The following is a 940,697-nucleotide window of genomic DNA, read 5'->3' as shown; positions in this document are numbered from 1 at the left end:
TGTAGGGATTCTGAATGCAGGACAATAATAAGCTGTATCGACAATATTCACTGACTCATCCTTTAAAGAGTTTGTACAATGACATTTCCAGGTATGTCCTCCAGTCACCATCACCGCAGCCTCCGCCCGTTAATCCGCCACACAATGGACGGCGACACCACATATAACAAAGCATTAAAACCGGAGCAGAGCTGCTGCATGTTTCATCCCCATTTGCCAGCGATTGTGTATAATCTGCTTACGAAGAAGAAGAAGAAGGAAAAAAAAAACAAATAAAAAAAATGAAACAGGTCCTCATGCAAGAGAGACTTCCCAGAAGCAATAATCCACATCAGTGTCGCCATCAGAGTCACAGGGGAATAATGTGCGATAACACAGCATAACAAGGTTGGAAGGCTGGGCACGACAACAACAACAACAACAACAGCAACAGCAACACGTCAGAGAAACAGTTTCAAAGAGAAGCTGTCTTTGAAGTGTGCACTCACTGAAGGCCAGTGAAAGGGCATGAGCGTCTCTCAGCTCCGACAGGCACATTTAGGAAAATTACACAAGTCTTTGCGTACTCGTGTGTTGATTTCGTGTTTGCTTTGAGCTCCACTTGTGTCTTACACGGTTGATTATAAGCCACAGAGTATTTATGACACTGAACTGTAATGTAACCTTAATGTGCTTAACACACAACCCATTTTAGTGTTCAAGGTTCTCTCTGCAAAAACAGACCTAAACTGTACCAATTGCTCAAAAACGTTTGGTAGAAAACAGGAGCCTGCATGACAACACCTGCACTTTAATTCCCCCAGAGTTTCTGAACCGCTGGTTTTTATCTACAGACCCCCGGAGCGGAGAAAAGAATCAAACTGGAAACAGGAAATTAATCCCAATTTTCAATATAATTTGGCCACAAGGTAGCTGTGCGTGTTCCCAGACAGGGATTTACAGAATGCTTTTACATTTTAGTGATTAGTGCGGTTTATTATGATATTTAATACATCAAAAAGGATTTAAATGAAAGGATTTTTTTTTGCTCCAGCGTCATTTTGGAAATACTACAATTACTCCAGCCCTAACATGAGGCTGGTGTTAACACATTATACATGACTCCGCTGCAAGATAAAAGGATCAGACCGCCAGTGTGAGTTTGTAGAAACTAAAGCCAGGGACGGGGAAGTTAGTGGTTGCACCTGCTGGAGTTAAAATAATAACTGTCGTTTCTCTGTGCTAATAAAAGCCTATGCTTGTAATTCTGCTGCGGTAATCTCTCTCTCTTTTTACCACTGCTTTTCTAATACTCGGGACCTAAGGGGAAACATTCAGAAAATGTGCACAAAATAACTGCAGTTTTAGTGAACTCAAACTCGTCATTTTCGAAACAAGTCTCACTGTGAGTATTCATGAGGGGCCAGTTGCACATCACTGCTGTGTCACCGTGACCATCAGGCCACGAGCAGTCATACAAATTTAAAATTTATTCACCATACAAGCAGCATCGGCAGCATGTTGATTGACAGTTAGTGGTAGTGGTGGGGTTATGGCACCCACAGAGCAGCATCTGATTGTCAGGGCCAACCTGATGGTGATGATGATGATGATGATGCTGGTGAGGTTACTGCATGTGCCAGGGCCGGATGCTGATCAGCAGGTGTTTACGACGCCTATAACATGCAGGAGGGTTCAGGCACCTACTCATTGCCTGTTGTGGGTCATTTCATGGTTGAGTGTCAGGTGTCCGCACTGTGCTATAATTCTCCCCTTTATGTTCTCTGTAATCTGCTGCATATCTGTTTCCCGCCTCTGATTTATGAGTGAGAGCTGCTCCACGTGGTGCTGCAGGAGCGGGACCTCGACAAGGGAATCAGACTGGCTTTTTGTCCTTTCCGTAATTAGAGAGTCGTATCTAATTCACCCCTTCCATTAGCCCTGGGCCCAGAGACACACGACGAGGAGGCCTGCTTTAACGCGAGTTCGCTGGCTGTCGCATTCAGGGTGAATGAGCAACAGTGCATGTAAGAGGATGGGAGATGCAGCCGCAAAGCAGTTCAATTACTGCATCACTGAACTACTTTTGTGGGGAGATGCATCCCATAAATGGTCCCAGAAGTAATTGCAATAAACCATTATACTATTAGTTTAAGACCATTTTATGCCACTGATATAATAATAATATAACAGTAAGCAAGTACACTAATTTAAAAAAAAATAGAAAGAAAGAAAAAAAATTAAAATCTTATATTTAAAAAAAAAAATACTGGAAAATCTTGATTTTAGACTCGACATATACTATATGGACAAAAGTATTGGGACACATCCACTCTTGTTTGAAGGCTTTCCACAACATGTTGGAGTGTTTCTGTGGGAATTTGTGCCCATTCATGCAGTAGAGCATTTGTGAGGTCACACACTGATGTTGGACTAAAAGGCCTGGCTCACAATCTCCGTTACAGTTCATCCCAAAGGTGTTGGATGGGGTTGAGGTCAGGACTCAAAAGAAAAGGGCCTTCAACAAACTATTGGCACAACATTGGAAGCATAGCATTGTCCAAAATGTCTTGGTATGCTGAAGCATTAAGATTTCCTTTCACTGGAAGTCAGAGACCGAGCCCAAACCCTGAAAAACAGCCCCACAAAGAGGTGTGTCCGGATGCTTTGTCTATATAGTGTTCCTTGCTAACCTATTAAATTTGCTTTGTAGTATACACCTCAGGTCTTCGAAGGCACAACACACTCTTCATCTCAAAATAACCAAGCGATTTTATACCTCGACCAGACTTTACGCAAGGTGTTGTCACCAAGTGAAGTTTCAGCACATCAAACAAAAGCGTACCTCTGGTTTGCAGAAATGCACAGTGCCAACATTTATTCTGGTGATCACATTGAACTTTTTGTTTTGTCAGGTCTGAGGTCATGTCCTTTGCTGATAAGACCATAAAATATGTACGAGTTAGAGTTAAAGTTGAAGATATGTGTGATAAATTGTTAATGTAATTATCGTGATGGACTGATGCGTTACACAAAAGATAAACTGGAATTCTTTTTTAAAATCCACATCCCCATCAGAAAGTGTCTGCATGTTTCACCAGAGGACTCAGGAGAGATCTGAAGGAACACATGAGTGACTTTGTATATTTTAGCACTGGTGGTAGCAAAATTAATCAGGTACAAAGAAATGCATGAGTCTCTGCATTGTTACGTTTGGCCTTCACACTCTGCCAACTGTGTGGGGAGGTTCAGGCCTTAAACATTAGAAGGACCTTGACCTTGTTCCATCCTCCCTGGATGTGCAGGGGAAGAGGACTGGTTTGGTTTGGATGGTAAATGTGGACACTGTGGCTACCTCTCTTTGTGATGTGATTGTACAGTATAAGGTGAGTCAAAGTAAGGTTTCTTTCAGGTTTTGTTATACGACTGGGCTCCTGCGAACTCTCGCAATAGAACACACAAGATTTGTGTGAAATAAACATTTGTATTCAAGCACAACTAAAACCTTTATGCATCCAGCTGAAGACCAACCTGAAAATTTTCTTCTTCGAGAGCTTCTATTGTGAATTGTATTCACTTTACTGACAATCAATTCTCACATCATTATGTTGTCTTTTTAGTTTTTATTCCTTGCAGACAGCCTCTACTAACCACTTACTCTGTGTATTACCTTCTGTTTAGTTTCCTTTTATGGAAAATCATCAGTTTGCAGCTGCTTGAAATCTGCCCCTATCCTAAGTAAGTATCAATAAAAGTAAAGCTAAAAGGCTGAGGCTGAGATTTAACACCTGATTCTGACTCTGTGGTGCATTTTAGTGTCTTTCAGCTCTTTGTTTTGGTTTTACAGTCTGCAACGATGTAGAGGACGACAAAATAGCTTCAATAAACCCACAGTAATCTACCTGTTCGGCACCAAATGTCAGGCAGAAAATTAGCAACTAGCTGGTGAAGAAAACAGAATATATAGTTGCTAAAGAGCCAATTTCTTGTTAGGAGCCAGTGGCAATGGCGTCAGAGCTAAAGGAGGAGGCGCCCAGAAACACTGTCTGTGAGTGTGTGACGCAGTGCAAACTGTATGCATTAGCACACAAAGACAAAGCTGTATGTTTGCATTAACATACACATCTCTATTTCATGCGACGTGTAAATGAAACATCATCTAATTTTGGTTTTGTGACTATTTCTTTGAGACGAGTTGATTGAGTTGAGAGGGGAAGTGTGCTACAGAGATCGGGTACACTCTCCTCTTTCTCAGCCCTAACAGACCTGGCCTCAAGTGACATCATTTATCATTTATTCACATATGCAGATGTACTGACCAAGATCTGTGAAAAGATTAGTTGTGTACAACTGGGTTCCTGTTTTAAGGCACTAAAACATACAAGTATTCCAGTACGGTCCTTTAACTAGGTTGGACACAGTGTCTGCTGTGTTGAAACTGAATCATAGTATGACCTCTTTTAATCTCTGCAGGAATGTGGGGTTGGCTTCTTGTGTGATTAACACATTGTTAACAGAATATTAACAGCTGACAGGTCATTATGTAGGAAATTAATGGGTTGTATTACTAGATGGGACATTGGGACGTAATGATTAAATCCATTCAGGTTGCACTGCAAGTAAATTAGAAAACAGAAAGGATTTCCAAGACCGAATTCAATTAAATAATGTCAATCATCAGGACCATTCTTATGAAAATAGCCCAAACAATATCTAATCCTGCCCCTTTACTCAGCAAATTACACCACAATCTGCTCACTTTGTGTATATTTACAGTTAGTGTAGCGGGGCCAGGACAATGTCCGCGAGAGGGTTTATTTGCTCTCCATGTTTGTTGACTGTGGATCGCCAAGAATAGGGTGATGGACATCCATAGCTCTGAGCTGGCCTTTAATTAAGTTGTTCTCTCAGGCATGATGGGAAAGGGAATCGAGTTTCAGGGGTGAGTGGGTCACAAGTACAGAGGGAGACCCAGCACTTTGTGAAGGCTCTGCTTTATTATGTGTCCCAGGTGCTCCGAGTTCACCAAATGGGTTCATCACAACTTGGTGGTGATGCAGCAGTGTCCTCTTCCACCACGTGCGCAAAGAAGCAACCTCAGGGCACACACACATGGTTTATATCTCACCCTGTATGAGTGTCTAAGATACCCACTGCCACAGTCACACACCACTTAAAACTAACAGGCGATTCATCCCGACTTTAAGCCTTTAAAAACCATTAACAATGAGAAGTCATCTTTCTTTGGGAGTAAAATTGGAGTTCCGCTGGGTTTTATGCTTGACTCCCCTATATACTGTGTGTTGTCAGGATTGGCGGCGTCGCTGACGCAGAAATTAGCTGAACCCCGATGCAGAGTCAAAAAGAGCAGGCAGGCAGGCAGGCAGATCCCAAAAACAAATGTCTTTTAATTAATTAGAACAAAAACCAACAAAAGGCTCACTCTTACTGTGGCAGAAGATCTACAAAAAACATGGCAAGGCATGGCATGGCATGGCAAGGCAAAAAGATCCTGACATGACGTGGGGGAAAAAACACAGACGCTCTGACAATGGTGACTGGGAAGACAAGGACTAAATAGACAAGACAACGAGACACAGGTGACACACATCAGGAGGGAGAAAGCAATCAGGAAAACCAAAGCAAAGCTACATGAAAACGGGACACACAGGGGAAGTGACGCTTTCAAAATAAAACAGGACATGACAAAAACCTTGAACATAATACATGGAAGCACAAGACAAACATGAAACATGGCACATGGACAGAAATCAAAAGACAAAGCATAACCAAAAAACACCAGGCATGACAGAACCCCCCCCTTAAGGGACAGATCCCAGATGTCCCTTCAAAAAAGAAACACAGGTCTAACACAGGCTGGGTGGCTGGAGGGGGGGAAAACCAAAGAGGCATGAAACAAGTAAAAAACAAAGTCAGGGATTCAGCCCTGGTGTAGGGCAGTGGCCCAACCTGCAATCTCGGGCGGGCGGCCCCAGTTCAACACCCAGGTGGGGCTTGATGAGTCAGGGGGCCTGCCCAAATGCTGGGCCAGGACATAACACGAGGCCTCAGGCGGTCTGCCTGAATGCTGGGTCAGGGCCAACGGCCGAACAAAGAACCGCCTCTGTGGCGGCCCGACGAGGCATGGAGACCTGACGAGACGTGGAGATCCGGTGACCTGACGTGGACACCTGACGAGACGTGGAGACTTGGCGGCAAGACGTGGTGACCTGACGAGACGTGGAGACTTGGCGGCAAGACGTGGTGACCTGACGAGACGTGGAGACTTGGTGACCTGACGTGGAGACCTGACGAGACGTGGAGACTTGGCAAGACATGGAGACTTGGCGGCAAGACGTGGTGACCTGACGAGACGTGGAGACTTGGCGGCAAGACGTGGTGACCTGACGAGACGTGGAGACTTGGTGACCTGACGTGGAGACCTGACGAGACGTGGAGACTTGGCGAGACATGGAGACTTGGCGGCAAGACGTGGTGACCTGACGAGACGTGGAGACTTGGCGAGACGAGGCGTGAAAGCAGACAGACCCAGACCTGGAACAGTGGGCTGCGGTCCATCAGCTGAAGCATGGGGCCCTGGCGTAGCTTGGAGTGCCGGTGGACCCAGACCTGGAACAGTGGGCTGCGGTCCATCAGCTGAAGCATGGAGTCCTGACGTAGCTTGGGGTGCCGGTGGACCCAGACCTGGAACAGTGGGCTGCGGTCCATCAGCTGAAGCATGGGGCCCTGGCATAGCTTGGAGTGCCGATGGACCCAGACCTGGAACAGTGGGCTGCGGTCCATCAGCTGAAGCATGGAGTCCTGACGTAGCTTGGGGTGCCGGTGGACCCAGACCTGGAACAGTGGGCTGCGGTCCACCAGCTGAAACATGGCGTCCTGAGACGGCGGGTGTCTTGGTCCGCGGAGCAGGTACAGGAACGGAGACCTCCGCGGCGGCAGGCGGCCTGGTCCGCGGAGCAGGTACAGGAACGGAGACCTCCGCGGCGGCAGGCGGCCTGGTCCGCGGAGCAGGGACAGGAACTGTGACCTCCGCGGCGACAGGCGGCTTGGTCCGTGGAGCAGGGACAGGGACTTTGACCTCCGCGGCGGCCGGCGGCTTAGTCCGCGGAGCAGGAACAGGAACTTTGACCTCCGCGGCGGCAGGCGGCCTGGTCCGCAGAGTCTGCACCGGCTGTGGGGAGCCTGTCGCTGGGTGCAGGCCTCCCCTGGACCTCAAGCGGAACATATGCTTTGTCCAGAGGTGGCCCAGACTGGGAGGGGGCCTGATTGCCAGTCTGGTGCCCCAAAACGGTGACTCTGCGGGGTTCATTTTAGGTCAGAGCGTTCTGTCACGATTAGTCGGCGTCGCTAACGCAGAAATTTTCTGAACCCCGATGCAGAGTCTAAAAGGAGCAGGCAGGCAGGCGTGGAGGTCCAAAAACAATGGTCTTATATTAAACAAAACTAAACTCAAAAAACACACTTACTGTGGCAAGAAACTAGGCATGGCATGGCATGGCATGGCAAGGCAAGGCAAGGCAAAAACAACAAAACAGTCCTGGCATAGCATGGGGAAAAAATGCAGATCCTGGCATGACATGGAGGAAAAAACACAGACGCTCTGACCATGGTGACTGGGAAGACAAGGACTAAATAGACAAGACAACGAGACACAGGTGACACACATCAGGAGGGAGAAAGCAATCAGGAAAACCAAAGCAAAGCTACATGAAAACGGGACACACAGGGGAAGTGACGCTTTCAAAATAAAACAGGACATGACAAAAACCTTGAACATAATACATGGAAGCACAAGACAAACATGAAACATGGCACATGGACAGAAATCAAAAGACAAAGCATAACCAAAAAACACCAGGCATGACATGTGTACCACATAGTGTATTGTAACTGATTTGAGCTGCAAATATTTCCTCAACTTCTCTATTTAAATACATACATTTAGATTAGGGTTAGGGTTAGGGTTAGGGTTAGGCAGGGAGAGGTGATTGCTATGTTGCAAAAGTGCCCTCTTGGATGCATTTCTGGCTGATAAAACATGACAACTTGCCCTTAAGGGTGCCCTTCAAGTGTACAAAACATGGTTAAAGTCCCTTTTGAGGTGACCAGAAAATGGAGAAAGTGCAGTGCAGGAAGAGAATGTGATTCAGTGCCACACAAGCTGCCTACAGGCTAGAAAATTAGTTGGCCTCCATGTGGCTCTGCATAAACAGTTAACAGTTGCCTGTGTGTTTTTATTACAAAGCCATGTGGGTCACATAATAAAACAATTTTAATCTCAATCTGAGTTTTTAGCTTTTTCACCATGAATGCATCATGAATTTCTGCATGCTGGTGGCCCCCTGAATACAGCTGGTGTCCTCCTCCCCAGTCCTCAGGCAGTCCACTACTGTCTACAACACAACCTTTTTTTTCTTTTTGCTGCTGTGAGGTGAAATAGGCACTTTAGGTGCTACTATTATTGCTTATTTCAGCTGTAGTGCACAGGAACTTTACACCCAATCCAGCTAAAGAACTGCATTATTCCTTCTCTCTGTTCCATTGAACCAAGATGTAATGCAGCCCTTTGCATGATGTTTCTTCACTTGCTGCCATTAATGTGTCCATCCTCTATTACAACTAATGGAAATTCACATTTGGTGTGCCTAAGTGCCTCTCTCCAAGTGCTGCTCTAATGTCCCATTTTCAGCCCCTTCAATTTGAATCTTTATTGAAAGACATGGTGAAATCTAGAGGAAAATTCCCCCTTTTGGTGGTCAGTGGTTGGGAGATTACAGTTTGTGTCCAAGGTAATTCTCTCCACCCTAATTTCCTGTGAAGAGAACAACCTGGTGTCCTCACCGTCCAAGCCAAAAGATTGGAGGCCAGACTCTCTTTAATGAAGCCGTCCCCGCTCTTCTCTAATTCCATTCCCTGGTTCTAACTGACTGATTTACAGGCCAGGACTCAGCCTCCCTCTTTGGCTGACAAACGGTTTGGCTGAATGAGTAATGGCTAATTAACGTTCTGAATTTGACTGTTTATCTGACTTTATGATCTGACTGTGTGCCAGTTTGCCTGCCTGTGCGTCGTCGGTGAGTCTATCTGAAGGCAGACCGGGCTGCTACTGACGTTAGCAGAAACCCACCAGATGCTCTGGCCGCATGCTCTTTACTCCAGTGCTGGCGGCGTGCCATTGCTCTTGCTTCACTAGGCTAATGAAAATGCACTGTCTCATCATCCAGGCCCGAAGGGAGGCACACTCGTCTGGCCCGACATGCTTGTTCTCACGGGGGGAGCAAGTAGGCCAGATGCTGGGGAAAGCTTCCTCAGTGACGAGGGAGCTATTGGAGGTCAAGAGTGAAGGACTGTAAAGCAGGAAGTCTGAAATCATTTGTAAAGCTGTCTGAGGGAGCAAAAGCCAAGGTAGTGCTGCTTTTTAAAACTGCATTTATTCTTTCAGGAATATAGTACGGAAGTGTGTCATTCAGCAATTCTAAAATCTTGATGAAAGTTGACATGGAGCTTCAAAAAGGAGATCAGTGAGGGTATTTATTGGACAAAAATCCTGCAATTTGACTGTCATTAAGTTCAAGGTTAATTTCTTCTTCTTTGCATTTGCTTTGCTTTCTATTACTTGGCATTAACCATAGGGGGAAAGCAAATTGTGATTTGGTCAGAGAATGAGAAAATGTCTTGTAATTTCAGTTGGCCTTTAAAATACTGCTTTTGACTTCTTGTCAAACTTCTTGTCAGTCATTATGAAGCTTGTTTTTCAATTTTTTATGAGTTATTCTATAGGATCTTCATGAATTTTCAGATGTCTGCACGGAGCGGCAAGAGATCGACAGCCCTGCTGTTGAAGAGCCATGAATCCTTTCATCAAGTCCTTTTTTTTGGTGGAAGTAGCTTTGCACAATATGTGATAGGTTTGGACAGATCTAATTTTCAGGAGGCTTTTGGAAGCTCCTCTGTCTCTGTAGCTTGAGAATCCCCGGAGAGCACAGTGCTGCCTCAAAGAATTGGACAGACAGGCAAACTTCTCAACACACACACTGGGTTTCTAAGGCAGGAATGATGGAGCTGTGCTCATATAACTTTTTGTTAGAAGGAAAACAACGGCTGTGTGATGCTACACTGCAATTTTACATTGCTTCAGGGCTAAAAACCTGCTGTAGTTGAGATCAAAATTTCCAGCAGAGTAGGGATTAATCTACTGTCAGTGGATTCCAAAATTTCACCAACTTGGCGAGCACAGTCAGTGAAATCTTTCATGTCTTCAGTCGCCTGGCATGGCTGCAGATGCACTACGACCATCTCCTCTCACTGCCTGTAAGATCACACTCATCACTTGGATGATTGGAGGCAGTTCTTTTCTTCTTTCAGACTGACCATGACTGGCTGTAGTTTAATGCAAAGCTGCTCTGTGAAATTGGAGCACTGCCAGTGAAAAAATTCAACTGAATAAAAAATGGCCTTCACTGCCACAAAAAGGTCTGTTGAGGTACCTGAGACAAGAGCAGCTGACGATTATGCTGCAGTGAAAAGTATTTAGATCCTTAATGTTGCGCAGTGGCACTGCCTTTTTATTGTGGTGGAGTTTATACATGTAGCTGTTGTGTAACACCTGTGACACACCCACCAAACAAAATCAAATGTATCTCTAATCTTTTTCGCACCATTTAGAGTAAACATGCTGCTTAACTCAAAAACCATAATGAAACGATACACCTTTTCTGTACTGAGCGTGCCTCAGGATTGGGGAAGCTATGTTGGGAGTTACGTAAAGATGTCAGACTGATTGTACCAATCAGAATAATTAATATGTTAATATCTCTAAAAGTTCACAGAATCAGCTCACTGAGGGAAGTGCCAGTCAGCCTGTGCATGTCCACACAGACCTGCAGAGGGGCTGAATATCATCTGGAGGTCTTAGGTCTGTGGAAGTCACCCAACCCCTGAACTCTTTGAACTCTTTAGTTCTTTAGTTTAATTTAGATAACTGTTTTGCTTCTTAACCATTTCCAGAAAAGAAAGAAAGAAGGAGAGAGAGAGACCGTCAAGTGAATAACTGTTTCTTGGCACAGCTGTTGTCAACTTATGTTTACCATTGTGAGATTCACATACTGACCTCACAGCACTGAATTTGAATATTTTATCATTCATCATTTGTTAATACAACACAGGCACTAATGAAAACAGAGGGTGTTCAGAAATTAAACTGCAGTTCAGTCATTTCCTGTATCTGTGTCACATAGGTTTCACCACTGTCCTGAATTTATTTACTCCAAAGGGAAATGAATGTGAGCCGACTGGCCAATTTTTTCGCCCCACAGTCACAAAAGTAAATATAAGACCTATTTTTCACAAGCCACACATCTTCTCAACGTTCTGACACTACACTCAGACAGACAAATCAGGAGAAAATTATCTTTGTTCAAGACCAGTCTCTGCCAAAACAACACACGTGAGATCTGGAGACCTGGAACAAGTATATTAAGTTAGCAGATAAAAGTGAACAGCAAACTAAGGGGCAATAAATAACAGACCTGAAGTGTATGCCATTTCATACCATTAGGGCAGCTTGTAATTCATCCCCTTTGTTATAAAGCATCCTGACAAAAATGAATAGTAGAGGTCTTACTTCGCAAAGTCTGAGCTGAACCTCCATTGTATTAAAACAATACAATACAACCCAAACTAGCTTCAGCTATTTCAGTGAAGAAACAATGCCGACCCCAAGCATGTAACACTTGAAAATCTGCTGTTGTGGGCGTACTGAGAAGCTCTCTTGGGGAGACTCTGTGTATCTATGAATGTAAAGCAGCATTTATTTCCAGGAAACTACCAGTCACTAAAAGCTCCCATTGATTCTCATACACCTTGAAAGCAGCTGACACCTCCCAGCAGTATATCTGATGCAGCAGTCAATCACTTTTGTCAGCTGTCACACAAACCAGGATGTCATCTGCATAAAAATGAAAATGCCCTAAACATGAATAAAGAAAAGCTGTGGCTAATGTATTTGAAGGAATATAAATAGGCATCAAAGGGCGTGATTGATTTTGGTGGGCAAAGGGAGGCTTTCCTAAGATAAGACCTTTTAGAGCAATTCAATTACCTTCAGGCACACAGAAAATGTAGGATGTTATAAACTTTGATTACATCAAGGTTGATGAAAGGATGGGAGGAGATGGTTGTAAACAATACATTAATTGAGACATTATTTAGCTTGTGGTAATACATTGCTCAATCCCTAGCTCAAGTCTATGCAAAACATTTATTTTTGAGAATAAAGTGCTTGAATTATTGGAGAAAATATCCAAGCAATACAAAGACTCAGAAAGAATATACTGTTTTTATCAATGACAGTACAGAGATGCGATTTTTTGGTGTGCACTAGAGCTGCAATTAGTCACAGTTGAATGTTTTCTGTTGCCTCAGATAATCTGAAAATTGTTGACATTTAGCGCCAGCCTTACACTATATCCTTCGACCGCTGCTGATTCCTGACAAGCTCCATGTGCTCAGAGAAAGTGAAGATGGGAGGATGAGCAACTACGGAAGGAGGGGGTGTGTAATCAATATAAACATGAGGCAATTAGTGTAGCGCTCAAATTTCTTGAGGGAGGTGGATGTAAAAACGTGATGATCAAAGTGATGTCTGTTCCACGCATGCAAGTCATTAATGAGGCATCAGAGCAACTTCAGGGATATATTGTTAAAGAGCCTTTACGAAACCTGCATGGAATTAATTAAAACACAATACACTTCTCTGTATTTCATGCACTTCACAATGTTATAGATCATTTCAATAGTCAGAAGACTGGGAAGAAAAATGGGACTGGCTGCTCACTCCCACATGGATTCTCTCATTTATTATTGCTACAAACTGAGAGCTGATACAATGTCTGGACTGGCTGGCCACTTTGAAACCAGTGAAATACACCAATTAACAGAATCTGGCAGGATACACAAGTGCTGTGCCAAGTGGACAGGACAGAGTCCAAAAAGCATGATGTCAGCACGCATTTTGTCCACAGTCCTCCTAAAACATGCAAATGATTGGAAACAGGGCTGCAAACATTAAAAGACCCGAATAAACAAACACAGTGTTTGAGCCTTGCACACAGCTGGAAATCACTGCTTGGGGGAAGGTGGTATGATGCGCTTGGACTTGATGTATCCCACACACCTGACTAATTGGCTGCAGCTGTCAGCAAACAAGAAAGTGGTCATTAGTGCAACAGATCAGTTAGACATGTAGGAGACATAGGAGGAGTTCTCATTTCAAAGGGGAGATGACTTGGACTGGGTAAAAAATGTAAGAAACACGGATAATTAGATTTAATCATTTATTAAAAACAACTTTCAGATTCAGAGTACAAAAAGTCATGTGATGCAAATGGATATTTGTGCAGATATTATTCAGCAACCTGTGGGCTAGAAAATGAAATGAATGACAAACTTTGCAGAGAACAGCTTAGTGAGGCAGCAAACTACAGTACAACTACAGCCAACTACAAGCCTGAAACATGAACACAAGACAGAATCTGCATTACATCACATGAAACCACAACTAATGATGCAAACTTACAAACGCTAACATGTAATTACTTGCAAAAAACCCTATCTGACATGTTCTCTAAACCATTAAACAACCTTCACATAGTTAAAAGGACAAAATTTTAGCAGATTCTGTCTCCACATTTATTTATATATTTTATTTTATTTTAATTGGGCACTTTTCAACCAGAGCAACTTTAAATGAATGCTTGGAAATCCGCTTATTCACTTTCTTGCTGTTGATTAGATGAAATTGTTTCAATCAGTCTGTGTGCTAATAACTAGTTATTAGCAAAACCTTGAAGCATGACGCAACAGCTAGCCTAGCTCTCTCCAAATTAAAAAAAAAAAAAAAACACCTACCAAAAACTAATTAACACAAACAGAAAAATGTAAAATGTAAAACTGACAATATGCAGTTTTAGAGGGAGTTATCTGTTATAATTATTTCTTGGTGACAAGATTTCAAGAGGCCGTTGTTAAGACATACCATTGTTGTGTTTACATTTCTATTTGTGTAATTATGTTAAACAAGTTATAAGTGATATATAAAGCTGTGGTAAATACGTTTTCTTTTAACTTGGAGAGAGAAACAGGCTCCATGTGCCCCCTAGTCTTTCTGATTGTTACTAGCTAGTTAAGTTAAGCTAACTGTCTCCTAGTTTTAGCTTTATATTTAGAGATGTATCAGTCATAAAAAGTTGTATCGATCTTCTCATCTAATTCTTGGCAAAAAATGAATGAGTGGATTTCTAAAAATGTTGTAATATTACTTTATTCATGAGAGCATGTGGGAGTTCAGTGTATTATGCTAACAATAACAAGAAACATGGCCGCCGGATTTAGATATGTGAGATTCTGTAATCTACACGACAAGCATGTTCTGTGTCTCAGATTCATGCAGCATATTAATAGTAACCAGTAGTTATAACAAACTAATTGTCATAATAAACTTTTGAATGTAGCCGACATTATGATCGTATAGTCAGTAACAATAACAGGAAATGGTGCAATACATTAGGTAAAAACTGCATGGTGTTTTTTTCTAACAAATTTTAGTTGTCGTTTTGTCTCAATAACATTCAAAATTTGTTTTCATGTTTTTGTGCACAGCTCCTTCACTGGGTTAGTACATCAATAACACTTAAAGACAAGCATTTTTAGTAGCCTGTGTTTATTTGAATATACCTAATTTTGCGACCTTTCCAGTGTGAACACATTGCATACTAAAAAAAATGCTTTAAAATCAGCCTGTAGTATGGAATTAGGACAGATTTTAAGAGAGAGTTTAGAGAAAGCGCAATTAGCACTTTCCTTCATGTGTGTTTTTATCTCCCCTTCTTTCATCCAGTTTTTTTATAATTACCACTGTAAGTGTCCCTGAGCTACAATAATGCTACATATTGTAGCACCATCTGGCCTTGGAGAGCACATCCTCCTGCAAATATGTTTCAGAGGTCAAACGCTCTGCAAGAACAAATTTGCAAACGCTGAACTGAAAGTACTCCAGCTGTCTCATTGACCTTGTTCAGTGTCCCTAACAGCCAAACACTGACACATGCCAATTTCTAGCAAAACAAACAACAACAACAAAAGCAGGAAAATAAAACATTTTTCTAAATCAGGATGGAAATACACTGAGGTCTAATACAGTCAAGGTAACAGAAGTGAAAATGTAGGAATATTTTCTCTATTAAAGTTAAGGTAGACTCATTTTTTTTCTTTTCCGTTTATCCTACGGCTCATTATTTTCTCTGTTGTTGTGTGCTTGTACAAATTACATCATGTCCATTACTTTCTTTGCTCAGACTGCAAGCTCGCTGTATGGTTCCATCCAGCACCTCTGAAAATGAATGGGCCTTGGAGGCACGCTTTGAGATAATTTACTGTGAAGAGTCGTCTCTCTTGATGTGTACATGGATGCCTGCCACACCTTGGTTTGTTATCTAATAAGACTGAGAATGAGCAGAATGACATGCTCATGTTTGGACCGACTTAAACTGTCAATTAATTAAACTCGAGCCAAGGGGGTGTATAACAACATTATACAAGCTTACTTACAGTGCTGTGGAACATATTGATAAATACCACAAAAAGCAAGACTTCTGAATTACAAGACACCCAGAGATTAGCGTTTTTCTAAATCAGAGAGAAAAAATGTGCTGTTACAATAAAACCCTGTCCACCCACTCCTGCAGCCCTGAAATTGAAAGCGTCCAGCATCAGGGCTCATCCAACCCATGTGTAAGGGCAACTCCAGCAATTTTGCACATAAGGGTCAGTTCACTAATTGTGATGAGTACTTTTCATCCTCTGGAAACAGTTTTAAAATGCCCTCTTCAGCCTTGGAGGAGCTTTGTTAAGTCTTGTGGGCTGGGAAAGTAACAACCCTGACTCCCCAAATTATATCCTGCAAAATGGTTTTTCCTGGTATGTTTTGAAGGAAATGTAATTGCTGCACAGATGATCTTCACCAACTTTTTTTTTTTTTGCTGTCAAGTGAGTGTTAACTTTTTGTAAAGTGCAAAATTTGAACAGCTCGTCTCCTGCATCTTTTGGTAAGGCTTTGGATACGGAAAGATTGTGGTCTAGGAGAAAGAAACACATGCTAACAAGACCTGCATATCTTAACAATTTTAACCAATTACTTTGAGTTGTCAAAACACAACCATAAAAGTTCTGAATGTTCTGCAGGTACATTTATAACATAATCTGGGTGACATTAAGTTTCAAAGTTGCAAAACATATTTGCTGTTGCAGATTAGCCGTATGTGTAATTTTCAGGTGACAAGGTTGAGATAAAACATTGATTACTACAAGCCTGAGTTACAAATTGGTGCACGGAGTTTCATCCTTACTAAAAGATAAAAAGTCAGGATATCTCAGTTTAGCTTTGGAGAATTATTTCTTGAATCTGTCTCTTGTGAGTTCTCCAAATGTATGAAAGTGCACTGCTAAACTGCTGGAGTGCTGCTTTAATTTTCCAGCTTGATACTTTATTCATTACTGTGGCACAAAAACCAGGGATGTGAGCATTATTATTTCAAACTTGTGTTCATTTATGCAGAGGTTTCATAAAAAAAGAAACTCTCACGCTCACCGAAACTCCCAAGAACTGTCTGAATTCAGCACATCTCAGCTCCATTCATATAACATGAGCCTATTTCAGCAGGTTTCTTAGATTTCTTAGATGCTGCTTAATCTGTTTTGTTCAAAATGAAAATTAATCACGTGATGGGGCTTTAGGTTTTCTTTAATCCCCACAGCAAATAAAAGAGACAGAAGACAGAATCCATGTTGGTAAAAAAAAAAAAAAAAGAACAAGAAGAGAACATTCACAATATATCTAATTTTAACTAATATGTAGACAGCAAATGACAGAATAATACATATAATCACTACTTTTTTTAAAAAACAAAAACAAAATGTACATTTCAATTACCTACAATAAACCATGCTGCATTTGGATGTAATTTTCCACCAGTAAAAGGAGTGTGTTAGCTGTGTTAGCAAAAAGCAGAACTTACACTGTAACAACATCAGTGTTATATTACATTCTATGTAACTCAACACTCACCCAAAGTTATACATTTCACAAGGACACTTGACCTGAAAATGAAAAAGGAAAGTGCTTTACAACACAAAAACAACAGTAAGACATGTACATGGGAGAAGAAAATAAAATTAGTTTTTCAATTTAAGAAAGCACATGAGGCATTTGAGAAAATGGCAACAAGTACAGCAGTCATGATGGAGTAAATAAAATGCTACCTCGTGAACTGAAGAGGCTTCGAGTCGGACAATCAAAATGTCTTTAAAATCTGAACTCTCAGACAGTGCAGACAGCAAGCACCTCGACTGATCACAGCAGGAAAAACAACCAAACTAATGACACCATTTTCAACTGAATAATGAAATTCACATCTTTGTTCCGCAGACGCTAAGATGGAGATGTTTTAATCAGGACTCCAGCTCTGTTTTAAGGGAAATGACCTTTAATTTTATTTTTAAATTTGTATTTCACAGCCTCGAACAATTGGTCCTCATTCTGCAGCCACTTCTGCCCCCACCCCCCACTAAATTTGAATATATACAGCAAGGTACAAAGAGAAATGTCTGCTTTAGGTTTGAGGATGGATGAAACAATTTCCAAGCAAACTTCACTGCTCAGAACGTTAAATTAGGCCATCAGTTCAAGCTGTGGATCAAAACAAAATTCAGGGCAAAAATGTTAAAAGAAATAGGTCAACGTTTAGGGAAATCGGCTTCAAGTTAGATTGATACCGCTCTCACATCTGTACAGTAAACATGAAGTTACAACCAGCAACTGGTTAGCTCGGCTTAGCACAAAGACAGGAAACGGGGGAAACAGCTGAACTGGCTCTGTACGAAAGGGCTCATTAATTTACAGGAGGAATCTCTTGGTTTAATCAGCACAAAAACAAAAACAACAATTAAAAGTAAAATCCCACTTTTCAGAGCATTTGGTGTTTGTTTTCAATATAATGTACTGTCGGAAAAAACGGACCTTTGATCTGGGTGATGTTGTGCTTGATTTTTTAAAAATTATTATTTAAAAACAACTTATTTATTTCTTTATTGCTGAATGAGAAATTACACTGAGTTACAAAAGCTAGCGGAACAGAGGCCAGCCCAGAAATGGCCCAGTAACAAGATCCAGCCTGTTAATTAGTTGTAGGTACTTGTAGGTGGATTTTGGTACCCTTGTGAGTTAGTTAGTCAACGGTTTCCAATCTTTGCGCTAAGCTAACTGGTTGCTCGCTGTAGCTTCACATGTAACAGACAGATATGACACTGGCATGATCTAACTTCTAAGGAAAATTAATACGTTTTTTTCCCCACAAATAAAAAACAAAAACCCCTGAAAAGTAAAAGTATCCAATATTGTGCCTCCCACTCTGCTCACACTTTTATTCAAGTGTTACTAATTCACAGTGAATGTGTCTACAGTCGTCTTCCTGTGAGCCATGGATGATTCATGGGAGCCTGTAAAAGGGCGTATTCTCCATAATATACTGTATAATGCATCTGTGGGTATTCTTCCAGTGTGTTCTGGCAGAGAACAATGGAGTCTTTGTTGATCAGAAAATAACCGAGAGCACAGCCTGAAGCAGCAGAAAATGTTGGCAACATGTGACCTGGAGCAGAAAAAAAATGCTGCACACAAACTACTGCATGAACAAAACAACAACAACAACAACAACAAAAAAAAGTCGGTCCAAATATATATATATATATATAGAGAGAGATTTTTTTAAAAGGAGGATGGTAGGTGAACAGAAGGAACGCCACATGGTGTTCTTCCTGTTGTGAGCAAACAATTTAAAACAAATCATGCACCGTGACGCACCTATACATCTCCTTCAGCAACACTTTGCGGAAAAACAGAAGAGGTAAGAGCTGATTGGTGAAGAGCTGCCAGACGACTGCACAATCACAAGCTGAGTGGCAATGTATAAAAGATGTAAGTTAACCACGTAACACGCATGGCATACTGTATGAATTCTCACTTCAGTATCAAGGGCAGTTTTCGCCACATGGACAGAAAGACGGTGGACACTCTGACCTGCAGCCGCCTGCAGTGCTGGGCTGCAGCACAGCACTCAAGCACACGTCGTCCCGGAGGAAATCTGAGCCACGACCCGCCTGTGTTACAGACGCCTCCTATCCACTGGGCTGCTCCCGCAGGAATGTGAAAGAGGGTGGTTTTACATTTTGACGATGTACTTGTCAGCCAGCTTGACGTACAGTGAGCTTTGAGTTGTAGCACAGTATTTGTAAGTGCCTCGCTCTGCCTGGAAACCAGTGAGAGAGACATATCAGGTTTTCCTGTTCTTCAGGCAAGAGATATTTCCAAACATGTGGCCGACAAACGGGAAGCCAGACTTCAGGGTTCTGGTAATTCGCAGGTCAAAATCGATGCCTGGGTTAAAACTAAGAACAATGTGAAACGATTTTCATTGAGATGGACCGGCTGACATGCAAGCCTAAGAGCTATTATGAATCCATCAGTAACACTTTCTGGACTTCTCGTCAGCGTGCATGAAAAGTTCAACGAGAGAAACGTCAATTACATTTGCTTGAAAAGTTAATTAGCCTCTTTTCAAGCAAGTAGTTTGAGGAACAAAGTAGCTCAGACAATGCAGCTCAGGAACAAAAGGAAAAATGGAGCTGCACATTCCTGTTTGTTTCCACTGCGGCTGAAGGACAGTGAGGATCAAAACTGGTCTGATAATTGATCAGCAAAAGACGGCTTAGTTTGGGACACAATTTAGATATTGTAACGCTTGTGTCTGAAGAAGCAACAGGAAGTTGATTAACATTATAGAGGAAATTTCCACTGCAAGTCAAAGCATTAATGCCAGGAAGGGGGACAGGAACTAAACTTCGACCACAGTTCCTCGGGTTGAAATGCAGGAAGAATTCCTGAAAAGGTTTCTGAGATCCTGAAAAAGTGGAAGCAGTGGAAGGTGGCCAGTTTTAATAGATGTGTAAGTTTGATATAATAATGTTTTTAACCACATTTCAATAGAAACATTTCAGCATGTAGTTAGGACCTGTGCAGTTACTCTGTCTGTAGTCATTTCAAAGCTGTTCTAACAATATCACAAGTGACTTTGGGCTGCAGAGCCCAAATCACATCCTTCCACCCTCAGATAAATTTGTCAAACAAGAGGCTACTCTTCATTTTTAATTTCTCAATTTGGGTATTTTTTTGAATTTATCCAGTTAAAAATGTGTTTTTGTTTTTGTTCCTGCAGCTGAATGCTTACACGGTGAATGAGCGTCACTGTGTACTACGATGTTTGTGCAGAGTCTCACACTATCTGCCTCTTTTCATATTCAGTGCAGCCAGTGCAGGTTTTCTCCATGCTCAGTGAAAATCTGATTTTAAGAGCCTTACATTTATTCACGGGAGACAAATGTTGAACATTTGTCTATTTATTTATTAGCCTAAAATTAGTCAATTTCAAACATAGAGTCCTTTATGGTACAGTAGTTTCTGACAAGATATCCGAAACCCTGCCATTTGTAACCTACGTCTTTCTGACCAAATCGGTGCCTATTGAGAAACAGCCCAAAACTGAGCGCGATAGTAAACACTGCAGTAGGAGTGAGACTGTGAAGCTCAGCTGCAGTACATTACAGTCGTCAAGGACCCTGTGGATCAAGGCGCCTAAATTAGAAGTCTTTGAATCCTTCCAGTCCTCCCCACCGGGCCGCGGCTCTGACCGGGACACTAATCACAGCCTCGGGGGGGGAGTCACGGTCGCAGCCAGAGTGTCTCAACCCTCCACAGCTACCAGCTAACCTCCACACCTCAGCATTTCACTGATTATTCTTGACTGTCCTGGAACAGACGCATTCAGATGTAATGGCCCGAGCCAGGAGACAGGCCTGCTGCGTTCAAAGACAAATGGGAAGATGTGTTCACACAGTGCTACCGTACACAAAGAGGCACAAAGCTGGACGAGAATATGAGCGAGAGAGACAGAGAGCATCTTTCTCTGTCTCTGTACAATGAACTGCAGAGTATATTGCAGGCACAAAATGATAATAGAATACAATTAACTTCAAATGGTTTCACTGCACACATAAATCTCTCTCTTTGTGGATCACAAATGATTTAACTCCTTCGGGAAGGATGGAGTTTCGAATTGCACATTGCTCCATGTGCTGTGATGCCCACATTGTCAATGGCACACTGTTAAAGAATTTATCTCTTCAGAATAAATTAGTAACCCATCCGGACATCAAACCAACGCCAAGACACGTTGCTCCAAATTCAATTTCACAGCATTAGAAAAACAGAAGAAGAACAAAAAAAAAGAAAAAGCTGACATCTTTATGTTGTGTCAGTTAACGCACAACCACGCATAACAATAAAAAAAGCTGTCTCACATCTACACACCCGTGACCTTGGAGTTTGTTTGAAATCTGTTTTGTTTTTTGTTTTTTTGCTTGTGTTTTCATTGTTTGTTGAAGCTTCCCTAGACAGGGGAGAGTAAATAGAAAGCTCCAGCACTCCCTCAGTCTGAGATGAAGGCCTGAATGATACTTGTTATGGATTAATTACAGCCTGACAGAAGAAGACAGACACCCAGAGGAAACAAAGTGGGAAAGCTCATCATATGTCCATGGCAACGTGACTCATCTCTATGCAGCAGCTGCGCTCTTCTTCAGTTCTGGTCCTGAAAAAAATTAGACGCAGCCTTAGCGATATACGGCGCCTGCAGAAACGTGAACCTCTGAGGTCACTGCAAGTTGACGAATGGTTGTTTCTTCTTCATGTTGGTTTTTTTTTAAAAATTAGTCTCTGAGCCATCTCTTGCTAAACTCACAGAGCAGCAGATGGATCAAATAGTCGTCAGTGAAGAGCGGCGAGCTGTGCACTATATTCAGCTCTCGAATTCAGGAGCAAAAGACTTTTTTTTTCAAGAAGCAGGAGACATGTTTCTGCTGCCCAGTTTGGTCAATACCTTAACTGGAGGTCTGTCTGACTGAGCGGCCACTGTCAAAAAACTGGACTTTAACCATCAACGGCGTGACAGGTAACCCTCCACCGAGCTTTTCTAATGGATATGGAGTCTAACTTGTGGCAAAATGGATATTCGTGCACATTAGTGTCAGAATCAAGATTCAGCTGGCCCCCGGGTGATGATGACGATGATAAAGACGATGACGGTGTAGTTTTTCCACGTTCGGTTCGGCCAGGGTCACGACAGCTGCCACGGTGGGTTGAAGAACTTGATGGCACGGGTTTTGGCCCACTTGGCGAACACAGACTTCTCCGTGATGAAGCGGTGCCCGCCATAGGGGGCGCTCTCGTGGAGCAAATACTCTGCACACTCGTCCCGGCTGCCCGCCTCGTAGTAATGATAGGGAACCTTTCTGTAACCCTCAGTCCTGTGGGAGAGGAAAGACAAAGAGGGACAAAAAGAGATTTTATTAGCATTCAGTTTCTTCCAGATCTACTTTATAATTATTACCAGGAGCTCCCACCGTGTCTCACAGGGGCGTAGTGGTCAGAAAACGCCTCAAACCGCTTGGAACAAACAGTTACTGTCAAAAGAATCTAGTCATGCATGAAACAGTAATTGTTGACCAGTTGTTGTCTATCAGCTGTTAGTCAGGCTCACGTGGTGCCATCCACAAACACAACACAGATGAGAGACCAGAGCTGGAGCACGTTTCAGTCCACTGTGAGGGAGCATCACGGCGTCCTGACTGGTTAGTTTTAAGTTTTAAGATTTAGACAAATGGCCAAGGTGCTTGAGGCACACTGCAAATCGCCTTCACACGTCCATTTTAGTCACTCTGTTGTGCCTGCCCCATATAAACAAGCACAAGCTGCAGCTGTAGGGGAATTATTAACACGTGAGACCTGCGATGTTGTTGTTTTGGTTTTTTTGATTGACAGTATGCCAGTTTTGACCTTAGCTTATGATGATTATGTCGAACGTTTGACATATCTGAGGTGACTGTTTAAACAGACCAGTAAATAAACTGATAGTGAGATGTGACAGGAGCTCTCCCATTCAGCGAGTGACTGATGGATCGATCACTTTTAATCAGTTTTGGCTGTAATAATATGATGTTATTGACTTTCGGATGAATGATATCGTGTCTGTAGATTCACATTTCTACTGTTCACATCACTTATCCCAAGTGTTTGTTTTGCACATTTGTTTTTATGTGACCAAATAGTAACTGTAATTCTAAATGAGGTGCACAGTGACGTGGAAATGACTTTTTTTACACATAAAAACAAATAATATATATTAAGCAGACTAGTGTACTGTTTTATTGTGACTTTTTAATGCCAGTCCATGGCACAGCTTTAAAATCTATGATCTGAAATACAAAAACTAGATTATTCAACTATTAAACTGGAGATCCTTCAGGACGGCGTTCAGCAGTTTGAACTGATGCTTCCTCAGGCTAAATTCTCCACTCGGCAGGTTTACCTCATTTCAAAAAACAGGAACTGCTGTTTGGCAGCCAAATATATTCAGTACAAACTCTTTTGACTAAACTGCAATTATTCGTAAAACATCACGATAAGATTCATTGCTATTCTGAGCCAAAGTCAATCTGAAAAAAATCCCAAATAAACAGAGTAATGCACAGCAGGAATGTTAAGCCACTCTGACCTGAACTTCACTGTGAGTCACTGTGTTTTCAGTTTGCATCTTCAGACCATTAAAAAGAATGAAGAATCAATAAAAGCAGAGGTAACGAGCGGGATAGATTCACCGTGCAGTCTGCAGTTAGTTTCTAATAGCGAGTGACGGCTTTATGAGAGGATGACTTGTGTAACGTTTTCATTTGGGAGAACGAACACAGACAGAAGAGAAACAGCCGTCACAAAAAGCCAGTCGCCGCGTCCGCCGTCTGCCAGCTCACAGCGACACTCGGCCCAATCACTGCCGCTCCCCTCTCCGTGGTGTGTGGCGGCGTTAACACATAAATTCAATTTCACCCTCTCTGTAGCACCTGTCGGAGCTCCATTACCGCACAACTGCTCAGGTCAGCTCTGACTGAAGCTTCAAACATTGTCACACAAAACATCACTTCTTCTCGTGGTACCGGAGCGGTAGGCTGCCAACAGCGTTTTGTGTGACACCAAATTGTCCATTCAGAAAGCCAGTGAACACGCAGTATCCTCCTGTCTCACACAGGAAGGAAGGAGTAAGTAAGTAAGTAAGTGAGAGACTGACAGGGAGAGAACAACTCCTAAACTGCCTCACTGAATCATAAAATCCTCCGTGCTGGTTGAATTATCACTCCCCTCTGCCATGTGTCTGGGGCTGTTTATATTCCAACTCCTGCTGCGCACGGGGAACACAGAGAGGATAAAAGGCAGGATTTTCACCGTGCATTAGGTAAAAGTGTTTGATTTGAGGGGATAGACGGAGCTCAGGTTGAGCTGAGAGAGCGGAGGGGAGACGTAAAGAGACAGAAGCCCATCAAGCCTGGCGTGACTTGAGACTGAGCAGCCGAGCCCGGAGCAACAGCATCTTGTTTGTCATCCCTCCTATGGCCTCACAGCCAGGCGGTAATCACTCACCCAAGAGTCAGAGAAGAGATGACAGGCTGATGTACGAATAAAACTTTAAACAGGGGAGGAAGTGGGTGCTGCAGACCAGCCACCCGCAGCCATGCGGACTCTGCAGCCTGCTGGGTATTCTAGGCAGGAAGACATAATGGTATTCACGGCACAGAGAGCCCAATATGGATTTCAGCATAGAAATTCAGCCATTAAATCCAAACTGAGGCACTGGAAATGAATTCCAACAGGACGGTTCACAGTTATGGAGGCTGCGATTGGCCGGTGCTGCGGTGAATGTGAATCTAGTTTTCAAAGTTTTTGTAAGGAAGGTGTACATTTTTCCTCCCGGTATGGAGGGGGTGGGGTTGGGGGTGGAGTGGATAGTTGGTGTCTTACTTGCAGTAGGTGTCATTTATCATGCCGTAGATATGGATCTCTTTGCACATGTCCATGGCGAGGATGAGTGTGAACCAGCCGGTGCTGAGGTAGGAGCCGGACTGGATCCTGCAAACACACAAAGACAGCTCTTTTACTCCTATATTCATTTACATTAAATTAACAACATGCAGAGTATCCAGGATGCCATTCCTCTGACCTTTGTTCTCTTCGCTCTTGTGCGTTGTAATGTACTTGATCTGAGAATTAAAATTATTCGAACAGCTGTTCTTATTCTGGGTTGCTCTGGATACGAAGGTCAGCAAGGGATCAATAATGTAAATTTAAATGTAAGTGCATCTGTGGCACAGAGAGACAGGCCTCAGGTGTATCACCACATGTCTGTCTTACTGTTTCACATGAGTCATTTCCCCGATTTGAAAGACTCCTTTACCGCCGAGTACATTAAAATCCACACTTCAGTGTATAAAAAAGGTTCAAAAGTCAAGAACAGAAACACACTTGGTTGCGCTGTTGAAAGACCTGCACACATGTTGTCCCCTGTGAGTGAGACAGGGACCCGGTGGACCAATCAATAACAACACGCACAGTCCTTTCATCAGCATCAGGCCTGTGGTCTATGAGTTATGGTCTATCCAAGTTTACAAGAGGATGAGCTTTGATCATTTTCAAACACCAAACACACTGTTGAGAGGCATCTCCACTCGAGGTTTTGTTGAAACAAGAGCAGCATCAGACCTGCAGGCCTCGCGGGGCAGGTGGCCCCGCACTCCCAGAGGGCCCCCTGCCTTTCAGCAATGCAAAATACTACAAGGAGCCTGAATAAATTAAACAGAGTACACAGCATGATGCTGGTAAAAAGGGAGTAAAATGATAGGAACCCTGTTCGTTGAATCTAGCAGGACAACAAATACAATACAGAAAATAATACACAGAAAACCATAAACTATTCAGTATTTCATTATTTTATATTAGAATGTACAATAAAAAAAGGACTGTCAAAAGAATTTACAAAATCCACAAATAAAATGTGATTTATTGAGAAAATGAAAGTAAAATCCTGTTAGTCAGCATGCAGACACTGGTATCAGTAGTGTAGTAGCACCCTGACCAGCTCCAACACCCCTGGCTGATCCAGGATCAGCACTTTGGACAGCTCTTGACACATTGTGCTCAGTCTGGGTAACTTGGATATAAACCAAAATACAAATAAAACATTTGACTTCATGGTGGTGCTAGACAAAAGTTCAAGGCATCACCAGAATCATTTGGATTCACTGTCTGGGAACAAATGTGTGCATAAAACTGAAAGGAAATCCATCCCACAATTATTGAGATAACTCAGTCTTGGCTGCTCAGCATAGCTAAAAAGCAGAGATTAGAGGAAGGTTTTTAGAAACAAGCAGGAATCGCTGCAGCAGGATAATATTTTCTCTTCTGTCCCATCCTGTCCAGCATCTCTTAACCCGTCGAATTTGTTTTGCAAAAGACCTAAACAGACTTACAAAAACCTGCCCAAAACTCATTAAAAAGTATTCACTTTCCACACTTGTGTGTGGTAAACATTTGATTTTGTCGTGAATCAGAAATAATTACCTGTAAAACTCATCTACATCATATTGTCGTGCAGCGAGAGCAGCTGGCATGCGACGATTGCAGCTCTCGATGACAACTGGAGGCTCATTTCCCAAACAGTTCACGCAGAGGAAACGTAATTTCTTGCCTCTTGTCAAGCGTCCATTGCTGCTACTTTTTCAAATTACATACAATAATGAATTATAATTATGAGCTATTAAGGTGGACCTTACTAAAGCACAAAGAGCGACGACGGTGGTGAACGACAGCAGTGAATTGGGTCGACATTAAAAAAAAATGAAATATTACAAAAAATATTACATTTGCATTATATTTGCTTTACGTCCAAAATGTTGCCTTTGGGTTTGGGATTTTGACCTTTAATTAAAGTGACCTCACAAGGCCGGTGGCAGTAATTTGTCAGGATGCCATGTGTGTCGCAGGTTCTTAGTGAATATAACAGCGGAAGCTATAATTTAATATACACTGACCTTTCAGTGTTTTAGATTAGATTATTTACGAGTCTGCGGCACAAGATTCCATAATATGAGATGGTTAAAACAAGATGGCACAAACTCTGACTGAAAATAAAAGCATAACAAAAACCTTTAAAAGCCAAACTGTGACACAGAAGAAACTCTTACATTTCACATTTCACAGCTATCAGGGCTGCTGGTGAACAGTGAGGCGGTGGACGTCACTGATGACACACAGTCTCCGCCTGAGTTTTACTGCTTTCCTCGGCTCAATCTGTGCTGCTCAGTAAAGGCTGCTGTGGCGTTCTGCCCCGCACTCTTTAGAGATCAGTCAAATAACCTCTTAACGTCTGTGTCCTCGGTGAAGTTTGAGATTCTGTAGGTGGTGCTCTTATCCCTTCATTCAGTTGTGTTTTTCCTCTTCTTATTCCAAATTAACCTCTGCTGCTGCTGATTATCAAGTAAATGTGTCATGCCCTCCCGTGCAGATGAGGATTTGCACTTGAGACGTAGCCGACAGGGTGATTATCACAGAAAATGAAAGGGTTTCATGAGCTAGACACTGGTTGAATCATTGTTTGGCCACATGGCCACTGTGAGCCTTAGCCATGCTGTTAGCATACGGGAAGAAAAGGTCTGTTGGTCACACAAATTGGTCCTGACAGTCCTAACAATTACTGGGTGTTTTGCCATGAGATTTTGTCTCACGAAGTTCACGTTCCCCAGAGGAAGACTCCTTTGATAATCCCCTGATTTTTTTTTTTACCTGATTCAATAAATTTTAGATAAAAATAAAATGCCCAAATATCTGCAAAACTAATGACACTCCCATGAGCCTTGGCTGCACTTTATGTGTACACCACAGCTGCTGAACATCAGTGTCACGCTGTGTTAGTTCAGGTTATGCTTTGTCTTTTGGTTTGAGTCCACGTGCCATGTTTCATGTTTGTCTTGTCACGTGTATTTGTTTCCATGTGTTATGTTCAAGGTTTTTCTCATGTCCTGTTTTATTTTGAAAGCGTCACTTCCCCTATGTGTCTCTTTTTCATGTAGCTTTGCTTTGGTTTATCTTGATTGCTTTCTCCTCCCCTTATGTGTTTCACCTGTCTCTCGTTACGTTGTTTCACCTGTCTCTCGTTACGTTGTCTATTTAGTCCTCGTCTTCCTGTCACTGTGGTTGGTTTGTTGCATTTGCTTATGTACTTGTTTGTGTCATGTCCTGGACTTGCTTGCCATGCTGTGATTTTTACTGCAGTTTTTTGTTGATCCTTGTGCCACTTTGTGTGTCTGTTTTTGAGTTCTTTTGATTTGGATTAAAGATTATTGTTTTGGACCTCGGTCTGCGTCGGGGTTCAGCTCTCTGCGTCAGCAATGCTGTACTGACAATCAGTATGGAAACCCTGTCACTGTTACATACATGCTGCTGTTGACCTCAAAGTATTGTGGCGAGTGTAACTACAGACTCTTATTCAGTTCTGTAATATATTTCTCCTTAGCTTAAAAGTAAGAAGGACCTGCACAAACACAACATATTTAAGTTTAATGTAAACTTCACTTTAGGGGGCTAACACAAACATACTGAGGACACAGCAGCAGCAACAGCCCTGATTGGCTACAGAGGAGCAGGAAAACTGCTCCTCTAACCCTAAAACAAACATTCATTTGGTTTGCAATGATTCTCTCATTGGATAAGTAAACGCAAGGGAAGCACACGACCGTACTATGAAACCACACCAAAGCCAAACTCTCAGCAAACTAATCTGAACATAAAGCTTCAAGCATCTTTAGTGTAAAATTTGCCAAAAGTGCATATTGTAGTCTGGTTTTTAGTTTCAGTAGCCCAAAAAACTCTCTCATACACACAGAAGCTGGGGTTGTGGGAGGTGAAATTATAAAAAAAAAGCAATTTGTTGTAATAAGAGAGTGGAGGAGCACAGAAGGGAAATGGCACATTATCACTGATACACAGCTCAGCAGCTCTCAGCCGTCAGAGCTGTCAACACATCACTATTACCCTGCATTATTCATTAGCCATTTGCCACTCTAGCGGTAGGCAACAGACTCTCACATGCACACACACACACACACACACACACACACACACCGACATGCGTACACCACATCCCCAGTCGAGAGCTGAATGTCCTGGAGCAAAAAAAGCTCCCTGGAATAAATAAAAGTGGGTGGGATCTGCTGACCTGATAGTTAACATATCAAAGCAGACGTCTGGGCGTGGAGACGCAGAAGAGAACGGCTGACAGAATTCAAGGTCTGCAGCAGGCGACGTGTTTACCTGTGGCAATTATAATGGGACAACTTTGCAGAAAGGATGCTCTTATTGTACAGCCAATTTAAAAGAGAGATAAGGTGCGTTGTGAAGCTGCTTTGGCAATCGACAAATAACACCCAGAGCCGGAGGACACAGAGGATGCAATTTGCTTGCTTTGTTAAGGCAGAAAAACACAGCCTTCTTGGCAAACAAAGATGTCATGAGGTCTCGCTTGATGCAGCCAAGTCTCTTTTAGCCCCCACTGCGGCAGGTTTCTTGCAAAATGAAACATAATAAATTGTGTTTTGGACACAAGCAGAAGTGGATAAAAAAAAACAGACAAAAATGCGAAAGCTCACTTAAATCCGTCTTTCTTGCTCGCTCCTGCACAAAGCTGAGACAAGTGAGGCGGGAGTGATTGGGACTGACATGCTATGACGCTGCGGCGCTACCGACACCGGGGAATGAAGGGTGTTTGAGAAATTAAGTCAGACACTCGGAGCAGGGTCTAAGTAAATAATCCCCCAAGTCTGACTGAGCTGGAGCTTATTGTGCTTTACCTGCTGAGCGCCACAGGCTGAGAAGCGGTGGAGAACTGTCCAGGATCAGTCAGAGACTCCTCTACCTCCGACTCTGTTCAATAACTCGCACTTGACATTCACAGCCGGGGAGCTGTCCACGTGGGTGAGAAAATCCGCACCGACGACCGCTTTAGTCAAAACGTGCTTTATGCCGCCTCTGCAGCTGCACAAATGTGATATGACACCTGTCAGAAACACTTAGCGGAATATAACTCAGCTCTATTGTGAGAAGTTGATCCGCGGCCTGAAAGGAGATCATTCTGACTGTGAAAACTGTTATGTCAGACAAACGTCAGTTATAATGCAATATTAGACAAAAATTAACATATTGAAACACCTGCTACAGGAGCACCTGGCTTCATAGTTCAGCTTGGCTGAATAACCAAAGCTTTTTTGAAGGCATAACTATGGATTTAAAGGGATGACATTTGGGAAAATGCACTCATTTGTTCTCTTGACAAGAGTTAGTGTTGGAACTGATACCACTCTGGTGTCTAAATATGAAGCTATCACCACTGTTAGCTTAGCTTAGCACAACAGGGGGAAACAGCTAGCATGGCCTCTACAGTCAGCCAAACAAGACCAGTCTTGTTTGTTTAATCCATACAACAATCAAAGAGTAAATATGCTGTACAGTTTCTTGGCCAGATGCAGCGACTTCCTGTTTACGACTTTGTGAGCTTTAGAGGGCCTCTAAATGAATGCTAATGCTCCGTGTCTGCCGGACATGTTAATGAGCCACTGTTTGCTAACACACCTGCCATATCAACTTTTATTAGCTGATAAGATGTTAATGATGTGTTTACAGCTTATTCCACCATCCCAAAGTGACCCAAAAAGGTCAATTAATACACCTCTTACATTTTATCAGTTCATCATGCCTGACTTGCTCCTTCAGCCACAGCTTTTCTGTGTTCCTTTGAGTTCCATGTGTAATTGTTTTTACATCATTGAGTCTTATTTGTCATTCTTCCTGCTGCAAATTAATTTGGTGAATCGCAAGTCAGACTTCTGAGTTAAAACTGGGCTAAATTTGGGTGAAAAGTTCAAGACTGCGCAGCACCTCTTGAGCTTTTACATTTTCTATATTTTTAAATTTTATATTATATTCTATTTTATATTTATTATTGATTATTTATTTCATCTCAATTAAAAGTATTTTATTTAACAGAAAGTCTCTTGAGTAACATTATCTGTTTTACAAGAGAGTCAGACATTACATCAAATTAATTAATTCCTAATATTTCAGTTCATCCATTAATTTCTGCTGATTGAAATGTATTCAGGATCTGCCTCACAGTTGAACAGACACAGTAATTTACAAGCTAATGAGTCTATGGTAACATGTGTTATAGATTTTTCTAAAAAAAGAGAAAGTTATGTTCAAAACCAGATTTCTCAACAGCTTTTCACTTTCACAAATCAGCTAAACGATCCTCACTCAGTTCTTTCAAAGCTCACGTCTCCCTTTCATTCTTTGGAGAAGTGATTTTTACTGTTTTTAATGTCTGATTTTTTTATGACTTCAGAGCACTGCACAACGCAGTATCTGAAAGTGCGATATTAATGAAGTTCTACTTTTAATACCGGGCTTTAAAGCTTCGTACCCTCTGTTCTTTTCAGGCAGGTCAGTTTGTGCTCGACATGGAGAGACCCGGAACCTCCCACACATCCATCCTTTATCAGCTTACTTTTACAGACACAATCTTCAGGGAGCATTTCATCACACCAAACCGAGTCTCCTTCCTCGCTTACAGGAGGAGGGAGGCCATGAAACCAACAGTTTATTTCTTTCTTAATCTCAAAGAAATTGCCACTCGAGCAGAGCTTCTTCACCTGACGAACTCTTTAAAAACCGATCCAAGCTCTGGAGGCGAGAGCATCGCACTCCTTTGCTTCTTGTCCCTTTCCAGACATGTGATTGTCTTCTCCTGGCAGGATGTAGCTCGATGCAAATGACTGTTTGTTATTAATTGATTACTTCATACAGCAACAGGCTGCGAGACGAGTTGCTGTGTTTGCCTGTGGGCGAGTTCTGTATAGAGGAACAACATACCGTGACTTCCTGTGTCTCTGAAGCAGCTGAGGAGCCCCCGGGACAACGCAGTGACAAAATCCTGAGCAGAGCCGCGGGGTGAAAACATGGCTTTTTTTGTAACATTTTTTCTTTTACAGACCACAGAGCAGAGCAATTTATTTTAATGACGGGAATGAGCAATGCAGCTGTGTGGGCTTGCTGAAGCGTTTCTTAATTCTGCCGAGAGGCGTTATGAAGCACCGGGGGTGACCTCCACAACCTGAATTATGAAAAAGACAATTTGCTTTCTTCAAGTCGAGTTTTGTTTACTTTTGTACCAGGATGCGACGCTATGAATAAGAGAGAATAAGAGGACGTTAACCCTTGAAGAAAGAGAACTTCAACCTTTTGTTTGGATGATATCAGGTCAGAAGGAAAGCGTGTTTTTCCCTCCAAAACCAACATGAAACGTGCATATTGTTGATATACTGTTAGCCAAGTTGCCACATTTATCCCAAATGAAATATCTCAACAACCATGAGGCTGACATTTTTGGTTTTGAGTGAAAGAATTCTTTGAGGGACTGACAAGAAAATTGGTACAGACATTCACGATAGCCAGAAGAGGAAGGGAAACAGCTTTGGTGGCATTTTATTCTTACATCTAGCGCCTCCATCAGGTGAAAATGTTAATTTGTCCAGTATTTTGGTTTGTGGCCAAATGCCTGTGAAACTCATGACATTCCAGTCAACCAGCCTGTTGTGTTTACTGCTAACGAAACAACGTTTTAATGCTAACATTCTGAATTAAGATGATGAAAACTGTAAATGTCAAACCTGCTCAGAGAACCTCAGCATTCTGATTTGAGCATTAGTATAATGTGGCTTCACAGTCTTTTAATATAATATTGCCACAATTTTGGACAAAAAAAGATTTAAATCTCTGTAGACTGTTTTCATTGAATAAAAGGGTAAAATGAAATGAAATAAAGTCTGACAAGTAAACATAATCAAAAAGCTGGAAAGGCTAGGACTGAGATTATATTACATATGTTATACTCACACTATAAATCTTTTTCTTACCTAAAATGTACCTACATTGCAATTTAAGGAATATAATTTGACAGATGCACAGATGTTGATACGCAATTCAGGTGAGAAGTTTTCTTTTACGTGAAGTCACTTTTACTTTTATATAACACTGAAGCAGCTAATAAGCATGAAAATATTGTTTCTAATATTTCCCAGCTGTAGTACTTGTGTTTGTCTATAACAAAGACATTAATTTTCTGGCAGGCTCGTGAATCCTTGAATACATTCTTCAAACCTTTGGTAATTTTTTTTGCAACTATGATATTGAATCCAACATAGAAATGATATTTTCTTTATTGTTAAATATTCATGTGGCATTGGTTAGAGACAAGGTCCTCCATTTGAAGTCTCTATTATAAACAGTGGCCTCTTTTAATCTCAAGTTCATGGCTGTAGATTTTTGTAGTTTTGTTTAAAATCCGGTTAATTATACAGTTCATTTTCATTCTGTTCAACCGCGTCAACTTTTCTTTTTCTTTCCTTTTTGGAATTTGCTTCTGCTCACATGGAATATTTTGAGGGTCACTTCCAGTGCAATTTAATTGAACTATAGTTTTACCTTTTCCTGTTCTGAATTCGTTATGTTAGTTACCATATTTCCCTTTCTTCCCCAGAGGATAATCAAGTAGAAACCAAATGCATCCACTTCACAGAAACAGATGATGGCTTTAAGTGGTTCAATGCAAACTGAGGGAATAAACAACAGAATTGCAGAAACCATCACACCATACTTTCTACCTCTAACATGATGATTTTCCAACATATTTTTCTACAAATACGGGAGCAGACATAATCTTAAGCTAAAGGATCCAGGACCTCCCTGCTGAGCACACGTATTATTTATGTAAAGATCAAGAGGTGCAAACAATGTCCAAATCATCACGAGCGTGAGTCCTTAAACTAATGAAATCAGACTGCACAAAGAGCTTAACTAATGAGCCAAGAAGAAACAGAAGGAAGAAGATTAAGCCCCGACTGTGACGATAACAGGTGTGGGGAATAAATTATACTTTTAGCCGAAATGTATATAAACACACAGCCCAAATATCTCCTGTCACAGAGTCAAACTGTATCTATTGCTGCATTAAAAAACCCCACAAGCCTCAAAATAAAACAAGTCTGGTGTTTCTCACAGCAAAGATACATACAGTATATCTGCTTTTATATCACTGGGATCAGGTTTCCTCTGGAACACCATAAAACCGTCAGTGCCCATTTGTCTCTGTGCTGCTCAAGGACTTTAACAGATAAGGACGGCCACATTCTGTATTTTACTTATTTATTTATTTTTTGGTCCACAAATGCCACAAAAAGACCAAACCAGCAATGATTTGCCATACTGTCTGTATAATCAAGATACGTGTTTTCTCTGCTCTATACTCCCGCACTGTTAAATTGTAAAAACACTGTTTCACTGGGTTACATGTTCCTTCCACTGCAATAAACGGTGTGGACAGTGAATGGTTTGAGTCGGTGCCACAGACAATGTCCTGCTGTCATAAATACTGCTGTGTATTAATCCGCAGCCGAAAATAGTTCCCGTCAAATGCACCCTACTGCTCTGTTTTCTCAAAACTACAGTGCTCAGCTGTTTTAAACTCCTGAGGCTTTTTAAAACCCGGAAAAAAACCCTAGAATAAGACTGGTCAGCGTGCTACTGAAGACAAAATGGACGGCTGTCCGCCACCTCATTGTAAAGCTTTGTTTTTGTTAGGCAGGAACTCGTCGTTATCGCATTGCTGGTTTAGTTTATTTCATGCAGTCATAACACTGAAGCTCTGCTTTCAGAAAGACAACAAAACCACCTGATACGGCAGCAATTTAAAACTACTTGTTTATTTGTTTACGTCAGCGTCAAAGCGCTGACCTCTCCGAGTCCTTGTACAATTTTAAGAGATCAGTTTTCATTATTGACTGCATATTCAGTTTGCATAGTTACATAAAGTATCCTGAAGCTTTGCCGAGTGTTCATGTGAGGCTAATTGTGCTGGACTGAAAAATCCACTAACACGAATGTGCAAACAAACACGCAAAAATGTTTGTGTCTTTAGTTGTGGTGTAGTTTGTACTGAGGACACATGGATGGAAATGTGTTGTGTTGCTCTCATGTTTTAATGAAGCATCGTTAAGATTTTGGCTCACTGTTGTCAGTGGGGAAGGTCACCTTTCACCTCTGTGTGGATGGTTGGAAAGAAGTTATTGTCTTAAGATCTTCTGGAAACAGCTGAAATGTTTTTTGTTTTTTGCTTTTTTACAAAGCTTTTGTGCAGCACAGGACTGCGTGTTAACACTGGACAGTCATCCTGACAGGATTTTAGAGCCTAGTGTATAATATAATGTAATATTTTTTATTGGTCCAGGATTTTTTATTTTTATGTTTTATGAGTTTAAGAACAATCATCTCAACGTATGTATATATTTTAAATAATTTTATAATCTCTCTTCAAACATTGCATGTTACCGTGAATTGTTCACTTTCTCTCACTTTATCTTATATTGCTTTTATTTAAAAAAAAAAAAAAATCCCCAAAGACAGTTTGCTCAATTGCTTTCTCCATTTTGGTCTCCTGATATGTAAAACTCTCTTGTCGTAGAGATTAGTCCTTTGTACTGTAGTCCTTTAGGGCCTGACAATATTGGATTTTAGTCTCTTGGGGATCTCTTTGTTTCTGGTTCAGTATTCTGAGCTGTTTTCACATTATCTCTCCCTCTCCCTCTCTCCGATGACCCCTTTTTCCTTATTTCCCGTTCACGCTCGATCTCTGCTCGTCCTCCTGTCCACAGTTTCTCTCTCTGAACCTTTCAACTCTCTCCTCCTTCCCCTCTCACCCAGATCGTCCCCCTCTCTGCTGCAGTCTCTGTTCTGACCCTGTGCACCCTGCCTGCCCCTCTCCGCTGTGTTAATGACCATGATGTCCTCCTAAAACAGATGTCAATATGAGCGCCGTGAGAGGACGGAGGACAGAGGGATGGTAAAAGAGGGGGATAAAGGAGGCTCTGAACTCCTGACGTCCCAGCGGCACAGCCAACATTGTGGCACCGCTCTGACATTTCGCACAGAGGATTTTGTAGAGTGAAGTACCCAGTGAATAGCTAATCCTGGGTACAGTAAGCTTACTGTCACTGGAGTCAAATTGTGCTCCATTTTGGCAATGATGATGGAGACCGGGAGGGAGAGGGCTGAGGACTCCAACAAAACCATAACACCATGAAAATACCACAGTCAAGTAGAAAAATCTTCCCTGAAGTGCTGCAGAGTCATGACACATTCATTCAGCCACATTGTCGTCACTGCTCAGCCGTTTCCAGAGGGAGCTCTCACTCGGCTTGTGGAGTACAGAGTCTGCATGTTTTAGTTTGGTGAATGTTATGATAATCAGCTTTACAAACAAACTTTTCATGGAGGGGGCCTGTGGTCGATATTTTAAAGTGGAAGTGTAATATCAGCGAAAACTGTGCTGCAGTAAAATGTGCCTCATTAACCCGAGGAAACGCTGCAGAGGTGGAAAGTGGCTGAGGTGCTGAGTCTGGTCAAAGTCCAGGTTGTGGTGAGTCTTCTTTCTGCCTCAAGTTTGTGTGATATTTATGATGAAATTACCTGCCTGCCACCTGCTGATGGCGATTCACGCATCATAAGTGTGTGCATTATTTAATTCAGTGTGCAAGGCATTTAAAACTCAGCTCGACCTCCGTTTAACACAGCGCAATACAACACGTGGTCGCATCTGCGTGATCGTGGCAAATAATTAATTGAAATGTTAACAGTGAAGACATTTTCAAGTTGCACCTGGCCTAAATCTCACCTGATTGCAGATCTCTGAATCGCCACGTTTCCGTTTACTGCTACACGACTAGCAAGCTGCTGTGCTACATCCACGGTGCCAAGCGTGGGTGAGATTTGCACAAATGATTGTTGTTGTCATCTTACAGGACTTATGTTTCACAATCTACACATATATTTGTTTGTTTAAACTGGAACATATTCTGATTGTTTTGCTGATCTTCTTTGTGCGGCCTCTTCCGGGTCACCAGGACGGAGAGGAGCTCAGTTGTCCTCCTGGATCCACATTCTTAACATAAATTTCATAATCTGCGCGTATCTGACATTTTATCATTCTAATCTGTTCTATGATTTTGTTGGTCTGTTGTAGACATGACACATGTATTGCTCAATCCCTCCTCTGTGGTTCTTCCTGAGGTTTTTTACCCCCATTGTTCCCCTGTTAAAAGGGTTTTTTGGGGGGAGATCGATCATTCGATCAGCAGGTAGCTCACCTGTCTGCACAAAGCCCAGAGGATACTAAAAGACAACACCAACCCCAACCCCACCCTGCTGCCATCCAACAAGAAGCAAGCAGCTTCTGTGCTCAGGCTGTGAGACTCCTCAGTTCATCCTCTGTACTCCACCATAAATAGTTTTTGTCTTTTCTTTCTTTTTTTGTTGTTTTGTGTATAACATGAAAGCACTGCAGCTTGTATTTTGTTGTTCGACCCTGTGTCACCCTGTGAACCCTGTGGCAAAGTACACCCGGAGCCAGCAGATGAACGCTGGGGTGAAGGTGGAGCTTTTGAAAAGCTCCATGAAAGGCAGCTTTCAGGTGAGCAAACGGACAAGAGGATGAGGTGGAGAGCTGCTGGACGTCATTTTCTGACATGTTCTCCCCTGCAGACAGTCTCCACAGTCTCCGGGAAAATGTTAGCGTGCTAGCATGCTGCTGTGTTCACTGACACTCTGCATGTGGAGAACATCCGTCAGTCAAACTTGCTCCACACTCGCAACGTTTATCCCCTGTCGCGTCCACACACACACACACAAAAACCCCTACAAACACCCAAATGACCGAGCAGATGGCGCAAACGCCAAAAGCCAAGAAATGAACATATTTTTCCCTTTTCTCGGCCTCCCTCCTGCATCCCTCACTTCTCCTGACATGCACGGAGCTCACGGCGAGGGGTTTCCACTGATCTCCTCATCTCCGCCTGGCAACCAGCACTTTAATAATTCTCTCAGTGCAGAAGAAGGCATCTGATGCTTTTAAGCCCACCACCAACCCAGCAGTTTTCTCTCATTAATTTCGCAGCACCCCAGTGAGTCTGAGGCAAAGACTTGGAGAAGACAACACACTTACATCTTAATCCTTTTTTTCCCTTCTTTTTAGGTCTAGGAGAACGTGTCTGAGCTGTTTGTTTTACAAGCAACACTTCTTCCTCTGTGTTGGAATAACAAATGCACGATGATGTCTCACCTGCCTCTCAGACTTCAGCAAACCCTTGCTATAACTCATAAATGAGAGTCACTCAGTGCTAGATTAGATTCTACCATTAAATTCTTCTTCTCCCTAAAAAAGACAACCACCAGGAGAAGATCTAAAATTCTTTGGAAAATTTTGACATAATAAAAACTATATTCCATTCTTAATTTTATATTTCCCCAAGGAGAAGGAGATAATGTTTTTCCCAAAGGAGAAAAATAATGGGCTTGATGTTGTAATATTTTTTCCATTTATTCTTTTAATTGAGTTCAACAGATTGTGAGTCAAAAGTGAGTCAAAATCAAAAGCAGTCTGATAGTTGTTTCACACAATTACCGCCCACAGATAATTTCCCTGCCTCAGACGACAACTTCAAAGCTTATTTCGCTCTCGTTTCATCCGACACAACTGGGCAGATATTTTAAACTGATTATGTAACCTCGCTTCTCATTTTAAAAGACAAAACCCGATTAATCAGCTGACTGTGTGTGCCTCACACGCTAAGCATATTTTCCGTTACATTTCAGAGCATTTAGCTGACGTGTTAATCCTCGGCAGGGCACAATGAGCGGAACAGCACATCCCTACTTGGGTTCTTACTTTCGTCAGTATTTTTAGTTAGCAGTAGCTCATGTTTTGTGCCAGTACTTGATGTAATTTCAGTATTCAGTGTCTGCCCTAAATTCTCTTATTGTCTGGATGAGAAAGCCTCTGAAACAACACTGAGACCACCGTGGGACACTTAATCTCTCCAGTAAAACCCAATTAATGATCTAAATAAAAAGATTACTTGTTCTTTCTAGGCAGGAGGACCGCCAACGTACTGCAAGAACAATTAAATTAGATACAAAACTACGAGTCTACTGTCATGCTAGCAGCTCTGAGAAGCTGCTGTGCAGCAGCACAGAAGAGCTTTAAGCTAAACACATTAGTACGCTAACGCGCTGTGTGTGTCCCATGTTCACCTAACATCAGTAAACTGAAAGTGCAACTGAGGCTGATGGGAATGTCTCGCAGGTATTTGGCCATAAATAAGTTCCAAATTCAATCCATCCAATAGTTGTGAAATTTCACTAAAACCCATAAATGTTAACCTCATGGTGACACAAAAGGAAAAGTCAGGATTTTACTGAGGTGAAGATGAACATCTGGACCAAAAGTAGTAGTGGACTGACCCGCCAACCGACCACACTGACAATGCTATCCAAAGAGCCATGATGCCAGGGAGGTAAGAAATAACAAAATACAGAAAAATCTGAATCCGTTCCAGGTGTTTCTGTGTAATAGCAAGAGCCTGCGGTCATAAAGGGGAGCGAGTTTCAGACTCAGAGCAACTTAACAGCCTCTAGCTATACCAACCATCACATATGGACTCGCACACACAGGTGTGGTGTGCCAAAAGGCCACCTGTCAACCAGCAGCCTTCACACAACCCAGCTGACACCGGTCACTACCCATGTCATGTTACCTATTTATTTATTTATTCATTCATTCAACTGGTGCTGGGATTTACAGCAGACATTTACAGGAATGGCAAAAGGAATTTTGGAAACTGAATATGAAGCATCTCATACAGGTTAAATACAGCTATTATTCGTTTTTTTGTTAGCCATGATTTTGACCGTTAAGCTCAATAATAACATCGACTTGCTCATCTGGCTTTAACTGCAATGAAACATCCAATCCCCTAAAGCCACTGTGCACCTTCAGGACTCCACATACTATTGCTGTTATCACTATTGTTGTGTTTCACAACAACAAAAAAATGAAATATCAAACAGTGAAAAGCCTGTTTGCCAGTGCACATACTCCTGAATTTGAGCAAGAATATCAAGAATGTCTGTGCCAAATTCCAACACAAAACATCCAGTAAGAGTGAAGATATTTCCAAAGTGGTGAACCGACTGACCAACTTACTGACATCTTCAAGGCCATGACACTAGTGTGAATAAAACGCCAGATTCACTGGTTAAAACTCCACTAAAGTGAAGCTTTTCTGTTTTTTCTTTTCTATCTTGGGATTACAATTTCAAGATATCCTGTTTGGCCTTAGGAAAAAGTCAAAAGACATTTTTCAATAGTTTCTAAGAAGGACTAAATCATTCAGTGATCACTGGGGGAATAAAACAAAACTGACGCATTAATTCAAAAATGAAAATAATTCATCGCTGCAGCTGTAATTCAGCCCTACTGTGTATGCCATCTAGAAAAGTTATTCACCCACAAGTGGTAGTTGAGTTTCACACACCATTCATGCAACAATTTTCTGCAGTTCACAGAACATCTTGATAAAAAGAAACCACAGACTTCATGGTTTCTAAGCCCATTAGCTTCACTTATCAAAACACTGACAAACAGCCTTGAGTAAAAGAATCCCATCATTGTCATCATCATGACCTGAGTCAATAACACAACACACCTCGCAGTACACAACATTTGTTTTGCCAGCAGAGACGAGTCTGATTTATGCTTCATTCAAAGTGAGCATGAAGTGTGCTGGAAATGAAAGCCTCGTGCACCCTGACAGGTTTATCTTAACCTGTTTTAGTCAGCAGCATGAAGAATGGGCTTCGCTTTACAACACCTTAAAGTCTTTGCTCTCCAGCAAAATCAAAGCATCAAGCATTAGTGCCGGCCTTAGCAGCAACACTGTGTCTGTGCACGACGCATAAGCCACTTATGAAGATTTATTGGGCAGAAAAAGCAGAGTAACAAATGGTCTAAGGTCAGGAAAGGTTATTCTGAAAACGTTTGGTAAAAGTGAGCCATATTTACGACTGGAAAAAAAAATTGCAATAAAAACAGACAAAAGCAGAGGAAGTAAAACAGTCTGAGGTAAGTGGGTGAAAGCTCTGCAGCCTATTCAACATGTTAATGGGATGGCTGTCTGACACTGGGGGAGTCAAAAAGAAGAAGAAGAAGAAGTAAGGATTAGCAAAACAGATGAGGACCAACTTAAGAGATTTCTCCTGAGACGGAGATCAAGACAAAGACCTGAGATCCAGGTTTACACACAGAACTACTGATTATCATTGATCTAAAGCTCAATAATCAATTAATCTCACTTGTACTGTTGAATAATTTAGAGCGGCCTCCTCTCTGGCGTCACACCTTAGAGAGCTGCACAATGGGGACTAATCCCACGCAAAAAGTCCAACAGCTGTGGTACCGCTAAGCTCTTCCTGACTAAGCCACACCGGGTGCCCCCCTGCCCCCCCCCTCCTACAGTGAAGGAGATTTATGGCTGCTCGCAAAGACGTGTTACGACCTTAATATGCAAAACCCTCTCGCTCCGACAAAGCAGCACCGCTCCTGGTTTTCACAGGAGGCTCACGCTGCCATGGTTTTACATTTTCATGTTCATCACAGCACATTATGAAGACGGTAAATGATGCCGCGCACAAATCAGAAATCTGAAAGGTGTGACAGACGGAATAATGAAGTGATTACTCTTCCTTTCACATGTATTACATCCACTAATTTGACAATTTACACAACGCCACATCTCTCATGGATTTAGATTCCATACGGAATATTGATATTCGTGCATATGAGCAGAATCCATCTATCTATCTGTTTGGTGAATGGTAATTTATCCAGTTATTGTACGGTTTTGAGTTACTTGTACTTGACTTGTTTTTCACATGAAAAGCTTGCACGTTAAAAGTTTTTTGGACTGCTGGTTGGTCATCTTTGATGGACACACGTGTGTACTGACCGAACATTTCAGTCTGGGCAACAATGACGTGAAAATGACGTGAAATAAAAATTCATTATAGTAATTCAACTAGAAAAATAAGAATAATGTGTCATTTTGCATTGGAATTTTTATTTTTTATTCTTTAGGTCCATTATGAAGGGAGTACTTGTAACAATACTTTTACTTTGTGGAGCTACTTTTGCCTGAGTACTGAGTACACCACTGTACTGTATACTGTATACTGTTTAAAATAGATCAAAAGAAGCTCCCACATTCTGTAAGAAAATTAATTCTGCAAATCTTTGAACAGAACTAACATTTCATACCTAAAGTTTATAACAGTAACATTTCAGAGAGTATGACTGTATAACAACGTCTTGCAGAGTATAATTTTGTCTTCTAAGTTGGAATAAGGCATGCTTCAACATTAATGAGACCTGAAGCCTGAAATCTAAGCAGAAAGTAAACCATCTGCTTTCGCACGGCCCTGCAGAGGCACATGACACTGCAAGTTCTCCACTGAGATTACTATGATTTGTGTGTCCGTGCTTTTAAAAATCCCAGACAAAATGCGAAGCAGTAATGCGCCGCGTTAGCTGATTGAAGAGCATCCGTTTGTCAGGCAAAGCAAACGTTTAAATTATTATTTGTCTGAGAAACTCTCAAGCACGGGCATCGCCTCTGTTTGCAGAGATATGGGCTTGACAATTTTTACAAGTAGATTTTAATGCTGCTGCCAAGAGGTGATGGCTTCCCTTTTCACATAGTGCCGTCGTAACTATAATCTGAAGTGACTAGTTCACTTCCAATTTAGAGCCAAACGTATAACAGAGCATCACTGACAGGATGCATTACAGCTGAGGCTGCACAGAGCATCATGGCTGCTCTCATTCTTCTTGCTTAGGACTCTGATGGGAGATCCATCTTTGTCCTGCTCGCGCCAGTAAAAGCATCAATTGACGTCACAGAGTGAGTGTTGTCGCAAATTATGCAGCGGGCTTGCGTGTCTTACATTTGATGTCTTGGTCTATTTTTGCAAATTGTTTGATTTTGATTCCTAAATAGAGAAAGCATTAAGAAACGAGTCTTTAGCCAGCCTAAACATCAGAGGAAACCTTAGTTCAGTCAGAGGGTCTTAAAGGGGATCCACGGGACATGTAGAGAGAGCAGGTTATCTTTTCTGTCTTTATTTTCTGATTTATGTAAACTATCTGCATTTATGTTATTTTTAATAGTTTGGGCTGAAACTAAAAATTAGCATCAAGATTTTAATCTGTGAAAGGCTGAAATGATCTATTAAAACTGAATTCTTTAACCCATTAAAAGGTCCTGTTTTGCCCAACCAACAGTACAATGAAGAACAGAAGAAAGCAGGCAATCGTTACAGTTGAGAATCTGGAACCAATTCAGTCAACTACTTAGCTGATTAATTTTGTTATTAATCTGTCTAATCTAAAACTAATCTAATGTGTTCTCTATTTGTTTCATTTAGATACTAAATGCAATGACTGTAGATGCAGTGAATGTCAGTAAAAACACTTTTTTGAGTTATTCTGTAAATTATATTAGTTTTCAAGCCTCGTCCCCTATTTTGTTGCATGTTTTAAGTATTATTTTTCTCCTCGAAATGAATCTTATTACCGTTTGGTGTTGCAGCTACATGGTTTTCCAACAGGGACCAATAAAGTTTCATTTTATCTTCCTACGTCTTTTAAGGCAACATAGCCCTCTAAAGGACAAACATAATTCTAATAAAAAGCATAAACATGGTAGTGTTGCAGAGACATATTCTTAATACACACCAACACACCACAGAGCCTCGTCTTATGAGGCTGCTTAATCTCTCTAGAGTGTTATTTTTCTGGAGCCGCGGAGCCATGTGATCTAATAAGGCTTATTAGATGGGGTTGGGTTGCTACAAGGCTCGTGGTGCAGGTGTGTGTTTGGGAAAGTTCACCCAGTGGAGCTTATTCAATCAGGTGCTGCAAAGCAGAACAGAAAATGTATTTACTGTGTTTGTGGCTGCAGGCTAACCATCATGTCTACCCACAATATTGTCTGACTGGTAGAATAGCCATCATTTTGTTAGCTTCCGCTGCATTAAGGTGATTTGATCCAACTATGCTACAGAGCAGAGACGGCGTCCTAAATGAGGGCAGGATAAAATTGTCATTTTATGTCAATATGGAATATTGTCAGTGAATGCACAAATAATTTGCAGTTTTACTAACAAAGACCTTCTGCTGAACAATTATCTATTCATTTCAGTGCACAGAAAAACCAATGAGGCATAAAAAAGTGGCCAACAGTTTGTGGACAAAACTGTTCTTTTACAACAATTTTTTCATTGGTGTTATATCAGAGAGCGACAGTGGGCTGCACACACATGAACAGAATTTCCCGGTGACACCACGTTTCAGAATGAAATCACTGTTGAAAAGGAGCAGATCATTTCACCTTCCTAACAGTAATCTACGGTGGCGTCAGAAACCTGCAGGGAAAAACACAAGCAGCACATGCTAAATAAACACATCGGCCCCAGTCGTGTCTTGGACATACAGGAAAAGTGGCCACTTTGACGCCCCTGCGGTAGAACAAACACGATAAAGTCACACCTGAGGTGCCTTCCAGTGGAGGTAAGGTGATGCTGTGCCTGCAGCTGGCGACCTTTTTGCCTGTTTCACCCCTCAGACAGCCTGAATCTGCCAGTGCTAACCAATCACGTTTCTTGCTGTCTTCAAGTGGCTTCACTGTAGTCGACAAATCCCTCATGTTTGACCGGGCAGCCATGTGTGCGACCTCCAAATCTAAGCTGTATCCACCTGAAGCACAGCTACAAGCTTCCCCTTTAATCAGCCAACATCAGTTCCTGCCTTTGCCAAAGCTTTTGTGGCTAAATGGCAAAAAAAAAAAGAAAAAATCTCTTATGTTTCATACGTCCTGGAGTGCAGAGGCTGTTTAAGCAGCTTGTGAATCCCTTTGGACTTGCGTTATGTTGGATCCTCAACAAACAGAGGTGTAACGTCCACATACTTTTGGCCATGGAGCTTGAAAGGGAAGACACAAGTGTAAATTTAGAAAAAAGTGGCAACATGGACCAAAGAGTGCTGTTTCTTTGTTTTAAAACATACAGTCAGAGCAAACGGAGGCAATGAACAAACCCCCGTGCAACACAAGTGGAGAATTAAAGGATTTTTCCCCTTTTTTGAAATTCCAAAAGGAAACCCAATGTCCCTCCCCCACTAATAGTTTTGCTAACATCCACCGAGTGTCACTACATCACTGGGACATAAATGCAAATGGACTTTAAGGAAGACTGCACTCGGCCTTCAGCTGACGATCTGTCTCCCTCCCTCCGACTGCCGCCTCACGTCTCTCTCTCTCTCTCTCTCTCAGGGTCACGAGAATACAGGAAATGACTGTCGGTCTCCTCTTCCTGCTGGAGCGAACACTGTGATCACTTCCTTCTTCTCCTGAACTGACCGGCTTTGACCTGACGAACCGTCGCTCAGAACGTCAGGGCCATTTGTGTTCCAGTGGCTTCATTTAATAAGATAATTTCACAGCAATTACAAGCTTTCAACACAGAAATGTAATGTCATTACACGCTCGCTTGGTGACAAATTCTCGGTTCGGATGGAGAGCAACACGCTCGGCGCTGATTTTTATGGCCATGTACAATGGGAATCACGGCTTCATGCAGAGAGAAACACAATGAATCCCCCTGCTCTCTTTTCTCTTTAAACGTCTCGTCGTGATAAGCATGAAATTACAGTTCTGTGGTGATGCTGCAAACATTGTTTCAATCTCCTGCATGAGCCAACGGCAACACTCCTGCTATCTGCGATTTCTTTTTTTCTTTCTTCACATCCAATACACAAAGCAATTACAGATACAGTCACGTCACGTAAACAAAAGCTTGTGCGCTGGTTTGACATTGAAGCTCTCGATCACACCGGGAAGCAGATTGCATCAGCAAAGTTCAGTCATCGGTGCTTTCTGTCACACCGCTTCAATTTGTGTTGGAATACTTCAGGGTCGAGAAGTCATTTTCAGCTGCTTTGTCTGCAGTATCAAATATTGCAAAGCTACACTGCAATCTTTCCTTTAAACGTCCAAGAACAATGAAGTGAGGCTGCGACAAAGAGAAAGAACCACGTCTGTTCGCTGAAACCGGGCTAATGCATTACGCCTAACTGGTTTTCTCTGTAATGATCTCACCAAATCTGACAGTTTAAATGCTATTTTAGTTCTCTCTGTTAACAACTGAGTATTTTGAGCATGAGATTCCTGTCCTTAAAACAGAGCAAGTATGGAGCCAAAACACAAACATTTCTAGCGTCAAACCTAAAGCAGTTTCACGGATAATGAAAGAAAGGGAGACTTGTGGAATACCAGAAGGTTTTATTTGAGCGTTAATAACCGAGCGAGCTTTTATCCCATTGGGATGTTGTCGAGTTTAAACTAGAAAATACTCAGTCATCCCAGGAAAATCCTTCTGGTGCTTCCTCCCCCTCTTGTGTCTTTCCCAATTCATTCTCTGTGCAGCACCTCCGGGCTTTTCTAAGTGCAAACATCACAAGGGTCTCACATCTGCAACGCATGGCTTTGGTAAAGAGCTGTTCACATTCACAAATATTGAACAGAATCTCTCAGTGAGTGTGATTATAGCACAGAGCGGCTGTTGAACTGAACACTGTTTCATTTTTAACCCAAACCAATTTTAGGATGAGTAAGTGCCGACTGCCAGGGGTGCTTACACTCACATGAAGTGGACCGCCGGAGATTATGAAGCATGATTACGCGGCCGTGACATTCACGCTAATAAAAACAGATTAAAATTGAATTCACCACATATTTGGAGAGCGGAGCATCTGCTATTAAGTTCCTGTGAGTCACCCCTGGTAATGAACAACAGATGAAATATCCATTTTTGGTTCTTTCGTCAGACTGTTACTTAACCTGCAGCATCAGCAAACCCTTTGGGCATCATTTGTGCTTGAGTCACTTTTCCTTTTCTGACTTCCGGTTTGTTGCCACTGGTTCTGGGCCAGCCTGAATCTGCCAGTGCTAACCAATCACGTTTCCTGCTGTCTTCAAGTGGCTTCACTGTAGTCGACAAAGCCCTCTTTAGCAGCCTGTGAATGCCTTTGAAAGGTGTAACGTCCACATGTCCACATACTTTTGGCCATGGACAGTGAAAGAGAAGATATAAGTGTAAATTTAGAAAAAGCTAGCAACACGGACCAAAGAGTGCTGTTTTTTGTTTTAAAACATACAGACAGAGCATACGGAGGCAGATAACTGATTTAAAGGTTTTCATACAACAGCTGCCTTCACACTCTGCCTCCTCTCATCTGACAAGCACAGCAAGTGACGGGACCCTTCATCTCAAAATAATCCCTCAAAAACATGTCACTTTACAGATTTTGCTGTCATACATGTCTTCTTATTCCCAACATCTCAACAGGAGCTAATTTAGAGCCAGATGTGACACCATAAAATGTTGTAAGTAACAACAAGCAATCTAATTTCACAGCGGATGCGTCTGAGAATGATGGAAAGTAATGTCAGCCGGAGAGCACAGTAAAGTAAATGAGCTACGACGTAATGGCACCTGAGAGTCACATGTGAGTTTCTGACCACGACTGATGCTTTGGAGTAACGTTTTGATGAGAAGGTACTCGTATTGTTTGTAACCCATGCTCTGCTGCGCATGACGAAACGCATGACCGTCAGCTGCGAATCCATGTGCAAACGTGTTGTGGATGCTGTTGTTGGGTTTATCTATCAAATAAGACAAGCGAAGCAGCTGCGCAACATCTGTGTGTTCTTATCTCGGCTGTCTTTGTTTTAAAGACCTGAACTGCAAGACGGATGCAAAGTGATGTTTGTATGTTACAAAAGGTAAATGTTAATGAAACTGTGTGCTGAACAATAATTGAAAGAAATGTGAGCAGACAAAAGTAAATGTGCTACATTATACAGACAAAAGTATCCAGACTCTTTATGGGGCTGTTCTTCTGGGTTTGGGCTCGGCCCCTGATTTCCAGTGAAGGGAAATCTTAATGCTTCAGCATACCAAGACATTTTGGACAATGCTATGCTTCCAACTTTGTGGCAACAGTTTGTTGAAGGCCCTTTTCTATTCCAGCATGACTGTGCCCCAGTGCACAAAGCAAAGCTCCATAAAGACATGGTTGGATGAGTTTGGTGTGGAAGAACTTGACTGGCCCACACAGAGTCCTGACCTCAACCCCATCCAACACCTTTGGGATGAACTGGAACGGAGATTGTGAGCCAGGCCTTTTGGTCCAACATCAGTGTGTGACCTCACAAATGCTCTACTGCATGAATGGGCACAAATTCCCACAGAAACACTCCAACATGTTGTGGAAAGTCTTCACAGAAGAGTGGAAGCTGTTAGAGCTGCAAAGCTGTCTGTGTGTTTAGAATGAGACGTCATTAAAGTCCCTGTTGATGTGATGGTCAGGGGTCCCAGTCTTAGACTTTTTAAGACCTTTTTCAAACCGTGCAATTTAAGACCTAGCTGACATCCACAAGAAAAACAGTTTGACACAAAAAAGGAAGAAGGTTGGTAGGCTTGTGTATAAAGCATTTGTTTTTTGTGGTTTTATGAGAGTATCAAAAAAAAAAACTTAATTTGTTTCCCAAATATTACAGTTTGTAAAGAATTTTCTAAAGGTTAAAATAGGCCAAGGAAAAGACCACAGTGATGAAAAGGTGCTCACAGGGATAAATAAAATTCCCCACATTAAGCCACACTATCAGAAGCAGAGGGTGTCACACCTGTGACAACACACACACACACACACACACACACACACATAGAAGTACATACACATGCGGTGAAGGAGCAGCTGGCTGGGAAGCAAAAACTCGGGTCACGCAGGCCCAGGTGGCAGCGCTGTAAAGTGACACTGTGATTTAAGTCCCGTGTCGTCCTGAGGTCTGTTATCTACCGCCAGTAAGAGAGCCACGCCGATACGGTCCGACAGCCAATGACTGCAGCTCTGGAGGCAGCGCTGATGAAGGATAGGTTCAGCCTGTGCAACTTCCAGACACGGTGTGCAGTTACATGAATCATGCTTTTAAGTAGCTGTCGAACACGTTTATGTCCCAGGCCGTGGTCACACTTTGTCCCGGCTCCTGTTAGATGTTGATTTGAAATTTTCCGGCCTGTTTCTTTCAGATTATTTCTTGCTCTTTTTCCGTGGGCAGTTCACTGAAGAGGATGACCAGATGGATGGATTGATGGATGGAGTGAGTAGCTTCACATGTCCCTGGCTGGATTTAAACCTGGGACATCAGTGACGTTGTGCATTAAGCAGGTGAATCTTGAAGCCTACAAGATTCATATGCTTAATGCAGTTTTCACCCACAGAATCCTCCAATGGTGAATCGATTGTGTTAGAGAGTTAAGATCCAGTAACTCCTGCAGATTTATTCATATGTCTGTACATCCTGACAGAAACTCCTCACGCATTATTTTTATTTAATTCCTGAATTTCCCAAAATTTTGCAAACTGAAATATATACATACACTCTAAAGCTACAGTTTCATTAACAGTGTATGCATTCTATCATTTGCCGGTCAAGAACATCACTGAACACTGACATCAGATTATTATCCAGCTTGGTGTTGAGACACAGCTAGTGGCTACACATTAGTTCCTGCTTGGTCTTGATGCTCTCATTTGGCCTTTTCAACCCGTTCCTGATTTCAGATCAGATTGTACTGGTCGTGGGATTGAGTCGAGCTGGAGTGAGGTGGTTTTCACAGGAGCCCTGTTTACATTGTAGCTCTAGGAGCTTAACTTCCCCATCTCTGTCCAGAAATGACTAACAGACCCTTTACATCCGGTTTTAAATTACTGATGGAGAGACGGTTACTGGGTTGAGTGAATCAATCAGCGCCACACTGCACCTGATCAGCAACACCCAAGCTGAGGGTGAGGCATTTCCTGGGCTCCTCCAGACAGTGGGGATAATTAGAGTTGCATTCGATCACCAAGCCGATGATTACCTCCCACACTGTGCAGCAAACTGTGACAGAAAACCAGTGAGCACACACTGAAATGACACGACTGCTGCAGTGTTTCTCGAACGTGTTATGTTGTTGACTTTATGGTCTGCATGGATAAGCAGAGAGATTAAATTGGCCAAGTTTATTTCCAGATCGTTGAGTGTTAGTGTTGGCGTGGACTTCAAGAAAACTAGTTTGTATGGCTAAGTGAGCAACGTGAACAGTTTATTTCTGGATAATGATAACCCTTCTCTCCCTCTTAAAATACAGTGTGTTACTGCTGTCTTTAAGGATTGACATGGACATTTATTACCTCTTCATACTGGAATACGCATGACAGACAGGCAGGGAAACGGACATAGAGACAAACCTCCAACGCTCATCACATATGCATTAGATGCGGTTCATTGTTCACACGGGTTTGGTCTTTGTTACCAATCAATAATGATTGAAGCACTGCATCACACCCAGGAGCATTATGTCCTGTAATGAGATTCCTCTCCCCAAGCACACCTCCCTAATCCCACGTCTCTATCTGTGCTTTGTGGGCCTTGGAAACAGCTGAGCTGAGCTGTACATGGACGCTCTACATGAAATTTGTTGTTAACCCTGCCATCCCGAATGAGAGCGAGACAATGGAGCCGAAATGGAAAGGATGCTACGCCTATTAGGGAACATGTTAATCCTCTTAAGAAGTTAAGAGAGGTCTTGATGACATGCGGGAGAGACAGGAGTGCACAGCTCAGTGGAAATGAGCAGAGGCTAGTCTGAGAAATGAGGTTCATCTTAAACAATGGCGAGTCTGGAGCCCGGTTCTCGTAGTCATTAACCTGCAATTCTCTTTGGGGAGCTGCTAGAGAAAGGAGCTGCTGGGTGGGTTTGTCTTTAAATAACAGAGTTCAATTTTACCAGATGTTGTCAAATGTTTCCAACAAGCAAATATTCTTTCAAACTTTTCAGATTAACCTTCACTGATCTGTAGCTTAAACAATTTTACTGATTTTGCAGATTCAGGATTTGCCAAGATGCTGTCAGAAAAGCTGAGAGACCAGCTGCAACCAGGGTGTTTAGAAAGACTGCCAGCATCATGCTACCTCATTAACTGGATTTTCCCCTGACCCGCTTTTGGCCCATGTCTATAACCCAGGCAGCACATTCTTCTGAGGCGTCTCATAAAAGCTTCTCTTTAGAGAACCGTCTCCAGTGCTGCGTCGAGCCTCTTCAGAGGGAAAGTTAAGTAACTCACTTTGATAATGACTCATGAAAGGGAGGATTTGAGATGGAGGAAAGCACAGACTACTGAGCAGATCATCAGCATCGATTAGGTCCATATTACAGCAGCGCAGAGAACAGTGAATGTCAAAGCACTGAGTGGAGAACTTATCTGGGAAAATTGGAAGTCTTCTGTGGAGTGTAGCGATGCCGAGGCTAACAAGATGGAGAAGACTGTGGTCTGACTCACCTGTCTTTTCCTGTCTCCTTCTTGAAGACCATGTCACAGTAGTTCATCCTGTCCTCTGTGGTGACGTAGATGCGTGCGTGAGGGTAGTTCTCCGCCGCCTGCCGCAGCATGTTGTACACGATGCCCTTCCCGTCCTTCCTCATGTTTCGTAGCGGCCCCCACACCACATAGACGGTGTCGTTGCCCTGGCCGAAGAAGTACTGGGGCTTCTGCAGCAGCAGGGGGACGCTGGTGTGCGAGACGACTCTCAGCGTGGTTCGCTGGCCCACGTCGTGCTCGAATCCCCGCGTGGGCGCGTTATTCATCCGCCAGATGCAGGGAGAGCGGTCGATCTGGAGGCCGGCCGCCTGGCCCAGCATCTGGCCGGAGCTGGACACGATGCTGCAGAGCTCACAGTGCAGCTTCAGAGGCTGGAGGAGAAGAAGCAAGTCAGTTATAATAATTATATCACAAATATCATTATTAGATTATAATATTAGTATTATAGTAGGTCTCAAGTCAATTGAGAAAGGTCAAAGCGTCAAGCGGCAAGCGCCACACCCAGTCAAGTCTCAACAGGACCAAGTCTCAGGTCTAAGTCCAAGAGCTGACTTACAAGTCAAGGCTCAAGTCAAGTCAACAGTAATAGAGTCAAGCTGAGTAACAAAGTTCACGTCAAGCCAATTGAGACACGCTAAATTTAAGTCTCATTTTTGTCAGTGTACTTTTCAAGTCAAGATTTAATTTGTGATTGTGATTGATTTAAGTACAAGTCAGGTCTCAAGTTCTCGAGGGCACATCAAAGTCAAATCGTCAATTTTCACGTGCAGATTACAAGTCAAGACCTTCCAGGTTTTTCAGAATGCAAAGCATACTGTTGCACAGGCTTAATGAAATATGCAGTCAGTTACTGTTTTATTTGTTTTAAATTGTTTTGTCTTTTCATCAAGTCAACACCAGAGACATGAATGTCTGTCATGTTACATCTCAAGGGTCCAGCGACTCAAGGAGTTAAGGCTCATGTCAAGCCCCACAGCGGTCAAGTCTCTAGTCGTCATTGTTTACTCAAATCCACCGCTGTGGTCAAAGAGACAATAACAAATTTATGACTTCTATCAACTTCAATCAACAACCAACATATCAATCAGCAGAGCTGCTGTGCATGGCACTCGACAGAAACATAAGAAAACTACATGACAAGACCTACGAGTCAGGAAATATCTCACAGCACAGAGCAGTCCTCTGCTTCATTGTTGTCTTTTATCGTTTGAAAACAATGCGTTTTAGCCTGCTTGTATGTATTAGTACATACAGGTTAACAACATCCTGTCGCTGAGAGGCTAAAAACGCAAGGCCGTTAGTATGGGAACATGGGCTGTTTTGAGGTTGCCACGAAAAACTGAATAAACTAAAAATTTTTATAGAATTTAAAACTAGAAATCTTAGTCACTGCTGAGGCCACAGATCATTAATTCTTTCAAGTCGTGCAGAGTTTTGTTTTGTTTTTGTTTTATTTTCATCATATGTTATAGTTTGTCATATAATTTATATGCATGCAATAATAATATTAAAGTGATGTTTTGGCAAGAGTTTTTCTGTGACCAGAACATAAAATAAAATGCATTTGGTAATTATTTATAAAAACTATTAATCAGGGTTTTTACAGCCCTATATAACCTTCTTTTATTTTCAAAGATTAATGTCAGAGTGCCCAGAACCAACACTGATTAACTTAATTGAATGTGGGATCTCTGAGGTTACAACAGAGTCTTAATGCAACAATGCAGCAAGGGAGTTGCGTCATTTATCTTACTGTATATTTTTTATATATTTTATTATACTTTGCTGGAGCAAAGGGATTTGTAATGAATCTTCAATAATAGCTTTTCGATGTGCTTTGCCAAGGGAGGAAGAAAACCCTCTCTGAATCCAAAATGGGAGATTTAACTAATTGAACCTAATATGCTTGGTTTGTTTTGATGAGATTAAACTTACTTAAGTGGATGAATGCAAGAAAAAGTTAGAAAAGAAAAAGCATTGTATCATGACTAAGCCCTGTTTGATCATTTGCTTAATGGAGAATAACTGTAATGTCACTGGTTTGCATACAAATTGCATTTGCGCTGCGTTCTGGACGACTGTTTCAGAGGCGAACATGAAACTCTCTCTTGTATGTTCAAAGCTCAATAAACAAACAAAAGTGTTTTAGTGTGCAAACAGAATCCCACAAGTCAGTCCAGTAAATTCGATTACGACTACTTGGCTTATCACCACTCACATGACTCATTGTCGTGCATACAAAAGATCAGCTGCTTGGAGAGGAAATAAAAAACAGTGTTTATTTTCTTTCTTAGGCGACATAATTCTTCTGTGAATTACTCCAACAGAGCAACCTGCTATTGCTTTTTTCTCCCACGTATGGATTCAGTCATGGGTTAAAAAATGATCTCTGGACCTGGGCTGGTAGCTCTCCATTTGCTGGCTGGTTGAGACACACATCACTGCAGCCTTGAGCTGTCAGCAGCTCGTCCATCATCACCCGCTCCCTTCAGCTCGGCTCATAACTCCATCACGCCCTTCAGCACACACAGATTGGCTGAACTCTGTGGGGATCACTGGCCGGCTAACTGCATGTGAGACACAAGGGCTTGTGACGGGAAACCTACCTGCCTCGAGGATCTGCTGAGCCAGGTGTTTGACACACAAGTGCCGCAGTAGAGCTGCTCACTGACAAACACTGGTAGGCTGTACTTGAACAAAGTACTTGGAGTGAGAGATTCCTTGCATTACTTAAAGTTTATTTAAAAAAAAAACAACAGTCAGCTGAGTGGGTGAAGGTCACAAAATTAAAAATGTCAGTTGACATTAGTTGTTTCCCATGAACACTGATGACATTTACATGCGCTAAAGAAGTGTGTAAAAGCCTCATTTAACAACTAAAACCCTGCTGGAACATTTTCATTTACGATGTGGGACAGGCTCCCTGCAAATCTCTTAACATTGCATCCTGTAAATTGATAAAATGTTACGGTCTCTTCATCCCCTCAGCTGTGATTCATGTTTCATTTTAATGTTCATGACGATGGTGTGGCGTGCAGTAATTGCAAACAGAGTGCCCTTTTTTAATCTCAATAATTTTGGCACTCTCTCATGAGTACAAAATCTACTCAAAGCCTCAGCTTTTAAAACATAAGTGTGTTTAAAAAAAAAAAGTGGGTTATTTTAAAAAAAAAGAAAAAAAAAGGGCATGCTTAATTCTGGGAACACGGTCATCATTGAATTATAGCACACGGGGAGTAAACTTAATCGTGACGTTCATTAAAATGCTCTAAACACGATTAATTAATAAGCAATAATTATTCCATTAATGTGCCAAGACCCAATGTAAGAAGCCTCCATGGTACTTTGAAATTCATTGATTAGCTTTAGCTGTCTGCACAGCGAAAAGGATTAATTCCAGATGCTGCTCTCAGGGCACGCACAAGAAAAATTGTGATTTTTGCGTGAAACACCAGCTCAGAAAACAAATTACTTAAACTAAATTAACTGCAGCTTTGGCTTAGCATCTTACCATGCTAATGGCACGGCTCTAGGCATGGCAATGCACCCAGTGCGAAGTACAGCACATTCATCGGTTCACAGTTTTCATTTGTTCTGTAAACTGTTAGCATTTCCTTCAATTTAATCAGCTGTACTTTGTGTTTGGAGCAAATTAGCCTGCTAATCATGTGAGCATTGTTGCTGTGAACATGTAAGCATGCCGACAGTAGCATTTAGCTTCATGCTGCCTTCAAATGGAGCTCATGAGCTCGCGGTTATGACCTGGGAAGTCGAGTGGCTGAACGACGACAACACTGGTGCCAGAGGCCAGTGAAGCTGACAAGATAAAACAGCAAATGCAAAGGTATAAGGAAGGTCAATATTTTCCTCGTAAATATTAGAAAAATGTGATGAAAAACCATATACAGCTAAAATTACAATATATTAACTAGTCCTAGTTAACAAAAATTTAACTGCCATGGCCTTCGCCATTTCTGAAAACACCATCAAACACCTCACAACTCCTGAACTCGTGTTCAAACCCATGACCTCATTCACATTCGCTATACAACATGTAACAGACACTGTTACATATTCCACTCATTAAGGAACAGCGAACTGAGACTTACTGACTTTGATGACTTTTATGTCATCACTGCCGGTCACACAACTGAAAATTTATCATCAGTTAACATTCGGAGCTTTGAAACTGTGTGACTGTTAAGCAGAAGAAGTGTACAGGCCTGGATTTAAAATTTTCAAGTCTAAATGAAAATATTGAGTTTCTGTCTCTGCCAGTGATAGACCAGGGGCGTGAATGTAAAGTGCCACAAGACAAATGTTTTCTATTTCTCCAGAAAAGCAGCGCGGGAACAATTTATCACACCTGGAGACAGACTCAATCAAATGAGGAAAATAAGGCAGACCGTTCCCATGCTACCGAGTTATGCATTATACATGCTTGCAAGTTTATAACACCTCAAATGGCACCTCACAGTGGATCATGTAAGATTGCCTTACCGTCCAGGAGAAATATTACTCCTTCTCTAAGTGTGTGAGGCTGACAGCTCACACAGCAGGCTTTCACTCCGGACGTGATCTCTCACGGCACCCAGCACAAGAGTATCACCTTGACCAGCCCTCCACACTTCTGTCCATCCTCTGTCGGGAAATTTCGGGAGCGTGCAGAGCACTTTTGACCTTCTGATTCGCCGCAGAAGCTGTCAGTCTTTCCCATGATTTGAATAAATCTCCATGGCAAGAGGGCAGTGATTTAAGTAGGCTTGTCTGGAGGCAGAGGGAGGTGCGGATGAAGAGACTGGTGTAAGGCATGATTGCCTCTGGGCCTGTGTTGCGTGGATCAAACTCTCCGGAGGTGGAGGACGACGCTCCACATTAATCTGCCAACATCAGCCTGCTGAATACAAGGCATCCACTTCTCATGAAGGACCGACGCATCCATCTCTACTGCAAATCTAGATGTATTGCAACCCAAACTGAAAGCACTTGCCTCATTACCCGTCAGCCAAAAATGCTGCACGCACCGCATGTGTGCACATTATATGATTTTCCTGGGCAACTGCCCAATGTCCACCAGTATCAACACAATTTCAGTTTACATCGGCTGCCTCCCCAAACGATAAACACACAGCTTCACAGCTTGGTTTTTACAGTTTGTTGTGGTGTAAATTAAAAGGCTTTGATATTTCAATATCCATATATCGTGTGGGGAATATACAGCACAGAGCTGTTTGAAGGCAGAAGAATAGGATCACAGACGTGGGAGTTTGGAATTACAAAGAAATAATGCACACAACAGACATCAGACAGGTATTATCAGATCCATCGCAGAGAACCTGATATAATGAATTAAGAAAATCCTGAAGGAAGTGCTGTGCCTTTTACCTGAGTGCATGTGAATGCACCTTCATTAACGAGGTGAAGCTGTGTGATTGCAGGTTAATGTCAGTGGAGGTTAGGTAATATGAAAGTGCCATAAAAGAAAAGGGCACCTGTGTATGACCTAAGTTATGACTCACTGAAATATGATAAATTTAAAAAGATTCACTAATGCTTCCATCTTAAATCTGCTGTCAAAAAAGACAAAATAATATGTGTGCGTTTTGAGCTCAAATTCAGGACTTTGACAGAACATTAAAACTACATTAAAGCCAAAGCTTCTTGTCAACGTTAAAGGTTAAATTTATGATATTTTGAACACTAATGTAGCAGCTGACGTAGATGTAGCAGTCCTCCCTGCATGTAACAAATGTTATCATATTAGGACTAAACAATACGCTTCTCATCTGAGATTTAGTAATCTACAGGCAGATGATGGAAAATATGAAATTTTTAATGATTTAAGTTGCTGCTTCTGACTGCGCCTGCTGCATTGCGTTTGTGTGTTTTGTCTTTCTGCGTCCCCCACCTCCTGTTTGGGGATGCTAACGTAGCCCAGGTGAGGCTTGAACGCCTTGTACGGCTGCTTGGAGAACATCCAGTGGCTGCTGAACGTCTGGCCGAACACCGGCTGCAGCAGGAAGTAGGGCTTCTCCGAGTAGTTCACCACGACCACGAAGAGCGACACCACCACGATCAGACTGGTGGCGATCAGCGGCTTCCTCTGTGGAGGGACAGGAGGAAGTGGACTTAGTTACAAGTCAGAGAAATGCAGCACACATGAACTAAAACAGAGCAATAAATATTCTGCATAAGACAAGAAATGTGCTGTAGTACAGCAGCAAAGATACTGCATGACAACAAGGGAAGAAAAGGAGGATGAATAATTAAAACAATGACGACTGAGGAACAACACAAGTTCTGATGATGCAATTATCAAATCCTAACGCGTCTGTCCATCAGACGGTTGTACACACTAAAGAAAAAAGTGCCCGTTCAAAAATAAAAAAAATAAGCTAATTTCTTCATGTCTGGGTGCTTCAGTGCTCAGTCACATTAGCAAATTGAGCAGAGTGAGTTGTTTGTTTTTATGAGCTATTTCAGTTCTCTGTTTGGCTCGTTTGTTTGTTATTCTGAGATACAGCAAACCAAAATGCACAAAGCAACATTTAACGGCTCAATTTTAGTGATCAGCGGGTAAAATCTCTTGGCTGCGGCAACAAGAAGCATTCTGACTGTAACATCTTGAGCAGCAGACGGGTTTGTTTTCGGGATAAAAAGCAAAGAATGTGACAGCATTTCACAACCTAAAGGTGAAACGCAGGTGGAAGCGAAACATCCTGCTAAAATTCTCTTACTGATAAATGGATTAATAAAAGTGCATCTCACTCGAGTCACTTTGATCTTGTTTGACCAGTGAGACAGAGAGACGAGAGTACAGCGAGAAAACATTTCTGAAGTGGCAGAGCTGATGTTTCCTCAATAATAACCTCTTCTCATCACTACAGGAGTATGAAAAGATCTGTCTGATGTCTTAAACAGGGAATTTGCAGAGATTAACACTTAATCTCTGCTTACTGACTCTCAGTGTTTCTACTTCTCAGTCTTGCTGAGATGGCAAAGGCTGAAATGTCCCCACAGCTATTGGACAGACTGTCATGGCGGTTTGCACAGACAGTCATGTTCCCTGGAGGATGAATCCTACTGACTTTGGTGATCCTGACTTCTTCTCTTGACCCACAAGCAAACTGATTCAAAGTGACGTGTCTTTAGGATGGACTTCCATTAAATTTGCTGCAGACAGACAGAGCACAGTCTCATTCCCAGCATGTCAAACACCACAGTTTAGGCGTGTCTGTTTGCGTCTCATCCAGATGCAGAAGGAAACGGACCAGGCTTTAATGACTGCACAACACAATCGAGTCTCGAGTCTCGCCAAGGAGACCGAAGTCTGTGTCCCATGTGGTGCTTAACACAGCAGTCCTTTGCTAAAGGCAGACAGATATAACAGGATGCATCTGTTTGATATGCAGGAGGCGACACAAAGCGGTGGTAATGTGTTTGGCGATCATCTGACCTGCTGGTGATGCCTGAGGGAAAGTCAATATTGTCGCTTTATTATTTTTTTTCCTTTCCTGTCCAGGAAGATGTATGTTTTTGTAAAATAGCTGGCTTCTAATGGGTCTTGGGATGCCCCAGATGTTTGCGATGGCACAGAAATAATCAGCAGGTTAACAGTGCGACATTGCGATCTTGTTATCTCGCTGATATTCACTCAGCTCAAAGCAAAACTGTGCCTATGCACAGCTTCACAGAGCCACTAGCATAGCTGCGGACTCTCCGTCTTGTTTTATCGAAGTCAGGGGATTAAAATTGTTGTTCACTGTGCAAAAACACGGAAATCAACTTTCCTGTTTCAACATCTCTAAGAAGAAAACAACAGCCTGGGTGCCATTTTTTTCCACACACCGCAAAACAGCAGAATGATCGTCTGGAGGTAAGAGGTGTTATGGCTTGGCAGAAAAAGCTGAGACTGATGAATAATGGATAAGAGATGGAGAACGAGCAAAGGTCTCACAGAGGAGCAGCTATTGGCAGAGCTGGAGATCAATGCCCAGAAGAGAGAAGGAATCAGACAGAGATGAAAACAATTCTGTGGTGCGCCGTGACATCTCGGAGCCTGAGGTGATGATAGATTTCAACAGAATCAGAGACAAGTTTTTTCTTTTTTTCCCCGGGAAACTTCAATAACATGCTGCTAATCTAACATACAACAGAAACTCAGGATTTTTAGGAAGGTGGTGTTTCGAAGATTCTTTGAAATTATCTGATGGTGGGAAGATTGGATGTGGCCTGCGGTGATGGTGAAGCCCCCACCGCCAAAGTGCCTACACCATCACAAGCTCTGATCTCAAACATCAAACGTCCCAGGGGAGGCGCCGGAGGCTTCTCTTCTCGCAGACTAGATCAAAAATGTGAGTGGGGGTGAGTGGATGAAAAGGACGGTGACCATTTGCTGCCCTGACAAGCCTGTCACAGTTTACCAATTGCACGTATGTTACATCATGCATAATTTCACGGCATTACTGCCCATCTTTGATCACAAACAGAGGGGGCCCCGCTTTGATCCTGTATGAAACATCACAAAGAGGACAAATGGGAAATTCTTGATTGCCACTCCGTACTTAAAGTATTTTACAAAATAACACATATCACTCTCTTTAAGGGACAGTCAGTCTGTTCTGTGTCACCTCATCTCACTCCCTCCCAAAAAAGGCAGCTCGTTTTCTGAAAATGTGCTGTAATAGCTAGTCATCATGAGTCCATTATGGAGCATGAAACCAATCCCTTATAAAACAAGAGGGTTCTTCAGGAAAGGAGGAAACAACCCTCAGCTCAGTCTGCAGTACTGCAACATCCATCTGTTCTCATGAGGACAGAAAATTTCCTTGTCTCCTTCAACCTCAATCAGGCCACAAATCACAGGGGAAATGATGTGTCAGAGTCTGGAGGTGATTGGACTGCTCAGCGTGGGCGTAGCGGGGCACCGAACCTCCGCCAGCTCGAGTGTGAGACTCACGACTCCCCTCCTCGTTCGCTCATCCATCAGGGAGTTCAGTAGTCGGCCTGTTGAGCCGTTTGACAGAGAAGTTGAAAGGCTTGATGTTGAGGAAGGACTACAGTGGGGTGGCAGGGGAGCGCCAGCCGAAATGGGGACCATTAACACCAGCAGTGAGGCAGCATAATGGCTATAAAGTCTCAACATTAGAGCTTTCTGTCAATGTTAAAACATTTTGCTTGAGGAATATGACTCCATATGTGGCTGCAACGACCTTGTTTGCGACCATCAAATCAGACAACGATGGCCATTAACTGCAGTGCCACTTATGGTAGTAGCCCGGGGACGTTTCATTTAACACACCCCCACCAAAAGCTCTGAAGGGGCTATTTTTAAAGGTGCTAAAACCCCCTCTGAGGGCGTATTGATCTCAGCTCGCAGACAGCAGCTGTGTGGGATCATTGGGAGCCCGGACACGCCAAAGACATCATTTTCCACCAGTCTCTCCTACGGTGAGCCTGTGTGACCAGATTACATATAGGAGGGAAAGTTAGCAGAAAGTTATTGATGGCCACCACGTCCACTTTTGGCAAGGACCTAACTGAAGCATCAACTGCAGAAATTGAGCAATAGATGGCGGTGGAATATAACTAAGTACATTCATGCTCACAAATTGTACTTTAAACTGATTTTATTTTTTTAGCCATAAGTACAGTACTTGTGTTACATTCAATACTGCATTTGGAGTCATGTTTATGTCCATCTTTTTAATAGAAATCCAATGTTCACTCCTCTTTGAGAAAAATATCCAGCTCTTTAGCTGCTAAATGCTCTACTTTGCTCTCCAGCGAGTCGCTAACGGTGTGTGTCTGCTGTGTGGTGCTGAGTACGTCGTGCACAGTAGGTTGATAGAGCTTTTCCCAAAAAAGAAAGCGATGCTGTGAGAGCAGTGAGAGTTCCAGCCAGTATCTGCAGGTATTCAGTATCCACAAGTGAAAATAAATGTCTAAACATTACTTTCTGTATCAATCACTGCAGCAGTCCCCCTACTTAATGTACCCCAAGTAGGGAATAAATCTGTAAATTACAGAATAATAATCAAGCGGTGCCCCATCCGCTCGTGTGATGAATGGAAACTCAAAGCACATTAGCTGTTTATATTGTGCAATCAAAATTTCAGCTCCATCAGGCTCAATCTGGCCATGAAGAGAATACAATTTCTCACAAAGACTCACAATCCAGCTCAGTAAACAACAGGACCCCACTGCAGTTCAATCCAAAAAGCTAATCGCAGAGGGTGTTGGAATAATGAGAGGCTCCACCTGAAGAAAATGGCTCATGAAAAAACATATCTGGTAGCTATTCTCGAGTGCCTCGTGGGCAATGGGCAACAGGAAAAAAAAAACAGAAAATTACATTTGCAATGCAAAAATGCTACCTCCCTACCACCTGATTCCTGCCACCACGGTCTACTGAGCAGTTAAAATCCAATTTCAATTAAGGCGTGTGAGAAAATATTTACGGAGTCTTTCTGTCATTATTCCTCCTCTCTTTTTGAGCCTCAGTGTTGTTCTCCAGAGAAAAGAGCATAAACAAAAAGCCGCTCTTGAGATTGAGAATCCGGTCCAGACATATTACTTCTTTCATGTCAAATTTCCAGCAGAGGTCTCACTTTCGACACTCGTCCAAGTACGAGACAACAAACTATAATTTTCCTGCGAGGAGGAGGATGTGGAGGAGGAAGAAGAGGAGGATGATGATGTGAAGGAGGAAGAAGAGGAGGATGTGGAGGAGGAAGAAGAGGAGGATGATGATGTGAAGGAGGAGGAAGAGGAGGATGTGGAGGAGGAGGAGGATGTGGAGGAGGAGGAGGAGGATGATTATGTGGAGGAGGAAGAGAAGGAGGAGAAGGATGATGATGATGATGTGGTGGAGGAGGAAGAGGAGAATGATGATGATGATGTGGAGGAGGAGGAAGAGGAGGATTATGATAATGATGTGGAGGAGGAGGAGGAGGATGATATGGAGGAGGAGGAAGAGGATGATGATGATGTGGAGGAGGAGGAGGAGAAGGAGGAAGAAGAGGATGATGATGATGTGGAGGAGGAAGAAGAGGATGATGATGATGATGATGATGATGATGTGGAGGATCATGATGATGATCGTGGTGATGTGGATGATGATGATGATGTGGAGGAGGATGATGATGTTTAGGAGGAGGAGGAGGATGATGATGATGGTGGTGGTGGTGATGTGCAGGAGGAGGATGATGATGATGATGATGATGTGGAGGAGGAGGAGGAGTTTTTTTCTGCTTCCCCTCCATATTTTACCCAGAGGAGCTCTGACTGCCACAGGAGCTGAGAGAACTAATACAATTTGTAGATGTAATTGCATATTTCCGTTTTAAGACTGTGTGATTAATTTTACTCTTGAACTTGTTACGTGCGTCCTTTGGGTTTTTATTCATGGCATGGGTCAATTTTCATTTCATTTTCAATTGTATTTCAAGTATGAGTGTAAAAGTGCCAAATGGATCCATTATTATCAGGGTTGTTCGAGACGGAGATTATCTAACAATAACTGAGCTATAAAGAAAAGTGTTTTTCTTTTAAACCAACTTGTTTTGCCTTTGAAATCCAAATATTCAAACAAGAAAGAATCAGTCATCATCCCCGCTCGACGATCAAAGTTAATTTTAGGAAAACGTTTCTAAACCTGCTGATTTGTGCTGAAAACCAGTTTAAACATTTCGACACAGGCAGATTAAATGAAACTTCAAGGACTTCATTCCAGAATAAAAGGAGTAGAGATAAGAGAGGGATGTTTCTGAACTGAAGGATGCGTCCACTTTTAGCAGCTCATCATATGTTTGGTACGAAAAGTCATCTGTAAAAGATGTCAGCTCGGTCCAGTACAGCAGGATGTACAGTATTACCCTCTGAAGTGTAGAAGTACCACAAAATGAAACACTAACACACTACCACCCACTGTGTTTCTCCACTCACTGAGGCAGAGCTGAAGTGATGCAAACAAGAAGCGGTAAGCTGGACTCTATCACGCTGCATTCACGCACTCAGCAGCGAAGTTCATCACTCATCTGGCAGGTCTGCGGGCTGCTGGTTCCCGCAGAGCCCAGCAGAGGGGGCAGTCACCTCACGCAGCCGGCGTGCGGCCCCCACGCGGGACCACAGGACCTCCGGCTGGATCTCATACCATAAAACAAGGACGTGTGCAGTTAACTTCCACATTTTATTCTTCAAAATTGTCGTACGGCACATTAATCTGCCAGATTCCAGCAGCAGGAGGTTTAATTATTTAAATGATCAAATCCAAAACTTGAGAGCAGTTTCGTGCAAAGACTGAAAAGTGGGATGCAAACAATCCGGCTGATTTGTTTCAATTTCACATCTCAGAATCATTTTTTTGTTTGTTTTGTATGTTTTATGATATTAAGCTATAAAAATCAACACCGGAAATGTCTTTTTGAGGAAATAAAAACAGTAGAAAACTTCTCCCCCATGATGTGCATTGATGACATGAGCATTAGTCCAAGGAAGGAAAATTCCTGCACAAATAACTAACTGAGTCGAGTCTAACAAGTCCTGGTTGTTCTCATCCTGTGGCAGGATAACAGAGCGCCGGCAGACCTGAGACCAGCTGACCGCCTGCCTGACAACAGCGCGCATTAATACTAATAATACATTAATACGTCATACTGCTGGTTCAGATTTTCTTGTTTTGCTCAGTTTAGGAATCAGTTTCCTGTAATGTAACGAGTCCCTGAGTATTTTCATCTTAAAATCGTGAACGACTGCAGATGTGGACCGCGTGTACCCCCGCCTCGAGCGCAGTGACAAAACATCCAGATGCCGATGGCCTTGGTGCACGTTACTTCCGCTGTATCATCGGCGGTGACATATGAAAAAGCAAATCCTCCAATCCAGGTCAAATGAACTCTAATCTGCTCTGCTGGCATGATACTGCATCGTTATGGCATCGCACAGAATCGTAATCTGGCGCCAAAAAAGAATCTGGTTGTTTTTGTGCGGATGAGACGCTGCAGGAGGCAACAAAAAGGAAGAAACAAGCTTTTTACCCACTTAGTTTATCAGAGCTATAAGCATCAATCCTGCAAATCCCAGCCTTAATCAGTGCACGTGAATGTAGTCGTGTGTGTGTGTGTTTCTGCACACTAATGCGTACGCGTGACTGTGACGGCAAAGCAGTCAAAAGCCATTAGACTAATGCATATCTGATATCAAATGGAACATAATCCACACAAGTATAAAGGATTAAACACTCTACAATATTCACTTGCCCGTCTGGATCCTGCAAACTTCTGGGATGAAGTCGGGACACACACACACACACACACACACACACACACACCACCATATGTTCACAGAAACAGTCTGGTGGAGCTCGGCGCTCTGCTGCGTAGGTGGAGGTTGGCGTTTTGGAGAAAGTGAAGAATTTGTCAAAGTGAACAGAAGACAAAGCCGCTTCGTGTGAGCAGAATGCGTCGACCTGTCAGAGGCAAAGCACGTTGAAACTTAATGTCTGACTGTAAATCATCCCGCTGTCATAAAGACCGCGTCAGTGTCTGTTTCCTGCTCACAGCACTTAAAACTTCCGTGTCTGCCTGAACAGGCCTCTTGATTCCTTTTGTTGGCTGTGGCTCCAGAGATGACAGACCAGAGATGTTTTTGTTCCAAGTTGCACTTATCTGACATCTTCTCAGCACGACGATTTAAGTATTTAGGATCCTTAAAGCTACTGCAGTCTTATTAATTATTCACATTTTTACACTAAGAGGTTGTTGTCATGAGTTAGTATCTTTCATCTCAACGTTTCGATTTATTCCCACAGCTTTTTTATTTATTTATTTATTTATTTTCCGGGCAGGACCATCAGCCAGGTGTTCTCAGTGACCTACCTGTCACCGGACAGACACGGTTAACGACTAACCGGCGAGCAGAGTGGAGGATGTGGCAGGATGTTTCTGTCAGGAGTTAATGGAAGATCGAGAGAGAGAGAGACAAAAGGAGAGTGGATATTAAGACCAACAGATGGACACCAGATGGACTCAAAGTGACCCGTAATGTTTCTCCGTGTCTGTTTGTTTGCTAACAAGTCAGCGTTGCGTTCACGTCGTCAGCTCATCATGTTACTTTAAGGCAGCGTGGGAGAACACGGGATGCTGTGAAGTGTGAAACGTTTGTGATTTTGAGACTGTAAAGCAGGATAGGTCATTTAAACCCTCCCACATTCACCGGTCCACACCAGATTATTTCACCCGAGCTCAACGCTGTTGTTGATAAGGTCACAGGCCTCGTCTGCTGGGAAGGGAGACAGTAAAACTTTAAACACGAGGTTTAACAACAGCATCTCACATGTGGTTGGTCTGCTTTTCTTACTGTTTTAATGTGCGACACACTAATTTTCTATGTCTCTGTTGTTGTTGTTGTTTTGTTCGGCTGTTTTATGTGCGTTGTTGAACTTGGCTGAAACTAATAAACTATAAATCAAACAATAATAATAAAAAAAAAGAAAGAACACATCGTGAAGACGGTAACAGCCCGGCTATAAAGACACAGTAGCTCCCTGCCTCAGACCACCTGCTCCACTCACTTGTCTTTTATGGGCAAATGGAGATTAAAGACTCCCCTCTTCTATAATATCTATGACTTCTAATGTCCAGGGTTGCATTTAGAGACCATCGAGCCAGAATGTCTGGCGGCATTCAGTGAGTCCCACAAGATCACACACACACACAATCTTTAGCTTTATCCTCCTGTCATACGTGAGGTTTTTTAAGCGCTGGCTCTTATGGTCACAGATGGCCAACAGGCAGGGGACACCACGCTGCCAGCCAAGGACAAAACTACTGTAAGGCCATGAATCCGCTGCTCGTCAGACAAGTCAGGTGTCCCGGCTTCAAGTCAGGACTTCAGATACTCAGTTTGCGAGTTAAAATCTGAGTGCAAAAACACAACTGGCTGCAACAGCAAATGAAGTACTCGAGAGCAGAGCAGCAGTCACTCTCTCCGTCTCTTTGTGTCTGAAGGGCAAAGGCAGGGGGGAATGTGGCTGTTGAGAAAAACATCGACCGGAGAAAATCCATTTCAATTTGCCAAATGCCAGTGCAGGATTACTGACATTTAGCAACTGATATTTTCCCTGAAACTCGATAGTATCCCTCCATAACTCCATAATAGAGCCTCTCATTGATAGTGATTACACACAGCATGAAAGCTCACGCAGGGATATTTGAGTATATATGTATGTATCACCGACGCAGGAAATCCACGAGGAATTGGACGGAGGACGGATGCCGTACATCATCAGTCGCCAATTTCCGTCTCCACCTGACTAAACAGATGTCCGGCCTCTGCAGACGTGTTCCTCGAGGTGTTATTTGTTAAGGAAATGCGTCTGACAGGAACGCAGCAATGCACACTCACTTTTCAAGCAGCTCAGCGGTAAAAGGTGCATTTGGAGCTCGGCCCTGAGAGGGATGAAGCTTAAGATGCCTTCAACTTACAAATGCATTTTTTTTCTAGCTGACAAGGTTATTTGCATCTTTCTCAACTCGTTTTGAGGGATGCTTTTAACACAAAAAACACATCGCTCAGTCTTTTCATCCAGCAGAGGAGGAAAAAGGAGGAAGAAGTGGAATAAGGAGCAGAAGAGTTTGAAAATATTTCAGACTCTCAAACTCGACTAGAGCTGAAGCGCTTCATTACCCCTCTGACTGTCAGCTGAACATTGTTGGGTTTTGGACTGCCAGCAGTAAAAAACAAGACATCTGAAGACGTCACCTTAGGCTCCCAGAAACTGTGCTTAGTATTGTTTTCCTACTTTCTGACATTTCAAAAGCCAAACATTAAAAGTAAATCATTATTTGCAGGCCTAAAGGGACACTCAAGCTTTTTGTGAAAAGCTCTGAAAAAAAGAACGACCAAACATGAACCAGCAGAGCCTGAGATCTTTCCCATTTCCTGTTTCCCATGTGTAAAATCTGTGAGCTGTTCCTTTAACTGGCACTCATTTTAGTGCTTTATAAATCAAAACCTTTCAAGCGTAAATTCCATACATTTGCTGTTTTCAGCTTCCTAAATGTGAGCATTTTCTGCTTTTTGTGTCATACATGACAGTGAATTTAATATCGCTGGGGTTTCAGACTGACAGCAGTGATTGTTATCCACCATTTTTTCATAAAGTCAATGATAAACTCAATATTGGCAGACTACTTTGCAATGAAAATAACTGTTAGTGACACCCCACGCCGGACTAATGTTTACTAATGATTCCCCGTACGTTAGCCAAAAACCTCTGCTAAACGTCTGTCAGGAAGAGATTATGTGGCAATCAGTGCCAAGCATAAGAAAGGACGGACATGGAGGAAATTCCTCTTATCTTCCTGAGCTGCAGAACAAACAGGATATGTTGGATTGGATAAAGAACTCAATTTTGAACTCATGTCACTCACTCTGAAAATCTACAGTTACTGAGGGAGAGAAAAACTGAGTCGACTGAATCCTCTTTGTTCCCAGCAGAGCACATTCCTCCTGAGACTTCTGACCACGGAAACATTCAGATGACTTTTTGTTTTTCATTAATCCTCTTAGATTGCGAAGGTTTTCTCGGCACGGTGAAACCCGTACACAGCAAACAAACCAGCCCAAGGGCCCGAGCAGGTGTTCGTGCTGGGAAAACAACAATGTGGCGCTGCTGCAGTGCTGAGAGGCGGCGAGAGTGTGGCCTTCGCCGAGTGTGTGCGGCTTAACGTTGGGCAGAGTCAACAACGGGAACAGAAGCAGCGGCACACATCTGCAGTCGACGGGGAGCTCAGTGAGAAGCCAAAATACCAAACCGGACAGACAAAACCGTCGCGGTCACAAAGCGGCCCACGCGGCCTCGAACACAACAGTGTGACTCCACAGGCCGGCAGGGCAGGGTCCTCACAAAGCAACAGCAACGCAGGGTCCTCACAAAGCAACAGCAACGCAGGGTCATCACAAAGCAACAGCACCGCAGGGTCCTCACAAAGCAACAGCAACGCAGGGTCCTCACAAAGCAACAACAGGCCCACCGAGCAGATGCAACATTAGAGAACACTCTGGCATTTTCGCCCGCCGCCCGTTTCCTTTTCTCAAGGCCGCGACGACGGAAAGCTTCAGGGCACAGACGAGCATAAAGCAGATGGACGGGGGAGGTGGGTTGGAGAGGTTCACATTTCCCGAAAAAAATGGACTGCACTTTATTTAATGCCCTCACTTAACCACCAGGCTCTATTTGTGTCTGTCAACCTCATCAGTTCATGGAGGCAATCAGCCTCCCAGCACTGGCGCCCAGAGCCCCGCCAGGCTTCCACCGGGGATAATAACAGTAGCACTGAAACCTTTTATTAGCTGGCTTGGTCAAGAGCCCTCAGGAAGAGGGCCTATACTATGACCAGACCCAGCTCCCGCTGAGCACATCACCGACTTCATAGCACAACCCAACACTTCAGTAACAGAGAGAGAAGAGGGAGACTGAATCAAAGCCAGGATATTCGTCAGGGATATCTGATGTTGTCCGCTGTTCTGCAACAGGATGAAAATAAATCCTAACATGTCAAGGCAATAAATCAAGCTAAAAAGCCGGTCTGGAGGAGGCGGGCGTGGCACGGAGCGCACAGTTGGACAACACTAATGCAATTACAGGGATTTTCTGCTTGCTCAGAGGCTCGGTTCAAGGGCGGAGCGCAGGAGGCTCGAGGCGCAAACTCAGCCGTTACTCAGGCTAACAGCCGAGCCTCATCCTGCAACCTCGCGGCCTGGAAAAGCTGCTGAGAAAAAAACCTGCAGGATTACAGCAGCACGGCTCTGAGGACCAGGTCCAGCCTGCAGCAAACCGAGCTGAGCTGATGCGGCTTCTTCGAATTGTGTGGGGCAACAAATCATTACATGAGAAACAAGGATGGAAGCTGCAACGTAAGTGTCTTAAAAACACGAGATACTCGAAAAAGGGTATCAGTTCACTTGTCCCGTCTCACAAACAGCTACAAGGTCAGTGTCAGGTGCAAACAAGCATCTAAGTAAGATTCAGTGTTTTGCACTTCCTTTATACTTACTCACAATCTCCTCCTGCAGACCCTTTTTATCTTCTTTTCGTGGTTACTTGGACAGCACTTCTAAGCCACATCCAAGTCTACGGAGAACATAAGTCCTTATCAAACATGGCCTCTGCTGATCTGTCTCTGCTGGGGCTTTGGATCACCCTGTGCCAAAGGGTGCTTAGGCCCTGCCAAGTGCACAATGTGCAAGGCGTACTTGCCAAATGCAATCCAACAATGGTAAAACACGCTCAAATGAATCCAACTGGCCGGGAGGTGTACAACGCCAGAACTGCCTCGTGTTAGGACATTAGCAGAAACCCGAGACACAAATGCTCTTTAAAGGTGATAAAATGTGTGATTAAGAGAGCAGAAAGCACAATGGGAGAGAAAAACAGAGAGAATAAAGTATAATTTGACTTAAACACGGCAGCATTGTGTAAACAGTTTCGTGTTAAACTGTAAAACTTGAAAAAAGCCCTGCAGAATCAGTTTTCCTGCCCTGCGTGGACAATCGTTACTTCCTCACCCTGCGGCGCAAACACTGCAGCTAAAACATTAAACTGATGAGTATGAAAGTGAAAGTGACATATTTTGTCATTGGAGGGAACTCACTCCAACGAAATTTGTTCTCTGCATTTAACCCACCCAAGTGATGTGCACACACACACAGCAAACCCGGGGCAGTGGGCGACCGCGTGCAGCGCCCGGGGAGCAGTGGGGGTTAGGTACCTTGCTCAAGGGTACCTCAGCCATGGACACCGGGACGGGGAATCGAACCAGCGATCCACCGGTTACGGGTCCGACACCCTAACCGCTGATCCACGACTGCCCCCATCCACGACTGCCCCCAGCGAAGGTTAATTAGGGCTGCAACTTTCATTATTTTTCTTTAAATAATCAATTAATCAACTAATCATAGCGTCAATTAATTGATTAAAGCAGTGAAAAATGGCCTTTGCAGAACTGTTTTTTTTTTACACTTTTTTTTGTTTGAGTTATTAAATAAATAACTGAGTTATTTAATTAAATTTAATTAACTGTCTTTAATAAACAAAAAATCTAAAGTAATTTATCAAGCAAAAATGTCCAGGATCTGCAAACTCCAGCTACTCAAATGTCAAGCTTTGGCATTTGGAGTTGAATGAATTAACATATTTAAGGCGTCTCACAGTTCGGGAAACTTTTCACTCTTTTCTAAGCTTTCATTTATGAAATTATTTACACATTAACAAGAAAAATAATCAACATATTAATTGGTGAAAATAATTCCTGTAGCTGCAAGGATCGAAATCTTGATTTTGTCATTTTACAAACAGAAAAGGCAAATAATTTGTCATTCCAGCTTGTCAAATGTGTGCTGCACCGACTGATTTTTTAAAATTAATTTGTTTTTTTGGTTTTGTTGTAAACTGAATATCTTTGGGTTTTGGACTGTTGCTCTGACAACACAGGACTTTTAAAGAAGTTGCTGTGAGAAATCAGATATAATTATCAGATTAGTCAGTTTCACTTTCCACTTTGGGAAAACTGAATTTTCCTGCAGGGCAAACGAGACACACACACACACACACACACACACACATCTAACAGGCTGTTGAAGGCAGATTGTTCAGACTACGTCACAGCTCACACACCGTAAACAACCATTTGCTTACACACATACGCAATGTGAAATCCATCCGGCATTTGTCGTTTCCTCGCAGCAGTGAGTTGGCAGGTCACCTCCTGCATCGTGTTCTAACCCAAAACTCCAGAGTTCCTCCAGGAACCCATCGGGACCGGATGATGCCATCTGACCACCGAGCGATCTGCCGTCTTGGCAGCTCCGTCTGTACTGACGGCACTCGGTCGATCACTCTGTCTTTATCCACGAGTGCAAGCTCAGACCAGGCTGAGCAAAGTGTTAAAGAGGCCGGGCTTAATCCTGAAACGGTGTGTGACCCTTTGATCCACAGAGAAGTCGCTTTCCAAGCCAACGGGCTGCCGTGCTGCAGGTGGATCAGACGGGTGGCGTCACAAACAAACGGCTGATTATCTGAAAGTCAGCACCGACACAAACACTGGGAAAGTAGAAGAAGAACCAGAAGAAGATCAAACAGTAATTCAAGATGTTTGGATCTCAGAAGGGCGGCACGGTGGTGCAGTGGTTAGCACTGTCGCCTCATAGCAAGAAGGTTCCAGGTTCGAATCCCGGTCTGGGCCCTTCTATGTGGAGTTTGCATGTTCCCTGTGCCTGCGTGGGTTTTCTCTGGGTTCTCCGGATTTCTCCCACAATACCAAAAACATGCACATTAGGTTAATCGGATACTCTACATGGGCCCTATGGTGTGAGTGTGTGGTTGTTTGTCTTTGTGTGTTGGCCCTGCGATTGACTGGCGACCAGTCCAGGGTGAACCCTGCCTCTCACCCGTAGTCAGCTGGGATAGGCTCCAGCTCCCCCGTGACCCTGATGGATAAGCGGTATAGAAAATGGATGGATGGATCTCAAGAAGATTTTTGTTTTAAGAGCAGCTTGAGATGAAAATCTGCTCCGCTGATACATAAAACACCATCTCCTGAATCACCGTGTCAGTAACGACAGAATCCTGAAACTTTAACAATCAGCTGGTGAATGAATCAGTCGATAAACAGAATATTCAAAGCTATATGTTAATGCGTTATGTTGTGCTGATATTGTAATGTCTGCGTGGCTTATGTTCACAGGCAGTGAATGCAAGTGAGGAGCCACTGTGATGCCTTTTGGTAAAAGGCAGTAAGTAGTTCATGACGGAATTAAGTTACATAAGTAGGTTTATGAATAAGTTAGTAGTTAATAAATAGTCTAAGTGGATTCATGCTAAAAACGTTTAAAATGTTTTGGTTTGAAGTCTGATCAGAGTGAGATATCCCTAGCACGAGCGCTCTTTGTTGTTTTGTATATGCGGCAACACGAACGAGTGAGCGCTCTTACCATGGATCTTTGACGTATTTTCTCCGGTGCTTCGGAGAAATAAAGGAGAAAAAAGGCTAAATGTGGCTAAAAGCGCTTGTACCTTGGGGGAAACTTTCGTCTTTGTGAGTACTGATGTGTTCAGAAAGCACTTGGACGTGTGTTAGTCAGTATTTTGGTTGTTAGAATGTAATGTAAAGCAAACGGCTAATCATTAAGTGTACTAGCTAGCAATTTATTTTTCTCTTTCTGTATATTTCAGCTACAAACAAAAACAAAGACTGTGCAACTCTAGAACTTTGTGAAAGATCTTCAGTAAAATCAAGAAAAGCAAGTCTTGTAGAGGACCAGACTCGGGGCACAAACACGGGACTTGGTTCAGTTCAGATCCCGATCCCTGTCTGTGATGAGGCCGAGGCAACAACAGCACTGAGGGAAAGACCGCAGCACGATTTGCGTCCACACCAAACTCCTTCTGCAAGATCTGATAGTTTGGCAACAAAACAACAACCTTAATAAAAACCACAATCCTATCATTAGCTTTACGACTGCTGCAAAACGTGTTCGAAGTTACAAATTCGGTGTGCAGAAATCGAGTTTTTAAACTTAAAATCAAGTTAAAAAAGTAAGACACCACATTGCCACCTCAGGCTAAACTACTTTTATACATTTTAAAGACCAAATTAAAGCTGCAATGACGGGTCGATTTAATCTTTCTACAGAAATGACTCACACTGATGGCACCGTAGGCTCCAAGAAAATGTCAGAAAATAATCATTAGTTGTTATCTAATATCAATTAAAGAAAGTCCTGCACACTCCAGCAATTAGTCAGTAATCCAAAAAAAAAAGGAAAAATGACCAAACATCTGGTGCCAAAGTTCACCTACAGCATCTCGTTTGCACCCAGGACAAGAAGGCCAAATCTCTGAGGAGAACCTAACCTAACCTGACACTAACTTAAAGTCCGTGAGGTAAACCTTTTAAATCAAAGTGCAGCTTCGTGTTGTACCATAATGATCACATGTGTCTGCAATTCCTTCTGCCGTCGGAAAGAACAAGAGCACATTAATAACTGCACTTAATTCTCTTCCACATGAACACTGGCTCTGTCCTCTTGTTTCAGGGTAATTAAGGTGCAAAACTCTAACCTTGACATTAAAGCCTCAGAAAACTCCTTTGTGAGTGCATGTACAGTAATAATAGGGGTTATGGCCCAGAGGTTCTCTGTGAGTGACATGTAATTTTATGCTGCTGACCAAGACTGCAATTACAGAGTGGAACTTAATTTGTAGGCTACAATGTCACCTCTTTCATTAAACTCTGAGTGTCTTTTCTTTGTGTTTTGTCCAAATAGGGGTGAAGAGGGAACACGCACACACACACACACACACACACACACACACAGCCAAGAAAATGACCAGCGCTGGCAGCAGAGTTCAAGCACCCCGAATTGGCAGACTGCAACATGATTAAACCGCCCAGGATTAGAGATCACCTGAACAACACGAGTGACGACACGTAGGAAGATCAAGTAAAGGCTTAAGTCTTCCCAGATGCTGATAAGATTTCTGGTGTGAGTCAAGGCTGAGCCCGCTGGCCCAGTTACTGCTGCTACTGCGACTGCTGCAGTGTGGATTAAAGCCGGATCCAGAGCGAGGTTACCACTGTGAACAAGCTAACCCTTGCACTGCCTTCTGCAGTCAGTGTGTGAGCGTGTGTGTGGGTGTGTGTGCGTGTGCACAACAGATGTAGGTTACATTACCATGATAAAGAAACCACACGCTTAAATGGCTGAAAAGGGTTTCAGAGGATGGACAGGAAGACAAAGATTTTCTTTTAGGTTCTGTCAGGAAAAGTTCAGTTAAAGTCAAACTGAAATTTGAAATCTCCTCAGTATGTTAGGAAACATAAATTATGATGATGCCATAGTAGATCTGTGAAGAACAGCAAAGCTTCCTGTCAGCACGACTTGAACGTTTTCATGTACGGCTTCTTTGTGGTCATCTGCACCTTTTACATTCTCACAGGGCTGCAAGATACTGGAGAAAACTGACTTTGCCATATTTTCCTTTTCTGCAGTATGAAAAAAATACAGCAGCTCTGACCACAATCAATAGTTAAATCTGGAAAGAACAAATCTTTTTCTAACTTTCTGCAGCAGGTTTGGCACTCCTGGAGAAACTCTGACTGGATAATCCTCACATCCACTGGATGACTCCTGCTCCTCCTCACACAGACTCCAGAAACAAGGTTTGACTCTGTGCTCTACCACCAGGTGGCTGCAGCCACGCAGACGTTACAACACGATCACATGATGCCGAAGGTAAAAGTGACATACGCATCGCCCCTCGCCACCTGCAGACACACTAATAGATCTCTGAGCATGCAGAGCCTGCATGTCACGCACTACCAGCAAACTGTGTGCCTCCACAAACCCTTAAATCGCAGTCAGTTATGTTATATGTTAAATGTTGTCACACTGTTGCACTGAAACAATATGGTGGTGCAGCCAGTCGTGCGTCGTGCTGCGTTAGCTATAGTAAGGAGAAGGTCTGGCTAGCATTAGAGACATTTGGGGTCTTCGTCCCCCCAAAGGACGCAGGAGAAGACACGTCTGACCGAGTAAAACTGAACGTGTCGGCGCTCTCTGGTGGACTGGTGGACCTCAAACCTGTGCTAAGCTAAAAGCAGCTGAGGTCAGTCCAGCTCTGCTAAAAACAGTGAACAGCCTGTGTTATTGTGAACTGTTCTGTGTGTCCGTCCACACAGATGTTACATTCAGTAAACTGCAGTGCTGATATTCATAAGCCCACTAAGGCAGGCAGGAATCAAGACAGAGAAAACTTCTCTCTATCTATTTTTGGTAACTTCAGTTTTTACCAATAACTCTTAGCAAATATTAATTTTCAGCTCCCTTGGACTATAAATATTAATACTGCAGTGCTTCAGTTAAATTTTTACTTGTCACACACAGCTCGTGACTGTAGTTTCAGGATCCCTGCTGTTGATTCATATTTAGCATATATATGATTAAAACTGAACTTCTGCTGCTAAAGCATCATGACTTTCAAGTCTCATTATTCTTTGAATGAATCTGTGAAACTATTAGTAATTGATCAAGCTGCCGCAGGATTAAAAATGAATTGGAGTTTTCCTTCAGGATGCCTTCAGATTGGAGTCCCAAAGACCTCACGTAGACTTCACACTCGCCACAAAGACACAAAGGGAAATCTGGTAAAACTTTGAGCGCCAGCCTCGCTCGACATCCCGCCCTGTGCTTTCTCGAAAACTTTTTTATCAGGCTGCCTTCAGCTGTGACACAGTCACGTGGGACAACAGGGACTCAGAGAGGTGCCATTCATCCCCGAGACTCTTGAGAACTGGGACACCCGCTGCATTCCCCATAGCTGTTCCAACACCTCTCGACACAATTGCTGACAAGCTTGCTATGCTGGCCTCGTTCTGCACCGTGTGGTTAGAAGTAACAGCAGCGTCACCATTTTTGGCTGTGACGGAGAGCTCGAGACTCGAACTCTCGTGATGCAGAACAACAGCCGCGGCCTTTCCCAGCTCAAGCTCAGTTCTTCACGGATGAACTCACTCCAATTACAACGCAAGCTAACAAAAAGGAGGGGGAAGCCTGCACGTCAGAGCTCTCTCACACCGAGTCTAAACACGAGCTAAGTGGCAGCCTGCGAGGCGAACTGCTCTCCGCGTCATGAGCCCTCCTATGCAACAGCTCGTGCGCCTGAACGCATCATAGGACGCAATGTGTGCATACTGTAAAACTATGTAGAGTGACAGTAAATGATGATGGCACAGCATAACCCAGTGGTTCCCAGCTACCGGGCTGGGACCCCATCTAAGGCGTCACAACTAAGACAGGAATAAAGGAAGACGCAGTTGTGCTACACTAAACTTTGATTTTTTTGCGAAATATTCAGCCATCAACAATTACTGAAATATGTAAGTCTGGCAAGCTCAGAAAGCTAAACTTCAAACGTTCAAACTTTTCAGACAGATGCGTGACTCATCTTTAAGTCATAAATCACTGTTATTTACTTAAGGACCCCTTAAGTAAATTAAACTAAATAAATGTGAATAAGATGCAAACTGAGCACAACATTTTACAGGGGAAAAAAAGGATTTTGTCAAACATCTCCGGGGCTTCACAAAGTACCTCAGACACGTCTTTGGGATGCCTGCTTATGGTCTAATGTCACAGTGCAAGTAACAATTTGACTAAAGAAGTTCATCAGTATGATAAAGTTGAGGCGTATTACACCAGACTGACTACTTTTTTAACTCAGCTGACAGGAAACAAGACAACTGGTGTCATTTAAATCAAAGTTACAGCTCGCTTACTTCTGTCCACTCCTAGTTTACATTTCCTTCAATCACTCTGCAATTTGTACCTTGTAATTAAACTTTCCTTTTTTTATTAAAACATATCAGTGTCAAATCTTGTGTGAAATGATCCGATGTGTCAGACAACAAAAAAACAGCCTGAACGGGCATGTGAAGTGACATGTTGTCGACAGAGACTCTCGTTTCCTCGTGTGGGAGTCGGAGGATTGACAGGAACCAAAATGCCTTTGAATTAATCAAAACTCTGAAAAAGATGAAACACAAAGTCTGACAAAACCCGACTAAGACTGGGTGTTAACTGTGAACGACTGACTGTTCTTTTATGCATGGGAATAGTTTGTTGCTGGAACAAAATGGGCGCAGCACATCACAACTTTTTTAAGGGATTTCTGCATATGACGTGCTGACGTGTCAACACCTGCGAACAGGTGACCCACAAAACACCTGAGTTTCAGTACCAGCTGGTAGATGAACTGATTAGCTGATCGGCAAAAACAATCTGCAACTATTTTGATGATCCACGAATCGTTTCAGGTTTTTTCAAACAAAACTGCCAAACATTTCCTGCTTAGAGCTTCTAATTTATTACGGTTTTGCTGTTTGTTTGTTTTTTCTTTGTCTCCATTGACAACAGACCACTTTGGTTGGACAAAAAACAGACATCAGATGATGTGATCTAGGGTTTAAGTCCACTTTGATGGGCATTTTTTCGCTAACATTTCATAGACCAAACTACTGACTCACTACTGGAGAAAAGTAACTTGCAATATTAATTATTATGAGTTAGTTGCAGTCCCTGCACCACCAAGCATGCAAAAGCTCAGTTTCTCTACAAAAGCTTTTTTATAAACAAATCAGTATTTCATTTTGTTTAAAAAAACACATACACACGCACACAAAGCAGCTGCACAAGAACTTTGCTTGAAGAAAATACATCCTAAGTTTACAAAATCATAAATGATCTGTTGAAAGAATGAAAAGACCAGACATTCAGTACTAAAGTTCAGTGCTTGTTTTTCATGCTTGGTGCTAATTTCTGGTTCTAAAATGTGAGGATCTGCTGTTATTCTCTGCTTGTATGTCAACATAAAATGAAATTTAACGCATGCAACTGTTGGTTGGATAAACAAAGCTACCTGAAGACGCCACCTTGAGCTCTGAGAAACCCTAATGGACATTTCTCACTGTTTTCTGACATTTTATAAGGAGTAAGTGAAGATAACAAGCATTCGCTGTGGCCCTGATTAGTGCAAATGGTGTGTTTTGTGTCACATTAACAATCACTGCTCCCACAGTGTTTGCTGGCATCAACACACGTAAACCACTGAGGCTAACTGAATCAAACAGAAGTGAAAAGGGTGAAACAAAGATGAGGGAACTTTTTGTGGACTTTCTCCTCATCTTCCCTGTGCCCCTCACATGTTCAAGCACCTGAACGTGTCATGAAGGATGTTGAGCACACAGCTGGATGGCCTGCATGGCAACACAAACATGGACTGAGCTCACACCAAGAAAAGCCAAACACGACGAGGCCCTGGCTTTTCCTTCGTGAGCAGGAAATCACTAATTCACAGCTCAGACAAAAACCCAAAACAGCCGAAAAGACAGAAAGCAGAGGACGGGTGATTATCTCCACGGAGCATCTCCACCACCACCACCACCTCCACCTCCACCACCATCACAGCAGCCCTCGTTTCCCTTCACATCTGGTAAAGCACGCGCGGGCGTAAAAAGCCAACCACGTCAGCTGGCTTCCCGTCTGTTTCTCCTCCTTTTCCCCCTTTTGACTGCAATGTATGCAAAAGTGAAACCCCCACTTACCTTCCACATCCAGGCCATTCTTATTTCTACGCAGACAATGGTGGACCGCTTGTTTTCGTCCGCCCCACAGCGCCGATCAACGCCTACGCTTGCTAACAGTTTTATTCATGAATGCATCACAAGAGGAGACACGGTGCGGTGAGATTACATGCGGGGCTCGGCTCCATAAATATTGGAGTGTACCGTTATTCGTCTCCTCTCGGGTTTCTTTTTTTTTTCCCATGGAGCTGCTGGGACCTGAACAGACGCTGCGCTGCTACTGGTCGGCGCAGACGCAAAGCCCCGCCCCCTCCGCCTGCGTCACGTGACCGCCGCTGATTTCCTGACTTCTGCGTGTGCAATAACGCGCCAGACCCGAGGAGAGGCTGCGCGATTTCTCCACGAGTAGCCACGCCAAGCGACACAAAGTGATCAGAATAAGTGACAACAATGTAACAACCCTGACATGATTACACCAAAACATCTAAAATGTTACAGAGGCTGATGCGTTTAAAGTCCTTAACAGATCTGATGCGTTTAAAGTCCTCGTGGTGGGTAAATATCGCATTCATTCCTGTAAATAGACCGAAACAGAAAGCCTCCTCACAAAAGTTATGGCTGGATTTCTTGTGTTTTGATCGGTTTATTCAATATTTTTGTTAGCCTCATCATAAGCCTCAGTTTATACACAATTTACTATACAATGACTAACTTTAGTTAACTGAACTTTAAGCTTAAACTTGCTCGGTTGACCCCTAAAGTATAAACTTATTTTAACCATATTTACCCGCTTATCATTTATTTATTTTTGTTTACTACCTCAATTATATTCAAGCTTTATTTCAGTACAAGATCTACATGTTGTTTTCACAAATTATTATATTTTATACATTTTTTGTGGGAACAAATCATGTTGCAACAAGATCCCTGCAGTATTTTAGCTTTTCCTGTAAGACTAAGATATTTTTTGTGGTGTGCACAAGATGTTTTCTTGTAGTAATATAAGATAAACCTTCATTAGTCCTGCAGTGGGGAAATTCTCAGCAATATGATCAATATGTTGTGAAAACATATCATTACCATATGGGAAACATCTGTACAACTCGTGAACAAAATATAGTAAATGGGAAGTGTTCAAGTCCTGAGAATCCAGAAGAGTCCAGGTTCTGGACTGTCTGTTCACACATAGTCTCTCCTTCTTGTTATTAGTGCAAAACACATTTTCTGATGCAGTGGTTCTTAAAGTGGGGTTTAGGAACCCGGAGGTTCCTTGTAAGAATAACAAGGGGTGTCAGACATGATGAAAAATAACACATCACATCACATGTTATTAGTAATCAGAGCAACTTTATCATGCGTTTAATGCTGCAAGCGTTGCTGGAACTTTGACCCTTGCGGCCCGTTTACATCCTCACCGTGCGTCTCTCTGTGAAGACATCAGCATAATTACATCAGGCTTTATGCCATGACAGGTATAAATATTTACCAGCCATCATTTTAAGGGTCGTGATGCAGGTTTTAGATAGCAGCCGTAACACTGAGTGCACTCTCTGAAGTGGCCATCCACAAATCAAGCAAATTGTTTTTCCCTATAAACGTATATGCTTTTAAAGGCTTTACTTTCTCCCATCCGTGCTGCTATAAAGACTCAAACTCGTTACCTTTGCAAATATCAGACAAAAACCTCTGACATATCATGCAAGTTAAGACACAGACACTCATCAGCTGAGTTAGTGTGATACAGCACCTCCCTCAGCGAGTCCTGCAGCAGCAGCCGACCCCGCCTGATCCTTACCGTGTGGTGTTTGCATGTGCTCAGTGTGCCGGCTCCGGTTTCCTCTCAGCGCTCCGGTTTCCTCCCACATGTAGAAAGTGGGAAGCTGCCAGAAGTGTGAATGTGTCCGCCATGACGGTGCGGCAGATAGCAGCTTGACCCACGCCATGCTGATGCAGTCACTGCAGTCACATCTGTTTGCTGTAATTTCATAATGAGAATAATGTTTCAAAGGTGCTTTTGAAACAACAACCCTGACTGCAAAATAATCTTGTCGGGTAGTGCAGTTTCTGTCAAGGCTCCTAAAATGTTTTCAGTCTTTTGCATTCGGGGGAATCCTGCGCTGGAAGAAAACATATAATATATCTGCAGACCTGAGGTTATCTCCTTCTGTCTCCCCGCCAGAGCAGATAACATACATATTCTTAGATAGGGCTGCTTATGTAGAACTGACACCCTACAAGCACAGCGGCCTAAATGAAACCACCTTTTCCTCATTTTGTTAGCCCGACTGAAAGAGAAGATAACATTTGCGTGAAAGGGTCAAAGGATAAGGATAATGTACATCCTTTCCATTAGACCTGGACTGATCCTCTTGTGTATTAGCATTCATTTACAGGTGAAACCACTGACTTCTTTAAAAGGTAATTAACTCGAGGTGCTTGAAAGCACTGAATTTGTGGTGCATTTTCTGATTCCTCAGAGATTCTTTGAACCAAAAAAATATTCAGCCCACCGCAGGATAAAAAGATCTTTTAACTTTTTTCCCATGTTGTAAGACCGTTTCCCATCCTGTCGGTCAGCTGGCATCTTTGTTTAAATTCAGAAACAGAGATGCAACTTGGAAACAGCATAAATGAATATTTTTTTTATTTTTTCAGTCCACAGACTCAGAAGAGTCTTTTGGGATTCTGTGAATACCTTTGGTGAGTGTTTTTAAAAGTACAGCTGGGTTCAAACATCACCAGTTGGTTATTTTTTAAAGAAACCACAGATTACATCTGTGACCCAAATGCATGCTGGTACACAAGAACCAACTGAGGCCCCCCTTTGTGTGACACCCCAACACTCCACAGTGTTTTTCAGCCAAGTGTACTAGCTCGTGGTAATGTCCTTCATTACTGTTCTTGTGCAATAAAAGAGAAACTTTCTTGAAGAGGACGGCTACATTAGCAGACCCTGAACTACTGACAGTCCATCCTGCAGCAGTTCATAATTGCATGAAGGCAGCAAGGACACGTGTGAAAAGACTTTTCAGTTGGGACACCTTGCTAAAAAATGTCTTGACAAAAGAGCCCAGGAGAAAAGAGTTTCACAAAAAGGCATAATAACATTTAAAGACACAAAAGGCGTGAACACAAGGCAACACAACCAGCCATACGACATATTTCAGGGCTATCTCCATTGATAGGATCTGTTTTCGGGTTGTGACACCGACTTTCTGTGTGTTTTTAAAGAAACTTTAAGATGATCAGGAAAAGGTGACACCAGAGCCTGACAAACATCACGCCTGTCCTCTCCATCGTGTTATTCAGATGCTGCCGTTGTGTTTTTCCTGCCTGTATGGGAGCCTGTAATTGAGTTCAGCTGCGGGCTGCCTTCCCGCCAGATGACATGACACCTTGAGTAAATAGAAATTCTCCAAGATGTCAGTCTTGTTTGCAAATGAAAGAAACCAATCTTGAGTTTTTTTTCTTTGCTTCTAACACAGAATGTATTTGATATACAGCATCTGTAATTACTGGGACACAAACAAGCATGAATCCACAGAGGTACAAACACTCACTGGTGGGAGGAGGAACACACACACACACACACACACACACTCCAAACAGGTAACGGCAGGCCGCTGGTGCACCTCACTACCTTTGATTAGCTGTCGGCATATTGATTAGACCTCTCGCCAGGTGTGAAGCAGGTGCTCCCACCAAATCAATACCTCCATCGGGGTTATCACCAGATCTCCCACTTTCTCTCCCTCTCCCCCTCCCTCCCTCCCTCTCTGCCTCTCCTCTTTTAAATTTTTTCAAACAGAGCGTGAAAAAAAAGTAATCCTCAAACTCTTAATCACGGATTAAACTCTCAGGAGTGTGCACCTCGCTCAGAAAGAGAAAGTCAAGGTCATCGGCAGAGCCTGCATCTGAAATTACCTCTGGATGATTAAGAGACTGTGGATGATATCTCGTCACCTTTTTCCTGGATGTGATAAGGAGCCTTCAGGCTCAGGAAAGCCTTCAAGATAAAATAAAATGTATGTTTTCAGTCTTTGGTCTCAGATGGACAGTAGATCTCATGAAAGACATTCACATAACATGTATATATGAGCTGACTTTCTTAGCGGAAGTTAAAGGAGGAGATGGTGATGGCTACCAAACGACAGAAAATTGTTTTGAGACCACTTCAACTGACAAAACTTGGTTGAACATTTCGTAACCGACTTTGAGTAAACAAAACGAGATGTCGGGACTTTTTCCACTGTTTGTTTACAAGTGCTTTGTGTGCCTAAACCCAACCAGACCTTAAACACAGCATTGTCATGGACATAAAACCTTTAAGAAGTTTTAAGATGTTCTCCATTGTTGTAGCAGAACACCGAGCAGAAGAACATGTTCACGCAGGTGCTTTGGACGATGATGAACGAGTGTGAAAAGTGTTTCTCTAAAAGTATTTTGTCTCATTAATAAGGTGAAAAGTGTGAAAATGGAAAACAGACACAAATGGACCGTGCGGTTATGAGCTACTTTATGTTAGTATCATCTAAGGATTTTTCTCTGATCAGTAAAGATTATGTAAAAATGTACACACTGGAGATATTTTCAGTACAGAGCTTTTGTCTGAAAATATTGGACACCTGGACGCAGTGGAGCAGAGGCTCTGGTTTCACTCTCTGAGTACCTGGGTTCATTTTGCTTGATGAGAATGGTCATCGTTGGTCCGGTTCCCAGGCTTCAGTCCAGTGAGCCCAGTGAGAGGATGTCTGGGTGATGATGCCTGAGTGAAACCCTCCTCCTGCGCTGACAGACGCACACACAAAGACACCGACGGAGGTTCCCAGCTGACGGAGACAAGTCGCCCTTCACGGTCTGTCGGCCTGGACGGGACACAGAGTGTGAATGAGGCTAATCTGGAGCTGCAGACAAAGAGGTGGACAGACAGGGACATGAGAGTGGAGCTTTAGTCAAACATTTTCGCATTATTGGAAAAGTTAGCGAAGAGGACGAGAGCTGGTAAAATAACAGTTATATAATGAGCAACCTTTGCTTTGCTCGGTTCACAGCTTCCACTGATGGGTGTGTTGAAGACGTCCTGTGGAGGTTTGGGCCTCCAGCAGAGCCATGGAGCAGTTTCAGGAGACCCCCACCCGACCTGTCAAGGGAAGGGACATGGGGCCTCCAGGTGGGACAAGCCGTCGCCATGTTGGTGGGGGTGTATTTGGTCTGCAAGGCGGGTGGTGTGAGCCAAAGAACATCCAAAGTGTTCCCGCAGAACACTGCACTGTAAGCCGTAAACAGATCATTGTATTCACATCATCTGTCGGCGGTTCATCGTCTGCAGGGATTAAAGTGAAAACAGGCGGCCTAATCCACAAATTATGTGACTTTGACAGTTTCCGTTTTCACCCTCGTGTATAACTAACTGTTCTACTGGCTTTTAATGAGCAATTTAAAACGCAGTTGCGATCCAGCAGCAGCAGCAGCAGCAGCTCTCTGGAACAGGTATCGTCTCTCTGTGACCCGAATAAAGTGTAACTCAAGCAGCACTTTCAGCAAGTGTAGCGTTTCAGAGGACGCACTCGCACATCAGTTCGCCTCCAGCTACAGCAGCAGCAGATAAGCTCCTGTCCCATGTTCCTCTCTGCTTCAGAGAAGACTCACCGCGATGACTCATTTTCACTCAATGCCACAACGTTGTCTCTCCCGCCGCCGAGAAGACACAAAAACCGAACTCCGATTACCACAAGTCCTTTTGCACACGGTGCCATTTTGTCATTGTGTGTAAGTGTTCGTCTTAAAACACAAGACTCTTTTAGGTTCCCATTGTAAGTTGAACTATGGTTGAAATAAATAACCTGAGGGGATTAAAATCAAGCCTTGCCCCTGTTGTCTGTCCATCTAGTAGCTTTTAAGGTCATTTTATTGTGTTTTTTCGACTGTTACAAAAAACAAACCTGTGATGAATGTCACCATTATCACAAACTGTACAACATTCATGCTTTACTGCCTCCCAGTGTTTATAATGGGATGTTGATGGCAGAGAAAGAAGAAACACAAAATCATTAAATTAAATCATTAAATAGTTACATGATGAAAATTTAATGGCTGTGCTTTTCAATTAAAATGTCCTCCTGATTGTCCAGCTATGGTTCTTTCATTTCATACGTATTTATAATTTTTTTCTCATGCATCCATGTGGGCAGCGTATTTGTACGTGGATGACACAGTAAATAACATCACGTCCTCGCAGCTCATCCATCTGCCAGCAGCAGCTTCATATTTAACACACAAACTTGAGATGGGTGTCGATCTTTTCATCTGACTTTCTGCACGAAAGCATAATTTCAAAAACTATTCCCTGAAAGTAAAATCTGTTGAGATGAGATGTAAAATAATCTTCACCCTTGACATGATCTGGTATATTTTATTCATGTTTTCTCTGACAGACAAGAAGGCCCCTCAGCACATCTCGTTGATCGGCAGGGCAGGACTTTTGGTTTTCCTTCAGCTTGACTGGTGCTTGGCCTTCGCGTTGCTGAGTTGGTTTCTGCTGTGAGATTTCAGACATCAGCTGATATTTTCACCACATGTTCACAACTGAACGTGTGACAGAAGCGTCAGACGCAACAACTGCTCTGTCAACAGAAACTAAAGTAACTCTGAATGAATCTCACGCATCCTCGTTTTTCACCAAACTCGTGAATCATCTCGACACTCGCATTTAACACTGCAGAGGTTTAATCAAGCATTTATTAAGTGGATGTCTGCTGGTTGCCGGTGGTTCCAGCCCCTGTGGCCTGGACTAATCCTCAGTATTTTGTGCTGAGAGATAACAAGAGGGTGACAGCACTGAGAAAAGGAGAGGGAGGAAAAATGGGTTGCGGTTTTCCCTGCAAACAAACAAGACTGAGAGGCGAAAGCCGTGATCCATCCACCCGTCTTTCAGCTTCTTTTTCTCTCTCTGGTTGTCTCGCTCTCTGCGTCTTTTTCTCATTCACGCTCTTCTTCTTTTTTTCCTCTCTCCCACCTTCTGTCTTCCCCTTCATCTCTCTCTCTCTTCCTCACTAATGAGAACCAGAGGGGTTTCTCGGTAGCCTAACAACCAGCATGTTTGTCTCTGCCCAGACTCCAAGAGCCCACTGCTTACTGCTCCCCCACCGACTAAGTAAATAGGCAAATAAATAAAAACCTAACAGGGCTTTCAGTATATTTTTGCAGGTCCACGATGCACTGAGAATATATGATGGAAAATGCATGTATAGTAGGAACAGGGGTTGGACCTGAGGGTTGGTCAGAGGAGGTACAGGCCTGCTCTCTGGAGCTCCCTGGACCCCTTGTTGCTGTCAAATGGATTATTGAATGGGCCCCCCCGGGAACAGGTCCAGGAGCCCCTGAACCAGAGTGTCTGCAGAAAGCACACAGGAAAAAAAGAGAGTAATTTTTTCAGAGTTAACATTATTTTCCTCTGAAATAGTCATTTTTATTCATTTTGGATTGTAATTATTCCTGGTGGCCACTTGAAAGGGAGCAACAAAACAGAGGAAATTGTAATATTAAGAACACGCCCACTAATGTTTGCTAAGTTTCGTTTCTGCCGCCATTTTCTAACCCCGCAGTGGAAGGTCGAGGTGAACCGCAGCAATGGACGGCGGTGAGCCAGGTAAGGCTGCAAAGTACTAAATATAGATTTTATGAGGATAAAATGTCAGAATTTTTTGTTGGCTTACTTGAAAAGTAAAGCCTGTGAGTTGCATGGCAGCTGGCGAGTTTGTGGGTTTTACGCACTGCGCAGTTGTCAAGGTCATTGCTAACGCTAGCTAGTCAGTGTCGTTACACTGACCATTTTACCTGCTCTTCGGTTAGCAAGCTTCGGTTCGTTTTTCTATGGTCTAGTCTTTGTTGTAGACCGTTTTCTCTTGCTGTTCTGTTAGCAAGCACACGTGTTTTACTCTAAATTGAATGGTCAACATTGACGGTTTTCTTTTTGGGGTAAAAAGCACGTTAGCAAGCATTTGTGTTTGTTTCGCCTGCTATTCGGCTAGCAAGCGTGCGGTTAGCAAGCACATGTGTTTAACTCTAAATTGAATGGTGTACATTGACGGGTTTCTTAAAAAAAACAAAAAAACAGCACGGTTAGCAAGCGTGTGTGTTTGTTTCGCCTGCTATTCGGCTAGCAAGCATGCAGTTAACCAGCACGTGTGTTTCGAGGTTAGCAAGCATGTGTGTTTGTTTCACCTGCTGTCAGACTAGTAAGTACGTCATTGGCAAGCTTGTCTGTTTTATTCTGAATTGTGTCCTGTACATTGACGGCTTTCACCTGATACTCTGTTGGCAAGCATGTGTGTTTTGTTTAACCTGCTGTCCGGTTAGGAAGCATGTGTGTGTTTTGTTGTACCTGCTATTTGGTTAGCAAACACGGGTGTTTTATTCTGAATTGAGTCCTGTACGTTGACCGTTTTCGCTCCAGTGTTTAATTAGCAAGCGCGTGTGTTTTACTTATATTTTTATCTGCAGTTTGGTTAGCAGGTATATACTTCTGCTGACATTCGTTCAGGGGCCATTGTGTTAAATTAGCATCAAACAAACCTTATAGACATATCATGTACTTAACCTGTTGCTGCTCTGTAGAGTTTGCTATTATTTTGTTCACATGGCTGTTTTTTTTAATCAGAGCAGCATAGACAACATGAGTGTAAAATACAAATGGAATAAGTCAAGGTGGACAATGGATTATAAATGTTAATTAATGACTTTGTAAGTAATTGTGCAAATACTAACAAAAAAAAATAACCTTTTCATGTCATGTAGGATGCAGGCTGTGCGTGTTAAGTACAGAAAGCTACAGAAGTACATCTGTTTTGAGGACCAAGTGACCTACACATCCTTTTTGGAATGTGGTGAGTGGAAAACCTAATGAGTTTCACACAATCTAACACACTAAACATACTGAATCCGTCAATTTGGGGGGATGGTGCAGATATTAATTAACTATTACTAAAGGCAAGATATACCTTTAACTGTTTAGATTTATATTGCTTAATTTATTGAATTTCCCTTGTTCTCGAGTTTATTTTTAAGGTTTTTTTTTTTTTTTTTTTTTTTTTTGTTTTATGTTCACAGCTGCCAAGAACTTAAGAGTTTTTGATGACGCAAAGACTGAGGTTGATGAGGAAGTCTTTGATTTCCTTATGAAGAAACAAAACCTGGGTGTGCTCCAGATTTGTCTTGCACAAGGTCCAAATCCAGATGGTAAGTTTCTTGGAGTGTCATTCATTTTTCTTTTGTAAAAGATTTTTTTGGGGCTTTTTGCCTTTTAATGGACAGGGTAGTGTCGTGGATAGTGAAGGGGTGAGAGACTGGGGGAATGATACGCAGTACAGTCAGGAATTGATCATGATCACCGCGTTGGGCATTGACATGTGCTTAACGACGCAGCCACTGAGCACACCGGTGTCATTCGTTATTTGTGTCTTGGCTAGCCTAACATGTTCTATGTAAGACAAGCAGATACATCTGCTGAATTGTTAGTTCATTGTATTTCAAATATTCTTTGTTTGTATGGTATTTTTTTGTAGTTACTGTAATACTTTTAGCAATTGTATGGCGTTAGCGTTAATCACACCAGCTGAATGTTTACATGGTTTGACAGATTGCATGAGTTCCCCTGCAAGCAGCTCCTTTACCAGCTCCAGTGGGGATATTGAAGGGGACTCTGATGACTGCAGCACAGTCCTGCCACCAGATGGAGAGCTGAAAACACCTCTCTTGCCCAAGTAAGTAAGTACTCAAACCGATTATTCGATGATCAAAATAGTTGACAATTAATTTAATAGTCAATTATTGTTCAATTAATTGTTGCAGCTCTACATAGAAGCCTTGTGTGCTCGTAGACGAGGAGATTTAAGTGTTTAGGTTGATCTGATTCTATAGTAGTGTAATATTTTTTATTTATTTTAAGTTTAAAACCCTTTCGAGTTTAGCACTCCAGTCTTGAGCAAGTTCAGCTCAGCTGCTGCAGTTTTAAGATTAAGTGTAAAGAAATTTTATCCTGCTAATCAGACACGTTCAAAGTAACAATTCATTTCACTTTGAATTTCGGTGTATTTTTACAGTGCAGAAGGTGGGAGTGGGAATCTGGCTTGGAGACTGAAGTTTGTCCAAAAGGAAGCTTCTGATGGAGAAAAGAAGGCTGTCAAGAATACAAATGGGTATGTGTTGTTGTTACCTCTGACCAAACTGCACACACAAGAATCATAGCAGAGTTCCCAAGCGTTGTTTATTAAATCCTAGGACATTGTCATATCCATATCCACTGTTACAGTGATCCCCTCAGCTGAAAGAGACTTGAGGGAGGACAGTCGCCTAATGACCGACAGCTTGTGTTCCTGGGGGCCATTGCACTGACGAGGCATACAGCTGATGAAGGAATTGTTATGACGAAGATGAAGGCGCCTTGCTTACAGCTGGCAGACATTTGACCCCGAAAGACTGATCACTGGACCAGGTAAAATGCTACCTTTAAACATATTGGACTGGGGCTGTGAGGTAGCAGAGACTCTCCAGCTGCCAACTGACACTGAGGTTTACTGAAGTTAGATGGGCCAAGCACCATGGAAATATGTACCGTGCAGATTTAGTTTTATGTGTTAAAGTTCATTGTGACGTGTCAGTTTTTCATAAGATCCACCATTTTGTTGTGAAGGATGAGACATTGTTTTTTGTTAATTTTGCACTACAAACAGTGTGTTTGAACGAGCATTTACACAAGAGGCAGACCTCATGTTGTGTTTGTCAGAGATCTTTTCTGTCACAAAGCATTCGATTTACAGGTGTCTTACAGTCATGGCTCCAGTTTTTATATTGTGCCACGCTGTTTCCCGTGAACACTTAAAGTAAACGTGTCAGTTAAGATATTGGGTTCTGATTTCTATTTTTTTCCATCCTTACTGCTGTATCTAAGCTGGCCCGAGTTGGAATCCTGAGTATTAAAACAAATCACAGCTGACACCATCGTGATGCAGTAATTAGAGCATTGAGGGCATAATGTTCCACACAGGGTTATCACACGATCATTTGTCTGAGATTTTATGAAAACCGTCGTTAGAAACTGTTCCAGCTAAAGTGCCATTTTCTTATCAGGCTGTACGTTGCTGCAGGGGGAGTCTTAATTACGTGGAGGAAAGTGGGCAGGTGCGAATTACCTGTCTCTAATTACTAAATCCATCTTTACGCTGCTCCATTATTATGATCTGCCAATGCTAGGAAACCTAATATCTCATACAGAATGCGTTGTGGCATTTCTGCTACTCTTACTACTGCAGCCTCTCTGGAAGTAATGTTGTGTGTGTGAATAGTATGGATTACCAATAACTCAAAGTTACCCCCCCCCCCCCCCCCCCCCCGCCTTGATCTCATTGCGTTTAATTTTTGCTTTAAATCACATCACCAAAAACCCATAACCTGGGTAGATTCTTATCAGGATCTTTGTGACAGTCACACTGTGTAGTTTGTGTCAACACAAATGCATTTTGAATGGTAAGGCTGCCATCTAGTGTCACCTACTCAAACTGCCACAGAGACGAATTCAATTGGATTTTGCAGAAAACAGGAAGATGCTCTTTACATTATGTTTTTTTTTCCATCTGCATACATGAGTATAATACGGAGGGTTTTTATTTTCGACAGGGCAGCCACACTTCTGTGAAACGGATTCACTTCCATGCGACCGATAAAGAGGAGGATAATGAGCCAATAAATACTTTAATCCTACAGGCCAATATGTGAAGCAAACAAAGAGCTTGAACCACTGTTAACCAACAGGACAACTGCCTTTTCCTCCACTTTGTCCTGCAAAAACCCAGACTAATCCCTGACCTCAGTGTGAGCGGTCTGGTGATAAAATGTGACAAAACTGAGATGAGTTAGATTATCCAGTTTTTCTTTGCTCAATAACGACTCACTTTACAGCCTGAGACTACCGGAAACCAGCTGCTTAAACACACACGAAAGTGTTTGTAAAAAGCACAAACAAAAACTGAACCTCTGCTGAAGGGAAAACATTTATTTCCAACCAAGATAACAAATAAGTTACATTAACATACACACATACTGTATAGTTGTGCAGTAAGCAGCTTTTTGTATTAGAGCCGCCCCCACAACACAAAGTGAGTCGTTTAACAAGTTGTTCAGGACAGGGTTAAGGTCTTGAGCTGTTTTTTAAAATTCTAATCATCTTTAAGCAGCTTAACTAATCGAGAACTGTTATTTAAACCCTGCGACAAAATGGACTTTTGTATAAGTTATGACTCTATAACATATCAATCAGTCAATCACTGACTGCATCATATCAGTCACTTAAATTGGATGCAGCCTCATAACAGATTCAACATGTGATTTATTTGCCTTCTGTAACAGCGTCAACACTGAGCAGCTACCTAACAACAGATAAAATGTGTATTCAGTAAGACAAAAATGCAGCATGTGTCACGCCTGAAAGAAAAGACAAATCGAAGAGTTTTAACTAAATTAGTAAACGTAAAAAAAAAAGATGTTTGAAAATCATGAAAAGATAAGACTGGAAATATTTTGAGATTTTACACAAAGTACGTCTGCCCACAGCTGCATGGCAAAGCCGAACTGAGCAACAGGGATTTAAATAAACATGCAGCTGAGACTGTGGAGAAGACGTGTTTCACCTCTGGCCTCTGAGAACAGTGATGGGTGTAGTGTTGACAGGACGAGGATGGTCTGCCCTTCACACGCTCTTACTTTTCAAATGCGGAAGTTATTTTGTTTGAAACAATTGCTGCTTGGGGGGAAAAAAAGGCAGAACTCTCCAACAGACAGACGTGGTGTCCTTAAAGCGAGGGACAGTCGAGCGTCTTGCGCCTCCAAACGTACCGAAGTCGCAGAGCACACCGGATCATGCATGTCTGTTCCACGCATAACCGTTCTGCTTCCAGCTCAAATTCAGAAATTAAATTATTAAAAATTACGCACACATGAAACAGCAGAGCCAACCAGTGCCTCTGTCCAATACGTAGCTTAGCTTCCTGTGCTAACAGTTACATGTTTCCTCTCAAACAAACTGACATGGGGACCAAGTGGAAAAAGTTACGGAATGTTGTGTAATGATTTCTGGATGTTGTTTTTCGATGGTTACACTTCAAAATATCGCTTTCTGAAGTTGTTCTCACGCAGTAAATTCAACATAAGTGACCTGGTAAAGTAATGAAAGGCTGAGAATCTGCATGACTTAATTTGTCCTTAGTGAGTGGAGACCAAATCCTTTGTCTAGAAAGTGTCTGTGGACTTTGGCTAACGCTAAGATGTGTGGCGGTCCTCTCTCTCTGTCCCCAGCATCAGCAGGGCAGCTGTGTGTGTGCGTGGTGTCAGAGGGCTAGCTGAGGAGGTCAGGCTGCAGGCTGATCCTCTGCAGGACGTCCTCGGGCATGCACAGAACAGGATTCACCGGCTTGATCTGCTCATCTCCGAGAAGGGAGAGACCTGCGATTCCGAACAGAGTGTGGAAGGGATCCACCTGTGGAGATGGAGGGAGAGATGATGACGGTCAGAGAGAGATACTCCACTAATAACTGGGCTTGTAATGACACACTGCACCACAGCGTCTCAGCACAGCTTTCACTGAAGCCAAAAGGTGACGGTGAAGGCGGATATCATCACAAGCCAAAGTGTGCATCACAGAAGACATCATCACCAGGTAACATTTGCTTGAGTGGACACAGTACATGTGCAGTATTTTCCCCACAAATTCTTAACATGTGCAGACCTTCAAGAGGTTTACTGTGGATCTACAGCAAGACTGATCTTATCTCACATGGAGACAGAGACAAAGGACAGGATCATGGAGGTGCTGGCAGTGAGATAAGGGTGGAAGTTTGGGGTAAGCGCAGGTCTAATACATTTCCCCTTTCCACTGCAGAATGCAGAAGTTAGTCGTAGTTGACAGCTCACCATGTCTCCTGGTCTGTCAGCAAAACCTCCAGTCTCTTCATCTTGACAGGCCAGGATAAACGTTCGCAGCTTGGCCTTGTCGATCCAGTGGATCCTACCGATGATTTTTAGCGACGCCAGAACCCACCAGGAGTAGCACACATCTGGAAGCTGAAAGAGGATAAAAAACACAGGGTTGGGTCAGTTTTGCAACTACATCTGATCAAAACTTGACTTCGATAGCTTTTTATGCAGTTGCTTGGTTGAAGGTCAACCAGTAACATCAGGTTCTGAAAAGGAGCTGAACAAAACAGCCAGTGCCAAGAAAAGTGAGGACTTTTCTCCTGGACCTGATCATTTCTTCATGTTTACAAAATATATATATTTGAGTATAACGATATGATGTGACACTGCAGATATAGATACACCATTTTAGTTTACAAATGACTGTAACCTTGATCTAATCTATTATAAGATTTTCTGCAGAGATCGGACTGTCTGAAGAAACTTTGTTTTGTGAAACTCAAGGCCTTTTAAAATGAACTGCCAACACTGAAGAAATAAGAATCAGAAGAGCGGCAGAGCTAACTCAGGAATCACTGTGTCCTGTCTTCTAGTTAAACGTCGACATGCAAGTACACGACAGTATCTGGAAAGCACAAACCTTCTCCGGCCGTCCATTGAGGCCTCCGGACGGCAGCTGCCTCTCGCAGAGCCACCAGCCCAGCAGGTCAGCGTTGATCTGGTGCAGCTGACCGGTGAGAGACAGGAAGCCAGTGCAGCAGTAGATCTGAGAGACAGAAGGGAAAAGACCTCAGAGATTTTACCGGAGAAGGATTTTAACACACGGCACAGCTCAAGAGGGGTGTAAATGTGATACGAGCCACCTTCCAGAGTAAGAACATTTCATCTTGTTAGTTTCGGGGATTGACAAACTCTCACTTGTGAGTCACATGCCCTCACACGAGAAAAGCCTGCAGCCTCACAAGTGTGATGTGGGAATAATAGTTTGTGTCTGATAACTTTTCTGTGGGAACCAGCAACACCCGATTACTTCGCTTTTAGTAAACTCCAGAAGTTCTTGTTTCTGTTTAAAAACAGATTAAATCAAAGTTTCCATTATCCAGTAATTGTTGCTATCTTGGCTGTTTGGGGAGAATAAACGCAAGGCGAACAAGAACACTTCAATTCCTCCCATTTATCCAGAACTTTGAAAACGGGAACACAAACTCTGGATTGTCTTAAACTACAGGACTACATCAGCGGACTCACCTGACCAGCGTGAGACTCTGAACCAGGTCTGCAGCCAAAGCCTCCATCAAAGTTCATACAAGACAAGACGAATTCTATAGCTTTGTCAACATTTATGGTGTCCATCTTGCCCTTGAAGGGAGGAGAGGACCAAAGAGTCATCTTCAGAAATATTACACAAATCATGAAGTGCTACAGTGGTGAGTGAAGACAAGTATGCGTGACATACATACCAGTAACGCCAGCGTAGCAACTGCACAGAAGGAAAATCTTGTGTCTATTTCTCCTGCAAAGACAAAAAACTGCAATTATAATAAGACACAATTTTATTATTTTAATACTAAACCAAACTAAACAGGATTTCAGTGATTTTATATATATATGATTACATAAGTTATGTACCTGTACAAATATATGAGTATATTTCAAAACGAGCGCATATACATTAGCCAAGCTGACATCCATCATGGACAACACTACTACACCCTCTGCATCAGACAGAGGAGGCTCTGAGCAGCTCCTTCAGCAGCAGACTGCTACACCCTCAGCGTAGGAAGGAGCTACAGCAGGTCCTTCATTCCCACTGCTGTTAGACTGTATAATTCAATGGTCTAGTCCTGCTTTCCTCTCTTATGAGGACTTGTATATAGCTGTATATTGTACTGTGTTTACTGTACTTGTAAATTGTTAATTTATTATCTCTATACTTTTTTGTAACTGTTGTTGCACACTTTTTGCACTCTTTCTCTGTTCTTGTGAGCTGCCACGACAAGTGAATTTCTCCACTGCAGGATCAATAAAGTTCTTACAAACTTAACTTACAAATGTGAATTGAGACAAGTCTTGCTCACCCCATTTGTCCCCTGCAAACGAGCCGTCTTCCTGCTGCAGCCCTTTGATGTATTCCACCACTTTGTCCACATCAATTGCATCCACGTTGTCATACAAGCACAGGATCTGAGGAGGACATTTTTAAAAAAAAAAATACAGAAATTCAGCCAAAAACAAAAAATGAAAGAAACATCACAAAGGCTGCAGAGACACAGCAGCTACAAGGAACTCATTTTTTGTTGATTTTGCCAGCCCCTGTTGACAACAGGTGGTGGTTCAACCACTTCCTTGGTAAAAGCTCTTGATATGTTAACATGTGACTCAGTTTCAGAAAAATCTGAAAGAAAGACTCAACATATTTTTTATTTACGCCGTGTTAGATTGACAGGATGCACAGCAATAAAGTTTGTTTTTGTGGTTATGCAAGATTAATTAACTGCATCAATAATTTTAACATGACTATGGTGAAACATCATAAACTTTGTTCAAGTACTGTCTGGGTTCCTACACTAACAGATCCGGTTACTAAGTTAAAGCAGTTTTGTTGAGGTAAAGCTTAAGTTACCAGCATTCCCTCATTATGTTATGACTTTGAGTATTAGACTAACAGCAAAACAGCTCAGTAGCAGGGCCACCTTAAAATGCTATGCTATAAGCTAGTTGTTTTGCTGCTGTCTGGCAGCACAGAAGTATCTGCTGCACCAAACACCAACACCAAACTAATGAACAGCTTCTTTATTCAGGCTGCGAGACGCCTCAGTTCACCCTCAGTGTTTTGCTATAAAAGGTTTAAAGTTTTGAATTTCATCAAAAATAAAGTTAAGGAAAAAGCCACCGATGATCTCATTTGCTTCTGTCGGTCATATAAAGGCATCGGTGTCACACCAAGACTGTTTCATCGCCAGTTAGAAGCTCCTTGTAGTGTGTTTAAATTAAAATATCACTTTAAAGAGCCTTCAGGAGTAAACATCCTCTTAGAAAGATACTGACTTTGTAGCTGCAAACAATTCCAACCTCTCACAGCATAAAAGCTGACAACAAAAGAAGAAGAGTCACCTGGACGGCGCTGAGGGTGTAGAGCAGGTGGGGGTCGTGTCCGATGCTGGCGCTGATGCCTCCACACTCGTGTTGACAGGCTTTGATGAAGTCTATGATCTCCTGCCGGTTCATCCGGGGCAGCTGCCCCATCAGGTCCATCACCGTCAGCCCCCAGTAGATGCCGCTCATCCTCAGGTACTCTGACAGCGTGTACTCCTGGACGAGCACAAAACAGGACATGAATGAACAGGAGAGCAGGACCTGTTCATAGCATAGCTCAAACAGCGAAAAATGATAAGTGGACGAAGGTGTCCAGGATAGGACAAAAACATCAGGCATGCCCGTGACATCGCCTTTACTCACATAGTCATCCTTCTTGGAGCCGTAGGCTGCGATGTAGTCTGCATGCTTGTCCAGCAGCAGCGTATTGGGAGCGTCAGGCTTAATGATGACATCCTTCACTTGGGTACCCTGACATTAAACGCAACAAAAATTTAAAACACGACACAAAGGACGATCTTGTATCAGCATCATAAAATTCCCATCGTCTCACTGTCTAATCTGATACTGAGTTAACTCATATTATGTAACTAAGTGAATACGATAAAAAGGAAACGAGTTGTTGACAGGTTATGCTAGCTACCAGCTAGCTATACGCTAACGTTTATGCTAGCTACATTGCAGCCACTTTACTGGCTGGTTTTACAGATTGCCGTTCAATGTAAGACAAAATTTGGAAACAGTACAGCTAAGTGGACATTTGCATCCACTTCGGCTATAATGTTATCTTAAACTACACTAGCTAACTGTAACATTTTCAAGGGAACGCCGGTTACCATTCCGAAAATTATCGCATGATCAGCCTTCTTCTTCTTCTTATGTTTTGACGGCGGTTTCAGATTTTGGCGCATTACCGCCACCTTCCGTCTCAGAGTGAGTACTGCAGACTAAATGCAGCACCGTATGTCGAATAAAATACAATAATAATAATTTAAAAAAAACTTTAACAAAAAACAGGGAGCCAACTGCGCTTACTCTACTTAATTGCAGTTCTGACGTACATCCACTTTACATGAGTATTTTGTTTAAGGATTCCTTCAATATATCTGTGGAGATTCTCAGTCATCCAGGTCATATTCACTCAGAGTTAAAGCAAGGACTGATGAGGAACTGATGAAGCTGCTTGGATTAGCAGTGAAACGTCTTCAAGTCAATCTTCACAAGTCCAGACACCTTGCTTTAACTCTTTGACTGATTCCTTCCGTCCAAGTTAGGAGTAGTAAATTAAACCTTACCTGGCAGAAACATCAGAGCAAATCTGAGCCCCGAGTGGCACAGGGTCTGTGAAAGAGAAAGGTGGGGGATGTTTGTCAGGTGGGTAAAAGAAGAAGCTGAGGGTAAGCAGAAAGGGATGTTAAAGGAAATGTAAAGATAGCACTACTCTCGAAAACTTATTTGGGATTCTCTAAAATATTTGAAGATGACTTTTTCTGAAAGAACAAAACAAAACAAAAAAACCCACAAAATCAGCCTGGACTCTCCTGAGGTCATTAAACCGGTTCCACAGAAACTGTTTGAGGGTTTTGGGTTTTCCCGTTTCATTGAGCTTGGAAACGTCTTTCTGATTCCCATTATTAATGTCTAGGGAAAGAAACCCACAAAAACATTATCATTTGCAGATTGTATGGAATAATTTAATTCATGGATGACATACAAACTTTATAAATCAGATCAATGCACCATTATGTCATGTGTGTGTTACAGACACTTTAATGACTGCAGAGCCTGATGTCGCTCCACACTGGATATTTGGTAATAATGTAGAAATGACATTTGTTCAGAATCACTTATGCTAAATCAGACAACAAAAACAAAACAGATGATATGCGTCTTCAGACACATTCCTTTGTTCATAACGGATTCTGGCGAGACATGAATTTGTGCAGGTCAAAAAGTAAATTGCTTCTATGGCATGAAAACTACTACATACTGTACTACATCTGCAAAGTTGTGAGAATTACTTTTAAAGAGTGATCATTTCAACATGAGCAAAAAGTTCAGTCGATACAGCTGCAAGTGCATCAGTTTTGGTAGGATTTCAGAAGCAGAATAAGGCATGAACTGGTCACAATTTACCCCTCATATCAGAGTGGACAATAAGACCAAGATCAACCAAATATTAAAGAGTTGAGACATGAACACACACACACACACACACACTGTAAGGCTGAAGAGAAGTATGAACCTGCTTCTCCTCCCCAAAATCTGACCACACAGAAAAAACCCAAACTAATGCTCAGCACTTTAACCAGGTTAATGTTAAGTAAGTGCAGTATTTCTGCAGCGTCTCGTGTTATACATCATGACTGAGACTGTTATTAAAAGCAGCAGAGTTTGTACTTCGCCACCTGCTGGAGCCTGGCAGCACATGGTTATGTGATCCTTGAAAATGCCCTCACCAGCTCATTAAGTCACAAAGTTAAGGCCATAGTTCTGAACTGCATGTGGAAAACTGCTGTCTACCAATTCAGGGTCTGGATAAGTCTGAGAAAGCAAGGCAGGATGAAATGATGTTGAGGCAGGCAACATTTTACAGCTATATCCTGAGTTTAAGTAACCACGTCTATTTTCAGGAACACAATTGTATGGAAAAATTACAGCGTATATTTGAATGACAAGTCAGGTGTGCAGAGTTCATTTCTTGAATCTTCCCAGGTGTTCTCGGGCAATAATGAGTCTCTGGATTTGAGCTGTGCCTTCGTAGATCTGCAAAAAGGACATTAAAAAAATTTAAGAAAATCAAGTTTTCATCTGCTAGCAGTGATTAGGTGCACGTCGTCATCACTCACCTGGTAGATCTTGGCGTCCCTCATCAGCTTCTCTACCGGGTATTCGCTGTTGAAGCCGTTTCCTCCAAATATCTGAACAGCATCAGCAGCCACCTGATTGGCGATGTCGCCGGCGAAGGCCTTGGCGATGGAGGCGTAGTAGGTGTTTTTGCGGCCCTGGTCCACTTCCCAGGCAGAACGCTGGTAAGCCATCCTGGCCAGCTCCACCTTCATCGCCATCTCAGCCAAGAGGAAGGACACGGCCTGGTGCTGTGAAACAGGAGGGGACAGAGGGGTGCTCATCATGTACCCGTCTTTGCTCTTTTAACAGCGTTGTCACCTGACAGTTATGACGTTACAGAAAAAGCAATGCTGCTTATTGCGTTTTAAAACAGTATTCTGCAGTAACTTCTGTAATTCAGTGTACTTAAAAGCATTTAAAACCCATGCTGGAACAAGAGCTTTTCTGCTGATCTATAAAACATGTAGTGAACAAACCTCAGCAATAACTTTGCCGAACGTCTTCCTCTCCAGCGCATAGCTGGTAGCTTCATCGAGTGCCCTCTGAGCCAGGCCTGTTGCTCCTGCTGCCACCTGCATTGCATGGATTGACATTAGTACACACCATCTACTCAACACCAGCTTTTATATCCACTCAAATCCAAACGTCGCATTTCCTGCTGCAAAACACACTCAATATTGAAGTCAAGACAAATTGTGGCCAAACCACAGTGTTCTGCACCGCAAGTGGTGATACTGACAAAAATCTTTGGAATAAATACTAGCAAAAAGAACTTTCTTCCCGTTTTCTTCTCAATAACAAAACTTACTGGTGGCCTTGTGTTGTCGAAGGCACCCATGGCAATTTTGAAGCCAGCTCCCTCTGCGATCAGGACGTTCTCCTTCGGTATCCTCACATCCTCAAAGGTGATGCCTCTGGTATCAGAGCACCTCTGGCCCATGTTCATCTCCTACAAGCACACGGCAAGAAGCAGCACAAGTTATCTTGTGGCGCAAGTAAATTATGGGCCAATTGTGGCCGGACAGCTGATGTTCCCTTTTGATTATAATCCAGTTCTCTTTAATATACATTTATACAGCACCCATCCAAACTTAGAGTTCATTATACACTTCACAGGGAGGCATAATATCTCTGTGAACTCAAAAGTCTCACATCAGAGGGACATCTGGCAGGTTCCTGTCTCTAAATCATTTAGATGCACTGTAAGGTTTAAAGTCCGATATTTGTGATTTTGTAACTTTAAAATGTTTTCTTCCATTCAAATATTTATGTGGAGCAGCTGCTTTGAAAACCACATTTTCCTTCTTGGTCTACTTGGACTGAAGAAATATTTTTCCAAGTTGCTCTCAGCTTAAAAGTTAATCAATTTTTCTCTTTCAAACTAAATTTCCAGCATTGATCCGACACTTCTCCCCTCAAAGAAAATTTCTGATCCTGACACCAAACACAAGGAAACAAAAAGGACAGTTCAGTCTCATCCTACCTTCCTTCCTATTTGAATTCCTGGAGTGTCGGCTTCCACAATGAAGCCAGTAAAAGCTTTGCCGGCTGAACATTTAGGATCCGGGTTAGTGCGGGCCAGCAGGAAGTACCTAGAAATACAAGATGCATATAAACACTCAAATAGCCTTCAACTAATGGAGCCTAAAAAAAAAAAAAAAATTCTCCCTTCATGGACGTCAACTTACATCACACACTACAGCTGCCAAAATGATCATAAAACTGAATCAAAATCATGTTAAGTTTATGTATAGTCTTACAACAGAATAAGAGTAGGAGCAGTGGTAGTGAGTACACACCAGTTAGCTTTCCCACCATTGGTGATCCACATCTTCTGGCCGTTAACAACATACTCATCGCCCATCCGCACAGCTCGGGTCTTGATGCCGGCCACATCGGAGCCAGCGCCTGGCTCCGTGACACAGTAGGCCTGCCAAAAAACACAGCAGTTCACACCGTTCGATCTGATAAAAGATACAGCAGTACCTTCTTACATGTGCTGTTGTGTTTAACAACACACTTGCACTGTGAGATCACCTCATTGTCAATACTGCAGCACAATTCAATGTCAATCAGCATGTCGAGTAGTTGGAGTAGAAATTTTCTATTTAGTGAGGCTGCAATTTCTCGAAACCCAAAGATGTACACTCATGTCATGTGGCTCAAATCCTCACATTTGAGAAGCTGGAACCAGCAAATAATGAGATTGAAATGATTATCCAATTTCCAAAATAGTATTTGATTAACTTTCTATCAATATTTTCCTCTGTGCTGTAAAAGTGCAGCATACCACACCACAAAAATGTGATATCACTGGATGCAGGAGTACTTATTAAAACTATGTGTTGCTGGACTTTTGACCTTATTTTTTCCCCTTCATGCACTCTGCGTAAACAAAATGAAATCCTTACACACATGAGAGGCTCCTCGGTCATCCTTCCCAGGTATTTCCTCTTCTGTGCATCATTGCCAGCTAAAATGACAGGCATTTGCTGTGTGGAAGAAACAGACATAACTCTTACATATCTTTAACTACAGCCATTGATATTAAATCAGCACATTAAAACAGCACGCTTCCTGGTGGATCCAACAAGTTCATTAATTTTACAATATACTGAAAAGACTGTGGATTCAATACGAAAAGCTGCACTATACAAAAGGGGTTTGGACATATGTAAGCCCTCGGTGTGTGAATGTGGGCCTCCTTTGCTTAAAGCTCCTATGAAACAGTTGGGGAAGTGCTATTTGCTTTGGCATATTTAAAGATTTCTTCTAAAATCAGACAGCTGAGGAGCCACTTGTCGTGCATATTGAGTGGTATTTACAGTAACTAACAGAGGTCAATGTGCCTGATAGAGACAACTTACTCCCAGAGAGTTTGCTTCGATAGCAGTCTGCATTCCTGTGCAGCCATATGCCAGCTCTTCTGTGATGAGGCAGTTGTCAAAGATCGACAGGCCCATTCCACCTGAACACAGGAAGGGACAAACGAGGGTTCACGCAGCGTTTTCAAACAGAAGTAAGCAAACTTGCCTGGAATAAACCATATCATAATGAAAATAACAAAAGTTAACACACTTAAACCGAAGAACTAGCAGCATATTCAATATATGTTTAAGTGTGGTTACAATAATTCGAGACAAAATGCATCAGGCCTGCATGGCCTTCCACAACGAGGAAAATCATTACTATGTCACACAGAAGTAATTTTGAAATGGTCCACGAGCAAGAAAATAACATACCATATTCCTGGGAAATGTGACCATTCATCAGTCCAAGCTCCCATGCTTTCTTGATGATGGGGAACGGATACTGGAAAGGTACATGCAAGTTATTCAGATTTACTTTAATACACAGGGAACACTCCTGGGAAGCTACAGCTTGATATAAAAACTTCACAAACACACACACAAATATAATGGACGTGCCCTTTCACTGATCCCTGAGTGGAAATTCACGTTACAGCAGCACAGAAGCTGGCGACATGTAAGACAACAAATAAAAAAAATATCTGAATTTGAGTATTTGTTGGGCTTCCGGCAGTGCAGCGATGGATGTTGAGACGTGTCAGTTGTATTAAGTAAATAGAAATAGTTAAAAGACAAATAACTGAGCCCTTCTCGCTGACAAAAGTGCCCAAAGAGCTCAATCTTACTCACAGGCAGAATCAGTTTTTCCACTACAGTGAGCCACATTAATGTTTTAATGTCCCCGTTTAACACCACTATTGCCATTTCTGTAACAAGCAATGGTACTGCTGCCCCACACTCATCTCACACACACAACCTGCACATCCCAAAAGGTCATAAACATGACTGAAAAGCAAAGATCAGGCAAAGGGGAGACTGAGGCACGATTACACACAGACAGAAATTATGTAGAATAACAACACTGTGTAGCTTTAATGTCAGTAAACTGCCAAGTTATACTACACTCACTCACTGCAACAGTCTAATCTCTGGGACATACTCACTTCACCACTCCTGTCATAGGTGGGTGCAGCAGGGACGATCTCCTCACGTGCAAACTTCCTCGCCAGCTGTTGGAACTCCTTCTGCTGATCTGTCAGCTCTGTGGGTCAAAGCAGCAAGAGGATCCATGAAAAGGTGATTTCAGTGTGAACGTGAGGGACAGGCTCCACAGTTCCTGCTCTCTGAGCAGCTGAAGCTAAAACTGGGCTTCAGCAGTCTTACACATATTATGTCCAACACTTTGTCATAATTTTTCCAACATAAATGTGTGTCCCCAGTGTGTCTTCAGTCCCCCCCAAATGAGAAAAACGTCCACAGAGATCAGAAGGATTTAGGATTTGGTTTTGCTGTGGTAGCAAACACTTTGTTGTGGCAGCCCACGAAAAACGTTACCAACAGAAACACTGAATTAGGTTTCATAAATTCATTGCAAATACTATCATTACTTATAGTATTGTATTATGATGTAAAACATACATCTTTTTCACCAGTGCCTGCTCTTGTCAAGTCAGTACATACGGGCATGGGAGTACTTTATTAAGGTAACCATACCAAAATGTGGAGCTATGCTTTAGAATTATGTCAAGCTTTGCATCTTTCTTACCAAATGAGTAGCCGAGGGATGCTGCGGGGCTGCCGTGAGATGCGGCAGCGCTGGCCGCAGCGCCGGAGCTCTGCAGCCTGATGCCACACCGCACACTGGCCTTAAACACCTGAGCGTGGAGGTGGAAAATCAGCCACAATCAACAATGTTACAGTTCAACGTTAAAGACTTTTCTTACAGTGACAATGTATTGCTTGTGTAGTACGGGACCATCCTACACTATGAAAAGATGTTTGTAATTTACTGTGTTCCCATTATAGAAACCTCTCAATAAGGCTGTGCAGCACAAGACAGGCGAAGACATGATACCGAAAGAGAAAAACAAGTTATTAAATCACAAAAACATAACGACCTGGGACCGAGGGCACAATTTAGGTGACCCGTTTTCCTTCCACGACACCTCTCGAAAGAGCTAAAGGTGTCTTCACTGCTATTTTGAGTTAAACGACCTTCTGGGCTTTTCAAAGATACCAAACTCATGATTTTTCAGCGTCAGATGCTTTGCTCTACGACTCGACCGTAAGCCAATCATACAAACTTGAGCTAAGCGCTAAAATAATGTGAACATAATGAGAGAGCGCGTCAAAATATGAGGCTGCTTGCTAGTAAAAACTAGCATGTTATGTAACTAGTAAATCTCTCAGTCGATGGACTCAGAAAGCAATAAAAACAAATCAGGAGGACAACGAGCCACCGCGACCAATCTTTAATGAACTAAAACTACTGAAATATACGGACAAACCACAGCTACTGCAGAGACTCACCTTGTTGAACAGCATTGTTGTTATGCTACTAGCTAGGCCGCTTAAATAATCTTGACATCACCTTTTCCCTACTTATTATTATGCGCCTTTACAGCCAATCACAGCACGGGGATTGATCACGTGTCAAGCCTCGGCATCCAGAAAGTGGCTTTTGACCTAGTTTTAAACAAACGTAAGATACTCATCAGTACTACTACCTATAACACTGCAAATGCTAATGGGTACACTGAATACTCCTATACTATTCCTACAAGTAGTCATAGTTACGTTTATGTCTATGTATAGATATCACAAGAGTTTATGATTACTAATTATTTTATTGAATTGTTATTATTACAGATTTGTAATTCTCCTATATACTATTAGGTAGTTTCACTTTTAATAGTACATTATTATTATTATTATTATTGTATGCAACGGTCAATCGATTGGTTATTTCTTTATCTATCTCTAGGAATGATTACATGCCTTTAAACTAATCCAGATTCAGTAGGTTTTCAGCATACAAGGAATTTGCCTTTGGTGCAAAAACATAGTAAAAGGAAGAAAGACAAATATTGCAACTGCTGTATAATTGATAGCGATGATGTGAAGATGTTAATGTCTTACTTGTATAAAAAGTTTATTACAAGAAGCATAGCATCAAATACAGCACGTGCATGTGAGAGGATCCCAGCCAATATGGATCAGTCTACCGAGAGGTCTCTGGCCACATGCTTCTATAGGGTACTTGTTTACAACAAAAGAGGTGTACACATCTAGAAATTAACCAATGACCTTTCCAAGACACCAAGAAAGGGGCGAGAGAAAACCATCTTCCTATGTAACATATGCTTTTAGGGCTGGGGTCATAAACCAGGAAACCATCCATCCATTTTCCGCTTATCCGCCAGTGTCACGGGGGGGCTGGAGCCTATCCCAGCTCACTACGGGCGAGAGGCGGGGTTCACCCCGGACTGGTCGCTAGTCAATCACATGACTGACAGACAGACAACACACTCACACCTAGGGGCAATGTAGAGCAGTCTAATTAACCTAATGTGCATGTCTTTGGGATGCCCACGCCGGCACAGTGAGAACATGCAAACTCCACACAGAAGGGCCCAGACCGGGATTCAAACCTGGAACCTTCTTGCTATGAGGCAACAGCACCACCGTGCCGTCATCACTCCTACTAATCACCAGATCCCAGGATGAGGACAGACACTACACAGCTTCATAATTATTCTATATTATTGCTATTACTATTATTACAACAGAAGGCTGAGGGCCTTCCGCTATTACGTTGCCTTCAGGGAACATAGGTACTGTGAGAAGTATGACCACACACTTCGTATACACCATATTCACACTACCGGCAGGGGAAAAACTGACGCCATTGATAAGGTTCTGTTCGAGAAGCCGTTTTAAAAACCAACTTGGCACCAATCATAGGATAAGAGCAATAAACTATGCCTAATGGCGCATTTCAACAGGCACACTTTAATATTTGACGTTTCCCACTTTCCAGTGGGAAGACAACAGCTGTCTGCCTGAAGTATTTTTGTGCATTTTACAACTTCATTAGATGTAGTTAAAGGTATACAAATGCTGTGGAGATTTAACAGAGGGGTGGGTTGCAGGGCTGTCATGGTCACACGAAACAAACATCCCTAACTAGCAAACCACCAAACCTAAAGGACATCCCACACAAGTATGACACGTCCTGCACTTTGTAAGGTGACTCAAAGCACACAGCTTTTACTTGGACTATCAGGGGTACTGCTTTTAATCTTTGACATTAAGGATCCATTAGCTCAGTTCTCCAAGCATCTCCACTGAATTTTAGAAGGTAAAACCTTTCTCCAGTGCATTTTCTTCATTTCAACCATTACTGAAATATTAAATATAATGCATTTATATTCTGTTCTCAGGCTGACCAGAGCAGTAATACAACTGGATTAAACCCAGCCAGGCAACTTTTAAAGCTTATAGCCATGACTAAAAATCCTATTTATATTCATATTGCCAATAAACAAGAAAAAGTGAAGCAGGAACAACAGACAGTTGTGGGGGCGTTTGTATTTTATTGAAGTATCAAACAGCTGTACATCTATTTGCCTTTCTTGGCCTTGATCTTCCTCAGGTAGAACTCCAGCTCTTTGCCCTCCAGGATGTAGCCGTCTGCCCTGCCGCACTGGCCTGGTCTGGAGGCGATGCAAGCTGCAGGAGAGTAGGGGAAAACAACCCGTCAGCTACACAGATCCACACAGGGAGGCACTCCGGTGCCACAACAGCTGTTGGCCTCCACAGTTATGAATCTTGATTAAAGCAACCACAAAAGTCTAAAGGACCAAGTGTTGATGTTTAACACAACCTTCAACTCCCATGCTGGTGAGTGCAGGTATTTCGACTGGCTGAATTAACAAGAAAACAGTGTGGGTAACAGGTCTCTGTCAGAGTCTTTGTTTTCACCACTGCCACTCAGTAGCAGAACTGACAAAGTTATCATCACGGAAAGACATGTACCAGATCAGACAGCCCTCTCTGCACTGTAAGACTGCTGTGAAAAGAAAACCCTTTTTTAAGTGGGTCATATTGTTGTAACTTCAAATCTACAAAAGTAAATACACATAATCATGCATGAAGGGACCCCTAAATAAGAACATTTTACACAGCCTATAGAAAATTCAGTCTTACTGTTTCTCAGCTGGCAGCTGTTTTGTATGAAACTTATGGCGGAGATGATACATTTCAGGGACTAGCCAATCAGAAGTCAAGACTTTCAAGTAAGACTAACCAGTGATACAAATACACATCAAACCTCATACAGACTACAGTACAGCAATACTTGAAAACTCACCAAGCAGTTTTCCCTGCTGGAATTGCTCCTCCAAGAGGGCACTGATCTTGGCTGTCTTTTTGCGCTCATCGTACTTCTTCTGGGTCCTCTTTGACCTCTTCTTGTTCAGAACCTCTTCCTCCTCAGGAGTCTACAAAAGGAAAAGGAATAAAGCTCTTCATGTGAACATGAAACACTTCTGAGTAAATTCCAACCTCAGCTGCTGGACAACACTGCAGCAGATATCAGTGTAGGTAACACGTCTTTCTCAGAGTCTTAGATATCACCACATTCATTCAGTAGCAGAACTGGACAAAGTTATCATCATGGAAAGACACGTACCAGATCAGAATACACAAATTTTGTTATGCTGCGATACTGACTGCAACTTTCTTCACGAAAATAATGATACATACATAATATATATTTTTACACACCAAGAAAGCACCCTTAAGGTAATTATGGCAGCATCAGGATCTGTGCAAACACGCTGCCAAGCAAAAGTAAGTGTGCTACTGCTATGTTTTTCACAACTGAGCAAAGGTACACGAGACTTTTTCCTTTCACCAACATACCAGCTTGGCTCCCTTCTTGCGCCCCAGAGGAGTGGCGTAGTGGGCCTCATACCACTGCCTGTAAGGAAGGCTGTCGACGAGGACGATGCAGTTCTTCACCAGGGTCTTGGTTCTGACCAGCTCGTTGTTGGAGGCATTGTAGACCACGTCAATGATCCTGGTCTTACGTGTGCAACCTGTGCACACAGAAGCAAGAGCCATCAGCAAAAGGAACGCCCTCCCTTCTTTTTATCGGTAACGTTTTAATGAATCTTTAAAACTGCAACACAAGAACCAGGAACACAGGAACCAGGTCTTTCTCAGAGTCTTAGATATCACCACTTGCATTCAGTAGCAGAACTGGACAAAGTTATCTTCATGGAAAGAAGTGTGCCAACATTAAAGACAACTCAAGAAGATATTAAACAACATCTAAAATAAACTTACATTCGGAGCCCCATGAGAAGTTACCAACATCCAACCTCAGAGCCCGGTACTTCTTGTTCCCACCACGGACCCTCACTGTGTGGATGCGACGAGATCCAATCTAAATAAAGACACGTGTTGAGACACTGATACAATTAACATGTCCACAGTTAATGCAGATTAACTGCATTATAAAAATGCATGCTAATGGAAAGAAGAAAAAAAAGTGCTATGAACAAGCTTTAAAGCGTGTCAGAGTAACTATGACAAGTCCTGTCATTGGTAAGCCTAAAGCTTTGAACCAAAACGGCCCAAAAAAGACCTACCTAAGGTCACGTTTTCATCACCCACGCTACATCACTTTTACATCTAATTTTGACATGTATCACCAGCTTTATTCACCTTTGTGTTTGCAGGAGGGCGCCCAAGCTCATACTTCCTCTTCTTGTGGTAGGGCTTGCGTTTGCCACCGGTTTTGCGGCGTTTATGCCAGTTGTCCCTTGAGATACCTGAATAAATGAAAGGAGAACCTGGAGTTAGATTATTGGACAATTAACACCACATTCACAACAAAATGGTTTTCTGTGCTTGAGTGATCAGTTCTCCAAGGTAGAGGTTGTCCGCAATTTACTTTGGATTCCGCTTAAAAGTTTCATCATGTCACTCAAGCAACTTAAAGATCTATTCAAGATGGATCTGCATGTTTGTTAGACAGCAGCAGACTTGTCCAACACAGTAAACTGGATCCAAGATTTAAAATTCACAAAAAGTTCAGACTTGAGTTTGATGTCCAACTAAGCTGAATTTTAAAAAAATGAAAAATAAATAAAATCAGACAAACTCTGCTTTAGCCCATTCTTAAAAATCTAATTGCAATGTCAAGCCCTCATACTATCAAATCGTGGCCCTTGAGAATCAGCAGGCACCTATAATGTCTAAGATATACATTTGTTATCAACACATTTTAACTTGTACAACATCAAATGCAGCCAGCTACCTCATCAAACAAGTATTATTCGCCGTTTTTTCTTGAATGTTAACGTGCAGCAGCATGACATGATCACGATCATCCTGGTAGCTAAAGCTAACGTTTCCTCTTCACTAGTCTTGACGCTCTGCTAAACGCCCAACACTACTCCTTAACAGCGAAGATTGTGAGTACACAACGCTGAATACTACTAAAATATCATAAAGCCCCTCAAACACAGCACATGTGCTGTTCTCAAGCACATTTCAGCATCAGCAGCTAACTACATGGTCAATGAGGGGAGCCATCTTGGAACACCTCAACCATTCTTCGGATACTATTGTATCAAAATACAAAATAGTGGCTACAGACAGCAAAATGAAAGCAATAACTATTTAAATAATATTTAGTTTCAATATAGCAAACCATTATTAGAATATTCCTTCGTTAAAACATCAGATGGACAAGGATTCTCTCTCCGACCCGAGCATGAAAACACGTACCCATTCTCAGGCGCCGGCTAGAAAGAGGAACCGCAAAGGCTCATGGGTTGGTTTGAAGCCACGTGTTCTCGCGAGATGTCACACGGAACCGAACGTTATTTTGTGTCATGACTATTGACTGTATATAAATATGATCATGACCCGCACGTGTGTATGTGAATGTATTGCTATATTATAGTTTTATCGTTTAAGTACTTACTTATACACGAATATAATTTTACCCTCCTCAGCAAACATTTCAGCAAACAACTGGGGTTAATGCTAATTGTATTTCAGTTAATACTGGGGTTAATGAAGTTAGTTTTATTTCATTTTTATCATTATCTTTCTTATATATATTTTATAGATAAATAAATTAGATAAGGAAACAACTCATTTGTACTTTGCTGTGTTTTATTCTGCTTTTAAATAGCAGATAGCAGAAACCCTGAAGCTTTTAACGACCTCAGAACTCAGTCACACTTACTTCTCTCATAATGAAAATCCGAATGAAATCACACAAAGGGGAATAAAATTGTTTTCATTTCGGCCATGAGGTTGACAGAGTATTTTGAGTTGAATCAGTGTGATGGACTGGATAATAGATTTTCTGACAAATATGAAAAAAGTGTAAGAGTAAATACATTTACTTCATTAGCTTTTCATTTCTTTCTACTCTGTACACAAACACAAGCCAATGGAAACATTAAAACCGGACAACACTGAAATCTGCAGATGATTCAGTTGTTGTGAGTATGTAATACCACAGTGTGTCCAGCCATGACCCAGTCTTTGATGAGCTTATCAACAAGTCTTTTTTAAGCTAAACATCTCCAAAGCAAAGGATACAATCACAAATTTGAGGACTGCTTCACTCAATCAGACTGTGATCATTAAAGACCAGGTTGCTGACTCTGTAGAAAGCTACAAGTATCTTGAGACAGTCAAAGACTCTAATGAAACTCTAATAAGGTGTTATTATGTGTATTATTTTGATGTCCATTGAACCTGTGATAAACCTGTGTAAATTTCAAGTCAGGAAATCTGAACAACAAATATGTTGTGTACTTATAAAGAAAACCTTGGACTTTGAGGAAACTTTGCCAGAGTTCAAACATCTTCTTAGAATGACACATTGATAAAGTTGCCACAGCTTCTACAAACAAATTTAAACAAATCCAAAAAACACACAAAGCTTTTAATAAAAACACCAAAGTCACTTCCATGTTTCCAGATAGTTCTTTATTATATACAGCTGGGATTAAATGGCAGTTGTGAGATATATTAGCGTGATAAACTTGGCAAAATTTCTTTGATTTGATTTGTAAAGTTTGTTCAGTGAAATAGCAGAGATTCCTGGACTTCCCAGGGGCTCATGTCTGTGTCAATGGCCACACAGTTGTATGCAGCATAACGCAGCTTCTCCTCACAAACTTTTGCACTGCAGGACCAGACAGAACAAACAGGAGAGGAAGGGATGTGAGGCGATAAATGTGACGTTACTGCCAAGCAATTTTACTAAAACTGATCTGCTTCATGAGAGCTCAGAGCACGACAGTTTGGGATCAAAGTACCAAAGTTTAATATGGTGATGCATACACATTCCCTGAAAAGGAAACACAGAACACCAGTGTACCTTGGGTAGTTGGGTAAATAAAGTAGGCGGGAGCATGTGGAGGACTGAGGAAGTGCATCAGCTCTATCAGAGCTAAATCAGGAAACAGAAGACATTTCAGAGTTAGAAACTGATAGAATTTCATGTTATCTAAATTGGTTATTTTGCTATCATTAGGAAACAGTAATTTGTAACTACTCAGGGATGTACTTGCACTGACCCTTGTTCGCCAGGGATGACACAGATAGGCGCAGGAAGGCGACTTCTACCAGTTACAAACCTCAGAAACCTGCTGCGATCCTCTGAAAACAAAATTCAACATTACTTTCAGTTACGTTAATGTGGGTTCATAATCCTCCAAATTTTCAGAATAACAAACACACCAACACACTCAATGGACTTCAAAATATGCAGTCAATGTGTCATGTGGTAAAAGATATTCACTACAGGAGGCATGTGCTGAAAAAAACTGACATGTAAACAGTGAACTGACCATTGGTGAAGTTTGTCAGTGCCTCCCACAAGTATTGCACTCTAACGTCACTTTGCTCCAGGAACTCATAATGTGCTGTTAGGGAGACAGAAACAACTGGGATTCATCATCTGGTCACAGTGGATGTATAATTGGCCTTCACTGTGTGCACTTTAGATTTGTGTTTTCTTACTTAACTCATGTATCTTACTCCTTGGATGTACCCACAAAATCCTCTCTAGTCTGTTACAATAGATACATGCCTCAATAACAATATCCACACATGTTTGATATCACATTTCAGGAAGTGCACATGAACAGTGGTTTGCCTGTTCACCTCAGGAATAGCTGGCCAATGAGCCTCAGTTGCAAGTAAGTCCAACCCATGTACTGGGCACACCCAGCCCAAGAAGATAAATGTAAACTACAATACTTCTGTGAACTGGTTTGTCGTCAATGCAACACACAAATAAATTGTAGGCTGAACACTCACTGAGTCGCTTCAGAGCTTCGACGGTGATCTCAGGGTCTCCGCACATTTTCTTTTCCACTTCCTGCCAGGTGAGCAGGTCCAGCACCGCCTGAGGAATCACCGTCAGCAGCCCCGCCTGCATGGCTGCAATCTGTAATACACATGTCATTTAGCATCTATACACAAACACCACAATAAGACCTACAACAAGAAAAGTTCTGCCTGCACTGCAGCCATGTATAAGAAGGCAAAGTGTAACAACACTGAAGAACCACCTGCTGCTTGCTCTCCTCCAGACGAGCCTTCTGCACCAGGCGGATGAACTCGCTGCGGTCCTCGTAACGAACGGTCACGTGGCTGCCGCCAGGGATGAGCTCCACCATCTGGTCGTCGCTCAGCAGGGTGGTGTACACCAGCTCGTCACCAAACCTGAACTCAAACGTCTCCTGGTCCATGTTCTCCATGGCCTCCAGCAGGTTCACCTGAACACACACCCAAAATTAATGTGAGAAAATCCCTAGAAACAGAAGGATTAACGTCTACACCAGACAGTTTTTTCCATTTTAAAGCAATCAAAGTTTGGTAATAATTTGAATGTCCTCACCAGCTCAGAATCTACAGCGGGGAAATCTTTACTCCAGCTAACAGCCTCCCCGGTCAGCTGCTTCCACACAAGCCCGGGCAGAGCCAAGACCTGCAGGAAGCCAGAAGATCAAGTCTCTACGCCTACTAATTCCTACATATACTGAGTTACTGAACCACTGTATGTGGAGAATGAGCATAACTCACCAAGTAGTCTTTTCCTCTGAGAGCACCTCCCATGAGCTGACCGATCCACTTGTATTTGTGGAACTCTTTACAGGAAGGATTCGGGACGTAGTAATCTCTGGCCTCTAAGGAACCCTGAGATACCAGCAAAGGTCAGGCAAAAAAACAATGAATGACAACACTGAAGCTGTCCAACTTGACTGTGTTCAGATGAGCACCAAGGTGACTACCTGGTTGGATGTACGGGTGAAGAACGGCAGAGGCAAGGGACACTCAGCTGAACTGGGACAAAGCTCCTCAGACATGTCCGCCAGGCTGTCCCTAAATCCACCCCCCTGGTCAATGATTCCCTCTGCAATGAACTTACACTCCCACCACTGGCCATAACGTGAAGGCCATCTGGCAAACCAAGAGGAAAGATTTAGATTTTAATGCCCTTTAGTTGCAGTCATGTTCATACAAGAAATACTGGACACGTGAGCCTGAGATCCAAGCCCAAAAATGCACACCTGTAATCCAAAGTCTTCTCAGATTTCTCAGATGGCTTGAGACCTTCATACACCTGCAAGGAGAGAAACAACACACATATGAAAACAGTAACAGACAGATGGAAACATGAACAAACCGATTAAAACTTTTAAGTAGACTTAAAACCTTCCTCTTTAATAAAACTTATAGTTAGGGCTGGCTTAGGCTGGCCTATAGTTACGCTGCTCTAGGCTTAGACTGTCGGGGGATCTCCCATGATGCACTGAGCTTCTCTCTCCTCCTCTAACTGTCCCTCCACACGTATTCATGTCCCATCAATTCATGTCATTAACTTGACTTCTTCCCCGGAGTCTTTGTGCTTCCTCGTCTCTCAGGTTCCCATGGATCGTGTCTGGACCTCCTGCTGTGGTCCTGCTTGACACAGACGACTGTTATTACCTCCTCTTATATTTCTGCATTATTATTATTGCTACTACTAACAAAATCATTATTGTTAATACCATCATTGTCATTCCAACACTCATTATTGCTTGTTGTCGCTGTTGTTATGTACCCCCCCCCCCCCGTCCCTCTAAACCCAGCCAGTCAAGGCAGATGGCCATCCATACTGAGTCGGGATCTGCTCCAAAGTTTCTGCCTTCTAAAAGGAAGTTTTACCTGACTACTGTCGCCAAGTGCTTGCTCATGGAGGTTTTGTTGGGTCTCTCTTGACAGTGAGGAAGTGATGTCACCACTTACAAAATGATTTATACCTGACTGAACACAGTGTTCTTGCAGCTGGGATCTAGAGAGGGGTTGTCTTTGTGCTCCATGGCCAGACATCGGTTGATGTAAAGACAGGGCATGAAGTTCGGCTTGCTGGTCTTGGAGTCCTTCAGGCACTGTGTGATGAGGGCTGAACGGCGTTTGGACAGCAGCAGGAACTGTTTTATACTCTAGAGGGTGCCGAAGAACGAACCAGTAAATTAACAATGCAGGCTCGAGTTTCATTTTGGAAGCTTAGAAAGGTTGTGTAAGTACAAAACTGTCCATGCGCTGTATGTTATTATTGCTAATTGCTGCTTATTATTTAAGCGTTATTCAATGCCAGTGCATGCTGACTCACTTTGACCTGGTTGAAGGTACCAAGGCTGTAATCCCAGGCTGGAATCAAGTGTGGGAGCACACTGTCCAGGAGTCTGATGAACCTGTGGAAAGCAGCAAGTATATAACCACCAAACCTTCATGACATGTCGTTGACACATTTTGTCATCGTCACAATTAGGTTACAAATATTTAACTCTATGATATTTCCCATGAATGTAAGATGAATGCTGATCTACCTCTGAATGACCAGTGCTCTGCGGTACAGGACATCGGGTGAGTTGCCCTGCAGACGGGGGTAACGCACCAGGTAAGAGGACTGGAAAACATCAGCATTCAGAACCAGATCGCTTTCACTCAACGACTTGATCTTCAAGCCTCGGATTCGGACATCTGACCCCCCATCTGCAAAGCCGAATGAGGGAAAAAAAACATTATTTAAGGTTCATGACATCATTTGAGTTGTTTTCAGCCAAAGAAAATGTATTAAAGTGGTTAAATCAGAGGAAATGTCTGGTTAAATAATAAGAGAACCAAAGCTTTACCTCTACACTCCTTAATTCGAATCTCAATCACAGGCAGGTGAAATGTCATATCCTCCAGGACACAAACGTCTCCATCCAGGTTGCTAGAGGCAAAAAAGGAGAAGAAATATGTAAATTTCTTGTATTTGTCAATTTCCCCCAGACGAAATGAATGAGTCAGGCAGTTATTCTGCTTCTTCAGCAGAACATCAGATTGATAACAAAGCTAGAAAAAATTATTAGGTAGATGTTATCTACTGAAGTAGGTAGATTCCATCCTAAATCTAAATCCTATTGTCACATTTTACTAATTAATTACATTTATTTTATTAAACCTTTCTAATTAACAAATATCAAAAGGTAGTCAATTTTAACATCCATCCATTTTCTATCCCCCTTATGTGTCAGGGTGGCGGGGGTCTGGACCCTGTCCCAGCTGGCTACGGCGAGAGATGAGGTTCACCCTGGACTGACACGCAAAGACGGGCAACCACAAACACTCACACAGGATCAATGTAGAGTAGCCAATTAACCTAATGTGCATGTTTTTTGGGACTGTTGGAGGAAGCCGGAGGAAGCCGGAGGACCTGGCGAAAATCCACACAGACACAGGGAGAATCTGTATACTGCAACTGAAGCCTGTCTGTGAAACCCAAAGAGATTTTTGTGAAATATGATGACAAAATCCTTTTGAAAAGACTCACTCATCTATGGTGACATCACTCAGCTTCTCCAGGTTGTCTCCCTCTCCTCCATAAACTCGGACTTGCTTGGGCACATAGTTGTTATCCACGAAGTTCACCGTCAACAGCAGCTCACTGGAAAGCAAAGAGAAGCATGTTGTATGCAACAGAGACATGTCCACCACTGATCAACAAAAAAAAAAGCTTCATATGAGAAACTTCATCTTTAAGCAAACGTGAAATACATTGTGGCTCACTGTGCACATACTTTATGAGTTAGCATCATTTATTCCCCTCTGATTACAGAACAACAAGTGCAGTAAGCTTCAATATGCAGCTGAAATAAAGAAATTACTCTAAAATAAATATTAAACACAATACGTTAAGGTTTTGGGTTGCAACGAATGATGTTTAACACATTAAAGTCGGCATGTAAATTTATTGTTTTTTCCATGAGGTTTGTTGCTCAGCTCCTTACTTGACCACAATGTTCCCCTTCATGTGCAGACGAATCCAGTGCTGTCCCTGCATGCCGTCGCTCTCCCAGTAAGTTTGAGTGTCGCCATCTGTCAGACAGCTCACCCCCCCACAGGGACCATCCTATCAGCAAATATCAAAGTGATTCCATCACTGACATAAGCATACATTTGTAATTTCATTTTCCTGCAGGAAGATGTCACTCAGTGTAACAATCATTACGTTGTATTTCTGTCAAACCTAACATCAAAATAAAAATGCAGCTGATAAACAAACCAAATACTTGATTGTTTGTAATACGCATACGGCTTTAATGTAATAGCTTTGTTTGACTGAAAAATGTAAAAAACTGCAGATTTTTTGCAGGGACTGGCCAGACTGTTTTAGAAGAGGAAGAACAGCTAAATACAAATGCCTGAGTGTGACTCACGGAATATGAAGAGACTACAATATTGGCCACACACTCCTTCACATTCTCAAGCCTTTCATCCTCTTTCACTTTGTGGTCATATAAGTAGTGCACCAGGTCCTCGTCACATTCATACGTCCAGGTGGGAGGGACATACCTTGAAGAACAAGGAATGTCAGCTTAATCTGCTGCTGTAAACACAACCCAAAAAGATTTGACTCTTTAGCTTGAATTACTGAACATTTCAGAACAAAAATAATATAAAAAGTATATAAAGTATTTTATGTCTTATCTGTAGTGCTCTTAATCTATCTAGATTGTTTTGGTGTGAGTTGCTGAGTTTAGTGAGATACCAGCTGTAGAGATGTCTAGATTCTACTGAATATAATGAATGAAGATGACACGGCAAAGTATTTTTGATATTGGGATGAACTGTTATTTTAACACCACACGCTCACCTTAGTTTCTGCATGGCAGCATCATCACACTCAGCGACTTTGGGTTTGGAGCCCATATAAAGTGCATTCTCTACATTCACCACCTGCTCCCAACTGTTGCAGGGCTTGTGGTCATGGCCAAAGAGCTGCTGCTGTCTGCTGACGGACTCTGGCGACTCCACCGGCACCAGCCTGTCGCCTCCCTCTGTGTGTTTACAGACCAGGATCCAGCCTTCCTCCAGCTCCATACCTGGACAGTGCTCCTCCATCTGCTCCTGCACACAGACGTGGATGATTAAATCAACATGTGTAACCCTAAGCAACATCTAAGCAAAAAAAAATTAACAAGACTGTTGAAATCTCATACTGCTGCAGCCCTAGTTACAACAAGTCTAAGGGTAAGCTGCAGTAGGATGGTTATCATCATTCACAATAAAACACTTGAATTGTGAGAGAGGCAGAAGCTCACCTTAATAATTTTGACCCAAAGGCCCTGGCTGTTCCGGTATTCTTCACCTGTTGTCCGGATACATGTCCCTTTCTTTAGTTCAATGTTGTGCTTGCATAATTTCTTCATGTGTGGGGTTTGGTGTGGACTTTCAAAGACGGACACCAGTGTTTTTCCCACGATGGACCCCACTGCAGATGGTCCAGAGGCGGCGGACGCCGTGGACGATGAATCCTTGCAGATTTTGTAGCACACCTCCCTGGGGACATAACACAGGCTCTCCGGTATCGGCTCGCTCCTCTTGAAACACTCAATGCACCTGTTTAGGAAGCGGATCCTGCCGAGCAGCAGGCGAGGGTTGTCGCCCAGAGACATGATGGAGGTGACAGTCAGAAGCTCAGGAGCAGGGGCCGTCAGCTGACAGTCCCCCACCGGTGTGCCTTTCGTTTTCCTGCCTGGCTGCGAAAGGATGCTCCTGTCAAATAAAGCGAACAAAACCGACTGTTCGTGAAAAACAGAGGCTTCGCTAAACCGCAGCGCAATTCAGTAAAGTCATTTGATTTCCACCTCTCCTTCAGTCAGATTCAAAATTTTATTGATCCTTGGGAAATATTGGGTGTGTACAATGTCCGGAAAGTCTCCTGTGTTAGCGACCAAAGTTCACTGACTAAGTGAGAAAACTAGCGACTCCCTCTGAGAGTAAGCAAGCTAATGTTCGCTGTATCCAGCAACATTCACGACAGCCAGTTATCAACAAAGCCGAATTCACTTTATTAACAAATTAAGGAGGTAAAATGTTTATGAGTTAAAATGTAAAATGATCGGGAGAAACAGTACTGCCGACGAGTAAACCGAATAAGATCCACCCATCGGTCGGGATTACTTGGAATATCTGGCAACGCGGAAACGCCGAAAACGCTTTTTGACCATCTCGAACTTCCGTATTTTCTTCTTCAAAGTTAAAGCCACACCATTGACTTCATGTCTTTCACTCCACGTTTAAAACGATCATTATTATGGTATGGTGCGCTTCGAAATCTACGCTACAAAGTGCTTCAAAAAGGCAGCAAGTTTTAAGTCAGCAGAACGAAATCCCCCATCTGAACAACACATTTACTTTTGTGTACTTATAAAGAAACCTGAGGTTACCACAGCTTCTACAAACAAATTCATTCATTTCATGTTTCATCCAAAAAACACACAAAGCCTTTAATAAAAACACCAAAGTCACTTCCATGTTTCCAGATACTTCTTTATTATATACAGCTGGGATTAAATGGTAGATGTGAGATATATTAGCATGATAAACTTTGTAAAGTTTGTCCAGTGAGGTAGCAGAGAGATCACACCTCCCAGGGGCTCATGTCTGTGTCAATGGCCACACAGTTGTATGCAGCATAACGCAGCTTCTCCTCACAAACTTTTGCACTGCAGGACCAGACAGAACAAACAGGAGAGGAAGGGATGTGAGGCGATAAATGTGACGTTACTGCCAAGCAATTTTACTAAAACTGATCTGCTTCATAAGAGGTCAGAGCACGACAGTTTGGGATCAAAGTTTAATATGGTGATGCATACACATTCCCTGAAAAGGAAACACAGAACACCAGTGTACCTTGGGTAGTTGGGTAAATAAAGAGTGCTGGAGCATGTGGAGGACTGAGGAAGTGCATCAGTTGTCTCAGAGCTAAATCAGGAAACAGAAGACATTTCAGAGTTAGAAACTGATAGAATTTCACGTTATCTAAATTGGTTATTTTGCTGTCATTAGGAAACAGTAATTTGTAACTGCTCAGGGATGTACTTGCACTGACCCTTGTTTGTCAGGGAAGACGTAGATAGGCGCAGGAAGGCGACTTCTACCAGTTACAAACCTCAGAAACCTGCTGCGATCCTCTGAAAACAAAATTCAACATTACTTTCAGTTACGTTAATGTGGGTTCATAATCCTCCAAATTTTCAGAATAACACACCAACGCATTCAATGGACTTCAAAATATGCAGTCAATGTGTCATGTGGTAAAAGATATTCACTACAGGAGGCATGTGCTTAAAAATACTGACAAGTATACAGTGAACTGACCATTGGTGAAGTTTGTCAGTGCCTCCCACAAGTATTGCACTCTAACGTCACTTTGTTCCAGGTCCTCATAATGTGCTGGTAGGGAGACAGAAACAACTGGGATTCATCATCTGGTCACAGTGGATGAACACAACATTTCATGGGAATCCACACAATAATTGTTGAGTTGTTTACCATCTCTACATGTTGTTAGCGTGGCTAAAAACAAAGTTTGTCGTCAATGCAACACACAAATAAATTGTAGGCTGAACACTCACTGAGTCGCTTCAGAGCTTCGACGGTGATCTCAGGGTCTCCGCACATTTTCTTTTCCACTTCCTGCCAGGTGAGCAGGTCCAGCACCGCCTGAGGAACCACCTTCAGCAGCCCCGCCTGCATGGCTGCAATCTGTAATACACATGTCATTTAGCAGCTATACACACACTATAATTACTGGATGAGTTTATACTGAAGAATAATAAGACCTACAACAAGAAATGTTCTGCCTGCACTGCAGCCATGTATAAGAAGGCAAAGTGTAACAACACCTGCTGCTTGCTCTCCTCCAGCCGAGCCTTCTGCACCAGGCGGATGAACTCGCTGCGGTCCTCGTAACGAACGGCCACGTGGCTGCCGCCAGGGATGAGCTCCACCATCTGGCCGTCGCTCAGCAGGGTGGTGTACACCAGCTCGTCACCAAACCTGAACTCAAACGTCTCCTGGTCCATGTTCTCCATGGCCTCCAGCAGGTTCACCTGAACACACACCCAAAATTAATGTGAGAAAATCCCTAGAAACAGAAGGATTAACGTCTACACCAGACAGTTTTTTCCATTTTATAGCAATCAAAGTTCGGTAATAATTTGAATGTCCTCACCAGCTCAGAATCTACAGCGGGGAAATCTTTACTCCAGCTAACAGCCTCCCCGGTCAGCTGCTTCCACACAAGCCCGGGCAGAGCCAAGACCTGCAGGAAGCCAGAAGATCCAGTCTCTACGCCTACTAATTCCTACATATACTGAGTTACTGAACCACTGTATGTGGAGAATGAGCATAACTCACCAAGAAGTCTTTTCCTCTGAGAGCAGCTCCCATGAGCTGACCGATCCACTCGTATTTGTGGAACTCTTTACAGGAAGGATTCGGGACGTAGTAATCTCTGGCCTCTAAGGAACCCTGAGATACCAGCAAAGGTCAGGCAAAAAAACAATGAATGACAACACTGAAGCTGTCCAACTTGACTGTGTTCAGATGAGCACCAAGGTGACTACCTGGTTGGACGTACGGGTGAAGAACGGCAGGGGCAAGGGACACTCAGCTGAACTGGGACAAAGCTCCTCAGACATGTCCGCCAGGCTGTCCCTAAATCCACCTCCCTGGTCAATGATTCCCTCTGCAATGAACTTACACTCCCACCACTGGTCATAACGTGAAGGCCATCTGGCAAACCAAGAGGAAAGATTTAGATTTTAATGCCCTTTAGTTGCAGTCATGTTCATACAAGAACTACTGGACACATGAGCCTGAGATCCAAGCCCAAAAATGCACACCTGTAATCCAAAGTCTTCTCAAATTTGTCAGATGGCTTGAGACCTTCATACACCTGCAAGGAGAGAAACAATAAGTATATGAAAACAGTAACAGACAGATGGAAAAATGAACAAACTGAATAAAACTGACTCATGTTTCTCAAACCATGATCCCCAAACACTCACACAAACACAAACACAAATCTCATGGAGGTTTATTAATAAATAAGTAATAAGATAAGGTGAGACTTTATTGATCCCTGAGCGGAAATTCGAAGCTTCCCACTTCAAGGTAACATTAAAAGTTTAGCTTGACAGTGAGGAAGTGATGTCACCACTTACAAAGTGATTTATACCTGACTGAACACAGCGTTCTTGCAGCTGGGATCTAGAGAGGGGTTGTCTTTGTGCTCCATGGCCAGACGTCGGTTGATGTAAAGACGGGGCATGAAGTTTGGCTTGCTGGTCTCAGAGTCCTTCAGGCACTGTGTGATGAGGGCTGAACGGCGTTTGGACAGCAGCAGGAACTGTTTTATACTCTAGAGGGTGCCGAAGAACGAACCAGTAAATTAACAATGCAGGCTCGAGTTTCATTTTGGAAGCTTAGAAAGGTTGTGTAAGTACAAAACTGTCCATGCGCTGTATGTTATTATTGCTAATTGCTGCTTATTATTTAAGCGTTATTCAATGCCAGTGCATGCTGACTCACTTTGACCTGGTTGAAGGTACCAAGACTGTAATCCCAGGCTGGAATCAAGTGTGGGAGCACACTGTCCAGGAGTCTGATGAACCTGTGGAAAGCAGCAAGTATATAACCACCAAACCTTCATGACATGTCCTTGACACATGAATGTAAGATGAATGCTGATCTACCTCTGAATGACCAGTGCTCTGCGGTACAGGACATCGGGTGAGTTGCCCTGCAGACGGGGGTAACGCACCAGGTAAGAGGACTGGAAAACATCAGCATTCAGACCCAGGTCTCTTTCACATGATGACTTGATCTTCAAGCCTCGGATCCGGACATCTATCCCTTCATCTGCAAAGTCAAATGAGGGAAAAAACATTATTTAAGGTTCATGACATCACTAGAGTTGTTTTCAGCCAAAGAAAAAATATTTATATAATATATTAAAGTGTTTAAATCAGAGGAAATATCTGGTTAAATAGAGAATGTTGGTTACGTATCGTAACCCCAGATTCTATGGGTTTAGCCCTTGAAGAGCTGTCACTAGCAAAATATTCCCTTGCGCTATATGCAGCCACAATTACTTCCTTTCTCACCATTGTGCTATGGACTGGGCCTCCCTCAGGTCAACAGCCACAACTTATAAGCCCTGTGTGACCTGAGATCTGCTCTCAAAATAGGCCAGGTTTTTCTGCAGTTAACACTGGTGGAAACAGTGGGGTTCACAGTTCAGAGAGCTAAGTCTCATAGATTCTGGGTTACAATACGAAACCAAGGTTCCATATCGTATAGGACACACCCTGTAAGAGCAGTTGCTCTAAGGATAAGGGCGACGCAGGATGTGGTCTGTGCCCCACTGGACCACCAGAGTCCACAAGCACTAAAAGCACACAGTGCATAAGGATGGGAATAACCAGAACAGCTCCATGGTTTTCCTTTGCTTTAAGGTGCTCCTATGAGTTTGGGCATGAATGCAGGGTGGCCAAGCTTCCATTACTTCTGACAAAAAGACAGGATGGAGAGACTGGAAATGCATATAAGTTACTTACTCTTTTTGCTGAGGTTAAAGCTAAGGGAAGTGCTGTTCTGTTTGCTCAGGATATAAAAAGCCTTGGTGGACCACAAATTCATGTAAGAACACATGGGTTGACAGGGCCTCCTTCTCGCAGTCCGACTCCAGGTCTTCCATTAAGAAGAGGGGATAACTGGGAGGTAAGCCAGCAATGGAGGGAACCAAGTCAGAGGGATCTCACCCTGCACTGCATCTCCCCTCTACACCCGGGGTTCAAAAAAAAAGTCTATATCTTCCTCAGTGGAGAAGGTAGCACGTTCAGCCCAGCTGCCTTCATCACTATGATCCTCCCGCAGCGCCGCAAAGGCGTCCACTCAATGCTGTTTCTCTGACATAGACAGGGGTGCACAGAATAGGCACTAGGCCCGCGGAGAGAGGGCCAGCCCGGCATGATCTGGCCTGAGGCATGTCTTGCAGCTAGCATGGAGGACAAAGTCCATGATGTAGCCTGCTTGGCAAGAAGGACAAAAACGGAACCCACCAGCGGAACGGAGAGAAAATAGCATGTTATTATCTTTGTTCTTTAAGATAAATAATAGCTTACACTGAGGAACAAGAGCGAACAGATCTCAGGTCAAACAAGGCTTGAATACTGTGGCTTCTTGTACACTTTGAAAGAGGCCCAGTGCACGGCACAAGTACGTGCAAAAAAAAATCTTCATGACTATGCATGCATAAACGACCACGAGTGCATAAACTCCAATAGTGAAATCTCTTACATGGTGAAGCTTATATGATAGAGAACCAAAGCTTTACCTCTACACTCCTCAATCCGAATTTCAATCACAGGCAAGTGAGACGTCATATCCTCCAGCACACAAACCTCTCCAATCAGGTTGCTAGAGGCAAAAAAGAGCAGAAATATGTAAATTCCTTGTATTTGTCAATTTCCTCCAGATGAAATGGATGAATCAGGCATAATAGCACACCACACTTCTTGATTTCTCTCATTATGTCAAGAGAAAGCAGATTCTGATTCTTCAGCAGAACATCAGATTGATAACAAGGCTGGAAAATCCTATTATCACTTTTTCGTTTTGTTGAATTTTCCTAATTAATATCAAAAGGTCGTCAATTATGACATAATTTCCCGAGCTGCAGACTATGTCATACTGCTTGAAGACATTAAATACTGACATCAAACACTCTCACTTCATACAAAAATTGTGGCATTAGTCTTTCTTCTAAAGCTCATATACTGTAACTGAAGCCTGTCTGTGAAACCCAAAGAGATTTTTGTGAAATATGATGACAAAATCCTTTTGAAAAGACTCACTCATCTATGGTGACATCACTCAGCTTCTTCAGGTTGTCTCCCTCTCCTCCAAACACTGTGACTCGCTTGGGCATGTAGTTGTCATCTGTTGAGTCCACCGTCAATATCAACTTACTGGAAAGCAAAGACAAGCACGTTATGTCCCGCAGTGACACGTCCACAACTTTGTTGCTCAGCTCCTTACTTGACCACAGTGCCCCGCTTCATGTGCAGGCGAATCCAATGCTGTCCCTGCATGCCGTCGCTCTCCCAGTAAGTTTCAGTGTCGCCGTCTGTCAGACAGCTCACCCCTCCACTGGGATCATCCTATCAGCAAATATCAAGGTGATTCCATCACTGACAAATGCATACATTTGTATTTTACAAGGAGATACCACTCACTGTAACAATCAGTCATGTACTATTTCTGTCAAATCTGTAATATCAACAATGTGAAACAGCAGATGACATACTGATACATCTTTATTCTAACAGCTTTGTTTGTCTGGAAAAGGTGTACAACTGCAAATTCCTTAAATCCCAGTTTTGTTTTCATTTGTTTGTAAGGATTGATTGTCCAGACTGTTTTAGAAGAGGAAAAACAACTAAATACAAATGCCTGAGTGTGACTCACAGAATATGAAGAAACATCGATGCTGGTCACACACTGCTTCACACTCCCAAGGTTCTCATCTTCTTTCCCTATGTGGTCATATAAGTAGTGCACCAGGTCCTCGTCACATTCATACGTCCAGGTGGGAGGGACATACCTTGAAGAACAAGGAATGTCAGCTTAATCTGCTGCTGTAAACACAACCCAAAAAGATTTGACTCTTTAGCTTGAATTACTGAACATTTCAGAACAAAAATAATATAAAAAGTATATAAAGTATTTTACGTCTTATCTGTAGTGCTCTTAAATAATTATATAATGAATGAAGATGACACGGCAAAGTATTTTTGATATTGGGATGAACTTATTATTTTAACACCACACGCTCACCTTAGTTTCTGCACAGCAGCATCATCACACTCAGCGACTTTGGGTTTGGAGCCCATATAAAGTGCATTCTCTACATTCACCACCTGCTCCCAACTGTTGCAGGGCTTGTGGTCATGGCCAAAGAGCTGCTGCTGTCTGCTGACGGACTCTGGCGACTCCACCGGCACCAGCCTGTCGCCTCCCTCTGTGTGTTTACAGACCAGGATCCAGCCTTCCTCCAGCTCCATACCTGGACAGTGCTCCTCCATCTGCTCCTGCACACAGACGTGGATGATTAAATCAACATGTGTAACCCTAAGCAACATCTAAGCAAAAAAAAAAATTAACAAGACTGTTGAAATCTCATACTGCTGCAGCCCTAGTTACAACAAGTCTAAGGGTAAGCTGCAGTAGGATGGTTATCATCATTCACAATAAAACACTTGAATTGTGAGAGAGGCAGAAGCTCACCTTAATAATTTTGACCCAGAGGCCCTGGCTGTTCCGGTATTCTTCACCTGTTGTCCGGATACATGTCCCTTTCTTTAGTTCAATGTTGTGCTTGCATAATTTCTTCATGTGTGGGGTTTGGTGTGGACTTTCAAAGACGGACACCAGTGTTTTTCCCACGATGGACCCCACTGCAGATGGTCCAGAGGCGGCGGACGCCGTGGACGATGAATCCTTGCAGATTTTGTAGCACACCTCCCTGGGGACATAACACAGGCTCTCCGGTATCGGCTCGCTCCTCTTGAAACACTCAATGCACCTGTTTAGGAAGCGGATCCTGCCGAGCAGCAGGCGAGGGTTGTCGCCCAGAGACATGATGGAGGTGACAGTCAGAAGCTCAGGAGCAGGGGCCGTCAGCTGACAGTCCCCCACCGGTGTGCCTTTTGTTTTCCTGCCTGGCTGAGAAAGGATGCTCCTGTCAAATAAAGCGAACAAAACCGACTGTTCGTGAAAAACAGAGGCTTCGCTAAACCGCAGCCAATTTTGCGTACAACGCCTAAAATGTCAAAAATATCCAATCAGGGACCAAATTTCACTGACACAGTGAGAAAACTAGCGACTCCCTTTGAGTAAGTCAGAAAGCTAACATTAGCAAGCTAGCTAGGAGTAAGGTAAATAAGTGTATCCTGCGATATACACGATAGCTAGACACCAACAAAGCCACGTTCACTTTATTGACTAGTTGAGGAGAGAAAATGTTTAATGAGTTAAATACAGAATGATGACTAGGAACAGTACATAACGTACCTTTACTACAGATTAGTGTTTTAAATGTGAAACTCGCCTATCAGCATGGGTTACTTAGAATATCTGACGACGCGGAAGCGCCGAAGACTCTTTTTGACCCTCTCGAACTTCCGTATTTTGTACTTCAACGTTAAAGACACACCACTGAATTCATTGTTCATTCATTCACTGTTTCGTGCCACATTTTCAAAACTAAACATCGTGTAATAATAATGTATGTCGTGTAATAACAACAACAACAACAACAATAATAATAATAACAGTTATAATAATAATAATAACAATAATAATAGTTATAATAATAGAGCGCGTTTCGACGTAGAATGCTGGCGCTTTGGTTAGTTGATTATAAAATCTCATAAGATTTAGTGCAGTTTCTCTGTAGACAGAGACAGACACCTCCACACATTTGAAGTAGATCATAAGTGTTGATTGAGAGGGATTACTTTTGTGTGATTCATTATTTTCCTGCATAGAAAATCTTTAAGCTCATACATGTTTAGAATATACTGTGTTCTCATAAATGAAAAGTGAAACACTGAATAATTTCATCAATTTTCAAGAACATGTTTTATTTCACAAATTAATTCATGTGTGTCAAATCTAAAAATATGTTATACAATAAAAGTTGGATCGAAAACACAATGATTTGATCATCAGCATCACAAAATGTTCCCTAGTTTTGTTCCACTACAATTTTAATCAATGCCTTTTCTTGTTCTTTGTGGTTGGCAGCATTGATGTCATCTTCAAGGTAATCATTATCATCGTCTTCTTCTTTTGGGTGTGCCAAGACATTCATTAGAGAAGGGAGGCTCCCACCTCGCAGAAGACCTTTGCCCCTCTGCAGAAGATCATCAAGGCCATTGCCCAGAGAGCCCTTAAGAGGTAAATACTGTTTCTTTCCAGGAGTGTCTGCAGGCTGGTGAATCTCAAGATCCTCCACACTCATTCTGCGAATATTTGGATATTTTAAGTTCTTTGCAGTGATAACATGATGATTTTTCAGCAGCATCAAAAGGCACAGAAACATAAAAAGTAAAACTACTTTACCTCATGTCAAAGGTGGAACCTTTGAAGGTTGGTTTAAGAGTCTCTGCTGCTGTAGACAGAGTGTATGGGATGGAAAAATGTCTCTGTGCCCAGTGCTTGTCCTTCACGATTGGAGCCAAGTTCTGGTACATGTCATCCACAGCCAGCATTGACACCTTCAGGAGAGTGAAACATAATTAAAATAACGACAGGAGATAATCAACTGAAGTGTTTAGATGAGTTGTGTTGGACAGAAGCCTTCAGGGGACAACCTGAATGTTTCGATCAATCAGCTGGTTGGTTTCAAAGTCATCATCATCCTCACCAAATGGATTGATGATCAGCTCCCCCACCTACAGAACGGAACGAACTTGCTCTTCAAGACAAAATGAAAAGAAAATTTGTTTTCTACAAATGAAATATGAATTGTTGTCGTACCTTGAGCCAGCCAGCATAGAAGAAAAACTGCAGTAGGGTGAAAACAGGGACGTACATGTCCAATTTGTGATCTTTGTATCCCTTCTCAGGGTTCAGAAATTGTCGGCCAATCACGCAGAAGGCAAAAAAAGAGTAAACTGCTATAGTGACTACCTGCACAAATAACAAGGATCAAGTCAGTTTTGTCAGGAAAATTGGATTTATTTTGTATAAAAGCGGTAAAGCTCACAATTTTACCTGAGTGTAAACAAGAGGGATGCTTATCCAGTCATAGTGGAACAAGAGGCTGCACTTGGCTCTGTAATTATTCAGCTCCTGCACTTAGAAATATATATTATACATTTATAAATATTGTCAGATCTTAAGAATATGTGGACATAGTGGGACAGATTCAGGACTTAAAGTGAAATTTGCACTCACATCCATCAGCAATTTCAGAGCGATGTCATCCCTCACTCGACCCTCCTCTCTCGCTCTGGACGCCAGGTTTGAGAACCAAGTCAAAGGCATCCAGTACTTGTTGAAATCAGAGTGCAGCGACTCATAAAGTTTCAGCTCGTGTGTTGTCATAAAACCTGCACAGAGAGACAGCTAATTATTATTATTGTTTCAAATAAGCAAATGTGCAAAAGGTTGTTAGTCAATTACAACAAACAATCAAACATCCCTAATAAGCATGCTCCTAAGTGAAGTCAAGTACACAAACAGTAGACACAGCGACCAGTGGAAGAAGAAATATTCAAATGTTTTACTTAAGAGTACTCAGTCTCTGTTTCAAACACTGCAGGTGACTGGTTGCACAGCAGACATTTTGACATGTCAAAGCTGGAAACTCACAGATGCTTCAATGATTGTAAAGTGAAATAAAGGTAAATGTATGACCACTCAATTCCTCTCCACTGTTGTTCTTACCAGCCTCTACTATGTGCTCCAAAGTTGGGAAGCGCTTGTGGACTCTTGTACTTATGGAGCGGAGAATAAGAACTGAGGATAAGTTGGCGTATCTCATGAGTGTTCGTCGCAGCAGGCGACCCCTCTCGTCTGCCCCGTGGACGTTCCCAGACACCACCATCATTAGGTTATCAGGCAGCGGGAAGCTGGTGTACTGACCCCACCATCGATTGAAGGCCATGGTCACATAGAAACCTGGGATGAAAAGCAATTTTAATTATAGTAACTCATCTTCAGATTTGGCTTTCGTAAGGACATAGTTCAGTCACACTCACCCAGTACAAACAAAACTGGGATGAAGTTGGTGTTGGTGAACTGATCACAGTAAAGGGCAAAACGCTCAAACAGAGTTTGCTGCCTTGGCGAGAGCATGAACCTGTGAGGAAAATAAAACTTTAACACTCTGTAGCAAACAGCAAAATCAAAAGATGAAACTGGTTAATTTACCTGTAAAACAAACTGAAAAACAGATAAACCCCACAGAACACGAGAAGCTCTTTGTAAAGCAGCCTGTAGATGCTTCCCTTCCATCTGAACAGGAGCTTCGAGAAGCCACCAAATGTTGCATTGGCCACTTCAAGGGTGTAAGAAACTGTCATGTCTGGTTTTATTCTGTAAGAGCAGACGTTCCTGTAAAATATCAAAAAATGAATGTTGAAATCTAAAGGAATTTCTCTTGATACATTAATCATGATATATACATTTTATTACAACCATTCAACAAAAATCTAAAGATATGACTTACCGATGAGGGCAGGTGTATCGGCAGGTCCTGTGTTGAATCCTGCTGTCCTGAGAAGAAACAATCCTTCCCCTGTGTCTCAATTTAAACCTCACTGTTGTGCTGTCATAAATTAACATCTTAAATTTATGACCTGGGAACCTGAAGTCCATGAGATACAACCTTTCAGTAACCTTTCAGTGAGTTGTTTTTCCTGAATTAAATTTCACAATGTTAATAAGTACAGATCATTGTTCAGTGAAAGTTCCTGAGAAAAGTTAATTAAACAATCACAGAGTTGACGTGACTCTGTCCAAAGTCATGAGTTTAAAGGGACAGTTAACACATTTTTTTTTCTTACCAGTAGTGCTCTATTTTCATAGTTTTGGGTTGAGTTGCTGAGTTTTGGAGAAATTGGGTGTGGCGATGTTCTTCTCTCAAATATAATGGAACTAGAAGGCACTTTGCTTGTGGTGCTCAACTTGAAATGTCATTGTCTCTTTCCAGAAATCATGACTCAGTTACTGAAGATAAGCTACAGTCCTTGTTGTGAGTAGTTTCATGTAGGAACTATTTTCTTTCTAATATACTACTCCGTATCACCACACAGAAGGAAATGTACATCTACTCACGGAGGAAAGGCTTGTGCTCACGACAGAGCCGGATGTAAACATTAATGGCTTGCTCCTTGGCTGAGCTGTAAGGTTAGCTAGGTTAGCCTCTAATTCATGAGTAGATGCATGCCTCCCCCTGCACTGTGTTACATAAAATAATTCCCACATGAAAGGTTATCTCGAGTAATTGGTTCATTATTTCTGGAAAGAAACATTTGCTGTTGAGTACTTTTTGGCACTTTGAGAACCACAAAGAAAGTTCCTTTATATTCAAGAGAAAGTAGACATTTTTATAGCCAATATCCTCCAAAATTCTGAAACCTCACACCAAAACAATCGAGATGGATAAATAAGGACTACGTTCAAGAAGATAAATATATTGAGTCTGTGTGCTGTAAGAATGTTTGTGATTCTGTTTATATTTTATCTAATTCATTGTAAGTCTGTGTTATATTTCTATTATTATGTTCTATGTTCTATGTGGTGCTGCTGTGTTGGTGAAGACACTCCATCCTGTCTCTGTTAACATGTCCTTTCAAGATACTACGCAATAAAAATACTTTGGACTTGTTATCTGATCACATCTAATTCCCCTGCCATAGAAAATCAAATAAAGCACACATGGATTGATTGCACAGCAGAGGCTTTTCACTGTTATTTACTGTTCTAGCCAACCATGACTGATAACACCAGTCCAAACATCTTTACAGTGTGATGCAGACAGACTGTCAGATGGGTCCATCCCATCCATTTCTCAGCCTTTGTCATTGGCCGCTGGGCTCTGCTCACTTGTTTGTATTTCACATCGTTACAGCATCCATTGTAAATCAGATTCTCCTTTTCAGCCATGTTTTATCCTCTGACTCTGTTTGCTCTCCTCTGAAAGGATATTTATGAGGCCATCTATCCTCCATCAGAGCCTGGACAAGTGACCACTGTGGACTTCCCTTTTCTTTGTCTGAATCTGTGTGTCACTTATTCGGTTGCAGTGGGCGCACAGTGTCTGCATCTTTATCTTATTGCATTTTTTACTGACAGATTTATGTATTCACTGCAAAAAGGTTTGTTTGGCTGATAAATGGTAGTTTTCGTTTTTGACACAAGATGGCGCTCTGTTGTTGTGCAGCTGTGCCCTCAGCCCTGAGGGGTCACTGTCTGTATTTACTTCATAAACAACATCCTTCTATTGACAGAAAACAGTATAAGAACACCTGACATACTTAATGCTGTCCGAGGACATGCATTTGTAATCTGTGACAGTCAGCACACTTTTTCAGAGATTTCTCTTGTTTACTTGCTATGTTTTCATTTAGTTCTCTGTGAGAATCATTTCAGGTCATATTTTTGCATGAAACAACAATGTATTTCACAAAGACTTTGCGCTATTATGTTTCTGTCTACATCCTGTGTAAATCCAGAGTCAGTCTTTGGTCTGTGATCTTGATTTTGATGAGATTCACTCCTGGATTAACATTTAATGTACACTCCAACAACTGTTTCTGCCCAGTCACTTCCTGGTCTCAGCTACTGGATCTACTGGTTGAGGCTCAGACTCCTGAGAACAGGACAGACTGAGCAGCTCATTGCTGATCCTTTGGGTAACCTAACGCGGTAATTACAACTTCCCACGGTGAGTGAAATTAGAGCTCAAAAGAAAAGTGGGATTTCATGTACCTGGGGCTGGCCTGGGTCATTGTCAGGGCAGAAAGAGCTGAGGGGGCGCGTATAAAGCTCGAATGAAAAGATCTGGAACATGTTCTCAAAAAATGCAAACAAGCCAGTGACACAGTTTGATTTTTCTTTTCCTTTCTTGTTTCTGGTGTTGTTCATTATCATCATACACAATCGTGTGGCAGAAATCTTAGAAAAAACATTTATTTTTCTTTTAACAATATTTAAATGTTTTGCATACAACAAAAAACATTCAACATAGTGCATCTGCCACGATAAACATATTATGAAAACCAGTGCTTTTTTTTTTTTTAAAGTATCATATCATAGCCATTTTGTTCTAACAGAGGATTAATGCAACTATAGGCTTTTTAGTAGCTGTTACAGCAGCAAACACTCCATAAGGCCTAATTTCATTTCAAATTATACAATCACAACTGTAGCCAGGATTCGAGAAATGCTGAGGCCTCCTCATGCTCATAAACGTTTGACCAAAAACCAAATATGAAGTCTTTAAAATTTCTGAAATATTTTTCATATTTTTATATTCTGTTGGTTGTCAAGCATAGGCCTACTTTCTGTATAAACCATCTTCTGTACTGCCAAGAATTAACAGTTAACTTATTTATTTATGATGTGTTGACCTAAGATAGTCAAATTTAAATATACTGAGTGTAAGAAGACTCAATATATTTGGATTTGGACTTATATACCACTATAGCAAAAATGATACTTGTTATCAAAAGAATCTGGAGGGAGGTGTCCTTTTTCTAGACTTTCCAAAACCAAAAACACAAGAGCAATACTATAGTCTATCCTGAAACAGCATACTTTGGGTCAAATCTTCCCAAATTTCGAAGCTTAGCAAGTCTGGCTACAACTAGCTTAATAGCATACTGAGCATTACTGCCAAGACCAAGGAGGACATCATCAACCATCTACAACAGACTGTGGGCTTACAGGTTAAGTAAACAAAAAGCCCATTCATGACTTCATAACCGCATAGTATTTAGTGCAGCACTGTGGTAACTAACGTTCAAGCTAATGTGAGCAGCCTAAAATAATACAGAAGACATGACATGAATGACGAGTAGCAACAGCCCTGTTTACATCTAAATCCATGTTATTTCGTAAGCAGAAACTGTACACATTTATAAAATGCAACATTCACTCATTTGTCAGTTTGTCCTCTGAAGGGCTTTTGGCCTTTTGATTGCAGTAAACCTTACAATGACAACAAACAAAGCTTTGATGGAAAATATGTGAAAGCCCGTCTGGAAAATATACCTCGGCTTTTTAAATACCAGGAAGATCCACACCCTCAGCTGCACCCACTCTGTGTTCCCCTGGCTGAAAACAAACCAATTAGCACTCAAAGCTAGCAGTGTGAGAGTGAGACGTCTGTCTGTTTTCCACATTTTAGATAACAATCGAGTGTCTACATCCTGCACCTCAACGATGACCTCAATGTTCAGCGCTGTCTTTTGTGTGAGCGTCCTCTCCAGTGTCATTACGCTGTAGCACCACTGCACCAGATGCACGCTCTGCATCTCAGTTTACTGAAACGGCACTACAGAGATTTTTATCTTAGACCAGCATTGAGCAGCACTTAGATCTGATGGCATTTTCCAACCTTTGCGCATATTTTAGCATGCAGTGTGAAGCACGAGCGAGCCCGTGTCCTTATCCTTGCTTAACAATGACATAAAATTCGACTTGACATCTAAGCTTTACATTCCACATTTCACACTGAATTAGCTGTAAGCATTGCAATGGGATTAGTCATTGTTCAGCACCTACATTTCTGGACGTGCAGCTTGAGGTGGAGGAGGCTGTTCGAGAACATCCTGTATGCAGTTTAATATGTCAAAGTCACACTGGAATGCATTTAACAATTAAACATGGGTGAGGTAAAGAAAAGTACATGCAAAAGCTTGCTTGACTGAAATAAGCACATTGATTGAAAGTACATCTGGTCCTTTGTAATAGATACAAACAATATGAGGAGCGCAACATTAAATAGATTAAATATCTTTGCGTCTTTAAAAATTATGTTCCAGTGAGAGAGAATGGAGGGGGGGGGCTCCCTTTCAAACCGTCATTGCGTTCCTCAGGTCCCACAGGAAAAGCTCCGGATTAAATCACTTCCTCTTACATTGTGATACCACATTGGCTGGACCAGGCTGTCTCTGTGTCAAAAGATAACTTGTTTTTTCCATGACACACACACACACACACACACACATATTTTTACAGCATTTAAATGAATAATTTAACATTTAAGAAAATGTGCTTTACAACTTCTTTTACAAAAGTGAGATGAGAGGAGAGAAATAATGTGGTACGAGAACCAAGTGAGGCTAACTGCCCCCCTGACTCCACCTGTGTATTTAAAACTCCTGAAAACCTGGTTTCACAACTTAAGTATCACTTTACCAATTAATATTTGTAACTCAATAAACAACAATCAACGTATACATAAAAAAAAACACCCTTGTGTGGTTATTTTGATGTTTATCAGCCAAAAACTCTGTGTGGGTGTGGTTTTATCAAGGGCTTTTTTTCCCAGGGCTTTTAAAACACAAACATTTGAATGATGCAGATCTTCTCATCTAATTCTTGTCAAGAAAACAAAAGTATATATCCCAAAATGTCAAACTACTCCTTTAAGGCGGTGTCACGAGAGGCTGACATTCTCATACTCGCCATGGTCTGAGTCCTCTAGTTCGATACCTGGCACCAGGCTGTAATATTCAGTCGACTGGGTCAGGTAAGCCTTCTCCCTGTCAGCCGAGTCTTTCATCACTTCTGTCACACTGACCGTGTCCAGCTCGGCCTTACTGGCCCCGTTGGGCTCCTGGGAGCCCAGCCTCCCTTCTGTGGAACTGGAACAGAGAGAGGAGACTCGAGGAATAGACTCCACTGAGCCCAGCTTAATCTCCACCTCTTCATAGATGTCCCTGGTGCTACCCAAGAGGGTGGATGCAGGGTGTAGCAGTAGCTGGTTCTTCAGGATCCCCTTACTGACACACTGTCCAGCTTTATTATGTTCAGTCATTGCAGGTTGCTGCTTTTTGTGATGCTTCTGGCCACTGCAGCTGGAGGTGGAAGTTTTCTTTTTTGAAGTGCTTATAGGTGGTTCTTTCTTCTTCCTCTTCCTCCCACAGCACCAGCAGAGCACCAACGCAGAGAGGATGATGAGAGGAAGCACAATAAAGAGTGCCGTGAGGCCAGCTGGGCGGCACACGTCAATAAGCCTCACTGACAATATATTCCTCCCAGCCAGGTGCCTGGGAGAGACGCAGGTCAAGTTCCCCACCAGGTCCTGAAGTTTTGTGGTTCTATTGAGCTTCTTGCCTTCCTCCAGTCCTTCCAGCAGCAAACAGGAGCAGCCCCAGGGGTTCCCATCCAGCTCCAGCCTTTGCAGAATGGGTTTCTGTAGGACAGAGCCTGGCAGAAAGTGTAACTGATTTCCCTGCAGGTACAGCTTCTGGAGGTTGTCTGAGTCCTGAAGAAAACCCTCAGGAAGCTCCTGAATCAGGTTCCCGCTCAGATCCACCTCCGTCAGGCCTGGTTGCATGGCCAGAAACTCCCTTGGCAAAGCTGTTAGTCTGTTATGATCTAAGTAAACCTTCTTCAATTTAGAGGGCTCTTTGTCTGTCATTTCAACAGAACTGATGTTACAGAAGGAGAGATCCAGTGTCTCTATGTTTGTCTCATTGGTAAACACAGTCCAGAGCACACGGCCAAAAGAAGAACCAGAGTAGTTCAAGCAACAGACGTCAGCAGGGACCTCAGAGGGAAACTGGGACAAAATGGTAGCTGTCGGACATACACATCCACCCACAAGTCCTGTCTTCACCAGCAACATGAAAATCAGCTGGGCAACCCGCTGGCAAATCATCTCTGAAATGAAAAACACAATAAAACAGGACAAAAAAACATGTGATTCATCAGGCCATTCTAGTTTCTCCTGTCATTTACTCAGGCAGTCCTACCTGCCTCCTGGTCTCTCTCGTTCAGGACTGGACGAGATCCACTTTACAGTATGTAGGCTCACACAGATGTAAATGGGCTCGTAAACCTGGCAACTTCTCTAAGGACTCCTGGTTGCTGAGAGGATCGTGGGAGTTGGCATGGTGACTCAGGTCACTAGGGATCAGGAGTCCAGTGTTTGGCTGTTGGAGAGGAAACAGATGCTACTATGACTTTCACATGAAGGCTGTGTCGTTAATTGGCAAATGGGAGTTACACAAACATTACTTGAAGGTAAAGCTGGAGGCCAGTTCAGCAAGCAGATTTAGACTATAAACCCCTCAAATCTGATCAAAAAGATAATTTAATGAAGCTTCATTCACAATTTAAGCAGCCTCATTTACAGTGCAGCTGCTTATATGCTGACATCACATGAATTTATATCTCAGACATCTCGACTTTACTTTTATTCTTTGCCTTTGGTGGATGGATGTGTTTCATCATTTTATCCCTCTGTGAAGTATTCGAAACTGACTTGAGTTGAGTGAAATGTTCAGTATATGTGAAAAAAACAAACAAACTTGAACTGAGTTGAGTTGAAGCCAGGAATAAGATCCAAAACACATCATCAAAAAAATTGCCAAAGAACAAGTTCATTCTCAAATTTATTGACGCGTCTTCAGGAGAACAGCAGAGAATGCAGTTTTATTTTTCAGATAAATTCCAGAGTAGAAAATCTTCAGCTCACCAAAACACAGAATCACAATGAGCAAAAGTGACGACAGAAACACCAAAGCATAAAACAGAAACAGTTTTATAACATGCAAAATAAAATGCTTAGAACAAAGCTTTAAAAAAATAGAGCAAACAACGGAGAAAGAGTGTGCTTTTCTTCTGATGCTGATTACATTTTTAATTAACTGCCTGTGGTTGCTTAAACATATATTCTGGATAAAAAAACAAACATGCTTTTTAGTCTATAAGTTGAACTCTCTAAATTGCATATATGCTATTTAGTTAAAAATAAATATTTGTCTCACATAATAAGAAATAATAATAATGAAGTTGTTTGAAATACATAGATGGATGCATGAACAGTAGCATAGCTAGAAGGAACTCTGTTTGACCTTGCAAGAAACAAATTTTTATTTGCAAAAATAAGAGGAACCAACACGGCAGTCAAAAAAGCAGACAACATCAAAACATGCACGCATGTATACCACATAAGTTAGAAGGTTTGAGAAGGTTCCTAAACTACTTAATTTCACTGTAATTTCATGTAGTAGAAATTGCCCCTCTGGGAGCCCGTGACATGACAGCATTTGGGAAACTCTGCTCTCAGAGACATAAAAAAACTAATTGCTGGTCACTTCCAAAAAACTCCGATATACTTGGTGACACTGCTTGAACTTAAAAGCATATGTGGTTGACATAAACAAGGCCTGTTTTTGTGCAGCAGACTTACATGTGAAGCAGGCAGGAATAAAGAGAAAGGCAGCGAGTGTGTGTTTGGTCGCGACATCAGACGTCCTCACCCACCACAATAGAGCTGAAAGCTGCTCCACACTTAGGAGGCAGGAACTCCCCAACATCAGGGCCAACTGATCAACACTGGAAGCTTTAAGCTGGACCACAGCTGTCAGCTGAAGCGTACATGTGATCATCTAGACATCTGAGAGGAGCCTCACTTCACCCGCGACACGTTTGATTCATTGTTTGAGTGGCTTTTTTAACTAAAAATGCTAAAAACCTGTTTGGTCCAGATTTTCTTCATCATCCGTCATAGGAAAATATATTTGGAATATATTTGGATTCTGAACATGATATCCTGTCAGAACATTAAATCTGAAGGTCTTGGGCTCTGGGAACGGACATTTTGAACAAACAAAAATATGTCATCTGGACCACGTACTGAATGAATTAATGGCTATCAGTGACAAGACTCTACAGCCATGCTAGCTGCTCTGTGAGGCTGATGCCAGCATGCTAACGTGCTCACAACGATGATGCTAACATGCTGGATTTCAGCAGCCTCATGCATGATGTTTACCATGTTTAACCAATTCAGTTTAGCTCATTAGCATTCCAACCTTTGGTACAGTGGAGCAAAGTAACTGAATGCATTTACTCAAGTTCTGTACCAAGGTACAATTTTGAGGAACTCGTGCTTTACTTTAATATTTTTTCATGTTAGCTACAAATCTAGTTTACTAGTTTCATATTCAGAGTATCAATAAAAAATTACAGCAACTTGGTACTTTAAGTATACTTTGAACTTTTTCTCTGAAATTGGGTTTTAAATGCAGGACTTTTACTTTCAAGTAGATGATCTGTGTACTTCTTCCACCATTCTTGGTAAACAAAGTATAGCTGGGGCTCATGTAATATTATGTAGAACAGCAGTTTGTTTGGACTAAAAAGAAGACCTGGGCGGTTAGCATGAGCAAAAACAGCCCCCAAAGCTGAACAATGAACAGAGAAGGGAAATCAAATGTCACAGTCCACTGCAGTGACAGTAACGTGAAACAGGGATCGCAAAGATTAACATCAGAACACAAAGTTAGGGACAGTTATGGAGTTTTTGATCTTCTACCACACAGCCAGGCCGAGAACAGACCAAACAAATCACTCTGTTATTTAAAACCTGAATGGGAAGCTAATTCAGAACTTCCTGCTAAACACTGTGGGCCTGTTTTAACTTTCTGCAACTCATTAGCTTCAGTTAAAAGTCTGTCATTGAATAGTTAAAGTTTGTATTCAAAGAGGGAAACTCTACTCTAGATAATGTGACACCCCAAGGGGTTAAAGCAGAGACAGTTTGTGCCAGGCATCATAGTATTGTGTGTCTTTTAAAAGAACTTTCTCCTAAAACTGTTTCCATCAAGTAGAATAAAGTTTCCTGAGGTAAAATCTGCTTCTTAAAGGTGCAACACCTGACTTTTTGGCCACTTGGGGCCAGCAGAAACAAGCTGTGAACACAACAGCGACATTTCATTACCTTTTCAACTGGCAACAGACAGGTTTTCTGCTTTAACAAATTAATATGAAATAAATGTTGATTGTACAATGTAATGGCTATTGAATTATGACACCATCAGTGTTCAGACTGGTTCCCTATAAGCCCCGTTTTCACGAAATATGCACGAAATCTCCCAGGAAAATGAAGGTTGGCGGGCAAAGCCAGCCTCACACCATCTCTATCTGCTTTCATGTCTGCCTTATAGATTAAATAAATGAATAAACTGACATATTAGCAATCTGGTTAGCTCTGTTTATATGCAGCTAAATGCTCGCTGTACTATGTTCACCAGCTAGTTGCTAACTGCAATTATTTGCTGTTTGATGCTTGAAATGTAGTGGAAAGTCTGCTTTGAGAGATTTCTGATGCTGGAAATTATGCATATAAAGTGAGAGTGAAACAAAAGAGTAAAACCCAAACAATCAGCTGAAAGAAGCTAAAAAAAAATCCCCGCTGAGCTGAGAAGAAACTGAAGAGTCAGGTGACAATTCTGTGGGTTTCTCACTACATGTGACCTTTCACATTACAGTATTTGTCATCCATTGTTAGTATAAAAGAAACAGTTACAGCAGCTTTCAATTTTGCCTGTTCTGTGACGATTTCTGGTTAATTTCATTATAAAGCATTGATTTATTCATAAATCATCCAGGAAACAAAGAAAGATAGGCCATGTTTGTTCTTCAGTAAGGTCATGTTGGGTGAAATGTATTTGTAAAGCACTCTTAAACAATTAATATGCTGAAGGAGGTTGATATTGTCGAATGTGTGATGAAAACAAAACAATCGGTTTTTGTTTTTTTCAGATAAGGCTTGTATAGCTTGTGTTTGCACATCTTTGTTAACCTCAAACATTAATCTCAATTTCTACCATGTGAACGGACCCCCCTCTGTGCTTATCGTATACAGCCTTTCATATCCTTTAACTTTGTGATTATTTGCATGCTGCTCTGCACTGTGAAAAGCTTTTGTTCCTGCTGAAGAGACGATACATTCATGGCTTGATGGCTCTGAAGAGAAAAGGGGAAATAGGTGGGTTTGTGTGGTTGCATACATGTAAGTAATTTGCTTAGATTTGGATGCTTTGGTCCAAATTTTCACATCTTCCCATGAGCAAAGAAGTAACACTTTTGCATGTGTCGCTAGCTCCATGCATTCCCCAGTTAAGATAAGCTGATTCCTGAAGAGTCAAACTCCCATCTCAGCATGATAGCAGACACAGTCTAAAGGTTAGAGTCATCTCACTGCTGAGGTTTCTGGAGATTTGTGTCAAGTAAGCACTCGCTCTAAATATTGACAGATGACATGATCTTTGGATTTTAAAAGTACACACAACACAAGAGACACAGTTTGACCTTTGCAGAGCCTCAGAGCCAGAACTGTGAGAGCGAAGGCCCTTCATCCAAACAGAAAGACTTTCACGGACCGTCTCCTCTCTGGGTGTGAGCGCCCAGCAAGAGGAGCAAGGTTTAAATGTGGACAACATGGATGATCTCACTCACTAACAATGTGAGTTGCTACATCCTCTCTGGCAGCAGAGCTTCCTCTGAAATAACGGTCTCCATACATTCTCCCTCGTTCTTGCATTAAATCAGGGCTGCAGCTGCAATGCCACTGAATTTTCTGGGAATTCAGGAAAGTTTAATGTCAAACAACTGAAAGCTGTGGTTAAAAGACAGATGCCCTTATTCTTTATACTTTATATCGTTAAAATGTTCTCATTTAATGTAGAGAAAATAAAATATATTCAGGATGCAGTATTGTGGAGCTCTTGCAAACAGCATAAACAGTTGACTGAATTGACATAATGTAGAAAAACCCAGTTAATGATATATTTCTGGACTTTTTTGGTGTCAGGTTAAATTTTCTGAAGGTGTTGAAGTTACATTGGGAGGTCTTGGGCCCATGACCTCAGTATTGCTCAGTATCTGGCTGCACAAAACACACCACAGTGACACATTTTAACCCATCATAGCTGCAAAGCCCTGTGAGGTTGATTCAAGTTATTACAAACATGCAAAAACACACAGATAAACATGTCAAAACACGAACCTGTTTGAGATGGAGGAGAAGCAGTCCAGATGAAGACGTGTTTTCTCACCTCTGGTGCTTCAGCCCTGTTGCTTTATGTCAGCAGCCTGTGAGACTGAGGATCCACACATCCCACACAGCGACTTCAGCGGCGTCTTTCTCCTCTCTGCATCCCAACAACTGCCTCCTCCTCCGGGTCAGAGGGTGTGTCTCCCTCCCAGCGGAATGTGGAAATACAGCTCCCCGCCAGCGTGTGTGTGTGTGTGTGTATGTGTGTGTGAGTGTGTATATGTTTGTGTGTGTGTGTGCGTGTGTGTGTGTGTGGGAGCGTGTTTATTCATACGCAGCTTTCAGCTAAATGCGACTGAAGCTGACACATTTGAAGCTCCAGAGTTCAGGACAAAGTTGAACTGACCTGCAGCAAACCACAGAGCGCCCCCTTGTGGCTGAATTAAGACATACACACACACACACACACACACACACACACACACATATATATATATATATATATATACACACACACACACCCTCTCTCTCTCACACACCAAACTCTCAGAAGTGTTTGATATCTCAGTGGTGGAATGTAAATTCAGTACATTTACTCAAGTACTGTAATTAAATACAACTCTGAGGTATTTATACTTATTTTAGAATTTCCATTTGCACAGTTTATGCAACTTTATATGTCTGTTCCACTTTCTCAAATTTTCTCAATTTATCTGAAAATCATGCGTCTTGAAATGTAACGTTTATGATAGTTTATGTTTACGTTAAAAACGATTTTTCTATGGCTTCTCAGTGGTCTTCTCGTGTGCTAAATAAGTGACCAGTAGATGGCAGTATTAGCCAACATTTAGCAGACTCAAAACATACCCCAACAAGAATCAATTTACATGTTCTCCAACGACACAATAATTGAATTGAATACAGTAATTGAATAATTGATTGATTGTTGCTTGACTAGACAATTAAGTCGTTAATCAGCTAATTTCATTGATTGTTTCAGTCACATTTCACCCGCAAATGCCAAATATTCACTCCAGCTTCTCAAATATGACATCTATATAAATGATATATGATAGAAAACTAATACTACTACTACTATCGTTTTGTTCTGGAGTGATTTTTTTCTGTTAAAGAAGAAGAAGAAATCTGAAGGTGTCATATTGGGCTCTGGGGAATTATTATGGACATTTTTCAAAGTTTTCTCACATTTTAAAGCAACTGGTTAAAGCCAGAAAATAACTACGAGATTTTGGAATATAATGTTAAATCCAAAAAACTAACAAACACACAGGTACATAAACAGATATTTTTATTTAGATATAAAAGACGGGTGCATTTTCATACAGTCTATATACACTGTTCATTTACAATAGTAAGGACTCTGAATTGCTACTAAATCAGTGTAAACATTTTTGGTCGGTCATTTTCTTAAAGTCTCAGTGATGAGACAGGAAAGAGTGCAGAGAACTTACTGTAAACAATGCACACCTCCCTCTCACTGAATAAACACTGATAGAAACTATACAGCAAACATGAAAAGGCACTGTGCAGAAGCAATAAAAGAAACAATACAAAAAAAAAGGAGATTATGCTACGGTCTCAAACGTCGTTAGATTACACATATTGAAAGCCCACAACAGACAAATCATAGACGATACATTTTAGTGCAGTGTGTTTGCTTTGTGTGTCAGTTTATTAGTCCCAGGAGTCACCCACACTGATGCACTGATGCACAAAGGCTGTATGTACCGTATATTATATTTACACACAGCCATTCAAACACTAGGTGGCAGCACTGCTACAGTTTACTGCTGCTGAGAAGTTAAAATTATCAAGCAGCTGGAGGCTCCTCAGTGACACTACAAGGTAATTTGGCTGCTGATAAACACAACTGCAGGAAGTTTGACATTTGGATATTATACTGATGTGCTTCCCTGCAGAAAGTCATATGAGAAAACTGATAAACCTCCAACAACCCCACTCATGGCTCGGACCAAACACGCTTCTCATGAAACCCCAGCTTTAGCCTCTTTGCGCTAGTTATAAATCTCTTTACTGTCCCAAAAGACTTCTTAGATCTGCTGGCTTCGCCCTTGTAGCTGTTCCAGAATCCATGTTAAGGTCAAGGGGTGACCGAGCTTTTGCTGCACTGGCGCCTTGACTCTGGCCTCTTGTCTGCTGGCACTGTCTCAGCTTTTTAAATCCTCTCTTTTAACACATGTCTATGGACTTGCCTTCTTATCTGATAAATAGACTTGTTTGTTTGCATAACACTGATCTGTTGTCAGATTTCATGTTAATCTTTTTAACTGTTTTAATTGCTTGGGTGATTTCATATGTAGATTTGTTTTTTTTATTTGTGTGGTTATACATTGCTGTTGTTTTGTTTTATATCTGCGTCTGCCTTTCTATGCTGTCTACGCACAAGTAAAATTTTTATTATGTCAGTTATGTAAATAGGAGGCTACTATGAGCAGCCAGTTAGCTTAGATTGGCGCTGTCCATAGATAATAAAATCTGCCTATCAGAATTTCTATACAACATCTATATGACAAGTTATATTATTTTTGTTTTTTTTCCACATGAAAAACAAAGTTTGACAATAAGATGACGTTTTGTGGGGTTTATACGAATGCAGTGACTTCCTGAATGTAACCTTCCATATTTTTCCACATTTTCTTGTACATATAAGATAACCAGGATGTAATGTGTAAATTAAGGTTTGCAGTTATTGGTAGGTGGATTTTATGACCTTTAGACAGAGTCTAAGGATTGTTTCTCCCTGTTTCCAGTCTCTGTGCTAAGCTAAACCAACTGTCTCTTGACTGTAGCCAGATTTTTAGACACTGGAACGATATTGACCCTCTCATCTAACTCTCATAAAGAAAACAATGAATACATCTCCCAAAATGTTTAACTATTCCTTCCTCTATTGCTTGGACTGTAAATACAACTCGTGATAAATTACAACATAATGGTTCCCAACCTTTTTCTTGTGACACCTTTAAATGAAGCTACTTGTTCAAAGAAGTAAAAAAATAATCAAACAAAAAATCTGGAAAAATCAAACAAAGTTAATAAAATTTGTGAACTATGTTATTTTGTTCTTTGGTATCTGCTTAGTCATCTTTCAACCCTAACAGATTTATTTATCAACCCTAGATCGGGAACCATTATATTATAAGATGCCTTTCTGAGAAATATTGTTTTAACATTTTCTGGATGTGAAGCTGCTGTGCAGGCAGAAATTAAACTCACGGGTTGAGTTTAATCTCAGTGGCAGAGCCAGAGAGTCAGCTATGTCACTGTCTGAACAGAACAACCCAGCAAATAGAGCTCATAGCTTGTTCTATCCAGATCATAAATGCTGTGGTCATCTTTGACTACAGAAGTCACTGCTATTTACATTTATAATTTGACCGGATTTCCTGTTTGGCTCTTCATATTGCTAGTCTGCCTGTAGCTCTGCCTCTAATCAACTTGGCCCTTTAGATTGTACTGTTAAAACTCCTATGGACATATATTTCACATCTGTTAAGAACGAGAACAATTCTGACAGCGTCAGCCTTGAAATATACAGTATACCACTGTTGTGATTGTCGGCCGCCACACATACTGCATGCTGTACTCTGTCACTAGGAAACCAAAGTGATTCTGATTCAGTTTTTTGTTTTTTTTTTGGTCCTGGGTGGCCATCATGAGTCCAGGTAGATGGAGTAGACCTGGTTGAGGCAGCGGTCGACACCTCCTGCCTGGAAGAGGAAGCTGTCGTCTGAACAGGGAGACATGGAGTAACCGCCCCCAGCCTGGCCCTGCAGGTCCTGCAACAAGTCGAACCCTGCAAGGAGAAAAACAAATAATTAATACGTTATTTCACAGCAGCTCCCTTATTTTCATGTGAGGGCAAAGGCGCCTGCAGGTTTTCATAATTTTAACTTTAATCATCAAAATCAGTTAGTGACCTCACCATGTGTTTTTTCAAGAGTTTCAAGGATGAATCAGTCTTTCTTTCTTTTTTTGGGCTTGCAACCAGGTCACATTTAACAGGCCTATAATAACAGCTAGCTCTCAGCTAGTCTGTGCACTTCTTTGCTGTCTTACCTGTTGAGTGAGAGGCAGCTGGGTTTGTGAAGTAACTGGCTGGTTCAAAGCCTCCATCAGTGACCGGTTGAACCACCTTTCCTTCGCCATACACACATCCTTGGAGAACCACAGAGGAAAAGATGAACATCAAGAACAAAACAGTAAAAAAAAAGGCAGTATTCTCATAACTGATGTTGTGAGACTGGTGGTGTTGAACAGTGTTGGTACCTTGCTGCTGGGAGAACATTTGTTGGTGGCTGTAGGCTTTGTGGTAGCCCTGCAGCTGGACTTCTGCTCTGTCTGACAAGGAGCTCACTGGGCTGAACAATGACTTTGCTCTGTTCCTGCTGGAAGTAAAACACCATGCAGCTGAATTACTCAGGGCACCATACTGTGTTGTGAAAAATTGATATATACAGCCTATACACAGCATTTAAACTTATTCATTGATTGCTTCAAACAAAAAATTGGTGACGTAGATTTAGATAAGAGGCAATGTCCTAAGCAGCCTAAGCAGTGTGTCTAGAATTCTTACACTAAACTGCTAATGTTAGCATGTTAGCCTAACTAGCTTGTAAGTACTGACTGTGTACTAACCTAGTATTTCTTCCAAGGCTAGTTAAGATTAAGATTAAGAGATTAAGAATTAGCTTTATTGACAGTATATATATTTTTACATACACACACTGAATTCATCTTCTGCATTTATCCCATCCTTAGTTGAACACACACATGCAACACCCGGCAAATTACATGCAGTGAAACACACACAGGAGCAGTGGGCTGCATCAAGCGCCCGGGGAGCATATTGGGGGGTTAAGTGCCTTGCTCAAGGGCACATCAGACGGCTAATGAAGGGGGGGGGCATTTTTCGCCACACCCAAATTTTTCCTGCCCGTCCGGTGGGGGAATCGAACCGGTGACCCTCCGATCACAAGCTCTCCAACCTCTAGGCCACGGCTTCCCCAACTTGCATGTTGCATGTGATACCTCACTGTTTTGTAACTTTACAGGTTATTTTACCAATGCGCCATTTGGTAGCACATTGTGAGCTATTTCCAGGCAGCGTGAGTTAGTGTTAGCTTCTCTGCCCTTTAAGGGCTTGGATTTTACACTTTAGCAACTTGATATCTGTTGGCAGGATTCTCATTTTAAAATGAATTAGACGAAAATATTAAAATGTCAGACACAGATGGGATCAAACAAATTAAAGCTAACATTAACCTATTACCTTATTTAGGCACAGCTCATAAAATCTGCTAGCTAAAGCCAGCTTTAGCTCCCCTACAGTAGTGTGTGGTTTATAAATCATCTCATCTAATTCTCAGCACAAAAGCAAATAACCTACTACATTAAAACTGATGTATTTGGTCATCTAACTTTGAAAGTAATACCTTTTTTCTAAGGTGGATGAAAGACAATGAAAGCTCTTCAAAGACTGACATGTGACTGACAGCCCAGTTGCATCTTTTTCTTTTATTCCTTTGTTTTTTACTTTCCTCCAGTTGGGTTTAAATTCACTCCTGCTGAAACTGTTTATGGTTTGGTTTATGGTGTCAGAAAGAGAAGGCTTTGATGATTTTTATTCAGTTTACCACAAATTTCTGAGCTATACCATCCAGCCAAGAGCACTTCTGATAAAATTATGTCAGTGTCATAACAGATTATTAGTAATGTGACAGCTGACCAAAAGTTCTTTCCATTTCAAAACAACTGATTCCAAATGAAATATAATATTATAACAAAAGAAGTCTTGCATGCACCTTTTCTTTTTACATTTTTTTTGCTTTTAAGATAAATTCTATCATTTTGTTTTCATTCATTTAAATGAATTAGATTATGTAGATATAATTATTCACAACTAGATTTCACTAAAGTGCAACAGAAATCTCTGATCAAATCAAAGCATTCTGCGGTCTTTTATGCCGAAAACCATTAGCTGGCAGTGTGGCAGCAGCTGTGTTATCAGACACAAACATGTAAACACTTAAACTCATGTACAAACAGTACAGTTTATATAAGGAAGCGTTTCCACCGCGGGAGGGGGTAATGTAGGCGGGCTTTGTGTGGAGCTGTATCCATCGCTACGCTGCAAGAATGTGCTGACTGTGCACAAACACTCTGACTCAACATGGAAACGAATGAGTCAGTGGAGCCAAGTCGACAAGAAGAAAGAAAGGCAGCCGAATATCTCTCCAAGGAGATATACAGCTGAACCCCCCCCCCCCCCCCAAATATGGTATTTTGAGCCCCCCCTCCTCCTTCAAAGAGCTTGCTCTCAGCATTTCATGTGGCCTGAGAGCTCTCCAGGATGATGTACTGGAGCATATTGGTCCCAAGAGAGCCAAATGGCCTTGGTTACTGCTGGAAGGGTTTCAGTGGGCTTCATAAACAAGCCAGGCCTTGTCAGAGATACTGATGGCTGCTGGCCCAAATGCCTTCTATATTCGCATCTGACCAGCTATAAAAGAAGGAAATGTTTGGAGATTTCTTTACATATCTATCATTTATCATCCCCAGGTCTCTTTATTACCCATTTCCCATGTCAAATGCTATTACATTTAATTTAACAGTCTCTGCTTTCAGTGGAGAAACACAATAAAAGCCAAAATTAATCAGAAGGACTTTTTTGAAACCTAAACTGGTATAACTTACAGATGACTGTGGCTTCCCAAGGTAATAAAGACCAGGCTTTGTATAAGATTATGCAAACAAAGTGGGCTCTCATATAGTACGACTGTTCAAGTGAGTGTGCCACGATGACTACGATCCCCAAGAATTCAACACTTCTCTGGATTCCCTTCAGCGGCCCCAGAACCATCAGACCTGACCCTAACTGTAAACAACCGTGTCTGTTCCACGGCTTACATTCTTGCGACGCTGCAACAACATAGCTGAGATGTCTGAGCCGCGCCGTGCGTGGCCCTGCTGGGTCGATCTGTCGTTTTGTGGCCGGTGTGCCCAAACTTCTCAGATGCACGAGCTTAACAGAGAGCCCACGCCTGAGGGAGCTTCTGTCAGCACAACCTCAGGAAACTGTTTCTCTGATCATATTTTACCGACTAAATCCCCTTCATCGCTCACTTTTTTTTTCTCTTTCTGACTAACTACAGCCAGCTGTCCTCCTTACATCTGGAATGAGAAGAATCCTGCTTGCACAATTTAAGCTCTTATGTTTATGTGCACTTTATACTGTATGCAACCCTGCTTTAATCCATGGCATCTTTTTTAATAGCAGCACACTTGGACGGGATCAGAGGAAGGGATGAGAAGGTTTAACAAAGGTGCCAGTTTGCACATGCCAGACTGATCTGTATTTAGTTTTGGCAGAGGAAAGATGCTGCAGACTTTCTGTAATATAGATTTACTGTATCACAGAGGATCATGCTGAATGTGTGTAACACAGATGGAGAGTTAATGTGACCTAAGTCCTATCAATCAAGTACTTGGAGAAACTAGAGTAGACTTACTGCATATGAGAGATACAGTAAATACAAAAGTGTGTGGACATGTCAAACGTTTCAGTTAAACCAGCAATTTGGATCCGATGCCACTAGGCGCTTCTGCAAAATAAACTTCATCATCTCTCTTTCCTTCAAATTGTATAATAGCGTTTCTGTGTGAGAGCCATCCTTGTTAGTGTGCCTGTATCTGATGCACACGCTGCTCTGAAAAGCCAGTCCAGCTGTAACCCCCGCAAAACACACAAACACTGAACATCACCAACACTCTGTGGTGGACAAGCCTTAGCGCGAGCCTACGAATCCCTCACGTACTAAATAATTAAAAGAACTCGAAATGGCTCATCTCGGCCAGAGTAAATACGAGCCTGGCTATGAGGTAAGAGTTTGATGCCGGCTGTGCCGTGAAGCAAAGATCATTTACTTTCACATGTTTAACGTCTCGCTAAGCCATTCGGGGGAAAAACAAGTGCTTGTCTGGTATTGGCTTTGGCAGGCCGTCACGTACTGTGGGCACCAGTGGGATTCTATGACATCCTCAGTGTCTATAAAGAGACCTCAATGGACAGATTGTGCATAACTTCATGGAAGCTCTGGCTGCAAACTTTGTGGAGATGGAGACTGAGAGATGCTGCATTTAGTTAAGTACAGTCATGTGTCCTAAAACACACAGACGCCCAAACTCTTACCTGAACATCAAATTAAATTAAAGGACTTCTGTTTTTCTAAAATGCGTGTTTGCTTTGTGAACTTTAAATTCGAATGTGAAATTAAATTCGTAAACAGGGCCTTCTCAAGTCAAGTCATCCAGGTGAAGTCCTGCAACAGGTGACAAAAGTGAAGCATCTGAATGAAGTTGGGGGTTTATACTACTACTACTACTATACTTATTAATTTCAAGTGTATTTGTTACTATAATTCATTTTGCTCCATCTTTTCAGGCTTTTCGAGGCCTGATTGAGGCCATACCATTAGCAACAACATTATCATTATCAACATTATCAAAATTTACATCAGTAAGCTTTTAACCTCAACATGATAATCTAAATTCTCAATTTCAAAACTTTCCATGAATGCATTCTTCTTGAACATCTGAATGAATTTTATAAACATTATAAAATTCACAGTGTTAGAACATCTAGGGTTCCCTTACTGGAAACCTTCCAGAACATGAAGGCCATTAGATGAGGCTGGAGGTTTTGAAAGAAACCTTGACCTTGAGCAACAAACTGCTGTTTCCAGTGTCAGTAATAAACTCTGAAGCTCAAGCTTGTTTGAATTTGTGTTCAGAGAGAATAGCTCATCTTGACTGTCATATTAACTCCTCTGCCAACAGCTAAAGTCCATTTGAAAACAACTTGTGGAAATGCTGGACAATTTCATGTGAAACTATGCGCATTATATTTGAAGATTTTATATCGTTTATTAAACCACAAAAATGTTATTTTGGTACTTATCAACTCTCTTCTATTGGATAAACTGGCTTTGCTGATACTGTTTGCCAGCAAAAGTAAGTTTATGGGCAATTCTTCAATGACCAATGATTTAAGGCTACATTGTCCAAAAACTGCTGCCCTGGAGGCTGTCAGCTGTATCTTTGTAGTCTTATTTCTACTTTTATACTGGGCTAGACAAAATTAGTCTCAGTTTACAGTACACATAAGTTCTGTGGCCTCCAAGCACTCAATCAGTGCAACCACAAAGCCATAACTCCACCTCTGGTGATAATGTCTCTGGTTTATTCAAGAACACATAAGCTCACGTCTGTATGCCTGTTATCCCGGCATGTGCTTTCCAGACAAGAGAGGCAAAGCAATGTGACCGTGAAATAGAGTCACTGCAGTGTGTTCAAAGATGAAACACGAGTGTGACACAGCACTGCTCAGAAGTGCTCAGCGGTTTAAAATAACACACAGGTGATTCGTGAAGATTTTGGGGTGAACAGCTGAAAATGAACGTCTTTTTGAAACTGATATCATGTGCCAAGAGGAGTAGAAAACTGTGTTCAGCTTTCACTATTTTTATCTTCAGTAGAAAATAGCTCTGAATGAAAACTGCCAAATGCTAAACTAAATCCCATTCAGTTCTATTGTACTGGGTTGGCAGCAGAAGTTAGCAGATAACTCAAAACCTTGCCAGACACCACTAGGGGTAAGTGGGAAAATATGTTTTTCTTGTGATTTGGATGAACTGACCATTTAAGTTTGCCTCTTGGTACATCATTACGTAAAATACTGTTTTCCAAGAAGTAAAAGCAATCTCATTTTTCATTTAATTTATTGTGTAGCAGCTGTATGAAAAATAACTTCTTCTTAATGCACTCTGTGAAGCAATAAAACAAGTGCAAAACCTTTTGACTGAGAAATCTAAATGGGAAACATAAACAAGACATTCTCTCTCTCCTTTACTACTGTTGAGCTGTCCATGGACGAGGCACTCGGCGTCTAATAGCCAGCTGTAAAAAAACGGTTTCAAGAAGTGAACGTGGAACCGCAGCTTCGCTTAAGAAGCCCGCGTTCTTACAGTAATTTTCCCTAAATAAATAAACAGGTAATTGACTATTGGGATGCAATATATTTTAATTAATTTATCTACTTGCATTGCTCTTACACTCACCCCTCTTGCATGCTCTCTGGGCTTGTTAGTGAAGACGCTGGGCTGTTGGCATCAAAGTTTCCCTCCAAGTCTTGATACCTGGAGCAGGTTTCTGCTGATGGATGGAGAAACTCAGAGTTTCCCCTGTTGTTGACGGTGCTGCTGTTTGAGTACACACCTGAAAGAGAGACATAGATTTATAAAGGATTACTTCACTGAAGTATCCAGCACCACGTGTAGGCTTGAAAGGCGTTGGAGACGTTTGCGCAATTACAGTTAACTTAGATTTACAACGATCACAAGTCCAACAGCAAATTCTCAAAGAAAGGTATCACAACGTCCAAGAAAAACTTCCCAAACAGCGACTGCAGCATATTCCACCTCTGTGCTGTGTGATTATGGTCAGTTTGTTCCAAACATTCACATTTTCACCACAATGTGGTAAAATTCAAAGCTAGACTGTTGCTAGCACAGTTAGCTGTTTATGTTGTTCACTACGAGCGTAAAGCTACAACTAATGATTATTCATTCTTGATTTAGCTATCATTTAGTTTACTGATTATTGATAGTTCATTGATTAGTCTAAAAAATGTCAGAAGATAGTTAATGTCCATCAATGCCGATGTGACGTCTTCAAATTGGAAACAGTCCAAACCCTCAAAGTAATTTACAATGATATGAAAAACAGCTGGAGCTCGTTAATAAATAAAGTACTACAAAATTTCAATCTGCTTATGATCAGCTAATCCATTCATGAAGTAAAAGTTTCAGCACTAAAGCAAATATAGAAGCTTTTTTTGACAAAGCTAAATAAGCAGGTAACTGCGCTAGCACAAAAGCAAGCTGCATTCAACCATATTTTTCCTTTGGTTTTGATAAAAATGATTTGATTCAAATTGAGCCTGCCCATGGACAGTAAAACTACAAACTTTTTGGTGATGCTTTTCAAGTATCCAGGTGGTGAGCGCTTGATACTCATTGTACATTACATTTACACTGGGAGGTCAGAATTTCCTCACCAGCCCCACCCTCAAAATCCAAGATGGCTGCTGTGTGTATCGACAATAATGCACTTCTGTCTTATCTGTCAGACATACACACAGTGCTGCCCAAGCTGATTGTGTAAGACGTCGACATGTTGTTGTTTGTATGCAGAAAACACTGCGTTATGCATTGCTATAAATTAACAATGGTTAGCCTGGCATGAGCAGCCCAGTTAGACTTACTACTGTAATGCACTCAACTCGGGTGTGACGTCAGTCCCGGCTGCCACTTCCAACTTCTGAGGAACGCAGCATTAAATCTGGTTTGGTTTGATGCTGTTCATTTAAAGCTGTAACATATATACCCACTGCAATCAGCAGGGCTTTCAACACTTGGCTTTGACTTTGAGTTTATAAGGGTATCTGATGATGATATCACATCACCACAAATCCAGCATACCTACAGTAATGTACACACACACACACACACAGACACACTCAGGTATGCTTAACAGTCAGAAAGTTGAATTCAGGCTTTAACATTTTCCGTTTCTGATAAGGAGAAAGTCCTCCTGGGACATATTCAAAATGAAACACTGACATGCTTGTTTCACTCTGAATAAACATTGCTGGTAGTGTGCCGTTTGAGGTTTTCCCCTCAAAGTCTTCTGAGTAAAACTGCAAGTAGTCTGAAGTAATAGACATGGACAGCTCTCCTGGACACTCTCGCCTCTCTTTTGCCAACTGAGCCTCAGTGTACCTGACAGCTTCTTGATCCTGGTTCAGCCATTGAAAGGGAAAGAAAAAGAGCTTGGCTGGAAAGCCGGTTTGGAGAAGCTGAAGGACGGGCGGATAGAGGGCCAACGTGCCCGCAGTCAGTGCCCGGTAATTGGACAAGGTAAACACTGGCATGATGAGCTATCATCGAAGGAATGGGAGAGGAGGGAGAGGGAAAGGAGCAAATGAGGCCACTGGAGAAAATGAAAGAGACAGCTTAACAGTCCAGGTGTTTGGGCAATTACCCTTTTCTTTGTTTTTACTCATTTTCAGAGAGGTGTTGCAAGCTGAACACAGACCTCCACTGCTTTTGCTACTGTTTCACCTGTGCATACCTGTGAAGTCGTCTAAGCTTGGTAAAGGTGAGCTGTTTCCGTGGTGGGAAGAGGCAGAGCTGTGGAGATGCTGCCTCGCCAGACAATCACTCAAAACATCAGGCTCCAGCACTGTGTGCACTTGAACCTGTCAAACGGAAGAAATATAGATATTCACATAGACAGTTCAAGATAAAAGCATGTTGTGGTGCATATGGTATTATGTTGGTGAGCATGTGTGGTTGCCTGCCTGCATGTAGAGATGAGAGTAATCATTTTAAAGCACCAGCTTAGTTGCATCCTTTTGTGTTTTGCTGTTTGGCGACACAAATCACGTGGAGCTAAACTTTGAAAGGAGTTTTCTGCAGGCAGTTTTCGACTGTTCAGTTTTCAAAGAAATGACGCTCAAGCCAGATGCCTTGTTCTCGTTTCATCTCACGATCCATCCTCTCGAGATACAAAATCCATAAATCTTGTCAGGAAATCGTATTCCAAAATGTTCTAACAAAGTTAAGACAAGACAATTTAGTTTATTATCCAGCATTAGCAGAGCATCCCTGAAGACTTTCCAAAACAATTTAGTGACAGCTCCAGGACTCAGAAGAAGCTTGTGAAGCACAACCAGACCGCAAAATAAGTATGAATAATCGTTGAAAAACGGTCGCCCAAACCAGTGTTTATGAAGATACAAACTTAAATAGCTGTGACACATCAGCTCAAATAAACGTACAACTGTGAGAAGTTACTGAAGTGCATGCTTAGTATTTCAAAGTCCTATTTAGCCTCTCAGGGTTTACTGTAGCGCAGGGCGTTTTAGCCATGTCACAACTTACAAGCACACGTGGTTCTGTTTAAACCGAACAAGGCATGGGAATACACACAAAGCCCCAGTGTCACTCACGGTCCATAGAAAACAAACAAGGCCCAGATAACACTGAACAATAGGCTCCCTATTCTGACTTCCAAGGAGTGTGTGTAATACTTGTTGTACTTCATCCTACTGAATTATAAACATGCTGACTCTCTTCTTCCTCCTCCTCCTCCTCCTCCTCCTCCTCCTCCTCCTGCTGCTGCTGCTCTCCATCACGTTCCTTCAGAAACAAGGGTTCTTCATGCAGGGTGCTGCCTAGAACCACTGACCTCACACACACACTTTTCTGTGGGAAATGTTCTTCAAAAAGCAAGCAGACAGGAATCAGACTACAAAAGTAAATACTTTAAATAATTTCTGTCCTGCACTTTTTTGTCTGTTCCTCTGAGACAATCTGGATCTCTGTCTGTATTTCGTTTTTCTCACAGTGTGTTCCTGGATTTTTAAGTCATTGTTCTTGTTGTCACGGCAGAAAACCTTCCAAAACAGCTTTTGCTCCAATTTTAAAACTGCACTGTAATCAAGGTTAGTGTCAGATAAGCCCATGCTAGATTTAAAAAAATGCATTTACAGATCCAAAGTGAGACGAAATAGAACATATCTCCACCTAACATCAAATTTCTGTGAGATTTTACTGCAAACTGACATAATGGTCAAATAACAATAAAACAGTTAAAATCCATAAATAAAACCTTTAAAAAAGTAGAAGTAAAAATGATTGCTTTAAAAAAATAGAATAGAAATAGAAATAGAAATTAATTTACATAAACCCGTTTTGTTATACTATTTTTTTACCTACAGTCACTTCTTTCACTTTCTGCTGTTCCACCACATCCAATCTAATATAATCCAACCTAATCTCATTTTAAATACACAAGAAGGCTTAATGAAAGAAACTCATGCTGGTGGGCAGAGACACACTCAGCCGAATGTCCAGAACAAAACAAAAACCATAACAAGTGACAGTTGTTACCTTGACCTCTCGCTCCTGGAGGCCTTTGGCTGAGTGAGCCTTGACGTGTTTCCGTAGCGAGCTGGGGTCGGTGTAGCGTTTGGTGCATCCTGGGAGCTGACAGGCGTACGGCTTCTGCGAACGAGCCGCGACGAGAAGAGGTGGGACGCGTGAGGAAGGGGAAAAACAAGGAGAGAAAACCATGAGGGCATACAGGAGGAGATACTGCAGCGTACTCTGGTGTGTGTGTGTGTGTGTGTTTTCATCTGACACATAACATGTCTGGAACGTGACAGCTTCTCTTTCGCATCCCTGCTTGCACTAACGCTGTTATGTATGCTAACCAAAATACGCTGTTACAGTTTTTGTGACCAAGCACATGTTTAGCTGCTCTGCATCCAGATGTTTCACAGGTGTGATACTGTGTACAGTAGTCCTGTGTATCATACACACAAACATTTAGAATCAGTGCTCTAAATGTGGCTATGTAGCGTGACAACAGCAGCAACACTGATAGGAAGGAGATGTAAATTATGTCAACATTTGACGTAATGTGCTCCTCAACTGAAAATGCAGCATATTTACCTTCCGTCTGCAGGCTTAAGGAGATGAAGAGAGAGAGAGAAAGGAGGTAAGAGCTCAGTGTGCAGATTCCTCCTGCCATAAGTCAGTTTATTCATAATGTGAACTGAATATCATCATGACAGAACATTTCTGCCAGCAGGTAATTTCTAAATGGAGTAAACCTTTCAGAGCAGAAGTCTGAGAAAGAAAGAAATCACATGATCTACACATACAAAGACACGCGATAAAGTGAAAATATTTGTTTCTTCATCTGGTGAAATAAGGCTGTCATTTCAAAATAAAATACATTCTAATAAACATGAAGGAAGATACACTATATGGACAAAATTATTGGGACACCTGATCATTACGTCAACATGGACTTCAACAATATCATAATTCTGAATATACAGACAGCTTTGCAGCTCTAACAGCTTCCACTCTTCTGTGAAGGCTTTCCACAACATGTTGGAGTGTTTCTGTGGGAATTTGTGCCCATTCATGCAGCAGAGCATTTGTGAGGTCACACACTGATGTTGGACCAAAAGGCCTGGCTCGCAATCTCCGTTCCAGTTCATCCCAAAGGTGCCACAAATTTGGAAGCATAGCATTGTCCAAAATGTTTTGGTGTGCTGAAGCATTAAGATTTCCCTTCACTGGAAGTCAGGGGCCGAGCCCCATGCGAATACTTTTGTCCGTATAGTACTTTGAAATGTGGTTTAACAAAACCATTCTCAGGGGAAAAAAATTATGAAGTTCTTACTTATAGCACCAAGTTTCTTCTCTTGCATCCACTGAGGTGCTGTTGATCGTATTTCACAATTTTATCAAAGTTGTAAGTTTACATGAGTCAGTGAGCCCGTTTCCATTAATCTAATTCATTCCAGGTTTTTTCCCAGTGTCATTACTGAGTGTTTAACCAGGTGGAGTGAAAACACGTGTACAGTATTTAGTTGATTCCTGTAAGTGTTTTTTTGTTTTTTTTAACCAGAATCTGAACACCGCAAGTAAAAAATAATCACCAGTGTAGTAACAGCAAAGCAGAGGATTCAAAGATAATGTTTAGCTTTTCGTCAAGAGCACATTAATCCACTGTTTGATTTAATAAAAAGTTTAGAATTCAACCAGTACAAATCATGTATGAAGTGAAATACATATGTATGTATATATATATATACACATACATATATTGCATTTCTGTTGGAAAAGGTGAACTTAGGGAACAGCAGTTCCTAATGCAAGAGCTGAAAACGTTTGGCACATCTTGTGAGTTAACAATCAGCTATTTATTAGAAAACGATTTATCATGTATGATCAGAACATGCTGGCATTAGCACAGTAGTCATCACAGTACTCAGATCTGGTCTTATGTTACTTTTCACCTCAAAAGTGTGGAAAATAAAACACTTCAAATCTCACACGTGCGAGTACTCTCACACAGATCTGGCATCGGATCCAGTACTCCTCTGCAGCGCCTGACGTTACATGTTAGCAAGAATTGGGCAACATCTTGCTCTTATGAAACTGTTTCTGATCAATATTCCCCAGGAGGCGAGCTCAGCGCCCCCCGACGCTAAAAGCAAAGCGTCTAGATGAAGTGTTGAACTCTACTGTCCCCCTGATCGCTTACACAAACCTCAAAGTGACTGCATGCATCGCGGGTATGTCAGCTGCAAAAGTTCTAATGGCATTTAATGAAAATGCATGTTAGTGTGCAAACATTAAACTGACAGGTTTTCTTCTGTGGTGTTGCAATTCAAAGTTGCTGTTGCCAGCATTCGTTAATCAATATACCCAACAGAACACAGCTGAAGACATCTGAAACAGGAAGACTTCTCAAATGAGAGGATTTTTTGCTTTACATTTTAACTATTTTAATTCGTCTCTAATGATTTTGAAGTTTATACTAATAGACAAAATATGCAATCAGGTAATTGTGACAACATTCCTCACCAATTTCTGAATTTACACAAATCAAATAATCCATTGATCAATGGGAATAATGATCAGAAGATTGATGCAAAAATTAGCTAAACCTCAACCAACTACAACAATAAAATCCTGCTTTTACATTAATGCATGAGTAATGACGACCTCACGATAAAAGTTAACGGAGTGCTTTTACTTCTAATACCTTAATTAGGCCAACATTTTCCAGCTTGTACTGACATAATTCTACTTAAATGACATTTTCAATGCAGAACTTTCACTTGCGTTTTACAGTGTGCTTCCCTGAAGTAAAGGATCCGAATACTTCCTCCACCGCTGATTCAAGATAACAAATCAGGCAGAAACTGGTGTGAGGTGACTGTTGATTAAAAAAAGCAAAGATTTCAGCTTATTTGAGCTACAGATTTTAGGGACACTCCTGCATGAGACTAACCTCATTCTGGAAGCAAATCTTTCACGATGCATTATTGTTTATAATATTAGTAACACAATACATACTTAGTCCAAATTAAATAACTTGTATTGACACCAGCCTCCTCTTGGCTGGCCGCTGTACTGTATTCTGCAATTATTTACATTTCGACGGCTCTCCACTGGGCCTCAGTGATGGCGCCAGATGTGTCTGATTCTTGCATTGGTGACGCAACTGCCAAGCCGCTATTAGCCAGCGTGAAACCACAAAAAGGAGAAAATAACTTTCTCCTCTTGTTGTAATAACAGCAGAGTGCGACGTACAGATCCGTCTCACATGTAATAAGAGATCTGATTTGCTGGATTATTGCTAAGACCTCATCGCCTGTCAGCAGGAGTAAAAATAACGGTGGTTTACAGAAAAAATCCGTAGCAGGTATGTAGTTTCACAATTCTAAAGAATGTCCAGAAAGAGGAGGAAAGAGGGGAGCAGTGACGCTTGGAAGCCATTTTGTGTATGCTTAGTGTACCACACGTTCCCCTTATTACCTCGCAAATATAATATATCATGAAAAAATCTGTGTATTTAACAAAAAAAAGAAAGCAGCAGAACCAAACTTATCATCTTTGTTACCCACAAAGCAACTCAGCTGTGGCAGTTTGGTCGGAGGTTCTGGCGGCGGCTCGTGTAGCCTCGTACTCGTTTGTACTCAAGGATCTTTGAGTGTAAGCGATGAGGAACAAAATGCACAGACAGACTTTGTGCTTTGTAGAGTTGTATCAGTGTTACCAGCAAAGTCTATTTTAAGTATCACAAGTACTCACAAGGCAGCATTTTTATCATCATTATTATTACTATTGTTATTCTACACCTTATAAGTACATTAACATCTAAGCAATAAGGATTATAATAAGTGTTATTATTAGATTATTATCGTACGTATTATTAATATTGTACTTAGTAATACCATAAGTATAATCATGAACCAGCACAAACGTATAAGCTGAGATGTTTTGGTTGCAAATCTAAATCTTCAAAGTAACTCATTAATACAGCTGCCAGTGGAGTAAAAAGCTTTTCCTCTGAATGTAGTGAAGTAGATGTATAAAGCACCACGTAAGACAATTAATCACGTAAATACAAGTACGTAAAAAAACTGTACTTCAACACAGTGCTTGAATAAATGTACCACCGGACATGAACGAACCTTTATGGAAAGAGCCGCAGTCCTGGCATGAGATTTTGGCAACTGGTGCACAAGAGAGCGAGAGCAAAGGCAATTGTAAGAGTTTGGATTTCATGGAGTGTTTTCTGTTTTCTCTCAGGCTGCATCAGTAGTGGATTTCATAACTTCTTTTACCATTGAAGCCCTGAAGCATTGATTTATGAATCCCCTGACCAATTTTCCCATCAGTTTCGTCACTTAAGGTTATTAGATGGTGAATTCAGCTGCCTGATCTGTAAAGACTAACATTCGCCAGCCCTAAATATCTTTACGAACTACTGAATAACACAATTATCAGCGTGTTCTGTTTGCTGGCACAGAGGAGGAATAAATCTCACTCAGGTACAACATTGCCTCTGCACCAGTGTTTCTCATGTGTGCACTTGCTAATGCTACCAGAGCCCACATGTGAGAGGCACAAACTATATTATTTATAGTTATTTATTTATACAAGGCACGACAGCTTTCGTCACGGTTAGGGAGGGGTCACGCGATTCGGCTGAACCAAACCATGAAATCCAAACCGACACATGCAGGCTAAAATTGAGCGGAAAAAGCAGTTTTTAAACACAGTATATACTGTTGGGAGAGACACCTGTAATTACACCCTATGCCAGCAAAAAGCTATGTGATGATGATGTGCATAGTGCAGAGCAATAATACTTTAATGTGGAGTTTGTCTTAAGGGCTTGACATCATGTTTGTAATGTAACGGTTTTCAGTTGCTGTAGCTTGAAATTACAACAAATAGGGAAATCCAGAGAGAAAACTCTTGAAATTGGCTCAGTCACGCTGTTTCACAGTGTATCGACTTCATTTTATTTCCCTTGTGGAGTCAATATGTCAGCTGGGTCATACATTTATTACAGTGCACCCAAGGACTTATTCAGACAAAAGGCCAACAGAAAAAGTTACCTGCAACATTATGTCACAAAGTGTGGGTCTAAGAAGGGCTAAAAGGAAGCTAGGAGGGTTTTTTGGCAATAATATAACTGATCAATAAGTACATTTACAGGTTCATATTGCACTGTAAATAAATCCACAGCAAAGTAAAGCACAGTGTTGAAGCGAGGTGCAGCGTGGGTGGCTGTACACTGACCGTGTCCAGGTGTGTTCGCTGGTGTTTGGCCCGGTCGCTGGAGTTGCTGAAGGCCTTGAGGCAGCCGGGATGCTGGCAGATGTAGGGTTTCTCTCCCGTGTGGCTCCTCAGGTGGATCTTCAGGTTCTCGAGACGTGAGAACGCCTTGGTGCAGCCCTCAAACTGACGAGGAACATCAAAACAGTCAAACATCAAGTGACACACTCACCTTTTTAAGATATTAATAAATAAGACTGGGCCAAACCACCGAGGATTTGTTGTTGGATAAGCGTAGGAGTTGAAGCTTAAAGGTAAGTTAGGTCGGTGCTAGAGGACAGTGTAGCCTGTAGAAATGTAACAGTACAAAATGCGAGGTGTTGTAAATTTCATTTGAAGTAATTTGCATTCACAGGCCGTATGTACTCAGAGACACGTCGTTATTTTATCTCACTTCTGGTCCCCAAAAGGAATTAAAACATCAAAACCTTTACCTTCTCGTACAAATCAAGTGTGTTGGCCAGTAACTAACACACAATAAAATCACATTTTACACATGAGTGATGTTGAAGTCTGATCCAACAGAAATAGCCAGTAAAGAGGTAATATATATAAATTCACACATTTCAGGTTATTGAATCATAAAGTTCAGGTAATGGCCTTTTCCCAAACAGCAAATTGGAACAAAACCACACACACACACACACACACACACACACACAGCAGGCTGTGGTAGGTTCTGGTAAAAGCGTTTCTGTTGAACTCGAGCCAGACAAGAAGCAAATATCAGAGTCAGCACACACAACAGACTGCAGGCCATAAACCAGAGTTTTACAACATTACAGAAACTGTGTCATGTTCAAAAAAAACGTTATTCGTTTCTGACATGTAAATCAGAGTTTAAATGGAAATCTTTTCTCAAAGTTTGATTTAGGACTAACATTTAGACACTCACTGGAGACGACGTGGAACATTTTTGCATGATCAAAACTTGTGTTTGTTAAATAGGATTAATGCTTCATATATTTCAGAGTTATTAAAAGATTTAATTCCTGTGTGGATTTGTTTCTGAAAAGGATGTTTTGTAAATCCTGGAATGAGATCCTGTCCTTATACTAAAATACAAGAATAAATTGTTTCATTGTTTCCTTTTTAAACTAATCCAGATATGGAAACAGTGTTTCTACCTAATACTCATTCCAGGGATTTTATTAGGTCTCGCTAATGAGTCAGTAAATGTCAGTCACCTCATTTGGTTTAATCACTAACATAAAAACACACTACATCATGGCCATTAATCCAAGGTTTTGACAAAATAAAGAAGAAAAAGAAAAATTAAAAGCAGCCCACTATCATCATCAGCGCCTTAAGAATACACATCTTAGCACACACACAGAGAACACATTAAGTCGCTTCACGATGTCGTGGGAAACTGTGGACATAACATGTGGCACATTTAACATTTTGCAGATGAACTGAGCTGCGAGGACAAACATCAGTTCAAGCTGACTGAAAAGAGGAAAGACATGACGCCCTTTCAATCTTGCTTGTCCATTTACCTGATGACAAATGTAGTTTGAGCATTATTTTACATTTGTTTTAAACACGAAACCCTATCACCTACAAACGTATATGACTGTGAATATATGACTACAATTTAATTTGATTACATCAACTTTGTAAGTCTGTGATGTAAAGTAAGATAAATAAAGTTCACTTACAAAGGTTATGGTTTATCCTTCAGTTTTACGTTTAGCGTGTTGTAAATCAGTCCTGTCATTTCAATATGTGTACTTGAAGGTGGAATGTGTAAGAACTGACCACCTGTTGAATTCAGATACCAAACCGCATGTCGCCAGAGTAACTGCTAACTGCTGCTAACCATAGCTGCTGTGGAGATGTCTCACAGAAACAACCCAACGCCACTTTGACCAATCCTTCCTACAGGGCACAATCAAGAAGAGATGGTTTTATTTAAAGGGTCTCCAGGTGGAAGTCAGCGACTTGGGGCCAGGATGTGGCCCCCTGACCTCGGACCTCCAGATGTCCAGCTGACTCTTCCTGGATTTGGAAGTGTGTTTGAGGATGCAGAGGACCTTCAGGCTCCACCGTCTTCTGGTGGGTCCTGTCAGCCATCGATACATGGTTTTGTATCGAAAATCGAATCGCAATTTTGCAACGCACCCTTCATTTGGTCCTACGGTCTTCGCTGGTTTTGGTCTTTTCATGAGGTTGTTGACGCGGAGGAAAATATAGAATATCACCAGAGTTATGCTTAAAATGGATCTACATCTGAATGTCAGTTCAGCACCATAAATTATGTCTAATGAGTCTGCCACGGTGGATTTAAAAAGGCTTTGGGAACTCGTGTTTACAGGATGAATAACACCTGTCTAATCTGAGACTCCACATTACGAGCTGGTAAATACGGCTGAATTCATTAACAAACACTGACTACATTCATATGAGATATTCATTTTTCCATTGCTGCGCCAGAAGTGACTTAATTTACATGTTTTGGCCCGAGCACTTTATGAAAATGAAATGACGTTATTCACGTAGCTCAAGTGTGCCTTAAGACCTTTTTTGTGTGTTGATGTTGATCTAATTTTATTAATCTGTTTGCGGGCAGCTCTCCACAGTAATATATTTACATGCTGGCAGCAGATTAGGTCATTTTAATAGAATAATTCAATCAAGCACGAAGCGTGTCTCTAAGTTCAAATTTCTGAATGAATTATTAAACGTGGTCCCAGGCTGATGACAGCGGCGGAGTCGCTGGGGAATTAAGGCGAGAGTTACTCGACAGGAATTTGGCACCGAACTGAAGGTCATCACGGGACAGACGTGTTCGAGCAGCAATAGATTTGTTTTAGAAATGACTCATGACAGAAGTGATGCAGGGTGACGCTGTACCGGGGCTCAAAGGCCACTGTTGTGACGGTCGGTGCAGAAACCTCCCAGTCCTCCATGTCCTCTCGGACCTCATGTCCATCATCCTTATAAACAGCCTGCACAAGTTGTGCAGGGGCAGATGTTTTAGCTACGTATTGTATCACAAAATATGCTATCATCTGCTATTTAAACTAAACTAAACTAAATTTTCATGAAATAAAACTTTATTTGTGATTCTATATATGGTCATTATTATTTTTTATGCAATAGCCATTCAGTGTATCCAGATTCAATCTCATTTTATTAGGTACACACAGACTGCACAGTCTAAAGCAATCCAATACATCTATTTTGACATGGTCTACTTTAACTATTTTAGTATTGTCATAGTCATAGTTAATAAACTTCATTATGTTCAGAGGTTTTTCTAGTATTAATTTTTAATCATGTAAACAAAAACCGAACAGTATATACTTCGCAAATGCAGTGTATATGGCAGAACTGTAGTACTGAATTACTTATGCTTGCTGTTATACCAGACTGACCACAGGTGGACGGCACATTTTCACAAAACAGCTACTGAGCCCCGAGATCATTTATCAGTACACATAAAAACTTAAGCTACTTAATAGCTTAATTATAGCTGTCAGAATAAAAAATGTGATGAGCTGATTTTTAAACGCTCAGCACTACAGACACATCCTCCATTCATTCAGCACTGTCGCGTCTCTCCCTCAGGCATGCATGAGTCAGGGAAACCTGTCGTTAAAAAAGGAAACCGTTGGATCATCTCTCTGTCTACCAGACTTTTGATCATAGGCTGCTCAGTCTGAGGGAAGCTGAGGACATACTGTAAGAAGGTTAATACTTTTCAAACCCAGTTAATCCTCTAAATGTCCCATTTTAAGGCAACATGAACTTGGAAAGGATGAGATGTGCTCTGATTGACTGAAAATGTTCGTAATGGTGGTGGTGGTGGAGCTGAAGTGGCTTAAGTTTCCAGTTTGATTCCTGCATGTTTTGGTTAAATCAGGTGTCAAATTAGGGAAAAGCTTTTCCTTCATTACTGATGAGTTGCCCTTGAGTTAAAAACGAATCTTATTTTGTTACATCTCATCTGTGGACAACCTTGAGAACTGTCTTAACTGGAGCATGAAAAGAGAAAATCACTATAATGGATTTTGGATTTTGTAAATTGAATTTAACATATTTTCAAAAGAAAAACAAGAAAGCCAAGGCTGAAAAATAAAGCAATTTGCAACTTTTCCAGACTCAAACTCCCTGAATACCTTAAACCTGGGATGGTAACATTAAAGAACCCAAAAAGCATAAGTTACATTTTGAAAGCATCCAACCAAAAACAATCCCACCCTCTCCCATCAGTCCTCCCTTCAAAGCCCCCGAAACACATGAACGTGCGAACTGACTCACCATGCATTTATTGGGTTTTTCTCCAGAGTGGACCCTCATGTGGATGAGCAGCTTGTAGCGGGCGTTGAAGGGTTTGTGGCGTCGCACACAGCCGGCCCAGAAACAGGAAAACTCTTCTCCTTTGCGCTGGTCGATGTGCACCTTCTCGATGTGCCTCACCAGCTCCTCCTGGCTGCTGTAAGTGGCACTGCAGTCGACCCAATGACACAGCTGGTCTTGTTGGTCCACTGTGGGGTCCTGTCCTACAGGTCCGTTAAGCCTGAAATGAAGCAGGGTGCTGTCCTGACCATCGCAAGCTTGAAGGGGCTGGTTCACCTGGAATAGCTCCCCCTGCTGGTTGTTAATTTGAAACGGTTCCCTCTTGCATGGTGAGAAGTCATCTGCAGGCTCTTGTTTGATTGAGTGATACTCTTCCTGCATGTTTGGTTGTTGGTAGGAAGTCTTGTCGCCACTGGATGCATCAGAAAGAGGCAAGGAAGAAGCAAAAAATAAAGACGATGAGGAGGAGGAGGAGGAAAGAGAAGATGATGGAGAGCCAAAAGGAGGTGATGTGGCACAGCTGGTGAGCATGTAGGGTAAAGGGAGGGACGGCTGGGGGCAACAGCTGAACCTCTGGTTGTTGTTTTTAGGATCTGCGTGTGCTGTGGTGGCAAAGTCCTCCATAGACTTTTCTAAGTGGGATCCAGCTGTCTTGCAGCTGAGCAGGGAGTTGAGATCACGACCCAGAGAGGACAGGGACAGGGAGGTCCGCGGAAGACAGCATACGCCCAGACCACCTGAATGTATCGACGGCTGACAGAAGCCACCAGAAGACAGTGGGGCCTGAAGGTCCTCTGCATCCTCAAACACACTTCCAAAACCAGGAAGAGTCAGCCGGACATCTGGAGGCCCGAGGTCAGGGGGCCACATCCTGACTCCCAGTCGCTGACTTCCACCTGGAGACCCTTTCAGTAAAATTGTTGCTGATTCTCTCGGAGCAGCTTTAAGAAATCATTGGAGGTAGAAGACATTTAAAGCATCTTTTAGTTCTCAATCATCTTCTTTAGTTCTTAGTTCTTCTTCTTGTAATCAAATTAGATTGCGTTTCAGCTGCTGGCATCTTCTCATTTCACCTCAAGCATGTGTAATCTTCTGTCATTTGTTCCAAACTGCTGCTCGGTCAGTCATCTCTCACGCACTGTGGGGGACAGAAGCCAAACCCGAATGAGTCATCTTAAAAGACAAAAACACAAAAAACAAAACACGTCTGAAACATATCTCACAACAGCTTTGTCTACAAGTGATGGAAGAACCTTATCCTGAACTTACATAAATTTACCAATACTCATGTGAAAATACTCCATTACAGGTAAAAGTCCAGCATAAATGTACCAGTATCAAAAGTAAAAGTACTACTTCTGCAGACAAAGTGTGGCTGATTTATTTTACATTATCAGATTAGCACTAATTAATATATACCAGTATGTTAGCAGCTGTTCATTGTGGTAGCTGTTCAAGGTAGAGCTAATTCCTTTATACACAGTTAGCTAGTTTAGTCACATTGGTTCCCAACCTATGGGTCAGGTCCCTCCAAAGGGTCACAAAAGAAATGATGATTAATGGGAGTAAAAAAAAGAGAGATCTGTTTTAAATGTAATAGAGTAAAAAAGAAATACTGAAGTAAAAGTATTTTAAAACTGCACTCAAGAGAACTTCATTAATTCAGCACAACACTCGTGTAACACTGCTGGACTTCAAATGAATCAATGCAGCAGGACCAGGGGTATCGTCTTTCTTTTATTCAGCATATCTTTGTTCGCCTTGTCAGAACCTGGCGCTGACGTTACCCACAATGCAATTCAATCACCAACAATCTGGTTGGAATTTCGTTGTATCATGCTAGTAGCAGCTGATGCAGTAGAGTGTAGAGCTGCCAGCCCCGAGCAGAAATTAGGAGTGAGACGTCTGGTAAACTGCCTTGTTTGCTTTTCATTTTCACACTTCAGTCATCAGGCCCAACTGATGATGACTCAGATGACCTCAGTCCAGCACTTGAGTAAATGTCCTGCAAATGTACTTTCAGTGTATTCGGCCACTATTGTGAACTAATATCAGCTGAAGTCATGCCGGATTTATTTATTGCGATGGTGCAGAATTATGACTCAGCTGCTGTGACAACTTGTCATCCCATTGGAGAGGCTGAAACAAAACCCAAAACGTGCTGTTCACCTCATTTCCAGCTATTGGCAGAGCCGCATTTAATCATCAACAACAAATGGACCAAAGTGACCAGCAGAGAAGGTCCCAGATGAAGTAAAACCAAAACAAACAGCGTGTCCAGCCCCCCCTTGTCAGCAGGCTTCAATCAAACAGTGTGACGCTGCAGCAAGTGTATATTTGGTTTGCTTTGAGCTGCAGGAACAGTCGGGGCTGATTCATTACTGCAGGCTCTAAGGCCACCCTTGCAGCAAACAGCTAGGCGTTGTGTGGCAGCCGATTGCCTGGAACCCGGTCCAGATGCTTGTTAACAGAAGGGTAATGGACCACATCTCTGTTAGCTAGTGATGCAGGAGAGTGAGGATGGAAAATGGCGGGTCAAACAGAAGTGCCCCCCCATCCCTGTCACATATACAGTAGCTCCACTGTGCAACAGTGCCTGAGTGTTTATTGGAGTAGACTTGATTTCCACTGCTCTCTCTGCCCATCTGCCAGATATTGATGATCTAATTTTCAACAGGATCCATGCCACGTGTAATTAGTCATCGGAAACATTCAATGGGAGTTCATGTGGATGGTTGTTTTACGAGCCAGAAACCAACACAGCTAAAACGATGAGTAAGTTCACTTCTGTAGTTATATTAGCTGACGAAGGAGTAACTAAGTGTAGGTTCATGCCCATAGTTTCCTGGTATAGTCTGGTTTACAGTTTTATGATTCTTCCCGTAAAGTGCAGGAGTCCCCCCCCCCCACCAGACTCATGTAGCAGAGCACTTATGGGAACTGTGGTTGACTCTTAATTAGAGAGGCTGTGATTTGTCTGTGTGTCAACGAGTTGAAGAGGATTAATGATACTTGTGTAGCAGAAGTGCTTTGGCGTTATTAAAATATCAGCCTTGTACCTGTTGGCTTTGAGAACCATTATTAAGAGTTTTGAAGGCAAACTGCGGGACTTCAGATGACATTCACAAGAGAGAATACATTTGACGAAAAAATAATATCTTATCATCATCTAACCGCTCGTTTTAAGCATCAAACCAGGACTCGTGTGATATACCCAGCAGAGTGAAATATAGCAGTAAATATAGCAAGATGGGGATTTTCTTTAGCAGTGTCTGCTCACAAACCACTTTGGTCCGAATCCAGAAAGACGAGTCAGACAGTAAAACTAAGAAAAGTGTCCCACAAAGCCTCAACTGAGCAGGCAAACTTTATAAAATAGCAGGCGCATCTCATGTGGTGACTTTTAAAGACTCACTTGCTGAGGTTAGCTAAACACAGCTGTGGCATTTCAGGACAACTAAATGTGTACTTGTCTCAACAATAAGCACTTTGGTTCTTGAATTAAAAATGTTTGTTTTTTTGTTTTTGTTTTTTTGAGCTTTTTGGTTCAACTGGAACGTGGGAAAAAGATCCTTATATAGAGACAAAATTCAGTTCCCTAATCCTAATCCTAATCCGTCATAAAAAGAAAACAATCGATAGCATTAAGGAGGCGTCAGAGTGGGTCAGCAGATACACAGACTCACACGTGAACACCGAATCCTGAAGGTGGACTCCAACACAAGCAAATATTAGATTATGTCACTACGTGTCCAGTATTAAAGTGTAGTTAATTACATGTAACTAGTAGTTTCACTACATGTTGCAGTAGCTGGCTGTTAGTTCAAAAGTTCACATTCGCATTCAAGTAGTTAAATTACTTTTTGATATTTTATGTGTAGGTAACAAGTGAAATTTTAGTGATTTGGGGTCATAAAAGCAAATGAAAAGAAGGAAGGAAGCATTGATTGTCCTTATTTTTTGACAACTGTTCAGAGCTATTTTAAAAGATGTCTGACTAACTGAGAAATCCTGATTGTTTCAGTAACCCGCCTATAGTTTCTGCAAGCCAGCTGCCTGGACTGATGGACTTTAGACAGTTTATCATATTGCTACCAATAACAGGATGACTGAGCCATATGGAAGGAGCATCATGTGTATCCGGGTACGTCGTTTTATGAGTTTGGGAAGGAAAATAAGAGTTGTAAATCTTAGTTCTTGGATTTAAAGAAATACATGTGGACATTTTTGGTGGGTAGAAATACCCACAGGTGCCGTATATTTTAGTTTGGGACAATATGTTTGCAAGGGAACAAAATCTCATAAATGTGGCTGGATGGCCATTAAAGAGAACATGTGAATTACGTAGCCGGTTTTTATAAAAGACGTGAGAGACCTTTATCCCAGAAAACAGAGAAAGTTGGCTGGAGGGTGAGAGTTTACACTCCCCTAAATAATTTGTGCCTCAGGGCCTCCATTTTCAAAATAAGTTAATCCTGTGAAACCAATTTTGTGTGCTGTGAGTGCGCCAGTAAATCATAATTTACTCTGCTTTCTTGTCATTAACCTTTATTTATCTACAGGAAATTGAATAAGCACACTTACTTTTTTTTTTTTATACAGCTGCCAACTTTACACTCTTACAGTCACACACATTCACACCTCAGAAATGTCCACAAAGGCTGCAGTTTTCTGCCTGTGAATGCTGTGCATGTGCTCGTGAAAAGTGAGAGTCAATTTTGAGACAAAGAAAAACGTTACTTGAGGATTAATTAAATTGTCATGACACAGACACTTTCTCATTATATTTTGCAGACTCTCTGTCATTATAGATATGATGTATGTAATAAAACACTAGGCTGCACAAGAGCCTACATGTCACTATGCTAATTATACAAACATTTAGACACTCGTGGGAAAAGTTTATACCTCGAAGATGAATTTGCGGATGGCAAGTGCCGATGAAGTTACATGATATTGAGGATACAGGTCATATCCATCATGTCCACTGTGATTCAACACAAAGACACACAAAGATAAACAAAGACGTCCTCAGCTCTTACAACTTATGTTTTCTGTGCGACACTTATTTTAGTCTTTATCCCAAAACAAAAAAAGAACTACAATTACATACAATTGTGCACAGCTGGGTTTCACTTTAAATCCATGTCTGTCAACATCAACACTCATATAAAATATGTAGTGACTGAGCTTCGTCACATTACGCAACAAAATCCCCCTGAAGCTCAGTGTTATCAAAACCAAAGCGCCCATGCTGGACTACAAGGCTTCAAAGAAGAAGAAGCTACAGACTGTACAACATGGAGGCTTCACACACAAGTCCAACCCGGCAGCACAGAGGATCTATACAATCAGCACAGTTGGAAGGTGGACTCCCAAGATTAGTGTCACCAATCCGACCAAATGTGAAAATATTCCAAACCTTAACCAAGTTGTTCCTGTGCCTGAACCTTAACTATAGTGTTGTAATGTCATAAAAGATTTATTTCTCAGCACTCATTTGTAATGACAACATGCCACAGTTGGCGGCATCGGAGCAGAAAACAATTCCATGTGTCTTTCTGAAGGGCACAATGCAAACACAAAGTCAACGCTAAACAAGAGGATAGTGAAGGTGCTGAATCATCTGTGGAAAACAATGGTAACGTCCAGGTGTACCAGGAGACAGTAACGTCACTGATGAGCGACGCGTGGCTGCAAGTCACCACCTCTTTGTGCTCAGTGTGCCAGTCTGATTCCTTCTGAGGGTGAAATTCTGAAGCTTTGCTCAAAGGTGAGGCTTGTCCAAGTGACAAAAACACCTGCTGGCTGTGGAAACACAGCTTGAACAAGAAGCGAGGAATGCAAAGACCCCAACAGAGGACGTGATTACTCTTCCATCCCTGGTTATATCGATACTCCAGCTGGAAGAGGTTGAGGTGATGCTGAGGGTGGAAGGCAAAATCAAGTGACAGAGCTGTCGTCCATCATTTGGACAGGCAGACTGATTCCTAAAGTACTGATACTACCTGTTGTTTCAAAGGTGAAGTGTGTTGGTTTTAAAGGCGTCTAGCAGTGAGAACCCACACTGAAAGCACAGAGGCCACTGAAAGCACAAAAAACACGAAAGGCCCTCACTAGAGTCAGTGTTTAGTTTGACTGTTCTGGGCTTCTGTAGAAACATGACGGTGCAACATGGCGGAGTCCGTGGAAGAAGACCCGCTCCCTCTGTACATATGAGGGTTTCATTTTAAGTTAACAAAAAGACAGCGATTCTTAGTAGTATCAGTATTGACATTGGTGATACTGGGTCTGGCATTAGGTTGTGCTGGATCCCAACCAAATTTTGCAGTTGCCAGCCCTGATTATCAGCAGTCATAGACTTGATCGATGTGACTACGGTGTCTAAGAGACGTTCTGAAACTCTTATAGTGTCTGCGCTGGTAAAATCTCCTCTCTTGTTTTGATAAACGTAATAATTTCTGTCACTGATATGTAACACTCTCTGTTCCATAATACAACAGGCTACTCTGTTGTGCAGTTGTAGTTAGAAAAATTCTCTGGCACGTTTCAGATTTTGAAAGGCAGTTCGGGTCAAAGTAAACTCAGTGGGAACAGGTGGCTAACGCAGTCTCATGTTGCACAAAATAAGTACGTGTTACTGGATCAGAATTGATGCATGTCATCTTAGAGAGAGGCTTGAATTGCTGTTAACTTTAGACACAGTGATCCTCCGGGGCTCTTCCTCTGTGGAGAGACAGTTAATACTCCAAATAGCTCTTTCAGAAATGCCGGATCTACTGTATCTCCAAGTTAACAGCAGGCTTTGTTTTTGCTGCATGGACAGGATGGAGTTTCTGAAATTTTTAACATTTCTGCATGTAAAAAGCGCATTTACCATGTTCTATAAACTACTTAGGAGCTTTTATCAGGTATTTCTTTGATGTATTAATGTAAGCGCATGTAAATAGACACAGAAAGGAAAGACAGGGCAAGTACTGTGTACAGCAATTACCTTAGCTTAGCGTAAAAACTGGAATTAGTTGGAAACAGCATCCTAAAAACATCTCTGAAGCTCATCTTTTCAATATATGTTCAAAGTGTAAAAAACACCACTTAGCCCTTTATTGCACCACACTGTTTCTTGGCCAGGCACAGTAAACCTCCTGGAAGGGTCCCAGCCAAGCAGAAAACTACAGTTTGTCATGTTTACTCAATCAAAATATAACATATTGATTAGAAAACACGCTGGTAGACAATTTTCTCAGCAAGTACACACAAAGCTTATTTTCCAAAATCTAAAACTTTTCTTTTAAGTAGCAGTTAAGCATTTATAATGGGGTATTTTTCCATTTTGCTCGGCAAGCAAAAGACCTGAAAGCTCAGGATATTCAGCTTACTGGAAATGTGAACATGTCTCAGTTATTCTCTTCGGCTGGTGTTAAAATACGATCTCTCTCACCGTTCTGTCTCAACATCAGTCCTCAACCACAATTACATTTCATTTAAAAACAAGCAAGTTTATATTTCATTTCTAGACCCAAGTCTAAAGACGGGTGCGGATCCCTTCCTCTCCCTCCGTCAGTGTTCACCTATTCCCTCCGTCCTCTCCTCCTGGCAAAACCTAAACATTTACAAGCAGGTGTGGATCTATGAGAAACTTTGACTGAGCGCAGATGGCAGGAAATTCCAGTGAAATGACAGTGATTTTATCCAAACCACAAGACAGTGTGAGCAGAGCCCGTGAACCAGATAGGGCCAGCAGCAGGAGAAGCAGCAGCAGCGCCTATGGACTGGACTTGGACTCCCCGAGCCTGCCAGTGTCTTGAAATAGGAGCAGCTTCATAAGACGTCTGTTAAAACTCTTCGGTGATGCAGTGAGTCTGGTGTGGTGGGTACTGAATGACTCCAATGTGTCTTTCCAAACAAATTTTGGGTGGTATTTTAGTCTGAGAAACCCTGTGAAAATAGATTATGTTGAACATCTCGTGGTTTTTTTTATAGACTACATTTGGCGAAACATCAGTATTTCTGCCAATAGATCAAGCAGGACTATATCAAGCAACAGTTTCCAGTCCTCCCTATGACGTCATGGGAGAATTAACAGACAGGAGTGCAGTAGTGAGGGGGACAATGGATCCAGGGCATCAAAGCAGTGAAGACCCATCAAAAGGTTAGGGGTTAAAAGTTTGTTTTTATCTGCAATTTTACATTATTAACATTACAGTATAGCTGTTACTGTTGGCAGCATTAATAGCTTGACCAAGTAGTTCATGTATCTAGACCATCATTAGAGCTTAGGAAGAGCTATAGGAAGCCACAGAGGTTCATCAGTTGCAGGTTCACCTCCTGCTCATGTTACCGAGGATGAGAACATACTGACATGATAATCTCATAATGTGAGCACTACACTTGATTTTGAACAATCTAATCTTTTAGACTTCAAACAGTTCACACTTAAAGGAGATCTGCAACACAAACATGAAATAGTCTGTTACCTCTATGTTGCAACCGACCAGGATTGCATGGTAAACGCAGTAATCCTTTCCCAGGTTGGCGTTATGCTCAATCAGGAGTAGTTCGCTCAACGTGCTGTCCAGCCTCACGGGAAATCAAAAAAAGCCTGCACATTTTCAAACAGTCTGCTCTGGAAGACACTTGGCTGATCATGTGAAAAGTGACAGAATTAGTCACATCAGAAATGAGAAAAGACCGCTTGAGAGAGAAGTACAAACACTGGCTGCTTTCCCACCTCTACACGGCATTAAGTGTGAATGTTGGATTCAGAAAGTTTCAGAAATTGTCCAGCACTGCCCCTCTGTAATCTGACTTCATAAATATGCAGCTGGGGGGTGGGGTGGGGGTGTTTCTGAGGCTATCTGACCATCTGACAAGCATTTCTGAAGAAGCATACCGGCAGGTTCAGTGTAGAGGTCAGAGTTAGATGTCACAAAAACTGTGACTGAAATAATGCTCTAAAAGTTCACGGTGAAAGCTTAACACATTAATTACAGTGTGTTGTGAGGAAATCTCTAAATCTCTTCATAATGTCTTCATAATGACGACTGCAGATGCTTGTGTTTACTTGCTGATTTAGGTATTTATGCAGCAGGGACAATGGCTGTGTTACAAGGGGAAAGGGGGCCCACTGAGGCCGCAGATTTAAGTGCCAGACCGCTGAAAGCAGATTACAAACTTTATGCAAAGACAGTGGAGGTTTTGGAGTCACATACATGTGGAATTAGAAGCCAAGAGAGTGCTGTGAGGAAATAAAAAGCTTCGCAAATTACTCAAATTAATCAACTTTGATACTGTAAACAAACACGGATCACTTTTCTGCCTTAGCATCGCTTGAAAACCCACAATGTTCATACTAAACGTTGCTCTCCGTGTTTCCAGCGGTTCCTATGAATCCTCAGAAACTCTCCTCTTTTATTTTTTGCACTAAAACTTTGAAATGTAAATTCGTTTTCCTCTGGGAGTGGATGAAACGAGGAGGGCCGTGTGTACGTCTGCTTCATAGATTCTGCGAGGCATTAATCATGACACATCTCTTCAATTTAACTGCTATATTTGTTATGCCTGTATGTTAGTTTTAGGTGCCTCCCAGTAATAATATTTAAACTTTATTGCAACAGCTCCCTCCATACTGACCACGGTCCTCTCTTTAGTGTACACGTCCCAACACTTGTGCAAAAACAGTGCACTTTATTGCTACTGGCTGAGAACACATGCTCTGTGAAACATATATTTTTCATTTGGCATCATAAAATTCTCAGCTTGAAGCACTATTATTCTTTATTGATGAGGAATAGTGAGGAAGACGGTATATAAGCTGTATGCTGTATTGATTTAATTAAACTCTCTTGCTGCTTTGCTGCCGCAACTCCAACCTCCCACTTCAGACCTCATGGAGACTAAGACAAATTAGCTTTTTGTGTTATTATTATGTTATTTCTTCCCCATGTGTCCATTTCCAAAATATAAACTAAGCGGTTGCTCAACTGTCTTTGCTTGCAGTGGTGCATCTCTTATTCAAATCTTTCCCTATTGATATTTGTTATATTAAAACTGACTGAAATGACAATGTGTTGAAGTGTTTTAGTCCATTTTCAGTCACAGCTTTCCTATTTTGGACTCTCACTCCCCTCAACATCCCATTTTACATGCAGCTGTTTTCAGCAAAACAGCTCAGCACCAACAAACACAGTTAGTGACGAGCTGGTGAACATAGTGGAGTATTTAGGGGCTACAGACAGAGATATTTCACTCCGGAGGTGATGGAAACCAGACCACAACTAAAAGTGAAGTGAATTTGGACCAAAATTCATCTGGTGGCCAGAAACATGACTCGAAATGAATGTTAATGTTGTCCATATCTGCTGGTTGTGCAAATACGCTTGCTGCCAAATTCACCATATCAAGCTTGTGAGGTGCTACTATGTGAGATTTTCACTCCCAAGCGGACAAAAATTTATAAATATTGCTTTAAAATGGCGTAAAAATCTCAAATACAGCTGTAACTACAAGGCTTTTACAGCAACATATACACACTATCAATCAACAATCAGAAAGTCCAAACCAATCAGTGACCTGTCAATTAAGTGATCAAGTGTGAGCTATGTTAAAGCAAGATAATTTTGACATTTTGCTGAACATTATGGGAAGATGTTTACTTTTTTAATACTGGCATTTTGCTAATACTTGTACAATACTTGTAACTGTGGTATTGACAAATGCTGCTTCCTATACTGTCCAACAATGAATCAACAGGTCATTCAGACAGGAAGATGAAGGGTTTGCCTGCAAGTACAATCAACCAAAGAGGCACACACACACGCACATTTCCTCATTACATTTGTTTTCTATTGAAGTATTGTGAGAATAACCCCGAGCAAGAATCTGGAGTTTATAATGGTCCTGTAAAGATAAAGTACCCTCCTTGTATTAACTGGAGCTTATATAATGCCACTAATTCACTGGACTGCGCTGAACAGAAAAAGTCCTGGGACTTGAAATAATTTCCCAAGTAAACATGATTTAAAAAGGCACTGGCCCGCAGTCAATACACACCAGAAACAATGTTGAAACAGTTACCTCTGATACTCGCAGCGGGTCGTATTACCCAGCTGTGTCACCCTTGGGTGTTGCAAAAGAGCAAGCACCTCTAGCCAGGAATAATATATCTGAACCAAACCAAAATGAGCTCTGCTTGTAGGGCAATCACTGTTAATGTCCGTGAAAGGTATGTAGGGACCGGGCAGCCGAGAAAAACAAGTGACGAACCGTTTCATCAGCATGCCATGAGCACAGACGCCGCTGTCATAAAACAGCAATTCAAACTAGCATGAGATCGGATGTGACAAATTCAGACTGCAGGCTGTTTTGTTTTTTAAAAAAGACACGGCAACAAATATTTATGTAAGAGAAAGCCAATTTGTTTCTTGCCTAACACTAATAAGTCCCATATGATCAGAGTTTCTCACTGACTTTGAACTCTCAATTAAATACGTGAGGTCATCTTCTTCTACGTAATGTAAACATGAGTATTAAAGGGATATTAGCAAGTAAACCGTGACTTTAAATGACTTCCATTGGCTACCACAGGGGAATTGCAGTAATAAGTTGTGTCCACCCAAATATTGCTCAGATTTTAATCACATTTCCAAAATGTCAACAAAGGAAAATTTGGTTCAGCAGGTGCTTCCATCAGCTGTTTTAATTCAAATAGTATAAAGATGGTGGAACAAGATTACGTAAGCTTACGTAATTTTCTACTACCAATTTTTTTTTCTTTTACATTTAAGGAACTTTCATTCATTTCTTCTACATGGTGTTTTTTATTTACTACCATTTGTAGTTTTTTTTTTTTTGGGGGGGGGGGGTTAATTTAGGGGGCCTCTCTACAGACACTTTTTGGTTTGTCCATTCTGGGCTACTGTAGAAACATGGAGACGCAACATGGCGGACTCTGTAGATATAAAAGGCTGACTCTAAGGTGACGAAAACATAATGATTCTTAGTTTCAGGTGATTATACACCAATGAAAACATGATTATGGATAGCATGGTATTTTTTTGTCAACAGAGCCCTCTACATCCTACATACTTCAAAGGGATGGTTTGACATTTTTATGATAAATGCCAAAAATTAGATGAGAAGATCAAGACAATTTTTAGATCTGTGCAACTGCACTGCCAGGAGGTGAGCTTAGCAAAGTTTTGGATGCAAAGTGAACCTGTTAGCCTGCCCATAATAAACTACATAAAAGCTCCTTCATTAACTCCTTTGTTGGCAGAGCGAGGCTCGCCGTTCCTCCCGTTTCCAGTCTTTATGCTAAGCTAACCATCTGCTCGTTGCAGCTTTTACACTCATTCATTCATCCACTGTAGTGTTGACAGGAAACCAGTTGAGAATGTGAACAGAAATGCTTGGCTGACGTAGGCTATAAACTGTTGTTTGTCAAGAAATGGTAACAACATGCTAACACCTTCCAGCACCACCAGTTGTCATTTTTACATTTTTGTTCATGTCCAGATTAAACAAACACAATAAGTCATAATTCAAAGGCATTCAAGGTCTTGACAGGCAGATTTATAAACTTAAGTCAGAGCCAGGCTAGCAATTTCCTCCTGTTCTTGGCTTTATTTTTTTTTTAATTGAAATATCAACTTTTTATATGAAAACATTTTTGTACCTTTTGTTCCAGTATTTAGGTGTTTTTCTCTAAATTCTTCGCGTGTTGCCTTAAAGGTTTCTAAGTTGCAAACACGAAATGTGCATAAAAACTGACGATGGGATGTTAGCGAATCACACGTCCAGCGCAGACACTCAGTACGTTAGGATTCTGAACACAGTCGTGATCATTTGGTGAAATCATCTGCACTCAAGGGCCGCTCAGCTTCATTCTTAGCCGAGCAATTTCCATCCGCTGATGGAGATTGTCAGGAAAGAGAACCTTGAGTGGACCTTGAGTTAAGATTATCTTTTCTTTACAAACTACTATTTCCAAGGTCAGGAACACTCATTCATAAAATGACGTGCAACAGTTTTACCCCAAGGTCCCCTTACTGTGTTGCTGGGGAACATCTGACCTTATCCCAACATCTTCAGCACAGTCAGTGAGAGTTTCCAAGGTCAAACTGGACAGAAGTGTTGCATTAACATTTCTGTCGCTGATGAAACTGAGCTTCCCCTCGGTTTGGCCTTGTCTCACCCTTGGTTTTTGTTTTTTTATTTATTTTTGCCACACGCATGCAGTAGCAAATGGATTATACTCACTCGAAATCCAGCGAAATATTTTGAAATCGGCACATTTTGAAAAGTCAGCATAGGAAAACAACCCACTAAAACTGAAATGCTCTTGTTATATTCTTCCCCTGGTGTGAAATCAAGGCGAACATACACTGCCAGGGCCAACAAATAGTTTAGGGTGAAACAAATCTTGGCTCGCTGTTGTCTCTTGCTCGTAGCACCAGGCTCCGTCCGAGCACTTGAACAAACAATCTGAGCATCTGGTGAAATAATCGCTGAATCACTGGTATTGATCAACAACCTGGTCAACCTCCCAAAGGCATATAAAGGTGATTCTTTACGGAACAGTACAAATCTTGTTTATTACCCCTTTAACAGCCACATATATAAGATGAAATGAAGTAAATGACAAAATTAAATGTGGTTCAGCGCTCGCTGCACACACCTCTGTGCAATGGGATCACCGGCCGAGGCCTGCGAATATAAACCACGATTCCCCAGCATAAGATCCATGCCAATGATACCATGAGACTAATGATTAAAACAAGCCTCCTCATCTGTTTGACTTTCAGAAAGCCAGATTTCCACCCCCTGCGCAGCACTTTTCATTCCAGCTACATTACATAAATCAGCGGACTGCAGAGGAGTGGAAAGGAAGAGTCCCATAAGCAATAAGAGGGAAAAAATATCACAAGGAGCCATTTGGGTAAGAGTTTACTACAGTATAGCGCAGTATATCTATTAATTGGCTTCCTCAAATCCTTGTTGCACAATCAAAACAAGTTCTTGTGTAATCCACGATGGAGAGGTAAAATTAGACCTGATTATAACATTTCTTAATAACAGGGTGAAGGTTTGTCCAACTTTTCCCCTCTGTCAAGGGAGAACTTTCCTCATTCATCATCAACTCCTGACAAGTTGGTGGTTGTAAAGCATTGCTGCATATCCTGCATCCACTAAACAATGGTTCATGACTCAGCGCTTGCAGACAGCTGTTAACATTTACACTGATGAATTCTTAATGCTTATTAATTTTTTCCATCGCGCTCATGGTCAGAAGACAGAAAAAAGAAGTCATTTTAGCCGAGTTTGAGATGCTCTAACTGAACACTAAAAACACTGAATCCGCATTGACACGTTTTCTGCAAACTAAATCACAACATAAATCATGTGCTAACGTCCTCACGAGTCTCCATGACAACGCCGCTCCTACGGGTTTAATTTGACGTGTTTTCTGTATTTACAGCACGGTAGTGAGGTGTGTGAGGTGACGCTCTTCTTACCGTTTGCTGTCCGCTCATCGCTCACGGCTTGGTGCTGCTAGGTCTTCGTCTCGCGCTGGCTGCACGCGGATTGTGCTTCCCACCGTCACAGCAGCGCGAGCTCTGCGCCGCGAGCTCTCTGACTGCATCTGCCGTGCTGCGCGCGCACACGCACGCACGCACGCACGCAGGGAGTTTTTTTCTTCTTCTTTCTGTCTTCTTCTTCTTCTTCTTCTCTTTGTCTGAATCCATGATAGTACTAAACAGAGGATGCGATGCAGCTGTTTTAAGTCACGTAATGAAAGTGTGGGGATTCGTAGTGTTTTTAGAAGTATAAATATCTTAACTACATACATGCATTTCTTTGATTCCACTTTCTTTCATGGTTACCTTATTCTATATACTGTTACTGTATATTTTCTAATCATATTCCGTTAATGTCGCTTTTGCACTAAGTCACTTTAATGAAGGGCCTGTGACAAAAACCTTTATTGGTCTGAATTATTTGTCAACCGTTTACTATTAGTCAATATATGATTTACCGTACGGGTGAGTTAGGCACAACTCCTGCATGGGTTGCCAGGTTGTGGCTGATGTTTATCCTCCTCCTCCTGGGTCTTGTTTTGCCTTTGTGTAGCTTTAGTTCCTGGTATAAACTCCTCCAAGTTGACCTCTGACCTTCTGGGAAGCAGCTGCAGGACATCAAAATCCTTTTATTAGCAGCTTCTTAACTTAACCACAGACTGAGATTGTTGAACCTTTTGGAAATTACTCCTTAACGTGTCATGTTATAGATGTCGAGCTATTTTTTTGCTGTGGACTTACCTGCATTTTGCACTCTTGACCATTAATAACATTTACAGTCACAAATTTAATGTCTGATTGCTTTTTAATAAAAACTTATTTAAGTGCAAATTTGATGGCTGGGAAAAAGTAAGAAAAATATTCTTAACCCTTAATCAATTACTCAACAGCCAGAGAAAATTTTTACAACCTGCCCAGTAAAACATCAAAAAATGATTCATTAAATATCACCTCTAGATGTGTTTCAAGACAATGACAATACTCTGCTGCAAGTAATTTGGGTCTGACATGTTTACTTTCCAGACAAAACTGCATCTACTCACTCTCCCTCATCGAAAACCCCTCAATCTATGAATATGCAAATATTTTTCATTTCAAAAGTTAAACAGCTGGACACAAGATGTTTTCTACTTGACCGAAAAGTCCATTTAGCGTGTTGGAGGTTTCAGGTTTCCACATCACACTTGTGTAAGTTGCACGCTGGACCACCACTGGACTCCAAACTATAGCTGTGATGCCGCAAAATCCTGCCAGTATGTTCAAATGCTCAGCTCAGATTTAAGGTGAGTGCAGAGAAGCTCTTTTGCAATGTGAAAACAGATAATGTCAAACTCTGCACATATGACCTTCTGCAGGGTGAAGATCAAACATACAGTTTTTTTAGTCTGCTGTTATCATAAGGATATTCCTACAGAAACCCATATCCACACTGACCTCCCTGCTGATCGATACCTTTTTAATGGCCTCACAGTAAGTTTCATATTACCCCTGTGTTAACATAAATAGAGGTCACTTTGTGGCATGTGTGTAACTCACTTGGAATAGTGAGTCGGTCATTAATCAAAGGTTTGGTGCTTGATTCTTAGCTCCTGTGGTCCAGATTGTGACGCGTCCTGAAGCAAGATATTGGACCTCAAGTTGCTCCAAATGTATGCAAAAAGACTGCATGCAGAACACCAGTATAACGTAGCAGCGTGTGTGTTAGCGGCTTCTCCCTGATGGTTTATCAATACTCACATCTAATAACTGACAGTGAGAGTGAGAGTGAGTTCACATTGGTCAGCGGTGGACCAGCTGTGTGCAGTAGGAGACCAGAGTCCAGAAAGTCATGATGCTTTTATGGTGAAACATTTACAAACCTGGCTAATACGCAAATGTAATAACTACTACACCTCTGTAATAAAAACACAATGGGAACTATGAACTTTATAGCCCTCGCATCTCGTTTTCTTGATTTTTAGGGCACCTCATCACATTGTCGCCCAGAGGGTACTTTATTGTGTTTTATCTAATGTGTCTAATGTATACTGAGCTAAAAACTGATGCCAAATATTACCCTCATCTCACTTGGAAAGTAAACTTCCTCTCACTGTTGTATGAATCTCATCAAAACTTGGACGTACCGCCCGGCAGCCTGTCACACATCTGGACCTTTCTTTGCACCGTTACGACTGACATGAATACACAAAAGGAGGCAAACAAGCAGAGAGACGTTTTATCTGCATATCTGATTACTCGGTTGAACTTCAAGTCAGAGCTGAGTTTCTGATCCTTGAGATGATACACAGAGCTGTAAACAAGTCCTTTGGGAAGGTGTTTAAAACAATACCAGATGGGTGAAAACAAGCCACAAAAGAAGAAATATTCTCCCTGAAATAAAATGACACATTGAAGGGGTTTCAGCTTACAATGTTGTTTTTCGTTGTACAGTTTTGTTTGCCATCCTATCTCTTTGCTTCTCTTCCTGCTTCTCTTCAGGTGCAGGAAAGTCATTCAGAAACACTGACAGAACCTTTTTCACGGCAACATCTTGGCTCGTCATAGCAGCAGCAGCAGTACAGGTGTGACTGATGACACTGACAATGTTTAATTCAAATTACATGGGCTCCATCAAATGATGATTTAATATGAAGCTGTTCTTGATTTAGCTTAATATAAATTTGTAGCCATTTCGTCTTTATCATAACACTGCAAACTGCATGGGGTATATGCTTTTGATTAACAAATTAGGGAATAAGATAAAAAATGATCTCCATAATTTATTTTTCAAATCTTGGTCATTTTAATTGTGCAATACTGAAAAGTCCCTCTTTCTAGGCCTCTAAAAACAATCATATTAAATATGGGTAGCTAACTTCATCTCAAAGACAAGCAGCCTGTCACATTAGGTTGTAAGCAGCTTCACTTTGACAGGACAAAAATGCGTTTTCTTTCCATCGATCCACATCATATCACAGCACAGAAGAAAACGTGCGTGTACTTGTGGCATCGTCCTAACATTAGTTAGCTTATTTAGCTAACATCTTATCCATGAGTAGAGACACACTTCCTTCTGTGTGGTGATATGGAGAGAAAATAGTTCCTGCACTGAGACTGCTCACAGCAAGGTCTGTGCATTATCCTGAGTAACTGGTCATGATTTCTGGGAAGGGAAACTGGTGTTGAGTTTTTCAAATGTATTTTTTTGGCACTTGGAGCACCACAAGCCAAGTGCCATCTAGTTCTATTATGTTTGCGAGAAAGCAGGAATCTCTGCAGATGATAACTCCAAAACTCAGGAACTACCAATTTAGATGGATAAACCACCCTACATCTGAGAGGACGGAAACGTGTAGCTGAACTTTAAAATGGTCAAAAGCCAACAGGAACTGTACTGATATAATTAATAGCTAATTAAATAATAACTGACTTATGTACCTGGCTGGTGTTATGCTTAAAGGCTCTCTTGCATGGCTTATGTGAAAAGCTAATGCACCTGCGTCGCCATTTATGTTATATCACACCTGTACACTAGATGTCCTCAGTGAGTTTCCCATCTCTGTGGATGACCTGCCTGAGGGTCTGCCTTGTTTGCTCCTTATTTTCTGAGTGTATGTACAGAGGGTATTTGCCAGATTTATGCTGAAAAAGTTGCCAGATGTGTTCAGTAAAATCCCAGGTTGAAAACCAAAAGAGATACCATCACGGCTTAGAGGATCTGAGAGAGTTTTAAAAGTCTTACTAAACTTTATTCTCATGGTTCACCTTATCTGTCTTCAGAGCTTTCTGTGTTTCCAGATTGTGAGTGGGGAAGCGTAATCAGATTATGAAACCACTCACTGGGCTGTTCAGTTCTTGTTTTGTAAATGAGAAATTAGTCCCAATGTCGTATGTACTATCAACATGTATTTCCATAATAGCACTGCCACCTACCGGCTGGCTGTGGTAATACAACACTGATCTGTTGCTTTATGATTTCATTCCAAAAAGTATACCGTGTGGTTGACAAAAAAAATGGGTGAAAATATCAGCTGTTTTTGAAAATCTATAGGACAAAAAATAATTACTCTTTCCCCGCTGTTGTTGCTGTAATTACTTCACGCGAGCATGTTTTGTTCTTTGTTTTAATATCAAGCTGCGAATGTGACTCACATTAGACTGATTGCCATGTCAGCTGTTTAAAAAGGTCTGGTCGCTTTGATATGTTAATTTTCACAGCAACCAGAAAGCACCAATCACAAAGCTGCAAAATACTTTTGTTTTCCTGCCAAGAGAACTAAAAGTATGAAATAAATAATGTTTGTTATTTAACATTTAAACTATGCAGTTTAAGAGTGCGAGTCATATAGCCGTTTGTTTTTTCATAACAGTATAATTACAGACAAACCAAATGACAATATTAAAAAATAAAGAAAGGCTTTGGCAGCACGGACTGCTTATCAAAGACAGGTGAGTTCGTTTTTATACTGAAGGTTACGCTGAAGTCTGTGGTGATGTCTATGTGATAGCGTAGTCATCGACCCCGCTCACTCGAGCTGCCCTGTGATACAAATCCAGCACTTCTGTCCACTACTGCGCCATCTCGTTACGTTAGCTCGCTGGCTAGAAGAAAGCTAGCTCACTGTTCAAGGGGGCGAATCGCTGGTTCTCCAAAGGGACGACCAAAGTAACAATTTGACAGATTTTACCGAAAGCAAGACATTTTACTCGTAAAGGTCGTGGTGAGTATTTTGTTCCCAGACATTTTTCATTTTTCTTCCTTTTTCTTTTGTTTTTGGATTTTTTTCAACGATGCTTTTTCTATTTTACGAGTGGACAGAACGTAATTTGCTGGCTAGCGACGTAGCTGGCTTAGCTAACTTGAAGACGCTCATCCCCCTCCAAAACACGAACGCTGGTTGTGGTTTTTAGAAAATCGACGCTTTGGATGCATCTTAGCTACTGTTTCAACCCTTTTTGGAAGTTTGTGTAGCTTTGTTTTTGTAGCGTTTATTGTGAACATTTTTCCTTGACTGGACTGATCTGTTTTTGGCACGCTTCTCAGCCAGTCCACCAGCTAAGTTAGCGCTAGCTAACAACGCCAGAGGCTCTTTTGGTTTCATAATCGCAGCTTCATCCTGATCCATTATTGATTACAGATTATCGTCTATAGGTTTATAAGAATTTCCCAGGTTTTGGTTTTTTGCAAGCAGATGAACTGGTTTGAAGGCAGTGTATTTTTTGTGCTTTTCAATTGGTGGTTGGCTAACGTTAGCCATGCTAGCCGGCATTGAGCCGCTAGGCTAGCGCAGGGCCTGTGTTTCAAAAGAAAGCCTGGTGGTGGCGCTGTCGATGTTCCAGGCGGGTGTGTTGTGGATGGTTTAGGTAATTTTTGATAATCTCCAGATTTTGCTTTTCTGGCTCATACTGCTCAGTCTATTTGTTTTTTGTTTTTTTTGTGGAGTAGATTTTTCCCGTGTTTTTTCTTCCCCTGATGAGGAGTGATTTTTCTGATTTTGGAAGCTTTGGACTGCCAGTCGCTTCAGTTTTGTTACATAACGTTGCAAATACACGTTTTTATTAATTAAACATTTGTCAATCTGAAAGAGTATGATGGCTGTTGATGTGTATCAAAAATCAGCTTCTGCACATTCACACCCAGGCTGCAGGCACACCCAAAGTCCCATTATTATTTTCATTAAGAGATAAAGACCAGAGAATAAAAGTGTTTACATGAAGTGGAAAATAATAAGAAATTCACAAGACATCACTGGAGGTTGCATGCACAAGGCACTAAAGATTGGTCCTGTAAGATGATGTATAAAATAATAATTCATATTAAGGAGTGCACATAGTGAACTCTCAATTTTCCCCAGAAAGTCCATCTTATGTTCCACCATTTGGAGGTGGTGAAATTCATCTTTGGCATAACTTTAATTAGGTTAAAAGTAAGGTCCTAATAGTAGTTTTCTTGTATTCATATATCAGAGATCAGAAGTTTTGGACCTGTTTGATATGTCACTCAAAACTTATTCCTCCAGGATAAGGAGTGTGAATAAGTTGGTAACTACAACCAAAAGATTAGGAACACTGCGTCGAATTGTGCTTATCTTGCTTACCTGGTCACACCTGTCAAACCACCACGCTTGATTGTGAAATTTAAACGTTAGTAAGTAAATTGCCGTTTACACGGTTTTGTGAAAGGTTACAAGATAACGTTAAAGATTTAGTTTGTTTTTGCACTTATTAGAAGACTTGTGGTTCAAGTTGAACCTGCTGTATTACTCTAACAGGTTTTCACAGCACTTAAAAAAACACACACAAACTGCTATAAGTTTGTTTCACAAGAACTACTTAAAGACAAGCATTATAACTCAGTGCACTTTTCTGCCCACTTAGTAAATGAATGTATTGGTTTTGTCACTTGTGTGTTTAGTTCCAGATTTAAATTTGTTTTTCTGAATGTGATTGTGCACTGGATTCTCTCACTGCTCACAGCTTACATTTAATAGATTTAGATGTTGCACTTACTGTGCGTAAGGGTCAGACTGCAGTCCCAAAGTGGCTAGTTGTTATTTTCCTGGAGACATACACCTCTGATTTTAGAGCTGTTTTACTGTGTTTGACTCGTCACAGACTCCTGTACGCACTCCAGCCAGGTAAGAGTTGGTACAAGATAACCCTGCTCACCTTGACTGAGGTGTGTTTTCTGTCACCTCAGTATAAATCGCGAGGGGCGAAGGTGAAGGTCGAGACACCAGCCCAAACTGATCCCAGCCCACAGTGTCATACATCAGACAGACGACAGCCCTGCACACAGACGCTATGGAGTGAGTGATGAATGTTCAACCCCCCCTGTCAGCCGGGGGGTTACAGTTGATGCTGCTGCTGTTTTTCATGTTTGCTGTATGGGAGCTCACTTTCCAGCTCCAAATTTACACAGAGCCCTGAGTACTCACGTCGACCTTTGCGTAGTAATAGTAATGTATCCTGTCTTCCATATGCTGAGAGTAGCATAGGTCACGCTCATCAACAAATCTTTTGTTCTATATGAAGCACAGGACGCTGGTAAAATAGAGTATTAAAGATGAGTGAGTCATAATATGGTGGTATAACTCAAATGGTGTCCTCTGCTGTCTGACATGGAGCATTACAGCTACATGCTTTTCTGGACATATGGGAAATGAGCAGTAATAGTTTCTACTTGCTTCCCCCGAGCAGAATCACCTACTCCAAATTTTCAAAGTACTGACTGACTTCTCGCCCAACACTTCAGTTAGTGAAGATTGAGTCAATACACAGTGGGTCCTACCTCACAGCTCAGGGCTTTTCTGGCACATCAAATTGAAAATATCATGTTTATAACCCCTGTACTATGTCAGAGCTGTCCCGTGGCCACAGGTCCTGCTTCTGTCTCTCAGGTCACAAAGATCTGTCCTGTCATTGTACTGGTGTGTTGGTCTGTTACAATAACTCATAAGCTTTAAAAAAAAATGCTGTGGTCTTGAAACTCCCTGAATGCTTGTAGATTTGGTGGGAGCTAAGAAGAGCACACTTGAGTATTCTGAAAAATGAATTGGTTGCATTGAAAGGATGGGACTTATTGTCATTTGAAATATCGCACACACATTCTTCATCTGTGTGCCTCACGTTTCTGCATCCTCAGCCACATCGGCATCCAGTGGAAAACACTGAGGGAAGTTTGTGCTAATGCTAAGACAAAGGGATTTCATCACTTCAGCAGGTCTTTAGTAATACGGTGACACATCTTGTGGTTTCTTGTTCTGTGTTACGTGTTGCCCTTTTTAAGTGAGCTTTAATATCCAGTAGCATACTGGGACCCAGTTAACCAGGCTGACCCTTGTACAGCTAAATGTGTATCTCAGTGTTACTTTATTTTACAATGTAATAACTGTGTGCTATGAAAACGCTACTTGATAACAGCAGCACCGTATTTCATAAAGTGGAACACCTAAAACAAATACAGCGACAGTGTTAATAATGTGTTAATAATGAATAAAGCTTCGTGCTGCCATTACGTTTTAGTTCCTGGCAAATACAGCGATGCGCCTTTCTTAATTAACTGAGCAAAGTTCATTTTGGTGCCAGTATGATCTCACATGTGCTGCCTGGTCAGTGTGTGTTTGAGTTGTCACAGGCCTCAAATGAGGATGCTTGTTATGCTTCATTTGCGTAGTGCCAAATGAGAAATGAATGTTATCTGAATCTTTTTCCTCCGCCACTCATGATTATCTTTAGACTATGAGGGAATTGGAGGGTGATGATAGTTTTTCAGTAATGTCAAAGCATCAAATTGAAGACGGGTTTGGACACATATCTTTTGCTGATACAAACTAGAGCTGCAATGATTAGTCGGTTAGACGATTAAAAGAGAGTTAATTTCTAAATATTTTGAAAATCGATTTTAGTTGTTTCAGTCATTTTTCAAGCCAAAAATGTCATTAAATGTATGTTATTATGATAGTCTCGGGGTTTTGGACTGTTAGTTGGACAAAAGCCGCAACTTGAAGATGTTGCTTTTGGCCTCTGGGCATCTATGATGAGCATTTTTCACTTTTGGTATTTAATAACCTAAATCATTAATCCATTGAATCTTTACAGCTTAATCAATCATTAAAATAATCGGTAGATGCAGGTCTAATACAGTGTTACAGGGTTAAAGGCAGCATATCAGCCCCTCACTTCCTTCAGTTTTTTTTTCAGACCCAGGATCTTCAGTGTTTGAGCGAGCGTCAGCCTACAGAGGTCGGTGTTACTCATTCTGCTGCTAAATCTGGGATCGTGTGTCTGTGTTTCTTCCTGCCAGTCGTTCACCCACCACCTCCAGCCTGATGGCCAGCAGCAACGTCACCAACAAAACCGACCCGCGCTCCCTCAACTCTCGGGTCTTCATTGGCAACCTCAACACCCTGCTGGTCACCAAGGGAGATGTCGAAGCCATCTTCTCCAAATACGGTAAGATCGTAGGCTGCTCCGTCCACAAGGGCTACGCCTTCGTTCAGTACGCCAATGAGAGGAACGCCCGAGCGGCTGTCAGCGGGGAGGACGGGAGGATGATTGTCGGACAAGTACTTGGTAAGCGTTTAAGCACGTTTTTTTAACTGTCTGGAATGGGGGAGGGATTTTTACATCAAAGCCAGGTGTGATTACAGTTCTTCTCCAATCCGGCCATCCTAAGTAAAGCTGGGGTCCCCGACCTTAGCTTGTCACCCCTTAAAACAAACTACTACAGTTTTAAAAGCCTGTAGTCACAGGTTGCATATGCTTAATAGTTAACAGTTAGTCAGCAGACATTTTCCCTTCAATTTTTTGGTTTCCTGTCTTGAAACAAGATTTAGCCTGTGGCCCCGTAGAGGGTTTCACACCTGTACTTTGAATCACTGCAGTAGGAGACGATGACAGTCTTTCAACCCCTTCAGTCCCTTTAACAGCTTATTTTAGTGAAGGGCGCCATCAAGGTTACGAATATACTCAGCAGGTTTGTGTTGGGCAAACCTCCAGCAGTCAGAGAAATGATATTCTGGATCATCTGAGAACATTTTCAGCATAGAATTTAAACTGTTTACAGAATCTGAACATTTAAGGATCTGAAGTCCTCATGTTGATATGTTTTTCCTCAGACATCAACTTGGCTGGAGAACCCAAACCTCACAGGTCAAAAACCACCAAACGCTCAGCTGGAGACATGTACAGGTCAGTCACAGTGGCAGTGATGCTGTGTTAATCGTGCCAGGAAATAACCCAGAAAAGTGACTAAAACCAGAACTGAAAGTTCACCCACTTTTGGAAATAACTGCTAGTTTCACCTTCTCTGTATTTACTTATGCGGACTCTTCTTATTCTTCTTCTTGAGCAGCAGTTCCTCATTTGACCTCGACTATGACTTCCAGAGAGATTATTACGACAGGTGAGTGAAATGTTTTCCGTTTGAAATAAACAGTCACCCTTTGTCAGTCACTCATCAGTCAGTATTTTCTGTTTCCTGAACAGTCAGCCTGCTTGTGTGTCCACAATCCTGTAAATCGAGCGTACAAAAAGTGTTTTGTTAATGCTGAAAGAAACTTGTCTGCTTTGAGCATGTAAGAGCTGGCACATTTGACCTCATTGAATAAACTTTCCATCCTAACCATCCTACAAAGACACACACAGCACTGAAGTCTAGACCGGTTTGATCACTTTTATTCTGTATTGTTCTGTGTCGGACACCAGAATGTACTCGTACCCGTCCCGTGTTCCTGCTCCCCCTCCCCCCCTGTCGCGGGCCGTGATCCCATCCAAGCGCCCGCGGGTCAGCCTGAGCGGAGGAAGCAGCCGGCGAACCAAGAGCAGTTTCTCCTCTTCCTCCAAGAGCAGCCAGAGGACTTCATCATCCAGAACAAGTAAGGGTCTCTGCTGCCTACAAGATTTCCTGAAGTTTTATTAAATCCTCCTGGGGGAATTTGAGGAAAGAAACAGCTGGAGAAAACAGTCATAGTGAGTATTTTGGACTGTAGTTCACACAAAATGTGTAACTGGGTTCTTGGGAATTGTGATTTTATGGTATTTTCAGACACAAAGATTATTAATGAAAAAAAATCAATACATCAGTCACTAATGAACCTTAGTCATAATCCTTAGTTATTGCTACTTGCAGCCCATTTACACGCGCTTTGTCTTCATCGTACGTGATTCCAGTCGCTCATCCAGATGTCTTTCCTCTGCAGTGAAAGTGGACGAGCTGCAGACCATCAAGCGGGAGTTGACCCAAATCAAAAGCAAAGTGGATGACCTGCTGGAGAGCCTGGAGCGCATGGAGAAGGACCACAGCAAGAAGTCAGGTAGGGGTGAGTGCAGTGTGTACTAATGGATTTTTATCTGTAAGAGAAAGGTGTGACCAGATGGGTTGTAAATTAAAATCCACAGAACTGAAAGATCTTGCATTCCCGCAATCATGTTTGACGGACAAAGAGCCTGAAACGACCACAGTTTCTCCGAGTGCTTCTTGTAACCTCACTCGGTAAAACGAGCAGTGATTTCTAAATGCACCTCCATGTTTGGCAGAAGCTAAGAGCATTAAAACGGAGCCAGGAGAGGTGACCTCTCCTCCGCACCCAAGCAACAAGAAGGATGACGGGATGAAGAGAGACCGGGAGAGCCAGGAGATGAACGACTCGGACGAAGATGACGATGAGGAGGAGGAGGAGGAAGGAGACCTGCTGGAAGAAGAAGAGGTAAGATTGAAGAAACTCTGACCGGTGGATTACATAGTCCAACCCATAGTGATAACAAGGTCAGTACAGAAGGTAGTGACTGAATGTTGATATTCTTTGTGGCAACAGTTTGGGGAAGGCCCTGTTAGTGTAATACTCAGGTGTCCCAATATTTCTGTCTATATGGTGTATCTTGTATCAGTCAGAATACATTACTACTCACTAAAAGTAATCTCTTCACTAACACCTTCTGAAATGTTTGCCTTTTTAATTCTGAGCTTGACTTGCAAACTTCCAAACTGCAGGTGAAGAGTCAGGAGAGGGAGGACGAAGAAGAAGAGGAGGAAGAGGAAGGCGAGCACGTGGAAGGTGACGACGATGGCGACAGCGTCAACGGTGAAGAGGACTCGTAGACACTGGGACGGCACCGACGCATGCAGCGTCCACTCAGCTTCCAGTAGGATCTTGGACTCCTGTTTTAACACTCATATTGTAGATTCAAAAAGGAAACGCGTGCACACACGAGCATGGTGCACACACACACACACACACACACACACACACACACACACACACACTCTCACTCTCTCTCTCTGTTATTCCATTGTCCCTAAATTTTTTTTTGTTGTTTGTTTATTTTGGCCAGTTTTGGTTTGTGTTTTTACTGCTTCATTACTGGTCTTCAGGAGGAGACAGAATCATGGACTGTTAATGTTCTCAGAGAAGACAGCTCGACGGACATGTCTTAATGCGAGGACGGAAAATCAGTTACAAAAGACCGTTTTTAGGATCAGTGTGTTTACCCTCAGTGGTGAGTTTGTTCGACCTTGTGTGTCTGTATGTTAATGTCGGTTTTTTTATACTATTCAGTTTAACTGTAAAGGAATAAATTGCAATAAAATATTAAAATGAAATTTGTGTTGTTTTTTCCCCACATCCATCTGCAGGGGCGACTAAACCCTTCATTTCCCATTAGACAAAAACAAAAAAAAGAGCACTTCTGTCTTCTTTAGTGCTTTTAGATATTCCCTTTATTACAGCTTTGAACTTGATATTGTAGCTTTGGCCACTGGTTCTGAAAGAGTGACTGAAAGACCTCATAACACGACTGTACTGCTAAAAAGTTCCAAGATGTTGTTATAGTCAGATGTGTTTGGAGAGAAAAAAAAAAAGAAGCAAGCTATAAGATTATAACCCAAACTGTCCATTAGAAACATCCATTGACACAAGTAAACCACAGTTTAAACATAATGTTATTTTAGATCAAGTGGACCATTTTCACAGTCCCTTCAAACAAATATTTTACAGTCACAGTACATTCACATGAAAATATTAGCAATCATCCTGGCCTGGAGTTCTTCTTCATTAATTGTTGACTGTCAGATTCACAGCGGAGACACAGCCTGAAGTCGCTCCACAGAAGCCTGTGAATTTACAGAAACTGCTTGTGGGACCAGATGGGCAGGTTTAAGTTGTCAAGTTCACCCAAGCACAGAACTGGAATCTTCTCTTTAGTCTTGTACAGAAACTTTAAGAATAATTTAGTCAGTAAAACCACAAGAGGTGTTTGCAAACATATGACCATCATTCATTTTTGGCTGAAGCCTCAGCTTCAGTACATCTCAGGTACAAACAGTGCAATAAGATAATTTTAAGTGTGTCTAAATAAGTTCAGTGAAAACACTTTTACACAGTTTCTTGACATGTGCTTAAATTCAGCTCATAAGCCGTCTTCATTGTGTCCAACTGGCTGTAGCTTCATCTGGGACTTTCAGGCTCTCAGCATGATGGACAGCGTGAGGACACTCAGCAGGAGCAGCACAGCTGGCAGGGACGGAGACAAAAGGTTTGTCAGAAAATGTTTGCTCACTGAACATGTTACCAGTTTTCATTGGGACTATTTCTTCAATAGAGAATGGTTCTGGAGAGGCATGCTGCTGGTGATTTGAGAAACACAGATGAAATTTCACCCGTCTCCACAGTGTAGAGGCAGAACCTGACAAACAACCTGCAAGGCTACTGCTAGAGAGGTAAGGATATTTAAGATTTTTGTAAAATTGTCCTATTTGTCTCACTGAATTTGCCTAGAGGTCAAATAAGCCATCAAATAAACCAATATACAGTGACAGTTTTTCCAAGTGTGAAGCAGCTGGAGCAGCATTTTACAGCTAAATGCATAGAATAGAACTTGTGTTTAATTAATTGCATTCATTTCATTTGAAAGCTAACAGCTTTATTTTCCTTCTCTATAATACCTATTAAACAGGGCTGTATCTTTCCTTTGAAACTTCATGGAGGAGGTTTTTGGTCATAATTAGAGAGAAAACACACAAAGCTCTGAGAGTTCTTCAAGTTTGAACACTGCGGCTCCTCCATTTACATCTAAGTAACTAACTTACTCACATGCTATTGGAAACTTGATTCTTTCTATATGGCGAACTGTTTGCTTGCTTGTACACAGTATTTATATGACCTTTACCATGGCAACAGCAGCTGACAAAACAACCTCTACATCTGTTTAATTAAAAGCCAACATCACATCAATTTCCTTCTTCAACTCCATCTGCCAATGAAGATCATCTGATGTGATCAAATGCTCCAGGACAGCTAATAAACCTACCCACTCACTGTGTGCTGACTGAAAGGCCGTCTTGGTTATCGACAGTGTACATTTTTCCACATAACTAGCACCAAATTGCATAGGTTTTTTTCCCCAGGAGTCTTCCACTGAATTTATAGTTATATATCAGTAAAATAAAATTTTCTTGCAGGCTATCACACATCCTTCTGGACAAATATCAAACAATTCATGTCAGCTCAGGCTGCTGACATTTGCTTTTGTTGTTCTAGCTGATTTTGTGTACTCAGTAATCAAACTGATACTAACACACTGTTGTTCATATCCATATAGATGTGGACTGGCTTCAAACCTGTTAAATTAACACACCTTCTGGACTAGAGCATCTGAAGACCTAAAACTAAAGTGCAAATATAAAATGGCAGTGTGTTGTTTACCATGAGGCTGAACTGCTCCACTCGATCCCATTGCTGTAGTGTTGCTGGCCACGGTCACAACGGTGGTGGCGTTGCTGGGTGCTGGTGCTGGTGTAGTGGCAATGTTGCTGGCCGGATTGGTGAGATCCAGAGCGCCGCTGTTCAGGGTGACGTTGAAAGGACCAAGACTATCTAAACAAACACATGAAGGGGACAGAGTAGTGGGAAGTTAGACATGTCCTCACTGACAGATGTGTGGATCTAATAATTAATAGTAAAATCACAATAAAATGCAAAATGACTTTAATTTCTAATTGAAATACAGTATAATGTAAATGATGTTAATTCACATAAGTTGTTAAGTTTGTCAGCAAAGCACTTGGAGATCAGAGTACTCAGTTTAATTTTAAATGTTCAGACTTTTAACTTTATCCCCAAAGTCACATATCAGTATAGTCAAATATCCAAAAGGTTTTACATACAGTTCATTGTTGAAAGTTGTCAGTCAGTTGTGTTTATTTGTTTCATTTTTGCTCTCACATTCATTGTCTACCAGGCGAGTTAGCTGCTATTACTGGTTAGCAATCATGACGAAATCATGACGTAAACAAAAATGATATGTACAATGTGTGTTAATGGGTGTCCACTAACTTCCATTAAAAGTTCCAGTCCCGAGGAGGATGAAGAAGGTGGTAGCAACGGCTGCCCTGGTGTTGGTGGCGCTCACATTTGGGACATTGAACTCACACTTGATGACATTACCGTTCACCATGCCTCGAATCTCTGTCACCCTCTGATGAGGTAATATGGCAGAAAGAGACATTTGGTAAGGTAAAATTAAAAGAAAATACAGCCAAGTTCAAGTAAAAGATGCAACATATAGTATATTTACACACCGAATAAACAGTGGAAAGAGTAAAACTTTTGGGGAAAACATTTGACCTCATTTGATTGAACAAATTATAACTCATGCTGAATCAATGGAATAATACATGTCTGGCTGAAATGTACAAAAAGTGTTTTTAGATTTGTGCATTTATAAAGTGCATTAATAAATGACATTTATTTTCAGAATATTTTGATGTCCTTTTTTTTATCAGAAGAAGAATTCTTGTGACTTAACCATCCAACTTGCAATTGCATTTATTATATCTTCTCATCTTCCTCTATTTCATAAACAAGTATATTTTCTTATGCATGAAAATGTTTTTAAATCTTTGTATATGACAGTAAATTCGGCCTCACCCTTTCTATTGGAGTGAGTGCATTGTCAGTGTTGTTTCTCTGCATCGTCCGGAAGAAGAATGTCCCATTGTTTGAGCTGTTTTGTGCACAGATGAAAAGCATGGTGGTGCCCTGAAGGAAGAATTAAAGGTGAAAGAATGAGTTGGTTTCCTTGAAGTGAAGACAATAACAAATTACAACACAGTACACAGAGTCTTTGTTAAGGCTGGAAGTAAGTCAATCAGGTGTTGCAATAGTCAGGGCTAGTTCACCTGTGAATGTTTCTGGAACCATTATGTTAGTACTTCTTCTTCCCTGTTTACATATTTCATATCTTAGTGTGTTCATGCTGAGTTTTGTGTGTTTCATATCACAACACTGTCAAAGACAAAGCGATTGCTATTTATCTATTTGTCTCTAAGAGCAAAATTTCAAGAACTTTAGATTATATAAAAAACAAAATTTATTTGAGAAAGCCCAAGTAACTTTTAGTAGCCTGACTTTTCTGTCTACTTAGAACCTTTTACCACCTATTTAATCCACAGGATGCTAGCAATATGTGCAACCTGTATGACAATTATCAAAATATGATAATAATATATTGATAGATTAAACTTTTTTTTTTTGGTCATTGTGGTCAGTTTTGACAACAACAAAAAAAAATCTATGCACACTGAAACACAATAGATTTCATGTTAATTCATGGTCAAATGTTATCCAGAAAGTCACCTATCCAACCAAATTTACTTTGCCTGTTTTTCTTGGGGTATTAATGTTAGCTCACCAGCCTTGCATTTTTGAATGTCATTTTATTTTTACTTTAGTATGGCTATGTTGTCTGAATCATTCTGCTTCATAACCTACATTTCACAGTAAACATCAGATGCTAGCTAATGGTGCATCATGCTAGCCAATATTCAACTATGCAACTGCTACTGTGCTAGCTAGCTTCTGACCGTTATAGTTAGCTGTAGGTGGGTCAAAGCTACAATCTTTAATGTATGTTATGTATGTATGTTTATTTATAGCCTTGAATACTTTATAAGAGAAATATTGTTCAGTGTTCTGCTCAATGGTTAACATATAAGTCAATAAATATAATATGGCCATACCATATTTAACAGGTGAAGTAAGTCAATAAAGTATAAATAAAGGAAGCCAGTTTGCTTATGAGGGAGCTGCACATGTAAATAACTGGCTGTTATGTAATATTTGCAAGGTGTCTTTCATTACACTCAGGTATCATATAACTTGTATCAGTTCACACCCTGTAAATTTACATTTTGCTGGATGTTCGAGAAGGAACTTTTTGTGGAAATTGTGGACATTGTGGAAACTTTTTGACTTTGTCTAGCATTACATTTGGTGCCTGTGAATCTAGACTGTCTCATCTGGGGAAGAGGAAGAGATTTGACCTGGTTTTAAGGTCCCCTGAGGTAGCAAACCTTCATTAGTCTTTACAAAATTCAGCCCTCAAATTGGAACAACAGACTGTATATTTGTGACTGCACATTATTTGTTCAGATCTTTGAAATAGGCCACTACTATGTTGAATTTTTACCTGTGTTGGATTCACAGTGAGTCCCAGTGCAATGTATCCCATTGAATCTCCTCTGAGTCCAATGGACAGGTCAGTACTATTGGGTGCCACTGAGGTGCTGGCGGCCAAAGACGCAAAGAGACAAGGGCTTCCTGCAGTAGGGTCACAGTCATCTGGTACCTCCACGCACAGCTTAGTTAGTCCACAACCATCCCGAGTGACGTTCACCTGGTGGAAACACACAGTCATTTATAAATTAAGTCACAAGAGTAGTCCTTTAATGGATTGAAACTAAATAAAGTGGATCTACACCTGCTCTCACTGGACTAAATTTGGTTCTCCAGCTGGGTGACGATATTCTGTGGTAAAACCACAATGATTTGCCTTCAAAGTCTGAAATCTAATATGTTCTGCAATTACACAGTGAGAAGTCATTAAAATAAGTCACCGCTTTGAGCTGATACTGCATGTTGTTTGTTTTGCATGTAAAATTGACTTTGCAGGGAGTGGCTGCTTCAAGATGAAGGTCGACAAAGATATCTTGAGAAATACAATATTGAATCACTGGAGTAGCTCTTTAAAACCAGAATTACAGCCTGTAGTTGGTGAGGGTGTTGTGAATGCCAGCGTTGTAAACCCCTGATCTTTTTTTCAATTCTAAAACTCATTTTAACTGCTTAAATGTTGAAAGTAGTCGTTAAACAAATATAGTTATCTGTTTAAAGGACAAAGATCAAGAAGGTTTCTACACTGAGAGCATTAGAGGGAAAGAAAGCAAACCTGGGTATTATTGGCAAATGACAGATGAGCCGTTCCTTGGACACCTGGGGCCAGGCAGGCCATAAAAGCCACAATCAGCAAGATGAATCCTCGGTCCATTCCTAACAGGTGGGCAAAGTAAATGAACATAAAATAGAGAGAAAATCAGACAAATATGATTTGATTATACATTAATATAGTGGAGGAATCAGAATAAATACTAAATGGTCCATCTTGCCTTCTTATTGAGGCTTTTGAGACAAAGTTAACAAATTTAAAACATCTGTTCCAGAATTTTTAGCATTTGTACAACAGAATATTTCACAGTTTTGATGAGCTGTTTTGTAGAAAATAAACTGTGTTTGTATAGTACAGGAAGAAAATGGGACTCACTTACTACTTCTCACAAATCAAACTTCTGTCCCTAACATCATGTAGCTACTATTACTAAAAATGAGCTCTGTAAAATTTGCAAAATAAATAAAATAAAAGAATGATAAAATTCATAAAAATCAATAGTAGTTGTGTTTCAGGTTCAGTTCACAAATGTTTACTTTTCATTTTGGAGCGACTTACCTGAGCTGTAAGAGTCAGATGTTGAGCTGGGGGAAATGTTCTCTGTTCAGTTGTTTCTGATCCTTTGTGTGCGTATGATCCCTCTGTGGATGATTTAAATCAGCAAATGTCAGTGCTGATGCCGGGGTGGGGGCTTTTGCCACCAGAAGGCGTGGCCTTCTGAAAATTCACCTGACCAACTTCCTGTCTGGAGGGCGTGCACTTCAGGAAACAGGAAAGTCAATTTATGGTTCACTGAACAAGGATCCTCCAATGAAAGGTTATTCAAAAGGTTATTGTAGTTCAAAGTATGAATTACAGATTGAGAGTCTAACAGACTAAATAAAATGAAAGTGTAAGCCGTGATCATTTGGTTTGCCCAAATTTTTGATATACTTTTGTAAAATCTCATGAAAAATATGCATAACACCACAAAGATTTTAGAGACTGTATGTCATGATCATAAAATCACAGTTTGAAAGTTACCTTAAAACAAGAAAATATTCCACTTTTATTTATAACTTAGGTGACTGGCTGTTCTTAAACACATTTTCTTATAATTCACTCAATCATCTTTACATCAAATATGAAGTCAGTGATTTCAGCTTATACAACTCAAACTCTGCAGTCAGAAAAGTCAGCGTTGGAAAAAACACCCAAGCTGAGAGTCATCACGATAAAATACATTCCTGCAAAAGCCAAGGAACTGGTTTAATTTTCCTGTCAGGTTTGTTAGCCCAGTTATTTGTTACAAGAAATGAAGTCTTGGTTTGTTTCCTCAAATTGCTGGGTGCAATTATGAACTGATCCATCCTGCTTAGCTGAGGTTTAATCAGAATACCACAAGAGAGTACAAATAGAACACAACAGTACACGTAATAAGATGCAGCGCCCCAGATTACTACCACTGCTTTACTTTTATTTTGGTTGTTTATGTTGTTATAGACCAATTGTTGTCCTGTGTGTCCCTGTTTCATTACATCTCTTTATTTAATTCATATAAATGCTAATTTAGAATTGATTTAACTTAACTTAATAATTTATTTATACTCTATAAGTGTGTGTGTTATTGAGCTGTCTGTATTTTGTGATGTTACTCAATTCGATTCCCGGTTAGTGTTGTTTATATTTATTTGCATTAAGTATTTTGTTAGGTAATTGGGCTTATACCGGGACCGGGGAAACTACTTTCGTTCCACCTCATGTTTCTACATGTGTGAAATGACAATAAAGCTCCTTGAATCCTTGAAATGAATCCTTGAATCCTTGTTAGGCCAGATGATTTGACTTAGCCAACATTCAGCACTGCTAGATTTAACTTTTAACACACCAAAATTGACAAGGATTTGGTGTTTCTCCCCGGTATTATACTCCTGTCGAAGCTGAGAAGCCAACATGAAACTAAATTTAACTCCTTGTAAGACTCTTAACTCTCTCCTGAGACTCAGACTGACCAAATTTCTTTTGTTGTCACCTGTTCTGCGAGGCAGGCTTTATCCCTGTCCATCAGCAGGTGGAAACTCCAGAAAAACTAAGGAAGAATTCCCTAAAATACTTTCCTTTACAAACAAGTAGGAGTTTTGTGACATCAGGAAAAAAAACATTAATTATCTTAGTTTAAGTTAAACATCTGAACTGGTTTACCTACAGGCATTCCAAACAAATCCTCTGCAGGCAGCATGGAGAGAAAAAACACTAACCTGAAACCAACCTGAAACTAAATCTCAGAGTGAAACTCCACTTGGCCATTTGCTGCTTTGTTCACCGTACCAGAGTGAGCAGCTTTGAAACAGTTTTGTTTCTCTACAATCTGTGACTATGTGCTATACACCACTGTATACACCAGTTCTATATACCATCTGTAAAATAATATCCATGGCAATAACCTTACACTGTACATATGTACACAGTGCTGTAGCCTCCTTGTCAACCTGAAGATTATTACCTGTTTCTGTCCAAAATACTCACATGGGTTTAGATGACAAAGCATTTTTTAAGTCTATTACAAATATCTGTTCCTCATGATAATGGACAGTAATAACATTAATTTAGATTAAACTGAACAGTCCGATTTGATATGATTTCTATATATTCTAAGCTCAGCTGACCATGAAGCCTTTTGCTTGACTGTGAAATGCACACTCTGAAAGGTGTGGCCCACTCCCCCATCGGCTCATAGCAGATTTGCTTAAGCTACGTAATTTTTTTTGTCTTTTGTTTGAAAAGAGATAATCATGTTTGCTAGACCCTGCCTCAACCCACCCTCACCTGACCCGAATTTGAATCTCCCGACTCTAATGACAGCTAAGACGGCAGACAGACTCAAACCATTTCGAAACCTGTGAGTGATGATACTGGCAGTGTGCCCTTGTTTGTTGTCACTCTGAGAATGTATTGAAGGTATGAAAGGGGAATTATGAGCAGCAGTTTGACGTCAAACCACAAATTGGCTGGCTTTTAAGTGATTTCTTCATGTTGATGAAATGATGAAAAGTTTTACTCGGGTGCCACAAACATATTCAGTAATTTAGTCTTAATGGTGTGATACATAAATAACATTCAGTTAAAACTGGTTTACCTATTAGTGATCACCAATCAAACAGACTGCAGGGTTGTGCAGGTCTGATGCCTCGTCATTGATCGGCCCTGAGTAATTCTGTTTACACACACCTTGAACAGACTGCATTGTGGGTGTAGGAAAGAAACTAACAATATCCAACAGTTGGATGGATTGCCATAATATTTTATACAAACATTCATGGTGCTCAGAGGAGGAGTCTGGTGATTTCCTGACCTTTGCTCTAGCACTAGCTGCTCAAGCACTGAATTGTCATAAGAGCTTAGAGCTAAGCTAATGGCATCCTTTTCCACTAAGATAAGACAGTAAACACAGCACCTGCTTTGCATTTTATCGTTGTCACTGTGAGCATGTCGGCCTGCAGAGCACTGAGCTCACAGTGCTAATGTGCTTACTGTTTGACAGAGTATTGTTAGCTTTAGCCTCGCCAGGGACAGCAATGTCAACTTTGTTACAGACTGAAATATCTCAGCTACTAAAAGGTGCCTTTCATGGCGCCCAGAGGATGACGTTTGAAGTTTTGAGTCAGATATCTGGACAACTGTTAGCTGGGTTGTCATAAAATTTGGTACTAATATTCCACCAAACCAAAAATCCCCATCAGCCTTACCTGTGTGTGTTTAGTGCTTATTAGCGAATGTTAGCATGCTAACACACTAAGCTAATAACTGCTTGTCACAGTAAGCATGTTAGCAGGCTGACATTAGCATTTCGCTAATGCCAGCCTGCCACTCTGCATGTCAAGTAGTAATAACAGTACCAGCTTCAAAAAATAACCCACAGTGAGACACATGAATCACGCAGCAGGACGCACAAATCAAGAACAAGACGTTATTTCCAGGGACATCTATATATGTATATATGTATATATGTATGTATATATATGCAGCATGAACAGTTTTTGAGCAGAAACACATCCAAGTTTTCAACACCATGCAAACAGACAATGGAGACATTATCTTGTCATCTTTTGAAGAGCTCTTCCTCATTCTGCGTGTAAACAACCACAGCATCGTCGTCATTTGCGGTGTGTGAGCATGTGACACTTGAATCTGCAGAAAACACGATGACTTGATGGAAAATATTTGGAAAGTGGCTCATCTCATTCTGTTCATTTTAGTGAGATATTACAAGTTATCATCTGACCTACAGTGACTCATTCAAACTCTTTTCATCATCTGATTTAATTTCAATCCCACTGAGAAGAGGTAGGTGATGTAAGAACATAAAGTTATATTGGTAATGAAAAATAAAAACTGATAACAGGAGAAGATTAGATTAAGGTAAGGCCACATTAGTCTCACCTAATACAAACAGAGTCATAGTTTGAACACAGTAAAGGTTGCCATTGTTTTCTTCCACCCTGCAGTTGTACTGAATGACTCAGGTTTTCAAAGTTGAGTTATACTGTTTTAAGAAGTGTTGAGAATGTGTAATATAATGTAAATAGCCTTAAATAGCTTACGTCTCGCCGACAGTCGTACACACCTTGACACAGGTGTTCACGGTTTTTCCTCAGGCCATTATGGCTCTGTCATGTCTGATTGACAACCTATCCATTTTTTTCTTTTTATAATCTCAAACTGAAAAGATATAATGCAACAGCAGAGTGGGGTTGAAAATCTTATATTTAGACACATGAGGTTATATCTTTATATTGGGTTAAGTTTCACTTCAGTTTTTATTTTATTTTATTTTTATGGCAAAGCCTTATGACTGTAAATGTTTTGTTAAACTGAACAAGTTAAACTGAACAAGAAAATAAACAAGTTTTGTTCCTGCTCCTGTTTTTCATGCGTTGAAGAGCACGGTGCTTATCAGTTTCTCTTGATATACCACACCTGAGTTTTGCACAGGTGCGGCTTGGACTGCTGACAACAAAAGGACTCCCTAAAATGACTATGTTTCATTACTATAAGCCGTCTCCAGGGTCACAGAAATGAGAAATCAGACCCTTTTTTGTGCACAGGACTCAATACTCGTCTGTTTCCTCTGTGAGTGTACTGTGAGCTCCTCTTGTGAGGAACTCAATAGTTGTCCCACCCTTATGAACGAGCACCCCGTGTGGGGAATCGCTGCACTGGTGCACATCTAGTTAGTTAACTCCTGGGTCTTGGCTTTCTGCCGCTCCTCAGTGGTAATCAGCCCAGCCGAGGATGCCACAGAAAGTCTTTCATCTTTATTTCCTGAACCCAGCCTGCTCATTGCGTTTTGTTTTGTATTTAATAAGACAGTCATATTCCAACGCACAACAACAAGAGTTAATACTCTTTTTTTTATGGACGTCAGATTTTTCTTCAGAAGCAAAATATTTTTGTTAACGTCAGGCAAGAGCAGAAAAGAAAAAAAAAGTGTCCAAAATTAAGAGCCAAAGTCAAAACTCAATTTATTTTTTTCATGAAGTAACCAGCACCATAGAAAAAAACATTAACCCATATAAAATGACATACAGTGAACACATAAAACATCAGACAACAGAGAACAACATACTAAGAAACGGTCAGTAATGACAAAACGTGAGAGCTCACACATGAAGGGCGTCTGGTTAAAGTGCACTGAGTGGAAACTGTAACAAACTGTACAAAAATCTAATGATTTAGATACAGAAATGCTCATTATTATTATTATTATTATTATTCTGCCTTTGGGGTACATTTGGAGTTTCTGACTGAGACAAAATGACTGCATGATGAAACATTACTGGTCTTCATAGTGAAATAAAAACACCAGACATCACAATACACTCACAGGTTGGCCACATGATAAAAGTACACACAACAGACACCACGCAGAAAAAATGCTTTAAATATAAATTTAAATGTGTTTATCACACCATAAAATCATTATGAGGCATTAAAAATATTAGCAGCCTCTGTACTCTCTAACATGCCGTAACTCTGTAAACATCATTAGTACTCAGGTCAGGTTTAGCAGGATTTCTTAAGAGCTTCAGCCTTCAGTGGTAAAAATGAGGAAGGCAGGCGGTTAAAAGTCAGACTGTGAGTACAGGACACCTAGTGGTCATATGTAAGGAGACACTGTTGCAGGAGTCAATAAATCCAATTTGCAACAAACAAAAGATGTACAATATCACAACTAAAATCAGACGGAGACCATAATCATGTATTTCTCACACTTTAAAACACTCCTGCTCATCCTGGCTGTGAAGGGGAAGAGTCGGAGGGAAGGAAGTTCAGCTGAAGCTAACGCGAGGCTTCGATGCAGAGAGGACACAGTGCTGATTTGATGTGTTTCCTTTATGAGGATCACCAGCTTTTTGCCATCAAAAGTCTGTCAATCTTCTAGTCAACATGCTGTTTCTGAGTAAAACTTTCTTAAATCGATGAAATCAGATTCACTGACCTTTTTCACTGCATTTTGTCCCCGCAGGAAAAAAAAGTGATACTCATAACAACAATTGCAGCCATTATTGCAGTTCAGCACATTAATAATTAACTATATATATTACTTATACCTGCATTTTACAAGTCAAGATACCTGCTAAAGGTCTGTTCAAGTGTAGTTTAGTTCTTCAGCTTAACACTCAATATTAAATGTTACTACCCAGAAACGCGACATCACATTCTTTTTCAAGGCAAAGCGTTGTTGAATGGAAAGCCAAAGTTTCCCTCTACTGCAAGGAAAACAACTGTCTGAGAAAACACAAAGAGGAGATTTAGCACAACAAAGAGCTGACATACAGTATGTGCACTTGACCCCATCTCAGCTTTCAGCGATCACAGTGGAGTCATTTCAGGAAGTAATCAGTCCAAAGCATATATCAAAGCATATGCAGGCAGGGAGAACTTGGACGAAGCGGAACATTTACGTGACATTTAGACACGTCTTAGTTCCCTTTCTGTCGTCAAACATAATATCAGTGTGCATTTGAATGTATTGTTAACAGTTCTGTGGAGGGGCGAATCTGATCTTTAATGTGATACTTTGTATTAACGCCTTTCAAACTAAATATAAAGTCCGTCTTCCAGCAGCACGCTGGATCGTCCCCGAGACCCTCGGTGGTGGCGTCCATGCTCTCCGTCCTCCTTCCTCTTCCCCCTGTCCTCCTCCTTGTCACCGCTCGCTCTCTCAAACTGCCTCCTCGTGGTCTCGATCCTGCTCCCCCGTCCCTCCTCTCTTCTCTCCCTCTGGTCGTCATGAGGAGCTGTTCCTCTCCTGTGGTGGCTCCTCTGCGAGTCGGAGTCGTCTCTGCTCCTCCTCCACTCTCTCTCCGAATGCTCCCTCCTTACCGGTGTTTCGTGGCTTCGGTGCGACTCTTTCCTCGAGTTGTCTTTCCCGTGATCTTCCCTTGCCGCCCCTCTCTCCGCCTCCCTCTTGGATTCTCTTCCTTCCTTGCTTTCTCTCTTCTCCTCTTTACTTTTTGCCGGCTCAGCTCTCCGGTCCCTCGCTCCTCTCTCGTCTTCCGTCCTCCTCCAGCTCTCCATCCTGTCGCTTTGCTTACTGCTGCTTCTTTCCTTATCCGTTTCTGTCGCTTTGTGTTTGCTCCCTCTTTCGCTCCTGTCGCTCTTGCTGCTATGCATCCTTGTATTCTCACTTCCCACCTCTTTGTCTTTATTCATCTCTCTTTCATTCTCTCTCCTTTCACTTCCTCTCTCTATCCCGACCCTCTCAGAATATGTTTTTCCACTGTGGTTGTCTCGTTTTGAATCGGCTGCTCTGCTCTTCATTTCCTGAGGTTCTTTTCCAGTCTTATTTCTTTCTTTTTCCTTCTCGTCTGTCTTATTTTTCATGCCGCTGTCTTCTTTTGCTGTGTCTCTCTTGCCCTCATACTTTTCTTTTCCAGCTGTAATTCGGTTCTCAGCCTCTTTGTCCTTCTTCCTTCCCCTCTGAGATTGTTCTTTCAAAACTTCTCCCGTGGCTGCTTTGACAGGCTCATTTTTCTGCTCCTTTTCCTCATCAGAGATCTTCTCTAATTTAGACTCAAGCTTTTTTTCTCCCTCAACTTTTCCCTTCTTACTTTCCTTCTTTCCCTCTTTCTGCGCATCCTTTTCTCCCTTTTCTTTCTCCATCTTGTCCTCTGGCTCTCCTTTTTCCTTCATGCTCTTCTCCTCCTTTTTCTCCTTATTATTTTTCAAATTTTCCTTCTCCATCTCTTTAGTCTTCTGCTCCTCTGCAACCTTCTTGTCCAGTTGCTCCTCCAGGAAGTCCAGCTCCTGCTCCAGCTCAGCGAGTTTCTTCGGATCCGACTCCAGATCGTCGTCAACTTCCACCTCCACCTCCTCAAGCTCTTCGTACTCCTCCACCTCAATGCCATCCATGGTCTTCTGCAGCTGCGTCTTCACCTTGTTCAGCTCCAGCAGGCCGTCTTGAAGCTCTTTACATACGTCTCTGATCTTGGTGGCAAACTTAGTTTTGGCGCCTTTGCGGAGCTCATGGGAGTCTTTGGCGAGGAAGAAAACGTCCAGAGCCAGGAAGAGGGCTGACATGACTCCTGTGGTGACGCTGATAGCCTGGGCAGCTTTGGCGGCTCCTCCTGCGGCGCCTAAAATCTGCACGGTGCTGATGAGTTTATCGGTGTTGATCATGAGGGCTTTCCCAGCACGACCGCCCTCCTTCATCACATGCTTGAGGTTGTGGTTCAGGGCCTTTTTGGCAGCACTCTCGGAGTATTTGTCAAAGTCCCACTCCTGCAGGGTGTCCATACCTGCCTACAGGTGGCGCAGAGACAAAAAAAAAAAAGTAAAAATATCATTTTTTTTACATTAGCACATTCCTTGTATTTGTTATGACTAATAAATGTACTAAGAAGGAGATTTTCCAGTAGAAAAATGACCTAAAACAGACAGTATTTTTGTCACTTCTGTGCTGTTTGGCGCAATGGGCCACTTTTTCACCAATACAATATATCTGCAATAAGCAAATGTCAGCTTCCTTGTCAGTCTGCTGTAACTCTAGTTCTCACAACTACGCAAATTTGAATACAATGTCATCTCGCCATTTGAGATATTTGTGACACATGTACAAAACCTGTGTGAGATTCAGCCACACAACCTCACCTGTACAAACTCCAAACACTCTCTGATGATTTTGATCTCCTCCTGGTAGCCCTGGATCATCTTCTCCAGCTTCTTACGATCCATGTTGGAGTGAACTGTATCTGTAATGTTGGCTGTCGCTGAGGTGATGCTGCCCGCCGTCGCCACACTGATCCCCACCGCCGTTACGATAATAGAGGCTCCGAAAGTGAAAGGTGCCAGGATGAGTCCTGTGATTGTTGCCACGCTGCCTGCAACGCTGGCCACCCCTCCACCCACAGCAGCTGACACCGTTTTCTTGTGGAAATGATCTGCAGCGTCGGCCAGAGACAAAAGTTCTAGGATGCGTTGCTGCAAAGACGCCCCCCGCTGGTTGAAAAGACGCACAAACAGACGGGCTGCCATGTAGACACGATCGGCTGCCTGCTCCATGGCCCTGGAGAGACAGACGTAAAGGCTTGAAGCTCACGAGATGCTGCACTAGTCACCTTTGAAGTCAGATGCTTGTAGGTCTGGAAAACTGAGGACTTTCTATCTTTTATTCAATGCTTTTCAAGACTTTTTAAGACCCAAAGTTATGCCGGACCAAGAAGCAAAACTGAAGTAAGAACCTCGGAATGCCATTAAGATATCTTCTGGATGAATCTAAATGCAAAGTTATTTAAGAAAACAAACTATGCTCACGATTCTCCCTCATCCTCCTGGAAATTGGAGGTCTCGTTCCACTCTGCCCAACCTGCAAACCAGCAGGAGAAATAATAGAATTATTATGCAGAGCTGCGTTTTGCATCTCATTTTTACTGTTGACTTTTATATGACTTTTTATACTTTTATTTCCACTCTTTCTCTGAAATCAGTCATACGAACCTTTGACTGTGTTCCACCACTCTATCAACTCATCACCTTCCTGCAAACAGAGAACTTTGTCAATGAAAAGAAAACCTGCAGCATTTGTTGCATGTGTGCAGTAAACCATTCAGACACTGAGGATGCTTCCACACCCAACCTGTATGCTTCAGTTAAAATGAAACACGTTTGCCCAGTTAATGTGTTTGATTTGGCCTGATGGATTGAGTCTACAGCTTCACGCTTGATCTTTTTCGTTTTGCTTCAAAACAGTCAGTGTGAACAATAACTGCAACAAACTCAAATACATCACTGTAGGATTGAGTCTCTTGGTTTGGACCAAATGAACTGAACTACAGGTGTTAAGGCAAGCGAAAAACACACCTCAGACTCAGCAGGGTTGTCTTCAGTAGGATAAGCTGCCATCTCCACAGGCTGGACCTCTACTGAGCTCTCCTGGAAAACAGACACGACAACACGACTCTGTGACACTAAACACAGCTGGAATTGTTACATGCTGTAATTATCCTACTTACACACATACAACATATATTCAGTGCTGAGATTTTCATAATGATTTAATTAACAGCTGCTGGTGATGATGATGTCAAGATTGTAAAACTAAGACTACGAGACCTCTTGAAAGAGGTTGATTTTTACCCTTTAACTTAACTTAAGTGCATTTCTGAATCTTCTAACTCTCTTGTTCCAGTTTTATTTGGAGATAATTTGTTCATGCAACAAATTTTATTTTGTCTTCTCATTTGATTTCACAGCTGCAGGGTGAAATGGACGAACCGTTCACAAAATGTCACACGTTCATAAATAACAGTCAAACAAATTAAGACAACATTAAATAGATGTTTAGTTAAAACTTGGTTAGAGAACTGAGTGTGAACCTCACTGAAATGTGTTTCTCTGCATATCTACTTTATTAAATGGTCATGTTAACCTGGTCTGCGTTCAGCTCCTGCATCTCGAGAACCTCGTCAATAATGGGCATCTTGTCTGAACTCTGTGGAGGAAACGTGAATGACTCATGTCATTAACACAGTAACAAGATCAATTTTATAAAATTTTATAAAATAAATTAAAAACAGGATGAGGTACTTTTGTAAAGACAGAACGTGTGCACCTGTACAAAGTGACTCTCAATAACCTCTCAGCCTGAAGCTAATAAAAAAAGTCTTAAGCGAGCAGCAACAAGCCTTTCCATCAAATCAAAAATGTAAAAAAGGGAAAATATCCAGCACCAGAGGATCGACTGGAGGACTTCAGTACACACCTGAGACGATATACTGAGCTTTGGTATTGGAGTTTTCTTGATTCGGAACGACACAACCTAAGAAACCAAACAAGACAAGAAGGATTTATCAGCGAGAAACACTAGAGAAGCAAGAGAAAAATTCCCCTGCTCTCTTCTGTGTTGTTACTATCAAGAACATCATAACCAACCCAATGGGGCGGATGCTGAAATACGTTTCGTTTCTGTCAACTGAACAACAACCACTCACTCGTCTCTTTTTCTTGATGGTTCTCCTGCGTTTCAACCCGCCTCCTTCTGGTGCCTCCATGTCCTCACTCTCCTGTGAATGAAGCCAGTGTTTGGCAGCAGAGATGACTGTTTAACACCACCAGATTTGGATGGATCAACTAATTTGTTTGCATTGTAATTCTGTGACCACAGAGGCAGCAAAGCACACACAAAAAAAAAACGCTGCTGGCTATGATATGATGATGTTATGCGTATCTTCAATTGCTTTGCTGATAATCTTAAATTTACAGATTGGAAATTAAATAAATCTTCATTGAAAACCTTCTCTTTTCTACATTAACACCACTTGGACTGCTGCTCTTGCTCCTATGACTGTACACCTCAAACGAGTGCTGATTAATACACTTCATGCCTCTTGGGGCTGATAATATCTGTACCTGATGTTCAACTGTTTTGGGTGTCCTCTTGAAAATTCCACCAAACCCTCCTTTCTTCTCCTGTCAAAAAACAAAACAAAACAACAAAACCCCAACATGAAGCTTTAATTTAAGTCACAACTTCCTACAGTTAAACAGATTGATACACTCTGTAAGACTCACCTTTGTGGTGCTTGCAGCTTCAAAAAGATTATCGTTACTGGTTGACAATTCACCAAGATCATCCTTTAAAATAAAAAAAAAAAGTTTTGATAACTTAAACTTTCACTTGAGGTTGTTGGGAAACCCTCTCATTAGCAGGCAAGAATACAAGTAAATATAAAACTGTAAATAAGGGTATTTATAATTTATTTTAAGAATATGAAGAATACGGAGAAAGAAGGCTCAGCATGAGGGCTGCCACTAATGACTATTTTCACTATAGATTAATCTGATGATTATTTTCATAATTTATTAATCAGTTTCTCGAGCTTTCATGTTTTGGCCTTCAGTCAGAGGTATTCAAACATCATGAAAGTAAACAGGAAACTGCTGCCTCATCAAGTTGCCAGGCTGCATCCACAGACTCCGAGCAGCTCTCACCTCTGCAGCGTCTACGAGGCTGTCGCAGCTGTTGGCCAGCTCCTTTGTGTCACTGAGAGGATCCTGGAAAAAGGAAAAGAACTTCTGAGCTTTCACAGACAACTAAGCAAACAGTAACCACCCCGATAACAAACAAACAAACAAAAACGTCTGGTCACCTTAGTAGCGATGGAGCGTGGAGCTGGTTTGGGAGACTTTCTGAAGATCCCTGCCAGTCCTCCAGTCTTCTCCTGAAACAGATGAAACTTCCACATGTCAGTAACCAGCAATCAACCTCAGAACAGAACAGGCTGAGATCTTGATCATCACTCGTACCTTTGATGCGTTTGTTTCTGACAGATTTTCACAGCTGGCTGATAACCTGTTTTCCTCACGTGGGTTTAATTCCTGAATGGAAAATAAAGCGTGAAAAAGAGCACCACACATATTAAGTATAAACTTTATGTGTCAGGGTCTGCACTGCACCTCATCTGTTGTAGCGCCCTCTGCTGGTTTAGGAGTCTTTTTAAAAATGCCACTGAAAATACTTTTTTCCTGGATAAAGACATTAAGACACATTAAGTGACAGCAAAAACTACATCGAGCAAACCTGTAATGTGTCAAAAAACCCAAGAACGGGACCAGCTTGTTGAAATTTTAATCTTTTTAAATACAGGCTCCAGTGTACGACAGTACCTTGTTGCTGTTTTCAAACAGATTGTCATCACTTGACATCAGCCAGTTGTCTTTGTCCTAACAAAAAGAAAAAACAGGACAGTATATAAATACAAACTAAACCAGCACACACACACACACAGTGTCATCAGTCACACACACACACACTCACCTCTGCCGCTGCCTCATCTCCACATGCTTTAGGTGTTTTCTTGCGAAGTCCACTGAACAGCCCACCTTTCTCCTGATGAGTTCAGAGTTTTAGGATAAATAGTCACTAACGCAGACACTTGTGAAGTGGGCAAAAGAAAGCTTGAAAAACCCCACAGGTGCAACTTCATGGTTTAATCAGATGCCTTGAAATGTTTCAGAGCTTTAAGTAGATTAATTCTCTGCGTTTCAACACAACATGCAAAAATCAAGCGGTAAGACTGTATGAGATGCAATACATGCTGTACATTCTGTAGGTAACCCATCTTGTCAAAGTCACATCACTCTCCTGTGTAAAGGTTTTGTGGTGTGTTAAACTGTAGAGCAGATTCTGGTGTGATGGCGTTCACAGGGGAACGACACTAACCTCGTCAAACAGGTCATCGATGCTGGCTGATCTTTTGAAGATTTGGGCCAGGCCTCCTTTTTTCTCCTGAATCACAAGAATTTTGTTATTTTTCTCAAAGGGCCACAGTCGTAACGAGAGTCTAAAGCTCCCAAAGGTCACAGTCAATCACACTTTGCTCACACTGTTTCTTGGACTTTATGATTATATAGATTTATGGTACAATATTAAATTTGTCTGCCATGTAAAGTGATGGCAGGGTTGTGTGTCTTTTTATTTTTAACCTGGTCTTTTATTGACCATTTGCTGTTTATCATTTTTGGTTTTGTTTAGTTGTCAGCTAAGTAACAGCTCACATCAGGAACAACGACTGGACAGGACAAGCACAAAGATACGATCTCGTACAATCTGTTCTTCGTGATCAGGTTTCATTTCATGCTGATACGACAATCAGCCACAGCAAGACAAAAACATGAGGAAGAGACTGAAGTACCTTTGGCACGGTGGTGTCACACAGATTCTCACAGCTACTAAATAACTGATTTTCACTGTTCACCTCCAGCTCCTGAATTCAAACCAGAAAACACACACACACACACACACACACACACAAATCAACAACTACCCTAACCTCCCTCACAGGAAATGTAACGTTTGTTTTACTGACTGAATCAAATTACCTTGTCTGCTGCAGCGCCCTCTGCTGGTTTCTGTGGCTTCTTAAACATGTTGCTAAAAATATTTTTCTCCTGAAACACAATTTTGTGTAAGTGAAGGTTCCCTTAGTGGACATTTTTGAGTTTTTGTTGCCTCATGCTGCTCACCTTAGCGGTGTTATTCTCAGAGAGGTCGTCATTGCTGGCCGACAGCTCTTTCTGAGCCTCTCGGTCCTGAAAAATGAAATTGACAATTTACAAAACAGGCAAAATCAAGTGCAGAAACTAATCACACAGGAAGGAATCATGCAATCACCGGTGACTCTGTCTTTTCCCAAGATGATTTGGAAGTCTTTTTCAGGAGCCCGCTGAACAGCTTTCCGCCTTTCTCCTGATGAGACAGACAAACAAAAAGGTTTTGTAGCGAGCTGGAGAGTCTGAGTGTTTACAAATCAAACTGCTCTTGACTTAAAAAAATAATTTATCACCCTGGACTTAAACTCACTGACCTGTTTGTTCTCAGATAAATTTTCGCTGCTGGTTGAGAACTCGTTGTCGGGAGACTCGTCCTGTAAAGAGTGATCAAAGGCTTTGAAAGTTATGGTGAGAAGTAAAAAAAGTAAATTATTTTAATCACTTATTTACAGAATATTTCTGTTAAAAACATCAACTATTAATTATAATTAAATATAGTTTCTACTACAATTTGTGACAGAAATTAATAATAGAAAATATCCAATGAAAATCCCTGCATTATTTGGCAGCAGTAGACACACAGTAATAAACAATCATCAGATACACATGGTAGATTTTCACTGAGAAAAAACTAATAACTTGTTAGTTTCTATGCCTAATTTCCCACCCAATTTGATTGGACATAATGAGGCCTTGCAATTTAAACATTAAGAACGAAGTCAATGAGCTGGAAAAGGTCGATGCTGCTGTAAATGACTCTTTTACCTCCTCGGGTTGAGCAGCAACTGCAGGCTTGGAAGCCTTCTTGAATATTCCACCAAATATTCCTCCCTTTTCCTGAAACATACATATTCAGACACTGAGTGCTCTCTCTTAAAGTCGCATTATTTTTAAATTTGCTTTAAAGAAAAACTCACCTTAGTGTTATTCTCAGAAAGAGCTTCACTGCTGCCTGAGACCTCATCGTTTTGTGACTGTTTCTCCTGAGAAAAGATAAAACAAGCAGAACCTGTGACACACTACAAACAGTGAGGGGCAAACTGATAACACAGTTATCTGCTACTAGCATAACACACCAAAAGCTCTGACCAAAATGCTGGTGCCAGAAAACTTACTTCATCTGTGGGAGGACTGTCTGCAAGTCTGGACGACTTCTTGAATATTGCACTGAAAGCACCTCCTTTCTCCTGAAACACAGGCTCTTTATTTTTATTTTGACTTCACCTTTTGCACTCCCTCTCTTCCAGACATACAACATATGGATCTGTTATCATGGTTACTGCATGCAACAACAATCAGAAAGAAGGTAACCTCTGAGAAGAAAATGAATTAAAGAAGAAAATACAAAAATGTAGACAGATACAAATCACAGCTTCGCACACTACCTTGGTACAATTTTACATTACATTAAGAAAAATAATATAGATTGAATATTTTTATTAATAAGCTGGTGACATTTTAGTCACTACAGTAACTACATTAAAGCTATTTTAATGTGCAATGTCAAAAAGTAAATAATTCAAAAGATATTTGGTTTATTGTCATATAAGACAAAGAAAAGCAGCAATTGCTCACAATAGTGAAGCTGGAGCCTGTGAATCTGTGGCCTTTTCACTTCAAAAATAAGAAAAATCAGATTTCAGGACAAGGCTCAAGAGCACAAAAGCACTCTGGTGTCATTTGTTTATGGAAGCTTGACCAAGAAATCATACTCAATACAAAAACAATATGTTTATCTTTTCAAATTATGAGCATAAGAGGCAGACTTCCAGTGATTCCAGTATTTTACAACAAAAACTGACCTTTGCACTGGCAGCCTCAGACAAACTGTCACTGCTGGCTGAAAGATCCTTCTGTGCCAACAGATTCTCCTGAAACACAAGGAAATTAACAACTGTCAGGAAGGGAGAACAGCTACGCAGGAAGTGGTAGGCACATTTAATTTCTCTGTAGAGGAAAAAATTTCAATTTAATTTTTGTACTTCCTGGATTCGAGCCTCTGAGCACTACGGCAGACATACAAGAACATGCATCACGCTGGCTGAGCTCCATTTGGTCATGCTCACATGTGGGTATTTTAATCACACAGCAGCAAGAGTGGGTGAAATCCGTTCAGACAGCAAACGAGGTGGCAGGACTGACGCTGAAGCTCAGTCAGCTGCTAGACATGCTGTGATAAACCTTAATCTCGCTGCAGCTTCTAAGTGCCGTCACAACATAAAGTTTTCTGTATGGGTGCAGTCTTGGGAAGCTGCGTCAGAAATCTTTTCTTTAGTGTGTATTGTTCATGATGCTGACTGTATATGTAGCCACATTCAGGAGGGTTACTTACATCAACATACAGTGTTTAGTTACAGGAAAGTCTTTGCTCTTTGATGAGGAACATGAAGAGTATCTAATTTCCTTCAAATAACTGAACCAGGAACGTTTCCATTCTCTCAAAATAATCCTTTTAGCTTTAATCACAAAAACATTAAAGCCTGCTGAGCCTTGGAGTGAAAACCACACTCAACAATGCAGCACCGTGGCGGCTTGTCGGGCCTGGTTTTGGAGTGCACCCATGTCAGAATTAGATGGTGTTTATGTTTTGTTCAGAGTGTCTACATGAAAATCACATATTTGAGAAGCTGTACCTCTCCAGCTGTCTTGGGAGTCTTTCTGAGGAGTCCGCCGAACAAACCTCCTTTCTCCTACAGAGAGCAGACAGCATGTTAAAGCTAACTGAAGGCTTTTTGCTCTTTAATGTCAGAATCTGGAAACGTATCCGGCTGTGGAGCCTCAGATATTGTTTCTTACAGCAGCTTAACGTGTTAGTCATGCTGAATCATGGAGTTTCCGTGGGTGCGGGGGGAGGATCTGTCACTTCATGAAGACTCACCTTGTTCTCTGGCAGACAGTCAGTGCTGGCACAGGGCTCACTGTGTAACACGTCTGCGCCCTAAACACAACAAAAGGAACACTGAGTTCATGCATCACCCATGAAACCGGTTACTGACACAAAAGGCAGAAAGTCTCATGACGCCTTGAACATGCAAGTTGTTAGATTCAAAGCAGTGGTGAAGTGTAGTCATTGTTCACATGACATTTTTCCACACACTTCCTGTACAGCGAAAACCATCCGTTTTCAAATGGTGATTTTGAACTTATATGTTTCTGATAACCTGAAGTGTTCGTTTGTGGGTTGAAAAAACTCAACGTTAATCAACTACTTTTGATATTTAACATAAACTGAAAGTTTTACCTCCTCCAGTCGCGGGGCCTCGGACAGTTTGGGAGATTTCTTGAACATACCACTGAAGACACCTCCCTTCTCCTGATACAGAGTGACAAATGAAAATATTCACTTACAAAACCTTTTTTTTGTTTGAGTTACTGGTTGTCCTGTGAGAACAATTTGGCCAACACTGCTTTACTAAGTTTGCGCTGAATACAGGAAAGAAAAAGGCAAAGCTCTGAAATTATAACCAAAGTTTATCTCCAAGAAAATCTTAAATATAAACATCTTTTAGGGAGTGTATGAAAAAGGGAAGGGTCATGTTTTTTTATTTTTGTTGAAGAGAAAGTGGTCTGATGACACTCAGGCCCCCTCCTGAACCCGGTCATTCTGGATTCCTTACTTTAGTGGTGTTATTCTCTGGTAGAGTCTCATCACTGTCTGATGGATCTGTTTGCACTGAGTGTTTATCCTAAAACAAAGACAAACAAACAGTTAATATCTCCAGTCTCAAGATCAACAGAATAGAACAGAAATCCAAGGAGTGAAAACCCAGCTGAACTGCGTTTGGTTTTGGTAATGTGCACTATCTGTTTTTGTTTACACTCAAATTCACTTTCTCTGATAGGTTCAAAGACAAGGAAGTCTGAAACTCTGTAAGAGCAACAGGCTGCTATACATTTTTGGTAATCACTAGAGCAGGGAAAATGTGTGTAAAAATATTTTTACCTGCCCAGGTGCTCCTTCTCCTGGAATCTTGGGGGATTTTCGGAGAATCCCGCCAAAAAATCCTCCTCCTTTCTCCTGGTGGCGTGACACAAATTAATTTACACAATCAGAGGATGACACATTACAATAATAATGATAATGCTGCTCTTATAATCCAGTCACTTCACAGATGAATACTTCTGAGCTCACCTTTGAGTTTTCAGACAGATTATCACTACTGCCTGATAGATTATCATGGAGAGACTGTTGGTCCTAAAAGACAAAGTGAACTGGTTCAATATGATCAGTAGCTCAGTGGGTTAAACCAATGACGGGACCTTTATGGCCTTGTGTGAACAGTTTTCAGCTACCTCCTCAGTTTGAGTTTTTGGAGGTTTCTTGAACATCCCACTGAAAACTCCTCCTTTTTCCTTAAACAGACAAAAGCACAGACTCACTTATGGAAACTCAATGACTGCAGGACAATCTACTGGTCTGGAAGGTAACTTATTCATTGCAGGAGGGACTGTGATGGAGCAGCTCACCTTGTTGCTGTTGTTATCAGACAGGCTGTCACTGCTGGCGGGCTGCTGCTCGCTATTCACACTCAGATTCTCCTGGGACACAAATGTAGAAAATGAAGAGTACCTGCACAAGCTTTTTTTGAGCTGTTCATTAAGAAGGACTCACTCACCTGTGCAGGTGTCTCATCTGTTGTTTTGTTGGGTTTTTTACGGATGCTAGAGAATAACCCTGCTTTTTCCTGTAACAAAAAAAAAGAAATCTCAGCGATAGATACACGTGTTCCAAAGTCCTTGAAAACCTTAATGAAAATTTTTAATGAAGTCATACATCTGCTTTTTGAGCAGAATAACGGCAGCGATCAGCAGCGATCACCCACATTCTGACAGAAGGAGATGAAAGCTTTTCAGTGCCTGACTTTGATATAAGCAGAAAAAAAGGGCATGCAGATACGTCTTTGTGGTACGTCTTTTATGACAGCAACGGGATGTTCCAACACAAAAAGTTGGAACCGTAACCAAAACGGTTTAAAACAACAGTAGAAGGTGGGAGGAATCTGTCCTGGAGTGAAATCGCAAAGCTCCGTGTGAATCTTTGATGATGCTGTTGTGTGACTTAAACAGCTGTCTAACATTGCAGAAGTAAACAATACACTCGGAGGGTGAAAAAGGATGTGATGGAATGTGAGATGGGCGAGTGACGGTCACAAAAAAGTCACTAAAACAAGACGTACGTGGGATTGTTCAGAACTTTTCTCTTCTGCTTCGTCTGCCTCTTCGGGATCGCTGTCTGCTTTGCTGACCTGGCAAAGAGCACAACGATGAGTAAGACGCAACGAACGACAAAATGAAAATGTAGGATCAGAAAATGTGCAGAAGAGCTGATGTTACGGTCAGCGCGGGAGACGGTGATTTCTCTTTGGGAGTTTTACGGAACATTCCAGCGATCAGACCTCCGATATCCTGAGTGAAAGGTTGAGAAAAAAAGAAATCAGATTTTCATCCATCTAACGGCCAACTGACTTGAAGTTTTCCTTACAAAATAATGGCCACTGTGAAATACATGTAAATAAATGAGATGTTGCTGCTGGGCTTCTCAAGTATTAAAAAGCATCATCTCGTGGGAAATTCAGAAGAATTAAATTGCACTTTGTTGTTCTCTTTCATCAAACAGTGACCCGGTTTGCTCGGAATAAGCAGAACTGGCTTGTTAACATGAGTGAAAATATTCAAATGCTTTTGCTAATCTCTTACCTGTTTTGGTTCTGCGTTCTTTTCCTGCTTGTTTCTGTCTGCGGATTGTTCCTTTTCCTCCGTGCTGGGATCTGGACTCGGCTCTCTGCTGGCCTTAGAGAAGAGTCAACAGTCTTCAGCACAATGTGATTATCCTAACAGTGAAGTAATCTTTTCTGTGTTTTTGAGGGGGCTGATTTGTGTCTTTATTAGTGAGTCAACAGCAGAGAGAGATGGAACGACATGCAACACTAGACATGAACCAGGCAAGATGGAGTTCACAGTCGGCACCTAAACCTAACCCCGTCAGTCGGATTACGTTTTAGGGATTTTAATTTATTCCTATTAGTACACCACACGGTAAATACTAAAAATGCAAACAAATAAAATGATAAACTGTATTTATCCTTCAACAGGAATACACTCCAAGACACAGCTGAGCCTGAGGAAAGCTGAGGCTGACAAATGATCGTGCAGATCAGGATGATGAAAGTTGAGCCCAGCCTGAGGGCTGCAGGCTTCTTCTTCTCTCAGTTCTGAAAACTCACGATCAAATCATTCTCAAGCATTCATCCAGGCACTTTGAATGAAAACCACCACCGAACAGCACTTTGATGTCAAAAGTCAACAGCAGACTGCAGCCACCATCAGCAGAAAACACCAGAGCCGGCAGGGCTTCATACCTTCGGTGATGACTTGAACTGCAAACCTTTCATTACTCCCTTCAGAACACCCTGTCAACGTCATGGTCACATGTCACAAACCAGCTGATACCTTAAAACCAAAATCTTAACCTTCAGACAACCTTGTGAAGTCACAAAAACTGCAATATTGTTTTTACTTTCCAATAATGTGCTCGCTCTGCTGGTTAAAAACTCAAGCAAGTAAACACACACACACACCGGCTTGCTGGCAGGAGCCTGTTTGGCTGGGACGTCTTCAGTTTTTTCTTCTTTGTCACAGTCATCAGTCATGTAACTCTAAGAGGGAAAAACCACAGAAAAAAATGTGGAAAAAATTCATAAAACTGCTGATTCAAGACCATCAATGGTAAACACTTTCTGCTTTATAAACCTACTGTGCTGGGCAGACGGGCTCTGAAGCGCTGTGTAAATTTATGTATGTTCCATTTATCTCATTACATGTTTATGCTAAATGTGCCTTTTTTACTGTTTGGTAACTTTAAGATTCTTTTGTCTGATGGCGACAGCTTACAACATCAGCGGCTGCATGCCTACTGTAGGTGTAAATACACACTTATGTTTCATGTGAGTACACACCCACACTTTTCCACCAGGAACCTGTCTAGCTGAGGCATGGTTGGTAAACACATAACATACACTTATAGGAGAAGTTAACGCATGTGAGTCTGCGTGTGATTTACAGTTCATGATGCATCGCTTACAGTGAACGAAGGTGTTTTCTCTTTTTGGCTCCGCCGAAAGATGTCGGTCAGGACCGTCTGATTGCTCTACAACAAAGCACACGTAAACAAAGATGTAGAGTTTTTGTGTACTGTATTATGTCAGAGGTGGTAGTTAAAAGCTCCAGCTGAAATACCTGTTTGAAGTCTGCTTCGTCTTTGGGAACTTCTGATTGGTCATTTTCTCTGGAGCTCTGATGTGTAAGAGGAAGAAAGTTGATTTAGCGTTTTTCAAAAACAAACGAAGAGGAACATGATATTTCATTGTGATTGTGTGTGTTTTTGTGTACCTGTAGGTCCTCAGCCTGAACCCTCCTGCGTTGGCTATATCTGACTGTGGCGCTCAGTTCCTGCACGCAGACAAAAGGCCCACGAGGGAACAACAACAAAATATATTTGGAACAGGAACAGAAACGTGAAACCATGTATAGCTTTGTGTGGTTCTTCACTGTCAACTGTTTTCAACTTAATCAAAAACTCAAAAGATTCCTGATTCACTTCACAATTAGACATCTTTGTTGACATGAAGTTAACACACAATACTCTGCGGAAGCTGATTGCGTTGATGAATTCTATTGTTATGCAGTATTTGTTTGTACTGTACCTTTTCTGTGGGTCTGGGTGGAACCACAGGAGTTTCAGGCGCCTTCTCTTTGGTCTCTCCATGTCTCAAGTTTCCATTAGCCTGACACGCACAGAGAAAAGTGACAATACACTCTTTTAAAAAAACAGTATTTGGCTGTGTGGATGCATTAATCGTACAACAGTACACAGACTGCAGGGTAAAAATCAATATCATAGCAGTCAAAAGAATGTTTTTAGTATGAACAGATATATCAACATATGGCTTTCACATGGAAATCTGACATCCAACTTGGTGTTCAATGTCAGACTCTAACATCTTCAAATTGATCTTTCATACTTTACTTTGCTTTTTGTATTTTTCAAAAAAATTTTTTGGTATAGATGTTCTTAACAGGTTACAGTAGAGCTGCAGGAAACAAAACGAGTTGTACGACAAGCAGCAAACCAGAAAACGTCCCTGACTGGCACTTAACCACAGGTATGACAGCAGCCTGGTATGTGCTCAGTTTTGTTTGTTTCTCAATAAAATAAATCTCTTCAGAATCTAGTAAAACATGAAAATAAGATTAAAAAAACCCCAACATATACAGTACAGTACCTCATCGTTTGGTGCTGCTGCTCTTTTCATCCGGTACTGCGTCTGACTCAGTTCCTGCTCACAAAACACAAATTTGTAAAAAACTGTCGAGTGTCTTTGCAAATCTCCTAAAGCAGACCTTTCTCCGTATTTCCTCTTCTACTTCTTTCTCTTGTTTAAGATATTATAAAGTTGTATGAAAAACACATAATGCATATAAAAAAAATTGAGAAGTTTTCATCTTTTTCATTTAGTATTTTCAGATATTGTTGTGCTTGTATCAGTATTCAATATGTTTAAAAATGACTATTCTGTGTTGCCAAAACGATACGGATCAGACGGATTATCCCCAACTCTTCCTTTCCACAGAGTGGAAAAATCCTCTTCACTGGAACCCAGACTATATATTTAATTTAAATTTTACCAAATCTTTGTGAGAAATGTTGTCTTTCTCCGTAGTTTAACTCTCTCGTAAAACAATAACATTGTAGAACACTGTGGAACATTTCTGGTCCATATAACATCAGCTCAGTCTTGAACGTCAGTTGCCACTTACTGAGTCTGCAGGTCGTGGGGGCACCAAAGGAGTTGGTCTCTCTGGTCTCTCTGGCTCATTTCTTTTAATCTGTGAAGACAGTTTATTCAAGTGTGCAACCTGGCTATAAGGTGCTGATCATATTGTGCATGCACTTCAGCAAACAGCAAACACGTGATTAACTTTGTCACCCAGCTAATCAAAGGTTTATTACAGTACCTCTTTGGGCTTTGGAGGAGGTTTAGGCTGCGAACAGAGAAGAAAACATGTGACTTTATTAGCTCTAGGAGTGTGGTGAATAAATGATACAGTATGTTGTATTTTAAATCAGTGTTTTCTTTTTCATACAAAAAAAAAATCGCAATATTCAGACCATGTTGTGCTTTAGTTCAGTGTGCTTGTGTCTCACCGGTTTTGGCTTCTTTTTGACTTCTGGGTTCATCATACAAGCCTCCATCTTGCCTGTAAGAGTGCCAAAAAGAGAGGAAAACTGTAAAACAGGACCATTCACAGGTTTGTGTTGCTTAACGATTGGAGCCTTCACACTTCACATGGAAACACTTCTTCACACCAAACTACTAGCATCCCATAACAGGTGAAATTAATTAACGCAGATAATACCTGCATTCTACTTAGACCAGGTGCTGTGTGCCAATTCAACACTATATACTGATAGTGCATGTACTAGTATATTGTTTGTTTCAGTAAGTATACAAGAAACCAGCAAAAGACATTTGCAGCATCACAATATTAAGACAGCTGGTCAAATTTTTGATCATAAGATTTTGTCTCATGAACTTCTTAATGACACATTTGGCCTAACGGATTTTAATTACTCTAAATGTCAGCAACATGATGTACTTAATAGTAACCCTTCATATTAATCTTGTTTTTGTTTGCACGATCTCACTGTGTAAAGTAACTGTTGTATTAGCGACAGTAAGCAGTAGAATGAAAAATACAACTATTCAGTACTTGTTTTTCCCACCTCTGCTCCTAATAGCTAACACAACACAAAACGTAACCATCTTTAACAACAGTTTATCAACACAATTATTAAGACAGGAAGGAATACACGTTACAGTCGTCACTATGAACCATTTGCAGAAGCGCCACAATACACATTTCCTAAAACTGCAGTCTGTGTGGTGAGTTAACGAACCGAATATTAGCTTACAGGCTGAAAACTTTTAGCTAACGCGAGCCAACGGTTAAACGCTGAAAAAGCTCTCGCGACTTAAACGGGCAGAAAATTATGAATTATCGACGTCTCAAACCATGAAACTTAATCAGGCCAATGGCAGACTTTCGCTTACCGAAAATCTGAAGGTAATTCAGATACTTCACACTGAGTTTATGCCACAAAACATCACAACGGCTCCTTCTCTGTCACGACATTCCCAGGAGTTTTTCTAACTTTACTAAACCCGCACAACAACATCTGCACGCATGGGGCGTTCAAGAAGCGCTCCAAAAAATCCAAACATCCCTTCACTCCTGACTCCAAAGTTTTAGTTTCTGTATGTTGCACGCAGTGTTGTGAGTGGAGCCGCGTTCAGTTGCGTCACAGTGATATATAAAAATGGCTTCTCCACATATTTTTACAGAAATGTCATTACTTTTACACACTGAAGAAAAGGGCCGATTACATAACTTCAGAGCTTCTTCCGTTATTTTGAATATTGAAAAAGGGAGTAAAAAAAAGCTAAAAAAACAAGTAAAACAATTCTGTTAAGACAATTTCTTTTTTATTATTTGTTAAATTGATTGCAATTTTTAACAGTACAATTTCCCCAGCGCACTGGGGAATAATGCATTTTATTTTATTTTGTTTTGTTTTAGGCCTATTTAATTTAAGCCTTTTTTAACCATGTATACTGAGGATCTTCTTAGCTTCTTTTGAGATGAATTGAATTCCATTCCATCTCATCTTATGCTATTATTTGGTCAAATTTGAAATAATACAGATAATACTGTTTTGATTACCGTAACGTCTTGTGTGCACTTTTTATTAAGACAACAGAAAAACACTTTATGGCTTTATTAAAACAGAAATATAAATCTGTTTTACAAAATGAAAACCAGGGATTTTGGAAATATGTGTCCAGTACTCATCAAAGTAAGTAAAAAAAAATAAATCAATATCATCCGAATTTCAGTATAAGCCACCAAAACACAGGTAGCACATACTGGTATCAGTTACTTTTGAACAGCGAACCCTTGTGCCAAAATTGGCTTCCATTTGAAAATATGTCAGAGTACACAAACATTGCATTGATTTTAAAGACAAACTGTGCAAAACAATCATTAAATACAAACGAACACAAAAAAATGAAAAAATATGCAGAAACGCAAAATGTAGCCTATATCAAGTGCAAAACAATAATACACACTCATCCACTTTATCTCTGCATCTCAAAAGCTCTACCTGTTCTTCTCATGTTCCCATGATCCTTATCTTAAGTGTATTTACCTGCACATTAAGCAATCCAAATATTTCCGACACCACCCAAAGGTAACATTACTTACAGGTAGAACAAAGCATCTTGAACAAACCTGTACACGCCCTGAGACCTTCTGCAGCCGCGAATCCCCCCCGGTGAAAATGGTGTGTTGTATAATCAAACGACTATCTGACCCACAAAAGTCTTCATCATGTGATAATTGTCCCTAACGATGAGATGCAGAGTCTAAAGTCGAATATCTCACCTGTTTTAGCAGCCGAAGAGGATGCCACTTCTTCCCGGCTTTGTGGTGGCTGAGGACTCACCTGGGAGTGGGGCGTGGTCGATTACAGGCCTACCTGTGTCTGTGGGAGTGAAAGAAACGAGTTTCCCTGTCGATATGACTCATCACTGTTTCACAAGTGTCAGCAACAGGTATATAAAAACCCAAACGTGATTGGAGTTGTTCCAAAAATAGAAAAAGAAAATGCTGTGCTCATCAGCGAACGTTGTGAAATCATAACAGTGACGAGGGAAAAGGCTCACCTGATCATTTCACATCCCTTCACATTTTATTTTCCATTACTAATTTTGTTAACATATTTGTTCAGTTGTACTTTCTGAATATTTTACCTCTAAATAATTAACAAAATAAGTTTTCACTTTTCCACAATAATTTTTATTTTTTTTTTTATGTTTGCAAATTTAAACAGAAATCGTGTTAAGTAGTAAGTGGCAGCGATCCTCCAAATGCTATGAAAAGAATCTCTGCACACCTGAAAGCACCACAGGTGTGTCAGAGGTGCAAACAATGGGACAGAAGTCCAACTACACAAATTCAAACTAGTATATTAGTATTTTGTGTTTTTTAAGTATTTGGTCAAAACTGTAAACAATGACCGAAATACTGCAACATTTGCAGCTAGCAGATGTCATGGAAATCTCTGAAGAAAAGTAAACAGTGCTTAAGGACATTTTGAAAGACAAGTTTATCTTGGTTGGTGACTGAGAAAACACCAACTCAGTAAGTGCACAGTAGTTGGTGGAAGGAAGTCAAGTGCTTGCTCGGTGACATATACACGCACAGATTGACAAAATGTTTTATGCCCTTTAATAATCAGTTTTACATTTATTACACATAAAGTTCTACAATATATTGCACGTAAAAAGGTATCACCGAATGAACAACACCCTGATCGAGACAAATAAATATGAAGTTCAGACGGAAAGGGAGTGTAATGAGCTGACAATTCAGTCTGAAATAAGGCAGTTTTTAGCTGCTGCTAATACTGACGTCCAGCAGCTGCTAGGTGGAACGGTAGCCCAGCTAATAAGCCAAATGATGACACTAATGTTAGCTAAGCTAACGAACCATCGGCTACAACCGATAGGCTTACTGTTGCTAACATAAGGCCACAGCGTAGACTGAAATAAAATTAAACATGGCAGACATATCTGACCTGACACACAAATGCTATTTAATAATTACTTTAGAGCGAAGAAACAACATATACCACAAACTACATAAAAAAATCAAAAAAGTTACACTACAGTAAAAGGCTTCACTTGACTGCTTTTGACACTACAGATGTTTCTATCAACTTATTTACACATTAAAGCCTTTACTAGCTTAAAAAATTCCTTTAGTTTTATTGTGCAAACCCACTTTGACTGAAAGTAGCTAGTAGCTACTAAGAACTTAAAATCATACTGACGGTTTTACCAACAGTTGGTGGAACCCCATTCTGTCTTTTTGTCAGCGTGATTTTGTCATTTTATTGTCTCTTTTGTAAAAACACTCAAACAAATATTACTACCATTCTGAGATAAATATCACCAAGTCAAACAAGACTTGGAAAACTTCCACAGATAGTTTTGTTTCAGCCCCGACCTCCAAATAAAACAACATAAGGAATTAAATTCTACATTGCATCAAAATACCTTGTGTTTCAATATGAACCAACACACCTTTATGAAACTCTAAGCAACACAGCAGTTTCACACATTGGCACAACTGCTTGAGATGCAGATACGATGCTTTATCTACTGAAAAACCTCAGATCCCTTCCGGAAGAGTAAATGCTGTTTAGACTTAAGAAGTAAGGCTCCTCAAAGTCCAGCTTCATGACAGTTTTAGAAACAAGTGTATATCAATGACAGTGAGAGTCTCCTCTCTGGTTTTCCATTTCAAGAAGTAGGCACCAACCACCTCTTAGATGCTAATAATGCAGAGGTTTGCCGGAGCTTTGAGCCCGTGCATTCAAATGTGCATTGAAAATGTTTTGCAGGAGAACTGGGAAACTGACAAGTAAAGGACGGTTTTTAAGTTTATGTCAAACATATTCTCGGTTCTCAATGTCCTTTTTAATGGCTTTTTTAATCCGGTCGATTTCATCTTCATCTGAACTGTCATGTTTGTTATCTTTGTCTTTTTTGTCACTGTCCGGATCAGCTATATCACTGCCTGCGTCCTTGTTTTCTGGCGTGGTGGACTGCAGCTCCTCTCGGATTGCATTGAGCTCCACCAGACCGTCGTGCAGCTGTGTAGCCACCTCCCTGATTTTGGCAGCAAACTCTGACTTGGCCCCTTTTTTGAGTTCTTTAGAGTCCTTGGCCACAAAGTAGATGTCCATACCTACGAAGAGCCCGGTGAGCACACCAGTGGCCATACTGGCGATCTGGACTGCTCTGGCTGCTGTGCTGCCTGCCACGTTGGCAATCTGCACCACACGCATGATCTCATTAGCGTTGATTAGGATCGCCTTTCCTGCCATGGCACCGTCCTCATAGAAACTAGTGCTGAGCACAGGGAAGTCACGATTGTAGGCATGTTTTTTCATCTTGAGTAGGTCGAACCTTTTCAGGTTCTCGATACCCTGCTTGATGAATTTCAGGCACTTGTTAAGGTCGACCATCTTCTCCTGATAATCCTGCACAATCTTCTCCACCTTCTTGCGGTCCATTGAGTTGTTGACCTGGTTGGAGATGCCGGCACCTGCTGATGTCAAACCGCCTGCTGTGGCGACACCCAATCCCACTGCTGTCACAATCAAGGAGGTTCCCATGGTGACCGGTGCCAGGGCGAGGCCGGCAATGGTGGCCACGCCCCCGATGGCACTGGTGGAGCCACCGGTGATTTGTGCAATCTTTGTGTTTTTGCTGAACTTGTCCAGACCGTCTGCGATGCTGTTGAGGTCGATGACATGCTGCCAGAGGCTCTCAGCGCGCTCTGAGAACAGCTTGTTGAAGACACGGATGCCCTTCTGCACCTTCTCTGCCGTCACAGCAAAAGCCCTGAGAGGAGTTAAGAAAAATTACTCAGAGCGAGTGCTGCATGGCTGAATACCACTTAACATAAGAGAAAAAAAAAAACATATGGTGAGCAGACTCTTCAAGAGACCAAAGAAAAAAAGGCAGTAAAATATGATATTAACAACTATTTGAACCTTCACTTACTTGGCCTCTTCTTTTTCTGTCATGTCATCATCTTGAGGCGTGTCTTCCCAAGCTGAGTAAGTAATAAAAAATTATATTTAGCTTTCTCATGTTAGATATATCACGTGGCCAAAAGCATGCTCACACCAGAACATCTGTGATTTTATTTCAGAAGCATGGGCATTAAGATGTCTATACGTTAATGATGTTGTTGGATGTTGTCTGTGTTGAAAAGAAAAGAAACAAAATATACTGTAAAGAGGATGCCTGAATGAAAAAAATAATCTTGTAATGAAACAGTATTGTACTGAAAGGAGTACAGTTTTTACAGCTTCCACTCTTCTGTTTTCAAACTTTCCACCATATGAATTTGTTCTCACAGAAACACTGGAGGTTGGAAGTCCAACACTCATGTTTCCAGTTCATCCCCAAATGTGTATATAACTAATAAAAATCTGCTTCTTCCTAATTGGAACTTAGGGGCCCAAACCACAAAAAAACACAGCACACTTAAATACGTAATCAGAGATGTTCACATACTTTTGGTCATAAAATGTGAGTGTTTTAAGAAAAAGCCCTCCCAATTCAAACTAAGTGGATAAATATTTTAATGCTGACTTACACTCCACTGTGCTCCACCACTCCATAAGATTCTCCACATCCTGAAAGACACCATTAGAGTTTGCAGTTTTATGTTTGCATTCCAAATGGGTAATAATGTAGCATCAGATTATACTGAAATGTGAAAATGGTGATGTATTTGAGCTTCAGAAATCAACCTCTCTGTCTTCAGGCTGTGCTGGGTCAATACGAAAATCCTCCAGCTGGTCAAACAAGGACCTGTTTGTACCTTCATCCTGAAACAACAGAAATAATACAGCTTAAAATCCTAAATTAATAGCAGGATTGTTTTGGGTGTATTGTTTGTTGAGCCAAAAACCTTGTTCTACATTGGAGCTGTAGTGTACGTTGTGTAGACTAAGAGCAAAAATTCGAGTCAAGTCATAAAGTGTCAGTTTCACTTTATATTTATGCTGTATATGCTCATAGAAGGAGGACACTGTAGGGAAAGGGATTCTGATTGCACTGACTTCTTTCTGCTGTTTTTGCAGAAGTAAAATGGCCAAAATCCTCCATGAACACGTTGAAAAAGGAAGCAGAGAAACAAGTCTGGACACATTGCAACCTACACTCATCTTACCTTCCTGGTTAAAGCCATGTATGAACACTGTGTGTCAGAGGGAAGGTGTGGGGGTGGGTTACATGTCACGACAGGAAGAAGAAAAACAAAACAACACACATGTTAACTATAATAGTCTCTGCTGGGAGCTGAGTGGGAACCCCGGGGACAAACAAAAGAATGAGGCAGGTTCCAGGGTCGGGTCGGATGACTGAAACAGACCTTTTGTAATCCTGAACCACAGTGAGTAAGACTGAAACACATCAGTCTAGTCGACAAATATGCCGACAGAGACTGCGAGGGAAAAGGTTTAAAGCTGCTTTAAACGTAAAGCTCAACATGTGCGAGGGATGAAAGAACGCATGAGGAACATTTTATTTTGCATACCTCAGCTGTGTTGCCTGCACCGCCGTCCTGTGTGTTCCTCTGTATAACTTTGCCCTGAAACCAAAGAGCACAAACACACACACCCAAACACACAGTTGGAGCAACTGTAAAATGAATATAAAATCTATTTATATAAAAATCATTAAAAATGAGCTGCAAAACCAAAAAAAACCCAAAAAGAGGACAAAAGATTAATGGAATAATAGCTTATTTAAGTAACTTTATCTTCCCTTTCAATCAGTGCTCATAAAAGGTAGTTATGTGTTTGGAATTTCAGCTATGCTAACTCACTAACCTTGGCAAAATAACATGACAAGGCTGCATATTTTCTCTTAGCAGGTACCGACAGGTAACAAAAACAGACAAACAGTCTGGAGAAATAAACATCTGATTGTTTCGTTTAGAACGCGAGGGTGAGGAACATGTGTTGTCCTTAATTAAGTGGATTGCTCAATGACCCCAAAATGCAGTTTGCTGTTGAGTTAAAGGGGAGGAAACAAGTTTTCTCATGTCATATGACTGAATGTTACCTTGACCCGAGGCAGGAAGGGGTTGTGTCTCTTTGGCTTCTTGACTTTTGTCTAAAAAGAAAAGAATCAGAGTTGAGTGAGGAGGGCACAGGAAAAATTCGGAGCAATTACAGCAAAATGAACATTTCTTCCTATCCATTTAAAAATCAAAAAAAACAAGAGCTGTTTAAGTAACAAGCTAAAATGGAGATATAAACACCTCCTCTGTTTTGTCTTTGCCCTCCTCGTCTTTCTTTTCCTCTTTGGAAGAAGAATCATTTTCTTCTTTCAGCCCTTCGTCATCAGACGGAGCCTGCAAACAACAATCAACATGAAGTAGCAGGCAGGAAGTCATTTCTGACACAACCATGGATTTTACATGAGTTGTTGCGATTTAAGATTTTTTTGTTGGTTAACATCCAATCCATCAATTCAACTTTTTTTTTCTGATTGGCTGAATATTCAACATTTGCCGATTAAGGAGCTTAATTAGATATGCATATCAGGGAAAGGATGCCTGAAATGGGTGGATGTGGAGTGTAGGACCGTGACATGTAGCATGACGTAGTCCTGGATCAGTCTATTCTAATTCAAGTTTCTCCAGTTCAGCGACATGTAGAAACACATGAAACACAACACAAAAAAAAAACATCTGATTATTTTGTTTAGCATGTAAGGATGCGGAAGACGTTCCCATCCTGTTGTCCTCAGTGATGTGAACTGCTCGACAAACTAGTTTTCTCATGTCATATGTCTGAGTGTCACCTTGACCCGAGGCATGAAGGGGTTGTGTCTCTTTGGCTTCTTGACGTTTGTCTAAAAAGAAAAATCAGAGTTTGAGGGTTACTCAGGGAGATACGGCTCAAATTCTGAGTAATTACAGGAAAATGAACATTTGTCGCTGATGACTATCATTTAAAAAAAACAACTTAAGAACTGTTTAATCAAACAACACGGCAATAAAAAGTAGAAAGAAATAAGACCTCCTCGTCTTGTTTTGCCTCTTTGGATGAGGACTCGTCTTCTTCTTTCAGCCCTTCATCATCAGATGGAGCCTGACGTAAACATGTGAACATAACAAAGTGTAAATAAGTACCCGGAAGAAAAAAATAAAGTAACTTAAAGTTGTATATGAATTCTATCCTTATTTAAAATACAAATTGAAATTCTAACATCGTGTAAAAACAATGCGAGGAGCTAATATGTCAACACATATAACAAACTGAGGTAAGCACATTGACACACACTGTCATGTACCTTGGCTGCAACACGCGGCATGAACGGATTATGGTGCTTGTGTTTCTTCAGCTTGGTCTGTAAGAAAAATGGCTCTGAGTGTTAGCTGACATGAGGAGCAACAACTGGAAGGACCACATTTCATCATGTAGCTGAATGAGAGAGGTGCTCGCGTCGTCTGCTGCAGGAGTCTTACAGCTCTGCGAATGTGTCATGTGTCTGTTTTGTCCCTCAGATATTCAGCTATTTTTAGTGTTTAGCAGTCTGATGTCGTTACCATCTACTATTATCACTTTGAGATGTACCAGTTCATGCTGTATGAACCAGCACCACCTCATTTCATAATACAACGGATACTAAATACATCCAGCTGAATTCTGAAGAAATGTGCATGAAATAACACAAAACTTTTCTTGACATGAATAGTAATGAAGCCATGACAAATATTGAATCTTTTGTTTAAATATTCCACTCAGTGCAAACATACATTGAGGACGAGCTGCTGTAACGACATGCTGTTGAAAACGTAACACTGAACGCACAGAATGACGTCCGGGCCGCACGCGTCGGAGCTAAAGCTTTGACAACACAAACCAGAGGACTTTTAGTTTGAGAAGTTTTGTGCGTTAATTCATTTTCTGAGCTTCAGACTGAACATCAGAAAACTGATACGGTCTGATGTGATGTGATGAAGAGATGAACTTACTGCTTTGCTCTCGGGAGCGTTCGCCTCGTCCCCCTCTTTGGCTTCAGCAGACTCATCTTTTCCGAGGTATTCATCATCTGACTGGTTCTGCGGCAAATTAAAGTTATCCGATTTTAATTACGTTTGGTGATATTAATGAATTTACATTTTTTTAACGCTAAAATTCAGTCTAGATATTCGACAATCACTTTGCCAGAAATTACAACCGTGCAATTTGTGACAGGTGAAATTATGTTTAAAGTTTTGGGGTTTTGCTATAGCTGTGGAAACCTCCATTATATCCAATGACTGATATTCAACATTTAACAGCCAGTACTGGTCCAAAATATCAGCAAAGCACTGGACTGGTCTAACACTTGTATTCTGGCAGCACCTGATGGTTGCTCTTCTGCTTTGGCTGACCACATCTCTCTGCTCTGTTCAGCTCCTGAAATTAAACCAGAAACATTTGCTTAACCGCAGAGCTAAAAAACCGGCATCGATACTCATCACTAACAACCACAACTCCCTGAACACTGAACGCTTAAAAACCACCTCCTCTGAGGGTCTGGCCGGCGTTTCTGCAGGTTTTGCTTTTTTCTCTCTGGAGATCATTTCCTTGAAGTCCTGCGGAGGACAAAATAAAAGACTTTTTTCCTCTGATACTCAATATATCAGAGAATTCCTTTCCATGTGTACACATCATGACATATGGAAGCACAGAACACAACGTTCACGCTTTCTGCTTGCTTACTGAAAAATGAAATCACAAACTGTTTTAACAGACACCTCAACCTCTGAGTTTAGCAGACATTCACAGACGTCCCTCTGATCACTTAGTAAACCCGCGTGGCGTGCACAGTACCTGGTTATCCTCCGTTCCTCTTGGTTTTACGGGGCCGTGGGTGGATGTCCTCTTCAGCTCCTGTGCAGAGATCACAGCCTTAACAACTCAACGCAACAGCCAGAGCAGAAGTAAGAACAGTGTGTTGCACAGCTTTGCAAACCTCTTCAGCTGGTCTGGGTGGAACCGGTGGCGTTTCACTTCTGTCTTTCCTCTCTCGCTGGATCATGTTGCTTTTGACCTGACAAGGACGCACACACACACACACAGAGTCACACAGTGTGGTGGAGCAGAGAGACGAGGACTTCTGACAAAGAGCAGGCAGGACTTAGCGGAGGTAAAGAGGAAGGGAGATGGGAGGAAGGTATGGAAGAGGAGGAGTGTGAGGAGAGAGGGTATTTTTGACAGAAGTTGATCAGCTGTGTGTGTCTTTCTGTGTGTGTGTGTGTGTGTGTGTGTGCGGTCACTGATGACTCATGAGCGATGCGAAAAATAGACTGACCACTTTTGGCTTCTCTTCCACTTGTTTCTCGTCCTTCTTGAGTGTCTCTGTGTCTTCAGCGTCTTTCTGAATAAAGGACGTTTATTGTTAGCAATTAAAACTGCTTCAATCAAAATCAGACCACTTAGGCAGCAGTCAAAGGCCCACACTCGTTTACTACTTTACCTTCTTGCTGATCATTTTCATGCTCTAGATTTTTAACATTATTTAAATTTCCTCCTATTCCAGGCAGCCATTGTCTTCCGTTCATTTGTTCTACGCCATGAAAATCAAATGTCTGACTTTTGAATCACATCTTGCATGATTCATCATAGTGGCCTGTCATGTAATGTCAAACAGTCATTGATTTTCATATTGTACAAAAATGAATGGAAAACAGCGGTTTCCCAGAACAGGAAAAATACACCCCGAAATCCAATTATTTTTTTCATAAAATGATTAGCTGTGAGTGCGATGTGTAGTGAACAGGATACGATGTACGAAAGGTCCTTTAAGTGCACAGCACATCCATTACTTCTTGCTAAAATCAACCAAAACTCCCTACAAACACCAACTCCATATCACAGTCCCATCACCGCTGCCTAAAGCATCTCGACTGTCACACCTCCACCGAGCCCAAACACAATCGACCGTGTAGTTACTTTATTCGCAGATCGGAGCAGGTTCAGTTTGGACATGGCTCCAACCACTGTGCTCTGAGAGAGACGGGGGACACCTCAATGAAAGATTTAAGGGAACGCGTCCCATCTGCCACCACTCTTCAGCGTCACATATACTATATACTATATATATACATATATATGGCCAATACTGGCTGACGGCATTGCAGATGGATCAGTACATGTCGGCCGATAAGTAACAGAAAGGTCACACCAGGTTTGAGATAATTTAGGAACAAAATACGTGACCTTAACCCCTAACCTTTGGCAAATCTAAGGGATTTGTATCAATGTAGAACTAGAAAATAGTAAATTTTCATAAAGTGGCCTGTTTACACATAAATTGCATGAAAACAATTTTGTCTAGTCGGTGAAAAAAAAAAAAACAAAACAGCTGAAAGACAAGCAGAGAACTGATATTTGAAACTGGTCGCTGTGACTTGAAAGACTTAAAGTTTGGCGACATCAACATGACCAAGCAGGCTGCTTCTCCCAAACCTTTGACTCCTTTTTTCCCGCCCAAATAAGACAAAGTGCTTCACAACCCCTCTCACTTGCCTCTCATGGGAACAAAACCACACACAAAGCTGGGGGAAGAGCAGAAGATTAGGAAGTGACAAGCTTCCTCTTGATTAATAACAGCCAAACAAAGTGTACAAGCTTTTCTACCCCGAATAAAAATAACCGGTTAAGTGTCGAAAACGTGATGCCAAACTAAAGGTATAACACAGCGAAATAATATGGAAGCACCTGTTTGTTGCCCGATGACCTCTCGCTGCTCGCAGGCGCATCTTCGTCATCTGAGGTCGCCTGTTTCTCATGCTGCAGGAAGACGACATAAATCACCACTTTCATGAGAAACACAAGCGTGATGCTGCACAGTCTCTTTCCACACACACTTTCCTTAAAAGAAACCATCAAAAGGTTCTCATCTAAACCTTCCTTACTTTGTTTGCGGATCGAAAGGGATTCAGCTTTGTCATCGCCCCAGCAAGTTTACTCTGAATGCCAAACGAGATCAAGGGAGTAAGCGACACGAAAGAAAGAAAAGCGTACAGAAATTAAACTGGCGGTTGAAGCCAAGAGACAAAAACCTACAAACCTGCTTGTGGCTGGGCTGAACCTCTCCGCTGTCCAATACCTCCTCACAGCCAGAGTCGGCGTTCTTCTCCTGCACGTGAAGCCAATGTTTATCACAAAATACGAACAGCAGATAGTTTAGCCAAAGTGCCTCATCAGAGACAATATTAATTTGGTTCCAGAGAAGTGCGATGCGGCGGATGACAAACCGTCGGCCTCCTACCTGCTTGTCAGTGTAGAACGTGCTCTTCATCATCGCACTGAAACCGTTCTGAAATAAGACAAAGACAATAATAATGTCCACATTAAACAGCCCTCACGCTCACCTTAACGTCACAGCAGATCTCATTCCTAAACATTCAGACAAAATGATGTGTTAAAGCAACAGGGAGGAGATCAAGTTACTCCGGCTTTACAACCCACCTGCTTGGCTTTGGGCTTCTCAGTAGAAGACAAATTCTCATTTGACTCTCCTGAGCGTTCGGCCTTCTCCTTTCCCTGTTATGACACATTACCAGCATGTCATTTATCTTGAAACATGACCGACAAAACAAAGCACTGGCTGCGTAATGCACTTTATATGATGCAGGACAAAGTGTGAGATGAACTTACCTGAGATGAGGAGGTGAAAGGATTCTTCAGGATCTTCACTATCGCTTCACCCTGACAGAATCCAAAGCAAACTGATTTTATTGACCGTATGTTCTTGTTAGTGTGGATGCAGTGCAGGTCCAAGTAGACCTGAAAAGCTTCATATCTGACCTTTGAAGTCTTCTCTGCGAGACTGTCACTGCTGGCAGAGAGTTCGCCTTCCAGAGACAAATCATCCTAAACAGAGAGATGCAGTCAGAACGTAACGACCTACTCAAGTGTTTTATTTTGAAGTAAGTGTGTGCCATTTTAGAAAACTTTTATATAATATGTATATAATATCAAAGCTACTTTTTTATGAGATTATTGCCAAAGTCGGAGACTTCCAATGTTGTACCAAACCAGGAACCAAAGTTCCCCTTAATACATCTGCTGAAACTGAATGAAACCTTTTTTTGTTCTGGTTTCATGTCACAAAATATCCCCCAACAGGATGCTGGACTCTTTGAAATGAAAGCGCGTCACTGAATAAAACTTGGCCTTCTTACCTGAGACTGAGATTTAGTGCCTTTTTTTCTGAACACACCAGTAAACATTCCTCCTTTGTCCTGAGAAAACAGAGCCGACACTTCAAATTATTCCGTTTTGCTCTTACGGGTGATCTTGCAGTGTTGTGTCGCTTGGGGATTGAGGGGGGGGGGCTAAAGTTTAAAAGGTAAAGTTTAACGTGACTCACCTTAGTGTTGTTATTCTCAGAGAGATTGTCGGTGCTGCCTGAGAGCTCGCCGGGGGCAGACAAATCGTCCTGAAGGCAAGAAACAAAACATCAACCAGTTAACATAAATCCTGTTCTTACAATTTAGAGTAATGCGGTTATTAAGCTGCTAACCTGAGACTGTGTCCTCGATCCGAAAGCCTTTAGAGGTTTTTTAAACATCCCGCTGAACATCCCGCCTGTCTCCTGACAAAAAAAAAAACAGCAGTCACATAATAATTCGTTATAGTGTAAACATGCTTGACATAAAATAAAAGTTGTATTGTATTCTGTACTGATGCAGCTGTCAGCAGAACAGGCAGGGATTCAGCGTTTCACACTCTGCCCGGCACGTCTTCCAAACAGCTGATGCATGCAGCTTCAGCTCACGCTTCCAAACAGCCACAAAAACAAAAACACACCCTTCCCAAACTCACCGTCCACTGAGTGGAGGCCTACACGGCCACCGTCAGCGAAATCACATGAGAATCACTGACAGGTCACCAGTTAACGCTCAGGTCAGAGCTCAGCTGTTGTCGGTTTAAGTCTGTTAACAGTGTTTGGCACAGTAGCCGAGAAACACCTTGTTTCAGTCCTTTGATTATTAATATTCTGTTTTTATTTTAGATTTTTTGTCAGGTTTTGTGTTTTGTTTTCTGTACTGTTTTCCAATGTAGTAATTCTGAGTCTGCCATGTAACTGTGGCACCTTTCGTTCAAGCAGCGATCTCTGATGGTTTTAGTTGTCGATTTGTTAAAGCAGAGCAGTTAAAAGCCAAATGATTACAGCAGCATCGCAGGACTTGGATTTTGTTTGTGATTTTGAAGGTTTTTGTATCATAAGAAATGAGCTGGCTGATGAGACTCACTTTATTTGTGGTGTTTTCAGACGAGCTGTCGTTACCGGCTGCGAAGTCGGCGTCCAAAAGATCCTGCAACACACAAATATCCATCAGCCTTTTATTAAAATAAACGAGCATTTTACACGTCAGGCATTTAGCTGACCATTATATTCTCCGGATGAAATATCAGACACGTGACAGAAGATTTTGTTTCACCTGTGAAGGCCTCCGGACATGACCTGGTTTAGGAGATCGTTTCAGTATCCCACCCAGCACACCTGACTTCTCCTGAAGACAGAAGTGCAGGTTTATTTTCACAGACCAACAAACAGGCCAAACTTGTGTGGGAAATCCAGAAATATCACAAAGCAGGAAGTAAACTCACTTTTGAAGGCTTCTCTGTTAAGCTGTCGCTACTGACAGAGAATTCAGGGTTTTGTAATGAGAGGCTGTCCTAAAAAGGATGAAGACAAAAAGTTTAACATCTCATCTGCATTTTCTATACAACACAGAGACACAACTTTTCTTTTAAATCAGCGAAACATGCAAATAAACTCCTAAAACTCAAATGTCAAAATAAAGACAACCAGAAACACGTTTTTGTTTCTTTTGTTTTGTTGTTTTTTTTTACCTCAAGTAACCTCTAACCATACAAGTAGTATTTACATAGGACAGTCACGTCAAATGATAAATGTCATTATTGATTAACATACTGATTACTTTTGCAATCACTTAATGAACTGTTTAGTCTATAAAATGTCAGAAAATCCTTAAAAATGTCCAGAAAGAGTCCAAGGTGATTTAAATTTATTATCCTGCCAACAGTTCAAAGATAATCAATTTACACTGAAATACAAAAGGCAGCAAATCTTCACTTTCGAAAAGATGGAACCAGCAAATGTTGTTGATAAATGGCAAATCAACAAGTCAAATAGTGGTTGACTTATCTTTTGTTGATCAACTTATTGATTAATCAACTAAAGGATTCAGTTCCGGGTAAATATCAGCTACTTTTACGAAAACAGATCAATCAGATGTGCAGCACAGCGTGTCAGTGAAGGCCACTACAAACCTGTGGCTGACCCTCTTTGGCAGCTTTGGTCGTCTTCTTAAACATTCCTTTAAACATGCCTCCTTTCTCCTGAAATGTTAATAAACACATCTGTTCAACTGGTTTGTGTCAGTGATTTATAACATTAGTTATGGATGATGAGAAATAGGGTTTGAACGGGAAAATAAAACACAACCCGTCACCTTGGCGCTGCTGTCAGTCAGACTGTCGCTGCTTTTTGAAAGTTCACTGGTGACTGATAAAGTGTCCTGTAAAGTCAACACAGAGCCCATGTGAGCCGAATCAAGTAGTTCGAACCCACAAACAGGTTATGTCCGAAGATTCACCTCTGAATTGTGCACTACAAGAGACGTTTTATCAGGGATCTACTGGATTAAACAGTGTTAAGTATTAGAAGTCCTAGATTTAAATCAAAGAGAGTTACTAATTCGACATCACCTGAGCTTGGACGGATGGTTCTGCAGACCTGGAGGATTTTTTGAACATCCCGCCGAATAACGTTGCTTTCTGCTGTATCAGGAGTGAAAAAGAGAGAGTTAAATTTAGGAAGTAATTCTCATGTACAGCACACCAAGGATAAAAACACAACACAAGTCTGTAGAGTGGTTTCAGTTCTGACAAACAGGCCTCATTCAGAGAGAGTGACTAACACAGGGTTAACATTCGCTGGCGTGACCTGTGAGTCAGCAGAAATTCAACTGATGACTGCATGGATGAAAAGATGCATTTACTGGCTCTTATCTCACAGTCCAGCTTCATGTCCAAATTTCAAGTCTGGACACGTGAATGGGTTCATGTCTGGACTTGAAACCCAGATGACAATAAATTAGGGGTAAATTCTATGCCTGTAGCTCAATTTGCCTGCTTAAGAATACTAAGCAGACACTGAATTACACCATAAACAGAGTGGATAGAGAACAGAAAAAATTTAGAGGATTGATGCAGTGGTTAATGAAAAAGTTTGTGAATTCAGTCGGTGATCATCATCATAAAACACCAACTGTAATACTTTATTTCGCAGGTTTCACATGTCGCTGATGTATAGGAAACTAGTTAAATACGTATGACTATTGCTAACGTAACGCCAGAGAGTTTTTTAGTCAGTGCACAGCGTGATAAAAAGAGTAAGTATGCAAAAAATACATAATGTCTACACTGTACATGAGAGTACTACATCACAGTAGGACAGCGACATTGCTGATGGTCCATGTTTACTGTGTGCCAACTGGTTTGTGATCACTTACCTGAGATGCTGTTTGTGAAATATGTGTATGCATCTTAATTACCACAAACATGGGCACTGTAGTTTATTTTGACTCACAAAACCATATAATGTGTGCTAATCTGCTGCTAATGTAGTCCCAAACACATGCAGCATTTACTTCTGTTTAAGTTGTTTGTAGCCGTCTGAATTTCATCAATTTCAATTAGGTTTTTCATGGTATTTGCTGATAGTGAGGAAATAAAGAATAACCAGGCCTCCGCTGTTCCAGCTGTGTGCTGGTAGAGGGGGTTAATGGGGGGCCCAGCGGCACATTTTTGCCCTGGAGCCACCTTGTAGGTTAATCCGGCCATGACGACTCGGCTACAGTTTCTACACTGTGCACCCAACTTAAAGCTGAAATGTTGCCCTCACAGTAACTGTTTAATGCTAAGTCCACTGTGCAGCAGTACGGAGGCAGCACATCGGAAAATGCATCAACTTTCACACGCTTGATGCAGACACACAGATTGAGGTCAGGTCGGGAAACTGCAAAAACACCGTCGTTAACTGAGCTTAGCAAAGAGAAAACTGTGCAGACTGAAGTTAAAATAAAAAAGATCTACTCACAGTTACGTCTCCTCCGTCGCACTCCAAGTCCAAATCCAGTTGATCGTACCGCTCCTGTCAGACAACACATTTCCATCGTCACTCATGCTTTATTTGGACATATTTCAGCAACTAGCGATATCGTATTTCAACACGAAAGTTAACTAGCCATTTAAAAAATATATATATAAAAACAGGAATTTAACTCACCATTAGCTTGTCTAAGTTTGGGTTTGTTTAGTGTTTAGTTATTCCGTTGCTGCTTGCTGAGGTGTTCAGTAAGACTTTGTGACCTTCTCGTGTTGATACTGTCGGTTGTTTTCACTCACTACACGGTCGATGGTGCTCCCTCAACAACAACAAAAAAAAGGAAAAAAATGGATGGAGACTTCCCACCGCTCTGCGAGACTTGTGGTGGTTTTCATAAAGCGGATAGTTCACCGAAACCAGTTGATCCAGTTTTGGTTTTTTTCTCCATAACCATTTACCTGTACGTCGTTCTCCCAGGAGAGGGCGTGTCCGTCCGATCCACCTGGGAGCTTGAACGCTGCCTGATGCTGCTTTCACGTGCTGCTCGAAAACTCCTCCAACGTTCTAAAATCATCACTAACGCCGGATCCTAATTCCATCACGTGGGACTTGTGAAAGAGATATCTGACAGCACCTGAAGGCAATCTAAAATCCCACATCTGTTTTAACATGGCGCCCAAATCATTGATATATTTGTGCTTCCTCGGGTCTCCATCCTGTAACTCATTAAAGACTTGACTCTTGTTCACCAAAAAGAAATTAATACCTTGAAGTATACTGCAACAGTGTCTGATTAACTGTTCCATTAAGGCTAATATTTTTTTAAATTGATTTTATGATAAAATCATGCCAATTCAATGTGCACAAATGGGTACACTTTCATTCGTTTTATCGTGTTTTCTTGCACTAAATGTGGCTCGTTGACAATATAACGGAAGCTGTGGCAAGCAGACACACTTCAGTGCTGATAACAGCTGTAAAAAGATGAGCTGATAAACTGTGCTCACGTCTGCCATTGATGCCAAGAGTTTACACGAAACATGCGTCAGCTGGCAATTAAAGCTTCAAATTACTTTAATCCACCTTTAAATACAATACAAATCACATTGATAAGGTTGTCACCGCCCCTTTTCTTGTCCCAGGAATTTAAAATATTGCTACTTAAATGCAAATCTTGTTTCATCCTGCTCAGGAGCACTTGTTGGGTAAACACATATTGTCTCATTTCACCCTAAAAGAAAACAACAACAACAAAGTGCTGACTTTAACATCATTTTAATGTCAAAGAAAAATCATTTAAAGTTCTCGCACCTATTTTTTAGTGTTTCACATGCCACATTCTGTTACAGTTTTCAAATAAAAGAAATAATTCAATTCAAACATAACTGCTAATATCTGTAAAGCTCAAAGTTATATTTTTATACTTACTTGTTACATATGGGTGACGTTTTGCCTGTTACATAGATCTATTTCCCTTAACAAAGCAGCATCGCAGCAGTTCATCAAACAGAGAGAAATGCCATCATGACACTTTGTGAAATGGGCACAATTCATGTTGTGACAGCACAAGTTAAAAATTAAATATTCTTGTCCACGTATATGAATCCTAAAGAGTAAAGGTTAGCATTTCACAAACCTACATTTTTATTAAAATATAACAAAAATCACAATCTTCTCTTCGCCATAACCAAAGTAAATCCCATAGATTACTTTTCCTAACTGTTTCATGAACTGAAAACATCTTCTGCTAACCTCAACCAAAAGTGCTTTGTTGGATAAACATAACCACGGACAGAAATGGAACAAGTGCATTTGTCTCCCTGTATATGAATCAGACTGTTTGACAAGCTGCTGTGATACTGCGTTGGCCTGTATGTGCTGAATATTGCACCTACGTTTTAAAACACATTCATTGCACATTTGCCTGCACTGAAGCAAAGAGGAAGCAAAATGTTTCTGGCAACCTTTGGTTTTGTGTAGTGATTAATTAATGTGTTTTTCCTGAATCATGAATTTAGTGTGCAACATCTTGAGGGTTATTCTTTCCAGGAGAGGAAGTAGAGCTTTCCCTGTCTGTCACCGCAGACCAGCTCGGTGGGTTTTTCAGGGTTCACCTCCAAACGCTCAACAGGTGCTCCACACACGAACATACCCACCTGGAGGAAGAGGGTGAGAGAGCGGAAGGTGCAGGAATAAATCAGCCAGCATGTTGCACAGAAAGAGGACGACACTTTCAAAGTGCACTGATGTGCTTCCCTGTGGAGTGTCAGATGAGGAGATCGGTGGCGTTAGCAGCCAGTGAGCCGAGCACCTCGAAAGCTCACTAATTAGCACGTTATATCTCACTTATGTAACCGAAGTGTAAAAAAAAAAAAAGACCTAATTTTATGTCGTGTTATGTTCCAGTCTCTCTCCTTGGATTTTATTATCTTTGGACAGTCAGGCTCGCTGCTTACTTGAGTCTGCGTGCTAAGCTAACAGTCCGTAGCTTCATAGTCAACGCACAGGTAAGCGAGTGGCATCGATCTTCTCATCTAACAATCTGCCAGGGAGCACGTGAGTGTGTTTTCCAAAAATCCTCAAACTGTCCGTTTGAGGCTCTGATGTACCTGCTTCTTAGTGTTTCTGTCCCACAGCTTCACTGTGCCGTCGTACGAGGCTGAGATGATGGCGCCCTCAGTGAGTCTCAGCACGCTGATCCTGTCACTGTGGGCCTGGGCATGAAACAGTCATTATACACAACAGCTAAAGTTAAAAAAGCAACAAATTTTATCACCAACGACTGGTTTCCTGAGCAAAAACATTCAGCGGCTGCAGCTTTTGTCTTATCCTATGCGCTGAATCAATGATGATCTACAATTTGCAACTGTAGGTTTTTGCTGAAGGTTACAATACAGAAGTGAACGCTCGTTTCTCGTGGGCTGTTCTTACAGGTTTCCTGGTGCTCCACGTGGAAGGTTCAGGAGGCTGAATGAACCACATGTTGCCCTTCACGTCTCCACACACAACCAAGTCTGGAAGAACACGTTTGGATAATCACACAATAATCAAAGCAAATAAAAAACCAAAATAAAAACAAAAACCCACAGGCATGCACAAAGGTAGCAGCAGCTCTAGCAGCTGTGGTTATGCTTGAAGTTAGAGCAGCAACAGCTGCAGTGCAAGCAGTTTTATTCGTAGATGTCTGGTACCGTTGTTCAGAGTTAATGATGATATCATGCTCCCCTTTTTCTCCTCCTCGCTGGTCTCCAGGTTCACTGAACTGAAAGCTGAATACAGTGCAATTTTGGGACCCAGGGCGAACTGAGGACACAAGACCGAGACATCAGTCCACATTTCCTCAAAGCAAAGTGTGTGGTGCACTACACATCAGGTTTCACTGTGTTTTCAAATGTAGGGACTGAAGTGGAATAATGAGGGCATTTTCTACAGAAGACAAGCCAAGTGGTGGCATTTAACTGGCAATAGTATCTTTTCAGTAAAAAAATTCGAGAGCTACAACAAAACATTTTCTGTATTCTTCTTAAGTGATATTATTCATAAACTCACAATGAAGCCAATTTGAACTTCTCCTTCTCCTTCGCCCAACAGCCACATGCTCTTCTCGTCGTTACGGATCAAGTCAAAAACTCTGACTCTCGTCTCCCAGCTGCGATAAAGACAAAAAGTAAACCCCAACAGCACCATCACCTCCAGCTGAACTGAGCTGTTGGTCAACAGCAGCTGGACTCATGAAAATCTCAATTTCAAATTTAAAATAAATCAAAATGTGATCAGGAAATGACAAAATATCAGTCGCAGGTTTGATTTAAAATACTAACAAAAACATCAGCAACATTCCAGACTTTTTGATCACCTCCACCTCCAAATGAGTTTGATTTAATTATTAATTACCAATTAATATAATAATTCAATTATTCCTCAGTTTGTAGGAAAGGTAAAGCAGTGAAAACTTTCAAAAAGGCATTTCAGGAAAAAGTGAGTCTAAAATTCAAGAACCTAATAAGTATTACATATAATCAATCAATAAGATATGATTCACTAAAACAAGCCCGACTGACCCGACTTCCTGGACATCGAGAACAGTATGTAGTGTTACCTGGTGACACTCTGATGCCACTGGTTTTCGTCGTCATTTGAGACGTTGTATATTTTTCCCTTGACTGACACGCCCATCAGGACTGTGCAGTAGTTGAGGCAGGTGATGGGCTCCGTCACCTTGTAAGTGTTCACCTTCACCAGGCTGCGAGCAACAGGAGCACAAGGCAGAGCAGGGCTGGTCAGTAACGGTGATGTGAAAGCAGACAGAACCAATGCAGGTGTCCCAGTCTGACTGGACCGCCAGACAGCCCTCCATTTTATTGGAAACTTGCAGGAGCAGCTTGAGTTTGTGTTTCCTGCACAGCAAAAATATCCTGACTGGTCCGAGTGAGAAGAGTCACCGGGTGCCTACAGGGTTGAGTTGTGTCTGACTCATCCTGCTAATGTAGTAATCTCCATCGAGACTGATTAAAAACCACATCCATCCTTTAAAATCACTGAAAATTATGTATGTACCCATTTTATTTTACTTTATTCGCATTTAGAACCGAGAAAAATACTGATAACTTTCAGTTTATGTTTGCATTTTTTCCTGCAAAAGTTTGCTGATATCAATAAAATTGTATTTATTGTTTTATTCAATTGTTTTCTTGTCTTGCTTCCCCAGGTCTTTATTATAAATGAGAGTTTGTACAGAAATCCTGACAAAATAAAAAATAAGATAAACTGATTTTTTGTTTGTTTGTTGTTGTTTACCTTGCAGTGCCGTGTTGTCGATTCCACACCAGCTTGAACACATCGACAGCATTTTTCATGTAGCTGACAGCAAACTGGTTTTGAGGCATGGAACAGATCGCTGTGATGGGGCTGTCTGAGGCCTGACACACACACACACACACACACACACACCACATTAATTTACACACACAAAAACAGAGTCCAGTCTAAATCCATTTTCTGGCGCTTGTCTTCACCTGACTGTGGCCGACCACAACGTTGTGCTGCCATAATTCAAGCAAACCGGATTCACAGCCAGCAAGAAGCAAATCATCTCTTGGAGAGAAGAGCAGAGCTGTGACTGAGCCCCTCTGAGTGGGAGGACCCCCTGAGGACACACAACACAGGAACAGTAACCTACTGGCATCGGCTGACTGCTGCGGTGTGGTGGACAACACTGGACAACAACAACAACTCTTACCTGCTGTCCATGTCCAGCATCGCAGCGAGCAGTCTTCAGAAACAGTGAGGAATTCTGGGAGTCCCTCTTTGCGAACGACTCCATGTATGGCGCCGTTGTGACCCGCGAGGGTGCGAAGATGCTCCACCTGTGCACAAAGATGCACAGCGTGAGAAATGAGGCGATAAGCTAACGCTCTGCATCTGGACTAGAAATAAAGTTGAGTTCCAGCCACAAAGAGAATGTGTGAAGAAAACTAAACAGCACGAACGGACAAAAAAATGACAATATGGAAACATTTTACTTTCTGAAAAAGCTTTCCGATTTCATTTTGACTGACAGACCTGCAGCGGCTTCCAGAGTTGCACTTTGCCGTCATCAGACGCAGTGAAAACAGTCATTTGTTCCGGGTTCACTTCTTTGGCCTCGTCTTAAAAACAATACGGGAATTCAAAACATGCTATTAATATCATCAAGGCTTTGCACAGTATGAAATAAAGAGGGAGACACAGACACAGGGTTTCACCTGTACTTGGAAGGAGAGAGCAGTGGTGGATACGCTGCTTGTGTGCAGCAACGTGGCAGATTTCGACGCTCGTTTCCCAGGTCCAAACATGAAGCGCTCCCTCTGCGCTGCCGGCGACCACATACTGTCCCTGCATGCACAAACACCAAGTCAACACAGAAACGCCCCAACGAGGAGGGGGGGTTTACAATATGCAAGCCTCAAGGGGGAAAATAAACGCAACACTAAACACCAAACTATGTAGCTCATTCACTCCACCGATACATCCATTAAATGCATAAAGGTTTTTCAGGAGGGAGCGAAACAACACATGGGCTATTTTTACTGACAGATAGGTGTACAATGTGCTCACCACACAGCAGACAGATGTAAGGGGACTCTTCCAGGAGATTTCTTTGACATGCTGGCCTGCCTGCAGATCCCATAAGCAAAGCCTCCCATCGTTTGAAGAGCTGATCTGGAAGAGAAAAGGGGAAGCTGACGAAGACTTTGTGAAGCATAGCGAGGGCGCCACGGGTTAATGGCGCTGCAGCTTTCCCGGGTCAGTCACATTTCTTTACGACACAAAGTGTGAGGAAGGTTTACCACGCAGTCTGGAGTCCAAACGCAGCCGGTGATCCAGTCTCTGTGAGAGTGAGGCAGCGACTTGGAGAGAACAGCAGGAGACACGCTCACATCCCACACCATCAGGGCCTGGAACACAGACACCCTGCAGTCAGTACTGCGCTGTACTGACCGATAATACACCCATATCTCTGAGGGTGGGCTAACAGCTCCACAACACCACAGACCACATGCTTCGAGCTGATCATGAAGCTGAATCAAGTTTCATCAAAGCCGTCATGAAGGCGGCACTTAGAGCAGGACTGTCGTACTAGACTGAGCGTGTGCAGTGCAGCAGTAAATTTGTTGGCTAATCCAGCAAAGAACATTCAGCAGATTGATGCAAAAATCATACAAATCCAAAAGTGCCATAAAGTGATTATTTAAAACGTTGCCAGGAATGTCCTCATAAAGCGAGTGACAAATCATCACATCATCCCAACAGCAAACAGCTGGGCAGAACAGACGCATTGTACCTGATCTTTTCCACCAGACAGCAGCTGTTCGCCATCAGGGCTGAAGGACAAACAGGTGACTCCTCCGCTGTGACCCCTCAGAAGGGCGTGAGGCTCAGCCGAGTGGTCGCGGTCCAGATCGCCCAGCAGCCACAGAGCGATGGTGCAGTCATCTAATTCAACCGGAAACACAGATGGGTAAATGATAAAACTGTAATTAGCCGAAGGTGTGATGTTTTAAGAAGAGGAGGAGACTGGCAAAAGCACCCTATTATTTTTCTTTGGAAAGTCATAGTACTACACTCACCTGACGCGGTCGCCAGGTATGCAGAGTTTTGTGCTAATGCCAGGATGGCGCCTGTCTGCGCACCAAACTGTCCAGACATTTCCATGGCTCCCAGGCTTCCCTCCTCGCCCTCTGCTCTTTTCCAGATTCTCACAAGTTTGTCACTTCCTCCAGACAGCAGCAGCAGCTCTGGTTCGGTCTGCTCGGCGTCCAGAACGACCCACAGCAGGCACAGTATGGACACATCGAGGTCCTTGGAGGCCCACATCAACTGAGCTGCAGTTAAAATAAGGACAGTTAGGAGTCAGGAAAGAAGTAAGAGGAGGTGACCTGAAATAAAGGACATTAAGGACACGTTTCAGTCACTGCAACACACAGAGCAGATTATTTCTGTTTTATGTCTTTGTTATTCAGTCTAATCTTCACCAATATTTTATGTCAGCCTTAGTATATCAGTTTTATATCCTTAAAACAGTATTGAATTGAATAGATTATTTTTTTAATTTAGTGGCTTGGGGGGGGGGTCTTTTTGGGCCCCTGACCTCCAGTGAAGGGAAATCTTAATGCTTCAGCATACCAAGACATTTTGGACAATGCTATGCTTCCAACTTTGTGGCAACAGTTTGTTGAAGGCCCTTTTCTATTCCAGCATGACTGTGCCCCAGTGCACAAAGCAAAGCTCCATAAAGACATGGTTGGATGAGTTTGGTGTGTAAGAACTTGACTGGCCCACACAGAGTCCTGACCTCAACCCCATCCAACACCTTTGGGATGAACCGGAACAGAGATTGTGAGCCAGGCCTTTTGGTCCAACATCAGTGTGTGACCTCACAAATGCTCTACTGCATGAATGGGCACAAATTTCCACAGAAACACTCCAACATGTTGTGGAAAGCCTTCACAGAAGAGTGGAAGCTGTTAGAGCTGCAAAGCTGTCTGTGTATTTAGAATGAGATGTGTGAAGTTTGTCTCTTGGTGTAATGGTAATGGAACACTAAAATGTCCCAATACTTTTGTCTATATAGTGTATTTGACTTCCTAGCACTTAAACACACCTGATGAAAGACTGAAGAGTCTGATGCCGTCACCATGGTACCCCACAGCAGCATAGTCTCCACGGACAGCCACACACAGTGCAGCAGGCTCAGAGTTTACTGACTTCCGTTTCTTCAGAGGAGGCTCCTTCTCACACTTAAAGATCAAATCAGATGATCAATTTGGAGCGATATGCAAAATAAAAGGCAGAATTGCATCCTTTTTCACCACAAGGCAGCTAAGATGAATAAGGAGCTTACTTCATCACTTTTTAATGCAGTGACCGAACGTCCAAGTCCCCCCGACCAGAGCTGGACCTGTTTGACAGAGAAAAAGGCGGATGTTCACCTCAAAATAAGTGCAAATGTGCTCTGAAGACAAAATCTCTACTGAATTTAAGTTGCATGCTCTGCCTCAATGCTTCAGACAAACGTTCATGCTAGAGACTTATTTTGTAATGTGTTTTGGGGAAACAAACACATGGGAAAAGTTTGCGTTTGTGTGAAATAATTCTATTATTGTAATCCAACCACTCTGGCCTGCAGAGTTTCAGTCTGTACGGGCAGTGACGCCTCACCATGTTGTCAGAGCCGGCGCTCAGCAGCATGCTCCCGTCCTCCAGGAAGGTGAGGGCCTCCGTGGCACCAGCGTGAGCCTGGAAACATCCGACGCAGGTGGAGGTGGGCACCGACCACACCCTGACCTCTCCAGACACTGAGCCAGAGCAGAGCATCGAGGTGGAAGAGAAGGACAGACTGCGCACTGAGCGCTGGTGACCGGACAGGGTCTGAGGGAGGGGAAACGGTCATTATGCACACACAACATCTTTTTCTCTGGACAGTTTTAAAATATCCGAATTGCTGCAGCAGAGCCAGAGATCTTCATTCCAAGCGTTCTTCTTCCTCGTTAAAACCTGTTGCCAACATTGCCCATAATGCATCTCGACTACCAACAGTTTGGTTGGAGAATCTGTTAAGTTACGCCAGCAGTGGCTAAGCCGCCAGCCTCACACAAAGAAGAGGAGCACGTCTTTTCAACTCCACAACACCAAAATGTTTTTCCATTTTCAAACTTGCAGTCCAAACAGATGCCACCTCAAATGACATCACTCGAGGCAATTGTCAGATTTTACTCCTTGTTTGTGCAGTAGGCATACCAAAAACCTGCAAACACACTAATAAAACTCCTTCTTTAAGTCCTTCTTTAAAGGGTCAGTCCTACAATTTTATTTATCTTTCCATACGGCTTCAGATGATTTATTTTTAATTTAAAAATAGTGAGCGCTAACCATTTCTTTGGCTCTCGACATGATAACTCACCGTTTGAGTTTTATTCTGGAGCCAATTCCACACAATCACGTTCCCATTCCAGCAACCAGCAGCCAGCAGGTGATCATCGGGGTCAAAGGTCACACAGTTCAAAGGACTGGAGCTGAACAGGGCTGCTACCTCATGACCTTTGGTGGAAGACCACACCTGACATGCAGACAAACATTCAGTCAGCAGGACTAAAGGAAGGTTACACCTGACAACAGACAACGAAAGCTGAAAGTGATTCGTTTGGGACTGACTTTCATCATGGAGTCCAGAGACACAGTGGCAAGATGCTTCCTGTCTGCAGTGGTATCACTTGCTGTTATCGCATTAGTGTGAGCAGCAACAAGAGTAGTCCTGCAAGGAGATAGTCAATTCAAACATCATTAGCCTGCGTGATATCTAAAGAAACCTAAAGACTCCCAAACAACCTGCGGGATTTTGTAAACCTTCCTTCCTTCCTCTTACCTGCACCCATTTTCAACGTCCCAGATCTCTATTTGTCCGTCAAAGGAGGTGGTAGCAAGACGTCCATCTCTAAGAAAGACGCAGCTTGAGATGCCATCACAGCTACTCACCAGCAATTTCACCTCCTGTTCACAGACACGACAGAGTTGACATTGAAGTATACAGAGAGTTGAAACCAAGAGCACAAACCACCCAGTTAATCCCAAAGGCTGGAAAAACGTGCGACGGGATGAGGGGGAGAAAAAAGTGCATTTTTACAGTGAAATGTGTTCGTACCTGTCCGGTGTGTGCGCTGATGAAGTGCAGCATGCCCTGCCCAGTGCCAACCACCATCAGATCTCCATCTGAGCTCACAACCACACAGGTCGGGCTAGAGGAGAAGGTCGCCACCAGCTCACTGCGACGAAACACACAAGACCTCTGAGACATATCAGCATCAACTTAAAACACTAAACGTACAAGGCTTGAAAGACAATAAATAAACCTCTCTAAATCCATTCTTAGTGACCAGCAGTGGATTTGGAGGACACCTCATGCACACTTCCTCTCGCCACCTGGCAGACAATTCGCCTACCTGGTCTCCTTTGAAAGATGATGGTCATTGTTCAGCCACTCGATTACCCGGACTCCTCCTTTTCCTTCTCCCATCAGGCCTTGTGCCCAGGTGTGAGCGAAGGTCTCAGGAGGCTCGTTGAGGGCTTGCTGTATGCAAAGAGCCGGCCAGGAGGAGAGCAGGAGGGCGTGACGCCGCAGGAAACTCCAGCATTCTGTTAGACGATCCTGGAAACCAGCTGAGATCACAGAGAGAAACTCGCATGAAGAAGGACTGAAAACACACTTGGCAGGAATTTGTCAGTATGTTGAAGTACTTACATGATGGCGCAGGTTTATGCTCGTCCTCTACAGGAAAGACAAAATTTTACAGGACAAACAAGCAAATGTTAGGACTTGTTTTCACTCATTAATTCATCAAGGGGAGGTTTGCTGAGTAAACCTGCCTTTGCAACAAATTCAAACTCACAAAGCATGTGAAGGATCAGATGGGAAGAACCAACTGACATGCAGTCAAACTATGGCGAGGTGTTACTACATTCTTTATAAAGCGTCATACCACACGAGCTGTAGACCTTCAGGAGGTGGTGCAGGAGGCCATGGCGCACGTTAGCATACAGGAAGTAGTAGCTGGAAAGCAGGGAATGAAGCGCCTCCAGCTGACCACTTTGAATCTGAACACAGTAAGATCAAGGCAGTCATTAGTTAAAATGTACAGAAAATATCTTGACTAGCTGTGGTCATCTAAAGGATTTCTTTGATCGGGATGTCAGAAAATCTCTCTGTAAGAAAGTCCTAAGTCACACTCACAAGAGTTTGACAAACTGCTTTAATTTTATTTCACTGCAAGATTTAAAAAACTTTTGCACAACAATTTTTCGAAACTAATGAGGAAGACTTAAAGCGAACACATGTGACCATCGGTGTGCAGGTTTTCTGATTCATTCTCAATGTCAAGGTTTTTCAGTAAATAACAGATGAGATTTTATCAGTGAGTATATAAAGCGCTTGATTTCTGTTTTGCAGCAGACTTATGTACATCAAAGCAGCAAGTGCTATTGTTCATTTTGCACTGATTTTATTCTATGAGGTGATGGAAGATGACTAACCAGGTGGGAAGGCAGGTGCATGACCGAGTTGGCCTCACAGTGAAGGAAGGTATCTGTGGCCTGCTGGTCGGCTAGTGCCCACAGGTGAGCTGTATAAAGAGACAGGACAAAGACACAAGGCTAATTAAAATATACGGTCACCTGTACTCTCTTATGCTGTGTCACAGCAGACTGTGTGGACTTTACCTGCCAGCACGAGGTGAGCTCTGGTTCTGTCACTCTCCGCTGGGAGGAGAAAGTCCTCAAAGGCACTCCTCACCTCCGGATTGGTTACAGTCAACAGGTCGTCAGTGGTGTGGCAAAGAGACGGACCAATCAGACTGCAGATAAGGATCCAGGTAAGTTTAACAGGGGCGTAGTCACACACACACAAAATCAACATTGGCAAATATTCCCCTCCTATTCACTTCTATTCTATGCAAGTGAAGCAGCAAAAAAGGTGGTGATCAACTTTAGCGAACTCTGAGGCAGCGATGTGTGTGTGGTTGATCACTCAAAGTACAAACACGCACTCATGTGTGATTGTAACTCCTCCTCCTTTCTGACTATTGTCTATAATTTTACCTTCTCCAAAATGTGTATTCCTCAAAAACAAGTAAAATTAAAGGACACATATCAAGCATAAAAACTTTGAGACCTTTATTGTAGGCAGCTGGAGAAGACTGTTGTCCGAGGTAATGGGACTGTTCCCAGCATCCCTGCGTCTTGGGTTTTGTATTGTTCTCAACTCATATGGGACTCGTACCTTTTTAAACTCTGCACTATACGGGTGAAAGTCGCCATGGGAACGCGTCCTTTAGGCTTCCTGGACAGACGCAATACTTCCCGCCACGTGACCTGTCCGTCCCGTGAGGACAGGTCATTGCATGTGTTCAGCACAGAGTACAAGTCTCTCTCCCTCAGGCCTGTCAATCAAGAGGAGAAAACAGTGAGGAATGATATTGTGGCACCACTGTTAAGTTACTCTATCTAGCACTCCATAAAGGTTAAAATGATGCGGAAAAACTGTGTGATAACTCCTTACCAGTGGCGCTGATGGTGAGTGCCGCCAGGGCCCAGCGGAGTCCCAGCAGGCCTCTGTGCTGTGAGCAGACTCGGTCCAGGCTGTACTGCACCAGCTGACTCAGAGACTGAGGCAAACCCTGGAGGCTCTCCTTCAACTGAGACACAAAGTACACGCTGGAATCGCTGTTTTCGTCAACAAGTCAAAATTAGCAAGATTTAATGGCATCATCAGGTCATCATCTTCCGTGCTGGCGTTACATACTGAAAGACGTTTTCATCCCAACACACAGCATGGCCACCAACCGGAACCAGTAATTATGGAAGTGATATGTAACCTTATCGAAGGAGGCGAAGTTCCTCAGGTCCTCACAGGCCAGGTGCAGGTAGAGAGGACTCACTGCTCCCTTCTTCATTGTCAGCGTCTGGAGCTGGATGAGCAAATAGAGAACAGTTTTAGGGGAAAATAAATGACTCAAATAAGAAAACATTAAAAGGTCGGGTACACTGGCAGAAATGTAAGATAATATTCAAATGTACAATATGGTTTTATTAGTGTTTCATTAACCGAGAATGAGCCTCTTTTATCTGCAGAGGGTCCTTTTTCATGGACCCCATCAGGTTTCCACAGTAGCCCAGAACATACAAACCAAACACTGGCTCCAGAGAGGAGCTTTCACGTTTTTAAACTACCTGAAGGACACTCAGAATCCACAGTGTCCTTCAAGCTCCTGGGAAGGGAAGGGCTATCGGAGGGCTAATCAGTTGGTTGCAATCTGCAACCTCGCTGCTAGACGCTACTGAATCCTTCACAAAGAGTTTAGGGCAAACTGTACCGATGGCAGCTTCATGCACAGACGCAGAATTCGGAGGAACACAGAAAATACGTGAACAATGTGACGTATACAGTGCAAAACATATAAGTCGAACCTGGTTGTTGAACGCAGAGTCACTGAGTTTCTTCCCAAAGGAGTCGAGTCCCTTCTGGACGATCTCCTTCCGGTCAGGCATGGTGAGCTGGCCCAGGGCAAACAGGACAGTGCTTTTCTTCTTGGCCAGGGCTTGTAGCAGTGCAGCTTTGGATGTGATGCTCACTACCAAACAAACACCCTGACAAGAAAAAGACAATCTCAGATTTACTGTTGCAGAGAAATGAGAAAAAAATGTGTGTGTGTGTGTGTTTCCCTCTGTTTGCTATCCTTGTAGCAGACCTGTGGAAGCTGCTGTGGTATCCAGTCAGAGGTGAGCTGACCTCTGCCGTCTTGGACTTGATCCACCCCGTCAACGAGCAGCACCAGAGGTTTCTTCTTTTTCATGTCACTCAAACTGGAGTGAAATTCTGACAGCAGTTCTCTGCAATCACAAACAATTAAAGAGGGAAGACACACAGCTGTTAAGACCGGAGACAACGTGACAACCTGTAATTCTTAGCTGCTGTAAGATTGATAGATAATGTAGCTACTTGTAAGAATGGGGAAGAGGCGATTCCTTCTCCTCCTCCTCAGCTTCTTTCATCTTCCTCAACCACCGGACAAGGCACTGAAGAAGGTTTTCCACCGAGCATGCTGATTGGCTTGCAGCTGTAGAGTAGGAGATGACATCGCAGACGAGCTTTTTCCGAGACTTAACTCCCGTCCTGAGGGTGTCTGCCAGAGCAGCCTGTGTGGACAGAGATAAACAAGGTTAGTAAGGTTTCCCAAATAGAGAACTCAGTGGTCAGTTAACTGGGCAGTCCTGGCTAAAACCGATGCAGTCCAACTAGTAACAGTCCGACAACAAAGTCCACCTTTAAGATTTAAGCTTCAAGGTTATAATGTTCAGTTGGTATTCATTCCAGATTGACTGACTCTATGGTCATTTTGGAATACGCAGTTTCCGGTGCTGTTGAAGCGTATTGTATTATAAACACGGGTGTTTCTGTCATTTAAGTCACGCTCAGAGATTAAAATCATACAATATAAACACCTGCTCGTACGTCTAAAATACTCAGAGATGTTCATGTCTCGTTAGTGTGGTCTCGGAAATTTCTGACTTGCGGCTGAGGCAAACTCTTCATTCAAGTTTTGTTGGGATAGTCGCTGCAACGTGTTTCTTCCATTCTGTCCAATTCGCCTGTAAGGATCCGACTGTATGCGTGTAGCCAACAGCTTAGAATTGCTGATAGAAGAACAGAATTAAAAAAAAGGAAGAATTCCTTTGAGAATTTTACCATGAAGACAGTCTTGCCCTCTCCGGGTCCTCCTTCCACCACCATCATCCCCCCTTTGGTCTGGACCTGCTCCACTATGTCGACAGCCCCGACCAGGAGCTTCGCCCTGCCGAAGAACTGCCTCTGCAGCGCCCCCTGGTGCACCTCCTGCACGGTCGTGTCGGACGCAGCCTCGGCCTCGTCGTCCTCCTGCCACACGGGGAATAAGGAGGGTTTTATCTGGAATCTACTGCGTGTTGACAAATGTTCTCATTTTAGTGGTTTCACTCAGTGGTGGAACTAAATTAAATACATTTACAGAAGCGAGTAGTTTAAGTACAATTTTTAGTATTTCTGTCTTATAGTGTCTAACTGTACTTTTACTCCACTACATTATGAAACAGTTTAAAAGTTATAGTTACAACTCACTTTTCAGGTTAAAAGTCTAAATATAAAACATATGGAGTAGTTTATTAAAAGATGCATTATTATAGATCACCACTCACCGTTATGTCAAGTACCATTTACATGTCTAGTCACCATTAAGGATGACTGAACAAAATAAACACCGACTGCATAATGAGCAGCTTTGCTTTGTTTACTGTACTTGTTACGTCTCGTCTCTTCAATACTTTTCCTTTGGTACCACATAGTTAACTTTGGCTAACGGGGAGCTTGGAAATGAAACTGGCTGAAGTGTCAGAGAGACTAACTTCCACAAACTGCTTCACTACAGCCGTCCACACGTCTTCAAGCACGGCCTTTCCAAAGTCCTCCAGGTTTTTCAGATATGGTTTCCCATCCACGACTCCTCCCCACTCACATGTGTAACTGTGACAAAAAACAAAAACAGAAGAGAAGCCTCAGATAAGGCAGCAGTGTTCTAAAAAGGGCAGTGAACTATGGTTTTACAGCCTCGGCCAAGTAGGAAGCGGAGAGAGAGACGACTCACTTTTCAGTGACCTTTACTTCACTGGCCTGGATCCTTCTCTTCAGAGAGGACATTTTAGCCTCAGTCTCCTTTGATTCAGCAACAAAGTCTGATCTCCAAGCCACCGGAACTGATCTAAGAAACAACGCAGGGAAGTGAAATTAACTGATAAAATACCTCAGTGGATGCCCAGCAAACTGTGCTGTAATACAGCAGTGAGACAAAATGTTACAAAAACATCCTATGAATGTTTTTAAATTGAATATGAAGGAGTTAGTGATTCGTTTAATCACTTAAAGGGTGTAAAGAGAAAACGTAAAAGAATAAACTTCAGACAACTTGTTTGATGCGAGTATGTGCTGCATACTTGATGACGTTTGGGTCTCTGAAGTAGCAGAACATTCGGTGGCGTGCTGAGTCGGGGTACAGAGCCTGGAACTGACGGATCTCCATCTCTGTGATGGACAGGCCTGCTGGGGCCGTCGCCAGCTGCGCACAAAACATTGTAAGTCAAATTCACGTTTCAGGACAGACTCAATTTTCTTTCACTTTATAGCATTAGTTTACCAGTCCCTGACCTTTCTACCATTTCAGATGACATTGCGCTTTTCCCACATTTCAAGCAGCACTGAGCGCATTGAGATAGATAGATAGATACATAGATACTTTATTGATCCTGAGGGAAATTCACATTGTGTGCACATGGCTCCCCTTATTTGTCAAATCAGCCCCGTTTCATGAAGTCAGCTCTTACCCAGCTGTGCTGAGGCAGGTCAGGGAGGACGGGTTTGGGGGGCACCACGCCGTATCTCTCCCCCAGGATTCCCACCATCATCTGGCTGCGACACACCTCCGACAGGCACAGCTCGGTGGCCCGCCCTGACTCCTCCTCTGTCACACCCCATCGGAGCTCCACCTCCTGCAGGAAGAGGCAGTGGGCCGCAGCACGACGCCGGAGCTCCGGGAACACACTCCGCACCAAGATGTCGCGTTCAGCGTGCATGTCTCTGAAGGTGGAGGAGATGAAGACACGCACACCTCTCCACCTGAGGCCAGGAGGAAGGAGTTGGTGTTAAACTAGTGAGGATGAGGACGGGAAATATTTCAAGTCAAGTTAGAAAACTGGACTGTTTCTTTGTCATGAAATGCGAATGACCTTAAGTTGGGGCTGGCTGGTAATGACACTACACTGTCTGAGGCCTGAGGGCTTTGAGCGCCCTCTGGTGGTTTGACATTGTACAGTCTGTCCATGTGCTCCACATGGTCCAGCAGTCTGGATGATCCTCGTTCTGCCACAAACCTGGTCACATAGTCAAAGAACAAATTATATGAAATACCCTTATTTGTTTTCTTGGTGAGAATTAGATAAGAAGATCGATGCCACTGTTATGTTTGTAAGATAAATATAAAGCTAATAAATCCATATTAAAATTAAAAAGTTGTTATATCCTTGGCCTAAAACAATGAATGCATAAGTTCCTAGCATGATCAATACAGTATAATCACTTTGCTTTCAAGTAAGGACAGAGCAATTTTTGGCTTGGTTCATTATGGGCTGTGATACTATGCATTTTTTTTTTTGTTCATCAATGAACTCAAAAAGCACATCAGTTCCAGGCTGGTAAGTGGTCTTCTTAATTACTACAAATCGATATCATATCTGCTCTGAAAAACCATTAGGCTTAACATTTTCACATTTATGTAAATAACATGACTCTGTTTTTAAAAGTAAAACGAGCCACCAGACATTTTACCTCAGCATTTGTTCACTGAAACCTGTCAGGTTCACACAGTTACTGTCGGAGTTGTAGTCCTGATGTCTGCAAGAAGGCAACACAACAAAATATGCATTCAGGTGAGAGTGAGGAAGTGGAACAGAAACCAGACCAGTCCCTGTTTATGCTGAAAGGATGTTGTTAGAAAACAGCTGCAAAATGGAGGATTACCCCTGCGATGACAAGAAGAGTCGCACTAAGAGGGCTTTGTTGTTTATGTCCTTCCTGTATTTGCTGACAGTCCAGTCTACTATATAATCGACCCAGGTGTCAGACAACATGATGATGTTGTCCAGCTGAGACAGAAAAGGTTACGAAGTCAGGGCTGATGAGGAAACATCCTATGTCGTATTAGCGAAATCTCTTAAATATCTTTTGTTTATTGGTACAGGTGGTAAAAGCTTTGAATGTCAAATACAAATACATCAAACGCAAACAACAATAATAATAATAATGATAATAAACAAATGTACAAATAAGTTAACCTTGATGTTGTTGTTGAATGGTGTGATGGAGCCTTCATCACTGCATTCAAATGACTGCAAAAGACAAAATTAACAAACTTCCTTCAAAACGCTGCTCATCTGCTGCTCTCCAAAAGCAGAAACGTAATTCAGGCTGATGTTTTCTGTGTAGCTTTCTTAGATGCACAAGCACTTCACTTCTGTTTAATCACCGGATGTTTTCATAGCGGATCAAAATAACTTTTCATTGCACGAAATACAAGAGATGCCACAGAAAAAAAGAAGAAGCACTGACCTTTGCTTGCTTCAACACACTCCAGACGTTATCCAAAAGAACATCAGACTTCAGTTCGACCTTTTTATAGCTATTCCAGTTCACTAAGTAGAGCAGACAGTCCTCGGCACTGCAGTCAATCATCAGGGAGAGCAAAACTGCCACCTCCATCATCTGAGAGAATGTGAAAAAGCAGAGAAATCAGGAAGAGCAAACAAATGAAAACCTTGCATATGGCTGCACCAAAGTCAGTGTGGGCCAGCTTGTTACGAGGGGCGTGAGCAACACGTCTTGCTTTGTGTTAAGCAAATGAAGTGAAATGGATCTTTATTTTTTAGATAACACTTTTATGAAGTTCTGACTCGTACAGATTGTTTTGTGAAATAAGTTTCAGAAAAAAACGAGTACGGGACACCAGGAGGGACTTGACGGTTTCACTGAGGGACTTCATTTTGAAAATGCAACTGTCAACACATGAAAGTGTAAAGTGTTCATCGTTCAGCTACTCAGTCAGTCAGTCAGTCACCAACAACCTCATCTGTGTGGCTGACCTCCAGTCCAATCCAAAGATAACGCAGCTGAAACAGCACTAATTTGGTTAGCGTTGCGGCACACATTCGCGTTGCTGCTAATAAGGCGAACAGAGACCCTTACAGAGGGAGCGAGCTTGTCTTCCACTTTCTTTCTCCTTCTCCTTGTGGACTCTTCTTCTTCCTCCTTCTCATTCTCCTCATCGGCCTCAGGGTCTGGCGGGAGGCAGAAGTCCTCTTTCAGGTTGTGATCAGTCCCCATGCGAGTGCAGAGCAGGATAATAGTCCGTCCAGGGAGCGGTGGCACGTTGTAGCGACAGGCGATCTGCACAGCCGCCTCCAGGGCGTTGCGGTAACGATCCAGCAGCTCGAGAGTGTACTTCCTCTGTCTGGATGCACACAAACAGAAGCAGTTACATTATGTCCGCAAGTCTACTTTGTTATTTGACTTCTGAACTGCTTTGTGCTTTGCCTGATCAGTACATGGAGGCTAACAGACACAGTGTCTGGTGCACCAATGATCTGTCATTAACTGGGAATATACTTAAATGGTATTGCACTGTTTCAGCTACAACAAAAACAGCTGCAGGCTTGGGTTTAAAAGGTGGGAGATGGTGAATATTGGAGAAAAACTACTAAAACTCAAAGGAAGTTCTCATACTTGGCCTTTAGGAGATGGGCCTTCTTGATTCGGTATAGTCGATAGATGAACGGCACTCCAAGTGACACCCTGATCCTTTTCCTTGAAGATGTATCCCAGTCCTGACGAAGGAAGCGTTTGCTCTTGGGAATCCTCTTGAGGATGCCCTTCAGGATCTCTTGAACAGGGGGGAGTACTTGCTGTGAATCCGAGGCTGGAGGACAGAGAGGCAAGGAGGAGCTACCGTTTGTGTTCTTAATAACAAAGTTCTTCACTCAAAAAAAAAAACAAAAAACAAAAACAAAAAGTCATGACCCTTCAAGACCCTTAGCCGTTTTTCAAACATGTGCGTCTCACCCAGAGTACGAAGCTCCATGATGACTTTGTAGGCAGCGAGGAATCTGAAGGGAAACTGTCGGCTCTGAATTATCGCTTTCTGTAAGCACATCAAAAACACGAGGTTACAGAAAGCGCTTAATAACCTGCCCCATGAGAGTTGAATTACAAAGGAAACGTAACAACCGACTCACCTTATTGGTCAGTCTGCTGAGGACCTTCTTGTGATGAGCCTCACTGATGCCACTAGTGATCATGTTCCTCAGGTTCCTCAGCATGGCCATGAACGGAAGAGACTTGTTGTCTGTGCAGCAGAGACTTTATTCATCAGTACGTGTCATCACGGACATGTTTGTGGCGAGTTGCATACATGTAGTGAGTGTGCTTTCAAATGCATAGATGCAGCTCAGGTCTCGTGTAAAACGTGCTGTGCCAGTTTCATACATTTTAATTCAGGACACACACACATGATTACTTTGGACTTTGGACTCAGGGGAATGTTGGATTGAATCTCCTGATCAGATTAGAAATTCAGGTGATAAAGTAATTACTCTGCTCCGGTCAAAAAGTGAGCGCATGTTATAAGTCTGCTGATAAGGCTCAAAGAGTTAAAGCAAGGCGTCTGGACCTGTGAAGATTGACTTGAAGACTGCTAATCCAAGCAGCTTCATCAGTTCTGAACTGATGAAGCTGCTTGGATTGTCCTTTGGCATTTGACTTGAAGACTGCTGATTGAAGCAGTCTTCAAGTCAAATGCCGTCTAGACTTGTGGAATAATCTTCACAAGTCTAGACGCCTTGCTTTAACTCTTTGAGCGAATATGACCTGGATGACTGAGAATCTCCACAGACATCTGCTGATAAGGGTTTTATTCTGTAAAACAAAAGTGACGAATGAAAGATAACTGCTGGAACGTAAGACTTTTTGATTTTCCCCGGACAGACGAAACAAGCAGCTTGACATTTGGGAAAAACAGAACGTGTGTCTGTATGTGCTCAGCAGACCTATGAGCTTCTCCCAGGTGGCGGCCTTGTTGCCCTCCAGGCTGAGCAGCCGATCCCACGTCTGCGGCTCTTTGAGCTTCAATCGCTGCCCGGCTCTCTCCCTCTCCCACTTGCCCTTCATTCCACTGTGGGTGAACGCCTTCAGGTCGGCAGGATACCTGGGACCGACACAAACGCATTTCAAAATGTGAGACAGGAGAGAACCCAGTGGGAAAATAGAAAATGCCAAAGGACAATAAATAATCAGTTTCTTCTAAATAAGGAGTTTTAGGTGGGTCAAAAAGATTCTGTAATTAACAGATCATAGTTCCCATGCAGGTAACTTGACTACTGTGTGCATTTTCACTTCTGCAAAATTTGCATTTGTGTGACTAAACCCTCTACGAGAAATTTTACTTAGCAGACACAAAAGATAAAGCACTTATACACCTCACATAAATGGAGCACGCCATGCAAATTTACGCTGACATTTTCAGAAACACTTTTACCTCACCTGTTTGGCATTAAAACACCTGGTTTGTGTTGCTTACTTTTTTCCCAGGATGGCCATCACATGTTCAGCCGGTTCTTTAATGTGAAGCCTCTTTATCATCTTCTTCATACTGAACTCACTCTGCTTCTTATCCACCACCACTTTGCTGCCCTCTAACTGCAGCTGAGCATGCACACACACACACACACACACAGACATAAACCAGTGAGAATACAGGAATGTGCTACACAGAAGAAAGAGGAAAAACTCAATAAAATATAAACAAAAATAAATATAGTAAATATTAAATATGAAGTATAATAGCAGAGCTTTGATGGGGTTTAAGACAACAGGTCTTAAAATTCACAATGAATATTCTTATCTAAATTTGCACACACAGCAGAGACGGATGGGAATTAAAAGCACCTACGGCTAGCTAAAGCACACTTCTACAACTTAAGGAAACAACTCAAAATGGGAAAAACCTCTTTAATGACACAAGAAAAAATTACTTACAAACTTCGACAGGAGAGACGCTTCTGATCTGAGCAAATTCGCCCACTGTTTTAGCTGCTCGGCAGTTGGTTTCTGAAAATCAAAGATTGCGTCCATAGAACAAACCATGGAGTAATGAACACTGAAGTGTCCGCTTAGAGAAATGAGTCAGCCATACCAAATCAGAAACCGCATAAAGTTACAATCCAGTTAAAGGCACAATATGCTGCAATTTCTTACAATAAAAAGCAGCCAACTTTGTGTCTTCACAAAAAGCAAGTGAAATATTTTACATAAAAGACCTTTAATTCTGCTGGGTTCTTGTAACCACAGTGAAAACAAAAAAGCCCATTTATCACTAAACCACCAAACAGTTTTCTGCATGTTAATAACAAGGGAGTAATATTAATAATATTTAGTCTTAACACCGAACTAAACGGGTGCTTCTGTACCTTGCCTTTGCGCCTGTTCCGGCTGTGTTTGCAGCGGTGTTTGCGTGTGTTGTACTTGGCCAGCTGATACTCGCTGAACTGCCTGAACTTGTCGACCATTGCCTTCTTCAGGCACATCGGCAGGGAGCGGCTGAAGCACTGGAAACAGAGGAACATTAAGACGGGACCGACCTAACAGTCACTGACACATCCAGCGTCCACCACACGGCAGACGCCCACTGACTCACCATACTGTAGATTCTGACGATTTCCAGCCAATCGGAGGGCAGCTGCACGGCAGCACAGAAGTATCTGCGGAGATGCGGCTTGGTGGAGGCCTGATTGGCAGCCAGTGCCAATAAAAAGTTTGTTGTGATGCGGATGTTCAACTGCTGTCGAGTGTAAATTGCCACCTGAATGGTAAAGGTAAAACAAAGTATGCTGAACATGACCGATGAAAACTCCACTGTCACGATCCGAACCAAAAAATAACCAAAACATCCATCCATCCCAGCTGACTACGGGCGAGAGGCGGGGTTCACCCTGGACTGGTCGCCAGTCAGTCGCAGGGCTGACACACAACACCGCTCACATCCACCCACACAGACAAGCACACACACCTTGAGGAGAAACTGCGGGTCATGGACAGAAATGTCCTTTGCCAGGTTTATGATGTTGGTCCAAACACTTTTCTTGGAGTCCCAGTCCTTCTGGCCTGGAGCTGTGCTCTTATTGACCAGGGAGCAACAAACCACGTTCAGCAGGAGATACTGAGGAACAAACAGAAAGACAATGAAGTGTGTGTCCACAGCTCAGAGGAGCCGCAGTCACATCAACATGTAAAATAAACACAGAATATAATTTGGCCACACTGGTGCAGCAAAAGCGTTAAACTCGCGAAAGACAGCACGAGAAAAGAGAAAACCTCTCAGACATAACAAGGGAATGTAAAATATTTTCTCCCACCTTTTTTTCTTTCACCTCCTCGTTAATCTTATCATCTCCTCTTTCAACCTCAGCAAATTCCTGCTGTCTGATGACCAAAGCTTGTTCAAACTCCTGGTTTCCCAACTCTGTTTCCAGGACAGGCAATTCCATGGTTGCCCTTGCATCATCCTCCCCCTCCTCCTCCTCCTCCTCTTCAGACACATCATCATCTTCCTCAGAGTGCGTCTGATGCAGAAGAAGTTACGTGAAAACTCACACCATCAAATGAAATGCATCAAAAAATGGTGCGTGTCAGATATTTTAAATAAACACGTATGATCAGCCAAGGCAACTTTTCGGTTTGTGCAAAGAGACAAACGGTCAGCAAGTAAAACATAACATTTCACGTACCATACTTGTTTCTTCAAAACAGGACTGCATCACTTCAGATGTTTCCTCTCTGTCTTCATCTCCTCCATCATCCCTCTTCTCTTCCAGAACATCATGCAGGAACGAAGGAGCATGAGCAAAGCGATTGAGCAAAGTGCTGCTTGGCAGGGATGTGGTGAGCAGGGATTGATTGGGGGCAGTCGTCAGGGAAAAAGAGAGAGGTGAATGGCTGTCTAGGAGCTTGTTCTCGGTGCTGAGGAGAGGAGAGGTGAGGGAAGGTGAGTAGGAAGCCGTGGAGAGAAGAGGAGATGAGGTGGAGGACAGGCTGGAGGGCTGGAGAGAGGGGCAAGAGGAGGGCTGTGCTGCAAAGCTTAAGAATGCAGAGCAGGGTGGGGGCATCAGCGTGGAGGCCTGAGATAAGAACTTATTCTCCAGATTCGGAGGAGCGTAGTTGGAAGACAAACTTCTCCCACATGTGGCCTGCTGACGCCCTCCTTGGGACCCACTGGTCTGCTGCAAAGTCAGAGCCCTCATCTCTGCAGAGACACACACATCAACCAGAGGGTCAAAAGTCATCACAAGTCTGAGCTCCTTCTCCCAGTCACAAGCACAACCCTTCACAATCCCAGATGGCATTAAGCACAGACACAAGCCGCTGAGCTGCATTTTTCTTCTGTTTGAATAAGCTGGTATACTATTGTAGCTAAGGGCGTGTAGCGTCACTGAATGCATCCATAAAAAGGGGACAAAGTCTACACGGCAGGCAAGACAAAAAGCTTACTGTAAACCAAAAAGACAGCTTTCGACCAAATTAAAACCATAACACTGATGGAAACTGCTTAAATTAACATTATGAAGTTGTTTGTTGGACTGCAAGCAGTTTCTTCCTGCTATTTAAGTGGTATTTTACATATAATCACAAACACTACAGTGTGGAAACAACGATTCGGTACCTGGGAAAATCAGACATTTAACTATCAGAAAGATCTTCTCACAGTGTCAAGACAGCCACCAGATCTACCACATACGAGCTGGAACATTAGTCGGGGTGGTTTCTGATAGTCTACTTCTTCGCAGTGACTCAATTGTTTGTGTAGGCGTGCCACCACAGTGTACGCACAAAACTCACCGCAGACACCACGAACTGCACGGGCGGAGCGCGGACACTGAACAGACTGGTCCTCAGGTGTGTGATGTTACTGCTGGATGTTCTGCACTGCTCGTTTCTGTTTCCAAAGTCTATTAAAGCTGGCGTAGCTAAATGTGGCAGCTGATTTACCGTCAATTTCCTCATACGAGCCGCTGCCTGACTTACTCGATTGAGAGCGCTGATTGGTCAGTATTATTGTATACTTTTTTACCGTAATAGCACATATAAAGGTCCACACTCGCAAATCACCGAATGTTGCGTTGGATATACGTGGACCTGCTTAGATTGGAAAAAAACAGTGATCGTAAACAAACACATAAATTAAACATCAACATGTCAACGTTGTTTAACGGCTGTATTAATAGCCGCTCGGGTGACACGGTGACCTTACCGTAACTGCTTGTGTACGGCTCATAGAAGGAAGCGAAAACGCTCCATTTCCGCTGCAGTAGGGAGAAACGGGCACGTCAAAAAAGAAAGGAAAATGTGGACGGATAGGACGCATTGAGGCTAGAGAAGGAAAGGCGAGCTACGCATAACATTCTCGTTGAGCTCGGTAGCTAGGCTTTTTTAAAGTTCCCAAACGAATATTTGACAGATTAAGAGTCGTTTCGAGGTTAAGTCGTCGCCTTGTTGTGTGGTGGTTCGTTTTGAGGAAACAGCTCGGCTGGCCAGCTGAATTAGCTAGCTAGCTCGCCAGAGATGGGGACGAGAGCAAGTCGCCTACAGGAAGACCCGGTTCCCTCTGCTTTCGGAAAAGATGGCACAAAGCGGGATTCCTACCGGCGACCCCGCTGCACCAGACCCACTAGTCTCATGGTCGATTTCTCGGGCAGCTTCGAGGACACGGAGGCCAACCGGAGCCGATCGGAGGAGGGCAGCGACTCGGACCTGGGGCAGCATGGAGCCAGCGTCGACGGTAGCCCCGCCGACCACCACAGCATCCCCTCTAGCATAAGCCAGCCGTCACCTGCGGACGACAACAACAGCGAGGGGAAACCCGAGGAAGACGGTAATATAAGTCCAGAGCCTCCCGTCGTCGCGGAACCCCAGCACGGAGAAGAGACAGGCCGCACGCCCCAGCGCACTTTTTCCGAGCGGCTGCCCGGGAATCGGCACTCTTCCGCCCGCAGCGCCGGCGCAAGATCCGCCCGGGTCCGAGGCACACACCAGCGGCCGGTGTCGGAGGCTTGGATCGGCCTTTACCGTGTTAACAACCGTCATGGCAGTAAGTTAACACATTTACACGGTGTGGTAACGTTATTATTTCCCCATACATGTATTTTCTTTCCTTATGTGGTGTATTAGAAACAGTTGCCATAATAACTGGTTGTCCTGGTTGCTTATTTTTAGATGTCAGGTTTTCTCCTCTACATGCAGTTTCCGCTGAAGTTACGTGGAATTCATGGATGTGCAGATGACCGTGGCAATATAGGGAATATGACTCAGTATGTTTCCTAAGTAAAAGATGTGACGAGCTTTGGGGTATGGCTGTTGCTGCTCCATGAGACGGCCGATGCTTAACTGATAACAGGAGTGACCCTGAGTTCAGAGAAAATATTAGTAATATGATATGGTGGTCAAATAGTAGGTGGAAGTGTTCAAATTAAGATTTCACAGAACAGCCTTCAAGGTCAAGAGAAGATATCTGAGGCTGTTTCAGTAGTACCTGGACTCAGAAAGACACTGAGCCTCACAACATGCTGAGTTTTAAAACAAAATATCTCCCAGTGTAGCTCTGACCATAAATCTCAAACAACCCAGTCTGAACTTAAAATGGATTATTTGGGGAATTTACATTCCTGGACAGATAATCTCTTTTCCCGTGCTTCCATGCTGACTAAAATAATCAGAGACCCCATTGTGCGAAGCAGAGCTGTGGCGTAAAACTGGAAGTGGCGACTTACAAACTCTTTCATGTCACAAGGCCTGTTGACAGTGGTTGTCAGTGGTTAAGTCCTGCAGCGTGCAAACTGAAAATGTTGAGCAACTTTCTTTTGCAAAAGTGCATTAAAACAGGAACATGATTTTAACCAGGAAGTGAAAATGCATTCTCGCTCTGCGTTAGTCAATCGGGCGAGTAGCCACGGTGGTGATGCAACAGCAAACATGATATTGTGAGCCAAAACACAACAGTGTGGTGGGCTGCCCAGGCCAGCCCTCTAGCAAGTGTAGGGAAATGGGTCACAACTTCACATGCCCGCTCACTGCTGGCAGCAGCTCATAGATGGAGGAAGAGGAGAATGTGGGGCAGCAAGGCACTGTGGCGGCCTGTCTGTCCCATCCACTCGTGGCTCTAGCCGTGGCTTTCCCTCCAGCCTTTGTCACTGTTTTGCATGATGTATATAGTCAAATGAAGTTACAGGCTATTTTCAGACTATTTAACTCTTTTGAGTTACACTTGAGACCACATCATTCACGTGATCTCTGCGAGGAGAAGGCACCCTTCACACTGGCCGATTGTGTTTCAGTCTGCTCTTTGGTTTGCCAAGTCAGCCTGTGTCATCTACGTGTCCAAGCGCAGCACTTGTGGTCGATGCGATGTGCACGTCATCTATCATTTATACCTCAGCTTTGACACAGTGTGTTAACCTCAGCTCTGCTGTGTCTGTGCAGATATCCGCTGTCCTTTCTGCTCCAAGCCCTTTCCGGGGGGGCGCATTGAGGATCACCTGTTGAGCTGCCTCACGTCTCCACCCCTACCTTACAATAGTAGGTATTGTGTCACAGAAATGGCCCAGACGGCTCTCTTACTGTTTTTTGTTTGTTTGTTTTTTAAAGACTGGCATCCCTTATAGTTGCTTTGTGTGTGTGTGTGTGTGTGTGTGTACAGCGGACGTGCTCAGTAAAGACAGCGGAGAGTGTTCCATCTGTTTGGAGGATCTATTGCAGGGAGAGACCATCGCCAGGCTGGCTTGCCTCTGTGTCTACCATAAGAGGTAACAAAGTTCGGTTGGTCTGTTTGCATGACAGTAAAATACAGACGGGTACAAATGAAAAGAGGAGGGTAGAAATGCAAATTAAAAACAGACGTGTGTAAGGCAGGAAGGATTCATTTGGCTTTTCCCACATCTGAAACAGTGTGGTAACTGGGCTAAGGAGTTCGGAATAGCAGGGAGCAAAGGTTGTTCTGTACAATTACACTTTATCACTGCATGTATGATAATTAGAGACCCATTGTCTTCCACCATGATATGTCTGAAACGTGACAGCCACTGCTGTCGTGCTGCCATTAACAGTCATTATTGTTTAACATGAGGTTAAGTTGATAAGTGCAGTCAGTGTAAGAGTGGAAATCTGTTCTGTTTATGTGGCAAAAGAAAACATCAAGGTTGAGTGTTTCTCTCCTGTAACAAATTATTTTACGAGTAAATCGTGTGAATATTTTCCACCGGGGCTTTCACAAGTGTAACATTTACTGCATTATTACGTTTTAATAAGACGCAGTCACAAATATACCAGATTGCAAGACTTGTGTCAGCGTTTTGAAACTTATGCGAAAAAGACTGAACCATGAAGTTATTAAGGGGCCATAAGTGTTTGTGCATGTTTCAGCTCATTTACTGCTAATTTTCATTTTCAAAGCATGCTGTGATGTTCAGCACTTTTGGTTTTTCCCTTCTTCTAAGCAGTCATTGGATTTCCCATAATGTCAGTACAGTGTGAGGGTGGACTTGCTCAGACTTGAAATTTTCCAAGATCCATCACAGTGAAGATCCTGCCTGCTGGTTTTTTTCTGTCATCTTTGTGTGTTCAAACAGTTTAAAGTGCTCGATTTTAAAAATCCACACTCCATTTCCACATAACAATGATGTCATGTTGTTGACGACAACAAAAGCAAACATGTCATTTAACTGTGATGAATAACCAGCAAAGAAAAGCTCGAACTTGAGTTGCAGCAAGTTAAGTTAATCTCAGCTAATGCACACAACGTGTTGATCTTTTGTTTTGGTTGTAGAACAAGAAGTTTTTAGTTGTGTACCAGAGTTCGTAGGTGTGGCCGTTTGGCTCTGTAATTGACATTCTACCCCACCCAGTCGAGCAACTGAGATTTGGAAATATTTAAAGATGACAGTGTGTTCAGTATACAGTGCAAGTTTTCTGTCTCAGTGTCAGACTGCAATGAGTGATTATTTCTATTGTTTATTGATCTGCCAACTATTTTCTTGAGTAGTTGATCATTCATGTGCTCTATAAAATGTTAGGGAAAGGGGACAAAGGGGCATTTTGCGTGAAGCTCAACAAGTTGTCTTAAAGCTGCACGTTTTGTTCGGCCGACGGTTGGAAGCCCAAGTTTCTCTCACATAAGAGAGAGAAAATGCAGCAGCTTGTCACAATGGAGAGACTGCAACTGGTTGCAGACTGTTCACTGACAAGCTGAGAGCGACTGAGCTGAATAGAAATAAGCACCTGCCCACCACACTGGTCACATCTTATCCCTGGTCCAGCTTCGGTTAAGGAGCCGAGGAGCCCTTAAACTGTTGAACGTTCAGGCACGTTAGCATGAGTGAATCAGAATGTGACGTGTTGTTGTTGTCCCCACCCTCGTCTCCCGTCTTTCTCCCTGTAGCTGCATTGATTCCTGGTCCAAGGTGAAACCCTGCTGCCCTGAACATCCCTTTGATTGACTCTGGGGTCACAGGTTTTCTGCACAGTGACCAGCCTGACTCAGGTGCGTAAGTCTCACTAAATGACCAGGTTAGCTTCAGCATCAGTGTTCAGTAATCATCAGCTCAGTGCTCACCATTTTGGCTGGGAGTCGTTTTGAAAACTTTCAGTACCAGTGCCGATACAGTAATGGGATTTTTTTTAAATGTTAATCTACTTTGAGAAAACTGTTTTCAGTTTGTATACCAACCCATTTAAGAACCCAAAGTTCTTAAATGTAAAATGTACACATATTTTGTACCATTTTATGTTTAAGGGACACACTAGAGCTGCAATTAACAGTTATTTTCATTATGGATCAATGTGCTGATGATTTTTCTAGATTTATAAATTGTTCCATCTGTTAAATGTCCATTTTGGAGAACATGACATTGAACAACGAAGTTTTTGTTTTTCAAATATTTTGTTTGATGTCATAGTAAAGTTTTTCTTGCATGCGTTTGTCATATCATGTGATAGATTGTACAGAAAACATGTGTTGCTGTGTCTAACGGCCATCTCTTTCTGCCCCTACAGGAGACTCCCAATAAAATCCCAATTAAAAAAAAAAAGTGTAATTAAACAATTAAAGGCCCACCATCTCTCTCAGATACAAACCTATATTTTAGTGGGGAACACCCGATCCTCAGAGGAAGCTCCAGCGCTCTCCGTTTGGATCGGTCCATTTGAACTTGGTCTAAGGCCATTTCAAGCCAAATTCCAACAGTTAAAAACAACCGCTCCGTCTAATTTGTGGTCGAGACGATTGATGGAACAGAAGTGGAGGAGGTTCCTTTTTCTATGTTACAGACTTGGCCCAAATCCATGGAACATTTTTAAAAAAAAAAATCAGATAAACATTTTCATCCCAAAATGATGGAACTTTCCCCAGAGAGAACTTGAACTTGGGGAGAAACAAACAAACACACACACACACAAACAAAAAAAAAAGTTGTCTTAACTGTGACTCTGGATCCTCTCCTGTGTATTTTTTCTCCCTCTGAAGGGGACTGGTCATTTTATCAAGTATTTTGCATAAAGAGTATTGTTCCACGTCATCCATTGGACGAATGTTTTCTTTCCTCGGCTAACCCCAAATGAACCAACCTCACACTGAAAGCGTGAACTGTTTCCACATAAACATTGCTTTATTTTGAACCAGCTGGAGGTTGAGGGCTTGTTTTTGGTGAATGGGGGCTGCCGTTCCTAGGTGTGTTTTTGGGTTTTTTTTTTTTGTTTTTTTTTTAATTCTTCTTCTCTTTCTATTACCTGTAAACATTTCAGGGGAAGTTTGGGGGCTAATTGTTTTTTTTTTTTTCCTGAGTAGGTCAGTTTTCTTGTAGGTGGTTAGTGGTTAGTTAGCTCTGAGTTTAATGTGCTGCTATTTGCTGAGTGTTTAGGAAGGTTGTAGGTAATTCATAGGGCCACAGTAGCGCTGGTGTTGGCACCAATTTGAGCACTTTTGTCCTTCAAGGCTGATTTTTTTTTTCTTCCCTCCCTGCTTAAGTTCTGGGTTAATGGTGTGTGTGTGTGTGTGTGTGTGCGCACGTGCGTGTGTGTTGAGACGATGACCAGGGACAGGAAATGTCCTGAACATGACTGAAACTGTGTGTGGATTTGTGTGCGTTCACTGTAAATCGCCCAGAAGTCTGCTTGGTCGAGCGGGTTACCCTTTTAATTTTTAATGCTTGTTTTAAACTAGAGTCACTCTGGCAAACATCCTGCTACATGTGGCATTGGTATGCAACATGGCGGCTCATGTGGTCCCGTTGTACTTTGAATGCGGTTTGGGTTTTTTTTTTTGCCCCCCCGACCCCCTCCTCCCTCCTGAGTCCCAAACACTCTTCGGAGTGTAGTCTGGATTTTTTTTTTGGACCAGACCCCAAGAGACATTTTTCACCATATGGTTACATTGATGCCAGATTGAGGAGGGATAAAGGGACGGATGGATTGAGGGATGCATTTTTGGGGGCATGTTTACACCACATGGCCTCTCTTTCCAACACTGGAGGCTATGGACAGCTGATGGTTAATTATTGCATAACTAGCCCCCATCACCCCTTTCCCCATTCTTTTTGTTTTTAGATATATCATCCTGTTATGCTCATGATTATTGCTAAATGTGTAATATAGCTTTCCTTCGCCTTGTGTGTGTGTGTGTGTGTGTGTGTGTGTGTGTGTGTGTGTTGATTGCCTTTGCCTGGTGAAGGGGTTCCTGTGCAAGCAGGCGTTTGTAGTGTTTTTTAGGGCTGAACTGAAGCGGAAGCACAACAGTGAGGCTGCTCAACAGATGCTGTCTGGTGCAGATTGTACACAGGCCAAGGGAAAATGGCCGAGAACAAAAAAAAAAAAAAAAAAAAACATGAATTGATTTGCTGCCTGCTCAAGGGGCGAGTCTGTTTCATGTGTTTTAATTACTGTGCTGACAAGCGGGTATGGATCAGTTTAGAGGTCAGCCCAGTGCACAGGTTTCCTAGTTTGTTCACGCGAGTCGTCCCCCCCCCACAGTCTGGGGTGTCGCAGCTTGTCCCACCACAAGAGGGCAGCCATGTGCATGTTTTGCTTCCTTTTTTTATTGTGTAGGTGAACAGAAAAATAATGCCAAAATTCTGTCTGCATTGGGGGCATTGTGTGAGAGAGTGCGGAAGACGAGCTGCATTGATCATTAGATGTTACATTTGTTGTGGTGATAAGTTATGATGTTGTATACTTTGGCTGGGAGGGGTATGAGTGTGTGTGGGTGTGTTTGGGGCAGGGTGGGGTTGGTAGTGGTGGTTGGGTTGTCGATAAAGGTAATGGACAATCTAAAACCCCACGTGACTCCCATTTATTTTCTTCCCCCCCTCTAACCTGTGTGGTGCAATACCTCAGATTTTACCAATGCTAACTAAACGCTCTGTGTGTAAACTCTCCAACCAACGGTGGTATTTTGTATAAGTGTCCCTAAATCCTTGGTTTTGAATCTCAGGGCACTGATGCCCCCCCCCCCCCCCCCCGTGTGCCCTGTGCTTTGAGGCCGATGTAATAGGTGAGAATGTTTTTCAAAGAGTCACCACAGCGGTATCTGCATCCCCAAGATATGGACAATCTGCCTTTTCTCTGGTATAAAAACAAATTGAATTTTATTTATTAAATTGTAAATATGTAATGCAATTCAAGAAAAATGGCTTGGTCTTTGTCTGTTCAATATACTGTTTCTAAGCTCCAATCTTTTGTATGTCTCAGAAATTGTTTTTATATGTATTTTTTACAATAAATATGTGTGACAGACGTCTTGTGAATGTTTTGTGTTTTTAAGTGTCGATGATGCGTTTGTGGCTGTTTGTGCTGCTCAGTCAGACCTGAAACAGGACACATGCTGTCCTGAAGAGTTTAACTTTCATCAGAGGAGTTAAATTACACTTAATGTTGCCAAATTTTTGCTCAAATCTTTTAAAGTATCTGCTTTTCAGGAACGACGGCCTGTTTTGTTTAGTAACTAACAACCTGGAAATGTTAAATCTGGCTCCCATTGTATTTCAGCTGCTGAAAAGTAAAGTTAAATTAATTCCTCTTTGCCCCTCCCTAACTCTCTTAATAATTAAGTCTTTTAAAATGAAGCCAAAGTTTCAGTTTTAGAAATGTGAGCATTAATTCTCTTAGGATGACAGCTAATAATCATTTTCATTATTTAGTTATCTGCTGGTTTTATTTTTATTTTTATTTTTTTTACTGTTTTCTCTCTAAAATGGTTGAAAATTGTTAAGAAACTGTTACATCCCTGAGCTTAAAGTGCTTGTTTTGTCCAAGAGTCAAAAACAAAACCTAAAGTTTAACAGAGTTTTGCTTGAAAGTGACTGAAGCAACCAATTAATTTAATGTGGTGTGTTTGACTTTACTCCATTTATTCTTCCTTCAACGCAGTCGCCACAAGGCTGAACTGGACCTTTTGATGGTATCACATGATCTTCTTCTTCCTCGTTGCCTGCTGTTTCCAAGGTTAGAAACAAACTGTTTAAGCTTTTAGGCCACCATGGACAAGAAACAACAGAATTATGAACATGTGTTGCTTCATTACTACTGGACACACTGAAGACTGTGTGTGATGTCGTTTAAAGCTCCAGTCGAGCAGCTGAGTGCACCTTCTACTAAGATTTAAGATTTTTTTTTTCTTGTCACCTGTTTCAAAAGCTAAGAGTTTCTACAAGCCCTACTCTCACATGACCCTAGTGTTGGCACATTATACTCAACTCTTAGCCTGATAAAATGGCTTTTAGTTTCACTTTTGGTCTGAATTTAGGAGAACAGTCTGAGATGTTGGGCAATGATTCAGGGGTTTGGAAACAGTTGAACAGTTGGTTTCCTAATATCTTCAGGTCAAATCAGATTTTGTTGTCTCATTTGGACTTTGTACTGAGCTGGTAAAAAGTTACAACCACACAGGACAGTAAAAAACAAAAACAGTGTCCTAAGCACAGGTTATATTTATACTTTAACTGTACCAAAGTCTGGACTATCAGACACTTTTGTTGTGCACACCGAGACTCCTGCAAGTCGCCCGACCTCACATTGACAACCTCTGACCTGGTGTAAGAGTGGAGTTTCCAGTTTCTGCACTGTGAGGCCTCCCAGACTGCGTTTTTCTTCCCCCTCACTTCATGCTGACAGGAAGTGAAACTGAGCATCACAGATTTGTAGCCAACCATCATCACACAGCGAGTGCATTTGGTTTTAGACTCTCCTCGCCCAGCACTGTGTGGTGATTGTTGTTCTCAGACTATAGTCCAGCAGAAAGGTAAGCAAAACATTCACTTTATTCTCCATTAAATAACTTGCTCTTTGTGTAAAGTAAAAGAAAATATCCTGTTTATTTGCTTGTAGGATTTATATATATTTTCAACATGACTGCAAATATTATTTGACTGATAATGATAATTTAACCAAAATCACTAAAAGTACATTTTGCCACGTACTTCTATTATCTACTCATGTAGTAAAACCCCACCTGAATTACAAAGGAAAGTATGAGTATTGAAACTTACTTTATTTGACTTTGTTGTGAATAATTAAATTAATGCTGACCGAATTACATTTATCCACCAAGAGCTCACAAACGTGACAGAGCCATCGTTAATATGATGAGCAACACGCGTGCTTTTCGTACTATGTTAAGTTAAAAGGTCTGCTGTGGAAAAGGGCCTGTTGTCTTGTTACTGTACGTTGCAGCAGTGTTTTCAACTGTGGATAAAATCTGTGGATTTCTGTGTGCTGTCACGAATAATTCAAATGACATGACACAACAATGGTTTCCCCTCTGCGCCTGCAAAAGAAGTAAGATTTACTTCCCACGGTTTACTCCAGTCTTGGGCAACAAGTCGCAACAGGTTTGGCTGTTTCTTTAAATTGCATGCTGAGAACATGAGCAGCGATTCACTAAATCAAACCAACAACAAAGACAGACGGGAAACTTTGAGAAACAAACCATCTTTTCTGCTGTTTCGTTCCCTGAATGGATGTACAACATGATCTGATTGATTACTATTTACACTCTGATGACAACGTCTGCTACAACCACAACCGACTTTAGTCCGTACAACTGAAAAACATCCTTCTCAGTGTTTCAGACACCAAAGTTAATGAATACCTCATTCAATATATTTCAGTATGTAAACAGGAATTTTCCACTGTAGCTCCTAAACACAACGCAGCCAGTCGGACGCGTGTTTGCTTTTCCATAAGATCATTTTAACTCGTCTGAACTTTGTGTTTGGTCCACACTTTCCTCCAGAATGTCAGACACGGCAGACCGTCTCACATCCACCGAGACAAAGGACGCTCCTGGTTACGATGTGTCCTCGCCGCCACCGTCATACTCCTACCAAGAGCAGCCACCTCCACCTTACTCTGCAGCACCAGCAGCAATGCACCCTCCACCCAAAGTGGAATCAACTTACATCCATCAGCCCACCGGTGGCTACGAGTCTTTCCGGGACATAAACCCAGAAGCGGAGTCGGACACAACTCCGCTTCTGTCCTCACAGTCTTTTGATGACAGGACAGTGAGAAGAGGGTTTGTTAGAAAGGTCTGTACAACAGCCATATTTTATATCTGACAAACAATCTCGGTGAAGTACGCAGGGTTTGAGGTGTAAAAAGTATTTTTACCACAGGCACGTTAAACTGCACCAGAATTTCCCAAGCCGGTGTTCAGAAATCAAAAGATGATTACGATGATTAAGAAGATAAGATATCAGAAAAAATATACACAAAGGTATTGCAGTATATTTTCTCTACTCTAGACTTTGCCCCATTCTGTGCTTTTTTGAGGTAAATTAATGGCTGATTTTTAATTCTAATTCTTAATATCTTTAATTGATCTTAGATTAATCACAGACTAAAGTTGTCACGATTGTGAACTCTGACATGACGGGAAGAGATTCAGTCCCTCCTTTTCAGGTCGTTGTAACTGAATGCATCATGGCTGGTTCAAGGACAACGAGACTCCCTAAGACAAGTCACTCTTTATTAGTTCCAAATATGTTTGAATTTACTTTGAACTAACTCAACGTAAAAATAATAGATCATATAAACATGAATTGTAAGTATTTTTCTGATACACGACAGGCATCCTGTAAGAGACAGGCATCCTGTAATATTGCTGGAACTTTTTGCAGTAGGACTGGTTTGTGTTTGTGCCACAGCTACCACTTGAAGTAGCAGAAGTTGGATGTTACAAACATTTATCCACTACTTTTAGGGACTGTTTTTGATGATATGCTCAGTTGCTGATTGGTTTTTACAAAGTCTTAATTGCAAATCGTGGTGTTGAGGTGTTACAGCTGAGGTGGGAGGCTGTTGTAGTAGATGGTTAAATGGTTAGTACGACAATAAATATCAAATTTTCTCACAAGATCTTTAAACGCATCTCTGAGATCAGCTGGTTTGCAGAATATTTAGTACTGAAGCTGTTCGGTCTTCATCCGTGCAGGTGTTCAGCATCCTGACCCTCCAGCTGCTGTTCACCTTCAGCGTGGTGTGTGTGTTCACCTTCTCCAGCGTGGTCAAAGACGCGGTGCAGGACAACCTGTGGGCCTACCTCAGCTCCTTCATCGTCTTCATCGTGGTCGCCTTCGCCCTCAGCTGCTTCAAGTCCTTCAGTCGGCGTCACCCCTGGAACATCGTGGGACTGGTGGGTTACAAACGCAGGGGCGTAAACACAACACGCAGTTAAATATATAGTAAAACCAAAGGCTAAAAGGCTAAAGGTTGCAGCTCTGTAAAAGGAAATATATGAGGGATGTGAAACACCTGGGGTTACACCGTCACATCCTAAACAGAGAAGTGAAATAGTTTGTCAGACTGCTGCTTCAGCTAAATGTGCTCAACAAAGAGGTCTTTTGTGGGAAAAAAAAAACAAAACTATATAACTAAAACACATGTGTACATGAAAACAAATTATAGTGATTTTCTCAGCATTTAAACATCTCTTAGACATTTAAACAGGCTGGTATATCGTCTGCAGTCCTGTTATTTTCATTGCACCCAAATCAAAACTTTTAGTTCACATGCTCACAGAATCGCTTTGAGGTCGCTGAGGTTTTGTTCTGTACATAGAAGTAGGTCTGGCTTTCCTGTATTGTGATGGTTCAACACACTGTGCAGAGCATGGCACAGACGCCGCTACATTTAGCACTATGATTATTCAAAGACAACCTGGATCATTACAGGAGAGTCTCTTAATACACCGAATTGTGTGCCTGCAGGTTGTGGTCACCCTGAGCTTGTCATACATGGTGGGAAACATCGCCTCCTTCCACAACACCAATGCTGTCGTCGTCACTATGGGAGCGACGCTGGCCATTTCTCTCGCCATCATCGCCTTCTCAGCACAGGTCAGACAACCGGAACGAGCATTTCACACCCACAAGAGGCAGAATATGACTGACAAGTTGCTTGACAGAAATTTATAATCAGCAGCTATTTTGATACCTGCTAACTTGCTGTTATTTCAGCTGTTCTTACTCAGCTGTCCAACAGATAGACGAGAGGCGTAACAAAACAACAGTTACAGCTTATCCCTTTTTAATTCCAGTTCTTATTAGTAAAAGTGTTGAATTTAAGTAAGTACGTGCACATCCTGCTTTAGGGTCTTACTTCTGAGGACGTGCTATTAAAACAGTGTACACTAAAAATAATGACTGTAGTAGAATAAAACATCAAAATACAAATAAGTGCAATAGAACAAATTCCAGCGTGGGGTTGGATTTTGTGATTTTCCATGTCAGGTCCTGTATTGATTTATCTTCTTTACTGTAACAAAGTTGCAGTGATGCGAAAGAAGAAAAAGAAACTTGCACTTGAGAGCACGTGTATAATTTAACATAAGACTGTGCAAATGAAATTAACTCATATCTGTTTTATTTTGCAGACTCGATATGATTTCACTATTTGTTACGGCGTTCTGCTGATTCTAGCTGTGGACTTGATCATGTTCGGCTTCTTCTGCACCTTCTACTACTCCTACGTCGGCGAAGTCGCCTACGGGTGCCTGGGAGCTCTGCTGTATTCACTCGTAAGTGAAAAAAGAACCACATATACGCCACAGTGATAATAATATTCTATCTAAAGGGATGTACAAACAAGACATTTATAACATCCTGTTCTCTGTTCACATGCAGAGGAAATGAAGTCATATTAAACACATGCACTTGCTGTCCTGGTCACTGCCGGTTTTGGTTCCCCACTCCTGCTACACTTGCATGACTTGTACTGTAATGTGCCTCAGATAAAACACTGTTTGAGCCACAGCCACCAATTGTCTTTGAGCGTTGACACGGTCTCACCAAAGAAAATAATGCGGTACTCAAATGTATTGATAATCTCCAAAATATGAGATATTACAGATATCTCATATTTTGAGATATGAGATAAACATGAGCCTGATACGTGGCTCTGTGCGAGGTTCACGAGTCCACTTCGTTTACTTGTGACTTGGTTTGATTCAGAGCAGACGAGCGCACAGCAGCAGAATACGTCTCTTCATCAGACGCGTTCAAAGGCCCTGCACTCACACACAGGTCCATGACCAGCCTCAATGGAAGAGGGACGACAAAGTGCGTGCACGCTGACAAACAAACCTGTTTAAACCACCTGTTGAGCGATGAGCGTGTCTGAAATCACTCTCTGAAATACATGCACATAAACTGTGGGAGGCCGTGAAACAGCAAGAGGATTTGAAGGCAACCAAAGTGCATAAACCAGAAAGTAAATCACAGGACAGAAGCAGCTGAATTTATCTCTCGCGCCTGCGCTGTCCACACCGAGACGTGTCAAAATGGAGCCTGATACAAATCAATGAGCCTGATACAAATTTACTATTAGTTATCTGCTATTAATCTCTCACCCTGTCCCAAATCTGTCAGTTCCTGATGATCGACTGTCAGCTGCTGATGGGGACGATGAGTTACCGTCTGGATCCAGAGGAATACGTCACTGCTGCTCTCACGATCTACCTGGACATAGTCCTCATCTTCCTCTACCTGCTCGGGAGGAGATGAAACTGTATACACAACATGCATGCATGTATGTACACACACACACACATATTAAGACTCCACAATGAAAATATCCTTTATTATGTTTCTGCTGTCCTGTATATACTGAAAGTGCATCCTGCTGTAAGTGACAATGAACGGATGAATTTAAGTGTTTTGAATCTTATTTTTGTCTCTTGTTTTAAGTAAAAATGAATATAAAACTCTTGTATGGCATTTGTTTTCACACTCATACGAGGACTGGAATCACTGAGCCACATGAACTCATCCAAATTCTAGTTTTTTTTGACACATTCAGTAACATTTCGTTACTTATTTTGTGTAAACGCTCATGTTGTGTAAAGACCTTCCAAATCTTTATGTTATTCCATTAAAGTCTCAAAATCCAATAAATCAACAAAGTCATTTGTGTTTCAGGAAGCACCAACAATGAAACCAAAATGTTATGAATTGTCATATTAAATATACATTACAATACAGTTTACATTCATATAAGGTCGTACATGATAGAAAGCAAAACATGGACAAAAAATAGTACAAAATGTTCAACATATTTTCCTCTAACTGTATCACATGGAGTGACATGAGAGTCGTTTTCTGACTCAAAAAGAACAAAGATGAAATGCTGTGTGAGTACAACACGAAGAAGCAGTTCTGTTTGTCTTATTGAAATTAAAAAGCCACATAAACACAATAAAGCCATTAGTTGTTTTGCTGGAAAAACATCAGAATATAGTGAAAAATGTCAGCTATAATTTTCCACAGCCCGAGACGATGTATTAAAATAGTTTGTAATATTGTAATATTCGCCTAACAATTCAAAACCCAAACATGTCAGACATGAAGAAAAGCCGAAAGTCCCCACATTTGACAAGCTGCACCCACATAACATTTGGCAAACTTTTTGCTTGAAAGATGACTAAAATGGCAAACTGATTGTCAAAATAGCTGCCAGGGATTCTAACTGCACCTGAAGAATGACTGAGTGATGTGTCATCTCCGCTTTGCTCGCTCGCAGCCTCACCACAGCGAGGAGTAGTTGAACCCGACGCGCAGCAGGTACCTCATGCGAGTCTGCGCCGGGTCGTAAACGATGAACTCGTTGTAGAGGAGGGAGTAGCTGTTGCGTTTGCCCACCCCCGTCTTCACACAGGGCCCCATTGGCACAGTCACACCATCCCTGAGAAACAGAGAGAAACAGCTGACATGCTGGATGTACTTTTAGGAGCATCCTCATGGTTTTAGCACATTAGCTTCACGCGGCCTTAAACGTGCTGGGGATGACCTGAAAACAGCTGCCGCCACGAAGGTGGGGAGTCTACCCTAAAAATAACCAGCAAATGTCAAACATCTGAGGAGCTGAAACCAATTCTTATTTCTCTCCTCACTCATCAGCCTGATTTCTGGGGCAGCCGTGGCCTTGTGATCGGAAGCTCGCTGGTTCGATTCCCCCACCGGACGGGCAGGAAAAATTTGAGTGTGGTGGAGTGATAATGTCCCCTCCCCCCCATTAGCCGGCTGATGTGCCCTTGAGCAAGGCACTTAACCCCCAATATGCTCCCCGGGCACTTGATGCAGCCCACTGCTCCTGTGTGTGTTTCACTGCATGTTGCATGTGTGTGTGTTTCAATCAGTGATGGGTTAAATGCAGAGAAGTAATTTCCCAGCTTGGGATTAATAAAGTAACTTAAATAACTAACAAACTCCGCCTCTCAGATCACGTAATGATTTTCGTTGAGTAACAGTGAGCACAGCTGAGTCGATGTGTCAGTGTCATGAGAAAGACTAACAGAGTGACAGAGTTTTTGGGGTCAGGTCCGGTCTGTCCCAGGCCCTTGGTGCTGTGTTTTCCAGCCGGCAGATTGTTGGCCTCGTAGTCGGCATCCAGCAGCTCGTTACAGTCTCCCAGAGCGACCTGCAGCCACATACAGACACAAAAGCACAGACGGTGAAACAGCTCTGCATCACATCTGGGCCAAACACGCAACGTGATGATGTTAAAATATGAGTTGCGGACCTCGAGGTCAAACATTAACAGCACGGAGGAACCAACTACAGCTGCTGGCAGGTGAGAGCAGGCAGAGCACAGTGAATGAACTCACCTCACACAGTAGCAGCAGTCCAGTGTTGTTGCTCTGACTGGCAAAGCAGTAGTTTGCACTCTTTGATGACATGTCGGCAAAGTAGATACCTTTGCCAAACTAGATGAAAGAGAAGCGTAAAGGCATAGAGATGTAAAATATATTGAAAAATAATCATCGTCTGTTCAAAGATATGGAGGTTTCTGTTCCTGATGTTTCCGTCCATCCTACCATGTAACCTGTGACGGGGGCTTCAGGTGGGGCCACTCGAAGCCCCTGACTGAGGATGCCGACCCAGTTTGACAGACGGGAGCCGTGCCACAACAGAGTCCTGACAGACCGACAGAAGTTCATCAGCTCCGTATTTTCACACTTACATGACTGTCTGAGCTTATGCAGGCAGAGGTGGATGATGTACTGTATGACGTCTGAGGCATCATAAACCAGGAGTGGCATTTACCACAGCCAAGAGATGCGCTAACACTCAATACAAACTGTGTGTATATTACAGTCTGTGTGCGTTACCTGTTGTGTAACTGCGAGAGGAATTTGTCTCTCTCCCCGTCTCTGTCCACCGAGAAGATGTCGAGGACGGTCATGGTGTAGTCAGAATGTGTGGAGGCGTGAGTGGAATGCAGATACTTTTCTACCACCTTCGCACACAGAGGAGGAAAGTTTACACAAACAGTGGCTTAAAAAACAAGGTTCAGGTTATTGCGGCTCCGGTTTCACATATTTTGAAAGTTTGTTCTGTCAATCTTTTGTTCTCTGAACGCGCATGTGTCAAGTAAAGGCGGTAAAGGAAATGAGTAATCAGTTCCACTGTAAAAGTTTGCAGCCACAGACGAATCCTGCTATGTCTCGTTGCAGCAGCGCAATCTGGTCTATTAAGGCCAAGTGGAAAAATTTGTCTTTCTTTCTCTCTGGGTCTGAAAGAGGGGAGAGGCGTGAACCAGACGGCATCCTTCACAATACATGACATGCTGGGAGGGATGCCGCTGTTTAACCGCTCGCTGTAGCGCCTTCCCATACCACACGGTGATGAAGGATGTCAGTACGCTCTGCACCACACAGCGCCCGAAAGAGCTGCCCGTGACTTTGACCTTTATCAAGCTAACAGTTAGGAGCAGTAAAACACAGACCTTGTACTCATGGCTGCTGGAGTCCATAGGCTGCAGCTGGCAGTGGAGGGAGCAGTACTGTCGGTCCAGAGGATGTTCGTCACTGTCCTCACTGGATTTAACCATTTTCACTGCTATCTGGATGTCGCTCAGGGCCTTTAAAAAAAACGAAACAGAATCACCACGTTGCGGTCGTATGAATCCGCACGCCAGTCAGGTCGCAGTTTACATCCGCCTCTGACCAGACTCACATAACACATGTAGAGACCAACCGAGAGCTTCGTCACATGGTGCAATAACAAAAACCTGAAGCTCAACATCAGCCGATGATCTTGTGGTGGACTACAATGCTTCAAATAGGGATGCTGCTGCATTGTACAGACAGAGAACCCAAAAACAAAATGCCTCCAGCTATGAAAATCACCTGCGTGGATGGATATTACAGCACGGACCACAGATTCAATGAAGACATTAACAGAATAGTTAGAATCCCTTTACCTCCAACAGTGCAATCTTTTCCTTCAGCTCATCTTCTGTACGAATGACTGGAGGGGTTTTCAACCTTTTAGTTACAGCAAAGACAGAGATAGATTCAATTCAGACTTGGCCTGCAACAGCATTAGAGCATTTCTCTGACTGCACAGCCACATGTTCCTGACCCAAAGTCATGAGGGATGCGGGTGTAGAACTGGTTGCAAGCTTCCAGCAGCTCACGACCGCTGCCCTTCTTCTTCAAACAGTCCTCGATCTTCTTCAGTGCTGTGTAGCCTGCACGGATCTGCTCTGAGGTCAGCTTACCTGCAGGTAGAAAGGAAAACAGTGAATTTAAAATGTGAAGCACAATAACGAAAGGTTTTAAAATTCTGCTGAGTTTACTCATAAAGTAGCACATCTAGAGCTAAAATGCCTCAGAGAGCTCATTTTATTGGGTCATGTTGTAGCACTGTAAATATTTATGCGCGCCATATAAAATCAAATTACTTAAAAGGAGTATAGACTGACCGAGAGGAGCTTTCCGGGTGTCAAACTTCATCTCCAGCACACACTCCTCCATGGCTTTGAGGTCACAGATCAGCTCCAGCAGGGACTGGATTTTCACATCCAACTTGGATGTCCTCTTTTTGGGTGCGGCGTCCTCTGTGCTCTGCTTCTCCTCCTGGAACAGTGAAACACATCTACGTCCGTAACTAAAGACCTCATCTCCATTTCATTGGCTGCGTCTTTTTCCAAGCTGTCAAGACATCTACGAGCTAGAGAGTTTAGTGGTCCTTTGCCTTGTTCCTCACCTCTTCGTTTGTGCTGTAGTCCATGAACACCATGTCGTATTTTCCAGCTACTTTGTCAAAACTCGCTCGGTGTTCCCACTCATTCTTGGTCTTGTCAAAGAACCTGAAGCCAAAACAAACAATTTCCAGAATTCTACTCAACGCGCATCAATGAAGAACATCAGGAAACATACGTTCTTTAACTGCACAATCTCACTTTTTCTTGAAGATATCTTTGGCTTTCAGCAGGTCTCCACCACAGCCTGTCAGGCTGTTTTGGCCCACTTTTCCCACTGAGCAAACAACAGAAAAACCAAACCAAAATATATTCGGTCACTTCCCAAGATCTTCCAAACTACAGGCTTGTGCTAATTTCCTGTGTTAATACAAATGTTTATATGTACAGATAGCAAATATGCTAACAATAATCAGCACAAAAGCTCACCTCTGCCCCATCTAAACCACACGCTGTAAGCCTTGGAGCTGTCATCTTCCAACAGCTGCATCAGGTAGTATTTGTTGTTGTTAAACTGAAGATTCGTCTACAAAAGAAAACATGAAGTGTTTGATGCAAGTCTACAAATCTGCTCAATTTCCCGCAAGTCAAAATGCAAAATGTCCAAATATCCAAAATCATCAACACCTGAAGCTGATTACTTGTGATTAGAATGTCTCTTAATGTGGTCACAATTCATATTTTAGTCAGACAGCACTACTCCACACAGAAACAAAGACTACTGCAGCTTCTCTGCTTATTCAGGAACAGCCTGATGCCTCCCAGCCCTCAGGACATCTTTCATTCCATCCCTTTGAGTCAACTTGTAATTAAACGTTATTCACTCTTTTACCTGATTTAGCATCACGTCGTAAACATCACCTCCTTCACTGTAAACATGAGCCTGAAAGAGAAAGTGAAAGTTTTCGATGTAAATGAAGGTAACCACACATTATCTGCATCGTACAAAAAGAAAATTAAATACAGATTTGCTTCTGTGAACTGAAAGTGTTCATATAAAACACAACTGGAAAAGCGCATTTTCACAAATTAAAAAAACAAGGACTTTTTACACGGCAAAGGTGAAAAATGTTCCACTGGAAAGCACAGATAAACAACCAGCAACACATCACTGTTTTCTAAAGGCTCAACTCACGATTTTTATCACTAATCTTACAATTATTTTTTCAGTTTAACTCCTTGGATTTTTCAGCCAACAGTCCAAAACAAGAATGTATTTTATTTTACTATCATACGTTACAAAGACAACTGGTAAATCATCATATATGAGAAGCTGGAAAAAGCTAATTTGACTTATTCGCATTAAACGTAATTGGTCAATTATGAAATAGTTGCAGATTCAGATTATTGCATCTTTGTGTTGATATGGATTGCTAATTAATTAAATCCCAGCAACAGCAATTCCAAAGCACAAATTCATTTGCATCTTGGATGTTTTTCTCACATCACAGTGAAAACACTGGTGCACATTTTTTGGCACATATTTCTGCCACTGACAATGAGATTTAATCAATACCAGATATTTAACTGAAACTGTAGCTGAGGTGCTGCCTCAGCAAACCGAAGCAGGTGTCAAACCACAGCGTGACCGATGTGAGTCAGTCAGAGATCTTGTTGACGTAGATACTGCACCTTTCCCACTTTGGCTTTGCATTCAAGGTCCACTGGGGCTTTTCCTTTCATGACCACCGTCCTCACAACCTCTGTTCCACATCCAAAGACCCGAGACAAAACATTAATGAGGTCAGCTGACACACAATAATAATTACAGGTGACGCCACATCCTTTAAAACTTTATGGTGTTGTTACTAAGCTCTGTGAATCACAAATTACTGAACAGCTGCAACATCCAGTTTTCTAGCACACAGGCAGCATTTAGGAAAATTAGATCCACGTTACCTTTGCCTTTTGCGTCCTCTTTGGGCATTTCTTCAGGTTTCGTCTGAGTCCTGCTTTGTCCTCTCTTCCTCTTAGCTGCAGGCTGTTCTTTTGTCTCCTCCTCCTGCTCCTCCTCCTCTTTAACTTGAACTGGTCCACCACCGAGAGCAGTCAAGTCATCAACGTCATTCAAACTCTCTGAACAAAATAAGAAAACAGGACGCAGCTTTGAAACGCCTTTAGCAATCTCAGCTCTATTAATTTAGAAATATGTTTAAAAAAACTGAACAAAAACCATTTCAATTTCATACTTCAAATACTTCTATTATGACTACTTCTACTGACTACTACATGAGGGGTTTACTAAAAACATTTTAAGTTGAGAAAATCAGCTAAGAAAATATGACAAAGTGATAATCACAAGATTTTTAAATAAAAGAACTTAAACTAAAACAATGCAGTGAGAGAAAACCACGCACACGGCCCAACACACACATACGTACCCAGTTTTACAGTCTGAGAGCGAATCTTCCTCTTGTACTTGGTGACAGGATTAATCTGGACCATCTTCTTCAGGTCGACCTCGTAGGTCCTCCCAGAGCCCAGAGACAGAGTGACGGAGGTCTGCCCCGAAGAGACGGCCGAGTCCAGCAAGGCGCAGGCGGAGGGCGCATACGGTTCCCACTGTCCTTCATCCCCTTTCCACTGCCACGCTGAGCACACATGGAGAGAGCAGCACACGCTTTATTATCACTGTAACAATTCAAATACTTTGACTTGTGCAAACCCAACTGAAACGATTATCTGAAAATGAATTGTGACATAATCTGATAATGACTCCTTTCATTTAAAAACATTTCAGGGCTTCAGCTGATCAAATGTGAGGATCTGTTGCCTTTTCTTTGAATTACTTAATTTTATCTTTAATCTTATTAAATGTGTGTGCTGTGTAAAAAAATCAATCAATGGCGAAAATAGTCAGCACATTAATCCATACTGAAACTAATCTTTAGTTGTGGTCCCGTACTAAATAGTTCAAAACGAACCTCCACCTCGACCGCCTACAACAGTAAAATCCTGCTTTAACATTAATGCATGACTAACAGTAATCTAATGATACACAACATAACGATCAACAGGGTACATTTTACTGAACAGAACACTTTATTTCTAATACTTTCACTGCATTTCCCCGGTTACACTTCCACACTGTAACTGAAGCAACATTTTTCCTTGTAGCACAGTAAGTTTTTCTTCTCACTTCAGCCAAGGATCAGAGCACTTCACTTACCTATGGGAATAATCATGAACAACAAAACTTACATTTCGAGGCACCTAAGACTTTTAGGTTTGCGATAATAATGAGTCAGATCTCATCATAATCACATCTCATCAACATGGTCCACTTATCACAGGTATGAATGGGATGGCAGAAAAATTTTCCTACAATACTTGCAACAATAAGCCCCCCATGGACCACAAATGCCTACTATTTATTCATGTTTTTTATTTTTTATTTGCTAGAAGGTTACTAAGCCTGGACATGTCCAGAGTCCTCATGTGACGTTGTTAAAGCAGCTAGCTACCCTGTCAGGCTAACCTTCCAGCGGGACAAGCACTAACCTGTTTTTGACTGGACGTCTTCACTTTCTTGTGCATTCTGACCTGTGCTTCTCAAACGTGTCGAACGCCTCATGGTGGTTAATGAAAACAGCTAAATTGTCAACGTTACTGTAATAAATCAAAAGTGACACAGTGACAGCAACTTTTCCCGGCACAGTTGCTGAGCCGCCAAAGATCGTTTCTTAGTATGAGGATGAATTACGCAGTCTTTTAAAAGAAAGTGAAACCTTGACGCATGCGCCTCATAACTCATGAAAAGGAGCAGGCGTTTGTCGTTACCATGGTGACGATATTAGCACAATCCTTAAATAGAGTAAATTCAACCTTAATCACAAATAGTCAAGAAAGTGACTGTTACTATTCAGTGTTTATTTAGGGTGAGTGTGTCAATGCCATGCCAAAAGTAACATTTTCTCTTAGCAAGCCATAAATCGGATAAGTGAGACAGTACCCCGAAACGAGACCAGAGTGAACACTCCTGTATGTGCTCTTACGCGTGGAACAAAGCCTCGAGACGAAAGGTTCCGCCTTAACCGGCGGTCGGAATTATTTTGTTGAAGGTAGGTGAAGAAGCCGAACGTGCCTCCGTTCCCATCGATGTGTGGATGAAAGCTCAAGTTAGAAGTAAGGCCATTTAAACACAAGAAGTCGTCGCCCGGGCGCCTTAGATATGGCGTCACGTCGGTACGGTGCTTGTATCCTCTATCACAAAGCGGCTGTCGTGAGGATGATGTGCAGGGTGAGTGCAGCTTGTGAGGGTCACATAATGCAGCATTTTTACCACGGAGGTCAGACAGACAAACAGCACCTGTATAAATAGATACATGGAGTTTTGCTCTATTTAGCTCTAGTTTATATGGGAGTAATAAACTAGCCACAGTCATACTGTAATACCGAAGGAGGATTTGTATATTAATGTATGCGTTGTCTTTAAAACAATTTATGGGTAGAACATTTCAGTTTGAATCAATCATATGTGGGGGAAAAAATTACCTCAATATATGTGTGACAGCTGAATCCAGGTTTTGAAATTTGTGAATTTCCTGTTAATCCAATTTTAAAACTTTGTATAGGTAAATTAGCCTAAATCTACCATACCAAGTGCAAAATGTTAGCTAATCAGAAATTAAATATGCTTGGATGGTCAATAGACTAAACTCAAAGAGCAAGATTTTAGCTCTAAAACTATCTACTAATATTTCTTGTCTGTCTGCTATTTTGCTGAAGATATAAATGAGGTTTCTTATTGTTAACACACTCAAGAAACATTTGTTTTTATTTTTCATCCTCAGGGAATGAGTACAACTGCACACCCAGAGTCCCAGGTAGATTTCCTAAAAGGAAAAGTCCACAAGAAGCACCCAGGTGTGACCAACTTAAAAACTCTGCGTCTACCGGAGGAACTGCAGACGGCTGCATGGTCAATTATTCACAGTAAGTTATGTAATTCATGTGGCTGTCAGTTTGTATCTTCTCTTGTCATGAAATGAGTCTAAATGCTGTGCGACTCTTCAACCTGTAGGAGCTCAGGTGAATCGACTGAGTGACCAATCCCAGAGCCTCACAAACTTCCTGTGGAGCAGAAAACGAGCGATTGATGATTTCACTCTGAGGCAGCAAGCTTTGAGTCTGGAGAGAGAACTCTGGAAAAAGGCGCTGGAGAAGAGTGGAGGTGGGTGACGCATGGATCAAAAAGTGACAGTGGCTGTTTTCTGACTGCACAGGAATTACATGATGCAGCCGCTGGAGAGAAATAAATGTGCTTCATATTGCAGAAATAGATGAACAGATGGTGGAGGATCGCATCAGGAGGAAAGTGATTTCAGAGCTCAAAAGAACCACATATCACTGGACTCCCATGAAGTAACCAGCTTTTATCTCTTGTTTTATATAAGGATACTATCCATGAATTTACCGACACAGAGACAAGATTCAAGACCAAAATGTAACTAACTCTTATAGACATAAGCTGCATGGGCAACTCAGGTTTTATATGAACTTAATATATAAAGTTCAGACTGTTAATTTGGCTGTTAAAAAACCTCAGCGTATCGGGCTCAGAACAAACCCACATGTGGAGCTTCAGGGTCACGTGAACCCCTCTCTGCTGTTACAGTTTGGGGCTTGTGGCGGGTGATTTCTGCTGCTCGATTTTCAGCTCCCTCTTGTGTTTCAGGTACGATGAAGAGTTGGGTGTGGTGTACATGGCTGCCCGGCTGGCTGGGGGCTACGCAGCAGTGAGGAGAGCTGTGAATGAGGTAACGAACAAGCAGACCAGCTCACATGACAAAACCAGGATATATAAATACAAGAAAAGTGACTCCTCCCTTTTCCTGCCCAAACGTCTGCTGTTTAATCCTTTCAGATCAAGAAAAGGGATCCCTCTTTTGCCCCTCAGTCTCTGCTGGATTTTGGTTCAGGCCTGGGAACAGTTGTCTGGTTAGTGCCAAAAACTGGTGCAGCATAAAGAGTGTTTTCATGAGCATCAAGTTCAAAAGTGTGAATTATGTGTTTGTGCCACAGGGCGTCACACTCGTGCTGGGGCGACACTTTGAAGGAGATGGTGTGTGTGGACAGCTCAGGGCCGATGAACATCCTGGCAGAGCGACTCCTCAAAGGTGCACACACAAACATTTCTCTCACTTTTGATTTGGATCCAATTTGTTCAGGCTTTTCTCAGATACTTGGTCAAAAATAATCCAAGTATTGTTGTTTTTGTTGTTGTTGTTGAGCAGGTGATGATGAAACAGCTGAACCTCACATCAAACACGTCTATTTCAGACAGTTCCTCCCTGTCTCTCCTAAGGTATAATCCCCTCAACTTTTATTTCAGCAACCAAAAACACATTCAGTGTCAGAAAGTTAAAAGACTTTTTTCTGAGGTTTAAAACACAGATTCTTGCTTTATATAAAAAAATATCACATCAAAGTGCGTGGTTAGTTTCCTGATAATATGATAGTGATCTGTGTTGACACACAGCACCACTTGGAATGATTTCAATGACCAGGAGCCCCATGTTTCTCCATCCAGGTGCAGTTTGACTTGGTGACAGCTGCCTTCACCCTGTCAGAGCTTCCCAATGTGCAGGAGCGAGAGGAGGCAGTGTTGACTCTGTGGAGAAAGACGAGCTCGTACCTGGTTGGTTGAAACAATGACAGAACGTCACCTGTAGATGATGTGTGCTTACTGTGTGAAATATAGTATGATGTCTGGTAGTCCTGTTTTATTTAATGTCATTTGATGTTTCTTTGTGTAGGTGCTGGTGGAAAATGGGACCAAAGAGGGTCATCAGATTCTCATGGAGGCCAGAAACACTTTATTAACGGTATTCAAATACAGTAGCTAAGGTAGCACTTTAAAATCCCAGTGTTGTATTCTGTCAGGGGCTGCTGTGGGAATTATTTGATGCAGTTAACGGATGCAGACTGACCGCCTCCTGTTCTCTATCCTCAGAAACAGGAGAAGATTCTCCATGACACCAGACCACCCTCAGTGTTTGCTCCGGTACGTTTAGATTTGAGCTGGTTTAAACTATCGAGCCATTCTCTCAACCAGCTGTGTCACAGTCTTCTTCCATCATCTCTCTACTGTCTGCTTTTTCTCCAGTGTCCCCATGAACTGATGTGTCCTAAACTGGCCAGCGAACACATCACACCCTGCAACTTCCTGCAGGTGTACGAACCTCTGCCTCTGCCCAAGGTGAGATCAAACTCTGAGTTACCCGTCTGACTGCAGCATTCTTCTTCAAAGTCTGTCATCAGTGAGTAAAAAGCATGAAAGTTCATTCTTCATCCAGTTAGCATCCAGTTGCTGCAGACGCATCAGAAATCAGACTCCTTCTCCGGGTCGTAACCCGGTCAGATCAGAACACAGGTAGACTGTTAGACAGTATGTTCACATTCATATTCACCTCCACTTTATAGGTCACATCCGACACAAGCAAACTTCCAAAAATCCTTTTAGAAATCAAAAGAAATGAATTTTCTTCACGATCAAAGTAATCCAGTAAAACTGAACAAACAGGAACTGCTATTAGCATACTTTAATTATGCATACTTTTAACTTTAACCATTTGCCCAAATCACACACCATCACCCAAAACATTATAGGAACTCCAGTTTCAGCTCGTATAGCATGATGATTACCTCCAAATATAAGACACACAAGCCACGATTTCTGCATCATCCACTGACAAAGCATCAACAAATTCTGTTTAAGTGAGATGAATTTCTAATGAAAAACAGGAAGTCAAAACACTTATGGATTACGCTTACATGTATATTTATTAATTTTCAGCACCATGGGCACCAGACGGAGAAGTTCAGCTACCTGATTCTGACTCGGACACAACCAGAGGAAACAGAAGGTGTGGAGTGGGCCAGGCTGATCGCACCTGTGCTGCGCAGAACGAGACACGTCCACTGTCGAATGTGCTGCCCAGATGGACAGCTGGAGCACCTGGTGGTGACGGCGCGGAAACACAGCAGGTGAAGCTCCTACATCTTCAGTCTGTCAGTCCCAACGGCAGCATCAGTACTTCATTCAGTTTGAACTGGGACTCAAAGCTTGGGAATGTTGGACGGTAATTTGAAAAAGAAACCAAACTTTTCAAACGTTAAATGTTGTCTGAGTCGTGCAAGAATAATAAAATGACTTACCAGTTTTATATTCTGACTGCCAAAGAAGTACTGATACTCAGCCCTTGTGGTCATGACAGCAGCACGTTACTTTACTGATCATGACTTAATTTGAATGCAGTTTGACTGAAACCTGTGCTTTATTTCCTCCAATCAGAGATGTGTACCGCTGTGCTCGGAACAGTGACTGGGGAGATCGGCTGCCAATCATTCCCCAAGTGGATGATGACGTCCAGACTGATTCAGAGTGACGACTGAGCCCAGTTTCAGTTTCCAGACTCGTGTTTTTTACTTTAGTAACAATAGAACCTGAGATACGACTGCTGCTGAGACCCATCAGCCTGTAGTTCAACAGAACGTTTTGGTCTTCTTCCAGGAACAGTTAAAATACTACTAATAAAAAGTCACTGTCACCAGGTCTTTATGTACTTTGCTCAGCTTTATTGTCCACCACATCACCGTCCATTTCTTGTAACAAGCATGCTGCACTTTGGGCAATAATGTGATATTTAAAAAGTCCCAAAATGAAGAACAAGACATGTCCTCCTGCACATTTCAGTACTTTATGTTAAAACTGAAACACAGCTGATTAACATCCCATTTCAGAAAGAAAGAAAGTCCAAAAGCACCACTGATCTTCATAGTCACTTTTTATTGCTTAAAAGTGGAGCTTTAAGATGTCCTGCTCTGTCGCACAGATTTTATCTGCAACTTCTCAGTCAGCAAGTGTAAACACTGAAGGGAGACAAAATGTGTAAATGCAGAATAGGATTGAGAGAAAACAATAATAATGAATAAATTAGGTAACTTTCTGGCAAAAACTCTGAAACATGAGAATTCTCTGCTTTTTCTTGACTTACACTGAAGTAAGTTGATTCTTTTCATGTTTTTTGACTGTTTGTTGGACAAAACATTTGAGGATGATTTGTGAGGAACATTTTTCATTGTTTTCTAAAGCTTTATAGACTAAACGATTAATCAAGAAAATAATCATCAGGTAAATTAAAGATGTAAATAATTATTTGCAGCCCTGCTGTTCGTATTATCGCCTGTCCACACATCAGTCTGTTCTATGTGAAAGAAATTAGCAAACACTGCAAAACAGGAAAAAATAAACATCCATGGTCTTCCATAGAACATGAGAAGTGGAATCCTGTGATATGAACTTCAAAACTTGAACCAGCTGGAACATCTGGATCCCAGTGTGCCCCAAACGTGTGCAGGGTTGCATCACATCTATATTTATTTCTATCAGGTGCTCAGACCTCTTTACCAAGCATCAACAGAACACGTTATTTCTGCGTCTGGTAACTCCCCACAATCTCCTTCAGGGCTGAGGTCAAGTCTGGGTACCTGTAATGAAATCCGGCCTCTTGAGTCCTCTTTGGCACGACTTTCTGGCCCTGCGTGAGGACCACCGCCCTCTCAGAACCCATTAGGGTGTTCATGGCAAAGCCAGGCACAGGAATAATGGTGGGCCTCCTCAGCAGCCGGCCCAGTTCTTTTGTGAACTCATAGTTGGTGTTCAGTGCAGGTGCGACTCCGTTGAAAACTTGCGGCGAAGGGGAAGGAGCGCCGGCAGGGGGCTCCAGGGCGTGGGCGATGATTCCTGCCAGGTCCGAAACGTGGATCCAAGGAAAAGGTTGACGTCCTGACCCCAAGGTGCCCCCAAGGCCCAGCCAGAAGGGCAGCAGCATTTGTTTCATGGCACCACCATCGCAGCCCAATACTGCCCCTGGTGGAGGGAGGGAGGAATGGATGCATCCCATCCAAAGAAAAATATGCTCAGTTTAAGACTTCTACATTTCAACCGGCCTGTTTGATAGACGTGAGCGTTCAGTAACCAACTGCCTGACACTGCAGCAAATGGTTGCTGGATGTAAAACTGTCAGGATTTCCTCATGTAACGTGAAGTGAAACAACCAGTTCTTACATACCAGGCCTGATGATGACTTGTTTTGTGGTTTTTGCCACATTCTCAGGAAGATGTGCAGAGGCCTCCCACTCTTTCACAAGTCTGGACAGTAGGTCAAATGGTGTCCATTCACTGTCTTCTGTATACTGAGCTGTCAGGCTAGGCTTGTAACAAGCTGTGGGTGAAAGTAAGAAATATACAACAATAGACCTCACTCGCTGTGAATCTGTGAGTTGCTGAGGACTGACTTGCTATTAGCAGCAAATAGTCAAGTTATACTGCTAGGCAGAGACTCACCAACACCTGATACGAGGACCCAGGAGTGAGGAGGACTGGAGGATGCAGCAATGGCTTGAGCCAGAGCTTTTGTAGTGTCAATACGACTGGAGAACAAATCCTTTTTGTAGCTTTCATTCCACCTGAAATTGTATATGACAACAGATCAGGTGGAGATCCAGATACTTTAAAACAGCTAAATTAAGTGTCTCTTACATTCATTTTCTGTTGATGTAGACAGGAAGTAAAATGCATCTTTCCACCTGATTTTATAACCTGACTGCCACGGACGTTATATAGATAGATAGAAGCCTGGCTTGCATTTAAAAGGGTTGGGGGCTATGACAGACCTCAAAGCACAGTTTTGAACAGGGCTGTCCCCAAACTGTTATTTATTGCTCACCATCGTAGAGGGTTCATCAGATTCTCTCCAGCCAAGTTGACGGCGCCCTCGCATGGTGGAAGGCCTCTCGACTCCAACTCACTCTGCAGAAGGGCAAAGAAAAAACAGGAGCTTATAAATTAATACAGTGCATCAAAAAGTATCAACAGACATGTTGCATTAAAAATCGCTGTGATGAATCAGGACTGTCCCAAAATGTGAAATGACCTCAGTCCCTAGGTGAATTAACCTGAGATCATACCCATGTTATCTTCCCTGGACCAGGCTGTCGAGATATCACTGTGACCTCATGACCTTTGTCTCTAAGGAGGCGAGTCAGCTCACGGCCCACAAAGCCTGATCCTCCTCCTGCAAGGAAGACAAGTGAAACGCACAAGCAAACAGGAGAACACAGAATCCATCAGTTACCAGTTCAAATATAACCAGGTGAGAGAAAAGACGGCTTTATTTATTATGAATATATTTATTTGGCCCAATTTTACTAATGCATAATATTGAATGTGGTACATTATAATGTCAGTTAACAAAGTGTACTGAATGCAATCAGTTGTTACCGAAGAGTCTGTCACAATAAAAGCGCATGAGAACCAACACGGCGCGCATGCGCACTACGCATGCTTATAAAACTGGACTCTGCGTTACTCAAGTAAACTTAGCTTTAAATAACAATTTAAAAACACACAGAGAGAGTTACTACGCTTGCTCGGATAGTTGGAAAACTTTTTTACTGCAATGTTCTGCACGAAAATAATAATGCACACATGATTTAGTGGTGCATATACTTAATTAATTACTGCATTGCTACATAAGCTAACAGCTAGCTGGCAGCGTTATGTCACATTGACCTTTACGAGCGACACAAAGATGTCATTCATACATAACGTACGTACCTATTAAGACTCTCATGCTCCGTAAATTAGCGTCCAATGTTGAATAATACAACTGAGAGACGCAGAAGGTTACACCGTTTCCTTGTGACTACACTACTCGGAGTTATCGCATTGAGTTGTTTCTTGCCTTTTTGGACCAATAGGAATTCCGTAGCTAGGAAGAGACGTCATTTTGTAGTTTGAAACCCCACTCGATAATGGCACGAACTTTAAAACGACAGGTGTTATTAAATCACGGGTTAGCCAGCTAGAGCTAGTTATCTGCGTGATAGATCATTGTGTGTTAAGGTAGTGAATCATGGTTTCAAAATGTGTTCATGTCAGGAACTTCCGGTAAGAAGGCTAACTCATAATGTAAAACGATACACGAAGCCTACAAACAGTGCCATATAATCCCATGAGAGCAAATCCAGTGAGAAATGTGGTACATGTGATAAAGTGTTATAAAGTGTTTATATAAGTGTTTATTTTTATTGTTGCCGCTTATTAACCACGTTTCACAGAGAAAAAATATGAAATTTATGTTAAATGAAACGATGGTCTTGGATTTTAATTAAAGGCAAAGATATTATGGCTAATGTGTAATCTTTACATAATCATTGATGGAGTTTTGTCTCATGTGTTTATTGGTTTAAGGCATGAAAAACAGAGAAATTAATAGTAAAACAAACAAGAAACACAATAATAGGGGTAACGAGCGGCACAAATAAACAAACAAAAGGGGACAAAGTCTAAAATATTACCCTGTGAGGAGCTGTCCTTATCTTATTACTTAGCTATATTTGTATTAGTTTACCTTTCTAGGCACACAAATGCATGTGTATATATATATGTGTGTATATTTGTCGATACATTTCAGTTTAACAAACATTTAATTGTCTGTTTTCACAGCTTCTTACGCCGGACCCGGAAGCAGCCTGCGTCGTGACGAGGCCAGCAGACACGTGGTGTTGATAAAGGGATAAATTGAGCCTCAGCCTCATTAACGACCTCTCTTCCTTGTTGCGGTGATGGACGTCGGGTGTGTTGCGGCTGAGAGGCAGACGCCAGCGTGTGTGCAGCTCTGTTTTACGGTATTTATCCACACTTTGCACCAGATATCATTGTTTGTGTGACAGTTATTTACGAATCTCCGTGGGGTTGTTTGTTGCGGTTATTTCCGCTCAGATTATCGCCGTTGGCTCGCTGCTTCAGCAGCGCCAAACCGACCTCATGGTCTGTGGTCTGCTTAATTAGGCCTCTCAGTCCACAAATTACAGCTCACATTGAGAGGCATCGATAACACATCGATCTTCCAGGGATAGTTATTGTTAAATTAAAACGGATTAATGCGGACTAACGCAACAGTCCTGAAATAAATTATAAAATAGCACAATTAACCTCAGACTGCGTCCTCAAATGATCACACAGTTGAAGAGCATCTAAAGCTTTGTCTAACCTTCATGATGGTAGAATTTATTGCAGGATTATGTTAAACTGCATTAGTTTTATTTATGTGTGTTCTTGTATTTCAACCCTCATTTTCCCGCATTTTAATCGGCCTCTGAACAGGCTCATGACCACCCCACGAGATGTAAATCTGTCACTTTGAATCCACCTCATGCTTTAGTCCTGCCTTACAGAGTCAAACCTTAGTGATGAGTTGCATGTGAGTCCGTGTTTCACCTGAACCTCATGATTATCCTTTCACTGCACTGATGGGTTTGACGAGGGACGCGACTGTCAAAATGTTAAAAATATTTCAAGCTCAGACTAATGGTCCTGTGTTGTGGTTTCTTTTTTCTTCCAGGATTTAAGAAGTTGGACTGGATATATCTTGATAAGGTGTGTATCAGTGTTTTTGGTTGAACTGTTGATTTTTGATTCAATTTGTGAACTGGTGGCCAGTTGAATAAATCATGTAATGTAGTTTAAATTTAATGCATAAATCTACCTTCCATTTAAGATGTTTTTATTTTTATGAAAACTTGAGTTTTTGGAGCAGGTAGTGTAAGAGGTTAAATTGCATCACTGAGGGCTGTTTGTTATTTACTTCATCCTCACTGAGCTAAATGGGGTGGATGCAACACGGTTCTGCAGCCTCCAGAGTGACTGTAAAGCTGCATCGAAAACATTTTCAACAGTTTTATTGATGCATTTTTTCTTTGCTTTTACAGGTAATGGAGTCCACCGCTGGATTGTTTCCCGATTTAGGATTTTAAGATTAGAAGAATTAAATTGAATGGTGTTTATATTGTCTACAGTTGGTGAGGAACCTTAAAACCCATAAATGTGATTTGCTACCTAGAAATATGGATTAGAATTTAATGTGCATGTATGAGCTCCAAATCCCTGCTTAAATGGACCTGACATGAGCTGAGAAATTAAAGTGTAACTTCAGTATTAAACTGTGTACGGTCTTTTAATTTGCAGGTCTGTGAGGCTGTTAAATCCAGTACCTGCATGAGGTCATCAGTAGTTGACTGTTAGTTACTAATAACTCTAAAATGGCAGTGAGACTTAAACAGTTATGGGGAGGAAAAAATGGCTGCCTGATGTACAGTCTGTTCATTTGAAAACATGGCAAATCAAATCATTGTGCTGGTAAAAATGTTCCCATTTGTAAAGCTGGATTTGTTCAGTTTTCAAAGATCCTCGTGTAGACAGAGCTGAGGGTCTGTTTAAAGCAAAGTGTTTTGTGTTAAATGAAACTGACACTGGAGCACACAGGGAAGTTTTTTTATTATTTTCTTTTCCAATTTAAAAAAAAAAAAAAAAAGCATGTTGAATCGCAACGGGGGATAAAACATGTATTACAGTGCTGAAAATGGAAAACCATCAGTGCAAAACATTTAAAAATAACTCGGACAAAGCTGTTATCCACATGCAGCAGTCAAACTGTTTGCTGTCATTACTGCATCAAGAAATTCCACTGTTTCTACTCCCTGCAAAGTGTGTGTGTGTGTGTGTGTGTGTGTGTGTGTGTGTGTGTGTGTGTGTGGAGGGGGGGCTTCAAATGAGAAAACTTACAGACCTGACTGACAAACTGTAAAATCATAAAAGGTGCAAAGATTCTGCAGTACCTGGATTTTCATGTATGCAGTTGATGCCACAGTTTTACAACATCTTAGTGTGATGCTCAGTTTGAGTACTGAGTGACCACATGTCTGCATCCACCTCCAAATGTTTCAAAGAGGGGAGGGAGGTGATCTACCCTGAACAAGAATCTCACACCCACCACATTCTCAGACTACTTGGTGTGTGTGTGTGTGTGTGTGTGTGTGTGTGACCGCCTAAGTTAACTGAAGAGGTCTTGATTCGCAAAGAAAAAAGTAGTTGAGCCTTTTGGAAGTGATTATAACTGAAATGTGCTCTGATGAGTTAGTTAAGCTTATAGGAAATAAGTGACATTTATGTGGGGGTTTCAGTGTTGTGGGTTAAAGGTTTGACGCTATAATGTAGGCTGACTTAGAAGAAATGTGTGTTAATGTATCTGTCAGCATCTACAAGTGGATGCTGTTATCTAATATGTGTTCATAGGATAGGATTAGCAAATATTGTACATTAATAAATACTTAAAAATGCCATATCTGCATAAAACTACATTATAGTGTCATGAGTTATTAACTGTTTATTGCTTGTAAATGCTTAATAGGGGGATTAAAAAGACATTAAAAAGAAAGGTGTTTTTTTTTTTTCTCACAAAGCTCCCCAAGAAGAAACTGATAGATATTTTGTAGTTATTGTTTTTTCCTTATTCAAGTGTCATTCTCTGTGACAGACGCAAAATTATAATATAATACAGAAAAGAAACAGTAAAAAAATAATTATATACATTTCTGATGCAGGCTTCTGACTTCAGTCCAACTTATGTTTTATTATCTACAGAACAGTCAGCACTAGCTTTGGTTTCGTCTGTATTTTCTAAGCGCAGCAAATTCAGGCTCACATGTAGCCAAACACACAGACTCCACATGTAGATTTACAATTTTTCTCCCATTTATGCAAGTTCATTCAACGCTCATCTCCCGTTTTGTGAAAGACTAATTCCTGTGCCGTTTGAAGAGTCGGCGTTACTGTTTACCACGGTGTCTTTACCCACGACCCGACTCTTTTTGGTTCCTGTCTGGTCCAACGACGTGCCCTCAAAGAGCCGAGCCATGAAGGCGAGGCCGTTCCGCTTGATGTAGGACTTCCCAGCAAAGATGTAGAGGACAGGATTGGCACAGCTGCTGATGAAGGCCAAAGCCGAGGTCACCGCACGACTGGACTTAGCAATGTGGTCCAATCTGCAGATAAACAGAGCATTTTATACCACAACTACAACTAAATCATCTTCATACTGAACGTTGAAAATGTTAATGTTGGTAGCATTTTTGAGAGCTTGGCCTCCATTGGGCTGTTGGTCTTCACCATCAAAATGTCATTGGAAGAGACACAAAGCAACCACAGAGAGGCTGGATATGACTACAGAGATGGAAAATGGCCAGACAGATACAATATTACTACAAGGAGACACTAAATGAGCACAGAGTCACAAAATGACTTCAAAGCAGTGTATAACAGAGTCGACTTTTCTCAAATGTGACATCAGCCTACACCCCAGTGTCATGTTTTCTAGAAGTAGTGAGAATCTACTGTTACTCACGTATCTCTTGTGGGTGAATCCTCTGGGTACCACTCAACTGCCACCTTGACCAAAACATACTCAGTGTTCATTCAAAAGATCAGCTCATTGATCCAATAGCAGAAATGATTCATATTTCATGTGATAGACTGTGAACATGCCCTCACACACCTGCATCATGTTGATAACATGGTATGGCAGCCAGAACATACCAAACATCACCACAATGGCCAGGATGAGCTTCTCGCTGCGGACCTTTCTGCGAAACCTGGTCTGCCTCAGGCGTCTCAGGATGAGCACGTAGCTGGTTATGATGACTGCGTAAGGAAGAATGAATCCTGCAACCGTCTCTAAGGAATACTGAAACCTCACCTGCACACACAGGACACAAAACAGATGTGCTCACTGTAATGACTGCATGGGTTTCTGTAGACATGAACGGATCTGTCAGAACAAGGCAGGGATAAGAGCCAGAAAACACCCTGAATCCAGAAGTGTTTGTCAAAGAGAAAAGCAAATGCTGAAACAAAGTTGATATCTGGATCATTTTTATATGATCAATAAAATCTTGCATGCGTGAACAAGCAACTATTTGCAAGTTCACTGCGTTCAACTGAAAGATGAAACACTAGTGTTGGGTTCAGAATTTATTTCTGTTGCCCCAAAGTGGCCCAAAAAAACAGCAGCTGTGGATCTAAGTAAACTATCTCAAAACCAGGTCCATTCCTGACCCTTGTGGAGCTTTATGTAATTTCTCCTGATCATCAGCAGCAGATGGACTTGTCATGCAATTGTAGGAGATGAGATGAGTTCGATTATCTCTTCTCATCCATGGTGGCTTAAAGGGTGTCAGGCTCAGATATAAGAGGAGCTTGTGATGGGCTTTTGAGCAACTCGTTAATCAATCAGTCAAGAAAATAATCAGATTAATAACAGACAACGGGACAGATAATCGCAGCCCTTGCTATCTACTTACGTGTCGAGGCTCGGTGTGCATGGGCGCACACACCAATCTTGTGTTATTCATATCATCTTTGTCCTCTCTCACGTCTCGAAAAATGAGCGAGGGGATCGAAATCAGCATCACCAGCACCCACATGCCTATGATGACCCTCCTCACAATGTTCGTCCTGACCAGGGAAGACACCCTCCTCGGCAACACCACGACCACCAGCCTGTGCACGCTCATCAGTGTGATCAGAAAGATGGAAGCGTACATGTTGGCGTTGCACAAGTAGAACAGGCCTTTGCACATGACATAACCAAAGACCCACGACTGCTTAGCAAGGTAGACAATGAAGAAGATGGTGAGGGCCATGAGGAAGCCGTCGGCACACGCCAGGTTGAGGATTAGGAGGGTGGTGACTGAGCGCCGCCGGATACGTGCTAGGATGCTCCAGACAATGAAGAGGTTTCCAGGCACGCCCATGAGGAAGACCAGGCTGAGGATGAGGGCACCCAACGCCGTGGAGAAGTCATTGCTCACAACGCTGTCTTCCTCTGGGTTTGTGTCGTTGGCATTGGAGAGGAGCAAAGATGGACCGAAGTTGTTCATGCTGGAAGGAGTTTTGACCCTGAGGACGAGAGGCAAATTTAGTGCCTTAATATGTGTGGCATTAAAGTAAAGGGAAGAGGGAGGAAGAGGGGTTTGGATCAATACGAATTTAGTATTCTGTATCTACATAGGAAGCAGGTCCTCATCCATGGAGTCTGCTTGTTGCACCACCGTGTTTGTACAATAAACCAGAATGGGTTACTGTTCAAACAGTAGGGAGTCTAGAGACGTACTACTACTTTTTAATTTTATTTAGCAGGGTTGTAATCTGTAAGCACACTGTTAGATGCCACTAAATCCTACACTTTGGACATTTAAACCTGCCAACAATCTGTTCATCACTACAGATTATCTTTGTTGATACTCATGATATTTTATCTGTCTTACAAAGATACTGAATCTGATCTCACCATCGTGGATACAAGGACATAAAACTGCATAGGACTCAAGGACTCAATGCAGCTAGCTAACTCGTAGCAGGCTAACGCATGGTATACGTTAGCCATAGGATGCTAGCAGGTTGTGCTTTGGCATTGTGTGGCTTCCCTGAGCCGTTTTATCAGTGACGGTTAACCCACAGCTGCTCTCAAGCCTGATCAGATCTATATCTGAGTCTGCCAGGTACAACTTCTTAAAAGTCAGTCAGCTCAGGTTTTGATGAACTTCCCTTCAAAAAGGCCAGTTTGAGACTGAAATCTGATGTCAGACGTGGCTATCTCATCTTTTTTGAGGACTTCTTGTGATTAGGCTGCTCAGGATCTTTGCTCTGCTATTGCCATCCTCAGCAATCAACTTCATTATACGTTTTTGGACAAATTGCTAAAGTCGTCCTCACACGTCTCTGATGTGTTTTCACATCTGCGTGACATGGACTACAGTTGCGTCACTCGTCTTTACTGTTGACCAGAACAGGCAGTAAATTTCCTTTTTTAGGAAATAGTTTCTAACTGTGAATGAAAAGAGGTAGTAAAAACAGGAAAAATGTGGCAGAATATAAATCCATAATGCATTTGTAATTTGGTTCTTTCATGCAACATTTTATTCAGACTAAACACAACAACCAGTAACCAGGAACTAAAAATAAACACATAAACAAAAAATATTATTAACTAACTTGTTCACAACTTGTACACAACTGGTTTCCAGAACCAGAAGAGGGCTGACGCAGGCTCTAAAATATTCACCTCAGACCCTGCAGCCAACAGACCTACCTCAGACTCAGAGGCAGCGTGCTAAAACACGCTGAACATTAGCAGCACTGCGTCAAAGATCAAGAGTATTTCGACACAGTCTTTCATTCACTCTGATGTGTATTTTTCTTCTCTTGTCCACATTAGTCTCACTTCTTGGAAGCTCTTTCTCACTGCGCACATGGAAACCAGTACCATACAGCACAGAGGGACCCAGAAGGCCGACCTCTCAGGATACTACAGGTCAAGATGTTGTGTCCCTGACCGACCCTGACTTGCATATGTTAACAGAGATAAGTGAAACATGAGTGATACAGAACTTAATTGATTCAGACACGATATGAGCTCCACAGGACCACATTTCCCCTCGTGGGTACAGCAAATCAAGTCCTCAGTTCCTGATTAAGTCCTAATGTCCTTGCTCTGGTCCCACCAAGCAAACTGTTTATTTTCCAATGATGGCTTTGTATAAGAGTAAACAAAGTGAATGAAAGCCAGATTTAGATCGTTAATAAAACAAAAATACAACAGAAAGTCAGAGCAGCACACTGACGCTGTCAGGTTGAGGCACTGTTTCTCAGAAGTATTTCCACAGAGGAGAACATACACACAAAAGTCTAAACGACCTAATGTTGCAATGGATGTGCAATTAAAATATACTGTTGTAACAGCCAATACTAAGGCTAAAAAAATCTGGCATAAACCAAGTTCAAATGGGCAGATAAGGGAATGGACTGTAAGAGGCTGACATTGATTTTTGACAATAGCAAGCAATTATTTGGGTAATGGAGAAATAAAATCACTGCAATGACGCACAAGACCTGCCAGAAACTCTGTTTGCCAGTGAAGTCAAAGCGACAGCTTAGCCTGCAGTCCACAGGTTTAAAATAATGAGTCATGAGTTTGCAATAAATCTTCTCAACGTAAATAATCAAGTCAAGAAGAAGTAAATAATTATTTTAAGATGGATGACAGAAGGGGGAAGGGACAAGTAAAATTAAAAGTAAAATTTGACAGAGCGAATTGAGGAAAATGTTAATGAGAAGAAAAAGAAATCAAGAGCGGCTCAGAGTTTTCCGTCGTCACTGACCTCTCAAAACGTGATGTGTGTCAGACTCAGTTATCCCACTGATGCTTTCCAGTCTGTCCCGCTCTGACAGTGTGTCTGCTGTGCTGCACTCTCTGTTGGCTCAGTCCATAATAAACTGAATCACATCCTGCCCCACAGGCTGCAACATGCTGTGGTTACGGGGGGGCAGAGGGAGGTGTGTCCTTCCTCACAACTCTCACTCTCCCTTTGTCTTCAGTAATGTATGTCCATCTCCGTGCACAGTATAGCATAGTATAGTATAGTTGAATGTATCTCAGGTAGGTGCTGCAACGCTGTACGCATGAAGGCATTTTTACAAACAAACAGAAAACACGTCCCATTGTCACATATCACAATGTAAATTTGTGTGTCCTGAGGCACCTTTCTTGATCTCTGAGTCAAATATTGCATAATCTGACGGAAAGGGGGAGTTACTAACATCAAATTGTTGCACAAGCCGCCTGTATCATACATGCTGAGCACACAAGTGCAAACACGCACACACACAGTAACTCACCGGTTCATACAAGTCTCTGATGCTGACAGGAATGTTGGAAGACGTGGAAAAATGAAGAGAAACTCAAAGGTGAAGCTCAGGGTCTGCGATGTGTGAGCAGCAGGGTGAGGTTTCTTTTCTTTAAAACCTGTCTCCTTCCAGGAAAGGCCAGGTGAACGTGCATCCTCATGCTCAGTGACATCATGGCTCATATTCATTCGGTTTCTCAGGTGAACATGGAAGAGGACGGATAATGCCTGATAAGTTATCTAATTTCCACTGAGCAACTGATATGCACAGACTCTTAAGACCATTAGCAATGGTCTGAACAAACACACTATATAGACAAAAGTATTAGGACACCTACTATTAAATGACATCTCATTCTACACACAGACAGCTTTGCAGCTCTAACAGCTTCCACTCTTCTGTGAAGGCTTTCCACAACATGTTGGAGTGTTTCTGTGGAAATCTTTGTCCATTCATGCAGTAGAGCATTTGTGAGGTCACACACTGATGTTGGACCAAAAGGCCTGGCTCACAATCTCTGTTCCAGTTCATCCCAAAGGTGTTGGATGGGGTTGAGGTCAGGGCTCTGTGTGGGCCAGTCAAGTTCTTCCACACCAAACTCATCCAACCATGTCTTTATGGAGCTTTGCTTTGTGCACTGGGGCACAGTCATGCTGGAATAGAAAAGGGCCTTCAACAAACTGTTGCCACAAAGTTGGAAGCATAGCATTGTCCAAAATGTCTTGGTATGCTGAAGCATTAAGATTTCCCTTCACTGGAAGTCAGGGGCCGAGCCCAAACCCTGAAAAACAGCCCCACACCTGAATTCAGTAATAAAGAGGTGTGTTCCAATATGTTTCCATACAGTGTACCTTATCACCTTGGAATAAGTGTGAAAATCTGGCGGCCTGGAGTTAGAAAGAGGCTTGAAGACCTAACTGATTACAAAATCCTCTTCACATTTAAGGCTCTACATAACCTTGCCCCAGTTACATTTCTGACCTCTTGCTACCTTATTCTTCTTCCAGACCACTCTGTTCATCAAATCTCTGCCTTTTATCGATCACCCGTTCCAGTTTTTATAATATATGGTTTTTTGTTTTCTGTTTTTATTGTGTGAGGCACCATGTGTTTGTGTCCTAAAAAGTGTCATATAGATAAAGATTTACTTCTCATCTCTGCTTGAAGTTAGCAGATCAATGATCAATGTTAAATGCTTGAAATAACATTTTAATTTTTAATTTATTTGTTATTTTTTGCGAAAAAAAAGAAAATTTTGCTTTAAAAATATAATTTTTTTGCATCATCCACCATATCAATAACTCAAGTTTTATGGTTCTTACAGTCACTTTTTAAAAATTTTTACTTTATTTTATAATTTTCATTATTGTTTATATTTTATATAATAGTACAAATATATATATATATAGTATAATACGTGATAGTAATTTATTATTGTTGTCATATCCTTATGTATTAGTTATAGTAGTTATATATTCGAGGCTTATACTTTTAATTTTTTATTATCTTTATTTTTATACTTCTTTACACTTCTACTAATTTCATACATTCAGTTTCATATCTATCTATCTATCTCATGGTCTGTTCTCACAGTGTGGACCTGTTCAGTGAGGATATGTGAAGTAACAGAAGAAAGAAAGAGAAAAAACTACTTTATTGTACAAACAACAAGCTTAAGATAAAACACGAGATTCACTGTAAAGAAATCACCGGGACGCTGTGCAGTACATCAATAAACCAGAACGTGATCATTTACTAATTGTAAAGCCAAATCAGGGTGAAAAAGTTTCATTCATTTGGAAAAAAAGATTTTAATTAGAAAGTTGAATTATATTAAATATAATTAATAAATATATAAATATGATAAATAGAATTTTTATTCAGTTCAGAAATTCGTTTGAATAAATGATCAGTTTTCACTTTCACATATATTTCAATCTTTCAGGTGTTTTCAGATTCACCTTCTTTTTTTTATCGTATTTTTTCAGGTTTCAGATCTTTTGTTTACTCTCGGGTTTCAAACTTCTGGCCCGGACCTGACGTGGGGGGCGTGGCATCCGTTTAGAGGCGCGTGCAATCACGAGTGACAGCAACGAAGGCTGAGGACCTTCCTCTGTCACGTTGCCTTCAGGGAACATAGGAACGGTGAGAAGTATGCATATGCAGCGACTGGCCGGTGTCATGCGTTGCTCTCCGGAAGATGAAAACATCAAACGTCAGAAGATGATGATGATGGCGATCTCGTGGCTGGACCTTCTGCTGCGCTCCTGCTTGTTGTTGTCCTGTACTTCTCACGGTACCTGAAGGCAACGTGATCGAGAAAGGTGGTCCGCCTTCTTTGTTATGCTGTCACACATGATTAAAGCCGAGGCCTCGTCAGATCCGGATCAAAAGTTTGAAACTGAAAAGATGAGACCCCAAAGTGAACAAAAGACCTGAAAGCGAACAACGATCTCCTTATTTTTTTGTAAATATATGCTGGTGGCAGCCACATGTTTCAAACCAGTTGGGATTGGGGAAACACAAGACTGGGAAAGTTGTGGGATGCTCAGGAAACAGCAGTCTGGAACATCCCACAGGTAAACAGGTCCATTGGAGACAGGTGACAGGATCCAGAAAAGGTTCACGAGCAAAAATGGCGCAATGGTCACCTCTTTGTGAAACATAAACATGGCTGTCTGAAGGATGTTGCTACATGGGCTTGGGAACACTTTGTAAAACCGTTGCGAAGTAAACACAGTTTGATTGGAAATCAGTGCAATCTGTATTGCGTTCTTTGTACATATCGTTCACACTTTATACTGTGAACACATTATTTGAAATTGATATGTTTCATATCTTCTTTCTGATTTTTTGTTGTTTTTAATATTAATTGATTACTATTGTAGCAGGTGTGCGTGTTTTTTTGTTATTTTTTCCCGTTCACTTGCTATGCTCAACGTTAATGTACCAAAGCACATTTCCCCTGTGTGAAAACCTACTTGGCACTGAACTTGATTCTGGTTCTCAGAGCTGACTGTTGAGCTAAGTCACACTAAAAACTGTTCCGCTATTCACCACACGATGGCGTCTCGTCCACAGGAATCGATTCCTCTGTTTCCTCCTCCTTCCATAAACTTGACACTCAGCAGCTCCTCCTGTGTGTTGCACTCATCCGTGACACTGCAACAATTTATTAGGCTGTCGACTCCACTGTTTCACAATCCACCAGATACTCTCCTTTTCTAGAGAGGATCTTTGTCTCCACTGAAAATGTGCACACACACGCCTGCATGGAAGAACAGCTTCATCCGCCACTTACCTCAGTATTCAAACTCAATGCTATTTCCCATTTTCAAGCTTCCTTTTCCTTGGTGGTGCTTCGTTTACGTGACTTGTTCTGTTTTAAGTTTTGCTACATCTGCATTTCCTTGAGCGATCCTGTATTTGACCTTGACACTGAAAACACATTGTTTTCTCTCCATTTTAGCCTTTCCTCTACATTAAATGTCATTATTCACACACAAAAAGTTTTTTGAAATTGGATTGATGTGAAGACACGAGCCTCATGTTGTAATATGGATGAAGACACTTGAATTTTTCCAAGACATATGCCTGCTCAGACACAACTGAGGGCTGTCCAAGAGTGTAGTGGAGATTTCTGGCACAACTTCACTTTCTTCCAAGGTGCATGAAGAAGAGCGACACTCCATTAAAGTTAAAGTGACAGTAAAGATAGGATACCAACTTTCCTTCTCCTCCAATTTCCTGTTATTCATTTTGACTGCCAGTATCACATAACACAGATGTTTGCAAAAGAATTTAATTTTTAATTTTCATTTTATTTTTTAAAATGTGAAGAGGATGCAGGATTTGTTCCCCGTCTGAACAGAGTTTTTAACGCTGGAACAAGTGTTAAGATCACACCGTTGAAGGAATACTATTATAAATAAAAGTTATGTGTTTAGTTACTTTAAGGACCAGTTTGGAGGAATTAGTGACATCTAGCAGTGAAGTTGCAGACTGCAGACCCCTTTGCTTCACCCTCCCCCTTCCAAACATGTAAGAGAACCTACGATGGCATTGCAGGACCGAGCAGGAGAGAAGCCATCAGCGATAAGGAGGAGGCGGCAGGTAAAGGAGTGACCAGTTGGGATGCTGCTTGAACACAGGCTGAGGCCTGATCCACCTGTCGTAAGAGCCAAAACATCCAAGTCATCCAGTGACTCCTGATGATGTGTGCAAGTATTTGCTTATGAAGATGTATGTAAGACCTCATAACTTGTTTTTTGTGTTAAATTCTTCATCAGAATATGGAAAGACAACAGTAACTAAGGTTATTAAATAAGTGTATTGGAGTAAAAGTACAGTATTTACCACTGAAATGTGGAGTAGTAGTACAAAGTATAAGTATGCCCAATGCCCAGTACAAAACATTAAACCAGGCAGCAAATTTTGCCACAACGCCATATTATGTAATCTAGCAATGCTTCCGAAAAAGATGGGACGCCATGTAAAACAATCTAAGGTTATCAAACTCTGTCTTGGGCCTCCAAAAATCTTGCTTCGGCTCTGCCACTGGCAGCACTTTTTTTGTCTCTCTCTCCAACCAAACTGCAACATCTTGAGATCAGTCCAGCATCCAAGGCCTGCCCACGCAACCCCAAGAGGATGACAAGGAGAGTGAGACAAACCCCCCAGTTACACGCCAGTATAACATACGCCTAATGATTGTGAGAATCAGAGGGGAGCGAGGAAGGAGGACAGAGGGGAAAGACAGGATGGGGGGGGTTACAAGGAGCTGGACTGAGGCGGAGAGAGCCAGGGAGAGTGTGTTTATTTAAGTTTTTCGTCTCCTGACTCAGACAGAGAGCAGACTACAGAGGAGGATAATGAGAAACAGATCTGCGGTGGAGAGGAAGGGGAGGAAGGGGAGGCTTAAGAGAAGGTGGGACGAGGAGGAGTTGGTGGGGAGGAGAGAGGAGGAGGAGGAGGAGGAGGAGTAGGGTTAAAATTTAAAAAAAAAAGAAAAGAGAAGAGGGAAGGGGGAGGAGAGGAGAGGGCAGAGTGACTGCCAAAAAAGGGGGGCTGTCGTGTTCATCGCCACAGGAAATAGGCCCTCTTATGTTCACTAACAGACATCAGTGACATCACAGCTCTGGTGGCCGTGCAGCCGGCCTGCAGTGAGCTGCCTGCCATGAGTCCCGCTCATGATTGGAATAATAATCATATTGTTTTTGGGCTTAAATGTCTGAAAGGAGTTATTGGTGCAGAGGGTGATGTGTGGATAAATCTAATTCCAGTGAAAACACCATGAAAACATGTGCGACCGATGCAGAATGAGATGATAAGCTGTGAAGAAAACCCATATGTACGCAGTTTAAAATATATCTGTATGTCATTAAAGTAAATGTGAAGTGACTACAAGAGAAACCTCCAGAGTGAGTGAGGAGAGGGGAGAAGAGGGAGGCTGGAGGTTGGGCAGGGGGGATTCATGACTGACAGGCTCAAGGTCCTATGGGGAACGAGTAACGGACCAACCGGAGCTGGAAAACCCACCCAAAGGCAATTAAGGGTAAAGGACGACAAAAATATTTGATAAACTTTTTTTTCCCTCTCTCTGTCTTGAACGGAGAAGATGAAGAAGCTACGGGGATGCCGATGGAGCTCGAATGAAAGAAACGACCGTATCTGGGAGATATGATTCGGAAAAAGACCGAGACATCCTGAGCGAAGATTTGATTTGAACCGCAAGGCATGAAGGCTGAAAAAGTTGCAAATATCCGAGCAAGAAGCCGCAGCCCCCTTCGTGTGGAATCAGCGTGGAAAAGTTGCTGAAGTTAACAACTAAACCTTCCAAAATGAGGTGTATTTGCGCAATGACACGCACGTAGGAGAAGGACAAAAGTTTTGGGAATATCTCCGGCAAACTTTCGAGGCGCACCAAGGACGCTAAAGTCGCTATCTCGGACGGAGGGAGATAAGATTGAATCGCTCCTTCTATATCCTGTCCTCGCTACCGGAGGGTGATGGGGGCCGCGCCAGGCTCGGGCTGGGAGGAGGGCGAGTTCGAGTTTAAGTTGGTGTTTGAGGAGGAGCAGAGCCAGGGGCCATCCCCGGTGCGCACAGCCGAACCGGAGAGCTCCGTTCCCGGGGAGGAGAGCGAGGGCGCCCTGCTGCACCTGGACCCGTCCAACAGCAGCAGCAGCAGCAGCCTGGGTTAGAGTCCTTAATTGGGTGGTTGAATGTGTAGGAGCACAGGGACACAGGAGATGAGGAGGTCTGAGTGGCCTGACAGTGTGGCTTGTCATGCATGGGAACTTGTTTGCGCGTGCGTGTGTTTGTTACACGAGATGAGGGCCTCCATCTGCACGCTGTGCTCGTGTGAATGTACGTGCGCGTGCGTGATCTTGCGTGTGAATTGCGTGCGTGCGTGCCTCCCGTCTGTGTATACTGTTATGTTGTGCGTTTGCTTTGTGTGCTGTGGTGCAAATGTGTACATATTTTTAGTGTGTTCCCGTTTGCGTGTTGTGCGTTTGTGTGTTTGTGCATGCGTGCGTGCGGCCCCAGACTCAATGTGTTTCTAATCAGCTGTGCGTGTGAGTGGAGTTAACAGCTGCCATCTGGGAAGGAACCTCAACCTCTGTGTACTGAACACACACCACATACACACCTCCCTCCATCCCTCTCTCTCTCTAAGCCTCTGCACGCACACACACGCACACACACGCACACACACACACCTCATACCCTCACACCCACTCTTTCATTTGTTTCCCGCCCACACTGGCATACAGTTGTATTACCACACCCAAAGCATGAAAGTGAACTGTGGGAGAAACTAGAAAGCGGTTCTCCACTCGAGGTGATGCAGTTTTACTTTTCAGAGCTTTGTGAAGTGTTGCTGCCTCTCGCCGTGTCGATATCTATGTCCTCCGCTCACCAAATCTACTCATGTAACAGGCAAACCAGTAGAACACAATTATTTTTGGCCTAAGCGATGTTGTCTTGCCACCCCTGGTCTCTGGTTTGATGTGTCTGCCAGCTGTGACCAGTTCAACCAAACAGTGATTTACTTTTGTTTATGTGAATAACATTTAGATGCATGAAGAGGTAAAATTCAGGCTTGTACCAATCACGCTTTTTCCTTCACCCGAAGCTCCAGTCATATATGACTTTCCCCAAATTTGTAGTCTCACTGCAGTCATTTTCACAGGAAAATGTGAGTCTTCTTTTTCTTTCTTTAACATTACTTGTTCAAGGTTCATCTCAGGACACCGACTAAAGTATAACAGTTGAATAAATCAGACAGACTTTTCTTTGAAGTTGATGAGGCTAAAATTTGATTAGCAATTAACTCCTCTGCTGGTCTGTACTGTACTAAATCTGAATTATTGTTTAATCATCACGGGACCTCTCAGATTTATGTTGTGACCCCCTGCGGGCCCCCTGACACTGAGGCTGGGAAAAAAGAAATTCTCACTTTTCATGAGAAGTTCACCTCAGGACACAGAGCGAAGTACTGCAGGATATTAAACATGTTGGACTCAAAGTGAGGCTTCCTAAAAGAAAGTGACAAGCTCATGGTGAGGTAAATCTCTTCTGCTGGTCTGAACACTGGCACAACTCTGAAGAGGTAAAAAATTGCTGTTTAGTTACAAGAAAATTGTAACTAGTGGAGGAAAATCCAACAAAGACAGACATTTTGCTTTCCTGTCTTGTTCATCATCTCGCAATGCCTCTTAGTCACTGTGGGAACCTCTTCAAAACATTAATGTTATGTCAAAAATGTGGAATAAAGGACCAGACACTGTTGGTAAGGTTCACTAAATTGGCTGTTTGCCACTCACTCTTAACGCAGATTTCTACCTAAATTTGTTTATAAATAAAACAAAGTCATTTGGCCACGTAAAGAATTTTTTTCAAAGCAGCGTTACAGCTTGTGATGCTACAGCAAATTCCTTTGACTGATTTTGATTGGACAGAGTTAAGGACTTAAAAATTCAAAACATTTCACAGCACAAGTTTTAGTAAGTTTCAAACTAGCTAGAAGCTACAAGGAACTTAAGGCAGGACTTTGCGCACAAACAAAGGATTTATGAACAGCGGGTGCAACACAGGAAGGACTGTACATAAATATTATTTTACATCTCTTAGACTTTAGATGACGTTTTCCCAAATGAAAAACTGAATGTGTACAATAACAGTCAGGTGACTTTTGGTAGTAATAAACTCTTCTGCTGGTCTTCACACAAATGAATTATTGATTCATAAATAGTTAGATATAGTGTGAAGAAGTGGGATTAAAAAAAAACAGCCACAGCTGGTGGGAAGTCTGAAAAACATCACTGATCTACCTAAAAAAACAAACAACAAAACAAACAAACTGTTACTTCCCAGCTTGGGATCGATAAAGTATATCTATCTATCTATCTATGATCTAAACATTACTTTTAATGAGAGGTTCAGCCCAGGACACAGAATAAAATATCACAGTACATCCTGCAAACTGGAAATTAGTTTTATTGAGTTACCTTTTTTTTTTTCTTTGTGGCTCATAAACTCCTCTGTTGGTCTGTTCACAAACATCTAAATCATTGTTTCATGTGAAAATCCACCAACAGAAGAGTTGCCTCAGCACTGCAGCTTTAATCACATGGAAATATTTCTGTTGCCAGGAAACATTTGAAGAGCTTTTTCACCCCAAGTCTTAATTTGTTGGCAGTTGCTGTTGTGTGTCCGTGTTGCCCAAAACTTGCGTGCTTGGGCCGCCACTGCAGCGCAGCAATGATCAGTTGGAGCCTCGCTCATTACGGAGTAACTACCGTTTGGCTCCGTGTGGAGGCCGACCACACCATGCTGGGGAATGTTTTTGGAGGGGACTGGTAGTGGCCTCATTTGGATGATTGTTTGACAGAGTCCAAGAAACTTTTGAGAATGAGGAGTTGCCCCAAACCTGTCAAGATTAGCTGCAGGGTTGGGTTTGTTAGCATTGTAAGATTTTGGTCAGGGAGTCAAAAGTAAACTCTGTGATTTGGTTAGAGTTCGCCCCTTCACCCTTTACTGCACTACTGACTATAATACATGGAAAAAATGTATTGAAATTGTTGCTCTCACTCAAAGTAGATTTAAATAGGGCTTTTGGTAAAGTGTTGCCATATGACAGTGTGAGATTATGGAATATAAAACCAAATCCTATTTTGTAAAGTAGTTTTCAACCTGCAAACGCCAAATACTTTTATTCAGTCTAATCTGATGTACAGTGTGTTGTCTCTTTCAATATTTCTGGGAAGGGTTTAGTAGTATTTCATTTACCATCATTACCAGCATGTTCTCTGCTGTCTTGCACTGTGGTCTTTGTGGTGAAAAACTTAGAAGTATGATATAAAGTACAAGTAGAAGAATACAAACACAACTAGCACTTATATCATTTGATATAAATGCATTTAATTTAAAGGAATTGTTTGACATTTTGTGGAATATTTATTCCCTTTTTGCTAAGGTTTAGATGTTCAGTTTGATACCCCCCTCATGTCTGTGCGTTGAATGTGAAGCTACCATCAGCAGTGAGTTAGCTAAGCATAAAGCTAGAGAAAACAGCTAGCGTGGTGCATAACTATCTCTGGAACTATGTGTTATTTTTACACGTTGGTTTTTGTATAGACAAAATGAGAAATACTGTGTTAATGAGTAAGATTTAGAGGTGCTGTTAGGTGGATTTGTTAACTTTCAACTGAGCCAGGTTAGCTGTTTCCCTCTGTCTCCAGTCTTTATGCTAAGCTAAGTCTACCACATCTTGGCTCCAGCTTCATGTATACCGTAAATATGTGAGAGTGATATCAACCTTTTCATCTAACTCTCGCAGAGACCATTAACAAAAGAACAGCTTATTTTCTTCTTTATATTAACTTCCACAAAAATACTCCACATGCCTCAAAGATACTGAGTGTGAACCTCCTGAGGCAAAGTTCCAGTTGCATGCATTTCCCATATGGCAACAATTGCAGGTCAGTAAATAAAGAAAAACTGATGTGCAGTGAAAGATGTGCGTGGATGATAAAAAAAATTGACCCTTTACTTACCACAAATTGCGTTTACAGTAGTATGATTGACATCTAATGAGTCTCTCTCGTGCCAGATTTTAAGAACAACAGGTTTTGAAAGCTAACTGTCAGTTTGCGGTTGTGAGAAAAAATTAACGGGAGGTCACATGCACACAAAACTCGCAACATGTGATATAAGAAGGAAGTCTGTTTAGCCAAAAGTAAAAGAGTTGCATTCCCAAAAAATTAGCCATTTTTATGTATGAGAAAGAAGTCAGAAAATCAGTTGTCATGTGAAAGTGAAGCTGTACATGAACACAGCGTAAACTCTTCATCTGTAGCATTTTTTTTAACAGCTTCTATCAACAAGAGTACTGAGGGTGTTCTCAAGTGCATTAGATCTGTGCTCTGAACTTGTGATGTCTGCCACTTCAGTTTCTAAATCATATTTTGGTGACAGTGTTTGTCACCTTTCCACGCATCTGATAATTCTTTTTATCAGTTACAGATAACCACACAGCCACCACTCATGCAGGACATTCAATCAGCATCCCCAGCCCGCCACCCTCGGCCAATCAGAGGGCAGGGATGCATTCCCCGCCTCCACGGCGAGCCCCCATCAGGGAGTTCAGTGGGACCTACGAGAGCCTGCCAGCGCGCTCTGTACAGGTGACACAATTTGTTTACATTTCAGAAGCTGGAACAAGCTAATATTCTGCATTTCATTTCATTTGTCATGCTCTCACCTTCCCTCCAGGTTTCAGAGTCTCGTGTGGTCGAGTGTCCCAGCATCCAGATAACCACCATCTCCCCTGAAGATGACCCAGCGCCCACCATTTCCAGCTACTGGGATATGGGCGGCGGTGGAGGTTGGGACCGAGAGCGCCTCTACCTCCCCCTGCTGGACCCCTTCACTTACCGCGACAGGTGCCCCGGCTCTCTCAGCCCAAGCCCCGCCTCCAGCCCGTCTTCCCGTGGCTGGCTCAGCCCCGCCTCCAGCTGTGACTCGCTGCTGGTGGAGGAGGAAGAACTGAATGAGGCCACAATCAACTTCGGTCTCTCGCCATCCTCGAGGCCCACTTCTCCTGGGGGCAAAAAGCGTAGAAACTCCCCTCTTGCCTCCCCCTGTACCTCACGGAGGGGCAGTTACTCAGAGGACCTGCAGGGATGCAACCTCGAGGGTGGAGACTCCATCGCTCTGTCACAAGCTCCGCCCAGCAGCTGTGAGCTCAGCATCCCACAGAAAACCAGGAAGACATCATTGGAACAGGTAAAGACTCCATATAAAAGATGAGTGAAATTACAAATAGAAAAAAATAGGGCCTCCCGCTGAAGTAGTGAGCCATGCCTTTTGGTTTTCCAGTTGTCTCCCAGGGAGGTGGACCAGGAGCAGGCTCCAGGCCACAGCTCCCCCTGCCTGCTGCCAGAGACCCAGCAGGCCAGGAGAGAGCCGCCCTCGCCGGGCATGGACTACCTCTCTGTGCCCCCTGCTCTGGCCTGGGGTCGGACCCGAGCCAGCGCCCATAGCCCTCTGTTCAGGCGAGGATACACAACACTGCATGGAAATGAAAAAAATCACACTTTGAAGCTCCGTAGTTATCTGAATCTTATTCATTCAGATGACTAAATCCCCAGAGTCCTACTGAGTGCTGGAAGTGTCTTTTCCATGTGCAAATTATACGTAAATCTCATCATTTGGCTGCTGTGCTCCTTCTGTTCTCACTACAGCCATCTGACGTTCTACTGATCTAATACATTTGTAGGTCCAACGCCCTGCCGCCACTCGACTGGCCGCTGCCTTCCCAGTTTGACCAGTATGAGCTGCGTATCGAGGTGCAGCCCCGTCCACACCACAGAGCCCACTATGAGACAGAGGGGAGCAGAGGAGCCGTGAAGGCTGCACCAACAGGACATCCTGTTGTCAAGGTGAAGCCCAAACCTGCAGAAACACTGCAGAAACGCCGCTTCTTCATAAAGTAAATTACCCTAACGCTTTGTGTTAAATGGCGCGTCTGCTGAAGTTGGGGTAGAAGTGTTGTTTTTGTAATAGTGCAACAAAATGTTCGGACACGTGTTGTGGCTCACTGTCGCTGACCCTCATCACAGTTTGATCTCGTCCCTCACATTGTGTCTCTCTGTGCAGCTGTGTGGATACACGGAGAGGAAGCCGCTCTCCCTTCAGGTTTTCGTTGGAACGGCTGACGACCGTTCGATCAGGCCACATCCTTTCTATCAGATTCACAGGTACTGAGCTGTATTTAACATCCAACTTACTGCCGAGCGTCCTTCAGTCATACTTCAATATTCAAGGCCACACAACATCCTGTATATCCATCATCTGACCGCTGTGGCTTTAACCATTGCGTAACTCGCCACCAGCTGCTTCTAGTGCTGCTCCAGGAAATTTTCCTGCACCAGTTGTTCTCAGTGTAACTTGCTCTGCATGAGAACATCAGCTAAATGAGGAACATGTAAAATCTTTGAATGTCCCTGGGGAATTTGTGGGTTATTTTGGGGTATTGACACCATAATATTAGTCTGTGTTTTAGTAATCAAGATATTTTCCTTATTGGATTGCTATTTGTTCTTTTCATGAATGGATATATGCAGAAGTGTGAAATGTGTAGACCAAGATATTAGTCCAGCAAATGTTAAATTCAGCTGTTTTTCCTCTCTCAGGGTGACAGGGAAGATGGTGGGTACGGCGAGTCATGAGAGCGTCCAGGCTGGGACCAAACTGCTGGACATCCCTCTCAACCCTGAGAACAACATGACTGCACTGTGAGTAGTCTGAAACAGGCAACTTTTCCTCCACAAGAGGTTTTATTTGTGTATGAACTCCACTTTCACATGTACATGACATTTTGAAATGTATACTAAATTCCGTTTACTGGACAAGAGTTTAAAAAGGTCTTTCTGTTGCAGGATCGACTGTGCTGGGATTTTGAAGTTGAGGAACTCGGACATCGAGCTGAGGAAAGGAGAAACAGATGTTGGAAGGAAGAACACGCGTGTTCGTTTGGTATTTCGTACTCACCTCTCTCTAGCGCCCCCTGTAGCCCCACCTGGGCGAGTCCTGGCTCTGCAGGTTGCCTCCCTGCCCATCGAATGCTGTAAGTAGCTGGTTTTATCTGGGGAGACTAATCTGCAAAGAGGCTGTTAAAACTGCTATGTGTAAGATTTATTGTATGCATCGTCGCTTGGGCTGCCAAAGTCTGACATTTATTTAAAGGGACAGTTCATCCCAACATCTAAAAATACATATTTTTCCTCTTACCTATAGCTTTGGTTTGACACTGTATCGCCACAGTGAAGGAAATGTGACGAGAGGCTTGTGCTCATGACAGAACATCATGAACATTAATGGCATCCTCCTCAGCTGAGATGTAATGTTAGTTAGCTTAGCTAGCTTGCTAGCCTCTCAGTCATGAGTAGATGCACTGTTCTTCCTGCACAGTGATACGGAAAGAAAATAGTTCCTACATAAAACTGCTCACAACAAGGTCTGTGTATTCTCTTGAGTAACCAGGACATAGTTTCTGGAAAGAGACAGTACTGTTGAGTTTTTCTTGGTCCTCTGAGAACCACAAGTGGAAAGCTATCTAGTTCCATTATATTCAAGAGCATGCTGACGTCTCTACAGCTGATACCTCAAAAACTCACACCAAAATAAGTGTGTAAGAAGAGAAAAATGTCTTTTTGACTTTGGGATGAAGTTCCCTTAACATTTACTGGCTTTAAATGTACTTTGCCTGACTCTCCTGCCTCAGCCCAGCGTTCGGCTCAGGAGCTGCCCATCATCGAGTCTGTCAGTCTGACTTCCTGCTCTGTGGAGGGAGGGGAGGAGCTTCTGCTGAGCGGCTCTAACTTCCTGCCAATCTCCAGGGTGCTTTTCATGGAGAGAGGGACAGGTGAAAGTCCACAGAGGATACACAATCCTTCCTAATGCTGCTCTCTGATCTTTTATCCCTGATGTGTCGATGAATTCATGACTAGAATGTAACCAGTCAAAAATACAGAAATGAGAGAAATAGTTAGGGTAGTGATAAGTCAGCCCACTGCTCTCAGATTTGAATAACAAGCCACAAATTCTGTGTCTGAGCTTGTTTTCTTATCTCAAGACATCTTTCCATAAAGATCGTTCAGATACCGTGCAGTTGTACAGCACACTTTAAAACTTGAAGTGAATCAGGGAGCGTTTCCCTCAGCCACACAGTAATTCAGTGAAAACAGGAAGGATAACAGTCGTTCTATCTATTTTTAACCTGTGAGTGAGTTTTTGTAAATAAACAAGTACTGTAGGCTAATAATACCAACAGTGTCACATTAAAAAATAACAGTGCATCATGAAGTGGGCTACACGATATCTGCATGTGGGGGAAAAAAACATGTTTATTCTTCGAGGGACAGAATGATTTTATATCAAATTTTAGCAGATTTGTTGACATAAAATGATGATAAACAAAACAAAACATTTGGACAGTCACGGTTTGAAATGCAGTAACAGGAGGAGGAGGAGTAGCATTTACAGACTGATCATTATTTACAATGGCAAGCAGCAGTCATGTTGGAGAAATAATAAACTCCTACATCCTTAACTTTATAGTTAAAATCCTTTAAAATCACATGCCTGTGTCCAGTTAGTTCCCCCATAGTCCCCACGTCATCCTTCCTGTGTTCTCAGTTTTGATGCAGTATACCAAAGTGCATTTAATGTCCTCAAGTACAATTATGAGGCCCTGCCTTAATAGTTATTACTTAATTTTATTCAAATTATTGACACAAAATGGAATCAACTAGTGAATTCTAATATTTTGTTATAGATTAACTACAGATTAAATATATAAAATAACTGATATTAAAGTTCTGTTTACACATTAATGCATCTCTATGTATAATCCAGTAAGACATTTTTCTGAAATAAGCCATTCTACATGGAGGGAGTACTTTTACTTTTGGTTCCTCAAGTACATTTCAGTGCCAAAAGTTTTGTACTTTTACTTAAGTAAGAGTTTGAATGCAGTATTTATATGTAGTATTTTTCGCACTGTAGTATTGCTACTTTACCTGTGATGTAGTGAGATCAAATCATAGCATACTCGTTAACTGTGTCCTTGTGTGTGTTAGGTTACACTTAATTCTACTTTATGCTCTTGTCTCTTAGATGGTAAATTACAGTGGGAGGAGGAGGCTCATGTCGACCGCGACAACAGCAACGAGGTAAAAATATCCAGAAAGCGTGAGCTTGTTATCGATTATCAATTTGTAATGTAATGAAGCATCTGATGAAACTCCTCTAAGCCGCATTTGTGTCCCCACCTGCCGGTTTGTTTCAGTGTCTGTTGTGTGTGAGGGTCCCCACCTACAGCGACCTGTCCGTCAGTCGGCCCGTGTCCGTTAGTCTTTATGTTTCCAACGGGAAGAGGAAAAGGAGCAGCACTCACTGCTTCAAGTATCTCCCCAGTAAGTGTCCAGTCTGAGCGCCTGCTTCGCCTGCGTTTCTCCCGTTTCTGTCGCAGGTCGTGTGTTTATATTCAGAGATGCTCTTGTGGTGATAAGATAAGATAAGATAAGATAAGATAAGAACTTTATTGATCCCGCAGGAAATTGTTGATACCATCATCCCTGAGATTTAGTAGAGATTTTCTTCACAAACATGAGCAAAAACAAATAGCTACTTAGACATAAAATATACAGCTACACTTACTGACATTAATATACTGTATGCATTCATTCATTTATAGTTTACAAGAACAAGCATGCCAAGAACGAAAAAAGGAAAAATAAAGTACACTGACAATCCATGTTGCTCTTGTACTCTCCCTTTTTAAAAAATATATAATTGTTTTGAATTTTGTAAGTTCATTTCTCCAATAATTGTACTTGTTGAAGTGTATTTTATCCACATAAGGTCTCCTTATTATGTTCATTAGCAGAACCACAGCAAAATGTTATAACATTTAAAAACATCTCTGATGAAATAAAACACCATAAACCAAACCAATTTTATTAGACATGTACATGAATAGAGATGAAATAAATACAAAATATAATAATAAAAAAAACTATAAATGATTAAATAAATACATTTGAAAGGAATTTGTAGAAAGAAAGCCACAATATAAAGAATAGAATTCAACTTCATTGGGAGGAAACTGAATCCAGTAAATAAAAATATTATTTCCACATATTAGTTGAACTGTTTTCTCCTCACAGTTATGTTCAAAGAGGAGGACCCGCTGCTGTCGCGGCCCTCTGTGCTGCCTCTGGATGTGGGGACTGTGTGTCCTGTCGGGGGTCAGCCCAGGATGGACAGGGGCTTCCACATGAGGGGCGACTCCATGGCTGACGATCGAGGCCTGGGCTTCCACCTGCCCGCCTACCCCTCCACCTACTCCCCTCCCTGCCCCACTATGGGTTACCATGAGGAGTACTGCCCCAAACCCGACGCTGTGGTGGAGGAGCCCAGCGGGTCCAGGGCAGCTCTGTCCGAGCGTCACCCCAGCTTCGAGAACCTTGAACTGGGCTTCACCGAGCTCCTTCCCCCCTTGTACCCCCGTGGCCCGCAGCCTCCATCCCCCTCCCCTTCCCCGTGGCTGGACTCACCCTACCTGTCCTCCTCACCCTCTCCCTCCCACTCCTCCTCTCTCAGCCCATTTCCTGCTGGTAGTCCCATCTCGACCTCCCCTCTGCCTCCCATCCCCACTTCTCCTTACCCCCAGTACTCTGCTTATCCTCAGGAGGTGTGCTCCTCCCCTCCCTCCAACCCCAGCCTGTATCAGGACATCTGCCCAGCACCTTACTCCCACTACGATGGCTGGGAGCCCCAGGGAAGGGTGCTGGGAACGGAACATGGAGGAGAGAGGGACGTGAAGGTCCAGGAGTGCCCCCTGGAGTTTACCAACTCTGCTTCTATGCACCACATCACATTTGAAGAAGGTGAGCGGCATCTTATTTTGCGCAAATGTGTATTAAGTGTTGATCAGATTAAATAATTGGATACGTTACTGACATGTAAAGGACACCCAGAGATGTTGTGTACAGTATGCATGTTTAAATAGGTGTTGGCATGAATGTGTTCAATCATAAACTAACTGGTGGATAGAAGATGGCTGAAGGTAGCTACTTTAAAAACTAGGATGTATTAGTCTTTGTTGATGTGGTTGGAGATGCTCTCCAGACTCCGACATGTCATTCCTGGTGCGATGCTGTCAAACTTAATTATATTTTTACTTTCACTTTTAGTGAAAGAATCTGATTACATTACATCAGTGTGAGACATTTTTAAAAAATAAAAACAAAACGTAAAACATATTGGCATTGTCTTATTTCTTTGCTGCATTTTCTTGATGTGGACACTAATAAACATACACAGTGAGGATTATCTCACAGTTTCAGGCACACTCTGAAAATGCCACACTTAGTGGCATTTCTGGATAACTTAACTTACCTTTTGAACTGCTCAGCGATGAAATAACAAAGCTAACCAGCAATGCAAAGCTACAAAATATAAAAAAATGCATTTCAAGACTAAAGTAGCTTCATTGCATTTTTTTCCTTGTGATGTATTATAGACTTTTTTCATAGATGTTTGCTCTGTTGAGCTTCTGCGAAAACATTTTCCTTATTATTTGCATTTGATTATCACAGCCGAGAGAAAGCAAATCCTTTCCAAAAAAAAACGGAATTAATTCATTAGATTAATACGTGCAAGTTTATTACTTTTGATTCTAGCAATGCATAAGCTAAACAACATGTCCCAATGACACTGAGCTGAGCTAACGGGACTGTGACTTTCTCTTCTCCCTCCACAGTGACGGAGTTCATCGGGGAGGACATCCAGTCTTACCCGTCAGCCTCACAGATGGACAACCAGCCAAACTGAGCTCAGAGCAGCTCATCACCGTTTGATATCCAGCATAATTTTAAATGCAGTATGCACTTGGTATTAAGATGTGTCGCTCCAGTTACGTGCGATATTGACAGGGGAATTTGATTACCGGGACACTGTTGTAATTATGACCACAGGTAACTGTTATTGTTTTATAAAGGGAAACTAATGTTTTTAACATGTTTTCAATATAAATTATACAGTGAAGTGCTTGCGTTTGGTGTGTCTTATGTGTTTTTCTTGCAAAAAAAAAAAAATGTCAGTCATACAAGATCCCAGAATAGAAACACTGAAAAAAGCTTACACATTATGGAAAACTAATTGGTTTAATAATACATTAAGCAAGATGCTGTATTCTCCATGGCATCTATTGACGCATATAATTATATAAATATATTTCCTTTGTTTTGTTACTTCTTTTTCCTGAATTTGTCTTTATTTAAAACTTGAACTTAATCCATCTTGCAGTGAGAAGACATTTCTCTGCTCAGTTACTGAATGTGATGGATTCTCTCTGAGAAACAGCAGGATTTAGGATCCTTTGTTGCCAAAAGCAGCAGTTATTTCTGAATTTTTCTGCTATTCCAGATTTACGCATGGTGGTTTCATGGAGTAGAGAAAATAACCAAAAGTGTCTGTTGCTAACAAAGACCTTACCAATGGGTAAATCAGCTTAAGACAATGTTTGAGATTCATCTTATCTCAGTAGATGTTGAGTCTGTGGCTGGTGTGAAGGTAAAGTATTGAGACAAAAGGTAGTTTGACCTCATGACAGGATGACGTGACTCAGCTGTGGCTGTCAAAGCTGTTTGAAAGGTTTGGATGACAAATAGTTTGTTAGATCCTCTCTAAGCAGAGCAGGTTTGTCCTGAAGAACAGTGCCACCTGGGGGGACTCAGGACCAGGACGCCTCGACAGTCCTAAATCACCAACTGTTTGAGATATTATTCAAACTGATGTAAAACTTCACACGTCTTAGTCTGCTGTGTGTACTTTCTCCACAGAAAGAAGCATGGCTACGAGAAAGACACGCAAAAGTGTTTAATCACCGCAAAGCAGCAAAGGCGATAAAAACCTAACCAAAAAGACTCTAAACTAACATTATATGTTTTCTTGACAGTTTTATGAGTGTAAATGGATCGGTGCAGCCATAAATGGGCATGCTGGGAACTTGAGACCAAAAAAAGCCTTAATGTTTGGGAAAGATATAGTTGGTGTAGAGCTTTGAACATCTTTTAAGAAGAGCATACTGTTGGAATCTGAAGCCATAATTCCTTCATGACATTGACTGTTGTAGTTCCAGCTCCTACTTTTCTTTCTGGCTGCTGCTCAGTCGCACACGGAAAGTTTATGAGAGGTGAATGTGGTAGAAATAATGGAGGATAAAACAGAAATTGCTGACCAAGATGGTTAATACGCTCTCTATCTTCCTCTGTTGTCAGTTGTTAACACTTTGATGTATGTAAAACATTCAAAGGCTTTTTAGTTATTTAGATATGGCCTGCTGACTCAGTAATTCACATATTTAAACAAAGAAATAAAAATGTAGAAAAGACAAAAATAAGATCAATGAGCATCTGAACATAAAAGGCAGTCAATCAGAACAAACCCCAAATCCTGATGTTAACTAATGGGCACAGACTTTGTCTTACTTACAAATACTTGGAGAGAATTTATTTGTCCATAACGTTAAGCACATCAAAGTTTGGTCACATGTGTGTGACTGTGGTGGCTCAATATTTAACCACACTCTCAAAGTCTCGTAAATTCTGTCGCAATCAGCAGCCGCATACGGTAGATTCTGTCTTTCATGGTCTCTCAATGACATTTCGGAAAACAAGCTTTATTTGTGATTATTTGTATGGCATGATTTCCCAGTCCACTGAATAGACAAGCAAGGTCACCCTAACTTAAAGCTGCTGAATGACCTACTAAAGTATTTTAATAGGTCACAGAACTTGTACCAGGAAATACTGTTTAAAAATTTGTGCTTGAAGGCAGACATACTGAACTTTATCCAGCCGGAAGATACGCAATTGTTTTACTGATAAATCCTAATATCTTCTTCTCTAATCAAAAGTCTGCTAAGTGTCACCAGGGGGAGGTATAATCTCAAACTTGAGACAGGTAGCTCTCTGAGTCAGCCTGACTGACACCAACAGGTTCATGAAACCAAAGCCAAGTAAACCCTTAATGGAAATACTTCCATTAGCTCACACAAAGCCTATGTGATAACAGAGGGACCATTATGTCTAAACCAAGCCTCTGACACTGGAAAGTCCCTAAAGACACACTAATTATAGGATCACTGAGGTATGTGGGGATACAGAGCAGTTGGTCTTATAGTGTTGGCTACAGTCTGTGTTACCATAATAACACTAATACTGTTGCAGCCACTGTAATACTGCTACTAACACTGCTCCCATAATGTGACTAATATGCTAACTGCCAATAATAATAACGCTAATGGTAATGCTGTGAACGTTAATACAATTTGTTGTTGTTGTAGCTGTGGTGATCAAAGGATTAATAGATGACATTTAGCAATATTCTTCTTCTGCCTACCAGCTCTGTTACGTTGGCACAGTGATGCTTTGTGTTAAATGCTAACACTGTGGCAATGCTGACATGCTGATGTTAAGCAGGTATAATGTTAACCATGTTCACTGTCTTAATTTAACTTGTTAGCGTGATAACATTGGACCGTTAGCTAACACTTCAACAAACATCTGCAGCTGAATGGAATGGCAGTAGTTTTACAGAAGTATCACCAAAGTTCAGATTCATCCTCTGGGGGACATGAATGCTTGCACAATATATTATGGCAGTCCATCCAATAAATATTTTAGTTTGATCCAAAGTGGTGGACAGAGAACAGTGCTGTTGCTATTGAGCTGTGCTGCTTGAGTGTCTAAAACTCACAGTGATCCATAACATTAAAGTTCACAGGGGCATTTCAGCTGTTTACTGTTACACTTCTATCATATTTGGATGGCTCACTTAAGAGGCTGACATTTGGGAAGTATGCATTCTTGTCAATCAGCTGATTGATTCCACACTCATGTCAGAATGCTTAGTATGAAGCTACAGTGAGCCGCCTGTTGTTATCTTAGCAAAAGAATGGAACCTGGAGCAGTTAGCCTTGTTCTGTCTACCAGCACCTCTAGAGCTCACAAAAGGACGTGCTATCTGTTTAAGAAGGGGATGTTATGGGGGATTATTTATGAGTTTCTTTGACCTGATCAGTAACTTCCTTCCTACATTGCAATGAGGTTGCCAGGCAACTAACCAAGAGGAAGTCACTGCACCTAACGAAGAAATAGTCCTGCACATGACTACAGACTGAGCGGTACTTCCCATGATGCTTAAACTGACCTTTATACGTACAAATCGGTCAAGTTCCCCTTTAAAACTCGAGCATAACAGAAGATCCTGTACTTGAGGCACCACATTGCAGCACAAGCAAGGGTCAATTCAGAGTAAGAGAACACAAATGTGTTGAAATAAAACGAACATATTGAGAAACAACCCAACAAAATGACATTACTTTTTACTCACAAACTGCTTACACAGCTGTTTGCCCGTGAGACTCTCATTTTTAGGAGAGAGAAGTGGATCCAGGCTCAAGCCAAGCAGAAGAACAAACTGTTTCTGTGGGAGGATGAGAATACATGAGCCTCGGCACTGAAGGAATGCCGAGCCTTTCCAGCCACTCAACATATCTGTCTGTCTGTTTTAATTAGCAGCATGTTTTCAGTTAAGCATTGCACTGGCACCCAAATGTGTTTGTTGGTACACAGGTGACTTGGCTTTGTTGGGAACAGCCGCTTAAAGAGTGAAAACACGAAGCTGCGTTTGAGCTCTTTCCTTGGCCTCTTTCCTTTGAGATTGTATCAAGCTATTGTAGTGGTGATGACTTACGCTCTTTGTTCTTTTTATGGGTAAGAGTAGGAAGAATTAATTTAGTTACTCAAGGAGAGTAGGAAGGCTCCTCCCCACAGGATGCTTATGATAAGCCTTCATTAAAAACTGAGCTGAGTCCAACAACTTCTGTCTGAGCTTGATATATATTTTTAAAATCTCTTATCGTTTCTTTTTTTCTTCATCTTTCTTTGATTTTATGACTCTTTAAAAAAACTTGTTTAGCAATATATGCGCTATCAAAACTTGAAAATAACTTGCAGAGTCATGGTGATCCACGTACAGTAACGCCTAACTCGCTTGTTATTGTAGTCGCCATGATCCCGTGCCAGAGGGTACAGCCCTTCCTCAAGCAAAATAAGCTTCATGACATTGGGTCAGAACTGGGTGTCGTTGCTATCTCCTTTAGATTTACAGGTGGCTGAAATATTTCCTGTGTTTCCCCTCAGTGGCACCGACCACTGGAAGTCAGTTCTCCTGAGAATTGAGGCTCTCGGGCCCTGAGATACTTTCAAGACCCTGTAGGTTTTGCTGCCCCTGTAAGCTGATCAGTCATACCAGTCTACAGTCTAAGATACAAATTAATACAATGAAATACTGTTTAAACTACTTTTTTTTTTTTTGCAGAATTTTGAGACATATTTTACTGAAGAAAAGACTGCAGTGATGCTAGCAGCACTGTGAGGCTGCACTCAGGTACAGTGGTGTTTTGAGCTAAATGCTAATGTCAGGCTGCTAGCACCACCATGTTAATACTAACATGCTGAAGTTCAGGCAGGGCTAATATTTGCCACCTTAGTTTAGCATGTTAGCATTGTTGTGGTGGGAATATCAATGGTAACATTTGGTTGTGAACCAAATTTTAAAATTTTTGACCTGCTGAATGAGATTAAAATATGAAAAGAATGAAAACCAAAGCAGAACACAAAATAAGACAACTACACACACACACATCTGTTTACCATGTGGTTTTATTAAAACACCGGATTACGTTTTCCTATAACACTGATGTGATGCACACTAGAAACACAAACAGAGTATTATAAAAGGGTCTGGAGGGAAAGAGAAGGAGCTTTTTTGGTATCTTTCTCTGAATATTTATTGCAGCAGTACTAAACCAATAGACCCAATCAACAACATAAATGAATTTAGTGGTGTGAGTTTGGTGTTAGGTGCATTTGTATTTGGAGATGCCAGAAATTTACACACACATCAAAAATACTAAGTGCACTATACTTTTCTTGTTTTTGAAATCCACAATCTTGCATATGTTCATTCCACATATATATTCTTGACATTGACTGTCGCTAGCAGATACAGATGCACATATAACAGGAGCAAAAAGCTAGCCTAGCATTCATCTTAACATCACATAAGCTATGCTGCACTACTTCAAGTCTTAAAACACCGGAGTTGCATAAAGATGACGAATGATACAATCTGATCAGTTGCTCTGCATTCTGTTGGGGAAAGAAACTGTCAATTCATTTAATAAAATCAAAAACAAAAACCTTCTTTAAAGTCTTGCATTACCAATTGTGCGGCATTCAAATGTTTTCTCCATCAGTTAGCTTCTTAAAGCTAATATTGATTTCTTTTTCTACCTTCAGCTATTAAAAACAAAAATACTGCTTGGCAGTCTTTTTATACCTGACATCAAAGTGAAAACAAACTTAAGGCTGAGCACTGATACATACGTTATACAAAAAATTAACAATAACACAACAATAAGCCACCATTTTCTTCACTGTCATTACAGACTATGTTTACATGCACATAGTATTTTGGGTGTTAACTTGTATCCTTGTTGGATTCTTGTTCAGGAGATTCTCTGTACATAGTTTACTCATTTCACTCTGTGTACATGGAATAATCTTGTATTCAGAATACTGCAATTGGCAATAATCTCTCATTAAAACTGTTTTGAAAAAATCAGCATGTTCCAGCAATCACATTCAGGTCTCTTATAGTCAAGACAGGAGTCTTTCCAGATCACTGGAAGCCAAGCTTGACATTTATTTGATCCAACACATGAGCAGAAAGCCACAGTAATTTAAAGGAATATTGTTGTACGTGTAAACATAGCCATTGCCCTCAACCTCTCCCTCTTCCCTCTCTGCAGTCCTCTGACTGGCAGTATACTTTACACAAAATCAAATTTGGCAGGTTTGCAGAGGCAAAACTGTGAGATTTGTGCCTTACAACACAAGATTTTAGTTGGATTAACTTAGCAAGATGAACTTATCTTCTTCAAAAGGCCATGCTCACTGCCCCCAATATGTTATCTCCAGTACATCAGTACATCTCCAGTACATACTGGTTCAGCAAAGTACTTTGGGACACTTTTACTTTTTGTATTTTGCTCTACCAGAACCATAGTGAAATCAAATCTTTTAATTTTCAGCAAATGGAGTCACACCAGATTAGAATACTTCAATAAACTACCAGTTGTGGTTTAACTTTACAGTCTGATACCATCATGAACCAGAAGCTGCCATTAAACAAACAGGCCAGACAGTAGTTCAAAAACTTTTGAGAACATGCCAAATTGAATTTTACTTGGAGTATACTGCTGGTCTAACCTACTTTTCTCTTCCCTCAGGCACTGACAAACACCAGGCGGGTGGAGTAGATCAGATCAGCCAGGTAGAGGATGAAGTTGACAGCACTGAGCACAGCCACTGCCATGAGCTTATCCCAAACACAAAGCCCCAGCGTGCTGCCACAACTGTAGGGCCTTTGTTTCGTTCCGCCATGCTTGGGGTCAAAGTTGAAGATGGGCCAGATGATGGTTGCTGACAGATATAGAACCACGGCCAGCAGGGCATAGGCAGACAGGAAGCGGGCAAATGGGAAGGGGAGGCAGCCGGTGCACTCGCCGATACAGAGCATGATGATTGCCGCCGACAGGATGAAGCAGATGCAGTAGACGGACATGCAGTATTTGAGTGCATCGTGGTGGTTGTACAGCACGGGGTCGCTGATGAAGACAAAAATGATGCATGCCACAAAGGTTTCGCAGACTTTCAGCAGGCCAGGGGCTGTGGCCATGTAGCCGGCGACCTCGCCCGGACGAGCCTTGCTGATGCTCACTTCGCTCATGTAGGCAATGGTGGCCAGGCAGGAGAAGACAGTTGACACAATGCGGTAGTTGCGGACTTCACTGGGGCCTGTGGTGCCCTTGAGGAAGTAGAGGGGGAAGATGATGGAGGCGGACAGGCAGAGTAGGGCGGCGTAGCAGGCGAAGGTGATAGGGAAGTTCTTCCAGGAAACGGGGGCTCTGGTCTGAAGGCCAAACAGCTCCACCAGGATGACGAGCAGAGTCCCAGCGAAACTGAAGGCCCAGCAGAAGATGCACCAGTCTCCTGTGCCGTGGTAGAGTCTGCCACCATGTACGGCCACGGAGAAGGCCACGCAGGAGAAGATCAGGGCTGCCAACCGTGTCCATAGGAGGGGGCTGGATTGGAGGACTATGGCCATGATGCGAGATGCAGTCGGTGATGAGTGAAGCTGAAAAGATGCCTGTGAGATACGAGTCTCGTCCTTTCGGGTGTCACTTCCTCAGATTTTAAACACCAGCAACTCAGAGCAGGCAGAGAAAACTGCAAAAAGAAAAGATATCAACAATTAGTAAACAAGACTGAGTTTTGTTAAATTGTTTTATGTCAGGCCCCGCGATTGACTGGCGACCAGTCCAGGTGGAACCCCGCTTCTCGCCTGTAGTCAGCTGGAATAGGCTCCAGCTCCCCCGCGTCCCTGACGGATAAGCGGTATAGAAAATGGATGGATGGATGGATGTTTTAGGTCATTTCAGAGCTCTAGATGAAGTACAAGATGCAGCCACGTGAGGGCAACAGTTTGCTGCTCTGCTTAAACAGGCTATGCTCTCCTGCATACCCTTTTCTGAAACACACAATGCTGTTATTGTATTTCTATGAATGGTTGAACCAACAAGTGAAAACCATGAAAACACAATTTCTAACCACAAATAATGACTGCACTGTGGCCACATCACATTTACATTTGGTCAAGTCATGCAGTAAACACTCCTTCTGTTCTTCTCTGATAAATTTGCTCCTCATATCAATCTTCACGCTGCTTTCTCAACAGCATTCCAGTGCTGAGTGCAGACTGATTCACATTCCTCCATACTGATGTCCTCGGTGACGGGCGTGGCGCCGCAACCTCCAGCAACCCTTCAGGGTGTCTGTCAGCGAGCTCTAAACACGGCGCTCTTCGTTCGTTTCACTCCTACTCCCAGCAACAACATCTACGCTGCTGCTGGGTCTTCAGTTCTGAATTCTTTTTAAAGGAAAATGAAACATGAAAAATCTGTTTTCTCAATCAGGTTCCTATCAGGGATGGGGTTAGCGAAGGTTTGCTTTTTTTTTTGCTTCAGAGTGACAGATTTTGATCAGGATATAACACTCAGCCTTGTTTGTTGCTCAGTCCACTCCACCTTCACCCTCAAATTTAACTTTTTGGGTCTCCAAGATCTGACAAAAAGGCACCAAACTCAACTCCAGGTGTCATGACTGCCATGATTGATGATGTCACATTTTCAGCAAGCCCTAGAGACATGAAGATGGTCGCATTAAGCTCATACTCATCATACAAATTAGTCAGACCGCAACCTTGTGCAGCTGCATCACGCTGTGATATGCTGTCATTACCCTCTTCCTGCTCTACAATGGATTTCTAGTGAACGCTGGTGCGCGATGGCAACTAAGTCGAGAAACTCTTGCACTTCTAACCTGAGGGACTGATACCGATGACATCTGACATTTGTTTCTGAACACTTTCTGATAATCAAACTTCAGTACGAGTGAGTTTTTTGCCGCCTCGTGCGAAGTCTGGTAAGAAGCTAATCTGCATTCAGAATAAAAAACAAGAAAGACATTTAACAAGATAGGGTGCATATTTTCACAGCGTAGAAACCCTCTGACCACACTGGCTGTCTCCCTCCCTTTCCTCCTGACACCCATCGCCCACTCGGCTCCACAAACGCTGCACTCCCCCGTTCCCTGTACACAGTTATAAACAAGGAGGAAGGACCTGTTTACATTAGTCCCATTAAACACCAATGAAACAGTCAGGGCTTGCAAGGGCCAAAAGCTGAACTGGAGGCGAGGTATGAATACAAAAGAGAAAAAGAGACAGAAATGGAAAAAGAAGAGAGCACTGAAACTCCAGCAGGATGACTTAGTTAAAGCCATGAGGGAGTAGACGAGAGGGAGGGGAGTGAAAATAAAAAAAAGAAAGGAGGAGGAACACAGGGGAAGCCCTGCGCCTCCGCCACCGGAGGACCAATAGTTTAAACATAGTGATGGAGTGGAATAGCGGAGAGGTGAGTCACCACTGGGCCCCTCTCTTTCACCACTCCACCTCTCTCTCCCCCCCTCCTTCTCCCTTATTTCTTGTAAGATTTTCCAGTTTACTGATGTGTTCCAGATGTGCTCCAGCCTAGCTTCTGCCGAACAACTGGTAACTTTGTCATATTTGCCAAGTGCTTTCCTCTTTTTTTTTTCTTTCCTTCCTTCCCTCCTCACAGTCTCATCTGGCGGCAACTCCCTCCCTTTTCCATCAGTTGTCCTCTTTTCTCCCTCTCAGCTCAGTGCTCCCACTCCAGCTTTAAAGTCAGGGTACCAATTACGCTTCATGTAAACCACTCAAAATAAACGTATGCCGAGGGTCGTAATGGAAAAAATAAATCCCGCCACTCTTGCCGCCATTACATTGCTGCTTATGGAATCGAGTCAGGAAAGAAACGGGAGAGGAAAATGGCAGAGGAATGGAGTGAAAAAGAGAGAGAAGAAACAAGAGACCAGTGTGGAAAAAAAATCTTTTCACAGCACAGAATGGAAAACACGACAGGATCACACAAACGGTGGACACTTCCCCCCTGAGTGGAAGAGGTGCTGAAAATAGGTTCACACATCAGGACAGCAAACAGGATGTGACATCATGCTCCTGTACACAGTTTCTCTTCATACAAACAGCAGTGGAGTGTGTACTACACACACACACACACACACACACACAAGGCTGAGATGCTCAGGAAACAAATGTTTGTCTCAGGCAGGGAGGTCACATGTGCTGCTCGTTTGGTTGTCATGACACAACATCACTAACTTGATTTCACCACTAATCCACTTACAGGAGATCCATGGGGCAAAGCACAAGACCAGCTCTGTTGTGGAACCATCCCAGTGTGTGTGTGTGTGTGTGTGTGTGTGTGTGTGTGTTAGAGAGAGAGAGAGAGAGCTTAATGTCGGACTTTTTTCAAAAGCAAAATACACCTTAACATTTGACCTTATTTCCAAATAAAAAAATCACAATGTTCAGCCTCCGCCCTCACTGCCCTCCTTGTCAGACCGGTGAACAGTCTGAATCAGCGTCCCTCTGCTGAAACACTCACTGCTTTCTTTTTCGAGGGTCTTCGCCGTTTTTTCTTTTGCTTTTTTCCTTCTTTCAGCCCAGTCTGACGCACCACACCTACTCAGCCAAGAAGGGAACTTGGATACAGTTCTGCACTTCGGTGAAGAGCAATGGGGGGACTTGTTGGCGAGAATCTAAATCGGCGTGTTCAGTACAAATCAGGCCGCAGAAAGGAGAGAGTAAAAGTTCCCATTAAAACAGTGTGTGTCGGCCTGACAGCTGCGCGGTGGGCTCCTGCAGAGGTTCATTCATTGGCGGTGACGGTGGGTGTGCCGCCTGCCGCACCCTGCTCCCACCGCGCGCGCGCACGTACGCACACACACACACACACACACTTAACACACTAAACACAAACACAGAAATATATGCACAAAATCTACAAGGGAATCTTTTACTTTTTCCTTCTGAAAGCATCAGGCAGTTACTGGTTGTCTTCTTTGGTGTGTAAGAAAAAGTGCAAAAATGCGCAAATAATAAAGTGTGCCATAAAATCACTAAGGAGCAATACATTTTAATCCTTTAGAGGTTTTCCCTCCGCTCTCAACTCTGTGTTTTTCTTTTTAATAATCCCAAACTCATTTGAAATGTGGCCTCGTTTGTGTCGAAATTAAAGCTCGTTTTCTTTTTAAAAACTGTGAAAACTTCCACCAAAAACAAAACCAGCAGTCATCACATTCTCCCCATCAGACATGCAGGTAAGCAAGATGCAACAAGTTGCAGCTGTAAGAGTTTTCCTTGCGCAAGCTCGAAGTATCTGCTCTCCACAAAACGCTCTCTGAAATCACCGCATCAAGTCAGTCAGTGTTATGTAAGAGTCGCTTACCTTGTCTGGGTTTTTGGCTGCGGATACTCTCTGTTCTCCGGGACATCCAGAGGCAAATTGCAAGTCCTCAGCTCCCAGACTCGACTAAGCAGCACCTCGGAGGAGCAGCTCCCCGCCCAGCAAACCAAATTAGGCATCAAATGTCTGCACCGTTATTCACATCTGCCTGGACTCCCCTGCTCCTCCTCCTCCTCCTCCTCCTGCAGCTCACACCCAGTGCAGTGCAGCTGAAGTTCACCCTCTTTAAAAATTACATCCTTATTTTTTAATAATTTTAATTAGCTGGTTGCATCCTGAAAAGTTTGGAAATGTAAGAAATCTGTTAGCTAAAGTGGTGTTCTTTTATGAATATATCTCTCCTGTATGTGAGGATAGTTGGTTCGTGTTAATCCCTGTTACGGAAGGTAAAAGTACAGAATAAACTAAAAAGTTACTGATATTCTTTATGTGTTTGGAAACAGAAAAGTATGCCAAGTTTCCCTCCCTCCAAAAGAAATCTGTTTTACTTTAATTCAGCAATCCATGAATTCACTGCGACTCAGTAAATCTGGCGAATTGTCTTAAAACTGGTGGATCCTTCATGGAAATGTAAACTACGTTTAAATAACTAAAACTAGAGGAGTGTTTTCACTGCAAAATTGAAGAGAAAATAGATGGAGTTATTTTAATAGAAGAGTGGAGTGATTTCAGTCTGGAAACCCCATCAAGTGTAACTAATGAAAATGTCGTCATCTTTATTTTCTTGCCTCACGACAAAGCGAAATATTAGCCATCTTTACAGCCTGAATCATCGCCCTCGTTGATTATTTGTATGCGTTGCTGAGCAAACGCAGCTGTAACCCCTGGCAACCAGTTTGTGTTTACCGAGATACGAAATCGACGCGTTTCCTGTTAGAAAACGCGTTCCTGCAGACAGAAACGGAAATCTACTATCACATGCACATTCTTCACTAGATTACTTTAATTTGTTTTAAATGCCCACATGTCGTTCCATTGTTTAAATGTATAGGAGGACTGTAGACTGACACACTGCGTGTTTGTCTGCAGAAAGAATGGGCTTAATTCTATTCTATTCTATAATAAAAGTAAATAAACCACTAAAATTACAACTAAGCCTAAGACTTGTGTTGAACGTGTTACTAAAAGTGTGCAACAGTTTCCAGGACAATGAGCTTGTACTGTCATAATCTTAAATATATGATTTGTATGGAAAATCATGAGAAGTAACTAGCTAATACAGCGTTAAAAGCACAACATTTCCTTCTGTACTGTGATGGAGTAGAAGTATAACGTATTAAGAATTTGAAATACTCAAGTTTAGCAGTTTGAATCTGAGTAAAAATACATTCGACTCCTGCAAAAAAGAGAAACATGACCAAAAATGTTGGAATTGGCTTGTAATTATATGATAACACCAAGAAAAACACATATATGAGGTAAGGATGCTTTCTGCCATTGACGTTCACAGCATTTGCCCTCTCAGATTTTTCCTTTGAGAGATTGTGAAAATGAAGATTTTAGATTAGACAAAGCAAAGGAGGAAATATTGTTGATTTTAAGATTTAGCCATATAATAAGATTTACCAGACTGACCCTAAACACCAATGCTCAGCCTCAGACCAAAATCTAAAGCAGCAAGCAGCTGTGTAAATGTTTTGAAGAGTCCAGTGCGGTCAGTTCATATTTGGTTCTTGCCCTGACGTTCTTATTTCTACCACCAGATGGCGCCAGATCTCAAATCCAGGCTGTAGGCGTGACGTACTAACTCCCGCGACATTTTCGCAACATTAAACGTCAAATTCCGGAGCCGTGCTCGGTGGGTGTTTGGAGCGGTTTGCTCTGGAGAGGGTAACATCATGGCGTCGGGAGCAGGAGATTCGTCCTCTGGACACGATGCAGAACTGGATGAATTATTGGACAGTAAGGGTTGCCTTTAAGGTTTTTTAGCAACGACCCCGTGCTCATTCAGAAGTGTTTGCCCCGGTGTTAGAAACGTAACCCCCTCTACAGTGCCAGAGGTTAACGCTAGCTTAAGTGCTCGATGGGACCTCCGGCTTGGATCCCAAATATCGACCGAGTGGGTTAAGTTATCGTCCATCCGGGCTTATCAAACAACAACAGCGATCAAACAGAGGATGTCATTACGCCTCGTTAGCTAGCAAGCGCGATGTGACGAAAGACTTTACTGCTAATGTCGATCGACCGAGCATTATTCACACGTTGTGTGTTTGACCTCGAATTGTTTATCGAACATTTGGCGTTTGAGTTGGTGAAAACCTTGTGATTTTAACATGGCATCTGAACTGTCAGTGACTGTGGCGTCTCTGTCGCCATCGTTTCCTCCCTGGATGTTGTGTACTCTTTTTGGTTTAGTAGTTAGTTGTGTTTGCTTGCATGTAATCGTTCAACTGTAAATGCTGCACGGCTCTACAAGACATGCGTTCAGTTGCCAGATTTAAAAAAACAAAAGTAAACTCAGCTAAAACTGTCCGACCTTTTGTGAAGTGCGTAACGTTTAGGTTTTGTTAAAACTGTGGAAAGGCGTTGATTCAACTTTATTGTATTTTTGATTGTGACGTGCTGCTGCCTTCTAATGGGAGACATTATAACGCAGTATAACCACCATAAGAGTGGCAGTTACTGATAATAGACGGTACTGGTAATAGAAGTCCTAATTCGTTATCTTACAGATCTGGTAATAGAAGTCCTAATTCGTTATCTTACAGATGTCATTTTTTCACAGCTTTGATAGAGTTAAAAGAGCTAAAACATTCGCTGCGTTGCTCCAAAGAGGACACATTATGCAGTGATTAAAGTACAACACCTGAGGGGGTTACTGCTGAGCTTTTGGACACATTGGAGTCATTTGTAAGGTGCTTCACAAGATATTTGATGTCCATTTTATGGGATTCTGCGGCTGCAACTGATATCTGAATAAGTAGACAGTGGCCGAATTCTAACATCTGTGTTGTCAAATTTCTTTTTTCAAACTTAAGTCCACCGACGTGGTTCTAATGTTGTTGCTCACTTACAGGTGCGCTGGATGACTTTGACAAGACGTCAGCCCCTCCAGCCCCTGAACCCGCAGCTGCTTCCTCCTCAGCCAACGCTGGTGCAGAGAAGGTCTGTTTGTTACTGTTTGTGTGGTGGCTCAGTTTCAGCATTCGCATCACATCTTGTTATAGTACACGTGCACAGACTATAAAACTGCCTCTGCTTTACTTCAGCTGGTGTATATTGTCTTCTAGCTGATTTATACTTGTCATCTGGTTGCTGCTTGGGCATGAATTTTGAATGAATATGACTCAAGCAGTCGCAGCAAATAAAATAATTATCAAATAATTTAAGTTCTACAGAGGAATTTGATTTATATAAGTGTGTCTACAAGTTAAGATATATACATTTTGGTTAAAAGAGACTGTCTCCACTGTCTCCAACTCTGGAAGATAGAAGGTTTTTGTGTTGAACTGTTAGTTTTACAACTTGTTTACCTTTGCTTTTGCTATGAGTTGATTGTGTAACCTGCAAGGCTTGCAAAGTTCAGACCCCACGCCCCAAGGTTCACTGTCCACAAAAACTACTTCCTCAGTTGTTGGGCCAAAAACTGGCCAAGCAACCAAAGCTGAATGAGAATTGTCTAGCAGAGTCAATACATTTTCAGGTTGTGTGGCAAAGAGGTTATTTAACCCCAGAAAGGAAATAGGTCTTCTGTTTTATGTTTATGTTTTCTGTTTACCTGTGTAGCCGCCTCTGCTTGAAGACTGCAAACTCTTTGAGACTCTCTTCGAGGGGGACATGGCTGCCCAAGCCAAGGAGGAGTGGGAGAAGGCCATGACTGAGTTGGCTCAGGAGGAGCCAGAATTACTGCAGCACTTCCAGAAACTCTCAGAGGCTGCAGGCAAAGTTGGTAGGGTGTACATTACTGCATTTGCATTATTCACCGATCTGAGATGTTTCCCCGCTTGCTGTGACTGTTATGTGTGTAATCTGTGTAGGCACTGACACCGCCTCCCAACAAGAATTCACCTCCTGCCTTAAAGAAACCCTTCGTGGCCTGGCTAAAAATGCAGACAACCTGCAAGTGGGTAAAATCAGACTCGAACAATTCTTATGAAACTGTTCAGAGTGATGCAAACACAGAACAGTTCAGCAGCAGTACTGTTCCCTTGCAGTCCACAGGACTGGCTGGAGATGACCTTGTCAAGGCTTTAGAAGGCCTGGGATTGGATGAGGGTGGTGAAGGAGGTGGTGATGATGCAAACATCCTGCCCATCATGCAGTCCATCATGCAGAACCTTCTCTCTAAGGAAGTGCTTTATCCGTCTCTCAAAGACATCACTGTTAAGGTTTGCATCTGTTTTACAAGCCATCACTTAGTATCTTGTTCCACTACGAGGTGTCACTCATAAATGTCACCCAACCCTCACAGTACCCAGAGTGGCTGGACGCCAACAAGTCAAGCCTCAGCCCGGAGGACTACCAGCGCTACGAGGAGCAGGCCAAAATCATGGGAGAGATCTGTGGGCATTTCGAGAGGGAGGAGCAGGGGGCTGCAGATAAGGAAAGCACGTTCGAGAGCATCATGGACCTCATGCAAAAGGTAGACGCAACCTGCATTCAACTACCTGTGCTGCTGTGATTAAAGAATGGTAGAGCTTTAATGTGAATACGCTTTGGCTTGTTAAGAAACAAACTCATCAAAGATTATAATGGCTTTACTTGACAGCTGCAGGACCTCGGCCAACCACCCAAAGAGCTGGCAGGTGATGCGGTAAGTTTTCCATTGCATGTGTGCAGTGTGTGTATGACCTGAGTGAGTTGCACTAAGTGTGTTTGGGGTTTTCAGCCAAAGAAAATTTACTCTGTATTAGTTTTTCATTATGTAGTTTAGCCTGAATGACATCCAGCCTTCAGGCAGTCAAAAGGAGTTTTGTAGTGATTTTTATGTCCACATGCGTCCCTGTCCAAAGAGCACCTCAGACAGACTCAGTCTGAGCCCAGGAAGCGTTCTTACCCTTAAGTGTTTTTCAAGAATCCAATATTACCATAAACCTTTCTTATTAATTCAGATATTGTCCTTCATTACTCAGTACACTCAAATATGTAGTGAATGTTTGCCACAAATGTATAAATGATACGGGAAAATGTCTGACACTATTGTGTGTCTCTGTGTACTGCATATTGTCATTTCGTCCAACCCCAGCTTATACATGACAACACATCTTCCTGTTTCTTCCTTCCCTCCAGCCTCCGGGCTTTAACATTGACATGGAGTCCCTCAATCTCCCTGGAGGCCTGGGAAGCGGGGCGCCAGAGCAGTGCTCCATCATGTGATGAGGTGACAGTGTGACCCATCAGAAGCACCGGAGCCAGAGGGGGTCACTCTGGATGCATCAGCGACAGGCAGGCAGTGAAGGAGTGTGAAGTGAAGGTCAGGCAGCAGCGCGACCAGACCGTCAACACTGTTCTCCGTCGGGTAGAAGGTGTGTGGAAGCAGGAACAACAGGAGGAGGCACGAAAACCAACAGGAACAACACACACAAAACACACTCTCTTCTGTCGAAAATCACCGAGTGCACAACTGAGAACATTTTACCATCTCTGCGTTAGTTTGTCAGCGGTTGCCGTAGCTCCTTCACGGTTTGACAGCATTCCTTTAAAAGAAAACACCACTGCCGCTCTCATTTTTGTTTTTACAGTGCTGTTTAGCCTCATGGTGAAATCAGTCAAACCGCTTCACGGGTATAAACAGTGCCTTTGCAAGATGAATTTTAAGTTACTAGTTTTATGTCTCATCATACGGTAAAGATGTTGCAGCCTTTCAGCTAAGCACTTAAGATGATAGTTTTAATGGTGTGAATTTGCATTATCACCCCAAGTTTACAGGTTAAGTTAGTTGTGATTCTTGGTACTTGACTAACCCCACACATCTGTTTCTGTGCAGGCTGCACAGGATTTAAGTGAACGAGTTAATTGCCCATTAACATGTAAAGAAACTGGACTACTGTACATTTAATAACTTAAAGAATTAAAAAAAATAAAACTACCAAGGATTTAACACTTCATGAGACGTTCCCAACACCTACTGTAATTCAGCCATCTAAATTAATAGTGCTAACTCCCCCAAGTGTTGTCCCCCGTTCTCAGGTGTTGATTTGAAGTGATTGAGATGTTGATTCCCGGATGCCTTTGCTGTGGTTTACGGTGATCATTATAGTGTAAAGTTACTGTGCAAAGTGCTTCCCTTGTGATTCCCATTGTTTTTAATGTGGTTTTCTCAGAGAGAAAAACACTTGTGCGAGCGATAACGTGTACTTAAATCCAATACCCTCCATTAAAAGTACATCATGGCCTTTCCAGAAAAAGTGAAAGGCAGAGTACTAAACATCACATGTCATAGGAGGAGAGAAACACGCTTATAATTCATGAGTAACACATCAACGGCCTGATGTTTGCACATTTCGGCCCCGGGTGATTGGTTCGTTCCAGAGGCCGCTTTTCACCGGCTGCTGTTGCCAGTGGACAAATGTTTTAGTGCGGTGCCCGTAGAGAGAGGTCTAGAAACCACACGACCATCAGCTCATCAATAACCGGACAGTAAAGGGGTGATGTGAAAGGATTCAGTCAGCCGTACAGCTGAGAGACCTGTGGTTTTCATCAGGGGGAGGGGGTGTCATCTATTCAACTCTCAGGGCCGATGCAAACGCGCCCGGAGCACTGATTTAAAAAAAAATAAAATAAAATGCAACCTGTTATTTGACACTGTTTTGATTTGTTTTGTAAATATGGTGTATAATAAAGTCACAATATACTGCAGTGTGATGTCGTTACTGCTTTTACATTAGTGAGTGATATACACTAAGTGCATTTATTCAGGTGCTGTGCTACTTTTAGATACTTGCACTTGAGTTTTTTTTAATTTTTATTATATTTTATGTATTTATTAGTCAACAATAGCAGCTAGTTTCACTGCAGATAAAGATTTTACAATTGAAAACTACAATCATCTTGAAATATAAGATGCATCGCTTGAAATCCAACTAACCAGTAGTGTATAAGTTTTCATATCGGTCGTTTCAACTGTAAGTAAGTACAGTTAAAATAAGATTGGGTTTCTGTAAGTCCAGAATATAAAACTGGCATCATCAAGCATAAAAGCATAGAGACCAAAGCAGAGTGCAATGAACAACATGTATGTTCAAAATACATGCGTACAGAGTAAAAAAACATTTACATTATACACGTGTAGAAGGTAGCGATAATAAATAAGCTTTATATGTGGGTTATTTGAACTACGGGTGGTTCAAATTTCTTCCACCCCAACCAACTACATCATCCAATAGTCATCATCCAGTAATACATTTCTAATGTGTAAGATTCTGTTGAATTCTTAATACTTTTGATAACCAATGTCATATTTATTATGTTTTATTATCAAGTGCAGATCAAAGTATTTTTAAATCTTAACTCAAGATCTGATTATTATCTTTTTTCGAGATTTCTCGCATTTCACATTTTGTTGAGTTGACCTTCAATTAAGATTTCTTTCCCTTTCTTTTTGTAGTGTAGATGTTCAAGTTTCTGTTTTTTTCTGAGCACTTGCAGATCTCTTGACGTTCAAATGACGGACTCGTATCAGTTCTGATCTATATGTTGTATCTCTATCTGGCGCCGCCGTGGAGCTTTTTGCGTCAAACGTTCACTGCACAACTTTATTGTTCAAAACCGGAAGACAAAACGAGCTACGTGTCAGGAAAAAGGAGAATCAGCTAAATGGGCGAAGACGATCTGAAATCTCCTGTCTGGAATATTTGATTAATATTTGTTTTTCAGATTGTGAGAAATCGGATTTTTCTTCATCATTGAAACTGCGACGTGTCTTATTATCACGTGACGATGTTAACAAAATTTGAAACGAAGTCGGCCCGTGTCAAAGGTAAGAGTTTGCCAGCTGCAATTAGCATAAGGGCTAACGTTAGCTAGTTGAGTTCACCGGGTCAGTTATATACCTTTTAAAATTGTCTGTTAATGAATAAGTTGCTTTTAAGAAGTTTATGTATTACAAACGCAACATTTAAAGCACTGATGTATCATCTTTTATCCATCCGTTAAACGAACATTACATGTACGTTTAATTAGCCATCTAAATAACGTAACGAACTACACCATTTAGCTACAAGCTTGGCATGGTTTCTTCGCTGGTATGGAAAGGTGATCAGGTGAAATCTAACGGCTTTTCAGGTGTTATCATGAGGTAGCTGATTAACTGTCTTGTGTTGCAGGCCTAAGTTTCCATCCCAAGAGGCCCTGGGTTCTTGCAAGTTTGCACAATGGAGTCATCCAGCTGTGGGACTATCGGATGTGCACGCTAATCGACAAATTTGACGAGCATGATGGTAAGGAAGTTGGTGTAGTTTATTATTATTATTATTGTTATTGTTAATGTTAATGGTATTCATTATCGTGTTCTTGACGTGATGTAACTGATGTGTGTTGGCCCACAGGCCCCGTCAGAGGTATTGACTTCCACAAGCAGCAGCCTCTGTTTGTGTCTGGAGGAGATGACTACAAAATCAAGGTGCAGCTGCCGTTGCACTCACATGTTGCCGTGTAGAAATGTCCCAAAGTCGACAGATTTGAGCAAATGAAAAACGTTCTTTGCACAGCTGTTCTGCACTAAACATTTTGTTCATATGAATCTTTTATTCTTTTAAGTTTTACATTCGATATCAGAGATGTGACACCACCGTGAAAAGTTTATTTTCTATCAGTTTATTGTTTATTAGTCTGCATATTATTTCTTTTTGTGAGTAGCAGAAGAAACTACAAATATCATTTTGCTATACAGTCTTGTGTTGTATAATCACAGTTAAATTGAATTTTGAATACTGGTATTTAATGGTCTTTTGCTTTGTTTTGTTGATTGAAACATTTTTCATATTAATATTCCACATACAGTGAATTACATTACGTCAGTACGTCACACGTGTATATGCTGAGTACTTTTTTTTCTTGGACCAGGTGTGGAACTACAAGCTGAGGCGCTGCCTTTTCACACTCCTTGGACACCTCGATTATATCAGAACCACCTTCTTCCACCATGTGAGTTGTTTTGCTGCTTTAAAACACGTCTGACTCTTATCTAGTTCACCACTGATTTCGATGTACGGAGTAACAAGGACTTGGTATCTTCATACATGCAACAAAAATGAATCTGTAATAAATGACTGAATAGAATCCTTTCCATAGGAGTACCCCTGGATTCTGAGTGCCTCAGATGATCAGACTATTCGCATCTGGAACTGGCAGTCCAGGACCTGCGTATGGTAAGACACAGTGATTTTATTTTTTATTTATTTATTTTTTTGTAACTGAGAAACACAATACAAAAAGTTATTGTTTAGTCATACTAAAGAATGAAAGATTGGGAATTTGCTTAAACTTCATATCTTACACAAACTATGTAAGGCAACTCCTCTTTCCAGTATTTAACAGAATTTTAGGATGAGCTTTATGATGATCGTTGCTATTAACCTGAATAAAAATACTTAAATCAGTATATCCATTCTTTCCTTCTCATCCACAGTGTGCTGACGGGCCATAATCACTATGTGATGTGCGCCCAGTTCCACCCATCGGAGGACCTGGTGGTGTCGGCCAGTCTGGACCAGACTGTGCGAGTGTGGGATATTTCCGGTGAGGGCCTGGGGAAGGCTGACCAGAGGACAGTGGGCTGGGTTGAGAAAGGGGTGGGAGGGCAGAGTGGTCTGATGGATGAGGACGAAGCAGGAGCAGGATGAATATCAAGTCCTGCATCACCTCTTCTTCCTCTCCCACTTGTTGAGGACAAATCTCTGTGGGCTGTCTGCACTAACACCTCTCCTTTCAGAAAAGACAGACGGGGAAAAAGCCGTATTGTCAGAACGAGTTTACAGTGAAGTGCGTGCTGATGATACTGCACTGTAAACAAATGTTCTGACTTAATTAGACCAAGATCATAGAGATAAAGACTCAAAACTGGGAAATGGAGAGGTGTTTCTGTGTCTCTGCATGCTCTTAAAAGCTGTTTGTTGATGGTGTTTCTTGTCTTCTCACTAACTAAACTTGCTCATATCTACTATCACTTTCTTACATGTGAACATGCACAAGATGGCTCTGTAACCGTCTCTCCTGTCCGGGGCCTTCGTTTGCTTGGAGCATTGAGCATGATTGCATCCACACATACAGTTTAATGACATCATAGTAGGGCATAAAACTGTCATGCTTGACTCGTCTTGTTACATGCGTTGCATCCATTTAGTGTGAGAGGAAGCGGCACTTTGCACTTTCGTTAGAGGAGGTCCTTTTTGCTTCCCTTATTGTTCGTTTACCATTTTCTTGCTTTGAATTGCATCGAGAAAAAACCCCATAACTACTAACTGGTTTGAAACTGTATTTTTTTTACAAACATACTGAATACTGGTTGTGAAATGGTTTTATGCTCCTCCTGGCATGACTTCATAATATAACCTGAAATTTACAACTGTGTTCATATTTATTGTAGCAAGTCACCATATTTTTAGCAGCTACTTTCCTAACCCAAAGCTGTGACAGATTCTGTTAACTCTGCATGCGACTCAAACATCTGCAAAGAAACACGCATGAGGCTCTACGAAAATAAAAAATTCCTCATATTTCTGACATCCAACGCCCCATCAGAGCACGTCTTTACAACACCAACCACCACCCGCCCCATCAGCCACGTCCACGCGCTCCCTGCGTCTACCTTATCCCATTCTCTCCCTGGAAACATCCACACCTGCACAAGGGTTCCTTGCGCCATTTCTTTCCTTCCCATCATGCCTTCAAACTGTTGAACTATCTGTTTGCCACATAACTTTAATGGGCACGAATCATGAATGCAAGCTGTGTTTTCGCAGTCGTTATTTTCCTGATCTCATTTGAAGTCTGTGAGGTAATCGCTGTCTGTCACTGCTGTCCAATCAAATCATGAGCAATTTTGATTTTTTTTTTTTTTATCTGCATGCGAGTGATTCATTAAGCCAATCAACAGCACCGTTGCAGCCGCGATTGTTTCCAGACTCAAGTTGATGTGGACTGAGAGAGCAGAGTTTGTGTTGGTGTGATTTACCCTGTGTGTGTGTTCAGTAGTCCAACAGTCCTCCCTCCTTATGATTCCCCACTGTTGCCTCTCTTCTCCTGTGATATCCCTTCAAATTTGATCTTTTTAATAACGTGTATCTTGTTTTACATGTTTCTTCTTCCTCCCCCTGTACTGTTGTCGTGCCCTGTGTAACATGAATATGGCTCCTTCCTTGCACGCGATGCCCTGAATGTTGGTTCCAGGTCTGAGGAAGAAGAACCTGTCTCCAGGCGCTGTGGAGACGGAGGTGCGCGGCATCTCTGGTGTCGACTTGTTTGGTGCCTCGGATGCTGTTGTCAAGCATGTCCTTGAGGTGAGCGTGAGCTTCACGTGTGTTCCAGTTGCTTTTTTTGTGCAGAGTCTGTTATGTTTTTACAGGTGAACGAATGAAAATTTTTCACCTGCCCAGGGTGGCGTGCTTATTGGAAACTTCTGAAACAATGTAATCAATGGTCTCTCTGCCATCCTCTTGTCAACAACTGACTTAACTGTGATGCTCTTTTGACATAATAATGGTGCTAAAATGTTATGCTAGTGTTAGAACTGCAAAGCTGAGGATAAACAACCTTAAAACAACAAGCCCCCCCCCCCCCCCCCCCCCAAAAAAGAAACCACACACACACTCAGTTTTTTAATGTTTGGAAAGTCTTCATTTCCTTTGAAGTCTTTGCTTCATCTGATCTCATTTCGATGTTTGTGATGTGACTTTGTGTATTTGCGTCCAGGGTCACGACCGGGGGGTCAACTGGGCTGCCTTCCATCCCAGCATGCCTCTCATTGTGTCTGGAGCTGATGACAGGCAGGTCAAGATCTGGAGAATGAACGGTAAGTGACTCAAAGTTGCTCGTTATCGCTTATCAACAATCTGCTGAAGAGAAGCTGTGACAGTTTTCTGATTTCTCCGCATTAGAAGATGAAAACCAAGGAGCCATTATCAGTTTAAATGTTAGTAAATGTCTTGTCTCTCTTTTCACCCTTCATTATCACCTTTATCATCATCTCCTCCAGAGTCCAAAGCTTGGGAGCTGGACACGTGCCGCGGTCACTACAACAACGTCTCGTGTGCCGTCTTCCACCCTCGCCAGGAGCTCATCCTGTCCAACTCTGAGGACAAGAGCATCCGGGTGTGGGATATGTCCAAAAGGACCGGAGTGCAGACCTTCCGCCGGGACCACGATCGCTTCTGGGTGCTGGGGGCTCACCCAAACCTCAACCTGTTTGCTGCTGGTACGTGGTGACCCTGGTCTGCGTCTGTACACAGTTAATGAGTGTGATGTCGGAGTGTGAAAGTTTACGGATCATTCAGCTGCAAAATACCAAAAACTGAAACATTTAAACTTATATTTTGCGTCCATGTTAATGTGACTGTTGCACTGAAGGACGTGTCTGTGTCTCTGTCAGGTCATGACAGCGGCATGATTGTGTTCAAGCTGGAGCGGGAGCGTCCAGCGTACGCCGTGCATGGCAACATGCTGTACTACGTCAAAGACCGTTTCCTCCGCCAGCTGGACTTCAACAGCAGCAAGGACACTGCTGTCATGCAGCTGCGCAGGTACGTCGTTTCTCTTTGTGGCAGTACAACCAAACTCCTTCAGACTGATTTAAGGCTGCTGTTCAAGTGCTTGGATTCTATAGAGTGTAACATGCTGTGTTTTATTTATATTTTGCTGTGCTAGTGGGTCCAAGTTCCCTGTGTTCAGCATGTCTTACAACCCTGCTGAGAATGCTGTCCTGCTCTGCACTGTAAGCATCTTTAAACAAAACACTTTTAATCCCTTATTTGTATAGACAGATGCTTAGGTTAATTGTTTTCCATGTATTTTATGTAATGCTCTTTACCTCCTGCAGAGGGCGACCAACCTGGAGAACAGCACCTATGACCTCTACTCTATTCCCAAAGAAAGTGACTCTCAGAACCCTGATGGTAATGAAATACTTCACTAACTGTCACTGTCTCTTAGATGTCTTGCTTTTTCCAGATCAGTACTGTTACTTCTTGACATTTTAAGTTGTTGATTTGATCCTGACAGCTTGTAGCCCTTCACATATACTGCATGTAGTGGCTAAAGTAACACAGAGTCTGTCTGTTTCTCAGCACCGGAGGGGAAGAGGTCCTCTGGTCTGACTGCAGTCTGGGTGGCCAGGAACAGATTTGCCGTCCTGGACCGCATGCATTCTGTAAGTCCATTTGCAGTTCTAGAAAGTGTCATGTTTCTCAAGAATATTTCAGTGTTTTCTTCTTTACATGTTTGGGACTTAGACTTAAAGTTTTGAAAATGACACTGACTTTAGACAGGCTGCAGTTTACAAAGGAAATTTGTGTGTTTAATTTTTAATCAGTCAACTTAAATCATGATGAGAAATGACAAAAAAAATTCTTAACATTCATTTTACTACACTTTTCCATTGCACATTATTATCACAGTGACAGTATTTGTTATATTCACCTTGAAATTGTTGACATTTAATTTTAAAGTTGGTTTAAAATGTCTTTTTCTGTATTTTTTAGCATTTTTTTGGTTGTTTCTCTAACCTGAAATCACCTCACCTCATAACCTTTTCCTTTTGTAGCTGCTGATTAAGAACCTGAAGAATGAGATTGTGAAGAAGGTTCAGGTGCCGAGCTGCGAGGAAATCTTCTACGCCGGGACGGGCTCGCTGCTGCTGCGCGACGCCGATGGCGTCACGCTGTTCGACGTGCAGCAGAAACGCTCCCTGGCCACCGTTAAGATCGCCAAGGTCAAGTACGTGGTGTGGAGTGCCGACACCAGCCACGTGGCTCTGCTGGCTAAACACGGTGGGTAGATAAGAATATCAGGCAAAGGGTACAGACAAAGATACTTATCACGGAGCTGCAATGTGAATTTCCCTTGATACGGTTATGCTTTCAAACCAGATCATGAGTGTCAATACGCCTGATGTTTATCTCTTGTGATTCATAAATAAACCACAGAGTCTAAAGCTCTTATTTTTTTTGAACCGTCCCTCAGCCATCATGATCTGCAACCGTAAGCTGGAGAGTCTGTGCAACATCCATGAGAACATCAGAGTGAAGAGTGGAGCCTGGGATGAGAGCGGAGTCTTCATCTACACCACCTCCAATCACATCAAATACGCCCTCACCTCTGGGTAAAAAAACAGTGTTCATTTAACCCAACAGTCTGTTATCAGGCAGATAAACTGAGTTTCCTTTTTGTAACAGAATAAGATCTCGCTCTGATGTCACTGAGTACTGAAAGTGAAGACTGAATACTGAAATGTACCAGACTTGTGGCAGCCACACATTTTCCACTTGACGTCTCACTGACCTGATTTCAAAGAAGACACTTTTCATCGTGTAGTGCAGTCAGCAGCACAGGATATGTGACTGCTTGTTGTCTCTAATGTGGTATTTTTGTTGTCTTTCCCTGTAGCGATCATGGCATCATCAGGACCCTGGACCTGCCCATCTACGTGACCCGTGTGAGAGGAAACAGTGTTTACTGCCTGGACAGGGAGTGCAGGCCACGCGTCCTCACCATCGACCCCACAGAGTACCGCTTCAAACTGGCCCTGGTCAACCGCAAATACGATGAGGTGGGTTTGTGATGAACGCTTTTTTTTTCTAAAGTATTGGACTTTAGCAGTGTGGGACCTCAACATAGATGGCAAGGATTTTTGTCTCTGTAATCTCAACCTCATAGGCATTTTAACTTGATACGGGAAATCATTTAGTTTTGTTGTCATTCCTCTTGTCCTTGTCCCTCCAGGTGCTCCACATGGTGCGTAATGCCAAGCTGGTGGGTCAGTCCATCATTGCCTACCTGCAGAAGAAGGGCTACCCTGAGGTGGCGCTGCACTTTGTCAAAGATGAGAAGACACGTTTTAGTCTGGCTCTGGAGTGTGGAAACATCGAGGTGAGCTGCCGTATGATTGGAACACTTCCGCTTTCACAACATGCTCTCCCTTCATGTTTTGTAACGTTTTCTTTTTTTGCTCACATATTGACGATGCTGTTGTATTTTCTGATAGATGTAAATTTGCTCTGTAAGTTCCAGCCCGTCAGGTTGTAGTTTGTATTCTCTGCTGCCGGATTATTGTTCTCATGTTTAAACTTTTCTCTCTGTCTACGCTTCCAGGTGGCTCTGGAGGCTGCCAAAGCTCTGGATGACCGCAGCTGCTGGGAGCGTCTGGGTGAAGCAGCACTGCTGCAAGGTCACCACCAGGTAGTGGAAATGTGTTACCAAAGGACCAAGAACTTTGACAAGCTCACCTTCCTCTACCTCATCACTGGCAACCTGGCAAAGCTGCGCAAGATGATGAAGATCGGTGAGAGATTAAAAGACTTTTCATCGTGCCAAAGATGAGGTGATTTGGTTGGAGGTTTTTGTGTCTTTTATGTCAGTCAGCTAATATTTGTGCGCTCTTTGTTTTAGCTGAGATCAGGAAGGACATGAGTGGTCACTACCAGGCGGCTCTCTACCTGGGAGATGTCAGCGAGAGGGTCCGCATCCTGAAGAACTGTGGACAGAGTGAGTTTAAGTGGCGCCCTGGTTACATATTCTCTCATATTTTGTCATATTTCCTTATTGTTTAGCAACTAGTGCTCTGGTTGTAGTGCATACGGGTGACCCAGACTATTCAGACTGAATCATTTTAATATCTATTCTACCATAAATATCCTTCAACATGTGTAACTGTTTGTGTTCGTGTTTGCAGAGTCTCTGGCTTACCTGACTGCGGCCACTCATGGGCTGGATGAAGAAGCTGAGGCGCTTAAGGAGACCTTTGACCCAGAGAAGGAGACGGTGTGTTGAGAAAACATTCCCTGTAGATTCACGCACACACAGCGCACACAAACATCAACAGTCTGAAAACAGAAGTGGTGCAGTCAACTCAGGTTCTGATAATAAAATCCCTCTCATGTTAGGGGATAAACTCACAGTTTTGATAAAATATTTGCATCTTGTAGGTGCCAGAGGTTGATCCCAATGCACAGCTGCTGCAGCCTCCTCCACCCATCAACCCTCTGGACACCAACTGGCCTCTGCTCACTGTATCAAAGGGCTTCTTTGAGGGAGCCATTGCAGCAAAGGGTGAGTCATCAGTCCTGACACAGCACAGATACACATATTCATATACTATATGTAATCACAATACATATGTGTATTTTATTTATTGATTTATTTTTTTCCCCTGTTGTAGGGAAGGCAGGTCAGATGGCTGCCGAGCTGGACATGGACGCGTCAGGTGGTGAGGGCTGGGGAGACGACGCCGAGCTTCAGCTGGATGAAGGTAAATTCAGTGTAACTAAAGACTGTTTTAAACCTGACCTTTCAGGGAGCAGTTTGGGCCACACACACACACACACACACACACACACACACACCAGTGGATAAATTCCTGTTCATCTTCACCCATCTTTTTGTCTCTCAGATGGCTTCATGGATGCTCAGGATGGATTAGGGGAAGATGGACTGGGGAAGGAGGAGGGAGGAGGCTGGGAGGTGGAGGAAGACCTGGACCTTCCTCCAGAGCTGGTGAGAGAAGTTACATCTTAATAAACCCCACTATGAACAAATCGTAGTTAGGTGTCGAGAATGGTGTTGATAAATTTCATGTCAGGTTTTTTTGAGGTTGAAAAGCCCATATATCATTAGCCTTATCTTTTCTCATACTCACACTGTTGAAATTTTGTCTTTCTCCCAACCATCAGGACATGCCGGCTGGTGGAGGTGGAGGAGCAGAAGACGGCTTCTTCGTCCCACCAACCAAGGGCATGAGTCCTACGCAGATGTGGTGCAACAACTCCCAGCTGCCGGTGGACCACATCCTGGCCGGCTCCTTCGAAACCGCTATGAGAGTATGTACAACATTTGATATTGATGTCCTACAGTTGCTTTTCTTTTTTTGTCTGAGATGTGGCCAGCTCATGCTTTATAATAACTTTCACTGCTCCACTTGTGTACCACAGTTGCTCCACGACCAGGTAGGAGTTGTAAACTTCGGCCCCTACAAGTCGCTGTTCATGCAGACGCTGTCCAGAGGCCGCACCTGTTACCTGGCGCTGCCTTCCCTGCCCTGCCTGCAGGGCCATCCCCAGAGAAACTGGAAGGTACAGCTGTTTGTTTGTTTTTTTGGGGGGGGTCATCTCTTTATACGAATCACACTGTGTTCCTTTGACATGCATGTACGCATATATTTTTATTCTGTAGGACTGTGGAGCAAAGCAGGGACTGCCTGCCGTGGGCCTGCGCCTGTCCGACCTCATCTCCCGACTGCAGCAGTGCTACCAGCTGACCACGTCCGGGCGATTTGAGGAAGCCGTCGAGCGCTTCAGGTCCATCCTGCTGTCTGTGCCTCTGCTGGTGGTTGACAACAAGCAGGAGATTGCAGAGGTGAGCATCGCACCAGGTGTGAATTGCAGTCAGTAAATGCAGGCTGCTCATGTGCATGTGAATTTCAAATATGGAGGTCACACACACACACACACACACACAGATGTACAGCTAAATATTGGCAGATATGACCGTATTAGATGTGTAGGGGTCACATTTGTGATTGGTATCTTTGTGTGTTTCAGGCTCAGCAGCTGATCACGATTTGCAGAGAGTACATAGTGGGTCTGACCATGGAGACGGAGAGGAAGAAGTTGCCTAAAGACACGCTGGAAGAGCAGAAGAGGCTGTGTGAGGTAAATGACTGTGGCTTGCCGATGACCTTTGCCAGAAATGTGTCCCCAAAGTGATTCTCAGGTTAATGTGTCCATGTGTGTGTTTTTCCCCTTACAGATGGCTGCTTATTTCACCCACTGTAACCTCCAGCCGGTCCACATGGTGCTGGTGTTGCGCACAGCTCTGAACCTCTTCTTCAAACTGCGTAACTTCAAGACAGCTGCCGGCTTTGCGCGACGCCTGCTCGAGCTGGGGCCGAATCCCAATGTTGCACAGCAGGTTGGTTGGTTGTGCGACATCCATAGCTGCATTTAGCGGGGTTTTTATTGACATTAGTTTTTAAATGGCCACTTTCGCACTGTTTCCCCATTTTTTTTATTTTTTTTTTTACCATTTTGTTAAATATCTCCCTCCCATTCAGACCCGCAAGATTTTGGCGGCCTGTGAGAAGAACCTGACAGACGCCCACCAGCTGAACTACGACCCTCACAATCCATTCGACCTGTGCGCTGCCTCCTTCGTCCCTCTGTACCGTGGACGTCCGGTTGAGAAATGCCCTCTGTCTGGGGCCTGTTACACCCCTACATACAAAGGCCAGATCTGCAGGGTCACACAGGTAGGTTGGGACTCAGGACAGCCATATACAACTGGTCAACCTGAAGTCTTCCTTAATAAAGTCAGTCCTTAGTGTTGAGACAAATTTTTCTAGTGAAGAAAAAGTAGTAGCCATTTAAAAAAAGGAAAATTTTAAACAAAGTCTAGAAAAAGAGATTAGGTAGTGATTATGTTGATCATTGTTTTCCCTTTTTCTAACCATTAATTTCACCTTATTTTCCAGGTGACTGAGATCGGTAAGGATGTGATTGGTCTGCGCGTGAGTCCACTTCAGTTCCGTTAAAGAGGCGGAGGAGAAGAGAAGATGTGATAAAGAGAACAACAATCACTTCAGACAAACGCATTCACACTTACCCTGTAGAAAGATACAGTTATTTACATGAGAAATGAAAGCTCTATAGAGATCTATATGTCTGCTCACAGTGATGTGACCTCTTTAACCCTTTTAACTAATCTCATTTCATGCGTCACTTATCCTGCAAAAAGTTTTTTCGTGGAAGTTCTTCTGCCTCATCTCTGTGCTGTGCTTTGTCAGAGCTGTAAACCTAAATGATGACTCTTTTCTGACTGGTATGAGATGGATAATACAAAGTGGGCAGTGTGGTTTTGTGTATCTTGGTGAAAAAAGGAAATAAAAATGCCTGTTAATCAACTGAGATGTTGAGTTTGTGTGTGGTGTTTTTTTAATGTGGTTTACGGTTCATAATATTGTGGTTTGCTATTAAAAAGTGAAGAATTTATTATGTGGTTATATGTAAGTGTTGAAGGAATATCCAAAGTGCACTACAGGGTTGAGTCATCACAGATGTGAAGTCGGTACAGAGTTGACTCACTCCTTGGCTGGCGTTGCATTGATCCTTTAATTAAAACAAGGAAGTGTCTGGGATAGAAAAGCAATGTATTCCATTTATATATTTTACCTGATCTGAAAGGTAATTCTAAAAAACACAGGAAAACTTCAGTACTCCCGTTGCAGAGATTCGGAGCTGCCATTTTGACTGAGTCCATACCTTTTCAGGAAACCGGAACCAAACAACGGAACCCGGACGTTTTCCATGTCAACACTTGCTGTTGTGTTCTGCTTTCCTAACCAGGAAGATGGATTTGCTATCGAACAAGTGGATAGTTAATTTGCTAGTTTGTTGGTTTTTTATCGGTAAGTTCTGTTCTAGCTGTGATAAATTTTCACGTCCACGTATATGTTAATAAGCGGAATGTGTTTCGGTTTCAGGCGCTTAGCTTGGTGGGCTTCTTTGTGCTCGGAGTTAGCCGAATGCTAGGCTAGTCAGCGTTAGCAAAAGCTTCCCTTTCTGGCTTTAATCTACACTGCCGGGTTATTTGGTGAAAGTTTTACTATGGGGTTCAACATTGAAACAATTCGACACCCATTTCCACTAACTAGAATTTCGGAAATAATCTTATACCTCCGTTTATGAAATCTTTGAATCGTTGACTTTTCACTCGAGCAGTCACAGATTGGTTCTGCTCTGCCCTGAGCTACTCAGCAACAGCGTGACTGCTCGTGATTCCCCCGCCGCGCTCGCCCTGAGCTCGAGGGATTAAATGATGGAACATCACGCCAGATTGCATAAAATTGTTTTCTACTTTAATGTGGGTTGGTTGTCACCCAACACACAAAGCAGATGTGGCACAGTTTAAGTCGCTTTCGAATATATCAGGGTGCCTTTTTAAATTCGGCACAAACATATGATCCACAAAAATAACATAATGTGTTTGAATCAGCACGACGCATTATAATGCTGCATTACCGGTACTGTCGTTTATCTGGGTGCTGTAGTGGGAAATGCTGTGAGACCAACAGGTGAACCAAGCCGACAACCTTCATTATTATAATCCACAAATTTGCTGTTTGATGGAAGCTTTAACAGTGTCTGTAAAGAGCGCAGTCAGTGGGCGCTGACTCATTGGTATACAGTGTAGATGAATTTGTCTAAGTTACAGAAATTTTGAAATGACCTGCATGTGATTTCCTCTTCAGACAGGAGCAAAGGTTGTCTTCCCCACTTCCAGGAGTATACGAAATGTTTATAACTTTAGGGCTGACATTGCTGAAGCAACAGGACATATTTTCAACATGGCTGCTATTTGTTGAAAAACCACTCCTTTGTTTCTTCAGTTTTCAGCATGGAGTGCCTTTTAATGAGAAGAAATGTACTTGTGCAGTTGTTAAAGTGCTTTTTCCCTTGCAGGTGTCAGCTGTAATTCAGTGGAAAAGAAGATTTATGTGCGTCTCAATTACACCGTCCCCTGTGTGCGACTGCTCAATGCAACACATCAAATAGGCTGCCAGTGTGAGTAAATCGATAAAGTGACGCTTAACATGTCACAACAGTCCAAGATGTATCTGGGACGCTCATGACAGCTGTGCAGAGTGTCCTCGTTTCGCTTGTTTGTTTTAGTAAAATGCCTACCACACAATCTACTCTCAACAGTGTGTTTTACAGAAGTGTCTCTGTGGTTGGTCCTTGCAGTTTCCAAGGCTACAGACAAAATCTGTGACTTTCAGGGTTTGAAATGAATTTCCGAAAAATTTGAAAGCGTAGATGAACCAGGCATTTTCTGTGAGCTGATCATTAGAGCTGTTGAACTGCACACTGCTGTCATACAAATGCCCTGGCAGCAGCAATGCTGTCCAAACGTCCCAGTAGAAGATTTACATGGAGAAGAGATCTGATGCGCTCATGTTGAAAGATTTAAACCTTTATGAACGCTTTCACCCAGTGCTGCTGCTGCTGCTGTATCACACATCACAGATGCTGATCTTGAACTTTCTCTTTCGGATTTCAGCCTCTTTGTCAGGTAATGTGGGTGTGCTCCATGTGCTTGAGTCAGAGGCAAACCTGGACTGGGTCCTGCGCTCTGGTCCCAATCCTCCTTATCTGGTTGTCTTGGAGTCCCCGCTCTTTACCAGGTACATTTAAGATGCCCTGCAGTGGGAGTAACTGCTGTAGTTCTCAGTGAGAGTCAGGGCCTTCGACTTTGTGTCTTCTGATCTGCTCGCACACCAAATCTTATTTTGATTCACCGGACATTTGTTGTTTTTGGCCTTATTTGAAATCAAAGTGCTCAGTTAATAGAAAATAGTCAGTGGATTATATACTAGTGCCATTAAGTGTCTGTAGTTCGGTGAGTCCTTAGCATTTCTTTCAGTTGTGGAACATTTTTTTCCATTTAGATGTAGCAGAAGAACATAATCATTCATAAGCTATCAATAACAGAAATGGCTCTGTGTGCTTTTCCCTGAGGAGAGAAACTTGAACCCCATTTCAAAGGCGTGTCTGACCTGTTTTTTGTCCCTGTATCATGTCCGCTGCCCCGTGCCAACTGTCTGCTCGTCAGATCCGTCATGATGAAGCTGAAGAGCGGCTCCGGCAGGGTGGCTGGCGTTGCTGTTGTGGCGCCAAACGCGAACCCGCCTGAGGGCTTCTCTCCACACACCACCTGTCCCAACGAGAACACAGGTGGGTGGTGGTTGGCCTGCTGAGACTTGTACCCTCAGTGTAACACCAGCTACAGTAATTAATTGTAGTTTTACGATGTTCAGAGGGCGCAGCTCATCAAATTACAAGCTGTAGACGGTTCAGTTTCCATGTTCAGTAAACAGTTTCTGCAACACTGTTTTGTCACCTTTTTGTCATGTTTAAGCTTACAGACCAGATTTAGTATCTTATCACTTCATGTTTTTGGTTTTTATTTATTTATTTTTAGCAAGAAAAACAAACAGTGTAAAAGTACAATACTTATAAACAGCTAATTCGTTTGTGTTTTGTAATTTTACAGTCTAAAATCACACTGGATGTGTATTCTGGATACCCTTTTAAAACTTTCTTTTACTGAATGACTTCTGTGCTGTCAGTTCAGCAGGGAGAATTTCATCCCCATTGTTTCTGGAGAAAACAAACAGAACTGAAAGGGATCATTTCAGTCAGAGAATAAAATGTGAAAAAAGTCCTCTAAAGTAGACTCAGATTCAGATTCGTTTCAGTCATGTTGATTCACCAGATCCTTTGTGGAAATCAGGGAGGAAGACACCAACTCCATTTTTAGCTTCAGCTTATCTGCGTGACCTTTTCTCATGCGTGACACTGACTTCGTGTGTTTCCCTCAGGCGTGTATTCGGAGGACTACGATCCAGCCTTTGCCCATTGTAATGTGACCACGTGGAACCCTTTGGGAAACGGTTTGGCCTATGAGGAGTTTGACTTCCCCATCTTCTCCCTGAAAGACGACAATGAGACTCAGGTCATACGGCAGGTAACCTGACAGGAATCAGTGAAGTTTTGGGCAACAGTTTTTGCCTGTTAATCCCATTTGGTATAATCGTGTTGTTCTTACAGATTCTGCATTGTTCGACTTTGTTGTCACAGCACAAAATATATGTCTAATTGCTTTCCAGTTGCCTGCGGTGTTGGTGGATAGGAATCCTTTACAAAACAGTGCAGCTGTTATAAAATCTGATCTGAACTTGTCCCAGTCGTGGTTGAGATTAGGAACGATGCCAGTAAAACGGTTTCAGCAGTGCTTTAGATCATCTTGTTTCTAAGGCCTACATGTTGTGGCACATTATGTGGAGACGATTTGTCAGAACCCAAAAATGATTAGCTGCTTTTCCTGCGTCGTGTGTGACAAAAACAGACCGATCAAATTGCTTAGGTTTTAAATTATCCCCCTTTGATGCAGTGCAGAAGTGCTTATGGTTCTCCTTCTCAGCGGGCTTCATGTCTTCACAGAACAATAGAGATAGCACTGGTCAACAAGACCCGAGAGTCTCAGCTTTCACTTTCTGCTCACTGACGATAAAGTTGCCTCTTAAAATTTCTTTATATTTCTATATAAAGATCTGAGCTGGTAACCTTTTTGTGTTTCAATGACTTAATCCTGTTTCGGTATGTTTGTAAGAGTTCAAAGCTTTGCAGTTGCTTCCTGCCTCAGATAAGGAGGGAAAACGTTGTGTAAAATGGCCGTTTGATTACCCACGCGGCTGCTGCGTCACAGTGATGTATTTAGTCACAGACTTGCTGGTTACAATATTACCGTGCCCCTGAGCAAGTTGTACTTGTACATGGTCTAACTTGTTCTAAACTGAAAACTATTTGAGATTCGTCACTTGAATGTTGCTGTGTTTTGGTTTCTGTAAAAGCTCATAAGAAGAGATTTGACATGTGTGTGCTTTTCTTCATTTGCAGTGTTACTTGGACCACAACCGGGCGGTGAACGGCAGCTCTCCTCAGTACCCGCTGTGTGCCATGCAGCTGTACTCCCACATGTCCGCCGTCACGGACACGGCCACCTGCATGAGGAGGAACGACATCAACTTCAGCATCACACCAGGTATTCACGCCACATGAATGAAGTGGATACGGCGACTTCTTTTCCTACTTTATTATCCTGTCATGTTTTTTTTCAAAGGCCTCCACAACATGAAAATGTATTTGAATACAAGAAAATAGTCAGCGATTATACTGTTCTGTGTTCTCTTTCTGCGTCTCCCTGTAGAGATGATTTGTGACCCACTGGGTGACTACAATGTTTGGGCCTCCACCAGGCCTCTCAACAACACGGCCAAGGGCCACAAGATGTGGGAGAGTGTGGTCATAGCCGCTGCCAGGGTGAGTTACGGGAAAGGGTTGTTGTTGTTGTTGTTGTTGTTGTTCTTCTTCTTCTTCTTCTTCTTCTTCTTCTTCAGTACAGGCACTGATTTATGTCATTATCCACATGCTGACCATTTGCACTGTTTACCTCACCTACTTGCACTACATTTCCACCCTGCACTACCTCACCTTTGGACTCCCTCCAGAACCATATTTATTTTATTTTACTTTTTTATTTTACTTATTTTATTTTGTTTTACCTTATTCTATTTTATTCTACTATTATATGTTACTCTTTCCTATGTTCTATGTTTTCACCAATCACCAAATCAAATTCCTAGTAATGTGAAACCTCTTCACTTACAATAGCAATAAAGACGATTCTGATTCTGATTCTGCAGTAAAAGTGATAAAATAGTCATGAACTGACATTTTACTGCAGCACAACTTCTGTTCCCAGTCGCCTGTCCGTATGAGTTAACAAAAAACAAATTGACTACTTTTTTTTCAGCCAGCTGTTGCAGTGATCTCAGCTTTCCAGTATAAAAGACCTGTTCCACACAAGTTCTGCTTCGTCATGTGACCTTACAGTCACAGATGCACTCTGTTTTACTGGCAGTGTTTGTGCTTTGGTTCTTGTGCAGTTTTCTTACTTCCTGTTATTGAGAACGGTGTGTGTGTGAGTGTGAACAAAGCACACAAATGAAAGTGATCTTAAAGCTATACTGCCCGTGAGGTTTTTATGAAACTGTGACAACAGTATTGAGCATTAAATTCAATGACGGTGATGACAACTCAGAAAACAATGAAATTCCATGTACAAGAGTTGGATTTTAAGGTATTGTTCACATGAATTCGACATGTGAGATGAGTTACGCTCCCTGAAACTGAAACTGAACTTAAAAAATACAAACTAAACTGAAGATGATCTCCTCTCCCTCCTCTCCTGCTCACAGTTGGACTCCAGGTCTTTCTTCTTTGACATCGCTCCGGGAGCGCAGAGCGGAGTCTCGGGGTTCGTCACTCTGCTGGCGGCCGCTCACGCTCTGCGAAACGCCACCCAGGAGGCCCAGCCGAACCGCACCATCCTCTACACCTTCTTTCAGGGGGTCAGTTGTTTCCCACCGTCGTATGCAGCCGTGTGCTTGATGAATGTGCTGAATCTGACGCTGTGCCGCCAGCCTCGCTCATGTTTTCTGCACGTGTGTTTTCACTCCAGGAAACCTTCGACTACATCGGCAGTTCGAGGATGGTGTACGACATGCAGAACAATCAGTTCGCCGTGGACCTGGACAACGTCCACTCGGTGCTGGAGATTGGACAGGTGAGTATCAGAGACTCACTCAGTAAACTTCTGTGTAACGGATGTGCCAACCTGCACAGACTGCCAGATATCCAACAGTTGGAAAAACTATGCTTTAAATTAGTAAACTATCAAATAAAACCAAACTCCACAGACGGGCATTAACTAAATTATGTTAACACTACATTGTATTATATGAATGCGCGTTATTACATTTTTGTTGTGTAATTATGCCATTACAGTTAGTTGTATTATTACTTTATCGTCTGAAGGTTTGCTTTCCGTGCACGTGTGCGACAGTGATCAGTGTGTGGAATTTGTTCGCCACAGGTGGGACTCCGTGCCGACTCCAAGCTGTGGCTTCACTCTGATCCCGTGTCTCGCAGGAACAGCAGCGTCAATGATCAGGTTTGTGTTTGTGTACATTTAAAAGCTTCCTGTCCCAAAATAACACAAGACGTGTACGCTGATCCTCGTGGAGACAAGTAAAGTTTGGAGTCATTAATAAGATAAAATAAACTTTACTGAGGTGCTTTATCCACAGTGTAGAGACAGTAAGTACAAATGCGTTCATTACATACATTAACAAAAAAAATTAAAACTGTATTTTGTAAAAGAGCCTCAAGAAATAGAAACAGCTTTGACCAAATATTAGGAACAGATTTGAGACTATGAATACAGTATGAACACATTTCATACACAGTCTTGAAAGTTTGCAAAGTGCTTAATTTGAACTATTTTAACAATTCTCAGCATTCATGCCTCATGTTTCAACATCGTCGACACAATCACTCACATTAATTAAACAAGCAAGATTAAACCACATAATCAAAGTACGCAGACAAAAGGTGCTCGGTGTTCAGATTTTGTTTGGGTGCAGACTGGGCCGTAACAGCAGAACAGAAATGAAAGTTGAGCTTGCGGTGTGTGTTGTGTGTGAATTACATTGTTTTTCCTTCCACGTCCTGTTTCAGGTGAGGAAGCTTATCGAACACTTGCATTCGGCTGCAGGAGGTTTAAACGTCTCGGTGGAAGTGCCGAGCTCTTCTCAGCCGCTCCCGCCGTCGTCCTTCCAGCGTTTCCTGCGAGCTCGGCCAATCCCAGGAGTCGTTATTGAGGATCACCAGTTTGCTTTCAGCAACAGGTGCTTCGGGGTTTCTTAACTTGCTGTTATCACACACGATTGCATTTAATTCAAGAAATGGACATGTTTTTTTTGTTTTTTTAAACGGACTTTTCTGTTCTGTGTGCAGGTTCTATGAGAGTATGTACGATAACGCAGAAAACCTGAACGTGTCCTACCCTCCGAACCTGACACCAGAGGAGCAGCTCGAGTTCGTCACTGACGCTGCGAAGGTACTGCTGTTGATCACCACAGTTTACCATGCCCATCCCCAGTCCACAGCTCGCGCTGCCCTCACTGCGGCTGGACGGGTTTCTAGCTGAGCGATCATTGAATATTTTCTTCTTTGCTCTGATGTGAACACAAACCCTTCTGTGCCAGATTGGATTGAATTTCAGGTCTGAATTTCAGCCTTAAAACATGACATTTACTATGTTAACTAATCAGCTTGGAAATACGGTATACTGGATGTAACAGACCGTGCAGTCCTGCATTCTCATTAACTAACGCCTTCTCAGCAGTTCTTACTGGAAATTGTCTCACTTATGAATGCATACCATTCAGTTTTAATTTCATGCAGATGTTGTTGGGAATGCTCTAATTGAGATTGTCTGTGTTGGTCTTCTTTCAGGCACTGACTGAGGTGGCCACCATGGCAGCTCGGGCCCTTTACCTGGAGGCAGGAGGAGCAGCGGCTCAGCTGAGCAGCATCACCGCTGACCCTCAATTAGTAAGATTGTCAGGTTTGATTAGGGGATTAGCTTAAGAGGTTTTTCTTGACTCCACGTTCACTAGCTGTCAGTCTCCTCTTAACTCCAGCTTGACACCTGCAGGACATCTCTGTTCTTTGTTGTGAATGGTGTCCTAACTGAGCTCTTCATGTTGCTTATTTTCTGATCGATGGTACCAAACATGGCTTGTTTTTTCTTGCTATGACATATTTATCATTTCATATTCAGCGTTTGACACCCTGTTGAGGTTTCTTAGGATGCTTTTTAGATCATCTCTTTTGCCAAATGACATTTTTCTTGTTGCGTCTTTTCATTTTGATGCTGAGCAGAACTGACCGTCTTTTGTCTGTTTTCTCTCGCTCAGGTGACCCGAATGCTGTATGGTTTCCTTGTTCGGTCCAATAACTCCTGGTTCCAGCAGCTAATCCCTTCTGACCTTGCCAGCCACCTGGGTAAGCTGGAATACACGTTTATTTTTTTATTGAATATTGAATTGAGATGGGCAGAGCAGACGATACTCTTATTATTATTCTTCTTAAATTTGCTCGACCTGCAGGGGCTCTACGTTTGTCCATCTGTCAACCACCAAAAATTATTCCCAGGCACCGGAGTTGAATTTCTTCTGTCTGTCTGTCAGCTAACAGGCCTGCAAACCTCTACATCGGCGTGGTCCAGCAGTCCAGTGAGCCGACCCTTCTGGTCCAGCATCTTCTGGCCAACCTGACTGGTAGCACCGTGAACGTCACCCAGGACAACTGCCAGAATCAGAGAGAGAATGAGGAGGACACGCAGAGCAAACACGTAAGTCCTGCACCTGCTTTCCTTTTTATTCTTTTTCTTTATATACAGAAATTACAACATCTGTTTGAGTTTGACACATGCTCCACCCGTTTTAAAACGAAACAGTAATATATCTATCCCTCCCCCTCCACCACCCTCAGATGTATTACTACATGTGGGTTCAAGGCGCGGCGCCCCCCAACAGCACGAAGCGGGAGGGCTTCTGCGTACGCTCAACGGTCCGTCTCTCCAAAGCCGTGTCCCCAGCCTTCGACCTGCGGGAGTACACCTCCAAAGATTATTCAACGTGGACGGAGTCCAGGTGGAAGAGCATCAAGGGACGCATATTCTTGGTGGCCAGTCATGATCTGGAGGTAAACCCCCTCATTCAGAAATGTTCAGATTGTACACAGTGTGGCCTGGGATGTTCCCTGACGCTTAAACAGGAAGTTTAAACTTAGATGAGTGGACCAGTCTGGCAGTAACAAAATGAAATTCAATCTAGAGGAAAAGAGGGAGTAAATATTTCCACCTGGCCAACAGAAATGAGTTCACACTACTGTAAAGTGTTGTGATCCTCACGGAGAAGAAACAATGAGGTTGTTGCTTTGCCTCCTCCAGATGTTGACGCTGGGCGTGGGTATCGGCGTGCTGCTAACGTCCCTGCTGCTGACGTACGTCATCAGCTCGAAGGCCGACATGCTCTTCAGCTCGGGCAGGGAGCCGACCAACGCCACCTACTGATCCCCGTGGAGACGACGCAGGCCCACGACCACTACTACTACAACTACTACTTCTGTCCCAACCACACACACACACACACACACTCACACACACGGACAGGTTCTGTTTTCTTTAAAACACAAGTAGGTACACAGTGGGGTTAGACACAGCAGCAGGCGGGGGTTTGTTTTTTTTAGACGACGACTCCATGTTTATGGACTCACTCAGGTGAGGCGTGACATGCGGACTGGACCGGACTGGATTGGCCTGGATGGATCTGGACTCATCAGGGTCAGAAAGCACTGGTCAGGCACCGGTAGGCCCTGCCAGTGGAAAAGATGTTTATATTAGTTTTGTTTTAGGATTTTGTTTTTGCTTTATTTTTTTGTTTGTTTTTTAATGTAATTATAAAAAAAGAATGTTTTGTTTACTGTGTCACGGGATAGGCACTAAACAGGAGCGTTATTCTGAATGAGTGTGTGCGTGCGTGTGTGTGTGTGTGTGTGATGGTGAATATGTAAATGTGAGCCGAGTGTGTGAACTGAGGTGAATCAGTGTGTATGAACAAAACAAATGAGTGTGTGTGAGGATTGCGATGGTATGTGCAATACTGTAGCTGTCTTCTCTGTCAGTGTAGTTAACTTATCGATCACTTCTAATGATAAGAAACCACTTTTTGAATCAAAGTAGTAAAAATTTAAATTTAACATTTATGCGAAATCTGTTAAACTATTTTGATAAGTTCTCGTTTCAGGAATGTTGACAGCAGTCCTAAATATTTATATTGTTCAGTCCCAGTTCACATATGACTATGCGTGTATTTAGTTGTAAGCAGACCCATTTGCAAATTCCCGTATTGGGATAGAAGAAGAATTTCCCGAGGAGTCTGGCGTGGCTGACAAACTTATCGATCAGCTCCCAAAAATCTTTAAATCCAGTGAGGAAAGAACATTTTGACTCTGAAAATACGCTGGTACTCTGGCTGTGCACTCCTTTTTCACAAGGTTTCTTTCATTGACAGCTTCTGAAAATTGTGACAACATGCAAGATGGTTTTAATTTTTTTTTTTGATGGGTGTTCATTTAATGGCTGGAATCGATGACCAATTGTGATGCCTTGATGAAGAAATAAACATTGCTTTTTTTCCAGTTTTTCTTTCATTGTCGACAGGTTTGCTGAAATGAAACTGACGTTAAAACAGCCACCTTTAATTACCGGTACACCACAGCTGAACACGGTGCTGGTACAGAAAAAGCCACTGAACACAAATCTGTGCAGGCTTGGGCTGAAAGTCTGATTTTATTTCATGACTTTGGTACTTTTCATATTATCGAATGTGGAGTTTGTATTAGTTATCGAAAAAGTATAAATACTTTGATACTTTTGATAACTGTAGTGTGGACTGTTACCTCAGCTTACCATTTGACAGATGCTATGCTGACAGAAGTGTGATTTTAATCCTCCTCTTAGAATAAGACAAGCTTCCCACAGGTCTTTGAAATCCTTGAAAGTTTGTCATTTTGAGAGCAAAAAAAAAATCGGGGCCTTGAAAGTTTTTTATAACCCGACGCAGATGATGAAAGGCACTTGAATTGATATATATTTTGAAACGACAGCGATTATAGCCCTTTTGATATATATTTTACTTAATGTTTGTAAATAGGCTGCGTTCAGCTGTTTGTGTGTATCTCGCAGTTGCGTCATTGTTTCTCACTCTTGTTGAGTGATTTAAGTCGATGCAGGTCACTGCATGCAAGTGAGAGCGCTAACATTAAGCAAACCTGCAGCTGTGCCTGGAAATTTTAAATTTCAGGACTCAGCAAAGACATTCACAACGACTGGCTTTGTCTGCGACGTCTGAACGCAGCCTCTCTCTCCCTTTTTAATTGCTGTCTGTGTGCTTCTGTAAAGCCTGCTAGTTCTCTTTATAAAATTGTCAGTGTTGTAAGAGCCGTTAACGTTGATCCATGTCTCAAACTGTGCCATGTTGGGTGCTTGAATCTGAGTGAAATGGGCCTGGAAATTTGGAAAGGTGGTGTGGATCCTCCACGGGGCGGAGGGGAGGTTGAGGAGGTACTTTTGTTGCAGTGATATAAAGTCAAAAACCCACACTCAGTCATCACTTTTGTGGTGTGTCAGTGTGAGAGATGACATAGAAAATTGGGGTCAAAATGTTTTCTTGTGTTTTTTTGAGTGCCATGATCACAGCTCATATACTAAATGGAAAAAAGTGTTGGGACAAACCTCTTTATTGTTGAATTCAGGTGTGGTATGAAGGGAAATCTTAATGCTTCAGCACACCAAGACATTTTGGACAATGCTATGCTTCCAACTTTGTGGCAACAGTTTGTTGAAGGCCCTTTTCTATTCCAGCATGACTGTGCCCCAGTGCACAAAGCAAAGCTCCATAAAGACATGGTTGGATGAGTTTGGTGTGGAAGAACTTGACTGGCCCACACAGAGCCCTGACCTCAACCCCATCCAACACCTTTGGGATGAACTGGAACGGAGATTGTGAGTCAGGCCTACACCTCAAGATGTAAAGGTATAGTGTTTCATAAAAAAGCGAAGATTAGATAAAAGTCAGGAACAGTCTATAACCTTGGGGAGAAGCACTACAGTACGTTTTTGTTATTTGGCTTCAGACACAAGAACCACAAATCTCAGTTAAAACCTTAAAAATATATGTATTGTATGTAGTTGTGGTCTGTTCTGTTTTTTGAAATCTAAAATTCCATTTTTCTCCAAAGCTTTACATTTGTTGAGGTCTCTCTCAATCTGCCTGATTATACAAATCTTTATCCACCTCGAGAACATTTTATTTATAAAGGCAGAAGGCTGTGCAAGATGTGCAACATTTGACAGCCAGCAGAAATATCAGAAATAGAATGACAACATGAGGAAACAAAATCACAATACTGAAGATATACATAAAGGAAAAAACGTTACGTTTATTAAGCTTTAACCAGCTGAAAAACACCTGTAGTCCTTTTCTTAACCCTGAAATACTGCATTGTTAAACGTTACATGATATTTAACAAAACCGTGTTGTTGTTGTTGTTAATTGATTGATTTTTCTTTTTGGTGTTTACCCTGAGTGTGTGTCATGATGCTCACACGATCCAGCTTTCAATTAACAGAAGTTTCACAGCCCTGCTTGGAGTGTGACAGGGTGAATGACATTCATACATTCATATTCAAAGTGGGATTGTATCTAAAACTCTAGATGTAAATGGTTTTCGACGCCCCTGCTCTTCCTCGTGGTTTCACAAAGCTCAGACTGTATTTAAAATATGCGGATGATGAAGATGATGATGATGGTTGTGGATGGACCCCCCCCTCTTCAGCAGCTCCACGGATCGTCTCCTCTGCTTTCAGATCCATTACGGGAACCACTCGCTTTGTGACATGACACCGCCCGGCTCTCCTCTCAAAGTGTGCGCACTCGCAGAGACATCACGGCGGTAACAAATGTGTTGTGGCTGAAAACCACACGGCTTCACAGGCCTGGTCCCCCAGGGGGGAAAGCAGAGGAGGGGCCAAAGTGGAGCGGAGGCGGGGCGCACGGTGCTACGGCTGAGTGGAAAGAAAGTGGAAAGTGAGAAAATACCTGAATGGACAATCTGGAATAAGTAAGTAGTATTTTTCTGTGGAAAATGTCTCGAAATGCTGCCGCCGGTGATATGGATGCGTGTGCGCTGCCGTAACGCAGAGAGAGACGGGAGGATCGGTGCGCCGGAGATCTCCGGTTTCCCCAAACAATAGTCGACAGGACGCGATGGTCGCCTTTTTTTTCTGAAACCGCAGGGAAGTTTAGGACCCTCATCGACCCTATTGTTGTTCTCACCGAGGCCACGTAGCTCTGTGGGGCGATTTTAAAACGCGTGAGGACGAGTATCGCGACTCCCGAGTGTTTCTAGAGGATATAAAAGCTCCAGAGAGAGAGAGAGAAAGATGCGCATGGAAGGAGTAACCGCGTCCACTTTGATTGTAGGCCGAAGGTTTTGAATTTTCTCCCTGGTGAAGGACTGGTGGCAATTTGAGTGCGTCCATTCATTTACTGTGAGGGCGTCCCGTTTGGAAAAGGAAACGGGGAAGAAAGGGAACGCGCATTTGGGATAATTTGGACGCGACCAGTGGGGCCTGGGAGTCTCCCATTGTCCTGCTCTACTCCAACAGCCTCCTTTTTTCAATTTGTAGGTGGCACAACTCTTTATAGTCGCCCTAAATGCGTCCGGGTCCTCATAGTAAGTTAGCCCTTTGCTCGCCTTTTGTGCATGCGGGATATTGTTGAATTATAGATGCAGCTTGACTCCTGATCCGTGTTGCCTCATCCACTGGTGCAAAGCTGAAATGTGGCTTTTACGTTGTTGCGCCATTCAAATTCAAACTGAAACCGTGTAATGCAGCAGCAGCAGCAACAGGCCCTGATTTCCTCGTCTGTACGGTGAGCTTCAAATAACCTGCTGGACTAACGAGTTCTCCATATTATAGTGAGAATGAGAGTTGTGGGAATTCTTTGCGAGAAAAACACCATGTAATGCTTGAAGTACTCATTAGAGTAAAAGTACCACAGTGACTATAAAGTGCTACCAGAGGGGATCGTTGGAGTGATAAAACAGGACCTAATAATACCACAGAGGGTCAGTGTGAGCTGAGTGTAACATCACAGTGGATTAAGAAATACCAAGTGGCCTACAGAGGCAGTTCACTGAGGGTTTTGTTGACACAGTCTGTACGAGTATCACTGCAAAGTCCTGCCTTAGTATTGCAGTATTGTCCACTAGGGTCTCATTAGGTCAATGCAATGTAAGAAAACAGTCTTTAAAAATGCTTATTTTTGTCTTTTGGTGATTTCTGCATCAAATCCTCCAGTCTGAGAATTTGGAAAAAGCAAACATTTGACTCTTTTGCCTTGTGAATAACCTAAACTGTTGATTGGCTATTAAAATTCTTGGCAGCTTTAATCTTCTGATCAATGAATTGACTAACCAGTTCAGCACCAGTCTGCCTGTCTGTATGCTTAAAGGGTGAGTTCACTCAAATTTCAGAAAGCAGAATTTTACCTTTTCGCTCCCCCCAGTGTGCCTTTTTGTTTGGTTTAGTTGTTAACAAATAAAAGGACAATAAAATCCCGCACAGCAAACATTGTGAAGATGACAACAGCCATTCAGTGTCAGGCTTTGGGAATCATAGAAAACACAAACATAAAAGCTCAAATTGTTGAACATTGTTGAAAGTGCAAAGTAGGAACAGAAAATCCTCCAGTTTTATTCCCCGGATGAAAGGCTTAGTTCATGTAACGTCAGTGTCTTGTGTGTGGGTTGTGTTTAAATGGGTAGAAAATAGTTCCCAGAGAAAACATGTGCTCATCGTCCTCGAAAGCCAAGACGTCGCTGAGTTTTTCTAAATGTCACTTTGAATGGATTGAGAACCACAAATTGCACTGAGCGTCCTGATGGTGCTGCATAAATCTAAAACTCAGACAGCACTGTCGGGGGTTTTATTGTCGAACGGACCCTTTAACATGTCTTTTGTACCTGATTTAAAAAACAAAACAAATGCATACATCCCACAGTCTGATGGACCAGAGTCCTGTATCTGAGGCACATCTATCTGATCTCAGCTCACCACACCACTTCCTGTCTCCTTAATACTTTGTTTGGTTATGAAGACTGATTGTATGCGGGGGTCCCTTTGAAACACAGCGCTGAGCAGAGAACAGGCATGTTGATTCAACCATATCCTGTTAGATTTACACACACACGCACACACACACACACACACCTGCTCCGGTTTGCTGGCCATGTGTGCACGAGAGCTGACAGTAGCAGTTGTCTTGTTTGTCGCTGGTTTTACTGATGTTGTCGCAGGCAGCCGTAGGTGGTGGTCAGCCCTGTGTGTGTGTGTGTGTGTGTGTGTGTGTGTGTGTGTGTGTGTGTGTGTGGCCCTGGTACAGCGCTGAGCCTCGTCCCCTGCCGGACCCTTGGTGTGCACACGCTTATTTTCACAGTTGGCATATCAGGCCTCAAATGGCTGTTGAATGGAGCTGGTCATTTCAGTGATGGCCCAGATTGCTTCTCCACCCTGACAGCTGCTGTCTCTACGCCAAGAACAGCTTGAAATGCTCGATGACAGCTTGATTTCTTTTTGCCTTTGGGAAAATGGAGGCCGTAGAATCCTCCTCTGTTTTTCCAGGCTAGTTGAGTTCATTTATATGCTGCGTAGGAGGTGTTCAGATTAGAAATATGACCGTTGAAAACACCAAATAAAGAAATAGAACTGAATCTGTGAAAAATACATAACAGAGGATCTGTAATATGTGTCAGTATTCATTTTAAAAGCTAAGACTGTGAGTAGGGCTCTGTGTCATTTGAAATTTTCAGTACTGGTGCCAGTCCAAGAGCACAAAAGAGTAAGAAATGGGGTTGCAGACATTAGACTTCAGCTCTCGACTTGGGAAACATCGAATTAATTACCAATTAAACAAAACAGAGAATCTGATCAGGCAGCCAAGAGTTTTTGACACTTGGTGCGAGAGATGCTTCTCAGTTGGTACTGCAGTACTATACCTGGCCCTAACACAGCTGTCCTCACGGCTTTACTTGGTACAAGATGCTTGTGTAAAGTGTAGCTACAACAAGGTCATGTTCTCTGTAACGTTCCTAGTAAATTTAGCGATGTGAAGTGGGAGGAGCTTACATTCTGCTGTCATACACGTGTTGGGTTTTTATCGCTTAAAATCCCTTTGACTGATTTTAGCTTAATGAAAAGCTAAATGATGATGCTGAAGACATGGTGTGATGTTTACGTAGAAAAAAATAGAGTTTGGTTGTGGTCTAGTCAAAGATTTTCTAGGTGGGTTATGATGGTGGACTTTGGAGTTGATCTCTAAAGGACTGGCTATGTGGGCCTTTGGGATCTTATGCACATAAGGGAACCTCAGCTTATCAAGCAGTTTGTCTTTGCTATCGGTTAATGATATTAAATGGCTTTACACTCCCCTTGGCACAACATCATAACTGTTTAATCTCAGCCCACACAGCGAGTCAAATTACTTAACTGACCCGCTGTTGGCTTTTAAATTCAGCCCAGAGCGGAGTGAACAAGGGTCATGTTCTTCTTTTAGAAATCAGATTTTCTCTTTAAGGCATTCCTGTGAGAAATGAATGGACTGTGTGTCAAAACAAATCCTGAAATAACCCGAAAGAATCGCTCTACTGTTTTACTTAACAATGGCTGTCCAGGAACGGTAACTGAGGAGGATGAAAGGAGGCAAAACCTTGTGTTCGTGGAAGAAGACGATCGAAAGCCACAAACAGTGACGGGTGATAATCGTGTTCAGACAGGCGTGTTTAATTTAACTTTAATGCTGTTAACCGAAGTCGGTGAGAAGATTCCCGGTGAAGTTCATTAAGTAGGCCACAGGACAAATAGGATGAATAGGAAACCTTATCCATCTCGCCACTGGACCACACCTCTGTAGATCGAGTCATATTCTCAGTCTGACAGAGAGACAGACAGGCTGGCAGACGGTCTCAAGCTGCAGTTGTAGTAAATGCTTTCCTCGGTGCTGCTCGAGGATCAGTAAGGGATACTACTGAAGAAAAGAAATGTAAAGTAACATGATGTGCATTGTGAAGGCACACATGCATTAAGGTACAAGCTGGATTAGTAACCAAATGCGTACTGAACTTCTGGTATTCTGGTGCTGTTACACATAAAAATATACACACATTTATAGTTTCAGTTTAAGGACGAGCTTGACATTTTTAGGCTTATTTGCCGTTTTGCTGAGGGTTAGCTGAGATGATTGATACCACTTCTGTACCATGTCCGTATATATGTAAATAAGAATCTACAGCTAGCAGCCTGTTAGCTTAGCTTAGCAAAGACTGGAAATAGAAGAAATAGACTGACTAGTCAGAATGTAACAAAACCAGCCACATCTGGAGATTTTTGTTTAATCTGTATAAAAAACATTTCTGTGTTTTGCAGTAAGGTTACATTCCTGTCTAATTCCTGCCTGAGAATTTGCAGTTTCTTTCTGGCAACTGATCCTGGCCAATAAATAACAGAGCACATAACTCCTTGTAAAGTGTTAAATTGACATTTTTTTCACCAGTTGTTATACAGATTAAACAAACAAAATAAAATGTGTGATTTGGTGAGCTTTAGAGGTGCTGGCAGGCAGTTGTGTTACTGTTAGACAAAGCTGGGCTAACTGTTTCCCCCTGCGTCTTGTTGTAATGCTAAGCTAATGCATTGCTAGCTGCAGGTACAGTGGTATCAATGTTCTCATCTAGCTCACACGAATAAGTATATTTTCCAAAATGTTTGGATGCTAGGAAAATGCAAAACCAAAGCAGACTCACAGTCTCAAGCTGCAGAAAGCCTACATTTCCCATAATGCAACTGAGCAGAGTCCTATATCAGATTCTCTACCTGGCTGACTTTGTTATGGAGACTTTCTGCAGTCACAGCCAACAACAACACTAGAAAGGAAATATGAAAGTTAATCTATTGCCATGTCGATCAATGTGATGGAGATCATCCTTCCCTATTAGGTGATGCCTGGCTGGAACTGCAAACCGGTTTCTTTGCTCTATTCAAGTTTTTGTTTCTTCTGAAATACGTGAAGTGTCATGTAGACTCAACTCTAAAAGCCCACCCAGATGCTTTTCACACCACACGTCTCTCATTATGTGCATAACAGGTCAAACGTAGTTGTCGCGATGTTCCACTGATGTGATATCATGATAATGTTTCACCTGACAGGTTAGGGCTAAAAGTTGATGCAGGTCCTTTGGAATGAAAACAAGAACAGCATTTTTTTTTTGGTGCTAAAATTGAGCAGAAATCCAAACTTCTTCAGATTTCTTCCTCAGGCGTTCAGAATTGAATGCACCCACCTGATGTTCTTGTTGTTTTGACTGCATGATATTTCATTCATCATTCAACACATCATGCTCTTTGTAGCCTTGTCAGAAAGTTGAATTTACTGCAGAGCTGAGTCATAGTTCAATACTCACCATGTAACGGGAAGGTGACTGTTGATATCACGAGGAAATTCTCATGGCAGGATGAGAACCCAAAGATATATAATCAGGTCTAATGTTCAGACAAGGAAAATGAGCAAATATTCTGACGTTGTCTCATCTCCGTATGACTACAGAAGTGGTGGTGTGATGTTCAGGACCAACAGAACAAAGAAAATGGTATGATAACAATCATTCATGACTAAACAACTTACATAACGTACTGAACACCAAACTCAAAGAACCAAAATTTGGGCTTCTTTTTTATATGTGTGCATCTTCGTGGTCCCCAGAGGAAGATCTCGACCCTTTGACCTCACGTCAAACTTTATCTGTTACTGTTTATTACACCTTTATGGGTCACTGATGGGGATTTTGCCTTGTCATGGACCATGTGTGGCTTTAGCTATGGTTGCTATAGCTAATTGGGATAGACATTTGGTTTATTTCTTCTGTGAAACTTTTGCAGTGTGGTATGCGATAGCTTTCAGTAAATCAGAAGCTGCGACCTGATTTTAGAGGATCAGTGGGTTGCTCTTCGTTTCGGGATGACTCGTCCTGCGGTGTAATTGCTTTGAAATATCGACATTGTTGCTGTAATTGTTATTTTAAGAACAGTGATGAATTCAGATTGTTATTTTGGCCAATGTTTCTCCGTCTGGGAGGACAAGTTCCAGCTAAACCTCCACCGCCATTAGATAAAAACACTGTTTAGATGTAGTTTATTGCCGCTCTGACAATATGTGGTTTGTTAGTCCTCTTAAATCTCTGCATGAATCTGCAGCAACTGTCTCTTCTTAAGACACTTCAAAGCGGCCAAGAAGGACAAATCTTCAATCTTGACATTCCTTAATACAGTTTTATAGCATAAATGTCGTGCAGCTCTATAATATGTGCTCAAGTTGTGATGTTCAGTGGTTGCAAAGATACCTTGGCGAACATGAAATACGCCAATTTTCTGTCTATAAGATGCTCATTCCTCTGCCATTACCTAAGTTAAAAGCTTCTGATGATACACCAGGAAGAGGCTGTTAGTCATTTGAGTTTTGTGGTTTAGCATAGCCATGTTGTTGAGGTTTTGCACATGACTGCAGGGATCCAGAATGTTTTCTAGTCTGGTAAGACTTAGTGGGTTTATTGATGCTGGATGAAGGGTGCCTTCTCCTAAGACAGAATGAGTGAAAAACAAAGGAATGCACAAGGAATATGATGAGGACAAACAGATTTGGCTTGAAGGGAAGTGGATTTTTAAAAACAATAGCGCTGATGGAGCAGAAGAGCCACATTTAAGTTAAATCAGGGCCCTGGAAGACAGCGATGGCAGCAAATGTCTCCTCTCCATTTCACACAGAGAGCCAATCAAAGCCAGCGAGCCTCACTCGCCCTTTATCAGTTAACCAGCATATGACAGTCCAACATCCGTCATGCCAACACTTTTATTTTGGTGATTCCTCTGCAGCGTGGAGAGCAGAGTGGCAGAGGGCGGCGTGAGGTCAGGTTTCCACGGCAACTGTCAACCTCCAATCCCCCTCCAGCTGAACACTCTCTTTCATTGCCATGGCAGCAGTGAGGCCCTGTTTCCCGGGGGACGGGGGAGTGCGGGAGGGAATGTGAGACGCGAGAGGGAGGGAGAGGGCAAACAAGTTTGGTGAAAACACAGTAATCCAATATGGCCGCCATTGTGTTCGAGCTAACTGCGGCTAAAGCTGGCTTCTTGGTGCGAGGAGATACAGTCGTGTGATGATTAACTGAGACGTGGAAGACGTGATACGGAAATAAAGACTCAGTTTAGTGGGACAATTTGTGTTGGTAGATCACAGCACTCAGTCTGCCAGAGGTCACCACACCCACACACAGACTCTTAATTTGAAGGGTCAGTTTACATTGTATTTGTACAATTACACTGATACGCCCTCCTGTAACATAATACTGACCCTGATGGTCTCGGGGAGGGAGGGACCTTTTTTTTGTGCTGACGTTTCTAATCGTTGTAGTAATCATTATTTTTATTTTAGTCCAGAGCTGAAGCAACTCAGATTAAATTTTACATGAAAAATGCCAAACAAATGATTTGTTTGTTCCTGCTTTTGCAATGTGAGCGTTTTCTGCTTTTCTCTGTTTCATGTAATAGTAAAATGAATATATTTGGATTTTGGTCTGTTAGCTGGTCAAACAAGCAACAATAATATGTGATTTTCTGAGTTATGATGGTGATCTTTTTGATTCATTTTTATGTTTACTAACCATTAATGGACTAGAGAAAATAATCAACAAATCATTCAATACAACAAATTAGTTTAAACTCAAAGTTAAGCCCTGGACCTGACTAGCATGACAGCAACAACGCAGTTGCTTAGTCAAAGAGAGATTTGAATTGTGCTTTTTCTTTTTGTGCAAACAATCAGTTTTTAACCATTTTTGAATGTGTCGGTGTGAAGACATTGTTCCCAAACACACCTGAACCGTCCTCTGCATGCTGAGTGATGTATAACTCACAAGGATGCTCAGAGTCACTCACAGTGAGTCAGTTGCAGGCATCGTAATTGTGAGCAGATGCAGATGTGGACAGCTGGATGTGAGTCACAGCAGGCTCTGATGTGAAACACTCCCAGTCTCACTGTCTCTTCGCCCGTCTCTTTCAGATCACAGCCAACCCCAGCTCTCCTCTGCTGCGACTCTCCCACCCACCGTCCTCTCCCGCCCCTCTTCTCCTCCTCTCTGTAGCCTCCCCCGCTCTCCCGCCTCCCTTCTCCTGCTCCCTACTCATCGGCCTCCAAGATAGATTCCCTCAGGAGTAAGGTTGACCTGCTCAAGCTGCCCCTCGCTCTCTCCACCAAGTCCATCTCCGAGCGCAAGAGCCAGCTGGGAGGAGTCGGCGAGCAGCGCGGCACGGGGGGAGGAGGAGGAGGCGGGGCTCGTAAAGCCCGCTCACCGCCGACCCGAGACATGGACAACGAGTCGCAGTACTCGGGCTACTCATACAAGTCGTCCCACTCCAGGAGCTCCCGCAAGCACAGGTAGATGTAGCACAGGTCACGGAGACGACTGCGCACAGATTGCCAGTTTAATTCCTTACCAACCAGCATGCGTTATTTTTTAACTAGCTTGTAAATAAGTCACTTCATAAATTCCTAGTGTGGTACCATTTTAGGCCTCATGTCCATGTTGGTAAGTTTAAAACAATATCACAGAAAATCCGCTGCACTTCCACGTCAGCATCTGCGACATAACTGATAAAAAATGGTTATTATACCAAAGCACCCTGAACAGGCTGCATTAAAACATTCCCAGGGACAGTAACAGATACTGAGTACTGCTACACATCCAGTGACCCCGTCTGCATTGCCTTCCTTCCAGGGATCGGAGGGATCGTCACCGCTCTAAGAGCCGAGACAGCAGCAGTCGTGGAGACAAATCGGTCACCATCCAGACCCCCGGAGAGCCACTGCTGGATGCGGAGTCGACCCGCGGAGACGACAGGGTCAGTTGCACTTTATATTTATATTTGTGGAGGTTGCAAGGATTGTTCCAACATCTTTGGTGCTTTGGTTCATTTGCTGGCTAGAAACTGTAATCTACAGGTTCTTTGGTCCGACAGAAGTTTGCAGAAATTAGTTTAGTCACACTGGAGGCTAATGGTCATGTTCCTTATAGCGTGGATAAATGTTTTACGTTCAGTGAAACACTACGTTAAATCTATCAGTCTCTTCATTTCAATTCTTTTTTTACTTGTCTCTCCGTCGGGGAAAAAGTGGGTGTTGACTCTTTTATAATCGAGTTTTAGGATATTGAAGAAGGAGCATATTAAGTTAAAAGTCTGAGGTTGTTTGTTCGAGGCTTCTGTACTGACATAAATGGCTGTTGTCGGCTTTGATAAAAATCAAGGCTAGCGATGAATCTTTCTCTCTTCGTTTTTGTCTGACAGGATGATAACTGGGGTGAGACCACTACGGTGGTCACCGGCACCTCAGAACACAGCATCTCTAACGAGGACCTGACCCGCCTCACCAAAGACTTGGAGGAGTCGACTCCGCTGGAGTGCAAGCGCTTCATCGGCCCGGCTTTGGGAGGCTGCCTGAGCTTCTTCGCCCTGGTCACACCTTTAGCCTTCCTGATCCTCCCGCAGGTCCTGTGGCGTGACGCCCTCGAGCCCTGTGGCACGCCCTGCGAAGGCCTCTACGTCTCCTTGGCCTTCAAGCTCCTGGTCCTACTCATCTCCTCCTGGGCGCTGTTCCTCCGACCTCCTCGTGCCACACTCCCGCGCTTCTTTGTCTTCCGCTGCCTGCTGATGGTGCTGGTGTTCCTGTTCGTGGCGTCCTACTGGTTGTTCTACGGCGTGCGGGTGCTGGAGCCCCGGGAGAGGGACTACAGGGGGATCGTGGAGTACGCTGCCTCGCTGGTGGACGCTCTGCTCTTCATACAGTACCTGGCTCTGGTGCTGCTGGAGGTCCGACACTTGCAGCCGGCCTTTTGCCTCAAGGTGGTGCGGAGCACAGATGGAGCCAGCAAGTTCTACAACGTGGGCCACCTCAGGTTAGTGAGATGACAAACGTAATGATAAATTTGATACAGACTTGTTGATGATTTGGTTACAGAAACAAAGATAAAAGTAGAGTTGATTCAAAATTGTGATAGATATCCACTTAGATCAGACTTCACTCTACACTCAGTGTGTTTTGTCAACAAAGGACTGATGTCTACAGGGCATAGGCAGTTGTTGTGCAGTCAGCAGCTGATGTCAGACCTGTACTTACTGTGGCACTGACGATTGACATGCTGTGTTTTAGTATCCAGCGGGCAGCTGTCTGGTTGTTGGACCGTTATTACAGCGACTTCCCTGTCTACAACCCTGCTGTGCTCAACCTGCCCAAGTCCATCCTGTCCAAGAAGATGACCGGCTTCAAGGTGTACTCCCTGGATGGTAAATACAGCCTCATCACAGCTCTGACGCCTGTTTTCCTAATCTCAGTTTTCGTTGTTATTTGTCATTCTGTGTCAGACCCGCACCCACTGACATATACTGACGTTAAACCTTAAAGCAGCTGAAGGTCAATAGCAAGTGACCTTGCTAATGATCTGCTTGAGGCTAATTTTGAATCTGCATGTGCTGTCTTGTAGAAAACACCACCAACAACTCCACAGGCCAGTCCCGGGCCATGATCGCAGCTGCTGCCCGGAGGAGAGACAACTCCCACAACGAGTTCTACTACGAGGAGGCCGAGATGGACCGCCGGATCCGCAAACGCAAGGCCAGGTCAGACAGATGTTCCTCTTTCTTTTGGGGTTGACAGAAGGCAGGCAGTGAAAATGCACCTAGACAACTGAACACTCACATTGAGATTTTCATTTTGCATGTCTCAGTTTGCCTGCAGGAATAATTTACATCTAAATGCCAGAACAGTAGACGCACTAGAAGCTGAGTGAGGAGATCCAAGAGAGTTTGTTAGCCAGTACAGCAGGGTCAGCTTGTGTATGCAAACATCTTCAGCTGGTATGGAACCCGCTGGGAGTCAGCTATGTTGGTAAATGGACGCTGGCTTTCACACATTTCCATAAATTAGCTGTTTGTGAATTAGTAAGAACACGGCAGCTAAGCAGCTTGGCAGTTTGCTGAGGATCTCCTCAGTAACTGTCAGCCCTACCAGCAGCACCTGCCAGCAACGTACAGGTTCTCAAGGGTTCCCTTCACATCTTGATAGTCTGTGTGAGAGCGCAATCCTGTAAGTAAGTAATTAACTGGGCTGATTTTATATACTGATTTTATGATCATTTTGATATTTTCCTCATTTGCATGTTCATCAAAGCACAACCAACAAATGTTCTTGTTCATTCCTTCCTTGGCTTCCAAACTCACGCAAAATATTGGACCGTCAAGATAAGCAACCAAAACATTCGTGTGCACAGATTCTTTTCAGAAATAACTAACAGAGTCTGTGTTGCTGTGATGCTTTTCTCATCCCTGCAGGTTGGTTGTGGCCGTGGAAGAGGCCTTCACACACATCAAGCGTCTCCATGAAGACGAGGTCGCCTCGTCCCCCAAACACCCGAGGGAGGTGATGGATCCTCGGGAGGCGGCTCAAGCCATCTTTGCCCCGATGGCCCGAGCCATGCAGAAATACCTGAGAACCACACGGCAGCAGGCCTTCCACAGCATGGAGAGCATCCTCACACACCTGCAGTTCTGCATCACACACAACATGACGCCAAAGGTAAATTTGGCAGATTTATAAAACTTAATAGATTGGTCACAGAAAGAAGAGTTGACACCGAGGTCCTTAACACTGTATAGGAGTGTTATATTCTGCAGTTTACACACAAATAACACAGGCTGGGTTTTTAAGATAATCGTAATATTATTTTAAAGCCAGTATCTTTTAAAGTTGACCATTAGTTATTCCCATCATTACAGTATATTAACGTTTGGTGTAACCACAACATTCTTGTTGTTAGGAACAAAATGTACTATTAAAAAGATTTCTTTTCACTTTTTAATAGTCTTCATTTAGCCAGAACTGAAAAAATCTGCCCTGTCCAAAACAGACAGCAAAAACAGACAAACATCATGAGATAGATAACACAAAATTCTCATGAATAACATTTCTGATTCGGTTATGTAAAAGATTTCATCTTTAAAACCTAAATTCGGTGATATAATTTAACACAGCAACAGAAATCCTTCACCGTTGCAACATGTATTCATGATGATTAACCTCCTCCGTCCCCCCTATCAGGCTTTCCTGGAGCGTTACCTCTCCCCGGGCCCCACCATGCAGTACCAGCAGCAGAATGGCAGGGGGCGCCAGTGGACTCTAGTGAGCGAGGAGCCCGTGACCTCGGCCCTGCGTCAGGGCCTGGTCTTCTCCTTGCGTCGCATGGACTTCTCCCTTGTGGTCACTGTGACGCCGCTGCCCTTCTTGCGGCTCGGGGAGGAGTTCATCGACCCGAAGAGCCACAAGTTTGTCATGAGGCTGCAGTCGGAGACCTCGGTGTGAAGGCGGCCTTGTTGTTTTCCCACGCTGTCCTCTCTTTGTGCTCACTCCCACTGGATCATGCCAGTGGACAGGACATGTGGAGGCCGTGTGGTCCACTCCCATCCAATCATTTCCCCTGTGTGTGACAAAGAAAGCATTCAAGAGGAGTGGAGGGTGTTAATCCTCTTTCCTGTTTCATGATCATCACAGATATCAAGCTGTGATCAGCTCCACGATTGTCCAAACCTGGAATCAAACAGATGCCTTGACTTTGTTAAGTCTTTACAACACGCTGTATAAACAAACAACTTCTTTTCTAAAGGGGACTTTTTCTCTTTTTGCCTCTTCTTCTGCCGTAACCACTGGACTATTTTACTGTGCTGATTGAACACATGAGCACCAGAGGAGGGGGACTGCATCACATCTGTCACTTCCTCTTTCTGAGGACTTAAAAACAGACCCAGTGGAGCTCTGACTGTCTGTCTGACTGCAGCACAAGTGTATCACTGTTGTCTGGTTCCCTGTTTCCCATCAGCGTGTTGTTTCGTCTGAGATGACAAGGACTGTTTTTATACTAAAGGGTGTGACTTTTTTTTAACGTACAGAATGTAGCAACATGTGCATTGAATTAACATGTGGCTTTTCTGCAGCCTGAAGGCCAAAATGTCTTTTTATGTGACTGTAAAGAAAAATGGAAGTACATTCCTGAGTTGTTGTTACTTCAGACTCTGTATACTCATGATTGTCTAAATATGCAGCTTTTATTTTTTATTCTACACTGGCATTTTTTTTTATTACTTTTACAGTTTTAGGAAGAAGACTAAGCAAAGACCCTATTTACACCAGTTATTTATCCACAATCTGTATGTGCATGTTTTATCTGGGAAAGAATGTTAAAGCTTAAGCCTTATTGTCAACAAATCTCATGAAAAGACCAACAGTGTGTTAGTCTGCCTCAGGATGCTTTCACTCCAACTGAAACACCTACAACAGCTCAGCGTTCTACTTTTAACAGGAGTAAAAAGAAGATTTTCTGGGCAGTAAGCCGCTGACTAATTCATGCTACTGAATATTTATAGCAGCAGGGAGTGTATGTGCAAGTAATTTAAAATTAACTCCAGTGTGTGTGTTTATAGTGTTACCAAGTGCAAAGGTGTCAGAATCAAAGAGTCATATCAGGCACAGTAGTTAGTAGTTTGTTTTTGTCTCTTTGTGGGATTTATTGAAAATAAGACAAATTTAGAATATTGCCAGATTTATCCTTCAGTGCGACCTGTAAGAGCACGCAGATCGAATTGCAGCCCTACCAGTCCTCAACCCAAAGTCCGCCTGTTGCGGGAGCTTTCAACCACATCTCATTGCCCTCCTCAGTGGATTTAGTTGCTCAGTTTGCATCGCGATTGTTTAGTTGTTGTTATTGATCTGATTTTGGAGGCGGACAAAGAAGCCATTCAGTCTCTGCCTTGTAGACGACCACACATTGTTCTTGTGAAGACATTTATCCCTAAGACAATTGCAGAGACATGTTTGTTTTTTTTTTTTACAGCATATCAGATTTGTCAAGGATTAAGTTATGGTGTATTTCTATTGTTGTGTCTACTGTTAAAGCGCTCCAACAACCTTTATCAAAAATGAAGGCAGATATTCATTGTGAGAACTTTTCAGAAAATAGATGAGGTAATCACACATCCAGAAAGAAAATCATATCAAGAAGACATCAGCAAGTCTTTTGTCATGCTGTGAGATGTTGAAGCTTTGAAAACAGCAAGCGACTTGGCCCTTGGGGTGAGGATTTTTACTTTCTTGACCTTTAATGCGTTTGTTGACACGTACCTGAGTTCCACCTACACAGGTTGCAAACTCACGAATCACAATGCAGAACTGACACACATGGTGTAATTGCAAAGGCCCCTGCTGGGGTGTCATCATCCTTATTGTGTGTAAATGCCAGGTGTAAATGGGGTCATGGTCTGGGCCTTTTAACAACGTGCATACTCAGTCCTGAGCTGACGGCTGTAGTTAAACTATGAGCTGACCTCTGTGGTTTTTGGTGTTTGTATGCATCTCAACAAGAGTCCCAAACCGGACGTGTGATTGTAACTCCTCTCTGCAGCAGTAGCGTATCACCTCCTCGCCTTGTGCCGCCAGCCGAAACAAGCACAGTGAACACGCTGCCTCCATCCGACAGCCTTAACTCCCCAGATGTGGAGGACCAGCGCCGGGGCACATCTGTGCTCCTCCTCCTTCAGGTCCCAAGACTTACTGTAACGCTGAAACTCGTCTCATGTCGAGACTTGAGCCGCTCTGTTGTATCTTCCTACTGTATGTTGAGCCACCAGACGACTGACTGTTTGCTTTCCTTTTCTGTGAAAACGTGGTTTAAAAAACCCTTTTACATTTCTAAAAAAAAAAAAGAAAGTATCCAAACACAACGTCTGATGTGTATGACATTTCATGCAAGTGATCAAAATACAGAAGTTTTTTTTTTTTTTTTTTTTTTTTTAAATTAAAAAAAAAATGCATGGCAGATTTACTTCAGGCTCAAAAACTTTTTATAATAACTTGTTTTCTATCATTTTGAAGGTGCCTAAGTTATGACGATGCAATTTTCCGAATGTTTTTACTTTTGCAAAACAAGTGGCTTGTAAAAAAATTGTAGATTTGTCTTGTATTTTCTTCTTTTTGGTAACTGTAGCTTGTATAGTGTGTTAGGCATTTTTCCATCATTAAACCATTTATTCCTTACATGGCTTCTTCTGTCACTTGTTTTGGCACATGGGAAGTTGGGCTATCTTTGATACATGACTAATTTCTGAACAAATTGACCATTTGTATTTTTATGTTTGTGGTTTTGTGACACAGACAGGCTTTTTTGCTTGGAGTTTTTTAGCTCTCACAAGTCTTGTTGAAACGCTGGATCTTAGCAGAGTGTTTTCACAAGAATTTTAAAAGGAACTTCTGTGAAGGAAGGATGATTGTGTGGTAGGCGTGTGGTTTCACAGCTTCTTAAAAACGGACAGAGAGCCCCGGACTTCCTGTCACTACTTCTCAGAGCTCATTTCAGAGGGTTTTCAACAGACAACAAGAGAGCGAAAAGCGTACCATCCATCTGAACAGAAGCCTGTTTGGTAAGATGGTGCAATCGTTGCTCTTCGCTCTCTTTCTGGCGGTCAGTCCCACCTGCACCGGTGAGGATTTTTTAAAAGTCGTTTCTTTAAACAGTCGTTGGGTGAATTTTATGATATTTAAAGCACTTAAAATTCGTAGCCAAACAGCGGGTGGATAAAATGGCATCGGGACATCTTTCTGCTGGAGGTGATGACGAATGATAATGGCGATGTGTTTTCTGTGTGCAGAGGCCTTTGGAGTCATGAACGGTTGTTACATCCTGGATGGGATCCTCATCCTTTACGGCGTCATTCTCACTGTCTTGTACTGCAGACTCAGGGTAAGACAAACAGGAACAAACACACACACACACACACACACACCACCACCACGATGGAAGCGCAAAACTGCTCCTCACAGTTGCATGAATGCTCTTCAGGGTCATGGTGCTGACGGATATACGATTAGTAATGATGTTTTGAGGTATTTTGAGTACAAGATGTCCCATTCTATCTTAAAATGACACCAAACTCCCTCTAGAAAAATGTTGTCTGGACTAATACTGAAGTGTAACGTCACGACGATCATGGAAACAAAACTTTTTTCAGTTGTTTGCCAAATTCTGATGTAAAATCTCAACGTTTCCTTGCGAATATTTCAGTACCAGTTGAGTCTCGCACGGTGGCGTCTAATTTACACCTTCTGATATTGTGTGAATCACTCAACTAGTGACCTTTCTGATTCATTTTTAACAGATCAGTCCAGCCAGCAAAAGGTCTGCCAATCAACCTGAGGTAAAATTAAAGTTGGATATCTGTATTACTGTGTGAAAAGAATAGGATGGTTTACATGAAATGTGCTGTGAAAAAGTTTTCTTCCTTTAAACTTTGGCATAGTGTTGTGTTCTGGTATTTTTTTGCTCTCTGAAGCAGTACTTCTGCTTTAAAGGCAAACTCATTTCCTGTAAAGTAGAGCTGACCCCTAAGATGTGTTACTTATACACTGTGCACAGTCACAGTTTCCACCAGTAATTTCTTCACACAACAAATACGTCAAATTCCACTTCCTGCTAAATGTGACCTGCATACAAAATGACACGGAATTGATCCTTGAAACTGTTTAAACTAAAACTAAATATAAACTTCACCCATAAACACCCCCTTGAAGACACAGACTGGAAGGAGGAACTAGATATTTCAAATATGAAATGCCCAGTCCTCTGTTTCATTTATTAAGAAATGATTGTTACTGACACACACTTGGTAATTGCTTTGAACTGTTTCCGTCCCACAGAAGCAGCCCGCAGATGGAGGCATCTATGCGGTGAGACTTTTCATTCTAAAGCTTAAAGAGACATTTAAAAAGGCACATGATGGAAAAGTGACAGCTTACCACAAAGCGGATGGTAAAGGTCTTCTTTTAATCCCGCCTAACTGGCTGTTGGAAACAAAAACGCCGTGCAGGAAATACTCACCACACTGTTTTGTTCAAGAGATGTGTGTTTATTATCTCACACCAAGTGCTACTTCTCACTTTTTGGTGTCTATGTCCTGTAGGGTCTGACTTCGCGCAGTACTGATACCTACGAGACCTTGAGAATGGACAAAAAGCCCATTGTGTGATGGAGACGGAGGATACCGAGCACAGTGCTGAATCTCTTGAAGCTTTATACTGTATGTTAAGTTAACGTGTGGTGGGAGTGTGCATTGAGTTTCTACACATGTTTTCTACCCATTGTATATATCTAAACTTTGTATCATATGAGATTAAGTTAACAGTGTAGTATTTAAGGCCACATCAGTGTGCTTTCACTGCAAGTCGCTCTCTGTGTTTCTGGTTTCAGAAAATTCTGAAAGATGCTAGTCAAATCAACTAACTGTCTTTAGATGTATCTAAAACCCAAAGATATTCAGTTTAGAATGGTATAAAACTGATTTGACTTACTTTTTACCGGAAGTTTTGGTTGATTAACAAGTTGGTTAATCGACTAACTTGATTTGATTAGTCCAAGTCAGGTTTTGAGATTTTAAGCTGCCCAGTATCATTAGAGACCAAACATGGATTTGCGAAAATACTGGATATACTTTACACATAATATAACATAACAAACTATAACAAGTCTCCAGCTAGTTTAAATGTAATGGCAGAATGGCAATTAATTTTGTTGCATTTTCTTTTCCTATAATCTCAAGTTTAAACTTGAAACTTTAGCAAAAAATGTTTTTTATCTTCCAAATAAATTTCACAATCAGCCAGAATTAAGGAAGTTCAGAGTATTTTGAGCGTCAAGACAGTAAGTGTAAAATCTTATGTTTAACATATATGACATCTACGACAACATATATGACATCTACATTTTTTTTTTTTTGTAACAGGAGAGACAAAACAGTTGCAGCGGAGGGCAATGACACACTTTTAGTGTAAAGGCCTGATACATTCTTCTCTCACCTGATATATTTACACAGAAACATAACTTTAAATGTATTCAAAACAGACTTCTAACAACCTGTGCACTCTGACTATGTACAGTTTTTCCTGAGGCTCATCACAACACCGGAAGCTAACGCATCCAGCTGTCTATTATGAAAACAGTGACGCAAAACAAGTTTGAAATTCCCTAGAAATGGCTGCAGTTGGATGATGATGACATTAGCATTTATTAACCTATTATTATATATAACCTGTTAACATTTTTCTTTACATTGATCATGCTAACATTAAATCATGTTAAACCTGCTGCTTTGACAAAAGCTGTTTCTTGCAACAAGACAATAAAACTATATGAATAAAGCCTTTATTTTTGCCTTGAGAGTTTCTTTCTCTTTTTCTTTTATTCTTTTTACTGCTGTTTTATTGATGCTAAAGCTAGGAATGCTTTCAGTGCACTTTTCATTTAACTGTTAAACCTAACACAGACTTGCAGCATTAAGCTCATACTCCTATTCAGGTTGAGGCAGAGATGTCTGAGTTTATTTATATATTCAGGGAGAAAATGCCATGTGAAATTTGTCTATGCATCCATTCAGTGCAGTCAAATGAATTCATCTGTCTGTTGCTGTCTATCATCACCTTCAGTCAACAGTCAAACAGCTGAAACAACAGGGGCAACTTGCTGTCAGCAATAAAGTCAGGTTGTTTTGGAAAAACCTGAATAATCTGGAATTACACACAAAAATGTTTGACTCGTTAGCATCATGTGCTATGTGTTATATTTGTTTACATATCTTATAACCAGAGGCTACTTTAAAAACAAAACAATAAAACTTATTTATTGTCACCAACCTGCAATCCTTACTTAAAATAAACAGTAGCAACTCTTACAATTTCAGAGCTGTACAAAGAAAAACATAAAATGAAGCACCTTCTACCTTTTGGCCTATGGTGCATTCGTGTGCTCTCATTTGTATGATCTTTCCAGCACTGGTTGAAGGAATCTGCATAACCTAACCAGAATATTTCGCAGGATATATAGTCCTAAATAAATCTTAAAACAACCATTACTTAACTGGTTAACTTGTAAACCCGCTCAAGCCTCTTGCGTGTGTTTTTTTTCCCAACACGACGATAGAGGAACGGAAGCGGATTTTCTCAACACTACTTGAATGCAGCACAAAGTGGGCGTGTCCAAATTGCACAATGGGCGGGGCCGATTCAGACAGGTGTAGAAGCTCAAACCTGTGCTGTAGGCTCAACTCCCTGTGCGTGACAAACGTACAGGTTTCTATTTGGTCAACACACGCGTTATTTTTCTTTTCTTTGTCAACTCAATTCCACTGTTTCAGTGCATTTGTTTACTGGGCGTATTTCTCTGCTTCTGTTTGTTCTTTCTTCTTCTTCTTTTTCTTCTTCTTCTTCTTCTTCTTCTTCTAGGTGCAGCAGAAGACCTTTCCATGCACCCAAAATGATGCAGTTTACAACTTGCACTGAATGATAGTCAGCTCGTATTAGTGGACAACAATGGGGGATTTTTATTTTTTTTAGGCATCGCATGTGAGATTTGAATAGAAAACACTGCTTCATGTTGCACCTGCCCACAGGTGTTTGTGGACTTTTAGCTGCTGCACGGCACTGCGCTTCCTGTCTGGACTTTATGTAGATATCGATTATGGAAGCTTAATGACAGAAGTTTTAACCGCGAAGAAGAAACTCGATTCAGACCAGTCTTTTTTTGTTTGGACTGAAGATGGAGTGGACCGGGCAAAGGGCAAAATGTCTGGCGCTGCTTTTACTAGTTGGTGAGTTTTCTGCTACTCTCAATTACTTGGCAGTTTAATTTTTAATACAGCCTTCACCGTCTGTATTGTCATTTGGGGATAAAGGTGTGAAAAATGAGTCCATGTATCATTTTATTGTAGCTTGCTTTTCTGAAAACCTGCACTATTCCTAAAATTGAGTTGCGGTGTGTGTGATACTATGTTGACTCAGCCTAACAGCTACCTTACTGTATTTTCCATTTCCTGTCGAGTCATTAATATTCCCGTAATATTTCTGTAATCATGGACGGATTTAAGCTAACAGCACGTAAGCTAGCAACTTTTCAGTACAGACGTTTCTTCACAGAACAGCGAAAAGTGGGGATATTGAAATAAATAGTAATCTTATGGTGCTTCGTACTAACTTATACTTTTTTATTCTGTCGCTTTAGTAACTTTTAATCAGTTAAAGGGGGAGTAAAGTCTCTTTTGAATACTTTTTAATCTGTGTAATGTCTGTGCAGTATTCCCATTCTGAGATGTGGCCCGTTGGATAACATTTGGTGCCTAACTGTGTGTGTGTGTGTGTGTGTGTGTGTGTGTGTACCATTTAAATCTGTGCTCGTGGTTATGGACAAAGTGTCTGCACCTCCATGTCTACTGAGGATGTTTTCAAAGTTTTTGCTGAAGCCAGGAAATCTCCATTGCACTTGTTGTCTGTAGTTGACCTGTGTGGCCAAAAGTATGTGGACACCCCTGATCTTGGTGGTCCAGTGTGCTTCAGTGTTGTTTTTGGTGTGTTTTTCCTGTTTCTGTAAACTTGATAAAAGATGTAAAGATGTTTGTGGACACCTGCTGACACATGGCATGATCAAGGCTCGTTGTTCCAGTGAGGGAAAAGCTAAATGCTGCAGCGCAGATTGGTAGTCTTTGACAGTAGTGTGCCAACAGTTTGGGAAAGGGATCCTCTCTTGTTTCAGCACTGACTCCTGTGACCATAGCGAGCCCAGGAAAGAAATGTTTTCCCAGTTTGGGAAGTCCTCACCTTTGAGAATTGGATAGGTCGACTGTCTTTAACGCCAGACCTCAGTAGTTTTATCGCCCAACCTCACTAGCGCTCCTGTGGCTGAATGGGAGCAAATCCCTGCAGTTATGGTTAAAAATCTGGTGGAAAGTCTTAACCACAGCAGGTTTTGGAACGAGATGTTCAAGAATGATACATGGGTGTAATGTTTGCGTGTCCACATGCTTTTGGCCCTGCATTGTATCTGTTTGTCTCTACAGGTGTGGAGAAAGAAGCAGCATAACAGAATGTGGCTCAGTTACATTCTTACATTTACTAAGCGTGAATCAGAACTTATTTCCCAAGCTGCTTCTTCCTGTTTGTGAGTTACTCTGATACCGGCTGCTTTTCTTTCCCTCTTCAGTGGAGAGTAGACTGAAACTGGACAGAGTAACACAGTGTTGTTACAATTAATAGAGCAATTGCATATTAGCATTAAACTGTTGTTGTTTTTTTTTTTAACCTGTAACCACATGTGTGATGATGTTGCTCTCATCCTGTGTGAACAGGAAAAGCTTGTATTGCAGGCTTGTGACGCTCAAGTGAACCTTGTTTGCCTGGAGTGTGTGTCGAGTGTCTAACTCTGTCTTTGAGTTTTGATGTTAATCTCTCCTGACTCACACTCTCACCTCTGTCTTTATTTTTCTTTGCCTTCCTCTAAAATCTTGCTCTTGTGTCCACATTTGTCTCTGCTTCCTCTTCTTTCTCCCCATGTACAACACTCTGTCTCTCTCTACACCGCAATTAGGTCACCCACACTAGTTCTTTGTTGGCCAAATTTAAACTCGTGTGTGAAGAGACCTTCTTCCTCTGTGTCACTGTTTGGTTGATGTGTCCTTGTGTAGACTGCGTGGGATTTTCTCTGGGAGTCTGTGTCCCATATCAGCTGTAGTGTAATCATTAATTGAACTCATGAATCAGTAACCACACATGAAAAAATGTGTTCACTCCAGAAATCAAAGGATAAATGATTTTTTTCTTAATGTTTGTTGTTTGATTGCGCTAGTCCCTCACACCCTTTTTACTTTTATTTACTTCGAATGTAAACTTTTAACCAGGTGTGATAAAGGTGTAATCAGTCTTAGTCATTTGTCGGCAGCTTTGATAGCAGAACAGCTCACCGATGTGAACTGTCACAGTGTACTGAAGCTTGTAAAAGCTTCATAGAAGTGCTTGATATTGAATATTTTATTTAGTCTCTTAAAATATGATTTTCTCATGTCAAAGGTTCAGTAACATTCAGCGTGTCTGTACAGAATCTTTGCCAAATCACAGCAAAAGTAGTCTCATGACACTTTCCACTTAGAGCAGGTCAAGACCAAACTGTGTCCATGTACAAGTTGGATTCCTGCGCACTGCTAGCACAGCATTTATAAAAGTTGTTTAATGTTTCATTAAAAAGTAATGCCAGATTTAATTACCTGTGACAATTACCACACACATAAATGATAAAAAACATTCACAAAATGAGACATCGCCTGAAGGTATGGGCCGAAATAACACAGTAAGCGGAATCGAAACTTCTGCAGTGAAACGACACGCACATTCAGTTCTAGGTAAAAAAGGTGACAGCTCACAGCTCTTCAGTTTAGTGCTGTATTTGATTGGCTCGCTGTGTACTAATGAAGTACTCTGTTGGTGTTGGTATCACTTTCAGGGCACTGGTGTTGGTGTTGGTGTTGATATTGTGATTTGTTTTTTTTTTATGCAATACCCAGCCCTTAATGCAAAGCAAATGATTTTTTATTTTTAAGCATTCAAACAGTGATCAGATAATTGGACAATAATTAGTCCATGCCTAATATCCAAGTTATTAAAATCTTTAAAATAAGCAAATCGCACACAACCTTTTCATCAGTAGCCTGCAGAAATATTAAAACAGTGACAACAGAATTGTTTAAAATCGAGACTAATGAAGTAAATTATCTCACATGACACAAAATATCACATCAAGGTGGAAAGACATCTGAAGCAGCACCTAAACCAAACATACCACATGAACTTCCCATCGCGGTGGCTCCTTCTGAACACGTCTGTCCACAAACAAAGAACCATTTCTGCTTTTGCAGAAAGAATTAACATACATAAAAGCGCTATTGTTTAAGCTGTTAGCACTGCCGCCTCACAGCATGAAGATCCTGTGTTCGAAAACGCCCCCCGTCTTCATTGTGGAGTTGGCATGTCTTCTGTGTGTCTGCATTCAACAGACAAGCAAGTTAGGCGAATCAGCGACTGCCTGTAGGCGCAACTGACAGTTTACTGTCTGTTAAAATACGTAGAAAAGAAACCTGTCTGGAGTATAAATCACCTCTTGCCTGCTGCTCTCTTTGACAGGATAAGGTGTTGGAAAATGGATGAATGACATGTTTTTCAAGCAGATTAACACATAAAAGGAGTAAAGGTGGAAAGTTGTCTCAGCATTTATACGTGCACATACGTCTGCTGAGGAAGCTACCTCATGCTGTGTCACCGTAAAAACAATAATTATGGCTACACCTAACAATTATAACCAAATTGATTTGTCTTTTTGTTTATGAGATGTCAGAAAACATTTGAGAGGCTGGAACAAGCAAATGTTTGGGTTTTCTATCCTTTTGACTTTAGGGGTGACGATGATAGTTTCAGTCAGTTCGTCCCCTCCCCACACTTGACGTACTATGACTTTTTATGCAGACATTTAAGGTCCCCACAAGATGAGGTTTTCTTTTGGAATTTGTCTTTTCAACCGAAGCAGGCATTAATCAGAGAAGTGTGACATGCACATGCAGGTCTGGAATCGAACTGATGACGTTATGGATGCAAATGAATGAGTAATGAATTTGATTGTCTCCTGAGTTTTCCACTAATGTTAACAGCGGGTTAAGCGTTTATGGCCGGACAAATAATTGAACGGCTTACCAAGAAATGTTATCCCCTGACTTTTCATCTAGCGCCATCGTCGGGTCAAAACTTTGGTTTGAGGCCAAATATCTATAGACTCATTTCCAGATGAATAACTTTTAAATGACAAATTGATCAATTTTTTGTCCAGTGGATGAAATTAATGGATGATAACTAAAATGTCAAAAATAACTGAGACCGAGACTTACCAAACACTTCTTGTTAATTCACAGGCAGTTAGTTATCATGCATACATTCAAGTCTTTTTCATGTTTTACGCTCTGCAGTGGTGGGTGTACAGGGTGTCTTTGTGGAGCCTCTTCAGCCCGTCATCTCGCAGCGCTCCCTGGCAGAGAGTGAAACCAGGCTCCCCTGTCACTACAAGGTGGAGGAGGGGGAGAAGGTGGTGCAGGTCACCTGGTTCAAGGAGCTCCCAGGTGGCAGAAAGGACCAGATCATCACTGCCCACTTCAGTGACGGCCACACAGGTAGGCTGCAGCGAGCGGTTAACAGTGAAAGAGTCTTTATTGTTTCCATACGGTTTTTCAGAACTCTTTCAACAGGTAGTTACTGCACTGTTTGCAGAACTGAATGAGGTACTGAACTCGAGACAAACCACAGATAGTTTCACTGATGAATTTACAGCTCTGTTAACCTGAAGGTGAATTAAGGTCAAAGTGTATTGACTGTGAGTGGGTTTGTTTATCAGTGGGACTCCATTGGACTGTACTGGAATTCTTATTTAATATTCAGAACTCAACTAAAAGACATACACTTTGTAAGATTCCTTCAGCATTAACTTTCACCTTTTATTCATGTTCACAATATAAATTCAATTAGTGAAGTTCTTTTCTTTCTAAATAGGCTACAGCAGATGTTAATAACTACAGCAGAGTTGTCGGATTTGATGTTTTTCTGCCCAAATTAATCAGCGAACTCCACAATATGAAAAGTTACATGTTATGGCAATAACACGTGTGTTTATTTGTATGAAGTAACTGATAACTGGTGACGGTTGTTATTGCAGCTATTATTATTTGGACACATTTCTGAGACTAGAGACTTATACATGTTTACAAATCTGGCAATGCAAAGTGAACTGAAGTGAGATCATACCAGGAGACTGTGTAGTTTTGCACCTGGATTATTTGTCTGCAGGGTGGGGTTGTGACGTCATTGGATAAATGCTGGTTTTTGTCTATTTCCTTTCTTGGATTTGATACCATTGACTTAACATTTTTCATTGTTCCCATACTGTTGGACTTGTATCTGTGCTGAGCTGAAGTCTTTGTTTTGTACGTCAGAGTTCGGACATTACTCGGGGCGGGTGAGGTTCGAGAGCCGGAGCCCCACGGAGAACTCGGCTCTGCTCATCCTCAGCACAGAGGAGTCGGACGAGGGGAGGTACGCCTGCCACATCTCCACCTTCCCCTACGGAAGCTTTGAGAGGCACATCATACTCACCGTCTGGAGTAAGAGTCCTCCTCCTTTTGCTTTTTCTTTCTTCTCTCCCACACTCTTCCTAATCCTGGCAGAGCTGCTGTAATGATGTTTAAACCGTAATCATCTTCATAGAAGAGAAAGCACAGCCAACTGGGGGAAATTCAGCAGTTTTTGCCAACGTGGCCCCAAACGCCTGATGCTGACAGCTTATCTGAAGTTTCAGTGGGTGATAAGCAAAAAGTGAATATCCACTGTAATCGCTTAATACCAAGTGGGAAATATAAAGAAATTAAAGTCTGAAGGTGTTTTATGGTGATACGTTTCCAAGTCAAGTCAAGTTACATAAACCACAAATCTGTCTCAAAGGGTTTAGACTCTAATCCTTAGATTTAGACCCAAAAAATCTGAGGACGAGCCACAGGGAAGGACTGCAGTAGATTTCGTTCATACAGAGTAGACGGAAATAACAACAGTACAATTACAATATGGTGAAACAGAATCACAGTACTGAGTAAGTATTTTCTTGTACCTCAGTGTTTTCTCCCATATTTCCTCCCTCTATTAACAAGAAAACGTTTTATTCCACATTCAGTTTTGAAATGAGTCAGTTTACATAGGAAATAACTCTTAAATTGGTCTTTTTAATCAAGAATAAATCTGGTTCAGGAAATGTTGGTAAATGCAGTTTCTGCAGTGCTGTCGTTGGTCACCTGGCAGAATATTTTGGATCTCCTCTTACATTACATTATTTCAGGGTTTCAGTGGATCTACACAAGAAACTGTTGGAGAGCTGTTTTTTTTTCTTTAAATAAATCCTCTTTGAAATAAAACCCTGCAGTGATGCTATCAGTTGTAAGTGAATTTATCATTTGCTGCCAGTCATCAGCGGTGACAGTGCAGTCAGAAGCTTGTCCCAACACGCCACCGATCTGATAAAGCAACAGAAATACACACACTAGTGACTGACAACCTCCAGCACTGAATTCTCTGGACTCTTAAAACCATACACATTCACCCCTAAAATATGCATTACATCAAAAATGCTTAACCTACCAAAATCCTCAAGCTGCATAGAAATTGATGGATCTAAAAAAAAAAAAAAAAAAAAAAAGTCAGGAGAGTTTAAACCTCCTGATGTCAGAAGGAGATCACTTATGTACGCTCCTTTTTGTTCATGTTAAATGATTTGCACTCTACTTTGTACTGTGCAGGAAATCCCTCCACATACAAGCTGTCAGTCAAGCACTGTGGGCGGTGCTGTGATGTCACATTTTTTTGGAGTTTCTGTTTATGAAGCCTCTACAGGTGGTGCCCTTTTCTTTGCGTGTCAATCCATAATGGCTATTTCTGCTGATGCTAACAGCCTGTTTTGTCTTTACGGATTAATAATCCAAACACCAGTGAGACTTAGCAGGTGTTACCACTGAGGCTGTCATGACTGCGCTGTGAATCACGGTCGTGTTGAACCAGTTGCTGACAGAGTATGAAATGAGAAGCATTTGTCCACATGGTGTTGTAAGACTGTTTTTTTGCACAGTCTTGATGCGTTTAAGGTTTCGCCCCCATGTCGTGCACCCGAGCAATGCGGAAACTTCTCTTCATAGCTCATGTGTGCTCTGGGATTTGTTCACTGTTGCGGTCCACCATCCGTCATGCAAGGCTCAGTAAGATCCTGATGAAACCTTCTTTTCTTGTGTTCCAGGATGTGTTTAAGCTCTTTTTAGTAACAGTATTCTTACCTGAATCTTCCAGCAACAAGGTCTTGAAGATTTTGTTGCTTAAACTTGTCCCGGACATACAGTGACAATCACTACACAAACATCTCGTGAAACCCTGGATTCAATGGATCTAATTACAGTCACTATAGGTAATTTTAGTTAAAGACAAATTGGCTTTGAGCAGGCTTTGGAAAGTATTAATTAAATAAGAGTGCACTAACAATGTATACTGTAATTGAAGGGAATAAGTTTTAGATTATTATTTTTAATAATAAAGCTGTTTCATTGCATTAATCTGTATAGAATCTGAAAACATGACATGTATGCATGATACAGTACAATTATTGTCTAAGGAAAAAAATAAAACAAGCATTAATAATCAAATTACATTTATCCATAAAACCTTCGTCAACTTTCGATGTAATGAGCATCGTTTTTGTAATGACTTTATTCAAACAAGTGCATTAAAGTTATGGATTTTCATATTATACCTCAATAAAGCAAAAACGTTAATTTTTCATATGTTCGACTTTCTGTAGTATGTTTTGATTTATTTCTGCTTGCTCTGTGTAAAAAATACTTAGTTCTAACTGTGTCACCTCCATGTGTGTATTAGGATGGAAATATTTCTCTAAGTCATCAGCACACTGCATGTTTCTGTATTTAAGTCAATAATATATTTAACTTATTTAAACTAATTATGTATTGCAGACACTTTGAAACGTTAGTAAAGGTAAAAGTTGGAATAATTAGTTTGTGTCTCGTGTTAAAAATTCTTCAAATTTCACCTACTCCTTCACCCTGAAAAAATATGAATATGAAACTGATGTTTATCTGCTGGACACCAGATGGTTATCTGTTGGACACAGCACGTCTCCTACTTCACTGTCTGTTGTCAGTAATTGTGCACTGGGGGTTGGAGGACTTTATTTCCTTGCAGTATTTTAAGTCCTAAGTTTCCTCTTCCTCCTCCTTCTGTCCTGTTAGTTTTACCCATCTCCTCCCTGGAGCCCGTGTTCCTGGTGGAGGGCCAGACGTTCTGCGTGGCCGCCTCCTGTCGAGCGGTGGGTCGCCCGACTCCCCGCCTCTCCTGGGACACCGACCTGCCAGGCGAGTCTCATAACCGCACCACAGAGGGCGGGTCCGTGTCCAGCCACTACTCCCTGCACCCGCTGCGTGGCATGAACGGGAAGAAGCTGGACTGTTTGGTGTGGCATCCTGGCCTGGAGCAGCCGCGCCGGATCTCAAACCGCCTGGTGGTTCATTGTGAGTACAGCAGATGATGATCCAAAGTTTTAAGGCCAAAAGAGATCACTACTACTACTCTACTTGAAAGTAGAGCTTGTCTGAGTGCAGAAATAATCTTAACTGGAGTCCATGAGTGCAATTTATTGTCCATGCTACATACCAGCAGTATACAGGAAAATCATGGCGTTTTTTTTTTTGGTTTTTTTTGTAGTTAGTATACAAGAAATCAATACATCACACATTTTGTACAAACAGGAAATACGCAGTACAGCCTCAGATGGACATCAGTCAGTTTCTCCTAGCAAACACGCTACATACTCATAATCTGCTCTGAATTTCTGTTCTGTAATGTTCACAACTTGGAACTTGACTCTCTTAGCAGGAAAGACAGCTATTTCTTTGCAAAAACAAGTATAACAAAAAACATTAACAATTAGGTGTGTCGGTAAGGAAGTCATACCACAGCCTTGCAACAGGAACGCCCTAAATTAAATTATAGTTAAATGAGTTATTAACTGATATAATTAGCTCTAGCTGTGCTTTTCCTGCTCCGGCATGACAACAGGCCTGCAAGACTTATTCCAGTCAAAACATATAAATAAATATAAATGACTGTGATGTTATGATGGCTGTCACGTTCATAACTTAATTGTTGTTCGTAGTTTTCAGGCTTACCAAAGTGTGCTCTCTATCCTAATAGCTTAGCCAGCATTGCTATGTTCTTGTTCCATGCTACATACTCATTGTACACAGGATATACTATATAGTTTTGTGTATAGTATACTGTTCTTTCCCCTCTCATTTCCCCGCAGGAGATATTTGTATGGCTTAACCGTCTTGCTGTGAAAATAAGTGGGTGACAGTTGATTAAACTTTAGATGGTATTGGCAGGTTGGAATCTGGGAAAGTGTGTGCTTAATGATAATGCTGTCTCTGTTGGTGCAGGCACAGAAGAGGCGCCTACACTTAAGTTCTTTCAGTCTTTGTCCAGAAGCTCAGTGATGTGTGGAGAGGTCATGAATCTGATGACTTTAGACTTGAGAAAATGTCGGCTACAGTACTTGAATCAGTCTGACAGGAGAAGAAAAATATCCATCGGATCACATTCAGATGTGCTGTCGTCAGCAACATGCAAAACATTTGACAGTCATGTAAATTCTAATTATGTCAGTGGAATAGCATAATGAGGCAGAACACCTTTAAAAGTTCAGAGTTTATTTGGAAGTAATAAATACAAATGTATGAAAAATAAATCATTATTTCTATAAATATGCTGATTGTTACTGTTAAAATGGTTGTTTTCAAACAGACAAACTTGTTTCAGACACAAAGTTGAGTGCTTGGGACTTGACTCGAGACTTTTTTGTGACTTGCAGAAGAATGACTTTGTCTGACTGTCTGACATCTAACATACGAGGTTGTCCATACACTTTATATGGGTGAATATTTTGTGTCATGCTGCATGCTCATCTCTGTGTTTCTGTGTCAGACCCCCCAGATGCCACGATCTCCCCTGCTACAGGAGACTTGTTCGTGGGATCGGATAAAGCTGAGCTGGTCTGCAGCAGCGGCGGATACCCCAAACCTCAGAACATCACCTGGACGTGGTACTGTCATCAGCCTGTCTGCTGCTCTGCATATGTACAATTACATGTTAATTCAGCCCACTGTAATGCTATCTGCACTGCTAAATTGGTCTTTACATGGCAGTGGAATGTGTCAAAAAAAAAACAAAAAAACCATACATCGCTGCTAACACACACGTATAACAAAGCAACAACAAAAAACGTGCTTGAGCCTAAAGAAGGGCGGCTTTCACCAGTTTCGCCATCGCTGGATAAAAGCTACGGTGTCATGTTGCGCAATTTGAAGTTAGAAAAAGAGTGAGGGAGATATTTTCACACGACGGAGGGAGTAAGAGACACAAGGAAGAGCAGGAGACACATGCTAAGCACTTAATCATGGTGCCATGCTTTAAATATCACTCTAATGCCTGGTAAAACACAGGGTCTGCACTTTAATTAGAGACACTGTACCAGCCATTACAGCTGCAACTGAACACACAATGATCGAATGTTGTGTGCTGAGGGAAAAATATTTCAGCCATGAGGCAATCATGAAATATTAAGATTATTCTGGATTAAACCTTTTCATTGCGGCAGACCCTTCGGCGCGTTCATCAGTACATACTCAAACTCAAACCAGAGAGGCCTCTTTTAGTTGAAGAAATAATTCAACATTTTGGGAAATACACTGATTTGCTTTTTTTGTTGAGAGTTGGATGAGAAAATCAATTAACTTAGCTTAGCATAAAGACTGAAAACGGCTTGGGGGCGGGGGGCGTGGCAGCCAGTCTGACTCAGTCCAGAGGTAACAAAATCAACCTACCTACATCTCATTGCCTTGACTGGAGTGTTTTTGGCTGCTGAAGGTGGACTACTCACCTTATCTGTATCGTTTCTAACCATCTGCTGTGTGTCAGATTCAATCTCCACCTGTGACTCTGTTATAAAGGCTTGGTTAGAGGAGCTAGGTGGGGTTTTGAGAAAAGAAATCTGAGCTGGCCCCAGTTTTGGGGGGGTGGAGCAGCAATTTAAATAGCACAGTGAAACCAGGGGCAACACGACCCCTCTCAGCGGACCTGAGGAGAAACCAGCTCTCCTTTATGTGGCCTGTGATGGCTGCGGCTTCAGTGTGGGACTCAGTAACCGGACTTGCTTAAATCCCTTGTACCTAGTATTTATTTGGTCTATTCAGATCAATGGGTGCCACTTGTAAGCCCAGCAGGTTTGGTGAATGCGAACTGGTGGTTACACTCTGCGGTGAATCTGATCCTCTGCAGTGTTTGTTCACCTGAATCACTTCCGTAATGCAAGCCAGTTGCTGCGTTTTGTTTTAGATCAGATGTCTTTAGACATTTATTTCCTCCTGTGACAAAGAATTACTTTAAACTGGACTGTGATTAGCACTTATTTTGTGACTCGCAGCTATTGTTTCAAGTGGTGAGTCATAAGTTTCCATGTGGTTTATCCTTGAGCTTGCTTAATTATAAATCACTGTTAATTTATGGTGACATATTCCTCTGATTATTCACAGGAGAGGAGGAGCTTTGCCAGATGGGGTGTCTGTGGTGGGAGACAAACTTGTTTTTGGGCGCCCCCTTCGTCTGAGTGACAGTGGGGTCTATCAGTGTGTGGCCACGAACAACGTGGGAGTGGGGAAAACAGAATATATGCTGACAGTAGCTGGTAAGTAAAAGGACTTTCAGTTTTGTTTGTGGTTAAAATCACACAGAATTAAAATGAGAAAATGTCCTGATACTGTATGCTTTACTGGTATTTTAGATGGAGGACATGAGAGGATGGAGGCTTGAAATGATGAGGACAAGTTCAGTTTTAAACAAAAACAATATAATAAGCGAATCCTTTTGATTTTAAGTAATTGTGTAAATCTGCTGCCCCCTTGTGATGGATAAAATTATGAACAGATGCTGTTGAAGTCAGGATCAAAATTACTTTGTGTGGAACATGTCGTAGTCGTTTTGTTGCTTGTGTGAGAGAGACTGATCAGCTCTCTTCACTGTATTTCTTCCAGATAAATTTCGACAGACGGGCGGGTCCCCCATTGACAACCATTTGCTGATCATAATCGGTGCTTTGGCTGGAGCTTTGGTCATGATCCTGGTCATTGTTGTCCTGGTGGTCAACTGCTACCACCGCAAGAAAAACAAAAAGCTTGAGATGGAGCTCAATGAAAAAACGTCAGTTGACCCACATTTACTCACAAAAGACTTTTTTAATTAACTGCCCCAGCCTTCACGGCAATTCACCTATGAATGCTGTAAACTGCTATTCAAGCTGTTTACATTGACCTATTTTGTGAAATTACATTTTCAGACTCTGTTGTTCAGTAAATCCTCCAAATGTGCTGTCTTTTTTTCTCCCAGGGAGGAAATTAACAGCCTCTCCAGACAAACCTCCTTCAGGAGACTGAACTCTGTCAGCACAGACCCCAGAGGGCAGGTACAAAGAAACACACACACACACCCTGCTTAGAACAATAACCTGCAGGGATGAGAGGGAACCACCCGCCTCTGCTGGGCGTAGCCGGGGTGGAGCTGCTGACAAATCGGCGGCCATGTCTGCTGTGGAGGCCGATGATTACAGGCTGCTGCAGCTTCAAAAAGTTGCATGCAGTGTTTATAGGCATTTATTATTAATATGACATTCTGTGTGATTCATTTTATTTATCTTTTGTGTTCATGTTCACTAAATTCCTTTCATATTTTTTCCAGTCTGAAGATTACGCCATGCTCAGAGTGGACAGCCGAATGAAAAACAGCCAGTTGTCTCTGGTAGGTTCCTCACTGGTCTTCAACAATGCACAAAATTTAACTTGGATTTTTAGTCTGTGCGACAGAAAAAACATACAGTTCTGTCTTGGCAATGCAGTTTAAATCAAATTCAATTTGGCACTTATGGTCAGTAGTTTTCTGAATAAGTTGTTTTAAAAAATACCTTTATGAATTAGAGAGGGAGTGGCGTGCACGTACTTCAGGTTGCTTTCTGAGCCCCATTAAATGCCGGTTCAGGAGCTTTTTGCCCTGACAGTCTCCAGCTCCTGTTTTCACCATTATTCCAGGTGACCAATTTGCACAGTTGTTGTTTAGAATGGTTGTTATCAGCGTTGTGAATGTTTTGGGTCGACTCCCCGCCTGCAGGAACGACCCATCTACAAAGGCAGCCAGTCCACTCTGGGCGGGAAGTGGGGGCCCGGGGGAGGAGTGGAGGTGGACGAACTGGGACGTCCTGTCGTCTGGCATGAGGGCAGAGAGAGCCTGAGAGGAGCAGAGATGGACAGAGAGAGGGAGGAGCGCAGGAGGAGGGTGGAGTCTTACCTGAAGAGCAGCAACATGTCACTGGTATGTGACACACGGCAGAGAGATTAGGTTGGAATGGATTTAGTATCGCTTGTAATGTGTCACATAGTTTTATTTGCTGTCGTCAATGCTGCCAGACGCTGTCATGGAGACAGAGCAAAGGGAAACAAATAAAAATTGGAAACACACATGACAAACACCCAAATATCAGAATTCTCAGGTGGTGTGATGTTTTGTGTGTCAGTCAGTTTTTGGCACGGGAAACAGAAACACACAAATAATATAACTGAAAATTACTGTACAAAGCAGAGGAATTTATTACTAACTAACTAATTTAATTTAATTTAACCAAAAGATTTTCCAGTCGAAATAAGGATTTATGAATATGGACCCATTTAGTCTGTGGAAATCATCAGAGGTGTAAAATGATTACTTTCATCTACATCCAGTACTCCATTTGATCTTATTAATAAAAAAAGTAGTAACTGATTCTTCACTCTTCATGCCAGGACTCAGGTCTGCCCTCTTCCTTGGTTCCTGTGAAGCCCCAGCAGGACGACGGCGTTGGACCCAGAGACCAAGACCTGGCCCACCGCAGGGAGGGAGACTCCCCACAGTCGGTAGCTGAGGAACACGAGGATGACGAACACAGCAGCTCCTATCAGATCTCAGAGGCACTCAACAACCACTTCTACTACAGCAACGGGGTCCTCAGGCCCAGACCACACTCCAATGCCATTCTGCTGAACCCCAGATCACAGATCATCTAGACCACAGACTCCATAAAATGAACAAGGAGAGAGAAAGCATTCCTGCATTGAAAACGACCTCAGTGACCTCACAGTAATGGGATGTTTGATTTGTACACATTGACTGCACTGGGTGATTAGTCAAGAACGCTCTAAACTTTGTTTATTTTTCTATCCTTTACCCTAACCCTATAGTTGGAAACTTTTAAATAATTTTTTGGGGGCATTTTATGTGTTATGCTTAGATAGCTGGCAGTGGAGAGACAACATGAAATGATGTGAGACATCGTGAATTTCATAGCAAAGGCCCCCAACAGGGACAGGCAGGTTGCAGTTCAAGACCACCAGGCTGTCCCACAATTATGAAGTTTCTGACATTGTTTTGAAGACCCACTGATTGAGTTTTTCCTTTCAAAAATCACCATCTTTCACCGCATCTTTCTCTCCTTGAATGTCCAAGGAATAAATGTTCCTGTTACACGACGTTTACTGTATTATCTGCAGTGCTGAAATTTCGCACCAACTGCTGGGCTACAGCTGGGCACTCAAATTAGAATTCCTAAAGGGAGATTCCAGTTACCTGTTTACATCATAAAGAAGATGTGGACAAACACCACAATGTTTGGCCAAGTGAAGAGTAAACTGTACTCAAAACTTTGATTATTTTCAGCTTAGAGGCACCTGTGGATAAAAAGCGAGTGTGTGTGTATTCATGTATCTATGTATTATATATAAAGAAGAGATGGAAGGAGGCACTGTGTGTTTACTGTTATGTAAATAAGAGCTACCTGCAGCTATGAAAAGGTCAAAATTACCCTGAGGACCTGGAGACAGACATGGACGACGATTTTAAAACTGTTCATGCTGGTAGAAACCCCATCTACGTTAACGGGACAATGCACACCAATGGACAGACCGGATGAAACATGCAGGAGGTGAAATGTAAAACACCACTGTGTATCAGCACACACTCAGTTGTTTATATGTTGTTGTGTAAATTGTTTTCTATCCATTCAGTGTTTTTCTATGAAACCGAAACAAAAACCTGATATGTAAATGCTGAAATGTTTATTCATAAAAGTACAGCATAAAAACAACGTCACGGTTCTTTGTCATAACCGGGGACAGTGAAGCTTGTTTGAGCCCACACGAGGTTAAAGGCCGCCGCTGATCACAGCTGTTAACTGTTAGCTGTTAAGTAACACAGCATTTGCATGAACCTGTAGTGATTTCCTGGTTTATTCTTGTTCTGACGTTTACATCCACATTAACTCAGCAGTGACTGAAATAATTGAAAATGTGGATACAAGTATAAAAAGTGTGTGTTTTCACTTTGTGTTGCAGGGTGATGAGTTCAGTAACCTCAGAGAACCTCTGTATTAAATTTTAAGTTCGACATTTTGAACTAATTTTGACTGTCTTGCGTCAGTAAGTAAATGTGAAGCTACAGCCAGCAGCTGGTTAGCTTTGCACAAAGAGGGGGAATCAATAGACCTAGCAGCACTTCTAAAACTCTAATGAATATGTTGCATGTTGTTTAATCAGTTCAAAAAACACTATTTTTTATATGGATTAAACAAGCGTGATTTTACTTGTTAGAGGTGCTGATAGCCTTTGAAGAGAGCCAGGCTAGCTGTTTCACTCGTTCAGACTTTGTGCTAAGCTAAGCTAAGCTAAGCTAACAGGCAGCAGCTCCATATGTACAGTACAGATATGAGAACAGTGTCAATCTTCTCATCTTACTTTCTTCAAGAAAGACTAGTCCTTAAAGATGCTGCTTTTCCACTCAGAGCGGACGACTGGCAGAGACTTGCAGCTACCACACAATGGACTGCCTATAAGAAGGCCTACATCTCCCAGCATGCTATGGAGAGCCTGGGGATCCCATGGGAAACCTCTACCAGAGGATATGAATGTTTAAAGTGTAACTAAACCACTTTTTTCTGCTGAAAATCAATTTAAATAGATATTTTGTAGTGTTACTGGTTGATTCAGGTCCAAATCTTGACATTTTAGTGCAAAGTATTTGAATTGTATGTTTTGTGTTATGAATACGTATAGCACCTGCCCTCTGCAGGTTGAAGCCCGGCTACTGCAACTGAATCGAATCTTGTGAGTGGCTGATATGGAGGCAGGTGACGTTTTGGAGGCAGCCTACATCACCGTCAGGCCAAGCAAAAATTGTTAGGACCTTTTTTTTTTTCCCTACAGTCTACAGTGATAAGGAGGTTTGCCCTCCAATCACTTCTGATTCTCACTGACTCACATCAACCAACCAAATATTAAAAGACCAGTTTGTGTCTGTATGTACGACCTGAAGAAATCACCTCATCTACCGCACAGGGGCTGGATGTCCTTACATATTGTTGTTTTTATATATATAAACTTCTTAAAAGGCTGCATTTACAAATAGTTCATAAGTACCAAAATTAGTTCTTAAAATCAAAGCTATACCAAAGTTATAATATCCCCCTGAAAAACAGGAGTGCACTGTAAAATCAGTCCGCTACATACAATACACTGAGAATTTCTTAATCAGTCCAGACATTGGATAGATTTGTGTCTTTGCTCCTCCTTCAGAATCTTTTGAATCAAACTGCATTCTGGGACAGGGCCTCTTTGTGGGTCCGTTGGTGAGTGCGAAGGTTACTCCTCTGGGAAAAGCTCTTGCCACACGTGTCACATGTGTACGGTTTCTCTCCCGTGTGAATTCTCTGGTGAATCTCCAGATGGCTGACGCGATCGAAGCTTTTACCACAGAACGGGCAGATGAACCATTTCTCCTTTATGCGACGACTCGCTATAGTTTTGTGCAACTCGGGGTCATTTAAGAGAAAGAACCGCCTGTCTGGGTTGAAAGCCGATGTGTTTTTGGTTTGTGGTTGTTTCTCTGAGAGGAATCGAATGGACACTCCTCTCTCCGGGTGATTTATTGCTTCTATAGGCTGACTTGACTGAGCTTGGCTAAAAGTCACAGGAGCCCTTGACTTGCTTGATGCGCCTTGTCCATTATCCCTCATAAACCTGTCAGAGTACGCCGTCTCTGCTGAGTTATCAAAAATGTCCAAAGCGTTCTGAATGAGCAGGATTTCTGAGTCCAGATTCTGTGACAGCTGCTTTGGTTCAAAAAAGCAGTCAGAGTCATCTGCAGGATCGCTGTCCTCCACTGAAACGGATGACCACTGCTGGCTTTCTTGTTCTTCCAGAACCTCAGCAGGTTGGAGGTTCATCTCCATCTCATGGTGACCTGCTCCCTTGTTAACACTGTGATCAGAGTCCAGGGCCTGCTCTACAATCTGGACGTCGTCCTCGTGTTCTAGTTTGACAATGAAGTCCTCATCGTCGTGGTCTCTGCAGTCGCTTTCACATTGATCACACTTGAGCTGCTCGCACTGTCTCTCTTCTGACTGTGAAGGTGGTGGTGGTGGTGTTCTGTGATTGGCTGAGGTGTCTGCTTTCTCTCTGATGCTCTGATCAGAAGACAACGTCTGGACTGAATCTATTATAGGCCCTGAAATGACGGAGGAGATGCGTTTTTATTCGACCCAGTTGGCACACAAGTCAGTCATTAAACTGAGAACCAGTCGTTTGTATCTGCTCTGATGTCGGTGAAACAATAACCATTTTATAAATAAGGTGTCAAATCTTTCAAAGCAACACTAAACAGGTACAAAAGGGTCACAGTGTACATACACTACAAACACTGGCTTTGGGTAGACACACCAACATGGACAGAAATACTCCTTGAAGGGACAGGGCTGCAACTAACATTCGTATTATTCATTCATGTTAGTGGTGTTTTGTTTCCTACTTTTCAGTATAGTTAGCTATCTGTGTTGTAGCCTACGCCTTAAGTATACAATGCTGAATGTGAAAACACCGCCCCTGCTAAAATGACTAAATCATACAACATCCAGTGTACTGGCGATCATCTTAGTCAGTTGTTATTCTTACCATCACAGTTGGGTGGCAGCAGCTTGTTCTGCTGCTCTCTCTTGGAGGAAGATGATGAAGACAGATTTGTGGTGTGAGCCTGAGACAGAACCGTTAACCGCTCGTTTTCCATCATTATCAACTTTCCGTTCAGGGCTTCAATTTCTTTCTCTCTCCGGCGAAGCTCGACCTGTACGAGTGTGAAGCCGTCCTCCCACAGTTTACTGATTTCTACCACGGCAGCTTTAGCCAGCATCTCCATGATCGAGGTTAACTTGCTCTGGAAAGCCACACAGTTAGCCATGTTGCTCCGGATTAGCACCGCGGCTAGCTGTAGCGATGTGACGGACGTTAAGATAACTTTCTATGTGGGGCAAATCACGCAAAAGTTACGATTTCGTACGTTGTTATTTACATCACAGTTGCTGTTTGAGGTGAAAAACATGGAAGTGTAATATAATATTAACGGGAAACACTGGTGGTCATGTGACCGATGGTCTACGGGTGTTACTGTAGGACAATATTCATCATCCGCTGAAAACTGACAACAAACCGTACATGGAAGATTGCCCTCTTTAATAACAAAACAGTGTCGTTTTAAGGAGATCTCATACATTTTAAGTCTTTAGTACTCATTTCGTCAACAACTACAGCTCCTGTAAAATATATATAATCAAGAAAATGTACTTAAAGTATAAAATAAAAGTACTGACGAGTTGTCAAGAGTTTCTTGTGACAGAATGATTTCTAAAGTGTAGATTTTTAATCATGCATGTTAAAGCAGGATTTTACTGTTGCAGTTGGTTCAGGTGGAGCTCAATTTTTCCTCAATTATAATAACGTTCTAATAACGTTGTCATAACATTATAATAGCACAACAATAACTTAGATTTTGTGGCTTGTAATGTTTCAGAACTGAGTGACACCTTCACACTAGTCCAAGCCTAACAACAACAACAACAAAAAGATAGAACAGGTGACAGCAAATGTGACTTGACTTCAACAGAGGTTTTGGTAGCCAGTTTGTCATTGATGCTGAATGGTCTGATCCCGTTTGTTAATCCGTCAGGAAACAAAGAAGCACAGGCTGAGTTTGCGTCTCTCTCATTGCTTGAATCCTGCATCCACATCCGTTCCCAGGGAGAAACCTGTAATCCACGTAATCTCAAAACATGCACCAAAAACCTGAACCACACGCAAGACAGAACTGAGAACACCTGTGGGTGTTTGTGTTCTGCTGTTTTTGTGCGTGGTGTACTGCCCAGTTCTGTCCACTAGATGGTGCTCTATTTCTATGAGCGCACCAAAGGTGAGGTCAAAGCACCTGCCCTTGTGGGCAAATACTGTTAGACCCAATTACAGTGCCGTAGTTTGTCATTGTAAAGTTTCTTAGCTGACAAATGACTAAACCCCAAATTCTCATTCTCAGAATTTGTAACACTTAACCAATGACCATCTGTTAAAGTTATTATCCCACTTAAAAAATAAAAGGTTAATAAACACACACACACAGACGGCGGTGCCTTCAAGTTCTCCAGTTTGTTGCACATCAAAGAGCTTTGGTAAGACACATTAGAACGGAATCCAACTAAAGCAACAAAACTGTGGCTGAGGTTGAATTGTTTGTTAAGGCGTTGCAGCAAAAGTTTGTCCCAAGACATAACTGTTTGAATTCAGTCGCGTGTTAGACAATGTTTGATTGCTGTGTGCCTCTTTGCCTTTCCCAGTAAAGCACTTTGACCTGCTTTTGTGCGACAGATAAACTTGACAATTCATTTACAATCAAACAAACACGATTCCCCTCTCTGTAACCCTTGAACTGTCTTTGTAATAAAAACACCAACAATTCCCATTCCTTGTTTTGTTTTAAATGTTTTTCTCGGATTATTTCTATTGACCTTCGGGGTGAATTTTATTTTAGCTTTTATTTTAGAGTAACCATCCGACAGTTTAATACGCGCACGCACGGACTAGAGTCCTGGCCAATGATTGGTTCATTAATCTGCCAATCAAGTGTGGGCGGGGTCAGTGGGAGTTACTCGAGTGGGAGCAGGCAACGAACGGAGCTGTCAAACACCAACAGTCGTCTGAAATATTATCCCGGGCGGTACAAAAACCATCGTACTTTGCTCTTTTGTGGAAACAAGAGCGACAGAAGCAGACTTCGAGTTCACTTTGAAATTTCGGCCTTTGGACTTTTATACCGTCGCGACGAAAAAGTTTGTTTTGTGGGGAATTTTAGCTCTTTGCTTCGCTAGAGTTTGTTGACAAACTAGCCCGTCAGTCAGCTAGCGGCTGAGCTAGCTGCGTTACCAAGTTTGCTGTTTCGCCGTTCGCTTGTCGTTTTCGATAAATACTAAGTTACCCGACAAGGGAATGGAGCCCAACTTGATCTCTTCCTGCAAAGATCTCCATGTAGTCACAACAGGTAAGTCAACTACACTTTTATAGGGACCGAAAGCTAATACTGACTATTGCTACTTTGGTTTGTTTACATTTTCTCGTTGGCATTAACTACGACTTCATTGGCAGAATATCTGGTTCGGTTATAAATTATTAATCTAAGCACCTCTGATTAATATGACTTGTTGCAACAAGCAGTTTTGGCAGCACTGAGTCATTAGCTGTCTATGGTATCCAGATAATGGCCAGGTTTTTTTCACGTTGCCTGCTGCCCTATGGACTAGTTCATTACTTTAAACCCTTGAAGAATGACAGGTATGCAGCGGCTCACTTATCATGGCAGTTTACCACGTTAGATTGTGGTCAGATGAGAGGCTTCTATTCACTTTTGTTGAATGTGACCTTGCTCAAATACTTGACAAAGATCGCTCTTTGAGTGACCTCTCCTCCATCAGTGTTTTGCTGAAACACAGACAACTGTATTGAGATTGTTTTTATAATGGTCTCCTGAAAGGGTCAGTTGATGTACTTATATTTACATCAGTATTCTGATCTTGTTTTTTTTTCCTTTTGTGATGCAGGAATACATACACACTGTCTTTCTCTGAGAACAAATAATTGCCTCACACACGCCCATTTAATACCTTGTGTCCCTCAGAGACACTCTGAACCTTGCTGCAACCTATCATTATAACATCACTTAAGATTTGATTTACGTCTGACATTTTCCATTAGTCTGTAATCCACCGGGACACAGCTACAGAGTATTCAGGCCCCCAAACTACTGTTACAACATGTGGCCTGAGGCTGCTTTGGAGATGTCCCATCTGTTTTGGGGCAGTAACAGGCCACATTTTACAGACCAAGAAAAGGCCGCCTTTTAAAATTCCACCCGTTTCTATGCATAGTCCCTTTGCTGTGGTGTTTTAAACGCATGCCCTTTGGATATGTAGGCAACAGGGAGTAGTTTGGAAACAAATATAGTCATGAACTTTGGTGGCTTGCCCTCTAATCACTTGCATCAAGAAGTTTTCTTCCAGCGTAGTTCATTGAGGGTTGACAAGGTATAATATGTATTTCAATGGTATAAAGTCGTTGTATGGTATGTGGCTGGAGTTGTCTTCTCTGTAGTTGAGCTGTTTGTTGATGGAATGATGCGAGATGATGTGTATTTAGAATGTTTACAGCAGAGGTGGGTGTACATCTTTTTTGGTGGTCAGTATACTGACTTAGGTTGGGAAGATCATCTGAAATGAAAACTGATATTTACCCACCCACAGTATCTTTTAGAAGAACACAAGTTCTGCATCTTTATTCGTTTGCATTATTTGCACAACTGAAATTCTGGTAAGTGTAGTTTATGTTTAGTCAGTATGGGCTACTTTGACCACTGATGTGGGTGTGTGGCTACAGAAACTCTTCTGTGTGCTGCTAGCTGTTCTGAATCAGTGGTGAATTTACGTCTTACTTGCTGACCTATTCTTGTCAACTCGGATAGAACGGCATAGATGAAATGTGTGTCTCTGTTCTCACTCCTGGACGGGAAAGCTACTGCAATGTGAAAAGAAAGCCAAGGCCTGGTACTTGTGGCTTGCATTTATCTTGGCACGGGTACTTTTATTTCTGGCGTACAATTTCAGCAAGGCAGAAAATGAGGTGTCATTGAGAGAAAAAAGAAAGTGGACGATGGAAAATCCTTTTAAGGATGTGGCTGGGACAGAGAATGATGTCAGAAGTTGTGCAGTAGGTCTACAGTGTCTGTGATGTAATGCTAACGGTCCAAAGCAAAATCTGGCTGTGTCATCTCGATGCTGTTTTTAGTGTCTGATCTTATGAGGCCTCTTGACCTAAGATTGACGTTTGTGTTTCTGTTTTGGTTTAATGTACGTTGGTCAAGTCTGATCTTTTTAAATCCCTCTTGCTTTTTAGCACTGCTCCTCCCCATTTTTTGGAATATGTTTTACTGAACTAGGTTAGGTCTTGTGTTCACACACTCTAAATTTCTGATTCTGACTGCGGTGTATTAATGCTGCGTGTGGGAACCGAAATTTCTGAGTACACACTGGCATGCTTTGTGGTATTAAAAGCTGTAGTATGAACTCTGTGACGTTTTTGTTATATGCATGAGCTCATTGTGGGGCAAAGTACTTAAAGGAACAGTTCAGCCACAAAGGAAAAGTTAGTCATTGTTTACTTTCTGTTATTTCATTTGACACAAAAGCAGCTGATGTTAAATTTTCAGTGTAAGTCTGAAGAAAAAGTTGAAGGATTAATTGAACATAGTTTGTCAGTTCAGTTTCTATAAGTGTGGTTTACGTTCAGTGTTACCCAGCAAAATGCATCGTGTGTGTTCCTTCAACTCTAGCAAATCTGTTGAATGTATTTCTTCCTCATAAAACATTTGCAAAACTGATTTTTGTACTTACAGTCTATGAGCAGTAGTATGAAACCCATGTCGGGACTGTATGCGGCATGGCGTGCGTGCTCGGACATGTCAGTCCTCATCCAAGCGAATGAGAGCAACAAAACGGTGGTCACTTCATAGAGAAACACTGTAGCGCTTCTAGAGGTCAGAAACTCAACAGCAATCTACCAGTTGCTTCAAGACAAGTAATTTATTTTTGTTCCAAAGAAAACAAAGGAAAAATTAACCATTGCCACTTTCACATTGGTATAACAGTGTAACAATTTAAATTACAATTCATTTCAATGGATTGCTTAGTTTCCACATGTAATAATTGAGAAACAATTAGATTAATTATTACGGCGGTTGTCCTTATATACTGGTTAGGATCTCTTCATTCAGTCTTAGTTGTAATGAAAGGCTGCTTCACTCATTATTTTATTCAACAATTGTGCATAAGAAGATCAGTAATAGGATGTAATTACTCACGTCTTTAAAGGTGAAATTAGCTGAAGGGATATTTTTTTCTCTTGTCTCAGTGAAAAGGAATGTTTTTTTTTAATATCGTTTTCCTGCACTTTTATTTCAGAGTATTGGAAAACCAGACTGAACATGTCTTATCAACTGAAGAGATCTTTTACTGGAATAAAGTGTTCTTAAAATTTAGATATGAAAGCCATATTGTTTACATGTGTAAGAAAGACCTTTAGTCACACACTTCCTTTCCTGTTACTCTTTGTACCCTGCTGATTTTGTTTTGGATGGCAGAACGGTCCAGGACCTGAGCTATTCCTTGGCTAATCTCCCATAATTGGACAATCGGCCCCTATTATAGCCATTACATTTGGGCCTGTTGAGCAATACTGGCTTGTCTCATCCATCCTAAGGCAAAGCCCAGTCTACAGCTGTAGCTGCTATTAAACTTCTCAAGAAAGAATAGTATAGCAGCTTTTTTTCTCTTTTTTTGGAAGTCAGTGTGATCATAATATGTTTAATATGTCAGCCCCATTGTTAGGATTCATGAATCCTTTGAGCCACAACAATGAGTCTTTGAACACTGAAACTCACTGCAGTTATATCCTTCTTAACATAAAACCACATAAATGACCATACATAAATTTTTCTCATTACTTTGTCTAGGTCTACAAGGGATCACTCCCCATCTGTCAAACATGTGAAAACCCTCTCATCCCAGTGGACTCCCCAGTGTTGAATGAGCGAGGAACTGGACTGGTAGGAGACATCTTGGATCCAGCCAGGGTGTGTTGTCAGGGGTGCCCTAAACACCATTTTAAACATCAGCGTGTGTGAGGTGTTTTCTCCGAGGACACAAACTGAAAAAAGACTCTGTGCTGCTGTGGAACCCATTAAAACAATCTAGTCATCTTGTCATGTGGATACATTACAGAAAAAGGCCCATATTACCCTCACTATTATCGCCATCTTTCACCACACCATGGACCGGAATAAACGCAACTCCATTGCTGGGTTTCCTACACGCCCAGAACGTATCAACGAAGACAGAGATAGTACTGGAGGGTTAGGGGTTGGCGAGGTGGGTACGAACCCACCTTCACAGGTCAGTCATTGCTTTTTATTTTCATGAGTACAACGCATGTGTAGAGCGTACATTACAGCACACAGTTTCGTGTGCAGCTATTAAGAGTTCAGAAGAATTATCAATAATTCATTATTTTGTTTCCAGAAAAGAAAAAACCCCCAACATAGTCAATTTAATATTGACTTCCCTGGTGGACTGAGTCAGTTCATATCAGGGCGAGTTGTTGTCCACAGTCAGGAGATAATATCAGTCATGCATTGTGTGAGGTTTAATGACCCCTTGTTTGCTTATCTCCTGATAAAGTCATTCTGATAAAGAGTGAATGGAGAGAGAGTGCAGTGTGTCATAAGTTTAAACCCTCTTCATTTCTCTATCACACAAACAGCCAAACCTCATAAGTCAGAAGCTCGAACCAGCAAACCAAGCTCAAGCCAAATTACTGATCGCTTATCACACTCATAGCTTTATCAGCTGACTGATTGATTAAACAATGATTTGGCTCAGCTCTAGTCATGAATAAGAAAGCATTCATTTACTGACCTTACAAAACCAGGAAGTTTAGTTTAGATACAAGATTAAATGTGACTCCGTTTTGGTAGATATAGGTATTAACTGAAAATTGTTGTGGCGAATAGAGATATTCAGGATTAATGATTGATGACTCATGTTATCCATGTATGTCTGCTATCCTTTTTTTTCTCATCTTTGTCTTTTCTTGCTATTCTGTGCAAATTGTAGGATCAATGAGCAGCACCAATGCTGGTAATTTATTGAGTTTAGATATTCTGTTTTAGGGTAGATAAACACATTCTTGGAAGATTTAGGGAGCTGAGGCTGGAGTTATGCAGAGGCTTTACTGAGTGTCCCTTTTTGTCAGGACCAAGAAAATCTGTGCATGTTGGTGTAATCAGTGTTTACATCTAGTCTTCTGGTCCACGTCCCACTTACAGCCAACGCTGTCTCGCTACCTCGATCTCATTTTTCGGTACAAACAAGCAAGTTGCACCAGCGTTCCTGAGACTTCATCTTAACCTGTTGATACCAGTCTGCTCCTGTCTTCTCCAGGTGGGCAGGGTGTGTCCATCATCCTATAGAGCCCTCATCAGTGCCTTCTCCTGTCTGACACGCCTTGATGACTTCACCTGTGAGTGGATCGGCTCTGGATTCTTCTCTGATGTCTTCAAGGTGGGTGGAGATGAGGGATTGCAGTTTTTTTCCTCCTCTTTCTGCTAGGCCTCCTCCGCCTGTCCTTGATTTTTTTTTATTGCCTTGCTTGACTTCATTTCCTGCCCCGTTCCATCCCTCCATCCGTCCATCCATCCATTCCGGTGGTTTACGATAGTCTCTCAGTTAACACATCCTCATTTGACCCCAGGATTAATTTTTTTTCTCCCCTTGTACTTGACCCCAGTCATGCTAGTGTCTTTCTGTGCAACAGTCAGGGTAAGAATATAAGAGAAATGAAAGGGAGCTTGTTCTGCATGGCCCTCACAAGTAAATGGAATCTGTACAAAGTCATTTTCCGTTTGGTTCGCTCTTGCCAAGCTGATATGCCTGGTGGGTCAAAGTCTGATCTGTCTTTGGTCTTTATGAACTAACATCTTCTGGATATTTTTAGGTCAAGTTAAGAGTGCGATCACTTCAAAGACATCACTTAAACAAGGAGCTTAAACACCATTTTAGTCCCCCTCCAGGCATGTGAATGGGAGTCACGCACGTTTCTTGGCTTTTGCCAAGTCAAGCCTTTCTTTAAACAAGGATCGGCTGAGAAATTATATTTTCCTTATCTCGACCCTTGTTGGTCATAAAGCCACCGTGACTGTGTGAAATGTTGTCATGGCTCCGTTTGGTTTAGACAAGGATGAGTCTGCTAGGAAAGGAGCTGAGTTTGTACATGGCCTTGATAGACCGATTGCATTTCATTTTTCATTTTTTCTTGTGAGTTCCTGAATGAAGATGGATATTTTCTGGGTGTTTATCAGTGCGTGCACACCACTGTGCCATTATATTTTTATCATATTTTGTTTTTATGTATTTGTCGATTTTAATCAGCCATTTAAGGAGCAATATGTTAGATTTTATTTGTTTAAAACCTTCAGAAATTAACTAAAAATGTCAACAGAATGTGAGAAACAACAATTTTGATGTTATGTATTGTGTTTCAGAGACATGTATAAATAATATATATATAAATGCAAATAATCAAGGTAAACAGCACTTTGTTGTGGACCTTGCTTCCCGTGTGCAGTTACTCTCTTTGCCTGTCACTGAGTCATGGAAATATCTGTTACTTTTTTCTGGGCGAGAGAGCACTTCACAGGTAAACAGTGAGAGAAAAGGAAACAGAGCAGCCTGATGAAAAGCTTATAGTGAAGGGGAATGATGGATACAGATAGGAACAAAAAGGCAGTGAAATTAATGGCAATAGAGGTTGAGGCTAAGAGGAGGAGGAACCACTGGGTAAAAGCTTTTAATGGCGGAGAGTTTGGGTGGCGAGACTGTTGAAGTGGACGAAAAATGGGGGGTTGAAATTCAGTTTTAGGAGTGTATGAGTAGAAGGGATGGTGGGCAAACACGGGCTGCAGAAGAGGTGAAAGGCAGTTTTGGAGAGGAGGACGATATAGAGGTTGCCCAGAGCTCGAATTAGAGAGAGAAAGAGAAAAGGTTTGGTGAATAAGAACAGTGGAGGTATGTTTTCCAGAAAGGTGAAGTCTTTAAACGGAACAGTGTGACAAGAGAGAAAGAAGAACCAGGGGTTGACTACTGTGGAAGCTGAGGTTCAGGGATGAGGCCACAGCGAGGAGCAGAAAGAGGGGGGATCAGGACTCAATGCAGATGGGGGGATGTGAAGAGTGAGGAAGGGGGTTGGGGGGGGGGTCGGGTAGACGGATGTGGGGGAGGAGGCCTTCAGAGGAGTGGCCATCTGTTGTTTCTGCTGTCCTGCGGTGAAGACTGCCGGCTCTCGTAGCCAGGCCTCCTCCTTTGAACTTGAACAGAGCGATTTTTGTGTTTGCATGTATGAGACAGGCAGAGAGAGAACATACACAGTAAACTCACATAAACTAAATAAAAATCCATGATCTGTTGTGCTTTTTTAATTTTTCAATGTCTCCAGATACCCGAATTGCCGTTTTGCAACAGTTTTGTCCATTGTCTTTCATTGTCAACGCCTCCGTATCGACTTTGTCCCCCCTGTCAATTCCTTTTCCTGCTGTAAATGATGCTGCCCATCCGTTGTGTCACTACTGTACTGCAATGGCTGCAATGATGGAAGACAGTAAAAGAGCCATTGTGAGAAAATGATATAAAGCTGCCTTCTGTTGCGTTGAATGTGACTGCCAACTCTCTTTGGTTACATATTTCCACAGAAGTTTCCAGTATTCTATTTGAGAGAGCTGTTTGCATGAACAATGTGGTTTAATCAAATTGGGTTCCATCTTTTTAGCACCACTGACAACTCTCATTTTGAGTATGACGCCTTGGCTTAAAATAGTCAAGCTGTTCATTTGTAATATCAGAAGTGCGGTAGCATCGGTGTATTGTAGCTCTCATAATGATGTAGCAGTATGCAGCTGTGCTTTGCATGGATGCTCCTAAATGCTTTCCTGTACTTTATTCCTCATCTGGACGCTCTTGATGATGTTTGAACAGGCAATTTGTTGCTGAAAGCTGTCTACCTATACACACACACAGGGATATCAATTTAACTTATTCAAACTACTTGATTAAACCCTACATAATCGTCTGATTATGTCACTGCTGTCAGGAAATGAGATAGCAAGTGTAGGCAGATAGATAGATGTGTGTGCAGCAGCTCAGTCATTTTGATGTGCTACCTTCTGTGGTTTGCAGGATGATGTTTCCTATTTGCATGCACATAAATGTGTTCAGCAGAACTCACATTCTTGGTAATTAATGTGCTATCTTGTGGCTGTCTTTCTGAAACCTGTGGTGTGAAGACCTCAGGTCACCTTATTAGTTTAAAGTTTTGAAGTCATCGGCACAATGAATTGTCATGCACAGGGGTTACCGTTAACATTTGTCTTTAAAATGCAGAACCAACATTTATTTGATAAATGGATGGATAGATAGAAATTCAAAAGCATCCAGTAGCCCATTACAGCAGTGTAGGTTAGTCAAAAGTAAGCAAACAAACAACCAAACAAGGCCTAACTGTTAGTGGGAAAAATAGACTAAACACATAGTCGTTTTTGGGAAGGAAATGTCAGTGTGTTCCAAAATAAAATCTTTGAATTTCAAATTTCAGTCCTGCACAAGCAGCGCTGTTTTCTTAGTCAAATGGGATGTAAAGGGCATGTTAGAAATGCTTTTAATCTTTTTGTATGTGACACTTTTGTCCTTGAAGGCTGAATCTTGAAACTCATGACCATCTCATAATTATAATTCAGTAATATTATTTGTCTTCTAAGATTTGACAGACAAAACTTTCTTGACGTAGCCGCATGTGTGTTGTTTTTTAACTTCTGCGAGCCTCAGTGTTCTCCTCTCTCCTTGACCCTTCTACAGTGTTTGCTTGTCTTTTAGCCAAGGCCTGCTGGGATGGACTCCAGCCAATCGTAGATAGATGGATGGTGATGCAACCGCTACCTGACAATTAGATGGAAACTAAAATCCCAGTGCATGATAATACAGAATTGATTGTGCAGCTCCGGACTGACACGTCTGCTTTGTCATGGCGGGTCAGCAGTGACTGACCTCATTTCAGTACTCTTTATGTGGGGGTTTCCTCTTCTGCTTCTTCTTTTCTTTTCTTGTTGCATATGTTTATGTAGTGGACATTTATAAAAAAAAACCCAAACAAAACCTACCCGTGTTGGTACAAAACTGAAAACTATTTAAAAATTGTTTTAATTTAAAAGCATTATAAAATCCCATCTTTAGCAGCCCTCAGAATGTGGTTAATAACGCACAGATATTTGGAATTAGCCTTTGTTTAGTTGCCCTTGACTGAAACGTGTCATCCTGTTTTACAGGTACGTCATCGAGCTTCAGACCAAGTCATGGCTCTGAAGATGAACAAGCTCAGCAGCAACAGAGCGAACATGTTGAGAGAGGTCCAACTAATGAACCGACTTTCCCATCCAAGCATACTCAGGTTGGTTACTAAACATTTTCAGGTGGTGCTGTGTATCAGTGTTTTATTTCATCTTATTTTTGACAAGAACATACTGTGGGAGACATAATGTTCAGAAACTAAATTAAAGAAAAAAAAATAGAGTGATTATTTTCCACTTTGTTGTACCTCTTGATTATTATTACAATATCAGCCTCTATGTAAAATGTGATTATTAGATTATTGATAGCGACTGCTTTGAAAATATAATCCACTGTAAGAGATTCATCAGTAAGATTCCAGTAATAATGTGGAATACGATCGCTTTCATCAATTCACAGTAGGTTTATTTTAAAGCTTAAGAGTTTAGGTCGCTCAGTAACTGCTATTAATAAATGAAAAGTAAATTCTCTTTATTTCCTCACAAATAACGTCACACACAAAATAATTTCTTATCACACCTGCCGCTTCTGGTTAATAAATATATTCCTCTCTGCCTCTGCTGCTACATCTTTCTGCACTCACTCGCTCATGAGTCTGTGGTTGTGACCCGTTTCCTTTGAGGTTAGAAACTGTGTCAAACATGAAGCCTGTTAACAATGGATTTTCTGAACTGCCAGCTCCTGTTAGAGCTGCAGCAGCTGCCTGGAGGCCAAAAGCGAGGAGGACCCTTTTCTGTCACAAGGGAACAGGACATGGCTATAAACAATCAGGCTAATGTATATTATTTTTTACATTTTTTTAGACATTCCAGTCAGTGATTGGTCAGACAAAATGGGCAAAGCATGATATGTGGCTCTGTGGTCCTGAAGAGACACATTTTTTGTCTGTTTGTCTGTCTGTAGCACTTTGAAGCAAATAAGTTTTTTTTAAAGGAGCTGTACAGTATAAACTGTTTTAGTGCATTGACCATCATGGAGGCTTCATGCATTGCAGACAGCTGATTGAGACTCAAAGCACAGACGGTCTAATACCGTACTTGGATAAACAAAATATGCCAAAACCTAAACCAGGGGAAGATTCATTGTGTATTAATTCTATTTTCGATAAGCTGTGAATATCATAAAATCATCTGCAGTAAGTAATTGAGCTAGAATGCATGATAGTATGAACAGCCTTTTGAGATGTAAAGAACCTCTTTTCCTCTTCCTTTGAACTCTTTGTCTCTACCATTTGTGGTATTGGTCTGGTGTGAATGTAAAATGACTTAACTGCCATTTCATTACTTTTTACCTAAAATGATGTTCACATTAACATACACATGAGCACAAGGTAAAATAATAAAAATAAAAATTCTCCTTGTTCTGCTGTGGCTTTAATTGATTAATTTCTCTCCAGCGTTTTATATCCTTTATGTATTTATATTTCCTTTCTGTTGTTAAATTTTGCTCAAACGCACCACCTCCACCTCATACAAAGCCTAAGAGGTGACTTTGTATTTGAAAGGTGCTGCACAAATAAGCGTGTTTTGCATCTTCCCTTGCATTTTTATGACTGGTCAAGTAGCAAAATAAAACTTTATAGCAAAGGGAACACAAATCCATGCAGTGTCCTTTACACTGCAGTGCTCCAGAATAGTATAGTTCATTTTTTTGTAAGTTTTTTTCTTTTTGGCAAGTTCACATTCTGCTCTGGGCTTCTGAGTGGGAGAGCGAGTGTTTATTAACATGCACATACATGCATAAATGTCTGTGCATATACTTACACACACACACAGTATCTTTTACAATGCCATCTTTGTTGAGCATGTCTAGTGGATCGTATGAGCGTGTCTGTGTGTTAACAAGCAGACACTGAGGGGTTCATTGTTTGCTAAAATCCAACAAGGACCCACAAAGTCGACCTTTTCGTTGCCCTCAGAATTATGAGGGCTTCAACGCCGCTGGTGAGCAAAGTTGGTTCATACGTTGCTCTGCAGACACACACATTGTTTCATTTTAATTAAAGGGCTCCTGCCTGGGACGATTAAAAAAAAATCTTGATAAAAAAGCTTTTTTTATCAAGTGCTAAAACATGACTTGGAAAAACACACACACAAGTGAAAGAGCAGAGTGGGAGATTCTGATTATTAAGACTTTAGGAACTGATGGGAGATATGGATGGAATGCAGGTGAAGCCACTGCACTGTTATTATCCTCCTGTTAGCAGACGGTCTTTCAGTAATCACTTGTCTGGTCTTGCTCACTGGAATCTTAATCTTTTCTTAACTATTTGGTCTGCTTTCTCTGTTTACTGACAGGAGAGGAGGTCAGCTGAGTGTTTTCTTTCAATGTTTTCCACATTATTTGAATTGATTTGTAGAGTTTCAGCCAACTTCAAAGTAGTAAATGTGTATGTGTGTCAGACTAAGTTACATTATGAGAACTTCATCTTGCATCTCTTTTGTGGTTTTGCAGGTTCAAAGGAGTGTGTGTCCATGAGGGTCAGCTTCACGCTCTGACAGAGGTAGGACAAACACAAAAGCACAGCATTTCACATTCAGGCTTGGTACAAACCAGTGATATGTGAGATCAGAGTATCTACTAATGACAGGTAGCACACTGCTGCGCCTGGTGATGTTCCAGTGCTTCTTGTGTCTGCATGTGAGTGTGAGAAGTGGTACACCCACGTGTTTGTAGGTGTTTCTTCTGCTTCCTACAGGCAAACATCACATCATCCACGAACACAACACAGAATCACACTACTCTGTAATTGAGGAAACCAGGAGAACTGAATGTTCTTATGTATACATAACACTTAGGCTGTGTGTGTGTATGTGTGTGTGTGTGTGTTTATGTGGGAGAGAGAGAGGGAGAATATGATACAGGCAGCCAATAAAATCCAGGATGCTTAATTTTAGTGAGCATGATTTTCTTTGGTGCACAAAGCCTATATTTAACCTGTGTTTGTTCATCTGTTTGTGAGTGTGTGTGGGGGTTGGGGTTCTGATAATCATTAATTAGTCACTAAATATGCTCAATAAGCAGTTGATATATGTAGCTCCTTAACGGAAAGGCTGGTTGTACAGAAGGTCAGGACTAGTTCTCGTCATTCAGAGGACAAATGAGAGGTACAAAAAAACAACCCGAAACCTAATTAATGTGACATTCATGTTGTTGTTAACAGCTCCTTCTGCACTTACAGAGCAGAAACATACTGACCCAGCTGCACTTTGACAGATTGTGAAAGAGGATATTTGTACAGCTTTGTGAGCTTCTGTCAGGATTTTTGCAATGATTAATGTTTGATTCAAACAACTTAACAAGATCAAGGAAAACCTGAAACTGATAACCACACTTAGGCCTGAAAATTGTTGCCAAGTAGTCACTTGCTCGACAAGGCGATCACGGACAATTAATCACCAACTGCATTAATGCATTATACTTAAGGTCAGATAATTGAAATAATTGTTCGTTGCAGCTCTAATTTCCTGCTATTTCTAAAATCCAGACCTTCACAGTTGAACCAGTGGCTTAAGAGGCATCTTTGTAAACACATTTATTGACAAATGCATGGAAAATGTGGACAAATAGTACAAAACACACGATTCATCCCCCTCTGAAGAAAGCATACACTGTTAAAGATGCTTCCAGCCATGCACACATGTACTTGATTACACTGCTGCATCGCACAGTGAATGTGCTTATTGTGGCCTTAGCAAAGACAAAGAGCAGCTTTCTGCAGTTGCGCAAGACATCACACATCTTAAGATACCAAAGTTCCCATGCTACAGTTGCAAAGTGAATCCCTGCGCTGAAGGCAACAATATGAATATACATGTAGTCACGCTGCGGTAGGTCGTGTACTCCTGCTGCAGGGTAAACACATCTTGTTGTGTCGTGTCGGGATCAAACTGAATGACCCTGGTAGCAAGCTCATGCTGTTTTGTTACCTGACCCCCTCTATGAGGCCACACTCGGAGGAAGTGGAGAATTAAGTTACTGCATGGGTCCAAGCCACCTTGAGAAACTCACTGTCTCTGATTCACACACACGTGCGAATCCACAGGCAACAGCAAAACAAACAGAGCTGTTTGATTAAGCACTTTCTCAGCATTTACTGAAAATTAGCTTTTGAATAATTTCTAAAAGTTTTTGGACCACGCCTCCCCTTCAAAGGTAACCTATTGTCACGACATCTTGAACTGCCAAACCCCCAATGTAACATGCATATATGTATTCAGATGGTTGTCAGTACAGGGATGAGGAAGTGACATCACACATATGATGTTGGGAAGATGCAGGTGGACTATGATGGATATTTGTCCTCCACAAGCAGCCAAAACACCGTGAGTTGTTGTGTCGTGAGCTGCGGGATAGCTGCACATCAACATTTTATTGCTGTGATTTTGATATTTATTGCTATTTCCCTTTTTTAATATGTTTGAAAATTCTTTTAATGTGGTGAAACTTTAATAAAACGCACAATAAATTGACAATGTGTGACAAATGTTGCGGCATCTGCTGCGGGAACATCAGGCCTTGTTTTGTCACTGCTGAATCTCAATCTAATGCACCTTAAGGGGAAATGCTTCTGCAATCATAATCTGGGCTAATGGTAAGTCATGACCCATGGCAGGATTATACTGCTGTTTGAAGCTGCTCCTACCACCAAACAAGGATTCTTTTGTTTGCGTCTTTCCGGGGGTTTTAACCTGAGACACAGGCAGTTGCAAACAGACGTATGTTTCTCGTTTCCTTAGCACTCTGGTATACTTGGTCATGGCGAGGCGCATGTACGGCTCAAGTAATTACTGTGATATATGAGCAACTCTGCAAATAGGATAAAGCAAATTACGGGGGGGGGGGACATTCCATGGTAGAAAAGAGGCTTTTTTGAGTGTGACTTCGATTCAGTTGCTTTTCGTTGATACCGCAGGTGCACTCGTCTTGCATTCACTACATATTCTGGCATTCTGAGAATACATTTGGTCCTGTCTAGATCTTAAAGGAAGGAAGTTGGATTAGTCTGAGTTTTACTTGTCTCCAGGAGTTTTCCCCTGTTGTATCCCTCTGCCCCCAAACCTCAACCAGGCAGACAACAGATGTTGAACTCTGCGGCTACTGAGGAATTTGTTGGACAAATGCTGTAATCCTATGACATCTTGAATTAGAGTGTGTGTGTGTGTGTGTGAGAACATTTGATAGTGTAAGATCAGACTTTGGGGGACATTAAAGCATTTGGCATTTCAAAATAATGGCTATAAATGATTGACTCTAATAGAGCAATGATGATAAATGTTTTATTTGAGCTGCTGGATCCTAAAGACATGAAGATAATTCATGTCTCGTGGAATATTTTTTTAATGAAAGTTTAACTATATGGTATTAATTTAAATAGACGCTGAATAAATGGCCTGGGATAACTGTACTAGGCTTAAATGTTGCAGGGTGTAGATCTTGTATGAGGCAGTAGTTTGGCGCACATCTTCATCTTCAGCCATTATTTCAAATTTAAGTGGCCTGGGGAGGTGGTGGGACTGGGGTGGTGAAGCAGCATTCAGCTGGAAAGTCACGCACAGCTTAGGAGAAATAAGGACGTTTCTTGTAGGAGGACCACTCATTGATAAATCACTGTCTTTTCAGGGCTCATCGAGACAAATTCCATTTTGCATTTATTGGAAAAATGTGCCAAGATTAGATTGAATCTCACCAGAAGCCCAGTTCATTCAATCGCATGAAGAATTAAAGAATTAAAGACCTCTTCTCCTCACCAACTGTCTTCAATGTCCTAATTCTGTGCATGGTAGTCATACCAATAACCATGACTAAACCAGCCCATCTCTTCATCCCATGTCAGTTCTGTTGACCATTGTTGTTCGTGATATGTGACATGGGATTAGTGTGTGCGTGTGTGGGTGTTTGCATGCAAGCAGCAAGGCAGGTCAGGGAAGTTCCTTAGGATCAAAGCTGACAGACATTGTGAAGGACCCTGGATACTTTTAAACCCACTGAGCTGATTTGTCCTCTTGACTGCCCACCCTTTAGCCTGCAAAATGGTCCGACACATTGGTCCACGTTTGTGCATGTAGGAAACTACAAGTTCTGTCAGCTAGTTGAACAGGCTGCCAGCCGGATATTATTCAGCCAGTTGGTCGATAAACCAGCAAGACCCCAGGCTGGTAGGCAGGCCTCCTGTAACCCGAAAACAACCCACTTGTCACTCATCCTCCCTGTGAGCCAGCTGAACAGACAGTTTGGTTTGTGTGATCTAGTTCAAACCAGCTAACCAGTCTGTTTCTGTGACTGGCAGCAGAAAATATTATGTTGCTATGATTGGAGTATTCACACCAACTGAGTTAAGACATCTCCTATTTGATTAATGTGAAAAGTTGTTTGACGTGGAGCTTACTGGCTGATTTAAATGATCTGTCACCTTTAGGGTGTGTCCAAGTTAGTACACTTTCACAATCTAGGCACAGAATGAGTTGAACCAAACAGAATGTCATTCGTTAAAAAAGCCAGGTGCACCGGTTTTCTACCAGGGAAATGGATATGTAGTCATGAGTAAAAATGTTCAATCAAATCATTTAGGGGAGCAGCAGGAATTCACCAAAAGCTTCCCTGAGGTGAAGCAGGCAGCAGAGGAGGTTGCGGTGAAAGTGTCTTATTCTGGCATCACCGAAAGGCAGCATGTTGTCAAAAACAGTGTTCTGCACCACTGACTTCAGACCAGGGTTTTGTTGGTCAGTCACTTTCTGCTGCCTCAAGATAGCAATGCACCAACAGTGCGCCTGACCACACTTCATTATAAGGCCAACACGCCCGTGGATGCACAGATGAGTCTAAGTGCATTTGCCACTTACAAAACAACTGTGTGTGGAAACGACAACTGTGTCAGTGGGAAACCAGTAATGACACTGGTTGTAAGACGCAGCCCTTAATGTCAGTGATCTATTATTGTATAATTCACCCATTTGTTGTTGTTCGCCATGTTGTGGACCTAACAAGATATTAGAAATTAAATTTCAATTGGTTTTTCAGCTCTGTTTTATAGTCTGGTAGTGTTTTTTTTAATTATTTGAAATTGTATACACATTCCTGTAAAGTCGAATAGTTCCTTTCCTTGTGTGTCACTGTTTGTTTTGTTAATATTTGCCGTCTTATTTATTTGCTTGTCTCACTTTGTCTTTCTCCAGTATATCAATGGTGGAAACCTGGAGCAGCTTCTAGACAGCAACAAACACCTAAGTTGGCCCATGAGGGTAAAACTGGCTTGTGACATCGCCAGCGGTCTGGCTTACTTGCACTCCAAAGGCATATTCCACCGGGACCTCACCTCCAAGGTTAGTTAGACAGGTTAATTGGTCGTTAAGAGGAGAGAAACCACGGCTGAAAATAGAATTGCAGGCCTTGCTGCGGTCCCAGATGATTTTATTGGGGCTTTTTGTCAACATTAGTTATTTACTTTGATAAATTGGATCTTCAGTATGTAGTATTTTGGGGTTAGAGACCAGCACAGCCCATGAATCTTCATTTGACTTTATATGTTGCTGTTTATATCGTACATTCAGTTACTAGTTGCTTTGAGTGTCTTATAGAGCAGAATCAGACAGTGAAGGAACTGCTGTATCTAAGATTTGTGTTAGAGACAAATGGTTGGGATGTTAGGTGTCTTGACACACTTATCTGCTGTTGTACTCATAGACCTGTTAACCTCTCTGTGAAGAACATGGTGTCACAGTCAGATGTGATAATCTGTACCAGGCAGCTTCTAGTTTTACAACTTGACCGAGAGCCATGTTGGCATGGAAGAGGCAGGGAACAGGGGAAAGTATGAACTCTGCTGTAAACTCATATTAATCACCCGTGTGCGCTTATAGGTGGTCATCTGTGCGGAAAAATTTAGGTGATTAACAGTCAGTTTTCTAATGACTCTTACTTTAGTCATGAAACAAAACAACTTTGGGTTTTTTTTCAGTGAACCTATCATGCACTTGTCATAATTACTCTCCCTTACCGACTTTAACTTAATTATTTTTATGATAATGGTGTCATAAGCCATAAATTCATCAAGTGCAAGAAATGCTCAGGAGCAAAGCAATGAGATTTTGTGCCACGTGGTGCAAGGACTAAAGGCCAAGGAAGAGCGTAAGACGTGTAAACACAATGACACATTCTGATGCTGCATGGTACAGCATGCTAATCCACAGTATAGGGAGGAAGTGTAGTGGAGAATTGTAGTATCACAGGTTATGCCCAGTGGTGTGATATGTATGTGAACATTTACCATGTAGCTCGACTCAGTATCTGTAGATCCCAAATATCTGTTTGACTGTCGTGCTACACTGGGTTGTGCAGATCATGTCAGCAGTGCATGTGCTGTTTTGTACAGTGTAAATATAGAACTGCATCAAATGGTAACAGTAGATTTACAAACAGTTCCCTCTTGGGGTGAAGAGGAAGAGTCCAGACTGAAAATTGCATACTTAAATGCCCTGTTTGTTCCTCTTTTTCTGTTTTGCAGAAAATGAAATTATATTGAAGGCTAATGTTCATTGAGGAAGTGGTGGTCTGGCTATAAATTGTTTATTTCTGTATTCACAGAACTGTCTAATCAAATGTGATGACAACGGCTACTCGGCAGTGGTGGGAGACTTTGGCCTGGCAGAAAAGATCCCCACAAATCCGTAAGCAGTTTACTGATTACTGCTCTGCATAAAAAAATCCCAGTCCTGTTTTAGTAATTAAATGACAACCAAAGCTAAAAGCAGAGGAAATGTTGGACTTAATGTTTTTAAGTGAATGATAATGTTCTGTGCTTCTTGAGTACCTAGCCAGTTGTTTGTGTGTTTGCAATAACAACTTCATAATCCAGTGATGTCATAGTAACTTTGTATGTCTTGGCTTGTTTTGAGGTTTCATCTGCCCCCTAGTGGCAAAAAATGGATAGATGCGGCTTTAAAGCTGTATCAGTCTTCATGACCAAAAATCTTTTTGATAGCCAAAACACCAAATTACTGTGCTAGGATCTTAAGGCTAGTTTAATCTCCACTGAAGTTCATCAAGACAAAGAGTGTCAAATCGTATTTTAAACACAGAAAATGTCAGCTCAGAAAGTGTTTATTCCAGCATGTCATCATCATTTTGTCCGTTTTTGTCCTAGTTACAGCTGTTTTTTTCTCACTTAAGCGTGTTCCTCCTCCACATGCCAGGGGCAGGATTATTTAGTAACGCACATGTCCAACGTGGGCATTAACAGCAGGCTTTCATGATTTGATAACATGAGGATACTATCACCTCAGGGGTTTTTTATTGCTGCAGTAGCACAGTGTAGGAAGAGGGGGTTGTTTTCTCTTTTCTAAAATATCTATAATCTTGTATATCTATGCATGTGTATCTGGGTATGTAAACATCACTTGGTTTTTTTTTTAACGAAGTGAGAAGGTTGACTTCACCCAGTCTAGATCCAAACAGAGCAAGAGCTACTAAATTTAAAGGATTAGAGAGCAAGATTCATTATACACTGAAATCTTCTTAAAAACTGATTTTAAGGTAAGACAATTTAAAGCTGCATATCTGAGTTAACTAGAGGGTACACTCAGAGTAAGAGGGTCATTTTGAGTGAAACAGGCAGGGCAGATTAGGCTTATTTTGCATATTGGCATGCTGGTGCACTGATGCTCTTTATCAGCTTCTTTTATCCAGCAGGTGCTTATTAACATTACAGAGGCCGACTGAAAAAAAAACAAAAAATCATGTTTCCACAAATGCACTTAAACTGACTTTATCAAGTTCATCTTCACACAAATGTGGTAATAGAAAACTGCTATTGCCCAGTCTTCATTTACACACAACAAGACCAGGGTCAGGTCAGGGTTTTCTTCCATGTTTCAAAGCAACACATATTGACATCGAGTCTGCTCTGCCCTCGTGATTTTATGATGTTATTCAACCAGATGCATCACAATGTTTTAGGTTACTGTCAAACATTGTGTGCATGTGCTTGTTTGTTTGTGTGTAGTGCTGAACAAGTGAAGCTTTCAGTGGTCGGTTCTCCTTTCTGGATGGCTCCAGAGGTGCTGAGAGATGAACTCTACAACGAGAAGGTAAAGACATCAACTTGGACCTCTGACCTCTGCTTTTGCAGCAGTTAATACCAAATGTTGGTATGAGCTGCGACGGTGTGGAACGTAAACTCAAATATGATTCCCTTAGATGAGTTTTAAGCAGACACCTGGAGAAAAGTGATCATAAAAGCAGCAAAAAATAAGACGTGAAATAAACCACTAATGATACATAGCAAACCAAGGAGGAAGCTTTTTGGTGTCTGCATGTCTTTATGTGTGTCTGTCTCTTTTCAGGCGGACATTTTCTCCTATGGTATAATCCTGTGTGAGATCATTGCGAGGGTCCAGGCTGACCCTGACTTCCTTCCTCGCACAGAGGTGACTGCTCTTCTCCTTCTCAACTCTTCTCCACCCTTCAAACTTGTAATGCTCCATCTGCCTGTTGGTGTCCCACTCTGGCAAAACTGTAACAGAATTTTAATCACTTATTATTGATTGATTAGTAACTTAAAGTAATCTACCAGTGAGGACCAACAAGTCCTCACTTTTTATATGCTTTGTTTTTTATACAACAATGCTCTGTACATTTGATGCTCACAGTTCTTAAATAACTAAATTTAAGGGATGCTTATCGAACCTGCTGCACGAGTGAGTCCTAAAACCTGGAAATTAGTTAGCATTTTTGCACTTCCTTCTCCCTCATCTTGAAGTCAGTGGGTTTTTGGCCTGAAATAAGGTCTATGCTCAGCACAAGCCTAAGAGATTTTCACATTTTGCAAATACTCCACTCATGAATTTTGAAGCTTTTCCGTGTCTTAAAGATATGCGGTTCCTCACAAGTGGCTAAATGAGACTACAGAGGTTTTCAAGGAACGTTAACAACCTTTACGACCTAACATTACTTTTTTTATTTATGCATTTACATTTCAAAAATCATACACGTGGTGGTCATTTGTGGTAATTATTTTGCTCAAAAAAGGTGTAAGTATCCTAAACTTTTTTTTGTCACAGAGCTTCTTTTCTGCAATAATCCAAAATCCAAATCCCACTGTTTTTTGTGGATTGAACCAGGGTGATGCTAACTTCTGGATTGGCCTATAAAATACAGCCCTCTATTATATGCACAATAAAGACCAAAATATTGGGACACCTGACCATTACACCAAAATGGACTTAAATGACGTCTCATTCTACATACACAGACAGCTTTGCAGCTGTAAGAGCTTCTACTCTTCTGGGAAGGTTTTCCACAACATGTTGGAGTGTTTCTGTGGAAATCTTTGCCCATTCATGCAGTAGAGCATTTGTGAGGTCAGACGCTGATGTTGGACCAAAAGTCCTGGCTCACAATCTCCGTTCCAGTTCATCCCAAAGGTGTTGGATGGGGTTGAGGTCAGGGCTCTGTGTGGGCCAGTCAAGTTCTTCCACACCAAACTCATTCAACCATGTCTTTATGGAGCTTTGCTTTGTGCACTGGGCCACAGTCATGCTGGAATAGAAAAGGGCCTTCAACAAACTGTTGCCACAAAACTGGAAGCATAGCATTGTCCAAAATGTCTTGGTATGCTGAAGAATTAAGATTTCCCTTCACTGGAAGTCAGGGGCCGAGCCCAAACCACTGTAAAACAGCCCCATAAAGAGGTGTGTCTGGATACTTTTATCTGTATAGTGTAGTTTTAAGTCTGATTATTATTTAATAAGCAAAGATGGGACTCATATCTAGTTTTCATGTACTTTACATCATTTACATAATGAAATCTTTACCTCAGTGGATTGATAGAACTAAACTTGCCTGGTAAGTTGGCAGTCAGCAGGAGCATGTCAGAGGGATTAGTGTGACGTGAAGCTGCTTTGGCAGGAGAGTTGCAGTATGTCAAACATCTGATGAAGCTCGGTCTGTTTCTGTCTTTATCCCACGTTCAGAACAAATTTCCTGTTAGCTTTCACGTATCCAAACCTCTTCATCACTCTGTCTTCTCTTCTCCTCCTGGCCAGAACTTCGGCCTCGACTATCACACGTTCCAGCACATGGTTGGAGACTGTCCGCCTGACTTCCTCCAGCTGGCTTTCAACTGCTGCAATGTGAGTCCACCACAGTCCTCTGCAATCTGTCTGTCTCGGTCTCTGTCAGTTGAGATATTACAGTCTTGTATCAATCCCTGCCTCCTCATGATAGAGCTGAAGAGCAAACTCACATTTTGGTTAAAGTTGGTGCGTGGTGGTCATGTTTAAGTGCATCTGTTACAAAAAGGTGTTTACAACAAACTTTGCTCTGTGCTGATAGAGAGAGATTTATCTTATTTTTAATTTCTTGATTAACTCTTATTCCCTTGCTCATTAATAGAGGGGCAATCTGATTACGTGAATAATCTGATTAAGCTCACTGTCCAGGGGGTCTTCTGTTCACTTAAAGCTGGATCAGTTTCTTGGAAGGATCGGCTCAATTTGTCATTAAATTGATTAACTGGGGAAGCGATTGAAATTAGGACATTAAGCAAATTAAAGCAAACAAAATAGATCTTTTTGTCATGAGATTGTTGAGAGTTTAGTTTTGCTAACATCATAATAACTGGACTGGACTGTATTTTTTTTTCTCTGTCATAATTGCAAACCATAATTGAGTGCTTTAAAGATTTTGGTGCACCCTGCTGATTGATCCTTCATTGGCTCTCTCCATCCCCTCTCATCCTTGTCTCATTTTTATCATCCTTGTCTCCCTTATCCGCCACCATCAAACCCCCACCCCGTAATTTCTTTCCCATCATCATTCTCCCTCATGCGTCTTTTCCTAGTTAATAATAGTTGTTCTGTCCTCAGGTTGAAATATAAAGAAAAGGAAATATGTATTTAAATGGTGTTTTCTACAACTTTGGTTCTTTATGATATACTGTTTATTGCAAAAGAAAAGAGACCTGTATTTTGTAAGGAAAAGGATGAGCTTTTATTTTGAATGACGTTTCTGTTTACATCTGAGTGTTCCCATGAGCCTCCGGTTGGAACGTAATGTAACGTAATGAATGTAAGATTCACGCAGTACTTCAGTTGCTATCACTGTCAGTAATGTGATGTTCCTGATATTTCGCTCTTCAAGTTTTGTACTCCACACACACCCGTGGCAGCAATGTCTTTTTACTCGCTTTTCACCTGCTACACTGGAAAATAAAAGGAGCAAGGCGCTCGCTTCCTGGCTCGTTGAAAACGAGTTTGGCTTGCTGTGGAGTCTGTGTTCACGCACGTAGCTTACACACAGATAGGAACAGTACAGTAAAAAGACAACCAGCGTGGGTGCAACGGATAACACAAGAACTCCAACATGGCGTCAGAATCGAAAACCAGAGATGAAACTAAGCCTGAAGCAAGCCCACCACGACGTTCATCGTCTCCAAAGCCTTCGGTCCACTCAAGAGCCAGCTCAAAACGCTCGTCCTCTTCAAGGTCTTCTGTCATGGAGGCTGCCGCCAAAGCTCGGGCCACAGCTGAAGCAGCGCTCACCAAGGCAAGTTATGCTAAGCGACAGTTAGAAATGAAAAAGCAACGAGCTAAGCTAGATCTACAAAAGGCTGCATTAGAAGCAGATTTGGAGGCGTTGGCGTATGAAAGGGAAGCAGAGGCAGCGCGGGTCGAAGCTGAAATCTTAGAAGCAGCTGTAGCTATGGGGAATGAAGATGTACAAAGTCTAAGAAGTGTGGTTTCGCCACAAGTGATTCGACAGCGCACTGAAGAGTATGTGCAATGTCAGTCACAGATTAGCGTACAGTCTTCTGCCTTACTGAATCACCATGAAATGCAGCACACGGTGAATAGTCCTCCATGTCAGTCAGCACCTGGAACTGTAGCGGTAAAACCCCCACTCACAGACTTCAGACCCTCAGCACACAAGCCCGCACATGCAGCTGAACAGTCCCCCACCTCAAAACCGTCACACATTCCGCACAGACAACATGATCAGTCTCCTCCTCTTCGCCCCGACTCTCCACCCATGATGGACTTCGCCAAGTTCCTAGCACGCAGAGAATTAGTGACCACTGGCCTTACCAAGTTCGACGACTCACCAGAGAACTTCAGAGCATGGCATTCGTCATTCGTCAATGCAACACAGGGCTTGGGGCTCACCTACAGTGAAGAGTTGGACCTCCTCGTGAAGTGGCTGGGTAAAGAGTCATCAGAGCATGTGAAAAGGATTCGAGCTGTTCATGTCACTAACCCCAGAGCTGCTCTCCATCTGTCTTGGCAGAGACTGCAGGAATGCTACGGCACACCAGAGATGGTAGAGAACGCCCTGTTCAAAAGACTAGATAGCTTTCCCCGTCTGTCTGCCAAAGACAATGTGAAACTGAGAGAGCTCAGTGATCTCCTTATGGAGCTGCTGGCAGCTAAGGACGACGGCTACCTCCCCGGACTGGCCTACCTCGATACGCCTCGTGGGATAAAGCCCATAGTTGAGAAGTTGCCTCCTGGTCTGCAGGAAAAATGGCTCAACACAGGCTCCCGCTTCAAAGAGCAGCACAGAGTAACTTTTCCTCCCTTTTCGTTCTTTGTGGACTTCATCAACATCCAGGCTAGAGTCCGCAATGACCCAAGTTTCGCCCTGTCAAGCAACAGCCAGCCATACAGCAAAGGTGAGAAAACTCCATTAAAGCAAAGTGGGTTCAAGACAGCTGTATCTGTGCACAAGACAGACGTGTCTGCCACCGTTGACGCAGACACCACAAGCGCCACAGACACTGAAAAGAAAGACATTGATCCAGCTCGATATTGCCCGGTGCACAAGAAAACGCATCCATTAGAAAAATGTAGGTCATTCAGAATGAAAACATTGCAGGAACGCAAAGACATTCTCAAAGAACATAAACGCTGTTATAAATGCTGTGCCCTAAACCACCTCGCCAAGGACTGCCAGACGACACTGAAATGCGGTGAGTGTGAGAGTGAAAGACACTGCTCCGCAATGCATCCCGACACCTCTCAGCCACCGCCTCCGTCGTCTGTCCAACCAGGTGGAGAAGCACAGCCAGCCAGTTCCGCCCTGGAAGTGAGATCGCAGTGCACCAAGGTCTGCGGCCTAAGCAGTCTCCCGCGGTCCTGCTCAAAGGTGTGTCTGACACGCGTCTTCCCTCAAGGTCAACCAGAGCTCGCCATCAAGATATATGTCATACTCGACGATCAAAGTAACCGCTCCTTAGCACGCTCTGAATTTTTCCAGCTGTTTGGGGTCAACAGCAGTCTGTCTCCGTATCTGATGAGAACATGCGCCGGCACGACTGAGATGACCGGAAGAAAAGCAGTTGGCTTTCAAATTGAAGCAGTGAATGGAGGTGTGTGCCTTGATCTTCCGCCACTCATCGAGTGCAACGAGATATTGACCAACAAGTCTGAAATCCCGACACCAGAGGTCGCCCTCGCACACCCTCACCTCAGACACATCGCTCCGCACATTCCCAAACTGGATCCTGACGCTCAGATGATGATCCTGCTAGGGAGAGACATGATACGTGTGCACAAGGTGAGAGAGCAAGTCAGCGGGCCCCACGACGCACCCTTTGCCCAGCGTCTAGATTTAGGCTGGGTGATAATAGGCGAAGTGTGTCTCGACAACGCTCACAAGCCAACTGTGAACACCTTCAGAACCCACATTCTTCAGAATGGACGTCCGTCACTTCTCACTCCTTGCAACAATAGCATCTATGTGAAAGAGAGACTGAGCTACGGCGGGGAGCACAGGTATGGCCACTCTGCACACATGTCAAAGTCTAAGCCAGCCGAAGAACAGCTCGGGCTCACAGTTTTCCAAAGAACAGACAATGACAATAAGAGTGCTATGTCGTTTGAAGATGAACTGTTTTTGAACATTATGGGAAAAGAAGTCCATCAGGACAAAGAGAGTAATTGGGTAGCTCCGTTGCCATTCAAGTCTCCTCGTCCGCCGCTCCCCAACAACAGAGAGCAAGCTCTGTCCCGCCTCAGTTCTTTGAAACGCACGCTGAACAAGAATGCTGAGATGAAGCAGCAGTTCTCCTCCTTCATGGAAAAGCTGTTCGAGAACAAGCATGCAGAGAGGGCACCGCCCATCCAAGAGAAACAGGAATGCTGGTACCTGCCCATTTTCGGGGTGTACCATCCTCAAAAGCCAGGGCAGATACGAGTCGTGTTTGACTCAAGCGCCCAACAGCATGGTGTCTCCCTCAACTCAGTGCTGCTCACAGGCCCCGACCTAAACAATTCTCTCCTGGGCGTGCTGATACGGTTTAGGAAGGACCTCACCGCAGTCACTGCAGATATCCAACAAATGTTTTATGGATTCCTGGTGCGACATGACCACAGAGACTATCTGAGATTCCTGTGGCATGAAGACAATGACTTCTCAAAGGAAATTCAAGAATATCGCATGCGTGTGCATGTCTTTGGCAATAGCCCGTCCCCGGCGGTTGCCATGTACGGCCTGCGACGAGCTGCTCAGAGAGGTGAGTCAAAGTATGGCGCAGACACTAAGCAGTTTGTCGATAGACACTTCTACGTGGACGATGGGCTAGTCTCCCTGCCCACAGAGTCAGCAGCTATTGACCTGATGAAGCGAACATGTGCATCACTCGCAGAGTCCAACTTGAAACTGCACAAAATTGCCTCAAACAGTGTCGCTGTGATGAAAGCCTTCGAGCCTGAAGAACTGGCCACAGGCATCAAAGACTTAGGCCTAGACGACGAGACCCTGCCTGCACAGAGGAGCTTAGGCCTATGCTGGGACATCAGCACAGACATGTTCACCTTCAAGGTCGCCGTCGCAGACAAGCCTTACACCCGGCGTGGGGTGCTGTCAGTCATTAACAGCATCTTTGATCCCCTGGGTCTGGCAGCGCCAGTGACCATCAGAGGCAGGCTGTTGCTACGAGAGCTGTCCTTTTTTCTGATGCCTCGAACTGGGCTATAGGGGCAGTAGCCTACTTGAGGGCTGTCACTGAAGAGGGCCATTGGGAGGTTGGATTTGTGCTGGGAAAGGCTAAGCTGTCGCCACAGCCAGAACCCACAATCCCACGCCTCGAACTCTGTGGAGCTGTTCTGGCGACTGAGATGGCAGAGCTGATATTAGACGAACTGGACTTCAAGCCAGATGCTGTTAAATTCTACTGCGACAGCAAGGTGGTCCTCGGATACATCTTTAATGACTCAAAGCGCTTCTATGTGTACGTGCACAATCGTGTGCATCGTATACGCCAGACAACGTCCCCAGATCAGTGGCATTACGTCCCTTCAGAACAGAACCCAGCGGACTTAGCCACCAGATCTGTAGCAGCATCACAGCTCATGGACACGATGTGGTTTAAAGGGCCCGACTTCCTCTACAAGCCTCCAGAGATGGAGAAACGTGAGCACTTTGAGGTGATAGGTCCTGAAACAGATGTGGAAGTTAGACCACAAGTGACTGCTCTAGCTACCCACCTCGAAACTAAGAGACTTACCTCTGAGAGATTCCAGCGCTTTTCCACATGGAAGTCCCTGCTGAGAGCCGTTTCCTACTTGAAACATCAGGTGCGTTCACACAAGCCAGGCACAACAGACACACCACAGCACACATGCAAAGGCTGGCATCAGTGCAGTGGGCCTCGCACTCCTGAGGAGCGTGCGGCAGCAAAGAGGCTCATACTAGAGACTGTTCAGAGAGATGCATATCCAGATGAATACGCTGCTCTTCAAGCAAACAGAGAAGTCTCTAGCTCGAGTCAGCTCTTGACCCTTGACCCCTACCTGAGCGACGGTCTGCTCCGGGTCGGAGGCCGTCTCAGACATGCTTCTCTTGACACTGAGGTAAAACACCCAATCATCCTCCCTAAGCATAGCCATGTAACCAAGCTGCTTGTAGAACACTATCATGCTGAAGTGAAACACCAGGGGCGACAGTTCACAGAAGGGGCTATCAGAGCAGCTGGACTGTGGATTGTCGGTGGCAAGAAACTGGTGAGTTCAACACTTCATCATTGTGTGACATGCCGTAAGCTCAGAGGGAAGCTGGAAGTGCAGAAAATGGCTGACCTCCCTCCAGAGCGGCTCGACACCTCCCCACCCTTCACATACGTAGGGCTGGACGTATTTGGACCGTGGACAGTGATGACCCGACGCACTCGAGGAGGTGCAGCGCAGAGCAAAAGGTGGGCCATTCTGTTCACATGTATGAACACTAGGGGGGTACACATTGAAGTCATAGAGTCAATGGATGCCACAAGCTGTATTAATGCATTGAGAAGATTCTTTGCCATCAGAGGCCCGGCAAAGCAGCTCAGATCAGACAGAGGGACGAACTTCATAGCCGCCAGTGCAGAGCTGGGCATGGAGCGTTCTGAGGAAAAGCAGACTGAAATTCTGAGTTATCTCCATAGCAAAGACTGCACGTGGGAGTTCAATCCACCACACGCCTCCCACATGGGGGGAGTGTGGGAGCGTATGATTGGGGTCACACGCAGAATACTAGACTCCATGCTTCTGCAAAACAAGCATACTCACCTGACGCACGAGGTACTGTGTACTTTGATGGCGGAGATATCAGCAATCATCAATGCACGGCCGCTGATTCCCATTTCATCAGACCCCTCCTCTCCCATTCTGCTGTCCCCTGCTATGCTCCTGACCCAAAAGCCAGGCCTACACGCTCCACCTGGAGACTTCACCAGCAAGAATCTCCTGAAAGGTCAGTGGAAACAAGTGCAAGTGCTGGCAAACGAGTTTTGGGGCCGTTGGAGAACTGAGTATTTAAGCACTCTCCACTCAAGACGCAAGTGGCACAGAACTCAGCGCAACCTACAACCTGGAGACATTGTGCTGCTGAAACAGACTCAAGCACCAAGGAACGAGTGGCCAATGGCTTTGGTCACATCGGCCTCTCCGAGCAGCGATGGACGCGTCCGTAAAGTTGAGGTGCAGACGGCATCTCAGGGCTCCTCAAAGACTTACCTGCGGCCCATCTCGGACGTCATCCTTCTTCTTGAAAGAGATTAAAAAGGCACAAACTGAGAGAAAAAAAAAAAAAAGGGTTTAAAGTAAATGTGTGTTGAATAAAGAAAAGTTGAGTTGTGTAGTGGCATTAGTTATGCCAGACGGGGAGTGTTCTGTCCTCAGGTTGAAATATAAAGAAAAGGAAATATGTATTTAAATGGTGTTTTCTACAACTTTGGTTCTTTATGATATACTGTTTATTGCAAAAGAAAAGAGACCTGTATTTTGTAAGGAAAAGGATGAGCTTTTATTTTGAATGACGTTTCTGTTTACATCTGAGTGTTCCCATGAGCCTCCGGTTGGAACGTAATGTAACGTAATGAATGTAAGATTCACGCAGTACTTCAGTTGCTATCACTGTCAGTAATGTGATGTTCCTGATATTTCGCTCTTCAAGTTTTGTACTCCACACACACCCGTGGCAGCAATGTCTTTTTACTCGCTTTTCACCTGCTACACTGGAAAATAAAAGGAGCAAGGCGCTCGCTTCCTGGCTCGTTGAAAACGAGTTTGGCTTGCTGTGGAGTCTGTGTTCACGCACGTAGCTTACACACAGATAGGAACAGTACAATAGTTAATAAAGATGCTTTATGTGACATCTTTAACATTACCAAATCACTGTTCAAGGAAAATGGTACCTGAGACTAACTGTCACACACAGATAACTAATGAACAACATCCAAAGGGCTTAATGATAGCACATGATAATATTAGTTTACTGGGGATTTGCTGTAACCATGAGATGTGAGAATGGTTATTTAGTTTTAATGCTCTCCACAATCATTTGGCTTGGGTGCAGCACCTAAGCCATACAGTGTTGGAGAAAACCCTGCTAGATTTCCAGGAAAAGCAACTTGTAAAGTACATTGTAAAGACTTGTAGAGGCACCAGCTGATCTGTTGGACTGATCTGTTGTAATTTAATTGGTCTGTAATTAACATGGTTTTAATCTTTTAATGTTAGAATTTTACATGTTGCACCTTTGAAATGAAAAATGAACCTGTACATTTTGCTCTGTTATTTTTTCCACTTCCTTTCTGTAAATAATCCGCACAGTGCAGCCTATCCCTTCTTCAGCAGCATGTTGCTATATACAACTCTCATCCTGCTCTATATTCCCTCATTTTTTCCAGATGGACCCTAAACTCCGTCCATCCTTCCCAGACATTGTGAAGCACCTCGAGGAGATCCTCGCACGCCTTAAAGTGGAAGAGATGGAGCACGAGTGTGTCCCGCTCAGTGGGGACAACGACAAGAAGACTATAATGAAAGGTAACAGCAGAGACAACCTGCGATGCTGTGATCTGTCACTTCAGCTTTAGCTTTACGGTCAATAAAAGTCTCCTCCTTCTGTTTACAAGACGATGCCTGGAAATTCCTCTAAAAGAATGTGGCAGGAAGGGAAACCGTAATCCAAGCAAGGCAGCCTATTTTATGTCCTTCTCCTGGCCTGTCTAGCCTTTCACCTCTTTCCTACTGCCTAAATGCACTGCCTGTACTCCAGTACCTTTCAGTCCAGTCCCCTCCTCTCTTCACACCAGTTCCTGTTTATAAGCACGCTGTTAATTCCATGTTTGTCCAGTCGCTTACACAGATAGTTTACTTTGTCCTCGCCCAAACATATGACCAGGTTGTTTAATTTTTACTTCACTTCCTGTTTAGTGCCACAGATTAATATTTCTACTAAAATATCTGCTTTTTTTACCTCAGTAAGCTAATCAAGGTCAAAGTGTGCTAACATTTATCTGAGCGTTGGTGTCATACTTCAAAGAGTCACAGAGCAGACTCCCTCGTTGTGCATAATATAAACGTCACCATGACTTCGGAGGAAAACTGGTCTGAGATCAACATTCTTATTTTGAGATACTTGATCCATGCAAGCCCAGGTTTCACTTCTAATTTGGTCCAGCGTGCAGCCGCCTGCATGTCTGGCCATCATGTAGGCAGGAGGCAGTAGTGTTTTTGTCTAGATGAGCCAAACTGCAGCTCTTCCTCAGTACCACAATTTAAGAAGGAGAACAGCACAAACACGTGATGTCAGAGGATGCAAATCTTGTGTGGTGTTGAAGCTAACAAGATTTCTTAAACAGTCAGCGCCTGTTGACATAAGAAATATCACTTTATGTATCTTGCATTGTGTGGAGAACACGGCCTGGATCTGACAGTTCTTACTGCTTCTCAGATGCTGTCAGTTGTTAAAGTACGTCATGAATTTCTTTTGTTTCTCCCTCCCTCTCGGCCTCCTGCTCCCTGTCTCTGTTTACCCGATAACATCAGCATTTCCTGAAGACCTGGATCGTCCTCGTAGTGGGAAATATTTCTGTTTTTAGCCAAATATTTTTGTAGAGTTGCTGTTTGGTATTGCCCTCAGGTATTTCCTGGCTTAATAGACATGCGTGAGAAGTGCAACAATACTTTTTGATTGTGTGTTCATAAGCATTATCTCTGAGATGAGAGATAACTGATTTTTATGAACTAGAGAAATTATTATTTCTGAACAACTCTTTCCTAACAATGTGATCAATCGCTGTAAGGTAAGTTTTTGTTTTGTTTTTTTATCCCTGTTTCTGTCACCCTCACATTCTTCCGTTCATCTCAGTATTTTTCCTCCTGTGCTATTTAAAGTTTATGGGACTGTTAAGATCCAGCCACACTTCAGTGGTCATTTCTGTTTAAAAAATAAATCACACCCAGTGCTGTTGGAAACATTTAAGGAGCAGAGATTCATTGTACTAATGGCTGTAATGCCACCTAGTGGTTACTTAAGATTCTACCATCAGAGTGCTGTTAACAACATACACAGTCTGTCCCAAAAAGTGAAATATTTACAATCAAAATTTAAAGTTTTGCAAATACAAATGCGATTCTGTCCTTTTGTTCAAGGTGAGAAGATCCAGGGCTTCAAACGACTCAACCCTCTCGGTTTCCAGGATGATAAAATTCCTCCGAAATCTCCCCGCCCTCGACGAAACATCTGGCTCAGCCGCAGCCAATCGGACATCTTCTCCTGCAAAACAGGAAGAAAAGTCAACGTCCAGGACCCTTACTACAACCCCCCCGCTGCTCAGCGAACCTCCAAAGCCCGCAAGATCAACCCGTTCACCGCCCGAGAGGACCTGTGTGGGGGCAAGATCAAGTTTTACGATGTGCCCAGCAAGTCCGTCTTCTCGCTGGTGTTTGACCTTCACTCACCTCCGGGGAGCCTGTTCAGTAACCAGCCGGCGGCTCACGGACCTGGAGGACCCCAACAGGAGGCGTCTTATTACTGGCAACAGCTGCCAGGAAGACAGTGTCACTCCTTGCCGGTGTCGCCCCAGCTGCCCCGCTCCGAGATCTTTCACCTCGCCGCCGCTGGCAGCTCCAATAACACCGGTTCTGTTACCTGTAACTCCAGCCAGCTTTCCACAACGCTGCCAGGTGAGCTGTCAGAGGAGGGATGTCCTCGCAGCATTTTAGATGTAAAAGCTTAATGTCCCATCAAGTTTATTACTGTGTTCAGCTCAACAAAAAAAAGGGTCACATTGAAAAATACTCCAGTATTCAGAATAACAGCAGTTGCTTTACAGTGTGATGAGAAAACCTCAGTACTGCACTGATGGCAAATACTAAACTTATGACTTCAGAGGTGAAGACAGTGTTTCTTTGCTCTGGTTTGGGTTTGGGGAAATTATTTGATTACGTATGTTTTTGTTTCTTTTTGTTACCCAGTTTGTTTTTGGTTATATTGATCCCTATGTGTGAGTTTGTACTTGGCAGAGACAGGATCATCATTCACCAAGTTAGATAATAACTGTCTGAATGTGCACTTGCTCTTTTTCTTTTTTCATTCTTCTTCTTTGTATTTTTCTTCTTCTTCCTCCTCCTCTCCTTCCCGTGTCCCACTTTTCTATCGTTTCCTGTCCTCAGCAGCTCACTCGAGGTACGACGCAGGCCTGATTGGAAACGACTTCCGACAGAAGGCGGCGCTGAGCGGCTGGGCGAAGAAATATGTCGTGGTTGAGATCCCACCTTACTGCAGGCAGAGAGGAGGGGAGGAGGATGGAGAGGCGGACGGGAGGAAGGAGGGAAGCGAGGAGCATGAGTTTGGGGAGAGCTGGTCTCCGATGGTCCCCAGCGGCGAGAGAGACAGCGGAGAGGCGATGGACTGCTCCAGCAGCCTGGAGGAAGAGGAGGAACGACAGAGAGGGACAGACATCTGCCCCATGTAACACACACACACACACACACACACACACACACACACACACAGACTCGTGTGGAGAAGGCGGCAGGGAGGACGTGACGGATTTGGACAGGAGAGGGAGACTTAAACCCCTGGATGGTTAAAAATAGACTGTGGGCCTGGACGTATTTCAGAGATTTTGGAAAATTTAACTGTAAAGAGCAAAGAAGAAGCACTTGATTTTTATCTTTCAAGTGAATGTATCACATGGTGATTAATAAATCAAGCACGACCGACGTTAAGAAATAACCTTCCAAGATATTATCACCCAGGTCAAGTCTCCTTTCAGCACAAACTAAAAGCTTTTATCAACACAATGGACACTCGGCATAGAGATTATATTTTTGAAAAGGATGTTTATATTTAATATTGTGAGATGATGTAGATTTTTTTTCCTTTAATGGTTTCTTATATTAGGTCGACTTTGTCTGTGACGAGGAGTACTGTGTTGTGTATGTGTGAGTGTCTTGATTCATTTCCTTGTGTTTGACGAATGTTTATACTAAATCAAAAAAAAAAATCCCCATATTTTTCTTATTAACGAGGGGGCGTGCTGATATTCAGATGAGGAAGTTAGATGTGGTTTAAAATAACGGAGTGCCTGAAGAACAACACTCGTTTGACGGGTGTTTAAGCTCAAACCGTCCCAGCATCCCTGAACTAAGAGCGCAGATGTTTCTGCACCAGATGTTTCACACCAGCAAGTCTCCAACTACTTCACAGGAAACTCTGCCTAGCAACACCACCCAGCCCATTACATTCAACATAAAAATCAGAGACAATTCATGCTGCAGATTTTTACGTCTTGTATCCCTCTAAGAAAAATGACAGCAGTTTGTAGGCCTGTTGCTATAAAGCAACCAAACTAACACCATTCAGCAGTCAAAGCATTTGGAAGCAGTGGAATGGAGACAGACATGGATATTGTGAAAATGACCTTGTAAAGTTTTTGCCTTTTTAAAAGTTGTTACCAAAAAACCAACTTTTAGACGTCAGACGTCAGTCAGAGTTTGGTTGAATGCAGCACAGGCTTGCAAAACAGTCTCCTGTTGCAACACAGCGACAATGAAATTGTCAGTTATGAGTTTTCCAAGTCAAAATAACACAATCTCCTTTTAGAAATGAAAAGTCGAATTCTTAAACAATAAAACACACAGCTGCCCACTTCGACACACTCAGGGAGTTAGCCGCTGTAGCTTCGCTTATGGTGGCTAATGTTGATTTGGTTGCTCTTCAGTGACTTTACTGATTTTCTGTGTTTGTAAGGTGAAGACCTCTGCACAAGCCCGCAGTTAATTTATAGCTCCTCGTTTTACTCAAATGAGAGCTGCATTTAAACTGAATTAGATGAACCTGTAAAGGTGCAAAACACAGTGCTTACTGTATTGAAAATAACACATCGCTACAAATGAGTGGGCAAATAAAACAAAACACCCCGCATGCCACAAAAGTAAACTTTAGTTTAGTCTTAACTTTAGTCATTTTGTTGATTTTCTCGCCTTTAATTCCTGTTAAGTGCAACACAGATTTAAAATCTGAGTGGGGTGAAATTCAGTCTCCCACCATGCTGTCATTACCACGTCTGGCCACAGTGGCCGCTGTTCTGCAAAACTTGCACAGTTTCGCTTTAAAGTCGAAACTGAAGTGTGTACAGACCAGGAGATCAAAATCAATCATATGTCAAACTTAAAAGAAATATGGCAGATATCCCCCATACTGTTATGGGCTCATTGTTTAAGTGTTATGCTGTTGCTGAGAAGAGGCAGAGTCTTTCCTGCTGTGAATATGCAGTATGTGCAGTCTGCTAGACTCACTTCGTTCTGTCCCCGTGCATAAGAGGAAGTCAAAATTTCATGTGGTTAAAATGAGCATGATTTTTATTTATTTATTTTTTTTTGAATCAATGATTTAGGTCCCACACAAAGCACTCAGCCTTCGAGTCTTAAAGAAAAAAAGTAACTGGGGAACTTAAATCTCTAAACAGGCTTCAGTTTATGAAGTCATTTTACAGATACTCATTGGCTTGGATGAATATGCATTTGATTTGATGGGGGGGAGGGAATAACCTGGTCTTTCAGGTTTTTTCCATTCTGATGAGTCATGTTTGGAAAACTTCTAAAAACTGGTTGTTCTCTGACTGATTATTGGTAATCAGTAGATTTACTTTGGAGTAAATTGTCCCTTAATTTTCTTTCAAGAGATGCTACAGCCTAAGTTCAAGTTGCAAAATTATACTTGGGATTCAGTTTGTTGGAGCACATTTCCCGTAAATTGAGATTTCCTTCTAATCTGAACTGAAATGCCTCACAACAAGGTACTCTGACACACTCCCTCATGCGTTTGCTGCTAACATTTGGTTCGGTTTGTCTCGTTAGATTGTTGATCTCGTGACATTTTTATTTTTATCGACGCAATCTGTGGACGTTGGTGAGAGTTGAATTTCACAGCTTTTCTTTTAGTCGCCCTCATTGGGAAGGTTTGTTAAACATCCTCACTGTTTCCAGTGTTGGTCTGAATTGTTTTCAGTGTACAACCTAAATGACTGTTTTAAAATTAGGTTTGTGTTTGTTGAGCCACGTTTGCCTCTGCTCCAGTACTTCCTCCTGATGGCCACATTCTACTGATGTCGATCACTTCAATAGAAACTAAAATGCACTTGTACAGTCGATATATTCGGTGATCTCCTCTGAACTACTTATCACTACTTTTCTATGCAAGCAGTGTAACTTTAATGACAGTGTTTTACAGTATAAAGGATTCAATATTTATGAGAAAACATTTTTAATGTCTTATGTTTGTACATTTGTGTAAAAAGGTTTGTGTTACCTGCCCTGATAAATACAGACCTGAGATGTTTCCGCTGATCGAGCTTCTCTGAGTTTTCCTTGTGTTTGTCTCTAATTCTCAGACTTCATGTCTCAGACTTTTGCTTTCAGATTTGATCAGTCGGACAGCTGGTTCACATCCTGTTGAAGCGTCTCGGCTCTTTTCTTTTAACAGGTTGGCTGCAGTAAATACTGTGTGACTGGTTTCCTCAGCCAAGCCTCACCTCACTTTGTTCCTTTTTCCCGAAGGATCAATTGCTGATGATCTTTTTAAACATAAAAAAACAAAACCCATGCGGCCATTTGAATAAACTTACTGCAGTTTTGAGGGCGTCTCCAAACTTTCACTCCTCTGTCCATCTGCATGGAAAATGATTTGTCTGCTGCAGAAAAAGTATTTTGTAGCTAATTTTTCAGGAAGTGTCTGTTTGCTCATCCAGAAAAATGTATTCATCATTAAGCAGTTGCTTATTATGATGCATACTAGTAGAATATTGGCTGTTTTTAGTGATCATAAAGTGCTTATCGAGGCCTGGTTATGTATGGACACAGTGCAGACTAACTGACATGAACCTGACCTACGATGTGACGAGTTACTCAGCTTTAAGTTTCAAGTACGGTCATTTCTCGACTGTTGGCTTTCTAACAAAGGCATCAAAGTGACCCCCATTTAAAAAAAAACAAAAACGAATTTGAGTCTCTAATGTTTTTAATTGGTGTATCATTCATACTTCTGCCTGTGTGGAGGAGTCTGCAGCTCAGTCATACAGCATGTGAAGCGCTCGTACAATATAAAGTGATGACAGGACCGAAGGTGCTTTTCCAAAGATATCCATGTACAGATCATCTTTAGAAGTAAAAATATCAGAGATGTTGACCAGACACATCAGATGAGATATACTCGATCATTTCCTTCACACAAAACAAAACAGGGACTGTTTCTTAAAGTTACTCAACACAAGCGTCAGATGTTTAGAAGAAAACCCTGTAAAGTCAGTGTGCTGTTTTCTGATGGGACTTGAGGCTGGAGCGCTGGGTGAAGCTCTTCCCACACAGCGAGCACTCGAAGGGCTTCTCCCCGCTGTGGACCACCGCGTGCCGGATGAGGTTGCACTGTTTGGTGAAGCTCCTGCCGCACTGCAGGCAGCTGAACGGCTTCTCCCCCGTGTGACTCCTCAGGTGCTCTCCAAGCTGACTGAACCTCACGAAGCCTTTGTTGCAGTACGTGCAGCTGAACCTCTTCTCGCCGATGCCGGACATCCAGGGCGTCTTCGTCCTCCTCGCCAGGCCGAAGCTGCCGCGACCGTGCCCGTGCAGAGAAGTGGCCGCTGTGTTTGGCGGCGTTGAATCCTTGTTTGAGTTCCTGGTGTGAGGCGCAGAGTCTCCGTGCTGATGTTGTGGTTGTTGTCTTTTCACTCGTGCTGTGCTCACCACGGCTGAGCGTGATCCAGTTTGAGACAGGAATACGGAGGGAATCGGACCAAACTGTTGCCCTGCACGCGAGCGGCTTGGAGCGACACCGTCTCTGCACTGATTGGACAACCAAAACGGCCCATCACCTTCCTCTGCCGCAAACTCGTGGGCTGAATCGAGAGGAGCTGCGTTCTCGTCTGGCTCTTCATCATCTCTCTCGCGTTTCACCACAAGCTCCTTCCTGTTTAGCTGCTGCTCCGGGAAAGTGTTGTATCCGTCTGCTGGGAAAACCAGAGATCCAGGATCGACCGGGTTCTCAGCTGAACGGCGAGGCTCTACAACGGTCTGGGTAGGTTGTGAGGCTTCAGAACACTGCTCAGCTTCAGAGACTAAAGAAAGCACAGGAATCACATCATTTTTAAGTAGGGGTTTTCAATCTTTAAGTCCATCCAAGCTCATATAATTTAATATGAGCTACAACAGCTGTATTTCCTGAATATTAAATTATTCATAAGATTTGTTGCACAAGAGGGATTAGAAAGGATTTATATTCAATAAGCAGAAACAATACTCGATTTAACATTGGTTAAATGCCATCAAACCCCAACCTTGGCCCTCAGAATAACCACATCTTACAGTAATCTGTAAACCCAACGAGGCCAAGAGCAACAGGACCAGAGGCTGCACTGACAAACACAAGGTGTGGTCAGTGTGACCTGAATTTATTTGACTTCAGCAGGTTCCAACACACCAAAGTTATGAAAGAAAGCTGATTATGACACTTGCTGCTTACTAATGTGCTGCTTCCGATTTATCTTTAGCTCTCACAGTGATTACGGCAAAGTGAAAGGACATTCAAATGTGCTAAGAAACGTGGGTATTTTTGTCACAAATTCTGTAATCATACACCTGCTGTTTCGGTGTGTATCTGAAACCCAGCGTGGTGTGTGTGTGTGTGTGTGTGTGTGTGTGTGTGTGTGAGAGAGAGAGAGAGAACTCACCCAGTGTGTCCTCTGGGTTGTTCTTCCACATGTCTTTGATCAATATGTGATCAGCTTGATCAGCACGCTGCAACACCAGGCTCAACATCAGCACTCCCAGAGAAAAGATTAAATTCATCTCACACTGTGCAGTCAGTATACGGTGAGTTTACATCAAAGTACTGTGGACTTACTGTGGAAAATGTAATTTAATGGAAATAAAGTGTACAAAGAAATAAAATACAGTAACATCCAAGCTTTGGATTTGTCGTTTAAATGACAATGGATCTTCTCTGTTTAATGTTGCTGTCAATTCAATACATCTGAGTTTTGGACTGTTGGTCAGACAAAACAAGCAACTGGAAGACATAACCTCGACTTCTGGAAATGTTCATTATTCGCTGCCATTTATGGACTATATGATAAAAAAGATAAGATAAGATAATCCTTTATTAGTCCCATAACTGGGAAATTACAATTTAAATTAAAAAGCAGAATACTAGAGATTAGATAAATATATGTTAGTGCTCATACCGGCTGCGGTTGATTTTGAGCTTCAGCATCCATCAGTCTGTCCCAAACTGTGATCTGTCTCTCTTTGTCCAACACTACTTTGACTAGAGGACAGAGTCAACAACGTAAAGGCAGTTTAAAAGCAGAAACTATAACATGACATCCTCCATCCAGGAAATGAGACTGACCATTCCGTCCTCACCTGACCTCCCGGTTCTCCTCCTGGTCCTGCTCAGCTCTGTCTCCATCAGCGCACACTTCCTCTTCAGCAGGTCGATGTCCCGCCGGCTCTCGGTCACCTCCAGTCGGAGCACCGCGCAGCTGTCATCCACACGCCGCTTTATCTCCGCCACGGCTGCCTTGGCCAGGACCTCCATGACGGACAGTAGCTGGCTGTGGAAGCTGCGGTTCTCCATCTTACACCGACTTCACCTGTTCAGTCAAATATAAATAAATAAAAATGCAACGCCTGTATGTCATATATTTCACCCACTTTAAGACTGAATGTTCGTAAACTGCTTGTCACAGTATTTTGTTATATATATGCTGGGGACCGTAATTTTTTACGCGGATGGCAGTTAGACAGAGACGCTCGTTTTCAGTACCTTCACGGCTCGTACGGGTGGTCTCACACACACCCTCTTCTTTCTCTCTCATTAACGCACTCTGCCATCTTCTGCTACAAGAAGTTAATACGGGCTGAGGGCGGGGTGGCTGTTTATGCGTTTTTAATGTTAGCAGCGTTACAAACTCAACGTTATTCCCGCCGCTAAGGTCCGTACTGGAATTCAAATCCAGGTTAGCGTAATACCGTCACTTGCAGCGACAGGTGAATTACCGTAAATATTTGGCTACATCCGCACTGTGAACCAAGAGCCGGAAGTTAGGACTCGACCTTAAGAGGTGTGTTTGACAAACAGATATTCAGTGTCGAGGTCAGCCTTGATACGCAGTCAGCCGAAATGCTGCAGCTGATGATTATTAAGTGTTTTTGGACCGAAATCAGTTCACTAAATTCTTAGTAAAAATAGAAACACAACATACATTCATCAGTGGTTTACCAACATTTACACGTGCTATAGAAAGTATGAACACCAGCCAAAGGGATTTTTCATCAGAAATGATATATTAACCATTAATAAAGTCACCTTCACACTTTGTGTGAGGGTTTCCAGGGTGGGGCCCAGGCAGCAGGTGCCACAGGCTACTATTTCATAATATGTAACATTGCACAATATGTAGTACACTAATACCCAAGTAATATGTACATCTCAGAAATACAATTGAGAAAGAGCAGCGTTGGAGTATCTCTGAGTATATTAGCTAAGCTGTTGCGTTTATGCACGGTTTTGAGATTATTGCACATTACTTGAATGTTTCCGTTTCATGCTACTGTATATTTCTGATCCAGTATATTTATCAAACAGCTGATATTTCAGTGATTTGGAAGCCCAATCATTTATATGCCGACATATGATCATTTGATAAAACAGTGTTTAAAATAGCTGAAAGTAGAGACAGCTGCAATATAATCCTTCCATATTAATACATCAGTATTAGCAATGTAGTAATAGAACATCCACTATGTCTGCCTGGGATCATTAAAGAGTAATTTTACTATTGATAGCTGAAGTATGTTTTGTTGCTAGTACTTCTGTACTTTGACCTGAGTAAAATATTGAATTCACAACATTTTTCCTGAGTTTTTTTTTTTTTTTTTTTTTTACACCTTTACACTTCTGTAGTAGGATTTTTTTGCATTCATTAGAAGTACCCTGTGGGAACACTTGGTACTTTGGACTGCTCTCTGTAGTTCTCTGTACTAAACAGGTACTTTATGGTACTTGGGGATATACCTTTCGGTTATTTGCAGAGGTGATGTTGGTGTTGTGAGCTGTGATCTGTGGTAATAATGTGTTCTATAGCAGTATGATGCCTGGGTCTTTGTGATAATTCGTAGTAATTTGTTGTGCTGTTTATTAGTTTGTGGCATGTTGTGGCAGTAGGATGTGATACATAATGTGGTGGCTTTTGTATTTTGTGGTCCTTCTAGAGGTGTCACTGAGGCTCTGTGTGGTGCTTTAGTTTTGTTTATCAGTACTGACGTGCACCACTGATGTACATCTGACACAGTCAAATGAAACTGGCTGAAATTCGTTGAATTTGTCCCGTTCGTACATTTTCTGGCTCTGTCCATCCGTTGGTATCAGAGTGCGAGGCACACATGGCACACAAAGGGAAATAGATGCCTTGTACAGATACACTGAACTGATTTCCCTACTCAATCAGCAGAGGCGGAGAAACTGTGGGCCACATACAGAGAGAACGCAAAAGAAATTGAGAGACACTCAGGAAGTTAACAGGGGAAGTTCGGTGGTTTCTTGCGTCATCATTTTATGCTGCTACTTGTGTGCCGATGCAGAGTGAAGGTAGGAACACACGTATTCGCTTTTTAACTCGATCCTTTCCTCACGATTTCTTCTCTGAAACGTCTTCCTAAAGGTGGGCAGGCAGGGAGGGCTGGTGGCCAAACGGAGGGCAGTGGCAGGTGTCAGGAAGACGGAGGGGATGGGGAGTGAGTTTCAATGTCTGCCTGAGTCTGTAGGTTCAGGCTTTAAGAGTGCTCGACTTCCGCTGCAGTGAAAAGGGGGGGCCGCGATGGCCTTGACATGCGGCGGCGGGGACAGAACCGTCCTGTAATGGACACGGCCCTCTGGCTTTAGCTGGGATTGGAGGTTTAAGCGGGTCCACCGGCAACAGAGCGACATTATGGTGTGACTGTAATGAGACATTCAGAGGCTCGTTTCACTGAATAAGAGAAGTGCAGAGACAAGGGTGTGGCCTCTGGTTTGGAAGCAAAAAAAACCTGAGTGCATCAGGGGGAAGTTAATAGACTCGTATGCAGGATGAACATTCACTTCAATTTGTTGTTTGATTTTAGGGGAGATTGTTGTCTGCAGCGTGAAAGTTTTGTTACTTCTGCCTTTTCAGGGTGAAAGACAAACCAAGCTATGTTGTAACACTCCGGCTTTTACACACCAACTCGTACCAATGCAGCAGAGCTTACCGAAGGAACAACCTGCACCCAACAACATGCACTGAAGCAAAGCAAAAGGAAACAGAAACGACAGCAGCAGCAGCAGCAGCAGCAGGACGGTGAAATCACTGAAATGTACAGCGCCTCTGTACAGCCACTGTCACATTAACCGAGTTGGTTAACACATCCGAGATCCACACAGACAGTCAGTCGGTCGGTCGGTCGGTCAGTCAGTCGATCGGTCGCAAGCAGAGCAGCTCGGGCCGGTCTGAATGTGAGGTGGAAACAGCCAACAGGAAGAGATGAGGAGAGTTCGGAGAAAAGGAGGGAACAAAGAGAAGGTGTTTGGATGTGATCTGCTGGATCACCTGAATGCCTCCTCTCAAGAGAGTAAGTGAACTGACTTTTTTTTTTCCCCTGTAACCATTTCCTTAATTACAGCACACACTAAACAGCATCCTGTGCAGATGAACAGCAACAACATCACCAGAAACAACACTGACTAACAGTGCAGGGTTCACAGAACAACATGAGAATCCATGTGGGTTCACGCGTGTTTGTGTCAGTATTTCAGAACACAAATGATCGCCTCTTGAAAGTTGACGGTTGCTTTTATTTGGTCAGATTATTTGTAGTGTTTTTAAAACACTTGGTGTCTGTTTTTGCTGTGATATTTCAGACACATGAAGTCAAAGAAAGACATGCTGACTTTTTATTAAAAGCTCATGTTCAACTGTTTTTTGGTGCGAGAAAGCACTCTGCATTTAGAGCACCAGCTCTGCTCTCTAAAGGGAAACCCTTAGTCACGTTTTACTGTCAGCCTTGTGAATAAACAGCACCACTTCATTTATCTAAAGGAGCCCTTAGTTTTCAACAGCCCATGCTGCCATTTTACATCCCTTAAATGTATGCTGTGCAGAATTTAGAAGAAGAAGAGGAATGTGAGCGCCTGTATTTGTTTTCTTCCCACAACAAATTGACACTTAAACTCCACGCTTTGAATGTTTCAGGATGTGATCCATTTATTCTGCGCATCACGTATTTGGCTAACAGTTTCAAAATAATAATCTGCAAATAATCTGCTTGGCAATAATCTGCTAAAAAGGACAGAAAATACCCGCACACAGCTCACACATCTCATCCCCAGTGCTTTTGTTCTGTTCTACATGGACGAGACGTTTTGTCCACAGCTTGTCCTCCTCAGATGTCCCTGTAGAATACGTGTATGTCAGAAACAAAACATATAAAGGCTCCTTGACCTCCATGTACAGAACCTACAGATAAAAGTGTATGTTCAAAGCTAAAATATATGAACATTTTGCATTATTGTTCCTATACATGTTTTTATTCAGTCCTTTAATTTGAGTCACTTACTGTCCGTCCCACAGTCCCTCAGGTCCTGCGGTGCTGCAGTGAGTTTGTTGAGACACATGGAATCGTGGATGGGATCTACAGGTTGTCCGGCGTGTCGTCCAACATACAGAAACTACGGTGTGTGTCTGCGCCTCCCACTAACGCTATCTGTGAGTGTGTTGTGTACTCCGTGAGGATTGTGAGATGTGCTGATGTGTGTGTGTGTGTGTGTGTGCGACCAGGGGAGAGTTTGAGAGCGACGGGAGTCCAGATCTGAACAAGGACGTGTACCTGCAGGACATCCACTGTGTCAGCTCTCTGTGTAAAGCGTATTTCAGAGAGCTGCCCAACCCTCTGCTCACGTACCAGCTGTATGACAAGTTTGCTGTGAGTAGCACACACACATCAACATTTCACACCCCCCCCCCCTTAGATGAAAGTAGAAATGCAATAGTCTGAAAGTATTCCATTACAAGTAAAAGTGTTTTCAGCAAAATGTACTTAAAGTATCAAATGTAAAAGCACTCAGTGCAGTTTGTCTCATTTTTAAATTTTATGTTATTATAGAATAATACATTACTCTGTTTCAGTCAGTAACTAATACACGTAAGAGCATTTTAACGTTGTAGTTCAAACATATGTTTGTTAAGTAAAAAGTAACTACAAGTATAAAGTAGCGTAAAATGGTAATACTCAAAATAATTCCAATGTGTCAAGCTTGTACTTAAGTACAGCACTTGTGTAAACGCAATTAGTTGTAGTTATATTACATTCACGCATATTTTCTGACAATTAAAGTGGAATAAAAAGCGCTGACTTATTACAAAGTGATGAATAAAAACCACCCGGCCGCGTTGCAGGAAGCTGTGGCCATCCAGCTGGAGGAGGAGAGGCTGGTCAAGATCAGAGATGTGCTGAAAGAGCTGCCGAGACCACATTACAGGTACCGTCCTCTGCTGCCTCGTTTACTGTTCCCGTGCAGTTTTCCCAACTAAGTCTGCATAAAAAGCCTGCTTTGGCTGCCAGAAGAAACCGATGACAACCAGCGTTGTTACTTCATGATTGGTGTTGAAAAAGTATTGAAGTATTGATGCATTTGTCAGCTTCGTTCTCGTGTCCACGCAGATTTTAGGGCTCTGCCATCAGGGAGCCACGTGGGGAAGGGAACTGGTCGATAATTATATGGTCACTTTGCACAGCAGACTTACAGAAATGTGTAGTAGATTTCAGATTTTGTCTGACAAATCCCATATGAATTGATTATGGAGGTTAAATTAACTAACAAGTCCATTAACATAGAAACAAATAATTTAGTCACAGCTTTTGAAAGCTTTTCACTCACTTACTTGTGCTCCAGCTTACGTCTCTTTAACCTTTCACTTCCTCTCCATCAGGACTCTGGAGTTTCTTATGCGCCATCTTGTCAGAATGGCATCACATTCCTCAGAGACCAACATGCACGCCAGGAACTTGGCCATCGTGTGGGCCCCCAATCTGCTCAGGTTTGCTGCTGTCAGTGATGTGTTGTCCACCTCTGGTGAAATACTGCTGAGCAAGCGACTGGTCTGCGGTCTGCCCTGACTCTGCTGCAAAATATACATTAACCATTTGCGTAACATTCCCAACATTTAGCCAATAGAGCCATTTTGTGCTATAAATCATTATTATATTTCACTCTTTTTCTTCATTTTTGTCCATCCATTCATCAGCCAATCAATCAAACTGTCTATCTGTACGTTAAGGTCAAAGGATATTGAGGCGTCTGGGTTTAACGGCAGAGCGGCCTTCATGGAGGTCAGGGTTCAGTCCATCGTGGTGGAGTTCATCCTCACTCATGTCCCTCAGCTGTTTCCTGAACAAGGTAACACACTAGTCTGATAAGAATGAAACTGAAACGCCATTTTGTTTCACTTCATTTATCCTGCGTGAAATGATGAGTAAATCTGGGCTGCAGCTCAGGCTTTTGGACCCACTCAGACCCGCGCTCCTTCACCGACTCGCTTCTGTCGTTATCAGGTCTGTTGAGTGAGAGGAGGAAGTCCCTCCCTTCCCCCACAGCAGCGTCCTGTCAGGAAGAAGGGTTTTTCAAATCTGTTCCTGCTCAACCTGTCCCCAACTTTGGTAATATCAGCCCAGGAGACGGCCCTCTACCCATAAGACCCTACCACGCTATCATTGAAGGCACTGACAAGTGAGTAAACTCATTTAACTGTCAGGAAGATCGATAATTATCAGCTGGTACGTCCTCTGTAAGTCTGTGATTAGGCTTGGACAGTCCGAGTGTCCAAATACCCATTTAACCAATCAGGCAACATGATCTCACGTTAGGCCTGATTTACGTAAACAGTTTTTACAATGAAATAATGCTTGCAGTGTTTACCGCCATTGTGACATTACATTACATCGTCTGTGTCTCGTTCAGGAGGAAAGGATCTCTCAAGGGCAGAAAGTGGATGTCCATCTTCAACATCGGAGGACGATTCCACGACCCACGACGGCGGCAGAAACACTCAGCCAAAGGTACAAAACCTTTTCACAGTTGCTAGTCCAGGTAGTTTGTAGTCCACTTTGAGATATTTTTCTTAAACAACTGGTATTTTGTTTCAGAGAAAGACGGACCCGTTTTGAGACCAGCAAGAAGCATGGACTCCCTCAGCTCCCCGTCCTATCCGAATGAAGGTGCTGTATGCATAATTTGATTGTTTTGATTGACCGATCCAGCAAGAAAATAGTTCCAGGAGAAAATGTTGACAGTAAAGCCTGTGGATTCTCCAAAGTAACTGGGATATCGAAGGACACAACAAATTGTTTTTCAGTTGACATTTTCAAGTATCATTTTTCAATACTTAGTGCACCACAAACAAAAGTCAAAACCCTCATACCACTGAGGATAAGCGGAGAAAAGGTACTTCTCTGGTTTGTGAACCCCTGAGGACAAAATCTGAAAATGGCTCTTTGGACTTGTTGATTGTTGTCTTGTCTTATTTCAGGTTCCAGACGTGCTGGCCAGCACCCACCTTCCACCAACCCCTCCACAACGTCACCCCTCATCACCTCCTCCCCCAAACCCGGCTCAGAGGCGTCCACTGGTGCGATAGGTGGCAGTGAATATGCTGTGACCTACCGCAGGGGAACCGGATTAGTAAGCGGGGGGACCCAGGGCACTTACACTGCCCTTGACCCTGAGGGTTTGGGACTCGCAAGCAATGAGAATCTCCAGTCCAGATCCCCAGGACTCTCCACTAAAGCAGGCCGAAGAGCAGCCATGCACATCACGGGGCCCACCTTAGTCACTGTGCCCCTGCATATCACCTCTAACCTGGCATTAGGAGTGCTGCAAGGCGGCGGCGGCGACAGGGTCATCCATCGTGGCAAAGATAAAGAAGGAGACAGGGTGGAAGGTAAGGAGGAAGGAGAGAAGGCGGAGAGGCGGGAGAGCAGAGTGGTGGAAAGGAAGGTGGAAGATGACAGAAAGGCTGAGGAGAAGGAGAATAATCACAATGGGAAAGTGGCAGACGGGGAAGAAGTTATGGATGCAGAAGGGAATTCGGGCGCAGGAGGTGACAATGAAGGAAAGAAGGAGGAGGAGGAGGAGGAGGACAGAGTGCAACGTCGATGGAAGAAGATGGGAGGTCGAAGTGTGTCCAGAGAGCAACGAGCCAAAAGCCTGACCTCCAACACTGAGGAAGATGAAGTCAAGGACGGTGATGAAAATAGTGAATACATGGGTAATTTCTGCATCTTTCACAACTTTATTGTTTTCATTATCAATTATTTTATAAATGATGTTTTATAATCACCACCGCCCACCAAGAAGGTTCACACCCCACAATGCTGATGCATCTTGTTGGATCTGGTCAGAAGTGTGACTGGTTGCACTTGTAACCACACCCAGCTGTGATGTCGCACTAAGCTACTCACTGCAGGGACTGACATCAGTGCATTTAATCCTGATATTTCATTTTCCATCTTTACTGTACTCTTCTCACCTAGAACGTCTCTATTACGCATATGCAAATATTCATATTATATAGTATTATACAGTACAACAATCTGTTCACTCATCATGATGTTTTATTATCAGACCCCTGATCTTAGCCTGGTGCTTCATTCACAGACATGAAGGGAATGAATCCCACCGATTTTCAGCCAGAGGTGAATGAGTATGTTTTTGATGCGTCAGACGTCCTCAACTCAACTGAGGTGGAACAGGATGACTTGGGGCTCTCCGGCTACGTTGAAGATAACTTTGAATTCCTGGACCATATGGACTGCAACGCCTCGTATCAGGTGTGTGTGTGTCTGTACAGGTGGGGTTTGAACAGCGGAGCAGAAAATAGAAACTTTTCTCCCCTGCGATCCTTTTTACACTTCCTGTCTCTCTTTACCTGCTAGGTGAAGGAGTTCTCTGTCGAACCTCCCGGTCACTCGGACGATGAGTATGAGCTTATGGAGCAAAATCAATCCTCCAGTCCTCCTGCAGAGCCCCAGAGACAGCAGCAGCTTGACCCTGAGGCACACAGTCCCGCAGAGCTAAAGCCACACAGGCCGCTCAGCCTCGACATACAGAACCGACACACTAAGTCCCTCAGCTTGCCTTACATGACCTCACCTGTCCACGGACCAGACGAGTCCTCCTCTGAAGACGAGGCGGCAGGGGACGTCAGTTACGATCACGATTACAGCAGTGAGGACGACGAGTGCATGTTTGTCAAGAGCCTGCCCCCTGATTTCTTTCTGAACGACCACGAACGATTTGAACCGGATGTTGAACCCGACTGCTGCGATCTTGATGGAGTCCCTGTTGATCGGTTACAGATCTCTGAGGAAAGAGAACACCAGTCACCAAACACTGAATTTCCTGCACATAAAGAATCGAATGATGAAGATCAGGAGTGGGAAAGGAAGGACGAAGAAGATGAGGATGAAGAAAAGGAGTTAACAAAAATGGATGAAGTTGTTCACCAGGAGGGAGACCATCCAGAAAACAACTGGCAAAGGTGACGCTGACTTCTATTTGGCAACTGAATACAAGTCTGTTGAACTCGACATGAACTCAGTTGTCATGCAAGTGCATTTCTGTTGGCCATTTGCTTTAATGTTCAAGTATTCAGCACCTTCAAAGCTGCTTTTGTCAATATCTTTATACTTTAACAGTGGGTCAAACGGTGCATGTAGTTAGAAGCACACAAACAGTTACACAGCGTTCACGCATCTTTCAGCTCATTGTCTCAGTTTTAAATCCTGCAGAAGTACTGTTTGGTTCAGATGCATCAGGCAGATGTGGAACATAGTGGAACATGTAGAAACAGACCTAAAAGAAGAACGAGGAACCCGACTCCAAACAAACGAGTGTTGCTCCGTATCTGTATGTAGCATCTGTAAATGGGCAGCTGTTCGCTAACATGTTTGGCACATCAGCTTTATAAGGTGCTGATAGGTTAAAGTTTTGTTTACAGCTTGTTGTGCTGCCCCCAAGTGGACAAAAAATCACTTAATGCAGGTTTAGAGCATTAATTTGCCCTTAATCCAAGCTAAATTGATTTGGTCTGGTATGACCAGTGGCTTAAGGTGATGCAGTACGTCGTAGCTAATGTGAGCAAACCTCAGATTCTGTCAGTTTCAGCATTTTGCATTATCCTGTAATTCCTACCCGCCGCCTCGTTTTGAAGCCACTGCATTTGCAGTAGAATCATTTTAAAGTCCTTTAAAAAGTCTTTCTCATGTCCTCTTATTGATGTCTTAAATGTGTCTATCTGTCACCCATTTACAGCAAAGTGACAGAGGAAGATCACACAGATCAACATCTCACTTCAGAGGCATCGACACACTGCAGCGATGACTTTCCACCGCCGGGTGGTGACGAATCGGGCACCACGGCTCACATGAGGGTCACGGAGGAGAAAGAAGTTTCTGACAATGCTCTCACTGATTACCCACCTTGTCATGCAGATTCTTGTGTCGTACAGAAAGAAACTGTGGCCGATGCTACGTCAGAGGAGTCCGGAGACCCGACTGTAGGGGCAGCAGAACAGCCCAGAACCTCTGCTAGAGAGGATACAAACGAGAGAGACAGTGATGAAGGAGAGGACAAGACGGTATGCAAAGAAGTAGAGGACACATGTCAAGAAACTGTTCTGGAAATAAAAGAAGATGATGAGGGCATGTGGGGAGAAACCACTGAGGAAGGCAATGAGGTGAGAGCTGACAAAAAACATGAAGAGAAGATGCAGGAAGGTGACAAAGAGCAGGATATTGTAATTTGTAGGACAAACAGTGAAATCTGGGATGAACTTGAGGATGTTGTATGTAAAGTAATAGAAGAAGAGGAAAGTAAGCAGGCTGAGAAGACGAGTGGAGGACAAAGTGTTGCTGAGGAGGGAGATAAGGTCGAAGATGTGGCAGCTGGAAAGCAGGAAGAGCACATAGCACGGGTTTCAGGAGAGAAAACGGTGGAAGTTGACGAAGCAGGGACAAACCAGAGAGAAGTTAGCGTCGAGGCAGCTGAAGCAAAGCTCAAAGACACGCAGATGCAGCAGGAGTTTGAGGAAAAAGAGACGAGTGAACTAGATGAGGCAATTCAAGGGAAGCACGTCGTCAACGACGAGGCCCAGCATCACGACAGAGAGGAAGTGATTCCAAATGAACAAGAGAAGAATGACAAAGAAGGAGCCGAAGACCAGCGAAGAACGCAGCCAAGTGTAGATCTGATCAGGGCTGATATGAAGGTACTGAATGAGGGCAGAAAGTGTGAGACAAGTGACTGCAGCCATGGAGGAGTAGGAAGGAAGCTGGTCACTTCCAGACACCCGAAGGTTCACCAAGTCAAAGCGGTGCCAGTCGTGCCTCCGAAGCCGCAGCACTGCAAAATCACCGCCCTGACCCTCCGACAGCAGCAACAGCAAAGGGAGAGAAGAGACGCCGACAGAGAGAGAGAAAACTCGCTGAAAGTCCAGACAGAGCGGGACAAAGACGAGGAGGACGGAGACGACGGCCGGGGGGAACGGGACAAGCCGACGCTCAGGGGAGGGGAGAGAGAGAGGGAGAGGAGGAGGGATGGCGATGAGAGTGCCGCCATGAGGGACACGAGCAGGAACAGTCCCATCAGCATGTGTTTTGACGAGGCCGTCGCCATAGCAACCATGAGGCGGGAAAAAGAGAAGGAGTGTGAGAAGGAGAGGCAGAGGGAGCGGGGAAATGAAGCACAGTGAATTTCATTTTTTTTTTGTCTGTATATTGATTTAAACTGATTTGACTATACAAACTATTTGTGTAGCACAGGGGCTTTAACTTCCCAGCACTGGCTGAGGATTTTCTTCCAGTCTTTCTTACAGTGTTGTCCATGCAGCACTACTAAAGATGTAAAGATTTAACAGTGTTAGCATCTTAAACCCCTAATGGCACCAGGACATCAGGAAGCTAGTGAACATCTGCAAGTGTGCTACCTGCTATTAAATTAACTAAACAAAAAGCAAGCACAGAGATGGGATTAAATGTGAAGTGCTGCTGAAATACAGTGAGGATGAAATGTTTGACAATCCATCTGAATAAACTGATGTTTTCTATCTAAACCCAGAACTTCTAGGTTTATTGAACAAAACATACAATTATTTGATAAACAATTTTTTCAAAAGTTAGCCTTAAATCCAGCTCACTCATGTTTGCACTAGTCTAAATAAACAATACTTTGTAATTACATGAAGTATATGTATCTATTATTGTAGATTTAAAAGAATAGGGATGGTGAATGGATTGTATCACTTATGTTTTTTTTTTTATTAGTTTTTCGGATTATATGTGAATAAAAAGATGTTTTCAAGATGCGGTGCCTGTCAGTATTATCTCCCAGTTACCATTACAGTTACCGTGGTCTTCAGTGGATCAACGGCTGATTTGTAATTAACGCTTATTAGAAGAGTTACGACAGTTGGCCCTTACGTCACATCCGCCTTCTAATTTTCCCGGAAATAAACCAAAATAAATATGCTTCGCCTCACCGCACAAGTCTCAGCCGCTTGATAAAGGTCTAAATAAGCTTCCCTGCAGTTTTGAATCGCGCTCGGCAGGATGTCTTTCCCGTCACCTTTCGGTACTCAGGTCGCAGCCATCATGGACGTGTTGGCGAAAGCTGCGGCGGCCGAAATAACGAAGCTGGTGGAGGACGGGACTGTGGTTCTGCGCCTGGAGATGTGTCGGAGGGACAGTGAGATTCAGGAGTTAAAAAGAAGTTTGAAGCTGATGGAAATTGAACTCTGCAAAGCGCAAGAGGCAGCCACGAGTCGATCCCCTGAGGAGAAACGTGAGCAAACAGCAGCCGGGAATCGTGTCTCACAAAAAGGTGAGAAGCAACACCTGGCTCGCACATCTGTCGAGCCAAACTCAAACACTCTGAAATTCAGATTTTACTTTCTTATTACATAACCTCCATCGATTGGCAGGTCATAAACTTAAGATCCTCAGCGATTTTTAAGGTCTCCTGTTAAATTGGGCTTCCAAACGAATCACTAAATATATTCAGTCTCTCATTATTTTAAAATTTCGAATAAATTGCCAAACTCAGAGTAATTTGAGCATTTTGGATAATAACTTAGGGGAAAGCAACACATCACCGTCACAGCAAACCAACAAAAGCAGAAAAATCCTCACTGCTGGAACTTGTGGTAGATATCAATTAATTGTATGTTTCTTAAGTGACTGATAGTGTCAGGTCTAAAAATGTACTAACTTCAAAGAAAGTCATATAAAGTTTTTGGTCCACCATCTGACTCAGATGACTCATCCTCTCAGCTGTCGAGTTATGGGAGAGTGAGATTAAACATCTTGAATGTTCAGAAAAAGTCATGGACACCTTCCAGTAAAAAGGTTAAGTGAATAACCACCAGGTTGCACTGTTGCACTCAACAACTAGCCAGCTTTTTATTCAAATGTAATTAAATCATTAGAGAAGAAGAGGGAGATTAATAAAAAGAGTGCCAGTCAAATCTCAAAAGTGATGGTGATGTGGCATTTCTGTTTGTCATGTATTTGTCATAATTTCGTACCATAAACATGTGAATGTGAGCTGGTGTGACAGTAAAGTTCCTTGAATCCTTTAATTGAGGAAGCTAACAGTTTCCTCGTTGCTTTACAGCGTTTCACTGCATGTTTTGAGTCGTCATGATTTATTCTCCAGGTTTGTTTCCATTGCATTTTGCTGCATTTTGTGTTGATTGATGCACCTGCTTTTCCACCTCATCCACGTGTAAAAACCTCTTTGGGTTTCTTGTGTTTCCTTCCGGCTGTTTTCATGCTTAAAATGCGCATAAGAAACAGTTGGACGCTAACACATCTACATACACTCTCGCTTTGCTGACTTACATTTGCATCTGTGGAGTCAAACTCGTGTTAACCTTCTGTCCCCTGCAGACGAAACAGAAGACCAGGAAACGTGTGCGCCGTATCTGGAACCACAGACTGCTGATTCATTCTGCGAGACTCTGCACGGGACAGAGGAGAGCCACGACATGAGGCCAGTGGTGAAGCACGAGCCGGCGGACGAACTTGCCACGCAGAAAATAACAGACAACACTGCAACAGCAGACGTTTGCTTTGAGGCCAGAGACAACCAGACGATCTGGCCTCCGTCTGCTTGTAGCATGTTTGACAAAAGCTCTGTTGCAGTGCAGCAGCACATACAGATTTTCTCCCCTCACGCTGAGCAATATGTTGCTCACACAGAAAGTTCCCATCACTCTTTATCAGCTGACGCAGAGGAGATCACAAGTGATTCCTTAAGTGTGCCGATAAAAATAGAGGTGGAGATTCGACCTGTGGGCCCGGTAAGTCCCGCTTCAGAGTCTCTTCACGATGAACAGTTCAGACGTGCTTCACACCCTGGAGTCGGTCAGGACCAGTGTTTGCAGTCTGCGCCTCGACAGGCCGGGCCATCGCTGTTCCTGAGGTCCACAGCAGATACTCCAATCACAGAGGATCACGTAATGAGTAGAAACAACCTGAGAGCAAAACGGCTGATGAATGTCTGGAGAACAAATCAGAAACTGTTCATCTGCTCGTTCTGCAACAAGGGGTTCCCTCGCCTGTCTCAGCTGGAGGAGCACAAGGCCACCCACCAACCCTTCAAACCTTTCAGGTGCCTCGAATGCGGGAAATCGTTCACCCAGAAAACCCGTCTGAAGACGCACCGAAGTGTGCACACGGGCGAGAGGCCGTTTAGCTGCAAAATCTGTGGCAAGATGTTTTCAAGGCAGGACAACTGCCTGAGACACGAGCGCTTCCACAGCGGGCTGAAGCCGTACAGCTGCGGGCAGTGCGGTAAAAGCTTCACTGTGCTCAGCAACCTTAAAATACATCAGGAGATTCACCTGGAGGGAAGATAACACTCAGGCTCCCAGTGACGCTGATTAAGGGAATTTGCACAAAGCCTGTGAGCTCTAACAGTTTTAATCCACTGAATGTCTACATGGCAGGGATGCTAACAGTCCTCAAATGGGAAAAATGTGATTGTTACATTTATTATCTGATTGATCTGATTATTTATGTGTTTAAAGTTTCTCCAGTTTTATCCCGATCTTATTGTACTCAGAGGTGTTTCAGTGCCTTGGAAATTTTCGGGTATCCTCCCCCTGATTGGTGCTTTTGTAATGTTCCTCTGCCTTCACCGTGTTGGACCTTCTGGGTGCAGGCTGCATTTAACCTGCAATTACTTGTCACACCTTGATTACACCTGAGTGATGTTTTATTGGACAGATTATGAGGTTGGGTGCACCTGATAGTCAAGTGAAGGGGGTGTAGGAGTGTGCCTATGCAATATTTTATTTAGTTTCATATGTTTCACCTGATTTAAATACATTTAGAGATTTGTTTTCTGTGGGTTGTGAGGTGGGGCTTCCATGGATGGAATTTCTTTCAGCAAAAATGCACATATAGGCCAATGTAGTTGAATTAAACAAATAGATATAGATATATTACAGGTCTTATTTTTTTCTAAAACTTAATGTAACATGCACTACATATATATTTATTATATTATTATTATTATCGTTGTTAATATTGTACATTTTTATTTATTTAATGTTTCCTTACTGGTCTTTTGTTTTTCTTTTGAACTTTCTGACTTGAGTTAATGAGTGTTGCTGTACAAATTAAATGTTTTGTTGGGTGAAAAGGGACTTTAAAAAAGTCATAAAATGCTAGCTGATTGTCAAGTTGCCTCCAGTGTTTCAGTGTGTGAAGCCTTTTTACACATGTTGCTGTTGGTTAAGAGATACAAAACAGTACAAACTGAATGGTATTACAATGTTGAAATACGACTGTATGTTCAGACTATCTGAGTTTAATGTAGTTGTTTTCGAAATGTTTGTTGGGTAAGTTTTTTTAAAAGGGTTTAAAAAGTGCCTCCGGAGTATGCGTTGCGCCTTTACCACTGTTTTTACGGTATTTACGTTATCACTTCCGTAAAACGAAAACCTGAGTTCCTGTGTTCTTTGTGCCGAGCAGCCGCTGCTAGCTGAAAGCGGTAACATACACGCCAAAAGCCAAACACCAAGCCAGCCAGCTTCCTGCGGTTTGTGTACACTCACCGGCCCCAGCGATAGCCCCTTTCGGTTAGCTGCGGTGACCCAGTTACGGTCTGCGCCGGACGTTTGGGCCAGTCCTGCGCTGTAAAGTTTAGGCTGCCCTGTCACTTGCTCTGGCTTTTTAACAATGTTGAGCAGCGCTGCTCTGCGGGCTCAGATTGCCTCTGTGATCGATGCCTTGTCCAAAGCAGCCGTGGCAGAGATCGCCAAAGTTGTGGAAGATGGCATGGTCGTGCTGCGGCTGGAGATGTGCCAGCGCGACAGTGAGATCAAGAAGCTGAAGGGCAACATCGAGGTCCTGCACAACGAGCTGAGGTCAGCGCAGGAGAGGGTGAACCTGCGTCCTGACAGCCGTGGCAGAGAGGGTAAGATGTGACACAGCCGGACCAAAACACACGTGATCTCACCGGAAGCTAGTATACACTTACTGTTACACCGGTGTGGGACAGGTGGGGACAGCGTCTCTCGTGGATGCACATGCACAAATTTCTGATCCCCCACTGACCTTACTGACCCCACCATCTGTGCGAGGCCCTGCCTGCCTGCCTGTCTGTCTGCCTGCCTGCCTGCCTGCCTGTCTGTCTGCCTGCAGGAGGTTCGTGAGATAAAGTACGTGCCTCGTGGGGCAGGACTTGCACACCGAAGCAGATCAGTGGGTGAATCCCTGCAGTTCTCCACTCCAGAGATGTCATGTCAGCTGCGGTGGCAAAGAGAAACCGCAATAATTTGTTGAAAGCTAATGAGGCATGTAGTATGATGAGATAACAGTATGATGTTGACGCATCACTTAATGGTTCTTTTTTTTATTTGCTTCCCTAAAGGGGTTGCTGTATTCTGTCTCACCTGTGAATCTGTCTCACAGCTATTCTGCCAGGATTTTGTGTGACAGGGACATCTCATTCATAGGAGATGACTTTGACCCCCAGTTCCCTCTCATGTCAGTCTGTTTATCCAGCCACAAAACTACTAAGAAGGTGAAAACCATGTGACAATTCCACCGCAGTGACAAACCCACAGAAAATGATCAGCTCCGCTTTACAGGGCTTTTCAGTGACTTTTTTTTACCCGTCTTGTCTGTAGATTTCCTCTTTTAGCTTCACTCTCAGTGCTGTCATTGTGCTTTTTTTGGGTGGCAGCAGGCAGTTGTCCACTGTGCAGCTAATAGAGGGCAGGCGGCCACTTGCTAACGAACGTAGTGAAGCATGTAGCAGATGAAGAGCCACATGTTTCCCTCAGGAGTTACTGGAGACCCTAAAGTAGGGCTGCGTCTTGGCAAGAACCTGCTGATGGGATGCGTATCGCGATACAGAGGATACGATATTGAGCATCATTTTAATAGTTATAATAAAATCTGGCTTTGGGAAAGAATGAAGCTACTGACATGCACACTTTGAGAACGAAAGCATTTTCAACCACATTTTAAAACTTGCGGCTGATCCACGACTTTGTCGTTGCCTTCCCACAGGTAGTCAAAGTGACCTGGAGAGGACCTTGCTCGAAAAGGTGCACGTCAACGAGGACCAAAACAACCCGTCCGTGCCGGAGGTGCAGGTGAAATGTGAGCCTATGGACGAAGGAAGCGAAGACGCCGGAGGACATCCAGAACAACCGGCCTTGTATGAAAGGGACGGCGTGCAGTGGAGACCAACCACTCAAACTCAGACAGGAGGCAGCAACTCCGATTATTTAAATTTAGGGCAGAACTCCTTGTTGTGTCTTCCTGAGTCCTCTCTGGACACCAGACTTGCTGCACCCTGCAGCAGCGCCGGTGGGTTCCAGCAGAGCCCGTTCGGCCGCGGGCTGCTTGGTTCCGGTCTGTATCGTAGCCCGTACAACGCGGTGCGGAGGAGGACGGTGAAGAGGCTAATGTTTAAGAAAGGCTTCATCTGTCCTTACTGCGGCAAAAGCTTTGAGCGTGCCGGGCACCTCGAGAGGCACAAAAGGATTCATACCGGTGAGAAACCGTATCGGTGTGAGATATGTGGGAGACGTTTCAATCAGAAATGCAGCCTGAAGGAGCACATGAAGATTCACAGAAGATGTAAGTGTACTTTCTTGTCTGAAGTAGCTTTAGAGTTGAACTTTAGCAGAGTGCTTTGCCCTCTGAGACTCTTCACAAGGAAGCTGTCAGACTTGTTAGTTTTCAAGTGCCAGTTAGATGAGATGTAAATGCAAAGCAGAGTGTTGCCCCGAAAGGATTTGTGTCTGACATTAAATTTGTTCAGGTGGCCAGGAGCTTTGGCTGTGGAGCTGGTGGGGATTTAGCGTCTCGATGAAGGACTCTTCAGTCGGGCAGGATTAGGTTTAGGCTCACAGGGTTGTGTCGGATCAAACCTCAATCCCTGGGGTCTCTGGCTCTCTGCCGACATCCAGTATTTATGTTTAACTAGCTGACTGCATAAGGCATTTGATTGTACTTCATATGAGACCTTGGGACCTTGAATAACAGTTCAAACATTCGTGACTGATGTGAGGAAGGAATAAATTTCTCTCTCAACATGAAAGTTCTCCAGATCTCTCTGACACGTTGGTAGCAAGTTGCCTTTCTTCATGTGCTGTTTTCGTCCTCCATCTTGGAGTCCTGGTTCAGTTCACAGTTGGAAGTCTCTGGCTGTGACATTCCTCAGTATCACAGCAAGCGGAGAAAAGCTGCAGTCTGTGGTTCAGGCAAGACGACCACAAACGAGGGGGGGAGGGGGTGAGGTGTGAGGGTGAGGGTGAGTGTCCCACACTGACAGCTGGCATATAAGCAGAGCGGCCGTTTCCATCCGCTCTGCTTCCCTGGGCAGGAGTCAGTGGATGTTAGGTAGTGGGGTCACATCCCAGTTCAGGTCCATGCTGTGCCAGAGTGAAACGAATGGCCTCCAGCTGCTGTGGTTACCCGCAGTTCTGCTGTTCAATAAGCTACATCAAGTGTTTGACCAGCGGTGGTCACGCAGACTCTCGTGCTGCTGTTTACGTGCTCGCTTTGGCTGGTAGGTGACACCTAATAAACACAGTAAATGGTTTGTGCTTGTGAAATGGCGTCTCACTTCCTCTTGCTCCTGAAGGTTTTTTTTATTCTTTTTATGATTTTGAGTTTGTCATTTCCCCACATTATCAAGTTAAAAATAAATGAAAAGCAAACAGAGGTTTGTCTTAAGGGCAGAAGTTTTGACGTGTGGTTTCCACGGACGGTGAATTTTGAATGTTTTGAGCTCAAATAAGTAATTTATTCCCCATGTTTTGAAGGGTGATTTGAATTTTAAATAAAAACTGATGTTTATTTCCAGGCAAGATGGCCATTTGAAACGCTGTAGAAAAACACTGATAGTCCGTGAACTCCACGTGATTTAAATCAGCTTTCTGTTGTCATAGTTTCCACATATCATTTATTTTATGTGTTTAAACCATAACCCTTCTGAGTCCTTACTGTAGACGTGCGTGGTAAAATAAAATGCTCACGACGACTGATTCTCTCTTCTTGAACAGGTATTCAGCCCAGACCACTTGAGATCCGAATGAGTGAACAGAAGCAGATTCCCGAGGTGAAGGAAGAGGGTCAGGTGAAAGCTGAGGATGGCCTACCTAAGAACGAGGACGTTCTTATGACGACAGCCGTACACGTCAAAACCGAGCCCACCGAGGAGAATATCACGCCACCGCTGATTCATGGAGGGAGCAAACAGACATCGGAGGGAGTCGACAACCTCAGCGAGAGCTTTGCGACATTTGAGGGAGACAGTCAGCAGTGGATGTCCAGATTACAAGGACAAAGCAATCCAGAGGCCAGCAGCACAGAGTATCTCGGCAGCTCAGTGCAGAGCATGACGTCCTTCCCCGGCATGGCTCAGTTACTCCCGCCGCCAGTCGAAGCGTCTCTTAGCACGTTTTCCTTTCCGGGGAAACCGTACGGGGAACTTCAAAACAGCATGATCTCCCAAACACCGTTTGGATCGTCAGATACACTGATGATATCAGGTGAAGCAGGCCTGCATGGTGTGCCGGGAGCCGCGCTGAATCACCACCAGCAGAGAGCGAGCAGGTCTTTTCAGGTCATCAAGCCGAAGAAGTGCTTCGCCTGCTCGTACTGTGGCAAGGTCTTCGAGCGCCACGGCCACCTCGAAAGACATTTACGAATTCACACGGGGGAGAAGCCGTACGGCTGCCATATCTGCGGGAGGTGCTTCAATCAGAAGAGCAGCCTCAAGGGCCACATGAAGACGCACAGAAACGGTAAGAGACAAACGGTGTCGTTCCAGGGAAGATGATTCGGTATCTTCCACCAGCAATGAATCTCACCATGAAATATTTTCTAAATTAGAAAAATAGAGCTCTTAAAGTGAGAATACTAAATTATCAGTGTCACTAAGCTGATAGCAGGAAGGTACGTTTTTCCACTGTTTAATAGATCCTTTAACACAAGCACCACTTCTGCATAGAAAAGCGCAAGAAAAGTAATCAATCTCATTATCTGTCAACACTGTTTGTAATTCTGTCGCATTTTCCTTCTGATAAGGCGAGAACACGGAGATGCTGGAGGCGCATCACCTGATGTTTACAATGCCTGATAATCAACGGCTGAAGAGTCTGGCAGAAACCAAGACTGGACTGGCAGCTTTGGAAGAACACTTGCCAGGTTCCACATACAGCGAGCCGGTTAGTGAGCAAACAGTGATGGTAAAGCTGGAGCCGAATGGGGAGGACTTTCAGACTCTAAGTCAGGCAGGGACTGATAACGTCACAGGGGCAGCAGACCAAAGTCAGCTGTGGACCTCTGGGGTGGAGAAGGGCGGTGAGGCTGCCGAACAAAAACTCTGTGTACTGTTACCTGATGTCAAGTATCCCCTCAGTCCTGCTGCTGAGGCGGCCAATGAGCAACAGGGTTACCCCTCACCAATCAAGGATCTGCCGTTTCTAAACCACAAAGAAAATGAAGGAATGACGACCGGTGATCAGTATTCAGTGGTAGGAATACAATCAACAAACGCTGACATGACTCTAGCAGCCGAGCTGCAAGATCAACATATTACACACGAGGCGGCCGCCACTGAGTACACTGCACTGTGCGACAGGACTCACGACGTGGGCGTGTTTGAATTCAGCGTGACCACCTCAGGGGACCATGAGGACGACCGGGGCGAGGACGCTGCCAGGCAAAATTCCTTTATATGCTCAGCTTGTGGTCAAAGCTTTGACAGTTTCAGTTTGTTTCAGAGACACCAGTGTAAAAACACTACGGAGCCATCCTTCGGCTGCAAGATATGCGGTAAAACGTTTAATCAGATGAACATCCTAAAACAGCACCTTAAACTGCACGTAGAGTAAAGTCACATGCGATGGGCACAGAAAGGAAAAACACCTTAATAAGCCTTTATGGCCGTCAGTCCTAACAAAAGGCCAAGTGGACGAGTTACTTTCTCACGGTCGTCAAATCGATGTCACAAAACGTCCAAAAGCTAAAGTCGAGGAACAAAAAGAAGTAGTTTTCTTTCTGCAGCACTGATCGAGTACAATCTTATTTTCATTAGCGTCTGTCACATTTCGAGTACTTTGCACAAAATGTTGTCCTGCTACTTTGACGTACTCGAACCCCTCACTTCTAGATTTTTATTTTTAAGATGACTGAGCGTTGTTGGTGTGGATGGTGAACACTGTTGTTGCTTGAAACTGGTCAGATCTGGCCTTCGGAGCGGCTTTAGTCATGACTTAATTACTGTAAGGAGAAACCAAACATTGTCGAGTGTCTCAAGCGACAGTTGAAGCTGTCCAGTTTTCTGACCTACAGCCAAAGCGGTTACTCGAACTCATCACTACTTTCACTCTTTTAATGGCACTCGGCTGTCTTTAACAGTCCGGGTAAAGCCAAACCTTTTTGTTCTGTACCAGAAGTTCATGTAGAACCACACTGTGATTCTGTGTTGTTTTTGTTATGTTTACTTTATTTAAAAACGGTGTCCTTTGAATTACAAGCAGTCCATAAGAAATTTGCACTGTAGTTTAATTTCCTAATGGGAAATGGATCAACGCGCCCATTATCATCCAGGATGTGCTGTCAGAATGTTTTTCCTTCTTTAGTGCGCCGTGGAGTTTGATCACACATGCAAAAACGTACTTTTTGGCCATTAGAACGAATTACAGTATGGAAAGTTGATGTATGTTGCATATGATCTACATCAGAAAAAAAATCAGTCTCTGAAATCAGTTCTTGTCTAATCATATTAGACAAGAACTCACTTTTGTAATGTGGACCTACATCAGTACTCTGTACATTAAAAGAAGGCAAAACTCTGCTGTGAGGATACTACTCACCGTAAGCCATGATTTGAGGCCACTGTTAAAAGATATTCTTATCTATCTTATCGTGTCTCCATCTTAAGTTGAAGCAAACAAGCTCTCGTACAGGAATTGTATACCTCGCATGTCCTGATGATGTTAGCGCTATGTGCTCTTGGTTTGGTCTTTTGAGAAAAAAAAAGGTTACATTTAAGCCAAATTCTTAGATTTTTGGGTCAGGCCAAGATTTCAAATACACCAGAAGTCCCATTAACCAAAAAGGCTGAACACCGACACGGTACAACAAACCGTTTATGCTGAGTCTTATGCACTGTGTGTAACTAAAGAAGTGTGAAATACCTCAGTGATACACAGGGTCGCCATTAGTCGTCACCAGTTTTGAAAAGTGAAGCATCTCTTTGGTTATGCTGTTACCTTTAGTTGATATTTATTTTGAGGAGAATATTTCGATGAAGTACGCCCTGGGTAAATGACACTGGCTATTAGAAAGAACAAATTGCACAGCCTGTGTTCATCATTGCCGACGGTCATTAAACAGGTTGAGTAAATAGTGTTTTGAATTGTTCTGAATGAACGGTGCAGTTTGTGTTTGTTCTGAGCAGGTGGCAGGACTCGAAAAGGTCGTTGAAAATAGTTTGCTAAAACTGTCTCTGCAGGTGAGTCCCACAGAGCACCTTTCTCGGGCCTCTTGGTGTTACGATGTGCTGAGTGTCCACGTTTCTCGCACGGGAGTGAACTCCCCAAGACGACCACTGCAGTGTTGTGCGTTTCCTATGACTGCATCACAAAGTCACCTTCCTGTGATTTGTTTTCTTTTTCCCCTGAGTGTTTCCAATCTGTTTTAATTCAGTCAGTGTGATGCACAGTTGTAGCATTTTTCACAGGTGTCACGCTGACCCCCACAGAGTTTATCACATTACACGAGATGTTGGATCATGTTTGGAAATATGAATATAACAGGAGGGGAAAAAAGTCAAACTTCTTTGGTAAGCTTTTTGTATTTTCAAGTAAATTAAAGACTAAGTTGATCAAATTTTGGAGTCTGGCACTCAGTGTGTATAGATGATGATGATGATTGTTAAATCTTTCCTGTGCTGCTTCCTCATCCATCACTCTTCTTACTTCTCTCACCTTCACTGCTTTCCATATTCTTCGCAAAGGTGTAAACGTATTTCAGTTGCACTTATTCAAATGATTTGATCTTAAACAGAAGTGGACCCAGTGTGGATCCTTGGGGGACCCCCAAATTTAGATCACATTTCTCAGGGCGCAAATCACAGGCCTTGAGAATCAAGTTGTCTCAAACCAATAAAATCTATTTTTAATGTAAGAAGTATTTTTTTCTGTATCTTAAAACATATTTTGAGGGAATCTTTATTCAAGCTTATCTTCTAGGTTAATGCAGTTCTGCAGAAGGGGGGCAAGTGGGATAAACTATGTTTAAAAAGGGACTGGCGTGGTCATCTTCTTTGAAAGAAGCATATTCAATTTCAGAAATAAAAACCTGTAAAACATGTAAGCCTACACGTGCAAAATGTGAATTTCTATTTTTAAAACGAGCAGGTGTTTTCAACCTTCCACCATTTTTGTGTTCGTTGAGATCTGACCAGCTGACGTTACACAAAACGTCTTTGAAGGCTCAGCAGTTTGACAGACGAGTGGAGGTGAGTCACTTTTCGTCCTACCAAAAATACAACAAGCGATGGCCATCATTTTGCTCTCCCGTTCAAGAAGAGACCTCGTCGGCTGTTGTAAATGCAGTGCGTTCGTACTGCTGTATTTACGGTAGACCCCGTCGCTACACGGAAGAAAAGCTTCCAGCTAGCTAGAAAAACACAGAGATGTGAAAAATTTTCTCGTTTCTCTTCGCGATTTTTGAAAGAATAATTGCGTTGAAGGACCTTTTTGCCATTTATTTACCGTCACACATTACTTTGCATGAATTAACATGGCGACGTGCATTCCTTTTCAAACCCAGTTATCCTCAATAATGGAGGTTTTGGTTAAAGCAGCAGTGACTGAGATATCCAAACTAGTCGATGACAAATGTGCGTTTTTGCATCTTGAAATATCCCGAAAGCAAAGCGAGAATGAGATGCTGAAAAGGAAATTGCTCATGATGGAGAACAAAAGTGCGCAGCTGCAGCGCGGGTTCGGTAAGATGCTCCACTGCCCACTTCGTGCTCTTAATTGACGACTCGAGTAGATTAGTGTGTTGTGCGTATTTATATAGAAGTGTCAAAGGCATAATTGCACTCGAAGTGAGTTGAAGGCATCACTGTAAGCATGCGTAGCATTAATGACCCTTGTTAATACAATTAGACACGTTTTCTCCTTTGAGGTAACGTTTATTTCCACTTTTCCACTGAACTGATCCAGCAGTTTTAATTAAATGCTAATCTTCTTTTGTGCACCAGAAAACTACATGGACAGAGGACCAGATGTGGGGAGTAACTGTCTGCATCCCCCAGGAGATATTAAGGTCTGTGCCTTTTTCTCTACTGAAAAACTGTCTTACATGTCAGCAACATACTGGATTCCAAACTGGGCAAAGTGGGCAAGTGCTCCAGGGCCCCAAACCTGCAGGGGCCCCAAGTGAGTTTGTGTTAACACCAGAACACAACACCCACAAATCTGTGCCCTGTGGCTGCCATGTAGAAAGCCCAGCATCATCTTATAATTAGTATTGACTCTGGTGTGGAACATGCTTGATGTGAACTGAAGCTAAAGAGTTGAGCAGATTTTTTATATTCACACTGGATCAAATTAGTTTCCGTGCTGCTGAATTATCACCTCACTCTGCAGTTCCTCTCAGCTCTACGAAGTGTTTCGGTTTCTTTTGGCTCATTGCTTTGGATTCAAAACTGCAGCTTTACTGTTTTAGCTCAGCCTCTTCACACTCGTCAGTGTTGTTTCCAGTTTTCCAGTTTCCTTTTTGGAGTGATAATATGTCACTGTTGTGTTTACAGCCTGTGCTGCCCCCAAGTGGCCATAGAAATCTGTCACTGCAGGTTTAATTTACGGGTGCATTGTTGCTCACATCATTAAATCTCTTTCAGGTGCTGCCGTGATGACGCAACATGGCTGTCATATTTCTAACTGTGGACTACTGTTTTTAAATCCTCTCCTTATTTAGTTTCCTGAGATTGAAGATGCTACGGTTTCCTTCACAATTAAAGAAGAGAGTCCAGATGAAACGCTGTGGATCAGTGATTCTGCTGGACCAGTCGGTGAGTTAAACATCAACATTTTGTGCAAGAATTAAATCCAGAAAGGTTCATACTTCTTGGTTGTAATTAACTGCATGGCCCCACCTGACTTTTTTACACCCCTCACTTGCAGGTTCGGCTTTACGGTACTCCAATCCAGCGAATGCCCAGGAGAGCCAGCAGCTTGAAGACCGTCAGTTAAACCATTCAGAGGTCGCCAGACAAAAAACCTCAGAGTTCGGCGATTTGTACAACTCTGGTCAGCTTGCTGGAGACATCAGTGGCCTTCAGTTTACCGTCAAGACCGAGAAGGAGGAGGACCGATCTGGATTCAGTCAGGATGGATGCCAGCACGGTGCAGGAAAGCAGACACAACTTGCTGCTGACCTCTCCATGGATGAACGAGAGAATCAGCTCTGGTCGTCCATAATTGACGGTACTGACATTGAGGCTGGTTTTCCTGACTTTTCTAGTGTGGTAGAGGAGTATTCCAACACATTCCCGGACCATTCTGACGCTCAAGTGGTTTCTAACACGACCAAGTCGACTAATGTTCAGCAGCTGTCCTCTCAGAGGCCGTGTAATGGGATCTACAACAGCGAGTATCAGAAGGACGTCCCGCAGTCGTCCACTTTTCAACCTCAGGGGGCCGAGTCGCAGCAAGACAAGCAGAAGGAGCAAATGTACTCGCAGAGAAACCCCTCACATGTTGCTCACCTCAGGCAGCCAGATGAACACCCCGAGAGGGAGACTGCAGCTGAAGATAGACCAGTCATGACTCCCACGCACAACTCTTTCACAGCAGGCAGCTTCTCCCCACACACTCCTCACAAACCTCACTCTGGCTCGGCTCGTGGCTACGGCTGCTCACAGTGTGGGAAGACGTTCGGCCGCCTCCACCAGTTCAAGCTCCACCAGCAGAGCCACAAAAGAAAGCGGGCGTTCTGGTGCACGGTGTGCGGGAAGAACTTCCAGTGTTCGTCGCACCTCACCATACACCACCGGACACACACCGGCGAGAAGCCGTACGGGTGCGGACAGTGTGGGAAGAGGTTCACGCAGCAGAGCAGCCTGAGGGTCCACCAGCGCACGCACAGCGGCGAGCGGCCCTACAGCTGCTCGCTGTGCGGGAAAACCTTCATCCTGATGCACCATTTGAAGCGGCACAGAATCATTCACACATACAGCTGAGGTGGACATGTCTGAAGGGATGTCGCTCAGGTGAAAAGACACGACTGACCATCAAAACCAAGTCAAAGAGCCAGCGAGTGGCCGCTTTTGTGGTTGGGATTTCAGACCTTACGGCATTGCTTGCGGTCTTTGTATATTAATGCATATTTTACTATGCAAAATGCATCCAATTTTTAAGAGGTTTGCTTCTTTTTTAAGTGCTTGTCTTATTATTAGAACTTAAAACTGAATTGCAACAGAATTCATCCAAGTCAGTATTTTTAAGATGCCTCCAAAGCTAGAAATCCCAAAAAAAAAAAGAACACGTATCATTACAGGCTGTTACAGAAAGATCTGTCAGTTGTCCTGCGTACTGACCTTCGCCCACAGACACAGTTTGTCTCATGTAGAAACATGCCTTATGTCATTTCAGCACCGAAACCGTGGAAGCACAACATGCTTTTTACCCCCATAAACTTCCCTTTCCATTCAGAGCCGATGAAGCACCTCTCAGATTTCTGTTTCGATGTCAGGATCGGTAAAAAACCTTTCTGAATGTTATTGTTAAAATGTATCTCCGAAACAAAATCCTTTGGCCATTGTTATGATTTGTATTAAAGGATGGTTGCAGTTGGCAGCTGGATTTTTTTTCCACTCAGTGATTTTAGTTTTAGATGTCACACTTCACTTTGGCTGCATTGACTTTCCTGACGGGTTTATTATCATTCACTGTATTCATTACGTTAATTTAATTAAAGGTTATATACCATTTGGTACTCAAAATCAGGTGTGCAAGTAGCAATTTTTGATTAATCTTTGATAAATATTGTTATTTATTTATTCTGTAAAATGTCCGGAAATGGTGAATATGCATTGCAGTTTCCTAGAACCCAAGAAGATGCCTTCAAATGACTTTTTCTGGCCATTAGGGAAAATGATGTATGATTTACGTTACCTTCATGTAAAATGGAGAAAAGGCAGCAAATCGCATCCTTCCTTGATAAATGACGGTTAACTGATAATCGAAATTGTTGCTGACTAATTTCCTATTATATATAATCAACTCCTCGTTCCCCAGTTTTCGCATTCATTCAAGCGTGTGGTTTTGTGACTCCTGTCGATGAGATGGCACCAGAGGGCAGCGTAACTCATCCTTTGCAACATCTCGGTGCAGGACCTGAACAGGAACAGGAGCTTCATAAGGTAGTTGTACACATTTTTTTCAGGTTTAAGACCTAAAAGTATGAGAGACGGTTTTCCTGTTTCTCCAGACCGTAGAGTTAAAAAGTGTCCGGTTTGCTTCATGTGGACATGTTATCCATGCCTTTCTGAAAGTGCTGTTGTCTGTCTTTTATGTGTTCTGGTCTTTATGGTCCATATGTCTTTAGTTTGGTGTTGAAAGGGTTACACAGACAGTAAAGTATGCACAGTTTAAACACCACATTGGAACAGCATGTCCTACAGGAGTGCTTAGTGCCAGAGACGTTTCCTTCTTTCACATTGTCTGCTTGACTAAAAATGCAGCAGTCAGACTGTATTTTCTTTTTGTAGAGCTTCACTTCAAACACACAGACAGCTTTAGTTTAAAGGTGGGAGAGGAAAAAGTGAAGGATTTCCCCTCCTGAACACCGAGGACTCGAGCCGTCTGCTCATCCCACTCAGTTTGTTCCCTTGATTCAAATGCAGCAGGTGTTTTTGCAAAAATACTAGTGGAAGTAAAAACACAAGTTCATCCTCCACCTTTGTGTTGGCAGTGTTGGATATTTGCACACACCAGAAGGTGTAAACTGTTTGGTGTTCAGTACCTTTGACTTTATTTTCTAAAGAATGTAAAATAACAGCCCAAAACCTTTTAAAGCCTTTTAAAACCGACAGCCACAGTAAATGTACACATCATTTGCATACCTTCACACAACTCTGAGCACAAACCTGCAGAGCTACAGGACGAACTCGCTGACCGACTGATCAGCCTCTGCCTCTTTGTTTGCCTTCACTGCAGCCAATCGGCACAGTTTGTGCACACACCTGGAGCTGCTCATTGGCTGCAGTAAAGCAGGCAGCTCATAAACTTCCCACAGCCGTGTATGGCCATAAACAGCAGTGCCTCTGTGTCATGGAAAATTACTTTTGGGTTATTTTGGAGGAGGAGGAGGAGGAGGAGGAGGAGGAAGATGTGGGAAATGGCAGTGGGAACAGGCAGAGTTTAGACTGAGTGCTATCAGAGTGAGCAGACAGCAGATGAAAGAGGAGGGCGACTGTAGGCAACAACTGGAATTATTTGTTGGCATTCTTACTGTGGGAAGCGTACGTTACAGGTGGGAAGAGACTCAGACACGTCCAGTTTGCAGCTCTGGTCCCATTTTGTTGTTGTTGTTGTTGGTGGTGTTTTCTTCATTTTCCTTTCCTTGTTTTGTTAATACAGTTTGCACTATTTTGCCAAAAGTATGTGGACACTCCTGTCTTCTGCACCCCTGGTCTGTTCATCTTTTTCATGATTTGAGTCAGGCCCTTTACTTCCTGTCAGAAAAAATCTTAATGCAACCGTGCAAGCGAGTGGAAAAAAAACTCTGCAGCCGCAGATTAAAGCGCATTAATGTTCAACAATCACATGGATGGTTGTCCACATACTTTTGTAGTGAATTTCCAGGAGCTTGAAGGAAGATGTTTCTTTCAGTTCAGTGATTTGCAAAAGCAAAATCAATTTTTCCAGAGAATTAAGGAGAAGCTTTATAATCTTCTATGGTGGGAAGTGTAGGAAACGTCTAACTTGACAGGAAGTAGGTGAGACAGATCAGGGGAAAGAAATAACAGGACTGAAAGCTGAGAGGCTGAGGACTGATCAGTGTGAGAGTGGACTGTAACGCCACACCACACCACACGCCTGTGGGCGAAAGATCTCAAACATCCCACCAGCAAGCTACAGATGAGCAACAAGAGGTCTGACTTTTTACTTCCAAATGCAGCACAAAGGAAACCACATCGCTTTCAAGTTGAGTCACTTTATTGTAAAAGTACATCCACAGTTTGTACAGGCTTCCGGAAAGTACTTCTAAAAGCACAGACAGTCAGAAACCCAGTCTGTTCACACAGTGATGAAAAACAGGAGATTTTGGTTAAATTTACATATTTTGGTACCTGTCCCATGCAGTTTATAACCCCCTTTCTTTAACTCGGTCAATCAAACACTCAACATGCTATCAAAGCAAATAAAAACACTACTCAAATACATTCAGTATAAATATTACACACCTTTTACACCGTATGGTACGTATCATGAAGACATGCATGATGAGTTGGTCACTTTATCCATGTCGACTGTTAACTGATATTAGGGAATGTAAAAGTACTGAAACAATAAATATTAATATTTTATTAATTTATTAAGTTAGAAAATACGATGCTGTTTCACTGAAACACTCATTGGCTGAATACAATACAGTACATCCCAGCGGGGATTTGAAGTAGTCCACTAAAAGTACAGCAGCATCGTTTATCTGTCCAACGCTGCCACAGAGGAGTGTATTAATAAGTGGACCAGCTTCCAGGATTTTAAGACTTAAAGTAACAGACAGTGGAAAACTAAAAAAAAATCAGATAAGAACCTTTAGATAAGAAACTAGTTTATCAAGTGGAAAACTGACAAGTTTTAAACTTTTTTTTTTTTGTTAGCGTTTTAACAAGCGTTTTAAAAATCCTCTTGCTGTGATGCAGAAATAAAAGCAAGATGCCAGCTGATCCAGGACCAGTGGCTGTCAGCCTCGTCATCAGTCGGCGTTGTTGTTGTGCTCCAGCCGAGCCACAATGGTGGACACCAACTTCTCCATCTGCTCCGCCCTCAGCCTTCCCGTCTCCAGGACTTCCTCGTGGTTGGCCTTCTCCTGGCTGTCGTAGTCCATCACCGCCTGGTTGCTGATCAGCGACAGGGCGAAGCAACGCATCCCGGCGTGGCGGGCGACGATTACCTCGTGGACGGTGCTCATCCCTGCAGCAAAGACAAAGAGGAGGTGAGGAGTTACGCTGCAAAGATGTCTCTGAATGTCCTTCAGATGTGTGTGCTAGTAGTACTTTTTTTTTCATCTGTGTGACGAATGCAAATTCATCGAATTAGCCAATGGCAGGCATTCCTGTCCTCATTCCTCATCCCTATCAGTATCTGTGGAAATGTCACATTTTGTCATAATCTAAGAGAACTCGTGAGAAAGCCCGTTCATAAATGCAGCGTGTGAGTGTGGTGTAATTCGTTTCACACGTTGCTTCTTTCATGGTGACTTCAAGTAGGACAAAAACTTTAGAAGACGCTTGAAAGTGAGGTTTTGAATGACTCGTCCTGTGACTCACTCACTTTCTGTGTGTTAGTCAGCAGGACTAACGTGCTCCTGTTCAAAGTGCTGCATTTAAGGGATGTGGTTAAAATTAGGTCCATGTTCAGGTTGGGGTCGGGTGTAAGGAATGTGGATGAAAGTCATCACAAGTACACGAGGACAAGGTATTCAGTGGACGAAGTATTCAGACTCTTTACACGAGTAAAAGTACAAAATCCGGACTGTAAATATACTGCATTACAAGTAAAATGTTACTAAGTAAAAGCAATTAAGTTTAATCATAAAATGTAAAAAAAAAATAATTTATATATAGTTTTATATATTTACATTATTATTAGTCATATACTTTTGTATATGTCTACAACTTACTATTTTGTGATTGTTTGATTTGTAAAAACTCTGAAAATAGTAAAAAAATAAAAATAAATAAATGAATTAATTAAACTAACTAAAATTCTTTCACATTTGTGAAACTGGAACCCATAAATTCTTATGACTGACACACAAAATAGCTGCCAATGAATTTTCTCTCAGTCGATAAATCAGCTGACGGTTTCAGCTGCAGACTCCTCGTGTGAACTGTTGGGTCGTTCAATCTAACAAAACATTTTACAAATGCTTTGCGTGTTTTGTAAACAAAAAAGCTCTGCAATGTAACCAATAACTGAAGCTGTCAGGTAACTATAATGGAGTAAAAACTACAACATTTCCCTTTAAAATGTAGCGGAGTAGAAGTAGAAAGCAGCATGAAAAGAAAATATTCAAGTAAAGTTCAAGTACCTCAAAATTGTTCTTCAGTACTGGACTTGAGTAACTGTACTCAGTCACGTTCCAGAAGTAAGAGTGCAGAAGTACAAATGTGTGTGTGTGTGTCAGGAGACTCACCCACAGCATCGGCACCGAGCCTGTGCAGCATGCGACACTCAGCGATGGTCTCGAAGGACGGACCTCCCAGGACGCAGTACACGCCCTCCCGCAGGAAGTCGCTGAAGCCCAACTCCGAGCCCACTTCCAGGGCCAGCTGCCGCAGCTCGCGGTTGTAGGCGTCGGACATGCAGGGGAAGCGGACGCCAAACCTGTAGGGAGTCGGACGGCGTTGAGTCAAGATTAGCCAACTGCTGGAATCCACACAACTAGGCATTTCAACACTGAGATTAGTCAATGTTCTCATGGCAGAATCAGCTTCCATGTCTTAATATCCTGCAGGCAAAGTGTAACTTACACCTCACTAAAGGTCACTAAAACTGTTAAGTCATCTGTCGCTTGCGTTGCTGCTCTGATATGACACACGGTTCTGCTCAGAAGCTAGAAGCCACTTTATCGTGTTTTAGTGCCTGTAGTCTGCAGCCACGGAGAACAACGAGTCCTTTTGTGGACACTGACATCAGCATATTTGTCACTCCAGGGCTGAAGAAGGCGATTTAGCGTAGAAGACAGCAAAAATACACGAAAATGCAGACTAAAACATGTTGGGGGAGGAAGAAACTGAGTACAGCTGAGTCACTTGAAAAGTGAATGAGGATCAGCAACACTTCTTGAAATTGCTATGTTTACTTGTTGATCTCCAGAGGGACAATTCATGTGAAAATGACTCAGCATTTTTGAGCTGATAACAAATTGCCTTTTAAAATGTAAATACTGAAATACTTTGGGCCAATTGTTAAGAAAAAAAAACAACCTGCAAATTATGTTGAGACCTTTGGTGAACCGACCGTTCACCTGTGTAGGTAAGGAGTTTGAGTGTTACGTGGTGGTCTACTGCTGCTGAGCTTTTCCACTGTGGCGAAACAAAATGTCAGATCTGAGCGTAAAATATTAACAACAGCTTCAAAACAACAGTCAGCAGCAGCCGCCCTCACGAAAACATCCATCTCTGCATCCGCTCCACCCACCTGTCTTCATTTGGTCCAGCCAGTGGGTTGATTCCAGCAAACCCCGGCATGTTGATGTGGTCCTTGATGATCATGACGTCTCCCACTTTGTAGTCCTGGTTGAGGCCTCCGGCTGCGTTGGTCAGGATCATCGTCTCCACGCCCATCAGCTTGAAGACGCGCATGGGCAGCGTGATCTGGAGAACACGAGGTAATGTCAAACACCTGCACGCACAGTTTTCAGGGCCGCGACCGTGCACAAAGTGAGAAAGACCTGCACAAAGCCGTGCCAAGCAAAACTCACTGCTGCAGGCTTTAGCCTCCACTCACCTTCTGGACGGGGTAGCCCTCATACAGGTGGAACCTGCCCTGCATGCAAACACACGGCTTCCCTTTTAGTGTTCCAAACACCAGCTGGCCAGCATGACCATGCACTGCAACACACACACACACAGTGCAATCAGTTAGAGCCCAGAAACATGCACAAACACATCAACAGCTGTGTTGCCCCGCATGGCGGCAGCTCGTGCATACCTGTGCTCCGGGGGAAGTTGGGAATGTCACTGTATTTGAAGACCTGCGGGTCCTTGAGCATCTCAGCCAGCCCCCCCAGACCTGAACCGCACACGATTCCCACAATTGGCCGCACCTGCGTGTTGGACAGCAGCCAATCGGCTGTGGCCCGGCACTCCTCATAGCTGACGCTGGCAGACAGACAGAGGGACAAAACAACAGTCACATGCGATGTAAACACAGAGATATCCTCATTTCCCCTTTCTGGATGCACAGTCATGCTGCATTCACTTGCCAGAAAATAACCAGGATTATCTGTCCATCAGAGGGATTCTGGGAAGAGGAGACTTCCTGTACAGTCAATGAGTTGAAATTGTGTCTTTCCTGGCTTTGAGTAATATGTACATGAACACACAATGCATCCTGTTGTGTTTTTGGAGTTACAACAGGATTTCACTGACTTTATTGTGCAAACAATGTGCCATGTTCAGGTTATGATGCATGGGACCTTAACACACACACACACACACACACCTGACACAGCCCGAGCTACCTTCTTCAGTCAGGTCTACAACTGAAACTGGTTTTCATACAGACAGAAACACGGAATCACGTGCTGTCCCATCATCAGGTACTGCCCCACCTAACTTCTGTGGTTGAAGTACGTCAAAGCTGAGCTTAAAGCAGAGTACTTGAGTGAATGTAGGACTGCTTTATTACATTCCACCACCGCGGAAACCTAACTGGTGTTGTCAGTAATTTCGTTATATTGTCATCATATTCATTTCCATGAGTGTATAAACATAAAAGCACCTCGGGATGTCCCGCAGGCGGTTCACAACCGGCCCGGTGATGCTCGCTTGCTCGATCACTTGGCTGTTGTGGCGGCGGCAGCAGAAGAGCAGCCGCACGGTGAGTCACTCCGCCTACAAACAGGCCTACCGTGTCCACGCGGAATAACTCGGCTTCCTCTGAGTTGAGGGGTCGCTGAGTTTGTGTGAATGGCGTCACGGCGGAGCACATGTGCCAACTGGGTATTTTTTTGTTGTTGTTTTTTTCTTTCCGCGCCGTCGGCTGAACCACCGCACTTTAATGTCACTACCGATTTACACAACAGCGCGTCTTTAGTCAGAAACATCACCTGGAGGCAAACACTTGCCACTTCCGTGTGATTCATTGAAATACAAACATGAAATCAACGCCGCAGCATCCTCGTGAGCGTGACATCCTGACGAGGCAGCCGCGCGCCTCTCAGTCCCCATGTTCTTCAGTTAGCGGTTTAATTAGAGGCTGTAGCCCGAGTGTATCGGCTCCTCCCGGGGGTTTGGGGTTACATGCAGCTACATTTAAGCGTTTTGTGTCACGGTATTACAGCGACCACATGCGACTTCCCGTGTGAAACAGGCGACGGAAGCCCCGGTGACGAGTTAAGTCAACATACGTCATAAAATATATACAGTACGTACAGTACAAACGTAACATAAATATGATCACCACATGTTTTGAAATAATCTATTAATCGTTTGTTGACTCACCCAGACGACATCGCGGACACGGAAAACATGATGAGAAGTCAGACTCGGCAGGTTGTTCCCTGTTAACTTGAATCTATCCGGGTTTCCCGATGGACGGACCGGTTCGACGTTTATACCTCCACCCCGCCGCTGCGCAGCTTTCCCGGTACGTCACAACCCGGTAGAGGCTCTGATTGGTCGAAGCGCAGGCGTTGTTCCATCCTCTGATGTGTGCGCGTCGTCACAGCAACCTGGGATGCGTTCAGGACCTCTCCCCAAAACAAGACAAGATTCGAGATGAGTCCGTGTTCTAATGGAAATCATGACGAAATAAATCCTTTTTTTGTAAACGCGGGGTCTGTTAATTAAAAAGCAGAAACAGTCTGGGGTACAGCGTAGTCAGGACCTACCCCATTAATTAATAGTTACATATACTGTCTAATCTTTTATTTTATGTAATTTTTTTTTTTTTTTTTTTTTTTTGCTTTGCATAGTAAAGTTTCTTGAGTTAAATATCAGATTTCGGAAAAACAGCATTTTAAAGATGGAATAATATGTAAATTTTCTGTCTTTAAGGCGACTCAGTTCTGCAGAGTTTTATTTGAGTTTACTTGGTTTGTGAGCATTTCAGCACGTCACGTCAGACAAATTTGCGTGAACAATGTTGGTTGTTAAACGAGGAAGAAATTTAAATGATAAAAATGACCAAGTCCTTTAAGTGCCTATTGTTTTTTTTGTCAGATTTACTTAATGCAGACATGATGTTGTCGTTAAATCAGATATTGTGTAAAACACATTTTACAGCTGTTTCTTCCTATGAAGAATACATTGGCTTAAGCCATATACAATGCAAAGGAACAGTCTTGTTTGTTCTGGAGCCATTATTCGTCAATGCCCAGTCTACGTGACTCCAGAAATGTAGTATTGGTATAATTTCCGACAGTCCTTAAAGGCAACATGGCTTGCTTCATTTCCAACAACGTGGTCGTGTTGCCTTTTGGTGCTGATGCAATCGCCCCGCTGGAGGAAATGAAAACAGAGACAACTCTATTTGACCATCAAGGTCGCTGATTTTCTACTAATAACTCACCAAGCAGGAACGATGTGACTAATATTTCTTTGGAGCTTCCTGGTTAATAGACCAGATGTATAGAAGAAGCTAACAGGCCTAAAAGTAGGAGAAAAGGAATGAGTTTTGTGTAAAACTTGTAAAATGAGGTGAAAAAACTGCTGCTGCTGGAGGCAGTGAAGGCCACCAGCAGTTCAGAACATATGGAGAACAGTTATTTTAATTTAAATGACGATGCTCTGACACTGTTTCAAAGCCGACCTCTGTTTATCTTTCTAGCTTCAGTGACAGAGAATTGCCTTGAATTTGTACCGAATTAATCACATTATATGTATCAATGTATCACCACAGGGGATTGCAAAATTCAAACAAACGCCAAGTTTTATGGCAAATCCCGCTTTCACACAGCGAATGATCAGAGTCGTATCGATCAGCTGATGTTCAGCACAGGAAACAACAAAAATTTGAGGTTGCAGCTGGTGAAATCATAAATCTAGTTGTACATTTAGCCAGTACTGAGCTTAAGTATTTCCAGTTTGTGCTACTTTATACTTCAACTCTACTGCAGGGTGACTTTGAATTCTTCTGCTAAAGTGAAGGATGAAGTGTTTCTTTTGATTAAAAGTTTTGTACTTCTTAAGCAAAGCAAGCAAAAAAAACAAAAACGAAATGAAAAGGCTGTCTGAAAGCCCTCCTGGATTAGCTGGTGTTTTTCAGAGCTCGTGAGACTTTTTAGGGATATGTTGTTCTCAGCAAGCCGACAAACATGCACTGATCTGCAGAGGATAAGATGCATGGCTGTAGATCAAACCACCAGCAGCCGCGTAGCTGACGTGAGCAGTAAAACACAATTAATGCAGCAGGATGATTAATCTAAAACAACAGAACAGTGAAACACTGACAAGAACTTTTGCACTTTAAGTACATTTTGCTGCTAACACTTACATTCTTGTACTGTGTAATGCAGGAATTTGTCTTGCACTGCAGCATTTTCACAATGTGGTGCTGCTAGCTTTACTCAAGTAAAGGATGTTAAACGTCATAGCTTTAGAGAAGAATGTTCCAGGCAAAGTGTGAGCTGCAGGGCGGAGGAGCCAGCAGGACATACCAGACTCTAACTTTATTAGCACCTGCAGCAGACACGCATTCATTACCCTCCTCAACATCAAAGTGCTAGGTGGAAAAAAAAACCCACAAATAACTAAAACACAAAACAACATGCTGAGACCGTAAGATGACAGTTGAAAGCTCAGGAAAAACGATGGTTAGTGGACTTTGAGTTAAGATTCGATGTGCAGAACTGCTGCTCTTTACCAACATCATGAATGAAGTTTTCAGTTCTTACAGACGGAAGGACTGAAGGGACAAAGTTCGTCTTTTGGTTTTATTGTTTTCTCTCTGTGGGCGTATGTTTGAGCATGGATCCTGCTTCTTTAAAGTAGTGGTTCTCTGTCATGTATTGTGTCATTATCTCATGGCGATGACATATAAGCAGTATTTTAATGTTGTAGCTGACATTAAAGTAGCTGAGGTGGCGCAAATTTTATCTGCTTCATTGGTGCCGAGTAGTTTAATCTGTAATCTGTACATACTGTTTGGTAGAAATATAAACTGGCATTGGATGAAAATACTTGAGTATATTAAAATTGAAGTTACTTTTTCACAGCTGGTCTGTACATATGTGTTGTTTCATGAGGCTGCTGTGACAGCAGCACAGAGCAGCCAGTGTTCGGATATCCACTGTTATGTAAAGTCTGATTTGTGTTCACACAGTTGTCAGGCCTCGATGCTGTGTGTGCCTGCCGAAATCTGCTGCTCTCACTCTGACAACAAACTGGAGTCACCAGTGGGAAGGGTTTTGATTAAACTGAATTAAAAGAAAAAAGAAAACCCAGAGCAGAAACAAGCTTTTGTTTCCTCCTGGGTGTCAGTTTTGCATCACTTTGTGGTGCTAAAGCTCATTTTACCCACAGGAAAATCATGAAAACTTCCATGTTTGTCTCCAAAGGTCAGCCGTCTCCAAGACAACATCTACAGAGTAGAGAGCTACAGATTACAGAGTGTATTGTTATTATTATGCACATCACTACAGGGACCCTGCAGATGTGATAACATGAAACTGGAGACTCATTCAGACACACCTTTGGTCTGGAAAGTTTAATGTCACAGTCTTTTTTTTAATGCCAGATTCTGTTGTAGTTTTCTTTTTCTTCTCCTGCTTCCCACACATTGTACTTCTCTGTGCTGAATTAAGTGCGATTTACAAATTCTGTTTTGTCCCAACTTCTTACGGCACACTGCATTTCATGAAGTCGAACAGAAGTTTCATGTTCTCTGTCGCATTTTCTCAGCCTCAAAACTGACCCGGAACTGACCCATTTTCATCAGTTGTTACTGTGTAGAGTGTAAACAAATACTTGGTTATCATGTACCAGCAATTTAACCTAACATTTAAGAAAACAATTGAGCTTTTGAATCTATTTTAAGCATCATGGCTCCAGGGGTGGCAGGTTTGGTTGGCTGGTTGGACAACCTCTTTGAAATACCTCAACGAGTATCTGATGGACTACAGTGAAACTTGCTTCAGGCATTTCACACACGATGAATGTAGTAAGCATGATGTGTGTAGTTTGCTGGGTGTTACATGTGTGTTCAACCAATGATGGGTTAAATGCAGAGGAAAAATTCAGTGTGTGTATGTAAAAAAATATATACTGGCTTTGTTAATCCCTTGATGCTTCGTGTTGTGATTCTGAAGCTGATTCTCCTTCTTAGTGTCAGCACTGCAGACTCAGCTGTGCTACCTGTTAGCATGTTACCATAATGTCAGCACGAGAGAATCACGCATGATATTCAGTAATCTACCTTGAAGAAGAAGAAGAAGAACCAGCTTTATTGACAGTAAATATATTTTTACATCAACACACTGAATTCGTCTTCTGCATTTGACCCATCCTTAGTTGAACACACACATGCAACACCCAGCAAATTACATGCAGTGAAACACACACAGGAGCAGTGGGCAGCATCAGGCGCCCGGGGAGCATACTGGGGGGTTAAGTGCTTTGCTTAAGGGGACATCAGCCGGCTAATGGAGGAGGGGAGCATTTTTCACATTAATCACTCCACCACACCCAAATTTTTCCTGCCCGTCCGGTGGGGGAATCAAACCGGTGACCCTCCGATCACAAGCCGCTTCTCCAACCTCTAGGCCACGGCTGTGATAGGCCACGACTGAGAGACTGAAAATGCTGTCTATAACTCAGCATGGTGTGTTCTTAGAAAACAAAAACGAATGTCTCTGCAGTCTTGCAGGGGTTAATCTGAAAGATTACGGAGCAGGAACAGAGAGTACAGTGACAGCAGCCCCGAGGCTCTGCTGTGCTTCTCTGAAGCATCTCAACTCACGCAATCTCAGGTGGATTCACCACGCATGCTCAGTGGGACCCAGCCTCTCCAGACCGGAATAGTTCCTAAATGTGCCACAAGGATTTAGATAATATGTACCATACTTATGTGTATTGTTAAGCATGAGTCAGATCATCAAGACGTAGCAGCACTGTGCCGTGCTGTGACGTGCCAGGCTGCTTCTGAGCACCTTCAATTGCTGGTTAGGATTTTTTTTTCTTTGGTTTAGGCTGATAATGAAGTGTTTTAAACAGAAATACTGAACCCTTTTTGGTTTCTGTGACTTCTGTGAAAACATGAAGTAACACACTGTATGAAACAGATGTGGGGAAAAGCTACGGATTCAGCCAATAACACTGAGGATTCAGTGCTCATATTCATCTTGAAGATTAGAAGTTACAGATTCATTCAGTCTTTTTACGAGAAGCTCTCATCGCAGCACCAGCCTCTCAGAAATCGTGTGATCTTTTAGCTCTTGTCTAACAGCCTGTCATCTGTTCTGAAGCCTGAGGAGTCATTCCTGTGCACCAGACCTCCTGAAAGCAGACATGAGGTTTTCACCACCTTGGAAATGGTTTAAAGACCTGTTTGAAATCGTCTGCCCTTGGACTCAGGTATTTAACACTTGAAGATAAAAAAAAATGAAAATAAATAAATAAGGGAAATGCACCTTGCCTTGATCTACCCAGTTTTGATTTTTGAATATATATATATATATATATATAAAATTTCTTCAGATATATATCTTTGTGCCTTTGAACCCAGACAGAGCTGTGGCTGGATTTCCCCTCTGAGCTCCCTTGATGAGACCCGAGTCAGTTTCACTGACTGAATGAGACTGTAAGATGTGTTTGAAAGCTCAGAAAGCCAGTAAGTGCAACTTTGGGCTTCAGTTCTTTTATTCCATAACTTGAGTCCTTGTGTGTAAAGAATTGCAGAAACAAGACAAACACGCCCATGTTTCAGCATCATAGGTGAACAAAAGTGCAAATTTCAAGTGCAACCCAAACCAACAGTAATGTGAACAATACAGAGCATTCACATCACACACATCTTTATTTTATTCACATGTCTTTATACAGTTTTGCAAATCTTGTTCTGGGCACTAACTTTTTTTGCGTAATGTTACGAGTTGCTCTCGATGTTTCCTTTCAGGTGAGCAAACCAAAGTCCCATCACCATGAGAGGGAAGAACAGCTGTCCTGAGAATTTCAGGGAAGTCTCAGTAAACGCACACACATACACTCACACACTCACACACACACACACACACACACACACACACACACACACACACACAGTCATGTTCCCATCACTTTTGGGGATATTACATAGACTTATATTAACCACCATTAAGGCTTAACCACCACCTAACCACAACAATAACCCTGACATCAACCTTAAAGCAAGTCTTCACCCAAATATTTAATGATTTACACTGTGGGGATTTGCATTTTGTCCCCGTAAGTAAGGTGAGTCCTCACAATGTGACCTTGTAAACAGATTTGTCCCCGCAACTACAGGAATACACACACACACACACACACACACACACATATACACAGAGTGTAAAATCTTGCTCTGTCCTCTGTTGCCACCTGCTGGCTAAACCCAAACTTGCCACCAAGACAGACAGAATGGAGTCTTTTACCCCCCTGTTTCCTATGCATTCAGTGACTAAGAGCCGAGTGGGCGTGGAGGTAGTAAAACATTTCCTTTCATTCAGCTCTTTGAGCAACATGCAGAATGGTTTTATTCACATTTTTACTAACACTTAATATATGCACAGAATTTCTGAATAGCTACTCCTGCAATAGACTCCAACTGTAAAAATCAGTCAGTTGATGGGTTATTACATATTGATTCACTTTCATTAAGTGTATTTTGGATTATATTTGAACACTGCACCGACTTTGAAGTATAATAAAATTAATATCCTGTAGAATAATTAAGATATTTTAGTTATTTTACTAATGAATATTTATGATCTACAGCATTTCAAGATGATCACTGTGGAAAGTGAATGGCTGATGAATAAATAATTCCACACTGCTTGATGATAAGCAGTAACTAATGAATGAATTCAAATTCTTGAACAAATACTGACTTCACAAAGTCTGGGATTGATGGAAAAATGCAGCAGGTGTCTAAACTCCCTCTGACCCCGTGTCAGTGTTTTCACCACAACCGGGACACCAAGACCACAAGGAAGGAAGTGAGACCGTGGGCAAAGAGGCCAATAAATATGCAAGAGCTGGGATAAAGAGCTGGAGAAAAGCCTGTGGAGAGAGAAAGAGAGTTTCTCGATGGATGAATAAAACGGAGGTAAGTAAGCACCACCACTGACATGAGCCAAAAGCACTTAGTGACCCTGACACACACACACACACACACAAACTCGTGCTTTCCTCATGCTACTTCTGAATTTCTGCTTATTTCTTCGGTCTTCCCCTTGCTTGCCCTTGTCATGAGTTGATGTGTTGTAAGATATCATTTGCAAAAACCCACTCAAAAGTGTGTTAGCAAGACGACAGACGCGATAAGACAGACAAACTTCCTCTTAGAGGGAAGACAAGATGATCACAGCCACATCTGCTCTCTTGTTGTTTACCGCATGTCATCCCCCCACTTTAAATAATCACAAAATCCTATTTCAAAGGATTAATATGTAAAGTTTTAAATAAATGCAGTAAAAGAAGTACTTGCAAGTAAATGCAGAAAAGTATCAGCATCAAAATTCGCTTAAAATGCCAAAAAAGTATAAGTGCGCTTTGTTGCAGCTGGTAAAGATGCAACTTCCCCCTTCATGTTAGATATCAGTAAAGTTTTGTCTGACCTTATCTTAGCCTCTAACAAGACTTTACATATATATATATATATATATATATATATGTGTTTCTTCTCTCAAAGGACTTGTAGGTTTAGCTAATGGATGTGGTGGATGGATATCAGCAAAGTACCTGGAAAAAAAACCCAAAACAATATTCACAGATGAACTGCAGTGGAGTAGAAGTATAAAGTAGCAGAAACAGAAATTTTTCTACGCCTCTGTCACCAAGTGCTTCCTTATGCGGGTTTTATTGGTGTCTCTCTGGAGCAAAAATTACATTTAGAATTTGGTTCAAACCTGCTCTAATTGGCAAGTGTCACGAAACAACGTTTGCTGCGATTTTGCACTAAATTAATTAATTTGAATTGAATTAAATAATAAAAAAACTGTATGTCATATGGAGCCATAAACTAACTGACGTTTGGCCAGTTATCACTCAGTGCTTTTGGACTGGAGAAACCATTTCATATTTTCTTTTTTATTTCTTCTGGACTGTAAGCACCAATAACGAAACGAGTTAGAAGTCAGTTCCGAGTAACTTTTTTGGCTCCAACCACCGCTTTCAAAAAACTGTGTGAAAACTGCTTTGGAAACAAGAAGTGGTAATGTTAGCCTGTAAAAAAAGCTGTTGTATGGTGCACAGAGGTAACATTGGTACACCAACCTCCTGATAGTGCAAATGCAAACAGGAAAAAAAAGCCCTTGAAGATATGTAACCCTCGGCTGAACGTTCTTCTCAGAACTGAGTGCTCAGAACTCTTTGGCTTGAAAATGCCTGTTGTTAACAAGAATCTACGACAAACAATCTATAGTAAAAGGAACACACATGGATGATTTTTGTCATCTCTTAATGAGCCATCTGTTCCGGCTCTCCCATATGATCACTTTATACCTTTAATATAAAAGAGGTGTGTGTGTGTGTGTGTGTGTGTGTGATACTGATGCAGGGTTGTGTCTGCAGTCTTTTGTAGTGTAGTTCACAGGTTAAGGAGACACATATCACAATTAATATTAACAATATATAATAATCACAACTTTAATTTGGATAGCACACGTCGGCTAATGTGGTTTGGGCTGTTTGGGTCGGAAACCGAATCCCTTCCAGCTCTAAGGATGATGCTCAGTCATAAACCAGAATTGATTCCATCTTTTCTAACATCCTTCGCTCTGCCGCTCTGCATTGTAAGCGCATGGTTATTTAAACTAAAAAAGTCTTTTTATATATAAAAAAAAGTTTTTTCCTGAACTCTGTGTTAGACGGACTAACAGGGACCCTCCAGCACATTTGACCAATGGTCCTCATCAACTCCATCCACCTCTCCCGCTTTAATTAAATAATGCTTTGTCACCCTCTCCTGAGGCAGCACAAGGGCTTGTATTCACCTCACGGACGTCCTTCTTTATATGTTTGAGCTTAACAGGACGCTCCGTACAGACGCTCTTGGACACAACAAACGCCGGGAACAGAAGTTATGAATAGGGGGCTCTGTGGTTCCCCTCTAAAAGGGTGTTTGTGTGTGTGTGGGTGTGTGTGTGTGTGTGTGGGTGCTGCAGGGGGTGGTCTGTTGGGGCCGCTTGTTGGCGTGTCCTCGAGTGCATGTGTGGAGAACGCACATGTGAGGCCTCAAACATGTGCATCCATCAGTGTGTGTGTGTGTGTGTGTGTGTGTATGTGTTTTTGCACACATTGTGCATTCAGTTGGGATGTGAAGGAGTGACTTAACAGCAGATGTAACGGAATTTTTAAAAGATAATTTCTTGATTTTAACTTCATTAAAGTTTCAAGGCTGCTGCATGATGTGTTTGTGGTCTCTTTGTGTTATTCCGATTCTGAATTGACACTTTGGGGGGGGGGGGGGGATTATCACAGCAATTACACAACACAAACCCAGGAGTGAGGGAGAGAAAAGGGCAGAGGGAAAGAGTAAAAGTGAGAAAGGGAGATGCCCGTTATAAAGCTCCTGTCTCTTTGGCAGGAATTGGTGAGGCCGGACTCTGGGTGAGAAACAGGAGCCCGATGAAACGATGACCATCTCCATGACTTAAATCAGTGGCGTGTCAGTGCTGTAGGACGCACGCTGCTGAGGTCTTTCTTCCTGCAGAAATCCAGTCCCAGTTATGTCGTGTGAGCACGCGTATGTCAACAAAGCGGACATGTGGACGACCGGCTGAGGCTCCGGGCTCCCAGCTCCTCTCTGCACGGGTCAGGTAGACTGCAATCCCACCTGCAAAGGTAAGCAAAGTGATTTCTCTGCAGAGTGCAATGAAAATATGAAGAAATAAAGGGTTTTGTTGTTTCTTGAATTTAAAAACAAAAACAGTTTCTAATACAGTTAAGGTAAGTTTCTCACCTGTTTCATGCTGCATTTAATTTTTGTCAAAAAAGCATGTATTTAAATATTTATTCATATTGCACGATTTCCACAGCTGAATTGATATATTTCACTGATAAAAATGACAAAGTATTAAAAAAATTGTTTTAAATTAACTTGAGATCACCTAAAAATCAAACCATAACACACATTACCTTGAATTCATCAGTTTTGTTGTTGTGGAGCGATAATATTCATTTCTCTGAGTTGATAAGGAACATTACATGACACTAATTGGCATCAAAATAAGCTAAATGAAATTCAGGGAATAAATAAAGCTATAGCTTGTTTTCCTCATCGTAACAACTGACTTCTTTACTGTTTACCTGTTTGCTCACAGCTGCATTACGAACTGCAGCAAGTTCAAAGTAAACGGCGAAATAATCCTCAAATGTTGCAGAGATGTTTAAAAAGTTTTAACACAAAGCTTCACAGGATGTACTTCCACATGTGATTACAACAAGGAGAGCCAGAGTGGAATGAAACTGACAAAATACACACATCCAATCAGATCATCAGATTTTAGAGCGTCAGATCTGACAAATACTCAGTCAGTTTGTTTACGCCGATATGAATTACACAGACAGATAAAAGTTTAAATAAATAAATGGATAATAAATCATTTCACAGTGTGAGTTAGTGCTTGGTTTGGCACCCTCATTGAAAAAACATAAAGTAGGAAACTACAAACAAAAATAATCAAAAAGTTGTTTTATGAGAAGATGGAGGAGCACAATGGAAACGAGTTTGTGATTCAGTCTTCAAATTAAATGAGTGAATCAATCAAGAAGTTATATATGCGTCCTTAAGAATCCTATACAGTCTTAACGTATTAATTTCCTGTTTTGAACGATTTTTTGGAAATTCAAACAAATTTGTGCAGCTGTTAAGTGTCATCGTGCAAGTCACTACAGATTAACTGATTAACTGCATGTTCGCAGTTTTAGACGCAGAAGAAATCTGAGATATGATCTGTAAAACAAACTGCAGATGAAGTGAGGTGGCAGCAGAAAGAGACGGAAACAATGAGACGGAGCTTACGTTGGGTTTTCCTGTTGCTTAATGTTCACACAAGCAACAGGAAGTAGAAAGTACTCAGAAAGTACTTTGTTTTTAAAAGCTTGTCTGATGAATCCCACCTTTTTCTAGCTGTCCGATTCTGTTAATGCAAATAAAGTGTAGAGAAATGAAAGTAAGAGTGTGTGTGAGGGGGAGACGAGGGGGAGGAGGGGGGAGACGAAGGGGGATTACTCCTCACTCCAGAATACTAACGAGGGTCTTTTGTCACAGATCTCTTTCTCTCTGCCTTCCTCTCTTCCGTTCTCTCGTTTTCCCTTTCACTCATCTCTCGTGCACACACACACACAGACACACACACACACACACACACAGACATACACACACACACACACACACAGACACACACACAGACATACACAAATACACGTAATTGCATGCTCGTTTTCAAATAACTGCATACAAAGACACATGCATGCACAATTACACATGTACACCTACAGTCACACACACACACACACACAGAAATACACATGTAATTGCAATCCCACTCTCACATAATCACACACACACGCACACACACACATGGATGGGCACAGAGTCGTTTTTGTCAATGGTGTCTTTTGTTTCTTTTATCTCAGCTCCAAACAAAGCATTCCTGTGTACACAGAAGAGAGAGAGAGAGAGAGAAGGAAGGAGAGAGAAAGAAGAAAGTAGAAAAAGAGAGAAAGAGAGGGAGATCAGGAAAACATCCAGCGCTCCTTTGTTTGGCAAGAGAAAAAGTTTTGATTCAGTTTTTGGATTGGGCTCACTGAGGCAGGGCGGTACAGTAACGCTGTCGTATTGCCATGGAGATGGAATACATCCGACTGGAGAGGTTGGTCAAAAAACCCCATTTCCCTCGTTTCAGTCTCGTTTACTCCCATTTGCTCTGTTAGTTATCTGATATGTGCATGTGGAGGAGTCTGCTTTGTCTTCTGGGAGATGTGAATGTGTTCGAGTGTCAGGAGAAAGTCGGGCGAGAGGACGACGCAGCGCTGGACGTTTTCAATGCTGTCATTGTAATTATGAAGCTTTCGAGGGGCTCAGCCTTGCATAACCACCAAAGTGTGATGTAATTAAAGCTGATTGGTTATGTAATTCACGATCAACATTGCGTGGAAGCTATTTTGATTTACAGTATGTGGCCAAAGGTATATGGACACTGCTGTCTTCATTTGTCCAGGGTTCTCCTATCAGAGATTGGACCAGGTCCTTCTAGTCCAAATAAGGCAGGCTGAAACATTTTCTGTCCCTGTGCACAAAACAAGATCAAAACAAGACAAAGAAATGTTTTTTTTTTTCCTTCACATTTGGCACATTTGGTCTGCCCTGACCTCAACCATACCCAGGCCTTCATGGTGGAAAGTATTTTTAAGGATTCAAGGAGCTTTATTGTTATTTCACACATGTAAAAACATGAGGTGGAACAAAATTAGTTTTCCCTGGTCCCGATATAAGCCCAATAACCTACGAATACGAAAAATAACTATAAATACAAAAACAACCAGAATAACAAAAATATAAACAGCGAGCAGAGATGACAACAATATGTACAGTGGTGGTGTGCAAATGAAAGAGTAATTCTGATTTAATTCTGCTTTTAGAAATTCTGATTTAAAGGAACATTTATTCATCGTTTTTTTATTCTTGGTTGGATCCCGTCGTTACACTTCATTTCTTTGCGACTTATTGCGAGATTCCTTCAACTGAAACTTCCCACATCAGGGCATTAGATGAGAGATTAAGATAAAATAATCCTAAAATAAAACAATTCTTTATTTATCCCCAAAGTGGAAATTCTGAATGTGTGACTTTTGCTTGCACTGGAGTATTTTTCTTTGTACTTGTAGTGGTACTGTGTGAGCCTGAGTACTTCCTCCACCACCTCTTAACATCCATCATCAGTCCCTGCAGTCTGGCTCCAAAATCTCATGCCTGAAACCTGAGGAGGCTGGAAGAAGATATTCAGTCGCATATCCAGCAGGCTTAATGTCAGGTTGTCCTTAGACGTTTGGCCATATAGGTGCACTGTTAACAGCTTAGACAACGCATTAGACAAACAGACAGACCCTGGGACTATAACGCAGCACCAGCAGTAAAGCATTGCAAACAAAAAAGAAAAGAAAGTCCTGAGCAGAGCATCCAGAAAGCCAAACTCTGCTCCTTTTCCTACCAAAGCTTTACTGCCGTCTCCTGTTACCAGTCAGAAGTTCACTCTTTGTCCACTAAAGGCCTCTCTGGTTAGAATCAACAGTAAAGCCTTTAAAAAACTTTATCTAGATAAACGTCCGAGTTTCAGACAGAGTTTTTTTTTTTTTTTTTAGCTTAATTGATCCATTCAGGTTTGTCCTGTCTCCTCCAGCTGACAAATGAGACTCTGTGTGGATGGACAGTTGAGCTGATACAGTACATCCTAATTCTGCTCTTCCCTCTTTCTTTTTCCCTATCTTCCTCTTTTGTGGGTTATCTTCTTCCTGCTGGCCTTCGTTATTTGTTGGACGTAAGTCAACATGTCAGATGTGTGGAGATACAGTGTCTGTCTGTCTGTCTGTCTGTCTGTTTGTCTGTCTGTCTGTGTATGACAAGGGTGGACTGCAACTGCTTGTTCTGACAAGGGCACACATTCATGCAAACATCCCGCAGTGCAAAGCACCAAAAACACAGAAGTTACTTTTCCAAAAGCCTTGTTTCCACCGAGCTTTGTGTCTGTCAGCCGGAAGACTCAGTCATAATGGTTCAGCCTCTTCTTAAAAATTATTATAGCTAAATTATAGGTCAAAACCAAATTTTTCGGAGAAATTAACACTTGAACAGACACCAGAGTGATAAGAACTGCCTCAAATGACAGCAACCATCTTTGGGGAAAAACCTTTTCACTTTTTGGGAAGCTCTCATATTGTCCATTTTTATATACATAATTTCTAGGAGACAAGGCTGTATGTGAAATTACAAAACTAACAGCATAGAAACACAAACATGTGGTTTGTCTCGTCTATTTCTGTCCAAATATGTCTGTAACGGTCACATCAGCTGAACAGCAACTGTTTTTTTCCACACTCCTCTTTCTGTGAAAGCGATAACAAGAATAACATGAATAAACCACAAATGTGTGTGAACAGAGTGATGAGAACTGCTGTGAAGATCACTGGTGCCTCACCTCCGTCTCTGTTTATACCCGCCGTTGCATTCGCAGAGCAGACAGCATCAGAAAGGACTTTACTCATCCCCCTCCTGCCCGTTCACACTAATGCAGTCTGGGAAAAGATGCAGGAGTGTCAAAGCGAGGACCCCACAGCAATTAGGCTGCTAAATTAGAATTATGTGAACCTGTAAAGTTTTTATTGGCACTTTATTCAGATTTATTATTCCCTTTTAGCTTCACAGTCTTAGCTTGTTTATTATTGCTCTTATTTATTTGATTTATTGCTTTTTTCATGTTTCACTGAAGTATATTTATCGACTGGTGGCACGTGTGAAACGTGGAGCAAAATGACAATAAAGAAATCCAATGTAATCTGCAGACATATGCAGATGTGTAACTGTAGCTTATAAAAACAAATTTTAAGACTGAGGAAAGTAGAGTAGCTAATGTTTTTATTTAATCATTAGCAGTCACAGTCAAGTTATTGTGCTAACAGTTGTTGTCCAGATGTTTACCATGCACACCATGTTCACCATCTTAGCTTCACGTGTTAGGAAGCCAACTAGACTAAACCATTAGGCGAATTTAAATTTTAACTTGAAAATGTGCTATAAACATTAAGATGCAGTATCTGGAGACCATAAATGTCTGTACAAAGTTTCATGGCAGTTCATCTGATATTTGTTAAGATATTTAACTGGACCAACATGGTAGAATACCTGACCGATCGAAATACCACTAGTGTGACTTGTTTTAAATATCTTTAATAACATATTTGATCACAGGCGTTATTCAGGTCACACTGTTTACTTTCCTGTCCCACCTCAGTATGTGACCGTTATATCACGTGGTTTTGGTTTGCACGTTTCATTCGACACTTCACAAGAAACTTTGAGAAGGAAAACGTGTTACTGACTTAAACTTATAATTAACACTATTTCCTGAACCCATTTTACAGTTAATTTCTCTGGCCTTCAGGCTATTTACAAAAATAGCTGGGTACCTTACTGTAACCAGACAAGATGAAAATAAAAATAGCCTTACCATGAGCTGTACTGTCTAAAAAAAACAACCCAGTGGTTTCTCTTTCTCTCTTTCTTCATATTTGTATGGTGCAAAAGATGTTGAAACCAAATGGGCCTCTTATTTCCTCAAAGGTGTGTCCCTTATCCTTGAGATGCAGATACACAGCCGAGTTTGAGAGAGGTGTGAAAGAGGCCATCTACGCGAGGTAGAACATCCATCTTTGAACAGAGGTGGTGGCTTATGACACCAACTTTCAGCCACCTATAGTGCAGCCTTGAGATCCCTGCCTTTGCTTCTAGCATTTCAGTGCAATTTAATAAAATCTAGATTATGACAAGCATTTTGGCCTGTAATATGGCTGAAGTGAAATATTTAACCTCCATTTGCACCATCCCTCATGTGGATGGTGGACTCATATGATGGAGCAGGACAAATGACTCACTAATGAGTTACACGTTGACTCATGTGACTGTAATGATTCATATGATGGCACCCTCAAGACTACCCGCAAGGTGACAACCCCACCAGAGGTTAAATACCTGGAACTCCCCAGCAGTCTCAGAACTGAAGAAGCCTTTCAGTTGAGAAGTGAAACATCTTAACCTAAAGATATACGGTGGCCTTCACCTCTAGCACTTCACCCACTCAACCAAAATTCAAATGAAAAATTGATATTTGAGCTTGATGTTAACTGGTCTGCTAGCTGTTTATTCCATTTCCCTCCTGCTTAAACCAATTTTCCCCTGAGAATGAGAGCAGGTGGCTGAAGGGGGAAGTTACCTCAACCAAAACCATGTCATCATGGGAAGTTTCTAGATTTTTTGAAAATGCAGAACGAAGTCACAATTTTAATCAGGTGTGAAAATACTGTAAGTATTTTAAGGCATAAAAATTAACTGTAAAAATGCTCAATAATAAAGAATCTACTCAAACAGTTAAATAAAACAAAAAATAAAGAAATACATAAATAGAGCTGCTAAAGCTCAAACAAAATGATTTTGTGACAGTCATCACTGGTGGGATTCATTCTGTTGCCTAGGCTCTCATTAAATCTCAACTAATTTCAAATGACCCTTTTAACAGCACTAGTCAGTTACCAGGTTAATCAGAGAAATAATTAATCCCTCTTTCTTTGTTATTAACCAGATGACATCTGCCACACCTCCTTCCTCTCGTAGCTCCTCCCCTCAGAAGGTTTGCCACTCCCAGACCCAGACAGATGTTTTAAAACCCTTACTGGGTGGTGGCATATCCAATGTGGGTGGGACTCTGAGGAAGAGGAGGCGTGTCCTCTCCAAAGATGGCCGCAGCAACGTGCGCATCGAGCACGTTAGCGGGCGGAGTGCTCTGTACATGCGTGACCTATGGACAACGTTTCTGGACATGCAGTGGCGCTACAAGTTCTTCCTGTTCACGGCCACGTTTGCGGGGACCTGGTTCCTATTTGGGGTGCTGTGGTATCTGGTGGCACTGGTGCACGGAGACCTGCTTGGTAAGATGGGTTAACGGGTAGTTTAATGTGTCTTCCCAGAAAACATGTTGGGAATTCAACTTTCTCTAAAATGAATTAAATAATAAAATTAATTGCCCTGTTAATCCATCATGAAACACAGTTCATTCAAGAAAATAAGACATGAGTTTGGTCTAGACCTGCTCGAATTGGAAAGTGTCATGAGATAGCTTTTGTTGTGAGTTGGTGCTATATAAATAAAAAATACATTTAAAAAACATATTTCCACAATCACATGACTCATTTAAAGTGGGTGGGGCTCAATTAAAAATAGCTGATTTTTTCTTTTTTGTCATGAATATATTTAATGTTGCATTTATTTAAGTCTTAAAGCCTTCTGACTTAAGTGTTAAAATCTTTTTATGGTTACACAGACTTGATGCCAAACTTCTGTTCACATGACTTTGGTTTTTACACCTTGTCTTGCACCTGTCTGTGCAGTTGCACACAGTGTCACAGAAACAGCAAACGTCCTCAGTGTCCTTCACTATAAAGAAAACAGAATGTAGTGTGCGTGTGTGAACACAACTGAAAAACCAAAAGTGAGAACACGAGAAGTAACAGGATGCTGTGAGTCAAAGCTACACGAAGAGTCGGAGGAGTAACTGGAAACAGTCAGAACTGCCGTTTTGAAGTAACCATGTGATAATGTCGTGGGCTCAGTTTTCATTTATTAGCAGCACTACACACCCATAAAGGTATTAGCAGCTTTATTGTCAGTGGTGTGGTGAGGACATGAAAATGTTGGTGTTCATTGAACTCCCTGAGCCTGATCTCGATGTTAAAGTAACTGTGACAAAAATAAACTTATGTGTTATCAGGAAATGACTTCATATCTTCACTGAGAGGCCTGAAGATATGCTGTGCTCAAATGTCACTTGTGTTTTCAATGCTTGCTTAACCAAGAGAGACTGTAAAAAGTACAGAAATTCCCATTTACACATGATGAAAATGATAATAATCAAAGTGCATTTTTGATGTTTTCCCCTGGAAATTTTTCACTTTTGCAATATTAAAATGACCAGTCCAAAATGCAATCTACAGAAGTGAAAAACAAAACAAAACAGTCCACTAACTGTTAAGTTTTATGTTAACGTATCATTGGAATAACTTCAATGAGCTTTTGTTGCCTGCTCCTCCAGAGTTCGACCCTCCATCAAACCACACACCCTGTGTGATGCAGATGCAGACTCTGACAGGGGCTTTCCTCTTCTCTCTCGAGTCCCAGACGACCATTGGTTACGGTTTCCGCTGTATCACTGAGGAATGTCCTGCTGCCATCCTCCTCCTCATCATCCAGCTGGTCATCACCATGCTGATGGAGATCTTCATCACTGGTACCTTCCTGGCCAAGGTAGCCAATACATAAAACATCCTGCTGATATACTGAAAGCAGATCCCTCCATCCATTTTCTGTACCACTTATCTGTCACTGGAGCCTATCCCAGCCAACTACGAGGCGGGGTTCACCCTGGACTGGTCGCCAGCCAATTGCAGGGCCAACACACAAAGACAGACAACCACTCACACACACACTCACACCTAGGGGCAATGTAGAGTAGCCAGTTAACCTAACGTGCATGTTTTTGTTATTGTGAGAGGAAGCCGGAAAACCCACGCAGGCACAGGGAGAACATGCAAACTCCACGTAGGAGAGCCCAGACCGGGATCCCTCTGGAACCCTCTTGCTATGAGGCGACAGTGCTAACCACTGCACCACCGTGCTGCCCCTGAAAGCAGATCTTTACACATAGATCCATGCACTTTATGTTAACTGTTACAGTTTGTAAAAGAAAATTTGTTTTTTAATCATTCATCATCAGCACAACTGTATACCATTCATCTGCGCTCATCTGCTCATTGATAAGTGTTATCAGTGATTGTCAGACTGAAATCACAGATAATTGAGCTTTCTTTTCTTAGGTTGCTCGGCCAAAGAAACGAGGTGAGACAGTGAAGTTTAGCCAACATGCTGTGGTGTCGACCCACGAAGGACGACCTTGTCTGATGATCAGGGTGGCCAACATGCGCAAGAGTCTTCTGCTTGGGTGTCAGGTAAATTTGTGCAGATAGTTCCACCATTTCTACAAATTCTACTAGTTTGTCTAAACAAATTGAGAGTAGGTTGAATGGGTTCAGTTTAGCATTTAAAGATATCATTTGTTTGAGCAATTTGTCAAACTCTGAACCAATTCAGCTAAAAGAATTTGTGCACTTTGTTCAACCCCCCCAGGTGACTGGAAAACTGCTCCAGACGTCTCTGACCAAGGAAGGTGAGACAGTTCGTCTGGACCAGAGAAATGTGCCCTTCCAAGTGGACACATCCAGTGACAGCCCCTTCCTCATCCTGCCCCTCACCTTCTACCACCTCATTGATGACAACAGCCCCCTCCGAGCCTGGGCAGCCAAGGGTAAGTTTGATGGTAAGGCTAGGAGATTTGATGGGTGTTTCATTTTTGTGACCTTTTGACTGCTGAATGTTGTGGCCAAGTGAGATATACTGCTCTACTGCATTTTTTATACATTAATGTGTATAAGTACAACAAGTGTATAATTTTACCTTCCAACATTTGTCCCTGTATTTCTACTTTTTCTCCCCTCAACTTTAATTTTCATTTTTCCTTAATTATTGTCATTGCTGGCCATTTACTTCCCATTCCTTTTAATGGAGATCCGCTCCTAACAACAGTACTCTTTAGCACTACTAATGGTAGAAAAGTACACTGTGTACCTTTAAGTTTTGGACCTTTAAGTTTTCTGACTCTTCTTTTGACACTCCTCTTTTCTCATTTCATTTACCTCAATCAGGTGGGGGCTGGACAGATCCAGAGATGGCAGATTTTGAGCTGCTGGTGATCTTGAGCGCTACAATTGAACCGACCTCCGCCACCTGCCAGGTCCGCACTTCCTACCTGCCGGATGAGATTCTGTGGGGCTATGAGTTTCCTCCTGTAGTCTCCCTTTCCCCGTCGGGCAAATACGTAGCAGACTTTGCCTTCTTTGACAAAGTGGCCAAGACCAAGACCACGCCTATCTTCAAACCATCCAGCCCCCAGCATGGATACCAGAGCAACGGGGGTGGGACTGTGCATGAGGTGTCTGATCCAGACAAGATTCGTCTTGAGCAGAGCTACAGGGAGAGAGGAGAGGACCGTGGCAGGGCCAGAGACGCTCCTCTCAGTGTTCGCATCAGCAACGTTTGAACAGATGGAGGTTGGTGGATGGGTTGGAGATGAGAGCAAACAAAACAATAAACGTCACATCAACAGAGCGTGGAAGACGGCATTGTTAGATTATTTTGAACTTTTTATGAAAGACAGCTATTGTAGGTCTCAGTCCAACCCATTATCACTCCCAGAGTGTCAACTACGGCAGCCCGGTCACTGGTACTTTGCTTCAAAGTAGGACACTGCACTTACTTTTCTAATGTAATTTCTGGAGGCGCCCGGTTACTATAGGATAAAGTATAATATAAAAAATAACATAAAGAATATAGTAAAGTATAAAGTACAAAAGTCCAAGAGAAAAGTCCAAGTTGGGAAGTGACAAGGGTGGTTAGATGCTTCAGACAAAGGACTTTTAAGCAGGAGACCAAGGTTTGAGTCCTGTGTGTGACCACATGTTAGTCCCTTTGTTCCGAACTCTTTTACGTCACATAACTTATATACGTACAGACATAAGGTACGGCATGTACATAGTTATTTACGTAAGATAACATCCTTGGTTTAACCAAATGCCTGAGTTTTTCCTGAAAATAACCAAGTGGTTTTCATGCAGAAACTTAATTCCACAATGTGTTAACAGTCCAAAAATCTAAATATGTCATACTGCTAAGTTGACAGTGGAGTCCTAAACATGAAAAATGACTAAAGGTGCAAGAAGAGTTTGAAGCTCAGGGCCACTGACCAAGCTGTTGTATATAAGTGAGAAAGGTTGGGAAACTGTATAGCAAGCTGTATACATATGATGGCATAACACACTACCTAACTGCAGCTACTGTATGTGGTTTGGATGCATATATTTTTGTCAAGTTCTTAACTAAAAAAAATAATAATTAAAAAAAACAGGTTGGTTTATTTCTTCACACAGAAAATAATCCTAAAACAAAAGTAAAGGGGAGTATGGAAATGCTGATGGGCTTGTTTGGGTTTCCCTTGCGTGTATCAGTGAGTATTTTCCATCGTCAGTGGTACACAGAAAGTACTGAATTAGTCGCGGGCAGGAATCACCCAAAACTCACGTGACTTTGACTTTCAGCTTATATGTCTTCTATTGCAGTAAAAACCACACATCTCACAACATCCCCTCCATTTATTCTTTTATCAGTCTGCTGATATTTTTACTTCACTTCCTGTAAAATAACAGAAGTACTGGAGTTAAAGTCACAGATACACATAGTCAGTCTTTGGAGATTCTGTTCATGTAGCTCTGCAACTGAAATGTTGTTCAGTGTGTATACTGTATCTCTTGATTTTGTGGGCATTTCTTGTTTTCTGTTGTTACTGTTAGCACTTTATGTAAGTACATGATGTACATTTGCACCTTAGGAATTTTGGCTGCCTATTTTTAATTCTACTAAAAGCACTGACACATTGGATATCACAGACTTTGAATCAGTTAGAATAAACTTAATGAACAGATTCTTAATTCCCACAAAGCTAACTGGAATTTCAGTTTCTCTCAGTGGTCTGAAGCTAACTGACTGAAACGAATGACAAAATGGTTTTAGATCATCACTGACGGTAGTGGGTTGTAAATGATTGAGTGAACAGCGATGAAGTTCTCCTTTCTGTGGAAAAGTATGACTGAACCTACACCTGAGTGCTGTGAAATGAGAATGTGAAAGTGATGTTGTAAGACGCTGACAATGATTCTGTTTCGGTGGAAATGGGTTACAGTTATAAGTTAAGGACGTCTATGATGGATAAGAATATGTTGAGATTGTTTGTATTCGTAACATTTCCTTAATTAACATCAAGGTCTGGAATACTGACAGTGTTTAAAGTGCAGATGGAGAGATGAAACGAGACATTTCTCTACAAAAACTGATTTAATAAATGTGATTATGAGTTATTAAAGTCTACATATTGTTTCATGTCTTTGGAAAGCTTAACACCGAGGTTTGCACCTGTTTGCTTTGCTAAATCTCCATCAGTTCCTGAACTGACATTGGCGTTGCTAGCCTTGTGACCACCTTTTGCCTTTTCCTTATGTGTGTTCCTGCATGCTTTTCAGCACAGAATAAAATATAACATACCTATTGCAGTAACATATAAATCCAGTATTGCACAAGTACGTGACCAGTGTGGCACAAATATGGCAATAACAATAAAAAAGACAATATCGTAAAAATACTGTGGCAAAATAATAAGGCACAAAACTAAATAGCAACAATAAGGCAAGTAAGGCACTGGCATTTCTACAGGGAAAAGAAAAACAACAAAGTGACTATAGGGTACATATTAAAGAATAATTAAATCCCTAAATCATTTTTTTCCCTTCCAGTCATACCTTGTCCTCTTGGCAGGCAAACTACACCCCCTGCTGTCCAAACATGTACAGCGGTACTACTTCAGTAGAAAATGTTATTTACAGGGGCTTTATTTCCTGCGCATCCATTTAAGATTTTGCTTTAACAACCTGGTTACACCTATAATTTGTGATATTGGACTATATGAATCAAACTGGATCAAACTGACTAAACAATGTAAATCTGTTTGTAAAGAGGTTTTTTTGAGTCCTCCTTCAAGAAAAAGGAGAGGGAAAAAAACCCAACAAAAAAAAAGCAATTTACAAATGACATTAGATGTTTTTAAATTTAAAGTTACCCTCTCTATTCATCTTCCAAAGGGTATAATTAAATAACCCAGTGGTTCCCAAACTTTTTCTGTTATGCCCCAATTTACTGAAAAACTGGAAAACACCAACCCCTGCCCCCAGAAACCCATGAAATGTCATATTTTTTATTTTGGATAGGGTGGAATGGTTTTCTGTGCTTTTAAGGTGATATTCTAACTTAACAGTATTTACTGAAATAGATGTCAGTTTGAGGAAGTGGTTTATGGGCTCATGGGCCCACAGACATTCTCAGTACTTCCCCTGGCGTTTCCAGTATCTCAGATAGAAGCAGCAGAAAAGGGTGACAATAGATTCAGTAAATGACTTTACTTAACTAAACTTTAATCCACGAGTGTCACAGTATGCAGTCTTTTTCGTCGCTCTTTTGTTTTGTTTTTTATTCAATCCACAGTAATACTATCACGAGTTAGTTACTTCTGAGCACTGAACCGTACAGCATAAGAGGCAGCTCACTTCCTGTAATGTGACCTGTATCGAAATGGAACGTATTCTGCTTGTTTTTGCTATTTTTCTGGAGTGTTTGAGTCAACTGCAAGGTAAAAACATAATTTTTCTTCTAATATTTCCTGTTCTGGATTGTGTTCTCTTACTTACTTCTTACCTGGTTGTTGTATTTTAGCATTAATACATCACAGGCAATAAACGGATTAGACACACAAAAAAAAAGAATGAAGAAGCATAACAAAGATAATGAAATGGATAAAAGGGAGAATCATCTTGTTTTAACCTAACAGCTCAGTATGCTGAGAATTTATATGTGTATGTGGGATTGACTTGAAATAATATGGTTGAGTTGAGGGAGGTAGTTAATCATTATCCTCAGTATACCGATGTGTCTCAACAAAGTAGAATATAAAAATGTTCTTTTTCTCATAATTTAATTAAAAAAGTGAAACTTAATTAAAATATTCTAGTTTAATTACACATAAAATGAAATATTTCAAGCCTTTTTTGATTCAATTCAGTGATTATGGCATACAGCTCTTGAAAATCAAAAACAGAGTATCTCAAAACATTTGAATATTTCATTTAGAGTTTGATTACATTACTATTCACACAGTATAAATACCGAGTAACTCTCAGTCTAAAAAGTCAAAATATCAGTAATTCAAAAATATTTAGAATATTCTAAAAGAGAAGTTTCCCATCTTCCTTTTGACAATATCCCATAGACTGTCTATGAGTTTCAGGTCAGGGAAGTTAGAAGTACTTTTGGCACTGTGGGTGGGTGCTAAGTCCTGCTGGAATTGGAAATTGGCATTTCCAAAGGTTGTCATGTAGAAGGCAGCATTAAGTACTCCGTCCAGGTTTGGACTTGATAAAACATGGTGGACTAATACCAGCAGATGACACGTCACCCCAAATCTCATTGACTGTGGGAACTTCACACTGGACTTAAAGCAAATTGGATTCCATGCCTTCCAGACTCTGGGACCTTGATTTCCAAATGAAATATAAAATTTACTTTCATCTGAAATGAGAAATGTGAGTCCAGTTCTTTTTCTCCTTAGCCCAGGTAAGATGCGTCTATAGGTTCAGGAGTGGTTTTCGTACTGAAGACGTAGCAGCCGTAGCCCATTTCCTGAAGACATCTGTGCGTACTTTTTGATGCACTGACTCCAGCTCTGGTCCAATTCCTTGTGACGCTCGCCGATCTTGAATCGGCTTTGTTTGTCAGTTTTCTCGAGACTGCTGTCGTCCCTGTTGCTTGGCACCTTTTCCTACCACACTTTCTCCTTCCAGTGACCTTTCCATAAATATGCTTTGATACAGCACTCTGCTGACAGCCAACCCTTTCATTGATGACCCTCTGTGGCTTATTCTCCTCTTGAAGAGTATCAATGATCGTCCTTTGGTCAACTGTGAGCTGTCTTCTCCACGATTTTGGTTGTGTGTACATAACTAGACTGAGAGTTACTTGGTATTTATACTGTGTGAATAATAATTTAATCAAACTCTAAATGAAATATTCAAATATTTTGAGATACTCTATTTTTGATTTTCATGAGCTGTAAGCCATAATCATTGAAATTAAAACCAAAAAGGCTTAAATATTTCACTTTATGTGCAATGAATCAAGAATATATTAAAGTTTAACTTTTGAATTAAATCATGAGAAAAATAACTTTTTTGCTGCATGCACCTTTATCGTTATCTGTATCTGTATATGAACATGCAATATGTAAAAAAGAAAAAATAATAATAAAAAAAGATGGATTATACCTCCCGGTAAGCTAGAAAAGTCCTGGCAATCAAGACAGATGACATGTACAAATGAAGGAATTAGGACTGAAGGGAAGCATTTTTATTCATCTATATTCCTCACCAAATATAGAAACAAAATGGAAACTCTGCAAACTCTGCTGCAAACCCACTTCCTCTGCTTGCTCAGTTCTTCCATTGCATTAGTTGTTTCAGAATATCACTGCCTTTCTGAAGTTATTTCAAATAACTGACTTTTCTGAACACTAGACCTGCTCTATTTGGAAAGAGTCATGAGACAACTGTTGTTGTGATGTGTCACTATATAAATACATTGAACTGTGTTGAACTGAACAATGGGTAAGCTTCAGAGTAAGTCATGTTCAATGACATCAGTATAGTAGAAACAGAGTAATGCTCAGTACTGACTGAATAATCATATATTGTGTGTGATTTTTTATATTTTGATATAAAAAATTTGATATTTTGTCTGCTGTTTTTACAGGCTCCAGTGCTGTGACTCCTGTGTGTTTGTTTGTGAAGGAGGGACAAGACTTACTGCTGAATGTCACAATCACTGATAGTGATGAGAAACCTTTTGTTTTTTGGAACTTCAATCAGACTTCATCTATAGTCAGCTTTTATCCTGGTGGAAACTCAGTGTCTCCACTTTACAAGGGAAGGATTGAGTTTTCTGTGAACAGTTACTCAGTGAAATTAAAGAATGTCCAAAAGGCAGACAGTGGAGTTTATTCTGTACGAGTGAAAGGGGCTACAGAAAAAATACAAGCTGAATACAACGTCAGCGTTCAAGGTAGGTTTGCTAACATTCCAGACGCTGAGAGCTCCTGATGTCGTGTTTCACACCTGCTTTCCCCCCTCAGGTCGAGTGTCTCCAGTGAACCTGAGTGTGGACTCTTTGTCCTGGAGTTCAGACTCCTGTAACTTCACTGTGACCTGCACTGCACGAGACTCTCACATCAACAGCACTTTTAGATGTGACAACCAAACCAAAACCTGCAGTCAGGATGGAGGAAAGCAGTCAAAGCTCACGAGCTCTGGTGCTTCTCTCCACGTCCACCTGGAGAATGAATTAATCACCTGTCACCATAGTAACCAGGTCAGCTCGGCCAACGACAGCAAACCACCTGAACATTTCTGCTACCAAAGTGATGGTAAGACCGAAAGACAGAAACAATGAATAAATTGTGTTTGTTACAAAAAGGCTAAAGCACTAAAATGTACATAAGAAAGTATTTTTCACTGTAGGCTGTAGGATTTTCTGTCATTTCACAAGGAAAAGCTTTGGTGGCAGAAACATCATTTCAACATCATCAGAACAGCATTTTCTTGGACAGAAAACATCACCATTTCTGTGTTTGGGGAAGTGATATAAAGTCTTTTTTTCTTTTCTCATGTTTGTGTTCCAGTGTTGACACCTGCTCTCTTCAACTCTTCTCTGTTTATCTATGATGTTTCAGCTGATGTTTTTAATTAAAAACAAAAAAGAAAATGATGAGTTATATCTGCTGCTACTACTATCATTGTAGGTTATAAAGCTGAACAGGAAAATACTGAGTGTAAATTTCAGTTTATCTGTAATACTTTGACTGGCAGAGTGAGCTGTAATTATTACCTGGGCGGCACACCTGTCATTTAAATATGACTTGTACAGGTCGTATTTAAATGAGCCGACCTCAGCATCCTTTGGGAGGTCAATAGTTTGAATTTGTGACAGTCTTGTTTCACCCATTAGACTTTAATTACACAAATTAAGTTTAAATAATGAATTTTCTTGAACAGGAAATTTACATAAGTAAAACTGCAGTCTTATCTCACTTTTGTTCTCCTTACAGATATCACACAAGGAAGCAGCACAGGCACTGTTGTCATCATAATTGTTGCTGTCATCGTAGTACTTTTGATCATCTATTTCATACGTTATCTATGTAAACGTAAGTCCAAAGTTACTTTTTAACATGGAATTAAACATAAAATACATAAAATCCAGTTTCTTTACATGGGAATTTGACAGTATTAGGAAGTGCAGTTACAATATTTATAGAATTAATAATGTCTTCAGTATAAAGTGTGGATGGGGACTTCTGTGCAACTTAAAGCCCCTATATGTAGATATTTTAATGTGATTATTGCATCAGTTATAATACTCTATGAGCAGAACAGATGTTTCATCGTAGAAAAGCACGACAGTCTCAAAATTGGTGCAGTCACACTGCTGTGTGAAGGTGGTGTTATTTAGACACCAAAATCTGGACTTACTGTAACTGCAGCTCATATGATGTTAATGTATAGCAGTTAAAAGGGCGGAGAGGTAAAACTCTCAGAATGTAAAATGTTAAAGTTAAAGCTCATATTTTTTGTTACGACTGACCTGCAGGTAAAAGAGAGGACACCCAAGGAGTATATGATGTTCCTCAGGTATGCTTTCTTTTTTTCTCTTTATCAACACTGTCCCAAACCTGCCAGACAAACTGAAGACTCAGCTTTTGAGCCTTTTTGATTTGGACTGATTCAGGTGGTCTGCTGACTGTGCATCACTTCAGTCTGCTGTTCCAGGTCCTGCTGCTTACTGCCTGCCAGCTGCACCAGCTGCTACCTGCTACCTGCTCATGTCACTGGCTGGGCTTCTTGTGTTAAATGGTTTGCTTTGGGCCCAGCTAACCTGATGAATTTCCACATGCACCACGGACCATCTTAACCTGCTGCTGAGGTCTCGTCTGCCATTTGTTACACTCAGGCCACAGTGTGTTTCCTTATGCTGCTTATGTTTTTCTTGCTTTCTGTTTGAGATTATGACGCGTTGTTAGAAGCAAAAGATCACACCGAGACCAGCTTCAGTTTGCAAAACAGCAAACGCACACTCGTAAAGGTGCTGACAACTCTTATTTTAAATGATTATCAATCACATGACAGTAAACTGGGGCTTTGCAAAGTAGGACCACGGGCCAAGGTTCACTTTGTCTGACCAGATGTTTCTGGTTAAAGAAATAAATAAATATCAATTCAAGAAAATTATACCATAAATTGCTGCTCATGCTGGTTTATTTTTTATGAGGTTAAATGTAGTAGAGCATTTGTGAAAGGGCCAGTCAAGTTCTTCCACACCAAACTCATCCAACCATGTCTTTATGGAGCTTTGCTTTGTGCACTGGGGCACAGTCATGCTGGAATAGAAAAGGGCCTTCAACAAACTGTTGCCACAAAGTTGGAAGCATAGCATTGACCAAAATGTCTTGGTATGCTGAAGCATTAAGATTTCCCTTCACTGGAAGTCAGGGGCCGAGCACAACCCGTCTGAAAAAGCTCCATCCCAATACTTTAGCTTTTAGAAATGGACGTCCTCATCCTTTCAAACAGTTGCACTGGCAAGTCGCAGAGCAGTTTCAGTTGCATCACTGATTCTGCTCGTCTGCTGTGGTGCGCATCCATCACTCACTTTGGTGTGTGAACAGTCAGTGCAGTGAAGAGAAATGTTTGAAGAGAACCAGTAATCTTGGTTTTCAGTTTTAGAACAAATTTACACATGGACGAAAACTGTAATTTGCAGTGTCGTCTTCTAAATGTAGTGTATGTATGTGTTGTGTCTATGTATCTATATGTGTGTGTGTGTGTGTGTGTGTGTGTGTGTGTGTGTGTGTGACCTGCTTTTCACTGTAGTGCAATTACTTCACATGTAAATTCAGTATAAATAGCACCATTACAAATACATAATAAAACAAAAAAATAACAACCTTAGCTTAAAAAATGTATACAATTTATCTTCTAGGTTGACCCTGCAGTCCAACCTCTGCGTCAGAGCCAAACACATGATTCTTCAGGTATTTCTCCGACCTCCACCTACTGCTTGGTGGGGCCTCACTCTGGATCCTCTGGAAGTAGAGGCAAATCACTACCAGAGAGCCTGTATGATCAGGTAGAAAAGCCTGCCAGATCCTGAGAAAAATTAACAGGAATCGTATCCCACGGTTACCACTTTGTAGTTTTTGTATTGAAGTGTTGCCCAAGCTAGTGACCTTTGGCCTGTACACTTTATATTTTAAGACAGTAGATAGTGTGCTAAATAATATTGCATACAGATCTGATTCAGCAAAACAGTAGACCACCCACGGAGAAAAGACAGCGTAAAGACAGGAGCTGGATTCGTTTTAATCATTAGAAAGAAGACAGAAAGAAAGAGCCTGAGGAACAAGCACACATCTGGTAGTCTAAGCTACATGTGACTTCATACTGAGTATTGTACTTGTGCATATTTCTACACAGCGATGTTGAGAATATTGTGAGCGGGAGACTGAGAGACAGAGACACACCTAATTTGTGTCTGTTTTTGTTTTTCATATTCCAGGCTTACTTAACGGGCCAGAACACAAATGATGCTTCGTGTACCTCTCCGACCTCCACCTACAGCTTGGTGGGGCCTCACTCTGGAGGCTCTGGGACTCAAGGCAAATCAGGACCAGAAAGCCTGTATGCTCAGGTAGGAAGGCCTGCCAGATCCTGAGGACAGTCGTCGGGAATCGTATCCCACGGTTACCAGTTTGCATTTGTGTTGAAGTGCTGCCCAAACTGGTGACTCGGCTTGTGGCTTGTATGTTTTGTATTTTGAGAACTAATTCAGCAAAACAGCACAGGAAAATTAAGAGACAACCCACAGAGATAAGACATCATAAAGACAGGAACTGGTTGAATCTTAATCTGAGCCTGAGAAAGGGCACGGAGCCAGGAATGAAGCCTCAGTGTTACCGCTTCACCTGTCCAAAAGTTTAAATACAGAAGAACTGCGATTGTTACAAGACTGAGCGGACGCTAACTGCAATGACCGTCTGTAAAACGCATCTCACAGCTGACTGAGCCACTTCGTCTGTCTGCCTGATTTATAAGCACTGAATGAATACGTACTTGCCTGTGTACGTATTGGAATTTAAGTAGTTCTGTATTTTAATGTATGTCTTCCATGTTTTATGTTTCATTGCTGTTTACTGTTGAATTGCCTGGAAATTTTTTTTGCTCCCTTTATGACAAGGCCTGTCTTAACAAGCTTTGTTGGTGGTTCAAATGAGTTAAATAAAACAAATAGACAAATAAAATATTAAATAGAATATCTGAATAGAATATGAATAGAAGCATGGTTAAATTATTTCCCTTTAAGAGATAAACATACAGTATTGTACTTCTATCTAAAACTTGAAATTTTCACTGAAAATCTAATTTATTTAGAAAATAACTATACTATAACATAATTTAACAAAGTATAAGCATGTAACTATAACATAATGATAATAAACTTGTTCACTTTAAAGACTTTTCAGTAAAGTGTTAAGTCCAACTCCATGAGAAAAGTGTCATTAAATATTCATATTTTGTTGCATTCAGTGTATGGAGTGTGTTTCTTATTACTTTCCTTCTGATTACTTTCCTTCACAACATTAGATCAGTTTAGACTTTACTGTCATTGCAGGGAGTTTGTTTTCAAGAGGAAAATAAAAATCAGTCATGTGATCTCTCAGTTTCTATTACACATTTTTTGAATCTTTCTGTCCTTTTCTCAGAATTCTAAACACAAAACCTTTTGCTCAAACTACATTCACAAAACCTCTGATTCTTTTTGGAAAATCACATCATCACCTCAGAATAGTTTTACATGTGCTCAAAACCAAACAATGTTGTCAGATCTTGCACAAATCGGACAAAACGGAAAAACTGCTGAGCAGTCATTAAACACAACATTAAAAGGTTGAAAACACAGTGGTCAAGGCATGTTGCTTATGGAGAAATGTTTATTGGTCACAATAAAGTATAGCACATGCATTTTGTATCTCCAAAAGTAAAAACAAAAAAGATTTCACAACTCGGTGGATTTAGCATTTACTCTGCATTCAAACATAAACTGTAGTATAACAGGTACTGTGGAAAAATCAGCCTGAATCAGCCTTCAAAGGGCTCTCTGTAAACTTGTTTCATTCGTATCCTGTTGCGATGGAGGATACGGTCAGTGGTGGAAAGGCCCACACTATTGACCTCCTCTTCCTCCTTCTCTTCCTCCTCTTACACACCTCTCACACTGTCTGTGTCTCTGATCCATTGCTGTCATGAGCTTGCAGGACCAACCTGCTTGCACTGTTTGAACTGGCTTATATTGGTTGTAATGTTGTCATGACATGATGAGAAATAAGTGTGATTAATTTTGAATTGTTGTGTTCAATGAACGACGATGTGTTTTATTTGTGTTCATATTTGTGTTGATATTTTGCCACTTGTTGTTACCGTTATGCATCACAGTGACAACTGTGTTTTATTGCCTGAGAATGTGTTTAGAGTTCTGCAAAAGGAAGGACTGAGATCTGCAAATAGTGTTTTACTAGATGAAGATGGTTTATGGTTTTGTCAAAATGATGCTCAATTCAGCGAATGAGTTTAAACAACTGAGCAATTGATTCACATAACAGAAATTAGTGTTTTAGCAATTCAGAAAAACTGAAAACACTAAGCACCTCAGTGTTCAACTGGTTCTGAAACATGTCTATTCATATGATGGTTTGTGTGTGTCATTTGAAAACAAAATACCATTTTGAGAAGAAATAACATTGTTTTGAATGTAAAGTTTCATTTTGCAGGAGAATTGTTGGTTTTGCCCATTGTGTGTGTGTATTATTGATTTGTGTGTAGAGTTCTGAGAATATGAGGCATGCTTTCAGAAAATGTGTGTAAACACTTGAGAAAAACTGTAATTTAAAAAAAATCTAATGTAATTTTTTAAATTGCTCTGCAGGTTCTTTTTTCTTTATAGGTCAGTTTTCAGAGGAAACACTCACAGGTTGTCACCAGTAGTTTGTCTGCTTTCATTAGTCACCGCAAAAGGTGTTAACGTACAAGACAGGAAGCGCAGGGAACCACCAACACAAGTTCCTCATGTTTTGTCCTTTGTTTCTTTCTTTTCACACTAAGGGTGTTTTATCATCTTTTCACCAACGTTCAAATCTGCTCCCTTGATAAAAAGTATTTCAGTCGTTATCTTGTTGTCATTTAGCTTAGACTTAAAGATGAACTTTGAATAGAGAAGTTAAGGCGTTCACATCCGTTCTGATAGTTTATGTGGCTTTAACAAGAAGAGAACAACCCTGACCAGACTTTAAACCTCTGCTGTGCCACTAAGAGCTAAGGGCAACACAGACAGAGCAGCACATAGACTGAAATGTCTCTCTTTGTGGTGCTGGGACTGCTGGAAGGGCTTTTTTCATGTAAGTAAAACTGCTGACAGGAATTCATCTGAGCTCAAACAAATGTGAAAAAGAAAGTAAGTAAAGTAAAGTAAGTAAAAATATTCATATAATTACATTATTTTTTTACATGTAAGAGAAATGACATGATACCAGTGTGGAAGGAAATGTCATTTTAATCTGAAATCTTCTTTCACATTCACTTTGAAGATTTTTACACTTTATTGAAAGTGACTTGCATGTTTCCCTCACACACACACACCTACTGAGTGTAACGTTCAGTACTGACTGGATAATCACATATTGTGTGTGATTTTTATGTTATTTTGTCTGCTGTTTTTACAGGCTCCAGTGCTGTGACTCCTGTGAGTTTGTTTGTGCAGGAGGGACAAGACTTACTGCTGAATCTCACAATCGCTGATGATACAGAGGATGATGCTGTTTTTTGGAACTTCAATCAGACTTCAGCTTTAGTAAGCTTTTATCCTGGTGGCAACTCAAGAGTGTATCCAGATTACAAGGGAAGGATTGAGCTTTCTGTGAACAATTACTCAGTGAAACTGAAGAATGTCCAAAAGACAGACAGTGGAGTTTATTCTGTACGAGTGAAAGGGGCTACAGAAAAAACACAAGCTGAATACAACGTCAGCGTTCAAGGTAGGTTTGCTAACATTCCAGACGCTGAGAGCTCCTGATGTCGTGTTTCACACCTGCTTTGCCCCCTCAGGTCGAGTGTCTCCAGTGAACCTGAGTGTGGACTCTTTGTCCAGGGGTTCAGACTCCTGTAACTTCACTGTGACCTGCACTGCACGAGACTCTCACATCAGCAGCACTTTTAGATGTGACAACCAAACCAAAACCTGCAGTCAGGATGGAGGAAAGCAGTCAAAGCGCACGAGCTCTGGTGCTTCTCTCCACGTCCACCTGGTGAATGACTCAATCACCTGTCAGCATAGTAACCAGATCAGCTCGGCCAACGACAGCAAACCGACTGAATATTTCTGCTCCCAAAGTGATGCATGTAATTACATTACATCACACTTGAATAAACTACAAAGCAGACAAAATGCCATCTAAATAGTGTGACAGGAATAACTCATTTGTTCCATTCTTCTTGTGCTGTAGCTTCACAGTTTGGGTCAGTTTACAGTCCAGTTTTTGTGTTCCTGGTGAAGACCACCGTGTTCTCTCTGCTCATCGTGGTGTTGGCCGTCATCAGTGTTTACATCACGCTGAAGTTCAAGATTCCTAAATAGAGAAATGGTTCTCTTCCAAACGAGCTCGTATCTCACTCTCTTGATAAAGTGTGGAGTTTTTGACCACTATGAGCACTGTGGAGCAGTTGTTTTTCCCGTGCGTGTGCTGTTTTTGACGAGGGAAGTGGATTCAACACTTTTGCAGGACTTCACAGACACAGAAAAAGTGCTTTGGTGAGTCACACTTCATGTAGACGTGAGCCCTTTGTACATAAAAAGATTATGTTAAGATGAAAATGTGAAAATGTTTTTGGATGATGTTATATTGAAAGAATAAATATATAAATGAATCTACAATGTGTATTTGTATGACCAAAACCAAAGTTTGTTTCAGCTTGTATTTTTTGTGATGTTTTGATTTACAGTTTTTCTGAATTGCTAAGACACTAATTTCTGTTGTGTGAATCAAATGCTCAGTTGTCTAAACTCATTCACTGAATTGAACATCATTTTGACAAAACCATAAACCATCTTCACCTAGGAAAACATTATTTGCAGATCTCAGTCCTTCCTTTTGCGAAACTCTAAACATTCTCATGCAATAAAACACAGCTGTCACTGTGATGCACTTGTGATGCATAAGGGTAACAACAAGGGGCAAAATATGAACACAAATAAAACACGTGTCATTCATTGGACACTGTAAATGATCTTTAACGTGAACATTGTTTCTAAGTGTATACTGTTTTCATCTAGTTTATTGGTATTCTTTGCAGCCAAGTTATTATTTAATTGTTTTTATTCGGCGTCTAAATGGGAGCTTTTATTTTGAAAGGGCTTCGCTCGTAAAAGCGGACGGAGTCAGCAAGCGTAAAAAAGTGCGCCTGTCTTGAGAAGCACGTCCACGGAGTGAGAAGAGAGTGATTAATTATTGTATTATCATGTGATTAATAAGCTCCTGGCTGATATGACACAAGGTTCGTGATTGTTTAATTTGATGTTTCAAAGGTGGAGGTTCAAATTGTAGCGTTTTTTATAGTTTGAAGGTATTATTATTATTATTACGACGTGTTTGGCTAGCGGACAAGCTAATTATCGTTAGCTAAGTCACCCGTTCGATTCTGTGGTTAATCCATAAGTGTGTTTACTAATCTAAAAACGTACTTGTATGCCTTATGTTGTCTTTGATGGTATGAGTTTTTGCTTATTTGATATAAGAATAACATGTTAAAAGACTGACATAAGTTGGTGTAAATGTAACTTAAAAACAATGGCATAAAGCTCTATCAGAGATTGTCAGTGATTTAATTTGAGCTATAAAAACGTGATTTTCTTGATTTTCATTGCAATAGCTTAACAATACATGATTTCAGTTCCTATGAATTATCAAAGGGCTATTATTTAAGTTTTCTGAGAGAGTTTTTTTGTTTGTTCTCATCTTTAGCTCTTACGGTGAGTTCTTGAGTGAATAAGGTTCAACCATCAGTCAAGGCCTATGACCATCATTCAGCCGGGGATCCTACAAACACAACGATTCAAAATTGATCATACTTATTTCTCATCATGTCATGACAACATGACAGCCAATATAAGTCAGTTCAGAGTGCAAGCAGGTCGGTCCTGCAAGCTCATGACAGCAATGGATCAGAGACACAGAGGATGAGTGTGTGTAAGAGGAGGTAGAGGAGGAGGTAGAGGAGGAGGACAAGGAGGAGGAAGAGGAAGTCAATAGCGTGAGCCTTTCCACCACTGACCGTATCCTCCATCGCAACAGGATACGAATGAAACAAGTTTACAGAGAGCCCTTTGAAGGCTGATTCAGGCTGATTTTTCCACAGTACCTGTTATACTACAGTTTATGTTTGAATGCAGAGTAAATGCTAAATCCACTGAGTTGTGAAATCTTTTTTGTTTTTACTTTTGGAGATACAAAATGCATGTGCTATACTTTATTGTGACCAATAAACATTTCTCCATAAGCAACATGCCTTGACCACTGTGTTTTCAACCTTTTAATGTAGTGTTTAATGACTGCTCAGCAGTTTCTCTATTTTATCCGATTTGTGCAAGATCTGACAACATTGTTTGGTTTTGAGCACATGTAAAACTATTCTGAGGTGATGATGTGATTTTCCAAAAAGAATCAGAGGTTTTGTGAATGTAGTTTGAGCAAAAGGTTTTGTGTTTAGAATTCTGAGAAACGGACAGGATGATTCAAAAAATGTGTTTTAACAATTACGAAAAACTGTAATCAGTATACAAGAGGAAAATAAAAATCAGTCTTGTGATCTCTCAGTTTTTATTAAATCAAACATCACAAAAAATACAAGTTGAAACAAACTTTGGTTTTGGTCATACAAATACATATTTATTGTAGATTTATTCTTATTTATTCTTTCAATATAACATCATCCAAAAACATTTTCACATTTTCATCTTAACATAATCATTTTATGTACAAAGGGCTCAGGTCCACATGAAGTGTGACTCACCAAAGCACTTTTTATGTGTCTGTGAAGTCCTGCAAAAGTGTTGAATCCACTTCCCTCGTCAAAAAAAGCACACGCACGGGAAAAACAACTGCTCCACAGTGCTCATAGTGGTCAAAAACTCCACACTTTATCAAAAGAGTGTGAGATACGAGCTTGTTTGGAAGAGAACCATTTCTCTATTTAGGAATCTTGAACTTCAGCGTGATGTAAACACTGATGACGGCCAACACCACGATGAGCAGAGAGAACACGGTGGTCTTCACCAGGAACACAAAAACTGGACCGTAAACTGACCCAAACTGTGAAGCTACAGCACAAGAAGAATGGAACAAATCAGTTATTCCTGTCACACTATTTAGATGGCATTTTGTCTGCTTTGTAGTTTATTCAAATGTGATGTGATGTAATTACATGCATTTTCTCAAATACCTCAACTAAATACAATTTTAAGGTACTTGCACGCTTCATTTTCTGACTTTAGTAACTTTAGTTACTTTGCAAATTTGCACACTGCACAGAGCCAGTGAGCTGATTGTTGACAGCAAATATGCAGTATTCAAGTAAATACAACTTACTTGTACTTGTGTTTTGAGATTTAAACATTTATTTATTGTCTGAAAATTGCTTATTATACTTAAGTGGATTTAATATCATTTAATATTGGGCACTTTAAGACTTTTACCTTAATCTAATCTTTTATCTGTGGGCGACTTTCACTTTTAGCAGAATAATATTTTACCACAATAACTTTACTTTTACTCAAGTATGATTGTTGGGCACATTTTACGAAACTGCTGCAAAGCGCAGCAGAGTTTTGTATGTGTTATATGACAAATAGCACATCCTAAACACCTTAAAACTGAATTAGCAAAAAGAAACAGGTGCATCATTTATCTAATTTACCTATTTATGATTGTCATTAAAACAAAATAAAAAGATCAAATTAAAGAAAAGCTTACAGGCTTTAACTCCAAACTGCTTGCTTTCAAAACACCAACTCAGTTCATGAACTCAAATAATGAAGCAGTTTCTGCCAACAAAAGCTTTACTTGTGAAAAATACTTTCTTATTTACATTTTAGTACTTTAGCCTTTTTTGTAACAAACACAGTTTATTCATTGTTTCTGTCTTTCGGTCTTACCATCACTTTGGAAGCAGAAATGTTCAGTCGGTTTGCTGTCGTTGGCCGAGCTGACCTGGTTACTATGGTGACAGGTGATTAATTCATTCACCAGGTGGACGTGGAGAGAAGCACCAGAGCTCGTGAGCTTTGACTGCTTTCCTCCATCCTGACTGCAGGTTTTGGTTTGGTTGTCACATCTAAAAGTGCTGCTGATGTGAGAGTCTCGTGCAGTGCAGGTCACAGTGAAGTTACAGGAGTCTGAACCCCTGGACAAAGAGTCCACACTCAGGTTCACTGGAGACACTCGACCTGAGGGGGGAAAGCAGGTGTGAAACACGACATCAGGAGCTCTCAGCGTCTGGAATGTTAGCAAACCTACCTTGAACGCTGACGTTGTATTCAGCATGTGTTTTTTCTGTAGCCCCTTTCACTCGTACAGAATAAACTCCACTGTCTGCCTTTTGGACATTCTTCAATTTCACTGAGTAACTGTTCACAGAAAACTCAATCCTTCCCTTGTAAAGTGGATACACTGAGTTTCCACCAGGATAAAAGCTTACTAAAGATGAAGTCTGATTGAAGTTCCAAAAAACAAAAGCTTTCTCATCACTATCAGCGATTGTGACATTCAGCAGTAAGTCTTTTCCCTCCTGCACAAACAAACACACAGGAGTCACAGCACTGGAGCCTGTAAAAACAGCAGACAAAATAACATAAAAATCACACACAATATATGATTATTCAGTCAGTACTGAACGTTACACTCAGTAGGTGTGTGTGTGTCAGGGAAACATGCAAGTCGCTTTCAATAAAGTGTAAAAATCTTCAAAGTGAATGTGAAAGCTTAGAAGATTTCAGATTAAAATGACATTTCCTTCCACACTGGTACCATGTCATTTGACATTTGAAAATAATGTAATTATATGAATATTTTTACTTACTTTACTTTACTTACTTTCTTTTTCACTTTTGTTTGAGCTCAGATGACTTCCTGTCAGCAGTTTTACTTACATGAAAAAAGCCCTTCCAGCAGTCCCAGCACCACAAAGAGAGACATTTCAGTCTATGTGCTGCTCTGTCTGTGTTGTCCTTAGCTCTTAGTGGCACAGCAGAGGTTTAAAGTCTGGTCAGGGTTGTTCTTTTCTTGTTAAAGCCACATAAATTATCAGAACAGATGTGAACGCCTTAACTTCTCTATTCAAAGTTCATCTTTAAGCCTAAGCTAAATGACAACAACATAACGACTGAAATACTTTTTATCAAGGGAGCAGATTTGAACGTTGGTGAAAAGATGATAAAACCCCCTTAGAGTGAAAAGAAAGAAACAAAGGACAAAACATGAGGAACTTGTCTTGGTGGTTCGCTGCACTTCCTGTCCGTTGTACGTTAACACCTTTTGCGGTGATTAATGAAAGCAGACAAACTACTGGTGACAACCTGTGAGTGTTTCCTCTGAAAACTGACCTATAAAGAAAAAAGAACCTGCAGAGCAATTTAGAAAATGACATTCGATTTTTTTAAATTTACAGTTTTTCTCAAGTGTTTACACACATTTTCTGAAAGCATGCCTCATATTCTCAGAACTCTACACACAAATCAAAAAAACACACACACACAATGGGCAAAACCCCACAGTTCTCCTGCGAAATTAAACTTTACATTCAAAACAATGTTATTTCTTCTCAAAATGGTATTTTGTTTGCAAATAACACACAAACCATCATATTGTCACACAGCGGTGAGGTATTGTCTCGTTTTGGTTTTATGTCTCATCATTTCCTGTTTTATTTTGAAAAGTAACTCTCCTCTTGTTTCAGGTCACTTGCCCTTCCTCTTGTGTCTCCAGTCTGATTGTCTTCCCGATTACCTGATTGTGTCCACCTGTTCCCCATTATCCCTTGTGTTCAAATAGTCTGCGTTTCCCTTGTCTTGTGCCAGTGTGTTTTGTCCTCGTGTGTTCACTCCAGCTTTATTCTCGCCACAGCCATGAAAATATTCTTAGATCGCCTTTCTGTTCTTACCTCTGTTACAGAGTGAATTTTTGTTGCAATTTTCATAGCTTGGATCTCTTTGTCCATAGATTAGTGTCAGGTTTTTGTGCTTTGCTTTCGTTATCCTCCTAAGGAGTGATTTTTAGTTCGTTAGTAGTTTTCTTTGTTGACAGTAGTTTTGTCCTCAGCTTTGCGAGTGATTTTTTGTTCTCCAGTTAGTTTATCATTTCTAGTTATTCTTTCCTCCTATGGGAGCGCTTTCATTTGTAGATAGATTAGATATTCTCCTCGGTAATCTTAATAGCTCCTTTGTTTTTTCCCTCTAGTAGATTTCATAGTCGTGCTTCTTCTCAGGACGACCCTCAGGTAATTTGATAGCCTTTTGTTTAATCACTCTGTGTGAGAGACTCAAGACTGAGGTTTCAAATAAAGACTGCTGTTGTGCAACTATCTCTGCATCTGAGTCATGTTGAGCCCGATCTTGACACATATGAATAGACATGTTTAAGAACCAGTTAAACAACAAGGTGCTTGATGTAAAACACCATGATGAATGAAAAACACTTCTTCTCCATTCATCATAATAACTTAGGCCTTGTTTTTGTTCAGTGTTACACTTGCTACAGACAGGACATATGTAAGTGTGTTGTAAAATATTTTAGAATATTGTTTTTATACTCAGAGCACACAAATACACGGTGACAAATTCAATTCAATTCAATTCAATTTAGTTATATAGCGCCAATTCACAACAAAAGTTATCTCACGACACTTTCCAATTAGAGCAGGTCTAGACCAAACTCTTTAATTAAACTGTGCCTGGCCAAGCAGCAGGGGAAATATTGTCTAGCATGGCGAATCCAGCCATGAAAAGCATCAACTGCTCTATCTCCACATGTGTTTTCCATAGCTTGGAGAGGTGGTATAGGTGTTTGAAACACCTAAAAACAACTAACAACTAAACAACTAAAAAGCGTGGGACTCTTTTGGAAACTTACATTGTCCCAAATGACGAAGTACCTGAGCTGCTCTGGGCCGGTCTATCTGATCTGATGGAATGAGTGTGCTGTGTAGGGTGTCCAGGAATGTGATCAGATGGGCAGCGTTGTAGGGGCCGAGGGTAGCATGGTGATGGATGACGCTGTGGTGGGTCATGGCTGCATACATTGTGATGTTCTCTCCATGCTGGCCAGGGACTTGAACAATGGCACGCTGGCTGATGATATTCCTTCCCCTCCTTCGTCTTTTTGTGAGGTTGAATCCAACTTCATCAATGAAGATGAACTTGTGCGGTCCACGGCCTTCCTCGTCCTTGTCCTCCCTGTCCTCCTCTTACTCTCACTCCTCTGGCTCTGGCTCTGTTTCCAATGTTGGCATCCATTACTCCAAAACAGAAGAGCTCACCTGTTGCCCTTTGTTAAAGCTCTGATTGCTAATTGTAAAGCTGTGTGAGAAGTGTTTGCCCATGTAATGAGTCAGTGTGCATAGTAGGACAATTAACTTTAGAAATCTGAATGACAGTGTGTTCCTTGTGAAAACAAGAGATTTTCCTCATGACAATTGTGCCAAATGCAGAGAATTGTGTGTAGTGTTTTGAAGAAAGTGTGTTTTAGAACTGCAATTTGAGTGTAAAGCAGGAATTGTGCTCGTAGTTTAGCAGAATTGGTTCAGGAGGTTGGTGCATGAGCTACATGTTGTGGTCATTGTGTCTCAAGTACAAGTATATTTGTGTAAACAACTGAGTTACCCTCTCTATTCATCTTCCAAAGGGTATAATTAAATAACCCAGTGGTTCCCAAACTTTTTCTGTTATGCCCCAATTTACTGAAAAACTGGAAAACACCAACCCCTGCCCCCTGAAACCCATGAAATGTCATATTTTTTATTTTGGATTGGGTGGAATGGTTTTCTGTGCTGTTAAGGTGATATTCTAACTTAACAGTTTTTACTGAAATAGATGTCAGTTTGAGGAAGTGGTTTCTCATGGGCCCACAGACATTCTCAGTACTTCCCCTGGTGTCTCCAGGATCTCAGACAGAAGCAGCAGAAAAGGGTGACAATAGATTCAGTAAATTACTTTACTTAACTAAACTTTAATCCACAAGTGTCACAGTATGTAGTCTTTTTCATCGCTCCTTTGTTTTGTTTTTTATTCAATCCACAGTAACACTATCACGAGTCACCTACTTCTGAGCACTGAAGCGTACAGCATAAGAGGCAGCTCACTTCCTGTAATGTGACCTGTATCAAAATGGAACGTATTCTGCTTGTTTTTGCTATTTTTCTGGAGTATTTGAGTCAACTGCAAGGTAAAAACATAATTTTTCTTCTAATATTTCCTGTTCTGGATTGTGTTCTCTTACTTACTTACTTCTTACCTGGTTGTTGTATTTTAGCATTAATACATCACAGGCAATAACCGGATTAGATTTTGTTGTGCACTTGTAGGAGCAATGTGGTTATTGGCAAAAGAGTCAATGATTATGGGGAATAATCATTAAAGCAAAAATCAGTGTATACTTCATACACATAAATATCGGGGCACCACCCTGTCACCAGGGACCAATAGCCAAATTAATTAATAGGAAAAACAGTCTCTTAAAATTGTGAAGGATGATTCCGAGCACTGGCTGTCATGAATTCAGCTGTTATTACAAGTACATACACAATAACCACAGACAACGACAGGTTAAACTATAACAGGATTTATTAAACAGCAACAACCATCCATAGATAAGTATCACTTTGTAATAAACACTATTACAATCTAAGTTTTATCAACACACATTAACTATTACTAAAGATAACACAGGTACAGCAGCAAGGGTATATCTATATACAGGAGTGTGTGTGTGTGTGTGGGTGTGTGTGAGAGAGAGAGAGGTGACAAGGTGGAGGCTAACAAGCTAGAGGCTAAAAACAAACAAGATTGCGGTTAGCAAGGTAGCAGCTAACGAGATAGCAGCTAACAACAAGCTAGTGGCTGACTACAATTAAAATGGCGGATGGCCACATGGGTGGAGAAACTACGACCAAAATGGCGAGTGAGGAAACTACAACCAAAATGGTGGAGGACTACAGGAGGGGGAGTCAGCACACGAGATGAACAACCACCTAAAGGATGATTCAGCAAACAAAACAGCCAGTCATCACGGAAGTGATGACTCAGCAAAACCCAAAATGACTATAGAAGAATACGCCGGCCGTATTATTCAGAGCTAAGATGGTGATAACCAACGTGATGTTGCTTATGTGGGCACCGAAGAGAACAACGGGCGGAAGCCTTTGAGCGCCATGTACCCTTTTGTTACGGTTCGTGGCCGAGTGACCGGGCTTTCGCCTCACTGTTCAGAAGGATTAGTGTAAAGGAGAAGGGAAAGAGATAGAAGGGAAAGGAATACACCCAAATAGGAAAATAAACCACTCCAGTTCTCTGGAAACTCGCGTGTCACCACGCAATAGCGGAGTCAGTAAACCGGAGCTTATCTGCTCAGCTATTGGTCCTTTAACCGGTGACGCGCGGTCTCGCTGAAACGGCGGAAATGACCGACCGGAAACCAAAATCAATAAATGCAGCACTTAAAAGTTACAGGAAATCATGTGTAAACAACCCTACGTTACACTATCTCTGCCCAGACATAAGCCTCTTACTTTGTGTTGCTCCGATCTTTCGGAGTTTGAATTAATGATGCGCTTAAACGTTCGCAGCGTCGTCCTCGGCGGGATGCTGGCGGTCCGTTATTCTGATGATGCGGAGTGTTGATCTCTCGGCGGCAGCGGAGAAAATCACCGGTGCAAAAGTTAACAAACTTTGTTTCGTCCTTAACAAAGTCGGCTCGCGGCTCGTTAACGTGCGATCAGCTGATTGCCCAGCGATCCGCGTCGGTAAAAAGAAAAAGTTACAGGAAAAATACTGCAGTCTGTTTCTCGGCCTGCGAGTTGCAGAACTGTGACCCGGGATCTAAAATTATGTTAATCAAAACGTTTGATTGTTGCTCCCTTTGAGCGATTTGGACACTTGGAGAGCCTGGAGAAGCTCTCACTGTCACAGCACGCACGGGAAAAAGCAGGGGCTGATGGTCGCAGTGACCTTTTATTACCTGAGTGACGTCACCTCGGACCCCCGTGGGGATGGCTGGCACGCAGCCAATGTCCGTGCCGGTTCTGAGTTGAACTCAGGAATTTATGACTAGTTGCACATCATGAGTGGGGGCTCTAACAGTTGGTCACTCTAACTCAGGCTTTATGGGTTACATGTAGGCCGCTCTATTGTTCTCCAGAGCGCATGGCCAGAGATCCCAACAATTAAAAAAAAAAATGAAGAAGCATGACAAAGAAAATGAAATGGATAAAAGGAAGAATCATCTTGTTTTAACCTAACGGCTCAGTATGCTGAGAATTTACATGTGTATGTGGGATTGACTTGAAATAAAAATCAAGCTTTGGCTAAACAGTCAATACTTGTTGAAAGGACTAACTCATTGTTTAACGGACTTTGCCAACAGTGCAATTGAATAAAATCTAGATTATCACCAGCCTTTTGAATTACAGACCTGTGATATGGTTGAGTTGAGGGAGGTAGTTAATCATTATCCTCAGTATACCGGTGTGTCTCAACAAATTAGAACATAAAAATGTTTATAAAAAAATGTTAATTTAAAAAATTGATACTTAAATAAGATATTCTAGTTTAATTACACACAAAATGAAATATTTCAAGGCTTTTTTGATTCAATTCAGTGATTATGGCATCTCAAAATATTTGAACATTTCATTTACATTTGATTACATTACTATTCACACAGTATAAATACCGAGTAACTCTCAGTCTAAAAAGTCAAAAAATCAGTAATTCAAAAATATTTAGAATATTCTAAAAGAGAAGTTTCCCATCTTCCTCTTGACAATATCCCGTAGACTGTCTATGAGTTTCAGGTCAGGGAAGTTAGAAGTACTTTTGGCACTGTGGGTGGGTGCTGTTGTCAACTGTTGTTGTGATTTGTCACTATATGACTAAATTGAACCGAAGTGTACAATGGGTAAGCTTCAGAGTACATCAGTTCAATGACAGCAATATCGTAGAAACAGAGTAAGGCTCAGTACTGACTGAATAATCATATATTGTGTGTGACTTTTATGTTATTTTGTCTGCTGTTTTTACAGGCTCCAGTGCTGTGACTCCTGTGTATTTGTTTGTGCAGGAGGGACAAGACTTACTGCTGAATGTCACAATCGCTGATAGTGATGAGAAAGCTTTTGTTTTTTGGAACTTCAATCAGACTTCATCTTTAGTAAGCTTTTATCCTGGTGGCAACTCAGTGTCTTCACTTTACAAGGGAAGGATTGAGTTTTCTGTGAACAATTACTCAGTGAAATTGAAGAATGTCCAAAAGGCAGACAGTGGAGTTTATTCTGTACGAGTGAGATCGGCTAAAGAAGAAAAAACACAAGCTGAATACAACGTCAGCGTTCAAGGTAGGTTTGCTAACATTCCAGACGCTGAGAGCTCCTGATGTCGTGTTTCACACCTGCTTTCCCCCCTCAGGTCGAGTGTCTCCAGTGAACCTGAGTGTGGACTCTTTGTCCTGGAGTTCAGACTCCTGTAACTTCACTGTGACCTGCACTGCACGAGACTCTAACATCAGCAGCACTTTTAGATGTGACAACCAAACCAAAACCTGCAGTCAGGATGGAGGAAAGCAGTCAAAGCTCACGAGCTCTGGTGCTTCTCTCCACGTCCACCTGCTGAATGAGTCAATCACCTGTCACCATAGTAACCAGATCAGCTCGGCCAAGGACAGCAAACCGACTCAATATTTCTGCTCCCAAAGTGATGGTAAGACAGAAAGACAGAAACAATGAATAAATTGTGTTTGTTACAAAAAAGGCTAAAGCATGAAAATGTACATAAGAAAGTATTTTTCATTGTAGGCTGTAGGATTTTCTGTCATTTCACAAGGAAAAGCTTTGGTGGCAGAAACTGCTTCATTATTTGAGTTCATGAACTGAGTTGGTGTTCACCTCAAGCTGAGCTCTTTCTTACTGTGAACTGCTGTGAACAGCATTTTCTTGGACAGAAAACGTCACCACTTCTGTGTTTGGGGAAGTGATATAAAGTCTTTTTTTCTTTTCTCATGTTTGTGTTCCAGTGTTTACACCTTCAACTCTTCTCTGTTTATCTACTATGTTTCAGCTGATGTTTTTAATTAAAAACTGGTAAAAGAAAAATAGAAAATGATGAGTTATATCTGCTACTACTATCATTGTAGATTATAAATCTGAACAGTGTAATTTCAGTTTACCTCCAATACTTTGACTGGCAGAGTGAGCTGTAATTATTACCTGGTTGGCTTTGTACAGGTCGTATTTCAATGAGCTGACCTCAGCATCCTTTGGGAGGTCAGTAGTTTGAATTTGTGACAGTCTTGTTTCACCCATTAGACTTTAATTACACGAATTAGGTTTAAATAATGAATTTTCTTGAATAGGAATTTTGCATAAGTAAAACTGCAGTCTTTAAAGCACAGGCTGTAAAGATGTGATGCTACAGCAGCATCACACTCTCAGTTTTGTTGTTTGACTTAAACCAGACATCATTTTCTCATCTCACTTTTGTTCTTCTTACAGATAACAAACAAGGAAGCAGCACAGACACTGTTGTCATCATAATTGTTGCTGTTGTTCCTGTCATCGTAGTACTTTTGATCATCGGTTTCATATGTTATCTATGTAAATGTAAGTCCAAAGTTACTTTTTAACATGGAATTAAACATAAAATACATAAAATCCAGTTGCTTTACATGGGAATTTGACAGTATTAGGAAGTGCAGTTACAATATTTATAGAATTAATAATGTCTTCAGTATAAAGTGTGGATGGGGACTTCTGTGTAACTTAAAGCCCCTATATGTAGGTATTTTAATGTGATTATTGCATCAGTTATAATACTCTATGAGCAGAACAAATGTTTCTTTGTAGAAAAGCACGACAGTCTCAGAATTGGTGCAGTCTTTATACTAAAATCTTCCACACAGAGACACAACTGCTGTGTGAAGGTGGTGTTATTTAGACACCAAAATCTGGACTTACTGTAACTGCAGCTCATATGATGTTAAAGTCCATCCATCCATTTTCTATACCGCTTATCCGTCAGGGTCGCGGGGGAGCTGGAGCCTATCCCAGCTGACTACGGGTGAGAGGCGGGGTTCACCCTGGACTGGTCGCCAGTCAATCGCAGGGCCAACACACAAAGACAGACAACCACACACTCTCACACTCACACCTAGGGGCAATTTAGAGTAGCCAATTAACCTAATGTGCATGTTTTTGGTATTGTGGGAGGAAGCCGGAGTACCCGGAGAAAACCCACGCAGGCACAGGGAGAACATGCAAACTCCACATAGAAGGGGCCCAGACCATGATGTTAAAGTATAGCAGTTAAAAGGGCAGAGAGATAAATGTAAAATGTTAAAGTTAAAGCTCATATTTTTTGTTATGACTGACCTGCAGGTAAAAGAGAGGACACCCAAGGAGTACATGATGTTCCTCAGGTATGCTTTCTTTTTTTCTCTTTATCAACACTGTCCCAAACCTGCCAGACAAACTGAAGACTCAGCTTTTGAGCCTTTGTGATTTGGACTGATTCAGGTGGTCTGCTGACTGTGCATCACTTCAGTCTGCTGTTCCAGGTCCTGCTGCTTACTGCCTGCCAGCTGCACCAGCTGCTACCTGCTACCTGCTCATGTCGTTGGCTGGGCTTCTTGTGTTAAATGCTTTGCTTTGGGCCCAGCAAACCTGATGAATTTCCACATGCACCACGGACCATCTTAACCTGCTGCTGAGGTCTCGTCTGCCATTTGTTACACTCACACCACAGTGTGTTTCCTTATGCTGCTTATGTTTTGCTTGCTTTCTGTTTGAGATTATGACGCATTGTTAGAAGCAAAAGATCACACCAAGACCAGCTTCAGTTTGCAAAACAGCAAATGCACACTCATAAAGGTGCTGTGTTCTGACAACTCTTATTTTAATTTATTATCAATCACATGACAGTGACTGTGGGCCAAGGTTCACTTTGTCTGAGCAGATGTTTCTGGTTAAAGAAATAAATAAATATCAATTCAAGAAAATTATACCATAAATTGCTGCTCATGCTGGTTTATTTTTTATGAGGTTAAATGTAGTAGAGCATTTGTGAAAGGGCCAGTCAAGTTCTTCCACACCAAACTCCAACCATGTCTTTATGGAGCTTTGCTTTGTGCACTGGGGCACAGTCATGCTGGAATAGAAAAGGGCCTTCAACAAACTGCTGCCACAAAGTTGGAAGCATAGCATTGTCCAAAATGTCTTGTTATGCTGAAGCATTAAGATTTCCCTTCACTGGAAGTCAGGGGCCGAGCACAACCCGTCTGAAAAAGTTCCATCCCAATACTTTAGCTTTTAGAAATGGACGTCCTCAGCCTTTCAAACAGTTGCACCGGCAAGTCGCAGAGCAGTTTCAGTTGCAGCACCGATTCTGCTCATCTGCTGTGGTGCGCATCCATCACTCTGGATTTGGTGTGTGAACAGTCAGTGCAGTGAAGAGAAATGTTTGAAGAGAACCAGTAATCTTGGTTTTCAGTTTTAGAACAAATTTACACATGGACGAAAACTGTAATTTGCCGTGTTGTATATGTATATGTTGTGTCTATGTATCTATGTGTGTGTGTGTGTGTGACCTGCTTTTCACTGTAGTACAATTACTTCACATGTAAATTCAGTATAAATAGCACCATTACAAATACATAATAAAACAAAAAGTAACAACCTTAGCTTAAAAAATGTATGCAATTTATTTTCTAGGTTGACCCTGCAGTCCAACCTCAGCGTCAGAGCCAAACACATGATTCTTCAGGTGTTTCTCCGACCTCCAATCACTGCTCGGTGGGGCCTCACTCTGGATCCTCTGGAAGTAGAGGCAAATCACTACCAGAGAGCCTGTATGATCAGGTAGAAAAGCCTGCCAGATCCTGAGAAAAATTAACAGGAATCGTATCCCACGGTTACCACTTTGTAGTTTTTGTATTGACGTGTTGCCCAAGCTGGTGACCTTTGGCCTGTACACTTTATATTTTAAGACAGTAGATAGTGTGCTAAATAATATTGCATACAGATCTGATTCAGCAGAACAGTAGACCACCCACGGAGAAAAGACAACGTAAAGACAGGAGCTGGAGTCAGTTTAATCATTAGAAAGAAGACAGAAAGAAAGAGCCTGAGGAACAAGCACACATCTGGTAGTCTAAGCTACATGTGACTTCATACTGAGTATTGTACTTGTGCATATTTCTACACAGCGATGTTGAGAATATTGTGAGCGGGAGACTGAGAGACAGAGACACACCTAATTTGTGTCTGTGTTTTGTTTTTCATATTCCAGACTTACTGGGGCTAGAACACAAATGATGCTTCATGTACCTCTGTACGGCACGGAGCCAGGGATGAAGCCTCAGTGTTACCGCTTCACCTGTCCAAAAGTTTAAATGCAGAAGAACTGTCACAAGACTGAGTGGACGCTAACTGCAATGACCGTCTGTAAAACGCATCTCACAGCTGACTGAGCCACTTCGTCTGTCTGCCTGATTTATAAGCAGTGAATGAATACGTACTTGTCTGTGTACGTATTGGAATTCAAGTAGTTCTGTATTTTAATGTATGTCTTCCATGTTTTATGTTTCATTGCTGTTTACTGTTGAATTGCCTGGAAATTTTTTTTGCTCCCTTTATGACAAGGCGAACTGAAAATCTAATTTATTTAGAAAATAACTATACTATAACATAATATAACAAAATATAAGCATGTAACTATAGTATAACAATAATAAACTTGTTCACTTTAAAGACTTTTCAGTAAAGTGTTCCATTAAGTTCAACTCCATGAGAAAAGTGTCATTAAATATTCATATTTTGTTGCATTCAGTGTATGGAGTGTTTCTTATTACTTTCCTTCACAACATTAGACCAGTTTAGACTTTACTGTCATTACAGGGAGTTTGTTTTGTTAATCAGTATACAAGAGGAAAATAAAAATCAGTCGTGATCTCTCAGTTTCTATTAAATCAAACATCACAAAAAATACAAGCTGAAACAAACTTTGGTTTTGGTCGTACAAATACACACTGGTGATTTATTTATAGATTTACTCTTGTTTATTCTTTCAATATAACATCATCCAAAAACATTTTCACATTTTCATCTTAACATAATATTTTTATGTACAAAGGGCTCACGTCCACATGAAGTGTGACTCACCAAAGCACTTTTTATGTGTCTGAAGTCCTGCAAAAGTGTTGAATCCATTTCCCTCGTCAAAAAAAGCACACACACGGGAAAAACAACTGCTCCACAGTGCTCATAGTGGTCAAAAACTCCACACTTTGTCAAAAGAGAGTGAGATACGAGCTCGTTTGGAAGAGAACCATTTCTCTATTTAGGAATCTTGAACTTCAGCGTGATGTAAACACTGATGACGGCCAACACCACGATGAGCAGAGAGAACACGGTGGTCTTCACCAGGAACACAAAAACTGGACCGTAAACTGACCCAAACTGTGAAGCTACAGCACAAGAAGAATGGAACAAATCAGTTATTCCTGTCACACTATTTAGATGGCATTTTGTCTGCTTTGTAGTTTATTCAAGTGTGATGTAATTACATGCATTTTCTCAAATACCTCAATTAAATACAATTTTAAGGTACTTGTACACTCTATTTTCTGACTTTAGTAACTTTAGTTACTTTGCAAATTTGCATACTGCATCAGAGCCAGTGAGCTGATTGTTGACAGCAAATATGCAGTATTCAAGTAAATACAACTTACTTGTACTTGTGTTTTGATGTTTAGACATTTATTTATTGTCTGAAAATTGCTTATTATACTTAAGTGGATTTAATATCATTTAATTTTGGGCACTTTAAGACTTTTACCTTAATCTAATCTTTTATCTGTGGGCGACTTTCACTTTTAGCAGAATAATATTTTACCACAATAACTTTACTTTACTCAAGTATGATTGTTGGGCACATTTTACGAAACTGCTGCAAAGCGCAGCAGAGTTTTGTATGTGCTATATGACAAATAGCACATCCTAAACACCTTAAAACTGAATTAGCAAAAAGAAACAGGTGCATCATTTATCTAATTTACTTATTTATGATTGTCATTAAAACAAAATAAAAAAATCAAATTAAAGTAAAGCTTACAGGCTTTAACTGTACACTGTGATCCACAAGTGGTTTGAAAACGTTGCTTTCAAAACACCAACTCAGTTCATGAACTCAAATAATGAAGCAGTTACTGCCACCAAAAGTTTTACTTGTGAAAAATACTTTCTTATTTACATTTTAGCCTTTTTTGTAACAAACACGGGTGGCACGGTGGTGCAGTGGTTAGCACTGTCTCATTCCAGGTTCGAATCCCGGTCTGGGCCCTTCTATGTGGAGTCTGCATGTTCCCCCTGTGCCTGCGTGGGTTTTCTCCAGGTACTCCGGCTTCCTCCCACAATACTAATACTACAATATATAATTAGGTTAATTGGCTACTCTAAATTGCCCCTAGGTGTGAGTGTGAGAGTGTGGTTGTCTGTCTTTGTGTGTTGGCCCTGCGATTGACTGGCGACCAGTCCAGGGTGAACCCCGCCTCTCGCCTGTAGTCAGCTGGGATAGGCTCCAGCTCCCCCGCGACCCTGACGGATAAGCGGTATAGAAAATGGATGGACAGTTTATTCATTGTTTCTGTCTTTCGGTCTTACCATCACTTTGGGAGCAGAAATATTCAGGTGGTTTGCTGTCGTTGGCCGAGCTGATCTGGTTACTATGGTGACAGGTGATTGAGTCATTCTCCAGGTGGACGTGGAGAGAAGCACCAGAGCTCGTGAGCTTTGACTGCTTTCCTCCATCCTGACTGCAGGTTTTGGTTTGGTTGTCACATCTAAAAGTGCTGCTGATGTTAGAGTCTCGTGCAGTGCAGGTCACAGTGAAGTTACAGGAGTCTGAACTCCAGGACAAAGAGTCCACACTCAGGTTCACTGGAGACACTCGACCTGAGGGGGGAAAGCAGGTGTGAAACACGACATCAGGAGCTCTCAGCGTCTGGAATGTTAGCAAACCTACCTTGAACGCTGACGTTGTATTCAGCTTGTGTTTTTTCTTCTTCAGCCGATCTCACTCGTACAGAATAAACTCCACTGTCTGCCTTTTGGACATTCTTCAATTTCACTGAGTAATTGTTCACAGAAAACTCAATCCTTCCCTCATAATCTGGAGACACCACTGCGTTTCCACCAGGATAAAAGCTTATTAAAGCTGAAGTCTGATTGAAGTTCCAAAAAACAAAAGCTTCCTCGAGACCATCAACATTTGTGACATTCAGCAGTAAGTCTTGTCCCTCCTGCACAAACAAATACACAGGAGTCACAGCACTGGAGCCTGTAAAAACAGCAGACAAAATAACATAAAAATCACACACAATATATGATTATTCAGTCAGTACTGAACGTTACACTCAGTAGGTGTGTGTGTGTCAGGGAAACATGCAAGTCGCTTTCCATCCATCCATCCATTTTCTATACCGCTTATCCGTCAGGGTTGCGGGGGAGCTGGAGCCTATCCCAGCTGACTACGGGCGAGAGGCGGGGTTCACCCTGGACTGGTCGCCAGTCAATCGCAGGGCCAACACACAAAGACAGACAACCACACACTCTCACACTCACACCTAGGGGCAATTTAGAGTAACCAATTAACCTAATGTGCATGTTTTTGGTGTTGTGGGAGGAAGCCGGAGAACCCGGAGAAAACCCACGCAGGCACAGGGAGAACATGCAAACTCCACATAGAAGGGCCCAGACCGGGATTGGAACCTGGAACCCTCTTGCTATGAGGCGACAGTGCTAACCACTGCACCACCGTGCCGCCCGCAAGTCGCTTTCAATAAAGTGTAAAAATCTTTAACATGAATGTAAAAGTTTAGAAGATTTCAGATTAAAATGACATTTCCTTCCACACTGGTATCATGTCATTTCTCTTACATGTAAAAATAATGTAATTATATGAATATTTTTACTTACTTTACTTTACTTACTTTCTTTTTCACATTTGTTTGAGCTCAGATGACTTCCTGTCAGCAGTTTTACTTACATGAAAAAAGCCCTTCCAGCAGTCCCAGCACCACAAAGAGAGACATTTCAGTCTATGTGCTGCTCTGTCTGTGTTGCCCTTAGCTCTTAGTGGCACACCAGAGGTTTAAAGTCTGGTCAGGGTTGTTCTCTTCTTGTTAAAACCACATAAATTCTCAGAACGGATGTGAACGCCTTAACTTCTCTATTCAGAGTTCATCTTTAAGCCTAAGCTAAATGACAACAACATAACGACTGAAATACTTTTTATCAAGGGAGCAGATTTGAACGTTGGTGAAAAGATGATAAAACACCCTTAGAGTGAAAAGAAAGAAACAAAGGACAGAACATGAGGAACTTGTCTTGGTGGTTCCCTGCACTTCCTGTCTTGTACGTTAACACCGTTTGCGGTGATTAATGAAAGCAGACAAACTACCGGTGACAACCTGTGAGTGTTTCCTCTGAAAACTGACCTACAATGAAGAAAGAACCTGCAGAGGCATCTTTACGCAGTAATTCACGCCAAGAAACAGAGAGACAAAAGCAGAACAAAAGTCTTTTTCTGTTGTTAATGCAGTCAAATAATAATAAAAATTTTAATAATTTTAATACATTTTTTTCACAAGAATATTAATTTTTTTTCAAAGCTCAGTTCAGAGTGCCCCTTTTCTACTTCCTGTTGGACTTCCTGCAACAGGAAGTAGTTGATGTCATGGTTCTGGTAACAGCATGATTTTCCATGCGCATCACAACTTTATATTTTTATATTTTTTTATATTTTTATAGTCACTTACTGCTCCCGGGACCTGAGTCCTAATTTCGTACCATAAACATGTGAATGTGAGCTGGTATGACAATAAAGTTCCTTGAATCCTTGAATCCTTGAATCCTTGAACATCTGACTGTGAGTGTGTCAGTGTGAGGTTTAGTTTAATGTGAGGTTCAGTTTAATCTGACTTACAGAGGGAAGTGAGTGTCAGGGTAAGGAAGCCAATCTGTCGAGCAAACAATGACAGGTTTTTGCATTGATGCATCATCTGCATTTTGATGACATACAAGTCACTCATAATCTTACCAAATCCACAATCCCAGGACCTGAAAGCCGGAGAACAAATCTCTCTTAGCTTCACTCCTGGTAGGAATGCCAGCACTTTGTCTTCCAACACAATACTCGACGTTTGCATATTTTTTTTTTTTTTCCAGTCTGCAGTGTTTTTCCACTCTCATGCAAATTTGTCTGCTGTGTTTTTGTATTCACAGATGGTGTATGAGTTTGAGGAAGTACTTTAAAGGAACATATGCTGCCTGTCTGTTTTAAAGGAGCCATGTTAGAGACCCTGCCAAAGCCCAGACGCACAAGTTTCCATCTCAGAAGGTGATTTCACATGGAGAAAATGTATGTTTTACAATAGGATATTAAACACACACAAAAGTGAAGCCAAAAATATCCCGTACGAGTGCTGCCACCTTATGGTGATGACGTCATTTGGAGCCTAAAAATGAATACTTGAACATACATCAGAGCAATAAGACCTCAAATGACCGAAACCATGTTTGAGAAAATTTTATTTGCTGTGTGCTTTGAGTTTTTCATTTGGCCCGTGTCCCATCTGCTAACACTGAGGGGGAGGGGTTATGATCTATTCTGCAGCCAGCCACCAGATGGCGATTGAGATGTTTTGGCTCCACTGTAGGGAAGCTGTCATATTGTCTGTCTTGATACGCAGTCATTGGACTTAAAAAGTAGAATTAAGAGGGATGTACTGGCATAAATAGAAAATAATATTCAGAATCATGTTTTCATCACTGAAACAAAAAATTATTGGGTTTTAGCTAACTTAGATTGAGCAGTGAGTTCGCCATATTTTTACAAAAATGGACAAACCAAACCCAGACTCTAGCGAGGGCATTTTGTGTATTTAGAAGTCACCATGAGGTAGTGTGAAGTAAGGAGTATTTGGTTAGCTGCCATCTGCAACCACACTGCGAGATGCCACTAAATCCTTCACACTGGACCTTTAAACGAGAGCAGTTCGCAGACACGCCGGTCTGCATGTAGCCTCATCAGAGGCATCTCTGCATCTATAAACTGTTTGTGAAAGAAAAGGCTTTAGCAGCATTTACACTGAAGAGGAATAATCTGCCGACAGTTTTCACTGATCAGCTGGGGATTTCTAGATCATGACTCAAATAATCCATCTTCAAATAGAGGAAGGACGCAAGCTGGATCATGTTCAGAATATATTTGCATTATAAATTGCTGATAAAGTGCGGAAGTCAGCTTCCCTGAGAGAATGTGAGGAATCTTCATTGTTATCTGCTGAATTTATCCAGGTCAGACACAGTAAATTTGCTTTTACTTTGATTATATTATCTTAGCTCCATCAATTTAAAATGTCCATCAATTTAAAACTAGCATGTTATAGCATGTTTTCAGTGACAGGCAGTAGCACTATTACAGTTTACTTTACAATGCAGAAATATAAATACTGTATATACCATGAGTAGAGTTTCATATCTGGACTATCAATTAAAGGGCGATCGATGCGATTTATGAGGCTTTCTGGATGTGTGCAGAAAGGTTATTGTTAATTGGACTTGTGTGGGAGGTGAGGGATTTCAAAGTCTGAGTTTGACCTTTAACTATACCGTCCCAGCGAGGTTACTTTCACTGGCAAAAAGCATAATTTCTCAGCGTTTCATCAAAATCAGTGCAGATATCTGTCTGAGCCGTGTTCACTCATCTTCTGTTTTAATAAGGCTTTTGGGTAGGTTGATACGGGGGAGGAGGTCACTGAGGATCACTGAGGGTCACTGAGGATCACTGAGGGTCACTGAGGATCACTGAGGATCACTGAGGGTCACTGAGGGTCTTGAGTGCTGATTTTGAAAAACACAGATGATTCGGTGCAAGATAATCACAGATAAATGTATTCACGATGGGCCTGTGCTTTATGTGGATGGTAGCATAACAACGTACATAAAAGTTTAACAAGGTCATTGGAGGGAAATTAAATAGTTTTATCTGAGTTTTATCTCATTGCTTTTTGCACACACTCTGCACCTTAATGCAGTCGTGTTAACATTTGAGAATGAGGTGATGGTTCTGGTGTTTCGGCACTTAATGAGCAGAGAGCAGAAAAGTTTTGACACAACCACAGTATTGCAGTATTAACTGTTATGAAGATTTGTTAGGCAACGCACAACATCAGCTGACAAAATAAGGGCCCTAAGGTGGCTCCTGCTTCATTACCTGATCTTGAGGTCCCGTAATGAAGTGAGGCTGGTCTGCGTTCCCGATTTCAAAGGATATTCAACCCTAAAACAGAAAACAAGGCAGTCAGATCTCCTTTTAAATCCACTGAACTTCAGTTTGTGCTCACATGTTGTATACACCTAAATGAACATGTTTAATCAAATTACCAGAGGCCACATGAGGGGCCAGGGGGTGTTTCAGCGCAGGAAAACTGAGCGCGGGATGAAAACGGGGTCGATCAGGACGCTGCAGCTCATTTTTGCCTGGCCTTGCTTTTGTTTTTGATAATTAAAGGAAAATTCGGGATAAACATCGCTAAAGGCTTCTCTCTATACTCTCATATAGTCAGATCCAATCTGTTACGCCACTTAATCCCTTTTCAATAACTTCTTTTCAGGCTCCCAGCTTACAATTCTGCATCCTACATTTCCACATGTTCATTTTTTTATCTTTTCCTTTTATCAGAAATATATACATTATATATTGGGGTAGACAGATATGTTTGGCTGCAGTAAGTCTTCCCCTGTGATGTGATTTCTGCTTGTTTGATCAAATATTTACTGTGAACTGCACACTGCCCTCGAGCAAGGTTCTTTCATTCTCTTTGGAGATTTTAAAGCTTTACTGTCTGATATTTTTATGACTCTTGTAAATTTTAACTATTTGTCGTTTTGATCGTCGGTTGTCAGGCCTTATTTGTGTTACTCTTGTATGCTGTCTGTGTGGTTGCCTGGTTGGTCTACAAGACACTGTGATTAAATAAAGTTAAATGGTTATATAAATGACAGTAACATAATAGTTTTCTACTTTACAGCTCAGGTTGTAGCTAATGTGATATTTTGATCAGATTACACCTAATTTGGCCCGGATGTTTTTATTGGTGTCTTGTATTCATTCATTTTCTTTTCCTCATCATCAGGTTTGGTTTGCAGTTTTTCTTTCCTTCTTCTAAATTCATTATAGGTTTTGTTTTCTTTATGCTGTAGTGGATGAAACACTGACTATTTATAATATTTTTAAAAAATGTTTTTATGTTTTTTACTTTTTTTGTGAAAATGGTCACATTCAAATATACTGATTGTAATGTACAGTTTCAACAAGCTTTCCTATAAAAAAATCCAGTCACTGGCAACAAAAATGCATGTCGGTCAAACTCTGATTTGTAATCATGTCATATCCAAAGTGTCCGTCCCTTTACTTCCGTCCCTGACCCAATGGTCCACGTCGGTACAGTTACACCAAGGACGTCTATTATGAGCCACATTATCGTCTGGTTCAGTAATAAATAATTTCCTTCATCCTAATTTCCTGCCTGTTCGCTCGTCATTGAATGCTCCTCACCCACCACAAGATGGCGACAGCATCAACAGAAAAACCCACAAACCGCTTGACAACTTCTCTGCCTCCGAGACACAAAGCCAGTGACATCATCTGCGGAGGGACAGAGGGTGTGCGAAGGACAAATGTCTTGAAATGCATTACATCATTCTCCACTAATATGATAATATATCTCAGGCACTGAGAGCGCGGTGCCAAGTGTGAGAGGGTTCATAATCCATACAACGACCGCTTCAAATGTGAACAAGGGGATAAAATGGAAGGTGGTGGTGGTGGTGATGGGGGGGTGGTCCGCTGGAGTCGGGGGGGACGCAGTGCTGAAGGTTATTCCAGACATTATTCCTCACTGAAAGCAAGAGGAGAGAGGAGACGATAATCACCATTACTCACTAAGTAAAGACGAGGACGGGAGGCTGTAATGCTTCCTGTCTGTCTTCTGTCCTTGTCTTTCCATTTGCTGCTGTATCTCTTATTTCTTTCTTGCTTTTGCTTTTTCTTCACCCTCATTTCCCCCCATTTGTTCCTGCCATTAACAAGAGAGGAGGACTGAGGGGAGAAATGGTGAAAGGAGGAGTGAGGAGAAGTATTGAGGCAAAGATTGGTGACAGAAAGGTGAGAGAGGAGAGAACGACTGTAGGAAGTAGGAAACGAGGAAGCTGAAAAGATGTAAGAAGGAGAAAGGAGTAGGATGGGAGGGAAAAGTTGCAGGGATGTGAGAAGGACAGACAACAGGAGGTGAGGGAGGAGGAGTACAATGATCAGAGGAGAGGTGAAAGGAGGAGTAAAGAGAAGACAAGATGTGAGGAGAAGGCAGAGGAGGTGAAAGGAGGACAGAGGAGAGGAGGGGAGAACTCAATGATGAGGCATGAGAGGAGGGAACAGACAAGACAGAAGATGCAAAAGGAGGACTGGGAGGAGAAGAGGAGAGGAGAAGTGGGAGAAGAGAGGAGAGCAGCAGAGGGTTGGAGAGGAGCGACGACATGAGGTGAATAGAGAAAAGGTGAAATGAAGAGTAAGAACAGGAAGAGAGGAAGAGCGAAGAGAGGGAAGGGAAGGACAAATGGCTGAGAGTGAGGGATGAAAGGAGGACTGAAGAGAAGAAGTGTGTGTGTGAGAGAGAGAAAGAGAGAGAGAAGAGGGGAGAGGAGAGGAGAGGTGAGGAGAGGAGAGGAGAGGAGAGGAGAGGAGTGAGGAGAGGAGTGAGGAGAGGAGAGGAGAGGTGAGGAGAGGAGAAGTGAGGAGAAGAGAGAGGAGAGGAGAGGAGAGGAGAGGAGAGGAGAGGAGAGGTGAGGAGAGGAGAGGAGAGGAGAGGAGAGGAGAGGAGAGGAGAGGACAGGAGAGGAGAAGTGAGGAGAAGAGAGAGGAGAGGAGAGGAGAGGAGAGGAGAGGAGAAGTGAGGAGAGGTTCAGAGGATGAGAAAAGAAGTGTCAGGATGAGGCAGGAGACAAAGACAGGAGCACAGCAGCACAGTGGAGTAATGGTAACAGCATTAGGCAAAGGAGCAGAGGGGAGGTGAAAACAAGTGGAGGAGAGGAGGAGAAATGTAAGTGAGAGGAGAGACTGTGCTGATGTTTGTCTCCACTGTCACACTCAGGTGAAAACACTCTCCATGCCCTCATGCCTGTGTGCTATACATAGACACACTTTCTGTCGACTTCGGCTGCTCAGCGTGAGAATCTGTCAGTCACAGTTTGACCTAAATAAACAGCGCTGTGCGTGATGTGCAAACTTCTTCCAAAGTACACAGCTGAAACCCCTTTTTTAAGCTTCATCCTGGAGCCTCACCCATAAAAACACAAAATATGATTTCATAAAAACAACCGCCTGTAAGCCAGGCTTCCTTATAACGAATACGTGCAGAAAGAAAGGAGCCTTTGCTGCCGTTCTTATGAAAGCCGTGTCTTCTTTTATTTTTTGTGTAATACTGTGGAAAAATAATTACATACAATTTGAAAAAAACAAAAATCAAACGGAGAAACATGAAAATAAATGAAATTTTTCATAATATCTCGTATGTTTTGTTCACTTTTTTTGTTGAATAAAAGGGATAACAAGTACTCAAACCCAACATGAACATAATACACATGTGAACAATATATAGGGGTAAAAACAAAGGAGTATGGAGAATATATGCTTATTTGAACACCCACACTGTTCGCCTCTCACCTACATGCACTCAAGTGCAATACAGAATCCTTCTCACTGATCATTGTCTTCATTTGCTTAACGACACTGAGCTGAACATCAGTTAATCCTGTTAGCAGACGGGCTCAGCAGCTGGACGAGGGACGAGCGGACAAGCTCGGCTTCGTCCTCGTGTCCTAAGGCCTCGCAGTGTCTAATTCACTCTGTCTCACCAGCTGTCCTGCTTTCTTACTAGGGTTTGACTGATACGGTTTTACGGATTTAACATCTTCAAAAGGTTTTGATTTTTTTCCCCCATTCCTAAAGCATTTCCAGCTGAATATAAAAACAAGGCAGGAAGTTGATGATTAAATCAAATTCTAAGATCAGTTTCTGCAGGCAGTTTTTCATGGGAGTTTGAAGTTACAGTCCTTCAGATTTCAGCTGATTCAGAAGCACGTTAGCTTATTGCTAAGGGCAGCAAAGAAGCCTGAAAGGGGCGACACCGACGGAGAAACCCAATTGGTCAGTTCACTTTATTATTCAGTCTGACATCGTGGCAATGCTGTCCTTTACGAGTGCCATATTCTGTCACCTCCTACATAACTTTTACTTAACACGGAGGCTGGGATAGCAGATTTGTAGGATCAATCAACACCTTTAACAATGACTGAGGAAACGTCCTGATTTAAGAGTTACTTGTTTATTCGCTCATGACGACCTGTTAAGCCCCTTCAGTTTCATTCACACTTGTTCCTTGCCTCTGTTTTTCATGAAAGGAGTTAAGTCTTCAGGCTAAAACAGGCACAGGAAGATGATGCAACCGTCCTTAATCCCGCCTGCAAAGCTCTGTTGTTTTTGTGCAGCTTTCAATGAGCTCCAAGATTTTTTGAATCACTGACAGAAATCAACAGTGGAGGCATTGATCTAAAGGTATGGAACCAGGCTAACAAAGTGAGGGGATTCGTCACATCATATTGTTTTTAATGAATAAGAACAAAGACAACAAGAGTCATTTTTAACGGTAGAACTGAACTCCTGGCCCACTGTTGTCTTCTGCTTCAAATGAAATGTTTGTGTACATCCTTATGAGGGAATAAACACACTGAATCCTGTGCTGAAAAGGTGGACACCTCCAGTCACACTGAAATACCTTCAAATGCATATTTTCATATCATATCAAAATGGGATTTGATATCCTGAAAGTCTTAAGGATTATAACTTTAACAGCATTTCCACAAAAATATCTGCAAAGTAAATCTACATGTGGGTTTTTTGGACTATTTGAATGTAGCTGCAGTCAGGAGGAACCTCCATCATACCAGCAGGTGAGAATCCTAACCCTCACTGGTTCGTTCATTTGTTCAAAGTGATCAGTCAAACCCTAATTTCCACAGTCCAGTGAACTCAACACATCTATAATGGCATGAAAACACACAGGCTGCCAGCACACACACGCACACATACATGTTCACAGATGGCTGCATACACTACATGCGCACACACACAGAGAGAGAAGTGAAACACACACATGGCTGCTGCATTTGTTTGTCTGCTCAGTTCATTTTTCTCTGCAGTCTTTTGGCACTCGCTGGAGACTCCAAAAGGTAAAAATGGACACTGAGCCACTTGAGTCTGTCTTGGCCAGGGTTGGCACAGCACAGCACAGCACAGCACAGCACAGCACAGCACAGCATGGAATAGAGCGGTTAGCTGTGTGTCTGGCCTGGTTCTAGTCTGGGTTGGCCTAGTTGAGACTGAGTTTTGGCTATTTGTGGCCTGGCTGAGCAGTCGTTTTGGCCACAGACATACGCCCCCACCCTTTCGCTGGGTTGATTAATCACAGCCTCCGTCCTCCCTCCCAATCTGATGCATACAAAATAAAGTAAAATACTGAATATAAAAGTTAAAATACACACACTTTTGACCACAGTCATTTCTTCCACTGGTGATGCAGCACCACAAAGTAATACCAAGAAAATAAGATTTCAAATACTGATTTCCATAGAAAGAATCCAGAAATAAACGAGGATGAGCTAATGAAGCTATATATTCTCAAAAAAACAGACCGCCCCGACCCCCCCGACATACACACACATTAATGCAAGCTAGACTGCTACTCCATATGTTATTGTTGTAAAGAAAATTTGGAAGAAAGCTTTGAGAGAAACTTTTGCTTTGCTGTAATGAGGTTTTGTTTTTTTTTTTAATGAAAAGACAGTTTCAACCTCTAAACATGGAAGCTGGTAGGTGGCTATTAATACGACACGGGGGCGCGAGTTGAGAGTAATGTGCAGTATAAGTACCATGGTGACAGGTACGTATGGGAAAGAGAGAGAGGGAAAAAATGAACTAACAACCTAGTGGAGGAAACATTTCCAGATTCCCTTCTAAACCACATACTTTCTGATCGTCGAGCCAAATCTGAACATCTGTTTTGCATTTTTTGCCACCTCCTTTTACATATTTATGCGTCCCCACTGTCAACAGGCTGTAAATAGTTGAGATAATGACTAAGTACCTGGATGGGCTCGGCGTGTGCCTCAGTACCTCTTCTGTGTCAAACTTCCCCATTCTACACAAGGTCACAACAACATTTCAAGTCAGATGCAAAATACTGCTTAGCTACAACTCTGTAAAAAGGTTGCAAAGAGGTAATAGTATGCAGTACCAAGGCTGTGATAACCATATAAATTTAAAAGAGGGCTCCATCTGCCCGTTCTTCTCCCTATAACTACTGAAATGGTTTTAATAGTGACCTTGGAGCTACAAGGTTCCATCTGATATTCTAATCAGAAACGGTGTGGCGCTGGTTTCCCTTCTGAAAGTGTTTATTCAAAACAGTGGCAATAAATACAATTTTTATTACCCTTTAGCACAAAATTACCATAATATGCCGTATCTGTGAGGGGTTGATAGGGTGGCTGATAAGTATTAAGACTCAATGATTACCTCTAGAGGTTGGGAGATTTCTGGCTTCACTTTGCCGCCTCTGGGCTTTTCTAATGCACCGTCTCATCTGCTATCATTTTTAACTGCTCAGAAATGTAAGGCAGAGATAGAAGTCTGTGAATCTCTGTCGCGTCAAGTCCCTCTTTACTTTGACTATCCGATAAAGCATAAGAAAAGGTGAAAATACAACGTTGAACCAATTACTGGTGGTTGCGAAAACAAATTTTAAAACAGGAAAAAGGTTGGACTACTGGAGGAACCTTATCACTTCAATTTCAGTGTACAGCAAAGAGTGATGCTGCTGCTGTGAGGTTAACACCAGACTGTCACCGGAAAAGGTGAAGCTGTGCGAAGGTACAATGAAGAGCGCAGTCGGACTATACAGAATCAGATTGGGTGTCTGATTGTTTCCTTTGACATGTAATTTTTGCAAAATGACAGTCTTTTTGTACGAGAAGAACATGAAGTGCAGCATACATGTCAAATAAATGTCTTTAAACTCATGCTGGGTCAACTCTTTTCAACTCTAAAATAATCAAAATGAGACTTATTTTCACAAGTAAGGCTTACTTTTTCAACAACTAGAGAACAACTAACAACTTTTTATTTATAATTGAAATCAAGTTCAAACTTTGCAGCTGCACTCAGTTGCTACAGTAGTCAGGAATCCACATTGCTTTTGTGAACCTTTTGTGAGCTGATCGTGGTGTGAATTCAGACTGAACTGCTACAAAAACTAGAGTTTTTACAACAGCTGCAGAAGATGTGAGACCCAACCTTGTGCAAAGACTTAACAGACAGATTCAATTTTCTCTCTTGGTGAAAAGAAGCTTGTGGGGATTCATTAAAACAAAGGACTCGTACAGTAGCTGCCTCATTAGAGGTTAGACGAGAGTAGCAACACTTTACACGCTGACCGAATTCTGAAACGGTGCAGTTGAAGGCCAATCACATGTACCAAGGCTGGCACAATATAATGGAAAAATCTCAGCCAGAAAATACCACCAAATTTTCTGTTGCGGTGAACAAACCAGCATACTTACATTACATATAAATGTACAAAGTACCATATGAGCTAGAGAGAGCCATCTGTACCTTCATTTTGATATGTTAGACTACACTTGAACCTTCTCGTTGCTTGCAAAGTTTACAGCACAGCTCAAAGTGAGCATCTGCTTGTTCTCCATCCATCAATTTGAATGTCGTCGACGTTGGAAAAAAGGCAGTCCAGTCAGAAGACTGGAAGTCAAAGAAAGAGATTCACACCAAACAGAAATATCCACCAAACAGATTTTCCTTTTGCTGGATATTTATCATTTTGGAATGAAGCTCCTCAGATTTTCTAATTTAAGTCTACAACATCCACTTTAAAAACAACATCCATCGCTTTTTTGAGAAACTCAAAATGTTTCCAATAGCGGTCACGTACACATTAAAAAGTGAATTTCATCCAAAACACTGAACCTTTGGTCCACAACTCCTTATAAAAATATTATAAAATGTTTCTGAATGCCTTTTTTTTTCATACGCTTCGGTATAAATATGGAAAAGAAAATCTATCCTATTGTGCAAGTGAGAGAAACACATACTTTTTGACACTTGAGGGTAGGGGAGGTATCTTTTTGTACAAATCGCAGAAATTCGTCCGATGAAAAAGCACTCCCGCCACACCTCGTTTCACAAATACCTTATACAGCATTGACCTCGAATGAAATGTTAGGTATAGAAATGGATGTTGATGATAAAAAAGTGAGAGATGAGCATAAAGAGACGCTTGCTACCACTCCGTTCCTTTCTTCTCAGTGGCTCGTACAAAAAACTCTTTGTCCAGAGCATCTCATTGTCCGGTCTTTACAAAAGAAGACACACCTTAATGGTTTGTGTGTGTGTGTGTGTGTGTGTGTGTGTGTGTGTTGGCACATAAGCATTGGCACTCTGGTCACTAACTGTACCGCTTCAAGAAGCTCTGTCCCCGCTTCAATCAAGGTAGATCTTGTAAGCAATGGCCACTGGGCAGGTTTCAATGAGGAAGAGGGAGCAAAAAGTGCCAAATATATTTAAAACCGAAGCTGCCCCGTTGCTGCAACACATCGAAACAAATAAGTCTTTAAAGATCTGTGTGTATGTGTTTCTTTTTGTTTTTTTTTCAACATGTGAAAGTCAGAAAATGCAAAAACGTTTGCTGTAAGTCACTGTACTGCATCACACTGTATAGGTTTGTACAAGGAAATAACTTTAAAATGACCCAAATCTCCATGTGCACTTATTTACAGAGATGGGGTGGGAGGAGAATGTGGTGCAGGAAGAAAATCCAGGAGCAAAGTGAGGAATGAGGAAGAGAAAGGCTCCTCTGCTCCTCCCTCAGCTTCTGGCACTCTTCTTCTTCTTTCTCTTCCTCTTCTTCTTCTTCTTCTTCTTCTTGTCTTCAAAGTGCTGTTCTTCTCTTTTTTTCTCATGATTGTGGCTCTCGCTGTTGCTTGTGTTGGAGCAGAAACACTGCACGCAACAGAAGGTCTGCGCAAATGTGTGACGATGTCACGGTTCATGTGTTGTATGTATTGCTGCTAACTGTATTATACGCAAGGCTGCTAACTACTGTGCGCTGTTGGAGTATTTTACTGGTTCAGAAAATGAACCAAATTCCATGCATTGGATGCCGTGGAAACAAAAAAACGATTGATGTTTTGTTTTTGTTTGTTTTTTTGTATGTAGAGAGTGTGTATGTACATTTCTCAAACATGAGTCTGCATCCGCTGTGTGTGTCTTTGGGAATAGTCAGAGGGTGGAGACGAGTATGAGAAACGAGTGGAGCTCCCATACTGCCCGAGCCCTGCTTCAGGACTTTGTTGTCCCGGCCCTGGCCCTGGCCCTGGTCCCGGCCCCGGCCCGGTCCCTTGTCCTGTTGGATACATCTCATAGGCCGGCCCTTCCTCTATGGGCGGAGCGAAGCCAATGCGGTAGCTGGGATACTGGGACGGGTATCCATAGTTGTCATAAGCCAGCTGCGTCGTGCTGTCCAGGAGGCCGCAGTCTCCGGCGTAATCTCCAGGTGATTGAAGAGCTGGATTGGGAGGTACTTTCTGGCTCTGCGCCACCCTGGAGAAGGTGTTGAACTGGGCGTAGGTGGCATGGGACATCCTAGAAGGGGGTCTGGGGTCGTAGCAACCTGCCCTTGAGCCTGGCACCGCGCTGGGAGGAACGGCACCGCTGGCGGCAGCTGAGGGTCCGCTGGAAGAGGCCCCGGCTGGTCCACTGTTTGGGTTCGGTGAGCGAAACTCCCCCTGGTAGTGGATGGCACGGGACTGGGGACGTGCCTCATCGTGGGTGGTGGCTCGAACGTTGTAGTAGCCGTTGGTTGGATCCTGTGATCAGAGGGGAGAATATTAGCCTATCAAGCCTCTTATTTGGTCACTGGGCCCAAAGATAAAGACACCAGTCATCACGTCTGTGCTTCTGTTAGTAATGGCAGCTCATTTTAATTTTGGGTGTACATAATTCGATAGTCTGAAAGAAAGACTCAGCTAGAGAAGTTCCTGGAATATCATGGAACTTTTATTAAATCTACAACAAACAGATCCAAGCCAAACAAAAACACACAGATAAAAAACAATAAATAAAATAAACAAAAGACAAGTTCAGGCAAGTGAAAGTAAATAAGACACATTAATTTGCTGAAATAAAGTGACTATTGTCATATCATGCTTCATACTTCTCACATTGTTTTCACTGTATGAGCTCAGTCTCACGGCTGGCGGCACTCATGCTATGTCCAAAAAACGCGATGGTGTGTGCGTGATGCAGGGCACAGTATGTGCATGAACATGAGACACAATGATACAACTTCCAGGATTATATAATATTACCAGGATAAACACAGCATGGCAACAGGAAGCGCACCTACTCTGGAATAAAACTTCTATTTCTAACTTTTAATTTATTTATTACACAGAGATTTTAGCTCCTCTCCTGCTTAAAGACACCAGAATGAGTGACTGATCATTGGTCTGACTTAACACAATCCTGCAGATGGCGCATAACGAAACACCAATGCCCGTTTCTTTTCGAACGTGAGCCGCATGGATTATGAATAAACTGTTGTGAAAAACGAGTTTTTAACTCCAGTGCGAATACAGAACCTGAGGAAAAAGCAGGAACTGGTAATTGGCATCTTCATGATGGACATGACCACAAAGTTCATGACATATGACATATCGCTGTGCACCATGCAGGATACAGCGTTCAAGGTGCCCTCTCACCTTGAGCTCGTACTCCTCCCTGGTGTCGCTCTCGCTCCTGATGTCCTGCTTCAGGTCCATGTCGTCTTTGAACGGCTGAGTGGAGGGAGAGAGGGAAACAGAGGGCAGAAACTAAACCATCAAACAACGAAACACACACACGGAAAGAGGGAGGGTGAGAAAGGAAAGGAGGAGGAAGAGAGGGAGGGGAGAGGAAAACAGAGTTTCAGGTTTTTCATCCCAAGAGAGTGGAAGTCGAGAAACGGTTAGCTGTTGGAAAAAGGTTTTGGGCCGAGCTTTAAACCTGCTGCAGAGGAGCCTCGTCGATTAAATTCTCCAGGACTTCCAGGGTTGATCGTTATTCCAGAGGGAAGGAGAGTGTGTGTGTGTGTGTGTGAGAGAGAGAGAGACTGAATGTGTGTGTCCTATCAGTTTCATTTGCGTCGTTTGTGTTTGTATGTTTTTTTGTGTGTATTTGCGTGTTTGTTTGTGTATGTACCGTACTTTATGCTGTGTATATGCACGTTCTTGTCCATCTTGATCCAGCTTGTATATTTTTGATGCTTCAGAAAGTGTGTGTGTGTGTTTCCAGGCAGGCCTTGTGCTTGTGTCTCTGTTTCAGTGTGTGTGTGTGTGTGTGTGCGGCCCTCCTGTCATCTTGCCCTTTGTGTAGGTGTACATGTGCATTTAAGGCCAATGACCCATACGCCTTCTCTCCGCGGCCCCCGGTGACTCAGATGGGTGTCTACTCACGGAGTACATGGCCTTGACCATTCGAGTGGCCGTGGAGACGTCGGCCGCCTCCTCCTCCAGGCTGTGGGTCTCTTTGTTGACCGTCTCTACCTTTATGTCTGGTTTACCCAGGGTGACACCCCGCCGACCTGGAAGAAAAGCACAACCTCCGGTCATATTCTGGGTCAATGTCAAGATGAATTAGGATTTATTTAACAGTTTGGTTAAAAGGGAAAAGCAAAACAACAACAACACAATCATTTTATTCTGTTCAAAGCTGTTTTTGTCTGACTTGTCTCATCCGTTATTTGCCTTGTTTCTTTTATTTTCTCTCTGCTGATATTGGTGCATTAGGCAATTTGGCAGGCTTGTGGCCTCCAAAGCCAGAAAGAGGATTTGTGAATTTGGAGGACTTCATTATTCACCAGGAGGGAACGAGATGTCAGTTAAACTGCACATTCCCAGTAAATATCTTCTTTAAGGCTGCAGAGTTGAAAATGAACAGGAGCATTTTCTGACATATCTTTTCCGAAAGAAGGTCTTACGATTGCTGATCATTTTTTAAACCCACACCCTTAACTTGAAAATCAATATTCTTTTCATGAAATTTTTACTGTATGTGTGGGATTTCTTGGACAGTCCTTTCAGAAAGACACCGTGGGACTGGCTTATTTTTCTACAAGTGTAATAACAATTAAAGATGACAAACTAACATTAAGAAATCTATGCGTAGGATATTAAATTGTGAATTAGGTCGTTTTATCTCAAATGAGGAGGAGGACGTCATCTCTCAGTAATCCCGATCTAACGTCACTGAACTCTTCCTGGAGCAGAAGTTGGCGAAAAGTTTCACGGCACAATTCTGAACTGAGAGCTGCCACATTATGAAAGCTACAGCAGCAACACATGTGTATATTACTTGATATACACAGAGGAGTAACTACTCAACAGTTTCTTGTAACTTCGAAAAGCAGAAGCCTTAAAAGCAAAGATTTAAATCTGTGAAGTCTTGAGCAGCATCGTACAGCAAATGAGAGACAGCTTATCTGGAGCCACAGCCATGTTTGTTTGAGTCTCTATTTCCAAACGATATCTTTTCTGTAGTGGTGTTATCTGCTCTGAACCAGAAAATATACTCGTATCCCCAGAAAATCCCTCTGGGGACTCTGCCAGTCACCTTCATTGTCTTTCCCAAGTCTTTATTTGCTATGGAGCGGCTCAAAATTAAACAACTTAAAGACATCACATGCTTAACATCTCTGGCTTGCAGAAGTGCGGTTTGTGTTCATAAAAGCTAATTGGATTGCCGTAGGCTGTAGAAATAACATATAGGAATTCATAAGTTAAATACCATTCACCTTTAAATGCTCTTGTTTTCTGCTCCGTTATTTATGTGCTCTATCTAGTGTTCGAGCCCCACATAAATATGATTTATGGGAAAAACAATCATAGAATTCCATGTGAGTAGAATGAAAAGGGAAGTGTGCAGTAGGCGTCTTAAGGCAGTTTGCCATATTATATGAATATTCATTAATCTCATTTGAATAAAATGCTATATGGTTGGCATATGCTCCCTTCTTCAAATGCAGAGAGACAGAATGACAGACAGAGAGAGAGAGAGAGAGAGAGAGAGAGAGGATGAAAGAAAGACTGATAGACACAAACAGTATAGAGTACCCACACACACACGTGCACACACACACACGTATGAGAACCACTGTGTGCACTCACTGCCTTTGCGTTGGCGGTAGAGGAAGAAGGCGAGCGCCAGTAAAAACATAAGCAGCAGAATGGAGGAGCCCACCGTAGCACCGGCGATAATTCCCACTGGAACAATATCTGAAACAAACACAAGCGGAAAGAAAGGGGTCGGGGTTGAGGGACAGCTGCTGTCTCATTGTTACACAAACCTGCATGGATATTGTGTTGTTTAAGCATAAATCCAGTAGTGTCCTACAGTAGCTTAATGTGGGATCTCTGAGGGCTGCTTATGTTGATAAGGCATGCAAGTCAGACAGCGGATAAAAATACTGTAAGTGTACAAGTGAGGACAAATCCAAGCTCTCTCTTTCTCTCTCGCTCTCTCGAAGATGTTTTGGTAGATTTTCTGAAGCTTGCAAAATCTGACAGCTGAAAGAATAAGAGCCAGATAAAACTGGCAGAGCATGAAGAAATCATTTTCTCAATGTGATGTGACATACCAGGTTCTCAAAATAAAACGCGTAACCATCCAGAGTGGACTATCTATCGTCTGTCCTCGAGCTGAGGCCGCCGTGTAATCGCGTTCCTCAAGGGAACTTCAGTGTGTAAGAGAGAGAAGAGCATCATTAAAGTCCTGTGCAATTTTCACTGCACACAAACGCTGTTTTGTTGGCAGTCGGTGTGTTAAAGCCAAACAAACATGATGAATAAGTTTCCTTCCTTGCAGAACTTTTGAAAGTAGTTTGCGTTGTCTGCACAGTTTATTGTTTTCACTGTGTACTGGCTCATCCTCTGCTGCAGTATTAGACTGCACTTGTTCACATGCTGGTGCAAACAGGTTGGAAGTTTTTCCTTTCTTTTTTATTTTACTGTTTGAAAACCATGCTCTGTTTACACGGCTGGTCTTCCACTGCTCTGACGTTACTGACCCATTGCTACCTTTGAAGAGCCTTTGATGCCACTAAGCGGATGTATGAAGACAGCTGGGCATCTCATAGTGAGTCAGCCCTGCTTTGGGCGAGCAACTTTTATGAGAACGAATGGGAGACAACTTGAAGTCCATCCATCCATTCATTTTCTATACCGCTGATCTGTGAGGGTCGTGGGGGGGTTCTGGAGCTTATCCTGAGAGGTGGGGTTCACCCTGGACTGGTTGCCAGCCAATCGCAGGGCTGACACACAAAGACAGACAACCACAAACGCACACACAGGGACAATGCAGAGTAGCCAATTAACCTAATGTGCATGTTTTTTGGGATTGTGGGAGGAAGCCGGAGGACTCGGAAAAAGGACAGAACATGCAAACGCCGCACAGAGGGGCCCAGACCAGGATTCAAACCTGGAACCCCCTTGCTGTGAGGCGACAGTGTTAACCTCTGCACCACCGCGCTGCCCGAACTTGAAGTTCAGTTTTCATGATACAGCCATGAATACAACAGGGGATACAGACAATACATGGAGCTCTTCTCGTTTCTCTAATTTGTGCCTCCTCGTCTCCTCCGTCCTCCAGCCTGCGTCTCGAGGAGAGAGGGAACAGGAAACAGGAGGCTCACCGGAGGAGCTATGAGCACAGACTTTGCTTTGCAAAAGTGTTTTCGGAACGAATGGCACGAAAGAGGCGTGACACACAGCTGCCACGTTATTTGTTTTTTCCATACCCTTCTCTTCCAGGGTGATGATCATGGTGCCGGGTCCGAAGGAGTTCCAGGCGGTGCAGTTGTAGGGCGAGTGGAAGTCCGACTCCATGACGTTGTTGATGGTGAGGGTGGAGAGGACGGCTCCGCCCTGGGATGGAGGTTTGCTCTGCTCCACGGTGTACCTCTCCATCAGGGTTCCCTTCTCCTTCTCCCACACGTTCTCCTTCCACGCCCACACCTGAAGCACACATTTTACAAGGCTTAGTTTGTCCTTATGAGCTGCAGACTCAAGCCTCAATGAGATGGCTGACATTTTGGTTTAGGAAGCGACAGAACAGAGGAGCTCTTCACCAACATCAAGCTGAGCTGCTGCACATCCTCAGACGGGGGAATGAAAACTCTGCTGTGCTGTAATGCTTTAATATGCTTCATGCTTTAATATGTGCTTTAATATTAAAAGTGGCACATAAGGATTTATCATCATAAATTATAATCATATGTTTGTGATCAGTGCTAAAAGGCTACTCGAAAGCACTTTGAAGGCAAAACTTGCTCTCAGTCTCGCTCCGTTATTAAACCTGTGAAGCAGATCGTCAATTTAGGATTAAGCTCAGATCAAAGCCTCTGTACATCTGCACACGAAAACACTGCGAATCTGCTCATAATCAACACAGCAGGAAAAGTCCTTCAAAGTGATAGCGACTGTATCAAGTGTGATGAAGTCACAGTTTACAATATGTTTTATTTCTTTCTTTTTTTCCTCAACTCCACTCTTAACTGCTGCAATCACACAATTTCCCCTCGGCGATCAAAGATGTTAATTTCACTTTATCTTATCTTATGCAGTATTAACCGCACTTGCGTACAGACGCTAACACACACACACACAAGTAAACATTCAGCAAACAGATGGGTGTTCAGAAAGGTTAAACGAGTCTGGGCAGAAAGTATATTTTAAGCAAAATAAATTATATTCTCACACTTTGGCAGCTATTTTTTTCATCTGGTACAGTATATGCCTAATTAAAATTTGTGCAGCAACTTTTTAGAGCTGGGAAAGAAAGCAATTCTTCACAAATCAGAAGACACACACACACACACAAAGTGCAGCAAGTGTACATGAGTGATAAAAACCCAAGCAGGTTTTTCTACTTAAAATCTGCTGAGGTAGAAATATGAGGGTATTAAATATGGAGCACAGCGATATCAAATATACATAGAACCACATGTTGGGCTAATGTACCTTTTAGCCTGGTTTGGAAAAAAACAAAAAAAAAACAAAAATGTGAATGGAGAGAATTTTAAAAGACCTAAATATTCTGCTTTTGTTCCCCCTCCGACAATCTTACATAATGCGTCTTTTCAGTCTCCACAGTCTGCCTTTCAAAATACCTCAATTTCTTTCTTTATCGCTTTTTCGCACAATCATTTTGTTGCGGCACCGTCTGTATTTGGGTCTCTTATTCAATTTCACATTGCCTGTTTCACACACACACACACACACACCATCATGCTACATATTTTATAAGTCCTTGTGTCTCTGCATTAAGCTTAGACTATAATGTCGTATCACATTATACGCTCTGAGCTCCCTGCCAGTGCAGCAGGGGGGCTGAAGCTTCCTAAAAGCTCTGAATTCTGTCATGTCGGCACTGCACAATTGGATAATTGACGCTGAAAGGAACAGAATTTTACTCTCCCTCCATCTCTGGCCCTTTTATTTCAATCTGTTTCACTCTGACTCTCTCGCTCACTCATTCTAGCCTTCAAACTCAAACGTCGTCGTTGGATTTATTTCCACTTTAAGTTCTTTTTGTGATTTGTGACCATTTTGGCATTTACCCCATTTTGAAAGTTTGTATCACATGCAATGTCACTCATTTTGTAATGTATATATAAAGTATAGGCACTTTATATTCAACTGTAGCTGATCAAGCACAGCACACAGTGACTTCCAGAAAAGCAGCCAGAGGAAAAGCTCGTTCAGGAGGGTGAAGCAACCTGTGCGAATGCTTCCCTGTAAAGAAAAAATGCTCACCACTTAAATGAAAAAATTTTGACTGGTAGGTCAAAATTAATTTTTTTATACCAAAATCAAGATGATATGGATGCAGCACTGACTGTTTCCCGGTGACCATCACGAGTAATCATATCTCACAAAGTCACATCTCAGTGCAGTTCAAAGGAGCATCTTTAACGCACAGAATTCAAGTGCAACTTGATAAAAATAGTTTGAAGTGGGGAAAACATCACTGATACGGGATCCAATTCTTTCACGAACAGATCTCTAGCACTTAGACCGATGGTGCCCAAGCTGGGTTGGGTTGGCCCCAACAAGAAGCCAAGAGATACATGAGATGGACAGTAAAGCAAAGCAAAAAATAAAGGGGAAAAAACATATCTCAATAGCACAAACTAGTTTTTGTGCTATTTTTCATGTGAATCATGTGAATCGCCAGACAATTTCAAGTCTTTTGGCTTTTACAGTGAGTCTCACATTAAACAATGTGAGGAATACGAATCCCACGTGAAGAGCATCACAGAGTCTGAGAGCATAAAAAACAAAGATAACTCTGGGATTCGTCGGACAGATAACCCTTGTATCAGAGATCAGCTAATCACACGTCGGTGATTGAGACGGACGTGAGATTTCCACCATTAGATGACCTTTTCCTTTCCTTTAGGTGACACCAGGAGGAGCCGTGTCCTCCTTATCGGCTGCATTCCAAACATTTCAGTGGGTACAGTGCACTGTGTGTCTCCTCTATCATCTCAACCAAAAACACTACAGCAGCTGCTTTTGATGAGTCACAGAGCTTCCACCACAGAGGAGGAACAGATCGTTCTCACACACTCGTGACACCGGGGGAGAACAATGCCACTTGTTCCAATCGTTTAACGAGAAACACAAGCTGAAGAGGAGGAGGACGTACACATCAGTTTGTTTTCAGGGCGGACAAGGAGCTGTTGAGCTGTGATCAGGATTCTGTCGGAGGCAGATGCTATCGGTAAAGGTCGAGCACCTCTGCAGTAGATCAAGGATGGACTTACAATCTTATCAGGTGGGGGGGTGCTCGCGATGTAGCACTTGATCTCCCCTCTCTCCCCTCTGACGGCGTACTGGACTGGATCACTGGAGATGATGGGGGGGCCTAAGACACAGAGATATAAGAGGATTACCACAGCAAATCACAAGGTGTGAGACGTACACAAACACTGAACTTTGCAACGAAGTCAAAGCCCTGACCATATTAACTCACACTATAAGAGCTGTAACCACAGACCACAAGTGAGAACGGTGGCCACATTCATGATTTTCTTTTTCAGCTGACAGATCACAGTGGATTTGATGCTGTGCTCATTGATGTCTGTTTCCCAAGTGGAAAAACTACCAAGCCAGTCAAAGGTTGGTGAGTGACATCGAGAAAAGGGACGTCATCTTTTACTATTAAACAGTTAGAGCTGAATAAAGCCTGGTCACGCCAGTCTTTAAAAGATATGTTTCAAATTTTTACCTGTAGCTTTAGAGTGAAGTTCAACTTTGGTGAACTCTGACTCACTAAAAGTCAGGAGCTACACCTCATACTACACACCACTCAGCATTGTTTGTCTATGGCACAGTACATGAAAGCATCAAAAGAGTAATTGCACAGAAGTAGTCTGCTATTCAGTAGGGGATCAAAGCAAAATGTGTGCGTGGTCCACCGTATCACAAACTAAATGTAATGTAAACACGATTACTGTGGGAATTATAACTGATGGACAATACTGAATCATCTGTATCAACATATCGTACAGTCAGTGAACGAGTATCAGCTCACCAAATGTTTCTCAAGGACATGCAAATGAGCATCGCTGTCGCCCTTTTTATTTTGACTGGGAACTTCGTCCGTTTGGCGAGATTTAAGGATCATTTTTGAACTCCAGTTTCCTCATTGTGTTCTTGGTGGGTCAGTTTTGATTTATTACGTAACTGCTGGTTTCTCTGGGAGGGAGTTTTGGCACTGAAATAATGGCTTTGGGCTGAACAATCATCTGTTGGGTTTGGGTCAGGTTTGGGCTGGAATGAATGAGACATAAGGACGAGACCCATGCAGCACTCAGCTCTGGACCTTCAGTGGCGTCGGAGGGGAACAGACACATGCGTGATGTACGGAATGAGTCCAGACTAAACACCAACGTCACGGGGGTCCATGTGGTTTGGTATTTACTCCCACGTCAGGTCAGAAGCAGAGGCACTTTGCTGTGCGTGGGAAAGTCCGTTCCACTCGTTAATATCACTTCTGCTATTGTCAGCGCTGTTATTAATGACAGTGACTGGATGGCGACTGACCGTTGACAGTGAGCGTAACCTCAGTCTCTCCCACGCCGATCCGGGGCACGATGGCCTTGCAGACATACTGGCCCGCATCGGCCTGGCTCACTGACTTCAGATACAGCTGGTTGTTGTTGCTGAGCACCTGGACACACACATACATGAGTTTAAGTATGCACATGGAGCAGCATAGTAAATCTGCTAGGTGGGAAGAGGAGACAGACAGACAGGAAGAGATTTCAAAAAGAGGGATGGAGGAAGATACTTAATTCATAAAACATGTTGATTTAGTCAGCAGGCTCCATTAAGTTTTTTTTTTCTTTCCTGGAGCTTTTCTTCACTTGTGAGGAATGAATTAAATATTGAAGATATGAGGATGGAGTTTTACTTCTAATCGTCTGCTTTACAGCTGAGCAAACATTTGTGCAGTTTGGGTCTTAGTGTAGGTTAAGATCCGTTTTTTCTGAAGGATTCAGCTGAAATTCCAGGGGTCAGATTTACAACAGCATGTTTGTTCTGATTTTTTCTTCAAGCGCAAATTTAAATACGTGACATTTTAGCGAAAACGGAAACTTATATAGATATAGAAGATGTAAGCTTCAAATTCAAAGGTCAGGGGAAGGTTTGATGGTTTATTCTTACCATGTTTGAGCCCTTCTTAGTCCAGGTGAGGGTCAGAGGGGGGTTGCCAGACCACTTGCAGTTCAGAGTGACGTCAGAGTCCACGTCTACTGTAACTGGCCTGGGCTCCACCACCAGAATTGGGCCAACTGAAAGACACATTTGTATGAAATACAGACTCTGCAACCACAGAGTTGCTGGTGAAAGATGAAGCAAGACATGCTTTAGTGTGGTACATTTTCCTAATTTAATTGTTTTATTATTCAACTATTTTCAGCAATAGTTGTTTTCACTAAGTAGTTGTTTCATTCCATAATCTCACTACTTTTTTTTTTTTAACATATTCTTTCTTATTTACTTTGATCTGTTTATGTATAAGCTTTGACAACAAATTCCACCAGGCTTTGTTGAATGTGGACCAAACTGAGAGAAGAGAGTATACAGCAACCATCTATCGCTAATTTATTCTGCACAACACACCAATACAGTGTAGTAACAAAATAAATGCAGCGTGACCCTTCAAACAAACAGTGGCAAACAAAGCCACTGGAGCTCAGAGATGTGCTCAGCTCAGCTCACTACTCACAGTGCACGTCCACCAGGATGCTGACATTGGTGCTTCCCACGGCGTTGAAAACCTGACAGGAAACGGGCTCGGTGAAGAAGGAGTGGTCCGCCGTGGTGACGAACACACTTTCTCTGGCCCCCTCCAGCAGCACGCCGCCTTTCGCCCATCTGACGGAGAAACGCGTTCACTCGAGCTTTAACGAGCTTTCAAGCACTGCAAGTCACTGTTATGTCTGTTTGTCGGCAGGAGATCTCAAATGGGTTTTTATAATGTTTTTGGTGGTGATCCAGATCTTAAATTTCTACTACTACACAATCTGAGTTTTTATATGATCAATTAAAGCTATTAAAGCAACATTTAAAAAGCCTCCATGTGAAAACCTGCGGCAATGATTGCAAGATTTAGAAATAAATTCCTCTTCATTTCTGTTATCCATAGCGTATCTTGCAGAAATATAGCTCAAAATCATATAACCATATTGTACATCTGCCATTAGATGACATTCTAATATACACTCAATAGGCTTAGTGCCTAAGTGCCTGGCAGGGCGCCCACACTGGGACCCACTGGTGAAGTCCTAAACCTCAGATTAAAACTGCTGGGTTAAAACCCAGCATTTAGCAATTTCACTGCTGTCACATAAGATAAAAGTCAGTGTTTAATTGTACAAATGTTCAGCACTTTCACCAATTCTGTTCTGCAAGTAGAAATTACAGTTCAGGATAGCCTCCAGATGGTGGTTACTGGCAGATTGGAATAAATGAAACAAAATCTATTGCCATTAAACAGAATTGCAATCTGGCTTCTGATGTTAGACTGCAGGCTTCATATGAAACACACTGACCACCATTAAAAAGCCCATCCTGAACAGGACACAGAGTTACAACAATCCCTTCAAAGTGAGTAGTAAAATAAAACATTTGGCCAGACCTGTAGCCCATGATGGGAGGATTGGCAGAGGCCTGGCAGGTAAAGGTGACCCTCTCGCCCTCCAGGACGGAGCGAGGCTCAATGGACAGGGTCACCATAGGAGGGTCTACACAGAAAACAAAGCACATATTCAATGTACACCTGAAGAAGAACAGAATTATAGAGTGTTTCAACTGTACCAAGAAGTAGGAGGATCCATTTGACACAAATAAGTCACACAAACTATAAATTTCACAATAAAATGTGGTATTCCAAAACCTCACTACAGCCCTCTGCACTAACACAGTACTCGTTCTACATCCATTGTCACTGCAATTATTCTCCCATTAATTACTGCACTGGGTTGGAAAAACACATCAATCCTCTGGATTGAAGATTCAGAGTACGGTTTCCTTGTGAGCAGTCGTTCCTTATTCCTTCAGGGACACAACTGAAATCATTTTAAATACAAAAGATTTGCAGTTTTCCAGATGTTGAAGTAAATCAACTCTCTGAAAGATGATCAATCAAATCAATGCAAACAACTAAATCAAACCCAGAACAAACCCAAGTGTGACAATGGTGAAAAAATACAGAATATGTGTTGTTGTTTTGAATAATTAGTTCAAGTTGACCACCGCTGGGGTGGATGATTAAAATTACAGCGTGATTTCTGAGTGCCTACACTCAAACAGTTTGGCCTGAGTCACCTGAACGCTGCCTGGGCACATTCACACTCAGAGAACAAAAGTCAAACATACGGTGGACGTTGAGGGTAACAGTGGCTCGTTTGCCCATCGGCACGGCCGGGTTGCTGGCCACGCAGGTGAAGTTGCGGCTGCTGTCGGTGTCAGTGGGTGTGATGGGCAGGTAGCTCCTGGTCGTCACCCTCTTCCTGTCGGGTAGCACCTCCTGTTTGGCAAAGAAGTGGAGACGAAGGACGGAGGACGGAGGAGGGATGTGGGTAGAATTTAAGAAAAGGAGCCGACAGAGGAAGATCAAAGAAGAAGATGAGGAGGAGCACAGTGGATGGGGAAGGACGAAAAGGACAAAACAAGGAGGGAAAGGGAAATATTATGGTAGAAATAAGAGAGAAGAAAGGTGGGGGCACAAAGGAGGGAGACATAGGAGGGTTACTGATGGAGCCCAGAGAGGTAAAGAAATAAAATGGAAATAGAAACAGCAATCTGTAGATAGAAATAAACAACATTTTTTGGACATGATGCAGAAGTTAGAGAAGCTGGAAATTGAAAGAGTGCAAAGTAGAATTTGAACAGAGTTTGAAGGACACCTTTTATGGAAGCCAGTCTTCTTGTGCTTTATCTTCATAATACAGACGTTTAGCGTTGGCGCAGGAAAACAACCGCCTACCAAATGTGCTTTAAATTAACACAAGCAATTCAGTTTCATAATGACACTGGACTGTGCATTCAAAATGACAGCCGAAACACTTCACTTCACTGCAGCTAAAATATGTTTGATCAGACAGAATTTGAAGAATTTATTTGGTTTTGGAAATTAGTGATGGCTATTGTTCACAGTTTTTTCTTTCTTTCTTAACTGATAGAGGAATCAATAATCAATCAAACAATCCTCAGCTGCATACATCATCAGGCTTTTTCTGCACAACGTGGACATGACGTCCGCTGTTGTTGGACTCTGGAGTTGGCTACAAAATCTGTCACGAAAGCGAGCACAGCCGTCACTGCAGTGTAAACGCGTGGTCAGCGGCACAGCAGCATAAGAGCAGCATGTAATATGTATGAGCGTGTGTGTGTGTGTATGTGTGTGTGTGGGGGGGCACGAAACTGGCTGCGAGAGATGCAAAAACAGCTGTGTTTAGATGTGTGAGTCAGTGTGTGCTGACGAGTCGCTGTGCATATGAAAGCATGAGTGTGCATGTGTGAGCGTGTGTCTGCGCTCGCAGGCATAATTTCATGTGTGTAGGAGAGTATATGGGAGCGTGAAGAGTTTGACTGTGGGAGAAAAGAGTGCAGAATACATCGCTGCGATCCCAAGTCGGCTCGTACAGTTTCTGCCTATACGTGTATGTGTGTAATTTTTCAAGTTTTCCATGAAGCGTGGAGAGCGACTGACGTCTCGGACGTGTGTGTGTTCTGCCTCTCGTCTCACCTGCAGGCACGTTTGACCACAGCAAGACAAAGTTTATTGAAGATGAAGTGTCACACGTTGAAGCTAATGAAAAAACACTGGATCAACGGGATCACGTCGAGACTGATGCGATGAAAACCCAGCTGAGATCAAAACATCTTTTTGAATAAATGAGTGGTAAAGATTCAGTTTGTAAGCACTACGTTCTGTGATTACAAAGTTTACTGAAATACCCAAAGTGTATTTATTTAACTGCATCATGTGGCCCAAGTGGGAATCAAACTTACAGCATAATGAGAGCACAAGTATCCACAGAGGTGTTTTCATTAGAGACAGTTTCATTCATTTACATTTGTTCAACTTTTAAAACCACTTAAATGTCGAAATGTACAATTACTGCGACTCTTCTATATTATCGTCATGTCCAAACACTTAACTCACAGACCGAAGCACCACACACTGCAGTCCAAACAATAAACTGACACACGAGAGCGTATGTCTGCAGATGAGATTTCAGTTCATTTTCAGTCAGTTTAGATCAAATGTATGTTTCACTAAATGTGATTTTCACTAAGTGTGATTTTTAACTGCTGTTATTGTGCCTTTCATCAAATAACTCAGCAGTCAAGGCTTTCTCAGTGAGTGGGAATATGGGAAGAGTTCATTAAAAATAACAGATTTTAGTTTGATATGGTAAACAGATATCACTGATGCGTTCCAGTGATGATGCTCTTTCATTGCTATTGCTATTGAAAAATAAAGAGCTTGCCATATCAATCAGATTCCAATTGCTTTAAGACTCATTCAAAAGCATTGTGTAATTAAAAAATGCCCTCCATCTGCTGAGATGTTATCATTTTGTCCACCACAAACCGAGCAAAGTCTTGTGCTGACTTTGTCTACTGCGCTGCCGACTGCAGGACTCCAGGGGTGATGAGAGGCCTGAGGTGTACATACTGTATTTCCCCTTTTGCAAGTGCCCACGGCAAAAAGTATGTAAACAAACAGCAAACAGACTGAGAGCGGCTGTTAGTGAGGAGCAGACTGTAGAATTTGTCTTACAAACTCCTTTGAAGCCCAAAGTACGTACAAAGATCTTGTTTAGTGTAAGAAACTCCTCAGACTTTTATGGGTGTTTTATGCTACATGACTTTCATCTGCATCGTGTGTGTGTGAGTGTGTGTGTGTGTGTGCGTGTGAGTCACCGTGGACTGGTAGGCCCCCTCCACGATGACTCCATCCTTGGTCCACTGGATGTGTGCTGCAGGCTTGGCCCCGCGGGTCACGCAGGTCAGATTGAACGGAGTCCCGGCCATCAGCAGGAGCTCCGGGGACCCATCAACCTCGGGGTCTTCAGGAGGGACTGGAGGAGATGCACACACAAATCCATAAACGAGAAAATCCACTTGCACTTTCACGCATGCATGCAGTGATGATTTTCAAATGGAAGAGCGTGACTTCCTTCAGCCTAAAGGTTGTCTTTGACGTCTTAAGCCAATAAAATGTGCATTGGATAGAGAAGCTTTGCCACCATGAGTGAAACAAGGCTGTGCTCCTTAAAAGTTCACATTTTGGAAATTTAGCACACGGTGTTACCCAAACAGCAGCAAAGTGATGTTAAACTGTTCTCTCTTTGGGGGAGTCAGTTTGCACCAACCTGTTGTGATATCCACATCTGTTGGCCAGCATTTTCCTCATAAGGTTGTAATGTTGGGTTCTCTTAATTACAGAGTTTAGTCTAGACTTGCTCTAATTGGAATGTGTCATGAGACTTTTGTTGTGAATTGGCGCTAAATAAATAAACTGAATTGAATTGAATTGAATTAGCTGCTTGACCTTCAAGCTTTTAACTATTAATTTGCAGTTTCTAAATTCCTTTTCAGTGTCTTGTCTCTCGTCCATATTTCATTCTTCCTATCCATCAACATCTCATGATCAAGGGCAACTTCTTGTTAAATTAAGGTTATGGCTTAAAATTTTGAAGCCCATATTATCTAACCAGGCAGTAAATGTTTTGTTCAAGAGCCACATAACACTAGTTGTGATGGGGTTTTTCCATTACTTTCTCCATCTACTGTTTCACTCAAATCTTTGCGTGAAAAATATTAAACTAAGCCAGTGAAAAGCACAGAGGTCTTAGAAACACGTCTGAAAATGTGTGTATTCAAACTGATGATGTCCTTTTAACCACACTGGTCATCTTCTCAACTCAGGAAACTACCAGCAAGTACCAGCAAGGTATTCTTGGAATCAATAATCATCTCCTTGGACTGAAAAGTCATTTTCCTCAAACTACACATCAAACTACACACGTGGAAGTTAAAGGAAAATCTGAAAAACGTTCACTTACTGAGCACATTGAGTTTGGCCCTCCTGGAGCGCAGGGCGGCCTCGGTGGCCTGACACTCGTACAGAGAGTCATCAGACAGCTCAGCGTTGGAGATCTCCAGATTGTACTGGCCGATGTCCAGAGACCGCAGCACACGATACCTGGGCCAGGCTGCAGGAGACACACGCCAGGTGTACAGTGAAGTAAATGGAGGAGACATCGAGGAGAAAACTCGCTCTCTGATTCATGCACTTGTTGGAGTTTCTGCTCTATTTGCCGATCAGGAAGGCCCACTTTTTAAAAATGATTGGCCCTAACCCGATGCACTGCTGTCAAAACACCACTGACCTCACATGTGATCTGCGTCTGAGAGTAATATCTTCTTTGTTTAAGAAACACTGAGGGTCTCAGGTTGGATGAAAATGTGAACACACAGGGGAAAGAGGCTCTGGGTTCACCTTTCAGAGCTGTTATTGTTTCATTTATTTATTTATTTTTTATCATCAAGGACATCTTAAAATCAGTGGGAAGTTTTTGTTGACAATGATTTGTAGCTGTCAAAAATAGTTCACCTAAATGCAGTTTTCAATAAAAATGTTGTCCCTATGAAAACTGCAACTGCTATGGACTATACAGAGCAACAAGGACAGTTTTTGCTTCTAAATTTTTAAACAAAAAGAAAAAAGATCCACTCAAGTCTGTTGTATTGGGCCTGCAGAAAAAAGTTGGAGATGGAACAAAAAGTGAGCCACTAAAGGTATTGATTTTTCCAGTAATTTTTTTTGTGAACCAACCCTTTAAACGGTGATTTCTTAAACTGTACGCTTTTAAAAAAGCAACTGAAAACCTTTGAAAACAATCACACATCTACTCATCGGTTTGTTTCATTCAGTGTCAGCGGCAGAACTTTTGTCTTCTGCTGACACCTGACTTGTTTACAAGATAAAGCAAATGTAAAAGCTCTCATGAAAATGGATAAAAGCTGAATCACAATTGCGTTACATCAATCAGGGACGGATAGCGGCGGATGGGACGCGTATTTATGTGAAAATGTCACAGCTTTTCATCATAGCACGCAGACAGCATTTAGCGTTAATAGACTTTATTTCAGAGGGTCTGAAGACCTCTTTGGATGAAGCAGAGTCTCGGGAGATGATAGTATGTCCTTTAGACAAACAACACAGAGGAAGGTAATGAATGCAGGAGCACACACACACACACACATACAAACACACACGCACGCAGCAACACAATAAGAGATAAACTACTGAGGGGTTTTTCAACCAACATCCCCACATACACAAAGATGCCACATCAATTCCTGCATGATACACAAACGACAGAACTGCAGGCAGCGCCGTCCCAATCACAGCACCCCCTTTTCCCTCCGTTTGAACCCTCGCCTCTCAGACAAAGACATAATTGAACGTGACGTCCCACTAGGGGGCACTCATTGATCCTCCGTGCCCAATCCTAACATGACATCATGGATTCAGATGGCAAAGGCAGGCAGGCAGGCAGGCAGTTGGGGTGCGGAGAGGAGGAAGGTGGGTGGGTGGATGAGGGGGGCAAAAGTATTAGTGGAGATTACATCATCCACTCCAGCACCTCACAGCATAGCAACCACAGAGGTGAAAGCACCCCGGGGAGAAGGAGAAGCCGGAGGAGGAGGAGGAAGAGGAGGAGGAGGAGGAGGAGGTTGAAGACGAACAATAAACTGCCACCAGTGATGCCTGCTGGTAGTGGATCAGCGCGTGTGTATTGATACATGTACACACGATACACACATGTGTATGTACACGTTGGTATACACGGATCAAAGGTGTGTTTTTTTCCCTCTGTACTTCATGTATTTTATGTGTGCAGGCTCAACTGTGTGATGTTGAGAAAACTGTTTTTGACGGTGAATGAACGCAGATCTCCCGCGTGTGTGTGGGTGTGCAAACTGCAGGTATAAATTTACTGCACAATCTGCACTCCCACACTGTCATCAACAGCTGTATAAAACCATACAGGGCACATAACAACAACCTCTTCCATGTCATGCTTCATGCACCAGCACCAGCTCGTTAGATCAGAACAAATCGTTATTATGTGTTGGTGAAAATATTAAAAACTTACAGACTTACTGGCTCCATGCATGACATGGCTTCATGTTTACAGAATAAAGAGGAGAAGGAAAAGATTGAGAGACAGTGTGTCAGGGATGGAGGGAGGAGTGACGACAACTCAAGGATAAATAATGGACAGAAGGTGATGATAGATGGCTGAAAAGCAGACAAAAAGAGACAAAGAGGACAACATGTTTATCAAACGCCTGTGAGTGTGTGTGTGTGTGTGTGTGTGTGTGTGTGAGTGTGACCACAACCAGGCTTGCAAAAGGCTACAAGGACAAAGAGAGCGTTACCGACAGAGGGAGGAGGAAGAGGATGAGGGGAGAGGAAGAGAAATGAAAAACAACAGATCTGGGATGTGAAACTAACGATCACTGTCACGATTAATCGATTCATTTTGGTCTATAAAATGTCCAAAAAAAGGTCTCATCACAGTTTCCCAGAGCCCAAAGCGATATCTTCAGGTCGCTTCTTTTGTCCATTTAAGAAGCCAAAACCCAAAGATTGTTCATCAGCTATCATAAAAAGACAAAGAAAAGCAACAAATCCTCACATTTATGAAGCTGGAACCAGCAAAGGTTTGACATTTTAGCTTAAAAAGTGACCGAAATGATTAATTGATTATCAAAATTGACGGCAGCTCATCCGTTTGTTTTTTTTTAATTCACTAATTGACTGATCGATTAATCGTTGCAGCTTTACTGGGAAATGCATGAAGCAAGTGGCGACGGCGCAGGAAGTGAAAAGAAGCGGGAGAGAAAGAGAGAGACGAGCTGACCTTTACTGAACCTGTGAAATAAACTGAGTTGAACACAAGATTCGCATCACATGTCCGATCGTCATTTGTGCGCACGTGTCTGTGTTTTGTTTCGGCGTGGGCGAATGTGTGTGTGATATGTGTGTGTGATATGCTTAAGTGCTGCAGTGTGCGCACTTCTTTGTGGGTTCACTTACAGTCTGATGGGAAACGTGATGTGTGGCTCAGAGCTGAAAGGCCACAAAGTATGCAAGTGCTAATGTACTCTTTTATCCAGTGAAAGTAAATGTCTGTGACATTTTCACATATAAATACATGCTGCTGTTTTATTACACTCTTCAGGAAGGAGAAAAGAATTGACGGCATTTTCAGCCACAGTCAGATGTTTTGAATTACCAGAAGAAAAACTGTATGTATATCACATGACATTTGAGTTTGTCTCCTTGTAGCGTCAAAAACACGAAAGCGCAAACAAGACGTCGTAGTCCCTGTCGCAGTTTGACTGACAGGTGAAGGCAAACGCAGAGCAGAAAGCTCACAGCAGTCCTGCTTACAACAAAAGATATCAGACATCACTGATGGGGAAAACCTTAATGCATTGAGAGATGAAGATTTTGTAAAACAAAAAAATGGAATCTCACAGATTATTGGTCAAAAAGCAGCTGTGTTGTTTACCTCCCATATGCAGCTTTTACTTGACAAGTAGTGGAAAGTACTACAGCTTTGAAATACTTGCACTTTGCTCGAGTAATCCCACTATAACATCTTTAACAAGCTACATATTTTGCAGATTCTCATTATTAATATAACAGATAGAAGCTGATGCATTCGGACCTGCTGTAGATTAAGCTGATAGCATATAAATCTATTTAAAGTGTCTTTACCAGCTGCAACATTAAAGTGAAGTACACATTTACGCATAAATAAATAAATACAAAAACAATCTAAAATATTACTCTGAAACTGGATATTCTGCAATATGAGTACTTTGACTTCTGGTAAGACTTTTACCTCCTACACCACTGCTTACTGTGTGACCACTTTTCAGGGAAGTTTCTCCATTCAGTTAAAGAGAGTTTTTTCATCTTGTAACAGATAAAAGTCTGCGATACTTTCCACTGCTGACATATTTTTCCAAAGTGTGCTAAGAGTAAAGCACTGCAGTCATAAGATATCAGTACAAGCAGTCAGTGAGTCACTGAGGTCAAAAGCCTGGTTAAACATTTTTGCCAAATGGGTTTGAGGTCAGTGGACATTTTCTCTTGCTTTTCTTCTTCCTCTCCCTGGCCACTTCTTTTTGCACCTCTGTGTTTCCTCTGACCATTTCCTGAATGCAGAAAAACCCCTCCGCCTCTGCTGTGGATTTGACCCTTTCAAGCCCCTTTCTCCTCACTTTTGGCTGCATCTCTGAAATGCAGTGTGTCCTACTGTTGCACTCACAGTAAGTCATTCTGGATGTGCGTGTCAGCTTAAAATGTAAATGCGAGTGTGCGTCTGCCTTTGTCAGCAGTGTGAGGGATTTTCTCTAATTCAGCATGATATACAGGACTCATTTCTGCCCAGATTGTCACTCACACGCCTCTTGGCTCTTAACTCTCTCTCCCTCTGTACAGAGTTCATTCCCTTAATGTTAAAAACCCCTACACTTTTCAGGCATAATAGCTTTTGTCAGGGTTCTTACAGTCAAAACTGAACCGAAACCGTGGCTGAGTTATTCCCCTTCTTCCCTTCACTTTGATCCCTGCAGCTTGGTGAAGCCGCAAGGTTTTTTTTCTTTACTTTCTCCCACGAAAAGATTTCTCTCCCCTCCCTCACCTCGGAGACCCTCTCCGATGCCGAGGGCCAGGCCGTCCTTGGTCCACTGGACGATGCCGCTGTAGTTGAAGACCACGCAGGACAACACCACCCGTTCTCCCAGTACCACTGACTGGTCCGCGGGCTCCTGGGAGAAGCGAATGCACCACACTGCAACAGAGGGACAAAGACAGGAATCAATTTTTACTTCCCTTCACTGTGACCTGGCCATGAGCTGCCATCTTTTATTGCGCCGTATCGAGCTACACAGTCCCTCTCTGTTCTTATCGACTTGTGCTTGTCCATGTGGTGGCCGTTGAGGTGATTTGTTGTGTGTCTTTACTGTGCATAGGGTGTTTTTATTGTCCCTTTTTTTATCACATGTTTTTATTGAGAGTGTGTTTTTAATACAAATCCTGTCTGCCAGTGAAATTTCTCTTATGGGACAGAAAGGCTTTGAACTGAATTGCCTGCATTTACGCACATATGCACTGGCTGAATGGAGGGACGCATGAGAATTATCACATTTTATTTTAGAAAATCATTCTAATCATTTCTCTTTTTAACTGGACCCGGAGCTCCATGGCTCGGATTTGCATATTTGCCGATCTCCTGTGCCTTCTGCCTCTGTTTTGTCTCTTTCTTGCCCCCCCGCCTGCCCTTTTTTTTCAGGTTTTTGCCTGGACTTTGCTGAGGCTCATGTGTGTCTCTGCGTGGGCATGTGTGAGTGGAAATGTGTGTGTGAGTGTGTGCGTGCATGGATGTGTAAGAGCGCTTGTGTAGCAAGAACATCATTGCCAAGCTGTGATACAGCCTGCTCTTTTTCATCACACAGTACAAAGGATTTTGCTTACACACACACATTTCCTCCAGCAAAATAAGCCTTTTGGCTATTGCAGCGCCACTAAAGTACACGGATATAAAAACTACAAGTGTAGCGCCCGCATACATTAACGCTCTCGCATAAAGAGAAAGTGTCAGGTGAGGAGGCGAGGCACTAACCCGGCGCTGTTTTCAGCCGTTTGCATCATCAGGTAAAATTGTTTCATATTCCAGAGAAAGTCTTGCAAGAAGGCCTGTTAATTAAAGCAGAGAAGGAGACTGTGGAGCCTCAGATGGCACACACACACACACACACACACACACACACGCACACACACAGAATCTGACACAAACAGAAACTCCTGCACACATGCAGCACAGAATCACATCCAATTTATGTATCTGTACACACACACACACACACAAACACACACACCTCACTGAGTCATTCGCTCACAAGCAATTGCACAATGTGTCACACAGCTGAGGATACATGCAGACACATACACACACACACACACACACACACACACACACACACACTTCGACAGAGTTGGTGTTTGTCTTCCCGTGGGCTATTCTGTTCTTGGATCATGGTTAAAACAATCCTATTAGCTAATTAAGGCAAAACTGGTTAATAAAGCGGGCCGTGGCTCTGAGGGACACGTCTCTGTGGGATTCAACCACAAAGGTGCAAACAACAGGGAGATTCGCTGATTTGTCAGGAGGATTACACGACCTGTCATGTTATTTGTGCAGAAGGCTCCTTTAATGAAAACAGGAATCTTCAGACTTCAGCAGAAGCACTTTGATGTTTCATCAACTTTTCTTTTGAATACTGAATCAAAGAGACAACTGCTGTGACTGTGAGCTGTGTTTTCCATTTGAAGTTAAAGGGAAAATCCGCCTTAATACACTTAACTCGTGCAGTTGTTTGGCTGCATGCTTTACTTTTTCTCCCTCCCCCACTGACAAATAATGTGATGTTGAAATATTATCTCCACTACAGACATATGAAGTTTCACAACAGAAATTTTTTTCAGCTGACTCAAACATTTGCTTTCTCCATCCCTGGCTTTAAAGGTCCAGTGTGTAATCATTAATGTATTATCATCTGAAACCCCTTTAAGTTTACCTTAGAGCCTTTTAAATCTACAGAAGTAATGGAGGTTTGTCTCTGGCTGGCAATATGGTACTCAACAACAGGACAAGAATGGAGCTTACTGGAGCTAATTTCTTTATTCCACGATTGTCACAGGAAACACAAATCTGAATATACCACATGTTTCACCGATGACATTGCTACACAATATGGACAAAAGTATTAGCACCCTTGACCATTACACAGGGACAACAGGGACTTTAATGACGTCTCCTTCTAAACACACAGACAGCTTTGCAGCTCTAACAGCTTCCACTCTTCTGTGAAGGCTTTCCACAACATGTTGGAGTGTTTCTGTGGGAATTTGTGTCCATTCATGCAGTAGAGCACTTGTGAGGTCACACACTGATGTTGGACCAAAAGGCCTGGCTCACAATCTCTGTTCCAGTTCATCCCAAAGGTGTTGGATGGGGTTGAGGTCAGGGCTCTGTGTGGGCCAGTCAAGTTCTTCCACACCAAACTCATCCAACCATGTCTTTATGGAGCTTTGCTTTGTGCACTGGGGCACAGTCATGCTGGAATAGAAAAGGGCCTTCAACAAACTGTTGCCACAGAGTTGGAAGCATAGCATTGTCCAAAATGTCTTGGTATGCTGAAGCATTAAGATTCCCTTCACTGGAAGTCAGGGGCCAAGCCCAACCCCTGAAAATCAGCTCTATCCCAATACTTTTGTCTATATAGCATATCTTTCGCATATTGATTGGGTGGGGTTAAACATGGCCACCACCTCTGACATGTTGCACAGGCATGTTTCTACAGTAGCCCTCAGCAGACAAATCCAGCACTGGCTCTGGATCAGGGTGAGACGAGGGGTGTTCAGGGGGTTGCAGTCTGCAAGTTTATTGATAGATGCCACCAAAATCTTCACGTCAGACCTGTAAACACTTATTCTACTTTTCTACGAAGTCTGTTGAGCACTTTAAACCTAATCTAAAGACCTAATTTCTCTTTAAGACGTTACCTTTGCTCTGAATCCTTCTTAGAGCTTTTAATATTCATCCTAACCTTCATTTATTTGCATGTTTTTATTTTTTTGTTTGTTTGTTTTCCATTTCTACGTACCCATGTTCTTTCATTTGTAACTGTGAATCATTGTTAAACCCAGCTTTTGAAAGGTGCTATAAAAGTGACTTGCTTTTGGTGCCAGCTCATCAAATTAAAGAGCAGTGGCCTCTTATTAGAGCCACTTTGCTCTGATGTTTGGACAGTCAAATGGACGTGTCTCTCCCTGCTGCATATTTTAAAACAGAAGCAAAAACGCTCCAAAATTATCAGTCAGAGAAAAACTTTTCAGCAGAGCAAGGAGGAAGGAAAAATTATGCTAAAAGCCTTCATTTAATTATACATATTGGTTAAAACACTGACTGCTTTTGACCTTCAACTTCAACCCAACAATAAACTATTTTAACGGTCAAACTGGGAATAATCTGCTGAAGAAGACACAGTGATACAAATACTTTAGGCAACCCCAATAAAGATGGCACCTGTAGATTTATATTGTATATTACCCATCCATTCATTTTCTATACCGCTTATCCATCAGGGTCGCGGGGGAGCTGGAGCCTATCCCAGCTGACTACGGGCGAGAGGCGGGGTTCACCCTGGACTGGTCGCCAGTCAATCGCAGGGCCAACACACAAAGACAGACAACCACACACTCTCACTCTCACACCTAGGAGCAATGTAGAGCAGCCAATTAACCTAATGTGCATGTTTTTGGTATTGTGGGAGGAAGCCGGAGAACCCGGAGAAAACCCACGCAGGCACAGGGAGAACATGCAAACTCCACATAGAAGGGCCCAGGGATTCGAACCTGGAACCTGACCTTGCTATGAGGCGACAGTGCTAACCACTGCATTATATTATATAATATTATATTATCTATTTCCTAAAGCCTGATAGGAAGACTCTTTCTCTCTTTGTGGAGTCAAAGACAACCAGAGGAGCTGAGACAAAGCAGTGAAAGTGGATGCAGCTACTGTTTCCTGCAGAGGAGAAGAAGAAACTGCTGGGATGTGATATCCTGCTGACATGAGTGATTTACATGTGGGTCATGTTGTGCATGATTTATGCAAAATTAACAGCTATTACGAGGACGGGCCCTCGTCTTCGTGTATAACTCTGAACAGAACAACGCGTGTTCTCCTGAGACACACTGCGGCGTCTTATTGTGTGTGTGTGTGTGTGTGAGAGAGAGAGAGAGAGATGGTGGAAAAGAGAGACAGAACAGAAACAGTGACAGGAAGACAAAAAGGAGGAGACATGAACATTTCTGTTTGTGTGTTGTGATATATGAATGTGCATGGATGTGTGTATTTATCTGTGTTTATGAGCGTGTGGGTATATATCAATGTGTGTGTGTGTGTGTGTGTGTGTGTGGCCTGTCAGCCTGCAGCAGGCACTCAGATCATGGAGGAGAGAGCTGCACTGACAGAGAACAGAGATGTAATTAACCCTACGGGAACCCCCCCCCACTCCCACCCTCAACACACACACACACACGCACACACACACACGCACACACACACACACACATGCACACACACACACAGAAAAACTTTCAAATTCCCTGTCTGTTTCCTCTCCCACGTGCTCTTCTCCTCTCTGCCTTCCTTCTCTCTTTCTTCTTCCTCTCATCCTTCACTTTCTTGCTTCCTCTTTCATCTCTCTCTTTTCTCTTTCTTCTCTATCTGGGTCTCTCTTTGCAGGTTCATCCACCTACACGTCTCTCCTCGCCTCTCCTGTCTTCCTCTCTCTTCTTGTCTAACTTTGTCTGTCCTGCCGTCCTCTTTTTTTTAAAAAAAATGTATTTCTTATTCTCTCTGTCCTCATTTCATCTTCTTTCAGCATTGCGAGTCATCATTTTTCTATCTCCTGCCATGTGTCTTTCTCACTTTCTCTCTCCTCCTCTTCCTCTCCACTTGCCGTCTTCTCTCTTTCGTCACCTCTCTTCCTCCTGCTCTCCAACGTCTCTGTCCTTCACTCTTCATCTCAATCACTCTCCACATCTTTTAGCAATTCGTTCTTTCTGTTTTTCTATTACTCTCACTTCTTCCCACACTGCCTTCTGTCTTTTCTCCATCTCTCGCAGTTGTTTTTGTGTCTTCCCAGCCTCTTTCCTCCACCTCCTCCTTTCTTTCCTTCTCTTCATCCTTGCCGCCCTGCATCATTACCCTGAGGGATGATGTTAGGTATATCTTCTCTTCCTCTCATTGCATAATGACCCAGTGGTACAATAGACGGAGCTCCACAATAACAGCCTCGGCGTCCAAACATATTATCCTTAATGTCTTTAATATCTTTTGTTCACTTCGTCCTCAGAGTGAGCTTTATTAAATATCTTTACAAGTGGCCTTGTATCAGTTTATACACTTGACATCTGGGTATAAAGTACACAGCTCACACGTTATTATGAAACTTTCTGCATATTCCATTATACATGAACCGAGGTATCAAGATTCAGTGGATGAAACTGACTCGTGGAACAGACAAGCTGTACCAGAATCTCAAACAAGTGCAGGTTACAAGTGCAAGTGAGGAGCAAAGACTATCGTTGGACGTGATTCCGGCTGACAGTAGATTAATACGTCTAAAGTTTAACTCAGTCAGACTGCGGTTTAGTCGTACATTCGTGTCAGCCGAACTGCCGGAAGAAAATGTTGGCATTGTGCGTCTCAGTGAATATGTTAAATTTGCACGTTTGCAGCGAGATGGCAAAGAAACATTAAGTTGAAAGATTGCAACAAATCAAAGGTGAAGTTTGAACATATCTGAGATTTTCAGAAATGTAAAATGTCAACATTTATTTTGGTGATTCTGTTGACAAAAGCAACAAGTCAGTTCTGGCTTTGAATCTGCCATCAAAGTCCTTATGAGAAACACCAGCAGCTGTGTTTTACCGCTTTGTGTTATTTGATACAGACAAAACCAAATGCCCAACTTGTTTGGATCTATCCAGTCAAACCTAATCAAATCTAGTCTGACTTGTTTAGAGTTTGAGTTGGATTGTTAAATGGTGGTTTACTCTCAGCTTTATTAATTCCTTCAGATGATTTAAGTCCCATTCAGTACAACACAAATACAACAGAATACAAGTCCTCTCAGATTAATCAACATTGTCTGAGGATGTCAATAACATGAACCAGAATAGGACAATAGGACACATCCACAGCCATTACGCTTTAACCAAGCACAGACCGACAACTCGTTAAATTCGCTTTCTGCCAAAATATCTGATCTTGCAATGGTGACTAAAAACAAAAACTTTCCTCAACTTTAACCAAAGTGCAGCTGTTGCCTAAAGCTGACTGCAGACTCCTGCAGTGTTGATCCCCTTCAATGTGTAAGTGCAGTGTTTCTTACGCTCACTTTTCTTTGTAGTGACTGACTGAAGTGAATCTCAGCTTCACCTTCTCCAACGTATTGCTATTCCATGCAGCCACTGTAAAACGGATCAGTCAAATCGCACCTCTGTTGCGTGGCTCTCGTTCGAATTCGGGTTCATATGAAAAAAAGAAAAGAAGCCAGAAAATGTCTTTGTAAAACACAAAAAAAGTTTGTAGATACATTTGTATTTCTGGACTTCAAACATCTTGTCATCTTATCAGACACGGTCACATTACTCGCTGAAGAACCCACCCACTGCCTGTGAACCTCCAATGTGGCCACCAGAGGCCAAATACGAACTCCTGCAAGCAAATCATTCCCATGTAGAAATGAAAGGACATTTTGTGAGGTTTGTAACCCTAAACTGCAGTCCTCCACTCCCTGAAGCCTTCATCCTCCTAACCCCCACCCCCAAAAACTGCCACGCTGACCCTCTTCATGTATTCATATCCCAGCTCTGCCTCGGGGCCACTGCTCGCTCCCATTTCAACTACCGCACACCACTTTCAGGCAGGAGAGAGCACGCTGTGTCTAAGTGTGTGTGTGTGTGAGTATTGTCCGTGTTTACACGCATGCCTGCATTCATATCTGTCACTGCTGTGCTGTGTTGTGTGTGCCGTGTGCATATTTGCCATTTCTGAAAAGGCAGCAAAGGGCAAAGTTAAAAAAAAAAGGTGTTTTGCATGAGAGAGAGCAAAGGAAAGTGAGAAAATGTGTGTGTGTGTGAGAGAGAGAAAACAGCTGAAAATACAGAGCAGAGGAGAGAGAGCAAGAAAAAGTGAGGATGAGGAGAAAGACTTAATATTGTACTCAGAAAGTTGAATGGCAATGGAAGGTTCATTAAAATCATCTTTATACAAATCCTCAGCACTGCAAAAAGAAGTTCTGACACTTTGAAAATGTTCATATTGATGAGGCGTTTTCGGGATAATTACTGCCTCAGGTTTTGTCTCGTGTTCAGAAGAAGCTTCAGACTTGTTGAACTTTATCAGCCGTGACGACTGAGTCAAACATGTTTCAGCTTTTACTGTTTGGTGCGTTGCAGTGCTGAGGTTCCTGCGGTTTGGTCTTTGGATCAAAGCAAGACAGACAGAACTTTCTGTTCTTAGTTAGACTTCATCATATAGACAATTAAAAATGTTCACAATGAACTCGCCGTTGGGTGGAAGGAGATTGAGGCGACTTTCATGAGGACAACAGCACATTTTCATTTGAAAGGGATGACTGAGTTGGTGCAAAAAGGGAAGCTGGCACAAAATGTTGAACCTGGCTTACCTTGCTGCAGTACAGGAAAATGTAATCCAGACAGCTGTATTATGAAATAAATGTGTGCAAAGAAGATTACTTTGTAATGTGAATGCAGCATTTGTACTGTTCATTATGGCATTATGATAAACTGACAAAATGCTATGAGACTTCAAGCTCATGGATCCGTTACTCAAGCTAGTCTTCCTGGGGCCCCTTGCAACAAATTTGCAACATGACATCATTTCCTCTTCCATTTCAACACGTTTCACTAATGAAAACATTCGGCCGTATCTGTGAGCCTTTCAGGACTCTCAGTTTGTCACTTGTGAGAAGTGATGCTGCCACAGCTTGTTATCTGCATGTAAGCAGCGCTCGCAAATCGCTTCTGTGCCCTCCCCGGATCTGAAACATTGCAGCTCTGTGGACGCAGATCCTCCAATTGTTTTTTTAATGCAGGGCTCTTTCTCAGTCCTGACGTCTTACTGATGAGATGAGCTAAAACGCAAGCTGGGAAACGGGTGGCGTGAAAGAACGTCATCATATGAGAAGAAAGGCAGGAGAGACTCATCAGTATCAGAGCCACACAGTGGATGTGCATGCAAACCATTAATTCTGTCATTCATGATGTAAAATGTTTCTACTGTATTTGTCTGGAGTAACAACCATAAACATTTACGGTGTGTTACGGTCTGCAGTGTGGCATTCAGTGTTGGGAAGCTAGAGACATGAAAAATAGGACAGAGAACACACACAGAAAGTTAGCAGAGAAAAGTAATCTGCCTTCTGTGTCGCGTTATGAATCCGTGTGTCCCTCAAGTCATTTACAAACAAAGGTCGACCTGTTTGTTTCTGATTAGACGAGAGGGACGACCGCATCTCTCCTGTGGGACGATGTGTTTACTGCTGCCTTGTTTATTCTGATGTGTTCGGCAACATCATTCATGTAACATTTATGCGCCCGAAGCACACAGCACGACACTGACAGAGACGAAGACGAGAACAGACAGACAGAGACAGAGAGAGACAGACGGAGGAAGACTGAATGAGACAGACACACACAGGGGGACAGACGCAGAGATCATAACTTTGTCACTCCGAGTCCCGGCTCGCTCGGTGTAAACGGGAGCTCGATGATTTCCCAGCGTGTCCCCCCCTTCGCCCCCGAACGGAGCTTTCATTTCCCTCACAAACACTTCCAGCAGAACAGAGGAGCAGCGTGACGTCGACCGCGGAGGAGACGCTGAGCAAACCGAGCAGTTATTGGAAATCACACACACACACACACACACACTCCAACAAGCTCACAGGGGCAATTACTAAAGTGTAGAAGCAGAAACATACAAGCACACACTCTCATTCATGCAGGCAACTGCATGCGTGATTCACACACACAATCTAAAGCAAGGACAATTACCAAGGTGCATGCACACAGACACACATATACACACTTACTGCACAAATTCACACAAATGCCTGCAGAGCTGAAAGCAATCTCAAATCTAAGTGCACTCACACACAGATGTACTCAATTACTAATCCAAAATCACTGCGAGACGATTCGGCTGGATGCAAACACGTGGACCCTACAGACGTTTTCCTTTGCCGAGACACAAACACTTGAATGTAAACACACTTAAAGAGCGGCATTGTTCGAGGACCGCGTCTCATTGTCGCACTACTTGGTCTGTCTGTCTGTCCATGTCTCTCAGTTCAACCCTTTCAGTTTCAATGAGCTTCATCTGAATGACACATTAAACAGATTCGTATTGTCACACAGTGCAATCCACGGATGTGAGAGAGACACTGAAGGATTACTCTGGTTTTGTCTGGCAGAGAGGTTTTAAAGAAGCCAACAGTTTAGTTTTAGTTTAGCCAGGTTGTTCTTCTTGTGGGGCAAAGGAGGGGAGTTTCCACAGACAAACTGTGCACCCACAACTAAGTACAGTAGCTGACCTGCCACAGTGGACTGTGACGACGGTTAGACACCTCAGAGGGTTTGTTCACACCCCGACTCATCACCTGACTGCTTGTGTGTTTCACACTACACAGAAATAAGTTGGGGAAGTGAAAATCAAACAAGATCAAAATATGTCCTCTACCTCTACTGGTACGCAAAAATGCAAAGTTCTAGTCTGATTTCACAAATACACGCTTGTATTTATGAATGTAGAAACAGAAACTTTGATATGACACATAAGATTCTTTCCCCACCCATTAATTCTAACATGTTTCACGAATCAGAACAAACACTATAACTGCAGGCCATACATGAGCATGAAAGACGCCTGAATGACTCGTGAATTTATTTGCAATTTGTGAGCGACAATCATCTGTGAAACTTGATGCTGCCACCATTTCCCATCTGTGTGTCAGCAGTGCTCACAAATCGCTTTTTGGAAACAGGCCCCTGATTCACAGGTTATTGTCTCTTTCTCTCTCTCTCTCTCTCTCTCACACACACACACACACACACACTACAGAGTGGCGTTCAGCCCTCCTGAAGTTCAGCTTCGTTAAAGAGAACATGGCCTAATCATCACTGCGCTGCAACCAACCTGATTATGCCGCTGTGGACTTCAAACAACTGGGTTGTGTCGGTTCACTCTTTTCCGGAAAGCAGGCAGGAGGGACACACACACAAACACTGTGGGCATATGCTCGCAAACACACACACACACACACACACACACACACACTTGCAGAAATCCCTCCCCTCTCTTCCTATCTGCTTCTCCCTGCAGCTCTCTCTCAGTCTCTAATTGACTTCTGCTTTCTTACATTTCATTTCATCTCTTATTTCAGTTTTATTTCCCACTTTTTTATGATCCCCTCTGTCTTCAATTATTCATACCTCTCTCTTTCTCTCTCTGATTTCTTTCCATCTGGTGTTGGTGATGTTTAATTCACCTCTTCATTTGGAGGAGGGGGGGCGGCTGCTGCTGTGTGCCGTTAATTGGTTTTTAAGAGTGGTAAGTACACACACATGTACATGCCCACACGCACGCGTGCAGACACACACACAAACACACACACACACACACACACACACACTCCCTCCCTCCATGGTCAGGGCACACTGTACATGTCTGCTAGCATTAACATCATCAAATGAGCATGGAGTGAAAAAGCATGTGAGAGGAGGAGAAGGCAGTTGTGTGTGTGTGTGTGTGTGTGTGTGTGTGTGAGAGAGAGAGACAGAGACAGAGAGAGGGAAAGAGAGAGAGAGAGGGGGCTGTTTGTGTGCATGTGTGTTTTTTGGTGCATGTGATAGCGAGTGCATACGAGTGAGCAGGTCAATGCTGTGAATGTTGCATTGGATAAAAATTAGATCAAGTGCATGGATGAATGTGTGTGTGTGTGTGTGTGTGTGTGTGTGTAAGTCTGCAGTTGTACTTCCATCTTTGTGAGGACTGCGGTGAATATTTTTCCTGAGTGTGTAATCAAAATGTATACAGCCAAGAGGTATAATTAAACAACAATCAACAATATAAAACATTAATAAATAATCAATTTATTTTCTAGGCAGAAAAGACTGAGAAAGACAATAACTGTCTCTGAGAAGATGCTGTTCAAGGTTACAGTGTGTGCCTTTTTGGAGTGTCTTTGTTTTGGGGAAATAATGGGATGTGAGTGAACCTAAAGAATATGTTGTTTGCACTGAGGAGGTAAGAAAATGTTACCGTGAGGAGGAGTGACGGAGGAAAAGAAACAACGTCTGAAGGATTACGTAAGTACGAGTTTTCTCTTTATATCACAACAGATGCTGTCCGGACGCCATCTTGGTTTTGTCGCTCTTTGCTCCAATAACAAAACCTAATCTACACTAAACACAACTAAACTAAAACTGTTGTGGAAGAAGATCTGAATGGTTTGATCAGTCCTAACTTCATTGGGGAGTTTAGACTTGGTTTTAGGGTTGAGATTAAAAGTAGTTTAGCCAATGTTAGTGTTATGTGAGTGAGGGTCCTCACAAGTATGCAAGTACACAGTGTGTGTGTTACATGTCTTTGGATTCAAAGTTGGCAGAAGCTGTGTAAGTAATAGACAGTCAGGTTTTTTATGGGTATATATATATTTCATCGAACCATAATAGCAGAAAACATGATACCATTAGCATTCGTCTGAAGTTCAATATTCATTTTCCTTTAAGCTCTGTTTTGATTTCCAACTCCGCCAATTCTTGACAAAATCTGGCCCTTTATGAGGCTCTTTTAGCATTCAGTGCTGAGTGATTACAGTTGGTTTTACCAGAGCTTCTTTCAGCTGCCGCCTGCCACTGGAAACAAAGTGCTGAAACTCAACCGAACAGCGAATGTGTCCTAAAACTGTGCACTATAAAAAGTGCGTTAACTAGTGGCAATAAATTCCCTATCACACTTTCACACATTAGATGTATTCATCTGATTCAATTATAAAAACATAAGGATTCGTTTAAAGTTAATCGATGTTTGTAACCAAGCGATGTTCAAATCTCGCTTCTGCTTTATTTAAAGATCTGGTCCAAATCCAAAGGTTTCCAGGGATATTAAATATATCATCTTTAAAACCCATCTACGGTAAATAAAAAATGTGCCCTGATTGAATAATTCAGTAAAAGTGAGCAATGAAACCCTGGAATGAGCAGAAAGAGAATTCATGTGGAAAAGGATGTTGATCTGAAGTTTCTTTAAGGGGGGATTTAAGAGGACAAAACTGCACATGGGGTTAAGGCCAAATGTGTGTGTCAAGGCATGACGTTAAGCAGAAATCATACGAGTAAGTGCTTACAGTGTGTGTGAGCAAGTGAACGTTGGCGAGTATCTTCTGTGTGTGTGTGTGTGTGTGTGTGTGTATTGTGTGCGTTCCCAGACAATGATCCAGCCACATCATTAGCCACATCCTCTGACTCTAACCTGGACGTCGGATCAGACGAATGGAATTAAGTCGGGAGCAGATTAGTCATTATCCAAATAACGACCTCGCTCGGCTGTGGCTGCACGATTTCCCCTTCAATAAGAATTGGTGATGCGAGCTCCACTGAGGCAGAGAGGAGATGAGATTCGGCTGTGAAGTGAAACGGCGAAGAGAGAAATAACCTCGCTGTAGCCCCGCGAACAAGAGGACAAAGAAACTCTGCTGCAAACAGAGAGACGAGGATATTTTTGTCTTAATGAGGACAAGAAAACAAATTTAAAAAAAATCTGAGCTGCTGCTGCCACACGACTCAAATGTTCACACGGTTTAATCTAATCGTTAGCAAGTTAAAGTGGTAACGAGCGAGTTTTCATGGAGTTACTGCAGTTAACGCAGCATGAACACGAGCTGGGCTTCCTTCCAGGAGCGAGTAAAAGCTGAATGTAAATGTCAGGTTTTATGCTCGCTCGAGGTTAAAAAAGGCAGGTCTGCAGGTGAAGAGAGTCCTCCCGAGATGTCCTGCGTAAACCGTGATCTCCCGGGGAGAAAGACGGGTTGTGTCTCTCGGGTCTGATGCTCCTGTGTGGCTGCAGTCGGTGCTTCACGGTATGCAAAGCCCTTTCCATGATTTCCATCTAGAAAATGAAAGCTTACAGACACAAAGGCGTGATAACAACTTTCCGAATGGAAATCACCTCTTGAAATTCAATTTATTTTCTTGGAAACACACCTAATTTGCATTTGATTTTTTTGCTCCCCCTTGCTTTTCAAAAATTCACTTGAAATTCCTTTTGCTTCTTCTGCCTGACATTCCTCTTGCAGTTCCTCCACTTCTTAATGCAAAGATATAATAGAGCTGCGTTGAGACGGTGCCAAAGCTTGCCAAAGCCGTGCGTCGGAGGCCTCTTTCTTGTCAGAACTTCACAGCCAAGCAGCATTCAACATTCATCATTTTTTTTCCTCAGATGTAACGCAAGATACCTCAGCTCCTGCAGACTTTGAAGATCTGATCTCGCCTCAGCAAATAAAGTAAAATATGAAAAGAAAAGAAAAGAAAAGTCTTTCAGGCCTGCATGTGCTGATTTGGACGCTCTGTGTTTTAGATCTGGGATGCAGAGTTAGTTTAGGGAAATCTCTGTATTCCCTGCCTAATGCTTAATTTAAGAGCAATTTGTTAAGGCAATACTTGAGAGTGTGAACCTTAAACATCCTAATTTTTAATGTTACTGAACGTGTAAGCAATCCAGCTTTGATTAGTCTGTCAAACAAAGTTATACGGACACAAATTAGAATATTAGGTGATTTCTTTTGTGGAAAAAACACCTCAAGGTTCGTGCATTTTCTGTTTACGTCGTGACATCCAAAGTACGGAGAGCTCGACGCCGTGCCATTACTGTGCTGCATTTCCCAGAGATCATCTGTCAGTCCGACAGCGTTGAGGTGCAGTGACTAGCGATCACGAGTCGTCGGGGGACTTTTGATTCCCGAGTGTTTGTCTCGAAGGGAGGACCTTGACTCTCTTTGCCCTGATAATTAGACTGAATTAAGTTTGTCTTTAGTAAAAACAAATCCAAAAAAAAATTCTTAAGAATGATTTTGGTAAAATTTGCTGCCAGGGCAGAATGAAGGTGATAGTTTGGATCTAACTGAAAACTGTCTTTCTCTGACTCCCCCTCTCGCTCCATCACAGCAGCAGTCGTGAGGAAACGCACAGCTGCAGCCTCTCAGACCAAAGACACCCTGACAGAAAGGCAGAGCTCACAATTCTGCATTGATTTCCTGTAGATTAAGTTTTATTTTCCGGTGATGAAATCTGAATGCTCGACGCCATCTTGCAAGTTTTAGGGGTCAGAAAATCCTTGAACACAAGCAACGGAGAAGCGGCGGCGGAGCTGAGGTGCGACCAGCAGAGACCATGACTTAGTGTCAAAACACTTTCTTCAGCCTTCTGTGTCGTCTGTGTGATGAAACCGGTACACTTCACTTTTAATCAATAGAGCTGTCCACACCTGCTGAGTAACGGCACACACTTCACTCAGACGGATGTGACTGTGAACTGAAGCATAGTTTCACACCTCTAGTGTGCAGCCTTGCTGTGGCTGAGTGGATCCGCTGCAGACGCTGGGGAAGTACAAGCCTGCTGCAGCCGATCTGCTGACGGCGCTTACACGTCAAGGCGCGAGACACCTGTCGATCAAAAAAAATGTTCGTCTTTAAAGGCCCCGGTGCTCAGGATTTAGCGGCATCTAGTGGGGAGACTGCAGACTGCAACCAACTGAACGCCCTTCACCTCAACCTCCCCTACTAAGCGTGGGAGTGAAAACCCCAAATAAGCCCTCTCAGTGTTTGGTTTGTCTGTTCAGGGCTTCCATAGCAACATGGCGACCCAGCACGGTGGACTGTGTGGAAGAGGATGCGTTTCCTCTGCAGATCCAGAAAGGCAACATCGCAACTAAGACAACAAAAACACGGCGATTCAAAGTTTCAGGTGATCATACGCTAATGAAAACATAATTATGACTATTTTATTATGACTATTATATCCCTTATTCCTTAGCTTCTGAGATTTTGAGAACATTTTCACTGACCTTCTGGCTATTTCTAGAAAGAAGCTTTGCCTCATCAGTGTGACGGTGGAAGCCCCATGCAGGGGGTCCTGGTGAAGCCTACGACAGGCGTATCCTTCCAGCTGAACGTTCGTCCTGACCTCACACTGACCAGCGCTGAAGCTGCATTCACGCACTTCTTGTCAACCGTTAAAGTCGAATACTTTCATGTTTATCACTGGGAAGTTGCCTTAAAAACTGCCGAGTGGCGTATGTCAAAGTCGAATTCAGGCAAATTCTGTGTCCCAGATTTTGTAGTCCAAGCTGTGATGTCTCACTTCAGCACATCATGGAAAACAAGTTGGAAACTGCAATTATTATTTATTACAATTACCCTCATTGTGTTGTACAAGAACAAACAGTGGACTTCCTGTGGAGTCTTTTTCATTTGTCTAATTTCTGTTTTATATTCACAAGTTAGTTAACTCCCTTTCCCAGCCTCTCTCTAACAGGGATATTTCTGTTGTCTGTTGGCTGCATGTGTCCTCTCTGCACGTGCAGCCTGAGGGGCCTCTCACATTTCAATCTTCCTGAGGTTTCCCTGTTTTTCCCACTCAAGTGTTTCTGTGACGTTTCCTTATCTAAACCGAAGAGCATTGCCAGTGGCCTGCGATGATTCATGAGGATGTCAAAGGATACGGTTGCATCTCCAAATTTGTAGAAACTTAGACTCCGTCACTCTTTGACGAGGGGATGGTTCTCGTCATCTTGTCAGGACATTAACAGTGTAGAAAACTGCAGACTCTGAAGGCTGCGACCCCTAAAGTGGGACTCGGCAGGAGCTTCCTTAGTGACAGCATCCAACAGAAACGACGCGGTTTCACATTTTCTTTCCCGCATTGGCTGCAAAATTAGGCTGAGCTGTCTGCTGCTGCTCGAGTCCTTCTTCTAGTCACTCAAAACAAACAAACAAACAAACAGAAAATGCATCATTTCCTGTGCTGCAGATGATTTCACTGCAAAGGAGCCACTCTGCCAAACTCCGAGAGTTTTGAGCGGCAGATACAGCAGCCCTCGCGAATCACCGCCGTCGAGGCACACTGAGGGCAAAAGCAACATTTGTGACCAAACCAGTCGGTCACAAGGTGTTCAACGGAGCAGCCGAGGACACGAACAGACAAATACAGCAAGTGACTGTCACTCGGTCCGTCTGCATGTCTGTCTTTTTGTTTGTCTCTCTCTGCTGTCGCTTTCGATTTGTACGTGGCGGCGGATCACTGCGTGTCTCTGTGTCTTTCCCTCTCCCTCTGTCACTCTCTTTCCGCTCATCCTTTTTTCAGTCTGTAGGCGTGTCTGTCGGTCTCTGTCAATCACTCCCTGCTGCTGTGTGTGTGTGTGTGTGTGTGAGAGTTTTTTCTGAAAACCGTCTCCCACTGTCTTCATCTCTGTCTGTCTCTCTGCCCTCTCCAGCTCATGTCTCCTCTCTCTTATCTTTCCCCGTCTCACTGTCAGTCTGTCTATTTCGATCCGTCTATTTATCTGTTTATCTCGATCTGTTTTGGCTCATTTTTTTCCTCCTCATCGAAGTTGTGTTGCTGCGTTACGCGTTCGCATGCACACACACGCACACACACGCACACACACGCACACACACACCAGCCTGCCTTCCTTCTCTGAGCTCCATGGGGACATGTAAGTGGGACGGGGGGGGAGAACAAACAGATCAAACTTCAATCTAGGCTTTTCACTCTTTTCTCCTTCTTCTATGAACCTCCCAAACCCCTGACACATACAAAACACACACACACACACACACACACACACACACACACACACACGCACACAAAGACAAACACCCCATCCCACACTCCTTATCCCCCTCCTCCTCTTCCTCAACACACACTCACTCCTTTGCCCAGACCCAGCAGCTTGTTTGGCAGGGTCGGCTTGTTTCAAATGTTTCAAACACACACACACACAGACACACAAATATGCAAAAACTTGAGACACACACAAACAAGAACACAGAGATAGAAACTCGATGAAAAAAAAATCACACACGCACACACACGTACACACAAACACTGCCTTCTAATTGGCTTGTTGACAGTGAAATATTTAAAATGAACCATGAATTATATAAAGAGACATCGATTGTGTATTTGCTGTGTGAATAAAACATGAACGTCCTGTGTTTCTTCTCTTGCGTGTTCCTGTCCCCCCCAGCTGTCTGTCTCTCAATCAAATTCAATTCAGTAAAGCCTCACTGGCACGGCGCCTCATCACAAAACGTTCTGTATGCAGCGAGCCAAGCGCAAACACAGCACATACAATACGTGGTGAAGTAAGGATATTCAGCACGTGGAGCGAAGCAGCTCGTCTCTCTCGGCTGCCATGTTCCCGCCACACATCCAGGTCATTGTGTCTCCGTCTGTTCACGCTTTCACACTTTCACACGTTTGCTGACCTCACTCCAGCTCCTTCTCTCTCTCTGTTTCTCTTCTTTCTCTGTCCTCTTCTTTCTTCCAACACACTCTCTCCATTTTTCTTTTGTTCTGTCCATCAAAGTCCTATGAGGAGCTCAGAGGGGGTCAAGAGACTTTGGCTTGGTGTTTTTGTACTGCAGGTGTTTTGTTAATAATACAGAATTTCTTCATGTTATGTCATGGTCAGCATGGTGGTGCAGTGGTTAGCACTCATAGCAAGAGGGTTCCAGGTTCGAATCCCTGGGCCCTTCTATGTGGAGTTTGCATGTTCTCCCTGTGCCTGCGTGGGTTTTCTCCGGGTTCTCCGGCTTCCTCCCACAATACCAAAAACATGCACATTAGGTTAATTGGCTACTCTAAATTGCCCCTAGGTGTGAGTGTGAGAGTGTGTGGTTGTCTGTCTTTGTGTGTTGGCCCTGCGATTGACTGGCGTCCAGTCCAGGGTGAACCCCGCCTCTCGCCCGTAGTCAGCTGGGATAGGCTCCAGCTCCCCCGCAACCCTGACGGATAAGCCGTATAGAAAATGGATGGATGGATGTTATGTCAGATTATGTCTGAGGACAGACTCTTCAGATTTTCTCCCAACTTTGTGGCAACGGTTTCAGAAGGCCTCTCCTGTTTCAGCATGATAATAACGCTGTGTGCAAAGCCAAGTCCACAGAGAAATGGTTGGCCGTGGAGGAATTTGATTTGCCTGCAGAACGCTGACCTCATCCTCATCCCAACACCTTTGGGACGAACATGAAAGTTGGCCAGTGTCACTAATACTGCTGTGGCTCAGCTGCCTGCTCCCAAAATGCGGGATGTGATGTCAGTGCTGATATTAATTACAGCTTGGAGGTGACCACATATTTTTGGCCACACAGTGCACATGTCTGTTCTTCTTTGTTCTTCTTACTTTGACATCTGTTTAACACAATGTGACTTAAAATCCAGCAAGTACCTTAAAACGATATGTGTTCACATTCAAGTGAGAAAGCCCTCAGCGGCAGTAATTAAGTCGGGTGCAAAGGAGGAAGTCAGGAGTCACAAAGTCCACAAAGTGAGGAGGTCCAGCGAAACAAGGCAGACAGCTGGTTGCTTTGTTCTAAAAAAACACGACAACAAGTGTTTATTATTGTCACCACCGCGACCCTAATGTTAACAAAGCGCTCAGTTTAACCCAAACCCTGATTTGTCCTAACAAAACTTCATGCTTAAACCGAACCAAAGCCTAAACCTGATCACATCACATCGTCCAGCTGATTTATTTTGACAGTCTGGTCGTCCTGCAGATGACCGGATGTCAGCTTCTCGAGGCCACGGACAAGCAGGTTGTGGGCAATGATTTAATGACGCCTTTCATTGTTAGCACAACTGATTCATTTGGGAACATGAATCTGTCATTTTTTGGACACAGTTTTAATTTATTTAGCACGAAATCACAAGTTGTTCACAGCAGGCTGCACGGCAGACGACGGGCTCTGCCCTCACACTCGCAATTAAAATAAGGAAAAAGTCCACCGAAGAAAACCCAGAAATCTCTCTCTCTCTCGCTCTCTCTCTCTCTTTCCGTCTCTTTGCCTTCTAGTCTTTTTCTCTCATTTCTCCCTCCTTCCTTCTGTCTCTCCCTTTTCAATCTCTCTCCTATCTACTCCTCTTTTCCTATGTTTTCTCTCCCTCCCTCATTTCTCTGGAACAGTTTTAATTAGCCAGTAGCCTGAGGTCAACCTCTGCTCCTCCGCATTAGCACACACACACACACACACTCATATACATAAATACACTTTTTATGTGTGTGTTTATAAGTGTGTGTGTGTGTGTGTGTGTTATGACAAGTAGAATTGATTTTCTCTGCTCCCTTCCAACAGCAGATACGTGTTGTAGGTCCTCCCTGAATGTTCAGAGTGTAAGAGTTTAAACTCCCATGATGCCGAGCAGGAACATGACATGAAGTGTGTGTGTGTGTGTGTGTGTGTGTGTGTGTGTGTACATTAAGATTCTGAAGCGTTTGAGTGTCTCTAAGCGTCTGCGCATGTGAGCTGTTTGTGTGTATAGGTGAAAGTCCATTCGATGTGAGCATGTGTGTGTGTGTCTATGAGTAGTGTGCATGCGTGTGTGTGTGTGTGTATACCATATGTATAATGACATGTGTGTGTCTGTGTGCACGCATGCGTGTGCAGACTGCAGCCCCCTGGAGGTTGTTGCGACATGCGACATTAGCAGTGACACAGAAAAGATGCATCAGTTCCATTTCTTGTTGCACACACACACACACACACACACACACAAACACACACACACACACACACACAGACTTACACACACACAAACACACACACACAGACTTACACCACCACCTCTTAAGAAAAAAAAATCCTGGACTTCTCTTCCAATATGATGAATTTTTCATTTGTTTTTTTTACTTTAAAATCATCAGTGAGAAAAATTGTGTTTTTGTGAGCGAGTGCTGCAGGGAGGAGGGAAATGAAAGCGATCTCTGTGGAGTTGAACCGGAGGACTCACTTTTTAAAGGCGGCTCTTTGCTCCCCAGACGTGGAGCCGTGGGACGACTGTGTGTATGTGCACTTTACACATGTACATAGGCTTTCTCAGCGTATGTGCTCTTCCATGTGTGTGTGTGTTCACGTGCTTTGTTGTTTGTGCGCTCACACTGCACACGCTTGTTTTTCTGTGACTGCATATCAGTAAATGTGTCTTCGTCTGTCAGTGTGTGCTCTGTGTGTGTGTTACAATGTGTGTGTGTGTGTGTTTGCGTAAAAGAGTGAGACAAGGCAGAAGGTTCTTCATTAGACAAAGCATGAAGGAGGTGGAGATAGATGTGGAGGAGGCTGGAGGGAGGAGATCCCAGTCACAGGACTATCAGCAGGGAAGCAGCGCCTCGGACCACACACACACACACACACACGCACATACATACACACTGGTATACGGTACAGACACATATACTGTGTGCACATTCACAACACACAAAACAGAAGTGCTTGAAGAGGAGCTCTGCAGTGTCATGCGTCCACGTGAGACAAAGAGCACAACACTGAGTCTTTTGTTTGAGTGTAATTTACCTTTAGCTGCGTGATGTTCACACGATGTTAAAGTGCTCCAAGACGAGCAAAAGGTAAATGCAGTAAGTAGCCTACGTGTACTGCAAAACTACTACCTGCTCTGGTTTTAAATTGGTAACCAGAATATTTTTTTGGTCTCATTATTAAATGAATTTCTTGTCAGTGTTTTAGCCGCCAAACATGTCCAGGGCATTAGATATGATGGGAGTCTGTGTACTTTTTACTTTCCTTTTCACTTTACTTTCTTTGAGAGAAAACTAGAAGAAATTCCATCCCGGTCACTTCGAAATGGGTTTCTTCCCATCACGTTCTGTGGGAAACAGATGTGTCCAGACACCACTCACAAAAACACACCAGGTGACGTAGTGTGAAGAGTGGAAGGGTGGAGAAGGCTGATGGGGGTCGAACAAACGCAGGACTTAACTTAAGTTTGGTGGATGTAACGTTTAAGTCATCTTTTCCCAAACCTAACTGAGCAGCTCTGTTACCTAAACTGTTGACCAAACTGCGACTGTTAGATATTTTTGTTTATGTATTTATTTATCATGATGCGGAAGATCACCTGACCGCATGCAGATTAACTAAGACTCTAAAAAGCCATTAATAAAAGACGAGGAGACCTGAGTTGTCGGGTTGTATACTCACACAGGTTTCATGCTCTGATCACTCCACAGTGTGCTCACATGTACTCTTTATCTCATTTCACAAAACACTTTTTTTCCCCTCCAAAGCTCAAACAAACCTGTTCCAGTGTTTACCCACAAACCCCTTCACACACACTGAAACACTCCCTCACACACACACACACACACAAACACAGAGATATCAAACACTCAGAGATATGAATCACAAATAGCTTACTTCCTCACAATAAAGGCAAGATTTGTTGTTTTTTTTCCCTTTTGAAGAAAACACACAAAATCAACTGTTTGCACGCTCTGAGGAGACAACAGTGTGATCTGTTTGTGAATCACAGGCTGCATTATAGTGTATTTCAGTATACATTTTGACAGACTGTTGGCGTGTACCACCCGGTGCTGAGCATCTGAAGACTCCAGATGTTTTCTAAACCTTTTTAACCCCGACTGGAGGTGGATTTCATATCATTTAACATCTTAAACTCTTTTTATCGACAATAATGCTTAGAGAAAACATCTTCTCCACACTATCTGTATATACTCTGTGTAAACTTGTTCCAACGCTTCACTGAAGCTCTGTGGTGCACACACACAGTGAAACGTTCAAACCCCAGATGCAGTGTTTTCATGGCTGCACTGTTGCATCAGATGCAAATATTGTTGCTCTCTGGTGCATCATTTCTGCACATTTCTACAAAATTTGAGCTGACACATTTGGCATCCTTGGAAACTTTACAGTCTCCAATTTTAAATAATTGTGGGTCCACATAAAGTTTGGAAACACTTGCAAATTAGGCACGTTTAAGAAGACAGAATTAATTAAAAAAAAAAAAGAAGCTGGCAAAGCAAATTATGAGAGTCTGTGAATGTTCAGAAACTACATGTTGTATAACAGGAAATAGTCTTACTGTGAGTACATTACATGAAGTAGTGCAAACTTTGTGTATCAGGTCAGGTAATAAAACACGAGAAAACACTTCTATCCCTCCCCCTCACACTCCGCTTTGACCACATATCTCTGAATGCACAGAATCTGTTACAACCAGGATCACTGTGTGTCCATGGCATTTATTCAAGGCTTGCCCAAGCCTCATTCTGACTCATCTTGGCCTGAATCCTACTAGGAAATTGTAACTGGGCTACAGCGATGAGAAAACATCCACTTTCTCCCGTCCTCCTGAGCAGGCACAGCTACAGTATCAGTGCAGCTACACGGCTGTGAAATGGACTCGCTGAAAAACTGTGTTTTGATTCAAGGTTAGCTGACACGGGCAAATGTATTGGAAGGTAAAATATTTTCAGTTTGAGGCAGTGTAAGAGAAATGAGTAAATGGACTCTTGTAAGCTGAGCAGTGATTTATGTAATGGAGAAGCAACCACAGTACAATCAGCACATGACAACTCTGTGAAGTTGCATGTGAGATTCGTTGAGTCGTTTTGAGTCCCATTACGATCAGACTCTTCATTTGTTCTCGAGGTGCAGTTGCTTTTAGGGACCCCACCGATGGCTGTCTACGCTGACCTTTAAAGTTGATTGGGTCTCGGCCAAGTGATCTTTATCGAATATAGTTTGAGCTCAGAAGAGCAAACATACACTGTGGCACTTCGAGAACATGCTTGACAATAAATGTTTTTTAACATGAAGGGTTAGGGAGGCCTTCACAGCGAAAATAGAATTATTAACCCTTCAGTTTCTTCTGCAATTTTTCTTTTCGGCTGTTTTGAAACTTTGCAGGGATGGATTACATGTTATTTCGTGGTTTGAAAAGATGTGGAAGCATGTAATTATAAAGAGGGAAACCTTTTCCACGTGGACAGTAAATGCAGCATCAGCTCTTATCATCTGTTTATCACAGCAGCTCGGTGCTGTTTGTAAGTCCTGCTGCACACAACACTAATTGGACAGCGCAAACTGTGTGTTTCACGCGTTAGACAAGCAGTTGATGGTGTGATGCAATCTGATGAACAGTATATGAAATTACAAGTTACCTTTTATCAAGTCTGAAAATCATGCTGTTTATTTTAATTAGCTGCACACACACAGTTTCACAGATTTTGCCTCCTGGGAAAGTGAGCTCTGGTGTCAGATCAGGTTTGAGTTATTGAATTGGATCACAGTGTCCCTAACTGCTTTCTATCTTGTACCTATAATTTTTTGACTGATATTTGTAAAGTCTAAACACTTATTGAAAGTTCACCCCTCGAGATGATTTCTAGTTCGAGGCAACACACACGTGCTTGTTATCATCACATCACGTAGCTTTGATCTCCTGGGCAGTCTGGAGCTAACAAACCCAGCTTTGTCCTGAGCCCATTGCCCAACCCTTTCTGAGGTTATGTACTGGCTTCTGTACAGATTTAACAAACTCAAACATTATGCAATTTTCTCAACTCCACACACATGGAGAGAATGACCTGCCTTCATTTACAAAATGTTATATTTTCCACATTGAAATGAGTGAAACAAGTCGGCTTGGTCAATTATGGTTTGGATTAAAGCTGTTATTGTGCTGGATACATCACTCGTTTCTACACAGCAGTTTACCTTCATTATATTTTCTATATTTTTGAAGACAGAGAAGACAACAAGTCCCATGATCCCACACAGAAATCATGCACTGTTTGTTTAAAGGGCTCAGTTCAAGAGTTAAATCGTGGAACAGGCGTAGTTTAGAATTAAATACTTGGTGTACAATTTTAAAGGAAAAGAAGCGTAAATTTCAATGTCGATGTGCAGGTAAACTGTCCCGATTTGACACAGTCACACAGAGGCATTAATTATGACCTCTCCCATGGCTGACAACTGATGACATAGTGATGACAAATCCCATGAGAGCATTTAAGACATATCAGGCCCTGGCTAAACAGGCAACACTCAGTGGGATCATTTCATTGTTGGCTTTGAGATAACAAGGAACATCAGCAGCCTTATCTTTTCAGATCAGAATGTGAAAGACTTTCATGTCGACTTATTATCCTTTCGCAAGAGACATGCAAAACTGTGCAATTTCTAGATCAGCACAGGGCAGGCGTAATATGAGGCTCTGCCTTGACAACTTAAGCACAAACATGGAGGCCATCAGAATGTTAAGTGCTGCCTTGTCTAACATTAACTCCATTTTCAAAGGTCAGGACCACAGTTGAGGCGGTGATGAATCGAGCACTTCATCCTCTGCTTATAAACCCTCTTTTCTATCTCCATCTGTCTTTATGTATGGTGGTCTAATCCCTGCCCACCCCCCATCCTTCTCCTCTACCTCTCCTCCTCTGTTTCCTGTATTTCTCTCTCATTTCTGTCATTTGCTCCCCTCCCCTCTCCTCCGCTCTCTCTGTGGTTTTCTTTGGCCACTTAATGGAATGCATGGCATTTCCTCCTTCACTACTCCCCCCCACGCCCCCAGTTCTTCTTCTCCTTCTCCTCCTCCTCCTCTCTCCATCGTTTTCTCCGTCCTCTCCCCCACCTTCTGTAATGAAATGTAAACTTTGACATTTGTCAGCTAAGTCCTCCCATCAACAATTTGCAGCGTCCGGGGGTGGAGGGTTTACTGTAGCGTGGCGTCTCCAGGCTAAAGCGCCACTCGCGGCGAGCCCTGACCCCTCGCGCTGTTCTCTCACTCTCTAGTTTATTTGATCTTTCTTTCATTCTTCTGTGCTTCCTTGGGCTCCTTAATCATGTTTCACTTCTTTCTTTGTGCTCATTCTTTCTTTCCTTTACTTTTGTTCTACTCTGTCTCTTTCGTTCTCCTTCCATGTTGCTTGATAATCTCCTTTTCCTTAGTCAACCACTCCTTCTGTCTCCATCTAATTCAATTCTCCGCTGACGGATAATCTGTTTTTTCTTTCTTTCTTTCTTTCTTCCACTGAGCATTCGTTCTCTTTCACTCTCTGTTTCATTCTCTTAGTTCATTGATAAGGTCTTTTGCCCTTTTCCTCCTTACTCCCACCCCCCGACCCCCCCTCGTATTTCATATTCCAGTCCTCACAGCTTGAATCAATAGCAGTTTCGCAGCTAATTCCACAGCTCTACATCAATACCCAAAGGCTCCAGTCTCCTCCATCACCCCCCCCACCCATCCTGCCTGCCTACAATGAATATTCAAATGTGTATTATAATAAAGTGTTTTTTTCGAAATGCATTAGCACTCAGATGGGAGGGGCGTTCAAACACATTTTCAGCATTTTGAAGGAAGGGACAACCGTGATTCATAGGAACAAATTTGGATTTATTTTTATTTTAAAAAATCACTTATTGGGGTTTTTACTCAACATGGTGGTCTATTTTTTTTTTTCAGTCAAAGCTGAGGGAGAGGCAGAACAAAGCAAGGCCAGAGTGGACCACGGAGTGAGAGCTTAATGAAGTGCTTTTCTACATGCATTAGCACGCAGAGACGGGCTGCATCTCAAAAGTGAGATTTGGAAAAACTGGCACGCACGCTTACAAAGTGATTGACTGCGTAAAACATTTAAAAAATGATGGTAGCTTTTTGAGAAAGTCTCAGAATTGTGCTGTGATTGGTGGAAACAGAAAGAGTTATATGGGTTGGGGGGTTTGTGATAGCCAAAGATGATCGTCTTCAGGTAATGTTTTTCTTCCTAAAGTCTGCATGTTTTGGATTAAATCTCCCACTGCTGACACAACAAACCAGGGCCAGCATGTACCCCCACAGCCAAAGACGTGGCTTTCTTTCTGCAAGCCCCCCCTCCTCCCTTCTTTTTTCTATCCTCACACATTTACTCTCCCTCCTTCTATCCCTCTATTCATCCCTCACTCTCCCCAGCAAATCCAAAAGTTGTGTCGCCATAGCAACAGCTGCCGTCTGTGAAAATTACCTAAATCCTTCCCTTTTTTTTCTTTTTTTTTTACACCGTGTGTTCCCAGTGACATTCAGTGGATTCTGTTTTGATGTGGGAACACTCAATCGAGTCGGGGGGTGAAAAAGAAAAAGAAGAGAAGAGAAGAGAAGGGAAGGGAAGAGGGGTTGATGTTAGGGGAACAACAGAGCGGAGCAGCAGAGCAGAAAGAGGAGAGGAGGGATTAGAGGTGGAAAAGCCCGGTGGCCAGACAGTCAGCCAGAGAGAAACAGAGAGAAAAAAAAAGAGTGAGACAGAAAGCAAACAGAGACGGGGACGGATGCAGGAAAACAGCCAGACAGACAATCACCCAGATACATAAAACACGAAACAAACAAACAGAGAGTAAACAAAGAGAGGCAGGCCAAGGGCACACAAGCACCCGGCGGCAGACAGACAAACAGACAAATAGACTGACCTGGTGAGACAGGGCAGCATGTGAAACAGGTAGCAGTCGGAGAGGAGACAGACATGTGTCGCCATGGTAACACTGAAACCAGTGAGAAAAGGATGGAGGGGAAGAGAGAGGTGGTGCTGATTGAGGGGGGGGGGGTTAAGAGGGAGAGATATAGGAAGCATGCCGTCCCCATGGTAACACAAACGGAGGGATCCTGAGAGAAGATGAGAGGCCGACACATGCACACACACACACACACACACACACACACACACACACAACACAAAAGGCACCTGAAGAAAGTGGCAAACCTCGTTCTTCATATCAGAGCATTCATCTGCCATCTCAGTGTGGTGCTACAACCTGATTTGCATCACCGTGTTTATGTTGTATGATGTGCTCATGAGAAGCCTGAGCCCGCTTATATGTGGCCAATTAGTGCCTACAGCATGCCATTTATGATTCTGACTCTGCCAGCGAGCAGCAGTTTCATCCCTGTGATGAAGAAGGCATGTAGTTGTGGAAAAACCCTGATGGATGGTGTAAATTATTACAGCTTGCAGCATTATTCTTGGTTGGATGGCGTACAAGGCAATCTGTTGTCTTATCATGTGTGTGAGACAAGGCCAGTTTCCAGGATCATGGCTGAGCCAATTCGGCAAAGACAATCACATTCAATTGAGATAAAGCCTCGGTGGAAATCATGTAGCTGGGAAACTTCCCCAGAACGCTTATCAGATGCTGGTAATTACTCTTCAGCAAACACGCCAGCAGATTTGCAACTATTGTACCACTTAATCAGAGCATTGTGAAAGCAAAAAGGCTTGTGGCAGAATGTGACGAAATGAGTCAAGTTGCTTGACCTGAATGTGCTGCTGACTACAGCGCCTGTCATTGCCAGGAAAAGAGTCGCTGATCCCAGCCTGTGGATTTACACCGAGAGCTCGTAGTGGCATCAGGGTCTCAGCGAGCCCACTTTCATTGAACAGAAACAGCAGCAGAGAGCTAGCAGCTAATGGCTAACTAGCGGCTCCAGTTGGCGCCCACCGCACTCAGAGCTCGTCGAGAGGGGCTACAGCTGAGCTCGGATGGAAATATAACTTTGTGGAACGTTAGAATCTTTTTTTTTTTTTTTTTTTGGTCAGTACTATTAAAAGTTCATTTGTAACATAAGCAGGTTTGCGCTTTGTTTTATTTACAGAATAATCCCTGTTAATAAAGTCCATCAGTATTCAAAGCTTGCGTGCTCCTGAGAACACAGATTGTAACCGCAGGTATCATTGAAAATTCCCTCTTTCCCGGGCGTATTTACCGTTGTGTTGGGTCATTAATGCATACTCAACTCATAATTACTATATTTCCAACAGCACTTTAAGGCAGCATAATTGCAGTGTGCGGCAGATGGCTGTTGGCTAACTGGCTTGCATTTATGCCTAATGGCTATTTGCTATCGGTGTAAAACAGGCTAATGGTTCGCTGGCCAGCAGCTATAGCTTAAAATAGACAGCTGTCCTGTGTGGGCTCAGCCAGAATTGAAATGACTGTGTGCTCCTCATTATCTGCTGCGGTGAAGTCACCACACAATCACTGTCCATAAAAGCAAAAGACAAAAGTGATGAACGTTTCTGCCCTGCCTCGTGTCTGAGTGCACTGAAGCTACGTTCAAAAAGGTTAATTTATGCAGAAAAACTGGACACTGTTTACGTCTAATTACGACGGTCATTCCAGCTGAAAAATAATTATCCTTGTGAAGTTGAGTATAACAAATGTAAATCACTATATAGCGTAAGTGCTGTTCAAAGCCAGACCGCGTGGATGTTTATAGGCAGTACGCTTCACAAAAGACATTCATGCTGTTTGCATCTGCAGTTTTACATTCCAACCCGAGAGGGAAAAAAAGAGGGAAAAGAGGGGGAGACTGAGAATGTATATTCCCTTTCAAACAAGGAGACTAATTACAAGGGATTAAGTAATTGCATGGGGAATAGTCAGGAAATCTTTCTCAAAACCTTTTGTTCCAAACCCCATTAATTTCACCCTGCTCCGTCTAGTGTATAACGGGTTGACTTTATGTAAGCTGTTTCAAAGGACAAATCTACAAGATATTTTCTGTGCTGTTAAGAAAACAGCACTTCATGAAGGCAGGAAAGACACAGAAGGCTTCTGTGTGGAAGCCACTGATTCAGCTGAGGCTAAAAAGCCGTGCACCCACACTCTAACTTTACAGAGGAAGCATTTTATGTCAGAAAAAGTTTGATTAGAAGTATGCTACCTTTTAAATAAAATAACTCTCGGGCTGATGGGGTGCTTTGCAAAAACTCTTTTAGAAAGTGAAGTGTATAAAAAGTGTTAGCCAGTATCATTTATTCACAAGACTGTTTCTTAGGTTCACCCGATGGAGGCACACAGGGAAAAGTCATTGGTGAGCTATTGCTAGGATACCCGGACATCATTAATACACCAGCAACATCTGCATACTGACACGTTCTCAGGGATACTGGTGGAATATCAGCATTTGAACAGAAAATTCTAATATGGAACTGCTTTCCTGTGGCGCTGCAGAACATTTGTGATCTGGAATATGGAGCAAAACAGAAATGCTCACAGGTGGAAAAAAGAAGAAGCTGCCAGCACAACTCAGCCTCGTTCGTAGGGATATAAAGCTCTTAACCCAGCAGCACCACTTTGCGCCGTTACTGTGTGAATTTATGGTGAAAAAGTCATCATTTATGTAAAGGAAGACGCAAAATTTAGGCACCAATCAGGCAATTTATAACATGTCAGCATACAACACAGTAAGGCTCTCAAGCAAGGAGTTTGTCAAAATAAAAGCCCTCTTATACTTTTGTTTTTTTTATTGTGGAGGGGGAGGGCAGCGCTCATGTGGAAACTGTCTGCTCCATCCTCCCACAAAATCTACACCCGTGTCTTAATCTACACTGGTCATTTGAGTGAGTAAGGACTGAACTCTTTCAGGAACACACTGACATGCTTTTGTACTGACAGAGGCCTGTTATGGTGGCTTTTAAGCACCGGGAGCCGAAGAAGATCTAGAAAAACGTACAAAGGAGAAGGACCTTTAACCCACTTTCCACTGTTCTTTTCACTGCAGTTTTCACCAAGAGAGGCAGACAGCTGCATGATGCACCGAATCAGAGTCGAGTCAAACAATCAAAGCCTTCAGTCACATTCAGCGCCGACGACATGACAAACATCACAGCACCTGCACCTATTGTTTTCTTGTTTGTTTTTTAACGTTATCCCACACACATCTGAGCCATCGACGCTCACATCATCACACACTGATGCACGCCACCATGTCAAGATACGCCGGTACTGATGCGCGCCAACAGTTTTTTATATCATGTTGACTTCTAGTAGCCCATCAAGGCTACTGTACCTTGACTGTGTCTGCGTGGCGTGTCTGATATCACCCAACACTGTCTGATGTTGACCTGGCCAGGTCACGGTGGCCTTCCTTCCATGTCTGAATTCACCACAGCAGTCACAATCTTCACCATGTGATGTTCCCAAAACTAAAGAACGAACACCCGTCTCTTACAAGAATTTCCCTCCAGGGATTAATAAAGGAATTCTGATTCTGATTCTGATTCTGATTCTGATTCTGATCATGTGTTACATCAACGCACGTTTTTATCCCTGCACTTTGCACAGACTCTTATAGTGTGAACATCAGCACAGGCTGTTCTCTTTTTTTAAAATAGGGCACAGATGTTTTCATTTTAAAAGTGTTTGTGTCTCTTACAATGCATCGTCATGTGCGGAGATACCAAGGCAAGCTCCTTGTATGTGAAGACCGACTTGGCAATAAACCTGACTGTGATTCATACTCAGCTCATCTGCTTTGCTGAAAACATATTCTGTTGTGAAACTACCCAAAATACACGCTGAACTTTCCAGAAACCTCTTCTTCGGCCATCATTTCGTTTAGAAATATCTGCTGCATTTTACTCACAACTACTGTTACAGTTACTCAGCGTGTAGGATGAATAATTTGGACACCCTCCCCTCTGCATGACCCATGTCGACTCTTATTTTGGATGGCTGTGCAGCTTCAGTGCTTTCGGGGGAAAACAGATGGAGGCCTCTGTGGTCAGAGCTGTCTGAACTCTGGGACTCCCAATCAATCCTCCTCCCTCTCTCTGCCTCCCCCTCTGTGTTTCTCATTGCTCACTTGCCCTCTCCACACAGTGATGGAGGTCATGTGTGGTCAAGAGCTGAGAATGGACAATCGGGCAGCAGCAGCACCCACTACTTTCACCGCAGCTCATCTCTCTCTCTCTGCAGGCTCCATACAGTTCAGCCATATTACCCTGCTCCCTCCGTCCTTATCTGCCATCCAAAACGCCACACAGCGGTGTGATTACAGGTAATGTAAGGGATTACAGTTGAAATTCGGTTACAGATCAGTGACTACTGAGAGAGCTTGTTTGCTGTTTGACCAGGAGACGGAAGCAGGAGGGAGGAGTTTGATCAGTTTTGTCCCTGTGCCTTCAAAATATAAACTCCAGACTTAACTTTTACTCAAGAATCACCTGTTTTTCAATATCCTAAATGTTCCTCAGTATGGAAACACAATCTCCTGCGTTATGTAACAATGCTGTATAGGGTCATCATTACCATCAACTATTATTATTTCTTGAAATATTTTTCCAGCACCGATCAGGGCTTTGTGGGACAGATGCAGAACTGCCTACACAGCTACAACGGCGATAACTAGAGACCTTAGCAAAAACACACGAATTCAGCTGCTCAATTAACTTTGTTTTTTAAATTTAAATTAAGAATCTCATGTTTTGTAGCACAGTGGTTCATCTTTTGTCCTTTTGCCCATTCAAGTCTTTGAAGTGCTCGAGCTGACGCCTCATATCGATTACACATCAAATCTGGATGCACGTGGAAAAACTCCCACTTATCATCTCTATATGTGAACTAATCAGTTTTTCGGAGAGTAATAAGTCATTAATTAAATCTTTTAATTAACTTGCCTGATTACCCTTCAGAGTCGTCCTGTAAATTCATCCTTCTTTTGCTTATCTTGCCTTTTACATTTTCTCCGTACTCCGTATGCTTTTTTAAAGTTTCTCCAAGTCCTCTTTCTCCCTCTTCCTCCGTTGCTATGGTAACCCTCTCTCTCTCTGTCTCTCACCCCCACTTTCCCCCGCCTCTTTCTCTCTCTCTCTCTCTCTCTCTCTCTCTCTCCAGCGGCTGGTTGGATGGTTGCTATAGAAACAGACTTATTTAAAAGAAGAGCTAAGAAATTATCTTTTCTCTCGCTCTACCCAACAGGCTTCCTCTCTCTTTCACTTGCCCCATCTCGCCCCCTCCTCCCCCCTCTCTCTCTCTGCCTCAGTCACACGAATGCAGACACACTCTTTTATTTTCTTTTGGCCCTCGCTGTATATTGTGGGTTCACACACACACACACACACACACACACACACACACAGAAAGACACGGACAAACATGCGCTTGCTCTTTCTACAGCTCTCTTAGCTGAGAGCAACACAAACACACAGACTCTTTCCAGTGGTCTCTCTCTCTCTTGCTGCTGCGCGCACACACACACACACACGCGCACACACACACACACACATACATACATTCATGCACACATGCACACACACCAGCTTGGTTAGACTGCAGGAGCATTGCATCATTGACTTGCATCAGCTCCAAGGACATTTATCTTAACCTTCACCGAAAACCAATTGCGAAAATTCAACGGTTTACCTATTGGGAAGTTGTTTTCTGTCACCTGATTGGTCCAAGCCCCCAGGAAGAGCGCCAGGCTTGAAGCCCCTCTGGCATAGTGGCCAAACTGTGTAATTACAATGTCACATGATGCACAGGTGCCCCTCAAAAAAATGTTTTCCTATAAGCTTACATGATGACAGAAGCGTCTGTAAAGTGGCGGATACATTTTTTCTGAGCTTCAAAACTGTAATGAAATGACCTGTTTTAATATCAGAAGATGATCGATGTCTTGAAGAGCCCCATGATTAAAATATCATCCCTATTTGAGCTAAACCGGATGTTAGCCACTGGGTTGACGGCCGTCACCTGTGCGGCAGGTCATTTTAAAGCCGGGAAGCCAAACGCTTTCTGCTTCATGCACCGGTGAGCAGCTTTCACTGGACTGAATGGGGTCCACCTCTGGCTCTGTGTCCAGTGTTTCATGCAACACCAGCACCTACCAGCTCGCTGTCGCACTGTGATGACTTAATGAGACACTTGAATCTCACTGAGCCATCATTCATTTCAATATTCACGCCTGTGCTTTTCCTACCATGATAAGTTAAGCTGTGTGCTGTGATAAAGGCCTACACGAGACCATCCCAGAAAAGTGGAGTCACGCTGGGCGAAAAGCACACTTATCTCCGTCCCAGAACAATGACAAATCTCACTCTGACATAATCTTCACCCCACCCCTGTGACGCCATGACTTCATTTACTGCCACAGGACCAAGAGACAAGTGGCGTGACGTCACTGTCCCGGCTCACCACACCACCGCTGAGAGCTGCACTCTTATCTCCCCTGCACCCGGGCATATCACTCACTGAGGGGGAGATAGTGTCGCCTCCACCCCCATCACCACCACCACCACCACCCGAGCCTGCTCTCGCCTTCTCCTCGCCTCGCCTCATCGAGCCCGTCAAGCCGAGCTGAGCCCGGGGTGTTATCAGTTCCTGATAGTTATCGACTTACATTAAAACACAAGAGGGGGGAGAGGAGGAACAGGCGGACAGACAGACAGAAGGAGGATGGAAACACAAACAGAGTGGGTGGTGATGGATACAAGCTTTCATCATTTGTAATCATGTTGTCCATCTCCATCTTCGCATCGCTGCTTCTCCTTTTATCACCATTTAAAATCCACCAAAGGAAAAGAAATAAAAGGGATTGAGGGATATACTGAGCCTCGGTCGTGGTGCCCACGCAATAAAATCATTTGGTTACACAAGTTCAGTTTCTGATAAGGGAAATAAGTTTGGAAAAGCCTCTGTGGGAAAGACTGGAAGGCACTAAATGTTAATTTAAGTCAAAGTGGAGCCAGTGGATACTGGGTCTGTAGGGTGTATAAAATCGGGATTATGATCGTCACACACTGGATTTTTGAAAGAGAAAGTATTAAATATCACAAACTTCTCCTTTAGCAGAAGCTTTAGTTTGGATAAGATATGCTGTCTTAATAGAATTAGTAACTGCCTGGTTAGACGAGGATGAAAAGAATGAAATATAATGATATGATAATTTATATACTGTGTCAGATTAGTGTAATGTGGTATGGCAGGGGTCCTCAACTACTTCTTTACACTGTCACTTGCAATACTGCAATACCTTTCATTGAGAAATGTGAATGTGTTATTGAAAAAGTCCAAACTTAAGCAACATTTGGATTGAAATCAGGAACTATGTGATCAAAGTAGGAGTAAACAAGAACATCCATCTGAGCAGACGTTTGATGCCAACTCGCAGTACTTGACCAAAGTATCTGGTCAGATCTGAACTAAGAAGGCTGCAGGTACGCATTTTAACATTTGCTCCAGTACTCAGAACTCATAATCATTTGTTAAAATTGTAAGTGAATAATCTGTCAGTGAATCAACGACTCAATTGTGTTCTTGCTGCACACACACACACACACATACACACACACACACACACACACACACAAACAGACGCAGCTCTCCAGCTGAATACTTAATCCGGGGCAAAGACAAAAGGGAAAACCTTGTGATTGCAATCTTGTAATGGATCAGATTGATTTAATTCACTGCGCCGGACAATTTCTCATTCTTAATCCTCAAGATGTCTCTGAATGGATTTTATGTGGGAGGCCCATTCAATTGTTCTCTCTCACCTCCACACATGAGACTCTCAGACAGAGAGAGAAAATGCAGTCAAGGAAATGGAGAGAGAGAGCGGAAACTTAAACTACCTCCACACTAAGCCTATTTGATCTCACAGCCCTTTTTGTTGACATTTTTCCTCATATAAAAGGAAGCACTTTTATGTGCTTTTATGCTTGATGTCTGCATTTCTTTGAAAGCTCCTCCTTGGAGAGGGTGGCCAGTTTGGTTTCTCGCTCTCCCTTCCAAAAAAGCTAAGAAGGGTTACTGCCAGCCTTTTATCACTTTCATTGAATGCTCATGCAGAGAGAGGAGACCCACTTTATTTATCCTTAGAGGGCTGAGGACTCTGTCGAGGGAGGAGCTTTGTGCATTGCAGCGTGCTGCTTGGAACGCCGGTGAAATATACTGGAAATGCCTGGAAAACTCGGGGCCCTGGTCTCCCAGGAGAGCCCCATCTATAATAGGCCTGGCTGTTTCCCTCTGCTCCCTCGCTGCAGCCCTCGCCACACATAAATCTCTGCTCCCCAGCCTTGCTCTCCTCCTCCTCCTCCTCCTTCGCTCCCGTCAGCTCCCGCTCCTCCTCTGCATTTTGCTGCTCCTGTCCTCATCCACACTATGCAGCATCTCTCTTCGTCTTTGTTTTCCTGCACTCCTCCATTTCAACTGGTGCTCGACTCTCCTCCGCTCCTCTGTCCTCTTCCTCCTCCAAATCTCTCTGCGCTCTCACTTTCTTTTAGTCTCACCCCTGATCTCTTTCTTTATTTTCCTGCTCCTTCGCTCCAACAAACAATAACTGCTCTCCCCAACTGTGCTCTCCCACTCCTTTGCTCCCCCTCTACTCCCCTTCGTCCTTTCTCTCTTCTCCCAGCATTCTGTTGTCTTCTTATCTCCTCTTCCCTCCGTTCATGCTCCACACCTCCTCTGACTGTTCATCTCTCCTTTACTCTCCTCCTCTCATCCACTCCTCTGTTTTCCTCTCATCACATTTGTCCTTCTTTGTTCCTGCTCTTCTAAATCTCTGCTGCCCAACTGAGTTCTCCTTCATCGTTTTAGTCTCACTGCTCCTTCTTCCCTCCTTCTGTGAATGTTTCCTCCTTTCTCTCTGCTGCCTTCCTTCACTCCTTTGCCCTCCTCCTACCCACATTTCCCTCACACTTTCTTATTGTCTATTCTCCTCCTCTCTTTTCGTCTACCCTTCTATTATCCTGCTCCCTTGCTCCAACCTTTCTCCCCTCCTTGTTAACTCCTGACTCATTCTTCTGGCCTCAGCTGCTCTATTTGAATCCTCCTCCTTCTACCTTTTGTCTTCACTGCTCAGTCTTGTCCTCCTCCTCCTCTGCTCCTATTAGCTCCCACTCCTCTTTATTTTCATCCAACCTTCACCCTCCCTCCATCCCCATTCTTTCCTATGATCACCTTTTCTGTGCCTCTTTCACCCCTCTGCCGTCAGCTGAATTTCTCTCCTCTCTCTTACTCCTTCTTCTGTTCCTTCGCCTCCTCCTTGTTTTTTCTCCTTTGCACTCCTCGTGGCCTCATCTACACTTTCTTCTTCTGCCCTCTCTCGATGAGTGCCTCCTTCTTCTTTCTTCTTCCATCCTCCTCCTATCGCCTCAGTTCCTCTCATGCCAGTATCCTTTTTTCTTGTCCCCCCCTTCTCATCTTCTCCTCCATTTTTCTGCCCCAGCCCTCTCCACACATAAATCTCTGCTCCCTGGTTATCTCCCTCTATGCATTTCACTCCTGCCCTCATCCACATCGCTGCCTCTCATGTCTTCTTCCCTCTTCGACCCTCATTCGCTCCTCTGCCTTTCTTCTTCCTATGCATTTCTTGCCTGCCCTCATCCCTTCTCTGTATTCTTCGCTTCCTTAATTTACTCCTTTATTTTCTTTCATTTATAGTTTTCTGCATGTTCCCTCCTCCTCTTCCTCCTCCTCCCACATTCAGGCTAACACATCAGCCAGACTGACTGGTGTCAGACCTAATACCAGTCGACGCCTTCTGTTAGGATCAGTGGATTCCTCAGTCTTTCACTCCCACACACACACACACACACACACACACCTTTGCAGGGGAGGGAAGGGGAGATGTCATTTTAGCAGATTACTAGATTATGGGGGGCATCACAGTGAATTAAACAGCGGCTAATTGTGGCAGTTATTTTATTTATTTATTTTAATTGCTGTTGCATGTCACCTCAGATTACGCTTCCCGTGCCATAAGAATATCAGATCTGTCAGGTACTGGAGGGCTTTGGGATGAGGCCCACACACACTCGCACACACACACACATACATACACTTAACTCCGCCACCGCTGTGTTGTTTGAACCTCCGCACTGCACTTAAACAAGGCTTGTCATGCCATTTTTAATTATCTTCATTTGCGAGTACAGCGTTTTTTTTATTGAAGTGGATTTTTTTTAACACCCAATTAGAGCAACAGAGTCAGTCAACCTTTTATATTCGCTTTTATGGCGCGATCAGTACAGTATGGCACTAATGGCCGGGGTTGGAGGTTTGATTCATCCTGGGGTCACTCACGCAAGCGATGTTCATCAGCGGTGCTTCGGATGAGAAAATCCCCAGAGAAGAAGAACATGTTTGGCTCCTTTTCCATATTGAACAACAGTGAAATCAAGCTGGTTATCATTTTTCTGCTTTGGTCCACAGTTTTTGGAATTTTTGAGTATTAAGAACACAAGGTACCTGCATAACCCTGCCCTGGAGCACCAGAGCAATTTGTTCACTTTTGTTTGCTGCAATTTGATTACATGCAAATTTGTTTTTGAAAATCTACCAGAAATGACAAAATTCGTAAATCCTGAATCTTTAGTTTCTCTAGACGACAACTTCTCTCAGTTTCAAAAAAGTGCAGGGGGCTGCACTGTTTCCTATGGCCCGCATCAGTTTAATTTGTGGATTACAAAGCCCCAGGGTGCATATGCAACGCACAGAGAAGGCGGCGCTGGTGGTAGGCGGAGGTTGAAAGGTCAAAAAGGGTCAACAAGAGGCCAAATCTTTGCCCAGGGGCCAACAACTGGATTAATCCACTCGTGCAACAGTGGGTCCCCTGCAAAACCTCAGAATTCAATAGCTGAATTAGTTGGACATTATATAATCCGTCTTATCTTCCAGTTTGCACTATAGACACTAATGTGTCCAATAAAAAAAGTCCTTCATCTATGAGGTCATGCTTGTGAAATTTAATAAAGTAGTGGTTCATTACATCAAAATAAAAAACGTGCAAGTGAGTTGTTGTCCATTTTTCCAAATTGGTGGTTGCTGTAAATGTCAAAACAGTTTTGACTTAACCCACAAACCCCCATCTGAGAGTATTTGTGTTGTTGGATGATTCACAAAGGAATTACACAACTGTTTGAGGGCGGAACAGTGGAGAGGCCTGAAGCTAATGACCAAAGGCAATCTCATACAGTCACTCCACCAAGCTACAGCAAGTGGAACAAATAACTTTTGGGTGTGTGAGGATTCTTGGCCATCCAGGTGACGGCACACTGAGAAGTTCTAAGTCAAAGGTGACTGGATTTTCTAGATTCCAGAAGATGTTTTGGATGAAAATCTGAAGCAAGTCCGGCTGACTTTGACACAGAATTTCTAAAGACATCTGAAGAGACCTTTTCTGAGGATCCCTTGGTGCCCCTGGAGCCCACTTTGGTGTAAACCTGTGCTGATGTAAACCATCAAACATTGATGGTCCAGCTGGGTTGCTGCTGATGAAGAGACTCAAGCCTCCTCTTTCTCTCTCTGTGTGCTTCCTGAGCACTCCTGCTCTGCCTCTGTTTATCCTCAAACATCCCCTCTTGTCAACAGATTAGGACTGAACCCCGCTGTCTCTTCCTTTCTTCGTCTTTCTCTGCCTCCATCTCTCTGGCTTTTGGCCTGTCTCTTCACATCTGCGCCTCCGCTCTATTCTTGTGACGGGAGAAAAGAATGAAAGGAGGAGGAGAAAGGGGGAGAAAAGGGAGAAAAAGAACACGTGTGTGTGTGTGTGTCTGTGTGAGGGAGAGGAGAGAGACGGGACAGGTGCTTGCAGTGCAAGAATTGCTTTGCTTGCTTTGCTTGCATGATCAGGCTGCGAAAAATGTTCAGCTCAAGCAAAAGTGCTCTTCAAGAATCGACTGTGAGAAACAGGCTCCCTCGCCAGCGGCCAGACGGGCGCCGGCAGCAGCGTTGGATCGCGGCGGGAAACGCGCTGCGTCCGACCCACACGCACATCCACATGTACAGGGCTGAGCCGTAATTACGGAGGCCCACAGACGCGCGGTGAACCACACAGAGATGTAGCTGGCCTGAGTTAAGAAGCCAGGCAGTAAATCGGCCTGCTCAGAGAGACAGTCAGAGCTGTCAGCAGAGGGAGGCAGGCAGAGACACCTGGAAGACTCCAAACAGGCTAAACACACATTAGGCTGCAGCTGCTGCATGTAGGGGACGGATTCACTCAGATCACATTTACAGGCTTACATCGGCTCAGCTCGAGACACTGATCTGCTGCTCTGCTCTGTTCTGCTCTGCTCTGTTCTGCTCTGTTCTGCTCTGCTCTGTTCTGTTCTGTTCTGTTCTGTTCTGTTCTGCTCTGTTCTGTTCTGTTCTGCTCTGTTCTGTCCTCAGTTGTTCTGCTCTATTCGTTCTGTTCTGTTCTGTTCTCTCTGTTCTGCTCTATTCGTTCTGTTCTGCTCTGTTCTGTTCTGCTCTGTTCTGCTCTGTTCTGTTCTGTTCTGTTCTGTTCTGTTCTCTGTTCTGTTCTGTTCTGCTCTATTCGTTCTGTTCTGCTCTGTTCTGTTCTGTTCTGCTCTCTGTTCTATTCTGTTCTGCTCTGTTCTGCTCTGTTCTCTGTTCTGCTCTGTTCTCTGTTCTGTTCTGCTCTGTTCTGTTCTCAGTTGTTCTGCTCTATTCGTTCTGTTCTGCTCTGTTCTCTGTTCTGTTCTGTTCTGTTCTGTTCTGCTCTGCTCTGCTCTGTTCTGTTCTGTTCTGCTCTGTTCTGTTCTGTTCTGTTCTGCTCTGTTCTGTTCTGTTCTGTTCTGTTCTCAGTTGTTCTGCTCTATTCGTTCTGTTCTGCTCTGCTCTGTTCTTCTCTGTTCTGCTCTGCTCTCTGTTCTATTCTGTTCTATTCTTTCTGTTCTATTCTGTTCTGTCCTCAGTTGTTCTGCTCTGTTCTGTTCTGCTCTGTTCTATTCTATTCTGCTCTGTTCTATTCTGTTCTGTCCTCAGTTGTTCTGCTCTGTTCTGTTCTGCTCTGTTCTATTCTATTCTGCTCTGTTTTATTCTGTTCTGTCCTCAGTTGTTCTGTTCTGTTCTGCTCTGTTCTCTGCCTTGATCTTTTCTCGCTCTGACCTGCTTTGTTTTGTTCTGTTCTGTGCACTACATCCAGAATGATCAAACTTGACTCTCTCTACTTAATTAATCTGAGCTCCTGGCAATATTGATTGATTGGCATGTATCATAATGTCAACCGATCAAAGCTGATACATTCTGTTCTGTTCACATCAAAAACAAATGCATCCATTCTTCAGTCCCAGACTCTCAGGCGTTCTGCATTACTCCATTCTATTCAGTTCTGTTCTATTCTGTTGTGTTCTAGGTGGTCAGTTCTGCTTTGGCCTGGGAGCTCCTCTGACTGTCTGTCTCAACAGATCACTGTCTGTGGTTCATCACACCGGCAGCCTGCGGCACCGGGGACCCAGGTGCTGAGGCAGGTTCACACACACACACACACAGACACAGACACACACACACACACACACACACACACACACACACAGACACAGACACACACACACAGAGACACACACACAGACACACACACACACACACAGCTGAACTGTTCACATCAGGCCACCTCAATTAATCACCTCTGCCTTTACAGCCGTGACTGCCCTCAAACAAACGCACACTCATCCTCTCTCGCTGAAGCACTGAGGTGTGTGTGTGTGTGTGTGTGTGTGTGGAGATAGAGAGAGAAAACGGGGCAATCTATCAACGTGATCGATAAATAGGGACATTAATATTAGTAATGGGGCTCTCCTCCAGTCCAGTGATTATGTCTTCTTCTTTACGGTAAAATGTGAATTTTTCTTGGCACCTGCACGTTTGCAGCGGGGCCGCGCGCATGGGCACGAGCACGCGAGACTCTACCTGCATGCTAAGAGGAGGATGCACTGGTCTCTATTATCTCTCTCTCTCTCTCGATCTCCCATACACACACACACCGACTTTCTGTCTCGAGGGTCACTTGCGCTTTACTCTTCACTCTTTAACTCTCTCTCTCACACACACACACACACACACAGTGAGACTGAAGGAATACACGTGCCTGGCGCGTGCGTGTTAGAAATTGATCCAGTGTGACTCATATTAAAGCCCGGTGACCAGACTGTGCATTGGATCCTCACATCATCAATCATTCCCGGCTGGCAGGCTATGCGCAGTGTGTGTGTGTGTGTGTGTGTGTGTGCAGCACATCTTCTGTGGACCCACACTGCGTTTGTTTGTGTCAACCCAAGCTATCTATTCATGCGCTTCAAAGGTCACGTCAAAGCAGCGTCGTGTGCAGATGCTCCACATCTCTCTCATACGATGTGTAATTGCAGAAAAATGAACGCAACGCGTCTGGACCGTTTGAGTCTGCACTCCAGATCTTACTCTTTCCAAGCAGAGCGAAGACCCTGAACACCCCACGACTCTTTTTCCCTTCAGCGCCTGTGGGCTCTAATGATGATGTCCAGGGCAGCAGAAATCTATGACAACATAACACATTCACACACACACACACACACAGCCAGACATATACATACACAAACACACGCGCTGCCAGCACAGGCTAAAAGACACCGACAAAGCGCACAGACGCCCGCACACCTCTGGGTAAAGAGGAAGGGGAAAAGGAGAGAAAATATTCGGGCACTGAAAGGAAAGTTTCCGCCGCTGCTCGTGCCGTAGCCACTTCAGACGGAGTGTGTTGAAACATCTCTTACCTTGGTTCAAAGTGATAGCCAAAGTTAGGATCCACAGGGCTGGCATGGTTCAGCCGAGCGCATTCAGATTCCTCCCCTCGGCTCTGCTTCCCCGGAAAGACACCATCAATTCCCCCCGACAGGCTGAATTTAACTGGAATTGGAATCCTGGAGTCATGAGAGTGAAAGAAGCCAAATTTAGAGAAAAAGAGAGAAAAATCCGATGTCGCTTTTCCTCTTCTCCCCCCTTCCTTTCTTCTACACGTTTCCCTGTTTCTCCCGTGCGTAAAATGAATCTTTCTCCACTTTTTTCTTTTTGGCTGCTCTCTCTCTCTCTCTCTCTCTTGGTTTCTCAATCTGCGTCTCTTTTTCCTCTCTGCGCTCTAGATTCCCATTTAAACAGGACTGAATTCCTCTCTCTACCTCCTCTCTCTCTCTCCCCCTCCCTCCCTCTCCTCTCATACAATCAGTAACACACACACACACACACACCCTCCCTCCTTCTCGACCACCTCCACGCCTCCCCGCTCCAAATCTCCGTTTTGGACTCCACAGAGAGGAGGTGAAGAACTACAAAAATGGCGACGAACTGTAAATGTGCGTTTATGATATTAATTAAAGGGCCAGTTTTAAGAAAACTGGTATACTTTCAGATATCAGAAGGGATCGTATTTCCAATAATCAAATAACAATCAGTAATCAACATGGAAATATGAGGGCAGTTGTAGTGTTTTCCAAGTCGCCATCAGTCAGTCTAACAAACCACACATAAGCTGCCCCGATAAAGCAATGATGAGAGTTAAACTTTTAACATAAAAATAACCAAGACTTCTTTTTCCTGTCAGACTTTTTCCACTATTTCTCACTGAGTCCTGAATATCCAGTGTTACAGAGAGACGACTCAGGAGAGATGACCTGACTGCATCAACAACACTGTCATACTGTCAGACATGACAGGAGCAACACCAGGACATAATCTTTCATTTTGAGGGATACAATTTGAATTTTTAGAGCTACTCTTCTGTACACATTAAGTGTAGCTTTACTGAGACAATAATAATAATGATAATAAAAACATCCGTAAAGTCTTGAGTAACCGCAGTAAAATTAATTGTGATATTATTCTTGTCATTGATCTGCTGTATGTGACCACTGTTACATTCCTATTTCAAGTGTTACTGTCTGTATGAACCACACACTGTATGGTGACCTCATCACAGTATGTGAATTTAAATTCACATATTGCTCTAACATATTTATTTGAGTCGTTAATCTGTCTCCTGCACCCAAAGATTAAGATGACATCTTTTTAGGGAAGTTTCAAAGAATGAATGCTTATATTCTTACGTCTACATGACTCAACGGTCTGCGAGCATACAAATATGCTGCGTGATAACTTGTTGGCACCTGCATTAGTGCGTGTTGCTCAGTTTTAACTGGATTGCATAGTCCCGGTGAAGACCGAGTCAGTATTAGCAACAGCACGTTTTAGTAAAAATAAGTCCTTTATCCTCAGACAGCTGGACAGAGTTCTGAATACCCATCTGTGTGAGGACTGTGACCACTCTGAGCTGGTAGCATGTGTGCAGCATGGAGCTGATTATTAACCTCCGTACCAGTATCAACATGTGGAAACCACTTGCACACCAAACCACAGTCCATGCTTAAGAGGTGGAGGCAGGGAAAAGATAAGACGGAATAAAAGGAAACCAGAGAGACAGAGAGGGAGACAAGGAAAGACTGAAAGACTTTAGGGCAGAGGGATATTTTTTATCTGTGTGAGAAAGAAAATATTATTTAATCATCTGTTTTAGAAACAACTTATTTTGTTTTAAACAAGGGACTTTGAATTATTGCATTGTATCGCCCTCTGCTGGTCAGTTCCTTCAACTGCATACAAAAAATGATGCAGTAGGGCTTTTCAAATCTTAATGCTTCAGCACACCAAGACATTTTGGACAATGCTATGCTTCCAACTTTGTGCCAACAGTTTGTTGAAGGCCCTTTTCTATTCCAGCATGACTGTGGCCCAGTGCACAAAGCAAAGCTCCATAAAGACATGGCTGGATGAGTTTGGAAGAATGATGTGGAAGAACTTGACTCGCCCACACAGAGTCCTGACCTCAACCCCATCCAACACCTTTGGGACGAACTGGAACGGAGATTGTGAGCCAGTCCTTTTGGTCCAACATCAGTGTCTGACCTCACAAATGCTCTACTGCATGAATGGGCACAAATTCCCACAGAAACACTCCAACATGTTGTGGAAAGCCTTCACAGAAGAGTGGAAGCTGTTAGAGCTGCAAAGCTGTCTGTGTGTTTAGAAGGAGACGTCATCAAAGTCCCTGTTGGCATAAAGGTCAGGTGTCCTAATACTTTTGTCTATATAGTGTATTCAGTGGCTGTTGGATTTGTGAGTAATTTAATCATATCCATTATTTATTGGAAAGACAATATTCAGAATGTTTTTTCACAGGCACTAAGGAAACACAGCTCGATGAAAGGGAAGGGAACAACTACATATTCAAAGAAATTTAATAGTTCTTGTTTTAATTCTTGTTTATACAGTACTAAAATATTAATACAGTAAAAGGTTAGAATTCTGAATACTAAGACATGATATTGATGTAAATACTTGATGTGAGCTTTTCTTTATTTTGTGTTTTAGGAAAAGTCACATTTTCCTGAAGCGGCGTTCTAAACTGTGAGGTACGGCAGCAGGAAAACGAACCCAGACTGAAAGCAGATTACGCTCCAGATTTCAGTGTTTTGGATCAGATAGAATTTTGAAAGTTTCTGAACAGGAAGAACCAACAACAAGACAGGTGAAATTAACCCAAATGCATGTTTATTGAAGTCAACAACTCAACTGGTGCTCTAACAAAACAAAAAAAGAAAAACAAAAGAAAACAAATAAACAAAATACTGTAGGAACATAACAGCCAACAGATGCAGACCCGCCACAGCATGCGGTTTGGGTCTCGCCTTGATGACATCATCAACCATAGTACAAATTAACATACGTGACAGCACTATTCTTGTGATATGGATATTTATTCAAAAGGAAGACTTGTCATCCAAAATAATAATCCTAAAAACAAAGACATTGTTTTAGTCACTGAAATAGTAACATTTCTGTGAATGCAACACATGTAAGAGTGTCTCCGGAGTCTGTTTGGGTCAATTAATACACACCTCACACTCATACACAAACACACATACACACACATATGTACCAATACACCATAGCCACAGACATCATGCCTGCTGTGCATATCCAGATATGTGTGTAGATGTGCATGTACCCCACGTGTGTGTGCAAAGTGTGTATGGGTGCGCTTTTAAGAGTATCCAGTAAAGGCAACACTATATACATGAAATTATACAAAAATGGTTGTTGAAACAATAAAATATGGAAAAAAAAAATCAAAATTTCTAACCTTCAAGTTTTGGAAAATCTAATTAAAAAAAAAAGATTATCAATTGAACTGAAAGTAATAAATTTTAAGATTATGCACACCTTTTACAAAACATATTTTAAAAATCAATTTGTTTGTACTACAAAACAAAACGAAAAGAGATGACTGGCAGCTAGTGTGCGACTGCCTGAACAGGAGTTGGTGAGAGCCAAGTGGAGGGGCAGGACAGCTCGGACTGACTGAGGAGGGAAAAGAAAAGCTGCTGTTTGCTGGCACCTGGTGGCAGCGTGTCATCACTGCACTGACGCAATGAAATATGAATTAGACCGACTGCGTGTCCCGATTCAACGTCATTGAACCCCTGCACTGTTTGAATGCAGCAGCGGTTGGAAGAAGCAGATTGAGTCCTACTCTGTCAGTTTTCTCTGCAGCGTCGAGGAGGTAAAGACGGGTTTAACTGGGACGCACCGCGTATGTTTGCAGATCAGAGCGGCGAGGTCAAGTCGGGCACACCGGTTTTGTCTCAGGAGAGAAGCTTGTCGGCACTTGTCATCTCCAACACTATCTACATCTCCAGCTGTTTTCTCATGCAAGCTACATGCTAGCACATTAACGAAGACAAAGGACAGGACGATAAATTACAGGCAAATACAGGTCCATTAGTTTTTAAAAGACACTACACTTCTTTGAGTATGAGGCAGGTGTTCATTGCTCCATTCACAGAGTAGAATTAGAACTGGGGTTAAATACAAATCAAAGGTTACGCTTCTAAGTGGACAATGAACTCAGTGAGACAAAGCCCGTCCTCTGGTCTGCAGACATGAATACTCTGAGAAGCTGAAGAGTGTTGCAGAGCAGCTGTGGGAGAAACGGCGTTCTGAATGCCTCAAAACATTCACCCGGGTTTGTTTAAAGTTGTGTGGTGCAGGTCCAAACAGTCTCCAACAGACTTCAAACACAGCGTTAACTTAGCCACCCCAAACTCCAACAGAGCTCTCTAGGAAGAAAAAAACCCCAAACAAACAGCTGATCCTGCTTCAGGTCACGTTACCCTTCGTAGTATTAGTTAGCTTATAGACGCACTAGTCGGACCACTTCCTGTCAAAGCAGCTAGCTAGGTAGCAGTTAACGTCAATGCGGAGAAAGGTACGAAAAGCACAATCCCTGAACATTCCCAGCAAGGGTGTACAAAAACTATCACAGACAGAACATTTCTGTCTGTCTACGGATAGACTGAAAACAGCAAATGGTTTCTTCCCCAAAACACTCGACCTCCCGCCCAAAAAAAGTGCCGCAGAGAGCCATCAGCACACGTCAGCAAATCTAGGCGCTACTTCTACTGTACGTTTGCATGGACTGCCGAATGAGAGAGAGGGGGACCGGCAAGGAGAATCAGACATCGATCAGAGATGGAGGGGTGGGAGCAGGCAGACAAGGGAGAAGGAGTGATTAGGAGAGGAGAGACTGGGTGAAGGTGGATCAGGACACAGACAGGATGATTGATTAAAGAATGAAAAGAAATGGACGAGCAGAGCGGAGGGGGCTGAGGGGGGAGAGGACATTTAAGTTCCTAAATGACTTTCTTCAGCGTTAGTGCAGCCCAGACTCCGACTCGGCACCCTGCCTGCCAAGCCAGACCTTGGCATGTGCACACTCTGGAGCCCAAAGCCTCTTAGTTAGATAGCAATCAATTTCCACGACCGGGCCAAGTGGAGCTCGCCAGTGCCAAGGCGAACTCCGAACCTCAATAAAACAACCCTCATTTATGGGAACCTTTTTGCTCAGCTGGCGAATGATTCCTGCTAACAATAACACACACACGCAGAAAAAATCCAAAAAACAATCACATAAAGGGTTTTTTACCAGGAAGGTTGTCATTATGCATGTAGGCAGTCCTGTCTGGCCCTGTAGTGAAAAGCAAGAGGAGCAGAGGAAGTCATTCTATCAACGCTCAACGAATGTAGCACCAGGCGACCTCACCAAGACAAGCAGTTTGCATTCAGCAGGGGCCGAGTGGAAGGACGATCGCAGAGGTCAACATGCGCCAGGCGGCGATACTCGAGGAAAGCTCCAACAAACACTTTGAGACCTTTCGAAACTGTGTTCGACCGAGGTTTTGCTACAGTTTAGTGTTTGGGAGCAGAGGGCCAACAGATCGGGGAGAAGATGGCAGCATCGCATGTGCCGCAGAGAAAAAAGCAAGTTAAAGTCTATCATCTAAACTTTCAATCTCAAAATCAAAACAAGCTAGAAATTAGATTTATGGACTCCTGGACTGACAAACCGACAGACACTGTAAACTGTTAACACTGACGGTCACACACTGAGACAGAGAAAATCTCTCATAAGTCCCAAAAACCAAAAGGAATAAAACATAAAGAGAAAAGAAGGAAGGAAATCGTTCCTCATACAAATATTTGCAGTTAAGGTTAGTCTTCGTTGTTATTTTCCTATTTTTTTCCCCAGATATTGATAGTTTCGACTCCGCATTTCCACGCATGTAATAAAAACAGGCAGGCTTTTTTTTTTTTTTTTTTTTTAGAGTATATAAGTTACTGTAATGCAGTAACAGACTGTATGAGATACCGGAGTGAGGGAGATGTAGAGAGAACAGACAGGAGGGACAGAAGAAGGAAAGACGGAAGAGAGAGAGAGAAAGAGAGAGAGATTGTGTGTATTTACAGCACACTAAACATTTTCTGTCAAGTAAAAAGAATGCTATATAATTCTATATATATATATATATTTATATATGTATACTGGAGCCCCTTGGCTTGGTAGCGCAAGGCAGGAATGCTATTTTTGCATGAGAGTTGCATGTTGTGTGGTGCTGCGCTGTGGGAAATTCAACAGCTCCTACTGGGGTTTGTTAGGACGCAGGAAGAGGTTTGATGGTATAAAAAGATTAAACCGTGAGAGAGGGAGATTATGTTTGTCAGTCATAATTTGCTTTGGATGGATTTCTCTGCCACTGGGACGTTTACAGAGGGATACTGCCTCGTTAGATGGAGAGAATGGGGACACAAGCATGAAAACACAGAGCTGGTTTGGTTTAAATGTTGAGGAGACGGGCTGTCAAGGTGTAGTATCAGCTCGGGATACTGGAATGTGAGTTACAATTTTGCTTCTTCGAGGCGCTGACAGAAACAGGATACGATGCTTGTGTAAAAATGTGTTAATGTGTCATTCAGAAATAATTGTTAGTAGGAGGCTCGTGTTGGTTAATCTGAGCGTCTACGAGCATTCGAGTCTGTGCGAGAAGAGTTTTCCCCCGAAACTGACTCATGTACGTGTGTGTGTGTGTGTGTGCGTGTGTGTGTTTGAGTGTGTGACTTCAGTTCGTCCGTATGTCAGTGCAAAATCTCACTTCCCTGTATCAATGCAAAGAGGGTAGTACCAGTTGAAGCTCAATTCATCGCTTTATCCTGCCCACAGTTCTTTCCCTCCCTTCCCCTCCCATCATCCCTCCAACTGAGTGAAGAACTGAAGCGTCGTGAAAACAAATGGAGGTTTTTTTCCCCTTCACTCCTCCCCTCTCATCTACTCCGCGTCCTCCATCTTTTCTCCTCTTCCTCCTCCTCCTCTCCATCCCGCTCTTTGCCTCCGACACTCCGTCTTCTGTCTAGATGAAGTACTCCTTCTTGTCCTCTGCTCCGGAGTGACCTCCCTCTGCGTTGATGATGGCTGTGTCGGCGTCGGGGGCGTCGTCCGAGCCCTTGGCCTCGTGGGTCAGATACGTTCCTGTGGGAAGGAGAGGACGAGATGGAGAGGGAGGGAGGGAGGGAGAGGGCGAGATGGAGAGGGAGGGAGGGAGGGAGGGGGGCAAGATTGCTGAGACAGTAAAAGTCAAACACTGGAAGTGGCTTAAGGCCAGGGTGACAATATGTTTCAATGTAATGTCTAAATTATCACTTCAGGTGCTTTTGATGCTTTTCTTGTTTTTAATGTAGCTGAATTACTGTGTAGTAAAGTTTTCTTCAGTTTGTGAGGACACTGTGAGACTCACAGTCCTGAGAGCACCTGATAAAAAAGGTGTTTATCAGGCTACCATACAGAATTTTTATTTGGAGACGTTTTATGTCGAGGTTTCTTTGGTTATGATGGGTCCGAAAAAGTTCAAGTCAAGGTTTTAGACATTTGGGTTACATAAAACCATTGTTTTGACAGCAATTCACTGATCATATTTTGGTAGGACCTGCTGCCCACTGGAACATATAGTTTGAGATAATTAAAAAAAACATCTCAAAAAGATAACGTAACTTGGATGTCTAAACAGCTTTTTAATTTCAGTCAAACTGAGCTCAGTTTTGACTAAGATGTCTGGATGTTTTTCTTGACCTCTGAATCACCAGATCAGCATTTCCAGAGAAGCATTTGTCATCAAAGTAATGTCCCGTTGGTAGAATTTTATTCTACAGTTCATCTCTTGCTAAGCTCTCAGGGGCACCTTCTTAAAAATAAAAAAAAACATTTTCAGTTTTACTTGTGAAAATTTTTCTTACTGCATTCATATCTGACTTTTAAAGTAAGTACGAAAGTGCTCTCTTGACCTCAGAAATACAAAGTAATGTTCACACAAGGTCCACTTAGAGGTGTTTTCTGGAGCCTGTCTTTATCAACCTGGTAAACTTACAATGGTTGTCATGACTCAGTTGTCGACTAAGGTGTGGAGTTGCAGCTGTGACAACAGGCCTTATGGTGTTTTACCTTTTTTTGTTTTTATTATTAACGGTGTGACTGTTGGTGAAATATAAATGTGGAGAGATTATCGGTGCAGCACTGAGTCCAAGACAAACCCTGTCCCTGTAGGACAAACAAGTATATTGTTTGCATTGTTTCCTATTGTATTGTTTCGTATGTAATCGCATCACATCATATCGCATCATGTTGTATCGTTTTGTTTCATAACATAACAAACCATAATGTAACGTAACGTGTCGTAGCATTGTATCGAGTTGGAACGTATCTTGTCATGTGGTGGGATAAACATGCTTCATCATAGCATAATAGCAAGGACCCTGGACAAGAGATCGGACGAGCAACAGAACAGGAAATGGTCCCAACATGGACCGAAAGGAGGGGTCGAAGTCATTGACCCAATGTTAGTGGACGACTGGAGGAAATCCACATCAGACACAGGCCATCTCTGAACACAACACAACCATCTGTTAGAATCTCCTCTGTTAGATGTTGTTGAAAGTTTTGAGAAAAGATAAAAAGAGGAACCTGACTTAAAATGATTTCATCACCCTCCTTTTAAAGTGATGGAAACTTTGGTAAAACTTTAGAAAAGTGTAACTTTCTGGCTGTTATACCGTCAGTGCTCGTGTTGTCAGTTGATTCATCTGTTGCTTATGAGCATCAGCAGTGGGGACTATCTGCATTTACCCTCATGTGATGGCAGTGAAATGACAGGGAATCACGTGCTACAGTCCTCGTAGTTCCTCACTCCTCTTCTGTACCATTACATTTTACTTGTTCCTTGTTGGAGACGAGACATCCAGATTTGTTTTGAGAGTGCTCACGGAGCACACAAGCAACCAAGTAACTACCATCATTCCTGGGAAGCAATTATGCTTTTACCACACTCAATTTAAATCCCATATTTGACCATGTAATTGAAAATATGCTGCTGAAGCATCGCTGACGTCAGGAAATCTAATCTCAGAGGAAGTTGCGCGAACCAAAATAAATAAAAAGGCAATGAATAAGCATTCACTTATTTTCAATCATTAATTTTCTGTTTTGAGAGCAAAGTGAGTGAGATTTATGCTAAGAATTTATATTTAGGTTTGAACGCATCTCTGCGAGTCCTTGCATTTGTATGCATATGCATGTTTGTACGTGTGAGATCCTGTCTTGGTATGCATGTATCCATATTTATGCAAGTGTATCTCTGTGTACGCTCATGCATGCATGCATGAGTGTATCCGTTCGTGTGGGCGAGTGTGTGAGCAGTTGACCTTTGTGTCTGATGAGGTATCTGCCGAGGACGATGAGGAGGCAGAGCAGGATGAAGACGATAACAGCCACCACCCCTCCGATCACGGCATGATCCACCCCCGAAGAGGTTGACATGGCTGTGGGGTCTTAAGAAGAGGGATATGGGATGGAGAGGAGAGAAGAGGAGAGGAGAGGAGAGGAGAGGAAAGGGAAGTCATGTTGTAAAGATAAGACAAAGGGAGTCATCACAGGAGAGAGGGAAGGAGAGAATAGATGAGAAAGAAAGAGGTAGAGACAGTAAGAAAAAAGGGACAGAGAGAGACAGAGGGGGAGGACGGGTGGCAGTTGAATATCGGTGGAAACAAGAGACGGATTATGAGAGGCAGCAGAAATAGAGAAAGAGAGAGAGAATAATGGGGAGAGCGACAGAGAAAAGGCAGAAAGAAAAGAAAAGAACAGGGGAGCAGAGAGAACTCGTCAATATATAATACCCAGACACAGCAGCAAACCTTCGGAGGACAAAGACAAGGATATGACAAAAGCCAGGCGAAAGAAAAGGGGCCACCGCATCGGCCCGCTATTAAAAATTATTTGTGACTAACATGCAACAGGATTCTGTGCAGTTCACCAAAAAAGTCCCGGTCACTTGTGGGAGCAGACGCTGTTTGATGTTAGGTGAAATCAATGCCCCTTTAGTGGTGGTTATGTCAATCCTCTCATTTAAACTGGAGGATTTTATGCTATTATACGGACTGAGAAACTTTAAAAAGTCTCCATAATCTCCGGTCTCGTAGAATCCGAGACCGGATTTCAAACCGGTGAATGTGAGAAGCCAAGTCAATCATGCTTTGCATAAGGGTATTATGATTTTCCTTACACTACCGATGACTTGACTTTTCGAGAACTCACTTATTACTTTGAAGAAGTACCTGGAAATGTACTATCAATATACTTTCACACTGGAGCAAATATACTTTATATAGCTTGTACATAAAGCATGCTTTTTTGCTTGGGGGATGAATTTGTGGATAAAGATTATAACTCATGGTGGGCAAGATGATTTGAAAAGCTGATATTTTTTAAGATTCAAGTTTTTCACCCAACAGCAGAGAAACGATTTTGCATCACTTCACCCACTTTAGCTACTTGGCCCTCAGAGAAGAAAGCAATCTAGCAGGAAATAATTGGATACATCATTTATTTCGCCTGACTTTTCAGACTGGATCAAATGCTGGGTGTCGATTTTAAAGTCACTCAGAAAGGCACAGCTCGAAAGCAGCACTTGTCATACCGAAAAGCGTAATAAGACTAAAAGACATATAATGGGAATACAAAGGAAAAGGTCCTGGAAAGAGAGACTAACCTGGTGAGCATTTGAGGGGAAAAACCAACATGGAGGGCAAGGATTGAACCACTCAGAGGAAGAAACAGAAAGCTTTTTACACCCAGTCAGGGGGCAGGAACGAGAGACGGGGGGACAGCAACAGCCACTGACAACCAAAAATGTAGACGAAACTGAAACTGAGGAAGGACAACCAGCTGGGGCACCAAAGTGATGGGCTGCACAGCAATTTTGTAGGAGAAAGTCACAATTCAGCCAGTTAGAGGAGTGAAGGGGTATGGTAACAGCCAACCAGAGGCCAGGCAGGGGGGGCTTACACACACACACAGCCGAACACACACTCCGGCTGGCCGGCGTGGAGGTGAGAGGGGCATGCTGACGAGGCGAGACTGAGAATGAGCCCATAAATCCTGCTGTCAGCATCAAAGGAAAGCAGACAAGACCCAAGAACACCTCGAAGCCTGACCCCCCCACTCCCCTCCTCCCAGCACTCGAACAGCCACACACACACACACACAGAAACACACAGAGAAACACACACACACAGAAACACACACAGAGGAAGTGGAACACTGTGTAAATGACTTGTACCACTTAAGAGGTCATACTTGTGTGTGTGTGTGTGCCTTTGTGAGACAGATGTGAGTGCCTGCCTGGTGTGAATGGTGCTGAAGTGAATGTGTGTTGTCTGTGTGTGAGAGAGAGAGACAAAGTGTGTGTGTGTTTGTGAGCTTGTGTTCTGAGCCCGTCTGTGCACGTATGGGCAACAACAAAGCATTTCGCGAGCAGGAGTATGAAAAATTCATCCCTCCACTTTCAAAGTTCAAAGTGTCCCCAGACTAGGTTTTTTTATCCAGAGTGACAGACAGACTAGAGCAGACAGAACAACAGACAGTCAGACCTACAGATGGACAGACGGACAGACGGGTGGACAAAAAAGTTAGAACGACAGAAAGTCAGAACGACAGGTGACTGGTGGAAAAGCTATACCTGTAATGTTGCCTGCAGCATCTTCTCAAGTGGATGAGTAGATGGATTGTTGGATGTTTACATTGATGGATGGATGGATGGATGGATGAATGGATGGTTAATTGGATGAGTGGAGGAGTGTGTGTTGGGGGTTTGGGGGGGTTAGGGATTATTAACAGGAAGAAAGAGGGAAAGAAGAAAAAATCATCAAACAGCTGTGACAAGGCCACACGAAAGCCACTTTTTCCTTCATTATGTGTCTCTTCAAGCCTGCTCTTGCTGTCAGCTTTGAGTATGTGTTTTTGTTTGCATGCATGTGTGTGTGTAAAACAAACTCCCAGCATCTTTGACTGCTTCACAATGCAAGCACAGTCTGTGTGTTGAAGGAAAAAACATAACAAAGAAGTAACTTGAATGGTGTTTGTTTTTCCACTCCATTACTAAGCCTCTCACTTCTCACTTGTTTGCAAGTGTGTGTGTGTCTGTGTGTGTGTGTGTGTGTGCAAGTGCGTAACTCAGATGGTTTTACCTGTGAAAGTGTACACTCCGTTCAGCCAGACGGAAACTGAGGGAGTAAGGGTGGAGGCGGGGGAGGAGTAGGAGGGAGTGGCAGCGGAAGGAGTGGTGCTCGCAGAGGAGGGAGGAGGGGTCGGGGAGAAGTCGGGCGAAAGTGGCAGGTCGGGGAAGAGGGCGTTGGAGAGGGTGGTGGAGGATTCAGAGATGGCTGTCACAGCATCAGCTGTGGAGGGGGTGGGAGAAGGGGAAGAGTCGAGGGAGGAGGTGGAGATGAGCTCAGGAGTAGAGGAGGAGGAGGAGGAGACGAGTTCAGGAGTAGAGGAGGAGGAGGAGGAGGAGATGAGCTCAGGAGTAGAGGAGGAGGAGGTGGAGATGAGCTCAGGAGTAGAGGAGGAGGAGGAGGTGGAGATGAGCTCAGGAGTAGAGGAGGAGGAGGAGGTGGAGATGAGCTCAGGAGTAGAGGAGGAGGAGGAGGTGGTGTAAGTGGGATCAGGGCCAAAGCCGGAGGAGAAGTCAGGAGGAGAGGAAGATGGAAGGAAGGTGGAGGGAGATGGATAGGTTAAAGAGCCAAAGGAGGGGGTGGTGGTGTCCAGGGAGTCTGGGTCCATGGGATCTTGGGTGGAGGTGGTGGAGGAGAAAGATGAGGTGGAGGAGGAGTGGGATTGAGCAAGCAAAGCGCAAAAACGGCCATGGATTGAACGAACGGGTGACATAAAAGTGAAGGAAAAGAAGCGCCGCAATGAGCAAAAGCAGTTGGATGGCAAGCGGTGGCGGTTGTGGTTATGGTGGCGCGGTTGGATGAGAAAAAAAAAAACAAAACAACAACAACAAAAAAAAAAACAGGAGGAAAGAAACGAAAGAAAATCAGAAGAGAAAAAAGATGGAAGTACAAGCAAAAGCCACAACAAACGACAGAAATAAAAAAAACGTGATGAAGAAACGCAAAAGAAGAAGACATCCAAACATCAGTCCCTCTGTCTTCCCTGCCACACATCCCTCTTTCTGACTGCTTTTACTCTCTTCTTTTCACTTGTGTCTTGTTACCTTGCACCAGGAGTGTGTACTCCCCCTGGCTGCCGCCGATGCCGTTGTCAGCGTGGCAGAGGTAGACGCCATTATCTGATTTGTTGAGCATCTCAAAACGCAGGAAAGCACCGTCGATTTTGGCCAGTGGGGGGAGCTCTCCATCCTTCTTCTCCCACATGTAGGAGGTAGGCCTGAGACGAGAGAGAAAGAAGAGAGAGAGAGAGAGAGAATGTCGTGAGCTGAATCGTGCACAATCTGGACATTTTGCCAAAAAAAAGTAACTAAAAGTAAAAATCAAAAGGGGGGGGCGAAGTGATGAGAGGAAGAAGGGGGCTGTGACAAGTGCTGAGGGAAAAAGAAAAAAGATGACATGATCAAGAGCGAAGGAAAGATGGAAGGGGAAAGAGAAGAAATGGCTGGAGGACAGGTTAGGCCTGAAGGGGGGAAGAAGATGGAAAAAGAGAAGGTAAAAGTAAGACAGGAGAGCAAGTGAGAACAAATAAGAGAGGGCGAGATGGATGGTAAGAAAACAGAGGAGAGACTGAGGAGAGGCGGCTTTTACACTGAAAGTGTAAAAAGAAAAGGAATGATGGAGAAAATGATGGGAAGAAGAGCGGCGCAGCTCGAAGAAGAAAGGAGATTAAAAGAGATGGAGGGAGACGGAGACAACAGAACAAAGATCAGCATTTCAAATCAGCCTGCGTTAAAAAATCCATTCTGCATAACAGATCGTGTATGAGAGAGATAGCGAGACGCGCCTTGATAAAAGAATCAATTATGTAAATGTGCGAGTCCTTAAGCGCTGTACAGTAATTACAATGACGGGGACTCTGAATCGGGGACAGACCTGAATGGGTTGGGCTGATTAATCGCTCTTCGGGATGTGGGAAAAAAAAAAAAGGTGCAATACGTAAACTGTTGATGGCGGCCGGGTGGCTATTTGCTGTTGAAGCGACAAAAGGCGGGAACAAAACATCTCTTTGCAACGAGCTCCTTCAGACTAATATTTGAAAATCTCTGCTGGATGTTTCTGAGAGGCAAAACCTACGAGAACTCTATCTGCTGTTGCTGCTGGGCAAAATTCTCCAACTGAGTGAAAGCTAATGAGAGACATCGCTGACTGCTCCCTTGACACCTGCTGCTGAGCAAACACATGGGAGGCTTCCTACCAAGCTCAAAGTGTTGAATATGTGTTATTTGGTGAATATAAAACCTAACAATACTAAAAAAGAGCTGTTCAGTCAGCCCTCCCAGAGGCAAAAGTAAAATAAAATTAGACATTTAAGCATAAAGCATATGAACAAAGTGTGTCTCCAACCATGTTTGGCTACTTTGTCTGGTTACCTGCAATAAAATCTAATCAGCTGTTGTATTACACGGCCTCCAAATGCTGGATAATATGCACTTAACTGAACAATTAAGTTCACATTTACAGGCTGTAACTCGTGCAGTGTTATTAGGCATAAAGCTCAAAAGTCAATCTCTGTTATACGGCAGGTATTTTAAGTGCAGGGGGCTGACTGGTCCAGACCTCCGTGCCCATAATTCCCATCATGCATGTCCAAAAGCTGCCTTTCATCGCTGGCTGTGAGCTCTGCTTAAGTGAAAACTTTCCAATTAGCATGCTAGCATTAAGTAAACACTGCACAAAAGTCATGATACGCGTGAAGACATTCTTTATAGCAGCTTAGCGCACTGTGGTGCTGCATGTTAAAGTAAGGTTTTCTAAACTGGGTTAATGTCTGAAATCTTTCTACAAAACATATCCTTCATCCGTTCAGCAGTTTTTAAAGTTAGAGATTTTTAAAAGGATAAATCTAATGTTATCTTTATATTGTTCTTATTGTCAAAAACATCCTTGAGCAGACCATCAGGGAAACTCTGAATACTCTCTGACTCCAATCCACCATCTGTGGCTCTCAGTGGTCCCAAGGCCACCGTATGAAATGACTAATCACCTGACTCTGTGGTTCTGCAGTACAATTTCATTTACAAAATGAATTTCCACAAACCACCGGACACTAGCAAAAGTACCTCACACAGAAATAAATAGAGCATTTGTTGGGGACAATTATGAGCTGTGGATTAATGCACATTTGCCTCCCCAGTGGGGATTTAGGGCTGTAGGACAGCGTGTGTGTGTGTGTGTGTGTGTGTGTGTGTGTAGATTCGACCCAAAATAAACCAGAAAGACAAGCAACAGGTCCCAGAGTGCAGTGAAGTGGCTCCTTGGTGGGTTTTGGGAGTTAGGGGTCCACATTAGCGCAGGATCAACAGTCAGACTTTGGATACTTGTTACTCGTACAGAACTTGCTGGTTTGTCTTCATTCGATTTGATCACAGTAAGACAAACACACTGTTGAACATGGCCGAGTTAAACCTTTTACAGGTTACAGATTACCGTAATCCTCTCACAAGTCACCTGCTCTTTTCTAACCGTGGCCATGACCTCGAACACATGAGGAAGCTTGCCCTCAACAGGTCGAAGTTATGCAAGGCTTTTTGGTTCTAATTGCGTTAAGTGAAAAGTCTTTATTTGGCCAGTGACTTCAAGGACAGAAACGTGATGCAATTGCAAGCACTCCCGGGCCGTGCTGATCGGAGAGATGGGAAATATAACAGAATGTAGAGCACAAATTCCTTTCTCTTCTATTAGAAAGCTCTCGCTGCCGGGCGTCAAGGAAACACGGCGCAGAATTTGATACGGTAAGTTATTCTTTTGAACCTGACAGGATGCGACCGCGGAGAGAGGAGCGCGCATCAGTGCGACGTTCACTGACTTTGATTGGGGAGGGCAGCTCGGGAGGAGGAGGGGGAGGAGGAGGAGAGGGACGCGAGTGGCTGGGTGTGTCGGAGGAAAGGGGCTGTCGCGGTGATTGGGTTTTGACTGACAGCTGCGGGGGCAAGCGGTATCTGATTTGATTGGACACTGGCTCATCCACGAGCAGCGGTGCACATAACTGAGCACGCTCGCCCTCTCTCTTTCTCTCTCTCTCTCTCTCTCTCTCTCTCTCTCTCTCTCTCTCTCTCTCACACACACACACACACACACTGGCTTTCTCTTGTTTGCTCTCCACCGCTCTCCGTCTTAGTCATTCGCTGCTTGTCACCAAATCTTTCTGTCTCCTCTCCGCCCACACTTTTCTCCGCTTCCCTCTGCCTTTCCCTCTCCTGTCGGTTTGTTTTCCTTCCCTCTCTACCTCTCCTTCCCTTGTCTTTTTTTCTCACAATTTCTGTCCTCTCTTCTTATATAGCCTCCTTTTCTTTTCTTTTTTCCTTACATACAGCCTCTGCCACTCAGCGGACGCTTTTAGCTAAAGCCTCTCCATGTGTTATGAGGTGAGTACATTTTTAGAATGAGTGATCCCAGTGGGAGCTGAACCCTGATCCTGTGCACTGTCAGGACCATTTTTAACTACACACAACCATTCATGACCAAAGCACGGGGCTATTTCTTACACAGAACATACATCATTTAATGGATGCTTCAGTCCAATCATCTAATTGCATCACAAATAAATACAATTCAAGCATAGGTGGTCCCCGTGAGACCTGAACCCCTGAACCGCGCTTTGCTCCACTGCTGTCTATAATTTATCAACACCCTTGCTGCCTGTAAAAGCACGTACATGCGATGACAGTCACCTCCTCCTTCCCCACCCCCTATCTGTTCCACCTGCCAGTCAAACTAAACGGCTGGTCCTATTCCTAGCTGCTCCTGTGATGAGCTGACGGGGGGAAAGAGGGAGATGAAGGGAGGGGGGTGGAGAGCAGAGCGGGAGGAAGAAGAGGAGGAGGAGGAGGAGGAGGGATGGGGAGTTTAGAGGGAAAAGGTGTGAGGAGAGATAGAGGAGAGTTATAGATGGGGGAGGTAGAGGAGGAGTGCGAGGCGTCGTCGTGACAAGACGGAGAGGAGAGAAGGAGCCGCGAGTGACAAGGCGGCAGACAGATACGTGTTGATGGAGGGATGGAGGGAGGCAGGAAGGGGAGGAGGAGGAGGAGGAGAGTGGATCAATAAGGCTGGTTGGCTGGAGGTTCATCTATAATGCAGAAAGGCCAGGGGAAAGAGTGTATTTGTGTGGGCAGGATTTAAGACAAGGGTTGCAGCTTGTTTCTGCGTGTATGTGTGAGTATCACAATAATTGTGTACACACTGTGTCAGTGTACACACTGCATCAGTGATCAGTGAGCTTGTACAAGCAGGTGTTTTCGCTAACTGCGCCCATGTGTGTCTTTATGTACGTGTCGTGTTAGCACAAGTAACCACGTGCGCGTGAAGGCGTCACAGTCTGAACATCAGTTCAGTGAGTTTTCTGTGTTTGCAGATTGTGTTCGTTGCTGCTTGCACGTGCAGCCCGTAGGTTCGTGTGGGCTGCGTGTGCGTTTTTAAGGATTCTGTTGTGTTTTGTGATTGTGTGCCTGCTGTGTCTGACGCCCTTTCAGTAACTAAATGTGGGAGTGTTTTCATGTGTCTGCCTCTTTATACGCCTTCTTTAAAGTGCCTCTAAAGTCTGCTGAGACCCTCTATACGACTGTGGTGAGAGCTTTGATTGCAGAAAGGGCAGCAGCACCCAGCCTGCCCTGTTTATTAGAGTCAGGGCTTCCACCAGTCCATGCTTGAGAAAAACAAGCCAAGTTTCTGCTAGAGGAAGCGTCGTCTAGACATGAGAATAATATTAAGGACCTGCGCCTGGGTAAAGTTCAAGGTTGAGAGATTACTTTAATGCCAGCCAAGAAGAGATGATAAAAAGGATATGAGCACAGTAAGACAGTAAATAAAACCTGAATTAACTCTCCATCCGAAATCGTCACAATCAGCGACAAAGGTGGTGGTGGTGGTGGTGGGGGGTCTCGTGATATTATGGCGCCTCAAAAAGTGCCCTAACGCCACACGAGCAGTCAGGCAGCTCTTTGCTTAAACCAGAGCAGACATATGAGTAGTTTCAGGAGGCCACAACTGACAGCCTCGTTTTGCAGTTCGGCTGTGACGATTTGTTGGCCCCTCTGCTACAAACAAACAGTAAACCCTTTATCGAAGCTCATTTGAGAATTGCATTCGTGAGGCTCCGTCTCTCATCATGCAGATGTGCCACATGTGCCACATGAACAGCTCTCGTGCTGCTGTGGCTCTGCTATTAAGTGTTCTAACTTACGAAGCTCGCGTTAAATGTGAGTATAATCAAATGGTCTTGATTCACCAGTAGTTGGCACAGAGAGGAAAGCCTTTGTTATACTGCAAACTGCCTGGAAATGCTGGAACATGACCATGTCGTTAAGTCATTTTACTTACAAAATGATGTTACACGGAGGATGTTGTTTGAATTTCCTGTTATAATGAAGTCAACAAAACATTCTCTTTTGTACATGTGGAGAAAATGAAGTGGGTAGGTGTTTGTGTATGTGCATCTGCTGTATGCAATGTGTTTGAAAATGTGTGTATGCATGCATATGGGCATGCAGGCTGTGTGTGTGTGTGTGTGTGTGTGTGTCTTACTCAGGGTTGCCATTGCCCAAACACTGAAGATGAAACTTCTCCCCCTCTCTGGGCAGATCGCTCTCAGGCAGGATCTGCACGTTCGGGGAATCTGTAAGTGCAAGACAAACACACACACAAACACACGCAGACACAGAGTATAGTTACATAACACAGGACTAACAACCATCACAGACATGGACTCAACTGTCTAACTCATCCCCGTCTCCATCTACTCCCATCTGCATCCTGTAGGCGTCACCACCTCTCTGCCTCCCACAATGACATAACCTCTTGCACAACGACATCACATTCCCTCGGCGATGCAGTACTGCCGTGTTGCCCACAGGGTGGCAGCACTAACACAGACTCCGACACGGCTCCATTTATACTTTCATTTTAGATGATAACTGGCTCCTCTTATCCACAGTGACTCAACTCTGGGCACCAGCAGAGGAAGGTTAAATTCCTATGCGGTCATTATTACAGGTAGCTAACGGGAAATTATTGGAGCAGAGATCAAACTGCAAAGGAAAGGAGGGGATGTGCCCATACTGCCTAATGAAAGAGAATAGCAAGGCAGAAATAAAAAGCTGAGCAATTTCGAGGTTTCACTTTGCATTTCCCTCTCACATCCATCTGTCCTCCGCTCTCCCTCTCTTTCCCCAGCATCCTCTGTACCTCCCCTCTTCCCAACCCCACCCGATTTCCCAGTTGACTCACACAACACCCGCAGAGCCTGCTCGCTCCTCTTGTCCCCCGGGGCGAGAGAGGGATGGTGGACGGCACAGGTGATGAGGGCGTTGTCGTCGTCGCGGCTCACCTCCAGGGTGAGCTCGCTGCTCACGTTGTATGTGAGATCTTCTGGAACGGGCTGCACCACGTCTGGACGTCCTGGGGCGGAGAGGGACGAGAAGGGGAGGGGACGGTCAAGAGGAAGGCGTCTGCGTCTCATCCAGGTACTGGTGCAACAATAGTACCACACAAAAATACACACCAGACACAAACCGAGGCACCAAAAAAGGTTGTTTCACTGTAATTAGAATGTGGTGGTTTCGTTTTGCAGAACTGTACAGAACTGCAATGACCCCCATTTGTTCCCATTAAATGATGAATGTCTTTTCTGTGCAGTTACCTTGTGCCCCTGGGTGTTTTGTTCTGCTATCTATCACTATATGCCACATATACTGTAGGTCTCACAATGCATTTCCACACGTTTCTAAAGAAATATCACACATTTTCTCGCTACAAAGATTCTGTCTTTTTCTGCTGACTCATTTGGTGACGTATACAAGATCTTCTTCGAATGAAAGGTGATCATATTAAGCCTGCGGGATTGTCGTCAAGGTCACCAGGATTAGCAGCCGTCACGCTGGTCTGAGGTGAGCGTTTCTCTCACTTTGCAAGAACATTTGTTTTTGTTGAAATGATTAGCCAATTAGTGGGTCAACAGAAAATTAATGAACAACAGTTTTAGAGCTCATTAATGCTTTTAATCATTAAGGAAATTAAACATTCACTGGTTGAAGCTTCTCACTTGTCAGGATTTGCTGCATTGCTCTGATTTGTGTCACTGTACCCTGAATGTCTTTGGGTTTTTGGAGGAAAGAAAAAAATGATGTAATGTGAAGACACCATCCTTGGGCTCTGGCAAATTATGATGAGCATTTTTCTCTGTTTCCTGACATTTTCAAAAGCTAATCTTCAGATGAAATAAATGATGAAAACGAACACCTTTGTTTCATTCTCCAACATGCTGTGCTTGCGGTCGAATTCATTTGCTTCTAAAAAAGGTAAAAATAAAAACTTCTGACTGCGTCGGTCTTACATCCTGCCACAACATCCTTGTTCGTGTTAAGAAAGAGGAAATCTCACTTCCCTTCAACATGTGAAACGTAACATCAGTAAACTGCAGGCAGCTCAGCCGTGCTTACTAACCAGGCCTTTCTGTGATGTTTCTTGCTGAAGGACACCAAAGGGATGAGAGGAGCTAAAGATCTAATGTTGCTAAGTCCAGTTTTCTTTGGACTCACTTGCTCACTGTTGCTTAGGAGACAGCTTGCATTTCACATGATGTAATCCTTCACTGTGGACGAAGAGGCGACTATACCCAAGAACAGAGCTTTATTTTGGCAAATAAAGAGAATCTACAACACCGTAACGGCAAGCTGCTGCAACCATATTTTGTTATTCAGAGTGATAAAACAGATCTGATTTTACGGTTTGGTGAGTAACAATATGCACAGACATCCATACAGACACTTTTACATTTGCTGCTGTTGCCCTTTCATTCCCGTATTTCACATTTCTGGCAGTCTGTGCAGCATTGAAAAGAGAAAAGAAGAAGTGGGCAGGTGCAGGTGAGTCTGAGCAGCAGCAGCAGCGGGAGGCGACTGAGTACGAGAGCATAAACACAGAGGAGGCTGTCATCGGCAGATCGCACTCTATTGTAGAAGAAAATATCAAACTGGGTGGTCAGAGCGTGAAAGTGGTTGGTGAATCTTGGAAAGTGGACCGGAACCTTATCACTTTCCCTCGCTTGGACTGACACACACACTCATGCACATGCACACACAAGCGTGAGCACATGTAGGTCAGGCTCATGAATAACATATATACGCAGAGGAGATAGAGATAGTGGCAGGGGAGAAGATTGGAAAACACACACATTTTCCCTGTCTCACTCTTTCTCTCTCAAACACACAGATATAACAGACCCCTCCTCCTGCTCCTCCTCCTCCCCCTCCTCCTCCTCCTCCCCCTCCAGAGAACTCTTCAAATACCACTGAATCTAATGACATCTCTCTTTTTATTACCATAACCAGTCCTCTGACCCACAGAGAAAATTAGTTTACTTTCCAGGTGCATTTCAATAATCCTACGCCACTCAGAGGAGTCTTTTTGTCACTCTCCTCTCCCTCAGCACACACAAATATAGACAATATATCACTTTTATTAAAGACCATGGATGTCAAAAACCAGACCTGGGAGTGAACACATCCTGTTTATTTACTCACTGACTCTCATGTACAGTAGTCCTGAAATCGCACAATTGAGTTTTAATAAGTTTTTCATGGCCCAAAGGGGTCACGGAATTGGCCCAACACATTCATTAAGGAAAAAATAAAACGCAATCAGTCTTAAGTGTTTTTTCCCCAAGACGGCAGTGATGCACATTTACTCATAATTCACATTTCTTCAGCTCATCATTAGATAATCAGGGCAGATTTGCATGTCCGCTGCTGCAACCCAAGCAAGAAGCAAATCGGACCGGCAGCAGTAACAGGTTGTGTTCCACCGGATTAAACACAAGCTGCCTCTTAAAGGGTCAGTTCACACAAATTAGAAGAACTACATATTTTGGCCATGAAGATGAATTTTCTCTGCCCAGGTTTTGATATATATGACTCCTGTCTCCACCCACTGAGTTGAATGAAATTTCATTTGTGGTGCACACAACTTCTCTCCTCACAAACACGGTCCTCATTGCTCTGCCGGATCCACAGAACAGGCTGGGAATATTTCACTCTTAGAAAGCAGCTCCAGTGAAACCTGTTCCCTGCGTGGTTTGTGGATTGTCTTGTGTGGCCAGTATGTTGCTTTGGTTGCACATTTTACCACCTTTGTTTTGTGTGACTGGTTCAACTGACCTTTAAAATGTAGTTAAAGCAGCTGATATCATTTTTTACATTAACAAGAGGCTTCACAGTGAAGAAGAAACAGAATCATCACTGCTCTGCCTGCGTCCTTTCCAGCTGCAGCGGACAGCTGTTCCCCGATAAACCCAGTACGCGCTACCTGTCCGATGCCAGGCCTCAGGCAGACACAGCCGGTGACTAACTGGTGAAAACAGAGGAGCATTCAGCAGCTCGAGAGCCAAATATTTTATTTAGTGGACACCAAAACAGAGCTGTCATAATGATAATCCCACCTGCTGGATATGCAAGAGAGCAAATGTTTGCTGCTCAAACACATTCGACTCGTCAGGTTTGCAAGGCGACGAAGCAGAAAATGTGATGCAGAGCTGATGGTGTTCAGGTAAAAATAAAGTTGTGAAAACTGTCTGATCAGGATAAAGAAGAAAGAGAAGAAGAAGAAAGAGAAGAAGAAGAAGGAGAAGAAGACAAGGCCTGCCATTGCTACTCATGCTTCATCATGTGCGGTCACTTCACAGCCCCACCTTATGATAAAACTGACTTGTCACATGATTCATCGCCATTAAACAGAGTTGAAAAGTGTGCAGTGTGCAAACGCTACAGTCATTACAAAAACATATCATGTCATCAAAGTTCTCTTTATAACTGACAAATAAATCATTAAGATTCAATATCAATATTCAGTTAGAGGAAGTATGTGATGCATTCTTCTTCTTTAATATTTAAGCTACTCCAGCACCTCCTAAAAATTTAATGGGATGCCCGCTTCTTTTTTCTTATTCCTCGAATAAAAAGGTGACTAACTTCACCCAAGGTGGTGATGCGATGCAGATGAGGTGCTGGTGCTGCTGATGCTTCAACCCTCAAGCGTACAATCCGCCATAAAATAATCATATTAGCAGTATCAAACAACTGGCCGCAGCAATTACTGCGTCCAGCATGTGTGGGCCTTTAAAGGCTGGAGAAGTGCGCTCGTGAGCACAGGGTCTGGATTAGAGCTGAAACAATTAGTGGGTGAATTGATTACTGGATGGAACCAGAATCATTTATTCTAATAATGAGATGTAAAATGTTTTTATCATCGGAGAAATGAATCTGTCAGCAGGAGGAGATAGCTTCATGTGTTTTTAATGCAGATTCAGCCGGGTGACGTCTTGTGAGACAAAGAACGAAGTAATCAGCAGTCACCTGAGCCACTGAAATCACTGAAAGTCTCTGATCCGCTTGTTTAATCTACACAAATTAGATTTTTTTTTTCAAATTTAGAAAATATTCTAATGCAGTAAATACAAACAAAAGAAATATTACAATGAAACTTTTTGCACACTTTCACCCACAGCAGGTTTATCAAATTTAACATTTCAAGACGTTCACCGAGTTTGCACGTCTCTTCTGTTCCATATTATTGATGTCAGACGAAGTAATAAAACTCAAGTAGAATATTCAGAGTAAATGTGACATTTTGTCTTGGTCAGATAAAACATGTCATTTAAAGTCATCTCTTTGGGCTCAGCCGGTGGGCATTTTTCACTTTGTTTTGACACAAAATATAAAGATTTATCAGTAATGAATTTAACGGTCAGTCGCAGCCCTATTTTTGCCAAAAGAAAAAGCTTAAAAAAGACCAGTCGGACCACCGTAGGAAGGTAAAATGAATGAGCGAGTAAAACCTCCTTATTATTCAACGACTTTGCCAACCGAACAAGGCGCTTAAACCCCCCCGCTGGCTACTCCAGCGCAGCAGAAGACTGCGTTCCCGCTCGGCATCTCTGAGGTGTGAAAATGTGGATCTGTGAATAGACAGTAGCACACGGCTTAACACCAGTGTGCACGCTCAGCAAAAAAGGCCTGCGTCCCTGGATAAGAGGGAAGTTTTAAAATAATCAAAACAGTCATCACTTTTAAGCTCAAACGGGATTACGGCCAGTGAAAGCGCTCAAGTCTGATTTAAGCGTTCATACGAGGTCATCCTATTTGGAAAGAGGTTTAATTAGTCCTGTTACTGGATTACCGGGTGACCGGAGCTGCTGGAACCTGTTCTGGTTCTGCCTTCCTGTATCTGTCTGTGTACTCCATGTGTACTGTGTGTACTGTGTGTGCTAGGTGGCAAAGCAGATTGTCTTTCTTCTACTTTCTTCTTTTGGTTATTTTATGAGGTTTTTAAAGATGAGATTAGATAGAATAGATGAATCTGCCCAGAAAAACATAACTGACAGCAACTGATTCACCTTCAAATCATTCAGCCTTTCACTGAGTTCAGTTTTTTCTTTATTCACTGCCAGATCGAATACTCGTGGCTTCAGGATGGCTAATACGACAACTGATTTCAAGCGTAACATGTAATTTTAAGCTTCAGAAAATTCTGATGGTAATTGTTCACTATTTTAGAGAAAGATTTTATAGAATAAATGTTTATATGATTGATCAAACAATATGTGACAGATGAATCGATAATAAACATTGGCATTAGTTGCAGCCCTACATTTGCTCCACTTCCCAAAGTGCTGTGATCGTGGCAGAGTTGAATTTATTCCTTTGTTAAAGAGCGTAAATGACAAACCCAGACCGTGAGAACCATTTCTTCTATTAACACTTAATTTTCAAATCTTCTTTATCTTTCATTCTGTCCCATTTTATACCTCAAAGCTTCTTCATTTTCAAAGCTGGAAAAGGCAGCGGTTATATAATATATATAATTATAAACCAATCTCGGAGGTGTCATTGTGCAAAATGATTATTTTAACTTTTTTTACACTTTAAGCAGAATTTGCAGATTCTGTACTTTTAGTTAAGCACAAATTTTAAAACAGGACTTTGTCATTATGTTGCTGCTATTTTAAGGATCTGAAAACTTCCTACAGAGTCTGGTTCTCTGGCGTCCCCCCCGTCCCGTCTCTTACATCACGTTGCTCCATATGGACGCACGCCCATGTACCCGTCGCCATCCGCCCCACGTCCTGCATTATGACAATTTGGGCCAGTATTCAGCCCGTATGGCCTTAAGTGCCACCATAAATCCCCATTATCCTCAATCCAATACATCGATGTCACTAAATGATCCATAGCCCTTTCACACAGTACAACTAATACAGTCTTCAAAGCTCTCACAGCCTTTCATTCTTCTCAATTACCACTCCCTTTCCTGCACTCTCTTGCTCTCCGTCTCTCCTCCTCCTCCCCCCACACCCTCCCATCTCTCTATTTAAATCCTCTTTCCGGATTTCTCTCACCATTTCGTCACCCTTCCCTCCTCTTCCTCCCCTCTCTCCTGTTGCGCTCTCCGGTACCCTCTTTCTTTTAAACCCCACCACCCACCAGCCCCACAGTCTGCACTCCCACTCAGCCACAAAGCCACCTCGCTTCTTCTTCTGTGGTTTTCTTAATTCCCCTTCTGCTCTCTCTCTCTCTTTTCCTTCAGTCTCTCTCTGTTCTGTCGCCTCTTTGCAACTTCCATCACTCTCATGCACACACACACACACACTCCCGCTCATTCGCTCACTCCCTCTCTGTTCTCTGTAGGCCCTTACTGTCACTTTCTTGAGCCTCCCTCATGTACACGCACACACACACACTCTATACATCTGTGTCACCCTCACTCCCTTCTCTCTCTCTCTGTCTCTTTTGCTTGTACTGTCAGTGAAGCTGTCAGAGAAGCAGTGGTGAGGAGCAGTCTATGGCCTCATCTTTTCAACACACACACACACACACACACACACACACACACACACACACACACACACACACGCACACACACACACACACACTCAGACTACAACAACTGCATGAATGAGAAGCTGTAATAATGGCACGGTGACCCTTAGTGCCCTCCTGCTATCTAGCCGGAGATGAGCACAGTGCGACAGTGTGTGTGTGTGATTATCATCTGTCTATTACCAGTGTGTGTGTTAAACTCAAAGGGTGTGTGTGTGTTGATGTCTGTATTCCACAGTGTGTCGTTCCAAAAAAAAAAAATGACTGATTGGTGTTGTGTAGTGTCAGAACGGCTGGGCGAGGCCGTGAACACACCATCATTCACATCGAGTTGATCTCCTTAAAATCTCACTCTGTCTGGCTCTATTTTTCAATGTTCTCTCTTTTTTTAAGGGGCCCCTCTCTTTCTTTTTCTTTTTACTAGACAGAACCACTGTCCCTGTTACCCTGGATGCAACCCCAGTGGCAGACAAGACCACCGATTCAGCAAAAGGCTGAATGCTTTTCATCACTGAGTACCAACGTTGTTAGAATTATTTCCTGATGAAGTACAGTCGCACAGCAAAGGGAAGAAATGCGGCATATAAACTATGATCAGAGGGACACTAATTTTACATGTAGTGTTTACTTTTACTCGTCATGAAGAGCACTACTCTGCCTGTACAGCTGTACAATGTCTTTTGCAGCTCTGGAGGGCACCGTGGCAAGCCCGAAAAAAATACCTGTTCATGATGTTGTCGGGGTCACCTCAACGTGGGCTCAGAGACTTTTTAAGAGAAGGCCTGCATCACAAAATGAGGTAAGAAGTTTCAGAGACCATGAAGGGAAAGGGAGGGAAACAACTACTGAAGCAAATCTATCAAACTGCAAGTTTTTGGGTGTGAAAAGTCAACAAAGCAATGCTCCACTGAAGTGCCCTTGAGCAAGGCCGTCGGTCAAACAGCTCAGACTGTGGTTGTACTGGGCAGCTTCCAGGTGTGGGTGTGGGTCATCCTGAAAAGAGGAGCATTGCTTTATTTATTCCCTGAATTAAGAGAGTGAAGAAAACAGCTTTTGGGGATTGACCAACATGTGGGACTAAAAGCCAGTTTCTTTAATGCTTCAGTTTTGGCCATTCTTTTTAAAATCTGTCTCTTGTGAGGCCCTTAACTTTATGGATGTGCAATACCCATTTGCAGGAGTATCCTTTACGGTTAAGGTTAGGAGAAGATTGTGGTTATAGCAGGGAAGAAAAGCATCCATTAATTGTTGGTCGATGACAGGATACAACCTCTGATCTCCTGCATTAAAGCGCTGGCGCTGGATCCAAATCACACAGTACGGATATGTCCAACATAAACATAATTCCTACCTCTGTAGCAGAGGTGGTTCTTATGAAAACTGTTTACAGTGAGTGCTGGGGATTATGCACAGACATCAAAACACGCCTGAAAAATGTTTCAAATGAAACTTTTCAATGTTGTGCGCGCCGCACGCAAGATTGCATTCACCTCCATCATACTGGATCGTTGGCAGAAATCTCAAGAGACCAAACCTACCTACTGCGGCTGGATACAAGATATTAGAAGTAAGAGGAAAAATACATCTTTCTGTATTTTGGATGAGGTGACCCTTTAAACAAAAATCCAATCTCTTTAAAAAGCAACAATCTCCAGACTCCTCTTTCCCTCTGTCTTTTGTTCTTAGTTCAGCTGTAACAAAAAGACCAGATAATCTGTCCTCAGGCAGGCAGCTCTCCCAGTCCTCCCTCTATTTGTAGCTTCTGTCCATTCTTTCGATTCATTTCAGTCCATAATTATAGCAAACACTAACACTGCCAAGGCATCGGGACACAAGACACGCATTTTTGCATTACAAAGTCTGAGTGTACAATTTTCACATCAATAAATCATTATCATATTATATCACCACATTACAGCGGTATAATTACCACAAAAAAGGCCATTGCAAAGAAGATGAACGCTGCAGTACAAACAGAGCAGATACGGCGGGACATCAGCTGGAGAGCTTTGCAAACAGACAGAGGGCGCTGTTCTGCCAGCACAAACACGGCTAAAAGGCTTATAGAGTTTCTGGTAACGGCAGATGGTGGAAGCAGCGACAGGGTGACAGAAACAACACTTGCAACATGTTTGTTCTGCTCGGTAAAGCTAAACATAAAACCTCTGACCGATGACGCAACAAGAGGCAGGGGAGGGGGGGGCTACGGGAAACACGGTCATAATGATGGAGAAACGCCTCTGCTGCCAATATCGCTGGTGTGAGTCAGAGGCTTCCAGTCGTCTCCTTGGTTTTCGGCTTGTCTGTAAGTAGAAACACGGTTCATTTGTCCTCTCATGGCATCCTCTCTGCTCTCTCCTTCTCTTCCCTGCTTATTTCTCCCGTTTACATCTGCACCAAAAGACCAGCCGGCCTGACCTCATGCAAAGCTCTCTGTATCTCCGTTTCTCTGTTCGACCTCATCCCTTCATCCTCCCCTCTGCCCTGCCTTTTATTACTGGATTCGGTCGTTATCCCTGGCTCGATCCGACCCACGCTGTCTCTCTGTCTGTTGTGTCACTCCCAGTTGCAGATAGGTTGCAGCTCAAAGGATGACACAAACAAACACACACACACACACAATAGCGCAACTCAAATAACACACAATACAAGAAAAGAAAACCCCCACACACAGTTCTTGGATAAATGCATAGGCACAAATTTACAGGATCAGGACATGAGGGAATGATGGGGAGGAAGGACACAAACACGCTCACAGTGTGTTTCTGCAGTCACACAAGTGCAAGCAGCATACCCTCGCACACACACACGTGCACACACACACACACACACACACACACACACACATATGCAGGCACAGGTTTAGGACACACAGAGAGACATCAGGCAACGTGGCAAGGACACAATACACACACAGCATGATCTCACACACACACAAGCTACATTCTCTCTCTCTCTCTCTCTCTCTCTCTCTCTCACTCACACACACAAATTCTTAAACGTGAGGAATGTGCACACAAATATGCATTTGTGTAAAGACACAGTTGGAAATCCCTGTACATACTGACTACTGTGGGATCACACAAACTGACCCACAGAGGAGCACACATTAACGAGCACAGACCACATCCTTGCCCTCCTACGCAATAATATTGCAGCCACACACACACGCACACACACACACACTGTCCTACACACATAACCACACCCAAGGGCTCCTCACCGCACACACACACACAGATCCAGCATGAGTACAAGCCAGAGTACAACAACAGACACGTCAAACACACATTTTGCGACCTCACAATACACACACACACACTGTGTCTCTCACCTTCCAGCTCCTGGTCTCCTCGGTACCAGTGCAGGTTGGCGGGGGGCTTGCTGCCGGTACTGGTGCAGGTCAGGGTGACTTTGCCCCCCTCCGGCACTGCATTCTCAAAGCCAGAGATCTGAGGCTTAGCGGGCACACCTAGCGAGAGAGGGAGAGACACAGGGTAGAGTTAGTAAGAGAGAGAGAGATAACTTTTAAGCTGCAGGGCTCACCTTGTAGCCACAGAAAGCAAGAAAAAAAAAAACAAGTTTCTGGGTCAGTGGCTGAGCCTCTAATAAATGTTGCAAATTTTTTTTGCAAACTTGTTGTGTATTGAATTTGTTTGGTCAATTCGGTCAGCCAGTTTAGAGAAGAATAATGATGCAGGCTTGCAATGATTTGGCCCAAGAGTTTTTCAGAGCCACTGACCTTGACCTTCCAGAAGCATCAAACCTCCACCAGTGTGCATAAAGGCAGGGCACAAGAACATTTCTATGTTTTGCTCACAGGTGACCACCACAACTACAAATAATGACAGAAGCAAAGGTGGAAGAAGCTTAATGTTGTTACAGCACTGTAATGCCTCTTAGGGCAGCTAAACTACATCTCAACCATAGCAGTGGCAGATCAGAATCCAGATTGTGTGAATCATTTCCAAAACGTGGTCATTTCAAAATTACGGAAAAAAGACGTCAACATGACTGCAGGGGAACCAGATCAAAAACCCATCAGGTGGCTGTGGACTTAAAATGTCATGGAGTTTAGGGGACTTGTTATGAGACTATAAAACATGAAGAGCAACAGGTTATGACATTAGTAATATTTCATCCAGCAAGTGAAATCAATTTTGTGTAAAGTAACATGAAGCCAGGGGTTGCTGTGGCAGTAAAAATTTAGAGGAGATTTAATACTGAAATTGAAAAACAGCGAACATGAGTTGATTTCATATACTCTATCAAATGATTAGGTTTCTGAATTTGCAACTCACTGCAAAGTGTTTCAAATGATTGCAAAATGCTATTAGTACTTTTCATAAGAAAATTCCGTGATATACTCTTACTGTGTCTTTGATTCCGAGTGCATATCAGGCCCATGATGAATTTTAAATAACTGAAATGATGACCACATTTGTAGTAAGACTTGAAAACATGGCAGTGAAGCATACAGAAGCTGAATAAAGAGACAAAACTATTCCCAAAACAAAAGACAAAATCCTTCATTAACTTACCATTTCAACAGGACTTGGGGCACACTTATTAGGTATTCTAACATATGCAGTGAAGCCCCAAAAGGGGAGATGGCTGTCTACTGAGATGAACACGGAAATGCAATTAATTCAGGGGAAAAAATAATAATGCCTTATCGCTTTAAAATCAGCAGCATGAGGTCTGCATTAACTCTGACGGCTTGGGAATTTCTACAATTGATGTCAGTCTGGTAAATAATACTGTGTGACTGTTCCCTCACAGCACCTCAGGTCAGTTCAAAATGTCAAGTAAATTTAATTTTGAAGGGATTATTAAATACGACACTCAGAATTCAGTAGTTAAAAGCCAGGGAGGTGGAAAGACTGAATGTTTTCTTCTGTGGGGGGATGCTGATGTCCTGTGTGATAGTTTGCAAAGCAAGGATGAGGGACAAGAGGCATGAAATGAGCCAAAGTTCGGATTCAGTCTGGTTTGAGCCACCGGGACCAGGCCAAACCAAAATTTCATGATGTAGCTTCCTTTCCCCAGTCAAAATAAGAAACATTTTTGCTTAATTACTATTTTAACTGAAAAGAAAACAACACAAGCAGGAGAAGGAATCCGCACATCCATTCTGCCAAATATTTCAAAAACGACTTCGCCGTCAACCATCATGGGCGAAGTCAAGAGTGGAGAAATTGAAACTTTTCTCGCCGTCCTCCAGCTGGAGCCGCTGTAGGCGGCACTTTCCTCTGACTGCTGGCGGAGATCACTGTCATTCTGCTTTTGAAAATAATGAACATTTTTCGGTTTGCAGTCAACCGCACACCGCCACCTCATGCATTAAGGGACAAGGGAGGGAGTGATGGACAGAATGAGAGAGGTGGAGCTGGAAGAGTAGAAGGAGAGAGCGTTAGAGAGACAGGTGGAGATGGAGACCCACTCATGAAGGAACGCCAGGAGGGAAAATTATATATTTTCATTACAACTGACAGGCATTATAGATAGATAGATAGATAGATAGATAGATAGATAGATAGATAGATAGATAGATTTGTCCACCCCCTGCAGATACATGCACGCAGATATATAAACATGCAAGACATGGAAGTACCCATATAAAGTGGCACAAACTAACCAAGGTATAGATCAAAAAAACAAAAATGTGGTCAATTTTTAATGTAGCAGTATTTGATGTAGTGCACTGTGTGTGGAAGCTGTCTGGCAGTAAAGTAGCATTGAATATTAATGAGGGAATAATACTGCACATATAGAATTGGTTGGAGAAGCCCTGTCGAGACCCTTTTCTCTACAAGGGGAATAAAAGAGAATAAAGCCAATATCAATTATTCTCTGCTTAACTCAGGAGAGAGCAGAGTTTCGTGCCACACATATTTTACATCAACAGCCACACGAGCGTCAGAAACTGATCGAACTCGTGTGTGTTTATGTAGGTGTCTGTCAAAACACTGCAAATGTTGAAACAAGAATGAAGCGCACACACGTGACCGCTGTTGTGCCGAAACTCGATATCTCTGATTTTCCCATAGGGGTCTGTGCGTTTTAGACATTTTACCATACATTTTTAATGGCTTGGCTCCCTCTCAGGGGTCATGAAATATTTATCGAACTCAGAAATACAGTGTCACAGCTGTCAATTACAGCGGATTAAAAAAAATGCTTGGATCACAATTATTGCCAGATTGGAAGAAATGTGGGGGGGTGAGGGGTGATTCGCATGTTAATTTGAATTTAAAGAGCCAAAGTAGACCCGCCCTCACCCTTGCTTTGACACACACACATTCTCCTCCCACCTTTGCACACATACACAAACATCACATTAACATTTCAGGCCCTCTGCTCATGCTGTTGTCCAGAGCAACTATATTGAATTCTTTTCAATACACTCTGCAGCACTGTCAAAGTGCTAGAATAAATGTCATCAAAATGATTTATTCAAGGATGCTTCAACAGCTTTTGACTGACAAACCCCGAATCCGGGGAACAACCCTGTGGCCTTCCAGTCACAGGACAGCAGATGGGAACTCAGGCCATCCTGCACCACCCGCAAATTTTTCTAACAGAATGAGGCAGAAAACCCCCGCAGTTTCCTCCAACAATTCACTGGCAAATTATGCTGCACTGACTTTGTTAACCTGAGAGAAAATTATAAGAACCTCCTCGACATCACAAATAAGCTAACAGTAAAATCATACTCCATATTTGGCCAAATTTGGATGTGGTTGTTTTATTTTTATTTTTTTTTTCATGATCTGCACAAAGAATGACTTGATTTCATCGCACAGCAGTTTAAAAGTGGAATTGGATGCCCTGAAATGTTGGCTTTAAATGTGCCTACCACAACCTCCCAGGAATATTAGACCAGCTGTCTCTCCCATGTATACAATAAGTCCATTAGTTGATACATTACAGTATTGCCAAGCACACTGCTTTGTTCTCATCTTCAAGGGAAGCCGTGAAATATGGCCAGAATTAGCTGACAGTGAGGAACAATAACAACTCGACTAATGAAAATCAATACTTGAAAGACCGTCTGTGGGGGTCCAAAGCCGATTAGGCCAATATCCAATCAATAAACAGGCCCAACCTCTGCTGACAGGATGGCTGCAATTTATTGCAGGCTGCAAGGAAGCGTCACACATAGATAATAACATCAATCTCAAGGAAGATGAGTAGAGCCCGTTTATCTCCACACAAGAGTTATGTGAGGTCATAACCTTACACAAAGGTTAATGCTATAAGCAAAGATCTGGATTAAACTGGATGAAGGCATCATGAGCAAAGCCATGGACTCACAACATTACCATGATGCAGTGTTTTTACAGCTTCACACGCATTAGGGACTAAATGTCGGGATATTGCCGCCTTTGACATTTTATTCCAACCTGTAAGTCCTCTAACTTCATGGAAGTGCTACGCTAACCACAATGCTCCATGCCAACGGGCAGCCTCTCTTAGCATGTCGCACTTACGACAGACGTCCACAGGGTTAAACCTCAATGTACTCTTAGAAAGGATAAACTCCGCTGGGTAGGTCGGGCAAACGCAGCGTCACAGCAGGCTATCAAGGTGAATTACAGGCACTTTTTCAACATTTTCTGTGTGTGTGTACACACATTGTTGTAAAACTGTTATGAACAACAGAGGAGAAAATGAGAAAAGATGGCAAAAGCTTATCATTTAAATGCATCACAATCCTACAGGTCTGAGAGTAATTAAGATCGACAGCAGTCAAGCTGATCTGCACAGCCATCAGTCAGTCTCAAAGAAGACACACCAGAGCATGAACGCAAGGAAGGAAGGAAGGTCACTGTGCACCATCAGACCTCAGCGAGAACAAAGACAAAACGTGAGAAAAGCCTACAGAGGAAACAGAAATCTGAAGAGACCTTAGGAGAGGCGTCACAGAGAGGGATCGTCCTTCAAGAACAGGAGATGGGAAGGTTAGAATTACTACAGTAAAGGGAAGTATCACTAAAAATAAGAAGAAAATGAAACAATTGATTTTTGTCCTTTTTATCAAGCACGTGTTCTTCTGTTCGTTCCAGACGACCTATTTAGGGACATACATAAGTTGCACTTTCAACACCGCTTTCTGTGTGTGTGTGTGTGTGTGTGTGTGAGACTGTGTTCTCGTTGTGTGACCCACCTAGCACGGTGACGGTGGCTCGGGCGGTGCGGACTGGCATGGTGAAGATGGAGCAGGTGTACTCGCCCTCGTCGGACAGCTGCACTTCGGCGATGGTGATGGAAAGCTCGGTGAGCGTCGAGCGGTGCAGCTGGATGCGGTTATCTCTCAGCGCTGAAGGAAGAACAGGATATCAATAATTAGAAATGTGCATATGTAATTGTTCTGCTTTATAAATTATTTAAGGAGCACTTGTGTAAGGTATGCTTTTAATAAATATTTTACAAATTTACCTATTTTAAGTTCTTTTTTTTGCTTTTAAACTTTTAGAACTTTAATACTAACTAATTAAGTGCATATATTTAAATACTGAGATGGTTGTAAGAGCTCTCATATTTGCCCTGTACTCTTTTACTGATAAAGAAGAAGTGAAAGAAAGGAGGAGGAAGTGGAAGCAAACAAGGGGGAAGAGTGAGAGTAAGACAGAAGGGACAGAAAGACGGTAGAGACAGGAGGACGCAAAGGCGGAAATATGGGAGAAAAGATGAGAGGATGACAGAAGGGAGAGTGAGGGAGGACAGGACAGAAGGACCAGGGAAAAGGAAGAGAATAAGGAAATGAGGAAATGGAAGAAAGATGAAGAAAAAAAGAAGGGATGTGATGGAGATATTGGAAGGGAGAAGGCCATGAGGGATGGAGGAAAAAAAATCAGGGAAGAAGATCGCAGACAGGAAGGTGAAAAGAGTTTGAGACAGCATGAAGGTAAAGGGAATGAAAGAATGGGAAGAGTGAATGTGGCAGAGGTGAAAGAGAAGGATGTGGAAAGATTAACAAAAAGAAAGACTTGGAAGAAGGAGGAGCTCTCTCTTAGAGAGAGGAAGGGTGAGAAAGGGAAGGAGAGAAAAGAATAGAAGTAAAAGGGGAATGTGAAGAGGAATGGGGAGAAAAGATGTGAAAGAAAGGAGAGGGCAAAAAAGTGAAAAGGAAAGGAGAGAAATGGGTGTGAGGAAAGTAAAAGGGGAGACTTTGAAAGTAAAAGAAAAAAGAAGAAGCAGTGGGTATGTAGTGAGAAAAATAAGGGAGGTGGGAAGAGAGGAAGAAAGCATGGAAAGGAGGGCGAGCAAGAATGGGGAGGGCAGAGGAAGAGGGAAAGTAAGAAAGATGATGTGCAGAATTTAAATCATGGGAAAGAGAAAGGTAAAATGGAACTGAGGAGGAGGGGGATGTTTAGAGAGAAAATGATGTAAGAGGGAAAGAGAGAGAGGAGGAGAAGGTGGAGTGATGAAGATGAGGTGAGAGAGGAGGAAAAAAATAGCTGAGAAGTGAGTGCGAACAAAGCAAAGAAAGACAAAGAGGGGAGTAAGGAGAGGCGACACAAAACGAGCAGAAAGTGTGTGTGAGAGACAGAGGAAAGAAACAGAGGAAGCATAAATAGCAAGGAGAATAAGGGAGAGACAGCGAGGGTGGGGGAGGAGGGACTGGGAGGAGGATGAAGATGAGGGAGGCAGGGGGGAACATAAGAGAGACATAAATGGCTTTGTCATCAATGAGAAATCCAGCCATGAAAGAGAGAGAGAAGGAGAGAGCACAAGCGACCAAGACAGATGATGATGATGAAATGCTACGAAATAACCACTCGTTTCTGTGATAGCATTGACCTCTGTGGTGTTTGTGCTGTGTGATTGCTGTCTGTCTCTCTGCCTTCCTATCTGCCTGTCTATCTAGATGTCTATCTGTCTATCTCTCTGTCTCAATCAAGGTTTTTCAGCTTTGTTCTCCAGCGCCATCATGCAGAGTCGGCTACCCCCGCAAACAAAGACTTAAAGTAAGCGAATACATGCACTTAAAACAACAACAACAAAACAAAAACAAAAAAATAAACTGTGGTCAAGCAAACTGAACAATCCGATAGATTTGTTTCCATATTCCAAATTGTTTAAATTACCATGGTGCTAATTTTGCCTTATCTCGAGTCATCACGTGGCTAAACCCCGGCTGCATTTTACTTGTTGTTGGTTGTGTCAGAGGTACACGCAGCCATGTGGTAGGCCTTTGAAGGCCTAACTTTGAAATCAGTGGGCAATCAGCACAGGCCAGCAGGGGTATAACAGACAAAGCAGCCCCTTAAATTGCCCACAAGCACGTTTTTTGGTTATTGCATATCCATTTTGACCATATTTTAACATAACAAGGCAAGACTTAAATTGGAAGTAGATCATTATGTTAACAATACAGCCCTTGTTAGCAACTGGTTTTCCAGAGAGAACAACAGAGAAAATAACAGAAACCTTGCTGCTAGCCAGACAGCTCAAACGTTAGCTTACTAACTTCATTATTTTAGCATTTTTTCTTTAAATCTAGCTTGATTTTTATACTCCATGTTATGGAGTTAAAAGATTTCCCTTCTGTATTGACAACAATACAGCAGTCTGACTAAACTGCACATAACACCTTGTCTTTAGCTAACTACACTGATACCCAGCAGGCTAATTCTGACAGTCTGATGCTAATGCAATTAACCTGCAAATGTTAACCACAGGGTAAATTAGCAACAAGACTGCCAATTAAGATGCAGTACATGGTGTATATGCAGTCAAAAAGGTTTTGCCTATTCAAATAAAACTCAGGTATTTATATCCTAAGATGAGATGTTGCAAGTATGACCTGCTGAATTAAAAAAAATAATGTTTTTGATTTTTTTTTCATCTACTTTTCTCCTTACTAAACATCATGTTGTGGAAAACACAGAATCATCCACCCTCATTTGTCAAGGTGACAATAAAGTTTGGCATCAGTCAGTTTTCTCATGACGTGAACCACTTGAAAGCAAAGCACTTCAACTTCACACCAACACCAAGCTAAAAATCACTGCCTCGCTGGTGTCTTCTGCTGGATGTTGAACTGTGCTCTTACTGCGACTGGAGCCACACCCAACAGTGACATCACAGTGGACTGACCACACCCCAAGTGCACTGCTACATCACTGCAACATCACTGCAACAAAGTGAGAGCCTCCCAGTGAGGTTCTGATGGTGCTGAGTAACTTGATAAGTCATTTGAACCTTTAATTCTTGATAAAAGTTTGTGGCTATTAGCCGTATTGTGTGTGTGTGTGTGTGTGTGTGTGTGTGTGTGTGCGCAATACCACTTTAATAGTGTGTTATGTCTTTTTTCATGTCTTATTGTTCATTTGCATTTGTCAGTAATGAGCCACATGTGTGTTTATTTTTCCCCTCATCTTTTTGTCTTCCTTTCTGTCTCACTATCATCTTGCTGTCTCTCTATCTCCCCATCTGTCTGTTCACCTGTCTATCTCTATTGCACTCCCACACACACACACACACACACACACTTCTGTTTCTCTTGATATTTTTCAGTTATTTCATCCAACACTACTTTATCTTCATGCCTTATCACTAAGCAAGGTCACTCCATTTGTCTTCATGAGCTACCCTCTCTCTCTCTCTCTCTCTCCCTCTCTCTCTCTCTCTGTGTGTGTGTGTGTGTGTGAGGCATACGGTCACTCACACACAGATGCAGACACACACTTATTCATGCCCCCTGGACCCTGCACTGAACTATCAGTCTCCTTAATTCTCTTCCCCTCATCTCTCCCCCATCTCCCCTCTTTCCCTCTTGTTCCTCTTCGTCTTTCTCTCTTACATCACACCCATCTCTAATCTTTTCTGACTGCAGGCTTCTCTCTCTCTCTGTCTCTTTCACTCCTTTGTTCTTTCGTTCTTTCATTATAAACAACGTATATTGCTTGAGAGTACAGGTGTGATAGATTTTCAAAAACGATATGATATCTAGTTATGGGGGCGTATTGATTGGGAGGCCCCTGAAAATTGTACATGTGCTTCATGCTGTTTAGCCTGTGATGTGGGCAACATAAATAGTCTGCCAATAGGTTGCACTCTGCTATTCGGCTTTTGCTTTTTTTTCTGTGAAGGGATGTAATGAATTTCTCAGCATTGACATGAACTGGACTGATGAACGTGGTGTGTGTCTGTGTGTGTGCGTTGTAGAGTAGAGGAATATAGCTGCAAAGGTCCTGTTTATTCTCTCATAGAACATGTTAGGTGACTGACATTTGGAGCACTTCCCAGGCTTGGACAGACATGAATCTCTCAACATCTAAGCCTCAGAGTTCACACCTTCTGACACTTTTAGAACTTTCAAAACCAGTGGAAGTTTGTGTTCTGGACTCCATTTCTTATTCCTGCTGTTTAAAAGCAGAGAATACATTTCCAGTCAGCAGAAAAAGTGTGGTGCAAGTGAGACTCCCTTGGTTGAATTATTTGCAAGAGCAACTGCATAGAAAATTTGGGGTTTCGCTATGCTGACAATCAGCCACCAACATCAGACTCTTGTTACATCTCTCTGCTCTCCCAGTGACGAATAGGCACCACTTATCCCAAAAATAAAAACAATTACAAAATTACGCAAAGGATTCTGGATCAATTTTGGATGAATTCTGTATACTATAAACTGATGAAAACTTTGGGGTATTTTGAATTTGCCACAGTTTGCTGTTCTGACTCTGTTCTTCTCCATGGCAACATGGGCTGAAGCTCATGGGTATCACAGTGTTGAAGAGCCATCTGCTATCAGCTAAAAAGCTGAAATAGTTTAAGTGTCCTCAGAAACAATAAAGCTTCCTCTTTTCCTCAGCAGCGTTTAGAGTTAGATTTAGCAGATACGTTTTGTTTAAGCCTATTGAACAGACAGGTGCATCTCATTTCTGACTTTGCAGCTGTGCTGGTATTAACATAACACACCGTCTTGTCCTAATTTTGATGCCGAACTTCCCACGTGGTCTATTTCACCAGGACAAAAATGTAGCATCCATTCATCTGCTTTGCAAACTTTAGGTGAAACTTGACACGAAAAACAAAGAAAGTCAATGACAAATCAAACGTGTCCCATATATTAATTTTCTTACTGTTATACGTAGCTATACACATTCGCAAGTAAATTTCGGTAAAAGTAGAACCAGCACATGAGCATACAAGAGCAGACAGGGCACAGTCACATTACAGCATAATCCATGACCTTCTGTGTCTGTTCTGTGTGTCTGTGCTGAGGAATACTGAGGATAAAAAAAAAAAAAAAAATTAATTAAACTGAGAATTCACAGCCGGAAAAAATACTTCTGCACAACTTCCTCCAGCTTCACAGTTGTGTTTGTGCACATATGTGCCGGAGTGTGAGGGGTTTTTAAGTGGCGTCAGGGGGACTTTGAGCTGCGCAGACGGAGGATTTTGTTTGTGTTGATTACATAGCATTTACAGGATGTGCTTATCAGCGTACAAACCTTTTTGTACTTCAGTGTCTGAAAGTGTGTCTGCATGTCTCCGTTACTCGTAGGCGTGTGTGTGTGTGTGTGTTTTTGCCAGACGGCAGTTCTTGTCTGCACCTCAGACTCGAGACTCAATACTCCCCAAAGGTCCAACTGTTGATCTGGTCACAGCAGCTATTTTCGCCTGCTCGTCTTCTTCCTCCACCTCCTTCTCTTCCTCCTCCCTCAATCTTTCTCATGCTCTTTTAACTTCAAACATTCAGGACGAGGGGAATTTCTCTCACAACACATACGGGGTGCACATACATATATTCCTTTTTCATCTGCCCCCTTATGCCTTCCCAACCAAGTTTCCACTCTGCAGAAAACTCTCTCAAATTTAAATTTGCTTTACTGGCACGATAAGGGGAGAAACCTGTGTTGCCGAAGCAAAGTACATCAGTTACAGGGCCATATTTTCACATTGCTGGCTCTATCTCCCTCACAGCTCCTGCATCTCTTCATCTCCCTCTTTGGCTCAACCTGAATCTGAATTTCACCTCAGTCTCCTGGTTCTCTCTCTGTCCATTTTTCTTTCCTGCCTCATTGTCTTTCTTCTTCTTCCGTCTTCTCCACCTCTCCTTCTGTCATCACTCAACTCTTTCTCTCCCTCTTTTTGTTTTACATTTTAGACATTTAGCTGACACCAAAGACACTGCCTCTCCTCTCCCCCCTCCTTCTCTCACACATGTCGCTTCCATCCTCCCATCTGTTTCTGAATATTCTCTCCCGCTCCCTAATTATCAGTCCTTTCCGACAGCTGATCTGGGTTCAGTGACCGCGGGCTTCCCTTGATCATACTGTTCCCACTGATCTGACAGTGTCAATTGATCCTGGATCAGTGCGCCAACAAGGAAAAGTCTGATAAACACACACTTCTGTATGCTTTAACCTCCTCCCCCTCCTTCCCTCTGTATCTTCCTAACTCTCAATCCACTTGTCTTGCCTTTCCTCACCTTCAGACAGAATTAAAAAGTAATCATTTAGAGGCGGCAGCGCAAATGTATGCAAAATCAGCGGAAGGAGGCAAACGGAATGAGATGAACTAAACTTTGCCCAAGGTGGTGCAAATTCAAGCAAGGAGGCATTAGTTCCAGCTGAAACTTGAGAGAGAAATGTTCCCAACGGTGTATCAGCTTCAAGCAACTTGCCAGTGAAATCCTGCCATGTAGTATTTACAGCAGCAAAAAATGTCCATTGGGGATTTCTGGCAAATAACACTGACCGATGACACATCCTAAGAGCTAGATTACCTAGAGAAGACACTACTCGTGCTGGCTGCTCAGTCTGGCTCAAAGGGATTAGAAAGAGAGCACAACAGAGTAAAACGCATTATTCCAAAGCATAGCTTATTTTCTCATCTTTCCTCACCTTTATAGTAAAAAGAAGTCAAGGAAGCAATTATCATAATGGCTGTCACTATCCGCCTGCTGCTTTCAGCTGCTTTTGGTTGTCTGCATGCCATCACATTAACTTGGCTGCTCATTTTTTTATGTCAAAGGATCAGACTAATGTGAAGTAAAGTGAGAAACATTTTCACCTGCTTCCTGATGTCTCTTGATGTCCTGTAGGGCTTTGATTTGACTGCCTTTCTTTGCCAGTGCAGTAGCTGTGTGTGTGTGTGTGTGTGTGTGTGTGTGTGTGTGTGTGTGTGTGTGTGTGTGTGTGCGTGCAGCTCCTTTCATTCATTTGTTTTGATAAAGACCGAAGGTCAATCTTCGCTTGTACAAAAGGCTGGTTTAAAGGAAAAGTAAGACATTTTGGGAAATGTGCTTATTTGCTGACAAGATTGATCCCATTCTCATATCAATCCATTAGCATTGAAGCTGGAGATGGTTAGCTTAGCTTAGCATGATGACTGGACATAAGAGGAAACAGCTAGAATGGTTCTGTCCATAGGTGCCTTTGAGACTCTGTAAGACAAGTTGATTTCTGAGCTTTAATTGTGCTGGTAGGATTTTTTTCTTCCAGTCTTTATGCTAAGCTAAGCTAAACAGCAGCTGACTGGAGTTTCATTTTTGGTGCACAGATGTGAGAGTGGTATCAATCTTCTAACTCTCAGCAAGAAAGAAAATAAGTGCATCTGCAAAAGAGTCAAATTACTCCTTTAAGGCTCGGACACCTGTTCTAGTGATGTGCTGGGTAGCAGGTAAAAATCAGGTGAAACACAAGAGACCTTCACAATCACTACTCTGTTGAAGTCTTCTGCCGCTCGTTTCAAAGCAGCCTAAAAAAGGCAATACTTGCTGAAATGTTGATTCTTTGATTTAAAATAAAAAGACTACATCAGAGTTGGGATGCTCTCCTCCTTCCTCCAAGAAAAGATTAGACTAATACAGTAGAAACTTATGCATGTCTGTACTGTCTGTTTTATTGATCCTCATTAATCTTTCTATAATGAGAGGCAAAAGGCCAGTTTCTGAATCACAGGGGGGATGTTTTTGTTATATTTATTTCATTAACCTCAAATATAAATTGGATTTTTATCTTTCAATTCTTTGTATTCCTGCCCCTTTCTTCTCCTACCATTTGTCTTTCAATCCACGTGATTATTTTAAAATAATATAGAGTTCAGATATGGAAAGGGAAAATGATGAAAAAGCCTTCTTTCAAGTGCTAGATTTCAAAAGTCTCTCCTGCAGTCTCTCAGTCCTGTGATAGTTGTTGTTAATACATTCTCCAGAGAGCCTTCCCAGACACCAAGAAAACTTTGACTGATGCGATGTGGATCAATAGTTTTTCAGAAAATGTCAAAAAAACATTTCACGGCCTGCATTTGGAGTACCGTCTTGCAGTGCTTTGAGCCGTCAGTTTGTCTCGCCCTCCGAGAGGCTGAATGTGAACTGTATCCTCTACGTCGATATTTTTTGTGCTATTTTCATTTAAGACTGCTTAACGCTGCGCTTGGTGTGTGTTTTTAATGAAATGATTTACAAGTCATTTTCAGCACATTTAGTCTGCCTCCTCAATAGCCTCCCGCTAGGCGAGAGCTTCACTGTCCACCACCGTCTGTAAATCACCAGAGATCCATTACCATGTTAAATGGTACAGAGGCAGATGGGCTGTCTGATGTCAGCTGATATGCTTTTATGGAAAGGAAGGAAACTGCAAATGACAAATAAATAAAATCACAGACAGGCAGAAAGAAAATATACAGATGTTTTTTTTTTCCTGGTGAGGAAATGTGTTTGCAAAACCTCAAATTGTACTGAGCATTTGCACAGCATGTCTACTTTATTGTCTGCACATGGTGTGAAATAAGCCTATGAGCGTACATTTCCCCGCGTAAGCCATCTGTGCCCGGTCCCGTGAAATTTTATTGAATGAACACAACATAAAATATATGCACACATAACATGGTGCTTGTACGTAAAATAAATAAGGAAAATAAGGAAAGTGTTATGCTGTCGTGACACAGCAGTTGTAGTTTCTCACTGGGTGAGTCCAGGTGTGAAGTGAGCAGATACCTTTGCGTGCCGTGTTTGATAACCTGAGGTGACCCTGTGAATCACATTTCAAAAAATTTTTTCCCAAAAGAGTCATCCTTAATATGAACACTGTGAATATATTGTGTCTGACTGTCCAGTTTGTGCTACTGTCTCATAACCTTTCACAATGAAAGAAAGTCATTTTTGTATCATCGCAGCTCTAACCTGCAAAATGCCTTTCAGACTTTGTGCTTGTTTTATGAAATCGTTTTTGCGTTGGTGTGAGCATTTGACTTGTGGTGCCCTCCTCTGTGCTGCCGTTGTGTACTTTGCCAAGAAATATGTAAATGAAGTAACATCAGGACAAACATTTTCTTGTCGTAGAATAACAACTGAAAAATATATTAGAAACAAACAGATCTCGAGTACCCAGAGGGGCGTAGGTTCCCACTGAGTTTTACATAACGAGCACATTAGTTGATAGCTAATTGGCTCGTAAATGAATCAGCTAAATTTTATCTGTTGAAGAGAACACAATAAAATGCAACTCTATTGTCTTAAACTCCCTAAAACATCCAAAGATGTTGAAATAAATGAAAGTGAAATAAATATGAAATAAATATGGTCACAGGATACAGTTGGAGTATGGGAAACAAAATGTGTATGAAGAATTTAAAGCATAAAACAGAGCTGACACAGCTGGTGGACTGCTTCATTAGTTGATCCGTTTCTTTTAATTATTTTGATAACCAATAAATTGCTTCAGTCACTTCTTTTAAAGCCAAATGTTTTCCTGGCATCACAAACTAACAAAGTGTCACGGCAGTGTGTGAAATAGTGCTGAACTCTCATCTATAGGATTAAAGTACACGGGCAAGTATTGTTGATTTATTTTCGCGACAGTCAGCAGAGTTAAAGATGGAAAACTCATGTCCATGTACACAAATCTTAATAACTGAATACAAGTACTTCACAGACTGAGTTTTTATACACATATAGGCCTAATTATGATCTTACCCTAAGCCTCACCAAAATGCATCCAATAGATTAAATGTTGTGACTAACAAAGTGCTGGGAGACGACGTTGACTTCTGGACATTTGGTTGAATAAACATACTGCGCTTTGGGAAATTACGATGGACATTTTTCACAATTTTTTGACATCTTATTGACAAATACACTAATGAAGAAAATAATCAGGGTTGTCATTGGCACCCAAGAACGTCCCCCTGAGGTCAGAGTCTCAGAATGATGAACGGAGCAGCAGAACTGCCTGTCAGGACGCTCATGGATTTATTGCTTTTCAGCACACGGATTCACAGATTTGTTAACTATTTTTAAGCTGATGTGACTCACCCCGACTCTCCTGAGTCCCCTCAGAAGAAACCTCATAGACGAACTGAATGAACATCAGTTACAGACAAGTTGTTTTGGACCAGAGCTCTGGCTAAAAGCCAGATATGTAAACGCAATATCCTTGTTTGTGTCCTGATTATTTTGCTTTCTCCCCTTCCTTCCTTCCTTCTGTTCTTATCTCCCTCATGTCCATCTCCTCGTCTCAATGTCCCCCTATCTCTCTGGCTGTCTCCTGGTACTCTCACACTAACGTAGAAACCCGTTTTCATGCTTTCCTAGCTGTCTAATCTCTTCTATTAGCAGCTCTGGGTCTTTTTTTTCCTCCCCTCATCCATCCACTCGTCTACTCCCACACATTCCCTCCAGGGCATCTGTGCTTCCTTAAAAGGGTCTTAAAATAAATTATCCAGAATTAAGGCCTTAAAACGTATTAAAATATTCCGTATTGGCTACAGTTATCAGATCATTTGTTTTCGCCGTGGAATGACAGGTTTCTTTGCTCTAAATGTTCACGCTCAGATTAATACAGGACAGGATTTGCCGTACCTTTTTTTTCCCTTTTGTCATTGTATCTGCTTTAATAAACACGACTGGGCTTTGTGTCCCTTAACAATTAATTTCCTGTTTTTCTTTATCTTTATCTGGGCGGTTATAGTTGCAGAACTCTCATTAGCTCTGCTCCACTGGAACCAAGCTGGTTTTCTTAGTTCTGTCCTTTTACTTTGTTTTTTTTGTTTTCTTTTTTCTATTCCCATCAATGTAGCTTTAAAATGTCTCTTAAATGTGCCCACACTCTGTTCCCTCCTCTGTGTGTCTGTCTCTTTGTATCGCCTCTCATCTGTGCAAAGCGGGGTCAAATTAAACTGCTATCAGTGGCTTTACCTGCCTGAGTAATGATACAAGTCAGCTTGAGCTTTCGATCTAGAATCGGATCAAATTGATGTGACCCCATGATTATGCAACGTCAACGTCAGCATTTCATATATGACAGTTTTGGCTTTGACTTCTCATAATTTTTCACATTAAGAACTTTCTCACTGAATTAGGCCCAAGACCTTTTCCCCAGTATACATTGCATCATGTTTGTAATATCATATCTACCACTTTGTCTTCACATAATCCATTTTCTTCACCACATCCCACTGTTTCTCCTCCTCTCCTCTCTCAGTTATTCCTCTCTCTTTTCTCTCTTTCTGGTATTTGAATTTGCCATCTCTGATCTTGCAGTAGTACAGTTTCTACTCTGCAGTCTGGCAGCCAACACTGTGAGGAGTTGTCACTCATCATTTTCTTCTTCTTTTTCTATCTCTCACACACTGTTCGTCCATCCCTCGCCCTCCCTTCTCTTCTCTCCCTGCAACCATCCATTTTTGTCAAGTCTCAACTCTCCAAAGCCTGGTGCATGCTGTGCCGTGTTGGACCGTGATGGTGAGGAGACCAGATTTTCTCTCCTTTCCCGTCTTTTCTCTTCAATCAGCTATTTATTTCTTTGTTTTCCGTTGCTGTGCTAGTACATCCTGCTTTTTCTCCCGACTCTCGTCCTTCCATTCCTTGCTGTAACAGCTCTGAAGCACACTGCCTGTGCTTTGCTGTCTGGGCCAGCAGCATCGATGACTTGCTGCTCTGTCTTCTTCATTTTCAAAGTGAAGCATTGAGATTTTTCAGCCACTCTTTCCCCTCCATCCTGACTCTTTTTTTTAATATCCCACCCATCTTTTATTTTACTTCCACAATCGGTCTGTCTTCAATTAGGCCTTCCCTTCTTGGACGGACGATTACAGTGAGCTACCAAGCAAGAATCTTTTTGACTCAAGTGTGGGAAATGGCAACATTCATTCCAAAAGGAGTAAATCAATTTCAGAAATTCATTTATGACAAGTAAATTTATCAAATTAAAACAGCTTTGGGAAGGGATTATTATCATCACAATGCAACCACTTCTTTCAGAACTTTGTCTTGGTTTTCTAGCCCGCAACTTTAGTGTCCGACTGGAGAGATTTGTCACAAACAACTGAATTGAAATAATTTATTTTTGACTTTTAATTGCACGACTTGAGTAATTGCATTGAAAACCTGAACTTGAATCACATAATTTGATCTTATATTGTTTAACTTGGACTTTTGTCAGTTGGACAGAAACAACTCCAAATGAATGAATAAGTGAATGAATGAATGAATGAATGAATGAATGAATGAATGAATCCTGGACAAGTAAATCACTAACTGTCATCTCTTCGCCCTCCTTCCCTCATTCTCACCATCTGCTACCCTTCCCTGAAAGACTGTCTTCAGTTAACAGCTCTTCTCTCCCTTGCTTCTATCCATTTTCTCCTTTGTCATCAGTTGTTATCTTTCCTGACTGTGCCGTCCCTCCTTCTATCTGCTCTCCTCTCCTCAGGGGATGAGATCATGTCTCTCCCTCCTCTTTGAGCTCCTATCATTAGCCTCTCCCCTCTTTGCTTCCAAAAATACAGCATCTGCTGTGCATGTTGTACCACTGCAGTGGTGAGTTTGTGTTCCATCTCATCTACCCCTCCTCCTTCTATTTTCTCCCATTCCTGCTCTTCTTCCTCCTCCTCCTCCTCCTCCTCCTCCTCCTCCTTCTCCAGTACTCTTCTCAATTCCCTCTAAAGTGGAGGTTGGCCTTCAAGTGTTCTGTCATGGCAAAGAAAAGCCTCACTTTCTATTTGTCTCCACTCCACTGTGGTTGAAGCTCCATCTGGAGTAAAGACTTACTGATCTCTCCATTTGTCCTTCTCCACCTCCCCTCCTCATCCTCTCTCGATCTGTTTTCCAAATTGTCTGTTGCGAAACTGTTGGCCCTCGGCAATGAGAACTTCTCAGCCTGTATCCGTCTCTGCTCTCGCCGTTCTTAACTCCATCTCTCGATCACTTCACTGCGGCCGTTAAGTGTTGTATTAGTGCATGAGGGAGTCTTTCTGTCTCATCGTCTCCAGCCCTCCCCTCCATCTGCACCAGACTCTCCTCTTTTCACTCCCAAGAACCAAGTCTGTTGTGTGATGATGGACCATTGAAAAGACTCCAAAAAGTTGTTTTGTTTTGTTTTTTTTTTTTTTAATAAAATAATTCAACTTTAACTACCATTTTGGTGCATTTATTTCATCATGTCAAATAAAAAAAAAGAAAACATCTTTTATTTATTTTACTGCAATCATAGTCTCGTAACGTCCCTGCCTTTATACTAAAAACGGCCTCTGCATGCACTCCCTTTCACTCCTGACAGTGTTTTGAACCACGGGTTTCAGCCAACAGTCCAAAGTAATCATTAGAACCAAAGCTCAATATTTATAACGTCAGGTCTTATTTATAGTGTCATTTTTTTCCCCACCACCAGCAATCCTACACATCCATTTTGTCTTTTCAAAATGTGTGATGTTGGACCAGTGCACCAAGGGGTGGAAAGCCTCTCTTAGGAAGAGTTTATTTATTTATCTTTTTAAATTCACTGTTTGAATTGGACACTTTGATGCCCGTCAGACCCTGAGGTTTATAGCTGACCTCTGTTTCATACAGTATTACAATAACATGTTACTGTGCTATCTCAGTTCTGTGTGGTGTTTGCCTTGGGATTTTTTTTTCTAGCACAAAGCTTAACCTGGCGTGTACAAAGTGATTGTTTGTGACATGTTGAGCAAAGATGCAGCAGAAATCTTTTTTACTGCAACCATGTTTCAGGGTTGACATGAAGCAGCATGTAAACTGAATAAGAACAATCCTATTTGAACGTTGTCACAACAAATGCAAATAGTTCATACTGAACATATCTGAATAGGGTCCACTGAAAAGGTTTTAATTTCTTCTAACTCGGTGTCTTTAAACTGTCGCACCAGGAATTTGAAGCTTTCTGTTTAAGCAACTCAAATAAAAGGTTTAAAATTTGGGTAGTAGATATTTGACCAAAACTACAATCTCTGTTTGCCCTCGTTTGTTCAGCCTCTTTTGCTCTCCACATGGACCGTTTGCTTGCAGGCAACCAAAGTCCACTCAAACGTGATTGGTGAGGACTAATCGGATCACAAACGGAACCAGAGGAAACTTCCAAACTCTTGTCCCTCGCCTACAGATTCTCTATTCATATGCAGATGTTTGTTTGGAGAGATTGTGTTTCTTCCAGAACATATTTGCCAAAGCAAATGAGTTGTATTCAAACATATTTTGCAGGAGATAAGGTTGGTTAGAGTTTCTCATGTTCCTGCTCCCCTTCCCTCCCTCTCACCTCTCTTCTCTCCGAAGTACAAGGTCTGCTGTGCAGTGTTGGACCACTGCAGGGAGGAGTTGTCGCTCTCAGCCACCCGGCAGGTCAGTGTCACTGTGCCCCCCACGGACACCGTCTCATCTGAGGTTATTGGTTGGAAGGGGTCGTCGTCTGGGTAACGGGAGAGAGGGGAGGAGAAAAGTCATAAGACAGAGCAATGAAGAGGCAACAGAGACAAGTCAGAGAGACACGGGGCTCATATGAAAACACAAGCAAAAACTAGTAGCACACACCAAACACAAATCAGATAAACCCACAAAATGCATTACTCGCCTCGCTCTCTCTCTCTTTCCCTCTACCTCCCCCCGCCCATCTCTTTCTCTGCTTGTCAGATTATCTATATATCTCTATTTGTCTTTCTGAAAGCAAAAGATTCAATGCACGCACAAACATGGACTTGCTGTCAGAGGGACAAAAAAAGCAGACAAATGGCTATCTGGTCATATGTCTGCGAGGTCAATGTAAGAGCGATGAGTCAGTAGCAGCCCTGGCATCCAGAGACTTCACGACCTGAGGGACCAGGCAAGATGAAGAGACCACGGCAGGCAGTGGCTCTCGACAGGTCAAAGCAACAACAAGAGTGCTGTCTTACGCCCCTAATGGCTTTGTAACCCTCTTTTGTCAATCTGCGTCGGTTTTACCACCATGCATATGTGTCGGCTGGTACAGAACAAGCTCAAACGGGACAGGCATTATGGAAATGAGCAGGTCAGAGTAAAAGAGAAAGAGAATACAAATGACCCAGCATAATGAAGGGATTCTACAAGCTGGAGCTGGAACACCAGAAAAACCACTGAAGAGTGAACTGTCTGGGTGTGCAACCGTATTCAAATTGGCTCAAATTATGGTATTTAACAGCAGCCCCTTGATAACGGGTGATGGTGCAAGCTAATTCCACTCTTTCATTCCACTCTTGCATTCAGTGAAGGTGGCAGACAATTAAGTGAATCAGAACAAGAGATGTATACTAAAACCCGCAACTGCTCTTTATGGTAAGTAAGGGCGAACATGGACACTACGCTGCTTTCTGCCGTGTTAAGTTACTGCCGCTTTGAGTAGACCCAGCCACGCTTTGCGCTCCCCTCCCTTCCTGCTCACGTTGAAACGTGCCAGCGCTCGCTCAACCTAATCTCAAGCAAAACAAAAATGTGGCATAATTGACGACAAGAGCGAGCCAACAGAGAACATCTCATGAGAAGATACGCCTCAAAGCGGTCTCCTCACCCCTGAAAATATGGCGTGTATAAATAGTTTAATTGGAACCAAATTGTCGAGCGGGAGACAGGTTTATATTCGGTGTGGAGTGTTATCGCATCCTTGCACCGGCGGTGGAATTGATTTTTTTTTTTCTGCAGGAAGAACATCTGCTTAAGTGTGCGACGGCGGAACTCCCATCAAGGCATGAAGGGGGTGGGGGGGTGTTACACATGAAGAGAGGATGCAGAAGAGGAGGTGAGCAAACTAACTGCATGTACCATCAAAAACACGTATTTGCAGAACATGAGCTGAGGAGGCAGCAACTATAGGCATCCTTTTTCTTTTATAATCCACCGTTGGACGACCATTTCAAAATCTCAGAAAACAAATTTCTGGACTGAGAGGATCCACAGCCATAACAGGTCTTAAAGGTGCGAATTCAAACGGCACTCAGAGACTTCCAGAGCGCTTCATGTTGCTCCTTTGCTCTCGGTGCTGTTTCGTTGCAGCCCTGACCTTGTGGTTAGTGTATCTAAGCACCGTGATGGCTGAGGGCTGAACGTGTGGTCAAGTGCACCATGGATTAGTGTCTCCTTTAATAGAGTCTTGGGCTAATTCTTGTGGCTGATCGCAAGAGCTCCTCTACTTGGCATGAACACTTTGGGTAAATTGGCTGTCCCACTTCATCACTCATCAAGCCAACCACAATCACCTCTGACAAGTTCACCAAACTTGTGTCTTATCTTTGCCCGCAGCAGAGTGCTGGCATGTCGGGCTGTGAACAACCTGTGTTTGAGGCGCAGAGTGACATTAGTGCTGGTAAAACATTTTCAGTAGTTAATTAGTGGCTCTTTGGCAATGGATAGAATATGAGGAGGTATCCGCTTTTCAAGGGGACACAATTTAACAGAAACCTGCACATAACATGATATTTAGCCTTTCCCATGTTTGCACCGTGATGAAATCATTCAACTTGTTGAAGTGTCATTTTCCCTTTCCTTTTAAACAAAGTATGTATTAACAAAAGATTTTCCACACTGAAAAACAATATGACATAAAGTATTCTCTACTCTATCTGCTTGTCCCACCATTAAATATCATGCTTACACTGGGTGAAATATTCAAGCTTACAATGTCATGTTTCTTGATAAATTAGGCATCATATTATATTAACTTCTTCAAAATTTCACTTAGAAATCTGAAGAGTCCTTGGAGACCTTCACAAATGAAGTCTTCTGTGCTGGAGCTAAGTGCTTTTTATAGACATTTCTTTGTCTTTTTATTGTTGGGTTGTCTCTTTATTTTTATTTTTTTATTTTCAGGAGCACTGCTGGCTTAAGGGGTTAATAAATGAGAAAGTGTCTGGCAGAGATTTGATCCATGGATTGACAGCAGTTGTTGTTTGTATACAGTGTACAGTAAATGAACATAGCAGCAACTTTGTTAGGGCCATCATTCAAATGTTCATCACAGATGACTTATTATAATTTAGTTAAAGCAGTTTGTGGGTAAGATTAAACTGTCAAGGATCAATCTTTTAGTGATATTTCATATTGACATAAGCAGTCATTATATGGTGAGATGGGTGGGGTTAGCTGCAGTGGGCATTAAGGTGGGTGCCAGAGAAATTAGAATATTTGAAATAAGAAAAGTTTCTGTGGTTCACTTATTCCACAGCACATCCTAACTGCCCTGATGGCACACCCAAGCCATCCGCCGGTCCAAACTGGTTTACACAAACACTCGCCAGTAGCATATGACCCCTATAAGCCTCAGATGCAGATACAGCTGTTCTTCTTAGCTTTGAAACTACTTAAGAGCAAAGTTAAATGGAGAGAAATTAAGTTCAGCCAGAGTTTAAACGGTTAAGTCAGGCTAAACACCCGAGCTGCAAAAATGAAAGGAGAGACCTATCTATCCTTAGCAGACGTTAAGTTAAACACTGCGGCTTGCTCTTCTTTCTTCTCTCCTCACATCCACCCCCACCCCCACTCCACCCTCCTTGCCTAAAGCTGTAAGCCTGAGGACGACACGGGTATTTAAAGCAACACAATTTACACTTTCCCTAGCTGGAAACAAGGTGAGAGAACGCAGAGGTAGAAGGCTGACTGGGATATCAAGTGGAGGGAGGGAAAGAGGAGGAGAGAGAAAGAAAAGATGGATGGATAAGAGGAGGGTGGGTGATGAAAACAAGTGTGTGTGTGTGTGTGTGTGAAAAACCTGGGGAGGGTGGGGAGAGAAGAAGACAGTGAGACAACAGAGGAAGTGTGAGGAGCTTGAAGGCCTTCCAATGATGACAACAAAAAAGGGGGAGAAACTTGAGGGAATAGTTTCAACCTTAGTTTTTTACTGAAAACAGGCATATTAGCTTTCTTTCTGAGACTTAAATGAGAGGACCCATATCCATCTCATGTCTATGTGTTACGTACTTAACCTACAACAAAGATTGGATACAAATGGCAAACTACCAGCCCATCCAAAGAGAGAACTTACCCAAGAAGTCTGTCTTTTTTCACTGTTTTCTAAAACCAAATGATTCGCCGATTAATCTAGACAATTACCGACGACAAAAATAATTGTTAGCTGCAGCTACCAAGTATCTGGTTTGCCTCCTCATTATTGTCTTTCTCACTGGCGTCCCCTGCTTAACGTTGGGATGATGTCATGCACATAAAAACAGCTTTTCTAAGCTTTGGGAAGGCTTGGCAAATATAAAACCATAATGAGGCATCCTGTCAGACAGCTCCTGTGTAGCGTTGAAAGTCCTTTTAAGGTGGCAGGATGTCGTTGCTGTTGTTGTTGCAGTACCGTGGTTTCCCAATGGAGCAAACTGGCAGCATGGCACACTCACTGTACCACTCTCTCCCAATACACCCATGGAACAACCCTGAGTGTTGCCATTACATAGTGAGGTTGCCAGGTTTGGTACCACTGTGCCTGTCCAGAGACCAAAATCAGCCTCACACTGACAGTATCTGACAATCCATATCTGGAGAAGCTGAACAGAAGAACTAACTAACTCCTGAGTCCTGACTCTAGTTTGGCACAAACACAGACATGAGGTCGATATTGATCTTCTAATCTTATTGTCAGAGAGAGGACCACAATAAGCGCATTTCCAAACATACTGAACTCTTCCTTTAATAAAAGCAGCCTTCACTCCCTGAAAAGAACAAACGGTGAAAAATTTGAATCACCTTGGCCATCTTCATCTTCACCCCCCTCTCTCCCTTCCTCCTCCATCTGTCTCCCTCCATCTTTTCCCCCCTCCTCCTCTCCATCTGCCCCGATGTCCTCCTCGGTTCCTCTCGTCCTCCCTCACCTCTTCGCTCGTCTGTTGAGCCTCCTCCCCCTCCACTCCCGCCCCCCATTTCCCGATCAACTTGCTTACTGCTTGCCATCCTTAATTCCTTCTTTCCCTCCGTTTTTTTGTTCTCCCAGGGAGGCTTACAGTGTTGCTACTAATTAGCGCAGGTTAATGAACTTTATTTACGGTTTACCTTCAGCATGTAGGCCTGGGCTGCATGTGTGTGTGTTTGTGTTTGTGATGAGGTTATTATCTGCATGTTTGTGCATGTGTGGGATGTGTGTATTTGTAGGCATAGCTGCTTTGCGAGAAAGTAATTAACTGAATGTGCAGTACTTACTGTATTTGTGCGTGTGTCTTCGTGTGTGAGCGTGAGTCCAAAGGAGCTTGTGCGAATCTGTTTGCATGCAAGTGTTCGCGCTCGAGAAGTGCAGTTGTATTTGTTTTGCAGGGATCTATCTGTGCACAAGCGTGTGGGATGAAGTATCTGTGTGATTTATGAGATGGTTTTTATCTGCATGCGGTTGTGGCTGCGTGTGTGTGTGTGTGTGTGTGTGTGCGCATGTGTGTATACACGTTGTACCACAGCTGCACAGAGAGTATACTGTGCTATGGTGTGTGACAGACAAGAGTCATGTGTCTTGGTGCTGCTGATGCTGTACACGTTTGATGGGGAATTCAGGCAACAGTGTGTGGTTTGATATGGCGTGGTATGATACAGGCCATTACACACACACAGAGGCATCCACTCACACACTCACATGCTGCAACCCCCCCCCCCATAAAACATACAGCAAGGACAACATACATGTTCTTCAAGTACAAACAACAACTACACTTACAGAGAGGCATAAATGTCTAAAAATGTGCTTAAAAATGCATTTGATTGACACGTAAAGCAAACATGGAAACATATGCACACAATACACACAGAGGAAATGTGTAGAAAGACACACACACACGCACCTCCCCCACACCATCCATCTATGCCCAGCTGTCCCCGTCTGCCCATCCCCCTGGATAAGTGTGTGTCTCTGACTATGTACTGCATGTGTTTGGTGTGTGTGTGTGTGCCCTTCTGCCCACCTCTAACCTCTCTCTCCTTTCTCCGATTGCACGCCCTGTTGTGAGTCCAAAGATGCAAATTCAAAACATATGTGTGAAGATTTGCCCAGGGAATGGACCTAAAAACATGTGCCTCCTCCTTTCTGCTGTAAGATAAACACCACTCCAGCCCGTGAAGTGCGGAGCAGAGCAGGTGTAGCGAAAGGCTTTGTTTTCTGCCTGATTTCCGTGGCTCTGCAGCCTTTAACAGAGAAATGATTTTCATTCTGTTGTCCTGTTGCTGTCATCTGGGGGCGCCGAACTTTTAATCTTTAAGGAGGGCGGGATTGTGCAGCGTATTTAGGATTTAAGCGCCCCTGCCTGCGTCTGAGCACAAACAAACTCCTTAGGCCTTAGTTTTTCCTCCAGCCCGCCTTTTTTCTCAGGGCTAAGGGTGCGTGGAGGGGAGCAGGGGGTGGATTCTGGGAGACCAAAACAGCCCCCACCCTTCTCCCATCAAGTGCTCCCTCCAACCACCTCCAGCAGCACTCCCTCCACACTCCCTCCTCTGCTTGCTGTCAAACGTAGTTAGCTCAGAGCTCAGACGATGCCCCTCCACCTCTTAGTCCTCATCCTCCACCGGCTACACCCCCCACTCCACCACACACACACACACACACATCACTACCATCACAGCCCAGCAGTGTGTCTGCAGCAGCAGTGAGGCGCCAAGCCGGCCACCCCACCCTGCTGCTGGATCAGCCCTATGAGAAAGAAAAGAGAGTGCGGGTCGAGAGGCGGGGGGTGGGGGGGTTCAGCTTGCAGAAAAGGGCAGCAGCATCACTGCTGACAAAAGAAGAAGAATAATGATTTGCCAGGAAGAGAAAGACAGAGAGTTGGGCCGGTGAGAGAGAGAGAGCAAAAGACTGAGGAAAAACACAGGGGAAAACCAAGGGAAAGAGAGTGAGAGGTGAGCGAAGGACATGGCAGAAATAAGCATATATAGACAGATGAGACCAATGTGGAGAGATGACAGGGTGACTTAGAAAGGGGGCAAAAAAGACTGAAAGAGCATAAAAACACAATGAGAACGAGACCAGAGGGAAGTGGAGCGGAGTGGAAGACGGAGAGTCAAAAAACGAGGACAGAGGGATGGGAAGAGAAAAAAAAAGAACGAAGGGATGCTGACAGGAGTGGTGGGGTGCAGAGCAACAGTGAGTGGATACAAGTTGAAGGACAAGTTCAGATCTTATTGCAGTAAGCATGCCGATCTCTCTAATTCATTCTTCCTCTCCATGCAGGTCTGGAGGGATCTCTCGCAAAGACGGTTTTACTGTGAAGTGATGGAGAAATCAAATCAAGTTAGTCAAATTAAGTGGGTGTCTTCCAAACTTTCCAACTTTTAGCTGCAAAAGTCCCTCTTGGTGTTTCCTTGTTCACTGTTTTGTTGCTCTGGAGTGATACTACTGTACAAGCCTGGATTACTAACTAGAACTGTTTGAGAGCTCCAGATCCCCTGAAGCTTCACAGAGTTAATTCTGTGTGTGTGCCGAATGTTTGCACAGTTTTTGCAGAATCAACCATCGGTCTTTTTGTCCGTCGATCATCACGTTGCATTATTAATTTATTTATTTTTCTTAAAAAAACCACATGCAGCTGTCTGAACACCCTTTTGATTTAGCTAACTTATCTCATCTAACTATCTATCTTCTTACTTAGCTTTAAATGAAAGCATTTTTGCACAGAATAAGGTCTGGATTTAGTCACCACAGGAAGGCGTCACTTCACAGCTAGTGTGGACAGGAGGAATGATGACTGTGAGCAAAAGCACATGTGAAATGTGGACCCATACTTTATTGTCAGATATGCCTTATTTAGTTGCTCATCATACTGAAACCACTGAGTCAGCCATCATAATTGACTTTTTCTCTCCGTAGAGTTTTGCTACCTTTCTTGTATTGTAATGCAGTGTAAACCACTTTGGCAATAGTTCATTATTTGACAGCCGTGCCAGCTAAGCTTCTTTAAGAATGAATGGACTGGACACGGACAGACCGACAGACACAGAGAAACGGTTTAGGTTTTAAAAGGAAGAGTCTTTTACTGCAGTGAGTGCACACACAATTCCAAAGAACCTCAGCCACCAAAAAAACGTTTGATAAGTAAAAAGAAAACTGAGCTTTATCTGTCCATCTACAAACACACACACACACACACACACACACACACAGGAAGATAAAGAGAGTGAAATCTTTAATGCCTTGGCAAATGTACTGACTTCCCCTGCCAATAGGCCACTTAAAGAAATGAGTAGTCAATTACCAGAAGTCTGCCCTTTTTGCTAAGATCACTGGACCCGCCATGGGGAGCCTCGGAGCCAGCACTCCCTCTCTCTCTTTAGCTCACACTGTCTCCCTCTCGCTCTCTGTACAGACAACACCCGTCTTTCACAACAGCAATAACAAGAAGGCTGGAAAAAAGTCTGTGGTATGTACTGGGAAAAATACACAAGTGTTTAGAAAATCACACACACACACACACACACTCACTCTTACATAAGCGTGAAAAGGACAGACACACTTGGTGATAATTTATTAGAATCGTTTATCTTTCAGTGGAACCATAAAGTGATGATGTTGCACCAAATTCTGCTGTTTAGATTAATGATTCTCAACAAAGTCCGATTAAGAAATAAAATTCATTCTTGAAGTTTTACAAATATCAGGAGTTATGTTTGATGTAAAGGTCTGCTCTCACTGAAGTGAAGATCATTTTGTACATGTACATTTACATAATTCATAATGTCACATGTAGACTATGTGCTAAAGATATGTGGACAGTCCAGTGTGTCCTCACGCTGCAGTGTGGCTGAAAGTCGTGGCAACAGTTTGGGGAGAGCCCGTTTCCTGTCTGAACAGGACAATGCATCTGTGCAAGCAAGGTCAAGTTCTTTGCTTCACTTTGTGGCCAACACCAGTGCTCAACCTCTCTAATCTGCTGCTATAACATCCTGCAGCCTTCCCAGAAGCCTGCAGGATGTTATAGCAGCAGATTAGAGGCCATGGTTTTAGAGTGACACGTTCAGCAGTTGCATAAGAGAGTGATGTGACATGGCTGCATACTTTAGGAAATGAACCGTGTATCTATTTATTGAAAAAAAAAAATTAAAATTGATACCATGATGTTGTTTTTAACCACAAAAGACAGCTGCGCAAGTGACACAACCAACGATGGCCATGAGCACAACAAAACACCAGCAAAGTCTCTTCAAACCTGTGTACAAATAACATGACTTTACACTTTCAAGTTGTCCAGTTGATATTTTCTAAGTGTGGTATTTGGACGCATTTGCTCAAAGCACAAGTTAACGTGACAGACTGGCATATCGCCTGCACACAAAAACTGGACCAAAGTGGTCTTAATGGTACGCAGATTGGTTGGGAAAACGCACTCTGCATGTCTGCACATCTGCAACTCTATAGCACGTCCAAAACACATCAAAATCTACGCAGAGACCACTTCCAAGCTGCACAAACACACACACACACACACACACACACACACTCTCAAACACACCTATACACTCACAAAACCTTCTGATAACAGCAGGGACTTATGTACCAGGAAAGAGAAGGATAGGGCTCTCGAGATTAGAAAGAGGGGAACAGTCCTCAAGCTTGAGCAAAGGAGGGAGGCTGAGTGGGATGAAGGAAAAGAAGGAGAGAGGGAGAGAGAGAGAGAGAGAGAGAGAGAGAGAGAGAGAGAGAGAGAGAAGGGTGAACCTGTGGGCTGAGGGTGATGAGGGAAGATATGCTTCAAATTAAATCATTTGGAACAAAAGAGGATTGTTGCCAAGCAACCCAGCCAGAACGGGGTTACCAGGGCAACCGAGGTGACCCGAAGCTTGACCCAAGAAATGGAGTCGCCCTTGACATCCGTCGGCACTCACACACATGCACACCTCCACTTCTCTCTATCTCTCTCTCTCTGTTGCTTTCCTTGTCCAGCCGACAAACGCAAACAGACAGCAGGTTTCGTCTGGAAAACGCAGAACACAACGGAAACGTCACCCTGTGGCACAAACAACAACAACAACAAAAAACAGGGCTTTCAATCATCGGGGGTTTCTCAGATTGAGAGGGTAAGAGGTTAGGTGGCTAATGGTTGGCGTTAGCCAAAATCAACAGCTAGTGAAGCACAACACATAAACCGTCCAGGGTCCAAGATGAGCTGTAGAATAAATAAACAGAGCTGCATTTTTCAGAGGGTTTTGGCAGCACTGTCAGTACACAAACACTGTTGTGAAATGATGGACGCATCCCAGATCCCAGGAGCCACAATCCTCATTCAAGAGACGATTAGAGAGGTGTTACAACAGACGGCATTTACACTGAAACACCAGGACCCTCATATACAGTTTTCAGCCTAGATGGTTGGTGACCTTTGAGCTGAAGTAAACGTTCATGATTTCAGACTTTATCAAACAGCCTCACACCTTTCCAAAGCTGGAACTTGGAGGGGCTGCATGCAGCAACCTTGATATCTTCACAAAACTGACAACCGGACAGCCACAGTCCACCTCATGAAGAGACTGGTCAGGTGTGCTGAGGTAAGACAGTATGGAGGATCTGAGAGAGTGTATGAAAATGTGCATCGTTATCCTCATTTATGCAATTCATCACGTCAAGACTGCAAAAGACACGGAGCTTGTGGAGGAGGACCAGGAAGTAAGCAGGAGGAGGGTTTGATAACAGGTTTTTCCACTCCACCTTTGTTGTGTCCACTCAGCAAAGGCAACCACTCTCACCTTTACATGTGGTCAGACTAGCTGTTTTGTTTCAACTGAAAGCGTTTGAACACACTCAGTTTAAATAAACAGCTTTCAGAGTTACAGTCGCTCCTTTTTGGGACTGCTGTCAGGGTAAATGTGATCAACAATCCGTTCAAGAAATCAATCCAGCATGCAATGATTTAAGACTTTTTTTTTCTTGCTCAATTTGGAAATTATCAGAAACCCGTTGTGAAAGTCGTACTGCAAAGTGTGATTCTTGCAGGTGCTACTGAAGTCAGTTTCTTTGGTATCGTGTCAGCTCTCCTGTCTGCTTGCTTCCACTTGAAAATCACAAATAAAGGCGTCCTCTCTTCTCATCGTGTAATTGTTGCCGAGTTACACGACGCTGGTTGTTCTACTGGATGTTGTTCTGTTTTTTTGTTGTTTTCAGGCAGACCTCGTTCCTCTCTTCTCATCTCTGTGTCTCTGACTGCTCAGCAACATGACATGAAAGGACAAAGAGTGTTTTGGAAGGGTGTGTGTGTGTGTGTGTGTGTGTGTGTGTGTGTGTGCGTGTGTGATAGCAGGGAGTGTGTATGGAGGTGTGTGCATGTTTGTGTGTCTCCCTGGAAATAGCACAGAAAAAGAAAGCAGGGCTGAGAGAAGCAGAAATGTTAATGTGGACCAAAGTTTGCAGTGTAGTGTGTATCGTGTGTGTGTGTTTGTCTCTTTCCCTTCACTGGAAGTGTGTGTTTATTACTATATTGGAATACTGTCTTCCTTATCCATGCATGGCTCTTTTCTCCAGGGATCACTTTGAGAATATGTTTGTCTTCGAGTGTATGAGAATGTGTGTGTGTGTGTGTGTGTGTGTGACCATGTAAACCCCCCTCTTCATATCTGTAGGAATGTCCGTGTGTCTTGTAACGACGAACACCCACTAACGAACGCAACCTTTCAGATGGCCCCCGCGGTTTGTCATTTCCAATCAAGACAATGGAGATCAATGGGAGGGAAGGGAAGATGAGGAAGACGAGGAGAAGGGGGAAGGGGCCCTCGCTGTTTTCCAACAATGGCAGCACAGACACAGACAGTGAAACAATAGAAGCTGGACAGTGGCATTTTTATGTGCGTGCACGCTGAGTGGCGTGGCGGCTCCAAACATCGTTAGGGCTCCCCTCGTGGGTTAATTGACCAATTAGGTTCTCTACACGTGGTCTTAACTGTCATGGCTGCCAACATTGGATAACTGACACGAGCCTGTGACCATCTGGCGACCCACTTGACATGGGAGATAAAATATAAGATGAGGGCATCGTCTTATATATGATGCAGGCGCTCTGGAGCAGATGTACAAATGGCTGAAATGTGGGGATTTTAACAGCGTTTTGTTTATGTTTTTTTATGACACAAAGATGCAAATTATAATTAGAATCTCCAGCCTTGTTCATTCTGATAAATAAATTTCTACTGAATGAAATTTCAGTGAAATGAAACCATTTATCATTTTTTCAGGCAATCTGCTGGAAGCGCCATCAACCACCCTTGGAGCCAAATGGTTTTAACAATGTGAGCACAGTGTTGTACAGCGCACTCATACGCACTCATACACACACCTACATGCAGTATAAATGCATAATAATGCACGGCATTGATATTGCAGTAAAGATAATACATGGGTGGCTAAAGAATGAGCTCAGGTCAGTCATAAGGTGAGGCACCACTTAAGACATATCATCCATTATGCTCTTAGAGAAAGTCCTGCTTTATTCCTTAAAAGACTTAATGCGACTGACTGCTAACCGGCTACTGACTGTAATATATTCAAACAATGTACTCAAATTTATTTCACCTCGGCTCAGTATTTTTTATGTATATTTTATTCTTGTCAGTGTGAAAAAGCCTCTGAAACACCACTTAGAGCATTACAGAACACTAAAAGACATTTCCGAACCATAAAACTCTCAGATCAGTTGACACTGTGGTTCAGTTGTAGGCCAAAGTCTGTGATATATGATGCCCTTAAATGGAGAAGTTATTGTGAAAACACAAAACAGAATAATTAAAGGAATCAATACGCAAGAATAAAATTTTGATGCAGGTATTCCAGACAGTTTTTCCGCAGCCGTGGGCAGGGAGGAACCATCATTTAGGCGGCAGCATAACTATCAGATATGTGGTATAAAAAGGCAAATACCAGTCGGATATATCCTCCTGTCCCTAATGTGAGCTATAAATTTACACCATATAGTTATACGTCAAGCTAAAAAGCCGAGTAAACACCAAACACCCTTCACTATATCTTCGTACGCGGGAGCACAGATGCATGACAGATGTACAGGAGTGTGCAGATGTGCGTGTGCACTGCACCATCAATGTCATTTGACTCATGTCTCTCGATCTAAAACTGTCAGAAACTATGAAAAACAGCCTATTTTTTAGATTTACCACCATGGACTTTAAAGTACTGTATACCTGATGGGTTTTGTAAAAGTTTCTCTAAAATTGTTTTCCCCCCTCCAACCCTTCCCAGGTGTCCATTCTCCTTTGAAAATTAATTCCTGGGTCCTCGTGATTTATTGTTATCCTTATAAAGCACACTGATAACAACCTAAAACGTATTTTTAAGGTTTTGTTTCATCAAGAGCCTTCAGAACAGTCTCAATGCTCCTTGATGTAGATTTTTGTCTCTCTGAAATCTACTGGAGGGATGAATGCTATTCTTCGAATTGATAATCCCCCGTTTTCGTTTGGTGTTTTGATGACGGTGGGGAGCGCAGTCTCTGTATTTAATTAAGCTGAGATCTGGTAATTGCAAAGACCAGAGCACATTGTTCACATCGCTTTCATACTCACCAAATCCGCCTGTGAGCCCCATATGGGAGCATCTGCATTCGTGTATCTCTACACTCATATATCTCCACTAATTTTTCAACCAGTGGTGTACAGTATGGGCTCGCTGGAATCTGGATTATGAAATCCACAGGCTACTGCACCGAAATGTAGCAACAAGTTCTCCAAACTGTAAGTGCCCTTTCGAACAACACACACATTCAACACATTTGACTGGAATCTAAACACATGCAGCAAGGACTGTGTTGTTTTTCTTGGGAGGACAGTTTCAAATAAATAGTGTGGAAGAGCCGACTGTGTGGAGGAGCTTATTTGTGATATTTTCACTCCTTGCTTGTCTTGTCTCGTCCAGTTCCTAAACATGTTTTTGAAATATCTGTTTGTATTTTGTAAAAGTGTTGAATGGAGCATAAAATCCCACAAAAGTGATCAAACTGAGGTTGAGAAGAGACACGTTATCTTACTTGAGACGTCTAACCATGCAGATAGTTGGGGTTTTATTTGTGTGGTCTTGAGATATCCAGCTGCTACAGTTTTGTTTGAGGGGCTACAAAAATACAATGAAATAGTTCCACTGAAAAGTGTGGGGTCTGAGGATTATCCACAGTAATGGGGACACATTCCTGTCGATTTTTTGAAAGATATAATTCTTCGGAGCTGAGAGCAACAATAGTGAATTCCATTCACCTGCATTGGACTGAAGTGAAGGCACAAATCTCAGTGTGAAATCTTAGAATGAATCATAGCAAATAAAACTAAAACCGTCTGCATGACTTGAGACCTCAGGAGTGAGTCATAAAACGTTCTTTGGTAATTTGGGTGAACTGACCCTTTTCACACACCAGTAACAATAGTGTTAAACAGTGTGAACATCCAGTGCACAGGCTTGCACAGGCTTGCACAGACACACTGTTAGTAGTACTGTGAGCTGAGTAACAGCACAGCAGAGCATCACTGTGATATACTTATGCTCTCCATTCATACACTCAGTCATAACGCTGAATCTTATTTAATGTCACGAGCCACATTTGCCTGGAGTGGAGCCCTACAAGCTCAGCTCCGAGAGGAAAGGACTAGAGTCATCTTTCTTTCCCTGCTGTCTCCCTCTGTTTCTGCTCCCTCTCCCTCTGTATCTCTCTATCTCCCTCTCTGCTGTGATCGCACCCCCCCCCTCCCCTCTCTCTCTTTTCCTCACTCTGTCTTTCCCTATCTATGCCTTTCTACCTCTCTGTCTCTCTTCCTCTCTGCAGTCAGTGAATTCCCTCGGGTTCGACAGCGGGAGACTATTACACTCACAGACGGATTCGCTCTCCTCCAATTTCTCTCTGTCCTCTTCCTCCCAGCTCTCCCCCTCTTTCATCATCCCCTTCTTCCTCTCCCTCTCCTCCTCCTCCTCCTCCTGTGCTCCCTATCCCCTCTTATTCATTCCCTCCATTGGTATGAATGTGTGTATTTGTGCGCTTTTGTACACGAATGCACAGGTCTTCCAACGTTCTCCTCCTCCTCCCATCTCCCTCTTTCCCTTTCTCTCTCTCCTTCTCCTTTTCTTCAGTCAATATAATTGGCATCGCAGGAGTGCTCCCTGCAGAGTATGCTAAAACAGCAAGCACAAAAAACAGAGGGAGAGCAGAGAAGGAAGCAGGAAGGGCGAGAGATGAGGATAAAGGCAAAAAAGACGAAGAGAAAGCGAGAGGGGAGGACAGGAAGGCAGGGAGCTTGGAAGAGGGAAGAAGAAGATGAGAGGGAAACAGAGAAACGGACTTAAAAGTGATGAGAAGGGAGGAGATATAAAAATAGAAAAGAGAGGGAAGAAAGATGTAAAAAGGGGAGAGGAGGGAGAGGGGGGGAAAAATAGCAATAAATAATGTGACTGAGGAGTATAAGAAAGAAAGTAGGAATGGAGGGAGTGGAAAAAAGAAAGTCAGTAAAGATAATGCAAGGGAAGAGGAAGGAAAGACAAATAATAATAGAGGAAGGAAAGGAAAGCAGGCACAAGAGCTTCAAAAAGACAAAGAAACAATAAAAAGAGAAAAAAAATAAAAGAAACTGGAGTGGAGAAAGGAAGAAAGGACACGCACAAAGAAAAAGAAAGTAGAAAGGAGGACAGAACCAAAAGCAGATGCAGGGAAGATAAGACAAAGGAAGACACAGGGAAGAAAATGAGGAAGAAAAATAGGATAGAAAAGTCTTGACCATAGTAATCAGCAACCAGGGAAACCAGAGCGCATTCATTCAGAAACCAGGCAGCCACTCAAGGCAAATTCAGCCATATATCTTCCCCCGACGAGACACACAAGTGCCAAACCACATTAGACTGCAAGACAACCATCCTGAAATAACCCAGACCTCAGTCGCAGCAGCACTCTCTGTCTCTGCCTCCACGGGCTCTCTGCAGGTTTCAGAGGGAATAAATTAAGATTTTTGTTTGAAGTTATAGGCAATATTTTGCTGTAAAAGTGCACGTCTCATCGGCCTAAATCACAGAACCTTCACAGGATTCAATGAAGAAGAGCATCCTACTGTTGAGACTTTGTACATTAGTCCTAATTAACCGACACAATGTCACTAGCAGGAAACGTTCTCAGCGACCTGCACATTAATCAAAACTTAAGTGCAGGAAACAAACACCAGCAAGATGCCACCGAGTGTCCTCTCTGGAGAAAATGAGTTGTCCGGCCACCTGCCTGCCCACCATCAACTCATCTGGCAGAAATGCAGGTCAGAAGAGTGCAAAGATTACCGACATTACAGTACGCACATTGCCAGAGATTATGACATCACATGACTTCTGGCTAATGAGACTCTCACTAATGAGCTAATGAATCTCCTGCTGCCACTCTGGGGTTGCCGAAATGAAATGTGGCCTTGTGGAGTCTAAATGTGACAAATGTAGGGCTGCAACTAACCTTTGTTTCCATTATTGTAATCCATCAATTACTTTCTGATTAGTCAATCACTCATTTAGGAAATAGACAAACGCGGATCAGAACAACACGGTGGTTTGACAGCTTGGACTGTTTCTCGTGTGTGTTGCTGTGGAAAAATCCATTTACGGATACGAAGCTCAGAAAAAGCAAACAGATCTTCACACTTCGGCAGCTGAGACCAGCAGCTATTTGATGACTTCAGCCGAAGAATGTCGAATGAGAAATGTGCGCGATCGTAGTGATCAACCTACAGAGAATCATCAGCTGAATCCGTGGCTTTCCTTGGCTTTACGGCGCTCTTTGGAGAGCTTCAGCTCACATTTTAGCTGTTAAGCCCCCGAAGTTACTGTTTTGGTTCACTCTCACCGCTGTCATAGTCGTTTTCAGCTGCAGCTGGCAGCGTTTTTCAGTGAAAAAGCTCTAAAAACCTTTTGTACACCACCTGCTCATTGCCAAACAGCGGACACACACATTTAGTGGCTAGCTGGTGAACAAAGTGAAGCATTCAGCCGCTAAAGAGCCAGATATTTCCCCCAGGAGTTGGAAGAGACCAAAAACAGAGCAAAAAGGAGAGAGAAAGACTGTTGGAACAAAGGAGAAGAAATACAGGGAACACATGGTTGTCAAACTGAGAGGTAAATCTAAGAAAGACAGAGAAAAATAAAATTGAAGTAAGTATTTTTAAAAAAAAAAAAAAAGTAAAGAAAATGTATTAAAATGATGCAGGCCTGTTGCACATGGATGACTGCGGTTGTGCGACTTCGCCAGGGATAAAACTGCATAGCGTGGACTACATTACACAAATAGATTTAAATCTACTCCCCGAGGTTATCCAGCTACACAATATGTGACAGTATTATGATGCATCACATGTTATACCCAGTTAAACAGTATGTCAACAGTTACGGCAATGTGGAAAGGCCACTGTACAGTGCTGTAGAATATATGGTAGTTATACGGACCGAGATGTGGCCCAAATGCAGAATTTTAATAACTTAAATGTATGCAATGTATTAAAGAACCAGAATTTGTATTTGTAAACAATTCACTGAGTGTAAATGAATCACGAGGCTCTAAAGTGTATCGCTGGGAACGAAAATATGAAACCCACTTATTTTTATACCCCAATGCAAACTCTTTGTGTTGTTAGCAATGGAGCAGATTTCCTGAAAAATCGGACTTGACAGGACACTGTGTAAATCGCAGCACAGAGGCCCTCGGAGGCTGACAGTCTTCGTGGTAATAGTGTCATTTGTTTATGGTAATTACTTTATTGTCAAAATGTGGCAAGGGTTTAGAGATCTTGCAATACTACAAACAGAAGATTGCAAAACTGCCAAAAGCATTTTATTTGTAATTCTGTACAGCTAACAAAAATCCTGAAATTGTGAATGGGCAGTGTAATAAAAAGGACAACATGAAATTATTTAAGGAACATGAAGTCCAATTTTGTTAACCAAAGCAGAAATAATGACGACACATTACACAGTCTATTGTACTGCTAACCTTGGCCTGCTCTGAAATAATCTAAGAGAAGATACGCAGGACAAACAAACAGATCTTACAGTGGTGGAAAAATAAGGCCTCTGATACAGACATTTCACACATTTCACATTTTCAGGCTTTTGCAAGTTTAAAGACCCATGGATGCTCCCTCTTGCTCTGCATTTCCTACTTTCTCTTTGGTCTCTTCCCCTCCTCTCTACCTCCATCTAATCTTGAATTCTCAAGCCACGAAGGCCAAAAAAAATGAAGAGGACAGACTCTATTCTATTCAAATCCAAAGCTGGGAGAGCAGACTCAAATCCAACCCAATCGCATTTAAAGCCGGGTTCCGCTCCAAATGGTAATTTGTCGACTGTCTACTGGCTGGGGTGCAGGGGCTCCTGTGATTGACACTCCAACTACAACACAGCTGAGGGAAGACGAGAGGAAGGAGGAGATGCTGACATCATGTTGCTGTGATTATTTTGCTCTTCTGCAATTATTTGTTGCCCTTGTTTTATGTTCATTACAGTTACAGCTTTGGCTAGTCTCTCAGATTCACTAACTTTTCGTCTAGCTCAAACATGAGATTCATATTTGTGGTCTTGAATGTGTCAAAGTGTTGGATAAATTTGTCCACGTGTCATACAAAAGCTGGACTGATGACTCACACATCACATCAAGTCTAATATGTAGGATTTTGAAACAGATGGTGGTACTTTAAACGGAGGGCAACCAGACCGGAGCTCCGTTTAGGAATGTTTTGAATTCTCTAGCTCAAGTTCTATGCGAGAGTCGAACAACCGCTGTCTGTCCATAAAAATCTTGGATCTCATAGATCTCTCCACTGTAAACCAAAAGGAAACTCAACCTCCTGATTGGCCTTGAAGATGTTTTATACTGAGCTGAAGGCAGGTGAAACATCTCAAACCTTGGATATACGACTTTTGGATAGGAATTACTGTCACTTTAGGAAGCGCATGACTGCTGTTAACATTTCTGTCCTGCTAATAGACAAGAAGCCTGTTTCCCAAAAGACTGACATCCTCTGCTGACCTTTTTCAACTCAAATCTTGCATAAAATCTGCTGCATCGCTATATCTGTGGATGGATCTCTGCACTAACACTGTCATGGTTAGGGATCCACCCCCGGGCCACCAGCACTCAGAAATGTATGCTGTCATGGCTGCGCTTTGGGAGAAATCAGCCAACAAATGGCAGGTGTTGCATCACTGTTCTATTTCTTGTTTTTAATGGATTTACTTTTCCGACAGTGGAGACGTTTGTGACTTTACTTTGACACAGCTGTATAAATAGTTATTTTATCATACTGTCTATCATGCTTGGCACTCTGAATTATTAATGTCCATCTTAGTGGTATCCAAGTGGAGCTTCAAAGGTCTTATTTCAGTGCGTTTTCAAAAAAGGAACAATAATATGCATGATGATGTTTTTGTCAATGTTGATGTTTTTGTCTTTTAAAAATCCTCCCCACCATGAGGTTCTTTTCAAATACAGTGAACAGGCCCAGTGGTGTAGTATAGTTTATTGTTGTAGGCAGATTGTGATGATCCCAGAGCGACACCCCATAAGCACTCACTAACGCATACAGTACATGCATTCACACATAATTGAGGGCATTTGAAAAGACTGAGTGTGTGTTATCACGATAAAACCTCCTGAAACAATTTATTGTAAGCAACACGGCACTTTAACCGCCAAGGACATTTACAGCCGAGGAGATTTACACACTTTGAACTCTGAGCTGATTTTCTACTGTTTCCACAGTCTTTTTAGCAGTTCATACATCCTGTTATTTCACATTCACATTGTTGTGTATCTAGACGTCTTTTTTGTTTTCTGGGGCATTTGTGTTATAGGATGATGAGTTGATAGTGTTTGGAGTTATGTTTGAGTTGTTTCTGAAATATTGCTTGCGCATTGTATGTAGACAGTGTGTATTTCATGTACGCAGAGAGATGAAATTCTTATGACGATGACACATGCAAAACCTGACATAAATGTAATTATGTCTAAAATAATGCAGGTGAGTAAATCATTACTCCTTGTACTGTTAACATATAATTATAAAACATATAAGTAAGCATGTTCTAAGTGCGAAATGTAACTTCCATGTGTACGATGAGTTCGGCAGCGTTTGTTCAGTTTGTTGACTCGATCTCTCGACCTTGTATTTGTGAAACCAAATTGCTGAAGTGGAAGCTCTCACACAAAACTAGATTTTTACATTTACTTGCACATTTTTAAGTGAGCACACTGAAATCCTGAAGCTTTCTGAGTAGGAAATCATACAGACTGAACTATTTCGTGAGCCACTCTGTCTATGGGAGCAAATAAGGGTCGTTAATATTTTGAGCTTGTGAAATTGCAAAACATTTCACCAATAAATTAATATGAGACTACAAAAGCTAAAGAGGTCAGTGTGTTTTCTGAAGGAGCTACAGCTCACAGACGGCAGCATCAGGCCTGCTGCTGGCTGTTTGTTTTACAAATGAACCGCAAGAAAGACACAGACTCAAGCAGAGCTGCACATAAAAACATTTCTTAAGCTACAGCAGCCGTTACATCCCAAACCTTCTGACCCCCAGTCGGGCAGTTTGACTTCCCCTGATTGGATGTTCAGTGGGCAACGCGCTGAGTTCACCTCAGCCATAAAAACTGGCTCAGAATTCATGGTTGTGACCGGTAGCTTGTAACCTTTGCTTCATAAACAGATTTGAAATTTGTGTGTCCATTTCTCAGACAAAACCTCACTGGTGAAAGTGCTTCTGCACAAAGTTTATCCATAAACGCACAAAAAACTTTCACCACCGTGAAACTTTATTACACCTTAACAAGGTTGGGTTTGGGGAAATTTGCGTTTCCTTTAATTGGATATACGTGTGTGTGTATAGTGTTTGCATGTCTCATCATGTGCCTCTATATACACATAGATGCTAAGAAAAGTAAATGAGGCATTTATGAGTAGTTAATGAGGTAACTGTTTTATTGCAATGTCCCTGTGTGTCAGAGGATCGCTAAATGGCCCTACATGTAATAAATTGTTCACATAGCAGGTATTTCTTGATTGAAGATGTCAGGCCTGATTCAAGTAAAGCTTTCACTTTGCATTTCACACTGTGCCACATGCCCCTGCCTCCTGACTGCAGGGAGTTAAGTGATTCAACTCTGACAGGAAATTTGATAGCAGCGGTTTACTGAGGATGAACCAAACTGGAAGAGTGACAATTAAGTGAGAGACCGACGTCGTCACCTCCTCCCGCCTTCTGTTGCTACTACGGTAGCATGTCCTCTCTAACCACAAGTAATTGTGTCCGTGACAGACGTCTATTGTTTGGGGAATATGTGCCAGTCAATTTATAACATGCTGGCTGGAGGTAATCGGAAAACGCCAGTAAAAATGATTGGATTTTTGAAGATGGAATTACTGCATGTCTTAACGCGTCAGCCATTTAGCTGATGCTCTTAAACAGAGCCAAGCACAATGACTGAGCAGATATCGGGGGAGTCCAGTGTCTCAGCCAAGGACACGTTTACAGCAGACATGGTTACATTGGGGATCAAATTTGAGACATTTCAGTAACTGTGCTGCCTCACCCGAAGCTGCAGAAGAGTGATTTCAGACTTGACTTGGACTTCACTATTGCAAGATTTGACCTCACAAGTCAGAAATGTGAGAATGTCTAAATGTTTGTTAGTTGACGATCAAGCTAATCTATAATGCTGACTAATTGTGTCAGCTCAGGAATAAGTAAGCCAGCATCAGGTAGGAAGTGCATAGTCACACAGCTTGAATATATACCACGTCAATGCTTACTTATGTAGTACTTGTGTATTAGATACTATAAACACAACTCAATAGGGCTTGTAGGGTTAACAGACATCCTTCAGACTGAAGACAGCCTTCATTTTCAATTTACTTCTTGAAGATTTAACTTTGATGTCCTCGAGAGCTTTAAACTCGACTCAAGACTGAGTCTGACAATGTTTGACCTCCAACACCTGACCTGCCTGAGGAGGACTGAATCAAATTTTCCTGCGTCTTGAGCAAATGTCCTTGAATGCAAAGTTTATGTCTCAAAAAAGTATTCAAACTCATTATCGGTTATACCAATACAAAATGCGAACTCCATTTATATAGTGGCAATTTAGAGAAGATTAAACCACATGATGACATATTTTTATGGTTGCTAAGTAATTCTGGATAACAAAATGATACCTTTTAACAGCCTGATCTTCAATATTTTTCAGATATTCTTCAAGTGCTGGCTTAGATTCTACAATGTGCTGGTGTACACACAACATTTCTATTGAATTGTTAAACTAGCATCCCCTTTATCATTCTGCACACTGAGATGGTAGGTCAAGCCAGGCTGCCATGGTTTTCCTGTTTGGTCCATCAAGGTGTAACATACAACCATAGGAAGAAATGTCAGCATGTAACCACCTCGCCACCGGCAACTGACCCTGTGACGTAAATGACCCTTCCTTTCCTCTTCGTCCTTTCAAAGAGCCCCTGTAAATTGCACTGGGAGGTTGATGAAACCAAGCCAGCTATGACTCTTTCTGTCCCTGAGGGGAAGAACCAGAAAATGTCACAAAACCCTTCAAATAACAACAAAAAGATGCTCTCCCAGGCATGTCGTCGCATGCTGTCACAAAGTGAAGCGCGACACCTCCTATGTACAAGTCTGGATGCCTCCCCTCCCTCCTGTTTGTGAAGATATCAACCTGAAAATAGCTCTGTGAGGCTGAACACTGAGCTGCGATAAATAAATTACAATAACATTTAAATATTCATCACAGAATAAGAGAACAAGAAGGAAAAAAACAGAAACGCAGAGGATAAACTCCTTCTTTTTTGCTTCACAAATCAAAACAGTTTGCCTTGAGGAAGTTCGACTGCATTATCAAATACTCCCTTCAAGGGACTCATCAAACATACAGTAGCCTGTGTAAAAGGCTGATAGTCGTCACGCCTCGGGCTGCCCATATGAATGAACTGCAGATAAGGGCGTGTAGCTCATTAACTCAATTATATCGTTCACTTGTGCTGTCCGCCGATGCATTTCAGAAATGGGATCGAATTTGCCAGTAGATATGAACTCATCCTCATTGACATACAGGACAAGGGAGTGTGATTGTATTGTAAGCATACAGGGAGGGTGGTTTTCCATTCAGAAATTAGACCACGTGGACCAGTTGAGCCTCACAGCAGGAGCTCTGTCAATAAATCTGTCCTTTAAGAATGCCGGTCCATTTGTTAAAGGGAGGCAGAAAAGAAAGAGCCATAACAATCAAACTAGCACTCGACATGCTGCGGCAGTCTCCGTGCGAGAAACGGGAGGTCTGGCACACACTCCTCAATCCAGCCCCACTGTTTGCTTTTGATAGCAAAAGTCATAATGACATTCAAGTACTCACCAAGCTGAGAAATGAAGCAGTGACAGAAGGAGAGAAATGGAGACAGAGGCGGGAAAAAAAAAAATGGAGGCGAGTGTGCATGGGTGTGTTCGCACAGTACGCGTGTGAGTGTGTGAGTGCACGTGTAAGCTACTGTACATGCTGGTAAGAATGTGTGTGAGGTCGGGTGAGACACGAGTTGGTTGGGTGCCAAGTGGTGCAGCTAGCTTCAGTGGAGACAGCAGTGTTCCACCGAAACCTAAGTCTGTTAATAAAGTGTGTGATTAATTCAAGCTGTGTCATTTTCCCAGGCCCCCGCCTTCACTCTTTCAACAGAGAGGGCTTGGAAAGCTGTTTAATTACTCAGCACTTTGCTTGCTCGGAAATAGAGCAGCCCTGATTGGACACCACCTTAAGGGGAAGAAAAATGCCTTTCAGAAAATGTGACATATCAAATGCCCACACTGGACGTCCAGAAGTGGTGGACTGTGTAGGTAAGATGTGTATATGTATTCATTGGCCGGCCTGCTAAACGCATGCCTTCATGCAGACAGCAAGACGAGCACGCACACGCACAATTCTTTGCCAAGCAGTCAACATCTTGGGTCTCGGGGTGAAGTGGGAGGCCTTTAAAGCTCAGCGTGAGTTTGTGTGCACGTCTCCCTGCATAAATATGTACATACATGTTTTTCTTAGACTTTTTCTGTGAGTGTGTTAGAATCAGATTACATTTGTGTGTGGGAGTGTGTGTGTGTGCATATCTCTGAGAATCTTTGTGAATGTGTGTCCGTGTGCCTTTGTCTGTGTATGTGTGTCCCAATATGCAGCCAGTTAAGGACCTGCATGTTCATTGAACAAGGAGCACGTTTAAGTCTGACAGAGAGAAGCCGACTGAAAGACAGAAAAGTGTGTGTGTGTGTGTGTGTGTGTGTGTACGTGCATGCGTGTCTGTGTGCACAGGCATCCCGAGGATTCTTAATAGTCTGCCAGGCTGCGGGAAAGCAAAGTGGAGGTGAGTGAATCAAAACAAGGTGTGTGTGTGTGTGTGTGTGTTTGTATTTTTGAGCACTCTGTGTTGAAAAGGTGTGTGTGTCAGTGTGTATAGTAGATTCTCATGCAGGGATAAGCAGCTTAGGGAAGGAGCATATTCTTTTCTAAGTAAATCTCATTAATTTTAATTAGCTGTATATTTAGCCCATACACCTGGATTGGGTGTAATTCCGTTTGTATATATAGCGACTAGTGAGCAGAGCAGGTGAAATGACTCAGGTAGCGATTATATTTCCGTAGCCGCCTCGCATTTGCATAATGTCCTGTTTTTGATTGTGCCGCGTGCCTAAGGAGGATATCACAGCAAATATGCATTCCCTTCATTTTCCCATTGCATGCTCTACGTAGCGCGCCATAGCTCGTCCTTTTAAACGCTCACCTCTTTTCTCTTGTGTGTGTGTGTTTTTTTTTCTTCCTCCGTTGCTCCCTACACTGTTTCTTTTCATTTTCTCTCCGGTCTGTGCACCCCATCATTAGAGTGAGCTCGCCCTCCTCCTCCTCCTCCTCCCCCATTTCCCGGCCCTCGTGCTCCCTTTACTGTATGGATTTCTCTTGTTCACGTGCATGCCTCTTTCTTTCTCCCTCTGTCTCCCTCGCCCTCCCTCCTTTCCTGGGTAATCAGCTTATCCTATGTGTGTCCAAGCCTCTATGTCTGCGTTCCTCCTCTCTTTGTTTCGGATTCATTCAGCAGGGAGATTAGAGATGCCTATTTGGTGCCTTTGTTTTCAACCGGCGCGCCAGCACTGAGTTACACCGCACTGCGATGGCCTCATCGTCAAAAAACCACATCCACTCATCATGTGCTCATCATACCCGATCAGTGTCACGGGCCAGAATAAAAGACAACGGCAGCACCTGTCCACTGGGCAGTGTGTCAGTTTAAAGCTTCCTCTTGAATCACAGCGATCAGGTGCTTCACTGATCAGCTGACCTTTTTAATGTGTAAAGGAAAGGAATGTATTCCCTGCATCAGCCTTTACTGGAAAACATGGATGCATCACGCTTTCAAAACTCAAGGATGATGGAATAAGACCAACAACAGACTGCTGCTTTCGACGCTGATGGCTTCTATTTGTCCACTTAAGAAAAGAACAGGTGGGAGCAGCGGATCTCACAAAAGGGAAATCATACCCACAGTTAGTCACAATCACTGTATTCACCAAACACAATGAAAGTATTCCAACAATGAACACATCCATTGTGTCATATGAGTACCTTTCCAGGCTGCGGCTTTGAAGGAGAAGCCTAATCAACCTAACACACAAGAGCAGTAGAAGAAGACAAAATGTTATGCAAGGCTCGAGAGCAGGAAAGATAATGGACTATTTACTCTGTTTTCTGTTTAGACATTTATCAGCCTGACCTCATTTACACCCTGCATTAAAATGCAATGTCTGTGTGTTTATCTTGGATCAGACAAAACACATTTATGTTACAGTGCACATTACAATTGGAGAGATATCAGGTCCTTCACACCACCTACGCATGTGATCAAACCTCCATATTAGGTGTATTCACATCTTGCAAATGGTGCAGAGAAGTTTAAACTCACTTCAAAGTTTAGCATCCACTCAGCTTCTTCACAAGACACCTACAGTATTGCACTCTTTTCCCACTTCTCACCACTCTTTTCTCCCATTGCAGCAGTTGCAAACTGCAGCGAAAAACCACACGTCATCATTTTTTGTTGCCTTCCAGGAAAGACTCATAAAAGACGACCTTTTCCACTTCACTGAAAAGTAAATCTGGCCTCTATAGTATCAAGTCTAATGGTCCTGCGCATCGTGCTTGCTCTTCTTGACAATGCAACCTCCCAAACTATTTCCTCACTTTGCATAGGGCGCATGAAGAATTTGACGTAATTACAGTGCAGCCAATAAACGATGATGAAAGCACATACACTAAACGCTAGGTGTATTAATAAAAAAGACATTCAAATAATACAAACTGCATCTTAATAGCAGATGTACTGTTTATGGGAGCAATGAGCATTCAAGCAGTGTGGTACAGTGTGATTGTGAGGCATAAGCAGTGCAGCAGAACCATAAATGAACTCCACTGAGCAGTTACAATGCAGAAACTTTAATAACGATACCATCCAATAGTTTCAAAGCTAAACCCATATCTCAGTACACAATAAACATGCAAGTGCAAGTAAAACAATAAGTATGCTGTGTATAGGATGCAATTTTCTAAACTACTTCAGTGCAGTAATAGACTTTCAGAGTTACTTCCACTCAGATTGGAAGCTTCAACTTGCAATCAGTTTTAATCACTCTGACTGTTAATCATTCGGCCAAAGATAAAACTATCAAAAACTTCAGAACATGTGCCAAGATAGGACGCAGCCTGGAGGACTCTGTCATTCTGGCTGCTGATTCACTTTGACGTTGGATCAGTTAGAGAAGCAAAAGTGCCAGACTCTGCTTCAGACTATATTCAATTCAGTGCTAAACTGGCATGTTTATCGCTAATTATTTCCATCAAATAGCCATTTATTTTTATGTTATTGATGCTCAAAGTGAAATTACCTTAACAACAGCTTGCTAACAGGTATTTTGAGTAAGAATGCAACAATATATAAATACAATATATAAATACATTTTTGCATTTAGGGTGGTGTGGTGGTATGGCAGTTAGCACTGTTGCCTCACAGCAAGAGGGTTCCAGGTTCAAGTCTGAGTCCAAGCCCTTCTGGGTTTGAATGTTCTCCCTGAGAAAATCCCCGCCTGCGTGGGTTTTCTCCAGGCGCTCCCACCTCCTCCCACAGACCCAAAAACATACACATTCGGTTAACTGGCTACTCTACATTGCCCCTATGTGTGGGCATGTGATTGTTTGTCTTTGTGTGTTGGCCCTGTGATTGACTGGCGACCAATTCAGACTGAACCCCGCCTCTCGCCCGCTCCAGCCCCCTGCATGGATAAAGCAGGTACAGAAAATGAGTGGATGGATTTTTGCATATACCAACACTGCTTCTATATGTGACAGTACTACTGGTATGTTGGAGGAGTGATAAGACTCAGTGAATGGACAGAGATATCCTCAGCAGGAACCAGACCAGGAAGAGTTCCCAAGACAGCACACAGGTGAATTAAAATTGCTTTATGGTTGTGGAATCAGCGATAAGACACCCCCCCCCTCAACACACACACACACACACACACACACTCTCTCTTCCAACAGCTGAAGTGATGGGATCATCAAAAAGAGGCAATAAACAAGAGCACCCTCTGCTCTTTCATTGGAGGAGCTCCTGTGCTCAGGGGGAACCCTGAGCACTCAGACTCAATCAATACAAATGCTGCGCTTTACAGCCACGCACTCGCGTCTTCCGGCACCCCGTCATAGTTGGAGGTTTCACACAGTGCAGATTCAACAAACAGATACACCTTGGTCTGGCCAAGCATGTGTCAATGACAGGATGGGTGATTTCCACCCCCGAAGCAATCAATTAAAACCTCTATCAGAGAATTCCACCAGGGAACAGGAGAGAAACGGGGGGTATGGGCTGGGGCTGGTGAGACTGGGGGATCCGATCAAAGGAGCCAGTTGAGTGCGGAGTGCAATAATAAGGGCTCTTGTTGTTGGAAACAAGGTGAGTTAATTTATTCTGAGGCTGGCGTTGTTATTGTTGTTGGGTTTGTTTAATCTGTGGTGTCTTCGTGAAGTGATGATTTAAAGCTGACAGCTCTGCAAATGCTGGGCCCCTAATTTTCCCGACCCCTGAGCTGCTGCAGAGTGATGTGTCTTTGTCTTGAGAGGAAGCTGAGTGTCTTGCTGCTTTTCAAATTTCAAGAGCACTTCTCTCTTTCAATATCTAAATGGCATTTTTGGTATTATGATGCTAGCAGGTGAGATTGATCTGTTCTGATGTAATCTCACATTGCCTGAGTGGGCCTGGCTGGATGAGATCTGCTTCAGATTGATGAGGTCTAATGGAGTCTTGTTTGGGTGCTCCTGACACCTTTAAGATTCGATCTTACTGGAGCGTTACCGCATTTTATTTCTGCGTAATTTAGCTACAAATTGCTTATCAACACTTGTGTCTTGTTGAGCTGTGAGTTTCTCTTCCTGGCTGTCGCTGATGCATGTGTTAATGTCTCAGCACGTCTGAGGAGCTATATGAAGATAACATGAAGACACCGTTATGTGCATAATGTGCGATGCAAATCGTCCCCGGGGCTCTAGTGCTCGTGGTTGGAGCTTTGTTGGGAGTTTAATCAATCAGCCACAGCGCCTTAATTAATCGGCATGATGAACAGGAGAAATAATTGGTTTTCTGCCAGATGTAAATCTGTTGCAAACTAATGCCAGCCAATCAGGACCCAGGCTATGATCACAAAACTGATCTTGACGACAAAATACTTAAGGGATCAGAGAAAAACAAATACACGAGACAATGGGAGTAATATGGCTTTGGATTTAAAATTTTGATAGGAGACAGTTTGGAGACAGCTTGCATATTGTACCGAGTGTACTTTAGATGCCTAATTGGATCTATATACTGTAAAAATAATCTTCAGTCTCACTGATTGACATCTAGGACATGACTTGGAATATGTTGTTGTCTCTTTCCTTACAAAAAAGCAAACATATTGCTAATTAATTGGCATGATCAGCAAGAGGAGAATTAATTGGGCTCCTCCCCAGATGTTTCCGAATGAAACTGCGGAAAACTAATGAGGGGTTTCTGGTTTTCCATTCATGCAGCAGATGTCATTAACTGCAGCCCACATTGACAATGCTGATCTGCCCCAATCCAATCAGACCAGGTAACCAGTGGCTGAAACAAATGGAAAAGCACTGGAGCCAGTAAATAGCCAGGGTCGAGATTGGAAACCACTGGTTTAGCCCAGTGCCAGTGGAGCCAAATGGAAAAATAGCTTAGGCCTCTTATTAATGTCACAGTGGCTAGGCGGTAATTCCCCCAGGCTCTGTGTACCTCGGCTTGTTAATGAGTCACTGCTTATCAGTCAGCCTTGTTAACAGGCAGAGGCCTCGCATCCAAACCGCCTACTGCTATTGTGTGCTAGCCGTACTGTGTATTAGCCAAATGTTCTCCCGTCTTGGCACACAGGAAGTCAACAGTAAACAACAGCAGCACACACAGGAAGAAGGCATCGAGCCAACGAGAAAGAGCTGGTCCGGAGGGGTAGGGAGCCCATTTTGTGGCAGGATAAAGTGAACCGCTGGCAGAGACACACACATGCGGAGCCCTCCCGCCTGTAAATCTTACCACAATAACGATTGGTCCACACTGCTCCTGTCCTTTAATCCTTATTCATTATTGGCCTCAGCTGGAGGCATCGGGGATTCATTCACTTGTTCTGACTAGCAGAACTCATCGAGGTAAATAAACTATTAGGCATGTTCCTTGCCACGAACGCAAACATCATCCTGCGGTCTGGGATCACGCTGCCGTGGAGTTGAGGGCCAGGTGGCTGATGGGAGGCCACAGCACACTGTTCTACAAGCTTGTCTGCCGAGTGCTTCAGCGGATGGACCCTCTACACTCCACAGCAGCCCCGAGGTAACTGGGTCAGCAGTACAGAACCAGGGCACAGCCGGCCAATTGCATGCCTAATCTGTGCCCTTCTGAGAGGCACTTTCCATCCGCAGCGCATGGCTGCACATCCAGCTGTGGAAATGGATATGTCAAATGGCATGCAATTAGTGTCTCCCCGATTCGTTCTTTGGCTCTAAGGAAGCTTGGTCACAGATAAATCCAGAAAAAAACAGTTAGTGCTGTCCTTTCCTTGACTTTGACATACATCAAATGAAGATGGGGCAGTGAAAACGGGAGAGTCTAACGTTGGTCAGGAATTTAAACTGAAGCGACGCGCCGCTTGTTTGTTGCTGTAGGATTATCAACCCCTTAACTCATGGCGGAAGCTTTTTTCCTGTCTTTCCTGGAAGGGGACAACAGTCTGTATGTTTTCAATTCACCCTGGACTCGGCATATGTGAGCGATGGGCAGTCCTGCTGTCTGATGGCTCCTCGGCTCTTGCATTGATTTGCTGAGCTGATCATATCCTCTCTGATACGTAACTTTGAATTATTTATGCTAAGTAGCCTCTCAGCGTGGAGATCACCATTATGACAGCATTATCTGACAGGCCACCCCGCCCTGCTCCATCGTCTACTTAACAGCTCTGCTGCTGTGTCACAACAACACCAATCAGACCGATCAGAGCAGATGTGAGCGATGGACCAGTGCCCTACAGCTCACACACATTTCCCTCTGAAGATGACACACCACTGTTTGCCACATTGCTCAGATGTCTGGAAACTACAGAACAGTGAACACTAGATTCACACACACATACATAGCTTATGTGTATGTGAGGTCAGTGATAAAATCTACACATTCTCAGTGTTTCTTGCAAAACAGCCACCAACACAAATTCCTGCTCCATGTTCTGTTAGGTGCCTGACAAATGTGATTCTATTGGGCTTCACTGCAGAGATGTTATTCCCTTTGTTTCTGTGTACCCAATATTAGTATTTAATTGTGTTCTGATAGTAAAACTTTTTAACAAAAAGGCTTGAGTCTAGTTTAATGGAGTACAAAATGCTCAGTGAGACTGTTAAGCCAGCACTCCATCCCTGCTTCCCTTCTCCTCTCAATTGCACTCTTTGACGCGTTTTCCTCATCTCCTAAACACTGTCAGACGTCCCAGGCTTAATTACTCTCCTTGACTGACATGATAATGTAAAACAGCGCTTAGGTGAAACCAAAGCAGGAATTGGTCATGCATGGTCAGGCTTCCCACTAGGCACACCTTAATCAAATGTGACGTACGTCTGAGTGCGAGCCAAAATCGTTTTCGGACCCAAATAAAGAACCGCTGCCTGGGTTTCAATGACGAGCTACACGTCTGGGGTCAGCACTCTGACGAGAGATTGATATTTCATCATCAGCGCCTCAATCTGGAGATTGTTTGTGCATTTCTCATCTTCAACAGCTTTCGGGGCCTTGACAGGCCTACATTTGCATTTGTTTAGCAGTGACCTCATCACAGTTTCTTCCAATCAGACTGTTTCTCACTTTATACTGCACTGACCACTAGGAGCTCTCACTTACAATCCTCCACTTCCCCACATTTCAGACACAATTTTGCAGAAACACAAGTATGCATAATTCAACAGGAAGTCAAAACAGCTGATGTGGATAAATGAAATGGAAGTACAGTAAATGTGGTGTGTGCGCCGGCACATCTGAGTGCGGATACATGCGCGCCATGTTTTTGTCCATGCATGTGCATGCACTCACAGATGTATTCAGATTAGTAAATTCGCGTGGGTGTGCACAAGTGAACGCAAGGGGCCTCTGAGAATATATATTGCAATTGCAGATCAGGGAACATCTACTGCCTGCTATATTGTCTTACGGTACTTTCCCAAACGCACTGCAATTAAATCCTAACTGCGATGAGAAAATACAAACAGGATGCTACCTGTGTCAATCAATTTTCTGTGGACTGAGGGACAACCATGAAGCAGCATTTTGTCCTCGAAAGGTTGTATTACCAGCAGCCAGTCACTTGAGTGTTATGTAATTGGAAAAGCACATTGGAGGGTATATTCCTGTTCACTCTGTACTCACAGCAGGGATGATATCATTACAAAGTGCTTCTCTCATCAAATCCGCGCTTACCGTCCGCTTTCAGCTGCGCCCAGCTCATCACAGGTTGGGCTTCAGCCATGACGAGTGTCATGTGTCAGTGCTGAATGTGTGTGATAAGCGTGCACACTCCTCTGTTGTTATTTGAGAAAGCACAAGATGATTACTGGTTATCTCCAGGCGGCATGAACCTCTGACACAGATATCGTCTGCGCAGATGTGGGAGACAGAGGGATGCTGAGCAGGTGAACTTGAAAGGAACAAGGCTGTGTGAGTGCGCGTCTACTTTCATGTGAGGGTATGCAAGGGACTAAAGATGTGATGGAGAGAGAGAGAGAGGATGAAGCCACTGGGCCAAGTGAGCTACTCCAGCAAGGACCTGTAGTACGTGTATGTGTATGTGTATGTGTATGTGTATGTGTATGTGTATGTGTATGTGTGTGTGTGTGGTCCTGCGCCCACGTGCAAGTCACACACATTCCTCAAAAACAACGGCAGAAATTCCACTGGGGTCCCGAGAGGTGGGAGTGTCCCATGTGTTTATTAACGGCTCTCTGATTCCCTTGTCATAATACAGGAAACAACAAAAAAGCCTCAAGTCAACAGATAAGGGGCACCCCGAGAGACAGAAAGAGAGGGTCGGGGAGGTCAGGGGCCCATGGAGAGACAGCGAGATAGAGAGAACAGGAAGGATGGATAAAGCGGCAGAGAGGTGCTTACCAAAGACAATGTTGCTGTGAACCACAGCTGCGAACAGGACTGTCAATAAGCTGACGCTCCATAATGCAGAGGGGGCTGATGGGAAGGCCATGGTCGGGCGCACAGATCCGCCTGTCTCACTGAATCCTCAGGAGGGCAGAGGAGCTCTGGAGTGTCACCTGCAGGGAGAGCAGTGGAGAGATAAAGAAAACAAGCAGGGCAGGCCGACTGACCACTAATTGCGTCCCTTGCCATTGGTTGGGCTGCTGCTGAATAAACGCTTGGCCCGCCCGTTACTCACGCATTGCTCCATGGGTATTCATCGATCTGCTTGTGTCATAGCACACTGAGAGGCGATTGAGACAGGCGGGGTAAGGGGAGAGGGCTGTGATTGAGCCGAGCAGCAGAAAAGATGGTGATGGTGGTGTGGAGGTGGTAATGAGGGGAGAAGGGGAGGAGGAGGGTTCATATTACTGTGAATTTATTCATCCACTTTAACAAGCTGCGCGCATGTGGAGTGAAGGAAGACCAGTGTTTTGGACAGCTCCAGCTAACTCACGCTAATTAGGAATAACGCGAAGGAACATTCCCCCAGTTGGACGTCATGAAAAAACAGGGAAAGAGAAAAGAAAAAACAGAACAGCAGCGGAGAGATGCACCTGTCGCCCGCTGAGAATACTCGGTGCGCTTTGGAGACATACAGACGTGCATGAGAGCCGCTCAGACGCACGCTCTCTCAGTCTCTCTCTCTCTCTCTCTCTCTCTTTTCCTTTGACACACACAGCTCCAGCTCTCTTTATCTTTCTCTCATGCACATCTCACATTCCTTAAAATAGCAGTAGCCTGCGACGAGGCGAGCCTTCGGTCCATGTCGGAAACTCTCCATCGCAGAGAGGGAACCGTTTGCCTGCGGGACGGGCGGGCGGTTAGGGCGGGGACAGAGGAGTGGGGTAGGGGGGCATGGGATGGGATGGGATGTTCGGGGTGGGGGGCGTTGGGAGGGGTGGGAGGGCTGTGTTTATCGTCGCTCCAGCCCTTCCTGTTGAGTGATGGCGAGAAATGAAAACAAAACTAGAACAAGTGCATCTATGGAGAATAATCCGGACACTCTGGGCGTGATTTAACACAAGTTCGTGCGCTCCGCTCTTACGTGAAGCGTAATAATAGTAATGATGATGATAATAATAACAACAATAATACTCTTAGTGGCCTGCATCGCTGCGACGGATCGCGGGAGAACCACAGCAATCAGAGCCCGCTTTCCAACACCTTCTCCCGCACTTGCAGAAATATCTGGTGCTGGTGGGATGAGATTTAGACACTCTTGTACAGGCTCGGGGAGAGGTGGCTTCTGCACACAACGCCTAGTTGAGGTGCTTTATTTTTTTCTTTTTTTGTTTGTTTTTGCAGAACGATAGAGCAAGAGCTGGGAGATAAGAGGAAAAGGAGAGGAGTCGGGCGCAGCGCAGGCAAGCCCGCCCGACAACAAAACGCATATTCAGAGTGAATTATAAAACACACTGGGATTATACAGCTCTCTCCCTGGGCAGGCATAACGGATTACACACACACACACACTCACAGCCACCTACCCAGAGTGCGCACACAGACACATTCCTGGAGACGGAAAAGCGTCACCACTGAAAGGTGTCTCCTGTCCGCCCTACAGGCTGCATCCTAACCCTGGACAATAATGCAAACTGCGAAGCAATGCACGGTATTAATCACAGACACACACACACCGTTATATTCCGCCTCCGGAGTCGGGTTTTGTTGGCGCTGGTCTCCAATAAGGTTCCCAGTAAAGTCCCTCCTTTGATGCGCAGCGGTCGCTTGTCCAGAGCCTCCTCTCAATCTGCTTTTATCGACTTTTTCTATCTCCTTGTTCCTTCTCCTGACTCTTTTGTTTTTCTCGCCTTTTCCTCCGCTCTCCCTCTCTCACACACTCTCCGTGTTTGTATCTCTATCTCGTTCTCTCTCTCTCTCTCTCTCTCTCTCCACGGCTGCCGCTCACTGCAGCAAAAACAGTCTGTATGAAAGACGAAAGGGAGGGGAGGGAACAAGGGAGGGAGGGATGGAGGGAAGGAGGGAGGGAGGGGATTTTAATACGATTTGGCCCGTACCATCGGGATAACAGGGCCAGAGCAGGGGCCTACTGGCTGAGAGCAACATGAAGGAGATGGAGCAGATAGAGAAGTGTGATCTCAATATACCGAAAAATCACCATAATGTTCCTATAATACACCACAGAGTCTTCACTGACCTTATCGGGCTTTGTGGTATTTTATTATCTCCTGTGGTAGCACAGTTCTGTAGGATTGTCCCTGATGGCTCCGCTCACCTTATCTAGAGATTTGATATTGAGTAGGTCGAGTATCCTTGTTGAATTCTGTCATCGGTTTAGGCCTACACATCTCCTGAGATGATGCTGCAGGGGTCATCTGAGGTAGATTGTTACGCCTCTCAGTAGCCTGTGATGTTTCTTATCATCCATATTACGGAGCTATTATCCCTATCGTGCAGATATCCCCGCTGCTATTTCCCGTGGGCCTGGTAATTCGCAATATGGCAATGACATACTTAGTCCTTGGCCTTGTGGAGTTGTGAGACTTTTTCTGTAACTGTCACACATCTCAGCAATACTGCCTTCAATGGCGACTTTGCATCTAATCACCTCCAAATTTGCGTAATTCTCCCTTTAAGTCTATACCCTTGGTAATGGTCAGTTTTGCTTGTGTTTGTATCATACAGGGCAGCTTACGTTACATTCATCAGTCCCGCTTGGGAACCAGGATCCACGGGATCCAGAAAGGATGGAGGGGTGGGGGTGGGTGGCGGGGGGGTTGTTCAACTTGCCAGAGAGGATTAAGGATTAGTTTTACTGGCGGATTAGGACCGTGTGTGTGGGGAGGCATGATGGGGTTAAACATGGACGGCGGCAGCCGCACGACAGCCCAATCAGCGGTGGTGGCAACAAACTGACACCGGGGAGGTGGGTTTGAGGGAGATACAAACAACTGAAAGCCATGGGGAGCCGGGGAGGGGTTAGAGAGTCGGGGAGTTTGGGCGATCTTCAAGCAAGCAGCTGCTTTTCACGCTGAAAGCAGAAACAGTTGCTGCTCTGAGCTTCCATGGCTGGAGCTATAGCTTTTTTTTTTCTAAAGCAGAAACTTAAGTCCACCTTCAGGGGTCCTTGAAAGGATTCCAGACAGTCCTTCACTCTGATTTCACTAAAACAAAAACACATGATGGCTATTGCAGTCCTTATGCAACGTCACATTGTAGTTTGGAGTCTATAATTCAATACAGAGCGCGCATACACAAATCTCCACATGACATAATTTTCTGGCTTCGTGACTCATTTGTGTTCAAAGTGAACCGAGTCTTTCCCTGTCAGTGAACCGAGCGGGAGAGCAGGAATGCAGCATCTGGCGTCATTAAACACTTGTTACGAGGAGGAAAAGGCTCTAAATGTTTTGTTGTTGGCGCTGCATTAGAAAAGCTTTTGCTCTGGCTTAAACGAGTGGACAGCCCCAGGTGCTGAAACAGTGCGCGAGGGAGCGTGCGCGCGTGCCCACTGACTTTCACACGACTGGGCAGCATGGCGCTGTGCTATCCTGCGGTGCCTGCGTGGTGGCCGTATATAAGAGAGGAGCCCGAGCAAGCAGCGTGGACAGTAACAGGCTGGTAACGAAGCCCGCGCTGTGCTGCTACAGCGGAGCTCCGGTTTCAGGCTTTGTGCCCGTTTAAAATCTGCATATTAAAGCGCTGACCTTTGCGCGCTGAAACAGCTCCGTGTGAAATTTCTATATAATTTCAGTGCAAATGCACTGTGATATTGGGCCTGTGCAAAATAAACACATCTCTGAAAAGGAGTCTGTCTATCTACCCATCATCCATTGGTTCAACCTTCCGTCACATCTATAGACAAAGCAGCCTTGTCAGGTGCATCACCGTTGCAAAAACCATAAAACAGCATCTCTGCTTTTTCCCTGTCACTCCCTGATCTCTCATCCAAAAAGCCACACTTCAATCAACATCTCTGCCGGGACTCGAACCCGGAGCCTCTGGATTAGAAGTCCAGCGCGCTATTCCATTGCGCCACAGAGACTGTGACACATTTTTTTCGATCAAAAGCGGGTTTATACTCCCCCCTCCCAGCCCTGCGAAGCATCCTCACCATCCCTCAGCATCAGGACCGCAGGCCTGCAGATAATAATTTGCCGCCCGGTAGGGGGTGCTGCCGCCGCGTAACCGTCAGCTTCTTTATGCCTAATGGAGACGATGAGAGCCCCTGCTCTTCATCCCCCATTGCTTTCACCCAGGTTATCTCGTCAAAACATCATAATGGTGATATTATTGGAGCAAAACCAAAAGACGGAACATCTGAGATTGTAAATGCATCAATAAGTACGAGGCAAAGTGCTCATTCCTCGCAGGGAATAGCTCTAGTGAACAGCCCATGTTTTTATTACCTCAGTTTGTTTCTATTCAGGAAATGGGAGATTATTTCTACAGCAGACCATAAGCAAATCGAGTCTTAAACCCTGCAGAGCTTGACCAATTTTCCTGTCAACCTCAATCAAAAACTGCAGTCGAACAGATCTGTAGTTCAACGAAGGGATCATCTAATGTCAAATTATCACTGCAGTCAGCCAAAAATGTTATGTACAGTGAGTATTTTCACTGTGACAATTATTTTGAGCCAGCAACTGTTAAATAAAGAGGTTTTTGTCGAGAAAAAAGGACCAATGTGGCTCTGAGGAGAATGTAACATTGTGAAAACTATTAAATTAACCCTTGAATTTTATAAACCATGACAGCTACTGCAGAGGTTTGCCGTGTCAATTACAAGCAATACATTTTATCACTTGTGACACGCAGATAAATCTTATCAACAGCTAAGTGAAAGGAAATGCCAACTGACAAGCATTTTTCCACTGAGCCACCTGCAACAAATTGATAAACCAATTTTCTTGGCGGTAACCACACTAAGCGGTCACACCGTTTCTGTCGGTGCAAGTTCAGCTGATCTAAACAGACAGATTTTCAAACCGGCTCCATCAAAAACACTATGGGCGCAGCTCGCTCCCCGGAACGTTTAGCTGTTGTTCTCCCCCTGTGCACTTGTTACTGTACCCTACATAAATGTAGTTGGATCTGACATTACATCACGGCTTGCTTTTATTCACACTGCAGGACAAAAGCTGTTCAGGTGCAGTGTGCGTAGCTCCTGTGTGGCTCAGTGGGAGGTAAGGCCCGAGGCAGGCTGCGGGTGAGGAGCCTGTTCACACATACAGCTTCCACCACCGGGCTGCCTCTGCGCATTGCAGCCCCTCTCTTTCCTGATGTTAAAAATGCATCTGAGCAACTGTGTCCAGGAGAAGGTAAAATATGAATGACGGCTTACGGTCAACAGCCGTGTTACAGACATAAACAAACATTCCTGTGCAGACAGACAACCTGCAGGCACGCTGGTAGGGCTGGCAGTGATGGAGAGCACTTTGGGCAAAGAAAAATGTTTAATAAATCTGACGTCACGGCACGATTAGACAAATTACATAAGGACAGAACATGTAGGACACGTCTAATTTTGGCCGCCGGTTGTTGTTGTTCACACCGAGAACAAGTGTGAAATAAACTGGGTCACATTTGCATGCACTTTGCACTCTTGCTGCTTTTGATGACCCCAAAGCTTTCCAGGGTATAATTAATTCCAAGGGACAAAATATCACCACATCCTCTCTGCATACAGCATAATATAATCCTTTATTTAATACTTTGATGAAACGGGGCCTGCTGTAGCCCGAAACAGAACATATACACAAAACTCCCACAGTGAATCCAGTCCACATCTCATTCAAATCCTTCCTCTGCTTTTACTTCTGCACATCTCCTCTCGTCCTGCGCTCAGAGAAAAGCCAAGGCTATGGAGGTGATGATGGACAGACCAATAACTGTGTAGCCAGTGCGGTAGACCTCTGGGATTTTGAAGCCCTTGCCCATGTCCCACCACTGATTTAAATAATAATAAGCAGAGAGAACAGAGAGAAGAAAATTTAGCATAGAAACAGCACAATCACCTTATAAATTTTAGCAAATGTAAAACATATTCTATGAAATAAGCAAATATGAAAAGAATGATGTAACAAATTTGTACACAAACATCTGTCTCCTATACACATGATACCAAGCATGCTGGTGGCTACAAATCTCAAGTCTTGTATTAAGTAGTATGGGAAAAAAAAAAAAAAAAAAACATTATTTGCAAGGTTTATAAATCAAATGACAAAAGTCTTACCAAGTGGCGGATGCCATTATAGGTGTGGTAAGATACAGGAAAGGCGATGCCAAACTTGGCCAAGCCAATGAGATAGGGCCCGACGGACAGCGAGTGGATCATGTCCAGGTAGTAGGGGTAGTTTCCCGGTAATACCAGAGCTGCCACAGCAAAGGCAGAGATAGCTAGACACAGACAGAAGTAAGGAGACCAGAGATTGGACAAGGTGTGTATGTGAAGGGGTCTCAGAGGGAAATTGTGGGCATGCGTGCCTTTTAGAGAAAAAGCGGGAAGTGAAAAATTAACAGATGTCAAAGAACAACATGCTGCTACCACCTGTCTTTGCAGGATTAGTCTCATGAGTCACCAAACCACCAGACTCCACCCGCCAGAAATTTTCAGACATCTTAACACCTCAGTTATGCGAAGACTTTTTTCCCCTGCTGACTGTATGAAATGGAGGCCAAACAATGGCTCTGTATCACGTGGGCTCCACATTGGCAGCCTGGTACAAAACACTGCGCTCAATAGTTCTGTGTGAGCTTCTGTGTGTGTGCTGTCCATGTGATTTCATGTCCTAATGGTAGAAGAAACGCAATGTTTGTGGAAATGTAGCAGGTGTAATCAATATAAACACAAAAGCAAATTAAAAATAATAATAATAACAAAAATAATACATCTATTTCAAATGTGAGTAAACAACATTTGAAATAATATACAATAATTAACTTTAAATTAATTCTGACTTTTAAATCCATATGGAAGAAAAATTAGCAGCAGGATATCTGCACATTACAATTAAAATCTTGTATAAAAAAATATGGCTTGGAAAAATTATTCCAGCAGGTGATATTTTTAATTTACCAGCCATTTGCAAGAGAGCAACAAACTGATTTTAGACACTGTGAAAGACCAGTGAAGTTTCGACAGAAAGATAGGACATACTGAGTTCTTATAAGGTCAGCAAGGTTGCTGACGTTTATTGAGCCCATTAACCTAAACACAAAATGAGATCCAGCTTTCACAACATGGTACATCAAGGTCAACAATACCGATGCACAAAGTCACAGTAACAATGCCTCGACCTCTACAGCAGACAAATGACAAAAAGCTGTTAGCAGTCGTATTTTCGACTCGATTTTCACATGTAAAGTGTTGAACTGTATTGAACAACTTCTGTTTTGTAATGTCAGTAAATGCTCTTTGCAGGAATCAATAGCTGTGGACTAAAATGCCCTGAGGAGCTTTTCTGGGTCAATCTAAAGTTGACAGTGGCAGCGCAACATGGCAGTTTAAAGCGCTTTAGACAGTAATCAACAGTAAGGGTAAGTAAAAACAGGCGTGTTACCTCCACTCAGCCCCACTCCAGTTCCTCGGTGTGTGATGGACATCATCATGGGGACTGACCATCTGAAAAATGCAACCAGTTTAATATATTGGCAGACATACAACACACAACAAACCACAAGTTAAAGATTTTTCACCAACTGTTACTTGAATTTTTTAAAACTGTTTTGTTTCAGGTCAGGCATCACTGCAGCTCTACTTCTACTACTATGACTACGTCTCAGCTGCAAACAGCAACACTAACTCAGCATATCTGAGACTCACAAGGAAAGGCTGATAGTCATGGATATATTTTTACATTTACAAATTCAAGTAAACTACAGCTGACACTTTCGTTTACAGACTGCAATGCCTGCATGTGCAGAAGGAAATTAATCGAATGTTCTTAGATACATTAGTTTAAACAGGTTAAAATCATTAATTTTAGAAAAAAAAATCAATGGTTTGGAGTGCAAGTGTCAGAGACAAAGTGTTCTGGCATGGATTAGCGTTAAGAATGGACCCAGATGACAGAGAAATACTAAGTGAAAATATCTGAGTCAGGAAGGACAACTTGTATTAAATTACATAGCACATACCGACTAAAAAAGGTTCTTTACTCCTGGTTTTAGGATTATAACAACTGCTGCTCATTACTTCACACGTATTTAAATACATGAAAATCTCTGGTAAGCACGACTTGTTCTGTTGTTTTATAAGCATAAAAAATGAAAAGATTATATGATCTGGAAATGAACTTTCACAGCAATATTATCATCAACCTGGATAATGTTCTGTAGTGGAGTTTCAATGCATGAAAATCTTAAACTGAAATTATAAAACCACTATGTTGCATGAGCAATGGAGTAATTTCTATACAATATCTGAAGTTGTTTTCTGAACAAGACGGTTATCAACTGCACTGCATGTGACATACAGCACTTACTTATAAATGGTGAGATGAGGAGACATGGGTCTGTTTAGTTTGGCATTTTTGGACCAAAACTTGTTCATCTCCTCCTTAGCTGTGGTTCCCATTGGTGCCGCACTGCAGAGGAGAGAAAAAAAATTACAACATAACTTTGCAGTGCATGGGTTTTAGCATGCATCTACTTCATTGCTATGACTTGCAGCAGCATGTGCATGTGAACTTAAGCACTCTCGCACTCTTTCTTGTTCTCACAAGCATGCACGCACACACACAACTCACTGTCTGTAGAGGACACCATAGTGTGGTCTGGAGACACAGACACCCTGACGGGTCACCGTCCTAAAAACCAAAAAGAGTTAGAAATAGTTCAGTTGAATAAAGGAGAACAAAAATAAGGACATGTTATCTAGTACACATCAAGCTCACTTATTGAGAATTTTTAATATTAGCACCATTCCATAATATTTGCGTACTTACATTTATTAATAAGTGATTATATTTGTATTAAATTATTGCATATGTATAAGTCATATTTCTGACAGCATGACTTCTAAAACAAACTTAGTATTCGTATCCCTATATATCAATATGGGAGGAAAATCGTCCTCAGTTTGTTATAAAATTCAGCTGCTCAGACTACAACAATGCTAACTCCACTTTTGAGCAATACCAACCGATCAAGTGGGTTCAGCCGATAGTGCTGTTTTATTTAGTCTTTATCGTGTGAACGGAATGAAAATAAACATCGGCTTGATTAGACGGAGGTGCGTGCTTAACCTCAGCAGCCAAAAAAGTCAAAGAAATGAACGAAGCTTGATGAACACTTTTTACTTACGTTGCTTATCTAAATCCTACTTGGTAAAGCTCCGACAGTGTAGCAAATGTTAAGTGTCAATTAGCCCAAGCTAAGCCACATATTCCGATAAAGATCCCTAGCTAAACAATGGCGAATTATGTTATGTTAGCTACTGGCTAACAAATTAAACCTACTGAGTCATAATAATATTCAGAGTCAAAGTTCACTTTCTGTAAGCTTTCATGTAACCGAACCAGCTAGCATTAGCGGCACTAGCTAACGCCAGCTAGCGCTTTGTAGCTTCACATTCCCGTTAAAAAGAATAATAGACAAAGATAAAAGAGTGGACAGCCATATGCTGTGACGTTATTGTGCTGTTACTTTCTGTCTGAGATGATAACCCCGAAAAACGAGACGAAAAGCTTTGTCCGAGCCCGAAAATTATGTAGCACAGAAGTACTGACCTTAGAAGCAGCGCCATGTTTGACAAGTACTGAACGGAAGTGACGCAACAGGATGTTGTTATTCCGTTTTCTAAAACCTTGAAGGGTTGCTTGAAGAAGGTCAAGCTCGTTCGGAATGAGGTGATTACATTACACATCAGGCTACCAAATGTTGTCAAAAGAGAAAAATAACTTTTTCTTTTTCTATTATCTCCTTTTATTGCTGCAACAGATGACAATAAATAGATAAATATCTTACATAGATGTAATAATGTAAAACTTCCAGCAGTAATTATGTTTTTATTTTTTGCATTGGTTAAGTTTAGAGGGTTTGCCTGGTTGATTAATCAGTTAGTTGATCAGCAAAAAAATATTGGCATTTATTTTAATCACTGAAGTCATTTTTAAAGCAAAAATAATGAAAATATTTGGTAGTTGAAGCCCTAGTTATTTACACAAAACAACCCCATAAACTGATGTCAAGGAATTGTAATTTAAAGTACCACAAAATTAATTACAAAGACACAACACACAAAGAGCTGACAAAATGAGAAAAACTGCATGTTGGTATGACATGACTGCACCACTGACCTCAAAGACCCCAAGAGAAGACAAGAGAAAAGTCAAAAGAAAATGTTTCGGTGAGGGAAAGAAAAACCTAAACTCAGATATGGAGCCACAGTTTTAGTATTCAGTACAGCCCACACAACAATAAAATGGTCAGTCTGTAACACTGAGATGGGGGGGGGCATGCAGCAGCTCCCATATCCACTGTCAGGAAGAATAAATGCAAACAAGAGGTATTTTAAAGTATTGAAGAGCCACACACAATCACTCATCTACACAAACACTGCTCCAGACAGCAAACAGATATAAGCCTAATAATGGCCAGAAACTTCCCTTGAGTGGGCTCCCAGTGGACTCTGCCTACATTAATGTTGCATGAAGTATTAGAAGCACTCATATGAGACACAGTTTGGGTTTTGTTATATGAAAGTTAAACTCCTCTAATAGAATAGTTTTGACATCGCCTCTGACTCAAAATTTCTAAACAAATAGCTTTCACAAAGGGCTGGATCAACAGCTGAGAAATTTGGGAGGAAACACTTCGCTGCCTGTCAGTTTCTTCTTGACGAGATAATGAGTGTCCAGTGAATAGAAGACATAGAGGACATGCATAATGGATGATGAGATATGGAATATGTGAGTGTACACAGAGTTTGACTGACATTTTTGTGGCTGATATCAATATTGATATTATAGACAGCGATGGAGGAAACACTGAGATGTTGTGCTTGAGTAAAAGTAGTCTATGTGTGTATGGTACTCAGGTACAGGTAAATATTTATTCAAGTAAGAGTAGGAGAGAACTAGCATCAGTAGTGCCAAAAGCGAAATAACTTGTTATGCAGAATGACAGATTTTAAAATGATGTAAAGTATTATATTAATGGGTTATAATTGTTGTGTGTTGATCACTTTAATGTTACAGCTGGTAAAGGTGTGTAAAGGTGTACTTTCTAAAGTTCATCTACTCAGTAGCTGGTGAATTTTCCCTGTGGGATAAACAAAGTTTTATTTTGATCTATAATATTACATCATATTTTATTTGTGGATTATAATTTTTTTACTATTAAACTAAACCTGAAAAGAAACTAGTGGTCAAATAATTGGAGTGAAGTAAATGCAATACAATAATACATATTTATAGTATTTGGATGGCAATGGAGCAGAAGTACAAAATATCCAAAAAAAAAAAAAAAAAAAAAAAAAAAAAAAACCAAACAAAAAAAACAGAAGAAATACACAAGTAAAGTACGAGTACCTCAAAACTGAGTTACTTTCCACCACTGATTGTGTAGTTTAAAAATCTGATAGCAGTGGATCGAATATTTAAAAAATAAACTTGTCAATTCTCTGTGGCGAACAAAGTCATAGTGGTGACACCTTTTTTTCTTTTACCTCAGTCATATCTTTGTACTGATGTTTCATGCTACTGTGCTTACTCAGCTGTCACATACTGTATGCTGCCACTGGAGTATTATACCTGTTTATCAGCTAATAATAGTAGCATCAACTGCTTCACTTTGGAGGCTGTATGTGCCTGAACATGCCTCAAAACATTGACTCTAAAATGGGTAATTAGTAGTAAATGTGTAAATGTGGTGCTCTACATGTTAAACTGACATACAGACAGCAAACCGGTAGTTATCTAAACTTCAGTTAAATCGATGATTAGCGTAATGATACTGACAAACAAATCAATGAATACCAATTAAAATCATGTCCAGGAATCTGTTGGAATCCATTTTATTGTGTACATTTCACATGATTGATGACACTCTGTATTCCACCCCACATAGCTTTGGTAACAGTTTATGTAAGGCACATAGGTGTACATTACCATTGTTCTGCTGGAAATGTTTTCTGAGAAAACAAAAAAGGAAAAGCTCAAAGCACAATCAAAAGCCTATTTTCAGCAGTATTTTTATGATAATCAGATTTGTGAACTGATCCATGCAATATTACAAATGACAGACAAACACACGGTTCTGCCATCACACGGACGCACAAACACACACTCACACCCACACGCTCACACACAGACTTGTAATTCAAACTGACATTTCCTGAATGTTAATAATATGTCTCCTGCTCCACCCAACCTGGAAGAGACACAGAAAAAGAAAAGGGGGGGGGGGGGGGTGTCAGAGACCAAAACGACAGGCGAGCTGTTTTTATGATATCCTTTTGTAACACTCTATTTGTATTCATCTCGTTGCCTTTGTCTCTGTACATTTCCAAATGAATCCCCTTATAACTCTAAGACTCCGACCAGCAGACCGTGACACACAGATTAACAGAAATGATTAACTGTCACGATAAATTGCATTTGTCTTCACATTGTCTTGCCCCTCTAAGATGAGACGGAGTGGCAGTTAACAGATTTTGGGACGGTGTGGCGTGTCCGTGTCATGTATATGATCTTTATCTCAAGAGTCTTCATCAGCCTACATTCATTTCCTTTATGATTGTTCTCTGCTGCTTCTGTTGCTGTTGGAAAGGTATAATCTGCTTCCTGGTGAAAGTTTTACATATGTTCACTGAGTTGACTGCACTCTGATTTTTACCTTCAGGCCAAAACAAGAAGAACCAAATGTTTTTTTCAGTAATCTGTGATCATATTTCTTTCCCACTTCCATAAACAAAATTAGAAGTGGCTCGTGTTTCCACTCCTGTCTCTTGAACAGGAAGACGCATAAAAGAGTCAGAGAGGTCTTTGATTGAAATGTAGTGCAGATGCAGCTTTTGGCCGAAGAATCACATCAGATTAGATTTCAGTGCCGATGTGAATGTCTGATTGTCACTGTTTTATGCTCCATTTATCAAATGGAATTCCCATGCAAGCTGACAGCCAGCAGTGCATTTACATGCTACTTTGTCAGAAATCAAACCTGGAAGACAAACAGTAATCAGTCGAGTGTTGCAGGGGCTGCAGCTTTCAAAAGCTGGAGAATCGCTCAGCACCGAATGGCTTGCTGGATGCCTGACGGTTAGCCCTTAAGTTTCTTCTGTGGTCTAAGTTAAAGGGCTTTTGAAGGGCTATTAGGCTTAATAATAACTTGACTAAATGCCAGTCATTAGAGTTCCTGCTTTACAGTGTATGTAAAAGTGACAAGGACCACTTGTAATTCATCCCAAACTAGAATATTTTTCATCTGCATCTGTGTTCAAAACTGGTTTTCAAACCTTTATTTTCAAATATACACAAAACCAACATTCTTTGTCATCACTGATCAACTCTAATTGCTACCAACATTGTTTTGCAAAATTGGTTCCTGTATTTTCCTTTATAATCTCAGTATGGAACCGTTCAAAGTTGTTCTTATTTATTTATTTATTTATTTTTTGCACGTGCTCATTTGTGCTCACATTGAACTTGAGCTCCCGCATGTCACCATCTGTCAAATGCTTGCTGGGAGCCTTCAGGTCAGATTAGCAGAATCAGAATCAGAATCAGAATTCCTTTATTAATCCCTGGAGGGAAATTCTTGAAGCAGAGCAGAGCTGTGGTGACTTTGTCAATCAGCATGTCCTCAGAGTGGACAGCACCCTTTTAGGATGTATAGAGAGTTACAGAGGACAGGCCGAGAAAAGGTCTTGGCAAATGTGGCTCCTTAGATAGGGATGTCAATCACTATACCATCACTTGCCATTTTATTTCTTTCTGCTTATTAACAAGACATGGAAGGTTAAAACCTTTTAATCTTGGGTTCTCTTAATAAGTGCTTACCTCCAGGGTTCCTCCTCAGAATGAATTTACGGATCTCATCATAAACGAAGATGAGAAGACTGTATGGGAAGGCACAGAACCACCACAGGGTCCTGAGAGGAAGAGGAAAAAGAATACGACAATGCAGGCTATGCAAAGAGAAACAGGGAATCACAGACGAAGTCAAAATTGTTAAGTTCAATGCAGCCATTTTTGAATATTAAGGATAACAACGTGGTGTTTAAGAAGATCACAGACTTCATTTAAAGGCAAGAGTGGCAGACTAATGGCAACATATTAGGTCTTTAAGAGGTTATTTTTCGGTTCGGTGGAGATATGCATATGTAAAACATACTTCAGGGGGTACATGCGCAAGGCAACGTCCATTCCAGGGCAGTAGGAGAGGAAGGCAGCCAGAGCGGTCTCAACAAACAGCCCGAAGATCAGGATTCTGTTCCTGTTAAACAGAAAACAAGAGAAAGGAAAGGAGAAGGTTTGGATGATTCGGGTTCAAGCTCAAAAATACAATTCAAGTCCAAAAATACTCATAATGGCAGGAAACTTTAAAATTGACTGACTTTAAGGTAAAGCTGCCTTTTAATTTACTGTCATTCATGCCTCGATTTGACAGCCTTTTCCAGTCCTCTCTTTTCTCCTCCCTCACTTACTTCATGCCCTGCTGAAAGAGGGAGTTCCTCCTCGTCTTGCAGATGATAAGATCGGCCCACTGGACAACCACGATGCTGGCGAAGAAGCTGGTGTGGCAGGTGAATTCAATGATCTTCCTCTGCTCGTAGGTCTGCCAGGTGGAAACACATTTATTCCTCCGTGAGTATGGCAGTATTCAAAGGGTGTCCTGGTTTTGTCTTTATCCCCACTCCTTACCCACTGCTGCCCATAGCTGTCCTCCAGGTCGTTGGTTTCGCGGTCGTCCCAGGCGACACGGATGCCCAGCAGTTTCCTTGGGAGGAAGCCATTTTCAGCCAAAATCACAAAGTAGGTGAAAAACCCTCCAAGAGCCTGGATCATCCCTGGAAACAAAAAATGTGCACAGGACCAATCACAACATTATCTACATCACTACATTCTTAGGTCTGGAGTTGCCTAATAATTGTCCTAATAAGATTAACACGAAGTACAATACAATTTGGTGCTAATTTGAGAGAAAATCACCACAAACTTTGTTATTTTAGTCATTTTGGATCTCCGTATAAATGACCATTAACATTGGAGAGTGTAGCTATAGTAATGGATGGATGGTTACAAAACCATCACATGTAAATCATGTGTGCATTAGATTTTTACTCATGTACTGCAGCACAGTGTCAGAACAGGGCAACGCTTTCACAGAAAAAAGCAGGAAAATAACAGGATTTATAGATAATGGGTGTCTTTAAACAGAAGCTATTTTGACAAACAGCAGCACTAATAATGCCAGTGGTCCAGTGTTTTTATACCTCTTATTTAGAAGAATTATAGCATAATATGACAGATAAATTGACTCGTTTTCAACCTCAGTCCACCTGATGTTTTCTCCCACTACTGTTTCAAAAACAGCACAGCACCACTGATATCTTCCTCCGTCTGTCCTCGGCCGATTTGGTATGTTGTAAGTAAATGGCTCCTGACAGCTGACTGCAGTAATAGCTGATAGTGAGTTTTAATTCCATGTTGGGAAACTTGTTTTGTCAGAATGGGCGTAATGTTTTCAACATGATGGACATCTTACTTCAGAGCTTAAGTCTTTGCATATACAAGTTCTGCACAAGTACTGAGACAGTGCTTATCAATCATGTCATTCACTGCTGTTAAATTAAAACCTTGGACCAGGTCAGCGTTTCTCTTGATAGATGTCAACAACATGTTCTTAGCGATAAGAAAACTGGTTGCAACTGTTTTCTTTTTGAGGCTGTTAGTTTGACTTTGTCTCACTTGTTGCATATAATGTTGGAGATGTTACTCTGCTGTCACATTTAGATCAAATCATCAGTTAAAGACGTACTGTGCATTGTTTTCTTAAAGCTTCTTAATCACCATTTATGACCCACTGAAGTGTGTGCTGCTTTCTGAATCTTCGGAGACCCTGCCCTCCGACTGTATTATCTTATCGTTTTGCTGTGTTTGAGACATTTCTGGACATCAGCGATTCTGGAAAAAGATATCTGATTGTTGAGTATCGACCCAAAGCGCCTGCATGTTTCACGTACCGGGAAAGAGACTTAACATTCAGCAATCTTTCTCGCTTATTGCATCTTTGAATGATGTGTTTACAAACAGAGAGGGACAACTTCTGCATAGTATGTCTTTAAATGTTCAGCATGGATGCCTCAGGACTTCAAGCTGTAATGTCAGGACTGTGGCTTATAAATGTGATTTGATGTGACCTGCAAAAGTTTTGCCCCAATGGTGCTAATCTTGGAAGAATTATGGGAGCTGATGTGAGTTGCCGGCTGTTTTGAGCATGTTCAGCTTTAAATTGTCATCCAGTGAAGCCCTGTCATATTTTGACCTATTTTAACAGCCTATGAAATTGGGCCAGCCTTTGATTTTCACTATTCCCAAACCATATAAAACCAGAGATAAAAAAGCATGCATTCAAGTGAGGCTCCAACCAGTGAAACATGACCAAGATTAAGTAGAAAATAGATGCACTCTCCACTCTCAATTTGCTGTAAATGTCACGACAATTAGAAGAAAATTGTGGGACTCCTGACGGTCTGCTCACCTCTGGATTAATTTTCTTGAACTGTTCGTTGCTAAACATTTACAAAGGCAGCAGGAAACGCCAGAACATCTGCTAAATGTCAGTGTTTAATGTGTTTATTCCTGTGATATTTATTATTACTTCACTACAAGAGGCCTGTCAGCATGAGGTACAAAGAGGTGATGAGCCACAAGAGGACAAACCTATCTGTCCATAGGCCATGCTGATGAGGCGTTCATTGACCAGCTTGTCTGTCCTGGGGTTCCTTGGTTGGCGTTTCATGATGTCGCTCTCAGCTGTCTCATAAGCCAATGAGATGGCTGGAACCTGGAAGGAAAGGGAGGATAGCACAGGATCAGTTCACTTCATGCTCCCTGTAAAATAAATGTGCAGGAATTTGTCTTTTTGGCAACAGTACAAAGGCATGATGACAGTGCCAGGCAAGAGGTACCCTTACTACTGAGGTAATGTAGCATTCAATCACTGTGTGGAAGGAGAAAAGAAAGAAAAAGGGCAGAGAGAGGGGAAAAATGAAGCAGCGACAGTGACAGAGAGAGGGAGGGAGGGAGAGAGAGGTGGGGAGTGGAGACAAGAGGAGGGAGACTGATTTCAAGACACTCATAAAAGAGAAAGGTAGAAAGGTCTCTGTAATAAAGATCTTATATTGGCTGGTTTTACCAGGTAAGCAACAGAGCAATATGTGTGACTTTAGGCAGGATATCGCTGCGACTTAGGAGGGATTTGGGGTGGAGACTTGGCACTGTGTGAAACTGAACACAAGCTCTGCAGTGTACAAATCCAGTTTGTTTTGGTGTTACACTCCCTTGACCCATAGCAGCTGAGAAAGACAGGAAGAGGATAAAAGGATGGACTGTACCTGGCATTGTGGGTTTTTGGTTTTTTTATTCACACCTCTGAAAGCGCATGTATGTCGGCGTGATGGTGTGCAGCTACCAAATTTTCAGTCTTCAAACATTCTTAAGTGTGCCACATCTCGCTTTGACAAACATCTTTTGCAGCCACCCTTTTCCACATGGCAGTGCTTGCTAAAAATAATCATAGCTGCTACCAAGTGCTGCTTGTCACTGCTAAATCTCAGCAGAGCCCTCGAGCCTGTTGCCTTGAGTTGAACTAAGCTGTTAACAAGCTGTTAACAACCTCACCAGCAGACATGGGAAATTTGCAGTTTTACGTGTGTACTGTACTATAAACACTTTTCAGGTACTTTATTGAATATTTAAATGTTTTCATTTTAGGGTCCTACTCTTCAAAGCAGACATCCAGCTGTTCGCTCCACCAGTGGTTATTAAATACATGCAGACATGTTACTTTGAAGGGAAAGGGGTTTTATATGCAAAGTAGGTGCGCAAATTAGGTGCTTTTAAACTTCAGTCATCACACCTCTAAAGAGAAATCCAGCCAGTAAAGACTGCACTATCCCTGTGATCTCAGACACTTAAGAAAATATTTGTCAACATGAACAAATCTGTCCTGCTGCTAAAGAAACAAAGAAGTTCATCTTTGAAGTCACCTGAGTAAAATATGTAGAGCTGCTTTATTAAAAATGTTCGCAAGCTGCTCCTCTTTATCTCTAACCCGTCCTGAATTAAAATGTTTCTTGGCAGACGAGTATGAGACCATTATAATGCATATACCTCCATGTTAAATGTTTGCTTTTGGCTCACTGGGATGTATACGAACCAGTTTCAGCTGCATGTTACTGTCTGGTGGCTGAGAACAGGAAAAATTAAAGTTAAAGTAATGAACACAAGTGAACAAGTCCTTTTGAATATATTCATCCTGTGCTTCTTTTCTTTTGCAATGATGGATTACGCCCCTCAGGCAAGCAGCATGCCAGCAACTCTTTTTGTTGCTGCTGGAAATACAATGGAGAGACTGGCATCTGGAAATGGCAGAGCTGTGAAATGTAAATCTGTATGTGAGCGTCACCCGCTCTTTGTTCTGCTTGAACAAATGGTCGTCGGCAGTGGGCCAAAAGCGAATTTCTCCCACCGACAGACAGAACAAATTAAACCAGACGTTTTGTTCTTTTTACCTTCAGGCACTCATATTTGACACCAGTACTAACTCTAGTTTCCTTAATGTCACCTTTTGCTTGCCTGTAGCTGTACAACATGCTAACAATTAGCATCCCTTCATTGGGAAGAATCACTAGCTAAGAATTAGCTTTGAGCCCTGAGAGAGCTTTAGAAAGTAATCCAACAATTAAGATAAACCTAAAACCAGTTCTGTTGGTAAGACTTCCTGTGAAACCCCTGAGGAGTCTAAAAACTACAGTTTTTCAAATTAGCATCCAAAAGGCCAAGTACAAGGTGACACGGGTTGAACAATTCGTACGTCATGCACAATACAGCCTTGGCAGTAGTCAATACATCTATTAAGTGGCCATTTTTCAGAAGCTTAGTCTAGGTTGCGATAACGAAGGAAAACTATTAGAGAAGCCACTTTCCCCGCCGCTCACCATGTCAGTGCCCAGGTCGATGCAGAGGATGGTGACAGTCCCGAGTGGAAGCGGAACACTGGCAATGATGAAGAGCAGGAAGGGCGAGATCTCTGGGATGTTACTGGTCAACGTGTATGCGATGGACTTCTTCAAGTTGTCGAAGATGAGGCGACCTGCAGCAATTGGAAACGCATGTAAGAAAAATGGCTCTCCTGTGGAAGATTTGAGTATAGATATACAATATTAACACCAGGACACATGAATAGACTTCGAATGGTGTATTTGTTGCATACCACCATGGGATAATTTGAATATTGGCATAAGAAATCTACACAGCTTTATTGTATTTTGTACAATTTTCTGTATAGACAAAAGTATTGGGATAGAGCTGCTTTTCAGGGTTTGGGCTCGGCCCCTGACTTCCAGTGAAGGGAAATCTTAATGCTTCAGCATACCAAAACATTTTGGACAATGCTATGCTTCCAACTTTGTGGCACCTTTGGGACGCACTGGAACGGAGATTGTGAGCCAGGCCTTTTGGTCCAACATCAGTGTGTGACCTCACAAATGCTCTGCTGCATGAATGGGCACAAATTCCCACAGAAACACTCCAACATGTTGTGGAAAGCCTTCACAGAAGAGTGGAAGCTGTTAGAGCTGCAAAGCTGTCTGTGAGTTTAGAATGAGACGTCATTAATGTCTCTGTTGGTGTGATGGTCAGGGGTCCCAAGTACTTTACATGTGTTATGAAACAGTGCCTTATTTCACCCTGAAGTAATTTCACTGTCACTGTCCATTTCAAAGTTTTCATTCGCTCCAGGCCTCTTATTTGATAACACTCCGGTGGTAAGAGAGCAGTGGAAAAATGCACATGGAGCCAGAGAGTGCAACACCTTTCTTTTTCTACTTTCAAGTCTCCTTGCAGTGATTGACACTGCACTACAGACCTTGGTGTGTGTTTCTTTTCTATTATATAGTTCTTAGTAGTATAGTATAGTTCTTTTTCTTACATTCTTCATAATCATCAAGTGAATGTTCCTGACTGAAGCATAGTCTGATTGACTGCTTTGTCAGTGTATCCACATCACTAATTGTTGGTTTTCCTCAGACCATGTGAGGTAACCCCTACTTTAGATTAAATACCAGATTCTTGTAGGAACCCTCATGTCAGGTGTCAAGTCTGTCAGAGTAACGTTCGAGTCGAGTCCTGGAGGCCAAAGCCAGATCTGTTCACAAGTCTTAATAAGCAAACTGGAGATCAAGTCCTTTTAATACATAGGCACAAAAACTAAAATATGTAAGCATTGCTTGTTGCTGTCTTATTTCTATTATTATTATTATTAATATTATTATTGTTATTGTCCTGGATTTGACCAGTTCAAAATAATTAAAGCCCTCAGTAAGTCAAGTCCCAAGTAAGTCAAGTCTTATTATGGTGACGTCTTATTTTCTGTCCTCCAGTCAAAGTCTTAAGTCTCAGCGCTCTGTTAAATAATGAGTCAAACACAACAATAATAACATTTTCAATTTTCAGGGACCTATTAAAAAAATAATCTCCAGCCTCTATTGCTGCATAACAAAGCAGCTTGCTGGCAGAATGCATTTAAAATGTTTAAATCTTCAGTCCCTTTGTTCCTCTGACTTAATTTTTCCATTTTTATTTCTGCCTTTGTTTCTCCCTGTCACTTCCTTCTTTTATTCTTCCATTCATCCCTCCTCCTCTCCCTCTTCTTCGTTTTTTTTTTCTTCCCATCACACCACACACTCACCCTCCTCTACTCCGGTGACGATGGAGGCGAAGTTGTCGTCCAGCAGGATCATGTCAGCCGCCTGCTTGGACACATCAGAGCCAGCGATCCCCATGGCAACGCCGATGTCGGCTTTCTTCAGGGCCGGAGAGTCGTTGACGCCGTCGCCCGTCACAGCCACGATCGCCCCCTGCACCCACAAGGACCAGAGAACAAAAAACTGTCAAGAAGAGAAAGATAAGTACCATGATTTAAGCTTCTCTCTCTCCACTTTCCCCTCCCCTTCTGTCTTAATAATGTCTTTTCAAAGCAGCTCTGGGGAGATTAAATGAAAAATGGGATTGAGTTGCAATCATTCAGTCACACAGAGTGAGTGTGAGTGAGGCAGGGTGAATTGTTGCATGACCTCAATATATGGGGACGTGTGCAGGTGAAAACACATATTTATCTTCCACATTTCACGCAAAAAAGCTGAGCACATACATGGATGCATATACAGTATATATAAGGTTCAATATATGGGTTTAATGTAGACTTAATCATATACTTTACAAACACACACTTGTATTCGACCATATACACCCAAATGGACCTCTATAGCATGCGCACACACACGCGCACACACACATGCAAAAGCCTGCATTCAACCATTCAACCACCTGCACTTACAAATGGCTCAGACACACTCACAGTTACACACACAGTAAACTGCATTCAGCCTTAAATGGCAAGGACACACACACACACACACACACACACTCCTGTATTCAAGCATACCTCCACACTCAGACATAAACAGACGCATTCAAGCATTCATCCAGACTTTATCACACACACACACACACGCAGGCTTACAGTCAAACATATACGCACAATGCTATTTGCTCTCGAAAAGGCCCAGAAAGACAGACACACACACACACACACACTCCTGTCCATTGACCTGTCTCTGGCAGCCCTCCACTATGATGAGCTTCTGCTGCGGAGAGGTGCGAGCAAACACAATCTCAGTGTGGTTCCTCAGTAGGTCGTCCAGGTACTCGGAGCTCATGTCCTTCAGGTCCGAGCCGTGCACCACACAAGCTTTAGCGTCCCTGGGAAACACACAGACACGCACAAATACACACACGTATACACACACAAACACAGTACAGAGTCAGTGATACCGGGGGCAATTATGCAAAGGGGGGCATTGACATTTTCTGGTTTCCTCCTCAAGTTTGTCTTGCTGTCTCCACCTCACACACACACTCCACAAGTAGGAGACACATTTTCATGCGTTCCATTTTAAAGACAACAGTTTGACATTTGGGAAAAAAGGCTTAATTGCCAAGTTGGAAGAGAAGATCAATGCCACTCTCATATCTGTCTGTGCAAAATGAAATTGGAGCCAGCAGTTGATTAGCTTAGCTTAGCATAGAGATTAGAAAGGGGGAAATGGCTACGCTGGCTCTGTCTCAAGGTAACTAAATCCACCAGCCAGAACCTCTAAAGCCTTAATTAATGTGGTGTGTAATGTTTAATCTGTACAAAAACCAAAGTGGTTTGTGGTTCTAAGAGCTGTCATGTGCCAGACTATTTCTTGGCAGAGCTCAGTCCTGATTTCATCTCATATCTGCTTAATGTTGTCATTCTGACTTTCCATATTGTGACTTTACTGTTATTTCTATCTACTCTGTGCACACGGCATCTATCGAGTTTTTTATATAAATGAAATTAAATGTGTCCTATTCATTTTTCCACTGTTTCCTGTCTTAATACAACGCTAAGCTAACCAGCTGCTCACTCCAGCTTCACTCTCAGTGGGCAGAGTGGCATTAATCTTCTCTTCCAACACTCCAGTAAAAAAAAAAATGTTGTCTAAAATGTTGAATTTATTTTTTAAAACACACACACAACCCTGCATGCACTCACATCCTGCAGACAGATCACTGCCCACAGACACAGTCACACAAAAGGTTACTCCTAGACACTAGACATGCAGCCTGCTGTGACACACACACACACACACACACACACACACACACACACACACAATCGCACACCTGGGGTTAACTTGGCTCAGAGGGATGTTCAGTCTCTCAGCGATGTCCTCCACCGTCTCATTGCCCTCAGAGATTATGCCGACACCTTTAGCGATGGCCTTGGCTGTGATTGGGTGGTCCCCGGTTACCATGATCACCTGACCGCAGACAGAAGGTCCCATAAATCACAGAGCACTATCACATTAAAGCCCACTGTATCTCATCTGTGTGTCATGTTTCACAGCATGCTTAAACTACAGTTGCAGTATGGGCCTTTGGGGTCTATAAGTCATCCAAATGTGTTGTGTAGTTACACTGGAAAAGAATGGTGCTATTAGGGGTTAAGGGTTCAAAAATCTTGTTTGGACTGGTCCCAAAGGCAAAATACTTGGCCTGTGGAAAAACCCATCAAAATTAGAGTTTTGTCAGTGGCATGTCTTTGGTCGCCATACTCGTGCTCTTTCATCAAGCCTTCACTGTTCATGCAACAGTTTATCAGTGTTGCATGACTGATTTCAGACAGAGTATTTTAATTTCCCTACCACAGTTACACTCACGGCTTTTTGTACTGAGCAACCTTTTATGATACATATTGTGCTTTTTTTGCAATCTTTCAAGCAATATAAACTTACAAAAGCACACTTGACTAAAAGATAATAATAATGAGCCATATGGAGTAAATCCCCAACACCCTCATAATGTACAGCAAGACACAGGCTGAATGAAGGTGCAATAAAGGTACAGCACTATATATTACACGAAATCCTTTGGACCGAGGAACATTTATACTATATCCGTTAGAAAGTAATTAAAGTAACAGAGCCATGGGCTCGAGTTTCCTCCTGCGCTCAGCTATAAGGATATACACTGGATTTGTTCGGGTACGTATATGTATCTCTGAAAATTGTCTTCTTCCAGCTCAATCAGAAAACACACCTGCAGCACAAGACTTTATGTCTGACACTATTTAGCAGACAGATGAAGCATCAAACATCACAGCCAGTAAAAACGACATCTTCAGCATCTTCATGTCGGCCACTTCAACTCCCAGTTCAGTTTCGCACATAGCATTTCCTGTTTGTGTCTTACATCTTAGCCTCTATTTACCCACTCTGAAATTTGAAGAGAGAAGCTGTATAATGTGATGACTTCAAATTACAGGAGGAGTGTGATGATCCATCGCTTGTAGACACAAAGCACCTGAAAACGAGAGTAACGCCGGCCAACGTTCCTAACCACAAATCTGCTTACAAAGACAATGTTTCCATCCAATCAGCTCAAGAAAGACATGCCACAATTTGGAGTCAACACCATCATGTCTCAGTCAAAACCAAGCTGATTTATTTGAAACCATAATGCCGTTTTGGAAAAAATGGTGATTGTGAACATTTTGTCAAACATCTGCCATCAGTTTGTAACTTTATTTTAGCACAAATTCCTCATGTAGTAACATTTCCTGTTTCTGCCTCTAGTTTAAGCCGGTCACAGTACAGTCTCTCAAAACTCTATTATCAAAGGAAGGACGATAACTACTTTCACTGAAATGAAATCAGTTTCATATATTTGTGACACTTTCCCCAAAATGAGAACTACTCATTCAACTCATTATCTATTTTAATCAGTGGTGGAAGTTGTTTAGCCTTCCTGCAGCCAAGCTTATTACTTTTCCGACAAAACATGTGCTCCGTGTGTATTTGCAGTTAATTAACGTTTAATGAAAATTTGTAATAAACATACTGAATCTACATTTCATGACAAAAAAGGAACATTTATATTGAGTTTCATTTTCACATCAAAAATTAGATTTTTGTTATTCCCAAGATTTTGTAATTTCTGAAAACAGCCATAAGATGAAAATACAGCCTCCGATCGAACATCATCCAGCTTTTTTAGGAGTTTGTACTGAATATGTTAACAGGAGCTTCCTCTAAGCTATACAACTTAATTTACTCAGTGATTATTATCTATTAGGGTGCCTTGGAGTGATTGGTAGTCGGTTGAGCTTCATTTTGGAATTGACAAAGATGTTTGAATTCCTTGTCTCAGTAGCCCTAAAACTGATACCCTAGAAAAGGCTTTTCAGGAACTACAATGAAGGTTGAATCTGTGGAACCAATTACCTTGATACCAGCGGAGCGGCATTTACCCACAGCGTCAGGCACAGCGGCACGCGGCGGATCAATCATGGAGATGAGACCCAGGAAGCAGAGCTTCTCGGTGGGGAAGTTCGTGTCGTCGCAGTCGAAGGTGAATCCTCGAGGGAACTGGGATGAAGACAAGTTCAAGTGGCAAAAGCCTGCAGGAGTGGAGGGATCAGTGAGGTGATCGTTCATAACTGACGTGACAAAGTAAACTGCCGATGAGGACAAAAATCTGTTGGGTTGGTTTTTTTTCCCCTTTGACATCAACTGACTAACTTATCTGGCATTTAAAAAGTAGACAATAAACAATAAGGTTGTATGTTTATAACACAACAAAGAAATGTTAACACGAAAGGGTCTTAATGTTTCACAGACACCCTCAAAAAATATGTTGGCCGCAATGATCCTTTACGTTTCAGTTTGCATACAAATGATTTTTAATTTTAGATGTAGATTTGGAGGGTGCAGGTCTGAAACTCAAATTGAATCAGACACTTTTATCAATTAATAATCCTCAGTCCTTGAAATATGTATCTCTTGAATGCTTACAGAGCAAAGCAAAACAAAACGCCTCTGCTGAAAAACCAGGCCCAGGCTAAACGTGGAGAAACCTTTCTTTGTCACGAAACACCCGTCCCATCATCATCACCACCTAAGGCACCGCTGAAATTTAATAATTCACACGATTTCAGGAGTTTGACTCCAAAATGGCACTATTCCACATTTCACCGTCTGAAAAAGTGACACATACTCTAACAAAATGATGATAGCACATAATTATTACCTGTGGCACTTTTTGAAAGATGCCAAGTAACTTTTTTCCTCGGTTTTGAGAATGATGACATTTACAGAGTTTGGATGCTAAACACTTCAGAGATATTGAAAGTTGAACTTCAGGGTAATGATTTTTTTTTTCTTGCCCAAAATGTGTCTACCACACTTTACAAGGGAAAATGCTATTTCATGTACAAATCCTATTCTAGTTCAGTGCGGAGTTTGACCTGAATTGAAGTACCAGTCCATTACCAGCTCATAAGCTGTACAACATAACATACGAAATTCACTGCAAATAAAACCCGCGTCTTCAACATTACAGCTTTGACTCAGCATCAGTCCATTGTGGTTCACTGAAGACCGGACTCATCGAAACATTCTTTGAACCTTCTTTGAGATTAGAAAAGATGAGTGCTGAGTCCAGCTGTTTCTTCCTGCTATCTGTTCCCAACAGACCAATAATAGCTGGTGCCATGAAACATACCAAGCACTCTCTCTCCCAGTCCTCCCAGCTCCATGTAGGCGTTCTGGAAAGAGTCTCTCCAGTTTTCATCAAGTGGATGCTCCTGGCCATAGATCATAATGGTGCTGCACCTGAAAAACATTTATTAATAATAATAATAATACTTTTGCCACTACTACTGTGTCAACAAACTGCTGCAAACTGCAAACACGAGGAGGGTAAGCTATGAACCCCGTCGTTCAATAACATAAATCATCTGTGTTTTCAGAAGAGGAATGGTTTGTGTTTTTTTATATGAGACTACATTTTAATACAACATCATTTTAAGGACACCCATAATCAGTTAAGGTTAGCTTGGTGGACATTTGATCTGACCGGAATAAACTTTTGGTCTGAGCAGAGGATTACGACCATCAGGGAAACCAGGCGACACTTGGGCCAACATCGGTATGAAATGATACATAAAGTGACATTATCTTGGGTTAAAAAAACAAAACAAACAAACACAGATCTTTAAAGATCTTTAAGACTGGTGTTATTCTATAGTTTAACAATACAGAATTCTGTAGTTATTCAATAGTTTTAAAAAAGAAAATCTATTCTATTCTATTTTTTGAAATAGTTTTTGGTCAGAAACGCAGGCATGTGGCACAGAGGAGTGGGCGATGTCAGGTTTCAGATACACAGACAGTATTTGCTACCAGGATCAATTTAAAGTTTTTTCAGGGGATTTGTTAACAAACAAACACATACAGAATATTGCCAGCCTTTAGGGAGAGTGTATTTATTTTCCACTGCATCCCTGGAACCCGGCAAGAAAAAAAAATGTGCTACCTTACTTGGCAGACATATAATCTATCCATTATTGACAAACAAACCTGTCCAAGATTCTCTCTGGCGCTCCCTTCATGACCAGAATATGACCAGAGGGATTGTCCTCCATCTCATGGACTGAGAGCTTGGCAAAAGGAAAGGAGGACAGGAAAACTGATGAGGACATGACACAACAGGATTTAGTTTTTAAATGAGATGCAACACGTTGGTTCTTTCTGGTCTAAAATGAGGATCAAGACAGACAAGCTCCTGAGTAATGCTAAACTGTGAATGTCACGTTCGTGCCAGAAATCATTTTTTGGGCACTGGTGTCATATTTTTCCAAGTGAAAGTAAAAGTCTTATCAAAGCTGACTTGACTGAATGCAATTTGTAAGTCAGATGTTTTCCCTGTGTTGAAGGAGCATACATTCTTCATTCACACTCACAAATGTATTCCTGTGGCGTTACACCTTGCATCCACCCTCCCCCCCAACACACACACACACACACACAACCCCAGGTAATTTGTATCTGAGCCACAGCATATCTAATCTCAGAAAACCAGAGCAAAATTGCTTTTTTCCCTCCCTCAACACAGACGTTCCTATTTTAAGTCAAGGGAACAGGTGTGCAAAACACATGCAGGAAGTCCTTTGTTTGCTTCAGCATTACTGCTGTGTTATTCATTTGCTGGTTCAAATCTCCCGACAGGATGGGAGAGACTTGGTGTGGAAAACAGAAACATTTCCTCTGCCTTAATTGCTGCAGTGCCCTTCAGCAGGGTGTTAAAGCTCAATGTGATGACTTTTTCATAGTTTAATATTAACTTTTAATTTTTTGCCAGTGTTGCTGTCGACTCCTGCAGGATGCAACAACGCACACAGCTTAACTTGAGTCCTTCCAAAAGTGCCGGTTGCGACCCGCAGAGTACAGTAAAATAGAACAAAATTGTAGAACCACTCAGGAAATTGCACGTCTTTGTTGTTCTTGTTATTGTTGTTTTTGACTGTCGACAATAGAAGTTATCAAAGACAGCTAAATTATGCTCTGCAAATCTCATTTACATGAGGAACATCAAACACTAGGCCTCCTCACCTAACAACACCTAAACCTTGCTGAGCTTCTCACCAGTTCAAACAACAGGGATTTCTGCAGCGTCTTCTGAGCAGCCAAAACAAACCAGCTTGGAATCCACATTTAAAACCTCTATCACAAATAAGACACTTGCACTGCAACAGCATCTGTGTGGCTAACAGCGTTGCGTTTGTGGCCCGTTTGTTGGGCAGCTTCCAAGTATAAGTGTGAGTGTAAAGCGGGGCGTCGTTGTGAAAGAGTATGTGTGTTCAGGCTGCCTTCCCTGCATGGAAAAAGGTTAAAAATGAATATGCATGATTCACTCAAAGCATGTAAAAAAAAAAAAAAAAAAAAAAAAAGTCTTGGAAATGCATGTTTTAAAACACCACAGTTCCCGTTTGAGGAGCCGAAAAAACAACAACAAATTTATTAAAATGTGAAAACTGTATTTGTAAAGATTGTGTAAAATGCACATCCACCGTGACTTAAGTTGCGAGTGGGTCTGTAAATGGTAATTTAGGATTTCATTGAAGACTTACATCAGCTTCCAGCTCAAAGCCATGATGCAACATTAATCCCATACCTGGTACTTGTTGGTGGAGTTGAAGGGGATCTCTGCCACTTTGGGGTTTCTGGCTCTCATGTCACGAACACTCCCACAGCACAGCTCGATGCATTTCAACAGAGCTGATTCTGACGCGTCGCCTGCCGTATCCCTCTGGAGAAAAACACACAGCTGCACGTCAAGCACAGTCACTCGCATATGCATATTGAGAAATGAGTGTTTGTGTCTGACTTGCTGCCTGTGCTTATCGCGCTGTGGTGGAAAGGAGCTTTAACTGATTAAAGCAGCACCTGAGAGGAGTTCCTTTACTTCCATTATGGTTCTCATTGGTGATGCAGGTAGCCGAATATCATCTGCATCTCCGACGCCTGCAATCCGACCACATTGTCTTTGAGGTTGTGAGACTGCTGTAACTGTAATGGGAGTGCGAAATGTAGCTTTCTTTTTGAGTTAAAGGGATGAAAAATTATTTAATTAGAAGAGCTCATTTTTCTTCTGGACAAATAGAGCTGATTAGTCAGCCATGTTAGACATTTGCAAGGACGTTTCTTAAGGATATGAATGTAAAAGACCCTGGAAATGAAACGTTTGTGTCCTGTTGGAAATATGTATTGTTAGAAGACCACTGCCCTTTGGCAATAATCAATAGCAAAGTGGCTGCTCGGCTAACAAGCAGATTCATGCATGAAGGAATTAAAACTTATATACTTAAGATAATTTGAGGAAAAGTTCAGTTGTCAGGGTGGCATATTTCACAAGGATCAGAACTGAATCATCCCATTTGGATGCACTCAATATTTGTCTTTGTGGTTTTTGCAGGTCATCTAGTGTGACAGTTTTGTGTGTGTGGTGCTCAAATCATTTAGCAGAAAATTCTCTTCCAATAACCTGTAAAATCCCCCACCATAAAAACACCATGCAATGCAATTCATCTCGCTTTTGGAGCCAATTTATTAAAATCCGTGCTGAACTGATTGACCTGACGCCCAATATACCAATGGGGGCTGAAACAATACATGAGATTTCTCTTTGTTCCTGTTTATTCATTCATGAACAGCCAAAAAACAAGGACAAGCGCTCCGCAAGATTTGTCCTTGTTTGTGCCTTTCCATGAATGAATAAATAGACGAAGGAAATTCCATTTCTCTGTTTTCCAAAGTGCAGATGGGGACTTGTTCCTGTAATAGTAGCAGTGCATGGGCCTTGACTGCTGTGTTTGAGTGCTGTCAGGAGATATGGCTGTTACTTAATGCATGGAGGAAGCCCGGGCCCTTCGAGGAGCAGAGAGGCTCTGCTCCCACCAGAGTGGAGAGGCTGTAATCCCTGTCGCTGGGAGCCAAACAGAGCATTCCTTCAGGTCAGTGTAGCACAGGCTGGAGGATAGCAGCTGGTAGAACACTGGGATATTATTACTTACCTACCCAGCAGTGCTTGTGTATTTGTATCAGTGAGGGGGGAGTTATTTCCAGGGGTGCATTGGATTATCCTCCGTGAGCGTGTGTTTATGCGTGAACGGGAGGCTAAGCGTGTAAGCCAGAGTGTGTACTGCACCTGTGTCAAATGGTATTGACAAATTATTTCCTGGGTTGGCTTTTTCCCCTGTGGGCGCAGTGTGGGTGAGGACTGGCTGGCCACAGAGGGGAATACAAAGTACATTTACCCAAGTACAGTGCTTATGTGCAGTTGTAAAGTACGTAACCTGAGTATATCCATGTTATGCTACTTTGTACTTCAGTTGCTTTCAGTCCTGTCGAGGGTGAGACGCTAAACTTTTTTTTTTTTTTTTTTTTTTTTGTACAATTAAATCGAATTTTGCGTATAACTATAAAGTAGGAGTATTTTTGGATTGCAATACAGTTACTTAAGTAAATGATCTGATCACTTCTTCCACCTGTGCTTATCTCTGAGTGACAGTCCACCTGATGTGTGGCACCTGTGTGACAGGTAGAGCTCCCCCTCCTTTCATGGCAGCTCGGCCACGCCCCTCTAATCAGTACCAATTCCTAACAGCCGAGGCTAGATCGCTTCCTGATCATCTTTAAATGTAGCTGCAGACAGCCAGTGGCAGGTTTTCCTCACTCTCTCCTGATCCTGTACTGTCACGAATGGCGATGTCTGGTTGAGGTATGCTTTTCTGCTTTTTGTTAAATAGTTCTGGCATAAGCATTTAGCACTTTCCCTACATTTGTACAGGTGCAGGACTGAGCACTGGAGCTGCTGGTCACTGTGCTCCCCTCCAACTGAAGCGCTTCTCATGTGTGTATGTGTGGCTGTATCATGTGAAGCTCCCAGGTATGCTTGCTTTTGGTGTTTTGAGTAATTTCCTGTATTTTTGGTCGAAGATGTTACTCAGATATTCACTGCATACTAGTCACAGTATCTTACATCTTGTATATGATCCATGCTTTTCATTCTAGGAACGGGGAAGTGACGTCGGCCCCTGGTGCAGTAGCTGATCTCTAGGCACTGCTGTTTTTGCCCATTTGTTAAATATATTTTATGTATTTATGGTTACCTTGTTTGTTAAGTGTTTTCTTTATAATTTGTTGTAGTCATTAGGTTTTCTCCCCTGTTGGATTAAGTTTTATTTCTTTTCTTTTGTAAACCAACGTTGAGTTTGAGTTTATATTCTATTCTGGAGTCCTTTTAATGCCAGTATAGGTGGGTGGGTCATAGGCTTACAGGTGGAGGGTCTCCCCACTCCCTGAGTTTATTTGCATGTATAGTATTTTGTTGTGTTCTAGCCTGTGTCTTCTTGCTTTGCAGTGTGTGTGTGTGTGTGTGTGTGTGTGTGTGTGTGTGTGTGTGTGTAACCCCCCCCCCTTCTTGTGGTACCTGGTGGTGGTGGCCCTTCTTCCCTTCACCCCCCCACTCCTATTTGCCTCCCTGATACCTCCCCTCCTGCTGGTTAATGGCCCAGTATAGTGACCTTTTTTTAGTTGAGAGTATATTTTTGTAGTGAGATTTTAAGCCAAGCTGGCATGTCATAATGTGAAATCTGTCCAAATAAAATTTGAATATTTTTGCAAAACTGGAAATTCACCTCTCTGCTCCTTCTTACATTAAACCAACGAACCTGTGTGGTATTCTCTGGGTGAAATTCCCAGAGTGGTGTTGTCTCATTGTCAGGGGTGTAGAGCTGCCCGGGTCGCACATGTGTATGTGTCTAATTGACAAAGGGCGCTGCTCATAGCATCCTTGGTTTAAGCTAAACCTGTCATACCTCGGTGCTTTGGAGAGCACAGATAATTCATGAGACAGAAGCTTGGGAAGCTGCTGTTACGGCGTCCGCGTGTGGTGGAGGAATATACCATCAAGACGGGCAAGTTCTCCTGTCCGGCTTTGAAATCAGCTCTGTTGCACAGGCCGGCCACGCGAGACAGAGCACTCCAAGTAGCAGAGCTCTTGTCAAAACCCAAACCTGAGAGGATAGCAGAGGGAGCTGTGTTAGACTTTATTTTTTTTTTAAAGCAGAGGGGCTCATGCAGTATTTATGCTCTGACTTAACTCTCGGTTCACAGAGTAGCACTGGATATTGTTGCTAAATAACAGAGGTCAGTTCAGTTGTACAATTTTTTTTTTTTTTTCTTGACAAAAGTAATTTTTCAGTTCCCCAAGTCCAAAAAATGGCATTCATTTTTAACACGAATGTCTCAAAAAAAATAAAGGCCGTTTGGAAATTTCTCTTATCAAAATTTCATCCCTCTCACCAAATCGAACTGAAAATGACCCCCACTCTGCTGCTGGCACCTGCATTCATTTTTCATCGTAGCCTGCTCTCCAGTGTGGTCACTGTCACTGTTATTGTGAAAACAGAATATGATAGTGTCATGCAACAGACAGCACACAGCAGCAAACTGTGGCTGGAGCTGTTGAACTTGACAAAGTGAAGTGCAAATGGCTCGAAACCCTGCAACAGCTGCAAAAATAGCCTGTACTCCTGGAAAATTAATACACCGTGTTTCTCCTCAGTCCTTGCACTCTTTCAGCTGTAGAGGCTTTGTCTGCAAGGCTGGCTGTTATCATTGCATGATTGCAAAGTCATCTTACTCAGTACTCATTGGTATGCAAAGAACACCTGTGCTTTTTCCCCCCCAAACCTTTTGGTTATTGCTGAAAACATCTTTGAAATTTGGCTTGATTTCTTGCTGTTTGGTCGGAAACAGGAATCTGATTGGTTCTGCAGCAGCAGTTTTGTCGAGGAACTCTGGGAAAAGACATGTTGGTAGCTGGGGGTTGTGCTGCCTACTGCATACCGCTGCTCAATTAATCCAAGCGGCAGTGCAGGCAGAAATGTGGGTTGGCGGCGTGAACACCGGACAGATGAATTTCAGCAGGTGGTCACACTCCCTCTCTGCGTTCCCACACATTTGTTATCTCCACTTTATATCTCTCACTCTCCCTATTTTTGCTCCCTCCCTCATTTTTCCCCCCTCTCTCTCTCTTACCAGTCTGGTCCTCAGTGGTGTCAGCCTCGTGGATCTGGTTGTCGAACCACATGTGGGCCACTGTCATGCGGTTCTGGGTCAGCGTGCCCGTCTTGTCGGAGCAGATGGTGGAGGTGGAGCCGAGAGTCTCTACGGCCTCCAGGTTCTTCACCAGACAGTTCTTCTTGGCCATTCGCTTGGCAGTGAGAGTCAGACACACCTGGGAGGACGATGGGAGGTAAGTGGGGGAGGCATGAGGGAGGAGGCGAGGCAAGGATGGATGATTGTTAGTCGACGAGGAGAGAGAGCATGTGTACGCACTGGTGCATTCAAGTGTTTGTGCATGTGAAACCATGCGTGGTCCAGGTGCCTTACAGCATTTCAGTGTGTTACTGTGTTGGTGTGTGCGTGTGTGTGTATTTGGTTGGCTGGTTAACAGCAGGCGCATAGGGACATAAAAATACAATGAACAGACACCTTCAATATGTTTTAAGAGGCACATCAATTAATTCAAGCTGACCACATTAGTCAAAATGCAACAAATGCAGCACAAAGACACACAAACATTTCCACACGCAACTCGTGGCGTGTCTAAATCAACTAAGGAAACCAGTCACTGGAAGTTAATTTATTTTCTGGGACCAGTGAAATGTCGACTGATGGCATTTCAAATGCCAGCTGGCATCCACCACGGCTCACACTTTGTTTATTGTTGCAGAAAAAGTTAGATGTACTTCAACGTTTGAGCTACTTCAGCAGTCAGTAATAAATCACCTGCCTTGCTGTATTCTGTATTATCTTTAGTGCTGCAGCTAACATTCACTGAGGGTAAATCAGAGTTAGGAAAGGCACAGGTGTAACTAATAACATTGATGATGGCTCATTTTGGTGTGCCAGTAAGCCATGACGGCAAGCCAGCAGGCACAGAATCAGGGCTCAAGAGCTGGCAAGCTTAAAGCTGCGCAAATCAATATTTTTATGTTAACAATAGATCAGATTACTGCAGGTAATGAGTAAACAGCAGCCCAAGACAACAAACCCATGGAGAATTAACACACGACTCTACACTCACAGTTCGTTTTACACAGCTTTCAAGCCTGTTTTAGCTCATCATTTTTGGTCTTCAGACCCACAAACTGCAGCACCGTCAGCCAGCTCTTATTAGATAAGAAGCTCATTGCTGTAAGCTGCTATACGGCAACACACAGCAGACACAAAGTGAGCGAATGGCTGCATTTTTTTCTCAAGAGTACACAAGTATCAAAGGGTTTAGTTTTGACGGGTGGCACGCGTGTTGCCAGCATCGCCAACAACAGCCTTGTTAAGCATTTGAAGATGCATCTAGTGAAAGAGCAGGATGAGTTTACGTACATTTTATTTGAACATACTGGTACTGGTTTGGCACTCGACCGACACGCAAAGTTCATGCATCGTACTCAGTATCGGTAAGGAAAAGTAAGGAGAGCTCTGCTCACGTTGCGAAGAATTAATATGTCAGATGTAGTATTTCAGAAAGAGCTACACTATAAACATTGTATAAGGTAATCGTACTGTACAAATACACCCCAAAACTACAGAATTTACACCAAAACCACAACCACACACTACAGTCCATCCATCAGCCATCTCCATCTAAACAAGGCTGATTGCTTTGCCTCAGTTTAGTTTATTTACAAAAATTAAGAGAAATTAATGAATGATAAAAACAATTAAAAACACGACTGGCAGCACAAACACTCATCAACCTTTTTGTGTTGGACTTTTCCCTCTCAGTTCTTTTCAGCATTCAGAGAAGTTTGAGACTGGTTCTTGCTACAAGGAGACCTTTGTTTACCGTGACGTGAAGTGTAGCAGAAACAAGATGAGGGCGTACAGGGACATAAAATCCAATTAAAAAGCAAACTGATCTGCTCCTTTTTTGAAAAAAATCCGGATATTTTTTGGTTTAAAATCAGTAAAAATGAAATAAAAAAAGACAAGCATGTCTCTCATTAAAAAAACCAAAAAAAACAGGAGCACACCCAGACACACTACTCACAGTGACAGTAGCCAGCAGTCCCTCAGGAACATTCGCCACAATGATGCCAATGAGGAAGATGACAGCCTCCAGCCAGGTGTAGCCCAGAATGAGTGACAGGATGAAGAAGGTGACGCCCAGGAAGACAGCCACGGCCGTGATGAGGTGGATGAAGTGCTCGATCTCTATGTTGATGGGTGTACGGCGAACTTCAAGCTCTGATGCCAGCGTGGCGATGCGACCCATCACTGTTCGGTCACCAGTGGCTATCACGATGCCACGGGCCGTACCTGACGGGGAGCGGTTTAAAAAACTGTTAGTCTGAGTGCGTAAATTAATCAGTTATACCATGCGATTTTATTTATTTATTTAACAACCACAGTCAGTTGTCAAGCAGCTGTCTTTTTTCTTACTGCTTCAGTGAAATGAGCAAATGTTTCTCATTACAATATGTAAAACAGGGCTGTCCAAACCTTTTCCGTTAGAGGGCCAAACTTAATGCTCGGCCACGGGCCAAAGCAAACACCTACTGTATTATTAAGATGCAAAATAGCAACAGGGCCCCACATTTGCTTAATTGACTGACCTCCTGTGCAAAGTGTCATTCTGCCCACTGCGCTCGGATTATGAAGGATAAATAATTAGAGAACTCACATATTTAAAGAGCCGTTTTATGTCTCAAAAAAACCCTCCAAAACACAGCATGAGTAATGGTGTATAAGTTTTTAAAATAATAAATATTTAATTATCGTTTTTTGCAAGAAACATCTGGACGACCAAATTAAACCTAATGGTGGGCCAGCGTTGGCCCACGGGCCACACTTTGGGCAGCCCTGATGTAAAGAGACAAATGACTGAACAGTGTGTGAGACACTGTAGGAGCTGAGTGCTGTTTTAGTAAACAGGAAGGAGGGTTGCTTGGGAGGCGATGGCTGGATGAGGACTGATGATGGATGGAGGTGAATTACAGGTGTTGGCCAGTGATTGATGATTGGTTGGACAGAACAGATGCTGGACTGCGTGAGGGAGAAAATAACCCCAATCATTTAAAATACTAAAGAATTTTTCTCCTGAAAAAGTAGTTCCAATTAAAACGAGAGATCTGTGGAGGTTTCAGAGTAACCAGAACATTGTCTCTGGAAAGAAAATGTTGCTGTACTGAATTTTTTAAAATGCAATTTTTAATGCTGTGAGCATCACAAACAAAATACCATTAACCTCCACTGAAATCGTGTGGAAGCAGAAATCTCAGGGCCAGATGTTTCAAAATTATAACCAAAAAAACCCAAACTATCTGCCTTGCCAGACAATCCTCGAGTTAACTGAGCAAATGTTGGAGTTTTTTTTCCTTTTTGTAATCTGTGAGCGATGAGAACACCCGACACAGCAGGAAAACTGAGTAACAGCAGACTGAAACAGCTTTTGACATGTAATGTTCATTACTGTTTAAGATATTAAGATTCTGAAAACAAAAAAGAAGCTGCCACGCATGTTAAAATTGTATAAATGTCAGTTTTTAAGTCAAAATTCCAATTATTACAATTTCATGACAACTTGGTCGTCTCCATATACTGAATTGAAGATTATGTGATATGACTGAATCCTTGAACCTTAACTAAATCATGCCAATGTGTCATTTACAGGCTGGATCCTGTAGAATAATACTTTTTTCCCAAAAATGAGTGTGTTGTACTTTGGAAACTCACTGTTCACTTTGTGTGCAACCTACGTGAGGATTCAGATGTAGAAGAGGCAGCTTCTAGTCTGAAAATCCCATTGAAATGCTGACTGCATCACTGAATGATGATTGATAGCAACTGAACTACCGACTAAAATCCCCATTGGTTGACTCATTAATAATCTTTACGCATTCAAAATTCAGTAACTACAATCTGAACTGTGGGATGGAGGATGACTGATAAACTGAGCACACTGAAACTGAAACACACACTTTGGCGGTAATGCAAAGCGTTGATCTCCAGATGGCTTAAAAAAAAAAAAAAAAGACATTTCGAACGATAAGAGACAATCTTGGCCAGATGTGGCCTACTGACCCTCGACACAGTTGGTGGAAAAGAAACAGATGTTGCGGGTCTCCAGGGGATTGTCGTGGGTGAACTCTGGGGAACGAGTCTGAGGCTCAGATTCTCCCGTCAGAGAGGAGTTGTCCACCTTCACAGGGACAGGGAGAAGGAGAGAGTGTTACCCCAGTGAGACTGAGGGACAGACACAGGAGAGAGTGGAGAGGTGAGACTGACAGGGTGGAAATTAAAGAAGCAGCACTTATCAGCAACAAGCGCAGTGATATAACACCAGTCAGGCCAAAGCGGTCTTCTGGTCTTAGTGATTTTTCTCACGTTTCTCTGTAGGTGAAGACATTCATGCCCCTGATCGCCACAGTCTTATTGAGCTGCTTCAAGACCCAGTGGGATAAACTATAAAATAAATGCTGGTCAAGCTGAAAGGCTGACATTTTAGAGAAATAAAGCAACAGTAAGTATACTGGAAGAAAGAACAAATCATCTTCATTAGAGCTAAATACTGAAACCTCAAAGGTGGTACAAATGCACCGAAAAGAGCAATGATTTCATACCGTTAAAGAAACCTGCTCAATGGAAACTGACCTTTTGAGTCAAACAAAATTTTAACGACAGAAAACAGAAGAAGGGGCAACGTTTATCGAGAGGCTGAAAAAGCAACCTGATCGTTTAAATATGGAACTTAACTGGAACCGAGTGATAACTACCAACACAACTGCTTACTGTTTTCAGCAAAGACTGCCGTGAAATTTTATACAGACATCCATGGTCCCATGAGGGTGACATCTATTGAGTTTGGGTTGGGGTTGAGTCCCCAACTTTTCCCCAAGCGTCATCTTAAAGTTGACATTTTGGATTTGGAGTGAAATATATCAGCAACTGAAATTTGGCAAAGACATCCAAGGTCCCAAGAGAATTAACCCTACAAACCTTGTTGATTCCCTGAATTTTCAACCACATCGAGCAGGCAAAAGAAGCAAAAGTTTTAACCATTAATCACAAATCTACAAGATGGATTGGAATGACATTTTTAGAGACATTCATGGCTCCCAGAGGATGTATTTATCTAATGACTTGGTGATCCCCTGACCTTCCCTGTAGTGCCACCAGCAGGTTGACATTTTTGGTTATAAAAAGTCTCGACATCGAAAGGATGGATTGATAGAAAATTTGCTTTCATGTGAGGTCAGGATGAATAACAACAACTTTGGTGATCGTCTTGCCTTTCGATGGACTTCACGGGGCCAAATGTTCAACCACTGCTTTGTTTTATGACTAAACACCAGCTACACTAATGACAATCCCACCAGCCTCAGCTGTACTTTGCTTTAGCGCGACCAAGCAAATGTTAGCATGCTACCACAAACTTAAGATCATGAACACAATAAACAGTAATTGTGGAAAGTGGAAAATAAAGAGTAAACAGAAAAGTTGAGTTATCTCTCAGAGACCCCGGGCTCCTGGGGGCTGAGCCTAGCATCCCTCCCCTACCTTGCATCCGCTGGAGGAGATCACTCGAAGGTCAGCTGGGATGCGGTCTCCCCCTTTGATCTCCACCAGATCTCCCTGCACCACAAGCTCAGCATTGATCTGCATCTTCTCCCCCTCCCGGATCACCAACGCTTGCTGGCATGGGCAAAAAGGAAGGGAGAGAAGAGAAGGGAGAGGGAGTATGAGGAAGAGGAAGAGAGAGACAGCCAGAGAGAGAGAGGGTTTGGGAACAGAGAGAGGATTTAGTCAGACGTAGAGAGAGAAATGCGATAAAGAAAGTGCCAGAGGGTGTATGGTTACGTGAAAGGGAGAGATAGAGTGAGGAAAGGAGAAAAGAGAGAGAGGAAAGACAGGTAGGGGAAAAGGAGTCAAGGAGGGAATGAAAGCAGCCTAAATAGATTAAAGAATTAGGCAATCGAAGTGCCAGAGGTGGATAACGCGAGGGGAGTTTTTATGCAAACACACTCACAATCCGAAGTTGGCTCAAACATTTATTCTTCCTTTGTGCAAGCTTATTAGGTTTCCACTCAAGTGAGTGTGTAAGCCCTACTTGAGGGACGGCTTATTGATTCAGAAAGCTCTGAGACTACACCAAACACCAAAATGCATCAACTTACCTGTGGCACCATTTTCTTGAAGGAGTCCATGATTCGGGAGCTCTTGGCCTCTTGGAAGTAGGAGAAACAGCCGGTGATGATGACCACGGCCGACAGCACCACGCCCAGATACAGCTGAAATGGGGACAAACCCAAACCACGGGGGGAGAGGGGGGTCGGTGTCATTAGCGACTTAGTTTGGTTCATGTAAGGCATATTTAAGCGTAGGAAAGGGGGATTTACAAACCCCCAAATGGTTTTTAAACAGAAACCCCTTAAATGCAGAGTGCAAGAGGAGTTAAGAGTCAGAAAACCTGGAGAAGCTCTCAGTCTTAGTGAAAGATTTAAAAGGAAAGAACTGAATTCTTGTGAACTATTCCTGTCATCTTGGATGGTTCATTCAGTGTTAGTCCAAGTGAACATCTGTCTCCCAAACCCAGAAAAACCAAGAACTGACACTGTCATCTGTGAGGCCACCAAGAGGCACTTTGGAGACTCACGCTCGTCTTAAAGCTCGGAACATTTACTCTGATCTGCTTATTTTCACAGAATATTCTCGGTTTTACCAGTGAAAAAGTTGTCGTGAGCTGAGCCCTGACTGATGCAAACAAGACAGCCTGGCATGGAAGATGAAAGCCTCTTCCAGCTGGTGTACTGTAAGTCCTGGACTCATGGAAAACAAAATTCCTAAACCCTGAAAAGTTTGCTTTTTGGAAGGTGCCGCTTTCATTTGACAGCAACAGCAGAATGTTTTGCCTTTTTTTTTACGCTTCAATGCCTGTTTTTAAGCGTGGCAGTGCACAATCTTCTGAACCAGGAAATACATCTGTATCCACAGAAAATCACTTGTCAGTGTTTACAACATTTGCCTCCCATTCAGTGCTCAGTTTGCAGCTCCTGGGTTTTGTCTACACGTTTTTTGTTTTTTTTTCTTTGCAGATTTAAGCTCAGCTCTTTTGCCTCTTCTCACTTTGGGAAACATTTGCTCTTGTTCACCAGCTGCACAGGATGGAAGTAACATCTGTCCAAGCAGGTGACGCATTTGGGATCTACTAAAGTTTAGAGGTTTAAAGGAAAATTGCAGACATGAATCTTAAAACATGGCAGTAAATTGTGTAAGTTCAGCAGCACTTTCAGAAGCCTGGGGATGCTAAAACATTTTCTCAGACGGAGGAAGACAATGCAATCTTTCAGCTTGAACACAAAAATTATGAAAATTAAGTTTTAATCTGACACCAGCAATGTATAAATTTCTGTTAGGGTGGATTTTCATCTGAAATGACTGCTTGTACATTATGCAAAGGCTCAAAGTGCCAAAGCTGCAGGCAGTCGGGGCTTTGAAGTAGCTCACCAGAGCATCCAGCTGTACATACTCAGCACTGAATGTTGAGATTAAATCATGGGAAGATTAAAGTTATCACGTGTGTGCATGTGTCTGTGTCTATCTACTGTATGTTACTGTATATTACGCAACGGCTTAATGCTGTCTGGGGTTTGGAGAGCGCTGAAAGGTGCATAATGACTCACAGCCATGAGGCGCAGTATGGATGGCTGCTTGGCTCCATTTGATCAGCGGTTGGTGTGAGTATTTATCTGTGCTAATGCCAGGAACGATGCCGACGTCAGCAGTTGTTCTGACGTCACACTCTCTGATGGACGCTGGGGTGGGGCGCCTCAGCATGTACTTGTTATTCTATACTAATGGGGACCAAATCCTAATGGGTTTTAATGGGTGTCAGATATTCTTTTTTTTTTTTAATGCCCCTTAAGTTTCTCTCCATTTCCTTTGTCTTCCTTCACACCACTTCAGTGAGTGTTGGCTCTGTGACCTAATTGTGTTGCCATTTTGGCCAGCACTCACGGAAAGGAGATTTAGATCTCATGAGGCCACCCTGGCTCAGTAAAGGTCATATTAAAAAATAAAAAGGTGAGGAAAATCCACAAACAGGAAGCATTTTGACACCTTCAGGACTCTGGTTTAAGATTAAAATTAAATAAGGATTTGGTTTAAATTAGGACATGCATGTACAGCATATTTGAAGTGTGTCTGTAAAATGAATGAATATTGATGTGCAGGGGACTCTGTCTTCCTGACAGATGGTACGATCAGATTGAGTTATCATTTCACAGAATTTTGTTGTCCAAATTAACAACTCCAGAGAAATTATAATTAAAAACAAACAAGTCATTTAAGATTTGTTTTACTCAAAAGATTTATCGTTCTCTGAAGAAATTCTCACACAGCTCAGACCAGCGTTACACAGGCTGCATATCCACCCAGAAACTGGCACATATGCACACGCGTCCGGGAAATGCACAGACAGGTGGAAGTATGTTTGTGTGCATTTGTCCCTGTGTAACGTCTTTATCTGTGTCTACTGTACCTGCAGCTGTGTGATTATTATGTAAGGCGTGTGCTCACACACACGCATGCATGTTTTACAAGCAGTTTCTCACATTGTCATTGGGCGCCTCGTCCTCCATGGCCACCTGGATGCTGTAGGCCAGGAAGCAGAGGATGGCACCGATCCAGAGCAGGATGGAGAAGCCGCCGAAAAGCTGACGGCAGAACTTGACCCACTCTGGGGTGGTGGGAGGAGGGGTCAGGGCGTTTGGACCGTCCCTGGCCAGAATCTCCGCAGCCCTAGCATTGGTCAGGCCCTGAGGGAGAGCGATTTTCAGCAATGAATGTCTTTCCATGTGTGCCGGAAATCTTATTACGACACAACGGATCCATTTTCACCACAGCTTAAAAAGCAATTTTACTGCCACACTTGCGGAACATCAAGTATTCCTGCCTGGCCTGTTTAACACCCCAAGTATAATAAACTGGGTGACTCTCCTCAACTAAGGTTTTATGCCCTGTAACAGTTGAAAGTAATTTCACCAAATTTTTTTCATGATTTTATGCCTCATAGTGTCAAGGTCTAATTTTCCGAAAATCCATGTAAATACCAGAAATGATATTATTTAATTATATTAGAAAAAGACACAAAGTGTCTCTCTTTCAAGCTTTAGTAGGTTTCGTGACATTTTTATTTTTTTTGTGATATTTTGGGGGCACCTCAACGTCAAGCTTTCTTTCCAAATATTAATCTTGCAAAGATAAAATCGCTACAGCTGCAATGACAAACTTAAGGTAAACAACAAATACGGTTAGAGAGTGAAGACGTCAGTGATGTGTGTGTATCGGCCTGCTTGTGGGATTGTAGGAGCTGTTACATCAAGGTGTGTATGTGTGTGTGTCCCTGATTGAGGGATTAAAGATGAATGAGGCTCAAGGTGAGCTGTTGATGCTGTGTTGTATCCAACGTGACCAAAGTAATGCAAGGTCTCAGTTTTGGATGTTGCTTTCCAGTACAGCAAAGCAGATTACATCTCCACGGGGCACATTACAGCAACTCTTTGTTGTGTGTTTATGTGCAGGTGTGTGCATGTGTAAATGGGAGCGCTTCAGTCTATGTGCCGTTACCTGTGAGAGGTTCACTCCGTAGCGTTTTCCCAGATCATCCAGCGTTATCTTGTGGTCGTCCTGCAGGGATAAAATGTTCCAGTTTTTATTTGTGCTTCAGTGGAACAGAAACAGTAAACAGAATCAGTCACTTTAATTGGCCAATAAGATTTAAAGTGACTTTATCTTTGACATATCCTGAATGGGAAACTATTAGTTCACAGCAATACAATAAATATTCTACTACTCAAGCAGTATGGCAGCAGCTGTAACAGAAAGTTTAATGACTGGCCGGAATAATGGGCTAACAGATCGTTACTTAATTCTCTGGCTCTGACATGGATTTAGGAAACTCTGTTTTTCATACAAAACCGTAGGTTTTCTGTCCCCAAAAAATCCCTCTTGAAACACATTAGGAAAAAAGGAGTTGAGTATTGTGTTCCTGTGTTTATTCTGTTGTTTGCTTGTTGTATTATTACTGCTGTGCGTCTGAAGCCCAATGCCACACTGAGATACTTCCACTGTGGCTGAAATGGAGTTTGGTGCGTGAGCAAAAAAAAAATCAGCTACCAACTGTCAGGATGGTGTCAGTCCCACAGAATGAAGAGCTATTTTCTTCACTCAACGATAAGACAGGGAGAAATCCACCAATTCCTTCACTAAAGCCGGTAGCCTCGCACAAACACAATGGAATGCAGCTGCAAGTGATTTGGCCACAGTCACCGACATGCCCCAGTGTTCACAAAACAGTTTGCCAGTTCGCCTTTATTTATACACCCAGTATTGATCAGCTGTTGTTTTTGTTTTGTTTTTTTTGTGGGGTTTTTTGTGGTTGTTTATAGGATTTCTGGGACAAAAATGTAGGAAATCACTAACTGAGGAAGCACATGAGGCAGGCTGGAGAAAACAAAACACAGCACTTAATCAAAAACTATACTCCAAGGTGTCGACGGCATCTAAGGCATTGTTCTCTTTAATCAGTCACAGGCCAACTTGATAACTGACAAGAGCTGCTTTATCAGAGCTATGGCGCGCAGCAACACTTACCCCAGTTTTCATGGGCATCGCTTGGCTGCGTTTTGACAGCACCTCAAAGAGCTACAGCACTGCACAAGACAAAAACTCTGCACTACACTGTTGGTGGCCCACAAATTATTCAGTATCTCTCCGAGTACAAAGAAGAGCAGCCAGAGGGTGGTAGAACAGATAGGAGAGGACAGGCTGGCTTAGAACTCATCTACAACCGACTACACTAAGCAGGTTAGATTGCCATTCTGTTTATGGGCCACTGTTTTCATTTATGGCCTTGTTAAATAACCTAGCGTCTTTGGCGTAACGTTATTTGAGGATCGTTTGGGAGCAGCAGCAGTGGAATCAATCACGGTGCAGAGTGAGTGTGGGTTGGAGCAGTGACAGCTTGTTTTTCTTACCAAGGCCACCTCTTTCTTCAGCTCATCCAAGTCCCTGTCCTTCTTCCTCTTCCCCCCATTCTCGGCACCACACTGGAAGGAATGAGAGAGAGAGAGAGAGAGATTACCATACATCAGGCCTGTAGGCTATCATCCCAAACCTCTGCAGGAACTAAGTGGGAAAAGCCACATGCTTGTAGACACATTGTGCCCGGCCATTTGCATTCACAACCACGAATTACAACATCAGTAAGAGCACAATGGACTTTGTGTACACTGGTTCATTTCAATCTCCCGGCACTATTGGCAGGCCGTCCGCTGAATATGGAGGAGAAAATATTTTTTTTATCGTTGTGCGAGTTCCTCATTTGTGCGAGCGAGAGAGCGAGTGTGTGTCATGAACAGTTGGAAGAATGGTGCATCATGGAAATCATCTGCTGCTGTCAGTCTCCTCTTAACTGCACGTGTGCATGTCAGTGAAGGAGGGATATGCAGCGAGAATGAGAGGAGAGAGTGAGCATGTGACACAGTGAAAAAGTAATCAAAAAGAGCCCAAAGAGGGAGCGCAGAGCCGGTGGAGTGCCTGCAATGTGTCTGGCATAGCAATTTCCCCCCACTGTGTGCGAGGAAGATTACCAGCCTGTCTTACCATAAAGCTAAATGGAATGGGCCTGATGGAGGGAATAAAAACAAAATTACGTAATTACCCAAATAAACAGCAAACCGGCAACAAAACTTATTGAGGGGAAAAGCCATCATTCTGAGATGTTACTGTTTTTTTGTTTTTTTAAAATAAAATAAGGAAGGAGGATTCTGCCGCTCGGAGACAGAAATCTCAGTATTTTTCCATGATGCATGTCCATACCATATGCTTTTACTGTACGTAAGTTACAGTAGGAATACAGACAATCAGCTCATCCTGTTCATGACAGGAAGAGTTCGAGTCTAATGGGGATAAAACTGTTTCTGTAAGTTTTTTTTTTTCTTAAAAAAAGTAAATGAAGAGAACTTACCCCTTTGCCCATGCTGGACGTCAGAACGTCTGGAGGGTTATAATGTGAAGGACAGCAGGCTTGGGGGCCCCGCCACAGCTGACACCTCCCACCCCCCATACCCCCCCCCCCCCCCACCTGTGGAATTTTGTGGGCCTGGCACCCCCACACCAAACATCCTGTTTGCGCTGCTCTTGCTCCCTCCTGTCAGGGTAACCTGAGCCATAACCCCCCCCCTCCACCACCCCCGACCCGAGTCCTATTCCAGGGCTTCTCTGCACCCGTTAACATTACTCCTATTCTTTTCTTCTGCTGGAATTCAAAGTGACTGGTGGCCAACGCTGCCATTAGCTTGAAGTCCAACATATTCACAACATAAGGTGGGTCATCACCACTGCGCCCACACAACAGATGCAGCGAATGATCCCGTGTCAGTTAAGCACCAAATGTCTTCTCGCTCGTCATAATACTTTGAGTTGATTTGAGGGTTGGACTGCATTGCAATGCTTCCAACCCTGAATGAGCTGTACACTTTGATGTATGTATGAGCTCCTGCAGTGTGCTCCTTTTCAAGGTTCCTTCAAATGTTTTCCACCAAGGATTTTATTTTTTTTTTTTCCATTTCAAGGATTTGTTTGCTTGCTTTCTTCGTTGTCCTTATTACAAGGGTTCACTGTGTGTATATATATACACAGTATATATGTATATATATCAACTGAAAAATAAATGATAAACCATGTAAGATGTATAATGTTTCTTAGTTAAATTATTTCAGAGTAAAAGACTAAAAATTTCATATGTGAGCTAACAGGGACAAGAATGAGAAAAGAAAGAAATGAAGCAGTTCTCAACCTACAAAATACATCCACTTCATAGGCAGTAAAACTGATACTCCGTTGAATACACTCAGGGACTTTCCCCCTACAGCCTCTAATCTCAGCTAATTTTAGTTATCTTTCGATATTGCATGCATTTTTTTTGTTTTTTAACATGTTTCAGACGATTGATATACAAAAGTAAAACAAGGAACTTGTTTCACTGTATCCTGTAATTACTTTGTGGCAAAAGTTCAGCAAAGTTACTTATCTACATGCCATAGCATCAGCTCAAAGTCCCTACAGATTTGAGATTTAAAATTTCTTACCATCTCCGGTGGTCGACAGAGGGGTGGCGATCTGTCCCGAGGATACCGAAGTGAACGGCCTGGAAGCAACACACACCTGTAAACTGCAATTGGATTGCCTCACTTTTCTACAAACAAAAACTTTACCAGCAGAGTAATTTGAAGGAGCAGTTCCACATTTATGTTTTTTCTATTTCTTGCTAAGACCCTCTTGTGTCTGTGGATCAGGTATGGAGCAAGAGCCAGAAGGAAATTAGCCCAGCTTAGTTTAGCATAAAGACTGGAAACGGTTAACCTGCTCCAGCACAACAATCTCATAAGTTCTACACATGGCAACATTTGCACACTTTCTGACTTAGGAGACTCCAAGTTTCTATCTAAACAGATAGCAATGCCATCAATCAGCCCCTCAGCGAGGCATTCAGGTGCTGATGCTGAGCAGGTCCGGCGGGCACCAGTTAAACACCGTGGTTGCACCGTGTGTGCTGCTGTCTGAATATGAAGCAGAGCATTTCTGAAAAGGTTATGCATGCTCACTGGACCCAGGCGAGAAGTTCAGTCAGAAAAAATTAAGCCTTTCTGAAAATTACACCTCATTTTGTCACACAGTAAAATGTGAAAAGGTTGTAAACGGTCACCGGGCATTTATTTTCAGTTCATCATCATCATTACTTTATGGTAGTTGGGTAACAAAGGGCAGGATGAGGTGAAAACATTTTAGCCCTCACCTGCTGCCATGAAGCAGAAGTTTTAAAGTTTAATTCCAAACTCAAATTCCCTTAGTATTTAAAAGGAAAAAAAAAAAACAACAAAAAAAATGGTCCTTTGTATTTAAAACCTTCAGATTATGTCCCCTAAAATATTCTCATTGTGAATTCAAATGTCTTTAGATAGCTAATAAAGTTAGTCCTATTCCATTGTGAGTTTTGCGTTTTATATATTCAAATATTTCAAATGGTGGATATCTCATTTCAGAAGGACTTTCTCCTTTTGAAAAGTTCCTGAAATATCCTGGCAGAGACGTTCGTGACAGATTTACACAATGCTTTGGACTGTGAAGTGAAAGAAAGAAGACCGTAGACATTTTCAGCTGGGTTTACTTTGTCTTCTGTTGACAACAGCTGCGCTTGGGGCTTTTATTTTTATTTACGTTCTCTTTACAACATATTATACAGAGTCATCAAAAGTTGTTAGCGCTCTGGAATTATCACAAGCATTAAAATAAATGTAAAAAAAAAAAAAGTAAGAAGCTCCAGTCATTTCAAATAAAGGAAGGTTATTGTGCAACTATGACTAATAAAGATCATAATACATACAAAACACTTTTAAAAGGTATTTTTAATGCTGTCTGTCTTATGTCAGGTGTCTGTGTGGCTTTGCAGAAAAAACAAGAAAAACAAATTCTAACCGATCCATTTGACTGGATAGTTAAACAGCGACTAGTGAAACAGATCTCCAGTTATAAAGATGTGGATTTTAGCACCTCCATTTCCGTTATGAATTTTAAAGGAACATTCAAGTCTACTATCCACCCTGCATATCAAGCACGCAGATCCCAATCCATCTTTGGCTCAGGGTTGGGGAAGGAGCACCTTTAAAAGAAAGCTCTGGGGGGAAAAGCAGCCGCTATCTGTAGTGATACATATGGATTCTTGGCTTGGCTTAACACACGTCAGATAAGTCTCTTCCTCCCAGAGCTTTCTCCCACAGCAAGCACCTTCCTCCCCTTTTATTCTCCCCGGCCACATCTCGCCGAATCTGAGGCTAACCGAGCCCTTATCCGCCCCTCATCTCCTCTCTGACACCGCACGACAACCTCGATTTCCCTCCGTCCCGGAAAAAAAAAGAAAAAAAAGAGAAACGTGCACCAAAGAGACAGCCACACAGTACCTTCAATAACACGAAAGGTCAGAAATATAATGACATATTCCATTGAATGCAATTACATTTCTTCCCTGCCCCGATAAACATCTTCTTACATGTGTACACACGTAACAAAAAATGTCTCTTTACTTGCTTTACTTAGGGTGACATGCTGTTGTTTTTTGTTTTGCTTTATATCAAATTTCATTTTTAACAAGACACACATATACATAAAACACGCGTCGTATTTGCGACCGGAAGAGAGCTAGCTAGATTATAAGTTTCTGTTTGGCGTCTTCAGTGAGAACTAAAGGCCGGATTTCTGCCCGTGTGTTTGCTTCCTTTGCCGGTGGGGGGCAGAGGAGGGCATTTTGGCATTCGAACCAGCAGAAATAAAGACAGTAAGGGTCAGAGGAAGGAGGGCTGGCAGGGGGACTTGCCTTCAGGGAAGGTGTCGTTTTGAAGGGCAAGCGAGAGGGCGCTTGTTGATCACTGGACAAGACCGATGGAGGGGAGAGAGATGTTTGTCAAAAAGAGAAGAAGAAGGACGAGGAGGAAGGACAGAAGATAGAGAGCAGAGGAGCAGAGCATTGAGCTGTAGGCCTGGCAGTCAGATAAGGAGAGGCTTAAAGAGAGGAGTGGATTGTGTATAGGCCTTTTCTGTGGAGGGAATAATGCAGTGCAGAGTCACTAGACGACAGGAAAAGGAAGAGATAAAGGAAGCCAAAGAAGTAAGGACAGACAGAACGAAACAGGCGTTCGGAGGGAGGAGATGAGTCCCAAGATGGGAGCAGAGATACAGAGTGAATAACAGAGGAGTGAAGACAGCAGAGGAGACAGGGAGGGAGAGAGGAAGATGTAGAGAGAGATATCTCATTACCAGCACGTGCTAAAATAATTAGCCCTGGGTTGCCGAGGAGGAACGTGCGGGCGGATTAACTGGACCTAAAATAACTCTGAGAGCACGCAAGCTGCACCTCTTCCCGGTAAACCCCTTTGTCGGACTCCTGAGGGCGTCCGCCAGCCCTCGCGGGCCGTGACGTCATTCCAGGTTGTCAGTCGCCGGCCGTCGAGTCAACAGCGGAAAGCCTCATGCACTCTGGCACAAACAGCACAGCAGGCGCCCCCACCCGCCATGCTTGCCTCTGTCTCTCTGCTCACCCCCCCACCCACCCCCCACCCCCCTGTTGGCTGAAAAATGTGCAGCTGTTACAGTAAGCCCGTACGCTCTTATAGGGCCAGAAATAGCCCCCTTTAGCCGGGGCAGGGACACGGCGACAACCTCCATTAGCTCAAATGTGAGAGGATTGAATCACCCCGAGCTCGAGGGCTTGAACCTCTATCTACGCCGGCTGGGAGCAGGAATCATATTTCTCTCCCACTATCATTCTCCTCCGCTTCTCTTCCTCTCTCCCTTTTTCTCTATCTGAAGTCCAGAGTGCACTCACAGCTCCGCTCAGTGTGTGCGATTGAGTCGTAAACATTAAGGGGAAGATTCAGGGGACTCTAAACACAGAGGGATGTCTTTCAGGTTCCTCTTAAGGATGTTATGTGCGTAGTTAGGCCTTAAACAGTTTTACAGTTTGCCCAATGAGTGCATACGGGGTCTCCAATGAGACATTGTAAAAATTATTTGACACTGCTGCCACTGATATAGTAGGACTATTCTAACAGCCAGTGCTGTCTTGAAAGAGTAGAGATAATGGGAAATAATGGGGGTTGCATCAGGCTGGGCAGAAAAGGAGGGAGCAGACTAGAGGAGTGGAAGCAGTCATGGAGAAGTCAGACCTTTATCTATAGGAGAAAGAAAAGGAAGAAAAGAGGGAAGGGAAGTGAGAGAAGAAGAGAGACAGGATAGAGCAGTTAGCATATAAATCACTTCTGTAATTTGAATTAACAAGAAAGTCAGGAAATTCACAGTGAAAGAGGAAGAAATGGGATAGGAGAGGAAAAGAATGGAGATCAGTGTGAGGGCAGAAAGTTAGAGTTTGACACGGCGCCTCCGAGAAAAAGCAAATTGGCTTGTCCCCGCAGCTTGGGATTCGTGATGCGTATCGGACGCACTTGGAGAAAGCTTTTTCGGTGGATGGGATCACAATGAAAGGAACCAGAAAGGCAAAACCCGGGGAGCAGCTTTTTAGATTTTGTTATCAAACCCAGCCGTCTTAGGGTCTCGCTTCAAATGGCATATCTTATGACCTGACAAAAGTACTCAGGGTGCCGGCTGATGTAAGAGATTATCACGACATCTTAGATATCGGCCCGTATAGCTGCGTCTACAGTCACCAGCCTGTGACAAGAGCAGATACGATTTGACTCATTTACTCAGGGACTCAGGTTGGCATTGTGGTGGGAGTAAAGTACGTTTGTGGTTTAACTCTGCTGCCTTCTCCTCAGTAGACTTCCCACTCTCTTATCCTTGATGGCTCCTCCCCCCGCCTCCCTATTGGTCGGTTATTTGAAGGTGAGCTGGTTGGCGAGCTGGGAGAGGAAGTCAAGTGGTTTGGACCTCCTCATCCCTTCCTCACCACTGGGCCTCTCCTCCTCATTTTTGCGGGTCAGCTCCAGCTCGATGGTCATCAGTACCCGGCCCGAGCCATCAACCCCACCTCCCCCCACCTTTTCTGTCTTTCTGACTATGGTTCGCTGCTGCTGCAAAGGCTGGGCCTTCGCCATCACCTGGCGTACGGGCTGGAGCAGCCGGCCGGCAAGCCCGCCCCAGCCCCTCCCCGTATCCTATTTCTTATCCTTGCGTGACTCCTGCTTCTTCTTTTCCGAGGCGGCCGCCTTCACCTTGGAGGGTTCGGCGGGAGGCACGGGGCCCTGTGGGGGAGGAGGGAGAGGGGTCGGGGGGAGAACAGGGGAGGAGAGTCACTTCAGGAGGAAAGGAGTGTGAGGGAGAGAGAGAGAGAGAGAGAGAGAGGCCAAGGAAGGAGGGAAGAAGGGGTGAGATGGGTGATGGGTTAGAGATGAGAGGATGAGAGATGTGTGTTAGCAGGATGGGTGGAGCTGTGTGAAGAGGAGAGAAAAATAACATTTAGGAGGAGGAAGTGAGAGTCAGACATACGAGAGAGAGAGAGAGACAGATAGGGGTGAGGAGGTAGAGAGACAGTCCTTTTAGGGGAGGGGGTAGCAAGTGAGAGGGGGCGGTGTCCAGAGCTGTAAGGGGGTGACAAAACAGGTAACCATGCGTTAGGATGGGACACAGTGGCAGGCGGGCTCCATACACCTGTGACAACTGAGTGACAAAGTGACAATTGATCAATGACACACACACACACACACACACACACACACACACAGCCAGATTTGGTTCTTACTGGGATCACACTATTCTAGCTACTGATGTCTTTAAATGTGACCGTGTGTCCAGTCAAAGCAGTTCTTGTTTTTCCATCAGCGTCGCTCTCATCACACTCATAAGTCACCAGTTAGTATTAATTCATCAACTTGTTGATAGAAATTTTAATGCCAGTAATGAATTTGTCTAAAAAACTTGAGATATGGCTTTCATTTCAGCTGAAATGACCATGTTCTGACTGTCACAATGAAATAAAATCATTACAACACTGCAGGAACGACGCTTCCATGTAACCCGGATAATTTAAAACCACACATAAAATTCATAACCTCACTTGAATTATTTAAATGAGCCACTTTCATATTTGAAATAAAGTTGTTCTTGCTTTTAAGTTTATTTTTTAACCTCAGATTTAGTGTTGCACTAATGATTGTTCTTGTTATTCAAATTCTGCTTTTTTTTTTGTTTGTTTCTTCTTGGTTCTTGTGTTTTTGTGCTTAGACTGAAGATGCAGTGTCTTGTCTTGACCTTTCGGGGGCAAACGACAGTAAAATTTGTTCCAGACTTTCACCTCTCAGCCGAATGTAATTGAATAGTTTAAGTGTGAGCTGCATTTCGAGGCCTGCTCCCACTACGCATTTGGAGCAGAACTGCACTGAAATATTTGTTTATAGATCATATAATTGGGCTGGTAAATAAATAATTCAACTCCATGGGGCAAATAAATTATATGTTAGACCATTTTGCTGCAGACATGGTCAGGGATGGACATGCTTGACTGGCCATGTCATATTTTTAAACATCCGCTTCAAATATTCATCTAACTAGTTTATATAACTCATCCATTCACTCCCACTCATTCTGTACATTGTCTGTGCAATGTCTAAAAACATCTCCAAGGAGAATTCTATAAAAGGAAGAGGAGGAAGGAGGGAAAAAGGAAGGAAAGTGAGGCTTCACTTGAGTACAACAAATTCATCAGGACGGACTGGACAGAGTGGAGAGGAGGTCAGGGCAACACTTAACTTTACAATAGCTGTATTCCAGTGCATTAACCTGTGCGTTAACCTATCGAGAAGCGTCACAAGTGCACGATAATGCTCTGATGGAGCTTAATGAGACTTCAGCCATACATTATGTAATGTTTTTCACAGCACTGTGTACTTATAAGACTCTTCCACAGGTTGAACTACAGGCCAGGATGCTGTAGCAAAGGGGACAGACAGAGTGAATACTGAGCATGCTGGAGTCTCACAGACAGAAATACTTCCTCTCATACATCAAGTTAGTCAACAGTGGAAAGCACACTAGAGGCTGCCTCTACCCGCTGAAGCTTCGGCTAATAATACCCCACTGATTGCATTAGAAAATTTATCATCTTTAATTATACTCTGTGCAAAAGCAGCACGCACTCTGATAAGACAGCGATCGAGGCGTATGCTGCGACTACCATCCGGCTCGATGGGGCAGCTGTGCAGCCCATCCAGTGTCATTACCTTCGATCACACTCACATTGTCTCATACATCACTGTATTGTTTACCATTATGCATCCCACGGTAGACACAGTTTTTTTTTTTGTGCACAATATTGCTGAGCTCCCACGCTAATGACAGGGCTGCCTCATAAACACAGTCGAGCCTGCTTAGGCAGAATGCAGAACCAGCCTTGTTACAGGGGCTGCACACACTTCAAAGGAAATGTGGGTACAGTGGCAAAAGAGGAGGGACTGGCAGGGAGGCACACGGGTAGGTAAAGTGGCTGCATCCCCCTGCTGCATGCTAAAAAGAGACGGTGACAGGTGAGGAGGGAGGGGAAGAGAGGTAGATGAAGAGTGAGAGGTAGTGATTTCCTGTCCAGAACCGAAGCTGATCAGAACCCAGAAGACCTGAGGAAGGCAGAGGAGAGAAACCGGGAAGGGAACGAGTGGCGTGAAGATGAGGGAGGATTGACAGTGAGTGAGAGAGGGAGTAAAAAAAGGCAAGAGGAGAGGGGGATTTACAGACAGATAGATGCCTCTCATGGTCAGTGAGGAAAAGTCAAAGGCACGGAGAGGAGGAGGCTGCGACTGAGGAGAGGGAGACTGGGGACCGGATAAAAGGAATGTGAATGAGAGAGAGAGGGAGTGAAGTGAAGTGAAGTGAAGTGGGGGGTGGGGGAGGGTGGAAGTGGTGGAAAGAAGAAGAATGGGTGGGTTGTGTGTGTGTGTGTGTGTGTGTGTGTGCGTGATTGTGTGCTCAGATCGATACTGAGTGCACTCAATTATCATTCCAGTACAGCATGTGTGTTCATTCCTGTGAGCTTTCTTATGTGTGTGGCTGCTCCCACACCTCCACCTAATGGGGAGTAGCACACACCACAGGGTTCCTTTGTCTCTCTGTCTCATTCACTCCCTCATTCGCTCCCTCACCCACAGCCTTTTGGAGATTTGTAGTGCAAGCCCAGCAAACAGAAAGTAGCGAAGATGGTGAGGCTGATACAAAATTGTGTTGTGTCAGCACAGCCTCCTAATAAGGGCTATTTGATCAAACAAGCACTTATGAGTGCACTATAAGATCCCACGAGTCCAATGTGTGCGGCGTAGCTTCTAGAGAGGAATAAAAATAAATAAAAGAAGGGAGTGTGAGCTCAGATGGAATGCCTGTTTTCGCTGTATATTTCCCTTGCAAGCCGAGACGTGCAGGAGAGTAACTGTAAATGACAACATTGTCAAATATTTCAGTGTCCTTTTGGCGGCGAGTTATTTATTCATATATGCACTGTCACCCGCCGCAGGCACTTGAGAGCAACTGACTGCAGCTCAAGAGTAACCTGACAATCATACGGCGGTAGAAAGGAAAGAAGAAGACAGAGGGAGGAAGAGGGGCTCCAGGGAGATGAGAATGAGCGCACTTGCTTGAGGAAGGAGGGAGGGAGGGAGGATCGGCCCTCGCTGGTGTCACCCCCTTAGGTGTGAGCCACGGGGGAACGACGGCACACTCCTACCCGCCAGCGGATGCCCACAGCCACCACTTCGTCTTTATGTTAGCTTCTACCTGCAGCTAAATGACGCGACGTCACAATAACACCTCTGATCTCTGCACGACTCCCATTCAAAGGCTGATTTTTTTGATTTAGCAAAATGCCTTGAACTCAAGTCCCTTAACTTTCCTTTTTTCATTATCAGCATGCAAAGCGTACAGTCGATTACAATACACCCCCGCAACCATCCAGCCCCCACATTACCACGGAGTAATCAAACAGCACTTGCCCTGGTGGATTGTATTCACAAAAGAATACAAGCCACCAAAATGTCTGATTAATCCACCACTTGAGGCTATCACACTCCCATGAGGGATAGAGGAAAAAAAATACCCCAAATCCTTGGCGTGCAGCAGTGTAAAACCACTGATAAGAGCCCAGACCATAATAGGCCCAGTGATTTTCATTTGACTCCCAGTGAGCGAAATCAGCAGCTCCTGTCCATTTCCCCACTGCGAGCAAATCACAGTCTGCATTCAATACAGCAATAGCATTAAGGCCGTGACACGGCCTCGGCCATTTCACAGTCGCTGGTTCGATTTTTGCCCCGTGGCTGTTTACTTGCACCGTGCTGATTGGCCCCCCTGCGGGGGCTGAAGGAGGGGTGAGGACCACAAGAAAGAGAGGGGAGGAACGGCACGGGCTTTAAAGCACCTGAAACGCTGAGATGGCACTAGAATTTTAACAGCTTGAACACTGTTATTAGTGTTCGCCGGGCAGAGTTTGAATGACGTGTTATTTTGTTGTTGATATGTTGCTTCGAGGAGGAGCAGGCTAAGAGTGCGGACATTTTGCAGCTGCTTTAGAGTGACATTGGGGGAATGCGATTATGAGACTGTGCCGTTATGCACTGTCATGTTGGATGTGTGCCTTTGTGTGGCTGCGCTGCAACAGAATAGACGAATATTCCTTCTGACAACACGTTTCCTGAGCACAACAAATATTCAAACGTTGAATGCTATTTTAATCTTTCCAAAAGGATGTCATTTTACTATTTAGCCCCCTGAATACAACAACACGGCAAGCTGTTGCATTTGGTGTTGTCAACATCATGTGTGCATATGATCGAATGTGTGAGGAAGGGAGGAAGAGGAGGAAAAAGAAGAGGGGATGTGGAGGAAGGGGAGGAGGGAACTTGCCTGTCTCTGCTGTGATCCCTCTTTCTTTTTCTTGCCATGTTTGCTGGAGGGGACAAAAGAAAGACAATGTCAGGATGTCGAATCTATCTCTCCCTCCAGTGGTCACAGGGCAGCATTGCCTGGCAGCCATCATAAAGAGAACATCAACTTAATCTACTGGCCCTATCTGAAACAAAGCCCCCAGGTGCTAGATGCGCTAAGACCTCATAAGATTGGATGGGTATAAGCAAGATGATGAATCCATCATCTTCATGATCTCATGGATTACCTACTTCGCTTCACCACTTCTAATCATCTTCCTCTGGACCTATGCAGTACTGTTTTTAGATTAAATCTAAATGAGAGATCATTATCGTCCTCTTTCTCGCTGACTAACTTCAAATCTAAACCTCACATACCTAACTAAATCAAATTGTGGCACGGCAGCTATGCCAGCTATGCCAGCTTGGCCACGCAGGTGTCGGTGCCAGGGATGGGCTCCGGCCTCAGCTCCAGTCCCTGGCACAGACCCGACTGGCAGAGCGCCGCCGGCCACAGGCCGGTCACTGACCTGACACTGAGGCTGAAGACGCGGCGCGCCACCAGGAACCTCATCAAGTAGTAGATGACCACAATGAGCACCAGCAGACCCAGCACCACCCCGATGATGGCTCCTGTGATCACACCAGCCTGGATGGGCACTGCAGGCGGAGGAGAGGAGGGTTAGAACACCGAGCACAGAGAACAGAAGAGCAGAACGCGACAGAAAGTGACACAGAGAGGCTTTTGAGTGTTCAGAGGAAAAGAGAGGGTATGAAGAAAGGAAAAACCCATAAAGCAGTGAGTTGGAGAAGAAAAGAAGTTGTCATAGCAGGGAGGAAATGGGTGGCAGAAGAAAGTGAGGAGGGAAATGAGAAGTAGAGATGAAAGTGGAAGAGAAAAAGACAGCAAAGGTAAAATAAAGGTTGAATGAAAGATGAGGAATATGAGTGCAGTAGAGGCAGAAAAGAAGATAAGGCAGAATAAAGGTGAGTGCGGGGATGGAGTCGCGGAGGGAGAAGGTGGGGGAAGGGACGAGACGGTGGAAGGCAATGGAGAAGGGAGAAAGAACAGAGAAAGGGAGGAGAAGGCGACGAGGAGGGAGAGAAAAGCGAGGCACATGATAGCAATCTCAAATAGAGAGAGAGATAAAATTGTAATTGATTTCATTTAACAGGAGGTGCGAGGAATTATAAACGAGGCTGTGCGACGACTGGTCTTACCACGGTACTCGCTTTAGTCTGATGCACAGCGCAAATTGAGATTAATTTCAGAGTTTGGAATGATTACAACAACAATTGAGAACAGTTGGCTTCTGACGAAGAAAATTCACCAAAATATGCCATATGGGCTCAGTGGAAAGCTAATGAGCAGACACAGATGTAAGACAATGCAGGCATTAGACTTTACATGACTGTGGAATTTAATTTTGCTGAGAAACTCCCAGAGGACTCATTGAACTCCCTCCCACATCTCACCCTTCTCGAAGACCAGCAGGCGGACGCTGGAGGGCCGGCCCACTATGTCAGGGGGGTTCTTGGCGTCGCAGGTGAAGGTGCCGTTGTCGCTGAACTCCAGGTTCTTGATCAGGATGGAGCCATCACGGCGGCTGGGGTTCCCAACAAACTCCACGCGGTCCCTGAATGGCCCCTTGTTGTCGACATAGGCGACACCACCAGTGTAGTGGAAGATCTGCGGAGGACAGAGAGGTCATCGGACTGTTTATGTGTGTGGTGTCAGCTTAACGACATTCAGCAACAGACCGTTTTTGTTGTCACTGTTACACTATTTTGCATTGCTTTTGTGTGGGGGCTTGTTTGTTGTCATGTAGCTGATACAGCTGCTTTCATTTTTGTATAGTCATGAAAAGGATCCTGACAGTCTAGTTCGCTCCAGCAGGCTCGAAACCTGTCAGATACTGAAGGCTGAAACCAAATCCGGTTTTATTCGTGGATGAGTGTTGCGAAAACTTCCGACTTTTTAGCTGCTAAATGCTCCATTTTGTTCACCTGCCAGTGGCGAAGTTTGTACCTTCTGCCCAAAGAAACAGCAGGCACAGCGAGAGCTCAGCGAGTAAACCGATGAAAGGCGCGAAAGTACAGATTCAGGTGCTAACATTACGCTCATTTGATCCATTGTTAATATAAAATATTATTTCAAGCAGCAGATTTTGCTGTAGCTTAAGCTGCTGTACTTTAAGCTCTTGTGTGGCTGCTTCTGTTAGACATCAGATGTTTTTTCTTTGATTTTTTGCAGAAAAACATGTTCATGGTTATATTTCTAAAAGTCAAGCACTGAAAAAAGTTTCTTTTGAAAGAAGCTTATTTTTAATCTTAAATCCTGATCTAAGATTTTAAGAGGAAAACCTAAATGGGCGATGAGGTGTGCGTCAATGCCCCAAACGCCATAACATCAGAGTCAAACTTGACTGAGATCCTGCTGAACAATTTAAATTTTCAGCTTGTGTCTCTCTGTAGTTTTAAGGCCCGTAAAAACCCCTATGATGAAAAAGAGAAGCCAACTCGGACATCTTAGATGGACAAATGCACCATGAAAACAGACAAACATATGAAACTGTAAATCTGTCCAGGCAGGTAAAGAAATGAGCGACAGAAGATAAGTCAGGGGGAAAAAAAAAAAAGAGAGAGAAGTCTAGTTTCAAAGTGAGGGCACTGCAGGAGACGGATGAAAGTGAAGGAGGTGAGGGGAGGAGATAATGAAAGAGGGGGGGAGGGACAAAGAAGGCAAGGGCTGAGGAGGAGGAGATTAAGGGAGGTGGACAGAGGGAGGCGCAGTCAGGACGGGGAGATAGAGAGATTAGAGAGATGGCAGGACGATAAGGGCAGAGAGAGTGAAATTAAAGAGCAGGAGGCAGCAAGAGGAAGATTAGGAAAGAAAGTTTCTTTGCGCTTGTTGTCTTCTTCTTTAGTTAATACATGAAAACTGCACTTGAGTGTGTGATGACATTTTAGATGATCACACAGTCCTGTATTTGCCGAATTAAACCGATTCCTTTTGATGATTTGTAAGGATCCCGTCTGGTGAGAGCGCGCAAAAATGACTCATGAATTGGTCCGTCCCGTATAGCGAAAGCGATCAGTCATGTGTAAAGCTCGAGATCCTGATATTAAAGCTACACAAACCCGGTTTGTTTTCATCTCAGAATTAATGAGAGACCTTGTTTTTTCATTGTTAGAGTCAAGGGTTTCTCCACCCACAAGTCATGCTATGTGGCTTCAGCGCACCACCCCCTCTGACTAAGTTCCTGTTCCTCCTCGTTGCCTGATAGGGGCAGAGATGGCAACAACAAAACAGTCTTTTGGCAGACATCATAACCATTTTTGTCTGCATTTCTGTTGCTGCGAGAGACCTTATGTGAGTGCTTCAAAAATATTTGCAGCTTCTTGTATGTGGAAAAGCTGAAGTTCAGTATCGCCAGAATTTCATCTCCTCTGGTGTATCTCCCATTAAAGATTATTAGATTTAGCTGCAAAATGCTAAATACTCCCTTCAGCAGCTGATCACTAACTCTGTCTGTCTGTCTGTCTTGGTGCTGGACAGATAGTGTATAGTGGGTTTGTCTGAACTCTGCTTCATTGCTTTGCTTTATCTGGCAACTTGACAACACAGCACATTTTCTTCACAGGATTTTGCACCACACTTATCAATACACACAGCAGCTCATGGTTTGTGTGTGTGTGTGTGTGAGAGAGAGAGAGGGGAAGTTTGTGCATTACAGAGATGCTGTCCCGGGAGCCATCAGGCCTGTATGTCCAGGAGAAGGTGACGTCCTCCGAGGTCCAGCGCCAGGAGAAGAAGGAACAGGACAGCCGGATGTCGGAGCCCACCAGGGCGTGGCGCTCCCAGCCGGTGTAAATCACTATGGCCTGGGACTGCTCAGGCACTGGCAGGCACAAAGCGAGATATGGTTAATTTACAGTTCACATCCACACCAAAACAGGAGTCAGATGTTGTGGGGGTTCAACATGATTGTGGTTTAATATTTTGTCCTCCTGCATCCACAGCCTTGACATATTTCATAATCTAATTTTTCATCCCCGAGGGAGTTTTTCCTCACTCGACTCAGATGGTGTCATAAACTCCAGAGATGGTAGAGCCCAATTTGTGATGTTGAGCTATAAACAAATTGAAATGGCATCAAGTATTACCTTTACTTTTCCTCTCTGGTCTTCCCTTTACAACCACAACTCGCAAAATGTTTTTGTTAGAGAGACAAAGCAGCTCGGCAGCCTGCACGAGTGGACATAAAATTGCCGTTGGACATACAGTACATCCTTGTTTTGGTACACCGTGTTTCTCTACATTCCTGAACATTTTTCAACCTCCTCCTTTAATCATGAGACACACAAAGCATGACTCACATAAGCCTTTATGAGTTTTCGCCTTTAAAATCAGCAAAACAAAAGCAGACAGACACCAATAAACTACACACTGAGTGGTGAGAGATCCACCGCTGGTACAGACATGCACTCAGTAAATATTTGCATTGACGCTGGAATGGTGCTGCTTGTCTCTAAAAGTCAAAGGGGGACATAATTTTCTCCATTAATATGGATTATGTTGGCTTAATCATGTGCACTGTTTATGCTTGAATAATATTTAATGATCGATGTTAATTTGGTTTTGGCTGCAAAATCAATATTTCACTTCCCTCGAAAATGCACTCAGCATCTCAAACACCCACCAAAGCGCTGAGAGCCGCACACTCCTGCCTCTCCGACGTTAGCCAGAACGAGACCATTCCTGCATTGTTCAGCTCAGCCTAAAACGTGTGAACGGACCACCGCTGGTCATAGTATTATCACAGCTCCGTTCACACTAATGCCCCTTAGTGTCCTGGAGCTTTCTGCCTCTTTTAACACCAAAGTTCACAGCTTTCACTGCAAGCGTCCTTGAGTGAGCACCGTTAATGCAGCCAGCCCCCGCGAAACTTGTCGAAGAAATCACGCCTGACATTTTTAATTAAAATTCTGACAAAAAACTGCAAATGTCTGACAGGAGGGGAGCAGAGAAAGCAGTCTGCTTGAGAAACTCCTGCCAAATGCCAGTTTAAAAGTCATAACATTAGCGCTCTTTAACTTTGCAAGCTTAGAGACACCTGCTTTACGAGACAAAGTTAGATAAGGGCCATTTATCATGATGCTGATGAACAATATCCTCAGTAAGTCTCCTAATGGCTTTAAATCAATCAAGTAAATAAGCTTAATGCAGCAAGTAAATATTAAGATATTAATTGAAGTGCTTTAGTTTAGTACTAATCCAGTGTAGATCAATTAGATTCACTCAGTCTATTGACCCTTATTATTATCATCAAGTCCATCAGAGTGTTTAGCGAAGCACTGAAGAGGAATAATAGAAGAATCCTTCCTCATCAGATCCTCATTTAACCTTTAACCCCACATCAGTGGAAAAACTATTTCTACATCCCTGCTTTCAATCAATGGAAATTCAGTTTTCTGTTTTCATAAAAGTTCAAAAGATTCATTCTTTCTTTTAGTCTTTTTTTTTTACCTATTCCCAGGAGGACAACCGACGCCAGCGCCAAAAACGTCAGCATGGTTTCTGGCTTCTATGGAGCTCCCAAAAGACCGGTGCCGCAGATCTGACAGGAGTCAGTCGAGTCCCACTCCGGAGGCAGTGTGAGTGAAGGAGGAGAGAGAAAGAAAGAAAGACAGCAGAGGGGTGCAGGATGCCAGGACAGAGGGCAACAGGACAACAACAGAAAACCCACTGTCCCTTGGTTTATACCCAACCACACCCCTCACCCAGGCCCGGCCCGGCCCATCCCTCCTCTCCATGCTCCCTCCCTCCCACCCCTCCTGTCACTTCTCTCCGTTTCATCCCTCATTGAAACAAATTGCACACGTTATTGTTTGAAGTGGATAGAAAAGACGCAGGCGAAAGGCACCTGTGCTGTACAGTAGCTGGTGAATTAATTGGGCAAACAACGGGCAACTTGGGGCGAATTTGCAAACTGGGTGCAGCATTAGGCCGTGATGAATGTGATGCGTTAGATTACACCCTCACTGTGATGTGATTGAGCTGAGAGGGATCGCTAATCAACGCTTGGCATGTAGGCGCAAGAGAGGGTGTGTGACAGGGAATCATGACCATCTGCAGTCGCTCTGTATGTGATCACTGCTCATATGCAAACATTACAAGGAGAACGGTGGGAGGCTGCCTCGGCCCATTTCTGTCTGTTTACACTGAAGGAGGAGGGGATGAAGGAGATCCTGCAGCGAGGTCATTCCAGTGCTCTCTCCTCCATCCCCATTCCTCACCCCTCTTTCTCCTCTCGCTGGACTTTCACCGGGTCTGATGCCAGCGGCCCGAACAAAGGCCCGACTCTTTGCTCTCCGCCCTCCTTCTATCCAGATTCCAGTCGTTTGCTGACGTCTAGCACTTGGAGACAATGGAGAGAGAGGGGCAGGGGCTGACTGGTGTTTGCCCGTCTGTCAATGGCGCTTTCTTTCTCTTCGGCCTCTCTTTCTTCTAGCCTCATTTTCTCCTCCTGCTTAGACAAAGACGTGTTTTCACGGTGCAGCGCCCACTCCTCACTTTTCCAGTAACACACACACACAGTGAGTGTGGGGAGAGACCCTCTACATATATATATATATATATATATATATATGTATATACACACAAACCGGTTGATATGAGGACAGGACAAGATGCAAAGACGTCTGAGCAAGGAAGCTGCAGACATTGGGAGAAAATGAGTAAAGAGCCGGCAGCGTCTGAGAGGACATGCTGGAGTTGGATTTCTCCAAAAACCCAATTTCTGAGGGCATCGTTCCATCATTTTGTCACATGCCATAAATATGCAGTCATTTAGCCACCGGCATCGTTCCAGCGAACACATGCACAAATTAATGGTCCGCGGTACTCCTCCAGCTTCAGCATACTCACAAGCTGGATTCACTTATTCTCAACATGAAATGTAAACCATATCAGTCATGATTTGACTCCTCCTACCCCCCTTGGGAATGCATATATGATGAGTGTAAGAAGAAGAGGCACTCGACAAAGATGTCCACTTCATCCTCTTCACGTTGATATTTCATTGAGCCTACTCATGCAGCTTTTCTGTGCTAAAACCTCCTTTGCGAGGGGGCTCTTGGCTGAGACGGCAGCATTTAGCGACAGATCAACTTTTGAGACCACGGCATAAATTCTTGCCACTTGTGATAAATCACAAGCCACTCGTTCATCTTAACACCTCAAATACCAGGCTGACGGATCAGCCGAACAAAATGGACCATCTGCCAACTTGTTGCCACCCTCAACTGCCTCAGCTTTGGCACGAATGTCTAAATCGCAACATCCTTAACAATCGTGGCAGATCCTGCCTTCGGGCCCCAGAGAAACAGGGGGATTCTTTATGAGCCTGGCAGGTGCAGAATGTGGCAAGCACCCAAAACTCGTCAGCACCGAGTGACGGCGGCAGCAGCAGCAGCAGTGGCTGAGCTTGGCAGGGAGAAACTGTATCACAAATAGAGCAAAGGCCTCCCGTTCCTTCAGCTTGCAGTGGTACAGAGCACTAATGCAGGAGAGGGAGAGCTCATCTGCAGCTAAATTACACAGAGAAGTGAGACAGAGGGCAGAAGCACCGATGGAAAACTCAATCTGTAGAGCCATTTAGAGATTTTTGTGATACATGATTCCTCAGCTGCACGTCAGTGTTATTGAGGCGGACAAGGCTTCATAGCAGTTGGTGTTATGAGGGGTGAGTGAGTATGCAAAGTACCTGAGGCTTCAGCCACCATGTGAATGAAGCCATCTCAACTGTCTACTTGCATCACTCATCAAGCTCGTTTCCCCGCACTGAGACAGTGGCCTCAGTTGCATTTGGCGAGGGCATGTCATGAGACACCCGTAGGAATTTACAGAGCATATTTACTTATGATGTTGTAATTTTCTTTGACACAGAATTATTTACAATGTTGTGAAAAAAAAAACATATCAAACACACATTGAAAAGACTAGGGATAATCAGAGTCTGGGAAAGCATCCCGAGCTGGAAATGTTAGGGGCTCTTGTCAACTCCATCCATGTCTAATTTTTCTGCAATGCTGAGTATGTTTGTCACAGCTCTCACAGAGTGCAGCCCTGATCACAAGGCAGGCTGGCAGATGTGCAGAAGGGGAATGTCTTTTTCAAAACTGTGGAGGGCTTCTGTGAATGGAGAGCGCTTTAGAGAAGGGACTGCTGCAGGGCTTCGGGCTGGTCAAGATGGGAAAAAAAAGAAAGAAGAGACAGAAGAGATACAAACCACAGAGGCTGGTTCACACGAAGGTCATAAGATTAATGACTGTTAACAATGAACCAATGCAGCGCACTGCAGTCTTACCCCCCTGAAGCACAAGCCTCTCAGTGTGGGCCAAAGTGAAGCACTGACAAGAGGGGAACAACAACCATTGCCCTCATACACCAATCATAAAGTCGTCTCGTAAACGACTGGATCAGCTCACACTTTTGCTGCAGGGGGTTGGATAATCAAGCAAAACATTTCCATAACCAAATATGGCAAATGAGCCGTGGCGAGCAATTGGCCAGAAAACTGTCAGAAGTTAAGGCTAGAAGGCAGGATTAAATATAAATACAGCAGTGTTATACCATCAAGGTTTTCTAATAGGACACAGGTTAAAAGCCTGATGACTAAAAAAAGATTTAGAGTAGGAATTTAAGTCTTAAGTCATTCTTAAGCACTGAAAGCAGTGATTCCAGACCAGGGGTGTTTCTATCCCAGGAGGTACCTCTGCAGTTACTTTGGGGTACATGAAAAGATTGTGGAGTAGCTTAAGTTAGGAAAGAGAAAATACAATTTTAATTAAACCCTCATATTGAGTGTGCTGTAACAGCGGAACATCAGGTGCATAGGTTGTGAAACCTGGGAATTTAAACAAAAAGTAAGGATCAATAGTTCAAATGGCTTTCTGAAAGTGGTGGACAAATGGTTGAAATAAAAGGGGAGTCAGTGAAGGAGTGTTTGAGTTCACGTGCTGTGGCTGGGAGGACAATAATGTGAACTAGCTTTCTGACAAGCTTGTTGCAGGCAACGTGGCTGCTTATGAACATGGTAACATTCAGCCGCTTCCTCTCACTGTAAAAGTGAAGCCAAAGTATTCTGGATACGAGCACTGGCATCTTGATCTGGTGACGTTCACCCCGTGTTTTTATTATTATTATTATCACATGGGGTAACAAAATCTTAATAAATTTAAGGAATCTTGATGTGAAAAAGACGAGTACATGTGTGTTATCCCTGCAAGTGAGACTGTCCTTGAAGGAAAGGTGCTCGAGGTGCAGCTGACTGGAACAGCATGCAGTCTTTAGTCCTTGCATTGCGTGTCTAAATCTGGTTTACCATGACAGTTCAGCAGTAATAACATTTAGTTTCTATGCAGCCAACGTAAAAGTAAGGACTGAAAGCAGAAATGTCTTTCTGAATTGCATTGGGACATTCAGTTTTTCTCAAGCAAACAGAAGCATCTACTAATCTCAGGGAGTGAGAGTGACTCACTCGACTGCATTTTAACAAATGGATACCGTGGTCACGAGTCAATGAATCTCGCCTCACACAGCACGGCTGTGTCTCAGTTCAGGATCAGAGCACCTCGTATGGCGGCACACTCCTGTTTAAGGACAGGAGAGTCAGACTCCAAATCGGTTTCATTTTTACAGCGGGGGTAGAAGCGGTTTTCGAGGGCACTGACAAGTAACGGCCTCCCGACAAGAAGGTGCACAGACAGCGTTTACAAACGCTGCATCTCGCTTAACTTGGAGGACTTGTTGGCCCACACAACTTGTCCTGGTTAAACTGAGCTGATGAAGTGCCTGATGAGTCGCACAGAGCACACAATTCTGTGCTGTCTCTCATGCTGAGGACCTAAGACCGTGTTGTGTGGAGACTGGAGGACAAGGGAAATCATATAAAGGGCCCAAAAAAAGAGGGGGCCTGACATCATCAAAACCGAAAGGTTACTGGCCAACGCTCTGCGCTCCTGCTCAAGAAAAACACTATTGATATTCCGTGGGTTTGGCCGCGGACAATGGCAGGGCCTGTCCCTCCCTCTCTCCCTCGTAGCCTGGCATGGCAGAGATGTCACAGAGAGCACCAAACAAATGGAAGGAGGGATAGAAAGGGATGGAGGGATGGGAGGAAGAGGAGGTGGAGGAGAACAAACGCATTGTTCTCGGGGTGGAGAAAGGGGCATTGTGAACAAGACAGATAGCTTATGTGGGAGAATGGGGTGGGGGGAGAGAGAGGGCCACAAAAGGACAGAAAAAGGTGAAACCTGGCATTTTTTAATAGATGCCCCCCTTTTTTTGTCTTTGTAGCTGGAGGTTATCCATAACTGAGCTAACTTTTTAAAAACACGCTCCACACCCCAAAGCCTCAAACCAGTTCTTAACATGTAGCAAAGCGCAGTTGAACCGAGGCAACAAGCAGGTAGGGTTGCAACTGTAACTCCCCCTGTGGGAACCGGTGTGAACGGGTGACTTGATGTGAACTAACAGCACAGCTGTTTGAACACGGGCGAGGACCTCGGTGGAGATGGAGGCCGCTGTGCTGCAATGCCCTGCAGGCGTGTGATGTGCGCCAGCTGCCCCCCTTGGTAAACATCAGTGACACACCAACACGCACACACGCCCCCACAGGCAGTTAACCAGGCAGACACTTTCACACAGAGATGACAAAAACAAGCCCATTTATACATACACAAAAAAGAACATAAATACAGAAACGCCTCAGCGTGCAGGCACACTGAACACAAAGATCCACACAGACTTTCATGCCTCCTTTCTACTTACACAATCACACATACACAAATTAGACAGAGACAATGGCTGCGGCAGTCAACCTTCAGAGTAATTCACAACAAAAGCCGGGATCATACAGCACACACAATATGGAATTGAATTCATTACATATTTGCATTTTCAATATTTCATGCTCCGTTGCCTGTTTGATTTCCATTAGGGCCTTTTCCATCGCTCACGCTTGCCGTTTCAAGCCCACTTCTAAAGCAACAGTACAGATGACAAATGCCATTTGAATTTCAGATTTTAGTAACACCAGCAATTCCCTCGTTTCTTTAAAAAAAAATAAAAAATGAACACGAGATGCGATGATGATATTCAAGATGAGTGTCAGATGTACCCAAAGTAGTGCGCAGGAGAAGACACGTTTTTAAAAAGCAAACAGGAGGGGGAAAAAACACATTAAAATCTTCACGGGGGGATTGAAGTGAAAAGTGATGAAAAAACTAAGAGTATCACACAGATAAACAGAGGCTGGTGAAAAGGGCATTTTCAGAGCAATTTCCATGATTATTCTACCACAATGGTGTCCTTCTCAAACTCCCCTTCAGCAGACACAAGACACAGCCCACACACACAAATAACAGGCAAACCACCAGTCGAGCAGTACGCATACTTGCATATCGAGACAGCATACCAAACAGTTATCTCAAAAGCGCTTCAGTGTACAAAACACAAACCGCTCTGCATGAGAACACACTGACTGTAATATGCCACATGTGGTGTGAGTCACTGCACAACTGTTGAAATTTTACAGGCAGATGAGCGCTGTAAAAAAACACACACTTGTTTCCCCCTTGCAGCCACAAGTACGCCATCCTGCCAACGCTTCTTATTCACTTCCCTCTCATTGTGCTCGGCCCAACTTCCTGATGCTGCACTGAAGCAACGCACCACTGGTGACTGAGTATACATCGCCAAGAGGTCAAAACAAGTTGAAGGTTGCGCTTGAGTCATCTTGTTTGCTTCTTAACTTAGTGAAAAGACCTGGAAGAAGAGCCGTTTGAATTCTCTGACGGGCAAAGGAAAAGCGCTTCATGGCTTCCTTTCGTATCTCCTTCAGCACAGGGTCCACATTGGACCACCATCAGCAAAGGAGATGATGCAACCCACAAGTCCTCACAGCAGCAGCAGCAGACCAATCATTCACTGCTGCATGAGTGCAAGCGTATTCTCTTAGCAAGGCCTTATGAATTCCACCTCACATCTTTGCACGACCTGATGACGTTTTCCAAGAATAAGTGTTCAACTATTATATAGAGTCATTATGATCAAGCCTCTGGGAACCACGAACGTCTGGACCTCATTTCGGGACAATCGATTCAGTAGTTGCTGAGGCGAAACAACATGACCAGACAGACAGACAGATTATCAAAGTTAAAGGAGCTTATGGTCATAGGAGAAGTTCTCAGCCTGACAGTTCTTTGTGTTTTTAATGCAGCTCTGCTGTCCTTGAATGACTGCCCACCTCAAACTCTCAGTCAGCACCTGCGTGTTAACGTCACCTCGACATTTCAGGCACACGTAACTACGAGTTGCTTACGGCTCAAACAGACGAAAGCACAAACACACCACAAACACTAAGTGCTTCAATCTCCTCCACAAGCACATTCACACCCTCTCACACGTCTTCGCTACGCAGAAAACTCTCAAAATCCTCTTTGCTTCCTCATGTAATAACCGGCCGTCCTTGGCTCTCAAACTGACCCCCCCCACACTCATCTCCAACAGTCTCTGATTGATTCAGGCTGGACAGTTAGTGGATTTCCATCATCCGATGCAAGCTGTGAGTGCTTCTCTTTTGTCCTGCTGTTTGAGCAACTGTCAGCTCCTGCATCTTTTTCTGCTTCTAATAACGTCTCGGGCAGGCAGCAATCTCCTTGGCTCGTCCTCATATTACCACGCATGCTGAATGCACTTCGCTGCCGCCTTTTTGAGTGCTTGAGCAGAAATCAGGCCAGCTCAAAGTGTTGGTATGCTGCCCATACGTTTCGTGTTTTGCTGGGCGGTTTTTGCACAGTGAATTTTTGATAGGGATCCATTACAGCTGTAGTTGCTGAGTCGATTTGAGTTTGTCCGCACCGAACGCGTCGAAATGTTTACGAAGTTTTGCCTCCGAAAGGGAAACGGGAGTCCGTAAGGAAGCAGCGTCGATAAATCAATGACACAAACGACAGAGTGCTTAAAATTGGCAAGAACCTTTATTTTCATTCAACATTACAATAAGAAAGAAGCTATTTACAATTATTTTTGAAGCTGTCATTATTTATTATTCTCTGCTGACAACCACAGATCAGTAGTAGTCCTCCACGTCAGCCTTCTCTCCCTGATTCTGAATCTGCTGCTGCTTCTTGTACAAATCAGCGATCTGCAGAGAGCAAAAGAGGTGGACAGGGATTGAGAGGAAGAGAGAAAGAGGAGGGAGGGCAGAGGGTTTGCATGAGAGAGCGTGCATGAAAGAGAGAAGGCAGGAGGGAGGCAGGAGGGAGGGGGAGAAGATCATCAAGTCAGGTCAGTAACATGAAGAGGAAAATCTAAAAATAACGGTTTGATTATTCATATCCCGGGCTTTGAAGTCGGTGACTCCCAGCTGCTGACTGGGAGACAGAGGTTGTGTTCACTTGAGCTCATCAGGGTTTGGAAGTGAGGGGGTGGAAGGCGGGACAATGAATAATGTGCGAGCAGCAGGCCCACCCAGAATCAGCAGTATCAGTACCAGTACAGCAGGGTGGCACAGTGAGGAGGAAAACAATGAAACATCACATTATTTCTCGTTCACAGGATCAAGGCAAAGCTTTGATGCTCAGCCTCGAAAGTGACTGCTTCCAACCAGTTCAGGTTCCACGTTTAGCTTTTTTTCCTCTCTTTCATTCCCTCTGCCTTGAACTGCGTCAGGTTTTATTCAAACTGTCTGCTGAATCACAGACTGTGAGACGATGTGTTGTGCGAGTCTGTGCATCCTCACAGATAATAACCGGCGGAGGCATCATTTTAATGCAGCTGATGTTCCAAATGAGTGCACATCTAGAAGGCCAAAGCTAACAGATGGCTGTTTATTCAAGTCAGTGAAAATCCATATTAGCAATATGACTCTGACCTGATAAAAATTACACAGATTTAGGCTCAGCTAAAACAAAAATCCAGGCTTCAGCTGGATGTTTGATCGCCGTTGTGGGTTTGGTTGCCAATCAGGGCAACTCTTGATGCTTGTCCACTGTGGTGGACAGTGAAGAAGACATCTACAAATCAGTGCTAAATTTTTGGTCTGGTTGGCAGGCCGGTTCGTTGATGATGGAATGGAAAACTGATTTTGTTTTTTTTCTTGGTCACAAACACACTCAAAAGCATCGTCAGGTATTCAGTCAGTCCACAAGTCAGCTCAGAAAAGCAGGATTCTGGATTTACTGCCAATACAGACTTTCATTTTGGATACTTGACATATTTTATGCTACACACATCAGATTAAGGCAAATTTGGCCTCAAGCAGATCACGGTGGTCAGCCGACTATGAGTTTAGGGAAAAACAGAAGCGTGCGGCGCTGCAAGAAGCAAATGTGGGTGCTGAACAAGCTTCCACTAATTTTCTCCAAGAGAACACAACTGCTTCATGTGGTAATAAAGTGCTCCTCGTGACTCGTTTCGTATTTTGAGTTATGACTCGTGTCTCAGTCTTGATATTTCCAGAGAACTTGAAGAGGTCTGTTAGCTTGTATAAGACGTGCTGTATCACATACAGTAACACAGCGATATGTGCATTGACTTTTTATTCAGGTTGCCTGGCTTGAGTCATGAATAAATGATGTGCTAGGGGAGGGGGGGGTCAGCGGGCAGGTCAGAGAGGAGCACGTAAACATCATTTTAGAATAAACAAAAACATCTTCAATCACTGAAACTTAATTCATGACTTTAGGAAAACTTTTGGCCACAGAGCCGACGGTGCTGTCAGCTCACATGCAGAGCGGAAAGAAAAGATTAATTAAGAAACAGACTCACAGGTTGGCGTGTTTGTTGTTGCATAGTTGACTATGTGTGTACTGAAGTGAGAGTACAGCCGCCCAGGACATCTCTGCTGTACAGTATAATTCACTGCCTCACAGCACATCCCCAGACTCCACCGCTGCTTTAACCTGACTTTATAAACCACTGCATAAAGCGATGCCAGTATAAAACTCACATTTTTACAGGACGGCTCTGACGAGGTGACCGTGACGATCATGCAGCATCTCTATATGGCTCTTTAATGGCCAAACAAACATACGATTGAGTCTGTTTGACCTCCTGTGGCTCCACAAATAGACGGTGTGTGTGTGCCTTTAAATGTGTGTACGACAACATTTTAGACTTCACTGCTGATTTTACAGCCCTGCTTTTATGTTCCCTTCAGTCCAGGCGAAGTGACGTACCTGAGCTCCGGTTGTGGCGTCTTCGGGCTTCTTGTCGTCTCTGATGCGAAGGAAGCGTGGGAACCTCAGAGAAATTCCCTTTTCCGCATCCGCCTGAAGGCAGACAAGTGGACACAGTCAGAGAGTGTGTGTGCGTGTGTGTGTGTGTGTGTGTTCGTCCTTGGTTACTTTCACTGCACCGAACTCTGTGATGTGCTGTGAGCTCTTAAAATTCACATTATTCCAAGGTTTTAAAACGTCAGGACTAAATGATTAAAAAGAAATGAACAACTTTGAAACCCTTTCAGTTCCAGGACAGAAACTTTTCGTCCTACTTCCATTTTTCTGCCTCTCGAATCCTCTCATAAACTTAACATTTTTATCAACCAGGGCTGTTAGAATTAAAAATGCGGGATGTGAATAACTGCATTCGAGATTTTCAGTGGATTATATGCATGCAGAGCAAATTCCATCACAAAATTCATTTCGTCAAATTCTGAGGGCGTCAAACACAATTCCTCTTTACAGATCAACAGTCATAGAGATCAGGGAAAGTTCAGGTGAAACTGGCAGCGACTGGAGCCCAACAACAGAGTCATAACCATCAAATAACACGCTGACGTTTAGTCAAGTCGCACCTCTCTGACCCCATAGGTGTCAGGGGTCAACACACACCACCTGAACTAAACTAAACAACACAAGGAACTGAACTACTTAGCGTCTCTTTGCCCTTTCACAACCAAAACCGACGGCTCATTTTGCTCATATGGACCGAAGCGATTGATAAACACTGATCACTTTAAGCCTCATTTGGCAGTGAGGACTGATACCACTGGTGACCCTGAGAAAATGTTGGAGATTGGCTGCTAATTTCTTTTCTGGCCCTAAACCACTGTTTCCATCAACTACTGAAGACTGTAGCAGCATGATGTATAAAATCCACAAAGGAAGACAAATGGCCTGGTGGTTGATGATAAAGTGGAGGTAATAATAATCCTCCTAGCAAGGGTCTCATTTATTCACAACAACTCAGCCATCTCAAATTCAAGTGCTTAAAGTAAAGTTGTAAAGTTTAAGGTATACTGACCATGAAATGCAACACCCCTTTAAACCTTTAGATTCAGAGGTTTTTTTTTATATATAAGACAGTAAAAACATCAAAATCTCTTTTGACTTCCTATAAATGTTTCTGGATAAACAGGATTCGTTTATCTCCCTGCCATTTCACTTCACCTGTGCTTAAAATGCAAGCTGTGTACTGTTAATGCGATGTCAAACACACTTTTATGCGCACTGTGGGACCGTGGGAGTCCAGCATACAGCCAAGCGATGGGTAATAAACAAGTATCTGTTCCATTAAATCCAGCATCTTTTACAGCATTTTTAATAACTCAATTAAGAGGAGCTAATTGTGACTTTTCATTGCAGGCGACAGACCGTAACAGGCAGAATTTATCAGTGGAAACACACAGGGGTGGAGGGATTAACATGCTGAACTTACCATCCCCATGGCGGCCTTGTAGACTGGCGACAGCGACAGGTCGGCGCACTTCACCTCCCAGACCTGCACGGCGTCCAGCCACACGTCGGGCTCCGCGGATTGGTCGACACGGTAGTAAGCACGAGGCTTTGGCAGGATGTGCTCCTGGAGAACACAGAACACAGAACGAAGACCGTTTTCACTGAGGTTCCTATCACATGATTATTGTCACAAATTCCCCAAACCTGAGAGTAAATCATCACATTTCAAAGTGTGCACACACACGGCACATACAGACACACAAGCACAATAATGTGACAGACACACTTCAGTTTAGCTGCTGCCTCACAATCACCTCCCAAGAGACTCAGCCCTCTCTTATTCAAATGATACCTGCTTACTCACTTAGAGGGTGATCTCCATGAAGGATTCTCATCACAAACGCCTTCATGTACACGCTCTTGTTACCTGAAATTCAGCTCTTAGCATAAAAAATTAATAAAACCTTGCAGATGAGCTCAGGTCTCCACCAAACTGAGAAAAATGTCGACTTGTAAAATATTTAATGTGTTAGTGTCTTTCTAACTTTTGACGTAAGCAATCATTGTGTCCGAGCAGGCGTCGCGCTCGAGTAAAAATGACACCCATCTCGTTTTGGCGCAAAGCACCCATTACGGCGAGTGTAATGTTAACGAGGCTGCCGCAGTGTCCACAGAACTGGGTCATCGTTAAGTACCGCTGGGGAAAAAGAAGGCTCCAGCAGTGGTGGTGCTGGTTTTCTCGCACACATTATTCATACCGTACGCATTCAAGAGACGCTCTTATACCGAGTGAACTGCAACATGTGAGCTGGAGTCTTATAAAAGGGTGCTGCTGGTAGACGCGAGCTAGCGTTGCACCTTTTAAACTTTTATTTGGCAGGTCATGCATGAGCGAGACGTGGCTGATGCACTTTAAGTCTAGACTCTTGTAGAAATACAACAATTTTACCAACCCTTGAAAACATCAAAACGCCTTTTCGCTAAGATGCAAACATTTGTGTCATTCACACACTAAAGCACTGCATCCGTCTTGAGGGCGTTTTTCTTTTTTTTTTTTTTAAGAGACTTATTTAAGGAGAGCAATTATAATCAGGCGCCGTTGCTGGGGGAAACACACTTTTTGCAGACTCTGCAGCAATGATGATGAGCTAAAAAAAAAAACTCTTCCACTAAACAGGAAGTCAAAGGCAAATCCCTCATTAGCAACCTCTCAGGGGCTGCTCATGTAACGCAAACGGTCACTGCAGGATGTCACCTGAGAGGTAAAAGGAAAATTCCAGTTTAACACAAGTCCGCTAAAAACAGGGTATCATGTGCTTTGTTACTGGTTAAGTTGAAATGTGAAACATCTGTCCAGGAAGAGCCGAGTCTGGCTTCGAAAAGGACACGATTACTGAACAAAAACACCCATCACAGCTAACACACGACTTTGATCGACCTGCTGCACCGTGGACACTCTCTTTCAGTTTCACCTCCAAGTAAACCGATTTTCACTTGAACTTGTTGTTGTGTAGTGTTGCCGCCACATGCTGTCTCAGCACAATGTTATCAGAAACGAACTATAAATGATGGACAAAAGAATTAAAAAACAAGACAAAAATTCTGATAAACTGACTTTTTTTTGAGGCTTTGGTCAACAAAACGTTTGTTGCGTAGCTCATTTCATCTGATCGACACCAATAAGCAAATAAACCGATCTTTTTAAAAAATTCAGATAAATATCTCAAGAGACTGAAAGAATCTATCCTGAGAATAGCTGCAGATTAATTTTCTATCAGTGCTTAATTGTCGATTTGTTGCAGCCTCACACGGTGGTAACTGCTCCCAGTTCCACACAGTGAGCTGTGGTGGGAAAAAGGAGCACTGGTTTAAGTTCATGTAACACAATAAACACCAGAAGAGAAAAATAAATAAATAAAAGAGGGGATGAGCGTGTCCCTCGTTACAGCACAGCTCCTCACCACCCAGAGGAGTGTGAGCACAGCCAATTGTCTCCATGCCTCGAGTCCCATCGGCCTGCAGCACTGCAACCAAAGCAACACGGCCGCACCAGCAGCTCGCCTTAATTCGCCATCCATCACTTTCAGGTGGAGAGCTTCATTACAGAGCACTACAGTACAAGCTGTATTGGTCTGGGGGAGGGGAAAAAAAAAGGTTGCACCACCTTCTCAATCACTGCTGCACTACGATTCTGCTCTGTGCAGCAGTTTGTACCGCTGAGTCGAAACCCTTAACCTTTAAAATATTACTTGAACGTTATTTGATTCCAAAACACTGCACCGTGCAGCAGGTTTGTACAGTCGATGTGATGTCCTATTTCTGGAAAAGCTGGTTTAAATTTAGCTGGTAAAGTCAACAGAGAACACCACCCAAATGAACTGGAAGTCTCACAACAGCTATCGTTTTCACAGAGAAGCTGTCAGTTTCTTTAAATGCTGCTGCTCTGCGGCTCTGGAAAGAACCTCTTCAAATGGAAATTGAAAAAGCAATTCATTACCCAACGTCAGAGCATGCCACATTCAACGAAAGAAAAATAAAGAAGAAAAGAAATTTGTACTGGCGAAACAGAAGTAGCGAATGATCTCTGTCCAACAGTTTCCAAGAAGAGACTCACACATTTGCAAGCAGATGTTATTACTGTAACTATTTTATGGAGTATATGGGATGTTTAGAATACGAGACACGATGTGGACAAGCCTGAGGCGGGAAAAAACTTATTTCCTGTAATACCTGAGCTTATTTCTAGGACTTTCTTCTATGACTCAATTTGGAAACTTAAAAGGTAGCTGGAGGAGTCACTTACAAAATGACTGCAGTATTTGAGTTGTATTTTTGGAGTATTTTTGCACACTGGTCATCTCATTTTAGCATGAAAATCTCAATTTAAATCTAAAAGGTGGAATGAGTGAGGCATTAAATGAGGTAGTGATTATTTATGAAACGAAAGAATTCAGCCACACTCATTAGGGCTCTTTAAGCTCCAAAATTATCCTGATTTGGTTTCAAAAAAAAAATAAAAAAAAAATGAAGCACCTTTGACTGCAAAATGTCAAGTGTCAAGTTAGGATTTTGAAAAATGAAAGCATCGTTGTGAGGGAAAAAAAGTGTTTGAGGAGTTTTGTTTTTGTTCCTGAGCTAGGAAGTGTGACAGTCAGGCCGTGTGCTTCTTTACCTTTAAGAACTTGTAATGCTGCTCCAGATCTTCATCCTTGAAGCCTGTCCCGATCTGCAAGACATGAAAATGAGATAAGACACACAAACACACACACACCTGGATGTACACAGACAAATATTCCCTCGTGGTGAGACAGCAGACATTTGACAGCAAACGGCAGAACACAGAACAGCAAGTAAATCCTCCCCTCCTACGCCACGAGCGCCGTGTCTGCCTGCTTCGCCTAAAGCGTCGTGTCACCTCTCAAAGGACCAGAACCCGCTGAGACACGGGAATCTCCTACCGGGCTGACATGCACAGAAGGGGAAAGAAAAAAGGGGCTGGTACATCATGCAAACAAAGCATTTTCCAGCTTACACATATTATTCTAAAGGTGTACTCTGCAGGCGTCCACCAGAGGATTTATGTTTCCAAGGCTGCTGTCACAAGAAGGAGGTTCAGAGGCGGCAGCTCGATGGATTCAGCTTGAGCTGTCTGACCAGGCCAAGGGTCGCATTAAAGGTTAGCTTAACAGCTGAAGATTTTCCTACAAACTCTTTTGTCCAGTTTAGTGAATCATTTCTAACACACACACACCAGCAGGTGCAGTTCGGATCAGGGAATGAGTTACCTGCCGAATCCAGGAGAGATGATGTCTGTGGCAGGTGAAAATTACAAACCACCTGACACCATGGCGCACAGATTTCTCGAATATTAATGAATATACAGGTTCCCTCTAAACCCTGCTTCACGACATCACTGACTGGTGATTCAGTCAAACTGGCACCACTTCTGTCTGCTTTCATGTCTCCATTATTGACAAAATGAATGAAGAAACTCGCGCTTTTTGTCCTGTGTTGTTGGGAGTTGCTATGCTGACAGAAAGCTCTGGCTGTCACTGCCACAGGAGCACCAACACTGGTACCACGTGGAACGCACTTTAGCTTCAGATCCTGGATTCAAATCCACTAAAATGAAACACATCTCACAACACAGCACTCGCTAAAGATTCAGAAAGCTTGTTTTAATGTATGAGGTTTGTGTGTACGACTTGTCTGAAAGGATTTCAGATGATCTACTATGATCTCCAAGTCACATCAATGGACTGCATATAAGAAAATGTTCGATGAGTGAAGCAATCAGGAGGAGTTTTGCATGTGTTTTTGGTTTTGACTTAAAGACAGAGATGCACTCGTACATGTTTGGAGTGTTCAGTTGTCTTAACAAGTGACCATGCAAAGAATCAAAGGTAACATTTCAGGTGAGGAAAACGTCTGATCAAAGCACAAAGAACCAACACAGAGTCTGTCCAATCCTACAGACACACTCTGGGTGGTATTCAACGTATTGATATTCAACAGAAAGACAGACAGATGAAGAACACTTTTTGAATGTGTTTCTTGCTTTTCGCTTCTTTGAAACAAACACTCATACGAGGCTGCTGCCTCGAGTCAGTCCTGCCTCCAATAACATCAGGCGAGAGACAAAAACATGATGGTCAAACAAGAGCAGTCTTTAAGTGCATGTCAGAGTGTAAAATAAGAACACAAATTGTGTTTAGCTGAAGCTTCGATTCAAAATGTTTCAGCATCTTCCACTGCCTGTAGTACAACAGTACAGCAGTAATGGCCAAATATCCAGTGAATGAGTCATTTGTGAGCTTCATGAATTTAAAGTAATGTTTAAATAACAAGCCATTGCTGTGACTGCAGCCACACTGATTTTCCTGTTTCATTAGGGCCCGTCTCCTTCTATGTGAGGCCAGGCTATATGAGCTACACTATACAGACAAAAGTATTGGGAAACGTCACCATCACACCAACAGGGACTTTAATGACGTCTCATTGTAAGCACACAGACAGCTTTGCAGCTCTAACAGCTTCCACTCTTCTGTGAAGGCTTTCCACAACATGTTGGAGTGTTTCTGTGGGAATTTGTGCCCATTCATGCAGTAGAGCATTTGTGAGGTCACACACTGATGTTGGACCAAAAGGTCTGGCTCACAATCTCCGTTCCAGTTCATCCCAAAGGTGCCACAAAGTGGGAAGCATAGCATTGTCCAAAATGGTTTGGTATGCTGAAGCATTAAGATTTCCCTTCACTGGAAGTCAGGGACCAAGCACAAACCTTGAGAAACAGCCCCATAAAGAGGTGTGTCTGGATATTTTTGTCTATATAGTGTATATGAGTCAGAGTGGACTGCTCCTGGATCTGCTCAGGGGACTCAGGTCTTGCTTTAGAACATTTAAGCAGGACATATACATGAGACTGCAATTTGGAAATGAAAATGAGAGTTAAATTCTGCTTCCAGCCACTGAAACAAATCGTTCCAGAGGTTCACCAGGTCAAGAACTGCAAGATATCATTTTCTGCATTTCTGCCTTTGTTTCACAGCTGACACTGAAGAGTGAGAGAGAAAATGGCAGATGAGAAGCAGCACACAGGAAACGCAGGTGCTGCAGTCACATGACACACACCTGCAATGTGCCACACACACCTTTTGTCATTCACACTGATTTTAGAGCATTCATATGCAGACGTTTCTTCTTTAATAAATCAAATAATGGATGACATATAGGTTCTAATGATAACTGTGATATTTGAAAGTGACATGCTGATAGTGTTAATGACACACATATATTAATATTGTGCAGATAATGCAGTTCCTTTTGAAGTTATTCCTGTTGGCAGAAATAACCATGGAATAAAGTGATTCTGACTTGTTTTTGAAGTAAGTTGCTGTGCACGGGGGAGGTGACGCTCCAACAACTTTAAGAACAAGGTTTAACTGCCAAGTTATCCACAAATGGCTGAGATCAGATAAGAATGCCAGCCAGGACACCTCAGAGTGGAAACTTGGAGACTTCATCTGAATGTGTGCTCATAAAACCTGTTAAGACCAGATGCACCAGGTCACACTGACTGACAGGTGTGACCGAATCCTTCGACACTCAACTTACTTTGAAAAATACTAAGAAACTGAAGTGACCCAAACACTGGAGCTATCAGCTATCCAAGTGAATATGAAAATCAATGACAGACAACAGCCAGGAGCTCTTCACCTGACATTTCATACAGCTGGTGCTGTCTTCTGCTGTGGAATTCAAACGCAACATCCGTCCTCGCCTCGCTTGTCTAGGATCGTCATCTCGGGTGTGAAAACATGCTCCGGTGAGATTTTATTTATAGAAGTAAAAGGAGGAACCTGCCTGAAAAAGTTAACACGGTTACCTAACGGGCGCTTTAACATCCATCAGCTCCGGTGGTCCTGCTCAGTGGCCAACAGACCACTGTAGCTGTACCAACAAGCTCCCAGGTGTGAATATGTGCAAGTATGTGAAAGTGAAACAGGCGGTGCTGCCGAAAGTAAGTGAGAGAGTGTGTGTGTGTGTGTGTGTGTGTGTGTGTGTGTGTGCATTCGCTGCTCAGTAAATCCCTTTTCCATGGATGAAGACATAAAAGTTATAGAAGGGAAAAAAAATGATGGTAGGAAGAAGAAGAGACAGAATTTCTGCTCTCACGCATGCTCCAATACATGCTCACCACTTATCCTGAGATGCACCCAGTCACACCTCCACACACACGTGCCTGCAGACACAAAGGGTTCCCTCCAACTCAGAAAAGTGACAGTTCAAAAGCACACACACACACACACACACACACACACACACTAAATACAAGAAACACACCCAAACGCATTCAGCAGAAACATAAAATCACCTCCGCAACACACACACTAGAAACAGATGTGAGCAGAAAACATCCAATAGTTTAGATCTAAAATACATTTCGCAAAAAAAAGAGAAACAAACAGGCCCACAAACAAAATGCTGTTTTGTGCAGACACACACCTTGCAGACGGACTGGAACTCCTCGTTGTCCTCGTCGTAGCAGGCGAGCAGGAAGCCCCCGTACGTCCCCGTCCTCTTGCCTTTTCCCAAGTAGGCGCCAATCACACACAGGTCCACTGTGTCGCCCACCCCCTCCAGGTAGTCCTTCTTCAGCTGAGGGGAGGACAGCAGCGTGAGAGAGGCTGTACTCGTCATCAACATGGACACACCACATAATCATATACGATATGACACCATAAACACGTGAACAGAATGAAGGTCAAGGAAGGGTTTTCATCTACTCTACATAAACCAAATGACTGAAGGCTCGGTCATTATTTAATAGTCCGTCAGCTCTAAACCCAAAAACATTCAAGTGCTGACAAGCTAACAGTCTTAAGAACGAGAACGACTAAGAACGACATTCACTCAGTTTGAGTGAATGTTATCGATTAAGGTGAAATCTCTGAAAACTTTACAGATTCGTCCTTTTCTCATGAGGACTGATTAACTTTTCAGTTAGAAACAAAAACAAAACACAACTTTGTTCTGTTATTTGTATTCTGCTAAGAACTGAAGAGAAGTAAACCTTGATGCAGTTTACAGTTTTTATCTTAAAAGAATCAAGAGCTTCAGTTGTGTGAGAAACGTGCCAGGACGAGTGTGTGTGTGTGTGTGTGTGTGCATGAGGATGAGCGACCACTGCGTCACACACACCTTCAGCCAGTTATGAGAGCGCTTTGCAATTTCATAGGTGGCATCCTTCTCCAGAGTCTTCACCATGAGGCCCTCGCAGGAGTCTATACACACACACACACACACACACACACACACACACACACACACACACACACATTAATACACCAAAACACGATTCTGTTTGTGCAGAAAGGAAATGAACAGATTATCTTTCAGATACATGGAAGGTCTTTGTCTCCTTCTGGGACACACACACACACACACACACACACACACACACACACACACACACACAGGCATATAATTCATGTACACACACACACACAACACACAATACACAATACACATGGGGAAACACATTTCTGTGTTCTTTGTCATATGAACAGTCAGACACACACATGACAAGCAAACTCAATTACACAACCCAGAGGTTCTCTCTCTCTCTCTCTCTCACCCACACAAACACACACTAACACAACTCAAATACAGGCCCAACACAGAGACAGCAGTAAACAACTACTACACACTCCCCTCACACAGTTAACACATGAAGGCAGCAGGCAGAAAAAAGTACACAGTTAGCACACACACACACAAAAAGTTCAAGGCATAATGAGACAGCCTATCTCCATCTCTCTCACACACACACACACACACACCTCGGACAGACTGCTCCAGGAACTCGGCGATGGTGTCGGTGTCGTCAGAGTCGATGGATCGGGCGAACACAAACTCTCCCTCCACCTCTGAGAAGCTTTCTTTGAGCAGAGCCCGACGCCGACACAAGGGCTGTCGCACTAGGGACTACACACACACACACACACACACACACACACACACACACACATTATTACAAACTGCAAAACTGTACCATTACAACCATTTCCTCGTTGTAGCTTGGAGCCTTGCAATGACAAGGATGAAATGCCATCTCAACCAGCTACCCACACACACCAAAACACACAGTCTCAGTGTACCCACACACAATCATGACAGCTTGAGACACACATACAAACTCCCACCCACACACACACACACACACAGATTTGGCTCTAGACAGTCACTGTGAGCAGGTTTCTGACCCCCTGCTGTAGATTTTTTGTGCATTTTGAATTAGCTCAACACCAAAAGAGAAAGATGGCCACAAATTCCTCCAAATATAGCAAAACACTAACAGTGTAACACTTTGCAGAAATGGAAAATCACCTACATATTGAGAAAAGGAAGACACACTAAAAGTTGAGAGATTTAGGGTTTAATAGAGATGCTTGCAGCCCGGTTTGCTCTTATTCCTTCTCCTTTTCTTATTTGAAGAAATACAGACGCAGTATCAGCCTTAAGAGAGTGCAGAGTGTTAACTTCTCCTGCGGTCATTAAACCAGCCAAATTCCCAAAAATAGCACCAAGGACATGACATTGGTGTCCTCAGTGGAGGCTTTAGTCCTGCTTGCAGCACTTGATGGTCATCCACAGGCCAACAAAGGTAGCTGCAGTGCACAGGGAACGGCTCAGCAGCACAGAGGAATAATCAATTAAAAATAAATTAATACAGAAACAAACTGAAAACGGGCAAAGTGTGCGATGGAGAAAAAAATCATTCATAACATTCACATAAATGCCATATTAGGTGGGAGGCAGCGATGAAATGGCACAACTCAAGAGTCATTGGTGCTCTTTTAGTTCTGTGATTTTGTTTCTGTCATCTGGGGAAAACTCACATGGCACCAGCTGATGGAGAACAGCCACTTATTTGCATTTTTTTGGCAGAATTTGGAAATTAGCTTAAAGAATGTGTATTATTAAGATGGAATCATACATACTGTCAAACCCACAACACGCACAGTGTGTTTCCATCACTTCTGGGGACATTACAAAGACTTACATTCATTTCCTGGAGGATTAACCACAACAATAAACATGACTTGCCTAATCCTAACCCTGACATCAACCTTAAAGCAAGTCTTCACCCAAATATTTAATGATTTACACTGTGGGGATTTGCATTTTGTCCCCAAAAGTAAGGTGAGTCTTCACAATGTGACTGTGTAAACAGATATTTGTCCCCACAACTACAGGAATACACATCCACACGGACTCAGACAGTCTCAGACACAGACACGCACACACACTCAGACACACTCAACTGGAATTACAATGAGTGTTACAATCATTATCTAGTTACGGCCTCCAGTAGCACCATCATTAGCATTCAGGGACGTTGTTAGCATCTCGGCGGGTCGACACATGCCGGCACCCTCGCAAACAATAAACACACGCGCATACACACAGCACTTTTAAATGACAACAGCGGCGCTGAGACACAGATGGAGAGAGAGAGAGAGAGAGAGAGAGAGAGAGAGAGAGAGAGAGAGAGAGAGAGAGAGAGAGAGAGAGAGAGAGAGAGAGAGAGAGAGAGAGAGAGAGAGCGAAGGAGAGATCTGGGTGATGTTTTCTTCATCAGCACTGGGCCTTACCTCGCCGTTGAGATAGAGGAGGTCAAAGGCGTACACACACACTTGGACTTTGATCTCTGAGGCATCCACATCCTGTGAGGGGGAATCAACACACATACACACACACTCTTAAATAGTTTTCCCTTGACAAAAATATGCAAATAGGTGCATCTTATTCACAAATCGCTACACCCAACCACGGGACTTGTTACAAAGAGCGCTTTGATTTCTCCCCCGTTCATCTTGAAACAGACTGCCTTCCCGTCTCCTCTTTACCTTTTAACAGCCTCACCGTTGTCTTCCTCTCTCTCACACTGCTCCTCGACTCACTTCACTCACCTCTTCTGCTTCTCCTTCTCCCACTCTCACCTCTCTTGGGCATCATCCTGTTTATTCCACTCGTTTAATCCTGTCAGTCTCTGGAGTCTTGACTCTGCTTTATTACAGCTGATGTAAAATTCCAGGACTCTCCCATAACTGTGCCAAAGATTTCCAAGACGTGTGTTGCACCAGCAAAGGCAGGCAGGACAATTAAAGGGAAGGAGACTGCAAATGCACTCAAGACTTTTCTTCTGGATGCACACAGTGTGTTTTACTAACACTGAATTTAAGCAGAAACTTTGTTTTCAGAGAAAACTCCAAAAGGTCACCTTCAAGAAATGTCTCAACTCATAAAATCTTCAGTAAATTGTAAATCAGCTGCGGGGAAACTTGTAGAGCATTCGAATCCAAAGCAATCATCTATGCAAACGGGAAGTCAAAGCAGCAAAATGAGCTGTCGAAGGCTGAATATAAATCCTGTAATGAATCAACATATCAAACCCGAATGCTTTCAAATCACTTATTAAATCTTATTATGTTTGCCTTTCAAAATGCTAAAGAGTAAAACAATGACAACTCAGGGACGTCTAATTACCTTCAGCTGAACAATGAAAAGTCTGCTACCCACATGTTTTCCACTGGTCTCTGCTCGTAACGAGTGCGGAGAGACAAAAGGTTTCACACGACATGTTAGCAGAGAGTGTGAAAAATCTGATGTTGCACAATGAAAACTGGCCATCGAAATCCATCTCGAAGCACAACCTCCAACAGTTTTGGGGACGCTGAATAGTATCTTAAAATTACCTTCCACTGCTCCCCCACAAAAATGTAGGGAATATTATTGAATTTATATATATTTATATATATATTTATACATTTGTGCCTTTACTGTGAAAAAGCAGGACATATGAGGCCATTTTGCTGAACATTAATCATGTATTTTTAAAGGTACAGCATGTTATTTTTGTTAAATGTAAGTATTTCATAAAGCTTAAGATGCGTCAGTCGTATTCTTCTATTTGTACTTGAACTGAGTCTTAAGATCATTTCCTTAAAGTTATTCCCTGAGAAAACACAAAGTGTGTCAACATTTCAGTGGTAAAGGACTGTGATTGTGAAAACAAAATAAAAAGCCTCTGCAGTCATCAAACCTGAAAGATTTTTCTCTTTATTTATCCCCCTTCTGCCTCATTCTCCTTTTCACTCCCTCATTATTTTACCCTCCGCCCATTAACGATGTTTAATTAGTCCATATCGGGTTTCATCTCCTCGTTGGAAATATTTCATTTCAGCAACAACGCTCAACAGCGGAGATGTTGTCACAAAATGCCAGAAGCGCAGTACAATCAGTTTGTGCATCAAACCATCGTTACAAATAATCATGATTGCGTCGTGGTGCCAGCAGTATCGAGCAAAAACATAATCATTTTCAGCCATTTTCATCATCATGTTCTCCATATTTGCGCTCTCATTTCTCTCTTCCTAATTTACAAAGAGGTCATCGCGCACACACAGAGAGAGAGACAGGGTAAAGCGAGCCGTTTCGCTCTAATGTGATCGGTGTGGTGGAAAGAGGCCGTTATTCTGATCAAAACCGAAAAACCACCTCGCTGACATTTGCAATCTCGCGCCACTCTCCTCGATCCATTTGAATCTTCTGCCTCATACTTATCACTCTGCCCCATCCATCCATCTCCCTCTGTCTGCTGGATCATTTCACTCTATTATTCACCTCTCCTCGACCTTCTGGTCTTTTTCTCTGTCTTGTTTTCCCTCTTCAACCTTTTCACTCCTTTTTCCGTCTCTCATTATCTCCTACTTGCTTCCCTCTCCAACACCCCAAGCATTTCATTCGTCCTTCTCCTGCTCTGCTACAGTCCTCTCCGTCCATACCTTTCTCTTACGGGTGGTGAGGACCTGGAAGGGCTGGATCTGCTTCTTCACAGGATCCCAGGCCACCGCCTCAGAGTCCAGGACGCAGGACACCACAGAGTCCTTCTTCACCTTTTGAAGAACAAATAAACCACAAGGGACGAATAAATGAATAAAACAATAAGAGATTATTATTATTGTTCAGAAGAGAGATAAGGAGGACTTGTCAAGATAAAAAAAAGAGATGACACTATTGGCCAATGTGTATGTAATCAACATCTGCAGAGGACTGGAGGTGTAATTGAAAGTAAATATAATATCCTGGAGCCTTTAAAAAGCAGAGATATAAGCAGTCAAACTGAAGAGACGTTCAGGCAGTTTCAGCTTTCAATTTGCTTCCAAATACTGTGGAAGTCAGAACCTTAACATTTTATTTTTTCCACACTAGATCCATCATTTCTCTTGAGTTAACATGTCTACTGTTACCATCCCATCTACTCAACAAGTTACCCGAGTGTTAAACACCCCCCTCTCTTCTTCTGGTTGGATGCCCATGTTGTGCCAAAAGACAAATACTCGCAGCAGACGGTTTGCAGTTTGCTTCTCAGTTTGTTTGTTTTTTCCCATTTCTGCCTCAACTGAAAGGCTTTGGCAGAAACTCTGACAGGGTTTAGGGCTGGGAATAAACCATCTATGGGAAGATTATATTGACTATTGCCGCTGATTTTAAAGATCAAGCAGAGTGGCTGCTAATTATCTGAGCCACCAAATCCTGCGTCTTGAGCTTAGTGATGCTAATCTCTGGTGTCCTGGTCGATCTGGGGCAACCGGGATGCTTTACAGTTACAAAGTTGAGCAGAATGAGAGCAGATCAGAGAGTGAAATCTGAAAGGTGATCAGAGGGAGCCAATCAGCACTTCACAGGTAACAGGTTGTTTGAAAACAGTCAAATATATCACACATCACCAGTTAGACTCATAAGGTCATTAGGCTAAGTGATACATTAATTACTCATTAATGTATTTGTATCAATATTAATGTGTTAATATATTAATATTAATTCGTAATTAGAAGCAATAAGGCACTACGATAGCTTCGGCAAAATTTGTTTTCACTTATTAATATGCAAAATAATGCAGCAAGGTGCTGTAAAATCTAATCAGACCATCTTCCTCTATGCAGTGAAGTTTCACTCAGCCATGATTCATTTATTGTGTTCATTTCCGTGCGTTAACACACACAGCACTGACAACATAATGTCAGAACTAAGGATGAAAATTTTAATTCAAGCAGTTTCTTCCATCAATTGTCTGCCACGTTAATGATCAGCAATAGTTTCCTTGATGAAAGCTTCGTTTAAACAACTGACACAGGCTATTTTTTTTTTACAGCACAATCCTGGCAAACTGCATGTCATCAATTAAGATCGCACATTAAATAAACACTATTCTTTCAAGCTCAAATTAAGTAAAGCTGAATGATGCCATTTTCTCACAGCATGCAAATGAAGCAAGAACAGGCAAACTTTTCACTCTGTTCAAATGTTTCTTCATTTAAAAGCTTACACTCGTGGGTGAGAAAAGAAAGGCGACAGACAGCAGAGGAGAGAGGCAAAAAAAAAATGACAAGAAATACAGGTGAAGGAGTGGAGAAACAATGAAGAGATTGGGCAGGCAAAAAAGTGAAAGGAATGGTTTTAAAAAAGGGAGGGACATGTGTGGAAAAGGAGTGCGAAAGACAAATGGTGAGAAGGGAGACGGGAATAAAGATGAAGCAAGAGGCAGAAATGAGAAAAAGTGAGAAAAGACGGAAGTCGGGAGCGTGGAGGGGGAGAGGAGTGCTGAGGGGGAGAGGAGTGCTGAGGGGGAGGAGGGCACACGAGGCAGACCAATGAGGCAAAATTGCAGACAGGCTGAATCAAAGTGCGGAAAAAAGATGAGAGACACGAGAGCGAATGAGACAAGCTCGAGAAGAGAGGAGAACGGGGGAGGAGGGGGTGAAAGGAGAGCAGAGAGTCGTGAGGGACCCAACAGGTGTCATCAAGAAGTAATGAAGAAGAGAAGGATGATTAGACGGAGAGACACGACAGGTGGACAGAGAGCACAGCGAGGTGACGGGCGAACAGCCGTGTGGCTTTAAAAGTTCTGAAAATCAGTGTGAGAGCAGCGCGACAGGGCAGATGTGAAATGACGAAGGTGTGGGGGGAGCGACAGAACGACATGCAAAAATGAAAAGAAGAGGGCGGCCAGCGCCGAGAAGTCAACCTTTCTGATGGGTGGGCGGAGTTGCTCACACTGCAACCAGTTCTACGACCGAGCTGCTGCTTTTTTATTCCATCCCTCCATGTAAATCCATTCACCGACCAAACGGTGCCCCATAACTCCATTTTAACATCACAGCCTTTTCACAATGAATGGAGCCTCCTGATGGTTTAGCTTCTTAGCCCATTTCTTGGATATTACACTACTTTATTAGAAAGCTGGCAGTCGAGAGAGGACAGGAAATGGCAATAGAGAGTGATTGCCCACGACAGAAGCCCACCGATCAGGCTCTAACAAGGGAAACTGGGGTTCATGGTCAGCGCCTCAAGCTAAACGTGCTCCAGTCAGGAGTTTTGGGGCTGACCACGGATCTCTGCAAGCAGGACTGTCGAAAAGCTGTTTCTTTATTATTGTCTCTATCGTCTGTAATATCAGTCAGATAATTAAAAATACTACTAAACTGTTGTGGAAATACTTGACAGTATTTATTTTGCGGCAAGTTTAAAGCAAAATGAAAAGTTTTCTGTGAACAGTTAAAAAATAGAATGAAGAATTAAAAAAAAATAAAACACAAAATTCAACAGTACAGAGTGTCTCATTCTCAGTCCTGAGGTCTCTCTTCCACCACTTGGCCACTGCTTGCATCTGCTTACCTCCATGTTTATCCGATTGCCTCTTAGGATTAGCCTTTATAGACTCCACCGATCAAATTATTTATAACAAATACTGGTCCAGTGGGGGGGAAAAAAGAAAGGCCAGCATGGACCCCAGCGTTAACTTGACATTCACTTTGCTTCTACGTCCCAAACTATTTGAGAGTCTCCTCTGTGGTAATTCATTAAAAACCTTGACGGACCATGCAGACTGATGGAAATCAGCAAATGTTTCATTGCAATAATAAGAAGCACCATGTCTGTTTGGATGATGAATAAACACACAATACTTGCTTTTAATCTAACTGTATTTTGGTTGGTTTTTCAGCTCAGAAGAGTTCTTATAGTAAGCAAACTATTAATATATAAAAGTTAATATGCAAAGTTCAGCAATCGATGCTGGGAAGGAAAAAAATGGTATCAGAACATTTCGAGTGTCATAATATTTACACGGTATTTGCTTTATGTTGTTGGTATTGGTATGTGTATTGTCGTTTTCACTGTGCATCTATTTCCTGTAAGAGTTAAAGAGTTATAAATTATGTCTTCAAGTTCTAGCAAACAGACCCATTAGTAAAATGTTCTGACCATTTCAAGAGTTGATCAGATCCATTAGCTTCCCCTGACAGACCGGATGGGAATTTCTTTTAACACTATTGATGTTTCAATAACAGCTGTGTACTCAAGAAAGTCTTGAAAACAACAACAGTGAATGAGATATGAGAGAGTGGAGGTTTCACTGCTTTCCTTACTAAAGTAGAAAACAACACTCTCAGCAGGTGTCAGGCTAGTGAGCGCGCTCAGATAACCCCCCCAGGCCAACAGCCAAACCTTCAGGCGCCAGTGATCTCTTTCCCCTCTTCCCACGCAAGCAGCAGCTCGCGGATTTGGCAAGCCTTCCCACAGCTGCAATTTTAGCTTAAACGGCCAGTGTTTTTAAACATCTATTAGAGAGATGAAGTTTCATGACAAGCTGGTTTAATATTTGCATCCTCTCCAGATTCCAAAAAAATAAATGATGGTTGCCAGTGGCAGCTCTTGTTGACTGCATGGGAAAAAGAAAACGCAGACAGGTAAAGTCAAGCAAATAAACTCTGACGAGCGGTTTCAAACTGAGGCAGAAGGAGGGCAGTGGGCACATGGAAACGAGACAGATGAGTGATAGGATGAGGGGGGGAAAAGAGGCAAAATGAAAGACAGAGTGAGCGAGATCAGTGTGTGCAGCTGTTATCCGCACCGCTGTAAAAGCCCTCATTTGAAAATCGCAGCTCAGAGCGACTGTGCGCTCTCCCAGGGGCCGAGCTGCAGCGCTCTGTGTGCTCAAGTGTTCTACCTTGGGAATGCGAGAGATGATATCGGGGTATTTGCTGGTGTTGTCTTCCTGGTTGCGGCTGAATATTCGAACCTCACCACTTTCCAGAATGTGAATCTGTGCAGAGAAATAAAGGCAAACAAATAAATAAAACAGAATAAAACAAAATGTATTACATATTACAAACTGGAAATGTTTATATAACTATAAATCAGATTTGATGAAGACAAAATATTCAAACCACAAGCCAAGTCAAGGCTGATCTCCTCCTCTCTGGTGTCCTTCAGTTTGAGTCTACCATCTTTCCAGCTCTAAGGTTTCGTGGCCCAGGCCCCAAATTCATGTTCCTCATATATGCTGGCAGTCAAACTAACACTGACATTCTGTTCCTCCTTAATGTCATTTTTATTATCGTCGCTTCTGTATTTACAACTTCCACTGCATCTGTCCTGGATGAGGGATCCCTCCTCATTTGCTCTTCCTGAGGTTTACACATTTTGTCCTTGATTTATGGCATCAAAGAATTGAGTTAGTGTTCGTTCGCTGATCAGTAGAAGCTCTGGCTCACCAGTAATGTGAACCATATGATATGAGTTGGGGCCATCTTGTTATCTTGTTATCCTCTGCTATTCCTTGTACTGTAAGCCAACAACCATGTGAATCTCATTGCTGAATGCTGCATTGTGATGTCTTGGGTGTTTTATTTGTTATCTGTTCATGCTTTGTAGATGAAATGTTAATAAAGTGTTGTTTTATTCCATTTTTTTAGGGTACGTTTTGAAACACTTGGCCATGAACAACAAACACCTTTTTCTCATTTAAGTTTTTCTTTTCCCACTGATGAACGAGCATCGTCTGATAAATGAATTCATTTAATAGGAAGAAACACACACACACACACACACAATCACTTAGTTTACTGATAAGATAGGACACACACTTCCCAGCAAAGCGACCCTTTCTTATGGCTATTCACAAAACCTGAACACAAAGAGACACAGACAGACACAGACACACACACACACACACACAGACACACACAGAGGGAGTGTTTTAACTGAGCCAGTGTATCGCGAGTCCCTCTGCTGGCTGTTCAAGGTACTGCCCACTGCAGTGAGACCAGCAGGAGGGGTGGGGGACGTCATGTGGCTCTTCCTCTCTCTTTCCCTCTCTGCTCATTTCTCTTCTTCTCAATTCAACTCAGTTCAAAGGCACTTTATTGGCATGACTGTCCAAAATTAACAATGCAGCTGGAGGGGTTTACATTACAATCTCTCTCTTGCTGTGTCTCTTTATGTCTCTCTCGAAATTTCCTCAGCCCCACTGCTTTCTCCCCTTGTGTCTTCGTTTTCGTCTCCCTCTCCCTTTCATGTGTCTCACCCTCACCGTCTCAAGCCTCTTCCCTCACCTCTCTCCATCTCCCACAAACCAACCTCCTCCTCCTCCACCTCTCTCGTCCACGATGGCAGAAGTAGCCTGCTCTGCCTACAGGCCCAGGGCTGAAGCAGCATTATTGTTTATCTTAAAAGAATAGGCGCAGACACGCACACACAGCACCAACACAATGTGCATGTGAGCACACAGTCAAGTAAACACACAGCGAGAGCCACAGAGCAGCAATACCTCACACTCAAAAGAACACAGCCGAAAGGTATATGCATACTAAATTCAGCAGGCAATATGTTCGGTGCCAAATGCAAGACAAACAAACCGATGCACTCAGTCAATTCGCCACCTACATACACACACACACGTACACACACACCTGTGCACGCTCTCCGTCGTATTTGTACTCGCAGGTGAACGTCGCTTCGTCGAATTTCTTCATCACTTCGCCAACACCCTTGGTAGGGTGAGCCAACATGGGCCTCAGCGGCACACCTGGGAGAAAAGAGGTGACAAGAGTGTTGGAGAAAGAAAATCAGCAGCAAGAAAAAAGAAAAACAGCAGGACATCAGAGCAAGCAAAACAAAAGAAATACACTTAGTCATGCATTTTTCATGATACATAAATAGTTAACAAACTAATTGTGAGTTATCTCTGGAGAAGTTTGCCACTCTCTCACAGGATCCATTTGCGAAAAAAAAAAAAGAAAAAAATCAGAAGTTGTGAAATTAGCTTCGGTGACACATTCCCACATGACAAATGAGCATCACACCCACAACTGTTTCTGTGACAAAAAACACTGTTGATTTTAGTTTGTTTGTGCTCTCATTTGGCTGTAATATGAAAGTTCTGTGAGTCACGTCCCCTTGGGCTGCACCGCCAAGCTAATCTGTGAAACGAGCAGAGCAGTGATATCATGAAATATAATTAAACAAATTCCTTTGATTGCAGCCCGTCCTCAAATTCAGCAGCTTCTTTAACGGTCTCATATTTTAGGACAGAGCTGCCATCTGAATAATGTAATAATTGTTTACCTGGCCTAACTGACCGACACAGGCCAATTTAGTTTCGCACTTTAGCAGTGTTCAGATGGTGGCCGGTATTAATTTCCGTGGTGCCAACACTCCTTATCACAAATAGCTCGACAGCAGTGTAATTGGGAGCTAATCCATAGTTTAGTGGTATCTGTTATCTTTCAGTGATAAATGACTCAACTAAAATAACTGACTCACCTCCACTGAACGGATCAATAAACACACAGCAGTCATGGTTTTGGATTTTAGAGCATTTCTGCCTCCTGATTGGCTGCTTACCTGGAGTGAGCTTGCAGTGATTGGGTAGCTGGTCTATGCCCTCCTTCAGCAGAACTGGGATAATGACGTCGTAATTGGGCATCTCGCTGGACAGCAGAGCAGGAGTCAGGAAAAACAAACAAAACAGAAACAATGACAACAAAAATAAATCAATATCATCCAAAATGAAAGTGAGCTGAATGAGAGACGGGACTTCAGGGTGACAAAAGACTGCTGAGGATATGACTGCAAAGTGAAACGACGGGGGGGTTGTTTAGGTTTCACTTACCAGTAAGTCTGCTTGAGAATGAGACTCTTCTCTTCGATCCAGGCCCGCCTGCTCTCAGCGCTCATCCCCTTCCCAGCATCGATCACAGTGGGAGGGAAACCTATGAAGAAAGGAGAGAAAAAATGAATTTCAAACAGATCTGCCTAAGTGTCGGAGCATTTGTATGACCAAACACTTTTCAGACGAAAGTTTCCAGGCACTTCAAAGGTTAGGAAATATACAAGACGCCTGCACAAAAGTGTTTTCTACGATACTGGATGAACTCAACCTAAAGATGTAGTTTCAGTCCCACTGTGGTTAAAAATGCTTAGGATAATATAAGCTTGGAGGCCAAATGAATTATTTTGTTTCCCAGTTCAGCATTAATAATTCTAATATATTTAAAATATGGGTGAATACTAATTTTTCTCAATAAATTATTCATTGTAATGATCCATTCAGACATACAAAAAAGCTGCTCTTAGTTGACCTGCCTGATTAAATAATGGTTAAATAAATAAATAAAAATGTTAAGAAAAACATTTCCACACCAGACCACGGATCAATGCAAATTTCCCCACCGAGCCTCTGGTCTAATTGACTCTTATTAAAGCATACCTCCAGACGTGAGTAAGCCACGAATGCTAATAAGTCAGGAGTGAATTTAATTAAATTTGGTGTAGGTGGTGTTGGCGAGAGCAGGTCAGATATGTGCCGAAAGCAGGTGGTGAGAGACAGGCTATCAAAACTTCCCCCAGGAAGTGACGAATTCAGTGGTCAATCGTCGGATGATGCTTTGACGTCACTCACTCGATATACACAGCAGCTCGAGACTGCCGGGTTTTGCCTTTAATTCCACGTTTTGGAGGAATACATTTGGTAAGATATGACCAAACGTGTTGGCGACACATTAACTGTTTCCAGTGTCATGTATAACCGTGCTAATGAATGCAAAGAATATTCTAACATGGTTCTATAAATAAAAACCATTATTACCTGCTCTTACACCCCTGCTTCCTCTGCCTCAGTGTGACCTCCCTGTTGAGTTTTTATTTAAACTTGATAAAGGATAATTCAACCATACCCCCAAGCAGAGAAGCACCTCATTAACACAACCAATAAAAAAAAGTCTGTCAACTTAAACTGAAATAAGGAAACAGAAATCCACAGTCCTCAAATATATCCTCCATGTTTATCTGAAATTATGAATATGAGGTTTGAGCAGTCCGAGTTAGACAAATCCAGAGGATATTTTCCAAAATTTGAGTCTTTTTTAGTAAAAAATTCCCGCTTCATGTTGTTCCCAGACAGCGTTTGCTGACTGAGCTGAGGTGCAGGGACTGTAACACAAAAAGGGATTCTGTACCAAGAACAGTGGAACCTCAGATAAACTCTGAAATACATTTTTGCACAAAACGAGGACAGATTTTGTTCCCCATCACTTACACTGGAACTGCCTTGGGGAGGGATCTCTCCATGGGCAGTAAGAATAGAAGTAATTGCAGAGAAAAGCAGATAACTGCTTCATGGTACACATGGGTACCTAAATTCTCTTTCAAGATAGCTTTTGTGCAGAAAACATCAGCCTGTCCTTTAAAATTCAAGCTTACCTTGTCCAGGGGGGGTCAGGCACACAGCCTGGCTTAGTGCTGATAGGACACTCTGCTCAGCCAGGCCTATCCTCAGCTTCCCAGCCAGGGACCTGTCCATCAGAACCACATGACCAGCAGCTGTCAGCGCCCATTTGACAACAGCTACATGCCAGAACATTCGAGAAGGCACTGCGATATCTTTGTGTCGATATACATGCAGAGGTGTGTGTGTGCGTGCGTGACCACACATGCAGCCGACTCGGTCTGTATGTGAATGTGTGTGAGAGAGTGTTATTTTACCTGACTATGTAGCGGGCCTCGGAAAAGCGGCATGCCACAAAGAGGCCTTTGATGATGTCGATTTTCTTATTCATGGCCTGAGGCAGGCGGGGAGGAAATTGAGATTCACAGAGGAAGAGCGAGAAGAGACAGAATGCAAAAAGACTGAGGTCACCAGCGAGTACAAACTCCATGTTCAATCCAAAGTGTTAAGAAAAAAAAAAACAAAAAACAGAGCTAGCAGCAAGGGGGGCGAGAAAGGAACTAATTGCTTGAGAAATTTCAGCCAGGTGACGATTTTTTCAAAGGTTGAAAAATAACCCTCTTCCCTCTGAAGCAGGCAAATAAACTAATAATTCTTTCTTCGATACACAATCACGTTAACATCTCCTTTCTTTTCCCTCCCTGACCTCTGATGCTGAAAGCCAAGTAGAGTGAAAATATTATTTGACCAAGACTGCTTTCCCCTAATGAAAATGTTATTCCGTGGCTCACCGAGTTCCCACTCATGCTGGCAATTTCCTTCAATTTCCTGAACACGCCCCCTGCTGTCAGACTGGCCGGTTGGAACATCATGCGCTGGTTGCTACGGGAACTCTCAGCCACAAGGCCTAAATCTCCTTTCTCCTGAGCCTCTGCCTTGATTTTGTCCAATTGTCGCCCTGGAAACAAGAGCGAGACGGTAAATAGCAGCCGCCGCGCAGGCTGATCAGCGGAGAAGGGGGGCATTAGCAACGAGGCTGGGAATGCACATGCGTTTGGGTGCAACAGAATCGTTATGCATCTGTGTGTGTGTGTGTGTGTGTGTGTGTGTGTGTGTCTCTATTACCAGTTGCTTGAGCAACAGCCTTCATCAGCACAGTCTCTCCAACGCCAAGTTCCATCCCCAGGTAGGCAGGACCCAGCTGGTTCAAACACAGGTACACACAGCACAGCAGGTCATCTGGAAAAACAAACAAACAAAAAAAAACACGAACACACACACACACTTACTTTAGGTAACGCAAGAAACTGGCACATACAGAAACACAAGACCACAGACACAAAAGTACAGGCTTACACAGAGAATCACACACAAATCCAAGGACAAATGGACAGACAACCAAACTCATGCCAAAGACACACACACATGCATACAGACATGGAAACACACTCCAGGAAAGACAGGAACATGTCCACACACACTCACAGACAAAAGTCAGACGGAAAAAAAGAGGCTCAGACTGACTCTCTCTCACACACACACACACACACACACTCAAAAACACACAGCAACAGTTCAACACAAATGCACACACCATCGCAGTCCCACAGGTATTTTCTCATACACACACCAATGAACTGACTCATCCTCCCACTTTTTATGTGCAACCTGGCTTCATCATCATCTCCTTGATAGAGTGGCTGGCAGCCAGCTGCCTGTGTAGCTACATCAGCATGCATTATGGGAGAGATGAAATACCATTTACCTGGAGAGAGCAGCAGCACGGAGCGAAACAGGTTCGACAGCGTCTCGATGTTTCTCAGTCTACAAAATGACAACGGGATTGCTTTGAGAGGAGGAAGACGAGTTAAATGAATTTTAAAGCCATACTGTAAATACCGGGAGGCGGGAAATGAGATTTGTCTGGAGGTTTTAATCGGAACTGGAAGCCGGGAAGGCAGATGAACAGATCATTTATGAAACGCTATACATCAACTGCTGTGGATGGGAAAAAATACAAGTCATCACCAGGAAGCCCGTCATTCAATATCATCAAAAGACAAAAAGCGAGTTGATGGAGAGAGACTTTAGTGGCAGATCATCCAGTAAAATGTAGGATCTGGATTCCTAACGCGAACAATCGTATGCATTTCTTTCTCCTAAAACTGCAGTTTTTGCTTGTTTTGAGGCATTCAAGCTCAAGGGTCAAATGTGACATCGGCTAAGCTTCTAAGAAAGTTGCAGAGAATAAAAGCTAAAAAAAAAACACCACACCATTAAACAAAATGAGAAAAAAAGCTGTTATAACACATTCTTGAGTATTTCCAGAAAATGGCCTAATTATAGAATTCCTTCATTTTCCCTCCCCTCCCCAGAAGATTCATCCAATTTGCTCACCCTCCCTGGCAAAGGGGAACAAACTTCTAATTATATTCCAGAAATTCCCAGCAGGAAACTGAGTGGTAATTTCATAAAAATGGTTTGGTAAATACTATATCCTCTGAACAGAGAAGCAGAGTATCTCTCTCTCTCTGTCCTCGTTCTGGGATTTAAATAAAATTTTCCTCCATATGGAGCTCTTACCTGCCAGAGTCCTCTTCAATCTTCTCAAAGGTGCGAGCCACAGCCAAGTACGGTACTCTGGAGAGTGATGAGCGTGTAGTTAGCAGGCGGCGCATCGATGCTGACAGATTTTAACATTCGCTGCCTTTGGCTGACTCAGCTGTTCAACTAGCAATTAGTGCAACGGCAGAATGAGCTTTGATTCTGTGTCATAAAAACTGGAAGCAGCCGCATGGAGGGCAGCGGTCAGAGATGACATGGTGGGAAAACTGATTTCTGAAATCACACATGGCGAAGAGGACAAAAGCCTGTGACAGGCTTGCTCAGGTGAACCACGGGAGCATTAAATGTGCAATCAGAAACGATCAAAAACTACCAGACCTCCTTTTTTTCCATCTCTCTTTGGAACAGCAGTTGAGTTTTGTTCACAGCCTGAAAGAATCTGCCAAACTGTTGTTTTCCAATCACAGAGAAGCATTTCAAAGTCAACTCAGTGACTGACGTGTAGCTTGTGCGTCCGTACGCACGAGCCGACTTGAGCCAGTCTAAGCAGCACCACGGCCTTGATGTAGAATCCCATGATTTTTCCATGCCTTTCCATTACTAACTCAGAGCACTTCCTCGGTCTGAAAAATTGATCTCCTCTGAGTTTCTTAATGTTCGGCTCTGGAAGGTTGCACAGACAAAGTCGGGCTGGTTTTCACTACAGTTTGGCTTCGAGGTGAGAATAAAAGCAAACACGACTGTCAACACCGTGGGGTGAAAACCTTTTTATCTCAAATCTTGGTGACTGTTTCAGAATATATTGGCTTTGGGTATTTTCGCTTTTATTTGACTGTCAGAAACGGAAGATAAATGCCGACAGAGGAAAAAGTTCTGTGGTTCTAGATTCTCAGTTGTGAGGATTGTCAGCTTTGCTTTTTTCATGTGACAGTAAACTGCCTCCTTTTGGGCTTGGAGGCTGCTGGTAGGACAAAACGCACAACCCGAAGACGTGAACATGAGCTTGAAGAAACTCTAAGGAACTTTTTCTTTTACATTTTATAGATCAACACTTAATCACAACTCATTTGTTATCTGCAGCTGTAGAAATGAGTGACACCTGGTTCATCCCATTCCTGTATGAGCTCTTTGAGAGCAGAGGTGAGCAGGCTGAGGGAAAGTGGGCTGGACTTACTTCTGGCCCTGCTTCCAGCAGGCATCGTCCACAGGGTGGTATTTGGGCCTGGACGGATTGTAGTCCGTTTGTCCTGACGTTGAATCACTGAGGACGAACACAACGAGAAAAAGATCATATTTAGAGTTTAAGTGAATGACGGCGAGAGTTACGTCCCTGAATCCAGCTCAGATCTCTCTGTGGACAGAAAGTCATGCACCTTATTATCTAATGACACGATTATGTAGTGAGCGTTTTGGAGGACATTTTGAAAGCTTCATTGGTTATTTTACACTTGAAAGTAGTTGAACACCAGCATCAGCGCTGTGATAATTCTTCAAAAAAAGAAAAAAAAAACACTGATCAGGATAGTTAAAAAGTTTGTTTTACTGTAGTACATTAAGCGTGTGTCAAGATTTTCTTTCCCTCACAAAACGCCGAAAAAACAAAACAAAAAACTAGTAAGTCAAACAAAATATCAGTGCCTGAATTCGTAATGAAGAGAGGCTCTATAGCTGCAAACCCTCTTTGGTGTGCTGTGTCTATCACTCCTACACTGTCACACACAAAGCACTGATAAAAAATAAATAGTTAGGAGGATGAAAAATGTATTTCCTCACTTCCAGAGCTAAAAATAGCTTGTGGTTGGAACAGTTAACGTGACCTCAAAATGACAAAGGAGTAACACACTGCTGCTGGTTTATTCACATGCAATAAAACACACAAGCCTCTAGCAGCGCAATTGCAGCAGAATTATACATATCTGTTTTTATGGGGGGGCAGAACTATGTTTTATATGTATAGAAACTAACTTTAACCATTTTGCACGCAGTTGCTTCATAGCCAGGTCTGTTCACTCACCTCTATGTGGGCCTAAGTACATACATGAGAAACAGTGTGTTCACCTGATAATGTCAGAACAACATTTATTACAACAACCACCGAGTCCATTTTCAGAATGAAGTGAGTCATGCTGATTGGACAGTCCACTGACTTCAAGCGAACATCGCACTGCAACACGACAGCAAACGCGATCACTTGCGAGGACGACAAAAGGAAACACATATCTGTGAAAAAACAACATTTGGAAGATCCATCATGCGGCAAAGACAGCAGGCGGGTCTAGTCCATGTGCCTGTAATGTGCAAGAGTCACCACTACACAAAAAAAGCTGCCAATTTCAAAGACATCTGATAGGATTCCCTTAAAGCAGCAATCTCTACCAGGCTGCCCGCGGGCCACATGCAGCCCGCAGGATACGAACAAATTCTGAAGGTGACCACACTGAATGTTTTTCACCAGTGGAAGAAGCCCACAAAAAGTCCATCATTCATAGTTCACCTGTTCTACAGAATCAGATTATCCTCCAAGACCCAGAAGTGGAGGTTTTGAATTGAGGTAAGGACTCATTCATCAGTTGGACTGAGGACTGCAGACCGAGCAGCACTTTCTAGTGAAGTATGCAGTCATCATAATGAATTTTTCTTGGTTGTTTTTTTAGGAGTCTGGTCATGCTGACACAGGCCAGTAAAAATCACATTAAATCTGTCGGAAAGTGAAAATACGAGGCAGTAATAGCCTAATTAGTTCAATTGTGTTTTCAAAATTTTGATTTCCATCTGGATGCAGATATACATCCAAATATCCGCAGTGCATTATACACATTTTCATATGAGCGGCCATATTGCTTGAATTAAATTTTATTTCAGTGTCAGTCTGAAACACCGCGGCCATGCAGACAGGAGAAGAGCGAGTCAACACAATACACAAGGAGTGTAAAAGGCTTAAAAACAATCATGATCACGTATAATTGGGTAATGAACGATGAAAATAACCGTCAATGGCAGCCTTTCTTCACCTCCAGCCACAAGCTCACATTTACCAGACGGGCCAGAGGTCGAGGACGGCTGAGCAGCCGACATGTGGAGGAGTTAAGAGTTCGGCTGACACAGATGAGACGCAAACAGGCAGGAGAGGCGTCTGGCCTGTCAAGCCTGAGCCGTCTGTGACTTCCTGTTGTACTTCGCCTTACCCTTTGGTGTCTTTGCTCTCCTCCGTTGATGTCTTCCTCTCTGCACTCGTCTTCTTCTCTCCTTCATTCTTCTCTGGTTTCTCCGTCTTCACTGTGGCTTTTCTGGGAGCTATTGGAAAAACAAAAGGGAAGCATGAAGAGAGGGGTTTGGGCAGAGCAACATTTTGCCACCTTTTCTAACTGATAAAAGCATAGCACATTCACGGACACGTTTTATTTTTTGTGCAAGCACAGAGCTATGCAAATTCCTCCTCACCAAAGAAACTGCTGATGGGGGCTTTCTTGGGCAGCTCCTTATCTTTCTGCTCTTTTGCCGTTTGACTTTTTGGGCTCTTTTCTGCCTCTCGTGTGTCCTTTTCAACCACCTCCTTCTTAGCGACGGCAGGCCCTTTCTCATCACTCGTCTTCTCCTTTGCTTCATTTTTCTTTCCCGCCCCCTCAGCTTTTTTTTCTTTCTCATCAGAGCTCTCTCTCTCCACTCGCTCCTCTTCCTCCTCCTCCTCCTCCATGGCCTTCACTCCTTCATCTTTCGTCTTGTTCTCCACCTCCTCATCTGGGCTGTTAGCCTCGGTCACTGCCTTTTCAACCCTTTCTTCCTTTGCTCCCTCCTCCATGGGTTCATCGGAGTTTCCTGCACAGGGTGAGACAGAAAGGGAGTGGAGTCATTGAAGAGATAAATGCCAGCAGGTTGGCTGAAGGCGACCCAGTTTATTTGTGAGCCCAACATTTGAAGAAGGTTTTCATGGTAGCAGGCCTTTTAAAATAAATGCCGCAGGTTATATTTTTGAGGTTTCCTTTTCACCCGAGAGAGTCAGGTAAGGGAGACGTTACTGTTGACAAACCCTCAGCGCCGAGTCCCAGCCGACAGAGCTGAGGTCATGATGGCGGCTGGTGGTGAGGAGCCACACATGAAACTTTAATTTTCTCATCCACACGTTAAAGCCCCTGCTGAATCTAACAGTTACTTCTTGGTACTTTACCAGCCAATTTTAGAAAAGAGAGGGGTCATTTTCCTGTCTGCTGCACTACACTGGGTACACATGCTGTCTCAAAAATATAAATAAATAAAAAAAAAAATACCAGGTTTAAAGGTGCTGAGGGAAAACACAATCATTTTGCTGCCTGCTTTTGCTTAATCATTACTGGAATTTTTCCCTGAATAAGACATGATGCAAAAACAGAATACGTAAAGCCAAAATGGCTTCAGTGGAGACTTAAAATGTACACAGCAGCAGTGTTAATGCTGGTTATGTCACTACGCTGGTCCACACAGCAAATACACAAAATGGACGAAAAGTATTGGGACAGACCTCTTTATTATTGAATTCAGGTGTGGTGGGGGCCTGCTTTTCAGGGTTTGGGCTCGGCCACTGACTTCCAGTGAAGGGAAATCTTAATGCTTCAGCATACCAAGACATTTTGGACAATGCTATGCTTCCAACTTTGTGCCAACAGTTTGTTGAAGGCCCTTTTCTATTCCAGCATGACTGTGGCCCAGTGCACAAAGCAAAGCTCCATAAAGACATGGTTGGATGAGTTTAGTGTGGAAGAACTTGACTGGCCCACACAGAGCCCTGACCTCAACCCCATCCAACACCTTTGGGATGAACTGGAACGGAGATTGTGAGCCAGGCCTTTTGGTCCAACATCAGTGTGTGACCTCACAAATGCTCTACTGCATGAATGGGCACAAATTCCCACAGAAACACTCCAACATGTTGTGGAAAGCCTTCACAGAAGAGTGGAAGCTGTTACAGCTTGGTGTAACAGTTAGGTGTCCCAATACTTTTGACCATATAGTGTATCTGTATATGTATGGTTAGAGGAGTGTGTCAGCACTGCAGTGATAACTGAACTTATGAGACATTTTAGTTATTACTGGCAAGTAAAACTTTGAAAATCCTAGAAAGTTAATTTCCATTCCGAGACTTTCCAGCCTCGTGCAGGAGCTGGACTCACAGCAGAGGTGAAGGCGTACCTGAGCTGCCAGAACTGCTCTCCACACGGGGTCGTTTGTTTTGCTGACCCTGCTCCTCCTTGGCCTCGGCATCCTCTTTCTGACTCTCGCTGCCGCTCCTGCTCTCATCGAGCTTCCTCTTTGGGAACATCTTCCTCGCTTCACACATCAGGACAGGCATTAAATTAAAAAGGAAGGGGGGTGGGGGTGGGGGGGTAGAGAATAAGTGAGAGGCATCCCAACTGAAATCATGCAGATCAAACGGAAAGAGAATGTGGTTATGAAAACAGTCTGCTCCCTTACAGCAGATGTAGGGCAACCAAAAAAAAAAAGAGAATCACACACATACTTTGCTAATGAAAACGCTAATTCCATGCTGAAAGATAATACGCAGCACAGCAGCTTAAGGTTCCTGTGCAATTTCTTCAGTAATTTTATGCAGCAGTGGTGCTCGAGGGTAATTTTAGTTTTGGTTCCACATCCGCCTCTGCTTTGGTCCTTGTTAGGGTTCTAGCCCAGGTAGCAAGCACTGCTGAGGTTTTTCTTACAGATATTATAATGAAAGCATTAACCCAGGACATTAAGAATGCAATTTCTGGTCAAATTAGAGCATTGCTTTAATGTGCTGTTTTCTCCAGCGGTGATGGTGGCAGGGCGCTTATTGCGGCTACGCACCACCGCAGAAAGCAAACACCGCAGTCATCAAACGGAAAGATGGGATGATGAAAAGAGAATGAGCCGCTTTCCTGCTGCAGAAGTAGGATGAAGGAAACAAAGTGAGAAAGGAGGTCCTTCCCAAATGAAAACAATACCACCATACCAGAAAACTGTGGAGCTCTAAGCAGCTTCAACTCTCTATTCAAAACCTTCCATTTATGGTGTGGTGTGAAACATACGGTAAGTACAAAGTGCCACTTAAAATCTCTTCTCGTTCACACCAAGTGCTGATAGTTAATACGCAGATCTCATTTAGAATTTACTGATAATGAACACATATGGCAGGAAAAAATGGCAGCAGCTCTCACCTTCTCTCCTCTCTTGCACATGTGAAACGTTCAAGCTGTCATGCACAGACTGCACTTGGGAAAAGAACCGTCACTACATATGTTCATCTTTTTATAAAGTTACAGACGCAAACCAAGGAGGAACCACATAAACACAGAAGATGATCGGCTACAATAATAAGGCGACTTGCTCTGCTGGTTCCATTAACGCACAGTCAGCGGAAACTGCACATCGCAAGACAATGCAGCAATAACATTATGATCACAATGCAAATACATGCAGAAAAATAATGAAACAGACTAAAAGAGTCGTGGTTCAGCAGACGAGGTAAATCTAAGTGCAACACAATCTAGTCTACTGCTTGTCAGTCTGGGGGTTGAGGCCCATGCAGAGAGTCAAGAAATAAATGAAACACGAGGGTGCAGAGTGTACTTAGCTGTTGCTGGTGAATAAACTCCTCATGCAGGCAGCTTTGTGATAAATGTCTTGTTTTTCCCCTCATTGTGAAATAATGAGTATTTGGAGCCATTAGGCTCCTGCTAACAAGTAATCAAGTAAAATAGCTCGAGGCAGAAAAACTATAAATCCTCAGCTGGTGTCAAAGTTCAACTCAAGAAGTAGCTGACAACTGCTACATTAAAAACAAGCCTGGAGAAGAGAAACAAATAAAGTATGAGCAGATCAGGTCTGACCACATACTGACCAGTCTTGCGTTTAACAATCCCAGAGGGTGAGATGGAGTTTGGGGTGCTGGGGGTCCCCGGTGAAGCTGAAGAAGCTGGGGTGGCTGGAGTGGCTGGGGTGGCTGGGGTGGCTGGAGCAGACGGGGGAGACAGGGGGGTGGGAGCTGCCTTAAACACATCGTCCTTCTGGAAAAGAGAAGCAGAGTTGCTGTTAGTGATCATCACAAACAAAAGCTTTAATGGCTTTGATTTCTTTAAATTAAAACAACGTCTTGCATGTTTCCACCTATAGCCGACACTGAACACGCAGGAACTGGCAGGAACTGACAACAAATGACCACCTGACCACTGTGGACTGTCTATCTCCCATCCTCAACAGCTCTGCGGCTATCAGGCTATTTTTATGTGCAATTTTCTCAAGAAATCTGAAAGTTTTACGGTCACTTGAGGAGGTTTTGGCTTTTTTGAAATATATCTAATGCACTTAATGGTAGATGGAGACAACTTTTCCAAACAAGAAGCAGCTGTGTCTGCCGTCGCCGTCTTCCCGCATGTTCCCCATAAGATTCCCAAACAAAGTCCCACAAACAAGGCCACGGGTTCTGTTCTTTTTTCCTTCACTGGGGTTTACTTGCAGTTGACAAACCACTGGCTCTGTTTCCGGTTCATGACCTCTACATGTACTCTGCTGCAGCCGTGCATAACGTAGGCTTTACCGCCACCTACTGATGAGACTACACTTTGTCTAGCCTAGTTTATTCGCTCCAAAGCAGTTGATGGGAACGAGCATGTGACATTTCTAATGTTTTGCTTCAAACGCGCTTGCCGATGAAATGGAAACAAGCCAGCGTGGCACCTTCTGCCTAAAAAAGGAGAAATCATTCATTCACGGGCTGTCTGTGGAAAACTCCAGCAAGCAAAACGCAGAAAAACAGAAACCTCCACAAAATCTAAGTGTCGTTGGGAAAACAATATTAAAAACCCTGAAGAACACACACCTCCATCAGTGAGAAAACAACTTTTTTGTTCAATGAAGCGCATTTTTTCGAGAAGGCTGCTAGCAGAAAGAAACAATAAATCAGAGGAGAGGATCTCTGGAGCACACAGGCTGGCAGCCACTTTGAAAAAGTCATGAAAACCTTGAGCTGTGATGGACATTTCTCACATTTTGTTTTAAATTTCGCAGAGAGACAATTCACTGAATAAATAGATGAATAAACAAAGTGACAAAAAAATAAATGTATGCATAAAAATAATCATTAGTTGCTGCCCCACATTTATCTCTGGTGGAGCTGCTCTGTGGCCACCCGTGCATGATTAGAGCCTAATTATTACCTAACTATTAAGTAATTGTAACCACATGAAAATGATGCGGGGGGGGGGGGGGCAGGCTGACACACACCAGGCATCCTCCACAATCTCTTCCCTCAATGAACAAATAATGAATCATTTCTGACATATTGCAAACAAAATGACGCGGCCCGTTAAGAGAAGTGTTTATCAGCCAACAGGTGGCTGAGCGACAGCCAGAGCCGATAATCAGCTCCTTTCATTTTGTGGCTTATTGACAAATGCATTCAGCACGGTGATTCACCATACAATTACAGTGGTATTGTGCAACAGCGTCTTCTCCAACCGCTGAACAAACGACAGGCACAGAAACGCCTACAGGAGCTCTAACAGTCTTATTATACTCAGCTTACGCAGGTTATGTAGATTTAGAACATTTGATGGGTTACACGCCGTTTCAACGAGTTTTACACTGTGCAAGGAAAAGCCTATAATCACAGCAGCAGACATTTGTGATCTAAAAGTACGTCTGCTTTGTTCTTTTAATCACAGCGACGTCCTGTGGGACAATTTAGTCAATTTGTTTTTGCAAAAATGTTGAATTTCGAGCCTCTTTTTGTGAATTAGGACGTGTAAGGTGGCTTTTACCGTTTCTGTTTTACCAGCAGCATCTTTGTCTCCGTGTCCCCTGGTGGCAACTTGTTCTTTAACAACTGGCGCCTCGTCATCGTCGCTGTCCAAGACCTGACGGCTGCGCCTGGCAACCTTCTTGATAGGTGAATCAGCTTCCTGGACTCCGTTCTGCACCTTGAGAGGGCTTTTGGCAGGTCTGGAGACAAGCACACACACACTGTTAATACACCGTGTAATTCATGTAAACAAAGCCATAAGCCTCATTGATATGAAAAAGAACAGCAACAAGGTGCTATATTAAGCATTTTATAAAGGGTTTAAAGAAAAAAAAGAAACTGAGCCACATAAAATCAAGACATGAGTCATAAAAGAGAGGTCAAAGCAGTGATGAAAAGATCATTACATAGTTTTAAGACACACTTCAAAGACGCTACAGTCGAGACGTAATGAACACTCATCAGAGGAGCTCAGAGATGGGAAACAGAGGTTATCGGCTCTTCTGATAACAACTGCAACACTTTTACTAATCAGCAGAGATGTGTGAATCAGAGGTGCTCCGAAGATAACCGCTCATACTCCAACTGTCTGTGAGGTTTCAACACAAAAAGTAAAATAGCACCAGTAAAATAGCTAGCTAGATAGATATACTTTATTGATCCCAGGGTGGGAAATTACAGAAAAAAAAATTAGCTGATGCAACATTATGGTTTACTGTTCTTCCCAGCCATATTAAGCTGACCTCCGTTTGTACTTCTCTCACACAGATGCAGGAATTTTGAAGTACTTATTTGTGGCATCTCCATTCCTTTGCTAAGCTGACGGTTGTACAGAGTGGCATATCCCCGCATCCTCAAACTTCCTACCACATTTACGAACAAACAAAGCAGTAACATAATCAAAAGGTTCAGTCCAAAAGGGAGTTTCTGCTGAGTTTTAAGCACCAGCAGCTACAAATTCAGTGCAAACCGACATGAAGTAATTCTGTTTACCCTCATCTGACAGGAGCTTTGTAGTTACAATATGGACTTCTGAACATCTATGATAAGATAGAATTTAAACCAAACAAATAATCAAAATACACAGAAAAATATAAACAAGGTGAAGTGTAGGGATCAAAAATTTCTCATATCTCAAGTGACTTGTTGTTGACTTGCACACAGACGTGCATGTACACAACACGTAAAGCTCCAATCTCCACATCAGGCAGGTATAGTGAAACCCTCGAGCACCAATAACCCACAAGTCTGCAAAAATCTCACCTCTTCACCGGCTCATCTGCAGTTTTCTTCTGAACGTCCTTGCTCTTGGGCTGAAAAAAGGATCTGATGACAAGCAGCAAACAGGAAACAGTTAATGGTCTGATGGGCGTTAGCATACCTGTCATCAGTGTAACAGTCATCAAGACGGTGTATTTTAGCCAATAACCACACAGTTTGGTTTGTGTACAACTTCAGGTTAATGGACTCGTAGGCAGGTCACTGATCTCAGACAAAGTGCGTAGCTAAGATGCCATCTTGCTAACTTAGCAGACACAGCGAGTCTCCTCACGCAACTTGTGTTACCGTAAATGTTAGCTTCATCTGGCTGCTTGGACCATACGGCTGCTCTAAACTCCTCCTTTGTCGTGCCAAGACTAGTAACGTTTAAGTTTGAACCCACGGTGGGTTTGGTGTTTGCCGCTACTGTTGGAGGAGAAAGTGAATCCTTGTTTAGCAAAACAGACGCCGCTGCAGACTAACATCCGCTAATGCTAACTTATGGGCAGTGCGATTAACGCTAGAATACAGCTAGCTAACGTTATGTTTCCTTGTATTTAAAGACCCCTAATGACAACTTAAACTACACTAAACTAGCTTGACTGAGATGTCACCAAGCTAAAACTACTATCACCAATGACAAGCTAAACAGAAACTACTGTAGTTAAAAACTGTGCACTTACGCGATGCTCCGCTGCATGTTGTCTCCAAACTGTTCCTTCACCTGATGCTAAATTAAGTCTAAAAGTTAAATACTAGCACAGGTCCACACACTAAAACACCAACTCCCGCGCTGAAGAATGACAAAACACTTGGAATATTCGGCGCCAAAATGACATCTCAGCCAAAGATTGTCAAAAGAGATGATGAGTCACGTGTTTTCTCGTTTTCTGGTCTGAAAACAAATTGCCCATTAATATTAATACTATATAAATATTAACATACTAAATTACAGTGATAAAAATATAGTGTCAACATGTTAGCCCTGACAAATAGTCCAAACAATACCATACAAGTTCTTTAATATTGCTTTTATTGTATTTGTAATAGAAATGTAAAGTACCAGAAACCAGCAGAAGTATCCACGTGGAATACGTTATACGTTATACGTTATAAGATATAAAAATGTTTGTTTGAAGCAATAACGACACATGTAAAACCCTATCTTGCGTTTTTCCCCCAGTAAACCGATTTGGATTTAGGGCACCCGGAAAAAAAACAGAGTGAGATCTCTTTACTGTTTCACATCACGAATCTGACTCTCTCTCCCGGGAAAAGTTGTGCTCTGAAAACTTTCTAGGTTGCCAAAGATGCTACTGCCCCCTGCTGCGCGGGAGTCGTAACTGCAGACACCAGCGGCTGGTCCTGATGCTGCAGAAGCAGAGGACATGAAAGCTCCCTTCATGAAAATTTCACAGTGCCTGTTTGAATGCATCATTTATGCAGCTCGTATTCTTTTCACAAATCCTGAAGATGGATGGCAAGGAATGCAAGACAAACAGCTGAATAATGTAAGTTGAGTGCTCTGCTTTATTTACTCAAACACGAGTGCCATGTTGTTAATTGTTTACAAGTGCAATTCCCCGACTGTGGTGTGAAGTGCTGACAAAAGAAAAGCAGTTTCCTCAAAATTTCTATCAAAAAAAATCATGGTCCAACTCAATAAATACAAAGTCTCTGTATCACAGGCAGTGAATAATAAAGTACTGTACAGTGAGCTCAAAGAAAACATCCATCTGTTATGGTTTGTTCCCCTTCCTCATTCTCTCTCCCCCACCACAGCATCAGCCCCCCCTCTCCTCTCTTCTCCTTGAATTTCAGCCTGCTTTACTTCGCCAAACAGGCTACGACTGATTTGGCTCCGATCCCACCCTGTTGGGCTCTTGTGCGGCCAGCCGTTAGCGCTGATGTGGAGGACCGAGGCCAGAGGGTGGAGGCCTGACTCCCTCAGCTCCCTCAGGCTGACCCCCGGACGTGGTGCAGGGGTGGAGATGAAGCGGGGGTGGCCGTGGAAGGAACAGGCGGCCGGGAGGGGCTTAGGTGAGCAGCACGGGAGGAGGAAGGGGTAAGGGACAGGCTGGACCGCTGTCAGGACAGAGAGACAGAGAGTCGTGTCGATCATGTCAGATACTCTGCTTGAGTCAAAGTGTGGGAAGTTCTGAATAACAAACCTGCTGTATTACAGTTTGCTTGGTCCATAGGCAAAGAGCTTTTTTATTGTGGTGTTGCCACAGTAACCAGTGCTGTGCTGTGCTGTGCTTCAGCTCTTTTTCTTAATGGTGATAACTTTGCTCTTTTCTTTTCACACAAGCTACAGTTTACTGCTTACTGTTTAATAAACAATTGAATTTAACTTCCTTTTTTGCCTGCTCTTATCTGTTTGACTGACAGTTTTATCCATCGCTGAGAGAACATTTATTTGAAATGAGGTTGGTTCGATGTAAAAAAAATATATATAGTTTTGAGTAGTAGTAGTAAACTGCTTTTGTAGAGTAACTGGTAGCTTAGCTCAGCCAGCACTGACAGGTACATCCAAGAGGCTTAAATGTATTCATTTTGAACCCCTCCAGAATTTGTCCTCGAGGTCAAGACTGAACTCCATTCCTGCATTAGTCTCCATCGCTCACACGGTGCTTCACCTTGAAACAGCACAAATCAAACGAGTGAGACGCAGCAGGCGAGCAGCCTCCCTGTGAACTGAACTGAGAGAAACTTCAAGACTTCTGAATTCTGCAGCAGAGGAGCATTTAAGTGTGAGTTATGTGATGTCAAACTGAATATGAGTGAATATGAGGAGGATGGAAAAGTCAGTGTTGTCTTCTTGGTAGCAGTGCAGCTAATAGTGCAGTTATTGCATTTACCGAATACTTAATTAAGAAGATACCAATGAAAGCCTGAGACGTGTCCACACAGAACGTCCTGCTGCTGCTCATACCAAAATTCATATCAATCCACGGTTAAATATAGTCCCCAAAAAATACAAACAAAACTGAAACAAATTAGACCACAGATCCCTAATTGATCCTACATTCATTCAGTCGTTTTGTGTGGATGGAACTGCAGTGAGAATAAATGATTCTGCTCTCCCACTTCGCTCTCAGACTACACACAGAATCAGCACATGGACAATAAAAACCAAACGCCTGTGGTGAAGCTGAACCACTGCTGGCCTTACCTCCGTCCATCACCGACCCCACTCCTCCACACAGAGCAGCGCCGCTCTCGGCGGGGAGGGCGGGAAAGGGAAGAGGGCCTCTCTGGACCAGCTGCAGAGTGGACGGACGGGGGGACGGGATGAGAACATGGGTTGAAATGGGAACACGGATCTGTCAACACAGCCTGACGCCATGTGCACAAAACATGAACACCAGCTGCACTTCTGCATTGGTTACTAATTTGATTTATCAGATTTACTGCACATCAAAGCTGATGCAGTTGAGACGAGGAAAAAATCTTTGGACAATTAAAGGATTAATCATCTTAACAGGTGGAAGGTGTTCCTGATACTTTGCATGCCAGTGGCCACAATGGAACAAAACTTCATTACAATATGTGATATTAAGAGTTTTATCCCACATTAGGATGGTGTTTTTAAATGGACTGCACTTTGCCGGACAAAACGAATCCCTGCTAATCCCACCTCACACAGAATGAGTCATATAATTAAAGAAAGCTTCCTGAAAGATGGTCGGCAACGTGAACACGATTCAACTTTAACACCAGGACTCGCCTCCACATTAGAACATCAGTCAGGTTCATTTTAAATGATAAAGTTGGTAATGATTTCTATTCAGTCAGTCCTACACTCAGCCCGCTTTATATTAAATGATAAAGTTGAAGTAATTGTTTCCATTAGTACGTCCATTTTAAAATATTAAATAATGCAGTTGAGGTAATTATTTTTTTGTGGAATAAAGCTCTTGTTAAAGGACTGCACCTCAGGTTTTGGAAAACTGATCAAACTGCAGCTTATGCGAAAGGAAACTGGTTTTTAAGAAAGAAGAAGTTTTCCAAACAGTGAAGTCCTTTAAGTTGAGATATGAGATGTAAAGACGTGGTGAAGACCTGATGGCTGGGTGGTGGTGGTGGTGGTGGTGGTGGGTGGTGTCCTGGATAGTTGACCAGGATGAGTTTGCTGAAGTTGAACTTGTAGGTGAACCTTTTCCCTTTGGTCTTGTGCAGGATGCGTTTGTTGTAGTAGTATCTGGAAGCACAATGTTCACTGTGTCAGACGTCGGTTTGCACTGCCTGTGTGTGTGTGTGTGTGTGTGTGTGTGTGTGTGTGTTCATGCCAGGGTGTGACGTCTATGCTATGCACTCACGTCGCTGCAGGGCGATTTAGATAAAAGCGCTTCCGAAATGGCGCGTGTTGCATCTGCGTGCATTTTAGATTTAAATATTTAATTTGACAACACGTGTCGGCGAGGAGCACATTTTATTTACAGCATCGGCCCGAGGGAGAAGCTGCACAGACAGGGAGGATTACACACACTCACTGTTACAGAGCTGTAAGCTACATGTGGCCATGCTGTGTGTGTGTGTGTGTGTGTGTGTGTGTGTGTGCGCGCGCACGTGTTGCATCAAGCCAGCGTGAACCCGTCCACTCCACTCGTGCACTTTGCATCACCTGAGCGCCCGGCTGAGCTTGTCGTAGTTCATGTGCGGTTTGCCCTTCCGCTCCCCCCACAGCCTGGCCAGCCTCTCGGGGTCCCGGATGACGAACTCGCCCCACTCCCCTCCCCAGCTGATGGCCCCGCCCTCGCCGCGTCCCAGCAGCTCCAACAGGAAGTGCCACAGCTGGACCTGGCGGGAGCCCGGCGACCAGGCCGGTTTGTAGGCCCAGTCGGGGAAGAGCACCGCTGGAGGGACACGAGGAAGACTTTTAAATGAGGGCTCATCAATCCAGATCCCGCCTGTCGAGTCAGGCTCATGTGCTGCGAGTCCTTCATCCTTCTTCTACATTTATTGTTTGTCTGTTGTTGGTTCAGTAATTTGTTTCTGCAACAGCGCGTCACAAATTGCTATTTAATGTCGAAAAAACGGAGCATTTCAGCACTGAGATTCAACAATGAGCGTGTTTTGCAGAACAGCACTGAGGGCCAGAGAGGACGCGTCTAATTACTTCTTCCTTTATCTGCTCTCGATCACGAAGCTTTGTTTTCCTGTGAGCACAAACTAATCGTTCCTTCATTACCAGAAAACTATTTCAGGCTCATCACGTCGAGTTCACGCCGTGATTATTTGTTACAAAACTTCTTTGAGGCACGACATTTGAAAAGGAAAAAAGAAAAAGGTTTGTGGAGTTCATGCACCTCGCGTCCTCCACCAGCACATTAAACAAACCTTGAATGTAAATAAAAACCTTAAACCTCTTGTTGCTGCGACAGTTAGTCAGTTAATCGATTAGTCGATCTAAAGAAAATTAACTGCCAACTATGTTGATAACCAATCAATCATTTCAGCCATTTTAAAGCAGAAACCTGAAACATCTGCTGGTTCCAGCTTCTTACATGTCAGGACTTTCTGCTTTTCACTGTCATTCATGAGAGCAAATGAAGAGTCTTTGGGTTTTGCATTGTTGGTTGGACAAAAAAAAGCCTTTTGAAGATTTGCTTGATGAGAATGACGTCAACTGCAGCTCTACTGAGAACCAAACTGACTGCTTTTGGTAACGAAATCATTATTTTGTAATGCCAACGAAACAACTTTAATTTATTAGTGTCCACTCTGGCCCTCCGTAGATTGTAGTTACAGTGAAGTGTCTGCGAATGAGCTGAAGGGGGCGCTAAAATCACAAGTCACAAAAGGGCTAATCGGTGAAGAGGAGGACTGAATCATTTGTCAGCGATGAAATTTGGCTTGTTGCTTTGTTTTTTGTGATTTTATTCACTTTCGTCATGCTGCTACACCAGAGGCGGACAAATAGACAGTTAACACAGATGACAGCCCACACACACACACACACACACACACACACGAATAACGAAGACACACAGTCAGACAAAACACACTCACTTCTGCTCCAGTAAGGCGATGAGAGATGTCCCACTGAAGAGCCACAGCTGCACTGCATCTGCAAACACGGCACAAAACAAGAGCGTCTTCATCACTGTGATCCTCATCAGACTGAAGTCAGAGAGGCGAGAAACGGCTGATTAAAAGGAAAAAAAAAAAATTAATTATGCATGTGGTGTTAAATTAGCCATCACAACAAAGCACAGATGTAACAGCTTCTGTTCTCAGCATCACTTATAAAATTAATTAAATCATCTTCACTCAAATTAATTTAAAGACAAATAAAGCCAGAACAAAGACTCTCCAGACTGTATATTGCATCATTGTCAGCGTAATTGTAAATAAATGTAAGCTTTAAAGATCTGTCGGTTCATAATGTGCTTGAAATTACATCCACTAATTCACACAGCAAATGTAAATGTGTGAAAGGATCGTTTTCCCTGCACTCGCCGTTTGGTATTTTCATTATTTTTCCCTTCACGTGGGTCCCATAAACACACGCACACCACCCGCCCACAGACACCACGACCTTCCAGGGTGATTCTGAGCAGCACAGACACCCACCATCTTCCCTGCAAGGCTGAAAACTCATCTCTTCAAGAAGTACTTCACATAACTCTTTTCCCCCCGCTGAATGATGTCTCCTCTCCTATAAGCCCTCTTCCACGAGCTGTAATATCCTCTTATCTTGGAGCAACAACAAAAAAAAAGAGAGAAAAAGAGGAAAAAAAGAAAAAGATGTCTCCTTTAGCTCTTATTTTATTTCCTTTTCCCATGCAGCACTACACTCAAACGTGATCACTGCAGGGTCACGGCGACGCTATCAGGAAACCAGGAGAGCTGAGCCAAAAACATTTCACTTTCACGGTGAAATTTAGTCAGAAAAACAGGCTTCAAAATGCTATGCTTTCAAAAGCAAAAAAACACAAACGAGAAAAAAAGGAAAAAACTCTCGTTCTGAAAGAGGATTGCAAACCAAACTGTTACCTTTTCTCTGCAGTTCTATGCAAACTTTGGTTATGACATCAGTTAAACTTGTTCTGATGGTTAAGAGGCTACATGTCTAAACATCCAAATCTAAAACCAAATCTAATGACAGCCAATCAATGCCTCAATCAGAAAACAATAAAACAATTAAGGACAAAAATCATCGTGCCAGTCAAGTACAGCAGGCCAACGGAGAAGTAAGTGATTTTTGTTTTTTTTTGTTTTTAAAGTGAATAAAGTAAAGTAACTAATCACTGACAAGACTTCTCCTTTACAATTATGTCACTTACAAAAGAGAGAGCTAATTAAAGACTGCTGTGTAAGTGTAATAATAACTCAGTCCTTCCTGTTACCTTGATAGGAGCTGCAGTGGAAAAAAGCTTCGTGAGATGAATAACAATGATCAGTTTGTCTGCCGGCCCATTTCAAGACTGGGAGGACTGAAGGACGGACGGACCGAATCTTAAACCCTCCATCTCATCTAACCCCCCAACCACACACTTTCACGCCTCCCCTCCTCCCCCTCTCCGTCTCGTACAACATCCCTCCCCCAGAGTTTGAGAGACAAAACTAAAAGATCTTATACTGAGTATGTTGACACTTTATAAGAAAAGAAAAGAAAAACACAAACAAAAAAATTCTCCCAAAAACTGTTTTCTCATCTGTTGGTTAATCAGTTAGCTTAGCAACAGAAATTTAAGAAATTTTGATAACAGATATACATATGGGGGGTTCATTATCATATATGAAAAATAAAAGCAACAAATCATCACAATTAAGACGTCAAAATCAGAGAATATTTTGGCATTTTTCAGGTAAAAATGCAAATTCAGTAATCTATCATCAACTTAGCTGCTAATTAATTTCCTTCAGTCGCCTAATCAGTGAACATACTAATAGTTTCAGCTCCATTTATCATTTAAGTAATTAATCAGGCAATAATATTAAAAGCAAATGCTGCTTTTCTGCTTTAAATTACTGTAAATTTAACTGCTGGCTAAACAAAACATGCAATTTAATGATGCCAACTTTGACTCTCGCTCAGAGTTTCAAGTAAGCTCAGAAGAGTCCAGGTCAACTGTTAAAAGGGCAGCAATAAAATAGGCTGAGATTACCATCGTCATAAGTGAGACTTTAGAGGGTAAGACCTTAAAGGAAGCACAAGGAGAAAGGCGAAAATAAGCCGGGAGGAAATAGTGAGGATGCTCTAATACGCTCAGGACTGGGGCGCATTACAGTGAGCCAAGGGGGAAGATATGATTGAGCGGACTGAAGGTGACTGCAGGTTTTCTCCTGGCTGCATCAAATAGGTGATGAACTCAATACCCAAGCCACACTTAACGCCACTACAGCTGCTTTTCACTCGACAGGCGTGACCTTGGCCAAGGTCAACATGCTGCTCAATACTCTGCCACACGGGCTCAGGAGGCTGTTAGAGGTGGAGGCAGCGGTGACACATTTTGCTCAAGCAGACGTTCCAGTAGTGGTCCCTCAAGCACTCGAGTCTCGAGTGCTTGTCTCAGTGAATTTCTGCAGCCTGCACCACTAGAGGTAACAGGAAAATGACTGAGAAAGAATCCTTTTCCCACCTTTAGGTTTTGTGCAGAAAATCCCCAGAAATAATTAAGAGCGTTCAATGGGCAATTAAATCTTTTGGGAAGCTCCAAGATGGGCATTCAAACACTTGTTTAAGCTCAAAATACTGTAATTTTACATTCAAAATGTGTTGAATGTAACGGCCACATGGCGAAAGTCATCTAAACCTCTTTAACTGATTACGTGTCAAATGATAAGCAAAATGTCCTTAAAAGTCGTGTTAGAAACAGGTCTTTTTTGTCTCGTCTCGTCTTCCTCGGCTTATCCGAGTCCAGGTCGCAGGGGCTTCTTTGTTACTAACCAAAATGTGCTCACAATACGTGGTGCTGAACGTTTTTAAGTGCTGAAAGTTGATACCGAATGTCTGCACTGATTTCTAATCTTGTTGAATTATTCTTTGGTTAAATTGTCCCTCATTTCTAATCTTGTTGAATTATTCTTTGGTTAAATTGTCCCTCATACAAATTTTTAAAAGTGCTATTTAGACCATTTAGTCGGAACAAATTTCCAATGATAACCTCGTCCTGATAAGAAAAGAGACGAAAACAATAACACGTAGCTAAATGGAATCTGAAAGGATGTTAAGTGGCTTCAGTGAGACGCGGGTGACAAGATCAGTCTGGACTATTCAACCCAAACAGAGCGCTTTGCTGCTGTGTTCGCAGTTGGATTAACTGTGATTTAGATGAAGCTCACATGGCAACCCATTCAGGCTTATGATACACATGCATCCATGTGCCTACCCCCCCCCCCCCCCCCACCCCCCACCCTAACACATGCACACACACACACACACACACACACACACTCTTATCGTCCCTCAGATGTGATAGCTGACACCGGAGGCTTTTAATTCCAGTGTAAATACAAATACTCTCCCAGACAGCTATCAATTATGCATGCCGCTAATTGAGTTGAATGTTGTGCTTTTAGCAGCCCAGGGACCCTGGGTCACATGCAAAAAGCCTGAAACCAAAAACACACAAACACAATCACACAAACACACACACGTTGCACTTGTATATCTGTGAGGACCCTTGTTTATTTGGTGCCTCCAACTTCAACCTTAATAAACTGCATATTGATCTTGCATGTACTTGACCCTTAAGAATATTACTGATCATGATTTTTTTTGCAAATCCTGCTGTAACGTTTCCACACTTTGGTTTACGTTAGTTTCCACAGGGTATGAAAATCAATTGGCAGACTCCTTTAACTTGACAGAGTTAAGCAATCAGTCAAGGTAAACTTTCAGCCTGAATTTGTGTTTGTTGGTCACATCACTGTTGTGAGATATCAGTGTAAATGCTGCACTCACAAGAGGGTGATTGGCTTGATTTAGCATAAAGACAGAAGCAGGAGGAATCAGCTCGCCAGGCTACAAGCCTCCAAAGCAGCAAAAAATGTTCCCACTTTCCAAAAAAGTTTCCAGCCTTGGCCAACAAAACTCAAACCGGTCCTCTCAAAGACTCAAGTACAAGAGGACATGCACAATAAAAGACACCGCTGCTGCCCATGGATTTACACAAACATATCTTTGTACACACACACACACACACACACACACAACAACAACAACAACAACAAAGGAAGAGGCCTCACAGAGAGAATAAAAGCTGACAGTTTGGAAATGGAGCCTTCGGACTGATGGAGCCGCCCAGGCAGCATCCAGAACCAGATGACAGAAAGAGAGATTTAAACAAACGGGCTGAATATTGAAGCGAGCAGCGTTGTCAGGGGAATATTACTGTAAAGATGTAATATAAACACAGAGTTGTAAGGAGAAAACCCTCTGCTCAGCCTTATTTACTCCTCAGTGTCTGTGCCAGATATTAGCCCAGTCTATCACCAACTGCGCAAGAAAAAAGAAAAAAAAAACAAATTTAATGAAGGACTTCTGCTGGGTATAACGAAACTTCTCATTCCCTGAGGGGCAATTTAGGAAACGGCACACAAAATCGGGCTCTGCGACAGGAATTTGCTTTCCACTCAGAGTGTCACCCTCTTTTTTTTTTCCTCCTCTCCTCGGCATTATCTTCTCTGTGACGAACTGTGTATATGTGTGTGTTTGTGTGTGGATAGAAGATGAGGAGGATGGGGGGGGGGGTTAAGTCTGGATTTGATCCACACTAAAAGGACTGTTTGTTTTACAGCTGACGACCCTGGAGTTTAATCTGGTGCTTAGCTGCCTGCTCAGTCTCTCCTCTCCTTCGTCTGCCTGCATCCTCTCATCCTCCCTGCCTCTCCCTTTCCCCTTCATCTCTCTCTTTCTCACTCGCTCAATCGTATCATCCTCTCACAGCGCGTTAACCCCCCCCCTCTCCATCATCCTCTTCTCTCCATCCTCCATCCCTTGTCATCTCCTTATTTTTCCTCACTCTTTATTTGTAGCGCCAGGAGCGGTTGTTCGCAATTTACATTTAACTGGATCCATCAGGTTGTGTGTTATGCGTAAAATTAAGCGGTGTTACATCATACAGTACAGTGGGTGCATGTGTGTGTGGGAGGATGGGAAGGAGTGTAGTGATGGTTTCAGGCTCTGAAATGTGTCCATGTGTGTGTGTGAGAAAGAGAGAGAGACAGGAGGACAATAGTGAGAGTGTATGTTAAACAGGATGACGGTGTTGCAGCAGATGAGGGTCATGCTCCGGGACTTAAGGGTCAAATCCTGTTAGAAGTAAGAGGGATCAAGGCTTTAGCAAGGCACTGCCTTTTTTACTGCTGCAACATTCACTGACACTGTGCAAGAGGAGCTCTGTGAGTGTGTGTGTGTGTGTGTGAGGGACATTAAGAGTGAGTTGTGTGTGTGTGTGTGTGTGTGTGTGTGTGTGTGTGTCTGTGGAATAGCTTAAAACTGCTTAGTTTGATGTGGGCTCAGTTAAAACATGTAAGCAATAAAACAGAGGTCAAAAAGAGGAGATTATTTGTGACATATTGTATCAAGATGAACCCTTTGAGATGTTTCATCTTGTTCAGGTGAGATAAAAATATAATTTGTCCCGAATTCAGAAACGTCTGGTGTCTCGAAAAACTTTCTGGGATCTGGATGAGAATTTAAAGTCAATTTCTGTGGGTTTGAACAGCGATCATACAATGTAGTCACAGGACCAAACATCATTTAAAACCAAAAAGAAGTTTAAAATGTGAGGAAGACCTTTCTGGATCTTACAGATGATGTTTAATAAAGATGTGAATAGCGTTTAAACATGCAGAGTTTACTCAGGTTTTTTCAGCTGTGCATTGATGAGTTTCTACTCATTCAAAAAGGCTTCTATGTAAACAGATTATGAGGGCAATTGCTCTATTTGTTAATTGAAGGATTACATTTGTGTATGTTTGTGTGTGTGAAATGTGTTATTAGCTATAAATGAGGAAAGGAAGGAGACAATAGTTAAGATGAACAGGCAATAAATAGGAGGTGGGAGATGCAATAAAGAAAAAAAAATGAAATATTAAAACAGTAATATCATTCTTGCCTCTTTGTTTAGCCTGAATTCAGCCTCATATTTAGCCACATATCCTGTTGCTTTAATTATTAGGCTGTTTTCTCTCGCTGAATTTTGGCACCAGAAACACAAATATCATCCAAAATGAAAAAGAGCTATACAAATGATGCAAAAGGCTCAAGTCATGCTGTTAAGAAAATAATTGCAATAATTAAAAAAGAGCATTTCCCTAATGAGTAGGTTAGCTAAACGGCAATTAGCAAAAATATTCATCAACTCTGATGTGCACAAAGCATTGTCTGCAGCAATAGACATTTTATGGCTGGCAAATAGCATGTAGAACAAAAGTAGAGTTACAAAGAGTTGTGTAATATCATGAATGAAAATTCAAGCCAATTGAATGAAAATAAAACGGACCTGAACCTTTAGGGAGAATATTTGTCACGTTACAGAAGGAAAGCAAGCTAATGCCCCCTCACGTAAACCAGAAGGTTATGGGACCAGTTGTGTTCCTCAGTTTCCAGGTTTTTGTTCGCCTTCACTCTCTGGCGTCTCAGCCTCCCTGGTTCGTGGCGCCCTCCAGGGAGCTGTGGTTTCTGAAAGGTTTCTCAATGTCCTTAATCCCTCCATCTCTTTGTGTCCAGGCAAAAAATATATCCGCATGAAACTCAAGAAGCCGACGGGGGCCAAGAAGTGTGAGAAAAAGAGTTTCTCTCCAACCATTTGTGGGAATAGGAAAAAAAAAAACAAGGTAAAAGATAAAAACCACTCTGGCTTCTTTTTAAAGAGAAACACAAAGCTTTCAATAAGTGATTCTAAAATTGGAGTCCATTTATTCCATTTCACACATTTTAATAACTAGTAATTATCCCAATTAAGAGAGTGGATGACAGTTTTAATTATAGGTTTCAGTTACCAACATTATCTCCAAACTAAACAGTTGTTGTGTCCATTTTAAGTGATTTATCAGACTACCATTACACATGATTTGGTGAAAAGATGGTGGATAGCATACTTCAGTGATTTCAGAGCAGAAGTAGCCTAACTCAGGAGTAGCTGGAGATTATATGAAAAGATTGGGGAGCAGCTCAACTACTTTAAAGAAATAGAAATGGTGATTTAAAAAAATAATCCACAAATCTGCTGCAAGTGAGATTGCATGAGAAGTTACTGAGCAGAGAAGCTGAAATGTTTAACACAAGCGGTTAGCTAATTTGCGCTGTTGGCTAAAAGTAGCAGATAAATAGTCGAAATAGTTTTCTAGATTAAAGACTTGAAGCAGTTAGCTATAAACAATGGATAAGCGGTTCAAAGTTAGTGAAAAGTAACTGATACATACTTAATCAGTAAGCTTAAAGTAACAGATAAAAGGATGAAACAACTAGCAAAAAGTAATAGATAAAACAGTTGAAACAGCTAGTGAAAAGAAATTGATATGTAATGTTTGCTCAGTTAGCTAAACAAATAAAGAATTAGCTAAAACTGATGGATAAACAGCTCAAACAGTTAGCTACAAACTTTTTTTAAAAAAGAGCTATTAATTGATGTTATAGGCAACATCCAATTCATAATGCATTCAAAGAACCATACTGAAAACATGACGGTCTTTCAAAGGGCAATTATGCTCAAATGATCGAGTTGTGGGACGGGGAAACACATCCAAACCTAATATACTGCAGGTGCAGGACAAAAGCAGCAAAGTTAAGAAAAAACAGGAGCTCCACACACTCAGTATTTCAAACTCCCAAAATGTTACTGATGCAACAGTTACACTTTCAAGTTTTTTGTCTTTTGTCTCTTTGAGCTAAACCTCCCAAAGAGCAGAAAATAAAATCAATTGAGATTCAAGGCACTACCACATCCCCCCGCTGTTAGATAAAAATAAGTCACGTTAGCCGTTTCATACATCATCATGTCTTTATTTGTGTGTAAACAAACTCTGAAAAGAGCATCAGCCAGGTTTCTTGATTATTGGCATTAACATGATTGATTTCTTTTACAGTCATGAATAAGACATAATCACACCTCTGCAAAGAAAAAAAGGTCTTATTAAACAAGTCATGTCATCTTAAATTCTGTCGTATAATCTTTTTTAACTTGCTTGCACCAAAGCCTTGGAAATGAATGCACTGACCATCACTTGAAACAGATTATTTTTTTTTAATAAAAAATAAAGAAAAAAAAAGGGGGGGGGGGATAAAACAAAAACAAAAAAACAATTGCCCTTGGTCCAGTCTTGAATACAAGAAATACGATTTTAGGACTTGATGAATGACTTGTGTGTTAAAGGAGCCTTTTTTGCAGCGTGTATAATAAATAACATGACACACTATGAACTGTCCGCGACCTCGGGTCAGTCTAGCTAAGGTAACTTCATCTCACTTTACTTGGTGTATGCAGCGTTTCTCACTACTGTATAAGGTGCTGTGGATGTTTGTGTGTGTGTGTGTGTGAGAGAGATAAATGTCACTGCTTGGGCTTTGTTGCAGTGTTTTGCTCACGATTTGGACACAACCGGGTGTCCGGAGGCTTATTAGGTTAGTAGTCAAACCATTAAATATGTAACAGGTGAAGAGTTGCAAAAATAACCTTCTTAAAAACAAGAAATAAAACGCTGTTTGCAGCGATGGCAGCAGTAGTGTTAAGCTCAGAGTGCAACATAATTCGCTTAGTCACTTCCATTGTACATAAACGACAAATATATTTACAATCAAAACAAAAACATGTAATTAATTAACAACAGAAATGTTACCACATTCAGAACCACAGAAAAGTCATTGTGGGACTTATACTGAGTGAGAATGTATGGTGTAGTGTGTGTTAGTAGGCAGAGCTTTCCTCTTTAACAAATATTCCACTGGCCTTCAGCTGAAAGCTCGGGACCAGCCCCCATCTTCAATGACAAAAACCGGACACGTTTTCACCACGAATGGTGAGCTCTGATGCATTCTATAAAAGTCGAAAGAATTTGCATGTTTTGGGGCCTGCTGTTGCTCTGCATACACAGACTGAACCTCGGCTAGCAAAACACGTAGTATAGTTTGTCCAAAACACACCTTCTACTCACAAGGGGTTTTGTGGGAATAAAGATGCAGATGCAACATCCAGTGGTTCTTTGTCTCTTTGTCTTTCATACTTTGGTCTGCTTCAGAAAGCAGAGCCAAACAAAGTCAAATCAGATGGAGTCAAAGGGTGTCTGCAATAATGCAAACCCGACTCTTAAAAATGGGGATTATGCCCTATTTTGCTGTGTACACAAAAGCTGACACATCAGCTTGAGTCTGAAGTTGGGATTTACAAATAATAGGAAAATAAATAATAAAAAAAATAAAAAAGTAATCCTATTGGTTATAGTTTGAATGAAAGACAAAAGCTGCAGATGTGGTTGTACTCCATACATCCCAAGGACAACAGCTTGGAGAAAATCTGTCTGCTGGTCTGTCTTTGAAGAGAGAGGCTGGGGTGCCTTTGACAAACTGGTTTCTGAGCTGTTGAAATGCTAAAAGAGCATCCTCCTCTTGTTGTATACCAGTATGCATTTATGTGACTGTGTGTATGAGTGTATGTCGTGTCTGTGTATGCGTGTGTCTGTGCTGAATCCTTCTATCACACCTCCTTTTTAAGGCTTTCAAGCTGCTTTGGATCAAAGTCAGTCCCAGGGGATAATTCAGCATAAACATTGAGTTCAGAAACATCATAGCCTACCGCCACATACTGCTGAATTCAATTTTTCAGACAAATTTCAACACCTACTTGATCTTTTTGATTCACAAAAGGAGGCAGATGTCCCTCCAGCCAATCATCTTCTGCTAACATCAATCTGTCAGCTTCGTCTGACTTCACTGCCGCTCTTACAAAATAATTCTGTCAGTTTAAAAAATGTTAAATGCTCAAATGCTAAACCTAATATCAAATTAGGATTGGAGGAGCAAAGTCCCCCTACACAAAAACAAGGGCAATATTCACATCTGAGACTTAACTTCAAGCCCTCATCTTAGAAGTTGCCAGAGTGCAACAGATGTGCCACAGACTAAACCCAAAATGTAGAAACAGCGCAGTGGGAAAGAGAAGAAGAAAAGTCGTTAGAATGTTAAAATGAACCCCACACTGGCCACGATATTAGAACAGATAAACAGTACATTAGGCTACACGCATCATCATCATAATTACCGATAGATATACGGCAGTCGCAGCCACTGCCATCCACTTTTAGAAACACATTTGACTAAAAGGGAAGAAACAGGAGGAGAAGGAGAACTTTTTCTTTCTGTAGTTGGATTTAAATAAATATGATGTTTTTGGTGTTTTGTTTTTTTTGTTTGTTTTTGTTCATTTTTTAAAGCCATCTTTTCTCCTGCCTGGTGGGTTGGGAAGAGGGTGCAGCAGAGTTTTGGGGGAGGGGCCTTTATGTGAAGTTCTGGAGTGGCTGGCTGACCCTCATGCAGGCCCAGTAGAAGGCCCGAGCCAGGGTGACGAGGACCAGGAGCAGCAGCACGGCCCACGACGCGTAGATCCCCTGGTAGGTCTGAGCCTTCACCCACGTTCCAGCCTGAAGGGAGGCACAGGAAGTTTCAGGGGAAAATAAAAAAAAAAATCAAATGTTGCTCAAAAGACCTTTTAAGGGAATTACACGCACATTCACAGTGTGCTGTGGTGATTATAACGAGCCAGCTCGAGTTCAATCAGGCTGAATGCAAGGAACCGCACAGCTAAAGCTACAATTAGACTTGGAAATGTTTTATGCATTTATTATGTGACCCATTTAGGGTCGTCGCAAAGTGTGCAAAATTACAGCCAAGTAGTCAGTGATTTTTACAGTTAAAAGATGAACCACTCTGGCTTTTATGACAGCATTACAACAATTTTTTAGCAAAGGCAGAGTCTCTTGCAAGACATTTTCATGCAAAACAGACTAAAACCTTAAGTGTTCTTTATATATCCATAGCTCTTGATTAATCCACCTGCACCAGAATGATGCAGTGACACCGAATTTTACTGTTTGAAATGAACAAATCTTCATGGAAGAGCGACTGAGGCGTAAGATAGAAAATAGCTTTCCCATCAAGTATTAAGTGTGCAGCTGCTCAGAAGAAAATTATTTAATGAAGATGGCTAAAGTGACTTTGAGAGCACCCACAGGGACTCTCTGAGAGTATGGAAATGTGAATTCCTGCTTCAAAGTCATAACAGTAGAGCAAAGCTAATACGGGTATAAAAAGTCAAACCAAAATCACCACCTCGTGGTTGTATGTCTCCACAAACAAGTCAGGTTGCAGTTTACATCCATGTTTACATCCTCATGAAACATATGTAGTGACTGACGGAGAGCTTCGTCACACGGTGCAAAGACAACCACCTGAAGCGCAACATCATCCAAACCAACGAACTTGTGGTGGACCACAATGCTTCAAATGTGAGTTTTGATGCAAAGAAGCTACAGATTCTAAAACGTGGAGGCTTCACACATGTTCAATGCAGCAGCACAAAGGGTCTATACAATCAGCACAGTTTCAAAATGGACACCCAAGATGAGTGTCTGCCCCTCTGTCCCTGAGTTATTGTGTTTGTGTGAAATTTTGTCCTGATTAACATATAAATTCTTGACTTATGAGGTCACAGTGACTTTGATTTTTTTGACGACCAAAATCTCATCAGTTCATCTTTGAGTTCAAGTGGACAATTTGTGCCAAACTTAATTCCTTCAAGGTGTTCCTGAAGATATCACTTTCACAAAAATGGGGCAGACGGGTGGATTAATGTTATCTTTAATAAAACACCAATCGTGTGCAAATCCACGGCTAAACATCCAGACAAGGTGCTGTGTATGCTACGCTCATGTTTCTGTAACCATGAGGTGATCAAAACAGTTGAAAAATATTAAATATGCTTAAAAGAAAAACAGAGCCTTAAATGATTTTTTTTTCCTTCTCTCCCTGTAACTGATCGGTAAAGTTTTAATGATTCAGGCTGCTCTCAGGGACCTGAACATCTTAACTGGCATCCCTTAATGCTGCGGCACTGGGGACACACCACAGCTCCAGAACGCTACAGCTGTTATGGTGATGAATCTCCTTAACTGCCCTCAGTTCTTAACTACCTTCAAGTGCTGTGAAACCACTGCTTCCCTGGTCCTGATTAGATGCACCCTGGAAATGAAGTTTGATCTGCCATTTGTCTTGTGTTGTCGCTGATAAAGTTTATTGATGTAACACAGAGATTAAGCTGTCCAAACCCGTGCTCTTGTGCGATTCTTCTAATTAAAACAACCTTTTTATTAAACACAACCCAATCTCATGTTGTGACATTTCTTGCCACGACATCAGCATTATGATGTCAATGCAGCACGTTTATTGTCTGCACATTGCTCACTGTTCTCCATGCGGGCAGACACGTATTCCTCCTGTGTTCAACATGTCTGTGCTGTTTTGTGCTGTTTTATGCTCATCTTGCACCCTCTGCTGTTTCTGAAGCAGAATGTATCGACTATTCACTTCTTTACATGTAACCATACTTATTTTTGGACTCCTGCCCTCCTTTTACTTTCTACTGAATGCCTAAAAAATTGGGATGTGTGTTTGGAAGATTGCTCTGCTGTCACACTACTGCATTGTAAAAGCTGTATATGTCTGCATGCACATACAATGTAAGAGTAAAATAACAACAGGAAACAAAAGCTCAAAACTAGCCAGGAATTACATAATCTATTCTGCTATTGAGTGGGTGTTGAAGCTGCTGTTGCAAACCTGAACACTGCTTATAGTGAAACAAGGCTGTGTGTGTGTGTGTGTGTGCATGCTGTATCTCACTGACAAATAGAGTCCTGTCACAGAGTGTCTGGAGAGCAGCTGTGAGGTGCACACCCTCCATGTTAAACAAGCGACAACAAAAGGACTGATTGTAATCGTACCGTTTCCTCCTTCCAGATCCGTTTTATTTACCAAAGTACGTTTTTCACATTCTCAGCTAAAAAGGAACACATTTAGAAAATATGAGACAACAGTTTTCTGTTGTTTTCAACCTGTTAAAAAGGTAAATGGCTGTCAGCCAGCCATTGATAACCTCTTATTAACACTGAAAAAGAAGTCTCCATCTCTTGGATGTCAGTGTGGAATCTGGTGACGTTCACTCACCATCAGCCCGGCGGTGGAGATGCTGAACAGCAAGCAGAGTAGAAAACACCACAAGCTCCGCCTCCGGGGATACCTCTGACCAATAGACGAGCTGTAAAGCCAACAGAGAGAAGTGCAGAAATTAATCTTAATTAGCAAATGAAACTAATCTGTCCAAACTTATTTTGCGAAAGTCCAATTAAACAACAGGGATGGAGGCTAAAAAATACTTTGGCATCTTTTAAAGCACAAAATCACTTCAGGATCAGTGACTGTAGTTTGCATATTTTATGGATGCTCGGGCCTTCCTCATTCTGGACGGGCTGAACTAACACATGAAGGATGATGGCAATACACCTGGAGCACCTGCCCAGGTTCAATCCAGCCTATGGAGCTATTTTAGATTCGACAAACTTAGTCTGATGACTAAAGCTGTTTATAGAGACTGTCATGGCACACCTGTGTGCTGCATAAAATACAAACACCCTGGTACAGCTGAGAAACAGTGCAACCTGTTTCTCTGAGCACCTGACAGATACAAGAAACATTCCCAATAAGGAAACAAAACTGAAATATCAAACTGTAACATCACAGATTTTTCCATGCTTTAAATAATAACTCCCGGCATCTCAAGAATTCATACCGGAGCATATCTGCTTATGCCTGCTCATTCCTGTCCCTAAGCTCTCATAAACATTGTCCGCCACGTTAAGAAGCTTGTGGACATGGAAAAGGAAAAACAGATCAGAAGATCCCATGACGTCAGGAGACACACGTAAACACTGCGAGGCTGGTAAGGAAAATGCGGTGCAGAATTTGAGGTCAGAGACAAACACAAACAGAATTTCACAGGTTTGAAAATAAAACAAATTAAAAAAAAAAAACAAAAAAAGGTGTCTGTTATGTACTTGAGAAAGATGCTGGAGCCACTTCCTGCTCAGTCTTTGTAGGTGCCACTAAGTTAAAGCTTCAGCTCGATGCCCAGGGGTGTAAATCTATGCTGTAAAAGTTCAGTAAAAAGGAACTGATGTAATGGATGAATCGCTTATCGCTACTTACACTTTCCTGCAGTGTGGGCACCTGGCCAGCGTCCGGTCTGTGAACTCTGTCCACTAGAATTAGAAAGACAAAGACCTTTAAACCTTTAAACAAACATACATTTTGGTCAAATGATCAGTTAAGGTGATGACAAAACATCTAAGTGTTTGTTACATCAAGTGTAACTGTCTTCCATTTGATTATACAACACCAGTTATTTCACTGATGTTTACTCCTGGTCCTGTTGTTTTCTATCAACACAAAACTGTTCTACAGAGTCTACATCTGCAGAGTTTAATTACCGTGGGTGAAAAGCCTTTCTGAATAACCCGGAAACACGCAAATATGTGAAGGCATTAAACGTGCAAAAGACCTTCAATGCTTGCTTGTAATGTGTTTGCATTTTGAATTAGAGATTTATTTGATGTATTCATCCAGGCCATGAGGGTTTTGTATTAGTGACATGATCGGAGGAGGCGTGATGGGCCCTGCACCCACGCCCTCTAACTGCCTGGGTGTAGAGATCAAACCTGCTTATTGCAGAAAAACAGCTGACAAATACATCATGTGGAAAAGGACAATGGGATTCTCAGTGGAGCGCTAAACCCAAAATCTAGTAAATAAATTTCAAAGAACTGTGGAAAAAGTAGCACGTCTAAAAAGTCAAAATAGGAAGACAAATTTTGAAAGCGTGTCGTTTATTTGGCCTGCATCACATGCACAGACCTTGTGGAGAGCAGTTTCACGCAGGAAAGATATTCTTTCCTTATCACCATGCAGAAGTGTGCATCTACCCATGGATGAGCTAACATTACAGCTCAGCCAAGGAGGACACATTAATGTTTACATCCCGCGCTGTCGAGAGCAGGAGCCTCTCGTTTCCTTCTGCATGGTGATAGGCTGTAGTTCTGTAGAAAGAAGTTGATCTACTGTTGCACTCACAGGGTCTGGCGCTCTGACTGCAAGTAAATGTCCTGTGGAAGCAACATACAACTTAATGATAAATTCCTTGTCAAATTACAGATGGTCTTTAAATTGGACCATGGATTTAAATATGCCTGCTGCTGCATGGAGTAATGAAATATTTTAAGAAATTTAACACAACCATCCCAGTTCTCGCCAACAGGCGCTGCACGCCATCCAAAAAATGAGAAAGAGTAATAGTCTCCTTTCAGGCTGGAGACATTTATTTCCTCCCTAACACTGGCGTGTGATCCATTTGTAAACCCTGCAGAGCTGAATGCATTGTGCATGCTGTACATTCTCCTCGACTGAAAAAACACTTGTGTATGGGAAGCACAGAGAACATTATCACCAGATCTGCGACAAAAGGATCACTGCAACGCCACCCAGGGCACAGATTTGTATTTTCATTCAGCCGCCATGTTTTTAAGCAGGTAGAAGAGTCCGACTGAATGCTAAACACCCCGCACCATCCATCTAACCTCTTTTTTATAACCCTATTCTTCTCTTCCTCTGACTCTGCCGCCCACATCTCTTTCACCATATATCCAAAACATCTTTACCCGTCTAACACATTGTTAAGGAGCAGTAAGTTAAAATTTCACTTCCCCTCCAGCACAAAATAGTCCAAATATATTAGCAGAGAGCTGACAGGGTTACGGATCTACACCAGTAACTCAGCATTCACTTGGCCTGGTGCTGAGATGCTTTGGCTTTTCAATAATTCATTTTTCTAGATTTGCTACAGTACATTTTGCAACAGGCATCTGGCAGGCCTACTGAAACTGCCACAAGATATTGTCGCTACAGGTGATTAACTCAAAAGCCACCAAAGAAAATGCCAAAGCTGTTTTATTATTCAGCTGCATTGCATAGCAATACATCACCTCCTTGTAAATTTAAAAACAAACAAACAAAAATTGATACTGGATCTACGCTCTCTAAAGTGAAGGTGATCTGATTGGTTGTGTCTTTTTCAGACAGGTCATTCAGAGACAGCTGAGAGGTGGACACCCGAGGCAGAGACTTCATAAACAGTTGCAGTTCTTACTGATTATCATCGCGGCTGATAAGGGTAATATTGGTGATAATATTTCTTAAATAAAACCTATAGATGCAACCATCAGAGAGCAGAGAGTGAGAGAGAAATTTCTAAACCAATGATTAGAAAATAACGTCACACTTTTTCATAGTTTGGCACTACAAACTTCAATCCCTGATATTCAGTAGATACACACCGTAAAGAAAAAATGAACTAATTTTTGTAAATAAGTAAATAAATGATCTGTACATGAAGTCCTTGATGACTATGAGATGTGACTGAAAGCTCGCAGATTTTGTCACACGCCCTGTCACGGTTCAAGAACGAACTTCCTCTCTCAAAGAACTGTATTTGGTTTGCAATTCATATTCTGACCACGTGGGGATTTCTTTTCACAGAAGAGAGAGCGTGTGGTACCAGGAAGGTGTTGCTGCAGTGTCCACAGGAGACGCGGGCTCCGGCTGGCTGTGGGTCAGGACTGGCCGGACCAGGATGGACTGGACCCAGATTGATTATCCTCTTACTAGAAAGAGACAGACGCGCAAAGTCAACATTCAAACCACAAACGTCTCAAGATATTATCCAGCATAAATGCGAGCTAATTATCACTGATGGTGCGGAAGGGCAGGCAGCAGTTTCACTTTCTGGGCTCCACCAGCAGCCAGTCCTCTCATCAATACCACTAACAGTACTTTTCTACAACCAGCTGCAGTAGCTCCGAATCACAGAGCAGACAGCAGCGCAGAGATGTGTCTCGTTTAGTCAGCATGTCTCGTTTGAATGCAAAACAGTGACAGCGTTTTGCTCTTCAGAGCAATTTAATGGAAGCTAAGTGGCCTCTGACACACTGATGCGAACTTCGGAAGACAGCGGAGATCCCCGACTGCCCTCTCAAGCAGGACACCCCTACAACACCAGTCAAGGGGCATATATAGGAATATACGCAAATGTCTGGCATCACAAATGGGAAACCTTTGGTCGACTGTAATAAACCTACAATTATGGATGGTTCAATGCAGACTCACACAAGTCAACCATGAAAAGTAAAAGTTTGTTGTTTTTCTGTCAACAAATGCTCAGTATCCAGTCCAGTTTAATCATGTCTGTTGATACAAAATTTACTGGTATTTTCAAAGGAAGTTAAAACTGAGTCTCATTTTGAGAACAAAATTCATTGTGTGTGGAATATTTGTGGAATATTTTTTGATGATATTAGGACACTTCATTTAGTTTGAAAAACAAACTTATTTTTTGCCTTGGCATTCATGACAAACTATTTAAACACGCACACCATGATTAGCCTTCAGTCTTTCCTTCGGTTCTGCACCGAAGCTGACAGGTGAATTATGTGTTTCACATCTTTATAACAACAGATTTTGCGATGTACAGCTTACAATTATACACATTTACATAGTAGTGGAAAAATCTACCCCACCCCCCCAACCCCAAAAAAAGATGGCTAAAAATGTTTCTCCTGCACATTTTATGCCTCAGGCATAAACAAGGAATCTTATCTGTCTTACCAATTACACTAGGCTGCAGTAGCATGATGTTCAGATGAGCTGCCAAAGCTGTACATTTTCAGTGACTGACATCAGCCAGAACATTTTTTTAAGCACCACAATTTCATCTGTTAGACCTGCGAAAAGTATTTTTTGATGACATTTTGTTTAGCTAATTTTCTGGGAGAAGGCAACTTTTCTTTCCCAAACTGTATTTGAACTTTCCACAATGCACTAATGTTTTCTTTAAGCACTGGACACAAGAGACATTTACTTTAACACAGGGAGGAGGGCAGTGGGCTCATTCTGCTGCTGCTCTGCAGGAAGTCATGTATAATTAAAGCGTATACATACTGAATGAACTTTGTGATTTTTTTTGTTTTAAATTTCAACATAATCTCCATTCCTACTTAAAATCTGGCCCAACGCAACACATATATTACCCATAAATAACACAAACAATATGCTGAAGTGAAACACATGATGTGGCTCTGCTAATGAGGCTGTTATTTCCTCATGCGGCTCACTGAGCGCTGCATGTAAACTGAGCTGGGGGCAAAGCCTTAATTGAGGGACTGCTGCTGCTGCTGCTACTGCACCTTGTTTCCTCTGCTTCACTTCTCTCGCACACAGACACACAGAGTACTTGCAGTCTCACAGTGATATGTGTATAGACAGACACACACAAACACATGGAAAGAATTTCTCACCAATATGGCCGGGGACAGGCGATCCTCTGGGAAGTGACTTTGCAGATGAGCAGACAATTGCAGGGGCAGCGAACGTACTTCTTCCCTGCTGGGGCATTCTTAATAGGCTGCAGAGGGAGACAGAGACACGCAGGAAGAAGAGATAAGAAGACAGCAGAACAACGCATTAGAACAGGAGTAGATAACAAGTGAATTATTCTTAATGGACGAGAATTAACCGATACTATGTGAGGGAGAGAGGCATTCTGGGAAATACTTGAAGTGGCCGTGCTGTAATCACGATAAAGAATCAGGGAACACCATTCATGACACATCGTGAGGCTGTTGGTGCTTCACTGTCCTAAACGTCCTGCAGCTACGTGTTGCTGCTGAAATGACAACGCAGACATCACTATATAACTGCTTTGTGATGTTGATGGATGATTTAAGTTCTGAACTAACAGATCAAGTCCTCACTGTTTGCAGTCAAAAACACACTGGAAAGAGAAAAGGTCAGTACAGGCCTTGCAGAGGCCTTCTGCATAGCAACAGGTTTATCTAGCGCTGCTTCTAACTTTAATATCAAAACAGAAGGAAGCACAGATAAAGGCTTCAAAAATACTGGGCCACAGAGCTGAGATCTCATCGTTTAGGCTCCTACAGTATATTTGAAAGTTTCTAAAACTACTAGATTAACAACATTCTTGCAGTAGTTTGCGTGTAGCTCAACCACATTCATAAATTAAAACTAATTAAACATACAAACAATTTCGGGCCATAAAAGGGAAAGGAAAACTTGAATATATTATGTTTCTATTTGTCATAAATAGTGATTGTTGGTACTTATTAACAAATATTCAGAGAAGTTGTCGTGTATTATTACAGAGGTACAGAGGAGTAACCCTGCTTGCTGTAACCTTCCCACTTGAAAGAAAGCTGACTGGACTTTGTATACAAAACCAAAGCTAACTTTCCCTGCATTTTCCCATCAACGGTGGAGTATTTTATTTGTTTTGGTTTACCTAAGACCTGTGAACAAGAGGGCACTCAACTGGCATGGCTTTTGTTTTTTTTGCTGGCACGTGACTTTTTCTACTTTGTTACATTTTTAAATCACATGCAACTTGTCAGTTTATTAAAAGGCAGGTTGAACTACTTTTTCTAAACAACTTTAGCTAACCCAACAAGATTTCCTCCTAGGGTTGCTGTACTTGAACTTCTTCCAGTGAGAGGCAGTAGGCAGCTTTCAAAACTATTAGCTATTAGCAATTAGCTTCTCTTGATTTATGTCCAATCATTCGGTTATCTTTGTAAAGTACCTGTATACATGAATGCTTTTAACGAGGACCACTTCATATCATCTCATAAGGTGACGCAATACTGCAGGTCAAAATCAGCTGTCACTGTTTAAGCTCACAGAGGATGGAAACTCTAGGTACAACAACTCTAATAACACACCTTCCTCTGGGCTTAATAGAACATCCTGCTATCTGTCCTGCTGATGGTTCTCTCTACTGCATCATTAAACTGACTAACCAGATCAGATTGAGCCCTGTGAGTTTCCTGCTCCATTATCAATTTCACTTACAACAGCTGTGGGAGACGTGTTTGTGTGTGCGCTGTGGGGAGGGAGGGCAATGACAGGGCGTGAAAACTAATATTACATGTAGTCATTATACGGCGGATTGCCTGATTGCGCTCATCTTTAATCATGGAAAGTATCACATAGTGATGCGTCAGTGTTAACATTCATACTACTTTTATGCAGACAACTGTCCCAAGATCAATCCTGCTGTCATGGAGGTTATAATAAGACATACTGCAATATACCATTACTGACAATAACTGTGATGTAATTTTAATAATACACATACGATAATATGAGGTAAATAGTAACAATAATAATAATGATTACAGCGCAGATGTCAGACATTGCAAAGCTTTTGTTTATCAGTTCATTTCGTTGCCTCTTCACTATCAAATTCTTTTTGTATATCTGTGTACTGTTACGGTCGCAGACTCTGTCCATCTCCCTGCACTCATAGTTTGACTGTATAATTTATTTGTCAAACTACAATTACCACCTCACAGTTGTATGCCTCTGAGGTGTACCAGTCAAGCTGCCGTTTATACCCATGGCTTTTCAGACTCATAGCAATAATCGTATTCAATCAATAATCAGCAATAACTGACAGAGAGCTTTGTCAAGCAGTAAAAACTTAACAAGGGGAATCAAAAATACTTCTATTGATTGTTATTCCAACTCAACTATCAAATCAAAGTTTGGTTAGACAAAATTGCAATGTCACAATAATTCATAAGCCTAATTAAACATGGGGGAATGACACAAAGAAGAATGTCTCATTAACACCACTAACTACCCTGTAGATCAAACCTATCAAATAATAACTGTTGTCAAACAGACAGAGTAAAATATTTTTCCTCCTGTCCACATGCCTGTACAAAGCTTTGGATTTGAGCCAATACGTGGGTCATAACATGTTTTTTACAATGCGTGTTTTCACATACACATTAATTTCTGTCCAAATGCATTCTCATCCGTAGGTTATGCAGGGCTGTGGCCAACAGTCTTTATTTGCACATACTGGACACATTTCTCTACATCTACATATGTTCTCTCCATCTGTAAACTGCTCATATTGGTACATCTGGGAACAATTCATACTTTCTCTTCCATCTGTACACCAATCTGCATAGTTAGTAGTGCACACCCATGCAGCCCATTCAACCTCTGAATCTCACAGTGATGGTTGCTGAATTTACATACTGCATTATCTTCAGCACAACTCTCCAACTGTCCCTGTCACTTAGACCCTTTTGACCGGTTTCCTCAAAAAGCATTAAAAAGGCATCCTACTCGACTGGGACAGGGCTTCAAGTCATCACAGAAGACTTAATGGATCAGAGGATGAAGGATGTATGGCTATAACACGAATGTGTCCTTGAATTGCATGGACAAATAACTTCTGTTTAATGCCACAAGCCTAACCAGTTGATGTTCTGCAAATCCAACTCGGTGGCCAGTGTTCAGAGAGCAGAAACTTAGAGAATCTCCATTGTTCTAAGCTGATTTACAAATGTTTTCATGATGTTTGTATACCATACAGAATACATCTGAACGGCAGGTTCACCCAAACAAAAAAAAGGTTTCACTGGACATCTTTTCTTCCAAAGAAAGCTTTCATAGGGATTATAGAGACCATTAGTGACCCCTGTGACCCAGAGTAATGAGGATTCTGGAAACAGATGCTGTTGAATTTTCATCACTTTGAGCATTAAAACCTGGGACTGACTGACATGTTTTTTCAGGGCTGACGCCAATACTGACTTTATTGGGTATCTTCATTTTCTGTTACTTTACACAAAACCTGGCTTAAATAAAATCAACACCTCATTGTGGGTATGCACCACAAGGGGTTTTTGAGATGAAATAAGTTTTTAAAATTTGTGTGAAACTACTCTTTAAAAAGGATACTGGTTGGTGTGTGTGTGTGTGTGTGTGTTACAATTAGCAATACAGATTCCTGCAGACACCTACTGTAGCTTCATTGCAAACGCCACATTTCACCACATGCTGGTGGATCTTCCCCTCCACAGAGATCAGGCTCTGACACACCCTGCAGGGGATTACAGGGGCACTGCCACTCTCTGGGGAGGTGAGAGGGGAGTAGGGTGGAGGGTCCTCCCCTGGGAGCACCGAGGGCTGAGTTGGGCTGGGGAATGGAAGGAAGTCTGCACATGGAGGGAGACAAAGAAAGGAAAGAGTGACGAATACAGAAGTAGTGCGGCCAGCAGCAAATGAATGGATTATTGGGAGTCACAAGAGTTGTGCAATGGACTGAAAAAAGCCTCAACTCCCATGACAAGTAACCTCTTACGTTACAATTAACAACATAATAAGATTTGGTCTCGAGTTCAACTGAAAGGAGCTTTAGAAGAAAAACACTCCTGGAATGTGGTGCAGCCTCAACAAACAGGAGTTTAAGTATTTGTGAGAGACAGAGAGGAATGAGAGGAATGAATAAGTAGAGGAGACAGTTTCAACTAAACATCGGATTCAACATACAGTACTGCCTGCTCGAGATTTTTAGCAAGCAGGAACAAGGGCAGTGTTTCGAGCTGACTGTGGGAGCGAAATATAATTAAGAGCCATATCTCGTGCCTTTTCAATTAATGTATTTAGAGAGAGTCACTCCCTACGTGAGCTGCCATTGGTCGCGGGCACGGCTCTGTCTTGCAGCATCTCCCAGCAGCCTCTATAACGGCTCTCTCCTGTGTCAATCAAATCAGGTGTTCATCAGATGCTAAACAGCTAAGCAGTACAGTTGTATATATAGCGAATTCAGTGGGTACTATTCAGCTTTTGAAATGCATGTAACACTTTGTATTAGAAAGTGTGAATTAAATACATTTCAGTGATAACATCACCTTGCAGCGAACCTGAAGCTTTGCTTGTGGTTTGCCGGTCCTCTGTAGAGCTAGCTACCAGGCTAAAATAACGGTTGCTAATGTTAGCTAATTAGCAAAACGCTGATCCCCATAAGTCTCTCTTCACGTTATGATTGCAAAATAGCGTATTTCAAGCCCCAGGAGATGCTCATAAAGAAACGTTCCGGAAGCTTAAACTATACCCTGCATAAACACAGTCATAACACGTCACGACAAGCTAACTCTTTGTCACTGTCATAGCTAGCGGGCTAACGCTAGAACGTTCAGTCAGTGGAGGCTACCTTAAGCTAGGCTAACTCAGGCTGGAGTCGGGTGGAGGAGAGAGCACCATGGATACTTACTCTGTGGTTTGTTGGGCACACTGTAAGGCGCTGCACCGGGAGACACCCCGCCGTTACCGCTGCCAAGAGCACCATCTCCCAGGTCTGACAGTAACGGAGATCTCTCGCCGTCCGCCATACCGAGAGCGAGGCGTGGGGGGGAGAGTGGGAGCGTGAATGCAGACCGACACGGCGTTGTATTGTTGTGTCGGAAATGCAGGCGTCACATGATCACACCACCGCTGCTGCTGCGGTAACGATGTTCGGGGGTGTGGCACTACACACTACACACCCAGAGACGCTGATGCACTAAATAAGTGTTAATGCAACTGTGAAATATGTTTTAAGAATTTTTTCCAATAGCACTGGCGTTACTTTCAAACTTTACTGTGATACAGTGGCAACATGCAACTTTGATTCTGAACCTTAAAATGTAACGTACGTATTCAGGGATTTTCTTTGATTAATTTTGTTTAGAGCCAGACTATCAAGAGGTTCAGTTTTTCCTTTTTTACGCTGGGTGGCTTTACTGAAGCATTTAGATTCAAGGGTGCTTAAATAGTTTTTCTACTTCCTCAAATGTTAAGATGAAAAACAATTTAAAAAGTGGATAATAAACACGAGCAATAAACTACAGGTTCAGGCTCTTGCAAGTCTACCTTAGTACAACGCTTACATGTTTGTTTGTATGCTGAAAGTTACTGATTTGCTCTCATCTTTTAATCTTTAGATTGAGTTTAATGTGTGCACATTGTTTTGTTTTGTAAACAAGATTGCCCCAAATTGCTCTTTTAGGGAGAGATATGAAGTATTTTTGAATTAAGTTCTATTTGTGCTGTCCATACAGGCCCTGAAACAATTTCTTCTTAGAGTGACTACACTGTCAGAGATGGAGTCCAAAATCCACAACCCTCTTTTGTGCAAAAATGCACTCTAAAGATCAGCGAACACTAATGAGGCCTCAGTAGTCTGAGACCCAAATCAAGTGAGTATCTTCCCAAAGAAAAGGAATTTAACCTACATATGGACATGTGAGTGTTTTATTAAGACAGACATACTTGAAACAATCTGAACAAATCCTTTAATAAATACTTCGCTCCTTAATGCCCAAAATGATTTAAAATGGTGGGCTAAGCCTATCTGGGTTTACCATCTGCCACCAACTATGGTTATCCAATAAAGAAGCAATCATAAGACAAAATATTGACTAGAAAAGCATATTTTAATACTAATTGAGTCCGTGGTTACTGATGTAAAAACAGCATGAAATCAACATTCACAGAGAGTCAGTTACGGAGACATTTTTTGCAAGTCCTGATAATCTTTCAAACCCTTCTTTCTTTGACCCATGAACAGAGTTTCCCTCTGTACACTGGTTTAAGGTGTACTCTTTGTCTTTTGAATGCTGTTGTCATTCCTTGTTATTGCATGTTGATAAAATCCATGGGGCGATTCATCAGTAGAGTCACCTCCAGCTCCTCCCTCTCGCTGAAGAACTGAGCCTTACCCCCATGGCTGTGGATCGGATGTGGGAGATGAAGACCCAGTTTACTGAAGGGAAGAAAGATGAAAGGTTAAAGAGACAGTGAGAGACGTTACCAATGGGGGACTAGGAGGATGTTAAGAGAGAGCTCTGATCAGGATGTGAACCTCTGATTATAAGTAAATGTCTGGAAATGAGAGCTTATGGTCTGATCTACTGCTGCTGCCTTGTCTCGAGGGGATTCAAAATGAAAGAGAACATTTTCAAAGCATCCCTTACTATTTAGGTGTCCGCAGATCAAGGAACTTTTCTTTTATATCCAGGAATACATCTGTTGCTTTAATGTCTGGTAGTTTGATTTTCACCTAGGAGTGGGAAGAAGTCATTATCTTTAATACTTTACACTGCATGCATTTTAATCTCCATTTTTATTCAGAAAGAATACAAATATTTCATTTGCATTGTGTTATCTAAGTTATGTACTTTCCTCACTATATTGCATTTTCTTGCCCTCCCTGATAACATCCTTGTACATTTCATTTTTCAGTGTCAAATAATACAGTGATGTATGATAATCTAAAAATCCTGTGGAGGTTGATAAGTTACCAGCATGGCTTCACAGCACATGGAGGATGGGTCCTTTCTGTTCAAGCCCAAGAACAGATCCTCTGTTCCCACACTCTGCTTCAGGATTATTTCATACCTGAACACAATGGACATATGCACACTTATGTAGGGGTACACTAAAATCAATAAGATCTGTTTAAACCCATTTCAAATGACATTAGACTGGATCAGGGGAAGCATACAGAATTCAGTGTCAGCTGAGATCAGTGGAGAGTGAAAAATGTGGTAGCCATTTTTAATAAACACTTTTCTACGGGCAGTCTCACCCTCTCTCATACTTCTGTCAATAACTTATGTGACAAAGGTTCGTATTTAGAAAGCTGTGAGTTTAACCCTTACATGAGACACTGCGCCCGGTTGATATTGAGACCTACATAAACTCAAGAAATGAAGATGGGGGTTTTTTGAGCTCAGTGGAAGTTGCCATCTCAGTGAGGGAATGTGAAGGACTAAAAAACTATGAAAGCGGAGCTGCATACTTGTCCCAGTGTTTGACCCATTTATACATCAGTGAACGGTTTGCTGTGTGTTACATTCTGTCCTTTAGTCTTACTCAGGCTGTGGCCGTGGGTCAGCAAGGTCATCGTACTGGGAGCCCTCAGGAACCTCTTCCTCGTTCCAGATATCCTTGCTGTCCTTCTTCACATTGGCGGTTGACACTAAACAAAAGGCAATACACACACACACGCAGTTCTGTTTGTGCCTTTTATCTATAATGACTGACAATAATGATTTAGAAGTTACTGTATGTGCGAGAAATATCAAGCATTACCTTCTTTATCATTTTTGGGTGGGGGACCAATGTGTCCAGGTCCCAGCTGTGCATAAACTGATGCATTCTGTTGAGACTGACAATTAGTTTAAACAAACACTAATGGCATCTAGTCTACCTTCATTATAAGGCAGTTATACATGTTATATCTTGCAGAAACGTGACTCTGTACATTTTCAATTATGGCCAAATGAACTAAATAGACTGGCCAGTTCATCTTACTTCACGCTCTTCATCACCATCATCCTCCTGCCGGGTTGATAACAAGTCAGAGAGAGCCTGTAGGCTCTGAACAGATGATACTCCAAGACACTCCATTCAGAATAGCACAAATTTACACTTTATAATTAATCACAAAGGAAAACAACAGGTTCTACCCAAAGTACCATCGAAACCGCAACAGCAAATTGAAAATACAGTCCAACAAGAAGTAACGTTAGCCTGAATTTGTAGCTAAATGCAACTTTGGCTAATCGAACGTATGGACTGTTGCTGTTGACGCTTTCCGTTTCCCTGGCAACCACCAGGCTGCCATGGGAACTAGTGACGTCGCAGACGAAGAAGACACAACTAGTAATGAATGAAAATGATAAATGAAAACTAAAGTGTGATAACCTGAAGTCTAGTAACCCGGATAAAAACTGAGGTGTAATAGAGAAATGTAGTTAAAATTTACTCAAAAACAATAAACTAGTTCAACAAAAAAAGTTAAAATTCTTAATTGAAAAAAATATAGCATTTTTGTAAAATGACTTTTGCAGTAGCCCACCGCAAAGTATTATACAATAGGAACATCTCCATTGGTGCATTAACGTGTACCTGCAGTTTTATTTTCAACTTGTTTGAGGTGGATGCAATTTTAACTATTGGACTTAATATGTACTGATGCTAAACTAACTATCACTTCAGTGAAAAACGTCTCCAAAGACTAAGAAATGGTTTGTCATAAACGTGTGTGCTTTAATAAAAACGGCAGCAAAAAGTCAACTGAGAGCCGGCGTGTTTATCGCTTCGAGTAGTAATTATGTCCCTCCTCGGACACCGTAGTGAATACATGGGCCACAGAGATCATGTTGAAGGTGACAGGCAGTGCCATGCCGGGAGTTCTGAGTTTGTTGCCGATCACCGTCGTTGCTGCTGCCGCAGACGGGGAAAGAGAGGCGGCCGCCCCGTTACACCTAGATGAACTGTCTTTGTACACCGCTCCTCAGCAGAAGTCTGGGTATGTGGAGCCTGAAGGGGGTCAGCTGGAGGAGAGTGTCGCCACCCTCAGGAAGTTAGCGGAGCCATACACGGATTGGTGTCAGGTCACCTACAACCAAATTAAACCCAAAGTTCAAAGTGTCGTCCGGTTTGGGAATGACACCTACGCCTACTTGAAGAACCCGCCGAAGGACTTCTATCCCCGGGCGGGAGTCATCGGCTTCACCGGTGTCCTGGGACTCTTTCTCGCCAGAGGCTCCAGGATTAAAAAGCTCATCTACCCGGCGGGTTTGATAGCCTTGAGCGCCTCCCTCTACTACCCGGAGAAGGCTGCGGAAATCGCAAAGTCAACCGGAGAGTCCGTGTACGACCGCGCTGTGCAGGGCTACGCTGCCGTGGAGGAGATGCTGAAATCTCAGAGCAAAACCGGCTCAGAAACTAAACCCTGAGGATCCCGGTGTGATTGGGCAACAACTCGGCGATAAGGAATCAGCACTTGCCGACACTATACAACCGAGACAGGCTGTGTGTGTGTGTGTGTGACTTCCTCATGCCCACTTCTTGCACTCAAGCTTCACATGTAACTCAGGCCGGGCATGGCCTGTCACAAGGGGTTTGCAACTTGACTGATTAACTTCTGCTTCTGATCTGAATGTATATTTACTTAGAGAGTTAATAAAAATCAGTAGTCTTACAGTAAAATCTGAAGACATTTATTGGTTTTAGACTGTCAAGTGTTATTTCATTGTCATCTGCACTTTTCGCTTGTGCAGTAGATGAATACAAATCATTTTTAAAGCAACAATGTTAAAGGTTTGATGGTTCAAGCTTCTTAAACGATCATTTGCATCCTTGGTGACCCTGAATATATTTGGGTTTTGGGCTGTTGTCCAGTCAAAATGAGAACTTTCAGGAAAGGAAGGATATTTTGGACACTTTTCTGATGATCTGAGAAATGCACTGGCTAATTCATCAATAACTGAAATAATTAGTTGCAGCTCTAAGGACACTATCATACTAGTGAGAATTCTGTGAAACATCAGCAAGGCTGCACTGCAAGAGGTTAAAAGCAACAACATTACATGGTCAAGGGTGAACACTGTATGACTGTTTAACATCTTTATTTCAGCCAAAAAAAAGTATACAAAAATTAAATATGAATCACTTGTAAGAAACCCCTTCAGAGCAGCACCAGCTTCTCATTTAGAGCAATCTGTGCTTGGGTGAGGTTAGACAGGTAGGTCACCATCAATAGATCCTGTAACAGTAAAACAAAATTGTTAGAAGCAAATAAAAATCAAGGACTGTAAGGTCGCAAAGACAGACCCCAGACGACCACTCTTGTGTTCCCAAGATGGCTGTGTATGCTGGACGAGTGCTAAGTAAAGAAGTATAAGACAAAACGAGCCAAGAGAAAACTATCAATAAGAAGCAAAGTCTAATTAAATGCTTCCTGTAATCAATGGGAGTGTGCCAATGTGAACATGCTTGAGTGCAGCTAGTGAGTAATGAATAGGATGCTGAAGGAGATGCGCAAAATCCAACAAGGAAAAAGCAGTAATTAGAAAATATTCAGCTGTTTATTTGAGAAGTTAATGTATGTCATTTTCTAGCCGATGAGAAGCACTTACATTGATGTTGGAATTGAGCATGTTCTCGAAGTCCTCGGCTGAGATGGTGGGCACCTTGTTGACCAGGTCCATCAGGAAGCGGCCCACACTGTTATCTGCTGTCACTTTTCCAGACTGAGACACATTGAACATCATTAAGGGTAATGATGATGATACAGTCTCTATTGGTGTTAAACTCGATTACAGGCACAATGAAATGATACAAAGTGGAATAGCAGGAATATGACCAGGGAAATAAAAAGCTTTGTACCTATGGAATCAACAGACTAATCACATTTGAGTCACACCATCATTTCAATTGCTCTTTGTACTTACTAACACATCCTCAATGTATGCAAGCACGGTGGTCAGCATGTCCTGTACCCTGGCTGCAGAGCCAGCAACCTGGGACAGATCAGAGGTCAGCCCCTTGGTGCGACTCGGAGTTACACGTGTCCTCTGTAGAAGGTCCACTGAAACAAACATTTAGGAGTGTTAGAGTACATCACAACAACGGAGAGCCAAATGTTCAGAAAGAATTAAAAAACAGTATTTATTTCCAAATAGTCTTCATCTTCATTTATTCTTTGTATTCTTACTGCCTATCCTCTCAGTGTCATAGTGGATATACTTGACAGTCAATGGAGTGAACATCACACCAACTGTCTTTCCTGGAACACCCATCTGCGCGCTGCATAGGAGACACACAAGCACATTCAATTACACATTCTCCACCTGTAGCTGATCACATAAACACAGTCTGTGACAGAGAGATCGGCCAACCTGACGTAGGCGCGGATGTTCATCTTGCCACTCTGCAATGCTGTGTCTATGGTCAGGTGAATGGGGTTGGAGGCCTCGCGGCTGTAGTACTCATGAATGAGCACTGAGTGTTCTGTGATGTCAAAGCCTGTGGCATACCTGTGAGGACAGACATCCCAGTGGTGAAAAAAAGAAGCCCCCCCCAATTCAGTCTTTGAAATTCCTAATCTGATCTACTGACGCACCAGCCGATGATGACCTCAGTGGGTGACACCCGCTTGTGGAGCTCATACATGTTCTTAGCGAACTCCATGTCCACAGCGACCTGTTGGCAAAGAGGACAAATTCTGACATGTTGCCATTTCTTCCGAAAACATCTTCTCTATATTACTCAATATTCAATTTCATTTTTACATATTTGTACAAAATTTGAACAATATTCTCTGATGTTTACTTATAAACAATAAATGCTTCTGCCTTACAAAAACATCCCACAGGTAAAGGTTGCAGCGTCTTGCAGGACAAGATCCAGAAGGATTTTCTATGAAATTCCAATAAAGCACTTTGCTGTACCAATACAAGACTTTAATATCTCTTACCATCAAACAGTATCTACAAGACTTGGACCAGCAATGTGCAGATTATTAACAGGGACAATCATTGTAAATATTCAGAGCTGAAATAAAGTCCAAGTTTATTTGAATACGTTTCTAATTATTTTTCTTATGTAGATTTATTTATCTACCTTTTGTGTCCATATAAAATTTGTTTTGTGTGTATGGGTTTGGTGTGCAGGACTAAAATGTTCTATTGGGATTGGCAAAATATTCCATCTGGAGATGTCCAACAGGCACAAAAATTAACGATCATTCATTGCCCCAAAGTACGTTCAACACCATTGTATAAATAAATGAGGTTAAACAGGCATACCTCATCTTCAGACTCATTGTGGGGGACAGAGAAGCAGTTGGTCACCTCAATAGAGTGTTTGTCAATAGTACCTGAGAAGGAGAAATGTTACATTGAATTTTAACTAGCTAGCGTTGTCAGCTAGCTAACGAGAGGGTATACACCAGAGGCAAAACTTCCGACGAAACATCAGCACTAGCTAACATCAATGTTAGTAACAACGTTCAATCCTGAGAGCTACATGTCATATCCAAACATTAACTATCAAACGAGGATAGATGACTTGGCAGATAGTAAAGGTTTCCATCCATATTACCATCTGAACAGAGCCAGCTGTTTGCGTGATGCTGCTAGCTGTTTTGGCTAGCCAACAGCTAAAGCTAGGCATGTGTAGCTAGGTTAGCCATCTTCTGCTGGGCTGAGGCGAGCCAGCGTGCGTTAGCAGTCAGTCGGGCTAACTTGGGGTAGCTAGCCATTACCTGTGACATCAAAGGCGGCCCACTTTGTGGAGGACAGATAACTTAAGTTTGTGCTTACCCAGCAGGGTTCCAATCACACGACTCGCTCCCTCATTTCTCCGCTCGTAAGAGTCGCAGATAGAAGCGAGAACGACGGGGTGAATTTTCACCACTGGCCCGTACACCGACATGTTGGAAAAGAAGGACTGCTTACCGGCTCCAGTGAGCACATATACTACCCCCTAGAGGCCGGCGGGGGAACAGTAGTCAATGAACATAATGCTTATCATTATATTCAAGTCACTGATATCATGGATGATACTGTATCTAATATCATTAGAAGGTCATTTTATTAATGCAAAAGCACAAAGACTCACAAAGACATTTTCTCCATCAGGTTTGAAGAAATTTGGTGCAATAATTCTCTTACAGAATAGCCAAAACTACACAAATATTTGACTTAGCCGAAAAGTATAGGCTATATTAAAAAACAAATCCCAAAATAGTCTATTATACCATCAGTTATTTTCACCCCAAAATAAATACGAGATGTTTATGTTATTACACAGCAATTGCGCCACAGAAGGCCTTTGCATTTCTTCTTCTCTGCGTGCTGATGCTGAGGGTCTTGCAGTCAGCAGAAATCACTGCTGTCCCTTCTGTTGTGGAAATGGTGAGCGTCTGAGGCAGGCAGGGTCGATAGGGGCTGGGCTGATGACCGCATCCGACGCCGCTCGGTGGCTCCACACCTGACTGGCTCCATCAGATGCACAGATGATGGAGCTCTCCGTGCTGCCGGGTTATCCTGCTGCCACCATTTCGCATGTCCGCTGATGCCCGACACATGTTCTACAAGTGTCGTGATAATATTACTGTCATTAAGCCTATTTATTTTGTCAGGGCTTTCATTTTAACGCCTCATCATTCACTGGATGGAGTGTTCGCCTTTTTATCTTCTGTGAATGGTGAGGTCGGATCGAGTTTTTCTGTTTTCCTGAAAAAAACGAACCGCGGTGGATTGACGCTGCGTCGCTGGTAAACACCAGAAATGGGTGTCATTGAACCAAGGCTGCTAATTGCGGTTCTTTCTTGGACCATATTTTCGTTGTTCCTACGATAACACATCTGCTCATTCCGGGTCTTATACATCAGCAACTTGCTACACTGAGCAGGTAAGATTTTATTTTCTTCTTTAGCTGTCTGATCCACAGGCTTAGACTTTCGGTTTCTGGCGCCTGTTGGCTGGCTAACAGACATCCTTAAATCAGAGGCTATTTCTGATCCATCCATCAGGCGTAGTGCGTCATCTTGATTGTCACCATAAGTCTCCTCTTGCGTCCGTCCGCCACTTATCCAAATGGACGCACACCCATGGATACAGAGGGCTAAGACTCCATTTTTCTGTGCGCATTTTCTAAAATCACACCGTCTCTCACCGTCCACATGCATATTTAACTGTTTCTCCTACTTATGTGGGACTTATGTAAGAAATTGCAGCAGGCTTGTAGCATACATCTACCACATTAAACGTCACGCAGCCATAAGTGCACTTATACTACACACACACACACTTACCCGGAGGCGCTTTATGAAAATGGAAATGGCTCTAATTGTGCTCACTGTGCGCCAGGACTATACTCTTTTTCAAAAAAAGAGGATGCAAATTCATCTCCCTTCACGTCTAACTCCAACGACTGAGAAAACTGCTTAAGATCAAACACAAATTTGTCATCTCCTTCACAATTTTTTGCTTATTTTGCCTTTAAAAGGATGACACAGGCAGAGACAGGAAGTCAAATCTGTTTGACAAGAAACAGGGACCTCACAGGCCTGGTTGTTAATGTGGGAAAAGGCAAAAGTGTGTTAAGAGAAATAAAGGGACAGAGGCACTGAAAAGCTCCTGATGTCCCGTTTCTTTTCAAAATGAATTTGTCAGTGAATTACTTTGACAGATCATTGTCTTCTTCTCCTGTGTTTCAGGCTTCAATCAAGCAAACAAATGGTCCAATCAATAGCCAGTGGACAGAGTCTGCCATAGGGAGGACATCAATAACACACTAATACACGTCACACACACACACACGCCATGGCGCTGGAGAATTCGGTCTTTCCCTCTCGCCCAGACTCCCTCTCACTCCCCGTGGAAGAGAAGGGAGACGGGGAGGAAGTAGAAGTGGCCACCGAGGCCACCGTCTCCACCGGAGTCTTCAACCTATCGGAGGAGCTGGGCCATGTTGTCACCACAGAAACGGCACCGTCCCCTCCACCCTCGGCCAAGGTCAACAGGTCGTTCCAGGCCAAGCTGGCGGAGAGGGAGGCGAAAGCCAATCAGCACAGAAAGAAGACCGCTGGTACGGAGAAGGAGAGGGGACGATTTGGGTGGGGTGAGTAACTCTGCATCCAACTTGCTGTCTTTAATGGCCGATTTAATGATGAAATATTGTTTTAAAAATGTTCTAGCTGCTTTTTATTAACTTTGTTCAAACTGACTGAATGTGCACTCCCTTCTCCTCCCCATTTCCCTTGCAGTAGTGTGAGTCTCCTGTTTTGGGCTGTGCTGCAGTGCTTCATCCCTCAGTGATTTTGACAGTCTTGCACATCTTTTGTCATTAGGCTCCTCCAGTAGCTCTGCTCTTCATCTGCGCTCCTCTTCGCTTAACATCTTTGTGAAAGGAAAAAATCAGCCAATTAACCCCTGTCAATTAAAAATGAGTGCAAAATTACCTACCAGAAGCACATAAACTAGACAGTTGTTACAGTTAAGCTGGGACAGACCTTTCAAAGTGAAATCATCACTGGTACATGTCAAATTTAGTGTTACTTTCTCAGAGAGAAAGAACTTATTTCATATTTCAGTCTGGATTGGTGTCCCCACAATAAAAAGAATTTCTACATGGAAAAAAACACCATCAGTTGCCTTCCAGGTTGTACAGTAACTGAAGTCCTTTGTTGGAGCTTTTCTCCTCTGAGCGTTTGATGATGTCCTGTTGTTATTTATCTCCTCTTTGTTCCTCACGTGTCTGTTTTCATTCCCTTTTTCACCAGTCTGATTTTCCTCTGAGCCACATGGCATCTCTCTGACTAGTTTTGTCCCGCTGACACCTTCCTCTGTTTATCCTCCATTGTCTTGTCTTTCTTTCATTTAACTTGCATCCTCCGACTGCAGTCAGAGTTGGATCTTCAAATAGGAAAAACCTTTTCAAAATTTAAAACATTGCATAAATCTTTCAGGTTTCCTAAGGCCTTCTGAAAGGGTTTCTTAGAACTTGGGGTTATGAAACTAAGATGTCTACGAAAACTCTTCTACAGCTTTGATTCAAGCATAGAAAAGCACCTGAGGTTATGTTTCATGAACAAAACCCCCAGTTTTTCCGCTTCACATATTCTATTTATTCAAACTTTTGTGACTAAGTTGTATCACTTCTGCTCTCCCCCTCCCGTTTCTCATGAAACCCCATCCCCCGTCACTTCACCAGCCCGGACTCGACGTAAGAGACAGCGCTATGTGGAGAAGAACGGCCGGTGCAACGTGCAGCACGGTAACATGCAGGAGACTTACCGCTACCTGACCGACATCTTCACCACACTGGTGGACCTCAACTGGCGCTGCTCGCTCTTCGTCTTTGTCATGGCCTACGCTGTCACCTGGCTCTTCTTTGGGGCTATCTGGTACCTCATAGCCTATTGTAGGTAAGACTGTCGAGCAAGGGAGCGCAACAAGTTTATTTATTTGAATCTCTTCAGGTCTGGGCCATGGAGGAGTCTGTAGATTTTCGTTGCACTTTAATGCTGCTGTTGGTTCGTCCCAATGACAGTGAACGAGCTCAAAAGTCCCAACAGGTCAAAATCACAGTATGTGTTTGATTCTCACACTTATTGTGGGCTTCCTTCTTAAAGAAATAGTTTGACATTTTGGGAAAAATCTGCCAGTTTTTCATTGGAAGATAGATACCAGTACCAGGCTTGTTTGTACTGTAAATCTGAGGCTACAGGAGATGGTTAGCTTAGCTTCATTTAGCCCATCCAAAGACTTGTAATGTAACATACAAGATGTAACATATTAATTGGTGAGCTTCAACAGACAGAACCAGGCTAGCTGTTTCCTCCCGTTTCCAGTCTTTGTGCTAAGCTAAGCTAACATTCTCCTGGCTGCATCATATTACAGACTGTTCATATGGGAGTGGTATCAATCTTCTCATCGGACTCTCTGCAAGAAAGGGAATAATCACATTTCCCAAATGTCTATTCTTCGAACAAAATCATCACGAGGCAAGCTTTTTTAGCAACTCAAAGATGGGAAATGATGGCACGAGTAAGTGACCTGCATTGCAAACCATTTTTGCAACGAAGGCAATTTTTTTCCAACCTTAAAAAAAACATAAAATAAAATAAAATAAGAAAAATAGGATGACAAAGCAGTATTAATATTACAGCGTATTTCATCATGATGTGTTCCCTCTTCATAAGATGTGTCTGCTGGATCCCAGCACTAATTAGCTAACGTATTCGTCTCGTAAAATCGTGACCTCTTTGTATCAATTACAGGCCACCTTAAGCTGTGCCAGAGAGCTGTCGGTGTTGCTGCAATTCCTTGGTCACCAACACAGGTCAATAAAAGTCATAGATTATATAAATTACTTAACACCACTTTCATTAATTAGCTCTCCCTCTCTGGCTGGAGTGGTGTTAATCAGGGACATTAGACTGTGTAGTGAGTAGTTGGGGGGGAAAAAAATCTGCAGACTTTATTGGCACTGGACCGAAAAACCAGCAGATACAGTGAAAATGCAGCTGATATATCTTGGAAAAGGTAGGTTTTAAGCAGCATCAAGAAAAAGTGACAGCATGAATGTTAAGGTTAGGTTAATCATGGTGATTAATAGGATTAATTCATGTTCAGAATTAGCTGAAGGGAGACTGTGTATAAAAGCAGAGATGACTCTGCTTACATATATTTCTGCACCTTCGTTCTTAAAATATAAATCTTCTCACTCTCTGTCTGTTTTTCCCTCCTGACACCCATTTTGTCACCCTCCCTCCTTCCCTTTCTCACACATACTCCTCCTTTGCTTCCCAAGGGGCGATCTGGACCATCTGGAGGATGAGACGTGGACGCCGTGCGTCAACAATGTCAACGGCTTCATCTCGGCCTTCCTCTTCTCCATCGAGACAGAGACCACCATTGGCTACGGCCACCGCGTCATCACCGACCAGTGTCCAGTGGGCACGATGCTGCTGCTGCTGCAGGCTATACTGGGCTCAATGGTCAACGCCTTCATGGTGAGCATCAGGGCTGGAACGAGACTGACAAGGGGGAAAGTCACATAGAGAATTCAATGGTTGTCAGAAATATAAAACCTGGTTGTTTTTGACGCTGACCTTGGTGAGCACCTATCTTATTACTGTTTGCATATTGTCAAACCCGACATACTGTACATACTTGTAATTATTGTTTGACCTGAGCCAGTTTGATCCCTCCGTTCAGCTGAATCACAGGCAGAAAAACCAGTATACAAATTTTTATTGCTATACAGACGAATGCCTCCAGGAAAAGAATATCTTCTTTCAAAGTGCTGATAAACCAAGTGAGCACTTGTTGGCGAAGACAAATCGACACGCTGACTTCCAAGCAGGATTGTGTTTTTAATCACTGAAAACTGGAAAACAAAAATGTCTACTGACAAAATGAACAAGCTCTGTTTGTATTCAGCACTCACAAAGAATGTTTACAGCTGTACATTCTATGTTCATCGTGAAAAACAAGAGAAGTCATTGATTTTTCAGTAATCATTGGTTTTCCAGTTATTGCAAATGCGTGAACCTTTTGCGCCTGCTCTGCGTGTCTTCGAGTCTGTTTCACTTAACCTTTAAAGCTCTCGTTCCACCTTTCTGTCCAGGTTGGCTGCATGTTTGTGAAGATCTCACAGCCCAACAAACGGGCAGAGACGCTGGTGTTCTCCAAACACGCCGTCATCTCTCGGAGAGACGACAAGCTCTGTCTGATGTTCAGGGTGGGCGACCTTCGGAGCTCCCACATCGTGGGGGCCAACATGAGGGCCAAGCTCATCAAGTCCAAGCAGACTCAGGAGGGTGAGACTACCAAAGAAGACAAGTTATGACTGTACTGGTTAATTTATTATTTTTTAATCACTGCTAATCCAATATTATCAATTTTTTATTTGCCTGTCTCTAGATTAAAAGTTATGGAGTAGAACATGAATATACTGGAAATGTATGCAAAAGCATCTTTAGAAAGAAAATGCGTCTCTCACTCCTTCACTTTTCCTCACCTCCCCGCGTCCTCAGGTGAGTTCATCCCGTTGGACCAGACGGACATCAGCGTGGGCTTTGAGACAGGTGACGATCGTCTCTTCCTGGTCTCGCCACTGGTGATCTCCCATGAGATTGACGCACATTCGCCCTTCTGGGACATGTCTCAGGCCCAGCTGGAGAAGGAGGACTTTGAGATCGTGGTCATCCTGGAGGGAATGGTGGAGGCAACCGGTGAGAATTGAGTTAACTATGATGATGTATGAAGGAATGAGAAGGCAAACACCAGAATCTTCCATCTGTCCCTGCTAGATCATTTTCCTCTGTGCCCCACGCTCACAGCTGACTAGTTTTACTTAAAAACAGACATCATGGGAACTTTTGGGGGCTGTGTGGTAAACTTGTAATGCCAGGTCTGTCAGTTTTGTAGATAAGACAGATAAAATGATCACAAAATGCAACACAGAAATAGCATAATGATTTGAATAATGAAATGAAAATGTGGGCAATGGAAACACCTGGTGCTGCTACAAATTAAGAGTGGGGAGACATTTCACCTTTTAAATGTGTCAAGCTTCAGGCCATGTAAATAATACCATTAACAATATTTTATTACTCAGGGGTTTTATTGGATTTGCTGTAGGCGATTTTGTGATTTAAAATGATAAAAATGTAATAAAATATAACAACAGCATTGGATTGTATGGGAAATAATACCTTGAAATTTAATTTGATTTAAACTTCAGATGGCCTCTATGTTGTAAATGCATGTTTGGCTGCAACGGCAGGAACTGAGCATTAGGAAATTAATCTTGTAAATGCGTACAACTATATGATATTACAGTAATACCATCACTGTTTTACAGAAAGCAAACCCCGTCCAAAACGGTCCATTAGAAAATGAAATCACCCATCAAGGATGCCTCAGTTTAGATCTGCAGTTACTCCCCATCTCTTCTCTGTCTTCCAGGAAGCTTTAAGAGCCTTAAGATGTTGCTGTTACGGGGGAAATATACATATATTTTTAGATATGAGTATATGTGAGTGAATGTGTTGGGCAGCAGGCAACAAAACTAAGGAGTCATCACTGTAGTGAAGTAAGTTTCTGAGGACATGCGGATGTTTTTGTGTTCTTATGTTCTATGTTCTCATCATTTTGTTGCTGTCTAAAGGGGCAGTCCCCTTAAAATCTTTGTGTTGAGAAAGGACTAAAAAGGCGTTGCATCACATGCAGCCAGCATAGAGACCATCCACAGCTATATCCATCCCCACATCAGCCAGTTTTGAACACTCATCTGCCCTTGAGCAAAGCACTGACGCCTTATGCACTAACTTGGCGTTAAATCATCATCATAAATGCCCTGAGATTCAAACATCAGTTTTCATTTCTGTAGCTCAAAATCAAATTTATTAAAACTTTAAGAGGTCTGGATTCCCACCAGCTGGGAAACACATTATCTCTGCTCGTAGCTGCCCTTCAGAGATGACATATTTAGAAGCACAGTTTAACACCTATGTTATATTTTTGGTTGTATTTCATGTTGTTGACTTTTTTGACTTGTATTTTCTTACTGTCTGAAAACTACAAAATCCAAACACATATAAACAGAGTCTGGCAGGAACAAGTAGCCAGTTACTCTGGAAGGTAGCTCAGTTCTCTGGAAGGATTTGGACGTGTTGTGTTTATCTCTCTGTTTTCCATCCTTTCCTTTGCCTTTTGTCAAATTCACTCTGAGAGGATAACGTACTCAGTTGGTCCTCAGTGTCTGCATCAGAGCTATCCATGATGAGGTAAAGGTGGCCTCTCTGCCTACTCCAAATATCGACTGCCTTTGGAGAGAAGCAAGAAGTAGCCGACAGTAAATGACTCGGCTGCAGGGAACAGTCATATAAATTCACATATGCTGTTGCACAAACAGTCCTACTCATTTCCTCTGATGAATCACACGCCTCTTTGCCTCACAAATGTTGTGAGACACAATGAACTCATGTGTTCATCAGTATATGCTTTGTGTGTGCAGGGATGACATGCCAGGCGAGGAGCTCCTACCTCGCGGAGGAGGTGCTGTGGGGTCACCGTTTTAGCCCCATGATGTCACTGGCAGAGGGCTTCTTTGACATCGACTATGGAGCCTTTCACCACACGTTTGAGGTAACATTTTATTTCTGCTGTGCTAACAAGGACAAACTGCGGTGTTCAATTTTGAAATGTGTGTGTGCTGTCTCATATGAAATAAGTACACAAACCAGAGAAAGCAGCCATTTCCATTTGTTTTTAGGGAGAATTTCTTGCTTAAAATTCCACTATAAATATCAACAGCACTGTAACAATGGAGTTTAGTAGCATAAAATACTTGAACAATTTAAAACACCATCATAAATGTCGAACTTTGGTGTAAATCCCTCTTTAGAAACAAACACTAGTTCTTCCACTGACAGGAATGTGACTACAAGTGTCTCAGTGAGGAAAACTCTTGCTGTCATTCCTATTCCTGTCTCCACCTACGTGCATAACCAACTGCAAAACTCTCACACTTGTTCTCTTGGGGTTGTTGAAAAGCATGCTGGGAAATGCGGGAACTCTAGATTAAGTATTTATTTTGTGGTTGTTTTGGTAGGGACAAGAACACAGCATTTTCCAGTGCTGCATGCTTTTATAATCCTGGCCTGTCCCTCGCTGAGCTTTTATACAAATGCACACAACTCAACAGGAAGACATGTACAAAACAACACGAGCCCAAACAGCAATACAGTGACACCAGAAATTTAAGAAAAAGCACCTGATCACTCACAACTGTGAGTTCTTTAAAACTGTTATTATCCTATCCACAGACTATGACACAATTTGATCTTCAAAGTGAGCCCTAGAATTTTCTATAAATTCAGCTGCAGCTGTAGATATGGATGAGGCAGGCAGAGGGCACAGAAAGTCACAACATTCAAAGGTGTAGGTTGACTTTTTTGGGTTTTTTTTTAATACATGCATTTGCTTTTTTGCTGAGACTTACTGTATGTTAGAAGATGCAGCTCTCTTGTTTATCTCTTCTATATATGAAGCAGCCACCAGTGGCTGATTGGCTAAAACTCCACCCAGCAGCACCTTTAAAGCTCTCTTGGTAACTCGTTATATCTCATTTGTTAAATCTGTACAAAAACCAAAGTGTAAAACCAGGAAGCAGTGACCTCTTGGAGAGTCTTCAGGAAACCACTGCTCCTGAAAAACCATACTTTGTCATTTTTTTGCACTTAAGTTTTTTTAAAGTTTTTTATGCTGTTAGGCATATTTTCTCCCATTTCCAGTTCTTAATATAAGCTAAGCTAACAAAGGCTTGCTGTAGCTTCATAATTACTGCACAGACATGAAAGTGATATTAATAAGCTCATTTCACAAAATGTAGAGCAGTTACTTTACGTGGAATGTAACTCTGGGAATGGAGCTTTTTCTGGCAATGCTAATCTTCAGCATGTTTTCCCTCCCCAAAGGTGGACACGCCCTCTTGCTCTGCACGTGAGCTCTCATTGGCTGCAGCCAGACTTGACGCCCACCTCTACTGGTCCATCTCCAGCAGGCTGGATGAAGAACCCACCCTGACAAACCAGGCGGCCAAGCAGCAGGACAGCGGCTCGGCCAACAGCAAAGGAGGGGAACCGACCTTCATCGTTGGAGAGATGACCGACATCCAGGAGCAAACAGGACTGGGCGAGCTGAACGGCAGCGTTGCCACCGACCAATCCGAATCCGAGGCCTAGAACAGAGAATGTTTACAAAGACCTTCAGTATATCGGCACCACACCACAATTAGTGTTAGCAGGTGTTTTCTTTCAAGGCAAATGAGTAGTTTCATGAAGCTCAGTTCTACAGTATATGCCATATCCGGTGTTACCACATGAAGGAGTTTATTCTTGATATTTTCGTCTTTTATTTCTTTGTTGATCTTTGTTCCAAGTGTACTGTATGTGTGATATCTCTTTTCAATCTGTTGTGTTAGCTCTTATCACCCTTGCCTATATCTAAATTTAAATGACAATACTATGCTTTAGGTGGGGTCAACTGTTGTGTATCCTGTGGACCAAGGCAGAATTTTAAACACACAGAAGTATTTTGTCTTGTTGGGCAAAAAGGTGACGAGGTTGTTGTTTGTGCACATTGTTGGATTGTTCACATTTAAAATAGGCACAGTGCATAGATGCTTTATGTTCACCTGCGCATTAATATCACTAGATGATATTGAGGTATAGACTGAAATTGTAGTAACCTCAAATTTCTTTAGATGCAAAGCTGGTTTATTATACATCAGTCAGGTGTTAGCAGGGCGGGAAAGTAACACCAGCCCACAGACGCTGGTATACTTCTCTACTCTGTTAGAAACTTCATTTGGCACCAAGCCATTATTTCATTCGGTGCTCAGAAAATGTTTGAAAAAAATGTTTGGCTGACAAAAAAGAAGAAAAAAAAAAAAAAACACATTGTGAAAGTGGTCATTAGACAGCAATGCTGGTTTCCTGCCCTGGGTGTAAACGAGTTTGTATCTTCAGCAGGCACTGAATATTGTGTTTGTTAAAGAGGCTGAAAGGCAAATTTTCAAGCAACACCCAGCATCAATGTTGGGTGTGGTCAGAAATGTGTTTGGTTGCACCTGTAACCACACCCAACAGTGATGTCACAGGGTCCTGGAGTACACCTGTACATCACTGCAGCAAGGTGACAAGTGAAATCACTCGAGGGCAGCAAAAACAAGACGTTCAGGTAATGTTAAGTTAATGCTAACATTCCAAACCGCACTTTCACATGATGGTGAATAGGGTGTCTATTTATTTTAAACCTTTAACACAGAGACAGTTTAACACTTGAATGTGTGTTCATGGCTTCGTTTCACATACGACGTGTGTAGCACGTGGATTATCCATCCTTTTTGTCCCCAGCCAAGTAGAAATTAAAAGCACAACAGTGTCCTGCTCAGTTCAGCCCAAACTCCTGCTTCTGCTGCTGCGTATACTGTACATGTGGCCATTTTTACTTGATGTTTTTAATATTTAATATAACACATCTGTTAGAATTAATAAACTGCAGTATATTCCAGATTGTCTCAGATTGTGTGATATTCTGCAGAAGGATAAATACAACAAAGTTGGTCCTGAAAAAAAAAACAAAAAAACAACTTAAATCTTACAGTAAATGATACAAAAAGTACAGGTTATGCACTGCAACTTAATCATAACATACTCTAATTCAACGATATAAGATCACTGTTGGAATTTAGCCAGTTAAATTTAAACAAAATCATACCTCACCAAACTTCACTGAAGTATTTCCATTTTATGCTACTACATAGTTCTACCTCATTAGAGCTCTGAGGGACATGTTGTTACTTTGCAGGTTAAGTTTTGACACACCAAAGTTAACAACCATCATATAAAATTTGATGAACTGTTACAGACTAAACTACCGAGCTGTATATGAAGTAGTTAGAAGTTGCTTCAAATCCTCCAACATTAAACTGCTGATCAGGCCGTGCAGCAGCCATGTGATACAACAGATGCGTCTACCTGATCTGTGTTGCTCAAAGTGATGAATTATTACAGCTTTATAAATGAAGAATAAGAAGAAAACTATTGATTGATTACCTCGTTATTAGATTGCTTCCGAGTACTCAGGTTCCAATTACTGTAGCCAGGCAAATATTTTTTTCATTTGGCAAAGACCCTCAGAAGAAAAAACATCTGCACCTCAGGCCGGGAATTCCAGTTGGCAACAAAATGCACTTAAAGTATTAAAAGTAGAAGTGCTTATTTTTACAGAATGACCCCTGTCATTGTTACATTATTGGTTAATAATCACTGACGCATTTACACAGAAGCATGATGTTAATGTTGTAGTCATTGGAGCTAATTGTAAGAACTTTATAATGTATATAACATTTGCATGAAGTTGGGGAGATTACTCGAGAGGAACGTTACAGCTGTTAAATAAATCTAGTGTAGCACAATAGCACAAAGTACAGTATTTACCTCTGTAATGTAGTGAAGTACAAGTGTACAGAAGCATAATGTAAAATATCCAAGTAAAATACGGTTACTTGGGTGTGGGTGCACTTGGGTGTAGTACTTAAATAAAGGTACCTGATGATGATGTATCTCTCTGAGGAGTAACTCTTACAATAATCTGCTCAGCCACAAGCTTAAGTGCCTGACTGCCTTATAAAAACACACATTTTTGTTTTTATGTTGTACAATCGCTGACCCACCCAGTAGATTACCATCTCACTAATGGCCCGTGCTGAACTTTTGGCTTTGTGCAAAGCCCCACAGCAGTGTGACGCATCTCATTAGAAATTCAGAGCTGGATTTCTACACCAGAAGTCAGCATATTGGGTTACTAGGCAGAATCTTGGCTTTGAGGGAAAAAAAAAAAAACAAAAAAAACTGAAATGTATTTCTTGGCCTTGGCCGCTAGATGGCGATAAAGATCCCATGCTTTCCTCCCGCCAGCCAGTCACACAGCCCTATTGGTGTGTAATGAGATGGGGTCCCCATCTCAGCTGTCTCCTAGGCAACCAGGGCTGGGGACAGAGAGAGGGCAGAGTGTGTGTGTGTATGTGTGTGTGTTTATGTGAATATATCTGTTAATGTGTGTTTGAACTGGACCTTCACAACTGATCTGAGAGTTTATGAGTCCTGTCAGAGAGTTGATGTGACGTTACAGTTTGATATTTGCGTGATGATGATGCATAGTACTGACCTTCAGGTGGAAAAGACAGAACGTCCTTGACATTGAAAAATAGGTCACAAAATAAATATCACATAGAAAAACAACTTTTAGTAGCTTAATAAGTCCGTTTTGGGTCACTGTCAAGATTAAATAGGACAGGCTGAAGCATCAAAGTGTGTTTTTTTGAGTCCAGGACATCAGTTTAACGCTGGAAACATATGGCTTCAGCAGATACGACGCTGCTTTTAGCTTTCACCTCACGCTGTATGAGACCTCGTCACGAGTTTGTTTGGGAGTGAAAGGCTAAGTGCAAATTTAACAGTTCCAGTGATTTTCAACTCACCCCATAGTTGAACCCTGCGTGCCATTTCCAAGTTCTAATTATGATTTTAATGAGAGGCTTTTTTGCCTGATCCCCGCTGAGCCGAAATCAATGTTGCTCTTCGTGGAAGGAAGTCATGGCAGTCCAGTTTTTTTAAGTCTAGGCAGAGAGTGAAAGGAGCAGAGGAAAATTTTAAAAATAGAAGAAAAATATCTCTTACCTTCAACACACTGACCAGCGGTCTCCAGGAGACAAGTAGAGAACTATGCAAAAGAAGGCTTTTAAACTAGTTTTTAGAGTGCAAACAACTCACCACGCAAATCCCAAAGGAAAAACCCATGGCCTTGACAACTGTTTTGACAGTTTTAAAAAATACCAGGTCATTGTGTAGTGATATTACAGTCCAAGCAAATATGAAAATCAAAACAGAGAGTCATTAAAGCAATACGCTGGTGGAACACAACGCTGGTTCAAGCGGTTCTAATCAATATCTTTAAATTAACTATGGATCAGATGACTTCACGTAATGTCATAAGGATCACTCATAGAACATATTCACATGATGCCATGCTTTGAGTGGGAAGCTCAAATGCTGACATAATGTTCACTGTATTGTTCAAGGCTGCAAGTCGCATAAAATCTGACAAATGACAAAACATCTCACAGCTTCCTGACTGATCAACTATTTCACCATATTTCAAGGCGAAACAATATAGTTGATATTATCTACCGTCAGACAACAGCTAAAATTAGCATTCAAGCGTTCAACTGCTTCCTAGCTAAAGTAACACTTTGGTATTTTTACATGATACAATCAGAAAGGCTTAAAAGGCTTCAACATTTCTCAGGTCAGGTGGAGAGACAGTGAAACAGTTAACGTTACCTGCAGGTTTCAAAAATGTGTCCAAGATTGGTATTGGTATTTCAAAGTTAATTTAAGCCTTTCCCACTGTATCGTCTAACACTACTAAACAGCAAGGGGTTGAATGCTAATGTTAGCTGTTATCCAGCCATAGCTAACGGTTTTTAAATGTGTTTATCTTGATGTGTGGCCCGATGTCCCTCCGTATTGTCACTGCACTGTCTTTTCAGTTGCAGATCAATTGGGAAGTTATGAAATTACAACAACTGGCAGATTCTCTACGGTCATACAACTTGCATCCAGCAGTTCGACATGATCTCAGCTTTGCACCTTTAGCGTGATGTTGGAGGAAAATGGCCGCCAACCCACAGAGAATTATCATCCGACTCTGGAACATAGATCACTCTCTGTTACTGTACAAAAAAGTAACTGCAAAACAAAACAGCATGTCTATACAGTACACGTACAGCATACGTAATGATGCAGTAAAACCCACCCCTGGAACAACCAGTGAATTGTTTTCAGACTCAGGTATGTGCTCATTCTAGTTCATAGGACTGGACTGATTAATTTTCCACCTGCTTTTAAATGTCCATATTTGTGGCCCTTTTTTTTTTTTTTTTTTTTAAAGCATGAACCGCAAGCACCGCTGTAATTCTGTCTCAAGCGAACTCGTCAGATCTTTCTTCCTTCTGTACCGCTGATGGGAAAAACATGCACGCAACACCTCCTGTATGAGTAATGAGTTCAGTCTAAAGTGAGACATTCGCCTCCGGGTGACAGCTGTTCTAAGAATAAACACAGTTTAAGCACAACATTCAGGAAATGTATGGAACTGATTAATGTGAAGCCAAAAAGTCTCAGACCTTATTTGCTGCAAAAACAGAAGTAGAGTCAAAGATCACTTTTTGATTCTAGAAGAGGCTTCGTCACTTCAACAGCTGTATTCTAAAAAGCTTTTTCTTGCACATGTGTACGAGTTATCTAGTCAGTTAGTTTAAAAGCAGTAAATTAAAAGCAAAGGCCTTCAGTAAAAAGTCAGCCTGCCATGTGAAGTGGAGCAGAGCTGATACGGGTGTTAGACCACCCACTGTAGTATGCAGCAGGCTACATGTTGGGCTGTGGAAATGGCAAAGTCTGCCAAATGACATGGGTCTGTATCACACTGCCACAGCAGGCACTTATAAACCACAGACTATTTCTGCATAAACCTCAAAAACAGGATTCTTACGAGTACCTGGGTGTTCACCTCAACAGCAAATTGGACTGGACAGACAGCTCCGCTGCACTGCACAGGACGGGCCAGAGCAGACTGTACCTGCTGGGTAGATTTAGGTCCTCTGGAGTGCAGGAGGTGCTCCTCAGGACATTTTTCAACTCTGATGTAGCATTAGCCCTGTTCTATGGAGCGGTCTGCTGGGGCAGCAGCATCTCTACTGCAGACAGGAAGAGACTGGACAAAATTACTGGGAAGGCCAGCTCCATCTTAGGGAGCCCCCCTGACCCAGGGCAGGTGGTGGGAGAGGGAAAGATGATAGCCAAGCTATCCTCTCTGCTGGAGAATGACCCCCACCCACTGCATGAGACTCTGACAGCACTGGGCAGCTCCTTCAGTGGCAGGCTGCTTCACCCAAAGTGTGCAAAGTTGAGTTACTGCAAGCGTAAGTGTAAATATCCCTGTGTTTTTTACTTTTTATATTTTTAATTGACCTTTACTTTGCTATCCTTGTGCTGCTGTGACAATGAGAATTTACCCTCTGTCACCCTCTATCAACAAAGGCCTATCTCACTGAGATCAAACCCCTCAAGATAAGGACCAACACACTTGGAAGACGCAATCTGCCGATGAAGATCACGCGATGATGGGTGGAAAACATGTAAAATATGCAAAATATCACAAAAATGATCTTTTTATCTTTTAGTAATACCAATGAGGAAAAAGCTGGGACAACATCCCCCTCTGGTAAAGACAAGTCAGAGTCAAATTCAGCACGAGACTGAGATACATCAAATACAAAACACAATCAATGATGACGCTGTGAGGCAAAATTAGATTCAAGCTAAACAACCTGCTAATTAACAATTCATTGACTTCCAGGTAAAATATTCTACCAGCACTGACCCTGTCTGCACTCAGACTGGAATCAGGCCTTCACTTCCCTTCGGGCAGTCGTTCTAAAAAAGAAGCACTCAAGTACTATAAGGAACACAAGGGTCCACCAAATGACACGTCATGTTGCCATAGAGATGGGTATTGCTGGCAGAGCCTTGACAGTGAGGCAGGAAGCAGAAGAAGGGCTTATGCAGAGATCAGTGTTCAGCAGGTATTCCTGGCTGGCAGCATTTAAAATGACAACACATCCGACATGAGGCCAATGCATCGAGTGGTGGAATTTAGATTTTCCAAAGCTCTTAATCTCAGAGAAGAGTGTAATTAGCTGAGGCGGAGCGGTACACTGATTCTAATTTTATACATTTATTCTTAAAGTTAGGAGACATATCACCACGAATATTAAACGAATATTGCTCACGTGTTCACTCAGTCGTACGGAGGCTGCAAGCCACTTCATTCACAAGCGCGAAAGATTGAGGATATAATATTCAGAAATCTACAGTACATTTATTGTGGTTTAGGAGGAAGGATGAAGATCTGATGATTACCTTTGCTGCATTATGGGCAGTATTTACTTCACACTTTGCTCACATCACATTTGATTTAAGGCACGTACGCACTGCTGACTTAGTAAAACTATCCACGTCATCCTCAGAGTGGTGATCCTTAAAGTGAGTCAATCTGTTCTTGAATCACACACACACACATACAACAAACTCACCATCTAAAGGATTGGTTTTTTTTACAGCTACAAATTTCTGTCCTGTCATGGACAGTGTAAGAAGCAGATAAGACACAGAAAGGTCATCAGTTAACTGGACTGGACCGGAGACTGAGTGAACAGCTCGATCTCTGAGCAGAGCTTTTACAGTTGAAACTCAAAACTTTCAGCACGTTTTCTGCCTCTCACACAGAGGGAAGCATCTGAGATCATGTTTGAACTGCAGCTGATGCAGTTGGTTTGCTGTTTGAGTTTGATGTGTGAAAATGGTATTAAATGTCTTCCAAGTGTGGCCGGCCCAGCCAGGCTGCAGCAGAGTGTCGGTCGCCTTGGCTGTGGCCCATGCACGGCCTCCACGTTCAGACGTTTTCTGAAAATGTGGATGAATTCAGGAATGAAGATCAGCTGCACCTTTGGCTTCTCGAGATCACTTGAACTGCACTCCCTCTGTTCTTAACTGTTTCCACTCAGCCTGAAGATGTGGATGCCTGAAACCCCTCCTCCTGAATACATGAAAAACCTGGCTTCCACAGTGTCTGCTTTTTGCAGGGACCCCTGAGGTCAGGCTTGAACACTTTTTCATCAGTGAGTGTATCTGCTGGACGTGCGCGCTGCCCCGTCACTCCTCTGAACGAGGGATCCCTCAGAGTACAGCATGTCACAGTTGGCACAGGAAGGCCTGAGCCCAGCACATTTAATTAGCCAAGCTGTCTTGGCATTGGATGGGAGGGGGGACACACACAGTGACGAGTCATCAACATCACCAAGGGCGCGGTGCAGCTCGCTGCCGTATCCTGCACATCTAAAACTTGACAGGATGGGAAAGAGACGCATGGGGGTTGTAGAATTTTGTCACCGGGAGATGGTGTTTTTACTGGAAAAATCAGATGAGCAGTGCAGCAAAAATGAGCACACGCACAGACTGACCTTTCTCGAGGAAACACATAAGGTGTGTTCCTGTCAGGTTTTGATGTACCAAGCATGATAATCAGAGATTAAGACACAAGGAGACACGCAGACCTCACTGCTCCAAGTGTCCGTAGTTATCATTCAAGTCGATATGCCAGACGGAATGAAAAAAATGACTGTTGCTATGAAAAAAAGCAAACTTAGGAGAAACAGTTTGGAAGAAACCATTCTGACATCCCTCTCTGTAGCTGCCTGCATGTGAGGAGCCCACCCCACCTCAGCTGTAGTGAGGAGAACCCAGTCCAGGCAGCCAGCAACCAGCGCGTCTCTGCCTACCAATAGGCATGCTCGGCTCAGGCTCTGTGCAGTGCTCTCAGTCTCAGCAGCTAAAGCTGGGCGCAGGGGAACTGCGACGGCCGCGCCAAGCATCTTCCCAGGTATGCGTCTCTCTGTCGCTACGCCCTTATTCGCTTTTGCTGTGTTATGGCATCTTGCTGCATGCTGTTTCCACACTCTGCCGACACTGGGTTATTTCTAGGGAGGGGTTGCTGTGTCTGTTTCTTTTTCTGTGGCTCACGTAGCGTCCACGATAGCGCAGGGCAGCGGGTCTTTGGTAAACACTCACTCAGCGAAGACGCATCTGCAAAACCTCCTCGTTAACCGCGCGTCAACTTGCACACACCTCAAAATGTTCGCCCTTCGACAGATCAGCGCCGGGCCGCCGCCGCCGCCGCCGCCGCTGCTGCTGGCGAGGCGGGGATGTGCGCTCGTTGCTGCGCTGCGTGCATTTCTTGGGCAAAAAATTTGCACCGAGGTTATGATTTGACCAAGCGGCTTTTCGTCAAAACATGACCGCGGAGTGTATTTTCAACTTACAGTGCGTGCAGGTAGAGGGTTTTTTCCCCTCCCTGGTAGGCGCTGGACTTGCGGCGCTGCTGGGCGAAGCAGGTATTGGGAGCTGATTTGAAAAATCATTTCATAGCAGTCAATTTAGGCTGTAGGCTGTGCCACATAACACTGCAGTAGGCTATAGCAGGGCTGTAGCGGGTCATACCGTGTCTATGCACAGACAGCTATTCCTGACAGATGTATTATTGATAGCTGTGTGTTGTGATACAACAGATCTATTTCAAATCATTGTTCATGCATACTGTGAGTTATCATCCTGGGGAAATGAAAATGTTTGTTTTTTCTTTTATTCCCCCCTGAGGGTGGACTTAGTTAACACAAAGTGCTCTTAATTGTAAACGTGCTGAACTTGAGATTTAAATGAGTTTGCAGAAGCAGTTTTTTTTAATGATTAGGCTGCTCTGTGGCGCTCTGTTTTCCCTGTCTCTAGGTAAGATGTAGGTACACTCCCTTAGCAGTTAGGGTGGTGCTGCCTGCGAGTGCTGTTGTGTTACAGTGGCCACTACCTGTGCATGCAGTGTGCGAGGCCTGGCTGTACACTGGGGGCCTCCCTCCCTCAGCTCAGTGTGGGTGGTGGTCAATAAAAGTACATTTCTAAAAGTAAGTCAATATAGACTCAACCCTGGAGTTGTGTTTTCCAGGGCTGCGCAGGGCAGTTACCATGCTGATCACATGAAAACTGGTTTATGTTTCCAAAAGCAGAAAACAAAAAGGACTAAACTCTTAATAGCAGGAATTATCAGCCAATGAATGACCTCAACAGCAACTTTTACAACAGCCGACCTTATCCTCACACATAAAACTATCCCATCAGTCGGCATATCGATAACATGCATGTACAATCTCGCTGTGTTGTGATTGTTAATGGTACTTTTGTTGTTGCTATGCAAAAAAAGGCTCATGTGCCACATTTCCACTGCAATCATCTGAAGCTGTGACCTTGTCGAAAAGGGCCAACGCGTGTCTGGTTCTCTCTGATAAAACTCTGTGTTAAAGGAAGCTACTTTTCTATACGTGTTCATCTCCCCTGGTCATGACTGCTCCTGGATTTGGCTAATTCAAGAAGCCCTTGAGTTGATTTTTTTTGCTGCATTTATCACGTTCACTCCACTTGAAGAGCCAGGAATAGTTGGAGGACTTAGACATCAGAGGCTCTGTTTTCAACATGCTGATTTTTTTAATAATATTTTAGAGTCTGCTCAGGCTTTTCTAGTCAGAGAAGCTACAGTGACATTCACAAACAGGCTAATGCATTTCCACATGTGTTGTCCTTGAATATGTTTACACACAGTGTGGTCCTGAGGTGGAGATTTTCTGCTGAGCGTCTTACATCTGGATATTATTATTTGCCTCCAGGTTGTATGTAAAGTGTTAGAGTGAATTATACGGTATGAAATAAGCTCCCAGGCCAGGGGCAACTCCTAACTGCACAGCGGACAAAGTTATGGAGTGGGAAATGTTAAGGTCACCCTAAGGTCAAGAGGAGAGGAGGAAATCTTTCCAAATCATTTGACTGAAATGATCCGTTATATGACTAATGTTTTGCCTCATTGATGTAAACGGAGCAAAAACATGCTTTCCTGACTGATTTCTTGGTTTAATTTTTTTTTAGAGTTTTTTTCCGAACTGTTTCTTGTGTATGCAGCTGAATCAATCAGTCGATCAAGAGAAAATGAATCAGCAACTATTTAGATAATCGATTAATGGTTTAATGCAAAAAGGCCAAATATTTGTTGGTTCCAGCTTCTCATATACAGAGATTATCTCTATCCATCTTCATCAGATATGACAGTAAATGGAATATGCTTTGGGTTTGGACTGTTGTGGGAAGTTGTGATGGGAATTTTTCAGTACTTTTATGTACTAAACGATTATTCAATGATCATGAAAGCAATCAGCAGATTAATAGCGATTAAAATTAATTGCTATTGCAGCCCCAGTCTGATTGTTAAAGGCAGTTAGTTCTACCAGAAGTTGTGTATTCAGGATCAGTGTATCAGTATTTAATTATTCCGGCAAAAATAGTTACAGCAACAAACTGCAATTATTACATCTAAATCTTTCAAAAGGGAACATCATTTGATTGATTGCATCCTATTATAATGTACTGATTATAAATTCCTTTTCAATAGCATGTGAGCAAGGTCGAGCGACAGAAACACGTCTCACACAAGCCCATTTAAACCCATTAATTTGTTACTTGGATCACGCTTGTTCATGGTGGACAACAAACAACATGAAAGCAGTGTATTTTGTCTACACACAGGGGAATATAAAATGTTAGAACTGGTCACAACTTTTCAATCTGTTATTTTGGTACAAGATAATTTATATCTCCGGGTGCTAAAGTGTCATGTTCGAACACATCTCTGTCCAGTCACATGCCTGATGTAAACTGTAATCTCTAACTGAACAGTAACAGAGCTGCAGTATTGTAGTAAAAAAAAAAAGAATAATAAAGGCGTTTGTCATGACCGATTTTGTCAAAGCATCACCCTAATTTAAAGTGAATTCTGGTTTGTAAGCGTGTTCCAACACTTAGGTCCTTGATCCTTGATTCAACACTCTTGCTTGTTCTTTAAGTGACACCTTCATAATGGAAAATGAATAGTGAACCACAATCCAAGTCCAAACGCGATTAGCCAAAATGTGTGCAAAGCCTTTGATCGTGTTGTTACTGTTTTATAAGCTATCTGCTGTCATCTCCAGGCAGGACAGACTGTTATAGCCGCTAATTAATATATCAGGCAGACAGGACCGCTTTAGCATTCACACACACACACACACACACACACACACACACACCGAAACCTTCAGTTTGTGTTTGTGCAGCCATAAAACCTCATTCTCTTTTCTTCCATGTCAGAAAAACTGAAATGAATGGTCAACCAAAAGAAAATGACAAATATTTCTTCTTGCCACTCCTGCTCCAAGTCTTTAGTGGTCGTAAGCTGAACATCTTTTGGTATTAGACTGTTGGCTGAACAACAACACTTGGAAAGGTAATTTTTTCATTATTTTTAGACAATTTACCGACTAAACAAATAATTAGTTAACAATAACAAGACAACAGTCAGCCAATTTAATCTTTTCTTATTCAGACTGCTTCATTTTGTATTTAAGGCACAGTGATGACAATATGAGAGGAGAACAGTTTGATCTCTGTGTTGTGGAACAGATTTTGTAATGTCCATGCCTGATGTGGTGGCCTGGGAAGTTTTGGTTTGGTTGGTTTTGGTTTACAAGGTTCACAGATCATCATGGAAATCAATCCAGATGTACTTGTACACAGATTTTAAAACTTTTTTTTCATTAGGATAAATAAAGTAAGGATCCTGTAAATATATGACAAAAAAAATAATTAAAGTTTAAAAGACTTTCATGTCTAAGTTTTTGCTAGTATTTTAAATTAAACTTTACTCTCTTATATTTCATGTTCATTTTAGTTTTTGTTTACTAGATTTTATGATTCAGGGTCTCAATCAATTTATTTACATGTAACAAATGTCAAAAGGAGAGAAGAAGTACTGAGGACACATACCACAGAGACAAAGAGTAGTGTATATGTTGTGTACAGTAATCTGTGTTGAATATTCTATGCAGAATGGGTGCAGCTGTATTAAGTTGCCAGAAAGGCAAATATATGCAAAACTAAAGGAAGGAGTATCGGACACAATCTGTCACTGTGCTGAGGCATTCAATTCCGTCTCTCTGCGCAATGTTGAAAAATTGCTTTGTGGTTTCTGTTAATACATGCAGTTCCTCTAGTCTATTGGACAGAGTACACCACTGTCCACACGCATAGATTAGGACTGCTGTCCAAAACGCAGCTCAGAGTGTCAGAGAGAACAATAACTCTGGCAATAAACTGATTGTACGGACTGATGACGAATGTTTCACCTAGAACCTGCTTGTGTTGAGGTTAAATCACACTATTTATCACAGACAAAAGGGAGAGAAATCATTATGTAGGCAGTGGTTTAATGGATGGGAACAACTCTCAGTTTGGCAGTTTATATATTAGACGATGGTTTTAGACAGTTTGGAAAGAGGGGAGAATGTGTTTGTGAGGAAGGAAGGGTATGGCTAACAACTCTTCCGGGTTTGGAAGAGAAAATCAATGGTACTACGACAGAAGATACACACTTTTAAAAACTAAAGCTGTACAGTCTAGAGTTGCCATTGGAGACACAATAATGTCTGCATGAGACACTGTGTTATATTAAATTTAGAACACTCACTGAGCTTTTCAACTCAGCGCATGGTGAAAACGTAACACATTAACACATCTGATAAGGTAACACAAACATCTGTATTTCCTGCTAGTGTGTTGAGAATGACACATCCTCCAGTCGCATGTCGCATGCAGAAATAATCTCTTCACATGTTACCCACTTCCCTCCCCTGTCCTCCCCTCAGTGATGGCCTCTGCTGAGCAGCCGTGCTCCAGCTTCCACCAGCAGCACTGCGCATAAGGCAACACGCCCACCTTTGCCCTCCTGCCCAGAAGTGAGAGACACCACCATGTACAGTGTGGAGGACCTCCTCATTTCGCACGGATATAAATTGCCCAAGAGTGGCCCTCCGTCTGCCACGCCTTATGACAAGCGTCCTGCTGATTGCCAGCGTGAACTTGTGGACAACAGGGCTGGCCGGGGGACACTGAACGGGTATGAGGCCGACCGGGGGGCATCTATCACAGGCATCTACGGCAGCAGGCAGGCACTGGTGAAGGGCTACCCCGCCACAGACAATGAGAGCGGGGAAAGGAACCAAAGGAGAAAAGAGGCCGGTATCGGTATCCTAGGTGACGCTCAGCCCTTGGGTGATTCTCTTGCCACAGATAGTGGGTGAGTATATTTTTTTCCCCCTCTTTTGCGTTCCCCCACATCCTTTACCTTCCCTCTTTTCCTCTCCCCTCTTCTCACTGGGGCTCTTCGGTATTGCATGCAAAACTGAGTCTGCACTGCGCAGGGTTTTTTTTTTCCCTTCCTCTTCCCTTTCCCCTCCTTCCAGAGCTGCGGAACACTGTGGCTGCAGCTGCACCACTGACATACCCTATGCCAGGATATGAGGAATTATGAAAGGTGCCTTTGCGCTTGCTTGACTTGTTTACATGCCTGCACAGAGAGGTGGCTTGTGTCTACGTTGAAGCCCACCCATGCACTGGTATCGTCTCCACAGCATCCACCAGGCAGGCAGATGTAAACAGCAGCACTAGACAGTGAGCAAACTGAGGAGGACTGAACATGCCTCAAGACAGGCGCGTAATCACTCCACTGTAAACACTGGCACACCGAATCACACCCAGCACGTGCTCTGTGATGTAAGCATGTTGCTGGGCAAGTGTGCACAGCGCAGCTCCCCTCAGCCATACAGTAGCATATGCTGCTGAGGATGATCCATTGACTTTGCAGCTTAAATGAATGAGTACAGTGACTTGGTGCAGTACAGATGTAAGATGAGGCTCTTTAAAAGGGTAATTGTAATAATTCTTTTTTTTAATTTCTCTTTTGTTATTCAGCACATTGGATATTTTACAAAGGTATATTATAATACCTATTTTATGGTTAGATTTTTACTTGTTTTTTGATGGAAGTGATAACTGCATATCCCAGCCTTACATGGATCTATCATAAATATGAATCAACTAGCCTAAGAAAATGTAATTATTGATCTCTTTCTTGGATGCGACTGATATGAATGAATGAATATCACACTGTTTCTTCTGCTTCGGCACTCTTCCACTCCACCAAGAAAATTACAGTGACTGCTTGAGAAAATTCAAAATTTAAAATTACAGAGCAATTTAACAAAATGACCCTCTTGAACAGAAAGAAGTTCTTTGTTTTTTAGACTTAATCTGTTGTGATTAAGTATGCTGTTTCTAAGATAATTGTTTTGACAGTGCAACATGCATTGCAGCTATATTTTGCACATCAGAGGTAAATATGGAACCATAACTAAAATCATCATGCGGTACTGTTTTATCACACCACAGTGGAACCAGTCACTCGTCACACACGCCATTTTATGTTAAATTCAGCAAGCTTTATTAAAATTATACTGTTGCATTAGATATTACATATTTGACCTAGCAACAATCAAAAAGGCCTTCTTCTTTTTTCTGATTTTCTCTGTAATTAGGTTTTATTCTGACACACTGAAGCAGGCTGCTTTAAAGTTTTATTGTTTATGAGTAAGTCACAAGATATTTTATAAAAAGGGTGCAATTTGATCCAGCTAATTGAACTATGTGATCAATTAAACAGAGGGAAGGAGGTTTTGCTTTCATGTCAGACCAGGTAATTAGGTTGTTTTTGCGTACACTATCTTTAAAAGACACAGTTACTGTCCAGATGTCCAGCTTCCAAGATAAGGTTGTCACAATTTAATATGCAGATCATATTGCAGTAGCATCACAATTTCACGGTTTCTTCAAGGGACTTGGAAGTCGCTGACTTTAGCACTTCTGTCTCATACTGCATGTGCTGGCTCTCTTTGATTAAGTTGCACTGGAAAGCCAATACTGCCAAAGCCAAAACACATGCTTGAGGCTGGCATGGACATGTCCCTTTTAATGATTACCAATTCTCCAATCTCAAAAGGTTGCTGTTGCATTTTTATATTAGCACACAAACTGAAATATTTATTTGTTCCTGCAGCTTTAGTTCAGCTTCAGATTAAAGTTAAATGTATTAATAGTTCCTTTTCAGTGTAGTTTTATCTACAAAATATTATCAAATTGTCATCAATCATGTTATCATATAAAGGAATATAGCTGTAATTTGCAATTTCAACCCATTGTGCACTCAGTGGAAGTAAGCATGTTACTAATCTTGCCACTTCTGTAACTCCATCCAGGAAAACTAGATTCAGGCTCCACTTCACTCTCCTGTATCAGCGTGAATGTCTTATTTACACTGAACTTTTTGGTATTTGCAGGTTCTACGATGTTCCCAGTTTGACTTATTCAGAGCCGCTGAGCTATGATGAGAGGGATGTTTCCTACTGGCGGAGGCGAGGCCAGGACTTCAGCATCCTACTGGATTATGCCGATGGCAGGGAGCTGAGGGCCTCTGCTGGTGCATGGAGGCCACAGGCCCTGATTACAGCAGAGGAACACAGAGCAGAGAGACAGGCGCAGCAGCTATGGGAGGACATTTCCTGGCTAAGGGACTTGGATGCAGCCCCTGGTCAGCTAAGGGTAACAGGGGAAAGAAAGTGCCAGAGCCTCGGTACAGAGGAGTGGAGGCCTGCTGTGGGCCTGGGAAGGCAGTTGTCGGATGGGGACGGGGAAAGGTGGGCTCAGGAGCAGTACCGACTGAGGACACCAGAGGGTTTTTTTCACCCTAGAACTAAAGCAAAGTCCCAATCTCTCCCCAGAGTTTTGTCACCTGATGGAGCTAGCAGCAGAGAGCTCATTCCATCTCGGCCTAGCCTACCTGACAGGCAACAGAGAATAAACAGCACTGTCTTCTCTGGGCCCTATAGTAGATATATCTATAGTGGTGCTGTTGTTCGGGATCGGTGGGGTAGGAATGCTGGGCCAAGCAGCCATGTTGCACTTTTACCAAAGCCCAGGTTTAGCAGGCCTTTAAAGCCTCCATCATACGAGATTCACCAGCAGACTAGGGGTAGCGCAGAAATGCTTGCTATAGACCAGGGTGCCAAACAAAAAGAAAGGCCTATCTATTATCCAAGGGGAGGGGAACTGAGACAAGACTATTTCGCACAACACTCTGTCATCTCTGGAATGGAGCCCCCTGGCTACATCCCACCCCCATCTTATAGAAGAGCTCCACCCCCGAGGTCGGTTTCAATGAACCGCAATGAAATGGCAAACCTAAGATGGAGGGCGGAAGCTCTGCAGATGCCCAGCTCAGATCCTGGAAGGTGGTTTTCCAGACAGGCAGGTGGTTCATGGCTAGAGCATTATGGAGATCGTGGTGCAACCTATCGAAAACAGGTACATTCTGGACATGAAGAACAACCAGGTCATGTCCGTCCGTTACCCACTGAAGACCCAAGAGTGAAGCAAATCTCAGGAGGGCCTAGCGGAAGTTCTCTCACTGACTCAGACAAGATACGTAACATCAACAAAGAGACTCCGTCTGCTAAAATGTTAGGACAATCTACACATGATAGTGCCTTTCCTCCCCAACAGGGGTCAGCTCTCAACACTGACAACCGCAAAACAGCTCTCAATGACAACGACAGCAGTAATCGATGGTGCAACAGGGGAATAAACAAAAAAAGTGACAGTGTAGCTCCTGAACAAAACCGTAGTCAGTTTTTTCCTTCATCCATTCTGGGTAAACCACCACCTCCTCCATGCAAGCCGGCTGACCAGGGTGTCTCTGAAACTGTGACAGAAGTCAAAAAGGTGGAACAACCAGAGCCACCAGAGAAAGACAAATCCAAGAACCTAAAAAAGAGACTCAGTGAGACAATTTTTTGTTTGGTGTCTGTCCCTGTTACTCCACAGCTCAGTGGGATAATCCGTGATCAGAATAACAACAATGAGAAGTCACCAGACCCAGCTGACAGTCCTAGTGACAACAAAACTGGCCATTTAACAAACCAAAGTCTCCAAAGCACATCTTCAGCTGAAGCTGAGCTGCAAGCACTAACTGGTAGCATAGCAAGCAGCAAAACAAGCAGCAGAGCGAGCAGCAAAATGTTTAAAAAAGTACCCTGTAGACCCCCTAAGATAAACCATTATAAGGAAATGAAACTGTCAGGATCCTGGCCTGCAAACCAGTATCGAGACCAAGAGACACAAACTAGCCCAGAGGCCCGAAAACCTGCCCCTGAAGACAAGGAAGCACAACAAGACCCTGTCCCTTCCAGCACTGACGTCCCTCCTGATAACAGCGGTGTAGTGGGCACTGCCTTCAGTTTTCCAATAAAGGGAGTGAAGAGCCTGAAACTGTCAAGCAACAGCGCCTTCTCCCTAACATCCACCTTCTCCAACCAGCTGAACAAGAGCACAGCTCAGCAGCCAGCAGTACCACCCTCAGGAAATGCGGAGGAGACCAAACCAGCAGCGAACAGTGGGCAGGAACCATTTGAACAGTTTCGGCTCAAACCGACCACCCAGCGACCATGGGATGCTGTTAAAGAGCTGGAGGCCATCAAAACTGAAGTGCAGGATCAACAACAGCAGCAGAGCAGCAAACAGCCCAGTGTTGACAAGTGCATAGAAGACCTCAATGAGGCCTACAAAGACATCTTGGAACTAGGCACTGCCAGCAATAAAGTCCCAAATGGTTCTGTTCAAATCCCTGAGCGTATCAAAATCCGACTGACATCACAACCTCTCAACAAGCCCAGCAGCCTTAGGCGCAGTGCAGTAAGCTGGTCTGTTGACCCGGAATACAGGGAAGTCAAGAGCGCCTTCTCCAGGCCTGCAACAAAGTCGGTAACCTTCAGCAAGCAGCTTAGGGAGGAGCTCCCTGTCCCACCTCGGGAGACAGGCTTCAGAGAATACAGGGTTGTTGCGCATCTTTCTCGCAGACGGAGCAATGATGGCAGGACTGTGAAACTAGACCTGCCAGACGAGCCTATCGAGACGCCACTTTGTGACTTTAGTCCAGCAACGCACACCACAGCAGCTGAGGTGCCGTGGGCAGATAGACAGCCCATGCAAGATGCATCTACGCTCACCAGTCCCCCTGATTATGAGGACATATGTCAAACTTTGCGTCAGTCTAGAGACCCGGCAGATGCCAATAAAGGGTCCGCAGGCAATTTTAAACCCAACGATGCAGAGCTTCTTCAAGATCTTAATGCGGAATCAGAGGAGGAGTGCCCTATTTGTAAGAGAGAGCTTGAGAATCAGATGAGACAGGGTCCATTGCCTCCACTTCATGAGGAGAACAGCTCGGACAGCTCAGCCAATCAAAATGGCAGTCCACCACAATGCGCTGCATTAGAAAGTCCAGCAGAGGACACAAAAACAGCAGAGCCAAAGGACTCAAGTTTGAATCAGTCAGGGTCTGACCTGTGTGCTGAAACAAGGGAGCAGCATTCACTGACACAAGAAATTGAGAAAGTGGGTGAAAATACAGGCAATGCTCAGGCAGAAAAGTTGGACAATTCGTGCTTAGTTAATCCTGCTGAGAGCATACCAGCAGATGGAGCTACAGAGGACAGTGCATCCACAATATTAGCAACTGATGTGCCTGCAGACCCCCAAGTCTCAGAAGAACAGAGTGTTAGTGATACAGTAACTAAGGAAGTAGAATTAGGAGGGAAGGAAACCATTACAGAACCAAGTGAAGGCAGTTCAGACAAACAGAAAGCTGAGGTGGAAAGTGAGCATCAGGGACAAGACGATACAATGGCTGATGACAAGCATGAGCAAGAGAAGAAGCCATTTGCTTTCCCAGAGCATAGACTTGGTTTACGGACTCATCTGGGGCGAGACCACCAAGGGTTGCCAGAGTTCCCACCAGAAAGACTGCCACTTTCAGTTCCCCCAAACCTAGACCGCAGGCTGTCTCTTAGCTTGGAGGGGGAGAGGAAGAACAAGGGCCCCTCCCACCGAATTGAAGCATTGCAGAATAAGCTGGCTATTTCTCCAGGTCGGGTGGCAGTTGAGCGCCTGGCCCGGATGAGGGAGGTGGACGTTATGTATAGGATGAGGCGCCTCAGCATCAGGAGTACTGACTCTGGGGAAGGGGAGGCAGAGACAGAGGGGGAGGGCAAGGACCAACAAGCAGAGGAGCCCCATTGTGCTTCTCAGAGAGACAATGAGGACGATCAAGAGGTCACCCATTCACAGCATGTCTCTATGGAGACAGTGTTGCAAGATGAGGAGGAGTCATCTCTCCCAGGTAAGATAAGAAAATCAGAGGAAATTAAATTTCAAGGAGCTTTGTGGAAATACATGTTCATCAAGTTTAGACTGTCTAGACTGGCCAACTTTATAAATGCACCCACATTAAAAGTAAAACATTTATTTCCCATGTTCCACATAGTTTCAATTGGCCTACCAAATCGAAAAAGAAAATGGGACAATAACAATGACACTTTTTCAAATATTTGTTCAATGCACTGTTTAACTTTCCTGTCTCTATCCACAGACTTCTTTATGCATGCTTCAGCGTGACTCCGTTTAAATGCTGATAAATCTGTGGGTAACAGAACAATTAAGTGATACTATAAGGAAGGGAGAAAAAGTGTGTATAAATCTTCAGAATACATTGTACAGTTTTCTCTGGAGGTGTTAAAATTGAAGGAACGGTCAATGGGCTTTGCTGTTAAAGAAATCTCCACAAGATGGTGTCAGTGCCCAGAGATAGTGCAAGTCTTCTACCCTCCTCAGAGAATTTAATTCCATTAAACATGTGACTGACATTTATGTTAATGGAATAAAAATAATAAACATAAAGCATGCAGTAAAACATGTCTCAGTGTCCTGTCAAAGGGAATTATTTTTGACCGCGACAGATCCTGCAGTTCTTCAGGCGATGCACTCTGCACCTTACCTCCCTCCTACAGTATAGATATTTGGGATGAATATAGATTAAAAATGCACCTTTTCTTTATATTTTTCTTCTTTACGTCGCAGAGCCCCATGATCCCAGCCGAGTGGAGACAGTGTAGAAAGACTGCGTCCATCATCTCCATCTGAGGTTTTTAGCTCCAACACTGTGACCTGGCTGCCTACTAGAATGCCTTCATCTCATCTTGACACTGAAATGGCCTTCTTGTCCGACAAGAGCATTGTGTACACCCTCACCCTCGGCGCTGCGTTGACTACTAAGAGTGCTGTTCCACTGCCAAAGGGAGGTGCCCCTTTAACTTGTGGGGCAACTTCCACCCTGAATCCCTCCCCAGCCTTCCCAAACTGACTTTCCACTACCCCATCTGTCCTCCATCCCCAAGCCCATCCTCTTCTAGGGTTCCCACTAGTTAGTCTTCTTGTAGCGGCTTGTCCTTTCTATTCTCTCCTCCCTATGCTTTTCTCATTGGCAGACATTATGCAATTCTGTCATGCATACTAGAACTTCTAAAATGTCCATTGTGAATACAGTCGAGACATTTTTCGCATACTGAACGAGTCTGTTTGTTTACGGGCGAACTGTTAAGGATATGAATGTAAGCATTTATGTTTAACCTAACGTAGATATAGAAGGGTTATTGTCACAAACCTGTTCTGTTGCATTTAAACTACACCAAAATAAACTGCGTATCTGATTGTCGTGGTGAGGCGACAGCTGTTTTAGAACTGGACATCACTGTCTCTGGCTCAAGAACTGTTTTGATTTTCAGACGAGATCAATCAGCCTTTCTTTTTTTAAAAAATTAATGACATTGTGCCCCGTCTCATTGCTTTTGTACACACCGCAGTCATAACCCATCGAGCTCTTCAGTGAAGAGTGACTCTGCGCCACATGCCACGATAGATCAGTGACCTACTACATGATACATTGGTTCTACGATGGAGAGGGAGAGTTGCCTTTTTTAACCAGTTAGTCCCCTGATCAATCCGATGTATAGCTCCCATTTCCATGTAATTTCAGGAAGCAATAAAGGCACGGATTGAGTTGACATGGCGGTTGGCAACTTTGATTAAAATGAAAGATGGACAGGGGGATATAGAACACAAAAAGGATATGTAGAGCAATATTGTTTTACAAACAGCTCAGCGGTTTAGTGGAGCTTCCTGTAGGAACCATTGGCAGGAGTTTTAATGTGAACGTGTCATTCAGATCAAATATTACAGGGAAATGGAATCGTGTCAGGGTATATGGGCGCTTTACAGGGGGTGGGTGCTTTACTTCATGATATATATATCTATGTTCATACATCTGTACCGCAAAGAGACTACATTTCACGGAATATTTATTTTTCTTATCATCGAATTGTTAATCAGTTTGCATAATGTAAAAAATAAAGTATATTTTAAATATTTTAAGAGATATTTTGTATTTAACCATGAAATTTTATTTCTCCACACTTATATCAAGCTGAAAGTATCATACGTCTGTATCATAATGAGAGTATACATAATTTTCTAGTGCTTTAAAATCTTAACAGAGTGATATAAAAAGGGGTGGCCCTGTGGTGTGCCTTGATCACACGATTCAGTTTCGGTGAGAGACAGGGTTCATCGGTGTCAGTGTTGATGTGATGGAAACTTTTTGATTGTGCCATTATTTCCTGTTTGATAGTGCTTTTTCACACGCTAAGCGAGTCAACGTCGGACGCTCCTTGTGATATTTGAGACATCGGTTCATCTCAGCTGTATTTCCTATGTTGGTGGTCAAACATGGCTTGTGTCTATCTCTGTGTTTGTATGTCTTCCAGCTCAAATCATGTATTGTTCTGTTGTCCTTGAAACATGTTTAGAAATAAAATTGGGATTTTTTTTCTTTTCCTTCCTTCCACCCGCCCTTTATTCTTTCCCCCTTCCTCCTAACTTCCTCCTTTCTTTCTTTGTTTCATTAATTACACAGCGTGTTCATTTTGTGTAAATTGTTCTGTTGTCCCCAATACTTATTGCACTAAAGGATACAATGCAGTATGCTATTTTCGGCTAAAAACCACATAATTGCAAAGTGTATGAAAAAAAATGATTTTTTTTTTTTTTTAAAAATACAGGGATTTTTAATAAATTTTAATTTCTAACCTAAAATGTAAATAATGATAAGAAAAAAAAATCTTGTGGATAAAAACAAGTTTGCAGTCACGTGGTTTTTCCACAACAGCAGCGCTGCATTGGTGTAACGTATCAGCAACAGATCTGTAGGAATCCATCGCTGTTTGATCACTCGTCAAGTATCACTTAACTGTTATGTAGCATTTTGCAGTTGTAGCATTTTATCAACTCAGAACTTTGTCTTAGTATTTCAAACATTTCTTGTAAATTTGGAATAATCATGTCGCCTTATTATGTGTGCATTACATTATACTTCAGGCAATGCCAAATACTAACGTACTAAGCACTGTTTCATACCTTAGGTTTTTACAGCAACTTACTGTTCTGCCACGCCTCTGGCTGGAGAGGTACAGTAGCATTGTGGATAGTTTCTGCTCTTCATGCCGTTTAGCTGTAGGAACATTGAATCAAAACTGTGAACTTCAAACAACACAAAAAGCATCATTTTAAAAAGTACGGGACAAGATTCAATGTTTCAAAACAAGCCCATAGTCAGCACCACAGGGAGGACAAGCTGGCACGCCCATAGTTACTAACACATCTCATTTTCAATTCATTTTGAAGGCTGAAAGGCCCTGCCTCGGTCTTGTGTGTAAACTGCCCCTAACGACATTTAAAAAGCTATTTCAGTACATAAGAACCCCCAATAATTGGCATGTCAGGTACACTTGAACATAGTGTCATTTGACTTTTTGTACTGCAGGTTATGTGCAACATGAAGTAATTATGCACACTTGTAATATTTTCTATTTTCATATGAGATTTAAGTGCTTTTTGTACTCACTGACATCTTTTTTTCTTCCTTGCATGAAATGCAAGACAGAGGAAGAAAAAAAATGTTTTTCATAAAATATATTTGCATTTGGTACTTCAATAGTAAAACCAGTGGGCAAAACATTATGTTTCATAATTTAATTTACAAAACTATGCCAAGTATTTAAAAGCTATTTTTAGAGTAAATCAAAAGAAGACTCATTCATTTTTCCTTTAATACACGCCTTTATCTTTGTATCTATAAATATGAGCATAATCCATAGTCATATGATTGTGCTACTGTTGTATGATACTGCAGTCTTATTCATAAATAAACTCTTTGCATGAAATTAAAGTGTTTGTGATCAATTGGGCAGGGGCCATCTACAGAATTGCTTCATATACTGTATGAGGTTTACAAACACACTGAGGAGAATGACACTGTTGTCATTCTTTGGAGAATATTTTAGAAATACTTAACTTTCTCTCTCAAAAATGTAAGATAATGACACAAAGGATTGACTTCTATTCTGAAAGCAATATTAGGGCAATAGAAAAAGAGCATACGTGCACAACTATGTGCATTTTTTTCACACAAGTACACTTGTGTACTGGTAATTTCAGCCCAATTACCCTGCCAGACTGTCACACTGAGCTCCGCTTGCTCGACCAAAGTGTTGGCAAAGACTAAACTTGAGCTGAACCTTGTGAAAACCTCCCAGCATGCTCTCTGAAGCTTGGATGTCATCCATCCTCAGATGCTGCTGAAATTCCTCTTTGTGCCATTTTTTCCTAAACAGAGAGGGAGAAGTCTGATTAGTACCTTCTCTGATGTGATACTTTATTGATCCCTGTATAGGTAGGCTCTCTTTTCACTGACAACAAGGTGCTCTGCACGAAGGTACGTTTGTGATTCCAACGGGAGGAGGATGGGTTCATAACATTATATTATAGGTTGTCACATAATGAGCTACTGAACAAAGTTATTAACAAATTGAACTTATGAAGCCCAACTTATCTCACTGAAACAATACTGAACTGAATGGAGAACGACGAGATAAACAGCCATACAATATAATGACACAGCCTGTAAACATGTAGCTGTAACTGCATACCACTTAATTTGACAATATAAATGTTCATTAGTTCTACATGAATGATTCACATTCATCTGATATCACATAACTGTATATGTGGTACAAATGTCACACTCAGTGCAGTTGGGTTACTCCAGCTAACTGGCACCAAGTGGGTCACTCTCAGGACCTCTTCACAGAATGCTTCGGGATTTACCTTTGATGTTAACCACAAAATCCAGACCAGGTTCTCTTAAGAACTGAAGTGATTCTTCACCACGAAAAGTCTAATCCACAGAAATCAGGCCGAAGCAGAAGCAGACGTTTCGTATTTTGTATGTAAGCATTAATCTCCAACATGGCCCATTAGTAGCTGTTGAAAATGAAGAGATCGTGAAGGCGTCCTCAGCCTGCTGCTCAGCGTCCTTCTACTTCAGGTTCCAAACTCCATTTATCGGACCGCGATACTTTTTCCTCCACAGGAAGACGACTACGGCTTGACCCGCCATTCTCTGCTTCTGGGATTACAGCCAATCAGAGGCAGAGTACTGCGGGTCACGAGCGGCCCACCTGTGGCCTTCACTGACCAGCAGGCCAACGTGGACATACCGCAGATGATCATCAATGCAACATACCAACGTTTAAGTAACCTGAAAATACACTGCGACTTCAATAAATGATCTCACGACTTAAATATTATCCTCTGTTACTGCACAAGTACTTCCATACTAGTACACACTAGCAGTAGTGGTGTGCCTGCCACTGCTTCTTCTAACTGCAGTTGCCATGGCGCCTGCACTAACCCTGTCTCACGCAATGTCCCCGAAGCGAAACAGTCCCACGTACTCCCTTAAATCTCCAGCTGTCCCTCCATTCCAGCTGTCTCGGGCTCTGAGCCAGAGCACAGTAAATAAAATACTTCTCTGCACATTACTGGACACCTGTCAAGCATGCTTGCCTCTGTTGCTTGGGGATTGAGTAACTCCATTCATGGCACAGCGACCCTCCACACTCCACATACACACCAAAAAGCAGAGGAAAAAGATTAAACTGAAGGGAGTTTAAGCTACTTTTGCATTTACACCTGCTGAATAAAGAGAGAAAGAGAGACACAACAAACTGCATGTGCTGCTATGGACTTCACGTGTCCACAAGATGGAGCCAAACTATAATAAGTCAACACAAATAACCCCAAACCCCTGAAACCGCCTTTGACTGTTTATTTTAGTTCATTTACACATACATCAGTGTTAGCAGGTTGAGTTACCTTTTCCCCATCCACATCACACTCACAGCCAGGTGAAAACTGGAGTTCACACTTAAAGTCAAATAAAATAAATGATATTTTGGTTATTTTTGAGAAGGATTTTGTTGACATCTGCACTTCATGTTCTGTCTTTTTATAGAACACATTTTAAACATTTTCAAACTTTGCTTTGTTTGCCTGCTCTGCTCACATCTCCATTTTTGGAGATGAACAACAGTTGCCTAACTTTTCATAAATATTTACACTGAGCCATGCACGTGTTTTATTTTGGTGAGCAACCCAGCGTGAAGATCACAGCAGAGGAGATCCTGTTCTCACTGCTGTCCTGTAGTGAGGACTTTGGCAAGGATCATGATGATAAGTCATTAAACTGTGAGTTGAGATGCTGCAGGTTAAGGCTCAACTCTTCCCCTTTAGTTTATGTTTTTAAGTGCATCCTGCTGTTGGATACTTCAGTTCAGCTCTTTGCTCTAACAGTACAGGAGCCCCTGCAGAGTCTGGATCAGACTGTGCTGCTGCATTGTAATTTAACAGCTGATTCGACCCCTCCTCCCCACCTCATGCTGGGAGTCCGACGCTTCCTGGCTATTTATGGCAGATGCCCCTCTGTCGAGGCCGCTCTCTTCAGCCCATACATGGTTGCTGTGGGATGAGGTTACCATGCCGATTTTGGCCCGCACTCCCCACAAACCCCATGGAAGCAGTGTTGTGTCGCCTCTCACTGTTAGTTTAACCTATCAGACCAGGGTCCCCAAACCTGCGGTACAAGAATGGAGATTGAAGAACCACAGCTTTGGCTTTCGGAATAGTTTGAATATCCCGTTACTGTAGGAGCATCAGTCTATTTTAGATCCCCTTTTGTGTATTTTTCTCAGCATCACCCCTGTCTCTCACTCCTTCACCCCTCTCCTGCAACCCCCACTCCCTCTCATTCTGTCTCCCTCTCTCTTCTTCTTCTCTCCTTCTTTACTCGACTGTTCCTGGACTGATTTATTTGGCTCGGCGCAGCAGAGCTAGTGGGAAAGCACCTGGTTATATTTGTCGGCTGTTTAGGTTGGATCTGCTTCATGGTGGCTGACTTTGGATCGTCTGATTGGGTTTACCTGCACACACCTGTGCCTCTTGCCTCCTTAGCATCCGGTTTGCTGTGAATAAGGAACCAGTGAGACCTTTTCTCGGGATAAATAGACTTCACCTGTGATGCATTTCTCCCTTTCTCTCGTTGTTGGAGCCAAAGCACAGTAAGTATTGTTTTCCCTTTCCTAGTTATATATATTATTTATTGCCATATATATATATATATATATATATATATATATATATATATATGGCATCAGACAAAGTAATGAAACCATTCAAATTCAAACAGAACTTTCCTCACACCTGATGTGGTAAACAAGAACTGAGGTGGTAACATTTGCTTTGTGTCAGCTTGTGTTTTTTTTGTGTATAAATTCAGGTGTGAGAGTAAAATTGGACACAATTTTAACTCATTTTATAGGATATAAATCTGTGATAACAAGTTGTTTTGCAAAGAGCATCATGCCACAAAGTATCACGTTACTGCAGAACCCGGGACAAACAGACAGGGCAGAAAGACAGAGGACAGCAGCTCTTTCTACTGTGTCAGTCAGAGCGCCTGGTGGATTTCAAGGTTTGGCAGTCAGTTTAAGAATTAGACCCAGTAGGGTTGTCCAAAGTATGGAAGTACAAATACATATATGATACCACGTGTTCAGAAAATATGATATATGATATCTGCATTTGATAGTATAGGAAACACAGAAGCTATAAAGAAATAAAAGTTACAAGCCAAGGCTGTCTGGATGTTAACATTAGTATATTATGGTTTGTGCCCAGTGAATTTTTCTGCACCGCCGTTGTGTGCAGGCTGTCAATGAAGACAATCAGCACGTTTTTATGTGCTTAGAACTTGTCGATCTTTTTTGCCGTCGTATCCAAAGAGGTATTGAGTATTCTTTTTTATGCTTTTATTGCGTCAAAGCTGAAAATTCTTGCACCGTGACAACCATATCACCTCCTAAAGTGTCTTCAACTTTGGGAAAGTCATTCATTGTCAATCTTTGTTATTTTTATTTTTAAATTTATTTATTTTTTGCCAAATGACCCAGAAGAAGGAGCAAACTTTGGTGCCATAACTCTGCAGTCCTGGAGTGGTGTCTCAAGTGACCACATGGGTGTTAGCATTCCAAGCTCCAGATTATGGCTGCGTCGTGGTGGTGGTGGTGGTGTGTGTGTGTGTGTGTGTGTGTGTGTGTGTGTGTGTGCAGCTGATCTATGGGCTACACGTCGGGCTGGTTGGTGTGTTGTTCCAGCACTGGCTGGGCGCCATTTCTCAACAGTTTTGTTTTTATAGTGAGTGCATGTCATCCCAGTTGCCTGCTTGGTGCTCTGCACCTGCTGCACCCATCAAAATGAATAGACAGGTGTACTGGCCAACCTCATGCTTGACCTTATGCTGCTGGATAGTGTTCATCTGCATAAAAAAACAAATTTGTGCACATCTCCAAACATGTTTGTATGATGCACGCACTAAGTCACTGAAGGCCTCCATTCTTTCCTAAAGTAGGTTAACATATGTATGAACAAATGCATGTATGATTTGTTGCCTCTGGTTACACTGGCGCTTCTTCGTTGAACATCAAACCAAAAACCTCTCTTTTTATTCTAGGCAGAGGTGAAAGTTATTATGTTGTTGGTGGTGTTTGCAGGATGAAAGCAAATGAAATGAAAGAATTTAGAGAAAGAATTTAGTTAGTCAGAACAGCAACATTAACATTGTGACCTGTTGAATGTGGTCTCATGCACCATTTCATTTGTAGCTTGTGCTCAGCACCCTCTGCTCTTACTGTCAGCACTGTGTGTCAGAGGTGCAGAGCTGTTCACGGGCTCCTGCTGGCCTGCTAACATCCTGAACTCTTTCTGAGCGCATGGCTGCTGTTTGGGTTACACGTGACATGAATCAGTGATGATGGCCACTGCATGCATGCTCATAAATGGGCTCTGTATTCCAGGATGTTCACTGTGAATCACGTGCCGTGAAAGGCTAATGATGAATCGATTTCTGCATGATTTGTGTGACTCTTTTGTCTGCGCATGAGTTCACATTAAGTTTCCTCATCATGTTACATAACGTGAAGATGTTCCTGGACTTTGTAACTTTAGGAAAAAACAGCCAAATCCCCAAGTAACCATTGCTGGCATGAAATCCTCCTCTTCCTCCTCTTTCTGTCTCTCCTTCCTTTTCCTACCCTGTTTATCAGTTGCAGAACTTCATTAGTGTCCCTCCTCAGCACTGTCTGTCTCTTTGTGCTCATTGATATCCATATAAGAGCAGAACAGAGCAGAGCACATTTTGTGTTGGGCAGGAGTTGATGCAAGGCAGCAGAGAGGAACGCAGATCTGGATCTAAAGAGTGAGCAGCCAGAGTTGGTGTATGAGGAAGGAGGAAGGATGAGGGCTCTGCTCTGCTGCCTCAGGCTCTCAGTCGACCCGAGTATTTGTTTGTGTGTGAGAGAGAGTTTGGATCTCGAACGCCTCCTGCATGTGTGTGCAAGTGTTTGTAGTAGTGCATGTGTGTCAGTGCCTCAGTGCACATTAGTGCATTTGTACAAGCTTATCTAAACACGGAACATTTCTCCTAATAAAGGCAGGCTTGGTTGCAGCACAGCGTCTGCTGCTGCCAGAAATGCAAAGATGTCTCTGATTTCTAATTACTTCACTGACATAACGATTTCCTCCTGGATCTACAGGAAGTCATCAGTTATTGTTAAAACACAAGTAGTTAGAAGTAATATCTAAGAATGTGTTTCAGTAACTGAGGATGGTCATTGCATGACGGTTGGCGGTTGAGTTAAAATTAGAGCAATTAGTAGAATAACTGATTTGTTGATTGATAGGAAATTATGTCAAATATTTGTTAGTAGCAGCTTCTTAACATGTAAGGACTTGCAGTCTTTTTTGTCATTTATGATTGTATATTAAAAACTTCCTTGGGTTTGGGAAGTTTGGTTGGACAAAGGAGGCCACCTGAAGACGTCACTTTGGACTCTGGGAAGTTGTGACCATTTCTCAGTTTTTTGACCTTCTACAGACTAAACAATTTGTCGATTAATTGTGAGAATAATCAGCAAAATTCATCAATAATAAAAACAGCTGTCAGTTGCAGCTCTAGTTAAAATCCTGTCAGTGTGGTTGGCCTGTATGACCGACGTGCTGCTGAACTTCACAGCTTAAAGTCTGACTAGCAAAGAGGTGCTTGTGATGTTGCGTCACATGTGGTTTTGTTGGGTTTCACCTCGTGGTGTTTACATGATGTCCTGGGTGTTGAGTTTTATTGAGTTTCACATTTGTTAAAGTGCAGTTAAAATTAGAGCAAGTTGTCCTGTTGATGCGGACGGTTTTGGGTTTTGTTTGTTTGTTTTGTTTTTTGTAGCTGGTAACACGTCAAGATGAGAAAACAAATCGTCATTTGACAGAGAGACAAACCTAACAGCTGAGGTGATGAGTGCAGCCCATTCACCAGAATAAAATGCTGGCATTGCATGTTTCTGCAAACCACACATATGTTACATACATGTCACTTCTGAAGGGACGTATTTCACATTACATGTAGAAGAGCTGAGTTCCTCATCTAGAGGATGACAGGATGTGGTGGTGAGACGGAGGACAAGCAGCGAGATGTTAAAAACGTGTTGGGACTTCAGGACTTTTCCAGACATGTTTGTGGTGATGAAACCAGGTATTTTAAGCCAAAACATAATCTTTTTGTAGCCTGAGTCAAGTCGATTTTGGAAAAAATAAAGAAACATGCAGAAACGTACAATGCCAACATTACTTCCGGTGATTGGGTCGCTGGGCGATAACCGTGAAAACTGTAACGAACAGGCTGCAGGTTATACAAGTGAGACACAAGGATTTTCTTTAGAACATCCAACCTGAAGATGAGGAAGCTTCCTGTGTAAGCCCAGATGTTAAACATGAGTCATGATGTCTGACACAAGTTCCCATGTTGTCACTGACCCGCTCACCCACGGTCCACCTCAGTTTGGTTTCTTAGAAGGATTTACGTGTTGGGTTGTAACCCGGTGGGGTTTGCTTCTCAGAAAAGCTTTGTGAGTGATGTGTCTTCTGAAGTTGTTAAACATGTGCAGCCGTTGAGGCACAGAGTGAGTGACGGAGGACGTATCGTGTTTGGTGTTGCACAGGCTGGGAGTCGGAAGGAGGCGCAGACGGAGAGCTGACAGAGACGGATGAAGAAGCAAATTCAGAAACAAAAAACTAAGACAAAAGTAACAAGGAAAGTGAGAAAGGGAGGACGGAAAAGGAGTTGATAGGAATGAGTAGGAGGTACCAGAGGGGACAGTGAGACGGATGGTGAGGATGACAAATCTGGGGAATGTAAGAGCAAAGGAGTGGGAAAGAAAACAAGGCAGAGCGGAGAGCAGGCGTGGACACGGTCCCCTGGTAAACACGGCCGGCTGGCTGACAGTGTGACCTCTTCCCCCAGGCAGCCACTCACAACACATGTTGCCTTATTAGGGGCGTCTACAGGGAGCGGAGGCAGGCCGGAGAAGGTGGTGGGTGGTGGTGGGGTTGTGTGTGAAAGGGTGAGAAAAAGATGAGGCGAGTGAGTGTGCAAGTGAGCAGGACTAACACAGACACAGAGTCCAAAGGTGCATGGCAAGAGGAAAAGACTCAACTAGCACAGGTTTATTTCCATTTCCAGGAGGTCTGGTGCGACATGCTGTCAGATCTTACAGTAATAATACATCATTCAGTGGTATTGCACTGAAGTTTTTCAATGATGGGGTATTTTTCTGGGAGAAAGAAGAGTGAAAATGAATGCTTTTACTTCCATGTGTCAGGCACACTAGGTTTTTCCAGCTTTGGTGAACGGGTGTCACGTCAAGATGAAGATCATTTTTGTGTTGCGTTCACTTGCTCTCTGTCGGTGTCTTCCAGCTTCTGCAAGACATCATGTTACGATTCAATTTAGCTGAACCAAAGAAGCTAATCAGTCTGACAGGCATTGTTTTATTTTTGGTAAGGGCACTGTGATCCTGAGTCAAAGAGAAGTAAATTTTTTGTTATATTTACTTCACTGGCTCGCCTTCTTCTGAACAATAACTGGTGCTAACTCCCTGTTGCTTATCCTACTGTGTGATAAGAGCTACATATGGAACAAAATATGATTTTAAGCCAACAGGTACCTGCACGTCATATGGAAGAAGAAGAATCAGCTTTATTGGCAGTATATATATTTTTACATACACACACTGAATTCGTCTTCTGCATTTGACCCATCCTTAGTTGAACACACACATGCAACACCCAGTAAATTACATGCAGTGAAACACACACAGGAGCAGTGGGCTGCATCTTTATTTTGTTTGTTTATTCATTTATTTCATTTGAAGGGTCAGGTTGTGGAAGTGAGCAGAGGTGGAAACTCAGTTTGAGATATGATGATTAGTCATGTGACTGGACGTACACACACACACACACACACATGTGCGTTGTAACCTGTCCCGCCTCCTTGTCTGGCTTGCCTCACACAACCAAATGCGATGACAAACACAAGTGGGAGTTTGTCACCTCTTAGAGGAAACGGCGTCTGCACCCAGTGTGTGTGTGATTGTGTCTGTAGTCCTGAAATCACAGCAACTCGTGACGCAGAGTTAAGGCTTGTGTCAATGTGTGTGTGTGTGTGTTAGCATATGGCCAGAAACTATGAAAACTGTTCTACTACAATTGCACGTGACATCTTAATAAAGTAAGAATATTGCAACCATAATGTGTTTCCAGCACTACGCTGAATTTTATAACTCGTGGATTCCTGCTGCATTAGAAAGGATAAAAAGATGTCACACTGATGTCATAATGATATCAATCTTAATTCTAATTTCTAGCTTTAGTTTGTGGAAGCGTGATCATGGCTGGAGCATGCCTGATGTGTGCGTGTGTCCAGGATAGCTTCTGACTTCCAGGAGGCCTGGACCCCATACCACCCCCTGCAGCCCTGCTGGCTCCCACCAATCCTGTTCCAGAGTTTTTATCATCAAGGCTAATTTCTGCCTGTAATCTGATTAGGCCTCTGAGCTGCTTTAGCACCCTGCTGTGCTGTCTCTCTCAGCTCCCTCGCGTGTGCGCACGCATGCACACACACACACACACACACACACACACACACACACACACACACACACACACACAGTATGACAGCTAGTCTGTGTTGGCTGTAGCTTGCTGTGTAGCTGGTGCAGTCGCTCTGCTGTGTGCTCTGTCGTCCCTGTGTGTGTGTGTGTGTGTGTGTGTGGTCGTCCATCCCTGCCTGTCTCCTTGCTGGTAGCGGCCCTGGTTTCCACCGCTGTGCCCGGAGGGGCGTCATAGCAGCTGGGCATCCTTCTGTTCTTCTCCCTAAACATGTTTCGAAACCCGTGGATCTCTAGCTACCATGTGAACCATGTGCAGTCCTGTGGCCAAGGTAAGGCCTGTGAGAGGGGAGGGTTTGGTATGGCTATAGGATGACTTAGGATGACTGCGTAACCCACTTGAATACCCTTAACTCTATAGACTGTTCGAGGGGACTTGGCTAAGGCAATTTAGCTCCATGCTGAGACAGAGCTGCTGGCTGTTCGGCTTGGCAGGAGAGGCTCAGAGGTGGTGTAGTTTCCTGGTTGATTTGTTGTTTTACTCCTCTTTGTCTGGTTGGATCATGTGAAACAAGAGTTACTCGTCCCTGTCTAATGAATACATACAGAAGGCTTATCTGTCAGCACAGTCATAGGCTGCTTCGATTGAATGGAGTCGTTCAACAGGTGTGTGCTGCTATGTGCTATCTGCTTGTCTCGCATGTTCTTGTCAGTGCAGTCTGCCACTGCCTGCTGAGATGGATGCTGTTTATGTCTCAACCAGCAACCTTTACAAACAGATTGTGTGCAAGTGAAAGACCAGTTCACTCAGGGACTCTATTTTGCACCTCTGAATATTTTTAGAAAACCCCCCTCCTCAGCTCGCTCCCTTTGGGACCGTCAGCAGCCTAAGCTGCTCTTTGGCACTGCCAGCCTTGAGCCTTGTGCTGCTTGTTTTGTTGACAACCTGCAGGCGTTTCCAAAGAAAGCCAGACTGACTTCTGTGCAAGGGGCTTTCCAGACAGATGCATGTACACCTACACAAGACTCCCACGGGCTCCCGAGATCCTGAATGTTCAATGTCATTAAATTTATGCATTTAGCTTATGAAAATAAAAGCGCCAAAGTTGAGAATTGCCTTCATGGCTCGGTAGTCATCCAGATTTCTGGTCTTGCTTAAGCCTGTTTCGGACTCGTGTCATGCTTTACATTAAAACAAGTCACCTTTGAGTCACACAACACTGAGAACTCTTGAACTTGATGTTCAAATGAGAGTTAGGGCTCTGCTTCTACCACCACACAATTCACTTCCTTCACTTTCTGTCCTGCCAAATGTTCCCGGCTGTATTGCCACGCAGTCTTTGGAGGCCAAAATAAGCCCGACGTGTTCTGGAGTCTTCTGGAGCAGTAACACGATCTGTCTCCTATGCTGGGATGGAGTTTTACAACAGGCTGCAGTCGGTGTGACGTGAGAACGAGAGGGTCAGCTATCAACTGGGAACTGGATGTAAACTTTCTGGGTAACTTTTCTTGAGAAGTGACTCATATTCAAAACCGATCGGCGCGTTGCTAGCGTGAGTTCTGGGAGAAGGAAAGTGACCTCACATAAACCACTTATCATGTATCATCATGTTATCGCCATTGGATTTTTATTCGGATATATTTAAATGATCCCGTGGCCAAACTCGCGTGAGTGATGCAAGACGAAATGTCACTTCGCTTTTTGTGTGGACACACCATTACGCTGCTCAGGTTAGAAAATTGTCTGCCAGGAATGTGGCCAAGGTGGAGTTCACAGTAAATTTCTTTGACTTTGACTGAGTCCTGTCCTTCTTTTTAGGAATTGGATCTAAAGCTCCCACAAAACTTTGCAGCTCAACCTCGTTGCCAACAGAAGCCTTAAGGTGAGTTTTTAGGCACTGGTCAAATAGCAAGGTAAGGAAAATATTATTATTTATTGTTTTGTTGTTTGTTGTTTACCAGAGGGGTTGATTTAATCGCATGTCACAAAGTTTTAGTTTTTCTGCTTGAAGGTAAAAAGTGGACCTACAGAAATGATATATTTATTTTGTATAAGAGCATTTCCATTCATCTCACCAGGATGGGGATATGTAAAGATGTAGGTTTACTCCAGCAGACTGCTTTATCTTAACATGCACAGTAAGCATTAAACGCTGGAGACGCCTGGAGCAGCTTATCCTAACACACTTTTTGCTCACATGGCATTAAAGCCATAATACCACCTGCACTTTTAACAAAGCCCCCTTTTGCTTCAGTTTTCTGCTGGTTGTTCAGCATCAAAATCTCAACTCAGGAAGTAATTTAGCTTCACCCCGACAGAAAATGTAAAGTGAAATTCACTAATATAAAGAATAAAGATCATTTTTAATAAGCAGAAACATATTCTGAGCTCTAAGCTGTGGTGGAGACCGCCTGCAAACAAATATACGCACAACTTTTTTCTGCATTTGAACATAAACTCTGAATGACAAGCCATTTTAACTGATCTGCTCCTTTGAAAAAATACACGAGTTTGATACTCCTCTTAGCTTTTATTCCAGGGGCTTTGCACATGCACACAAATGATGTATGAATAGTGTACATTAAAGGAAAATGTGAATTAAAGTGTTTTAAATTGAAATGAAACTGCCTAAATAAGAAACAGTTTGTGGAGCTTTTGGACACAAAAGAGGCGACTTTATTTATCCTGGCTTGTGTGACATGTTGGCTGTGACATGTAAAAACATTAAGATGAAGACCTTGATTGTCTGTTTCCACTTGGAGGAGAGTCAGGACTTGATGACTGAGTTCTTAAGCTGGATCCAGTTGGAAGTGACTCCAACTGAGGTTCACCTTTACCTGCCATCACCTCTTTAAGACAAAGTGTTTGAGGCAGAGCCGTTGGTTGAAGTAGGAAACTAGGCGCAGTTTATTACTCAGTAAATCCTAATAAATGCCCATCCTCCTATAATAACCATTTATTTTTGAGATGGAAGCAATTCTGATCAACTGTTATTATTCAATATTTTAGGTTGATTATGAATTTAAAATATAATACGCTTCATTTGGATAAAAGCTTGTCATTCTGTTTTCTCATTCAGTTTTCAGAGTGATTTCTCCGTGGGTGACAAGACCACTTTGGTCAAGAGTGTTTCAGAAACAGATGCCAAACTTCTGGCTGCCCTCCCTAAGGGTGTGCATTGGTTCTGAACACACACAAGAAATCAAAATAAGACAAATATCTTGTTATCTTTGACGTTTGTTCTGAATTTTTGTTTTCTGCTCCACTATTCAGTTTCAGAGTTGAAGAAATATTTTGAGGGAGCCGTCACAAAGGATTTGGGAATGAACAGGTATCTTTAGGTCTCACTATTCTGGATTTTCACACAATCACACCTAAATATTTTCTTAAAACTAACTAAACTAAAAACTAACTCACCTTTACTGTCTGCCTTTTACCTCTGACAGGAAGGAGAGGATAGCCCGGCGCCTGGAGGGGATTGAAAATGAAGCTCCACCAGCGCTGGTGCCTGGCGGTTTGGTAGCCAACAGAATGCTGGAGGAAGATCCACCGCGCTACACCCGAGCCTCAGACCCCTGTGAGCCTTGTGTGATGGGTAAGCATGGCTCAATGCGCTGCAAAAATGTATTGGCAGTCATATAAAAAGAGTTGCTAAATTGTGTTTGTCAGTATTTCTTGCATTTTACAAGAAGTCAGTTCACTGATTGACCTTTTAATATCTCTGACATATTTTGTTAGAATAATTCTTGTGTCATGTGGGAGGGAAGGCAGCGAGCATGGTCAATAAGGCGCTAATACAATGCATAGCCTTGAGCTATGCACTGTAGCTGACATGATCTATAAATGTCGGTCTCTAATTGTCCAGTTGTAAACTTGTAGACTTGAAAAGTAAGTAATAAGTAATGATATTGTCAAGGAATCTTTCTAAGAATTATTTCCACTGTTTCTCACAGTGAGGCGCTACAGCAGAGAGGAGCTGGAAGCACCTCAGAAGCAGGTGTCATCTCCAGACAGATCGCCTCAGGTCAAAAGTGGTGTTGGCAGCGGCCACCCAGAGCCAGCCTTGGTGTATGTTGACCCAGTTACGTTATCCACCTCCTCCACACCCACATCTGGGCCCACGGACTCGACCAGTCTCAGTTCCAAGGCTGAACGCATCGCCCGCTACAAAGCCGAGCGTCGCCGGCAGCTGTCCGAACGTTATGGCATCCTCCTGGATCAGGAGGCAGACACCGATTACACACCACGCTACCGTTCCCGGCGTAACCCAGATGTCCCTGACCGACAAACGGGTGCCAGGCAAGACAGGCAGGAAGAGACGGAACAACGACGGGGGCCCAGGGTCCCATATCGCTCAGGAGTGGGCAGAGTTTACATGAGGACTCACCCAGATCCTGTTCCTGTTTCCACTTCCAGCTCCGCCCACTCAAACCAAGCCCCTCCCCCTGCTCAGGAAAGACCAAGAGGATTCTCGGAGCGGGAAAGAGTGTTGAACATGGAGAACTACCGGCGCGGTGGGGTGCAGGAGCGCTCAATCACTTCTCGGAGCAAAACCCAGGAGGAGCACCTGACCCCACCCCAACAGCAGCCCCACCCCCACCGGGACGACGCCCACCAGGAGCCAAGCCCCGCCTCCACCAGCCATTACAGAATCGCAGCAGTGCCCAGCTCCCCTCGCACCGCCCGCCGGGCCTCCCTGCCCTCCACTCGCTATGGAATCTCACCTGGGGATTTATTCATAGAGCAGCAGGCCCAGAGCATCCTCAACAGGCAGGGGTGAGTTTATAAAAGCATTCAAAACACAAACGAAAGTCCAAGACATGAGTCTGACACAGAGGATAACTCTTACTTAAGACATGGTAATGTTAAAATAACACACACAAAATTAAAGAAAATTAGGGTAAAAAAATCTAATATACCCTAAAAGTCTAAAATGAAGCAATAATACACGTTTTTAGGTGTGTATTCATGCCTATGTACATATAAGATCCATCCATCCATTTTCCATACCGCTTATCCATCAGGGTCGCGGGGTCTATGTACATTTAAGAGATTCTCATATTTATACTCTCAGTAAAAATAATACATAATACACATTGCGGTTATGTCCTCTGTGATTATTTATCCAAGTTGTAAAGAGTTATTGTTGTTGCTAGCCTGACTGTTAGTTGTCCATCTGCAATCCTGTAAGGCGTGGCTGGAGTCTGCTGACCAATCAGAAGCTGTGTTTCTGACTGAGAACCTTGTTTAGGCTGTACAATAACGCCCTCTACTGAATTTGTTGTTGACTACAATAAACTTACTTTTCTATGCTTTGATTACCTGACACGATGATCTTCCATTTTACAATTCCCATAGCCATACTAATGAGCTTTTTATTTGAAGACAGTAATGCATTACTGGACACTAACGTAATATAGTGACTTATTGACTTTCAAATGAAATTAACTTGCAATGTGTAATACTTAACATTTTCTAAGTAAACTTTCCCAACACTGTTGGTCAGAGTCAGAATCAGAATTTATCTCCTCTTCATCTAAACAGGGAATCAAACTAGGACTCATCAGGTTAAAAATAGTTTCTTTTGTCCTCTTAAAACATCACATCATCTATGCTTTATTAAGCCAAAATCAAAAGAACAGTGCTGTGTTAACTTTATACTTTGACCCAAAAACACATTGCACAAGATAACAAGAGTTCCAGAAAACGGTGGTACTTGACCCACTTCAGGTCACAAATATTCAGAGTTGGATCACCCTCTCAAAACATCCCCACAACTCTTTAAAACTGACCATTGTTAGCCAAAATTCATCCCCTGCACCTAAATCCTTGATAAATGAGTGTGACCGTGTGTGGCCTGGGATTCGTGAACAGCTGAGTGGTGTTGGTGAACCAGAGTTGATGGGGCGACAACATTAGTCAGCTCGATGCCTTGACCCAGTCGTCAGTAAATCACAGACTGACTCAGCACTTGTCAGCTTAGGCTGCACTCACATGCCCCCCCTCCTCTAATGCTGGACTGTTAACCCCTATGAAATTACATCTGAGTCCTGTACCCCGTCAGTGACTTTGACAATGTTGTCCCCTAAGACATGCATTTCCCCTCTTTAGAACCTGTTTTTAATAATGTGGTTGTGTGCTGGATTTCATCTGAGTGGTCCATAGGGGTTTGGCAATCAAGTTTTAGGTATTCACATATTTCTGGAGTGGACTTTGGCTCAGATACGTGACACAGCTGACTTGCTTGATAGCCCATGGATAAAGGATAAAGGCCCATGGTCAATTTTTGAGCTTTATTGACAGGTAAAATTCATAAAGACACAGCTATCTTGCTGAGATTAACATTTTTACAGTGTTACTAATGCTTTATTGGTAAGTAACAGTTTTTTCTTAGATGCAAAAAATACAGGAAAAGCAATACAGTTTTTCAAAAAAAAAGAAAAACCAACTTCTTGTAGTCTATCTGTTTTTAATGTCTAACTTGACTCAAAAGAGGTCGTTATGATCACTTTTTAGCCAGTATAAATTTACAATGTATGCCTGCCTTTGTCGCCTTATCACCTGCTTATGCTAGCTAGTATTAGTGTGTAATCATGTACTGTAGCACGAGCACTGTGTAAGTCCTTCATGCCATGTCAGATAAAGCAGAGGCCCATCAATTATGTCTGGCTTAGTAGTCTTGAATGAGATTAGAGAAACCTTTGACTAGCAGGGGTCAAAAGATTGTAGATGAAAATAGTTTGGCTTACTTTTTTGGCACGCAGACATCAGAGAGAGAGACTGGGAGCTGTTTGAACTAAGACTCAAATTTAAACCCAGGACATGCTGCTACTTGACCTTGTTGCAATTCTAGAGTAGGATTTGGGAGTTCAAGTTGGTCACATGATAGTCTCATGTCATAAACCTTTGTGCAATATTGTTCACGATATGTGCTTGAGGCAGACATTATGGATACTATACATCCCAACTCAAGATATCTAGTTGGATAGTAAAATTACGCCTTTTTAAAAAAAATCATTTAAAAGCCTTTTATGCCTATTGAAACAACATGGTATATGCCCTTTAGACCACCTCTTGTTTTAGATAATATAGAGCTTTGATTAGCTCTTTAGTTGAACTGGAATATCAGTGTCACTTATCCATTCCTTTCCTCAAGAATCCGAGTAAAGGAAAGATTGTCCAGGGATGAAACTGTCCAGAGACCCCCAGACTCCAGTCCAGACAGGCACCAGGCTGACAAACTCCATACTCTGGGGAACACTGCACAGTATTCATCACAGCGCTCAGAACCCACCCAGCAAAGGACCGTTCCCCAGCCTCAGCCTAGTCCAGGCCACCATCCTGCCCGTGGCCAAACCGCTCATCCACCTTCAGCTCCTGAGTACCAACATTCTGGCCCTGCTGTGGACACTCAGCCCTATTTGGCCATCCCTGCCCCAGTGGCCAGTGCCAAACTTCCTGGACCTCCTGAGGTACAACCACGAAGGAGAGTGAGTGCCGACCAAATCTATGCTGCCCACAGGGAGGCAAGAGTGGAGGCCAGACAGGTCCTGAAAGAAGATGCCCCCACAGAGGGTCTGCTTAAGAGCAGGAAAGCTGTGCTGCCCTCAGAGATCCGCCGACGAGAAAGAAGTGTGGATGATACTCAGAGAGGACGCCATGATGACATGGACTGGCAGAACTACAGCCCAGAAAGAAGGAGGAGGAGTCAAGGAGAGGAAGACTGGGATCGAGAGAGACCAAGAGAAAGGGGGAGGGAGAGAAATGTTCAGAGGATCAGAGAAAGAGGGAGAGATCATCTCTCTGGGCATGACAGCCATGAGGACAAAGTATTTAGACATTTGCAGCCTTCCCACACATCCGTACACCATCAGCCCAGACAGCTTCAATCCTCGGATCCTGTGTACCATCAAGAGCCCCGCAATCTGCATCAAGAGCCTCCAGCCCAACAACCGTATGAACCCACAAAGAGACAACTTGGTGCTCAAATTCAACAACAAGATCCTCAAAGGCAACATCACTATGACCAATTGAGAGAGTCACAGGAGCCTTTAATACCACAGCAGTCTCCAAGACAGCTGCAGCATGAGATCCCAAGACAAGAGCCTCAAAGTCGGCAGCAAGACTCCCTGAGAAAACAACAAGAGCCTCAGTTACATGAAGACTTTGAGCCTCAGAGGCACCGGCAGCAGGATCCATCGGAGCACCAGAGGTTTGACTCAGCTGTTTACCTCCAGAAGGGCTCTTCTTTGCCTCAGGTCAAAAACAGAAGCGTGGAGATAGGTGGAGGGCCCAAACCCAAGATACGAACCCGCTCCATGTCAGACATAGGTGTAAGCCAGCATTCTGCATTGTATCGTATGGAGAGGGCAGCAGCCGGCAGAGAGACGCTGAGAGCCTCGCATCCATCAGGGATGGCTAACGGGGATGTGGGCACCCTGGACACCAGGGTATCAGTAGCACAGCTGCGACACTCTTATCTGGAAAATGCCAACCGGAAACCGGAGCTGTAGGTCCATTGGCATGGGCTCTATGTCGCATTGCTAAATAACTGACTATATCATTCTAACTCTACATTTGGAGGCTGTTGTACATAAATAATCTTATAAACAAAGAAAATAATGCAGACAGAATTTCAGTCGGTGGCATGAAATGGTGAAAGGTGCAGTGCTAATGATATTTAGCATTTTCATGTTTGTTGTAATGTCTGCATGTTTTTGACTCACTTGTGCAAGTTAAAATCAGTTCTTGCAAGTTATCCTTTGAAAGTTTTCTGCATCTGCATGTCGCTCTTCACTGCTGGGCTGCAGTTGTGCTGTGCTTCTATGAGTCAATATCAAAGTATCCCTCTAACTTGAGTGCAGTTGCTGGTAAACTGCTAATCTACTAAAACAACATCAAACACAACCAACATTAATAGTTTTCTTGCTTCCACTCTTTGTTGTCGTCCTCGTCAATCTTCCTAAATGTATACCCCGCTCTAAAAGAGAGACTACCAAAGTAGATCTGTCAGCAATGGAGGCAGATCTGGCTAGCAGCACTGATCGGGACAGGGGCGCACGGAGGCCTCGACGCTACATCACTCCAGGAGACAGCCGCATGTCGGAGAGGTTTAGGACCCAGCCTATCACCTCTGCAGAGCGGCTGGAGTCAGATAGGTACAGGAGAGGCCGTCTGTGACGATCTGCAGGAGCTCTTCTGAATCATTTTGCTCATAAAGATCAATACAGTGAATTGGATGGCAGAGTATGGTTCAAAGTTGGCATTCAGATAATGATAATATGTAGTGGTTATTCTGTTGGAAAATGTAGTCTAAATACTGATGCTCAGTTTGTATTAATGTTTTCTGCAGGTCTTGTCTAAGTCCACAGTTACAGGATGGTGAAGGTACGTTCGGTTTATTGCGTATATGCACAATATATTAGCATACTTATTTATGATTTCATTTAATTTTTCTGTCATTTGAAGAAGTTTAAATACAGTTGGTATCGGGTTTTTTTTGTTACGTAGATGAAGAAAAACTGGATGAGAGAGCCAAGATGAGTGTGGCTGCCAAGAGGTCTCTCTTCAGGGTACACTTCCGTCTTAATCCACATTTCAATCAGAAGAACGCATGAATAATACTGTACATTTTTGAATTGATAATGTCAACTTTAACTGTTATGGCCACAGTTTTATAAACCGAAATACTGATGTTTTCCTGAAATATTCTTCCAGGAGCTGGAAAGAACATCAGAGGGAGGTGTTCCCAAACCACGATCTCGAAATGCTGCCGTAGAACGGCGTCTCAGACGGGTGCAGGATCGATCGCACACTCAACCCGTCACCAACAAGGAAGTGGTCAATGCTTCAAGGTAGAGCGTGGATTTTGCCTCCACTATCTGTCTCCCCTCCTTTTTAGTTTATTTTTTACTTGCTGTTGTCTTTCATTTTCACTTTTATTCTACTTTGTGGCATCTTCGGACACCTCTGTCGACTCTGAAGTCTTCATTTGTTCATCTTGTTTCCTTTTATCTTCACACACTAACATTTGCATCCCTAGCCCCGCTATAGTCAACACTAGTGTGAACAGCATCGGGTACAGCTGAGCCTGACTGCTAACTTAGCTGTGCTTTGTATCTGTATGAGTGTACATGTGCAGCTCATTGTACCCCTGTACGTATGTACCTGTTTTATACTTTTAACCCGCTGAATGTCTCTATTTTAGTAACGCCGTCCAGTTTTCAATGATTTTCAAGACCTCAGTGTCTAAATGTAAGTAGTAAATGGACCTCATTGAGTTTAGAAATTACCATGGATGAGGTGCGTTGAAATTTTAATGAATCCAGCATTGACTTCTCTTGGTAATTTAACTGTAAATGTGCCACTGAGACATTTTACTCTCCATCACCCTCTCCTGGTTGCAGTGCAGATCTATTCATCCAGCTCATATTACCATGTTATTTCTGCTTCCCCATGTGCTGCTTTTTAACTGTGTGCCCATTGTAGGGCAAGGAAGTAGGTATTCGCACAATAACTCATTCACTATATTCCATGGCCAGTTTCCAAGCTTCCCCTCTTGCAGAGTTTCTCACATGCAGGTTGCAAATGTCAGTTACATATCTCACAAAAAGGTCAGAGGTTGAGCCGGTTAAAGCCATCTGCATGTCTGAGTTCACATGTCCTGCAGTTTGTTTACCAACTGTGGTTTAACTTAGCAAACTGCTGGGAGATCGCCATATCCCCCGCAAACATCCGAGTGCGTTATACTGTATGATGACTGGTATGTGTGTGCTGATCTACTTATGTCTCTGTTGCTGTGCCGGTAATCTGTTGTCACAGGTATTTACCTGTTAGCTGACTGACATACATGATCAGTTATTTGAGCTTGAACATACAACTGTACACCTTCTGAATGTTCCTCTCTTTTACCAAAATGAGACGAGCTTGATTGCTTTGTTGGTCCATCGTAAAACACTCTTTAGCAAAACCAGAGAGTATTGGTTTGTCTTAATATTGGTTGTGTCCATTGCTCTAACAATCACCTCTGGTTAGGTCAAAATAATTTTTTAATTAAATGACTTAGATGTAAAACTTTTCCAGCTCTACATGCTGCTTTTCTTGTTCATAAAGATTTTCACTTATCCATGTCATAGGATATGTAGAAGTACTGCAGTAAAATAAAAACCAGTGGATGTTGTATTTGATTTGGGACGTAAACATAGCAATTCATAGCTGTCCCTTGTTTAATTTTAGACACTTTATCCACAGTTAAAGTTTATATTCCACATATGTTAGACCTTATATACGGTACTTCAGATATCACATTTCTGCCACTCAAATCCAGGGATGGTGATAATACCTGTTTGGATGTTTCATTTTAAATCAAATGGCTATTAGAAGACTTACACCTGTCTCTCACCCTCTGATATCTCTTCTGTCTCCACCTAGCGTCCAGGCCTCCTCCCAGCCAGGCTCAGCTATCCAGGATCAGGACAAGGAGACCCAGGAGCACCAGAAAGCAGCTCAAGCTCCCAGTGTAGGGGTGGAGGGAGGTGTCCAGGAGCCTGTCCATGAGGAGCCTGACCTGTCCACCCTCAGCTTGACTGAGAAGATGGCCCTCTTCAACCGCCTCTCACATGTTACGGGCAAAACCTCCGAGGGCGCTCGAGGAGAGACACGTCATCGCAGGGCCAACGCTCGGTTTCAAACTCAACCCATTACCCAGGGAGAGGTGGAGAAGGTAAAAAAAGTTTTTATGTCTTATTGCAGGCGTAGGTGAGCAAAATTTTAAAGTTCTGTAAAATAACGATAAAAGACTGTAGTTTCTAAAACATACCGCTCCGGTAAATTTCACTTCACAGCATTACAGTGGATTCATTTTTTCCTTGTTTTCTTGTCCCAAATCATTATGAACATTCACAAACATTTACGTTTAGGCCAAATAGAGGTGCAGATACCAGCACGAAGCCCACAGGAACAGACGTCCAGAGGACCTTATAAATTTAACTGAAATAAACAGCACTGCATCTACAGATTTTTTGGGACGTAAGATCTTTTTACAGTAAATGTGCCTGAAGCAACGGACTCAGATTCACTTCCAGGTCACTTATGCTGCAGTGAGTGTCTTGCAGTGCACCAGTTTCCGTTGGTGTGTGATGGATGAATGTTGTGGTTCTCTGTGCAGCTGGATGATGAACCAAATGAACAGGGGTCACAGAGTTTATTCTGCTTTTGCTTTTTAATACAATGGCCTCTAGATGTCACAAATCACCAGCAAATCACACGCTGAATCTCAGACATACTGTGGCAACCATTTTGTCAGTTGACATGCCGGAGTAATCACCTGACACAGAGAAATTGTCCTCTGCGCAGATATTGTGTTAAAGCACACACGTTGTCTGAAGAGGCACAGTGTCAGGTACATCATAACAGGTTGACTTCACATACATCATATTTTCAGCTGTAAGTCATAGTCAATCACTGGTGTCCACACAGGAAGCTGAGCCGCCGGTAACCCCTGCAGTGTGTAACGGTGACTTAGAGGCCAATCAGGGAGAACATGTAAGACCCCTGCTGCCTGTACTGGAGCTTCTGACTGGCTGCATTGAATGACCTCGCTATTGACTGTGACCAGCGTTGTCTTGATATGGCAGCTACTGCTTACGATAGCTGAATGATGCCCATAAATGCAATCCAGAGTGTATTTTAAAGTTTGAAATGACTTTACAGCAGATGTTGCCTTGTCATAAAGAACTGAGTGTAGGGTTCCTTGTATGTTTTCTGTGTTCTCATTTCTGGATATAAGAAGTTTCTGTGACATGCTTGCTCATTGCATAACAAGCACGGAATTATTTGACTGCAAATGCTGCATGCTAGTTTATTCCTTCTTGTTCCCAACCTAATTAAATTAGCAAAAAATGCTTATCTGGGGAATAGGTATGCAGATGCACCTGGCCTTGTGTGTTAGGCTCTGGTATTACAAAAAAAATTAAAATAAAATTAGCTGACTGTAGTCTGAAGTTTGACATCTCTGCTGGAAGCAGAGATGGGGCACATGTTAATATACAAAGCACTAATACTGATGCTAATAGGGATACAGCTTCTTCTGGCCTTTTCGGTTACATTACAGGTAAGTAATATAACTTCCTGTAACTTCTTGGATCTTTCCAGCTGAACTAAATGAACAATAAGTGCTTGGCCATCAGAAAGAACCTGATAAAGATACTGATTCCTTTATCGTTATTATCCAGCTCTGAAGTTAGGTTCTGTTTCATGCTCAGGGGCACATTAGTTGACAGTAGCTGTTGAGGTTTTTATTAATTTTGCTTGCTGATACAAGTTAACACTAGCCATAAAATCACAATGGCCACATTTATGTTTTAAGTATAAGAGGCTGAAATATATTTTATTATACTAATCACAGTCAGTTCCATGTATAACATAAATCAAATTGATTATCAGGCAAATATGAACACAAATAAATTGGAAAAGTGATGAGACCAGATCCAGGCAAGATGAATGGCACTGTGAATGAATCATATGAATGACATACCCCAAAGGCTTACAAGCGTCACAGGATTACTGCTAAAAGTGAGGGCATTTCTGGCAAGTTTATTATTCACTTGTGTCAAAGTCTGTGCTCCATACCTCCATTTTGTGAATGACAGCTTCATGAGCAAACCTGAAATGTTTTCCCTAATTTGCTTTGGTTTCTGCCGTCCTTCCCCTCATCCAGCCGTCTGCTCGTCAGACAATAACCACTGTAGCATCCTCACATACCAATCTCTAAATTCCCCACACTTCATCCATCCCTTCTCCGAATCAATCCCTTCAGCTCCGCTGTTGTTGTTTTGTCCATCCTGACTTTTTGACATGATTCCTGCTCTTCCTGCAGCTGAAAAAAGGGGGTGAGATCAAACTGGAGCCCCTGTCAGCCTCCATCGTCCGCTCTGTGGCAGCCGTCACCTCCCAAGCCTCTGTCACCACGGTAACCATCATGCCTGGCAGCAGCAGCGTCAGCGATGGAGATGGTCCCCGTCCAGGGAAGTCTACTGCCGTCTCCTACATCCCTGCCCAACAACAGTCTTGCAGCACCACAAGCAGCCACCAGGAGAGGGCGTTGAGGTATTTCTCCATGACCCAGAGCGGAGACCCTGGCCACCCTGAGCGAGAGCTCAGCTCCTCCCCTCTCCTCCCTGAGAGCCAAGAGAGAGTGGGGGCTCCTCTTCCTCCCACCTCCTCTGCTGGTCACAGGCTGCAGGCGGAGGCGGTGGAGGAGTGCAGGAGAGAGTGTCAGGAGGAGGAGGTTAGGGGGAGACAGCAGGGAGGAGCCAGAGAAGACAGCCAAGAGGGCAGCATTAAGGGAAAGCTGCACTCCCCCGACAAGGACCGGGACGGCAGGGAGCGGCGGCAGCATCCCCAGCTTCAGCACTCTGCCGAGCCCTCTTTGAGCAGGGGCGAGTCAGAGTCTCTGCCCAGCTGGAGAGCCACAGACGGTGACTCCCAAGAGAATTGGGAGAGAGTGGAGGGAGGAGGAAGAGGAAGAGGAGGTTACCTGAGAGAGACAGCTCACAGCTCCTCCAGACAGGAGCAGGAGAGGAGCCAGGCTGGCATCTCAGGTAGGAGGCTTCTCTGATGCCTTATACAGAAAAGACATGGAGAGAAGCGAGGGAAAGAATAATGGAGAGGTGTGAATAGCTGTGGGGGACAGAAGGGATGTGGGAAGCAAAATTAAAATGGAATGGATGTAACGAAAAGAGAGACAGGGGGTGACAGAAAAAGAGGAAGCAGTGTCCAGGGAAGGAGCTGTTCTCATTATCCTCGTTGTCTTATGCATCGTGCTCCCACGCACCATAGCTGCCGGCTGCACACACTCTTGTCCCAGCTGGGGGTGTTTGATTTGGCTGATAGAGAGAGCGAGTGTGTGTGTGTGAAGCAAAGACAGACGTCTGAGGCTGCATCTAATTTGCATTTTTTTCCATGCATTTGCCTCGTGGCTCTCTTTGTCTGGAAAGAGGAAGTCTTTTCTTGACACCGTTTGTCGTCAAGGATTTTTAAATCGAACTGTGAGAGCTCGCTGTCATGGCCTGTAACGGGGCTGTGGTCCTCTTGCACCACATTACGCCTGTGGGTTAGCGATGTGCATGCTTCGGTATAATGGGCCTGACCTGTTTTTTTTATGTGCTAATGCAGAATGTGTCTCGGGGTGGTCTTTTCCCATGCATGCACACAAAAGATGAAAGCACTCAATGAGAGCGAGTGCAGAACAATTGGCCGGCACTTACATGAAGCAGGTAGAGGACAGGAAGGACACAATGAAAGCCTTGTCTGCAGGCTGTACCCTTATTTAGTTCTGCAGGCGTAGATCTTCACCAAAGTATATTTATGAGAGTATCATGAGGCTAGGAATGACTTGCATTAATTCCCTGGGGACCCTAACACTGACCTGATCCAAAGACAAGCCTGGGATGTTTGGTTTTGTCCTGACAGTTTTGTCCCCACATGTGAGATGACTCTCCAGAATTTGACTGTGTGAACAGAATTTTGTCCCTCCGGCAGAATTAATACAGATTAGCACACACAGAAACCTCATACAGAGTATGCAGCAGATATGTGTGACACCAATGAGCTGTCTTTCCTATAAAACCAGCTGCATGTGTGCATGGGGATGCATGTGTTGCAGGGATGAGCAGGGGATGTATGGAAATCAATATCAAAGTGAAAATGGATGCTGTGCTTCGTTTTTCTGTCACTTCTACTGCATCAAAATTTGGAGGTGACCCTGCGATTTGGCGGCTGAGACACTGACCGTGATATATGACGTCTCTGGTTCTCATTCAGCCTTTGCTGCATCTCTCGCTACCTCATTTCATGTCATCTCTGTAATTGTTTTATGTTACCACAAGTGAGTTTCAACCTGCTGTAAGTTAATTTAAAAGATCCTTTGTGAGAGCTGCAATGATTAATCGACCAACAGAAAGATATTTTGATTATTGATTATTCATTAAAGTAGTTTTTATACAAAATTGGTAGAAAATGCTGTTTTCATAAGGCGATTTATTGCTACCCCCCATTGGACTTTAAGAGACTAGGGTGGACATTTGTCACTATTTCATAGACAAAACAATAAGTCATTTAGTCTAGAAAGTAGTGAATAAAAATAATAGTTCATTGGACTTCTATACTTTACACCAACGTAAAGCTTTTGGATGGTCTCCCAGACCTTCCAATAATGTTATGGGTCTTCTCTGATAATACTTTAATCAAATGGCTAAAATTCAACTTCAGATATTGTGACTACTTGATTATATTCTGTATGCTTTCCTTTCAGACTTGCCTGACCATCCTGTGCCACTGAGGCCTCTGATAGCTAAAGTGTCATCCAGGACAGTGTCTCACGTGTCAAGCAGCCAACAGCAGCAGCAAACCAACGTCCAGCCTCCTCAGACTCTTCCTAAACCCTTCGCACAACAGCCTCCTCCAACCCTACCCAAGCCTCTGTCCGACATCCAGCCCTCCTCCCAGCCCCCCACAACCTACTCCAAGCCTTTCACTCAGTCCCCGCAAACCCAGCCAAAACCTCAGAGATTCATCCAGTCTCTCCCTAAGCCTTTCCCACAGACAGGCCCGCATCCTCAGCCCAAACCCCAGGTGCCTCCTCAGACACCTCCCAAACCCCAGTCCTTCCCCCAGGCGCTAGTCAAGTCCCAGTCACTGCCCCTGGAGCACAGTGAGGACTTCAGCAGGCACAGTGTCCAATCTGGAGATCTGCTGTCTCCCACAGAGTCTGGAGACCTTCTGTCTGACAGCATGTCCTCCAAACAGATGTCCATCAAGGAGAGGTGAATGGCTGCAATGTAATCGTTTGGTCACAAAGATCACTATGATCACTATCAAAGTTAACGTCCACTAAAAGTGCTTTACTGCCGCTCACAGGTTGAGCCTGTTACTTTGAGTCTCTGAAAACCAGAGGCCAAGCGAAGCTGTAAGCACAAGTCACAGACGCTGACAGGGATTTTGCGCAGTGAAAAGCCAGTGCACTATAAATTTGCAGCGTTTGACATAATGAGGCAGAAGTCACCGTCCGCCCTTCCTTTTGCAGTATACGGGTTTGTTCCATCCTATTGCATTTTTGAAGGTGAGAGAGATTCATTTTTAGCAACGTTTCTCCTCCCAGCCAGCAGAGAGCTGTGAGGACTGGAGGAATCCTCTGAGAATCTGATCAGATTCCTCTAATGCTCTCATTTCTGCCCTGTCCACAGTCAAACTGTGGAGACGATGACATACTTTCTTTCACCCGTCAGCCATCCATTATCAGTGCTGTGTAGACCTTTTTCAGCAGACTGCTGGCTGTAAAGCAGGGATGCCTGACCCAGTTTTTTACCCTTGACTTCTATGGAACTATCAAAAATGCACATTTTTCACCTTTTTGATAACACATTGATCATAATAACTAATAACTGTCAGAGCCTAAAATAAACTCAAATGAAAATTTTGAAAAAAGGTCGTCTTGTTAGCATACATGCTAGCTGAGGCAGAGCAAGTAAAGAGATCCAAACAAATTGCAGCTGTACGGTACTTGCAGCTAGCCTTATGAACAATAACGGCTGGTTATAAGCCTGTTTTTCATAATATCAGATTGGCTTATTCACCCACTTCCATTTTTAAAAGCTTCTTGTTTGATGTCAGAGTGGCACTGCTGAAGAAGAGTGGTGAGGAGGACTGGAGGAACAGGATCAACAAGAAACAGGAAGTGGTAAAGGTGGCATCCACCGAGCAGCAGGCTCAGCAATGTGAGACGGAGCAGACGGGCCAGAAGAAGGTCAGTCTGATGTGCACATGACATCTCAAGTCACGTTCACTCACGTTAACACGTCATACTAACAATACAATACATGGTATGGGCACATTTACTGAAGCGTCTCTCTGCAGCTCAGGTGTGCACTGTAGTTACCTACCTGAACGAGTGCTTTGTTAAAAAAAACCAGAGCTTCATCAGAAGTCTTCAAGTGTTGCTAGCTGGTGCTGTAAGGCTCTAATGGATGTCGCTGTGAGGCTGTGTGGTACATCTGGTTTTATTTGATCATAACCAGTAAGAATGATGGCCAAGCAAGTGACAATTAAATTTTCTTCTTTTGACCACACTGACCTGCTGCTGCACTGTTGTCTTTTATTGTAAAACTTCACAAATGCACAAGTGTCTTATTCTTGTGTGGTTTAATAGTTTGCCAGAGCAAACACGAGTGCCACATTTCATCGCCCTCATCCTTCATGGTTGCCATGCCAGCTCCCGTCCCTGCTCTTTTAACTAAGTGCTCCTTTCATTTCCTCCTTCAGTCCATCTGTTGTTTGAGCCCAGTGATCCAGATCAGTGTAGCATCCAGCCCCCCATAGGCTGTAAACCAGGAAGCATATGGGACAGTCTGTTTGTAGAATTAGCGGTCTGGAGTTTTGGGAATAGATTCTCCTTTGTAGTCGTTAGTTTCGGTAATGACTTTGAAAGCTTATTTGACAGAAGGAAATGGTTCAAGAATCGCTTATGTGTATTTGTTTGCAACTCTATTGCTTTAAACAGCAGAAAGAATTAAATTGGTAAGCTCAAAGATAGCCTTGAATTTTGGGATTTACACTTTTTTCACTGCAGCTCATCTACTTCACATTAATATTCTGGTGGGCGAAACTGCCTGCTTAAACCCTGGATGGTAATCCTCCAGGCAACCTCACCCCTAAACCCATTAGAGTAACAATAGTCACTCCCCCTTCCTCCCCTCCTCTCCCTCTGACTGAGCTCTTCCCCTGTGTTTAACCCCTCAGGAGGACGGGGTGGTCGCTCAAGACCCCTCTGCCATGTCTGTGTCTGAACAGCTGTGGGTAAGACCCGCACACCGAGCCTCTAAACCAATCAGCTTTGTGTGGGTGCTCTGCTGTCCAATCGCAGCTCTGTGTGGACTTTGTGTGAGACCTGTGCTGCAGGATGGTGGTTGGAAAGTTGTTGATGCTGGAACTTTTCTGAGCTTTCTTCAGCTTTTTGCTGATTCTATCTCTGAGGGGCTTTAAGTAATCGATTAACTTAAAAAGTAAACTTTTCTGAATAAAGTTTTGTTTTGCTTTTGGACGTCCATCAAATTTACAGTTTTTTAAACGAGTGTGCACGTAAGAATATGGAAATGTTTTCAAGCTCGTTGTGTTTTTTTGAAACGTCTTTACGTTACGTTATGTCTTTACACGATAAATCTGAGGGGACATCAAAAATCCTTTTATTTTTCTTTAAATTATTTAGTTAACTCTTGAAGCCTGGTTCTGTTTTCACAAGATAGAAAGTCATCATGTGTTTAGATCTATTACGATTTAGTTTTACTTAATGCCCCCCTAAGTCTTAAGCTGCGTTTGCCCTGCAGTGGTAATGTGACCTTCAGCTGTGCCTGTGACAAGCTGTCCCTGTCTCAACTTACAAGGTACCACAGGGAAGCTGTTGGCTTTTGCAGTTTTCTGTTTTGTTTCTAACTCTAAACATTTTATTAAGTGATCTTAATGATCTTAATTAACTGCACTTTTACTAGTGGATGCATGGATCAATCAGTTTCACTTTGGTAATTCCTTACAGAAAAACTGACTTTTGCGTCTATCAAATATGTTCCAAAGACATACTTAAAGAAATGACAAAAGTTAGTTTGGGTTTTCAGAGCTTTTAGATCAGGTCTGGCAGTTGAAGAACGAGCAGTTTAACATGAGTTGTGCTGCACTCTCAGTTTCTGGCCTCCTTCGTCTTCCTTCATCTGCATGTTCATCGTTTGTCTTTTGCATTTCCTCCGTTCCTTTCTTTCACTTTTCCATCCACCTCTACGCCCTCAGGAGCCTGTCTTCTCTTCCACCTTTTCTCCTCCTATCTCCCTCGGTCAAAAGTGTCAGTACACCGACCATCATAGTCAGGTAAGGACACGCACGCTCGAATGCGCTGCATGTACTGGGCTCCACCTGCTGCTGTGATGGGTGCTCTGGGTGCTGTTCAGTTTTGTTTGGTTCTGACTGCATGGGTACAGCTCAGTGTACAGCCATGGAATAAAATAGATTATACAGGCTGGTGTGTGGATTTGCACCAAGCACGCTTGAGCGCTTCAACTCTTTTTATATCTCCTCGGTTTGATATGGTGCCTACATGAATAATTGCTCCTTAGGGAAGTGTGGAGTCACACGAGGTTATACTGAAGCTGCATCTCATTGTCGGGTAGTTACGGAAGCCCTGAGGGGCTTTAGGTCTCACTAGCTTCTCAGAGCTTCCGGAGGTATTAGATCCAGTGGTGTCAGGAAGCTTTTTGGCTTGATTGATTTTAGGTTTGAATGCAGCTCTTAAACCTTATTAGAAAATAACCCCAAAATGACTGCAAAAGCCCTGAAATTAAAGCTGACAGTCAGCCTCGTTGTGCAGAGTTTATTACTTTGCATGCAAGACTTGGCGGTTTAACTTAATAATCTTTCATAATTTGACAATTTATCTGATTTTCTTTCGTCCGTGCAGAAGATGGGAGAGGAAATTGAGGCCCAGATGACCATTGAAGAGAGGAAACAGATGATTTCGATTCGTGAGGATGCGTGGAAGACCAAGGGCAAAGGAGCAGCCAACGACTCCACGCAGTACACTGTGGCTGCACGTATGGTCAAGAAAGGTCAGTGCACAAACCTGCTGGTGTCCACCCGTCCTCACTGAGGAGACCCCCACTACAACAGACATGTACTGCACTTTAACGCTAACTCACCTCAGTGATGTTTGTTTCTCAGTATTAAATTTTAAACTTTCTATGCACGAGTGGATGCTGGAATGAAAAACAAAAGTAACTTCTGTCTCCTCTCAAACCCCTCACCTGTGCCTTTGCATCGTCTCAACAGATGTTAAACTGATGGTGCTCTGGTTGTTGCTAATGTTTCTCGACCATCTAAGTGCTGCTTATGTGCGAAGCTGCTGTTTCAAAAGAGACAAACAATCTGAGAGCTGACTATGAGCACAGGATTTAAACAACTTATGTCACTGATATTGCTATCTTTGAGAATTTCAGGCCATGTTTTAAACTGATGTTTTGATTTTGAATACAACAGGACTAAATCACCTCTGTGAATTTACTATTAAAAGCACAATGTTAATAATCGCTGAACGACTGGTGCAGGCAGCAGGTTTTCTCTCCTCGTCTCGTCACACTGTCCTGCCTCTTCTGAATTTCTGCCTGTGTGTCCACAGGCCTGGCCGCCTCCTCCTCGGTTATCAGTCCCATCCTGTCGCCGGTCTCCACCAAACTCAAGAGCGGCATGCCTGCTGTCAACAAACCTCAAGAGGGTGAGACCGACTGGCGTTTCCTGCGTCATCACTTCCTGATATCCCTGTCAGAGGGCTGTATCAACCAGATTCATTTAAAACCTGAATGGATTGAAGTTAATTTTAACATTTGCTGTCACTTTAGAAAACTCATTAACAACACAAAAAAAAACATATGATGATGAATAACTTTAACCTGTTAAGTGACCAGCTGTAAAGAAACAGATCAAATTATGTGCATCTTTTTTTCTCAATGTAAGGAAATTTCATCTGGTATGTCGCAATTAATGAAATTAAATGTCATTTATAGAAATTGAGGCCAGGCCAGAGATGGAATCTGATAAGAAACTAGACAAGCTGGAGAGCTTTTTGGGACGTCTGAATAGCAAAGGTACGTACATCTTTGCTGTTTTTAAACAATATTTTTAAGTGATATTTTTTATTAAGCAATGATTTGTGTCGCCTTCAGTTCTTTATTGTTTTTTCTGCTGCAAATTATATCCTTCCTATCAATTTTATAGTTATATTAGGATCTAATCTATTTTATTAGTAGTATTTTTATTATTATTATTATTATTATTATCATTATACTATGCTGTTGTTATTATTATTATCACTCAGTGGCAGGTCTGCAGGAAACCACCATAACAGTTACTGAGAAGGCAGTGAAGGAAGTGATGAAGCTGGACGACGAAATCTTCTCCAAGTTCTACAGGCGCGTTGCTGAATTTCCACGCATGCCGAGCAGGATCGAGATTACCGAGGATTTTGACACCATCTTTGGTTCTCAGGGTCCCAAGTAAGATTAAAGTCTCCAATTGTACACATGTCATACGCCACAGCCATGTGTGCTCAGACACCTTTCTGCCTTTCCAGGTTGACTTCGGCCATGGTGCAGCACAAGCGCTCGGTGCGTCCGTCCAGGAACGTCCAGTCGTCCAGAAACCCTCTGAAGATGCTGGCGGCCAGAGAGGACATCAGACACGAGTACACCGAGCAGAGACTGAATGTGGCACAGCTGGAGAGCAAAAGGATGAAGGCTGAGAAGAGTGAGTGTGAGGGTGTGTGAGTTTGGAGTCAAAACTCCGTGAGGAAACATTATTTCTTGAATTTCCCTCGGGATCAATAAAGTATCTGTCTGTCTATCTTATTATTGTGCGCAGCTCTTTGTTCCGTGGGTAACAGAACTAATTGACCCACATCTGCTGCAGTGTTTACAACAGGGATTTGGTTTCTTTAAAGTTTGATGAGGCTTCAAATCCACACTTTTGCATTCCAGTTAGTAAAACCTCTGAGTACTCTGAGGCTGCGCTGGCAGGTCTGGCCAGTAAGGAGAACTTCAGCAGTGTGAGCCTGCGCAACGTCAGCGTCTCTGAGCAGATGTCCAACAACAGCGCCGTGCCGTACAAGAACCTCATGCTGATGCAGATCAAAGGTAAAAACTCTCTTTGACTGTGTCGAGTCGCGTTTTGCCTGCATGATCCGTGCCGCCATCTTTTGAAGTTCCTTCCCAGATTGAGCTGATGTTCGCTGAAGGAACTGAAATAACTTTATTCTCTCCAGGCCGCCGTCATGTTCAGACCAGGTTAGTGGAGCCGAGAGCGTCATCGCTCAACAGCGGCGACTGTTTCCTGTTGGTCACTCCAGAGCACTGCATCGTCTGGATCGGAGAGTTCTCAAACGTCATCGAGAGGGCCAAGGTGAGCGCTGTACCTGTGCTGTTACAGACCCTAAGAGTTTTGGTTTCAGCAGCATTAATGCTACTGTTGTCATATTGGGGATTGAACAAAGATGATTCATGGATGATTCTGCCTCTCATTTCCATTCCCTACACACACACATTGGCACAAATACCCATCTGTGCTCCGCATTAAACACATGCTGTCGGGCTATTCTACAGCTCTTCCAGTTCCCCAAAGCAGGTCTGTCTAGACACTTTCCAATAAACATTTGTTTTTCTACTCTGCCTGCTTGTCCTTTGCTGTTCACTCGCCATTTTTGACGATTTTATGCACAAAAACCCCTCAGCAACGTTCAGACAAGACTCTCCTCGGCTGTTAAGTTGCACCTTTTCTCAGAGTTTTTGTTTAAAGCAGGCTGTTGTAGAAGGCAGTTTGCTGCCACCGGACAAATCCAGAGAAGTCAAATTTCCCTTATGTTTACATCAAAGTCAACATGAGAGCATGTGACGTCTTCACAGTCTCTGTCACCATCTTTAAAGATGGGTAAATCAAGTCTTTGTTTCCCACCTGCAGGCAGTAGATTTGGCCAACTTCATCCAGACGAAGAAGGACATGGGCTGCAGGGCGAGCCAGGTGCAGACCATCGAGGAAGGGCCCAACCCACAGAATCCAGATACCCAGCAGTTCTGGACAATCCTGGGTGGACAGACTGCGTACCAATGTAAGACAAGAGCCCCAAATCCTCAGACCTGTTTACAGATAACTGCTGGTAGATTTCTCTGACACTAGCACTAATGCCATATGTCTGTCTAATGGCACTACAGCGGCAGGTCCACCAGAAGAGGATGAGCAGTTTGAGACCGCCATCGTGGAAACCAACTGCATCTTCAGACTGGTGGACGACAAACTGGTTCCTGATGATGAGGAATGGGGGAAGGTTCCTCACAGCTCTCTGCTGCAGTCCAAGGAGGTCGGTGGGACAAAAGCCTCTCAGCATCCTTTGTCTTCTCGGTTTTATAACAGACATGGTGCCTTTTAACTGTCAACTTTACTTTCAGCTGCCCTCTGACTGAATCCAGAAGCTGTAATGCAGAACCAATAATTATAACACTTCACAGGTTGTTTGCAGGGGCTTTTATAAAACATGTAGTGTTTGCTAACATGGACAAACAGAAATGACTCATCCATGCTTTCCTGTTGTTTCTGTTGCTGTTGCTGTGTGCGGGCTGCAGGTGCTGGTGTTTGACTTCGGCAGCGAGGTGTATGTGTGGCACGGTAAGGAGGTGACTCTGGCCCAGAGGAAAGTGGCCTTCCAGCTCGCCAAACACCTTTGGAACGGGATGTTTGACTACACCTGCTGTGACATCAACCCACTGGACCCGGGAGGCTGCAACACACTCATACCCAGGTGTGAATCACACGCACACACGCACACACACACACACACACACACACACACACACAATGACATTTTTTTTGACTTGCATTCATTTGCATGATGTCTTTGATTTAGCCTAGCATAAAGTTTGATCCTTTTCTTTGTGTGTGTGTTTTTCCTGACAGGAAGGGCCAGGGACGCCCTGATTGGGCGATATTCGGCAGGCTGACAGAGCACAACGAGACAATCCTGTTCAAGGAGAAGTTCGTGGACTGGACCGAAGCAAAGTCGCCATCACCAAAGGAAAGCAGCGAGCTCATACCCGAGCAGAAGGTGCAACGCCGGCTTTATCAGGATAATTAGATTCAAGTCAAACATGTTTTCTCAGTCTGCCCTTCTGTTCATTTATTGGACTGTGGCTCAAACTAGACGAGGCTGGAAGTTGTATGTATAAATACTTAAAAGTACATTCTTTCCCTTTTTCTCTCTCAGGAAGCACCCAGGCGACAGTGTCAGCCTTACGACGCCACCCTGATGCTGCCCGTCCTCCAGTCGCCCATTTCCACCATCGTGGATGGCATAAATGTCGGCCGCGGCTACGGGCCGGTGGAGACTGAGGACCACATGAGGACTCAGGAGATCAGCACAGTTTCAGTGGATGTCTGGCACATCCTGGAGTTTGACTACAGCCGTCTGCCACGACAGAGCATCGGCCAGTTCCACGAGGGAGACGCCTACGTGGTCAAGTGGAAGTACATGGTCAGCACCTCAGGTAAGTCACTGTGGTATTTATACTCCAACACCTGTGTTCAACTGCAATTCAAATGTCATACTTAACACGGTGAAATAATTTAATGACAAAAAATTAGCGGAAAAATTTCAATGTGACAATTACTTACTGATGAAACATGTACAGCAAAAGTGATAAAGTGTACAGCATCTTGGATGATGTCACTGAGGTTACAATAAAACCTCCATCAGGAGGTTGGTTTCAGAGTTTTACTTTAACATTATTGACAATTCAGGGTGGTTTGTTCTTGTTGTATCTCGCGTGTGTGTCCCAGTTGGCCGCCGGCAGAACCCCGAGGCGAGGAGCAGCGGTCCGGGGAAGGAGAAATGCTGCTACTTCTTCTGGCAGGGTCGACACTCCTCCGTCAGCGAGAAAGGGACGTCAGCGCTGATGACGGTGGAGCTGGACGAGGAAAGAGGGGCACAGGTACTGGAGCCCGGGCCGAATAATCCAAACAGAAACCACGTGAAAGAATGAATCAAAGAGAAAGTAAAATGTGGGGTAAAATGATTAATAATCTGACCAGACTCTAGACTCCCTCTACAACACAATACCCTTCGTTTCAAGGTCTGAGTGTGGAGAAGAACGTTCGTTTGCATTTGTGTCACTGGTTTCACAGGTTCAGGTGCAGCAGGGAAAGGAGCCGCCATGTTTCCTGCAGTGCTTCAATGGAGGGATGATCATCCACGCCGGCAAGAGGGAGGAAGAGGAGGAGAACACTCAGAGTAAACATTTTAACTTCTCTGCTTTGCACTGTGGTTTTCTATCTAGTGATAGTTAGATAAAGATGATGGTGTACTCTGCTCTGCTTTTGGTTTACATGTCTTATGTGGGTCTTTTTCCCGGAATACTGAGTGATAAACTCTGCTTGTGTCCAGGCGAGTGGCGCCTGTACTGCGTGCGCGGTGAGGTGCCGGTGGAGGGCCACCTGCTGGAGGTGGCCTGTCACTGCAGCAGCCTGCGCTCCAGGGCCTCCATGATCCTGCTCAACATCAACAAGGCCATCATGTACCTGTGGCACGGCTGCAAGACGCAGCTGCACACTCGCAGTGTTGGAAACACGGCCGCACACAAGATCAAAGAACAGTCAGTTTTTACAAGTCTTAGGATGGCTTTCAGGATGAATTAATAAATAAAAAAACATTCTTGCAGGCTGAATGGAACTCTGTCTCCCTCTTGTTTCTCTCAGGTGTCCACTGGAGGCAGGTCTCCACAGCAGCAGTAAGGTGACCATCCACGAGTGCGATGAGGGCGTGGAGCCTCCGGGCTTCTGGGAGGCTCTGGGGAGAAAAGACAGGAAGGCCTATGACTGTATGCTGCAAGGTACAGCCTGAGTGATGCGTTCACTGTCTCAGTCAGATATGAGGCCTCAGCTCAGACGAGGCTGCAGTTATTTGTGACAGTAATAGAAAACAAAAACAGATTGTGTATTTTGAGACTGTATTGCACTGAAAGTTGCCTAAATAAAATCATGGAGGTCAAATTTAAACCTTTTGAAAAGGTTCTAATGCTTCTTCTAGTCATCCTATTGGTGCTAATAGTACACTTAAGTTATGGGACTATTATGAACAGCTTCTTCTGTAACTCAGTCTACTCCTAGTTCACAGTCTTGAATTCAGTGACTGAAAAAAATCTAAATTAAGGTTAAGATGCAAACCACAGCTCCAAACCAAAGCGGAATGATTTATCTTGTTACATGCTGACTTCTGATCTCGCTTTTCAGATCCGGGAAAATTCAACTTCACCCCACGGCTTTTCCAGCTGAGCAGCACATCTGGAGAGTTTGTGGCGACGGAGTTCTTCCATCCGTCCCGAGCTCCAGACCTGGTGAGCTCGCTGCCCTTCCTGCAGGAGGACCTGTACAACGCAGCACAACCTGGTGAGGCCTGAGGACGCGATGAAGTGCTTGAACCGGTCTGACGTGTACGCGTGTTAGCCTGATGGACGTCATCTGGTGAAATCTTGATTTCTCTCCCTGACAGCCTTGTTCCTGGTGGATAACTTCCATGAGGTTTACCTGTGGCAGGGCTGGTGGCCTCAGGACAGCGAGAGCACCGGCTCGGCTCGCATCCGCTGGGACGCAGACCGAAAGTGTGCGATGGAGACCGTGCTGCAGTACTGCAAAGGTTAGGGCCGTGGTCGATGCAGAAACGCTTCAGCGATGGCTAATATGCTGTCAGGTTCACGGTTTGAACTCCACACGCAGAGTCGGTCTTGGTGTTACAACAGCAACAGCACTAAGGCAGCAACGTTTAGAATTCTTGTGGTGATTTTTCTTCTGCAGAGAAGAACGAGAAGAAGCCTCAGAAATCGTATCTGATCCACGCCGGTCTGGAGCCGCTCACCTTCACCAACATGTTTCCTAGCTGGGAGCACAGAGAGGACGTGGCTGAGATCACCGAGAGGGTCAGCGACACACAAAACATCAACCTGGCTTACACTCATTTATATCATATAAGCATAATCAGGGTTTTCAGTCGGTCTGCTCACATGTTGAGGTTTCCTCATCAGGCTCAAATCTTTATCTCCTCACATCTAATGTTCACACACAACCTCCCTCACACATATGTAAACACACAGTCCAAAGGCCTGCTGTCACTGCGCAGGACTCCATGCAGTGTCTTCTGTTGTGCTCGCAGGAGGCGGATGTGTGTAACCAGATCATCCTGGTGGAGGACGTGTTGGCTCGGCTCTGTCAGAACACCTTCCCTCTGGCTCAGCTGCAGGCCCGGCCGCTCCCAGAGGGAGTGGACCCGCTCCGCCTGGAGATCTACCTGTCTGACCAGGACTTTGAGGTCAGTAAACCCACAAATGCTGCTGCACAAAAGCAGACTTTTTAGATGCATGTTTTCCCTCCCCTGAAGAGATTTTAGGACACTTTAAAATCTGTAATTATCAAGGATCAAGGAACTTTTATTGTCATACCAGCTCACGTTTACATTCTTATGGTACGAAATTAGGACTCAGGTCCCGGGAGCAATAGGTAGAATATAAAAAAATATGAAATGAAAAGTTGAATAAAAAATAGAAATATAAGCTAAGTAAAAACAGAATATATACGCTAAGGACAAATACAATATAAAAGCTAAACATTCTGAGAAAAGAAATAAATAAATAAAGAAGCCAGTTTTAGCATGTGCAGCATAAATATGCATGTGCAAGTGTGTGCTAGTGTGAGGTAGTCCAGGAAGTGTGAGGTAGTCCAGGAAGTGTGAGGTAGTCCAGGAGGTGTGAGGTAGTCCAGGAAGTGTGAGGTAGTCCAGGAGGTGTGAGGTAGTCCAGGAGGTGTGTGGTAGTCCAGGAAGTGTGAGGTAGTCCAGGAAGTGTGAGGTAGTCCAGGAAGTATGAGGTAGTCCAGGAGATGTGTGGTAGTCCAGGAAGTGTGAGGTAGTCCAGGAAGTGTGAGGTAGTCCAGGAGGTGTGAGGTAGTCCAGGAAGTGTGAGGTAGTCCAGGAAGTGTGAGGTAGTCCAGGAAGTGTGAGGTAGTCCAGGAAGTATGAGGTAGTCCAGGAGATGTGTGGTAGTCCAGGAAGTGTGAGGTAGTCCAGGAAGTGTGAGGTAGTCCAGGAGGTGTGAGGTAGTCCAAGCAGAGTTCCTCATCACAGGAAAATATCTGATAATTATTTTTTGCAACTTTCAAACTGTACCTTATTGAAATATCTGCCTCACTGAAATCAAGTTTGCAGTGAAAAACTTACTTTAGACAAATTAGAGTCTGTAGAACAGCGACGTCATTCAGACTGAACACTGACACCATAACACCCAGGTGGCGCTGCTTACCTCCACCTGCAGTGACGACTACCTGCGGCTCACACACACCTGCTGTCCGCTCAGACAGTGTTTCTGTTTCTGCCAACACAACACGGTCCTGAAAATATTTCACAATAGAAGCCTTGTTGACAAAGGTTGACAGAGGTATTCTATCCACAGGAAGGCTTTTAATTTGAAATGGACAAGGACAGATACGATCAGATTTTGTGCATAAAATGCTAAGATTATTGAAAGGTCTTTATTTTTGTCCCTTTACATCCGTGCTGTGATCCATCCTAACTCCACCTAACTCTCACTTCACAGATGAAGTTGTAGGTGGATTCAGGTAAGCGGAGCCGTTGATGTGATTCATTTGGCGACCTTCTCCTTCGAGCACGTTGGCACTCTGTTTCTCTTTACGTGGATTTGAACAGCGAGTCACTCCTGTTTCACTGCCGTCTCCTGAGGAGGAAAGACTCGCACTCGGCTGCACGATTACGCCTGAACAGATCATCCTGATTACTTTGCGGTCCTCAGCGACTGGACTCTGCAGTCCAGCTCCCACACAGAGCAGATGACAAATCTAAAACGACATCATGGACCAAACTTACATCTCATTCCTGCTGGGGAAAAAAAAGAGATGAAATATTAGGAATTTTAAAACTAGAAACTTTGTATGCACCAACTAAGTATGGACTCGTATAGCTGCATTCATGTTTATTATGAAGTCAGTCATACTGTCATTTTGAATTAGTATGTGCGTTTTTCACATGAAACTACGGGTCTGATAATCTCATTTGTTTCCCGCTTCTCCAGTCTGAGGAGTTGCTGCTTTTTTCTATTTTATATCATTTGTTTAAGATGTCTCTTTGCTCTCTGGGGAAAAATATTGAGGATTTTTCACAGTTTTCTGGCATTTTATAGGCAGGACGATAAAGCAGTTATTTGAAAAAATAACTGGCAGTTTAATCAGCAATGAAAATAACAGCCCTCATCTCGTAATTTTCAAGTATTTTAAATTTTTTGTTTATTTATTTTTGCTCCAGCAGGAATGAGCTTCCATATAAGCCTCAGCAACGGCGACAGATTCAGCTGTTTGAGGGTGTAAATTAGCTGTTTAAACATGACAAATTTACGCTTTGGTGATAACTGAGATGTTTAATTGTGCAGCTATTGTGCCTCTCTTCTCCTCTGTCGAAGGTGTCGGTACTCAGCACCTTCACCTCCACCTGTGCAGCTCTCTGCTGCTGCTGCTACTCTTCACATACACACACACACACACACACCTTCTCTTCCCTCTCCCGTTCACCTAAATGCACTTATGATTCACTTTCAGCTGCACTGCAGTCTGACTCACCGTCAGAAAATGGAGGCATGAAAACACTGAAACAAACTAACTTCTCCTTGAAAGATGATTTTTTTTAGGTTTTTGTGCTGAGCTGTCATTCAGTCCACTCCTGACCAGGATGTTTTCCCTGTCATAAAGACCCTAATGGGGCCCTTTGGCATCGTTTTAGCAGGAGCAGGAGAACGATTTAATCAGATCGTTCTCCTGCTCGAGGTTTTCCGTGAGACTCACCTGAAGTTAAGGCTTGTGTCTGGTGCAGAAGAACTTAATCAACACAAGTAAACATTCAGACGTGTTTCAAAGGCTGATTAGCATAGAAACTCCTCTCTCGAAAGACCAAAACAACATTACTGCAATTTGAAAAATTACAGCAACATCTTTGCTTTTGCTGTGTGTTTTTGGTCTTTTACTTTTGGAGCTAAAATGACTCGTGGTGGACGGCGCCACAACCGTTATCAGCCTCAGGAAGAACACCAGTTCTCCCCTGTGAAGCCCATGTCGAATTCCCTGTGTCATAACCTGATTAATGAACCACATGTTTCTCTTCTTCCAACTGCAGAAAGCTTTGGACATGAAGAGGGAGGAATACGAAAGTTTGCCAGGGTGGAAGCAAGTGAACTTAAAGAAGGCCAAAGGTCTGTTTTGAGCAAGTTTTAAAGATCAGAGACGGCGTGCGAAGCGGACAGAAAGTGAGAGGGTGGAGATGGAGTCACACACCCGTTCCGGGCGTGATAACATGCGAGGACAGAGAAACAAAACGTACACGAAGGATGGGACTGGAGGTGCACTCGGCTTGCTTATAGTCATGTTTTACCTTTTACCTGTCGTTGCAGAAGAAAATGAAATTCAAACATTTTAAGAGGAAGCGAAAAGACGTGTGTGTATGTGAAGTCTCCTGCAAACACTGAAGTCGGCGCCGATGGACTTGTTGTCAGAGGGTGCCATGCTGTGTGTGTGTGTGTGCGTGTGAGTGTGTGTGAGTGAGCGTGTGCGTGTAAATGTTTTTGTATGTGCATTTTTCTATCCATGTGAAGACGTCAGATGTTGTGAGGAGAGTTGTTACTTCTCCTTGTCTCCAGTGTCTGGATGCCGTCAGGCCACGCAGTTTGAACTCGTGTTGCTCGGTTTGGTCTTGAAAACTGCTGAGGTGAGTCTGACTCGCTGAGCCTCCCGAGAGCAGAGATGTAAGAGTTGTAATTTAAAGGTTTTTGACTTTTACGAGAAAGAGAGGCAGCAGCTTGGCGAATCTGAATGTATAGTGCCTTGCTTTTTGTGTACAGTTTATATACAGAAATTCTAGTCTGCATTTTTAAAGACTTTCTTTGTGATATAAGACATAGTGAATTAAATCACAGTGAAGCTCAACTCAAGCCGTGTGTCACTTTGTGCCTCCTGCTTCACACATTTTAACCCTTTATTTTGTTTTCAACAATTTATTGAATTCTAAAAAGTCAATATTCCACATATGTTTTCTCCTTATCTGCAGATGATATTATATACTATATAGACAAAAGTACTGGGACACGTCATCATCACACCAACAGGGATGACGTCTCATTCTAAACCCACAGACAGCTTTGCAGCTCTAACAGCTTCCACTCTTCTGTGAAGGCTTTCCACAACATGTTGGAGTGTTTCTGTGGGAATTTGTGCCCATTCATGCAGTAGAGCATTTGTGAGGTCACACACTGATGTTGGACCAAAAGGCCTGGCTCACAATCTCCGTTCCAGTTCATCCCAAAGGTGTTGGATGGGGTTGAGGTCAGGGCTCTGTGTGGGCCAGTCAAGTTCTTCCACACAAAACTCATCCAAACACATAGGTAGATACCAGAAAATATGGATGTTTGTTCCCCAAACTCAACACAGAGATGAAGTGGAGATCTTTTCATTCTTCAAAATGAGTGATTTCTTTGATCAAATCCATCCAGTTTTTAAATAAACTCTCATTAATGAGCCATGTAGCATTTATTCAAGGACAAGAAATACGCTGAATATGTTTGTCATGATTCAGGTCCAAAATCTAATAAACACGGGTTTCAGGCGCATTGCTGTGTGCCCCAACTACCACCAGTGGGCATCAACAAAACAAAACAGCTGTTTTTAAGCTGACATTAAAGGTTAACTATGCAGGATTTACTAAAAAACAAATCTCATCACGTTTGATCACTAGAAGTGTCTTAGAGTGTCTGTTTCCGCCCTCTCCTGTCTTATTGTCTTCTTATTTTGTGCTTTTCCAAAGTTTCTTTCTGACTTCCTGCACGTTTGATTTGTGCGTTCACAAACAGAAACCAACTAATCCAGTTTTCCCTGCCTCTGTACTACACTGGAGTATCTCACTGTGACCTCCTGACTAAATAAGGTATACATGTACATTTGCTGAGACACATGTTGTATAAGCCACTGAATGTTTAGAAGCGCAGAAACATTTGACGAGCGCCCCCTGCAGGCAGAAATGTGGACTTGCAGATAGCTTCATTCAATAACATCAACCGGTGTTTGCAACAGCGTTTAAACTGGGAACAGGACGGCGCGAGGCCCAAATTACAGGTTGGTAAATCTGCTTTTCTCATCAATCAAAAATTCATGCGTAAAGAACCAAAAAACTGCTGACTGCGATCACATCTCAGAAAAAGGCGTAACATCGTGACGTGATTCCTCAGATCCTGTGATCGACCACCTTCACAGCCTTGAAAACTTTCTTTAAAGATCGACACGTGCTTAGCAGTTATAATATGCGGTGACAGAAGCTGAAAAGAAAGCGGAACATCTACAACTTTGGCAAGTTGCCAAATCATGAGGAGTTTTTGCGGTCTGGTGTTGCGGTCTTCGTGTAGGGGGTCTACGGGCTTTTCGTCCTCAGGTGTCTTATTCTGTTTGGATGTATGCCTGAAAAATGACTTTTGACCACAGTACACTATTGACATTTCGAAATGACTTAATTTGCCCCTGGTTAATGGGTAACGTCGATGGAGTTCCACTTTGGAAATAAACTGCAGATTTTGATCTTGTTTTGGAGGAGGTCCGGGTTTTCCCAGACTGACATAAAAATATTTTACATGCTGAATTATAAAAACTGAATTTGAATCACATTCATCAGTGAGTGTATATTTCAACAATATAAATGTGAGACCCTTTTTACAGTAAAGTCTGACTAAAATGTATGTTAATGTTGGTTTAAATTAGTTAATATTTGGTAATTAGTTTGTTTTTTAAAAGAAGTTAATTTAACAGGCAGTCAGTTAACAAATTTTAATTAAACAAATTAAATTAACAAATAGGCTCAATTACCAGTAATAAACAGGCCAATAAATACAAGGTGACCAGTTAAAGAATAATGAATGAATGACTTTTTTGGGAAATATAAAACGCAAATTGAGGATAATTATAAAATCTAAAGAAATACAATATAAATTATGCATAAGGCTAACATAGCCATTAACTGACAGGTGCAGGGGGTTCAGAGTCTGTCAGTACCAAACAATCAAACAGTTCATGTTAGTGTTGGTAAATATTTGGTGATCAGTTTGTTTTTTAAAAGAGGTTCATTTGTATCAGTCGGTGGACACTTAATTTCTCTGTTCCCTAACACGGTGGTAGAGTTGCTTCTTATTGGGAGAACACCGTGAGACATGTTGACACTGTCAGATTTTGTGTATTTCATGTCACATGGGCCTAAAAGTTTGACTCACCTGTTTGCTTTGTTACAGGATCATTAGTTTGTGAAGAGATGTCCTCCCAAGTCAGACTGATGCTGCTGCCAAGCGCCAGATGTTTGTTCGATGAGCCTGTCCAGGTGAAGGTGGCCGGGCTGAGGTCCAGACAGGTGGTCACCATGAGAGCCAGATCAACAGATGACAAGGGGGTGGTGTTCAGCTCCTCGGCCACCTACAAGGCTGATGGGAGCGGGGAGATCCACCTGGACAGAGACCCCTCACTCGGCGGGAGCTACGTCGGGGTTGAACCCATGGGTTTGCTGTGGTCGTTGAAGGCAGACGCTTTGCACAAAAGGTTTCACAAAATCAGTTCGCTAAACCCTCATGTGGTGAATTTCTCTGTTCATGAGGAGGATGGGGAGGGCAGGATGCTGGCTGAGGTGACCAGTGAGAGGTTTCTGATTGGAGACGGGGTGAGTCGGCATCCTATCAAAGAGGGGAATATTCGTGGAGTCATGTTTACCCCACCAGGTTGGTCTACGTGTTTGTCACGCTTTATATCACTAATCACAGAGTTTGTGTCTAAAGTTACTAATAGTGTTTGTCACTCAGGGCCACCATAGTCCAACATCGAGCTGTACGTTTCTTTAAGTTGCTTTGTAACAACTGAATGGTGCTTCGACTGTAATTTCCATGATTTGTCGTAATCTCGCGTGTCCAGGAAAAGGTCCGTTCCCTGCGGTGTTGGATTTGTACACGTTCGGTGGAGGTTTGTCAGAGAAAAGATCCTCCCTGCTGGCCAGTCGGGGTTTTGTGGTTCTGACCGTTGCCCTGTACGGCCACGATGACATGCCCAAGAACATCAACAAGGTGCATCTGGATTATTTTGAGGAAGCAATAGAGTTTTTAAAAAAACAAGACAAGGTGAGTTGTTGCAGTCTCCTCATTTTTCATGGTGCTTGTGTCATGTTCAGTTTTCAGTGTTCTGCACACAGGTGCATCTGTTTTATCTGTGTATCTACAGTTATGCATTAAGTTACAGTTTCATTTCGTCACTTCGCATGTTCCACAGGTGGGTGGAAAAGGAGTTGGTGTAATATCCCTTTCAAAAAGTGCAGATCTGTCTCTTTCAATGGCGTCTTACCTGCCAGGTGTTGAGGCCACAGTGTGGATCAACGGCTGCTGTGCCAATACGGCTGTCCCCCTCTACTACAAGAAGAGTCAAATCCTCAGTGCGTTAATGTTTGACCGGAGCAAGGTGACTCCCACTGAGACAGGTGCCTTCATCAGCAAGTATGTAGTTAATGATCCACTGGCAGAGGAGAACAAGGACAGTCTGGTCCCCATTGAACAAGCCACAGGGCGTTTCCTCTTCGTGGCTTCAGAGGACGACCTCAACTGGGACAGCAAGGCTTACGCAGACATGATGGTGGAGAGACTGAAGCGTCACGGGAAGGACAACTTCGAGACCGTGATTTACCCCAGAGCGGGACATTACCTGGAGCCACCATATGGACCCTACTGCCCCTCCAGTTTCCACGGGCTTCTGGGTAGTCCAGTTCTGTGGGGGGGTGAGCCCAGATCCCACGCAGCAGCTGAAGTCCACATGTGGAAGAAGATCCAGGAGTTTTTCAGAACTCACCTGCGCTGTGATGCCACACAGACTGTAGCCAAATTGTAGGTATGAAAACAGCCCAAGAAATGACACTGAAGAAATGCTAAAATCACAGAATTTCTCTGGGCTGCCAAATAATTATGAAAAAATATTCTATTGGCTTTTTCTGTTTTACGAGTACAAATTGTGTTTACAGAGTACAAAATTGATGGAGATTTCCCAGAAGTGAGTCACGCAGTCTATAATCTGTATGGCATTTTATTGTCTTCGGTCTGTAGATTTTAGAAATTACCTCAATGGTTTTAAAACATCTAACATAAACTGCTTTTAAGGCTGCTGGCACACTTACAAAAATGTGGATTAATATGTGTTGTCCTTATAAATAAATAAATAAAATTAAGCTTCTGTTGAATTTTGTGTGCTGTGACAATCAGAATGTGAGAAATATTTTTTTATTTGCATCCCTCCGAATATGGTACCAACGCAGTGATGAAACACGGAAGAAGTATTCATCACTTTTACTAAAGTAAAAGTAGCCGCTCCGCAACTTAAAGACAGTGTCTTGTATTGTTGGTTTCATATTGTGGATACAACATTAAAATAGAGCTTCCATGTGAATGTATCAGGTAGAAGTGGGGCTAAGTTGAATCTTTTAAAAAAGTTAATTAATGGGAAGGTTAATTATTAACTGTACATCATATTTTGTAAGCCAGTCATACATTTTGGATGTAAAAGATTACACATGTAACTGCAGCTGTCAAAGCAACGTGGTGGTATGAAAAGTACAAGAATTCTCTAAAGTAAAACACAATGAAAATACTAAACGAGCTAATACCAATACGAGCGCCCTCTGCAGGCCGGAATGTGCACAAAGTTTCATTCAATAACGCCAAACTGGTCAGTGCAGCAGAGTTTATTACCAGTTCCGCGTGAGACTCATCTTACAGGTGAGTAGCGACCGTTTCTGATGAGAAATCTCGGCAGCCAGTGCACAGTCTGACATGTCGCCTTTTAAACTCACCAAAAACTACCGATTACGATCACATCACAGGACAGGCGTTACATCGTGACGAGACTCAGCTGACCCTGTGGATTCTGTGGTCAAGGAGTTTCAGCTTCGCACCTTCTGTTAGTTTATTTGTTAACACTGACACGTTCTGCACCTTCACTGCTCGATCAGTAAATGGTGACATTCATCGCATTTCGAAGCTGAAACAAACTGCGTCAGTCAGTTTCCTCTTTCACGATGTTGACCTTTGGCCGAGAGAGAGAGAGAGTTTTCTTTAATTCTGACGTTATGTTACATATGATGGGTCACTTCAATGGCCGAATGTACTAAAAGAACAACAATTCGTTATATGTATAATGCAGTGCGAAAGTGTAGGTGAAGTTGCGCATTGCTAATGAAGCAAGTTTAATATGACGAATTTTGAACGGAGTTTGGTTTACATGTCCTCACGTGACACTGGCTGCAGATAGAAACAGGACCTTAAGAAAAATCTAAAGAGTCAAGTGAGAAATCTTTACTGTAACACAGTGTGTGGTAATGCAAATGTTATGTGATTATAAAAGAACAATAAAATATAATTATTGCAATGGATATTACAAACTTAAATATAAATAATTTAACAAATAGGCTCAATAAATACAAGGTGACCAGTTAATGAAAAATGACTTTTTTGGGAAATATAAAACACAAATTGAGGATAATTATAAAATCTAAAGAAATACAATATAAATTATGCATAAGGCTAACATAGCCATTAACTGACAGGTGCAGGGGGTTCAGAGTCTGTCAGTACCAAACAATCAAACAGTTCATGTTAGTGTTGGTAAATATTTGGTGATCAGTTTGTTTTTTAAAAGAGGTTCATTTGTATCAGTCGGTGGACACTTAATTTCTCTGTTCCCTAACACGGTGGTAGAGTTGCTTCTTATTGGGAGAACACCGTGAGACATGTTGACACTGTCAAATTTTGTGTATTTCATGTCACATGGGCCTAAAAGTTTGACTCACCTGTTTGATTTGTTACAGGATCATTAGTTTGTGAAGAGATGTCCTCCCAAGTCAGACTGATGCTGCTGCCGAGCGCCAGATGTTTGTTCGATGAGCCTGTCCAGGTGAAGGTGGCCGGGCTGAGGTCCAGACAGGTGGTCACCATGAGAGCCAGATCAACAGACGACAAGGGGGTGGTGTTCAGCTCCTCGGCCACCTACAAGGCTGATGGGAGCGGGGAGATCCACCTGGACAGAGACCCCTCACTCGGCGGGAGCTACGTCGGGGTTGAACCCATGGGTTTGCTGTGGTCGTTGAAGGCAGACGCTTTGCATCGATACTTTTTCAAGAACAACGCGCTAATACCCCATGTGGTGAATTTCTCTGTTCACGAGGAGGATGGGGAGGGCAGGATGCTGGCCGAGGTGACCAATGAGAGGTTTCTGATTGGAGACGGGGTGAGTCGGCTTCCTATCAAAGAGGGGAATATTCGTGGAGTCCTGTTTACCCCACCAGGTTGGTGGCTCTCTGATTTCTGTTTTTATCACAGTTTATTTACAACCAAACAGTGTTTGTACGAGCCAGCATGCATATTAGCAGGACCCTGTTACCAGTGAAGACAAATGGAATGCAGCCATCATTAAAATGATTAATTACACCCGTACCGTATGGTGTTTCAAACAACAAAGGCAATCATTTTAATAAGTGATTAATATAAGTGATTAATTGTGAAGCAAATTAGGTCAGAAAATACCAAAGATTGTCTGGTTCTGTTTTTCTCTGTTTGATATGAACGTGTATTAAATAGATCCACCTTTGATTTTGAGCCCTTTTGTCAGACAGAACAGTTTGAAATGAACTGGATTCACACATCACCTTCCTACCTTACCGGGCAAATCTCTTCACAATATTAACCCCTCATTCACCCTGTCACACGACTGGCGGCGGTGCTACCGTGCAGGATGCTGCCCTGAAACGCAACTTTTACGAAACTATTCAGCCAAACGTATTTAGTTATACCCAATAGTTTGTTTGTGGATATGGCCGAGGTTGAAGTTCAGCGACACTGCATCAAAAGTGCACCCATGTGTGTGAGATGTTTTACGTGTCATGTTTATGTTCTAGGAGAAGGTCCATTTCCAGGCGTGTTGGATCTGTGCACCTTCATGTCAGAGAAGAGAGCCTGTCTGCTGGCCAACCGAGGCTTTGTGGTTCTGGCTCTCGCTGTCTACACTGAAAAACCCGATAACGTCAAAGAGATGCATCTGGACTACTTTAAAGAGGCAGTGGATTTCTTACAACGACAACCGAAAGTGGGTCATTTGAGTTCCTAACCACCACATCAGCATAAAATTGCAAGCCTTTAGATTTGACTCATTTGTTGTTAGCAAGTTTTATTTTCTGAGTGCAACTGAAACAATTTACACATCATCACCTTTTAAGCTGCTCCTTTTAAACCTGCTGGCAGTCAGTTGTTTATCTGCACATTTAGCAGCTCTGTGTATTCATACCGAATTTAATCACCTCATTTTCATGTTTTCCGCAGGTCGGAAGTAAAGGCGTCGGCATAATATCGCGATCAAAGGGAGGAGATATTGCTCTTTCACTTGCTGCTTTTGTGCCAGGTGTTGAGGCCACAGTGTGGATCAACGGCTGCAGTGGCAACGTTGCCGTTCCTCTCTACTATAAGAAACGCCAGATCCTTTCACCTTTAGTGATCGACTCCGGCAAGGTGATTCCCACTGAGTCAGGAGCCAGCATTATCAAGTATGCTGTTCAAGATCCGTTGGCAGAGGAGAACAAGGGCGCCCTGGTCCCCATTGAAGAGGCCAAGGGGCGTTTCCTCTTTGTGGCTTCGGAGGACGACCTCAACTGGGACAGCAAGGGTTATATGGATGAGATGGTGGAGAGACTGAAGCGTCACGGGAAGGACAACTTCGAGACTGTGTCCTACCCTGCAGCAGGACACATCCTGGAGCCACCGTACGGACCCCACTGCCCCTCGGCCTTGCACGGTCTTCTTAGTTATCCAGTTGTGTGGGGAGGTGAGCCCAAGGCCCACGCAGCAGCTGAAGTCCACATGTGGAACAAGATCCAAGAGTTCTTAAGAGATCATCTGAGATGTGACGCTACGTGGAATAAAGCCAATTTATAAATGCATCATGGCTGCCAACTAAGCTAAGAAAAGAAACTGGATGTTTTGAAATGAACAATCCAGTGTTTGATTGTTCATGAAATATATCATGTTTCCAGGTAACATATTTTTAATTCGTTGGGAATCTGATGCCTCTGCAGCTTATGCAGATAGAGAGATAGATGACTTTATTCATCCCCGAGGGGAAATTAGGTTGTCATAGCAGTCCAGTATATTTGAATACAATAAAACACTATGACACGAAATACTGAGTATAAAAGTAGAATAGAGAAAAGGATTAAATACACTAAAGGACAGTTGTGTGAAAATAAATAACAGTGAAACAGTATCAGTATATAAAATGTTTCGGAGTGTAAAAGGTGACAGGTGGATTTAGTCCAGGTGTGTAATCGTGGCTCTGACAGAGGTAGATGAGTTGTAAAGTCCGATGGCAGTAGGTAGGAACGATTTCCTGTATCGTTCCTTAGAGCAGCGGGGTTGAACGAGTCTGTTACTGAAGCTGCTCTTCAGCTCGTCCAGTGCTTTGTGGAGGGGCTGAGAGGGACTGTCCGTCAGTGCCAGCAGTTTAGCCACCATCCTCTCCTCCACCACCTCCTCCAGGGTGCCAAGTCTACAGCCAACAACAGACTCTGCCTTTCTGATCAGTCTGTTGGCATCCTTTGCCTTGATGCTGCACTCCAGGACGCCGCAGCAAAGAAGATGGTGCTCGCCACAACAGACTGATAAAACATCTGCAGCATCTTGTTGCAGACATGAAAGGACCTGAGCCTCCTCAAGAAGTAAAGCCGGCTCATTCCCTTCTTATAGACGGCCTCTGTATTGGTGGACCAGTCCAGTTTATTGTCCAGTGTTACACCCAGGTACTTGTATGAGTCCACTAAATCCACATCCGTCCCCCTGATGCAGACGGGAGAGGGCAGGGGCTTGTTCCTCCTGAAGTCCACCACCATCTCCTTCGTCTTTGCCACGTTCAGCTGCAGGTGGTTCTCCCCACTGACTTCAGGTGGTCAGATTTTGCCATTAATGACAGCTAATTATTTTGTTCTTTTTCCCACTGTTTTGTTACTGTAGTTTTTTTTTTGCTTGGATTTCAACCATTTTGTGAGCACATCCTCTACATTGTTTCTATCATGTTCAGAAAAGGTCAAAAAGGGGAGCAGTTGCAGTCCAAACAAACTGCTGATCATTTTACAAACAGACAGTTAAGTGGCCCTCCCAAACTCAGTGTATTAGTGTAACACTATCAGGATCATCGCCCTCTAGTGGCCACAGAGATGAGTAACAGGCTCCTGAGAGAAAGCTGTGATATGCAGTAAATGCAGTTAGCAGAGTAGAAAATCATATTGACAGAAAACTGTGGGAGGAAGACAAACAGGCAGACAGAGAGAGACTTCTGCTAACATGGAATCAAATGTCTCACAACAAGAAAAATCCAGCCCTGTCTCCTAAAAATAGCATTTATATAAAGATAAATTGGCAACAGCAAATGCACTTATGAGGGAAATAAAATGCCAACCACGTACATTTTTTTTATTTGTTAGGTCTGCGGCACAAAAAAGTAGTACTTCTACAAACGTGGAAGCTTAAAGAGACAAAGATTATTGGCAGCATCTGATCATTTGAAGTCAGTGTCGATATGGAAAAGAAGGAATACAGTCTCAGTTGATAACTCAGTCACCATCACCTGTGGCAAAGTCAGGTCTGTTCCTCAAGAAGTCAGGCGAGTGCTTTACTCTTTGTGACATTCAGAGCAACCGAGAGTCTTTGCACTGAAAGACTTCATTACAACCAGATTGCACTGATCCTATTCAAAAAGGCAGAGGCAGGATTCTAGGAATTCATTATTCTTTTCTTTCGTTCATTAAACTGGCAAACTAAAAGAAAAAAGATGAAAAACATGCTTGAATGTTTAAACAGTGATGATACATTAACTCCATTAACTGCACGAGGTGATCATGTCATCTGGATTTTGCAAAATAACAATTGGCACAAACTAACAATACTTAAACACAGTCTAAATATTCATTATTATTACAATAATACAGTAATGAAATGAAACAATATTACAATAATGAACGGATAAATGCTGCCAGGAATATGTTGACGTGTGGACTCGTGACCATCCAATGCCAGGCTGAGGACAGACACTGTATGTTGGTTGCACTGTGTTCCTGTTCCTGTTAAACTGTCAATTTTATATGAAGGTTTTTACTTTTTCCAGTTTGTGTTTGTCAGTATCTGCAGGCTTGACTATGACTACGTTCTCCTTTCCGGTCATATGAAGAATATGTATCAACTGCAGTTGCTTGAAAACTGTTAATTCATAACTCTTTATATTTTTGAAACTGTTTTGTACACTTTTTGCACTCTATTCTGTGAATTTCCCCACTGTGGAATCAATAAAGTTCATCTTATCTTTATCTTATCTTATGTGTGCTGACTAAGACTAGTTAATGAGCACAAAACCCGTTACTATGCACTATCTATCTGTCTGCTTCACTATCCATCTTGTCTTCCTGTGGCCCACGTCTCTGGAACATCCTTCCAGAAAAACCTGAGGCCAGCAGAGAATTACTTAGATTTTAACTGAATTATATAAATTTCTAAACGAATATCTATTTATTCATACAGTTTTAACTGTTTTACTATTTGGTATGTTCTTTTATTATATTTTCATTTTCTGGACTGCTTTACTTTTAATACCCAGCTATTTATTACATACTTCGATTTCTCCCATTTCCTTAGTATTTTGTTAGCCTATATTTATGTTTAAATCTTTTTAATATCCCACCTTTTATTTTCTGTTTATCGTGTATAGCACTTTGGGCTACATTATTCATACAAAAATAATGTAGCCCAAACCGTCAACCATCAATTAAACGTTTCATCTGTCGCTTCATTACAAAACATTCATATTCATAGTGAAGCCAAGATGTTCACGATCATGATATTTGTATCTATAATTTCATTTTAGTCTGTATGGCATCACAGCGCAGGTGAGTTCTGAGAAACTCCTGGATCTTCTTCCACATGTGGACTTCAGCTGCTGCGTGGGATCTGGGCTCACCCCCCCACAGGACTGGATTCCTCACAACCACATGAAAGCCGGAGGGGCAGAAGGGTCCATAAGGTGGTTCCAGGATGTGTCCTGCTCCTGGGTAAGACGCAGTCTCGAAGTTGTCCTTCCCGTGACGCTTCAGTCTCTCCACCATCATGTCCATGTGAGCTTTGCTGTCCCAGTTGAGGTCGTCTTCTGAAGCCACAAAGAGGAAACGTCCCGTGGCTTGTTCAATGGGGACCAGACTGTCTTTGTTCCCCTCTGACATTGGATCAATGAGACCATACTTGATCATGCTTGCTCCCGATTCAGTGGGAATCACCTTTCCGATGTCATACATTAAAGGTGAGAGGATTTTATGTTTTTTGTAGTATAGAGGAATGCCCACATTGGCATTGCAGCCGTTGAGCCACACAACAGCCTCAACACCAGGCACAAAAGCAGCAAGTGAAAGTGCAATATCTCCTCCCTTTGATCTTGATACGACACCAATTCCTTTACTGCCCACCTGTGAAGAAAAGCAAATTAATAGTGATAACTGTACACCCAGAGAGATTTTAAGAATAAGAGAATGAATTATGTGAACGTAATCTTGTAAATTCTATTTTAAAGAAAGGGAACTTGGACATTTTAACACCCAGCAATTTTAGACCAGTTTCAAATGTCTTATTTTCAAGCAAAAATATTTGTGAAAGTAGTAGTTTTTAATCAGCTAAATACCTTTCTAAATTTAAATATTAGGTCAGCAATGTTTCAGTCAGGTTTTAGGATGTATCACAGCACAGAGACCACCTGACTGAAAGGAAGCAAACATTACTAAAACCAGCTTTCAGTCCTGCTGTTACTTGACCTGGATGCTGCTTTTGAGACTGTGGACCACCAGACTCTTTTCGATAGGTGCATGCATGCATGGTAGCCTATCTGGAGGAGTTTACTACATATTGATGTGGATTTTTTTCTTGTATATATATAGATAAGCACTTCAAACATGACAAGCTTACTTATGGTGCACCAAAATGGTCATCAGTGGAAACAGTATGTCTTTCCACTACTATGCAGATGACACTGTGCTCTATGTGACCATGGCTCCTGATAAGACAGGCTGACTGACTTTTTAACTGGCCTTCAAATTCAATACATTCAAATACAACCCAAACCAAGAAGCAAGTCTTTTTCATAGGGCTGCATATTTGTCATTACTATTTACTTCATTTTTTCCTATTTTAGATAGACAGATAGATGGATATCTTCATCACCACATCTTTCATTGTTGTCTTGTATTTAAATACTTACTACTACTGCCTTTGATTTCTCAATCGATTGTAAAGCACTTTGGATTGCATTGAAATTTTGAAAGGTGCTATATAAATAGCATGTAATGGATCGATTGATTTAAAATTAATGGTATTAGTAAAATCCAAGTCAGGCATCTCACCTTCGGATGTCGTTTTAAGAAATCGGCTGCTTCTTCAAAAATATCCAGATGCATCTCTTTGATACTGTGGAACTTGTCATTGTATAAAGGAACTGTGAGAACTACAAACCCCTTGTTGGCCAGCAAACTGGCTCTTTTCTCATATTCAAAGGTGTACAAGTCCAACACAGCAGGGAATGGACCTTGTCCTGAAAAACACAGGCCTTAAATCATGCACATCCTCATTTATTCCATTTAATTTACCAAATGAAAATCAGGTTCACATCTATGGGGTTTAGCTGAGTACAAGCTCGACTTTGTAGTTCATGAAACATGAAGCAGGTACACTTGAGAGGAAAACTGAACGAAAACTAAAACACCTTTTACCATTCAGGAACTGGCTTTGCAATAACATGCATCCCTTTATTCAAACTAATCTTATACATCACACATAATGTTTCAATATAAATATCATATGGGTGGATAATTATGATGTGTGCACAGCTAGGAGAGGTGACAGTTTCATGGGCCCCAGTGGCCCATATGCATTCATCTGGGTAATGTCTTTACAGCGGGCAGTGGCTTTTTTGGCTTCATGCAAGACTGAGCAAATATCCAGCTCTCCTTAATACATCCAAGGGGCACATCGACATGCAACGCATCCTCATACATGTGGGCATTGCAGACATGACTCTGTGAGTAGGAAAACTTAGCTTTCTCGGTCAGCAGCACAAACTGAGTAATCTACTGCTTCAGTTGACTAAATTTACGATGAACCATCATTCCTTCTCAAGCTTCCCCACTGGAACTTTAAAACGATGCACAACAGTAAATAAATTATGTTTCACAGTTCATTACAGAAAATTTCAAAATTACTACATCTCTTTACCCTGTGATTAAACTGTGAAAAAAACAGAAAACAGAGAGCCACCAACCTGGGGGTGTAAACAGGACTCCACGAATATTCCCCTTTTGGATGGGATGCCGACTCACCCCGTCTCCAATCAGAAACCTCTCATTGGTCACCTCTGCCAGCATCCTGCCCTCCCCATCCTCCTCATGAACAGAGAAATTCACCACATGAGGATTTAGGGAACTGAGTTTTTGAAACATTTTGTGCAAGGTGTCTGGCCTCATCGACCACAGCAAACCCATGGGTTCAACCCCGACGTAGCTCCCGCCGAGTGAGGGGTCTCTGTCCAGGTGGATCTCCCCGCTCCCATCAGCCTTGTAGGTGGCCGAGGAGCTGAACACCACCCCCTTGTCGTCTGTTGATCTGGCTCTCATGGTGACCACCTGTCTGGACCTCAGCCCGGCCACCTTCACCTGGACAGGCTCATCGAACAAACATCTGGCGCTTGGCAGCAGCATCAGTCTGACTTGGGAGGACATCTCTTCACAAACTAATGATCCTGTAACAAAGTAAACAGGTGAGTCAAACTTTTAGGCCCATGTGACATGAAATACACAAAATCTGACAGTGTCAACATGTCTCACGGTGTTCTCCCAATAAGAAGCAACTCTACCACCGTGTTAGGGAACAGAGAAATTAAGTGTCCACCGACTGATACAAATGAACCTCTTTTAAAAAACAAACTGATCACCAAATATTTACCAACACTAACATGAACTGTTTGATTGTTTGGTACTGACAGACTCTGAACCCCCTGCACCTGTCAGTTAATGGCTATGTTAGCCTTATGGATAATTTATACTGAATTTCTTTAGATTTTATAATTATCCTCAATTTGCGTTTTATATTTCCCAAAAAAGTCATTTTTCTTTAACTGGTCACCTTGTATTTATTGAGCCTTGTTCTTTTATAATCACATAACATTTGCATTACCACACACTGTGTTACAGTAAAGACTTCTCACTTGACTCTTTAGATTTTTCTTAAGGTCCTGTTTCTATCTACAGCCAGTGTCACGTGAGGACATGTAAACCAAACTCCGTTCAAAATTCGTCATATTAAACTTGCTTCATTAGCAATGCGCAACTCCACCTACACTTTCGCACTGCATTATACATATAACGAATTGTTGTTCTTTTAGTACATTCGGCCATTGAAGTGACCCATCATATGTAACATAACGTCAGAATTAAAGAAAACTCTCTCTCTCTCTCGGCCAAAGGTCAACATCGTGAAAGAGGAAACTGACTGACGCAGTTTGTTTCAGCTTCGAAATGCGATGAATGTCACCATTTACTGATCGAGCAGTGAAGGTGCAGAACGTGTCAGTGTTAACAAATAAACTAACAGAAGGTGCGAAGCTGAAACTCCTTGACCACAGAATCCACAGGGTCAGCTGAGTCTCGTCACGATGTAACGCCTGTCCTGTGATGTGATCGTAATCGGTAGTTTTTGGTGAGTTTAAAAGGCGACATGTCAGACTGTGCACTGGCTGCCGAGGTTTCTCATCAGAAACGGTCGCTACTCACCTGTAAGATGAGTCTCACGCGGAACTGGTAATAAACTCTGCTGCACCGACCAGTTTGGTGTTATTGAATGAAACTTTGTGCACATTCCGGCCTGCAGAGGGCGCTCGTTAATCCGTGTTGGTCTCAAAACATCAAGTGAGTTTTCACACAGATGAGACAAAACACCAGCGGTGGAAAGTAACCAAGTACATCGATTTACTTACATTTATTTACTCAGTACAAGTACTGACAGGCTCTGAACCCACTGCACCTGTCAGTTGATGGCTATGTTATCCATAATTTATATTGCATTTCTTTAGATTTTATAATCATCCTTAATTCACATTTTATATTTCCCAAAAAAGTGTGCAGCTGACTATTGTGCAAGGTGTCTGGCCCATGGATTCAACCCAGACATAGCTCCCACCCAGTGAGTGGTCTCTGTCCAGGTCGATCTCCCTGCTCCCATCAGCCTTTAGGTGACAGCTCTTGGACTTGATCTTAAGGGGCAAGTCTTTAGCCGATGACCAAACTCTTTGACCTACTTGGTACACCAGAGCAGGTCTCCGACGATCTGCCAGTTTGCGATTGGCCTGAGAAGTCCAAAGTGCTGCCCTGGTCTCCTTCCAGATTCTGTGGCCGTGGTGTAGATGGTACTGAACTGACGGACAGCCAGGTTGGTCTTCTGGGAAGTGAAAAGAGGTGGCAGGTAGCCCACTGATGCCTCAAAGAGGGCAAGTCTGAGGTCTGGGAGAGGATTTCCTGATCGTTTTCCAAAAAAGTCTGAATCATCAGATTTTGGTGACCTATCAAGCCCCTTGATTAGAAGGAGTTGGATGAAGCTGAGTAGTTTCTAGTGTTTTGTAGTTTGTACTGTTTAAAGTCACAGCACACACAAGAGGAGAAGTTACAAAATAAAACAGGGAACAAAGTGAACAGAAACTCCAAACGATGACATTTGTCAGGTATTCTTTAATGAGTGAATTGAAAAGACAATGCTTTGAGTATGTATTTTATGTATTGTATCATGTGCATTAAAGTGACAGAAACCAACAACAATGACAGGACAGCCTCTCCCTGTCCACCTAAGACTCCTGTCTTTCTGAGTCCACACCCTCAGACTGTAGCGCAGTGTTCATCAAGTGTCCCATCATCTCTGCTCACCAGTCAGGTATTTGTGATTGTGCATTGTGATGATGATGATGCGCTGAAGGAGATCAGAGAGGTCCAGCAATATGGCAGCTTCCCTGAAGAAGAACACTTGATGGAAAATTGTCAAGACTTCATAGGTTTCTAAATGTTTCAACCCTCCTCTCATTCTCACCACAGCACTCAGTCATCTCGAAACAACCTTCTCAAAACACAACAGAAGAGAGCTAACAGGAAATGAGAGGCATGGAACAAAACATGACTTATTGCTAATTATCTCGCCCTGATCTTGCCCCTGATCTCGAGAGGGTCCTGAGAAGGCCCACTACAGTACAGGCTCATCAAGACAGCAGAACCAACCTCCATCTGCCTCCTCAATTTATTAAGCAGCATTGTTTCTGTGCCTGGCTTCTATTATTTGTGTTTATGAATCTGACTGCTCTCTTTCTGTCACGTCAGTTCAGCAGAGCTCTCATCAGCATCTGGCTTTTTAAAGACTGGGAATCATTTGTTCCATTGCAGTACCTGCACTGAGGGATATACAAGCATCAGAAACTTGAGGTGTAGGCTGTGTTGAGTGCTGGCATTCCTCAGTGAAAGTGGATTCATGCTTGTATGTTGGGGAATGACGCTGTGGCGGCAAAGCCTGCATGGAGATGCAATAACACGAAGACAAGAACTGTGACTGGCAACACCACCCATAAATCCTGCACTCTGATCTTTCCCCAAACCGCTACAAATTAAAGCAGAGCTACAGAGGTGACCAGCTACCATACAGATGTGTTGGAGTTTTATATTACAGGCTATAATAATATCATGATTCAATATGGACTTAGTAGATTTCAGTACATTTAATTTCTTAACATGAAAATTTACTTTCTCTGCTCTGTACTCATATTAAGTCTAAGAATACTTGAATCAGTCTATAACAGACCTGGGCATTTTACGGCCCGCGGGCGACATACGGCCTCCTGGGCGTCTCTGTCTGGCCCGCGGTATGTCAGTCATAAAAATGAACAAGTATTTATGCTGTGCATGCAATACAGCTGTGTTGCTTTTATTTTGAAAAATTTAAATTATTTACGTATGGACGCATGTATGGACGCACATAGAAATTAATTGCCAGCCCTGGTCTATAAAATACAGACCAAACACATGCAGGTCACTCAAACCCCATCGTCATGAGGGAAAATAAAGAAATAGACGACATAACCATGCTGTGTGGGCCTCAGCTGCTTGGATTTTTCCTTGGTCCATCTTGAAAATAAATCTTTGATTTTTTTGATTCATGAAGGTGAACTCACTTCCTCTCTCTCTCATTTGATTCATAAATGGGCATCAGTGGAAAAACAGATCATTTAGTTCCTTTTCCACTCAACAGTGTTAACTGCCTTTTCATTTGTGTAATGGAGGCCAGCTCTAAACCTTTCCCATCTACGGTCTTTGTCTCTTCCCCTGCACCCAAAACAAGCAAGGGCACCGTATCATCTCCATCTAATTATTTAACAATGACACAAGGAAGCAGTGATTCCTGAAACATTTATTTAAATCCCTCTGCTCTTCAGTGGCCCACGTGTTTGGCAGCTCTCCTTGGGCCTTCGCCAAGGTCCAAGTGACAAACTGTGTGAGCCAGGCTTTGAAAACAGCAGATCAAAGTCTTCCATGTTTTTGGTACAAGTATAAAAATCGCTTGCACGGGTTCAGTTGTTGATCCCAGGGAGACCTGCTAAGGTTCACTGAGGCTCAGGAACACGGACATTCAAAGAGCTCCATGTGTGAAGATTTGTGGTTTTCTGAGTTATGCTTGCTAATGTTTTGTAGATTTATGCAAAAATACAGAATATGCTCTCACATTTTCTCTTTGTTTCTAATAAATCACATAGATGTGATCACATTCATAAAACCACATTTCCAAGAATGTATTTTGCTCCCGTCTGCATGAGGTTTTTTGGAAGTGGTGTGCTAACGTTTGAAGCACTCTGGTGTCAAAATGGTTCTCTAATGTGCAATACCTTGGACATCCTCACAGGGGTGCTACTGTTGAACACTTTGAGCCTGAACACAACATCACATGTGCCACTGCTCCATCTTACTATATTTTAAATAAGACCTCAAAACTAATCAGTTGAGGTACAAAAATAGTTTAGCTGGCACTCAAACTGCCCTCTTTTCCTACTCCCTCAAATCAAGAATTCAGCTCAGGTCTTTGTGGAGCACAAAGTCTGCCTGTCTGCTTCTTAAACTGCATTAGAAATGAAAATAAAACGCGGCTGTTGTTGTTTCAAAAGCTTTTGGGGTCAGACTTCATCAGTGAGAAAACATGGGACAAAGTAGACATCTTGATAGTGTTGCACACCATTTGGATGGCAGGGTGACAGAATTACACCCAGTAAGCTTGGAAATATTTTACTTGAGCTGTTTATTCTTTTATTGACGGTAGCATGCAGGCGTGCGCCTCACATCCCTTTTGTCCTGCTGCTCTGCAACATGAGAATTATGGATGTGAGTCTGCAGGAATGACTGCCAGTTAGCTGAAGGCGAGTCTGTAACTGGAACCACAGGTGAAGAAACGGGTAGCCTTCAGGCCATCATTGGGACCTTCAGCATAACGATATGGTCACGAGCCTCAGCTGTGCTTTGTGTTTAGTGTCTGAGAATGTTTAGCATTAGCTCACTGGGTCATTGAGCTGTTATGGCTGTAGACTCTTAGTCTTGTTTGCAAATTAGCTTTCTTTTTTGTGATGCAGGAGCCAGTTTACCTTTAGCTAAAAATCCATTGTGACATAAACTCATATTCAGTGTCATTTGGTGGTCATTTTGAAATGCTTGCAGTGATTCAAAGCTCTCAGGTTCTCCTTCTTTCTTTATATCTTAAAATCTCCAGTGGAACAGGATTGGGACATTTCAGAAAGAGGCTTTGTTCCAAGTACTTCATATCATATGACTGAAGCATAATTTTAACATTAAAAATGCACATTACATTATTAGGTATGTGAGCAGAACATGCTGTATGGTTCCAAGTCTGAGGGTTTGGACTGACTCTTTATGCACATCACAGTCATAATGTCAGCCTCAGTTCTGTTTTTTTTCTCATTTTTCCTCTTTGTACCTCCTGTGCATTTTCTTGCCAGTATCTTTCCACCTTCCCTCATCTGCCCTGCAATAATCCTTTCCCTCCAGTCACCTGACCATCCCCTCCCACCTCCTCACCTGTTTGCACTTCCCCTAACGTGTCCTGTTGTTGCCTGACCTTCACTGCCCCTCACCTGCTTCCCATTTCAGCTAATCAGCCCAGTAATTCATATCAATACTGGTTCATTTTCATCAGCCCAACGCTGCCAGATCATCCAAGTTGCAATGCTGCTTTCAAGTGTCTGCTACTTGAACCTTCCCTATCAATAAATCATTGAAGTAATCCTGCCTGCTCTATCTGCATTTGGGTCATGAGCCATGACAGTTATCTTCCTTTTTTTATTGTTACTGGTGATGTCTTTGGATGGAATAAAGTGAAGTCTAGCTTTGTCTAATACACAGAAATGTGTGTGTGAGGAAAACCTCAAATGTTCCTCTGGCCTCATTTTAAGAGCTTGTGACACCAAAGAGACAAGAGTTCAAAAGAGAGAGGAAGCTCAGCAGTTATATAATGAATCCTATAAGAGCAAAGGAGAGACGGATGAGGAGGTGTCAGGAGGGAAGAGGTTTCATTAAATAACGTGATCATGAGGGATGACAATGGCAATGACACCTTCAAAATGAAGGCGTTGCTCTCACAGCCTTAAGATAAAGTACAAAGAATTCAGATATCACTTGTGGGATTTTGTGTTCTTGAACAAATTAGGTGAAGGATAAAACCACTGAGGGCAGCAAAGCCGCAGTATGTTTGAATCTTTCCCCGAGCGTCTGACAATCCTGTGCCTGTTAGCAAAGCACGTATCTCTGGAGCAGAAGAAAACCAGTTTAGGTGAGGGGGCCTGGATCCTCAATGCAAAATGCCACATGTGATGTCTGCTTTCGAATGTATGCTCTGTTCCTTCCACTCCTGTTATGCAACTATTAGGAGTTGTTCCATTGAGATGGGCACTAGGTGATGCTAATGCTCCCATCAGGTGCCATTACAGCATTGTAGCAGACCAGGGTGCTTTGAGACGACAGCTAAATGAATGTCGTGGCCGTGTTTGCGTGTTGCTCCTCACACTCTCCTGGCTACCTGATTGCTGTCCGACCTACACGCCATCAACGCATCCCCTCAGCAGAGCATCAACCCAGACTGTTTCAGTTGCTGTGGTGGGTCATGTCTGTGGCCATTTTGATTTTTTGCATTCAAGGCTGAGTGTTTCATGTTGTTTTGGTCACTGAATTAACCTCGTCTCGCTGTACCACAGCATCACTGAATCCCTGCCTGTTTTCCTGCTTTGTCTGCCTGTCGACCAGTCATCCTGTCAACCTGTCGACCAGCTTCAGGCAGTCATTCATCCCTGTCTTCACCCCTGCTCTGCTCTGCTCTGCTTCCGCCCGCCGACATCCTCACCTCCATCCAGTGTCACTCCCCCAGAACCCAGTCAGTAAACCTTTTGGTATTCAATCCACTGGAATAAGATACCACACAGGCAATACTTGCTAGGATCTTTTCATGGGATTTGCAGACCGAAAGAAAAGTTTTTTGGCTCCTCGTTTGTGTTTTTCTCACCTCCTTTGCAATGTTTGCTATAAGATATCCTTTACAGGAAAAGACTTTCTTCATCAGTTAATGATTCCACTTGTCATCACTTACATTGTGTGCCTTTTTAATAACCAGTACTTTGTTATTTTATTCTTGTCAATACTTTGTGGGCTATTATTATATTGTGTTTTCCAGTGGGACTGGCGTGTTGTGTGCAACATGAGCGCCCTCTACTGGTCCCCTGCAGCCATGAGTGATGTCCCCCCCAACATGCTGATGTCAGTTTGGACTATCCTTACCTCTGGAGCTTCTTATGATGCGGAGTAGGCTGTGAGAGACTTGATGTTAAGAGAATAAATGGCAGGTTGGAGCCACAGAGTGAAGGTGTGAGTCTGAGCCCTGAGTACAACTGCTACATGAGCTTTAAGATAAAAGCGTCCTGTTTCATTTTTCAGTGTCCATGACCTCTCATGTGTTCATTTACCATGACAGAAACACGTCGCAATCATTTGAATGTTTGACATTCACTGTGTTTTCAGAAAGAGCAGCTAATTAGCTGAATGAAATGATGAATTATTGATGGGTCCATATCCACGCCACTTGGGAATTTGTCTCAATGTGATGCATCTGAACAGGGAAGATAATAAGCCTGCAGGGTTTGCTGCCCACATCACAGTTCCTTGAGGCCATTTAAAGTATTTTGTCACATTGTGTTTGCCAAAACTCCATTTTATGATTTCAGCATCACTTTATTCTCTGCTGCCTTCCTTTGCAACCCAATTTCCACACTGAGATCATTAAGGTTTCATCTCAATGTTATTGCTTGAATTGAGGACACGCATGAGTGCGGTTGATGATAGCTATTCAATTGTATTTTATAATTTAGAAAAAAAAAAATCAGGTATTCAGAAAATACAAGCAGAGAGTTATATGAAATTGCATTCCTGCATGTGCCTGCTCTGTTTCTGGAAGGCACTTTGGTTAAAGGCTGATTTTCTCCATATTGCGGGCGACGGGTTTGGACCCACAGCAGTCATAACTCACCAGTGGGTAACATTATGTGTGAGCGTGCTGCAGTGTTTCCTCAGGTGTTTGGCGGTGGGGGGTTCAGGTCTGGTAAGTGGATCTCACACCTCACTGCTCAGGGAAACGCCGGGGCTGCAGAGAAGATGCCGAAGGATGGATGTAATCTAATCACTGCTAACACACACGCATGTCCATCTCTACACACTCTGTGAACAAAATACTGAAGACGTGCTTTTTGAAATGAAGACCTTGAGACCCTGTTTATATTAATATATCAGAAAGTTTAAAAGAAACAAGAGTGAATTGTGTAATCCATCACAATGAACTTTAAGTCCCTTCAACCTTCTGACATGCACTTCTCTCCTTTTTATTTCCACTTAACCTGCTTTAAGACTGAACTGTTTACACAGTGTAGGTCACATTATGCACCAGCTGGTTCCTCAGTGAATCTATGAAGTCTGTACCTCACTTCTCATCTTCAGTGCTGCATGCTGTGTTCAACATAATGTTATAATGGAAATGGAAAATGAATGAATGGAAATCCTGGCTTTCGAGTGGAAAAGCGGGAAAGCGGGAACAGGTCGAGTGTGAGCTGTAGCTGAAACCTCCTGGGAGGCTCCTTTTTTAAAAACATCTCTTCTCCAGCTCATCTTTTTGCGATCGGTGATGGTGTAATGAGTTAACAAAGATAGTAGTGCTTACACCTTTGTATGTTCCTCATTCACATTCACGCTCATGCATTAAAAACAAACAGACAAATGCTGATGCTGATACAAGCTCACACAGAACGTGTGCGCGCACATACACTGTGTGTTCTGTCACATGCACACAGACGGGCACGCCCTCGGCCGGCTTTAAGACCAGCAGGAAGGCCTGTAAACAAAACCCTGGTATTTTTTTTAATCAGCTGTGTGTGTGTGTGTGTGTGTGTGTGTGTCTGTGTGTGTGTACACTTAAAGGTCTGGAAATAATTAAGATAAGGGCTTTAGGGGACGGTGAAGGGGGCAGGGAGAGGGAGGCTGACAGACATGCATCTCCTGGCTATATTTAGCTGACGGAGGTATTCAGAGGCGGTCAGTTCCTCTGTTGCTGCAGTGGGTTTTTTTTTTTTTTGGTCTGGCCTCCTCTTGTGCTTATCTAACGACTGTACCTGATATTCTTCGATACATTTTCAACAAAATCAGACTGTATGTTGAACAGGAGGAGGAACACAAAGAATTTCTCAGTCCCTTTTGGCTTGGATGATATCAGACTGTCAGCGAGCAGCGCAGGGTTCACACGTTCATGTAGTAGCAACAGCAGAGGTAATGATAGCAGCACCAATCACTGCAGTGGAAGAGGCAGAACTATTGCACTGTAGAGAGAACCACTAGTGTTAGCATTAAGAATGAGGCCATGACATGACATGTAATCACAACGGTTGCTTTAACAAAAGCAATTGCAGTAAAAGTACAGTCAGTGATTGAACTTCTGCCAGTATTGTTAATGACAAGGTCACAATATTTATGGTGCCAAAGTAGTAGAGGGAGTTGTGGAAGTACTCAGGAGTATTTACTAGTAGTGATGACTGTAGTAATATTAGCAATAGTATCACAGTGTGGCCGTGTTGCTGCTGATCTCCCACACTTTGAACCCTTTAGAGAAGATTCTGGAAGCCTGAATCTCCCCTGAATATCGACAGAGCAGTTGCAAAATGTCAAGGTTTATTGAATCACAGAGTAAAACCTGTTGATTCTCCGAGCAGTTTGCTGCAGGCATGTTACACTCACTCCTGAGCTGTGGTTTGTGTGTCGTCTGTACTAAAACTCTTTGAGACGTGAAAACCTTGAGCCAAACTGCAGGTACTGCAACGCTGCACAGCAAAGCAGGTCTGCGTCTGGTTTTGAGGAGAGGATCAGCGTGGAGGAGTGGAGCCCAGAGGCACTGGGACCGGCAGAAGAGTCCACATCAGCAGCATTAACACAGAAGAGAGAGAGCTGCATTAAAGAAACATAAAGAGAGAGGACGAGACGGAGGGAAAAGACATATTTTAATATTTTAAATAATATCGTGCCAGGGGGGTTATTCAAATAAAGTTTTGAACTAAAGATGCAAGAGGGTGTAAGATGGGGATGTAAAGTGTGTTTTACCATATGTTCATCCCTGTGTGTGTGTGTGTGTGTGTGAGTGAGGCTCAGAACAATGTAACTACTGGAAAAGAGTTGAAAGTAGGAGATTTCTGATTTCCCAGTAAAAACACAAGTTTGCAGCCACACATTCACCTGGAAGCCCACATCAAGACATCAGCCACCAGCCTGGGGAATACATTGCAGGAAACATGAAACCCGTCCCCTTCCTGTCCAACTCCAAGTGTGTGTGTGTGACAGTGTGTGTGTGTGTGTGAGAGAGAGAGAAAGACTTCTTATGATTCTGTGTGAATACATGTGTCTCTTCACACGCCACGGAGCTTAACTTTTCTGAGATGTTTTATTGAGTCAGAAAATGTCTGATGTTCTCAGGCTAAAAAAACCAATCAGTTCAAGAATCAGTTTAAGAATCGACAAGCCACAAGACCCTAAGTGAGGTGCTCTTCCACTATATGGACAAAAGTATTGGGACAGCCTCTTTATTATTGAATTCAGGGGTGTTACTGGGGCTGTTTTTCCACAACTTACTCTTTAGGTTGTTTGTTTCAGTTTCTAAAATCCCACGGTTGCTGCCTTTGTGCTGCCCCCAAGTGGCCAGAAAATCAGTGAGTGCAGCTTTAAAGTGCCAAACCCCCTGAGAAAGTGTGTCTTATTAGGATTTCAGGACTTTTCAGCAATTACTCAAAAATGATAAAACTATTTCAGTTATCTTATTAACAACAGTGAAGATATTTTTGCTGGGTATTTCATGGTATGAACAAATACAAATACACTTTTTCCATCAATGAATGGTTACCTCACATGGATATAAAGGTACAAGTAAACTCACGACAATAAACAACCAATGTGGTGCGATGAGGTTTTCACCCAACGACAGCAGCGTTCATGTGTGAGAGCTGCAGGTATGACACGCCTGTAGGAAAGAAAAACAGACACATGTGGCTTTAATGTGGAGCAGGCCTGGAGCAGGACCTCCACGCAGCCTGGAGACACTGAAAACACACCTCAGGACCGAAAGCAGCGCACACACACACACACACACACACACACACACACACACACATTCCTCCAACCAGATATCTCAAGTATGCGCTGTGGTTTGACTTCAGCTCTTACCTGCAATAGGCTGAGAAGTACAGCTGAAGGCGGGCAGGTTTGGTAACGATTTCAACATGGTTTCACTCCCTCTGTTTGAGGGGATCAGATCTGGGTTCAATTGTTTTTTCGCAGCAAGGGGACAGAAATTCAGACAACAGGAAGAGAACATAGAAGCACGTTTGAGAATAAACTCCCGACACACTTCAAACATAAAGAATTATTTTCAACTGCTGTTTGATGCATTGCTTGTTTATCTTCAGAGGAAACTCTTGGGTGCATGTTAGACGCTTATGAGAAACGCTTGGCTCATCCCCCGCAGTGACAACACGGCTTTTCTGCATTGGATCAAAGCGACCACGACTTTGGATACGACAGGACTGAGTGGATGTCTGTGCTATGAAACATACATGACGGGATAACAAGAGAAAGTTCTTGCTTGAGTAGAAATAAATTTTGATGGCTCAGAAGGAGGCGGAGAGATGAATTCATAATGTTTTATTTCGATTGTTCCGAGTCAGAGGCAGGATACATTTCAACAGTAAAGCTCAAGTTGTCCGGCTTTTATTCTCTAATAAGAAGTCATTTTCATGTTGTGCACTCCTCCGAACAGAACTCGGTTTATCAGGCCTGGGGTGGTCATTTGGACTTTACACCCACATACAGTACGTTACAAGAGATAGTGCAGACAAAGCAGAACTATAATGAAAACAAGTTTGGTTAGAGGAAAACAGAAGTGTCCTTTTCGTGTGCAGTGAATTACCTGCTCTCAGTGTGAGTGTGAGCGACCGTTCAGAGTTTAGGATGCCATTATGATAAGGTCACTGTGACCGCAGGTGATTGTGGATTAGCCCTTTGCTCGTATAAAATTAACAACATGCATTTAGCTTTTACGGCACGCACTCAATCTTACCTCTTAAAACCTTTTTTTCTCTCTCTCGTTCCAGCAACAATCTTTCAAAAGCGATTTCAGTCCAGTTGAACTGAAAATGATTTTTTTGTGGCATCATTTATGCTTGATAAATTTCAAACTCCCTTCATAAGACAAAAAAACAGTCATGGACCACAAAGCGTAAGATACTTTAAGGATTTTATTTGTAGCAATGTGAACATATTTTTCTTTTGCGCTTTGAAACTGACACCGAAACAACAGGAGGTCGTTTGACAAGATGTTTTGATTTTTTCCTCAAAGGAAAAACTTCATATATTAAATATCAGATTTTACATAGAAAACTTGATTTTATGAGTCAGTTTGAGTGTATGAATTATGATGCTACAGTTAAAATTAGTTCTGCTTTTAATAGCTACAAAATACGAATGCGGATTGTGTGATGCAGTAAACATTAAACAACACAACATAAATGATATTGCACACCTAACAGGTGACTCTGCTTAACTGTTTTACTTTGGATTCACACTGTTCATACTTACAGGGTTTTTAAAAGTCTCCATGTGTTCAGCTTTCAGGAGCTTCTGCCTGAATCTCTGTGGTCTGGAGTTTGGTTTCACTCCTGTGTTCCTGTTTGCACTTTTAGATATCAGCCTTATTTTACTGCTTAGCAGTGCTTACGTCCAGCCGTGTTACAGCCATGTCAGGGTGTATTCACATCCTAGAGGTGAAGTGTAGTTGCACTTTAGTTGTGGTTTTGTTGTTTTTGGTTTTCTTTTCATACTGACTTTTTTGCAAACAAGCCAAGAGGGAGGAAACACGAAGCACTCACAAAGCACTTGTATTAAGTAACAGTACAGCATTATTAATAGCTTTTGACCTGTAAATTAGGCACTGATGTGCATACATGTTACCGTGACTACCAAATGGTTTGTAAAAATGCATACATGTACATGGCTTATACAGATGCTTTTATTGCAAAGAAGCTTCTTTATCAGTGCAAAACAGGTCTACTCAGCCAGATATACACAGAACATGGAGTACCTTTCTCCCATAATATAGAAAAAACTCTTTAACGGTGCGTACTTTTACTTAACTGTTGTTCAGCTGTTTATTTTGCAGTAGAGACCACGCAGGCCCAAACACCTCACTTTCAGGTGTCTCACTAAGTCTGGTCTTGCTGCTCTAAAGTACATGTGTGCATTATCACCAGTGTACAACCTTGGCATGATATTTGTAATGTATCTTCAAAGTCTGCAGAATATAAGACTCAGTGTTGTCAAACGTCCACAGTATTGTCCACCTGATAGGAAGAGAGAAAGTCCCCGTGGTTTTCATGAAGTCACCTCCGGTTTCATTCTCGTTTCTGAACAGTCTTGTGCTGGTAAAGTACCACACCAGGTGAACACAGAAATTCACATATGTTTAAGTAATCCTCTGACCTAATGTAGGTGTAAGGTTTCCTGCTGTTGGAAACACGCGCGCGCACACACACTCATACACACACGATGAAGATTTCTCTCTGTCCAGCTGGAGACTATTAGTGTTTCTCCAGCCCACAGGAAGTCAGCCATCATTTCAGGCTGACAGGTACATGGAAGGATCTCACCGGCTCTCTGCTCTGCTGTTCTGTTCAGACATCAGCTCTGTAATTCTTTACAGCATCCTGGCGTTCACTGTGATCATCTGGGCGATCAGCTGAAGGGAAACAGCTTACTTTATTGAGTTGTTTTTGACAAGATGAGACCAACCCAACTGAGAAGCAACATGGATTTGATTTTTCTTTCTTTTCTTTTTTTTGTGCCTCTATTTATCCTGGCAGTTTGCGGACAGTCACCCTGCTTCACATTCATACACATGCCAGTAAAACATAATCTTTGGCCGTCCAGTCTCTGAGGCGGTTTGGCATCGGAGCTTTGCTTTTCCACATGTTCAATCATGACAATTGATTCAGCTGAGAACGTCATAAAGATTAAAGACATGACCTGTCCGGCAGGGAAAACTGGAGACGTGTACATGTGTGACCTCATGTGGAGCAGCTGTGGGGAAAGACTGAGGAACACTAGAAACAGACAACATCAGCTGTGTGTGAACATCAGATCAGATCTGGTCACAGCATCGACTGGGAAGTGGTCAAAGTCAGAAGGACCAAGGAGGACACGACATCCGACACCAGAGACCGTCTCTGTTCACATGTCAGATGCTGGATTAACCCCCCTTCCCCTACCACCACCACCACCACCACTTGTCATCATATGACTCCGGTTTCATACTTTGGTCCAGGCTGAAATATCTCAAGAACTACTGGAAGAACTGTAATGAAATTTTGTGCTGACATTCATGCTCCCCCAGATGATCTGTTTTTGACTTTGGTTAAACCCCTGACTTGTCATCTAACACCACATGCAGCTCAGAATTTCTTTTATCCAGTGAACTGTATCAACATTTATTAGATGGGCTGGTGCATATTTGTACATACAAAATTTGTTAGAGGTATTTATGGTTCTCAAATGGATGGATTACCATGGTGGTTCAAAAGGAGGAATGACGTTCCCATCAGCCTCAGCTGCACTTTGTGTTTAATGCTAATTGGTAAATGTTAGCATGCTAACGTGCTAAACTAAAATGGTGAACATGGTAAACATTACATCTGCTTAACAGTCACACAGCTGCTCTTAATTACAACCTCACAGAGCTGACAGTCTGCCTGTAAACCTCTAGTCTTGTTTCTGCTCTTGCTGAAGGTGAAGACTGAACTTCAGTGCTAAAATAAATTATTTAATTATGATGCATTACAGTGTAAATCCCTCAGAAATCCAAAAACATGGACTCAAGACTTGATTGCTCTGCTGTGCAGTTTGACTCACATTCAAACATTCATGTCTCAGTCAAGTTTTAAACTGGTAAAATCCCAGAACAAGAGAATGAAAAACGGCAGGGCAACATATTTTACATGTTTAATTATTAGGTCAGTGAAGGCCACTTCTACAGTAACGAATCACATCACCCCCTGCTGTGGCAGTTATTTCAAGGCCACAAAACACGAGCTGAAGTTGAGTTGAGCTGAATTACATAAAATGTTGGTGGACTGACCTTAAGCGAAGGGCAGAGAAATGTTAAAAAGTACACATGTGTGTGTGTGTGTGTGTGCACGGCTAATAATGATCAAAATGTGCACTTGCTCATCACACCAGGCCGAGAATCTTCCAGCATCCTTACAAACATCTGACACCACAGATGGCTGAATGAAACAGCTGGTAAGCACAGCCTCTCTCTCTCTCTCTCTCTCTCTCACACTCACACACACACACACACACACACACACACACACACACACACACACACACACACACACACACACACACTCCGTCTTTCTGTGTGTGTGTGTTTCTCTCTCTCTTTCATACACTTGGCATGACATTCTTCTTCAGGAGGTCACGGCTGTCTCTTTGTATTAATTTACCTGTAAATACCAGTGCAGCATGTTGGTGCTGAAGAAGAACACGAGGAAGAAGAAGAAGAAGAAGAAGAAGGTTGCTGATTGAGGCATCAAAGTAAAATGCATTTTCCTAAAACCAAAAAGCAACAAAACAGGCTCAGTGTTTGTCTTATTTAACCAAAAATGGGAAACACTTTTGGAAACACTTTGTTGTGTTTGGATCAAATAAATAAAGATTGATTAAAGTAAATTTGCTCCTTTTTTTGTTTAAATTTCTTCTTTTGTCTTGTTGTCTTATTTGTTTGTTCCTATCCTCTTGGCTTTTATTTTTTTTCAGGGAATATGCAGAAAATCAAAACCGTCGTTCAAATTTGGTTTTTTTTCCTCTCTTTTTTGAGACAAAAAAAGTCTTTTTTGGTATTTCTGTTTTTGTTTTTTTTTAAAAGCTGTACTCAGCTGGTTGCTCACCTCATTACCGAATGCTAATGAAAAACCAAACCTTTCACAGGAGTTACCTCATTAATGGGCTCATTAATGGGCTTAATAGGATCCTCGAACCTCAGTTTGTTTCAACTCTTTTGAACCTTCAGATGTGCTCACTTGTTCCTCAGTTGCAGATTATCTTACCGCTTCAGTGTTCACATGAGTCAAAGCTTCCAGCTGACTGGAAACGAAAAATTCAGAGGCAAAAGAGAATAAAAATGTCTTCTGTTGACAACTGATGCAGGGCTGTTGGGTTTCACCCCTGAGTGGGGTCTTGCAGGAATATTATATTACATCTATTTCCAGAGCACACTGGCTCATAGGGCTGCACTATTGCCACGTATTATATTACTACGTATAGCTGGTGTCCAGTAGGTCAAGGTAAGCAACATCATCTCGATAGCATCAGCCCCCATCTCTGTCACTGCAGTATTTACAGATGACACTGTTGTCAAAATCAAACAGCGGGATGAGCAGTGCTTAGTGGTTCACTAGAGGAGTTCAAGCCAAACGCTGAGATTGCAGGTCAACAGGATGTGCTGAGACAGATCTGATGAGATTTCTGTACAAAGAGCCATCACTACAGTGTTTGTAGGAGAAGTGATGTTGCAAAAAGACAGCATGTGTTTGACAACAAGAACCACAACATGAAACCAAATGAGAAAAGCGAGTACGAGCAACAGTTCTCTCTCACAGAGAAAAAGCTGGCTGATTTAGAGATGCTGTCATTCTCAGTCCAATATCTGCAAATATTCTTGCAATAACAATTTCTCATAAACATCTATTTTGTAGTAGAAATGGGATATTTCCACATTTTTGCTCACCTGTTTGCGAGTATCCACAGACCTTTTCACCTCACATTTCATAATTTCTCTGGCAGAATTTCAACACATTCACAAATTTTAGCAAAGATGCGAGAAGCTCATTTTTGCATGTACACAACAGTTTGTAGTACAGAATCTGACAGGCTTAAGAGGTTTGCATGATAAAACGTTCCTGCTGTAGACTGGTACATGTGCGGCTCCTCCTGCTTTGCCACAAAACACAAGTTTACCAAATGAAAACGATGAAGCGTACCCCTCACGGCGCTGAGGTCAGAGTGCTCTCATGTGACAATGGCAGCCCAAAGGCCGGGTTTCAATTTTCAAATAACAATTTGAATCATTAAAATGGCTGACATAGTCCATTCAGTCACTTTTCTTTTACGTTACCGGCCTTTTTAATCTACCTTGAGTTTCTTTAGGGCCTGTAAGGTGACAACAGCCATGATTTGCCCATTTCATTAAAAATGCCAGTGTGAGACGAGCCCCTTAAAAGCCCCCAAAGTGCAATTATCTGCAAATTAAATATGCTGTCATGCTATTATCACAACCGTTTCCTTCTGCCTCACTGGATCTCCATTCATAATTTAATCTTTTATGCACTTCCCCTGTTCTAGGTGTTGCCAGCGCTCCTGGCAAGGTAGGCGGAGAAGAGCTTGCAGAAGACGTCCTGCAGGCACAGAGATGAGTGCCCGGCCTTGTTGTGGGTCAATTACCCATTAAAGTGGTTGTTCTTGCAGTGTTGTTTACATGTGGGTCAAGACTGTAGCCGAAGAAGAGCTGCTTGGTGTTTTTTTATGAGACAAAACCAAGAGAGATGAGCGAGCGAGGACGAAAGAGAGACACATGTGTGTGTGATTCAAGTTTATTGTTCCAGCATGTGTTTATTTTTTAAGCATTTTTGTAATAATGTAAGCATTTTACTAGTCGTATTTTAAACAGAATTGGTCCAAACTACCCGTCAAACCCGTGACAAACCAAAAGGATCACGTGTCAAACAGGCTACAAAAAGTGTAAAAGGTACTGAACATTTCTGTTAATTGCAGTCTCATATTGACCGAGTCGTCCTTTAGCGATCTCATGAATCAAAGCATGCATGACTGAAGCGTCAGCATCCTTTATAAAGGGTCCTTTTTAACGGGTGGACTTCTTGTTACTTCTGCTGGTATTTATTCCAAAGAAAGTCAACAATCGGAGAAGCAGACGGATTTGAAGTACTCTGCCTTCATGTATTGTGAAGTGTAAAACCTCACTGCCAGTGTTAACGCTAAACACACAATTTGAGAGCACTTGGACTGAAAAACACTGCAGACAGGAATTCCTCTCTCTTCTCCTCTCTTGTCACTCTTCAACCTAAATACATGACATGCTGTTGATAACGGATACAATCACTTATAGAGCTGAATGCTGACGAATTTAGATTTTCTTATAAATCAGAAAAATATGATGTCGCTTCTTTCACTCACAGAAACATCCAAGCAGGACAAATCAAAAGTTTTCTTTCCTTCCTACGGAAGAGGAACAGATATTCATGGTTGACGTATTTTATAACCTGGTTCCTCTTTATTTTAGATTTCCAGCCTGGTTTTTCAGAGGGGAAATCTTCATCAGTAATCATGCATAACACACCACAGAAGTAAAAGTACATCAAACAGGGAGTACAGACAGCATCTTTCCACTGTTACTCACACTGAATAGAGCCTGGCAGATTAAAGTGTGACTCTGAAGTAAAGAAGAGCTGTGGAGGTTGAGGATGGCAGGTTTGGGTGGGTGTGGGGAGGGGAGTTTTTAAATATTAAATTTGGCTTTTATCACATCGTACCTGAAACCTGTCTGATGTATGAGATATGAAACTCCTTTCAATGACTGTCAAATGTCAGAGTGAATTTCAGGGTGAGCAGAGAAAACACTGCGAGGCAGTTTGATCTCGACAAAGTGCAATTAGTGTCAAAACAGTGAGGAGTGGAAAGTGGATGGTTTCTGCTGATCTGATGATGGTGACAGCGCGAGGCTGTGTGTGTGTGTGTGTGTGTGTGTGTGTGTGTGTGTACCTGTAGGACAATGGTTTCGAGCTCAAATTAAGTCTTTTTATGTATATGTGTGGGGTACAAATCAAAAGCGAATGACCAATCTACATTTGTGCTGTGGTGGAGGTACCGTCACAGCAAATGCATGGTCTTTTCTCTTGTCGACATGTAACTTATTGTGTAACCATTGCAGATTGGTCCTTGTGGATCCCCTGACTTTTCCCTCATGCGCTACCACGAAGCTGGCGGTTGTGTTTTGTCTTTTCTGCATAGCTAATGCTGCCAGCAGAACCAAAACATGATCAATCTGAAATTATCAGGCATCTATAAATAAAATTATAAATGATTTTAAGAGATAACACATTGACATTACGGAGCATTTCTGTTTTTGTACCCTCCACAATATCCAGTTTTGTCATAATTTGTTGTTTGCTAAATTATTTAAATGCAAATAAACAAATTTATTGAGAAAAAAATGCATGCTTTACCTTTTTGAATTCAGTTTAATTTCTTTTCAGTCTTGTTTAAGACACATTTAAACCAAAACTGATGTCATGTATGTCGTGTTGTAGCTTTATCGATGAGCTTTTTCAACAATCTGTGCAAAATTACAAAACATGTGACACTCACTGGTTTTCACCATGTGAGTCTGTAGCATTCAAATAATTTCTAATAAGTCTATTCATTTTAATTACTTTTCCTCACTTTGAACTCTTTTTTCTTTTCTTTGCCCTCCAGTTATTAGTCAAAATCACGACAAGCAGCAAGTCAGACTTTCATCTTGAATAACGTTAAGTGGGATGAGTCACGGCGACGTCTTAGCAGTGATTTACCGTCCACTCAGAGGCAGAGCTCTGCTTCCTATCCCATCATGCTCTGGGACTGAGGCAGGGTGAGGTCATCGCTCATGGGATGTGAGACTACGGGGAGAAAATAGCATATAATCCTGCTGTATCCTGCAATAGAAAATAAGAGTGAGGCTTAACCTTCCATAGTTGTATGTAAATATCAGTATATCGCAGTTTTCAGCAATGTTAAATGAAGGAGCAACACCTGAATATCATTCACTGTGTAGCTGCAGTAAAGCTTTCACAGCTGTCACGGTTGTAGAGCCACAATTCCTTCGCAGCACCGCCTGTTACGTAAACCCCCTCTTATATGCATAGAAATTTCATAGGTGTGTGTACATTTTGCCATAGTAGGTGCTTTAATTCAGTGCAAATTGCATGCCTGTATGCACAGAATATTTCATCTTCCCACACACATGCACACTGAGCCTATTCTCAAAGACAGCACATGCTGCTGTAGTAAATCTGCAGGAAGAGGTCTAACACACCCAGTGTGAGGTTAAAATGCTGACACAGGTAAGCGTGTGTGTGTGTGTGTGTGTGTCAATGGATATATCAAACACTGCATTTGGACTGGATGAAAAGCATACAGTAGCATTAGAATTAGGTTGCAGCACCTGAAATGATGTGTGACACAGCCAAGCGCTGACATCCTGTGGGAGGCAGCAGGGCTCAGGTCTCCCCTCAGTCGGTCAGCACTGAAGAGCCACAGCAAAAACCTGGAGGTTTCCTTAAGAGGAAGGCTCTGTTGTTTGTGCCTGTGCAGCAAAAAACAGTTCAGAGTATTTGGCCTTCCTAGGCCTCATTTGGACCAAATCAGGCATTGCAGTGAAAAATGCCAGTCCTGTTCATTTTGTGTGTTTAGGCTGCAATCCACAGGGGCTGCCAAAATAAAAAAAAAAATAAATAAATAAAACAACCAGAGGCCTTGCTGTGGTGGCCAATCACATGAATTATCAATTAGACCTTTTAAAGGTGTAGCAGACACTTCTGGAGAATTTGATGATCAACTCTCTTTCATCAGAAACTTAGGAACTGTCAAGGCCTAAAGGTTAGGAAGCACTGCACTAGAGGAAGTAGAGTTTCCTAGAAAAATCTAAAAATGGACATTTAGAAAATAAGGTCAACAGGGTCTGTAGCAGGAAGCTTTTTTTCTGTGTGGTGTTGGGAGGGCTCAGTCATGTGACTTCCATGTGTCCAGAGCTGCAACAAATGAGGTCAGCCTCCAGGTATGGGCTTAAACAGCAGGCAGTGCCTCAGGATGAGCACTGTTTCAGACACACACACACAGGCATGCAATAAAACACACCACCACACATGCATGTATATGGCACACGCTCTCACAGACACATACACACACAGTGCCCCTCTGGTCCCAGTGGAGATGAAGTGATGCAAAATGACATCAGTCGCTCCTGTTTCTGCATGTGAGTCATTACACTGGCTGATAAAGGCTCACCATTATCACTCATAAGGAGTGAACAAACAGGCCAGGTTATCACTGCACACATCACCTGAAGTGGACGTGGATCCATTGATCACCAGTGTGGCGTGATGTACAGGAAATGAATGTTGTGCAAGAGAGGGGGGGTGAGTGGGAGGGGAGGGGGGTGAGGATGTTACTCAGACTGAAGCGTAGATTCAGCTGGAGGGTGAACAGTGGGAGTGTGAGTGTGTGTATGAGTGGCCGTGCAGTGGAGTCAATGTGATTTGTATCCTTTAATTGTTGGTCTGTTTTTGGTCAATGGCGCTTAGAAAAACATGGAAACGTGATATATGGCCACCAACGTCAGCAGTTCATGAAGACTGTATGGATATCACAGTCATCTAACCAGCAGCCACGATGCCATACTGGGTTTCATTTGAAGTTATATTTCTGTTCACATGACAAACTGAAGTAGTTGATAGTTTTCATGGTCTGTTGTTTGGTCTTAGGCAGGTAGTGTACAATGGGGTTCATATTGTGGACAGAATGACAGTAAAACCCTCCCTAATGCATCCAGGCATTAGGGAAGACTGTTATCACAACTGATACATGGTAATTATCTCTATATGTAACACACTAGGTAGACAAAAGTGTTGGGACACACCTCTTTATTATTGAATTCAGGTGTGGTATGGTGCTGTTTTTCAGGGTTTGGACTCGTCCCCTGACTTCCAGTGAAGGGAAATCTTAATGCTTCAGCACACCAAGACATTTTGGACAATGCTATGCTTCCAACTTTGTGGCAACAGTTTGTTGAAGGCCCTTTTCTATTCCAGCATGACTGTGCCCCAGTGCACAAAGCAAAGCTCCATAAAGACATGGTTGGATGAGTTTGGTGTGGAAGAACTTGACTGGCCCACACAGAGCCCTGACCTCAACCCCATCCAACACCTTTGGGATGAACTGGAACGGAGATTGTGAGCCAGGCCTTTTGGTCCAACATCAGTGTGTGACCTCACAAATGCTCTACTGCATGAATGGGCACAAATTCCCACAGAAACACTCCAACATGTTGTGGAAAGCCTTCACAGAAGAGTGGAAGCTGTTAGAGCTGCAAAGCGGGGACCATCACCATATCAATATCTATGTATTTCGAAAGCAGTGCAATGGTCAGGTGTCCCAGTACTTTATTTACACCAAGTAAGAGACGCTGAAGTGGCTGTAAAACATTCCTGATACCTCCAATTCAGAATTAGTAGTAGAACAGTTTCCTCCAGTCTACTGCTCATAATTATGATCTGTATGACATGACATAATTTATCTGAGATTTTTTGCCAGAAATGATTATAAGAAAGGTTAAGACGGAACAAGTGGACTATAAGAGGTTTTTCAATCTCGTTGTGCTTTGTACAATAACAATAAAAACATTCTATTCTAAAAGCTCTTTGGAGAGGCAGAGTTTTCATTTCTGCATTATGATCAACTGTCTTGCATCTGTGTTTAATTCAGGGACATTAGCTGATGTAACTTATATGATCATCTGTAGCTAGCTGGGCCATTAAATAAATATTTGAACATTATTTTATCCAAAGAACCCATTTCTCCAGTTGGTGTTCATTCACTTAAATAAGCTAACATGTATGTCTTGATACTGAGGAGTCCACGTCATCTCTTTACCCAATACCTGCTTTCCTGTGGTGTTTAGACAAGCAGAACACAGCAAACACACACACGTGCGCACACACACACACACACCTGAGAGAGTGGTCAGCCAGTTGACCCCTGGTTTACCTGTCTGGGGCCAAAACACCCCTTCAGACTTTGTCCCATCAAACACAGCTCTTATCTCAGGTAACAGGATCAAATAGAAATCTGAAGCTCAGATCGAACTGTCTCAATCAATGGTAAATCAATAAAACAGTACTTTGCATGATCGAAAACCCAATAAACATGTTTTAGATGTACCTGAGGTTGTCTTTACTGTAATAGGCAGATTAACAAGTCACCTCAAAGATAATAGTCATATCAGTGAATAAAGACATTTACGTGCCAGGTTAAAACCAAACTGGAGCTTAAATCTAACCTCTTAATTAACCTTGTCATAAAATAAATAATTCCCAACAGATAGTTTCCTTTATTCCTGGTTGCCCTTCCTTGTATTCATAATGCCATGCAGCTCTACAGCCTTTACAGCCTATCATTAATGAGAGAGTGACAGAGAGATGATGAATTATCTCCCTCTCTTCTCCTGCCTTAAAAACCCAATGTGAGGACTCACCATTATCAACTCCCCAGCCTCATCCGGACAAGTGATTTGTGCCCACATTACTCATCCTGACACAAAATTACATTATTCATCTGTTGGCCACAGAGCCCCTCTACAGCACTGAGAACAGGAGGGCTGAATTTAATTGATTTGTTTGGAGGAAATGTAGCATGTTTGGGCTGATTAACATTTCAGAGACAGAGCTAAGCCGCACCTTTGTCCTCACTTTTCATTCAGACGCTTCATGCTAACGTACCGCCTGACAAACATGAAAACGCAACACCGAGGGAGGGAACCAGCAAGCAGGCGTTGAGCCTCAGGGGACAAACCTGCCTCTAGCACTCAACACTGGAGTCTTCTGAGCACAAACTGTTCCTATCACCTTAAAGGGAAAGTTCACCGAAAAATCGAGCACCTGTTGCGGTATTTATCCACGCCTTAGGGATGTCCACTTTATCTCAAACACAAGGGAGTAAGATGGCGCGCGCTACTGTCGCTCAAAAATAATCCTCAGACCTTGTCGTGAATGGTTTCACATAGGGACTATTTTCTTTCCACACACCACGCAGACGAGAGGCTAGCTAACTAAGCTAGTTAGCGTTAAAGTTCAGCAGAGGAGGACAACAATGAGGTTTACACATCCTCATCCCCATCCTGCCAAGAGAAGGAGCTTCTCATCCCTGAGCTGCTGCTGTCTGTGACACAGAGTAGTTCTACAGACAGACAGAGGAGGGAAAAAAATTAAAAATTTGAACTTGAATTTGACTTTAAACTCAAAACTCTGTATTATAATTTAATCAGATGTGGTTGATTTGAGAAATAAATTTCCCATGTGTCCCTCATCCTCTTCCATACTTTTACAATTATTATTTTATCGTAATTGTGACAACGTTCATGAAAATCACACTCATTCTTTTTTTAAAGCCATATCATACCTCACTGCAGCAAACCGCCGCCATGTGTGTTCATATCGCTGATCGTTTAGGCGTGAGGTTCCCTGTATGTCGCAGTCAGATCCATAGCTTCACTGAGGTAAAACCCCTACCTGACGCATGACAAAGGAAACTGCTGAGGAAGGAATAAAAAGACATTTAGCCTGAGGCTTGACCCCTTCAAAGAACAATCTATTGGCTCTCATGGAGGAGGAAATGAATGAAATGAATTTTCTAAAGAGGATAAATATTCATGTCAATACCAAATTAGCATTGAATAATGGCATCCATTTCCTGAGTCACATTTCAGGCAGCAGGACAGCAGATGCCTGCAGAGACATTGTGATGAAGCGGGGCAGGAATCCCCAGATAGAAGCGAACTCTTTAGCCCTTCATATCTTGACAGCAGGAGATTCAATTAAAACATTACTGATGTGGAGGTTTGGAGGGGGGCTTGTTCAAACCGATGGCCAGATCATCTTTCCACCAAAATGATGTGTACTGCCGAGGGCAGCAGAGCTGACAGCTGACTGTTGTATCTTGGCAGCATTTTGAAGACAAACCACAATTTTCAAATGGATTTGCATATTTGCTGCCATCGACAATCACAGATTAGCAGCTGCGTTAAGAATTCAAGTGGCAATGGAAAGTAACTAAATACATTTACACAAGCGCCATACCTAAGTGCAAGTTTGATGAACTTGTACTATTGATTGTTTTTATTTTTTTCAGTTTAAAGCTACTATTTGAATGAACAAAGCGCTTTACCCACTGATCAATCACTTTAAGTCCATAAAATGTGTCCAAAGACCAAAACTGTATTTTAATTTTTGACCAACCAGATCAAAACTTACTGATTTCATACCATAAAGCAGTGACCAGAAAGTACTTAATCGATTGTCAAAGCACTGTACAGCTCTTCACTTAGAATATATATATTTATATTATTAAATTTTATCTGTATATCAAGGACTCTTGACTTTCACTGCAGAGACTTCTTTCCTCTCGCTTTGGCATTTACACACCACACCACCGATGGGAACTCCTTGCATGTGAAAATCAACTTAGCAACACATCTGTTTCAGACTGTGGCTTCATCACTTTTAATTAAATAAAAGATCTGAGACTTGTGCCGCCGCTGCGTTTTGCTCCTCGTGTACAAACCTTCACGATCCAATCTGAGCTCGTTCATGTTGTCACAGCCAACAGTTTGTTGACCAACAAACCAGCGCCTTTAAAAGATGCATACAATCTGAGGCGTTCTGGCCCCTTGTTAAGCCTCTGAAGTCTAACTTCCCCCTCGACGCGGCGTCAGGACATCCAGAAGAGTCCTTCTAGCCATGAGAGGCTCGCAGCAGCACCTGGCGTGTCTGAACTGGAAACCTGATCATCGGCAGGTATAAGAATAGCTCGACAGAACGGAGAAGGCCGCTCCTCTGACCTGCTGTGAACTTTTGAGTTACACTGTAGTTTGCTCCATTATAATTCAACTGTTTGTCTGTTTTTCATTTTATCCTCAGTGTTTTATTTACAGTTCTAATTGTAAGCATTTCCATCTTTTGCTGCTTTAAACTTCTGTTCCGCTGAATTTCAGTGGGAAATATTAAACTTTTTAGTTCACATCAGCTCGTGGTGGTTAAAATTACATCCAACTTGACCAACAGTAAAATCCTCCTTACACATGAATACTTCTGTAATAACAATCCAGTGTACCACCATCAGGGACTGTTTTTCTGCTACTGACTACTTTTAACTCTACATTTGGTTGATGGCTTGTGCACTTTTTTTCTTCAATAATTCAAATAAAAGTACAAAACTATTATAGAGATTGGCTCATTTCATAATTATATAATGGACTATTATATCACTGGGAACACCTCACTTAAAGTGGTTCATTAATGTGTACATCACTTTAATGTTGCAGCTGGTAAA

At 42.6% G+C, this 940,697-nt stretch overlaps 56 protein-coding genes, 6 long non-coding RNA genes and 5 other non-coding genes across 148 annotated transcripts; 26 read left to right on the top strand and 41 right to left on the bottom strand.

Moving 5' to 3' along the window:
* Positions 1 to 12,973: 12,973 nt before the first annotated feature.
* st6galnac3 (ST6 (alpha-N-acetyl-neuraminyl-2,3-beta-galactosyl-1,3)-N-acetylgalactosaminide alpha-2,6-sialyltransferase 3) lies at positions 12,974 to 78,949 on the bottom strand. Its single transcript, XM_046408032.1, has 5 exons — positions 78,689 to 78,949; positions 57,433 to 57,627; positions 51,486 to 51,895; positions 25,016 to 25,123; positions 12,974 to 22,473 (listed from the first exon to the last, which is right to left on the bottom strand). Exons 1-5 carry the CDS (start codon positions 78,704 to 78,706, stop codon positions 22,284 to 22,286), a joined length of 921 nt encoding a protein of 306 aa, XP_046263988.1. The 5' UTR covers positions 78,707 to 78,949; the 3' UTR covers positions 12,974 to 22,283.
* A 7,242-nt stretch (positions 78,950 to 86,191) lies between these two features.
* On the top strand, positions 86,192 to 93,361 carry LOC124069741. Of its 4 annotated transcripts, none has more exons than XR_006845095.1 (8): positions 86,192 to 86,315; positions 87,464 to 87,552; positions 87,776 to 87,904; positions 88,305 to 88,428; positions 88,773 to 88,863; positions 88,977 to 89,159; positions 92,015 to 92,803; positions 93,095 to 93,279. It is a non-coding gene; the product is annotated as an uncharacterized LOC124069741 (long non-coding RNA). The 4 variants fall into 4 exon arrangements; XR_006845094.1 differs by having other exon boundaries at positions 92,015 to 92,808; XR_006845096.1 differs by having other exon boundaries at positions 86,193 to 86,315; positions 92,015 to 92,375; positions 93,226 to 93,361.
* On the bottom strand, positions 90,702 to 96,681 carry rabggtb (Rab geranylgeranyltransferase subunit beta). The gene is made up of 9 exons (XM_046409149.1): positions 96,565 to 96,681; positions 96,092 to 96,199; positions 95,747 to 95,944; positions 94,711 to 94,816; positions 94,093 to 94,145; positions 93,881 to 93,991; positions 93,273 to 93,398; positions 92,630 to 92,779; positions 90,702 to 92,195 (listed from the first exon to the last, which is right to left on the bottom strand). The coding sequence occupies exons 1-9, from the start codon at positions 96,637 to 96,639 to the stop codon at positions 92,055 to 92,057; spliced, it is 1,068 nt and encodes a 355-aa protein (XP_046265105.1). The 5' UTR covers positions 96,640 to 96,681; the 3' UTR covers positions 90,702 to 92,054.
* A 1,635-nt stretch (positions 96,682 to 98,316) lies between these two features.
* acadm (acyl-CoA dehydrogenase medium chain) lies at positions 98,317 to 104,062 on the bottom strand. The gene is made up of 12 exons (XM_046409212.1): positions 103,918 to 104,062; positions 103,154 to 103,262; positions 102,552 to 102,649; positions 101,821 to 101,890; positions 101,446 to 101,546; positions 100,990 to 101,070; positions 100,378 to 100,508; positions 100,062 to 100,170; positions 99,387 to 99,527; positions 99,055 to 99,150; positions 98,578 to 98,826; positions 98,317 to 98,494 (listed from the first exon to the last, which is right to left on the bottom strand). Exons 1-12 carry the CDS (start codon positions 103,930 to 103,932, stop codon positions 98,423 to 98,425), a joined length of 1,272 nt encoding a protein of 423 aa, XP_046265168.1. The 5' UTR covers positions 103,933 to 104,062; the 3' UTR covers positions 98,317 to 98,422.
* A 1,903-nt stretch (positions 104,063 to 105,965) lies between these two features.
* On the bottom strand, positions 105,966 to 109,242 carry rps8a (ribosomal protein S8a). The gene is made up of 6 exons (XM_046408292.1): positions 109,189 to 109,242; positions 108,121 to 108,227; positions 107,740 to 107,839; positions 107,314 to 107,489; positions 106,760 to 106,889; positions 105,966 to 106,119 (listed from the first exon to the last, which is right to left on the bottom strand). The coding sequence occupies exons 1-6, from the start codon at positions 109,190 to 109,192 to the stop codon at positions 106,010 to 106,012; spliced, it is 627 nt and encodes a 208-aa protein (XP_046264248.1). The 5' UTR covers positions 109,193 to 109,242; the 3' UTR covers positions 105,966 to 106,009.
* LOC124070098 lies at positions 106,347 to 106,416 on the bottom strand. Its single transcript, XR_006845143.1, has one exon. It is a non-coding gene; the product is annotated as a small nucleolar RNA SNORD38 (small nucleolar RNA).
* LOC124070096 lies at positions 107,003 to 107,071 on the bottom strand. Its single transcript, XR_006845141.1, has one exon. It is a non-coding gene; the product is annotated as a small nucleolar RNA SNORD38 (small nucleolar RNA).
* On the bottom strand, positions 107,609 to 107,677 carry LOC124070097. Its single transcript, XR_006845142.1, has one exon. It is a non-coding gene; the product is annotated as a small nucleolar RNA SNORD38 (small nucleolar RNA).
* LOC124070099 lies at positions 107,965 to 108,072 on the bottom strand. Its single transcript, XR_006845144.1, has one exon. It is a non-coding gene; the product is annotated as a small nucleolar RNA SNORD46 (small nucleolar RNA).
* A 1,148-nt stretch (positions 109,243 to 110,390) lies between the features above and the next one.
* LOC124069279 (E3 ubiquitin-protein ligase HECTD3-like) lies at positions 110,391 to 126,025 on the bottom strand. Of its 5 annotated transcripts, XM_046408287.1 has the most exons (20): positions 125,890 to 126,025; positions 117,066 to 117,519; positions 116,618 to 116,871; positions 116,181 to 116,316; positions 115,752 to 115,873; positions 115,295 to 115,408; positions 114,612 to 114,694; positions 114,306 to 114,471; positions 114,089 to 114,170; positions 113,736 to 113,918; positions 113,004 to 113,056; positions 112,725 to 112,893; positions 112,516 to 112,629; positions 112,331 to 112,420; positions 112,002 to 112,208; positions 111,748 to 111,877; positions 111,276 to 111,350; positions 111,003 to 111,084; positions 110,804 to 110,875; positions 110,391 to 110,608 (listed from the first exon to the last, which is right to left on the bottom strand). In XM_046408287.1, the coding sequence occupies exons 2-20, from the start codon at positions 117,417 to 117,419 to the stop codon at positions 110,503 to 110,505; spliced, it is 2,592 nt and encodes an 863-aa protein (XP_046264243.1). In that variant the 5' UTR covers positions 117,420 to 117,519; positions 125,890 to 126,025; the 3' UTR covers positions 110,391 to 110,502. The 5 variants fall into 5 exon arrangements, 4 of the variants coding, with proteins under 4 accessions (XP_046264243.1, XP_046264244.1, XP_046264245.1 ...); XM_046408288.1 differs by lacking the exon at positions 125,890 to 126,025 and having other exon boundaries at positions 116,618 to 116,865; positions 117,066 to 118,034; XM_046408289.1 differs by lacking the exons at positions 111,276 to 111,350; positions 125,890 to 126,025 and having other exon boundaries at positions 117,066 to 118,016.
* On the bottom strand, positions 118,279 to 125,988 carry LOC124069281 (E3 ubiquitin-protein ligase HECTD3-like). The gene is made up of 20 exons (XM_046408291.1): positions 125,890 to 125,988; positions 125,104 to 125,557; positions 124,654 to 124,907; positions 124,285 to 124,420; positions 123,856 to 123,977; positions 123,672 to 123,785; positions 123,152 to 123,234; positions 121,509 to 121,674; positions 121,345 to 121,426; positions 120,992 to 121,174; positions 120,657 to 120,709; positions 120,378 to 120,546; positions 120,169 to 120,282; positions 119,984 to 120,073; positions 119,655 to 119,861; positions 119,385 to 119,514; positions 119,128 to 119,202; positions 118,859 to 118,940; positions 118,660 to 118,731; positions 118,279 to 118,472 (listed from the first exon to the last, which is right to left on the bottom strand). Exons 2-20 carry the CDS (start codon positions 125,455 to 125,457, stop codon positions 118,388 to 118,390), a joined length of 2,571 nt encoding a protein of 856 aa, XP_046264247.1. The 5' UTR covers positions 125,458 to 125,557; positions 125,890 to 125,988; the 3' UTR covers positions 118,279 to 118,387.
* Positions 126,026 to 126,463: 438 nt separating the features above from the next.
* On the bottom strand, positions 126,464 to 129,902 carry best4 (bestrophin 4). The gene is made up of 10 exons (XM_046409696.1): positions 129,056 to 129,902; positions 128,758 to 128,940; positions 128,586 to 128,686; positions 128,272 to 128,505; positions 127,780 to 127,934; positions 127,597 to 127,674; positions 127,360 to 127,512; positions 127,194 to 127,274; positions 126,943 to 127,097; positions 126,464 to 126,842 (listed from the first exon to the last, which is right to left on the bottom strand). Exons 1-10 carry the CDS (start codon positions 129,202 to 129,204, stop codon positions 126,566 to 126,568), a joined length of 1,566 nt encoding a protein of 521 aa, XP_046265652.1. The 5' UTR covers positions 129,205 to 129,902; the 3' UTR covers positions 126,464 to 126,565.
* Positions 129,903 to 131,504: 1,602 nt separating this feature from the next.
* si:ch211-106k21.5 (peroxidasin) lies at positions 131,505 to 140,680 on the bottom strand. Of its 2 annotated transcripts, none has more exons than XM_046409282.1 (3): positions 140,360 to 140,680; positions 135,315 to 135,494; positions 131,505 to 135,222 (listed from the first exon to the last, which is right to left on the bottom strand). In XM_046409282.1, the coding sequence occupies exon 3, from the start codon at positions 135,218 to 135,220 to the stop codon at positions 133,994 to 133,996; it is 1,227 nt and encodes a 408-aa protein (XP_046265238.1). In that variant the 5' UTR covers positions 135,221 to 135,222; positions 135,315 to 135,494; positions 140,360 to 140,680; the 3' UTR covers positions 131,505 to 133,993. The 2 variants fall into 2 exon arrangements, with proteins under 2 accessions (XP_046265238.1, XP_046265239.1); XM_046409283.1 differs by having other exon boundaries at positions 140,409 to 140,680.
* Positions 140,681 to 141,639: 959 nt separating this feature from the next.
* On the bottom strand, positions 141,640 to 178,611 carry LOC124069766 (zinc finger protein GLIS1). Of its 2 annotated transcripts, none has more exons than XM_046409185.1 (9): positions 178,491 to 178,611; positions 163,936 to 165,112; positions 159,634 to 159,795; positions 154,405 to 154,518; positions 152,582 to 152,708; positions 150,508 to 150,664; positions 144,659 to 144,774; positions 144,449 to 144,547; positions 141,640 to 144,185 (listed from the first exon to the last, which is right to left on the bottom strand). In XM_046409185.1, the coding sequence occupies exons 2-9, from the start codon at positions 164,842 to 164,844 to the stop codon at positions 144,043 to 144,045; spliced, it is 1,827 nt and encodes a 608-aa protein (XP_046265141.1). In that variant the 5' UTR covers positions 164,845 to 165,112; positions 178,491 to 178,611; the 3' UTR covers positions 141,640 to 144,042. The 2 variants fall into 2 exon arrangements, with proteins under 2 accessions (XP_046265141.1, XP_046265140.1); XM_046409184.1 differs by having other exon boundaries at positions 163,936 to 165,147; positions 178,491 to 178,605.
* Positions 178,612 to 182,757: 4,146 nt separating this feature from the next.
* On the top strand, positions 182,758 to 190,635 carry LOC124069386 (heterogeneous nuclear ribonucleoprotein C). Of its 11 annotated transcripts, none has more exons than XM_046408537.1 (9): positions 182,767 to 182,981; positions 185,233 to 185,341; positions 187,339 to 187,607; positions 188,153 to 188,225; positions 188,386 to 188,439; positions 188,742 to 188,911; positions 189,236 to 189,355; positions 189,573 to 189,742; positions 190,027 to 190,635. In XM_046408537.1, the coding sequence occupies exons 2-9, from the start codon at positions 185,337 to 185,339 to the stop codon at positions 190,132 to 190,134; spliced, it is 969 nt and encodes a 322-aa protein (XP_046264493.1). In that variant the 5' UTR covers positions 182,767 to 182,981; positions 185,233 to 185,336; the 3' UTR covers positions 190,135 to 190,635. The 11 variants fall into 11 exon arrangements, with proteins under 11 accessions (XP_046264498.1, XP_046264487.1, XP_046264488.1 ...); XM_046408538.1 differs by lacking the exon at positions 182,767 to 182,981 and adding an exon at positions 183,007 to 183,253 and having other exon boundaries at positions 188,389 to 188,439; XM_046408536.1 differs by lacking the exon at positions 182,767 to 182,981 and adding an exon at positions 183,007 to 183,253.
* Positions 190,636 to 190,956: 321 nt separating this feature from the next.
* On the bottom strand, positions 190,957 to 196,974 carry LOC124069388 (putative ferric-chelate reductase 1). The gene is made up of 7 exons (XM_046408543.1): positions 196,815 to 196,974; positions 196,260 to 196,360; positions 195,501 to 195,707; positions 193,961 to 194,071; positions 193,367 to 193,508; positions 192,737 to 192,907; positions 190,957 to 191,545 (listed from the first exon to the last, which is right to left on the bottom strand). Exons 2-7 carry the CDS (start codon positions 196,356 to 196,358, stop codon positions 191,493 to 191,495), a joined length of 783 nt encoding a protein of 260 aa, XP_046264499.1. The 5' UTR covers positions 196,359 to 196,360; positions 196,815 to 196,974; the 3' UTR covers positions 190,957 to 191,492.
* A 4,766-nt stretch (positions 196,975 to 201,740) lies between these two features.
* On the bottom strand, positions 201,741 to 222,398 carry LOC124069700. Of its 6 annotated transcripts, none has more exons than XM_046409079.1 (49): positions 222,294 to 222,398; positions 219,994 to 220,046; positions 219,804 to 219,830; positions 219,606 to 219,674; positions 219,071 to 219,124; positions 218,492 to 218,572; positions 218,178 to 218,237; positions 218,025 to 218,081; positions 217,870 to 217,935; positions 217,367 to 217,444; positions 217,148 to 217,198; positions 216,486 to 216,578; positions 216,123 to 216,194; positions 215,966 to 216,034; positions 215,405 to 215,473; positions 215,256 to 215,327; positions 215,082 to 215,141; positions 214,921 to 214,983; positions 214,732 to 214,806; positions 214,406 to 214,474; positions 214,030 to 214,101; positions 213,667 to 213,726; positions 213,422 to 213,478; positions 212,591 to 212,659; positions 211,904 to 211,975; positions 211,706 to 211,771; positions 211,554 to 211,625; positions 211,103 to 211,162; positions 210,910 to 210,984; positions 210,762 to 210,827; positions 210,618 to 210,686; positions 210,431 to 210,502; positions 209,959 to 210,024; positions 209,554 to 209,625; positions 209,403 to 209,459; positions 209,193 to 209,261; positions 209,043 to 209,114; positions 208,886 to 208,957; positions 208,728 to 208,790; positions 208,308 to 208,370; positions 208,146 to 208,205; positions 207,728 to 207,799; positions 207,499 to 207,555; positions 207,166 to 207,228; positions 206,598 to 206,669; positions 206,235 to 206,274; positions 206,052 to 206,103; positions 205,389 to 205,803; positions 201,741 to 205,040 (listed from the first exon to the last, which is right to left on the bottom strand). In XM_046409079.1, exons 2-49 carry the CDS (start codon positions 220,039 to 220,041, stop codon positions 203,337 to 203,339), a joined length of 5,112 nt encoding a protein of 1,703 aa, XP_046265035.1. In that variant the 5' UTR covers positions 220,042 to 220,046; positions 222,294 to 222,398; the 3' UTR covers positions 201,741 to 203,336. The 6 variants fall into 6 exon arrangements, with proteins under 6 accessions (XP_046265035.1, XP_046265036.1, XP_046265034.1 ...); XM_046409080.1 differs by lacking the exon at positions 222,294 to 222,398 and adding an exon at positions 222,141 to 222,259; XM_046409078.1 differs by lacking the exon at positions 222,294 to 222,398 and adding an exon at positions 220,901 to 221,126.
* Positions 222,399 to 223,122: 724 nt separating this feature from the next.
* Positions 223,123 to 238,170, bottom strand: apol1 (apolipoprotein L, 1). 4 transcript variants are annotated; one of them, XM_046409084.1, is made up of 35 exons: positions 237,824 to 238,170; positions 237,635 to 237,688; positions 236,242 to 236,313; positions 235,986 to 236,051; positions 235,804 to 235,872; positions 235,117 to 235,185; positions 234,948 to 235,019; positions 234,759 to 234,821; positions 234,026 to 234,097; positions 233,873 to 233,941; positions 233,685 to 233,744; positions 233,308 to 233,373; positions 233,158 to 233,208; positions 232,969 to 233,043; positions 232,769 to 232,816; positions 232,568 to 232,636; positions 232,413 to 232,466; positions 232,216 to 232,287; positions 231,448 to 231,501; positions 230,807 to 230,872; positions 230,468 to 230,545; positions 230,326 to 230,385; positions 230,016 to 230,087; positions 229,855 to 229,908; positions 229,482 to 229,568; positions 228,797 to 228,853; positions 228,523 to 228,594; positions 228,305 to 228,355; positions 227,760 to 227,852; positions 227,561 to 227,611; positions 227,031 to 227,084; positions 226,243 to 226,320; positions 226,086 to 226,125; positions 225,485 to 225,536; positions 223,123 to 225,322 (listed from the first exon to the last, which is right to left on the bottom strand). In XM_046409084.1, the coding sequence occupies exons 1-35, from the start codon at positions 237,824 to 237,826 to the stop codon at positions 224,362 to 224,364; spliced, it is 3,084 nt and encodes a 1,027-aa protein (XP_046265040.1). In that variant the 5' UTR covers positions 237,827 to 238,170; the 3' UTR covers positions 223,123 to 224,361. The 4 variants fall into 4 exon arrangements, with proteins under 4 accessions (XP_046265040.1, XP_046265041.1, XP_046265042.1 ...); XM_046409085.1 differs by having other exon boundaries at positions 236,242 to 236,310; XM_046409086.1 differs by lacking the exon at positions 231,448 to 231,501 and having other exon boundaries at positions 237,824 to 238,168.
* A 732-nt stretch (positions 238,171 to 238,902) lies between these two features.
* tep1 (telomerase-associated protein 1) lies at positions 238,903 to 262,411 on the bottom strand. Of its 2 annotated transcripts, none has more exons than XM_046409076.1 (56): positions 262,197 to 262,411; positions 261,089 to 261,603; positions 260,717 to 260,923; positions 260,371 to 260,520; positions 259,999 to 260,163; positions 259,772 to 259,909; positions 259,341 to 259,412; positions 258,883 to 259,007; positions 258,353 to 258,510; positions 257,543 to 257,652; positions 257,370 to 257,448; positions 257,034 to 257,226; positions 256,497 to 256,761; positions 255,864 to 256,016; positions 255,590 to 255,643; positions 255,276 to 255,400; positions 255,084 to 255,149; positions 254,486 to 254,629; positions 254,084 to 254,375; positions 253,697 to 253,818; positions 253,351 to 253,464; positions 253,112 to 253,229; positions 252,420 to 252,608; positions 251,673 to 251,869; positions 251,422 to 251,563; positions 251,141 to 251,320; positions 250,549 to 250,641; positions 250,233 to 250,368; positions 249,954 to 250,113; positions 249,395 to 249,528; positions 249,209 to 249,297; positions 248,659 to 248,773; positions 248,421 to 248,447; positions 248,122 to 248,338; positions 247,824 to 247,944; positions 247,548 to 247,672; positions 247,337 to 247,436; positions 247,086 to 247,241; positions 246,344 to 246,553; positions 246,027 to 246,083; positions 245,787 to 245,922; positions 244,753 to 245,007; positions 244,467 to 244,618; positions 243,973 to 244,080; positions 243,740 to 243,844; positions 243,388 to 243,517; positions 243,206 to 243,291; positions 242,883 to 243,009; positions 242,659 to 242,789; positions 242,441 to 242,562; positions 241,743 to 241,886; positions 241,193 to 241,292; positions 240,835 to 240,946; positions 240,575 to 240,657; positions 240,253 to 240,357; positions 238,903 to 239,799 (listed from the first exon to the last, which is right to left on the bottom strand). In XM_046409076.1, exons 2-56 carry the CDS (start codon positions 261,599 to 261,601, stop codon positions 239,680 to 239,682), a joined length of 7,827 nt encoding a protein of 2,608 aa, XP_046265032.1. In that variant the 5' UTR covers positions 261,602 to 261,603; positions 262,197 to 262,411; the 3' UTR covers positions 238,903 to 239,679. The 2 variants fall into 2 exon arrangements, with proteins under 2 accessions (XP_046265032.1, XP_046265033.1); XM_046409077.1 differs by lacking the exon at positions 262,197 to 262,411 and adding an exon at positions 262,021 to 262,119.
* Positions 262,412 to 262,668: 257 nt separating this feature from the next.
* zgc:66427 (uncharacterized protein LOC406256 homolog) lies at positions 262,669 to 270,134 on the top strand. Its single transcript, XM_046409088.1, has 5 exons — positions 262,669 to 263,445; positions 264,834 to 264,929; positions 265,051 to 265,156; positions 266,788 to 266,889; positions 267,402 to 270,134. Exons 1-4 carry the CDS (start codon positions 262,920 to 262,922, stop codon positions 266,843 to 266,845), a joined length of 786 nt encoding a protein of 261 aa, XP_046265044.1. The 5' UTR covers positions 262,669 to 262,919; the 3' UTR covers positions 266,846 to 266,889; positions 267,402 to 270,134.
* Positions 270,135 to 271,131: 997 nt separating this feature from the next.
* si:ch211-284o19.8 (protein lifeguard 1) lies at positions 271,132 to 276,604 on the top strand. 4 transcript variants are annotated; one of them, XM_046407848.1, is made up of 6 exons: positions 271,132 to 271,638; positions 272,632 to 272,926; positions 273,832 to 274,032; positions 274,607 to 274,735; positions 275,272 to 275,415; positions 276,266 to 276,604. In XM_046407848.1, exons 2-6 carry the CDS (start codon positions 272,633 to 272,635, stop codon positions 276,398 to 276,400), a joined length of 903 nt encoding a protein of 300 aa, XP_046263804.1. In that variant the 5' UTR covers positions 271,132 to 271,638; position 272,632; the 3' UTR covers positions 276,401 to 276,604. The 4 variants fall into 4 exon arrangements, with proteins under 4 accessions (XP_046263804.1, XP_046263802.1, XP_046263805.1 ...); XM_046407846.1 differs by lacking the exon at positions 271,132 to 271,638 and adding an exon at positions 271,764 to 272,174; XM_046407849.1 differs by lacking the exon at positions 271,132 to 271,638 and adding an exon at positions 271,771 to 272,227.
* parp2 (poly (ADP-ribose) polymerase 2) lies at positions 276,458 to 284,549 on the bottom strand. The gene is made up of 17 exons (XM_046407842.1): positions 284,382 to 284,549; positions 283,262 to 283,471; positions 282,780 to 282,956; positions 282,513 to 282,583; positions 281,713 to 281,763; positions 281,310 to 281,406; positions 281,082 to 281,157; positions 280,886 to 280,988; positions 280,602 to 280,755; positions 280,259 to 280,397; positions 280,098 to 280,161; positions 279,621 to 279,755; positions 279,004 to 279,131; positions 278,710 to 278,809; positions 278,500 to 278,598; positions 278,188 to 278,312; positions 276,458 to 277,577 (listed from the first exon to the last, which is right to left on the bottom strand). The coding sequence occupies exons 1-17, from the start codon at positions 284,452 to 284,454 to the stop codon at positions 277,418 to 277,420; spliced, it is 1,962 nt and encodes a 653-aa protein (XP_046263798.1). The 5' UTR covers positions 284,455 to 284,549; the 3' UTR covers positions 276,458 to 277,417.
* Positions 284,550 to 284,904: 355 nt separating this feature from the next.
* mettl17 (methyltransferase like 17) lies at positions 284,905 to 289,437 on the top strand. The gene is made up of 14 exons (XM_046407844.1): positions 284,905 to 285,120; positions 285,674 to 285,815; positions 285,904 to 286,053; positions 286,157 to 286,244; positions 286,558 to 286,639; positions 286,747 to 286,820; positions 286,905 to 286,999; positions 287,117 to 287,187; positions 287,413 to 287,520; positions 287,639 to 287,707; positions 287,836 to 287,886; positions 287,989 to 288,081; positions 288,679 to 288,869; positions 289,177 to 289,437. Exons 1-14 carry the CDS (start codon positions 285,052 to 285,054, stop codon positions 289,268 to 289,270), a joined length of 1,377 nt encoding a protein of 458 aa, XP_046263800.1. The 5' UTR covers positions 284,905 to 285,051; the 3' UTR covers positions 289,271 to 289,437.
* sdr39u1 (short chain dehydrogenase/reductase family 39U, member 1) lies at positions 289,438 to 292,640 on the bottom strand. The gene is made up of 6 exons (XM_046407850.1): positions 292,504 to 292,640; positions 291,855 to 291,961; positions 291,614 to 291,696; positions 291,232 to 291,353; positions 290,957 to 291,109; positions 289,438 to 290,754 (listed from the first exon to the last, which is right to left on the bottom strand). The coding sequence occupies exons 1-6, from the start codon at positions 292,517 to 292,519 to the stop codon at positions 290,312 to 290,314; spliced, it is 924 nt and encodes a 307-aa protein (XP_046263806.1). The 5' UTR covers positions 292,520 to 292,640; the 3' UTR covers positions 289,438 to 290,311.
* A 62-nt stretch (positions 292,641 to 292,702) lies between these two features.
* Positions 292,703 to 295,489, top strand: LOC124069094. 3 transcript variants are annotated; one of them, XR_006845022.1, is made up of 4 exons: positions 292,703 to 292,836; positions 293,395 to 293,576; positions 294,293 to 294,327; positions 294,916 to 295,489. It is a non-coding gene; the product is annotated as an uncharacterized LOC124069094 (long non-coding RNA). The 3 variants fall into 3 exon arrangements; XR_006845023.1 differs by having other exon boundaries at positions 293,395 to 294,151; XR_006845021.1 differs by having other exon boundaries at positions 293,395 to 294,327.
* ltb4r2b (leukotriene B4 receptor 2b) lies at positions 295,248 to 301,080 on the bottom strand. Its single transcript, XM_046407845.1, has 5 exons — positions 300,945 to 301,080; positions 298,086 to 298,683; positions 297,281 to 297,481; positions 297,131 to 297,174; positions 295,248 to 296,771 (listed from the first exon to the last, which is right to left on the bottom strand). The coding sequence occupies exons 2-5, from the start codon at positions 298,662 to 298,664 to the stop codon at positions 296,504 to 296,506; spliced, it is 1,092 nt and encodes a 363-aa protein (XP_046263801.1). The 5' UTR covers positions 298,665 to 298,683; positions 300,945 to 301,080; the 3' UTR covers positions 295,248 to 296,503.
* A 5,925-nt stretch (positions 301,081 to 307,005) lies between these two features.
* On the top strand, positions 307,006 to 319,597 carry nfatc4 (nuclear factor of activated T cells 4). The gene is made up of 13 exons (XM_046409264.1): positions 307,006 to 307,668; positions 311,995 to 312,161; positions 312,250 to 312,762; positions 312,856 to 313,031; positions 313,256 to 313,418; positions 313,636 to 313,736; positions 314,172 to 314,273; positions 314,418 to 314,605; positions 315,263 to 315,403; positions 316,657 to 316,712; positions 316,829 to 316,955; positions 317,709 to 318,431; positions 319,307 to 319,597. Exons 1-13 carry the CDS (start codon positions 307,479 to 307,481, stop codon positions 319,375 to 319,377), a joined length of 2,718 nt encoding a protein of 905 aa, XP_046265220.1. The 5' UTR covers positions 307,006 to 307,478; the 3' UTR covers positions 319,378 to 319,597.
* A 4,660-nt stretch (positions 319,598 to 324,257) lies between these two features.
* Positions 324,258 to 330,724, bottom strand: myadmb (myeloid associated differentiation marker b). The gene is made up of 2 exons (XM_046409297.1): positions 330,566 to 330,724; positions 324,258 to 326,906 (listed from the first exon to the last, which is right to left on the bottom strand). Exon 2 carries the CDS (start codon positions 326,782 to 326,784, stop codon positions 325,903 to 325,905), a length of 882 nt encoding a protein of 293 aa, XP_046265253.1. The 5' UTR covers positions 326,785 to 326,906; positions 330,566 to 330,724; the 3' UTR covers positions 324,258 to 325,902.
* A 1,608-nt stretch (positions 330,725 to 332,332) lies between these two features.
* Positions 332,333 to 337,381, top strand: pex19 (peroxisomal biogenesis factor 19). Its single transcript, XM_046409273.1, has 8 exons — positions 332,333 to 332,485; positions 333,600 to 333,688; positions 334,310 to 334,472; positions 334,561 to 334,646; positions 334,738 to 334,911; positions 334,995 to 335,165; positions 335,292 to 335,336; positions 335,813 to 337,381. The coding sequence occupies exons 1-8, from the start codon at positions 332,422 to 332,424 to the stop codon at positions 335,897 to 335,899; spliced, it is 879 nt and encodes a 292-aa protein (XP_046265229.1). The 5' UTR covers positions 332,333 to 332,421; the 3' UTR covers positions 335,900 to 337,381.
* Positions 337,382 to 338,297: 916 nt separating this feature from the next.
* Positions 338,298 to 349,632, top strand: copa (COPI coat complex subunit alpha). Its single transcript, XM_046408086.1, has 30 exons — positions 338,298 to 338,501; positions 338,848 to 338,961; positions 339,070 to 339,143; positions 339,587 to 339,667; positions 339,815 to 339,891; positions 340,152 to 340,261; positions 341,912 to 342,021; positions 342,434 to 342,533; positions 342,717 to 342,935; positions 343,110 to 343,260; positions 343,385 to 343,451; positions 343,557 to 343,632; positions 343,804 to 343,886; positions 344,280 to 344,505; positions 344,699 to 344,837; positions 345,122 to 345,284; positions 345,458 to 345,604; positions 345,827 to 346,016; positions 346,124 to 346,219; positions 346,407 to 346,495; positions 346,660 to 346,783; positions 346,893 to 346,982; positions 347,124 to 347,227; positions 347,404 to 347,550; positions 347,662 to 347,802; positions 347,903 to 348,085; positions 348,271 to 348,381; positions 348,479 to 348,640; positions 348,783 to 348,977; positions 349,200 to 349,632. The coding sequence occupies exons 1-30, from the start codon at positions 338,462 to 338,464 to the stop codon at positions 349,257 to 349,259; spliced, it is 3,669 nt and encodes a 1,222-aa protein (XP_046264042.1). The 5' UTR covers positions 338,298 to 338,461; the 3' UTR covers positions 349,260 to 349,632.
* A 259-nt stretch (positions 349,633 to 349,891) lies between these two features.
* On the top strand, positions 349,892 to 360,396 carry ncstn (nicastrin). Its single transcript, XM_046408088.1, has 18 exons — positions 349,892 to 349,908; positions 349,995 to 350,132; positions 351,187 to 351,288; positions 351,785 to 351,908; positions 352,337 to 352,458; positions 353,106 to 353,251; positions 354,184 to 354,328; positions 354,494 to 354,606; positions 355,545 to 355,697; positions 355,808 to 355,912; positions 356,222 to 356,299; positions 356,866 to 357,035; positions 357,145 to 357,247; positions 357,646 to 357,744; positions 358,110 to 358,197; positions 358,383 to 358,546; positions 358,687 to 358,899; positions 359,147 to 360,396. The coding sequence occupies exons 2-18, from the start codon at positions 350,075 to 350,077 to the stop codon at positions 359,267 to 359,269; spliced, it is 2,106 nt and encodes a 701-aa protein (XP_046264044.1). The 5' UTR covers positions 349,892 to 349,908; positions 349,995 to 350,074; the 3' UTR covers positions 359,270 to 360,396.
* Positions 360,397 to 362,651: 2,255 nt separating this feature from the next.
* LOC124069460 (vang-like protein 2) lies at positions 362,652 to 378,002 on the top strand. Of its 3 annotated transcripts, none has more exons than XM_046408643.1 (8): positions 362,652 to 362,880; positions 370,929 to 371,303; positions 371,644 to 371,767; positions 372,212 to 372,819; positions 373,074 to 373,207; positions 373,405 to 373,540; positions 374,252 to 374,495; positions 375,018 to 378,002. In XM_046408643.1, the coding sequence occupies exons 2-8, from the start codon at positions 371,233 to 371,235 to the stop codon at positions 375,276 to 375,278; spliced, it is 1,578 nt and encodes a 525-aa protein (XP_046264599.1). In that variant the 5' UTR covers positions 362,652 to 362,880; positions 370,929 to 371,232; the 3' UTR covers positions 375,279 to 378,002. The 3 variants fall into 3 exon arrangements, with proteins under 3 accessions (XP_046264599.1, XP_046264600.1, XP_046264598.1); XM_046408644.1 differs by having other exon boundaries at positions 362,652 to 363,495; XM_046408642.1 differs by having other exon boundaries at positions 362,652 to 363,695.
* Positions 378,003 to 378,282: 280 nt separating this feature from the next.
* fcer1gl (Fc receptor, IgE, high affinity I, gamma polypeptide like) lies at positions 378,283 to 381,162 on the top strand. Of its 2 annotated transcripts, none has more exons than XR_006845052.1 (6): positions 378,283 to 378,445; positions 378,614 to 378,705; positions 379,121 to 379,159; positions 379,659 to 379,688; positions 379,922 to 380,038; positions 380,895 to 381,162. XR_006845052.1 is itself a non-coding variant. In XM_046408649.1 (6 exons), exons 1-5 carry the CDS (start codon positions 378,391 to 378,393, stop codon positions 379,985 to 379,987), a joined length of 282 nt encoding a protein of 93 aa, XP_046264605.1. In that variant the 5' UTR covers positions 378,283 to 378,390; the 3' UTR covers positions 379,988 to 380,011; positions 380,895 to 381,162. The 2 variants fall into 2 exon arrangements, 1 of the variants encoding a protein (XP_046264605.1); XM_046408649.1 differs by having other exon boundaries at positions 379,922 to 380,011.
* Positions 381,163 to 381,980: 818 nt separating this feature from the next.
* Positions 381,981 to 397,947, top strand: nectin4b (nectin cell adhesion molecule 4b). Of its 4 annotated transcripts, none has more exons than XM_046408640.1 (12): positions 381,981 to 382,063; positions 382,236 to 382,600; positions 386,789 to 386,989; positions 387,806 to 387,973; positions 390,650 to 390,928; positions 392,400 to 392,517; positions 394,007 to 394,158; positions 394,505 to 394,670; positions 394,857 to 394,932; positions 395,205 to 395,264; positions 395,631 to 395,831; positions 396,299 to 397,947. In XM_046408640.1, the coding sequence occupies exons 2-12, from the start codon at positions 382,549 to 382,551 to the stop codon at positions 396,557 to 396,559; spliced, it is 1,734 nt and encodes a 577-aa protein (XP_046264596.1). In that variant the 5' UTR covers positions 381,981 to 382,063; positions 382,236 to 382,548; the 3' UTR covers positions 396,560 to 397,947. The 4 variants fall into 4 exon arrangements, with proteins under 4 accessions (XP_046264596.1, XP_046264595.1, XP_046264597.1 ...); XM_046408639.1 differs by having other exon boundaries at positions 381,981 to 382,093; XM_046408641.1 differs by having other exon boundaries at positions 382,016 to 382,600; positions 395,631 to 395,858; positions 396,299 to 396,433.
* Positions 397,592 to 401,199, bottom strand: LOC124069461 (zinc finger and SCAN domain-containing protein 5A). The gene is made up of 2 exons (XM_046408646.1): positions 400,493 to 401,199; positions 397,592 to 400,049 (listed from the first exon to the last, which is right to left on the bottom strand). The coding sequence occupies exons 1-2, from the start codon at positions 400,773 to 400,775 to the stop codon at positions 399,130 to 399,132; spliced, it is 1,203 nt and encodes a 400-aa protein (XP_046264602.1). The 5' UTR covers positions 400,776 to 401,199; the 3' UTR covers positions 397,592 to 399,129.
* A 1,188-nt stretch (positions 401,200 to 402,387) lies between these two features.
* tesk2 (testis associated actin remodelling kinase 2) lies at positions 402,388 to 437,969 on the top strand. 2 transcript variants are annotated; one of them, XM_046408637.1, is made up of 13 exons: positions 402,388 to 402,899; positions 406,419 to 406,857; positions 407,905 to 408,024; positions 411,834 to 411,955; positions 414,310 to 414,358; positions 419,031 to 419,177; positions 420,439 to 420,521; positions 421,856 to 421,940; positions 422,196 to 422,279; positions 423,897 to 423,983; positions 432,017 to 432,155; positions 433,767 to 434,300; positions 434,793 to 437,969. In XM_046408637.1, the coding sequence occupies exons 2-13, from the start codon at positions 406,735 to 406,737 to the stop codon at positions 435,089 to 435,091; spliced, it is 1,872 nt and encodes a 623-aa protein (XP_046264593.1). In that variant the 5' UTR covers positions 402,388 to 402,899; positions 406,419 to 406,734; the 3' UTR covers positions 435,092 to 437,969. The 2 variants fall into 2 exon arrangements, with proteins under 2 accessions (XP_046264593.1, XP_046264591.1); XM_046408635.1 differs by having other exon boundaries at positions 402,391 to 402,899; positions 434,790 to 437,969.
* Positions 437,970 to 438,621: 652 nt separating this feature from the next.
* Positions 438,622 to 441,627, bottom strand: si:ch211-155e24.3 (uncharacterized protein LOC100150696 homolog). Of its 2 annotated transcripts, XM_046408648.1 has the most exons (5): positions 441,442 to 441,627; positions 441,039 to 441,268; positions 440,858 to 440,940; positions 440,345 to 440,411; positions 438,622 to 439,732 (listed from the first exon to the last, which is right to left on the bottom strand). In XM_046408648.1, exons 2-5 carry the CDS (start codon positions 441,250 to 441,252, stop codon positions 438,924 to 438,926), a joined length of 1,173 nt encoding a protein of 390 aa, XP_046264604.1. In that variant the 5' UTR covers positions 441,253 to 441,268; positions 441,442 to 441,627; the 3' UTR covers positions 438,622 to 438,923. The 2 variants fall into 2 exon arrangements, with proteins under 2 accessions (XP_046264604.1, XP_046264603.1); XM_046408647.1 differs by lacking the exon at positions 441,442 to 441,627 and having other exon boundaries at positions 441,039 to 441,408.
* A 1,539-nt stretch (positions 441,628 to 443,166) lies between these two features.
* On the top strand, positions 443,167 to 452,801 carry si:dkeyp-68b7.12 (rho GTPase-activating protein 30). 2 transcript variants are annotated; one of them, XM_046407861.1, is made up of 15 exons: positions 443,167 to 443,265; positions 443,828 to 444,263; positions 445,262 to 445,364; positions 445,469 to 445,613; positions 446,087 to 446,169; positions 446,621 to 446,728; positions 446,969 to 447,087; positions 447,243 to 447,417; positions 447,649 to 447,746; positions 447,834 to 447,905; positions 448,217 to 448,954; positions 449,344 to 449,516; positions 449,622 to 450,226; positions 451,000 to 451,097; positions 451,179 to 452,801. In XM_046407861.1, exons 2-15 carry the CDS (start codon positions 444,176 to 444,178, stop codon positions 452,435 to 452,437), a joined length of 3,864 nt encoding a protein of 1,287 aa, XP_046263817.1. In that variant the 5' UTR covers positions 443,167 to 443,265; positions 443,828 to 444,175; the 3' UTR covers positions 452,438 to 452,801. The 2 variants fall into 2 exon arrangements, with proteins under 2 accessions (XP_046263817.1, XP_046263816.1); XM_046407860.1 differs by having other exon boundaries at positions 451,000 to 452,801.
* A 237-nt stretch (positions 452,802 to 453,038) lies between these two features.
* On the top strand, positions 453,039 to 464,111 carry LOC124069404. The gene is made up of 6 exons (XM_046408565.1): positions 453,039 to 453,564; positions 454,632 to 455,597; positions 456,889 to 457,167; positions 458,268 to 458,843; positions 460,274 to 461,017; positions 461,301 to 464,111. Exons 1-6 carry the CDS (start codon positions 453,294 to 453,296, stop codon positions 462,107 to 462,109), a joined length of 3,645 nt encoding a protein of 1,214 aa, XP_046264521.1. The 5' UTR covers positions 453,039 to 453,293; the 3' UTR covers positions 462,110 to 464,111.
* Positions 464,112 to 464,722: 611 nt separating this feature from the next.
* LOC124069101 (zinc finger and SCAN domain-containing protein 2-like) lies at positions 464,723 to 468,240 on the top strand. 4 transcript variants are annotated; one of them, XM_046407863.1, is made up of 4 exons: positions 464,723 to 465,234; positions 465,496 to 465,560; positions 466,215 to 466,308; positions 466,421 to 468,240. In XM_046407863.1, the coding sequence occupies exons 1-4, from the start codon at positions 465,027 to 465,029 to the stop codon at positions 467,476 to 467,478; spliced, it is 1,425 nt and encodes a 474-aa protein (XP_046263819.1). In that variant the 5' UTR covers positions 464,723 to 465,026; the 3' UTR covers positions 467,479 to 468,240. The 4 variants fall into 4 exon arrangements, with proteins under 4 accessions (XP_046263819.1, XP_046263821.1, XP_046263822.1 ...); XM_046407865.1 differs by lacking the exon at positions 464,723 to 465,234 and adding an exon at positions 465,253 to 465,339; XM_046407866.1 differs by lacking the exon at positions 464,723 to 465,234 and adding an exon at positions 465,273 to 465,358.
* A 2,200-nt stretch (positions 468,241 to 470,440) lies between these two features.
* pnp5b (purine nucleoside phosphorylase 5b) lies at positions 470,441 to 475,840 on the bottom strand. Its single transcript, XM_046408356.1, has 6 exons — positions 475,699 to 475,840; positions 474,185 to 474,354; positions 473,981 to 474,084; positions 473,672 to 473,847; positions 472,665 to 472,855; positions 470,441 to 471,439 (listed from the first exon to the last, which is right to left on the bottom strand). The coding sequence occupies exons 1-6, from the start codon at positions 475,725 to 475,727 to the stop codon at positions 471,222 to 471,224; spliced, it is 888 nt and encodes a 295-aa protein (XP_046264312.1). The 5' UTR covers positions 475,728 to 475,840; the 3' UTR covers positions 470,441 to 471,221.
* LOC124069306 (ATP-sensitive inward rectifier potassium channel 10) lies at positions 474,777 to 497,395 on the top strand. Of its 3 annotated transcripts, none has more exons than XM_046408353.1 (10): positions 474,777 to 474,794; positions 480,660 to 480,768; positions 480,920 to 481,024; positions 481,310 to 482,479; positions 484,961 to 485,217; positions 491,730 to 492,075; positions 493,236 to 493,447; positions 494,017 to 494,148; positions 494,327 to 494,504; positions 494,902 to 497,395. In XM_046408353.1, exons 6-10 carry the CDS (start codon positions 491,730 to 491,732, stop codon positions 495,294 to 495,296), a joined length of 1,263 nt encoding a protein of 420 aa, XP_046264309.1. In that variant the 5' UTR covers positions 474,777 to 474,794; positions 480,660 to 480,768; positions 480,920 to 481,024; positions 481,310 to 482,479; positions 484,961 to 485,217; the 3' UTR covers positions 495,297 to 497,395. The 3 variants fall into 3 exon arrangements, with proteins under 3 accessions (XP_046264309.1, XP_046264310.1, XP_046264308.1); XM_046408354.1 differs by lacking the exon at positions 474,777 to 474,794 and adding an exon at positions 475,719 to 475,843 and having other exon boundaries at positions 480,924 to 481,024; XM_046408352.1 differs by lacking the exon at positions 474,777 to 474,794 and adding an exon at positions 475,719 to 475,843.
* A 765-nt stretch (positions 497,396 to 498,160) lies between these two features.
* LOC124069363 (CD48 antigen-like) lies at positions 498,161 to 505,540 on the top strand. Of its 4 annotated transcripts, none has more exons than XM_046408491.1 (7): positions 498,161 to 498,488; positions 500,660 to 500,968; positions 501,039 to 501,329; positions 502,011 to 502,109; positions 502,553 to 502,593; positions 503,942 to 503,993; positions 504,536 to 504,667. In XM_046408491.1, the coding sequence occupies exons 1-7, from the start codon at positions 498,431 to 498,433 to the stop codon at positions 504,544 to 504,546; spliced, it is 861 nt and encodes a 286-aa protein (XP_046264447.1). In that variant the 5' UTR covers positions 498,161 to 498,430; the 3' UTR covers positions 504,547 to 504,667. The 4 variants fall into 4 exon arrangements, with proteins under 4 accessions (XP_046264447.1, XP_046264446.1, XP_046264445.1 ...); XM_046408490.1 differs by having other exon boundaries at positions 498,163 to 498,488; positions 504,518 to 504,678; XM_046408489.1 differs by having other exon boundaries at positions 498,164 to 498,488; positions 503,942 to 504,088; positions 504,536 to 505,540.
* Positions 505,541 to 505,824: 284 nt separating this feature from the next.
* Positions 505,825 to 524,144, top strand: LOC124069364 (CD48 antigen-like). 3 transcript variants are annotated; one of them, XM_046408493.1, is made up of 7 exons: positions 516,176 to 516,500; positions 519,355 to 519,666; positions 519,737 to 520,027; positions 520,819 to 520,926; positions 521,701 to 521,741; positions 523,033 to 523,179; positions 523,610 to 524,144. In XM_046408493.1, exons 1-7 carry the CDS (start codon positions 516,443 to 516,445, stop codon positions 523,622 to 523,624), a joined length of 972 nt encoding a protein of 323 aa, XP_046264449.1. In that variant the 5' UTR covers positions 516,176 to 516,442; the 3' UTR covers positions 523,625 to 524,144. The 3 variants fall into 3 exon arrangements, with proteins under 3 accessions (XP_046264450.1, XP_046264449.1, XP_046264448.1); XM_046408494.1 differs by lacking the exons at positions 516,176 to 516,500; positions 523,610 to 524,144 and adding an exon at positions 505,825 to 507,410 and having other exon boundaries at positions 523,033 to 523,582; XM_046408492.1 differs by lacking the exon at positions 523,610 to 524,144 and having other exon boundaries at positions 523,033 to 523,582.
* Positions 510,874 to 513,548, bottom strand: LOC124069367 (SLAM family member 9-like). Its single transcript, XM_046408496.1, has 4 exons — positions 513,212 to 513,548; positions 512,580 to 512,888; positions 512,219 to 512,509; positions 510,874 to 511,384 (listed from the first exon to the last, which is right to left on the bottom strand). Exons 1-4 carry the CDS (start codon positions 513,255 to 513,257, stop codon positions 511,254 to 511,256), a joined length of 777 nt encoding a protein of 258 aa, XP_046264452.1. The 5' UTR covers positions 513,258 to 513,548; the 3' UTR covers positions 510,874 to 511,253.
* A 187-nt stretch (positions 524,145 to 524,331) lies between the features above and the next one.
* LOC124069366 (SLAM family member 9-like) lies at positions 524,332 to 527,753 on the bottom strand. The gene is made up of 4 exons (XM_046408495.1): positions 527,366 to 527,753; positions 526,343 to 526,657; positions 525,982 to 526,272; positions 524,332 to 524,786 (listed from the first exon to the last, which is right to left on the bottom strand). Exons 1-4 carry the CDS (start codon positions 527,409 to 527,411, stop codon positions 524,656 to 524,658), a joined length of 783 nt encoding a protein of 260 aa, XP_046264451.1. The 5' UTR covers positions 527,412 to 527,753; the 3' UTR covers positions 524,332 to 524,655.
* A 5,769-nt stretch (positions 527,754 to 533,522) lies between these two features.
* kirrel1b (kirre like nephrin family adhesion molecule 1b) lies at positions 533,523 to 602,577 on the bottom strand. Of its 2 annotated transcripts, none has more exons than XM_046408217.1 (15): positions 602,199 to 602,577; positions 560,859 to 561,008; positions 556,194 to 556,343; positions 555,049 to 555,206; positions 552,493 to 552,643; positions 551,753 to 551,858; positions 550,841 to 550,989; positions 550,276 to 550,403; positions 549,652 to 549,778; positions 548,370 to 548,470; positions 545,340 to 545,556; positions 543,712 to 543,819; positions 542,002 to 542,129; positions 541,270 to 541,380; positions 533,523 to 540,375 (listed from the first exon to the last, which is right to left on the bottom strand). In XM_046408217.1, the coding sequence occupies exons 1-15, from the start codon at positions 602,242 to 602,244 to the stop codon at positions 539,746 to 539,748; spliced, it is 2,460 nt and encodes an 819-aa protein (XP_046264173.1). In that variant the 5' UTR covers positions 602,245 to 602,577; the 3' UTR covers positions 533,523 to 539,745. The 2 variants fall into 2 exon arrangements, with proteins under 2 accessions (XP_046264173.1, XP_046264174.1); XM_046408218.1 differs by having other exon boundaries at positions 533,531 to 540,375; positions 541,270 to 541,344.
* A 2,426-nt stretch (positions 602,578 to 605,003) lies between these two features.
* cadm3 (cell adhesion molecule 3) lies at positions 605,004 to 685,144 on the bottom strand. Of its 4 annotated transcripts, XM_046408313.1 has the most exons (11): positions 684,909 to 685,144; positions 683,188 to 683,345; positions 650,744 to 650,893; positions 636,403 to 636,555; positions 631,567 to 631,704; positions 621,589 to 621,759; positions 620,887 to 620,977; positions 615,411 to 615,583; positions 613,872 to 613,892; positions 611,560 to 611,685; positions 605,004 to 609,337 (listed from the first exon to the last, which is right to left on the bottom strand). In XM_046408313.1, exons 2-11 carry the CDS (start codon positions 683,276 to 683,278, stop codon positions 609,219 to 609,221), a joined length of 1,233 nt encoding a protein of 410 aa, XP_046264269.1. In that variant the 5' UTR covers positions 683,279 to 683,345; positions 684,909 to 685,144; the 3' UTR covers positions 605,004 to 609,218. The 4 variants fall into 4 exon arrangements, with proteins under 4 accessions (XP_046264269.1, XP_046264272.1, XP_046264271.1 ...); XM_046408316.1 differs by lacking the exon at positions 611,560 to 611,685; XM_046408315.1 differs by lacking the exon at positions 613,872 to 613,892.
* A 2,059-nt stretch (positions 685,145 to 687,203) lies between these two features.
* Positions 687,204 to 687,277, bottom strand: trnar-ucu. The gene has a single exon. It is a non-coding gene; the product is annotated as a tRNA-Arg (tRNA).
* A 1,639-nt stretch (positions 687,278 to 688,916) lies between these two features.
* Positions 688,917 to 693,058, bottom strand: sdhc (succinate dehydrogenase complex, subunit C, integral membrane protein). Its single transcript, XM_046407605.1, has 6 exons — positions 692,964 to 693,058; positions 691,983 to 692,042; positions 691,719 to 691,820; positions 690,795 to 690,856; positions 689,468 to 689,631; positions 688,917 to 689,181 (listed from the first exon to the last, which is right to left on the bottom strand). Exons 1-6 carry the CDS (start codon positions 692,978 to 692,980, stop codon positions 689,077 to 689,079), a joined length of 510 nt encoding a protein of 169 aa, XP_046263561.1. The 5' UTR covers positions 692,981 to 693,058; the 3' UTR covers positions 688,917 to 689,076.
* A 2,177-nt stretch (positions 693,059 to 695,235) lies between these two features.
* atp1a2a (ATPase Na+/K+ transporting subunit alpha 2a) lies at positions 695,236 to 728,498 on the bottom strand. Of its 2 annotated transcripts, XM_046407600.1 has the most exons (24): positions 728,430 to 728,498; positions 727,438 to 727,509; positions 726,029 to 726,088; positions 725,014 to 725,217; positions 722,578 to 722,691; positions 721,961 to 722,095; positions 720,485 to 720,602; positions 718,452 to 718,720; positions 716,435 to 716,633; positions 715,298 to 715,407; positions 712,005 to 712,139; positions 710,411 to 710,490; positions 709,554 to 709,663; positions 708,275 to 708,450; positions 706,176 to 706,312; positions 705,074 to 705,224; positions 704,152 to 704,320; positions 702,401 to 702,555; positions 700,122 to 700,245; positions 698,100 to 698,245; positions 697,883 to 698,013; positions 697,570 to 697,671; positions 697,236 to 697,327; positions 695,236 to 695,607 (listed from the first exon to the last, which is right to left on the bottom strand). In XM_046407600.1, exons 1-24 carry the CDS (start codon positions 728,439 to 728,441, stop codon positions 695,579 to 695,581), a joined length of 3,030 nt encoding a protein of 1,009 aa, XP_046263556.1. In that variant the 5' UTR covers positions 728,442 to 728,498; the 3' UTR covers positions 695,236 to 695,578. The 2 variants fall into 2 exon arrangements, with proteins under 2 accessions (XP_046263556.1, XP_046263557.1); XM_046407601.1 differs by lacking the exons at positions 712,005 to 712,139; positions 715,298 to 715,407; positions 716,435 to 716,633; ... (6 more) ...; positions 727,438 to 727,509; positions 728,430 to 728,498 and adding an exon at positions 711,476 to 711,559.
* LOC124068974 lies at positions 716,096 to 724,200 on the top strand. The gene is made up of 4 exons (XR_006845006.1): positions 716,096 to 716,323; positions 716,438 to 716,651; positions 723,106 to 723,212; positions 723,496 to 724,200. It is a non-coding gene; the product is annotated as an uncharacterized LOC124068974 (long non-coding RNA).
* A 4,082-nt stretch (positions 728,499 to 732,580) lies between the features above and the next one.
* On the bottom strand, positions 732,581 to 744,620 carry mpz (myelin protein zero). Of its 3 annotated transcripts, none has more exons than XM_046407602.1 (6): positions 744,404 to 744,620; positions 742,609 to 742,775; positions 740,350 to 740,563; positions 739,404 to 739,533; positions 738,854 to 738,896; positions 732,581 to 734,217 (listed from the first exon to the last, which is right to left on the bottom strand). In XM_046407602.1, the coding sequence occupies exons 1-6, from the start codon at positions 744,447 to 744,449 to the stop codon at positions 734,131 to 734,133; spliced, it is 687 nt and encodes a 228-aa protein (XP_046263558.1). In that variant the 5' UTR covers positions 744,450 to 744,620; the 3' UTR covers positions 732,581 to 734,130. The 3 variants fall into 3 exon arrangements, with proteins under 3 accessions (XP_046263558.1, XP_046263560.1, XP_046263559.1); XM_046407604.1 differs by having other exon boundaries at positions 732,581 to 733,188; XM_046407603.1 differs by lacking the exon at positions 732,581 to 734,217 and adding an exon at positions 734,260 to 734,553.
* Positions 744,621 to 751,901: 7,281 nt separating this feature from the next.
* lig1 (ligase I, DNA, ATP-dependent) lies at positions 751,902 to 790,113 on the bottom strand. The gene is made up of 27 exons (XM_046408414.1): positions 789,956 to 790,113; positions 789,276 to 789,338; positions 788,032 to 788,212; positions 786,114 to 786,279; positions 784,427 to 784,564; positions 782,705 to 783,079; positions 782,449 to 782,557; positions 780,438 to 780,524; positions 779,282 to 779,338; positions 778,464 to 778,522; positions 777,824 to 777,937; positions 777,490 to 777,656; positions 777,016 to 777,092; positions 776,734 to 776,825; positions 775,145 to 775,244; positions 774,877 to 774,962; positions 773,943 to 774,058; positions 772,199 to 772,294; positions 767,973 to 768,083; positions 765,780 to 765,851; positions 763,965 to 764,109; positions 763,324 to 763,406; positions 762,628 to 762,780; positions 758,795 to 758,848; positions 755,603 to 755,746; positions 754,123 to 754,215; positions 751,902 to 752,087 (listed from the first exon to the last, which is right to left on the bottom strand). Exons 1-27 carry the CDS (start codon positions 789,970 to 789,972, stop codon positions 752,013 to 752,015), a joined length of 3,030 nt encoding a protein of 1,009 aa, XP_046264370.1. The 5' UTR covers positions 789,973 to 790,113; the 3' UTR covers positions 751,902 to 752,012.
* A 619-nt stretch (positions 790,114 to 790,732) lies between these two features.
* LOC124069339 (ETS translocation variant 3-like protein) lies at positions 790,733 to 795,381 on the bottom strand. Its single transcript, XM_046408415.1, has 5 exons — positions 795,288 to 795,381; positions 793,900 to 794,131; positions 793,338 to 793,476; positions 792,448 to 792,538; positions 790,733 to 791,357 (listed from the first exon to the last, which is right to left on the bottom strand). Exons 1-5 carry the CDS (start codon positions 795,343 to 795,345, stop codon positions 791,032 to 791,034), a joined length of 846 nt encoding a protein of 281 aa, XP_046264371.1. The 5' UTR covers positions 795,346 to 795,381; the 3' UTR covers positions 790,733 to 791,031.
* A 7,833-nt stretch (positions 795,382 to 803,214) lies between these two features.
* pip4p1a (phosphatidylinositol-4,5-bisphosphate 4-phosphatase 1a) lies at positions 803,215 to 818,725 on the bottom strand. Its single transcript, XM_046407439.1, has 7 exons — positions 818,471 to 818,725; positions 817,219 to 817,412; positions 813,681 to 813,787; positions 811,886 to 811,991; positions 809,485 to 809,537; positions 808,447 to 808,537; positions 803,215 to 805,865 (listed from the first exon to the last, which is right to left on the bottom strand). The coding sequence occupies exons 1-7, from the start codon at positions 818,586 to 818,588 to the stop codon at positions 805,722 to 805,724; spliced, it is 813 nt and encodes a 270-aa protein (XP_046263395.1). The 5' UTR covers positions 818,589 to 818,725; the 3' UTR covers positions 803,215 to 805,721.
* Positions 818,726 to 819,652: 927 nt separating this feature from the next.
* Positions 819,653 to 822,091, bottom strand: dnaaf6 (dynein axonemal assembly factor 6). Of its 2 annotated transcripts, none has more exons than XM_046407440.1 (6): positions 821,554 to 822,091; positions 821,332 to 821,407; positions 821,113 to 821,218; positions 820,539 to 820,635; positions 820,212 to 820,297; positions 819,653 to 820,000 (listed from the first exon to the last, which is right to left on the bottom strand). In XM_046407440.1, exons 1-6 carry the CDS (start codon positions 821,647 to 821,649, stop codon positions 819,871 to 819,873), a joined length of 591 nt encoding a protein of 196 aa, XP_046263396.1. In that variant the 5' UTR covers positions 821,650 to 822,091; the 3' UTR covers positions 819,653 to 819,870. The 2 variants fall into 2 exon arrangements, with proteins under 2 accessions (XP_046263396.1, XP_046263397.1); XM_046407441.1 differs by having other exon boundaries at positions 821,332 to 821,398; positions 821,554 to 822,073.
* A 263-nt stretch (positions 822,092 to 822,354) lies between these two features.
* Positions 822,355 to 823,236, top strand: LOC124068903 (MICOS complex subunit MIC26-like). Its single transcript, XM_046407442.1, has one exon. The coding sequence runs from the start codon at positions 822,402 to 822,404 to the stop codon at positions 822,981 to 822,983; it is 582 nt and encodes a 193-aa protein (XP_046263398.1). The 5' UTR covers positions 822,355 to 822,401; the 3' UTR covers positions 822,984 to 823,236.
* A 402-nt stretch (positions 823,237 to 823,638) lies between these two features.
* eif3f (eukaryotic translation initiation factor 3, subunit F) lies at positions 823,639 to 826,511 on the bottom strand. The gene is made up of 8 exons (XM_046407438.1): positions 826,353 to 826,511; positions 825,837 to 825,907; positions 825,152 to 825,231; positions 824,928 to 825,065; positions 824,744 to 824,835; positions 824,481 to 824,617; positions 824,166 to 824,279; positions 823,639 to 823,792 (listed from the first exon to the last, which is right to left on the bottom strand). Exons 1-8 carry the CDS (start codon positions 826,462 to 826,464, stop codon positions 823,715 to 823,717), a joined length of 822 nt encoding a protein of 273 aa, XP_046263394.1. The 5' UTR covers positions 826,465 to 826,511; the 3' UTR covers positions 823,639 to 823,714.
* A 335-nt stretch (positions 826,512 to 826,846) lies between these two features.
* On the top strand, positions 826,847 to 837,623 carry kcnj9 (potassium inwardly rectifying channel subfamily J member 9). Of its 2 annotated transcripts, XR_006844991.1 has the most exons (9): positions 826,847 to 827,445; positions 828,254 to 828,657; positions 829,750 to 829,963; positions 831,352 to 831,553; positions 832,171 to 832,363; positions 832,580 to 832,777; positions 834,565 to 834,695; positions 835,376 to 835,488; positions 836,027 to 836,137. XR_006844991.1 is itself a non-coding variant. In XM_046407437.1 (8 exons), the coding sequence occupies exons 2-8, from the start codon at positions 828,360 to 828,362 to the stop codon at positions 836,291 to 836,293; spliced, it is 1,503 nt and encodes a 500-aa protein (XP_046263393.1). In that variant the 5' UTR covers positions 826,850 to 827,445; positions 828,254 to 828,359; the 3' UTR covers positions 836,294 to 837,623. The 2 variants fall into 2 exon arrangements, 1 of the variants encoding a protein (XP_046263393.1); XM_046407437.1 differs by lacking the exon at positions 835,376 to 835,488 and having other exon boundaries at positions 826,850 to 827,445; positions 836,027 to 837,623.
* On the bottom strand, positions 831,455 to 832,702 carry LOC124068905. Its single transcript, XR_006844996.1, has 3 exons — positions 832,564 to 832,702; positions 831,714 to 832,369; positions 831,455 to 831,577 (listed from the first exon to the last, which is right to left on the bottom strand). It is a non-coding gene; the product is annotated as an uncharacterized LOC124068905 (long non-coding RNA).
* On the bottom strand, positions 836,172 to 861,360 carry LOC124068904. 4 transcript variants are annotated; one of them, XR_006844994.1, is made up of 4 exons: positions 860,807 to 861,360; positions 860,218 to 860,305; positions 859,058 to 859,151; positions 836,172 to 836,289 (listed from the first exon to the last, which is right to left on the bottom strand). It is a non-coding gene; the product is annotated as an uncharacterized LOC124068904 (long non-coding RNA). The 4 variants fall into 4 exon arrangements; XR_006844993.1 differs by having other exon boundaries at positions 836,183 to 836,289; positions 859,081 to 859,151; positions 860,807 to 861,359; XR_006844992.1 differs by lacking the exon at positions 836,172 to 836,289 and adding an exon at positions 856,278 to 856,590.
* LOC124068897 (junctional protein associated with coronary artery disease) lies at positions 844,436 to 857,868 on the top strand. 2 transcript variants are annotated; one of them, XM_046407436.1, is made up of 4 exons: positions 844,436 to 844,616; positions 849,508 to 849,938; positions 852,034 to 855,929; positions 856,667 to 857,868. In XM_046407436.1, exons 2-4 carry the CDS (start codon positions 849,613 to 849,615, stop codon positions 856,699 to 856,701), a joined length of 4,257 nt encoding a protein of 1,418 aa, XP_046263392.1. In that variant the 5' UTR covers positions 844,436 to 844,616; positions 849,508 to 849,612; the 3' UTR covers positions 856,702 to 857,868. The 2 variants fall into 2 exon arrangements, with proteins under 2 accessions (XP_046263392.1, XP_046263391.1); XM_046407435.1 differs by lacking the exon at positions 856,667 to 857,868 and having other exon boundaries at positions 852,034 to 856,213.
* A 1,158-nt stretch (positions 861,361 to 862,518) lies between the features above and the next one.
* On the top strand, positions 862,519 to 900,631 carry LOC124068784 (supervillin-like). 12 transcript variants are annotated; one of them, XM_046407255.1, is made up of 40 exons: positions 862,519 to 862,683; positions 862,910 to 863,097; positions 870,851 to 870,914; positions 872,112 to 872,203; positions 872,306 to 872,363; positions 872,479 to 872,627; positions 872,986 to 873,808; positions 876,189 to 877,541; positions 878,020 to 878,190; positions 878,385 to 878,419; positions 878,543 to 878,604; positions 878,750 to 878,886; positions 880,463 to 880,754; positions 881,510 to 881,575; positions 882,909 to 883,632; positions 885,345 to 885,855; positions 886,703 to 886,835; positions 887,828 to 887,884; positions 888,866 to 888,943; positions 889,530 to 889,677; positions 890,244 to 890,339; positions 890,629 to 890,709; positions 890,940 to 891,117; positions 891,195 to 891,379; positions 891,598 to 891,753; positions 891,882 to 892,018; positions 892,574 to 892,721; positions 892,825 to 892,970; positions 893,233 to 893,408; positions 893,564 to 893,711; positions 893,871 to 894,150; positions 894,443 to 894,594; positions 894,788 to 894,893; positions 895,047 to 895,254; positions 895,358 to 895,491; positions 895,892 to 896,047; positions 896,151 to 896,294; positions 896,453 to 896,574; positions 896,808 to 896,963; positions 899,826 to 900,631. In XM_046407255.1, exons 5-40 carry the CDS (start codon positions 872,356 to 872,358, stop codon positions 899,910 to 899,912), a joined length of 7,743 nt encoding a protein of 2,580 aa, XP_046263211.1. In that variant the 5' UTR covers positions 862,519 to 862,683; positions 862,910 to 863,097; positions 870,851 to 870,914; positions 872,112 to 872,203; positions 872,306 to 872,355; the 3' UTR covers positions 899,913 to 900,631. The 12 variants fall into 12 exon arrangements, with proteins under 12 accessions (XP_046263211.1, XP_046263212.1, XP_046263207.1 ...); XM_046407251.1 differs by lacking the exons at positions 862,519 to 862,683; positions 862,910 to 863,097 and adding exons at positions 869,175 to 869,363; positions 898,243 to 898,264; XM_046407256.1 differs by having other exon boundaries at positions 862,519 to 863,097; positions 872,306 to 872,373.
* Positions 898,087 to 903,093, bottom strand: LOC124068787. The gene is made up of 2 exons (XR_006844979.1): positions 902,956 to 903,093; positions 898,087 to 898,538 (listed from the first exon to the last, which is right to left on the bottom strand). It is a non-coding gene; the product is annotated as an uncharacterized LOC124068787 (long non-coding RNA).
* LOC124068786 (acyl-coenzyme A thioesterase 1-like) lies at positions 902,994 to 909,822 on the top strand. 4 transcript variants are annotated; one of them, XM_046407265.1, is made up of 4 exons: positions 902,994 to 903,254; positions 906,851 to 907,046; positions 907,656 to 907,843; positions 908,077 to 909,822. In XM_046407265.1, the coding sequence occupies exons 1-4, from the start codon at positions 902,994 to 902,996 to the stop codon at positions 908,683 to 908,685; spliced, it is 1,254 nt and encodes a 417-aa protein (XP_046263221.1). In that variant the 3' UTR covers positions 908,686 to 909,822. The 4 variants fall into 4 exon arrangements, with proteins under 4 accessions (XP_046263221.1, XP_046263220.1, XP_046263219.1 ...); XM_046407263.1 differs by lacking the exon at positions 902,994 to 903,254 and adding an exon at positions 904,800 to 905,481 and having other exon boundaries at positions 906,570 to 907,046; XM_046407266.1 differs by lacking the exon at positions 902,994 to 903,254 and adding an exon at positions 904,800 to 905,662 and having other exon boundaries at positions 906,570 to 907,046.
* Positions 909,823 to 910,194: 372 nt separating this feature from the next.
* On the bottom strand, positions 910,195 to 915,743 carry LOC124068785 (acyl-coenzyme A thioesterase 1-like). Of its 3 annotated transcripts, none has more exons than XM_046407260.1 (4): positions 915,600 to 915,743; positions 914,093 to 914,569; positions 913,179 to 913,366; positions 910,195 to 912,251 (listed from the first exon to the last, which is right to left on the bottom strand). In XM_046407260.1, the coding sequence occupies exons 1-4, from the start codon at positions 915,682 to 915,684 to the stop codon at positions 911,643 to 911,645; spliced, it is 1,359 nt and encodes a 452-aa protein (XP_046263216.1). In that variant the 5' UTR covers positions 915,685 to 915,743; the 3' UTR covers positions 910,195 to 911,642. The 3 variants fall into 3 exon arrangements, with proteins under 3 accessions (XP_046263216.1, XP_046263218.1, XP_046263217.1); XM_046407262.1 differs by lacking the exon at positions 915,600 to 915,743 and adding an exon at positions 915,419 to 915,571; XM_046407261.1 differs by lacking the exon at positions 915,600 to 915,743 and adding an exon at positions 914,655 to 915,394.
* Between the last annotated feature and the right edge of the window lie 24,954 nt (positions 915,744 to 940,697).

This window comes from Scatophagus argus, chromosome 13 (assembly GCF_020382885.2).
Source record: "Scatophagus argus isolate fScaArg1 chromosome 13, fScaArg1.pri, whole genome shotgun sequence".
Taxonomy (NCBI): Eukaryota; Metazoa; Chordata; class Actinopteri; family Scatophagidae; genus Scatophagus; species Scatophagus argus.
The sequence above is the reverse complement of the archived record's forward strand: the minus strand, read 5'-3'. Positions and strand labels throughout refer to the sequence as shown.

Coding starts and splice junctions, on each gene's coding strand:
- st6galnac3 (XM_046408032.1), bottom strand. Junction 51,896..57,432: donor TTAGCATCCCCAAACAGGAG/GTGGGGGACGCA, acceptor CTTCTCCTCCAG/CCTCTGAAGCTGCACTGTGA. Junction 22,474..25,015: donor ATAAATGACACCTACTGCAA/GTAAGACACCAA, acceptor CCTCTCCCACAG/GACTGAGGGTTACAGAAAGG.
- rabggtb (XM_046409149.1), bottom strand. CDS start 96,639: ATGCGCCAAAATCTGAAACCGCCGTCAAAACATAAGAAGAAGAAGAAG. Junction 96,200..96,564: donor ATGCGATAATTTTCGGAATG/GTAACCGGCGTT, acceptor GTTTAATGTCAG/GGTACCCAAGTGAAGGATGT. Junction 94,817..95,746: donor ACACCCTCAGCGCCGTCCAG/GTGACTCTTCTT, acceptor TGTCCTCCTCAG/ATCCTGTGCTTGTATGACAA.
- acadm (XM_046409212.1), bottom strand. Junction 99,528..100,061: donor GAATTCAAATAGGAAGGAAG/GTAGGATGAGAC, acceptor GTGTGCTTGTAG/GAGATGAACATGGGCCAGAG. Junction 98,827..99,054: donor TCGGCAAAGTTATTGCTGAG/GTTTGTTCACTA, acceptor CCTGTTTCACAG/CACCAGGCCGTGTCCTTCCT.
- rps8a (XM_046408292.1), bottom strand. Junction 106,890..107,313: donor GCAAGAAGGGAGCCAAGCTG/GTATGTTGGTGA, acceptor TTCCTTTTGTAG/ACTCCTGAGGAGGAAGAGGT. Junction 106,120..106,759: donor CCAGCAGGGAAAACTGCTTG/GTGAGTTTTCAA, acceptor ACTCTCCTGCAG/CTTGCATCGCCTCCAGACCA.
- LOC124069279 (XM_046408287.1), bottom strand. CDS start 117,419: ATGTCTCTGGGCGACAACCCTCGCCTGCTGCTCGGCAGGATCCGCTTC. Junction 116,317..116,617: donor GCTGCCATGCAGAAACTAAG/GTGAGCGTGTGG, acceptor TTGTTCTTCAAG/GTATGTCCCTCCCACCTGGA. Junction 110,876..111,002: donor GTCATCCCTGGCGAACAAGG/GTCAGTGCAAGT, acceptor TTCCTGATTTAG/CTCTGATAGAGCTGATGCAC.
- LOC124069281 (XM_046408291.1), bottom strand. CDS start 125,457: ATGTCTCTGGGCGACAACCCTCGCCTGCTGCTCGGCAGGATCCGCTTC. Junction 124,421..124,653: donor GCTGCTGTGCAGAAACTAAG/GTGAGCGTGTGG, acceptor TTGTTCTTCAAG/GTATGTCCCTCCCACCTGGA. Junction 119,515..119,654: donor TGGAGGAGAGCAAGCAGCAG/GTGTTGTTACAC, acceptor TGTGTATTACAG/ATTGCAGCCATGCAGGCGGG.
- best4 (XM_046409696.1), bottom strand. CDS start 129,204: ATGGACTTCAGGTTCCCAGGTCATAAATTTAAGATGTTAATTTATGAC. Junction 127,275..127,359: donor TCTATGCTGGCTGGCTCAAG/GTACGACAACAA, acceptor TCCGTTCTGTAG/GTGGGGGAGCTGATCATCAA. Junction 126,843..126,942: donor GGTTCCACCTTTGACATGAG/GTAAAGTAGTTT, acceptor AAATATTCGCAG/AATGAGTGTGGAGGATCTTG.
- si:ch211-106k21.5 (XM_046409282.1), bottom strand. CDS start 135,220: ATGATTTGCCAGCGGGTTGCCCAGCTGATTTTCATGTTGCTGGTGAAG.
- LOC124069766 (XM_046409185.1), bottom strand. CDS start 164,844: ATGTGGCCCCCTGACCTCGGGCCTCCAGATGTCCGGCTGACTCTTCCT. Junction 159,796..163,935: donor AAAAACCCAATAAATGCATG/GTGAGTCAGTTC, acceptor GTTCCTCGTCAG/TTTGAGGGCTGCACCAAGGC. Junction 144,775..150,507: donor CCAGAGAGCATGCAAGAGGG/GTGAGTGTAAGA, acceptor TACTTCCAGCAG/GAACAGAGCAAAGTCATTGT.
- LOC124069386 (XM_046408530.1), top strand. CDS start 182,923: ATGACAATATTAAAAAATAAAGAAAGGCTTTGGCAGCACGGACTGCTT. Junction 187,608..188,152: donor GATTGTCGGACAAGTACTTG/GTAAGCGTTTAA, acceptor GTTTTTCCTCAG/ACATCAACTTGGCTGGAGAA. Junction 188,912..189,235: donor GACTTCATCATCCAGAACAA/GTAAGGGTCTCT, acceptor TTTCCTCTGCAG/TGAAAGTGGACGAGCTGCAG.
- LOC124069388 (XM_046408543.1), bottom strand. CDS start 196,358: ATGGACCGAGGATTCATCTTGCTGATTGTGGCTTTTATGGCCTGCCTG. Junction 193,509..193,960: donor CACTCACTCCAATAGAAAGG/GTGAGGCCGAAT, acceptor TTACCTCATCAG/AGGGTGACAGAGATTCGAGG. Junction 191,546..192,736: donor TGGAGCAGTTCAGCCTCATG/GTAAACAACACA, acceptor CGTCCCTGCCAG/CTGTGCTGCTCCTGCTGAGT.
- LOC124069700 (XM_046409079.1), bottom strand. CDS start 220,041: ATGGAGGCTTGTATGATGAACCCAGAAGTCAAAAAGAAGCCAAAACCG. Junction 218,082..218,177: donor TTCAGGCTGAGGACCTACAG/GTACACAAAAAC, acceptor CTTACACATCAG/AGCTCCAGAGAAAATGACCA. Junction 206,104..206,234: donor GTGGTGGAACACAGTCAAAG/GTTCGTATGACT, acceptor GCTGGTTTGCAG/GTTGGGCAGAGTGGAACGAG.
- apol1 (XM_046409084.1), bottom strand. Junction 235,873..235,985: donor TGACTGACAGCAGCGCCAAG/GTGACGGGTTGT, acceptor TTAACATTTCAG/GAGAAAGGAGGCATGTTTAA. Junction 226,321..227,030: donor GTGCAGGCAACACAGCTGAG/GTATGCAAAATA, acceptor CTGTTGTTTCAG/GATGAAGGTACAAACAGGTC.
- tep1 (XM_046409076.1), bottom strand. CDS start 261,601: ATGAGGGCTCTGACTTTGCAGCAGACCAGTGGGTCCCAAGGAGGGCGT. Junction 254,630..255,083: donor TTCAGTGAACAAATGCTGAG/GTAAAATGTCTG, acceptor CTATGTGACCAG/GTTTGTGGCAGAACGAGGAT. Junction 251,870..252,419: donor AGGGCAAGACTGTCTTCATG/GTAAAATTCTCA, acceptor CTGTCCACACAG/GCTGCTCTGGCAGACACCCT.
- zgc:66427 (XM_046409088.1), top strand. CDS start 262,920: ATGGGGACGAGAGCAAGTCGCCTACAGGAAGACCCGGTTCCCTCTGCT. Junction 263,446..264,833: donor TGTTAACAACCGTCATGGCA/GTAAGTTAACAC, acceptor GTGTCTGTGCAG/ATATCCGCTGTCCTTTCTGC. Junction 265,157..266,787: donor CTCTGTGTCTACCATAAGAG/GTAACAAAGTTC, acceptor TTCTCCCTGTAG/CTGCATTGATTCCTGGTCCA.
- si:ch211-284o19.8 (XM_046407846.1), top strand. CDS start 272,146: ATGGTTTCCCCTCTGCGCCTGCAAAAGAA. Junction 272,927..273,831: donor GAAGAGGGTTTGTTAGAAAG/GTCTGTACAACA, acceptor TCATCCGTGCAG/GTGTTCAGCATCCTGACCCT. Junction 275,416..276,265: donor GAGCTCTGCTGTATTCACTC/GTAAGTGAAAAA, acceptor CAAATCTGTCAG/TTCCTGATGATCGACTGTCA.
- parp2 (XM_046407842.1), bottom strand. CDS start 284,454: ATGAGGCGTTCGACACGTTTGAGAAGCACAGGTCAGAATGCACAAGAA. Junction 282,584..282,779: donor AGAGGACGCAAAAGGCAAAG/GTAACGTGGATC, acceptor GATGTGGAACAG/AGGTTGTGAGGACGGTGGTC. Junction 281,407..281,712: donor ACGACGTGATGCTAAATCAG/GTAAAAGAGTGA, acceptor TTTCTTTTGTAG/ACGAATCTTCAGTTTAACAA.
- mettl17 (XM_046407844.1), top strand. CDS start 285,052: ATGGCGTCACGTCGGTACGGTGCTTGTATCCTCTATCACAAAGCGGCT. Junction 287,000..287,116: donor GGCAGAGCGACTCCTCAAAG/GTGCACACACAA, acceptor GTTGTTGAGCAG/GTGATGATGAAACAGCTGAA. Junction 288,082..288,678: donor AACCTCTGCCTCTGCCCAAG/GTGAGATCAAAC, acceptor ATTAATTTTCAG/CACCATGGGCACCAGACGGA.
- sdr39u1 (XM_046407850.1), bottom strand. Junction 291,354..291,613: donor CTGATGAACCCTCTACGATG/GTGAGCAATAAA, acceptor ATACAATTTCAG/GTGGAATGAAAGCTACAAAA. Junction 291,110..291,231: donor GGTCCTCGTATCAGGTGTTG/GTGAGTCTCTGC, acceptor TTTCACCCACAG/CTTGTTACAAGCCTAGCCTG.
- ltb4r2b (XM_046407845.1), bottom strand. CDS start 298,664: ATGAACAACTTCGGTCCATCTTTGCTCCTCTCCAATGCCAACGACACA. Junction 297,175..297,280: donor ATGTTATCAACATGATGCAG/GTGTGTGAGGGC, acceptor GTTTTGGTCAAG/GTGGCAGTTGAGTGGTACCC. Junction 296,772..297,130: donor GATTCACCCACAAGAGATAC/GTGAGTAACAGT, acceptor GTTTATCTGCAG/ATTGGACCACATTGCTAAGT.
- nfatc4 (XM_046409264.1), top strand. CDS start 307,479: ATGGGGGCCGCGCCAGGCTCGGGCTGGGAGGAGGGCGAGTTCGAGTTT. Junction 314,274..314,417: donor GAGAACAACATGACTGCACT/GTGAGTAGTCTG, acceptor TTTCTGTTGCAG/GATCGACTGTGCTGGGATTT. Junction 316,713..316,828: donor ACCGCGACAACAGCAACGAG/GTAAAAATATCC, acceptor GGTTTGTTTCAG/TGTCTGTTGTGTGTGAGGGT.
- myadmb (XM_046409297.1), bottom strand. CDS start 326,784: ATGGCCATAGTCCTCCAATCCAGCCCCCTCCTATGGACACGGTTGGCA.
- pex19 (XM_046409273.1), top strand. CDS start 332,422: ATGGCGTCGGGAGCAGGAGATTCGTCCTCTGGACACGATGCAGAACTG. Junction 334,647..334,737: donor AAAATGCAGACAACCTGCAA/GTGGGTAAAATC, acceptor GTTCCCTTGCAG/TCCACAGGACTGGCTGGAGA. Junction 335,337..335,812: donor AAGAGCTGGCAGGTGATGCG/GTAAGTTTTCCA, acceptor CCTTCCCTCCAG/CCTCCGGGCTTTAACATTGA.
- copa (XM_046408086.1), top strand. CDS start 338,462: ATGTTAACAAAATTTGAAACGAAGTCGGCCCGTGTCAAAG. Junction 344,506..344,698: donor GGCTCTGCTGGCTAAACACG/GTGGGTAGATAA, acceptor ACCGTCCCTCAG/CCATCATGATCTGCAACCGT. Junction 348,382..348,478: donor AGCAGAAGAGGCTGTGTGAG/GTAAATGACTGT, acceptor TTCCCCTTACAG/ATGGCTGCTTATTTCACCCA.
- ncstn (XM_046408088.1), top strand. CDS start 350,075: ATGGATTTGCTATCGAACAAGTGGATAGTTAATTTGCTAGTTTGTTGG. Junction 351,289..351,784: donor ACATCAAATAGGCTGCCAGT/GTGAGTAAATCG, acceptor TTCGGATTTCAG/CCTCTTTGTCAGGTAATGTG. Junction 353,252..354,183: donor AGACTCAGGTCATACGGCAG/GTAACCTGACAG, acceptor CTTCATTTGCAG/TGTTACTTGGACCACAACCG.
- LOC124069460 (XM_046408643.1), top strand. CDS start 371,233: ATGGACAACGAGTCGCAGTACTCGGGCTACTCATACAAGTCGTCCCAC. Junction 373,208..373,404: donor CAAGGTGTACTCCCTGGATG/GTAAATACAGCC, acceptor GCTGTCTTGTAG/AAAACACCACCAACAACTCC. Junction 374,496..375,017: donor CACACAACATGACGCCAAAG/GTAAATTTGGCA, acceptor CCCCCCTATCAG/GCTTTCCTGGAGCGTTACCT.
- fcer1gl (XM_046408649.1), top strand. CDS start 378,391: ATGGTGCAATCGTTGCTCTTCGCTCTCTTTCTGGCGGTCAGTCCCACC. Junction 378,446..378,613: donor GGTCAGTCCCACCTGCACCG/GTGAGGATTTTT, acceptor TTCTGTGTGCAG/AGGCCTTTGGAGTCATGAAC. Junction 379,689..379,921: donor CAGATGGAGGCATCTATGCG/GTGAGACTTTTC, acceptor TATGTCCTGTAG/GGTCTGACTTCGCGCAGTAC.
- nectin4b (XM_046408640.1), top strand. CDS start 382,549: ATGGAGTGGACCGGGCAAAGGGCAAAATGTCTGGCGCTGCTTTTACTA. Junction 394,933..395,204: donor GCACAGACCCCAGAGGGCAG/GTACAAAGAAAC, acceptor TATTTTTTCCAG/TCTGAAGATTACGCCATGCT. Junction 395,265..395,630: donor AAAACAGCCAGTTGTCTCTG/GTAGGTTCCTCA, acceptor CCCCGCCTGCAG/GAACGACCCATCTACAAAGG.
- LOC124069461 (XM_046408646.1), bottom strand. CDS start 400,775: ATGGCTAACTGTGTGGCTTTCCAGAGCAAGTTAACCTCGATCATGGAG. Junction 400,050..400,492: donor GCTGCCACCCAACTGTGATG/GTAAGAATAACA, acceptor CCGTCATTTCAG/GGCCTATAATAGATTCAGTC.
- tesk2 (XM_046408635.1), top strand. CDS start 406,735: ATGGACCGGAATAAACGCAACTCCATTGCTGGGTTTCCTACACGCCCA. Junction 411,956..414,309: donor TCCCATCCAAGCATACTCAG/GTTGGTTACTAA, acceptor GTGGTTTTGCAG/GTTCAAAGGAGTGTGTGTCC. Junction 423,984..432,016: donor TGGCTTTCAACTGCTGCAAT/GTGAGTCCACCA, acceptor CATTTTTTCCAG/ATGGACCCTAAACTCCGTCC.
- si:ch211-155e24.3 (XM_046408648.1), bottom strand. CDS start 441,252: ATGGAGAACCGCAGCTTCCACAGCCAGCTACTGTCCGTCATGGAGGTC. Junction 440,941..441,038: donor GAGGAGAACCGGGAGGTCAG/GTGAGGACGGAA, acceptor TCTGTCCTCTAG/TCAAAGTAGTGTTGGACAAA. Junction 439,733..440,344: donor CAACCCAGAGGACACACTGG/GTGAGTTCTCTC, acceptor TGCTTTCTTTAG/TCTCTGAAGCTGAGCAGTGT.
- si:dkeyp-68b7.12 (XM_046407860.1), top strand. CDS start 444,176: ATGAGGAGAGTTCGGAGAAAAGGAGGGAACAAAGAGAAGGTGTTTGGA. Junction 446,729..446,968: donor TGGGCCCCCAATCTGCTCAG/GTTTGCTGCTGT, acceptor CTGTACGTTAAG/GTCAAAGGATATTGAGGCGT. Junction 448,955..449,343: donor TGAAAATAGTGAATACATGG/GTAATTTCTGCA, acceptor CTTCATTCACAG/ACATGAAGGGAATGAATCCC.
- LOC124069404 (XM_046408565.1), top strand. CDS start 453,294: ATGTCTTTCCCGTCACCTTTCGGTACTCAGGTCGCAGCCATCATGGAC. Junction 457,168..458,267: donor TGACAGCCGTGGCAGAGAGG/GTAAGATGTGAC, acceptor GCCTTCCCACAG/GTAGTCAAAGTGACCTGGAG. Junction 461,018..461,300: donor CATGAAGACGCACAGAAACG/GTAAGAGACAAA, acceptor CCTTCTGATAAG/GCGAGAACACGGAGATGCTG.
- LOC124069101 (XM_046407863.1), top strand. CDS start 465,027: ATGGCGACGTGCATTCCTTTTCAAACCCAGTTATCCTCAATAATGGAG. Junction 465,561..466,214: donor ATCCCCCAGGAGATATTAAG/GTCTGTGCCTTT, acceptor CTCCTTATTTAG/TTTCCTGAGATTGAAGATGC. Junction 466,309..466,420: donor TGATTCTGCTGGACCAGTCG/GTGAGTTAAACA, acceptor CCTCACTTGCAG/GTTCGGCTTTACGGTACTCC.
- pnp5b (XM_046408356.1), bottom strand. CDS start 475,727: ATGTTTTCCGTGTCCGCGATGTCGTCTGG. Junction 474,085..474,184: donor CAACTTCCCCCGGAGCACAG/GTATGCACGAGC, acceptor TGTGTGTTGCAG/TGCATGGTCATGCTGGCCAG. Junction 473,848..473,980: donor AGGGCTACCCCGTCCAGAAG/GTGAGTGGAGGC, acceptor CGTGTTCTCCAG/ATCACGCTGCCCATGCGCGT.
- LOC124069306 (XM_046408353.1), top strand. CDS start 491,730: ATGACATCTGCCACACCTCCTTCCTCTCGTAGCTCCTCCCCTCAGAAG. Junction 494,149..494,326: donor GTCTTCTGCTTGGGTGTCAG/GTAAATTTGTGC, acceptor CAACCCCCCCAG/GTGACTGGAAAACTGCTCCA. Junction 494,505..494,901: donor CCGAGCCTGGGCAGCCAAGG/GTAAGTTTGATG, acceptor TACCTCAATCAG/GTGGGGGCTGGACAGATCCA.
- LOC124069363 (XM_046408488.1), top strand. CDS start 498,431: ATGGAACGTATTCTGCTTGTTTTTGCTATTTTTCTGGAGTGTTTGAGT. Junction 500,969..501,038: donor ATACAACGTCAGCGTTCAAG/GTAGGTTTGCTA, acceptor TTCCCCCCTCAG/GTCGAGTGTCTCCAGTGAAC. Junction 502,110..502,552: donor CATACGTTATCTATGTAAAC/GTAAGTCCAAAG, acceptor ACTGACCTGCAG/GTAAAAGAGAGGACACCCAA.
- LOC124069367 (XM_046408496.1), bottom strand. CDS start 513,257: ATGTCTCTCTTTGTGGTGCTGGGACTGCTGGAAGGGCTTTTTTCAT. Junction 512,510..512,579: donor ATACAACGTCAGCGTTCAAG/GTAGGTTTGCTA, acceptor TTCCCCCCTCAG/GTCGAGTGTCTCCAGTGAAC. Junction 511,385..512,218: donor TTTCTGCTTCCAAAGTGATG/GTAAGACCGAAA, acceptor CTTGTGCTGTAG/CTTCACAGTTTGGGTCAGTT.
- LOC124069364 (XM_046408492.1), top strand. CDS start 516,443: ATGGAACGTATTCTGCTTGTTTTTGCTATTTTTCTGGAGTATTTGAGT. Junction 516,501..519,354: donor GTATTTGAGTCAACTGCAAG/GTAAAAACATAA, acceptor CTGTTTTTACAG/GCTCCAGTGCTGTGACTCCT. Junction 521,742..523,032: donor GAGTACATGATGTTCCTCAG/GTATGCTTTCTT, acceptor TTTATTTTCTAG/GTTGACCCTGCAGTCCAACC.
- LOC124069366 (XM_046408495.1), bottom strand. CDS start 527,411: ATGTCTCTCTTTGTGGTGCTGGGACTGCTGGAAGGGCTTTTTTCAT. Junction 526,658..527,365: donor GCTGGAAGGGCTTTTTTCAT/GTAAGTAAAACT, acceptor CTGTTTTTACAG/GCTCCAGTGCTGTGACTCCT. Junction 524,787..525,981: donor TTTCTGCTCCCAAAGTGATG/GTAAGACCGAAA, acceptor CTTGTGCTGTAG/CTTCACAGTTTGGGTCAGTT.
- kirrel1b (XM_046408217.1), bottom strand. CDS start 602,244: ATGCCAGCCCTGTGGATCCTAACTTTGGCTATCACTTTGAACCAAG. Junction 552,644..555,048: donor AGGGGGCCTACCAGTCCACG/GTGACTCACACG, acceptor TTTGCCAAACAG/GAGGTGCTACCCGACAGGAA. Junction 542,130..543,711: donor CTACCGCCAACGCAAAGGCA/GTGAGTGCACAC, acceptor CTTTTCTTCCAG/GTCGGCGGGGTGTCACCCTG.
- cadm3 (XM_046408313.1), bottom strand. CDS start 683,278: ATGGCCTTCCCATCAGCCCCCTCTGCATTATGGAGCGTCAGCTTATTG. Junction 636,556..650,743: donor GTACTTCGGAGAGAAGAGAG/GTGAGAGGGAGG, acceptor TTCTTCCTTCAG/CGCTGAGAGATAACCGCATC. Junction 609,338..611,559: donor ATACCTCATCAGACACAAAG/GTCAACTGCTCA, acceptor TCCTTCCCACAG/GAACGTATCTGACCCACGAG.
- sdhc (XM_046407605.1), bottom strand. Junction 691,821..691,982: donor TATGGTGTCCTCTACAGACA/GTGAGTTGTGTG, acceptor TCTCCTCTGCAG/TGCGGCACCAATGGGAACCA. Junction 690,857..691,718: donor CCTCATCTCACCATTTATAA/GTAAGTGCTGTA, acceptor TGCATTTTTCAG/ATGGTCAGTCCCCATGATGA.
- atp1a2a (XM_046407600.1), bottom strand. Junction 718,721..720,484: donor TTCCACCAACTGTGTCGAGG/GTCAGTAGGCCA, acceptor GCTCCCCGTCAG/GTACGGCCCGTGGCATCGTG. Junction 709,664..710,410: donor CCAGAGAGAATCTTGGACAG/GTTTGTTTGTCA, acceptor AATGTTTTTCAG/GTGCAGCACCATTATGATCT.
- mpz (XM_046407602.1), bottom strand. CDS start 744,449: ATGCTGACGTTTTTGGCGCTGGCGTCGGTTGTCCTCCTGGGAATAG. Junction 742,776..744,403: donor GGTTGTCCTCCTGGGAATAG/GTAAAAAAAAAA, acceptor TGTGCCTGCCAG/TGCCTGAGCAGTCCCAGGCC. Junction 740,564..742,608: donor GCTCCCGGGACAGCATCTCT/GTAATGCACAAA, acceptor TGTCCTCCGCAG/ATCTTCCACTACACTGGTGG.
- lig1 (XM_046408414.1), bottom strand. Junction 788,213..789,275: donor GCAGATGAGCCGGTGAAGAG/GTGAGATTTTTG, acceptor GCTTGTCTCCAG/ACCTGCCAAAAGCCCTCTCA. Junction 754,216..755,602: donor ACAAGGCCGCCATGGGGATG/GTAAGTTCAGCA, acceptor GTCTGCCTTCAG/GCGGATGCGGAAAAGGGAAT.
- LOC124069339 (XM_046408415.1), bottom strand. CDS start 795,345: ATGCAGTGCAGCTGTGGCTCTTCAGTGGGACATCTCTCATCGCCTTAC. Junction 793,477..793,899: donor AAGCTCAGCCGGGCGCTCAG/GTGATGCAAAGT, acceptor TTGTGCTTCCAG/ATACTACTACAACAAACGCA. Junction 792,539..793,337: donor CACCACCACCCAGCCATCAG/GTCTTCACCACG, acceptor TCCACTCTGCAG/CTGGTCCAGAGAGGCCCTCT.
- pip4p1a (XM_046407439.1), bottom strand. CDS start 818,588: ATGGCGGACGGCGAGAGATCTCCGTTACTGTCAGACCTGGGAGATGGT. Junction 817,413..818,470: donor TGTGCCCAACAAACCACAGA/GTAAGTATCCAT, acceptor CTCCATGTGCAG/ACTTCCTTCCATTCCCCAGC. Junction 808,538..809,484: donor TGCCCACACTGCAGGAAAGT/GTAAGTAGCGAT, acceptor TTGGCTTTACAG/CTCGTCTATTGGTCAGAGGT.
- dnaaf6 (XM_046407440.1), bottom strand. CDS start 821,649: ATGGAGTGTCTTGGAGTATCATCTGTTCAGAGCCTACAGGCTCTCTCT. Junction 821,219..821,331: donor ACCCAAAAATGATAAAGAAG/GTAATGCTTGAT, acceptor CCTTTTGTTTAG/TGTCAACCGCCAATGTGAAG. Junction 820,298..820,538: donor TGTGCTGTGAAGCCATGCTG/GTAACTTATCAA, acceptor TCCCACTCCTAG/GTGAAAATCAAACTACCAGA.
- LOC124068903 (XM_046407442.1), top strand. CDS start 822,402: ATGTTGAAGGTGACAGGCAGTGCCATGCCGGGAGTTCTGAGTTTGTTG.
- eif3f (XM_046407438.1), bottom strand. CDS start 826,464: ATGTCGGTGTACGGGCCAGTGGTGAAAATTCACCCCGTCGTTCTCGCT. Junction 825,232..825,836: donor ACAATGAGTCTGAAGATGAG/GTATGCCTGTTT, acceptor CTTTGCCAACAG/GTCGCTGTGGACATGGAGTT. Junction 823,793..824,165: donor TGCTCAATTCCAACATCAAT/GTAAGTGCTTCT, acceptor TTACTGTTACAG/GATCTATTGATGGTGACCTA.
- kcnj9 (XM_046407437.1), top strand. CDS start 828,360: ATGGCGCTGGAGAATTCGGTCTTTCCCTCTCGCCCAGACTCCCTCTCA. Junction 829,964..831,351: donor TACCTCATAGCCTATTGTAG/GTAAGACTGTCG, acceptor TTGCTTCCCAAG/GGGCGATCTGGACCATCTGG. Junction 832,364..832,579: donor GTCCAAGCAGACTCAGGAGG/GTGAGACTACCA, acceptor CCGCGTCCTCAG/GTGAGTTCATCCCGTTGGAC.
- LOC124068897 (XM_046407435.1), top strand. CDS start 849,613: ATGTACAGTGTGGAGGACCTCCTCATTTCGCACGGATATAAATTGCCC. Junction 849,939..852,033: donor TCTCTTGCCACAGATAGTGG/GTGAGTATATTT, acceptor TGGTATTTGCAG/GTTCTACGATGTTCCCAGTT.
- LOC124068784 (XM_046407246.1), top strand. CDS start 869,303: ATGTTTCGAAACCCGTGGATCTCTAGCTACCATGTGAACCATGTGCAG. Junction 890,340..890,628: donor TGTCAACAAACCTCAAGAGG/GTGAGACCGACT, acceptor TGTCATTTATAG/AAATTGAGGCCAGGCCAGAG. Junction 892,722..892,824: donor TGGACAGACTGCGTACCAAT/GTAAGACAAGAG, acceptor ATGGCACTACAG/CGGCAGGTCCACCAGAAGAG.
- LOC124068786 (XM_046407263.1), top strand. CDS start 905,397: ATGTGCACAAAGTTTCATTCAATAACGCCAAACTGGTCAGTGCAGCAG. Junction 907,047..907,655: donor AGTCCTGTTTACCCCACCAG/GTTGGTGGCTCT, acceptor TTTATGTTCTAG/GAGAAGGTCCATTTCCAGGC. Junction 907,844..908,076: donor TCTTACAACGACAACCGAAA/GTGGGTCATTTG, acceptor TGTTTTCCGCAG/GTCGGAAGTAAAGGCGTCGG.
- LOC124068785 (XM_046407260.1), bottom strand. CDS start 915,684: ATGTGCACAAAGTTTCATTCAATAACACCAAACTGGTCGGTGCAGCAG. Junction 914,570..915,599: donor GCGTGAGACTCATCTTACAG/GTGAGTAGCGAC, acceptor ACTTTGTTACAG/GATCATTAGTTTGTGAAGAG. Junction 912,252..913,178: donor TCTTAAAACGACATCCGAAG/GTGAGATGCCTG, acceptor TTTTCTTCACAG/GTGGGCAGTAAAGGAATTGG.